We start from the raw sequence: 1,153,433 nt of genomic DNA on the forward strand, positions 1-1,153,433 counted from the left end.
AATTAGGGTTTTATTAAACACCTTGAAAAAGGGCTGGTTTCTTCCATCTGTAAGGGTTATGATGGAAGGTCATATGCTGAGGAACAGTATTGCTAAGTGTTACTCGGAGAGCATCCATCAGAGGACTTTCCTGAAGCAGATGCATCAAGGAGCATGTCTCATCTACCCTAAGCTTGCTTTCCTTCAAACTGTTCCTTGGAAACCCCTTCTCCTTCTGCAGGTGGGCACACTGACATCGGGACAATTTGCATTCTCTTCCCGGGGAGGAAAAGTGTGGGAGGAGGTAGTCTTATCAGTGTCCTACTGGGACTCCAGTGCCCCATGCAACAGCCAGATGCTCTCCTCTAACTGCAAACCCCTCTGGGGACACTTTCTTCTCCTTTATCTTCTTCGAAGGCTTCAACTGTTGTCTTAAAGGCCATATTTCACTATATAAGAATGTTGTGGGGAGGTTTCCCCTTCCCACCCCAAACCCTAAGAACAGCCTTGAATCTGCTAAGGGGAGCATGGCTGAAATTGTTTGTTAGCATCATCTTATCCAGGTGAAATCCTGCACGTGTACTCACACACTGATGTGTCTCAGCTGGACTTTCATGTGAAGTGTCAGAAGATTCTCTTCTCCTGCAGATCTTGGGCCCAGGCAAGAAGAGATTTGGGGTTGACAAGTTGTTTTACTCCATGAAAAAGTACTTTTTCTGCCCTACATAGAGCATTAGGGAAACCAGATGTATCCCCTTGAATATTTATGGTTGCACAGCTTCTGCCATGAATAATTCATCACACATAGTACTGTCTACCCATCAACAAGGCTGCACAGGCAAGGATAAGGAACAGAAAAAGCTCCCTCCTCCCCCTTTCCCTGGAAGCCCCAGTGCCCGAAGCAGACAGATGGCGAGCCACATGCCTTGCTTGGATCACCCTGTGAAAGAAAATAAAACACACTTCGTTGGAATTTTCTACAACAAGTCTTTATTACTTCAATAAATCACGGGGCGCAGTCAGGAAAAAAGCATTGCTTTTCCAGCCAAACTTCTAAGAGGAACGTTTGGCTTCTTTTCTTATTATGGGGCCAGATATCGTTGCTAAATCAGTCTATTTCAAATACATAAGGAAGCTTTCTGCCTCATAGAAGTGAGCTCTGTCTCCAGCTTATATACCTCTTAAAATTACAGACATCTTTGTTTCTGATTGTAATCACTGCAAGAGTGTTAGAAGATATTTTAAAAGTTAAGATAAAATGTCACCTATAACCCTAACACATAAAGATAAGTACCCTTTATGTCTTGCTCTGTAACTTTCTAGGATATACAACCCTACTTATATAAATATGTACTTAAAAACAAACGTATTTTTAAATACATCTTTATTGGAGTATAATTGCTTCACAATGCTGTGTTAGTTTCTGTTGTACAACAAAGTGAATCAGCCATATGCATGCATACATCCCCATATTCCCTCCCTCTTGAGCCTCCCTCCCACCCCTCTAGGTCATCGCAGAGCACCGAGCTGATCTCCCTGTGCTATGCGGCTGCTTCCCACTAGCTATCTATTTCACATTTGGTAGTGTATATATGTCCATGCCACTCTCACTTTGTCCCAGCTTACCCTTCCCCCTCCCCGTGTCCTCAAGTCCATTCTCTACGTCTGCATCTCTATTCCTGTCCTGCCCCTAGGTTCTTCAGAACCTTTTTTTTTTTTTAGATTCCATATATATGTGTTAGCGTACGGTATTTGATTTTCTCTTTCTGGCTTACTTCACTCTGTATGACAGTGTCTAGGTCCATCCACCTCAGTACAAATAACTCAAATTTCTTTTTACGGCTGAGTAATATTCCATTGTATGTATGTGGCACATCTTCTTTATCCATTCATCTGTCGATGGACACTTAGGTTGCTTCCGTGTCCTGGCTATTGTAAATAGTGCTGCAACGAACATTGTGGTACATGACTCTTTTTGAATTATGGTTTTCTCAGGGTATATGCCCAGTAGTGGGATTGCTGGGTCACATGGTAGTTCTGTTTTTAGTTTTGTAAGGAACCTCCATACTGTTTTCCATAGTGGTTGTATCAATTTACATTCCCACCAACAGTGCAGGAGGGTTCCCTTTTCACCACACCCTTTCCAGCATTTATTGTTTCTAGATTTTTTGATGATGGCCATTCTGACTGGCGTGAGGGGAAACCCCATTGTAATCTTGATTTGCATTTCTCTAATAATTAGTCATGTTGAGCATCTTTTCATGTGCCTCTTGGTCATCTGTATGTCTTCCTTGGTGAAATGTCTATTTAGGTCTTCCGCCGATTTTTTAACTGGGTTGTTTGCTTTTTTGATATTGAGCTCCATGAGCTGTTTGTATATTTTGGAGATTAATCCTTTGTCTGTTGTTTCATTTGCAAATATTTTCTCCCATTCCGAGGGTTGTCCTTTTGTCTTGTTTATGGTTTTCTTTGCTGTGCAAAAGGTTTTAAGTTTAATTAAGTCCCATTTGTTTATTTTTGTTTTTATTTCTGTTACTCTCGGAGGTGGGTCAGAAAAGATCTTGCTGTGGTTCATGTCAAAAGGTGTTTTTCCTTTGTTTTCCTTTAAGAGTTTTATAGTGTCTGGTCTTACATTTAGGTCTTTAATCCATTTAGAGTTTTTTTGTGTGTGTGTGTATGGTGTTAGGTAGTGTTCTAATTTCGTTCTTTTACATGTAGCTGTCCAGTTTTCCCAGCACCACTTACTGAAGAGGCTGTCTTTTCTCCTTTGTATGTTCCTGCCTCCTTTGTCGTAAATTAGGTGCCCATATGTATGTGAGTTTATCTCTGGGCATTCTATCCTATACCATTGGTCTATATTTCTGTTTTTGTGCCAGTACCATACTGTCTGGATTACTGTAGCTTTGTGGTATAGTTTGAAGTCAAGGACCCTGATTCCTCCAACTCCATTTTTCTTTCTCAAGATTGCTTTGGCTATTCAGGGTCTTTTGTGTTTCCATACGAATTGTAAATTTTTTTATTCTAATTCTGTGAAGAATGCCATTGGTAGTTTGATAGGGATTGCAATGAGTCTGTAGATTGCTTTGGGTAGTAGAGTCATTTTCACAATATTGATTCTTCCAGTCAAAGAACGTGGTATATCTCTCCATCTGTTTATGTCATCTTTGATTTCTTTCATCAGTGTTTTGTAGTTTTCTGAGTACAAGTCTTTCGCCTCCTTAGGCAGGTTTATTCCTAGATATTTTATTCTTTTTGTTGCAATGGTAAATGGGAGTGTTTCCTTAATTTCTCTTTCTGATTTTTCGTTGTTGCTGTATAGGAATGCCAGAGATTTCTGTGCATTAATTTTGTATCCTGCAACTTTACCAAATTCATTGATTAGTTATAGTAGTTTTCTGGCGGCATCTTTAGGATTTTCTGTGTATAGTATCATGTCATTGGCAACTAGTGACAATGTTACTTCTTCTTTTCCAATTTGTATTCCTTTTATTTCTTTTTCTTCTCTGATTGTGGTGGCTAGGACTTCCAAAACTATGTTGAATAAGAGTGGAGAGAGTGCATATCCTTGTCTTGTTTCTGATCTGAGTGGAAATGCTTTCAGTTTTTCACCATTGAGTATGATGCTTGTTGTGCGTTTATCATATATGGCCTTTATTATGTTGAGGTAGGTTCCCTCTGTGCCCATTTTCCTGGAGAGTTTTTATCATAAATGGGTGTTGAATTTTGTCAAAAGCTTTCTCTGCATCTATTGAGATGATCATATGGTTTTTGTTCCTTAATTTGTTAATGTGTTTTGTCACACTGATTGATTTCCGTATGTTGAAGAATCCTTGCATCCCTGGGATAAATCCCACTTGATCATGGTGTATGATCCTTTTAATGTTCTGTTGGATTCTGTTTGCTAGTGTTTTGTTGAGGATTTTTGCATCTATGTTGATCAGTGATATTGGTCTATAATTTTCTTTCTTTGTGATATCTTTTTCTGGTTTTGGTATCAGGGTGATGGTGGCTTCGTAGAATGAATTTGGGAGTGTTTCTCCCTCTGCAATTTTTTGGAAGAGTTTGAGAAGGATCGCTGTTAGCTCTTCTCTAAATGTTTGACAGAATTCGCCTGTGAAGCCATCTCATCCTGGACTTGTTTGTTGGAAGATTTTAAATTATGGTTTCAATTTCATTACTTGTGATAGGTCTGTTTATATTTTCTAATTCTTCCTGGTTCTGTCTTGGATAATTGTACCTTTCCAAGAATTTGTCCATTTCTTCATGGTTGTCCATTTTATTGGCATATAGTTGTTTGTAGTAGTCTCTTATAATCCTTTATATTTCTGCGGTGTCACTTGTGATTTCTCCTTTTTCATTTCTAATTTTATTGATTTGCATCCTCTCCCTGTTTTTCTTGATAAGTCTGGCTAAGGGTTTATCAATTTTGTTTATCTTCTCAAAGAACCAGCTTTTAGTTTTATTGATCTTTGCTATCGTTTTCTTCATTTCTATTTCATTTATTTCTGCTCTGATCTTTATGATTTCTTTCCTTCTACTGACTTTGGGTTTTCTTTGTTCTTCTTTCTCTAGTTGTTTTAAGTGTAGAGTTAGATTGTGTATTTGAGATTTTTCTCGTTTCTTGAGGTGAGATTGAATTGCTATAAACTTCCCTCTTAGAACTGCTTTTGCTGTGTCCCATAGGTTTTGGGTCATCATTGTCATTTGTTTCTATGTATTTTTTAAATTTCTTCTTTGATTTCTTCAGTGATCTCTTGGTTATTTAGTAGCGCTGTGTTTAGCCTCCATGTATTTGTGTTTTTTACAGTTTTTTTCCTGTAATTGATTTCCAGTCTCAAGCGTTGTGGTCAGAAAAAATGCTTGATATGATTTCAATTTTCTTAAATTTTCCGAGGCTTGATTTGTGACCCAAGATGTGGTCTATCCTGGAGAATGTTTGGTGTGCACTTGAGAAGAAAGTGTATTCTGCCACTTTTGGGTGGAATGTTGTATAAGTATCAATTAAATCTATCTGGTCTATTGTGTCATTTAAAGGTTGTGTTTCCTTATTTATTTTCTGTTTGGATGATCTGTCCATTGGTGTAAGTGGGGTGTTAAAGTCCCCTACTCTTATTGTGTTACTGTCGATTTCCCCTTTTGTGGTTGTTAGCATTTGCCTTATGTATTGAGGTGCTTGTATGTTGGGTACATAAACATTTATAATTGTTATATCTTCTGCTTGGATTGATCCCTTGATCATTATGTAGTGTCCTTCCTTATCTCTTGTAACAGTCTTTATTTTAAAGTCTATTTTGTCTGATACGAGTATTGCTACTCCAGCTTTCTTTTGATTTCCATTTGTATGGAATATCTTTCTCCATCCCCTCACTTTCAGTCTGTATGTGTCCCTAGGTCTGAAGTGGGTCTCTTGTAGACAGCATATATATGGCTCTTGTTTTTGTATCCATTCAGCCAGTCTGTGTCTTTTGGTTGGGGCATTTAATCCATTTACATTCAAGGTTATTATCAACATGTATGTTCCTATTGCCATTTTATTAATTGTTTGGGGTTTGTTTTTGTGGGTCTTTTTTTTCTCTAGTGTTTCCTGCCTAGAGAAGTTCCTTTAGCATTTGTTGTAAAGCTGGTTTGGTGGTGTTGAATTCTCTTAGCTTTTGCTTGTGTGAAAAGTTTTTGACTTCTCCATCGAATCTGAATGAGGTCCTTGCTGGGTAGAGTAATCTTAATTGTAGGTTTTTATCTTTCATCACTTTAAGTATATCCTGCCACTCCTTTCTGGCCTGAAGCGTTTCCACTGAAAAAGTCAGCTGATAACCTTATGGGGATTCCTTTGTAAGTTATTTTTTGTTTTTACCTTGCTGATATTAATATTTTTTTGTTGAATTTAATTTTTGTTAGTTTGATTAGTATGTGTCTTGGTGTGTTTTTCCTAGGGTTTATCCTGCATGGGACTCTCTGTGCTTCCTGGACTTGGGTGACTATTTCCTTTCCCATGTTAGGGAAGTTTTCAACTATAATCTCTTCAAATATTTTCTCAGACCCTTTCTTTTTCTCTTCTTCTTCTGGGACCCCTATAATTCCAATGTTGGTGTGTTTAGTGTTGTCCCAGAGGTCTCTGAGACTGTCCTCAGTTCTTTTCAGTCTTTTTTCTTTATTCTGCTCCTCAGCAGTTATTTCCACCATCTTGTCTTCCAGCTCACTTATTCATTCTTCTGCCTTAGTTATTCTGTTATTGATTCCTTCTGGATATTTTTCATTTCCGTTATTGTGTTGTTCATCTCTGCTTGTGTGTTCTTTAGTTCTTCTAGATCTTTGTTAAACATTTCTTGTATTTTCTCAATACATGGCTCCATTCTATTTCCGAGATTCTGGATCATCTTTACTAGCATTACTCTGAATTCTTTTTCAGGTAGATTGCCTATTTCCTCTTCATTTATTTGGTCTTGTAGGTTTTTACCTTGCTCCTTCATCTGTGACATATTTTTTTGCCATCTCATTTTTTTTTTCATGAGTGGGATTGTGTTCTGGTCTTACTGGATGTTTGGCACTGAGATGAGGAACTCCGTGTGACCTCACTCCGATGAATATTCCCTGGGGTCTGAGGTCCTCTGTTAGTCCAGTGGTTCAGACTCGGAGCTCCCACCACAGGAGCTTTGGCCCAACCCCCGGCTCGTGAACCAAGTTCCCCCAAGCCACGCAGGGTGGCAAAGAAAAAAAAGAGAACGATAACGAAGTAAAAAATAAAATTAGACCAGGAAACTAACAGGTATGTTAGAAAGAATATAAAAATAAAAGTGTAGATGAATCAACATCCACAAGGTACAGTATCACAATAGTAAAAAAGAGGAGGAGAGAAAAGATAAATTAATTAATTAAAAGGGGGGAAAAGGCCTAAGCAAGGGTGAGGTTTGGGTGGTGGGCGGGGCCTATGCTCAGGACCCACAGGGCTGGAAAAGGCCCTGGGGGCTGTGGGGGGCGGGGCTTAGGCTCAAGGAGCAGAAGGGCCCAGGCGTGCCCCCCACCCCTGGCCTCGGAGTGCGGGCACCTCTCCTGGGAGCCCAGCAGGCTTCCTGGGCCCAAGTGGGTGGGGCAAACGCCCACCGCCCCTCTCCGGTCCTGGAGGGCACCTCCCGCCTGCCTCTCCTGAACTCCCCGGCCTCAGGGGCGCCAATCCTGTCTGGCCCCCACTTCTCCCCACCCTCAGTTTTCCACGTCCTACCGGTTCACCTTGGGGTTCTTCCTGTCTCCTTGGGCGTCAGAGTACCCCACCAGCGCCGGCAGGCGCCCTAGTTTTGGGGAGACACTAACTCTGCGTCCTCCCACAGCGCCATCTTGACTCCTCCGAGCTTACGGGTTTTATCACAACAGTTATCTTATTGTCTGGTTTTCTTACAAGCTGCCTCAAAATGTTCCAAGGACCAAGGAGGGAAATAATTTTTTTTTTTTTTTTTGGCTAACTTAACACTTCAAGTACAGCACAGAAGCATAGCTAGGATAGGAAGTGGTGAATGAAATGTTTATTATTTTTTAAAGTAGTCAGTCTTCACCAGGGAGAAATTACTAGTTCAGGCTAGTTCTTCTCTTCCCAAGGTGTTTATATTAGAAACCTACTTTCTTTTGTATCTAGAGAGAGAAAATTCATAAATTTTAGGACGTCATCACCTCAGGAAAGTCTGCATTGGGATTGTGGCCACACGGAGCAGAGAAAAAATGCAGTATTCGTGAGGCAGTAACTAAGCCAGCATGCTTTATGGCTTCTTGTTATCCAGTGATGGGAGAGAGGAAAACCGTCTGAGCACAGTGTCTAGTTTCTTCTATTAAGAGTCTTGCAGAGAAGGCATGCACTTGATGGAAGGGTCCTATTGCTAAACCAGTTTGAAAGCCAGTCACTTGAGCTGTTGATCTCTGCCTAGAGGAGTCACATCAAAATCATCCCTAAAATGAAAGCCAGCTGCCCTGGGATGGGAGCCCACCTCACCGGGTTATCCTTCCACATCTCGCTCGGCCTGGACTTTAAGACAAAGCTGGGGTTGGGCCCTGTGGGTCAGAGAAGACTTCTCCTTCAGTATATTCTTCACTTCTTGCTCCCTCCAAATCACAGACAGGGTAAAATTGTAGGGAGTCTTCTTTTAAATGGCTTTTCTTTTTCTATGTGTGTAAACAGGTAGAGCTCTGGCTCCCATTCCCAGTCTGAGCCTTTCGGGAAGGTTCTCCCTAAGCATCAAGGTTCCATTTATCTTCTAAAGCCAGACTCCAGATTCTCTTGAATAATCCCCCAAGAGTGAAGTCTCAACATTACTTGCTTCTCCTCCCCTGATGGAAAACCTGAGGCCCAGCATCCCAGGAGCGGTCCGTGCAGGGTGGCCCTGATCAGTGGGGAGTGTGATTTGCACAGCCACTGGCAAGGTGGCATATTTTGGGTGATGTGGGTATTGCCCACCACCCACAGTTGCTGGGAAATGCTACAGCCAACTTCTCAAAAGGAACTGCCCTGCTGATTTCTAAATAAGTTCAGTCTGGGTTGTCTGTGCCGTAAGCCACGTGTTAAGCCCCACATCCTACTGCTTGCTGTGGAACTCGGTGCTGACTGAGGGGTCAGAATGGCCATCAGTAACAGGTGAAAATCCTTATAAGTGCTGTGTGATGGAGCAAGGCCTGCTGGGAGAGGGCCTGTGTAATTCTGGCTTCTACTGCCAATGCAGTGACCTTTTCATGGGCTTAATCTCGGGGTCAATCCAAGTTTCCTAATGGCCTACCATGAACTTCCGAAGAATTCATGGGAAAGGAAGGTGGCTGCTAAAGGAAAATGAACCTCTGTTCCAGAATCTGCTGTGAGTCAGGAGCAGGAAAGTGACAGGTAAACATGCTTTTCTTGCTACAAGTAGCAACACTCAAACTTTGACTTAAATATGAAGGGAAATGTATGATCTCTCAACACAAATTTGAGGGGCAGCTGGGCTTCAGGCATGAAAATTACAGTTTCGTTCCTTCCATCTGTGGAGAGAGAATAAATCGGCCCCCTCTTTGTGAAAGGAAAGCCGCTCAGGTTCTTTAGAGTTAATGCTTACTGAGGGCTCGGGTTTGAAGACTAGCTCTGCCTCATTGAGACTTACCCATTAGTAATCATTACACAAGATTCACAAGGCTCCCCACCTCAGCTGAGGGCACGTCATAAAGATGACAGTCTCCTTAAGTCAGTTTAAGCATGCAGGCATTTTTTAATGCAATCCTCATTAAAAATGCCGACAGCATTTTATCCGGAGCCAGACAAGTTGATAGTAAGGTCCAGCTGGAAAATAGTATTTAACAATAATGGGAAAACCGTGACCATGAAAAACAATAAGAACAATACCTTGATACCTACCGGGAATCCTAAGAAACCCTGAAGGCTGTGTGGGCAAAGAGCCTGACACCGGTGCAGGAGGAGAGGAGTGGCCCAGCGGAGGAGAAACTAGCGCCCGGGAAGAGAGAGTGTTAGGCTCCGCGGCTGGAGCCGACGGCTCAGGGCTGCAGGTGTTGAAGCCACTCTGCTGCATGGAGGGCTTCGGCGTGTTCTGCTTCTTGGTTGTGTTGAAACTCACACAGCCTAGGGCCCTCTTCCTGGCTGTTAAACTTTGCAGCCTTGTACGTTCTCTGTAAATCACACGTGTGTTTGCATGCATGCGTGCGTGCGCACACGCACACACACACGAGTCATCTTCACATTCACTGTATTTTCAGTGACCTTAAGAACCCATTGGCCCACTTCTCTCTCATATACACCTGCTGGCCTTATTTAATACCACAACTTAATGGACGGAAGAGCTGGGCTGTTATTTGTGTTCCTCCAGCATGGCTTTGGGCTAACCGACGGCACTTTTCTCCAGCTGCACTTGTGAAACGTCCTGCGCGTGGCAGGAGTTATTTCCCTAGGTCCTTGCTTTCTTTGAACTGACCAGAACATTAGATTGGTCCTAAAATACAGAAAGAAATTTCAGCTCATAAGATAAACGGCGCATTGTCAAAAAGATTCTAAAAGACTATATTTAAACTGGTCCTGTCAAAAGGCTGCCTTGAGAAGGGATCGTATTAATAAATGGCGTGGCTTCTTGCTGACCCTAGACCAGCAGGGTGGTTATAAACGTTGTCTGTTTGTCTTACCTGTCCTGCGGCCCCCGTAGTCCAGCCATAGGAATAACTAAATGTCCTGGGGAAAACCCTACCCACCTCGAGGAGCAGGAAAGAGGGGGAAAGCCAAGTGAGAGACGGCCCCTCCTACTCACCTCTGCCCCCTCATGCTGCAGCCCACCTTCTCCAATCTGGGGCCAGGACCTCCCTCGCATCTTAAGGTGCCTGGTCAAGACAGAGGCACCCTTGGTGGGGGACAGGCAGCCTGCCTGAGGCCAAACAGGAGGCCTTGGTGAGCCAGACCCCCTTCTCCTTCAGCTCACGGTGAAACTCCGACTTGTGGGACTCCGACCTGCCCTCCTTGCAAGTGAGGATACAGCCCCTGCAGGAGTGTGCCCGGGCTGCCTCAGCAAAGCGCCACAGACCTGGCAGTTTAAACAAAAGAACTTCATTCTCTCGCACTTCTGGAGGCTAGAAGTCAAGGTCAAGGTGTGGGCAGGGCCAGTTCCTCCTGAGGCCTCTCTCGGCACAGGGACTCCGTCCTCCCCGTGTCCTCACAGGGTGTCCCTCTGTGAGTGTCTGTGTCCTGATCTCCTCTTATAAGGACACCAGTCTTACAGGATCAGGGCCCACCCATATGACCTCATTTACCTTAATCACCTCTTTAAAGGCCCATCTCCAAGTACAGTTAGATTCTGAGGAACTGGGTGTTAGCACTTCAACATATGAATTCTGGGGGCACGTAACTCAGCCCTGACAACCCCCAAGCTCTGTTTCCAGCAGAGCCGACTGGAGGGACGGTGGAGACGGGAAGATTGAAGTGACCATATTAGGCCACCACTCTCAAGGCCTCCCGTGGATGTTGGGGACTCGGCACTCTTCACTCCTATAAACAGAAGCATCCAGAATACAGCTAGAGGCAACATCTCTGCCCAAAATACACGCAGGAAGTGTGAGCCGCTCTGCAGCCAAAGGGCATGACAAAACAGTGCTTCTGTGCTGCTGGGACAGACCCTGCAGCAGCCAGACACGGGCCACCCGGGAAGGACACAGCCCTCGTTAGGGCTGAAGGGCTCCCAAGACCGTGCAGGCCCAGCCTGCGAGCCGCACATGGCCCTGTCCCCTGTGTCACTCAGAGGCTGGCTGGGACGGAGGGAACTCAATATGAAGAATTGTGCATCAGGTAGCAGAGAGCTGAAGGGGCCAAAGGCTCGTGTCGGTATCACAGAGGCAGTGACTAGGGGATCAGCTCATCCCAGGGCTGTGGGGAAACAGGACGAGCTGAGAGGAGAGCCCAGGCGAGCCACAGCTGAAGCCTGCGAGGAGGGCTGCACGATGGGGGTGCACTATAGAGAGACCCGTGGAAAAGGGTGCTGCCCCCCGGAGCTTGGGGGGCCTCTGCAGAGCTGGGATTAAGACCTCTGAGGGAAGCTGCGGCTGGCCGGTGCTGGCATCTTCGAGGGAGTCCCACGAGGCTAGGAAAAACAGCAGCGTGGAACCAACCGCTGATGGCATCACCCCGTTGCTGCTGGGGTGAAGAAGCGAGCTGTGGCGATGCCGGCAGGGCAAGAAGTCCCCCTTCCCCTCCAGTCTCGCAGCTGCTCTCCGGTCCTCCTCAGGGCAGAGCGTCCTCCTCAGGGCTGGTAAAGCAGGAACGTCGTCCGCAGAGTCTGAGCTCCGGCCGCACAGAGCAGAGCTGCTCCTGCCACCAGCAGCGTGTTTGCAGAGTGAACAACAATTTAGAGAAGCTTATTATGAGGCGTCTATCATTTCGTAGAAGATGGGAAGGGCAACACAGCACACTTCGCCGAAAGTCATGTGGTTTAGGCATTTGTGGTGCAGAAGTTAACCTCAAGTATCCTTGCGTATGAGCACAAGGGGGCCGGGTCACTTTATTGACGTGATCTACAGAGGCTGAAATAAAGGAGAAGTTCGTCTAGGATACCTGTTTGAGGACTTGCTAGAAATCCGCCCACTTCTCTGAGTACTTCATCCAGTAGAAGTGGTTATGACATCATGGCACAAGGAGTAGGGGCTGAGCTTTTCACGTTACCTACTGTTTATGATTCACACTGTTTACCTGATAAGACACTAGCAGTCAAAAGTAAGTGAAAGTGTTTCACAAATACTGGAATCTCACCCTGGACACCCAAGCTCAGTCACCATTTGCACCTTGTAATATTTCCTACCCAGACATAAAGAATTTTCGGTATTGAAATAGAAGCAAAATAACTCAGTAATTGCCACTTCCTCCTTCTTGTGTTTCTTGCTCTGGGTCGCACATTTGGAGTGTGTTTTATACAATGTATGTTTTAAGTAACACCTGGGAGGTGCTAAATATATATTGAACAGCAATGGTAAAGGGACTTACTCATCTTATGGAAATACTAATAACCTCAGTGGGACATTGAAATTGATATTAATAACATATGTCTCCAACGAAGTGTACAGAATCCTGGAGAAGTCAAGGAGTATTAGAAGCCACCAGACAATGTGGCACATCCTCCTAAAGCTTCACTTTAGTAAAAAGTTAGAAGGAAATAAAGCTTTTCTTAAAACAGTAAGCGTAGGTCAGACACTGAAATTATAGAGAAAGATGAAAAATTTCATGTGGACTTTCAGATAGAATAGACTTGAAAAAATTTTACCCTTGATTCTGATGTCGTATCTCCAGGTCCTCATGTCTGAGTTTATTCTTCTCTGCTGTGAGGGACTTAATGAAGTTTTGGAAGTGGGGAAGGAAACTTGAATAAGTGAACAGTTTGTATTTTAAAATATTTGTGGGTTTAGTGCTTCAAGTGATACATACAGAAAGAAGGAAAACTCTAAGGATTTTTCCAAGTAAATTCTTCAAGGAATTGCTCCAATGTGTAGATAAGATATCTGCATTTAGCACTCTCAGTCACTGTCAGACTTCACAGGTGGTGTAACATTTCCTCATCTGATCACATTCTTCGAATAAAAGCCATCTTTGCAGTAAATGCAAGACTAAACTTCAAAGCAAGACCACAGATGGACATAAATTTCTTATTTTTAATATCTTAATTGATATAGCTTAGTATGTACAAAATAATACATGTAATAATATATATGTGTTGTAATAATTCAAAGACTTATAATACATAATTTTTAAATCCACGCATTCAGAGAATCAGGGACATAGCAGACCACAAGCAGTTTTATTGTCCATGGTCTTCTTAAAGTTTTGTGTAATGGCTAGGGTTTTGTAAGATCATATAAACACTGCATCTTCATTTAATTGTCTTGCCTCATGGTTATATAAAAGTGTTAATTTGCAGAGGACTGAGGCCACCTTTCCCCGTTTTCCTGCTTTCTCATTAGTTACCAGTGTTGGCCTCACAGCAGGTATTTACCTGCCAATGAATAATAGCAGCTGTAGCCAAGTACTCAGCGATCTCCCCGCAGTGCACGTGTTTGCTGAACATGCCTTCATAGTCCTTGGGTACGAAACTATATTTACGAATTCAACAACTTCGCGACAGTCGTGTTACTCTAATTTCATGATCTGAGGATAAAAGTCTTTGTTCAGCAACATTTGAATAAATTCCACAGAAATGGAACCCATAGTAAATAAGCAAGTTTGACAGATTCTGCGGAACTAGTAGATATTTCTGTGTTGTGAACAGTTGCTTTAAAATAGAAGGAGGTATTTGATTTGACTTTTAGTTCCTGTTTCAAGTTGATGGCTTGCATTTTAGAATAAACTCGCCAGTTGGAACATTTGTCTCCTCAGTAGGTTTGGTGTATGTGTGTGTGTGGTTGCCATAAATAAAACCATAAAGCCGTATTGCTTGGTCTTGCAGGTGCGGCTGCGTACTTTAGTATGTCTGGAGACAATCCTTTGTGGCCAAATATTGGGACACACACAGTAAGTATTAGGGTATACTTCCTAGGACTGTAGGATGGAATCCTCAAAATGGGGGCTCTTCCCGGAAACTTGCAGTTATGGTTTCCTGTTCCCCAGATGTCCCCATTGTGACTTCTTATTCATTGCTTCCTGTCTGTTCTCAACCTGCCTATATGGATTTATCTCCTCCCTCTCATCGGCCTGGTTGGACTTCCCTGGGACCAGGACAGTAAGCACGCTGGAGAGGGTTTTGTAAAGAAAGGGCACTTTGTGGGCCAAGTCCGTGGCTGTTCGGTGAGGAGTGAGGAATAGCAGATAAATTGGATAAACGGGGTCCCCAGTACTGCCTGTGGAGACTCGCGTTCCTGCCCGGAGTGCAGAAGTGAGGTGCTCAGCTCCGAGGACCACCCTGGGGAACTTGAAGGCTTGTCTCTTCCAGGTGGTGCCGGGTGAGGATGGGGAAATAGATGGAGCTCGGGGAGACTTCCTGCCTGTGCCGGCCTCACAGTCACTGGTGCCTGGAGAAGAAATTCTTGAAGGCGCTGTTGTAGTTCTTGTTGAAGGCCGTGTAGATCAGGGGGTTGAAGAAAGAGTTGGAGTAGCCGAGCCACAGGAAGATGCTCTTCCAGGTGGCGGGGATGTCACAGGAGCACAGGGGGCTGATGAGCTCCGTGGTGAAGAAGGGGATCCAGCAGAGCACAAACACCCCAATGAGGATGCCCACCATTAGGGCGGCTCTCTGCTCCTTCTGTTCTCTCCACGTGGCCCCTTCTGTCTGGAAGGTGACAGTGGCGTGGCGGACGGTGAACACCATCTCGGGCTGCCGAGCGGAGGCCTTCACCTGGAAAAGGTAAGCAGAGGCTTCAGGAAGAGCCGCCTCTTCACGCCTGGGCTGAACCCAGACGCGGGTGGGCGTGAGCCCCGCACATCCACTTCAAGAGAACGTCCTCAGTTGTCCGGTGCAGGGACCGGGCAGCATGTGGGGACCACCCTCGGCTATGAAAACGTGCTGACAGAGCTGGGTGTTTGCTTACATCTTAGAAATGGAGGGAAAATAGGAACGTCTGCAATAATGCAACGACGGTGGAGTCCCTGTTGCCGTCTGTTCAGCAGGGAACAACAGAAGTAAGCAGGCCACGAGGTGTATACAGTTTATGACCACGGAACACGAGTAATCAGGAGCCTGCTAAATCCTTATCAAACCCTGTACACGCAGGACCCAGGATTCCAAAATCTAGAACTTTCTGGGTTTCTGTGAATCCCCTCTAAAAAGTTAGAATTTTCTAGAACTTTTCTTCTGGTATAAGGTTCCTACTGCTGTGCTTCCAGAACATATTCTACTGTTTGGGACAGTTCACTCACCAGGATGTTTATCTCCCTGTTTATTCTGTGTTCCGCCCCCTCCCCCGACTTTGATGGAAAACAGAGGCTCTAAACTCAGAGTCCCTCCACGTAGGTTCTCTCAAGTCCTCTGGAAGGCAGGTTCCCACTGAACTACGTTCTCCAGCTTCACACCCCTTCTCTAAGGGGGTGGAATTCCTGGGAAAGGAAGCTCTTTCCTCCATTCCAGCCCTATTTTTTTAGATCTTTGGGGAACTGGAATAAGGGGTGTCTGATGATGAGCCCCCCTAAATATAAGGAAATTGCAGTGGGCTGATTTGCTAAGTGAGCAAATTAGTTGCTCCAGTCACAATGTGGGACAGTTTCTGGGTCGATCAGTCATTCACTAGTGGTGAGACTACCCTGACATTAAATCCTCTTCTTCCCAACTCCAGCCTTCTGTGACCCCCGTACGCTTGAAAAGGAGAATTACCCAGCTCGCGCCCCAGCAGCTTCCCTATCGTATAGAATAACTGAGCTGAAAATAGGAACACTGTAGTTAAGGGAATGTTAGCTCATGTATGAATTATTAAATTCATGTGATAGCCTTCCTGTCATCTGTTTGAAAAACAGTGAAACCCCAAGCATTATACAATTAAACAGAAGATCGTGAATATTGAAACAAATAGTTCCTTTTTCTGCAACCCTTAAAAGCACATATGAAATAAGAAGTGAAAATTTCTCTCTCCCAGTCTCACCCCTGGATGGAACCATAGTTACCTTTCTTATTTATTAGTGTATATCTGGGAACGCATTTCAGGGAGTTGATTTATAGAAATACAAACACAGTTTTAGTTTCATTTTTCAGCATAAAGAAAATAGGGAAAACTACCAATTTCCTTAATAAAACTCAATCCCCAAATGGCATCAAGGCAGCCATTCCCAAAGATGGCAATGGAAGAATAATTCTGGTCCTGACTCTTAAATCCCTAAGAAATTCTCCTTCCTTTCAGACCTTTTCGCTGCCAAGACTGGCCACTCAGGGTTGTGACGCCATTGTGACCACCTGTTAATTCTCTATAGCACACCTGGTGTAAAAGGGGAACATTTAAACCAGACTCAAAGGCCCTGGGGTAACAGTAGAAATAAATACAGCAACACATAACTAGATATTCTGGCTTTTGAGCTATGACACACTCTAGGGAATCTCTCCACCCCTCCCATCCCCGCTCCCTGTCTGCCTTCCCTGTGGTCAGTGCCTTTTCAGGTTGACTCCAGAAGCCCATGCTTAGTCCTTTAGATACTCAAATTCCAGTTGCAAGACACAATGAGCCCCATGATTGGACTACCAGTGTATGACCAGTCTTCTGTGAAGGGTGAGATACACCCCCAGTGCTACATGTTCTATTAGTAGGAGTTTGCTCTTGCATAATGGAAAAAGCTGCAAGGTTTCCATTCTGAGGAGCCGTCTTCTCTCCTAATGATTGACACTGAGAATGTCTGCCTCTTTTGAGACTCTGCTGGTACCTTCAGATGCAGTCCTGACCTGTATCCAAAGGGGCTGCCGTATCAGAATGTAGCACAGTACCTCATCATTCGTCCGAGAGACACAGGATCACAGGGTTGTTTGTTTTCCAGGTGTAGCGTAGGATATGAATATTTCTATAGCCCAAGTATTGTAAGACAGTTTTATGGAAACCCATCACTTCAAATCTTGGTCCTCATAAGGGAATGTTAGGTGCCGTTAAGTGTGGGCCTGCTTGTGTGGGTATTTGGCAGCTGTGCTATGAAATCCTGGATTCTTCCAGTATACTGTACCGGGTTCTTATGAGCTGTTCCCAAACATAGCATGCATTCATTGTATCTACAAGAATTTTCCACTGTGTGGTAGTTCTAATGTTGCATAAGGGTACTCTTAAAGACTTCCCAGCTACTTTATTCCTAAGCTTGTCTTCAGGATGATTTCTCTCTGTCAGTAGAACCCACAGGCATTCTATCCACCGTCCTTTTCACTGAGTTCTAAGCACAACACTTGGGGAGCACATTCGCGGGGCCCCTTTCCAGCAAAGAATCTAAATTCATTTTTAACAGTTCTTTTAATGTTCCGTGGGGTCTTCTCCCACTTCTTAGAATTCTATTTTGAATTCCAATTAAACTTTTTTTCCTAAATACATTGTTTTTATGGTTTGCTTTGAGTAAGGAATTTTCATAGGTTAGAGAACTCCATGTTTCTCAGAAAAGCACACTCTCTATGACCTTGGTGAGAAATGTTGAGCATTTTATGGGTCCCTCTCTTGTGTGTGTGGCATTCAATACCAGCTCACTCGGTGAGAGTGTCATTGGTCTGAAGTGGCTCTTCCGGGACAGCAGAGGCTCAGCTGCGGGGAGGGGCTTTGCTGTTGGGGAGTTTCAGGCTCCCGATGCTGGCAGGTGGTTGATTTTGTTGCTCACCCTATGGCTCTCTGACTTACAGACTCCTTAGCTCTTTGCTCATCAACGATTGCAATAAGGCACTTAATCAAGTCTGGAGAATAGACTCTATTGATTACTCTGTCAATTACTCATCATGGTCGTTAGTAGATTCACAGAAAGAGAGGTAATGGGGCAAAAAAAGGTGAACATTCAAGCCAAATTGCGCCTTTCCCATCTATCTTTGAAGTGCTATATCATTTAAAGCACAAACCTCACAATTTAAGATTCACATGAAAAAATTTTCTAAGTGAACACTTAGCCTCACATCTCCAAATAAGCGAATTTTGGGGGGAACATGTACCTATGAGTTAGACTTCTCATTCTTCCAAAATGGTTATGTGTTAAATAACTATTTAATGGTTAATCATAAATCTAGCGTGTTCTTTTATTTCCTCAAACTATGCTGCTTCACCTCCCTATTAATATTGCAGATAATCAATAGATTATCATCAGTAGTGGGTATTGAAATTAAGGGGTGAAGACTCTTACCTTGGAAGTGTGGCTTCAGGTGATTTGCAGGTGAGATCAGGTCACTGTCACGATGTAAGATGTACTGATGAGTCAGGATGTTCAAGCTAGAAATGATCTCACCCATTTAAGGAGGGCTCCACGAGGGGCAGAATAAGAACATCCCCACAAACTTAGCAAAAGACCAACTATTCTGTAGCTGTGGCAACAAAGAGCCTTGCTACTTGTTTAAACTCCTTCAGTGGATCAAGGACAATGCAGCTCCGTGAATATACACCTGCAAACCAACCAGTCAGTGTCAGCCCTCACTTCTGAATGTCAGCCAGTTAGGGCAGGACTCACCCCACTAAGTGCATCTCTGAGCTGCAGTCAACCAACAGCAGTCTCACGCAGTAACCCCACTCTGGGGGTGTCAGCTCACTGCTCCCCTGCGTGTCCTCCAGTCCCTGAACTCAACGCTGTCCCCAGTCCCCATAGATGATGGGCATTCTGCTCTGTCAGACGGTGCCTGACAAGTGTAGCTTTCTCTTACTATGTAGTAAGGAGTATTTTTATTTCAGATACTGTGTGGTGGTTGTATCATCCTTGGACATTCTAGAGAGTCCACCGAGATCATTTTGTGGATCCTCCCCAGGATCCTCGGACTGCAGGTGCATTCACTGTACCCCCGACTCCAGTTGCCTTTGGATCTGCAGATGGGCATCATTCTCAGTGAGCTGAGTTCCAGCCAGCTCCACCAGGCTCTTCTCACTCTGTGTGTTTTGTTATACAAGGATTGTAACCAAGTGTCTTCGAATAAGATCATTCAGCTTAGGTCTTTGTATCAAGTCACTAGACCTTTGTTTGAGAGGTGCACCATTTGGTAATTGACTTACATTTTTGTGTAAGGCTATTAGATCTCTTGTCTTGGAGGTATACCATTTAGTGAAAATTTTTATGACATAACCTACAAGTACTATGTTGTTGTTTTCTTTGTTTTTGCTGTTGTTTGTCTAAATATGCAAAGCCTTGTTTTCATAGGTTTGTTTGTTTGTTTTTTGTGCTGGAATACCTTTTTTTTTCTGTTGAATATAAAAAGGATTGTTCTGTAAGGCATTGGCTTGATAAGCCCTAATCCATTCCAAGGCAGATCTGAAGGCTAATGATTTGGGGACTGTTAGACTTATGACCAATTTGTGAAAAAGCAATTGATCAAACTTTGCTTTGGGTTCTTCACAAAACTTAAGTGAGGGCACTTGCTATCTTGTCAATTTATGAAAAAAAATGTCACCTTGTCTAGTTGGTATTCCAGCTCATTGGATTGGTGGTCATATGGCCCCCTCTTGGCCTGTGGTCAAGGATTTGAGACACCATTCACAAGCACAAACTGTTGGCCAACTGTAGTGGCCATTTTCTTGTGTGTCATGGTTTGTCTAAGTCAAAGTCTCAAACTTCTCCTTTGTGAACTTATATTTCCTATTTTAAATTGCACTATAATGCTAATTCTTGCATTTCTCTTGATAAATGTGAAAGAAAACTTTTTTACTTAATGAGGAATTTCTGAAAGTCAAAATCAATAAATTAACATATTTAAGATCAACTCTAGAAAAATTAGAAGACAAACACTAAACAGTTGAGAGTCAGCTTCTTTAGTTCTGCTAAGACCTTAAAACAAAATTCTAACTCTAAGTTAGTCTCAAAGATTTTGTAACTTTCCAAAACCTCCCCACCTTGCACATCTACATCTCCCATATTTCTCCCCAGCTTTACCTGACCTCCTAAATGAACTATCCTTTCTTCAGGGATTTTCTCAGGAAAAACAAAATCACATCGTAAAATTGCCAGACAAGAAGTCAAGTCTATAGAATTTCAGTTAAAACCTTGGTCTAGAGCTAAGATATAGGCTATAATTAAGAATTTTTCTAAACTTCAGGGAGAAGGGCAAAAAATTGCTGTAGAATTTAGACTTCCTCTCCCGTTGCGGAGCACAGGCTCCGGACGCTCAGGCTCAGCGGCCACGGCCCACGGGCCCAGCCACTCCGCGGCATGTGGGATCTTCCCGGACCGGGGCACGAACCCGCGTCCCCTGCATCGGCAGGTGGACTCTCAACCACTGCGCCACCAGGGAAGCCCGAATTTAGACTTTTTTTAAGAGTATTGAACAAAATTCTTATTGTCCTGGACTACGGATCAGCAGTAACTAGTTAATTAAAATCTCCCTCAAGTGAGGAAAAGTATTTAAAACCAGAAGGATAGGAAAGAGAAGAGCTATATAACCCAGCTGTGGAAATTTAAAATATAAAATACGTAAAGCAATTTCAGAAGGCTTTTTTAAAGAGAAGATTAAATAAGGATTCAAAATTATAAACTAAGTTTAGAAAATAGACTTCAGAAAACTTTCAAGCAGTATTCTGATGTAAACCCAACAGCTGAAGTATAATCTTGTCCTGTCTTTCTATAAATGGGCTCAAACCTGAAGTAGGGAATTTAATAAGAAAAAATAAATTTAAATGTGAAATTGCCAATTTAGAAAATATCCAATATGGGGCTAGACATTTCCATATATCCTTAGAAAGTAAATAATACAAGATATGGCTCTCTAGATAAAACATTCAAAAACACCTCTGTTTTCAAAGATTTGGGAGCCTAGACAAGAACACCTGTAAATATTGTCAGCAGAAGAATCCTTGAAAGAATCAATGTCCCCTATTGGCTAAAAATCAAAATGACAACTATCTAAAATCTGTCCAGTGAAGTCACTCCAAGGGAGATATTATCACCCAACAACTTCCTGTCCTTCTAAACTTCTAAGGGGAATTGCCTATAATTACAGATGTACAACAAGTACAGCTTTCTTGTTTATATGGGTGTCACCATAACTACCATTATCCCCACAATTATAAAACAATAGATCCTTCAGCCTAAAATTTTAAAGTCATCTGAAAAGGAAACATGCAAATCAACTTGTAATAAGTTTTAAAAAATTGAAAACAATGATTGGTTGTACAGATGCTGAAATAAGACCATGAGAGACAAGTTTATGGTGTGGCTATTTAAAGGGCTTAAGGGAAAGTAAACCTTAGTTAATACAAGAATTCAAGCAATGAAAGTCTTTAACAATCCTGTGTGCCAACTTGTAACTGATATTTCAGGGTCATTATCAGAATACTTTAGTTTCTGTAACACAACCGCAAATTTAATAAGTAGAACCCGCTTCCAGATAAAATGTACTGCTGTCCTTACACATTATGAGATTATAGCTGGTCTGTACATGAAAATGTGTACACTGTATATCATTCAAGACATTACTGAAGAAATAGCAATGATCCTGGAGTCCTTATGGACAAAAGACACCACAGACAGAAAGATTAATTAGACCAGAATGCATGAGAGTCCAGATTGATTCTTCCTAGGTTATCATGAATGTGCCTTTTTGTACCAATGTGAAAATGCTGGGCCGTACTCCAGGTGGATTAATTCAACTGCATGACACCTGTCTAAGAACTATTGCCTACTGAAGCCCACCCCTTAATTCAGTAATTAAGGCTTTGACTCCTTGCCTCAGAGAAATGACAGGCATCAATTAAACTAGTGTCAGCACATCTTCAGAACTTATACTAAGCCTTTGAATCTTACGTTACCATATGTAGTAAATCCCCATTGCTAACTGAAACCAGCCAACATTTTTCTACTGATTGGTTCACTGTGATTCAGTATCTGTTGTCCAGAGCTTTAAAAGACTTCTGCACAGCGCTGTTCTGACAGACAGATATGTTGATTGCTGTGCAGTCTGAACATCAGGTCTCCACAGATGAAACTTCATCTTCAAGGAGAAGCAACAACAGTGGTGGCGATTTGGACAGTCCTTGATGGTCTCTCTTGAAGCTTTGGCTGAATGAGGACCCAGAGCAGGGGGATGAAAACTAAACTTAGGGCGAGTCTGCGTGTTCTGCAGCCTGGGTCCAGTCTTGAACGTACTCTGTCGGTCAAGGGCAGTTCCTCTCAGGGGACTTGGTCTTGCAAGCCGTGCCAGTCCCTCACTCCTGAAATTCAGGCATCCACGGACGGACTCACTCCAATAAACTCCCACTGGAGTAACGCCCAGCAAACAAAGCTGCTCATACACATGATGGCAACCCACTCAGACCTCGAAAGTGCCCCAGTCCCTTACACTAGCAAGGCATAAATCCAGCTCTGTCTTCACGTCAGCTCTTTAGTAGTGGTTTCGTCAGACTTTGTCAAGGGTGCAAGGCCTGCCTCTCTTGTGTTTCCTGTTTTCATCCTGGTATCTGACAAGGGTTAGGCTTTCAGTATGTATTTGAATAAAACTCTGAAGATGCAGAACAGGGAAGAAGCGTTGTGTTTCCCTAGGTAACATAGCTAGTTGGTGGTAAAACTGTATTTAGAAACGTTGGCACCTGCTACCACCGAGAAGTCAGGAAGCCTGGTTTTTAATTAACCCTTCACAGTAACATGAGGACAGAGGCAGTGCCGCATTTTATGCAGAGCCCTGGATCACTTAGAGGCTTTGCAAAGCCAAGGGACCCATTTTTGAAAGTTATCCGGCAGAGAAGGAACATGAAACAATGCTTTGCTTCTGCTCTCTTCAAAGCTGAGCAGTGAAAACCCCTCTTCCTTCCACACTAAGCCCTCTGAGACAAAGTATAATTGCTTTTCCCTTCTAAAGCTGTTTGGTATTAATTATAAATTGTGTTTACCTGGATAAGCGCCCTGGCAGGAGAGGATCTGTGTAAGGAGGGCCTTGGTGGGCAGCCAGCCTCCTGTTCCTGACCTGGAATCGGGGTGGATGTACACACACGGGCACTCCAGGCAGTTTGGCGGCACTCTTACCCATCAGCACTCCGTGTCCAGTTTAGAAATCTAACAGGTCAGGGTTTCCCAAATTTGGCACTACTAACATTTTGGTCTGAATAGTTCTTTGTTGTTCAGGGTGTCCTGTGTGTTGTACCACGTTTAGCAGCATCCCTGCTCTCTACACGCTAGATGCCATTAGTACCCTGTCCCCAAGTCTTGGTAATCAAAAACATCTCCAGACATTCCAGATGTTCCCTGGGGTAGGGGAGGGTAATTTGGGTGAGACTTTTGTTCTAGATAAAAGGACAGGTGCCCTCTGACCCCTTTTTCCTTCTTGTTTCTAGAATGGTGCCCTCCCCTTTCTCCCATACCTACGCCTCTGGTTCCTCTAAGCTTGACTGACTGGTCATACTTGGAATTAGCTACTGACTCGAAAAATACAATCGTATTGCAATGTTCACAATGCATGTCTCTCTCACTAGACCAGACTCTTCATAGGCAAAGATGATGTCTTTATCACTCCTCGACCCCTTGCAGCAAGCCTGTAGTATGTGCTCAGTGTGCTTAATTGAATTTCCTTGTTGTCCCAGAACCAGTAACAGAAATGGGTGCTGCGTCGTGCTCTGATCCAACGTAAATGTGTGAAGCAGGTCCAAGGGATCACCCTTGGCAATGAGTGCGGTAGGGGGTGGGCAGCCTGCACAGCCGGTGGATTCATGTGAACTCTTATGGTCCCTGAATCTTGAATCGTAGGGTCAGATTACCAAGAGTGAACAAAAAGCAGGAAAGCGTGGATGGAGAGAAGATGAGAAAAGAGCCCTCACGGGTGCTGTAGCAGTTGCCGTACCTTAAATGCCACTTGTAAAGAGCTGGGGAAGTGTCTGCCTTAGCGTTTTAACTTCCTCCTGCAGCTTTACTCATGTCCCGGGAGGCAAGCAAGTGGTCCTCAGCTGCACGGACAGTCTGATCAGGGGTGGGGACAGGCCCAGAAAGCAGCACCACAGGCAGTGGGTGAATATAACAAGGGCAGAGGCTCTGAGACAGGTGTAAACAGTATCTTTAACCTTGCATGAGGACAGGAGGATGCTGGGCACGACAGTAACCCAGGAGATACCACACTTCGCAAAATTAATTGGCAAAGAGAAAACAGACTGGGTTGAAACACTAACCTGCTTTGCCTGATGTATGGCAGTCTTCCTGCCAAGTCAGGTGACCGTCCCTCCCTTCCCACCTCCTCGAACACCCCCCACTGTAAATGCAGGAAGCTGCACTTTTCTCTAGTGCAGCCCCAGAAACCAACTTCCTCAGGCGTTCTAAAGGATGTTATATAGATCCATAGAATTTTCAAGCCTAGTGGGACCCTGTAGAATTATGTAGTCCAGATCCCTCGTTTTATATATAGGGAAAGAACCCATGAGAGATGACCTGCTCTGTGAATCTGAGCACGTCAGAGGAGAGTCTGCGATGCTTTCTTTCTCTCTCCCAGTCTACCTCCTTCCCTTCCCCTCCAGCCCCCGCCAAAATACTAAGAAGTCCCACTTTCTACGGATGTGTGGGGAGATGTGCTGGGGATGAGGCCTGTGCAAATGCAAGCAAAGTTTTTTAAGGATCACGTTAACACCCACCTCCACAGCGTCGGAAACGGGGGAGACGCTGTTGGCCTTCCGGGGGCCCACGCGGAACTTGGCCGCCTTGTAGATCTTCCAGTATACGAAGAGCACCACGCAGAGCGGCAGGTAGAAGGCGCCCACGGTGGAGAACACGGTGTAGGAGGGCTCGCGGCTCACCTGGCACTCCTCGCTGCCCTCAGAGTAGGTCTCCCCCCAGCCGAAGAGCAGCGGGGCCAGGGAGATGACTGCGGAGAGCGCCCAGGTGAGCGTGATCATTACGTTGGAGATGCGCTTGCGGGCACGGAGCGTGTATTCCAGGTGACGGGTGATGGACCAGTAGCGGTCCAGCGCGATAGCCGTCACATTCCAGATGCTGGCCGTGCAGCAGAGCACGTCGCATGCGATCCAAAGCTGGCACAGCCGCCGGCCCAGCTGCCAGCGGCGCCCGGACAGCTCGTGCACCAGGCTCAGCGGCATGACCAGAGCAGCCACCAGCACGTCCGAGATGGCCATGGATGCCACCAGGTTGTGCGGAACGCGATGGAACGTGCGCACGCGGAGAATGGTCGCCAGCACCAGCAGGTTCCAGGCGAGCGTCGCGGCCACCAGGAAGCCCAGCAAGGTGAGGACGAGCACGCCGAAGACGGAGACCAGGGGCAGACTGGCGCGCGGGTCTTCGGCGTCGAAGCTGCGGTTGGTCTCCAGAGGGGCGGGGGTGGGGAGGATAAAGGAGGTGAGGTTCGGCGGCAGATCCATGTCTGGGCCAGGAGACGGGCTCGCCGGTGTGCGGAGAAGGGGCGCTCGGGAGGAGGGGTGGTGACCACTGTGTCGGAAGCCACTCCGGATGTTTGTCACCTCTGGCCAGTGGCAGGGTTTCTGGAGAGTGTCTGTGGAGTTTGCCCCGACCCCCCGCCAGCGAGCCTCCGTGGGAGACGGTGTGTCGGAGAGGAGAGGAGGGCGCTGGGCTGCGAGCCGCGGCGGGTCTGAATCCCTCAGGCGCTGGGAGAGCAGAGGCGAGGGGCTGTGTCTCGCAGCCGGGGCCCGTCTAAGCTGTCACATGACCAGGGCTCTTCGCCTCGGCGGAGACAGCAGTCTGGTCGCCCTGAGTCCGGCATCTCCCAAGTGGAGGAGGAGCTGGGCGCCCCCGGAGCGTGGGGCTGGTGCGTCAGAGCGGCAGTTCTCGCCGCGCGGCCTCCCTTCCCGCCCCTCTCGCCCGCGGCGGCAGCGGGCTGCAACCTCAGCTCCGTGCTGGGGAAGCCAAGCAGGGACCTGCTTTCTAGGTCCTGCCTTCCGCTATTCGCCCGCCCCTTCCCCGCCCCGTCTGGGGCTGCGGCTCCGGCTCCGGAGAGCGAATGCTGGCGCGCCCACCCAGACCTGTCTTACCGAGCCGGGGATCCAGCCTGCGTAAGGCATCAGCTGATAAGGCTGCCGCGCGCCCGGGGTTCGCGGCGCCAGCGCTGGCGCTGTCCCCGGTGCTGTCCCCGCCCCAGCGCGCTAGGCTTGGTGCTGTCCATGGTGCTGTCGCTTCTCCCCGAAATGAGTTCCCCCGGTGGAACAAGTTTACCAAAGAACTTTCCTTGAAACGTTCCTCTAGCCACCGCCTACCCACGTCCTTCTAGGGGCGGTCTGGATACTTTGAGCGGGTTCTTAGCTTTCCACAGGTCTTAACCTTTGCTACGTGTGTTCCCAGTTAAGGGTCTAAGATGATTTCGCTGGCTTTTTTTGCTCTGGATGAGTTCAGTGCATGACTGCGTTCTTACACAACACCTGGTTCTTCCCTTCAAGGGTTGTTTTCTTTCCAGGAGAAGAAGCAAGATAGCAGTTGCTGCTGCCCTAGAGGTGGCTGAGGTATTGGAGCTAGAACGTTTAACCCGTTTCCTCCGAGCCACAGAGAAGGTGCACAGTCTCCAGTGCGTTCTGTCACGTTTGCTTTTTGCAAAGGGAAAAGCTGGATACAAGTTGTTATGAAAGCTCCATCTCACTCGCAAAAGGAGGGGGCACGCTTAACTCCTTCCTCACACACAGTCACATGACCATACACATATCCACAGTAACTGAGAAAATATCGAAAGTTCCTACCCAGAAGTTGTGACTTTCAAATAGACACATGATATAGCAAGATATAATAAATTAAAATCAGGAAAGTGAGATGACAGAAAGGAAAGTAAGACGGCATTAAGCTTTCTTTTTTTAAAAGTACATACAGTGGGTGTCATGGAATCCTGTACATTTACAAGTGGTTGGTCACAAATTTGGTTGGAAGCTTTTTAGCTATTTGAACATGAGAAAAATGTTTTGTTACAAGATTCCATTTCTAACAGAGTAAAACAAGCGTCAGGAAGACTGCACTGAGAAGAGAGAAGCTCCTCCACTGGAACCCAGAGGAGAAGACACTGTTAGGAAATGTTGAAGAGAATGTTATTCATTAAATAAAGATTGTTCGCAGAGCCGCTTCACCAAATATCTTGTAAAAACAGCTGACAGTGGCTGCTTTGCGCACTGCTACTCTGTGTGGCTCTCGTCAGGGGGCCGACGTGCTCATTTAGAGCACATCCCCTTTTTGGAGTCACAGAACTAATTAGAATGAGATGTAAATGATTGATCCCCTTCTTTCGGAAAAAAAAAAAAAAAGGTCTGAACAATTCTGCCTTCCGTTTCCAGGGCCCATGACCAGGAGGAATGGATGAGCTGCATTTCTGGTAGTCAGGCCTTGATGATGATATCTCTCAATACAGAGCTTGGAAGGCATCATGGGCTTGAAATTATATCCCATGCCCCCCCCCCCCCGCAGCACTGCCTGGCACAGCTCTCTGTACTGATAGTGAAGGGAGTAGCTGTCCAATAAGGGACCGAGCCGGGGATAACTGAGGATACTGTGTGCAGATCAGAGCATCATAAACTTAAGAAGTGAATGGAACGTTCTAACAAAGAAGAGATCCAATGGAGTATTTCCAGAAGAACCAAGTTCTGTTGAGAAATTCTGGTTTATCTTCTTATACAGACACAAAGGAAAAATCAGAGCATTTCATCTTTTAAATCCTAAAGCATGGTCACACTTTCAGCTTGAAAAAATGCAAACAGGTGTAAAACTCCCATCTGCCATAAAGCACCTCTGAAATGCCAGTTTTGAGGAAAACATTTTCTTTTTTACCACCTATAGGCTGAACTGTATCCCTTCTCTCTTAAAACTCATGTGTTGAAGTCCTAATCTCTCCAGTACCTCAGAATGTGACTGTATTTGGAAATAAGACCTTTAAAAAGATGATTAAGATAAAATGAGGCTGTTAGAGTAGCTCTAATTGAATCTCACTGGTGTTCTTACAGGAAGAGGAAATTAGACACAAAGAGACACCAAGGATGTGCGCGCACAGAGGAGAGACAACATGAGGGCACAGCAAAAAGGTGGCCATCTAGAGCCAAGGGGGAGGCCTCGGGAAACCGCCCTTGCTGACACCTTGCTTTTGGACTTACAGCCTCCTGAACTGTGAAACTGAAAGTAAATTTCTGTGGCTTAAGCCACTGCATGGTATTTTGATATGGCTGCACCATCCAGCAAAAGATACTTGCAAAAGGGCTTCCCTGGTGGCGCAGTGGTTGAGAGTCCGCCTGCCGATGCAGGGGACACGGGTTCGTGCCCCGGTCCGGGAAGATCCCACATGCCGCGGAGCGGCTGGGCCCGTGAGCCATGGCCGCTGTGCCTGCGCGTCCGGAGCCTGTTGCTCCGCAACGGGAGAGGCCACGGCGGTGAGAGGCCCGCGTACCGCAAAAAAAACACACAAAAAACAAAAACAACAGAAGATACTTGCAAAAGATGCAACCAGATTACTAAATAAGGTGACATGCTGTGGGGTGGTTTTACAGACATATTAACAAATTATAGGGCACCTACTAAAACATGTCTTTATAAAACATACTTTGTGGCCATTCTAGCAATAATTAGATTGCAGGCTCAATTGTCTATTGAAGTTACTTACAGTTTGTGATTAAGCCAAATAAGCATATAGAAAACTGCTTATTTTACGTTTTCTCATTTTCTTGGTGGGGAAGTACGCATCTGTTTCATTCAAGTAGGAGCTGATTCTTAACTAAAAGTTTGAAAGTAAGAAAAAATTGGAAACACAGAACAGAACCTTATTCTACCCCACTTGCAAGGATCTGATGGGTAAGATTATTCCTACCACAATTTTATGAAATCAATAATTCGTTAAAAGGTCATTCTTATTATATAAAATCTATATTATATACCAGGCATTAAATAAGTGTCCCTGTATGATCATACCACAAAAATTTTGTGAGAAATTGTTATCCCTATTTTATAATTGAGAAAACTGAACCTTGGAGATAAAGTAACTTGCCCCCAAATCACATAGTATTTGAACCTGAGTGTGACTACAAGCCTGTGCTCTTTTTTTTTTTTCTCATCACCAACCACTTATATTGTATATTCCATCTCTTTTCATAAGTGTCAAAGGGAAAAAAACAACAATACCACCAAATGCTAGCAACCTCTCATCCTTAACCCTTCAGATAGAGGGAAACGCTATCACTAATAAAAATAGTAAGTGTATTGTTCACATAACCATTACATGGAAATGTCTGTTCTCTCATAACTTGGATGTTTAAGGTTGGATTATGGAAGCTCAAAGTGTTCATTAATATTACAAACACAGGGCTGTGGCAGTAGGCCTGGTGCATAATCACATGGATAAACTCCTTTCACTTATAGGATCAGGAGAACTCACGTTTTCATCTTCACGTAACAATACAGACCTGTGCTTCATTTTATAATCACAGTATGATGACCGTCTCTGAATACAGAAGAATCATAAGGTGTAGAACGTCAGTATTTCCTGGGTCTTGGGCTCATTATACCTCTGAGGGCATACCAGAATGAAACGGCTTGGTGGACCACACATTACAACATTTTAGGAACAGGCTGAAGTAAGACGAATAACTTCAAAAATTCAGTTGAGAAACAAAGCTCTATAAGACCAACATCAGCAAATTAGCTGATGATAAAGCAATATTGCCATTCCACCAAAGAAGCCTCTCTTTAGAACCTTGTACCAGCCACATTCTGGGGTGATCTTTTTTTTTTAGCATCTTTATTGGAGTATAATTGCCTTACAATGGTGTGTTAGTTTCTGCTTTATAACAAAGTGAATCAGTTATACATATACATATGTTCCCATATCTCTTCCCTCTTGCGTCACCCTCCCTCCCACCCTCCCTATCCCACCCCTCTAGGTGGTCACAAAGCACCAAGCGGATATCCCTGTGCTATGCGGCTGCTTCCCACTAGCTATCTATTTTACATTTGGTAGTGTATATATGTCCATGCCACTCTCTCATTTTGTCACAGCTTACCCTTCCCCCTCCCCATATCCTCAAGTCCATTCTCTACTAGGTGTCTTTATTCCTGTCTTACCCGTAGGTTCTTCATAACATTTTTTCCCTTAAATTCCATATATATGTGTTAGCATACGGTATTTGTCTTTCTCTTTCTGACTTACTTCACTCTGTATGAAAGACTCTAGGTCCATCCACCTCATTACAAATAGCTCAATTTCGTTTCTTTTTATGGCTGAGTAATATTCCATTGTATATATGTGCCACATCTTCTTTATCCATTCATCCGATGATGGACACTTAGGTTGTTTCCATCTCCGGGCTATTGTAAACAGAGCTGCAATGAACATTGTGGTACATGACTCTTTTTGAATTATGGTTTTCTCAGGGTATGTGCCCAGTAGTGGGATTGCTGGGTCATAGGGTAGTTCTATTTGTAGTTTTTTAAGGAACCTCCATACTGTTCTCCATAGTGGCTGTACCAATTCACATTCCCACAAGCAGTGCAAGAGTGTTCCCTTTTCTCCACACCCTCTCCAGCATTTATTGTTTCTAGATTTTTTGTTGATGGCCATTCTGACTGGTGTGAGATAATATCTCATTGTAGTTTTGATCTGCATTTCTTTAATGATTAATGATGTTGAGCATTCTTTTATGTGTTTGTTGGCAGTCTGTATATCTTCTTTGGAGAAATGTCTATTTAGGTCTTCTGCCCATTTTTGGACTGGGTTCTTTGTTTTTTTGTTACAGAGCTGCATGAGCTGCTTATAAATTTTGGAGATTAATCCTTTGTCAGTTGCTTCATTTGCAAATATTTTCTCCCATTCTGAGGGTTGTCTTTTCATCTTCTTTATGGTTTCCTTTGCTGTGCAAAAGCTTTTAAGTTTCATTAGGTCCCATTTGTTTATTTTTGTTTTTATTTCCATTTCTCTAGGAGGTGGGTCAAAAAGGATCTTGCTGTGATTTATGTCATAGAGTGTTCTGCCTATGTTTTCCTCTAAGAGTTTGATAGTTTCTGGCCTTACATTTAGGTCTTTAATCCATTTTGAGTTTATTTTTGTGTATGGTGTTAGGGAGTGATCTAATCTCATATTTTTACATGTACCTGTCCAGTTTTCCCAGCACCACTTATTGAAGAGGCTGTCCTTTCTCCACTGTACATTCGTGCCTCCTTTATCAAAGATGAGGTGACCATATGTGTGTGGGTTTATCTCTGTGCTTTCTATCCTGTTCCATTGATCTATCTTTCTGTTTTTGTGCCAGTACCATACTGTCTTGATTACTGTAGCTTTGTAGTATAGTCTGAAGTCAGGGAGCCTGATTCCTCCAGCTCCGTTTTTTGTTCTCAAGATTGCTTTGGCTATTCGGGGTCTTTTGTGTTACCATACAAATTATGAAATTTTTTGTTCTAGTTCTGTGAAAAATGCCAGTGGTAGTTTGATAGGGATTGCATTGAATCTGTAGATTGCTTTGGGTAGTAGAGTCATTTTCACAATGTTGATTCTTCCAATCCAAGAACATGGTATCTCTCTCCATCTATTTGTATCATCTTTAATTTCTTTCATCAGTGTCTTACAATTTTCTGCATACAGGTCTTTTGTCTCCTTAGGTAGGTTTATTCCTAGATATTTTATTCTTTTTGTTGCAATGGTAAATGGGAGTGTTTTCTTGATTTCACTTTCAGATTTTTCATCATTAGTATATAGGAATGCCAGAGATTTCTGTACATTAATTTTGTATCCTGCTACTTTACCAAATTCATTGATTAGCTCTAGTAGTTTTCTGGTAGCATCTTTAGGATTCTCTATGTATAGTATCATGTCATCTGCAAACAGTGACAGCTTTACTTCTTCTTTTCTGATTTGCATTCCTTTTATTTCCTTTTCTTCTCTGATTGCTGTGGCTAAAACTTCCAAAACTATGTTGAATAAGACTGGTGAGAGTGGGCAAACTTGTCTTGTTCCTGATCTTAGTGGAAATGCTTTCAGTTTTTCACCATTGAGGACGTTGTTAGCTGTGGGTTTGTCATATATGGTCTTTATTATGTTGAGGAAAGTTCCCTCTATGCCTACTTTCTGCAGGGTTTTCATCATAAATGGGTGTTGAATTTTGTCAGAAGCTTTCTCTGCATCTGTTAAGATGATCATATGGTTTTTCTCCTTCAATTTGTTAATATGGTGTATCATGTTGATTGATTTGCGTATATTGAAAAATCCTTGCATTCCTGGAATAACCCCACTTGACCATGGTGTACGATCCTTTTAATGTGCTGTTGGATTCTGTTTGCTAGTATTTTGTTGAGGATTTTTGCATCTATGTTCCTCAGTGATATTGGCCTGTAGTTTTATTTCTTTGTGACATCCTTGTCTGGTTTTGGTATCAAGGTGATGTTGGCCTCGTAGAATGAATTTGGGAGTGTTCCTCCCTCTGCTATATTTTGGAAGAGTTTGAGAAGGATAGGTGTTAGCTCTTCTCTAAATGTTTGATAGAATTCGCCTGTGAAGCCATCTGGTCCTGGGCTTTTGTTTGTTGGAAGATTTTTAATCACAGTTTCAATTTCAGTGCTTGTGATTGGTCTGTTCATAGTTTCTATTTCTTCCTGTTTCAGTCTTGGCAGGTTGTGCATTTCTAAGAATTTGTCCATTTCTTCCAGGTTGTCCATTTTATTGGCATAGAGTTGCTTGTAGTAATCTCTCATGATCTTTTGTATTTCTGCAGTGTCACTTGTTACTTCTTTTTCATTCCTAATTCTATTGATTTGAGTCTTCTCCCTTTTTTTCTTGATGAGTCTGGCTAATGGTTTATCAATTTTGTTTATCTTCTCAAAGAACCAGCTTTTAGTTTTATTGATCTTTGCTATCATTTCCTTCATTTCTTTTTCATTTATTTCTGATCTGATCTTTATGATTTCTTTCCTTCTGCTAACTTTGGGGTTTTTTTGTTCTTCTTTCTCTAATTGCTTTAGGTGCAAGGTTAGGTTGTTTATTCGAGATGTCTCCTGTTTCTTAAGGTGGGCTTGTATTGCTATAAACTTCCCACTTGGAGGTGCTTTTGCTGCATTCCATAGGTTTTGGGTCATCATGTCTCCATTGTCATTTGTTTCTAGGTATTTTTAAATTTCCTCTTTGATTTCTTCAGTGGTCAGTTCGTTATTAAGTAGTGTATTGTTTAGCTTCCATGTGTTTGTATTTTTTACAGATCTTTTCCTGTAATTGATATCTAGTTTCATAGTGTTGTGGTCGGAAAAGATACTTGATACAATTTCAATTTTCTTAAATTTACCAAGGCTTGATTTGTGACCCAAGATATGATCTATCCTGGAGGATGTTCCATGAGCACTTGAGAAAAATGTGTATTCTGTTGTTTTCGCATGGAATGTCCTATAAATATCAATTAAGTCCATCTTGTTTAATGTATCATTTAAAGCTTGTGTTTCCTTATTTATTTTCATTTTGGATGATCTGTCCATTGGTGAAAGTGGGGTGTTAAAGTCTCCTACTATGAATGTGTTACTCTCGATTTCCCCTTTTATGGCTGTTAGTATTTGCCTTATGTATTGAGGCGCTCCTATGTTGGGTGCATAAATATTTACAATTGTTATATCTTCTTCTTGGATTGTTCACTTGATCATTATGTAATGTCCTTCATTGTCTCTTCTAATAGTCGTTATTTTAAAGTCTATTTTGTCTGATATGTGAATTGCTACTCCAGCTTTCTTTTAGCTTCCATTTGCATGGAATATCTTTTTCCATCCCCTTACTTTCAGTCTGTATGTGTCTCTAGGTCTGAAGTGGGTCTCTTGTAGACAGCATATATATGGGTCTTGTTTTTGTATCCATTCAGCCAATCTGTGTCTTTTGGTGGGAGCATTTAGTCCGTTTACATTTAAGGTAATTATTGATATGTATATTCCTATTCCCATTTTCTAAATTGTTTTGGGTTCGTTATTGTAGGTCTTTTCCTTCTCTTGTGTTTCTTGCCTAGAGAAGTTCCTTTAGCATTTGTTGTAAAGCTGGTTTGGTGGTGCTGAAATCTCTCAGCTTTTGCTTGTCTGTAAAGGTTTTAATTTCTCCATCAAATCTGAATGAGATCTTTGCTGGGTAGAGTAATCTTGGTTGCAGGTTTTTCTCCTTCATCACTTTAAATATGTCCTGCTAGTCCCTTCTGGCTTGCAGAGTTTCTGCTGAAAGATCAGCTGTTAACCTTATGGGGATTCCCTTGTGTGTTATTTGTTGTTTTCCCCTTGCTGCTTTTAATATGTTTTCTTTGTATTTAATTTTTCACAGTTTGATTAATATGTGTCTTGGCATGTTTCTCCTTGGATTTATCCATTTATCCTGTATGGGACTCTCTGTGCTTCCTGGACTTGATTAACTATTTCCTTTCCCATATTAGGGAAGTCTTCAACTATAATCTCTTCAAATATTTTCTCAGTCCCTTTCTTTTTCTCTTCTTCTTCTGGAACCCCTATAATTCGAATGTTGGTGCGTTTAATGTTGTCCCAGAGCTCTCTGAGACTGTCCTCAGTTCTTTTCCTTCTTTTTTCTTTATTCTGCTCTGCAGTAGTTATTTCCACTATTTTATCTTCCAGGTCACTTATCCGTTCTTCTGCCTCAGTTATTCTGCTATTGATCCCACCTAGAGTATTTTTAATTTCATTTATTGTGTTGTTCATCGTTGTTTGTTTCATCTTTAGTTCTTCTAGGTCCTTGTTAAATGTTTCTTGCATTTTGTCTATTCTATTTCCAAGATTTTGGATCATCTTTACTATCATTATTCTGAATTCTTTTTCAGGTAGACTGCCTATTTCCTCTTCATTTGTTAGGTCTGGTGGGTTTTTATCTTGCTCCTTCATCTGCTATGTGTTTCTCTGTCTTCTCATTTTGCATAACTTACTGTGTTTGGGGTCTCCTTTTTGTAGCCTGCAGATTCGTAGTTTCCATTGTTTTTGGTGTCTGTCCCCAGTGGCTAAGGTTGGTTCAGTGGGTTGTGTAGGCTTCCTGGTGGAGGGGACTAGTGCCTGTGTTCTGGTGGATCAGGCTGGATGTTGTCTCTCTGGTGGGCAGGTCCATGTCTGGTGGTGTGTTTTGGGGTATCTGTGGACTTATTATGATTTTAGGCAGCCTCTCTGCTAATGGGTGGGGTTGTGTTCCTGTCTTGCTAGTTGTTTAGCATAGGGTGTCCAGCACTGTAGCTTGCTGGTCGTTGAGTGAAGCTGGGTGCTGGTGCTGAGATGGAGATCTCTGGGAGATTTTCGCCGTTTGGTATTATGTGGAGCTGGCAGGTTTCTTGTGGACCAGTGTCCAGAAGTTGGCTCTCCCACCTCAGAGGCACAGCACTGACCCCTGGCTGCAGCACCAAGAGCCTTTCATCCACACGGCTCAGAATAAAGGGAGAAAAAGTAGAAAGAAAGAAGGAAGGAAGGAAGGAGGGAAGGAAGCAAAAAAGGAAGATAAAATAAAGTAAGATAAAATAAAATAAAGTTATTAAAATAAAAAAATAATTATTAAGAAAAAAAATTTTTAGAAAGAAAACGGATGGATAGAACCCTAGGACAAATGGTTGTAGCAAAGCTCTACAGACAAAATCTCACACAGAAGCATACACATACACACTCACAAAAAGAGGAAAAGGGGAAAAAATCATAAATCTTGCTCTCAAAGTCCACCTCCTCAATTTGGGATGATTCGTTGTCTATTCAGGTATTCCACAGATGCAGGTACATCAAGTTGATTGTGGAGATTTAATCCGCTGCTTCTGAGGCTGCTGGGAGAGATTTCCCTTTCTCTTGTTTGTTCGCACAGCTCCCGGTGCTCAGCTTTGGATGTGGCCCCGCCTCTGCATGTAGGTCACCGGAGGGCGTCTGTTTTTTGCTCAGACAGGACGGGGTTAAAGGAGCCGCTGATTCGGGGGCTCTGGCTCACTCAGGCTGGGGGGAGGGAGGGGCACTGCGTGCAGGGCGGGCCTGCGGCAGCAGAGGCCGGCGTGACGTTGCACCAACCTGAGGCGCGCCGTGCGTTCTCCTGGGGAAGTTGTCCCTGGATCCCGGGACCCTGGCAGTGGCGGGCTGCACAGGCTCTCTGGAAGGGGTGTGTGGATAGTGACCTGTGCTCGCACACAGGCTTCTTGGTGGCGGCAGCAGCAGCCTTAGCGTCTCATGCCCGTCTCTGGGGTCCGCGCTTTTAGCCACGTCTCGCGCCCGTCTCTGGAGCTCCTTTAAGCAGCGCTCTGAATCCCCTCTCCTCGCGCACCAGGAAACAAAGAGGTAAGAAAAAGTCTCCTGCCTCTTCGGCACGGTCCAGACTTTCCCCCTGACTCCCTCCCGGCCAGCCATGTCGCACTAACCCCCTGCAGGCTGTGTTCACGCCTCCAACCCCAGTCCTCTCCCTGCGCTGCGACCGAAGCCCGAGCCTCAGCTCCCAGCCCCGCCCGCCCCGGAGGGGGAGCAGACAAGCCTCTCGGGCTGGTGAGTGCCGGTCGGCACCGATCCTCTGTGCGGTAATCTCCCCACTTTGCCCTCCGCGCCCTTGTGGCTGCGCTCTCCTCCGCGGCTTCGAAGCTCTCCCCCTCCGCCACCCGCAGTCTCCGCCTGTGAAGGGGCTTCTAGTGTGTGGACACCTTTCCTCCTTCACGGCTCCCTCCCGCTGGTGCCGGTCCCGTCCCTATCCTTTTGTCTCTGTTTTTCCTTTTTTCTTTTGCCCTACTCAGGTACATGGGGAGTTTCTTGCCTTTTGGGAGGTCTGAGGTCTTCTCCCAGCGTTCAGTAGATGTTCTGTAGGAGTTGTTCCACGTGTAGATGTATTTCTGGTGTATCTGTGGGGAGGAAGGTGATCTTCGCGTCTTACTCTTCCGCCATCTTCCCCTCGTCCCAAGCCTGTGCTCTTAATCAGTATGTTTTACTAATCTGATAATCAGGATTTCAAAATAGTTGCAAGCTAAACCCTTGTTTTAGTTGGTTCAGGCTGCTGTAACAAAATACCTTTGGGGCTTAAACAACAGGAATTTATTTGCTCATAGTTCTAGAGTATGGACATTTGAGACCAGCCTGGTGAGATTCTGATGAGAGAGGTTCTGATGAGAGAGAGAGAGAGAGAGAGAGAGAGAGAGAGAGAGAGAGGGAGAGAGAGAGAGAGGTTTTCCTCTGATAAGGCCACAGTCCTACTGGATAAGGGCCCCGCACTTATGACCTCCTTTAATCTTCAAAGTATTCTATCTCCAGATAACAGCCACATTGGGGGTTAAGGCTTCAACATAAGAATTTTGATGTGTAAGGGGGTACAGTTCAGTCCATTTGCAGCCCTAAAAGACCAGTTACTGATAAGGGAATGAGCCAAACAATTTGCAGAACTCAAGGTTATTTTCCCAATTTTCCCAAAGGTGATAGAAGATAAGAATAGCTGGAGAAGCCTTTCCTAATACTGATCTTTTCTATATGCCAAACAATGGCCAGAAAAATCCAGGCTTGCTGTTTTGTCAAGAAGAAAACAGAATTGTATTATGGATGGAATGACTAGTGTGCATTCAAGCTACAACTTAAGACATGGTGGTCCCCACGCTGTCTTAAAAAATTGCTTACCCCTATTTATATATAAAAGGACTGTTTTTTGTCCATTTAACTCATTTCAGAGTAGAAAACAACCATATGTCACAGTATACTGAAAGGTAAAGAAGGGGAGCATACTGTCGCCCGGCGGGGAATCCTGCCTTCATTGAGGATACCTTAAGTTCTATACACACTGTGTGATTAACACGGAACAGTGTGCTAGTCACAGTCTAGATTAAACGCGATAAAGTGGCATTTTTTCCTTTTTTCAAAGGATGAAAATATACAAATAGAAGTTATTTTCAGCTGAAACCCCCGTTGAGTGCCTTGCCCACACCCGTGCACATGTCCTAGTTCGGGACTCTGTGGCTCCAGCAGCTGGAGCAGCACGCAGGGGCCTGGTTAGAGGGAGCGCAGTGTGGCCAGGGGGCAGCATTCAGCGCAGCCCCAGGGTAGTAAATCCCCTGCTGCACTGTCTCAGCTTGAGCACACAGTGTGGGCCACTAAGTCCATGTCTTCCTGAATCTGCAGAACGGTTTTTTGACTGCGTGAACTGGTCAGATGGTCCCAGCCAGCCATAGGTAATTCATTAGGCTGAACAATTTCTCGGTCAGAAAACTTTTCTTGTTATTTTCCTGTCACACTCAGCAAAGAGACTTAAATACATTAGACTCCATAAATATTTGCTGAAAGAGCAAAAAAAGTTTTTTTTAATTATCTCTTGAGTAAACTACTGATTTTGGCTTAAACGTGGGCAGGATATCTGAGCAGAAGCATTGTAATATAGAAATTAAGTTAAACCTTTTTTGTGGGAACCTCAGAACAGTGATGCTTTACATTTTTAAAACAGTTGTTACAAGGAAGGTGAAATGTTAGGAATGAATAGATGCTAACTGTTACTGAAATCCTATAAAATAAGGTTAGGACATGGTTACGGAAATTGCACCTCTTGGGTTATATGATGTTCCTCCCATAATTCTGGCAACAAGTCACAAGAGCAGAGTGGCAGCCAGAAGCCAATTCACAGAGAGCTATGGAGGTAGTAAAAAGAGCACAGTGACCTGAGAGGCTGGATAGATGGGCCATTGGCAAGAGCATCGCTCTTAACTTAAGCACTCAAAACAAATCACATGTGGATGGTTAGGAGGCCTGAAGTATTTAGCCTAATAAAGAAGCCACAACCCCCTGCCCCGTTGTCAGACGTAAGCCACTTCTCAGGCCCAGAACCCGTTGACCGAAGGAGAGGCCATGTGCCTGTGATGAATGATCGTGCAACACAGTACCAGGTGTAGTCACTAGAAATCCCCTCAGTCCTTCCCCCAGAGAACTTATGGCTGTGTTCAGTTTACTGTGCGTGGAGGAGAGGAAACATCCATCCTTAGAGGACTGATAGGCACAAAATCTGAGCTGACACTAATACTCAGGAATCCAGAGTGCCGCTATGGTCTCCCTGTTGGAGCAGTGGCAGCTGGAGGCCAGCTTATAAATGGAGGCTGGTCAGGGTCCAGCTCAGAGTGGATGCATTGGTCCGTTAACCTCCCCCCCCCCCGCCGCCACCTGGGGTTATTTCTCCATCCCAAGTATATAATTGGAATGCACTTAATGGTAGTTGGGAGACCTCCACATTGGTTCCTTGACCGGTGGGGTAAAAGATGTTTTTTTAAGGAAGGCCAAGAGGAAGTCTCCAAAACATCTTCCCCAACCTGGCAGACAAGACAGCAAACAACAAAAACAGCAGCAACACAGGGAGGGGAAATGGCAGAGGTTATCGCCTCCCTGTCTTATCCACGTGCAATTCACTAGTTGGTCCCTACAACACCAGTTGGGTCCTGGCAGATGACAGTGATCTACCACAAGCTCGGTCGTGTATTAGCACAGTTGCGCAGGCTGTGCAGGGCTGGTAGAATTGCATATTTGCTGGAGTCGGTGAGCATAGCCTTCAGTACTTGGTATGCAGCCACTGCTCTGGCTACTGAGCTCTTTCCGTTCCCATCAGACAGGAGAATCAAAGCAGCTCCAGCTCACCTGGAACAGCCAACAGCAGCCATTTATGTTCCTGTTCCGGGGCTGGGTTAACTTGACCTCCCTCTGTCATAACATGATCTGGAGGACCCTGGATCGTCTAGATCAGTGGTTTTCAAAGCGTGGTTCACAAACCCCAAGGAGCCCCTGAAGGCCCTTTCAGTGGGTCTGCAAGCTCCAGACTGTTTTCACAATAATAGATAGATACTGTTTGCTCTTTTCGCGGTGTTGACATTTTCATCGAGGGTGCAGACGTGATGAGGAAACCTGTGGACATCTGAGCACAGATCAGAGCAGCGGGATGAAATTGCAGCAGTGATCACTGGCATTCCTCACTGCCCTGCTCACAGGAAGAAAAGAAAAAACTGCCCGTTTCACTTAAGGATGTCCTGAGGAAGCAGTAAAGTTATTAACTATATTATCCTGACCTTTGAACACACGTCTTTTTAATACTCTGGTAACAAACTGGGGTGTGCACACAGCATTTCCAGTGTGCTCTGAAAGAAGGTGGTTTTCTTGAGGAAAAGCACTTGTGTGATTGTCTAGGTTTGAGCAGTACTTGCAGCTTTTTTTTTGTTTGTTTCTGAAACACCTTTTTTACTTGACAGAACTACCAACAGAGAGTAACAGTCATTATTCAGTCTTGGGTACTTGGCAGATATTTTCTTAAAAAATGAATAAAGTGAGCCTTCACTTCCAGGAAAATGACAGCACTCAGTGCCCGTAATAAAATGTGAGCTTTCAAGTGAAAATGAGAATTTTGGAAAACTCATATCCACCATGGTGAACCACTTCCCAGCGCTTTAAGAGTTTTCTGGTGAGTTTGGTGGTGATATTAACAACAGTGACTTCCTGATATTATATAATGAAAGGTGTCAGTGTCTGGTAGATCTGGATAACTCAGTGAGCCTTTATTATCCAAATGACCGGTTCATGATGCTTACAGAATCACAAGAGGGTGAAATATCCATTTCATAGAGCGAAATAGATCAGTGGATGTTAATCTAACAGAGTACAAAAGGTGCAGGATATGGTTTCAGATTCCACATTGCAATAAACCTTTAATAAGCCACCACTTACCGAGTTTTGATGTACCATCACAGAAAGATATCTATAATTGTCTGAAAAGACTATTAATATAGTCCATTTTTCTGCTATATATTTCTGTGAGCCTGAATTTTCCTTATAAACTTAAACCAGAATAACATACCACAACAGATGGAATGCAGAAACAGATATGTGATTCCAGCTGTCTTGAAAAGATTTGCAAAAATGTTAAACAGTGCCGCTCATAATTTTTTTGTTTTGGAAAATATAGTTCTTTTCCTAAAGACATCATTTATGTAAACATTTAACGGGTTTATTCTTTTATTTTAATGAATTAATACACAAAAATATTTTAAAATCTCCATTTAAATTTATATTCCACCAAATATAAATAGATATTACCCACGTAAACAAAAGCTCTTTGGGGTAATCCATAATTTTGAAGAATGTAAGGGGGGCCTGAGACCAAAATGTTTGAGGACCGCAGTTCTAGGCATTCATGAGAACCTCACGTTGGTCCGCTGTTTTGATGCAGAGTGTTAAAGCCCGAGGTGAATACGTGTCCTACAAAGGGTGGGAATGAGCCATTTGAAGATTCAGGCATCTGCAGGGTGAAGTAAAGATGCTGGGATTCAGTGGTATGGGGCATGCAGGACATTCCTTCTAATGTGAAGGAAAATGGATCACTTCTCGCCACTGAAAGGAAGGTTTTCTTGGGGCCAAGAGCAGGAAAGGGCTCCACCAGAGGTCCTTCTGCTTGGGCCTGGAGACTCGGCAAACCCTGTGGTACTATATGTATCTGTAATGGGAAAAGACTGCACGCAGATTTGATGGTGAGCACTAATAAGGGAGTCACAGGGTCGGGCTGTGTGTCTGCTTCTAAGTGTAGAGAGACAGATGCGGCTGGCATGGCTTGGAAAGAGCTTGGCGACCAGTGAATCAGTCCCTCAAGGGATGAGGGCTTACCTGGCGGGGTACCTCTGACATCCAGATCAACAGAGGTGCAAGCAGAGGTTCAGGGGACGAAGAATAGTAGTGGAGGAGACGTATAAAGAGGAGCCTCCATGAAGCCTGGAGACCGGCTGCAGTGGGGGCAGGGGGCTGGACCTCGGCTGGGAAGAACTTACTGAGAAGAACCCTGGAGCGTAAGAGCGAGCAGCGGTGGACACCACGCTGTTTCTTCAGCTCCCTCCCTCTGCGCCAGGGCTGCCTTCCCCCGGGGGTGGGGTGTCAGCTCCTGATGGCTCATAGCCACATCCCTCACTGGGACTCGCTCTCTGCTGCAGGAAACTGCCCTGCCCAAGCTTGCATCCCATCCCAGCGGGTGGCCCTCAGCCATTTCCCATCCGATGCAGGGAGACAGAGTCCCAGGCCCCTTGCCTCAATTTGGGCCAACTCCAGCAGGCAGCTCCCGCAGGCTTGCCTGAGGCCTCAATTACAAACACACGGTGGTCAGCTCTTTCCTCCCCCAGCCCTGCTTTCCTCCCTTCCTCGTGGGTGTACCTCCTAAGAGTGTTCCCAGCAAACCTACACGAGATCCTCTGCCTCAAAATCTGTTTCCAGGGAACACGATCCAAGAGCAGCACTTCACACAGAGTTCCTTCACGGAAGAGTAGTATTTTGTTAAAAGACGGGTCCCTGACACTGTTAACGCCTATCACAGTACTTGGCAAGTGCAAATGCTTAGATGAACAGAAGCACAGGAGAGGCACTTTTCCGGAGAAGAAAAGTCTTGATACTTTTTTCTTTTTCTGCTGGCTGAAGTTGCTCACTGGCCTAAAGCTAATGAACTAAAGCTAATGACTGTGATGAGACGTTTGAACTATCTTACGCTAGAAGAATAGAACAATTCTTACTGGTTTCAGCCTTGAAGTTTCCTATGATATAAGGGGCTGAGCATGAATGCTCAAATTGTCATTACATTTGTAAAATTAAATTACCACCTTGGGAAGCCTCTAAGAGTGGGATGAGTAACATTTCCTGTAAACAAGCAAGTATGTTTTACTCCTGGAGCAGGTGCAGAAAACACAGATATTCTTAGTTTACCTTCCCCAGCCCCCTGTGTGTTCCTCAAGTATCTGAATAAAAGTGAGAAAACAGTACCACCTGGGGAGAGGGTAGAATAAGCTGCATCCTTTTCCTCCTGCCTGTAGCAGGTGATTAATTGCTTCATTGGTTGACCAGGTGTATTTCAGGAAGCTGCTTTAAAAACAGGCATTTGCCCTGTTTGGCAGTGGGGAAAGCAGCAACAACCTGGCATTCGGTGAGGCCTTGTCTGTTCTCAGTTACTAGAGCCCTCTGGCTTTTTGGACCATTTTTTAAAGTCTTTATTGGATTTGTTACAATATTGCTTCTGTTTTGTGTTTGGCCGTGAGGCAGGTGGGATCTTAGCTCCCTGACCAGGGATTGAACCCCAACCCCTGCATTGGAAGGCAAGGTCTTAACCACTGGACCACCAGGGAAGTCTCTTCTGTTGTGGAAAAGGTTAAACATACTTAAAACTAAAGAGTTTAGTATAACAAACTCCCACATACCATCATTCCACTTCAGCACATCAATTCCCCGCCACTTGTGCCTAGCTCTACCCCCATGTGCTTTCTCCCCTGTACCCGTACACTCACTGAGTTATCTTGAAGCAAACCCCAGCATATTATTACATCCATAAATATGTTAGTATGTATCTCCAAGATAAGAACTGTTTTAAAAAACATAATCACATGCATTATCACACCTAAAAAGATGAACACCAGTCCCTTAATATAAGTTCAGTGAACATCTGTCATCTCATATACATACAGAATAAGAGAGAACAATTTCTCCTGTGATGAGTACTCTTAGGGTTTACTCTCCTAATGACTTTCATATGTTAACCCACAGTGTGTGTTAAAAAGTTAAATGTATCTATCACATTGCGCATCACATCGCTAGTACTTACTTGTCTTGTAACTGGAAGTTTGTACCTTTTGACGGCCTTCATCCAGTTCCCCTCCCCCACCCCACCTTTGATAACCGCAAATCTGATCTCTTTTTCTATGAGTTTGTCATTGAAGTATTATTGATATACAATACTATGTTAGTTCCTGGTGTACAACACAGTGATTCAATATTTCTCTACATTTCAAAGTGACCACCACCATAAGTCGGGTTACCATCTGTCACCATATAAATATATCAAATTATTATTGACTGTATTCCCCACACTGTACACTTCATCCCTGTGACTCATTTACTTTGTAACTGTAAGTTTGTACCTCCTAATCTCCCTCACCTATTTCTCTCATACCCCTACCCACCTCCCCCCGTCTGACTTATTTCACTGAGCATAATATCCTCTAGGTCCATCCATGTTGTCACAAATGGCAAGATTTCATTTTTTTTTATTGCTGAGTAAAATTCCGATGTACGTATCTTGTATATATCACATCTTCTTTATCCATTTGTCTACCAGTGGGTGCTTAGGGTGCTTCCATATCTTGGCTATTGAAAATAATGCTTCAGTGAACATAGGGGTGCGTATATCTTTTTGAATTAGTATTTTCATTTTATTCAGATAAATATCCAGGAGTGGAATTGATGGATCATATGGTGGTTCTGTTGTTAATTTTTTTAGGAGCCCTCATACTGTTCTCCATAGGGGCTGCATCAATTTACATTCCCACCAACAGTGCAGGAGGGTTCCCTTTTCTCCACATCCTCACTAACACTTGTTTTTTGTTGTCTTTTTGATAATACCTGTTCTGACATCTGTGAGGCATTACCTCACTGTGGTTTTGATTTGCCTTTCTCCAGTGATGAGTGACGTTGAGCATCTTCTCATGTGCCTGTTGGCAATCTGTATGTCTTCTTTGAAAAATGTTTATTCAGGTCCTCTGCCCATTTTTTAATTGGGTGGTTTATTTTTTGGTGTTGAGTATTATATATACAAATATATTCTTTGTATATTTCGCATATTAACCTCAATCAGATATATCATTTACAAGTATCTTGTCTGACTCAGTAGGCAGCCTTTTTGTTTTGTTGATAGTTTCCCTCACTGTGCAAAAGCTTTTTAGTTTGATGTAGAACCATTTATTTATTTTTGCCTTTGTTTCCCTTACCTGATGAGACATAACCAAAAAACTTTACTAAGACCAATGTCAAAGAGCATACTGCTTATGGTTTCTTCTAGAAGTTTTATGGTTTCAGGTATTACATTTAAGTCTTTAATCTATTTTGAATTTATTTTGTGCATGGTGTGAGAGAGTAGTCCAGTTTGATTCTTTTGCATGTAGCTGTCCAGTTTTCCCAGCACCATTTATTGAAGAGGCTGTCTTTTCCCCATTGTATATTCTTGCTTCCTTTGTCATAGATTAATTGCCCAGATAAGTGTGGGTTCATTTCTGGGCTCTCTATTCTGTTCCATTGATCTATGTGTCTCTTTTTGTGCCAGTACCATACTGTTTTGATTACTGTAGCTTTGAAATCAGGGAGCATGATACTTCCAGCTTTCTTCTTCTTTCTTAAGATTGTTTTGGCTATTCAGGGTCCTTTTGTTTCCATACAAACTTTAGAATTATTTGTTCTAATTCTGTGAAAAATGCCATTGATCTTTTTGTGTGTGTGTGTGTGGTACGCGGGGCTCTCACTGTTGTGGCCTCTCCCGTTGCGGAACACAGGCTCCGGACACGCAGGCTCAGCGGCCATGGCTCACAGGCCCAGCCGCTCTGCGGCATGTGGGATCTTCCCGGTCCGGGGCACGAACCCGTGTCCCCTGCATCGGCAGGCGGACTCTCAACCACTGCGCCACCAGGGAAGCCCGCCATTGATCTTTTGTTAGGGATTGTACTGAATCTCTAGATTGTCTTGGGTAGTATGATCATTTTAACAATATTAACTCTTCCAATCCACGAGGTAAGTATATCTTTTCTTCCGTGTCATCTTCAATTTCTTTCATCAGTGTCTTACACTTTACTGAGTACAAGTCTTTTATGTCCTTAGTTAGATTTATTCTGAGGTATTTTATTCTGTTAGATGCAGTTGCAAGTGGGGTGTTTCCTTAATTTCTCTTTCTGATAGTTCATTTTTGTGTATAGGAATGCAATAGATTTCTGCATATTGATTTTGTATCCTGAAACTTTACTGAATTCATTGATGAGCTCTAGTAGTGTTTTGATGGCATATTGAGGATTTTCTATGTATCATGTCATCTACAAGTAGTGACAGTTTTACTTCTTCCTTTCCAATTTGAATTCCTTTTATTTATTTTTCTTGTCTGACTGCTGTGGCTAGGGCTGCCAGTACTATGTTGAATAAAAGTGGCAAGAGTGGGCATTCTTGTCTTGTTCCTGATTTTAGAGGAAATGTTTTCATCTTTTCACTGTTGAGATGATGTTAGCTCTGGGCTTGTTTTATATGGCCTTTATTATTTTGAGGTATATTCTGTCTATACCCACTTTGTTGAGAGTTTTTCACAAATGGATGTTGAATTTTGTCAAAAGCTCTCTCTGCATCTATTGACATGACACAGGATCTTTTTCTGGGGGGTACGGGGTGCGTGCCATGTGGCATGCAGAACTTCCCTGACCAGGGATCAAACCCATGCCCACTGCATTGGAAGCACAGAGTATTCTCTGGACCACCAGAGAAGTCTGAGCACAGGATCTTTATTCTTAAATTTGTTAATGCAGTGTATCACACCGATTGATTCGTGGATATTGAACTATCCGTGCATCCCTGGGATAAATCCCACTTGATCACAGTGTATGATCCTTTTAATGTATTGTTGAATTTTGTTTGTTAATATTTTGTGGAGGACTTTTGTATCTATGTTTATCAGTGATATTGGCCTGTAATTCTTTTTTGTAGTGTCTTTGTCTGGTTTTGGTATCAGGGTGATGCTGCCCTTGTAGAATGTGTTCAGATTTGTTCCTTCCTCTGCAAATTTTTGGAATAGTTTGAGAAGGATAAGTGTTAACTCTTCTTTAAATGTCTGGTAGAATTCACCTGTGAAGCTGTCTGATCCAGGACTATTTGTTTGTTGGGAGCTTTTTAAAATTACTGATTCAATTTCATTACTGGAAATTGGTCTATTCATATTTTCTGTTTCTTCCTGATTTACTCTTGGGAGACTGTACACTTCTAGGAATTCATCCTTTTCTTCTATGTTGTCCATTTTATTGCATGTAGTTGTTCATCGTAATATCTTATGATCCTTTGTAATTCTGTGGTGTTGGTTGTAACTTTTCCTTTATCATTTCTGATTTTATTTATTTGGGCCCTCTCTTTTTCTTGAGTCTGACTCAAGGTTTATCAATTTTTTTATCCTTTCAAAGAACCAGCTCTTAGTTTCATTGATCTTTGCTATTGTTTTTTTAGTCTCTATTTCATTTATTTCTGCTCTGATCTTTATTATTTCTTTCCTCTTACTAATTTTAGGTTTTGTTTTTTCTTTTTTTTCTAATTCCTTTAGGTGTAAGGTTAGGTTGCTTGTGTGAGATTTTTCTTGGTTCCTGAGGTAGGCTTGTATTGCTCTAAACTTCCCTCTTGGAACTGCTTTTGCTGCGTCCCATAGATTTTGGATCGTCATGTTTTTATCTTCATTTATCTCCAGGTATTTTTAAAACTTCTTCTTTGGTTTCTTCAGTGATCCATTGGATGTTTAGTAGCATATTATTTAACCTGCATGTATTTGTGGCTTTTTTGGTAAGAATACTTTCTGGATTGTGTTATAAGAGACACATAGTAAATTGTGATAAGATTAATCAGGGTTCAGGTGTTGTCAGCCTGATCAATCCATTATAATGGTCCCCCTCAGCTTTTCACTTATCAGGTTTTTTTAGCCATTAATAATCATCACTTTGCTCTATTATTTCACTTTAGGTTGCAAAATGGTGATATTCTATCATTCCTTCTTCAATTTCTAGCTGGAATCTTTTTGTATAAAAAGATTTTTTCTATCAACTGTTTATTTACCTTGAAGTACAGTTAACATAGCAAGGTAGGATAAGTGCTTTATTCTTTCTCTTTATTTATTTAGTTCTGGCTATTGAACACTTGAAATGTGGCTAGCCCTAATTAAGATGGGCTATAAGTGTAAAATACACACCAAATTTCAGACTTAGTGTGAAAAAAGAATGCATAATATCCCATTAATTATTTTTTATGCTGACTAGAAGTTGAAGTGATAATATTTTGAATATATTGAGTTTAATTAAATTTCACCTGTTTCTCTGTACTTTTTTAAAAAATGTAGCTATAGAAAAATTTTAAATTACATAGTGGCTCACATTTGTGGTTCACATACTATTTAAGTTAAACAGTGCAGTTCCAGAGTATGTCAGGGAATGTCCGACATCTGCACCTCATGGAAGCCAATCAAGGGAACTAGGAGCCATTCCCCATGACTCCAGTGAGCCCTGAGTCCTGTGAGAGGACACCTGCATGAACAAAGTCACCGGCAATCCAATCATATATTTTATCTTTCTTAGTCTGGCACCTGGAATACATTTCCACAAATCCTGTCCCGGTTCCCGCCAATACAAATTACCTAGACCCTGAAATTCTTTTCCCATAAGAATGTCTTTTCCAGGAGCCAAGTTGGAGTTCTGTGTAAGATCTTGTTTTAAAAATAATTTAACACCATTTTCTTTGATAATCTCTTGGGTCTCTCCCTGATTCAAAGTCCTCCAGTCCCATTAACTTGACCTCATTAATACCAAGCATTCCCCAACGATGCTCACTGGCAGGGACCACAGTTCTGGTGCTGATTGTGTGCTAACAACCTCGGACAGCCATCACCAATTTGGGAAGGATTGTTCTGCAAAACCGGAGACCTAACCATAACCATGGGAACAGTTTCCTCAGCAAAAACAAGCATTTGCTGCACACGCCAAATGGGGGTCCAACCAGTGCTTCGTCTTTTGAATTGGTTGGCAAATCTAATAAAACGAGAAAGAAACTAAGTAGAGTTGGTGTCATGGCTACCACAGGCAATGTTTGAAATTTTTGCCCCACCAAGACTTGGCCCACACGCGGGAGAGAGGGTTACTAAACTTCCATCTAGTGGAGTGTTTCTCGACATGTAACTCATGCCCTCATCTGATAAAAGTCTCACGTCTGGGCTTCCCTGGTTGTGCAGTGGTTGAGAGTCCGCCAATGCAGGGGACACAGGTTCGAGCCCTGGTCTGGGAGGATCCCACGTGCCACGGAGCAACTGGGCCTGTGCGCCACAACTACAGAGCCTGCGCTCTAGGGCCCGCGAGCCACAACTACTGAGGCCCGCACGCCTAGATCCTGTGCTCCGCAATGGGAGAAGCCACCGCAGTGAGAGGCCTGCGCACTGCAACGAGGAGTGGCCCCCACTCGCCACAATTAGAGAAAGCCCACGCGCAGCAAAGAAGACCCAACACAGCCAAAAATAAGTTTAAAAAACAATGTCTCACGTCTGTGCCTGTTTCCCATCCTCTTCTGAATATGAGCACCTGCCCCCTTAGTAAACGAGCAATGCGTGAGTTCCCGACTCTTGGACCAAAGAAAGACGTTGCATCTGTATCGAATGTCCTGGTCTTAATTTTGTCTCTTTTAGTCTTAGGCCATCTTCTCACTGTCCCACTAAGACTCCCACCCTCTGATTCAGAGCGAGAACTGCACCACAATCAGAATGCCTCCTTGTTTTCAGCCTCAAAATGTCTGCTTTCCTTCCAGCTCTTCCAGGAGGAAACAAGCTATGAGTACATTCTTTGAGGCCCATGGACCAGTGGCTAATGCTCATCTGAGTAGAAGATGGAGTGAAACCATGAAAATGGGTCAAGTTCTTATACTCCACACATGAGACTTATTAGATCTCTCCAAGGTTAAGCTCAGTCATACCAGGAGGGGATCTATAGGCATAATTAAGTAAGTGCTATATATGTTTTGAATATATTCATATATATGCATAGCATATGTAAATATGCATAAAATATTTAAGAAATCAAATTTTCAAGTATTTGGGCTCAGATCCTCCAAAGCTGACAAAACTCATGTATTTCTCTCTCACATTAGTATTCAAAAATCACTTTTCACAGGGAAAACATTTCAGGTTTCCATAGTTCTTTTAAAGAATTTAATGTACTTCACCCAGGAAAAGAAATCTCTATAAATGAAAGAGGTGGCATAACTATTAGAACATGATGTCTCGAAGCTTTAAATTCCAAACACTTCATGTTTTCCTTACTAGTTTTATACTGCCCTTCATTGTAAAAAGGGGAAAATACTTTGCATAAAAAGTATAGTTTCCAACAAAATTATATTTGATCAGAAATCAGTAAAGAGATGTCTAAAACTAACTTTTAACAACTTTAACCAAAATGTTGTATCGGTGATAACAGTTCTGAAACATCTATTGATGTATTTTCCTCCTCAGTAATCAAGGCTAAGTGTCCAGAGGGCCCAAGTAGACACGAGTGTTCCAAGAGAACTTGCGGGTCATAGTAAGGATTCCACAGAAGATGGCAGAGCCTGGGACTGCAGCAGCAGTGGACAGAACAGGACTCCCAGGGTCACAGCCAGGCTAGTCACAAGGAAAGACAAAGCTTCATCCCAGTGCCGTGAAGCTATGGGGTGGGGAGCGGGTGCAGAATTTTAAAAACATGAGTAAAAATACAACAGACGCTTTATATATGAAAATAGCCAAATGGCCAGTAAACACTAAACAAAGTCCTCAACCTTATTAATAAAGGAAATGAAAATTAAAACGGTAACGCAGCACCACTTCTCACCGACCAGAATGGCCAAAATGCGAAAGACAACACAACCTTCGGCAGGAAGGAAATGGTACAGCCACTTCGGGAAACTGTTTGGCAGCATCTGTTACACATAACACATGCACATTCTACAACCCAGCAATTCCACTGCCAGATTATATGTGTATCCAACGTAAACACATACGTCTAACCACCAGATGGCACGTATGGAAATGCTCGTAGTCGCATGTTTGTAATAATGAGAAACCGAAAGCTGCCTAAATGCCCAGGGATAGTTACATGGATAAACTGTGGTGCGTTCACCATGGATCACTACCCAGCAACGTGGATGAAGAGCCTGTAACGACGTGAAGTGATACGGATGGCTCTCACAGACATAATTCTGAGCAAAAGACAGACACACGGCATGTGGTTCCAATATATAAATTTAATAACAGGAAAATGGCTATAAGGTGTCAGAAATCAGGACAGGTAGCTGTGCTCTGGGGGTGGAGTAGGAGATGCGGGCGGTGTGCTAGTTCTTGCTGGTTACACAGGTGTAACCACCTTGTGAAATGCTTTGAGCTCCATGTGTACGGCTTGTGCACACTGCCGCACATCCACGTGATGCTTAGGTTCTGCTTTAATAGAATCTTCAATAGGAAGAGCAGCTTGCGTCTTGCAGGGTATTACCCCCTCCAGCACTGCTCCCTGCCACAGGATGAGCACTCCTGACTATTATGAAACCACTTACTTAGAAGTATTGAGAGTGTCACGTATCGCACTCCCCTTGGCAATATTAAGTTTTACCCTACTTCAGTAGTTATAATAAAATTTTAAAGTCATGATGCCATGCGCCTACCAGAACCACCTGCTGCTTTATGTGTTATTTGGCGGCCACTGTAAAACCGCTGTAGAGAACCAAGAATGCGGTTGGCCACGAGTAACAGAGCGCCCGTCGAGCAGTGACTCCAAGTTGGATTATCCCGTGGCAGTGGCCTAGGGTCGGAGCCGTGACTTGGTGACATCCTCGGGACGCAGCTCTTTCTGTCCTCGCGCCCTTCCCTCTGCAGGCTGGCTTAACACTCCCAGCTGCACGTAGGCTCTGCACATCCGAGCAACTCGTCGACTCCCAGGAAGAGAGGAAAGGGTGATAACGAGGGCAGCGCTCTCCTCAGCTCGCCTGTGCCCCCCCCCTCAAAATCAGGGGTGCACATCCCCAGAATGCCTCCTGAGGGGTCTTCTATTTATAGCTCATTGGCAAGGACGTTATTACGTGGCCGGAAGAAGCTAGGAAATTTAGTAGTTAGCTTTCTCGTCTGTACAGTAGAGGAAGGAGAGGACACAGAAGGTTGGAAGTGACAGTGAAGTGAGCCAGCTTGCAGTGCTTGCTACTGCATCATGCAGTTTCTCCTGCTTTTTTAAAATTTAATATTATATTATATATCTTTCTTTTACTATACCCAGCACTGATCAACTCTAGAACTCTTAACAGCTTGACCCCTAAGATCCAAAAAGTGGTCTTGGCAAGGTGACCCCTCTTTCAGGGGACAGCACCCGCAGTCCACTCATCAAAGAAGCATTGCCATTGGATTTTCACAGGCAAGGTGTCCGTCCTGCAGAGAAGCCAGACGGCACCTTCCCCAAGAGCTGGAGCTGGAACCACAGATTCATCAGCTTCAGGCGTGTGCTTCTGACCGTAGTCTGTGCTCAGTAGATAGTCATGCATCCTTTGTTTAGGAACCAAGAACCAATGTCATCGTGGAACTGCATCGGCCGCCGCTGCCTTTGTCATTTGTGGTCTTGGCTTCCTAGCCCTCTCTGCACCTCATTAAGCTTTATGTGCGGAAGGAGTACTTAACTAGTCAATAAATTAGACCTGAGCCTGCTGTGGTTCCCACCACTCATCACTGCCAACGACACTTGTTTGTTCGACCCTAACGCTATCTGTCTGGACCAGTTTGTATCCAGTCACGCTAATCTCAAATTAGTGACCACAAGGACAGCTTTGAAGAATAGCTACTGAGCTTTTCATGGTAAAATAAGAGAAAAGTAGGTCTTCCTGTAAAAAGCATTTTTTGAGGCCCATAATGATGTTATAATTAAAATTCTTGTTTTAAATATTTTTCTTCAGCTCATAAAACTTCTCTCTTTGGGTGGCCCTTTCCCTAGGTGTGTAAATGTCCTTTCAAAAATCTATCTGAAGCCCATTTTGATTAACATATTCGTGAAAACCACTTCCTAACAGTTTATCCAGACTCTGAGATCTCGTGGCTTTAATGCAAGTCTGGCCTTGGATGGTGGGAGCTGTCTGCCCACCGTGAAGTGACAGTCTCATTTTAGGACAGCAGTAGGAATCCTCGGGCCACCTACTCAGTTAGGAACTTTGATTGGCTGCTCCTTCGCAGTGCCGTGGAGGTGGCAGAGACTCTCTCCTCTGCCAAGCTTTACATTAGTCCTGTGTTTGGCCTGCCCAGCCCAATCTGAGCAAGAATTATGCTAAGTCACCCCTTCACCCTTGACATCTGACCACCCTGTCACCTGATCAGGTTTCTCGTCCCCGCTTTTGATGTCTGAGTCTTGGCCTGTCTTTACCAGGAATCCTGTTAGGTCAGTTTAGCAGCCCCCTCCCCCCTTCATGTCTCCTCTTAGTAATTTTCCATCCCCTGACCCTTCCCTCTGCTCCTTGGCAAACCCCCAGCTGTCTTTGCTGTATTAGGAGCTGAGCCCCATCTCTCTCCTACATTGCAATAGTCTTGAATAAAGTCTCCCCTGCCGTTTTAACAAGTGTTAGAATAACTTTCTCTTTAACAGAGATTGAATAGGCAGTTTTTAGAGTAACCAAGCACCTCAGTTTGCTCTGGCCTGAGGGGTCTCCCAGGACGCAGGACTTTTAGTTGTAAAACCAGGGCAGTTCCAGGCAAATCTGGACTCTCGGCCACCCTGGAGCTTATGCTCAATGAGTGTAACCTGTACCTGACACCACTTTGCCCGGGCCCCCCAAGCAGCAAGTCATAAGGAGAGGCCCGGCTCCCAGAGAAGACATGCTAAGCTTTGGCCATCTGCATGAACTTAGCCCATGGGTGGCATTGGAAGGCAGGAGAAAACCAAAGGCTGAGACACTGCACGGATCAGGGGCCAGGAAGGCTGGAAGCTGAAAATGAGGGGACACATACGGTGATGGACAACGAAGCCTGGCAGCCTGTGTCTAAGTCTCGGAAAACCCAGAGGCACGAGAGATACCACGCTTGAGACTGGAGAGACCACCTTTCTCCCACAATGTATTCTGAAAAACATTCAGTCATAACATGGAGCACTGATGGAAACATCTTGCTACATTGTCTTTCACACAAACGGGTATATGCATGTATATATCCATATAATCTCACTTTTTCATTCACAGGACACATACACACATGCCAAGAAATATATCTTACCAGTATTGAATTTGCAAGGTATTCCTGATAGAGGACTTGAGTTGAAAATTAGCGTTAACTGGTATGCTAAAAGCAAATTAATACAGGAAAGGTGCTGAACCTCACTTGCAGATAGGGAAATGCTATAGTTTACTTACTTTTTTAAAAAAATTTTATTTACTTATTTGACTGTCTTGGGTCTTCGTTTCTGTGCGAGGGCTTTCTCTAGTTGCGGCGAGCGGGGGCCGCTCTTCATCGCGGTGCGCGGGCCTCTCACTGCCGCGGCCTCTCTTGTTGCGGAGCACAGGCTCCAGACGCGCAGGCTCAGTAGTTGTGGCTCACGGGCCCAGTTGCTCCGCGGCACGTGGGATCTTCCCAGACCAGGGCTCGAACCCGTGTCCCCCGCATTGGCAGGCAGATTCTCAACCGCTGCGCCACCAGGGAAGCCCGGTTTACTTACTTTTTTTTTTTTTTTTTTTTGCGGTACGTGGGCCTCTCACTGCTGTGGCCTCTCCCATCGTGGAGCACAGGCTCCGGACGCACAGGCTCAGCAGCCACAGCTCACGGGCCCAGCCGCTCCGCGGCACATGGGATACTCCCGGACCGGGGCACGAAGCCGTGTCCCCTGCATCGGCAGGCGGACTCTCAACCACTGCGCCACCAGGGAAGCCCCCAGTTTAACTTTTAAAAATCTTTTTCATTTTCCTAATTTGATGGGTGAAAAACAGTATAACATCCGAAGCTGGTGAGGGTGTAGGGAAATGATCTATCTCATACATTGCCAAGAATAATAAACATTTCTGGTGGAAATATAAATTAATTTGGGGAGGAAATAATCTAGCAGGATCGATTAAGGCCAACAATACTTATGTTCTGTGATTTCAGCAGTCCTTCCCAGAGGACTAGAATTTGATCCTACAGAAGTAAAAGCCCCAGTTCTCAACTGTAGTACAGAGCTGTTTATTGCGGCATCGTGATGGCAAAAAACTAGCGATATGTCTATAAGTGAGCGTTCGGGTTGTGGTTCTAGTGATCATGGTAGAACCACAATAAGGAATATATAAAAATTTTTTAAGTGAGGTACACACCCATATTGAGTCACGCCATGACATTAAGAGGGAACCAGCTGTATAGTTACATTTTTTAAATAAAAGGGAACAGAAATCTTCACGATTATGTTTTGCATATCTGTATACGCAAGCAGAGAAAGGTATAGGAGATACACTAGTTTGTTTGCTGTTGCCACAATAATCCACTTCTCCTTCCTAAGAGGAAACTCAATTATTTGGGAATAATTGCCACCCTCCACTGTAGATAATTGTTAGGGAGACAAGGAATTGAGACACCTGTCTAAACTAAAGGTGCTGAAAGACTCAAAGCCTCCCTCTGATGCCCGTGGTCCAACCAGGATAGCACTGAGCCAGGTCTGCTGAGTTAGATGCTCTCTCCAAGGACTGGATCTTGGGAGGAAGGTGGGGGTGTGGGAGCAGTGGTTGTCTGTCATTTATCCCGGTGGGCGGGTCTGCTTGGATGCTGGCGGGACTGTCCTCAGTTACTGTTACGGGGGCTGAGAGCTGGCTTGATTCCGGGCCACCCTTACACTCGCGTCTCCAGGCGTCCCTTTAAGGCCAGACCCTACTGCAGCAGCGCTGGCGTCTCCCCATCTGACAGCCTCTTCTGACTCTCACGCTGCTTCTAACATGAGCTGCTCTTGTGGTTGCTCAGAATCCACACCCTCGTAAAGTGGGAAAGTTTAAAGCCTGAGCCTATTTCAAAGCTTCTCGGAGGACCCAGTAAAGAGGCTGCACATACAGGGGAGACGAGGGATACCTGATAAGTTCCTGAGGACGCTGGCAGACGGGAAAGGCTCCAGGCTGCAGGGACTCAGGACAGTTTCTCTGCGGTAACAGCAGAGGACAGGAAGCTGCATATGTAGGTGAAGGTGTGTGTCACAGACACCGAATCTAGTGCAATCAGAGAGGCAGCGACCAGGAGGTGTATCAGGAATTTATTCCGGCGACCGAACCTTACACCACAGTGGAGCTGATAAAACTGTCGCGGTGAGGCAGTCATTGCTGTGTCTGGGCCGGCCTCTGAGGCCCGCAGGGCTGGCAGTCGGGAAGTGACACGGGAGAGGCAAGGACAGACCAGAACGCGCACGGCTGGGCCCCTCACTGCCCGGGTGGCCTCAGCGAGACGCTGCAGGACTGAGATACACCCCAGGCCCAGGGGGCGGCGGAGCTGAGGGAGGACCCAGCTGCCACCTGTGCCCACCCGGTGAGCAGCAGAGAGCTGCAGCGACAGCGCTTTCACGCTCTGGGGCAAGAAAAGAAAACGGCTGCTCGTGCGGCACTCTGCCTGCCAGACCTTGAGCAAAGCCTCCTGTGGCCTCTGCTAACCCCAAACCATGCAGGGAAGACAGTTCTGGGAGGCGTGGTTCCCACTTAGCTAAAATGGCATAATACACATTCCAACACAGTCCATCCTTTGCCAGCTTGGCAAAGACAGACTCCACCTTTAACCACACTAGACTTCCAATAAGGACTGTAGCAAACCCGCTTCTACCATGTTCGTGTCAGGCAGTTATCCTTCACCGAAGAAAAGCACGCTGACTCTTCCCCCCGCAAAACTGGGTATAAAGACCCTTATTCAACTTTAGATGATGATTCCTCTCCTAATTGATTCTTCACCTTTGATATCCTGTAAACTAGACACTGAGATATGAATTTAACTATACATCTTATGTTAGATAATATGAGGCTGGAAGGGAGGAGGGAAGAAACTCAGCTAATATATACACAAATATGGTCATATCACAATAAGGAAGAGATACGCATAGCTACGACGACCTTTGTTTCTACAGCCGGTCATGTGGTCATAGCTGGGATTGACAGGTGCTTTCTCCTGCTGCCCAGTCCACAGTTCCTTTGCCCTTAGCAAGCACCTTGGCTGGCCATGGGCTGTGTAGCTTTCCATTGGCTTTAATCACAAGGCCTGGGAGTACTGAGAGTCCCCTGCATTCCGAATGGAAATGTGGAGTTGTAGGGCAAGAGGTAAACAGGTCAGCTGTAGGCAGCAGTAGATGGCCCAAGATGATGATCGGACGGAGTGCGAGAAAAGCACGTCTGGGAACTTGATGAAAGTTAATAGAGACCCATCGAGGAACTTGATAAGTGGCAGTACAGATAAGCAACAAATGTCAGCAAACGCTTAAGTATTATGAGCCAAGTTAGTATTGCAGTGTACAAGGTGATAGCCGTTAAGTTCCCCTGATTTAAACCTTCCTTGAGCACGTTTTACTTTACCAACTCCCAACTTCTCCAAGTTTCCCATCTTAGCAATAAAGACATGAAGAGGAAGGATGATACTGAATCAAGCAAGACAGAAAAGAGGGTCGGAGGGAGAGAGCCAAGGACAAAAGTGTGGAGAGAGGGAGGAAAGAAAAATCCTAACACGGGTCAGCACAAGCCCCTGACAAAGTCTCTTCTTTTTTTTTTTTTTTGAAATTTTGGATCTTTATTTAGAATTAGGAAGGCTGGAATTAATAATTTTATATCTGAAAATACCTGATGCACAATAAAGCAACTGCGCCTAGGATGGGTTCCAAGAAAGGACTGCCTAGAATAGCAAACTACTGGCAAACATGGATGGGTTGGGTTTCAAGTGTGCTCTTTCTGATGACTCTATGGAAATAACACTGGTAAAGAAAGGATCACTGAAGCTTCTTTCTCTCATTCTAATGAACATGTTGTAGATAAATGGAGTGAAATACATAAATCATAAAGCCTAAAATAAAATGAAAGTTTCCATTTATGATCATACTATACACATATCCTCCAATACATTGAAATTTTCTGTAGGAAAGGAACGTGGAACTTAACACTGTCTGCATACTTCTCTGCTTTTTTTAAAAATGCTTTTGTGAAAGTTCTCGTAGCTGCCGGACATAGGCAAATAGATTGAGTAAATCCTCCGCCTTAGAGACGTATTAGAATTATCCAGAACTCTATTAAATCATTTAATGCTTGAAACGCCTGCCTGTGCGAAGAGCTGTAAAAAGAGATTGCTTTCGTGTTCAGTGAGGTGCCTCTTTACTTTCCATAGTCTCACCTTCCTTTCTCTGCACAGGCACAGAGCAGATGCTTTCTTCCGTGTGAGTAATGCAGAAGCGGAAGGAGCACCGATATCCTTAACATTCACCCCAGGAGCTTTTCTCATATTATGATAGAAACAGCAGAACGTCGATGACACCCAGTGAAAGCACACTGGTGCTTTCTTTTCTTTGGTTTTCTGTTTGATTCTTCCTATGGCTTCCTCATCCCTGACCACGAATACTCTCATCCTTGTCCTTTTCTTTATAAGGAATAGTGTTTTAAGTGAGGAAAATGACTGGTTTACAACCGAGGAAAGGATTACTTTGAACCCTAGTCAGGAAATAGAGTACTGCATTAGAACTTTGGTGGAGCTGGGTTTTTAATATCTCAAAAAATTAGCTTCAGAATTGGCTGGAAATAGAATGTTAATAAGCAAAGAGTGACACTTTTAATTCGTAGCCCCTAAATTTGTTCTAAGCTTAAAGCTCAAAATTCTTGGTCATGTTAGAAGACCAGAAAAAGTATTTTAACTAATTTAAGGAGCCACATACCTAATTTTGCAACCAGTTTCTTTTGGGGAACAAATATTCATAAAAATGGTTATCTCATGTGGAAATGTCTGCCATTTTTGTAGTGAAAATGATTTTTATTAATATCTTGGGACAGTGTTCCTAAAACCCCTATATTTATCTTGATAGACACTGAATTATTTTAACTTCTTTTAGATTTTTAGTACTATTCCTTTTTTCCATGAACTTCACCACACAGTAGGCATCTGCATTGGATATATTCTGAGTAAATTTCACTGACTTTATTCATTTTCACCTGTGCTGTGCTAATAAGTCTCAAATTAAACAGCTCCATCAAGTCTCAGCAGCTGGCATTGTGCCCCACTGAGTATCACAAACTGTAAAAGGGTTATTTGGGGAGGCTTCATAATTATACTAAGATGAAAATGTTGGCAGCCAGGAGATACATATTTTTCAAGATTTGAGAGAAAATTTAATGAAAGTGCCACAAATATATTACTTTGGATGATAGTTTGCACTTAATATGAGGCCCTTTTCTCTCTGGACTTCAAAGTCTGGACTAATTAATTAGCCCTAATTCCCCTGTTTTCCTGATGGTCAAGCACTCAAGACAGACCTCCCGAGACCACAGAGCACAGCCAAGTAGAAGAAGTGCCGGCTGGGGGTCGGGAGACCTGTGAGTTAGTTCACACCTGTTGGGTGTTGGTCTTTGGGACTGAGTTTGTGACCTTGGATGCCCCAGCCCAGAGGCGGCAAGCCAAGGCCCACAGGCTCAGTGTGGCCGGCCGCCTGCCTTTGTGAATAGAGTTCCACTGGAACCAGCCCCGCTTGCTGGCACACGTGTCCTCTATAGCTGCTTTCGTGCTGCAGTGGCAGGGTTGAGAAGTCAAAACAGAGACTTCATGGGCCGTAATGCCTGAAATGTTTTCTGTCTGGCCTGTTGCAGAAAAAGTTCGCTGACCCCGGACCTAATCTCTCTGGACTTGTCTCCCCGTCTGTAAAATAAAATGCAATAGTCAAGGGCTTCCCTGGTGGCGCAGTGGTTGAGAGTCCGCCTGCCGATGCAGGGGACACGGGTTCGTGCCCCGGTCCGGGAGGATCCCACGTGCCGCGGAGCGGCTGGGCCCGTGAGCCATGGCCGCTGAGCCTGTGCGTCCAGAGCCTGTGCTCCGCAACGGGAGAGGCCACAACAGCGAGAGGCCCGCGTACCGCAAAAAAAAAAAAAAAAAAGTGCAATAGTCAATAGCATAGCAACTTCCATCAGAAGAGGCAAGTTTCAATTTTGCCCAACTGTGACTGTCTGATGGTGCCTTAAAACCAAGGTGAAGAATCCCTAGCAGTGATGTTAATTCATTCAAAATGCACCCATCTACTCTTTAAGTTATTTACCCATCATCCACTTGGCATCAGGCACCACACTATAAACACCTGGGGATATACTTGCTAAGAGCAGTTAAGACCCATTTCAGTTAGTAGAGAAAGGACTGTGTGGGTGTGCGATGGGGATGCTGTGTGAGATGGCCAAGAATTTTAAAATCAAGTCTTTTGGTATTTTAAATGTAAGGGCTGGGAGGAGGGCAAGCTCCCGCATTGGAGGTCCCCTGCCCTGAAAATGGTTTACAGACGCGTCAAGCAGCCATTACACTGAGCTGAGATGAGCTTGCACACCCTGGTCGGCTTAGTCAGCCTTGATCCAGCCAGAGAGCCCCCAGTTATATAACTTCTTCATAATCACAAATAGAAGGGACCAAAGAAATTCTTTCTCAAGGCACCAGAGATGTTTCATGGAGTGGGACGTTTGAGCGTGGACATAGGAAAAAGAGGTATGGTCTGCACAGGCGCGTACGTGGAGGGTTGTTTCAGGTGGAGAGGTCCAGAGTCGACAAAGCCAAGGGCGTGAGAAGTTCCGGATGTGTCTGAGGAAAGGCGAATAGCCCAGGTTGGTGGGAAGAGGCCTGAGTAAAGGGGAGGGGAGCGGGAGAGAAGCCTGGGAGCCCGGGTTCTGGAGCGGGTAGGTGGGCGCATGCTGAAGGTCATGGGCGACTGTGCAGGTCGCAGATGGCGGGCTAGAAGGACTGAACTTCGCTCCGCGAGCAGTGGGAAGCTGCCGGAAGTTTTGGGACAAGAGCAGTAAGGGCTGTCTGGAGAGTACTGTTCTGAGTGTTGTGGAACTAGCAGTACTGCTTTGCCTGCTCTAAACAGGTGCAGGCATTTTCCAAATGGGATCAAATGAAAGACCCGCTTCTACTGCCTCAGTTTCAGCCCCTACATTTTTGGATAGGGATTCCTAATAGATGGACCCTGCTCCGAGAGAAACGTGGGCAGTTAATGTTTCTTCGCACACGGTTTTGCCACGAAGGTCTGCAGCCTACTCCTTTGTAGTGTCTTCTCAGCTCCGCCCCTCGGGGGTCTGTGCCTGGTCTGCCGCCTCACGTTCATTCCAGGCCGGGCCTCTGCTCAGGCTGCTCCCCCACATGAGGGTTGGTCCCCTCCGCCCCCTCCCCTCCCCCTCCCCCTCCCCCTCCCCCAGAGCCCTCTCACAGCACACCTCCTCAGAGAGGCCCTCCGTATTCATCGCCGTCCCCGTGGTATCTCCCTGCTTTGAACTGCACTACCTTATACTACTCATGCTGGCATGTAACATGCTGCTTCTAGACTGGAACTCAGTCATCCCGTGGGCGCATCTTGCTAAGCCTTGCTTCTTAAGCCGGGCCTACTTGCAGTGCACCTAAGTGCTACATCAGTGTCTGTTCAACTGAAGTGAGTTCCTGGTAACCAGACTGCTTCATTTTACTAAATGTGTTCGGTCTGTGCTCACGGTTGTACCAGCGCCCAAGCCTTCCTCATGTAACTCTCGGTGGACCTGGGCTTCTCCCGGGGAGCGGTGGTGTTCTGGACGAGTGGCAGTGAAGAGGCATGGGTACGGGAGCGACTGAGCCCAGCAGCCCCGCCCTGCAGAGGGCTGACTGCTGACACCCACGCTAGAAGGCACTTGACGAGCTGGGGAAAAGAACAACTCGGCCATTTTGTGATACTGCCTCATTTTCTCTACAAAGTAATTATTTGATCTTTTTGGTGTAGCGCTACATTAGAACATAGTTATCCACAATTGTTTATATTTCTACATCTATAAACATGAAAGAACAGGCCTATTTGATTTCCATAACTCATACAGATATTAGACTTATGATTTTACTATGACTTCCCCAAATGTCGTCCGTTTAGCGCATTGACAAATCTGAGGAAAAACAATATTTTAATATGCCATTATACCACATGATAATGTCAGAGAGTCTCCTTTTCATTAGAATTACTTAGCGTTATTCAATGATTCATGATTGTTTTACTGTGTATAATAACTAAAATCATGTGGTACGGCTATTTCTTATCAAATCCTATGTTCTAGGATATTTTAACCTTAAATAAAGGATACATCCACTGAGTTCTAATTTGATAGAAATTATTGAATCCTAACTCATGTTTTTACCTGTACCATGTTTCAGAACATGTGGGGAATAGCCTTTGCATGTATCCGATATCTCACCGAAAATTCCCTTCAATCTGTCCTATTCCTGCCGCTGATCGTAAAGCAATAAGTCTAGAACGTGGCAGTATTCCCTCTTGTCATAGCTTTCCAATTATTGAAAATTAAGTAACTCCCTATAGAGGAGAAATCATTAAATATATAGTAAATAATGAGGTTAATTAATTTAACCCCTTCTAATTAGGAAACTAATTAAATCAGAAAATTAAAACTGACACAAGACATTAAAATAGGGAAACCCTGAACTTAGATCTAACAATCATCTCTTCGTCCTCAACCAGTTCCAAAAGAGGAATGAATACATGTTAGCTACAAAAATATGAATCAGTGGACTATTTTCAACCTATATCAAGTTAAACTTTCCATACCACAAATACTATTTTTAGAGTTTACCTTTTTTCTACTTCTGTTATACGTGAAATCGAATCTTCTTTCAATTTTTTAAAAGAATGAATTAGAGTAAGTAAAAAAAGATGGACTTAGCCCCAAATCTGCTAGTAACTGTCATCATGAACAACTCACTTAACTCTCTAGGCCTCAGTTTTCTTTCTCACCCCAGCATATCCTAGTAAAAAGTGAGAGTGATGGTGTCTTGGAGATGGAAACACATCTGAATAGGAGGAACAGTAGAGAACCAGGTCCTAGCCTAGGATCTTCATGAATTAATTGGCGAACAATCTGAGATGAAACTAAGGATACATTTTCAAAGGAGCCCAACTCTCTGCACAACCTGAAAGTGTCATGCCCATCAACATGATCTTTGGATATAATTTCTAACCTCCAGGAAGAGTCTCAGAATAACAACAGAATTAGATTCAAGTCGTGGTGCTTAGTGCCACTGGCAATGGTGTTTCCAAGCTTAAAAATACCTAAGCAGGTATCCTGCTGGAAGTTTTTGGACTCTCCATCCTTTTGACGTTGTTCTCACGCTCCACGCAATTGACGAGGACATGGGGCCTCGTGGTCCAGGCCCCTTTTTGGGATCCACTCTGGGGAGGTGAGTTAATACGGATTCCTCAAAGCCAGCACCAAAGATCATTGACACAGAAGGAATCTCTGATAGACACTTGATCTACAGGAAAGTGAGTGGCCCCAGTTTGTAGGGAACCTCCCAAGTTTCAAGGCTCTCACTGCAGTACCTGGCGCCTGTGAACACTGCCAGAGATTACATGCAGCCAATGTGGGCTTGGTGGTGGTATAAACCACTGATGGGGAACAATTTCTTCCGCCAAATTTGAATACTTCATTCATTCATTTAACTACTATAAACAAATGTGTTCTGATTCCTTGGCATGTCAGTGCTGCTGGGTGCTTGACATCAAATGGCCAATACAATTCGTAATGACTATTTTTACACACTTCAAAGGCCATAAATGAAGCAATAGTTAATTCGATAGCCAGCCTGCTACAAAGCAGTTAACCTTCAATAGCCAGTAAGCTGCTTTTTTTTTTTCTCCTATTACCAGAGCTACAGGATTATTCTACACCCCAAATTCAACAACCTGCTCTGGTGGAACTCCAGGATCTTCATATACTTGGCATTTATTTTGCATTATTCCCCATTTTCCCCTTGTATCAAATAGCCAATTACTTAATCTCTAAAATGTGCAGCTTTTTATTCAGCAACACCAGCATTCTAACCTCACACCTCTTATGTGGCCTCCTCCCCTCCAAGAATTGCTCCCTTCTCATCTGCCCCATCTACAAAGTTTGCCTCAGCTATCCTGGCACACAGGGACCTCTTGTCTAAATCTTTGCTGCATTTATTATTATTAATAATTCCACTAGTGTTAGGCTTGTGTATCCAAGTATTTGTTAGTTTTATGAGGGCAAACATACCATTTTACTTGAAAGAAAAAAATTTCTCAGTGTCCTACCAGGTTTTCATGTGCATTATATAATTAGGGTCACAAGTGAAGCAGCACATTCAAATTAGGATCATCTGAGAAAGCTGATTTATAAAGGGATTGCTACACAGGTGTAGGCAGGATGTGTGGATGGTGAGGGAACCTAGGTCCAAAGGGATGAGAGGAAGGAAAGCTGACCAGAGCCTGGAAGGAGAGAGTTGTATAGAACAGATGACTTTGCCATCTCTAGGCAACCTGACCAGGAGCCTGGGAAATAAACACTCTAGTCCCACTCTCCTCCCCTCTCGGGTCTCTGCTGGGGTTCCTCATTCAGCAGATTCAACTGGCAACCAGAGTACGAGGGAGCCTATTTTTTTTTTTTTTGCTGTACGCGGGCCTCTCACTGTTGTGGCCTCTCCCGTTGCGGAGCACAGGCTCCGGACGCGCAGGCTCAGCGGCCATGGCTCATGGGCCCAGCCGCTCCGTACTTAAGTACTCCGTAGCTTAAGTACTTAAGCTCCGGAGCTTAAGTACTCCATAGTACTTAAGTACTCCGTAGCTTAAGTACTTAAGCTCCGGAGCTTAAGTACTCCCTTTTGTGGAAAGGTTAAATGTTGTAGTCTATAAACCCAAACTAAAGGTTTACTAAACATTGATAATATCTAACTTCAAGGGGTATGTGATTAGCTGAACGTAATGAGAGCAAGACTGAGATTGTTGTATACAATAGAGATGCATTTTTTAAAAGCCATTTGGAAATACTTATCTAAATAACTGCCTCAAGTTCCCACCAGTAAGTACAATTTGAGTTAAATATTCCCAAGTTTACTTTTCCATTTTTTAATTTCACATTTCTTTTATTTTTTCTAGCTTCGTTATCTAATTTTGCAAAATAAATGAGAAATGTATTACCCTATTTATCAAATTAGTATTAAACAGGCTGTTTATTCTCTGAAGGTTATCAACAAAATGATCATGCTTTGAACTTGGTTGGGAGAACTGTAAATATAGTAATGCTCAGTGTCGTGTTTGGGGTCATACATGTGTCAGTTAAAGAAATACAAAGCTTTTGTTAAATGAACTGATACTTCCTCAGAACATCCATTATCCACGTGAAGTTAGATTTCATCTAAAGATGTTTCTTGTACATTACTGGCAAAGCAGCAGTGTTTGATACACTCTACCCGAATGTTTTCTTTGTAGGCCACTGACCCAGGGCCTTCCTGATGCTGGTGTGATAAGGCCCACATATGTGTACAACACTGACCTTGCATAATTTCATGTTTTACAATCTCTAGACAGGTTGATGAGATTTTAAATAACAGGTTTCTTAGTCCCATAATCTGCCTTCTTGACTATCAGAAGTCACAGTAGGGTAAACTTGCCCTGCTGAAATGTTACAAGTTCTTTTTTAACTTACAAAATAAAATACCCGGTTGAGGTATGTTTCAAGTCTTTTAATATAAAAGTAGATGCTTAAGGCTTCCCTGGTGGTGCAGTGGTTGAGAGTCCGCCTGCCGATGCAGGGGACACGGGTTCGTGCCCCAGTCCGGGAAGATCCCACATGCCGTGGAGTGGCTGGGCCCGTGAGCCATGGCCGCTGAGCCTGCGTGTCCGGAGCCTGTGCTCCGCAACGGGAGAGGCCACAGCAGTGAGAGGCCCACATACAGGAAAAAAAAAAGTACATGCTTAGTTCCTGTTTAACCAAGAAAGAAAAAAGCTATCAATAAATAAGTTCTCTCACACAGGTAAATAAAAGGGCATGCTAATTTTGATTTGCTACTTAGAACTAATTTATCCCTCCTACATTTTCTTAACATGGAAGGTAAAATGTTACAATGGTCAATACCAAATATATGTTTGGGTATTCAAAGGAAAGACAGTACATTCTTATTCATTCAGGCAAGTACTGAATGTTTTTATTATTTATATAAAAAAATTGTTAGCTTTAGAATAGGGCTGTTTCAGACTGTTCAAAAGACAAATGAAAAAAGCAAAAAGCAGGATATTTAAAAGGCTTAATGTATGCTTACTTTCTGCCCGTACAAAATCACTTATTACATACATGCGTGCAATCAAAACCGTATTCGCCGATTAAAAAGAGCCAGTGTCCATTGTATTGCGTCCTGGTCAATGAACCAACCACGTCAACTGTCTCTTTCAGAACTGCTGTTATCGCAGAATAGAAGTAATACAAGGGCCTCAAAAATGAGTTAACGTTATAGGAGGCTGCCTCAATAAATTTTGCAAGGTTTCTCTCTCGACCAATTTCACTAACATTTACTTAAAAATGTCTTTCCGCTTAGCAGTTAAGAAGAAGTAGGCCTGATTCACGTCCCTTTCGATTCTCAGGCTTCTCAGGACTAGGACAAAGCCTCCTCCCCGGGGAAGGCTGGGGTCGGGCCGGCTGCACCACCCCCCTCCCCCCTCCCCCGCGCAGGTGAGCCGGGAGCAGCGCGCGGAGCGCAGGTGCGCGCAGACCCCCGTGCTCCTCGCGCCGCGGCGCCGCCGGATGACGTCAGAGCGCGGGTACACGTGGCGGCCGGCTGGCGTCAGCGGTGCCGGGAGGGAGGAGAGCGGTGCTGGTTCCGACGGCCCGGGTCAAGACAGGAGCGGGTTCGGGCGATGGGGAGAAGCCCACTGGCCGCGTCCGGGAGGCTGGCGCGCCTCGGCTGGTCTGCAGCGCTCCGTCCCCGACTCGGCCCAGCGCCCCCGCCCTTCAGCTGGGACCCGGGACCCGAGCTCCAGGGCCTGGGGCGTCACCTCGGGTCCCGTCTGGCAGCAGCCGGCGACGCTCCGCTCCCCTGCGCCCCAGGCCAGTGGCCCGCTCCCGCCGCCACCGCCGGCAGCCTGCGACCCCGCGGGCCCGCCCCTCGCTGCGCGCATGCGCCGCTCCTGCGGCTGCGCGTGCTGTCGGGAGGGGCCTCCGCGTTCCCTTCTTTCCCGGGACCGGCCCACTCCGGTCCCACCGAGGGGGGTGCGTTTTCCCTCGACCCCCGGGCTTCCTCCTGAGGGGGCGGCGGCGGCCACGGGCCCCCGTCTCTGGAGCGGGCTGCTCGGTGCCAATGTCCGCGGGGCCGCGGGCTGCAGCAGAGGCGCTGGGCGGTGCCGGCCGACCGCCCGTCCCTCGGCTCCCCCTCGGCGGCGGGCGGGATGGTGCGGCCCGCAGGGCTCGCGCGGCTCCCGCGCTTGGGCGGCCCGGCGCGGGCGGGGGCGCCGAGGGCGGGGGAGCGGGCCCGACTTGCAGGACCGGGCCGGGGCCGCGCGGGCCGCGCCGTTCGGGAGCGAGCCCCGCGGGCGGGCCTGGCGGGGCGGGAGCCGCCGCGGAGCCTTCGGGCCGCCGCGACCATGTCGGACCAGGCGCCCAAAGTTCCCGAGGAGATGTTCAGGGAGGTCAAGTACTACGCGGTGGGCGACATCGACCCACAGGTACCGCGTCGCCCCCGCCCCGACCCCCGCGTCCCCGGCCCGTCCTCGCTCCGGCCGCGCGTCAGGGCGCACAACGTCGGGGCCCCGCCGCCAGTTGCCCGCCGGCGTGGCTGCGTGGAGGCTGGGCCGCCTGGCGCCGAGCAGGCCGGTAGCGGCGCCGGAGGGGAGGGAGGGGAGAGGGAGCTGGTCTGTGGGCCCCGCGGTCGGGGAGGGAGGAAACTTGGGAGGGGTGCTGACCCCTGTAACAGGGGGAGGGGACCTGGGGGCCTGAGGGATCCGCGGCAGGAAGGGTTTGTGTCCGGACTGGGGGAGGAGGGCATTGGGAGGTGGGTCTGCCCTGCAGCCCTGCGCCGATTGTCCCCGTCCCCGCGCGGTGGGGGACCGGGGTGCTGTCTCGTGGCCGCCTCGCCCGCTTCCCACTCCGCTCCTTTCTGGGCGGAGTTCGGACCGGGCCGCCCTTCCCGCGGCATCCTCGGCGGTCTGGGCTTCCCTGACGCCCAGACGGTGGGTCCGAGCGTGGCGGGAGCTTCGGCCTGTGGAGCTGGTAGGGACGTGGGTCCCGGACTGCTGAGCGGACGGCTAGTCGCTCTGGTGTGGCAGCCACCCCAGGTCGCAGGTCTGCGGCTCGGTCATCTCGTGTGCGGCGGTGAACCCTCAGTTTACCACCAGCGGATGGTGTTCCTTGATTTCCCTAATGGGGTGAATTACACAGTAATGGAAAAATACCCTGGTAACGCCGTCACACTAAACATTTGACTTTTTTTGTCGTTTGGGCTCATGCCAAAGGATATCGTGGCTTTTCCTAAGTAGAACATGTGTTTGTGTTTGAACGTTAGAATGTTGTTTTTCCATTGTGGGAATTAACCGCAGCTGACTCTTCAGGTGATTCTTAACACTGTTCTTATTCCTAAAGTTTATCTTTACAGTTTTATCACCTGGGTGTCTCATTGGCCCTGAGTGCTAAGCTTGGAGACCTGCGGTCTGGGCCTCCTGAGTGGAGACCGATACTTAACAAGTAAAACTTGGGTGACCTAAAAGGATCTGTGGAAGGCTGATGGGCCTTGGCCTTCCAGAGGCTTTGCCTGTTGGTATCTTAGTAACTAAACTCCCTTGGATCACCACCTAGGTGGGTCCTTTCTCCACTGTAACTAAGGTAAAGAGGCTTTGAATTTAAAGGTAAACAGGTGCTGAGCTCAGAGGGCTGAACTGCCTGTAAGGTGCGGCTTCTCCCTTCCAGGGTTTCCCTTTGTTCACTGTCCACTGTTCTTCCCCTCTCTCATCCCACCCCCTATTTCATTTTAGGACTTTGGCTCTTAAGAGTGACCTGAGCCATGTGTTACTTAAAACCTGGAGCAGGCTGCACTGGAACCATGTTTACTCAACTGTGAATCAAGTTTAAGGGCTTAAAAATGTCCTTGCAAACCACTTCGATCTGAAACAGTATATTTTCTAAAAAGTTTAGAGTCAGGATATTCGATTCTCTGAATCTTATAAATGTGGGTTCAGAGAGTTCACGTGCGTTGGATGAACATCTAGTTCACTTCCACGTGTGGGGTGCACTCGGCTGCTCTGAGCGTGAAGCGTGCTCCTAGCGTCCGGCTCCTGGCCTCCACCCTCCCCGCAGCCTCCACTGCTGGCCGTGGCCTCTCTTCCCTTCCCGCTGCGGCGTCTCATTCACTCCCAAAGCTTTGCCCTGTCTCTGTAGTGGACTGAGGGCTCCACTCAGGCGGGACCCAGGTCTCATCCTCGATGCGCTGGGTGTCTTCCTCGTTCTTAGAGTGGCACCAAAGAAGGCCATGCCCTAAACTGAGACCTTTGTCTTCCCCCCGCACCCGCTCTTAGACGTGGTCCTCGGGAGCAGTGTGCTGTCGTTCCCCAGTTTCTCTTCCACGTGCCCCTTTCGGTCACCAGGTCTTGCTGCTTCTCTCACATCATCTTCTTGTCCCTGATGACCTTTTTCCAGTTAAGTTACCTGCCTCTTTCGCCTGAATTATTGCAGTTGTTTCTTAACAGGTGTCATGGCTCCAGTCCTGCAGTGTAAGTGCATTCTTCTTATGCTGACGGCAGTCTTTCTGTGAAGTCTGATCATGCCTCGTCCCTACTGACCAGCCCTCAGTGTCTCTCCAGGAGACATTCTGTATTTTATTTCAGGATAAAATACAAAGGTTTCTGCACAGCATCTACGAAGCACAGTTGACCGTCTAATCCACGTTCAGCCGTCCAGCGTGTTGAACGCTGCTCTCTCCACACGATGCACGTGTTTTTGCCTTGCTGACGCCTTTAAGTTCATAAGGATTCGGCTCCTATAGCTCTTCTTCCAGAAACGTTTCCGTTTATCAGAAACTACCTGTCCCCAAGCCTTTATGTTTGAGACATGGCGTGTCGCGTGCTAGCCCAGTCTCAGCACTTACGGTGCTGTGCTCACCTTGTCTGTCAGTCCTGTGTTCAAGACGGACCCTGTGTAGTACCTGCGTCACAGGAGCCTCCGTGCTTACCTGTCAGTGAATCAAGATTTGCTGCTTTTTGTTGTCCCCGTATGTTTCATTGCATATGACTTAGTGCAAGGTTATTAATCCTATGTGGAGAACATGGTGTGCGTTTATTAGAATTTTCACTGTAAATAATTTGTATAAATTGAGAATGAAATACAGCATTTTCCATTTTAATCTGTGTGGTTTTTTAAAGGTTATTCAGCTTCTAAAAGCTGGGAAAGCTAAGGAAGTGTCGTACAATGCGCTCGCCTCACACATCATTTCAGAAGACGGGGACAATCCGGAGGTGGGAGAAGCTCGGGAAGTCTTTGATTTGCCTGTAGTCAAGGTTGGTAGTAAATTTAATGAATTCTGTGCGCTTCATCAAGTACCTTGAAAGCAGTACGTTGAAGTTTCAGTGCAGCTCTTCTCACACTCTTTGCTGAGGTGCGGCTCTGGGTGGGAGATGCTCTTGGCATCTGAGGAACCATCCAGCAGAAGGCCCTTTACGTGAAATCAGGCTTCAGCAAGGTTTCTGCACGTTACAGCTTACGCACCTGCTGCGGGTGGCCCCATTTTGTCACCGTCTGGAAGTTGTCTAAGCCAAGGAAACGTGTTGAAGGCAGTGGACGTGCTGTCTTGAAGCAGATGACGTTGGTGAATTCTGCTAAGAAAGTTTATTGATTCCAAGAGGAACTCCTGGAACAGGGCTCCCTTCCATCCCCAGTGGCCAGGGGTCCTGATTTCCAGGCAGACAAGTCTAGGGGAGCCCTGCCCTCTCTGGGCTATGGCTCTGCTCTCCGACAAGGGTCACAGTGACCACTTGTCCCACTGTCCCTCTGGTGGCTCTCTGTTCCACTATCCAGCTTGACCTGCGGGTAGTTTATCCTAGAAAGTAGAGTCTCAGCTGGCGGGTGAATTGTTCAGTGTTGTTGATGTGCGCACTGTGCTGCTCTCTTGTGGCTGCTGGTTGAACTGACAGCTGTTAAATGTGCATTTTTAAAATTTAAGTTTATCATTTCGATCCTTCCGTTTTTTCTCATCATTTATAGTGTATATTTGTTTTAAAATGGTTCTGTTCCACTACCCTTTTTTTTCTCTTTTCCATGCTGTTACATGTGTTATCTTAAAAAAAAATCAACATGGCCGTTACTGTGGCTTAATAATGAGAGAGGGAGGAATTAGGAGAGAGCGCCACTGAGTCCAGCTGGGCAGCGGCGTTGCCGGCTGGCCGCTGCGAGGCCTGAATGCCGCCAGCGTCCAGGGTCTGAAACGCTGCCCTGCAGGCCTAGAAGCCTGATTTTGGAACCTAAGCCTGAAAGCAGATCTGTCTCACAAGAAGGTTCTCAAGAGGGTGCTGTGTAAGTCGGAATGACTGTTAACTTGCGACGGTGAGGATGGTGGTCGTGTTTCTGGCTGGATGCTTGCTTCCGCCTGGCCAGCGGCTCACTCCGCCCGAGCCTTTTTGAAGCCTGACAGCAGGTTCCTGCCGGCTTCACCTGCAGCCGCCTCGTAGGAGGGGTGGACCTGCCACGGACACTAGGCTGTGGACCCCGGCACCGGTTCCCTGGGGCCCTGTTTCGGCCTGTGGTTTGCTTCCACTCTTTCTTGGCTTGAGGGACTGTATCTCATCCCTTCCCCTGTCTGCAAACTTTTTTCCCCTCAGACAGTAGCCTGGAGCCTCTTATCAAAGTGACTTCACATGTTGTGTGGATTTCCTAGTGCACCTTGAAAGGGCAGCCTTGTTAACACGTTTGGGGCGCCCAGTCAGCTTCCGCAGACCACTTACTGCAGTGCTTCTTAAGTCCAGCGACCCCTCAAGCCCCTTTTTGTAGCAAATATTTTGTAATACCCCCTCTATTATCCTGAAATGAAATTCTTATGTACGGTAACATCATATAACTTGAATATATATTTGTATTTATATATAAATTGCCCAAACTGAAATGTAAAAAAAGAGGAAAACAGATAACAGAAAGTCTGCATTTCATTGTGTAAATACCCTGGAGGATGGGGTGTAGAATCACCGTGGACCTGGTCCTCTGTCCTGCAGACGCAGGTGCCGGCTGTGAGGTGACGGTGCAAAACGGTGACCCATCCTTGCTACAGTTCTGGGCTAAACAGCGCTGCCTCCTTCATTTTACACTGAAGTTGTGTTCCCAGGAAGGTCCGTCTGTAATACGGCTGCATACAAGCAGCCATCACCCAGCTCCCGCCGTGGTCACCATTCTCCCAGTCTAGCTGAGGTATCCCCATCCTACTCCCTTTGGCTGTAGTATTTTAAAACGACTCCCAGGCATCCTACTCTTTGATCTCTTTCAGCATTCCGGCCTGCTTTTAATTTTGTGGCAGCACCTATACTGTCCAGCGACTGCAGTGTTGCATTACAGGATGGTAGAATTTTCCAGAACCCATCCAGCAGTTTGCGCTCATTCCAGATAGTGCTGGTAGACCCTCGAGTTCTTGTCTGAACCTAGTAAGTTTCCTACTGGGGGTTGCTGTTAGTAGTGTGGTCTGTGTCCAGCTGAAGGCGGAGGCCTGGTTCTCTAAGTGCATATCCCTTGGCCTTTACCTTAATGTTAAATTTGACAAATACTTTAAAAATTTAGGCTTCCTTTTGCCCAGGGACAGTTTATCTTTCTCATATTTGAATTTTATGGATGTTTAAAACTTGCTTCTTTAGGCACCAAGATTTTTAAAATAATCTTTTTTAATGGAAATATTTTCCTCAGTGGCCTTGGGGCCTCTTAATTATGCTGATTTTCAGCAGTGAATTTATTTTAATATATTATTATCTGCCTTTGGATAATAGCTCCTTATTACTACTGTGCTTTTCTCGTTCTCCGTTTCTGCTTTATTATCATTAGCGTGTCCTCCTTCTTTGCTGCGTTATCTTATCTAGACTTACCCGGGTGAGGGCCGCAGGGAGTCTGTTCTGCTTTACTGCTGCCAGCCCTGCAGTCTGTAACCGGGACGCGCGTACTCGCTGCTCCCCAGCCCCCAGGGGCAGCTTTCCAGGGTGAATGCTGCATGCAGAGTCATAAGAGCTGCCTGTCCGGAGTGTGAGCTCCTCCGGTCGTTGGGCGCTTCCCTTCCACTGGACGCGGGAGGAGCCGTACCCACAGCATCCGAGTCGTATTGCAGTGCGTTGACCTAGGCTCTGAGAATCCTGCTGACATGAGACAAAGGGGTGGCCGGGAAAACTGGTCTCAGGCAAGCCTCCCTCGTGCTCCCACGCCGCCGGGGAACAGCAGAGGGCTCTGGTGTCACTGCTGGGAATAAGGCTCGGCCCACGCGAGGGTGTCCTGAATGCAGGAGGAGTGGTGGCCAGTTCCCTCCCGTCCAGCTGGAGTCTCCCCAGGACTGCAAGAAGCGAACAGCCGCTGGAGACACTGCGCGTGGAGATGTTGCACACTCCCTTCCAGCTTGGTGGCTTCATCCGCCAAATTAGTTACACACTTGGCAGAATTATCAAATCATCATGAAGTGATTAACCCAAGTAGAGCCAGTCTTTATTTTATAAAACGTGTAATACTTCTATGCTTTTTCACAGACGTTACACTTACTTATAAACTTATGCTGAGAAATTGTCGATGTTACCTGAAAAATGAGGAGGGGGTACTTTGATTTCTAAAGTTCTTTCAAGGTGTATACGATGCATGAGAAATGGGTGTGTATTTATGTTTCAGGTGGCTGAAGCTTCTGGAAGTCAGCTGGCTAAATGGGTTATTACTGTATTTTTACATGGTAATCCTGTGAAGCAGAGCCATCAGGATAATGATTAATGTAATTTTCAAAATTAAATGTAGAAATAATGAGGTAATTTTTCAAAAATGTAAATTACCAGAAAGGTAGTAATTAGTCTAAGGTTTTATAATTAATCTGAGTTTTGCAATTCATAAAAAGATTACCAGACAGTTAGAAATCCTTTCTGTGATTTACAAACATTGTATCTACTTGGCTTCACTGAAAAAAACTCACGAATTCATACCTGACTGGATTCAGGACTCCAGAAGGAAACGTAGCGGGGCTGTTTGTACCTCAGATGGGGGTAGGGAGGGCTGTCAGTTCCCCATCCCCCCAGTTGTGAGGACAGTTTCTAGCCGGCCTAGAGGCTTAAGCAGTAGAAAGTGTGTAAACCTAGAATTTAAATTTCCAGGGACTTCCCTGGAGGCGCAGTGGTTAAGAATCCTCCTGCCAATGCAAGGGACACGGGTTTGAGCCATGGTCTGGGAAGATCCCACATGCCGCAGAGCAACTAAACCTGTGCGCCACAACTGCTGAGCCTGTGCTCTAGAGCCCGCGAGCCACAACTACTGAAGCCCACGTGCTGCAACTACTGAAGCCCGCGCTCTGCAACGAGAGAAGCCACCCACCGCAACGAGAAACCCGTGCACCGCAACGAAGAGTAGCCCCCGCTCGCTCGCTGCAACTAGAGAAAGCCCGCGCACAGCAACGAAGACCCCGTGCAGCCAAAAATAAATAAATTTCTATACATAATAATTTTTTAAGATCTGGTAGTGTTTCATTCTATAATTGGGCTTTTCACCTTGGGCACTAATAGCTAACGTTCCACTCTGATGTTTCTGCTACGTGACTACTCGTGACTGTAATCTGGATGCTGTGTAATCGGTTGTAACAGAGCCTTTACTTTTCTAGGAGCTTCACTAGTAACGTGACGACACGTTGAGTATGAACTGGAACTGTGCTTTGACTTGCGTTAATGTTTTCTTTTTCAGCCTTCTTGGGTGATTCTGTCCGTTCAGTGTGGAGCTCTTCTGCCGTATCCTTTGTGGGGAAGTGGGGCGGGATGGGCTGAGGACTGAAGTGGTCTTCGCTTGCTGAGCTGGCTCATTAGTTAGGGGAGGTGGTCTTGTGTTCACTCTATCTCTGCTCTTTCCATCCTGTGTCCAGGTGTGTGTACCTGATCCTTGTCATTACCCCTGGGGGGCCGGGGCGGGGTGGGGCGACCAGCTGTGTGGAAGCAGCTCTGGGCTGGGACCCAAGGCCCAAGCTCTAGTTCTTCTGCGACTCGGCTTTAGGACCTCGGCTGGTCTGGACCTCAGTTCTGTTATCTTTGAAATAGATGGTTTTTGTGGTGTCTAGTTAGATGGACTATTTCTAAAATTCTAAGTCTGTGTGAACCAAATCATGAATTGTTTGAAGAATAAATTGGAGAAGAGAACATCAGGACATTTTTAGTTTTATATCATGCACCATTATTCTTTTTAATTACATTGGTTTATTAATTCAGGACCCATGTTGATCACCTGCTGTGGGCCTGGTTCTGAAAACAGAGGGGTCGACAGGGCCTCATTCCTGCCCCCAAGGAGCTGCCCCGCACTACGTGTTGGTTCATTCAGCGTTTCCTGAGTGTGGCCCTGGAACTACCCAGCCCACACACACACTGACACACACTGCGCTGGAAGCAGGAGTGAGCCCTCTGCAGCCTGCTGTCCTGTGCTCTAGGCCTCAGAGTCCCTGTTTTCACCCTGGAAGTGGTAAGCTTCCCTGCAGGGTCATTCCAGGCATAATCTGATTTTGGAGGTCACTTCTGTTAAGGTACCTGATACTGTGCGGTCATGATGTCCTAGTGTTAGACCCGGGCAGAGGTGATGTTGTTTACCGTGTTGTGCGGCTCTGCCAGGCATCTACTACTGAATCGATGCGGGTGGAGGGAATCTTCGTGTATTAAATATGTATAGGAGACCTCAGATAAACAAAGAAAATACCTCCTTCCAAGCAGTTCTTAGAGGACGTGCACAACTTTTAGCAGCTCCAGCTCCAACATTCTGAGATTTCTCTTCCACAGTCTGAAGGGTTAACGGAAATTGGTTCCTGGTTTGTTTTTGGCCTTGGTTTTTTAGGAGTTTGAGTTGTGTTTGTTTGTTTTCTTTACGAGCACAGGTGAAAGAAGACTGGGAGTGGAAAGGGTGTTTTTGAGGATAAGAGGCTAGTTTTTCCTGGCCTGGATCGTGCACTCGCTACGCAAGGGTTTCCTGAGAAGTTGTCACTTTGTTTGAGCACTTACTGCCTGTTTTCCCAAGGAAGGTTAAAGGAGCAGAAAGAACTCCTGAGACTCGGTTAGGCAGCACACTCTTAGCCTCTGTTCACGTTTCCCCAGGTCTTTGGAAGTAGACAGTCCCTGAACTAAGGTAGGAGGATGGAGACAGAGCCTGGATGATGGGGCTGAAGGCGTGATGTTGGGGTCTGAGGAGCTCAGGGCAGCCAGGCAGGCCCGAATCCCTGTGCGGTTTTCTCAGACCTGGGTAGGAGACTTCCAAACTGCAAGAAAATTTTCAGTCTGATCTTTTTTCTTAATTCACCTATCTCAGGAGGTGTACTTTTCTCCTGTAGGGAAAGAGAAGTAATACTTTAACCCATTTGAATTCTAGACACTCCAGATTCTTAAAAAAGTCATGTTTGCTTTGAATGGACCGTAAAGTACAGGCACCTAGAGGTCATGTCTGCTTATGGAGAGCCCTGTGCCCAGTGTCTGCACTCTGTAAGCTCTCAGAAAACGTGTTGAATGAATTTGAAAGTCAGATCTTTAGAACTGGGGAGAATCTTGGGAGTTATATATACTAACTTTTGTTTTAACAAAGGGAAAACTGAAGCTCAGGGTTGTCTTGCCCAAATTCAGAGAGTTCGTGATGGTAATAAAACTAGAAGTCAAGTTCTTTTATGAAAGACTCTGCTGTGTGACAGAAGTAATCATGTTAAAGTAAACTTAAGACCTTCAATTTGCTTTTAAAATAATCACTATGCCATATGTGGTTGTGTACATGTATAGGCATGTGTGTGTTTATATATGTGTATATAGTTAGATGTTTTTTCCATGAGTATGTTATGCCCATTTTATTGATGATATAAGTGGAGAGATTGGATTTGAAAATGCACTTTACGGAAAACCTCTCAGTTCTTTCTGCGCTGTCAACTTCTCTTTTTTCCAGTCTGCCCTGCACTCTTCTTTGGTCAACTTAAGTCTGTCTCTTTCCTAAATGGATTGAATGGGAAGCAGAGGGTGGGCAGTGTCCAAACGGGCCAATAGGAAATGTCTCTTAGTGAAACAGAGCTTGCACTCATCTCATCTCATTGGAATCTTAATAACTGTAAAACAGAGTCAATGGCTTTTCTCCAGAGTCATGTCAGATTTTCTTTGGAATCACTGCCTGCCTCTCTCAGGTAAGCATAGTACAATTGGTCTTGTGTTATTTCCACATAACAGCTCTGAGTTTTTATATGATTGGATTTATGATGTATTTGTAAACCAGTGTTATTTACTAAACTGCATATTCAGTATGACCTTATGACACACTTCAAATGATTTAAATATTCATACTTAGTCTTAAGATTTAGAGCTTTAATGGGTGAAAGTGGTCTTTCTAAAGGATTACAAAGATTTAAAACTTGAATATGAAAACGTAGTAAAAATGATGAAATTGAAAGATGACAAGGAAAATTCATTCAGAAATAAAGGCAGAGAATTTTATTAATAAATAAGGGGCTCATGCAGATCAATAAAAGAAAAAAATAAGACCTCAGTAAGCAAGGCAGAAAAATGAATTTACAACTTTATAAAGAGGAATTACAAATAAGTATAATAAAACATTTGATACACTTTATAAACAAAGACGTGAACTTCTTAATAGCGCTGAGATAAGATTTTCTGCTTATCAAATTTGTAACAGTATGTTCGGTGGTGGTGGAGCTGCAGACAAGCTTCCCCTCTCCCGGCAGGAGTGCAGTTCAGTGCAGCGGTTTTCTAGAAAAGTTGAGCCAGGTCAGAGCCATAAAATAGTCTTTCTGCTTCCCCTGCAGTTCTCTTACATTTAGAAGTTCATCCCAAATTGATAGAAATGAGGGCAGATTGATGCATAAAGGTGTTCAGCGCAGCTTTATTTATAAGAGGGTAAATTTGGAAACAGATGATCCACGATTTGGAAATGTTTAAGAAACCTGTTCTGTACACTTACATACTAATCTAGCTATGTAGCCAGTTGTGAATTTTGTTTTATGAATATATGTAAAGACATGGGGAATGTCTTAACTGGGGAAGAAGCAGGATATAACATAGTTATGTACAGTATTACATCAACCAAATATAATATATAGGAAATATCTGTAAGAGGGACCAAAATGTTAACGGCAATGAATTCTGGGTAGTGTGAGAAGTGAATGTTTAATATTGTTTTATGGTTTTCTGTCCTCTCAACCCCCTAGGTAAAAAACCCTCAAACAGTAAACAATTATGAAAAATCAAGTTGGTGTTGTTTAAACTCACTTTTTAGGTTACATGGAACAATTAGTAGCCGTTGGGCAGGAAGAAGCACAGTTTAAAGGGCTCCCATTTTCTCTGACCTCAGTAGCCTCATCCCGGTCTGTAGTTCTTAAGGTGATAGTTCTGAGAAGGCGTTTAGTCTTCCATCCCTGTGGAAGCCTTTGAGAAAGGGATGTATCAAGGATGCTAGGTGAGACGAAAGGGAGTTTGATTATGGTCTTGCCTTTTTCGTACACCTTTGTAGTAGAGGATTATGGGACCAGGTGATACTAGCTTAATACTGTTAGACTGTCGGCCAGACTCGGCTCTTCATTCAAACGGTATCACCACGATCCCTTCTCTGTCCAAGCAATAAGTAAAATTAACTTTGTCATTGTGTTTTTATGTCTCGTAAATTCTGAAAGTTCTTTAAAATTATAAAATCCTCTGTTTTTGCTACATTGATTTAATAGAGATCCTTGAAAAGTTGGCTTTTTTTCCCCTTAAGAACCAGAATTTTGTTGGTATTTGTATTTTTCAGCATTTTTCACACCTTTGCTATAAATGTATATTTACATGTTGGTGATCTTTAAAGTTGGCTAAAATGAAAATCTTCTCATGATGGGTACTGTGGTTACACGTAATTTTTATTGTTTATACTCCTCTGTATGTTCCAAATGTATAATAAATATCAGAAAAGTTTTTTAAATGAAAATATTTTATTACTCCTTATGCATAAACACAATGTACTGTGGCTAAAATGTAAATTTTGCATTTAAGTATATTTGTATGGATTGGATTTCTGGGCTCATGATTCAGAGCCCGCTATCCAGAGAGCGAGGAAGAAGCCGGGGCAGGGAGTCCTGTGGGTATTTTCTGGGATCAAGGTCATAGTGACGTGGTACTTAGCGGACCTGACTTGGGAAATATAAAAGAACATCAAGAGCGTGTGAATTTAAAACAGGGTTTAAAGTTAGGGGTTAGACATGTTTAAATGTTAACTGTGAGTTTAGCACTGGAGAACCTGGTAGTCTTGGAGAGAAATAGAACCGAGATTACATTTCACAAAGGCTCTGGCACGTGTAATAGGTTATTATGCGGTACATTTAACATCTGTGGTTTTAGTGTGCGTGGCACACGTGCAGGATGGGCTAAATCAGGGGCACGGGTGTTGGGGTGTGAGTTTAGAGAAGGTGGCGCTGGTGTAGACTGTGGGATCAGGAAAGCCTTGGTGGAGGCGGCAAGATGTGAGGGGCCTGAAACGACGGGCAGAACTGGCGCGGAGCCGGATGGGGGCACAGAGGCTCGTGCGAGGGGACCGGCCTCAGAACAGGCCGTGTGGCTGGGAGGAGAGGAGGAGAACAAGCGCGCAGGCAGGCGGGCAGAGAATACAGGAAACTCGATAAAGTAGCCGCTGTTTCACTCTTCTTGTATATTTAATCTTGGATTGCAAACGCAGACGTTTGCATTAGAACATTTGGAAAACACAGGAAAAAAGCAAGCAAATTAAAATCACTTGCAGTCTTGTAGGTGGAACTGGTCTGGGAGCTCTAAGCAGGACAGAGGGCAGGGTAAGGATGGGAATGTGGACAGGAGGGCCAGTCACAGTCTTTAGACTTGAGATGAGGATTTGGACCCAGGTTAGCACCGTGTAGAAGACGACGGCGTGGATCTAAGGAACGGCTGGGAATCGGAAGGTCTTGGTGACTTGGGGGATGCTGTGCAAAGGGAGGAGCCGGTGCTCACAGGGGGCCTCTGCGTGCAGAGCCTGTGGTGGGTGCTCCACAGGAGGCCACTAGGCAGATGACTTCCTTTTCCAAAGTAGGAACATTGCCGGACGTGGGAAACAGAGAGGACTCTGGCTCCTGGGGGAAGATGAAGTCGGACTGAAGCCCCTCGCTGTCCGAGTGTCGGGCCTGGGAGATGCAGCGTGAGGGGCTGAGAGCTACTGCTTCGTTGCAGAGTGGCTAGAGAGGGGAGCAGGTAGTCAGGAATAGAGCCTTGCGTAACATGTGGGGTTATGGGGAGATCCGGGGAGAAAGGGGACTTGGAAGTAGACAGAGGTGGTGGCCGGAGGGAGGGGTGTTATGCTTAGGGACCGAGAACAAAGTCAGACGTAGTGGTTGGTTTTATTGCGGGGACAGAGCAGGGCCCCAGGGAGCAGTGCGGAGCGACAGTTGGTGCCCCTCCATGCTGCTCGTTGACCCGGGAGCGGGAAGACGGCAGCGCGGTGCTCTGTGGCTGGCACACAGGCTTAGGGGTCTAGGTGGACCTCGGGTTCTGGGCTGAGGAGCTACAGGTGAGGTCAGTGGAGGAGGAGAACGGGGACCCCGTGAAGGAAGCGGGGGGCGTGCGGGCATCTGGGAAGCAGCCCGGCTGCAGGTGTTTCTCCGGGTGGGGAGCGGCTGGGGCTGGAGTGGACCAAGGCGGACGCAGCGAGTGCCCTGGCGGAATTTTATAGCCTTTTAAGCACATTCGTTAGGAATAACAGAGTCGGTATGATCTTTATGGGTCAGTTACTGCACTTATTCTCACAATTCGCCACTCGTGATGGTGAAAAGAAAGCTTTGCTTTATTTGAGTAAAGATCATTCAGCTAAGACTGGGGAAGGCTTTACCTGATACTAGTTCATACGAAGAAGCCCTGGTTCAGAAAAGTGCACTGGGGACACTAGTATTTTGTGGTTGCTAAAAAATGTGAATTCAGCAGTTGTGAGACATACTAACAAACGTATGTTCAGTGTGCAGCGAAAGGACTTCGGTTCACCAAATACGTGAGGATGCTTTGTGACAGGAACAACGCCCAGGGGTGCGGATAAATGAGGATACAGTTCCCCCCCTCGGGTGAGGGCACAGTCCAGAAGGGGAATGTCACATATGCGGAGCTGAAGCGGGTGCAGGGTGTGGGAGCAGTACCAGGAGGGGCGATCACGACAGTTAACCTGCACCTAGTAGACCTCTGGAGCACCTGCGCACGCACACGTGCACACGGCAGGCAGGCAGGGCTCCAGCGCTGTGAAAGGACTGTTTGCTTGGTGGTTCTCAGTGACCTTCTGTCTTTTCCCGTCAGGGTGTTGATACAAGCTGGAGCTCTTTGTTGGAGTCTTCCAGAGCTCTCCAGGGAGAGGTAGGGAAGGGAGCTTGTGCCAGCAGAAGTTGGGAAGCACAGACATCACCTGCCTTCTTCTGAGCCGGTATTGATGCAGGCTGAGGCCTCTGTTGTAATGTGCTGGGTAGGTCGCGGGGACAGGTCACGAGTCTGATGGAGAGCCTGGCCAGGGTCCTCATTTAAATCTGGAGGACTAAAGAGATCAAAGCCTTTCCATTCTGTATCTCAATCCACAGATATTTCTTGACTGCCTACCCATGTGCCTGGTACTGTACTAGGTCCTGTCGAAGGTACCAGAGTGGAGGACGTGATTCTCACCTAAGGCTCCAGTCGGTAGGATGGTAGCTCGCAAGCAAGACGGGACGAGGAGAGCTTGTGGGGCTGCAGCCAGGAGTGTCTGGCGGGGAGACCTGGAGAAGGAGGGCGCCCCCGGGGCACAGAGGGAAGCCCTTCCTCCAGAGGGACGCGGGTGGAGGTGTGGCCTCTGCTCGGGGACAGAGGTGCGCATTCAGAAGGGGCAGCTTGCTGTGGGAGTGCAGGGGCCGTGGGCGCTGAGCCGAGGCTAGGGGCGGGGCACGGAGGCAGGGAGAGCAGCTCAGGTGAGGGGCCGCAGGTCAGAGCGCAGGTGTGGCAGCAGCTGGGAGCAGGACCAGGGCTGAGGCACACACAGATCAGGAAAGCCCGAGACACCGCCTGGAAACTTCCAGATCTCAGCCATAAGGTGTTGAGGAGACATCCAGGCTTTCTTAGCTGAGACCGTAGACTTGTAGTTTAGGAAGATTACTTTTTTAAAAAAAGAAAAGCACTTTCCCCCAGTTATAAAATTAATGCTCTTGAAAATTTGGAAAATACAGAAAAGTATTAAAATTAAAATGTCCCCATAATCCTGTCACCACTAGGTAACTATCATTAACATTTTGCTGTGGAAAGAGCATTCTTAATTATGCCGATACAGATTCATTGAATGAGCTGGTTCGCGCATTCAGTCATTTAACCCAAACGTACGCCGATGAAGAATCTGGTTCTCAGAGGTTTTCCGAGTTGCTCTTAGCTGGAGTTTGGAGGCCCTGTGTCCATTCCAGGCCTCCCTTCTTCCCGATGTGATGGTCTTTCCACAGCAACTTCCTGTGCCCTGTTGAGACCCGGGCCAGGATCCAGGCCAGCAGGGTACAGGACTAGAGTTACTGCAGTCAGTGAAATAAAAATAATACCTAACTGATGGGTGGCCAGTCTTTGTGATAAAGCCATATCTAGATTATGGGTTTTCCTTCATTTTAAATAAAGATTATATAATGATTCATTAGAGTAATCTGTATTACCGTGTAATTAAATCTCACCTCCAAAGGCTGCAGGATGTAAATGTTTTTGTGAAAGTCTCTAAGAAAAATAACATCTTCTGATCCAGTATCCTGAAATGTGACACTGACTTACTAAATTAAAGAGAGAGAAGATAATGATTTTTCAGGTGATTTTATAAAATTAGTGTGCTCTTGTTAGTATTCACAGAGTAGTATGGAATGCAAAATAATTTCTAGGAATATTTGTGAAATGGATGAGAGTAGCTATAGAATGTTAGATTTTTGGCCGGCTGAATAATGGCAGTTAACAAGGAAAAAACATGCTATTTGTCAACACTTTAAAAAAATTAACTTGAGACAAAGTTCAGAAGTCTTAACCATAATTCACAGTTTATAATAAGTTATGTAGAAAAAAGTTGACTTAGAGGATTATCTTAGGATTAACACCTTTATTTTTCTTAAATATTTCTTTTGTCTTTGAGACGCTAAAATTTATTTTTTAGTAATTACGTTTGGTAGTAACCGCCCTTAGAGAAGCAGTCTAGAGCAGTGGGAAAATACAGCTTGGAGCCGGGTCTGGGTTTCCAGTTACTAGCTGTCATTTCTGTGAGTGTGCACCCCACCACCGGGTCACGGGGACTAGGGGTGGACGCGGAGCCCTTGGCACAGTTCCTGGCACATAGGAGGCAGGCAATAAATGGTAGCTGGTCGGTTGTTGTAGTGAAACCTGTTGTACCACGTGAGCCGTTACATCTGGAGTCTCCACTTCATCGCTCAGCAAGCATAAGAATTGTTCCTTTTATGCTTGCCTTATTTTCTGTGTGTTTGATACTTACGTTTTCCCCTGAGCTTACGCACCACTGTATTTTTACCTTTTATTTTATCCATTTCATAGTTAGTATTTGTTATCCATTGATTATTAAGGAGTTCCTTAAATATGATTTTGATACTATTGTATGTAAACATTTAAAAAATGACACAGGTGCAAGATGGAATGGTGTACTAGTTCTTTTTCCTATCATTTTTGTTATAGAACGAAATAATCCTCCATTCAATCCCTGGAGTGTGGATATAAGTATTTTTCAGTTTACTTGGTGACAAGGCAAAAAAAGTGACGATTATAAAACTCACGATAGGAGTAAAAGTTTTTATTATAACAAGCAAATAGCTAGAAGCTCATCTGTTTTCCCCACTAATACCCTTAGGTTAATTTCATTCAGTAAGGGAGAAAGTAGATAAAGCAAAATTGTCATGATGTCACAGTGTATTTTAATCATAAAGTGAGCAAGTAGGTAAGCAGAGGTGGAGCCTCCTGATGCAAGCTTGCTTTCTGGTCCCTGCCAGGTGTCCCCTGAGGACAGAAGCGCCCTGTGGGCTATGCTCACCTTCCATGGCGGGGGCTGCCAGCTGACTCTCGACAAGAAGTGCACGCACCTGGTTGTTCCAGAACCAAAGGGGGTAAGTGTCCCATGTACGTTCTCCTTTTGAATGTCATTTAAGTATTCCCAGTAATCAGATATCTTCTTTGAACTTCGTTTAAATTAACTGGATTCCGTTTTACAAAAACTGATAACATTAATTTATATTATTTATACACAGCTTCATTCCACAAAGGATGTGAGAGGATTATAAATTTTGTTTTGAGCCAGATGTGACTTTTAAAGACAAAGAAATTTGGGTTGATTTCATGTTGAAAATAGGACAGTTTTTTGAATCTCTAAGAGTTTCCTTCCACGTCCACTGGAGCTTCGGTTCGTTTTTGTGAAAGTACGTGTTGGTCCTCTCCGCAATCTTTTTAAGAGGCCTGTACTGAGGATAACTATAAGCATGCATTCGGTGAAGTTCTCAGTGTACTGTCCTTCTTAATAATCTGGAATATTTAAAACTGCGTTTATCTCCTTAAGCACGGGACTCCTCTCTCTAAGCACTGGAGGGCCGTAGGGCTCTGGGGGTCCCAGGTGGGGTCCCAGGTCGCCAGCATCAGCCTCCCGGGACTTGTTAGAACCGCAGTCTGTCCAGCCCGCCCCAGACCTAGTAAATCAGAACCTGCCAGGGAAGGGGGAGCCCGGGGAGCCTGAGGCACGTGAAGTTTGAGAACGACCGTTGTGTGGAAATCAAGCTTTTTTCCTTCCGTGAACAATTACTTATAAATTTGAGAATTAAGTCTATTTATAGTAGGGAAAGCCTTTTGACTAGCTAACGTTTCCACGTGTCAGTCATTAGCTCCTTTTTTTGTTGCCTTCAGTCTGAGTCAGCGCTGTGTATGTTTCGCCCGAGTGCCACTGACTCACAGGAAGGGTGGGAGGCGTGTGGCCGGGCCTGGGCGCGGGGGGTGTGGAAAGCTGACGCCCCCCTGCCAAGAGGGTCCCTTTCTAGGGCGTCTGGAGCAGAGGTGGCCCATAAATGCGTGCCGTTCGTCATGTTCATTTCCCGACAAGAAAATAACCTGTTAGCCCATGAGTTTGCTTGTAACTTAGTAAGCTGCACAGTCCAAGGGGAGACTCTGAAAATTTGAGGTGAGTCTTAAAATCTACTTGAGTAAAAAAAAATTATATTTTACGTAACAATTTAAGAGATAAGTAGTATGCTTTGGTTAAATAGTGTAGGGTTTCTTTTTATATCAGTATTCATTTATGGCTAAAAATAAGTCGTTGGATTTTAGGTAGCTAGTTTAAGGGGAATGGAGTCTTTATAACTTTTGAAACTATGAGTGAATACTTCTGAAGAGTCAAATTATAAATGAGGCAGCGTGTGAATGGAGTGCATTTGTCAAACAGACTAGCTGACTACACACAAAAAATAAATGGCATGTTTAAAACGAATTCTTTTTTTTTTGCATTTTTTGATAAGTTAATGGAGAAAATATATAAATGGCATGATGAAACTATCCTTTGTATTCTTGAATTTTTTAAATGTTTTAAATTGAGAAGAATGAAGGAATTTCATAACAATCAATAGAAAACCAAAGTAGGTTGATCAGTCTTTGGAGGAGGGAGCTGGTTTCTGGGTGTAAATCCTCCCCCCTGCTGAAGGGTGAAGGTGGGGCTGGGGAGAGACCCTGGGATCCTCCAGCCCGGCCCCCTGCCAACAGCAGGAAGTAGATTTAGTGTAGGGCCCCAATTATGTGTTCATCTCCCTTTCCCTCGGGCGTTCCTTTCTTTCCGCCCTCTACCCCGCAAGAGCGCCCTCTGCCTGCCTGTCAGCGCCCCTGCCCAGTGTCCCCAGCTCACTGCTCCCACCAGACCCTGCCAGACCCTGCCGTCCAGCGAGGCCTCCCTGCCCTGTGCCCACGGGACTTCACGCTGGGTTTCTGTTGTATTCCTGTTGTGCATGTTTAACTTCCGTCCAGAACTAAGTCAGAAGCCTCTCTAGGTCAGAGAATTGTTGCGGCCTTTGTGTCTTAGGTAGAATGAGCTCGATAAACACTCGCCCACCTGACTGAGGAGCGTCCCCATGCTCCCAGGACTGCCCGTGGCCCTGAAGGTGCCCCGTCCTCAGTGACACTTTGCACAGAGCAGCAGTCAGTGACAACCAGATTGGACGGCAGGCCACCTAGCGTTCCTGAGAGTCTCTCGTAGGATTCCTAGCTGTGCGTAGCATTACCCGAAGTTGCCTTTGTAAAAGCTAATTTGGCAGACCTGAGGCCGACCTAAGACCATTGACACATGGTTCGTTGTGTCGCGTGTTCTCTGTCTAAAAGGGGTGTGAGCTTCTCCTCTGGGTAAAGTGGCAACAACAGGAGCTGTGTCCCTCTCCTAAAGTTCTTGCTTCGAGTGCGTACTTCTAGGAAATCTGATAAAACTTGCGGTTTTGTTTCCGTGTGTGTTTGTGCTTCGCCCGCAGGAGAAATATGAATGTGCTTTAAAGAGAGCAAGCATTAAAATCGTGACGCCCGACTGGGTCCTGGATTGCATATCTGAGAAGACTAAGAAGGACGAAGCCCTTTACCATCCTCGTCTCGTCGTTTATGAGGAGGAAGAGGAGGAGGAGAACGAGGAACCGGAGTCCCCGGAGGAGGCCAGCGCGGAGGAGAGGTCCAGCCCCGCCAGCTCTCAGGACGGCTCCCCCTCGGGCGGCCAGCAGCTCTCACCCAAGTCGAACGCTGAAAAATCCAAAGGGGAATTGATGTTTGATGATTCTTCAGATTCGTCACCTGAAAAACAAGAGAGAAATTTAAACTGGACGCCCGCGGAGGTCCCGCAATTAGCGGCAGCGAAGCGCAGGCTGCCTCCTGGCCAGGAGCCCGGGTTAATTAACTTGTGTGCCAATGTGCCGCCCGTCCCAGGGAACGTCCTGCCCCCCGAGGTCCGCGGTAATTTAATGGCTTCAGGACAAAGCCTCCAGAGTTCCGAAAGGTCAGAGATGATAGCCGCTTGGAGTCCAGCTGTGCGGACCTTGCGAAATATCACTAATAATGCTGACATTCAGCAGATCAACCGGCCGGCCAACGTAGCACACGTAAGTCACTCTTTAAAAAAACAAAGATTTAAATACTGGATTTTACAGCCTTTTCAAATATTTATTTTATTGTCTTCTGCTTCTTCAGGACAAGTAACTTACAAGCAGTATTTATTTGTCTGAGAGCACGTCCCACGGTCTTTATCTGTGTATACGTACACGTGTACGTATTTCAGTGTCATAAATGCCGTGTACGAGAGGGTGACGGCGGGCACGTAGTTGGAGGCCTGACTGCTGAGTTGGCACCAGGACGCCAGTGGCGGGCGCTGCCCCCGGAAACGGCTTCCACGCTTGCTCGGTTTCATTAGCGGTGGCAGCAAAGAGGAGCCTGCAGGCTGCCAGCTGTTCCTTGTTTGCTTATACCGAACTCCACGGTAGACAAGTAGCGTAACATAAATTAATTCACTCGTTGACGGAGCCTTAATTTTAATTTACAGTTTTGTGATTGGAGCCTGTTGGTACAGGATGGACCTTGAAAGTTGTCGTAAACGTTTTTCACGTGAAGACGGAGAGGAAGTCGTCCGTGTGGTGTGGGCCCGTCTGCGTATCTGGGGCCCCGGAGGCAAGATGGTGAATGAGACAGACGGGCCCCGCCCTCCTTGCAGGTGGAGCAGGCCGACAGTCAGCATAGGTCTTCGGAAGGCAGTAATAAGGGGTCGTGTACTATGAGGGCCGCTGGGGGAGGAGGCCCCTTAAATTAAGCGGAGACTCAACTGCAGGCGGCCCTGGGCAGAACTGAGGGCAGAGTTGTGGGTGAAGGGGCAGCGGCTGTGAAGACCCCGCAGTAGGCGTGACCTTGCTGTGTTCCAAGGCAGCGGTCCCCAACCTTTCTGGCACCAGGGACCGGTTTTTCCGCGGGCGGATGGGGGTGGGGAGGGATGGTGCGGGCAGTGACACAGGCGACGACGGGCAGCGGGCAGCGGCAGGTGAAGCTTCGCCGCCCACCCGCCACTCACCTCCTGCTGTGCGGCCTGGTTTCTGACCGGGGGGTGGGGGGGGTTGGGGACCCCTGTTCTAAGGGAGGAAAGTCATTGAGACTTGAACTTAGGTGAGTGGGTGGAGATTGACATGTAGAGTCTTGTCTTCCATGTAAGGAGCCACTGGGGGGATCTCGTCGGGGTGGGCAAGTAGCTGCTACTTATTACGAGTCGCAGCACCACAATCGAGTCTGATGGCGGGGGAGGTTTTTAAGAGTCTTTATTGCTTAAAGATGCAAGGAAAAGCGCTCTTCCTCCCCTCCCTCGGCTTCAGCAGTGACCAGTTGATCGTGCCTGGTCCTCGAGACGCCGGAGGGGTGGCATCCCGAGAAAGGCGGGCAGGGTGTGTGGGGAGAGACGGGGCTCAGGGGCTTCGGGGACAAGGTTCCGACAGTCGACACGAGATTCTGGGAAGACGTTACCGCAGCCGGTTCGGAGCCAGTGTACGTTGACGACCCCAGCTTGGGCCGTCAGGCAGCATGAGCACAGTGGGGCCTGGCCCAGGCAGGGAGGGGCCGCGGAGGGCAGCCCCGCGGCGACGGGCACCCGGCAGCCCGGAAGGGAAAGCAGTTTGGGGTGCGGTGGCTTTGGTGATAAAGGCGGAGAGTAAGGTCACGCACCAGTCAGACGGGCCGCGTTCCGCTCAACACGTTTAGTTTGGCCCAGATAATTTAAATTTGATTTGCTTGCCCAAATCGTGAGATTCTCTGTGACGATGGGGTTTCCGGGCTGTCTTGAGAAGTGGATGGTGTCGTAGAACGGAGCTGGCATCTGAAGTCTGAACGGTGCCCGTCCTTCATGGCCGAGCAGCAGCTGCGCCCTGTGGACCGGGGCTCCATCTGTGTGCTCACTTCCCACACCCCAGCCTTCCCGAACTCCATTCCGTCGTGCTTTGTGTTAATCCCTCTGGTCGTGGAGGTGAGTTTGAGTCTGAAGGGGGACTGGCAGCAAGAGGCTGAGGGAATGAGGACGAGGTCTCTGAGATGAGGTGGTCAGAGAATGGCAGGGCCAGGCCTCGCCCGATGGTGTCACCAAGGCTCAGGGAGAAGGTGGAGCCCAGGAAAGAGTGGGCGCATCTGTGGGCGCCTGGGCCTGCGTGTCAGCACCCAGCTCCGCAGGGGCCTCGCGGAGAGCGAGGAGGTGGTCAGAAGCCGGAGTACGCGGGGCGGGCGGGACGCGGACGCCAGGCCAGAGGCAGAGCGCGGAGGGGAGATCAGAAAGAAATTGGGGGCGTGGGGAGGCTGGAGGGCCAGCCGGTCTGGAGAGGCGACCTGGGCTGTTCAGGGGGCCTGCCCTGCTGGCAGGCGGAGACCCACGTGGGCGCTGGGAGGATGGAGGAGCCGGTGTGCAAAGCCTCTTCCCCCATCCTCAGCTGAGGAACGAGGAGCGGGAACAGGACGGAAGTGCGGAGCTGTCCGTTCACTGGAGGGTAGAAGGCACTGCTGGTCAGTGACTGGGCGTGTCTACTGGATTCCGCATTTTTCAAATACAGTGGATGTTGACTTAAATCCCAAGTTGCCTCCATTTGGATGTAGAGGTAAACTCATCTCATTGGAAATGGAAATGCTGACTACACGGGGCGGGGGGCGGGGGGGGGGGGGCTGGGCGTATCTCTGCCTTTGCGTCGTCCTGCAGGTCGGACCTCCGCAGAAGACGGACCTGATCTACTCAGCCGCGTGCAGAGGTGGGACCAGTTCTAGCGAGGGAATGGTTTTGATCACTAACGAGAACGCTTGCGAAGAGGTCCGAGGGTTCTTAAGCAGTGTCAGGACACTGGGCCACTTTGCTGCTAGATGGGAAGAAAATGAACCTTTGAAACTTTAGAAATAAAAGATTTGGTTTAAAATTAGATCAGGGGGTTGAGGAAACATAGCAACCATCAAACTCCTGGGTTTTTTTTGTTTTTTTTTTTTTGTTTTTTTTTTGTTTTTTGGCGGTACGCGGGCCTCTCACTGTTGTGGCCTCTCCCGTTGCGGAGCACGGGCTCCGGACGCGCAGGCTCAGCGGCCATGGCTCACGGGCCCAGCCGCTCCGCGTCATGTGGGATCTTCCTGGACCGGGGCACGAACCCGTGACCCCTGCATCGGCAGGCGGACTCTCAACCACTGCGCCACCAGGGAAGCCCCAAACTCCTGTTTAAATTGCAAATTTCTGGTGGTTAGGAGCCATGTGGTGTGTATCATGCTGTTTTATAAAAATGTTGTGGCTCTCAGTATTAAGTAGTTTAAGTAAAGACTGTGGCAACTATGAGGGAAAAATTCAAAGTTGACGTTCACTAAAAATTGTCGTTGGCAGTGTGGCGAATTGTGTGCTCAAGCAGTTAAGAGTCTTTTTCTTTGATTCTTCAGGACTAACATAGGTTCTCGGCCAGAGGCAGATCAGAGGGTTGAACAAGCCATGTGATGAGTGTGCAAGGTGTTCTAAGGGGCACCTCACACCCCCTGGCCTGCCGGGCTGCCTGCTCCCCAGCCAGGCTGGCCAGGTGCATGCACGGCTTCCCAGGCCATTGTCCACCTCTCAGCCTGGCTGGGCTCTTGCCAGTGTGTCTCTGTCTGCTCTGAGTTGCCCTCCTGTTGCGTCCTGGCCTCCCCCAGCCCCTTCAGAACATGGTCAACCACGGAAGGGGCCTCCAGCTGAGTCCTGGCCCCGGGCGTTCCTGCCGGCCCACCTGACGCCACCAGGAGCTCCCCTGGCCTGGGGAGCGGCAGTCAGGTCAGCCCTGTTCGTGATGGCAGACAGGCAGGCTGTATCGGATCTACCTAGGCTTTTACTTCTGGGGGTGAAAGAGTAACATACGTACAAAAGTTTAAATTTTAATGGTACCACAGGCTGTAAAGTGATGGTAACTCCCTCCCACCCCTGACCCCGTGACCCCTATGCCAGACCAGTGTCCTTTGTGTGGGCTCGTGGCCCATCTGCGGTACGCGGGCCTCTCACTGTTGCGGCCTCTCCCGTTGCAGAGCACAGGCTCCGGACGCGCAGGCTCAGCGGCCATGGCTCACGGGCCCAGCCGCTCCGCGGCACGTGGGATCCTCCCGGACCGGGGCACGGACCCGCGTGTCCTGCATTGGCAGGCGGACCCTCAACCACTGCGCCACCAGGGAAGCCCCTGCTGCTTTTTTATGGAAAAGTCAGCGTCCCAAATGCTCTTCTGTATACTTGGGCAGGGTATGTGGTGGGGTTCGTTTCTCCCTCCACTTTACTGGGTATTTTTTAACACTTGCGTAGGGAAGAATTAGTCATCCTGTTGATTACAAACGTGTTGAAAACTTTTTTTCCTGCTCAGAGCTCAACTTGAGGAGTTTTCAAAGTACCCAAAGAGTCTCCTTATAGAGATGTCTTACCTATAGGCTGATTTCAAAGACAGATGTACTCAAACCCTTGAGGTTAACTGATTTCAATTTTAATTATTTCACCACTAAATCCAAAGTCTGTTACTCTTGCAAATTATATAACCTTTATGTTTTGGAGTCTGTTTTAAGTGAAAGAGATATGTCAAAAACATATTTGAGATTTTTGTATAGGTTTGGTTTATGTGAAAGTTGCATTTCTGGAGTTTTATTTAAATGACAAGGATGTTTTTAATAGGGATAAATTGTATCGATTGACTTTTGGTAAAATCTGTTTGTTACTGGCTTCCTTGACTATGAGAAGTTGGCTTCCAATTTTTCTTACTTGAGCATGTTGGGAAAATTCATTGTATGACACGTTTCTTTTGTTACATCCAGCGCTGCGCAGGGTAGTAAAATGACGTGGCGATCTGACGCTCAGCGAGCTGGTGTCTCCTGGTCCCGGTCCGGCCCCTTCCCGCCTTGCAGCTTGTTCAGCTCTCAGGCCGACTCCTGTCCCTGGGAGGGAGGGTGAGCTCAACCCCAGCTGGCTGGCGGCGGGGTTCTCTAGCTTGAGGTGTTCTGTCCCACGTGCGGAGCTCCCGTCACCTCTGAGGAAGGCGAGTGTACCAGCTGTGCTGAGGGCCTCTCGGCTGGGGGAAGGTCGACCACGCAAGCAAAACTAGTGCTGGTGTCTCTTCCGTCCCTCGTTCGTGTGGCAGAGCAGGACGACCGCAGACGCGAGGGGCCGGCGGCTGCTCTCCAGGGTCACCTGTGTCCCGTCCTTCACAGGTCTTTGCGTCCTCCTCTGCCGGACCCCTTGCTCCTATGGGAAGTGGCAGCTGTGGGAAGGGAGGCTTGGGTCAGGCTCTCCGGCTGCCGGTGCCTTCGTGGCCGGGCAGGAGGGGGCCCCGGAGGGACAAGGCCGCGCCCTGGGGCCGGCGAGGTCATTGTGGCCGAACACCCGTCCTTCTGCTCTAGAGCACATCGGCCACTTGAGCTTGTGTGGGTCAACTTTCACTCGTTAGCTTGTTCCGCGTCACTTAGGTTAGTTTCACATTTTGGTGAAAATGTCTCACAATATGAACTTGTTTGCTTCGCGGAGACTGGTGATGCTTGGTGCACAGGAGACAGCGGCAGCTGTGTTTGCACTGTTGCCAGCGAACGTCTGGCTGACGGCGTGTAGGGTGTGCTGTCGCCCTCCTGATGAGCTGCTGACGACCCCCTCGCCTGATTTCTGTTTCCAGATCTTACAGTCCCTCGCAGCTCCAACAAAGACCTTCGAGCCGCAGGTGAACCACAGCCAGCAGAGCCATGCGAACGCAGCGCTGCTCAGCCAGGCGAAAGTGACCCCGGAGTCACATCTGTCACCGCCGGCCCCGCCGTCCGTCCTGCACCTGCCGCCCCAGCAGGCCCTGCAGCTCCAGCAGCAGCCTTACCCGCCGCCGCCGCCGCATCCGTTTCGGCCGCCGCCGCAGGCCCCCCAGCCTCAGTTACCCCCGCAGCAGCAGGCACTGCAGCACCAGCTCGCACACTTGCAGCAGCTCCAGCGCCTGCACCAGCAGCAGATGCAAACGCAGGCGCCCCAGGCCCCGCCGTGCCAGCCGCAGCGCCAGCTGTTCGGACACGACCCAGCAGTAGAGAGTTAGTAATGTGGCTTCTTCCTTCTTTTTCTCCCAAAAGTCCTGTACTTACTTGGAGAGTGTTTGCAGGTAGGGTAAGGATTCATGCCAAAATAACTCTTGGAAAACAGGGAACGGGGGTCTCGTTACCTAACAAAGGATATAGTTAGGAGGACGGAACAGTTAGATTTCTTTTGTACTTTGGGACGCCATACCCTGAAGTGAACAGTGGCGTCCATAGAACATCAGGCTGCCGCAGGGACCAACTCGGGATGCTCAGTGCCCAGGCAGGAACCGTTGGTTTCGTGTTCTCAGCCACTTAACGTAGACAGGTGAGCAACTGTGTTTGCAGCAGTGTGCCAGAGGTCCTCACCGTACTGGTGGATACATGATGGTCAAGCGTGACTCGCTTCACGCATTCATATTGAACTCTGCAAAATGAGCTTGTTTATGTTTTGTGCACACATTCATGCGTTTGGGACTTTAATGTGTATGATTCTATTCTAGTTCCAGAAGAAGGCTTCTTACTGGGATGTGTGTTTGCAGTTGCGGATTATCCAGAGCAGATGTCTGACAAACAGCTGCTGGCCACATGGAAAAGGGTAAGGTTACTGAGATACATATACATATACGTACACACATACATATAATATCTGAAGGTGTTATGGGCATTTTTATTAACACCCCCCGGGACCTTGGGCAGATCCGCTGTTTGGGCTTCAGTTTTCCAAACTGTAAGGGGAAAAGGTTGGACTTTCTCATTCTTAAGATTATTTTCAGTCCTGAAATTCTGAGTGGCACGGATGACTTGTATATAACCAGGGGTGTGGGAAGAAGATGGGGTTTTGGTGCTCTCGGGTCGGGACCCTGGACTTATACGTAGCTGTGTCATCTCTGTTCTCCAAAGGCGAGTGGTTGGAAGGGACCGCAGAGTCCTCTAGCCCAGGTGTGGAACTGAGTCCGTTGATTGATTTATTAGTTTGCACAGTGGCCTTTAAAGAAAAGGAAAAGTAAACACTTTCTCTTGCAGTGCCACAAATCAAAATTGAGCCCAGTTTTCTTTAAAAACATGAGTTTGTGTGCTTCAGATGCGTCTTCAGTGGGCTTCCCTGCAAGCACTGTTGGTGTTTAAGCCCCCGCCATGTGCCAGGCAGTTTCAGACCTAGGGAGCGCTGGTGACTGAACAGGAGCGAGGAAACCGTGAGACGGCTGGAGGAGCAGCCGCACGCTCAGGTGACGGTGAGCAGCACGTTGGGTGCTGGAGAGCCTGGAGAAAGGCGCTAGCCGGGGCGGGTGCTTGTTAAGCAGAGGACCCCGTCTGCGAGGCCGAGGCCGAGTAAGAGTTCAGGGGAGGGAGGGGTCCCGGTGGAGAGAGTGGCATCGGCAGGGCCGCGGGGCCGCGGAAGGGGCGCGGCAGCGGGAGAGCACGCTCCTGGGGCCGGGGTTAGGGTTGGGGTCCGGGAATCACGGAGGGCCGGAGACCAAGGCCAGGCCGTCCCTTCCAAGACCCAACTTACCTGGCGCGTTGTAGGAACCGGAGTTTGCTCCCCATCGTCTTGAGAGCGTGTGGAGCGTGGGCAGGTGCGCGTGTGGCCGTGAGATGTTGGGCACGGAAGGCCAGGGCGGCGGCTGGGCTGGGGCTTGGCTGGGAAGCACTGAGCACCCGAAGGAGGGCAGTCACCAGGGGCAGGGGAGGGGCGCCTGTCTGACAGTTACAGCGGCGGACATCTTTTGTTTAATTAATTATGGAAGTGTAGGGGTAATGATAGTTAGAAACTATCCTGAAAAAAAAGTAGAACAAAATTCAGAGATACGAAGAGGTGTGCTTTCAGTTTTGGGGGTTTTGTTTTTGTTTGTCAGTTAAAGGGTTAGTCCGAGAGGTCCAAAATTAAATCCTAGAAGTTAGGGAACAGAGGAAATGAAGGCAAGAAAGTTGAAAGAAGGTCGCTTATAACTGAAGGGCGTTTCTGCAGATTGAAAGGAGAGAAGAGGGCGCTGTTCGGGCCACCGTGAAGGTGCAGCGTGTGAGGGGTGCCCGGGCTCAGGGCTTGAGGACACGTACCAGTGGGACCTGGGCGGGCGTCTGGCTCTCAGAGGCAGCCCGTGATTCCCAGCCCGGGATGCCATATCCAGTCCGGCAGTCAAATGGGACTGTGGGATGAAGATATTTTCAGACTCCCCCAGTCAGAAACTGTGCCTGCCGTGTGCCGTGCCACCCAAGAGGAGGGTGTGGCCAAGGGTGGGGCTTGACCCAGAGATGGAAAGGGATTCCGAGGGTGAGGGTGCAGGGCAGTCCAGACAGGCGTGAGAGCTGGTGGAGAGGCACCAGCCAGCAGCGGAGCAGGGGGCGGCGTCCGGGAGGGACGGCACGGGGTGGAGGAGACAGGTCGCTGGAGGGGCTGGACCGTGTTAAGCGGAGGTGACACTGCGTTCATCTTCTGTTGCTGTGTGACGACTCCCCCGAGACTCAGTGACTTGAAACAACAGACACTTGCTACCCCGTGGTTCCTGTGTGGGCTGGAAGTCCTGAAGCAGCTCGGCGGGTGGCTAGAGCCCTGGCCCCCAGGAGGCTGCATCTGAGGGCTCTGCTGGGCTGCAGGAACCGCTTAGAATGCCGCCCCCACGGCTCTTGGGGGGCCCCACCACCCCCCGCCCCGGGCCTCTCCAGGGAGCGCATCCGCTCAGCATGGCGCCGACTCCCCCGTGGCTTTGCTGAGGCCGCATGCCATCGCCTGGCGCGCTCTGTTGGTCTGGCCCACGCTCCAGGCCGAGTCCAGCCCTGGCCCCTGGAGGGAGGAGAGTCAGGTGACATGCTTTTGAGCCAGCACGTTGCATTTCTTTGAAGAGTCTGGGAAAGAAATAGTGAAAGGTACGTGGAAAGCTGAGAAAAAGACAGGTGAGAAGGAGGGGAATGAGACATTTGTTAACAACCAGGGAAAGCAAAAGTTAGTAGCAGAAAGGAACTTCGTCCCGGTGTGCCCTGATAGACCAGGTGGTGAGCCGTACTGTATTAAATCCCAAAGGCTGATTGAAATAGGGACTGTGATAGAACCAAATTAGGAATGTGCACGTGTGTGTGTGTGTGTGTGTGTGTGTGTTTTAGTTTCTGGGGGGAAGGTGGCCTCCACAGTAGGAGGCTGGTAGATAACATCTAAAGCTAAAAAAGAAATTGCATAGAATGTGTTAGAATATATTAATAATTACCAGAAGGAGCTAAAGAGCTGGATATGGCAGCCTTAGGGGGGTGGAAAGTGAATGGGGTACTAGCAAACTGCTGGTTTTGTCCTGGGCCTTATTAAACTACGTTTATGCGTCACTTTAATCAACGTAAAAATCAAATTTTAAAAGTAGTAAATGGAGAGGAGTGGGTCAGGATGGCAGAGGAGAGCGACGTGGAGCTCCGCCCCCTTCCACAGGTGCGTCAGAAATACGTGCACATGTGGAAAGGGCTCTCACACAATATCTACTGAACGCTGGCAGAGGACCTCGGACTTCCGAAGGGGTGAGAAAATCTCCACGTCACCAGGTAGGACAAAAGAAAAAAGAAAAAAAGAGAGAGAAAGGAATCAGGATGGGACCTGCGCCCTTGGGACGGAGCTGTGAAAGAGGAAAGGTTCCTGCACCCTGGGAGGCCCCTCCCTGTCAGGGAGATCAGCGGGGACAGAAAGGGAGCTTCCGAACATACAAAGAAGAACTTACACCAATCCTTCTCAGACTCTTCCAAAAGACTGAAGAGGAGGGAACACTCCCGAAGACCTTCTGTGAAGCCACCATCACCCTGATACCAAAGCCAGACAAAGACGCTACCAACAAAGAAAATTACAGGCCAGTATCTTTGATGAACATAGATGGATGCAGGAATGCTCAACAAAGTATTAGCAAACCTAATCCAACAAAACATAGATGATAACACCATGACCAAGTGGGATTCAGCCCACGTTCATGAGGATGGTTCAGCAGACACAGATCAATCAGTGTGATACAGCACATCAACAAAAGAAAAGACAAAAACCACATGATCATCTCAATAGATGCAGAAAAAGCATTTGACGAAATTCAACGCCCATTCATGATAAAATCTCTTACCAGAGTGGGTATAGAGGGACCAAAATATAATAAAAGCTATTTATGACAAACCCACAGCCAATACAATACTCAACAGTGAAAAGCTGAAAGCCTTCCTGCTAAAATCTGGAACAAGACAAAGATGCCCACTTCACCTCTTCTATTCAACATAGTTTTGGAAGTCCTAACCACAGCAGTCAGACAAGAAATAAAAAGGTATCCGAATTGATCGGGAAGAGGTAAAATTGTCATTATATTCATATAACACGGATACATACAGGAAACCCTAAAGACTACACACAAAAATGAATTCAGCAAGGTAGGAGGAGGAGACAACATACAGAAATCGGTTGCATTTCTTTATACTAATAATGAAGTATCAAAATGGGAATGTAAAAAAAAAAATTCCTTTTAAAATCATACTCCCCCAAATAAAATACTTAGGAATAAACCTGGCCAAGGAGGTGAAAGACTTCCAGGCTGAGAACTATAAAACATTAATAAAGGAAATTGAAGATGACTGAAAGAAATGGAAAGCTATCCCATGCTCTTGGATGGGAAGAACTAATATTGTTAAAATGGCCATACTACCCAAAGCAATCTACAGGTTTAATGCCACCCCTATCAAATTACCCATGACATTTTCCACAACTAGAACAAGTAATCCTAAAATTTATATGGAACCATAAAAGACCCAGAATTGCCAAAGCAATCCTGAAGAAAAAGAACAAAGCAGGAGCCATGACCCTCCCAGACTTTGGACAATACTACAAAGCTACAGTAATCAAAACAGTGCGTGGTACTGGCACAAAAACAGACATATGGATCAGTGGATCAATGGGCACAATAGAGTGCCCGGAAATAAACCCACACACCTACAGTCAGTTAATCTTCAACAAAGGAGGCAAGAATATACAATGGAGAAGAGACAGGCTCTTCAGCAAGTGGTGTTGGGAAAGCTGGACAGCTGCATGTCAATCAGTGGAGTTAGAACACACCCTCACACCTACACAAAAATAAACTCAAAATGGCTTAAAGACTTAAACGTGTAAGACATGACACCGTAAAACTCCTAGAAGAGAACACAGGGAAAGCATTCTCTGACTTAAGTCATACCAATGTTTTCTTAGGTCGGTCTCCCAAGGCCGTAGAAATAAAAGCAAAAATAAACAAATGGGACCTGATCAAACTTACAAGCTTTTGCACAGCAAAGGAGACATAAACAAAATGAAAAGGCAACCTACTGACTGGGAGAAAATCTTTGCAAATGATGCAAGTGCCAAGGGCTTAATTTCCAAAATACACAAACAGCCTCACACAACTCAACCACAAAAAACCAACCAGTCGAAAAATGGGTAGAGGACCTAAAATAGACATTTCTCCAAAGTAGACATAGAGATGGCCAATAGGCACACGAAAAGATGCTCAGTATCACGAATTATTAGAGAAATACAAATCAAATCTACCATGAGGTACCACCTCACACAGGTCAGAACGGCCATCATTAAAAATAACAAATACAAATAACAAATGCTGGAGAGGGTGTGGAGTAAAGGGCACCCTCCTACACTGCTGGTGGGAAAGTAAGTTGGTGCAGCCACTATGGAGAACAGCACGGAGGTTCCTCAAAAAGCTAAAACTAGAACTACTGTGTGATCCAGCAGTCCCACTGCTGGGCATAAACCTAGACAAAAGTATAATTCAAAAAGACGCACCCCTGTGTTCATAGCACTATTAACAATAGCCAAGACGTGGGAGCAACCTAAATGTCCGTCGACAGATGAATGGATAAGGAAGACGTGGCACATACCTACAACGGAACATTACTCAGCCATAAGAAGGAATGAAATAATGCCGTTTGCAGCAACATGGGTGGACCTAGAGATGATCATACCGAGTGAAGTAAGCCAGACAGAGAAAGACAGATACCGTATGATATCACTTAGATGTGGAATCTAGAATGCTACACGAACGAATCTATCTACAAAACAGAAGCAGACTCATGAACACAGAGAACAGACTTGTGGTCGCCCAGAAGCAGCGGGTTGCGGGGCGGATGGAGTGGGAGGGAGTGTGGGGTCAGCAGGCGTAAGCGAGAGCGCAGAGAATGGACAGGCGGCAGGGTCCTGCTGTAGCGCACAGGGGGCTGCGTTTAGCATCCTGTGATGAACCGTAACGGGAAGGAATATTTCAAGAAAAGGATGTGTGTGTGCGTGTGTGTGACTGCATCACTGTGCTGTGCACCTGAAACTAACGCCACGTTGTAAGTCAACTAGACTCCAGTTTAAAAAACCTTTTTTTAATAAAAAATTTTAAAGTTGTAAATGAAATGGAATTGTTTCGTGGGGCAGGCCTTTTTAACATATAAAGTTCTCGCTCTTTCGGTATACAGCGTTTTAAGTCTTGACCAGTTCCCCTTAGTGCCACACAACCACGTAACCACTGCCGTCGAGGTACGGGACAGTCCCCTCACCCCAAAAAACTGAATCTGTTTTAAAAAAATAATTTTCTGGTGTTCACAGACTTCATTTTGACCTTTTTTTTGTTTTGTTTTTTTCCCCCTTTTAGAATAAAGTTTCTTAAAAGCAGTGATTCTAGCCCCGGGGGACGATTGGCAGTGTCTGAAACATTTTTCACTGTCGCAGCTGGGGGAGTGTTATTGGCGTCTCGGGGAGAGGTCAGGGGGCTGCCGGCCCCCTGAGATGCTCAGGATCCCCCCCTGCGGCTCAGTCAGCTGGTGTAAAACGTCCGTAGTGCCCAGTTGAGAAACCCTGTTTTAGAAAAAGCATTCCACTTTTCCTTTGGAAATTCAGATAGAATGGTGTTAAAGTTCATTTTTATTGTACAGTGCAGGGTGGAAAAGTCCGTAGATATAGCCGATAGCATCTTTTCTACTTTTGGGGAACTAGACGATGAAAATGTGTAATGGATTCTTTTAGTAGCCGTCTTATCTGAAATTACAATTCCCGCTTCCCCTGAGCGCTGGAGGTTGACTGTGACTCTGGGTCTTGTGCGTGTCTAGATAATCCAGGCGCACGGAGGTGCTGTGGACCCCACGTTCTCGAGCCGCTGCACACACCTGCTCTGTGAGAGTCAAGTGAGCGGGCTGTTCGCACAGGTGAGTGGGGGCTCAGCTGCGATGGAACCGAGTCTGTCCCTTTCTCTGGACAGTGTTAGCGTTCTAAGTGACTCTAGTGATGATCGTGTTTGGAAAGGACTCTTTTCTACCTCTGAAAATAGAAAATTGCTTCTTGCTAATTCTCCTCGATCTTTGGTGGGTTAGATAGATACCTCTGTGGCCACCAGGCCTTTCTGTCTGTGAGGAATGGAGAAGGGGACATCCCAGGTGGTGCTAGGGGAGGGTAGACGGCCTTCCGCTCCAGTCCAGGGCCACACTGAATGAAGAGCGGCCGGAAGCAGGATTTCTTAACTGTTGGGGGATTCGTATGCAGGCCTGACCCGGTCAGCTCTCCAAGCTTCTGTCCTCCTGCAGAGCAGACGCTTCCTCCTCAGTATTACCTGCTCTCATCCCCTGAAAGTTCATTTCTTCTCTTTTCTTAAAAATGTTATCTGTAGACAGACGGGTGTCAGTGTGTGTGACACACGGCCTCTAAGGAACCCCTGTTACAGAGCAGGTAGTGGTGCCTGTGGGGAGGTGCTCTGGGCTTACTTTTAGGTGAGCAGTTGCATTCTTTCGTGACTTGTGTGCGGGGCCCTCTGTGTTCTCATGGGGCGGTTTTAATTTTGATGATCAGAAAATGTCATCTCCTTCCGTGACTGAAGTTATTTCCAGGTTGTCAGACGTGTAGCTCTTCCCCCCGTGGTCGGCTCTCGTTCTTGGGTGGCCGGTAGTGTTTTCGGGGTGTGTTAAAATTAACCTGCGACACCGTTGCAGTTCATGACTTCAGTAAACTGAGTGCCAAGCTCGTGAAATTCCTTTATTTATAGGACTCCCATTAAAGGTGGCCTTGTTAGCTGTCCAGCCTTATAGTCTGTGTTTAGCCTGCAGTGAAAGCCCCCGAGACCAGCCCGTGCTCTTGCGTTTGCAGGCGGTGAAGGAGAGGAAGAGGTGTGTCACGGCGCACTGGCTGAACGCGGTGCTGAAGAAGAAGCGGCTCGTGCCGCCCCATCGGGCCCTGCACTTCCCCGTGGCCTTCCCGCCCGGGGGGAGGCCGTGCTCCCAGCATGTAAGGCTCGCCCCTCCTCCTCTGCCGGGGGTGGGGGGGTCGTCTGCTCCCGTGTCCTCCGTGGGCTGCGAACGGCCCGCTGGCCGGTGCCGAGCGCGATGGGCATCTCACTTCCTTCTGTTCTCCTGTAACAGTCGCGGCTTCTGCACGGAGTCACTGTTTCATTGACTCTCCTAAGTCTCTGACACCGTTTCATAAATTCCTGAGATAAAGCAGGCGACTCACGCCAGAAGTGGCTGCTGTTGGCCAGACGTTATCACTTGTGGGTTCTCCCACTTAGCTGAGCTCAAAACTGGGATCAGTAAGAAGAACTAATATTTACATGCTTAATACAATAGCTTCGTTAAGATTATCTGAACGGTGTCGTAGTAACACAAAAATGGTTTTCCCATACTTGGTAGGTTTCTTTTCCATCCCCTTGCTGGCTGTGTGTGTAACATTTTCACCATTAACAAAGTTCTGGTTTTGACATTCTTAGAGATGATGTCACCAGATGCCTCTTGTGATGCCAAAGAGGGAATGGAAACACGTGTCTATAAAACAAGGAAAATGTAGAAGAAAGTTTTATTAACTGGGTTAAATTGTCGTTATGTTTTGGCCTTACTTGCTCTTTTTCCTTAGATTATTTCTGTGACTGGATTCGTTGACAGCGACAGGGATGACCTGAAGTTAATGGCTTACTTGGCAGGTGCCAAGTACACGGGCTACCTCTGCCGCAGCAACACGGTTCTCGTCTGTAAAGAGTAAGCACGGTTCTGAAGCCGCACCTAGTCTTCAGTTTACACACTGTAGTGCCTGTTTCAGCACTTCTGTGTTTCTTAACATGCCACAGTTTTGTGATGGAAATTAGGGTGTGAACATCAAAGTCTGTTAACAGGATAGCAACGATACTTATCGTAATGCTAGCAGAAGAATTAAATTAGATGAATTAACGAGATGCAGTTTAGCCCGGGTAACAGCAGTAAGGTAAAGGTAGGCCTAGCGATGATCTCGTGACCCATGTGTGCGCTTCCTTACCAGCCAGGGTCGGCTCTACAGAAACATCCCTGCCTTTTCTAGTGTGAGAAAATGTGGACTGGCTTTGTTGAATATAAATATAAATTTGAACACAGAACTCTAACATTTAATAAATGTGTTTTCTCTTCAAAAAAAAAGACCAACTGGTTTAAAGTACGAGAAAGCCAAGGAGTGGAGGATCCCGTGCGTGAACGCCCAGTGGCTGGGAGACATCCTCCTGGGGAACTTGGAGGCCCTGCGGCAGATTCAGTACGGCCGCTACACCACCTTCAGCCTGCAGGACCCCTTCGCCCCGGCTCCGCACTTGGTCTCAAACCTTCTGGGTAAGCGGGGCCGGTTCCACGTGGCCGCCAGCTTGCGTACGAAGCACCGCCTGTCTCGGCTTCGGCCCTCTCATCGTTCTGATTTCATTTCCCGTTTCCTTGCCACACTGTCTTCGTCTGCACTCTGCCCAGGAGTTTTTGTTGCTGTGTGCTTTGGTTTGCTTTTTCTAAATGGACTCTCAGAGGTAGAAGGAACGTGCAGAAGCCTGCTGATCTTGTCTCAAGCCGGCTCTGGTCTGTCCAAGGCGCCCCCGTGAGCCGTAGCCCACCTCCCCTTCAGCTGCGCAAAACTGGTGGAAGGATCACTACCCCGACTGTACACAGTACAGCACTTAACGTTGCTGCATTCACTGAACTGAGCGGTGCTCCAGAAAACGGGCGTTCAGTTCGATCGCTGCGTTGACGTGCTGTCTCTCAAAGGAGCCTGTTAAGTTCCAGTCTGAATGGCTTCAGTCACGAGAAGGCTCGTCTTCATTTTGAGCTGTGGTCTGCTTGCTCCCCTGTGACGCACCTGCTGGTGTGACGTCACCTCGTCCTCAGTGGACACGCACCCTCGGTCGCCGCCCGGCGCGCTGTGGTCCTTGGTGTCAGCCCCCTCTTCGCAGTCGGTTTCTTAGAAGCCGGACCGTGTGGCTCCCAGAACTGGCCGGGGGGACAGCACACGCGGGGTGGGCAACCTCTGCTGTGCCTGCCCATCACTGCAGCCGCTTAGTAACAGTCCTCACATTTTCCTCTTATTAAAGGTTGTCCGCCAAGCCACCCTGTGTCCAGGATTACCCGCTCCTGAAAGGGCTTTTTGTGTTTTTGTTGTTGACGATACACTTCCTTTTTTTTTTTTTAATTGGAGGATAGTTGATTGATTTACAGTGTTGTGTAAGTTTCAGGTGTACAGCGAAGTGAATCAGTTTTACATACATGTGTATCTGTTCTTTTTTTTTTAAGATTCTTTTCCCGTGTAGGTCATTACAGAGGATTGAGTAGAGTTCCCTGTGCTCTACAGTAGGTCCTTGTTGGTTATCTGTTTCATGTATAGTAGTGTGTGTATGTGTCATGAAAAGGCTTTTGTAACACGGCTTATCTATTTACACAGTATATCTGAAAAGTAACCCGTTTCTCTCTTTAGATGCTTGGAGAGTCCCGTTGAAAGTGTCAGCAGAGTTGCTGATGGTATGTCAAGCTCATAACCTTACTTTGGCTGTTAACTGTGTATTATACACATGCAGGAGGGATACATTTGTATCTGTGAATTAAGAATTCTTTTAGTAGTTTGTCACCATAACAAATGAGGGCTGTATCTTCTCGCCTGTCGTAGCTGTTTAGTATACCCTGCATCTTTTTTTTTCTTAATTGATGATATTGTCAGTTGTTATTCATATTTATACACGTTAGGAACATTATCGCTTCAAAGAGCTATACGATTGCTTAAAGAATCGGAGAGCTGAGTAAGTAAGACGACGTGTTTCCATAGGGTCAGGGAGGCAAGAGCTGAGGCGTTAGTGCAGTAGCCCTGGACCCACAGCTCACTCTGCAGGAGCCCGGACCTCACCGTGATGGGACTGTTCCCGCATGTCCCAGGTGGGGTTCCAGCCCGCTGGCTGAGCTCTGATAGGGTACCTTCAGGAGGGACCGTTCTGGACCTGAAGGCCAGCAGTTGGTTGTTAACGAAACAAGTGCGGGGGGTGGGGGGGGGGGGCATCTACACTGTCATCTCAGGTTGAGAGGTCATTGCTTCAAGTAGTGAAACAGAGAGAAAGTGTATTTGTGGACGAAGGTCTGCATAGAGGTGAGGCAAGGGTGAAGGCTGACTCGGGGGTTCCTCCAGGGGCACCGGCCTCCCCCTGCCCTTCGGCTCAGCGTCTCCGCAGGTCAGGGGCTCCAGCTGGTTCCAGGAACGTGGGCGCCCCGCACCTGGGGCCCGGAGCGGCCTTCAGCACCTTGCCCCGCCCTCCAGAGCGCTGTGGCCTGGTCGTCCCGGACCCTCGTGGTGACGTCTCAGTTCAGGAAGAGTCTCTTTCTGGGCGTGTAGTTGCAACGAGTGTGTTTTCCAAATTCCAAACTGGGACACAAGACAAAATATTTGAAGTGAAAAGCTCAAGGTTGAGGATTAAATCCGTAACGTGAACAGAGAGAGGGGTGAAGACGTTTTAAAGAACTGCTGGGTCTGGTGAATAATGAGGGCACCAGCCCAGGGCTTCCCTGGAAGGCTCGCGTGTGTCTGTCTCTCGGCTGGTGAGGCGTGGTGGTGGGTGCGTGTGTCTCGTACGCAGTGGGGTAGGTGGAAAGCTCTCGGAAGCGACTGTATTACTGGGGAGACTGATTAAAGTAAATCATATTTTAACCACAGGGTGTACGACTGCCTCCCAAACTGAAGCAGAATGAAGCAACCAATACCCAGCCCTCTTCCAAAAGAGCCAGGTACGAAGAATCGCCTTTTTTTTTTTTCTTTTCTTTTAATGGTTGATGAGCTTTTACAGGTTTGTTTTAGAAAATGGTGGCAGTTGGGAAAGTTCCCTGAAATGTTCACAGTGAATAGGATTTGGAAGGATTTGCTGATTGCGTCACAGCTTTATCGTGGCACGTCTCATTTCATTGCTGGAGATAAACAGGGAATAGCCAGTGTTTTTTCCTCTCTTATTAAAAAAACAGTTGAATCTTCTCCTTTAACCAGAACCGCCGCCAGAACCCCCGGTGAGCTGCTGTGGTGGAACGGGGGTGGGGGACTGGAACCCGCTCCAGGCGTCCTGGGTGTGGGCCCGGGAGCCTGCGTCCCGACCCCTGACCCGGCGGGTCGGCAGGGGGTGGCTGTGTGCAGACGTGCGCTGGTCTCACCTGGTAAAGAGAAGCCGGCGGCTCCGTTAGAACCCAGAGGCCCTCCAGGCCGTGCTCTGCTCAGCGAGGGGCTTCCTCTCTTCCCTGCCCCTCAGCTCTCCCTCCTGCCATTCCCCACATCCATACAGTCTGGGAATGATTGGATTTTTTAGTGAAAGCCTAATTATGTGATTATATATTTCATTAAAATGCCACAAATAAGTTTTTCTTAATTGGATAGACTGTCTCAAATATAAGCTAAAAATAGGATTTGAGAAAATTTAAGGAAATGAAAAAGACTGAGGTTTAATTTAAAATGTGTGCTTGAGTCAAACAGCTTTGTTCTGTGCCTTCTGGGTTGAGACGGGGCAGGTGGAAGACACAGGACTAGAGCCTGGGGTGGGGGGGCCTCCCGCTCTTCAGGACCAGCAAGGCCAGTGAGGGCGGGGGCGGGGCTGCTGATGAAGTGGAGCGTTGATTGGCTGCTTCCCTTGGAGGTGCCACACGGAGGCCTTTTGGGGGTGCCTGTGTGTGAATGGTGGGAAAGAAAAAAAGAGCAGGTAAGTCATTGTATTTTCCCTTTAAGGAAAGACCACCACACACACTTAAAGCTTGTTAAAGCTATTAAAATCCCTTCTTTGCCAAAGAACATTTTTAAGTAAATAATAGGCGGTCTTTCCTATGTGTATTTTATAGAATTGAAGATATACCACCTCCCACTAAGAAGCTAACACCAGAATTGACCCCTTTTGTGCTTTTCACTGGATTTGAGCCTGTTCAAGTTCAACAGTATATTAAGGTGAAACTTTAATTCTATTTTGCGTAAGGATTTTTAGGAATGTTCCTTTCTGTTTATATTTGCTTGAGGCCGGCAGTCTAATTAAACTAACATTTAATCAGGAATATCGTATTTTAAGTGTTTACAGTGTGTATCTATAAACTGTGTGTCGTCATTACCTCATCATTGACTTCCCGCCTCATTCTTGCTACTGCTTCACACTTAGATACTCGTTTTCTCATTAGGAGAAAAACGATTGAGGTGAGCGTAGACCGAGAACCATTTCTATAATCACGCGAACATGATCAGCAAGCCCACGGACATCATTTTCATAAAGACATTAGCTTAAGAGTAGCTGTGCCTCTTCAGGTTTTCTGATTGAATCCACAGTCTTTCAAGACTTGTTTTCTTGGGTAGGAGGGTAGGCCCAAGGGGCGGTGGTGTATTTGTGTATTTAGATAAATAAGCTTCTTGGAAGTAACACCAGGAGGGATTATGGGATTTTGTTTTTGGGATTTTGTTTTGTTATTTTGGGGACGGGGAGGGCGATGGCTAAGAGTAGGAGTTGACCTGTGTTACATGGATTCAGACGTTTTACTTTTTTTTTTTTTTTTTTTTTTAAGGAAAAGAAACAATTATAAATGCTACTCTACGTTTAGTATAATTTATTTTCTTTACTTTTAAAATTGAGTATAGTTAAAGAGATCATCTTTTATATGTTTATGTCTTCTCAGTCAATTCTTAGGTCATCATTTCTTAAAATAGAGACAGTATTTTAACGTGCCTCAGTAACACTCATTTCAGCTTAGAAAGCCTGGGCAGATTTGCGCCTTATGAAATGAGCTGCGTTGTTTTCAGAATTTTACTTATTTATAGGGATGTCGTATTTAATCCTTAACCCTGATCTGCACAGCATTGATTAGGGAAATGTACATTGTCAATCCTAGTTTTCACTTTCCTCCTACAGTGGCGTGGGTTAGGTTTTACCAGTTGCACCATTTTCCGTGGCCGAGGACTCTGTTCGTAGTCTTAGACGCGTCCCAGGCCGTGTGCAGCTCTGTAGGCCTAGCTCTCACCTCTGGCCTGTGTTCGTGACCCCCAGAAGCTCTACATTCTTGGTGGGGAGGTCGCCGAGTCTGCACAGAAGTGCACCCACCTCATCTCCAGCAAGGTGACGCGCACCGTGAAGTTCCTGACGGCCATCTCCGTGGTGAAGCACATCGTGACTCCGGAGTGGCTGGAGGAGTGTTTCAAGTGTCAGAAGTTCATTGGTGAGTAGCAGCATCTGTACCTCAGTGAACTTATTATTACTTCAAGAAAAAACCCTTTTAATTTGGCATTATCTCCATTTTCATCCCAGCAAACATCTAGTTCATTTGTTAAATAACTCTTTGTTATTTATCCATGTAAATTCATAAACTTATTCCATGTTCCAGTCACTCACTTGATTGATATCTTTGCATTTTACCATGAAATACAGAGGTTTTTGGAAGGTATTGGGGGAAGAATAAGCTCTGCATCCCTGCCATGTTGTTTCCTGATGTGAGTGGAGTGTATTTTGTTTGGAACGCTGGCTGTCGGATGAGATTCCACATGCAGTACAGCGCCCGGCGGGGAGCCCGGCAACGACCGGGCAGGTGGGAGGGTCAGCGTGTCCCTCCCTTGCCCGTCTCCCACTGTCCAGGGCACCGAAAGTGAAATCCTGTTACTGGCAGTGACACTTAGAGATAGGTTTTTTCTTAGATGCGTCAGTACACCCAAGTGTTTTTAGAGCCTTGCTACTCAGCGCAGAGCGAATATGATTCCAAGTGACTTTTCTCTGCGGAATAGATTTGCGGCTTCGTCTCACGTGTGTTTTCCTCTGCGAGGGCACATCACAGCCCGTTGCCCTCAGGGCACTGGACAGCACTGTGCTTATCTTATAGGCCGATCAAACAGCAAAAATCACTGACAGAAGCACAGAAATGTGAAGAAAGTAGCACTAAGTGGACCACGGAAGGACCCTTGTTCTCAGAACAAGCTGAACCAGGGCGAGCGCCGCCGTGTCGGCCCCAGCGGGAAGCGCCGCGTGGGCAGCTCTGCCACGTCCACAGAGAACTGCAAAGCACCACAGACGCTGGTTTTGAGGTTACAAATAAATTGTACCGAGTGGGCATATTCACAAATACGAAATCCACAAATAACTAGGTTCAACTGTATTATGTAGTGTTTAGAAATTTTCAGTTGAGATTTTAGAAATTTTTTTCTTAGAAGATACTAGTGAAATATAAATAACAATGCAGGCAGAAGAAGAAAAACGTAGAAACAATACCATAAACGTAGATAAGCTCTCAACTGTATGAGCTATAAAGTTCAGAATGAGGGAGTCTGTTCTTTAACTGAAATTTGAGCTGCTTAATTTATCAAGCTTACCAGTCTGCGAAAACAAACATTTTTTATCTGTTTATGTTATAACAGTTCGTATTTGATAGGCAGTTTTAGCTGACTTTCATTTCTTTATGGCCTCGTTAATGTTTGCTGTGTTGACTTCTGAGGGTTTATAAGGTGGTTCTGGTCTTATTATAAACATTTAATATTCAACATTGAATAGTCAAACACACTTCATATTTGATCCCTCAAATTTCAGGATTTCTTAACTTTTCTGATTGTCATATAGTTGGAATTGCACAGGATGCAGCCCTTTCACGTTGGCTTCTTAGTCACGTTCATTTATGTTTCCTCTGTGTCTTCTTAGCTCATTTCTTTTTAGCACCAAAGACTATCCCACCGTCTGGACGGACCTGTTTATTTATCCTCTCGCCTACTGAAGGGCATCTTGGTTGCTTCCAAGTTTTGGCAATTACAAGTAAAGCTGTGTTCTGTGTGCAGCTTTTGTGTGGATGTAAGTTTTCAACTCGTTTGGCTAAATACCGAGCAGTGCAATTGCTGAATCATATGAGAGTAGGTTTAGTTTTGTAAGAAACCATCAAACCGTCTCCCAAAGCGCTGGTACCAGTTTGCGTTCCATCAGCCGACTTCCTGTTGCCCCACATCCTCGCCGGCATTTGGTGTTGTCAGTTTTTCTGACCGTTTTAAGAGTTGTGTGGTGGTACCTCATTTTTGTTTTAATTTGCATTTCCCTGATGACATACCATGTTAAGCGTCTTCTCACGTGTTTATTTGCTGTCTGTATATCTTCTGTGGTCGTGCATCTGTTCAGATCTTTTGTCCATTTTCTAACTGGGTTCTCTTATTGTTGAGTTTTGAGAGTTCTTTGTATATTTTGGGTAACAAACAAACAGTCCTCATCAGATGCATCTTTTGCGAATATTTTCTCCCAGTCTGTCTTCTCATTCTCTTGACATTGTCTTTGACAGAGTGGAAGTGTTCGACTTTAATGAAGTCCAGGTTGTCAGTTATTTCTTCCGTGGATCATGCCTTTGGTTTTGTATCTAGTCATTGCTGTACCTAAAGCCATCTTGGTTTTCTCTTGTTACCTTTTTAGGAGTTTAGGAGTTTTAGTTTTGTGTTTGGCTGTGCTGTGTCTTTTGTGTTGTCATATAAACTTTAAAATCATTTATATGATATCCACTAGTCATTTACTTCTTTTTTGTTGTTTTTTTTTTGCGGTACGCGGGCCTCTCACTGTTGTGGCCTCTCCCGTTGCGGAGCACAGGCTCCGGACACGCAGGCTCAGCGGCCATGGCTCACGGGCCCAGCCGCTCCGCGGCATGTGGGATCTTCCCTGACCGGGGCACGAACCTGTGTCCCCTGCATCAGCAGGCGGACTCTCAACCACTGCGCCACCAGGGAAGCCCCTAGTCATTTACTTTTAATACAGACTTGAGACATTTTGTTTTGCCAAAAGTTTACATTTTGAGGTTGTTCCTGAAATTTCTCAAGAAGAATACTAACCCTAGGGTATTAGTTCTGGCAGTATCTGAAATTCTGCATTCTGATTCATTTCTTACTTTTTTCCATCTTTTAACGTTTTATGGATATTTTTAAAACCCATTTATTTGGCTTTTGAATTTAAAAAGTTTTTTTGAAACGATCAGTCACCCAGTTGCCTATATAGTACAGACATAGCTTCTCTTTCCTGATCCATTAGAGAGTCCATTGCCCAAATAATGCTCTGTTAACCCCAACACCTCAATGTGTGTTTCCTACAGCCAGACAGACAAGGATGTTCTCGTAGATGGCACGACACGGCCACAGTCAGGAAATCAACGTCGATCCATGGCTGCTGCCTCATCCCCATTCAGATCCGCCCGTTGTCTCAGCATCACCCCTTAGAGCAGAAGGACCTAGTTCTGAATCACACATTGCGTGTAGTCTCCTTGAGTCTGGGAAGAGCCCGTCTGTTCTTGTCACTTGAAGATGTCTGGTCAGTTAGGTCTGTCACTGTACAGAATGCCCTCCGTCTGGTGTGTGTACTGTCTCCTCCCGAGGGGGGTGGGCAGATGGCGTCTGTGGCGGGACCATCACATGGCTGCGGTCTCCCCCACCTCGCAGCCTGCCAGGGGGCTGCACAGTGCAGGGTTGTCGTCCTGCAGGTGATTTCACGGTGGTCCCTCGACGCAGGTGCAAGCCGGCCAGGCTCCTTGACGAGTCATTTATGGGAAGCACTTTGAAACTTCGCAGATACTGCTGTTCCCTGTCAGACTTCTGATTTATTCCCTTATTTCCCCACACGGGCTCCTTTCTGTCTCCTTGTTACCGTCTTGTTGTCACTGACCCTCACATCGTCCCCACTGTGACCAGGGATTGCCACTCAGGCTGGCTTCCGTGTCCTGTCCACCTCTCCTGTCAGGTTGACCACGTGGTAGCTTTTGGCAAAACAAGAATGTTCTGGGCTCATCTTAATGCTTCTCTGCCCTGGTTCCACACCAGCGTTTTCCCAAGGATCCCCAAGTCCTTTCAGTGTAAACCTGGGAGTGGACGGACGGTGCTCGTGGCCCTGGGGTGTTGCTCCTGAACCCTCTTCCTGTGTCTGTCTGTCCGATGCCAGTCTGCCACCATGCGGTTCGTCCTCATTTCCTCCCTCCCTCTGTCTGTAATCCTTTCTCCAACAACAGTGAGAAGTCCGGCTTCCAGTGTCCTAATGAGCTTGTTATTGTTAACTTACTTGCTAAGCTGCACCGTGTGTGGTCAGTAGCACGTGGACCGCCACTGCCCCTGCAGTGCAGCCCCTCTCTCACTGGGCTCTGACGCCCTCGGGCCTGACAGCTTTAAAACTGGATTGTTCAAGAAGTGGTAGGGATAATTTCAGAATTTTGTATTTAATTTATAAAATTGGTGTCTCAAACTCTATAATCTCTTTCTGGAAGACGCATGTCCTCTGTGCTGCTGTGAAAAGTTTAATTTTCAGGTTGACTGTTTCTACGGATTCTTAGCAAGTTAATGTAACTCTGCTGCTTCTTTTAGAAAACCAAAATGTCAGCATCTCCTCTGGGACAGGATTGTTTTAGCTACTTCGTTATATTTCAGTGTCATCGTCTCTTATCATAAATATTAACTACTTCTTGGCACTCCCTCATAGCTCTCCAGAAGGCATATCAACCTTGATTTTGCCATGGACACTTACATTTCAAATGTAGCACTTCAGGGACTTCCCTGGTGGTCCAGTGGTTAAGACTCCATGCTCCCAATGCAGAGGGCCCAGGTGCGATCCCTACAAAAAAAAAAAAAGATCCTGCATGCTGCAGCTAAGACCTGGCACACCCTAAATAAATAAATATTTAAAACAAAACAAATATATCATCACTTCATGCATGACAGTACATTTTTGTGCATTTTTTAATTCATCATCTTTTTAGAAATTCTTATCGTCTTCCACCTAAACCAGTATAGTGCCTTATCTGCTGATGGCTGATCCATTTTGTATTTCTAGCAGTTGTTAAATTTCAGCGTTTCTTTAGTGACATGATTGCTCTTGCCCAGTGGTCCTTGAGCTCAGAATGGTTTTTACATTTTTAAGGCATTGTTTCAAAAACAGAAGGGCATGTCTCAAAAGTATATGGCCTGTCATCCAACTGACCCTGACCCTAGACTCTCCCTGCTTTGGGCTGTGTTACACAGTTTGGTTATTATGATGAAATGAAGAAGAAATGATTTTCTGAACGAGATGTATTTCATAAGAAGATTAAAATATTTTGTGATCTTTACCTTTTGACAAATTAGATATTTCTTAAAAATTCTTAAATCTTCAAAATTTGGTAAAACCATTCTTTATAAATTGCTGTACATATTCATAGATTTAAAAGGAACGTGTTTATGGTAAATCTCAGCTAATTGAGGCTAATGGCTCTGGAGTCACTGTGGTCCCTACACACACACACACACACACACACACACGACAACAGTTCGCGGCTCTCCCTCCGGGACTGGAGCTCTTCCCCTGGGCCTGTGGGCGCCCTGGGACGGTGAGATTACAGCTGAGGGGTGTGGAGGGGACAGAGCTCTCAGTCCAGTTTTTTCCAAACGCTAAGAAACACTGACCAAGGAGGGACAGTGTCTTCGGCCTGGCTGTTTTCAGGAGAAAAGTAACTGACAAGTATAACAGGTGAGGCTTTTGTTCACAGGTAAATGTGAGCCGTGGATCACACGCACCTGACAGGGGGCAGCCTGGAGCCGGTGGCACGTTGCACCCCGGGCACTGTTGGACAGTGTGCTGTTCTCTCTTCCAGATGAGCAGAGCTACGTTCTCCGAGACGCCGAGGCCGAGGTGCTTTTCTCCTTCAGTCTGGAGGAGTCCCTGAGGAGGGCACGCGTGTCTCCGCTCTTTAAGGTACGCTTGGGAGGGAAGTCAGATAAGGCCCCTGGACGCGACAGCCGCTACAGCTGAGGGCGACAGCAGGGGCCTCCCTGGAGCCGCCCCCCCCACCACCACCACCTACCTTCCCCACCGCATGGGCGGCCTTCCTCGGGCAGGGTGCTTCTGGGGGTCTTCGGCACCTGCAGTCCTGCTGTTTCCCATAGCTAAGAGAATCCACACACAGTTAAACAGATTAGGGAGATGCATTACAGATACCCGGTTCTGTAAAGAGTACGTGTATGAATATGTAGGAGACATTTAAATTGATTTTTTTGCTTTTAACAACTTACATTACTTACTACTATTCTCATTAAATGTATATACTCAGCTAGAGAATGGAGAACATCCTTGGGAACATATTAATTGAATCTGTGCCTAATAATTCTAGACTAGAATATTAAATATTTGTTAGATAAGATAGAACACTCTGGAAAACTGTCTTTGTCAAACAGTGGCTCAGTAAGTTAATAATCATTTTTTTTTACCCTTCAGGAGCCAATTTAGGAATCAGAAATGATTTGCAATACTGAGTTAAGAGTATTCTACCTAAGATAGTCTGATTTTTCTAAATATTTGAGTTTAAAACAAAATAGTATTTTTGGTACACTTAGAAAATTGTAACCAGCAAAACCATTTCCTATTCTGTTTCAGCTTACAGTTTTATAGAAATTGAGAAGAGTGTTCCTATTCTTGCTTTCATCGCAGAGTACTTCATGTCTTTTAGGAATATAAGTTCTAGTTGCCGTTAATATATACATAGGTCATACCTAACATAGGAAAGTGCTGAAGTCACTTCTGAATCGACACACCTGGATTCCCCCAGGCCCACTTCAGACTGGGGACTAGCCAGGGCTAGTACGTGTATCCCCCTGAAATTAGACATTTTGTCAAAAATCTCAGGGTAGAGTGAGAAATTATGTACACTAAAAATTCCATTTAAAAAACATAATACACATATTTTCATTTGATTTTTAGGCGAAATATTTTTACATCACTCCTGGAATCTGCCCAAGTCTTTCAACTATGAAAGCGATTGTGGAATGCGCAGGAGGGAAAGTACTGTCTAAACAGCCGTCTTTCCGGAAACTCATGGAACATACGCAAAATAAGGTGGACAGAAGCAAAATACGCTATTGAATTCATCATTGTTGTGTACAAGAGCCATTGTTCAGTAACTAATAATTTTCTTTTCATTAGAGTTTGTCAGAAATAATTTTAATATCCTGTGAAAATGACCTTCACTTGTGTCGAGAATATTTTGCCAGAGGAATAGGTATGGTTTATTCCTCTTGCTCTGTATTGAGTGTGTAGGTGCACGCACGGCAGTGCATTCATTTAACGGCTTTTGTTTTCGTTCCTTTCAGATGTTCATAATGCAGAGTTTGTTCTAACTGGAGTGCTCACACAAACACTGGACTATGAATCATATCCTTTTGAAAGATGTGTGTGCAGAAACCCTCTCAGCACTAGTATCTGAGCTGTGTGTGTTCCGTATCTCCAGAGTTGGCGACAAAAAAAAATGATAAAAGACCCCTTACGTTTTTGGAGATTTTGTTTCTGTACAATATGTGCTGTTACATCTCTCTGGGTTTTTTTTCCTACCTTTGGGTGATTGGTGGGTGTCATCTCAGGGCCCCTTTTCTTGCATCTGTAGCCTGAAAGGAGCCTGCGTCACTCTGCCCCAGGACGGTTGGAGCCCCGGGTGGATGGTGCAGAGTCACAGGGGTTGGCGAGGGCTCGGGCGCCCGAAGCTCACCACCTCAGCGTGCGGCCTGTATTGGATGCTGTCACTAGTTTGCATTGTGTTTGTTTGGCAGTTGTTTTCCTCAACGAGCTTACATATAAATTTAACTGACGCACCTGCGCTGGTGACTGGAGCCCGGCGCACGGGTCTGGCTGTGTCAGCTGCCGGATGGAGCGGCCCCTGCGCCCTTGAGACGCCCTTGTTTTCCAGCTGCTTTCTTCGGGGACAAGCATTTTAAAGCAGGAAGACAAATACATTAAATATACTGCATCTTATTAAGATGTGCAATTTTATTCTGAGGAAACATAAATTATGTTTTGTATTATATGACTTTAAGAGCCCACGTTAGGTTTTATGATTCATTTGCCGGGTTTTTAAATGTTTTCACAACACTGTTAATGGAACTTTAGCTGCAAATGAAATGGTGTAAATAAAGACCTTGCTATCTCTAAATTATGGATGTTAAAGATTTGAAATGTTTTGTACTCTTATTTTTATTTCTTACACTCTTTTCTTTTATATTGATATCTTGCCCACATTTTAAATAAATGTACTTTTGAACTTAGAATTGAGTGGTCCTTTGTTATTACACATTTTTTTGTACAATTTATATGATTTGCATTAAACTGGATCACATGTTAAGTAATTTCCAGGCAAAATATTTTCTAGTAAATTTTCTCCCGAAGAAATAATTTCTGGAAGGTAGCCATTTCTGTCCAGGTAATAAATAAATTCCTGGGCAGAGGCATATTCAGAATATGTAGCAATTACTACAAACAGGCAGGCGCCAGCCAGCCAGAATCGTTAATACCACAAACACCCATATATATATATATATCCCGCATCTATTCCAGGCATGGTTCTCATACACGTCCTGTTGGGTTGTAGGTACAGAAGCATACTGGAGACTACCACCTTATCAGTAATTACTAACATGAATATATAATATACTACATTTATTAATATATTCAAGAACGATACTGTCACAGAGAGGTTCAGCACTGCCCTCACATCACTGCTCGTCAGGTGTGTTCCTGAAACACTGGGTTTGCCTCCATAGCAATGTCTGAGATGTCTTCCTAGAAGGAGTTGTGATCTACTCCCAAGTCTACTCGCCAATTGCACAGTCTCCACAGTTTAATTCTTAAACACAGTTTAAGTGGAGCACGTGTATTAAGAAAGTTAGTGAACTCCCCATCCCAGGAATTCTCAGCATTCCCGCCAAGGCTCTGACGTTGGTTATACACGTTGAAGGCATCATTACTTCAGGTGCTCTCCCGACTCATGGTGGAACCACATGGAGTTACTCCTACCAATGGGAAGGAGATCGCCCACGACTGCACGATTTTAAAGAGAGGCTCAACACCTTCAGCCTGACCTGTGCCGTCTCAAAAGCCTTGACCCGTGGCAACTTCCCAGTGACCCGGCCGCTGCCGTGTGGGTACACCTTCACTCTCTCTCAACACGAGTGACTGATACGCTGATTGTCCACTGGAAACATTCATCTGTTGAGCTCCTTAAAATACACCCGAACAGCAGTTTTGTTCAGATGTGTACCACATGCTGGCACGCACTTGCATTTTTACAAACTGTATCTCAAACTGTGTGTACATTTTAGCTCATACTTTTGTACTTAAGCAAACTTAGGGATACTTACCTGTAGAACTGACCTTTTCTCACGTACAACAGGTGGAATGAGTGCTGATATGAAATAATTTCGAATCTGTAAAATCCCAGAAGTACAGAAGAGTTTCATAAGTTGGAACAAAATCTTGATCGCAAAGTATTCAGAATATGGCCCTCCTTCTTACACCCTTGAAGAAAAGTGAAGATAATGATGGAATAAGGGCCTTCTGGGTAGAGTATATGCACCTGTTCAGTCTTCAGTGGAGGCGGGGTTTGTTTAACCAACATGCAAGTATGACTGACTTGATTAACCTTTCAATGAGTGTTTTTCTCAAAAGCTGCCAAGAATAATCCTTAAAAACTCCAGGAGCTGTCTGCAGCCAACTGGCTTGCACAGCTGCTAAGCATTGATTTGGTGGCTCAGAGGAAGTTACATGTGAACATTTAAGAATAAAGTAAATCAACTTCTTAGAGAAGCTGATTAGGTTAGAAAATTATTTCTCCTAGGAAAAGAAGTCTTTCACTTAGTCCTGTTGTTTTCGTCTGGCTCAAGGTTTTTTTTAATAGAAATGCAAACCACATACGTAATTTTAAAGTTTCTGGTAGCCACAGTAAAAAAGCTTTTAGATTTAGTTTCTAAAATTTTATTTACTATATCTAAAATATTGTTTCATTTACAAGTAATATTTTAAATTGAGTTTTAATTTTTTTTTATATTTCATACCACTTACAGTTTAAAAATACATATATACCCAAGTTATTCTAAGGGTAAGGTGTTTTCCAGTAACTGAGTCAGTGCCAACTTTTTAAAATTAATTTCTATTGGAGTGTAGTTGATTTACAATGTCGTGTTAGTTTCAGGTGTACAGCAAACTGAATCAGTTATACATATATCCACTCTTTTTTAGATTCTTTTCCCATATAGGTCATTACAGAGTACTGAACAGAGTTCTCTGTGCCGTACAGTAGGTTCTTATTATCTATTTTATATATAGTAGTGTGTGTATGTCAATCCCAATCTCCCAATTTATCCCTCCCCCACCGGTGTTCATTTTAAGTTAAAATTCACAAAACTGAGATGGACAGCACAGCTCCTCACTCGCGCCAGGCACGTTTCCAGTGCTTGGTGACCGGGCGCAGCTGGTCACCTGTGAGGAGTGTGACCCGTCTGTATCCCGTCTCACTTTGCAAATAAGGGTGGAAGAAATGTGAACGCCACTGAAGACAACAACATACACGCTGCATCCAGATAAGCCCAGGATCGTGTCTCTGTGCAGACAAAGCCCAGGACTTTGAACCAAGATGGTGGAATAGAAAGACATGGAGCTCGCCCCCTCCCACAAATACATCAGAAGTACATCTACACGTGGAGCAGCTCTCACAGAGCACCTGCCGAGCCCTGGCAGAGAACCTCAGACACCCAGAAGTGCAAGGAAGATCTCCACGTAACCCCGTAGGATGAAGGGAAGAAAGGGAGCAGGACGGGACCTGCACCCCTGGGAGGGAGCTGCGAAAGAGGAAAGGTTCCCGCACACTTGGAAGACCCTCACTCACGGGGAGATCAGCCGGGACAGAAAGGGGGCTTCAGAGGCTCAGAGGCGAGCGAGGCAGCCGGTGTGCGGCAGGCAGAAGAGAGAGAGACCAGCACAGAGGGTCTGTGCTACCTCCCTGCAGTCCCCAGCCTGAAACACACGCCTGCTGGTACGTGCGGGGTTTGGGGGCTGAAACTCAGGCTTCAGAGGACAGACCAGGGGAGAGGACTGGGGTCGGCTGCACGGACACAGCCTGAAGGGGCTGGAGTGCAGTATGGGCTGCGCGGAAGAAGCCCAACCCGCCATAGAAGCGAAGCGCCGTTGTTAAGGGGCACGTGAAGGGAAAGGTGGGGCCCGCCAGAGCAGCCTCACTCCGCGTGCTCACAGTCGGCTCGCACCGCCGTTGGAACCCCACTGTTAACGTGCGTAAAGGGAGGGCCGGGCCCCCCCCCCAGAGCGGCCTCTTTCTCCGCACTCTCAGCTGACACGGCGCTGCCTTCACCAGCTCTGGGAGCACAAGAGCCAGTGGGCTGTCCACACGCCGCGGCGGGGCTGAAATCAGAGCCCTCTCCCTGTAGCTGTACAGTCCGCAGATTGGTGCCATCGCCGCCAGCTTTGCAAACTCAGTGCTGGGTGGACAACGGGTGCTTCCATGGCTGGGACAGGCCCGGCCTTAGCAGCTGTGGGCTCTGTGTGGGTGCACACATGGGGCGGGGCCGGGGTCTGAGCTGCTTCCGTAGCTCCCACAGCAGGTCTAGGTGTGTAACTGCTGCAGTCCTGGTAACCTGACTTCAGTGGACCTGCACTGGTGGTTTTGTGAACACAGTACCTGAGGGACACCAAGGCCAACTGCCTGCATCCCCACCATGGAGGTGAGGCCAAGAGGAGTGCCAACAACAGTGCATTTTGGGAGCCACGCAATGGGTGACAGGTGACACCAGGCAGTGTGCTCTGCACGTGGGGACTACTCCAGCGGGGCAATACTCAGTGGCTCCTCTCCCAGTGGGACCACTCCAATCCTGCCTACCCCACACTGCAGCTTGAAAACGGATCCAGGGGCTTCTGCTCCAACAGCTGGGGAGTAGACCCTGCCCCCAACAGGGCAGTGACAACCACAGAGCAAAGAGGAGGCCCCACTCAACAACTGGGCAGGCTCTGGTCACCACCACACCAGTTGCACCCCCTTTCAGGGGGATGACGGCCAGGACACACTGAGGAAATTAGGCGGCAGGCATCCGTACTCAAAACAGCCCTAGCACCAAAAATATTAAACCTATGCAAGCTACACAGGGAAACTCCCGCATAAAAATAGCCCTCCAAGACCACAGTAGATAATTGTTTCTCCTAAACTCATAGAGAAGCATAAATAAAATGAAGAAGCAGAGGAATCGCTCCCAGTTAAAAGGTCAAGAGAGTTCCCCTGAAAGAACAATGAAACAGACCTCTTCAGTCTAATAGACACCAAATTCAAAAAGGAGATAATGAAAATACTAAAGGAATTAAGAAGGGCTATTGATAGAGGTGCAGATTACCGTTATCAAGGAACTAGAAACTATAAAGAGGAGCCAAAAAAAAAATTAGAAAACTCATTTGCCAAGATGAAAGCTAAGCTTAAGGCAATAAAAGGCAGATTGAATAATGAATAACGAATAAGTGATCTGGAAGACAGAATAATGGAAATCACCTAATCAGAACAGCAGACAGAAAGCCAAATGAAAAAAAAAAATGAGAGCAATATAAGAGACCTATGGGATAATATAAAGCGTGCCAATCTACACAGAATAGGGATCCCAGAAGGAGAAGAAAGAGAAAAGGGGACCGAAAATGTATTTGAAGAATTTATGGCTGAAAACTTCCCAAACCTAAAGAACAAAACAGATATCCACATACAGGAAGCACAGAGTGTCCCAAACAGACCTACGTCAAGACATAATTAAAGTGGCAAAAGTTAAAGAAAGGTCTCTAAAGGCAGCAAGAGAAAAACAAAGAGTTTATGAGAAGGGAACCCCATAAGTCTATCAGCTGATTTCTCTACAGAAACATTACAGGCCAGAAGGGAGAAGGAAGATATATACAAAGTCCTGAAAGGGAAAAATCTGCAACTTCGGATACTCTACCCAGCAAGATCATCATTCAGAATAGGAGAGAGAAAGAATTTCTCAGACAAGCAAAAAACTAAAAGAACACAGCAATACTAAACCTGTCATAAGGAAATATTGAAAGGTCTTCTCTAAATAGAAGAGAAGCAAGAATCTATAGGAAAGAGAAAATCACAATTGGAAAGTAAATCACTTAAATAAGCCAGTACACAGATTTAAAAAAAATTTTTAAATACGATTTCTGTGAAAGCAATGACAACCACAATGAACAGCAAAAGCACAGGCATGCAGATGTAGAAGAGGACATCAAAATCATAAAATGTGGGGAAGAAGAGCAAGAAAATATACATATATATTTTTCAGAATGTGTTTGAGCCTATATGACTACCAGTCTAAAGCAAATAGATATTGGAAGGGGTTAATAACATACTTGAAAAACAGGGTAGCCACAAATCAAAAACATATAATAGATTCACAAAAACCAAAGAAGAGAACACAAGCATAATATAAAAGAAGATCGAACTCAAAAGGAAAAGAACAAAGAAGAAATACAAAATCAATTCGAAAACAAGGTTTAAAATGGCAATAAATACATATCAATAATTACCTTAAATGTCAATGGACTAAATGCTCCAATCAAAAGACACAGTGGCAGACCGGATTAAAAAAAAAACACATGAGCCTACAACATGCTGCCTACAAGAGACCCACTATAGGGCAAAGGACACAGATTGAAAGCGAGGGGCTGGAAAAAGATGTCTTGTCATGGCATGAAATGACAAGAAAGCAAGGGTAGCCATACTCACATCAGACAAAACAGACTTTAAAACAAAGGCAATAAAGAAAGATAAAGAAGGACACTATATAATGATAAAAAGGATCAATACAAGAAGAGGATATTACACTCATCAACATATATGCACCTAATATGGGAGCACCCAAATACATAAAACAAATACTAACAAAGGGCAAAATTGACAGGAATACAATAATAGCAGGAGAATTTAACACCCCATCACATCAATGGGCAGATCTTCTAGATAGAAAATCAGTAAGGCAACAGAGATCCTAAAGGATACAACAGGACAGTTAGACTAATGATATTTTCAGGACATTAGATTTTAAAAAAAAACAAAGAACAACAACAAAAAAACCCAGAATACACATTCTTTTCAAGTGCACGTGGAACATTCTCTAGGATTGACCACATACTAGGGCACAAAACAAGCCTCAACAGATTAAGAGTATAGAGATTATTTCAGCATCTTTTCTGACCACAGTTGCATGAAACTAGAAATCAACCACAGAAAAACAAGAAAAAAAAAAACCGATTACACGGAGACTAAGTAACATGTTACTGAAAAACCAATGGGTCAATGATGAAATCAAGAAGTAAATCAGGGCGTCCCTGGTGGCACAGTGGTTGAGAATCTGCCTGCTAATGCAGGGGACACGGGTTCAAGCCCTGGTCTGGGAGGATCCCACATGGCGCAGAGCAACTAGGCACGTGAGCCACAACTACTGAGCCTGCGCTCCGCAACAAGAGAGGCCACCATAGTGAGAGGCCCGTGCACCGCGATGAAGAGCGGCCCCCGCTTGCCACAAATAAAGCCCTCACACAGAAACGAAGACGCAGCACAGCAAAAATAAATAAATAAACTCCTACCCCCAACATCTTCTTTAAAACAAACAGAAAACAATGCATATGCCCTTTTAAAAAGAAGGTAAATTAATAAATACCTTGAGACAAATGCCAATGAAAACACAGCCATACAAAATCTATGGGATGCAGCAAAAGCAGTTCTTGGAAGTTCATAGCAATACAGACTCTCTTCAAGAAACAAGAAAAATCTTAGACTTCCCTGGTGGCACAGTGGTTAAGAATCTGCCTGCCAACGCAGGGGACACAGGTTCGAGCCCTGGTCCGGGAAGATCCCACATGCCGCGGAGCAACTAAGCCCGTGCACCACAACTGCTGAGCCTGTGTTCTAGAGCCCACGAGCCACAACTACTGAAGCCCGCGGGCCTAGAGCCCATGCTCCACAACAAGAGAAGCCACCGCAATGAGAAGCCCACACACTGCAATGAAGGGTAGCCCCCTGCTCACAGCAACTAGAGAAAGCCCACATGCAGCAATGAAGAGCCAACGCAGCCAAAATTAACTAAATAAACTTATTTTAAAAATTAAAAAAATTTTAAAAAGAAACAAGAAAAATCTCAAATAAAAAACCTAACCTACCACCTAGAAGAATTAGAAAAAGAAAAGCCAAGCCTAAAGTCAGCAGAAGGAAGGAAACAACAGAGATCAGAGAGGAAGTAGAGATTAAAAAGCAATAGAAAAAAAATCAATAAAACCAAGAGCTGGTTCTTTGAAAGGGTAAACAAAATTGACAAACCTCTGGCCAGGCTCACCAAGAAAAGAGAGAGGACCCAAATACAATAAATAAAAGAGGAGAAATTACAACTGATACCACAGAAAACCATACGAAACCATGAGAGAATACTATGAACAATTATATACCAACAAACTAAATAACTTAGAAGAAATGGACAAGTTTCTAGAAACACACAGTCCACCAAAACTGAATCAAGAAGATAATTTGAACAGATAAGAAGATAATTTGAACAGACCTATCACTGGAAGTGAAATAGAATCTGTAATAATAATAATAATAATAATAACTCTCTACAAAAGTCCAAGACCAGATGGCTTCATGGGCAAATTCTACCCAGCACACAAAGAAAAACTTAAACCAATCATTCTCAAACTCTTCCAAAAGACTGAAGAGGAGGGAACACTCCCAAAGACATTCTATGCAGCCACCATCACCCCAATACCAAAACCAGACAAGGACACTACCAAAAAAGAAAATTACAGGCCAATATGTTTGAATATAGATGCAAAAATTCTCAACAAAACATTAGCAAACCGAATCCAACAACATATAAAAAAAGATCATACCCATGACCAAGCTGGATCCATCCCAGGGTCACAAGGATGGTTCAGCATACGCAAAAATCAATGTCATACACCACAGCAACAAAACACAAAAACCACATGATCATCTCAATAGATGCAGAAAAAGCATTTGATAAAATTCAACATCCATTCATGATAAAAAAAATGCTTACAACAATGGGTATAGAGGGAACATTTCAACATAACAAAAGCTATTTATGACAAACCAACAGCCAACATAATACTCAACGGTGAAAACCTAAAAGCATTCTTGCTAAGATCTGGAACAAGGCAAGGATGCCCGCTCTCACCACTGCTATTCAAAAGAGCATTGGAAGTCCTAGCCACAGCAATCAGACAACAAATAAAAAGGTATCCAGTTGGTAGGTAAGAGGTAAAACTGTCATTATATTCATATAACATGATACATATAGAAAACCCTAAAGACTCCACGCAGAAACTACTGGAACTGATAAATGAGTTCAGCAAGGTAGCAGGATACAAGATTAACATACGGAAGTGGGCTGCATTTTTTTACATTAACAATGAAATATCAGAAAGGGAATGTAAAACACGATCCTGTTTAAAATCACATCAAAAAATACTTAGGAATAAATCTGACCAATGAGGTGAAAGACTTATGGGCTGAGAACTATAAAACATTAATGAAGGAAACTGAAGAGGATTCAAAGAAATGGAAGGATATTCCATGCTCTTGGATTGGAAGAATTAACATTGTCAAAATGGCTGTACTACCCAATCTATAGATTTAATGCAATCCCTATCAAATTACCCATGACATTTTTCACAGAACTAGAATAATCCTAAAATTTACATGGAACCATAAAAGACCCAAAATATTACCAAAGCAATCCTGAGGAAAAAGAACAAAGCAGGAGATGTAACCCTCCCAGACTTCAGACAACACTACAAAGCTACAGTAATCAAAACAGCGCATGGTACTTGGCACAAAAACAGATATATGGACCAATGGAACACAACAGAGATCCCAGAAATAAACCCACACACCTACAGTCAATTAATCTTCGACAAAGGAGGCAAGAATTTACAATAAGGAAAAGAGAGTTGGGAACGTTGGACAGCCGCATGTAAATCAATGAAGTTAGAACACACCCTCACACCATACACAAAAATAAACTCAAAATGGCTTAAAGACTTAAACGTAAGACATGACACCATAAAACTCCTAGAAGAGAACACAGGGAAAACATTCTCTGACATAAAAGGTACCAATGTTTTCTTAGGTCAGCCTCCCAAGGCAGTAGAAATAAAAGCAAAAACAAACAAATGGGACCTAATCAAACATAAGCTTTTGCACAGCAAAGGAAACTGTAAACAAAAAGACAACCTACTGACTGGGAGAAAATATTTGCAAACGATGCAACTGACAAGGGATTAATGTCCAAAATACAGAAACAGCTCATACAACTCAATATCAAAAAAAAAAATGGGAAGATCTAAATAGACATTTCTCTAAAGTAGACACACAAACGGCCAACAGGCACATGAAAAGATGCTCAGCATCGCTAGTTATCAGAAAAATGCAAATCAAAACTACGAGGTACCACCTCACACAGGTCAGAATGGCCATCATCAAAAAGTCTGTAAATAACATGCTGCAGAGGGTGTGGAGTAAAGGGAGCCTCCTACACTGTCGGTGGGAATGTACATTGGTGCAGCCACTATGGAGAACAGTATGGAGGTGCCTCAAAAAACTGAAAATAGAGCCACCATAGGACCCGGCAATCCCATTCCTGGGCATATATGCAGAGAAAACTCTAATTCGAAAAGATACATGCTCCCCAGTGTTCATAGCAGCACTACTTGCAATAGCCAGGGCATGGAAGCCGCCTAAATGTCCATCGACAGATGAATGGATAGAGAAGATGTGGTGTGTATACACAGTGGAATACTACACACCCATAAAAACGAATGAAATAATGCCATGTGCAGCAACACAGATGGAACTAGAGATTATCATACTAAGTGAAGTCAGGCAGGCAGAGAAAGACAAATACCATGTGATATCCCTTATACGTGGAATCTAAAATACAGCACAAATGAGCTTATCTGTGAAACAGAAACAGACTCACAGATATAGGGAACAGACTTGTGGTTGCCAAGGGTCAGGGAGGTGGGGAGGGATGCACTGGGAGGTGGGATTAGCAGATATAAGCTACTATATATAGAATGGATAAACAAGGTCCTACTGTACAGCACAGGGAACTGTATTCCATATCCTGTGATAAACCACGACGGAAAAGAATATGAAAAAGAATGTATTTATGTGTATAACTGAATCACTCTGCTGTACGGCAAAAATTAACACAACACTGTAAATCAACTATTTTCCATAAAATAATTTTTTTTTTAAAAAGTACGTTTCCCCATGTACGTGACAGATCATCTGTGGCGGGACTAGGCACTGAGAAGAAACGTGGAAGAAATAACGAGTATCCTCGCCCTCCAGGGGTTTTACAGTCTCATCAGGAAAAGTTAACATGTCTTAATCCTGAAAATATTTAGTAATTAAGAAAAATACTTGGATTCATAGGAAGATGGCGGAAGAGTAAAAGGCAGAGATCACCTTCCTCCCCACAGATACACCAGAAATACATCTACACGTGGAACAACTCCTACAGAACACCTACTGAACGCTGGCAGAAGACCTCAGACCTCCCAAAAGGCAAGAAACTCCCCATGTACCTGAGTAGGGCAAAGGAAAAAAGGAAAAACAGAGACAAAAGGATAGGGACGGGACCTGCACCAGTGGGAGGGAGCCGTGAAGGAGGAAAGGTGTGCACACACTAGAAGCCCCTTCACAGGCGGAGACTGCGGGTGGCGGAGGGGGGAGAGCTTCGGAGCCGCGGAGGAGAGCGCAGCCACAAGGGCGCGGAGGGCAAAGCGGAGAGATTCCCGCACAGACGATCGGGGCCGACCGGCACTCACCAGCCCGAGAGGCTTGTCTGCTCCCCCGCCGGGGCGGGCGGGGCTGGGAGCTGAGGCTCGGGCTTCGGTCGCAGCGCAGGGAGAGGACGGCGTGAACACAGCCTGCAGGGGGTTAGTGCGCCACGGCTGGCCGGGAGGGAGTCCGGGGAAAAGTCTGGACCTGCCGAAGAGGCAGGAGACTTTTTCTTACCTTTGTTTCCTGGTGCGTGAGGAGAGGGGATTAAGAGCGCTGCTTAAAGGAGCTCCAGAGACGGGCGCGAGACGTGGCTAAAAGCGCGGACCCCAGAGACGGGCATGAGACGCTAAGGCTGCTGCTGCCGCCACCAAGAAGCCTGTGTGCGAGCACAGGTCACTCTCCACACTGCCCTTCCCGGGAGCCTGTGCAGCCCGCCACTGCCAGGGTCCCGGGATCCGGGGACAACTTCCCCGGGAGAACGCACGGCGCGCCTCAGGCTGTTGCAACGTCACGCCGGCCTCTGCCGCCGCAGGCCCGCCCCGCCCGCCGTGCCCCTCCCTCCCCCCGGCCTGAGTGAGCCAGAGCCCCCGAATCAGCGGCTCCTTTAACCCCGTCCTGCCTGAGCGAAGAACAGACGCCCTCCAGCGACCTACACGCAGAGGCAGGGCCACATCCAAAGCTGAGCCCCGGGAGCTGTGCGAACAAAGAGGGAAATCTCTCCCAGCAACCTCAGGAGCAGCGGATTAAAGCTCCACAATCAACTTGATGTACCTGCATCTGTGGAATACCTGAATAGACAACGAACCATCCCAAATTGAGGAGGTGGACTTTGGGAGCAAGGTTTATTATTTTTTCCCCCCTTTCCTCTTTTTGTGAGTGTGTATGTGTATGCTTCTGTGTGAGATTTTGTCTGTATAGCTTTGCTTCCACCATTTTTCCTAAGGTTGTATCCGCCCGTTTTTTTAAAAAAAATTTTCTTATTTTTAATTTAATAACTTTATTATATTTTACTTTATCTTCTTTCTTTCTTCTTTCCTTCCTTCCCTCCTTCCTTCCTTCCTCCCACCCACCGTCCCTCCCTCCCTCCTTTCTTTCTTTCCTTTTCTTCTTTCTTCCTTCCTTCCTTCCCTCCTTTCTTTCTTTCTTTCTTCCTACTTCTACTAATTCTTTCTCTCTACTTTTTCTCCCTTTTATTCTGAGCCATGTGGATGAAAGGCTCTTGGTGCTGCAGACAGGAGTCAGTGCTGTGCCTCTGAGGTGGGAGAGCCAACTTCAGGACACTGGTCCACAAGAGACCTCCCAGCTCCCCATAATATCAAACGGCAAAAATCTCCCAGAGATCTCCATCTCAACACCAGCACCCAGCTTCACTCAATGACCAGCAAGCTACAGTGCTGGACACCCTATGCCAAACAACTAGCAAAACAGGAACACAACCCCACCCATTAGCAGAGAGGCTGCCTAAAATAATAAGTCCACAGACACCCCAAAACACACCACCAGATGTGGACCTGCCCACCAGAGAGACAACGTCCAGCCTCATCCACCAGAACACAGGCACTAGTCCCCTCCACCAGGAAACCTACACAACCCAATGAGGCAACCTTAGCCACTGGGGACAGACATCAAAAACAATGGGAACTACGAACCTGCAGGCTGCAAAAAGGAGACCCCAAACACAGTAAGATAAGCAAAATGAGAAGACAGAGAAACAAACAGCAGATGAAGGAGCAAGATAAAAACCCACCAGACCTAACAAATGAAGAGGAAATAGGCAGTCTACCTGAAAAAGAATTCAGAATGATAGTAAAGATGATCCAAAATCTTGGAAATAGAATAGACAAAATGCAAGAAACATTTAACAAGGACCTAGAAGAACTAAAGAGAAAACAAGCAATGATGAACAACACAATAAATGAAATGAAAAACACTCTAGAAGGGATCAATAGCAGATTAACTGAGGCAGAAGAACGGATAACTGACCTGGAAGATAAAATAGTAGAAATAACTACTGGAGAGCAGAATACAGAAAAAAGAATGAAAAGAACTGAGGACAGTCTCAGAGAGCTCTGGGACAACATTAAACGCAACAACATTCGAATTATAGGGGTTCCAGAAGAAGAAGAGAAAAAGAAAGGGACTGAGAAAATATTTGAAGAGATTATAGTTGAAAACTTCCCTAATATGGGAAAGGAAATATTTAATCAAGTCCAGGAAGCACAGAGAGTCCCATACAGGACAAATCCAAGGAGAAATACACCAAGACACATATTAATCAAACTCTCAAAAATTAAATACAAAGGAAGCATATTAAAAGCAGCAAGGGAAAAACAACAAATAACACACAAGGGAATCCCCATAAGGTTAACAGCTGATCTCTCAGCAGAAACCCTGCAAGCCAGAAGGCAGTGGCAGGACATACTGAAAGTGATGAAGGAGAAAAACCTGCAACCAAGATTACTCTACCCAGCAAGGATCTCATTCAGATTTGATGGAGAAATTAAAACCTTTACAGACAAGCAAAAGCTGAGAGAGTTCAGCACCACCAAACCAGCTTTACAACAAATGCTAAAGGAACTTCTCTAGGCAAGAAACACAAGAGAAGGAAAAGACCTACAATAACAAACCCAAAACAATTTAGAAAATGGGAATAGGAACATTCATATCGATAATTACCTTAAATGTAACTGGATTAAATGCTCCCACCAAAAGACACAGATTGGCTGAATGGATACAAAAACAAGACCCATATATATGCTGTCTACAAGAGACCCACTTCAGACCTAGAGACACGTACAGACTGAAACTAAGGGGATGGAAAAAGATATTCCATGCAAATGGAAATCAAAAGAAAGTTGGAGTAGCAATTCTCATATCAGACAAAATAGACTTTAAAATAAAGACTATTACAAGAGACAAAGAAGGACACTACATAATGATCAAGGGATCAATCCAAGAAGAAGATATAACAATTGTAAATATTTATGCACCCAACATAGGAGCGCCTCAATACATAAGGCAAATACTAACAGCCATAAAAGGGGAAATCGACAGTAACACATTCATAGTAGGGGACTTTAACACCCCACTTTCACCAATGGCCAGATCATCCAAAATGCAAATAAATAAGGAAACACAAGCTTTAAATGATACATTAAACAAGATGGACTTAATTGATATTTATAGGACATTCCATCCCAAAACAACAGAATACACATTTTTCTCAAGTGCTCATGGAACATCCTCCAGGATACATCATATCTTGGGTCACAAATCAAGCCTTGGTAAATTTAACAAAATTGAAATTGTATCAAGTATCTTTTCCGACCACAAAGCCATGAGACTAGATATCGATTACAGGAAAAGATCTGTAAAAAATACAAACACATGGAGGCTAAACAATACACTACTTAATAACGAACTGACCACTGAAGAAATCAAAGAGGAAATTTAAAAATACCTAGAAACAAATGACAATGGAGACACGACGACCCAAAACCTATGGGATGCAGCAAAAGCAGCTCTAAGAGGGAACTTTATAGCAATACAAGCCCACCTTAAGAAACAGGAAACATCTCGAAAAAACAACCTAACCTTGCACCTAAAGCAATTAGAGAAAGAAGAACAAAAAAACCCCAAAGGTAGTAGAAGGAAAGAAATCATAAAAATCAGATCAGAAATAAATGAAAAAGAAATGAAGGAAACGATAGCAAAGATCAATAAAACTAAAAGCAGTTCTTTGAGAAGATAAACAAAATAGATAAACCATTAGCCAGACTCATCAAGAAAAAAAGGGAGAAGACTCAAATCAACAGAATTAGAAATGAAAAAGAAGTAACAACTGACACTGCAGAAATACAAAAGATCATGAGAGATTACTACAAGCAACTCTATGCCAATAAAATGGACAACCTGGAAGAAACGGACAAATTCTTAGAAATGCACAACCTGCCAAGACTGAATCAGGAAGAAATAGAAACTATAAACAGACCAATCACAAGCACTGAAATTGAAACTGTGATTAAAAATCTTCCAACGAACAATAGCCCAGGACCAGATGGCTTCACAGGCGAATTCTATCAAACATTTAGAGAAGAGCTAACACCTATCCTTCTCAAACTCTTCCAAAATATAGCAGAGGGAGGAACACTTCCAAACTCATTCTACGAAGCCACCATCACCTTGATACCAAAACCAGACAAGGATATCACAAAGAAAGAAAACTACAGGCCAGTATCACTGAGGAACATAGATGCAAAAATCCTCAACAAAATACTAGAAACAGAATCCAACAGCACATTAAAAGGATCATACACCATGATCAAGTGGGGTTTATCCCAGGAATGCAAGGATTCTTCAATATATGCAAATCAATCAAGGTGATAAACCATATTAACGAATTGTAGGAGAAAAACCATATGATCATCTCAATAGATGCAGAGAAAGCTTTTGACAAAATTCAACACCCATTTATGATAAAAACCCTGCAGAAAGTAGGCATAGAGGGAACTTTCCTCAACATAATAAAGGCCATGTACGACGAACTCACAGCCAACATCATCCTCAGTGGTGAAAAACTGAAAGCATTTCCACTAAGATCAGGAACAAGACAAGGTTGCCCACTCTCACCACTCTTATTCAATATAGTTTTCGAAGTTTTAGCCACAGCAATCAGAGAAGAAAGGGAAATAAAAGGAATCCAAATCAGAAAAGAAGAAGTAAAACTGTCACTGTTTGCAGATGACATGATACTACACATAGAGAATCCTAAAGATGCTACCAGAAAACTACTAGAGCTAATCAATGAATTTGGTAAAGTAGCAGGATACAAAATTAATGCACAGAAACCTCTGGCATTCCTATACACTAATGATGAAAAATCTGAAAGTGAAATCAAGAAAACACTCTCATTTACCATTGCAACAAAAAGAATAAAATATCTAGGAATAAACCTACCTAAGGAGACAAAAGACCTGTATGCAGAAAATTATAAGACATTGATGAAAGAAATTAAAGATAATACAAATAGATGGAGAGAGATACCATGTTCTTGGATTGGAAGAATCAACACTGTGAAAGTGAGTCTACTACCCAAAGCAATCTACAGATTCAATGCAATCCCTATCAAACTATCACTGGCATTTTTCACAGAAATAGAACAAAAAATTTCACAATTTGTATGGTAACACAAAAGACCCCGAATAGCCAAAGCAATCTTGAGAACGAAAAACGGAGCTGGAGGAATCAGGCTCCCTGACTTCAGACTATACTACAAAGCTACAGTAATCAAGACAGTATGGTACTGGCACAAAAACAGAAAGATAGATCAATGGAACAGGATAGAAAGCCCAGAGATAAACCCACACACATATGGTCACCTTATCTTTGATAAAGGAGGCAGGAATGTACAGTGGAGAAAGGACAGCCTCTTCAATAAGTGGTGCTGGGAAAACTGGACAGGTACATGTAAAAGTATGAGATTAGATCACTCCCTAACACCATACACAAAAATAAACTCAAAATGGATTAAAGACCTAAATGTAAGGCCAGACACTATTAAACTCTTAGAGGAAAACATAGGCAGAACACTCTATGACATAAATCACAGCAAGATCCTTTTTGACCCACCTCTTAGAGAAATGGAAATAAAAACAAAAATAAACAAATGGGACCTAATGAAACTTAAAAGCTTTTGCACAGCAAAGGAAACCATAAACAAGACCAAAAGACAACCCTCAGAATGGGAGAAGATATTTGCAAATGAAGCAACTGTCATAGGATTAATTTCCAAAATTTACAAGCAGCTCATGCAGCTCAATAACAAAAAAACAAACAACCCAATCCAAAAATGGAGAAATAGACATTTCTCCAAAGAAGATATACAGACTGCCAACAAACACATGAAAGAATGCTCAACATCATTAATCATTAGAGAAATGCAAATCAAAACTACAATGAGATATCATCTCACACCAGTCATAATGGCCATCAACAAAAAATCTAGAAACAATAAATGCTGGAGAGGGTGTGGAGAAAAGGGAACACTCTTGCACTGCTGGTGGGAATGTGAATTGGTACAGCCACTATGGAGAACAGTATGGAGGTTCCTTAAAAAACCACAAATAGAACTACCATACGACCCAGCAATCCCACTACTGGGCATATACCCTGAGAAAACCATAATTCAAAAAGAGTCATGTACCACAATGTTCATTGCAGCTCTATTTAAAATAGCCCAGAGATGGAAACAACCTAAGTGCCCATCATTGGATGAATGGATAAAGAAGATGTGGCACATATTTCAATGGAATATTACTCAGCCATAAAAAGAAACGAAATTGAGCTATTTGTAATGAGGTGGATAGACCTAGAGTCTGTCATACAGAGTGAAGTAAGTCAGAAAGAGAAAGACAAATACCGTATGCTATATGGTATATATGGAATTTAAGAAAAAAAATGTCATGAAGAACCTAGGGGTAAGACAGGAATAAAGACACAGACCTACTAGAGAACGGACTTGAGGATATGGGGAGGGGGAAGGGTGAGCTGTGACAAAGCGAGAGAGAGGCATGGACATATATACACTACCAAACGTAAGGTAGATAGCTAGTGGGAAGCAGGCACATAGCACAGGGATATCAGCTCGGTGCTTTGTGACCGCCTGGAGGGGTGGGATAGGGAGGGTGGGAGGGAGGGAGATGCAAGAGGAAAGAGATATGGGAACATATGTATATGTATAACTGATTCACTTTGTTATAAAGCAGAAACTAACACACCATTGTAAAGCAATTATACCCCAATAAAGATGTTAAAAAAAAAAAGAAAAAGAAAAATACTTTAGCAACAGCCATGCAACACTATTTAAATACTGTAGCGCAGAAAAGAACGAGGCTGATGAGATAACTACCCTCAACTCTAAACCATGCTACCCAGTTCCTCAAATTACCTAATTTTGTTGAATTAAAAAGCACTCTACTGTGACAGGGCGAGAGAGAGGCATGGACATATATACACTAACAAACGTAAGGTAGATAGCTAGTGGGAAGCAGCCGCATAGCACAGGGAGATCAGCTCGGTGCTTTGTGACCACCTGGAGGGGTGGGATAGGGAGGGTGGGAGGGAGATGCAAGAGGGAGGAGATATGGGAACATATGTATATGTATAACTGATTCACTTTGTTATAAAGCAGAAACTAACACATCATTGTAAGGCAATTATACCCCAATAAAGATGTTTAAAAAAAAAAGCGCTCAAGCAAAGGTCTACGTCTGTGGGGAGTCTCGCTCTCTCCTGCACACCTCGCACGGATCTCAGCCTGTCCCTGGCGACCTGCTCTCTCCTGCCACTCCTCACTCATCTGCCGTGTTCCAGTCACACTCGGCCACAAGCATGTCACCTTCAACTGTCCCCTCCCCACACCTCCTGTCTGTGCCTCACCTGCTTCGTTCACTTGGCTGCACAGACGTTCACGCTGCTCCATCCCCGTCACCGTCGGCGGATTCCTGTCTCTCCCGGAAATCTGAACAGGCTTCTAGTTGCCTCCGGGCCTCCGGTCTCTTCCATTTCCCAGCGTCCTCCAGACTTTTGAAGGAGCAATTTATCTGAAATAGAATTCTGGTTGTCACATGCCTGCTAGAAAGAGGGAAGGACCCAGACTGTGATGTTTCGTATCTTTCTTAATCTCTTGTGGCATCCTCACCGCACCCCCTCATTCCCAGCGGTCACACGGGTTTCCTTGCTGCTGCTTGTATGAGGGAACTCCCATTCCCACCTGGCAAGCTTCCCTGTTCACTAAGGCCTGTAAAGCTTTTCCTCATGCTCCCAGCCTGTCTCTGTAGCTTCTTCCTCTTCTAGCTTTAGTGCTGTGACCCAGTAAAACAAATGCCTCAGAGACGGCACTTGGTTACTCTTCAATCTATTTCTCCACTGCTGTGACAAAGCACAAGCAACAACAACAAAAAAAATGGATCAGTTGGACCATGTCAAAACTTAAAACCTTAGTGTTTCAAAAGGCACAACGGAGTAAAAAGACAACCCATAGGATGGGGGAAATATTGCAAGCCTGTACCTGATAAGGGGCTGATATCCAGGATATAAAAGGAACTACTACAACTCAACAAAAAGACAACCTGATTTTAAAACGAGCAAAGGACCTAAGTGTCCACTGACAGATGAATGGATAAAGAAGATGTAGCACATATATACAATGGAATATTACTCAGCCATGAAAAGAAATGAAACTGAGTTATCTGTGGTGAGATGGATGGACCTAGAGTCTGTCATACAGAGTGAAGTAAGTCAGAAAGAGAAAAATACCGTATGTTAACACATATATATGGAATCTAAAAAAAAAACAAAAAACAAAAAACAGATCTGAAGAACTAGGGGCGGGACAGGAATAAAGACGCAGAGGTAGAGAATGGACTTGAGGATATGGGGAGGGGGAAGGGTAAGCTGGGACAAAGTGATAGAGTGGCATGGACATATATACACTACCAAATGTAAAATAGATAGCTAGTGGGAAGCAGCCGCATAGCACAGGGAGATCAGCGCGGTGCTTTGTGTCCACCTAGAGGGGCGGGATACAGAGGGTGGGAAGGAGGGGGACACAAGAGGGAGGGGATATGGGGATATATGTATATGTATAGCTGATTCACTTTGTTATAAAGCAGAAACTAACACAACAATGTAAAACAATTATACTCCAATAAAGATGTTAAAAAAATAAGTAAATAAAATGAGCAAAGGACTTGAATAGACATTTCTCCAAAGAAGATGTATAAATGGCCACTAAGCACAAGAAAAGATGCTCAGCATCACTGATCACCAGGGCAAAGCACAACTACAACTACGAGACGCCCCCTCACACCCACCAGGATGGCCACCAACCAAAAACAAACCAACAAAAATCGCAGTAAGTGCTGGTGAGGGTGTGGAGAAATTGGCACCCTTATGCACCGTCGGCAGAAACATAAAATGGTACAGCCGTGGTGGAAAACATTATGGTAGCTCCTCAAATTTTTTAAAAAGAATTACCCTACGATCCAGCAATTCTACTGGGTATGTACCCCAAAGAACTGAAAGCGAGGTCTCCATGAGACATGTATACGTGTTCGTAGCAGCATTACTCACAATAACCAAAAACTGGAAGCAAACCAAGTGTATACCCACTGATGTATAAACAGAATGTGGTCCATACATACACCAGACTATGATTCAGCCTTAAAAAGAAGGAAACTCTGAAAGGAAGGAAAAAATTCAGGAAATTCAATGTGGCTGAACCTTGAGGATGTAATACTAAGTGAAATAAGCCCGTCACAAAAGGGCAAATGCTATAAGATCTCTACTCACATGAGGTGCCTGGAGAGGTCAAATGCACAGAGGCAGGAAGTAGACGGTGGGGGCCAGGGGCTCCGGGAGTGGGGAGGGGAATGAAGGGGAAGCTAGTGTTTAATGGGGACAGAGTTTCAGTTTGGGACGATGGAAAGTTCTGGAGATGGGCGGTGACGATGGCCACACAACGCTGTGAATATACCTAATGCCGCTTAACTGTACACTTAAAAGTAGCTAAAATGGGAAGTTATATGTGTATTTCACAATTTTTAAAAAAGAGAAAAAGGAGACAACGCTAGTTAAGCCAGTGAGCGCTGAAGAGGAGATCGGAAAGATTCTATCGTGGGCACCTTCTTCTGTCCTCGAGACCGTCACTGAACGCTCTTAAACCAAGTTTTCAAAACCACAAATCCACAAAGAATTAAATTATAACCAAATGCATCAGAGTGTGCGCGCGTGCACGTCCACATTCTCCTGTAGCTTCCATCACATCTGAAAAGGGTTTTGACCCAGAAAAGAGCCAGCATTTACTGTGCTAAACCAAAGAACAATGGCTGGAGAAGCAGTTCTGGAGAGACAGAAGGAGGCCCTCTGAATAGCTGCTGGCCCACAAAAGCAACGAGAACCCAGACATCAGTGGCCAAAACTAACTTTCAGACTTTGGAGGCTGGGCTGTCTGCCCACTGAGCTGCGTAGGGCTTTGGTGTTAGGTTGCAAAGCTCTAGGGCTTCTGAGGTTATGCATCTAGATCTTAGAGGCCAAGGTGACACAGAGACCGTCACTGCTGGAAAGGGGGCGCTGCGGGGGTAGGGGAGGAGGCCCTGTGGAGAGGGGCAGCTCACCTCCGTGACTCAGCCCAAGTCACCCGGTTAGGGACGGCAGCCCTGCCTGAAACAGCGCTGCAGGCGCCCAGCACCGGGAGGGCCCGCCTGCCCAGGGTGCAGGCGTGAGAACCCGTCCCATAGACACACACGTCGGGACGGAGGCACGTGGGTCACAAAGCTCCGTCGTGTAACTGTTGGCTGCCTTCGGTGTGTTTGTTCTCTGACGTTTGGAGTGGCACGGGCTCCAAAGCTGGTCCCTGGGCCCCGGAAGGAAGGGGAGGAGGGGCTGGTGCCCTGGGGGGTGGTCCTGACGCGCAGGAAGGAGGGTGGGGATGCTTTCTCCACGCAGTGAGATGCTCTGTGAGAATTCCGTTACACAGCTGCCCGACGAGGCAGCGAGTTGGGAGGTAAGCACAGGATGACGCACGCTCCGTGGGCAACGTGTGATGACCTGGTGGTCCCAAGAAGCCACGGCAGCCAAAGCACCCGGCCCCTCCCGAGGGCAGCGCGGGCAGCCCTGCTCGGGTCCCCACGTGCCCACAACTTCCAACTGGGACCTTCCGCGGGGCCGGTGCCCACCCGAAAGCAGCCTGCGCGGCTCCTGGCCTCCTTTCCATCACTGGGCAGGGGAAACGTGCCTCCATTCGCGTCCTGGGGATGTGCAGAGGCTTCAGGGAAGCAGGTGGGTCTCTGCAGACGGGCTGCACCGCCCTGGCTGTAGGGGGCCTCACGGCTCCGTTCCCGGTGTCGCGTCCCATCAGTGTGACAGGAGCATCACACCGGACGTACTGCACATCTCCCGGGTCCTCGTCCCTCTGACACCGAGCAGAGGACTGTCCCCACGAGCGTACAGCGGCCTCCTGCTTCCCTCTGGGCCTCGGGCCGTGAGCGGAACAGAGAAGGAGATGCATCTGACCTCTGCTGCCTCCCTGACCCCAGGCGGTCAGGCTCAAGGGCACCGCAGAGCCCAGAGCCCGTGTGGAGAAGCCCGGAGAGTTCTGAGAAGGAGGCAGCTGCCTTGCTGTGCGCAATCTGGGGAAATGACGGGATTTTCTAAGGTCGTTACTGAGACCCACGGATCCATCTTAACAAGAACAACAGAACAGGCCCTCCTCGCAGTCACGTCTTGAGCGCGACCTTCCAGAATTCGAGACCTAAACTCCAGCATCACCTGCACCTTACACTAACTCGCCGCCAGTGTGACACGCCGGACAGGTGTGTCAGAGACGGGCGTGGCTTGTATTGGCACGGATTGACGCTGCTAACGTGTTGTTTGAGCACCATTTGCACACTTTCCGAGCGGTAGTCTCTTCTCTCTGATGATTTTATTTCAGCACCTGCCCTGGAGAGGTAATGGTGGACAGAGCACGGGGCACTTCCCCTGAAATTGCTAAAAGAAAAAAAAAAAAAAACCCAATAAACGGCCCCAGCTGTCCTGAACGCCCCCAGCTGTCCTGATTATTTTTAGTCGGGATTTATCACTGGTAAACTTTGTTTTGCGTACGCATGTAAGATACTTGGGTTTTATTTCAATTTACCATTTCCGGATTTTTTCCTAATGCAGAAATTAGGTATGACTGTCGTCATCGCCATCACCTGGTGTCATATGGCAACAGAATGAAGATGATGCCGATCTTGGATTGTGGACAGTGACACTTCTCTTCCTTAGAATAATGTCCTTTTCTATGGAAAGTTATCTAGAGAAGGAATGATAGTGTGCTAATTATGTTGGCACCTAGACACACACACACACACAATTTTCCCCAGAAAAACGCTTGAACGTTTGAAAGCCGCTGCCTGTATATAATACGAAACAAAGTTATTTTCTGAGTGTGGATACAATATATCAGAGTTTAAGAACTGGTGACAAGATAGCACAATTCACAGCTCTTTTTCACAGCTGGTAAAGCTCATTTCAACAGCCCAGGAAAACTAACAACAGTTGCTCCGGGATCAGTGAAGCGCAGGAAACAAAAGCAGCCTCTTTGGAATAATACCTCAACATGAAGCACGGAAGAGGGGGCATAACCGCTAATCCTGAACACAGTCACATCACCAGCTTTCAGCACACACTGACGAACTTACAGATGCTATAGCCAACTGCCCAGTTAACAGCCCCGGTTAGACTCCCCGAGAAGCGCCTGCAAGAACAGTGCTTGTCCCGAAAGAAGAGCCACAGAAACCGCAGGGACCATGCACTTCAAGGGTCAGTGAACAGCTCGGAGCAGGGAGCCCTGGCGGAGGGCACAGCCCCTGTGAGGGGAGGGCTGCAGGGCGCCCCCCGCCCCCGCAACGCCCGGGCAAGGCGTGTCATTCACGGAGAAGCCCCAAATGAGAAAATTCTGCCTGAAGCCAACGTTACCTGATGCTTCCAAAACCACAAACTGGTAGAGGTGGCGCAGAGTCATTGGTCCCGAGCTGCAGTGTCCCTGTGCAGTTGGTACCCAACCAGGCTCCTCTGGGCTGACGCACAGCAAGCCAAACGCCGAGACGCCCGGGTCTGTTGGCCAGGCAGCTAAGCCAGGAGAGAGGAGGGCAAACCTCAGCTCTGGCGTCCCGGAAGGGAAGGGGCTCGGGGTATTTACGCGATAACGAATAAAGAAGCAGGGCCACCTGAGGCGTGGGGAGCGCGGGGAAAGGTGATGATTGGAGAAAGCTGCGGGACTCCTTCTGCGCAGGCGCAGGCGCAGCTGGGCTACAGGCCGCTGCACGGTCTAAAGGGCGCTGGGCGGGCCCTCGCGCAGGCCCGGCTCGGGAATCGGTGGTCCCATCCGGCCGCAACCAGTTCAGCTCCAACTGGACGCAGCTGATTCCAAGCTGCTGGGAAACAACCCGGGCAAACAGCCTATTGCTTAGGCTGCGTGCTGCCTGGTGGACACGCAAGTCTTAACTGACCTTGATTAGGGCAGGTGAAAAGGATTTGACTCGTGACCCACGGACTCGCAGTCAGATGTCTGAGCTGCAGGTGGCCTGTGGCGGCTGTACGGTCATGGGGTGTCTGGGCATCCCCCTCCACCCAAGTCCACGACCTGCCGCTGGTACCCCAGGCGTTCTCCGGGACCCTGGGCGCTCACCAGTCGGCCTGGAAGTGGAGTCCAGGCCCAGGCTGCAGGCAGGGACGCGGCCCCGGGGCGGAGGGCGAATCTGCCGGTTGGGATCTCGAGTTTTCCTTAGTCCCCAGCTGTTTCCTCACCCCAAGGAGCCCTGTGATAGGGACTCGACGATCGATCACCAACGCGGGCAGGGTCCCCGAGCAGGTCCTGGGCGAGCGAGGCCTCTCCTGCCCGCCCCCGGGTCCCCAGCTCCGGAGCACGAGGCGGCGGCCGGGAGGAATGAGCCGGACTGAGCCGAGAGCCGGCGGGCGCTGCCCGGGGCGGGGTGGCCCCCAAGTGCCCGCCGCCGCTCTCAGGCCGGGCTCCCTTCGCGGGCCGCAGCGCTGACCCAGGCCTGCGTCCTCACCCAGCCACCGCCCCCGCGCCCGCCCCTGCAGCTCCCGGCGCGCGACCCCCGCGGGCGGCCGTCCCCCGGAACGCAGGCTCCGCGCGCCCCCTGCCGGCCGGCCGAGCGCGCAGCCCGCAGGCGCCGAGCCCGCCCGCGCGCCGCTCGCCCACGGCCTCTGGACGGGCCCCGGCGTAGCCTCGCTGTGACCCCGGCCCTCGGCTCCCGGGGTCTCGGACGGGGCCCGGCGGAGGCCCGCCCGCCCGCTCGCCCCGGGCTCCGCGCCTCAGGGCCGCCGAGGCCCACCTACCCCTCCAGGTGCGGGGGCTGCGCCGCCCCCGGCGCGGTGGGAGCGGACGGCGCAGGCGCAGACGGGGCTCACCCCGGCCCCCGCCCCCCGCAGCCACCCGGTGACCCCGCGTCCGGTTCACGCGGCCTGCGCTCCCGGGGAGCCTCGGCCCACCCATCACTTTCCCACGGACTAGAGCCCGCCCACCTCCAGCGCCTGGAAACCTGTTTCGCAGAGATTTTTCAGGTGGTAGTTTGGGAAACTTGAAATGCAAATGGCCAGGCATCCTTCCAGCTCTTTGGTTAAAAAAAAAGAATTCTAGTCGTTCTGAATAACACCAGCTTCAGTTTACTGACAACCGCAGGCCAGGAGATTCCACCGACGTTCACATCACCGTTCCCTCTGGGTTAGTCTCTGCCTCACGAAGGAGGAACTTGGGCCCTGAGAGGTTACTTAGGACACTTGCCCCAGGACACACAGCAGGCCCATCTGACTCTGAAGCCTGTGGCCTGCACGTGGTGCCTGGCCTCTCTGTCCTCACGGCCTCTCCTTGTCGGAATCGTTCTCTCCGGGAGGCCAGGGGACGGGATGGCTGGTCCAGGGCCAGCCCAGCTCCTCTGAGAAGCTCCCGGCCCGCCAGCCACAGCAGGTGTCAAACCATTCTTGCTGGTTGGATTTGTACCTCACTTGCTGACCATCGGACCTGCATCTGGCCACTCGGTCCTGGGAGGTGGGGTAGCGTGTGCCAGTGAGCGACGGATCCCCGCCGGCAGAAAGCCCGCCACTCTCCCCAGGGTGTTCTTAGGAAATTTACCCTCCGTGACCGGCAGGATATTTTGGTAAAACCAAGCTGTCTATAGTAAAGGTGGCTTCGTCAGGACGAACTGTGGTCGAACCCAAGTCCGTGTGCCTGACGCACAGTGAGGCTGAGCAAAGTTTGGAGCAGAGAAAGGTTTATTGCAGGGGCCAAGGAAGGAGAACGGGCAGCTCACACTCAAAAAGCCAGAAGTACCCAATGGTTTTCAGGGAAGGGTTTTTCTAGGCCAAACTGGGGAGAGGGCTGCACCTCCCCCTTGCCATTAAGCTGCATTTTGCGATTTTCTAAAATTAAAGGCCTTCAGTGGCATGGGTGAACCCCTGAGAGACACAGCAGCACTTGCCTGGGTTTCGAGAGGGAGCTAGCCACTCAGCCCCACTCTGCACCGGGCTCCTCCGGGCGTGTGCAGCCGGCCCCATGGCCTTTCCCTGACCAGAGAGCCAACAGCAGGCCCGCGGACGGCTGCTGGCGCCTCCCGGCTCTCCCGAGGTGGATGTTGGGAGAATCCGGGCTCTCAGAGATGCCTGAGGAAGGGGGCAGCCCTGCAGGGTCCGGTGGTGCTGCGGCCGCCCCCTTCCCAGGAGCGCAGAGGACACGGTGGGCCCAGCTCCTGTTCCCTCCAGAAGCAGCCTGGCTGCTGGAGCTGCCTCCTGCAGAGGACGGGGTGGGAGGGGCACGGCCTGCTCCCCGAGCCACAGGCTTCTGCACCCCCGGGAGGGCTTCTCTGTCCTGTGGCCGCCCTGCAGCCCCGGTACCTTCTTCCTCCCCCCACGCCCAGATCATTCCCTGATAGGAAACCCTGCTTTAGGGACTGAGCTGCATCACTGCCTCCCATCCCCCGGCCCTAACTTACCGCCAGTGCCTCCGAATGGGACCTAATTTGGAGGTCTTTTCTTCATCACCACAGATGAGCAAGTGAAGTTGAGCTCGTTAGGGTGGGTCCTAATCCAGTGGGAGGGGTGTCCTCATGGAAAGGGGAAAGGTGGACACAGACAGGCAGGCACACGGGGACGATGCCGTTTGAAGGTCGGAGTTCTGCTGCCCCAACCAAGGGACCACCAAACGCTGGAGGAGGCTTTCAGATCCCTCCCTGCAGCCTTCAGGAGCCTGGCCCCGCCGACGCTTCTATACGGACTTCGGCCTCTAGAATCGGGAGAGCACACGTGTCTGTTGTTTAAGCTGCCCGGTTTGCGGCACTGTGTTAACAGCAGCCCCAGGCAACTAGTACCCCTGCCATTCTTTTTTACAAATAATGCAACGAAAGTTCAGAAAGACCGGCAGAGCACCGGGTCCCGCCGCCAGAGCACACGGTGGAGCCATGCTCACCCCGATCCAGAAAGGCAGCCCACCAGGGCTGCTGCCACCTCTGCACCCCGTCCGCCGGGCCCCCTCCTTTGCCCGCCCCGCCCCCCCCGCCCCGCTCTCCTATTCCCACCGGGCTGGGCCCCACTGAGCTGTGGGTTCAGCAGGACTGCTCTGGGGAGAGGGTAAAAGGGGGAGAGAGAGAGGAGAGAGAGAATCTTACTCTTCCAGACAGAGGAGCTCAGCACTGAAACTCTTCGGTAACTGACACTTTATACAAACGGAACTTTCAAGCCGTTGATTAGGTCCTAGTGATTGAATAACTGAAGACACATTTGCTGGGTTTGGCTGAAGTGCCCACAGCTGCGTGCTGTGAGACTGAGGAAGCCTGAAGAGTTTCGCACGAGACAGAGCATTGCTGAGAGGCTGTTACCCCGGAGCAGGGAGGCCCCACCCACCGTTCATGGCCTTTGACTTGCACGGGGCTCCCCGGACAGCCTGCTGCCAGTTAGTGAGCTCAGTAAAGCTCCAGAGAAGCTCCAGCCCCTCAAAGTGCTCTCCCCCTCCCCCAGCACAGCAGAGGGTCCGCCTGCGGGGTGGGATTCCCAAGGCTTGGGAGCAAGTGGTGGTCCCGCCTCCGGGGGCAACTCCCCACACCATGTCCTGCCAGCTCCGCCTGTCCCCTTCTGCCGCTCACAGCCCAGCGCTGGCCCTGTGCGGGGAGGGGAGGACAGGATGCAGAAGAAATCAACGCTTTCCCTGCCTCCAGGGGCTTGTCATCGGGTGGGCAGGGGTCGGGCTCTATTTCAGGAAGATCCCCGGAGCCACTGAAGACACAGGGCCACAACGGAGAATGTGGTTTTGTTCAACGCCCGTAACTCCTCCCTCTGCTGGCATCCTCCGGCCCTAGAAGCCCCGCCCCTTGATTTACCACATTAGCCAATGCTAAGGGTCCCCGGCCAGGAATCTCACCACTTCTAAGTGGCCCGAGAAGGGATTTCACACCTCGCTCCCATTCTGTTCTCAGGGGTGTGAGGCTGGTGGTAGTGGAAGCGTTTCTCCCACAGGAAGCAGCTGTAACTACAGATCATTGCTTCCCGAGCTTCCTTTCAGCTTCCTTTCAGAGATGCAGTTGACAGCCCACCCCCAAGACGATCACCGGAGTCCAGCTCAGTGGGTCATCTTCCTTCAGTGAATGATTGTCCTGACTTTTAGACAATATTCAGGTTTCTGTAAAAGTGGTTTGTTTAAAAGTCCGTTTAAAAGCCAGACATCTGATGTAATCCAAGCCCTACAGCTCTAACGATCTTCATGTCTTCGAAAGCAGAATGTGGAGGTAGTATTGGGGCCATTTCTTCACCAGTCAATGAATTTGCCATATCTTTATATGTTTCTATACCAAATATAGTCATTAAAAAAATATACCCTCTTGGACTTCCCTGGTGGCGCAGTGGTTAAGAATCCATCTGCCAATGCAGGGGACACGGGTTCGAGCCCTGGTCCGGGAAGATCCAACACGCCGTGGAGCAACTAAGCCCGGGTGCCACAACTACTGAGCCTGCGCTCTAGAGCCTGCGAGCCACAACTACTGAAGCCCGCACGCCCAGAGCCCGTGCTCCGCAACAAGAAAAGCCCCTGTTCGCCACAAGTAGAGAAAGCCCGTGTGCAGCATCAAAGACCCAATACTGTCAAGAATCAAATAAATAAATTTATTTAAAAAACATACCCTCTCATCTACAAAGAGTCCTGGCAGTAAAATCCACTTGAACCAACCGGGTTCCATCAGCCTTTGGGTAAAAATGTGGTCTCATGAGTGGAAATAACCCACTGCCTTCTGAGGACGCCCTACTGAGTATGTGTGGGAGTCCAGGCCCCACACCGATGCTTCTGGGGGGTTGGCCAGCGTGACCAGACCTCAGGGTGATGTGGGAGCTGCAGGAAGTGGAGAAGCCCAAGATGAGCAGGCGGGGCCCAGGGCTGGGGTGCAGCCATGCTCTGGGGGCCCAGGCGTGTCCCTCCTTCTCTGCCGCCCCCAGCATGGAGCGCCCACCTGTGACCCGGGAGTCTGTTTGACCTTCAGGGACAAGAGAGTGGGAAGGAGAAGACAGATGGGCCTCTGGAGGATGTCGTGGGAGCTGCCACGCGGCAGCCTTGGGGACTCCTGCTTAGGTTCTATGGGGCGATATCATTCGGTGCGGTGCTTCCCAGACATGTGTGTGTTTGCGTGTGTACACGTGTACGTCGTCATCCTGGGGCTCTGGGGTCTACTTTACAAAGTGCCCGGCGGACTCTGATGTGCATCAGAGTTGAGGGTCTTCGATCTAGAGGGTGTGACCAGTTCAGGCTGTTCTGTTTCCCAATGTTACTCCCAGACTTGCAGTGGCCTCAGATCCCATCTGGGAAACATTAAAGACACAGCTTACGCTGCTTCAGGGGGTGCCGGGCAGGCTGATCCAACGAGAGGTTTCCTACAAGAGAGGCTTGAACTGAACAGGAATTGGAAGCAGCCACGGATTTGTCATTTGCTCGGAATCTAGACCTTGACACCGTTTCCAGCAGGCCTGGTTCTGTGTTGGCCAGGGGCTGTGCTTGGGGCCCAGTGCTGGTGCCCAGAGGACCGTGCTAGACCCAGGAGGGAGGCCTGCGCTTCGCTTATCATGAAAGAAAACAATGAGAGGGGAAAGCAACGTAGGGCTGTAGCTGCCTTGCTGTGTGATTTTGGGCAACTCCCTTGCCTTCTCAGGGCTTCTAATCCCCTATCTGTGTAGTGTGAGTGATGAGGTTCAGATGGTGAATGGCTTTTTGGAGTTTGTGGTTTGCAGAAGGGAGCCCAGGCCTCTCAGGGCCAGCGCCCTGAGACCTGCCGGTCCAGACCTCCTGAGAAGCCCCACCCATGAAGCAGTGTCCCCGAGGCTGGGTCCTCTCCCTCCCACTTGCCCCCAGGGTCCCCACCTGCTCCTCGGCAGCTCTATTTTCTCTCTAGAATGCCTGCGTGAAGATTAGAACCACGTGTTACAGACTGAACGTGTGTCTCCCTCCCACCCCCATTCATATGTTGAAGCTCTAACTCCTGATATGATGGTTCTTGGAGATGGGCTTTTGGGAGGTGATTAGGGTTAGAAAAGGCTGTGAGGATGAGGCCCCCGTGATGGAATTAGTGTCCTTATAAGACAAGGAAAGACCAGAGCTCTCCCCCTTTCTGCTGGGTGAGGACACAGCCAGAGGGTGGCCATCCATGAACCAGGAAGAGGGTTCTCACTGGGAACCTAATTCACTGGCACCTTGAGCTTCAACTTCCAGCCTCCAGACTGTGAGAAATAAATTCCTGTTGTTTAAGCTGCCCAGTCTGCGGTGCTTTGTTATGCAGCCCTAGCTGACTGATGCACACCCAAATCAGAGCAAGCACAGTCTGCTTCCCCAGAGCTGGCTGGAGTGTGGGGGCCGACCACCCTCACGTGTGCTCCACGGAGACTGAAGGCAGACAGGGGAGCGGGACAGCTTCTCGGTGGGAGAGGGGCCTCAGGGGTGCCCTGGGGGCTGGGGCAGGGCTCTTACTGCCTAGGGGATGTGTTAGGTTTTCCCCAGTTGGTCCCAAGTTGGAAGTGCAGGCAGACATTAGGAAGCTGTCAAATGCTGGTCAAGTCCTGGCCGCCCGGGGCTGGTTGCTGCAGGTCGCGGGGCAGAGTTCTACTCGTATACACGGTCTGGATATCCTAAGTGTGTGTACCACGCACCAACAGGCTTCCTGTTCCTTCCTCTTGTGATTGTCCCGAGAGCTCACAGCCACATGCTGACAGAAGGATATATCTCTGAAATATCCTTCCAGCCTCTCTTGTGACACTGAGGTTTTTAACAGGGGCTTCGGGAAGGCAACTAATCCTTCACGAAATCATTTTTCTGGGACTGACAGGTCAGGCAAGAGAGGGAGGGGCAGCGTGTGTTCAGGCCAGGGGTACACACACCGCCCTCCCCTGTGAACGAGGCAGCTGTGTCCCAGGAGATGCTGAGGAAGAGGGATGCCCCCGGGTTAGGGCTGTGCTCCCTGTACTGGGCTCTGGAGTTCCACAGCTTCATGGTCTTATTAAAACATTTTTAAACTAATTAAAAATGGAAACAAGCAACCACAGTCACATGTGTCACACACCTCACCTCACACACACAGGGCAGGTGCAGGCTCCGGGCTCTCCCAGGCCGGCTTCCCACTGCGTGGAACTGGGGCGGTCCCAGTGATCAAGGCCAGTGTCTGCTTTCAGGGCCGGTCCTGGCAGAAGGCGGCGGGAAGGAGGTGGCCTCCTTCCTGGGCGAGTGGGGAGAGGCCGGGGAGAGTTAGGGAATACCTCTATGGCTTCACCCTGAAACTTTTAAGACGAAACTCGAATTCTCTTTTCTGGTTGATTTGGGACTTTGATATATTTGACTGGTCCTATTCTTCCTACCATCAAGCCGCTGCTACCACAGATGCAGGTTTCATGTGCTGCCCTTGAGGACGCATCAATCAGTACTTGAATGCCTTCTTGAACATCTGTACACATTCTAAGGTGAGATGGTGGAGGATAAGCAAGAAAAGAGCTATCCAAGTGGTAAAATAATGTTTTATTCCATGGATGAACAAACACTACCATGCCACATCCTCACTCCCTCCTGCCAGATCCTGTGGCCAGAGCTGGCCTCCCTTTTCAGACTGAGTTGGCTTTGCAGTCGGTCGAGCCCATTGAAATAGCAAAAGCATGGCCATGTAGCGCTCAAGCGGTCCTGCTGGTCGGCACATTCATCCTTTTCCCAAACGGTGATGCATCCCCTGAAAAACAATCCTGTGACAGAGATCTTCCAATCGAACTAAGTACAACTGACATTCAAAGCTCGTGCAGATGAAGCCCAAACCCCCAAACACCAAAAGTGACATGGACGTATCTTCTCTGCTGATAAGAATGTCAGGGAGTCCCCCTTCCCAGGAGGACCGGGAGCTGGAGAAATCCGAACTGACACTCAGGCTGTCAACAAGCTCCAGAGGCGATGACGGTCGTCAATGTATTTCCAACAAGCACTTGTAGAGAGCAGCTCAGCCAGGCTGTGGCATGCAGGCAGAACACGACGAAAACCGGGCGGAGGGCAGGGGACGCGGCGCGACGCCATGACCGCATTCCCGTCTTTATATACAACAAGGTGAAATATACACGGGATGCTGGCTGTGCACCTGCTCAGAGGATGTCTTACAAGGCTAGGGACATCGACGACACTGCTTGCGTGCGGCACGGAGGGACAGAGCCACCCCAGGGTCGGGGTGACACCGGCGCCGGCCTCACTTGCCTCCAGGCTTCCTGTCACCCAGCACACGTGACAGACCTGGAGGTGGAGTCAACACTTTGTTCATGTTTTTTAACCAAACGTCACCTGAAAAGACTTGCCGGCTTATCAGGGAGGAAAAGGATGGGCGTAAGGGCGCAGGGAGATGCACAAGGCGACTCTAAGCCAGACCCTAATGCAGCTTTGGTGGGAGACAGGTTTCCTTTATGACTTTTTTTAGTGAAGAGTATTGGATGTTTTGTTCCCGCTCAGTGTTCTGAAATGTCTCCACAAAGTCTAATGATGACATTGAGGAGAGAGCAGTTACTTCTGATCTGTTTCTTTATCCAAACAAGTGCAAAGCCTACATACATACTGACTGAACGAAACAAAGCAAAAAAAAAAAAAAAAAAAGCACAGCAAAGCAACCCTATGACCAGAGACAGTGTCAGGTAAAAACCATAGAAAAATACGAATTAATTCCATAAGGTTAACCATTAGCGTAGCTACAGTAACACTTCGTACAGCCCCTTAAAATGCAGAATCTCCTAATTACAGAAAGGCGCGAGCCAATCTATGGACAAGTACTGGGAAAACAATTGTGCTCTAGTTGGTCCATGGCGCGGTGACATCAGATGGGGTATGATGCCCTGGAGTGGAAGCGGTACCCGGGCGGAGGCCGGGTCTCAACGCTACCGCTCGTGAGCTCGAATTCCAGGGCCAGCTTCTGCACGGCCATCCGTCCTTCGCTTTGTTCCTCGGGGAGGGGTCGCGGGGAGGTACCCGTCACTCCAGGGTGGCGACGGCTCCAGGCTCCGTGGAAGCCCTTGTGAGCGACGATGCATCTCCACCCGGGGAGGAGCTTGCTTCTGGAGCAAAACTGCCCTCAGGACCAGAAACACACATGCTGGGAAGGTGGCGCTTCCTGCCCCCACCCAGGCCCCTGAGGGAGAGCGAGGCGGGGCTCCCCAGTCGGTGTCCACTGGTCCAGCAGGCGCCGGGCGCGCTCCGGGCCGGCTCGGTCAGTCTTCCTCCTCGTCCTCTCTCGCTGTTACTGTCGGGAGTTTGTCCTGGACCCTGAAGCACTCCACGAAGAAGCCGATGAGGGCTCGGTACAGGTGCTGCCGCAGGGGGGCGCTGCTGAAGTAGTGGCTCTCGTCCGGGTATATCTGCAAGAGAGGCGTGAGGAGTTACCCCCGTGGCCGCCCTCCGCGTGGGCTGGGGCGCCGCTGAGACTCCGAGCACCACGGCCCGGGCTCCGCGCAGCCGGAAGCTCAGCCTGGAGGGCATCTCAGGGCTGCTTCTCGCGGCTTTGCCAGGTGGAGGGTGCCCTCAGCAAATCAGGGACGGAATCAGAAAACACATGGTTTAACAGACTCTGAACGCCTCGCTCGCTCCGCTTGTGTGAATTTGCAACAGGGATCCAGGCTCGGGGACCACCGAGGCAGCGAGCGGCCCAGGCCTCCAGGCATCAGGACTCCCGAAGAAAGGGGAAGAATTCCGTGCTGCCTCTATAACCTTGGTGAGTGTGGGGAAACCTTCGCTCCCACGGGCACCTGCGTTTGACTCACCGTGCGCCGTGCACAGGGGGCTTTCCTGGACCCCGGCCGTCAAATGCAGATGACCTCATCATAAAATCTGGCTCACTGAGCTATGTGAGAATTGAATGATGGAATACCTCTGAAATGCTTAGAACAAGGCCTGGGACTGAGGCAGGGCTGAAAAGACGGCAGCTAATCATTCCATCCCCAAATGTAACGACACCGAGTACACTGCACCACTTCCACACGAAGGGCCCGGTCCCAGCTGGGATTCAAAGCCAAGTCGAATTGGCCCCAAAGCCCATGTTCCTTCCAGGATACCAGGCTGCTTCCTGCATTTTGAACCCTGTCTTCCTCTTATGTCTCCAGATGACGACACTCACCTTTATTTTCGTATTTATGAACGTGGTCATTGAGCTATTACATGTACCTAAAGGGTTACAGAGCAGGAAGTACGTCTCCTCCTACCCGGGCCCTGGTTGCCTGGAGCCGTCACCTGGAGTTGTCACCTTTACAAGCTTATCGAGTATCTCAGACGCTCACCGCGCCTGCACAGAGTCCAGTGGGTCCTGGGGTGGGTGTCGCCCAGCACCTTGCTGACTTCGCTTCGCTTGTATGTGGGGAGTGGTCCACACCGGCAGGCAGAGCTCTGCCATCGGACCTACCGCAGCTGCATCGCGTGCATACGACGTACTTAGCGTTGTACTGTGACCTGAGCATTCTCAGAAGGAACTCCAGTGTCACGTGAACTAAGCCCCTCCCTCCCTCCGCGTTCATCAGCACGCAAGCCGGCCTCCCTCCCTGCGGGAAGCGCTCCCCCGACCGGCCAGCGCACACTGGCCCTGTACGGGACAGCCACGCAGCAAAGCCAGGGCTGGGAGACAGAGGCAGGCAGCGCTGCCTGGGGCCCTGGTTGAAGAAGTCTCCCGTTTATCCTGGACCCGAGAAGACCACCGGGATCATACCTGTCTCACCAAGTGAACCAGAGGGCGGGAAGGAGATGGAAGAAGTTTCCAGAAGCAGCACCGTGCATCGCTGGAAAGCACCTACACTAGAGCCGGTGGGTCAGCACTTGATGCCAGTGAGGTCAAGGCTGTGAGTCGGGTTCTTGGGAAGGACAGTGCTCTTTAACTACTGCGGCACCACAGAAGGTTCTGGAACATCCAGCCAGTATTTAGCAGATGTGTGCTTTCCGGGGGGAGGCTAGTGAAGCCAAGGCTGCGCTCATCGGTGGGACAGCAGCCCCCTCTTCAGTGAGCATGGGGGTGTGGCTGCTGCCCCGCCTTTGCTCATCCCCCGGGCAGGGAGCGGGGGTGGGGGGCGGTGGTGGAGCCTAAAGGGGCTTAAACACAGCCTGAGTGCTGAACCGAGCCGCCATCAATCGGCAGCAAAAGAAAGCACTGCCCATCTATCTGATCTGATGTGTCCCCGAGCATCTCCAATGGCCGTGACGGAGGAGTGTTTGCAGTCATGCGTGGCCGGGCATCACTCAGCTCCTCGTGCGTGGAAAAGCATGTGTGGTGTGAGGCAGGGCAGGCGTGCAGCACGGTACCTGTAAGCTGTAATTAGCCTTTCCCTTAATGAGCTGCGTGATGAGTTCTGCGGTGTGCTGGAAATGGATCTTTTCTGTTTAAAGAAGAAAAGAGGAAAGTGTCAAAACCCGTAACCCCACGCAGGGCGATGCTCTCGCCGAGCGCCGTGGTCAGTGTCGGGGGCTCACCGTCGGCGGTCGCGTGGATGAGGAGAAGCCGCTGCCCTTCCAGCGCGGACACCCGGCGTGCCACCTTGGCCATCTGCATGTGTGCGACAGGGGTCAGCGCCCGCCGTGGGGAGTAGGGCATGAGCCCAGGAACCCTGACCCGGAGGGTGAGGGCCACGCAGTGTCCTGGGCACAGTTCCTGGAAGCCCTGCGAAAGCTCTCGGGGGCCTGGGCTTTCCCAGCCCCAACCCCTTTTAAAGAGGAAGGGGACAGGACAAGATCTAGGAAGCAGGGAGAAAGGGTCTCCTCCCCCTGAAGGTGGCCTGGGGCCTTCATTCAACCGATGCCGCTGGGAGGTGCTGCCCTGGCCAGAGCGTCCTGCTGTCCGTTCCCGGGTTGCAGCTCTGAAGCCGCAGCCTGGCCTACAGCAGCTCTCTGGCCTCCTCGGTGCCAGTGAGGAGATGCATGCGTGATGCCCACACTCAGCCGCCTGAGCGGTCAAGACCAGGAGGCGGTGTCCGAGGGGCTTCCTGCTCCCCCATCAGGGGCTGCTTCTCCCGGGAGCAGAAGCAGCCGTGGGGGCAGCGGGCCAGCGGCCATCCACACCCGAGCCTATGGGCCCTGGGACAGACTCCTCCACCCTAAGCCCTTCCCCACCTTCCGCCTTGTCCCGCCGGTTCCAGAATGGGCAACCAGACCGATCTGGGAGAGATCACGGCACCCGGGTGAATGGGCTTTGACACGGGAGGGAGGGAAGGAGGGAACACAGGCCAGCAGGAGTTAAAAGGGGGCGGAGCCTGGGGGGGAGGGAGGGAGGGAGGGAGCAGTTCGGAGAAGCATCATCGCAGGGTTCCTCGTTTTTGCCAAGTGGTGGCTCTGCCCCAAACCCTAACCCTAACCCAAACACACCTCATACGCTCTGTTGTCAAGTCCGTGGAGGCCCAAGTACCTCTCGGAAAATGCAGATGCTGCACACAAGCAGAGGACAGCGTTAGCCCTTGGCCTCGGGGCCCCTTTGGGCTCCGGGGGCCGCCCTGGGGACGGGGCTGGACTCCCTTCCATCTTCCCGGGGAACATCTGCTTCTGAAGAAGCACCTAAACCTCGTGGGTCTTTGCGGGGTTACTCAGCCGGCGCCACAGTGACATTTAGACCTGCTAGTGGTGGTGGTGGGATTGCAGCACGAGGGAAACCGAACTGATCTGATTCCGAAATAAACAGGATTCACACCCCGCCCCCACTTCATTTCAACGTCCAGAAGGGGGAACAGATATGAAGAGCCAACTTCATCAGGTTCCCTTATTTTCAGAAAGTGTCGGCTGCCTCCGCTCTGCCTGCCCCCTGGCTCAGGTCCAGGGTCTCGTGAGGACCGAGGCTGCCCCGTCAGGAAGTCTGGGAGTCCAGGGCACCGAGCTCCTTCTACAGGTGCAGGGACCCCTTAGTTCAGTCCAGGAGACCACGTGGGCTCTCCGCTGTCCCAGACACAGTGACACATCAAGGCGCGGGGTTGGGCGCATTCGTGTGCACTCAACTCAGGCAGATTTGAAATAGCCTGATTAAAAACCCCGAGAAAGTCTCACTGAATTTGAAAAACAGAGAATATGTTACATGGCTTCCCATGGGACAGTAATTTTAAGTGATTAGAATTTGGAATTAGGGGAGTTCCTGTATGATCTTGAGTCGGAATGTGCATTGGGCACTTGCAAAAATCAGCACATCTGCTGTGAGCCTTTCGGCTGCCAGAGCTGGTGAGCGGCAGACGCGCCGGTGTCCCTGGACGGCTCCGCGCGGTCCACGGGTGCCGAGCTGGGGCGCAGGAGGGTGCGGCCATGGAGTGATGATGGTTCCTCTGCCCCGAAGGGACCTCAGGCCCCCAGCAGGGCTCCGCACACCAGCGACCAGGAGCCCCCGGATTCCCCATCAGCCTGGCTCGGTGCCGGCAGCTGGGGCCGACGGCCCAGACTCCCTGCCGCCCTGACCCGAATGCCAGCTCCCAGAGCCCACAGAGAGGGCCTTGCCGACATTTAAAAACAGGGTGACATCACAAAGCCCTTCACGTTCAGAGAAAAGAGGCTGGCTGACCAGAGGGAGGACCCCCCCCAGCAGTGCCCACAGAGCCATGTCTGTGCAGCTGCAGGCAGGGTCTGCCCGCCACACTGGGAGTCCGGTCACAGAAAGGAGCTGGCAGATGCCGGGTCAGAGGGCGGGGCAGAGCCACCCAGGCCCCTGGGCAGCAGCTCCCCTAGCCCTTCACCTGCCCCCAGACACCCCGCGCCGGACAGAGACCCGGCGCAGGGCCCCCGCCGCACTGCAGGGTCAGAGAGGAGGGGCGAGGGCGGCCCGGAGTCCCCTTCCCTTCTGCTCGCACCATTCCCATCACTGCAAGCACAGGCGCTGGGCGTGTTCTGGCTCCTGGTCTCGTGTGTCGGGAACGCGACTGAGGGGCAGCGGTGGGCTGACCACTTTCCGAGCAAGTGGCGTGAACCCCTCTCCCCCCTCCCCCAGGCCCTGTCTGTGAGGTTCCACCGCGGGCCTCGCCACCCTGCAGGTTATCGGACTGGGCGCTGAGGGAGGGAGGCCTGGGGGCGGGTGCTGGGTGGGACCAGCGCCCCTCCGGTCGGGGCCCCTACCGTAGAGCTTGAAGTCTGTTATCGGGGAGAGCGCAGAGCCACAGGTGAAAACCGGGCCTTGATTCTCGCCCTTCGCTGGGAGGATGTAAGTGCTCAGGTACCCACCGTAATCCTGGGAACGAGCAGAGGGCAGAGAGAAGGGCAGGGGCAAAGTCAATAACTCACCCATGAAAACAGCCACAGACAATGAGGTCAGTGGCTCAAGCAACCACTGTCACCTAGTTCGTTTTTCTAAAAAAAATTAACGTTGAAAAATTATAAGGGAGGTAAAAAGATGAAAGCAAACGCCTTTCCAGCTAAATATAACGTGAGGCAAGTATCCCCCTCCTGGGCCTCGTGTTCGAGTGACACGAGGATGAAGCGTGGCGGTGACTGTGGACTGGAGTGCGGCGTGTACTGTGGGACGGCTGTCCAGCGTTCTGACGCAGCGCCCCCTGCTGCCTCTCCCTTGCCTGCAGGCAGAGCCGACCCGCTTTCTGTGATTCTGAGGGCGGGCCCATGAGGAGCCAATGTCAAAGGGCTCCAGCACTGGTCGCCAGGATGCTCAGCTCAGGGGTCTGCCCGGGACAGACGTCCGCACGTGTCGTGTACGTGGGTCAGTCCTTCATTTCCTGTACTGCCCTTATTTGGGGCTGACATGAAAGACCCCAATTTCAATGTGAGCCTTCCAGAGAGAGCAAAGCATTACACCGTATCTGCCGTGGGTGCTGGCTGGTCCAGATGCACCTGTTTGTTTCCTGCAAGACCCAAAGGGAAGGGGGCACAGATGTGATGTTTTGCTGAGCAAAGGTGGGCAAGGAGAGGAGCGAAGGCCCGGAGAACCAGGCTGTGGCTGAGGGCTGTCAAAGGTGTGGCCGAGTGTGAGTGCGTGTGCTGAGGTGAGAGGGTGGCGTGTGTAGAACCCACATACCTGATGGAGACTGTCATGTCCATGCCATGCCAAACTCCCTGTAGAATTAACTGTTTCTGATCAATATATTTAAGTTTGTTACATTATAATAGTGCTCCTTCAGTAGAACAGGAATACCTTAAAGACAGTAACAGTCTTTTTGGTTTCTGGCAAATAATATTCATGGTCAATGGAATCTCCAAGCCTTACCAGTCATTCTGCAGTTTGTTTTTTAAAATGTGTTGACTGACAACATCAAATGCTGGTGAGGATGTAGAGCAACAGGAACTCTCATTTGTTGCTGGTGGGAATGCAACATGGTACAAACACTATGGAGACAGTTCGGTGGTTTCTTACAAAACTAAACATCCCCTCACCATATGATCCCATGACTGCACTCCTTGGTATTTACTCTAAGAAGCTGAAAACTTATATCCACACAAAAACCTGCACATGGATGACCAGAGCAGCTTTGTTCGTAACTGTCGAAACTTGGAAGCAACCAAGATGCCCTTCAGTAGGTGAGTGGATGAACTGTGGTGCATCCAGGCAGTGGATTATCTGGTGCTAAAAAGAGATGAGCTATGACGCTATGGGAAGATCTGGAGGAACCTTAAATGCTAAGTGAGAGAAGCCATCTGAGAAGGCTCCACGCTATGTGATTCTGACTCTGTGACACTCTGGAAAAGGCACAGCCGTGGAGACGGTAAAAAGAGGAGTGTCTGCTGGGGGAGGGGAGAGAGGGGTGAAGAGGTGGAGCTCAGAGGATCCTCAGGGTGGAGGGACTGCTCTGTGCGGTCCCGTGATGATGGAGACATGCCATCACACGTCTGTCCAAACCCACAGAAGGTACCACCTCAAGAGCGATCCCTGATGTAAACTCTGGGTTCTGGGTGATGATGATGCGTCAGTGCAGGTTTGTCAACCGTAACAAAGGTACCAAATGGTGGGGCTTGATAGTGGGGAGCCCGTGCATGCTGGGGGGGGGCAGGGGGAATTCTCTCACGCGTGCTGTGAACCTGAACCTGCCGAATGCCCGTCAGCTAAAGGAATCGATGGCTTATTGCCTTGGAGGGGATGCAATCACAGAGTCCACAGCCCTGTACCTGAGGCGCCATTCAAAGAGGCGGGGACCCATCAGGCAGAGTGGATAAGGGTGGTGACCAGCAAAGAGCACCACACACATCCTCGGCCTGTCTCAGGGACGGGGGTGTGGGCTGCGTTCTGAAGGACGTGTGGGCCCCCGTCCACACAGCGCACGACGCCCAGGCAGCTGAATCTCCCACTTGTCCAGAAAGCCTCTTCACGGCGCCCTGACTCCTGTGTCTGCGTCCACAGTGACCTTTGAAAGGTCCAGGCGCGGGGGCCATGCTCAGGTGCCCACGCGGAAAGCAGCCAGAGGAGGGAGGCCAAGCTCCCAGGAGCAGAGTGCATGTTTGGGGAAGAGCCGAGACTGGACAGAGGCTGACCTGGGCCCGGGCGCCCTGCCCTGAGCTGTGGTCAGTCTGTGGGGCAGTAACTTTCCCATGGGGACGGGAGGTAAGAGCTGTCGCCCCAAGTTATGCTGTAAGTGATCCAACTGGCTCTGAGCTTCGCAGGCTGGGAGTGGCCTCCACCAGCACAGAATGAGCCCTAGGACTCGGCGTCCAGGCTCTGATCCATCCCCTGGGCCCTCCCTTTGCTGCTGCACCTCCCGTGCGGGTGTGGGATACACAGCACGCATGCTGGGACCTCCACAGGGCGATCCCTTGTCTCAGATGCACACGGCTCCCTCGAAACCCTGGGCTCAGAGGTGATGACGTAACAGGTATCTCTCCGGTTACCTGTTCAAACCTCCACCTGCCGTGGGGTCACTGCGAGGCCCCTCTGCAGGACCTGTTCCCTCAGAGGGAAGACGGGTCTGTGTCTATCTGTGCTCCTGCCTTGAAACCAAGAGCCCACGGGTCCAGGCCACCTAACAACGGGGGAGGGGGCCAAGGCGATAGGAGGTGGTCCTCCAGGGACCCAACTCCAAGCCACGACCCCACCACACCCGGCTACGGCCCTCGGACGTGGGCCACCCCGTGGAAGCTTCTCTGTTTTGACAGTTCAGTGCACGAACCTCCCCACCTCCTCCCTACCACGTAAGTGAACCTGCTAAATTAACGTGGCTACTGCACAGAAAGACATACAGAAATAAAGACTCCTGCCTCCCCTTCTTTCCTGGGGTACCACCCCTAGAGCCATGGCAGGCTTGTCTGAAAAGTAACTAGGAGCCTCACAGAGCACTCCCACAAGGATCTGGCTTCTTTCTATCTTTCCTTCCAGATAGTGTGCAAAGAAACATTGATACATGAGCTGCTCAGATGAGGGCTCCCTGTGCTGGAATCACTGAACATCTTGAGTTATTTGTAGTGAGGTGGACGGACCCAGAGTCTGTCATACAGAGTGAAGTAAGTCAGAAAGAGAAAAACAAATACCGTATGCTCACACATATATATGGAATCTTTAAAAAAAAATGGTTCTGAAGAACCTAGGGGCAGGACAGGAATAAAAACGCAGAGGTAGAGAATGGACTTGAGGACACGGGGAGGGGGAAGGGTCAGCTGGGACGCAGTGAGAGAGTGGCATGGACATATATACACTACAAAATGTGAAATAGATAGCTAATGGGAAGCAGCCACATGGCACAGGGAGATCAGCTCGGTGCTTTGTGACCACCTAGAGGGGTGGGATAGGGAGGGTGGGAGGGAGACGCAAGAGGGAGGGGATATGGGGATATATGTATACGTATGGCTGACTCACTTTGCTGTACAACAGAAACTAACACACCATTGTAAAGCAATTATACTCCAATAAAGATGTTAAAAAAAAAAAAAAAAGGGCTCGCAGGCAGCTGGAGCAGAGATGTTCCCAGTGAATCAGGGTCAGGCCTGGGGGTGGTGCAGGTCAGGGCCTGAGCAGGGGGCGTGCAAACAGGGGCCAGCAACCTCACCTTCCCAAACACGGCCACGCGTGTCTTGTCAATGTACTGCTCCTTCAGCATCATCCTGCAAGGTCAAGGAGACGGGAGTTAGTGCGCGCCACGGCTGAGTCGTGCAACCCTGGGGTCTAGAGCCGTGTTCTCCAACCATTTCAAGGATGAAAACCCCGACTTTAATCAAAGGAAATATTGGAATTCTAATATCACACTGGTCATTGCTTCTACTTTACGCAAAACGCAAAGCGCCCCTGCCATCACCGTGGGGCGACCAGGCGTGTAAAGCTGGCTGAGAACCAGGAACGCGCAGCAGCAGAGGAAGCTCTGGAGACTCGCAGGCCCGCCTGGGTCCCCACCTCGGTCCCCGCCTCCCTCACTTGGACCACGTCGTGACTCCCAGCCACCAGGCTCTGGGAGGGTCCTCCGGGATCAGCAGGAAGAAAAGGCTCTCCGGGTGCGAGTCGGCTTCGAGTCAGGGCACTGGGTCCCCCTTCACCTGCAGAGTCCTCTGTCCCCAACTCCCGGGAGGGGTCCCTGTCTTGGACCTGTTTGGTGGCAGAATCACTCCTGCCACAGCTCTGCCTTGGATGCCACCAGCCCGGCGCCCAGGCTGGCGCTGCCCGGTCCTGCCTTGTCCCTGCCCGCATCTCATTGCTCTCCTCGTGGTCCCTGGTTTCCCCCCCAGAGTGGCTGGAATCTTTCTGGGTTCTGGACCCTCACTCAGCAGCAGGAGTCCTGCCACCTGCTGGCCAGTAACTGGCTTCTTTCTGAGCCTTCCTGCTGCCTCTCTCCATCTGTCACCACCGCGGAGCCTCCTTCCCCCAGCTTCCTGTCACCCCAGTCTGGGTATTGCCCGGTGATTATTTTCTTGCGTCTGCTGTCTGGAGCCACCCCATGCCCTCTGACTGCCCTTCTAAGCCTGGGGGACTGTAAACCTCCGGGTCCTGGGCCCTGAGAGTGCCCTATCCTTCTCCAGCCAACTCTCCAAGGACACCCACGTCCTGGGACCCGGCCTGCCCTTCATGGTTGGAGCAGCGCTTCCATTATGATGTTGGAAGCAAGCGGACCCCGTTGCCGGGGGTGGGAGGGGAGAGAGGGAGGGCCCAGCGCAGAGCAGCAATTGTCCTGACTCCTCATGATGATACAGATTCAGGTGACTTTTGTACTTTTATTACAGTCAGCCCTCCGTATCCACAGGTTCCACACTGACAGATCCAACCAACTGCGTATTGAAAATATTGAAAAAAAAATCCAGAAAATTCCAAAAAGCAAAACTTGAATTTGCCTCACCTTGGTAACTATTTACACAGCATTTACATTGTACTTACAGCTGTCTACATAGCATTTACATGTAGGGGGATTATAAGGGATTGAGAGATGTGTGTATCTTAAGTACACAGGACGATGTGTGATGGTTGTGTACATGTGCTCCACCATTCTACAGAAGGGGCCTAGGGAGCCGAGGACTGTGGTACCCACGTGGGTCCTGGAACCAGTCCCCAAGGATAACGAGGGCCAACTGTGTATTACTGTTTATTGTTTCCCCAGAGTATTTGTGGAAAATTGATGATTCATGCATGTTCATCCTGTGGATGGATGTTTGATTCCATTTCAGAATACTAGTGAGAACAAGAGAACTGGCCCCACTACCTTCCCATCCTCCTCCCTCCACCCCTCGTCCCCATCCATCCCTTGAGCGTGTGTCATCTGTAAGCCTCAGTGCCAAGTCTTAGGGACAAAGGCTAATTCACAGGCCTTACTGTCAGAAGCTTCCACTCTCCGAGTCAGGATATCTTGTGTCCAATTCCTGCTCAGCTACTAAGGGGCTGTGGGACCTTCAGACATGTCACTGAAACTTTCTGGGGAGAAACAGAACAGGCTCCAGACGCTGGGACACCAGGCTCAGTGTGGGGTGAGGTGCAGGATTGCAACAAGCCAGCCAACTCCGAGTCTGCATCCTACACGGGCCTCCCTCGGCCTCTCCCAGACACAGGTACTCGGGAACGTGATGCCCAGGCTGGAGAAGCTGACCTCCCCTGGAGAGGATACACACCATATCAAGGGGTGTGGGTCTCTCCCATGAAGAGCTGGATGCCCTCCACCACCCTCGGTAAAGCCCACCTGCCAACAGCTCACAATCTGCACACAGAACTGGCACCCCGGTTAGTGCCTCTCTTATGAATGAAGAGGCAGCCAGGTGTCACCAGAAATGTAAAGAATCTTCCAGATGAGGGCTTCCCTGGTGGCACAGTGGTTGAGAGTCCGCCTGCCGATGCAGGGGACATGGGTTCGTGCCCCGGTCCGGGAAGATCCCACATGCCGCAGAGTGGCTGGGCCCGTGAGCCGTGGCCGCTAAGCCTGAGCGTCCGGAGCCTGTGCTCCGCAATGGGAGAGGCCACAGCAGTGAGAGGCCCGCGTACCGCAAAAAAAAAAAAAAAAAAAAAAAAGAATCTTCCAGATGAGAGAGTCCAAACCCAAACAACAACAACAAAAAACCTCAGAATAATTCAGGAATCCAGAGGGAACAGAGATAATTCAGTGAACAGAAGAAAATCGTCCTAATATATCTAGACAGACAAAAAATATTGAACCAATTAGACAAGAAGAGTATGCTCTTGGATGAAGAGAGAAGGCTAGGGATTTTGAAGTGTCATGCCTGAAAATAAACACTCAACAGAAAGGCTGGAATATAGGAGAGAAAAGGTATGATGAGAATAAATCGGAAGCACCAAAACAGTACAATAAAAGTTCCAGAAAGAAACAACAGAGCAAAGAGAAATTATCAACACATTATAGTAAAAACTTTCCAAGACTGAAGAACAATTATTCCCCAGATTGAAAAGTCCCACACCAATGGCTGAAATTTCAGGATACCAGGATTAAAGACGTCCTTCTTCTGAAAAGGAGAAAGAAGCAGACCATCTACAAGGATCAGCAAATAGAATGACATCGTTTTTCTCACCAGCAACACGTGGTGGACAATTCCAGGGCCTTCTAGACAGAAATGATTTTGTTTGTAGGTTTTATATCTAGATAAACAATAATTTCAAATGTGGGAATAGAATAAAGACATTTTGAGATGTTTTCTAGATATATGAAGGAAAAAGTAAATAAAAAGGGAGACATATATCTGTTGCTCTTTGGCCCATGACCCAGGGTGTGTGCAAAGGACCCAACACAGGAGAGTGGTGAAAAGGGCCTCAAAAGTAACCCTATAGACACCTGGTCCAAATGGACGAGAAGAAAGGGGACTACAGCTCAAGAAAAGAACGTTGGAACTGAGAGATTACTAGTATGTTTGAGCATCTGGGAAGAATACTCATAGGAGCCCGAGTGGCATGCAGGAACAACTGGAAATATTATGAGCAGGTACCAATACATAGAAAGTTACCCAAGTGAAAGACAAAGCAACACTGCAGGAAAAATGAAGTGATGTAAAGGAAAGTAGGGCACGAAGAGACCACCAGGGTCTGAGGTCAGCACCATTTACGTAGTGAGCCTGCACCTCAGACTGCTCATCTAACCAGGCAGTTGATGTAGCAGCTCTGGGAAGATGACGGTACAGAGCAGCTAAATCCTCACCTGCGACAACAGGAAGTTGTGATGAGGAATCGTGACGTGAGGACAACTGTGCTCAGAAGAGACGAGGTGAACTTGATGAAGGAGATGGTGCGCCTGAGGGTGGCTGTGGCTCCGGGAAGCGGGGCTGGTGGGGGGTTGGGCGAAGGGCAAGGGAATTTGTGTGGGTCATTTAAGCCTTTGTTATGGGTTGAATTCTGCAAAATATGTTGAATTTCTAATCCCTCAAACCTTAGTATGGGACAGTATTTGTCAATAGGGTCCACTGCAGATGTAATTAGTAAGTTAAGATGAGGTCACACTAGAGTGACTCGTGTCCTCGTAAGAGGAGGAGAGACACAGAGACACAGGGAGGACGCGGCCAGTGGAAGACGCAGGATTGGAGGGACGCAGCTACAAGCCAAGGACTGCCAGCGACTACGGGGAGCTGGAGGGGGCGAGGAAGAGCCCCTGCCCTGTGGGTGTTAGAGAGAGCGCGGCGCTGCCCACACCTTGATTTTGCTGTTCCAGCCCTAGGAAACTAACACAACACTTTAATACTTTTGCTTTTTAAAAACATTGTGCAGGTATCATAGGATAGCCTGGCAGACTTCAAGTCACGTCTGCCAGGCTTAGGAGTTGGAGGTGTGTGCAGACGCACGCACGCACACACACACACACACACACACACGGCCTAGGTTGACCATCAAAGCACGGCAGGCATACCCACACACGTGGAACCATTGAATATGCTTCTCCAAGTTTCTGAATTCTCTTCTAAGGACCCAAATCCCTGATACACAGACGTGCGTCTGGGAATACCTGGTGAAATGGTCAACCTGGCCCCATGAGGATTCTGCCCCACGGCCTGAGGTCCAGACCACGACTGCTGGGATGCGGAGACCATGGAGCGTGGAGAGAGCCACGTGAACCTCAAAGGGCACGGGGCCCGGGTCTCAGGCGCCATTCCAATTCATAAAATACATCGGATTTTTATTCTCAGCCCTACTTCCACATTCGCAGGCAGCCTCTGGTCTCCGGCAACCCCTCCATTTAATTACCTGGCGATTCACTTCTTGATCTAAAAACCACAGGTCTTGGTAAGGATCCTCATTTGTAAAGTACTCAGGAGTCTGCCAAGGAAAATAGTTCTTACCAATATCAAATATTTTTATTATCTTTTGCTATATTTCCACTCATCAGCGGGCAGTTCCTGTGTGATGGCTGTTTCCTGGAGAGCAGTGGAGCCCTGAGGCGGACCAGCCTGACCCAGGCGTAGGCGCGTTTTATCACTGGGATGCTCTGAGGCGCAGCAAGGCCCCGGCGTCCTTCTCCATGGAGCAGGCGCTGAGCTCTGCTCCACGGCAGGGTCTGCAGAGGCCCCGAGTGAGGACGGGGGAGGCTCCAGCCTCCAGAAGCGCGTCTGGGGGAGGTGGGCTGACACCCTGGGAGAAGCAGTGCTCGCACCTTCCAACCTTCCACGTGTCCACACCATCTCAAGCTGTCCCCGCCAGTGACCGGCAAGGGGTCCTCCGAGGCCCGCCTCGGCTTGGCAGAGATGCTCGAAGCCCAGCTGCCACGGGAAGCCCGCTCTCTGTGTCCCGTCCTTTCCCGTGTCAGAGCCCCTGCAGTCTGACGGCTCTGCCCCTGCTGCGCTCTGGGCCGCGCATCCCGCACAAACGCACCTTCTGCACGTCTAAGTGTGTGTTGGCACCGCTTCCTGGGGACCCACGCTGACGCAGGTGTCACGCACCACACAGCTGCTCTCAGCACCCTCAGAGTCAGGGAGCCTCACAGCCAGAGACTTGATGGGGCAACTTGGAGGGGCCAGCGGGAGGAATGTGGTCAGCACATTTGTCCTGCCCTCTGCTGGGGACAGCAGAGCGTCGAGAGGGACACAGAACTCACCGCTCCGCTCCACGCCCGTCTCCGTATCTGTCCGCTTACAGATCTTGCTGACGCTGCTGCAGAAATGCTTCCTCCACGGCATGGTGCTGCCCCTGCCCTCCCGGGGCCTCCGACAGCCCCAGCGTACCCTACATCGATCCCCTGGATCTTCCTAACTCTGCCATATGCCTTTGAAGACATGTATGTTATTTCTCTCTCCTTAAACCACCCCATTTGAATGTTTCCTGCCAGGACTCTGACCCATAAAACCTGCTACACCGCTACCAGCATTACTGTTCTGAAAAATAAAGGTGGCTTTGTCACCTCCTTGCTAAACTCCCTGAGGGACCTCTGCTGCTGGGAGGGCAGGCGCCGGCTCCGGAAGATGGTGTGGGAGGGTCTCAGCCCACCCCACGTCTCCAGGCATCCCCTGGCCCCAGCGCAGCCCACACTGGGCTTACTGGGGGCCTCGGACCTCATGCGCCTTTGCGTTACCAGGACCATTGCTCACAGCACTTTGTCGGTGTGGAATGCGCACTCGCGCTCCCTGGTCAATCCCCACTACCCTTTGAGGTGGGGTCTTGGCAGAAAGCCACCTCCTCCTAGAAGCCCCTCCAGGCAGGGCTGTGCTCCTCTGCTCCCAGACCACCGTTCGCGTGGCCCTCGCCTGGGAGGGACATGCTTCCAGCTGTGGTGGGGGAGAGCCCCTGCTCCAGGACTTCCTCCAGGTGATGGACGAAGTTGGGACAACTGCCCGGGGCTGGGGAGCTTTGGGGAGCTAGGGTGGGGAGCTGGTCTCAAGGTCTCTTAAACTGAACAGGCTGGGCTATTTCTTTCTAATGAAAATACAGACCCAGATCCTAAACAAAGCTTCGTAGGGTTTTCCATGGCTTGAGACACTTGGGCATCAGCTTCCGGAGGTCTGCGTGGCTGCTGATGGCTGTAAGGCTTGTGATGGTTCGTCTTCCTGTTCCTGGAAGCCTCAGTGGCTTGAGAGCTGACATTATTTACTGTTGCCCTGGAACAGGTTCTGCCCTGTTTTTGAACAGATGGCCGATCAATCCCTTATTTTTAGAAGCACCGTGAGTGTGAAACAGCCTGTGCCCTCTCGTCCCCTGCTCAGAGTGGGGCGGCCACACCAGCCAGGCTGGCAGGATGTCTGAAGGACGCCGCGTCCTCCCCCAGGGCCTCGGGGGGCCCGCGAGGACTCCGGGCTTCCTGGGAGGAGTCAGAGCAGGGCGGCAGGTGGGGAAGGACAAAAAGAGGGGGGCTCCGAGGGAGGGGGCTCTGCGGTCAGCCTTGTCCCGTGCCTCCCAAGCCTGACCTAGGCCCACGTGCTTCTCCAGAGGGGTCCCTGTGGCCCACGTGCCGCTGCTGCCTCTCCTCCTTTCCCGGCTGTGTTGTTACCACCCTTCCTTCCTCCGCCTGGGGCGGTGGACCGGTCCCCAGCCCACCGGGTCTCAGGGGTGTTGCCCCCCCTGCTCCTGGGTGATGCTTCTGGGTTCAGGGAGACAGAAGGAGAGGTTTGTCGGGTGCCCCTGGGGAGGCTCCTCCCTTCCTTCCTGGAGGTTTCTGGAAGTGGCTCGACCTGCTGGCGGTGCTCTGGCAGCCGTCCTGTGAGCGTGAGAAGAGGTTCAGCACAAGGCCACATGCTTGGCTGAGCGGAGAGACGAGAGAGCCGGGCCTGCAGTGGCACTGTTGGGTCCCTGAGCAACCAAGCTGAGGCCTGACGTCCCCCTGGACTTCCAGCGCCAATACAGTGTCGTGTTTTTAAAGCACGTTTAACATTGGGTGTGTGTTCGCGCGTGTGTCTGTGCTGTTGTTAACTTCCAGGCAAAAGCATCCTGACGGGAGCGACTTCCCAGACGCGGTCCTCAGCCATCTCTCCTACCCCTGTTCTCTGCCTGTAGCACGTGCTGGTCTGATCGTGTCGCCTCTCTTCACCAGCTCACGACTCCCTTGAGGAGAGTGGGCCATTCGTTCACACACTCATGGTTTCACCCACTTAGAAATTATTTACTGAGTACACACCACGTGCCATCAATCTTTTTAAAAACAAGAGAGAAAACGTTCTGAAAAGTCAGTAAAGTGAAATCTTTTAAACCTGCAGAGCACACAGTCACGATGACACACGGGATGCAGCATCCAGCCTTCTCACAGCCCTTCAGTCAGCACTTACTCATCTGGGCGCCATATGCCGCCCTTTCCAGATGTCCAGCGTCCAGCGTCGCGCACCCCGCTTCACAATGAGGATGACAATCGTGCGACGTGCTCTTCTTGTCCCTCCAAGCACCGGAGTCCGTGGGTGTGGCTGCATCTCCCTGGTAAAGTCACGTCTGGCCCTACGGTCCGCTGTGCCGTAAAACTGTGAAAACTCTATTTCTACAGATGTGCCTGCAGGCCAGTTAGTCGGGCACAGGTCCTTGATGTCTCTTATTCCGGGGCAACAATAAAATTCAATCAGTAACTTGGAGCATCAGTCCCCTGCACTAAGCCCCTTTCTGTTCTCGGTGACACTCTATCCGTCCTGCTGCCTTGGAGACAGGGATGTGAAGAAACCAAGGGACAAAACGTGCCCGTCAGCGGGGCTGAGCGGGGGTTCTGACTTGCCGCCTGGAAGCGCAGGGGGTCCTTCCTCAGGAACGCAGTGACCCACTGCATGGCTCCAGCCCCACTCACGTCCTCTCTCTCTCATGGCCCCAGCCCGGCTCTCCCCCCGTGATCAGCAGCCAAGGTCTACAACCACAGCACGCCCACGTCACGGTCTCCGCACCCGGTTTCAATCAGCGAAACGGACAGGCCACCGAGCTATGTGATAACGAGGATACAAGTCTTTGGGAGAAGATTACTAGCAGGAATTCACTGCGGAATGGCCCGAAGACTTCGTAAGTACAAGCAAATCGCAGATGAAATATGTGTTGACAAGAAACACGCGTTTGGAGAGGACCACGGCGCAGCCCAGGTAGGAGCTGCGGCCGCCCCCCTCCCCCTCTCCCCCCGTTCCAGTGGTGCCTCCGGGGGTCCTCACCTCACAGCCTCCATCTGGTCCTTCTCCTCCAAGGAGCCCAGCCTCCGCTTCACCTCGTGCAGCAGCTTGGTCCCTTGGAAGCCGCTGCCACGGCCGTCGCACTTGACCACCACGGCCCCGTGACTACTCACCATCACCGTTTCCCAGCTCACCTCAAACTTCTCAGCCACGCTCTGGCTTCCCGGGGCGCCATCCCTGGAAAGACAGGCCAGGGCTTGGCACGTGGCTTGCAGCAGCGGCTGGTCCAGCCGACATCAGGTCCGATGATGCTTCCCCAGGGGCTGGCAGTGCCCTCCCCGGAGGGCGCCCGAGACCCCGGCCACGACGCCCGGCTCCACAACTCTGCACACCCGGAGGGCGATGGGGAAACTGAGCTCCCAGGACCACCCCGAGCACAAGGTCACTGAGGGGCATGTTCTCGGGGAGAGGAACTTTGGAAAGTCCTTCCACGTCCCCCCTCGGTTGGTCTCCCCACACGGACTGACTCGTCCTGCCCTTCCTGGGCGCAGTTTCCCAGGCTGCCGCCTTGGTCCCCATCATGTGTTGCTCCTTCTGGTGGCTCCTGGTTTGAAGGAATTCCCTCCGTCTGGTTCGCTCCGGAGCAGAGCCTGTGGCTGACCTGGGCGGCCTTCCTGTCCGCATCTCCGGGGGCAGCCTGTCCACCGCCCCCACAGAGTATTGCCCAAGCACTTAGCTGGGTGGGGTGTGGGTTCTCTTGTTCGCGTGGCTTCCCTGTTTCCCGACTGGGGGCACGACCGTGTGAGCTCAAGTCACCCACGGCGCGTGTTCTCAGCCGGGACTCGGCCAGAGCTGCCGACGGGCCTTGCAGCTGGGGACACGGCTGTCGAGCGTTCACTAGTGCTAATGGGGGTGAGGAAGCTCTAAGTGACTTTCCTTCTGGAGGGGACACAGGGTGAGCAGAAGGGACGGCCGACGCCAGGCCCAGGGCCCTCAGAAACGGCGACAGACGCAATGTCCCTTCTGAGGCTGGCCGCCCCTCCAAGGAGTCCACAGCTACTGCACCACTGTCATCCTGGCCTTCTGCCGGGACAGGAGTGCAGGCAAGGGGTGTGTGTATGTGTGTATGGGTGTGTGGTGTGTGTATGTGCTGTGTATACTGGTGTGGTGTGGTGTATGTACTGTGTATACTGGTGTGTGTATGTGGTATGTGGTTTGTGCGTGTATGTGAGCATGTGTGGGTGTGATGTGTATATCTGTGTTGTGTGTGTGTGTTGCGCACGTGTGTATATATGTGAGAGTGTGTGTGCTGTTGTGTGTGTTTGGTACACTCAGGTGGTGTGTGTGTGTGTATGTTGTATGTGGTTTGTGTGTGTATGTGAGCATGTGTGGGTGTGATGTGTATATCTGTGTTTGTGTGTGTTGCGCATGTGTGTATATATGTGAGAGTGTGTGTGCTTGGTACATTCATGTGGTGTGTGTGTATATGTGTGTGACTGTGTGTGTGCGTGTGTGTGGTCGCTGGCCAAGTCCAGGCGGTGAGGACAGCGGGTTAGTGGCAATAAGCGGGGGCAGCACAGTGGGTCGTGGCCCGGGGTCCTCACAGTGCAGCCTTCGTCACTGAGGGCTGGGCCCCAGGCCGGGCACCAGGCAAGATGCACAGGGTTAGTCAGGCTCTGGGGGGGTGATTTCACTGTGGTCCCTAAAGAGTCCCAGTGCAGGCCTCTGCTCTCCCCTGGACCCTTCCACATGAATACGGGGCTGCGTCCCCAGAGGCCCCGAGGCTCAGTGTCTCCTCTGTCCCGTGGCCACTCACGCACCCAAGCGAGCGGCAGCCCTAATCAGGACCCACTACCGTCAGAGGTGCTTAGAAAACTCTGAAGTCGGTCTCGACATCTGACCCAGAAGCTTGCTAATTAGCACAAGGCAGCTCTGAAATCATCCCGAGGACCAACGCCTGGTGTTCAAGGCCGCCTGGTGGCACCGGAGGAGCCGCTGGCCCCAGCGAGACCCTGCCGGGCCCGCCTCCCGGGGTGACCTCGGGTGCATCCGTCCGCCCTGCACGGTGAAGGCGGGCTCCCCATCAGCTTTCCTGCTGTCCCTGGGGCCGCTGACCGGCCACCGAAGCACGACTCCCGGGATGTGAGTCAAGTCCTGCACTCACTGCGGCAAATCCCCCGAAATCGACTGGGGCCCCACTTTCCTTGGATGTCTGGGGTCAGCAGTTGCTGGAAGCAGCCTGCGGAGCTGCTTCCAGTGGTCCGCGTGCGGCGGGCATCAGGCTCCCGCTTACCAGCCCCGTGAGAGTTTCCTCCCGGGATACTCACACCACCAGGAGCAAGGGGTAGTGGGTGGCGTCGGAGAAGGTTGCTGGCTTGAGGATCTGAACGGGCAAGTCTAGGCAGAAACAGAACACAGGGCAGCACGTCAGGGCCAGGAAGGGAGGGGCGGGACGGGCGCTGGCTGGGTGTGCCCGCCCTGGGGTGTGCTCCCGGGGGCCTGGGAGACGGGCACCCTGGAGGGTTAAGGCCGGTCCTCCACAGACAGGGGCACTCTGGCTCACTCTGGACTTGGGGAAAGCACCCAACCTCTTTAAGCTTAGTTTCTCCATCTGAAGCTTAACTGCAATCTTGCCAACAGGAAAGTGTTGAAAAGCAGAAAAGCCTGGACCCCTGTGAGCACTTGCTGACAGCAAAATTCCAGGCAGGGATGGGGTGGGGGACGAACCCCCAGGGCAGGGTGCACCTCTCTGCCGGGCAGCACTGCCCCAACAAGTAGTTAAGTGGGGACAGGCGGAGACTGAGGGCGGGGTGGGGTAAGGCAAGGGGCAGTGGCCCTGAGGGAGAGGCTAGAGCTGTGGAGAGCCTCCGTGCAAAGCCAGGGGCTGCGCGGGCCTCCCCGTTTGCAGGCTGGAACTGGGCAGGTCTGGCTGCCTGCGGAGCCAGCGGGAGGGAGCTGGTGCAGCCGTGGGTCCTGCAGCCAAGGTCCTTTGGATCTGGTCCTTGGCAACCAGGATCCAGTCTGGGAGGGAGGGGGCCGTTTCCCTCACTGCTTTCTCTGTTCTTCCCCAAACAAACCTTCCTGCCCAAGTTATAAATTGTTTATTGACATTAACTACAGCCCAGATGAGCAATTAAGTTGGAATTAGTGGCTTTTTCAGTACAATTACTGTAGATGCACCCCAGGCTGGGGGTTGGCTTAGCAGCCTGCTCTGACCAGGGTCTCATTACTGATTCTGGCTGAATGTTAATGGCTTGCAAATTAGATCAATGGCCCAGGGACCCTGGACTTTATCACTGAAATATCCATAAAACATGGTCTGGGCTGCTTTCTGCCACTGATAAGCCCATGGGCAGGCTTTGGCCACGAGCAGCTGAATACATTCAGAGAGTGTTCCTGGAGTTGGAATGCTTCTCTAAAGAAAGCCTTAGCCTCCGGTAGCATTAAATGAAAAACAAAGCATAACAAAATAAAAACAGCTCTGTAGGGCGACATCATTCGGATTTCCTGGGACCCCAAGGGGCGATGAGCAAATGCCGGCCCTGCACACAGCTGTCCCTGCTCTCCTTGCATCTACGTCCCCGTTTACCCGCAAGTAAAACCTCACCCTGGAAAGAAACCTCATGTGCAAGGGGGGCCGGGAGTTGGCTATTTGTTTCTAAAGACCCTTTTCTGCATCTTTGGAGGAGGGGATGGCAGGCACCCCTTAGTGCTCTGGGGTTTGGGAAACATTGTGTGCAGAGTGGATGGAGGAGGGCACTGGGCTAGAAGCTGAGACAGGATCCTGTGAAGGAATATGATCTGGCCTCCAAGGCTGTGGTAGGAAGTGACAGATGGGAGAAAACTTGCTGATGGGGGACGGGGGCGGGCAGCAAGCTGAGGTTGACCGGTGGAGGCTGACTGGCCTTACAGGGCATGACCCGTGCAGTCACGCAGGCCTGTGCAAGAGCCCTGGCTGGACTGGAAGCTCACAATAAGCCCCACGTTTTCATTTTGCTCGGGCCCTGCACCTTACGGGGCCTGCCTGAGGTCTGCAGATAAAGACCAGGGTAGAGGGGGTGGGGCCAGACCTGTGGAGGTTGCTTGCTCTCTCATCCACCCTCCTATCCTTCCATCCATCCTTCCCTGCATCCCTGCCTCCATCCATCCAACCATCCTTCCCTGCATCCCTCCATCCCTCCATCCACTATCAATCTGAAGTTGTTTTCTTGCCTCTGGTTCTTCCTTATAAAAGGAAAGCACGAAGATAAATGTCCAGTTAATTTGAGGGCTCTCATGAACTTGGATCTGCCCTGAGTGACTGGACTCCAGGTTCTGCATGGCAGTTTGAACCAGTCACTGATGCCTTCCCCACGGGCAGCCCAGACATTCCTTTGACCCATTTCCTGGCAATACGAAGTCTCAGCGATGGGGCTGTCTGTACAAGACACCCTGTATGGTCAGAGTCGCTCTCTTTACAGAAAACAGCTCGGCAGGGAAGAGGCGGGGACTTGAGACGAACAGGTCAGGAGCCGCGTCTCCAGTGCACACGTCCCAGGGCAGCAGAGGTTCTGCTTCCTGCCTGTGGGTAGCTGGTTTCGGGCCTGTCTGACTAGGGGTCGCCGGTTTCTGTCCCAGTGAAACAGCTCCCGGGCTCCTGTGGTGGGTTCCCGGGTCTCCCCGCTCTGCCTTATCGTGTTAGAGCCGCGCCTCCTGCAGGTCTCCTGAGCCCACTTTCAGCCTGGACTTGCATCCTTCCTGCCCCTCATTTCTGTTCTGTGGTTCCCCCAAGCCCTGATGACGGGCATCTGTGGACGGCCCAGTTCCTCTGTCTCCCTCTTTCTGACTGACAGCTCCTCTCCCGCTCAGGACTGGATGTGCTTGAACACAGCCACCTGGGGCTGTGCTCCCTGGACACGCAAAACTGCCCTCGGTTCCAGAGCCGAGTGCATCCTGTGGGACCTGCGTGCGTCTCAGGGACGTTGAGAGAAACCCAGACCCGGAGAGGCGGTGGGGATGGCCCTGGCCTGTGGGCAGTGACGTCCCCGCCGGGCATGACTGCAGGCTCCACTCATGCTTCTCCTAAGTGTATCTCTTCTCCCGCCTCAGGCCCTTCCTTCTTGTTTCCTCCATCAGCCCCTCATCAGAGTGAGTGCACACGGGCCATTGTAAGAGAAAGGCCTCTGCACCCGTGGGCCCGGGGGAGAGGGGTTGAAACACATCCTATTTTCCGACTTTTCTGACTGTCGCAGGTGAATCTCTCTCCCTACCTGTATCTCTAGCGATGTTTAGAAAGGTTCCCATATAGTGTGATTCCGTGTGGCCCAACGATAGGACAAGGATGAAGGTGCTGGAGGGTGAGGGCCCCCGTGTCGGCTGCCACCTGGGACAACCCCGCGGCTGGAATTCCACCAGCCTCCTGACCCACCCACGACCGACCATGCTGACGCTTCTCCCTCCTTCTCCCCTCTTCTCCACCAACCGAAAGCGACTCCAGGAACCCCTTCAAGCCCCACCTTGCTGGGAACCTTCACGGGACCCCAGTCCATTCTCACGCTCTCCCCTGAGCTCCTGGGCCATTCCTTTCTGCTCTGAAGGACGCAGCTTTACGGGATGCACTTTCTGGGTGGGTTTGATTTCGTTCCACAAGCTGAGCCTTGGTTCCTGCCCTTAGGGGCTCACGGTCTGTCAGGTGGCTGGGTCCAATCTAACAAGGGGTGCTGAGTGATACTCCAGGGCCCACCAGCCCTAGTGACAAGCCGCTGTCCCACTGAAGGGGCAGGGCAGACAAGGAGCTTCCAGACATGGGCTGGGGCAGCAGACACAGGCTCGGGCTACCACCTGCTCCCGGCCCAGGCCTGCAGTTCAGGCATCACTAGTCAATCTCCGCACTCTTTTCCATTGATCCCTGGCAACCTTCTAAGTTAGCTCAGGAGACGAAGTCTATTCACCAACCTCAGAGACGAGGGGCAGGTGGTACCTGAATGGATGACTCAAAGATGACTTCAAGGTTTGAGATCTAAGTTATCTGAAACCAGTCAACACAATCGAAGGGTGTCACCCTCAAAAGGAGGAGCGCGTGGAGGGGGACACAGTGCTGGGGGAAGGACGGTGAGATGAGTTTGGAGCATTGTGCACTTGAGGTCCCCAAGGGCAGACGCCCGCTGGGTGGCAAAGCTCCTGGCTGGGCTGATGGGGGACTGTCTGCAGAGGCGAGGAGGCTATGAGAACCCTGCTTCCCTCCAGGAGATCCAAGTCCCATTCCAGCCAGTGCTCTGGGGTCCTCGGGGCCTAGGGGTGCCTGCTGCAGGGCACGTGCTCGTTAAAGCTTATCGAATGGCTGAACGGACAGTTCAAGAGGGAGAAGGACACAAGCCAAGGCAGAGCGCTGGATGGCCGTGGGCTGCACCGACCACCAATCCCTCATGCTGTTTCTCCAGCTTCCAGGACGCCTCTCAGCCCACGAGCAACATTTAGACGTAAGATGATGAAGCACCAAGAACATCAATGGCACAGAAGGGGAGATTCCAGAGGGACACGTTTTCCTGGACGGTATCATGACCGGTTCCGCCCCAACAAGGAGCGGGTTTCCGTCTGGGGTCTTGTCTAAACCATCAGCCTCTCGAGGACAGAAATCACATGCTCCTGTCTTTGTGTCACAGAGCGAGCATGCTGGCTGTGAGCGCAGTCAGCTCGGCGTGAGCTTCCCCTGGCCCCCGGTCCCCCTCGCTGCTGAGGATGCAGTTCTAGCCCGTGCTCCCCCGCAACCCCCCACCCGGCAATCACGGTCAGGCTGTTTCAGAGCAGACGCTGGTTTTCCCGTTTAAAGGAGCAAACGGAGCACTTACTGTAATCGTCGATCTCGATTTTCCTGTATTCCACTTTAGGCATCTGCCGATCGTTTATGGCTTTCTGTACGTGTTCATTTGTTTCTAGGTCAAAAATTTCTGAAAGAGAGAAAAAAATGACACACTCAGATTCAGTAACCGCTTCTTGACGCCGTGAGTCTTCACGCGCCTCCTGTCACTAGCTCCTACGTCAGAGGAGAGGGCCACTGGTTCCACGGCTGGAACCAGAGCTGCACACATTAGATCATGCGCTCAGGTCCCAGCACGAGGGGAGAGTCGAGCTCAGGGCAGGGACTCCAGGCAGACGGCAGGTTCTTCCACTGTGTCCAGCGCCCCTGCCCCACCGCGATCCTCACTCCCCACGGCGTTTCTCCCTCTCCCACACACATGTTGCTTTAGGTGTGCTTGGTCTCAAGACTGCTGGTTTTGGAAGACCGACATTGTGCCTGTCAGGACAAGCGGTTTTACAAATGTAGTGGCCTCAAAAACACTACAGAAAGGAGAGCAGAAGCTGGAGCGTGACCGTTATTACGTTTCCCAGGAAAAGTGGTTGGGCTCAGGTTTCTTGCCTTAGTCATAGGGGGTCTGGCTTTGGGGACCTTGGTCTGGACAGGCACTCGAGCTGTTAGTGAAGCCACATGAGCCGCAGTGCAGGGGGGCTGGCCCATCTCCCTTGGAGTCTGAGAGGCGGCTCTACCCTGACCCGCACCGTAGACACACCAGCTCTGTGACCCTTAGGTTGTAACAGCTCAAAAGGCCTTGGCTGTGACCCTCTACCCCCATCAGCCCTCTTCACTGATCCCCCGCGGACGTGGCCCTTCTGTTACGTGTCAGACTTCCTCCGTGGGTAACAGAACCCACCCCACTTCTTTTCTCCCCTCTCACCTCAGTCCTACCTGGGGACAACTTGTGGTTCATTTGAAAGGAAGTTTTATCTTCAAGGCGCTCAACGTTTGGCTCCACAAGTCACTTTGAAACATTTGTGAACATTTTAAAGAATAAGCTAATCTCACAAGCATCCTCCGTGATAAGTGCCTTTGAGGACAGCGGGCCCTACACGGACGTGGGCGTCCACTCCACACAGGCTGGGCAGGTGAGTCATTGCTCATGACCAGGACCTCCAGCAATGAGTGTCTTTTCTGTGGAGCCATGAGGATGGCCTCTGAGCATGATAAGCAAACTTCTGCGGGGCAGAGGCAGCTCAAAGTTCCCAGGGCTGGTGACAAGCAAATAAACAAAAGAACTTCTACGGGGGCACAGGTAGCTCAAAGTTCCCAGGGCCGGTGACAAGCAAAGAAACAAAACAGAAGAACTTTTGCGGGGGCAGAGGCAGCTCAAAGTTCCCAGGGCTGGTGAAAAGCAAATAAACAAAACAGAAGATGTTTTTCAAGTTTGTTAAGCACGTATTTGGATACTCAGCTTTGGTGAAAAGGTGAGGGAAGAAATGGTGAAACTAACACTCAAACAGGTAGGGTTACAAAAAAATCTGAAGTGGGACCCCCGCCACATAGCATGCAAGAAATGCTGTCCTTTGTGGAAAGCCAGAAGGGACCCTCGACCTTGTGGTCACACATGCAAGTTCGGGAGGGGATGCCCGACGCTGGCATGGTGTGCCTGCCCTACTGCCCGCCCAAACTCCTAACAGAGCAGAGAGGGCACTCATTCCCTGAGTCCAAGTGCCCTCGGCCCTTTAACACAGCATCCCAGGCATACACAGTCTGTTGAGAGGAGTTGGTTTAGGAGATATCAACTATCTATTCCCCATGTTCTATCCACACTTATAGGGCAGGAAGATTAGAAGGGAGCTCCACAAGATAATGAAAAAGAATAGCATTCTTCAAGTTCTTTGCTGCCTCAGGGCCTTTGCACTTGCTGTCCTATGTTGCTGGCTCTTCCCCCTCCATCAAGTCAAACATCACCTCCTCAAAGAGAAGCCCTGACCCTTCACCTCACGTACCCCTCTCCAGGTGCACTTAACACCAACTCTAGGAGATATGGTCATTTGCCTGGTTGACCCTATCCCATCCAAGGCATCAGTGTTCAGTCCCATCCCAGGGACAAAACACACTAGTTTCCAGGAACATTAATACATAGAGCTGTTTGTGGAAATCTGATTCATATTCCGGAAATGATGCATCTTCACAGTAGCCGAGTTTGGGTTTCGACCCAAGTCTTTCTTCCTTTTCCCACATGGAAAGGACTGAGAGGTCCTCCTCGGTGTTTCAGAAAGCCAGAAGGCTCTCAGAGGTTCCTGGCGCTCAGACCTCTTAGCAGTAAGAGCCGAAGCGATTGAGGCCTATTAACCACTGCTTCCCGCACAAAGCAAAAAAACCCCCCAAACTGAAGCACATTTTTATTCAATTGATTGAAAAGTTGACAGTGCTTGAAGGACTAATGGTACACCCAAGTTAGTATTTAGTTAATTCTGGGAATTGAGGAAATGCATCGAGGCAACCCAAACCCAAGCTTGGCGTAGGAGCTGAAGCACAGACCTTACAGGGTTTTCTGGAAGCCTCAGCCCTCTGGACCGCGACCTGGACCTCTCTGCCTGCCTATGAGATAAGCCCCGGTGGAGACAGGTGAGGGACTCGGGGTGTGCGAATGTGGGTCAGACCAGAGAAACGGACACTCGTGAGGATGAGGGAGTCGTCAGGAGCCCAGGAAGAATGTCTTCAGGGTCAGGAGCAAGGCTGGGTCCTTTGCTGTCAGAGAAGCAGCACCGAGCTTCTGCTTCTGGGGGATGGACAAGGCTCCAGCGGGGGCCGACCTGGATGATCAAACTTCACAACGAAGAGACCTGGTGCAGCCTCTCAAGGTCTGTTATAACCTTCTCTCCGCGAGTCTGCATCGGGATTTGATATTTCTGACACCAGATGAGCCTGAAGGAGAAGCTTCGGGCTCAGGCTTGATGTGCTGCTTTGCAGCCTACAAGCTCGGCTTGCGTGGAATTAACGAGAACACAGACTTGCCAGCGAAGCACTGCGTTCCCTGTCCCTGGATCCGGGAGCCGCGGCTTCGTGCGGGAGCCCACGGCGTTCTAGCCGCACACGGCATTCTAACCGCACACGGTCGTCCTAACCGCACACGGCGTCCTAACCGCACACGGTCGTCCTAACCGCACACGGCGTCCTGACCGCACACGGCGTTCTGACCGCACACGGCGTTCTGACCGCACACTGTCATCCTGACCGCACACGGTCGTCCTGACCGCACACGGCGTCCTAACCGCACACGGCGTCCTAACCGCACACGGCGTTCTAACCGCACACGGTCTTCCTAACCGCACACGGCGTCCTGACCGCACACGGCGTCCTGACCGCACACGGTCGTCCTGACCGCACACGGCCTCCACAGGACTAGCTAGTCCCTCTGTACTGAAATGCCACCCTTCACAGAAAGGCGCCAAAGCAACAGACTATTAAATTTAGTTAAGTATTAGATTCCTCGTTTAGTGATTGCCCACACAGCTGGTTTTACCAGCAGAGAGCTGGCTGTCCCACAAGGGAGCTGAGTTAAGCCATTTTATTTGTTCCCATAATTGCATTCAGAGAGGGCAGAAGCACGGCAGAGGAAATAAGAAAAGACCGGCCTCTTCCCGAAGGGTTCTTCTTTTGACACCGGGGCCGTGGGGACCTGCAGTCTGAAGCATGCAAACGGCCACTCCTCAGTCAGACGTGAGCCCGTCTCCTGTCCGGTGGAATCAGCCATTACCAGATCTGGGCGCATGGAGCCTGCAAGAGCCAGGACAGCTGATGACGGCTGCTCCCCGGCTGTGCCCCAGCGGGCAGCCGCCGAGCGGTGGTGACCGCGGCCGCTCTGAGACTCTGCTGGCTCTGGGCCTTGGAGGAATTGCCACCTGGCCGGATTGGGGACACGAATGACCAGAATCAACTGGAAGCCAATGAGCAGCCGAGCCAGAGGAGAGAAGAGCCGCCCGCCCCTCTCTCGTGTTTCTGAGGGGAGCGGGAGAGCGGGGACTGCATGCAGATTGCAGATTACTCGAGTCTGGCTGCCCGCCAGGTTCTTCTGAGCCCTTCCCGGCATGTTTCGGACAGCTTCCTCTTGTGCACCTGTCCCGGCAGCATCAGGGCCCCGTCCTCCCTGCTCAGTGGCTGCAGCATCGCAGACGCAGCCTGCCCACCCCGGGGCTGCACGGCTCAGACTGGACCCCGGCCTGAGACTGGCACGGATGCCCTCCAGACCCCCATCTCACCTGGAGACTGTGTTCTCCAGCTCCCAACGTCCAGTTGTTAAGCCACACAGTTTGGGTGGTAATTGTTCTCTTTGCCGTGTCTCTCTTTCTCTCCAGCCAGATTCTAAGCAACCTGGAAGCAGGGTGATGTAAGTGCATTTGTGGTGTGGGCACCGTGCTGGCAGGCGGGTGGGCTTGGTGAGAGGGGCCGTGCGTGGCTCCCACCCCATCAACTACATCCCAACTCAGGAAAGGGCACAGAGCCGTGGACCTGCCGGCCCTCCAGCGTCCCAGGGACGCCGAGGCAGGTGTCCTGAGGGGCAGAAGGTGCCATGTGCTTTGCTCACTCCGCACTCTGTTAGCCAAACACCAGCTCGCCCCCAAACCTGCCGTGTTTTGGCCTAGAGCGAGCCGTCTGTAAACCCAATCGTCACCTGTCCCTCCAGAAGGGCTGCCAGTGTGTGTGTGTGTGTGTGTGTGTGTGTGTGTGTGTGTGTGTGTGTGTGTGGCTGGGGGGAGCGGCGGACCCGGAGGACTTTCCAGACACAGCTGAGGCCTTGACCGAGACGGGCACACGCTGGCTGGCACCTCCTGGCATCCCCCCATCCTACCTGCTTGCCACGTGCCTGACAGCACAGGTGACATCCCCTGGGTGGGCCCTCGGAGGAAGATGGCAGGGGGGTCTCCCAGGCAGAGAGAACCGAGTGAGAAAGGGGACAGACACCAAACAGCCTGTGTCTGGGACAATCTCAAAGAATAACGCCTATGATTCCAGCCGGCCGTGCGAGTTGGTTTTGCTTCTGTGTAAAAACCCGACCGAAGGGAGTGGGAAGGAGAGGCCCTGTCTAGGAGTTCTGGTGAAGGAGGCACACCGGGCGCCCCGGTAACTTGGGGTCTGTGAGCAGCTGCCACGACACTGCGGGCGCTGCCAGGACACAGACCACGCTGAAACCGCCTGTGGCACTCTGTCCCGTGGGCTGTGCCGGGCAGGGAGGCGTGTGGTGCTCGCAGGCCTCTGCACCTGAATTGTGTCCGCACGCCGAGCTCACACCCCCCTCACACTCACACTGAAGCCAGCAACTATTAATGCAGCGACTGTGCCGGTTTTCCTGCGCCAGCACCTGAGGGGTGTGCTCTGGTCCCGACCATAATTACATTAAGGAAACAGCTTCTAAATAATTCAGAGTCACATCTGTGACGCCGCAGGCTCTGTCTGCAGATAAGATTTTCTAAAGGGAAAGAAGTCCAATATTCCCCGGGTGGCTCTGGGGTCGGGAGCAGAGGAGGAGGAAAGACAAAGACTTCCGAAACAGTAATTTCGAATTTCAGAGCAGGGCTGGGATCCAGGGAACGATCGCTGCCGTCCGACCCTGACCGGACCTTCGGGGCCCGTCTGCCGAGCTGTGTTCCCACGGCTTCTGTTTGCCTGTCACTGTCCCACGTGGGCCATACACAGCTGGACGTCCAGGCTTTCCACACTTTGCCCAAAGGCCACCTCCCCAAGAGCCCGATCACCTGCGGGCCACTGGGCTGCGGGCAGGTGGCCTCACGTCCTGCCTCCGATCCGCACGCCAGTGGGACCTGCCCTCCCGACTTGAGGTAGCTCTGTACTCTGCTTGCCGGGCCCAAACACCATCAGGGACTCAGCGCTGCGTCAGATTCAACCGGGGTTGCCTCTGGAGCAGTGATCAGGGATGCTGCGGTTGTGAGCACATCACTCAGGTGACAGCAAAGCAAAGGCCTTGGGCTCCTGGGGCCCGGGTGTGGGACCTTGTGCTTAGGGTCACATGAACCAAGGTCTGGCCTGGTCGTGGCCATGTGATCTCAGGTAACTTGCTGTGAGGCTCGCGCTCAGTACTGTCCGGGAAGCCTCAGGCAGGCTGGTCCTCGGTATTAAGCGGTTACTTGGTTATGTTAAATAAAAGTGGTAGATGTGGTGCTGACGGGGATTAAGCACTCGGGGTGCAGTTCAAGGGCTCGGTCCTGCCGACCCCAGAATCCTCCCCGAGGCTGCACACCGGGGCTGAGCGGGGTTCATCCCAGAGCAAAGGATCCTTGGCCCGGCTCAGGGCAGGCGCAGGATGGAGCCACTAGGCCTGAGTAGCCCCCGGCCGCGCTGGCCGCAGGCTGAGCTGCTCGGCGCCCCGAGGGGAGGGACGGGCTGTGCCCCAGCGCTTTCCAGCTGGGGCCACTTCAGGTGCGCTCCTCGCCCTTGGTTTTCCTCACGAATAACGGGGGTAGTGAGAGCTCCTGCCTCACGGGCTGTGGTGGGGTGGGACGAGTGGAAACACGCAGAGCGTCCGCAGCAGTGCTGGCCCCAAGCCAGCTCTGTAACCTGCCTGAGGTCGCGGTCGCTGTCACTGCCACTCCTGAGGCCTCCAGCCTTTCTCCAGGTCCTATTTCCAGGAGATGCTCACGACGCAGCCTCGGGCAGCACAGGCACACGGCGTGGCCTCTCGGAGCCCGAGACTCACAGGACAGCTCTTGCAGGCAGGGCCAGCTGGGGGGATGGAGAGCCCACTGCTTGCCTCTGTGATGCTCCTGGAGCGTTTCCACAGCCTTTTCAGCCCCGAAGAGCACAGCCCATGTGAAACGCACCTGAGGCCTGAGGGCTGCTCAGTGAGCCGTGTGGTCCTGCACGTGACGCACGTGGATCCGAGCCCAGCAGAGGAGCCCCAAGGCTCGGACGGGCCCAGGGTCTGAGGGCACCGGCTCGGCCCTCACCCGAGAGGGGCCCACCCAGTTCGACACACAAACCAAAACCTGAGGGCACTGTGCTCTGTGCTGGCGCGGCTGGAGATGAGATGGCAGGGAGGCTCCAGAGCCGACGCCAGACACACCAGAAGTTAAACACACAGAAAAATCCCCGGCTGACTCCCCGCCGCCAAGGCCCGCGGGCTGGACTCTGGGTTTGACATGCTATCGGGACCTGCAGCCTTCAATTCTTATTTTCCAGGCGGCCCCAGGCCTCTCCTGTGGCGTCAGCTTCTGGCACAGCACAGGGAACGGCGCGGGGCGGGGGCCGAGGCAGGGGGTCCTGCCCTAGTCACCATGTGCGAGTCACACGGCCTTCCTGTCCCACCCCTGCGACTGGCACCTGGTGGGCGTATGCCACTCATGGGCGGACAGAGGGAACGGAAGAAACTAAACATTTGAAAAGTCTTTTTAAAAACCTGAGCCCACTCGTGGGTTAACTTTGTGACGTTTTGCTGTTCTCCTTTCCTCCCTCCCTTCCTTCCTCTTTCTCTCTTTTCAAAAATTTCTTCTCACTTTCTCCTCTTATTGAGAGTATTTGCTCCTGAACAGTAAGAATTCCAGAAGAAACAGTCTTAGCTGTCAGTATTCTTGCAGCTTGAACCTGGGCTGTCTTTTCTGGGGAGCAGAGCCTATGCTACCTGTGAGGTCTTCCTCACGGGGTCACGAGAGGGAGGGAGCAAGGGGATGTGGGTAAATGCGCTCTGTCACGCACCACCCGACGGGTACCGTGGGGATGGAGCCCTTGGACGTGGGGTGACAGGTGAGATCCAGGCCTTGGGTCTGGCATCTACTACACACACAGGGGTGGTGATTACGGGTTATTCCCAGACGGGGGCAGCCAGGAGGGATGCTCAGCTGAGCTCCGACAGCCAGGCAGGACCAACGTGCACAACCTTTGCAGAACACAGTCAACAGGGAGTAAGTACAGGACGCACCCCGAGAGCCGTGAGGCGCGGAGCGGACACTGCGTCTCTCGCGGTCTCTGAGCTCCAGTCTTTAAAAGAAAGGCTGGACTCGCCGTCAACACTGTCTTCACTCTGAAGTCTCTGACTCCCAGCACAGAACAGGTTTCCCTTCTACTCTGCCACGAGCCACGGGGTGTGCAGCATCTCACAGCTCCCGGTATCGTCAACAAGTAAACCATCCCTTGTCACGTGTCCTGCCCACCATTCCGACAGAAGACCACTTGTTACCTGAGAATTGTTTTGGGTCATTTGAATGATAAGCAAAAGTTCAATTCTTTTGCTGATTAAAAATATAAAACCTCTCTTTTGCCACACCTGTTTAGGATTGAAATGCATTTCTTAGGAAATAAGACATTAGTTCAAGCCGAGTTCTTAAATTGGGGTCCGCAGACATACTGTCAGAAGTCTTACTTTCTCCCCTTTATATAGGGTCTGCTTATTATTCAAGTCTGGGAAACACTCAATTACCAGACACTTGCTAGGGCATCAAAGCTGTCTGAATGCACCTGCCAGGTGTGCCTGGGGGGGAGTCAGGAGCCTACCTGGCAGGGTCGGGGCAGCAGGCGGTGGGTTGCAGCTGAAGACAGATATGGGATGAAGGAGCAGTGGAGCACAAGTCTGGGGACGCGGCCCCCGAAGAGGACATGTCAGAGGCAAACGCAGACGGAGGGCCAGGCTTGGGTGAAACTGGGGAGTGGGTGGGGGAGACCCTGCTGGGGAGGGAGGCAGCGGTGTGGTCTCCCGCGAGCGGCCGACCCTTCGTCCCTGCGTTTCTGCGTTTGGGGCTGGGGCCATGAAGGGCAACAGGAAACCTATTCTCCAGCATCACCTGCCAACTTTCCACTGAGATGTCTCCGGAAACCAGTTCTGCTTCCCACAGCAGTGTGGGGAAAATGAAGACAATTTACAAAATCACAGAAATAACCTAAATCTCAAATCCCTACCAAATGTGAAAGCCCCTGTGACCCATTTTCTCTGAAGCCTGAGATCAAAGCTGGGCTCTTCTTTCAGGTCTTCCAGGACCTTGTCTCTGGGTTTGAGGAAGACCCAGAACTCAAACCACTGCTCAAACCAGGCACTAATGAATATGTAAGTCTTTATGGTTTCTCCTAGATGTTTGTGTTTATTATTACATTTTCTGTCCTTCATCTTTATGCCTTTTATGTCCTAAGCGATGCTAAACTCTTCCAGTGTAGGGTCAGGTCTTACACCTCTACAACCAGCCCCGCTCCCTGCCGTTTGGTTCCCCTGTCCTTAATGGTTCCATGCTGGGCCCTGGTGCTCACAGCCACAGTCAGAGAACCTTCCTTGGTGGGGTCACCCCCCTTCTATGAGCCTCCCCGGCATTGACCACACCTGTCTGGAAAGGGCCTTCGTGGTCAGACCAAAGTAATCTACACAAGAATGGCCCATACTTACCCACTAGGTCACTCCTTTCAGGGACAGGCCTCCTAGATTCACTCTCCTTTTTACTTCCTGTGATACTGACTGCTAACTCATCAAAGTTTCTCCCCCTTCCCAGGCACACAGCTTCTCTTTTTCTAGGTGGGCCCACGTGCAGGAGTTCTGGCTGGAAAGGACACACACCACCGCTAGGCCTCAACACAAAAATCACAAAACCTTCCCATTTTTTCTCTTCCTGTCTCCAGGGCCAGAAGCAGAGCCTTGAAGATGCTGGGGCCACACTCTAGAAGGAGCCTGCAGCCCTGGGTTCCTACCAGGAGAGCAACCTGCATTTTGTGTGCGCGAAATAGAAACCCTCGTTCTGCTGAGTGTTGGGTGGAATTGCATCCCCACAAAAGATGCTGAAGTCCTCACCCTCAGGACTGGTGAGGGTGACCTCATTTGGAAACAGGGTCTTTGCAGAGAAATCAAACTAAAATTGAAGTCATTAGGATGGGCCCTGATCCAATATGACTGGTGTCCTTTTTTTTTTTTTTTTTTTAAGATGTTGGGGATAGGAGTTTATTAATTAATTAATTTAGTTTTGCTGTGTTGGGTCTTCGTTTCTGTGTGAGGGCTTTCTCTAGTTGTGGCAAGCGGGGCCACTCTTCATCGCGGTGCGCGGGTCTCTCACTATCATGGCCTCTCTTGTTGCGGAGCACAGGCTCCAGACGCGCAGGCTCAGTAGTTGTGGCTCACGGGCCTAATAGCTCCGCGGCATGTGGGATCCTCCCAGACCAGGGCTCGAACCCATGTCCCCTGCATTAGCAGGCAGATTCTCAACCACTGCGCCATCAGGGAAGCCCACTGGTGTCCTTTTATAGAAAGAGCAGATTTGGACACAGACATGCACACAGGGAGAAGATGAAGAGCCTGGGGTGAGGTTTCCATAAGCCAAGGGATGTCAAAGATCGAGAGCAACCTGCAGAAGCTGGGAGAGAGGCCTGGGACAGTGTCTCCCTCACAGCCTCAGAAGGTACCAACCCTGCCGACACCTTGATCTTGGACTCGCAGCCTCCAGAAAGGCGACACAATAAATTTCTGTTGTTCAAGCCCCCAGCGTGTGCTACTGTGTGATGGTGGCCCTAGGAAACTCATACACGAAGCTGCTGAGATTTTGGTGGTGGTTGTTACAGCAGCTCTGATCATTCAGTAGCAAAATCCTGACTTTATTTGAGGTGTGGGGAGCCCAGATAAAAGACATTTCCCAGCATCCTTGGCAGCCTGGTGGACACGTGGCCAAGCTGTGACCTTTAGATGGAAGCAGAGTGTCAGCAGCCCATGCGGGGAGACAGCCTGAGGCGCTCAGTTACAGGAACCACCCTGTGCTTCACCCGCCCTCCCGTCTTCCAGCCCGGCATGCAGACATGATGCCACTGTGCATCACAAAGCAACACGTCTTCCATCCAGTTTCAGCAACTGCTATCTTGAGTTTTCTGTTAAACGTAGCCAAATGTGATCCCAAATGATCTAAGAGATTTTTTTTTTCTTGTGGTACGCGGGCCTCCCACCGCCGCGGCCCCTCCCACTGCAGAGCACAGGCTCCAGACGCACAGGCCCAGCGGCCACGGCTCACGGGCCCAGCCGCTCCGCGGCATGCGGGATCCTCCCGGACCGGGGCACGAACCCGTGTCCCCCGCATCGGCAGGCGGACTCCCAACCACTGTGCCACCAGGGAAGCCCGATCTAAGAGATTTTTATATTTTAAAAGAAGCCTTTGTGCAGGTGTGATGTCCACACCCACAGGAATGAATACACAACAGGAGTATTTCAGGCACCTGCTGGGCGGGGAGAAGTAGGTACTCCAGGGGGTCTTTCTGGAGCCCCTCAAACTGCCATCTCAGAACATACATCAGACACTGAACGAAAACACCCCTATTCTCTTGGGTGGTGGGTACCACAGCAGCAGCCACATTGAGATCATGCCTTTTCCAACTTAATTTTGTGGCTTAAGTCAAAAGTCTGACCAATTCTGAGCTATACCGAGAACTATAAATGCAGAAACAGGGAAAGTCAGAGTGAAACATCTCCTGAGTTTGCATTAGGCTGCAGGAAAACCGAGCTCAAATGTAACCACATGCACAGGCTTATACAACAAAGGTGACAGAAAAGATTCCACACATCAGCACGGGACGTAAATGCTGTCCAGTGTCCCATCAAGCAGCACGTGGCTGAGATGAAGCACGACGGTGTCACCTCCAGGTTCTCTGTTAAATTTCAGAGAAGAATGGGACACCGACTGCAGAGCCAACCTCACCCCGTGTGCAAAGTGCTTTTTATTTCTTATTCCCTGGGCCCTCTCTCTTTGCCTCTGGGAATCAGCCACAAGAGTGACAGCTCAACTGCAAGAGTAAAATGCTGAAAAATACCTGCTATGTCAGGAGCGCCACAATAGAATATGGACGACCTATAACCTCCAGTCTGTCCATGCTGGCTGGGATGATTGGTTAATGCAGCTAACCAACCAAACATGAAAATAACTGGTCGTTTGGCTTCCCGAGTAGAATCAGTAAAATACCTCAGAACTCTCTTTTAGAGGCACTGCACCCCCCATACATTATTTTATAAACAGAAGAAATAAAATGTTGTGTCGATGCTATTCCGTATATCTAAGATACAAATCTGCTTCATTTTTGCTCACACCCGAGCCTTAGGAAAGCGATGGTGACTACCCAGCACCATGGGAACGGCAAGGCGGTGGGGGGAGGGAGGAGGGGCGTTGGGAGCTTTTCACGCTCCTGACCCTCAGGACCCCTAATGGGGTCATCACAACCAGGCCTGAATGTGACTAAAAGCAAACTCCATTCTGAAAAGGTAGGTATAACCCCTTGACTTGGATAGAAAAATAACAGGACTCTCCAAAGAAGTAAAAGTATTTAACTGAATGGCTTTCTTAAGCAGAGTTACATCTACTTTTTAAATTACGGATTCGCAGGAAGTTTCAAAAATAGTGCATTGAGTTCTGTGCTCCCGAACCTTAGCTTCCCCAGTAGTGACCTCTCATATCACTGTGGTGCAGTCACTGGACTATGGCCAGACCCCCGAATCTCACAGCCTGGTAGAATGGTCCCCCACTGTAGACCACACTGGAGAAGTGGCTTGGGGCAGGCACATCTCTTCCCCCAGAAAACCCACCCCTCCTCCTCTGAGGAGAAGCAGCTCCTTCTCAGCCTGGCTCCCTGTGATGCCATGCAAGTGTTTTGAGTGGGCTTTGTATCCATCCTGACATCCATCTTTTGGCTTTTTTTTCTTTCCGTTTACGTGATTTAATTATTTACTTTTGATTATATTATTACTTATCTTTAATTCTGAATTTCTGATAATCATTTGATAGTTCTGCAGAATATTATCATTTTGGATTTTTTTCTAAACGCTATCTCTAAATAAATCTATTTTATCGACGTTTGAACACTTTAACCACTTTTAACCAGTGATTACTATGCTGTTGGAGATCTTTTCAGGACTTTCCCCCTAACCAGCTCTCCTTGGGGCCTGAAACCCTGCCATCGAGACAGGAGCCAGAGTGGCTTCCCGAGGGAATTACAGCAACTGCTACGAGCTTTGACTCCGTGCATGAAGGTAGGATGCTGAGCAGGGTCCTGCAGGGAAGGTGGCACCTGGGTGGTGGCAACCATGGGAAGGAGAGGTGGGACTGTAAAGGCTCAGGATTCTCCGCGGATTAGGGCAGAGGAAGGCCGAGAAAGGTCAAGTTCTCTTTACTTCTCAGCTTTCCCAACGGTCTGCCTGGGACGGCACACATCAGTTCCAATTTTTCGTATAGATATACATGTGCACATGTCACCGCCAACATGTGTGGGGTCCTCGAGACTCTCTGGAAAGTTCCGTCCCTGCAGTGGCAAGGACGTGAGGTGCCCCGTGTGCCATGAAGATGCCCCCAGAGCCACGGAGACAGGTGGCTCCTCGGCCCTGTGGGGAGATTCTCAGAAGGGGGAGGACTCAGGCAGGCCCGGCTCCAGATCCCAGGGCTGGACGCACATATCCGTGCGGCTGGGGCTTTGCCCAGAGTGTTGCAGGCAAGGCCGGCGCGTCCTGCGGTGGCCTCCAGGCCTCGGCACTGGTGGAGCTGCGGGACCTTCTGGCTGGGAGGCCCGCACCTACACTTCCATCCCATCGAATCAGTATTGGCGACCGTGGGCTTCATTCTGAACTGCTAGGACATGAGCCATCTTGGCCTCCAAAAAGAAACTCTGCGCAGATTATCTCATAAAGCTTTTCTGCTTCTTTCCTCCTGAGCCGCAGGAAGAGTTAAGGAAAGACCAAAAGCACTTACTTTTCTTATCTGTCGTGTTGTGCACGGTCACCGTGGGGACCCCAGGACCTGCAGTGGGCAGAGAAACAAAAAGGGGGTCGTGAGTTTTGTGGAGAACAAAAGAGAACCAAGCCTTTGTTACAAGGTGCTCACCAGGGGCCCTGGGGAGCCTAGCTCCGCGGAAGAGTCAGCAGCCATGGACGATGGCAGAGGCCGGGCCCTGGGTGTTACAAGCACATCTTCCTAGCTTTGTGTCTGCGTCAATTACAATGAACCCAATGGAAAGTGTGTGTGTTTTAGATTATTGTAACGACATAAAACATCTATACTCTTATAACCTTATTCTGACTGTCCAGACACAATTCCACGTTGTCTTCATGGAGTTCTGGTCTATCACTGCAGACTCAGTCCTAAGTCACCTTTCAAAGCTGCCTTGCTGGGCCCTCCTGGAGGAAGCCATCACCTCCACTGGTCTCCTGTAATGCTTGGTAAAAACTTACTAGTGTAACGGCATAATTTTGCAAATGTTCATCTGCGTTTCAATTTTCCCTGATGACGTAGCTCACAGCTTCCGGCTCCAAGGCTGTCCTGAATCTGCAGCCCTGGGGTGAGAAGGGGGCCTGGCCAGCTGTGGGTCAAGTCTGTAGGTCGACTTCGTTATTCTCTTTAGCAAAAGGAGGGTCCAGAAAGAGAAAAAGGCTTATGTAAATTATTTTGCAGCTATTCTGAAGGTGTATTAAGAGGCAGGCGTGGGTTTTTCTAACTTCATCTCTGCCCCTTCTCTGCACTCCTGTTCGGCCGGGGCGGGCCTTCCCACGGGATGTGACGGACACCAAGCTTATTCCCACCGGGCCTACTGTTCTCTCTGCCCGAAGTCTCCGTCCCCAGACACCGGCGCAGCTTGTCTTTGTGTTCATTAAGTCTCTGCTCACATGCCTCCTCCCACCACTTACTGGAAGAGACCCCTCCACGACCATCGGCCCAGCTTCCACCTGCCCCTGCTGCCTGTTCTTCACAGGGCGCTGCCCATACCTAACGGCAGGACCCTCTAGTATGCATTTTCAGTATTTGTTCATTGGCCCTTTCAACTGCCCTAGAATGCAAGCTCTAGAATTTATATGAACAAATTCTGGAAGTCTGTCTTTACTGCCATTATTTGCAGCATCTAGAATACCGTTTGGAACATAGTTGGGGCTAGATTACATATTCGTGGAGCGAATGCCAAATGATCACAGAACACACAGGGCGGAGCAGGGGAGGCTGCCCCTTCGGCCCTGGTGCACTTGGGAGGAAGGAGACAGACAGGAAGTGAAGGCTGGCGGAGGGCAGGTGCGCAGAGAAAGATGGACGCGTTCTGGGAGCTGTAGGCCCGGGGCTGCTTTTCCTCTGCCTCAGGCTGGGGTCTCTGGGACGCTATGAACTCCCAGGGGTGGCTGCACCTAAGCTGGGGATTCGTACTGTTTGGGCAGCTTCCGGGGGATCATCATCAGAACGTCCTGCCTGCTTCCAAGGGGCCACGTGACAAGCAGCTGAGTTGAGAGCCAGGGTACCGGCCACGGATCTCACCACAGTGAGGCTCAGAGCCCACCCTGCAGGGGCTGCTGAGTGGACATCCTAGTCCTGCGTCCCGAGAGAATGTGGCAGAAAAGCAGTGCAGTCCGAGGTACCATGGAAGGGCAAGATGGGCTGGTCTGGCCCGGGAGCACCCCCCAGCCTGGCTGAGCTGAGAGACAGACTGCGGTCACAGCAGCTGTGGACCTGAAGCCTGTCCGCTACCTGGGACTGGGCCCAGACACTATCCAGTGCACATCCGAAGTCCGGGAGGTCCGAGGCCTCGTCTCCCCGACCACGTGGCCCTCCCCCATTCACCCATAGATAGGATTGCCCAAACAGAATGCAGCTTAGCCAGTTATATTTGAATTTCAGATAGACAATATATAGTCTTCAGTATAAATACGTCCCATGCAGTATTGGGACTTACTACTAAAAATCCATGTGTTGTTTACCTGAAATTTTGTGTTACTGGGTGTCCTTTTTATTTGCTAAATCTGGCACCCTTGACCCAGGGACGGGGAGGGGCGAGCAGTGATGTGAGACTCTGTGCATTTAACCTAAAGGGACAGCACTCACTGAAGGGGATCTAAGCATTGGCTGTGGGTTTAAATTATTGAGTCAAACTAAGTTTTCTGGCTCAAAGATCCATTTCCCCATGGGGCACTCATGTGGAAGAACAGATCAGTTACTGAGAAATAAAGAACCTGCATCTCTTTTCTCTGCACATTTCAGGGTGAGTAAATTTGCAAACAGAGCACATCCTCCATTCTCATTAATAATGTAAACAATTATTATTTATTTAGTGCCTACTATGTAAAAGGCACTCTGCTAGGTGTGTATATGAATAATTTCTAATCCTCACACCAGCTCTACAAAGCAGGTGCTTCTATCCATATTTTACAGATGAGAAAACACAGGTTTCAAGAGCTTTATGTTTTTTGTCTCAGCCATACAATAAGAAAGTTGCTGAGCCTGGATTAGTCCCTTCTTATTTTTAAATCCATAAACTTGATATATGTTTCTAAAAAAATTCAAAAACTACAAAAAGGAATAAAGTGACAAGTAAAAGACCCTTCTCACCCCACTTTCCAGAAGTAACCTAAATGTCTCTAAAATGTCCTAAAATGTTTCTCTGCATATAAGTGGTCAAATTTACACATAAGCAATTATTTTAAACATACAAATAAAAAATATAAAAACCTTTCATGTAAATATGAAGCTTTATCAGACCTTAAGATTATACCATATTGCCTTACTTTTTAAAAATAAAACATAATACACAGATTTTTGAGGTCACCTGTGTGCCCTGCCCTAATCTCAGTCTGCTCCCTTTCCAGAGGTAACTGTTATCTTGGAGTTAGTATTTATTATTTCTCTGCATATTTAAAAGATATTTTTGCCGCATGGTATGTGTTCACAATAACATATATGGCACACACAGTATAATATAGCATACCTCAGTGTAACATCTTTTATATTGCCTTAATATCCAGTCTGACAATAGCAAGAGAATGAAGCCAAATGCCCAGAGAATGAGTAAACACAGCCACTGTGGAGAACAACTGAGCAACGGCTGTGAAACCTGAAGATCCCTGACACCACCAGACAGTCCCATCCCTGGACCACATCTCAGAGCGAGCCCTGCACACGGACACAAGGAGGCAAGCACGCAGTAGATCGTTCTCAACAGCAGCTATGTCTGAGCCACAAGTGCCGAGCTAGCCATGGGCAGGGGAGGGGATGACTTAAATGCAGTCTGTCTGTTCACCCAGTGGAAGATTGCAGAGCATGTGAAATGAGTAGACAGACACCTATCAACACGGGTAAGTATGAAAAATACCACGTTGCATGAAAACAACAAGTTGCAGAATGGTAAATACTGTAATATACAATGATGTAAATAATTTTCACAATCTGTAAACCTTCGTTTTCAGCAGATGTATGGTATTCCATTCCATGCATATACCGTATTTCTTTGGTCCACTCCCTACTGATGGATATTTAGGTGGCTTCCTTTTGTTTTTTCATTGCCATAAACACGTTGCAGAAGTCCCTCTAACATACATCTTCACACACAGGGAAGACTGTGTTGGTTAAGCTAGTTACTGGCATTGCATTGTTAAAAAGGTTTTATAGCTGGTTTTCACTAAATAAGCTTGTGGTTTCAAACACAAAACCCCCAAGTCTCAGTGCTTTAAAACAATGAAAGTTTATTCCTTGCTAATGTTACATCCTGGTAGATGGTCAGCTGTGGCCGTGCTGGTCCTCCTCCAGGATCTGGGCTGAAAGGATAGCCTTCATCTACAACGTACTGCGCTCATGGCCAAAGGAAATGAGAAGGGAGCTGCAGAAACGCAGCAGCTCCTGAAACACCCTGGGCCATAGCTCATGTCCGCTCTGGTGCCTTTGCCAATGGAGCCGGAAAACCTCTCGGGGGGGGGGGGGGCGGGCGCAGGTCACGCACGAGGGGAGGGTGGTTCCAGAGGGCAGACAGGGGACAAGGGCATTAGTGCCCCAGGCTGAGACCCTGGACTCCAGTGAACACTGTCTCCTCGCCCTCTAAGTGAGGGTGGGTGCAGGTCTATGGTATAACTTAAAAAAATGTGTGGTCTTTTTCACCGCTCTAATGGGCAAGTATTGTATCTTGGTACTGCTTTAAGTTACCTTTTTCAACTTTTGAGTGGAGCTGGACAACTTTCCGTGTGTGACATCTGCATTTCGTGTGTGTGTGACTGCAAACTCCCCTTTCCCGTCCATTTAAATTGCGTTGTTGCTCGTTCTCCTCTTATTTAGGAATGAGATCGTCACCGTGCTGCTGCAGACTTTTCTCCTGTGTTCTTTCTAATTTGTGCCTCAAAAAGTGTCGTGTACCAATGGTAGCAACTGGCATGCTGAATTGTACTTTCAAAAAACATAATCGCTCCTGCGTGCACGCACACACGCGCGCGCGCACATGCACACACACACACACACGCACACGCACACGCACACACACACACAGGAATCCTTGGGCTGGGGATCTGAGTCATCCCAGAGCCTGTTCTGAATCTGGGAATCAGTGCCCTGAACAAAATGTTTGCTGAATGGATTAACAGCGCATGCAGGATGACTTCCCAAGCATATACTTGGCCACCATGTGTCAAGGCAGCAAAGTTAAATTCAGCTAAAGAAGGATCCCCTAAGACCATTCCCATGTCCTGTGTCTCACAGTTCAGGTCATTGTTTCCCTGCCGATACTGAGCACCCACCCCGCTTTTCTCTAACCACCGAGGGTAGCTGTCTCCACTTATAGGATCTGAATTGTGTGTGGTTTTCTTTTTGAGAGCCACATCACAACTGTGCCATATTCCCTGTTATTTTAATACAGAATATTCTTCAGAATAGCCAGAGACAATACAAATAAAAGCTATATTTAAAGGGGACACAAAGTTACAAAGCAGCCCCCATGTATAATTTACATCGGCTGATTGCAACCTAAGCCCACCAGTTATCCAGACCCTCCTCTGGGAGCTGGGTCCCCTGGGTCCACAGCCATCGTGGTCCAGAAGCGGGGTTCTCCCCCTCAAACTGCCATCATACGAGCTCCTCTGGCCCAGGTGGCCTCGACCCACTGCTCTGCGTGAATTTTAAGATCACCCATCGTTGTGAGACTTCTATGATGTTTGGGCTCCTGAAAATTGGCAGATAATTTAGGAAAACACCAAAATCTCAACAAACTTTCTTATAAGAAATGAAGAAAAAGCAGGAGATTCCCAATTCAGAGTAAAATATTTGGGCTTTGTGATACTTTGACCAGACCTGGGTTAGTGTCACCCAGGATTTCTGTAAGAAGAGAAGAAACGTGCTAAACACAGGAACAGCACACACACGATTCCAGGGAGCTTGCAACATTTAACGGGGAGCCCTCCAAACTCATTTTAAACAATTAAGGATACTTTTACTAATGAGACTTTGGAAGGGCTTCACCACCGAAGTTTTAAATTGGTTTTCTTTACTTTTCTTCCTCTTCCTCCAAACGATCTCATGTGCATCTAGCCAACAACTGATTAAACGCGTCGTTTTGAACAGTAGGAAGCTTCTGTCCTTTTGTCACTGCTGCCTGTTAAGTCACTCCCTCCCCATCATCTGGGCACAGACTATCACGGCCCAAATCCGGGAAATCATGTTTTTTGTTTGTTGGATGGTCAGAACCTGACAGCACTCTGCTTAACAGCTATTCTTCTGACAACTCCTATTCATAGTTTCTTCTTACTTTGCATGTATTTCAATTCAACAAATAGGCATTGAGATTCTACCATGTGCAGGGCACAGTGCCAGGTCCAGGGGACAGAGGCAGAAGCAGACAAAGTATTTGCCATCAGGGAGCTCAGAGTCTAGTATAGGAAGACAGCCACGCACAAAAGCAGGCTTTGATGACTGTCACCAGAAGGTGTACCGTTGTGACATCTGCACACTGACTCTGGGACTAAGGATGTGGTCTGGAGCCCTGCTCTGGTTCCAGCCCTGTCACCAGCTGCTTTGTGGTTCCAGCCAAGCGACTTTTCTTCTCTGGGTCCCAAATGTGGAATATAGGGTGACTAAGGTCTATTCTTAGTAAGAGGAACAGAGGTTGCAGCAAAAACGATGACACCACTACTCAGGGTTCCTATTATGTGCCAGACGCGATGCTGGATGCTGGGGAGTCGCTGCCTCACATCACCAGCTCCCAGAGACAGGGGTAGCCTACCCACAGAGATTAGGATGCTGCGATCAGAGCCTCCCCCTGAGACGCAACATGGACCTCCGGCAGGAGAGATGCTCTACCCCTGTGCCCAGAAGGAGGCGCTGTTCTCAGCTGGAAGCGGAAGGCAGGGAGGCGCAGGATGAAAGTGAGGGTGGAGAAGCAGGACAGCGTTTCTCTTCCTTCTCAGCAACCCTTCCAGTGTCTGCATGCTTCCGACTAGTCTTAGGGTACAGGATATGCTTTCAAATAAGAGCATGTAACTCTACGGCACTGTTAACGCCTCTGTCAATTAGGTCCTGTATTAAACACCTGATTCTCTATGTGCTCGCCTATGGACACACTCTTAGGCACACGCTCCTAGATTCGCGTGAGCAGGCACATATGGACACATACATGTAGACATAAAAATATTTATTATGATTCTCTTTGCCCCCTTCTAACTTTCTTTTTTTTCTTTTTTTTTTTGCGGTACGCGGGCCTCTCACTGCTGTGGCCTCTCCCATTGCGGAGCACAGGCTCCGGACGCGCAGGCTCAGCGGCCATGGCTCACAGGCCCAGCCGCTCCACGGCATGTGGGATCTTCCCGGATCAGGGCACGAACCCGTGTTCCCTGCATCGGCAGGCGCACTCTCAACCACTGTGCCACCAGGGAAGCCCCCTAATATTTCTTAAGTCCTTGGTAGGTAAGTGTGTCTCAGCTGGTGTATACCCTTGTTCAAACTGAAATGCAGAACTGCATGAAAACAGTTCTATTTGCTCAGCCTTTGCTTACAAAGACATAACTGCAATAAAAGCAACATTTGGCCTTTTAAAAACTCTGGTTAGCGACAGAGACTATTCTGGCTCAAGTTAAAAATCTGACTTCTGAGTTTATATTGTTCCCGAGAGGGAAAATAACCACACCGAAGCAAGCAAATTTACAACCAACACATAAGGTACTTTTGGTCAGCAAAGACCTTTCTGCTAGATGGGGGAGAAATTCAAACAACAAAAAGAAAAGCTTTGAATGACACAACAGACTTGCAAACAGAAAATATTTAGTTTTGTGTCTCTGGTTTCCAGTCCCATTCAGTTCAGAACATTAACTTACACCTGCTTGAGTGGATGGAGAGATATGACACTTCCAGATGAGAATGGAGTAATGAAAAAGGACACAAACTGGAAAAGAAACAAGTGGTGAGAATAAAAGAAAGTTCATACAGAGAGTGCTTGCCCTCAGTGCTCTCATCTGTATCCTCAGAGGATGTTTATGTGACAGATAATTTCCACCAGAAGCTACACTCATGGTATATAAACAACGGAGACTCGGGCGGTCTGGCCGTCACCACCCGAGTCTCTCTCGAGTGGTGATGGACGGTTTCAAAGACCAGCGGCCAGCAGCGAGAGCGTGAGGAACGCTCTGGCCAGGGCAGACGATGGGCCACGGCCCCGCTGGGCATGGCATCCGGATCTTTTTATCTGCCAGTTCATGAGTTATGTATGCCCGATGCACAGGGTTTTATACGCTGAGGTGATATTATACCAATAAGCAGGGTGCTAGCCGAGCTACTGGAACTACTGCAGGTAATTAAAATATCTGTTCCAAAGACAAGATTTCCTAGTCAACACAGCAGATGGATTTTGTGGCTGTTTGACTTTGAAGCCTCGTGTGGCTGACATCAACCTTGGGGTTTGGGGTTCCCCTGCCAAGCCCCGCAGCACTGAGTCTTTGCTCCAACCCCATTTCACGCGTCCACTTGAAAGCAATCGTATTTCCCATGCAGCAGGGTACGTAGCGTCACTCAGTGGGGTTCACAGAAATCAGGGGGTGGTTTTTACAGGCTCACAACGGTGGTGAAAAATGTCACATTAACCTTTCCAGTCACATGTAACCTCTTCCTCTAGAAATTACATGTCACACTTTGGGCACACGACAGGCATGTTAATAAGAGAAACCATCCCAATCATAAAAAGGGGGTCTCTGTATGCTCCCCAAAGTCAGCTAGTATCTTTGGGTAGTTGATCCATAGAAGTGTTAGGTTTTAGGAACTACCTGGCTTCAAGATATAGCAACACTTTTGTGCCCCGTATGCATCACCCTGGGTGAAGGGTTTAGATGTTCAGCGTAATTCACAGAATACAAAGTATGAAGGAAGGAGCTTAGTTTTGTTAATTTTGTGAGAGTAGGCAAACTACAAGAGAACTGATGAAACATACACTGGCTGTCGCATTCATCCCTGTGCGTGGCTGAGCTGGGATCTGGGCCAGGGAGGGACCAAGGCTCTTCTGAGAACACTTCCCACAGCTCCTGTATGGTCCTGTCTCTCAGAACTGTGATAACACTTCTCGTCATCTGCTGACATTGTGATCCAGTAGTTCTGTGACGAATTTCAACCCACGTCATTAAGTTCTTATTTGAGTTCTAACGATACACTGTTAATGATACACTATGTCTTATCTTTTCAACTATACGTGGAGCTTAGGAACCTATTTTATATAACTCTGTATCCCACGTAGGAAAATGTACAGTGTCTTATTCATAGTAAGTGGCCAATGGATATTTGCTGATTAAACGAAGGACAAAGCATTCAGGGACAGGATGCACACCCTGGGAAACTGTGAGGTTGGTGCAGTCAGTTCAGAGGCTGTGGCCTGTTCTCTTGAATAACCTCAAAGTTGCCAATTACCTGTTTTAGAAGTTAGCTCTGGTTTTTAAAAAGTGCACAAGATCACTTAGAGCTAAATTTTGTAATGAAGGTATTTTAAGTTTGGTGATTACAGCAACCGTCAACATTCCAGCCTATCATAAAGAAAAGAACTGTAGGGCTTCCCTGGTGGCGCAGTGGTTGAGAGTCCGCCTGCCGATGCAGGGGACACGGGTTCGTGCCCCGGTCCGGGAAGATCCCACATGCCGCAGAGCGGCTGGGCCCGTGAGCCATGGCCGCTGAGTCTGCGCGTCCGGAGCCTGTGCTCCGCAACAGGAGAGGCCACAACAGTGAGAGGCCCGCTTACCGCAAAAAAAAAAAAAAAATTGTAGATTTCTTGGGAGCCTGGAACATGGAGATCATGTTACAAGGAGGACCCTAAATTCTCCCAAGCAATGTCCTCTCATTGGAGTAAATGGCTCAGCTTCCTGAGAAGAATGGTACTTATCTGGGTGTACAAATTATGGCGTGCAAAGAAATGAGGCCCCTTTTTATAATCACAGTGAGGATGCGCTACATTTTAGGTCTTCTTTGCTTCTGAACTTGATCAAATCTCGACACAGGCCAGTTGGAAACTAAGGAGGCCCGTTGGTCTGCCTGCTTCCGCCCCCTGCTGGCCACCACTCTGTGTCACTGCCCAGGCTGCCTGCCGTCGTCCCCTGGCCCCTCACAGTCAGCCCACTGAATAAAAGCAGGAGTGACTGGCCAAGCACCAGGTGTGTGCCCTGAGGGCAGAGCCTCAGTTCTCAGTGCAGAATCTCTGAGGCGGGGATGCCACCTGCCTGCGGGGTAATGGGGTGCCTAGGAGCTGACCCCCTAAGGCTCCTGAGAGGTGGGCACTACCTGAGATACAGAGAGTCCTGCTTTTCTTTTTGGACTCAAGGTTGTAGAACAGATCACATCTCTTAAAGGGAAGTAATTCCACACTCCACTCTCTCAAACCACCACATCCATTTCCTCAGTAGGTCCCCTCAGTTGTGCCTGCTAAAGCGTCTCGTGCCCCCTCCCATTGCCATGGTAACGTTCTCAGCGCTGCCCTCCTCACCGCTGCCCAGGGATCCCCACCCAGTTCTGACCTTGGCACTCTTCTGATTAACACCCTTGAGTCGCTTGCCATTGCCCACAGGATAAAGCTGAGACCCCCAGCATGGAATATAAGACCTTCTCAGACCTAATCTCCTATCACCCAACACACGCCTTCCAAACTCGTTTTTCTGAAGAGAAGCTGTGCTTCTTCACACACTTGTGCCTGCTCGTCCCCCTCTGCAATGCCCCGCCCTCCTGGTCTCCTCTAAACCTCTGCATAGCCTTCAAGGCTCAGTTCAAACATCTTTTCTCTGACTATTCCCTCCTTTGTGGCACCAGTGTGATAATAATAATAAAAGTAAAAATAGCAACAACAACAAGTTCATAATTACACCACGATCACCATGTGTCAGGCACTGTTTTAAGTGTTTTCCACATAGTAACTCCTTTAGTCTCTATAGTAACCCTATGAAGTAGGCACTATATCCCCGTTTCACAGATGAGTAAGCCAAGGCACAGAACTGCCTGTGGTGTCGCCAGGATTGACACCAGGCACAGTCCACCCATTTGGCCTCTTGTGTACATATATTTCTTAATTACAAAGCACAGTAACCCTCAGTGTTCATCTTAGCTGCATCATTGGCTAGCTGAGTGGAGGTGAGCAGGTTACTGTAATTAGCTGGTCCTTGTTTTCTCCCTCTTCAAGAGTTGTTCTGAGGACTAAATGATGACACACACAAAATGCCTAGAATATGCCTCGCATATGACGATATAGTCAAGGAGCTGTTAACATCCGTTCGCCCGGTGGTCACATTGCAAGATGACTGGTTAGGGGTTAGGGAATGACAGCCTGGACTCCCAGGCACTGGGAGGATTCTTGGGCAGGAATTCCCTACATGATGAAAAACCTGTTCTTGGTCAATGTGCCACCTGCACCATCACAGCCCTAACACACGTGTTCCCTCGTCCCCAGGGCTCCTGGCTGAGCAGTGTGGGCCACAGTCTTCAGCATGGTCCCACATTTTGTGAGACGTTGAGGATCTGCACGGCCTACCACGTGCGTCAGGCACGAGGAGGCACCTCTGTTCTCCAGATGCAGCCCGGAGCCTCTGACTATCCAGACCTGCTTGTCCTTCAGGGCCAGCGGGAGGTTCTCCAGATGCAGCCCAGAGCCTCTGACTATCCAGACCTGCTTGTCCTTCAGGGCCAGCGGGAGGCTCTCCAGATGCAGCCCAGAGCCTCTGACTATCCAGACCTGCTTGTCCTTCAGGGCCAGCGGGAGGGTCCTTCCCTGGGCTGTCCTGACTTTGCCGTTCCCACCCCACTCCTGAAGGCACTGAGCTGCTGTCCCGCACCTTTTGACTTACTGTCTCTGTCTTACCCCTGCAACTGGCTTATTAAGCATCTGAGGCAGGACAAGGTTGTGAGCACCTTGCAGAGAAATCCTCCAGAAAGCGGCTTCAATAAGCCAAACAGACTTCCCTGTTACCTGTAGGCTCTCGGTACAACTGATTTTTATTTCCTTTGAGCAGACTTTTCTTATGACCTAAACTTTGCCCCACATTTCTGTAATCTGCAGTACGAGGTGACAGGACGGGACTGGAGCTTTTCCTGGGAGCCTCTCAAGGCAGCCGTTTCCAGACGGGGCGTCCCAGTAAGTTTTCTTTTGAAGAAGAGGCTCCATGACTCAAAATGCACTGGAGAACATTGGGATTAGAGGATCTCTCCACTCCCTTCTGCCCTAACATCCTATGAATCTAAAGACATTCCTGACACCCTCTAGCTAGAAGTCAGTCCTCAGTTCTCTGAATCACTTAATAATTGTTTCACTGCTTTCATTATACCGACTGTGGTCTTGTATTATCATCCTCGTGAATATGTATCATCTCAGCCAACTAAACCCCAGGGCCCCGAGGGCAAGGATGGTGTAGCACGGCCCACTGGGCCCCCAGAGTCTCCTGCACATGGAGGACCCTGAGTAAAGGTTTTAAAAAATAAATGAACAAATTCAGAAAGTGTAACAACTCCTGGGAGATCGCAGGGCGCATGTAAATACAAAAGTTTTACTTTCTTTGCGTTGGGATGGAAATGGTGGAAACAGAAGTGAAAAAAAAACCCAACACAGATGTTAGAACTTGAGAAAGCACTGCTCCAGAAGACTTCACCAGTGGGAAGAAAAGGGCAAGAAATGAACAATAATACTCTCACAAGTACAGCAAGTTCTGTGTGTGGGTGTGTGTACCTCTGTGTGCATGTGTCTACATGCGTGTACGCGACCATGTGTGCACGAGTGTGTGCATGTGAATGCGTGTGCATGTGTGTGAGAGTGTGTGCATGTCAGTGTGAGTGTGTGTGCACTCTGTCCACAGATGTGCCCACGCCGGGGCAGGGCTCCTCATTAAAACTCATCTTTAAAAATTTTTCTGTTGTTAAAATAAAATCCCTTCCCCCAAGTTCCTCATTTTTTATCATGTCACTGAGCAATCTGGAATACTTTAAACAAAATGAGTGACACCTAACACCACAATGAAATATTTCATAACACCTATGTGAATGCCCTGCGAAGAGGTAGAAATGTACTTTGAACAGCCACGCGAGTGACACTTTTAACTAATTTCCTCTTGCTGTGGCAGCCATGCTGTTAAAGTGACAGAAGAGATTTCTCTCTTACACACCAGCCTCCTAACTGAGCACTGCTTTTATCTGAAGGCCCAGACACCAGGTGGGCTGGGAAAGGTGAGATGGAGTCTGTGTGCTCGGAGGGGAGCATTTCCCGAAGAGGGAGACGGAAACAAGTCGGCCCAGCGCATGATCTCCCTCAGCCGGGGCTCCTCCCTAAGAGGGGTGCATCTTCGGAGTCAAGCTTCAAGGCCAGACACCCTTCTGAGAGGCCCTGGAGGTGCAGAAACGAAGCTCACGGTGATTAACTAGAAGTGGGGCCCGGAGGGCAGGCCCAGCTGGCTTCGGTGCACCCGGAGTAAAGGGAAGGCTTGGAAGATTCTGGGGGTCTCAAGGCGCCCCTCAAGGGTCACGCCCCCCCCCACCCCCACCACGGCCGGGACGCAAACAGCTTTCAAGTCACTGCCGCCTCCAGGGGTAGCTCTCTCAACACGACAGTGTCAACAGGCATATTGGATGAACGATGAATTTACCATGTTTCATTGATTCTAAGACACCATCAATTGCAAGATGAACCGCTGCTTTCGTAAGATTTTACAGAGATTGTAAGATCCATCCTAACTTCAGAAAAATTCAAAATGGGGGAAGTATACCTTGGAAGCAAGGATACGGTATTTCACGTACTCTCTCCGAGTTCCAGCTGTACCGGCATCACCTGGAGGACCTGGGCCAGCAGCAGCTGGTGGGCTCTACCTCAGAGTTTCCGATTCCCGCGTGTGTGATGGGTCTGAGAATTTGCAGGTGTAATGAATCCGCACCCCACGCTTTGAGAACAACTGCTCTAAGGCAATAATTTAAAGCAAGTTCCTGTTCAGTGATATTGTGATTTATCATAAGAAATATATATTTATCTCTGTCCACAGTTCCTGGCACATAGCTCCTAAAACCCTTGTCATTTCCTGTATTAGGGCAATAAGGCATCTTCTGTAATATCTGGTTTTTGTTCTGGGTTCCTGAAATAGTTTCAGAGCCAAAAAAAATGGGAGATGGGGGGGCTTCCCTCGTGGCACCGTGGTTGAGAGTCTGCCTGCCAATGCAGGGTACACGGGTTCAAGCCCTGGTCTGGGAGGATCCCACATGCCGCGGAGCGACTAGGCCTGTGAGCCACAGTTACTAAGCCTGCGTGTCTGGAGCCTGGGCTCCGCAACAAGAGAGGCCGCGATAGTGAGAGGCCCGCGCACCGCGATGAAGAGTGGCCCCCGCTTGCCACAACTAGAGAAAGCCCTCGCACAGAAACGAAGACCCAACACAGTCATAAATAGATAAATAAAATAAAATAAAAAGGGAAATGGGTCTTTTGATATTCATAACAAGCCCCTTTCAACCACACCTGGATTTATATAACTGAGGTGACTTTTGGGAAACCCCAAAGGATGGAGACTGTTTGCAGGAAAACCAACACGATTAGAGGCTCTGAAGTTTCAGCCCCACTCGCAACCTCTCTGGAGAAAGGGGCTGGAAGCTGAGTCCAATCACCAACAGCCAATGATCTAACCAACCACGCCTGCGTACTGAAGCCGCCACAAAGCCCCGAAAGGATGGGGTTCGGAGAGCTCCCAGGATGGTGAACGGGGGGAGATGCTAGTGGTGGGGGGCACGCCCGGAGAGAGCAGGGCAGCCCCGTGCGCACTCCCACGTACTTTGTCCTGTGCATCACTTCCATCTGGCTGCTCTTCTCTACAATAAACTGGTGATCTAGTAAGTAAACTGTGTGTCTGAGTTCTCTAGCAAAGAACGGCTCTAGCAAATTAATTACACCCAAGGAGGAGGGCCTTGGGAACCTCCAACTTATAGCCATTCAGTCAGAAGCGCAGGTGACAGCCTGAGCTTGCAACTGGCACCTTAGTTATGCCCTTAGCATGTGGGGCCTGATGCTAGCTGCAGATCTGATGTCAGAACTGAATTGACTTTGTAGGACATCCAGCTGATGTCCCAGAACTGCTTGGTGTGGAAAACCCCACACATCTGGGGACCGGAAGTGTCAGAAGTGGAGCGTCCCTGTGAGTACGGTTAAGAGCAGAGCTGCCACCAGGAGGAACGTTTTCCTTTACGGTTGGCCTTCAGTCAGGTGGGATTTTAGGTAGTTGAGGAAGGGTTTGAGGGGATATGTAGTGGGGACTGTGTCAGTTTCCCAAGGCTACCTTAACAAAGTCCCACCACTTCAGAGGCTTAGAAACAACAGACGTGTATTGTCTCAGAGATCTGGGGGCTGGAAGCCTGAGATCAAGGTGTCAGCAGGGCCTGCAGGGGAGCATCCTTCCTTGTCTTTTCCAGCTCCTGTGGTGGCTGTCAACCGTTGAGGCTCCCTGGTCTGCAGACTCATCATTCTGAGCTCTGCCTCTGTTGTCACAAGGCATCTTCTGCCTCATGTGTGTCTCTTTTCCTCTTCTTATAAGGACACCAGTCATATTGGATTAAGAGCCTGCCCTGCTACAGAATGACCTCATCTTAATTAATTACAAATGCAACGATCCTATTTCCAAGTAAAGTCACATTCTGAACGACAGGGGGTTGGGACTTTAACATATCTGTTGGGGGGAAACAACTGAACCCACAACAGGGACCTAGAGGTGGATCCTAGTTTGTCAGGAGAGCCGCCCACGGTACATGCTGACCCTGTCTGTGTAAGTCCTTGGCATCCTCCTTTCCCCAAGGACACTCTCCTATATGTCTTACCTAGGTCAAACTTCAAGACACCCCCGGGCCAACCAAATACAGCACAGAAGCAGGTCACTGTCAAACAACTCTCTCTGGGCGGCTGTGCCTGCACCGGGATCCGGGGCACGTCCCCTCAGAACCTCAGGTTGTAGATCACAGCAGACAAAAAAGCGGGTACTATCCACGTTCCAGGCCCACAAATGATGATCATTTCTGCAACGAATAGATTAAACTTTACTTCTTAGCCCTGAACATCATGATCCCACAGTAGCAGTGTAGACAGGGGTTAGTTAAGTGCACAGACTCAAGTCTTGTCTGAGCTCTTCCACTTACAGACATGCAAGCCTGCTTTATGAAGGTCCAGACCCCAGCCGAGATCTTCAACATCTACTTCGGCTAGTTTTGAAGCCCACCACTGACTGTTTCTTGTACCCAGAAAGTAAATAAAAATTCTTTTTCCACAGATATGTTCAGTAATAAGCTTTGGTCATTTTAGCCTAATTTTTGCTCAGGTTGGAAACTTAATAGCCATTATTAACTGACCACTATGGAAATTTATGTTGCCAGTCCTCATAAGCAAGAGGTGAAATTTCCCCTCACTGCAAGGAATAGGTGAGAATGATGGAAGGCCCCATCTCTGAGGTACAGGGTCAGAGCTAAGGGGACAACAGCAACAACATCACCAACCACCACCATCAACATCAACGGCAAAGCCAATACCACCATCACCATGACCAACACCAGCAACATCAACCACACCACCACCACCACCACCATCACATCTTCACCACCACCATCACATCTTCATCACCATTATCATCGACATTATCGATGACAACAACAGTTGCCGTAAGTGCTTTCTAAATAATAAATAATTTAAACATAATCATTACTGTCTAAATCTGTTCGGGCTGTTGCAACACAGTACCATAGACTGGTGGCTTATAAAGAACAGAAATTTCTTTCTCACAGTTCTGGAGGCTGGAGGTCCAAGTGCCTTCTCCCTGTGTCCTCACAGAGTGGAAGGAATGAAGAGCTCTCAGGGCTCCCTTTTATAAGGGCACTGATTCCAATCATGAGGGCTCCATCCCCCTGACCTAGGTACCTCCCAAAGACTTTACCTCCTAATACCATCACCTTGGGGGTTAAGATTTCAATATATGAATTGGGGGGGGGGAACATAAATATTTGATCTATAGCAATAACCTTACAAGACAGGTACTATTATTATCCCAATTTTATAGATGAGGCAGCCGAAGCACCTCCTCTTGCTTCCTTCTCCTTGATGAAGGACCATCTGCCTTTTTTCTGCTTCCCATTTTTACCGGTTACCAAACACTCCCTTTCTGGGCACCTACGGCGCTTTCAGTGTTTCCCAATTTGCCACATCCTGCCCTTTATTGTTCCCCGTCGGTTGGATGTATTTGTCTCCTCGATGTAAGTTCCAGAGCACAGAGACCTGTAGCTTCGTGCTCTGACAGGTTCCTGCCCACCACGAAGGTGGGGTAGCCTGTCTCTAGCAGAGATGCTTGGCAATGTCAGCTCACTCTCTCTCTCCCCATGCTCCTCTGCCCCCCTGGCCAGCTGCTAATTCTGCAGACTTTGGGTTACTTGAGGGCAGCCTTTCTCTGTCTTCCTCACGTTTGCATACCCAGCATTCAGCCCCGCCTCTGGCACTTAGCAGGCAGCAAAGGACTCTTTGCATTGGACGGATCAGTCCTCTGTGGCCCCACTGGGTGGTCTGACATATTCAGACAAGATGGTATGATTTACACACATCGGAAGAGACACCAGGCACAGGAAATTACCTGTAACTCTGACCCCACCGCAGTTCTAGGAAGAGGCACGGATTCGCAGGGCTGCAGTGCCCTCTTGTGTCTGGGGCTTCTCCATGGCTCAGTACACTTAGGTGTGGGGAGGAGATCTTGGTGGAGAGCAATCAGCGAAGAAGTTAGCTTTTCCCAGTGCACCAGAGGGGGCAGGTGTGGTGTCACAGGCACCTGGACCATGCAGACACTGATGACAGACCAGTTTTGGTCCTGGCTCTGCCCTAACGAGCCGTGGCCCTGGGGCAAGGCGCATGCGGTGCCCGAATATTCTCATCTGTCAAACGGGTGGTGGCTTTGCTGGTGGGAAGGGAGAGGGGGAACTGCTGATGTACGGAGCAGCGTCCAGGCTCTAAATCCATGCATTTTTGTCAGCGGCAGCCTCCAGGAGCCTCTAACTTCCCCCAGGTCGAGGACCCTGCCTCATCCCAACGTGGACCGTTGGCTCTGGCAAGGTCCAGGGCTCAGAGCTGGAGAATTCCTCTGGCTCCCCCACCCCAGCGCACAGCTCTGACCCCAGGACGTGACATTTCTGTCAAGTGCCCTCCTGTAGGCATGAGCCCCGCAGGCAGGAACCCGCCTGTGTTCTTCGTCCCCCTTGTAGCTCCTCCTAACTGAGCCACATGGACAAGTGAGGCGGAGGTTGGAACCCGTCTTAGGGAAGTTCGGGGGAGGTGAGGGTGCAATGACTCTCCTGAGGGGTAAACCAGGCAGGGCTTTGCTTTTCCAGTGAGATGGATTGCATTCTACTTTGCAAAGCCTCCTAAAAAATTATTTCACATGCACTTAATTTGTGATAAAGAACAGACACAATGTGTTCATATGTTTTTGTAAAGAAATGTCCAAATCTCCTGCTAGCAGCTAACTTTACACAGTAAAGTTCCCTGATGCTCTGGAGCTGAGAAGACAGAGGTCAGCTCCCCGAAGGCAGGAGCCCGAGAGGGGACTTGATGTGGGTCCGAACATGCAGTTTAACGAGCTGGGGTGACAAGAGGCTCCCAGCTCTCTATGATCCTTCTTTCCCTGAAAAGAAAAACTGATAAAACTAATAAAATGCACCCGCTCATAGTAAGTGCACAAAGTCTAAACTGATCTTGTGAGAAGTCTCATTTCAAGAGATTTTTTTTTTTTAAAGAAAGAATGTTTTGCAATTTCCTAAGCAATTGCTACAGGCTGAAATGAAAATACAGATCAGAGATGAGCACAGAAACAGAGACGATGTTCAGAAGCAGTTTTCTTAAACAGAATCAACATCCCTTCAGCAGCCTTTTCTTGTTGTTTTGTTCTTTCAAGAAAGATTTTCTTTCTTTTACAATTTCTGCTCAGCTCTGCCTACATTCTCAGTAACTCTAAATCAGGGGCGCGTGGATTTCAGAGGTTTTATTCTATACCATCAAAGCATTTATGTCAACCAGTGACTGAAGAAAGCTTCAAAGTATCCACAGAGACCGCTCTGAGTCTCAGGACCTGGTTCCTGACTGTGATGTGACAGCGTTTGATCCGGAAGCATCAGGAGCGTTCTCTTTAGTGGGTATCACGGATTACTCTCATTTTGTCCTGTCGTGTCCTTTTCTTTCTGGGTGGAGAGTCCTGTGGTCCTTTCTATAAGGTGAGAGTGAGGGTGGGGATGGCAGCTTCTGAGCGGGGCGGCGGGGGACGACACCCGCTCACTCGGGAAGACACGGGAGCACGTGAAAGGCGAGAGGCACCAGTGAGTCAGGGGCAGGAACCACGGAGGGAAAGGTTATCCCGTCATCCTCATACAACACCTGGAGCAAACGCCCAGTCCACCCACCCGAAGGACAGCGAAGCTGCTTACAAACGCAGAGCCTCTCGCCCGAGACATGAACTGGGCACTGGGCCTCCCAGGCTCCCTGGGCTGGGGGTGACGATGCCCATGGCTCTCACGGTGTGCACCTGCCTTCAAAACATTCACGTACGCGTTGTGCAAATACGCGTGAGCAGCGGCCTCACACGGGCACCCATGAAAACAAAGCGTGATGAAGCGTGAGTGTAAAGTCACATAACTGGCTTCTCAAACTGGCACAGAGCATTTTAGAGTTGATGGGAAACGAGAACCAATCTAGATTAGGGATTTTTCTCGCTCTGTCTCTGTCTCTCTTATTTTTGTCTGGGGAACGACATACTCGAGGTAAAACAAGATTATTTTTTAAGTTTTGGAGCATCTCAAAGTTTCTGCTGGGACTGTGAGGTTTGGGCGTTGGCTTAATGAGCGGGCTGAATGAGCACAAAAGTGTTCCACGCGGGCTCTGGACGTCGGCGCACTTGTGGTCACCTGCCCAGACCTAATGGGGGTGAAGCTGCATTTCACTGGCTCAGGGAGATGCTGCTTAAATGTAAACACTACCTAGAAAACAACCCATTTCATAGACAAGGAAGCTGAGGCTCAGCAAGGCTGGAGGCCAGGGCTGTGGAAGCGTCGGGGCTGGAGCTGTCACTCATGCACGCGGTTCTGGCTGTACCGCTGCGACCACAAGAAGAGCCCAGAGGAAAAGAGCGCATCTCCACTTGCACACCTGGCTGTTCTTTCCCTGTAAGTCACGCACCTGCTGAGGCCACCTCATAGCTGGCTCCCTGTCACCCTAACCACGGCTTCCTCATTTCTTAGCAGTGGAACCCTGTTTAAAATAAAACGTAGCGCTGAACTCCCACGTGTACTGTGTTAGTATAAACTCACTTTCTCCATTTAAAATGTATTGTACTTCATAACTTCCCGATATAAAGTCAGTCTATAAAAACCAGACTAAATGAATGGGAGAGTAGAGTTACAGCAGAAGTTTTATTCCAGTCTCAACACCCAATTTATTTTTCTATTTTCATTTGCACAGTAGGAGACATACAAACACTGCCCGCAGTCACGCGACTGCAGATGGATCAGGGTTTCTCATGGTGGCCTGGCCATCTCAGGAGACCTGCCCCCGTTCACATGAGGCTTCCTCACTAGATATACGTGACTACATACCGGAAACCTGCGTGATATCTATCTTGAAATGCTGTTTGCTTAATCATTACAGATTCTGTTTGTTAAGTGAGCTACACGAGAGTGAACGTCAGAGCAAATGTTCATCTACAGGCTGAAACCTAGATCCCTGCGCAGGGCACGGGAGGCTTTGGGTGATGCGGGCCCTCCCTGTCTGCCTCAGCACACCCCACCTTCCATGCTATTTCCCCACCTTACATTACATTTCCACGAACCTATGAGTCTGTTTCATGCTTCTGATTCTTAGTTGGACTCTTCCCTTTGTTCAAAATGCTCTGCTGCTTCTCATGGCAAACCTCTTTCTCTTCAAGAAGCCACCCTGTTGGTGAAGCTTCCCCACCAGACAAACTCTTCTAGGCATGTGCTCACAAAATCGTGGTGACATTATTCACAATTACCTTCCATGGCAATGTTTACACACACCTGCTCCCCTCAGTCTATCTTTTCAAATGAACTTCCCACCACTCTCCTCATGGGTTCAACCTCAGCTCCTCCGTCCCCCGCAGTGGACAGACCGCACTCACTGGCCCTGTTCTGCTCTTCCCTCTTCTTGGAATTAGACTCACTTAGTCTCTGGGAGGGGACCTTAGTGAGGGCGTCATGGGCGAGCTGGTGGGAGAGGAAGCAGGACCGGGTCAGGGGATGAGTGGGCCGTCAGATTCAAGAAGCAGCCAGTGTCTATTTCCAAGACGGAAAAGAGAGAAAGAAAAAGGGTTTCAAGGCATAGCAGGAAGAGGTTTTTTTTAAAGAATTGTCGAGAACATTTAATAACTGCTCAGGAAATATTTAGAGGGCTGGCTGGTGTGAATCAGAGCACCTACAGGAAAGGTAGAGCTGTGACAGCTTAGAAGATCTGGAAGGACGCGTGAGGTGCAGACAGGACCAAGAACAGGGACGTGGATGTGGGAAGGTTCCAAGCAGTTTTAAAACTCAGACCGCAAACGGGACGTGCTCTGGGGTCGGGGTAGGGAGTAGTGGGGGATGCTTCCGGAAGGGTGAGTCCTAGATGCCACCTAAGGAGCGGGGACTGTACCTGAAAGGGCTGGGGAGGGCTCCGGGCAGGACAGAGGAAGCCTCACGCCTGCCAGCTACGCGCTGGCACCTGACGTCTGCCTCTATGAGGATTAGATCATGAGCCGCTGTGGCTGCTGCCCTTCAGCACCCCCCGAAAGGAGCTCGGGGGGGAGAGCAGGAAGGAGGCCCTCTGTGCTCTGGGAAAAACTGGCACAACAGGTCTTCAGATGGTTAGATATTTTCAGGAGAAGATTTTATGAGCCCAATTCTTGCATCTCCTCGTATCTAGAAAAGCACAAAATCCTTCATGGTGACGTCTGCTCCTCATGACGAGCAGCCACCCTCTGCCAAAGTGTGTGCTTGACCGCACGTCCCCCTTCACCAAAATCACACCTATACTGACCTCCCCCTGCCTCCTCAGAGCAGCTTCTCAGGGCTATCTGAGAGCCTGTCTCACGGGCTATAGTCCTCATTTTGGCCCCAATAAAACTTACCTCACAACTCTCACGTTGTGCTCTTTTTCAGTCGACGTGCCCGTTGGAGTGCAGTGCGTAGAATCACTAACCAACCACAGGAAGCTCAGAGTTCCCGTCCGCCAGCGCTGATGCTCTTGGTGAAACGTCAGCCTGGCCCAAGACCGTGTGAGTGACGGGGCTGCTGTCACTGCTGCTGAGCCCGTGTTGCTCTTGGACCAGCTCCCAGTGTGCCCAGAAGCCAGTCCCTTTCCTGCCAGTATCTCCCATCGCTTTTCCTACCATATAGCTTGTGGCAAATACACTGAGTATTTAAGTAACTTACATATAAATGTGAATGATAATTAGATATTTACGGATGTGAGTGTCTGAATCACTGGTGAGAAGACTGATGGCGCCAATGAGGACACGACTCAGAAGATGAGGATGCGGATTTGATGCTCAGGGCCGTGTAACGGTTGAGAGTAGGGCTGGACAACTACAAAACAGTTCTGAGGCGCACAGGCAGCTCAGAGTTGTCTTAGAAAGTGAAGTGTCAATATGCCATGATTTAAAATTTATGACCTTTTAAAACTGAGGTATATGTAACCGTTTCTCTGGAAGATGGGTTGGATGGAGGCATACAGACACCCGTCTGGATCAAAGAGCCCAGGGGAGACATTTTAGATTTTCTCCCTAAACTAGAACTGTGTATAATAACATTCATAAAGCACATATACTGATTATTGCAACATGGACATATTTTATGTGGTCAGCGTTCAACATATCCCACCAGAATGCATGAGAGAAGACAAGGGGTCTTGGGTGGAGGGGGTCATGTAGGCAATGTCTTCTCTTGTCTTCAGAAAACGTTAAACATTTTTACAGAATAAGACTTTGTCATTTGCTAACAGCTATGTGCTTGAGGAAGGGGGCAGCGTTTGCTACCTAGATGCTGGGTGATTATTATACCTCAGTTCCTTGACTTTGCCAGCACACAGTTTATTTAAAACAATTTTTGTATAATGTAAAAAAGATTTTACAGAAGTTTCAAACTTACAGTAGAGTTGCAAGTATACAAAGAACTTGTTTCCCCTGAAGCATCTGAGGATGAGTTGCCGCCCTGATGCCCTGGGGGTTGTGCATTTCCTACAAACAAGGCCTCTCCTACAAACCAACAGCACCATCAAAGTCCGGAAATCAACACTGATGCACGACTATGGCCTAATCCTCAGACCCCTTTTCCGTCTGGCCAGTTGTCCCAGTAACGTCTTTTATAGCAAAGGTGGCAGTTCTGAAGCACAGCGCTGCATTCGGGAGACGGGGGACCACACCTCCCACCCTGTCCCAGGCCAGCACTGCACAGGGACTCACTCTATTCTTTGCTTTCCACACTGGCGACTTTCCTCTCCAACACCCAGAAACTCGCTATTCTTACTGACCTGATCCACCCCCCAAACGTAAACCATCTTCCATCACTCTGCCGCCACCTCCTCCCCCTGCGGGGGTCCCACTCCCCACAGCGGGCTGCCCTTTTGGGTCCACGCCCTCCTTACACTTCTCAGGCTCCGACTTCCCACGAGCAGGGGTTCCCTGCACGGACGCCTCCTCACTCTGCCCAGGTCCTGACACCCCACCCAGGGCTCCCTTGTCACCTGGCTGAGGTGTAGTCACCCATGACTCCTCTGTGCAGAAGCCTGCTTTGTCCTACCCCAGCCAAAGGCTTCAGGACTGAACTGGTCACCAAGGGAAGGGAAGGGGGAGGGGAAGGAAGGGAGGCGGGGGGGGGGGCGCGGAAAACGAAGGAGAGGAGAGGGAAGGAAGGGAAGAGGATGGGAGGGAGGAGAAGGAGGGGAGGGTAAGGGAGGGGAGGGAGGGGGAGGGGAAGGAGAGGAGGGGAAGGGCGGGGGAAGGGGAGGGGAGGGGCAAGGGGAGGGGGGGGGGAGGGGGGGGCAGGGGGAGGGGGAGGGGAGGGGTGGGGGAGGGGAGGTGGAAGGGGAGGAGTGGGGAGGGAGGGGAGGGGGAAGGGGAGGGGAAGGGGAGGGGAGGGGAGGGGGAAGGGGAGGGAGGGGGAAGAGGAGGGGAGGGGGAAGGGGAGGAGTGGGGAGGGAGGGGAGGGGGAAGGGGAGGGGAAGGGGAGGGGAGGGGAGGGGGAAGGGGAGGGAGGGGGAAGAGGAGGGGAGGGGGAAGGGGAGGGTGGGGAGGGGAGGGGGAAGGGGAGGGTGGGGAGGGGAGGGGGAAGGGGAGGGTGGGGAGGGGAGGGGGAAGGGGAGGGGTGGGGAGGGGAGGGGGAAGGGGAGGGGTGGGGAGGGGAAGGGAGGGGCAAGGGGAGGGGTGGGGAGGGGAGGGGGAAGGGGAGGGGTGGGGAAGGGAGGGGGAAGGGGAGGGGTGGGGAAGGGAGGGGGAAGGGGAGGAGAGGGGATGGGAGGGGCAAGGGAAGGGGCGGGAAGGAAGGAGGAGAAACAGAATAGGATGAGAAAAGATAAGGAAGAGCTAGTTTAGCATTTCAACACCCAGTGGATATCTTAATGTGTATACATGTGCATCTGGAAGAGGGTAGATTTCACTGTGGCTTTTACATTCTCTCTCTCCATAATACTGATTAAAAATAGTATATATTACCATTCTAAGTGGAAACAAGTAATAAAAACTTAAAACCCTCGTCAACATAGCTTAACATATATACTAAAAGGTTACGTCTAATGATAGATGTTATTCTGTGTGCATGGATTCTTATATTCATGTCCATTTTGTCTCACTACCTATGGACTGACAGCTACAAAGTATAAAATAGATGGCTTTAAAAAATGTGTTTAGGGTGCTGTATTATTACTCAACAACTGTCTAACACCATCTAATACCTTCTTCTAGGAAAAAAAATTAATGGGAGCAAAAGCAGATATAACATTTAACCAGAGATCTCTGCCCATTTTTCTTTGAATGTGACTATTTCAAGTACACGATTCTACTTTATCTCCATTAAGGGAAAAAAGCTGCCAACTTACTTGGCCTCATGTTTCCTGAAGACAGCACTTTGTAAGCAGTTTTTCTCCTTTTTCTAATTCATTTTTCAAATTTTGGCTTTTTCGTTGTTGTTGGATAACACTGAAGAAGACAGCTACTGCCCCCCATTTGATTTATAAGCCCAATCACATTGATCTTCTCTTATTTTTCACACCGGGGGAGCCCCAAGAAGCATCTGGGAATTGGGAGAGAATGAACACCTCCCCTTGTGAATTTCTCTTAGCCCATAGTAACCAAGCAGTGCCACTTCCGTGATGAGACAATTGGGAAGATAATAAGGAAACTGGTCCAGGGAGTCAGAATTTCAAAGAAAATTTGTCAACCATCCTAATAGTTTCAGGGCATATGTTTTAAATGTATAGTATTGACCAGGAAAATATGTCTAATTTCTAGAAGGGAAGAAGACTGGTATAGGAGACAGACTTTTTCTAAAGCTAAACCAACACTTACTTAATCCTCTTCCCAACAATTACTAGAGATAAGCCATAATGGAAAAGAATATATTAAAAAAAAGAATGTACATATATATATATATATATATATATATAGCTGAGTCACTTTGCTGTACAGCAGAAATTAACACAACATTGTAAGTCAACTATACTCCAATAAAAAAGTAAATAAAAAACCCACAATTACTAGAGACCTTTCCCATCCATAAGAATCTTTGTTTCTCTCGGTAGGCATCAAATACTTATTAAACTCCTGCAATGCATGGAGTGCAGAGGGCATAGGATTGGGACCACCCACAATTCACATGATTCTGTGTAGCTCCCATTCTTTTAACTATTATGAGCTGACATACGTTGAATGTGACATTATGAGTTCTGTGTGCTTATATATGAACACTCCTCACTGCAGTGCCGTGTTGGCTGGTTCATTATTAGCATGTGAATCTCCTGGGGGGGAGCACGAGTGGCTCAGACCACTGTCTTCTTTCACTGTCTCACGTGTTTTGAAGCTGGACAACTCGGGTTCATAACAACAGCAGAGCTCATGAGAGTCAAGTGTGACTTTCATCTTTCTTTTCCACCTTTTCCTTAGTGAGTCTTCAGGTTTGCTTCTTTTGTTCTTTTTCTGTGTCCAATGTACCGAGCACAGAGAACTCTGAACCACCAGCCGCTGTATTAACCAGAAGGATGGCACTGGCAGAGACACGGGCTTGGTCAGATGGTTTGGGGTCTGGTGCCAACTCTGCTCTAAGTAGCTGGTGGTTTGGCTGTGTCACTGAGCTCTGTGCACGGTTTCCTCAATAGTGAATCAGGGCAAGTGAAGTTACCATCACCACCATCCTTTTTGTGATAACATTCTTTCTTCCTCACAAGGACCCATGTGGAAGTCACTGTCAGGAAGCATAGACAATACCAACCATCTTCCTGGAGCATCAAAGAAAGATTAATTTACAGCTAGCAGATAAGTGGTAAATATCCTCACGTCGTAGAAGGTAATTCATGTATGGTATAACGGGAAGACTTTATTAATATGACCACTGCTCTACTCCACCGTGCTGGATAGCTGGGAACTAACTACAAGCAGAGTCAAAATACTCTTAGAGATGAGAATAAAACGTACTGGGGGGCTGCTGGAGAAGATGGCGGAAGAGTAAGACGCAGAGATCACCTTCCTCCCACAGATACATCAGAAGTACATCTACACGTGGAACAACTCCTACAGAACACCTACTGAATGCTGGCAGAAGACCTCGTACCTCCCAAAAGGCAAGAAACTCCCCACATACCTGGATAGGGCAAAAGAAAAAAGAATAAACAGAGACAAAAGAATAGGGACGGGCCCTGCACCAGTGGGAGGGAGCCGTGAAGGAGGAAAGGTGTCCACACACTAGAAACCCGGAAAAGTCTGGACCTGCCGAAGAGGCAAGAGACTTTTTCTTCCCTCTTTGTTTCCTGGTGCGCGAGTAGAGGGGATTAAGAGCGCCGCTTAAAGGAGCTCCAGAGACGGCACGAGCCGCGGCTAACAGCGCGGATCCCAGAGACGGGCATGAGACGCTAAGGCTGCTGCTGCTGCCACCAAGAAGCCTGTGTGCGAGCACAGGTCACTCTCCACACCCCGCTTCCGGGGAGCCTGTGCAGCCCACCATGGCCAGGGTCCCGGGATCCAGGGACAACTTCGCCGGGAGAACGCACGGCGCGCCACAGGCTGGTGCAGCCTCATGGTGGCCTCTGCTGCCGCAGGGCCGCCCCGCGCTCCGTGCCCCTCCCTCCCCCCGGCCTGAGTGAGCCAGAGCCCCCGAATCAGCGGCTCCTTTAACCCCGTCCTCTCTGAGCGAAGAACAGACGCCCTCCGGCGACCTACACGCAGAGGTGGGGCCACATCCAGCTTCCCGGGAGCTGTGCGAACAAACAAGAGAAAGGGAAATCTCTCCCAGCAGCCTCAGGAGCAGCAGATTAAAGCTCCACATGTGTATGTTTCTGTGTGAGATTTTGTCTGTATAGCTTTGCTTTCACCATTTGTCCTAGGGTTCTGACCGTCCGTTTTTTTTTCTTTCTTTCTTTCACTTAAAAAAATTTTTTTTTCTTAATAATTTTTTATTTTAATAAGTTTATTTTATTTTTATTTTATTTTATCCTCATTCCTTCTATTTTTTCTCCCTTTTATTCTGAGCTCTGTGGAGGACAGGCTCTTAGTGCTCCAGCCAGGGGTCAGGGCTGTGCCTCAGAGGTGGGAGAGCCAACTTCAGGACACTGGTCCACAAGAGACCTCTCAGCTCCACGTAATATCAAACGGCAAAAATCTCCCAGAGATCTCCATCTCAACACTAGCACCCAGCTTCACTCAATGACCAGCAAGCTACAGTGCTGGACACCCTATGCCAAACAACTAGCAAAACAGGAACACAATCCCAGCCATTAGCACAGAGGCTGCCTAAAATCATAAGGCCACAGACACCCCAAACCACACCACCAGACGTGGACCTGCCCACCAAAAAGACAAGATCCAGCCTCATCCACCAGAACACAGCCACTAGTCCCCTCCACCAGGAAACCTACACAACCAAATGAGGCAACCTTAGCCACTGGGGACAGACACCAAAAGCAACGGGAACTACGAACCTGCAGCCTACGAAAAGAAGACCCCAAACACAGTAAGATAAGCAAAATGAGAAGACAGAAAAACACAGAGCAGATGAAGGAGCAAGATAAAAACCCACCAGACCTAACAAATGAAGAGGAAATAGGCAGTCTACCTGAAAAAGAATTCAGAATAATGATAGTAAGATGATCCAAAATCTTGGAAATAGAATAGAGAAAATGCAAGAAACATTTAACAAGGACCTAGAAGAACTAAAGAGAAAACAAGCAACGATGAACAACACAATAAATGAAATTAAAAACACTCTAGATGGGATCAATAGCAGAATAACTGAGGCAGAAGAATGGATAAGTGACCTGGAAGATAAAATAGTGGAAATAACTACTGCAGAGCAGAATAAAGAAAAAAGAATGAAAAGAACTGAGGACAGTCTCAGAGAGCTCTGGGACAACATTAAACGCACCAACATTTGAATTACAGGGGTCCTAGAAGAAGAAGAGAAAAAGAAAGGGACTGAGAAAATATTTGAAGAGATTATAGTTCAAAACTTCCCTAATATGGGAAAGGAAATCGTTAATCAAGTCCAGGAAGCACAGAGAGTTCCATACAGGATAAATCCAAGGAGAAACACGTAAAGATACATATTAATCAAGCTATCAAAAATTAAATACAAAGAAAAAATATTAAAAGCAGCAAGGGAAAAACAACAAATAACACACAAAGGAATCCCCATAAGGTTAACAGCTGATCTTTCAGCAGAAACTCTGCAAGCCAGAAGGGAGTGGCAGGACATATTTAAAGTGATGAAGGAGAAAAACCTACAACCAAGATTACTCTACCCAGCAAGGATCTCATTCAGATTTGATGGAGAAATTAAAAACTTTAGGGACAAGCAAAAGCTGGGAGAGTTCAGCACCACCAAACCAGCTTTACAACAAATGCTAAAGGAACTTCTCTAGGCAAGAAACACAAGAGAAGGAAAAGACCTACAATAATAAACCCAAAACAATTAAGAAAATGGGAACAGGAATATACATATCAATAATTACCTTAAATATAAATGGACTAAATGCTCGCACCAAAAGACACAGACTGGCTGAAGGAATATAAAAACAAGACCCATATATATGCTATATATAAGAGACCCACTTCAGACCTAGGGACACATACAGACTGAAAGTGAGGGGACGGAAAAAGATATTCCATTCAAATGGAAATCAGAAGAAAGTTGGAGTAGCAATTCTCATGTCAGAAAAAACAGACTTTAAAATAAAGACTATTACAAGAGACAAAGAAGGACACTACATAATGATCAAGGGATCAATCCAAGAAGAAGATATAACAATTGTAAATATTTATGCATCAAACATAGGAGCAACTCGATACACAAGGCAAATACTAACAGCCATAAAAGGGAAAATCGACAGTAACACAATCATAGTAGGGGACTTTAACACCCCACTTTCACCAATGGACAGATCATCCAAAATGAAAATAAATAAGGAAACACAAGCTTTAAATGATATTTAAACAAGATGGACTTAACTGATATTTATACAACATTCCATCCAAAAACAACAGAATACACACTTTTCTCAAGTGGTCATGGAACATTCTCCAGGATAGATCATATCTTGGGTCACAAATCTAGCCTTGGTAAATTTAAGAAAATTGAAATCGTATCAAGTATCTTTTCTGACCACAACGCTATGAGACTAGATATCAATTACAGGAAAAGATCTGTAAAAAATACAAACACATGGAGGCTAAACAATACACTACTTAATAACGAAGTGATCACTGAAGAAATCAAAGAGGAAATCAAAAACTACCTAGAAACAAATGACAATGGAGACACGACGACCCAAAACTTATGGGATGCAGCAAAAGCACTTCTAAGAGGGAAGTTTATAGCAATACAATCCTACCTTAAGAAACAGGAAACATCTCAAACAACCTAACCTTGCACTAAAGCAATTAGAGAAAGAAGAACAAAAAAACCCCAAAGTTAGCAGAAGGAAAGAAATCATAAAAATCAGATCAGAAATAAATGAAAAAGAAATGAAGAAAACAATAGCAAAGATCAATAAAACTAAAAGCTGGTTCTTTGAGAAGATAAACAAAATAGATAAACCATTAGCCAGACTCCTCAAGAAAAAAAGGGAGAAGACTCAAATCAATAGAATTAGAAATGAAAAAGGAGACGTAACAACTGACACTACAGAAATACAAAAGTTCATGAGAGAGTAATACAAGCAACTCTATGCCAATAAAATGGACAACCTGGAAGAAATGGACAAATTATTAGAAATGCACAATCTGCCAAGACTGAACCAGGAAGAAATAGAAAATATAAACAGACCAATCACAAGCACTGAAATTCAAACTGTAATTAAAAATCTTCAAACAAACAAAAGCCCAGGACCAGATGGCTTCACAGGCGAATTCTATCAAACATTTAGAGAAGAGCTAACACCTATCCTTCTCAAACTCTTCCAAAATATAGCAGAGGGAGGAACACTCCCAAACTCATTCTACGAGGCCACCATCACCCTGATACCAAAACCAGACAAAGATGTCACAAAGAAAGAAAACTACAGGCCAATATCACTGATGAACATAGATGCAAAAATCCTCAAGAAAATACTGGCAAACAGAATCCAACAGCACATTAAAAGGATCATACAGTATGATCAAGAGGGGTTTATCCCAGGAATGCAAGGATTCTTCAATATACGCAAATCAATCAACGTGATACACCACATTAACAAAACGAAGGAGAAAAACCATATGATCATCTCAATAGATGCAGAAAAAGCTTTCAACAAAATTCAACACCCATTTATGATAAAAACCCTCCAGAAAGTAGGCATAGAGGGAACTTTCCTCAACATAATAAAGGCCATATATGACAAAGCCACAGCCAACATCGTCCTCAATGGTGAAAAACTGAAACCATTTCCACTAAGATCAGGAACAAGACAAGGTTGTCCACTCTCATCACTCTTATTCAACATAGTTTTGGATGTTTTAGCCACAGAAATCAGAGAAGAAAAAGAAATAAAAGGAATGCAAATTGGAAAAGAAGAAGTAAAGCTGTCACTGTTTGCAGATGACATGATACTATACATAGAAAATCCCAAAGATGTTACCAGAAACTACTAGAGCTAATCAATGAATTTGGTAAAGTAGCAGGATACAAAATTAATGCACAGAAATCTCTTGCATTCTTATACACTAATGATGAAAAATCTGAAAGTGAAATTAAGAAAACACTCCCATTTACCATTGCAACAAAAAGAATAAAATATCTAGGAATAAACCTACCTAAGGAGACAAAAGACCTGTATGCAGAAAATTATAAGACACTGGTGAAAGAAATTAAAGATGATACAAATAGATGGAGAGATATACCATGTTCTTGGATTGGAAGAATCAACATTGTGAAAATGACTCTACTACCCAAAGCAATCTACAGATTCAATGCAATCCCTATCAAACTACCATTAGCATTTTTCACAGAACTAGAACAAACGATTTCACAATTTGTATGGAAACCCAAAGACCCCAAATAGCCAAAGCAATCTTGAGAACGAAAAACAGAGCTGGAGGAATCAGGCTCCCTGACTTCAGACTACACTACAAAGCTACAGTAATCAAGACAGTATGGTACTGGCACAAAAACAGAAATACAGATCAATGGAACAGGACAGAAAGCCCAGAGATAAACCCATGCACATACGGCCACCTTAACTTTGATAAAGGAGGCAAGAATATACAGTGGAGAAAAGACAGCCTCTTCAATAAGTGGTGCTGGGAAAATTGGACAGGTACATGTAAAAGTATGAAATTAGATCACTCCCTAACACCATACACTAAAATAAACTCAAAATGGATTAAAGACCTAAATGTAAGGCCAGACACTTATCAAACTCTTAGAGGAAAACATAGGCAGAACACTCTATGACATAAATCACAGCAAGATCCTTTTTGACCCACCTCCTAGAGAAATGGAAATAAAAATAAACAAATGGGACCTACTGAAACTTAAAAGCTTTCGCACGCGAAGGAAGCCATAAACAAGACCAAAAGACAACCTCAGAATGGGAGAAAATATTTGCAAATGAAGCAACTGACAAAGGATTAATCTCCAAAATTAACAAGCAGCTCATGCAGCTCAATAACAAAAAAACAAACACCCAATCCAAAAATGGGCAGAAGACCTATATAGACATTTCTCCAAAGAAGAAATACAGATTGCCAACAAACACGCGAAAGAATGCTCAACATCATTAATCGTTAGAGAAATGCAAATCAAAACTACAATGAGACATCTCACACCAGTCAGAATAGCCATCATCAAAAAATCTACAAACGATAAATGCTGGAGAGGGTGTGGAGAAAAGTGAACACTCGTGCACTGTTGGTGGGAATGTAAATTGATACAGCCACTATGGAGAACAGTATGGAGGTTTCTTAAAAAACTACAAATAGAACTACCATATGACCCAGCAATCCCACTACTGGGCATATACCCTGAGAAAACCATAATTCAAAAAGAGTCATGTACCAAAATGCTCATTGCAGCTCTATTTACAATAGCCAGGACATGGAAGCAACCTAAGTGTCCATCAACAGATGAATGGATAAAGAAGATGTGGCACATATATACAGTGGAATATTACTCAGCCATAAAAAGGAATGAAACTGAGTTATCTGGAGTGAGGTGGATGGACCTAGAGACTGTCATACAGTGTGAAGTAAGTCAGAAAGAGAAAAACAAATACCGTATGCTAACACATATATATGGAATCTAAAAAAAAAAAAAAAAGAAAGAAAATCCTCAGAAGAACCTAGGGGCAAGACAGGAATAAAGATGCAGACCTACTAGAGAATGGACTTGAGGATACGGGGAGTGGGAAGGGTAAGCTGGGACAAAGTGCGTGAGTGGCATGGACATATATACACTACCAAACGTAAAACACAGCTAGTGGGAAGCAGCCGCATAGCACAGGGAGATCAGCTAGGTGGTTTGTGACCGCCTAGAGGGGTGGGATAGGGAGGGTGGAAGGGAGGGAGATGCAGGAGGGAAGAGATATGGGAACATGTGTATATGTATAACTGATTCACTTTGTTATAAAGCAGAAACTAACACACCATTGTAGAGCAATTATACTCCAATAAAGATGTTATAAAAGAAAAAAAAAAGCAAAGTTCCATAATCACACACACACACACACACACACACACAAAAAGTATGTGGATTCATGAGTGTCCAGGGATGGATCCTTGAGACTGAAACATTTCCACCTCTGTCACAGCTCCCTCTGCCTACTTAAGCTTTGGTTATTTCAAGATAACCAAGTGGGCAGCTTATAAGCGGGACAACGAAACAAGAAATTACCTTTGACAATCCAGTGCATCGCTACCAGGACATCACAAACTGGTCACCAGTGCGCCAGATGTGGCCTGCAAATGTTTTATTTAGCCAAAAGAAAACTGTTTCAAATTTTAGTTGGTTTCCAACATATAGAAATCAGATGTTTATATAAAAATATGGATTCTGAACTTGGGTTGAAATACCGGAAGATAACAGTTTCTGAAAGGGGACAACTGACTAGGGCCGAGCAGTGTCTGTTCTTGTCTGTGTCCCCCCTCTGCTCCCCATTATAATACACGAAGTGGTGTCCACTCATTCACATCCCTTCCTTCCCCACTAAGCTTTGCGTTTGCCCACGTTCTCTTAAACAGCAAGGTTTGGGAGAAGAAGACATGCCTGGCTACAGAAGCATCTGATTTTCCCTTATTCCTTTTCTTCTCCATTAGCATCAATAAGTTTGGGATCAGTTTTTTTTATGTCTCCTTGTCTAAAATGGAAACTTTTGTTAAGAGCTATCTAGACATTTCCAATCTAATTCTTGTAATTCATTTGTGCTAGGCAATAAGATAATGTTCCCTGGTTTTAACAAAAAGTCACCTACTATTCAAACATGGGTAGAGAACCTGGATGGATGTTTTACTGTTGACCAAAATATGCCAGCAGTGTTTGTTTAAGAAGAGGATTCCTTTAGTCCAGAAGAAATGCTCCCTTACATGCATCTAAAAAACTAAAATTTCACCAGTAACCGCTAAGTGGAAAAACAAAATTGGTATTTTCCAAGTGTCCTTTTTGAAAAGTGACGCAGATGATGAAATCAGGCTCTGCCACAATGAAAGAGCAGCCAAGTCCTACCTAAGGCATTGTGAGCTGCGGCAAAGGCAGCAGAGCACAGCTTACTGTAGACGGCCAGGGCACGAAGCGCCAGGGCTCACTGGCTACCGGAGGGTCTGTGAAAGAGACGCCACACCCCCTTACCTGGCCACCATCATGCTTCCAAAAAAGACAACCCAGTGCATCTAGCCAAATACTACATTCTGACTTCACTGACCCAACAGATTTGGTGATGACTTAGAATGTATGTTAGGGTCTCTCAATGTGTTCTGTTTCTCATTATTCAAATAAGCACCACTGTATGTGGCCAGAGACCCCAGGTGTCTGGAGAAGGTGTCAAATCTGCCTGGATCCTGGGATGGTCCCTAAAATTGCTCTATTGGGTTGGCATCGGAAAAGAACAACCAGAGATTCCTACTAGGGCAAGGATCCTAGGTCATCTAGTCCCCAAAAGCCACAGGGACCCTCCTGAGACATCTCTTACTGGTTAGCTAGTTTCCACCTGGAGAACTCCTGGGACGGAAGCTTCAAAGGTCACCGTGTGTACATACGTCACACCTACAGTTACAACCACATCGTGATGCTCCTAACTCTTCTGGCTTTTTCTTTATATGAAGTTGAAACATTGTTCCCTGAACTTTATCCACAGGCCCCAGGGCTTTCTTCTGAAGCAAAAGAGAAGAAACATGTCAAGTCTGCCAGAGGTCTATATTCAGTTAGAAAATTCATTTAGGCCAATCTCCTAAACATATGATTTAAAATAGCATATTACATTATTTTTTTTGACTTTGACCATCTTTCTTCGTTTACAACATTTCTAAAAAAATTAAATCAGTGTTCATAGTGTTCTGCATCTTGTAAGCATACAAAAGTATGCGTGTGTGATGGCAGGAGATAATGTTTTAAAGAATATTTTGGTTTTCTAGATCACGTGAGGTAGCATCTATGGCACCCTACAAGGGCATGTGAATTAGCTTCTTTTCTAGGAAGTTCTAAGGTATAACTGTGACTTTAAGCTCAGTCTATATTGGCCCCAAAGTGTAGCATTTTGATGTCGATTTTATTCATCCCTTCAAAAACTATTAATACTTATTTGTTGAGGACCCACTGTGTGCAGGCAATGTTCTAGAAACTGGGATCAAAGTGGTGGGTGATACAAAGTTCCTGCCACACAGAGCTGACATCCCTGGGTGAGACGGGCACTGGAAACACATGAACATCAGCAGCAGGTGTGAGATGCGCTGTGGGGAAAACTGACCAGCACCTGGGGGCGGGGGAGGGAGCACTGGGCCCGTCAGTGGGCAGCTGTGCAGGAAGTGCGGGAGGAACGCTTTCACAGCTCTGCTCCCTCGGGCCTTGGGCTGGGTCTCCAGGCCTCCAGAACACACAGGGCGCATGTCAGAGCCCTGGCACATTGCTGGCGCTCGGTGAATGTTCATGTATCAATATTCAGTCTGTTATGAGGCTGCTGTGCAGATGCCAATCAAACAGGCCCTGCCTTGGTGAGCTTGGCGCCTAAAGGTGAGGGGTAGAAGATACAAAAGATAAGAGAGGCAAAAAATGCTCTCAGAGCCCCGAGGAGGGAGAGGGTGTGATTACAGGAAGTTCATGGGTTGGACCTTGGAGGTTGTGTAAGATATTTAACAGGCCTCGAAGGTTTAGGTAGAGAGCTTTATAGGTATTGACATGACAGAAAAACCTAAGCCATTTATTCCAACAGTGGCCCTAAAAGAAGGGCAGCAGTGGTTCTGAAGGTTTGGTTAATTTCATGGATGTTGAAGGTAATTAATGAAAGGCTGTAACTTTTACCTGCATTCCCTAACTTATATTATGCACATTCTGTATTCATCAAAATAGTCTTACTGCCTTCTTTGATTCAACTGAAAAGCACACGCTATACTTCTGAACTTTTAATGCTAATAAGACATCATTTTTATGTTTTGTATTAGTTCCTTTAACATTTCGCTTGGAAACTGGTTGTGCTGCCAAGTGTTTGAAATGCTCTAACCCAGGAACAGTGCTCTACAGGTGGGGTAAGTACGGTGGGGCCAGGCCGAGGACAGCCTTGGATGCTATCTGAAGGAGCCGTTTGATGTTTCCATCTGCCACTCAACTGGTCGATCACTCCCCTTTCACCTACTTTCTGTCCATCTGCCCTGGGTCCTGAGACAAACAGGATTTAAGGCAGGTAGGAAAGATATAAATGCATAGATAAAAATAAGCATAAAAAGAGTGGATGAGAAAAGCAGAACAATGTAAAAATAAAGACAAGAAAAAAGAGACAAAGAGAAATCCAGGAAACAGCTAGAATAACAAACGTGTGCTGCAAAGACCTACCCACATGGGCTATAAATTTCCCTCTAAGCTTTCTGGCAGCCAACACAGTCTTATGGACTTGATGCACAGCCCATAAGATCGACACAGGTACTTATTTTGGAGAGTAACTCTTTAGCAGATGTGTGAAAGAAAAGGCCTTCTGGGAAATCCTTCTGCTGGAGTTTCCAGGTTACTATTTGATGGTGTTCTGCTAATAATTTTGCCCAAACAGGGACACTTCTGAGAGTGAAGGGAGGGGCACTAACAACAGTGACACGGCCTCCACTGGTCTTCAGGAGGCATCATCTCAGGCTCTTGCTGGGGAAACCGGGGCACATGCTTACGCCATCGACTCAGTTCTTTCCAAACTTAAAAAAAATACCTTGGTAAACATTTTGTTAAATCTCCAGCAGTCTGTCTACTTTTTTGCCAGTGGCCTGTTTTTGGATTATCAACGTGGCACCTTCTAGGAACTCTTTGAGGACATTTCCAGTGAGACTTACAGCAGTAAATAGAAGTGATCGTGCGAATGTTTCTCCTGGGGTTTCTGTTTCTGATGTTCAGTCTGAGGCCTCCCTTTCACACTTCTTTTGTGTCTCAGTGATCTCTGGTTGGCTGCTGCCATGTGGCGGGGAGGGTCCTGTTCAGGAGTGCACGCCCTCGCAGTGGTCACAGACGCTACGATGCTGATGCTGGATCCCAGGGGTGGGCAGGGGCCCAGTGATGCCGGGTCCTGATGGTGGGCAGAGGCAGCAGTTAGCTGCCATCCTTAGCGCTTGGGCTCCTTGTCTTTGAGGCCACTCAAGGCACAGCCCCACTTCCTGCTCTGGCCAGTGTCCACTCCGGGAGACCCTCACGGCCAAGCGCCTCTTTAACTGTCCAGGGCAAATATGTTAGCCCACAGCTGTTGGAGCAGGGGCCGGGCGTCCCCTCTCAGCCCCGTAAATGAGGCTATCTTAGCCCATGATGACCTTCAGCTCCCATCCTCTGTCGCCTCCGATCTGATCTGAATTCTGGGAAAACAAACTTTATTTTTAATGTTTTGGTAACCGTGTCTTTCACCAATCATGCCACATATCCTAGTCGTTGGCTTCCATTTTCAATGTGGTCCATTTATATTTACTTTTCAAAAATCCTTCCATGTCCTGTTCCATTGATGGTCTCCTTTTCGGTGGCCCAGGGGAGTCATTTATTTTTTACTGTTATGTTTCTTCTACCATTTTACTTAGAAAAGAGAGAAATGTACGTGCCCAGGAAGACATTCGGCAGAGAAATAATCTTTAGGAAGGAGGGTCTGGTACTCGGGAGGGAAGTGGACTGGTCAGAGGGAGACCCTGAAGGCAGACTGGCGAATAAGGGCTGTTGCCACCTAGAGTTAGGGTGCAAGAGGAGAGCAGTGCATGGGTCTAGGGGCACTGCTGTTGCATCAAATAACATTATCTATTTTTCGTGGACATTTCAAGCAGCACACTACCAGGATATGACCTCCATTTTGCAGAGAAGTTTGCTGGCATCAGGCACCAGCCCAGTTCAGACACTTGCTGGGTGACAGGGAAGTGCTACCTGGGCAAGTGAGAAGTTCTGTTCCTTCGGTTATCAGGGAGCAATAGGGCTCCTACGGAGGGTGTGCTTGGGGGCTGGCAGTGTCTACTGATGGGCGCAGCGTCTTCCAAAGCGCCTGTGTAATGATGCGCGTGAGATCACCTGCCTCGAGAAACCCTCTCCTTGTTCTTGGAACCTGCAACCTCAAAGGAAGTAGCTCCAAACGTTTGAGAGATCGAACAGATGCCGTCACTCTCAGACACACAGCAATGCTCCAAGGAGTTTCAGACCCAGTTCCAAACATTCACCTTCACAGACCACAATTAAAAAGGGCAGCCCAGGTTAATGCCTTGGAAACTTGGATTAAGAGAGGTCTGGAGGATTAGGTAGTTTGCAGAGCCAAACCATTTGTTTTCCCCTTTCACATCCTGTTGTTGAGACTTGCTATCAGCCCACATGTCTGAAGCTAATTAACAGACTTTCCTCAATGATGCAGAGTATTTATTATTAACATTATTTATTTATTATATTCTTTAAAATGATAAATGTTATGTATCGTTAGCATATATTATTATTATTATTTAGCTTTGAGGCTCCTCATTTATAGTTGGATGTGAGTGATTTGAATTAACCTGAACAGAAGCAGCATATATAATTCCTACGTTGGGTCAGGACATAGGGTACACCTGCTTAGCTGTACACGGTAGGAGTGAGTGTGAACCAGAGTTTCCCCAGGTCTCTTTGGAGGGATCTGGGTCTTTCTTTTCCCCCATCCAAAAGATGCACGACAGACAGAGCTGTCCTTCAATCGGAAGTTTTGGGCAGCAGCCTTCCCTCGGGTGTGGTGGTGTCAGGATTGTAGCCACTTCTGTTCCTTCCAGTCATGGGGTCTCCACGACTGTTCCTTCACAAATGCACATTTCTGTTCTCTGAAATGATGTGTTGTCTCTTTCACCTCTCCGACCACAATGCTTTAAGACGGTAGCACCCTGTACGAAAATGTGCTTTACTTCATTCTGTAGGATAAGGTGAGCTCAGGATGGACCTCAACCTCCAAATATGTCCCCACGTCAGAGTTTCCTCATGAGGGGCGTACTCACTTCTTTCAGGGGATGACACCACACGTGACAGGTGCGTGGCACGTGGGCATTCCTCCCCCCTTACTGCTGCACGAAGCACATGTGACGCATCAATTGTTGACGACACTCTTTCTCACCGAACCTTGACCTGGCCTCTGAATCCTTCTCATCCACTGTGCCACGGCCAGCAGCTTCCGGGCAAGGGGAGCTGGGCTGCGAGACTGGCTCTGATTTTCCACCCGGCCTTCTCCGCTGCTCCCTTATGAACAAGACTCCAGGTGCACTCACGTGGCGCAGACGCACAGCCGTGTGCGTTTTCCCACTTAATTATGGTTCCCAAGGGCAGGATGCGGCCGGGGCAGCTGGCAGCACTGGGTGTCTGAAGGAGTAAAGGCAGAGAGGGGACATGGCACGGAAAGAGGAAATGTCAAAGAAAAGGGGAAAATGTGGTTACTTCCTAACACTGCCAAGACCCAGCTGTGGAGGCCCCTTAGGCAGAGCCACCCCTGAAGTCACCAGCCGCTTCACTGCCACGCCTACCCGATGGTTGGTTAATGCTCCGAGACTGCGGCAGCCATGCTCTCTTCTGGAACTTTCTACCCTGCTAGTGTAAGCGCAGACCGAGGGCTCCCAGCTCCACCTTGTGAGGGATGAGGGAGTCTGTTCATTTGGAGGCACTAAGTAAGGGATGTGACTTAATTTCATGGAAGCTAACCCTCTGTAGCCTCAGCCCCAAGCCCTGGATCCTGAGTTAGTAGCCAGTAAATATCTAAGACATTCTTAATTGATCACTAAGGTGATGATGGTGGTGATGACAGCTGTGATCACAACCTTAGTCAACATTTATTAGGCATTTGCTATGTATCAGACACCAGGCTAAGCTCTTTACATGCATTCTCTTGATTAATCCTCCTGATTTGATGAGATAGTAGTTATTCCCGATTTTCCACATGAGGAAACGGAGCATTTAGCAAGCTTAACTGTCACGCCCGAGTCACAGAGCCAGTAAGAGGCAGAGCCTTGAGTCCAGCCCAGGCCTTTGAACTCTGACTTCATTGCCCCCCGTCACCATCTTTTCCATGTTTCTTGATGGCAGCAAACCTGGCAATGGGAGAGGCCCCCGGGAGAACTTAATAGTAAGGGCAGTAATCGGGACACAGTCATTCACTTTATTAGCAGCTTGGGTCCTATTCTGTTTCAATTCGACTTCAGGATGGAGAAGCCTGTCTTGATAAACGAGGCCACTGACGCGGTGACCTTAAGAGCAGCTGCTACATCAGGGTTTCACAGGGGGAGGGGAGGCTCAGTCTGCAGCACGAGTCACCACTGCAGGTTGTTTCCTCACTCAGAATGGGAAGGAAATGTTCTAGTTCTCTCGTTTGTTCCAAGAAAACGATGTTCATTTATTTATTTTTAAAAATATAAAAAATGTTTCGGATGAAGCTGCACACACCTGATTCACACAAGGGGCCCGTTTTCCTGGTGGTGTTTAGATGTTTCCCAGAAACGGGGATGGTGGAGTCCTCCTGACAAACCTATAGGGAAATGGATCGTGTTCCTGGGCTTCAGTTTGAAGAGGAAAGTCCACTTCTCTACACAGAGGCTGTGATCATGAAAACTCACAAGTTCACGTGCTCTGACTCAGTTGTTCAGGGTCGAGTTTACTTGGGGAGGAGAAAAGCCAACCACTTTTCACAGCTCCATGAAATGTGAGGATTTATTTCGCCCGATGACCTGGAAGAAGACTTCCTGGAGGAAATGGACACTGGAGCCGTCTTCCTCCTCTAACATGTCAGAGTTGCCTTGCAAAGACACCGTCTGCACCCCACGACTTTCCATGGGACCCTCTCCTCCCTTCTGGAATGCGGTAAAAGCGTTAAGAATGGTCTCTGGCACACGGCCTACCGTGGCTGCCCTTGGTTCTGCATCCCCGAGAAGAACAGCAATAGTTTTCTGTCCTCTTTTTCTTATTCGAGAAGGTGATATGGGTCTCAGGCGGGGGGAGTCGCTGTGAGTTGAGTTGTGTCCCCCCAAAGATGTGGTGAAGTCCTAACCCCCAGCGCCTGTGGACAAGACCCTACTTGGAAGAAACTGTAACCAATTATTTGTAAATGTGACCAAGTTAAGAGGAGGCTGCTCGGGTTCGGGGGCCCCGTGACTGGTGTCCTTGCGAGGAGAGGGTCTGGAGGCAGGCGCAGGGAGGGGCTGCCGCTAGGATGGGGGAGGCCCCGCAGCCCACAATCCGCTTTCAGACTCTGCCTCCAGGGCTGTGAGAGAATCACTTTCTGTTGCTTCAGGCCACGCAGTCGCGGCAGCCCCAGGAAACTCACACAGAAGGTGAGTGCATTTCTCTTTAGCGATAAGATTGGGCTTTTCCAGGACTGGAGGGTGCGGGTCCCAGGCTTCTGACGCAGGCAACCCCAACAGCTGAGGAGTCAAGCGTCCGTCCCAGGCACCGGTCTCAGGGTGAACCCACAGTCACATCCATGTTGCCCGGGCGAGCTCACCGCTGCCAGTTCAACCCTCCTGGGAGGGGATAAAAATCAACCCTTGCCTGAGAGGAACCTTGGAGGATGTACGGGAGTTCATCAGGCAGTCAGAGACAAAAGCATGCAACTGGGGAACACTGAGTTTAGGGAACTCTAAGGAGGTCTGTTTGTGATAAGAGTAAAAATTGTAAGGTGTCAGAAATGGGAATATGTTATCACAGAATATTCAGTAAAGTTCCCTGTTAGTTATCTATTTTAGGTAAAGTACTGTGTATATGTTCATCCCAATCTCCTAATTTATCACTTCCCCCCACGTTCCCCCTCTGGTAACCGTAAGTTTGATTTCAAGATCTGTGAGTCTGTTTCTGTTTTGTAAAGAATCTGAAAAAGAATGGATTCACTTTGCTGTACACCTGAAACTAACACAACACTGTAAATCAACGGTACTCCAAAAAAAAAAAAATGCATTTCAAAGCTTCAAAAAAAAAAAAAAGGGAATATGAACGTCAAGTATTATACCATAAGAATGTACTTTTCAAATCGTAAGAAGCTGGACAAATATTAGGTATTTCTGTTACCCATCTCCCAGGGTCATTGAGACCAACTAGGCATGTAAACAACGGCTTACTGGTATACCCCAGAATAGATATGATTTCATTATAAAATGTTATGTCATAATACAATCTTTTGGATGCAGCTGGCTTCACTGCCAGACCCCAGAGATCTGGAAAGGAACCTAAGCCTCTATATTAAATAGGTAAGTGAGTTTCCACGAGGTTCTACTGAATATGGTTTACACGTGTCTCTTATGCAAGTATCTGGTGATCACATAAAACTCATGCCGTTTAGATACAAATATTGACACAGATAGATGGGATCTGGCTACGTAATGAGTGAATATGAGCATTAAAAACATTTCCGAGTCTTTACTTACCTATATTTTATTTTAATCTATGTTTAATCTAGCAGTGTGCAAAGGTATAAAAATAATGTATGTATTTTTAAGTGGTCTCATACTTAATAAAAATTACAAACTTGAAAATTATAAAAAAATATAAAAGTGGCAAGCTTTGAGAAACCACAGAAGAAATGTTAATGAAAAATTAGAGAAGAAAGTACATGATGATAAGACTAAATGAAACGCTACAGTGATGAGGAAGGACAAGACATACTACAGCAGAGCAACTGGACATTAAGAGAAAAACAATACACCAGAGGTCTAATTAAACAGAAGTACCGACTGCAAGCAGCTGATGAGCTATAATCCACTACGACGACGTTACAACACTGAGCAGCACAGTGTAAGCTAAGGGGACAGATCCACATCAGGTAAACCTACCAGAAACGATCATAACAGAAGGTCCACGGGAAGGAGGAAGAAGGGCTAAGTTTATACGGGGCTGTCACAATTTCACATCTGCTATGATACCTAGCCCTTATGTCCTAATGTGCTGTGGGCCTGCTCTGACTGGGCCTCTGTTTCAGCTGGTTGGGGTCCACCTTGCCCTAGTTATTAAATCCTTTGACCATAATCTCTGCCCAAGCTGAATATCTGTAGTTCCCTTCATGACGGGCCAAACAATTTTGAGTGCGGGAGCACTCACAGATTTTCCTTTCCCTAACTGACCACAGAGAATCGTCCAGTTGCCCCTACATTTTCCCTCAGCCTAAAAGGGAGGGATTCTTGTTGTTGCTGTTATTCTGGTTGCATCTGAGAGGCCAGGTTAATACCCACGATAAAGTCCTGCAGGAGGAGGAGAAGTGAAACGGTGGTCCAAGGCTTTCAACAGTCTCAGAGCAGCTTTGGGACGTGAGAGAAATAAACAGGAGGGGACATGGAGTTTAATAAACGTTGCTGTGAGCTACACACTGGGGTCTACGTTTATATCTACTGAGAAATGTGGGAAAATAAAATTCTTTTTGGATCGTAAATCGGCCTCTTACATGCATGCATCCACGAAGTGACCGCGATTCGCAGGCTGCAAAGACCCCTCCACACGACCACCTCTGCCGTTTCTCACTTTTCTTCTCACTTGCACTTCTACCCCTCTGGACTGCGTTTCACATTCTGACCCTACCAACACCTTTATCTGAAGCTTTCCTCAAGGTTTCTTCACCAACAAAACAGCCCAAGCAATCCAACCGGGTGTGTAATCACTTCTCCTTTGAAGTGTCATTAAACCCACCCTCGCATCCCCAGTGGCTGTTACCCCCAGTGCCTACGGTGTGAACTGGGTGTCCGCTCAGCTCTCACTGCAGGATCAGGATTTGAATTCAGGGTGCGCTAAGGCACTTACTGCTGTAACTGTGTCCAAGCCGCAGCCGTAAACTGTAAAGTTGGCTGCTTCAGTCACCTCATCCATTCTGCGGTCTTTGTAAATTTACGTCTTTTTAGAAAATCCCTTTTTAAAAATGAGGTTTTCATTAGGTTTTAGGAGAAAGGTTGATTTGGGCATACAAGTTACATCAGCCAGAAAATAGGTTATTAATAGAAAAAATTTTAAGGAGCAGTTTTGTAGGAAAGAGGGCTAGTTTGTGTTTATCTCAAGAGGCAACAGGCTAAATCTTTTTTTTTTTTTTGCGGTACGCGGGCCTCTCCCTGCCGCGGCCCCTCCCGTTGCGGAGCACAGGCTCCGGACGCGCAGGCTCAGCGGCCATGGCTCACGGGCCCAGCCGCTCCGCGGCACGTGGGATCCCCCCGGAACGGGTCACAAACCCATGTCCCCTGCATCGGCAGGCGGACTCCCAACCACTGTGCCACCAGGGAAGCCCTAGGCTAAATCTTTAAATAGGTTTTAAATGATTCAGAAAATCCTGAGGTGGCAACTCCATGATCAATTAAGAGTTAAATTTCTTAATAAAATGGAGCAGGGGATGGAGATCAGATCAGATGGTCTCTGAGGTCTCCTATCCTGCAAATTCCATGAATCTGTTCCGTTACTAGTGGACCCAGGCATTTGTGGGGAGGGACGCTCCATCCTTCTGAAGCTGAGATCACGGTGTTCTCAGGGGCTGAGTCATGTCTGTGACCTGGGATGTGGCCGTACGTGTCCTCTGCTTCTGTTTTCCTTCACAGTGACAACTGAGGACCTATCTCTTCACACAAAATATCCGAGACCACACAATACAAGCAGCTTTATAAAGAGAAAACGTCCTCAGACTGGCTGGGACACAAACAGAGAAAGAAATGTTATCTCCCTCAGGATGGGACGCTTGCAGGATGGGAAATCTGCACATGAACGACTGTTCAGTGATCTCCACGCACACTGTCCAAGTGGCCTCCCAACATGGGCGCCATTTTTACATCCACCGCACGGACATGGGAGCTTCCTTGCCTGAACCCAGGGCCACAGATGTCCTGGGAGAACCTTTCAATTTCAACCCTGGGCTAGAGTCTGTGGAAACTGGACAACAGAAGGCTGCCGTCCTCAGAACGAGGCCATTCCCACTAAACTCTGGAGTGAGAAGACCCTGCAGAGCTTAGCAGGAGCTAAGCGAAGCAGAGAAAGAATTTGTTGATAGATAAGAGGTTGGGTTCTGTGAAAGATGACGATGGAGCAAATACTAGTGAACGTTAGTAAGAACCCAAGAACGAGATCCAAATCGCGACCGCCTCGGCCAGTTACAACACGGACCTTGAGGACCCCAGCTTACTCTCTGCCTCTTATTTAAACCTATTTAAACCTATTTCTGGTACGTGATGTCTGCCCTTGTTTAGAGACCTTCCTTGAGGGAGGTTCTGTCACCTTTCCCACCCAACCATTCCTTCTAGAACGTTCTAAAGTTCTTCTTTAGATTGACTTCAATTTCCCCTTCGGTATCTTATCACGACCTTCTGCACTGTAAAGCCACCTCCTCCTTCCACAGGTAAGACTTCAGATTTCTGACCCTGCAGCTCCTGTCAGGCTGCTGTCTCTTTCCCCTAGCGGGTCTGCTCACCACAGTTCCCAATCTCTGAGCTCTACACACCTCTGCACTTCCCCAACGTGTAATATCATGAAGGTCGTGCCCTGGGGCAACAGGTCTTGCTGGCAAAGGAGGAGTCTGATAAGATGAGCTTCAAGGGGACTGGGGGCTACTGCTGCATTTCAGAACCACCCCGGCCCCCCAACACACAATTCTCTCCCATCACATTATCCTAGGAGAATGTCTGGGACTGAGCTTGGTGAGGAGGGGCTGAGATTTTGGATGACAACGCTGATAAAAAGAGGCTGAGGTCCCGAGCTACTGAGTGGCTATCAAAGGCTATCAAAGGCAGTCTGATAAAGATTCTTCATTCTTCACCCGGACCGTAGGATTCAATCGTTCCCGTAGGATTCAAGCATTCCCGGTGTCGGCCTGTCTCTGCCCGTGGTGTACTCTCACCCCTGGAGATTATCTCAGTAGATCAAGCTCTTCTCTGAGATGTATTTCGCTACAACCATATTTATTATTTCTCACCTTTCCGTGGGCTCCTATCTTTTCAAGACATGAGGACAAGATGCAAAGGTATTTCTTTGTGTCCACGATGGGACTTGGTCTACTATTTTGTATATGCTGATTGGTGTGATTAAGAACTTTCTAAAGTTTGGAATAAATCATCCATGAATTCGGTGGTAGGAAAAGAATTTTTTCCTGTCTGAATCTTCTTTTATATTATCTCAATCCTTACATATGCTGAAGAATTTCTGAAATTGTTTTACCACCTTTACAGATGGCCTATGTCCATCAACGTGTAAGATACACTTTTTTTTAAGGAAAATGCAGGTGAACTTTGGGGTTAACCGGCACAGCATGTAGAAAGCACTCTGGTAAGCTGCAACCCTTTATAAGATGTAAAATACCAGTAACACACCTGGCAGAGGTGATGCAGGAAGGCTGCTCCTGCGAGAGCCGACGTCCCCAGCTAGGCGGCCCTACCTGTCCCGGGATCGCGGAGCTCCTGCCGGGTCCCAGGGGCGCCTTAGAAAGAGGTGTCACTCGGTGGCAGAACTCACCTTCGCACTTGAGCAGGAAGAAGTCGGCGCTGGGGCTGAAAGAGGCGCTGAAGTAGGCGCAGTTGTCCACCAGGTCGCAGGACAGGCACTGCCTGTTGAAGCTGCCCACCGTGTTGGCGCTGCAGGGACAGGGAGCGGGCGGGGCTGTCACCAGGGACGAGACCCTTGGCTCCGGCCCCCGCGCCCAGCACGCTGGCTTCTCTCCCACGCGGTCATCTGGGGGCGCCATCCTCCCACCTGTCTCCTTGCTGGCACGCCTCGAGTGCTGGCTCTGCTGTCACCCTCCCACGGGGCCGTCCTAAGGGCTGCCCACCCCCAACCCGCCAGGAGCGCTCAGCATGGCTGCTTCCTGGGAGTCATGCAGGCCCAGGAGTGTCCTGATGGGAGTGTCGAGTGTGGGGTATTATTTCTAGTGCCTCATCCCTCTGAGCAGGCGACTAGCACTTTAGGAACAGAAGCTACGTGTTCTGGATCTTTCACTCCCCATAGAGCACCTGCCGCCAGGACAGGACAGGGCAGGGCAGGGGCTCCAGAAACAGCAGCGGTGGGGGGCTCCGGCCGCTGCCACAGCCGGTGAGGAGGTGCCAGGGGCGCTTCTCACCCCTTCAGGTGTCACCCAGGACCGCTCTGGTCAAGCACAGTTTCACGTCAAGAAGGCCTAACATGTTTCCAGAAGCTATAAGATACCGAGGCATCTTCCAATAAACCTGGAAGAAGTCCAGGTCTGAGTGTGTGGCGTGGGAAGGCTGCTAATGTGAAAGCGGTCTACAAGAGTGAAGACGCTTCACGGGAGACAGGACAGGTCAGAGGAAGCGCAGGCGGCCGGCCTCCATCGCCTTGGCTAATTTGGTGACGGGACTGGTGGGATTATCCTGGTAGACAAGCAGAGATGAGCCGTCCACAGAGAGGAGCAGACCTGTGACGGCGTGGAGTTTCCTCTGCCTCCGAAAGGCAGTGCCTCTCTCCCTAGTGCAGCCCTTACTGTCAGCACAGGGGCCGGCGGACGGGAGAAGGGCCGTGCACCCGATGGGGCTTCCCCGACTCCCGGCGGTGGGGGAGGGGAGCCTGGCATTGGCTCCGTCCAGGCCACGAGGGCCACAACGCAGTAGCGTCCTCTTAGGTGGCCCTCATGTGTGGGGCAGGAACCAGCTGCCCCCTCCTTCCCGTCTGGAGAGCAAAGCGGTGGAGGTGACAGTGCCTCACGCCCTCCTCCGCTTTACTGGCAGAAAACTCCTCGGGAGAACCCCACTTCAGAAGCACAAGTTCTCCCTGGTGAGAACGGGAACTGGGGTGGGGGGCAGGCCACGAGGTTTATGCTGAAGGCGGACGGACCCTGGAGAACACCTTGTCCTCTGCAGGATGCAGAGGCCAGCCCTGCTCCTCCCCCTTCAAGACTGCGGAACTCAGCCAGCGCCCACGTGGAGGAGGCCAGGGCAGTAGGGCCGACCCCACCCCAGTCCACCCATACATTCCCAAACCCCAGTTCCCTCCTGTGAAACCCCGGCCAAGAGTGATCCTTCCAAGTTCAGCTTCGACTAAGGTGAAAGGAAAGGCTGTCAGACGTCTCCCGAGGGAGAGACTCAGTCTGGTAAAAGCAGAAAACTACGATAATGCCTCCAATGTGGGGGCCTCAGCATCTTCGGTTATTTCTCCCCAGCCTGCGTTACGTGTGCTGGCGCCTCTCTCTGCCGCCCCCCCCCCCGTGTACTGCTGACGGTGTGACTCTGGAATGCGAAGCCTCTGGCGGGAGACCGCTGTGCGCGGGGGTCGGGGGACGCACCTGTACAGCTGGCGTCTCCTCGGCAGGTCCTCCGTGCTGAGGAAGTAGCTGCAAAGACCAGCAGGCGCACGGCAGTTAGCTGGCTGCGGGGCAGGTGTGTTTCTGCACGCCAGGCTCGGCCTCCGCAGACCTCCCCGAGGACGCGCTGCTCAGGGTCCACAGAGAGAACGTTCCCGCCCGGGGCCAGCTCCACGCTGGATGCAAAGGCTGATCCCGTGACTCGGCGGCCCATGCCCGCCCGGGACCCCTGCGTGGGAACCCTGGCTCCCGCGGGGACTCCCCCACTGCCTGAGCTGAACCCTAGCTCTTCCTGCCACTGACCACACAGCCTGGAGGAAGGCACTTGACCTCTTTCAGCCTTGGCCCTACTTCTCTGAGAAGTGGGGAAAGCAGTGAACCTGCACCAGGACAGGAGCGGCTGTCCTGAACGAGGCCAGGCTCACAGCACCCTTGGGTCCCGCCCGGAACCAGCAAAGGCTCAGCCACCCTGCACGGCCACCGTCTCAGCCACAGGCCTGGCTGCAGGCCCGACATCCTCACGGGGACCTCGAGACGTGGGACGTGGGGGTGGTCGGGCGGGAATCTGAGGGCGCACTTTCGTGAGTAACTAGGGCCCCGGGGCGCTGCCCAAGAGGGAGAGTGCTGAGCACCGTGTGAGAGGAGGAGAACACAGAGAGGCGGCCCCGCACGCGCACTCACATCTTACTCCGCGTCTCGTCGTAGGCCAGGATCTTGGTCGCGTCCCAGTCCCCGGAGGTGATGGACTGGATGTTGTCGTTGCTGCTGTTAGGCTGGAACACAGACAGGACATGGGGTGGGGGGGCTGGGCCTAGCCTCGCTTCTCGGCCCGGGGCCCTCGGACACAGGATGACCAACCTCGGGCCGCAGCCCCGCCCCTTCTCTGAGTGCCCGCCTGGAGGGGCAGCGCCCGAGGCTGCCCTGCGATCAACCAGCACCCAGACCAGCAGCAACTCCCACCGTGAGCTCCGTGTCTTAAGCGTCAGTGTTTCACACGCTGCTGACACTGTTCCTTCACCACCTGTAAATCTGATCTGCAGGTCAGTATCACAGGGCGACAAGGAGGGAGGAAAGAGAAATATGGAGGAGTGGATGAGACATGGCAAGGAAACAGAGAAAGAATAAAGAGAGGATGGGAGGGAGGGAAGGTAGGAAAGAAGGAAGGAAGGGAGGGGGGAGGGAGGGAGGGAGGAAAAAACCCCCCTGGGTCTTCGTCATTCTCCACCGTTCTTCACAAGGACGGCTTGAAACTGTTTATTGCGTGTTGTGTGTTTGCACACACTGTCTCTCTCCCTAAGTGCCTCCCAGAGCAGAAGAGTTATGACAACAAATCATAACAGAAGGAGAAAGACGTGACCATCCCAACAGGAACGGGCTGTGAGATGCTGAGGCATGAGCCACAGGCCGGCTGTTCTAAGGGCGGGTGTCCCGGGCATGGGTGCAACGCGAATGCTGTTAAATCAGGCACGGGGCCCGAGGCTCACACTGTGGGGCACGGGGACCCCAGAAATGGCCTCGGGAGAAGGGAGAGCCTGTGCGGGCAGGACCAGGCGGGAGAAGTGGGCTGCCAGGGGTTCCGGAGGGCAGTGGGGGCCGAGGGGCTCCTGGGGAGGGGCCCCCCAGAGCGGGGGGGCCCTGCCCCTGCTGGATGACTAACGGGTCCTCAGCCCATGCTGGTCACAGGGGTGAATCTGAGATGGGCTGAAGGGAACATCCCAGCACTTTAAGTCTTGACTGAAGTGATCCCAAATGAGAAACCAGGAATCTGGGGCCACAGTACACAGGCCTTAGGAATAAGAGCTGAATGTCAGCCCGTCTGCAGACGTTCTGTAAGTCATGCAATAAGTGGCTTAAAAACGAAAACATCCGTATCTAAGTCTCTGAGTCAAAGTGGTCCCTGTCCTGGAGCCACAGCCGAGTTTCCGTTCCTGTTCTATCAAAGCTGCTCCATGTGGGATGTTCTTGGAATTTTGCTTTGGAGATTGCCTTTTGGGTCATGTCATGAATATAAATCTTCTACTTTATATCTTTTTGATATTTTTGATATCTTTTTGATATCTTATCAAATATTTTTGATAACTTTTTTAAAAATAAAATTTTATTCACATGCCCTGATCTCCTTAGACTCTGCTTCAACATGGAAGCCCCACTGACTGAGGCTGAGGGCAGTGCTGATGGGAGGCCCACAGCCCCTCACCTTCCTCCTAAGGGCAGGGTTCCCTGAGTGCAGCTCCGGGGTCCCACCCCGTGGGGAGGGGGCAGGCCCCCGGGTGCCTGCTCTGCAGGAGGTGGCATTCGCCAGGCTGTCTGCCGTTTCCAAACGCACCTATATTCAGCTCCCACATTCCCTGCTCAGTGATGCTCTGCTCTTATCCTGTGGCTGCAGCATAGGGAACGGCAGTGCATCTGGCTGACCGTGGAGGTGGGATGCCCTGGGGCCACGAGGACACTGTGCCCGGCCCCCAGGACCCAGAAGAGGGAGGAAAGGCCAATGCGGGCAGACTGACAAAGCGGTCTACACACACGTGTCCTGTGCTCAGACCCAGCAATGCACCCAGTGTCCTCTGATATCGTCAGAAGTGTCATTCGTATTTTTGAGCATTACAGGAGGCACGAACGCCATCCCTGCCCAGTCAGGACGGCTGGCTCATGAAGGCCCCGTCCGTCCCCACGTGGGGACCCGCCTTCCAGTTTCAGGGCCCGGCTTCCCCCAGGGAGCACTTAGCTCCCCTGCTGAGGAGGGGGGAAGGCCCCCAGGGCACCCCCCAGCAGAGCAGGAAACTAGGGAGCTTACCTGGGAGGAGGACACCATGATGTGGTAGAACTTCCCCTGCCCCCCCTGCGGGATCGCTCGGACAAAGAAGAACTTCCGGCCGTCCTTGGAGAACACTGGCTCTTCATTCTGCGGACGAAAGCCATCGATTAAGTCTACAGACTGTTTTGAAGGGGTTGAACCAGGATAAACTACATTTTGAGATACACTTTCCATGTAATTGCCAATGAGAGATGCAGTTGAAAGGCTAAAGGCTGTGTGGGGCCTTTTCTCTCCTTGGGAATCACGAGTCAAAGCTCCAGTTTCCTAAGAAAATAATGAGAAATTCAGAGGAATTCAGAGGCAACTGCCTAAGCAGAGGCGGACACACAGGCGTCCCCTGGTTCACAGGACACCCAGCTCACCAAGCCAAACAGGAACTCAGCACTAAAGAAGTGCAGGGCTGGGCTCCCCGCTTACCTGTGGCCCCTGCAAAATTCTCCAGGGGCATTTTTTTAAAAACCATTTTTAAAAACTGAAACATAGCTGATTTACAATGTTGTGTTAGCTTCAGGCGTACAGTAAAGTGATTCAGTTATATATAGATACATATTTTTTCAGATTCTCTTCCATTATAGGTTATTACAAGACAGTTCCCTGTGCTATACAGCAGATCCTCGCTGTATATTTATTTTATACATAGTAGTGTGTGTATATTAATCCCAAACCCCTAATTTATCTCCCCCCCAACCCCGCTATCTCCTCTGGTAACCATAAGTTTGTTTTCTATGTCTGTGAGTCTATTTCTGTTTTGTAAATAAGTTCATTTATATCACCAGGGGTGTTTACTATCTATCATAATTCTGAACAATCACAAACCTGATTTTGCCTAAAAATGAATTCTAGTCTTTCCATCCTGTCTTTTGTTCTTTTATTTAATAAAATCCACCTCATACTGAATAGCCCACCAAGGAGACAAGAGAAAAGAAAGAAAGAAACCCGCAGCAAACAAGGACAGATTCTGCACGTTCTACGACGTAGGTGAGAGCACACGCTATTCCCAGGGACTCACTGTGCTTATTACGCGGCTTCTAACGAGAAGGAAGTTCCACACGGGCATTTACTAGATGGCACATGTCTGCTTGGATCTACTGTCACTGTTCCCTGGAAACAAAATCAGCATTCCCAGTTTTCCCTCGGGGGAAGAATTCCAGGCTGCATTCAAAGCCAGCGCCTGTAGCATGTTGCTGCATCTTGGCCTGGCCCTCACCTCCAAAGCTGAGAAGCCACCACTCAGCCCCCAGCCACCCCCTGTGGGTTGGCTGTCGCCTTAATAGGCAAGAGGGATTGGCGTCTCAGCCTCTAGGAAGCTCCAGCTTGAAAGTTTCCATCCGTGAACACCAATTAGTTGTGGCTACGATACACATTTTCTGATTCAAGGAGCTCCACGCTAACGTGAATGAGAACAAATGGTAAATAAACCCCAGCTGGCACGAGGAAAACTCATTTCCCTGCAGGGAATGAATACATGCAAATATGATACGCCCAGAGAAATAAACCAACATGCGATTAAAGTGACATTCCATCTCATGAATATCCGCAGTAAAATGAGACCTCTAATCTGCAAATATTTACTTTTCTATTTAGGGCTGGAAGTACGGTATTTAAAAACAGAGGAAACGGAAAAACCAGCAGTAAATCTGGCTTTTTAAATGTACTTTTATTTGCCAACATCAGGATGGATACCGCAATACTGCTTCCGTTTTCTGGGGAAACGTCTGTACTTTTGGCAGAGAAAAATACTATGAGTAAATGTAATAAATAATTAATTCAGGCCTGAAACATTGCTTTTACACTGAGAAGGACTCAGGCATTGCAACGTCATCTTTACATTGATCCTGGGAACATTCCACAGCCGGCAGGTGAAGGACCAGCCTTTGAACCTCTCTGAGACTTGGTTTCTCATGTAGTAAATGTATATTTAGTGAAAAAGTGCAATGACTTTTGACTACGAGACCTGGATTTTAATCCTGGTTCTGACTTTCCTGGATTTGAGGAGAAGCGTTTCTAGCCCTCTGGGTAACAGGGCATTTAGCGTACCAGGCCCTGCCTGGTTTCTCCACCTCCAATTGAGCAGATCTATGAAGAATGAGTCCTTTTTTTGGTGAAAGACTTTCCGTGAGCTATTTGTAGACTTCCTGCCCATTCTTTCTATGGTTCAGATACATTCATCTGGTCAATCTCCCTGCCTGAATTTTGAAATCACAAAACCAAAATTCTGGTTAAAGAAGAAAGATTGTCAGAAATTGACCTGCGGGAGTGACTCTTCAAACACAAAGATGGGTCCTGGGTTCTACCCCAAATGGCCTCGGGCCTGCAGGGCCCCTAGTGGACCTGCCCCAGGACTGACTTTGAAGGTCACGGCAGCAGTGATGGTGTGTGTGGGGGGGGGAGGGGCTGCCTATTTCTCCAGAGTATTCCCAGAGGAGAGGGAACTTGGGGGGTCTTCACCTTCTTTTTGTGGGCTTGTGGGGGATCTTTGAGGGGTTCACGCTGAGGCCTAGGAAGGAGACGGGAGGAAAAGACGGGGGGCAGGAACAGAGGCTCAGACCATAGCCCCAGGATGTCCTCGCCCACCCCCGTTCCCCTGGCAACGAGCACTCAGAAGACCCCATGATCTTTGCGCCCTGGGTCTCCCCAGGGTCAGCAGAACCGTCCAGACCCCAGTCCTCTCCTCCTCTGATGCGGCCCTGGGCAGCAAGGGTGAGCCCTGCGGCCCCTTTGTGATGACGTGCATGAAGTGGCTGCCAGCAGCTTCCACGGTGGCAGATGGCAGGTTGGCCTTAAATAAATTCCTAACTCGCCCCCCAGGACCTTGCAGGGTGGTGAAGGATGCAGCAACAAGACAGCTTATTTTTGAAAAAGAGGGTCCACAGATTCCTTTGTGAAAAATCTCTTCAAAAGGAAAGTCATGAGAAACTGTTTGAAACTGGGTTTCCTACTGACCACGGTGCTGAAGGAACAGATGGAGACACGGGCTGAGCGGTGCTCGGCAAGGTGGGGCTCCGTGGGGTCCTGTGCCCGCCTTGGGGGTGGCTGGCACCTTGGGCCACTGGCTGGACTATGTATTTTTCAAAGGCTGTTTAAAAAATGTTATCTGTTGCCTAATAAGTGCTTTAAAGTTTACGTATTGAAAGTGTAACAATTATACTTTTACTTTCTGCTGGTTTTTAAGTGCTGACTTGATCTTGTTTGGAACGACCTGGTTTCCCAAATCCAGGCTGCCTGTCCGGTGCTTGGCTGGTTTCTTAGGTGGGTGACGGGATGTGTGTTCTGAAAATACACAACAGTCTTGCCCACGGCGGTGTCTCTGTGTCCTGTCCGCAGAGCTTACGAGGACGACAGCTCGAGGCCCAAAGCACAGGTGACCAGTGGGGACATGGGTCCCGCGAGTGCCGGACAGGAAGGCAGGGGCAGGAGGGGACCCTCTGACCCTGGCTTTCCCACAGCCCTGTGCCCCGTGAGAAGCAAACCGCTGGCTGCTTTGGTAAGTCCATCCTCCCTCCTCCAACTCAGACACAGACCGCACGTGGCTTGAGGCCCAGTCCTGTAGCCGGGCCTCGGGGCCCCATGCACGCCCACTCCCAGCCCTGTGAAGGCCCTTCCACACGCCCTGGGGACACAGTCTAGGACTCCGCCCACATTCCGCACTTGGGGATCCGTTCAGCTCTCTCCCTTTCTACACCAAGACATCTTTGAGAGCTGCTCTAGCGGATTCATTTCTTAAAAAGTCGAGCATGACACAAACAAAAACATGTTAATACCAGTGAGCCCTTCGTGGCATCGAGCACATTCACCATGTCGTGCAACCACCAGCTCGGTCCAGTTCCAAACCACTTCTGTCAGCCCAGTTGAGCCCAGACTCCATCAAGCTGTTACTCCCCACCCCAGATTCCCAGCCCCTGCAGCCACCAAACAGCCTCCTGCTTGTATGACTTTTGTTGACCTGGGCATCTCTCGTAAGTGGAGTCACATGGCGGGTGGACCCCTTTCACTCAGCACTGTGTTCTTGGCAGGACTACTCACAACACCAGAAGGCAGAAACAACCCGAATGTTATCAACGGATGAACGAACTGTCGTATGTCCACACCGTGGAACACTGTTCCACCATAAGGTGGCTGACATGCGCTCTGTGGAAGTGGTAGATTCTTGTTTTTGAAATCCACAAAGCCTAGCATGGCGCCTGGTACAATCCATATGTATTAGTTGAAAAGATGGCTACGTGTATAATGGATTTTTTTCTGACTCTTGCATCTCAATGTCTTTGGCATTTTGTGTGACTATAAGAGGAACGTCGTAATATTACTTCCGATACTTGTGCTTGTATCATTGGTCCAGGTGGTATTCAAGAACTTCTCAGTGGAACTCCTCAACGAATACTTTAAGACACCCAAGCACAATCTGATTCTGGATACTTCTCAGCATGGACTTGGCATCCAAACTTGGACACAGGAAAACCCAAGTGGCCACAGTGAGCACTCTTCTTTTGTGTCAGGCTGGCACAGAGCAGGAAAAGGACATAGTTAAAGGCAATCACGCCCATTGATGAGGGCACCACCCCTGAGATAACTGATGGGCGGCTGGGCCAGATTGCTGATTCCACAGGTAACAGAGGTGCACACAGAGTTTCTAGAATGTTCTTGGAGAGCCACTGGTAACAGTCGCATTGTCCAGCTTCACTTCCTTCCCATAAACGGAATCTGTCCTATCAATAAAGAAGCACACCTGTGCCCTCTCCACCATCATTCTGAGACTCAAACCCGATTAGATTTTTCCCACAGAATTTTCAGACGATTTTCATCCCATTCGGTAGGATAAGAAGGAAGTGAGCTTGCAAACCCTCCACCTGTGCTTTCTAACCTCAGGGCGTGGAATGAGAAAAAAATAATTAAAGAAAGAAAATACCAGAGTCGAGAGTTTCATTTCTTGTGTGGGTTTAATTTTTCTGTCAGGGTGAGCACTGCATGTCTCCTTTGATTCCCTCCAGTTCCTCAAGCCTGTTTCACGTGCATCTCTTATCCAAGGCGGGGACGGAAAATTCAGGGGAGGCTCTAAAGTCAGGTCCCCAGGAAGACTCAAGCTGAACTGCACGGAATCCACCTCAAAGGAGGCATCCACGACCCACGCCGAGAAAAACAGGAACGTCAACCCCGTTCCATTTTCTTTGACTGAAGTAGGTTAAATCTAGGCAACTCCTTTCAACGCACCAAAGGGACATCACCTAACTGAGAACTGAGATCTCACTGAACACTGCGCGTTCTCAAGAGCAGGTATTTTCCAGCCCTCTTGCATGGAGGCCACAGTTCTCCAGCAGTGCTGGGGCCTCAGGGAAGCCAGGTGGGCTGAGTGGCTCTGCTGCCCCCCAGAGCCTCTCTCGCGCGCGCGTGTGTGTGTGTGTGTGTGCGCGCGCGCGCACGCGTGCATGTGCGTGTCTACCTGGGGCTTCCTGTAGGATTTAACGTGAGAAGCCGTGTTGTAAACACTGGGAAAGGACCTGGTGGCTGATGTAGGCGGACAGTGTGGGATTTGCATGCGGAATAGTTACCTGTCTGTGGAGCCAGGCTTCACTTTCATCCTCGTGTTTCTGAAACGAAATAAGAGCATTAGAGAAAGGAGTTTTCGCACATATTGTGTCTGCGACCAGCAGTGTAGAAACAATTGGATTCCCCTCCATGGTAGCTGCACAAACTCAGGAAGGGGGCCAGCCCTGCTCTGCCTTGTCTCATGATGTGGCTCAGAGCTGAGCACGAGTGTTCCCCAAACAGGAAAAATGTCACTCTCCCAGCAACGAGGACAAATCCACGGGGGGTGTGAATCCTTTGGAAGGCGGTGCATTTCTACCATTTGGTGGTCACCCCTGACCAGACACATGCCCGTCAGACGGTCACCGATGACCACACACGCGTCCACTAGATGGTCGCCAATGACCATCTAGTGACATGTGCCCATTTAAAGGCAAATCTCAGGTGCTGCATTATTTTAGGAATTTGCGTGCATGCGTGCATGTATGCGTGTATGTGTGCATGTGCGTGGGTGTCTGTGTGTACATGTGTCAAATTTCCAGTTCACAACAATCCTGGCAGACCAAAACATTAAAAGGACTTAAAAAGCATATGAAAAGTAAATCTCAGAGAACTGTGTGGAAAGACATATAATGGGAGACCAAACACACCAACCAAACCACCAGGAATAGCTATTCAGCCGCATGGGCCGTGGACCTGTGCCTGGGGCAGGTCTGTTCTTTATCTGTGGACTCTAACCACGGGCAGGCTGGAGTTTCACTGCTGACTCTCACAAGACCGGGGGTCCAGATGCCAGAAGACCTGGGTTACGAGCCATTCCCAGCTTCCCAGCTGTGAGTCCACTCTTTCCTTCCTTCCCCTCAAGAAGCCCATCAGAATAACCTGGAATCTGCTCTCAATTGTATTAAAAATCAAGTAAATCACTGGCCCGCTGAGAACACTGCTCTCAGCGACAGCTCACTGCGACTCCCCTCAAGATTGTCATTGGGCCACGGGGTCAGAGCTGCTGTCGGGGGCCCCGAGGTCACAACACAGCTGCTCTGCAAGCCTTTCTCCTCCTCAGTTGGGAAATAAACATTTAGGGCCAAAAAAGAGTTTCTGAGAGAACTGCCTGGGTTTATTAACTGATTTTAATGGATGTTTCTTTACCCAACACAAGGAGCCCTGCCCCCTTGGGGCTCAGGGATTGTGGAGGACGCAGCCCTTGGGCCAGGGGCAGGCCGCCTGAGGGGCTGAGACAGCCGTGGGTCACTCCCTTGCTTCGCAGGGTTGCCAAGCCTCTCTTTAGATTTTCGTTCCTCCTTGTCTCCCCTCCCTTCGCCCCCTGTAACCACCCACTAAGTCAGCCTGAGGCCCTAGGAACACACTGGCCTCACCGGCGACTTTCAGACATGGTGCCGACCGTCCAGGGTACCAGCTGGCTCTGGTCAGTGAGGGACAGAGAGGCTGAAATGGCCAGGCCAGGTTGCAGTTCCAGGTCCTGGGGCCTCAGGCTGGACCCCTCCCCTCTCTAAACGTCAACTGGAAAATGAGAAGCAGCCCCTGTGTGAAGTAGCCATGGGCAAGGATAAAGGGAAGTGAGAGCTCTGTGAGCTGGGGGCTGAGAGGATCACCCCGAGTCTGCAGCAGTCCTCAATTCATCCACAAGGTGACACCCAAACAGAGACCCACATGCAGGCTTCACCTGGACCAGCAGGAGCTGAATGTGCGTGTGGCTCAGAGATGAGCGTGATGCCCAGGGCTGCTCCCCGCCGTCCAGTCAGCCCCTTCCCCATACCTTGGCGCAGACCCCGGTGGTGGCATCGCAGAGGGTGAGGATGGACACGTTCTGCGCCCGGCTCAGCCAGTTCACGGCGACCTTGGTGCTGGTGGCCCACTTGACCATGGTGATGTAGTGCTCCCTGAAAGCACGAGATGCATGGTGAGCGGTGATGCAGGGCCCTCGAGGACCAGAGACACCGGCCCAACCTCGACACTGGGCCAACGTGGGGCGTGTGGGGGATGAGCCCCCCGGGGAGGCCCAGCAGGAACTGGTGCTGGGATAAGCTGGCGGGGGTGTGCTTCTCTCCCAGCTGCCCCCCAAGAGCTGTGCGCCCCTGCACCGGGCCAACACCCAGCCGTCCGACCTGTCCCCTGGGGCTGGCCTGTGCTTCTGCCCCTCGGGTGCTGTAAGTCATGCTGGGCATCGCTGCCCACTGACCTGGCTTTCTCGTCACGGTCCAGCCAGACCCCAACTCCACGTGGCTGGAAGCGGTGAGGACGGCTCTTGAGAGGCCGACAGAGCAAGAGCCAGGAAGGGCTCTGAGAAGAGGGCCCCTTGGGGAGGGTTAACCTGTAACTCCCCCTTCCCCTCCCCATGGGCTGAGCCGCGGAAGCCTCAGTCTTCCTTTCCCTAAGTTCCCAGGGGCATTCTCGAGCTAACTAGGGAAACTGGTTCCCAGCTCTGGGCGCCCGGTGGACTTGATGTGACACCCTAGACGTCACACACTTGCTTTCACCCAAACCTGAACACCCACAGTGTACCCGGCGGTGGCGGGGGTGTGGGGTGGGAGGGTACTGGGGCTCCCAGTCCTTAATTGAATTACCCAGAGCCCTCCAAGAATGGAATTTTTAGGAAAAAATGTACACTTAAGAGTTAGAAGGAAATGATGGGAAAATAACTGCACAAAAATAATATCCTCAGGTGAATTCCGAGACCGTTCTTTCTAGAGGCCCGAGAACACATGCCTCACCACCTGCCCCGACTCTCTGTAGTGAGATCTCGTGTTCAGAATGATGGCTTCATGTCTGACAAGACCCTTTATCACTAAGATGCAGCACGTTCACTGGCTGATACCGGGCCAGCTGGAAGGAGAACCAGCACGTTCAGTAATTATCGTCAACAGAAGAGTCTAGATGACCAGGCGCTTTCAGATAGGCTTCAGCTAACAGGGGATTAAATCGCCGTGGCGCCCATTTCTCGAATCTGCCTGTTAATCACAGTTGTTGTTAATTTAACCAAAGCCAAGAGCACCTGGCACACACGGTGGTGGAGGCCTCTGAGCCGTGGGGTGGGGAGGGTGGGGAGGGCAGGCCCTGGAGCGCGAGACACAGGCTCCATGAATTCGCTGAGCACGTGGTGGAGAGTCGTTCAGCGCAGTCCAGCGCTTACGCTTTTCCACCTCCTCGATTTCTGTGATTTTCTGAACTCCAGCTGTTCCTGTTCTTACCATCTGCTCCGGGGACCCTGGGCCTGCATGTTTACGGGATCCCACCCTGTCCTCTCACGGCTCCGGCTCTGGAAGTAACACAGCCTTGTAGCGGCTTCTGTGGCTCCTGCTTTGCTATTGCCGCTTCACCGCCGGGAGGACTGGAGCCACGTCTCTAACGACGGATGGGACCATCGCCTGCATGTCTGCAGACATGAGACATGTCCGGTCTGTGCCCAGCCCATGCTGCACATGTAACACTTTTAATTTTTAATTAAGTCATAGATGGGCTCTATGCCCTGTCAGACAGACACTGAAGAGGGCCTAGCACTGAAGGGCCTGGTGGATGGACCCAAGTTAACTCCCGTTTTTGGATCCGTTTGACGCAGACGTTCCTGTCCAGGTGTGATATGAGGTTACGGAGACAGGCTGCACTTAAATATATCCCATCTAGATGAAATCAAGGAAGGCAAAGTCAGATCTCCCAGGATGACTGTTTTTTTCTGTGGCCTTCATACTATTGATAATTAGGGGAGTCCCTAATCTTGTTTCCATTTGCCGGAAATATTTCTTCTCATTTTTATGGTGTTCTTTTGCATAATCTTCATTTAGGCCAAATATGAAAGAAGAAATTATTCTGACATGGTTAAAAGGTGAGGCTGACTGCGTTCAGTGCTACCGTGATCGGTATGAGGGCCACAAACAACGAGGCTTTGCGGTGGGAGGGGGATGGGGCTCAACTCCAAATACAAGAAGGAAAGTGTAAACTTCCTGCCAAGGAGCAGGTGGGGGCCAGTGGATGGACAGTTACTAAGAGGAAACATCAGGGATAAAGGGGCTTCTGGCCAAACTTTCTCTTGCTGAAGGCAGGCCAGGTGGCCAGACAACCTCTGGGGGAGGTGGGGCTGAGAAAGGTGATCAGACATTGAGGGTTGGAGGATCCTGGCTGCAAGTGGGTGATGCAAACACACCTGGAAATGTGAATGTCAAGGCCTGTTTGCGGAGAGAATTCAGAGGAGCTGGACTAGAGTTTGGTCCAGAAAGAGACAGTCAGTGATTACAGACTATTCTCAGTGTTTCCATGTCCTAACTCGATATGAGAACCATTGTAAGTGGAAATAAAAAGATGAATGCAAACCTTCTCTTTCTGGTAAGAAACTCCTGAGTGATACCTTTGGAGCGAATCACACAAGAGCATCACTGAGCTGTGAGGCTGGCCTGGGGGTGGGGCTGGGCTGGTGGCATCAACGCAGTCGTGTGGCCAACTAACCACTTTAGTGTTTGTGTTTCAAGCTGCCGCCAGAAAACAGGGAGATGCAGTGGCAAACCCGCTTCATGGGGCTGGAGAGAGTCAGGACCGTCACCCTGCAGAGGCTCGCTACTTTCTAGAGGTTCCCTACTTCCTAGAAACGCAACCACGTGCCCAGTTAAAGTGAGCGCTAGGAGCCTCGCTCTCTCTCTTTTATTACTTTCCTAATTTGTAATATGGGACATGATTTACAGAGGAAAAAAATAATTGTACTGCAAATTAGGGCAGTTAAATGTGGACCCACTTTGCCTAGTTCAGTGGAACCTTGGCCAGGGTGTGGACTGTCACCTGGACGAAGGGGCGGGATGCCGCTTCCTGCAGAGACTGGGAGAGCTTTGCTTCTACAACTAATACTGTATAGAACTTGAATCCTCAGTTCCTTCATCTGTGTAGCAGGAATTTCACAAAATTTGGATGGCACCTTTAGAGACTTTTATGGTGATGAAATATAATGAGAAATATTTTTTTAAAACTCTTGAAACAATAAAAATCATTAAGGACTCTGTAAAGATGACATAATAACCTCTCCGAGAATAAGTGGTGCTTCAGGACCTTTGCTTCCAATCGCATTACCCTTCATCAAACACCTTGGGAACCTCTCACCTGACCTGCCTTCAGAACGTCACAGCCATACAGGTCTCATTACCTGTACAGCAACATCTCGTTTTTAATCAATATTTCCTAATTCTGTGAGTGGCATCAATGACTAGACTTGGTGCCAAACAAGTTTTGGTTATCTTAAGTAATCAAGTCTGCCTGCAAAGATAAAGCATTGCCAAGAATAAGCTGATTTTAAAGGTGCACCCGCAGCTCTTTGGTGATGAGGTGTAGACCCTCACAAAGAAGCGATGCTTTGGATGGAATGACATTCTTCTGCAACGTAAGGCTTCGTAGCCACACCATATGTTAATGGAAAGGAAAATAAAACAGGGACTCCCTTAATGTAGCTTTCCCTAAGCAGAAAGCCTTGACTGGAGTAAGGGAAGGTCTCCTGGTTCCTAACACATTTTCCATCTTCCCTAACTGCAAAGCTGTTAGACTCTGACTCTAAGGCCCGTGGGGAGGGCCCGGGCCAGGCCCGCGTCACGTTACCGCTGACTGTCTGGGGAAGGGTCTGTGGCGGCTCCACACGCCACACGGTCGTGTCGAGTGTAGACTCCACAGACACATACAGGCGCCAAGCACACTCACGTCTGGTTAGCAGATCGGAGTCAGCCTTTACCAACTTTGCGTTAAATGTGCCTATAAATACACAGAAAGGTGAAAAGTCATAACGTCACTAAAAATGAACGTTGAAAGCCTCTGGCTGTAACGCAGTTGGAGGTGGATGAAGTCTGGTTGCCCGAGTTTGCTTCACCGTATGAAGCAGCCAGTGGGCAGCAGGAGGAAATGGTTTTTCTCTTCCCCTTTGTCTGATCCTCAGAAACACTGGGCTGGCACAGCCAGAAATCTGGGGAGCCAGACCTTCACTACCTCGGGGTTAACAACATCATAGTTTGCCATGGACACTAATTGACTTAGAATGTCAAAAAAAAAAAAAGATTCCAAGAAGTCAGAGAAAAATCTCAACTCAGCCCAGCAGAGGCACCCAGATAGATATGGGTCAGACTGCGTCTTCCCGAATCCACCCGAGAAGGATTCAGCCAGCGCCGGAGGCTCAGGGAGAGGAGCCGAACGTAACCTTCACATCTCGTCTGTCGCCAAATATCAGGTGTGGGTGGACCTCTCCTTTCTGAGGTGGGGAACTAGGAAGGTCAGACAAACAATACAGACGAGAAGGGGAAATCATACTAGAGATGCAGAAGAAGGACATGACTGTAAAAATATAGGATGAGATCAAAGAGGTGAGATGAGGGGGCTAACAAAACTAAAATTGAAAATTACAGAAATGTGATCCAGAGGAATCGAGGAAAATTTGGGAAGCTCCCCCAGAAGGCAGAGGAAGGGGTCCCAGAGGAAGACGGAGGATGGCAGATGGTCCTCACATCTGAGAACGTAAGTGCTCCTCACGGAAGAACCAGAGTGATGGGAAGAGAGGCAGTCACCAAAGACACCATGAAAGATGCCTACGCAGCTAAGACGTGAATATGCAGATTAAAGGGTTTTCATACTCCAGGGAAACTAACAAAACACCTGAAAACATTCTGATAGACTCTTAGAGATCTATGAAAAAAGAAATGCCACAACAATCCAGTTATAAGCAAATAAGTTTTGAGAGACGACACAAATTTATGCTGATCTCAGATTTCTCTGCTGTTCTGGGTCTAATGGTATTTAGTACCTCAATGTGTTTTTAACAACCAATATCTTCTTGATTAAAGCATATCTTCTACTTGAATATACCAATTCAAAAATTCAAAAAATTAAAAACAATTCAAAATTAAAAGCTTAACATGTAAGAAGATGATCTCTACAACCAATTCATCCATAGCCAGTCCTAAACTACTATCAATTTGACTATGAATTTGAATGCAAATATGAAAAGTAATTATTAAGTGATAAAAATAAAATAAATATTAGGTGAGTATTTCATAGAATTATAAACATTGGGTAAATCTTTTAAGGAAAATTAAAAACAAAGGTAGCAGACTTCCCTAGTGGCATAGTGGTTAAGAATCCACCTGCAAATGCAGGGGACACGGGTTCGAGCCCTGGTCCAGGAAGATCCGACATGCCGCGGTACAACTAAGCCCGTGTGCCACAGCTACTGAGCCTGCGTGCCACAACTACTGAAGCCCACGCGCCTAGAGCCCGTGCTCTGCAACAAGAGCAGCCACCGCAATGAGAAGCCCGTGCACTGCAGCGAAGAGTAGCCCCCACTCGCCACAACTAGAGAAAGCCCATGCACAGCAACGAAGACCCAACACAGCCAAAAATATAAAATTTAAATAAATTTAAAAAAAAGATTCTTTCTTAAAACAAAAACCAAACAAACAAAAACAAAGGTAGCACCCATCACAAATGATGAAACAAAGAGAACATTTAAGATATGGGAACACAAACATGCTACATGTCTGGAACAGGAAACTAAACATGAGAAACTTTCAAAATCATTATCAGTTTGGGGAGACCTGAATTGATTAGATTTAAGCTTCATGCGGGTAGAGACTGAACCCACTTCATTCCTTTCTGTTTCTTCAGCACCTTGCCTAATGCCTCACATGTGGTAAATGCTTAATATTTTTTAAAGGAATGAATTTAATTCTAACGGAAAGATCAATGAGCTTCTTTTCTGAGAGGGGAGCATCTAATAAAATAATTCTACAGTTCACATATAAGGAGAAATGTTCAAAAATGGCCAAGATGGTTTTAAAAGGAAGATTAATGAGAGGGGATTTATACCAGAAGTTGCTCATGATACAGTATAGACTTCACTGGTGTAACAGTCAGTAGGTCTACAAGTGATGGACAGCCTTACATCACAATGGTTACATGAAAACAGAATAGTTTATGTAAGAATTTAAGTTAGCAGGAGGAAAGAAATCATAAAGATCAGATCAGAAATAAGTGAAAAAGAAATGAAAGAAACGATAGCAAAGATCAACATAACTAAAAGCTGGTTCTTAAGATAAACAAAATTGATAAACCATTAGCCAGACTCCTCAAGAAAAAAAGGGAGAAGACTCAAATCAACAGAATTAGAAATGAAAGAGGAGAAGTAACAACTGACACTGCAGAAATACAAAGGATCATGAGAGATTACTACAAGCAACTCTATGCCAATAAAATGGACAACCTGGAAGAAACGGACAAACTCTTAGAAATGCACAACCTGCCAAGACTGAACCAGAAAGAAATAGAAAATATGAACAGACCAATCACAAGCACTGAAATTGAAACTGTGATTAAAAATCATCCAGCAAACAAAAGCCCAGGACCAGATGGCTTCACAGGCAAATTCTATCAAACATTTAGAGAAGGGCTAACGCCTATCCTTCTCAAACTCTTCCAAAATATAGCAGAGGGAGGAACACTCCCAAACTCATTCTACGAGGCCACCATCACTCTGATACCAGAACCCGACAAAGATGTCACAAAGAAAGAAAACTACAGGCCAATATCACTGATGAACATAGATGCAAAAATCCTCAACAAAATACTAGCAAACAGAATCCAACAGCACATTAAAAGGATCATACACCATGATCAAGAGGGGTTTACCCCAGGAATGCAAGGATTCTTCAATATACGCAAATCAATCAACGTGATACACCATATTAACAAATCAAAGGAGAAAAACCATATGATCATCTCAATAGATGCAGAGAAAGCTTTCGACAAAATTCAACACCCATTTATGATAAAAACCCTCCAGAACGTAGGCACAGATGGAACTTTCTTCAACATAATAAAGGCCATATATGACAAAGCCACAGCCAACATCATCTTCAACGGTGAAAAACTGAAACCATTTCCACTAAGATCAGGAACAAGACAAGGTTGTCCACTCTCACCACTCTTATTCAACATACTTTTGGAAATTTTAGCCAGAGCAATCAAAGAAGAAAAAGAAATAAAAGGAATCCAAATCGTAAAAGAAGAAGTAAAGCTGTCACTGTTTGCAGATGACATGATACTATACATAGAGAATCCTAAAGATGCTATTAGAAAACTACTAGAGCTAATCAATGAATTTGGTAAAGTAGCAGGATACAGAATTAATGGACAGAAATCTCTTGCATTCTTATACACTAATGATGAAAAATCTGGAAGTGAAATTAAGAAAACACTCCCATTTATCACTGTAACAGAATAAAATATCTAGGAATAAACCTACCTTAGGAAACAAAAGACCTGTATGCAGAAAATTTTAAGATACTGATGAAAGAAATTAAAGATGATACAAATAGATGGAGAGATATACCATGTTCTTGGATTGGAAGAATCAACATTGTGAAAATGACTCTACTACCCAAAACAATCTACAGATTCAATGTGATCCCTATCAAACTACCACTGGCATTTTTAACACAACTAGAATAAAAAATTTCACAATTTGTATGGAAACACAAAAGACCCCGAATAGCCAAAGCAATATTGAGGAAAAAAAAAAAACGGAGCTGGAGGAATCAGGCTCCCTGACTTCAGACTATACTACAAAGCTACAGTAATCAAGACAGTATGGTACAGGCACAAAAACAGAGATATAGATCAATGGAACAGGATAGAAAGCCCAGAGATTAAACCCAAGCACATATGGTCACCTTATCTTTGATAAAGGAGGCAAGAATATACAGTGGAGAAAAGACAGCCTCTTCAATAAGTGGTGCTGGGAAAACTGGACAGCTACATGTAAAAGAATGAAATTAGAACACTCCCTAACACCATACACAAAAATAAACTCAAAATGGATTAAAGACCTAAATGTAAGGCCAGACACCATCAAACTCTTAGCGGAAAACATAGGCAGAACACTCTATGACATAAATCACAGCAAGATCCTTTTTGTCCCACCTCCTAGAGAAATGGAAATAAAAACAAAAATAAACAAATGGGACCTAATGAAACTTAAAAGCTTTTGCACAGCAAAGGAAACCATAAACAAGACCAAAAGACAACCCTCAGAATGGAAGAAAATATTTGCAAATGAAGCAACTGACAAAGGATTAATCTCCAAAACATACAAGCAACTCACGCAGCTCAATATCAAAAAAACAAACAACCCACTCCAAAAATGGGCAGAAGACCTAAATAGATATTTCTCCACAGAAGATATACAGATTGCCAACAAACACATGAAAGAATGCTCAACATCATTAATCGTTAGAGAAATGCAAATCAAAACTACAATGAGATATCATCTCACACCAGTTAGAATGGCCATCATCAAAAAATCTACAAACTATAAATGCTGGAGAGGGTGTGGAGAAAAGGGAACACTTGTGCACTGTTGGTGGGAATGTAAATTGATACAGCCACTATGGAGAACAGTATGGAGTTACTTAAAAAACTACAAATAGAACTACCATACGACCCAGCAATCCCACTACTGGGCATATACCCTGAGAAAACCATAATTCAAAAAGAGTCATGTACCACAATGTTCATTGCAGCTCTATTTACAATAGCCAGGAGATGGAAGCAACCTAAGTGTCCATCATCGGATGAATCGATAAAGAAGATGTGGCACATATATACAATGGAATATTACTCAGCCATAAAAAGGAACGAAACTGAGTTATTTGTAGTGAGGTGGATGGACCTAGAGACTGTCATACAGAGTGAAGTAAGTCAGAAAGAGAAAAACAAATACCGTATGCTAACACATATATATGGAATCTAAAAAAAAAAGAAAATCGTCAGAAGAACCTAGGGGCAAGATGGGAATAAAGATGCAGACCTACTAGAGAATGGACTTGAGGATAGGGGGAGGGGGAAGTGTAAGCTGGGACAAAGTGAGAGAATGGCATGGACATATATACACTACCAAACGTAAAATTGATAGGTAGTGGGAAGCAGCTGCATAGCACAGAGAGATCAGCTTGGTGCTTTGTGACCACCTAGTGGGGTGGGATAGGTAGGGTGGGAGGGACGGAGATGCAAGAGGGAAGAGATATGGGGACATATGTATATGTATAACTGATTCACTTTGTTATAAAGCAGAAACTGACACACCATTGTAAAGGAATTATACTCTAATAAAGATGTTTAAAAAAATTTTAAAAATAAATAATAGAATTTAATATTTAGTAAAATTGTCAACCCAAATCATTGGGGAAAGGAAGACTTAATAAATGGTGCTGGGAAGATGACTTACTAAAAAACAAAAAAGCAAATAAAGAACAAGTGTGTGTTTCTAGAAAAAAGTGTCATAGGAAAATTTATCAAAATACCCACACTACTTACCAATGGGTAGTGGAATGGCAAGTGATTATTATTTCCTATAGTGCAGAGATGACCTTTTAAATAAGAAGAAGGTTATTAAGGGTAACTGAAAGTTTCCAATTTCAGTTGGTGGGTTTATCACATTTATTTATGTCTTCTCTCTCCAGAAACATAACTGCAGTGATAATGAAGGAGTAAAACAGGTATATACCCACACTAATAAAGATAACAGGAAAGGTTTCACCACGTTTCTAGAAGACAGGATGCAGACATAAGAGTAACGAGGGACGACCCTGGTTGAAAAGCAGCAGCTCAAGATATCTGCAGAGTTAACCCCAGAGAAATCTGGGGGACCTGGAGGTCGAGGTGCAACACAGTGTGGGATTGGGAAATGTGCTTGGACAGGAGCGTCATCTGAGAGTCTCTGGATGAGACAGATGACGAATGAAAAAGACAGAGAAACCCTACCCACATTTAGATATGTTACTTCATCCTAAAAGCTTGTAGGGAAAAAAAAGTACATGATTCACAGAGGAACGAGTGTCAGATAAACATCAGGTTTGTCATCAGCAACACCAAATGTGAGATGGAATTATACCCCCAATTGAGGGACAATGATTTTCAAACTACAATTCTACACATAAGTAAAATTTTCAACAGATGTAAGCAAAAGAGACATTTTAAAATATTTAAGAACTCAGAAAGTTTACTTCCCATGGTTCTTCATTGGGAAAGTACCTGGAGGATGTACTCCATACAAAGTAGAAGTAAATCAAGAAAGAAGATCACATGAGATCTAAGAAACAGTGGCTCCAACGTGGGACAGGAGTAACAGGGAGTCTCAGGGTGGCACTAGTGCAGATGTTATAAAGAATAACTAGTCCAGACTAGAGTCAGGGCAGTGGAGTGGACTTGGAGAGACAGATTTGGAGAAAAAGCCAATGCAAGAGAAAACCTGATAGAGTGTGGGGAAAAAAAAGTGAGAGTGTGATAAAATCAAATAGTTCATGTAAAACATAAAAACAACTAAAAACTCCAGGAAGAACAAAAAGCTCAACAAAAAAGAGACACAATCAGAGGATGCTACTTAGCTCTACCAAGAGAGTTAATTACTTAAGATAAAGTCAATGCTATTTATTGATTTTAGTGTTTTAGAATCAACCTCTAGATAAATAAGGAATATTTAGTTATCGTTTCAGGGCAGGATGCAAATGCCATCAACTTCAATGATATAAAAATTATAAAAAAGACTGAAGCTTCTAGGTGGGAGAGACAGGGAAGACACCTGTAGGAAAGGGCAGGACTTCTAGATCCATCTTACAAATTGGGGAGCTACAAATTCTTGCCTGTAGTTAACGTGATATGAGAGAAACTTGTAAGAGTATTATTTAAGTTTATAAAGGTAACCCATAGAGGAAATAAAATGCATACACACACACACATACACACTGCCACCTGCAATAAGCATGGATGGATATGGGAGAGCCATCTCCACGGGTCCTGTGTGGCCTGGGTACACCCAGGCAGCAGGCACCCCGTGTTGTCACCCACACTCGGGGAGGCGGGACCTGTCCAGGGAGAAATGATCAGAGCAGAAACGGTGGCACTGGGTATCTGTTGAAAAATCTGCCAAAGCTCACGGCACTGGAGGGGAAACGGTCTCTGCACCCCACATTTAATTACTGGAGTTGGTGGTCCACAGATGGGGTCCCCAGACCAGCACCCCCTGGGAAGTACTGGAAATACAAATTCTCAGGCCTCCCCCCAGACTCACTGAATCTGAAGCTCTGGGTGGCGCTGAGCCACCTGTGGTCTAACGAGGCCCCCAGCTGATCCTAATGGTGTCCCAGTTTGAGAACCTCCAAACTAAGTGACCCAAGTGATGTCTGGTGGGCAGACCACATGAGGACACTCCACGTGCCACGTAATCACAGATCTCTAACCCTACCTCCATCTCTGCCCTCACTAGATGTTCGAATTTGTAGGCAGATAAGGTGCTTTAGAATAAAGGGAAGTTTGGCCGCAGTTAAAGGAGAGGAGAAAATAGGATTTGAAGTAGAATAATCTCAGGTGAGACGGGGCTGCGCTTTGAGAGGCACAAGGATTGATCCAATGTTGAGATGAAGTGAGATACAGAAGCATTTTGATAATCACAGAAAATAGATAATTATATTTTGAGAATTGTAAAAGGTGCATTTAAAGAGAACATGAAACCAAACAACAGGGAGCCAAGATGCCTGGAAGAAATGCTACCAATTTTCTCTTTATTCTAAAGCTCTTTATGTGCCCATAAATACCTTCATTCATTCAAAGAGCATTTATTTAGTCTGGGCTCTGTGTGGACACAGTTCCAGGTGCTGGAAGGCAGAGGCCCAAAGCCTGGTCATAGGGGAACTCACAGTTTGTGGGGAGACAGACACAGAACCCACAAATTTCAGTACAGGGTGAGGACCGCCCTGATAGACGGCAGCAGGGTCATGCCGAGCCTGCGGGCACGTGGGAACAGCGGCTGCTGAAAAGCACAGCTTGCCTGAGGAAATATTACAACCTTCTTACGCATCTCCAGCCAAAGATGCCTTCAAATCAAAATACAGTAAGTCCTCCCGAGCAGTATATGAATTTTTTATTAGTCCATTTGTTTGCCATAAAATATTAATAGAGCACTGCTTCTCTCGCAGGGATTAATGTGCCGTCACTTCTTGGTTTTCCAAATTCTGGCAAAGGTTCTAACAGTTGTGTGGCAATAAAGGGCAAGGGAGCGAAAGGCCTGCTTATCTAGTGAAATAAAAAGCCTGCGATTAACGTTGGCATTTTCCAGTGATGTTTATTCCATGGATTAAGCTGGAGCAGAAAAATACTCTGAGAGGGAAATTAAAAACAAAATGATGTTCTTTAATAGAAGGCATCGTTGAACAAACTGAAGTGACACCAAATACCAAATGCTGCTGGGATCAAGTGTATGGCTCCACACCTGAGATGCGCTCGGAGCAGCCACAGAATTGTACAAAAATATCTGCAGGCAGATTGCACTTTGCACAAGAATGGTGTGACTGTAAAACAAGTCACTATTTGATGTATATTTCCATAATTTCACTTTCAATGCAGGAAGAGGCCATGTGACCTTTCCCTTCTGTCTGAGGTGAGGCTACCATGCAGAGCCAGATATCGGGATGAGGAATGAGAGGGGGTGTCGTCCAAGGGACTGTGGAGGCCTTACTCAGCAGTTTGCATGCTTCGAACATGAAGGGAATCCTCTGAACTGGAGAAGTGTAGATAAATCTCAAGGCACCCCTTCTCCAGCCTGTCATTTCCACACACTCAGCACCCGTCCACCTCTTTGTTCATCCGTCTGTCCCTCCACCCATCCATCCTCCATCCATCCACCCACCCACATACCTGACCTGTCCACTCAGTAGAATATAAATTAAGCACCTGCTGGGCACCAAGACTCCCGGTGCCACTTGGGGAGACGCTGGATGCCATCCCTGTGCCTCTGCGGGCCCCCTGCATCTCTCCCACCCTGTTCTGTGCTGGGGAGGGGCGAGCTCACCTGCACAGGTGGCTTCACGGGGCTCTGGCTGCCCCGTGGACGCACCAGCAGGAGCTCAAAGCATGGGAGAAAGGGAGGGCGGGTACTGATTCCACTGCTTCCTGCACACGGTCCAGCTGCCGCTGTCGGCCTGCTCCACGGGGCTCTGTGTCCCTGAGATCTGGGCGCTCCTACTCCCCTTGCCCCTCCTGACCTGGGACAGGAGCAGAGACCCAGGCACTGCAGTGCCTGCTGGGCTTCCTCCTCCACCCCCTTTCTGCACAGAGCCTTGGTTAGATGCTGTGGGAATCAATCCCTTCGTTTCCTGCTGGGACACTGACAGTACAGAGAGAGAGGCCACAGCCGCCCCCTGACCACAGCTGTCCTTGCCCGGAGTGCTTCACTTGAGGTGGAAGCAACAGCTGAGGTGTCCACGTGCCCAGGTAACATCCTGAGCCCTGATGGACTCCAAGCCAGAAGGGTCCTGAGATGCCAAGGGACCGGGTCCCTCCTTTTGCAGACAAGGAACCTGAGGAGTGGCCTCTGGGCACAGGCAGGTCAGGCAGTCGCCCAGTCCTCCGCAGGGCTGGCCGGCCCCGCTAGGTACTCTCTCCACGACACCACTTTCTCAGCGAGGGTGCCTGCAGCGGGGCTACACTGAGCTCTGCGAGGCCTGCCGCCAAGCCCCACGTGGAGAGACACTCGGCTTCTCTCTGCAACGCGTACCTTGTCCACATCCCTCCCCTCAGAGCCCACCACCTCCACCCTCGCCCTGTGCTGGCTACGGGACGATCACCTCCCCCAGGCCCAATGCCCCATCTCAGACCCGCCCCCCCCCCCCCCCCGCAGTGCCATCCCCGTCACATAGCCAACCGAGGGCTCCTTTGCCTGCTGCACACCCTGCGCCAGACCTGTCAGGCCCCTCTACTCCCTTCAGGTCCCTGAGCTCTGCTCACACCAAGCCTGAGCAAGCGCACCCCCCGAACATGGACTGCACCCCTACAGCTTCTCCTGGGGACCAGCTGACCACAGGGGGACGCTTCCCTGCGCCACCCCACTGGTCATTTCCCCCGCTTGTCCGGCTTCCCCTCCCGAGGTTCAGCCCACCCCTGTGACCCTCCTTCTTCACCCTACGAAAGAAAACCTGCTCCTGTTTGATTGTGAGATGCTCACAGATTTCCAAGATCGGTGCGTTCTCCCTATCACAGTGGGCCCTCTTCTGAGTCCTTCTGCCTAGCAAAGTCCAGATTGTGTTTGGACACAGTCACACTTCAGTATGTTGATGCTCCCAGGTGAAGGGCCGTAAGCCCTGATAGTCAGTGCTTTAGACAGCACGTGGGCTTTTGTCCCTCAAATGACAACCGGGGGGCGGCCGCCTGTGTGTGTGCAGGGATCCCTACGAGTTGCTGTCACAGACGCATGACCCACTGGGAAGGAAGGAACCATGTCGGGCGGCACTCTGAAGATTTCAGGCTAAGACAGAAGAACCAGGAGAAGGGACGGGTCCACTAGAGACCATTTGTAATTCAGCTCAAAAGACCCAGTGACGCAGTTATTCTCTGACTTGTAATCAGACCCTGGGGAGAGGGGAAAAAAGATTTATCCAAAAGCCCGGCAGTAGGGATGGGAAGAACTCAGTCCCCAGGAGACCCCACCCGCCAAGGGTGAAGGAAGCTGTCTTCCGTCCACTCATCAGTCTTCAGGGGCAGGACTGTATCCCGTTCCTCCTCGGAATGTCTAGCTCAGAGCGCTAGTTCTGAGAATGAGGTACAAGTGGACACAGCTGGTGGTGGGAAAGGGTCTGCTCACAGAGATCCTGGGAGCTGGGAGAGCTTGAACGGGCAGAGCAGAAACAAATGGCACTCCAGAGGACAGCAGATTTGGCAACCCGGATTCCAGGCCTGGCCGTGCAGAATCAGCATGACTCTGAGCAAGTCACCTGCCTGCTGGGGGTCCCCTTGCCTCCTCTGTGAATTGTGGAGGAAATGGAAGGGAAACAAGGGCAACTTTCAGAGCCCTTCCAGCCCGAGTCCCAGCAACAGGCAGCCCTTTGGAGGACAGGTGTGAGGGACTGGACTGCTCGGGGGGCAGGTGTGAACCCCACTCGTTCATGCCTCAGTGCAGGCTGACACATTTCAAAACAAGGCGGCAGGTGAATTTGCCAAATCCCACTCTCCTGCAGCTGCCATCCACTCTGTGTGGATTTGCCAACTGCGGTCCATGGGGGAAACCTGTACCTGTCACTACGCCCTCTGAGTTTACTGTCATCTGGCTCACCCAGCCTTGTGACAGGGCCTGAAAATCCTGTCCGGTGTGTTGCTGACGTCTTCAAATGTCAACACAGTTCTGCTGGCTGATAGAGCTTGTTGGCTAATGGAGGGGTCTTACTTACGGGGACGGGAAGGCAGAGGCACGGTTTATTTTTCTGATGTCTCCTGCTCTGTGTAAGTCTGCCAAACACTAATCATTCCTTGCATATCTAGTTACAGTGTCTTCAGAACAATGTGGCTGCCCCTTCAAACACAGACCACAACAATGCAGGACATGTGTTCTTCACCAGAAATTGATTTATCTGGACATCCAAGATCAGATTTCCAGGCTTCTGGAGCACTGGACATTTTGACTGATGAGAACGTGGAAGCCTGTGATCAACAGTAACATTGAGAATTCCCTTTTCAATGCATCAACAGAATAAAGATCCAGCATTTCTCCAGACTGGAGCTTCCATGTTTCTGCCGTCACCACAAAGAGCTTCTTGCCCTCATGGATAATAAAAAGCACACCCTGATCTGATACCGTCAACACAAAAGCTGTCTGGTGGAGCCAATCCCCTTCAACTGCTTCCTAAGATGAACTTATTTGAATATTTCGGTACCCAGGTCATTACTTTAACACATGAGGTAGAAACAGAGTGAGGTCTAGCTCTGTGGGCATTAGAGATCATTTATGCATTTGTAATTCATCCCTCAAACACTTTCAAATAAATTTGGAAATCAAATTCAGTAAAACAAATATCTTCCCACAGACTTTAATATAAAGACAAAAGGCTAGATTAGAAATACGTCAGTAGGATGGCAAATTCAGGGATGGAGGTGGGGGACAGTATCTTTAATTTGTAAATGAGTTTCCACACACTAGGAGCCCCTTCGCGGGTGGAGACTACGGGGGGCGGAGGGGGAAGCTTCGGAGCCACGGAGGAGAGCGCAACCACAGGGGTGCGGGGGACAAAGCGGAGAGATTCCCGCACAGAGGATCGGTGCTGACCGGCACTCACCAGCCCGAGAGGCTTGTCTGCTCCCCCGCCGGGGCGGGCGGGCCTGGGAGCTGAGGCTCGGGCTTCGGTCGGAGCCCAGGGAGAGGACGGCGTGAACACAGCCTGCAGGGGGTTAGTGCGCCACGGCTGGCCAGAAGGGAGTCCGGGGAAAAGTCTGCACCTGCCGAAGAGGCAAGAGACTTTTTCTTCCCTCTTTGTTTCCTGGTGCGCGAGGAGAGGGGATTAAGAACGCTGCTTAAAGGAGCTCCTGAGACGGGCGCGAGCCGTGGCTAACAGCGCGGACCCCAGAGACGGGCATGAGACGCTAAGGCTGCTGCTGCCGCCACCAAGAAGCCTGTGTGCGAGCACAGGTCACTCTCCACACCCCCCTTCCGGAGCCTCTGCAGCCCGCCACCGCCAGGGTCCCGGGATCCAGGGACAACTCACCCGGGAGAACGCACAGCGGGCCTCAGGCTGGTGCAACGTCATGCCGGCCTCTGCCACCGCAGGCCCGCCCCGCACGCCGTGCCCCTCCCTCCCCCCGGCCTGAGTGAGCCAGAGCCCCCGAATCAGCGGCTCCTTTAACCCCGTCCTACCTGAGCGAAGAACAGACGCCCTCAGGCGACCTACACGCAGAGGCGGGGCCAAATCCAAAGCTGAGCCCCTGGAGCTATGAGAACAAAGAAGAGAAAGGGAAATCTCTCCCAGCAACCTCAGGAGCAGCGGATTAAAGCTCCACAATCAACTTGATGTACCTGCATCTGTGAAATACCTTAATAGACAACGAATCATCCCAAATTGAGGAGGTGGATTTTGAGAGCAAGATTTATGATTTTTTCCCCTTTTCCTCTTTTTGTGAGTGTGTATGTGTATGCTTCTGTGTGAGATTTTGTCTGTATAGCTTTGCTTTTACCATTTGTCCCAGGGTTCTGTCTGTCCCTTTTTTTTTTAATTACTTAAAATTTTTTTCTTATTATTTTTTTATTTTAATAACTTTATTTTATTGTCCTCTTTCGTTCTTTTTTTTCCTCCCTTTTATTCTGAGCCGTGTGGAGGACAGGCTCTTGGTGCTCCAGCCAGGTGTCAGGGCTGTGCCTCTGAGGTGGGAGAGCCAACTTCAGGACACTGGTCCACAAGAGACCTCCCAGCTCCACGTAATATCAAACGGCAAAAATCTCCCAGAGATCTTCCATTTCAACGCCAAGACCCAGCTCCACTCGATGACTAGCAATCTACAGTGCTGGACACCCTATGCCAAACAACTAGCAAGACAGTAACACAATCCCAGCCATTAGCACAGAGGCTGCCTAAAATCATAAGGCCACAGACACCCCAAAACACACCACTAGACATGGACCTGCCCACCAGAAAGACAAGATCCAGCCTCATCCACCAGAACACAGGCACTAGTCCCCTCCACCAGGAAGCCTACACAACCCACTGAACCAACTTTAGCCACTGGGGACAGATGCCAAAAACAACGGGAACTACGAACCTGCAGCCTACGAAAAGAAGACCCCAAACACAGTAAGATAAGCAAAATGAGAAGACAGAAAAACACAGAGCAGATGAAGGAGCAAGATAAAAACCCACCAGACCTAACAAATGAAGAGGAAATAGGCAGTCTACCTGAAAAAGAATTCAGAATAATGATAGTAAAGATGATCCAAAATCTTGGAAATAGAATTGAGAAAATGCAAGAAACATTTAACAAGGACCTAGAAGAACTAAAGATGAAATAAGCAACGACGAACAACACAATAAATGAAATAAAAAATACTCTAGGTGGGATCAATAGCAGAATAACTGAGGCAGAAGAACGGATAAGTGACCTGGAAGATAAAATAGTGGAAATAACTACTGCAGAGCAGAATAAAGAAAAAAGAAAGAAAAGAATTGAGGACAGTCTCAGAGGCCTCTGGGACAACAATAAATGCTAAACCAACATTCGAATTATAGGCGTTCCAGAAGAAGAAGAGAAAAAGAAAGGGACTGAGAAAATATTTGAAGAGATTATAGTTCAAAACTTCCCTAATATGGGAAAGGAAATTGTTAATCAAGTCCAGGAAGCACAGAGAGTCCCATACAGGATAAATCCAAGGAGAAACACGCCAAGACACCTATTAATCAAACTATCAAAAATTAAATACAAAGAACAAATATTAAAAGCAGAAAGGGAAAAACAACAAGTAACACACAAGGGAATCCCCATAAGGTTAACAGCTGATCTTTCAGCAGAAACTCTGCAAACCGGAAGGGAGTGGCAGGACATATTTAAAGTGATGAAAGAGAAAAACCTACAAACAGGTTTACTTTACCCAGCAAGGATCTCATTCAGATTTGACAGAGAAATTAAAAACTTTAGGGACAAGCAAAAGCTAAGAGAATTCAGCACCACCAAACCACCTTTACAACAAATGCTAAAGGAACTTCTCTAGGCAGGAAACACAAGAGAGGGAAAAGACCTACAATAACAAACCCAAAACAATTAAAGAAAATGGGAATAGGAAAATACTATTGATAATTACCTTAAATGTAAATGGATTAAGTGCTCCAACCAAAAGACATAGACTGGCTTAATGGATACAAAAACAAGACCCATATGTATGCTGTCTACAAGAGACCCACTTCAGACCTAGGGACAGATACAGACTGAAAGTGAGGGGATGGAAAAAGATATTCCATGCAAATGGAAATCAAAAGAAAGCTGTCTTATATCAGACAAAGTAGACTTTAAAACAAGGACTATTACAAGAGACAAAGAAGGACACAACATAATGATCAAGGGATCAACCCAAGAAGATATATCAATTGCAAATATTTATGCACCCAACATAGGATACATAAGGCAAATACTAACAGCCATAAAAGGAGAAATCGACAGGAACACAATCATAGTAGGGGACTTTAACACCCCACTTTCACCAATGAACAGATCATCCAAAATGAAAATAAATAAGGAAACACAAGCTTTAAATTATACATTAAACAAGATGGACTTAATTGATACTTATAGGACATTCCATCCAAAAACAACAGAATACACATTCTTCTCAAGTGCTCATGGGACATTCTCCAGGATAGATCATATCTTGGGTCACAAATCAAGCCTTGGTAAATTTAAGAAAATTGAAATCATATCAAGTATCTTTTCTGACCACAATGCTATGAGACTAGATATCAATTACAGGAAAAAATCTGTAAGAAATACAAACACATGGAGGCTAACCAATACACTACTTAATAACCAAGAGATCACTGAAGAAATCAAAGAGGAAATCAAAAAATACCTAGAAACAAATGACAATGAAAACACAACTACCCAAAACTTACGGGACGCAGCAAAAGCAGTTCTAAGAGGGAAGTTTATAGCTATACAAGCCTACCTTAAGAAACAAGAAACATCTCAAATAAACAACCTAAACTTACACCTAAAGCGATTAGAGAAAGAAGAAAAAAAACCCCAAAGTTAGCAGAAGGAAAGAAATCATAAAGATCAGATCAAAAATAAATGAAAAAGAAATGAAGGAAACGACAGCAAAGATCAATAAAACTAAAAGCTGGTTCTTTGAGAAGATAAACAGAACTGATAAACCATTAGCCAGACTTATGAAGAAAAAAGGGGAGAAGATTCAAATCAATAGAATTAGAAATGAAAAAGGAGAAGTAACAACTGACACTGCAGAAATACAAAGAATCATGAGAGATTACTACAAGCAACTTTATGCCAATAAAATGGACAACCTGGAAGAAATGGACAAATTATTAGAAATGCGCAACCTTCCGAGACTGAACCAGGAAGAATTAGAAAATATGAAGAGACCAATCACAAGCACTGAAATTGAAACTATGATTAAAAATCTTCCAGCAAACAAAAGCCCAGGACTAGATGGCTTCACAGGAAAATTATATCAAACATTTAGAGAAGGGCTAACCTATCCTTCTCAAACTCTTCCAAAATATAGCAGAGGGAGGAACACTCCCAAACTCATTCTATGAGGCCACCATCACTCTGATACCAAAACCAGACAAAGATGTTACTAAAAAAGAAAACTACAGGCCAATAACACTGATGAACATAGATGCAAAAGTCTTCAACAAAATACTAGCAAACGAAATCTAACAGCACATTAAAAGGATCATACAGTATGATCAAGTGGGGTTTATCCCAGGAATGCAAGGATTCTTCAATATACGCAAATCAATCAACGTGATACACCATATTAACAAATTGAAGGAGAAAAACCATATGATCATCTCAATAGATGCAGAAAAAGCTTTCAACAAAATTCAACACCCATTTATGATAAGAACCCTGCAGAAAGTAGGCATAGAGGGAACTTTCCTCAACATAATAAAGGCCATATATGACAAACCTACAGCCAACCTCCTTCTCAGTGGTGAAAAACTGAAACCATTTCCACTAAGATCAGGAACAAGATATGGTTGCCCACTCTCACAACTATTATTTAACATAGTTTTGGAAGTTTTCGCCACAGCAATCAGAGATGAAAAAAGAAATGAAAGGAATCCAAATCGTAAAAGAAGAAGTAAAGCTGTCACTGTTTCCAGATGACATGATACTATACATAGAGACTCCTAAAGATGCTACCAGAAAACTACTAGAGCTAATCAATGAATTTGGTAAAGTAGCAGTATACAAAAAAATGCACAGAAATCTCCTGCATTCCTATACACCAATGATGAAAAATCTGAAAGTGAAATTAAGAAAACACTCCTGGGCTTCCCTTGTGGCGCAGTGGTTGAGAGTCTGCCTGCCGATGCAGGGGACACAGGTTCGTGCCCTGGTCAGGGAAGATCCCACATGCCGTGGAGCGGCTGGGCCCATGGACCATGGCTGCTGAGCCTGCGGGTCCGGAGCCTGTGCTCTGCAACGGGAGAGGCCACAGCAGTGAGAGGCCTGCGTACCGCAAAAAACCCGAAAACAACAACAACAAAACACTCCCATTTACCACTGCAACAGAAAGAATAAAACATCTAGGAATAAACCTACCTAAGGAAACAAACGGCCTGTATGCAGAAAATCTTAAGACACTGATGAAAGAAATTAAAGATGATACAAATAGATGAAGAGATATACCATGTTCTTGGATTGGAAGAATCAACATTGTGAAAATGACTCTACTACCCAAAGCAATCTACAGATTCAATGCAATCCCTATCAAACTACCACTGGCATTTTTCACTGAACTAGAATAAAAAAATTCACAACTTGTATGGAAACACAAAAGACCCCGAATAGCCAAAGCAATCTTCAGAAAGAGAAATGGAGCTGGAGGAATCAGGCTCCCTGACTTCAGACTATACTACAAAGCTACAGTAACCAGGACAGTATGGTACTGGCACAAAAACAGAAATATAGATCAGTGGAACAGGACAGAAAGCTCAGAGATAAACCCACGCACATATGGCCACCTTAACTTTGATAAAGGAGGCAAGAATATACAGTGGAGAAAAGACAGCCTCTTCAATAAGTGGTGCTGGGAAAATTGGACAGGTACATGTAAAAGTATGAAATTAGATCACTCCCTAACACCATACACTAAAATAAACTCAAAATGGATTAAAGACCTAAATGTAAGGCCAGACACTATCAAACTCTTAGAGGAAAACATAGGCAGAACACTCTATGACATAAATCACAGTAAGATCCTTTTTGACCCACCTCCTAGAGAAATGGAAATAAACACAAAAATAAACAAATGGTACCTAATGAAACTTAAATGCTTTTGCACAGCATAGGAAACCATAAACAAGATGAAAAGACAACCCTCAGAATGGAAGAAAATATTTGCAAATGAAGCAACTGACAAAGGATTAATCTCCAAAACATACAAGGAACTCACGCAGCTCAGTATCAAAAAAATAAACAGCCCAATCCAAAAATGGGCAGAAGACCTAAATAGACATTTCTCCAAAGAAGATATACAGATTGCCAACAAACACATGAAAGGTTGCTCAACATCACTAATCATTAGAGAAATGCGTATCAAAACTACAATGAGATATCATCTCACACAGGTCAGAATGGCCATCATCAAAAAATCTACAGGGCTTCCCTGGTGGCGCAGTGGTTGAGAGTCCGCCTGCTGATGCAGGGGATGTGGGTTCGTGCCCCGGTCCGGGAGGATCCCATGTGCTGCGGAGCGGCTGGGCCCGTGAGCCATGGCTGCTGAGCCTGTGCGTCCGGAGCCTGTGCCCCGCAACAGGATAGGCCACGGCGGTGAGAGCCCCGTGTACTGCCAAAAAAAAAAAAAATCTACAAACAATAAATTCTGGAGAGGGTGTGGAGAAAAGGGAACCCTCTTGCACTGTTGGTGGGAATGTAAATTGATACAGCCACTATGGAGAACAGTATGGAGGTTCCTTAAAAAACTAAAAATAGAACTACCATTCGACCCAGCAATCCTACTACTGGGCATATACCCTGAGAAAACCATAATTCAAAGAGTCATGTACCAAAATGTTCATTGCAGCTCTATTTACAATAGCCAGGACATGCAAGCAACCTAAGTGTCCATCAACAGATGAATGGATAAAGAAGATGTGGCACATATATACAATGGAATATTACTCAACCATAAAAAGGAACGAAACTGAGTTATTTGTAGTGAGATGGATGGACCTAGAGACTGTCATACAGAGTGAAGTAAGTCAGAAAGAGAAAAACAAATACCGTATGCTAACACATATATATGGAATCTAAAAAAAAAGAAAGAAAGTCATCAGAAGAATCTAGGGGCAAGACGGGAATAAAGATGCAGACCTACTAGAGAATGGACTTGAGGATGGGGGAGGGGGAAAGGTAAGCTGGGACAAAGTGAGAGAGTGGCATGGACATATATACACTACCAAACGTAAAACAGATAGCTAGTGGGAAGCAGCCGCATCGCACAGGGAGATCAGCTTGGTGCTTTGTGACCACCTAGTGGGGTGGGATAGGTAGGGTGGGAGGGACAGAGATGCAAGAGGGAAGAGATATGGGGACATATGTATATGTATAACTGACTCACTTTGTTATAAAGCAGAAACTAACACTCCATTGTAAAGCAATTATACTGTAATAAAGATGTTAAAAAAAAATTAAAAAATTGAAAATGAGACAGACCTTCCATCCCAGATGAAAACTACTGCTCCCGAGAAGGGCTTTTCCACATTGGCCACACTTCTGAATCACCTGAGGAGCTTTTAAAAAACCCCAAACCATGGCCACACCCCTGATGGAGGAAACTAGGAAGGAGAGACTTATAGAAATTGTCGTCTATCTTTGTGCCACCTCAAAGTTTCAGCACAAAGTGAAACACAGGAGATGTGAAAACTCTTGAACAATGGTATGAGTGTTGGGTTAGGTGTCCAGAATCTTGGGTTCAAGCCTTGGTTCTATCCCTAATTAAAAAAGCAACGATGGGCAAGTCAGGTGGTGGTGATGGTGGTTGTTGTGGTGATGGAAGTGGTGGTGATGGTGGTGGTGGTGATGGTGATGATGGTGGTGACGGTGATGGTGGTGACTGTGATGGTGGTGGAGGAGGTGATGGTGGTGGAGGAGATGATGGTGATGGTGTTGATGGTGGTGGTGATGGTGGTAGAGGAGGTGATGATGTTGTTGGTGGTGATGGTGGTGGTGGTGGTGGTGGTGGTAGTGATGGTAGTGGTTGTGAGAATGGAGGTGGTGGTTAACTGTTGGTGGGGGTGGGGCTCACATCATTAGGAATGAAGACCCTGTTTTTCTGTGATGTTTCCATTGCTCTGATGACCTGTCTTGTCCCTAATCCTGAATAAAGGCTTGCACTGGATCGAATATACCAGTCTCTCAGGGAGTCCATACTTCCTACAGACTGGGCAGAAAGAAGCTGCATTTCCTCTCGAGGTCAGAAGACGGTGCATCACGGGCGCCTGGAGGCAGCGGCGCCCCCGAGAGGGCAAGCTTCCTGGGAATGTGCACAGTTAGAAGCAGCGAGCTGCACACACACATATTGATGCGCTAGGTCTTTACAGAGTCCCGGGTGAAAAAAGAGGCAACAGATCCACACAGACACAGATGTGCACACACACACACGCAGCAGTACATTTTACAAACACTGACGGGGAAAAGGCTGCCCAAACACAGTTTAAATCGGTGCCTAAGAGGTGGGGGAGCATGAGGGTAGAGAATAAAGTTGAAAAGCACAAATACACGAGAACTCTTGCACTGACCAAGGAAGGTGTGCCCTAAACAGGGCACATCTAGATCTTGGTGCTGGAGAGTAAAGTGAATACACAGAAGTGAAATAAAATAAAAGTGAGGGGTGGTGGGTGAGGGGAGGCCATCGCTAGCCCGGAAGCATCGGGGACACAGCACCTGCTTCCCTTCTCAGGCTCTGTGAACAACCCCCTGACGACCTGATGCTGCCAGGCAGTCGGGACGGGCGCCCCGGGCCGGCGGCTGGACTGCATCTGACGGGGTGTTTGTAGGAGGAGAATAGAAACACACATCAGCGTAGTGCAACACGTCTTCAGCATGATCCTGCTGGGGATCTGCTGCATCTTAATTCAACACCCAGCTCAGCAGCTCCGCAGAGGCCTGAAGAAATCAGCCAAAAAAAACTGCTTTTGTTTTTATCAGTGCAGCTGGGCTTCTCTGTGAAATGGTAAAAACTGCAGGACCCGCGGGGCATAATGCTTTCCACTTAGATTCTTCCACCCACAGGAGAAGCTGTGCTTGCACTTCCTGGAGAGGCTTGGGAGGCATCACCCCCGTTCCCTTGGCCCAGTGCCACTGGGGTCACCATCCTTAGTTCTCTTTGGTGGAACCCTTCTCCCAGGTGGCCTCAGCTCTGCTCTGGCATCGTGAGTGGCGGGGCTGTGTGTGACGCCCTCCCTGGCACTCGCCACCCATGCTCCCGCCACGCTACACACGACCACTGATCACGAGGCGCCGCGGTACCTGAACTCGAACCACAGGTGGAGGGGCCATCACGGGCCTAACCCACCACCTGGCACGTGCCGATGCCAGTAGGAGTTTCCCAGGGCAAGGATTTGGGACCCGGTCTTCATCTTCCCCTGAGAACTCTTGGAGGGGAGCTCAGGCTGGATGACAAGCAAACAACAGAAGACGGGAAGTGAATGGCATAAAGGTGAGACGGCTGACAGAGGAAATGTCCGACTTCTTCCTGTCGATGGTGCTGACCAGCCTGCCGAAGTGACCCCTGGCCTTCCGGAACTCTCTGCATCTTTCCGTGGAGGCTGTGCGGGGAGGGAGGGGTGACCCCGCCTGGCTTGAGTTCAGGGGCCCCCTCAGGCTCTGTGTGGATTCAGACCCATCCCTTAACCTCTGGATCCTCGGCCCCCGCCTCTGTGGAATGGGAGAAGGTGGGACCCAGGTCCGGCTGTGTGAGGCCCCCAGGGGACACAGCCACCAGCCCAGGGGACACAACAGCCACGCTCTTGCTCCCGAGGGCAGGGCAAAGGGAAGGATAAGGGTGGGAGTGAGCCAGCAAATGGAGACGCCCAGTTTGAAAGGAGAAAAGGAGACTGTAAATAGCCCTAGGGTCACACACAGTTTTATAATTCAATCCACAACCACAACTGGGCCTCACACCCGATCCAGGAACCGCCTGGCACCCTCCCGGGTCCTGGAATATCCCTCTAGCCACGTCCCAGTGCGGCCAAATCCTGCCTGGGCCTCCAAGCCCTCCTCCCCCTGACCCTACTCTGGATTTCTCACTCCCTCAGCAAAATTCTGAAAAGAACTGATGCCTATTTTGTGGCATTTACCTTTTTACTGTTACATATTTCTTTGTTTGTCCCTGCCTAGATCTTTGAGGACATTATTTAGGTCTCCTTCCTTTTTCCATCCCTCCACAAAGTAAGTGTCTTATTTTTACCTTTTCTAGATTAGTTCCTTTAGTGTTGAAGGATACCAGAATATGTCACCCCCAAATATCCCTTTTTGACATGAAAATTATTTTGAGCTGAAGGCAATTAGGAAGCAGCAAACCCAAAAAAACTCCCCCTTTTCTGCCTGAAGGCAGGAAATAGTCTCCTCTTTCTGGAGACTGACTCTTACTGGCCCAGAGATGCACCGGGGAACCTGCAAGTACACCTTCCTCCACTAGGTCCTCTGGTTTATTTACCTTCCCACGGCTGCCGCCCTTGGAACCCTAAACCTGCTTTCCTTGTCCTGTTAATTCTCTATTAATTTATTGTTCCTGGTGGAAGGTGCTGTAAAAGCTGTAGTTGTAAATAGATGCTTTGAGCTGTTTTTCGTTGAGATTTTTTCCAGGTGATGTGCACCGCACGCGTGAATGAACTGGTTTTTTTCTCCTCTTGTTATCTGTCTTGCTGTGAGAGTCCCAGCTGAAAACACAGGATGGGTAAAGTGTGGTCTCCCCTACGGCATCCTGTATTTGAGACAGCAGGATGTCAGCAATGGCTAAATATTTTAAAAGTTTTGGTTCTTAGAAAAGTACTAGGATAACCAAAGAAATCCGTATCTTCAAGAATCCTATTGAAATAGGATTTTTGTTTTGTTTTTTTGTTTGTTTTTAACGTGTATATACTGCAGTTTTATTTCAATTGCACAAAGTTCACGTGTAGGAAATTTAAGTGAAACAGTACAGTAAAAATAGCAGAGAACCAAAAACTCTAAAAAAGAAGTACATCTAAAGCATGAGAACTCAACATTCATTAGTGTTTCACCTTCAGTTTTACTGACACTTGATGCTTGCAAATTTTGAAACAAACTTTGAGATCATAATGACTATTCTGAAGAGATTTCAGCACCAGCACTAAGATTTGTACATTCAGTTGGTTTGCAACTGACTTGTTAGCCATTTACATAGTGTACAGCACAGATTTGTCACAGGTCAGATCACCTTCCTGTAATTAGAAAGGATCCCCTAAACTGCACTCAGCTTAAGACATCCAATGTACAAGGGCACGGAAACCATCACAATAATGTGGCTCCAATGAAACAGGATTTTACTGGCTAATTTTTTTTTTTTTTTTTTTTTTGCGGTACGCAGGCCTCTCACTGTTGTGGCCTCTCCCGTTGCGGAGCACAGGCTCCAGACGCGCAGGCTCAGCAGCCATGGCTCACGGGCCCAGCTGCTCGGCGGCATGTGGGATCTTCCCGGACCGGGGCACGAACCCGTGTCCCCTGGATCGGCAGGCGGACTCTCAACCACTGTGCCACCAGGGAAGCCCTTTACTGGCTAATTTTAAACTTAATTTGCCCATTCAGCAAAGGTTTACCAAGCTTGTACTACACACCAGGCCCTGCTCCGGAACTGGAGATCAGGCTTTGCACAAAACAGACAAAATCCCTGCCTCATGGAGTTTTATGTTCTAGGTGATGGGCGGAGAAGGGACACAGGAATAAAGTGTGGGGAACATCCTGCTGGGATTCCTTCTGTGAAGAAAACTAGAGTGGGGCGGGAAGGGTGCTGGCCAGGACCTAGAGCACCTGCGGGCCAGCTGTGTGGAGGAGCTTTGCGGCAGAGCCAGGCCCCAGCCACGCCCCGGATAAGGGGCGAGCCCTGCAGACTTGAGGAGGGTGGGGGGAGGTGGAGTAGAGGCTAGATGGGCATTTGGGGCTTTTAGGCCACTGTAGGAAGTTGGGCTTTTACCCCGGAGAAAACGGGAAAGCGCAGGGAGTTCTGAGTGGAGGGGACAGTGATCTGACACGGTTCAGGAAAGGGCCCTGGGGGGCGGGAGGGGAGACGGGACAGGGGAGCCGCCATCGGATGCTGGCTACACGGGAGAAATACCCTGTGGAAGACACACAGTGAAGTCAGAGGCCTGAGTGCCAGAAGGTCGCTGCCCTGAGCAGAGACGGGAAGGCTGCCCAGAGCAGGTTTCCAGGGGGAACGCGGAATTCTGTTTTCACTGAGTTCACTTTGGGTTGCCATTTAGAGACAGAGAATTTCTCTGAAACCTGCAAAGAGCAAACGGGATCGCTGCGTATCTTCCCGTGCAACGCCGGGCTTGGCTTGCGATGGCCTGGACACCCCTGTTGGGGCAGACGTCTCCATGGATTTTTGTCTGGTGGGTCAGATACCCCCAAGGTTACAGTTTAGGGTCCCGGGGTATCTGTAACCCCAAAACTTATCCTTACATTTCTTCGTCAAACTGTCCACATACACCTAGCTTATCAAATGCCTTTTGGACTGGTTCTAACACCACACTGGTTCCCTTATCAATTAATGAGTTAAATAAAATCTTCAACACACGCTCATTTACTTTGCCTGAGAATCACAACCTGGCCAGTTTAAGGGAGGTGTTGGGCCGGCAGTTAGAAATGGACCTGAAGTTCCAAGGGCAGGGCAGGGCTGAGTTCCAAAGGGGAGTGTTGTCGGCCTACAGGCAGGATTTACAGCCGTGAGATGGGATGACAGCCCTGTGCTGTGTGACTTATCTAATATTCACGGTCGCCCACAAGAGCAAACCTTTTGATGACTAATGTTCATCCCCATTTTGCAGCTGAGGACACAGAATGGAGCAGGCGAAGAGCACAGAACTGGGATCTGGACCCAGACAAGCCGGCGTGCGGCTGAGCACCAGCGGTTCCCAGTCTGGGGCATCTCTGACCGTCACGTGCACCCACTGGGGGAAGGCAAGGACGTGGCTGAGGTCCCCACGATGCAGAGGGCAGCCCCCATAGCAAGGGTCCCCCTGGCCCCGAATATCGGCAGGGCAGGGGCGAGAAAGCCTCAGACTTGGGGGGTCTCCTCTTCCAGGCCCCCCACTCGACGTGCCCCCTCTCAAGCCTGCAATCCTTCACTTGCTTATAACCATTCATTCAAGGCCTGTCCTTCCCCTACATCGTAACCTCCGTGTTTCATTCATGCTAAATTCTCAGTCTAACGGACGCAAATAATAAATGCTCGTTAAACGGCTGCTCACATCGACTGCATGATTTCTGATAGATCTGCGCTCACTTTGAAAAATCCCAAGGCTGTGACAGAGAAGCAGATGAGAAAGTGTGACATTAACATTCTGCGATTTACACTGCATAGGAAAAGCATCACCGCGTTTAGCTTAGGAAACTGGAGAAGCAAAAAACCCGAGGCCCGTGTCTCAACAGCCCTGACGGAGGTGAATTTTTCATTGTCCTTGAAGCTAATCAAGCCTGCGGAAACAGCATCACCAAATGGACTACACGAGATTTTCAATTAACTCAAACAGATGGCTTAAATTTTCCAGGTGACTTTCCATATTAATTCAGAGAGTTTGCTGGACCAGGCCCCAGGAGGCTTGGCACAGATGGAGCTGGAAGAAAACAATGAAATACCTGGGTCTTCGGCAGAGAAGACAAAGCAGTAATTGCAACGCTTCTTCCATCCCAGCAAGAATATCATCAGCTCCCCTAGGAGGGGCCAGTGCACACTAAGGACCCACCCCCCTAGGAGGGGCCAGTGCACACTAAGGACCCTCCCCTAGGAGGGGCCAGTGCACACTAAGGACCCTCCCCTAGGAGGGGCCAGTGCACACTAAGGACCCTCCCCTAGGAGGGGCCAGTGCACACTAAGGACCCACCCCCCCTAGGAGGGGCCAGTGCACACTAAGGACCCCTCCCCTAGGAGGGGCCAGTGCACACTAAGGACCCACCCCTCTAGGAGGGGCCAGTGCACACTAAGGACCCTCCCCTAGGAGGGACCAGTGCACACTAAGGACCCTCCCCTAGGAGGGGCCAGTGCACACTAAGGACCCCTCCCCCTAGGAGGGGCCAGTGCACACTAAGGACCCACCCCTCTAGGAGGGGCCAGTGCACACTAAGGACCCTCCCCTAGGAGGGGCCAGTGCACACTAAGGACCCTCCCCTAGGAGGGGCCAGTGCACACTAAGGACCCACCCCCCTAGGAGGGGCCAGTGCACACTAAGGACCCCTCCCCTAGGAGGGGCCAGTGCACACTAAGGACCCCTCCCCTAGGAGGGGCCAGTGCACACTAAGGACCCTCCCCTAGGAGGGGCCAGTGCACACTAAGGACCCCTCCCCTAGGAGGGGCCAGTGCACACTAAGGACCCACCCCCCTAGGAGGGGCCAGTGCACACTAAGGACCCCTCCCCTAGGAGGGGCCAGCTGCATGAGGAGGAAGGCCGCTCCAGGGCAGGAAGCGAGAGGTAGTGGGCAGCCTTGGGCTTGGTCTGTCCACCTGAGGACCTCACAGCATTTTACACATCACTGGAGACAGAAGAGCTGAAAGAACCTCGGCGGAATCCTGCAGAGTCCCCAGGCAGATGGGTCCTGCCAAGGACAGCGGTGGAAGCCACCACAGGAGGAGTCCACGCCATCACGGACCAGTGGATCCAAGTGCCCGTGTGCCTCGCCCTGCGCTGGGCCTGTGGAGGAGTAAGAGTGGCTGAGGCCACAGCTCCTGCCCTTCCAGAAGCTGCCAGAAGCTACTAATAATGGAGAGTTCCGTAACTGAATAGTGAAGACTCAGGCTGGAGTCACGGCAACATGTGGGCTGGATACTTGCTGACCCTCAGAATGGATCGTTCTCCACTTAACTGGGCCCACGTGTAGCCTTGCAGATCTGTAAACGGGTGGGTCCTGGTGCCATTCCCTTCTCCTTCTGAGTCTCCCGTCAATACTCTCAACAGAGTGAGGTCTAAGGCTGATATAAGTGGACTCTGGAAGTATAGCCAGTCCCCAGACTGCTTGAACTTTGGGACAGAATGAAATTGATGTTCAGACCCCTTCACAAAGATAGGTTTTACTCAGTTCTTTTGATTAGGAAATAAAATCCACCTACAGCCCTTAATAACAGGACAGTTGCCTTTGTCAACATGTTCCACCAACTACACGGTTGTTATACCAACTGGGAGATTTGGTTTATTGGAACAGGATTCACCACTCAGTTCCTGGAGCTGGCAAAAGACAGTAACGCCCTAAAATAATGCTCTGAAAATGGGGCGCCATTCACAAGAGGTCCAATTACATGGGTTTTCTTGGAAAGACTGCATCTGTCCATCCGAGGGATGCCCTCCAAAGTCTGCCACGTGCCAGGCCATGTGCTCCCTCTGCACGTGGGTGGTTGACCAGTCCTACCTGCCCCCCACCGCCCCCGAAGCCCAGCCTCCAGGGCGGAGAATCTGGGCCTGACCTGGGCCTGACATAAGCCAAGAAATAGTAGCGTTGGTTTGACTGGTGTTCCCTTCCCAGAAAAACCAAATCATAAAGCAGTAAGGAAAACTTCAGAAAACGTACCTTTTTCTTGGATGTTTAGATTAGCAGGAAAATAAATCTGAGCCTAAAGAGACCATGTAAATGGACACTGGTTTCATTATTATCGTCTTAACATAATTGAGGAAAGGGTGCAAACCTCATCCGTGGATCGTCAGGCGGCATCATCTCCAGGTCGTGCGTGGGTCCATTTAAGCCAATGACGTGCAGGGAGATACTGGGGTTTTCACATCCAGCCTGGGAAGTAAAAGGGGACAGAGATGTGAGTAAGCCGCCTCCCGCCTGGACTGGCCTGGGCACTAAGTCTGCCAGGAGATTCACAAGAGGCTCAGTGTGGGGAGGACGGTCCTTTAAGAGGAAGCTGCTCATCCCTGCTCCCACCCCCTGGACGAGCACTGGCCTGGCAGGGCAGGAAAGACAAGGCTGCTGGGTCTGACGGCCCAGGCGCCTCTGCCCCCACAGTCGGAGATGCTGGGGTGAGGGAGGGACTCAGGCCCACACAGGGCAGGCATCAGATGGGTCACCAGCTCATGCCTCCGATTTGGAAGTGGGCGTCTGAATTCTGTTGGCCAGAATATGCTGATTTTCTATTAAAACGTGAAACCCCAAATCCTGAGCCATCTGGGCTTTATAATTGCAATTTCAGAGCACCTGTCCCAGAGTTCACTGTAAAATCAGGGGGCCTATACCTTTCTGGATTTCAGGTCATTACATCACTCCTGGATTGGGGGGGGCTCTCATAAAAGGATTCACCAGGGAAACCATTCCATTTCTAGGTGATCTCTGGCTTCCAGCCTCCTGAACCGTGAGAAATAAATGTCTGTTGTTTAAGCCACACAGTCTGTGGTGCTTGTTACGAAGCCTGAGCTGACTGATACACCTGGTGTTTCCTTTCTCTGGCTTGGGACTCTGGGGACATCACTGGCCTCACTTGGACATTGTTGCCTCTCTTGCTGCAAACTGTAGGCTGGCACGTCCCGTATTTCTGGTATACACGGCACATGGCATCAGCTCCCAGAGCCCTCTGATGGCTTGGAAGCCGAGGCCCAGGGCTCACTGGCAGAGGCTGGAGGGGTCCTTCCAAAGCAGCCCCAGGTGGACGTGAGGACCCTGTCACCAGGTGGGTGCAGGCAGAGCTGCGTCCACTCTCTTGGGCACCAGCCTCTCTCCAACTGAGTGGGCGGTAGAGGTTTCGGCATCAGGCCCTCCCTTCACGCCAGGACGCTGTGATTTGCTAACAAAGCGGGCTTTGGCTATCCGTCCCCTGCCCCACTCCTGCAGCCTCGCTGTTCTGCTGGCTTTTTGTGGGAAGCAATTAGAAACAGTATGGGTCAGAACATGACCAAGGACAGAACAGCCCAGGCCCAGGGGACCAGGCGCAGACAGGGGTCCTTCTGACCTCCCAGAATTTAAAAAAGGAACTAGAGGACAGGGTGCCCCCGAGTGGGCAGTGTGAGTTTTTGTCACCACGGACTCACAAGGGAGGTAATGTATTTTGGTTGCAATGAAGCTTAGACAAATGATTAACGGTAGTTGCATTATTTAAAAGAAAGTAAACCTGCCGACAAATTCAACTGAGCAAAAATGGGAATTTAATGCAATGTAATGGGAAATAATTAATCTTGCCACATGTGATTATCACAGCTCCACGCTGGGAGTCGGCTGGGCGGGAGAGCTGATGAATAAGCAGAGCTGTCCTGCTGCTGCTTCCCGCCTACCTTGGGGTAGTGGTAGGACTTCACGGTCGGGTAGGCGGAGCCGGTGTAGGTGGGCAGCTCCATGACCGGCACCCGGGAGTCGTTGATGGTGGCGTAGGCAAGCCGCGTACCATCTGGAGACCACCAGTGGGCGATGTGGGTCTTCAAGATCTCCTCTAAGGGAAACAAACAAAGCAGAGGACTGTGGATGGCATGGATGGAGTATCGGCCAGCGCTGCCCGGGCACCACGGGAGCTGGACAGAAAATCACGTGCCCCCTTGGGGTCATTTACAGCCTCTGAGGAGGCTTTCCTGTGCCCGGGATACATCTTCATCTCAGAGGTGCCTGGTCTGACCACCAAACCCTAGCACAGCAAAGCCAATCAATCAAACCCAATCAATCAAGGCCCAACCGAACAGAGGCTACTGTCTAAAAACCATTTTGGGGGCACAAGTTCGAGTACGATGAACCCGGCAAGTCCTTTCTGATTGACTTATTATTGTTCTGTTGTGGGTTATTATTTTAAGATGATCAGAAAAACAGAATTAGAGGAGATACATTCACTCTGAAGCAGGGCACACCCAGGCAGAAGCAAGTGAGGGAGTAAACTGTGTTGCAGGTTGAATCCCAGAGAATCGACTTGCAGATGCCGAGGGGTCGTGCCGGCACACGGACCCCCTCACGCACAGCCGTGCGGGGGGGGAAGGCGTTCAAAGGCCAGCAGGCCCCTCACTCTGAAGCATGGAGGTGGTTTCACTCCACGTGGCAGAAGCACAGAGCGGCCTTCTCTTCTACGGCACCGAAGGGGAGACAGCAGCCCTCCCAGGCTTCCACCAGGCGCACCCGTCACTCCTGCCTGCCCCAAAGAGCCTCGGCTAATTAGAGTTTTGACTAGGGGTGAGTGCTGTGGGATCTGTTATCTATTCTGGAAAGAACAATTCTACTGTGTCTTTTGAACAAGCCAAGAGAAGACACTTCCCAGGTACAGCTCATCAGAGTGCTAGGGTCAGAGGAGCATCTCGGTGCAAAACAGCTCTAATGTTCGCGGATTCCTCCTTGTACGTGCTATGTATTTTTATAAACCAAACCCCCCTAGGTTTGTTTTTAAAATAAAGATCGGTACAGCTCTATAATCACATACTGTGAGTCCCATTCAACGGTCGTTATTAGGTGTAGACCATAAACTGGCTCTGTGAGCCTGTGAGGACAGAAAGGTAACTGAGGCGCCTGAGAAAACAGAGTGCATCAACCACACAGGGAATGATGTGAATTGGAGCAGAGCCAAGGGGTGATGGTCACTGGAGGGAAGGGTCACAGAGATGAGAGAAGCAAGGCAGCAAGGCCAGGAGCTGGGCCAGCCTGATGGCCTGGCCAGGGGGGCACAGGGATCTGTCGGCAGCAGGACAGAGACGGCCGGGGGGCAGGGCCGCATCAGTCAGGGCCCTGCTGCAGTGGCTACAAAAGCATTCCACAGCCAAGTTCAGGAATGAAAGTGGGGCACTGCAACTCCTTCTCCCAGGAGACCAGCCAACCAGGCAGTCTGTCCCTCCATCACTGGCTCCACTGGCCTGGTTTCTTAGCGGGACAAGCCCCCATGTTGCGTGGGACCCGCAGCAACAATGCTAGGAGTCAGTCCCTTCAGAAAGTGCTGGCCTCCCCCTAAATAAGTCTCCCTGGCCCTCCGCGGGCTTTCCTCCAGGCCTGCCGGCAGCCTGCAGGGACCCTGATCCAGTGTGACCCGGGGCCAGCACCAGACAGTAGAGTCTCATCCATCACGAAGCCCCTGGCATATCTGACTTCCCATCACCCAGACGCATCCCAGGCCGGCAGCACAGCTGATCAGTGAAGGATGGTGAAGGGGCCCCAAGTCCTGGGTTCTGCCCCTGTCTTGCCATCGACCGCGGAGGCCCCGAACAACCCCAGCTGTCAAACAAGGGGCACAGCTGCTGCCTCTAACATGTCCTCCCTGACAGCGTTTTGTGACCTTGCGGCATCTGAGAAACGACTCAGAAGCTTCTGCAGAGTCAATAAAAACCCAAAGGCCTGCTGGGGGCGGGGGGGTTAGGAAGTCAGCCAACTCTCCATTGCTTGTAATTTTCCAGTGTCTTTGGCGGCCAGCAAAGTGACTTTCAGGTGCGGGTGTGGAAAGCAGTGATTCAGAAATGACTTTATCCAGCACCACCTGACTTCTCTGGCCGGTGAGTGTGGGACAGTGAACAACAGACTCCAGCAGATGGTCTGCTGGAACAAACAGGCACCATTGGCCATGCAACTTCTGGGGCATTCTGCTCAGTGGCGTCTGTGCTGCAGGGACATCAGGGCACGAGGGGAATCACTGGGAGTGAGCGGGACACAAGGGTCAGAGGGCCAAGGAGGTGGCGTCCGCCTGAAACCAGCTGCGCGAGCCTGGCCACGGCTCTCACGGCGCATTCATTCACGGCCAGAACATCCCCACAGAAAAGCGGTGGGTGCGACAAAGGCTTCTAGAAGAGGCAGCACCGCACAAGAGCAAGCAGACAACACAGTCCCTGCTGACACACCTCTTCTGAGGCTTCCCTTTGACCCCGAGCGACCTCCTGAAATGGGAGGAACAGCAAATCAGCAGCCTGGGGGGGTCCTGCCACCTTCATCCCCAGACGGGCCCAGGGGTGCAGGAGGGCACTGCTAGCTCCTCATCCACCTGTCATGGGCCCACCTCATTTCTAGAACTTGCCCTCAGACCAAAAGGAAACGCTCCTGCTTTGGTCTGGTCAGTGCAGGGCAGGGGGTCACACAGGCAGGGGTGAGAGAGACAAAATCAGGGGAGAAGGGAGGCCTGATGCTGGGCTGACAAGTACTATTTCTGTCCCTTCTGTCAGCAGATGCCAGAGTATTTCCATTGAGCTCAATGCACTGCTCAGAGAACACAGATGCAGAAAAGGACCACAGGCTTCAGACAATAAATGTGCTGGTCAGAAGGGAATCTGGAAACCACACAGTTCAGGGATGACAAATATCTGGTGTGTGTGTTGGCAATGTTCCTTTCAATTCCATCCCACAGCAAGATGATCACAAATAAAAAAGAAATTCCTCCATGCCAAAGGCCGGGCCATACACAATGGGTGGCTTCCGTTTATTTTCCCCAAATGCCCTGTAACACATTGTTCCTTGGCGTTTCTATTTTCCTGTGAGTTAGCTGCTCATTAAAGAGATAAAGTAAGGATAGGAAACTCTGGGGAAAAGGACCAGGCAAATGAAATCGTGACACTTTTGTGTTAACTGAGAACGTCCCTATTCTCCACATGTTCTCTTCAAGCTTCTAGCTTCATGAGGCAGTTGGCTTAAATGCCATGAATCAAATGTAGTTTATGGATAGAGTTTTGCAGGGAAAAAAAACCTATTTCATCAACTAAATTAACTGCATGAACGCTTGGCTTGGAACAACAGGAGAAACTTGCCTTTCTGAGCAAGTACAAATAGCTCGTGAGAACAGGAGGATACAGCTTTCCTTCCACCTTCCCTGTCCCGTCCAGGGACCTTCTCAGAATCAAGTAAGAAAGATACATTTGGGGACATTCACTTGAAGAGGCAGAAATTTTTATCCATGCAGCTTAAGCTCACGGCAGGATCTGGACCCCTTTCCCTCATTTCTTGGCATCATGTCTCAAAGAAGCCAAGTCCACTACGTGAATTGTCATTCACGCCACACACGTTAAGGGCATATCCATATCCGGAAGGACAAAATCCCCTTCGGGTTCAAGGTGATGAAGGCCAGTCCAGCCAAGAGGAGGAATTCTCAAGTCTTCCAGATGCAGAATAAGAGGGGGCCCTCAAGGTCGGTCCACCACAGTTGCCCGTAATCACTTAGGGGGGTTCTCAGGGAAACGCGGGAACGGTGGGTGCTTTCTGTTACAGACGCTCGGGCCCACTCCAGGCAGCGCCGTCAGTATATACTGGGGTGGGGGAAGGGCACAAGCCCCTTTTAAGCAAAAGCTCTGCGGGTGACTTTCGTGTACTTGCCGGTTAATATGTCACATCTGATCAAACAGGCACTGCATTCTGGAAATGCATGCCTATGGTCTGCTGACAGAAAAATGTCACCTGCCATTTCAGTAAACAAAGGATGCTGCTGCCTTAAAGCCACCAGCCACTGCAGCCCACGGTGCGCCCTGAGGGGAATTCAGGATGGAGAAAAACAGGATACGGGCCCTAGATCGTGATGATGCATATCTAGGAATAATTTCAGTGAGACCAGACTCCTGCATCTTCCCATACATAGAAAAGCCCTACAATCATGAACTTGAGATGTCTGGTTTTTGTGATTAGCAGTACTTTTTTGATATTTGATCACATGATTTTTTTCAGCAAAAACTCCTGTAATATCCCGGTTCCTCCCTTTCCTCTTTGGAACAGTCCCTCAGAGCTATCTGAGAGGCTCTCTCCCAGGCTATAGTCCTCAGTAAGGCCCCTGATTAAGACACAACTTGCATCTTTTAGGTTGTGTGTTTTTTTCAGTTGAAGGTCTTATTAGCATATAGGAAACAGGCTTCCAAATTATTTGGGGGGGAGTATATATACCTACTTGAACAGAAGAAGAGTAGGTTCTGCTTAAAAGTTCGTTGTAGGTTGAACTGTGTCCCCCTCTGGTGCCCATCCATGTGACCTTATTTGGAAATGGGGTATCCTAATCTCTGGTACCCATCCATGTGACCTTATTTGGAAATGGGATCACTGCAGATGTAATTAAGATGTACATTAAGATGAGGTCGTATTGGAGGCGGGCAGGGGCCCCTAATCCAATATGACTGGTGACCTCATGAGGAAAAGTAAAGAGACACAGAGACAGACAGGGGACAATGCCAGGTGACGGCAAAGGCGGAGAGTGGGGTGATGGGTCTAAAAGCCACGGAACAGCAAGCGTGCCACCACAAGATGCTGGAAGCGACACCCTGATTTCAGACTTTCAGCTTCTAGAATTGGAACACATCTCTGCCGTTTAAAGCCATCCAGTTTGTGGTCTTTTGTTATGGTAGCCCCAGGAGTCCGCACAAGGTCATGACTGTATTGGCTGCCATAGAACCAGCTCCTTGCTGGGAGAACGCTGGTAGGAGAGAGTCAGCTGAATTCTGCCCTGAAACTGAGCAGGGTGAATTTCTAAGCCAGACCTGACAAGGATGGGGGGTGCCCACTGGCCTAAGCCCTAACAACAAGCTGGCCTGGACCTGGCCTCCTCCGCCCCCGGCGCACACGCACACACGCACTCACGCACGCACACACACGCATCTGATGCTGAGCGTGCTGGGCTGCATCCTGCAGGTCCTGGCACGGACCGTCCCAGCCTCCAATGGGCGGATCGAGTTGGCTTGTCTCAGCTTCCACCCAACATGCTGGGGACCTGCTGTGACTGGGACCCTTCCTGAACCCGAGTCAGATTCAAGGACACTTTTTGGTTGAACACATATTTAACATGTGCCGGACCCTGCTGCAAGCACTTTGCATGAAACAACTCATCTGCTCCTGACAGCCCTCCCGGCGCTAGATCAGCCGCTCTTCTTGAGATCTAAGCGCCTGCAATTACACGCCAAGGTTCCGCCCGCCCTCCTGGCCCGGACCCGGCGCGTCACTGCCGAGCGCTCCCCGCACAGTCTTCAACCAGGAAAGTCACCAGCAATCACCACGGGGACACAACAGCAGCAGGAGTCTCAGAGCCAGGCTCGGGGTCAGAGCCACAGCCCGAGGCCTCCTCGCTCCTCAGACGGCCGGCTCTCCTGACCGGACCCCTCTCCTGCGCTGTGCCCCCCCGAGGCCCCACCACGCCCCACTGTGTCTGCTCACGCCTGGCAGGGAAACCTCCACCGTCCTTTCCTGAGCCTGATGACCAACGAGTGCATGTGCGCCTGACGGACGTCATGTTTTATTCTACAGCCTTCACCCTCGCCACATACTTCACTTGCCTTTGCTAATCTTGGATACTCACAAGAACCCTGGATTAAGCCCCTTTTTACAGCTGAGAAACTGGAGGTTGAGAGAAATTAACTTGATGGAGTTGAAGACTGACAGCTCAATACATCCTAAACCCTATGCCAGAGCACTGGAGAGATGAAATTCTGTAGTCTGAAATGTAGTAAACAAAATATGACCACCACTCCCACCCCTCACCCAGGTGAGCAGAAACCTCAGGACGGTAGGGGTTGGGGACACAGGTCTCTTTCTTTTGGGGGGAAATTAGAGAAAGCCCTTGGGGAGGTGGCATGTGACCTGTTCCCCAATAACCCATCCTTTCTTTTAGGAAAGGAAGCAATGAATCACAGCTGGGCACATGGTCTTCCAGAATAAAGACCCTTCCCCGCCTCCTGTGTGTAGCGGGGGGAGGTGTGAAGTCAGGTGTGAAGGGGGGAACTCTTGCCCATGGGCTAGGTCAGAAGGTCTGAGTAACTCCAGGTCCTCCTTTAAAGGAAAGGGGGGGGTCCACTACTGCCTTTTCCCTGCCCTGCTGGCTGGAGAGCAGACACAAGGTGAGACTTTGTAGACCAAGCAGGTGGCAAACGCCACAGTATGGACTTAGGGGGTCCAGAGTAGGTCACAAAGTTCCTGAGGTCCTCAACATCAGACAAGTCCACGGAGTTAGAGCTGTAGGTCAATATCACTCGCAAGTAGAAGACAGAGTGCCAGCCATCTAGGGGGTCTGCAAAGGACCCGCGCCCAGGAAAGCACACTCACTCTTCTGTCTTCCGACAGCACTTTAACAAGGAAGAGTTAAAGTGAACTGGACCTGGCCTCCTCCGCCCCCGGCGCACACGCACACACGCACGCACACACGCACTCACGCACGCACACACACGCATCTGATGCTGAGCGTGCTGGGCTGCATCCTGCAGGTCCTGGCACGGACCGTCCCAGCCTCCAATGGGCGGTTCGAGTTGGCTTGTCTCAGCTTCCACAGTTAAAGGAGGCCACTTCCATTCGCAAGCTGAGGCCGGACCTGCAATCCCCCAGGGGGCGACCTCTGCACCAGATGTCGGAAAACGGGGGTCCACAGGGGTGACGGAGGGTCGTGCAGACCTGGAAGGGCGTGGGGAGAGGCAGCGGGGAGAGACAGTGGGTCACGGGAGGCCGGGGACAGAGGCAGTCTTGCGTCTCCCCGACTGATGCAGCCCAGGCTTCCCCAGGCGACAGGCCACACGGGACTGGGTCTGGCTGAAAAGAACCCCAAGGCAGACTAGGGGCCGCAAACATGAGACAGAAGGGAGATGAGAGGCTTCAGAGTCCTTTGGGGAACCTGCTGCCGTGTTCTCTCAGGGCTCTTGCAATGCACGTGCTCCTGCAGGACCGGCTCCTGCAGCCTCATCTTCCTGGGGCAGGCGGGAAGGCCAAGACCCATTTTTATCAGGAGCAGAAGGCTAAATCTGACCACACACACACATTTCTATGAGCTGCGTAGCTCGGGATGGGGGAGGGGTGGAGAGACACTTCTGCGTTCTCTCTGCGTTTCTGAACGGCCAGAGGTCACAGACAGCCCCGCTGCGGCGCCCCCAACACTAAGAATGCTCATCCCCCTGCCCCCAATTCAGCTGTCCGCCATTTCTACACTTTAGTTATTTCCCAATCTGATGCTCCAGCTTACTACTGGGGCGGGCCAGCCACACCATGAATTCCCTGCTGCCTGGATTTTCTGTCGAGAATGCAGTAGTCAGGAAGCAGACTGTGTTATCTTAGAGATACCATGTAAATTCATAGACTGCCTCCAAAAGCAGAAAACAAGATGTCCCTGAATTTATAATTGCTGCAGAAGTGGCTAGACCATCGCTTAAAGCAAGAGGTTCACAGGAGGCCTGTGTGTCTATGGCTTCCAAACCCCCAGTCTCGTATGCTTGACCGATTACCTTTTATTGTTTTTCCCGAGGCCCTGTAGGCTCCTGTGCCACACCTGGTCCGTGAATTTAACTACTGGGTGGACTCATTTGGGGGAGGTCTTAGGGTGCACAGCCACTTGGAGTAGACAAACTTCAGAAGCATCTTCCAAGGCTGAACGCATAGAACCCTCCTGACGTCATTTTTGGGTCATCAATGCTCTTTGTCTCCCTGGGGAGTCGTTTACACCTTAGTATAAATTCCTCTACTGAGCTCGACACCTTGCTTAGCGTGGCAGACAGCAGTTTTCCAAAATCGGCCCTGGCAACATTTCTGGGACTTGACGCTCTCCCATTAATAAGAGGTGAAACCTTGGTCCCTTCCCCTGGACCCGGAGCAGTCCTCTGCAGCCGCTGAACCAACAGGATGCAGAAGTGGCGTGTGTGGCTTCTAAGGCTGGGTCACGAGAGGCTGTGTGCTCCCGCTCCGGGCTCTCTCCGGCTTGGGCTGCTCCCCATCGAGACCGCCCACCACACTGTGGGAAAGCCCAGTCACGTGTCAGGTGTCCCTGCCAGCACAGCTCAGGGCCCAGCTAGCAGCCAGCATCAGCCATGGGACACCTGAGGGAGCGCACCTTCAGGTGGCTCCAGCCCAGCCTCCCAGCTGGTGCAGAGGAGAGAGAAGAGCTGTGCCTGCCAAGCTCTGCCCACCTTACAGGAGCCACTGTTTAAGCCTTTGTATTTAGACCACTGAGGACAACTTCAGCTAAGAAAAGCTTTGAAAAGAAAGATGGCGGAGGGAGGAGGAAACCTGGGCTGGTGTGGTGGGCTCCTGTTCCTGCGTGGTCATCTCTCTTTGGGTTTTCCCTGCTCTCTCCTCTTCACTTTCACCGTGGGCACTTGAGGGAGCTTCCAGCACTTATGCCGCTGCCCTCTATTTACCCGCTCCACGCCCGGGCAGGGGACCACGTGTCAGAGATGTTCATTCATCCAGCTGTCCGCCCACTCATCACTCAGTGGATAACCAAACGTCTAATAAAGCAGACAGAGGACACGCTCTGTGCTGGACACACAGAGAAACTGGCTCTTATGACGTTCTTTCAGTGACTCGGAGAACGAGAACCATGTTTGCTGACTTGTACCCCTCCCCTGAGGAGGCACTTTAGAACGAAGCTCTCAGTCTGAATTCAAGTGTATTTTTGAAGTAGGGGGTCCCAGTGTGGGCCTCGGCCAGGATTCAGACAAATGTGAGGAAGGCAGGAGGTGCTGCTAAGAGCTGGATTTCCCGAGGCTCGGGGACGGGGAGGGAAGAGCCAGCCAGTCTCTGGTCTCTGTGCTGGTCCCGTGGCCTGGCCCTGGGGGCAGAGCCTTGCCTCCTGGGGCCTCCTGCCGCCCCCCGTGCCGGGCAAGATGGCCCCACGCTCCTGAGCCGCGTGCCTCACATGTAAGTAGATTCCTGCCCCCCATCCCCTCCCTTACTCTAAATTCCCATGCTGGTGTGAAGGAGGCATTAAGGTCCTGATCAGGAAGATAATCAAGCGATAATCAAACACAGGCAAACATTAGGAGCCCTGAGCTGGAAGGTGTGCTTTCCGGGGAAAAGAAGCCAAGTCTGGAGAAATTGCAGGAAGGTGAACCTGGCAGGGACACAGGCCGGTGGCTGGAGAAGCTGAAGACACAGGGCCCCTTCTCAGGCCCAATCTTGTGCTCATTATCAGAGTTTTTTTCTGAGGAGGGTCCCCCAGGTCACATGAGCTTTGGGCCCCACAACAGTGAGAAATGTCCTAGTAGAGAGAAAAGTGACTTTTGGAGAAAAATCCACACAAAAATAGCATCGCCTAGGAAAATGGTTTCCACCTGCTATTCCGGAGGCCACTTGCCATCTTGGGGAGACCCGGACCCCAGCTCTGATCCCGCGGCTTTGGGCCTCTCCTCCTTGACTGTGAAATCAGGGGTTTGGCTTACGTTACTTTTTCTCAACCTTTCTGAATACGAGCACACCTCCTTACAGGAAAACACTGCAGATTCCACATTTTAATCCAGTTTGAAATAGTCAATGTGTCTTTTAGAATAATTTGTATTTCGTTCATCACAAGAGCACCTGCACATACTGGACGGACAGTTAACTGTACGGTGGCGTACAGTTTATTTGGTCCCACGGACAACCAGGCACGGGCCCGGATTCGCAGACGCCCCGACCGGGCCCCACGGCCCATTTCCCCATCCTGACTTAGATGTGGACGGAACTTCCTTTGAGCAGGTTCTAGAATGTCTGCCACCACACAGAACACCATCCTGTTTCCTGAGCTCCTGGCAAAGTAACCAGCAGCCACGAGCAGAGGGTGGCCAAGGCTGCGGCAGGCTTTGTCTACTGGAAATCTGTGAGTCTAGACCAGCCCGAAGGCAGGCCGGGGCACGGCGGGCACACTCGGGATGTGGCGGGAGGCGCAGAGCAGACCTGGTGCTCGGTGAGGACACGAGCTCGGCCCCCTACTCCTTGGCCCCGGCCTCTCTGAGCAACTCCTGATCTGCCCGCCGACCTGCCCACAGAGGACCTGGAGGTGGCCTCCAGAGCTCCAAAGCCGCTGGCGTGCTGGTGTCAGTGAGTGGGGTCGCGGACCCTTGTTGAAGGTCAACATTCCCGCCTGTGTGCCCAGGACCTTCCCCCAGTGAACACGCTGAACACCAGCTCCTCGAGCGCTGCGATGCATGCATGCTCTGGGGTATAGAAGAGACTCAGGGAATTGGCTTCTGCCTTAAGGATCTCACACAAAAGGGAAAAACCTTACCAGGGACCAGGAAAAACGAGACCTGCACATAAGCATCTGACTTCCCTCATCCTCAGGGCAGGCGGCCACAGGAAGAAGGGGCTCTTGCTGCAGAATGACTTTGCCTGCATTTAAAAAATCATGCAAGACCCCAAGCAATGAAGGGTTGTCGGCCCAGTGTCAGTTGTGCGCTGTCTTTGGGTGGGGAGGTCAGGTGCAGGAGAGAAGAGGGAGCCTGTGTGAACTGGGCTGGGCTTCTGCAGACACCATGCAGATCCCTGCAGGGCAGCCACTTCCCCAGGGGCTGCAGGGGAGGGGTGGGTGAGGGCGGGGGAGAGGCTGCATGTGATCCTTGGAGGGACCAGAGGTGGATGGGGAGGACGGTGTCGACCATGGTGGCAGACCTCGTTTTCCTCTGTTCTGCTCTAATGTTCAATGAGTAGCACGTGTGCTAAGTCAGGTATCACACAGTGCTGACCACTGGGTGGCGGTCGGACGGGAGGGTGACTCTGCCCATCCCCGAAGGCGTCATGGAGAGGGAACTGGAGGGAGCCACGTGCACAGTGTCCTGCCCTACACACGTCGGCATGCGGTGCTCAGGAGGGTGGACCCTGGAGCTAGACTCTTGAGCTTCACATTCTGGCAGGGCCACTCACAAGCTGTGTGACCTTAGGCAAGTGACTCAGTCTTTTGGTGCCTCAGTTTTCTCATCTGTAAAATGGGGATGATAACAGTATCTAGCTCACTGCGTTGTTGTAAGAGTTATATTAGTTATTATATACAAATACACTAGCAAGTCCTGCACAACATCTGTTATTATCATAGAATGCACATCAGCCTGGGTCTTTGGAGATTGGTAGTCAGGGTCCCAACTGAGGGAGCAGAAGCTCAAATGGAAGATGAGCCTGGACCAAACTGATATGGCCACTGTGGTACGGCCTTGTGTCTGGTGTGCCTGGGCACCTGGTGACAGAACCAGCTTGCCATCAGGGAAACCTCACTATCGATCACCCTCGCTGCTGGTCCTGGTAATTGGAGGAGAGAAAAAGCAAATGGCTCACGCTCCCTGGAGGGCCCTGGCGGGTTATCTCTGCCTCGCTGGGAACAGCAAGCCTCAGGGGATACACTAGGTGCTCAGGGCAAGAAGCGTTGTTGCTTTTTCATTGTTCATTTTGTAAAGCGCCTGAAAAAGTTATATTGCCTGCAACAAAAGAACCCCAAACCAACCCCCACTGAACTCCTCCCTACTTTTCTTTTTTATAATTAATAAAACCTTGGCGAGGATAGTAACGCTAGGAAGACAGGGCTGATCCAGGCAAAGTGAAGAAGAAAGCGGAGGTTACCTCATCTGGCAGCCCTGACACAGACAGCACTTCACTGTGACCCCTCCCCTAACCCCAGGTCTGGGCCAATCATTCTTTCCTTCTTCCCATCAAAACTTACAGGCAAAACGTTCACGCGCGTGTGTCCACGTGCGTGCGTGCGTGTTTCAGTAAGTTTTCATTTACCCCTCCAAACAACCACTCCAGGTAGGTAACATTATTACCTTTATTTTTCCCTTAAGGAACTTAAAGGGATAAAAGTTTAAATATTTGGCTCAAACGACACAGCTAGTATGTGAAAGGAGTATATCTGTGGAAAACACTGAAAGAGACATTTATTTGGTATCTTCCCATCTCCATTCTGCTTTTCCTACCGCTCTCCCACCACAGTCCCTGTGCCCATCTGTGATTTTGGATCCTGTGCGTGCCACTGAACATGAAATGAACATGAACTTGGTCAGCAGATCGCAAATCATCCCCCCACTGCTACTCTCTGCAAGGCCAACTGCCAGGTGGTCAGGTAGCCCTGGAGAGTCTGCCATTTGTGCCCTGGCACTGACCAGAAACGGTTTTAAGTTCAGCTCCTGAAATGTGTTCCATTTAAAAGAGAACGTTCCACCACAGTACTCTTGGATAGTAACTTAATAATCTATAATAGTGATTGGTTGAGGTAAAATGTATTATCAACCCTACAGTGATTTTTAATTTCCTTAGACAGTCATATTTTTCTTCCTGGTATTTTGCCAAAGCTGATCATCCTGTTAATAATATTCACAAGAAAGTTAAAAATGGCTGACATTCTGAAATTGGAATTTTAATTGGATAGTGACTTAACTACCAACTGAGATTTACCTCCGTTTGTATTTATGAAGAAACCATTTCTTAAAAGTGCTGACTCTATTTTGTCCTCTTCTGAAAGTTAGAATTTTTCACCACAAAGCAAAATTATAGCCTTAAAATTATATGTAACATTTCTTTTATACATTGACTTCAGCTTTAAAATTAGAAGACGAGAATATTTCCTTTTAGGATGCACTGCAGAAAAAGCTCATTACATTACATATTTTCAAAGAAAATCCTAACAGAGCAACAGTCACCTTAATCAGCCTGAGATAGTCTGCATAATCATTTCTTAATATCAGTGAAAACGTATTTTAAAAATAATGGATATCAAAAACAATGTGTATCAGGAAATTAGGTCTCAAGTTTTTGTATTTATTTCTAAAAAAGAAAGTTAATTAACTGAATTATAAACAGCACTCGGAACAGTTTCCACACCTATAACTGCAGCAAATTATGAAATAGTCTTGGTTCTATTGTTCAAAGAACGAGAAGCTGCCTTTCGACTTGTACAGATAGGTGCTGACTAGGGAGACACAGCTCAGAAATTCGGCGTGAACGACGGGAGGGGGATCCAGGTCAACCCAGGTACGGTCACACGGTGGTGCCACGCTGCCTTCAGTGTGGACAGGAGGCTGCAAAGCAGGCAAATCTCTGAGCTCAGGGCCAAGCCACTGCCCACAGCCCACGCCGTCCCCACCTGTTCCCGCCCCCTGAATCTCCCGGTCCTGCACCTGGCCTCAGCCTGCAGTCGCTCAGTGTGCCTCAGACTGAAGACGTGAGGTCCCAGTTCCAGGTGGGAAGGTGAGCTGTACCCTGCCCCAAGCCCAGACCACGTACCCGAGCGGAGAGTTCTTCCTCCGAAACCAGCTGTGCCCGTGGAGGGGAGAGGACGGAGAGGTGGTGGCGATGGTCCGGGGGAAGCCCCCACTTCCCCACCCCTCCCCTCCCCCCTCCCCTCCCGCCCCACCCCTTCTTTTGAAGCAGCCGAGGTGGTTGCCACGGACGGCCTGAACGGGAGGGCTCCATGGATTTCACACAGGGACAGTCCTGGGGGGTCAACAGGTGTGTGCTGGTACTACTTGCACACCCAGGCCCTCCCAGGCTGGCCCCCGGCGTGCACCTTCGTGCGCCCGCGTATAATATTAAGCCGAATTACTGAACAGTGACACGAGTCCCATAAACCCCCGCTAAGTCCTGTTTTGTAACTTTGGCAACCCAACAATTTAAGGCTACATTTTAGTCCTACAGTGTTCAGAGGAAGGAAAGGCAAGATTTAGAGTCTGGGCGGGGCTGGAGGAAGGGGAGGGGAGGCCTTGGCGGAGCGGGATCAGGTCGCCCCTGGGAGGCCTCCCCCCTCCTGTGTCCAGAGCTGCTCAAATCCAGTGAGAAAGACACCCCAGGCCGGAGGGCAAACATGGTGCCCACACGGTGCGCGGCACACAGTGAGTGCTCAATAGATGTCTTGAACTAGACTAAAGAGAGGTGATCAGAGCGAAGGGGGCCCATCCCGTGGGGTCACGTCCGTCCATAGGGCTTCCCCTGCCTTTGACGTGGACCCTACAGACTTCCCCAGCTCTCTAGCCCAGCCTGCGCGTCCAGGCCCCGGGACAGCCTGAGATCAGAGCAGCGCCGACAGGGCATCGTCCCTCACAAGCGTCCTGCAAACAGAAAATGCTCCGCAAATGAGAGCGTGAGAACTACCAGTGGTGGTGCCACAGAAATACCCACGACGGCCACATTCATGGGGTTTCCCGGGAGCCAGGACGGGAGCTGGGCCAAGCTACACGTCTTGGTCCACGGCTCACTTTCTGGCAAAACCCCAACCCTGGTTAAATGCTGGTCACCACCAGAGTGACAACTGCACACTGTCCCCCACTCCTAGGTCCTGAGCACCGCTGTCCCCTACTGTGGTGGCCAGTGCTAAAAGGTGGGGTGTGCTTCTGGGAGGGTCGTGGACACCCAGGGTCAGAAAGGTGAAATGGAAATCGTTCTATTTGTTACGAATGTGGCATTTTCCGAGAGCAACAGCACAAGTAGCAACAGCCGTAACTCGACGACAGCCTGACAGTGACCGTGGTGCTGGGCGCTGCACGGGTTACTGCGGATCCACAAGGCTCCACCTCCCACCTCCCAGAGGAGGCGGGTGAGGCTCCTGCCCAGGAATTAATTCGCTGCAGTTCGGACAGCGGGTAAGTGGTGGAGTCAGTCCAGGGCTGCCAGACCCCAAGACCCGTCTCTTCCCACGACACGACTCTCACCGGATGGTCGACTTCACCTCGACAACTGCAGGTTGGCAACCTTCTGAGAGCCTATGATTTTTGGTCCATTTATGGAGTGAAATGCAAATATATACACTGTAAAGCAGACAGCGCTGGAAGGCAAATGGAGATCAAGTGGTTCAGGGCCAATTATAGAGCAGCTCTTCCAGGGGGTGAGGTCAGCTTCTCCCTCCCCGGGGCCGACGGGTCTCTGCTCTGGGTGAGCTTGCGACGGCACCCGGGTACCCTTCCCACTGCCTTCTTCCGGCGCACTCATTCCTAGCTAACCATCTACACTACCAGCTCTAAGTGGAGCAGGAACTGTGAGTTCCCGCGGCCCTGGGAATAATGCAGGGCAGGAGATAAAACTCCAGTTATGAGGAGCTGACCTTTGAGTTAGAGAAGGGCTCCAGTGGGAGTCCCCATCCTCTGAGGGAACTCACTTCTAAGATAAAGGCGGTATATTTTAGTTGTGTTTTGTAGGATCAGCAGTTCTTTAATGAATCTTCTCAAATTTGTACAATAGTTGGCTGAAAATTTCAACTTCATTTTAGAGTGAAATGCAACAGTCACCATGAGTTAATTCTCCCTTTGCCAAGATGCAAAGAGTTATACGAAAGTCTAAAATCAAGTGAACTCTGCTCTGTTTCCTCTAATGCTTTTTGGCCAAGTGCAGTCCAAAGGAAAAGGGCTGCCAGAATCTCTCTGTGAATAAAATAACTGCAGGTAGAAATTTCCAGAAGCCTGAGAAGAGTGTGCTAGTACTTCTGGGGTTGGGGGGATCTCACAAGGGAGGGGCTTTGTTAAGAAGCACCCAACAGGATCAGGCCCAAAGGACACGAAGAGAAGGCAGAATCCACCGGGGCTGTGTCCTCACCGCAAACACGGGTCTCCCCCTTTCTCCCACGGGGAGGCTTTATCTCCTGGTCAAGGGACGGGGCCTCGGGCTTCCTGGGGGCCTCCAAACCCTACAGAGTTGATCGCCTACAGGTGGTTTTTTTCAAGCTGTGCCTCTGGAACTCGGAGGGGAAGTGCCTTGCTGTGAAGACAGGACCCAGCTCAGCACTTTGCCCTGGTCCTCCTCTGACTCTGACTCGCAGAATGTTCTCTGGAGCCTCCCAGCCTCGCTCACATGTGCCTGAGCTCAGCTTCTCCCAGTCTGGCTGCTTCTTCTCTTCTTGATAAATGCTGCAGGAAGGACCACTTTCGCAACCAGACAACACCCTGGGCTCTGGGACCAACAGGCCCCACGTGCCCTGAGCTTCACCGTAATCCAGTGCGACGGGAAGGGCAGGTACGTCACCTGTCCTACTAATGACCCAAAGCTCATCGTGTGCCAGGTACTACGACCACCCTACTGACATCCTAGCAACCGTGGGGCTGCTTCTGTGATTCCATTTCACAGAGGAGAAAGCTGAGGCCCAGGGACATGGGCAGCTTGCTCAAAGGGAGTGCCAGAGTCTTGACTGGACTCTGGCCTTGGGGAGTGTGGAGTGGACACTTCCCCAGGGTTGTTTCCCAGACTCGCAGGACGGTAGAGGGTGGGGCTGGCTCAGTGTCCAGATTCCTGGTCCACTGCTCGTCCAAACACTGCCGGGGCACGGCCAACCAGGGGCCGAGCCTACAGCCCGTTTCCCCTGCCTGCCCCGAGCAGTCCGGCAGCTCGGGCTACGGCTCAGCATTTGGAGGCTCCATCCGTCTGGGTCACATCGGTGTTACAGAGTCATCTTTTAATGAGGCAAGATGCAGAACAGATGCAGACGGTGAGACAGCGTTTGGGATCATTCCTGAAACACCCGGCCCCGTGGGTTCTCACTGTTAATAACTGCTTGCCACTACACCCCCGTTGCTGTACAGACTGGGGAAAACCAAAGCGCCGGAGAAATCGGGGTCCTGGAAAACTGCAAAAGACATAAATAACCTGCCTGATGTATCTGTACTCGGAAATAAATGGCCTCATTCTAAATACAGAAAATCTTATTTATTCCCGCGTGCATCTGCAGCCTTTTTCTGTCACTAAATATTTTATCCGAGGTGCCGAGAGCAGAATTAAATGGGAGTTAAAAAAGAAATCAGCGAACATCAAGCCAGGAGGCAAAAGGAGCTTTTACCTCGCCGTGCTCGCAGCCTACCTGGCTCATCAGCACCGTGTGATTTGCACATTACTCACCGCAAGCATCTCATCGTCATCAGAGCAGTCTGCCAATTCCTGCAAATCAGCACTGGAGTACCAGGCCGACGCACCCCTATATTCCTGGGCTGGCCACCAGGGGGCAGCATCCTCAGGGAGGAGACATGAGTCTGGGTTTGATTTTTATTCCACGGCATGATCACTCAGATGTTCATGATAACCTTGCTGGCTGCTAATTTGCAGCTTCTCCAAACACCGATAGATTGCCTCAATTCTCCTGTCCTCCTTTTCTTATTCTGGGGGGAAAAAGTCCACAAATTCATCTCCAGTGGCTGGCGAGTTTTAAGTAGGAAATTGTCAAGAAGCTGCTCTTGTAGGGTGGGCACCCAAGGCCTCTGATGGCCCTTTGATGACCACCTGCAAATCCGTCTGCCGTGTAAAAGCAACTCGGCCACTCTCCTTGTCATTGTCCCGCGTGAAGGGCAGTGTTTTAGGACTCCAGCGATGCCAAAAGGAGCCAGCCACACTGAGGGCAAAGAAAGTCCTCAAACTTTTGTTAAATCTCTCTTTTTTTGGTAAAATCTCTGTCTCTCTCTGCCTCTTTCTGTCTCTGCCTTTCTGTCTCTCTCTCTCTCTCTCTCTCACACACTCACGCACACACACACACACACACACTCCTTCCTCATCTCCTGCTAAGCATCACCTTTTTCAGTGTCATCTGCTTTGGGAGATCTCAGTGCGGGAAAAATCACTTCCTTTTTCCTGATCCTGTAGCATCTGAGTCAGAGTCAGTAAAGCCCCACTACCCCGAGAAGGCCAACTCCCTGGCAGCCTGAAAGGTTTCCTTTACATAGTTTTCAATTCCCCCTTCAGCTTTTTGTTCCCTTAATGATGATTTTTCCAGAGTCAGTTAAATTTACAACGAAACAAAGGTAATTATATAAAACTCTAGCACACAGAAAGAGACCCACATGGCCCAGCCTGAGTGGAGAGCATCTGGACATCGTGGCAGGTAGCAAGACCCCTGCCTCACCTGGTCTTCTGCAAATCTCAGCCATGACCACTCAGGACGGTTTCTCATTTCCGGCTTTCAACCCGCATGGCCACCAAGGTGCAGTGTGTTATGCTCCCTGAGGAGTCCAAGGAAACCTTCCTTTGGCCCAGGAACATAGGGGGACTTCTGGCATGCTGAGGATCTGGGGAGGACTTGCCAGGCGCTGAAGTCTGTGCCTCAGTCCCTAAGTTCTGGGGGCTCTGACCCCAACTCCCTTTAGGACCCAGAGCCTCCTCAATGCAAGGCAGGTGGAGAGGCCGGAGGCTGGAAGTGCTGTCTGAGTGGAAGCAGCCAGGGTGCCAGGAGAGGAGGGCACTGCCCGCCCACGCCTGCCGTCTGCACCTGGCTCATGGGAGGCGGGGGAAGCGTCACTCGTCAGACTTTTCCCCGTGGTGTAGGCAGGTGGCCACGGATTTTCTAACCATCAGCGTTTCCTAAGCTATTTCATAAATCTCCCCCTTAGGACAAGCTTATGTTGGCTCACATCTCACAGGAACTCAAATCTGCAAGTGTGCAGTGAAAGAAACTGAAAAAGAGACTGGGAACCAGGTACTGATAATATCATGAGAGAAGGAAATTTGGAAAAAATGTTTAAGGAATTAGCTCTTGAGTTAATTGATTTGTGGTTGCTTGGTTTTCTGATTTTCATATTTTTACAATCTTAAATCAGAACAGGTCATTCTGCCAAAGTGTCTAAATGGTGCTGAAGATGTGTACCGTATGACTCGGATGTGATTAAACACCATCTTGGTGCCTGAGGTTCCAGAATCAGTACAGGGCGTGGGCCAGGGCTAGGTCTCACAGTCGCTTCCTCACGGAAGGGATTCTGTTACACGCCGATTCCTCACATCTGTATAGGGACACGGGCACAGGGACTTGTGGGGGAGCCCAGCTGGCGGGAAGCGGGGGGAGAATTAGCCGTTGACGGAAGTCACGTGATGGGGACACGGAGGAGTCAGAGAGTGACTCAGACAGTCTGCGCCAGACACTTAAAAGGACCGAAAATACAAGGCTGCGGGGAGTGGATCCAGAACCTCTGTCCTGACGGCTGGGCAGGGCCTGCTTCCTTCTTTTTAGTTTTTTTAGCGGTACGCGGGCCTCTCACTGTTGTGGCCTCTCCCGTTGCGGGGCACAGGCTCCGGACACGCAGGCTCAGCGGCCATGGCTCACGGGCCCAGCTGCTCCGCGGCACGTGGGATCTTCCCGGACCGGGGCACGAACCCGTGTCCCCCGCATCGGCAGGCGGACTCTCAACCACTGCGCCACCAGGGAAGCCCCCTGCTTCCTTCTTGAAGTGACCCCATAACCTCCTGGAAAACCGGGCACCTTCCCGGGAACATCTATTTAAAACCCCAACACCTTCCATGCTCCTGTCCCCACAGCTGTTTGGTTTTTCTATGAATAAAGCAAGGGTCAGATGTACGTATTCCTGCAAAAAGAACAAGGTGCTGGACGGGTGTTTTCCGGTAAGAGCTGCAACGTCACCTCCTCTTTGGGTACAGCCGGCACCTGGCAGTTGCCTGGCTTGGGTGCCTCCTTTCCATTGAACGGATGAGCCATGGCCTTGGGAGGGAGGTGCCGTGTCCCGGGGAGGGGCTGACGCATCAGCTGGAGCCAGAGGGAGCAGATGCTCTGCTCGCCCTGGGGATGATGGGCCCTGGGCTCTGGGACCTGCTCTGGGGCTCAGAGCCACAAGCTTGTGCGGTGGAGACACGGGGCCTGTGTGTCTGCCCTTGGGGCCAGTGCAGGAGTCACTCTGGGATAACCTGACACCACGACAGTGACCTTCCCAGGACAGCTCTCCCACTGCTGGGAGGCTGAGTACGAAGGTGAGGCTGACCTGAGACCTACGCCCTGCAATCGCCTTCCAGGCACGGCCCCAGTTCATAGAATCAGAGATAAGAGTGCCTCTTCTCCATGACTCCACGTCCAGGTGGCTCTGACATGGAGAAGCTGAACTGTCATCTCACCCCCGCCACCCCGCACCTTCCCAAGGGCAGCCCTGAGCAAACAGAAAAGTTATACTGAAAATGGAAATCTTATAGAAAGAAAGGAAAAAGGGGGTAAAAGGAAGAGAGGCAGGCTGCTTCCCTCAGCGCAGACAGTTTCCCCCGGGGGCAAGGAGAAGGCGGGTCAGGATCCCCTGAGGATCCTACGGTCCTGTCGGGGGAGCGGAGCGGGGCAGGAGACAGAGGCACCCCGTGATGGCACCCCGCCCTGCTGTTCGCCCCTCGCACCCACCAAGGAAAGCCGCAGACAGGTCAGCAGCTCACCACAAAGTCACCTGGCGCCAATACTGACTTCATGCTGTCGTGCTGCACGTCCCCAGCACTGACGTTTAAGTACAAAAACATAGCGGGGCAGGGAGAAGTGTTATGGAGTTCACTGCACTATGTTTGCAGACCAGGGAAAAGGAACTAAGGCCCAAAGAGGTTAGGAAGCAGGTACAGTGGCGAAAGAGCAGAGGCAGGAATCTGGCCTCTGAGCCTCAGATGAAGTTGTTTCGAGCACATACAAGCCTGGAGCCTGATGTGTCTCCCGTCAAGCATTTGCTGTTTGCATTTTGGTGGAACGTATTAACAAACTCTCAATACTAGGGCAAATGGTGTCCCATCCCTACGTGATTTAAGGAGACAGAAAAGACGAAAAGGAATTGGAATTCCCAAGAGCATCAAGATTTCAGCCACCGATACCCAAATTTCATTAAGACTCTACAGCAAAAAGATGAAGATGTGTTTATCTTAATCTCACAATCGATGCCTAATTAAAAAGCTTTAAAAATATAACCACTGAACATCATATATTATTTATCAAAATCTCTCAGGATTAGGTAATTAATTGTGAGAAACATTTCTCAAGACCAGTGGGAATTCTTCCCACACGTTTAGAGAACGTTTTCCTCTCAGACTTCTCTTATTTCTGATTTTTAAATTTCACATTGAATTAAAGCAATCAGTTACTTTTCTGAGATACTAACAAGGCCCACGCTGGAGTATCAAGTGCAGACTCAGCTTCTGACTCTGAGGCCTCGGGGTTTGCAGTTAATCAAACAGTGTCACACAACGACCAGCTCAAGGGGGCCTGCCCCTCCTGGGGCCTCTCCCCTGCAGTTGGGGGCTGTCCACTGGGAACCACAGCCACTAATTTACGGAATCCAAGGAGACGCCAAGAAGAAGGCAGCTGGCCACAAGGCACAGGTGACACTGACCAACCTTCCATGGAAGAGGGAGACCCACAAGCTAGTGAGTCTGAGGACTCGCCCAGCTATTAGCCATTGAGTGGCAAATAAGGTGAGTCTGCAAGGACAGAAAGCTCCAACCCCCAGCTGCTTCCCGAACACTCCCATGCAGGGGCGTGGCATGTCCGTCTGCAGCAGCTCACTAACGTCGCGTGCGCTCTGAGCCGGCAGGTGGCCCTCACCCGGCATCCCCCCTCCAAGGTCCCCACACCTCCCGGCGTCCAGCGCCGTGGCATCAGCCTTGCAACCACACTGGTCCCACGGCACTCCCTGGCCGCCCCCTGAACCTGACCCTCCATGTCCTCGCCGACTCTGAGGGATCCCCCGTACCCCTGCAGTAACTCCTCTTCTGCTCTGGTCCCAGACTTGGGGTCTGCAGTTCACCATCCAGATGTGGAGTCTTCAGTGTTGCCTCTGCCGGGCCTGGGGCTCCTGCTGCTGGCACCACTTCCTGGGCCCTGGCACCGAGTCCTGGATAACGAGGTACGAGCAGGACTGGCCGCCAGCGTCACCTGCAGGCCGAGCGTGTAACTGCTAGCGTGCGTCCCTCCAGAACTGAACCCCCTCCTCCACTAGCGCGCTGGGCTGCCTGCCCGCCCGAGAGGAGGGCGGCCCAGCAGCCTGGGCCCCTGAGGGACCACGGGGAGCGTGCCCCAGCCCCGCCTCCACCCTGACGAGGGGTGCGGTGAGGGGCGTGAGTGACTCACCTCGTTCTGAATCAGGGGGGTGGTGTCTGGTTTGCTTTGTTGGTCTGCTTTTGTGATTCCCAGCCTGACCTAGGCTATCCTCTTCCCCCTTCTCTGACTGGGCTTATTTTAGTCCAGGGAGGACACTGGGTTGCAAAGCACAGGTCACAGGCCCTGCCCTTAGCACTGAACTTGAGGGGAAATTCCAGATCGGAGTTCGAGTATTTGATCTCCCAAAGCTGTTTTCACAGTCAGGGCCCTCACCGCTGGCCCAAGTGTCCGGGTCAGAATACCATTCCTTCCTCAGCTGGTGCAGCGGTCGGGCCCCAGCTTGGGCCACATCACCTTTTCAGTGGAGAACCTTCGGGGTAACACCAGGAGATCGACCAGCCTCACACCTCATCCCCACAACTGGACAGCCCGTTGATCACATAGTTTAAATGGCAACTCTCAGCCTGAATGCTCCCGGCAGGCAATAAGATATAATAGTAACTAAAGTCCAAACTGTATGGTCACCATGGCGATCAGAAGGGTGCTGGGAATATGCAGGGAAAACAAGGAGCCATGACGAGGAAGATGACGAGCCATAAGTCTCTGCAAGCTTCTGCTGGGAGAAATCCAAGGCCACAACCACGGCCCTTAACCCGCTGGAGAGGCTGTGCTTTGAGGTGTCTGAGTCCACCTTCCCGTTAAAAACACCTCTGCCCCTTCGTGGTAGACACTCGTTCCATGCCAGGCACACGGACATCTGAGACTTTGCCACGTCCGACAGTAGCCCTGGCGGCAGGGCAGGCAGGCGGGAGGTTTATCCTTGTGGAACACTTCACAGCCATGTGCTAATACGTGATCACACGTATTGGCAAGTTCACGTGGTTCTACCTGTGCTCTCACGGATATGCTGTCATCCAACCTCACACTAATTCTTTGGGGAAGGTATCTGAGCTCTTACTTTTCACGCAAGGGATGGGAGGGCCAGGCAAGATACGTGACTCACTCAAGGTCACCGGATGGCTGAGTGGCAGCTCAGGGACTCACACGCAGGCCCCCTGGGCTCTCACATCTGCACTCTGAGAAGCGCCTTGCACGGAGCTGGGGGTATTGGAGGCTGTGGAGCGAGCAGGCCGTGCCAAGGGGACGGGGCATCACTTGGGCATCGATCAAGCCTATTTTTAACCTGCAAGAAGTTAATGCAGCTTTTTATACACACAATGGGCATGTGGTTAGGAGGCCAAATTGGAACCACTCACTGGCTGTGTGACCACTGAGAAGTCACTTAACGTTGCTGAGGCCAAGTTTCCGCAGCTGTGGCAGGATAAGAGCAGCGCCTTCTTCCTGCAGAGGAGTCGATAGATTCATTTCTGTTCAATCGTGTCAGGCGTGCCATGGAAGAAACAGTCAAAGTTAAACATTCCTGCAGTAGGTGAGCCACGGCTGGCACTGTAGGAGGTGGTCCGGAGCTGTCAGCTTCAATCTCACTCCCCTCGGCCCCTAGTAAGGGGACTGCCGCCATTCCTAAAGCCTCTCCCGATTCCTTTACCTTTGGGGATAAAAAGTGAAGCTCGTAATTACAATGAGATTAACAGTTCCTGCTTTTCAATAATCAGGTTGTTATTTTTGCTGAAGGAAGTTTGTGGAAGTGGAAGTTCTGATGACAGTGAGAAAAGGGAGGCCAGCTGATTCCCCTGGGAGGGTTTCTAGAATCCTGCATCTGAATTTTGGAGCCGAGGCAGCACCGTGAGGACAGGTAAGCATTGCCATGTGTAGGGACTGTCACGGTTGGGAGATGTGCTGGCGGGGGAGGTTGTGATGGAACTTGAGGGGCGTAGGAGGAAGTGGAGGGCCCAGATATGGTTGGACCGGTCCAGGGGGCGAGGAGACCCTTGGTGGCCATTTAGATGTAGGCTGGCCATCACCTTCTCCCCACGCACCTGACAATCTCACTCCCTGCCTTAGACCACCGTTCTCATGCTGATATGCACAGACATCTAGAAACCCGAGGACGTCTCTCTTGGGGTCAGAGCGAGCACAGAAGGGATGAGCACAGACTGAAGCATCTCGTCCACCTCGATGTCGGAGCTGAGTGGGTCCCCACTGAACAGCATGAGCCTTTGCTGTGTCTTTCTACAAGGTAAAATCCACCTGCTACGCAAGTCAAGGTCATTACTACTTCACGGAGCTGGAGGCAAGGGCTGTGCAGGAAACTCGCTCCTTTCACTTACGTTAAGTACTGAAAGCGCTGAGTTACTGTGCAAAAGGCCCTGCCATCTGGAGCCACTGCCCCACGGCAGCACCTCCCGGGTCTGGAGGCTTTTCCAGAGGCTGACTACATTCAGGCATTTTCATCACCACTTTGACATTCATATCCTTCTTTAGAAGCCATGGATGAACTGGAATATGATTTTTAAGTATTTAATTTCTACAAGCCATCCTGAAGCATACTTTTTACTGAGGTAGAAGATCTCTGGTGCTCATAGGTTAACCAGCTGTCTGGTGTCAGTGACAAGTGAGGGATGTGACTCCAGCTCGGTGACTCTAAATGCAGACAGAAGGTTCCAGGGAGATGTTCATATCTGCACAGACATCCTCTCCAGGTTGAGTAGGAAGCCATGTACTTCTTATATAACACATTATAGACAATAACTCATGAGTGAACAGATTTTAATAGTCTTTGAAACCGCTACTGGAGGAGAATGGACTACACATTAGTGCTCCTGACTGCTGGCGACGCCAGATGAAAAAATGAGGTGCGTACGTGCTATGTGACTAATTTTTGGAGTTACAGATAAAGTAACAGTAGTTTTAACAGCAACAGCTGCCGTTTCCTAGTCCCAGGCACTGTTCGAACAACTGTGCACGTATCAGCTCGTTTAACTTCCATGATGACCTTAGGGGACATTGATGACCTTTACTCTTGTTTTGCAGATAAGAAGACAGACACGAAGAGTTCAACCTCACCCAGGTTCACGTAGCTTCTACGTGGTGAAGCTGTGATTCAAAGGCAGGCATGGTTGCTGCAAAGACCCTGCCTTTACCACAGCTCTGCCACGCTTACACAAGAGGGCTCTGTAAAGCCAATCACAAGCTTCTGGCCATTTCCTGATAGAGATTTCCTGGTCTGACCAAGATTTCCCATCATGTAAATCAGAGAAGTAACCACCACTAAGTCCAAAGAACTACAGATCTGTGCTTTGAATAAGAGCATATAGAACTGACCATGATTCTAAGTCCACTGAACTCCTGGCCATGTAACTTTCTTTAAAGCCATCAGTCCAGCGGGAATGATGCACGATGGGCGTGTCAATTCCCTTCATCTACCACCAGGATGCAGTTTGCTAGCAGCTGAAGTGCCCTAACCAGGTACTTCAGGACATTAGCATTTGAAGAACTCAATCAAGAATGTACACTCTGGTGTGTGGCTCTATAAGCTTCGCAAAATATCATGATCGAAATGTATTTCAGGGAGCTTTAAAAATAGTGCAAGAGGCATTAGAAACACTTTCTTACTGACAAAAATCTGGTGTGCAGTATGTCCTCTACCTACACATAACAGTCCCAGGCGAGGGCTGTTCACTAGAGGCCTGTGGCCACAGTGGATCCCACTGGCTCAGTCCACTGACAACCTGTACAAAGTGGGCAGCGGACACAGTGAGCCTAAGTGTACAAGTCAGCACACACAGCTCACCAAGCACTAAATAAACCACAAGTTTACGTTAAACCCAACAGGCATGTTCCGCGGGAAATACTAGTTAGCAATTTCACTGCAGGGAGTTTAGAAAGACTGCGGGGCTCTGGATGATCGGGGAAGAACTCTTTTCCTTACAGGGGAATAGTTCCCGTGGAAAGCACACACATTCAAAATCACCCCACAAATCTCCATAAGGGCTTCAGTCGTAGTAACATTTCTTCCCATGACAGCCATTCCCCCAGTCAACTCCTTGCCTCCTTGAATAATACAAATTATAAGGCGTGGAGTCACACCCAAAACAAAAGTCAGGAAAGAATTTTAGTTCATCCACCAGGGCCCCCCTGGCCTCTCGTTGAGGTCTCTCAGAGCACCTCTGTGGAGAGAAAACTGTAAGGTCATTAGTGCTGACTCTGAAAGATACTTGAAGAGACAGTGTTAAGGAAAGCAAACAGGCCTCAGCCTCACCCAGGCTTTGCAGCCTCTGGACAAGAGTCTGAACGTGAAGGGTAAGGACCACGTGACCAGGCTCACGTGTCAAATGGGCAGCTCTTAACGACTCCAGCTTAGCAAAGCTCCCGCGACTTCCATCACCCCAGCGAGAACAGGCTTTCTAGAGCATTCTAAGCTTGGGAGCAGGATGCACTGCAAGTGCCTCCACCCACATCAGCCCTGGGAAGGGGGCCCAGCTGCACCCCAGCTCCTCCACACCAGCCCCAAGTGAACCCGGGCAGTCAGCATGGGGCTGGGGGCTCCCGGGCAGGTGGGCAGAGGACAGAGTACCATGGGGACCATGGTCCACAGGGCAGTTGGCCATCAGGAGCACCGGGACTCCGGGAAAGGGGAGGAGGTGTGCTAGGGAGGGAGAGCTGAGGGCCCGGGCAAGGGCACAACAGAAGCGTCCAGTCCTCTCCTGCTTCTCCCTCTGGTCACTGTCAACCAGTCACTGCCTGACTGCCTAGGTCCTGAAGCCAAGCAGAGGAGCTGACGCCGAGCAGCCAGCAGGGGGCCTTATTCAGCATCACTCCCGCTGACTCTCACGTGGCGAGGCTGCCCGGCCGAGCAGCCTCCCTGCATCCAATCACGTTTCCGAGTACCACCAAGCTCTGGACTAGTTCAGGGTAAAATTCATCCCGGGGTTTCATCCACACCAAACCACATGTTAAATAAATGCCCTCCAGGCATTTCTCGGCTCTCCCTGACATCCCAGCCTGATGGCGCCAGGCTGTGCTCTGTGAACACCTTCTCAAGTTCACTGCCCCCACCCTACCTCCATCGGGTCTCAGAGGAGTTGAGGTGACAAGGACTGGTACACCCGTGGGGACAGAGTAGTTCTCAAACGAGCCTGACACACTCCAGCTTTCCACTGGGGTATGAGCCATTTCACAATAATGACCTATCACTGAATATACTGCTATTTATTTAGGGTTACGCATATGACTGCTTTGGCAATAGAGGTGTGGAGGTCTCCTAGTTTAGTGGAAATATGTAATGACTTAAAAGTTTCATTACTGAAAAATTATTGGCCCAAAATTCTGTGCTGTGTACCACTATACCTCGTGTGTATGATGGCAATGATGAAAATGAAAATACTGACTTGGCCAAAAGGTTCATTTGGTTTTTTCCATAAGATGACTCTGGTAGCGCTTAGTTATCTTTAACTTCATTCGAAACAATATTGGTAGATTGTGACAGCTTCATATCAGCGTGTATTTTAAAAAGACTTATCAAAATTGGTGAATTTTTGTGTAGCCATTTTAATATTGAAGATGGAAGAAAAAAAGCAACATTTTCCGTATACTATGCTTTATTATTTCAAGAAAGGTGAAAACGCAACTGAAACACCAAAAAAGATTTGTGCAGCATACAGAAAAGGTGCTGTGACTGATGGAACGTGTCAAAAGTGGTTTGTGAAGTTTCGTGCTGGAGATTTCTCACTGGACGATGCTCCAGGGTCAGGTAGCCCAGCTGAAGTTGACAGTGATCAAATCGAGACATTGAGAAAAATCAACATTATACCACATGGGAGATAGCCGACATACTCAAAATATCCAAATCAAGCGCTGAAAGTCACCTGCACCAGCTTGGTGATGTTCATCACTTTGATGTTCGGCTTTCACGCAAGTTAAGAAAAAAAAAAAAAACTTTCTTGACTGTATTTCCGCATGCAATTCTCTACTTAAATGGAATGAAAATGTTCCGTTTTTAAAACAAATTGTGATGGGTGATGAAAAGTGGATACTGTACGATAATGTGGAACAGAAGAGATCGTGGGGCAAGCGAAATGAACCACCATCAACCACACCAAAGGCCGGTCTTCATCCAAAGAAGGTGATATTGTGTATATGGTGGGATTGGAAGGGAGTCCTCTATTATGAGCTCATTCTGGAAAACGAAAAGATTAATTCCAACAAGTACAGCTCCCAATTAGGCCAACTGAAAGCAGCACTCGACAAAAAGTGTCCAGAATTAGTCAACAGAAAATGCATCATCTTCCATCAGGATAACGCAAGACCGTATGTTTCTTTGATGACCAGGCAAAAACTGTTACAGCTTAGCTGAGAAGTTCTCATTTATCCGCCATATTCACCAGACATTGCACCTTTGGATTTCCATTTATTTCGGTCTTTACAAAATTCTCTTAATGGAAGAAATTTCAATTCCCTGGAAGACACCTGGAACAGTTCTTTGCTCACAAAGATAAAAAGTTTTGGGAAGATGGAATTATGAAGTTGCCTGAAAAATGGCAGAAGGTAGTGGAACAAAAGGATGAATACGCTGTTCAACAAAGTTCTTGGTGGAAATGAGAAATGTGTCTTTACTTTTACTTAAAAACCGAAGGCACTTTTTGGCCAACCCAGTAATATAAACAAGTAGCAGCAACTGGGAAATACAACCATCTCTGTACCACTGGTAACCATGAACCTTTCATAAAAATTTGGACAATCCAGCTCTTTGCCCATAAGCCTACATATTAGGAGCTTTGCAAAATTGCTAGCACTTGCATGAAAGTGCAAATTCTTAACAGAAACTTCCTTTCTGACTTCTCAAAAAACTAGTGACATCTTTAGTTTCTAGATAACCAACTTTCGTAAACCTTAAAACAGTTCGTAGGACACTTTTGTCTTTAATCCCATATTAAAATCAAAGTTCTATGTAACTCCATGACATCTGCCCAGAAGAGTAAAATAAAGACGTGCACTTTGCTTATTAAGATCAGTGTGTGGCCACCAGGAGGCAGGGCAACTGGAAGGTCAGTGAGACACGCAGTCTGAGGTTGGAGGCAGTGCCGCGGGTGCATTTCCGTGTGTGGGGCTTGCGTCAGTTAGTTGGGGAAGTTTCCTACAGAGTGTGTGTAAACTTTTGGTCCAGGGATGGAGATTCCTGGCAGTCCCCAGGTCTCCTTCTTCTCTCCCTCAGTCCTTGATATTCTGAAATGTTCAATATGTTCAAAGTTCCTTTTTGGGGAACACAACAAATCAATATGGCATCTGACTGCCAACAAGCCTACGGGCTGCAGGGTGGTTTAGAACTTATATAGCTTCGTTTCTTCTCAGAACTAACATCTCCAAGCGAGTCAGGCCCCCTGCAAATGCTGTCAGGGTATTTTTCCCCCTAATCTTTTTTCTCTTTTTTTTTTTTTTTTAAGGAGCATGTGGAAGTGAAGCAGTTAAGTCACAGATTAGAAAAAGGAAATCTTCAGAGTTTACCTTCCAATTATTAAAAAAGGAACCGAGATTCCCCAGAGCTCTCATGCTCCCAACTTCAGAGACCGAAGCATCAGCAAATATAACCTTCCAGGGGGCAGCACTAAGGAGATGAAGCTGCCACATCAACTGGGACTGATTTAGAATACGTGGGGCCCTGTTGTCACACCAACACAATTCTGTGTAAATGCCTTGAGGAAATATTTCTTTTCAACGGATCTGCTGAAGCAAAAGCTTACTTCGAATTACAAGGCAATGAGCTTTTTATTTTATTAGGAAGATACTAAAAAAGACATTCTCCATCTCCTGGCGACGGATTTTTGAAGGAGATTATTCCTAGGGCAGGTCTAGGTCCTTCTAGCCAGGGCTCCAGGGGCCTCTCTCTCTAGGGGTCATTGGGTTGTCATTGCCCTGATCGCCCTGGAACTTGGGGCCTGCTGCTCATAAGGCTGTTTGTGCACAGGACAGTGGAAGCTGGACAGTGTCCATTTTGTTCCAGTGACTCCCTTGTATGAGCCCGATGAAACCTCAAGGTCGATTCTCCTGGCCCCAGAAGGCAGCTCAGTACCGGAATCCTGGGTGCTCCGAGCAGCAGCAGCCATGCTGGAGTAAACACGGGACTCCAGGGAGACGCAGCGAGAGGGCCGGCCTAGATGGGTGCCCACGTACCAGCATTCTGCTAGGAAGCCAGCTGCACAAACATCAGGATGGTAGGAGCCTCTGGAAGGGAAGCTTGGGGTGAGGGGAGACGTGACTGGAAAGGGGCTCGGGCGGTGCTTTCTGAGATGATGGAATGTTCTATATCTTTTTTTTTTTGGCCACGCCACATGGCTTTGCGGGGTCTTAGTTCCCCAACCAAGGACTGAACCGGGGTCCTGGCAATGCGAGTGCAGAGTCCTAACCACTGGACCACCAGGGAGGTCCTGGAATGTTCTATATCTTGATGGGGCTGCCCAGTGTATACTGTGTCAAACCCATGAAACTGTGTCTTTATAATTGTGCATTTTACTGTCTACAACTTACATCTCACTTTAAAAAAATGGAAATCAAGTCAACCTTATGCTTCAGTGACTTCAGTGAAATCACAATGGGAAGTAGGACTAAGCATACAGGTCTATCCGCTCTGTCCTTTAGGATACATAAACCCCTGCAATGCAGAACCCAGCTTGAGGAATGCACAGCACTGAGGAAACACGGTATTTTATGGGCTTGGTCATGCCCAGACCCCGCTGGGGGTCCCCTGACCGCCCCCAACCCTTGCCCCAGCCCAGCACAGTGAATTCTTCCTGTGATCATGTGGTCTCAGACCAGTAGGCTGACAAGAACACAAGCTGTTTATCAGCCCAGTGCTGGGCTGTGTCGGCATCCTGCTGACATCTGCATTTCCAGAGAGGGGGTAGTCCTGCACTTGAACAGTGATACTCCATGATACATCTCCCCTAACCTCGTGTAACCTTGGGCAGATGACTTACCCTCACTGAGCCTCCTCTGTGAAATGTCCATAGCAGCACTCATCTCAGAATGCTCTCATGAGGGCGTTATGGACTGGATGTCTGTGGCCCCACAAAATTCAGGTGGAAGCCAAAATCCCCAATGTGATGGTGTCTGGAGGTAGAGCCTTTGGGAGGTGATGATGTTACGAGGGTGGAGCCTCCACGGTGGGGTTAGTGCCCTTCTAGGAGGATGAAGAGACCAGAGCTTCCTCCCCATGACTTTCTCTCCCTCTGGCATGTGAGGACACAGGGAGAAGGTGACCATCTGCAAGCCAGGAAAAGAGCCCTCACCAGACACCAGCTCTGCTGGAGCCCTGATCTTGGACTTCCCAGCCTCCAGAACTACGAGAAATAAAAGTTGCTTAAGCCGCCCAGTCTGTGGTGTTCCTTAGAGCAGCCTGGACTAACGTGGCGGGTAAATGAGGTAATAAAAAGCACTAAAGTGCTTAGCATAGCGCCTGGCAACTAACGGCAATCAATACAGGGCTGTTATTGTTACGACGAAGTTGTCATTAATGCGGAGACGGGTTATAAATGCTTAAGAAGAGAGCTTCTCACTCAGATTTTTAGTCATTTAATAATGCATACCGCTGGAGTCCTCTGGTGCCAGAGGAAAACCAGTAGCAGAAAACGTCCGATGAGGCGGATGCTCACAGGCCAGCAGGCCACCCTGACACGTTTCTTTTGGAAGCTTTACCCTCTGATGTCTTTTCCAGCTCTCCCTTCCCCAGGCAGAACCAGGCACTCAACCTCTCAGAAAGGGAGCAGGAAACCTGCACATCTGGGATCCTGACTGTTCCGGGAGTCACCCCCCAGCACAGCACAGGGTTGTAGGATGCCCTGCCCACCTGGCCACCAGGTGAGTGCTTGACACCGCAGGCCCCCAATGGTTGCCTGCTGCTCCCCGAGGCTCCACAGTCTCTTTGTAATTTAGCAGAACCTCAAGAAACGGAGTTTAATTGACAGAGTCAGAGGAAACACCACCACGGCCAATCCCAGTGACGCAGCAGCAGCAGTGACCACGGGCACCAAGCCTCCCACATCCCGCGTACCTTCGTACAGCCAGTCGCTAAGGCCGTTGTAAATCACACCTTCCTTCCCAGTTGAGACCACACGGATGGCCTGCTTCCCGACGTGTGCACAGTAGTAGATATTGTTTTCAAAGATAAATATCTAATTTGGAAAGAGAAAAAACATAGCGTTAATCAAGGAAGTGCTTACAAATAGGGTATTCTTTAAAAATCTCAAACCAGCAATGTGGTCCGCATTTTCCTTTGCATTTATCTGACAGAACAGACGTAGTCTCGGGACCCTTTGGAACTCACCCACCTCCAAAATCATCTACATTTAAGGTCAACTGGAGACTCAAACTCCACAGAGTTCACCCAATGTTATCATTTACCATGACCAGACAATCTGTCTGATACTCCTGGGTATGTTAACATCAAATGGCTTTGACTATCTTAGCAACTGTATTTTTCCTAGGAATTGTGACTGGTGGGCTGGGAAGCTTGAAATCTGTGATTATTCACTCAACATTTATGAAAAGTTACTTAGTGGGCACCAACTCTGTGCCAATCATGGGAGAGCACAGGGATGAATGAGGTGGGACGTATCATGTGCCTTTACTCACAATCCGGTAAAGAAGATAAACTTTAACAGGAAAATGTTCTGAGGAGCTCTGGGAACACGTAACAGTACTACTAACTTAGGCCAAAGGCAGGCAAGGAGTCCCTGAGAAAGTGACTGGAAAAAAGTTTTCTTATTGTGGTAAAACATACATGACACAAAATTTGCCACCTTGACCACGTTTAAGTGTACAGTTCAGTGGCGTTAAGTGCATTCACAGTGATGTGCAACCATCACCATCATCATCTCCTGGACTCTTTTCATCCTGCAAAATTCAAACTTTGTCCCCATTAAACACTGATTCCTCATCCCCCTCCCCCACCCCGGCCCCCACCCTTTTGCTTTCTGTGTCCAGGAATCTGACAACTCCAGGGACCTCGTGTGACGGGAACCACACAGCATTTGTCCTTCTGTGTCTGGCTTATTTCACTGAGCGTAACGTCCTCAAGGTTCACCCGTGCTGTGGCAGGTGTCAGGATTCTGAGAAACTGGGCTTTAGGCTGAGATCTGAACGGCAAGCAGGATGAAGAAAGGGGGGCTGAGAAATTAGGCTACACGGAGGTAACAGTGTGAGAGAGAACCAGAGGCAGGCGTGGGCCTGGGGAGCTGGACGAGAGCGCCAGGCGTGAGGGGGAGGGGCAGCAGGAGTGGAAGCCCAGGGGGTGGGGGAGAGGCGGGTGCCAGCCCCCAAGGGTCCGTCCGTGGGCTACAGGACCCCAGAGGCAGCAGGAAGCCCTTGGCAGAAGCTCGAGAAGGGGAGCAACATGGCTAGAGGCAAGTCTTCTGTGGGCGAGCCCAGGCCCATGCAGATGAGAAGGCAGGGCAGGAGTCAGCCTGTCAGCTGTGAGGGGGATGGTGGAGACAGACAGAGGTGGACCAGCCAGGGACAGTGGGGGGATGCCCTGGGCGTGGGGAGTGAAGTTGTAGAAGGAGACAAAGTGGTTCCCCAGCCGTTCCCTGGAGCAACTGGGTGGCCCATGTGCAGCCTGGGGTACCCTGGAAGATGCTACAGTTCTGACCTTAGGTCAGCCCCAAATACCCTGGGGCCGGGGGGAGGGTGGGTTAGGTCAGTGGCTCTCAAATTCTGATGTGTATTAGAATGATCTGAGGAGGTCTGACATATCCTACAGTCAGGTCCAAGAGCCCAGCCCAATGGTTAGGATCTAGGGGTGGGACCCTGGCATGAGTATTTTATTTTTTAAAGTATTTATTTATTTGGTTGCGCTGGGTCTTAGTTGCGGCAGGCAGGCTCCTTAGTTGTGGTTTGCGGGCTCCTTAGTTGTGGCATGCATGGGGGATCTAGTTCCCTGACCAGGGATCGAACCCGGGCCCCCTGCATTGGGAGCTCAGAGTCTTTTTTTTTTTTTTTTTTTTTTTTTTGCGGTACGCAGGCCTCTCACTGTTGTGGCCTCTCCCGTTGCAGAGCACAGGCTCCGGACGCGCAGGCTCAGCGGCCATGGCTCACGGGCCCAGCCGCTCCGCGGCATGTGGGATCTTCTCAGACCGGGGCACGAACCCGTGTCCCCTGCATCGGCAGGCGGGCTCTCGACCACTGTGTCACCAGGGAAGCCTGGGAGCTCGGAGTCTTAACCACTGAGCCACCAGGGATGTCCCCTGGCACCAGTATTTTAAAGAAACACCCTGGGCAATTCCAGTGTGCAACCAAATCTATGAAGCAGTGGCCCAGGACAAATCTAATGTCTCCCGAAGCTCTTAAAGTATAAATTAGCCCGTTCTCCAGGCACTGCTCAATTCTGCCCTGTGTTTTCCGTATCTAAATTCTTTGCCTGCTACCCCCACAAGGACCTAAGCACATGATGCAAATATCCAATGTCTGTGGAAACTGAGCTTTGTGGACCAAGAACAGGACTCAATCAGATTTTTTTTAAAAGAAATTCTAAAAAAAATACTGTCAGTGTCATTTAAGAGACCAGTGAGAAAGGGTATTTTGCAAGTGTAGGAAACAGCGTAAATATTGACATTTTAAACTGAAGATGCAGAAAGGGCAGTTCCCATAAATCGTTGTCATGGAAGCCTGGAGCTGAAAGCTCTATCAAGTATTAGCTTCCTGCTCAGGCCTCTTGCCTCTTCAAAGATTCACTTCAACCAGAAATGAGCTGGAAAACTTCTAGACACAAGTACACATCCTCATTTAATTTCAGTAGCTCTTCTTACGAGTTTGCCTAAGGGTAAGATGTATTATGAAATTTCAACTTCTTTTATGCGTCCTAAGCCTACAATAAATTTTTGAATCAAATCGGACCATAGACAATATTCTGAAGAAGTAAAATTTGCTATGATAGATATTAAATCCCTTTTCATCTTGACTTTGTTTTATTTTTTAAAGAAGATGTTGGGGGTAGGAGTTTAGTAATTTATTTATTTATTTTTGCTGTGTTGGGTCTTCGTTTCTGTGCGAGGGCTTTCTCTAGTTGTGGCAAGCGGGGGCCACTCTTCATCGTGGTGCGCGGGCCTCTCACTATCATGGCCTCTCTTGTTGTGGAGCACAGGCTCCAGATGCGCAGGCTCAGTAGTTGTGGCTCATGGGCCTAGTTGCTCCACGGCATGTGGGATCCTCCCAGACCAGGGCTCGAACCTGTGCCCCCCGCATTAGCAGGCAGATTCTCAACCACTGCGCCACCAGGGAAGTCCCTTGGCTTTATTTTTAATGGAAGGAAAACAAAAGGAAACAAGCTCTAAGGAACAGTGCGCTTTGCTTTGAAGATGTTCACATCTACAAATGGGAGTCTGGGTCCTACACACCTCAGCCCACTCCAGGCCCTGCAAAGGCGCCTGCACCATGTGCTCTGGGAGCACAGCGGACCTGCTGCAGGACCTGAGCCAGTGCTGGATTCCTAGTTGCCTCAGTTTCTTTGTCTGTCAGTACAGATCAATGCAGAACTCAGTCTTAGGGTGGCTATGAGGCTGAGTGAACTGACAACTCCAAAGCACTGAGAACACTGCCCAGCACAAAGTAAGGGCTCAGTAACACCTTTTTTTTTTTTTTTTTTTTTTTTTGCGGTACGCGGGCCTCTCACTGTCGTGGCCTCTCCCGCTGCAGAGCACAGGCTCCGGACGTGCAGGCTCAGTGGCCATGGCTCACGGGCCCAGCCACTCTGCGGCATGTGGGATCTTCCCGGACCGGGGCACGAACCTGCGTCCCCTGCATCGGCAGGCGGACTCTCAACCACTGCGCCACCAGGGAAGCCCCAATAACACTTATTCTTGCTGTGGTTACTATCATCATTATAAAGGTTTGTTCTGCCTGGAGAGATTAGGAGAGACTTCATGCGGGAGGTGACACCTGAGCTAGACCAGGAAGAATACCCACATTTTCACAGGGTGCTTACGATAAAGCTCAGCTCAAAGACACACAGAGCTAAAGGGGGAGCTCATTATCTCAGGAACCAGGAATGGGATAAGTACCATAATTGGGCACAACTTAGCTTTTAGTTCTGGACAAACAAGGCCCAAAGGAAAACATATTTAACAGCTCAGTGCTTGACTAAAAGAGAGCAGCACAGCTCCGGTGGAATTATAAATTAGAGAATGCTGGACTTGAAGTAGAAACCTAAATTCTAGTTGAGACAACTAGTTGTCCAGCTCTGAGCAGGTTACTTAACCTCACTGAATCTCATGTCCTTCACTACAAAATACGAGGTTGACTGGACGGTCCCTAAGGTTTCCTCCATACTTAATTAACATTGTTGAACCCAAAGGTCTTATGAGCGTCTGAGATCAGGAAAAGACGTTTAGCAAATTAATTAGTGATGCTATTACTACACTTGTATTCGCAAGGAGAACTATTTATCATGAAGGCAAAATTCAACATTCATAGTGAACCCAACATGCTACTATCAAGGGGGAAAACAGATTCTCTATATTTCAGCTAAAACCCCCAGTTATCATGTCAGCCTAGGTTTCTTTAACTGACACGGTAGAGCGACCGTCCTGATCTCGAGAACACACCCCGGTAGTGGTCACTACTTACTAATTGCTTTTCCCCTGGCTTTCTACTTCCTCTTTTGGGTTACCCCATTTCCTGACCAGGCACAATTTTACTAACACTTCCACAGTAAACGAGGATGAACGATCCCGTCATATATGACATTAAGCTTAATTTATAGTGTGAAACAACAGCCTGGGTGGTCATGGTAGCGCCCATTAGTTCAGCAGTGGTCATAAGGAAGCGATGTATTTGCACAGCAACTGGGATCGTCTCTGTTGTAGGCCATTCTAATCCCACTGGAAACACTGCACAGTTAACTGACATTACTGGAACACTGCACACAGATAAGCCATGTCACCAGAACATGGAAATTCTGTCTCTAAACCTTGCCACCCGGTCAACACATCTTTCGGCAGACTCTGGTGAAGAAGCAAACTGTTGACGGAGAGGTCGGTATGTCTTCGGGAGGCCGGTGCCCATCAGGTTCGTGTGTCCACATGGCTTTAATTTCTGGGTGTGCTTTGTCACCTCTGGTCCCCTGAATGGTTTCATCAACAGGCCACATAACAGAAGGTCAGAATTACCAACTGTGGCTAACAGATTGGGAAACCCTCCTGCCTTCAGAACTTAATGGCCGGTTCCCCCTGCAAAGAAATTGACCTTCAGGTAACTTTCTGTTTCTATTGCCCTGGACACCTGGTAAGGGTGGATATGGGCTCTAATGGTAGGTGATGCCATTTCTGGTACGTTGCAACTGGTCGAGGAGAACCGTAAACTCTGGGAGGAAGCCATCACCGTGACCTCCTCGAGTGCATGATTCCACTCACCGGGCACTTCCCTCCGGGCACCTGGCAGGGATTCCACACCCACCCACAGGGGTCCCGTTTACTGAGCTGTCACCGGCGGGGATACGGGGAGAAGACACTGCTACACAGCTGTCGGGTGGGTGGCTGTGTGGAACGCTGTGGGGGAGGTGCACCCGAGACCATCTGCCAGCCAACGGCTCCTGTCTACACCCTTCTGAGTCCAGCTGGTGCCAAGCGTGGCCTCTGTGGACTTGCGAGTCAGCACATCTGCTTGGTGGACATGAGACCCCCCTCGCCCCCCGCTGTGAGTGTTTTCCAGCAGCCATCAGGCTCCGAGAATGGCCCCTCTTCCCTGGGTTCATGTCAGGAGAAACCGGGTGATGGTGGGACTTCTGAGTCGTTACCAGAGTAAAGTTAGTGTGGAACAATTACAAGAAGGGATATTTACCAACACTAAAAGGAGGGAGCAGTAAAACAGCGCTGGCCATTTTTTTGAAAAGCAAACTAGCTGGTTGGAGATCGCACATCAGTTCGGCTGACTATGAAGGTGGAAAACAGGGTAACAAAAGCCACCAAACCCTGACTCTGCACATTCACCATTATTATAGAAAATACGGGAGAAAGTTAAAATGTCACAACCCTACAAACCACACACATACACAAAATATGACTATTAAAATACACTTTCTTGTATTTTATTCCCTCCTAGATGAGAGAGAGAGAGAGAGAGAGAGAGAGAGAGAGAGGGAGAATGTGTGTGTTGGTCGGTGGGGTATAAAACCTAGTTTTAATAAAACTAAAGTCATATAACATATAAGGGTTTGCACACTGTTTTAGAATCTACATCAGAAATGTTTTTCCATGTCAGTGAGCATTCTCTGAGACATGCCTTTTAGGAGATATACCGTAGTTTATTCAATTATGTCCCTATTGTTTGACATCTATTCTGTTTTTTATTACAATAAAAATGCTCTTGTGTGCATCGTTGTACTTCACTGCACCTCTGACATCTCCCTAGGATAAACCCCTATGAATAGAAATCATGAATCACAGTCATTGTGCAATAAAAAAAAACGGGTGGAGGACAGGAACACGTAGATCAGAGAACCACACAGAGTACTGATCATACAGAAGCATTTATATTCATGAAGAACAGAAAGAAATCTTATTACAACGGGAATATTTTGTTTACCAAACTATCAGACTGAACAACACCCAAAGCTGCTAAGAACGCTGTGTGCTCTCCCAGCGGGGGCGGAGACTGGCTGCGCGCTCACAAGAAGTGGGCAGCAAGCCACAGCGAAGGAGACTTTTCCTGTGTAGATTATGTGAGGAAGACTGCTGGAAACAAAGTATAATTGGCCTTTCCAAACCGCATCTACAGAACCTGATGACGGTGGAAGCTGTAGCCTCTGAACTAAAGGGGAATAACACACGTGTATGTGTGCAGACACATGTGTTTTCCCACGTCAACACGTGAAGGTGCTGAGAATCACTCTCCGATTACTCAACGCTCAGTTTCAGGAACTGACCAATTTGTAGATTAAATAAATTCTTTCCTTTCTCTGTTTTGCTCTCCCATTCCCTGTTTTGGCCATTCTACTGCTCAACTGGGCAAGGAAGAGAACTTCCATTATTCTAGGTTGTAACTGTGCCTGGAAAATGCAATGATGGGGGGATGGCAACGCTGTTGATCAAGGTTGATCAAGGAGGGTTTTCCAGATTCTCAGTGGTCCTTATCCAGTTTTGGAGCATCACACCAACCCCACAAACAGGCGTGTGCGCACCTCCGATCAGCCGGGCAGGGTGCTGAGCAGCTGCTCAGTAAGCTCTCATCTGACCTGTGCAGGTGGCCAAGACTCCCGAGTCTATTGTGTCCGCGTGTCATTTCCCCAGTTAATCCATCGCCTGAAATTCAGCACACTTGGCTCTCATGTTGGTTCCTGCCCAGGCAGAGGTGGGACGTGGCAAAATTCACTTGCTGTTCTGCCGCTGGATTTTGCCACCCATAAATAGAGATAATCACACCTGCCGTGCCAGCCTTGTGGTGCTATTGGGAGGATGAAAGGAGACAATTTTGCTGGAGAAACCTTGAGGGTTATAAAGCACACTTAAAGGAAATGCACTATTAACATAAGCATCGTCGGCCTGCTGGATCCCTGCTACGAGGACACCGTGCTAACAGCAGGGCTCTTCCAGCTTCTCATGTCAATACTGCCCCTCCGCCCTTTCCACCAAAAATCAGTGGAAGACATTACATCACATTTTGGCGCAGCAAACTGATGCAGGATTAGCGCCGAAGAGCGGAGTCAGTGCCAAGCAAGAGCGAGTCCTGTGCGCATCTGAAACCATTCTTCTTGTCAGAAGGTACTCACATTTTTCATCCTTTCAAATGTCAACCAAAATCAAGAAGAAACACCTGAAACATCACCATAAAGACCCTCCCCTCAGTGTAGCCCTTAAATGGTCAAGGAAAAGCTTCCTTTTCAGAGTCACCCACCGAGAAAAAGCTCTCAGGATCCCTCTCACTTGATGAGCCCACATTTTAACTTGGAGAGTTCAGAGATGTTATTTTTTCAAAGCCGAGGAAAAAGTCCCTAAATGAAATTATGCTCCTGAGGAGTCGACGGCCGTATTCAGTGTCCCCTGTGATATGGGAGCTGAGCAATTTCATCTCGACCACAGAGATGTGAGGCTCCTAACGCACCCAGGACCTCGGGGCGGGGTCGCATCAGGGAAGCAGTGAGCGGGTGCCTGGCCTGAGAACGGGTGCAAGCACCTTCCAAGCTCTCTCTTCTCCCTGAGGGCCTCTGAGCTGCGGGGCTGCCCACGGACGGCCTGGTCAGGATAAGAAGTGCTGGGAGGGCCAAGTGCTATAAGGCCAGGTGACAGGGCCCCCATCTGGCCTGGGCTCGGGGTCGCCCCTGAAAATGGCTTCTGAGCTGGGATGACGTGGAGGGTGGGCAGCAGCCGTCGGGGGAAGGAGGGGCACAGGGCATCGCAGGGGAGAAAGGCCTCTCTGTCCGTCTGAGCAAATGGGGCGGCCCATGTGGAATGAAGGGCCGGGGGGCCAGGTCAAGGCAGGCAGTGTCGGGGGTGAGGCTGGAAAAGGGGCCGGGAAGCCGTGCAGGTCCCACAGGCCATGTTAACGACTGCGCTTCCTTCTAAGAGCAGTGGAGCACCTGGGAAGCTTTGATGGCATCGTGGTCGTTGGCTGTTTTAAGAGAGCGAGTGAGAAGATGGTGCTGTGTTTTCCATGACATTCTGTTGCCGTGTAGGGGGCGGGGCAGAGGGCAAGGGGTCCCGGGGGATGGTCCAGAGGGACAGTGGAGGCTTGTGCGGTGTTGGCCCAATGGCGGGACTGCAGCGATAGGTGTGGGTTCCCAGGGCGCGGTGCTGCCTGGACACAGGCCAAGGGAAGGCACGTGTGAAGGAGTCTCCTGGTCTGACACGGGCAGGTGGATGGACGGCAGTGCCCCCGGGAATCCCTGGAGGCAGGGCACGGGGGGAAGCCATGAGCCCACCTAGACACGGGGAACAGGACAATCAAGTGGCATGGCCCCTGGAGAGTCTCAGGCTGGGGGTGGGACGAGCAGCAGTTACTCTTACTATGAAAACAGCTCGTCAACCCTGAATGAACTTGAACCACCATGGATCTGCCTCTGCGCGCCACGGCTGCCTACTTGTCCTTCCCTCTTGTGTCTTTAGCTGGCACCACAACCCCTGCCTGAGAGCCTGCACTGTCCACGGCAGTGCCTGGACAGGGCCGTCCCGTCCCTCAGGCAGCCCAGTTCCCTGCTCCGTGGGGATGGGCACTATCAGTGTCACCAGGAAATGCCATGGAATAGTCCACCGCCTGGGATCAGCGTTAACCACTGAACGAGGTGCCTTTCTTTAGAGTCTGGGGGGAAGGCAACTTCAAAGCCACACAAAGGGTCTCTGGCAGGGGCTTTCAGGCCGCGTGGCAACCCCCAGAGAGCCCCACCTCTCTCCAAGGGGCACTGCCTCCTGGGCTGAGCCGAAAGCAATCCTCAGATGTGCCGTAACCACTAGCACAGCGACAGCTGCTCTGTGGCAACACGCTTATTGTACCAACGAAAGGACGACTGGACTTAGTGGGCTACCCGACTCAGGAGAACATCTGCTTCTGCCCTACGCCTGGACGTTGTGGCTGAGCGCTGCGCGGAAACCACTCTCCGTTTGCCTAGTTTGGAGCCGTCCCTCGCCCGTGTCCTGTGGCTCGGGGCTGCCTGTGAGAGCCACTTTCTGCCCTGGACACCAGCCCAAGATGATGCACCTTGTCCGTTGGAAGAGCCAGGATTTGGGCTGAGGCAGCGTAACCCCGGAGTCCGTGATCTGTGGCCTCTCGTTGTCTGGACACCCTGCCACTGTGTAGAACTGAGGAGCAGGCCCAGAGAGGCTAAGCTTTCTCCCAAGGTCACAGAGCTACTTAGTGACAGAATTAGAAACCAACTGCTTAAGCCACATGCCCGCGACTCCAGCGCCAGCAGCACCGACAGCATTTAGGAACCGCGAGAATCCTGATCGTGAGAATCAGGACCCTCCCCAGACCAAATGAGTTTTAGCGGGCCCTCCGGTGACTCTGATGCACACTGCAATTTGCTGCTTCTTCCAGCTGAGAATCATGATCAATTCTGAGCAACTCTGCTGGTGAGAATGGCTGGACCGCTGGGCCTTCATGGGAGCGGGTCTGAAAACTCTCTAAAAGCATTGAGAGAAATGACAAATGTACTGACTGGCAGAAATCAGTCCGAGGCGCTCTCTCAATCTTTTTATACCACAGTTAAATTCAAGCCTCATTGGTTGCCAAACAGTCTTCTGACTCCAAAGAAGTGAATGAATTTTCCAGTATCTTCCTAAGGGGCTGAAAAAATCCATTTATTTCTTGGTAAGTTTCTAGGCTGTTTTGTATACAGTCCAAATATAAGGCCAGCAATGCTGCCACTGAAACATCATTTGGACCTTCCTGGTTGGACCACCTGGATTGTACCAGGTACTTGAAGTGTGCAGTGTTTGCTCTGAGGGCACACTGAAGCCACTAACACCATCCCAGACATGCCAGCTCAGCCCTCTCAGACACATTCCTTCCAATGTTGCCCAGGTGACTGGTCTTAGGACTTCATTCTCCAAGATCATGTGATAAACACCCGAACTCTCTTCAGCCGCTAGGGGCTCATTATCTGGTCTGTAGATTATTCGCGGTCTTTGAAACTCCCCTTTCTTTTGGCTCTTCACCTCCCAGCTTGTTACTGCTCCCCAGCATCTCCCCAGAGGGTGGAGTGGGGATCAAAGACAGTCCAGCTCGGAAGCCCACCATCCTTGGCATTTACGCTCAGGAGACATTTGCCGTGGTTCTGCTGGGACTGGCTCCAGGCTACACTGTGAAGTCCTTAAAGATGATTTCTGCTACCTGTCACACTCTCGTCAATGATCTTTTCTATTATTTACACACTGAGACAATAAAAGATGAATGGACCCAGAATAAAACCAGAAAATTCACAAGAAAGATACCATGGGTATTAATTTATAGAAAATTATCAACTACTAAATACATATTAATTTAATCAACTACAGGATATAATTAAATACATGCTGATTTAAATAGCAATGCAACTGAATTACATTAGCAAAGAGTTTTGAAAATTCGTAGAAGCAGCAATATTTTTTTTAATGATACAGCCTGATGCTTAATGCAGTAAATATATGACCGATTAATCACACAGGAAACAATCTGTAAATGTATATCAAGTGCCTTAAAAAAGTGTTCAATACTTCAATTAAGAATATCAATTGCGGAGGAGAGGGGGAAGATAGTGGAAGAGTAAGACGCGGAGATCACCTTCCTCCCCACAGACACATCAGAAGTACATCTACACATGGGACAACTCCTACAGAACACCTACTGAACGCTGGCAGAAAACCTCAGACCTCCCAAAAGGCAAGAAACTCCCCACATACCTGAGTAGGGCAAAAGAAAAAAGAATAAACAGAGACAAAAGAAGAGGGATGGGACCTGCACCACTGGGAGGGACCTGTGAAGGAGGAAAGGTTTCCACACACTAGAAGCCCCTTCGCAGATGGAGACTGCGGGTGGCGGAAGGGGGAGCTTCAGCGCCGCAGAGGAGGGCGAAGCCACAGGGCTGCGGAGGGCAAAGCGGAAAGACTCACGCACAGAGGATCGGTGCCGACCGGCACTCACCAGCCCAAAAGGCTTGTCTGCTCACCTGCCGGGATGGGCGGGGGCTGGGAGCTGAGGCTCGGGCTTCGGTCGGATCCCAGGGAGAGGACTGGGGTTGGCGGCGTGATCACAGCCTGCAGGGGGCTAGTGCGCCACGGCTAGCCGGGAGGGAGTCTGGGAAAAGACTGCAGCTGCCGAAGAGACAAGAGACTTTTTCCTGCCTCTTTGTTTCCTGGTGCGCGAGGAGAGGGGATTAAGAACGCTGCTTAAAGGAGCTCCAGAGACGGGCGCGAGACACGGCTACCAGCACGGACGCCAGAAACGGACATGGGACACTAAGGCTGCTGCTGCCGCCACCAAGAAGCCTGTGTGCGAGCACAGGTCACTATCCACACCCCCTTCCGGGGAGCCTGTGCAGCCCGCCACTGCCAGGGTCCCGGGATCCAGGGACAACTTCCCCGGGAGAACGCACGGTGCGCCTCAGGCTGCTGCAACGTCATGCTGGCCTCTGCTGCCGCAGGCTCGCCCCGCGCTCCACGCCCCTCCCTCCCCCCAGCCTGAGTGAGCCAGAGCCCCCGAATCAGCTGCTCCTTTAACCCCGTCCTGTCTGAGCGAAGGACAGACGCCCTCAGGTGACCTACACACAGAGGCGGGGCCAAATCCAAAGCTGAACCCCGGGAGCTGTGCGAACAAAGAAGAGAAAGGGAAATCTCACCCAGCAGCCTCAGGAGCAGCGGATTAAAGCTCCACATGTGTATGCTTCTGTGTCAGATTTTGTCTGTATAGCTTTGCTTTCACCATTTGTCCTAGGGTTCTGTCTGTCCTTTTTTTTTTTTTTAACTTAAAATTTTTTTTTCTTATTATTTTTTCTTATAATTATTTTATTTTATCTTCTTCCTTCCTCCCTCCCTCCCTCCCTCCCTCCCTCCCTCCCTCCCTCCCTCCCTCCCTCTCTCTCTCTTTCTTTCTTTCTTTCTACATTTTCTCCCTCTTATTCTGAGCCGTGTGGAGGACAGGCTCTTGGTGATACAGCCAGGAGTCAGTGCTGTGCCTCTGAGGTGGGAGAGCCAACTTCAGGACAATGGTCCTCAAAAGACCCCCCAGCTCCACGTAATATCAAACGGCAAAAATCTCCCAGAGATCTCCATCTCAACACCAAGATCAAGCTCCACTCAACGACCAGCAATCTACAGTGCTGGACACCCTATGCCAAACAACTAGCAAGACAGGAACACAACCCCACTCATTAGCACAGAGGCTGTCTAAAATCATAATAAGGCCACAGACACCCCAAAACACACCACCAGACGTGGACCTGCCCACCAGAGAGACAACATCCAGCCTCATCCACCAGAACACAGGCACTAGTCCCCTCCACCAGGAAGCCTACACAACCCACTGAACCAACCTTAGCCACTGGGGACAGACATCAAAAACAACGGGAACTACGAACCTGCAGCCTGCAAAAAGGAGACCCCAAACACAGAAAGATAAGCAAAATAAGAAGACAGAAAACACACAGCAGATGAAGGAGCAAGATAAAAACCCACCAGACCTAACAAATGAAGAGGAAATAGGCAGTCTACCTGAAAAAGAATTCAGAATAATGAGAGTAAAGATAATCCAAATCTTAGAAACAGAATAGAGAAAATGCAAGAAACATTTTACAAGGACCTAGAAGAACTAAAGAGGAAAAAGCAAAGATGAACAACACAATAAATGAAATTAAAAATACTCTAGAAGGGATCAACAGCAGAATAACTGAGGCAGAAGAACGGATAAGTGACCTGGAAGATAAAATAGTGGAAATAACTACTGCAGAGCAGAATAAAGAAAAAAGAAAGAAAAGAATTGAGGACAGTCTGAGAGACCTCTGGGACAACAATAAATGCTGAACCAACATTTGAATTATAGGGGTTCCAGAAGAAGAAGAGAAAAAGAAAGGGACTGAGAAAATATTTGAAGAGATTATAGTTGAAAACTTCCCTAATATGGGAAAGGAAATCGTTAATCAAGTCCAGGAAGCACAGAGAGTCCCATACAGGATAAATCCAAGGAGAAACACGCCAAGACACATATTAATCAAACTATCAAAAATTAAATACAAAGAACAAATATTAAAAGCAGCAAGGTAAAAACAACAAGTAGCACACAAGGGAATCCCCATAAGGTTAACAGCTGATCTTTCGGCAGAAACTCTGCAAGCCAGAAGGGAGTGGCAGGACATAGTTAAAGTGATAAAGGAGAAAAACCTACAACCAAGATTACTCTACCCAGCAAGGATCTCATTCAGATTTGATGGAGAAATTAAAACATTTACAGACAAGCAAAAGCTGAGAGAGTTCAGCACCACCAAACCAGCTTTACAACAAATGCTAAAGGAACTTCTCTAGGCAAGAAACATAAGAGAAGGAAAAGACCTACAATAACAAACCCAAAACAATTAAGAAAATGGGAATAGGAACATACATATAGATAATTACCTTAAAAGTAAATGGATTAAATGCCCCCACCAAAAGACACAGACTGGCTGAATGGATACAAAAACAAGACCCATATATATGCTGTCCACAAGAGACCCACTACAGACCTAAGGACACATACAGACTGAAAGTGAGGGGATGGAAAAAGATATTCCAGGCAAATGGAAATCAAAAGAAAGCTGGAGTAGCAATTCTCATATCAGACAAAATAGACTTTAAAATAAAGACTATTACAAGAGACAAGGAAGGATACTACATAATGATCAAGGGATCGATCCAAGAAGAAGATATAACAATTGTAAATATTTATGCATCAAACATAGGAGCACCTCAATACATAAGGCAAATACTAACAGCCATAAAAGGGGAAATCGACAGTAACACATTCATAGTAGGGGACTTCAACACCTCACTTTCACCAATGGACAGATCATCCAAAATGAAAATAAATAAGGAAACAGAAGCTTTAGATGATACATTAAACAAGATGGACTTAATTGATATTTATAGGACATTCAATCCAAAAACAACAGAATACACATTTTTCTCAAGTGCTTGTGGAACATTCTCCAGGATAGATCATATCTTGGGTCACAAATCAAGCCTTGGTAAATTTAAGAAAATTGAAATTGTATCAAGTATCTTTTCCGACCACAACGCTATGAGACTAGGTGTCAATTCAGGAAAAGATCTGTAAAAAATACAAACACATGGAGGCTAAACAATACACTACTTAATAACGAAGTGATCACTGAAGAAATCAAAAAATACCTAGAAACAAATGACAATGGAGACACGACGACCCAAAACCTATGGGATGCAGCAAAAGCACTTCTAAGAGGGAAGATTATAGCAATACAATCCTACCTTAAGAAACAGGAAACATCTCAAATAAACAACCTAACCTTGCACCTAAAGCAATTAGAGAAAGAAGAACAAAAAAACCCCAAAGTTAGCAGAAGGAAAGAAATCATAAAGATCAGATCAGAAATAAATGAAAAAGAAATGAAGGAAACGACAGCAAAGATCAATAAAACTAAAAGCTGGTTCTTTGAGAAGATAAACAAAATCGATAAACCATTAGCCAGACTCATCAAGAAAAAAAGGGAGAAGACTCAAATCAATAGAATTAGAAATGAAAAAGGAGAAGTAACAACTGATACTACAGAAGTACGAAAGATCATGAGAGATTACTACAAGCAACTCTATGCCAATAAAATGGACAACCTGGAAGAAATGGACAAATTATTAGAAATGCACAACCTGCCAAGACTGAACCAGGAAGAAGTAGAAAATATGAACAGACCAATCACAAGTACTGAAATTGAGGCTGTGATTAAAAATCTTCCAACAAACAAAAGCCCAGGACCAGATGGCTTCACAGGCGAATTCTATCAAACATTTAGAGAAGAGCTAACATTCCCAAACTCTTTCAAAATATAGCAGAGGGAGGAAGATTCCCAAACTCATTCTACGAGTCCACAATCACTCTGATACCAAAACCAGACAAAGATGTCACAAAGAAAGAAAACTACAGGCCAATATCACTGATGAACATAGATGCAAAAATACTCAACAAAATACTAGCAAACAGAATCCAACAGCACATTAAAAGGATCATACACCATGATTAAGAGGGGTTTATTCCAGGAATGCAAGGATTCTTCAATATACGGAAATCAATCAACGTGATACACCATATTAACAAACTGAAGGAGAAAAAGCGTATGATCATCTCAATAGATGCAGAGAAACTTTCAACAAAATTCAACACCCATTTATGATAAAAACCCTACAGAAAGTAGGCATAGAGGGAACTTTCCTCAACATATTAAAGGCCATGTATGACGAACTCACAGCCAACATCATCCTCAGTGGTGAAAAACTGAAACCATTTCCACTAAGATCAGGAACAAGATATGGTTGCCCACCCTCACCACTATTATTCAACATAGTTTTGGATGTTTTAGCCACAGCAATCAGAGAAGAAAAAGAAATAAAAGGAATGCAAATTGGAAAAGAAGAAGTAAAGCTGTCACTGTTTGCAGATGACATGAAAGGATACATAGAGAATCCCAAAGATGCTACCAGAAAACTACTAGAGCTAATCAATGAATTTGGTAAAGTAGCAGGATACAAAATTAATGCACAGAAATCTCTGGCATTCCTATACACTAATGATGAAAAATCTGAAAATGAAATTAAGAAAACACTCCCATTTACCACTGCAACAAAAAGAATAAAATATCTAGGAATAAACCTACCTAAGGAGAGAAAAGACCTGTGTGCAGAAAATTATAAGACACTGATGAAAGAAAGATGATAAAAATAGATGGAGAGATATACCATGTTCTTGGATTGGAGAGTCAACATTGTGAAAATGACTCTACTATCCAAAGCAATCCACTGGCATTTTTCACAGAACTAGAACAAAATATTTCACAATTTGTATGGAAACACAAAAGACCCCGAATAGCCAAAGCAACCTTGAGAACAAAAATGGAGCTGGAGGAATCAGGGTCCCTGACTTCAGACCATACTACAAAGCTACAGTAATCAAGACAGTATGGTACTGGCACAAAAACAGAAAGATAGATCAATGGAACAGGATAGAAAGCCCAGAGATAAACCCACACACATATTGCCACCTTATCTTTGATAAAGGAGGCAAGAATATACAGTGGAGAAAAGACAGCCTCTTCAATAAGTGGTGCTGGGAAAACTGGACAGGTACATGTAAAAGTATGAGATTAGATCACTCCCTAACACCATACACAAAAATAAACTCAAAATGGATTAAAGATCTAAATGTAAGGCCAGAGACTATCAAACTCTTAGAGGAAAACATAGGCAGAACACTCCATGACATAAATCACAGCAAGATCCTTTTTGACCCACCTCCTAGAGAAACGGAAATAACAACAAAAATAAACAAATGGGACCTAATGAAACTTAAAAGCTTTTGCACAGCAAAGGAAACCATAAACAAGATGAAAAGCAACCCTCAGAATGGGGGAAAATATTTGCAAATGAAGCAACTGATAAAGGATTAATCTCCAAAATTTACAGGCAGCTCATGGAGCTCAATAACAAAAAAACAAACAACCCAATCCAAAAATGCGCAGAAGACCTAAATAGACATTTCTCCAAAGAAGATATACAGATTGCCAGCAAACACATGAAAGAATGCTCAACATCATTAATCAGTAGAGAAATGCAAATCAAAACTACAATGAGGTACCACCTCACACCCGTCAGAATGGCCATCATCAAAAAATCTAGAAACAATAAATGCTGGAGAGGACGTGGAGAAAAGGAAACACTCTTACACTGCTGGTGGGGATGTAAATTGATTCAGCTACTATGGAGAACAGTATGGAGGTTCCTTAAAAAACTAAAAATAGAACTACCATACGACCCAGCAATCCGACTACTGGGCATATACCCTGAGAAAACCGTAATTCAAAAAGAGTCATGTACCACAATGTTCACTGCAGCTCTATTTACAATAGCCAGGAGATGGAAGCAACCTAAGTGTCCATCATCGGATGAATGGATAAAGAAGATGTGGCACATATATACAATGGAATATTAGCCATAAAAAATGAAATTGAATTATTTGTAGTGAGGTGGATGGACTGAGAGTCTGTCATACACAGTGAAGTAAGTCACAAAGAGAAAAACATATACTGTATGCTAACACATATACATGGAATCTAAGAAAAAAATAAAATAAAAAGGTCATGAAGAACCTAGGGGTAAGACAGGAATAAAGACAGAGACCTACTAGAGAATGGACTTGAGGATATGTGGAGGGGGATGGGTAAGCTGTGACAAAATGAGAGAGTGGCATGGACATATATACACTACCAAACGTAAAATAGATAGCTAGTGGGAAGCAGCCGCATAGCACAGGGAGATCAGCTCGGTGCTTTGTGACCACCTAGAGGGGTGGGATAGGGAGGGTGGGAGGGAGGGAGACACAAGAGGGAAGAGATATAGGGATATATGCGTATGTATAACTGATTCACTTTGTTATAAAGCAGAAACTAACACACCATTGTAAAGCAATTATACTCCAATAAAGACGTTAAAAAAAAAAAGAATATCAATTGGCAAAAAAAAGTGTTCATTTTTTTGACTCAGTAATTCCTCATCATTTTAGGTGCAAAGATATTCCACTACATCCACTGTAGTACTGAATTTTATAAATAGTCTAGATGTCCAACAGGAAAATGACTTAATTTTTGTAAATCCATTCAATAAACTATTATGTAACTTAAAAATTATGTTTAGAACAAGTATTTAATTGTATAAAATGCTAACTGAATCACACTGGGCATAAAGTTGGGACATATAAAACTAATTAATATAACTATAACATAATTAACAATAATTATTATAACTATAGTTATTATTATAACTACAAGTGTTTCTATTCTTGGAAACAAGGTTAAGAGAACACACTAAAATATTAATAGTAATTGTCTATGGATACTGGATCTATTGGTCCTTTTACAAGAAGTTTTTTCTCCTACTTTTTGTATTTTTTACTTTCTATAGTTTGTATTATTTTTACAATGAGAAAATAAATAATAAAAATTAACCAACTACCTAAAATGAGCCTGGCACCATTACTGGGAACTGGGGATAAAATAATGAACACGCCAGCATGTTAACCGCCAAGGGGTGTCATATATGATGGGAAAGGGGCTGGAAACAAGCATTCACCGTACCAGCTGGGTGCACACAGAGGCTGGGGAGCCAGCAGGGCACAGAATCCCAGCCTGCGGTCCTAGGACCTCAGAGAGGCCGTGCTTTCACTTTCGACACCACCCCTGTCCCTCACTGATTCCTACATCGCTGCCTCTGTCTGAAATGAGTCCCTATGTCAATGGATAATTCATATTAAAAGCAATAAACATTCCAGAGACACAGAGAAGACACAGTGAGCATGTCAAGCCCTGGGGCATCGAGGCTTTGCTGTTTCAGGACCAGCCCTAATTGGGCACCTAAGTCACTGATGCCAAAGAGACCTCAGCGTCTTCCCACCGCTGTGGCTGACCTCAGCGTCTGGTCCCATCCTCCGACGCCTGGGACTGCGGCTGGAGGGACCAGACAGGGCAACCCTGAGCCTGTGCCAGGCATTTCTGCCCTTCCATTGCGGTGGAAGCACCAGAGCCAGCCCCTGTGCAGGCTCTGACTCTCAGATGCCCCACACGTCTCTGGAGGCCTCTGGCTGGGGGAAGGCTGAGCAGGGGCTGGGGAGAGCACTGAGCTGCCAGTGGGCACACGAGTGTTTGTGGCAGGAGGTGAGGGGTACGTACATCTCCCGAGGGGGGCAGCCTGGACTCAGGGCCGGCTCCACCACCCGCCAGATGCCCCAGACTAACTTTCTCACCCGTTAGGTGACTTTGCGTGTCTGTGCAGAGCACTTGGGAAGGTCCCTGTTCGCAGTCAACATTCTACATTCACATCCCCTCTAGTTCCTAAATACTGGGATCCGAAGCCCTCAGTGGAGCCATCACGTGAGACCCAGTGATGAGCGCAGGAGTCAGGAACCTTCTGGAAGCCAGCACCATGTCCCCCGCCCCCCCTCCCTCTGGGCAAGGCTCTGCTGTCCTGCTGGAGCCCTCAGGCCTGGCTCGGCCCTTCCCTCTGCAGACCTCCCTCTGGGCTGACACGCAAACGTGACTCTGACCCTCAGGGCAGCCCTGGGATTGACCCCATGTGTGCTGGTCCCAGTCATTCTCCTGTCACCTGCCTGGTGAGAGTCCCCAGGCTGCTCGCCCCACATCACTGGCCACAGCTCTTTCATTAAACAAACACTGGGACGTCCCTGGCGGCCCAGTGGTTAACACTCTGAGCTCTCAATGCAGGGTGCACAGGTTCAATCCCTGGGTGGGGAACTAAGATCCCGCATGCCGCGCGGTGCGGCCAGGAAAAAAAAAAAAAACATGAATGTGGCATCACAGGGATTTTTAGTTACATCCTCCTATAAGCCCATGGGCGGTGCCGCTTTGATCCCCAGCTGGAGGAAGATGACACGCAGGGAGTTTAAGTGATTTGCCCAACGTGACAGGCATGAGCTGAGGTTTGGCCCAGGCTGCCGGCTCCAGGATCTGGCTCTGCGGGCCTCTGGACCAGGCTGCTCCCTCTGACACTCGCATAGTATCCTCTGTAATTGGTATTAAAGAAACGTGTGTAGGCACTCAGTCACCGAGGCCACGCATCTCAGGGTCAATCGCTTAGAGCCAGGCCAAAAACCTCATGGCCAGAGATGCCCCATCCACTCAGAGCACCGCCGCTGACACCCTGCGTTGAGGCCTCTACCGCGCCGTCTTCTCCAAAGCCTGTCTCAGCAGCTCGGGCTGCTACAACAGAACACCACAGACTGGGCCACTTAAACAGCAAACATTTATAGCTCACAGCTCTGGAGGCTGGAAGTCCAAGATCAGGGTGCCAGCAGGGTCAGGTTCTGGTGAGGACCCTCCTCCTGGTTCACACAGGGTGTCCCTCTTGCTGTGTCCTCATGTGGCAGAGAGAGAAATCACCTCTCTCGTGGTTCTTCTATAAGGGCACGAATCCCATTCATGGGGGCTCCACCCTCATGACCTAACAACCCCCAAAGCCCCCCTCCTAATACCACCACACTGGGGATAAGGGTTTCCATATTTGAATCTGGGGGACACAAACATTCAGTCCATAGCAATGCCTTCCTGTCCTGCTCTGCAAAGCCCAAGTCTACTCCGCCTCTTTCGGGAAGCCTTCTATGACTACCTTCATCTGGCTTCCTCTAATTCATGAATGCCAATTGTAGCAACCACTAAGCACAATTCCCTGTCTTAAAAAACAGGGGACTTAAGACTCTTTAGCTTCTAAAATTCTGTAATAACTTTCCTAGATTATGTCATGTGTATATGTCTTGTCCAAATATTAATCTCCTTTATGCCACAGTAATGTCCTTGCTTTTTCCTTTATCTTGTACAAACACTGGCACAGCTCTGGGCAAGCACAGGGCTTATGCTATGAGTCTGAGCCGTGTGAGTTCTTCGCTCCTGGCCTGGGGCCCCACCAGCCCTCTCAGCTATTGGAGGCTGAGCGGCAGGCGCTGCACTGGGCCATGGGCCACACGTGGCCCTCGCGTAATCCCTCAGTGGGCACCAGCATCTCAGACCACAGCTCCACACAGAGAGTGGGGGACAGCGGGTGGGGTCTGGGCCCCCTCCCACCTCTCTCCAACTGTCACTCGCCGGCCACCGATCCAGGGCACATTTTAATGACAAAACAGAAGCTGCCTTTTGAAATACTGTCCAAGGTGGCAAATCTCAGTTTTTCAGGCATATTGGGAGCAGGCGGGGAAAGGTGAATTAATTGACCTAATCCACGAGATGATGTAGTTGGACAGAATCGTGTGTAGGCATGTGCTTGGGGAAAGGGAGGAGGAGATGACTGTGGGCCGAGGGGAGGGGTACCAATGCCCCTTGGGGGTGGCTAGCAGGTGAGCAGGCTCCCTGCTTGTCCGGACTGCCCCAGTGTTAGCACTGAACGCCCCACAAACACCGGGATGGCCTGTCACCCCGGGTTCAGGTGACTCATAACTGGTTGGGCGGGCTCAGCTGATCTCCATTATTTATAGCATGGGTTGAAAATTTCTGGGATGATCAATGAGAAAAGTCATGTATATAAATCCCCAACTCCCGTATCTTCTTATACAGCTACACACATCCACATACGAGCCTTCATGCATGTCTATGTACATCTATTATGATGACACCAGGGATGGTGCTTTAGGGGAGTCCCTCTGTTTTTGCTCAGGCTCAGCCAGAACCTTCCAGGGCCTTCTAGACTCACAAGGAGCCACAGGACTGTGACAGGTCACATGACAGAAGCTTGGCCCGGAGCTGGGGGCAGAGGGGGTGTCTGGAGAGGCTTTAGTTATCTCATGTCACATGTTGGGTTTCGCACCAAAGGACACACTTAGAGACAGATGTGGCATAACTGCTTTGGGAGCACAGCCTAAGAAGCCCCAGGGCTCTGCTGGGTTCAGAAGGGGCTGCGCCCGCCAGGGCCTCCCACCCACGTGGAGGCTGGCTCTGCTGCATGAGGACAGCGCTGAACTCAGCGGGGAGCATAAGATGGAATATTTTAACGTGCAGCCAATCTTCTGCGGTGAGCTTGGTAATTAGCACTTCTGGAGAATCAGTGCACTCCAAAATGTTAGCAAAATGAAAATGTTAATTAATAAAGCAAAATTTCAAACTCCTTAGATTTCAGGAGACACAAGCTGCAAACTATCACTAGGAGTTATGGAAACGGGACTTGAAGGAGATTTAGCAGAACCACCGTCAGGAGGATCCTCCTTCAGGGCAGCATCACATTGCTTTCCTTTATTGGGAACTAGTGCATGACAGTAACCCCAAGGGAACAGCTGTACAGGCAGCCCCTGACTCATGATGGTTCTACTTATGATTTTTCAGTTTTATGACGGTGTGAAGCGATATGCACTCAGCAGACGCTGTACTTGGAATTCTGGAATTTGCTCTTTTCCCAGGCAGTGCTGTGTGGTCTGATCCTCTCTCTCCCGTGATGCAGGGCAGCTGCAGTCAGCCCTGTGGTCGCAGGCAGGGGGTGGGGTGGGGGGTGGAGAACCACCATACCCTGACAACCATTCCAGACCCAGATGGCCATCCTGCTTTTCACCTTCAGTACAGAGTCCAATAAATTACACAAGATAGTCAACACTTTATTATAAAACAGGCTTTGTCCAGAGCCTATGCTCCGCAACGGGAGAAGCCACAACAGTGAGAGGCCCGCGTACCGCAAAAAAACAAATGAACAAACAAACAACAACAAAAAACAGGCTTTGTGTTAGAGGATTTTGCCCACCTACAGGCCACTGGAAGTGCTCTGAGAATGTTTAAGGTGGGCTGGCTAGGCTGTGATGTGTGGTAGGTTAGGGTATTAAATGCATTTTTCAGCTTAGGATATTTTCAATTTACAATGGGGTAATCGGGACATAACGCCATCATTAAGTCAAGGAAGATCTGTACTCCAACCCACATTAAGTTTAGAGGCTATCACCTTATAAAAATTCCTTTTAGAGGAGCCAAATTACCACCCTTTAATCCTAAAAAAGACCTCTTGAAAGGCAGAATGTGACTGTCAGTAGAAAAATAGAGATAACAGTTTTCAAATAAAAGTGGCACAAGGAGAAAAGGGTGGTGAGTAGATGTGCTTTCAACGCCTTGAACCTCTAATTAATGAGGTGAGTGCGTCTCTACTTAGAATCTGCGCAGACACCTAAATCACGTAAGTGATCACTGAAAAAAACCCCAATTCCCAAAGCCCGGGAGAATGACTCCTATACATCTTGGTGCTTCTTGACCCCAGACATTTATTAAATGATTTCCCTCCAAATGCTGGAAAATGTTTTATGCACATGAGGATACAACCTGAAAGACAAAGGTGGTTCCAACGAGGAAGGGAAGTCGTGGTAATCCCCTAATCTGGACCATAACAAGAGCCATTATTTATTGCCTTCTATGCACTTTGTGTGGTTACTACTACGTGACTTGATTATATATTACCCCAGGTTCTCCCAATAATCATGCAAAATAGGCATCTTAATTATCCTCGTTTCATGGATGAGGAAGCTGACTTAAGGTCAAAAAAGCTAATAGGGTCGCCTGGCTCCAAAGTCTATGTTTTTCCATTTTATAATTTTCTCATCATTTGAGCAAAAATTATATCTTTGGCTCAGATTCAAGATGCTATTAGATTTCTCCTTCCACATCAGTGGCCAAGAAAGGGAACTAACATTTACTCCATCAAGGAAGGCTGCACTTTAGTTGTTTAAGTAACCTTCATGGCATCCCTGGCGGCCTTTCTACCCTATTTACAGATGAGAAAACCGAGGCTCTGAGGGGTCATTAAAATCATACACTCCTGTGAGTGGCGGGCTAGGTTTCAGTCCAGCTTGGGCTGCTTCTAAACTCTGCTCTTTTCGCCATAGGAGTGGCTCCCAAAGTCTGCTTAACCGCCAACCACCTCCATGATGTTTTTGGATTTTGATTTCAGCACCACTAGTACTATTATTTATGATATTTTTTCCAACCATTTCCCTTTAGATGTAAACAGGTTTCATTTACAAGGGACATTTTGTCTCCCTAGTGTAAAGGGAACACCAATATGCTTAGCAGTGAAGAGGTGGTAAGCATAAACACCAGCAAAACATTATTTCTAGTTCTGTCCAGGTCTACTTAAAGACCTGGACCTGAGGTGTAGCTCTCTTTGTTACAAAGGGAGATTAGGAGGTATTAGGGGCTATCAAAGACTTTCTCCTGGTCTATGAGCCAAAGTTTGAAGGAGAATTGAAAATGGAATAATTTCCTTACTACCTATTGATACTTCAATCTTCCTAAGCTCTCTCTCCATGCAGCACCTACAATCCTGCCCCAGACCATCCACCAAACGCTCACCACTTTGCTCCATAACGTTAAGGAATTCCACGTAGCTAGTGTGGAGAAAAACAATCTTAGGAAGGTGTTTGAGTTGCATCAAAACACTTTAAAGTTGCTTCTCCCAGGTCGTTTCTGCCCAACTAAGATGGCGTATTATGAAGCAAAACAGTGAAAGATGTTCCTGGCTTTACCAGCCTTGCTTTATCTATTTGGTATAAACAGGATGGTGGAGCCATCAGGGAACACATAGCAGCTGGTGGTCCTTAAGTCTGTGGGTTGCCTGGCAAACAGAAGGTGCTCAAACACCATTGAATGAATGGGGCTTATGGACATTATCATGAGGGAAAAGAGATCAGAGCAAATGAAACCAGGGTTTGTTTGTTTTTTCTGTCCTCAACATTTTCACTTACTGCAGGTCAGGTTAAAATGAGAATAAAGGCAGCTGTAAAGGAGAAATAACCACTGGCCTGTCTGTAAGGTACATGCAGAGGCTGACTGGGAAGGAAATCAGCCCCTTCTGGTGCCTCAGAATCGGGAGGGGCCCATTTGGGGGGAACTAGTCCCAGCCGGCTGGACCATTTCTCCTCTTCCCTTAGGCTGAGACAGCTGCACATATACAGAAAACAGAGAGCACTGTGGGTCCACGGACACAGCTCTTTTTTTTTTTTTTTTTTTTCCAGTACGCGGGCCTCTCACTGTTGTGGCCTCTCCCGTCGCGGAGCACAGGCTCCAGATGCGCAGGCCCAGCGACCACAGCGGCATGCGGGATCCCCCCAGACCGGGGCACGAACCCATGTCCCCTGCATTGGCAGGCAGACTCTCAACCACTGCGCCACCAGGGAAGCCCTCACTTTTTTTTTTAAATAAATGTATTTATTTTTGGCTGAGTTGGGTCTTTGTTGCTGCACGCAGGCTTTCTCTAGTTGCAGCGAGCAGGGGCTACTCTTCGTTGTGGTGCACGGGCTTCTCATCACAGTGGCTTCCCTTGTTGCAGAGCACAGGCTCTAGGCGCGTGGGCTTCAGTAGTTGTGGCATGCGGGCTCAGTAGCTGTGGCTCACGGGTGCTAGAGCGCAGACTCAGTAGTTGCGGTGCACTGGCTTAGTTGCTCTGCGGCATGTGGGATCTTCCCGGACCAGGGCTCGAACCTGTGTCCCCTGAATTAGCAGGCGGATTCTTAACCACTGTGCCACCAGGGAAGCCCCAGCTCACTTTTCTTTCAAGTTCATGATGGAGAAATTACTGAATCAGTATGAAAAGCTGTGGTGTCTACGTGTCTGGTCTTGGAGGAGTCCGCCCAGGGCACAAGGATTTATCTAAAATACTGCTCACTGTTCACGGAGGTTCTACTGTTTCATTTATCATCTGTGCTGTTCCTAATGGAAAGCAGCCTAACGAATCTCACTGATGGCTCCTTCTGGATGGATATCAAGTAAGTGACAATAACCTAGGAGGCTGAGTACACAGATGCTTTTAAAAGATTTTTAAGTTTCATATGTTCATTTTGATGAGAATCTTAATAAAATTAATATGCCATATTCTAGACCTCCCAGATGACTATCAACGATGTCTTAGCATCTTTTTAAAAAATTAATTAATTAAATTTATTTTTGGCTGCGTTGGGTCTTCGTTGCTGCGCGTGGGCTTTCTCTAGTTGCGTCGAGCAGGGGCTACTCTTCATTGTGGTGCACGGACTTCTCGTTGTGGTGGCTTCTCTTGTTGTGGAGCACGGGGTCTAGGCACGCGGGCTTCAGTAGTTGTTGCTCGCAGGCTCTAGAGTGCAGGCTCAGTAGTTGTGGTGCACAGGCTTAGTTGCTCTGCGGCGTGTGGGATCTTCCCGGATGAGGGCTCGAACCCATGTCCCCTGCATCAGCAGGCAGATTCTTAACCACTGCACCACCAGGGAAGTCCTCATCATCTACTTTTAATTCCTGACTTTATGTTTACAAGCACATTAGAGTCAAGTGACACTACTTGAGTTGTTGTGAGAAAAGAATAAAAGTGAATTTGATGTGTAAGTAATACAACTCTGCCAAGCAAAGCAACAATAATATCATGCTCTGTTGTTCCAAAGAAGGTTTCTCAGCAGGTCAAATAAAGAAAAGTCACAGGAAATTGACTCATAACATGGCATAGGGTAACACAGGTGTGAAAAAGAAAAGGCAGGAACAGTCAGTGCTATAATCACCAGCAACATAAACTGGTATTGCTCCTTTTAAATTTGTTGATTTTACAGATTTGTTGAAGTTAATTGGTAAATTTTATATATATATATATATATATATATATGTTATGTAAGTTTATACCGAGCTTTGCGTCTGTACCTAAGTACCATTTTAATAAAATGATTTAAGCTTAACTCAATAATGTATTTACCATACTAGTAGATCAATTTTACTCATGAACGTAGATGCAAAAATTGTAAAGAAAATGTTGGTTTAAAAAACCAAGCAAAATATGTATGTGTATAAGAAAGTTGGATTTATCTAATTGGATTTATCCTACTAACATAAGGTGGTTTTCTGTTGATCTATACAGTACTACACTGACAGATTAAAGGAGAAAAGCCACATGGATCACCTCAGTAGATGCAGAAAACACATTTCAAAACTCAAAATCCATTCAAGATAACGAACACAAACCACAATAGCAACAACAAAAAACTAAAATAAGACAGAGAAATAAACAAAACCTCAGAGCAAACTAGAAATGGAAATGACTTTCCTTAAACTGGTCAAGGGCATCTACCAAATAAGTCTGTGGCAGCTTCACACTAAATGGTGAAAACCTGTAAGCATTTCCTTTATGATCAAAAACAAGACAAGGATCAGAGTCCCACAATTACCATTTTATACCACTTGGCCTTGGACAGCACAGCAAGACAGATAAGGGAAGCAGACAGAGCAGGGTGAAAAAGGAAGAAATAAATTTGTCAGCATTTGGAGAGGATAGGATTGCCTAAATCCTTAATCCAAAGAAATCACAAATAAATTTTTGGAATTAAATGAGTTTAGCAAGGCTGAGGGATATGAAATCAATATAAAAAGTCAACTGCAATTCTATTCACTTGCATATATAAATTAGAAAAATTATATTAAAAAAAAGAAATACATGCAATAGTTCCAAAAATATTCTAATACCTAGGAATATATTTAAGCCAAATATTTGCATGAAATTTATTAGAGAAGATTGACTTTAGCAGTGAAAGACATGTTTTTAAAAAGTAAATAAATTGTCAACTATACCATGTATTGGAAGGTCCAACAGCTGAAGTTTATAAGCCCTCCCATAACTGGTGTGTAGATTTACTGCAGCTCCGACTAATCGCCCAAAAGTGTTTTTAAAAGAACACACACATAAAGCAGAAACTAACACACCACTGTAAAGCAATTATACTCCAATAAAGATGTTAAAAAAAAAAAAAGAACACACACACTACCCAAGATAGCCAAGACACGCCCCAAGAGCAACATGTACATCTAGTACAATAGATGTAACAATACCAACTGCCAACAGGTATGATGTCATACCTATTATAAAGCTATGATAATTAAAAATGTGTGGTTCTGTAACATCAATAGACAAAAGACCAGTGGGACATAGCAGAGAGTCTGAAACCAAACCTACACATACAGGAAAGTGGATAAATGGTAGAGACAGCCCTGAAGATCGGTGAGGAAAGGAAGATTTTTTCAATAACTGGTTCTGGGACAGTGATTATTCCTATGGAAAAATAATTGTAAGTCCGCTTCACACCCAACTCCCAAGTCAATTTTAGGTGGATTAAAGACTTATTTTGAAAGATGAAATTACAAAAATGTTAGAAGACATGTAGGAGGATATGTTCTCAGGGTAGGAAAAATCTCTTCAAAAAGACATAAAAAATGCAAACCATAAGTGAATAAATTTTATCTCATTGAAATTAACATCTTTTCCTATCAAAAAAATATCAAAATCATAGTGAAAAGGCAGGCTGTAAAGTGCAAGAAAATACTGGCAATAATAAAATGGAAAAATAATTAGATTTTGGAATATATAAGGACAAGGACCCACTGTATAGCACAGGGAACTATATTCAATATTCTGTGATAGGGGCTTCCCTGGTGGCGCAGTGGTTGAGAATCTGCCTGCTAATGCAGGGGACACGGGTTCGAGCCCTGGTCTGGGAGGATCCCATATGCCGCGGAGCAACTAGGCCCGTGAGCCACAACTACTGAGCCTGCGCATCTGAAGCCTGTGCTCCGCAACAAGAGAGGCCGCGAGAGTGAGAGGCCCGCGCACCGCGATGAAGAGTGGCCCCCGCTTGCCACAACTAGAGAAAGCCCTCGCACAGAAACGAAGACCCAACCCAGCAAAAATTAATTAATTAAAAAAAATATTTTGTGATAAATCATAATGGAAAAGAATCTGAAAAAGAATACATATATATGTATATATTATACATATATATATATAACTGAATCACTTTGCTGTATACCTGAAACTAACACAATATTGTAAATCAACTCTACTTCAATAAAAAAAGAAACACAACAGATTTCTGCATATAAATTTTGTAAAAAAACACTACATAAAGAAAATATGCATATCAATAAGAAAGGGACACGCGACCCAAAAGAAAAATAGGTAAGGCATTAACAAGCATTTTATAGAAGATGTAATATAAACAATAATTACACCTGTAAAAAAAGTTCGACCTCATTAGTAATCAATTATATGCAAATTAAAACCCACAGAAACTTTGGCACGTGTACCAGGAAAAAAGCAACATGTACTTAACAAAACTAAAAAAAATTTTAAACTAACTAGAAATGAACTGCATATCCATGGGCAGGGGACTGCATAAACTCATTGGGACATATTTGTACAATGGACAACCAAGTCGCATTGAAAAATGTTCAATTACAGCTACATGTATCACAAATATCTACAAACATCACGAACGGTGTTGAGTGCAGAAATCAAGGAACAGGAGTACATACAAGGTATGCCAACAGTTATTTAAAGTTAAAACCATAACTGATATATTGTTAGGGATTCATCAGCATGTGGTAAAACTTTTCAAAAAATAGCAGGAGGGCTTCCCTGGTGGCGCAGTAGTTAAGAGTCCGCCTGCCAATGCAGGGGACATGGGTTCGAGCCCTGGTCCCGGAAGATCCCACGTGCCACGGAGCAGCTAAGCTCATGTGCCACAACTACTGAGCCTGTGCTCTAGAGTCTGTGAGCCACAACTACACGTGCTGCAACTACCGAAGCCCATGCACCCTAGAGCCCGCGCTCCACAACAAGAGAAGCCACCACAATGAGAAGGCCACGCACTGCAACGAAGAGTAGCCCCTGCTCGCCACAACTAGAGAAAGCCCGCGCGCAGCAACGAAGACCCAATGCAGCCAAAAATAAGTAAATAGAATAAATTTATTTAAAAAAATAGCAGGAAAGAGTAAAGAAAATTCAGAGTCTGGTTGTCAGGTGGGGGAGGGGAGTGAGACCATGTTCCATGTTCCATGCTGAGTGGACGGTGTGTGGGTCTTCATTTTATTATTCTTCACACTTCATATATATTCTTTGCCTTTACAAAGTATTTCATTAAGATATAAAAATGCATCTGAAACATAAAATAGTTAAAGGTAGAAAACTAAAAAAAAAAAATGTTTAGGTCACCCCCAGGGAAGGGGACACTCGGAGTTTTATTTGTTTAACCCTCTAAAAAGGCTTTGCACATCACTCAAGTGTGGGTACGTCCCACTGGACTAATGATCCGTCTCTTACAGAAGGAACATTTTATTCCGGTTGGGGTTTAGTGCCTGCTCTGGGGCCCTGACAGCTCATTTATGGAAGCTGCAGAGATTTCAGACGAAATATCACAGTTAGGTCAATGTTTCATTTCCTTTTAGGAGGCGAGTAGGGAGAAAGATAAGTGTGTTAGATTAACTACACCAGCGGCTGTATCAGAAGACAGCCAGTTTCTTGATATTGCAAAAATGTTTCATATGGGTGGCCTTGAATACAAATATCATCATTCCCAGTAATAACACTTTGCATTTTCAGGGCATTTAAGGGATTTTCAAAGACTTTTCACAGACATGAACTCATTTGGTCTCAAGATAAGTCAAAGTCATTCTGGTTTTTCAGCTGAAGACACTGAACCCAGACGTACAGTTTGGTGCAGAGAAAAAAGCAGGACTTGGGTTTCTGTTCTGATACCATCATTAATACGTCATCTTGGGAGAAACAACTTACATTTTCTGAACTTCAATTTTCTCACTGTTAAATGGAGATACGGTGAACAAAAGAGACAATATATGTGAAATGCCTGTCTTGGTAATTGGTGCCTTGGAAGCCCTAAATAGAGGGTTGCTTTATTATTAGCTGTTATGTCCCAACCCAAGCAGCCACGTAGTGACAACTTGCTGTCTGAAATCTAGCACTTTTGCTAGTTATGGCTGTCTTTTTAGTAGACTTCATTGTTTATAGATTTGATTGGAGAAAATAACAAAAAAATTATTAACATTGCATAAAATGTCTATCAATGTGGGCAATGACTCCTCACCCAGAGCTAGAAGAAAAAGAAAACAATAATTTTGTAACATCCTGATCTTAACTTTGAATTGAATTGATTGGCCAGGACCAAGGCAACCTGCAGTGCAGTCAGCATCTGCCTGGATGTGCCCACTGGCCCGACGAGGGACCACTGACATTGGGAAGTGAAGGCTTCACTGGGAATGTTCTAATGACTGGAGATTTTATATGCAACACACTCCTTTGCTATAGGCCTGGTGATTAAAAACAATCTCACAGGTTCTTTGTTTTTCCGTGAAGTTGGCACGGTGTCCACGAGGCTTCAGAGTAATTAAAGAGACCATGCAGTCCCCACCCAGCCTGCCGACATCTGAACCCATGATGCTCAAATCTGGCTGCACATGAGAAGTTCCCGGGAGCTTTGATATTTAGCAGTGCCCAAGCCCTGCCTGGTGCAAACACACCAGAATCCCTGGGCATGGAGCCCAGGCACTGGTCTTTATAAAAGTCAAAGAGTAGCTAAGAACCACTAGTTCAAACAATCACCTACCACAATAACCCTTTGTTTTCATTAAATGTGTACCAGGCCATTGAACGCTTGGCCAATAAAATTGTAGGGTTGTTGGAAGAAAGGATTTACAGACTCTGCCACCTCATTGGAAAATTACAAAAACACTGGCACATTTCCTTATGACACAGGAGACGAAAGGCAGGCCTACCAGCTGCTTGATAGGCTGCTTTGTTATGACACTGATTTACTGTTCAGATACGATTCAACAGGGATGTGGGGAGATGGCGGAGGCCACAGAACAATGAGATGTGCTACAGTGAGGTTCTGTTATGTTTCATCAGCCTAGAATTGATAGTTTACTTTTCCACTGACTGATGAATTTATGCTTTTATTACTCTCTGCCTTTTGATAGGAAGATTTTGGAGTCAGTTAATCTTCTAATTCAATAACAGGAAATTTAAAAGACAGAATTCACTAAGCAAGTCCACCACGAACCTTGTCCTGGGGTGATTAGAATCACAGGAAATAGAGAGCAGTGACTTCAGAGCACATCTTAATGATTCAAATTCCGTTAAACATTCACATTTCTCAGCGAATTTAGAAAATATGAGCTTGTATGGCCATGGAGAAAATTAGTTTAATGAAATAAATACATGCACATGCAATTATAATTTTTTTTAATCTGGAAATTTGCTGGAACTTCCCTGAGGCTGAGCTTGAACGTCACGTCATGGGTAATTATAACTCATTTGGAGGCTGCAAAGGTTAAGATTTAAGGGAGGTATGTTACAAGTTATGGCCTAAGATGGAAGGCCAGTTACAACAGGTGAAAATACAGGAAACATATGACAAATGCACCTCATTTTCTGTCTGGTGCCCTGCGTGTCTCTGTGCTGTTCACCAACCCAGATGCAGTAACCAGAGGATGAGTGAGGACACGCATCAGTGAGGTCTGATTGTCCCCTCTGATAGCAAACAGAATGAAATCACCTGCATCTTGCTGGGACAGGAAGAGGTGCATTTGTACTCTGAAATTCCTGGGGAAAACCAAAGAGTTCCCATTCTTTGGTCAAGACACTCAGTCCAGCCTGTCCTTCTTGACAAGTTTTAATAGTGAAAATTCACATCTTTGTTTTGAGATCTTTCAAAGCATAGCAAACATTTTATAAAAAAAAAAAAAAAAGTCCTACTCAATAATCCAGCATTCTTTCCATGTGTTGATCACAGTCTGAACTGCTGAACTGTTCACGGTCTAAAGCATCAGACAAGTTGCTAAATCTTAAAATTTTTAATTTGCAACATCAAGTGTTTCTATTTCCATGAATTTTGGACCTTGTGTCCATAAATCTGACATTTAAGTTTATTTTCCCTCTGGGATACCACTCATTTACCAGGTATTTGCTGAGAAGTTGGACTCTGCTCAGTGGAGCCTTGGGCTGGGGAAGATCGAAATGTAATGAAAAACATTCTTTGTCCTTGAAGAGCTTACATGTAGTCTGGGAAATAAAGTTATTCACAAGTGAAATAGCTGAATAATAAAACGAGGAAGCTGACTAACTGCCACAATAAGTAGGGCTGACAATATCACAGCAGTTTAGAGAAACAACAAGTCATAGTTATTTTATGGAGACGAAGAGACGGAGCCACTACTTTGATATTTTCCTATCATGAGACACTTCAGGAATCATGAGAGAGAGGTGTTCCCTCCACCCAAATGGGAGAAGTCCGCAAAATATCCTGTAAGTCCATCACAGACACTAAAGAGATTCTTGGCAGCACAGATAGTGTAGATCACCCCCGAGGCTCCTGGAAAGGAGTATCTGAATGTCCAGAACCTTTCTGCACATAATGGGAAATGATGGGTTTGTCCATGGCTGCAAATGGAACTGTGGCCTCCACCCCACGTCCTAATGTCTAAAAAGGTTATTTTAATTTATAACTGCCTTGTTACATTATCTAAGGAATCTATCATTAAATGCACTCTTTCTTAATGTAGAACTCTGGTCCTGCTTTTTAATTCTATTTGATAGATTATCCTGAAATTCTCTAACCTAATATTCTCAAGGCTGATGTGGGCACCCTTCAAAATTAGATTCTTTATAAAAAAATAATACACTGCTCCCATCACGATCGCATTAGGGAAGCCCTGATGAGAAAGAGAACATGGTTTATCTTCACAGACCTACGTGCACAACTAGGTCAGGACCGGTTTTCAACCCTGAGTCCACCTTTTTCTTAATTGCTTTTGGCTTACAAGTCAATTCTGGAAAATCCCTCCTGAGGGTTTGCAGCAGAGCCCGGGGGAAAGGGCACATGCACAGTGCTTTGAACCCAGTGGGACTGAAGGCACCCTCGTCCCAAGGACTAATTTGCAAAAACCACCACGCTTGACCCCCACCCCCCTTGGCTGGAACACACGTCTACTGAGTGGAATTCCTAAACCTTGCCCTTGACAATACACTTTCTTTCCAATTTTTAATGAATATGTAATGTTGCTCATCCAAGAAACTTTTAGAAGTGGGTAAAATGCCCATAGTCTGGCCAGGCCCCAATAGTTATCCTTCCCCATATGCAAATATATACCAAACAGCTTATATTTAGTTCTAATCTTATTTAGTAGATGGTATATTTCCCCTATTCCTACACAGTCTACCTGCTGCTTTTTGATGGTTGTATAATGGCTCATCCTGTCAATGTACCACACTTTACCAAATTGCTCTCCTATAAACACGGGGCTGGATATTCCCAGCCTTTAAAATCATTATTATAGATAATAGCATTATGAATATCTTTGTTTATATAGCTTTTGGCTTCTCTTTAACAGGGGTTTCTGTGCTAAAGTGCAGGAATGTCTTTATGACTCTTGCTACATATTTTCATACTGTTTTGAGAATGAATTTTCTCTTATGCCCCCCATATTCACACAGCATGACAGAAGTTAAAAAGAATCTGCACTGAATCATAATTTACTAATTACACTGCTTTCCTCACTTCCTCTCTAACGCCCCAATGACGAAGTTGCCTTTGTGTTTTGAAACCCCTGTATCTCCAGAGAACCTGCTGGTCAAAGGGAAAAGCCCTGGCAACCACTTCCTAACCGTCCTGGTTCTCTGACTGTGATCATCGGGAAGCTCCGCCCCATCCATCCAGGTTATTTGCTGAAAACTCAGCTTATTTACTTGAGTGCAAGTGAATATTGAAGTGACTGAGTCCCACAGAGCCGTGAAGTGATAACACGTTGCCTTAAATTTGAAGGGTACCCTTGGCAGAGCTAGTAAATCATGGACTGAACCGGCTCCATCCGTTATTTGAGGACATAAAGCGACTTCCATCCCCGGGCATTAATTTCTTGGCTGCTGTCATGGACTTCAGTGCCCATGATGAATGTTTTTACAATGAATAGCAAACTAACCCAAACTGATTAGAGACTTTTATAAGTTATTAATGGGGTGTCACTTCAGTCTGGTTCTCCCCATGTCTATGACATTTCATTAAATAATCTTCTCTTGCTGGAAAGATCAATCTTTTTCCCCTCGTCCGACTTGTCAACGTGGATGAAACGCTCCCTGCCCCCTTTGTTTTCAGAACTGGGCGAGCAGTAATGCCCTTGGGGTCTGTGACCTGGGGGAGGCAGCTCATCCATTTCTGCTCAGTTCGCTGTGGCTGCTGGTAAGGACTGGAGAACAGCGACCAGCTGGAGGTCCCGGGGCTGGGGACTCTGGTTTACAGGAGGGAGAAGGAGACAGGAGGTCCCACAGGCTTGTGGGATTCCCGCCTGCCTCCGCCTCCGCTTTATTGAGATGTAACTGACATGTATCACTGGGTAAATTTAAGGTGTACAGCACATTGATTGATACACTTCTCTACTGCAAAACGATTACCTCCTTCCACTCACTTAATTAGCATTTCATAAGTCAGACAGAAAGACAAATATTGTATGATCTCATTTATATGTGGAATCTAAAAAATCCGAACTCATGGCAACCGAGAGTGGAATGGTGGTCACCAGGGAGCAGAGGGTGGGGTGGGGGGAAGGGCGGGGAGATTATGGTCCAAGGAAACTAGCTTCCAGTTAGAGGATGAGTATGTTCTGGGCATTGACTGCCCAGGCTTCTTATTTTTTTATTTTATCTTATTTTGTAGGACATATTTTATTTATTTATTTTTTAACATCTTTATTGGAGTATAATTGCTTTACAATGGTGTGTTAGTTTCTGCTTTATAACAAAGTGAATCAGCGATACATATACATATAACTATATCTCCATATCTCCTCCCTCTTGCATCTCCCTCCCATCCTCCCTATCCCACCCCTCTAGGTGGTCACAAAGCACCGAGCTGATCTCCCTGTGCTATGCGGCTGCTTCCCACTAGCTATCTATTTAGAGTGAAGTCAGAAAGAGAAAAACAAATACCGTATGCTAACACATATATATGGAATTAAAAAAAAAATGGTTCTGAAGAACCTAGGGGCAGGACAGGAATAAAGACGCAGACGTACAGAATGGACTTGAGGACACGGGGAGGGGGAAGGGTAAGCTGGGACGAAGAGAGAGAGTGGCATGGACTTATATATACATATACTGCCCAGGCTTCCTATAAGGAACGTATTCTCTCTGTTCCTCCAGGGGTAATCCTGCGGTGGCATCAGCGCAGGGGAATTGTCACCTGATAACGGTCTTTTCTAAAGAGACACATGTTTGAAAGCCGACGTGGAGCCAAAGGCTTAGAGGCATAGGAGTTGACAGTGCATCTGGCGAACGGCTTCCCTCCCCGCTACGAGTCGGAGAAGAGTCGCGGAAGAGACAGCCCGTGGCCCCCCACCCAGACCCTCCGTTATAGCTGGCATCGCCCCGCTCTATCAAACGCAGCCCCACTCAACTTCCTACACATACCAGACTCTCATCTGATGAAATTCATATTTTGTTCTCATTCTCTACATTTTGGTTAAGCCATGTAATAACCCTAACAGCAAGAACAACAATAAACGCCATCCCTCAGCGAGCACTTTCTTCACACCAGGTTCCACTCCACGTACTTTAAACAGATTAACTTAATCCATATGATGACCCCTACAAGATATGCACTGTTATCTCCATTTTACAGATGAGGAAACTGAGGTCTTGAGAAGTATTTTAATCCAGACCATGCTTTTAGCACTTGCCAGCAGCAAAATCTGAATATGACCCTCTGGCTCCAATGTTTTTATTATTAATGAAATAATAACTAATGTTTTGGTTTTGAAAACCAAAGCAAATTAAATAAAACTTCCTTCTCCTTTTAAGGCTTAAGATGGGGGCCTTCAGATTCTGAGACGGATGAGGTGGTTGTGATGCTAGCTCAAGGCTTCTAGGTTCAAATCTGGGTTGGTTCCTGGACTCCCGGTGTAGTGGAAGGTGTCCTGGCTACACCTGCCCATCCTTTGAGCTCAGTGTTGCAGGGTGAGCACCACCCACTGGGTCCTTCTACCTGCACTTGGCTGTCACCCTGAGAGCTGAGGTCTTCCCCACGGCTGCCAAGCCCTCTGCAGGCACCCACACCTGAGAGGAGCAAGAGGCAAATGCACTCCAATCCTCGCGTCTATTCTCTCTGCCATTTATTCCATTTGACGAAGTGTTTTCAAGAACAACCTCTTCATTTAGTATCTTATGCTGAATTATTGACATTTCAGTAGCATGAATTTTGACAACGGTAATGAGCTATTTTTAAAAATTCGTTTTCAAATTAAAAAAATAAAATCAGATAATGAATCTAGGTTAAAAATACTAGACAGAATAAACATATACCTGTCATAAGCCTTCATGCATCAAAATGCATAGCAACTGAATATAAAGCAAAAATACACAGAAAAGCAATTAAAATTTAATTAAAACACAAATATATTGGTAACCTTTATTCTGCCTATTTCAGAATTAGACAGCTGTGTTAAATCAAAAATGAGGATCTACAAAAAAAAACTGAATAATACAATTTTATAGTTTTTAAATGGAAAAATACATCGTGTATATATATCCGTAGAATGTTTACAAGAATTAATTATATACTTGGCTAAAGAAACTGTATAGGGTATGCTCTATGATTAAAATAAAGCTAGGGATAAGTAGTTTTTTAAATAGATTGAAATTGTAATTAATAAAATACCTTGGATCAAAAAAGAAATCAGGGGCTTCCTGGTGGCGCAGTGGTGGAGAGTCCGCTTGCCAACGCAGGGGACACGGGTTCGTGCCCCAGCGTGGGAGGATCCCACATGCCACGGAACGGCTAGGCCCGTGATCCATGGCTGCTGAGCCTGTGCATCTGGAGCCTGTGCTCCACAACGGGAGAGGCCACAGCGGTGAGGGCCCGCGTACCACAAAAAACAAACAAACAAACAAAAAAAAAGAAATCAAATCTGAAATTACAAATGGTTTGGAAGGAAGTGAAAATACTTCATCAAAAATTTAAGGATCATAATAAAGGTTGTATTTAGAGGAAAAAAAATAAAAATAAAAATTTGTTTTCTTTAAAGTAGGAACTCGAATGCTATGAAGTGACCCAGTGGGAGTGCAAAAACCTTCCGCCTGGATTTTCCTGAACCCTCCACTGACCCACAGAAGCGTATCGTGATGCCATCTGGGAGGAAGAAGCATGAGTCAGTGCCAGTGAACAGGTGAAGTAAGACCCTCGCTTTCTTTTTTCTTTTTTTTTTTTTTTTTCTGCTGGTGACACGTTAGAAAGAAAAATAACCTCCTTTGATAAAATGATGTTGTTAAGTAGGCGGGAAAAGAGCACCGACACAAAAGGGCTCCTAAGAAGTTGACTTTCAAAGCTTACTTTCCTTAGAGCGGACTCAGGCCTGTAGAGTCACAGCTGTTGCGCCCCAGGCCTAAGAAGTGTAGTCATCACTAAGGTACAGCCCGGCCCAAGGCTCTGCAAAGCCGTCTCCGCCAGGTAGCTCGGAGAGCACAGGTGTAAAGATTTCCATGAAGAAAGGCTGCTGGAACTCGGGGAGGAAAGCCCGATGGACGTGTGGGGCTGGAGAGAATCAACAGGACAGCAGGTGACCTAGTTCACTCCTGGGAGGAGGCCCGGACTTCAGTGTCTTGGCTGAGTAGGGAGAGACCTGGGAGGGCTTTGTTCCAGCGGAATCATTTTATCCAGATTGGAGGGTCCAAGAGGCTTGGGCAGCTACCGATCTCCTGCAGCTCCCGCTGTGGACAGGACACTAAGTCTGGGCGGAGTGGACAGAGACAGGGCGGGGAACATTTCTGAGGGCGACCGCGCAACACGAAGCAATCATGGTTGCCAAGAGCTGTTGACTGTGGTGACAGAGGCACCTTCCATCAGAAGCGGAAGTCGGTGAGGAAAGAACCATGCCTCCCTTCTGCAGCTCCAGGATCTGGCAGAGGGTCCAGGACACGGGGAGTGTTCAGTAAACAGATGAGCGTCCAAACTGTGCATACACAAAAGGACTGGCCTGCCAGGTCCTTCACGTTTAGCTGGCTGACAGCCCACATCCGTCACCCCCGAGAGTTCTGGGGCAAATGCTTAGGGGTCCAGTCCCCACTGCCCTGAGCCCTTGTCAGGAGGGCTGATATCCGAACCGTTCGTGAAAAAAAGCAACTTTGTTAAACAAAGACTCCTTGACTCTCCTGGATAAATTATTCTATCCATGGTTTTGCCTGGAAAAGTATCCTAGGGTCTAACAAGCCATGTCATCGTGAAGTCAAGGTGAATCCCAACTTTGGTAAACATGCTTCACTTTGTTCTCTGGTCTCCAGGGAGACACAGAGCAGTAGCTCACTGTCATCCGTACCACAGCCTCCCACCCTGGGCGATGATGGGTGAGTCAGCTTCCTCTTCTGAGTGGGGATGCAGAGCCCTGAGCACTCCTTAGTTTTCTTCCATTGGGCTGCCACATCCCCAACCCCATCCGCTCCCCAAGGACGGCGCCAGCCCTGTCTGCCACCAGGTTCCCTCACCAACCCCTCTGCTCGCTCTTCACTTTGCAATTCTGAAGACTTCCTGACTGGCTTATTGTTCATTTGTCCCCATCCTGGGAGCAGGCCAAGCAAAGAGAGACCCAGTCTCTTTGTCTCTGATCCACCAAGTGGACCTGCACAGACTCCAGCCTCAAATTCTTAATGTTGTATAACGCTGTGCAGTCGCGATTGCAGAAGTTCCCACGTCACTTGGTTCTAAAAGAAAACATTGCTATGCGACAAATTCACCAAGTTCCCTGTGCTGGTGTGTTAGCCCGCAAGGTGCCCTGAAGAGGCCTGAACTCAAACGCCGTCAGCTGTAAACACAAGGAAGTCCACTGCAGCTGCCCTCAGTGTTTGTGTGTTTTTACTAAATGTCTCTAGCAGAGATGACATGCAAGGAAATGAAAGGATAATTTGATCATATTCTAGGTCAGCAGAGACAAAACCTCACATAAATAGACAAACACGCACGGGGGCAGGGCTTCACGAAAAGATCAAAGAACTCAGAGACGTTCTCAATTTAGGCAGAGACTCGTCTGCAGAGGATACCGGGAGAATGATACAGTATGGAGAGAAATTTTGATATAGTTTATGTTTTAGTGTAAATCACTACGTATACTGACCGCATAAAGAATGGGAGAAAGGAGAAGCAAGGGGGAGGAATCTGTTCAAAGTTTTACATGTATTTTCTCACTTAATCCCATTTAATCTATCCAAATCCATTTTCCTATCTCTAGGCTTTCAGTAGATGATGTTGAATTCTGGAAACAACCTGGTTATCCGTCTTGAACAACCAAGACCACAGACCAGCACCATTTCAGAAGCGACTTTCCGGCAGAATGGAGGCCTCCCCAAGGTCAAGGTTTTCCCTCCCCTCTAACAGTGCAGAGATCAGCGTTCCTGGCAGTGTTCATGATCTACGATGTGATCGAAGGTCTAACAAAATCTACCCTAAAAGGTAAGAGCCACTAATTGGAGGCCACGTCGAAGCATTGGAGATAATGCCTTTAAGCCCCTCCTGGTGCCCAGTGTCATCTTCCTGTGGTTTATGGGGTTCCCGACCCAAATGCATCGCTGAGACCCCTCCTCACGAGGAGGCGGCGATGCTGGGAAAGTTCTCTGGTGAACTTTAACCACAGCTGTGTTCTCTGCTCCCGAAGGAGAATTACTCATTGAAATTAGAGTCGATTTCCTTTTGGGAGCAATATTTACTTCTTAAAATAAAATGGCAATGAGATTCGTTAGTGTTTACAAGGCCTGCTTGTGGGTTTTGAATTTTCTTTGGCAAGAGTGCCCACTGGGAGTACTGGTCAACTGGGTGCTGGTCCCAGGGGTCAGGCCTCCCCAGGTAAGGATGGCCAAGAGGGCATCTGATCCCCTAAAACATTTACTACCTGGCCCCTTATGGGAAAGGTTTGCTGACCCCTGCTCCAAGCTATAGGATATTTTCTCAGTGATGAGCTGTACTGCCTACTAGACTCAGTACAAGAGCAGTATAATAAAAACTGCAAAGTTAAAAAAGTTTAAAAACTCAAAAATTCCATGAGCACATGAGCACTTCTGGTACTAAGCTCAAATATCGGCAATTACTACCTAACCGAACCTTTGCTTCCTTGCACAGAAAGGAAGCCGAACTTCCCTCCCCGTCAGTAACATCCTGAACGTCCACCCAATTACTTTACGTTTAAGTGGCTGAGGACCACAAGGGCGTATCAGCTGACTACTAGCCCGTCCACTCACGCACTCACTTTTGACCTCAAGAGATATCTCCTCAGCGCCAGGTGTTGAGCTAGGCACTCAGAACACACAGACGAAACGTGCTCGAGGCTTAGACCAAAGGCCACCTCACCGCGGAGAGATGTGTGGGCAGGAAACTGTGTGACAGGAGATCGCACGGTGACACGTGGGCTCCGGAGGTGCCACCCGGCCGTGCGGGCAGGGGAGCTTTCTCAGAGAATGTGATGCCTGCTTATGCTGCCGGTTATTCTTTAAGAGATGAATATACTAACTTCTGTAATCACTTAACCCAGCCCCGTCCACTGGGAAGCCTGGCATGAGTGTAAAGTCAGTTTACAGGAGGCAGCGGTGGCTTCAGGCAGGGGAGGGACTGGCCAATGAGTAAGCTGCCCAGAGAATGATCAGCCCAGGGCCCCAGCTGCCCCGCATTCCAGACAGAATCCTAAGGCGTGTGTGTGTGCGTGTGCATGCATGCAATACACACCACCTCCTTTTGCAGCTGTGGGTTGATTTTTCCTTAAATTGCAAGTCCTTTCCAGAAGGCAGGCCTAGGGGGCACGACCTTGTTATAACATCCGGCCTCCCCCACGGGCCCACGTGAGCCTGCAGGTTTAGTGAGAATCACTGCGCAGGCAGGAAGACAACCCGACAGTGCCCGGGTCCTGATGTTCTTTTCCAGATGACGATAAAACGGCTGGACGATGGCCACTCAGTAAGGTGCCCATTCCCCGTGCCCGCCCCCGCCCCGAGTGGTGCCGTGGGCCCCCAAAGGACCAAGGAGAAAGGGGAGAGCCCTCTATGGAGGTGCAGTGTCACGTTTACGGAATGACTTGACGGATGTGGGAAAGATTTGCTTCCCAGAAACGTTTTCCATCGTTGATTTTCAGAGGGCCTTAGCTATCAGATCAGTCACATGAGTCTTAAACACTTAGGTCTTCTCCAGTCTCCTGTGGAATTGCAGTTTTTCCTTGGGTAAGAGTTAGCGCCTTTGAGCAATGATGACTTTTCTCTCCTGGTTCTGACTGCGTTGATGGACTGCTGTCATCCTGCCGAGTCAGCCTGCAGCACCCTCCTGACCTGCTGTCACTGGTTTAGATCCTTACACGTGCCTTTCGAAACCTCTGCTCACGAAGTGTGCAGCACCAGGAACACTGGGGTAACAGCTAAAGCAGCCTCGTGGCCGATACCCTCCTGTTGCTTCAGATCAGTTTGAGGCAATGGAATTAATACGAAACCAAGAAAAAATAATTGTACTATTGGGGAAAGTAGGACTGTTTTAATTCCTAAGACAGTAGGCAGCCTATCCAATAGAATCTTGCCCCAAGGTTTTAAAAAATGATCATTTTCTGCGCTTCTTCTGGGAAAAGCTTTTAAAATGCAGCTTTGTTAATCAGCTTAAAGATGTAGAAGAAAATGGTGACATGATCAGCCACCATGTCACCTGCAGGCGCTTTCTGCAACTTCCTGAACGGAACTGGCAACGATCATCGGGTGTTAGACAAGTGTAACGCTGGAGTTGGGACAAAGCTGCAAGGCCACCTCATCCAGAGTCTTCACTCAGTAGCTGGGCCAGGTGACAGCAGCCTGGCAGCTAGTTTGTGAACACCCCGGGTTAGAACCTTTGTCTTCTAACCGGTTGTTCAGACCCCTTTTCCCTACACCATCCTGGCCATTCAGTTTCTTGAAACATCTTAGCTTTGCCAGTTGAGTGGGAATACATGAAGATGGCCAGGGTAACGCAGAGAGGGCCACACTAGCTGTGGGGGGTTCTGCAGATGCTACTTGCAGGGAGCCCGGCTCTACCATGGCCAGCACATCTACTCTTCTCATAAAACCTGCCAAAGAGAAGAGCCAGAGCTCCAAGAGCAAAGCAGAAGAACCTTTCACGACTCCACGATTCTGATCGTTGCCATCTGCGGCCCTCTGACGAGGTGTATCTCAGATTCACAGGACGTCTATAGTCCATACACACACAGCTCCAGTCAGGGACTGCTTAAAGGATAAAGGGTACCAGAACCAAGGCATATGCTCTCCCAATTTCAAGACGGTTCTCAAGCAAAAGAAATGGCCATTTACATATGCAGATGTTCTGGGGACTTTTTCAAAACTTAAATTCACACAAACACAGATTCTGAGTATAGTGAGATACATTCAGTGTATGAAACGGAAACTTCAACACAGAAAGTTGGTCACTGAAAGTGACGTGCTTACCAGCTGTTGACCCTTGGGGCCCCATCCTGCATACTGAAGTTTTGCGTTGCTGACTTCTGGTGGATCTAAACTTTGAGGATCCCTGAAAGAAAAAAAACAAGCGAAGAAAAATGGTGGGAAACAAGCATTTAAGATGCTGTAATATTATCCTCCAGCTGAAACTTACTCCTTTTTCTTCCACTGAATCAATTTCAGGAGCTTGTGTTATTAAATAAAATGTCTCATTTCAGCCTCCATTAGATTTCTTCAGATAAATAGATAGATATGTAAAATTATATATTTATATATGCATATAAAATTTACATGAACCTGCAATAGGTCCACCACTGCTTAACTTCAATAGTAAATATTCATCAAGAGAGAACATGCAGAGAGCTCTGTAGATCAGCTTTTAAAATATCCATAACAGTCAAAATTAAAAACGGAAACGCATAGCTATGCAGTAATAAGTCCCCACAACTTATATTTCCATCTTTGGCTTTCCTGGCAGATAGGTTTTTTCCCAAGCAGGTCATTCTGACCTTTTAAAACCGGTGGTCTCAGGACAGAGTCCACCCTTTGGTTTGTGTTGATAAGAAGGGAGGGAGGGAGGGACAGAGAGAAGAGAGACACTGAGGTGAGAAGGAGTGAGAGGAAGCATGGGAGAAGGATTTTTTTCTTTCAAACATCACTTACGCTTTTCATTCTTAATTTACTGATATGCAAAACACCATGCTAAAAAAATTCCTGTCTATGTACTTAAATAAAGGTAATAATGAATAAACGTCATAACGAAAAAGAAAACACTTTTATAGATATTACATATTTCAGCATATTTTGTAGCTACCACTGTGCTCACGTGTAGGAAAGACTGACGTCTGTGTTCCTTTCGGATGCTGCCTCTCCCTGTGTCCTACTGGAGAGGCCAGGCTCTGTCAGGGGAGCTCCCTACCACCTGGCTATGGTGCTTCTTGTGCAGAAGACACAGCTATGAATGTGCTCATTCATCTACAGAGAGACTAGGGTTGAGTGGTCTTTGGTGAATTTTAGGAGTTGCTTGAACCAAGACGAAGCAAGAAGGGAAGGGAGGTGAAATGGGTAAGGATGTGCTGATTCAGAGCTTAAATCAGTAGAAAATTCTAAAGTAAATGTTTAACAATACTATCAGGGCAGGGTAGAATACATTTCAGAGTAAAAAGTGTCAGGGAAGACAAGATAGTCTGCAAAGCCCCAGGGTAGTTTTAGATGGCATGGAGATGGGTCTGGAGAAACCAAGGAAGCCTGAAGGTGGGTGATAAGGTACGGAGTAAGGGGTGACCATGACAAGAGGAGTTGGCTGGGAAGGCTGGTCCCCAGGCAGTTAGCAGAGGAAGGGCGTCTAACATTCCAGCTTCCAAATAATTTTAACAAATCCTACCATTTGTATGTTTTTAATATTTCAAAGTATTTTCATAAACATAGGTGATTTCCTCTCTAACCTTGTGGAGGGAAAGGCTTTCTAAGGATGACTCAAAATCCAGAAGTGATAAAATAAAAGAGGGGTAGACTTAACATAAAAATTAAAAATTTTTTGCATGACAAAAAACCCACAAACAATAGAAAATTGGAAGAAAATATTAATAACAAATACCATGGAAAAATGGCTAATATCCCTATTACATAAGTAACTCTAAAATATGGAGGTTATAAAAGACCAAAACAAAAAAATAAGAAAAACACATGAACAGATAATTCACAAATATAGAAAAATGGTCCTCAAATGTATTAAAAAGTACTCAAACACAGGCAAAATTAAATACAAATTGAAACTACACTGATATCATTTCTCACCTATACATCCATACACATACATACAGATAGATCCAAAATCCAGATATGTGAGTCCACAGGTTAGTATACATACATACATGTCCTTGCTCTGTTCATAGAGAAGACCAGATCCAATAACCACCAGGAACAACGAGCCCACCCAGTGGGCTCATATGTTGCTCTCTCAGCACCATCCTCCAATTAAAAAATAAATAAATAAAATAGTGCTCCTAGGAGAAGAAATTTATCCAGGCTAGAACAAGAAAAATGCAGGATGAGTCTGAAACATCTTATGGGCCAGAAAGTAAGGAAATACTCAAAAAAGGTAGAGCTTGTTAACAGAAGGCAGAACCTCACTTACAGGGATCTCTCACGGCCAAAGCTGGAATAATTTGAGCAAAAAAAATAATTAATGATAATACTGGATTAACCCATAGAATAAAACAAATACTCATGAATCCTTACTAATATAAATAAATAATCCAATATATAACTAAGTGGGGGAGGAGAGCCAACTCTTCCTCACAAGAGAATTCCAATCAATCAATCAATTCCAATCAATTCCAAGGGGAGAAGGTCGGAGCATCACCCTTGGTCGGACACCACAGTGATGAACCCTGCAGACAAGATCCACCGAGATATGCTAAAATCAGTGGGTGAAAGTCTGAAGAGAAACAAGATCTGCACAGTCACAGGATACTTTCCAACCACAAATGGGAAGAAGATGGCAACTGTGCAGGGAGAAGCCTGGCAGACAGCAACTCAACCCGGAGATCCGCTCAACACCCCCAGAAGTGAAACACATCAACATCACGAACCTTTAGCAAGATGCACTGAGAGACAACATCCTACATATGGTATCGTCACCGGCAAACCCCGTCAATGATTCCCGGAGAATGAAAACAGAATCTGGGTAATAAGTCTAACCTTTTCTTCCTCTGTACTTAGTCTAGTTCCACTTGCTCACAGGGGGTCGCGTGCAGAGGCCTCGCCCGCTCAGACCCGAGTTTCTGACGCAAAACGGCTGCGCCTGACACCTCGGCTCAGGGTCCTGTGCACGGACGCCGCTCACAACACCGTGACTCAAGATGGCGGCAGCGGGCCGTGTGCTGCGCCCGGCACTTTGCGATCTGGAGCGTGAGCTGCGCGGCTGCCCCGCCCCCGAGAACCCCGCCCCCTCCCCCGGCCAGACCCTATAGAGCAGCCCCGCCCCGGCCTGAGGGTAGAGAGCGCGTGCCCTAGAGCCCAAGCCATTCTTCGCTCAGAGAACAAAGCTTCCCTCTGCCTCTGAACTGAGCTCCGTCCCCTTCTACTGGCTCCAGCGACACCACGCAAGAGACCCCTGTTGGGGACCAACTTGGGTGGCTCGGTAACAGTATTTTTGCCAAAAATGCATCGCCTTACTCCAATCATGAGAAAACTTCAGACAGACCCAAATGGAGGCGCTCATCAAAACAGCTGACCTGTGATCTTCAAAAGTGATCTTTCTTTCCATGAAAGACAAGGAAAGACTGAGGAAACGTCATAGCTTGGAGGGGACTGAGGGGAAATAACATCTACAGGAATGTGGGATCCTGAGACAGAAAAAGGACACTGGTAGAAAAACTGGGCAAATGCAAATAAGGTTTGTAATTGAGTGAATAATATTGTACCAATGTTAATTTTCTGTTCTTGTTGTTATAAAGTACACTGACAGTAGGAGAAGTGAGTTGAGGAATAGAAGAGAATTCTTTGTACTATTTTTGCAACTTTTCTTCACCCAAAATTCTTCAAAATAGAAAGCTAAAAAATTCCAAAGAATTTTAATAGCTTATGTCTCATTGGTCATAAACATTATTATAGGAAATAAAGAAGAGTTAGAGAATTCCCCTCCTAACATACTGTAATCTCGATATTGAATTGAAAAAAAAATTACTTCCATATCTAGACAGTATCAGCACTCAACACACACATTTGCATAAGCAAATAAGTAAGGATGGAGGAGTTATGGGGGTGGCCCTGAGTAAAAGACCTTTTGCAGGTTTGAAGGTCTAATGAATTCACCTGGCCTGAGTTGATTTAGAATTTTCCAAGCAGAGGACAGGGTAAGAGATCAGAAAAGAACAGCCTTACTTAGTATTGAAATTCAGTTTGTTAGATTATGGTTTCTAGCAGGTGTCTAGGATATTCAGGAACAGCAGACTAACTTCTCTTTAATCTAACGAGCGTCAATTTCCATAAATGCTACCTGGAAAGGGTACCTCCAGTGGATCAAGTGTCTCAGAACGTTGGGTGAGCACCCGGCCATGCATACCTTCCAGCTTTATGACCTCTGCTGCCCTGCACACAGGAGACCTTTACACCCTCTCTAGAGACAATGCACATTTCCCTCTGCTCATCACCAATACATCAGACGAGTGTCCCCAGTGTGGAGGCAGCACAGTAACAGGAAGAACCACAGACTGGGGATCAGAAGTCTAGCGGCCGAGTGCCAGCTTCCCGAGGCACAGAGCATGCGCTGGGGCTGATCACACGTGACCACAGATCACATGACTCAATAGTATACTGTATTACATGATAGATACTGAAACCAGGTAGCACAGCGCTTACCTAGTAGATATTTGAAAAATGCCTGTTTGTTTACTCATGGGTAAACTGGTAAATACTCAAGTCAACCATGCACCACTATCTAGGTGTAATTCTAACCAGAGGCACAATCATCTACCATCTATAGGGACAAATTTACTCCACAGGACCCAGCAAGCCAGCGCATGTCCTACGCTTCTGTATTAGGTGGGAACTTGGGTATAGAGAAGTCAGCTCTCAACCATGTCTTCCTCATTTGTTTCTATGAAGTAAGCCTGTGTTTTGGCATCTGCCTGCGACTGGGTCGGATCATTTTGCTTTCATGTTAAAAGCGCCTTTCAGCCTTATCTCTTCCAACTCCCCCTCCAATGACCCACTTGATGGTCATTCATCCTCTGCTCAGATCTCGCACTGCATGGCTCCCCTCTCACAAGCCTAGCGAACACCCAACTTGGCTTTATGTTCAATCTACCTCCTTCATAGACCATTAGAAGCAGCAGAGAAAAGCACGGAGCCAGCTGGAGCCTCCAACGTTCCCGTCATCGTCCTTACAACCAAGTCTTGGGTGGGCATGTTCTTCTCAACAACAACTCCGATCTTTTGCTGCTCTCTTCACATCCCCTTTTATCTACTGCCTCTGAGCAGAGGCCCACCTGTGGGGCAGACAGGAAGGGGACCCCGGTTCTGATCACCTTCCAGGAAGAACCTGTGGCTCGGCTCCCAGCTGCTCACATCAGGAGTCGGCTTCAGCTTTCAAGCCAGGCCATGCTCACCTTGGGCAGCCCCTGGCCCACGATCGATCATGGCCAGGGCACTGGAGCCTGATACTTTCACCAATTTAAGGGTCCTCGATGGGCAGTCTTTGCTCTGAGCTCCCCATTGGGTTGTCCCAGGTGGTCAGACATGCAGGAGTCTGAGGCCCAATCCGGCTTCTTCTCCTTTTCCCAGCCTTGCAGCTGCCATGTTTGCCTTGCGGCCTGAAGCTTTTTCCTCCCAATCCTGCTGCTGCCCTTTGGTCTTTCATAGGCCTCACTCTTAATGTAGGTTCAGCCTTTGCTTCCAGGAAGGCTCAGCTGGCACCCCAGCTCCCTGCTACCAGAGGCAGTGGCGTCCCCTCTGCCCACACATGTAGGTACCCGTCCATCCTCACTCCAGCGTCCGAGGATGAGGCATCCCCTTTCCTGTCTAAGCCAGCTCCTCCTCTGTACCTCCTTTTCCATTCCAGCCTAGAACCATCAAATCCTTTCCTTCCCACTTACCTTCTTGGTAAACCTTTATTATTTATTTTTATTAGTTATTAGTTATTTTTGAAAATTAACACTTATTTTCCAGGGCAGTTGTAGGTTTACAGGAAAACTGAGCAGAAACTACAGAGTTCCCATATGTCTCCTCTCTCCTGGCATCAGTTTCCCGACTTATGAACTTCTTGCACTAGTGTGGTACATTTGTGACAACTGATGCACCAATATCAATACATTATTATTAACTAAATTCTATAGTTTACATTAGGGTTCACTCTCAGCCTCGTGTGCTCTATGGGTCTTGACAAATGTACAATGTCATGTATCCACAGTCACAGGGTCAGAAGAGTCCCACTGCTGTACGAATCCCCTGTGCTCCACCTACTCATCCTTCCCCCTGCCCCCCCACAGCCCCTGGAAATCACTGAATTTTTTTTTTACTGTCTCCGTAGTTTTGCCTTTTCTAGAATGTCATCGAGTTGGAATCATACAGAGCGTAGCCTCTTCAGATTGGCTTCTTTCACTTAGCAATATGCATTTAAGGTTCCCCTGTGTGTTTTTGTAGGTAACTTTTTAAAAAACTTTATTTTATTATAGTTGATATACAATGTCGTGTTAATTTCTGCTGTATAGCAAAGTGATTCAGTTATACATATATTTACATTTTCTTTTTCGTATTCTTTTCTATGATGGTTTATCACAGGATACTGAATATGATTCCCTGTGCTCTACAGTAGGGCCTTGTTGTTTATCCGTCCTACAGATAATAGTTCGCATCTGCTCATCCCAAACTCCCAATCCTCCCTCCCCCACTCCACCCCCGTTGGCAACTACAAGTCTGTTCTCTATGTCTGTGAGTCTGTTTCTTTTCACAGATATGTTCATTTGTGTCATATTTTAGATTCCACATGTAAGTGATATCCTATGGTATCTGTCTTTCTCTGTCTGACTTCACTTAGTATGATAGCCTCTAGGTCCATCCATGTTGCTGCAAATGGCATTACTTCATTCTTTTTTATGGCTGAGTAATATTCCACCTTATATATGTACCACATCTTCTTTATCCATTCCTCTGTTGATGGACATTTAGGTTGCTTCCATGTCTTGGCAATTGTGAATAGCACTGCTATGAACATAGGGGTGCATGTGTCTTTTTAAATTATAATTTTTGTCCAGATATATGCCCAGGCGTGGGATTGCTGGATCCTATGGTAGCTCTATTTTCAGTTTTCTGAGGACCCTCCACACTGTTCTCCACAATGGCTGCACCAGCATACACTCCCACCCAGTATAGGAGCTCTCTTTTCTGTGGAGTCACGTTTATGCAGCCCCAGCCTCCCTAGGACTTGCTCCATCTGCACTTTCTACCTTCATCCTCTCCTCCTTCTTACTCCTTTCCACGGGGGCACCTTCCCATCTATGTACAAAAGACGCGTAATGCAGGAACAAACAAAACACACCTAACCTGACGCGGCATCTCCATCCATTTATGATCCACCCCCTTGCCTTCTTTCCCGGACCTCAGTGGGCAATAGGTCCCATTCGGGGCCATTTTCTGACCTCCGACCCCATCCTCAACCTAGTGGAATGCGGCTTCCGTCTCACTGAGGGGCTGAAGCTGCTCTTGAGATCTCCCATCACCATCGAGTTGCCAAATTCTCCTTCTGTGGCCTCTTCTTCCTCTGCCTACTCCTTCAGAGTGAGTGTCCTGGGTTCCACCAGCCACACCTTCTCCTGCCATTCCACACTCCCCACCCTGGTGATTCCTTCACGGTCAACCTCAGTTCCTACTCTGAGGAGCACCAACACTGCACCCCAGCCTGGGTCTCCCCCCAAACCTCAGTCGACATACAGGGTGTCTGCACATAGACATCCCACTAGTCCTCAGCGCTGACGTGAGTGAAACAAAGCCCCTTCTGCCCCCTCCTCTGGTGCTGACACCACAGTCCCCCCAGTCATGCAAACTAGGAACCTGCTGCAGGCATCTTAGAGGTCAAGTAGCCAAAGCTATATGTTGTGGGTCAAATTCTGTCCCCACGAAAGATATACTGAGTCCTGACACACAGTACCTGTGAATAAGACCTTATTTGCAAACAGGGTCTTGGCAGCTGTCATCACATTAAAATAAGGTCATTCTTGAAAAGGAGGGGAGGCTAACCCAAATCCAGCAGCTGGAGTCTTCATAAGAAGAAGAAAAGACACAGAGGGAGAGGCCACGTGATGATGGAAGCAGAGATCAGAGCGATGCGCCCAAAGCCAGGAGCACCGAGGACTGAGTGCATCCTCCAGAAGCTGGAGGAGGTGAGATGGGGCCCTTACAGGTGTCAGAGGGAGCATGACCTCGTTGACACCCTGATTTCGGACCTCTGGCTTCCAGAACTGGGAGAAAATAAATTTCTGTTGTTTTAAGCCACTGGGTTTGTGGTAATTTGTTACTGCAGCCCCAGGAAACTAACAACCTTTCATTTCTCAGGGAAACTGAAGCCCTGAGTGGTAAATGATACGCTCAAGGACACAGAGCTGATCAACTTTTGTTTGAAGATTAATCTCCTGTTTTGGTCAAAGGGGAAAAAATTCTCCAACTGACTGAGGAACAAAGTAGAAAGACCCTCAGAGAGACCAAGTAAACCCAAGGAAGCTTTATCTGCTGACCTCTGTGCTTTCATGTGGCTCCCTGTGGAGGAAGCTTCTCCATCAGAGGGGCCTGGATGCTGACTTCACACGTGGAGGACCACTCGCAGTGCTCTCTGCCTGGAGCCCAAGACCTGGTTCATTGTCATCAAATGATTTTCCATCATGGACTGGATTATTCTGAAGGGTGTGTGTGTGTGTGTGCGTGTGTGTGTGCGTGTGAGAGAGAGAGAGAGAGAGAGAGAGAATAAGAAAGAAAATGCATGAAGCTGTGTATTTATTTTGGGGATCGTTGGTGCCCTCCCCCCATTTTTCTGTCTTTTTATTTACTTATTTTAAACAATCTATGGTAAGCTCTGTGATGAATCATCTCCAGGGTGAAGATGGATCGGTAAAAAAAAAAAATGATTAAGGAAGAATAAAATTGTCTGGACTTATCACATCTGAAAATAATCATGCAATCAGTTCTCATTTTGCTTATTTGAGCAATAAACGAAATAGGGCATAAATCATGATGAATTTTGAAAAGTAAATTAATGTAGTGAAGTTTACTCATTTATCTTCTGAGGCTAGTTCAGGGGATCGAAGAGCTTCCCCCAAAAAACAGCATTTGGAAAAGAAAAGCAAAAAATTACTTTTTTGGCTCCTAAACTTTCGTGGCGAAAGACATCAAAAAATAGAATTTTCTTTTTTTTTTTGGCCGCACTGTGCAGCATGCGGGATCTTAGTTCCCCAACCAGGGATTGAACCCGTGCCCCCCTGCAGTGGGGCGTGGAGTCTTAACCACTGGGCAACCACGGAAGTCCCCCAAAATATCATTTTCAATATTAAATGATAAGTGTTTTCTGAGTCTTCCTATGTGCTTTGCATGGTGGGTAATATAAAAATATAAGATACACTCCTAGTCCTGGAATAGTGTCTGACACATTGCAGATATCCATATGTATTGACTGAATAATGAATAAATGGATGGATGGATGAACAAATGGGATCTAGTCTAATCACCATTGTTGATGGTCAGTAATACTGTAAGCTGATACAGCACTTAAAGATTTGCATTATCATTTTTTTAATGTATATCTTAAATTACACAGTTAAATTCTTGAGGGCAGGAATCCTTATAGGCAAAAACCCTTCCTGATTGGCCAACATTTGAGTACATAACCTACTATTCATTTTAAGATGTTTCTATGTCTATGGTGTATCAGAAGTTCCTTTCCTCGTGAAAGATCTGGATATAGAACTTTTGAGGCAGAGATGCTCTACCCAAGGAAAGAGTGACTCAGGGGAGGCGTTTTAGGTGACAGACCCGGCCGAGGTCTCAGCTGACAGCCATCGCCACCAGGCACGGGAGGGAGCGAGCCTTCTGAGAAGCCGCCCCAGCTGACACCGCAGCGCAAAGCAGAGACGCGCTGGTCGCCCCAGCCCCGTGCAAACGGCAGACTTGTGAGCCCAGTAAATGTCAGATTTAAACCCCCAAGTTTTGGGGTAGTTTGATATTCAGTCATGGTAACTGGAACTTCCAACATGAGTACATGGAAAATAAGAACAACATATTGCATGGGGGGCAGTTAAGATGGTTGGGACAAAGTGATCTTCATGGTGTCATTTGAAAGGTACAGACCTTGAACTTGCATCTATGAAAGTAAAGCCTCCCTCCCCACTGGCCCAGCTGACCCTTCTAAACGGGCAGAGACAGTTAGGAAAGGTGAGAACTCCCCAAAGGCCAAGTATTTCTCCACACACAGATGAGCCACAGTGCCCTGCGCAGGACAGGGCGTGGGCCGTCAGGAGCCGGTCGCTGGAGGCGTCCCCCAACCGCTCTGGAATGACACCTCTTTCTCGCCCCTGCTCTTCTTCCCCTGTATCCGCTCTCTTCCCCTCTCCTCCCCGTCCCCTTCTCTCTCTGAATGCCTCCTTTTACTCTTTCCTACCTTACCTACCTATGTGTTAGACGTTGGTATCTGAGTTGTCAAATATTTGGGAGAAGTCATTGGAATCATTTGTAAAGAGGACGATGAAACTTACTTCCTGGGTGGTGCTGAAGATAAATTCGTTTTTTTATGTAAGGCACTGTTGGCATTCTGCTCAGCAGGCTAAAGGCTGGTGTGTGGCTGTGAGTACAGGTGAGCTGGTTAGTGCTTCTGCAGCGGGTCCAGAGACCCCTGCATTGTGATTACTGAGGAAGCTGCTGAAAGAGGCAGATTCTTGGTCTCCACCCGTGTGCTGTGCAGAGTGGGTTGTCACCCTTTCCCCGTTTTTGTCCTCAAAAAGTCCATCCTAGGCCCTCAACAGCTGGCCCTGGCCACGGGCACGAAGGCATGCTCTTCTCCTCTTGGTCCTTTCCTGCTGGCTGAGAGTCCTACGTGATCGCTAGGCCAGGAGCAGCCACCAAGAGACGCGATGTGGAAGCCACCAGGCTGGGGCGGCAACATGGCGGCCGGGGTCCCTGGGCACCAGCCGGGCACCCATCTCTGCACTTTCACGTGCGAGAGAACAAGTTCTACTTTGTAAAAGCCTTTGTTATTTTGGGTTTTCTGCCCCCTGCCCCGCCCCACCAAATCTGACCGAATCATACCTAATATACCTCATTCTGGAGAGATCCTAGAAATATGCATTCTTATTAGCTCTCCAGATGTTTTCAAAATAAACCAAAGCTTGAGAACTGGCCCAGCTAAATACCCCTGCATCTCACTGATGGCAGTGAATCACACACTGATGGCGTGGGCTGGCCCTGGCTCTTGGAATGAACACCTGGGAAGGCTGGGTGGCCACAGCACCTCTGTGTAGTCCTGAGGACCTGACCACACACATGTTCTACATGCATGTAGGGGCAGGGCTCCCAGGATCTGTACGCATGGCCCCGATGAACGTTGCTCCTGACCGAGAGCTGGGTCTGTTATCTGAAGACACCGATGAGGCCCATTGCGGAATTATTTTAAACCAATTGAACTGTGTATATTGATTAATAATAATAACAATAAAGCACAACCCAGAGAAGCCAGACAACATTAAATCTCCAACAGGTCAGGTAGGGAATGAAAAGCAACAAATGAGAAAGCAGAATGGTACCGAACACAGAGAGGAAAAATTATCTTTGGAGCAGGAACGATTCAGATTCTACAGCTAATCAGCAAAGCAGGGCCCAGGTGAAGACGAGTTCCAGCTCCTTTGCATCTCTCCTCAGCATCCCCACGCTCGGCTGAAGTAGCAGCCCACACGTCTGAAGGCTGCAGAGAAACTTCTTTCTGTTCTGTAAGATTCCACTGCTGGTTCCAGGACGCCACCTCCTCCTCCGCTGATCACAGACTCGCCCCTCCATCTGGTCTGTCATCCCTTTCAAGTTCAAAGGCTTAACACAGACATTTTATCTAATCTAGGGCTTCTTTTCAGAACCAGGCCTGAAACAATCTTGTTATTCCAAGGTGTGTTTTGCGGGAGGAGGCCCTGGGAGGAGGTTCCAACTCTCAGACACTCGTCCAGCCCCCTGGGGCTTCAGGGCGTCACTCACCCGGTGCCCTCAGGCTGCCCACGTGTAAACCATGAAGGCCGAGCCCAGAGGTGTGCTGAGGGTGACTCCTGTTGCTGAGTTTGCAGAGAGAAGAGCCATTCCTCTGAGAAGGGAATCCAGCAGACTGCCCACAGTCAGGCCCACCTGGGCGGCATCTGACACAGTTAGGACTGGGCAGTGCGGCCTGGATTTTTCCTACTCAAGTGGCCCTGGCTCCGGAGCTATGCTCCATGGTTAGTAGCCAACAGGGCTCCAGGATGAGTTTAACCCATGAAAGGATGTGGTGAGACGTGATGCTGTGTAGACGGGGAGTGAACTGGAAGAAAGCAGAGGAGATTCCCACATGCAGTGGATACAGGGGCTTAAAATTATATTTATTTAAAATTTTTTATTGAAATACAGTTGACTTACAATGTAGTGTTAGTTTCAGGTGTCCAGCAAAGTGGTTCAGATGTATGTACACATATGCATTCCTTCAGAGTCTTTTCCATCACAGGTTATTACAAGATATTGAGTATAGCTCCCTGTGCTGTGCAGTAGGTCTCTGTTGTTTATCTATTTTATAAATAGTAGTACACACTACTATATGTTAATACCAAACTCCTAATTTACCCCTCCCGTTTTTTACCCTTCCCCTTTGGTAACCGTACGTTTGTTTTCTACGTCTGTGAATCTATTTCCCTTTTGTAAATAAGTTCATTTGTATCATTAAAAATTACATTTAGCTAACTCCCAAATGTGCTTCTAAATTTCTCAGCTGGGCCCCTAAATCTTCATGTCTTTTCTCTATCTTCTGTTATCTCAACCTTCTTTTCCACTTTTCATATCTCTTTGTCTGTCTCTGTTGTATTTTCTGGAAAATGTCCTCACCTTTGTCTTTAAACTTTTCTATTGAGTTCCATCTCTATCATACTTTTCATTTCTAAGAGCTTTTTGTTCTCTGAAATTAAAAATAGTATGTATTGTTCTGTTTTGTCTCATGAGAGTAACATATTATCTGAGGATATTAAGAAGAGGCTTTGTCCTAACACTTGCTTCTCCTCTTACGATCCCTATTTTCTCCAAAATACCTGCTTCTGTTTGTTGCTTTGATTTCTATCTTTCAGGCGAGAAGGTTTCTTCAGTCCAATCACGTTCTTTCTCATGGGCCCACATTTAGGAACCTGGGGCTGAGGAGCTGATGGGAAGCTCTGAGGAGAAGGGAAGGTTTGCCTGGGGCATTTGGTTCCTCTGGTTGGCATCCCCTGGACCTGGCTTGGTCAGTTTCTTCTGGAAAGGATCCCTCAGTCCCCACCCCGGTGGGTGAAGCGTAGCTGCCTCGTGTCTGGGACAAGGAAAGAGAAGGAAGTCTCTCCATCCAGTGTGAGCAACTCTTCGTCCCTGTTTCAGACCTTAAACTGTCCCAGTGTTCCTCTATCGGAGGGCCTCTGCTCTATCCTGGCCAAGAAATAAACCTCCGGTGTTCAGGGGGGGAGGCAAGGAAAAACTGGGGTTCTGATGGCTTCTTAATTTTCAAATGGTCCTTGTTTTTCTTCCACAGCCCATCCATCGACTTTCCAAAAGCAGCTGGAGGGGCCCATGCCGAAGCCTTCTCATCAGAGGTGATATTCTAAAGGGCTAAGCCACCAGAGTGGAGACCACAGCCAACCAGGAGAAGCACCATGCGGTCTAAACTGAGCACTGCCTGTGCCTTGTGTGCTGAGGACCACTCTGGGGGCGGGTGGGGAGGGGTTAGGAGAAACCAGGTCAGTGCTTGGTGTGGGACTCAGCTGTCTTATGTTTGCGCTGCATCATTTCCCACTCTCCCTTTGCTTTCCAACTTTCACAATTTTGTTGTTTATGTTTCTTCTCTTTGCTCCTTGTGGGTTATGCGTTAAATTTTATTTTCTGTTTCATCGGTGGGGCTTAAGAACACCTGAAAGTAGAGAAAGTTGCTCTGCCCTCTTGACCTGGAGCTCCTCATTCATTCTTTTGAAGAAGGACGGGGGTGAACAGAAAGGTCAATATGCAGACAAGAGAAGCCCAGAGCAGCAGAAACAGGCAGTGCGCCCACCCTTAGCAGTCATCCCTGCAACCGGGCGCCTGGGGGTGATGCTGGCTCTGCCACTGACTCGCTGTGCCACTGTACCCTCTACGCCTGGGTTTCTATATGTAAAAGGGCCAGTAAGAGCCTTTACATCATAGGTATATTGTAAGCATTCGATGAGGGGTATATGGAAAGCACTAAGAACAATACCTGACCTAGAAACTGCTGTATCAGTGCTAACCGATTTTTTTTTTTTTTTTTGGTTACGATTGTATAAAATTTCTGGGGTTGAGAAATAACTTTTTGAAAACATGGCTCTTTAAAGAGTTCAACCTGTTGTAGAAAAAGGAGAAGCAGCTTGAGAATGATCAGGATGAGTCTCTACCTCAAGCTTCCTAACCACCTCCCCTGCATAGTCCACGGGCCACTTTTGCGGACCTGTAGGAAGCTGGCAGAACTCACAGGTTTCCAGAGCAGGTCCTGCTGGTAAAGCCTCTGCAGATATATTCCTGCATCTCTGGCTGATTCCTTCTGCAGATATATTCCTGCATCTCTGGCTGATTCCATCTGCAGATATATCCCTGCATCTCTGGCTGATTCCTTCTGCAGATATATTCCTGCATCTCTGGCTGATTCCATCTGCAGATATATCCCTGCATCTCTGGCTGATTCCTTCTGCAGATATATTCCTGCATCTCTGGCTGATTCCTTCTGCAGATATATTCCTGCATCTCTGGCTGATTCCTTCTGCAGATATATTCCTGCATCTCTGGCTGATTCCATCTGCAGATACATTCCTGCATCTCTGGCTGATTCCTTCTGCAGATACATTCCTGCATCTCTGGCTGATTCCATCTGCAGATATATTCCTGCATCTCTGGCTGATTCCATCTAGTGAAGAATCCTTGAAGTTGGATGGAAAAGAAGTTTTTTTGCCATTTCTTTATGAAAATATTTCACGTATCACGCAGATTTTAGAGACGACTACATTGGTAGCAATGGCCTCTATTTTCAAAGGAGTCTTTTTTCAGGTCTGGCTTCTCATGACAAATGTATGATTTAAAGTGATTTTCATATATATGTATTAGCATACAGTATTTGTTTTTTTCTTTCTGACTTACTTCACTCTGTAGACACAGGGAGGGGAAAGGGTAAGCTGGGATGAAGTGAGAGAGTGGCATGGACATGTATACACCACCAAATGTAAAATAGATAGTTAGTGGGAAGCAGCCGCGAGGCACAGGGAGATCAGCTCGGTGCTTTGTGACCACCTAGAGGGGTGGGATAGGGAAGGTGGGAGGGAGACGCAAGAGGGAGGGGATATGGGGATATATGTATACTATACGTATAGCTGATTCACTTTGTTATACAGCAGAAACTAACACACCATTGTAAAGCAATTATACTCCAATAAAGATGTTAAAAAAATAAAAAATAAATAAATGACTTTCAGATTGACTTTAATTGGGGGAAAAAGAAAGCAGTGGACTTAAATTAGGAATTTTTCTTTTTAGAAGCATTCTCCCTCTCTCCTCCTCCTCCACACACACACACACACACACACACACACACACACACACACTCACACAGATGATTTTTCTCCATAGACTGGGAAAACATTCTTTATCCAAGACTGAATTCTCTGCTTTGCGGCAAAAAGTATTTCTTCCATTCTAATGCTACTTAGTGTTTGGCATTAATTTGGTAACAAATCAGCAATAGACAATTTGACATAGCTAAAGTCAGGTTTTTTTGGTCCATGTCAAGATAATAAAGACACCTAGGAACTCAAAATGATATGATCACTTTCACAGAAGACCTTTCTCTCCGTGGGTCTAAAAATCATGCCAAAAATAGCACTAGATACCAAAAGGACAAGTGGCCTGGCTTAATGCCCTGTTGTTGATAGGATGGGCATCTTGTTGTCAACAAGAAGTTGAAAGTGGCAGAGGGCATCCCACCTCTGAAAATGAACACTTCCCATGACTGGAGTTGCGTTGTTTAGCATCTATGAAACACAGGGATCTGAAGGTGAAAGTCAAACATAAAGACCAACCACAACACTACCACCATCGACAACAGTGAGACCCGTGCTTAGTGGTTACCACTGCATGGTAAGAACCAATTCTTTTGAAGGATATATTTCTTTATATTTTTAATTGACTTTGATTAGATGACTTTTTACAGCCAAATTTTAGTCAAACTCATCAGGATCTATATATAACCGAGAAAGGTAGTCTATTAATTCTGGGCCAGTTGATCAGGCTCACGCGAGTGAGGCGGTTAAGCTCAGCTGTCAGCAGAAGCTGCCCGGCTAGCCGGACAGGGCGAGGGGGTGAGACCCGGCATTCAGACAGGGACGTCGGCCTCTGCATGGGCAAGGACAGCTCTCCTCTGCAAGGGTGGGCGCACTGCCTGTTTCGGCCGCCCTGGGTTTCTCTTGTCTGAGTATTGATCTTTCTGTTCACCTGCTCTTTCTTCAAAAGGGTTCAACCCAACCCTGCTATTTCAGATTTTTATTCCCTACAAAATAAGCATGCCCGAGTTCCCTCCCTGGATTGAGTTCTCAGCATCGCCACGTGGTCCAGCCACATAATTTCAGATAAATACCTGGGCAATCAGTGCCATCGGATTTCCTTGACTTTCAAAAGACAAGTTTTCCCTCTTTTACTCAGGGTTCCTGGGAAAGTGGGGGGGGTGGGGAACAGGGGATGGTCATTTGAAAGCTCAGGTATGCTCAACACACGGAAGTAGGAATTTTAATGCAAAACCAAAACAATATTCTTAGTTCTTTCCAAAGTCACATAAGACTCTGACAGTCCTTTAGAGCATCTGGAGCAGTTGCCTTTAGCTCCAGGAACAAAGAGACCAAGGGCAGTGCCTGAGGTTACACAGTAGAACCCAGCTCCGTGACCTTCAGCCCAGGTTCAAAAGGTCACCTCCACCGAGGTGCACACTCACCGCTTCCTCACGGGACAGAGACTCCCAGGGATGACTTTCTTTTGGGAAAAGCACCCCTTCACTGCTTCCAAACCCCAGAGCCTCTCCTCTAGGAGGTAACGCTGTCTTGGTAGCCGACACATGGGACAGTGCACAGCAGACTGGAGGGGGCTAGCCTGGAGCTGTGGTCTCTGGCGGGTGGTCCGGGATCACCAGGGACACACAGGGCCCTCGGGGTATCTTCCCGTCTGGCCTCTTAGCATGTTTATACTTAATATGTGACGAAGTATAATTTTCTTTTGATAGGGGTCACTTATTTGCTTCAGATATCCTTTGTCTGTCAAATCAAAACAGCACCGATGTTGACTGTTACTCTCTGACGTCAAACAGAACATAAATTGCAGCTCGAGGCCACGCAGACACACACTGAGTAGAGGCACCCATCAACGTCACCTCTGCTGGTCAAACAATGCTGGTTACTGGGTCATGCCCGGACCTCAGAGCTAGTGAATACCGGCCCTACTGTGTGCTTCAAAGGGCCCTCAACACAAGGAGGAAGAGCTACCTCCATAAAACAAAGGGTGTGGTGCTTAGTTTGCCCAGTGTCTCTCGTCAGACTGAAATGCAGAGCCAAGTGATGTTGTCCCAGAGAGGATGCTACGCTTGGAGCCGCAAGAGCCCCGCTGAAGTCCTGGCCAACAAGCAGCTGTGTGACCTTGAGCAGGTTACTCCAACTTCGAGTCTCAGCTTTCTCATCTCTGAAGTGGGGCTAAGACCTACACCCCATCATTGTTACGAGTACAAAATAAGCTGCCATATGTTAAGGTCTCTGAATCAGATGCATGATAAGTGCTCACGAAATGCCTATATATGCATTCGAAGGTTCATTCATTCATTCATAAATGAAATCAAGAGATTAGGGAGCAGAAAGGTATTTGGGCCTACGCTGGAGCTTACACGGTACGGTTTTTAAAGACACGCATAGAGGGATAAGGAAAGAACTTCATTTGAGGCACCAAGGTGACAAAGACGGAAAGTGGAATGAGGGTGGCTCCTGCCTGGAGTGACGGGTGAGTCTGGGCAGGGCAGTTTGGGTGAAATGGTTTCGAGCTGAGTGGACGGAGCCCGGGAGCTGGATGGTGTTCAGACGCCACAAGGTCAGCAGTAGGAAACTGCAGGGAGAGAAGCAAAGGAAAGATCCCGAGGGCTGCCTGTGGCCTGCAAGTAAGGGAGACAGACCAGGGGCTGGCAAAGGATGGCAGCACCCTCCCTGGGGCCATGTTCACGGGCCTCAGCAGGACGTCTGCCCTTAGCTTCAGTCCTGGTTCAGGAATTCTAGTTCTGACACCACTGATGCTTAAGTGTGAGGCTCACATCAGCCCTGATTTGAATTTTTTTCTCTCCTTACTTTCCACGTTGGGCCGTTTGTGCAGGGCGCCTGGGAGGAAGCTCTGTTTGTTAGCACTGCCCCAAAAGAGCCCGTCCAAGTGCTTGGAATGTCGATAGAAATGTACATCAGAGCCATGATGCAGTGAATCAAAGATGTGCAGAGAGATGGAAAAGCCTTGACCTTCTGTTCGTACTTGAGAACTGGTGTCCACATGTCTGAGTTCATGGACCAGGCTAACTCTCTACAGTGGCGGTCCATGACCTTTTTGGCACCAGGGACCAGTTTCATGGAAGACAATTCTTCCACTGACTTGGGGGGGGGGTGGATGGTTCTGGCATATTACATTTACTGTGCACTTTATTTCCATTATTATTACATTATAATATGTAATGAAATAATTATACAGCTCACCGTAATGCTCACAGGAGGTGGAGCTCAGGTGGTAAAGCGAGCGGTGGGGAGCCGCTGTGCGTACAGATGAAGCTCCGCTCGCTCACCCGCCGCTCCCCTCCTGCTGTGTGACCTGGTTCCTAACAGGCCACGGACTAGTGCCGGTCTGTGGCCCGGGAGTTGGGCACCCCTGCCCTACAGGGTTCTTGGGCCACAGCCCTCCCCCTGCAGTGTGGGAACCTCCGTAGGCCTTGCTGGATGGAGAGAACACAGGGCTATGGGGAGGGTTGTTAGTTTCCGGTCCAGACAGGCAGAAGCCTTACTGTTGTGTGATCCAGGTGCCTCGGCCCCGGCACTGCAGCGACCTGCCCCTGAGTGTCCCACTGGCGGCAGGCGGTGCTGGCTGAGCTGAGTCCTGGGAGCCGAAAGCTTCACCTGGACAAACAGCTGTGTCATCTCCACCGAATGCTGTGCGATTCAGGCCTGGGAATCAGGCCTTCTCAATGAGGAAATGCCACAGCTTATGTTCTTTCGGCCATTGTGAGCAGCTTCAGAAATACTTACTAGTCCGGTACACAGCCTGGACGGGCTGTCCTTTGGAGGACCAGCGCTGTGGCCTGCCTCCTTCCCTGCTGTAGTCAAGACACAACAACAGAGCAGACAGGAGCATCTGACACAGCCTACCATGCCCTTTGCTAGCCTAGACGGGAACCCGAAGGGCAGAGGCGGGTGTCCGCTGTACAGATGCTGGATGCTGGGTGTGGGGCGTCTGCTCCCCTTCAGCCTTGAAGCAGCTGGCAGACCCAGTTCAGCGCCAAGCTGCTGGAACATGCACACTTTTGGACCGGGTCCTTCCGTCAATGAGAGGTGATTCTCAAAAAGAGATCCCTCCTCCTAAGTCGATCTGTCCAGTAAGTAAGTGATGCTTGGGGCCGGAGTCCTCTTAACCACTCCTGAGGTTTGTGCCAGGGCCGCCCATGAACAGCCTCTTCAGGGAGTTTCCACCCTGCTCGCCACCTACTTCCCCAAGGACCTGTCATTTACAGAGCGCTGCAAAGGGAACGATTGTGGGGACCTGGCTGGAAGGCCCCCCTGAGTGCCCACGTCGGGCAGGAGAGGCACAGGCTCTGCCCTGGGCAGGAACCCCAGCACGCACATCAGCCGGCCTCGTGCAGGGACCAGGTGGCGGATGGGGTGGGGAGTTTACAAAGGGGCCTGGACGGCCACCTTGGATAATCAGCCGGCCTCGCGCAGGGACCAGGTGGAGGATGGGGCGGGGAGTTTACAAAGGGGCCTGGACAGCCGCCTTGGAGAGCAATTTGGCAGTTTCTTACCAGATTATACACTTACCGCACGGCCCAGCCATCCTACCTCTAGCTGTTTACCCAAGAAAAATGAAAACGTGCCTATGAGAAATTCTGTATGCGAACATTCACAGCAGTCTCGTTCACAACAGCCCCAAGCTGGAAACCGCTCAAATGTTACACGGCGAGAACATGAGCAAACTAGTCTATCCACTCATTGGGCCACTCCTCAGCAGTAAAGGAACGACCTACCTGCACCGGCAGCGACGTGGGTGAATCCCGAAAGCAGGCACGCTACCGAAGCAGCCACTCACCAGGACTACGTACACATGACTCCATATATAAGACGTTCTGGAAAAGGCAGAACTACAGGGCTGGACGCCAGGGGCACCCACAGTGGGTGGAGGATGGGCATGGTGGAATACTCTGGGGACACGGAAATGTTCCCTATCTTGGTTGTGGAGGTGCTTCTATGATTGCACCCATTAGTCAAAACATAATGAAAACTTCTCATTTAAAAAGTGTGAGTTTTACCATAAGTAAGTTATGCTGCAATGAGGCTGTAGCTATACAGATGTGACCAGCGTATCCTTGTCTCTCTAGAGTCTGGATGACCACCCATCCCGCTGTCCTCAAGAGCTGCTTTTCTGGACAAGGCTGTCCTTGAGGTTTAATCTATGCGAATGTCACTGAAGTAAATAAGGCAGGGGGCTTTGTGTCCAGCCCCTGTATGGACCGCCCGGATCAGAGAGAAGGTGATGTGAAGACAGAACGAAATAGACTAGACAGCAAGCGACACACGTGGCCTTTCCACTCTCCATCCGTGGCTAGTATAGTCCTGGCTTGTGGCGGGGGTGTGTGCCCATCACTGTGCAGCAGGAGTGGATGCACAGCACACGCTGCTGCAAGCACCTGGCAGGCTTGGCCTCCAGGGCAGTCGGCCACGTGCACCAGCCTTTTCTCTTTAGGAAAAGGTCTGTGAACAAGAACAGAGCTGACCTCCGGGATGCAGACAGAGTCTTCTCAGGTGACTGACACTCAGGCCCAGTTGAAAGGGTTCAACATAGTTGCCTCTAATTTTGTGTGACTTAGAACTAGCCCTGTGATTCTTCAAGAGAAGCTGGTGAGCAAATGCACGAATCGGAATAGGCGGCTTCCAGGCTGACCCCACTAGGTGGCGCTCACGTCAAACTCCAGCCCAGACACAGAATGAGCCTGAGTCCACCGTCCCATTCTGGGCATGAACTCAGAAGACAAAAGCGCAAGGCTGTACCTCATCTCCGCGGTGCAGACGGCAGTGCTATTGAGCCTTTAATGCATATCATTAAATAAATCTCCAAGAACGCTGTTAACCTGCGACCTGCCACTATTTCTCTGTCGGGAGGACAACGAAATTAGTGTTTCTGGGGAAATGTTTGTCATTTTTTTCCAGAAATAGAAGGGTTATTTCTCAGCTCCGGATAAAGTCCTGGGGGTCACTTAGTGATGAGAGCAAGTGAAGAAGTGGGGTAGGACCAGCTGACCCCAGATATTCAAACTAGAAACACCTGAGTAACTTAAAAGAACTCTCGTGAGGTCCCACCGTCTGAGACTCTGGTCTAACTGATTTGGGGTGGGTCCCAGGCTTGCATCTTATACTAGACAATATCATTTAATTAACTAACTAACTTCCTCAACTGTCAGCCAACATCTATGGACTCCCTCTTGCGTTGGGAACAATTCAACGATACGAACATACAAGTTTAGGTTCCACAAGGCGCCTGAAAAAATGATGCATCATGCATACCTTCACCTCATTTCCAAACGGGTTTGTTTGCTTGAAAATCTTCAGATGTGGTAGGCCAAGTTTTTGAGGACAGCAAATGATTCAGTGGAAAAGAACCCCTTTGCACGTGGCTAGTGGCTTTTCTGCTGGTAGCTCAGAGCTACGGGTGCAGCCTCTCCTGTGGTTATTCTTGGGCAGCCCTGTCCTCATCCTGGGCAATGGCCACCAGGGCCACAGACACAGGCCAAGCCCCTCCCAGCAAAACCCCTCTTTCTGACACCTGACACCTTAGAATTCAGGAGAGAAATGTGTCAGGCAGTAAATGCATATTGAAAACACTTCTAAACATTCTGTTCAGAAACATTATATACCCACAACAAGGTAACTAGCAATCTAACGCAAGGATACATTACAGTGTGAAATGTGAGGCAGTCTTACTCCAGGGGTGCAGGAAGCTGCAGGGGGATTTTTACGGGAGGGGTTTTGATGTCGGGGCTTGAAGGAGCAGAAGGAGTTGGACACCATGAGCAGGAAGTTTCTGGCGCGCGTGTGGAGGATGAGGTGAAGGTCGGGGAGAGCAAAGGTGGGAGGGCCTTCTGCGGGGGGCAGTGATGGCACACGCCACCGATGCGGTCCTTGAGGCAAGCAGGTCCGGCACCTGGAAGGCATCACGTGTATCTCCACTCCCCTCCACTGCCACCCTGACGCGTCGATCATCCTTCCCCACAGAGCCCAGGCATAGTTCTAGACCACGTTTAAACTCAGAGCTCCAGGAAGCCATTAGAACTGATCAGAGCTGGCACTGAGGATGAAATTTATTTTCTGTCTAAAGGTAGGGAAATTGCGGGGAGGGAGATTAATTAGATTTGGTTGTATAATGGAAGGTCTTGGTTCCACCATGAAAAAAGCCCGCAGTGCATTCTGCACTCCAAAATAGGCACTTAAATGCACCATCTCGTTATCCTGCAGTATTTCATAACCTTTACATGAACCCTATCAGTCAGGCATTTTATTTCCATCATATGCGCGGAGTAATAGTGCCGAGAGAAGCAAAGCAACTTTTCCATGATTACACAGGTAGAAAGGCTGACTGGGAGTCTGTTCCCAGATAGATTTGACTTTAAAGTGCATGTTATTTTGATAGTGCTTGCTAACAGTTTGGATTTCAGGGGAGGAAGGGAGAGATGGAGGGTGGCCTGGAGGGGAAGGGAGCAGGACAGGGGGAAGCAGCTAAGACCAAGTCCTACAGGAGAGCTCGGAGCTGTCCACAGTCCTGAAATTATTGTGAATGCCGGTAACAGCAGGACTCTCCCTGCGGGATGCCATGGTAGACACGTAAAATGCCATTCTAAGAACTCTCTTTCTCCTACATTTTGGCTTCATGTTGGCACTTCCTCAAGGTATACAAGCAATCCTATTCATGCAACTTCCGGCAGCTCTGCAGAGCAAAGTGTGTCTGAGTGGAAGGTCCAGTGCAGGGTCCTGGGGAAGGAGATGTGGAGACACTGACACTGCTGGGATTCTCCTCACTGCCCTCATGAACTCACTACTTTCAATATTCTCATGCAACAGGCTCAACTCACACAGGCACAGGCTGCCACAGATTTAACTAGAGGGACACGGAGTATAAACCCTTGGCATCTGTCTTCATTTTCCAAGTGAACACCAGCCGCCCATAATCTCAATCATGTGGTCTCTACACTGAGCCTTCACTGCTCCCCACCGGGTCTCCTGATTGGCTCCATGTTCTTCTTCATCCCTTTCCTTCTCTCTACACACACGCATAAAACTAATCTACGCCCGCCACCTTCACCACGTCTCTCTTCTGCTCGGTGTTCAGTGTGATCTTATTGGAAAGACCCATCACACCGGGGTGGGGTTTAGGTCTTCCACACGCCAGGCTCACCCTAAACCCACCCAACCCTATCTCTCCCCATGCAGAGCCCCATGAGAACAGCCCTGCTCGGGCCCGGCCTGGCACCCCACTAACTCCAGGAAGATGCTGGCTCATGGAGAAGGTCAAGCCTGTTTAATGATTTACCCGACCTGGAACATCTCTTCTCTGTCTCCATCTATTAGACCAAACCAAACCAAACCAAACAAAACTTACTCAATTATAAGGCTCCGCTCAAGCCAGACTTCCTTTCTGAGATCCTTTATGACATATCTTCTTTTGTGTTCAGTGTCTAAAACACCCATTTGAGGCACTTAATTTTATATTGTTATATAAGTCTGTGTCTCTCCTCTTCAACAAGATTTTAAACTTCTTAAGGATAGCAACTGTGCTTTTGTTGCTCAATACAGCATTTCAATAAATGTTTGTTGACTTATATTGTCTTTTTGGCTTCCACTGGAGGCAAAACAAGAAAGTCTTAAAAATTAATTGCAGTAAGTCAGATTGAGATGAGATAAACAGAACTTATTGAGCATTGAGAACTGTAGATAGTTGAAGCTATAGACATCTCTTTTAAGAGAGAAATTAAAATCACATGCGCAGGACTTCCCTGGTGGCACAGTGGTTAAGAATCCGCCTGCCAACGCAGGGGACATGGGTTCGAGCCCTGATCCAGGAAGATCCCACATGCTGTGGAGCAACTAAGCCTATGCACCACAACTACTGAGCCCACGTACCACAGCTACTGACGCCTGCGCGCCTAGAGCCCGTGCTCTGCAACAAGAAAAGCCACCACAATGAGAAGCCCGTGCGCCGCAACAAAGAGTAGGCCCCACTTACTGCAACTACAGAAAGCCTGCGTGCAGCAACAAAGACCCAACGCAGCCAATAAATTAATTAATTAATTTTTAAAAATCACCTGAGTGTCACAGAACAAGTCATAGCTTTGAAAAATTATTAAAGGGAATTTTATTATTGTAGGGGTTATATCATTCCTCTCCTTGTAACAGAAAGGATTTGAGCTGGCTAGAAAGTAAAGTCTAAAAAAATTTAATTACAAGACTATAAATATATATTGGGGATATATTACAATATGAAGAATAACATTCCCAGGCATTCACTAGAAGCAAAATTCTCTGCTGTGCACTTTGCACGTATCATTCCACTTAATTCTTATAATGTGCCTATGAGGTGAGCACTATTATTAACATCTTAAAAATATGGAAACTAAGATCTGTAGAAGTACAGCAACTATCAAGGTCACACAGCCAAGAGTCAGTTGCAGACTGGGATTCACATTAAGGTCTATGGGACCACAGGGCTTCAGTTCTTAACTCCTGTGTCATGATATCAGGCAAGGTACTGGGGCATTGTGCTATGTTGTCAACCTAGATTTCTACTTTCTAAATAAATGGAATGCTCTTCTGCATCCCAGCCTATAATGTTAGAGAGTAACCCTGGGCAGAAGGAATCTATGTCTCAGTTTATTATTTTCACAGATGCAGAATGTGACTTCATAAGTCAACCAGAGTTCCAAAGGAATACAATTCTGTACAATTTGTTTGGTACAGGTAAATAAGCAAGGTTAGGGCAACAATATCCACAGAGGATGGCCTGACATGTAAACAAAATGCCTCTGAATACTTCTCAGTTTTTGTTCTATTATTGCTCTGCTTGCCAAACTCCAAAATGCCAATGCTGCATAACTACGGGGTATACCAAATTTTTCTTAAAATTGATTTCTGTTATAGAAGGATTGATTTTCTCTAGCCCGTATGATTTTCAGAATGATCTTAAAAGATATAAGAAATTATAATTATATAGAAATATAATTTTTCTAAAAAAAAGCACTCAAGCCAATGGGAAAACTAATCCAAAAAAGAGTCATGTCAAGAAAATGTCAAGAAACAGCCAAGTCTACCAAAAACTGCTATGAAAACACACAATGGACCCTTAACAGAGAACATTTAGCTGGTTATAATCTCTATTATGAAAGATTGCTTTATTTTGTTGACATTCTGATATAAAGACTTAGTGAAACACTTTATGTTAAAAATAATAGCTTTGGGCTTCCCTGGTGGCGCAGTGGTTGAGAGTCCGCCTGCCGATGCAGGGGACATGGGTTCGTGCCCCGGTCCAGGAAGATCCCACATGTCGCGGAGCGGCTGGGCCCGTGAGCCATGGCTGCTGAGCCTGCGTGTCCGGAGCCTGTGCTCCGCAATGGGAGAGGCCACAACAGTGAGATGCCCGCGTACCGCAAAAAACAAACAAACAAACAAAATAGCTTTAATTCTGGCTTAATAAACAAATTTGTGTAAAAGACATGTCCTTTAAGAATACAATTTTTGAAAATTTAGTATGTGAAAGTCAAATGCACCTACCCTTAGGTTCTAGATCTCCTGACTAAATGAAAATTCAGTTGGCTCGGCATTCTCATTATAACCCAAGCCGTTACATGCACCCGGGGTTCTAGTGGGCTCCAGCTGCAGAGGTCACAACTGGAGGAGAAGGAATTTAAACACAGGACACGAAGGCCTCTTTATGGCTCGTGGAAGAGAAAGAAAAGAGGATACCCCCTTCCCAGATTCTTCCATCACTGGCAAAAGGAAGGAAACCAGAGTTTAGAGGGTACTGAAAAATTAATTTGATCCTTCTCTATGATTGGTTGGAAAGTCTGAAGCCAAGGGAAAAAAAAAACAAACTATAAAGGACAAATAATCCCATCCTGCATACTGAATGGCCTCTGGCTGGAAGAGAGGAATTGAGGGGAGAGAGGGATGAAAGGAGAGGTGAGAATTTGAGAAAAAGATACAGATCTGTGACTCCAGAAGTATCAAGAGAAGCTCTCAGATTTTTGGTCCTATGAGTAATGTAAATTTAAATATTTTAATAGAGATAGTTTTATTTTAAAAAGACAATTGTGCTTTCCTTGATACCCCAAACCCAGCTACGGGGCTGTGTTCTCCCCCTGCCAGCTGGTGGCGCTCTGGCACAACTGACTGAGCTCAACAAGCCTCTTTTGGAGGCTGAAGCTGCAAAAGCTCGAAGCCTAAAGTCCCATCCAGTTTGGAAACCCACTGCCTCATTAATACAAATAAGATTTTGACAATATTTGAAATTAATTAATTCATTTATTTTGCATAAACGGTCGAGCAATGCCATTTTTGGAGAAGCTGTCAGTTTATGTGGTGATGAGATGAACCATAGACATCCTCATCCACCAGAGATTGTTTCCCATAAATGTAACAAGTAATCTGCTACATCTTTCAATCTTATAAGAGTCCTTATGTAACTAAGCAGGACCATATGGGGGCTCCCCGGAACAGACCCCTCACCCCCTGCCTTCTGCCTGCCTCTTGTCTGTAGAAAACCTGTAGCATACCTAGGCTTTCTGCAAGTTCCAACAAGTAAATTTAATCAGAGAAGTGAGAAAAGGCAGAAAGAAAGGAAAACAGTCAAACAGACAAAATAATAATAGTTTAGCCATTAAACAAAGTCAAGGACCTTCAGTTCCTCCTCAAGGGCTGTAGATGATATTCTGAGCCGTGTCCTTTGAGCTGCTTTGCAGATACTGAAACCCCCACCAGGTGGAAGAAGTTAACTGCACGCTGCCCACAAGCACATAGACCACAGACCAGTTGGAACCAGAGGACTGATGATGTTGACTCCCAATTACCTCACCACCAACCAATCAGAAGAAGGTCCACGAGCTGATCACACACTCCACAACCCCCCTCTCTCATCCTGTCATTAAAAACCTTTTCCTGAAGCTTTGGGGAGTTTGGGCCTTTTAAACACTAGCTACCTGGACTCCTTGCTTGGCACCTGCAGTAAACGCTGCACTTTCCTTCACCACAACCTGGTGTCAGTAGATTGGCTTTACTGTGTGTGGGTGAGCGGACCCAAGTTTGGTTCGGTAACACTTAGAAAAGCAATAAATTAGGGCTTCCCTGGTGGCGCAGTGGTTGAGAGTCCGCCTGCCGATGCGGGGGATGCGGGTTCGTGCCCCGGTCCGGGAGGATCCCACATGCCGCGGAGCGGCTGGGCCCGTGAGCCATGGCCGCTGGGCCTACGCGTCCGGAGCCTGTGCTCCGCAACGGGAGAGGCCACAACAGTGAAAGGCCCGCGTACCGCCAAAAAAAAAAAAAACAAAAACAAACAATAAATTAGCACCACTAAAAATCTGATATTTACAGCTGTAATTTTACCCAAGGCAGTTGTTTTGATGGCACAGGATTGGGAGCGAGCCAGGCTATGCTGGATTCCAGCTCTCCTGGGCACCAGCTATGAGATGACAGAGTTCTCACTGTGAAAGGCGGAGAAGAATGCTTTTTTGCAGGACTGATGTGCTAGGATGGGCGCACTTAAGACTCCTTCAATACATGATGGCAATTATTATTACTATGATTATTTTAAAAATGCCAAAAGCAGCTCACTCTTCGTTGGCGTCCTCTATGGAGGGATCACCAGCCCCATCGTGAGCACGGAAACCAGGGCTTCAGCACACACCACCTTGCCCTTCGGTTTGTGGCTGGTTTGGCAAACTCTTGTGCCAGGTTCTCAGAACCTATTTCTCTTAAATTCTAACTGATGCAGTAAAATCTTTACACCATGTGTCAAGCACAAAATGCTTTTCAAGTTTTGAGTTTTACAAATTTATATAAGATGAAATGAAATATCCATCATCTACAATAAGTTCTATTGTTCCCAGAAGGGGTAGATAAATCTCAAGGCATAATTATACTCCTGCCTGCCGTGACTTTTGAAGATGCATATCTGCTTGAAAAATAATAGAATAATTCGTCCTTAGTGAAAAACATTTGAGTTTCTATTTGAACTATGCTTTAAAAACAAACACCTATGGATACTTTGTTTTCACTACGGGGGTCATCTTCAGTTTCTCGGGGCTTGATTTTTCTAATAGTCTAACGGAAACGATTAATCACACTTGGCCGCATGTCTACATGTATCTTTCATTTATCAAGTGAAATTATTTTCCCCATGTTGTTTTTCCAAGGATATGCTCATATTCTACCTAAACTTAGTAGAAAACAGACAGCAGCAGTTGTGAAACACAGATGCTGTGATTAATGCTCTCTATGGAACAATACTTTTTAGCAACTCCTGCTGTTTGTTTAAATTTGCTTAGGAAAATTAGGATGCCGCCCTGTAAATAGTCACAGGAATTTACACAACATTGCCAGTAGCACAATCCAATTTCTTTGAACATTTCCTGAGCACTTCGCCTTTTTGAACAAAAAGTGAGAGAAACCGTGGAGGGTATAAGGAGAAGAAAAAGGTGGGAACAAGAACACAGGCTGGGGTGAGGGTGGAGGGGTTGAAGGTGGGTGGGGGAGGGGAGGAAGAAGGAGGAAGGAGGAAGACGAGGGGGGAGAAAGAATAAAAATGGAAGCAGTAAAAGCCATCCCTGCCACACTCTCCTTGCTCTGCAACTGGTTTTCCCCTTGCCCACTCAACAAATGGCTTCACCAAACTTGAATCATGTCTTAACACCTCCGGACTCCAAAGATGAGCTCCTGATAATACACCCCACGTTGTGTGCGGCTGTGTCTACCCAGAACTGAAAACTCAGCAAAATCACGCTTGCACTCATGTCTTTCCTCCCCACTCACACTTTTGGGTCCCAAATGTTGCATTTTTGAGAAACAAGATGAGCTTAGGGGTGCTGCCCTCTCTATTATGTATATAAAACCAGGAACCTTCCTGGGAGTCCTAGGTCGAATCACCATGCCCTAGAGGGGCCACGGCTGATTACAAAGTGGGGCGGGGAAGGGGGAATCTTTCTCTGCAAACCTGGGAACCAGAGCAGGAAGTGGTGGAGCTGTTCTAGGAAGGGGGGCTTCACAAATGGGCAAGAAACTGGACTCAAGTGACCCCCTCGGCCCTGGAGGCATCGCGGAGGTCCCACAGCATGGGAACACTTTGCTGTCAAGAAATAAGGTGCCTCATTTCCTGCCCTAAGAATTAAGCAACTAATCAGCGCTCTGCTTTGCGCTTTGTTTTGCAGATTTCGCGTTAAAAGAAAATGAAAGAACAATCTTACCCATGAGGAATTTTGCTCAGGACATAATATCCAGTATAGGAGTGTTGATATATCTGAAACAGACAAAAAAACACAAGAAACAATAAAACAAGCGTTGAGACAATGGTTGTGATTATGATATTTTTCAAATCACTGTGACTCCTAATAAACAGCCCTGGACCAAAAGTAGTCAGTCCGGAGACCTGGCGGCAAAGTCTTTTATTTACTCAGGAAGTTAATTTGCATACCCTGTTTGTTTTATTTTCACCATTTGCATGTAGTTTACCAGGCAGCCAGAGGCTGGATGTCATCTCCATGGCGACCTGGCTTGTGATTAAATCAGGGGCAGAGACTCCAGCTCAACTAAATGCAGCACAGAACTAAGAGGATACTACTCACTGGAGGCTGCCTGACAGCCAGCTGGACCCCGAAACTCTAAGACCCACGCACTGCCGTAAATTACGGCCGATTCTACTGTGTATCCTCGGTGAGTACTGAAGCCAAGATAGGCTTAACTGGGCAAACTCCTGCCCCCTTGGACAATTTGATGTGCAGGTTTTAGCTTCACGGAGTGGTCAATAAACTAAGAATTCATTGCAAGGGGAGCATGGCTTTCAAAACTAAGGTAACAACAACAAAACAGCATTTCCAAACTCCTGTAACCCCCAAATCTCAGATGTCCCTCTTAAACTCTTGAACCCAGGAGAATACTCCCCAACCCATAAATGCAGTGACTACAATGCGAGGGATACCCCCAAAGAAGGGAGAACGTGGTCTCTATCCTCTCCAGCTTTCTGGATAGAGGCCCTCCCCAGGGTGTGGAATGGGATGGGTTACCCCGCAGGGTTGAAGTGAGAACCGTACACTTCACTTTCTTTCCTCTACCTGTGGAGCTTTGGAGAGCTGGCACCCTGCGTGGGCAGATGTCCAGGGACCAGCATTTTAAGAGCAGCTCTCTGCAGATACCAGGTGAGGGACACGCAGCTGAGTAAGGCAGATCTACTGGAGAGCACGTGTAATGTGCATGCATTTGGAACTGATGATGGAAGTGAGTCTTCAAAGGAAAAATGGGTAGGATTTGCTAATACCTCTGACCCCCCATCTAGTCTGGGCCCCAAGATTAATTTCTAGGAAGTCACAGTGGATCAGTTATTTGGAGAAAATAAACAACAGCACTTAAGTCCCAATGACGATTTGCTTGCAGTGATGTCAAGACTCCTGAACCAGACACATGGGGCCTGGGGTGACCTGCTGGATGGCAGGAGATGGGCATCTGACTGGGGAGTTACTTTAAATACTGGTCTAATTATGAAGAAATAACCTCTAAGGAACACAACCGTGAAGAAGAACTTCACAGAGCTGCCATGGCGATCTGGCGGGGCCAGAGGACCCTAACTGCTGTTTGTGAAGTGCTGCACAGTGATGCTCCCCCCAGGAGAAGAAGGAAAGGCCTGTGGACCAGCCCCTGTGTCCTGAGCAGACTGATGCTCAGAGAGCCCCTCCGAGGTCCTGGAGCTCTGACTAAACGTTGCCTCTGTGCGCAGACGCTGGAGCAGAAGCTGGTGGCTCCGTCCCCCTTCTCCACGGTTACGGCATCGGCTGCTGTGCTGTGTAGTGTTTCCGACCTCTCCTTCCAACATGTGTCTTTTCATACTGTGTGTCTCACTTTATTTTCACAGTAACCCCAGGAAGGCAAAAGATTACCTTTGCTTGTTAAGATAGGAAGCTGAGGTGCAGAAAGGGTAGAGGAGGGTAGAGGAAAGGCAAAGGGGATGGGAGGAGGGGAGGCACAGGGAAGAGGGGCAGAGGAGGGAGGGTGGACCCTAATTCCGTACGCTTGAGTGCCGGGGGACTTAGTGACTCAAACAAATAGAATGTGACAGAAATGATGGTCCTAGGCTTCTGAGAGCGGGTTATAAAAGGTAGCGTGGCCACCTCCTGGCTCCCTTTCAGATCACTTGCTCTGGGGGAGGCTGGCCACCATGGTGTGAGGACACTCGAGCAGCCCTGTGAGGAGGTCTATGTGGTGGGGGGCCGAGGTTCTTCCCCATTCGATCACCAACATCGAGCAAGGAGCTCAGGGAGCTCGGAAGTGGATTCCTCACCAGCAGTCAAGGCTTCAGATGATGCAGCCCTGGCTGATAACCTCACGAGAGAACGTGAGCCAGAGATGCTCAGATAAGATGGTCCTGAATTCCTGACCCACAGTAATCACGAGATAACGCTGGTTATCTTAAGCCACTAAGTTTTGGATAGTTTCTTACACAGCAATAGGTAAATAACATATCTAGTTTAAATCCAAAGAAAAAAGATAGCTAATAAATCAGATGTGAGTATACTGAGTTACTGGGTTCCCTCCATAAAAACTTTCAGCAACTTCTAAAACAAATATACAAATTCCTTATCGAAAGAGTGTCAGTACAGAAGAAGTGAGGGGCTGGTGGGGGGCCATTATAGGCAAAAACACTTGGAGGAAGCCTTTGAAATGACCACAGAGAACAGTCCAAAGCACCAAAGGTGACAGTGGTGGTGATGCTGGTGTTGAGAATGGCTAGCATTTTGAAGCACATACTATGTACTAGGTAGCATGCCAACTCCTTAGCATACGTGAATTCATTCAATCTGTGTGAGGAAGGTATTAGTATTCCATTTTTAGGATAGGAGAATTGAGTCAAACGCAACCAGGATTTGGCCTGAGGTCTGTTTCTCTCTAAGCACATATTGGAAATTGCCTGAACAAGGGGTATAGCTCTTAATTCTCAAGTTACAAATCCAAGTTGATTGTTGTCAACTGAAAAATCCAGAATACCAACAGACATAATAAACACGCAAAGTAAGGACATGTGCTGTCTTTCTTGGTCTTAATCTGGAAACAGTGATTTCAATTCATTCTCTGGTTATGACATTCCCAAACCCCTAGACTTACATCTTTGCATACCTCTTTAAATATACCTGCAAATGACCCTGAAATTCAGCTTTGTGACTATCTTCTGAGTGGAAGCAATGAGAACAAGGAAGACAGAATTAAAATAACCTTATAAGGGCAATGGTAAGAAGAAGATGAGCGAGAACTACCCCTTTACAATTCTATGTCTGTACTGTCAGGCAAAAAGAAAAAAGACAGCATATATGGATGGGAAATGTAATAGAATATCTGGAAAACTAAATCACTAATTAGAAAAATTCAAACAAAATGAAAGAGAGTCAAGAAGTAGAGACTGGATCTGCCAACTATGTACGGGACAGAAGCATTCCAGAGTAAACTGTTAATGCAAATGGAAAGCCTTTAACATGAAAGTGCAATTATGACTCAGTGCTACTCAAAAAAATGGGGAAGTGGGAGGAAGATGCAAGGATTTTCTCATTGCTCCAAGATGAAACAATCAAATACCATTCTCTTCCACAAAATAGTCCCTCAACCTGGAGCCAAAAGAACCCCAGGCACAAAGAAAACAACTTTGAAAGAGGACAAATTTCAAGAGTTTCATTTGCACGATGCCTCACCTCAAAACACATTAACAATAAACTATATCTCACTGAAAGAATTTGTTCCTTGGAGAGATAAAAGTCTTTCTTTTTTTTTTTTGTGGTCTCTATCTCTTGTATTTATGCTTCTTTCTTTAAAACAGACTCTAAATACTTCTGATCATGGAAAAAAGTACAAAGAGTTGGAAGTTGGTAAGACTGCATTGTTATTTTTCTGTGAGTGGACTTTTAGAAGTTCATGAATATAAGTTACTTCGGTTTCTTCCCACAGCAACAAATTGCTCTTGGAAAATAAATGCATGAAAACCTGTTACCCAAAATACCATTCACAAGATGGGAAGACAATTTCAGCATAGTATTTTTTAAAATATATCATGCAACATAGTTGATACTGACATTCAATAATTGGGAAAAAATAACCAGTGAAGGGCTTGTCTTGGGCTAAGGTCATATTTGGTCTGCTTCTAATATTTCTGAAACATCACTCTGCCCACAGCTTTCTTTCTGATCCTCTCCCTTCATCACCCCCTGAGCCACACTTTTGATTTCTCTCTGGTCTTTCCTACCTCAGCCCCATCACGCATACTAACCCAGACTCACTTTACATCTTCTTCCTCTATGAAACCTTCCACTCTTGTAGTTTTAAACTCTGATTATCTGAATATTGGTAATTTCACAGATCTATCTCCTCAACTGTAGACCAGTGTACCAGATTCCCCCCTCGACATCTCCATCTTATGTCTCACAGGCACCCCAAACTCAATATTCTCCAAGTTATCTCTTATATACCCTTAAAACCCAGTTCTCCTTTGATACTTCCTATCCCAGTCGGTGGCTCCCTCAGCCCCTCAGTAATCTGAGCTGAAAACCTAGTCTTTCCTGACTCCATTCTTTGCCTCCTTCCTACTCTGGCTCAATTCAATCTATCTCCAAATTGTGCCAGATTAACTTCTTAAGTCCTTCTCAAATCCATCACCCACTCGTCATCCCTATGGCAAGCACCTTCCTTCAGGCCTCCCTCCATCCTTCCTCTCCAGGACTAACCTCTGAGATCTTGACCCCATCCCCTCCTGATACCTGTTGAACTTTATCAACTCCTCTACCACGAATTACGTGCCTTATATTTTTCATCACTCCCTCTCCTTGTTCCTTCTCCCAAATCTGTAGAGTTCAAATCTCCCACATTAAAAAATCCTTGGTCGTTCTCCCTGCCACCCCTCTGACTCCTTCTTCTTTTAAACTATCATGGCACTTCATAAGGAAAGTCTACACTGCTTCACTTTCTATCACTTTGAACCCACTGCATTATCCTCCCGACGTCCTCAAAGTGCCACCTCCAAGCGGATGTCCCGCTGCCGTACATATGATATCTTCCTAATGTCCAGCGCGCTTGCTCTCTCTGCAGTACGTGATAAAGGTGACAGGAATCCTTCTCCCTTCTTCACTCCATGGCGGGTCACTGCTTTCAATCTCCTCTTGCCTTCCTCCTTCCAGCCTCTTTGCCTTTCCTTTCTGCTATGCAGACCCCGTGAATGGACGCAGGCACCAACCTGCCACTCTTGGGGGTCTCCCTTGTCGGTCTACACCCTTGGTCTGGAAGAGCACATTCATTTCTGCTTTCTGTGAGGCTTCTCACTGAATTCATATTTTTATACTTGGTCCATCTTCTGAGTTCTAGACTCATATCTTCAGCTTGTGTCGGGCCTTTCAGCATAGATGCTTTTACCCAAAACTTTTACACCACATTCAATATTTTGAAAACCCAATAAACTCTTTTCCTCCTAAATAATTCTCTTTGATGTTCTTCCACTTACCTGGTCTCTCAGTAGAAACATACTGGAATTAGCTCCAACCATTTCTATTCCTTCCTTTCCTTACTGTCCATGTACAACTGGTTTCCGAATTTCACTGGACTTTGTAACTTTGGAATGAACCTTAAATTCAGAGCACATTTTCCACCCCCAGTAACACTGCCCTAGTTTGGGATGCCTAAGCGGCCCCAGTGACCTTCCAGCTGCCCCGCCAGTGCTCCTCCCCTCCTGCCCAAGGCCTCGGCAAGTCCCTGCTTCCCGGCCAGTCGGGAGCAGTGTGGTGGGTGTGGTGGTTCGGGACAGGTCTGGAGCAGGACACGCCTACTCCCGTGGAGCCACTACTATTCTTATACAGTTTTAGAGGAAGACACAGGGTCAGTTCTCAGCCTGCTGATCGCCGAGGAGTGAACTCAGGAAAATTACTTAACCTCTGAGCCTGAGTGTTAGAGCTGTGAGTATTTGTTCAGGAAATTTAACCCACGAGAAAGGAATCAAGAATGCTCTTGTTTAAATTTTAAGGAGAATTATACGATCGAGTGACTAGCATTATGCAGAATCCATGAAACTCTTTTTTTCTCTACTCTTTTGGGCTGTAAGAAAACAGGAATTCCACTGAGAATGCAGAGTTGGAGCTGACCTATTTCAGGGGCTGGGAGAGGTAGGAAAACGACTGAGATTTTGCCCTGGTGCCTGGTCAGCACAATCTCTCTATTCTTTAGTGTTCCAATAGCGAGATGGATGGTCCCCTGAGGTTAAGCCCCCAGCACTGACAGAATTCAAGCAGAGGCTGGACAGCCACTGTGAGGAGTGCGGCTAGAATGGGTGTGAAATGGAGCAGGACCCTATGGTCCTTGCCCTTCCGTGTCTACCGCCTTCCTTTCCTCTGTGGAAACACTTTAGCCAAAGAATAAGTTTAATCAGAGAAATGAGAAAATGCAGAAACAACAGAAAAAAGTCAAAAGAGATCAAATCATAATAGTCAGTAAGCAAAGTCAAGGACCTTTAGTTCCTCCTCAAGGGCTATAGGTAATATTCTGAGCCCTGTCCTGTGAGCTGTCTTACAAATACTGAAACCCACCAGGTGGGAGAAGTTAACTACATGATGACCAGACGTAGCCATGACATAAGCTGCCACAATTCTGAGAACTGGCCTCAAGGAAATGAGAACAAACCGACCCTGGAACTGAAGACTATACTTAAAACAATCAAGGTGACGCTGGTCAGACCACCGCAGGACCAATCTCAATATGATGGTCAGAGCTGACTGCACTGCTGCTGCATGTAGCCCCCTCCCTCGGCATATAAAAGCTCTTGCCCCCTGCTTGTCAGTGGCGAGGTGGGGGAGCCGGCCTTTGGACAGAAGTCCGCCCTCTCCCTGACCCCCGCCCCGGCTGCCGGCCTCCAAACTAAAGCAAACTTCCCTCTCCACCAACCTGGCCTCTTTAATGGCTTTTGAGCGGCGAGCAGCCGGACCCCACTTTCAGTTACAGGTGTGACCATCCCGAAGCCAATGCTCCAGGGCACATGCCTATCCCTTTCCTATTTGATCCTATATTCCATTTATAGAGGAAATTAAACATATCAGAAGGTGCAGGTGAGCTCAGAGTAAGATTCTCCCAAGCTAGGATCAAGGACACATGGATGGAATACGTGGTTAAAGAAATAAGATATGGTAACGTGATGTGAATAGAGGCTAAAAGTACTGGCAAATATTAACACAGGGAAAGAAAGTGAGATTTGGAAACCGAACGGTAAAAAAACAGAAGAAAAATTATCTGCATGAGATGCACGCTGATGAGTGAAAAAAATAGAAACCTGAAGGGAAAAAATAAAAACTCTAAAAGAAGTTGGAGAATGTGAGATTTCTGGGCTTTAAAATTGGAGAAAATAAAGTATTTACCCAGAGGGTCTATCTCCTCACAGTTTTAAAAGTTCTATTTCCCAAAGAGAAGGAAACTCCATTAGGTTCTAGCTGGCAATACCCAGCTCTACTGAGAATTAACGCACAGCCAGTCTCCCAGGAGAAAGCGAGCAATCTGTCTCCCAAACCCAAGCCAAGGTTTCATGGACCATGACAGATGCTTCATGAGAGTCACGCACTGTTTGTGTTCCTTTTGTAACATTTTGTAAATGTTCCCTCAAAACCTTTTTGAAAACAGCTTTACGGAGGAATAATTGATATATCAAATACTGCCCATATGTGATGTGTACAAGATGATGAGTTTGGGTTGGACACATGTGACACCTGTGGTGGCATCCTCACCATCAAGGCAACAGATGCACCAACATCTTCCGGAGTTGCCTTGTGTCCCTGACAACCTTTCAGGAAGGTGGTGAAGATCAAACAATTAAGCCTGAAGCCCTGGTGCCCCCTCAGTTAATGTGGGGAGAAGTGAGGTGAGCAAACATACCCTCTGTTTTTTCAAAAATACATCATGAATCGTCACATTCACCTGGTGCATTCCTAAGTCTTGGTCTTGACACATTCTTCTGAACAACCTGCACTCCTGCTTCCATCCATGGTCATGATCCATGATCATGGAGCAGCTGCTGTGCTTCCGAGAAGCTCTCAAAGACCTGTCTGTGGAATGGCTAATGACCCGGTGGGCCTTCAGGATCTGACAAAGGCTCCCCTGACTATTCCATCCAGGTCCCTCTTTGAATAATTGAAACAACCGAGCACATCTACAACATGTGATGAGACAGGAGCTAACCAGCTCGTAGGGTCTTTCTGGGAAGAAACGATGAGTATCTTGTCCAGAAACCCTTTCCCTTAACATTTGGAGAAATGGGCCGAGCTCAGAGTGCTGCTTTTTTTGAGGAGTGAGACCAATGGGTCAAAATACTCTAGAGAAGATGCCCAGGTTGGCTGGAGTCTGGAAAGAAAGCCACCTGAGAGACACCCGGAGCAGGTGGTCTGCCCAGAAGAGAGAAGATGAAGGGCTGGAGGGCTGTCCTTACAGGTTTAAGGAGCTTTGTGAGTAAGTGTGAGCAAGCCTGTTCTCATTTACTACAAGAGGAAGGATAATGTTGACAAGTGCGCATGATAGGGAAATCGATTTCAGCCCAGCGATGCTAACTTCTGGTGATGAAAGCTATCCAACACTAACAAGGCTTCCCGGCCCCATTACTGAAAGTATGGAGGCTGAATTTGCTGGGGCGTCCAGGTGAATGCAGCGAGTGGCGATGTTGAACCTGGTGACCCTAAACTTCTTCCCCATTCAGAGAACCCCTGAAGTCCCAGTGGAGACCTCGCCCCCTGCCCTCCCCGTCTCTGCTCTGGCCGGTGCTTATGTTTAACTGCGTCTCAGTGTAGGTGCTGAAGCCTGGATCTGGGAGCTCAAGCCTTAGCATGTCCCATCTGACAAGCTCCTGACTGTGACAGAGTCCCACATGAGAACCCACACTGCTTCCTTTCCAACATTCTGGAGAAATCTCATCTCCTGGCAGATTCAAGTCTCTGCTTGATTTTTAATCTCCTGTTCCATTCACGTCTTCTATTGGGCTCTACCCCCAATGACCCAGCATCTTGCCCAAATATCTGACCTCCTGCCTGGTCTCTGTGAATTTCAAGTCCTGATGTTGATGCTGATGGGAAGTTTCCTGAAGGCACTGGTCCTTCCAGAGAAGCTGCTCCTTCTGTCAGCACAGGGTCACGATCACCCCTGGGTTCTAATGACTGCATTTGGTACATATTTCCTCACCCTTTGCCAACTTATTTGATATCATTTCGTGAAGTCAAAGTTCTTGCTGTAATAATTTAAAAAGAAAAATTTTCTAGAGGGCCCCAAATAACTAGAAACAAATTGAAACATTTAATAAAAGAAAAAAAAAGATGTTTAGCTCCTATGATGTAACATAAATGTTAGGAAATGACTCCATATAAACAAAATGTCCTTTGTTTTCCCCTCGGTTGCATATGCCGTTCCTTCCTCATGATCTGGACCTCACAGTTCAGGGTAAAAATCTAGCAGGTGTAAAACAGAGCAGACATAGGGTTGCCAGTTTCAAACTACAAAAGTAATTAAAAGCCCTTAGGATTCAGTATTTGTATCTCAACTCCTCTCCTCCTGGAAGCACTAGTCTTCCACCAAACTTTCTAAATTTAAGAGAGTAGAGATGGTGGTTTCCTCTTGAACCTGCAGTCTCTTCAAATGTCTAGTTCTGCTCTGCGTACCACACCCACCCCTAATATGCCCTAATTCATTCTTTTGCCACCAATCCCATTCATCTAACTTCTTAGTAGAGAATGTTTCTTTCATCCTCTGTGCCTTTCACACATAATGCTCTCCAGAACTCGCTATGAGAACATCTGAGGATAAAAACAACATGGTTAAAAATGAGGATGCATCTAAATAAATATCTTAAATTTCAGAGATGAACAGTAAAACTTTCAGCTGTGATTCGGATCGTGTTTCCAAATATCCATTTCAAGAGCATCTCTGACATCCAGAAAGAGCTGAGAAATTTCTTTTTAATCATTTCCTGTGTCTTCACTTGGACATTTCAATTCAAGGAGCGTGTCCATGTGTCTTAAGCTCATCTTCTGGAGACAAATGAAATCAGTCATAGGGCTGCTAGGAAGAAATTCAAAGGAAGTGATCCATGAGGCTCTCCTTCCTGATTTTCAGGGACACACGCCAGCGTGCCCCAACTTCCTCCCGGGCTCTGTCACTCCCTGTCCTCTGCGTGGCCGGCCACTAAGAAACGATGCCCGACTTCCACACTCTTCCTGGCAGCCAACTTCCCTCCCTCGCTGCCCTCTCTGTTCTACTGTTTTGCCAGGCCTTTCTGCTGACTCATTCCTGATTTTGCTTGAGAAAACAACATTTTCTTTTTCCTTGCTCTCTTTTCGGTCTCTTCTCACCGGCACATACTGCCTGTAGGATCAGCCTTGTGGAGAGGCAAGATAAAAATAAATAAAAATTCCTTACATCATAGAGACCTTTAGAATTTACAAACCACTTTTTTCTGTATCCTTTGACTTGACCCTCACCACACCTGGTCCTGTGGCTGGAGTATCAATAGCTCCTCCTCGATTCTCTTTTAAATTAAGAAACAGAGGCTCAGAGGTGCAAACTGATCGGTCCAAGGCCACATACTGTCACAGGAACAGACGCAGGAGGTCAATGTCTTTTCACGTGTGGCTTGACCTTGTTCTCACTATAACACCCTGTCAAGAAAGCTTCTCCCACCCTCAATCACCTCCTCTTTACCAGCCGTAAATGCTACTGATAGACCCATTTTCAAGAGAGCGATATTAAGAAGAAAGTAACCGTGAGAAGATTAACGCCAGAGCCATAATTAGCTCTCCCACTGCACAAGACCAGCTAGCAGCCAATGGAAGTCAAGGCCTCGGGGAACGGCACAGAATCCCAGTGGTCCCGGGGGCCAGAGTGAGACACGGAGAGCAAGGAGGACATGAAGGGGGTGACACGGGGGAAAGTTGCTCACTTTCAGCTACATAGGGCTGGGCTTCTGCACCACCTCCTTTGCACAGCAGTTCACCGGCTTCTCTGTAGCCTCTCCTGAGCCCTGTCCCTTGTGACACTGAAGGCCAAGTGCACTGGACTCACTTCAAAGGACAGAAAAGGAAGACAGTGCGTGAACACCTGGTTCTCTCCTCTGGTAAACAGGCGTTGATGGATGGAGGACCCACCGGCACTTAATTAGCACAATATAAAGACCAACAGCGGCACGTCCCTCCTTGATAAGAAGGTGCACTGGAAACACCTATGTGCTCCTGGGCCCCGGCTACGTCTGCACCAGGCCTCCACCGAAGGCCCGGGTGAGAAGTCCAGGCAGTCCCTCTCCTCCTCTTGCGCTTTTTTTTTTTCTTTACATCTCTGTATTTGTGTGTGTATCATAGGACGCTAAATAGCAGGTAGACTGATTTTTGGCAAGTCAGTCTCCCCCCACCGACGCTCACATCACAATACCAGTCCCCGTTTTTCATCACCTGCTCACTGTCTCCGCGCGGATACTCTGCCCTGCTTATCCACGTCTAAGGCGACTACTTTCTCCTCTCACCGCCTCCTGACTTCCCGTTCACGCGCAGCAGGAGCCCTCCTGTGCTCACATGCAGGAGTGGGCTTTGGACCCGGGTCTGACCTCTCACCAGACTGGTCGTTTGGGTACCTTTCTTTCTTTCAGTTTCTTTCCTCTGGATCCCCCTGGACCCGGTACAGGCCCCTGTCCCTCAGGAACTTTCCAAGATGTTGCCATCTGCCCAACACATCCTGATATAACACTTCCTTCACCTTCACTTGAACTTCAGCCAGTTTCCCCCGCCTCCCTCTCGAGTTCCCTTCTCAGAGACTCTCTGATGTGACATCGAAGCGACCTGGGCGGCGTGTTGGCGAGACCCCTCGTCCCCATCCCACAGGCATTAGCATCAGTCAGCTGGTGCCAGATGAGAAGCAAGGGCTGGGGCTTTGCTGCAAATGGCCACAGAGCCACAGCTCCTCGAAGACAGGACCAGGGCACAGTGGTCCAGGAGAGAGTCTTAGCGCCGCCTGGAACGGAGCATCAGGGGACAAGTCGACAGGTCCCCAGGAGTGTGTTCTCCCAGTCATGCCCGACTGAGGGTTTTCTACAACTGACAGCTGCCCTTCCATATCAGAAACCCAGCATTCTGCATCCAAGGCTGATTCAGCTACACACTGATGGTTCTTAATCCACAGAGTCCCTTAAAACAAATCCTTCGTGGGTACGACAGACAATAAATTAGGATACAAGTGACCTGAGAAGATTCTGGAATCCAACAGGTAGAAATCGCTGAGAGCGACCTGTCGCCCAGCTTCCCAGCAGACACACCGTCTGCGCTGCCACGCTTTGTGTAACACTTCATACTCCCTGCAGTGCGACTTCCTTGTAGCTTGTTCTCTCATTTTCATGAACATTTTTGAAGGTTTTGTTCTCATCCACGTTACTATGTTTTCCATGCACGTTGTACTAGGTTTTGTGGGAGGTCATGCCTGTGCTTACCCGCTTCTCCTCCACCTCTGAGACAGCTCATGTTTCCCTTTCTTGAGTTTCTTGAGAACCCCCCATTCTCAGGCTCTCCTTTGCTTATTCTCAGAGGCCTTTCCTTTCATTTTTCAGCAGTAAGAGATCCTCAACGCCCCTGAGACAGGCAGCTCCTGGGTGACATGGACACTAATGGTAGGAAGAGAAGGGGATTCTGGCAGAGGCTAGCTTTCCTGCTCTGATTCCAGCTTGTTTTCTATCCCCTTGGCTGCCTCCTTCTGGAAGAATCAACACGGGTGAGCAAAGGGCTGGGACTTGTACCACAGCCCTGGGAGTGATTTCAGAGGCTCCAGTGGGTCTGGTTTGACTGGACACCATACACGCACAATGAGGGGTAATCAGGTACCACCAGGGTCCTGCCTATGTGTCCAGAAGAGCGAAATCTGGCATCTGTGATTATCATCATAACCAGCCTGTCCGATGTCTTCTTGATCTGGAATTACCAAATATAATGCCATTGTTACTATATAATGTGCCACCCAAACAGGCACAGAGAAAGTGGAGTGATCAATAATTATGTTGGGAAAACAGGCACAAATTGTTTGTCTGGAACCATCCGTTCCAGACAAACCAAGATATATGGTTTCCCTCGTTATCGTTGCTATGTGAGCGATCCTACCACAGCCAGAATAAGAAATTATTTTCTCAGTTTAACTAGGGGCAGGCACTTGTAAAAAGAAATGCAACAAAGACCTGGTAAATGAGTCTAAAAACAGACGAACTAAGCATGGGGGTGGGGTACTGTGTTGAGCACATCTCCAAGAAGGACTCACAAAGCACGAGGCTGTTGAGGCACCATCTTCGCGCAGGTCAGCTCCTCACACCACGTGGCACCTGCCTCTTTCCCAAGCCTCGAGGCAGATGGCCCACACCAGAGTTGGATGGCAGTGTTTGCTGGCAGGTGTTACGTGTCCAGCTTGAGGGGAGTGGACGGGGCATTGGGGCTGAGAGGGGTCGTGGCTGGCAGATGAACAGTGAACACAGGGCAGGAGGAGAAAACCTGGGGACAAGAGGCTGGAAGGACCATCCTTCTTCAAGTCAGAAGAGGTAACTTAAAGGTTTAGAAAGCGCACACTGAAACAGGTGTAGAAAAAGCCCTGTAATCCATTGGTTACACATACGTAGGGTTATACCAACCTCGGAGGGGCTTAATACATACTATGAACGTTATAGACACATATTATAGGCACATTCTCAGCAGTCTCCCAAATCACGTCATAGTTACTAGGATATAACATCCCAGGTTAGGAGGAAAAGTAGATGGAATCAATTAAAAAAAAAAAAATTCAGGTCCAGAGCTGACTATCCTTGAGACAAAAAGAACTCTTGAAAATGGGGGGGGGGGGGCAGGGGACGAGGGAGTAGCTGGGGTGGTGTTTCAATTTTCATTCATCTATGAATGTCCCTAGAAATCTCAGTCTTAAAAGATTTCAAAATGTAGGACATCCTAAAGAAAATCATAGGTGATCTTAAAATGGCATTTAGTTGATTTAATGTGAGTTGTTTGTCATCGTGGATGGGGAGGAATCCACTGAAATGATACAGGAAAGTACTGTCTGCAGGTGAGGACAAAACTGTGCCATGAGGTCAGGGAACTCAGTCCACAGAAATGGAGAAGGGTGTTCTCTCTGATCGCTGATGGGACAAGAATAACTGCTTGGAGAGAAGATTCCGTGGGCAGCATCAAAAGAAGAAAAACTCATTCAGAGTTAGTGCATCCTTGAAACTATCCTTGTAATTCAGAGGGAAAAACTGCAGCCTGCTTGCGTCATTACCATCATTCTGCACCTCCCCTCCTAATTGGCAATTCTGTGTGTAGTGAAATTTTGTGTTCTGCACAAGAGGGCTCTAAATATATCTTCTGGTTTGACAATTCCAAAGATATTTGAGGAATCACGGGATGTTCTGCCTTTGATACGAGTTTTAAACCAGGGTTAGAAGCAAAGGAGGTGGCATTTTAATGTATGGCATTCAGATGCTGCACGGTTATGATGAGACCGACATCAAAAAGTGATCAGTCGATACTGACTATACATTTGCCATATGCTCAAGGTCCTCTAATGAGCATTTAAGGAAGAATCCTTCCCTATTTGGACTGGGTTGCTGAGTTCTGTATTGCTGTTCCCTGAACTAAAAATACTGAAGCTAACCAGCTTGCACGGCTCTTCAGGACTCGCCAGATGGCAACTCAAGGCTGTTCTCAGAGCTCAGAGCTGTAGCAGAGCTTTTCAAAGTGTGGTCCACAGACCACCTACTTTTGTCAGAATCATCTAGTGTGCTTGCTAAAAATGCAGATTCCGGGGTCCACCCCATATTTGCTGCATCCGAGTCTTTGAATCTGCCTTTTGACAAAACCAACCAAATACTTTAACAAGTGTTCCCGGGCGAGGACACCAACGTTTGAGAACCTCTGTCCAAGGCATTTGGTTTGCAAACCTGGCACCACGTAGTGTTACTGGGGACCTTTTAAAAAGTACTGATGCTCAACCCCAGCACCAGAGAACCTGATTTACAACATTACTGTCAGGTGACACTAATGTGCAAGCAGGTCCATGTGACCCGTTCCTCCAAGTACACCTCTGGATGTTACTGTACATCCACACATCTACACCCAAACACACACCAACAAGTGTCTGAACACGGGGTCAAATGCCCCGGCAATGAGAAGCACTGGGGCGATGATGGACAGCACTGACCAGGGACAGCCTCTCGGGTACATCACTCAGAGCTGTGCAAACACACATTCTCTAGCCTCGGTTTCCTCATCTATGAAATGGGGATGACAACCGTACTTAATCACATGACTGAAGTTAAAACGAAATAGTATATTTGAAGCATTTTTAGGGACAGGGCTGTGCTGGGTTCTCAGGACACCAGGTCAGCATGGAAATCGCCCCCATCGGGGAGTCTGAGGCCAAGCTTCAGCCTTGCCTTTAAGTGACAGCATGGCTCCGGGCACATAATAAACTCTGGGTTTTGGTTTCCACGTCGGCAAACTGTAGAGGTTCTGTAAAAATATTATGAGAACCAGACTAGCCTGATGGCTAAAGCTCCTTTCTGTATTACGATTTTCTACAGGAACCAGCGGTGTAACAACATAAAGGGGAGAACTGTGCATGAGAAGGAAACACTACGAGTCCACAGGAAGGACAGAGAATTCAGGTTCCTGCAAGGAGGCTGGTCTCCCACAGACCTCGGTCCGAATATCTGCATTCAGCCCCTCAGTGAAGACTTTTCTCATCCCTAAGAATCTCTGCGGAGTGCCCTCAGGGAGGGGAAAGGGCACCCCACCCTGCGAAAGCCCATTGGGGCCAAATGAACAGTGCTGGCCTTTGATCTGCAAGAAAAGTGACTGTGTTATTTCCCACGGGACATAGTTCCAGAACAATCCAGCCCAGAAACTTCTAGCAGCTTTCCTACAGCCACATGGGGGAAAGAGCCGGAGAGCGCAGCCAGCACCAAGCCCAGAAACGAAGAGGGAGAAGCCGAGTCCTGCTCACGTCACCTGAGTCCTGCAGCTCCCATGGCCGCCTTTCCCCGTCAGTATGTCCTTCCCTCCCCTTCCTGACTTGAGCCACCTGGGGCCAAGTTTTCTTTCTCATGGAAAGAAACAGCATGACCTGTGCCGATTACCTGAAGAGCCTTTGTCCTCCTCCTTTTCAAGCACCTAAACTTTCTCTCTTTCCCCAAACTGTCCTCCACTAGCCTGGCCTCCAGGGCTCCTCTCAGCCTCCTGACCGAGGACAATTGCTACTTCCTGAGAGCAGCCCGTGGGGTGAGCCTTCCCTTTTTTATACACTAATAAATACTCCAGAAGCCAAAACCCTTCATGTTTATTCCTTTACTTCTCTGCTGATAACACTGGCAGGTGGTGTGGGGTGGTGAAGGCCGCTGCTACCCGCACAGACGGTCAGGGATAAAATAGCACCCGAAGCCTGGTTTCAGTGTTGGTCAGCAGGTTTGACCTCAGAGGACCCACCCTTACTGACCACCTGATACAACACAGCTCCACAGTCAGATCGTATGAGCCTGAAGGCTCCTTGCTGTTCATCGGATGGAGATGGTAGTAGGATGGGAATACCAGACCCCACAGTTCCAGGGTCCTTGGCCACACGGGCAATAACTACGAACAATACATTGTGTGTATCCCCAAGAAAATGCCTGTTTCCCGCATGGGGTGGAGTGAGGTCCATGTGGGAGTAAAGACCTTGCCTCCCACCCCTCTGTCCTCACAGCTGGGTTTGTTCTCTGGTCCAAATACAAAGTGTTGGGTCCTCCTACAAATCCCCAGGCGGGCTCAGTGGGCACTTCACGTCATGGGCTAAGTCAGTGAGTCTCCTTCAAAACCAGACCAAACACGTTCTACCAGAGATACATCAACATGCATGGACACACAACGTGTATTTGATGTTGGTGGTGATGCTGTGACATCAGCAGATACTCGGAGACATTCTGAAGACCATTCCATGACCTCCAACTTGCAGCTGGGTTTTCTTCTTGGCTAAAAGTTATAGATCTTTAACTTGATGAAATAATATTCTTCAGAAGATAAGATTAGGGAATGTATGTGTTGGCTTCCTTCTAACGAGATGGGATCTTTAATCTAGTGTCCACTCCAGAGTGTCTTCTGTTGCTCTGGTTACCTCAGGTGAGCAACTTCTGCTCCTCAGGTAGGTGGAGACTGACTTTTATCTGTTTGAGCTTATTTTCTCCTCCTGTTTGAATTTACTCTGTTTACTTAGTTGACCAAGTTCTAGGTCAAAGAACCATCTCAGGTTTGGAGGGCGTGGCTCTGGTGCCCTCCCTGAGAATCACTCAGGCCCAAGGTCACAAACAAGCAGATATTCTCCATCCCCATCATGCTGTCTCCTCCCCTCGCAAACCCTCAACCCTGTATGTTGGCATTTTCAGACTCCTTCTAAGGATGTTGGACCCCACCCTCTTTCAATTCAAAAATAAAGAGAGACTTTGGGGCTTTCCTAAGCTCACAGTTTCAGACAGTCATGAGCTGTTTATAGCAGACAATATTCAGTTTTGTAAAGGCACTCAGAGCATTAGAGTCACTTGTTAGGAAGAGATTCCTAAGTCTTGCCCTAGACCAGCCCACTGAGAGTCTCTACGGGGTGGAGCGGAGGATCAGCTTCTTTACTAACAACCTGGGAAGTTTTTGATGCTCATAAACATTTAGAGCCACGGGGTGATGGGAGACCAAGTCCAGCTGAGTATCTGGGAAGGTTTGTTCAGAAAGTCTTGGTAAAAACCCGAGGCCTCCAGACAGAGCTAGTCCTGGTGATGGGACAGCTGGTCAACCCGGGAAATGTGCAAGGCTCCCCAGAGCTCAGGGACCAGTGGGCTTGCCACTGGGGTGACTGGGCCCGAGAAAGTCAAATCTAGGGCCTCTGGGTGGGGCTGTACGTAAACCATCCCAGGAAGCTGGCAGCCTACTTCTCCTTAAAAATCTCCTGTCTTAGAACTGGAGGGGAAACACTATGCTTAAGTGAATTAAGCCAGACGCAGGAGGACAGACAGTATATGATTCCTTTACATGAGGTAGTTAGAATAGGCAGGTTCATGGAGACTGAAAGCAGAACAGAAGTTACCAGGCTCTGGAGGAGGGGGAGTGAGGAGTTATTATTTAATGGGAAAGGTAGTGGTAAAGGGTACACAACACTGTGAGTGTGCTTAATGCTGCTGAATTGTACACATACGAATGGTTAAAATGATAAATATTACGTTATATATGCTTACCACTACGACAAAAGACTGTAGAGGAAATGGATTATAATATTTTAAAATCACTGTGTAATCAGTAATAGTCATTTTAGAAAGAAATACAATCCTCGATAAATCATAAATCTAAGAAACAAAGGGGTTTTATTACTTGCAGGAGTAGTTACGTGAGGTATGATTTGTTGGGCTCCGAAGGTTTATGTTTTGTCTCATTTCGGTTTGTTTTTCTCGCCCACTTTTCTCATCTTCCAGGTGAGGAGGCTATTTGGCTCTGGTCTCCTGTCCCAGAAATCTACTAATGGCTGAGCAACAAGTCCTCCTGATGTCTAGCTACCGTGCCCCGCTGCAAACCCTCCTGTATAGTAAACCGAAAGGCCCCGAGGAAATGCATACTTTAAACTCTGCCCAGTGGGAACTTCCCTGGTGGCACAGTGGTTAAGAATACACCTGCCAATGCAGGGGACATGGGTTTGATCCCTGGTCTGGGAAGATCCCACATGCCGCAGAGCAACTAAGCCCGTGCGCCACAACTACTGGGCCTGCGCGCCATAACTACTGAAGCCCACGCACCTAGAGCCTGTGCTCTGCAACAAAGAGAAGCCACTGTAACGAGAAGCCCGCGCACCACAATGAAGAGTAGCCCCCGCTAGCCGCAACTAGAGAAAGCCCACGTGCAGCAATGAAGACCCAACGCAGCCAAAAATAAATTAATTAATTTTTAAAAACTAACAAAAAAACCACATTAAACTCTGCCCAGTGATCTCCTGTCCGCATGGGGCCTCCAGTTGACGGCAGCACTCGAGACAGGCCCCACTGCATGAACCCTGCACCCTCGGGCACTACCTGTGTTTGCCCAGGTGACCTCACAACAGCCCACGAGGGAGTGATTTATTACCTTCACGATACAGATGAGAACCCTGGGTCCCAAGGCGTTTGACTTGCAGAAGTTTGCACATGGAGATGGGGACTGGGAGACAACGGCATTGGACACCCTTCACCCATTCTGTGATTTTTGGTCAAGGGCAAGTCCCCAACAAACGTCTCACAGAAATGACTTACAGTCCATAAGGCCCTCTCCCTCCGTGTTCCCTCTGCTTTGTTAGCTAATAAAAGTGCTCGAGACGGTTAATACTGATACCTCAGGATGCTTCAATTAAATGAACCATTAACATTTTATGTTCGCTCCCAGGAGAATTTAACTTGAAGTTTTACTGATTGCTTTGCTGCTGACATTAATTTAAGTACACACAATAAAGGGACCCCCAAATAGTTCAGAATAACATGTTTTTCAAGGGAAGGTAGGACAACTTTGTCAGAGAAAGAATACAGAGCTATAAAACCCAATAAAACATTCAAAACAAGGCACAGTAATCCGTCTGGAGTGCAAGTGTGTTTCACTCCCACCTGAGTTCTGCCCCATCAGCGCTGGACGGAGGAGAAAGTACACACAGACTCCATCCACCTTCTTCCCCTTTCCCTTCAAATATCATAGGCTGATACCGTTATTAGTTGGTTAAGACTTAGACTCCAACTCTTCCCATAACTAAACCACTCAAAAAACACAACCATTATAAACAAACAGAAGAAAACCAGTTAAAGAAGCTGAATGGCACAAGCCAACCCTATGTCGTTCTGTTTATTTGAGGAAAGAAGGGAGAAGAATGAGTGAAGGGAGCGAAGACCAAGAGTCCACATGGATGCACTGGATCAGCAAGGGAGACCAGCAGACAGGAGAGATGGTAGGAAGAGAGAAAAAAGAGAAGAGGAGGAGAGCAGTGAGGATGCAGAGTGAGGGATAGGCAGGGTGGGATGGAGAAGTGGGGGATGGGCGGGTGGAATGCTGAGTGGGGGATGGGCAGGGGGATGCAGACTGGGGGATGGGCGGGGTGGGATGGAGAGGGAGGCAGAGAGGGTGTCTGCAGCTGGAGAGTGGCTTGGAAGAGTTTACATCAGAAAGAAGAATGTGCAAAGAACAGAAATGGTTTCTGGCCAAGTCCACTCACTGCACCTGGGGCTTGGATTCGGGGGTGACTGGCCCCTTGCTCCTTTCCCTCCGCTAATGGACATCCTGCAGCCTCAGCCTGCGTCTGACAGTCTAAATTAAGGTAGAAAGTTTGGGGGAGGGGCTTCTCAGTATTCACAATTTTAGGAATAACAGGTTTTTATGACCAATTAGAAGCTTAATTTGATAGGAATAACATAAAGCAATGAGTCAGGAATGTAGGGTTCTAGCCAGTTTTACCATGGTTAGCCCTGTGACCTTAAATAAGCATCTGATCATGAGAGCCACCTGCTTCGTCTGTCAAATAAAGTTTACAACTGCAATCCTTCCACCCATATCCAGCTCCCAAGCTCATAAGAGAAGAGATGTGATGTGGGTGTGTGTGAAAAGCAACATCATTCATCTGAGCTAACATGTCTTCTATTATGAAGATTTTACTTACCTAAGCACGGTGCAGGTAGAACCACTCATCGAAACAACACTTACAGGACGCATGAGTCAGAAGTCAGGAAGGAACAGATAGTTTGGGCCCCCACAGCTGTCATTAGCCCTCTGCACAGCTGACTGCCTGAAACCGTCTATAGCGTAATAACACAAATTCATCTCAGGCAAGGGACCAAACAGGCTGCAGCGCCGTATATGAGTTTAACTGGCAGCCAGCTTGGGTTTAAAATACTATGTAGATTCAGAGTTTGAAAGAACTGAAGAAAAGATGATTAGGCATCGTTTTCTTACAAAGGTGAGAGGTTAGGAGTTGGAAACTACAGTCCAATGAGAAAAAGCTCAATGCCCTATAAGCTGCTGGGATTTTAACTAAGAAAGGTCATGTCAGATGGTGAACAAGAGTGAACTCTAGGAAAAAATTTCCAGAGAATGGCAAATGGAAGCACACACACCACACAACATCACACATGTGCAAATGACATAAAGAAACAGAAATTGGAACAGATTACTTGGGTTTCAACATAAAACTTGATGTTAACGCTAATGCAAGGTCTTAATATCAAAGATCAAATGTTGCCTATAGAAGCAATATGCAGAACTTTGAGCAGAACTCAAAGAAGAGATTTTCAGTTAAATAGGAGACGTTTGCTGCAAGAAATGACAAATTCATTGTCAGAAGTTGGTACCTCTGAGACAGGCTGGGATCTGGAACCCTGTGCTGTGATGCTGCAATGCTTGCACCTGGATACACCTCTCCCCGAGCAATAAAATGCAAAGAAACTATATGGGACTAAAAATACATGCATGCATACGCGGTTGGGGCAAATTCTGGACAAAAGATACAAAGAGACCAAAAAACCCGACTGCCACTTCTGAAGAGCTCATAGCAAAAGCAGTGTGTACTGTGCACGCCCCCTGCACTCAAAGCCACCAGAGGGAGGGCAAAACACCTAAGCCACCCCTCTGGCCCGACCCCCAGACACACCCCTACCCTCACCCTGTATAAGAACGAGCTCGCCCCCCCTCAGGGAGAGGCAGGCTGGGGAACCGGCTGTTTGCTCTCCCTCCCCCTGCTGCAGCTGGGCCTGAATTTCCTGTCTGGCCTCTGGTCAGTTTCTGTTGATTAAGGAGGCTGAGAATCCTGCTCCGTATCAGCTCCACGTGGGAGGAGGTTTGACTTTCAGTCCCTTCCCCACTCCTCCTCCAGGAGGCCCTCCTTTCTCTGCACCCCACATAACATCAGGCGTACGATCACCGCAGGGTTGTGATTCATTTCCTTCTCCTCACCTGAACTGCCTTCCCATCTAAATTCTGGGGTTGGAGAAATTCTCCTCTTTGCCAAGACTCAGTTTGTTAGGTGAAGCCCTTTGGAATCACACCAACCTACACTGCTTTCTGCCGCCTCTAAAGCAAGCCGTTCGTATCGGCAGCCCTCTTTTCACACTCAGTTAACAGAAATCTCATCTCCTCAGTTGGAGCATGTGCCAGTCAAAGCTGGGACGGACAGAGCTTGTTTTCTCTTCCTGGGGGCAGAGACTGTCTACTAGTTCACTAGTCAATATCCAGCATCTCACACACCACCCACAGCACGGCCAGTGCTCAGTAGATGTCTATCAAGGAAAGGAGTACATGCATGAACAGATGGTCTTGAGTTCCGTGTGGCTGTATCTGATGGGGAAGACAAAGGTCAAGATAGATGCTTTTGTTTTCCAAAGAGAATATAGAAAGCAGTAATAATTTCTTAGAAGAATGCCAGGGTGAAAAGGAACCAATGGATCTACTGAAAGTAAAGACTGAGGGACTTTCCTGGTGGTCAAGTGGGTAAGACTCCATGCTCCCAATGCAGGGGTCCCGGGTTCGATCCCTGGTCGGGGAACAGATCCTGCATGCTGCAACTAAGGGTCCACATGCCACAACTAAAAGATCCCACATGCCACAACTAAGACCCAGTGCAGCCAAAGTAAGTAAGTAAATAAATAAATAGAAATCACTGTTCATTTTAAAAAAAGAAAAAAAATCATACTAGCAACAATTAAAAAAAAAAAAAGAAAGTAAAGCTTGATCCTAGAGTGGGAATAATAACTTCCAGTACGTTCCATGAAGATCTTATGAGATGGACCATCGAGATCAAGTAGGAACGACTTGGGAAGACAGTAAGACTGGCACAGAGGCATGGACACACATGTCAGTAAGACGAGGAGGTTTGTTCTGTGCTGACTGTGAACAGATCGCTGTGCCGTGTGCTGAAGTGTGTGTGAACATGCGTGGGTACACGTGTGCATGCCTGTGAATGTGCGTAGTGAGTGATGTAGAAACACTAGAAGATGTACCAAAGGCACTTGAGGACACAGGAGAATATATTCTATCAGAATGACAGGAGAGAAAACAAACACACCTATACAAAAAAACGAGAGTCACATCAAACCCAGCGTGGCTACAAAGTAAATCCCTCAGTGAACGGACCTGTCAGCCTGCATCCTAGATGTGATGCCTCCCTTGAGGAAACACTCTGTGCAAAACGTGTAAGAGAGACCAGCTGGCAGGGAAAGTCACGCAGGGGTGGGGTGGTTACATGGACAGTTCAAAGAATCAAGATGGCACTGGGTTCCTGCAATGTGCTAGATTAAGCGGACAGAGAACACACTCCCATTAAATACATAAACATAGATACACATCATAAAACTTTCTGAAAATACATAAAGCTTGAAATAAGGGAAATTTCTAGATGCCAGAAATGAAGACAAAATTTGTGGTGAGAATACAGAATTCCAGTGTAGGCCTGGGCAGCTGACGGGGGTGGGTAGTGTCAGGCATGAATATAGGCTTAGGGTTGGGGTCTGAGGTTTTAATGCCCCCATGGGGACAGGATGCCTTGGGCCTTGATGTGGCCTTGAGCTGAAACTGTGGACCCCTTAATAAATCCAGTGCCCACACATGGATTAACCTTCTTTGAAAATGGGACTAGAAAATTCTATCCACCAGGCCTGAAAAGGTAAATACAGTTTTCTGTCGAGCCAGGGCTCTGGTTGGGATGGGGTGGGGGATTAAGGGTTTTCTTGATAATTTGAAACCAGAAGTCATTGTCTTGAGCATGGATGGGGTCTATATTTGTACCATCTGGTTGTCAGGGAATCTCTTGGGAGAAGTTAACATAAAAACAGTCCAAGAAAATTAAAACTCCTGTAGCACCAGCAAAACTTTATACGGTTACCTTGACAATGAAGGCCACATCGTCATATCACTCTTACTGAAGAAGAACTCCCAATAAAAACTTATAAATCATAAAAAATAAACCACCCTGAAGGGGAGCAGAGTAAATGAAAGAATTTTTACTCTCCACCTAAAAAGTTCTGAAAGAGCCACCAGTATTTCTAGATATTACAAAACATATATCCACTGAAATAAAAAAGCTTAATGGACTCATTATGCAACAGATTAAACATAACTGAAATGTAATTAATGAACTGGAATAGAGATTAAAGCAAAGTGGGCACAATATAGCACGGAGAGATGAGCTAGCAATAAACATTAAAAGGTACATAAGATAAAATAAGAAGGTCCCATACACATAGAAGACATTCTAGGAGGTAAGAAAAGAACACAAGAAAGGTATTTTCTATGAATATGGTTAAGAATTTGTTCAGACATAAAAACATGGTTCCTCAAAGCAAATAAGTACAACCAGTCAGGAGCAGGATAAATAAAAATGAATCCCCCACCCCCACCCCCACAAATCACGGTGAAGAGGCAAGATGTGCATCCCAGCAATCAGGGCAAAAAGACATTTCCTCAGAAGAGCACGTGTTGGTTATACCCAGAATTACTACCAGTAACATAGAGGCTGGAGAAGACGGATTATTGTTTTTAAAGATGGAAGAAAAAAGCAATCTAAATTTTTAGCTGAACAACTATCTATGTGACGGCCAGACAAACAACTGCGGTAGTTTATCAGCCACAGACATTCACCGAGGTGACATGGGAGGAGCCTGAACCAGGAAGCGGTCAATGCCGCTGTCCACGGTGAGCAAAGAAGGGACTAAATATGCAGGTCAAGCAAAAGAGGCTGTGAAAATAATCACTGATGACTATTCTGGCGCCTGGAGGAGGGTTAAACGAGGTGCGTTGAGTACGAGACAGCAATAACATGAAGTGGGTGCAGGAGTGACAGGAGAGAAGCAGCAACAAAGAATGCTGTCAATCCTAAAAAATGCAATACAGGGGGCTTCCCTGGTGGCGCAGTGGTTGGGGGTCCGCCTGCCGATGCAGGGGACGTGGGTTCGTGCCCCGGTGCGGGAGGATCCCACATGCCGTGGAGCGGCTGGGCCCGTGGGCTGTGGCTGCTGGGCCTGCGCGTCCGGAGCCTGTTGCTCTGCAACGGGAGAGGCCACAGCAGTGAGAGGCCCGCGTATCGCAGAAAAAAAAAAAAAAAAAAAAAATGCAATACAGGGAAACGAGGAAAACAAAGAAAAAGCATGGTGTGTAGAAAAAACAAAATATGATTTTAGGAATCGTCAACATTTATCAGTAGTATAGTAACTGAGCTGGTGAACAGTTTTAGAGCCCTATTTCAATAATCAGTCAGAAATCCATCATTGTTATGAAATTTGGTCATGTAGCAGACCTACAAAGTCTCATATGTACTCCTAAAATACATCTCAAGCAGAATACACTCTGTGTTGCAGTAAATTAGGAACCAATTACAAAAAGCTAAGGGTAAAAACAGGCATATGTTTGGAAGCTAAATAATATATGAGTAAAAACTTATAACGTAAAATATGAACTATTTAGAACGGAATGGCAATAAAACAATCCATATCAAGATTTGTGATGCCCCTAAAATGACAGAGGCAAATTCATACCTATTCTCTCATAAAAGAGAGAAGACTGAAATTTAGTGCTAAGATTTCATCTCAAAAAATTTTAAAGTAAATGCAAAGACAGTGCAAAGAAGGAAAGAGTACAGTAAGAGTGGAAATTAATGGGAGGGAAAACAAAGATGAAAAGAGAAAATAAAAACCTCTGAAAATAATACGAATATGCAAAATTATGTCAAAATCAATTAGGATCAAAAAAGAAAAGGGATGAACAATATTAGTACTGAAACACAAGGCATAACTACATTAGAAAAATGTCAGATGAAAAGCTATGAACAACTTTATTATAATAATTTTGAAAACTTAAATGTAATTGATGATTTTCTAAACAAATATTAGAATTGACTCAGGAAAAATATACCTGAATAGAACTGCAACCATTAAAGGAACTGAAATACTAGTTGAAAAGGAATTAGTGAACCATAACAGCATCAAACCCAAATGCAATAAATACCCTCTACTGAAAAATAAAAATAAAAGGGAGAAAGCCTCTCAAAACATAACTAGCAATGAATATTTTTAAAATACTTCATATCCAAATAAGGTACCTCAGGAATGCAATATTGGTTCATTTAACATTGGGAATTTTATTTAGCAATGGAATAAAGAGAAAGAAAAAATATGATCACCTCTTTAAGTATAAAATTATAAATTCTTAAGAAATCCAACACCTGTTTATAATTCAAAAATAAAGCAATTAAAACTAGGGATGGAAGGGAGCTTTACTAATCTTCTAAAGGGCAGCTACCCTTTAGAAATATTCACAGCATCGAAGATAGAAATAGTCACCTCAAATTAAGAAGAGGACTAGAGCGCAGGCTCTCATGATTTCTAGATTAGCTATGGACTAGAAAGTAGTGGCCAATGCAGTAAGGCAAAAAGCAAACAAACAGTGAACAAGAATGCACGTAAGGTAAAGAAGGAACAACCTTGTCACTGTTTACAGAAGTCCATATAGAACGATCCATGAGAATCCAACAAACCAATAAAACTGGTAACATTACTATATATAAGGTTCACATTAAAGAGTCATTAACATTTCAATTCATTGATAACAACAATCACTGTAAAGTGTGATTAAAAAGAAAGAACTAATTCCCATTATTTAAAAATTATATAGAATTAATTATTCTAAAATAAATTTAAGTCATTTATGGTAAATATTATAAAATTGGAAGACTTAAAAGAAGACCTACCTATGTATGCTATATATCATATTCCAGGATGGGATAATTCAACATTATAAGTTGTCAATTCTCTCCAAATTAATATCTCAATTCAATATAATTTCAATAAAAATGCCAAGAGGGATTTTAAGGGAACTTGCAAGCTGATCCCTGATTCATAGGAAGGAGTTCCAAATGGATTCCTGATTTACATGTAAGAGTAATGGGCAAATAATAGCCAAGGCAGTTTCTGAAAAGAAGAATTTGAAGAAGGAACTGGCCACACCAGGTACAAAGATTGATCATAAAGCTATGGCATGTGAAAAGGTTGGTACTGTATAAGGAGAGATAAAAAGAACAGAGGTGAAAGACAAAACAAACCATCAAACACAGCATTGGTAAATGACCATTATTGCAAGGAGATCCAAGAGGGAGGGGATATATGTATACATATAGCTGATTAACTTCATTGTACAGCAGAAACTAACACAACACTGTAAAGCAATTATACTCCAATAAAAAAACAATAAAATAAAGACTACCAGGACATGATGGAACAGTTTAATGAATTATGATCAAAAATGGACTATTCATGTAGGAGGAATACAAAGTTAGATCCTTTCTCCACAATATAAATAAAAATACATTGCAAAAAGATTACAGATGTAAACAAACTGTATAGCTTTTAGAAGAAGGATACATTAGAATTTTTAATTTACAAATAAAATTTTAAATTGAAGAATAACGCAGCCAGAAAAAGTGCACAAATCATGCATACAGTTCAGTGAATTTTTGCAGTGAACCATGCAAATCAAGGACTAGAACTTTACCAGACATGACCAAGTCCCCTGTGCACCTCTCGGTTGTTTACACTCTTACCCTAAGGTAACCACTCCTCTCCTGACATTTATCTCTATAGAGTAGTCTGAGTATGTTTTTTTTTTTTTTAACTTTGTATAAATGGAATCATCATGGTATTACTCTCTTGTGTCTGACTTTTATTCCTTAACATTACTTTTATGAGAAAAGATGAAAAAAGAAAAAATAAAATAAAAGCAGAACAGGGCACCCAGAGCTCTGAAAGAATATGTATGGTTTAACACACGTGTAAGTGCAATTCCAGAAAGAGGGCAGAGAGACAAGGGGACAAAAGAAACATGGGAAGAGGTCAGGGCTGAATGAAAGACAGCTAACTACAGATCCAGGAAGTCACAGAACGCCAAACAGGTTAAATACAAAGACAATTACTTCTATGCACATCATATGCAAAATGCTGAAAATCAAAGATAAAGGTAAAATCTTGAATGCATCCAGAGAACAAAGAAATATACATGTGATGTAACAAAACAAGAAAGGCAACAAAGTTCTCTTCAGAAACTATGCAAGCCAGAAGATGATGAAATGCTGTATTTAAGTACTGAAAGAAAAAAAAATCAATTTAGAATTCTTTATTCAGCAAAAATGTCTTTAAAAAATGAAAGTGAAATAAAGACTTCTTCAGATAAACAAAAGCTGAGTGAACACCAGTATTACAATGTTAAATGAAGTCCTTTAGTCAGAAAGAAATGATGCCAGAGGACATCTGTATCTATTAAAAGAGATCAAGAATTAATAAAAATTGGTGGTAAAACATAAAGCTATTTTTCTTATTTTAATCATTTTTGAGAATAGCTGATCTCCTAAACTAAAAAACATGCATTGTGGGCTGTAGAAATAAAACGTATGACAAAATATCACAAAGGATGGGATAATGGAAATGGAAGAATACTGTTTTAAGGTTTTCACACTTTATGTAAAGTGTGAAATATCATTTGAAAATAAGCTGTAAAAAGTGAAAGATGTTAACTGTAAATCCTACAGCAAGCATGAAAAAGCAAAGGGAAGAGCTTTAGTTTATAATCCAATAGTGGATATAAAGTGAAATAATAAAAAAAGTAAACTTAACTAAAAGAGGGCAGGAAAGACTGAACCAAAAATCAGATGGGATATATTAAAACAAAAATCAAATAATAAGATGGTAGCTTTAAACCAAATCATGTTGATAATTACCTTAAATGTAATGGTCTAAACTAGGGTCTAAACATACTTTCTCTAAAGGGACAAGTTATAAATGCTTTAGGTTTTGCAGGCCATGCAGTGTCTGTTGCAAATACTTTTGTAGTGCAAAAATCTTAGACAATACATAAACAAATGCCCATGGTTGTTTTCCAATAAAACTTTATTTACAAAAACAGGCAATGAAGGCTTGTTTCAACATTCTGCTTAAAAGGCAGAGATTGTCAAATTGAAAACAAACAAACAAACAAAAGCAAAAAAACAAGACCTAACTATATGTTATCTACAAGAAACACACTTTAAATGTAAAGATACAGAAGAGTTAAATGTAAAGGATGGCAAAAGTCACATGATGCAAATACTAATTGAAAGAAAGCTGCATTGGCTATATTAATATATTAATATCAAGCAAAATAGACTGTAGAACAAGGAATATTAACAAAGATAAGGGAATACTACCAGGAGGGATGTTTCATAATGATGAAAGGGTCGGTTCATCAAGAAGACATAAAAATCCTAAATCTTATTACGTATCCTAATAAGAGCGCATCAATACTTATTAAGCCAAACCCGACAGACTTGAAAAGAGAACTAGACAAACCTAAATACAGGTAGAGATTTCAATCCTCCTCACTCTGTAATTGGCTGGAAAGGTAGACTGAACACATCAGAAATTAAATAGAAGCCTTGAACCATGATACCAACTAACTGAACCTAATTGGCATACTTTAAACAGGCCACGAACAGCATCAGATCACATCTTTTCAAACAGCCCAGGTACAGCCACCAAGACAGACCATCTCTGTTGAATCTGAGCGTTCTGGATGTGGGTATCTATCAATAATGCTGTCTGTGCTTTTCTGTACCTTTGAAATATTTCATGATGACACGACAACAAACCAAATGTTCGATTACCTTCAAAACAGTACAAGCTTTGAAAATGAATAGACCCGGGTCTGTGACTTGCTTTCCCAAACGACCAGCCGAGCACCTGAATGTTGCACTGACTTTCTCTTACCTTGCTTCCCTCATCTCGAAAAGGGGATACCTTGTATGGGCTACCATGTAGGTTTCTTTTGAAGATTAAATTAGATCATGTCTATAAAGTTTTAACATGGTGCCCGGCACACATTAAGCACTTCAAAGCACTAATTATTATTACTTTATGAAACTGTCTTTGGGACAGGATAAGAAAATTAACCAAAAGGGAATATGATTCACAAAAGTTCACATTTCCCCCAAAAGAGCTGGCAGATTGGAGTAGGTTGTGAGTGGCAGGACAGCTTTAGTTGAGTCGAGAGCTCATCCATGACACAGTTTTGCAAGGAAAATGGTTCACCCTGTAGAGAAAAGCAGGATGGAAATGATGTCACAGTGAGGGATGGGAGGGAGTGTTTCTGAGACCAGGGTCAATCCTATTACTCTGGATGGATGTGCCCTGATGAAGGAAGTGCTGGGATCTAGTAGAGGTCCCGCTCGAGGGGAGAGAATGGCTGGAAATGAAGGCAACGACTCTCGCCCCACCGCTGCACGAGTGTTCACTTAACCACGGAGCGCCTCCCTCCTCACCCCTCCCTCCCTCCCTGTCTCCTTCCCCTTTTCTTTCTGAAATAGACTTACTTTAGTTTTTACAGCAGTTACAGGTTCACAGCAAAACTGAGTGGAAGGCACAGATATTCCCCATATACCACCTGCCTCCACACACGCATAGCTACCATTTATCAGCACCCCTCCCCATCGCTGGTGCATCTGTTACGATTGACGAACATACACTGACACGTTATAATCACGCAGAGACCATGGTTTACTTTAGGATTCACTCATACATTCTGTGGATTTGGACAGATTTATAATGACTTGTATCCACCATTACAGGATTATAAAGAGCAGTTTCACTGCCCTAAAAATCCTCTGTGCTCTGCCTGTTCATCCCTCCCTCCCCTTTGCCCCTGGCAACCACTGATCTTTTTACTGCCTCCATCGTTTTGCCTTTTTCAGAGTGTCACACAATTGGAATCATACAGCATGCAGACTTTTCAGACTAGCTTCTTTCGCTTAAATTCATTTAAGGTTCCTCCGTGTCTTCTCATGGCTTAATATAGCTCATTTCCTTTTAAGGTTCAATATCATTCCATTGTCTGGATGTACCCACATTCTCTTCATATATAAAGCGAGGATAATATCTTCAACCTTCTCAATTTCATGTGAGTATTTTGTGAAATAAAAGAGGTAAACAATATGGATATGAGAGTACTTCGTAACTTCCAAACAGAATGACAGTCCTTAGAGAGACCTGCCATCTGTGCACACCGTGGGGCCGTCACTGCCCGTTTTTACAGCGCAGAGCTTGCAGACAGCTGAGTTCTCTACAAGGCATCACTGTGCTCTCTCACTGACTTCAGCTGCACCTATTTGCAAGTCTGCATCCAACAGCAAAGACACCAGCAGCAAAATGAACACTGGGCACATTCCCGGTGCTTTTGTCATAACCCGCAGAATAAGGTGCAGCTATGCCCGGCTCTGCCGCTCAGGAGCCCAAGCCACTGCCGGGGGTTCTCCTCTAAAGGAGAATGGGTGCCAGGGCATCTACACCATGGACTCCTCTATTCCAGGGTCCACGGTGATACTAATCATTAGCACCAAGGCGGTGGATTCATGGTGAGGTGCCTGAAAATTATATGTCAAACGGCACTTGATACAATTAAGATGAACAGGGACATGCAGCACCGTAAAAATAAAGACTGTGGAATTCTCTGAGCTTCCCTGTCACTGAAAGATGCACGTGGACTGTGCCAGCCTATTCTTAGTTACAGCATGGAGTCAAGTTCCAGAACATAAAAAAGGAAGCAGTGCATCTGATCTGTTGTCAGGTTCCTTCCCTGAGTGACAAAGAGGGATTTGGCAAGGCTTTACTGGAATTGTGTTCGATTGTTTCCAGGGGATAACGGCAGCCTTTTGTCTGTCAGAGCTGCTATAATCTATTTATAATGCTGTTAATTTCATGCACCAGTGTTTCACTGTTGGAATCAGTGACACCGAAAATGCACTGTCTTTAACTCGGGTGGCCAGTCGGAAACTAACTGGGTGATGATTTGGGTGTCTGTGTCACCGTGTCCAGGATCTGTGCCGTGGCTGAAAAGGGTGTGAATGAATACCATCAGCTGAAAAAATGTTTGCTCTGCATAGTTTACATCTAGAAGTTCAATGTTAGGCTGTTTCGATCAGTACATTTTTTTTTTATCTCATAAAGAGATATTCACCTTATGAAGTGCTGACTAAGCTATGTTTCTTGGTATAAAATTCAGGACTTAAAATTTAAGTGTACTTGTGAAATTGCCTAGTACACAGATAATGTTAGCCTGTAACTTGGTCCTGGTTTGGGTAAACAAACATCTCACGGTTTTAGTAGAATTCTGAACAGAAGACAATGACCAATTCCGTTGTTCTTTCTTCACTATGGGTTATGGGTTGAATTGTGTCCCCCCCCCCAAAAAAATGTGTTGAAGTCCTAACCCCCAGTACCTCAGAATGTGACTTTATTTGGAGACAAGGACTTTACAGAAGTAATCAAGCTAAAATGAGGTAATTAAGGAGGCACCTAAAACAATATGAGCGGCGTCCTTGTGAAAAGGACCGAGACCGGCGACATCGGGAGAACGTCATGTAGAGGAATGCAGAGATGAGGGTGATGCTTCTAGAAGCCAAAGATGCCCAGCCAACCACCAGAACTAGGAAGAGGCCTGGGTCAGACTCCCCTTCACGGGCCTCTGCAGGAACCAACCCTGCCGACCCCCCGACCTCCTTGCACGTCCAGCCTCCAGAGCTGTGAGACAGTTTCTGCTGTTCGGACCACCCAGTCTGTGGCACCTGGTTACAGCAGCCCTAGCAAACGAATGCACCATCCAGGTCGCAGCTCATCACTGGTGAGCCGTGCGGCAGGTGCAGTCACATGCCGATGCATCTCCTCTCTCTCACCTCTCAGGTCACACGAGCTTTCAATGCCTTCAACAGGCCCGGCTGTCCTGCTTCATGGCCTTTACACATACTCTTCCCGCTGCCTTGAAGTAGTAAGAAGCGCTCGGTTGTCTCTTCACTACTTTTAGAATTTAATAGTAGTGAGCAGTTCATTGGGTCATCACCTTCTAGAGACATTAGCCAACTCTTAGCTAAGAACATCACAAATACTTTATTCATAGCTTTTTTCTACCTCACACTTCTAGTTAACCTAAAACAGATGGACCAATAGAAATAATGTCTTGTGCTTTCAAAAATCTGAAGAAATGTATTTTATCTTAAGTAAAGTCGGATGTTATTAGTTTCCTAAAGTTGTTCAGATTGGCCTCACTTGTCTAATTGTGAAGGTTCACTGGTCGGCACTCTTTCTACAAAACTGCAAATTCCTAAGTGTGGATGCCATTTCTCCAATGTTCTCCACTTGGGCCTTTGTCTCCTCAACTCTTCCTTCAAGGGCCACATCAATATGCATTTTCCCTCTAGAAGTTTCTCCCATATTAATCTACACCATGCCAGGCTCTCTCCTGCTTTCCTCAACCCCTTCATAGACAGTGGCTATAAAAACACCATGAACATCCTTCAAGGGGCTTCCCTGGTGGCGCAGTGGTTATGAACCTGCCTGCCAATGCAGGAGACACGGGTTCAAGCCCTGGTTCGAAAAGATCCCATATGCCGCGGAGCAACTAAGCCCGTGTGCCACAACTACTGAGCCTGCGCTCTAGAGCCCGTAGGCCACAACTACTGAAGCCCGAGAGCCTAGAGCCCGTGCTCCGCAACAAGAGAAGCCACCGCAATGAGAAGCCCATGCACTGCAATGAAGAGTAGCCCCCGCTCGCTGCAACTAGAGAAAGCCCACGCACAGCAACAAAGACCCAACACAGCCAAAAATAAATTAAAAAAGAACATCCTTTGAGGTTTTCTCAAGAGTGGTGCTTGCATATCGTTAAAATCGCCAGTTGCAATGCAGCCAGGCGCTGACAGGGCTCCATGCCACCGGCTGGAATGCAAATTCTCTGCATGCAGGATTAAGCTCTTCTCCTTCTCTCCTCAGAGCACCCAGCTTAGCACTCAGTAAGTAGGAGACCCGCAAGGCATTTTTCACTGACAGCATGAAGAAAAAATGGAACAGTTTTACTTCAATGATTTTTGTAATTTGGGTCAAATGCCCTTCTCCTTTTCATGACTAAAATGAATACCAGATCCTGGGAAAAGTAAGTCCTGCTTCGTTCTAAGTGGGAGATAAGGGTTTTTATGTACAAAGAAAAATGCTCCAAAGTGCAAACTCCACTCGGATGTCAGAACATATTAAGGTAAAGAGAAGTGCAGCGCAGCCTCCTTTGCAAATAAAGCCCATTCTCCTCTCTTCTGCCTTACCTTCTCTACTGAAGGAACTGAGAGAATACAAGAGCTTTTTTACTTAGCAAATGAGTGGTATAGTTACCCAGCTCTTCTGCACTATTATGGAAAGTGCCACCTGGTAGAGATTTTTTTTAGCTCACTATAACAGTGGAAAAAATATATCTTTAGCCAGCCCCACAGCTATTATGATTCACTTTTGTAAAAATCATATATAGTTGATAATCCTAGAATGAATGGCCGTTAATAAGTGATCTAATTCACTCTCTTTACAGGTGAATCAGGGTGGGAGGGTTGCAGTAATTTCTCAAGGGCAAACTAGACAGTAGCAGCATGGAGGGGACAACCGGTTTTGGGTCCAGGACTCTGTTCCTATAGCACAGCTGGGTTCAGGAATGCCAGGTAGGAAGCAAAAGAGAAGGACAGGGTGGAGTGTAGGAGAAGGAAAAAAGAGACAGCAGCAGTGAGAGAAAGCAAGCTGGGGAGAGTGAGGGAGCGGGCAGGGGCGAGAGAGCTGGGAACAGAATGAAGTCAGCCAACACCCTGCGCTCACCTTTAGGATGCTGTTATAACATCCGAAATCACACGGCTGTTTTAAAATTCATCAACACCAAGTAAAACTTGAACTCCATACCACAAGGAATCAGTTACACAGCTGGGGGTTAAAACACACAAAGCTCACCAAAGTACAAATGCTACTCCCTTACCAGCGCACCCTGCCCATGACTGGGTCTGGAGCCCAGTCTGGGTAATCCACGGGGGTTTGGGTCTCTATTCATGTTGCCTTCCAGAGCCTGGGGAGGGATCTGATGTCCAGGCAGGGTCTTGATCTGGTCTAGGTCGGACGTAGAATCCCAGTCTGACACCTACCGTTGACAGTTTCCTGTATGTTCAGTACTGTGGTAGGTGCTATGGCGGAGGGCAGAGGGGGTAGCAAAGACGATACTTTCAATTCCTTTCTGATACTTCAAGTTGGGGATCAGATATGCATATTAAGGAAGTCAAACAAAATGCAAGAGGGGGAATATTTACATGTCAATGAATCAGAGGCAGCAGACACTCTAGGGATTCAGTGTCACAAACAGCATCGACCAGAGAAGACCTGTGATGAAAAGAGCAATCATTGCTACCTAAGGGGAAAGTAACTAACTTCTATTCCTTCATTCCTTCATTCAGTATTCACTTAGCTTACACAGTGGGGCAAGATACCAAGGATGCAATAATGAAGAAGATATATTGCCTACCTTCAAGCCTGAGTCTAGCAAGGGATACAGACAGTCATATGCACAAGAGTAATCAGTCATGCAGTCCTAGAAACAGCATTAGCAGGCGGGCATATTACAGAATGGCTGAGCTGTGGTGGAGTGATTTTACAACATGAAAATTTCCATCCGTAATCCCCTGAGCTGTCCTTCCTGAAGCTTGATTTTGCATCCAAAAGGACCACCTAGACCAGGGAACCCAAGGGAGTAATGTGACCCCTGGAGTCATCCTTTGGCTAAAATAAGAATCAGAGTCTGCTGCCTTGGAAAGTTGGGGGGGTCTGTCATCACTCCTATGTTTTCTCCCAGGTACCTGACCAAGGGGCACGTGTTCTTGCTGCCAGCCCCTTGGTTCTCCTGCCTGCATGGAGGCTGCACACATATCATACAATTAGGATGTTATTAGCTACTAAACTGTTGTCAACACAATTCTAGCACAGGATATAGCTGTGAACAATGCAGCCTAACCCACCAGCTCAATCATTGTATGGGAGACTTGGGTCCATGATTAAAGGGCAGAGAGGTTTGCTTTTCCCCTGTTGGAGGCTCCCAGCCCCCCCAGTACCTAGAACGAAGCTGCACACACTGACGTAGCTCGGGTTCTGGTTGACTGATTCCTCAGATGCAGCCAGGAGCATCCCTCCACTCCAGAGCTGGCGTAAAGACTGGGGCCCAGAGGCAAGTCCATTCTTCTGCGCAAGGGGGTCCATTTTTTTTGTTTGTTTGTTTCCATTTAGACACACATCAGTGGCCACCAGGGTCCAAGAAGGGATGTGTGACTTTTTTTAATGATCATACCCTCAGACTCTGAACAAATAGCTTGCTAGAGCTGAAGATCACCCATCCAACCTCTAAAGGAGATCAGTTCGTAATGCTAACAGCACGGTGAATGAGCACAATCTAATTTTTAAAGTATTTTAAGATCTCATATATTTCTTTCCTCAAGGATTCATAGAAAAGAAAGTACACCCTGTGGTCTCAAGAAGGTAGCTTTCACACACCAAGCATTAGTAACAAGGCAACCGCCTCATTATTCAATCAAGATCTGTGCTAATCTACCAAGGAGACCAGAACCAAGCAGGACGGGAGCTGCTCATGTGACGCTGACAGCGCCTGTACCACACTCACGCCTGGAGCAGACACAGCCACAGGCAGACGGATGGGGATCAACCTGCAGTGTCTGTAACACCTGTCAGGCGCCCCGCAGTCATCGCCCTGCTGACAGAGCATCACGCCATTAACGAAGAGGACCGGGAAAGCTAACTGCCTCTGCGGCGCCCTCCCCCGCGGCTCTCTTCCAGTCTCACTTCTCCCCAACCTGCTTTCCGCTGGAGCCTGCAGAACATCCATAAGGATGAGAGAGATGCCTTTCTTCTCTTATTTCAGCGCCCACCCCACCGGTCAGCTTGTCAAGGGGCCAATGACCCGGCATCTCCCAGCCCCTGGAGAGTGCATGGCTTCCCCTCCTCTTTTGCTCATTTCGTGAAGCTGGGTTTAGGGTAGTTTGTGGGGTAAAGATTGGCTGGCGAGGCAGTCTTGTGTGTCACTGGACCTATGTTTCTTTTCGTTTTAACTTTTTGTTTTATATTGGAGTATAGTTGATTAACAGTGTTGTGTTAGTTTCAGGTGTACAGCAAAGTGATTCAGTTATACATATACATATATCTATTCTTCAAATTCTTTTCCCATTTAGGTTATTACAGAGTATTGAGCAGAGTTCCCTGTGCTATACTGTAGGTCCTTGTTGGTTATCCTTTTAAAATATAGCAGTGTGTACATGTCAATCACAGAACTCCCTAACTATCCCTCTCCCCACTCTTCCCCCCGGTAACCATAAGTTTGTTCTCTAAGTCTGTTTCTGCTTCGTAAATAAGTTCATTTGTATCATTTCTTTTTAGATTCCACATAGAAGCAATATCACACGATATTTTCTCTTTCTCTGTCTGACTTACTTCACTCAATATGACAATCTCTAGGTCCATCCATGTTGCTGCAAATGGCATTATTTCATTCTTTTTAATGGCCGAGTAATATTCCATTGTATACATGTACCACATCTTCTTTATCCATTCCTCTGTCGATGGACATTTAGGTTGTTTCCATGTCTTGGCTGTTGTAAGCAGTGCTGCAATGAACATTGGGGTGCATGTATCCCTTTGGACCATGTTTTACTCCAGATACATGCCCAGGAGTGGGATTGCAGGATCATATGGTAGCTCTATTTTTAGTTTTTTAACGAACATGCACACCTATGTTCATAGCAGCACTATTCACAATAGCCAAGACACAGAAACATCCTAAATGTCCATCAACAGATGAATGGATAAAGAAGATGTGATATACATACAATGGAATATTACTCAGCCATAAAAAATGAAATAGTGGCTGTGTTTTTAAACATGGAGAGCTCACATACCATTCAGTGTGCTCCATCTGGAATATGATGCCCTGAGGTCACATATTCCTTGCCCGTCCCTCCAAGGAGCAGCACTGATGCTGCACTGGGGTCTGGGCACTGGCTTCCTTCTGCCCCAGGGGCCTCAGATCACCTGGCCCACTCCCACTCTTCTGTCTCTGCTCCACATGACTTCCTCAGAAGGCCCACCCTGTCCGTCCCCCCTCCGGAGCCCCACTTCTGCCCCTTTTACCTTACTTCATTTTCCTTTAGGGCACTGGTCCCCACCTGACATCTTATAAACATAGCTATTAATGCGGCATCTCTTCCCATAGGATGTAAGACTCGTGGGAACAGGGACTTGATCTGTTTTGTTCACTGCTCTATTCCCAGTGCCTAAAAGAGTGGCTGGTACATATTCTGGGCTTAATCAATGGTACTTGAATAAATGAATGGGCGCTGACCAGGATGAGGAGTAAAGCAAATGCACTAGCGGATTATTTTGCGCTGTGTTATCTTTGGTAACATTGTAAATCTTTTTTTTTTTTTTTTTTTTTTTTTACTGCTGCTTCTTCTATTCTCCTCCTCCTCTCCAAGTCAAAGCAACAGTGTTTTCAAGCAGAATGGAATGAACGTGTTTCTCGGGTCTCTACCCCATCTCTGCTGCATGTCTGCCTTCTGGTGGGGAGCACAGACTGTGCCATCTGCCCTGTGGAGGCTGTTGACTGGGGCTCCCCTGATCCAAAGACGGTGAAATAGTAGCGGATCCTGTTCTCAGGTCTGTGGGTCAGTCTGCAGGTGGGACTTCGGGGCCACACAGCCAGGCCCCTCAGGAGAACGGGGAGCCAACATCAGTCCATCTCTGCCAGAATCCCAGTCTGTCTTGGCACACAGCTGCCACCATCTGCAATCTTGTCAGGACCTTCCCACACCAGCAAACAGCATCAATGTGGAGTCAGGGCACCATGTTTTCAGTGGACTCCTCCAGACCCGCTCTGTGACTCAGAACACCAAGGGCTGCTCTCACCTTCCTTGAACCTAGGATTCCATCCTCAGGCTCACACCTTTTGGAATCTGTTCCCAGCAGGATGGCCTTTCTCCCTAAAGAAGCCCAGCCGGGCTCTGCAGCTGTGATCTCCTCCACTGGATCGGGGCCTGAGGCTGTTTATATTTAGAAATGCTGTTGAAACAGCAAAGCCCATAATCCCGGCAGTTCTGCTCCCAGCATGCAGCAGGGGAGACAGTGTGACCTGCATACTCCTGCTGCTGCGTGCCCTCTGTTCCCTGTCTCCTTCCAGGCTTTTCATTACCTCCACCCTCTTCCCAAAGAAGGGTCCCCGAGAAATGATGACACCAAGTCGTCCTCTGGTCGTTATCATTATCACCGCCATACTTGCCTCTGACATTGGCAACACTGTGATTAGCAGAGTTGTCACCATCGTTCTTGTTAATGCTGTTTTGGTCACCATCCTTACCAGCATCACCACTGTCACAATGTCATCAGCCACCATCATGATGGCTATACCCATGATCCCACTCTAAGTCTTAACCTTCATCCCCAGCAATACCTCCTTTCTGGCAAGTTAAGAACTCATCCTGGGCATAAGTGATGGTGAATTAGCACCAGAGGGAGAATGTGGCCGCCCTTCCAGGCTCTGCTCGTTGCCTCTACTCTCCTTCCCCACTGGTCTTTCTGGTATTGGGATCTTTGCACCTCTGGGCTATCACGTCAATGCCAATAAACGCCAAGATGCTCGGTGGAAGGCACAACTAAGCACATTTTAATTATGCTTCCTCAGCTAAGCTCATTTCCCTCCCTGGCATATCCCAGGGCCCAGCACATTCCATGTGCCCATTTCTTGGGTCACCATGCCCATCACTGTTGTCTAATGAGTGACACTGATATGGTTATCTTCCTCCTTGTGGGGACCGTCATGATGGCCTGGAGCATGACAGGTAGTCAATAAATGCTTATTAACAGAATGGATTTTTTGGTTTGAGTGAAAAATATAGCGTCTGCCTCATTAGTAAATACAGGCGTATTTGCCAAACTTGGCTTTTCCATTTCAAATGAAAGCGTATCATGGAATACGCTCTTTGTTCACCATAAATGTGAATGCTGTGACACTGGTAGGTTCTAAAAAGACACTAGAAAATGATGTTCAAGCTTGCATGGGATGTGAAAACACAGAGAGAAAAAGCTTTGGAAAATGACAAGGATGTAATTTTTTATCCATAAAAATAAAATTGGGACTTCCCTGGTGGCGCAGTGGTTGAGAGTCCGCCTGCCAATGCAGGGGATGCGGGTTCGTGCCCTGGTCCGGGAAGATCCCACGTGCCGCGGAGCGGCTGGGCCCGTGAGCCATGGCTGCTGAGCCTGCGCATCCGGAGCCTGTGCTCCGCAACGGGAGAGGCCACAACAGCGAGAGGCCCGCGTACCACAAAAAAAATAAAAAATAAAATCGAACCTGGAATTCCCAGGCTCACACTTTCGGGAAGCTGCTTACTGCATGACCATTTGTTTCGTGTTGGATTTGTTACATCTCTACCCTTGTGCTTTCTCAGGAGAGCAATGGTTAGAGGGACTCCACTGCCCAATAGGGACCATTTTGCCAAGCGATCGACAATCCCAACTATCACTGCAGGACCGTCTGCATTGCTTTGCATGTCTTATTTTCATAAGCCCATGATACCTGAGAGCTAAAAAGGCTGTGTTTTGCCCAGATGTGGGGGAGAGGGAGCTGAAGGAAATATGACCCTCCCCCGTCCTGTCTCCCTCCCCCCACCCCGCCACCCCCGAACCCATGGCCATGAAACCAGAAACCTCAGTTATATAAGAAGACACGATGACTAATTAGGACAAGATTTACATGCAGAAAGAAACCCCACCTATTTTTTCACTAATTTACTCAATTACTGTGATCATTAATTTGGATATTTAACAAGATGAATCAAGGATGACTAAGCTGTTAGGAGTCTGGACACTTGTTCGGCAAAGACAAAGGATGTAAGACAGCTGCCTTCACATGCCTGAAGGTCATCAAGTGACAATGAAGAAGAAATGGTATTCAGTGTTGCTCTGAAACTGGACTATCTAATGGGAGCACCTGACTATCTGTGGCTAAATGAAGTTAATTATAGTCAAATAAAATCATGAATAGAGCCCTCAGTCACACCAGCCACATTTCACGTGCTCCACGGCCATGTGTGGGCAGTGGCTACCGTCTTGGACAGCGCGGATACAGAGCATTTCCATCAATGGGGAAAGTCCCACTGGCCATTGCTGTGTCAAAGGTGGGGCAAGTTTCAGCAGACAGGAAATTGTACAAAGTAGACTTAAACCAGTCTATAGAAGAACTTGGCAAAAATCACAACTGTCCAGTCTGGGGAGAGGGGGTCTACGAGGAAAGAACTAAGTCATGAGAAAGAAGGAAGTTCCCTTCCAGGGAAGTTATTCTGCTGGAAAGTGACCTGACAACAGCCCTTCAGTCTCAAAATCCTATGATTCTGTGAACCACAGATTCTGTTCAATCAGCGCAAGAAGTTCACATTCATGTTGAGAAAAAGGTAAAGGAAGGGAGAGATGGAAGGCACCTGCTTTACAGGCATCAGTAGATGATCCTAATCCAAGTAGAGGAGATTCTGGGACTAATCAAAATTCTTCAGTGATATTGCAAACAGGAGCCAAAGCTGATACCTCCACCCCAGCCAACCCCCAGCAGTCAATGAACATAAAATAAAAATTAAACAAAAATAACCAATACACTGAGGAACCAGTGCAATCAGGTGACAGCTAAGAGGAGCGATCTGAGTAAACTGATGCATATGGGCAGAGGTTTTCGCCAGATCCAGCTTCTGTTTTCCCTTGATAAATGGCTTTGTGAGAACAGACTAATCCATCACAGTTTAACAAGCCTCTTGCTTCTTAATGGAGAAAACCTTTGTCCACTAAGCTTCCAGGTAACTGAGCGTGTGTCAGGGTCCCCAGGACAATAAATGAGGGGTGATTACCAGCTGTAGACACAAAGAGAAAGTCCATATGATTATTTTAAAGCATTACAATTTGATTTAATTTATAAAACCACTTTTTAGGAATACATACATTACTAATTCCGTGAGGCCCATGGCTATTTCGTTTCAACAGAAATGCTAGCTCTTTTATTTAGCTCAAGGTTATTAAAAATTCCTGAGTCTAAGGTAGACATTTAAGCATAACCTGTTGGGATGAGGTCCTAGAATAAGTCACAAGCTAATAAAAAGGCAAGAAGAGTCTCAGTAATGAGAAACCTAGGGTAAGAATTATTCTCACTGTAATAGTGAGGAAAAAAGTTAATCTGAGGGCAGTTGAGACCTCAGGTGTATATTAAATTCTGAAGGAAGACACACTAAAGTGACATCACCTGCCCCTCGGAGGAATCATGAAGGAACCTAGCTGAACCAGTCTCTGTCCTGTGATTAGGGATGAAAATATTCACAGGAACTCCACTGCCAGCAGCTTTTAGAGAAGAGCCATTTTTTAATTTTATTTTTTTAAAATTTTATGGCAGTATATTTGATTTACTGTGTTGTATTAATTTCTGCTGTACAGCAAAATGATTCAGTTATACGTATGTATATTCTTTTTCATACGCTTTTCCATTATGGTTTATCCCAGGATAGTGAATATATTCCCCTGTGCTCTACAGTAGGACCGCTTTGTTGATCCATCCTATATACAATAGCTCGCATCAGCGAATCCCAAACTCCCAGTCCATCCCTCCCCCACCCCCCTCCCCCTTGGCAACCATAAGTCTGTTCGCTAGGTCTGTGAGCCTGTTTCTGTTTCACAGACATGTTTGTGTCATATTTTAGATTCCACATGTAAGTGATATCACATGGCATTTGTCTTTAGAGAAGAACCAATTTAACCAGTGAAAGATGCCTCCCTCCTTGGTGGGAGCCTTCTGGGGACACCAGTGAGCAGGGTCGGGTGAAGAGAAGCAGCACTTCCGAGCTCGATGAGGGCGCGTCTCTCCTCCAACGGTGTTTAATGATTGAAGCAGAAGCAGAGCTGATAGGGCTCTGGCTCTGGGCTTCCCTGGCCTGAGCTCTGCCTGCAGCTGCTCTGCATTATCATCTGGGGAGCAGATGGGACTGGGGAGAAAATTACTGACCGAAGCCTTGTCCCTAGTGCACACACATCACGCCAGCGAGAGCTGCCCGGGCCGGCAGCTGTGCACCTGCAATCCTGCTTCCTTGGATTCTGCTTCAGGCCTCTGGCCAGTTCCCAGCACGGGGTATTGAAGCAGATGGACCTGTGTATGTGCAAGCGGCCACCTCTGTCAGCTGCTGAGACGGGGCACACAAAGCAGTGAAGTGGGAGAGACAGTGATGGACGGAAAAGATGGCCCGGGGCAGGAAGATGGGTCCCCGCCCGACTTCACCACGCTGACCCCCGCCCGGCACGTGGGGCCAGGCAGCTCCAGGCCTGCAGATGGCACGTTCCTCTTCTGTGAGGTGGGGAGCTGGTGGGACCGCCTTGGAAAGGTCCACATCAGCTCCATGACTCCATGACGCTGTTTTGGCCGAGGGGATGGGACTCTGGGGACACAGACATAAAAACCAGCCCCCTCCCCATGGCTGCGCATCACCTCCCGGCTGGGCTGTAGGCACAGGTATGCTCTTCTGCACGGAGGAGGGCAGTGATTAGAGCCAGGTCCCCGTGGAGGTGCATGGGGGGTGGGGGTCGGGAGGGAGATGTAGCACACTGGCCTCGGCAGGCGGTAACGAGAATCCGGACGGGCAGCAGCAGTGGAAATGGAGGGAGAGGAACAGGGGTCCAAGTCCATGGGGCCAGTCATGCAATCCAGTTCGATTCAGGTATGACGCGGCCACACAATACCCTAGCCAGACAGGACGCTGTAAGCCGATGGCCTGTGACTTACAGGGAGAGGCCATCTGGACGCGGCAGAAGTGACGTCAGGATGGGACGTGGGCTCCCTTACCCTGCAGGGTCAGTTGTGATGCCCCGATGATAAACACAACAAGAATTACCACCCTGGTTGTCAGAGTCAAACCCTCAACCATCACGCTGCCTTTTGTGGTGGAATGCAGGCCACGATTTAGCAAGGACTCATAGGACCGTTCGTTCCCCATCTTTCCCTTTCTTGAGCCTGTAGCACTGGTTCATTCATCCGTCCATTTATTCAACTAATACTTGCTGATCATTCATTGTCTGCCAGGTGCAAAGGGAACCAGGCCACTTTTCATGTCCGGGGGGCCTCGCAGCTCAGGGACAGGGAGACAGGTGTGTTTAACAGTTTACCGAGTTCCATGCAATGCCGGGGCATCTGCGGAAGCGTCCATAAAGAAGTTAAATTTCTGAATGGAAGAGGTCCCAGCTGGACAAGGTCGAGAAGCAGATCCAGAAGCAGGAAAGAGCACGTGCGGCCAATGGGGGTTCATTTACCTGCAAGTAAGAAAATCCCTGCGGGCAGTGGCTCAGACAACCAGGAGTTAACTTCTCTGGCTTAAGGAGTCCAGAGGACAATGGTCGGAGCCATCCAGGGCCTGGGCTCTGCATCTGCTCTGACATCGTCCCATGGGCTTTGGTCCTGGCTTACCCTCAGGCCTGATATCTCAGCTTCCCTGAAGGCGGGGACGGTCGAGAGGGATTCCGTCTCTCCTTCAAGAGAGCCGAGGTTTCTCAGGGGTCCTCCCGCCAACATCTCCCTTGGTCTGTTAGGCCACACGGTGGCTGAGTCCCCGTCACTTCCCTGTCCTCCCACTCAGCGGCCACATGGTTCTCTCTCCAAGATGGCAGCACAAAGGATCAACCCAAACACGTCGGTCTGGCCGCAACCCGCCTTCCTGCCAACGTCAGCTCCACAGACTCGCCCTCACGTGCTGGCTGCTCCAGGTGCACGGTGAGGATAAATCTTACTGCCCATGATCACCAGGCACATCCCACCCTGAGCATGTGCTCGTGGGGTTCTTCCATCTGGAATGCCTCTCCCCTTCTCGTTTCTTCACTTGACCACCAAAGTCGGACCGCTGCTCCAGCCCCCGTGGCCCCATCAGCTCCCCGCAGAACGCCCCGGAGTCACCGCTCAGAGACGTGGTCGTGACTCTCTCTGCTCAGCCTGGTCTTGGCCGCCCGTGGGTTCCTCTTCGCACTCTCATCGGACACTCCGCAGGCAGAGACCCCACACCGTGCAGAGGGTACAGCCACTAAAGCCCTGTTGGATTTTCAACATCGAAGTTAAGGACACGGTCACCACATCTTCTACGGCTCAACTTGGTGTCTGTCACGTGCTTCACCAAAACAGCCAATAAGTTCTTCCAGCAAAAACAGCGCAGGTAATAATATTCCAAAGAAGCCTTAGATTTTTCTCCATATTTGGACATCAAAAGGTACTCTCCTCTTTAAAGGTACTCTGGAAAGGTTACATGCTGTTTGTTGCCACTTATATGACATTCTAGAAAAGGTCAAACCATAGGGACAGAAAACAGGTCGCTAGTTGCCAGGGGCCGGGGTGGAGGAGGGCCTGAAGGCAAAGGGGCAGCATGAGGGGGTTTTCCAGGGGATGGAGCCGTTTAGGATCCTGATTTGCGGTGATGGTTACACAAGTCTACACAGGTTTTGAAACTCATAGAACTGTACACCGCCCCAAAACAGCTATAAACATTAAACAATGAGAAAGAAAAACTTCAACTTTTCGTCATGTTACATATAAACTGAAATCTAGGGAGATACTTCAGGTGGGTCGAGAAGCATCGTAACCAGAGTCCACCAAAGGCAGCAGTTCTGTGTGCATTCTGAGCTGAATAATTACAGAGATCAGCCACAAAGTGTTCTTAAATATTTATGACATTAAAAGCCTCCTCAGTACAAGAGGCTTTAAAAGATATTTCAGCAAAAGACCTCTCGTACACGTGCAGCTTAACAAAAGTGCATTTGTGTCAGGGGATTGGAATCGTGGGAGCTGACATTGTTCGCTGCCACGATGGGCTTCCTGGGCAATGCAGTCCATCCTCCCCTGTGCTCACAGCCCAGGAGGCTTGAGTGGTCACGAGCCACCACGTGGAGGTGGGGCTGGGGTCTTCCATTTGCGAACTGAAGACCAGTGGGGGATCCGTTATGGGACGGCCAGCGTGCAAGGCCACCTTTGAGGATCTTCAAGTAAAGTGCTGTGGACCCTGTGGTCTGCACAGGGGGCACTAGTGCCCTGTTGCACACTCTTTCTACAGGAGGGATTTGCAGGAGCTCTGGGGTGACGGAGGTGGGGGTGGCAGTGTTCCTGGCAGAGAGAACTGCAGGGGTGAAGGCGAAGGCCAGAGGGAGGTCTGGTCACACAGGGGCTGAAACAGGTCTGGACGTCACAGATGGAGACGTGTCAAAGCCAAAAGGACCCCTTCCTGAAAGCGATACCGAGGATGCGGGCAGGAAGATGCGAGGGGAAACCAAGGGATGGAAACTAGGGACTGGGATAATCTGACTGGTGCATTGGAGGTCACCCTGAAGGCAGGCTGGAGAACATGTTAAATCTGTGGGCGCTGGGGAGGGAGGCCTAAGGCAAAGAGGCCCTTTGGGAGGTGAACGTAGTTCTTAGGCAACAAATGAAGGTGGGCTTCCTGGGGCAGCAGCAATGGGGGCAGATGCAAGTGGGCATATTCAAAGGCAAGGGCGCAGTGACGATGCCAGGTGGTGGAGGGGGAGCACACAGGCGCAAGGCCTATGCCCAGGGCCCTGGGACTAGGGGCTGGTGGTGCTTATCCCAACGCACTAACATGCGGGACACAGAAAGCGAGGCCAATTTGGGGTGTAGTTGATGAGTTCACTTTGCACATGAGGGGTCTGAGGTCTCTAGGGGCCCCCAGGGGACAGCAGAATATGCGACCTGGAGACCAGTGAGAGACCTGGACCAGAACGTGATTGGGAGTCACTGTTGTATAGAAAAGCGCGTCTCAAACTCCAACGCACACGCAAGTCTCGTCCAGATCTCCTTAAAGTGCAGGTTCTGATCCATTAAGGTTTTTTTGTTTGTTTGTTTTATTTATTTAATTATTATTATTCTTTTTTACCTTTTGTCCGTACCCTGCAGCATGTGGGATCTTAGTGCCCCGACCAGGGATTGAACCCACGCCCTCTGCATTGTAAGAGCGGAGTCTTAACTACTTTCCCAGGGAGGAGCCCCACTGCCAGATACTAAGTTTCTCAAGTTAGTAGAACTTCCTTATGGGCCCATCTCCAGTAGAGTCACATTGGATTAGGACTCCAACATATGGATTTTGAGGGAGTACAGCTTCCAAAGCTTTCCACCCCCAGTCCCCCAAAATTCATATTCTTCTCACGTGCATTCATCCCATCCAAACAGCCCGGAAAGTCTTAACTCATCCCCACCTCAGCTGTACGTCTCGGTCCAAAGTCTCACGTAAACATCATCTAAATCAGGTGTGGGTGAGACTCCAAGTATGATTCACGCTGAGGCAGAATTCCTCTCCAGCTGTGAACTTGTGAAACCAGACAGGTTATATGTTTTCAAAATACAACAGTAGGACAGACATAGGCTAGACATTCCCATTCCAAATGAGAGAAATCAGAAAGAAGAAAGGGGTCACCGGCTCCACGAACGCCCAGAACCTAGCAAGGCAAGTTCCTTTCTATCTTAAGTTCCGAGAATAATCCTTCTCGGGTCTCTGCTCCTCCTCCTGGGCCTGGTGGGGTGGCAGCGGCACCCTCACGGCTCTCAGCAGGGGGGCACTGCCCCTGAGACCCTAGGCGGGGCATCCTGGCCCCCCAAACTGGAGAGGTGACCCCAGCCCTGAAGATCTCTGAATTGCCTCAGGGTCTCTCATCCCTTTTCTCGAAGGTTGGAGCACGTCTGCAGCCAGATAGCTCTGCGCTCCCTTCCTGTAGCATCTGAGAGGTCTGGCATTCCCTCTCATTCTGCCCCGTTTTTTCTGTGCCCTTAGTCCTAGAGAGCAGTGTTTCTGCTGCTTTAACCCCGTCTCTGTTCCTGCCCGCTGCTGAGTGGCTGATGACATTCGTGGCTCACACCCACGCCAACCTCTTTATCAGTGGCTCTTCAAGACCTATGGAGCACGCGCTTCAGAACAAGCCTTCTCACTTTTCATAATGTGGACAGGTTGAGAACTTTCCAAATCTTTCAGTTCTGGTTGCTTTTTTCTCAACCATTCCCTCTTCAGCTCATCTTGCTCCTTTCATGTTTTACCAAGAGCACCAGGAGGATGCAGGCTGCACTGCCAACATCCTGCTTAGAAACCTCCTCAGCTGAGTTTCCAGTTTCATGGCTCACAAGCTCTATCTTCCGCAGAAGACTGGAACACAGTGCAGCCAAAATCATTTGCCACTTTACAACAGGAGTTGCTTTTCTTCCTGTTTCCAATAGCATCTGAGACCTCATCAGAACGGCCTTTCAGTCCACACTTCTACCAACAGTGCCTTCTCTGCAATCCAGGCTTCTCCTGGCAGGCACCTCGGAACTCCTCTAGCCTCTGTGCATCACTGAGTTCCAAAGCTGTCTCCATACTGTTAGGGATTGGCTACAGCAGCACCCATTTCATGGCACCCAAGTCGGGCTGCTGGGACAAAATACCACAGACTGGGTGCATCAAACAACAGAAGTTCATTTTCTCAGTTTTGGAGGCTCGAAGGTCAGGGTGCCAGCAGATTCGATTTCTGGTCAGGGCCCTCTTCCTAGCTTGTAGGCGGCGTCCGTCTTGCTGTGCCCTCACGGGCCTTTCCTGGGTGTGTGTGTGTGTGCAAACTCTCTGGTGCCTTTTCTTATGAGAGCACCAATTCTATCAAATCAGGGGCCACCCTTGTGACCTCATTTAACCTTAATTACATCCTTATAGGCCCATCTCTAAATACAGTCACATTGGGGTTAGGACTTCGGTATGTGAATATGTCGGGGATACAAACATTCAGTCCAAAACACAACCCTCCTCCAGCCTCCCCTGGCTGGTACTCTTGACAGAACCAGAGATTACTCACCAGTCCTTCCTGCGTTGACTTCCCTGGTCCCAAATCCCCAGAGGCTCCGTTGGTACTTCTCCTGTGCCTGCCCAGTTAAGAGTTCTCTCGTCTAAGCATTTTGTTCCAGGATATACAGGGAGTTTATCTTCCTTTTCCCCAGGGTGTCCCTAGGGTCATGTTGATAACTTGCTCTCCTTACTGTGTCTGCCTCTCTCTTCTCTCGCTGCTGTGCTTAGGGGGATACTTATGATTTGAAGCAGCTCTCATGCTCCTACTTTCCTAACCCTTCCTAGGTTTTCACTCACGATCCTCTTTTCCCTCAGGGGTTCAGAGGGAATGTGCATTTAAATACATGTGGATGGACTGGCCCCAGGACCTGTTTGCTCCCTTCCCGTCTGCTCCCGTCTGGGCTTCCTCTCATGCTGGACCCACATGCTTCATCCCCTTGGGCTGCCTGGTGACCCTCAGCAGCGGCTGTGACTGGTACTTAAGTCACATCAACTTGCAGGGCAAGTTTGCCAACAGCATCCTCCTACCTGGCTTTTTAAGAATCCCCGGAGGCTGTCATAACTATCGGTTAATTCAGGACAGGGGCAATTAAGTAAAAATGACTGTTGTGCCATTATATAGATCAAACTATTGGATGATTTCACTAATTCTTATTTTCTCATCCAAGGAATCATGTAATCAGAGCTAAGTAGCAACTAAATTCTACTCATGAACTTCATCTTTCCTCATTCCAATGTTAAGGAAAGAAAGGGATTTCCTTCTTTTGATGATTAATTATCTTTGGTAGCTTCTTGGAAGCCAAAAAAATTTCAGAACCTCTCAAAGCTGTGGTGCGTAGGTCAGGTAGAAGCTGGATTACGGACTGGTGAGACTAGCTCACTCTCCTTCCGCTTAAAAGGACTAGCTTTCCAGTTTATAACTTCTTAATTATACAACAGATGGCGGTGCTGTTGGAAGAATAACACTGTACACTCCCCCCCTCCTCTCTCAGCTTTAGTGGAAATTATTTACTACCCCTTCACACGCATGTACACACGAGCGCACACACATAACACACAGATCCTGCAAACACCAACACTTCGTCTGTTAAGCTGGCGCCACCATCCAGTGGAGGCAAGTCACCGAAAGGCCCAGGGTAGCACCCAATCTAGGAATGCTTCAAGCAACGCTCCGCTTCTGCTCATTAATTTCTACAGATTCAAAAGCTGTGGTTACTGGCTTGGCTGGAAGTCCCACCAGAGCAGGTGCCTCAGTAAAACCCGCCAAGTCTGGATAGTCGTGTGCGTTATCACACAACAGAGCAACACTGAAGACTTCCTCTCTTGCTTTCAGGCTTTTTGCTACAATAACACTCAGGAGTAAAGAAACCCAGTAAGATGGAAAAAGACTACAGAAAATTAAATCCTATTGTTTAATAAAATTCCAAATTCCCAAGGCACTTGCTGTATCGGGCACAGAGTGTATCACGGGGTTTTTCCAATTACACAGCTTACTTACTGTGGGAAACACGAAGAAAGAAGTGGGAACCCAACAAACTCTTGAAAATGACATTCAAGAAAGCCTACCTGTTACTATAAAAATAATAAGTTTAGCTGCCTAGAGAAAAAGCAAAAGCGTGTCCTAACCTGCTTCTAGAAATGGGTTGTCTCATTTTACCCCTGAACTAAAATGGCGATGTGTGTGCTATTGGTAATACTCTGAATGGAATCTTCATAGCATTCTGTTAAATCATTTTCTTTGACGGCAGTTGGAGCTGAAAATCACAAATGGAATTGGTCCTAACTTACAACAATGATTAATTCCTACAAGTTTTAAGTAACATAAAAATGCTCTAAACACCAAGGAGAGAGAATGAGCCCCGTAAGAGTCTCTGAGCCCTAATTGTTGTTTGGAAGGCCCAGCAGCTCGGGTCTGAGTCTCTGCCTATAATTGTTGTTAACGAGCTCACCCACAATAACGGACTGCTAAACTGGAATGAAGAACAGATCTTTCCCAAGAATTTGAGTCATTCTTTTTCCCCTCACCACATTACAATGATGGCCATTCATAATAAAAGCAATTAAGTGTGCTCTCTTTCCTACCTCCCCCCCTCCGAAAACCCACTCTTCTTATTTCCATTTCTTCGTTTCTTTTATTACTCATTACACAATTCCACTGGTTAATTGGGACTGCTCAGAGACCCTCCTCCAGCTGGCGGTCTTTGGGAATGACCAGTACAACATCATCGCTGCCACCCAGACGCTGCAGCAGCCACCTCCTCAGTACCTTCTCTTCACACATGCTCAGCATCCGCTGCCAGGACCATCCTGTGCTTCTCAAACCCTCCACCATGTCCTCTGAGACACCCGCCCTTTGACTAGTGGTCTCTTCCTGAATGCTGTCCCTTCCGCCCCCGTGCCTTCGCTGACTCCAGGCTCTCGGCGGGTCACAGCGCCCTCTCTTCAATGGAGCATCTCTTTCATCTCACCCCCACCTTTCCATGTACCAAGGGCTGGAAGATGTAGGAGAAATGTCCTTCCCCCGCCCATCCCTAAATCCTCCCTCCTCTCCCAGGTCACACCCCCCAACTTCCAGTACGTGTGTCCTATACCGTTAGCACCGACCCCTCACCTGTATTTCTTTCTTCCATTGACCTTGTCATCACGAGGCACGGCCTGCAGCATCTCACACGCACTTTCTGATAACCACACTTGATCCTTCTGCTGCCTTTGCTCACCCTTCCTCCCCTCCAGGTTTCTGACCTGACCAAAGACCCCCCCCCCCCCGCTTTCCACCTACGGCCCCTCCTGGCTTTACTTCTCTCCATGAGCAGGTGAGTTTCCATGGTCCATCATGATAATCACTCCTTTGAAAACACCCTTAACTCCCAATTTCACTCACCTGATAAATTCCAACCCCAGATGACACCAGGGGACTGAGGATTGGGCAGGTAAGTGCTCCTGGAGAAAAGCACGTACCTGGCGGTCTGCCTTCACGGCATCCTCATCGGTACAAACCCCACAAGCCTGCTAATCCCCCAGCTGTTAAAGGCGAGGCCTTCTTCCAGCGGGCTGAGACGCCAGCTCGTCCTTTTTGGCTCTACAGACCCCCCACTCCTCTGTCATGGCACTTACACATTACTGGGAAAAATAAAAGGATGCATCAAAAGAAACTCAATGATCCTGCCGCCACTTTGCCTGCAGACAAACAAGCTTCTTCCCCCACCGGGAAGTGTCCCTTTCCTGTGGTCAGAAGGCTCCAGAGAGGGTGGGAGGGGGCACAGTGAGTTCAAAGGTCCTGAGGTCAGGAGGGGCGTGGCATGGTGGAACCACAGAGGAGGCGACATGGCTGCGAAGAGCAGGCAGAGGCGTGTGTGGGGTGCAGCCTGGGGCCTCCGTGAATTGGAGCAGGCCACCAGTCTCCGGTGAGAGCCAGGGGGACAGAGACCCACGTGATCCTATGTACGGATGTCTTAAGGTTATCTGGCCACACTGGGGAGACCGGCTGGAGAGGGGCCCGAGGAGAAGCACAGAGGTCAATTAAGGGGCTACTCTTTTTTTTTTTTTTTTTTTTGTGGTACGTGGGCCTCTCACTGTTGTGGCCTCTCCCGCTGTGGAGCACAGGCTCCAGACGCTCAAGCTCAGCGGCCATGGCTCACGGGCCCAGCCGCTCCGTGGCATGTGCGATCCTCCCGGACCGGGGCACGAACCCGTGTCCCCGGCATCGGCAGGCGGACTCTCAACCACTGCACCACCAGGGAAGCCCAAGGGTTACTTCTTTGATTCACATTAAAAGTATCCATTTCTATAGATTTTTTTACATAGCACACACTTTTCAATACTTTAATCATTTTTATAGTTTAAAATATAGCTGAATCCACTCCAAATTTTTTACATTTTCCCTCAGTTGAGAAAACAAACTGATCACAGTTCTACCGCAAAGGCCAAGGGACGGTGCACAGGGAGAAAGGGTTAGTCAAGGTTCTTGTTTACAGCCAGTGTTCTGCATGGTAAAGACTCAGATTTAGCAAAATGTTCTTTCCTTAAATGGTTATCGGTGGCAATGGGATCCCAGGGCACAGTTTCCAGAGGAGCATTGGGAGAAAGGAGAAGGATGGTAGAGAATTCTACGATGGACAGAACATAGGGTCCTAGGTTAGATCAACGTATTCCAAATGAGCAGATAGGAGAATCTCTTCTAAAAGATTCTGAACAAATATAAAACTTTGTTTTCAAGTCTTGAGGAGCAGGAAGCTCATTACCAAACAAGGTAACTCATCCCACTGTTGGGATCCTCTCATCATTAAAAGATTCTCTGGTAAGATGACCCGAAATCTATCTTTTTATGCTTTTCTCACTCAGGTGTTGGTTTTGTCTCCCTGGAGCAACCCAGAACAAATGCATTACCCCATTCCTGAAAGTCCTTCAAATATCTACTGGGATTTTTCTCTTATTCACGGGGGGAGGTTACATTTTTGCTAGCTTCCATGGGTGGTGAAAGGAGCTGGAATACTCTGAGCCATGGACATCACACTTAGAGGTATGTAGGGCTGAGTGTAGGATGTGCAGAGTCCCAAGGCTAAAACTTGGTTTTTAGTAATTAAGTTAACTGACTTCCCTGATCAAACAGATAAAGCTGACCAGTTGTTCCAAAGGATTCAGATGGATAAAAAGAAAACTTTTACATAACGGACATTAAAAAAACTAGTAAATGGAAAATTTAAGATAGAGAATTTAAAAAAGATCTACTTTTGGAGGAATAGCTCTCCAATTGAAATTTTAATTGAGACTGAAATCTCCAAGAAATAATCCAGTTGTCAACAAGTAACTTTTAGAAGAAATTCTAAAATTTCTAGAATTAGAGTTGCATCTCTATGCAAACCCCAGCTTCCTCGTTGGCATGTAACTTAACAAACTGGGCTGTCTCATGCCAGGGGAAGAAGATTCTCTCAAACTCACCAAGGAGCTACTCAGCCCTGAATGATGACGCAGGTACCATCACGTCTCACAGAAGCTTCACCAAACTCTAATTAGAACCGTCTCAAGAGAGCTAGAAAGGCAGTGGAATTCTACATTTTATTTGCCAGAGAATCAAGTTCCACTGATGCACATTTCGAAAGCTGCTAATATCTCTTACAAGCTGAACATGTTTCACTTACACAAATACACTTCACCTTCTTGCTCATTTAAAGAGCCAAAATGAATTCTAAAATATTAGTATGTTAACAAAAAAAGTCTGAGTTTTAGGCTGCCACTAAAGACCAGGGTGAGATTTTATACAAGATTCTGGTGAAATTTTATGGGAGACTCACATAGAAAGTGCTTAAAACAGGGGTTTATATAATGAAAGTGATAGTTCAAGTCTTCTCTAGAATACTGTGATGGCTAGGAGATCAATAACAGCTGATTTTAATTTAGGGAGAACCTGGCATTCACTTTTTGTTCTTAGGATAGAATGTATGGCGTGACTGAGAAAAATGGCAAGGAAAATAATTGCACGAAAGGGTAAAATAAATCTATAAAAAGACAACTTCTTACCATCTCACCAAGAAAATCCTATGAACTAGGCCCTAAAAGTAGGGATTTTTTTTTCTCTGCCACAAAGACTTTCATACCTTTCCTCTCTCCTAGGTGGCAGTGTGGCATAAAAAGAGACTAACCCAGGACTCACCAACTACTACAGGATTCAAAGATCACTAAGAATAGAGATTCAAGGAAAAATACTTAATAAGGTATTAGCCTAAAGAAACATTTTTTTTTATAAATAGAAAAGAGTAGTACTCACTGGTTCCACGTTATATGAAAAAAGAGCGTACTCTCTATCTGGAGATATTTCGTATCTGACAGCTCTTAACGATTCCTAAAAGAAAAAACAAAGAACAAAGAATTTTAAAGTATTACGTATAACATAACTCAAAACCTTGTAGTGAAACTGTGCCTGTAGTGCCATTTTCAAAATTTGCTAATAAAATTAGTACGGAGCCAACTCGCTGAAGTCTATTAAAAATGGCTATAGCCATTTTTTGTTAACCGAATAGTGTTGTTAATTAATGCTATTTTACATTTTATTTGTAGTTTTTTCAAATTTCAACAAAACATATTGTATCTGCTGAAACAAATCAGTAGAAATAAACATAAAAACAAATAACCTTTTCACACAAGACTCCCAATCTCTCTGTATCTTTAAACACACTTTCTTTTGCTCATTCTTATACTTAGCAGCTTATATTAAGCAGATCTGTTCCTAAAATAGAATCACATTCCACACATGATTTGGCAACGTGCCTCTTCACCTTCATGGATTCTGACCCACAAGTCAGTGTATAGAGGGCTATCATTTTTTCTTTCAAATTTCTTCAGGGCACACAGGGAATTTTACATAAATGAAATCATCGAAAATGCTGTGTTTCCCTTCAACTTGCCCGTCTTCTCTGATGCACTCCCACTGCTGTACAGACCCTCATACCCACTAGAAAAAGCCGTATATTGTCAACTTGGCGTGTATCACTCTACAAATGATCATAGGACCACACGCAAGCATTAGATGTATAGCCGCAGCTGAAAATGACGTCACCTTACACAACACTCACCTTAGTTTTCCCACGTAACAATAACTTAAGGTTTAGCCTGAATTAGGCTCTTTAAAGCTTGCATACTATTCTGTGGTGTGGCTATATCTTCATTCACTCAGTCCTTACTAAAGGGTAGCTACAGAGGTTCTTGTTATTCATGGCAGTTACATTCTAGAAAGTCTCCACAAATCCTGTTCCTAGGGGAATGCAGAGTTAGGTTCCTGTGAGCCTCTGGTCACAGTGTTTTTGTCAACCAGTCAGTACATAACCTTGTCTTAGGTGTGTTTCTGTTTGAAGACATCTTACTGAGTATATATTGCTTTCATCAACACAGAACTCATGGCTAACAACACTGTAGCCTGTGCCTGAATGAAGCTCATTAACACGTCTTTTCTCTGTAAGAAAAACAACATCACAGCCTTCTTGAACTTAGGAACACAAGATAGGCCTTCAGCGTTATTCTTGGGAGCCATTTTAAACAGCATAATCACCAATAAAAAGCACAAAAATGTGAAAAAACTTGGCACTACATAGACCACAAAAAGAACACTTGTTTATAGTATGAGGTTTGACACCTGAAGACAATGGACTTCAATATTCTGCCACCATGCACGTGTCCAAGAATGACTGCAGAAGCACCCTGAGTATTAACTTGGGGGTCACAAATAAACTTTAGCACAAGGTGAATCTGCAAATATGGAAGCCGTGAATGATGAGGGTCAACTGTGAGGTGTTTCCAGTCTGCTGTTATTACACACAATGTTGCAATAAGGGTCCTCATCCATATATCTTTACTGGTGTGTGTATGACTTAATTATTTTACAGGGTAGATTTCTAAGGGGAGAATTAATGATGTATAAGTTTTTTAAAACTTTAAATAGATATTGCCAAATTCCTTTTCAAAATTGTTCTTGAAATGAACATTCTCACTACGGACGTAGGAATGCACCCATTCTTCCCTTCCTTGGCAGCAAGAAGTCACTGTATTTTCTTCCATTTTGACCCTCTGATGGGTGTGAAGTGGTGCCTCACTGATAGCTTAGTTTATTTCACTGCTTACATTCGATCCCCACTGGAGATGTTTTAGGCAATGTGGATTTTATCTTCAGAGAACTGTCTATCCATATCTCCTTGAAAGTATTTCCTACGCTGAGTTTTCTCCCATTCTCTCTTAAGCTCGCTCCTATCATGTTTTCACCCCATCTTGACCAAGACCACTCTTCTCAAGGTTACCAGAGGCTCAGTCGCTAAATGTCATGTTAATTCCCCAGCTCTCACTGTACTTGGTGCTACTGACCACTGTCTCCCCCCAAAACCCATCTTCACTTGGCGGCCAGGGTACTCCTGGTTTCTCTCTTACTTCCCTTGCCGCTTGTTTTCATGCCCCTTTGCAGGTTCCCTTGGTTCCTCTGACCTCTGAATCCTGGAATATCCAACACTCATTATTTGGACCTCTTTACTCTTCCATAAGGAATCACCTCCCAGGTGATATCATCCAGCCTGGTAGCTAAAAATCCACGTACCTGCTGAGGATTCCGACAGTCAAGTCTCTGTCCAGATCTCCCAACCTGGTCTGGACTTGACCTCGACCTTCAGACTCGTCTATCTAACTGCCTCCCTGACATCTCTCCACTTGGATATCAAATGGGCACCTCATGTCAATGTGCATAAAACCAAGCCCCTCACATCCTATCCCCTCCCCTCCTGGCAGCTCCTTGCTCATCTCAGATGTAGCAACCCCATTCACTCAGCTGCTCTGGCTAAACTCTTAGCCATCTTTTCTCTTTCTCTCTGTCTTACACACCTGAGATCCAGTTGATCAGAGAGCACTGCTGGTTAACCACCAAAGGACACTCAGAACCCTTCCTTCCCTGCTGCCACCACACCAGTCTAAGGCATGGGCCTTATTTTCTTGAGCTATTGCAGTGACCTTCCAGCTGCATCTCCAGGTTCTGTCTTTGCCCCACTGCAGTCTGTGCTAGCCACAGGGGCCAGGGCCAGCTTTTAAATATGTAAATCATGATACTGCACCTTGCTTGAAGCCCACCCACATGGCCTCCCATCACACTCACAGTATAAGTCAAAGTTCTGGCTGAGCAGTAGCCCTGCCTGGCCAGGGTCCCCATCAGCTCTCTCTCCCATCTCACCAGTGTCCACACCTTCTCAGAGCAAGCCAGGCACTGCTGTCTCAAGGACGCTGTGTTTGCTCTTCTCTCTGCCTGAAACTCTAGATTTTCACTTCTTTCATCTTTTTCCTCATAAGTCACCTTTTGTGTGAGGACTTCCATGTCCTTGAATAGCCATTATATCTACAAACTTGAACAGGCTGGCCTCTAATTTTTTATAACTCTCTTTCCTTATTTCCCTAGAATAATAATTATCTAAAATAAAATATATTTTACATTTATTTATTTCCTGTCTCCTTCATTAGAATGTAAGCTCCTTGAAAGGAGGGTTTTCTCCAAAAACAATGTTTAATTTCTCTTGGCCATGTTCTGTAGTTTACAGCACGCAGATCTTGTCCGTATTTTGTTAAAGTTATCCCTAAGTATTTATTATTATTGATATTTTATACATATATATATAAATAAAATACACATGTATATCTTAATTTCAACATCCAGTTGTTTATTGCTTACAGAAATATAACAGACTTTGGTACCCTGACCTTATGCTCCGCAACCTTGCTAAATTACATTAATTGTGGGTATTTTTTGGTAGATTCCTTAGAAGTTTCTACATAATCACTCTTCTCCCCTGTGGAGAGTTTTCTCCTTCCTTTCCTAACTGGATGCTTTTTGCTTCTTTTTATATCCAATTACTGCCAGTATGATGCCGTGTAGAAGTCATGAGAGTGGACACCTCACCTTTTCCCGATCTTATGAAGAAGGCATTCACTCTTCACTATTCAGTGTGATATTAGTGGTGCATTTTTTTGGTAGACGCCTTTAATCAGGTTGAAGATGTTCTTATCTATTTCCAGTTTCCTCAGAGTTTTTATAATAGATGTTGAATGTTATAATGAATGTTGCATTTTCTCAGTTGCTTTTTCTACATTATTGAGAGATGATTAGGTTGTTTAGCTTTTTTAAATCTGTCAATATGGTAAATTACATTGTTTGATTTTTAAACGTTAAATCAAACTTGCATTCCTGGGATAAACTCTATTTGGCCATGTTGTGTCAGCCCTTTCATATATTGCTAGATGTGATTTGCTAATATTGTGTGGAAGATTTCTGAAGCTGTGTTCATGGGGGAAATTGTGGTTTTCTTTTCTGGCAAATATCTTTGCTTGGTTTTTATTTCAGAGTAGTGCTGCTCTGAGAAATAATTTGGGAAATTATTCCTCCTCTTCTTCTATTTGTTTTATGAGTTTGTGTAGAATCAGTATTATGTTTTCCTTAAATGTCTGCTAGAATTCACCAGTGAAAACATTTGGGCTTTGAATTTTCTATATGTGGAGGTTTTAAACTATTAATTAGATTTTTTATGTCAACATAGGACTATTCAGATTGCCAGCTGCATCTTCAGTGAACTGTGATAATTTGTGTCTTTCAAGCATTTATTTGTTTCATGTGCGTTGTCAAATTTATTGATAGAAAGCTGTTCAAAATATTTTCTATTATCCTTGTAATATCTGTAGTGATGGTCTCGCCTCTGTTCCTGGTATTGGTTGTTTTGTCCTTTGTCTTCGTTCTTCATCAATTTTATTAATCTTTTCCAAAAAACAGCTTTGAGTACTCTTTAGTTTTTCTATTTTTTCTGTTTTCTATATGGTTGATTTCTTCTCTTTATTACCTTTCTTTTGTGTACTTAGGTTTACTTTTTCTTCTTTTTTCCCTAGTTTCTTATGGTGAAAGCTTAGATATAAGCACTTAAAGCTATAAATTTCCCTTTAAGTATACTGCCTCGCTGCATACCGTATATTTTGATATTACGTATTTTTATTTTCATTCATTTCAAACTATTCTCTAATTTCCATTTGATTTCTTCTTTGGCCAATTTTTTATTCAGAAGTATGGTGTTTAATTTCTAATCATCAGGATATTTTCCAGATTTTTTTTTTTGCTATTCGTTTCTAGTTTAATTTTGTATTTGTTAGAGAACATACTTTGTATAATCTCCAAGCTTTGAAATATATTGAGGCTATTTTAATGGCCCAGACTATGGTCTATCGTGGTAAATATCCCATGTGCACTCAGAAAGAATATGTACTCTGCTGTTGAGTGGTGTGATCTACAAATGTCAGATCAGTTGGTTAATTGTGTTTTCAAGACTTTCTGTATCCTTACTAAGCTTTTTTCTACGTGTTCTATCAATTACTAAGAGAGGATTGTTTGAATCACCAACTACAATTGTGAATTTGTCCATTTCTGCTTTTGGTTCAAGCAACTGTTGCTTGAAGTACTGTAGTTCTATTGCTAATTGAATACACCTTCAGGATTCTCATGTCTTCTTAATGAACTGACTCCTTTATCATTATGAAATCTTTCTTTTTATTTCTGGTAGTATCCCTTGCTCTGCAGTCTACTTTGTCTGGTATTAGTTTAGCCATTCAAGCTTTACTTTGGTTAGTGTTTGCATGGTATATCTTTTTACAACCATTTAATTTTAACCTATGTCTTTATATTTAAGGTGGATATCATAGATAGCTTGCTTTTTAAAACTAATTGGGTCTTGCTTTTTAAAACTAATCTTAAAATCCTCTAGGAGTAACAAGGGGAGCTTGTGTACATAATTAACATGGGGATATGAGGAAAATCTGTCCTTTACACTGCAGTTATTTTCCATTCTATACTGGATCAGCTTTCTGCCCCTGTGTGACATGCCTGAGAAAGTTACAACATGTTCCAAAGATTTTAGGTGTGTATGTTGGTGTTTCTTATGTCAATTTTTAGAGTAGGAGAAAAGGTTCAGAAATCTTACATAAGGTTACATAACATTAAGAGGAGCTGGATACATTTCACATTTAAAGAACCCTTTTATAAAAAGATAGATGTATTTTTTTTCAGGACTAGTTGATTCATTTTACCTAAATTTCCATCAAAAGCCTAGCCACACACTGACCATATTTATCATTCCTGGCACTTGTCACTCTATTATGTAGACCCAACTTTTCATCTGGTAAAAGCTTTCTCACTCCAAAGAATGTGCTTTAAACTTCTCAGTGTGCAGGTACATGGCCAATGAATTATCTTAGATTTTATCTCTGAATACTTTATTTTATTTTTGAAAGGTACTTCTGCTGCATATAGAATTCTAGATTAACAGTTTTATTTTTCTCCCAGTACCTTAAAGGTGTCACTCCACTTTCTTCTGGCTTGCATAGCGTCTGGTGAAGAGTCTGTTGTCACACTTATGTTTGTTCTTCTGTACAAATGTCTCTTTGCTTTGGCTGCCATTAAGGTGTTCTATTTTTCACTGGTTTTCAAAACTTGATTATCATAGTGTAACTTGCTTTGGTGTGGTTTACTTTATGTTTATTATGGTCAGGGTTTACTGAGTTTTTATACCACATGTGGTAAAAATTCAAAAGTGTGTTTTGTCTTTTCTCTCTTCTCTTTCTGGGGCATTAATATCAAGTATCTTACTCCACTTTATATTGTTCAACAAGTCATTGTGACTCTGTTCAGGGTTTTTTTAGGTATTTTTTCCTCTCTGTTCTTCATTTTGCATAGTTTGTATTGCTATTAGTTAAAGTTTAATTTACTTTTTCCTTCCGTGGTGTCTAATCAGCTATTAATCTGGAGTTTTAAATTTTTATATTTTATTTTTCATCTCTGGAAATTTTATTTGGGTATTTTACAATCTTCAATTTCTCTTCACTATACTCATGGTTTTCTTTATATTCTTGAGCATTTGGAACATATTTATCTTACCAGTTTTAATGTGTTTTTCTGCTAATCGCATTATCTCTGTTATTTGTGGGTCTGTTTCTATTGACTGATTTTTCTCCTTACTATGGGTCACATTTTTCTGCCTCTTTGTATATATAGTAATTTAAGAAATAACACCAGATATTTTGAATTTTCTCTTGTTGAATCTTGGATTTTTTTTGTGTTCCTTCAAAGAATGTTGGACTTTTTATGACAGGCAGTTAATTACTTGTGGACTAATTTAATTCTTTCAGTTTTGTTTTGAAGATGTTGTAAAGGCTGTTCTACAATAACCATGATTTTGGGGGCTAGGTGAGCCTCATTCTTAAGGGGTTGCTCTTCTGGAGTCTCTGCTTAATATCTCATGGCCAGGAGACACTTAAATGATCTCTGGTGATGTATGAGCTCTGGGAATTTTTCCTCTTAAAGTGTCCTATAGTTTTGCTCTTTACTTGAAACTTTATTTTGTCCTGCCTTGTGCTGTTTCACGTTTTATAAATAAAGATCAACAATTAACCAAAGTCTCAAGGGGAACACTATGCAGATTTCTCAAGTATCCTTTAGTTAGCTTCCTCCTCTTGGGTTGTCTGTTTCATAAATTGCAGCCATCTTTTTTCCACATGAACTCTGATCTCCTTAACTCAGCAAGACTGAAGGACTTCCGTCTTCCTCCTTGTGCTGAAGTCCAGCAAGAACATTCATGCAGAAGATCAGCTGGTTGTTTGGTTCATTTAATTTGTTTTCCTTTTCCCAGTGATCACACGTGTGAGCTGCCTGTTTTCCAATGTATGAAAATTGTATTTTTACCCTATATTTTACCCTGTTCTACAGTTGTGTTAGGAGAGTATAAGAATGATCATCTTATACTCTCATAGCCAGGACCAAATGTCGAGAAGAGAATTTTAGTTTGTTTTGTCATATTGTATTCCCAGTGCCTAACAGTGACTGGCACTTAATAGAATCTCTGTAAATATTTGCTGAATAAATGAATGACTATATCCTCAGTTGTTATAAGAGTGGCAATCATGTTACTGGTACAAAGATAACACCAAGAGAAACCAGCAAAGAGTCCAACTTTCTACACTTGAAAACCATCATAGGTCACATCTCTTGATGGAGGGTCAGCTGCCAGTGATACTACTTGAGACAAGTAGAATTTCATTAGGCTGTTTGAGAAGCTTATCACTGCCATTCTTAGGTAGAGTTTCACTCATTTTTGACAATCTCAGTCCCCATGCCCCCTGGGTGTGAAAATTATAGGCTGTATGTCCACCTTTTCACCAGGTGCAAATAATGGATGCAAAACTCACTTAGCACATTTCCTAAACATTTGCACCAAGACTATGAATCAAAGATACATTTTCCCAAGCAAAGTACACTTTGGTTTCAGGTTTGTCTGAGGGATGTTCCTGCAATGTTTTGTCTATTTTAGATTATTTGTCTTTTTCTGATCAATTTGAAAGAGCTCCTTGTAGACTGTAGATATTAGCCTTTTATTTGTTACCTGGATTGCAAATATTGTCCATTATTTCTCCACCAATTCTGCCTTTTTAAATTTTGAAACTTAAAACTCTTTTATGGTAAGTTAAATATGGCTATCTTTTTTATAGCTTCTGGATTTCCCATTTAAAAAATTTTCTCTCTTTTGTACTAAACCAAATGATAGATTCTTTTCAACATTTATATCTTTAGTACAATTGGAAATTAATTTTGTATGCCTGTGAAATGAGACATTATTTCCTTGTAGATAAAGAGTTAAGTTATGCTCATATTGTTTTCTAATTACGTGATCATCTCCCCCAATGATTTTTATATATCAAATACCCTTTATATTGAAACCCACTTCTGAATTATTTGGTCTTTTACTGCTCTCTAGGCTATTCCTATGCAAAATTTTATGGTTTTAAGCTTATACTTTGGGGTCAGAGAGCCTGTGAGTCACACTCTACTTGGAACATTTACTATGTGAAATTTAGAACATTTCTTAGCTTCTCTGTGCCTCTGTAAAATGGAGATAATACCATGGTTGATGTGAAATTCAATGACATAATTACAATGCCTGGTGCTATCAGCTATTATTAGTAGTATTAGTTATTACTGTGATTGAGTTGAGTATAATGTGTTTATTATGTGTTTTAATAACAGGTAAAGGAGTACATGTTACCATATATTTTGAAACTTTCTGTGGCTACATTCAGGTGTTTATTCTCATATATGTCAATTAAAATATTTTATCAAATGTTCAACACTAATTTTTTTCAAAGTTCTAATTAGGATTATGTTACAGTTTTATATCAATCTTAAGAGAATTAACATTTTAAATACTATATTCTCACCTAAGATTACATTGTATCTTTAATTTTTTTTTTCCAAATCGTCAACAAGATTTTATAGTTTGCTTATTCTTTTATGCTGTTCTTAGATTTATTCTAGGTCTTTTTATAGTTTTTGTTCTTATTGTGAATGGAATATTTTCTCCATTTCTACTTCTAGATACTTATGTTAATGAAGAGAGAAGGCATTGATTTATTTATGTATTTTTGTATTTAGCCATATTAATAAATTTTCTTATTAACTGCAGTTTTTAAAAACTAATCTCTGTTAGGTTTTCTAAGATAGAATTATGTTATCAGAAAGAGGGATATAATTTTTTCTCAGTTCCTATTCCAATCATGTAGTTTGCTTATATACTGCATTTCCCATGATCTCTAAGAACATATTAAATATTAATGATGATGTTGACTATTCCTTCCTGACTGTAATTGAAATGGTTTTATTGTTTGCCATTTAGAAATGTTTTCACTGCTAACTGGTTCGAGATAAATAGTCTTCACCATATTTAAGCAGTTTTTATTCTTATCTTACCTGGACTTTTATTAGGAGTGGTTGAAAAATTTTACCAGATGGCTTTTCAGCATCTTGTGATATAATCATAAGTCTTTTTCTGTTATTTTGCAGTTGTAATTAATTTTGTTGATTGATTTCATGACATCATTGTCATGATTAGACCTTACTTGTTCAGAGCACATTATGATTTTGATACATGACTGAATTCTACTTGCCAATATTTTATATACAATTTTTGCATTTATGCTCACTAGTGAGATTGGTGTATAGTTTACATTTTGCATTATTTAGGGCTGTTTAGTTATCAATAACACAATTTTTTAATAACATTATTCTGACTTTAAAAAATATTGGTCTACATATATGAGGATTCCATATATATATATATATATATATATATATATACACACACATATAAAACTATAGGCCTGTTTCTGGTGAGATGCATATCTAAATGGTTGTGTCTCGTTTTCTTGTACTACATAAATATGTATGTGATTAGGAATGCAGAGAAAGAAAGGTGGCCATTGCTGGGAGAGAGAGAGATAAAATGATAGAATGCTCCAAATTATCAAGTAATAGAAAGTAAATGAAGAGTACAAAGCGTCAATATATCCACAGGCTGTTTTGTGAAAACAATCTCCTCATAAAGGGAAAAAAAAAACCTAATAATTAGTATCACTACTAATTACAAGATTAGTAATGATAAAACAAAAGCCAAACACTGACAAGATTAAATGATTTCTAAGAGGACACTTTGTGCAACTCTAGGGGAACACGTATTAAACAAAATAAATGGACAACTGTAATCTCACCCTCCCTAGTCAATAAGGAAGAGGGGAACTTGTGGACAAGGTAGCACAGCCTGCATCTGGGCTCCTAATTCACCTAAAAATCATTTCATTTGGAATCAGACAGCCCCAGGTGCCACTCCCAGCACTCCCACAGAAAATCGGAACATGCAGTCGCTATAGAACGGGAGAAAGGAGGATGAATGCTCAACCACTGAGAAAAGCCTCCAGACGGTTTCACAAGCTGAATTCTCTCTAACCTTGAAAATGGATCATTCTGTGCACTCAGGGGCATCAGCATTTTTGCATTAGGCTAAGCTGACACACTATTTTGCATCTGTAATCTTTATTTTAGGCAACATGCAGCAGCCTCCAGGAGCAATCTTGTGGTATGTGACGGTGGACCACAGGTATGAACACACGTCTGAAGCTGGGCACCCTTCTCAGCCGTGGGATGCTGGCCTCAGTTCCCTCTGGAGCCCCGTGGGCACAAAGGCTGCAGCTGGATACTTTACGCAATTTAGAAATAATTTTGTTTGTAATTAGACAAAGCTGAGTTCAGTTCTCAGGACTCCCAGCTCCCAGCTACGAGAGAAAGTTTTTTGTTTGTTTGTTTGTTTTTTTGCGGTACGCGGGCCTCTCACCGCTGTGGCCTCTCCCGTTGTGGAGCACAGGCTCCAGATACGCAGGCCCAGCGGCCATGGCTCACGGGCTCAGCCACTCCGCGGCATGTGGGATCCTCCCGGACCGGGGCACGAACCCGTGTCCCCTGCATCAGCAGGCAGACTCTCAGCCACTACGCCACCAGGGAAGCCCGAGAAAAAGTTATTTTAACCTCCATACACTTTAGCTTTCTCATCTACAAAGCAAGAGTAACAAAGTACTGCTGCTCACAGGATTCCTAAGGATTTTAATTAAATAAGATGATATATGTACAGTGCTTAGGATAATTCTGGTTGCATTGTAAGCACTCAAATATCAATTATTAGTTGATTTATCCTGCATAAACCTTGCAGCATCCTCTTCCTCAAAGTGTCCCTGGTTTTCCACTCCACCACGCCTTACTTCTCCTGACTTCGTGTCTCTGAGATTGCCACTCTTCCCGTTAACAAGGGTCAAAACCCCCAGACCACACAGACCACTGCTGCAGTCTCACTCGCCTGCACACAAAATGTCGCCATTTGTTCTCAATTCTACCTCCACACTCAGACTTACACCCACTCCACTCCCCGCTTTCCTGCCTTCATTCAGGGCCGCATTCCTCTTCATCTGGACCTGAAGCAGCCCCTGGGGACTCCTTGCCTAGAATCATTCTCTTCTCCAAATTCCCTTTCATACTGGTCTGGAGTTACTTTCCTAAAGCACACACTTGTCCTCGAAAAACCTATCCACTCCAATTTCCTACAGAGTAAAGACGAGTCCGCTAAGAACAGTACTTGATGACTTGCTCTTTTTCCTGGGCCTTTAAGCCCCAGTCTTCCGAGCCCCTCCCAGTCAGGCTACACCAGGTCAAGACAACTCGCTACATGGTCTACCCAGGAACTTTTGTTACTCCGCCTGTTCACGCTGCCAGGGTGCCATTTCCCACTTGTCTCCAGACTGCATTCGCCTTCCAGGGGCAGCTGGAATGCTCCCTCTTTACACCCTCAACTATTGTCGACACCAATACCCTTCTCTCCTTCCTCACCTTGTTCCCATCCCATACGGGACCTCAACTCAGAATATATTCCATTCATTTAGATCTTCTGACTTCCTTTAGATCTGGGCTGAAAGCTTCCCAGGAGTAAACATTGTGGTTTACAAATCCTGTATCCACCCACCCATCTTGTGCAGCCCAGGGCCTTGCTCAGAGAAGACTCTCCCTTAATGTCAAATGATGAGATGCAGGTGTGACAGCACAGTAGCATCAGGTCACCCCTCACCTAAAGAGAACAGCATGTTTGGGGCCAGAAAGATCAAGCTGCTACTTTATTTCTTTTCAGGTCTTTTAAAGACATAAGTATAAGGTATGCTACTCATGTACTTTAAAAATTAAAAACATGGGGGAGGGAAGGATTGGGAGTTTGGGATTAGCAGATGCAAACTAGTATATATAGGATGGATAAACAACAGGGTCCTACTGTGTAGCACAGGGAACTATATTCAACATCCCGTGATAACCCATGATGGAAAAGAATATGAAAAAGTATATATATATGTGTAACTGAATCCCTTTGCTGTACAGCAGAAACTGACACAACATTGTAAATCAACTATATTTTAATAAATTTTTTTAAAATAGAAAGAAGAAAATAATCATTTGAAAATGATCTGTCCTACTTACAATTTAAAAAATTAAAAGCAATAGCCTATGAAATGAAAATGAGAACTAAAGTAAGTCAAAGATACTTTTGGTTTTTGTTCTATCTTGTCATATGAGAAGCAGACAAAGAAAGGGGAGAAAGAGAGGGGAAAAGAGTAAAAGAAAATAATCAGGAATAAAATGAAAGCGATCATCTGAGACACCAGAGGAAAACAGAAAAACACAGAGGGACACAGAGGATGGGCAGAACCATGTAGACACAGAAACGAATACAGAATACAGAGAGACAGTCTGTACCAAGGCTTTCTACAACATTCTCGCAAAAGGCGTTGACTTTTTAGGCCATCCTTTTGTTCCTGGACTAAGGGGGTTTGAAACCCTGAGGCCAGTCTGGTCAGAGGTCAGTGCTTGTGGTCAACTATGGGGACAGGACAGCTGCTCCCTGCCTCACCCGCCAGATTTGGATCTGTGAGAGAATTAGGTCTCGCTGCTACCAGTTTTTCAAGAGAAGCCAGAAATCTGGATGTTGAGTTTGTAAAAAACTACTCTGTGGGCCAAATAAGACATTTCAATGGGCACCATTGGTGCCAGTGTTTACCCTCTGAATTATGGACAAACACAAGGCTATTCCTCCTTCCTTGCTCTAACCTGGGTGCCAAGTGCAGTCAGCCTGGGGTGGAAATGCTCGCTGCGCACGGCTGGCGCCACCACAGATGCTGTTCTAGCTGTGGGTCTGGCAGCATCAGTTTGGGGGAAGAATATGGTTGAGATTAGAAGCACATCTTCCAGAGGTCCTCTGTTGTTTCTCTCCTGGATTCTGGAATGGCTCTAATCATACTAGTAATTATGTCCCTCCCTGTGAGGAGTCAGAATTCATTAACTTTTAGAGAGTGAGATAAAAATTCAAATTCCACAGGCTAATGATTGTATAAAATCAGAGAGAGAAATTAGAGAAACAAAAAGGCTTTTTATTTAAATGTTAATCTAGTAATTTAAATAAGTAATTAAAACAAGTGGATTAGTAATTAAACAAGTAAAGACATAAAAAGTGAGAAAACCTGACATAAGCATAATGACAGGATGCTCTTTTTTTTATTTACTTGTTTTCTCTTCCAAGTGTTTCCAGGAACCATCTACAGCTCTTACATATTCATCAATGGAAGAAGTCTAATGTCTTTGAAATGTAAGGCTGAATTTTTAAAAATCTGATTAAAATTACTGAGTAAACAGCATTGAAACAGTAATTATGGAAGTCATCACACTGGAAAATAATACACAAAATGTCACCACCTAACATGACAAGCTACTGTCAGAGTTCACTGTTCACTCCCAGCCTTTTCAATGGACACAGCTGATGTTTATGGCTGTTAACTGAAGGGTACTAATATTGTATTCTTCTGTGTCTATTTAGTATAACGTCATAAATACTTTTCATATTACTTTATAGCCTTCATAACTATTATTTTAATGGCTACATCATATTTTATTTATTTTTATTTACTTATTTCTTTAGTTTCAGGTATTTTTCAATGTTTTTAAAAACTTTCTAGATAATTTACTTATGAAAAATTCCCTGGAATGAGTCAAAAGACATAAATATTTTTATTAATTTTGAATATATTGCCAAGTTGCTTTCCCTGGAACAATTTAAATGACTGTATCCATTGTACCACTCCTTGCTACCGCTGGTATTATCGGTAAAGAGGGTGTAAAAAGGATGAACATCACAGGTAACACAGTGGGCTATACTGAATGGGCCTGCTGGGTCAACAGCTCGTGAAGTGGAGGTCAAGCCACTGTTGTCTGTGGACCGTCTTGGCTTCCTCATCAAAGAAAAGAAGGGTTTGAATCACATAATCTGCAAAGACTATTTCAGCTTTAAAAACCTGAATCTCAAGCAAAGGCTAACACTTCATCCTCCAGAGAATTTTTGGTGTATTATGTTTTAGATGAATTGGAGAGATAACAGTAAGTTTCTGTATGAATTACAGCCCCTGAGAAATCAATGTCATTAAGTCCACTGTAAATGCACTTCTGGGGGCGGCGGGGGGGGGGGGGGGGGGGGGGAGAGGGAGAGGGAGGTGGAGAGGGGGAGGAAGGGGAGAGGGAGAGGGAGGTGGAGAGGGGGAGGAAGGGGAGAGGGAGAGGGAGAGAGGGAGGGAGGAAGAGAAAAGGAAGAAATCAGTGGGGTGGGGTAGCAATTTCTTTTTTTTTTTTTTGGCATGCGGGCCTCTCACTGTTGTGGCCTCTCCCGTTGCGGAGCACAGGCTCCGGACGCACAGGCCCAGCGGCCACGGCTCACGGGCCCAGCCGCTCCGCAGCACACGGGATCCTCCCGGACCGGGGCACGAACCCGCGTCCCCTGCATCGGCAGGCGGACTCCCAACCACTGCGCCACCAGGGAAGCCCAGCAATTTCTTAAAATAAGACAGCAGTGAAGTTTGCCACATTGACCCTTCCTTTCACAAACGATTTCTCAACCGTGCAACGCTGTTTGAAAGCATTTTTCCCACAGTAGAACTTCTTTCAAAATTGGAGTCAATCCTCTCAAATCCTGCAGCTGCTTTATCAACTAAGTTCAAGAAATATTCTAAATCCTTTGTTGTCATTTCAATAATCTTCACAGCATCTTCACCAGGAATAGATTCCATCTCAAGAAACCACTTTCTTTGCTCATCAATAAGAAGCAACTCCTTATCTGCTCAAGTTTTATCACGATTGCAGCATTTTAGTCAACGTCTTCAGGTTCTACTTCTGATTCTAATTCTATTGCTGTTTCCACCACATCTGCAGTTACTTCCCCCACCAAAGTCCTAAACCCCTCGAAGTCACCCATGAGGGCTGGAATCAACTTCTTCCAAATTCCTGTTAATGCTGAGATGTTGACCTCTTCCCACGAATCATGAATAGTCTTAATGGCATCTAGAATGGTGAGTCCTTTCCAGAAGGTCTTCAAGTGACTTTGCCCAGATCCATCAGAGGAATCACTATCTCTGGCAGCTACAGCCTTACGAAATGTATTTTCTTAAATAATAAGACTTGAAAGTCAGAATTACTCTTTGATCCATGAGCTGCAGAATGGATGTGTTCACAGGCGTGAAAACAACATAAATCTCATTGCACGTCTCCATCAGAGCTCTTGGGTGACCAGGTGCACTGCCAATGAGCAGCAGTATTTTAAAGGGAATCTTCTTTTCTGAGCAGTAGGTGTCAACAGTGGATTTAAAATATTCAGTAAACCATGTTGTAAACAGATGTGCTGTCATCCAGGCTTTGTTGTTCCATTTATAGAGCACAGGCAGAGAAGACTTAGCATAATTCTTAAGGACCCTAGGATTTTTGGAATGGTAAATGAGCACTGGCTTCAGCTTAAAGTCACCAGTTGCATTAGCCCCTAACAAGAGAGTCAGCCTGTCCTTTGAAGCTTTGAAGCCAGGCATTGTCTTCTCCTCTCCAGCTATAAAAGTCCTAGACGGCATCATCTTCCAACATAAGGCTGTTTCATCTGCATTGAAAATCTGTTGTTTAGTGCAGCCACCTTCATTCATTATCTTAGCTAGACCTGCTGGATGACCTACCGCTTCTACATCAGCACTTGCTGCTTCGTCTTGCACTTTCATATCATGGAGATGGCTTCTTTCTTCAAACCTCATGAAACATCGTCTGCTAGCTTCAAGGTGTTTTTCTGTAGCTTCACCATCTCTCTCAGCCTTTATAGACTTGAAGAGAGTTAGGGCTTTGCTCTGGATTAGGCTTTGACTTCAGGCCATGTTGTGGCTGGTTTGATGTTCTATCCAGAACACTACAAGTTTCTCCATGCCAGCAATAAGGTTTTTTCACTTTCTTATCATTCGCGCGTTCACTGTAGGAGCACTTTTAATTTCCTTCAAGAACATCTCCTTTCCATTCACAACTCGGCTAACTGATTGGAGCAAGAGGCCTAGCTTTCAGCCTGTCAGCTTTCCACATGCCTTCCTCACTCAGCTTCAGCATTTCCAGATTTTGATTTGAAGTGAGAAACATGCGAATCTTCCTTTCACTTGAATACTTAGAGGAACGTGTAGGGTTATTACTTGCCCTAATTTCAATATTGTTGTGTCTCAGGAGACAGAGAGGCCCTGAGGAGAGGGAGAGAGACAGGGGCACGGCCAGCTGGTGGAGCAGTCAGAACACACACAACGTTTTCCATTAAGTTCTCCGTCTTGTATGGATGTGCTCCATGGCGCCCCCACAGCTGCAATAGTAACATTAAAAATCACCGATTACAGTTCCCGTAACAAATGTAATAGTCATGAAGAAGTTTGAAATATTGTGAGTGTTGCCAAAATGTGACACAGAGACACACACTGAACAAGTGCTGCTGGAAAAATGGCGCCAAGAGACTTGTGTGACGTAGGGCTGCCACAAATCTTCACTATGCAAAACCACGTAGCATCTGCAAGGCTCAATAAAATGAGGTCTGCCTGTAGGTAACCCACGTGAAACCGGAGAGAATGCCCCTGCTTCACCCTGGGAGGCGGCCCAGACACACCTCCCGCAGGGAAGGAGCTCGAAGTCAAGGGAGGCCCGTTCCCCCTCCCTGCTGCTGACCGGGTCACCCTGTGCGCCTGAGCCCTGAGCTGCCCGGGTCCTCCAGTCCACCTGATCGTCCTGAGTCACACTGACCTGCACCCACATTCTACGTCTGTCCTCTCACGTCATCCAGACAACGCTCCTGAGGGGCAGGACAGGGTACACGGAGCTTGCACAGCTGCCTGAGGACCTGTCACTGTGGAGCAGAGAGCAGCGCCCGCGGGGAGAAGGGGGGTCAGGGACCACCCCAAACCTCTCACCACACTGGCGCTCAGGGAAGCCGCTCACCTCGGTTTTGTGTCTTTTATATCCATTCATAGAATACACAGTTACAGAGCACCCACTATGCACAGGTCACAGTGCCAAGCACAGTGGAAGAGACAAAATTAATTCAGCTAGAACCTGCCTCCAATGAGCCTGACTACTGAGCGGGCAGCAGATGTCCGAGCTCATTCAGAGACGATGTGCTTGTGATTTCCTTCCCTGCAGAAATCTAACAGAGCACCTCAAAAATCTGTGGAGACGTGGATGGACCTCGAGACTGTCATACAGAGTGAAGTACATCACAAAGAGATAAACAAATGTCATATGCTAACGCGTATGTGTGGAATCTACAAAAATGGTACAGATGAACCTATCTGCAAAGCAGAAACAGAGACAAACAAGTAGAGAACAGACGTATGGACACCAAAGGGGGAGAGGGGGAGGGGATGAATTGGGAGATTGGGATTGACACATACACACTATTGATACTATGTATAAATAGATAACTAGTGAGAGCCTGCTGTAGAGCACAGGGAACTCTACTCCATGCTCTGTGGTGACCTAGATGTGAGGGAAATCCAGAAGGGAGGGGATTATGTGTATACGTATGGCTGGTTCACTTTGCTCTACAGCAGAAACTAGCACAGCACTGTGAAGCAACTATACCCCAATAAATAAAAACTAAAAAACAAAAACACTCTGGGAGGATCCCGCAAAAAAAACAAAAACAAAAAAAACCCCACAGAAGTTGGAAAAGGGACCAGGATATTTTGATAAATCCTTCCTAAAATCAATTATTACGTCACATCAAATATGAGATGCTACCAAATAATAAGGATCTGAGAATATCTCACCATCAAAAAATTAATATAAAAAACAAAGGAATGCAAATAACAGTGTGAACCAGGATGGAATTGCCTTAGAAGGTTAAATGTCTATGTGAACTCACAATTTAAAGTGTTTCTGGTATTCTGAAATATTTCATGATCTGATTTCTACCATTTGGAGGTGTGAGAAGGGATGACTGAATTCCTTTCGGTCAAAGGAAGCTGTTTGGGGGGGCAGGTGAGAACCCTCCAGGTGAGCCCAGCACAGCACAAACTCTCATTTGCATAATTATCAATGATGTACAAAGCCCTTGTGCTGGATTGCCTAGTGTTTGCATTCATTTGCCTCCCCTTCCATTGATCCATCCCGGGAAAGAGCCAGTCACGGAAGCCAAGGAGCCAGGAGGATGCTCAAGGCCAGCAGGCCGGAGGACCCTGGTGTGACCTTGTGTGTGATGGTCCTTCTCAGTGGCTGGGGAAAGAGAATGAGGTCAGAGGTCAGATTGTAGGTTACTATTTTAAACTTCTGCTGACCTGGGCATTCACTGCTTCATGTTCACGTCTCCACTAGTTTCAGGTTGTTTTAAGATCAACCTAAAGGGCTTCCCTGGTGGCGCAGTGGTTGAGAGTCCGCCTGCCGATGCAAGGGACACGGGTTCGTGCCCCAGTCCGGGAAGATCCCACATGCCGCGGAGCGGCTGGGCCCGTGAGCCATGGCCGCTGAGCCTGTGCGTCCGGAGCCTGTGCTCCACAACGGGAGAGAGGACAAAACAGTGAGAGTCCCGCGTACCGCAAAAAAAAAAAAAGATCAACCTAAAGATTACAGGTGGCCTCACAGGTAGCACAGCCCTCTTCCTCAGCTTACTTTTATCATTTAAACAATCTCAAAGCTTCCAGGTTTCAAATAAGGAGAGATCACCTAGGGAACCAGCATCGGAAAGGCAGGCGGGCAGAACCGGGCAAGAGCCACTGCCCTGTGTGCCCGCTCTCTCCAGCCCACTCATCCTCCCGGGAGCAGAGGGTCCGCCAACAGTGATCCCTTCCGAACATCATGCTTCCCCTTCTTAATACTTGCTCATGAAAATACAGAGAGCTGGATCATTCCATCAGCTTTAACTTGCAGATGGAGTAACTGAAGCACGAGTTTAACTGGCTCAAGAGAACTTAAATCCAGAGCTTCTGTGTTCTAAATGATGATGCAGACACTCAATGACTTTTCCTCTCTTTCCTTCGTCTGAGGTCTGTTTACAGGAGCCTTTACATGTAGCTTTGAGCCAAGAATAAACTGGCATGATCACGAACAGTATCAATCAGGCTGTACACATTTGGTTCTCAACAAATGTTTCTGAGGTGAGTGAATAAATGACATTTTAAGAAGGAATTTCATCATACAGGATAAACCTTCCAATTTTCAAGATGAGCTCTTCCTTTTTTCTTTACCTAAGGAGGTTTCTGAAGCCACCTTATTACTTGGCTAAAACAACTTCAGTTAAAATACACGATCTGTCACAAGTTATTGATTGGAGAAAGAGAAGGCTGTTCCTAGTCTTGTATTTCCTTACTAAGTGCAGCTGTACCAACAGTACCCTACTTTCAGCAAACTGACATCCTTATGGGAAATATCGATAACATCCTGGCATTAACATGTACTTACCCTCAGCAATGGTCTGATCATTTTCTCCTTTCGATTAATATGAGAAAACCATTTCTACAATTTCAGTATTTTTGAGTTGAATCAGCTTTTCTTACGGGAGCCATTCTACCAAAGATGATTTTTTAATGCAAAAATGCAGGCACATTCATTCTTTCCAGGTCGGGTCCTACTTTGCAGACTACTACTGAATTCAGTACCTGTTGTTTTGGGAATTACACCATCATACAACCTTGCTAGCCCTCTCTTACACCAGCAAACAGTCTCTGTAAAGGGCAGGATCCAGCCCATACTAAACCTCAATAAAATGTTTATTCTTAAAGAAAAAGGTATCGCTACACCAAAAAGAAAGGAAGAGTATTTAAACAGCAGTGTCATGTTCTTGAGAAGGTAGGGCAGCATTTGTGTGGGACAGGGGATAGGGCAACGCAAAGATGGAATCATCCTCTCATCCCTTGTTGTCCCTGGGACATGGCTCCGGGGACCTGCCTGAACCCTCACCCAGGGACTCCGGAAAGCTCACTCACTAAACTGGGCTCGGGATGCTTATCTGTAAAACCAGGCAGCGAATTTTTTCTATGGTCTCTGATCCCCAGACCACAGGATTCTAGGATTCCTATGTTTCTGATTCTCATCAGAGACTTCTTATGATGGTTCTGATTGAGAATTCGTGGCCTGTTTTAATTCTCGCTTTTAACACAGACTTGGCCTTAGTTTCTTCCCTTGATTTCCTCCATGTACTGGACAAGAAAATGATCAACTCCCTAAAGCTGAAGATTTATTCCTTCTAAAAATAAGCATGAACATATATGAAAAAAACAGTTAATTCTCTTTAAATTGATTTCTGGTACATAACTTCAGTCAATTCTTTAGTAAATATCATTAACTGTTACGTGGACTCCAAATCTTGACGCCATTATCTTTGGGGAAACAGGTTTTCCCAGATGATGAAGCAGTGGCATTCATATCGACTCAGTACTTGTTCTAAAGCATAAACATCACGGAACGTCATTAGAGTGAGTATAGTCAGTGCCTAAATTAATACTCTCTGTGCACTTTAAGATGCATTTTTAAAAAAAATATGAGATCGTGCAAGCAGTCCTGAAGTATTCTCTGAATTACTACAATTGTTCTGTAAATGTGCAAAAGCCTTAGGACTTATCTTTGAATTATATATGATATGCAACACTTGCTTCCAACACCTGCAGAGAAATTTCCCGTATACTCAGAGAAATGGTGATTTCATCTTATTAAATTAGTGTGGTTTCAATTTCACATTATCTGTAGCTGCTCAGTCTGTAGTATTACAAGTTTATTGCTTCTGCTTGGCTATATGAAAAGTTGAAACCTAAAGTCATTTTCTGCTTTATTGACTTGAAGGCGGGAAAACTGAAATTATCCTTGTCATTAAAGAGAGTACTTACAATTTTTTTGCCTTCTATTAACACCGTAGAAGTATTTGTTTCAACATTCTGCAGTATCACACTTCCTTTCTGCTCTCTGTAGATGAATTCTTTATCTACAAGAGAGGAAATAAAACAGAAACATGAAACATCAAGGAACTCACTAGCTTTTGATGGACACAGGTAAATGAACTGACTAGTTCCAACAAAAGTATATCCTGCATTTCATCAAAGGGTCCTTTAAATATGGTGAAATGGGTCCTTTAAATATGCTCCTCTCCATATAACTGCATGTGAAGCTTCTCTCTGAATCATTTCTCATAGTCTGCACACTGACATATAAAGCACAAGCATATACACACATAAAATCTTTAGAACATTCTAGACATTTCTTGGGTAGGACACATAGAGTGGACACAACAGAGCAGATTAAGAAACGGCGGAGATAGTTGGTGCTAAGGGGACTGATTTCCTATATTGGAAACTTTGGGGTGAAATCTGTATACGTCCACATGCATACCATGTCCTGCAAAATTATTTTCATTTGGTCCACAGCTTCCTTTGCTATTCCTGGAGGAATTGGCAGTTTCACTGTCATGAATATCTTTGGCTCTATACATTGTATCCTCAGTGACACTTGTCCTTTGTAACTCAACCGAAATTTCAAATATCCCCTTAGAAAATTAATGGAGCAATCCCCCTGAATAGTATGCATGTAGGGGTATATATGTAGGCATGTAGGGGTGTGTGTGTGTGTGTGTGTGTGTGTGTGTGTGTGTGTGTGTGTGTGGTGTGTACACATACTACAAATGAAAGAGTAAACTTTCTGAAAGGATTGCAAGTGGAGAGACAGGGCACACAATTGGAAGAAGAAATGATAAACTGGGAGATTGGGATTGGCAAGTACACACTGCTACATATACAATAGATAACTAACAAGGACCTACTGTAGAGCACAGGGAACTCTGCTCAACACTCTGTAATGACCTATATGGGAAAAAAACCTAAAAAAGAGTGGATGTATGTGTATGTGTAACTGATTCACTTTGCTGTACATCTTAAACTAACACAACATTGTAAAGCAACTGTACTCCAATAAAAATTTTTTAAAAAGAAAATAATACTATCCTTCTGAGTGAAGGGGATGAAGGGGATGACACTGAGCCAGTCTGAAGGTAAAGAAATTTCACACGATAATCAGTTGATGAATGAAAAACACTGTGCAGACTGGATTAACTCCAATGGTATTATCATTTCTATGCTTTTTAAATTCTACTCCACAGAATTACATTCTTTTCTTTCTTATTCCTTTATTCTACTTGCTTTGCCTTTAATATTCTCTTCCTTTTTCTAGTCTGTTAAGATGGAAGTTTAGATCTTTGGTTTGATTTTCCATCTTTTTAATAAGACTATTAAAGCTAAAAATGTTCCTCTATGCATGGTATTAGCTACATCTCACAAATTTTGATATGCTGAATTCAGTATTATTCAGTTCAAATTATTTCTAATTTTTCCTGAAAAGTCTGCTTGGTCCAATGATTATTTAGAAACATGTTTAATTTTCAAATATGTAAAGTTATTCTGGTCCTCTTATTTTTATAGATTTTTAATTTAAATTCACTGGATCAAAGAATATTCTGTACATGATTTTAGTCTTTTAAAACTCATTAAGACATTTTTGTGGCCCAAAATATGGTCTATCCTGGTAAATGTACCATATTCACATTCAATGAAATTACTGATATGGCTGAGTTTGGTCTATAACTTTTTTCGTGGGGCTTTGTTTTCTACTTTTCTCCTCTACTTCTTGTTTCCCTCTTTCTTCTTTCCTGACTTTCATTTTATTTTGTGAATATTTTTTACAGTTTTAATTTCCCTATTTTTAGCTGTATTTCTTTGCCTTTTTTTAGTGGTTGTCCTAGGGATTATACTATGTTCTCAACTTTTCAGCATCTACAAAGAGTTAATAATGTATCACTTCTCATGAAATACAGAAATCTGTCCAGTTTTCAGGTCCACATCTGTCCCATGCTATGATAACTGTTATGTGTATTACATCGACATACATTATACATTCCACAAGACAATGTTATAATTGTTGTTTATAGCAATAGTATGGTTTATAAAGAAATTAAGAAGAAAAAGAAAAATTTGTTCTTTGCATTTACCCACTATTTACCATTACTGATGCTTTTTGTTCTTTATCGAAAACATGAGTTTCCATCAGATATCATTCATTTTCCTACTTCATAAAGAACTTTCTTTAGGATTTCTGATTAAATGAATCTGCTGGCAACCAATTCTTTTAACTTTGTTTTATCTGAAAGTCTTTTCCTTTAACCTTCATTTTTTTTTTTTTTTTTCCCCAGTACACGGGCCTCTCACTGCTGTGGCCCCTCCCGCTGCGGAGCACAGGCTCCGGACGCGCAGCCCCAGCGGCCATGGCTCACGGGCCCAGCCGCTCCGCGGCATGTGGGATCTTCCCGGACTGGGGCACAAACCTGTGTCCCCCGCATTGGCAGGCGGATTATTAACCACTGCGCCACCAGGGAAGCCCCTCATCCTTCCTCTTGAAGGCTCTCCCACTCTCCCGGTGGCCCTGCCCCGGGTTGGATGGCTGTCACCTTCACCCTGGACTACTCCAGGGCCTCCCAGTGGGACCCTCTGTCCCTTTCTCTATTGGGACAAGGCCACACTTCTTTTTCAAAACTTTTTTTCTGCCTCCTTGGCAGAGACTACTTTGGCCGAACTCCTTAGTCTGACATTCGAAGCCCTTCGTCTTCTGGCCTGTCTTCTCTTCCCATCTTAATTTCCTACCATCCCCCACTAACTAAGCATCCTAACAAGTTCTGTCTTCCAAGCCTCTCTGATGCCTGTGCCGCTGCCTTTGCTGCGGTGCCCTTCTCCCGCCCCCGCCAGGCACAATCTTCCTGGGCTCGGCGTAAAGGTCTCTCCTCCGGGCAGTTTTTCATGCCTCTGCCAGGCAGAATCCATCTCTCTCTGCTGACCCCTGACGTGTCATTCACCTTGTTTTATGCCCATCACAGCACGCTGCTTATTTGCTACTACAGCTCTCTCCCTCTAGAGTCATGATTCTCACGGGAAGAGGCCATACCTGTTTGGTTTCCTAACTCTTAGCATAATAACTGATATGAAAGTTGGTGCTAAAAAATATGTGAAGCATTTAACAAATGCATCCTATCACAAGTCTGAGTCACCAAATATCCAACCTACTTGTGGAACAACAGGCAGAACTCCTTGTAGAAGAGGGAGTGCTCTGGGCCAAAGTGAAAGGAAGGAGAGATGGACATGGTGGTTTTCTCAAATTACACCTTTTGTGTCTCTTTGTGAGATTCTGTTACAGCTACTTTACTCCTGTCACTGCAGGGCAAAAGGATGTTACAAAAGGAGTGCATCTGAATGCTGTGAGGATAGGAAGGTAAAATTGAAAAGCCATGCTCAACAGGGAGGTCCTTAGGAAAAGACTTCCCAAAGAAAATCTGGCACAGGACCACCCACTGGCTAGTTATTCTTCGCATGCCAACTATCCAGTGCTTTGCATTTAAAATACATCATTAATTTAATTGTTCTGTGTACTTTAGCAATTCTTCAAAGCTAAAAAGTTAAAGAAATAGAGTAAGTTGCACTGGTAGCTAGCACAATTATTTAAAAACTAGTAAAGCATCAAGAAAATTTCCCTTCTTTCCTATACAAACCGTATCACTGGGTAACCAAATTATAGCTAAGGGGAAGTTTCATTTTATTTTGTTTCCCCAAATTGTGATATAAAAATATACAGTAATGCAACAAATTATTTTATGTACTCTTCCAAAAATAAGATGAAATTCCAGTCGTCTCCTCTGATATAGCTAATGCCATACATCACATATCAGCTATGCTTATGTTTTGCTTACTTTTGCTTAACAACAATGTATTATTCGCAGCTTTCAAAAGCCTTATCCATGGTGAAAACTTTAAAAATGTATGGCATTTTATGGTACAATAGATTTCTTAAAAACGGAGAAAATTTAGTTCTCATTGTCAAATATAATTTGTATATGCTGGTTGGTTTTGAGGAGCATATTAATCCTTGATTATACAAATATCACAAAGAATCAATGCATAGAAATAGATTTTAATTACTGAAACAAATAGTGCACATAATAAATGGAGATTTGATTTTTCTCATGATTATCTTTTTTCTTTTCTTTTTTTTTTCTTTTTCTTTTTTTGCGGTACGCGGGCCTCTCACTGTTGTGACCTCTCCCGTTGCGGAGCACAGGCTCCGGACGCACAGGCTCAGCGGCCATGGCTCACGGGCTTAGCCGCTCCGGGGCATGTGGGATCTTCCTGCCCCGGTGTCCCCCGCATCGGCAGGCGGACTCTCAACCACCGTGCCACCAGGGAAGCCCCATGATTATCTTCTTTTAATTTTAAACAATGCTGATAGAAACACTGTTCTTTCCATTTATTATTTTTTTCTCAGATATAATTTATTTCTATTTATGTACGTTCTAATAACACACAGCATATATTTCCTAAAAAATACATAAGCATATATTTCCTACAACAGTCAATATCCATATGATGGTCATAAAATATAAATCCCTAACAGCCACGCTGTAGTCTAGAAATACCATTTCCCACCAAAGGAAAGCAGGACTCCTGTAAACAGTTGATTCCAGGTCTGGGACAGGAGCTATCCTAGAGACCAGCAAAGCTATCAAATTCTATTACCATGTCAAAATGATTCAGAAACCAACCTGAAAAGGCTCCCACCAGCCAAGGACCAGCCATTTAGGGCTTTAATAAGAATAACTGGAATGGACTGAAGCTCTTTAACTACGTATAAGTTCATGAATTTAGAATGATACTTCAAAAAGAAACAACTAATTCAATTGATCATTATTAGAGGATACTTATAAATCAACATATTATTTAAAAACTGGTAAAGAAAAAGGAAAGCATCAAGAAAATTTCCCTTCTTTCCTATACAAACTGTATCATTGGGTAACCAAATTACAGATAAGGGGAAGTTTCACCTTACGGAAGTATTCCAGTTATCAAATGGAAAAGGTTGATGGAATTAGCATATCACCATTTTGCAGCTCCTAATGAGTTAAGGTGCCAATCAGCCAGGGCTGCTACACCACAGAAGGAGAGCAATCTGCATGAACTGCCTCCTTAAGGAAGAATATAGCACTACTGATGAAGTGCTAGCACAACCAAAGCCAAAACCCTCAAGCCCAGTCAGGCTACTAGACCAACTAGAACTTGCAGGAAATAGAGGACAGAGGACCATTCACGCCATAAAGATACAAGTAGGAGACTCTGAGAAACTACAGGGAAAATGGCCTGGCTTCTTCAAATAAATAATGACATTTATATGACAATTAGAAATTTAAACACAAGATAATTAATGCTATGAATAGGATTAATAGGATAATTAACGCTATTAAGGAACTATTGTTTTTCGTTTGGGGGTTATTTTTTCTTTTAGTGTGATATGGTGGTTATGCTTTTCTGTTTAACAAGATAACAAGTCCTTATCTTTTAGAGATGTACACAGTGAAACAAAGAGGATAAAACGATATGGTATCTGGGGTCTGCTTCTAAATAGCATGGGTGGAGGAGAAAAAGGTCAGCATATAGACACAATAAGATTGGCCAACAGGAAATAATGGTTGAAGTTGGGTTATGGACAAATAGGAGTTTACTTACTATTCTTTCTACTTTTGTTTAAGTTTAAAATTTTCTATAATAAAAAGTTAAAATTGATTTTAAAGTTCAAGTAGTTAAAAAAGATCATGCAGCTATAATGAGAATAAAGCTATGCTGGCTCATTTTTACATTTTATCCTTTGTTAGGCTTTTGCAGTAATTTGCACGTACTTGGGTTGCAGGCAGGTAGTGGTTGTGTTTTCATCGTATTTCTCCAGTAACCACTAGATCATAAAATAAAAATTCTGAAATCTCTCCCTCCAGGGTCAGGAGCCAGGGGTGAAAATTTGCAGCAACCAATGACAGTCTTCAATCCAGATGTAGATACACTGCCCACAGCTAAGAGTGATTCTTCCTTTGGTTTGCAAATATTAAGCCTTGTATGGAGAGTTATAGGAAGAAACAACTATAATTAGAAAGCTGATGTTATAATTAACACATTTCAGGAAATATAAGCCAAATGAAAATTTTAGGTGGACCATATTTATAATGTAGAACTGTGGTGCTAATATGTAGCCACTAGCCACATGTTCCTACTAATATTAAAAACTAATTAAAATTACATAAAATTTAGAATTTAGTTCCTTCTTTGTACAAGGCACATTTTAAGCACTCAAAGGCACACGTGGCTAGTGGGTAGTGGTGCACTGGATGCAGCAGAGACAGAACATCTCCATCACTGCAGGAAGTCATTCTGAACAGCAATATTTTGAAGTTATAATAAGTGACAGCATTTTATTCCCAAAGAATGCCTTAGTTTACACCATAGTCTATCATCGATCTGGAAAAAAATCACTCTTCTCAAGCCATGGCTATCAAAGAAAAAATCAAAGGATGTCCTTAAAAGGTGGTCAGCAGACCTTCTGATACCTCTTGCCATTTATGTGCCTCCACTCATAGGCAATGAAGGCAACAGCTGTGGGAGAAAAAGATTTTTAAATAAAGTATTTCCAGATTATCTCAAATGTCACAACACCTTAAAAAAGAACATGAAGTCATACGGTAACCAGAGTCCCAGTAATCATCATCAGAATCAACGGATTAAAAATAGGAGTCAAGGGCTTCCCTGGTGGCGCAGTGGTTAAGAATCTGCCTGCCAATGTGGGGGACATGGGTTCGAGCCCTGGTCCGGGAAGATCCCACACGCCACAGAGCAACTAAGCCCGTGAGACACAACTACTGAGCCTGCTCTCTAGAGCCCGTGAGCCACAACTACCAAGCCCACGTGCCACAACTACTGAAGCCTGCACGCCTAGAGCCTGGGCTCCACAACAAGAGAATCCACCGCAATGAGAAGACAGCACACCACAACGAAGAGCAGCCCCCACTCTCTACAGCTAGAGAAAGCCCACGCGCAGCAACGAAGACCCAACGCAGCCAAAAATAAAATAAATAAATTTACAAAAAAAAAAAAAAAAAAGGAGTCAAGTGGAAAGAAAACGCCAAAGGTTTTTTTTCTGTTTTTTTAGGTTGGGTTGAAACTCGTGATTTTTTTTTTTTTTTAAAGTACCCACCATGATAACTATGGCCTTTTATTTGAAATTATAAGAACTACACACAATCCTCCAACACACCAGGGAAACATCAGTACAAATAGAGATGGTGAGAAAATGTAAAATAAATGATGTGCATTTTACTAAGAGTGGATAAGTAACTTATTTTCATGAGAATGTGCTTAGAAAAGGTAGGAGTTTCCAAGGAGAGAAATGGTGGGTGTAAGAAGCAAAACTCAGAGAGAAGAGTCTAACCAGTGGACATTTCATTTATTCCCAAGAACATTTACAACGTGAGGGATACTCTTCTAGACACACCATGCATTAGCCATGTTCCCCGACTTACGGACACTTACAATTAAAATGGTCAGATGGCAATTACTGATGCTGGCTATCGAAAAGCTCCATGTTAATCACAGCATTGTACTATAAGACATGATTCCAAGCAAATAAATAATTCTACTAATGTTATGAGAAAGTAGGATTTTCTGTATAAAATAAATCCACATTTAAAATCATAAATTTCAGTAAAAGTTAAAATCCTGTAGTGTTATATATGGAATCTAAATAAAAGGTACTGATGAACCTAGTGGCAGGGCAGGAATAAAGACGCAGACGTAGAGAACAGCCTTGAGGACACGGGGGGAACGGGAAGATGGGACGAAGTGAGAGACTGGCATGGACATATATACACTCCCAAATGTAAAATGGATGGCTAGTGGGAAGCAGCTGCATAGCACAGGGAGATCAGCTCAGTGCTTTGTGACGACCTAGAGGGGTGGGATAGGGAGGGTGGGAGGGAGGCTCAAGAGGGAGGGGATATGGGGACACGTGTATGCATATGGCTAATTCACTTTGTTGTACAACAGAAACTAACACAGCATTGTGAAGCAATTATACTCCAATAAAGATATATATATATTATATATATAGGCCCTGTAGTGTTAAATTTGTGTCAGAAATATCAATAGGAACACATTTGCTTATTTTTTAAAGTATGTATTTGCTAGTTTTGTCCATAGAAATATTAGATACATGATTTCCTAAACACTCAGATTTTGGTTCCTAAGTACCATTCTCACTAAAAAGAACAAGGAATCTTTGAAGAAACAAGTATTTCTAGATCTGAGGCACAGGAAGTACAGTATGAACCTGGGACACCTTATTGGCCAGAAGGCAAAGAAGAGTTCAGTGAGTGATGGGTCTTGGCGCCCATTCTTGCCCCATTCTGTCTCAGCCTTCACATCTAACTCTGACTGGTCCTTCCTCTTGGCTCTGGGCTCAGACACAGGACTTGAACTGGTCGATGGAATATAAGCAAGCAGACACTTGACTTGCACTTGCACAGTTGACTTGCCCCCTCCTGGCTCTGCCATTGCCATGAGACAAACACAAACATCTCTCACCTCATCTTCTGGCACCAGGAGGAGAAACAAGTGTGGATCACAGCCGGGTTATCATGGTCACCCGAGAAGAGGCTATTCCAGATCAGCCAACAGCCTGCTGGGTGTCCAGCCACACGAGCAAATCACGCAACGGATAAGCAGAGTTCCCTAACCAACCACCAGCTGACAAGCAGATGTGTGAAAAATACACAAGTGTGTGTGTGTGTGTCCCTGAAGGTGTGTGCTTGTTTATTACACAGCACTCTTGTGGCACCAGACAACACACACATGCACAGGAGAACCACCTGGGAGGGCCCTCAGGAGTCAAAGTTGGGAGAATCAGAACGTGAAAAGAACAATGCTGTAACTGATTAAAACACAGCAAATATATAAAACTGTAAGGTCGGATCTTAACAAACGGCACCGCGAAACAGGAAAGCTTCAAGTGAGCTTTATTAGGGAGCGCTCCCGGGCGAGGTTCACTGGTGCGAGAGAAAGGGGCCAGAGCAGTCGCACCCCGGCGAGGGTTGGGCAAGATTTTATAGGGGAAGAAGGGAAAGGAGTGTGGTGAATCTGGGAGGGCGCAGGGTATTCCTTATTTGGTGGTCTTTTCGGGTATCCTGAGGGACCGTTAGTCCCGCCCCTCGAAAGGCGGGAAGGCTGGGCTGGGTTCAAAGTCCCCAGGTCAGTTCCTGGAACTGGGTGGTCCGGAATGTCTCCAGGTCAGTTCCTGGAACTGGGTGGTCCAGAGAATTTCGGTCTGATGCAACCTGTGAATCTGATTGTGTTCCCCTGCCTCGGGCCAGTTGGCCTTACAAAAACAACTCATGAGTCCATAATGGTACCCACATAATGGTTCTCATTTTCCACAGCTGAAGGCAACTATTATAGCAACTCCTTTCTCTGAAAATTGGTAATTAAAAATTCATAATTAAGGATTCATCCTGCTTTTTCAGTAGTATGGGGACACCACACAGCCTGTTTCTGAGGGAGAGCCCCTCCTTTCAGAAAACTGCCCACTCATAAATGAAGGAGGAATGATGAATTTAGAAAATCACCACTTTTAGAAGGAATGATGAATTTAGAAAAGCACCATTTCTAGAAGGAGTGATGAATTTAGAAAATCACCATTTTGCAGCCCCTGTTGAAATACTCATTTCAGGTGAGGCTCATCGATGGATGCTACCCTCACTTAGAGAAAAGTTGATGGGATATTTTCCTGGTGCCAAAATATTACCCCAGAGAAAACGTGCCAGTGTCAATGGGGAAACACACGTTCCTCATGGAGGAGTCTGGTGGCCACCACTTAAGAGTCCCTAACAGTGGGACAACCAGCAGTGGACACACACATGAGAAATCATTCCATGAGGAAAGAACCAGACAAATCCAGGATGTGGGAAATTCCACTACACACTGGCCTAATATGGAGAAATAAACTGTAGAAAAAAGAGGAGCTAAAAAGAAAAAAGAGGAGCTGCTTTCCATTAACAGAAACGTAAGAGACATAATCAAGTATAATTATGACCCTTAATTTGATCCAAATGGTAGAAAAAAGCCACAGAAGATATTTTGAGAAGGAATGAGGAAAACTGAATATGGCCTGGGACTCCTATGATATTAGGAAATTATCCTTATTTTTTTGTTAGATCTGATAATATAGATAAATGGGAGGATATACTTTTGGAGATACATGTGTTAGTATTCAGGGATGAAAGAAAATGATGTTATAATTTAAGTTTAAATATTTTCAGCCAAAAAATTGACAGAGAACACAAACATGATAAAAGTGTTGATATTAACTGATAGTTATGTGGGTGGTCACAGTACTCTCCTGTATACTTTTCTGTAAGTTAAAATTTTTTCATAAAAAAGGAAGCAGACCATATGACCAGCAATTCCACTCCTGGGTATATACCCATCCCCCAAATGAAAACACTAATTAGAAAAAATACACGCACCTCAATGTTCACAGCAGCATTATTTACAATTGCCAAGACAAGGAAGCAACCTAAGTGTCCCTCAACAGATGAACAGATAAAGAAGATGTGGTATATAAGTACAATAGAATATTACTCAGCCAGAAGAAAGAATGAAACTTTGCCATTTGCAGCAACATACTTGGACCTAGAGATTATCATACTAAGTGAAGTACGCCAGACAAAGATAAATATCAAATGATATCACTTATATGTGCAATGTAAAAAATAAACTATTGAATGTAATAAAAAAGAAACAGACTCACAGATACAGAGAACAAGTGGGGGGGGGAGAGGGGCAAGATAGGAGTAGGGGATTAAGAGGCACAAAGTACTATATATAAAATAAATAAGCTACAAGGATATATTGCACAGCACAGGGAACATAGCCAATATTTTACAATAACTATAAATGGAGTATAACCTGTAAAAATTGTGAATCACTATTTTGTATACCTTTAACTTACATAATATTGTACATCCACAATACTGCAATTTAAAAAAATCAAAGATAAAAGGAAGCAGAAAATAAAACAACATAGCCCATGATTTCTAGGAACATACAACAGAGTTGGGTGGACATAGGAGCTCTTTTCTACAGACCATGAACTGAGATGCTTATGGCAGAAAGGCGGGGGTGAGCAGAGGCTCTGAGTAACAGCCCTGGTGTGTGGGTAAAACAAATGCAGGAAACAGAGGTGCAGAAGTGGGAGGCCAGATGTGCACAGTCCTCATGACACTGGTTTTGAAGATGAGGGTGCCTGGGTGAGTTTTGGAGCCCTAAACCTAACCCTAACCCATTTGTCCAGACACTCTGGAGCAGGGCTGCAGTTTAACATATGTGTTTAGGTCTGAAGTAGCCAAAGGGCTCCAAAATTTTTTTTTTAAATTTTATTTGTATTCTGGGTTTTTTTTTTTTTCTGGTTTACATCACAAACATGTCAGAGGGAGGCAATGTTGGCTCAAAAATGTCTTTCAAAAGAGCAAGCTTTTCTAATTACACTCCCTAAATGCTAACAGCGCTCACTGCATCCACAGCAAGCACTTAACCAAGAGAGGACAATGCTGAGATTCTGAGACTCGATCCTGAGACCTGGGGGACTCCCAGCTTCACCCAACCGTGAAGTGAGACGTAGACGCAAGAACCGCTGGCTGGTTAATTTGCTCCCTCTGGCTCAAGGGCTTCATGCAGCCATCTTGATTCAAACTTGCAGCTCTACATCTGTGGCAGGACAGCCTGACATTTTCCTGCAGGATCTTGAGAATAAGAATAAACTGGAAGGACTGCAAGTGATGCTTCCCTTCCCCCTTTCAAGAATGCAACCAGGATACTGTGTTCTTTACATCTGAGGGTAGTAAGAGGCATCTGCTTTGGAAAATCGAAATTCTTGGAAACAAAGAGCTGGGTTGTCTGGGGCTGGGATGGGTAAGCAGATAGATGGAGGGCAATGGGTGATTAATTTCTGTGGGCTTCAAATTATGATAAAATGACGCCACAATACCCACTTTTACAACTTGGGTAATTACATCAACAAGTACCTTCCAACAAATAATGGTCTCAGCTTGGAAATTACTTGGAAAGTATCTACATTTCAAAGATGACATGAGTGGATTCAAATTTCACTGAGTTTTCATCACAGGATCTGAGATTGCCCAATTTTGTCTTTGATTAATGGACTGCCCAAATAGCTTTTAAAATCTTTTAAATTTTCATTCTTCTTATGGGGAACAATTTTTATGTGACTCTACAGAGTCATGTTTATACTTTTAAACAGCTTATTGTATGGAGACCCCACCAAAAAGCAACAAAGCACTTGTTTCTGTATTTAACATTGCCAAACATATGCTTATGTGGCAAAGGAAAAAAGAAACCAATATTTGTAGAACTAGGATTTGTTTTTTGCAATTTATTTTTTTCACCTGATTCTATCACGAAAGAAAATATATAGGTTAGGAGGCTTTCAAATAAAAAGGTTTAGGTGGGTGAAGACAAAAGAAAGATAGGGAAAGAAGTCCTTTGCTCATAACATATTTTTAACAATATTTATGATTAGTTGTAAAAATCTAAGATTCCTTGAAGGGACTTTAAAGTGATTATCGCATAACTGTTCTATTTATAAATCTGACTTAGAACAAATCGATAACAAACATTATTGAAGGTGTCAAAAAGTTTTAAAAAGACTTTGAAATGGGCCAAACAGACCACCGGGTAGCTGGCAGACGCTCACTGTCATTGCCTTTGAGCTTTTCTGTTCTCTGAAGTTGTAGGAGACTGAGAGTAATGCAGAGGAGTCTTGCCAGGGAGATGCAGGTGATTTTTGTCTGGTGGAGATGCAACCGACCCCTAAAGCCAATTTCCCAGCAAATTCATTTCAGCATTGTTGATCGCCTATGTATGTATGTGTTTTTCTACCCTTCTCTTCAGATCTTACTGGTTCTCTCCTTAATTTGTGAGCTAAATAAAATCTTAGATGTTTATTTTATATTAACAAAATCATAAGCTTCATGATTTTTACCTTTAAAATATTCTTCTTCAATAAAAGCTCATTATTTGCAAGATATGGACAGAATTTCACAGATGGGCTATGAAAAGAAAATCACTGAACCACTTGAAATGTAATTTTGGGTACAAACTTGTTTAGAAATGAACCAACTTACAGATTAAATATAACTATTTTTTAGAATACCAAATTGTATCAAAATCAGATATTCTTCAAAAGTCCTGAACTATTAGTGGATTATGAAATTCACTGGTCAGTGAAAGATGTTGCTTATGTCATTCCAATGCCATAGCTTATTAGTAAATCAGTAATTACTTCTCAATAAAGCAACATTATTCATGGTTCTGTGGGCTATCATTTTAATCACAATGCTAAGAGCTGAATCAATGTTAAACTGTCTACATATTTTCGTCAACAGGATTTGATGACAATACCTATTTTCCAGTACAAGTATAGAAGATATATTTTTTGAATAATCTAATTGTCAGCAGGCATTATGTTAAGGCAGAAGACTACTGCAGAAAGTAAACTCAGGTTTTATGTCAATACTGTTAACCATAAATGACCATTATGGAGCAAATTAGCAAATAAAAGTACCTAGAGGTCAAACTGAAATGACCACCTTACTTTATCTAGGCTTTCATGAGAAAAATCACCTACTACGGACAAAGAGTAATGAATGAGCTAAAAGACAGAATAATGAATGAGCTAAAAGACAGAAATTTGGGTGTCTTCCTTCAAAAAAAAAAAAAAAAAAAAACTCTGATGAAAAATGTCAAGAGTAGCAGACAGATTGTTGGGAAAAGCTTGGAATAGGAGTCTGGAAACCTGGCTTCTATTTCAGGCTTTGCCACAGACTAGATATGCCAGAATTATGCTGTGAAACTTGTGAAGCAGTGTCCTTAAAGAGATACAGCATGCTACTCTCCTCTCTGTTTTTCATTCCTCCTAGCAGGAATGCTTTCATGATGGCTGGAGCTAGAGCAGCCATCTTGGACCATTCAGTGATCTTGGAAATGGAATATAAGAGCAAAACAGACAGAGCATAGATCCTACCTCTTGATCTTGATGTGAGAGAGAAGTAAATTTAACAGACAAATAAATTTCTCTCTTGTTTAAACCAGTATTGTTTTCATTTTTCTGTTGCTCAGTGATGAATCTATTCCTAATAAAGAGATCAGATCTAATTTCTGGGTTTGCAGTCAGGATACTGGTTCTAGTCCCACGGTAGTGCTCTCCTGAGTCAGGTTACTTTATATCCTAGTCTTCCATTTTCAATACTAAAATGCCTTATTTTTCAGAAAGAGTAATTGCTGATTAATTGAGATCAACCATATGAAGGCATTTTGAAATTAAGAAAAAAAGAAAAGAGTAATTTGTATAAATATAAGATGCTATCTGCACCTGCAACACTCATTTGAAAAGGAGAAATGGTTATGTCTTCCTACTAAACATTCACCTATTATTTTATTTGTAAAGAAAAGAAATGTTATGAATCACATTCCAGAACTGGGGGTAGAATCTTTTAAAAAAAAAAAAAAAAAGATTGCCTCCGCACAGCTCTCCTCCTTCTGACTTAAAAGCAAACAAAATAATTCAAAATGTAAGGAGCAGCAGGCTGATATCCTACACAGAATGAAGAAAACCATTACACGAAGCCATTTTGTCTATTCTTTGGGGTGGAAAAGCAGGGAAACAAATGATTAGAGGTTCTTTCACTCTCCCAGGGAAAGCAGGCAGGTGCCTTTGAAGGAACCATTCACTCCTTCAGACCTGCTCATTTACAGCTGTCAAGCCTCGAAATGCCTGATTATATGGTGGATGCTGGTGGGCTGTTTCCTTCAGAGCGGATCTGGCATGTGTGACAAATGTGAGCTGTCAATGGCAGACCTCTCCCCAGGCTGAGTGGCCGCCTGGGTCTGTCAGCTCAGGTAGCCGGTGAAGCCTAATTGGACGCTCTAGGGCCTGTCGTGTCAAGCAGGCACAGCCCCCCTGCCCAGGCTCCTCCTCCAGGTGAGGGGCTTTGGAAGATTACCAAATGACATCATTATTACAAATCCACCTCTGTCTTCAACTCTGCTCTGACCAGAGAATCTCTCTCTTCTGGCTCCAAACTGCAGAGACTTTGCTGGGATGGTTGGAGAAAATCAAGCCAATTAGAGAGCTGGCAGAACCAATCCATCTGAAAGCTGGGGATGACTGGGTTATGACTCTGAGGTTGCGAGGGGGAGCACCTGTCACACACTAGTCATTAACATAACATTGTAATTACAGGCAAGGAAGTCCCTGCATTTACTGCAGTGAAGTGAGAACCCATCTCTGATGGTAAACTGTTAACCTGAAGTACTAGAAAATTCCCACTTTTACTAGCAATTAACTGTGCAACCTTAGACAGAATATCTGACTTTTTTGTGCCTCAACATTCCCATCTGAAAAAAATGGGGATATGAATAACACCTACCTTATATGACATTAGAATAATGTCCACGTTCAACTGCTAAGCACTACTAAGTTCTACTAACACTATTAGCAGCAAACAACCGACATCTGGGTAGTCCCATGAACGTTCATAGGAATGCTTTACATGTGGGACCTGACATAATTGTGACCTGAAGGTCAAGGATTGCTACAGCCCTCCTATTTCACATATTCCCAATATAACTGTGTATTTTATCATCTATACCAGGACACTTGAAAGTGCAAGGGGAGCAGTGCTTTAATAATCACATCAGGGCAAGTGACATAACCTGGGTATTTGAACACTGGTTTATCCCAACTTCAACAGAGTTCAGGTGTTCATGAATTAATAAGGCTAACGTTGGCAGAAACAAATTTTCATATTTACCCAAAGTTTTTAAAATTAACAATCCTGACTTAATTTAATGGATATAAGTTTCACTCTGATGTATTTGAAATAAGAGAATAACTAAACTTGAATTGTCAAGATTGTAAATCTGACAATTATATTCCATGGATGCCATCAATAAAGACTCTAGTCTAAGAAGCAACAAATCAACTTGCTCAAAAAAACTGACTGCTCTGTAATTTTACAAACTTAGAATAAGGCTCAGCTAACCTTTAGGTTGTAGTATCATAGCCATCAACAAAATCAGTGAATGGTGTTTCAAGTCTTCTGTGGTGAAAGACATTATTTTTATGAGTGGTGAGTAGCATTCATTTTAAGGGTACACATCTCAGTCAAAGGCAACGTAGCAATCTTTGGACAGTAATGAGTTCTGTCCTCTTAGCTGATGGGAACATTCAGCTCAATTTATAGCTATGGGTAGAGCAGAAAAAAGTCATCACTGCACCTCAGTTATTAGAGCTGCCCTTTCTGAAGAGGGGAAGTACAGGGTAAATGATATTGAAGACTATAACTTGCAGTAGAATATCTGTTTATTTTATTAGGGAATGGATTTTTTTAAGTGCCCAAGTTCTATTGCTTTCCCTTTTTCCTGTGTTTCTTTGCATTTGCTTTTAGCAATGCAGCTGCTGTGATTTACATGTGTACACTATTGTATATTAAACAGGTATGGGGGCTTCCCTGGTGGCATAGTGGTTAAGAACCCACCTGCCAATGCAGGGGACACGGGTTCAAGCCCTGGTCTGGGGAGATCCCACATGCCGCGGAGCAACTAAGCCCATGCACCACAACTACTGAGCCTGTATGCCACAACTACTGAGGTCTGCGTGCCTAGAGCCCATGCTCCGCAACAAGAGAAGCCACTGAAATGAGAAGCCTGAGCACTGTAATGAAGAGTAGCCCCCGCTCACCACAACTACAGAAAGCCCATGTGCAGCAAGGAAGACCCGATGCAGCCAAAAATAAATAAATTAAATAAACAAACAGGTATGGTACAGCAATCAGCTAGGTGCGACTAAAAAAGGCAAAGCTTTCTTCCCCTACTCTCAACACCATGGAATTATAAAGTAAAATTTCCTCCCCTGAACAATATTTTTATACCTTATTTATTCTACAGAATGAAATAATGTCAACTAGATCAACTTTCATGGGAGATGCAAGCAAACACACACACGCCTACCCTAGTGCCAAAGTTATCTGATTTCGTGAACAATGGACTAGCTTTCCAAACCCTGTCCTGGGTTTACTTATTCAATTCGATTCATTCACCAAATACTTCTAAGGTACTCAATGTGCTAGACCCTGCACAAGTGCTAATCCCTTATTGTTTGCTCGCTGTTCCCCTAACCCCTCCCCCCAGCAGCATGGTTGAACTTGTAATTCCAACTTAGAACATCAAATAATTGTTGACTATGGGTGAGCTTCCTTGCATTAGGCATTGCTTACAGGCGATGACCTTGGTCCACACTCAACACTTTCTCCACCACCCACCACCCTTGGTTCACGTTTTTCCTTCCACAATGGCGTCATTCTCCTCTGAAGGGAGAGGCCGCTTTACGTTATGTTTTGATGTGTTTTCTTATAGCCAACGCATAATGGATATTTCAAAAGGAAAACAAAAAAAATTGTGATGAAAAGACTGAAAGCACGTGAGTGAAACTGGAAAATTAGGTGACAACTTGGTGCTCTGGAACAATCAAAGACATATTGTCATAACAAAAAACCCACCTAAGTGCTAAAATGAACTACACCACAGAGATACCTGAGCCCTGTGTCCTTTTCGAAATGCCACCGATTACTGCTGAAATGGGAGAGTAGATTTTGTAAGTTTGACGATCTGATTTCTGCTTAGGCTTCTATTTTATTTCGCATCTACTTAAACCACTGGCAAATAAATATTTCAATTTTATTTTTATTTTTGAATTTCATGCGTGTTATACTTCTTATAACAGTCCTGGTTTTAATCATCACTCCATGTGCTACATCAGAGTATAGGATCTTGTCAAGTGAATAAATAATTGTTCTTCCCCAAATAGATTTGCCTGGTTGCTTCTCCCTCTTACAGGAATCAGCCATAGTATTCACGACATATGCCCTTAATGACTGTAAGTCATATTTTCTTGAATTGGTTTACGTGGTACATCTCTCCTAGGAGACCATCAAAGCCTTCCCTGGCTCTTTACTCTAATTCACTGTTCTCCTTTCGGTACAATTTTCTCAGTGCCTTCTCAGGCTCATAAACACAGTCTTATCTCAAGTCTTTTCGATTCCAAGCATCTTGGATGCTTTCATGTTTCTGTCTGAACCAACCACCACCAGAGCTTTGGGTAGGTGTTGAAGAAGTACCTTTGGAAAAGTCTTATGAAGTAAAATTAAGTAAAACTGGTGTCACAAGAGATTTCAATGGAATATCACCAGCCCTGAGAAAGAGTCACTATTTCTATATAAAAGAGAGAAAGGAAAATGGAAAAGCTGGTAGGTTTAATGTGTATCATGGACCAACTTTGGTAAAATTCCCTGAACACCAATGACAGTGTGGGGAAATTTGCATTGCTGAATTTTAGAGCTGGAAGAAATGTTGGTGCCATCTTCACATTTTCAGCTTATTTATTTAACTAATAAACTCAGACTCAGAAAGAATAAGTGCCTACGCACGGCAAAGGAATAGGACCTGGTCCTCGCGCTACTGCTTCACCTTGTCTCTCTGGGTCCTAGTGTGGTCTGATGGCTGTGGAATTTGACTAAGGACAGGACAGAATTATCCAGCGAGGAAACAGAACACAAATCTTCAATCATACTGTATTCCAGGGGACAGTAGTTAACCTCTTAAAAGTGCCACACAAGATTTCCTAAAAGTAAATTTTATGTCAAATTTTATGTCAAGAGTTTCTAAATCAGATAATCTCTCCAGCCACTTTTGCATAATGTAGGAACAGAGTAACAAACAGAAACAATTCTATTTTAATCGCGGAAAGATAATTGTGTGTGATTTGTTGTTTCGCACATAAAGATATTTTTTCTTTAGGTTTAATTTCCCGGGTGGTGTTGTCAAAACGGCATTAAAATAGCACTGTCTCCTTTGGTCATCCACTATTTTGAGTGATTTCTGGAAACATTAAGAATTCCTGAGACACACATGGCAATACCTTAAAACACTAAACACAGAATTACCACTCTTTCTGGCAATTCCACTTCTGGGCATACAAAAGAAGTGAAAGAAGGGACTCAAACACATCTGTACGCTCATGTTCACAGCAGCACGGCCAATACACTCACAGTAGCCAAAAGGTAGAAGCAATCCAAGTGTCTGTAGACAGATGAGTGGATAAACAAAATTGGAGACACATACACACACACACAATGGAACATTATTCAGCCTTACAAAGGAAGGAAATTCGACATTCGCGACCACATGGATGAAACTTGAGGACATCATGCTAAGTAAAATAAGTCAAATACAAAAGGAAAAATATAGTATGGTTCCACTTATATGTGGTACCTAGAGGGATCAAACTCATAGAGACAGAAAGTACAACAGTGGGCGGCAGGGGCTGAGGGGAAGGAGGAATGGGGAGTTAGGGATTCACGGGGGCAGAGTTTGAGCCTGGGGAGATGAAAACGTCCTAGAGATGGATGGTGGTGATGGCTGCACAATACTGTGAATGTACTGAATGCCTCTCAACTGTACACTTAAAAATGGTTAACATGGTAAATTTTACATTATATGTATTTTCCAACGATTGAAAAAAAAGAATCCCTGGGACAGAAAAATGGGTTTGATGTACAGTATACGCAAAAGAAAGAGGGGTTGAAAAAGTATATAGCTGTATATTTAATCCCCTCTTACTTTCATTCAGTCCCAAGTCTACGGCTCTGGAAATCATGGGTTCTGAAAAAAAATTCAGTATGAAATTAACTTATGCTAACTTCAGGAAGATCAATGGGTCTGGCAAGTATTTATTTGACCCATACACCACCCCTCTACAGCCTGCTACTCTGAATCACTGCTGGATCAGTCACTTGTTCTTGGATGCCCCGAGGCACAGATAGAAAGGAAACTGTCCAGGACCGACCAAGATGGCGGAGTAAGAGAATGTGGAGCTCACCTCCCAGCACGAACGCTTCAAAAATACATCTACAGGGGCTTCCCTGGTGGCGCAGTGGTTGAGAGTCCGCCTGCCGATGCAGGAGACACGGGTTCGTGCCCCGGTCTGGGAAGATCCCACATGCCGCGGAGCGGCTGGGCCCGTGAGCCATGGCCGCTGAGTCTGCGCGTCCGGAGCCTGTGCTCCGCAACGGGAGAGGCCACAACAGTGAGAGGCCCGCATAACGCAAAAAAATAAATAAATAAATAAATAAATACATCTACAGGTGGAACAATTCTCACGGAAAACCACCTGGAAACTGGCAGGAGAACTCTTTACAACCAAGGGTATAAGAAAGATCCACATGTGGGCTTCCCTGGTGGCGCAGTCGTTGAGAGTACGCCTGCCGATGCAGGGGACACGGGTTCGTGCCCCGGTCCGGGAGGATCCCACATGCCGCAGAGCGGCTGGATCCGTGAGCCATGGCCGCTGAGCCTGCGCGTCTGGAGCCTGTGCTCCGCAGCGGGAGAGGCCACGGCAGTGAGAGGCCCGCGTACCGCAAAAGAAAAAAAAGAAAGAAAGAAAGATCCACACGTAATCAGGTAGGAAGGGAAGAGAGGATTTCGGGCTGGGACCTGTGACCCCCGGAGGGGAGTCAGAGGAAAAGAGAACTTATATGGGTGGAGATCTGTCCTGGGGAGTGAGCGGTTCAAGCCACAGATTGGGCACCCCAATCCTGGGATCCTCTGCGGGGGAGACAAGCCCCCTTGGCTGGTTGGAGGGCCACTGGGAGTAAGAGGAGGGCAGTGGGAAGCCTGGATTCTGCTCGTGGAGAGCATGCATGTGCTGACTTGCCCAGGGCTGAAGGGCGCAGAGAGGGCTGCTTTAGGGGCTGCTGGGTTTCCTGCACCCACCCGGCTGTGCACCCAGCCCAAGCCAAGCAAATGCTCCAGCCCGACTCACTCCACCTCACAGCGTGGCGCTCGGCTGGGGGCCACCACCAGGGGGAGACTCCACGATGGGGCGCTGAGTTAACTGGGCATCAATTATTAACAAAGAGCAGAAGTGTGAATTACAAGTTCAGCAGCATGGAAGAGAAGACATAGGAAATCATTCTATTTACAGCAGACGTGGTTTTAGAGGACACTTAAAGGAACTCTGTCATTGGATGGATTTAGGTCAGTCTGAAGAGAAAGAAAAAATGATGAATGATCATTTCTGCATGATCAATTGCAGGGCGGTCAACACATTTAGAGTTGGAAGGACACTTTTAGGATACTTTTCATAAAACACATGACATTTTTGTATTAGCTGTTTAGGTATAGTCACCCCAAAACTGCAGAGCAGATGACAGTTTTTCCTATTCCTACAGGTTATGAATTCATCACCTATTCTATAGTCTCACACAGCCACTAACATATGTCTCCTCGGGTAAAATCTAATGACCGACATCTCAGTCGACATCTGTTTGTTCTCACAAAGTTTATCAGTCAAGAGATGAGTCTGTGTTCAATCAACAGTCGGCAACCCACGAGCATTCAGCACGAGTCATTCATTCTCAGTAAGAATCTGTCATTTTGCCAAAGAAGATGATCTCACTCCCTTCCCGTTACACATGATTTCTGTTTTGTAATAGAGGAGTGGAGATTTTATCTGTAAGACAGGCTGACTGGACACTCAAGGTCCGAGGGTGATCATCTTCTGTAGAAAGAACCATCCTCATCTCCATCATCTTCTCCACAAAGAAGTTCCTCTTCCACAAGTGGGAATAACTCATGGCGACGGAAATGAGAAGAGGGTTAAAATGCTATTTTTTAGCTTATAATTCTCTTTTCTTCACCTGAAGGCAAGGAGCTTTAACATTCAAAGCTTTAAGTGATATGGCATCACGCTTGGCAAGTTTGAAGGAAAAATTACTATTAGAATCATCAATGATTCTATCATGAAAAATAATATAACATCTTTAAAGTACTTTATGTAACATTACACCTAGAAATACATGGGGATACTTTGGTTACCAAGAATAGAGAGAAAAAAAGTCATTTCTATGATAGGATTATCTGTAAGCTAATATAGATTTCACAATGCTGTTATAAAGAATCTGTCTCACAGATTTAAAGCTTTTTCCTCTAAATGGGCAATCAAAGTGAAAACACAATTATGTTTAAAAGTATACACAATGTAGAGAAAAAAATGTGTAATATTTATGAATTGGCTACCATAATTTGAGACCAAAAAAAAAAACAGCTTTCTGTCAATGACCTCAATGACTTTTATCATTAATCACTGGACGAATTTTGTGTAAGTAGATTCCAGTTCTATGAGGAATCGTGGAACTGATTATGTGATGGTTTATGGCAAGCGTTAGTCTGGCATATATCTAGAGGACTGTGTTGCATTAATAATTTAAATGTTTTAACAAATTCTATTAGGATCATTTACAGCATGAGGAAAATTATATTACCAACTAATGTTTGAATAAATCAACTTCATTTGAAAATATAAAAGCTGTTAAAACAACACTACTGTAGGGTCCTAATAGATTCTCTATAAAAAGTTAGGAAAATGGAATATTCATATGGCCTACAATTCAGTTACATCAGGATACAATATACTTTATTTTTATTTATTTATTTATTAATATATTTATTTATTTTGGGCTGCATTGGGTCTTCGTTGCTGCACGCAGGCTTTCTCTAGTTGAGGCAAGCGGGGGCTACTCTTCATTGCGGTGCGTGGGCTTCTTGTTGCGGTGGCTTCTCTTGTGGAGCACAGGCTCTAGGCGCAGGGGCTCAGTAGTTGTGGCGCGTGGGCTCAGCAGCTGTGGTTCGCGGGCTCTAGGTGCACAGGCTCAGTAGTTGTGGCGCATGGGCTTTGTTGCTCTTCGGCGTGTGGGATCTTCCTGGACCAGGGCTTGAACGTGTGTCCCCTGCATTGGCAGGTGGATTCTTAATCACTGCGCCACCAGGGAAGTCCCAGGATACAATACATTTTATTGGATACACCATATGTTTACTAATCTGCTCTAGAATTTTGCTAAATTTTACCTTCTTTTGACAGTTAATACAATAATTTCTGGTTTTCTTCCCAGGCTTTTGGCTCCTCTGTCATGTGCCCACACGTTCTTACAGATTATTTACAATGATTCTGTCATTTCCTTGACAAGCTGGTTGCTGTGGGTTAGGAAGAGCTTTTTGACAACTGGACAAAACATCAGCACTGCAAACCTGAGGCTCCTTTACCTGCTCGGAATCCTCAAACACATGGTACGGCCTTTCTACTCGGCCTCCGGGTCCAGAAAGAGGTGTGCTCAAACTGGCTTTGAACCTGACTATATGTGTGATATTGAATAAGTTAATTAACCTCTCTGAATGGGTGATAATAATATTACCTACGTCACTGGGCCATTACAACAGTTCTTATATACTCTGGAGACAAGTTCTTTACCAAATGTGTGATTTGGAAAATGTTCTCTCATTCTTTGGGTTGCCTTTCACTCTCCTGATGGTGTACTTTGGAGCACAAAAACTTTCCATTTTGATGAAATCCAAGTTATCTATTTGTTTTTCTTTGCTGCTCATATTCTGGTGCCATATTTAGAATCGTCTGCCAAAACCAATGTCATGGAGACTTACTCCTTTGTTTTCTCCTGAGTTTAATAGTTTTACATTCAGGTCTTTGATCCATTTTGATATAATCTTTGTATATGGTGTGAGGTAAGGGTCCAACGTCATTCTTGTGTATATGGCTGTCTTGTCCTAGAACCATTTGTTAAAGAGATACTGCCACTCATTTTCATGCTGCTTTACCATATTTTAAGCATTTTCACAGATGTGATATTTTGCAATTTTACTCTGTAACACAGAAGCTTAATGCAATCACCTACCTCTAAGGTTGATAGGCTTGGAAAGTGTAATTACTGCCTTTTTCCTCCTGAGCCTTCAACCAGCCTACATTTCCCAGAGTCCTTTGAAATGAGGTGGGGCTAGGTGCCTGAATTCTAGCACAAGCTGAGGCAGAAGTGATACACAGAACTTCTAGGTTTGGCCTTGTTCTTCCCAGTCACCCAACTAGACTAAATTTCTCAGCCTCTTTGGCAGTTAGATGGGGGTCATGTGACTGACTCCCAACCAATTAGAAACGTAGGTAGAAGAGATGTACACCTCTTGCAGGCCTAGCCCCTAAAAACCTCCTGTAAGAAACTCTCCATTGTCTTCCTGAGTCTGTCACCAAGTTACAGAGTATCCAGTGGAGGAATCGGAGCTCTCACAAGATACGGCAGCCACTAGAGGAAGGAACCTCAGTCCCTGAAAGATCACACGGAGTAACCCACAGGCCAGCCCAACCTACATTAGCTGCACTGTGAGGAAGAAATAAAACTCTGAAATTTTCAAAGTGCCCAGGCAGAGATGGGGAATTCAGGTACAAGACAACAAGAGGGAGCTGGACTCCTGAGACACAAGTGAGTCACACAGGGGGTGGTCATGGAAAAACATCCCAAGCTGGGGAGCAGGAATCAGAGTTGCTTTTCAAAGATCCAAGTCCTGGGCAGGGAGGGAGCAGACACAGATGGACACTTATCACAGAGAGCAGCAGCTCAGACGGCTTAACTGTCCTTTGCTTACAAAACTAGCAGACTTGTAATCTAAGGCTCCTTCAATTAAGCTGAGTAGGTGTATGTGTAGAGGGGAGACAACAGTTCTGTTCTCCAGGATTTGAAGAACTCTCAAAAATTAGATTGATTCTGAGTCGCCTCAAAAGAAATAATTAGACCCAAGGATCAACAATTCTAGGGATAAATTTTAGATTAATAATATAAGGAACTACCTACCAATCACTGCTGGCTTCCTCAGTAAGAGCAATGAACTACACTGAACGGATAGTTCAGACACAGCTTGGTTGAGCATAGTCCAGGGGCGGCAGAGAGATTGCTTTATTGCCTTTACTGTTGAGGACATGAAATTAAACCTCTTCCAGTCCTGCTTCTGCGTGCCGTCCCCATACATGGTTGACTAATGTCCACAGCGGGGTCTTAGTCCAGAATGCCCAAAGATGCTAAATATACGCTCATAAATTCCTTTAAGATCTCACTTAAGAATCACCTCCTCTACGAAGCCTTTGAAGAGTAACACTTCTCTGTATGTGCCGTCTTCACTTTGAGTTTAAATGTATTTTTCTTCTGAACCTCTTCATGTGATTATACTTTCTAAGTATTCTCCAGATGTACAAAGGTTCATTTTTTTAAAACTTCCCTGTCATTCCATAAGTACCAAGGGCCTTTAATAACTCAACCCAAAGAGCTTTGTATTATGAAGGGCATACAGTTGGTACTTAATACACTGAATAGTCATCCAGAAAAAAGCACCTTAGGAAATTAGATAGTATATTTTGTTCACTTGGAAGCCAATTTCTGCATCTGCTGGAGACTCTGGCAAACTCGACATGGTCCAGGCCTAGAATTTTACACCATTTTATGGTGTAAAATTTCCAGGCTGTCAGAGCAACTTTCTAGGGAAATTGTCTCCATCCCTGTTAACCAATTACTATTAAAAAGGGAAAATGGAGCTTCTCTGGTGGCGCAGTGGTTAAGAACCCACCTGCCAATGCAGGGGACATGGGTTCGAGCCCTGGTCCAGGAAGATCCCACATGCCGCGGAGCAACTAAGCCCGTGTGCCACAACTACTGAGCCTGCACTCTAGAGCCCGTGAGCCACAACTACTGAGCCTGCACACCTAGAGCCTGTGAGCCACAACTACTGAGCCCACGTGCCACAACTACTGAAGCCCGTGCTCCTAGAGCCCATGCTCTGCAACAAGAGAAGCCACCACAATGAGAATACTGCGTACCACAACGAAGAGTAGCCCCCGCTCACTGCAAGTAGAGAAAGCCTGCACGCAGCAACAAAGACCCAATGCAGTCAAATATAAATAAATAAAATTTAAAAATAAATAAAAATAAATAAAAAGGGAAAATGTATGAGTAAAAAGTAATTCTGTCCCTAACTGAAAGTATAGAAAGGAATTTTTGATAATACTTCTCCATGTTAATGCCATGACTACACCAAGCAGTGTCTGGGTCGAGGGTCACTAAGTTCTTTTATCCTAAATATGGATCTTAATTTCAAGAGAAAGAGAAACATTTTTCTCTTTCAGGTACTATGGGTTATCATATTTTATATGCTCTCAGCATTCTATACAGAGAAGAATGAAAGAAAAATTGCTTTTAAATATGTTATTTGGAAGAATTTAGCTAAATACTGAGTGCCACATTAAGAAAACAAGACCGCATGCATTTTATTATTCAAAGGATAGTCCCTCTCAAAGCATTAGCCATTTCAGCACTGCACAGTAAATGTGCCAATGTGATTCTTTTTCAGATAATGGTACTGTTATGAAAAAATATATTCTTAAACACTAAAAATGTCAGAAATACGGGTTTCAATCTGCTCAACCCTCACCCCCACAGAAACACACTGCTCCCAGTAGCACAGAAAATTGTGAATATTTTAAAGTCTTTCCTGAAAACTCTTGAAAGCATTGATGGGGAACAAGCATCCTTTTGAGTATCATCCAATATTATATGTATCGAAGATGACAATCAGGTCACTGTGACTACAAAGAAGAAAAGGATTATAAGCAAAATCCCTTGGAAGGAGGAGCCACTTCCAGAATGGCAGAGTAAGGACCTCTGAAAACCTGCTCCTTTATAAAAGCAATGAGATTGCAAAAATTGTCAAAATGAATTTCCCAAAACTTTGGCAATTAACCAGTGGCTTCCAACAATTCTAGATGCATTTATTCAAGAAAACTGGTTGAATTTTGGTCAGAATACTGAGCTTTGTAGTCTTTTAACTTGCTCTATTCCCATCTTCCTCCCCCCATCTACATGTTAGTCTTGAAAACCAACACCCTCGTGATCAGAGTTGCCATTAAAATCATCAGCTCAGAAGCTACTGGAGGGGGAACAACAGCTTTATAGCTCTCCAAAAGCCCCATTTCTAGAAGATTGTCATTATTTCATCTGTCTGGCTATTTCTTAGAAACCTGCACTCACAGGGTTTGTCTTTACTTGATCTGACTCAGAGCTTGCTCACTGCAAAGGACTTTCCCTTGGGGCATTTGTCAGAAACAATCAGTGACAGTTGTTTAACACAGCAGCTGCCTGAGGTGATGATACCAGCTGGAGTAAATGAGAAGTTGACCAAAAAACCTAAAAGGAAAAGCTAGGGAATGAGCTGTCCATGAGGGCTTTGAAAAACTCAAACATATGGCTGGGAATCTAGAAGGCTATTTTTATGTGCAGGACTAGATGCATACCTAGGAAATATCTAAGAATGCCCTAAGCTCTCACCTCTGGCTGACCTTGAGACTCTGGGAAGGCAAGAAATAAAGACTATGGCAGGGTTGTAAATTGCCTGAGTGTTGACATTGTGTCCTAACACACACACAGAGCTTGTTGGTAAAAACTGGGAGATTTATTGGTTCAAGGTGTTTAAGGAATCTCTAGCCAATCATTATCTGAACACTAAGCGAACCCAGCAGAGACTTTAGTAGCTACACATGAAAAGAATGCAGACTTTACTGAATTAATTCAGGAAGGCCATTAAACATATGAACATCAAAAACAACAACAAATATCAGTAAGACCTGGGAAAAAGGGTAATATGATTTCCAGAGCTGCCACTATATTATTTAAAATGTCCACTACATAACAAAAAATCACAAGACACACAAAGAAACAGGAAAGTATGGCCCATACACAGGGTAAAACAGCAGTCAATAAAAACTATTCCAGAGGAAGACCAGACATTAGACATATTAAAAAAAACCAAACTTTGAATTAGGTATTATAAATATGTTCAAAGAACTGAAGGAAATCATGTCTAAAGAACTATAGAAAAGAATGAAAACTATTTCTCATCAATAGAGAATGTCAATAAGGAGATAGAAATTATCTAAAATGAACCAAATAAAAATTCTGGAATTGAAAAGTATAATACCTGAAATAGAAAATCTCACTAGAACAGTGTAAAATAATATTTAATCTGACAGAAGAAGCAGTGAACTTGATGATAATTGAGATTATCCAGTCAGAGAAACAGAAAGAAAAAAGAATGAAGAAAAACCAACAGAGTTTCAGGGACTTGTGGGACATCATCAAATGTATCAACATATGCATAATGGGAGTCTAAAAGGAGATGTGAAAGAGAAAAGACCAGAAATAGTATTTGAAGAAATAACAGCAAAAATAGAAGAGAAGAAAACCCTTTTCAGCTCATTCTACAAGGCCACTAATTCCTTGAAACAAAAAAACAATGACATCACAAGAAAACTACAGACCAATATCTCTTATACTGATGCAAAACCCTCAACAAATATTAGCAAACCAAATCTAGCAACCTAAAGAGAATTATACACCATGATGAAGTGGAATTTATCCCAAAAATACAAGGCTGGTTCAACACAGGAAACTAACCAATGTAATGCACCATATTAACAGAAAGAAAAACAGAAGCTGCATGATCATTTCAATAGGTACAGAAATAGTATTTGACAAAATCCATCACCCTTACCTGATAAAAAGACTGAACACACTAGGAACAAAAGGGAACTTCCTCAACATCATAAAGGGCATCTATGAAAAACGTACAACTAGCGTCATAAATAATGGTGAAGGACTGGTAACTTTCCCCTTAAGATCAGGAGGAAGACAGGGATGTCCACTCTCATACCTTCTGTTCAACACTGTACTGGAGGTACTAACCAGGGCAATGAGACAAGACAAGAAATAAAAGGAAGCCAGATTGGAAAGGAATTGCTTATTGTAGAAGATACGAATATACTAAAGTCCGCTGATTCATATATTTAAAAAAATATTACTCAAACATATGCTTGTACACCAGTGCTCATAGCAGGATTATTCACAATAGCCAACATGTAGAAACCACCAAAATATCCATCAACTGAGAGTGGATAAACAAAAAGTGATATACACACAATGAAATAATACTCAGCCACAAAAGGAATGAAATTCTGATATGTGCTACAAGATGGATGAACCTTGAAAATATTATGCTAAGGTAAATAAGCCAGGCACACAAGGACAAATATTGTTCAATTCCACTTAGATAAGGCGCCTAAAGGAGTCAGAGAACAGAGAGTGGAAACGAGATGACCAGCGGCAACAGGGGGCTAGTATTTTAATGGGAACAGAGTTTCTGTTTGGGACGATAAAAAATGATGGTTGCACAACATTTTGAATACACTTAATACCATCGAACTATACAGCAAAAAGAGCTAAAATGGTAAACTTATGTATATCTTACCACAATACAAAAGTGTCTTGTAAAGAAAACAACAACAAACTTTTAAAAGGGCAAAAACATTAGGGAGAAATTTTAAAATACGAGTTTTTAAAAATTAAAAAATGAAAATTAGAGGGAAGGCTAATGCCAAAGAAACTGCACATGAACACTATACTCAGATGGGGAAATTTGTTTCTCATTGGGGTACAGCTTAACGGTTCTGAAACTTCTGTACATATATGCTGGGGTTGAACAAACCAGTTAATGGATGGCAGATGGTGGAAGTCAAGTTTTTTACTGTGAATGAGAGAAATTACCGATAACCAACAACTGACAAGTAGAACATTCCATGTAGACACCTCAATATGAACTCATGTTTAGCTTAATATAGACACAGGCAGAGATGAGAGAGGGAGAGACAGAGAGACATGTGGATATACACAGGTTTGTACGCACACATGTATTTCCTCACTCTGTCAACGGTGAGGGCTTAGAAGCAATCATGTCCTTCCTGGTACCAATGATCACAGATCTTGTTTCTAACATGATTACTCAACAGAAGGAACCAGAGCTCCTTGGAGAAATGGTTAATTCTAGGGCTGGGAAGGGAAAATATAAGTCTGGAGCATCCTGTAGTATGAGAAAGTAAGAAAGAAAGAAAAAAAGGAAGAAAGGAAGGAAGGAAAAGAAAGGAAAAGAAAAAACCCACAGTAATGAAATGGCACACGAGTCGACTTGAAAGGGCACCCAATGGACAAAGCCAGACCACTTGAGAAAAAAAAGAAAGCAGTATTGAATTACAACACAAAGTATAAAATGAATATCTATGAGTTGATATTCAGATAAATAAATGGTCCAATAAATAAATAAATGGAATGGCACAGAACAGACAAATCTGTCATGCAGAAGGATTCTAAATAATTGATACAGATATTCTGCTGCCAGCAAGTTGGGACATGACCTTCCACTCCTGTGCACGGTCATCCCCTTCCAAAAGCACAGTGTGAAAAGAGGGACGAAAGAGGGACTTTACAGAGATCCAACAAGCACCGCCTCAATCAGGTGCTCAAGTGTGCCTGGGCATCCGTCGTGTCGACAGCACATACCCTTAATATAACATGGGGAAGACGGCACTTTACTCCCATGGTCTTCCTCTCAAAACCCTGTAACCCCAGTCTAGTGATGAAGAAACCAGAAACACTGCCATTTAAGAACATTCTACAAGACACTTGACAAATATTCCTCAAAATACCTGACTTTGACATTTAGACTTTTCAGATGCTACAATCCAGGACGTAGTGAAAAGAATCCATTCCTGGTCGGCCAGAAAAAATCCTCCAGTTCTAGTTCAGCAAAGACGAAGTGGAACAGTTTTTCTCAGTTCAGTTCACCAAATATTTATGGCCCTTAACTTCCCAAACCACCGAGTCTCTTTCAATACGGTAATTTTGCAGGTCCCAGACATGCATGTCCTGTGCCCCAGGGAATGCATGATTGAGAATTGAAAGCCACAAACTACAAGTTTCAGAAACTCATCTGATATTAATCAAGTTCCATAGCAAAAGAAAAAATTGATATTGTATATTTTCCATTTACTGTTTTGTCTTTTTAACCAAAAGCTGCCTACATTTTTAAAAGATAAACTTGGATATTTTTAGTGAAGAAAGGCTATTTTTAGAGGCAGTATTTAATTTTCATCCTCAGAAATATGGTATTGAGGTACTGGGTTGTAATGATCTGTTAGACAGAGAAAGAAGGATGAAACAAGAGTAATATTTCACATAAAATAAGGTCCCATAAGTTGACCGTTTGACTTATCTATTCCTGGACTTGTATCTCTTCCAAATCATACCTAACTACATTTAAGAAAATAATTATTGGGGCTCTTGGCTTTGGCATAAAGCAGCGCCGTCGCTCAAATGATCATCTGTCACGTGGCTAATATTATAAATGACAGGCAGCTAAATTTATACTCACGGTAACATTATATATTAGTAAGAATTAATAGGTCAGTGATCAAGAAATAATATAACCAGTTAACATGCCAGACAGCATCTGTCTTCATGCTTATTTGCTACACATATGCAATACATACATCTGCAGGGCAATCATAAATCTCTTTAAATGCCAGCCTTACAATCAATCCTCTAGCTAGACTAAAAATAGCGCCCTTACAGTGATTTTCACGTGTGTCCTCAGCCACTGGGGGGCACTGTTTCATAAAATGCTCGAAGCACAGGCTTTCAGAACTGATTAAATACAACAGGGAGAATGAAGACATATTTCTGAATTCATCAATATTGGTAACAGGGATAATTAAGAAAAATCAATAAGTTACTGTTCATGTTATTTATCCGGAGCTGTCATGAACTCTGGGTTTTAATCCCAGTTCACCTGTAAACTCAGCATGTCCCAAAAACCTGCAAGCCTGTTTTCTTATCCCAAAATCAGACATGTGCGGAAGTTTTCATAACCTATTTGGAATGTTTTCACAAAATATGTAACTCTGATCTTAAATGTTGTGGCTCTGAGTCTCACTGGGTTCTTGAAATGCTCCTCTATTGAGAAGTTTTTTTGTTTTTGTTTTTTTTTGGTATGCGGGCCTCTCACTGCTGTGGCCTCTCCCGTTGCGGAGCACAGGCTCTGGACGTGCAGGCTCAGCAGCCATGGCTCACGGGCCCAGCCGCTCCGCGGCATCTTCCCGGACCGGGGCACGAACCCGTGTCCCCTGCATCGGCAGGCAGACTCTCAACCACTGCGCCACCAGGGAAGCCCTATTGAGAAGTTTTTGTTGTTGGATCTGACCAATTTAGCTGAAGTTGAACGGTCATATCCGATTTGAAAACAAGACCCGAGTTCTTTTATCATCATTTGTAACAGCCAAGTCTGTGTGTTCACAAAGTGCTCTCAGACAAGTAGTCTCACCTTGCCTCAAACAATCACCTGAGAAAAGCATTACTACAGGTACATTTAATAGATGAAGAAACTGACGATGGAAAAAGCTGGGGTGGTGAGTATGGACCCAGGAGTTTCCTGACTTCAAAGCAGGTACTCGCTCTATTTCACTGTGATGCTGTTTCCTCATCACCACAGGACCTGAAGGGGCTCAGTGAATATCTGCTGAGTAAATAAACACATATACAGCAAACACACAAAGGGATAAATAAGCCTGTTACTTTGCCTGCTTGGCGAAGGAACGCTACAGTGACAGGTGGTACTGTATTGAGAAAGGTACTCTCAGCTCACTGATGGATTCTCAGTTTTCTGTGTTAGAGGAAAAGCAGAGAAAGCAAGAATAAATGGAATTCTCAGGGGATCTGGAATCACGCAGGGGCGGAATAACCATGGTAACAGCAGCCGACCAGGCAGAAACCTGGAAAGACAAGTTCAGGTTTCCTGTTACGAGCACGGAAGCCTTCAAGTGTGAAGACTCACACTTGAAAAGACTAATGAAAATGTTATGCAAGCCTGTGCCTTAGTTTGCATGTTGTCCTTTTCCCTCTCCTGCAGCAAAGTCACAGTCCTCAACCGTGGTCCTGATCCCATGGTTCCCATGCTCAGGTGGCCTGGAGCGCCCCCAAGTGCTCACAGAATGACACTCCAGGTCCCGAGGGCCTACTTTCTCCTGTCTCTCACTCAAGCTTCAGTCTAAATGCGAAACGTTCCCAGATCTTCTTTACTCCAAATGTCCTCCGAGCCCGTTGGCCGTGCACTGCGGTCAGGCCCGCGCCCACACCAGGGCACACTCAGGGTCCAGCACCCTCCCAGAGAGGGCACACCTTCATGCTGGAAGTCATCATGTAACTTTTTACAAGAGAGCTTGGCCTATTTAAATACATCTGAGTTTATTGCTAGGTTTTTGTTTTTGTTTTTAAGTAACATGAGTTTCAGAATGATTGAGAGTTGTGTGAAGCGTCCCCAAAGGACACCCCTGCAGCCATGTGGCCTGCGGACAGACTGGCATTGGCACTATTCTTTGCTTGGTTTTTTATCTGTTTGTTTTTACTATTCCATACATTTCAAGCTTGGAGAGTCAAAAGATTAAGGATGCTATGGGTGTGTGGTTTTCCATCATTGGAAGAAAAATCCCCAGGGAGCACAGGCTGGGAAGAGAATGGCTCCATCTCCGGGCACTGCCCCCCTCCCCACCCCAATCCAGCTCTCCTCCACCGGGGGTAGAAGCGCTCCTTTTCCTAACCCTTGTTTCATGGGGTGGGAGGAGGAGCATAAAGCGGTGTTCCCGCGAAGCTTGTCACATCTCAGGAAAACCCTGAGTGTAGTGCGGGTGTGCGGCTACAGCTGGGCTGCCCTCGTCTGTGATGCTGGGGAAACGAGGCCGTCATCAGCTACCTGGCAGGTCCCCTGGGGAGGCTCTCAAGTCCGGCTTGCGCTCCTAGGAAAGCTCCTGATCCTTGCCCTTCCACACCATCTACATCCTATTTCAGGGCCCTCAGCTTCCCCTCAGCAAAATCTTCCTAGGATGGTCTTCCTAGGAGCTACAAGATAGAATTCAGTCGCCTGACCTGACATTCAACATCATACAACCGGGTCCCCAAATCAACTCATAAATTTTCTCTCCCTCAATCCTCTTTACAGAAATGGTGCCAGGTCGGATCTCTTCAAAGATAAAATTCATGTAATGAAAGTCACCAGTGCAACCATTTTCAAGTGCACAATTCAGTGTTTCGGGGGCATATTCACACAGTTGTGCCGCCGTCACCACTGTCTACGTCCAGAGCATCTTCATGCAAACTGATGAGAGGGCTGTCTGTGCCTAACCTCTGTACAGCGTGGCTTCTGCTGAACCCCTGCTGTCCCTCTGGAGTCTAGGATTTGGGGATGTGCTGGGCACCTGCCCCCCATGCCTCGTGTGACTAGCCCAGACAGAGCCCGTGAGCACTGAGTCTCTAACGACGCTCCTGGGACATTATATTTCACCCGTGTTGCCACAGTCTGTTTTGGGGGAATTAAATGTGTCCTGCATGACTCCACTGGGTGAGGACTCTTGGAAGCTGGTGCCCAGTGTTCCCTGGACTTGGCCTCATGTGCCTTTCCCCCGATGATTCTGCTTTGCATCCTTTTGCTGTAAGACGTCACAGCTGTGGCTAACTCTGTGCTGAGTCCCGGGAGCCCTCCTAGAGGACCACCAAACCCCAGGGCGGTCTTGGGGTCCCCGGACACGTGCAGGTAAAAAGATACAGTGTATGGGATTTCTTTCAAAATAGTTGTGTGTGGGGGGTGTTTGTAGGGTGAAGTTGAAACAAGGATGGGCTTGTTAATCGTTAAATTTAAGGTGGGGGGATGTGGAGTTGACCACTCTCTAATTGTATATGGGATTGACATTTTTTGTTAAAAAAGTAAAAATAAGTGAAAGGGTCTGGTGTTCTAAAGGATGAAGGACACATTCTAAAACAATTTTCTAGCTAATACAATGAAAATGAATGAGACTTAAGTGATGGCCAGTTACGTTGCTCCACGCCAGCGCCCAGCTGCTGGGTCCACACCACGACGTGGAGTTTGTGACAACTGTGACGTGCACACGAATGGACCCACGACTCTCCTCCTGGTGGTCAGGTTAAACTGGGTGCTAAATATAAACAAGAGCCTGGTTTCTCCGGGAATGGACTGCTGCGGGGCTCACACTGTGGTCCTAGAGGGTGGGGACATGGAGCTCCAGACAGCGTACAGCACGGCAAGGGCCCTTGTGGGTTCGCGCACTTGTTTACCCTTCCCCTCTGACCTCCTGTGGTCCACACTGCCAGATGCCCGCCCAGGGTCCACCCTGCCTCCTCCTCTTTACTATAGGAATCTCAGTTTTGTCTCGGGATTCAATATGTCCAGCTAAAAATACTCCCCTCCTATGGGGGGATAGGGGAGGGATGGAGTGGGAGTTTGGGGTTAGTAGACACAAACTATCGTATGTTGGATGGATAAACAACAAGGTCCTACTGTACAGCACAGGGAACTAGATTCACTGTCCTGTGAAAACCACAGTGGAAAAGAATATATATGTGCATAACTGAGTTACTTTGCTGTACAGCAGAAATTAACACAACACTGTAAATCAACTGTACATCAATAAAATTTTTAAAAAAATACCCCCCTCCTGCACTTCCATGCAAGAAGACAGTGCAGTCACACAGCTAAGTCCAGGGCAGAAGGCTACTGCGTCTTCTGTAAAGTGGTTACTCTCCAACAAACTTAACCGCCTGCTTTTCTTTTTTAAAGCATCTGAAGATAAAAGCCGCATGTTACGGATGGCAGATCAGGGATCTACAATAGTGGTTCTCAAAGGGGGGTGAGCGGGGTGACTTTACATCCCAGGAGACATTAGGCAATGTCTGGAGGCATTTTTGATGAGGTGCTACTGGCATCTTAGTGGATGGAAGCCAGGGATGCTGCTAAATAACCTACAGTACATGGGACAGCCCCACACGAAGAATTACATGGTCCAAATGTCAACAGTACCAAGGCTGAGAAACCCTGCTCTGAAAGAAGCTGGCACTCTCGATGACATTTTTTGGGCAGTGACACCAGCCACAAACCATCTATCTCTGGTGTCCTGCATGTGAGGAAAATTAATTTTTTAGTTGGTTAAGCCAAAATCAGTCTGAGTAATTCACTCTCCTTCCATTTTTTTTGAGTTCTCAACTCCTTCTGAACTTGGAAGTTTTCAGAGGGCTCTCTTCTGATCTCTATCTCACTTAAGTCACATGTCAGGTCTGACGTCTTCTGTAACTACACAGAGAGAGGCTGACACTGTTCTCTGAGACTATTCTCTTCCATGCTTCTGTTTCACACCTTTCCCTGAACATAGAGCTCCTTCCAGACTGCGTCTTCTCTTTCTTGTTACCATGAGAGAGACACAATCCACCCTCTCCCCATCGCCCAGCTGAGGAGGAAGACCCATGTGACCTCGTGGGGTGAGCTGGCTGGGTTTTGGTGTAAAGTAAGATTGGGGTGGGGCGTCCAGTGGTCAGGGGTGGGATATGGAGATAAGTAACAGAAAGGAGAAAAGCACCTATAAGCCTCATTCCAGGAGATATAAGTTGCTGACACTCTGTTTTACTCTCTTTCAGATTTTTCCCTCTTAAGTATATGTAGGAAATATAGATTCTTTTTAAGAAAAATGGGTATATTTTATGCTATTTCCATTTTTTTTCAACTTAATCCCATATTGTGAACATCTTTCTGTGGATGATGATCTTATGTAGACAGTTCTATTCCCATTCCTGTTCTTGAGGACAGATCTCCCCACCTGCCCTTCGTCCCTCAGTCTCAACTCCAGGTTAAAAATTCTCTCAGCAGATACTGTTCAAATTAGAAGACGTGCTGCCTGGACTGGCTATCCTAGTGTTCTTAGTTGTTTAATCTGTAAAAGGAGAGGCCGGGCTACAAGATCATGAAGGTTCTTCTCCGCGCTCCCCGGCTTTGAGCTCTGAGAAATACCATCCTCCGAACTATAAGGTAAGCTCCCTGAGAGAGGGAGCTGGCTTCACCTTCATCCTTGGTGTCCAGAACAGTGCCTGACACATAGTAGGTCCTCCGCACAGTGTTGGTTGAGTGAATAAATGCCCAAATGAACTAGAATGCAACTTCCTTGAAGATGGGGGACACATTTTCTTTCAAAGTAATACAGGCTTTAACAATTAAAAACAAATCCAAAATTCCTTAGCTACCATTATGCAGGGGTGATCTACACTGGACATTTAAAGAATATTGGGTGGTGGGTGGACGCTTCTAGTTTTTGATGTGACACAGAGGCAGACTTCTAGCTTCTTCCCAGCTGGCACTCTGAGCTCCTGTAGGACCACGAGGGAGGCTGGTCCAGCTCAGCAGCACTGCCTGGATGCTGTTGCTGGATCAGATCTACGGGACCCTTTCCCCTTCCCGTTAGAGAGGCCCCTACAAAGCATATAACAGAGTCAAAGCTCCATTCCTGCCATGGACAGAAGGGAGCCCAACTCTGCTTCTGGTCTCTCCACGTGTGCGATTCCTTCTCAGTGCTCAGGGGACATTTCCCAGTAGAAATGCTGGAAATTATGGGATAAATAGATGATACCTGGTAATGGGATATTCTCATCTAGTAAAAACCTTAAATCCCTGGGCTCCCAGATTCCCCTTTTGGGTCAAGTTAATTACATTAAGTGAATTCTCATAGCTTTAATGTTCATAACATCTTCATGCTCCTTTTCAGAAATTAATTCATTCCTTCTAGACAGGAAATTTGCAGGCCCAGACGCTGAGAAAAAGGATTGCGTTTAATGCATTTAAGAGGTCCACTTACATTTGTATTTTTACTGAAATAAATTGTTTGCCAGTGTTTATTTTAGAGAGAAAAAAACTCTTAAAAACGTATCATGGGCACATCGTTAAAAATTAAGGTATATACTATTTGTGAAATCCTCAAATCTTAAGAGATTCTTCCTTAAGAAAATGTAAGACTTTGCCCAGTAAACTGTCTATTACAAATATGTACTCTGGCTTGGGTATTCCCTATTGTTGAATCAAGGTGGAGGAGATGTACTCTACTCCAGCAGGAATTTATTTAATGCTCATTAACAAGGGCCTGCAGAAATCAGCTCCAGTGAGCCCTTGCTAGATGTACTGTTGGCCCAATGCTCAGGGATTTTTTCCTCCTCTTCCCCTCTCTGCATCCAGGTACATACACGGCCGTTTGTGTGTATGACTCACCATCCCTGTTGGCTTCAGAGCTTATTAAAGGAGGCAGACTTTGCTTAAGCCATCCTCCTGTCCCCACTGTGCCCTGCGAAGGACTCTGAATGAAGAAAGTGATTCATAAAAACATATATACGCGTCCTTTTCCTAGCCTACATCTACTCTCCGCCCTTGTGATCCAGGCAGTAAAACAGGGCAGGTGTCACCATCCAGAGGCCACCACGGGTCCCCCTGCTCAGAGGAGCAGCCTGCAGAGAGGCCCTCGTGGTCTGACCCCCACCCACTTACCCGACTCCCACCAGTCCCCCCAGTGTTCCCAGATTAGCTCTCCACAAGCCACGTCTCTTTTCCTGCAATATTAACAAAATTCCCTCCTCTCACCTTATACCACCAAGCATTTTTCCTTGACAAAGTCCTGGTAATGTTGAAATGTCCCTTTGGTCCAAGTGTCACCCCAAGAGACTCTCTGAGCCCTTACGGCAAGAGGTTTGTATATGCTCTCAATGTCCTTTCTATGTACCCTCACTACACTCTCTCTGTGTCTTGGGGAAGCACTCGTGGCTCCTTACATCATTTAACTATTTCTCTCAATTTCCCCCTAATCTTCCTGAGGGCAGGACTAGGTCTTTATTTTTCTTCATACCATTTTTTCCATTTCTGACCAAATGAATCAATGAATGAATGGAGTGAAACTGATTGTTCTAGAGGAGTGATGTTGAAAACCCTGGACTGGGAACCACGAGGCCTGATGTATGAACTGGAGAAATCCTCCAGCCTCCATGGCTTCATGCTTTCCATGGAAGGGAGTTAGGAAGTCTGTCAGATGGTGCTCCTGGCTCTTGTCTCATCCCACATTCTACGGTGTCTTGGAGACGCCCAGCAGCTCCATATCGGGAGGGATCGACGAATGCTGCGTGGTTCTTACTGATCCACGATGTATCCCCTGGCACAGAAAACAACTCCGTGCTTGCATCTCTATACAGAGGCTTAGCAATCACAGTATGACACATGTGAAATGCCAGAAATAGCACTTCTCGACCGGAATTCTTTTAAAAATTAAAAATAATTACACAGTTCAAGAAAGCCAATTTAGTGTAAATGAACTACTCCAGGCATTTTTATTTCTTAAAACTAGCAAGATTTCACATCATCAAATGGCATTTTCATTTATGTAAGACGACTGTCATCATATTATAACTATTTTAATCTCTCTAGGCATTCAAAAGATAAAGAAAGTCAATTTCAGAGCAAAGTCAATCCAAATATTTCAGTCCCGTCTTCTACATCTTTAAACAAAATGATGGGCTAGCAAGCCTCAACTGTTTCACGTCAAGTTGAATAGAATTTCCCCGGAGACCTTGGATGGTGTGTCCGTCCCGGGTGCCCAGTTCCCTGAAGCGTGGAAAGTCCTGCGTCTGTGCTTACAGATGACACAAGTTCCGACTGAGATTTGGATTCATGTCATCATTTTTTCCTCTTGTAAAATGACTCACCCAACTATATTTCATTCACTAAAATCTCACTTGTCCCAAAGGCCTGAGAAGGCCTGAGAAAGGCTTGAAGCTGAGCCTCAGAAAAATCTGATTCTACCTCAGATGTGGCCCCTGCAACAGCCCTGGGGGCCCTTGTCCTCAGGTCGGATGACTTCTCTGAAAGACCCCATACTGAACTGCAGTGATTGCTCCTGTGGACACTAGCCATATAAGAAGCACTATCTTCCAGAGGAATCTCAGGTTAGCCTGCAAACTGGGGTCACTGGGCCTTGGCTAAAAGACAGATACAGGAGCTGCATGGATTTTAACTGGCTGGTGAAAGGCCATTTCCTGACTCTGGGCCACATCTTATGGGATAGTCTCAAATGAGTCTCGCCGCTAAGAGGGTTTTACAGCTGATCTTCTGACAAAGCCTCAGATGCAAAGGAAAGGGGAAAATGAGAACAAGATCGCCATCCTGCTTAGAGGACCAGCTCCCTGTAGCAGGTGTAGGGTCCACATAACAGGTTTTGGAGAGAGACAAACCTGAAGTCATCTGCTCTGCTGTGACACTGGCCATAGGACTCAGATGATTCATTAACGTCTCTAAGCCTCAGCTCCCTCATATGTAAAATGGAGACACCAGCAGCCACAAGGAATTGCTGTGAATATCAAATGAGCTAATGCACACGCAACATCTGGTGCAGTGTCTAGCCAGATGGAGGAGGACAGGACAAGAATGAGGGCAGACGTGGAGGCAAGGAGGAGGGGCCCCTTTGGCTATCTCATGCCACAGAGAATTTTTATTCCTTTGAGATTCCTATAAAATCAGCAAATACTTATCCCAACTTTCCCAGTATTTCCCTTTTGTGGTTGTTGGGCTCTTATATTGCTACCTTTTGTTGGCATGGACCTGCTCCCAATCTTTTCCAGAACAAAACGGGGTGAATTCATTTATTTCACTCTATGCATTCATTTAACTAACACTTCCTGGGCACTGCACGAGGTGCAGGGATACAGCCCTGGAATAATCAAGCAAATAAAAGTAACTGATGCTTTATAAGTTAACGTTTACAACATGCCTTATGTTCTACATACCAGGTACAAACAACGCCTTCTATCTATCTCTTTATGACCCTGAGTCATCTAACTAACCAGAGCTCCAGGCATCTGGCAGACACTTAATAATATTTATAAAGTGAATGGGTGATGCTCCAAGGATGCTGCTTTGTTGTTTTTTCTATTGGAGTATAGTTGCTTTACAATGTTGTGTCAGTTTCTGCTGTACAACAAAGTGAATCAGTTATATGTATACATACATCCCCTCTTTTTCGGAATTCCTTCCCATTTAGGTCACCACAGAGCAGTAAGTAGAGTTCCCTGTGCTATACAGTAGCTTCTCACTAGTTATCTATCTTATACATAGTATCAGTAGTGTATATATGTCAATTCCAATCTCCCAATCCATCCCACCTCCCCTTTCCCCCTTGGTATCCATACGTTTGTTCTTGATGTTTGTGTTTCTATTTGTGCTTTGCACATAGGTTCATCTGTACCATTTTTCTAGATTCCACATATATGTGTTGATAAACAACATTTGTTTATCTCTGTCTGACTTACTTCACTCTGTATGACAGTCTCTAGGTCCATCCACATCTCTGCAAATGGCACAATTTCATTCCTTTTTATGGCTGAGTAATATTCAAGGACGCTGCTTTACCTGTTTACATTGTTGTATGTAGTTTGATCCCCGGAGACTTAGTCTTGTTTGGTGCCATGATGGAATGAATCCTTGAGCTAGTGCAGTTGGAAATAAATCACTTCAAGAGATTAAGTTACTATCCAGAAGAAAAGTCATGAAAAGACACACTAGTAGAAGATTTGCTAAGGCCATAAACAAGCAGAGAAAGGGAGATTGCCATATTTTGCTTGGGAGCCCCAAATCACAATCCCCCTGCTTATGTCTGGGGCATTCCACAGTACCTAGAATAAACATCCAACACTCACAGTCAGCAGTGTTAATTTAAAACTCAAGCTCCCAGGGCTTCCCTGGTGGCGCAGTGGTTAAGAGTCCGCCTGCCGATGCAGGGGACACGGGTTCGTGCCCCGGTCCGGGAGGATCCCACATGCTGCGGAGCGGCTGGGCCCGTGAGCCATGGCCACTAAGCCTGCGCGTCCGGAGCCTGTGCTCCGCAACGGGAGAGGCCACAACAGTGAGAGGCCCGCGTACCGCTAAAAAAAAAAAAAACTCAAGCTCCCGAATAAAAATTAAGAGCATGACCTTGCTCCCTGGTCCTATTCATTTTCCCTGTTCACCAAGGACACGTGTCAGATGGAGGGGGGATGAGGTAAGGTGGAGGAGTCCTTCTTCGTCTAAACCCTGCTGTTGAGTGCTGATCCGAAGGAGGGAGAGGCAAAGACCCTGGGCGAGTCTGGGGCTCTAAAGGCAGAGGAACACGATGGGAGGGGTAAAGGAGAGCACGGGTTTACCTGAGAGCCAAGTGAAATGGAAAGTGCTTTTTAGCCTTTAATACACTGCATCTCCTCTTAGGCCCTTAATGACTTATTCTAGTCCTGTCCATGGGATTCGGGCATCAGGAAGAAAGGCTTTTCTTCGCTTAAAGAAGAACTCAGAGAGGTGCTGATGTGGTCATTGTTTCTCATGTCCGTCATCTGGTAAATTAGCAGCCTCTTATTTGCAATTCGTTTGTTTATTTAACCTGACTTACTTCGGGCTCTTAACGCCAAATTAAGTTTTAAAAACCCAACAATTTGGTTTAAGGATGAACACCAACCTAGGCATTTTATGTTCAGTAAAAACCTATTTTCATGTGAGGAGTCACTGAGAAGAAAGTCGGAAAAGAAAACATCCCCGGAAAGGTTGGTATTACACTATGTTGCCATTTGCCACTCTGATTTCAGCCAGAAAGCTGCCTTGCCACTAGCTGCCCACAGCACAGCCTGAGCCTGCTGGTGTGTATTCACAGGCAGATTGCACGGATCTCATTTCCGAGGCAATATGAACAAGGTATTAAATAGCTACAATGACTTCTAAGATGCATTCCTGATCTCCGGCTATTGCTCTACAATCCCTGTTACCAGAGGTGAGAACAAGACAGCAAATGGGCAGGATCTGTATACATCTGTCCTTTAGAATTCCCGACATGGAACTTATCAACCCCCAAGTAACTAGCCTGGATTTACTGAAAATCTACTAGCAAAATGTCAGATTAGAAACAAAAACACAAAAGTCAGTCCTAAAAATAATTATCCAGCAACATTATTCTTGTGAGGTTTATCTGTTTGTTTCTTAGGCATTTGTCTTTGCAGATCACAACTGTCTTAAAGAAAGTATCTGGTGCCTGGAGGTGTTTGAGTGGAGGCTGAGAAGCTAACAGAGAAAACAAGTCAAACAGCAAAAGGAAGCAAATAACCTGGTGGAGGAAGCAGAGCTCACACTCCACCTGGCTGCCCTGCGGAACCTGGTCGGGGGGGCTGCTGATAACCCGGTCCCCCCATACCCAGCACTTCTGCTGTGACCTCCCAGGATGCCAGGCTCACAGGAGACCAGCAGCAAGGGGGGTGATGCGTGCACTGGACGAGGCCACAGGCCACCTAGTGAGCTGGGTGATCCTGAGAGAGCCCAAGGGGAAAAGAAACTGCCCAGGGGACAGTGTCTTGTGTTTCACAGACACGTCCAGACTCCCACTGTACGTAAGGATTCAACCTCACAATGACTCTATCAATGCTCTTGTATGTAGTAAACAGACTTTCCACTGAACTCTGGGCAAGTTCTCAGAACCCTCAGAAGATATTTTCAGTGTGAGTCAGACAGAACCCTTAAAAAGACTAGTTCTGCTACTCGCGAGCTGTGTGACGCAGGGCAAGTGACTGAACCTCTCTGATCCTAGAGGGTACAGATCCTTATCTGTAACACTAGTGTTATTAGGAAGCATTCTGCTACATTGTCATTTCTGAGGTTTGTTCTATTTCCCCCTTACTTTTGGTGGGGATGAAAGCCCGTCTAAGGGTCTGACCTGGGAGAAATTAACAAAATGAAGTCACTTTTCAGTTCCTTGCTTTGCAAAGCGTAGAAGTCCCAGAACTCTGTCTTTACTTTGGAAAAACTCCTTAATTTGGCTTTTTGGCTGTTACTGAGAAAGGCTGACTGGCAACCGAGGCAGGAGCTCAGAGGGAGGGTTGCTGAGCACAGCTAAGTCATCGGCATAATGATGCTGCATAAACAAGTTGTTTGCTGTTTTCTCTGGAGATGGAGATTGTGAAGGAGCCCAGGATATTCAGAGAAGTAAAGCGTCTGAACACAGAAGAGAAGACTGTGACGTAAGAGACAGTCCCTGCTGGGACTGCAGGGTGTTGGGTCTGAAGCAGCAGATGGGAGGTTGGCCCTTAGGTTGGAAATCCAGACCTTTATAAAAGCCCCAAACCTGCTGAGCATTAAAAAAAAAAATCCAGATGCCATATCTGGACAAAACTCTAATTCAAAAAGATACATGCGCCCCTATGTTCATAGCAGCACTATTCACAATAGCCAAGACATAGAAACAACCTACATGTCCATCGACAGATGAATGGATAAAGATGTGGTATATATACACAATAGAATATTAGCCATAAAAAAGAATGAAAAATGCCATTTGCAGCAACGTGGATGGACCTAGAGATTATCATACGAAGTGAAGTCAGACAGAGAAAGACAAATACCATATGATATCACTTATATGTGGAATCTAAAATATGACACAAATGAACTTATCTAGGAAACAGAAATGGACTCACGGACATAGAGAACAGACTTGTGGTTGCCAAGGGCGGGGGCACAGGGGTGGGATGGATGGGGAGTTTAGGATTAGCAGATGCAAACTATTACATATAGGATGGATAAACAAGAAGATCCTACTGTACAGCACAGGGAACTATATTAAATATCCTGGGATAAACTATAATGGAAAAGAATATAAAAAAGAATGTATATATGTGTATAACTGAGTCACTTTGCTGTGTAACAGAAACTAACATAATATTGTAAATCAGCTATACTTAAAAAAAAAAAATCCAGCTGTCAACATGTCTATTCCTATAAACTCCCCCTATTTCTGCTCCAATAAGATATAAGAAGAGACAAGAAAAAAGGTGAATTCCATATCAACCGCTTGTAAGCCACCAGATATCAGAAGGATCTACCCCGGCACTCAGAGTGCCTCCTCCTGGAAGACCCCCAGCTTTGCAAGGACAGCACAGGACGCTGGCCATTTGGTTTGCCCAGGAGGCCCCCGAAACATCTAAACTGGGAACGGGAGATTCATGCTAACTTTGCAGGCAACTCTGAGTCATGTGCCCAGGCCCTGCCGTGGGCATCTGTGCAGGGAAGTGAGGATGAGTTCGCAGGTTCTGTGATGGAAAGGGCAGCAAAGCAAGGCCACTGGGTTTGGGGAAGACCTCTAAGCAAGCGGCAAAAAGGAGGCACTGAAAATTCTCCGAGGCAGGGATGCCAAGGGGCCTTCAGAAGAGGGAGGGGCAACAGTCACCTCTAAGCTGCTCTACCTTCTGGGGTGTGAAAGTGTTCTCTTCCCTGACCCCCAACACTGCCTAAAAGTCTGCCATTAAGCAGTTTTGTGTCCTTCAGTTTGGGAGAACAGAGGGAGTGAGTGTCCCTGCAGGGGACAAAGTGGAGACGAGAGAGGCTCATTGGCACGGGAGCCACAGCAGAGCACAGGACGGACAGTGAGGTGGGGGTCAGTCTGAGAAGAAGCCAGAAAACATAACAAAGTATTGAAAAGGCCACCAGACAAATGAACTCACCTGCAAAACAGAAGTAGAGGCACAGATGTAGAAAACAAGCTTACGGTCACCAGGGGGTAAGGGAGGGGAGGGACGAATTGGGAGACTGGGATTAACACATACACACTACTATATGTAAAACAGATAACTAATAAGGACCTACTGTACAGCACAGGGAACTCTACTCAATCCTCTGTAATGACCTATATGGGAAAAGAATCTAAACAAGGGTGTGTATATGTATACGTGTAACTGACTCACTTTGCTGTACACCTGAAACTAACACAACATCGTAAATCAACTATACTCCAATAAAAATTTTAAAAATAAAAAAATAATAAAAGAAAAGAAAACGCCACCACTTTCTGTAGGACCTGGGTTCAAACAGTGCCGGTAAAGGACTTAGCACAGTTTCCGGCACATTTTGCATATAATCAATAAATGGCAAGGACAAAAATTATGAGGGGTGAACACGCCTAGTATCAGGAGCTGTCTCTACCACATCCATTAGTTTCCCTACTAAAGCAGGAAAATGGAATTGGATACATCTTTATCATTACACACGTATGTGTGATTTCTTACAATGCCAAGAGTCACCACAAATAAAGAACCTGGTTGTCCTTCAGTCAACCAGAAATTCATTTACCCAGAGTCTTTGTCCATGAATACTCGATCTGCCCGACCCCTGAGTCATTCATTCAGTCAAGTAATATTTACAGAAACTTTATCACATGCCAGACACTCTGCCCTATGAGGGAAATAGGTCACAACAACATGCTTACGGCCTTAAGAAGCTTGCTGTCAAGGGCAAGACAGAGATGTAAACAAACACCTGAACACAAAATTAGATATGTCATGGGCACAGTGTTGATGGGTCATCAGGGATTACACTCATTTATGGAAGAGATCAAGTGATTCATTTTTTATTAAATAAGAAGGTGATCAATGTTTGAAAAGGTGTCAATGATAATTAATTAGCCTCTAGTAGGCTGATGTGGTTAAGGACTTGGTGGGATAATTTAATTGAAACAATAAATGAAAATGTCAGTGTTTGTGTGAGGGTCACTGCATTCAAGGATGCAGAGGCTCTAATTAATAGAACTTCCCGATTTGCTTTTAAAAGAGCATTCCATTCTAGACACAAAGGAATCTCACCCCTGGGCTCAACAGCTGCAGAAAAATTAGGACTTAGGTAACTTCACAGGCTCCCTTAATCTGGATGAAAGTAAAATAAAACAAAACTTGTGAGTCCTGGGCTGTGCACTGCAGGGGTGAAAGTACCCTTGACATTCCACTGTTGGGAGGACAACCTGCCCTGCACTCTGATCTAGTCTTGAAGGTGGATCTCCTGCAGTGACATGTGGTACCTCAGGGCACACCCTGAGTGATGTGGGGCAGGATGCTCAGGAAAAGCCCTGATCAGCCTTGAAGCCCTGGAACAGCCATAGAACATTCTGAAAACTGTCTCTCCACCTCACTGAGGATGAAACACAACATGTCAATCTCACTTGAGATCTCTTTTCTCAAGAAAAAAAGTACATGGGTGCATGTGTGAGTGTGTGTGTGTGTTTTCCTAGATCCAAAAAAAAAAGCCTGTCCCTTTGGAATGCAAACAAACAAAGTTGAAATGGGATTTCACTCTTCGCTCCTGCCAAGGGTCTGCATTCAATTCAACAAAGACAGAGGTTGTATCTGAATTCCCACAGAAGCGGCACTTACCAGCTGTAAAGTGGTGAAAAGATTCAGAACACACCTCTCTTTGCTGGGAGAGTGTTGGCCCAGCTCAGCCTGCAGAGGTGCAACTCCTCAAACCAGGAATTACTACAAGCAGCAGGGCCTGGCCCCTCAGACAGAGGACCAAAAACGGTGAGTGTGATGTTCACATAGTGTCCATGCCCCTCGGAAAGGGAAGAACCAGGCTGGCCCCGCCTCTGCCCCAGACACTCCTTTAGTTGCTGGTGAAGCAGGTCCAGCCTTGCAGAGTGGGCTGTGTTGCCAAGGCTGGGGACCCTAAGACGATGCTCCAGGTGATGCTCTGATGGAAGTTTTACAGAGTTCTACCACAACCTGGCGAAGCGAGCAGCTACTTCTCCTTGGGAAAAGCCAGAGAGAATTTATTTTGGATCAAGCCATAAAAAGTGAATGAGAGTTTCTGAAGCACAGAATTGTTGAATAAAAGCACTCTCTCACACATACACACACACACACACACACACACACACACACACACACACGGAGAACAGACAAAGGCACTAAGTTACTGAACGTAGCTACTATTCTCATTTGTTACACTGCTATTATTGCTTCTACTGCCCCGGGCACTAAATGATACCCTCTTTTGATTGTTTCCTGCCGGTAAGTCCAATAGAAAACCTCGCAGGACAGTTAGCAGATAATCGTTTTAGCTCAGATACTGGAAATACGGGAGATGCACGAGGAAGAAGGCAGAAGGACACAGAGAGGCAGCTGGGGAACCGTCTTGGTCGGCGGATACGGGAGCTGTGGTGGGGGTGGGCTTTACTGCACTAAGACAGTCCGAGGCGTAACTGGCCTCACGCCAGACGACTGGGTTTCTCTCCTCCCGAGGAAAGGGGGAAACCTCGAAAACTACAACAAAAGCGAGAGAAAGTATTCAATAAATTGGTGCTTGACCCAAACATGTACTCTGTACATGTACATTTCATTTGTTTCTCAGGGGCTTTAATAAGACACGGTGATGCTCTTCGATGTGCATTTTATGTAATGACTTCAAATGATTACTATTATTATCTCCTTCCACACACAGAGCCACGTAAGAACATTTTCATTCTTTGAAACCTGTCCTTTCTGGGCATTCCTTTTCAGTGACTGCTGGCCGATTGGTACAGGCGGTGCCGAATAACCCCCAGGGAACTTTTTGACTCTCTTCAATTCTAAGACTTAATGGTTTTCATTGAAAAAATGTGGCCTTCGAAAACAGCAGAAATACCCAAACCATTTTAAACTCGAATTCCACCTCCATCTAACCCCCTGAGCTTTAGGAGAAAAAAAAAAAACCTATCTGGTTTTTCAGAATAACAACAGAGAAGAAGAGAAAGCAAATGTGGAAATCAAGCTGCTTTGAGCCCTGTGCACTATCTCCAATTTTATCTTCTAAAACATACACTTTTCCAGGATCAGCCAGCCACCTGTTATTTTCCTACATTCAAAGGAAGCAATTTTCTCCAATTTTACAGTCTCTCTCACATAGCGTCCGAGAGACAGAGAGGGCTCTTTGCTCACAAGTGCCTGGATTAATGGAAGTAAGCATCAGCAGACAGAGTGGAGAGATTCAGGAGCCAGAGGCCACCGTGGGCTTTCACCACGTTCCACTGAAGCTGAGGAGAGAGCAGGCTGGGAGGCCAGGCCTGGCCTGGAGCTTGCAGACAAGCTAATCCAGCCCCGGGCCTGCCTGCATCCTGAAGACACTGGGCAGGGGAAAGCGGGTCCCGGAAGGGGGCAGGTGGCCTCGCCTTGCCCAGAGCACAGGGCATGGGGCTCATCAACCCGTTGCCAAATTTCAGTCCAGGCTGACTTCCCAGGAGAGAACCTGCAAAAGCAAATACTCTTCTCGAGAACGTGTGTTGCCCAGGAGTCTCCCCAGGTGCTACGGCATCAGACCACCTGTGCAGAGTGACTGATGTCATAGATACAGAGGAGACCATTTTTCTGTTGTTGGCAAGTGTGATGAAGGGAAAGCAAAAAGCCGTTTATATACAAATATCACGCCCTCTTTCTGGAATTCGCCTTCCCCCATTATAGTCTGAAACAGGGTTAGTAAGAGGGTAGTTGCCATATAAACTAGTCTGATTAGGGGAAACAAAACCCAAACATGGGTTAGACTGCACAAGAGACTTGCAGAAAACGTGCTCCTGGCGCAGGTAGGGGTTTGCAGCCGCCGAGGGGCCACTTCTCATTGCCGTGTCCTCCGCCTGCCATCACAAAGTCAGCCGAGCACTAGCTCTCCTGCCTCGCCCTCTCCCAGGTCTTCTCTGAGGCCACCTCCTCAGCCCACTGCCCCTCCCCCAAGTGTAAGCAGCTCCTCAGCGATGCACGCTTTCCACTGGCCAGAGTCACGCCCAGTTCTCAATACTTAAAGAACATTCCACTGGGTGACCTTTCATCGACCTCTGTTCTGAACTCTGTATCTGATCACAGAAGCTGACTCACATCCCTGGAGCGGTGGTCCTGGTTCACCAGGCTACCATCTCCGCGGCATCCTTGCTGCACGTCTTCCCGTCCCCTCCCTTTCTACGTGGCCAGCACATCCTGTTCATTTACCGTTGTTCATGGTGCCTTTTCACATCTGTCACTTTGTTTCCACTCACAGCCAAAACTTTCAGTCTCTGAAGACTGCCAAATTAAGGCACATTTATGTACTGAGAGCCTCTGAAGACATTAAAATGATCAAGGAAATATGTTTATGATATGTGTTATAAACTTTTCCCCATGTAATAAATATAGTTAGCATTGTCCCACATATTATGTTATCTAAAAGGATAAATATGAAAATGTAATGGTGGTGATTTCTAGTTGATGGAATTACAGGGGATTTATTTTCATCCTTTAAAATAGCTTTCATCTCTTTTCTAATTTACTATAGTAAATACGTAATTCAGATATAATAAAAATATTTGATACGACAGTTAAGCCTAAGCTCTCACTGTGCCATTCCACTATTCTAAAATCTTCAGTTCCAACTCAACTCCTGTTTCTCTAAATTCTATCCCTTTCTCACTGGCTACCCTCCTCTCCCAAGAACCTGCCTAACCTGGTCCCACTTTCCCCTCTGGGCTCATCGATGGCTCTTCTCTCTAGCTGGACATTGTTCACAGATAGTCCACGTGGGCTCCTGCCCCAGGGCCTCTGTGGCTGCTGTTCCAGGCGGCCTGGAACGCCCTTCCCCAGAGAGCTTATCTGCACGATTCTCACATTCAGGTCTCTGCTTACATCAACTTCATCAGAAAGGAATTCCAACCATTCTGTGTAAAATAGCATGTCCATAAGTTTCCTTATCTTTAAAAGTGGATTTTTTTTTTTTTTTCTGCAGGCGGGAGAGGGGCACGCCACGTGGCTTGTGGGATCTTAGTTCCCCGACCAGGGATTGAACCCGGACCTTTGGCAGTGAAAGTGTGGAGTCCTAACCACTGGACTGCCAGGGAAGCCTCCAAAACTAGGTTAAGTAGCAAATGAGAAAATGTTCAAGAAGCGCCAGCAGATGGCCACAGACCAGGTGCTTTGCTAGGTGCTGCGAACACATGGTAATTAAACAGAGGCAAATCCTATTCTTGTGGCGTTTACATGGAAGGAAAGACAGGCGTTGAGTAAATAATTATATTTAATGTGTGTAATAAAAGGTGAAGTCCAGGATGCATCAGAGCCTGAATCTAGAAGAGCTAGGCAGCAGAGAAAAGCCGGCGGCGGGAGTGAGAATTAGGGAGAGATCAAAGGAAAATGATAAACTGTAGGGGTGGTGCTGAGGAGGGATGAGAGTAGAATAGAGAAGAGGGGTGTTCTGGGCAGAAAGAACATCCTGTGAGAACCACCCTGAGGGAAAAAGAAGACGGACTTCAGAAGCCATCAAAGAAGTTCAAGTCGGTCCAGAGCAAGAGAAAACTGAGGACACATGAGGGACAAGGCAGGAAAAGTAAGGGGACTGATCTCAGAGAGTCTGAGAAGCAGAGGGTGCCCAGGGCTGGGGCTGCACGCCTCTCCTGAAAGCAGTGGAAAGCCAGGGAAAGTTCTGTGACAGGAGATCGGGGGCAGGGAGATGAGTCCTGGACCCGTGAACTCGAAGTGTCCACAAGACATCCTGGTGGACATGTAAATCAGTCAGTGAGACACACACACACAACACACTCAGAAGAGCGTTTGAGCTGGAGCTGCAGAACTGAAACTCAGTGGCATATAGATAGTAACTAGAGTCATGGGACTGAATGAGTGTACAGAGGCTTGAGGATTTCAGACATCTAAAGGTGGAAACATAAAAACTCCACCCATGTGAGTGACCCCTTCTGCTTGCACCAGAGCCATTACCTGAGGGTCCACTGAGGAGCATGGCTCCTGGTCCTGTCTGCTGCCACGCCTTTCTCCAGTCCTGTATCCTTTAGATGAACCAGCTGACAAATATGCCAATGGCAGTCAGGAGTGTCTGACTGAATCTAAGATGGGCTCTGAGTATTCTGAAGGCGGAGCTGGCAGAAGTTCTTGGTGGATTAGATATGAAGTACAAGGAAAAGAGCAAAGTAAACGATGACTTCAAGTCTTTCAGCCTGTTCTGCCAGAAGAACGAATTTCTCATCAGCCGAATTGGAAGAGGCTGTGCATAGAGCAGGTGGGTTTGGTTTTTTGTTTGGTTTTTTTTTGGGTGGGGAGGTAGGTCAAGAACTCAGATTTGGCGATACTAAAGTTAGGGTTGTAATGTCTATGAGACGCCTGAGAACTTCAGGAGAGAGGTCTGGTCTGGAGAATAAGTTAGGAGTCATTGGTAGGTGAATATTTTAAGCCATGAGACTAGATGAAAGCACAGAGGGAATGAGTGTAGATACCAAAAGGGGAGGATGAAGACTGAGTCCCGGGGCCACCAACATCAAAAGTCGGGGAGAAGAGCGAGAACCAGCACAGGAGTCTGAGAAGGAGCTGCCCATGAGGCAGAGATAAAACCAAGAGAAGGTGATGACCTACAGGTCAAGTGAGAAAGCTGGTGCAGGTAGAGGGAGTAATCAATGGTGTCAAATGCTGCTGCTGATCAGATTAAGATGAGGTCTGAGACGTGACCATGGAATTGAGCAACCTGGAGGTTATTGGTGACCTTGACAAGAGGAGAGTCAGGGAGCGCTGGGGGTGAAAGCCTAACTAGAGTGGGCTTGGCAAGAACTGGAGAAGAGTAATCTGAGATGTCACAGAGAGACAACTGTTTCAGGTTGCAGAGGAGAACAAGAAATTGGGCAGTGCTCGGTGGGGAAGGTGGAGCCACGCTAAGCTTTGTGTGTGTGTTTCGGTGAGGCAAATAAGAGCGTAACTGCCTGATGATGGGAATAATCTGACACAGAGATTTAAAAAATGAACATTTAGAGAAGAAAGGAGACATTTGCTACAATTATTCCTCAAGTAAGTGAAGCAAGTTCACCTCTGATTTCTGTAGATGGAGCACAGACAGGTCCTGTGGTTACAGGCTGGGGGAGGGGCAGAGCACATGGCAGGTGCAGATGGTGGTGGGTAAGGAGATATGATGGTGAGAGTATTCTTAAGCTTTCTTCTGGTCGTTTTAAATGAGAATTAGGATGGGAAGAAGGTTGCAGAAAATTAAGGAGAGAGGGGAAGGTTTGAAATGATCCATCATCTAGGAGTTGCAAAGAGGGAACAAGACAGCCCAGGAAGATTGGTCCATGGACATAAATGGACTTACGTGTCTGGAGTAACCAGAAGACCTCATCACAGCGGCTACCTCATATCACAGAATCCCAGCACAGCACATTAAAGGATCCAAAAGGTTGAGAAGTCCAATGTGGTCACTTATAAAAGACAGAAGAATTTACTCAACTAACCAAATATGTGGCGAGACTACACCCTGGGCAATTTCAGGAAGTGTATGCCTCTTCCTTTGTAGGAGGGAGTTCAGAGTGAGCTCCGAGTGAGTTCAGATGTTGTCAGTTCTACTGCTCTACACACCTCATCTGACTTGACCCAGGGGTTGCAACAAATATGTGAGGGAAGTCTACAAGAGCTTTCGGACGTTAGAGAATTTGAAGACTGTTACACCAATCATTTTCAGAAAAGGTAGATAAAAAAATCGTCTCTAGTATAAAAATGGGTGAGGAGAAATTTAACTCCAACCCAATCCACTTTCTCCTGATAAATAAAACATCTTAGTTCTCGACTATTAACTCCAATATTAAACCCAAGAAACATTTGTTAACTTTAGTGGTTAATGTGCACTAAAAGAGCCAAGTCTCTTTCTCTGTGGGGAATTGCCCCATTTTTCTTGATCACTTGGATATTTTGTTAGTTCAACATAGGCACCATGAGAGTAAGGGATACTAGAATAGAAAATTTAAGGAATGGCAACAATTCTGAAATACAACCTACAGCCTTGCTTAAAACACACAATGTAACCAGTGAGGTTGTCAGGGAAATTGGCTGGAGACAGGGGGCTTCGATTCTATACAATGTAGCCGTTTACAGAAACCAGAGAGACCTAGGTTCAAGTCTGAATTTTGCTACTCATTAACTGTGTGATGTTGATCAAGTCATTTAAACACCCTTGGCTCAGTTTCCTCATCCATAAAATGTGAATAATGGTAGTTGTGAGAATTAAATGATTTAATGTGTGCAAAGCACTTAGTAGAGAGCTTAAGATGTGGGAAACCCTCAGTAGTTGATGGTGATGGTGGTGGTGATGGTGGTGGCGGTGATAGTGACAGTAAGGAAGAAGAAGGGGAGGAGGCACAGACAGAGGAGAAAGGAGGAAGAAGAGGAGAAGAATGAGGTTGCCGTAGTGATGATGGTGGTAGATGGTGGTGGTGGTGGTGTGGGTGACTCCAAGTCTACCACAGGGAAACAGTTCCAGAGGCAAAAAAATGCTTGCATTTTGGGGGTCCATGGGCAATCTGCCTGCTACATTGTAGACACTCAATAATCACTAATTGAATGAATTAATGTTCTGATAATTTCTAAAGCTCATCTCAGCTCCACAACATTTGATAATCCTATGAATGTATAGTAGTCTTTCTGTGGATCTTCACATTTAGACTTGTAATGTAAAAAGTGAATGAATTCTTTGTGGTATTTGTAAAAATCCATTATGAAGGCACAGTTAATCACCACAGTTATTTCATCCACTTTAAGCTATTACATCTTCAGGGAGCAGGAAGCAAGGGACTGATCAGGAAGAGAAATAAGTGAAAGAAAAGTTGGAGGGGGGCAGCTAAAAGGGCAGGGGAAACAGTTATGGTCCCTCACACTCTTGACAGTGCCTGGTCTCTGGGGAGACCTGACCACCTGGCTAATTTGCAATAAAACTTCACACTGTGCTTACATTTACAAAGGAGGAATTCACTTAAGAAAGCTCCTGGATACCAAAGTCACCTGTATTTGAAACACAGGTGGTCTTATGAATAGACTTAACCTGCTGAAACAGAGAGGCTGGGCATTTTCTGCTGGGCACAAGGCCACTTCTCAACTGCTTGTATTAACGCCCAACTTTGTGGCTATAACAAAATCTTGGCTGGCTTCCTCTGGCCAGAAAGCCAGCTCTATGCATCTGCAGCATAGATTAGCTCATGAGATACAAAAACACCTTTCAACAGTAACCAACACGGGTTCCTGCAGAAACTTAGGTGCCCCTGGGCCTCCAGATCTCTGCTTTTACACTTTTTACATTTTTTGCACAGGGAAAGCTGGTTTAGGCCAAGTCTGAGACCATGGGCACCCTAATATAAAGATCTCCCTATATTATTTTAGCACCTCATGGAGTCTTTGCAGGGCCCCCTCTGACCTGCTCTGAACCCTATACCTTTGAGACCAAGTTTATGCACCTTCGTTGAAACCCCTTCTCAGGACGATGAGGGCGTCACATGCTTCCTGCACCTCGCTCCCGGCTGCCTTTGCTCCTCCCCGTTTTGTGCCCAGAATGACTCTGTTCTCCTTAAGAAGAGAGCGATCACCTTTTATCCCCAAGGTCAGTCCCAGCGCACGATCCATGCTTACCTCCTTCCTCCGCAATATGGGTAAATGCAACCAGGAAGCAGAGGCTGAGTCCCCCTCAATACCAAAGGTAAAATTACTTCCTCAGTCAAATAACAAAGACCTTGGCTCAATCTATGCTTTGGATTTCCATGTGCCCCCCACTGGCATTCACAATACACTGCTCTCATTTCTCCCCAATTCCATCTTATAAAATACATTCCCTCTGAGATTCAGCTACTTCTTTAATTTTTAAATAAGTGAATCTAAGGATCAGAAATTAATACCTAAGCCATAGTGGAGGACAAAGGAGAAGCTACTGTCCTAGTGGGAGACTAAAGGCAAAAACTCAATGCTGGTTGATTTTCAAGAGTTTGTGAAGCATAAGAAGCATTTCAGAGGAGTCTGACAGCAAGAAAACGTAATCACACGGTGTCACTCAACAAAACAGTAGTGGAAAGAGCACAAAAGGGGAAGTGAGGAGACAGGCTTCCAGCCACAGCTGTGTCACTAACTAGCTCTGTGACCTCAGAAAATTCACTTAACCTCTCTGGGCCTCATTTACTATAGAAGCCAGGATGTGAACTAGATCTCTAGCATTCCACTACAAAGGTTCTTTGACCTGAGGATTAATTTTCAAGTGCATCCCACTGAGGCTAAGACTAAATGCAAACAATATCCATGGAGATAGCAGCAGAGGTTCTAGGACCAGACTACACGAGAGGGATGCAGCAAAGCCTGCAGAAGATGGGGAGCAGTCATTTACATCTTTCCTCCCAGGACTGCACCCTGAAAATTGTTTCAGACCCAACTACAGGAAATGGACTGTTTTGAACCAAAACATGCCTTATAAACATACTGCCTTTTTCCACCAGTTCTATTTTGCTTTATTGTTTAAAAAAATCAGCCCAAAGAAGATTTCATCCAGATTAAAGTTCAAGAGGAAAATTAATTTATCTGCATCGATGCACGAGGCTCCGCTGTTTCCTTCATTAGACAGCATTCTAGAAGAAACCTTTTAGTTCCTTTTGGCCCTTGTATCTAGTTGGAGTGAAAGCAAGAGGAGTACAAAAGGGAATAAAGAACATGGAGAAAGGAGGAAGGTTCAGCTGTGTCTCTCCCCGTCTTGTTGCTTAGCAACACCTCACATCTCCGTCTGAGAAATTATGATTCAGGGAGGCGACACGGAGGACCCATTTCCCATGAAGAAGCAGCCTGATTTTACCAGATGTGCATTTTCTTAGACTGATAATAAGATGGTGCTCACAGCAAGAGCTCTGAGGATCCACTTCTACAGCCAGAGAGAGAAGGTGAAAGGCAAACTACGACACCCAAACTCTCAAAAAGTGGCAGGGAGTGGGAAAGTGCTTTCTCACATGCACTCAGGACTCAGGACTCACCACTTATCCACTTAGCCTCGGGATCATGAATTTTGAAATCTTCACTGAAGAGATCTTCCACAGTCACCTTCTTCTTTTGAGACAGACTGTTATCTTCCGCTAGAAAAGAACGAGGCAAATGGTCAAAATTTTTGTTTTTTGGTAAAAAAAAAAAAAAAAAAGAGTATAAAACATTCTGATTGCCATACAGAAATAATATATATGGTAAGACATAATTTCTATAAGTAAGTGCTGAACAAAAGAATGTTTTCTGTTTTTAGCTAAGCTATCAAAAACTATGGTAAGGGGGCTTCCCTGGTGGCACAGTGGTTGAGAGTCCGCCTGCCGATGCAGGGGACACGGGTTCGTGCCCCGGTCCGGGAGGATCCCACATGCCGCAGAGCGGCTGGGCCCGTGAGCCATGGCTGCTGGGCCTGCGTGTCCGGAGCCTGTGCTCCGCAACAGGAGAAGCCGCAGCAGTGAGAGGCCCGCGTACCGAAAAAAAAAAAACCTATGGTAAGGGGAATCACGGTTCAGTAAAATGGCATCATTACGCCCCCTCTGCCTGCAAAACATGAATGATCGTATTTCTTAGATATGAAGGTAAATAGTTGTTTCAAAGCTGACTGATGAGCAATAAGGCGGGAATAGTCAAGAAAGGAAAGGATCTCAACTTGTTATGTAAACAGTCAGTCATTAAGCATTTATAACGCCAACTGGAGATAACATGTTGGATGCTGAAAATTCAAAGACAACTAACACATTCCTTAGGTATTTATTCTCCATGTGCCTCACTTGTCCCTGGCTGCCTTTAGGTTGGGGATTAGTTCTTCAGATAGAATCACGCCCCAAATTCCGTCTGCAAACTAATAGATTTTGCCCTCCCTTACCTGGATCACCATGCTTGGGAGTAAGCACCTGGGATAAGACTTGAACATCCATCCCAAGAGGCAGTGTTTAGCTAAGGGGCCCAGCGGGGAGACTTTAGGAACCTGGCAGCTTTTATCCTGTTTCCTGAGGTTGAAGTGTCTGGGGTTTTAGATCTGCCTCAGAAGACCGTTCTCTCCAGTGGCACAAAAATCCATTCATCTACTTTGAAAAGACAAAGGGCTGTCTGGGCATCTGACCTGTGAGACTAAGCAGATTAAACCCACAGAACAGGACACCAAACCACCTTCATTTCCTTTATAATAAGAAGAAACTCCTTATCTTAACCATTTCTGATGTACATCATTTACTAGAACGTTTATTTATGATCCCGCCCTCTTAAATAGAAGATGCCAGCTGTGGTACTCTTCCTGAAGATTCAGGTCCTCCTTTCTCCCGTTTTGTGTTGGGCTGCTGTGTGGGGCATCCTCAGTGCTAATCAAGGTGTGGAGGTCTGTGTGCCTCCTACGTGAGGTGGTTTCAGATCAGTATGCTTTTACATTTGGATGTTTGGTTGTTACGTCTGTTTCTCGCCTCAATTTCTGGCTGTTGAGCCACCTTCACTCCTTGGGCTGTCACAATGCTTGCCCTCAACAGTACCCTTTGCCTCTTTCAACTTTCTGTTTCAAAATCTGTGGCAGGTTGGGAAAACAAAAAGAATTTTTGTTATAGTACATAATGAAATAAGAATATAGAATCTCTGAATGAAATCTCCAAAGCTTCCTCTAGGGTTCTAGCATGTAGATTTTGTTACATCTCCTATGGTTTCTTTCTTTTGGCCTCCCTGGATGTGACAGATTACTGAAATTCTCAGAAACGTTGCACACTGACTGATTTCTTGCATATCAAGTAGGATTAATGTGTGTAAAAGTCTTTCGAAATTTACAGAATGATATGGTTCAAGGTGGCCTTCTTGTTAGACCTGATTATATGTGGAGCTCTCCCAGGGGCTGATCAAAACATGTTAAAACCAAACCAAATTCTTTCCTCTAGGACCTTCCTATCTGCAATTGAAGCAGCCCCGAAAAAAGACACACCGCTTCAAACACAATGCATTTCAGTATGGAAGACAGACAATAAATGAAAATTTTAAAGATTACTAGACAACGGTCTAATAAAAGTTATACGGTGATCTAGTAATTAAGAAGTATACTTGCAACTAGTCAATAAATAAGTGCACAGTGCAGTGATTACAGACAACAATACTATATTATAAACATCAAACTTGCTAAGAGACTAGATCTTAATTATTCCTACCAAAAAAAAGATAATTATGTGACCTTATAGAGGGTGCTAGCTAACCCTACAAAGGCAATCATATTGCAATATATAAATGTATCAAATCAACATGTTGTACACTTAAACTTACACAATGTTATATGTCAAATATATTTCAATTAAAATACAATAAATAAAATTTAAAAAGAACAAAGAATAAAAATTTCAGCAACACTCAAGTATATGGTCAGAAAATAATCATATTAAAACTTAAATTGTATCTAAGTAAACACCATTATTCAGGGATGATTCTAGCTCCACATTTTGGTTATCCACATGTCTAATAAGAAAAGAATGAAAGACTGTCATTTCAACAAACTTTGGGTAAACTATGAAAAGCCAATTTATTCACTTTATAAAAAATTTTCTTTTCACAAATGACTAGGAATTCATCCAAAAATATATATATTTGGGTTTTTTTGGCTGCGCCGCGTGGCACATGGAACGCCCCTGACCAGGGATCGAATCCGTGTCCCCTGCATTGGAAGCGTGGCTTCTTAACCACTGCGCCACCAGGGAAGTCCAAAAATGTGTTTTATTTTTAAAAAACTATTACTTCCTCTGTTTTTAAAACATACTTTAAAATCTTACACAACTTAAATAGGGACAGCTTGTAACGGCGGCATTATGATATACACTATACAAAGTGCTCCGCCCACGCCAGGACACTTGATTGTGTCAATATCAGCTCTGCCTCCTCAAAACCATCACCACTGGCCTCTATGGACCTTGACGGCTTGCTCACGTGGCCAAGTGCTATCTGAGTTACTGACTTACAGCCTGATGAATTCCAAAAACCCTTTGAGGTGATGACAAGCACGAGTGACTGCCATGTTCAGGAGTCATGCTGAGCCCTGAAGAATCACAAATGAAACACCTTATAAGCTGACCTTAAGAATCTCACAGAGCAATGGAACCAAGGCTGAAAGAATGACCACACTGTAGCAGTGACAGGGCTGAGGGCATCAGGACCTGGCGTGCTAATATTTAAGGAGACTGCAGAATAAAAAGTAGGGGGAATTCCAGAAAGAATTCTTTGAGAAAAGAACCCCCTAGCCAAGATAAAAGAGATAAAAGAAGAACATTCAAGCTAGGAGGATTGCAAGGGCATGAAGGCATTGGTGAATGCAGTATTTTCAGGAAATTGTGAGCATGTCGACATTGGCACAGTAGAAAGTGCGAGTTGAAAATGTCTTGAGATGAAGGTAGATTCTCTCATTATATCTGATATTCTGAAATTCCATTAGAAAGTGTTTGCTTGTGGATCTTCTTTAAACATCCTGCTTCCCAGTCAGTAGTATTTTCAGTCTAAGAACTACTTTCTCTGGATCAGGAATATTACCGGTAACTGTCTCAGTCAACATTACCGCTCCATCCTTCCAGACCCCACTGGACCTGCACAGGAGCTTTTAGGTCCAGCCTCCACACTCCTAGCTTTTTCTTTCACGTCTTTGGCATTTTTATGTCTTTGGGAGCATTTGCATGATTTCTTCAGCTCCATCTTCCACTTTATGAATTAGCATGATTTCTTCAGCTCCGTCTTCCACTTTATCTACTTGCATGATTTCTTCAGCTCCATTTTCCACTTTATTTTTTCTCTATTGTGTCTGTTTCATTTCACTACTGAGTTTTAAATTTTTAAATAATTATATTTTAATTTCTAATATTCCTAATTAGCTCTTTCTCAAGATCATCGACTCTTACAGTTGCGAGCTCTTTTATCACATCGATCATTTAAAAAAAAAAAACCCTAAAGTGTCATTTTCTGTTTTCCCTAGCTGATTTATATTTCTTTGGAGTTAAGTTCTTATATGTGTTAAGCTGGTGTGCTGCTTTTAGGGGATGGTTTCTGTGGGTCCTTTGATCTTAGTTGTGAGTTCTCTCCTGCAAGTGTCCTGGTGGTGTGGTCACAAGAATGTCCTGGGCAGTCAGAGGGTCCATCCGGGTAATGGCTCTCACCAGGCCTGTGTGGCCATTTGGGCTGGAGCCCTTTCAGAGATTCAAGAACCTCTGAACATAAATGCCATTTTAAGGCAGGGGCCACTTGTCCAGCCTCTGGCCTCCATAGACACCAGTATCCTATCCCCTACTGTTGGGCCTGACTTCAGCCTCTGTTCCTTTAGGGCAGCAGGGATTTGGCCTTACTTGCTGCTGTAGGTTTTTACCTGGTCCTTCTTCTAAGAATACTTTTCTATTCTAGGTATAGGAAGAACTCCCTTTCTGGTTTTTGACTGCAGCTATGTTTTTACTATATATCTTCTCTCATTTCTAAACGCTTGAAATGAAAAGGAAAAACTTCTATGCTCAACCTGTCACCTTTAAATGAAAATCAATATACACATGGAGATATAAGAAGTGGCCAGTGGCTCTTAGAGTTTGGACTTTATCCTGAAGAAAATTTGGGGATGATTGAAAAGTGAAGTTTCCTTCAGTCCTGTAGTCAGATAACCACACGGCACTTGTAATTAACTTGGCACCTTGGTTAGCTCACTGGCATGCAAAGGTCTGTTATAATCTGTAGTGATGTAGTTGTTCTTTGTGTAGGTCAGTATATAATGCAAGGCTCCTTTCCATTCCTGATGCTTGTTAAATAGTTACGTTGTTAAATAGTACAATTATCGGACAACATTCTGGAACCTCTTCTCCAGAGATTTTTAATATTAGAAACAAATCCTTTGACCCTAAAGCAGGTTAATCTGACGCATAATCCTCCCAGGTGTTTTCAATCACTGCTAGTGGTGGGGGGGGGTTAGCTACTGACAAACCCAATGTGATAACAGAGAAACCTACCCAGATTAGTCAGAAGTCTCTTGTAAACTCTGCTTTTGTTAGAAATTGGAATAACTGACAACTCTAAAATGTTTTGCAGTCTTTGGAGGATTCTGAGAGTTATTACCTCTCGATCCTACAAGAAGGAGGACGAAGGAACACCATTTTATGGAAGGTAACCCTGAGCTCCCGAGAGGCTGAGTGGCTTCTCCAAAGATTCATGGTAAGGCAGTAAAGCTAACATTAACCACATTTGCAGAACTTAAATATTGACATTATTCACAGAATCTGGCTTGTTCACAACCTATTCCAGAACTGGGATGCTAATAAAATCACAAAATGCAGGTAATGTTAATGATGATCCTGATAAAACACTATGTTCTCCAGGTAAAAAAGTTTTCTGTAAATAAAGAAAAGGTTGGAAAAAAACATTTTAAGGCATACATTTCCTTAATTAGAAAAAACTTAGCCACCAAAGCAGATTAACAAGGAACTCACACTATCAATGTAATGACTGGCACATAGCAAGTGGTCACCCTGCTACGAGTAGTTTGGCTGTACTAAGTGCTTTCAAAACTCGAAGGGGACAAGGACAGTGTGGGTGTGTCAGAAGTAGCTCCACAGAAAGACAGACCCCAACCTGAGACTCAGAGTAAAACTACTCTTACATTTAGAATAAGTCACTGGGAAACTTGCATGTTATTTCTATAGAAGTTGATAATATTTGTATGTTTCCATACAAACACCTACAGAAGAACATGTGGAAATCAATTTTTCAGTGTTTGCACTGTTAGTTCACAAGTTCCAATGACAAAGCATTTGCTGAAAAGCAAATCACTGCAGCCTGTTCCACTGACGACTATCCTAACACAGAGAGCTGCGCAGTAAGAGGAAAAAGCTCAGTGAAAACACAGGAAACATTCCCCTTCACTCTGCCCGCATGTGAGCTGAATGAGTGCACTATGTCAGATATGGTTAGAGGCTGGGCCCAATACTTCCAGTTAGATTTCTTTTTTCTTTCTTTCTTTCTTAGATAAAAGAAGTTCAGTCAATAATAATGTCTGCTATAGATACTACTCATATTTCCTTGGTAGGTAGATTCTTATCACAATGAAAGAATAAATTTAGTTACGCTACATTACCAACAGCTTAGGAACAATGACATTTAAACCAGGTAACATGCCTACAAATCATGATACGAATTTGGGAATTTTTCACCTAATCCTGAGTTAACCTGTCCAGATCATTTACCGCGTGAATCCTTAGGTCAGGACTGAGAAGGAAACATCTAATACACAGACAGAAATCCTAGAGACAGTAGGGAGCAGCAGCCACTGAGTCAAGGGAGCACTCTCTCCCTTTACAAATAGTGAGATTTACTCCAAATTACAGCAAAATACAATTCTCTGGAGAAATCTCTCTGGAAAAGTCCACTCCCGAATGTAAGAAACTAAGTATCTATGGTTGGGTTAAGAACTGTATTAAAAAGAGAGTTGCCATATGATCCAGCAATCCCACTCCTGGACATACACCCAGATAAAACTCTAATTTGTAAAAACAGATGCACGTCAATGTTCATTGCTGCACTCCTTACAACAGCCGAGACGTGGAAACAACGTAAATGTCCACCGACAGATGAATGGATAAAGAAGACGTGGTATACATATATACAGTGGAGTACTACCCAGCCATGAAAAGAAATGAAATAATACCATTTGCAGCAACACGGATGGGACTAGAGATTATCATATTGAGTAAAGTAAGTCAGACAGAGAAAGAAAAATACCATATGATATCACTTATATGTGGAATCTAAAAAGAATGATACAAATACTTATTTACAAAACAGAAACAGACTCACAAACATAGAGAACAGACTTGTGGTTGCCAAGGGGGAAGGGAGTGAGGGAGGGATGGATTGGGAGTTTTGGATTAGCAGATGCAAACTATTATATATAGAACGGATAAACAACAAGGTGCTACTGTATAGCACAGGGAACTATCGATATATTCAATATCCTGTGATAAACCATAATGGAAAAGAATATGAAAAAGAATGTATATATATGTAAATTGAGTCACTTTGCTGTACAGCAGAAATTAACACAACACTGTAAGTCAACTAGGCATCAATAAAATTTAAAAAAAAGAATTACATTAAACCACATTGTCAGGAGTGATGGTGGAGGAGCTACAAGAAAACCCACAGTCAAGGCTGCTTTTAGGAGGTACTTCTCTTTGACTCATCCAGACAAAGTTGATCGTGCTTTCCCTTCTGCTCCCAGGAGTCAGCATGGAACTGATTATTTCCTTTCAAGTCTACTTTCCATACTAGCTTGATTGTTCCCCTTTTCTTTTTAAGACAAAAATTGTGTCTTCCTCATCCCTGTAAGGAGCCTGGCACATACACACGTTCAGCTAATTTCTGTTAAATGAGCATTTTTAAAATCTACATCTTTGCTTTCACTTTTTGCTTATTTTTTGTAATAAAGTCTTTTCATTACTGAAATATATTATTTATGGTTATAACCCAAATTTATATCTACAAAGAGTCCCACAGATATTGATCTATCTTAAAGGCTTTTTCTTACAAGTTCACATACCTTCTGAAGCATCTAAGGAAGCTCATAGCATAATACCGAAATTAGTCATATTGTACATTTTACTCAAATGCTAGAAACCAAGTTATCAGCATTATTCAACACACCCTATAAATTAAGAAGTTCTAGATGTCATGCTTCTTAAGCTTCTCAATCAAAAACATCAAAGATATTCATCTCTTCTTTATGCCCTTACCTTATTCTTTTAGATCTAGGAAATAAATTAAAACCTTAAAATATATTTATCTGCCTGTTTCCTTTAGTGAGCTATAACCATTGGACTTCACATAATAAAATGCACAAAGGTTGATATGTTTACCTAATCTTCTCCTTCTTTTGGACATTTTTATTAAGATAAAATTTACACACTATATAATTCACCCATCAGAAGTGTACAACTCAATGGTTTCAGTATGTTCAATAGACTTGTGCAACTACCACTGTGATCTAAGTCTAGAACGTTTTCAGTATTCCCCCTTCTGAAGACTCCATAATCATTAGCAGTCACTCTCCATTCCCACCCCTTTCTTCCCACGCCTAAGCAATGAAAAACTTATTTTCTGTATCTATACATTTGGCTAGTATGGGTAACTCACATAGGATCGTACAATATCTTGATCTTTTGTGATTGGCATATTTCACTTATCATAATATTTTCAAGTTTCATCCATGTAATAGTATGTAATAATATGTATCAGCACTTCACTCCTTTTTATGGATGAATAATACTCCAAAGCTAATGGCGTTGAGCATCTTTTCATGTGCTTATTGGCTATTTCTCTATCTTCTTTGTCTCCCCTTATCCAGATTGTAAAAGATGCAAAAGTTGAGAAATTCACTACTAGGAGAGGAAAAGCAGTAGATGTGGCACAACAAACTTTTGCCAATATGTCTGAAAGATCAAAAGCTCAGGGTATGCAGACACACGAAAAGCTCTTTGAAACCTAAGTGTGTAACTCATAGATCTCCTCAGCCATCTCAGCAGAAGCCAGACATAGAGAAGGGAGTATCTAGGAAAATCCTGTGGAGGAGTCGTCTAATGGAATGGATCCCCATGACATACATAGGAGACCCACAGGTTCTTAAGAATTCTATACCTGCAGTAGCATTGCCAGCTCAGACTGAAAAGGACAGAGAGACTATGAAATAAAAGAAGGGTGTCAGACTTCCAAAATCCTCAGACGGGAAATGTGCTGATAAAATTACTCAGCTACAAACTCATGCTACCTTTCATGAAGAAGAAGAATGATCTCCAGAGGGCAGAGCTGAAGGCCTCAGAGCATTATTCCCAGGCCTTTAAAACTAAAGGAGTTTGCCCAATTGGATTTAGAAATGGTTTGGAACTGGTTACCCCTTTTTTTCCTTCAATTTTCCCCTTTTTTGAACAGAAATGCCTATAACTGTTATCCTATGCCTGTCTCACCACTGTATTCAGAAGAAGGCACTTATTTCTTTCGTTTCACAGATTCACGATAGTGATGAATTTTGCCCCAGGATGGAGCACACCCAGTCTTACCCATAACTCATCTAGATGATTTACATGATGATATTTGGGACTGCTGAGCTGATGAGATTTTGGGCTTTGAACCGATGCTGTAATAGTTTGAGGCTTCTGGGGGCCTTAGGATGGAGTGAATGTACTTTGTATGTGGGATGGATGTAAATCTTTGAGGTCAGACTGTGTAGACAAGGTAATGCCAAGCAAAGTTGTCCTTATGTACTGGTGTTATGGACTGAATTGTTTCCTCTCTCCCCAGTTCATATGTTGAAGCCTTAAATCCCAATGTGACTGTACTTGGAGACAGAACCTTAAAGGTTGCAGTTAAATGAGATCATAAAGGTGGGGCCCTAATCCAACAGGACTGATATCCTTGTAAAAAGAGAGGAATAGAGACAGAGCTCTCTCTTTCTTTCTCTCTCTCTGTGCATTCAGGCAGAGAAAAAGCAATGGAGACACAGTGATAAGATGCCATCTGCCAGGGAGGAAGAGAGGTCTCACTAGGAACCAACCCTGCTGGCCCTTAACCTTGGGCTTAAAGACTCGAGAACTGTGAGAAAATAAATTTCTGTTGTTTGAATGCAGTCTGTGGCTTTGTTATGCCAGCCCAAGCAGAATAATACAACTGGTATTTTCAAAATTTCAATTTGCAAACATTTGTTGTTAGTACACGGAAACACAATTAATATTTGAATATAGACCTGTATTCGGTAACCTTTCTAAACCTACTTACACGTTTTATTAGCATTATCTACATGGGTGTTCATTTTGTCTGCAATAAAGACAGTTTTACTTCATTTCAAGTAGAAACAATCCATTAGAATTGCTAAGAAAACGGGTTCGTTTAAGAAAGGCAAGGTCCAAATAAGGACAAACTAGTTACAGCTATTGATGGATTTTAAGAAACAAGAGTCTATTTGACCTGAAGGCCTCCAGGCAAACTGTTTAGTGATACAGAACTACAATTTCTCTCTCCCTATGGCTTTATCTGCATTGTCAGGTTTTACAAGAGAAATATACGTCTAAGCAAAAAATTGTGAATGTTTTAAATAAATTTTCCTATTTATTTATTTATTTGGAATAACTTCTCGTTTTTATTTTTTATAGGTTCCTTAGGTGATTATCCATAGACTTTGTAGTAAATGGTAAAGCTGTAATCTATTCTTGATACTTAGATAAATTTCTTTTTTTTTTTTCAATATAAAAGCAAAATGCTGGGCTTCCCTGGTGGTGCAGTGGTTGAGAGTCCGCCTGCCGATGCAGGGGACACGGGTTCATGCCCCGGTCCGGGAAGATCCCACGTGCCGGGGAGCGGCTGGGCCCGTGAGCCATGGCCGCTGAGCCTGTGCATCTGGAACCTGTGCTCCGCAACGGGAGAGAGTGAGAGGCCTGCGTGCCACAAAAAAAAAAAAAAAAAAAGCAAAATGCTTTTGCATTTGTTTTAAAGATCTGTGTTTTTTTGTTTGTTTTTGTTTTTTGTTTTAGTTGAAGGATAGTTGATTTACAACGTTGTGTTAGAATTTTCCATTTTAAAATCAACTGATTGTTTCGGGGGAGATTTTATTAAGTGGAAAGTTGTAAATGTCACCTAGAGCTGAGAGAAAGAGCTGTAGCCACCATGTTGGGATACAGGAGAAGACGCGTAGGCACCAGCTTCTCCCTCTTGTCTAGTGAGAAGCCAGGAGGCTCCATTCAAGATCAGCAGAACAAGAAATGTATGTTTAAAGAAAGTCTCACGTGAACTTATGAAAGAGATCTCCAGAGGAACGAAAAATAACCTGATAGGTTCTACAACCCAGAGTGAAGAAAAGGAAGTGGGAGGAAATGTAAGTGAACTAAATGTTCTACTTTGATGGGAAGTAGTCTGTGAATAGTGATATACGAGCATAGCATTAAGGATGACAGGAATGAATGCCAGAAGAACCAAACTCAGAAATGGTCAAAGGTAATGATATCTAGGGACTGGTTGTAGAACGGATAATATGAGAAAAGTATTACTATAATTTAATTTAGATTGTTAGTATCTTTTTCACTGTTTATTCTTTAGTTTATATATATCATTGGGGCAATAAATATGTATAAAGTTGTATTCTGATCATAAGCATATACATTCACACCCAAATTTATTGTCTAGGTGAGTATGTGTCTTCACGATGCACCAATGCCAAGGTCAGCTAACTTAGTCTTCCCCAAGCACAGTGTGCTACGTGAACAAGGTGTGCAGATCCCAACAGAGAAGTGGGCGGGGCAACTCTTTACCTGGTGCCTGCAAGAGCAGGCATGTCCATCTCAAAATATCGGTGTCACAATAGCAAATACCCTACACACATTTAACGGATGATTTAGTTTCGAGAACCATTATCATTTGTCATACAAAATGTCCACTTTTTAATTTGAATTTTATTAGCTTTGTTGATTGATCTGTATTTAACTTGGCTCTTGCTGTTAAGTTTATATGAATTGTAAGTGGAGTCTGTATCTGCTTAGTGCCTGTAAGTAAAATAATAAAAAGAAATAAGTCAACGTGGGAGATAGATACTGTCTATTCCTCTCAAATTTTTAAAAACACAAGTATACACCTTAATGTGAATGAATTTCAGTCCCTTTTCTGGTGGTAGAGATGCTAAAGAATCACAGTTTGAAACTGAGAGGACTCCCCCAGGGAGGAGGGAGGCGCGGGCGTGGGTTCTCACTGGGAGGTGAGGCACGGAACACGGCCATCACCTTGTCCATGGTCCCTAAGGTGTCCAGCACATGTCTCTCTAGTTCTGATCGCTCCACGAGTCCACGTTCGTGCCTGTCTTCAAGATGCGGCCACTGTGAAATTGCTGAAGGCATTTATTTCCCTTTGTACAGTTTCCTGGGGCTGCTGTAACACACTGCCACAAATTTGGTCACTTAAAACGCAAGTTTATTCTCTCATGGTTCTGGAGGCCAGAAGTCTAAACTCAGCTTTAAGGGAGAATACCTTCTTTGCCTCTTTCAGCTTCTGGGGCTCTGGGTGCTCCTTGCCTTGTGGCTGTATCACTCCAATCTCTGCCTCCTGGTCACGTGGCCTCTCCCCTCCCTCTCTGTCACATCTCCCTCTGCCTCCTTCTTACAGAGATGCATGTAATTTCATTTAGGACCCACTGGATAATCCAAGAAAACCCCACACCTCAAGATGCTTAATGGGACCACATCTGTGAGGACCCACCCCTGGGATGACAGGTCCTTTTTTTGCCTACCACATCCCTCAACACCTTTTGTCCCGTTTCCAACTAACCCACCACTTTAGAAGGCATCCTCTGAAAATGCAATAATCACACACTTACTGAACTTTTAAAAATGACATAAAAAAAGAATCTGAACGAGGGAAAAGTGATGGAGAAAAAAGACTGGTTAAATCTGACGTTCTGTAGATTATCATTTAACCTAATTTCTGGTGATTTTAAATACCTCACATAAAAGCACAGAGTTAAGTTAGCAATAATCTGGGATTTGGGGAATATGCAATAGCGATCTGAGAAAGTGCAGATACATGTTGTTTCTACTTCAGTGATAAATGGTTGTTGAACCAGCGTTTAAGGTGAGAGTTCTGTCTCATTCAGGCAGGTGATTTAACTTCAACTTCTTCAGTCCCCTGAGCTGCCTAGTTCATTGTGGACAACTTCTCTCTATTTCTCTGACTTTATTTTATCATCCATTTCTGTGTTCTGACCTAGACCCAGAAACTCAGCTTAGACCTGAATTGCTGCCTTTGGGTCCTGACTGGCCAGAGTCTTCCCTAAAATAGCATCTACTAGATCAGCCAGCCCCTTGTAACACATGGTCCCTAAGGATCCCAAAATTCATTTGAAATCTACCAACAGGCTCTCATCTAAACCAAGCAATAGACTCCAGAGAAAACCAGAGTGCCAGGATAAGATGTACTCCTTTTCACAGTTTATATGCAACTATGCCTTTAAAATAGGATGCATAATGTAGCAACGCTTTGAAAAGTACCCCTTTATGAATAAATATGTAGGCACATTTGCCTTAATTTAGAGTCTTCATGCAAGCATGAATAGTAAGCATCTATCGCCATCCTGTTGATAAATGGCTCTTTAGTGTAAGGTTTCAATAAATAAACAAGATGCACCTAACAATCCTTCTAGAACTAAATGATGAAAAGTCAGAAGAGAGATTGTTAAGATTCTCCTAGGGACACACTTCTCAGGACTTTGGAAGTTTGCAACTAACTATAAGGTTAGTAGCAGTGTAAAGTAATTCTTTCTTTTAGGAGAATCTGTCAGAACTCCCTCTTTTCAAATTCGTTTCAATTTAAAGAATGGTGCAAACTCACTGTTCAAGTTCAAGGGATGTAGACCTCGTTCCTCCACTATTTCATAAGTCAAGGGGTCTTACTGATTGTGGCAGATACTACACTGCCTCCCCAGGAGCCATGGCCCTCTGCCAACTCAGCAGAGGCAGACTCCTGTGAAATACTTGTTCTCTCAACCCTTTCAGCTAAGGGTAGCCATGCAATATAGTTATATGAATAAGCTGCCTCCTGGCTACTTTTGGGGAAAGAAAGAAATACATGAGGCAAGTTCTGATTTTCCCTTCTTTCCTGTGAGGGTGCAAGATGAGATGCGTGGCACCGTTGCAGCTACTTTGCTGACATGAAGATGATGGCAGCAGAGAAAGATGGTCTTTGAGCCACTGAATCATCCTGGGACTGAGTGGGTCTAGACTTCTTGTTTTGGGAAACATGACAAACACCTACAGTTTGAAGTATTTTAGTTAGGTATTTTGTTCCTTATGGACGAAAGTACTCTAATGGATACATCATAACATCTGGGCTTTGGAAAAACACTCAAGCTGATCCCTAAGATGGTTAACAGATAGGCTGACCAGGTCCACGAACTTCCTGAAACGTATTCACGTATTTATGAGCACATATATGCCCTTTTCCCCCTTCCAATGATAAGATCACTCATGGGTTTAACACATGCTAAAAGCAGTTATGACATATAAATTGTTATAGACAGTCGGAGCCATAAGAGCACAATCTCGAATTCAGTGCCTGGCCTTCCAGACTCTCCCAGTCAGCCTTAACTCTTGACACTCGTCCCGTCCCTCAGTGCTGGCAGGCCAGGCATCTCCTGTTCAGCAAGCACACCAGGCTCATTCTGGCTCATGGTGACCCTCCTTCTTTTCCTTCCATTAACACCGGATCTGTCTTTCAAATTCCTCATCCTCCAAAATACCTTCCACAAATGCTTCCTGTTGTCACCGATCTCTCCCATATTCTGGATTGTCATAACAAATATTATCCGCACCACCCGTTTACAGCACTTAGTCTCAATTAGCATTGACACATTAATCAGAAACAACAGTAAGAAGAGTAGCAAAACAAATACCTATTTCAAGACTAGAGAGACACGACTCATCCAATTCATCAGCTGGCAGGTGGGTGTGAAAAGAACCTACAAACGCAACCACAGATGCCCAAGTGCAAATGAACAACACTAGAGACCCATCAAGTAACCTATGTGTCCCATGACAGGACACCTGGTCATGGTCACTGATAATAGATGGACTATGACAAGACTGGATTTGGGGGTGAGTTTAATGTAGGAAGGAGAGCAGAGAGAAAATGCCTAGAAAAAATGGGCAAACCACCTATTTCTACAAGAAACAATCAGAAACAGTAAGGTATTCATTACTTGTTATGATATATACAAAAGTTATTAAATGACTGTTAAGCTACTGTGCAATTTTCATAAGGATTATATGAGACCTCATGAAAAGACAATCCATCACCGATTAAAACACTGGGCATAAATACAACTTAAAGTATAACAATGAATCTCACAAACATTATATTGAACAAAAGAACCAGCTGTAAAATAATAGATATTACATGATTACATTAATAACGTAAGTGCAAGAAGTATAACAGTATGCAAAATTCTTTTATGATGTTAGAAATTAGGTTACCCTTAGGGAGACTAATGATGAGAAAGCATATGGGGCAGCTTTGGGATGCTGGCTACATTCTGGTTTTTTAATCTGGGTGCAGGCTATGAAGTGTGTTCAGTTTGAAATTTCATCAAACAATATAGTATTTTATATATATAGAAATTATACATATTTATATATACAAATATATATATCATATTTTATATATATAATGTTTTTAAATTGTTTGTTCCAGAATTTTTTTCTCTTTTTTAAAAAATTTTTATTCGAGTAGAGTTGATTTACAACGTTGTGTTAGTTTCAGGTGTACAGCAAAGTGAATCAGTTATACATACACATACATCCACTCTTTTTCAGATTCTTTTCCCACATAGGCCATTACAGAGTGTTGAGCAGAGTTCCCTGTGCTGTACAGCAGGTCCTTGTTAGTTATCTATTGTATATATAGTAGTGTGTATATGTCAATCCCAATCTCCCAATTTATGCCTCCCCCCCTTTACCCCCGCTGGTAACCATAAGCTTGTTTTGTGTTTTCTAAAACATTATACATATATATATATGTGTATGTATATATTATATATAAAATATATATGTATATATTATATATTTATGATATTATATATATATATATATAATGTTTTTAAGTTGTTTGTTCCATAATCTTAAACAGATAAACTTAAAACACTGAGTTACCACTTCACAACTATTAGAATGACCAATTACAAAATCTGAATCACTGACAACACCAAATGCTGGCAAGGATGTGGAGTAACAGGAACTCTTATCACTGCTGGTGGGAACTCAAAACGGTGCAGCCACTCTGGAAGACAGTTTGGTGGTTTCTTACAAAACTCAACATACTCATCATATGACCCAGCAATCATTCTCCTTGGTATTTACCAAAGGAATTGAAAATGCATGTCTCACAGAAGCCTTCACACGAATGTTTACAGCAGCTTTATTCATAACTGCCAAAACCTGGAAGCAACCAAGATGTCCTTTAGTGGGTGAACGGAGCAATAAATTGTGGTACATCCAGACAATGGAATATCATTTAGTGTTAAAACGAAATAAACTATTAAACAATGATAGTTCCTCCATGGAGGAACCTTTCATGTATATTGCTAAGTGAAAGAAGCCAATCTGAAAAGGCTACATAATGTATGATTCCAACTATATGACATTCTGGAAAGGACAAAACTATGGAGACAGTAAAAAAAAAAAAATCAGTCGTTTCCAGGCATTATAGTGGAAGGGAGAATGAACAGACAGAGCATGGAGGATTTTTAGGTCAGCGAGACTACTCTGTATGACACATGCCATCATAAATGTAAAGGTGGATATGTGCCATTATACATTTGTCCCAGTCCATAGACTGTACAACACCCAGGATGAACCCTAATGTAAACTATGGACTTTGAGTGATAATGACGTATCAATGTGTGTTCATAAACTGTCACAAATGTACCGTCTGGTGAGGGATGTTGATGGTACGAATGCCATGCATTTCTGGGGGGTGGGGGTGAATGGGAAAACCCTGTACCTTCCTCTCAATTTTGCTGGAACCCAAGACTGCTCTAAAAAATAAAGTCAATTTAAAAAATCCATGGAAGTTTTATTACAGAACTTTCTTTGTTAACTAGCAGTAACAACTCAAGTGGAGGGATTCTCTCAGATGTATCAATAATTTTAATATGTAGCTTGTTCCCACATAAACCCATTTCATGTTATTTTGACTGGTGTAAATTCAGAACACTTGACTAAGTTTCTGACTTGGATGCACTTACACCCGCTTGTAAGAGAATCCGATTTATGAACTGTAACTACCAATTTGCTAGATTTCTCTCCCTCTCAATAAAGCCTATTGAGTCCAAGTGAAAATTAAAAAAAAAAAAAATGAGCTGGGCACTAGCAATGCAGTTATAAACATTAGATATAAATCAAACAGTTATGAAATTTCAATTCCATAACAATAACCTCTCTGTTATGCTCCCACCCAAAAGATTGGGTCTTATATTCTGGTAACCTCTGCTTGGCCTTAACCCAAAGTCTACCTTCAACATGACTTTCAAATATCCAAGGCTTTTCACTTTTATACCACCTGAAAGTGTTCTAGTGTTTTCCGTCACAAACAACTGTCCATCTTCTCTACAATGAAAATCCAGAAAAGTCAAATGTCAGGGATGTTTTAATGCAAATATGATCCTGGTGGATTTTTCAGCTCCCACAACCATAACTGTGGCATTAAAGATTATCAGAGTCCTTTTCATCAGAATGCAAGAGCTGTAGCTGCCCAAAAAAAGGCATATGCTGAGTGTGACCTATTGCAGACACATATTTAACATCTGAAAATAAAAAAGGTAACTTTGAGTCTATTATTCCAAAGAGAAATTTAGAAAAGGGCACAGACTAGCAAGGGAGAAATGAATGACAAAATTGAAAAGGACACATTCTCATCTGGCTAATCCCTTTGGAACTAAGATTGCCTTAAACACTTTTAATTTGATTTTTAAAACATAAATTGTGCATAACTGGTGATAATTAGGCTGCACTATAGAACAAGGGTACTTGTTGCTCAGAAATATTACCACGAGGCCCTTCGAGATCCTGGGGCACCAAAGTGGCATTCCATCACGATCCTTCCCAAGTTGGCAAGGGGACCCACACACACTCAGAAACATTTTCACCAAAAGACTGAATCCAAGGAGTTCGTAATGGATTGAAGGGTTAAGTAGAAAGCAGATACTTTAATCTGAGTTTTAACAAACCAGAATACAAGACTGGAAAGAGGAAGCACTTGAAAAGATAATTTTTTAAAAAGTACATGCTATGAATTTCAAGTCAGTCTATGAAAGGGAAGCAAGGTTGGTAGGGATGCACCCAAACTGCGCACATATGTCCAGGGTGTTATTACTACTAGGACTCTCTACTCTTCAGAACTTAGCTTCCTCCCTTGTACAGTGGAAGCCACTCCTGCCGTGGACTCACGGAGAGATCAGTACTAGAGAGAGATGTGCTGGACACGTCGGGGGCCATGATGAGTTGATGGCCATGCCGTATGTTATGTCCGGGATTCAGTTATTCACAACTCAATAGGTCTTCAACCAGCCCTGCCTGTGACTTCTGCTTCATTTCTGCTTAATGATGCCACCACCGTGAAATTCTTACTGTGTACGTTCTGTCTTGTTCAGCGGATCTAAGCTCCCGTGGAGAACATGTGCATCTTCTTTGCCCACACTTCACCCAGCACTTCGCTCAGTGCCCTCAGCCCCTTGCAGGGATCATTCACGTTTGATCAATGGATAGGCACTATTGGTCGATGTGAGGATGCTCTGCATGTCAGTGAATTCAAGAAGGCTCTGAATGACCTGACATCCTCTTGTGCATGGAAGAATTTTGAAACAAAAGCCACTGCTGCATCCCGGGAGAGGGATGAGCCGGTGATGGGAGGCACTCACCACTGAACCAGCCTGTCTGACTGTCCTAGTCCTAGGACACACAGCCCCTGAGCAGCACAACTGAGAAAGAAGCACTAGCTATGAAAGTCCAACAAAGCCAAAGGGTCAGGCAGGCTCAGCCACATTTTTATTTTAACAGAAGAATAAAAGAAATTCTGCTCAAAGTCTTTTCTGGAACACAGGGATTCACTAGAGCCTCACCTCATTGTTGCCCCTGACAACTGGCCATCATCATTCAAAAAGATAACGGTTTACGATGACTGTGTTCTCTATTTATTGCAGGAGGGATGCTGCTGTGATGGTTCCGGCTGCACAAGGACTGAATGTAAAACACTTTCAGAATTAGCAGCTGCATTTGAGAGAATAGGAGTTCCCCTGTACAGCTGGGAAGACCCAGGGACAGCTCTCTGCCTGGCATTGAGTTGGCCACATGGAAGGGAAGGTCACAGAACTGGCTCTGAGCCTTAAGTTACTCAGTCCAGATGTTTCCCACCCAGCCTTGCTGCTCTGAACCAGCAGCTCTTCTACCTCCCTTTGAAGTGATGGCTGCAGGAGCCCTCGGATTCTGGGTGACATGAATGCTCAGGTACCTTGGTGGGGGTGGGAATGACTGCAAACTACCTAAACCATCATTGCTTCCTAACTTTCAAAGTGAGTGCTGGACAATCACAGTATCAAATCTTCGATAATCATGTTCTCACATAAAGCACACTTATGTTCAAAGAAAAGCAAAGGTAGGAACGCATGCTCCACAAATTCTGAGGGAGACCTGATTTCCTTTCTATTAATTAAAAATATGTAGTTGCTAAAGTCCCCGGCTTGCACAAATTGTTAATTAATATGAAACATCAGCAAAATTATAAAAGAGAAGGGTATTTGTCTTTACCAACCTCCTGCCCCAATCCCTCTCGAATCTACTCATTTAGATTTTGAGAGTTGAATGGATTTTTTTCCTGTTCGGTAAGATGTTCTGTGCTTAATCATGAGTCCAAGTGTTCCAGGAACTCCTGGCTCTTCATAAAACTCACGGAGAGAGCAACTCTCTTTTCATAACCGCCACTGAAACCTCTTCACCATTAGGCAAGTGTTGTTGGCACTTTAGTATATAAATGGCCAAACTCAATCACTTTTTTTTTTTTTAACATCTTTATTGGAGCATAATTGCTTTACATGGTTGTGTTAGTGTCTGCTGTAGAACAAAGTGAATCAACTATACGAATACATATATCCCCATATTCCCTGCCTCTTGCATCTCCTTCCCACCCTCCCTATCGCACCCCTCTAGGTGGACACAAAGCACTGAGCTGATCTCCCTGTGCTATGCAGCTGCTTCCCACTAGCTAGCTATTTTACGTTTGGTAGTGTATATATGTCCATGCCACTCTATCACTTCATCTCAGCTTACCCTTCCCCCTCCCCGTGTCCTCAAGTACATTCTCTATGTCTGTGTCTTTATTCCTGTCCTGCCCCTAAGTTCTTCAGAACCTTTTTTTTTCTTTAGATTCCATATATATGTGTTAGCATACGGTATTTGTCTTTCTCTTTCTAACTTACTTCACTCTGTATGACAGACTCTAGGCCCATCCGCCTCACTACAAATAACTCCATTTCGTTCCTTTTTATGGCTGAGTAATATTCCATTGTATATATGTGCCACCTCTTCTTTATCCACTCCTCTGTCGATGGACACTTAGGTTGCTTCCATATCCTGGCTATTCTAAATAGTGCTGCAATGAACTTTGTCGTATATGACTCTTTTTGAATTATGGTTTTCTCAGGGTATATGCCCACTAGTGAGATTGCTGGGTCGTATGGTACTTCTACTTTTAGTTTTTTAAGGAACCTCCATACTGTTCTCCATAGTGGCTGTATCAATTTACATTCCCACCAACAGTGCAAGAGGGTTCCCTTTTCTCCACACCCTCTCCAGCTTTTACTGTTTGTAGATTTTTTGATGATGGCTATTCTGACCGGTGTGAGGTGACATCTCATTGTAGTTTTGATTTGCATTTCTCAAATTATTAGTGATGTTGAGCATCCTTTCATGTGTTTGTTGGCAATCTGTATATTTTCTTTGGAGAAATGTCTATTTAGGTCTTTTGCCCATTTTTGGATTGGGTTCTTTGCATTTTGATATTGAGCTTCATGAGCTGCTTGTATATTTTGGAGATAAATCCTTTGTCACTTGTTTCACTTGCAAATATTTTCTCCCATTCTGAGGGTTGTCTTTTTGTCTTATGGTTCCCTTTGCTATGCAAAAACTTTTAAGTTTCATTAGGTCCCATTTGTTTATTTTTGTTTTTATTTGCATTTCTCTAGGAGGTGGGCCAAAAAGGATCTTGCTGTGATTTATGTCATAGAGTGTTCTGCCTACGTTTTCCTCTAAGTTTTAGAGTGTCTGGCCTTACATTTAGGTCTTAAATCCATTTTGAGTTTATTTTTGTGCATGGTGTTACAGAGTGTTCTAATTCCATTCTGTTACATGTAGCTGTCCAGTTTTCCCAGCACCACTTATTGAAGAGGCTGTGTTTTCTCCATTGTATACTCTTGCCTCCTTTATCAAAAATTAGGTGACCATATGTGTGTGGGTTTATCTCTGGGCTTTCTATCCTGTTCCATTGATCTATATTTCTGTTCTCATGCCAGTACCATACTGTCTTGATTACTGTAGCTTTGTAGTATAGTCTGAAGTCAGGGAGCCTGATTCCTCCAGCTCCGTTTTTCGTTCTCAAGATTGCTTTGGCTATTCGGGGTCTTTTGTATTTCCACACAAATTGTGAACTTTTTTGTTCTAGTTCTTTGAAAAATGCCATTGGTACTTTGATAGGGATTGCATTGAATCCGTAGATTGCTATGGGTAGTAGAGTCATTTTCACAATGTTGATTCTTCCAATCCAAGAACATGGTATATCTCTCCATCTGTATGTATCATCTTTAATTTCTTCCATCAGTGTCTTATAGTTTTCTGCATACAGGTCTTTTGTCTCCTTAGGTAGGTTTATTCCTAGGTATTTTATTCTTTTTGTTGCAATGGTAAATGGGAGTGTTTCCTTAATTTCTCTTTCAGAGTTTTCATCATTAGTGTATAGGAATGCAAGAGACTTCTGTGCATTAATTTTGTATCCTGTTACTTTACCAAATTCATTGATTAGCTCTAGTACTTTTCTGGTAGCATCTTTAGGATTCTCTATGTAGAGCATCATGTCATCTGTAAACAGTGACAGTTTTACTTCTTCTTTGCCGATCTGGATTCCTTTTATTTCTTTCTCTTCTCTGACTGATGTGGCTAAAACTTCCAAAACGATGTTGAATAATAGTGGTGAGAGTGGGCAACCTTGTCTTGTTCTTGAGCTTAGTGGAAATGGTTTCAGTTTTTCACCATTGAGAAGGATGTTGGCTGTCAGTTTGTCATATATGGCCTTTATTATGTTGAGGTAAGTTCCCTCTATGTCTACTTTCTGGAGAGTTTTTTTTTATCATAAATGGGTATTGAATTTTGTCAAAAGCTTTTTCTGCAGCTATTGAGATGATCATATGGTTTTTCTCCTTCAGTTTGTTAATATGGTGTATCACGTTGATGGATTTGCATATATTGAGGAATCCCTGCATCTCTGGGATAAACCCCACTTGATCATGGTGTATGATCCTTTTAATGTGCTGCTGGATTCTGTTTGGTAGTATTTTGTTGAGGATTTTTGCATCTATGTTCATCAGTGATATTGGCCTGTAGTTTTCTTTTTTTGTAACATCTTTGTCTGGTTTTGGTATCAGGGTGATGGTGGCCTCATAGAATGAGTTTGGGAGTGTTCCTCGCTCTGCTATATTCTGGAAGAGTTTGAGAAGGATAGGTGTTAGCTCTTCTCTAAATGTCTGATAGAATTCGCCTGTGAAGCCATCTGGTCCTGGACTTTTGTTTGTTGAAAGATTTTTAATCACTGTTTCAATTTCAGTGCTTGTGATTGGTCTGTTTATATTTTACATTTCTTCCTGGTTCAGTCTCGGAAGGTTGTGCTTTTCTGAGAATTTGTCCATTTCTTCCAGGTTGTCCATTTTATTGGCATAGAGTTGCTTGTAGTAATCTCTCATGATCCTTTGTATTTCTGCAGTGTCAGGTGTTACTTCTCCTTTTTCATTTCTAATTCTATTGATTTGAGTCTTCTCCCTCTTTTTCTTGATGAGTCTGGCTAATGGTTTATCAATGTTTATCTTCTCAAAGAACCAGCTTTTAGTTATATCGATCTTTGCTATCATTTCCTTCATTTTTTTTTCGTTTATTTCTGATTGATCTTTATGATTTCTTTCCTTCTACTGAGTTTGGGGTTTTCTTTGTTCTTTCTGTAATTGCTTTAGGTGTAAGGTTAGGCTGTTTCTTTGAGATGTTTCTTGTCTCTTGAGGGTAGGATTGTGTTGCTATAAACTTCCCTCTTAGAATTGCTTTTGGTGCATCCCATAGGCTTTGGGCCGTTGTGTTTTCATTGTCATTTGTTTCTAGGTATTTTTTTATTTCCTCTTTGATTTCTTCAGTGATCTCTTGGTTATTTAGTAGCGTTTTATTTAGCCTCCATGTGTTTGTATTTTCTACAGTTTTTTTTCCTGTAATTGATATATAGTCTCATAGCATTGTGGTTGGAAAAGATACTTGATACGATTTCAGTTTTCTTAAGTTTACCAAGACTTGATTTGTGGCCCAAGATATGATCTATCCTGGAGAATGTTCCATGAGCACCTGAGAAGAAAGTGTATTCTGTTGTTTTTGGATGGAATGTCCTATAAATATCAATTAAGTCCACCGTGTTTAATGTCTCATTTAAAGCTTGTGTTTCCTTATTTATATTCATTTTGGATGATCTGTCCATTGGTGAAAGTGGGGTGTTAAAGTCCCCTACTATGATTGTGTTACTGCCGATTTCCCCTTTTATGGCTGTTAGCATTTGCCTTATGTATTGAGGTGGTGCTCCTATGTTGGGTGCATAAATATTTACAATTGCTATATCTTCTTCATGGATTGATCCCTTGATCATTATGTAGTGTCCTTGTCTCTTGTAATAGTCTTTATTTTAAAGTCTATTTTGTCTGATATGAGAATTGCTACTCCAGCTTTCTTTTGATTTCCATTTGCACGGAATATCTTTTTCCATCCCCTCACTTTCAGTCTGTATGTGTCCCTAGGTCTGAAGTGGGTCTCTTATAGCATATATACAGGTCTTGTTTCTGTATCCATTCAGCCAGTCTATATCTTTTGGTTGGAGCACTTAATGCATTTACATTTAAGGTAATTATCGATATGTATGTTTCTATTACCATTTTCTTACTTGTTTTGGCTTTGCTATTGTAGGTCTTTTCCTTCTCTAGTGTTTCCTGCCTAGAGAAGTTCCTTTAGCATTTGTTGTAAAGCTGATTTGGTGGTGCTGAATTCTCTTAGCTTTTGCTTCTCTGTAAAGGTTTTAATTTCTCTGTCAAATCTGAATGAGATCCTTGCTGGGTAGAGTAATCTTGGTTGTAGGTTTTTCCCTTTTATCACTTTAAATATGTCCTGCCACTCCCTTCTGGCTTGCAGAGTTTCTGCTGAAAGATCAGCTGTTAACCTTATAGGGATTCCCTTGTATGTTATTTGTTGCTTTTCCCTTGCTGCTTTTAATATTTTTTCTTTGTATTTAATTTTTGATAGTTTGATTAATATGTGTCTTGGCATGTTTCTCCTTGGATTTATCCTGTATGGGACTCTCTGTGCTTCCTGGACTTGATTGACTATCTCCTTTCCCATATGAGGGAAGTTTTCAACTATAATCTCTTCAAATGTTTTCTCAGTCCCTTTCTTTTTCTCATCTTCTTCTGGGACCCCTATAATTCAAACATTGGTGTGTTTAATGTTGTCCCAGAGGTCTCTGAGACTGTCCTCATTTCTTTTCATTCCTTTTTTCTTTATTCTGCTCTGTGGTAGTTATTTCCACTATTTTATCTTCCAGGTCACTTATCCGTTCTTCTGCCTCAGTTATTCTGCTATTGATTGCTTCTACAGAATTTTTAATTTCATTTATTGTGTTGTTTATCATTGTTTGTTTGCTCTTTAGCTCTTCTACTTCCTTGTTAAATGTTTCTTGTATTTCCTCCATTCTATTTCCAAGATTCTGGATCATCTTTACTATCATTACTCTGAATTCTTTTTCAGGTAGACTGCCTATTTCCTCTTCATTTGTTTGGTCTGGTGGGTTTTTACTTTGCTCCTTCATCTGCTGTGTATTTCTCTGTCTTCTCATTTTGCTTAACTTAGTGTGTCTGGGGTCTCCTTTTCACAGGCTGCAGGTTCGTAGTTCCCGATTTTTTTGGTGTCTGCCCCCAGTGGGTAAGGTTGGTTTAGTGGCTTGTGTAAGCTTCCTGGTGGAGGGGACTGGTGCTGGGGTTCAGGTTTGGGTTTGGCCCTGCCTCTGCACGTAGGTCACCCTCTGGCATCTGTTCTTTGCCCAGACAGGGGGGGGTTAAAGCAGTGAGTGATTCGAGGGCTCTGGCTCACTCAGGCCAGGGGGAGAGAGGGGTACAGAATGCAGGGTGAGCCTGTGGTGGCAGAGGCCAGCGTGACGTTACACCAGCCTGAGGCGCGCCGTGTGTTCTCCCGGGGAAGTTGTCCCTGGATCACGGGACCCTGGCAGTGGTGGGCTGCACAGGCTTCTGGGAGGGGAGGTGTGGCTAGTGACCTGTGCCTGCACACAGGCTTCTTGGCGGCTGCAGCAGCAGCCTTAGCGTTTCATGCCCGTCTCTGGTGTCTGCGCTGATAGCCACAGCGTGCGCCCATCTCTGAAGCTCGTTTAAGCAGTGTTCTGAATCTCCTCTCCTCACGCACCCCAAAACAATGGTCTCTTGCCTCTTAGGCAGATCCAGACTTTTCCTGGACCCACTCCCAGCTAGCTGTGGCACACTAGCCCCCTTCAGGGTGTGCTCACGCAACCAACCCCAGTCCTCTCCCTGGGATCTGAACTCCAAAGCCTGAGCCTCAGCTCCCAGCCCCCACCCGTCCCGGCAGGTAAGCAGACAAGCCTCTCGGGCTGGTGAGTGCTGGTCGGCACCGATCTTCTGTGTGGGAATCTCTCCACCTTGCCCTCTGCACCCCTGTTGCTGTGCTCTCCTCCGGTCTCTGCCAGTGAAGGGGCTTCCTAGTGCGTGGAAACTTTTCCTCCTTCACAGCTCCCTCCCAGAGGGGCATGTCCTGTCCCTATTCTTCTGGCTCTGTTTTACTTTTTTTCTTTTGCCCTACCCAGGTACGTGGGGAGTTGCTTGCCTTTTGGGAAGTCTGAGGTCTGCTGCCAGCATTCAGCAGGTGTTCTGTAGGACTTGTTCCACATGTAGATGTGTTTTTGATGTATTTGTGGGGAGGAAGGTGATCTCCACGTCTTACTCCTCCGCCATCTTCAAGGTCCTCCCTGAATCACTTTTTTAAACAACTTTCCCACCATTGTTTATGCTAACATCTTAATTGAGATAAAATTCACATATCATAAAGTTTACCTTTTTAATGTATACAACTCAGTAGTTTTCAATGTGTTAAAGAACTGTGCCTTCATCACCACTATCGAATTCCAGAATATCTGCATCACCCCCAAAAGAGGTCTCATTATGATGTGTTGAGGTAGGTTCATCAGTTGTATCAGATGTACCACTCAGGTGCGGATGTAGATAATGAGTGGAACCATGCATGTGTGGGGCAGCGCATATGTAGGAAATCTCTGTACCTTCCTCTCAATTTTGCTGTGAATTTAAAACTGCACTAAAACTATAATGTCTTTATAATAGAAGAAATCTCATGCCTATTAACAGACATTTCTTACTCTCCCCACTTCCAGTCCCTGGCAACCACTAATCTACTTTTTATCTCTATGGATTTGTCTACTGTGGAATCATACAATATGTGGCCTTTTTATCTAACTTCACACACGGAGCATAATGTTTTCAAGTTGTATCTATGCTGTAGTATGCATCCATATTTCATTTTTTATAGCTGAATAATATTCCATTGTATGGATATACCACAATTGTTTATCTATTCACCAGGTGAGGGACATTTGGGTTGTTTCTACTTTTTGGCTGTTATGAATGTTTCTATGGATATCTGTATGAACATATATTTTCAATTTCCTTGGGTATATACCTAGGAGTAGAATGACTGGGTCGTATGGTAATTCTGTGGTTCATTTTTTGAGGAACTACCAGAATGTTTTCAACAGAGGCTACACACTTTTACATTCCTACTAGTACTGAATGAAGGTTCCGATTTTTCCACATCCTCATAGATACTTGTTATTTTGCTTAAAAAATATATATATATATATATTTTTTGAATTAGACTTGGAGGGTATTATGCTAAGTGAAATGTCAGACAGAGAAAGGCAAATACTGTATGATATCACTTATGTGTGGAATCCAAAAAGTACAACAAACTAGTGAATACAACAAAAAAGAAGCAGACTCACAGATATAGTGAACAAACTGGTGGTTACCAGTGGGGAGAGAGAGAGGGGAGGGGCAATATAGGGGTGGGGGAGTGGGACGTGCAAACTATTGAGTGTAAGACAGGTTACAAGCGTTTTTAGTATAACACAGGGAACAGAGCCAATATTTTGTAATAACTGTAAATGGAGTGTAACCTTTAAAAATTGTATAAAAAATAAATGCACAAAAAATAATATGTATATATAGGCATCTAACTGTGATTTTGATTTACATTTCCCTGATGACTAATGATGTAGAGCGTTTTTCTTGTGCTTCCTGGCCATTGGTATTTCTTTGGAGAAATGTTCAAATCCTTTACCCATTTTTAAATTAAATTGTTCGTCTCTTGTTTTGAGTTGTAAGAATTCTTTAAATAACCTGGACGTTAGATGTTTATTAAAGATATGATTTGCAAATATGCTTCTCCCATTCTGTGGGTTGTCTTTTCAGTTTCTTCATAGTGTCCTTTGATACACAGAATGTTTTATGCTTGCTGACATCAAATTTATCTATTTTTTCTTGAGTTGCTTGTGCTTTTGGTCTCATATCTAAAAAAACAGCTGTTGAATCCAAGGTCACAAAGATTTACTCCTATGTTTTCTTCTAGGAGTGCTATAGTTTTAGCTCTTATTTTTCGGTTGTTGAGCCACACTGAGTTAATTTCTGTACAAACTGTGAGGTAGGAGTTCAGTTTCATTCTTTGCATGTAGATACCCAGTTGTACCAGTACCATTTGTTGAAAAGACTACTTTTTCCCCATCAAATGGTCTTAGCACCCTTGTCAAAAATGAATGGAAAATAACTGTATGGGTCTATTTTTGAACTCTACATTCTATTACATTGACCTATATATCTATACTTAGGATAGTACCACAATACTTTGATTACTGTAGCTTTAGAGGAAGTTTAATATCAGAGATGTAAGTCCTTCAACTGTTTTTTTTTCCCCAAGATTGTTTTGGCTGGTCTGAGTACCTTGCATTTTCATATGAAGTTTAGAATTGGCTTGTCAATTTCTGCAATAAAACTAATTGGGATTTTGATAGGGATGGGGTTGAATCTGTAGATAAATTTGCGAAGTATTGCCATGTTAACACTATTACATCTTCTAATCCAGGAACATGGGGATAGCTTTCCACTTACTTAGGTCTTCTTTAATTTCTTTCAATTATCTTTGGTGATTTTCAGTGTACAAGTCTTATACTTCTTTTGTTGATTTCTAAGTAACTTATTCCAGGGGTCCCCAACTCCTGGTCCATGGACCACTACCGGTCCATGGCCTGTTAGGAACTGGGCTGCACAGCAGGAGGTGAGCGGCGGGCAAGTGAGTGAAGCTCCATCTGTATTTACAGCCACACCCCACAGCCTGCATTACTGCCTGAACTCCACCTCCTGTTGGATCAGCGGCAGCATTAGGTTCTCATAGGAGCGCGAACCCTACTGTGAATCGCGCATGCGAGGGATCTAGCTTGCTTGCTCCTTATGATCATCTGAGGTGGAGCCAAGGTGGTGATGCTGGCGCTGGGGAGTGGCTGCAAATACAGATTATCATTAGCAGAGAGGTTTGACTGCACAGAGATAATAAATCAATCACTTGCAGACTCGTATCAAAACCCTATCAGTGAGTGGCAAGTGAAAACAAGCTCAGGGCTCCCACAGATTCTGCATTATGGTGAGTTGTATAATTATTTCATTATATATTACAATTTAATAATACTAGAAATAAAGTGCACAATAAATGTAATGTGCTTGAATCATCCTGAAACCATCCCTCCCCACCCCCATACATGGAAAAATTGTCTTCCACGAAACCGGTCCCCAGTGCCAAAAAGGCTGCAGACCGTTGACTTATTCCCTTTGAAACTAATGTAAGTGGAATCATTTCTAAATTTCATTTTTGAATTGTTCATTACAAGTATATAGGAATATAAATAATTTTTGTATAAGGGTCTTGTATCTTCCAATGTTGCTGAACTCAGTTATTAGTTATAATATGTTTTATTTTTTGTGTTTGTGGATTCTTTAAGATTTTCTATACATGAGATCATGCCATCTATGAATAGAGATAGTTTTACTTCTTTTTTACCTGGGTGTCTTTTTTCTCCCTTACCTAATTGTTAGAATCTCCAATACAACGTTAAACAGAAATAGTGAGAGTGTCATCATCAGAGAATCTACAAACAGCAAATGCTGGAGAGGGTGTGGAGAAAAGGAACCCTCCTGCACTGCTGGTGGGAATGTGAATTCATACAGCCACTATGGAGAACAGTATGGAGGTTCCTTAAAAAACTACAAATAGAGCTACCATATGACCCAGCAATCCCACCCTGAGAAAACCATAATTCAAAAAGACACATGCACCCCAATGTTCATTGCAGCTCTATTTACAATAGCCAGGACATGGAAGCAACCTAAATGCCCATCGACAGACAACTGGATAAAGAAGAAGTGGTACATATATACAATGGAATATTACTCAGCCATAAAAAGGAACAAAATTGGGTCATTTGTTGAGATGTGGATGGATCTAGAGACTGTCATACAGAGTGAAGTAAGTCCGAAAGAGAAAAACAAATATCGTATATTAATGTATATATGTGGAACCTAGAAAAATGGTACAGATGAACCGGTTTGCAGGGCAGAAACTGAGACACAGATGTAGAGAACAAACGTACGGACACCAAGGGGGAAAAGTGGCAGGGGGGTGGGGGTGGGATGAATTGGGCGATTGGGATTGACATGTATACACTGATGTGTACAAAATTGATGACTAATAAGAACCTGTTATATAAAAAAAAAAAAAATTCAAAATTTCAAAAAAAATTGTATAAGATGGGAAATATAGCCAACAGTTTATAATAACTATAAATGGGGTATAACCTTTGAAAATTGTGAATCACTATATTGTACACCTGTAACTTATATAGTATTGTACATCAACTATACTTCAATTAAACAATGCAAAAAAAATTAAAAAAAGAAAAGAAATAGTGAGAGTGAATATCCTTGTCTTATTCCTGATCTTAGCAGGAATACTTTCAGTATTTCACTGTTAAGTATAATATTATCTGTGGGCTTTTTATAGATGCTCTTTATAAGGTTGGGAAAGTTTCTTTCTTTGCTCGTTGAATGTTTTATCATGAAAGGATTCTGAACTTGGTCAAATGCTTATTCTGCATCTATTGAGATGACCATGTTTTTTTCTCCCTTTATCCTATTAATATGGGTGTATTACATTGATTTTTCATATGTTAAACCAAATTTTTTTCCTGGGATAAATCCCATTTGATCATGGTGTATAATCCTTTTTATATGTTGCTGGTAATTTGGTTCTATTGGCTAGTATTTTGCTGAGGTTTTTGCATCTATATTCAAAAGAGATACTGGTCTGTAGTTTTCTTGTAATACCTTTCTTGAGTTTTGGTTTCAGGGTACAAACTACTCTTTTTCCATTTAAGTTTTGTGATTATAGTTTAAACATACCTCAAAATTTACCTGCACTTCTTGTACGTATCAAAAATTTTTTTACATTGCATTTTTTCCCCCTTAAAGTCTAATACCCGTGTAGTCTATTTATTGAGGATTAGAACATTTTTTTTTTTTTCCACACAAAGTGACACCTAATACGACAAGGGGAATGGATAGTTACACACTATTTATATATGGTATAATGTTTTCCTATCATGACCCCCACATGTTTATCTTATGGGCAAAGGCTTTCTTCTTGCCCTAATCTCACCACTCTCTTGCTACTAAATTCTTACCACTCCATTAAAGCCCACTTCACATATTACTTTCTCCATGAACTTTATCATAAAGGGTCTCTCTCTCTCTTTCCTCTCAGCTTCTATACAACTTATAAGTTTGAAAGTTTGAAACTTTCAATAATCCATCTCTACATATGTTTTTTTCTGTAGACTTTTGTGGACAATTTTTGTGTATTTTTCTTCCCTGAGAGATTTCCGATTCTGTTTTATACTTCCTTTATTTCATCAGTAGTATCTAATATTTAGTTTATCCTTAGTTCACATTCAATATACGTTGTTTTTATAATTTTCTTAATTCATCCTCGATAACACACCCAGGAATGCCATTAGATATGTAAAATTATTATATTTATAAAGACAACATCTTTAAGCTCATCAAGCATAAGTTAATACTTGTGAATTTTAATATATGCCAAGAATTTCCACCCAGTCAACAATTATCTAAACAAATTCAAAGCATGTAAAATAGATCTTTTTTATTGAAAGTGTATTACATCATTTTAAAGTATGGCACAATGAGAATTAGAACCTGGGAAAAATAAATTATATAATGGGTATTTACTTAGAAAAAATCTCAAAGTAAACTTATGCCCTTTCTCCCTTATAGCAGCTTGCTTTTCCAAGAATAAATGTGAGTACCTGGTGTCAGCAGCACCACTGAGGTGACAATCAGGGAGCAGATGACCAGGATGACAAGCAGTGCGATCGCTATGCCTTTCCAGTTTCTTTGTGGAGGATTACTCCCCACCAGCTCCTAAAGCAACAGCAGGAAAGAGAAACTCTGTGAGTAAAATAAGGAACTAAAATAAGCCAGTGGATACACTTCATTCAAATCAAGAGCTCAGGCGTATTCTCATCCTTGAAGCTATGATCAACTCCTTTCTCTGCCCTCTGCCTCAGTGTCCAAAGGCCCCAGGTTCTCTTCTCTATCCCATGGCAAAGCCTTATCTCAAGAAGAATTGGATATTATGTTTACAGCTTTTGTGTAACTTAATGCTTCTCCACCCAATAAACTAGATTCCACAGCATAGGGTGATGTGGTGTTTCTTATTACAGCCAACCTATTAACCCCCATCGAATCAAACCCAAGTATGATGAATTTTCCAGCCCTAAGATCTCTCTCATCTTTCTCTTCACTGACATCCACATTGTTAAGTCCTATTTCAGGCTACCAAATTCAAACATTTATTTAGCACATACTATGTGCCAATTTTAATCAACGTTTGCCTACTTCTCACCATCCTGGGCCTTTTCTTCCTTCTATAGCTCCTCAAACAAAGCTTTAAGACTTCCCAGGTCTTGCTAGTGCACTGGGTAACCCACCTATCCCTTTTCTAGGTTTTAGTCCCCTCCAGGGACCGCATTATAGCAGGTGTTGGGGGTATGAGGGGGATCTGGAGACATTGCTAAAGAATGCTAAAGGTTGAAAAGATCTAGGAAATTAATCAGGCGTATTGGCTGCTGAGACCAAACTTTCAGTTCCTTTCAAATTAGGATGATTATATAATTTACAGTCCAAACTAGGATCATTTGAGAGACAAAGGGGGTAATATTAATAATCAATAAATATAATAGTTACATACCAGTAATTATTATTATTAATTATACAAGAGCAACTGGGACTCTCCAGGGCAAATTAAGTCATATGGTCACACTGCAAATGAATTACTGCCCCTCCTGCCTATACATAGATCACAAAATATTCTCTCTTATAGCGCCCACTATTGCGACTTGCATTAACTGCGAGTCAAAATGCAATAGGATGGAGATGGCCTCAAAAAGTAGGCAACGTGATATATAAATACACCCTTATCCAAGGCTGAAAGTTCATTAGAATGTATCAGATTTCTGTAAATCAAAATATAGATAATATTCAACCATGGGATAGTAAATAATATTTGACATCTAAATATTTAATATTGGCTATCTAGGTTATAGAATCAAGAAAAATTTGACTCCAAACAATTAATATTGGCCATCTAGGTTATCCAATTAAGAAAAATTCTGAGGACCATTAAAACCTTAGCAGGAAAGTGTTCTACAGTTTTTAGAAATTTCTACCAGTATGCTTATTTGCCATTGAGAACTGAATTTGCCTACTAAAAAGTGGCTTTTCAGCACTTAAAAATAAGACTAAACATGAGTATGAAATTACGACGAAAGGTTATACTGAGTCAACCTCATTTCCTATTGGATAGGGTTTTCTATGGGAGGAAGTCGCTGGCTAGTGACAAGAAGTGATCAGATCTCACTGATTCAGCAGCTTTTCATTTCATTTACAGAGGAAATAAGCCATTCTCACCAAAGCTGTGAATAGCATAAATCTTGCAGTAGTACTATTCCTAAGACCATGATAGTGTACATGACCTCCCACAGAACCGAAGTGGACATTTCTCAAACACTGTTCAGATTAAATCCCAGGGTAACAATCAAAACCGTAACGGTTTCATACTCAAGACTGAATCTTATCAAGATGAAGAATGATGAAATTAGTGGTATTGTCTTCATCAGCTCAAACAATGGATATCTTTCAAATCTTGTTTCTAGTAAGAATAATCTAGGATTCTAAAATTTGTTTTAAATATATCTATTAGATGCGCTGATAGAAGTTTATATGAAAAAAAAAAAAACCCTAAGACTTCTGCTTTGCCTCAACTTCTTGAGCAGCCAGTAGCGTCACTAATTTCCTTGCAGAAGTGTACTTGAATGATGTTACACTGATGTTCCCAGCAGGTCCCTCCCTGGCCCAAGTACGCGCACAATATGGTGTCCAGGTCTAGGCTGGATATTGTCAGAGATAACGATGGACAGAGTGTTTCTACAAAGAGGACCCGAAGACAGAGACATTGCAAAATATGTCATATGAAGTAAGGCTGAAGGAAGGGTTCAGACTCAAAAACCAAATACTTAGTCTCTGTCTATTTGAATTATCACATGCCAGACAGAGGACTTCTTCTGCATAGTCCAGATGCCAGAGTTAGAACCAAAAGGAAATTTCACAGAGACAGAATTATGTATCAAAAAACCTTCAGAATTTCTAACTACTAGTATTGCTTCATGACAGAATGGGCTGCTTCACCAGGACGTGAGCAGGGTGGATGAACAGCTCCCAGGGATCCAGGAGGGCGAGCCCAGGGAGGAAGGTGGATGTAAGAGATCTTAAAAATGTCTAACACAGTGTACATTCTATGGACACACAGGGCAGGGAAAAGAAAGATGAAGAACCATGAGGTGGCTCCAGTAAGTGGGAAAATGAATGAAAGGACAGTTCAGAAAGAGGACAAAGACTCTGCTCCCTGCATGCTCACTGTGCTAAGAACAGAAAACCAATTCAGTGTATATTACTGGATGGACGAATGCACAATAGGATAACCAAACAGGCGTTGATAGCAGAGCCCACTTAAGTGAAGTGATTCTGGATCACTGATGCCATTTTTTAAGTAGAGATGAACCACACTTCTTTCAGGTAACATTCTTACTTTTAAAAAGCAGAGTAGGGCTTCCCCGGTGGCACAGTGGTTGAGAGTCCGCCTGCCGATGCAGGGGACACGGGTTCGTGCCCCGGTCCGGGAGGATCCCACATGCCGCGGAGCGGCTGGGCCCGTGAGCCATGGCCGCTGAGCCTGCGCGTCCGGAGCCTGTGCTCCGCAACGGGAGAGGCCACAGCACTGAGAGGCCCGCATACCGCACACACACACAAAAAAAAGGCAGGGTAATTTTACCCACAGAAATGCAGACAGTCTTTAGCCAAATTTCATTTTCAGAGTGCAGGTAATTTATTTTTTTAACTACACAAACAATATTACTACAATAATAATAGAAAACGGAGGAAAAAAAAAAAAACCATGAACCATCTTGCTAATGGTTCCAAGAAAACAAAAGTTTTCATTTTTCCATCTTCCTCTCCAGTCCTGGTCGATATGCATATTTAATTTTTACACAGGTAAAACCAGAACATACATCTGGTTTTTGAGTTAGAATGCAGGTTAACAGTGAAAATCTAACTTGAACATCTGATTTGGCATCCCAAATTCAGACTTCCTCATCTTAACTTGCAGGAGTTGAATTATGGAAAATTTGAGTAGAACTGTTCTTGCTTCCCATGAAGGGCAAGAGAAGTTAATAAATTATCCCCTGAAATGTTGAGCTTCAGTAGTGCATCTCTCAACAGAATTACATATTTTTGCCTAGAATGATGAGATTGAGGCTGTAATATATTCTCTGTTCTGTTTGGTAATCATGCATATCTTATACAGATGCAATACAATGGAAAAGCATGTTTACAATTAAACACTGGCCTAAGAAGGTGAACAAATCTCCCATCCATCCATCCATCCATCCATCCATCCATTGATATTTTATCCAGGCTTACTCTGGCAAGCACTGTTCTGAGACCCTGTTATGGCACTGTTATCAACCCGACAAGTCCAAAAGCTTTCATTTGTTCCATATTCCTTTCTTGTATTCTAGTGCAGGGATGGGGGACAAACAATAAACAGATAAACACACTAAGAAGAAAAAAACAGGACCGAGGGGGTCTTGTCACCTCTTTGTATATAAAGAGGTCAGATAGATTTCCTAATAAAGAGACATTTGAACAGAAACTGAAAGAAGTACAGCTGGGAAGAAGCACATCAGACTGCTGTGGACTGAACTGTGTTCCCCCTTAAATTCATGCGCTGATGCCTTAAACCTCAATGTGATGGTATATGAAGATGGAACCTTTGGGAGGTAATCACAGTTAGGTGAGGTCATGAGGGTGGGGTCCTCGTGATAGGGTTAGTACCCTTATAAGAAGAGACACCAGAAAGCTTGCCTCCCTTCTCTCCACCTGTATACGTGGAGAAAAGGCTGTGTGAGGACACAGAGAGAAGGTGACCATCTTCAACCCAAGGAGAGAGCCCTCACCAGATACCACAGCTGGCATCCTGATCTTCGACTTCCAGTCTCCAGAACTGTGAAAGATAAATCTCTGTGTTTAAGCTGCCTGGTCTATGGTGTTGTGTTATAGCAGCCCCAGACAGAGTAAGACACAGGCTGACATCTGAGGGCAAACAATCCAGGTAGGGGGAGAGGCAGGAATACAGTCCGTAAGATAGTGTGCGCTTTGGTGTGGAGGACAGCAAAGAGACAGGGGCCAGGGTGGCCATAGTGATGTGAGTGAGATGACCACACTGAGCAAGGAGGGTGGGAGTCTGGATGTCACAGTGCAGGAGAGTAGGGTCTGGATGCCATAGTGCGGGTTGGCTTTTCCTCTGAGTGCAAGGCATATAAGAAAGCAGTGCATGAACCAGACTCCCACAAAAAGATCCCCAGGGGAGCTGCTTCATGGAGAGCAAAGAATATGGAAGCAAGGGTGGGCCCAGCAGGGACCCACTAGGAGGCCAGGGTGATGGAGGTGTGTCCCAGGTGGTAGTGGTACAGGTGGTGAAAAGTGGTTGATCCTGGGCATGTAATAGAAAACGTCAGTGAACCATGCTTTTGGGAGCAGATAATACGCACCTAGGTGTCAGGACACGTTTATGTACCCCTTTTGCATTTAGAGCCCTCTCTGAGGCTACTGTCTTCTGTGCTCAAGTAAAAAGCCCTTTGCACATCACTCCAAAGAAAGTCTCCCCTCCTTCCCTCTACCTCTGAGCCAAGCCTAAGCCCTCCCCACTCTCTGCTCCAGGAACCATTTCCTCCTGTGTCCCAACCCCCCACCCCCAGCTTCGCACATACCATTGACTTCTGTCTCCTGACACTCCTCTCTGGCAAACCCCTTCACATTCTTTAGTTGTCAGCTAAAATATCATCTCTCTCTGACATTTTAGGAAGCTGTGCCTGGTTTCACAGGCAGAGTTTATTATTCTTTTCAATTGGAAGCAACTGCAACACTTTGTAAATGCTTTTCTGTAACGTTATTGCGCTATGAAATGATGTATTGAATGCCTGTGTCATCGGCAGACTGGAAGCTACTTAAGGAAGTGGGCTGGATGTTCATGTTCCCAATGCCTGGTGCAAAGTTTAGGACACCAGAGCGCCCAGGGACTGTGGGCTGAATGGATGAATGAATCCACAGATGCCTTTATGAGAAGGAACGTTGTTGTTTGCCGGCACACCTGTCAGAGACGCAATTGCTGGTTGATGCAGAAAGTAAAGCGTTAATACAACCCCAACTGCATTAACTATGCCATAAATAGCAATCGGTCCTAAAAGACGTAATGCAAACTGACATCTAAGGCTGGCAATCCCCTTGTCCCTAGTGACATAACTGTTGCTCACACTTATTTTTAACTCAGGCAAAAAGAAAACAAACAAGGAAGTAAAACCAAACTAAACGCTTTCCTAGGTCGTTTGGTTGTTTTAAATATAAAATTCATCTTTCCAGAATGTTATTATCTTAGCAATTCATGATTAGAGCTTGATTTTTTCTTTTTTTTTTTTTTTTTGCGGTACGCGGGCCTCTCACTGTTGTGGCCTCTCCCGTTGCGGAGCACAGGCTCCGGACGCGCAGGCTCAGCGGCCATGGCTCACGGGCCCAGCCGCTCCGCGGCACATGGGATCTTCCCAGACTGGGGCACGAACCCATGTACCCTGCATCGGTAGGCGCACTCTCAACCACTGTGCCACCAAGAAAGCCCAAGAGCTTGATATTTTTGTGCCAATTTTACAACTGAAATGGAAGAAATACAGATTAAAACAATGCTTACAGACTCCACCACGTCCCGTGAACTGATTCAAGAATAAGTCCACGGCATGCTGCCTCCCTAAAATCGATGCATCTTATCTCATCCTGAGCTCCATCTGTCTCACAGAATTCCCTGCTGCCTTTATCAGACTTCATGCCTTCTGATGAGGAGCAGAGATCCAAATGAAAACTCAGGGGTGATTATTTCAAAAGTAGAAACTGAGACTACAAAGGTGGAGAAAAGAAAGGAAGGGGTGGGAAACTAGAGGAATCTAGAGCGTGGTTGTCACAGGATAAATGCAAACGTGTCTGAAAGCCCATTATAATTTATGAAAATTATAGATACCTGAATAAACACTGCTTTACTATTTACTGCGCTCACTACCAATGTCCCAGCAACATCTGACATACAATACGGGGAAAAGTCAAAAGCACATTAAATTTCCTGTACTTGATAAAGAAAGTAAACGATACAGAGATCACATTCCTTTCATCCACTCTCTTTGCACCCCAAGCTCTAATGAGGAGAAATCAGCATTTTAACTTTTGTTGGGTACCCAAAGTAGGGTGACGCAGGTTGCAGCTGTGAGACTCCACCACAAAGCAGTGCATTCCTCAAGCAGCAATAACCGACTTGCATGTTTCCATGCATCATAGGCACTTTGTTTAATGCACTGTGGGTATAGCCTCACGTGGCTAAATGGACAAAGGAGCCACGACCAGCAGAAGTGAGACTGGAGGATGATTTCTGCGTGATACTGAGGCCTCTCCTAAAGAAGCCCCCCGTCCTAGGAAGTCAGAGCACGGGAAGCTGCAAGTGCAGGAGCGCTGGGCGTGGCGGAAGGAGAGCAGAGCCCGCAGCGACAGCCGAGGTCCAGGCCTTGCCAGCTGTGATAGGAACAGCTGGCGATTCTGCATTTTATTTCCCGTGGCTGAAGGCAGAGGGGCCAATCAGATGGCCCACTCACCACAGAAGGAGGAAGTGAATTCAATTGTTTTTCTCACAATAATCCATCTTTGAGCCAATCAATCTCCTCTTCTATCAAGCAGCTTTCAGAAGAATATTAAGACTAGAAGACTGTTTCTGGCTCTCAAAATGGAAAGAGACCTTCTCTGGGATATCACTAGATCCAAGCTTAGGTCACTGACAGTTTAAAATATTCCCAGAGAATATATGTGAATCAACAGCTCAACAGAGACTGGATATCCTTCGCAGGGAGAGTTCTCCACTCCTTGAAATTCTTCCCTCCCGAGACTGTTGTTTTGTGTCTTCTAAGTACTTTGGGTGCTTTTGCTGGTTGTGAGCATGAGGAATGGATGAAAGCTGTGGCCACAAAATACTAATTAACGCCGATTCCATGTCGGTGACTCTGTAACTGACTATAGGGCTGGGGTGGGCTGGGCAGCCAATCCTGAAAGATGGAAGCAACCAATGCAGTGTGAGAGGGAGATAGTGCTCATGGTGGAGGGTGGAGCCTTACCCTTCAAAAAGCTTCTGTTGATTTCACTAATTAGAAATTAAATTTGGGGACTTCCCTGGCGGTCCAGTGGTTAGGACTTCGCCTTCCAATGCAGGGGGTGTGGGTTCGATCCCTGGATGGGGAGCTAAGATCCCTCATGCCTCACGGCCAAAAAGCCAAAAAACATAAAACAGAAGCAATATTGTAACAAATTCAATAAAGACTTTAAAAATGGTCCACATCAAAAAAATATCTTAAAAAAGAAAAAGAAATTAAATTTGGTTGACAGGCCCTTCTTTCGACGTCTGGCAGTTAATTACGAATCATCACCGCCTTAGCGACAGAGAGGAGCTGACACGCCCACGCTATCAGACCTATGCTCAGGTGACCCCTCTTCCCCTGGACACTGTCTCTCCATCATCTTCCTCCGGGTTATACGGATGCCCCACTCCTTAGGTTGTCCTGGGCTCTCACCACCTGTTCTCTGTCAGCCTTACAGAGTGATCTGGGATCCACTCTCCTTTTCTCCTATGGATTTGGAAACTTCCGAGGTTGACTTACATAACATGAATTTAACATAACATTACCGCCTGAGGGCACAGCACTTTGAAATCGAATCCACCACTATTACTAAGGCAGCTGTCACCCTCTACCTGCAACTCAACAAAACTGTTGGAGGAGTAATCTCCTGTTCTACCAGTTCCTCTAGAAAAGGAAGAAGAAGACCAAACAGGCAAAATATTGAGTGTAATTATCTATCTCTTAAAACTTCTTCTTCATTATTTACTTGCAAACTCATCACCAGAAATGAAATTATTTTAGGCTCTTCAGTTTAACTGACTGTGTCTGATAGCTTCTTTATGAAATTAATTCAAAATGTTAAGTCATTCTTACCTTCACAGCTCAGGCTAACTTGGACCTATTTTGATAGAATGTTTTAAAGGTATCATGTTGTCCCATAAATCACAAAAGCAAGGGCACTACGACCCGATCACCATCAGAAGAAATTTCACAATATATCATGCCCAAGAGAAACCCCTTTCAGTAAAAATATGGCTATGAAAGTAAGTGGCAGCATTTAAAATCGAGCATTTGAATCTCACATGGCTGTGTATGATAACGATGCCTTCAAAGCATCTTTAGATACCGTCTGTCTTTGCCTTGACTCACTGAAACCCACAGGCAATTGTGAGACAAGTTTCCTATACCAGGGCAGCTTTTTAGCAAGCTCAACACGTCATTTCCCGATGTCACAAATCCCTGCAGGCACTCAATAAATATTAAGTAACTAACAAACAAGACTCAAAGGCAAGAACCACCGGCAATTTAATGACAGAGTCTAAAATAATTTAGCTCATTTTTTCAAAAGGGCTCGCCACCCTGATGCAACCGTCTGTCAAAGTACTAGATGCCTCTTGACAAATGATCCCAACTGCCCTCCTCTCCCATCCATGGGTGCCAGAGCTATGTTTCCACACTGTGAGCGCCCCCCTCACTGCCTCAGCCTCAAGTAACTGGCCCAAAATGGGTCAGAAGTCTGCTCCAGGATTTTAGGGGTGGGGTTAAAATACTGTAATAGGGAAGAGCCCCTGTACTCTCTTACAAGTTAATCACTAAAGAGTGTTGCCTATAAGCTTCAATTATACATAACGGCCCATCTCTGGGAACCCTGCTTCCCAGGCAATAAGTGTTAAGCTAAAATACCTTTGTCTAGCTCACAGGAAACATCCTGACTGGGCCCACCTGTGAACGACTGCAGGGAGGAAGAAATTATCACATCCCCTCCAGAGGCTGATGGGAACCAGTACGTGTTTGATTTTATCCCCTCCCCTTTCAGTATAAAAAGAAGCCTGAATTCTAACTCAGGCAAGATGGTTCTTTGGGGAAGGAGTCCACCATCTTTTCGGTCTGCCGGATTTCCAAATAAAGATGCTATTCCTTTCCCCAACAACTGGGTTCCAGATTTATTGGCCTGTCGTGTGGCAAGCAGTATGAGCTTGGACTCGGTAACACTATTCCAATTTATTCTTGCCTTTGTCACGCAACACTAGGATGGAAGTGGAGGAGGGTGGCAGGAGGTGTCTACTCCCATATGGCATACGGCTTCGGAAGGAAGGAGAGCAGGCTTACAGAATATGAAGAATGAGTTACACCAACACACAAAGAGACAAGAAGCAAAGAGAGAGAAGAGTCCCTATTGGTTTGAATTTCTTGACCTAATTTTTCTCCCAAGACCTAAATAAATTTTTCCCTTAGATTTAACAGCACACTCCTGTTTCTTTATGAAATATTTTATTTCCCATTTTACTTAAACTAGTGTGAGCTGATTTCTGACACTTGAGAACAAAGAATCTGACACGTGTCACTAAGGACGTCCAGCCCAGCAGCCAGGATCCAGTCAGCGCTCCGTTTCCAGGAGGCATCCTGTGCTCCTTACTGAGGTCGCACGCTCCACTGTGCACAGCACCTTATGGCCAAATCCACACTCGAAAATGAGGTGAAATTTTAGCTACATGCTTGGTTTATAATAACAAAATAAAGAATTTTCTAATTGGACACATAGTTTTCTTTGAAAAGACCAGCTTTTCCATAAGTACGTATAGTTACTTTTCCCAGGGAAACGCTGAGTGAAATTTAGCAATTACCTTCACAGATCCCCAAGGATCCACACTTGTCATTACCCATCAGTGTTGTAGTGTAGCCCTCTGTGACAGGAGGGGGCTAATTCAAATTAAAGCAAATGCCAGCCAAGACAGCTGGCACAGCCAAGTGTTCATGAGCATCTTGAGAGGGTGGACTGTTCCTGAGGTATTCACTATTTTTAGGTCCCGATTCCTCAAAGGAAAAGCTCCAGAATTTTTAAATTATAGCTGGCCTAGAGTGGCTCTGTTCAGTAGATCCATATGTAACAGCTATTTTTATAATCAAGAATGGTCTATAAGTTACAGATGTAGAAAACAAACTTATGATTTCCAGGGGGGATGTGGGGGGAGGGATAAATTGGGAGATTGGGATTGACATACACACACTACTACATATAAAATAGATAACTGATAAGGACCTACTGTATAGCACAAGGAACTCTACTCAGTGCTCTGTAATATGGGAACAGAATCTTAAAAAGAGTGGATATATGTATATGTATAACAGATTCACTTCCCTGTACACCTGAAACTAACACAACATTGTAAATCAACGATACTCCAATTAAAAAAAAAAGAATGGTCTATACCAGCATTTTCATATAATTCAGTCTAATAGAAAGACATACAGCGTCAGAGAAATTATGACCTACAGGGATACAAGTGATAAACCATCTTGATGCCATCTGCAACCTAATCCCCTTTGCCGTGTAAACTAACATGTCCACAGGTTTGTGAGTTTGGGAGGTGGAAATCTTTGGGGTGGGGGGGGGAGGTCATTATTTTGCCAACCACAGGGTGTATTCCACATAATGAAATGTTATACCTCAATGGAAATACCAACCTCCTACTACGTGCACAGCCAGAGGAAGACCACAAGTATAACTGTTAAGTGAGTTGGGTTAGACACTAAAGAATATACACCGCATAATTCTATTTACGTAAAGTTCAACACTGAGCAACACTGCGCCCCAAATATAGGGCGCACCCTTGAGTCTATAAAGACAAACAAGAAAGGAATTTCTATAAAATTCAGGATGTTGTATAATTTAGGGGGGAAAGAGGAGTCCCAGCTGGAGAGGGGGAGACAAGATGCAGGAGTTTTAGAGGTGCTGGCAGGACTCTCTCCTGACCTGGATGGAAGTTATAGGGCTGTGTCAGGCCACGCTCATCTGCTCTGCTATTTGCTTGCATGTTATATGGTTTTTGTATGGTAGTATTTCACAGTGCAAAGGTAAACCATGCACAGTGTAGAGCAGCTTTGGGACAGAGCACTGGCCAAGAGCGGTGACATAAGGAGATACTTCCTAGCACTCACACCCAGGAGGAAACAACATCAGGCCAAGGAAATGACACCATGAGACACGTATGATGGCCAGAAAGACAAGGTGCTGAGAGAAAGTCTAATGATGGGGGTTGGGGGTGGTCAGGGTGGGACCAAGGCAGCAGGCAAGGCTCTCTGAGGAGGTGAAATTTAATTTGAGCATTGCAGGATGTGCAAGAACTAGTCAGGTGAGTGGCTGGGAAGGTTTTCCACGTGGAGGGAGCCCAGTGCAGAGGGCATGAGCCTGGTACTCAGTGTACCTCTGGCGTGCGGTGTCCAGGATGAAGCTGGAGGGGGAAGGCACTGATAAAACCTGGCCGGTTTTGTAGACGATGCCATGTATTTTGTGTTGAATCCAAAATGCAACTGGAAGTCAGTGAAGGATTCTGTAAGCCACTCATAATAACTTCTAGAAGAAGGCAGGCATTAATTATTCATTTTATTTATTGACATCAGAAAAAGTACACTGAGAAGGACCAGGATTGGTTACTTCTCCCATTGTGCCTAAAATATGTCAAATATCAGGCCAAGGTGAAATCAAATACCCCCAAAAGGAAAATATTTACATAGCAACTATTAAAATTATTGAGAGAAAATAAACCACACAAACTGAACCGTGGGATCTCCCATTACAGGGCTCCAGTCTACTGTCTAAATGTATTTTCTTTCTAATATTTATTCACCATGAACAGCACTGACATAAATTTCTTTTATGTATCATGGACCATTTACCATAAGTAGAAAGTAGCAACAAATTACAAAATCAACCGTGTGTGTATCTCAGGATGGTAAAACAGCTTTCTAATCATTGTATTTCCATATCCAGAGGACGACAAATGACTTTAAGACTGCAAGAACAAGTTTCAAATAACATTTAGCAACTGACACACGTCCATCAATATCTATCACATCAGCCTGTTGGATGCACACACCCATTTCTGTTCTACTGGCTCATTTACTTAATCTTCGTTATTGGTGGCTCTTATCTTTCATAAAGGGCACAACAAAGATAATAGTTGGCCAGTAATTGCCCAAGGAACCTAAGAGTGGACCGAAGCAGAAAGCACGACTCTGAGTGGTCCCCAGGTCACTGAGATGGCAATGGGGCTGCGGTGAGGAATCCTCACCGGTGAAGTTAGTGGGACACGGGCCACCCTGCACAGCCCTTGGGAGGGAGTCATAGGACCACTCAGGATGGTGTGATTCCTCCTCTTTCTGCCTCTGCTGCTCCCTCAAGGCCCCTCCACCACCTTGCTCATGCAGCTGATGCCCCCTGAATCCAGGATTAATTGATCGATTGATTTTCTTTTTTTTAATTGAAGTATAATTGATTTAAAATGTTGTGTTAGTTTCAGGTGTACAGCAAAGTGACTTCATCATACATACATATATATCTATTCTTTTTCAGATTCTTTTCCCATATAGGTCATTACAGTGTATTGAGTAGAGTTCCCTGTGCTGTACAGCAGGTCCTTGTTTATTTTATATACAGTAGTGTGTATATGTTAATCCAAACCTCCTAATTTATCCCTTCCTGCTTCCCCCTTTGGTAATCATGAATTTGTTCTCTATGTCTGTGAGTGTCTTTTTGTTTTGTAAATAAGTTCATTTGTATTGAATCCAGGATTTCAATGAAATTCCCTGCCCTCTGGCACAGCCATGAGCACAAAAGCAACAACAACAAAGAAGTTTCAGAGTCCAAGAAGCACTGTTCAAACAGGCTGAAGAGGGTTTCCCTGGTGGCGCAGTGGTTGAGAGTCCGCCTGCCGATGCAGGGGTCACGGGTTCGTGCTCCGGTCCGGGAGGATCCCACATGCCGCGGAGTGGCTGGGCCCGTGAGCCATGGCCGCTGAGCCTGCGCGTCCGGAGCCTGTGCTCCACAACGGGAGAGGCCACAGCAGTGAGAGGCCCGCGTACCGCAAAAAATAAAAATAAAAAAAGCAGGGTGAAGAGAAGCAAATACCCAGAGAGGAATTCACTCTGCTCTTCAGACCAAAAGATAAAGCGCCCTGATTAGAAAACTCTAATGATCTCAGCAACACCCAGCACAGAGCAGGGAGCAGCTCAGAACAAAAGGTGGAGAGAAGAAGAAATATGAATAAAAGAATTTCAAATGCACTGAGGGAGAAAAATGGAAGAGAATATCAGACACAGGATGAGTGAGAAGCACCTGGTGACACTAAAGACAGAAGAACCAGCTGGAAGAGGCCAGTCTGGATCCCTGGGCGGGGCAAACAGCAGGCACATCCAAAGGCCTGCAGGTCCTACTGCATCTGGGTGCAAAATCATGCCACGCATCAGCAGCAGACGGGAAAATGCAGTTTGCGGTGTTGGGTTTTTTTAACAGCAGCTATTTACATGGCACATTCTTAAATAATTTCTACCTGAAAATACTAAAACAAAGTCTGCACTTGAAGTGGCAAAATTTTAGATACCTGTAAGTTACACACATCAAGAACAAGCCAGGTAAGTATATATTTTAAACCAAATTCATACTGTTAATTTTTTATTTTAATTTGATCAGTCCAGTTTAAGTCATTACCTTATTATGATCCAATGTCTTTAAATACTGCACTTAAACTTAAGGATATCATTACTGCTGTGACAGGTAAAACTGTTTTTTTTTTTTTTAAATAACCACAATTTTTGATGTATTCAGGAGACCCAGGGCATGGGTTTAACCATGATGTGTAGAACACAAAAGGAAAAACAGAAATATTTGTTTTACTTCAGATATTATGTAACAGATGAAGAGACCCTGTGGGGAGCTTAAAGGGAAGCAAACAGTGACTATCTTGTTGGAAAATTGGATCTACAAGGAAATGTCAAGGTAATTAGTCTACTTATCTGAAGAAAAATGGCCCAGACCAGAACTTAATTACCATCTCCAAATATAGCCATCCAAAGATTTTTGGACAAAAGAAATAATTATCTAGTCCCTAGGAAAGAAACAAATTAACACCACAAGAAAGATTACTTGAAATGCGTATTTCTCAAAATGCTGCTAGAGAATTTCTGAGAACCCCTGGATGTGACGTTAAAATGCACATTCCTACGGCCTCTGAACCCTCCTGAACTGAAGTCTCTGGGGGTTGGAGCAGAGACCAGTCACGTTTTACAGTCTGCACAGGTGATGTTTATAATGACGAAGGTATGAGACCCAGTATCCGCAGGAACTTCTCACCACATACCTGTGCCCACGTAAATCAGTTTAGCAAATTCCCTTAAAATTGGTTTAAGAATGGAATGTTCAGGCTGCCGTCCTGAGACACAGTTCAGAGCTTAATGTTCAGCTCAGGGTCGCCAATCCCACCGGATGCAAAGCCCAGCTCATCTTCTCCAATATGCTTTACCCTCTCATCTTCCAAAGGGAGAGTTCAAGGGCACCTGTGCTGGGGCTTCTCCCTTTGCCCGTTCCCAACTTCACTCTGCCCCCTTCTCCCCCGCTGCTCCGTGTCCTGGAAGGCTGGCCTCTGACACTACAAGCTGCCCCCCTGCACATCTTTGCTGATGGCTTCAGATTGGCCAAGAGATAAAAAAGAATGAAATAATGCCGTTTGCATCAACATAGATGGACCTAGAGATTATCATACTAAGTAAGTCGAAGACAAATACTGCATGATATCACTTATATGCGGAATCTAAAAAAAACTGATAAAGATGAGCTTATTTGCAAAACAGAAGTATACTCACAGACACAGAAGAAAACCTTATGGTTACAAAAGGGGAAAGGGGGAGTGGGATAAATTAGGAGGTTGGGACTGACATATACACAGTACTATATATAAAATAGATAATCAACAAGGGCCTACTGTATAGCACGGGGAGCTCTACTCAATATTTTGTACTAACCTATAAGGGAAAAGAATCTGAAAAAGAATATGTATACTTTATATATATAAAACTGAATCCCTTGGCTGTACACCTGAAACTAACACAACATTTTAAATCAACTATACTTCAAAAAATAAATGAATGAAACAGGTTGGCCCACAGGAGGTCCGCGTAGGAGACATCTGGGAAGGAGGAGAGGGCCAGGGACTCCCTGCTCCGCCCAGGTTGCCTGGTCCCGGCGGCTTCCTCTCAGGATTACATCCCCTGGGGGTCCGCTCTTTGCCCCTTCAGGCTTAGTTTAGGGCAGGTATCAGTTTCAGGGGGCTGCTATTCCCTGGGGCTCACGTCTCTGATTGCTCCCTTAACCCTCCTCATACCGCTGCAAACAGTCCTGAACCATGTGAGCTGGATTAGGTTTCCTGCCGTGATCCTGAATGCCCTAAAGTTGAACCGTACCCGCCATGAGAGGAGGAAGCATTTATTATTTGTTACACTCAACTAGCTCTCAGCCTCAGCCTAGACTGACTGGTCTCCTTTCCATTAAATGTGAAATTCCTCTAGGGAACCTCCTGCCACAGTGCCACATACAGTGTTTTCTAAGATCCTAAATGAATTATTTGCTTTCCAGATTGATCAGAATGCATAAAGTACACAGCCAGGAGGAGGTCTTGCTTGAACAGCAGTTGCCTTGTCCATGCAAGGGGATAAACAGTTCACATCTAACATTCACACAGTTTCTCAAGTCTACACCACTGAGGGTTCACTGCTGCACGTGCTTAGGGACACCCTCAAAAGTTGGAGACACTGCTTTGCTTGAAACTCGTAAGAGGCTTTCTATTTTCCTTACTGGTATTTCTCTCTAGCTGATGGGAAACCTTAACTTTCTTTTCTGACAATGTTAATTGAAGAGGTCTTGAGGAAAGCCAATTTTCTTGCTCAGAATATTAGAATAAGAGGCACAAAAGGTTTCTACCTATTAAACATATCAGTGGCACTGTCCACCTGTGACTGTTACCCAAATCACAAACTCACATTCTCTACAACACTTAACAATTACATGAAAGTAAGGGTTTGTGAGGACAATTTTTCAAATGCAAAATTCCACTCATTGGCATGGAATAGAATAGTTTGGAAACATGCCCACGTGGGAACAAGATTCTGACTGGCATCTTCCGGCACTAGTGCCCACCCCGCCACTGGGCTGGCTTCACTGACTGCAGTCTTAGCACACCTCTCATCAGAGACCACTCGCTGCCTGGGATTTCCCCTCACCTCACCAGAAGCAGTGTGGGTGACCGGTCACATGGTCACCAGAGAACTCACGATGTTTTATGCCCACTCCTGTGTCTTACCTGTTTCAGTAAAACTCAATTTAAAAATGAAGCTCAGGGCTTCCCTGGTGGTGCAGTGGTTGAGAGTCCGCCTGCCGATGCAGGGGACACGGGTTCGTGCCCCGGTCTGGGAAGATCCCACATGCCACTGAGCGGCTGGGCCCGTGAGCCATGGGTGCTGAGCCTGCGCGTCCGGAGCCTGTGTTCCACAACGGGAGAGGCCACAGCAGTGAGAGGCCCGCGTACCGCAAAAAAAAAAAAAAAAAAAGAAGCTCAGAGCTTCCCTGGTGGCGCAGTGGTTGAGAATCTGCCTGCTAAGGCAGGGAACATGGGTTCGAGCCCTGGCCTGGGAGAATCCCACATGCCGCGGAGCAACTAGGCCCGTGAGCCACAACTACTGAGCCTGCGCGTCTGGAGTCTGTGCTCCGCAACAAGAGAGGCCACGATAGTGAGAGGCCCGCGCACCGCGATGAAGAGTGGCCCCCGCTTGCCACAACTAGAGAAAGCCCTTGCACAGAAACAAAGACCCAACACAGCAAAAATTAATTAATTAATTAATACACTCCTACCCCCAACATCTTCTTTAAAAAAAAAAGAAGCTCAGCATACGTAAGCTTTTAGCTAGCACCTACTGGTAAGTAAACGAGTAAATAAATGGATGAATAAATAAATAACAACAACAAAAACTCAAGTGGATTATAAAATTCATTACAGCTGCTCAAAGGCTGTCCTAAACGTGATCGTGGGGTACAAACAACAGCACTTTCTTTCCTGATTGCAGAGGGGAAATAGGTACATATTTCCTACCTGAAGCCCCCAGGTCGGTGTTGAGAAAGGAGTATACTCCTATTAAAGGACTAGCTCATTTTACCATGTTACCCCCATTTTCCCCCAAATGTTGAGAAATCTATCAAACAACGAATTTCAAGTTACTCAGGGCCGTAAACATTTGAGTAATAAACTGTGACTATGGTTATTAAGTGATGGCAACGCTGGCACTCAGCACCAGAACGTACGAATATTGTAAATATTCTTGTAAAACAGCAGTTACCTATAAGCAATTTTCAAGAGAATCATAAAAATAACACACGAGATATCACAAAACCCAGCCAGCTTGGTACATGGGGTTCACTAGAACCTAACTACTTAAAACTAGCCTTATTTAACATAATTGCAGGTTAACCGAACTGAAGATAAAGGACTTTGACTATTATTTCCACTGCTCACTTCTTTGAATGATTTGGACAACAGAAACTACTTTATGGAGATGACCTTCCTATTCTCACCTCCCTCTTCTGTCCAGGGAGGTGGGAGGTGGCGAAGCCAAGGGTCAGGACCAGACGAGATCCAGTTTCCAGCCCTGAGATTGGGCCATGGGGGTGATGGGCCCAGGCTGCACCTGCAGGGCACAGGGCTGAGGGCGTCGGAGTCTGTCCTGGACCACTGGGCAGGCTCTGGGAGAAGTGGAGGGTCCTGCCCTCATGGGACATGTCTCTTCACCTCCCCTGTGGTCGCTGTGGCACATGTCTCGTCCTTCCTACCGAGCGCTCCTGGAATAAGCACCTTGGGGACAGGACCTCATTATGAGCCATCACCGTAGGATCAGGGCTTAGTAGTGGCGAAGTTCGACACACAATGCTTGTTTCCTGAATGGAAAAGACTTAACTCCACTTGGGGAAAGAAGCATTCAAATGACCCTGGGCCTTAGAAATCCAGACACAGTTGGACTTGCCTCCGCCTCTGCTAGCTAAGTGACTGTCTTCAGTCAGTTTGGGCCCCTGTAACAAAAAAGCACAGACTGAGCAGCTTAAGCAACAGAAATGTACTCCTCACAGTTTTAGGCTGGAAGTCCCGTACCAACTAAACACTGGCACTTGCCATCTGCCTCTACAAGGACTAAGTCACAAACCACTGCAGCCGCTGCCCTTCAGCACCCCCCGAAAGGAGCTCAGCGTGGAGAGCAGGAAGGAGGCCCTCTGTGCTCTGGGAAAACCTGGCAGAACAGGCCTTCACATCGTTGGATATTCTCAGGAGAAGATTTTATGAGCCCAATTCTTGCATCGCCTCATATCCAGAAAAGCACTAAAATCATTAACAGAGACATCTGCTCCTCGTGACGAGCAGCCACCTTCTGCCAAAATGCATGTTTGACCGCACGTACCCCCCGCCTTCACTAAACTCACACCTATACTGACCTCCCCCTGCCTCTTCGGAGCAGTTTCTCAGGGCTATCTGAGAGCCTGTCTCCCGGGCTATAGTCCTCATTTTGCCCCAAATAAAACTTAACTCACGACTCTCATGTTGTGCATTTTTTTTCAGTCAACACCCAGAACAGGGTGTCATATGGTCAGGTTCTAGGTCAATGCTCCCTTCCTGTTTAGAGACAGTCATCTTCTCGCCGTGTCCTTGCATGGCGGGAAGAGAGCTGACCAGCACTCTGGCCTCTTCTTACAAGGGCACTAATTCCCCCTGAAGGCCCCACCTCCAAATGCCTTCCCTTGGGGTTAGATTTCGACACCCCAAACATCCCATCCCTGACACGGACCATGCACTGAACTGATGCTCAGTGTAATCAGCGTAAGTTGGGGACCACATACACCTTGTGACACTGAAGTGACAGTGACAGTGATGTGTCCAGGAGGGGGCCTAGCATGGAGCAGGTCCAGTGAACAGCGCCTGTTACCATGTGAAAATAATACTAACACCCCTCTGTGGTATCGTCCTGGAAGCGAAAGTGACCGCTCAAAGGACATTTCTACAGCCCTGGTGCCTCCCGGGTGACCTGCGGCGCCAAGCCAGCCCTGGGCCAGAGAGCTGTCTGCTCCCAAGGCGCACATTGCTCCCGAGACAGGGGCAGCAGCCAGTTTGAGAGTCCAGGGCTGTTGGCAGAGCCTGGCCTGAAGGAGAGGGAAGCAGCTCGGAGCCCTGAGCCTGAGAGCAGCCCCAGAAAAAGAAACTTCCAGCATCTGAACAGCTAGGAAGGTGGATGGACACTTGTGTCTGAGTCTTTGGTGATGGGCAGCGGCTGAAAGTGCCTCCACTTTGGAACTGTCAGAAAGGACGGCCTGTGTTCCAGAAACCAGACAGACAGCACTGTGCCGGTGTTCCTTCTGAGTTGCCAGGGACAGTGATAAGTGCCACGTCGTCTGTCACAACACACAACCCAGCTGAATTGTTTACAGCAGGTCCTGACCCAGGCGCTGCTTTCCCTCATCTGAAAGGCATATATACCTTCTCCAAAGAGCAGGAGCCTTGCCATACTGATGTCACTGCCCCCTGCACTCCAAGGGGCCGGGTGCCCTAGCTGCCCCCTCCAGAGCAATCTAGAGCAATTCCCAGAGAAGGCCTCAATTTGTTCATGTTTGAATTCTGCTGAACAGCTCAAATGGATTTCACAGAACTCATTTCATTTGATCAAAACAAGGGGTAAGACAAATGATCCTTATTTTACAGATTAAGAACCTAAAGCTCAGAAAGGTTAAGTGACTTTCCCAAGGTCACGCAGACGTGAAGTAGCAGAATGGGACCGGAGGCCAGGTCCTCAGGTTCTAAAGCAGACACTTTCTGACTACATCATCTGGGGAAATAGGCTAGATACCCTTGAGAAGAATTTCTAGCTTTAAAATGCAACGCTCCTCTGAATATTCACTCACTGTGTATTAAGTAAAATGTCTCATTTGTTTTAGAAGGGCGATGCTAAAAATGGGACATTCAGAAAAAATAAAAACAGAGGCTGATTTTTCTCTCTCCAATAGTTGCAGCTAATTTCTGACTTTTCAAAGTTTCTTTACAATAATATTGAAGTATTTTATGAAATTCTATGAAGAAATCATACTTCCCATTTTACAGAAAAAATCTCTCAATAGAAGTTATACCAAATTCTTAACTGCCTCTTCCAATCTGCCAAATCATTCGTATCTTATTCAGACTTTGAAACACAGAGCCGTAAGTTTATCTAGGTTTCTTTAAATGAAGTTACTCGCCTGTAGTATTAATATGAACCACAAAATGCTGATAATTTTGATTAAAAGGTACAGCCACTGACTTAGAGCTTCTGTACCATTCACACCTAAGGGTTGCTTTCTAAATAAGTATTCTGGTTTGATCTTGGGCAAGGCAATGAAATCAACGCTTTAGGAGTTAACTTCAAAACAAACGAACAAATATAACAAAACAGAAACAGACTCAGATACAGGAAACAAACTAGAGGTTGCTAGAGGGGAAGGGGGTGGGGGGATGGGCAAATAGGTGAAGGGGAGTAAGAGGGATGTTATAAAATAAAATAAGTCACAGGGATGCAATGTACAGCTCAAGGAGTAGAGTCAACAATATTGTAGTAACTTTGTATACCGAGTAAAGTAGAAAGATACTGAATCACCATTTTGTACATCTGAAACTAATCCTTGAATGAAAAGACTAAGCCGCCCCTGGTTATCCCGTTTATTCAACACTGAATGAAAGCCTGGTGCCTGAAGGCTGCTGGGTCAGGTCCTGCATGGCTCCAGAAGCAACAGACACATGGTTTCCTTCCTGGAACAGCTCACAACTGAAGACACAAGACATGCATATACAGAATCACCCAGAAGAAACAAAAGATAAACTAACACTGATGTCAATGTGAGCGAAAGAAGAAAAATAGACTTTACGTCTATTATGTTATTGATGAAAAGCAATGTCTAAATCCCAAGCTAAAATATTTAGATGTTCAGAACACTTCTGCTAAGGTTAATGTGCAGCATTGGGTTAGCACGCGCAGCCTGCTTCAGCCAAGTTTAGTCTCTTCTGAAGGCTGAGGGTTGTTTTTCAATCACTGGACTTTTGAACACAATATTATTCAACTCCTGAATAATATTTATTTCTAAGAAAGGGGAAAAAACCCATAGAATAAAGAGGATACCTATGACTGTCTCAACTATACACCAAGCTAAGGGATAAAGCTTAAATTTATCTCCCAAAAACTATTGTCAAAAGCATGTGAATTTCACTTAATCTCAAGCTTTTTCAAAACTACTTCATGAATACAAAACAATGCAGAATGCACTTATCCCTAATTTTAGGACATTAATACTGAAGACAATAATGCATGTGTCTATCTCTACACACTCACTCCATTTGGGGAAGGGAGGTAGAGAAAAAACAAGTGAAAATGGGATTATAAAATAACTTGCCTACAACATTAAAATAGTAATGATCCTGGTTGCTATTTTTATGTGCACAGAGACCTTTACCAAAATAATTTCTGATTAAAATAACCCATCTCTTGTTGAACCATGTATAAAAAGCATTACCAGAGGAAGTGGTAATTTTTTTGGTCAGAAAATCTTATATATTACTCTCAAACATATTCAACTCCTAGTGTAGCAAACAAATGATTCTCTTGGAATTTTGTGTTCAATGATCTATTCATATAAACTTTTCTGGAGTTATTTATGGCTCTATTTTTAAAAAAAGTATATTGAATAACCCACTTGGCTGATGCTTTTCCAAAGTCGTCATCTCTCAGTGGTTTTACAGGTCATTCCAACACTTCCTCTTTGTGACCCAGAAGCCAGAGCAGCAAGTCCTCAATTCTGTGACACGCTTCCTTTGTCTGCGGTGAGGTTGTCAGCGACCCTACACTGCAGAAACCTTCCAACCATACGTCCTAACCATGACCTTCCAAAGGGCTGAGATATGTCCCCATCAAGGACCACAGCCAACATGGAATAAGCCTAGTGCAGAGTTTTCTACATATCTGTCTCTACTGCAGAGCTGTGAACGCCTCTGAGGTCATGTTATGTCATCACCATGACTCACCAAATTCCCACAAAAAACTTTTGCATTGAGTAGGCCCTCAACCAAATAAGTAACCAAAGGTTTGTGTGGTAAATGTTCTCTTTTGAATGTAGACCTCAGTAGTACTATAACTGGCTGATTTTCCATCCCCTACTCAATACTACAATAAAAAACACACAATGTTCAATTCTTAAATATACTTTACTGTTCCAAGGTGTTTGGCCAAACCTCTGGCTTGAATACTCTTGTCCTGGTGAATTCAATGTGGGATGAAGAGGGGAAGTGACAGGACAACTCCTGTGACCATTTTGGAACGATGATTCAGAAAATCCAACCCCCAATGTTCTCTACTGGCAAAGGAAATTGAATCTAATTCTAAAATAACACCTAAGTTTGTTTGTAGCAACATGGCATCTTGTGTTTTGGCTTGGTAACATCCAAACTTACTGTCAATCGGTGCCTATAAATACACACAACTGTCTTCAAGCAAACCTTAAATAAAGAGTTGGAAGAGATTCCAGCCACCCTGAGGCCACACTCCTGCATGTGTCAATGGGACAGCAAGCCCACATCGGGACAAAGCTAACGTTTCCCCAACATACGATAGACACGCCCTTGGGTCCAGACCAGAGCAGTGTTCAGAGGTGTGTGACTGAACTTCACAGGGGATGTTCATGGCTGCACCAACTGCCTACACGCAGAAGACACAACACTTGAAATGGTTATTCTTCAACTTTTACAGCTATTTTTATCACTTCAAATCCACTTAGGAGTTTCTAATTTCTGTTCAGTGTTGTCTGCAAGCAGTTTAAAATATGAAAAATAAAAACTGTTTTTAATCTATTTCTGGAAGGCACCCAAGGTGTCTTACCATAATCTGTTAAAACCCATACCTGATCCTTTGGGAAGACCATGCATCGACCCTAGGACAACTCAGTGACTGGTTTCCAGAGGGACCAAGAAAGTTGCTACTGGGTTAGTCTGTTCATCTTCTTAAGGAAATAATAAATTATCTACCTGACACTTCGAGTTGGATTCATCTACATTAATTACACAATGAGGGAATAACTAACTTTAAATGTGCATAAATTTTATGAGCATCTAAGATAATAATAAATCGACAAGAACACAATAACCACATCAAAGCAACTTATTCTTCATGCCCTTCACCTCAGACCAGGATTTCTCAGACTTGGAGGGCTTTGGCAGAGGTTATGGCGATAGTCTAACACAGAACCTTCATTTTACAAATGAGAAGACTGAAGGGAAAAATTTTTGTTTAAGGGTCAGGAGGTTTACCTGAGGCCACAGAGTTGTCAAGTGGCAACTGATAGATCTGGCATCTCTCCTAACTCCTAATCCAGTTCCGTGTTCCCTGATAAGCATTTTACTATCACGTATCATGATTACAGAGCAGAACACAGTGTGCAATGGGCACCTACACAGGCCAATGTGGAACTGCACTGGATGAAACTTACTTCATTGTGATAAACATTTTCACCTTCAGTAGGCAGAATGCTGGCTTCCCAAAGTTGTCTACCTCCTAATTCCCAGAACCTATAAATGTGCTATACTATATCACAAAGGGGAATTAGGGCAGCAGATGGAATTAATGTTCCCAATTCACTGGCCTTAAAATGGGGCATTATCCTGGATTATACCTGTGGGCCCAATGTAATCACAAGAGCCCTTAACTGTGGACGAGGGAAGGAGAAGAGTCAGCGTCAGAGTGATAGACTGTTGTTAGAAAGACTCTGCCTCGGCTGTTGTTGGTTGTGAGGACGGAAAGGGCCACGAGCCAAGGAATGCGGCAGCCTAGCCTCTAGACGCTCAAGAAGGCGAGAAGACAGCTTCTGTCCTGGAGTCACCCGAGGGAGAAACACCCTGCCCACACCTCGATTTGAGCCAACAGAAACCCATGTCAGACTTCCGAGCTTCAGAATGTAAGATCATAAATTTGTATTATTTTAAGTCACTACATTTGTGGTAACTGCTTACGGTAGCAATAGAAAATGAATGCACCATCTATCATGTTTCCTTTGGATGAGTACCTGTTCTAATGGACCACAACTCTGCCCTGGGGACGGGACCTGAGAGTGTTGAGATAAACACCACGCCTCAAGAATGCAGAGGTTTCCAGTGGTACACCTGCATCCCATCTTTCCAGCAGTGTGCAAAGATGAGAGATCGTGGTAGAAAATATCATTACTTTTACAGTCTGGTTGGGAGAGGTCTAAAAATATTTATATATATGTCCACATCGGTGGGAAAAGTGGCGATCGTTTTCTCTCCATAAAAAGTACACTGAAAACAAAAGACCACAAAACAAACTCCATAAAGAGTCTATGGCAGCCGGGTAAGAGATCATTCTCTACATTTCTTTGACTCTGTTACTCCATAAAGAGTCTATGGCAGCCAGGTAAGAGGTCATTCTCTACATTTCTGTCTATGGCAGCCGGGTAAGAGGTCATTCTCTACATTTCTTTGACTCTGTTACTCCATAAACAGTCTATGGCAGCTGGGTAAGAGGTCATTCTCTACATTTCTTTGACTCTGTTACTCCATAAACAGTCTATGGCAGCCGGGTAAGAGGTCATTCTCTACATTTCTTTGACTCTGTTACTCCATAAAGAGTCTATGGCAGCCGGGTAAGAGGTCATTCTCTACATTTCTTTGACTCTGTTACTCCATAAAGAGTCTATGGCAGCTGGGTAAGAGGTCATTCTCTACATTTCTTTGACTCTGTTACTCCATAAAGAGTCTATGGCAGCCGGGCAAGAGGTCATTCTCTACATTTCTGTCTATGGCAGCCAGGTAAGAGGTCATTCTCTACATTTCTTTGACTCTGTTACTCCATAAAGAGTCTATGGCAGCCGGGTAAGAGGTCATTCTCTGCATTTCTGTCTATGGCAGCCGGGTAAGAGGTCATTCTCTACATTTCTTTGACTCTGTTATTTCCTGGATATGACTTTTTTTTTTTTTTTCTATCACTGAAGGTATTTGTGTGAAATTTGGAAACTTTCATCAGCACCTTTGAATAACCTGACTAATGTGCTTCCTGGATTTTTGAAGAGGAAATAAACTCACACTCAACAGTTCTTTCCATTCTTGGCTCGAAACAATATAATCAAAAGCTTCAGCTGTGCTGCAAAATGCAGTTAATTTATAAGAGTGATTACGGGAGGCATCTCACAATTTTCCATTTCATTAATCATCACTGAGATGCCTTTTGCCAATGAAACTGTTCTTTGACAACAGAGTTTTGTCGTATGCGTTTTTCCTATATTCTCTTATTTAGGTATCCAGAGAAAGCTATGTGCTCTACCAATAAAGAATGACAAGAGGTGACAAAGACCTCTCCTCAACCAATCACTAGGCAGGGCCCTCTCCTCCCCTAGGCCTCAACCTCGGTCTCTGAGGGCCTGAGCAAACACCAACAGAGTTTCCGACAGCTCAAGGCCGCATCACTAGGCTGACCCCTGCCCCCCATAAGGTGCCTGCATGAGAAAACTCGAGGCCGCCACTCTGGGGGTAGAAGCCAAAATCCCACCACGCCAGCCTGCAGACGCAGCTGGCCTGCTGGCCCCTGCACTGACCTACCCTCACAATCTGTCACCTCCCCGACTACACGAAGCCTCCACACACGACTCCCCCCATCTCCTTCCCAAGCTTCCAGTCACCTCAGCACAAATCAAAGCTGAGTCCAGTCCACACTGACCCCTTTTCCTGCGGCAGGAATTATTACTGATGAGAACCTGCCCTGACCACTTTATCTAGTGTCTAGTGTTGTTTATCTCTGACACAGGTTAGTAAAGAGGAAACAGATGTAACCGTACCAGTGACAACTACGCAGTCGTAGGAGGTGATCTCTGAATAGGCTGAGAAACAGTAGCAGGTAGTGCCTTCCTATGAGATGCTGGGATTAAAGAAAAGCTAAATCTCTCCTGGTCATTAAAACCAATGCATCTTGACAGTTTGGACAAACCTGTGACGTAGCTGGGTCCTCACTGCAAGCCCGTCAGGGACTCTGCTCTGGACCGGTCCTCGCTGGCTGAATGTTACTGTCTGGCCAATACTCTGGTCTTACGGTTGCTATGCTCCTCTAGTTGCCAATCCCAACTTAGCCGAAGCCCATGCCTCCACCACCCACCCCCACCTGTCCTGGACGTCATCTGCATCCAATCCACCCGTCCACCAAAATCTACTGATTAGCGACTTCCCTGGAGGTCCAGTGGTTAGGACTCAGCACTCTCACTGCCGTGGGCCAGTTTTGATCCTTGGTCCGGGAACTAAGATCCTGCAAGACGTGCAGTGCAGCCAAAAAAAAAACAAAAGACCTAAAACCAAAAACACTAAAACATCCTGATTAAACCTGGCATTGACTAATGAATCTTTGTTTTTTGAAGTTAATCACTGCCTTTATTACTTAACCCTACTAATTTCCTCTTAGAACAAAATAGGTAGTTATTTCTGTGCCTGTACTAAAAGCGTCCCAAAACAAAACATTTTAGTCCACCCACCTTCCCTCCCTCCCTGCAACACACAGTGCGTGCGCGCGCACTGACACGGGCAGCTACTCAGGTGTGCTACGTATTCTCCCTTTGCCCCTTACAATTCACTTTACGCCCTTCTCTACCTGCTCTTTGCCCCAGAGGGCAGACCTCGAGGGCCAGCCTCAACCTAGTTTTCCTTGTGCTCTGGGTTTTGTTGGGTTTGGCCCGTGGGGAAGCTCTACCAGGAGATCAGAAAGTCAGGGAGAGAGGTCAGGTTATCTATGGGCACAGTTCCTGCCCAGTGGCCTTCCTCTATGGCCAACGAACTTGCTGGGTCCAGCAACTGCTCCCTGGGCCATGGGGTGATGGTGTCCTCCCGCTGTTCCAGTCCAAGCATGTTTCCATCTTTCACTGCTTTCTCCTAGTCCTTCCCGTTCCTTTCTAAATTGTCACATCATTTATCTCTTCAAACACTCTTTTTGAATGTGCCATCTATTTCCTGGGGCTGTGACTCATATGATGTTATTTCAATCACTAAACAGACGTTTCCTGACTGTCTACTACACGCTGGGCACTGGGGCCACTGTAATGAACACGATGCACACCAGTACTGTAATTAAATGGCTGGTTTCATTTCCCTGCTAATGATTTGTTTGACTGAACGCACTGGATTGGCCCAAAGCTTTGGGCACCACTTGAATGTGTTAGTTTACAGCCCATACAGTACAAAGTCTTTAGACAACCTGACAAGTAGATAATCCAGTCCAATTCCCTCTTTTCTACAAGGGTAGAAACTGACATTCAAAGATGAGAAATGATGTGTGAAGCCAGGTGACATACAAAGGCCAGAGTGATATCAGCCACATAAGCTGTAAGGTTCTATTCCTGCAGTGAACTAGCCCCGAGGCAGGGTCTGTAATTCTTCCAACCAGGCTGAAAATTAGACCTTGTTATGTCCACTTACAGATGTGGAAACTGAGGGTCACAGCGGGTATAAGTAAGGTGTCTGACATCACATACTAGTAACTGGAAGAATCATTCTTCAAATCCTAGTTCCAGAGGCCATGAACTTTTACACAAACTGCTTCAGAATTCTAAGGCTCTTCTCTCTATACTAGAACAACACTTGCCCATTTTATAGACTGTAGTTGCCCTTCGGCTTCTGGTTCTAACAACTTCCAAGAGAAGAAAAGAAAAGGAAGACAAGCCCAGAGCAGGACCAGGGGTGTGTGTGGGGGGGTGCTCACCAGCAACCCCTCCATCTGAGACCCTACATGCAACTCTGAGAGCAGCAAGAACATCCTCTGCCAGGACTTGGTTTTACCCAAGGCCACCTGGCTATCAAATCACCAAGAGACCTGTGAAAAATGCAAACCCATCAGAACTAAGCTGGGAGCTATATATTTTTTAGAAAGTGAATCAACCATGAATGTAACTCCTGGAGGGATAACTATCTGTGAATAAAGGACATCCACAGTGTCTGAAATATAAACCTCAGCTCTTCATTTAATACCAACGTACAGCCATTCTCACACAAACAGTGAGCAGGCATTTTACAAAGGTTAACCTTCCAATTTATTGATATAGACAAGCCCAACATCCCTTTAAGGCAACAGTGACATGGCACTGCATTTCAATTGTTTTTCTTTCATACTCTCAGGACAAAAGTCTGTGGATGAAGCCATAAGCTTTTCTGAAGATGATTTTTTAATTCTTTAAAACTCATATTCCATTCCAGCAGTCACTGCTACAACTACGTTAAAGATTGATAAACATTAGTTGTTGCCTGCAACTACTGATATAATTTTCATTAACTTGCAACAATATGCCTAAAACACAGCAGACGATCAGACCTCAAGGAGCTGAAATTCACAGCTCTGCCACAGCGGGCTCCTGGTGGGAGGTGTTTGGACTACCTGGCCTCAAACATTAGACCTCACTTTTCTAGTGCTTGCTCGTTAATAAATTGATAGCAGAGCTGTGTGCCTTACTGATTCTCAATCTCATGTTCCTGTGGGAGCTGTCTCTCACAGTTATAAAGGGAATGAAAAATTACAGGAAAATAATCTTTAATATAAAATTCCCCAAGAGGGGTACAAGAGATATAACCAGGTGGTAAAAAGCATGAGAAGTAAAGAGCAGGGAGAGGTATGGTTTATCTATGATGTCACGGTTGTTTCTTAAATGTCATCTACAGCTCCAGGATAAATCTGTGTTTCAGGGACATTTGACACCATCTCTCCCAGCCTTCCCTCTCTGCACCATTTATTAGTTCATTATGTAGTGTCCTTTAATCTTTTCCACTCTCCTTTCACAAAATCTACTCTCAAGAACCCAAGAAACCCATTCATTGAATTGATAAATTATTAAGCACCTCTTATAAACAGGTTCCTGCACTAGCTGATTAAGGAGACAAAAAGATTAATAAAACACAGTCTCTGTCATCCCAAATTTACAATCCAGTAAGAAGAACTAAACGAACAATACTAACAGAAGTAAAAGACCCTCCAAATGCTAGATGCTCTGGTGGGTGAGCTGGGGCTGCCTATCCTGATCTGGATCTCCACTGGTGGTGGAGCTGGGGAAGCCTTCGTGCAGAAGGTGGGGATTTAGGCAGAGCCTTGGAAGGTGAGCAGATTTCTGCAGGCTCTGTCATGGCATCGTGGAGGGGAGGTTGTTACTGGCAAAGGCGTGCCCTGTTCATGACAGGGTGCATGTCCCAGTGTGACTGTGATGTGGCCATAACTGGTAACCAAATGGACCACATGAGCAAGCCTTTTGGTTATGGGAACCACTGAAAGTGTCTAAAGAGGAGAATCAATACTATTCCATCAGTGCATTAGTAACAGCCCCCAGGCAGAGGGTGAAGAGTGAAGGAGAAGAGCAGAGGTGGCTTTTGTGCTGGTTGAAAAGGCTTAGGCAAGAGGTGATGAGGGTGGAGGTGAAGAAGGAAGGAGGAAGTGTAGGGGAACACCTTGTAGCCGTCATCACAGGACCCAGGGATGAGGGATGGGAAGGAGAGGAGATGAACTTAACTGCTAACTCAGAGGGTGCAGAGGTGGGTGGCGGGGCTATGGCCCAGACCAGACAGCAAGGAAGGTGAAACACACCTTTTCCCTCTTTGTTGTAGCTGTTGGGGTTTTTTGTTTGTTTGTTTGTTTGTTTTGGATGGGGGGAGGAGGAGGGGTAGGGACAAACCAGAGGGAAGAATCATCAATTCAGGTCAGAGCACATGATACTTCAGGTGCTTGGGGCACTTCCATGGTTGGAGCCCGTGCGAGTGGTCTGTACTGCACATGTGATTTTCAATTAGCAAAGGGTCGGGTGTTATTTTTCTAGAGGTTTATGCATTCTAATACCTCCATGTATGGTATGGACTAGCAGTACATAGAGCCTTCACCCCAGATCTACTGAAACAAAATCTACATTGTAACAAGATCCCTGGGTGAGTTCTACACAGACAAATTTGGAAAAGCATTATAACCACAAAGACAGAAAAATATTCTAATTAAGGAATTTCAGGTGTCACTGAGCCCATTTGGAAGGTGACTAGTGGGGAGAGGCTCTCTGAGATCATCCTAAAATCAAATAGGCTGGTCACCTGGGCCTTGCTTCATTCGCATCCTTGGTGAGAGGCCATGCATTCTGAAGACACATACTGAAAATGATCATGTAGGTCAGTTACCCATGATCTGAATGCATCATAACTTGACCTGGGTCATCAGGTAAACGGTAGACTTTTAATCTACAGCTAAAAAGGCCTTGGCAAGCAAGCTGATACTATATAAACATGATTTTAAGGAACCTGCTTAACCCACTTGAGAAATGAATTGCTTAAGAGATTTGGCATATTAATTGTTTGCATGTAGAAAGAAAAGGGGGGACCATACACTTCCTGGAACCTCTATTTGGAAATGTTTCCTCATGTCCATGGAGGTTACTGCTTGCATTTGAAAGCAAGAAAACTGCATTTCTATCATCTAGTTTGACCCTTATTTGTTCAAATTAGTAAGACTAACTACACGGACAAGTTAGAATTTAGTAGGAGTATAACCATGGGGATGTTTCTCTCAAAAGAGTTATGAAACTCCAAAACGAGGGCAGAGAGGGTCGGGGAGGGGTATATGTTCCATTTCAAGCCCATCCAATACACTTCGGCCTTGCTTCGTCCAAAATCACCGTGGTGTTTGAATACTGTGGAGGAGCTGTCAAACTCAATCTAAAAGATGAGTATCTCTAATAGGGAAAATGGCTCATCATCTCTAATCCCGAGAACGTGCTTCTCCGGCCCAGCCAAGGAAAGGAATGTTCTAGATGACAGAAGGTTGCCCAATACCACCATTATTGGGTTTATAATTCTAAAAAAGGGTTCAACTACTAGGTTGAAACTTAATACTAAAATCATTCTGAATTTAATTTAATCTCCTTTACTTTTTCAGAAGGGAATCAAGATTAGCACCTTGCGGTCAGGATCTTAATGCCACATCAAGATCTGCATTTGTGCCTCAGATCTCACAACCGAGAGAATTTGCAATATCAGACCAGCTTTCCAGAAAACTTGGCAATGTTGCATACACTTTCCATTCACAACAAATCTGAGCATGCCTGAGGCATGCAAATTAACTTCAGCCAAAGACAAAGATCGATGGAGGTTTTGAATATATTCTACGCAGCAGATTTACCGTCTTAATTCTGAGTAATGAACATTAAGAAATCTACCACATGAAGTGTGTTCTAAGAGTTAGAACCTTGTCCTTGAATGATTTACGTGGGTATAACTTCTACGTGCAAAGACAGCATACACTGCCTGATTGGTAAAGGTAATAATACGTGCTAAGGGGTTTCATTCCATCTAGGACGGGTCAGGAAGGTCCACAGGGGCAGAGGGGTTTTCCTGTGCATGGGAGGAAGAGTGGAGAGGTGGGATGGGACGAGCACTGCTGGTGTGAGAAAAGGCTCTGAGGCAGCCAGCCTCCAAGACAGCCCTTGCAATCCACACTCTTGTTATTCGCTCCGTGGTGGGTTTCCCCTTCCAAATTAAATCTGCACTGGCTACGTGTGACCTATAGAAAATGGTGGAAATGACAGCATTTAGCCTCTGAGGCTGGGTTATAAAAGCCATCACAGCGTCCACCTTGGCCTTTTAGATCGTTTCGTATGGAAGAGGCCACCCTGCCATGAGACTCCCAAGCAGCCCTGTGGAGAGAGGAACTGAGTCTTCCAGACAACAGCCAGTACTAACTTGCCGGCCATGCGAGTGAGCCAGGAGTGGGTCCTCCAGCCCCAGCCCAGCCCAGCCCAGCCCTGGCAAACATCTGCCTGCAACCTCAGAAGAGTCGGGTCAGACCAAGTAGCCAAGCTAATGTCACGTTAGTCTCCCATCTACATTTGTGCCTCAGATCTCACAATCGAGAGAATTTGCAATATCAAACAAGTTTCCCAGAAAACTTAGCAACATTGCATACACTTTCTATTCATAACAAATTTCCTGACCCATAGAAAATACAAGCAATAATAAAGGACTAATGTTGTGTTAAGCCATCAAGTTTAGGGGTGATTTGTTTTGCAGCAATAGATAACTAATCCAGGCTCTGAGGAATGACTGAGTCAGGCCTGGTATATACCTTGTAGGTTATTTGCAGCAGGGTATCTGTAAAGAGGAGCAGAGACAGACGGTGGAAAGAAGTGTTAGGGGAGATGGAGTTCAGCTGAAGGTGCTTTGAATTTCACGATGGGAAATTTTTATTTTATCTTACAGGAAACTGAGAACCATTAAAGGGTTTATAAAGATGATTAAGTAAAGGGAGGCTTTGAGAAGACTGATCCAAACTACGTACCTTACAAAGAAAAGTTTCCTTTTTATTTTTAGTTAAATTATACCACATAACCAGCATGGGAGAGGAAACTCAAAGGTTGAAAAGCATTTCTTTCTGACAGAAAAGCTCTTCATTCTATTTCTTTCAGGTGTATCTGAATTTTGGTAGTCTGAGCAGTAACAGTCCTGAGCAAAGTTCACATTAGCCGAAATTATGAAGCCAATATTAATGGTGGCAAATCAAAAGGCAGAGTTTTAAAGTGGCTCTTTGGCAAAAGTCACGAGATGCTATAACACTAAGCAGTCTGAAGACGTCAGGTACCAGAACCGTTTTCCTCTCAATGGAAATGATGGCTTTTGAAGCACAATGGCTTCAAAAATCCAGGCAATTTACAAATTGTATGCTTCATTTATTCTCATTGGTGTCTTTCAAAAAAATTCTATACGGCACTAATGCTGAAAGAACATGTTCTGCAAAGCATTTTGTGATTGTTAGATCATTACTTTTTATGAGAAAGCAGGCAATTTTTATTTGGGGGAATAAAGATGAGCATGCATTATTGGTGGGGAAAAAACTTTATACTCATTTTGATTTTCACTTAATTTTCAATTATTCTAAATAATTGGTTATTGAATTTTTCAAGCAGTTGCAAGGAAAGCATTTGACTCACATCACCTTATTCATACATCTAAAACCCAATGATAAACAATGAGAAAAACTAAACAGAGAAGGGATTACTACCTGAAACACATATTTATAAAACCCTTTGTGTATTTAATACAAAATAAATATCCAGAAGTAAAATTACTTACATTGTGGCTTCAGGTGAATGGATTCAAATACTATCCCCTATTTTTTTCTGTAGAAAATCAAAATGGTACATGAATAAAAGGGGGTGACGGTGAACAAAAATTTCCCAAACCAATGACTATTAGCTACCTTGCTATCTTTGTATTTCAACCTTGTGATTCACCAGAGATTACCTTACTATCAAAAAGATTCCTGCAATATGCAACAGGTTGCATAGAAACAGATCTGTGATCTCTGAATAACTGAATAATTCTGCAAGTAGGTACAGAAACATCAGATACACTGTTTAGGGAAATGAGTTCCCTGAGGAAAAGCTGGGGTGACTAGGTTTACTTAAGCAAAGTACAAGAGAGTGAAGGGGAATTTAACTATAGCTCAAGTGGCTGGAAGTTGGGGTGGGTAGCTGGCTTTTTTTGGTTTGTTTCTTGGAAATTTTTATTCAACGTGTTGACTCATTACAGTGAAACAATGCTTCGGCTTTGGATAGCCTTTTCTTTTTTTTTATGTCTTTTATGTCTCTTTATATCATCACGATTTCCCTACTCTTTTTTTAACATCTTTATTGGAGTATAATTGCTTTACAATGGTGTGTTAGTTTCTGCTTTATAACAAAGTGAATCAGTTATACATATACATATGTTCCCATATCTCTTTCCTCTTGCATTTCCCCCCCTCCCACCCTCCCTATCCCACCCCTCCAGGTGGTCACAAAGCACCGAGCTGATCTCCCTGTACTATGCGTAGTCATTTTTAATTCATATCAAGGACCAATCTAGAGCAGTGTTTCTCAAACTTTAATATTCATGGAGAATCTTAATACTCATGAGGATTCATTACATTAATATTAATGAGGAATGTTAATATTTGGGAGTTATGGGTGGGGCTGGAGAGTCTGCATTTCTAATAAACTTTCAGGTGATGCCACTGTTTCTCAGACTCCACTTGGAACATTCTAAAATGGCAACCAGAGGACTCAGATTAGGAAGGCGTTTATAATGAGGATCTGTGAGACACTGGACCAAGTTACCTAAGGCTTTAGGGCAGAGAGCACATCAGGAGTGCCGAGCAGGCTACCCCTGTGAGCATGTGGGATGCTTCGTCTGCTCAGACAAGCACCCTTGGCAGGGCAGAAACCAGGGGAGAATCAAGTAAAGCCAACAAGCGGGGAAATAAAGTCATCCTGATTAGGCAGCACTGAGTCAGTGGAGTACAGAAATGCAGAGCTCCAAAAGATTTCTTATGTAAAAAAATGTTGCTTCTCTTTCTCTGGAGCTGCTGGAAATTGGGGGATAAAGCTTTTACTGAGGAAACTGAAAATCCATGATTATGGACTGAATTGTGTCCCCCCCAAATTCATGTTGAAGCCCTAACCCCCAGTGTGACTGTCTTCAAAGACAGGGACTTTAAGGATGTTATCACAGGTCCATCTCTGTGACATTTCTGCTGAACATCAACGAGTGTTCTCTTTACAAAGGTTACCTAGGAGTGGTTTCACTAAAGGTAGAGGACCAGTCAAGGATCTATCCAGTCCTGAAAGTGTCTGATTTGATGGGAATTTTTCACAGGATTGGGGCAGAAGATATTCTCAGGTCAAAACTACTTCAGGTAATTCTTGTGGACACATATTTCTTCATTCCTAAGAGTTAACTATAAAAGTTCACATTTTCTCAGGGAACCAAATGTGCACTTATTTCTTTATAAAAAGATAGAATTGTGACAGTGTGTTTTCCCATATGTTAAACAATGTTTTTAAATGCTTTTTAAGTCTAGCAAATGAATCAGGCTCTGTGGAAAAACACCAAACTTAATTTTTTAAAAGGAAAGAAACAAACTATCTCACACTAAGGGACTTTAATGCTTATTACCAGTAAAAATAAAAAATCCACTGCAGTAATAATGCAGAATCTAATTTGCTCTTAACATCCATTGATTAAAGATCCTTAAGTGAAAAATAATGTCTGGTTATTTAATTCCAACCAGCACTGCCTCTTACCTCTCTCTCCAGAGATCAACATACTAGGAAGACATAGTATATCACAATACTGGTTAACCAAAGATATGTACCATCAAACATATGTGCACAGAACAAGAAGAATTTTAAGATCTTGTATGCTTCAGTGATGGGGGAGGGAAAGCATTTATATCTGATGAAGTACTGAATCTGAAACATTTTAATCCAAGTAGACATTTAAGCCAGCCTGCACCTGTTTATTAGTAGAGTTAGAAGAAAATTCTGTAAACCTCATTACTACTTTCTCCAGAATCCACTAATCTTACCTGTCACGAAATGCACCCATCTTAACTCAACCCTTCAAGCCACAGCTTAAGCACATTTCCTCCTGAATTGTCATCACTAAGACATGGTGTTAGGCAAATCTGAAATCATGTGATCTTTGTTCACGTAACATTTTGGACAGTGCCTCATCATATTTTCTCTTTAAAGAGGCTCTCTTGTCCTCTTCAAGGGATGGATTTGCAAAGATACAGGTACTACTCATTAAACTCTAAGATTCTGAATTTATTTCACCCAAGTTATATAGCTTCTTTCCTTTATTAGCTTCACAAATGTGAACAGAGAATGACTGTAACTGTGCTGAAATGTGATATTCTTACATGCTTTTCTCTCTTCCCCAGCACAAGGAGAGCCTTTCATGATCAGTACCTTGGAGAGTGACATGTGTCCCACATAGAGAAACAGTTTGTCAGGCATGAGTCCGGGCTTTAGATAGTATTGCTCCAGAACCAGAACCAGAACCAGCTGCTGCCACAGGTCAAGAATCAAAACCTGGTACCACCACAGATCTTGGTTTCTAGATGCCACTTTAAAATAAAAGGAAACTGCATTCTTTGGGGGAAATGGCTGCTTCTAGGGCCAGGGTAAGGAAAATACATGATGAGTCTGGCTTATCTCGTGGTACCAGAACAGAAGTGCTCAAATATCAAAAGTATGGGACATGTCAAAGAAACACAGGGACCAACCTGAAAGAGCTCCCAGTGGCCAAGGCTGGGACAATCTGAGCAATGATTTAGCCTATAACAGTACTGAAATAAATAAATGACGCAAGGTCAGGAAAAACAAGGGAAAAGTGAGAAACAGTCACAGATCAGAGAACGCTGGGGAGACATCACAGCCAAATGCAATGTGGTTCAGGACTGGATCCTGAAACAAAAAAGAGGGCATCAGGGGAAAAGCTGGTGAAATCCAAGTAAAGTCTGGAGTTTAATGAATGTAACTCACCAACCTCAGTTTCTCAGTTTTGACTAATGTGCCTGGAAAAGTAAGCTGTTAGCAATGTGGACACTGGGGGAGGAGTACACAAGAACTCTCCGCACCATCTCTGCCAACTTTCTGAAAACCTAAAATTATCCCCAGCCTAAAAAAAAGATTACATTAAGAAAGATCAAACAAACAAACCCAGGGCTGGCTCTAGCTCAGCAGTTCCTTCGAATGAATCATGGTTCAACCACCTTTTCGAGAGTGGTTCAAGACCAGTGAGCACTCTCCAGTCCTTCAAAAAAAGAAACAACAACAACAACAAAAAAAACCAAACCACACAAACCGAATAGTAGCATTTGGCTCAAGGAAATAAGAAACCAACCTGCTTTTCCAGCTTTGATCTAACAAAGACCAAAGCAGGTAATTGGTGAAACTGGCTTTTAGCCCCCTTCACACCGAATACTGTACCTCACATTAAATGTACAGGAAAATCCTTTACTTTTAAAAAGAAATGTGCTTTGTCTCATTTTTATTGAAAGATGGGCAAAGAACATGACTTTCGTGACCCACCTTTTGTTTTTCTACTTAGAAGAGAAACACTGCTAAATATTATTACTATTACTGCTGTCAACACTGGCCCTAAGAACGATGACAGTAACATCAAACAAACACTTCCTGAGTGCTCAGTATGTGCCAGGCTTGTGTGAAGTATTTTAAATATATTAACGCATTGAATCCTCACAACCTATGAGTTAGGTACCACTACTATCCCCAATTCACAGAAGGGAAGCAGAGACAGAGGTTAAATACCTTGTGCCAGGTTGCTGAGATACAGCTGGTAAGGTGCAGAGCCAACAGTACAAGCCAGGCACTCTTACAGAGAACTGTCTCCAACCTAAGAAAGTCACTGGTGCACCTGTGATGACTAACAGGTACTCAGTTCCCATAATGCACACAGTACAGGAAGTACTGGGGACTCTGAAACCCTGGAATTCACACCCTCCTCAGAGGGGTATAACCAGTAATCAACTCCTGTGGGAATGAAGATGTAGGCTCTACATCTTCTTTTATCTCAAAGGAAGCCATAAGTTTTACTTTGTGCATGAAGTTTCCCAACTTTTAAATGCAGGTTCAAAAGGAAAACCAACCATGAAGGCACCAAAGCAAAAACACCTCCCATGAGCCACCCAACTGTGGCCTCTTGTTACAGAAGCAGTGTCAAGGAAATGCAGAGAGCAGAGAGGGACCAAGAATGAATATACTTAATTACATCCTGGAAAAATCATGGTGAGGAAAAGTTATATTTACTTCAAGGGCGTCAAAATAAACACCATAAATGATTACTTGTAGGCGCTTGGCTGGACACTGAAATGATACAAAGACATGTTAGATGTGAGTCTTCCTCTTTGAAACTTTTATCAATCAGATTGAGGCAGTCAAGATGTAACACACATAAAATGATTTTTTAAAAAATGACAAGTGATGGACCAAATAAATGCAGTAGAAAAGAAGAGTTATATGCCATTTGGAAAAGGGAACCCTTGGAGAAATCTCAAAGGATCTTAACTTAAATTGGAAATTTAAATGTGGGTAGGAATTCTAGTTGGAGGAGAAGGTTGGCAGCAGAGGCCTGAGATGGTGCCTGCTACACGGAGTTTGTCATCTGCATGGAGTACAGAAAATTAATGGGATGTATGACATCAGATAAAGACTCAGGATTTGAGTTCGTCTCAAAGAAGAAGGGCTAGGATAAGAATGGCTGATTTGTGCACAGACAGGAAAGGTGATGTTAGCCTGAGCCTTTAGTAGACGGTCATGTGACACTGATGAGGCGTGCACAGATGCATTGTGTTTGCACAATTCCTTCTTTTTCCCAGGAACAGACATGTTCTCATGGCCTGAAGAAGCCATATCAGGTGTTCTATACTCTCGATCCCGACATCCATCTTGCTCTTTCTCTGACTGCCCTGAGCTCAAACAGAAGCATGTTGTGAAAAGGCACTCGGGGATGACAATCCCCTAATTGACCCAGTAGGTCTGGGACAGGACCTGAGAATTCACTTTTCTAACGACATCCCCAGTGATGCTGACGGTGCTGGTCTGCAGCCCACACTTTAGGAACCACTGGCCTAGAGGTCTAAGGCTGATCTGTGACCCTCAGGGGGCTGTCTGGTTGAACAGCTAGTGTTCAATGTCAAGCCAAAGTGTGTGCGTGAGTGTGTGTGTCTGTGGAGCCTGTGTGTGTGTGCATGTCTATGTGTGTGTCTGTATCTATGTGTGTCTGTGTCTATGTGTGTATGTCTATGTGTGTCTATGTGTGTGTCTGTGTGTCTATGTGTCTGTGAAGCCTATGTGTGTGTGCATGTCTATGTGTGTGTCTGTATCTATGTGTCTGTGTCTATGTGTGTGTGTCTGTGTGTCTGTGTGTGTCTATGTGTGTGTGTGTCTATGTGTGTCTGTGTGTGTGTCTATGTGTGTCTGTGTCTATGTGTGTGTGTGTCTACTGTCCACCCTTCCTCGTCCCCACAGGTTCATTGATAGAGCCAGCTCTCAGAGTTGTGAAACTGTGAAATAACTGAAGAAAAGACTGGCCTACAAATCACAACAAACCTGTGAAATGTGGTTAATAAAAGAAAATGTTTATCTGCCTTTAAGACCTTATGGAAATGACACTGTAGACTTATCTTTTCAAAATGTAAATATAATGGTTGACTGGTGAGCTTCTAGTTTCCTTTTCAGAAGTGTGAGAATAGCTAGTCTAACAACATGTGACGTTCAGCCAGAGTCTTCTCCATGGGCTTCCATGTACTGAGCAGACTTCACCGCAGGCCTCTGGTTTCCCTCTACTCAGTATTAATATAAGATTTATTTGCACTTATTTCTTAGAAAACCCAGTAGCTAAGTTAACTTCACATTATGCATCATATTTCAAATGTTTCTTCCTTCTGTGTAGCAGTCTTCACCAAAGGCTTCCTTAACCTACTGAGTTCCTTTGTGTGCAGGAATATGAGCTGATTCACCAAGCACAAATCTTCACATTATCTTCCAGAAGTTCTCCAGCAGGTAAAGGGAAACATTTTCATGTTCATTTTGACAAGTAGGAAAGGTGAACTGAGTCATGCAAAGCCAGCGTGTGGATCCCAGGGTCACTGTGTGTCCCCCATGTCCTGCTGCCCAGAGCCCGTTCAGGCTCCCTGCTCCGCCCACCCTCGTAAGCCCTGCTGCCCACGCCCTCAGTCTGCCCAGCTCTGCTCAGACGTCGCACAATTAAACCAGCCTGCAAAACCCGAGCGGGGACCACTTCTGCCTCACATCACCTAACTCCCACATTGCAATGTGCATTTAATATATTCCTTTCTCAGCTTAGAAAACACTGCTGTTTTTTTAAGAGATGGCAAACAAGGGGGAAAGGTACCTCCTAAAGGAATTCATAATACTTTTATATTAACAAAGAAAATATTTTTATTTTCATCTGTAGCTAGAAGCAAAAGCAAGCAAGAACCTGTCACATACGCTTCACAAAGTGTTATTTAAAACTGAACATCTTTACTGAGCTGGGGCAACACTTATCCAAAAGCAAGCTACAGGGCTTCTACTTAACGTTGTCTGCTTTTTCAATGGAGCTGGGGTAAGAGCTATGAAATTCAACGGGTGCGTGACCTTGGGTGAGCTACTGAATTCTCCGATTCAGTCTCCACATCTATAAACTGCAGAACAATGGCTCCTACGTTATCGGGTTGGTTCTGAAAATTAAATGAGAACATGTATGAACACACACAGATGAATACAGCTGACCCTTGAAGAATGCAGGGGGTGGGGTCGCCAACCTTCCCCTCAGGCAGTTGACAATCCGAATATAACTATGAGTCAGTTCTCCGTGTCCATGAGCTCAACCAAGCTCGGATCACGCAGTGCTGCTAGACATACGTAGTGGAAAAATCCATGTGAGTGGACCTGCGCAGTTCAAATGAGAGTTGTTCAAGGGTCCACTTAAAAATACATGCATACGTGTACATATATAAACAGACATGTGCGTGTACGTATACATACATGCATATATAAACACACACAAACAGAGTGCCTGGCACATAAGTGCAAAATAAATGTCTGCCATTACTATTAAACTTATTTTTAAATACAATTTTTAATGGACCTCCCTTTGAGTTGTTATCTAAAAAATGCTACCATGAACATACTGGTGCATATTTTTGCACATCAGCTCCCTACATGATATTATTTACTTGGGATAAATTTCTAGAAGTGAAATTTCTGGGTCGAGGCACCTGAGCCTGTTTAAGGCACTTTCCTCTCTGGAACACATCCATCCACTTTGCAGCCTCACCAAGGGTTAAGAGAGGGTGCCCATTTTATTGTGTCACTACTAGATTTGGAAATGATCTGTTTTTAAAACATTTACTAATTTTATAAGCAAAATATTTCCTTTCAGTCTTCGTTTGAATTTCCTTGATTATTGAGGAGCTGACACTCTCACTAACCAGCAGTTCATGTTTTCTCTTTTGTCCATTCATCTGTTCGTATCCAAGGCTCTTTATATATTTGGCCTTTGTAATTTTGTTTATTGATTCTTCTTCTTCTGAGCACTCCTGTAGCTCAAAGGCATGATCCTTTTTCCTATTTGTTGTTAACATTTCCCAGAGCCTCTTCTTTCTTTTCTGATTTCCTGTGTGGAACTTTGCAAAGTCTATGTTTTTGCCTTTGTTCAACATGGATGGTCTTTGCTTTATGATTCCTTCCCTTGATTTGAGCACAGGAAGTCCCCACATGGCTTGCATGGCTTCTGACCATTACTGTTATTTATGTGATACGTGCTGTTACTATCACCCGTTATTATCTCTTTGAATTCCTGCCTTCAGTTGCCGCTGCAGGGGAGGAATGGAGCTATGATTGGGAGTGACTTTAGTTCCAGTTTCTGTCTGCATACAATGAGAGGGATCACCCATGAGCTCCAAGTCCAATGAACTACGTTATGGATGAACATTGTTATGACAATAAAGAAAAGGGAAGGTGGTCACTTTTACGATGCTCTTAATGCACGGATAGTACAAGGTGTTTTCAGGTGTGTATATGACTCAACCCTATAAACCCTGATAGTTAGTTATTAGTACCACTGTTTTAGACATAATACAACTCCAGAATCCTGCAACCGTGGGCAATGCCTCAACCCCCTGAGCCAAAGAACCAGAGGTGTTATTTGAACAAGACTTGCGTGTCTTTAAAATTTCTACTCTTTCCACTTACATCACATCTAAATCTCTCCTACTATTCCTGATGGCTCTTTCCTCTCATCCAGCCTGTTCCCTTTCCGATAATGGTATTGGTAAACTATCTTTGAGTCTGACTCTTTAATCCCAGATTTTAGAAGGCAAGTGTGGGTTCAGTAGAAAGGACCTCGTGGAGAGGGTAAGGATCCTGCCTCTGGAGTGTCTCAAGAGCAAAAAGACGCATTAGTCAATAGTGTTGGGTTGCACTGAATGAAGTTAAACAATGAAATCCTGGATATTAGTTTCCAAAATTGTAATTATTTTAAAATGTCTCCTTTTCTTCTTTAAGGCATCCTCTATTTTTTCCTCTCCTTAGAATCATGCCAGTATAATTTGGAGTATTGTTTTCAAAGAGGGTGACGGGTACCACCTTTGAATTAACTTTGCAATACATTTTACATAATAGTCAATGCTTAATAAATACTTTTTAACTAGGACAATAACGGTAAGGTTAGGAAAGGACTGAATTAGCAGCAAGAGAAATTCGTGGTTCTTTCCTACCATAAAATGTCATACAATTAATAACTAAATATTTACCAAATACATAGAAAGCTTTTATTTCAAAACAATTATCTGCAACTGTCTCTCTCTCTGAAGATGTATCTTGCGCAGGTGCGCGTGATCCCTTGCTTGCCCACGTGGCTGATAGTTGGTTTTTTATGCTAAACCAGACCCATGTCATATACAATGCAAAACTTAAATTGGATTAAAGGGCTCATTGGATGGCTCCAAAGAAAGGAGTAATGTAGTTGGACAGGAGTATGATGAGCAGCCTCTAAGATGTCCCCAGTTCCCTCACCTAGTGGAATTCGCACCTGTGATGGTCTCCCCATATTGTACCTGGCTTGTGTGAGCAACAGAATACCAACAAAAGATGGTATACTAATTGCAAGATTAAATTATAAAAGACACCGTGGCTTCTGTTTTACGTAGACACTGTTGGATCACTTGCTCTGGGGGAAGCCAACCTTGTAAGTGAGCCTGGACTCATGACCCTCAGAACCTGGGAGACACGACACGTCTCTCCTTTCAAGTTGCTTGCTAAGCTCTGGGACAATTTGTTAGGCGGCAATGGATAACAAATATTGATACATGGGGTAAAATGTTTTCAGAATCTGACCAGAGACTTCCAGTTTAGGACGGTATTTTAGATCTCAAATCGTCAGGGACAATTAGGGATTAAGTGTCTTGTGAAGACCTCCAGACTCAACTGGCTATTTTTTTATTTTATTTTGTTTTATTTTATTTATTTATTTAATTATTTATTTATTTCATTTTCTTTCCCTTCCTTTGCTTGAGAGGAGCCATGGAGTGTGTGGGAAATAGCAGCTTGATGTGTGCATCTGTAGCACGTGCATATTTCCCTTAGAGGTCGTGACCCTTTCTTCCTAACCCCTTCTTCTCTCACCGCACACTGTGTCCTAGGAACTCAGAAAGAGACACATCTCCTAAATGCTTGGAGGGCTTTTAAGACAATATTCCTAGCGACATGGTATGTGAGAAAGTTCACAGAATTCTTACTGCTCACTTCCTCACAAAATTTAGCAATTAATAAATTTATATTTTATAATCAATATGCATTGGCGCACTGCGTTACTAAATGCAGAGGCTGTTATAAATACTTGCTCAAGGAAGTCATCAACGGGCTACTTTAATCAACCAAATTTACAAAGTTCAGTTGTGACAAAGTCTCACTATACATGCACATGAATTGCCCAATACTAATTTCTAGTCTCATAGTATTAGGGTTTTGTTTTTGTTTTTTTGGTTTGGTGTTTTTTTGTTTTGTGAGTGGTTGTTGTTAGGAATTAGTTGTGCATTTCTTCAGCATTCCAATGTGATCAGCCTCCTTGTCTGTGAATACTAACCAGGAATAGTGATTACCAGGCTGCTTATATAGTAGCCTTGGGATGTTGGCAGGTGATTATCATTAAACATACATTAAGACTCAGAATATTAAAAAAAAAAGAATGTACGTATATGTACAGCTGATTCACTTTGCTGTACAGGAGAAATTAACACGACACTGTAAATCAACTATACTTCAATAAAAAATACTGATAAATTAAGACTCTCAGACTGTGCTAGGAGCTTGTGTTTGGGGCACCTGAGAGTTTTATCCTTTGTCACCTTCCCTAACCCAGGGGGCTTTGTGCGCTCACCTGAGCACATATGTCTCAAGTTGACGGGGAACGCAGAGCTGGCTGGCTGTCACTTCCCTCTCTCAGCTTGCTTCCTGGTCTTTAAATTGAACAAGTGTGCCAGACGACGTCTAAAATCCTTTCCAGCTCCAATAGCCTACGAGTCGATGAAACCTGCTTTCTGCAGATACTTGTAATTAAGGCATCCCCATCCTTCTGTAGAATTTGGTGAAGGGGAGAAATTCTCCTAGTGATGTGATCTTGGAAGACTTACAGACAAACCTGCATGAAGTGAGTTCCTTTAGAGAAACCTCTCTTTTCTACTTTGATTTTGTAAAACAGAGTCCACAAGAGACCAAATGAATATTTATTTGGCCACTCAGATAAATCAATAAACACAAAGTAAAAACCCTCTTTCTTCTACCACTTATCTAGCGCTGGCCTAGCTTCCCTTGCAGCGGGCCTGCTGGGGCCCCCAAGCCGTGCTGCAGCTCCAGCGGGGACATGCTGACCCCCAGCTCTCCCCCAACCCTACACCCTCAAGCATGTGGCCCTGGACACCTGGCTGCTCATCAACTCGGGAGGGCATCTCCTTCCAGCAGAGTTCTATCAATATGTAGGAGCCAAGAGTTAAGAGAGCTCTTTGCCATGAAGAAAGACATGCTCAGGAGGGTACAGAAGGAAATAAATCAAGCTCGATGAAATGGAGGCATCAAAATTGAACCTCAAATCTGGAGCATCACACCTCATTGCAAGTGCATCTCGATCAAACAGAAGCCCAACGCTCCTACCTGTGAAATCTGAGCAGCTTTTCCCCTCTGACTCTCCTTGGTCACCTTGTGGCTGAAAGTCTCACCTGCCCTGGGAGTGGGATGGCCGGACCACCTCCCCTTCCTTTGCTGGCTCTGACCGTCTGTTTTCTGCCCTCTTCTCTTTCAAAGTTCTTTTCCTGCGTGATCTCATTCAGGCCCATAATTTCAGCAATTACAAGAATCTTTGGTTCAGCACACTCCAAATTCATTCCACACACACTCCCGAAGCTGGAATTTACTCTTCATCATTCATTCCACGTGGCTGCCTTGCCTACACTTAGAACACTGCTCAGAGTCATGCCCTCTTTCAAGACACCTCCACTCCACCTCCAGGAAGGGACGTCCACCTGTGCCTCTGATGCTTCTCTTCATCAAACCTCCCTCACTCTGCCTTGGCCGGGGAGAACCAGGGAGAACCAGATGGCATCTTCCCGAACGAGGGCACTGGGCTTTGATTTTTCCAGGGCAAGTACAGCACGATCGGAAGTACTCCCCACACAATCATGCCACTCGCTGGCCTCCTTTACTCCCCATCACTTCCAGATAAGTTTCAGCAACATTCTCAGCCCCCTGCAAGCCCCCTGGATGTCTTTTTCTAGCAAAACTCTACACTACTCCTGTATACACCCTACACTCTCCCCAAGCTGCACCCCTCAGCCTTATCCAAACATGCCCACGCTTCTTTGTGTGTTTGGCCTTGGCATTATCTTTTTTGAAGGCCCTTTCATTTGTATTATATTATATATTATATTATTATACTACATTATATATTACATTGGCCAAAAAGTTTGTTCGGGTTTTTCTGTGAGATGGAAAAACCGGAACGAACTTTTAGGCCAGCCCAGGATTATATTATACTGACAGTATATTTCTATTGGAACACATGCACGTAGTGACTTACTAACTTATGTCTAGCATCCCAGGCCCAGTTAGAACCCAACCTCGTCCACAAGACACCCCAACCCCCCACCTGGACAGAAGCTCTGCCCATCTTTATGCCACTTGAAGTGCTCACCCCAGAGCCTGGCAGAACGGAAGGCTGTCGGCATCTGATGGCTTCCACCTCTCCATCCCGAGCCTCCCAGAGCATCGACCCGCCCCTCAGCACCTATCACACGCTACTGGGCTGTTTGTGTGCAAAGACAGACTTGTTTCATTTTCTGCGACTAGACGAGCACACCTGTTTGCCCAGAGTAAGCCCTCAAGAAAAACGCTCAGAACGATCCCTTAGTATTTTGTCCGCAGCCAAAGTATAAATAAACTGACACCTGGTGCTGAGTTTGGGCAGTTCCGAGTTCTGATATCCGAACAGTTTCATTTCATCTTTCCAACAGTTCTGGGAAGTTAATAGGGAAGACCTGATTATCCTCATTTCACAGAAATGATAATGGAGCCTTGAAAAATTACAGGACTTAATCAGCAGAACTGTAACCAAATGAGGAAAGTGTTAGAGAAATAACTGAGATGTCTGATTCAGGGACCATTTTACCGCACGGCTGCATTTGAACATGAGTGCTATGTTGAAACAAAATCAATGACACAAAGAACGCCACAATGGGCATTAGTGCCTGGGAAGTAACTTTCCTCAGGACAGAGGATTCCCCCTCCCCCTCCTACGAAAAAGAAAGGTGACAACTGCAGAAATAGTATGGCTTCTCTTCAATTTCCAGAATCCAAAGATTCATTATCACTGGTGCCTTGTTCTCACCCACCTAGCACATGTCTGAAACGACTGCCATTTATTTGAGTTGGTTGCAACTTAAATATTCTGTTCACTGTTAATTACTGAAGCAGCTACTATTCATTAACAAAGCCCCACTGCACAGCTAACATCAATGCAGGGTTGTTGAGGGACAAGACCTCTCCAGGATTGGGTTGAAAAATTTTACTCTGAAGAAACAATATCTTGCCTTCTAAAGAGAGCACTTTTAAAATTTGTTTTCCTACGCAATCAAGTGTGCCATGTAAAAATGACCTTCAGTGTACCCAAGTCTTTCTGTGTTTAGGAAGGGAACTTAGGAGACAGAAGTGGTAAATGAACAAGGTCTGCAAGACGTAATTTACCCCCAAGAAAATTATGCCTCTGTGACACCAGAATTTGATACCCCGGTAGATGAGTGACATTCAGATGCACTGATGCACCTAATTTTCTGCCTATTGTGGGCGTGTTTCACTTTGCAAAATGAAAGCAGCATAACCAGAATCAGGAGAGAATGAGAGAAATGCAGGTTGCCCATTCACTTGAGATGGAGAAAAAATTATGATCATAAAGTGGAAAGGACCAAGAAATATGAAGAGAGATTAATATTTTCTTCATAGGATCATTTTGGTGCCTAAATACAAGGGTGATCAGACGGGTCACGAAGGCACTTTGAAGTACAAATCAAAGAAGGAGACACCACGCTAGCATCAACGTACAAATGCATCTCTAAGAGCAGGCTGGCAGTGTGACAGTCTAGCATGCCAATTCTGGAGTCGAATTCACCTGGGACTGGATCCAGGCTCTGTTACTAATTAGCTGAAAGATCTTAGGCAAGCTATTTAAATGATATGCACCTCAGTTTCCTAGGTTTTTAAACTGGGGTTAAAAACTTCATGGAGGTATTGGGAAGACTGAGAAGTTACACATATAAAGTGTCTGGTGCCCTCCTGGCGGATCACAGGTGTGCAACGTAGCATCTCAATACACGGCCGTTATCACCCTCAATTCTCACCCTCACACATTACACACGCCCATGGAGAGGGCACTGGTGGTACTAACAGTGTTGCCATGCCCAGAATTACCATACGTTTTATAGCACTGCAATTGTTGTATGTAAATCTAGAAATGTACATTCAGGGAAAGATTAAGTTGACATGAATACTGCCCACCCCCCAATCTGTTCTATTTCAAAGACTGAACAAAGGCACTGAGACCCAGAAAGATCTGGGGACCTAGCAGGAGAAAGACAGGTGTTTCTTAGAAAAGATGCCTTTGCTGCTCTCCTCCCCGCACAGACGGCACAAAGCGAACGAACATATTGTACACCTGCTGGCCAGACTTTTTCATCTGCATCTCAGGAGTGTTGAAAAGTAAACAAATATATTAGAACTCATCCCAAACCCAGCAACATGAACATTTCCATCAGAATGTGTGCAGCCTCCCCATCAGAAAAGCATTAATCTTGATATTAGCAGCCGGCAGCCATGGCATATGATTTATTATGGGTCATTCACTGATCATTTCTCCCACGGAAATAACATGGCACACAACTTGGGTAATATTTTATTCAATAATGCAGGTGCAGCTTCATGACAAAGACATTACTTTTCAGGGGAAGAAAACATCATTCTCCATCAGTTTGCAGATTCTCCTTTCTAATGAGGAATAAAACCGAAACGTGGTTCTTTTATTCCTTTCTCAGCAGATTGTCCTCTCCATCACCATTTCCAAAAGATGAAGGCTACACCTGCCAGCATGCACATTTCTCATCATTCTGGGGACCACTGTACCACTGTTCAGCTGATGCCCACTGCTAGACAGTCAAGGAAAAAGTCATCAGAAGTGGCTTCATTTTGTTCTAAAATAATTAGATGATTCTAAAAGTAGGTCCCATCTCACCCCTATTTCCTGCACATTTAGTCATTTATTATAATGTCCTGCCTCTCCTGACAAGTGGAAACTGTGTCAGGAACATCTAGGAAATCAAGGTTATTTATGCTCCAGGCTCTTTGGTATACATTATGTCAGTTATTCGTCACTACAATCCGTCAAGGGCTGCATTTTTTTTTTTTTTTTTTTTTTTTTGCAGTATGCGGGCCTCTCACTGTTGTGGCCTCTCCCATTGCGGAGCACAGGCTCCGGACGCGCAGGCTCAGCGGCCATGGCTCACAGGCCCAGCCACTCCGCAGCATGTGGGATCTTCCTGGACCGGGGCACGAACCCGTGTCCCCTGCATTGGCAGGCAAACTCTCAACCACTGCGCCACCAGGGAAGCCCAAGGGCTGCATTTTTATCCCTGCTCCAATATAAGCATCAGACAGCATCCCTTTGTGCCCAGGAAGGTGCGAGATGATCGGTTTTTCTCCCAGAAGTTACAGGGAAAAGAGGAACATTTTCTTTCCTTCCTTCCCTCTGTCTCTTCCTTCCTTGCCCCAAAGCAGAAGAAGCTCCTTGGAGTGTCTGGGGACAAGGGTCTCTTCTATGGTCCTAGCACTGCAGTCACCAGTACAGGCTGGGGGTTAGATGATAAGAGTTTGAATCCCAATTCTGACCTTGCTGGCTTGTCACCTTGAGCATGTTACTGAACATCTCTGAGCCTCAGTTCTTCACCTGGGGATACTTATAACTCCTGTACAGAAGGTGTTCTGAGTATTAAGAATATAATGCATATGGACTGTTTAGCAGGGCGCCATGCATATAGTAAGAACACACAATCATAGCCATTACTACTGTCATTTGTGCTATTATTTCAGTGCCTGGAGAATTAAATCAGGTCAATTTTTAAAAATTCAGCGGAGTGTATTCTCACCTAAAGGTTATGAGAACTTTTTAAAGAGCAATGAATATAAAACCTAGAGTTATTGGGTCCAAAAGGAGAAACAAAAATGCCAGGAGTTTCCTGTGTGCCGTCCAATTCCAGAGCTTTCCCACAGCCTGCTCCCCAGCCCCAGCCCCAAGTCCCATGGACAAAAATGGAAAAGGCTAGATGATAATTATAAGCAACTCTTTATTGACAAAACACTCCCCGAGTAACCTATAAGTGTTTTTATTGTCATAAATAGTACTTGGTCCACAGAGTCAGTTTGCACTAGAACCTTCCAAGGCAAGGGCTATCATACAAACTCTAATTGTTTCCACGATAAGCTTTAAGCCCCAGTGTGGATCATTCAGATTGTAATTTGTTTCCTGGTGGAGGTTCTCCCATTTGGACAGTTAAAACTCTATCTTAAGACTGAAAATGTCCCACCTAAATCCCTCAGCCATTTAGACTTTTGGCCCCTCAAGAGTCTAGACTAGTTCTCCACATTGTGCATTTCTAAATAAGTCCAGTTCACACAGTCTTCTATAGGAGACTATAGAAGAATGCAGACATTTGAGAGAAGAAAAACGTTTACATTTTAAATGTAAATTAAAATCATCAAAATGACTCTAATTTAGGGTTTATGCTTTAGATTTATTTTCTTCTGATGAAGAGTGGAAAGCAACACTTTCACCTCCTGAGTTCTCCTTTAAATAGCTCTTGACCCACAGCTGGCCTGCCCTGAGGACTCAGACTCTGGCCCTGAATTCTCACAAAGCAATGCCTTCGCCATGGAACTTGCGGCCTTGGAACTTCGCAAACTGTCTGCGGTTCCTTCGTCCCTCCATCCTCTAATTCTACACAATTATAACCCTGTACCTCCTGGGGTCTTCTCTAACCCGAATACAGCAACACATCAATTAACCAGAAAGCTCTGGGAATGAGGCTTGTGGTTAATTTAATTTTCTAATTAACTGAGGACTAACAAGAAACACTGTTTAATTTTCCATTGAAAGTTTCCCTATATTGGTCCAGCTTTTACCTTAGTGAAGTCAAACAAACAAAATCCATCTAAGACCTCACTGCCTCCCTGGAGCCCAAGACCACCCCTCACTGAATGGGAGTCTAGCCAGAGAGAATGTGAGGAAGGGCAGCAAATCCACTCTCCATCCGCACAAAATAGCTCACATGGGTTCCTTTACGGTCACTTGCTTCTTAGAAGTGGAGTTAACAAAGGAAAGAAAAGTTAATCAATGGAGGGTTTTGCTCAGTTAAGTTACAGGTATCTACTTCTTAGCTGAATACCTACTGAAAGAGCTCCTTTTTTGATATGGCATCTCAAGTGCTTTAACAAACAACCAGGCTTCCTTCTCCCGTGAATATAATGTTACTGTAACAGGGAAGAACTAATCTGACTCCGTATTAGATGTGTTCCTTTTCCTATGCTTAGTCATGCTGGCTCTGCACCTTTTGTAAAACAATGTTGCCTACAGCCTGAAATATACATGATAGCCTATTCTCAGGGCTCTGACCTTTAAGAGTCCATTCATACAGAGATTAAAAGTTGCAGAACAGAGAATAACATTTGTTTTATTGGAGGTTAACAGAAACATGTGACCTGACCTATGTGGACAAGAACAAAGGATTCTGACACCAAGAAGTTTGCAACAACCAACCACAGCCCTCCCTCACCTTGCCTTTAAAAGTGCTTTGCTGAAACCCTTCAGGGAGTTTGGGGTTTTTGGGGCATGAGTCACCCATCTCCGTGCATGGCCCAAAACTCCAACGTTTCGGTTTGTCTGGCCTCGCTGTGCATGGGGCACAGGAACTCGTGTTCAGTAACAATACCGAGAGGACCACTGTCATGAAGGGGAACACTGCTGGCTCCTCTGGCCACTGTGACCCTGGTCACGCCAAGGTGGCCTCTATGTGTGCTTCACTCAGAGAACCCCTAAATCAAGTCACCAACGTGCCCTCTGCAGCACCTACCCTTCACCCTCACCAATTTTAAGAACTGAGGTCTTTGCTTATAAATATTCCCAGGCTGAGGCATGCAAGGGGGGGGGCAGGTCAGGGGGGTGATGAGTTTTTCTAGGTGGGATACAAGGAAAGTCTGAGGGAAGGGGAAGAATTAGAGGTTTCTTGCCTGACTGACACAGATTAATGGAGGTCGCGCTCCCTGAAAGATGAATTCAGGAGAAATAGGCAGTAAGAGGAGGAAGGTTTGAGATGCACTTAATTTGAGTCTGGGAAGTGTCTGCAGATAATGAGAAATACCCAGTAGGGGACTGGAAGAGTCTGGAACAGGGGCCATCATTCATCAGGCATGAGTCTGGAGGTGATGCTGAGGCCGTGCAGGCTGGAGGGACCAGACAGAGAGGGCACAGGGGGCCGGTGTAGAGATGGCTGATACACAGCAGCTGACCAGCCAGTGGAAAACTGAGGGCTCCACTGCCCGCCCAATGCTCTGTGTGAAATACAGGAATTCTAAGCCCCAGCTCCTGCTCTTGAGAATTTTATGGTAGAGCAGAACGAATACACGTGATATTGCGTACAAAACAACAGCACACATACGAAATCGGGTGCAAATACAGGAGCGTGACGGTGGTAGCAACGTTCACAGAGCATCCCACAGTCAGCACACACCAACAGCTTTACAGCATCTTCTCACTTGATCTGTCCATTGAGGTGGGTGGGCCTCTTGCCCCCATTTTACAGATGACGACACTGAAGTCTGAGGCATAAAGCAACCTGTTGAAGGTCATGCACTTAGAAAGCGCAGAACCAATCTCTGGTTGCATGAAAATCAATGACAGACTGTGTGTTTGACTCCAGGCCCTGCAGGTGAGGAGCTGAGAGGCAGGCAGGCCGGCCAGGGGAGGAGGAGTCACAGGGGGCCGTGTGTACGGCAGTTAGCAGGTCAAAAATAGGAGGCTCTAGGGGGAAAGCAGAGGGGGTGGTCGGCAGCCCAGAGAGGATGCAGGCCAAGGACAGAGGAAGCCGTTCCCTGATTCCCGCTTCTCCCAGCCCCACACCTGCAGGGTATTTGCTCCTGGGACTTCTGAGGCTCCATCCCGCCTTGGACATGATTCTCTCTTATGTTGCCTGGAGTTTTACAATTTATTGAGCACAGGCAGATCTTGTGGCTTCTCTGATCCAATGCCTCCCAGCTTCACTCAAAATAAAACACAAAGCCTTACACTGGTGAGCACGCTCTGGACCCAAGTGATCTCAGGGCCACCCTCCCCTAATTTAGGTAAGAGACCCATACTGATCTCCCATGGATGTCACGCTTTAACCCCCTACTCTATTTTTCTTTATATCTCTACTTGATATTACATATTCACTCATTTATTATCTTCCCAACTTGGATCTAAATAACTGTAGAGTAACTGGTAAATAGTAGATCCTCAATAAATTGTTTGCTGAATTAATAAATAGATGAATAAGGGAATGAAAGCCTCCAACATCATCTGATTAAAAAGTTCTCACTGAAGGCATGCATTTGAACATACATTCGGGGATACAGTAAAAAAAAGACTATTTTAGAGTCATACATTGTAAACATATATATTTTCAATAAAAGCCATTCTTACGAGGCTACTTATAATGTCACTGTCACTGTCTAGAAATTCGGTCAAATTGTATTAATCTGGCTTTTGTGATAATCACCCATCCAGCTTCAAAGCTTAGATATTTAATCCTTTCAGAGAAAATTCATTTGCTACATATGAAAATTACCATGAGAATTTTAATTAAATGGATTTTGTCTAAGAATGAACTTGCCAATTATATTTTGGGAATGTCAGAATACAAGGAAAATCAATATATTATGTCCTATATCTTCAAAATATTATCTAGCTCAAAATTTTGAAAATAAAAATGCCCCCTAATTCTCTTAGTTTTCTAAATATTTAGGTGCTGAAATAAATCACCATACAAATAGTATAAAACACATTATTGTTTGACACTAATTTCAGGACACAAAAGGCTTATTGCCAAGTGCAAAGAGACAGTGAAACGAAAGCTACTTTATGAAATTATTAGAACACTGATCTCTGCAGTGAAAGAGAATTTAAGTAAAACATTTTAGAAATCATAAGCCCATGCTGGGTCGATGAAGTCATCTCAACTTTATTAATTTCTAACCGATTGTTTTCACCCTAAAATGAAACCTCTAAATTTCAAGGTATGATCACCGTGGAAGCAGTAACACATCTATTTAGCCCCCTTTATCTTATCCCTGTATGAGGTCGCTGGGTGAGTAGCCAGCATTGCCCGTGCCTTTAAAAGTCCTCCCTCTGTTCTCCCCCAGTTGCTCTGGAATTGCTGAAATCAGCAAGAATGCCTTCCTAAATAATTTATCGACGTTCCTACGTAAATTAGGTACTTCAGGTGAGGGTGCTGTGAACTCCATAGAGGCTGCGTGCTCGCTATGGGGACGATAATCCGTCAACATGAAGGACAGTTTTCAAAGCAGCTCACAGGCTGGCGGGCCCACCGCCTGGAGAGAAGGCAAGTGCTCGGGACTGACATGGGCTCTCGGGACGTCGCTGGGTCGCTGGCACTAGGGAGCATGTTTGAGCAGCAAACACATCACCAAGAAATAGGACAAAAGCCTTTGACAAACGGAAAACTATATTAAATTATCCAGGTCCTATGATCTTAACTCTACTTAAATGGCACCAGATGTATGTTTTCTTCACCTGGAATCAACTATTATCATTACTAGTCACAAACCTACATTTCCCTCAAGAGCCTACTCAAAACTCCATCCCCACTCACCTGTCGGGGGGACGACTCCCTCCAGGCTCGTGTTAGATGTGGACCAGGTTGCAGAGAAGGCTGCTGGCTGCTGTGAGGGAAGGTGTTTTCTGTCTCTGAGCCAACTCTCTCCCTTGTCAAATAGGGAAGATAGACTCAAACTGTGGTTCCCAAGCCTGGATTGTCATCTGAATCAAAAATAACCCCCCCCGGATCCCACCTCCAGAAGTAATAACTCCCAGCGTCTTGGGGGAGACCTGGACATTTTTAAGGGCTTCCAGGAATCTGGATGATCATCTTAACTCAGAAACTATTGAATCCCACGATTACCATGGTCTTCAACGGCAGAAAAGAGCTCTCCTGAGAAGATAAATACAGCAGGACAAGGTGTAGGGAATAACTGAGCATTACAATTCATCCATTCAGTGAATATTTTTTGTGTGCCGGCCGCCTGCCATGCCCTCTTCTAGGTGCTGAGTATATAACAGTGGATACAAAAGTAAGCAATTCCTGCCCTGATGGAGCTTCCCTACCGGTGTCAGATGGTGCCAAGGGTAATGAAAAATAGTGACAAAGAAAGATAGGAAAAGTGTGGCGCGCTAGGGTACAGGTGGTTAGTGCTGGGCTGCTGACCCATGTAAAAGGGCGTAAAGAGCAGAGCCCGGAACATCCCAACGCCAAGGGCAGTCTCCCGAGCGCTGGGGGCTGTGACAGCTGGGATGGGAGAGGCGGGTACGGACCTGAAGGAGCACATTCTGCCCTCCTGCCATGACAACGAGGGGGCTGCCTCAGCTCTTACTACAAGATAAGCGGTAGGAACCTACGTGCTACAAACAAGCGGAAGCCCTGAGTTCCGGGTGGACCACAAATCCTCCCGAGACGCTGTTTCCATGGGCACTTGGAGCTGGCCAGAGACGGTCACCACGGGCCTGGCCGCGCTCACCTGCTAATCCTCCTTTGAGCCTTGGCTTAGATGCTCACACCTCTAGGAATCCGTCCCAAACCCTCTCAAGATTCGGTTAGAAAGCCTTCCCTGGATGCTCGCAGCGTCCGTCCTCACCTTGTAGCAGTTGTGGAGTCAGAAATCGGTGGCCTCACTCCCTTCCCTCCTGGTCTCGCGGCTCCTTGAGGGCAGAGCTGTGTTCCTGCAGGTGGCCTGGAACCCAGCGTAACAGAGGTGGGGCGGGGGCGCGGCCATTAGCGCTGGACGCTCAGCTCGAGACACTTTACGCGGGAGAGACCCTCAGCTCGAGACACTTTACGCGGGAGAGACCCTCAGCTCGAGACCGTTAACGCGAGACTGACCCTCAGCTCGAGACCGTTAACGCGAGACTGACCCTCAGCTCGAGACAACGCGAGACGGGCCCTCAGCTCGAGACAACGCGAGACGGGCCCTCAGCTCGAGACACTTAACGCGACACGGACCCTCAGCTTGAGACCGTTAACGCGAGTCAGACCCTTAGTTCCAGACAGCGCGAGACAGACGCTTAGCTCGAGACCACTGGCGAGAGACAGACGCTTAGCTCAAGGCTGCTGGCGTGAAACCTGGATCTGGGCAGTTAGAGGTCGCGCTCCGCCGAGGGTCAGCGTTGCAGCGGTCCTTGGGCGGAGAGTGTAGTGAGAGGCATATCGCGCCTTCTCCCCGGGGCCCTCGGGGCCCTCCAGGCCCTCTGGCCTCGGGCCGGTGGGTGGGCTGGGGGCCCAGGGACAGACTGTGTCCTGCAGGGCCCGAGAGCCCTGGCCAAGGCCAGTGCTGGGTCCAGGGCTCGAGGCGGCGGCGAACCTCTCTGCATCCCTAGCTCTGAGACGTGATGGCGGTGGCGGCAGTCTGCATGGGTCTGCATCGCCCGGTCCACCGGACCCGCCCCTACTGTTTGGGCAGCCTGAGAAGATGGATCGTGGACGACTGGCTCCCTCAGTGATGATGGCTGGGCAAGGCCTGGGGACCTGGCCCTGAGGGCGCTGCCAACTGAGAGCTGTCTCTTCAGCAGAGCCGGGGGGCACTGGCGGGAGGATGCAGCCTGGGTGCTGGATGAACGTCCCCTGGCAGGGTGACTGGCCCACGCAGGGACCCCCTCCTCTTAGCCAGGACGTGGACCTCGGAGGGTGAAAGTTGAGCCTTGGGACCTTGCCCTTTCTCGTCAGAACAGAGATAACATTTGTTTTGGTGGAGATTTACAGGAACATGATGAGCTGACTGTGACCTGACCTCAAGAACAAAGGATCTCACACCAAGAAGTCTGCAACAACTAACCACGCCCCTCCCTCACCTTTCCTGTAAAAGGGCTTTGCTGAAAGCTTTGGGGAGAGTTCAGGGTCTTTAAGGCATGAGCCACCCGTCTCCTTGCAGGACCCAGCAATAAACCTTTCTCTGCTCCAAATTCCGACGTTTTGTAGCGACCCACAGATGTTTGCTGAAATGAATGACTGCCTTCTTCTGCCTCTTGGTGAATGATGTACGTCACTTTCAGAAGTTGCCTGGGGTTCAAAGAGCAAGAAAGACCTAATTCTAGAGCTAAGATGATGTGCTCGAAGTTTTTATAGGTTAGTTTTTTCTTCTCACTCTTTCATCCTCTGACCATGTCCTCTCCCATGTCCACATCCTGGCCCCTGTAACATGGCCATTTCTCACCACTCTGGCTTCTACATTCTGAATACTTGCTCACTCCACCCAGAACCCCATTCTTAAGTCTTCCTGTCTTTGGTCATCTGCTCGTTCCTCTGCACTGTAATTACACAGGGAAGGTGCTGCTTCCTTCAGTCCTGTCCCAGCTCCATGGAGGCGCCAATAAGTGTCATATATTTGGAACCACTGCCACTTTGATTCTCCTCTGCTTTCTCTAATTAGATGAGGTTTTTGCATCTCTTCTCCTGAGTTAACCTACTTCTTATGCATTAAACAGAATGATCTGGTGAAAATCTGGAGTCCCCTTTGTTTTATAAAAGTTGCCTACTCCTTGACCTTGGTTGTCAAGGGGGGTTTATGTAACTTCCACACTCATCTATGCAAAGTCTGAAGCCTGAAGCAATGCCAGTACTGCCATAACGTCCAGTGAGATCTGGATCTGGTGGAGCCGATGGGCAAGTATTCCATGGAGGAGACAGACGGAGACAACCGTGAACTTATCCCGGGATGAAGATGCTCCCAGGCAACGTGGGGCATCAGAAACACCAGGGCATCCTGGATTGTTGCAATGAAAGAAATGTCACATATATAAATACAGACTCTCGGAATATCTACTGTAGAGTGTAGAAAGGTGATGTGATCCTGTTTGCCACATCAGGGAAGACAGGGCAGAGAGAGACACCAATAGAATCCACCAAGATTCGGTGCGTCAATCCAGTCCATGTCTTTAAAAATACCTCAGAAGGCCACAGAGACTGAAAAAGGCACTAGTAACACTTTTCATAAATATACCCTGTAATTCTGCTAGAAAGGATTGGCTTTCTGGAAGAATGATATCATGAACACCAGCCCACAATCAGGGGAAATAAAAAATGTGATTCTGCGGTACTTCCTGCTTTCTGTCTAAAAGTATCTGGTGAGCTCATCAAAGCTGTTGCTGTTCAAAGGCTGGGAGAGACCACCCTCCTGCCTGCCTACCCCCCCCCAGGGCCCTGTTTATTGGGTAGTCAAACACCATCCTTTTAGCTTTCTCCATGAATGCTCCCTGACACCAGTTTCTGTGTAAGATTCTGTCACTGTTCCGAAGAATTCCTCTGTACACAGGTGCCATCCACGGGGAGTGAACCTCTACTGATGAATCTCAGCTGGGCAGAGCCGTAATTCTGGGCGTGTCATAGCCTGTGCCCACCAGGATCTCATCTGAACCTCACAACAGCCCAATGACATAATATTTAGCATGTCAACTGACACAGGAGGGAATTTTGTCTCGCAGAGATTAAATGACTTTCTCAGCAATTGGGGGAAGAATCTGATCTGGAATCCTACTCCCATCAGCTTTGCCTCCTTTCCCTGTAGAAACTGATAAACACGGACTGATGGATGAGGTGGATGGGGGGAACAGAGTGATGCCAGACCACTCATCTTGCGTGGAGTAGGCATGGAGCTGTTTGATGGAAGATGTCTCGTTTAAAAAGTAACAATTTTATTTCTTGGGAATAAAACTCAGTTAATACGCTCATCTGATTCTCAGTGGTTTTCCCTAAAAAATGGATAATTTAGCAAGAGAGTGAGCCGACCTGATGTACAGTTGACGCTTGAACAACTTGGGGGCTTAATCCGTGTATGATTTAGAGCCGACCCTCTGTATCTGCAGTTCCTCAAATTTAACCAATCATGGACCATGCCGTCCTGAAGTATTTACCGTTGAAAAATATCCACTTGTAAGTGGACCCGCACAGTTCAAACCTGCTTTGTTCAAGGGTCAACCGTAGTGTGAGAAGGTTTTTCGTCTTGTTCTCAGCGGCCCTGCGAGCTGGTCTTCCAGCCTCCTCCAGGCACTGCCCTCCCCTTGTCCGTATGTTCCCCCCTCCCAAATCCTCTCCAGCATTCAGGTGCCTGCCCAAGTTCAGGCTCCTCTGCAAGTCTTCCCTGAATGCTTCTGGACCCCAGGGACCTCCTTCTCTCAGAGGCACACATTTGCAGTTGGTGCTGTTTCTCGTAAGGATGCCTTAAATTGTCCTCTACTGTTGATGCCTTTATGCCTCGTTTCCTGACATCAATTATAACCTTCCTGAAGGCCAGGGGATGCCACTCTCTCCATCCTTAGAAGGCACAGTCTTTGCCTTTACAAAGCTCTGCATCTGAGTCCTAGCAACACATACCAATGCCCTTGTTCAGCTCTCTGACCTCAACTGTCAAATGAAGACAACCACACAATACATGTAAGGGTTCAACGAGATCCATGTACAAAGTTCCCAGCTGAACGTCTTCGTAAAACAGCTGCTCAATGCTCGTGGATTGAGAGTGACTGTAAGCCTATCACCCGGGGGTGTCGGGTGGTCCTAGGCCCTTGCCAAGGAGGTTTAAGAATCCTTTCACAGCTCTACGAGACAGTGATTATTTTAAATAATTCACTAACATTTTTTAAACTGTTGAGTCATAAGGAGACAAAAAGCTCCACTGTATTTTTTCATATAATTATCAACAGTGCATATAACTTCCATATATTAAAATACTTTGCATGTAGGAATAATCAGCATGCCCTAGAAGGCAATCCACAGGAAACACTTAAGTATCAAATAATGTTTAAAAATAGGCACAAAAATGTGAGTGTTTCTATTAATGGGAGGATCCAAAAGGCAAATGGAGAGTGCGGGGCTACAAAGTGAGGGACAGGAAATTAGGGTATTTTGTGAGTCTGTAAGTATTCCATTCAGAAAGGCATCATATAGGAATTCCAAGTATATGCTCATTTACCTTTCAGCTTCAGGCTGAGAATGGATTAATAGTTTTCTGATTATTCACTCTGGGCTTTGCCAGAAATAGTCACGTGTGTGACTACACCAGGTGTAGTCTGTGAATTATGTTCCATTTTATCACCAAGTTCATTGTGATACACTGAATCTGATCAGCTAATAATTCTCCCTCTGATATGGTTTGGCAGGTTTGAGTTTTTCAAGGTGAATATTGAAATATATGCCACCAACCACAGGTGGAAAAGAAGGGAAATGATGAAAGCATGTAACTACTGAGTTTACTCTCTACTAATGAATAAAGGGAAAAAATGCACAAAGGCACCTTGCACTGAGTTGAGCTCACAGTAAGAGTTTGTTGTTATTATTATTACCACTACTACCATTGCCATTGTTATTCTATTGATTGGAAAATTATACAGGACAAACCCTTGAACTTGGGAAAATGAAAATTCCTACCAAAGCAGGCATATCTGCTAGGCTGCCTCGATAGCTAATTAAAGTTCTGATGACACCTTGACAAGGACACCATCAGTCAGTGATCGTCATTTCAAAAGTAAGAAACTTGAAACACAAGTTGGCCATCCTTTGCCCAAGGACACTCTGCACCACCAGACCCAGACCCAGACTCAGAGCATCCCTGGCCGCAGGCCACGCTCTACGGAGAGAGCCACTGGTGAGCACGCCTGCAGTCCCGGCACACCATAAATATGCACGCGCTGCTGCTGTTTCAGCAAGATGAGTGCATGACAAATAGGCTCCCCAAAGCAGGGAGCCCCTCTCCTGGACAAGAAAACCCAGTTTGCTTGTAATTTCACTGGGATGCAGTCTGTCCTCCAGATTCCCTTCCTGGTGCATCACATAGCCACCCCGTCTCGGATGAAGCACGGGGCCTCTCTGTGTCATCACATTACACTTAGGGAGAAATAAAGCAGAAGTTCAGGCACCAAGGAAAAATTCACCCACAGCTTTGATAGGGCCTCACCCCAAAGAAGGAGAGAAACACGTACCAAGGGCAGCAGGCTAACGGCTATACCGCATTCACTGCAAATACAAATGTAAATATTTACACAGGCCGGCACATACACACACACACACGAGCATACACACACACACACACACACAAACACATGCAAATACATATAAATACACTTATCTAATGAAACACACACACTATACAGAATCGGTTTCACACCCCTGTTCCACTATTTATTAGATTTTTCTATGTTATCCGTGTTACTTAATCCATTTTTCAATCTGTAAATTGTGAACTCAACTTAGGAGGTCTCAACCAGCAACATCTCTTTAAAAAAGAAAGCATATTAATAAACATCAAAGAATAAGCTTGTTTGATAAAACTTTTGTATCATATATTTAAAAAAACATACACACACACTGATACATACACATCTATAGGTCCCCCTGCATGCAGATATATATACACACACAAACCCACATACATGCATGGTTGCTGTACAAAGATTTTTTTTTTATGTGGGTTCATTGTCAAAATTTTGAGATACTGACAACACTACCTGTTAGCTCCCTCCCTTCCTATAAAATACTTATGCCTGCAAAGGAAGTGAAGGCACAGGAGGAAAGGCAGGCAGGGGACAGGATGCTGGATGCCTCTGAGTGGCAGCGGTTCTCGGGTTTGCTCAGTGGCATTTGAGACCCAGAGTATGGAAGCATTGTGCTGTGAAAGTAAGATGCAAAGCCCACTAGAAACGTTCATGTTTGTGTCCAAGCCCACCTTTCCGACGTCGCCTGTGACACACCCACAGCATCAGTGTTCCTCTCCCACACTCGGGCAGACAGGTTTGGGTGAGGCTGGACACAGATGAGTGGGTGGACACTTCTCTGCTGTGGACCCTGCACAGTGTGTGATTTCTGGGCGCCTTCACCCTCTCTGTCCATCTCCACCTCTCAAAGGTGTTGACCACAGTACCTACCCCATCTGCTCACCTGGGGAAGAAGCTAAGATAAAACATGCTTCCCTAGAAAACATAGGGCCAGGTGTGCCCAGAAGTCAGAGGTGCTGGCACCAGGCAGGGACTGACCCGGGGCCTGTGCCCCACACAGGACACAACTCGAGAAGAAGCTTCACAAATATCCCACAACCCCTGCCAAACCCGTCCTCTGACTACTGGAGATTCACAGCTCAGAGGAAAGAAAAATCGCAAACGGATGCTCCCTCTGCGCCCCCAAAGCAATGAAACACATCCATCCCCCAAGAACAGGGGGTTTTAGAGGAGGCAGGTGATCCTACCAGGACCCAGACTGACATTTTCCCACCGGCAGCCTCATCTGCTCTGCACAGACATCACCTCCTGCCACCTGCCCCAACCCTTTTTCTTTTGAAGAATCATGAAGCTAGGGAAAAGGAGAATAAACAGTGCAATGAACACCTGTATAGACTTCACGGAGACGTCACAGTTGTTAACATTTTACTGCATTTATGCTTGTGTACTCTCTCTATAAATACACATACATCTATCTGCAACATACATGTGTAGGTACATACATACACACAGACTTTCCCTGCTCATTTGAAAGTCACTTACAAACACCACCTACGAACAGTTCAGCATGAATTTCTTAACAAGGGCATTCTCCTACACTATCACAGCCGATACCATCATCCCTACGTTATAACACTTAAAATATTTAGCAATAATATAGAGCCCTATTCAGATTCCCTAATTTTTTCAAAATGTCTTTTATATCTATTTCTTTTTATCAAGTAACCAATCACAGTTCATGTTTTGCCCTTGTTGTTTATTCTATTTTATCTCTTTTAACTTAATATATCCTCCCTCTCCCCACCTCAGCACTTTTTAGTTTGTTTATTTTGTTTTTCATGATGACGTTTTTTGTTTTGTTTTGTTGTTATGGATCCAGGCTTGTCATCTTTCAGAAAGTCCCACAATCTGGATTCATCCGATTATTTTCTCATGATTAGATTCACTTGAACATTCTTTTTTTTTTAACATCTTTATTGGAGTATAATTGCTTTACAATGGTGTGTTAGTTTCTGCTGTATAACAAAGTGAATCAGCTATACGTATACATATAATCCCCATATCTCCTCCCTCTTGTGTCTCCCTCTCACCCTCCCTATCCCACCCCTCTAGGTGGCCACAAAGCTCCAAGCTGATCTCCCTGGGCTATGTCGCTGCTTCCCACTAGCTAGCTATTTTACATTTGGTAGTGTATATATGTCCATGCCACTCTCTCACTTCGTCCCAGCTTACCCTTCCCCCTCCCCGTGTCCTCAAGTCCATTCTCTATGTCTGCGTCTTTATTCCTGTCCTGCCCCTAAGTTCTTCAGAACCATTTTTTTTAATCTTCCATATATATGTGTTAGCATATGGTATTTGTTTTTCTCTTTCTGACTTACTTCACTCTGTACGAGAGTCTCTAGGTCCACCCACCTCATTACAAATAACTCAGTTTCGTTTCTTTTTATGGCTAATATTCCACTGTATATATGTGCCACATCTTTATCCATCACCTGAACATTCTTGGCAATATTACATAAGGAATGCTGTGGATTGCTGATTGCATCATACCAAGAAGCACATATTTTGTTCCAACGTTGGCAATACTGAGTTTGACCATTTGGTTAAGTGATATTCATTAGATCTCTCCATTAGAAAGGTAATTTCATTTTCCCATTTTTAATTAGTAAGAATCTATGGAATGATACTTCAAGAGTTTGTGGCTATCTTATTCCCCAACCTGTCACTTAATGATTTTTCCCTGGATCACTTATGGTATTGGGAACTGCAAAACCATAATTTTCTAAATCCATAATGTTTTCTATATTTATTAGAGAACATTCTTCTGAAAAAGAGAGTGTTCATCCTCTTTACACTGCTCACATTTTTTAAGGTAAACGCTTAAAGCAAAATTTTAGATCTAAAAATTCACTGTTGCAACCCAGGGAGCTCTTTGTTCTGGGAGTCTGTGTGACCTTTGACTAGGGCACTGCTTGGAGCCAGGTTGTCACATCAGCATGTTTTTCTCTAGGGCCTTAAATCCATCTCTTACTTTTTGATGGTAGTTTGATAGTATATCTATTTTTACATAACTACTTCCAATTTCTTTACTTCTCCCTCTGAAAAGATACATCAGCTTATTCTACTTTGCCGCTTCCACATGCTGAATAAAGTATCAGTACTTGGAGAAAAATGTCTGGCAATAGGTAGAAAGTGTTGTACAAAATCCTGCAGCTTTGAAAAATGGCTAACATTCACTCAGAAACATTTGAGTGGCCTCACCATTTTGCTGGGTCCTGGGAAGGAAAGAGTAAAGTAGACACAGCTTCTACCCTCAAAAAGACCTTACCATACCCTATTTCTATACACTAATAAGAAGCTTATTTAAAATTATTAAGAGGTACTTCTATTATGTCCAGAAGATACACCCTGAGATCCCAACCTAGAATTAAGATGAAGTTCCCCTTTTACAACAAGCGACGGCGTTGAGCTCTGCACCCAGATTTTCATAGCTGCTCGGCTCACCTGGAAATCCAATGCAGGTGCCCCAGTGGCTCAAGTGGTCAGGTCTACAAGGAATTCATTCAAATGCATGTTCTAGAAGCTAGATTGAATAATGATTGAGTGTCTGGACTGGCTTTTGTCTCAGCTCTGCCACTAACTGTTCAAATGAAACACAGTCACTCAGGGCCTCAGTTCTTCAAATGCAGAATGTGGGTAAGAATACCTGTCCCCTATGGTTGTTATGAGAATTGTGAGTTAACACAATAAAACTGCTTATAACTCTCCTTAGCACATAATACGTATTCAATAGCTATTAGTTGTTATTATGAGGGTTATGATTATTGTTATTTATTTGACTTCTTTGTCACAAAAAAGGTTTGCTATAAGACACAGTAAGACTCCCAATACAACTGAGGCATCCTCCCCGCATCCCCCGCCAGGTGAGGAATATAATATAGAATTACCGACTTTCTCAAAAAGCAAAATGCGGGAAAACTATATACTATTCCAACCGTGCCACACAATAAGAGGAGAAAATCCTCCAGTTAGGGGCCAAATTACAACATACTAATATAGGGGATTAGAGCCTATGGTATGGGCTTGAGTTCTCTGAATTCATGAGGCCCAAGCTGCACGCTCTTAACCAGAGAGATCAGCTTTATGGGCCGGTGGTCAGACAGAACGGCTCCAGCGAGAGCCATGATGTTGGAAGCAGGTGGACCACTGCATGCAGACCTGAAGCTACCTGTTGTAAGTCAGTTAACCCCGAGGGCTCAGTGTATGCAAACAGAGCTGACTGAAGTCTCTTCTACAGGATGCACAAGCATTTTTTACACGCTTCACATATTCATGGGCATTGCTACAGGCAATTTTAGCAGAGCTGCAACATTTTAAGTCTCATGACGTTTAGTGTTTATCCACTGAGAAGGATAACCCGTCTCCCTTTTAGCCACATGATGAATCATCAGAGATGATGTATTTCTAAGTATTAGAAATAGTTGTTAAAACACAGGGGTGCTGAAGCTGTCAGCATTGACTGACGGCGCGATATTTTATAGGCTGGTGCTGCCTCGTATATTGAATCATTTTCCACTAAAAGTATTTTTTAAGTAGGGCCTGAGGACGGAGCAAGCATCAACGGCCTCTAGCCCTTCCAGAGCAGTTAAGCTTGGTCACACGTTGGCACCGGTAATGACCACCATCTGCTCAAGTCCACGACCCAGCAGCCCTTCCCGCACATGGAAATCTCCACGTGTCCGCCAAATTGCCCGATGCTGGCAGAGGCCCGAAAGCACCAGATGAGCAAGAAAGCTGCCCAGCATAAGCCTATGGTTGAGTGCAAATGCACACACTTCAGGAGGCTGGGGAGCTGAGCAGCTCTGGTCTGGGGGCTGGGGGAGGGGGCCAGTCACACCTGGGACCGACCTTCAAGTGGGCAGGCAGGTGAGTGTATCTGTCCAGAAGTGGGAAGGTCTTTGACTCTTCCTCCCTTTAACACAGTGTCCACTTATCAAAAGGCAGGTATTTGTTTAAAAAGTTGGTGGGAATCATAGAGAAAGTGTGGGCCTCGGGACGTGATCTGAATCATTCAAAGAACAAAAGACTTGTCCTAGTCAGCTCAGGCGGCCATAACAAAACACCAGAGGCTGGGGTGCTTAAACATCAGACGTTTACTTCTCATAGCTCTGGAGGCTGGAAGTCTAAGGTCAAGATGCTGGCAGATTCGGTTCCTGGCGAGAACTTTCCTCCTGGCTTGCAGATGGTGCCCAGAGAGAGAACGCTCATCTAAGGACACTAATCCCATCCTGGGGCCCCACCCTCGTGACCTCACCTAACCCTAATTCCCACCCAAAGGTGCATCTCCAAATCACTACATGGGGATTAGGGCTTCAACATATGAATTTTGGGGGGGACACAAACATGCAGTCTGTTAACAAGGCTCATAATAAAATGGGGTAAATGAAGGTCAATGGATAGAAATCCATGGCCCATAAAGCCTTCCTGTGTCTGCCTAACTCCATTTGCTACACTCTGCCCAGTTCTTTAGGGCCCAGCCATGTCGTCTCCTTCCTACCCTGGGGAAGAGCCAAACCTACAGCCACCCAGGGGCTCTCGAGTTTGCTCTCCCCTCTGCTCAGAGCCCGTCCCCCAGGGCTCTTCATAATCAACCCCCTGATTTCATGCCAGCCCTTGCTCAAATGTCACCTCCTCAAAGCAGCATTTCTTGCACATCCGTCTGACTGTTCACTCTCTTATTCCTGATACTCTTATTGTGCTTTAGTTTTCTTTAAAGTAACCCCCCCACCTAAACACAGGTATAGTGTCTGCAAGTTCATTGCCCTCAGGGCCAGGTCCCTATTGATCATTGCTGTGTCTACAGGGCCTTCAGAGTATCTGGCATGTGATAATTACTTAATATATGCTTGTGGAGAGAATTAATTCAAACCATAATGCTGGCCCCCCTCTCACAATGGGAAGTGAAAAGACAAAGGACCAGTTAACCCTGTTCCCTGTTTAGAACAGGGGATGCGAAGTCCTTGCATGGTCTGCATGTATCGATGCATTTGCGTAGCAGTTGTCATAAAAATATAATAAGGAACATGCCCTTTTTTCTTAAAATGACTCCCAAACAGTGGCAATGATGACCCTCACACCACAAGGACAGCCAATACTTTGCAAGCCAAGCTGAGTGTTTTATGAACCTCTGCTCATGTGGGCCACGTGACACTATGAGGTATTTACTAATATTATCCTGGTTTTATAAACGTGAAACTAAAAGAGATCAAACAACTTCTCCAAGGTCACACAGCTAGTGGTCACGGGGCCAGATATCTAACTCGTCTGTCCGACTCCAAAACCTGTGGTTTCTTCACCTGCCCTCATTAGGACAGATTCAGTCATACTTCTGGAAGCTCAAAGGATCTCCTGCATGAAAATAGGCTGGTTTCCAGAATTTCTGTTTACAAGTCAACCAGTTAAAAATAAGCCCTTACAGCTTTACAAAGGAAGGAGATTCTGACACCTGCTACAGCATGGAGGAACCCTGAAGACATTATGAAATAACCAGTCACAAAAGGAGGAACACTGTACGATCCCGCATATATGAGGGACCAGGAGGAATCAAATTCACAGAGACAGAAAGTAGATGGTGGGGGCCAGGGGCTGGGGGAGGGGATGGGCAGGTAGTGTTTAATGGGACAGAGTTTCACTTTTGCAGGGTGAAAGAGCTCTGGCTTTGGACGGCGGGGATGGTTGCACAACAGCATGGCTGTACTTCTTGCCATAGAACTGTACATTTAAACATGATTAGAGTGGTACATTTTATGTTATGTATGTTTTACCACAATGAACTTTTTTTTAAAAAAAATGAGCACATACAGAAATATGGTTTGAAAAATTTACGATCCACCTGCCGATTCCACACGGCTCCCAGTGAAGCACAGGTTGTGTCCCTTGACAGTGAGAAGCAGTTGACGAGGGAGGAGACGGCATCTGTGAAATGCACGTGTTCGATCAGGTGCCCATCATCGCATGACAGACCCCTCGGAACAGCCTAAACATCATGACCTCCTCTTCCTTTTGGAGACACAGGGACCTGTCCTAGTAATTATCCATCAAATAAAAACAATCAAATCGAATTAGTTGTTTTTACGTTTTCTTGAAGGCTGGTCCTACTGAGGGATAGGCAGTGCACAGATACTGAATCTTTTGGTTCTCGCTCTCTGTTTTCTAAGTTTCCTCCCTTCAGGTGCACAACGAATACTATCGTTAATTTTATTAATCGCATGAAAGGTCATTTTTCTGCTCATCCTTGGAAGACAACAAGGTGAAAGTATGAGGAGAAAGAAAAGGACAGAGTGAAGGGATGGTGCAGGAAAAGGATGAAAGGAATTTGCTGAGGGTGAGCAGAAGGTGGTCAGATGTGACCATGGCCAGCGTCAGCCTAAGCGGCCCTGCTGATTTGGTGAGTCTGGTCCTGTCTGGAGCAGCTCAGCCTGGGAGGCAGGGGAGGAGGTCTGTCACCATGTGTGGAACGCCCTGTAAGAAATCCATCTATAAATGTCTCCGCCTCACGTGTGCCTGACCTCCACATCCCACGGTCACCTAGCAACACCTTCACCTAACAGGATCCACACCGTGGACCGCCAGCTGTTCACAGCCCTCTCCTTCCTACTGTAATTACCCCCTTTCTAGGTTTAGCCACCTCCTTTGGCTTCTCTTTGGAAATTAAATTTGGACCACTTCAACTAAGGCATGAATAACAACTCCTTTTTCTTCCCCAGAAGTAATTTTTTAAAAAGCACCTTTGGACCACCACAGCATCTTGGCTCCGTGGCCCAACAGGTAAATCAGCAGTGTCAGCACTGTCTCTGCCACCAGTCAGGGAAATGGGCTGGAAATCGGATGCATGACCACTGCCGCACTCAGGTCAGGCCAGTAATCTCAGTGCCACAACCTGGGGGACGGCTGATGCGGGTGTGGTCCGTGGCGGACAGCGCTGGACAACTGACCTGGAGCTCACCTTCCCTTTCAGGAAGCTGCTCTCAGACTTCCCTGGTGGCGCAGTGGTTAAGAATCCACCTGCCAATGCAGGGGACACGGGTTTGAGCCCTGGTCCGGGAAGATCCCACATGCCGTGGAGCAGCTAAGCCCATGCACCACAACTACTGAGCCCACATGCCACAACTACCAAAGCCCACGCACCTGAAGCCCGTGCTCCGCAACGAGAGAAGCCACCGCAAGGAGAAGCCCGCGCACCGCAACAAAGGGTAGCCCCCGCTCGCTGCAACTAGAGAAAGTCCGTGTGCAGCAACGAAGACCCAACGCAGCCATAAATAAATAAATAAATAATTTTTTAAAAAGGAAGCTGTTCTCTATGATGACCTCACTCCCAGTAAGACATCCTGTGGTCCCTTTTCAAATCACCCAGGAAGACGGCTCTAATCGGCCTGAGTTATGCTTGCACACACGTCTACGGTGGGGGAGTGCCAGTTTTCAAAGTCCAGGTTACTTGCAATGATTTCTGCCTGAAGAACGTGATCCAACAACATAAAAGCAAACAGACGTCTCCACACGGGCTGACCCCGGGCCAGTCTCCAGTAAGAGGTTTTCTCTCCGACTCACCCCAAACCCTCCCTGACAGCTCTCCCTCCCGGGCACGTGGGTTCTCATCTGGGCTGAAGCATCCATCACTCTGGGGTGTGCTCATCTCCCTCCCCTCTACACCCTGCCCCACATAATGTCCAATTAAAGCCTGTCTTCCGGAAGAGCTCGATAAGCGCATCCCCACCGCAACTCAGCCAGGAGGGCCTGGCACCTCCGGCTCCTGGCAGGTCACATGCCTTCTCCGCGAACCACTGCGATTCACAGCAGAGGATGAACCTGCAACCAGCAGGGCCTCAGCTGGTCCGTGCGAGAGGTCTTGATTTGCAGATTTGTTTTGGCTCCTTTGTTTTTCTGTCACCCCTGCAGTCACGTGGTGTAGGTGTCTGCCCAGGTCCACACCTGGCTGTCTCCTCCCTGCCCTCCTTTAGGGACAGGAAACCTGTCCCTAAATCCCACTCAGGCCCCCTTCTCAGGGACCCCCGGAGGGAATGTGTCCACACTCACAGGCCTGCCAATCCCGGATGCCAGGACAGCTTGTCCGCACCTCGGCCGTCACAGGTCAGGACCATCAGATCCTCACCTGTTCCCACCTTCTCTTCAGAAGCCTGAGCCTACTCAGGAGAACCACCGTTCCCCAAACAGGATGAGGCGACCTTTTTTCATTTCAGCATTTCATTTGAAGTTGAAAGAGGATTTCTTTTGTCAGACAGTTGAAACCTCCCCTGAATCGGGAGCAGACCTTTGGCTCCGACAAGCAGAAAATCTGAAAGTGTACAGGGAGAGCTTTGGCCCGCTCAGGTGAGCTCATTCAAGCTGCTTCATTATTCAAGTTTGAAAGACGCTTCGGTCCTTGGTGGGAGAAGAAACTACTTGTGCTGAAGTAATCAGATTTCTGCACTCAATTTCTTGAAGAACAACTTCTAGTGGGATGTGTTTACCAACATTAAGAATAGATTAAGCACCGTCAGAAAAATTCTGCCAGTATTTCATCTGGTTCTGAGGTAAGAGCACTTGAAAGAATTGATGTCTAATATTTCTGCAAAGAAACAGATGAGTTCTGAGTCACATGCAAAAGTTCAAACGCTTTGGCTAAAGTTGCTGCGCCAACATTTTTCAAAAGGGATGGGGGATACAGGAACAGGATATCACACAGATGCAGATGGACAAAGGGTTTGAATTCAGCAAAGGACTGTAATGTCATATGTCACCACTCAAGACTTGACTGCTGGCTCTACTGTGTCACAAAAGCTGACCCAGCCTGAGACCCAGCAGAGAAAGCAATTATCCACCTGGGTTGATCTGACAAGCGTGAGAGCATCCTGCACTCCCCTCCAGCTCCCCACTGTAAGCCCCCACCCGACAAAGAAAACAAAATCCCTCCCAAGAGCCCGCCCGTGTGTCCAAGATTGCTGGCATCTACTTTCAGGCATGCCACATTCAGACTGACTGCAGGTACCTGCTTCATTATGAATACCCTACCTGGGTGGATGGATTGGATGATAGCAGTTGGGCACCTGGCTGTGTACTTGGGCATTTTCCAGAGGAGTTAGGGAGGCTGGGAGACACGGACTGTGAAGTGAGGCCAGAAAAGCCAGGCAGAGTGTAGAGTCTATGAGAAGCAGAGGAGCTCTGGAGGCCCAGGGCTGGGCCGAGAGCAGAGAGGCAGACGGGCAAACAGGAGGACCAGGGAAACATCAGCTCAGGACTTCCAGATGTTGCTGAGGGCTGATTCAAGTAACCGCTGGCACAACATCAATGACAAAATTTAGCTACAAAAATGAAAAGAAAAAAAAAACACTCCGCCAATAGATTAATTTGTAGACTTAAGTGCCTATGGAGCTTATCGATGTTGTATAGCTATGGGTCTTCTGTAAGGGGTTAATGGACCATCTGCACACCTTGGCTGGCCAGGTGTTCCCACTGCAGCCACTTATCAGAAGAGCATCACCTGGACAGCTGTGAAAACATACTTTGCTGAGCCCACACCCAGAGCTTCTGACGCAGTAGATTTGGGACAGGACCCCCGAGAACTGGCTTTTCCGAGTTTCCCAGTGATGCTGATGCTGCTGGTCCGGGGACTGCACTTTGAAAACCACTGGTCCAGCTACTCATCACAGAGTCAGATGCAAGTCAGGCTGCTCCTGTGTCAGTCAGAACATACGAGAGAGTTTACCGACCTGGTGTCTGGTTTGGACAAGGAGGTTACCGGAACTAATACAATGATCCAACAGCTTTCCAAATTCTTTTCATGTACCACAATATAAAATACACTTTACATGGCAGCCTAATTACATACACACACAATTGAAGTAAAGGTTTCAGGGGACAATATTTACCCTTACTCCTGTTACATCCTCTGAGGTTTTCTACTTTTTCCCTCTTCTACTCAATTTCATTAAAAGAAAATGCTGAACATGCTCCTCTTTGACTTTCTTTTAAATGGAATGCTAGCAATAATTGGGGGAAAAAGTCAAGAAAACAAAACTACATCATAAAAATAGACTTGTAGCTTTTAGATTCAATGAGAAATTAATATTTAAGAAGCACATAAGCATGCAACAGCCGTTGGTACTGATTTTTACAAGTTCATGGCTTTTCAAATTGTTAGAAGCAATGAAATTAGAAATGCCAGGAATATGAATACAGAAATAATTTGTCAGAGTCAATTGAGAAAGCCTGACTAGCAGACCTGAAAAACGAAAGGAAGGAATTTTCCAACTTGGTAAATTACGCACTCCCACGTTACACTAACAAGGGACACACTATATTTTTTCTTTCCATCGTGCTGTGGCTCAATGTCATGGCAATGAAGACTGAGTGACAGTGGAGCCTTGGCTGACGCTGGGATCATGCGACATGCTGGGTCCCCTTTCAGGAAGGAGCCCAGGTCCCTGTCCACCTCTGTCACTGTCAGTCACCTTGGCAGTAACCCTGGGAAACCACTGCTGGGCTCCATGATGTGATTCTGCATGTTCTTATCTCTCAGTTACTTCCATGGACCTAGGGAAACCTTTTCCTCTCCAGTGATGTGTTCCCCCCAGGAAAGGAAGAGCTCTCTCTCTCGCAACAGGACAGTGTTGATGACACCCGACCTCCTATTACACAGAAGCATGTCTCAAAGGCAAGATAATAAAACCAGCAAGTTCTCCACTCATGCCCACACTCCTTCTAGTCAATCTGACAATCTCATCAGACAACTCTGTTACTGAAGACAGTTCTTAGACATTTTGAAGGTTTCACAGGGGGTAAATTACACTAAGACTTGGCCAAACTGCGTATCTTGATGATTAGGAAGTAATACCTGCCTTCAGTTTTTTCAATTTTGTTTTTTTTTACCCTTTTAATTATTTTTAGTGGGTTCTGCCCCATCCAATTCCTCAACCTCATACTCATGAAACCTGCCGATTTAAAAAATTCTATATATGAAGATATATGTATATGTATAGCTGATTCACTTTGTTATAAAGCAGAAACTAACACACCATTGTAAACCAATTATACTCCAATAACGATGTTAAAAAAAAAAAAAAACTCTGGGGAGGAACCAAGACGGCGGAATAGAAGGACGTGCTCTCACTCCCTCTTGCGAAAGCACCAGAATCACAACTAGCTGCTGGACACTCATCGACGGGAAGACACTGGAACTCACCAAAAAAATACCCCACATCCAAAGACAAAGGAGAAGCCACAATGAGACGGTAGGAGGGGCGCGATCACAGTAAAATCAAACCCCATAACTGCTGGGTGGATGACTCACAAACGGGAGAACACTTATACCACAGAAGTCCACCCACTGGAGTGAAGGTTCTGAGCCCCACGTCAGGCTTCCCAACCTGGGGGTCCAGCAATGGGAGGAGGAATTCCTAGAGAATCAGACTTTGAAGGCTAGTGGGAATTGATTGCAGGACTTTGACAGGACTGGGGGAAACAAAGACTCCACTCTTGGAGGGCACACACAAAGTAGTGTGCGCATCGGGACCCAGGGGGAAGGAGCAGTGACCCCAGGGGAGAATGAACCAGACCTACCTGTGGAGGTGGTGGTGGGGGGCTGTGGCTCACCGTGGAGATGGGGACTCCGACAGCACAAGTTCTGGGAGGTGCTCCTTGGCGTGAGCCCTCCCAGAGTCTGTCATTAGCCCCACAAAGGAGCCCAGGTAGGCTCCAGTGTTGGGTTGCCTCAGGCCAAACAACCAACAGGGAGGGAACCCAGCCCCACCCATCAACAGTCAAGTGGATTAAAGTTTTACTGAGCTCTGCCCACCAGAGCAACAGTCAGCTCTACCCACCACCAGTCCCTCCCATCGAGCCTCTTAGATAGCCTCATCCACCAGAGGGCAGAGAGCAGAAGCAAAAAGAACTACAATCCTGCAGCCTGTGGAACAAAAACCACATTCACAGAAAGATAGACAAGATGAAAAGGCAGAGGGCTATGTACCAGATGAAGGAACAAGATAAAACCCCAGAAAAACAACTAAATGAAGTGGAGATAGGCAACCTTCCAGAAAAAGAATTCAGAATAACGATAGTGAAGATGACCCAGGACCTCGGAAAAACAATGGAGGCAAAGATCGAGAAGATGCAAGAAATGTTTAACAAAGACCTAGAAGAATTAAAGAACAAACAAACAGAGATGAACAATACAATAACTGAAATGAAAAATACACTAGAAGTAATCATAGCAGAATAACTGAGGCAGAAGAATGTATAAGTAACCTGGAAGACAGAATGGTGGAATTCACTGCTGCAGAACAGAATAAAGAAAAAAGAATGAAAAGAAATGAAGACAGTCTAAGAGACCTCTGGGACAACATTAAATGCAACAACATTCACATTATAGGGGAAGGAGAAAACAGAGAGAAAGGACCAGAGAAAATATTTGAAGAGATTATAGTCGAAAACTTCCCTAACATGGGAAAGGAAATAGCCACCCAAGTCCAGGAAGCACAGCGAGTTCCATACAGGATAAACCCAAGGAGAAACATGCCGAGACACATAGTAATCAAACTGGCAAAAATTAAAGACAAAGAAAAATTATTGAAAGCAGCAAGGGAAAAATGAAAAATAACATACAAGGAAACTCCCATAAGGTTAACAGCTGATTTCTCAGCATAAACTCTACAAGCCAGAAGGGAGTGGCATGATATGCTTAAAGTGATGAAAAGGAAGAACCTACAACCAAGATTACTCTACCTGGCAAGGATCTCATTCAGATTCAATGGAGAAATCAAAAGCTTTACAGACAGCAAAGGCTAAGACAATTCTGCACCACCAAAGCAGCTCTACAACAAATGCTAAGGGAACTTCTCTAAGTGGGAAACACAAGAGAAGAAAAGAATCTACAAAAACAAACCCAAAACAATTAAGGAAATGGTCATAGGAATATACATATCGATAATTGCCTTAAACGTGAATGGATTAAATGCTCCAACCAAAAGACACAGGCTTGCTGAATGGATACAAAAACAAGATCCATATATATGCTGTCTACAAGAGACCCACTTCAGACCTAGGGACACATACAGACTGAAAGTGAGGGAATGGAAAAAGATATTCCATGCAAATGGAAATCAAAAGAAAGCTGGAGTAGCTATACTCATATCAGATAAAATGGACTTTAAAATAAAGAATGTTACAAGAGACAAGGAAGGGCACTACATAATGATCAAGGGATCAATCCAAGAAGAAGATATAACAATTATAAATATATATGCACCCAACATAGGAGCAACTCAATATATAAGGCAACTGCTAACAGCTATAAAAGAGGAAATCGACAGTAACACAATAGTAGTGGGGGACTTTAACACCTCACTTACACCAATGGACAGATCATCCAAAATGAAAATAAATAAGGAAACAGAAGCTTTAAATGACACAATAGACCAGATCGATTTAATTGATATTTATAAGACACTCCACCCAAAAACAGCAGATTACACTTCCTTCTCAAGTGCGCATGGAACATTCTCCAGGATAGATCACATTTTGGGTCAGAAATCAAGCCTCAGTAAATTTAAGAAAATTGAAATCATATCAAGCATCTTTTCTGACCACAACGATATGAGATTAGAAATGAATTACAGGGGAAAAAAACGTAAAACACACAAACACATGGAGGCTAAACAATACGTTACTAAATAACCAAGAGATCACTGAAGAAATCAAAGAGGAAGTCAAAGAATACCTAGAGACAAATGACAATGAAAACATGACGATCACAAACCTATGGGATGCAGCAAAAGCAGTTCTAAGAGTGAAGTTTATAGCTATACAAGCCTACCTCAAGAAACAAGAAAAATCTCAAGCAAACACTCTAACCTTACACCTAAATGAACTAGAGAAAGAAGAACAAACAAAACCCAAAGTTAGTGAAGAAAAGAAATCATAAAGATCAGAGCAGAAATAAATGAAATAGAAACAAAGAAAACAATAGCAAAGATCAATAAAACTAAAATCTGGTTCTTTGAGAAGATAAACAAAATTGATAAACCATTAGCCAGACTCATGAAGAAAAAGAGGGAGAGGACTCAAATCAATAAAATTAGAAATGAAAAAGGAGCAGTTACAACAGACACCGCAGAAATACAAAGCATCCTAAGAGACTACTACAAGCAACTCTATGCCAATAAAATGGACAACCTGGAAGAAATGGACAAATTCTTAGAAACGTATAACCTTCCAAGACTGAACCAGGAAGAAACAGAAAATATGAACAAAGCAATCACAAGTAATGAAATTGAAACTGTGATTAAAAATCTTCCAACAAACAAAAGTCCAGGACCAGATGGCTTCACAGATGAATTCTATCAAACATTTAGAGAAGAGCTAACACCCACCCTTCTCAAACTCTTCCAAAAAATTGCAAAGGAACACTCCCAAACTCATTCTATGAGGCCACCATCACCCTGATACCAAAACCAGACAAAGATACTACAAAAAAAGAAAATTACAGACCACTATCACTGATGAATATAGATGCAAAAATCCTCAACAAAATACTAGCAAACAGAATCCAACAACACATTAAAAGGATCATACACCATGATCAAGTGGGATTTATCCCAGAGATGCAAGGATTCTTCAATATATGCCAAACAATCACTGTGATACACTGGATTAACAAACTGAAGAATAAAAACCATATGATCACCTCAATAGATGCAGAAAAAGCTTTTGACAAAATTCAACACCTATTTATGATAAAAACTCTCCAGAAAGTGGGCATAGAGGGAACCTACCTCAACATAATAAAGGCCATATATGACAAACCCACAGGAAACATCATTCTCAATGGTGAAAAACTGAAAGCATTTCCTCTAAGATCAGGAACGAGACAAGGATGTCTACTCTCACTGCTATTTTTCAACACAGTTTTGGAAGTCCTAGCCACGGCAATCAGAGAAGAAAAGGAAATAAAAGGAATACAAATTGGAAAAGAAGAAGTAAAATTGTCACTGTTTGCAGAAGACATTTGCAAAGAATCCTAAAAATGCCACCAGAAAACTACTAGAGCTAATCAATGAATTTGGGAAAGTTGCAGGATACAAAATTAATGCACAGAAATCTCTTGCATTCCTATACACTAATGATGAAAAATCTGAAAGAGAAATTATGGAAACACTCCCATTTACCACTGCAACAAAAAGAATAAAATATCTAGGAATAAACCTACCTAAGGAGACAAAAGACCTGTATGCAGAAAACTATAAGACACTGAGGAAAGAAATTAAAGACGATACAAACAGATGAAAAGATGATACCAACAGATGGAGAGATATACCATGTTCTTGGATTGGAAGAATCAATATTGTGAAAATGACTACACTACCCAAAGCAATCTACAGAGTCAATGCAATCCCTATCAAATTACCAATGACATTTTTTACGGTACTGGAACAAATCATCTCAAAATTTGTATGGAGACACAAAAGACCCCAAGTAGCCAAAGCAGTCTTGAGGGAAAAAAACGGAGCTGGAGGAATCAGACTCCCTGACTTCAGACTATACTACAAAGCTACAGTAATCAAGACAATATGGTACTGGCACAAAAACAGAAACATAGATCAATGGAACAAGATAGAAAGCTCAGAGATACACCCATGCACCTATGGTCAACTAATCTATGACAAAGGAGGCAAAGATATACAATGGAGAAAAGACAGTATCTTCAATAAGTGGTGCTGGGAAAACTAGACAGCTACATGTAAAAGAATGAAATTAGAACACTCCCCAACACCATACACAAAAATAAACTCAAAATGGATTCGAGACCTAAATGTAAGACCAGACACTATAAAACTCTTAGAGGAAAACATAGGAAGAACACTGTTTGACATAAATCACAGCAAGATCTTTTTTGATCCACCTCCTAGAGAAATGGAAATAAAAACAAAAATAAACAAATGGGACCTAGTGAAACTTCAAAGCTTTTGCACAGCAAAGGAAACCATAAACAAGACGCAAAGACAACCCTCAGAATGGGAGAAAATATTCGCAAATGAATCAATGGACAAAGGATTAATCTCCAAAATATATAAACAGCTCATGCAGCTCAATATTAAAGAAACAAACAACCCAATCCAAAAATGGGCAGAAGACCTAAATAGACGTTTCTCCAAAGAAGACATACAGATGGCCAAGAAGCACATGGAAAGCTGCTCAACATCACTAATTGTTAGAGAAATGCAAATCAAAACTACAGTGAGGTATCACCTCACACCAGTTAGAATGGGCATCATCACAAAATCTACAAACAGCAAATGCTGGAGAGGGTGTGGAGAAGAGGGAACCCTCCTGCACTGTTGGTGGGAATGTAAATTGATACAGCCAATATGGAGAATAGTATGGAGGTTCCTTAAAAAACTAAAAATAGAATTACCTTAAGACCCAGCAATCCCACTACTGGGCATATACCCAGAGAAAACCATAGTTCAAAAAGACACATGCACCCCAATGTTCATTGCAGCACTATTTACAATAGCCAGGTCATGGAAGCAACCTAAATGCCCATTGACAGACAAATGGATAAAGAAGATGTGGTACATATATACAATGGAATATTACTCAGCCATAAAATGGAACGAAATTGAGTCATGTGTTGAGACGTGGATGGATCTAGAGACTGTCATACAGAGTGAAGTAAGTCAGAAAGAGAAAAACAAATATCGTATATTAATGCATGTATGTGGAACCTAGAAAAGTGGTACAGATGAACCGGTTTGCAGGGCAAAAGTTGAGACACAGATGTAGAGAACAAACATATGGACACCAAGGTGGGGAAACCGGGGTGGGGTGGGGATAGTGGTGTGCTGAACTGGGCGATTGGGATTGACATGTATACACTGATGTGTATAAAACTGATGACTAATCGGAACCTGCAGTATAAAAAAACAAAAAGCAAAACAAAACAAAAAAACAACGAATACTAAACTTTCTTTGTTATTTGTATGGAAATATGTTAATATAAATGTTTCAGACATTACATGAAATTTCTAAAAATCTTATATGTTCTGGTATAATGTTATAAGTCATAATTCTAGTTATTACTTTAAAATGTATATCTCAGAAATAACTAAATTTCCTTGTCAACTGCATTATTATGAACTTTCATCAAATCTTTTACCGTGGTCATTTTTAAGTCCTTGTCATTTATAGACAGTTCTGGGTGGACTCTGATGCTTCTGCAAAAATGTTCCTGTAAAAGGGTTTCATCTTCAAGGAATTCATGGAAAAGACTCTGACAAGTACAGGTTTCTGGTAACTGACTATCCTGCTGAACTGAATGAAGAAGCATTTTCAGAACTCTACTGGAAAACTGATGAACTCATAAAAGTGCTAACAAAAGATCAAGATGAAAAAAACAATTAATTATATGGGACTGAGTGAACTGATGAGGGTGATTATAATTTTTGTGACTTTCTGTTTGAATAATAAAAAAAAATCCCATAAGGACTCAGAGGCAAAAAATATACGAATCAATTTTCACTGTAAAGTAAAGGAGCTGTTACAGTGGAGGATTCCTGGGCTGAATGTCAATATTATGACACAGTGTGAGTGGGTTTCGTGTTTGGTAATTGCAGTCATTGGTGCTTTTGTTGTGGCCATCCATTTACAATGCTTGGTGTCAGTTTATTTATCTCTTGTAAAAATAAAATACAGTGTGTGTGTGTGAGTTGTGGGAAAAAAAAATTCTGATGAGGTCCTTCACCCTCATCAGACAAATACAAATGATATCGCTTATATGTGGAGTCTAAAAAAAATAATGGTACAAATGAACTCGTACACAAAAGAGAAACAGACCCACAGACATAGAAAACAAACTTACGGTTACCAGAGTGGGGAAAGGGATAAATTAGGAGTTTGGGATTAACATATACACACTACTATATATAAACTAAACAAAAAGGACCTACTGTATAGCACAGGGAACTATACTCAATATTTTGTAATAACCTATAAGGGAAAAGAATCTGAAAAAAATAGATACATATGCACGTATAACTAAATCACTATGCTGTACACCTGAAACTAACACAACATTGTAAATCAACTGTACTTTAATAAAAAAAATTCTGGTGAGGTCGTTCCCACTAAGACAGTGACTCCCATCTTGGCTGCATAGTAAAATCACCTGGGGAATTTATGAATGACCAGCGCACGAATCCTGCCCCAGATCAACCGAATGCCAATCTCTGACGATGGGAACCGGCACCTGCATTTTTCGAGGCTCTTTCCATGATTTTACCGTGTATGCAAAGTTAACAACCATCGCTCTGTCCACGATGTAATCCCCGCCCCCTGGTGAAAGAGATTCTAACAAAAAAGTGAAGGTGCAGAGTCAACCTCCAGTTGTAGACGTTTTCCCATCAGGAAAGAGAAGGCAGAGGTATATGGCTAGAGCCACAGAGAATCCTTTCCAGCATTCCCCAATCCTGTTCACTTGCACAGCTGGGTCATTAGATGGCCAACAGCTCTGCCCACCTTGCACTTCTCCACTCTCTTCCTCCTTGGTGGTCCCCTCGGTGGGGACACAGTGACGCCGTAGCTGCACCACCATTCTCCTCCTGTCTCAGCAGCATTGCTCAGAGCCAGGCTCCGGTTCAGCGCCTGTCCCGTCACAGCCCCAGGTGCTGGAACACCTTCCGGGGCTGCAGGCTCCCCCGGAAGACCAAGAAAAGGCTCTCACTTCAAGAGGGGCAGTGAGATGAACAGTGGGCCCGGGCCCAGTAATTAGGGGATCTGTGTTGTGAATTCTACGTGAGTCGGAGACTCCGAGTGTAAGTGGGCCACGCTCTGCTCCTGTTTGATTTGCACCTCACAGTTATATACGCTCCCATTCTGTAAGACCCAGTTACACACAAAGGGGATTTATCTCCCCAGAAAATACGACACAGTAGAGGGCTCCCTCGGGGTTCTTTGTTTCTTAGCTTCCATCAAACGCATGTGGATCACACTTTACCCTGTGAGTTTCACATTCTCTGCTAAATCTATGAGTCATGATTCCCTTCTCTTTTTTTTTTTTTTTGCCATGCCATGTGGTATGCGGAATCTTAGTTCCCCGACCAGGGGTCAAACCCCCGCCCCTCCTACAGTGGAAGCACGGAATCCTAACCACTGGACCACCAGGGAAGTCCCACCATCCCGTTCTTTAACATGGGTTCTGGTTCTACAAAGTTTATTTTTGTTTTTTTCCTATTTTCCTTCTGCGGGGCAGCCTGTCTAACTTGGTAAAATCCAATAATGCTCTGGCATTGGCATGCCCTCTAATTCCTTGTCGCTGGGCAGGAGTCCATGGTGTCACTAGTTCCCGGATTAACCCATTTCTTGAAAGGATGGTGAGTCAGGCTGCTTTTTCCCAGGCTGACACTGTGCCGAGTGGACTGTCCGGTCACTTAGTCCAGGCAAAGCAGCGGTTTGGGACTGCAAACCCATTGTAACTCATGGACAGACATCCCTGTTTCCGTCCCTGGGAGTGCAATGCACAAGCGTGGGGCTCCTGAGTGAGGACCCCATACTGGGGTGAAAATGTAATAGACGAAGGCCTGTTCTGGTACCTCACCCATCCTTTCAGAAGCGGGGAATGACCGCTGACCTCCCGCTGCGACCACACTCGGGGGAAGGAGGAAAGGAGGTCCATGGAGGAGGCTTCCAGAATGCACTCTCCCGCCCACACACTGCCTGGCGGGTGTCAAGCAGCTTTATGGAGTACAGACCACGAATTTCAGATCTTGTTTCTCTTGTGCTCATAGATAAATTGGGTAACTAAAGAAAGAATGCGATGATGCTGGGCTGTTAGGTCAGTGTCTAGACTTAAGCTGAATTACTGTTTCTCCACATGGGCATAAATGTGTCCTGTGCCCTAAGTGTGTCTCTGCCTATGTGGCCCCGTCCCTAAGGAGCTGACAGAGAGAAAGACCAAATATGGAGATGGGGACATCATAAATGTGAGTAGGGTGGATTTCAAGTTATGCTCTGGATCACTGTTTTTTTTTATGGTTTAACACAATAAACTTTGCTGAAAGTTTATACTTCTGACTAGACTGATTAGTTTGTACTTACTGGTTACGTTTATACTTAGTCTTTAAGGCAAGAAGGTGACATTGAAGCAAGAACAGGTGCCTGAGGAGCCCCCAGACCACTCATTTCCCAAGCAACGGGGTTAGCTGATACAGCAGTCTCCCTTTTTGCCCCAACTCCCTGCTTGCCGGCTGTTAAAGCAGGGTTTTTTTAAAACAAGTAAATAGCTATTAATTAATAACATTTAAAAATATTAAAACCAAGCAGATAAAATGATTAAAAGAAGGCACAACATAGCCACAATTTAAAATATGTAATGAGCAGACTGAAATAAACATGATAATTTATAGAAAGTCAATGGTAAAACCAGGTTAAACAAAAATAAGAGTTGCATGTTAGCTAAAGAAAATGGTCAAAAGTTAAAGTGAAAGTGTTTATATGAGTGAATTCGGCTAAAATGTCATCTTAAAAATAGACGGTTATTTTAAGAACAAACAAATAAGCTAGCAGTTGTCAATATACAGACCACAGGTTCACGGGCGCATGCTCAAACAGGGATGGTCAATCCAGGGGGCCACAGACAAGGGCTGCTCCCCTTCCCCTCCCTGGAGACTCCCAAGCCTGCCACTTAGAGGACAGGGAACTCTACTCGATACATTGTAATGGCCTATTTGGGAAAAGATTCTAAAAAAAGAAAAGAGTGGATATGTGTATATGTATATAACTGATTCACTTTTGCTGTACACCTGAAACTAACACAACATTGTAAATCAACTGTACCCCAATAAAAATTAAAAAGAAAAACACGTAAAGTAGAAACCTGTGACTCTTCTTGAACACTGAGTATGTTTCCTAACAATTGTCTTTCTTCTTAACCTAAACAATGTGCAAGAGGCTAAAGGGAGCCCAGAGTATGAGCTCACCGTCCCCACTCAGGAGGGTTGGGTGCTGGGGCCGGCTTCTATGGCCTTCGGCCAGGCTTCTCAAACTCGGCCGCATGACAGAACCACCTGGAGAGCTCTGAAGACCCTCGACGCTGAGGGCTCACCCCAGAGCAGTGTGGGGGGAGGAGGACCCAGACCTCAGTCTTCTGAAAGCTCCCTGGGGACCCGGATGTGCAGCCATGTCTGGGCATCCTGGTCCAAGGCTGTGGTCTCTAACACGTGCATGCAAACCATCTGAGGCCTCGGAGACAGGCAGCGCTAACCAGGGGTCAGTCTGCCTTCGGAAGGGGCTCCAATTACTGCTACTGCTGCTGCTGAGCGGGCTGCCCTCTGACAAGCCAGACCTCCACTGTGGTGGCTTTGACCCTGGTGCCTGGGGAGAGGGGCACTGGCTCAGGGTGTCCTGTCCACCCCTTCTGTGAGAAGGAGTCAAAACTCTATCCGTCGGGAGGCAGTAGCACTTTCTTCTCATCTAATACCAAATAATCTCAGGGTTTTCCTGGTGCAGGAAGCACCCCTGCCCCAGGGCTCCTGCGAGGTGCTGCCTGGCTTCTTCCTGAGCTGAGCCTCAGATGCTATTTGGAAGTCTGGCAGCCCACGTCTCCCAAATTGAGATCGGTTTGCTTGGGACCAGCTAATATGTCAGTTCTTCCCACTGAGGCAAGAGAGGACAATGCTGAGTCAGTTTACATGCTTTGCAAAGGTCATCACAGCACTTCCGTGACTCTGCTGTCCAGCCTCTCTGACCATAGTTGTAGGACCCTCTGTGGACCCAATGGCTTCTAGGTTTTCAGGGCTCCCCACCGAATAACATGCTACTGAGGGTGACCCTACACTCCAGAGGTGGGGCAGTGACTGTGGAGGACAGCAAGGCGGGGAACCCTGGAGACGAACTGGGTTCAAAACCCAACACTGCAGGACAGGGCAAGTTACCTAATGCCTGTCACTGAGTTTTCTCATCTGTGATGCAGGATTAACAACAGCATCTACTTCACATGACATGTGTGTGAATTCAGTGAGTGAACACACGTAAGCACACGTCTGGGACCTGCCACATAATGGTCAATTAATCAGCAATAATTTAACAATAGCTAATTGAGCAAATAATTAATATAATATTATTACTTTGAGTTAATTAAGCAGAATGTCTCAAGATGGAGCCCCTATGAAGCATGCGGTCAGCTTGGACTCCAGGTGTTTTGTTTTGTTTTGCTATCAAGTACTCTCACGATCTCTCTGCTCAGGTGTTCTCCAAATTGCTTTCATTTTTTAACCGACATGAAAGATTACATTTATCCCTGGTAGATTTTACCTTGCTGATTTTGATCTCCATCCCATATGCACGTTGTAACACAAACAAGGCAACGTGGTTTCATAATGTCCTTACAAACACAGGCAAGAAGAAACCTAAAAAGCCCTTTCAGCTCACCCTGACCTTCAGGGTGAGCCATTCCAGAAACAGTGAGGAACAAATACAAGTCATGCGGCGTCTCGAAGCACACAGCACGGCAGTGCACTGTGACCCAGCTGGTTAGTATTAAAACGAAATATTAGATCCTCAATGGCAACTTGCATCCCATCAGATAACGCTGGGCTAGAGGCACAGTCAGAGGTTCTCGATCAGCCGCCAGCCCATGTGTCCAGCATCCCATACACACGAATTCTCATCATGCCCAGTAAGGGTTCCACACACAACAGAAGGCGGACCCAGCCCAGGTCATCAGTGATGGATTCCCGGTGGGAGAGGCCAATAATTATACTGCTTCCTGTTATTTTGAAGCTCCATGCCAACTCCCTAGTTATTTATGTCCTATAATTTAATTTTTCTGGAATACAGTCATAAATCACGCAGGCTGGTCACTTAGCAAACAGCTCACTGTATACCTAGCGAACTTTAAACAAGGCAACCATTCTCTACTGTGCTTTCGGCTTCTTTTTATAGAGCTGAACCAAGTGACATGTCACGTAAAGACTTTTGCTGCAAAGCACTGAATCCAGGCGTTTTCAGAGGAATCAACACTTTTGCCTGCGATGTTCTATTCAGGTCCATTTTAGGTTACTTTTCTGGTCTTAAGAGTCTCTGTCTTTGAAAGATCATCTTATACTGGTTTTGGGCAGCTGGTCGCAGAAATAGAGAAACCCTGGGCCTGAAATTGGTGATGTGAAAAGAAGAAACAAAGGGAAGTCACTTAGGATCTTGCATCAAAGTCTGGAGACTTGAGAGACGAACGGGGCGTGGGATTAGGGGTCTGGAGATGGCCTCAGTTCCCTGAGAATCCCATGGTTAGCGGCCCCTGGAAAGCTCCCTATCCAGGGCACCCAGATAAGATTTCAAGAATAAGTAAGTTAACACACTACACCGTTCCAACTGCTAAATGGCACCTTGAAATCAGACTCACGCCAGCTTCAATTCGTAAAGAAATAGGAAAAAAGAGGACCATTACTGGTATAGGAAAATGAGCCAGCAAGTGTCCCACCTTCAAATCTTCCATGTCAAAGCCAGGCGACGTTCAGAAAAAAAAAAAAATTTCCTCTGCGCGGAGGCCTTCTGTATCCAGCCGCTATGTCGTTTCCACCTGCCCATGGAAAACCCTCCTACCCTCTGCACCTCCCTGCAGCTTTCCAGACATTCTAGGTTCAAGGCCAACACTTAGAAGGCTTCCTTGATTAATCAGAACGTTTAGCTACCATGGCGCTTTAGCACCTATTTTTTTGGGTTACATCTGGGTGGACTCATTCATCAAGGTGGGCATGCAGGCTGTGAAGTCAGATTCCCCAGGGTCAGGCCTGGGTTCCACCACCTACTAGTTACTAGTTAATATCTCTAGGTTACCCTTCTGTAAGACAGTTCCTAAAAATAAGTGCTCACTAAATGTTGCCTGCCATTACTATGATCAATAACCAAAGTAGTAGAGTCTATGTAAGAAAAACTTTTTTATTGATTTCAAGAACTAGTCCACGGTTGTAAGAATGTGGGGTGTAAACATGCAGAATGTAAATATGTCCTTGGTAATGAATTCCATGCAGGAAAAGGCACTATTTGTACTATGTTTTATTCATCTGAGTCTATCACGATTCTTTCAGGAAACTTTTAGGAAACCATTTTTAGGAAACTTTCTTTGAATTTCTCCCAGACTACCTCTCAAGAATGCCTGTGTTTGAGGAAAGTTCAGTTTATACCTATATACTTCAAGTATTTATCTATTCATGAATTCATTCATTCCCTCAACAAACACTTTGGAGGCTTACTTTCCAGGCACTGTTCTAGGTGCTTGAAATACCTCAGAGGAAACAGGTGACAGAAAAGGACAAAACTCCCTGCTCTTAGGAGCTTGTGGGTCAGAGAGGGGGACAGACAGTGCACAACACAATCAAATGGAAGTCAGGGAGGGTTCTGAAGATTGAGGGGGGGAGGAGGGGGCGGAGGAAGGCAGGACACAGTAGTGAGTCCTCGCCCCACGTGGCTTCCCCCATCTGCCACCCTCACTAGGCTGAGAGCCCTCAGGGCGCCAACAGTGGCCTTCCTCTGCGTCTCCAGCACTGAGTGCAGTGCCAACGGCCTCAGCAAACAGGACGTGGTAACTGGACGAATGCCAGTTAAGGTTGACACTGTCTATGCCATGTGCTGAGGTGAACCCTCCAAAACCCAGCACCGCTGCAGGGCTCGTCCAGGGAAACACCAACGTTCCCGTCTGCCACCCTCCCTGCCCCCCTGCTGTGTAATCCACGATCAAGTCTCCCAGGGTGGGGAGCACACTTCCTGAGTTCACTGGCTACCAAAGGTCTTTCTCCTCGAAAAAGTTCCTTTTTCTCCTCGAAAAAGTTCCTCCTGGAACTGTAGCATCAGTACTTCAGTAAGTCAAACATACTGTAATAGTAATTGTGGCCTTATGTGGAGGCAAAGAATAGCAAAAGTCAGTGTCATTCTTCACCGAGTCCCAGGTACCCACCCGGCACATCTGGTCCCACTCTGGTGCCACCCCTCTGCCCCCGCCCTCACTCCCGCTCTGTCGGCCTCTTTCACTTGTCTTCGTTGTCTCCTGGCTTTCCTTGCTGTGTGCCTCGTGTAACATGCATGCCCGTTGTTTCACAAACACGTGCACGCATGCGCGTGCGCACACACACACACACACACACACACACACACACACGGTGTTGGTTTACAAATTGAGACGGTGAGAAAAATATGCACATTCAGGGATAAAACTTACTGAAGATTCAGTCGAGTCCTAAGAACTGTGTCAGGTCTTCAGAATTCACGGGACCCCTGCGAGGTCCTGATCCCTGGAGGCATCCAGGGCCCCTTCCCTTTATCACGTGGCCCAGGCTGCCTGGCTCACCTAACCAGCCAGCTTTTACACCTCACACTGCAAAGAGAGTGGAATTGACTTGCAAACATTTACTGTTTGTGGCAAAGGAAGTTAAGGGAAAAGGGGTGACATGGTCCAGACTGATTATCACTAGAAGAAGTCAAGGTCCATCATCTATATCAAGGTGTTTATCTGAGGGACACCACTGACATAAGAGTAACAAGGAGAACGTGTGAAGAAAGCGTCCGTTCTAAAGCTGCTTTGGTAATTCCAATCCCCCCAACCATTCTTTGAAAATGGAACACTTTCAAATCACGTAATGAAAATCCTGATCCGGTAACAGTTCTCCTGCTACAAGTTGCCCAAGCCTGAATTCATTACAGAGAAAAGGAGTTTATTTTCTGCCATTTTCAAGAGAGGATATAAAAAGGCAACATTTATTGACCTCACGTAAGCCTTCAATGCAATTAGCAGCAATTTGGCTAGAATAAAACTGCATGCAATTGACCTCAGTTCATTACTTTGAAGATTATTATTTTTTTTTGAAGATTATTTTACAAATGGAGAGCAAAGTGCTGTGATTTAACAGATGAACTACGATAGCTGATTAAATGAAACTTACTTCAATTCTGACAAACTTGGACTATTTTCTAAAGATAATGCATTAATGAAAGAGGCACTGTGCTTGTTTGGTATAAGATCAAAGAGAATTAATGTGGTTTTTAAATTTTAATTTTAGATGAATTTCTTTTTACTTTAACCTCGTGCTTTACATATTAAGGTCAGATATTCATTGTTCACTGTTCATTTAAAATATATCATATGAGGATGGTACAATGCAATATTAGAATTCTTTCATTTTAACAATGATTTTTCCATTAAATGATAGGTTTGAAAGAAACTTTTGTCCAATAGACTTTTATTTCTTTAATTTTTAAAATACAAGGTAATACTGTCTAGATGGTGAAACCTGGAGCTTCATGAAATTTAGCTGCTAAAATAGTAGCATCAAATTTCAACAAAATTTGCTAATCACCTTACAATTTTTAACTCTTTATGTTTTTTCTCATTTTATTCTTTTTGTTCTTTATTTTATGCACTCTCAATTTTACATTAATTCAACGAAAATTGAAACGGAGTACGACTCTATGGTTCTTCTCCCCTCCCAAGTCCTCCACCTGCCTTTTGTCTGTAGAAAAATTTTAGCCAAAGAATTAAGTTTAATTAGAGAAGTGAGAAAATGCAGAAGCAAAGGAAAAGCAGTCGAACAGGACAAAATAACAATAGTTGAGTCATTTAACAAAGTCAAGGACCTTTGGTTCCTCCTCAAGGGCCGTAGATAATATTCTGAGCCATGTCCTGGGAGCTGTTTTGTAGATACTGAAAGCCCCACCAGGCAGAAGAAGTTAACTACATGCTGACCAGCCTGTAGCCATGACATAAGCTGCCACAATCCCAATAACTGGCCTCAAGGAAATGGGAACAAACTGGCCCTGGAACTGAAGATTAACTGAACTTAAGACGATCAAGATGATCCTGATTAGACCATGACATGACCAACTGCAAGGTGACTGTCAGAGCTGCCTGGGCTGTTTCTGCGTGTAGCCCCCTCCCTCCCTCTGTACACCCTTGAAACTCCCCTATCAAAACTCTCGCTCCCGGGGGTTTCCCTGGTGGCGCAATGGTTGAGAGTCCGCCTGCCGATGCAGGGGACACGGGTTCGCGCCCCGGTCCGGGAAGATTCCACATACCGCGGAGCGGCTGGGTCCGTGAGCCTGCACGTCCGGGGCCTGTGCTCTGCAACGGGAGAGGCCACAACAGGGAGAGGCCCCCGTACCGCAAAAAAAAAAAAAAAGAAAAAAAAAAAAAAAGCTCTCGCTCCCTGATCAACTGGGGGGAGGTGGCCTTTGGACATGAGTCCACACTCCTGCCATTGCCAGCCTCTGAAATAAAGCAAACTTTGCTTTCCACCAACCTTGCCTCTCGAGTATTGGCTTTTGAGCAGCAAGCAGCCAGAGCCCACTTTTGGTAACAAACGACCTTTAGCAAGATGACATGCAGCACAGAAACACTGTAGGAATATGTGCATATCTGATGTAAGAGGGTGTTATGTGTTTTAAAAATTGTAATTTACAAGATGATTGAGATGCCCATGGAACCTAGTTACATTTAACTTCTTAGATTTAGCTAAAATGGTGTGACCATTGAAGAACTGGTTTAATAAGTTATCTTTTTTTGATACTGAGGAGCTCAATATCAAACAAACAAACAATCCAGTTAAAAAATGGGCAGGAGACCTAAATAGACATTTCACCAAGGAAGGCATACAGATGACCAAGAGGCACATGAAAAGATGCTCAACATTACTAATTATTAGAGAAATGCAAATCAAAACTACAATGGGGTATCACCTCATACCGGTCAGAATGGCCATTGTCAAAAAATCTCTGAACAATAAATGCTGGAGAGGGTGTGGAGAAAAGGGAACCCTCTTGCACTACTGGTGGGAATGTAAATTGATAGAGCCACCATGGAGAACAGTATGGAGGTTCCTTAAAAAACTAAAAATAGAACTACCATATGACCCAGCAATCCCACTACTGGGCACATACCCTGAGAAAACCATAATTCAAAAACAGTCACATACCACAATGTTCATTGCAGCTGTATTTACAGTAGCCAGGACATGGAAGCAACCTAAGTGTCCATCGACAGATGAATAGATAAAGAAGATGTGGCACATATAGACAATGGAATATTACTCAGCCATGAAAAGAAACAAAGCTAAGTTATTTGTAGTGAGGTGGATGGACCTAGAGTCTGTCATACAGAGTGAAGTAAGTCAGAAAGAGAAAAACAAATACCGTATGCTAACGCATATATATGGAATCTAACAACGACAACAAAAATGGTACTGATGAACCTAGTTGTAAGGCAGGAATAAAGATGTAGACATAGAGAATGGACTTGAGGACATGGGGTGGGAGAGTGAAGCTGGGGCGAAGTGAGAGTAGCATCGACATATATACACTACTGAATGTAAAATAGTTGGCTAGGGGGAAGCAGCCGCATAGCACAGGGAGATCAGCTCAGTGCTTTGTGATGACCTAGAGGGGTGGGATACGGAGGATAGGAGGGAGGCTCAAGAGGAAGGGGATATGGGGACACATGTATGCATATGGCTAATTCGCTTTGTTGTACAACAGAAACTAACACAGCATTGTGAAGCACTTATACTCCAATAAAGAGCTATTAAAAATAAATAAATAAAATACTTGATAATAACGATAAATGGAGTATAACCTTTAAAAATTATGAATCACTATTGTACACCAGTAACTTATACAATATTGTACATCAACTATGCTTCAATAAAAATAAAGAAAAAAATAAGTTATCACTTTTATAGTAACCAGAAAAGACTAAAGTTCCTTCAAATCATCAGTCAACAAGCAGTGAAACATTTATTTGGTCAATATTCAGGCAAGCACTGTGAGGATAAGAAATAAAAAATCCAAAATGTTTTCTCACCATAAAGAAAATTAAGATTACAAAACTGTAGAAAACAAATCATTGTTTTAAATGAGGACTAAGAAATGCAAAATCAATATAAAATTAGTCTTATTTGTATTCCCATTTTACTAATATAAACAAATAGAAAGTGAGTGTAATAGAAATGAAATAGAAAAAATAGAAAAGAATAAAAGGATTTATATTAGATCAACAAGCCCCAAATACTTAGGAATCAATCTCATAAAAGTGTGCAAGACCTCGACACAGAAAACTTGAAGATGTTATTAAGAGAAATTAAAGGTCTAAATAAACAGAGGGGCATATCACGTTCATGGTTTGGAAATTTTCATATTGTAAGTACGTAAATTCTCATCAATTTCATCTTCTAAAGATTGAAAACAATCTCAACCCAAATTCCCGACTGCTGTGTGTGTGTGTGTGCCCATCTGCACATGGCCATGTGTGTAATTTGACAAGCTGATTCTAAAATTTTTATGAAAATGTAAAGGGCAAAGAATAGTAAAGACAATCTAGTAAAGACAATCTCGATATCTGAAGCACAACCATCAGTTAACCAGACTTATTGAAAGGTACAGTAACTTAAACAATGTGATTTCAGTCTAAGGAAAAACAAACCAAGAGAACAGACAGACTGTCCAGAAATAGATCCACATGTCACCTAATTTTTAGTGAAGGTGTAATAGCTTTACTATGGAGAAAGGATGGTGTTTTTACAAAATGGTGATGAAGTAATTCAATACCCACATGGAAATAATGAACTCTGACCCCTACCTCACACCATATTCAAAAATACATTGTGGAGCAATCATAGACTTAAATGTTGAAGGTAAAATAACAAAGCTTCTAGACGATAACAAAGGAAAACATTTCACGTCCTTGAACAGGGCAAAAATTTCATTAGATGATAACAAAAGGAAGACATGAAACAAAACGCAAAGATGAACAAATCAGGCTTCACTAAAAATTTAAAATACTGCTTTTCAAAAGACACTATTGTGAAAATCACTGTGTGAGAAGGCAAGCTACGAACAGACAGAGGATATCTGTCATAATCCATGTGATGGTCTCATATCCAGAATATATAAATAGCTTTTACAAATCAACAAGTGTGGGGGGGGGAGTCAGGTAACCCAATGCAATAAAAAATAGACCAAAAACCTTGAGTAGGCACTTAAGGAAAGCTATCCAGAATGGACTACAAGCACGTGAAAAGGTGCTCGAGCTCATCAGCCATCAGAGAAATGGAAATTAAAACTAAAATGAGATCCCATCACACACCCACAGATATGTCAGAAACAACTATGACTACAACCTGGCACAGCCTGAGCCATTCCGAGGGTTGGCGAGGAGAGATGGCGGTCTCTGCACTGCTGATGGGAGTATAAATTAGAAGGTCTACTTCGGAAAACTCTGGCAGAATCATACCCATGGTTTGCAATCCTCGGTATGAACGCATGCATTCACGCACTGAAATAACATGCGATGACCACTGTGCAGAAGAGCCAAGTCAGGGAACAACATGCGTGTCCGTGAACAGAAGAAGGAGTGGTGCCGTGTTCATACAATGAAATACTTTACAGAAATGCAAGCAGGACTTCAGCTGTGGCCCAGAGGACCCTCTTGGACATGATTTGGAGCAAATTAAATGTGGTGCAAAAGAATACGTGTTACACAATTCCATTCACATCAAGTTCAAAAGCAAGAAAAACAAAAGGATCGCGAGAGGTGTCAGAATGGTGTTTGGCTGTGGGAGGACCCTGATTTAGGGATATTCCAGGGAGGAGATGGGCAGGGGGTGCTGGGAAGGGGCACCTTGGGATTAGGAGGTGCACCTTGGGATTAGGAGGGAAAGTTCACAAGCCACTGCAGTGGCCCAGGGTGAGCAGTGTCTGGATGGGGGTGAGCACTGTGCCGTGGATTAAACATCACAGGGCTGCGGTATTAAATGGCAAAGTGCACATAAAACACCTACAGTGCCTGTCACGTGACACAGTCAAGCAATGTCAGCTATTATTATTATCATTATTATTACACTGATGAGAACTGTGGAAATGGAAAGGAAATGCCAACTACAGATTGGCACTTGCCATCTGCCTCTACAAGGATTAAATCATGAACTGTTGGAGCTGTTGACCTTCCACACCCCCTGAAAGGAGCTCAGGGTGGAGAGCAGGAAGGAGGCCCTCTGTGCTCTGGGAAAAGCTGGCAGAACAGGCCTTCACATAGTTGGATATTGTCAGGAGAAGATTTTATGAGCCCAATTCTTGCATCGCCTCGTATCCAGAAAAGCACTAAAATCATTAACAGAGACATCAGCTCCTCGTGACGAGCAGCCACCTTCCGCCGAAGTGTGTGTTTGACTGCATGTACCCCCCCCTTCACTAAAATCACATCTATACTGACCTCCCCCTGCCTCTTCGGAGCAGTTTCTCAGAGCTATCTGAGAGGCTGTCTCCCGGGCTATAGTCCTCATTTTGCCCCAAATAAAGCTTAACTCACAAGTCTCACGTTGTGCATTTTTTTTCAGTCGATAAAAAGAACAACCCGGGAAGAGGTTCTGATAGAAGAGCGGACGTTCTGAGTGACTGGATATGGAAGATGGTTGGGGTGTTGGCAGCCAGGACAAGTGGGGGAGGAAACTTCCACAGATATGAACTTGGCAGTTGATTTGCTCCTGCTTTAGTGATTCCCCCGAGCCAGGGCTGGTGCAGAGGACACACGACCATGACTCATCTCTAATCTCCTGTGTCCCCGCAGTGCTGGACACGGGGCTAAGGCTTAATAAATACATGATGAGTGAGATAATCCCCATCCCCTTGGACACTAGCGGGCAGAACAGAACGTGAAAGAAAACTTGACAATAGAATTTATTTTCTTAAAAAGTGTTCTCTTTGGGAAAGCCTTGCAACAGAAGTATATCATGTTTGTTCTGTGAACCCCAGGGATTTGCCTGTTATTTTCATATAAAGCTGGCCGTCCTCCAGCTTAATTTTAACTGCAGGCTTCCTGCCCCTAAATCAGTGTTAGGTCAGAGATGGCCTCCGTTTGCAGATTTATTGTATTTGCAGCAGAGAACCATCGCTTATTTGACGAGAGAGCTCAAATCTAATAGGTTAGATGTCTGGTGTGTTTTCGTCTTTACATCAAAGACCCTGTAATCAGGGCTCATTATAAGGCCTGTCCACTTTGCCAAAAGAAACGCAGAGGGACAAGTTTAAAACTCCCCCATCACTCAGTTGTCACGGAGAATTCCCAGATCATTTTAGAATTCTGGGCTGCATCCTCCTGATGCGGGAGATAAACTCAGCGTGTTCACCCCTCCACATGCCCTACACTTCCCAGAGGGGTGTTATTCTGGCTCTTGATTCACTGGCACACCTACTTGAATGCAGGTGTATCTTTCCTTCTACAGCAATTCAAAAATTTCATTAAAAATCTAGTCCAAACTCTTGTTACAAGAAGAGCAATGCAGGTCAACCAGAAAGAAAAAAGAAACTTTATTAAAAGTTTCACCAAATATACTCTTAGGCTAATCCGCTCCTGTTTTCTTTAAACAGTGCTTCTCAAGGTGTATCCAGACCACCTGGGATCGTGTTAAAATGCAGATCCTGATTCAGTAGGTTGGAGCAGGGGGAGGGGGCTGAGAGCCTGCAGGTCTGAGGTTCCCTGGACTGATGCTCCTGGCCCAGGGACCAGGGCGAAGGGCACACATCGAGCACCTCTGTCGGGGCGTCGTGTTGCTGACACATCTGTGTAGTTTCTACTTCTAAGGAGGAAATCAGTGGAGGCAGAAGGAGGCTGTTCAGTCCTCTGGTTCTTGAAACACAAACAAACAAACAAAAGCACCGCCGGTAGTTAAATGCCTTCATCAGCCCATAAACATGCAGATTTTTAAGGACAAACGAAGGCAGCTCTCAGAAGCTGCTCCGTAAATGTTTATTTCTCCTCCGCTTGAGGTCCGACGGTCAGACTCTGAGGGCAGCTCCGCGGGGCCAGTGGGCAGCGCATCCGCCAGGGGTGAGCGGGGAGCAGGTGGGGTCGGCAGGCACACCATGTGCTGATGTGTCACTGACACTCCCTGCGTCCAGCAGGCGTGGCCCACACCACGTGGGACCGGGGCCCCCCAGGTGAGGCGAGGGGCCACCCAGCATCCTCTGTGCCTGAGACAACGGTGCTCAGCGTTAGCAGAGACGGGGCACCCTGTGGGAAAGCAAACTCCGAATCTGCAGTCTCACCGGCTTCAAATCCCAACACTGCCACTTAACCTCTGTGTGGGGCAAGTGAGCTTAACTTTCCCATCCTTCCTGTGGCTCCATTCACGTGGTCACCCCACAGGCCGGCTGAGCACAGGCCCAGGGCTCACCTGCCCAGACACTGCTCCTGTCCTGGGGCAGGCAGGTTCCTGCAGGTGCAGGAGGGGGCTGGCCCGGGAGGGGGAGGGCTGCTGGTCATCATCATTCTTGTCCCAATCCTCTGATCTCCTGCTATTAGCAGGATCTGCTGGTGAACATACATACCCAGGTGCTGATCTACAGCGGTTTCTCCTGGAGGCCAGGTCTCCCCAGAGGAGAGAGGGTGGCAATGAACCCCACCTCTCCGTGATAGCACTTGCTAATAACTTTAATCCCCCTCCTAAATGCAGGGCCAGCCCCAGAGCAGACTTCCCCAGTGAGGGTCCTGGGAGTGAGAGCAGAGAGGGCCGTGGAGACGCAGATGTGGGAAGGGGGTCCCCCTCCTGCAGGGCCTCAGCTACCTGATCCCACTGCCGACTACCCACTGGCAGCTGCCATCTCCCTCCACAAGGACTAAGCCACAAGCCGCTGTGACCCCTGCCCTTCAGCGCCCCCCGAAAGGAGCTCAGCGTGGAGAGCAGGAAGGAGGCGCTCTGTGCTCTGGGGAGAACCGGCAGAGCAAGCCTTCAGATAGTTAGATATTCTCAGGAGAAGATTTTATGAGCCCAATTCTTGCATCTCCTCGTATCTAGAAAAGCACTAAAATCATTACTAACTCTTCGGAGCAGTTTCTCAGAGCTATCTGAAATGCTGTCTCCCGGGCTATAGCCCTCATTTTGCCCCAAATAAAAGTTAACTCGCAACTCTCACGCTGTGCATCTTTTCCTTCAGTTGACACCACCCTCTGCAGCCAGACACGCACCAGTTCGCGCCTGCTCAGGCCTGGCCCCCTGAACTGAAGAGCGCTGACCCCCACCCTGAATGAGAGGGGAAGCCTGCTCTGTATTCACTGCGGGGAATCACCAGGGTCTCCTCTGGAGCCCTGGTTGCTAGTTTCGTCACAGGGTTCACCCGTTTGCGTCACACTTTACCTTCTACTTGCCCGCCAGGCCTGCCGAGGGCAGAGATGACGGCTCGCCCACCCTGGCATCCTTAGCACAGTATTTTTATTTCTGGCAAGTATTCAGTACCTGCTTGTCAAGTGGAAATGAACGCAGCTCTTGCCAGTTTCCTGACTCCAAGGTCTGTCCCCGTAAAAAGTCCATAAGTAAGTCTTTAAACATTTTCTTTTTTACTCTCCTTCAGGGTAAATGGCCGAAATTCTAATTCTGACCTCTCCTCATGCACATGTTTTTTTCAGCACTTGTGTTGTGAGGGAGGCCCCTTAGCAGAGGCCTCCGAAGCGTTAAAGCCTTGTAAGGTATCATTCCGACGGGCACACGGCTGTAACCCACACAGCTGTAAGTCGCACATGCTGAACATACTATGAGAAGTTTAATATTTCCTAAAATCTGTATCTTTCACAACAATCTCCTGGGGACAATCTACAAACACAATTCCATTTTTACTACGGCACTGACAATTCATGGCTCAGCATACTAAGCCCTTATAAGGCAAGCGTGGCCTTGAATCAAGGGTTTGCGGATTTAACTGAAAACTTCAACATCTCTTTCCTTGACCTCAAAAAAGGAGCAAACATAAAACCCACAAGTCATCCCCTTGCTTGTGGCCTGGGTTTCACGGCATGTTTTCCAGATGCTTCCACTGACTGTTCTTAGCCTCTCTGTTCTCGAATCCTCTGCCGACTTAGAGGACAGGATTAATGAGGTATGTCCTCTTGTACTGGATACCTGATCAAAACAACTAACACCCTTAACACCGTGGAGACAGGCTGGGACCTGGGATCCCTGGCTGCAGCGCCTGCACCTGGACACACGTCTCCTCCAGCAGCAAGATAAAAAGAAACCACAAGGGACCAAAAATAACTGTGTGCATGCGCAGTTGGGCCAAATTATGGACAACAAGATAAAGACCAAAAAACCCAACTGCCATTTCTGAAGAGCCGGGAGCAAAAGCAGGACATTGCGCATGCACTCTGCGCACAGCACCACCCAGGGGGTGGGCAGACCACCTAAGCCACACCTCTGGCGCAACCCCTGGACACACCCCTCCCCTCACCGGATGTAAGGAACCAGCTTGCCCCCCACCTCGGCGAGTGAGCAAGGGATCTCACTCCCCGCTGCTGCAGCAGGAGCCCCGATAAAGCTTTGCCTGAATTTCTTGTCTGGCCTCTTATCAATGTCCACTGATTAAGGAGGCCAAGAAGCCTGGTCGGTAACACCATAACCTATCATTCACTAGACGATGACATTTTCCTAAAATCCTGAAAAACTACGGCAGAGAACAGGTCACCTGTGCTGTCAATGGCACCCTAACTACTAGCTGTATCTGCTAACTTTACCATAATCCCTTTACTCTGGGCAACCATAGGGCCATCCAGTCCAGCGGCAAAATAAACAAGAGAGAGGATTCCAGAGAATGACCGCTGAACTCCTAGAGAAGAGAAAAGGGAGATGACTGGGCCACAGGCAAAGGGGAATGCTTCCAGAAACGGCTATTGCAATCTTGAACAAATCATTAAGAATCTCTCTCCTCTTCAAATCTCCCCTCCACAAGTTTTAGAAATATCGTCAGAAGTAGTTATTCTGGAGAACGTCCAATTATGCCAGACAATTCTGCATCAGAGAAGAGTGAGGATAACGAAATGAAGAGGTCCTGGCACCAAAGTCTTCGTGGAAGGAGGGCTCTGTGCAAGCCTCTTTCATCGTCTACATTCCGTGAGTCTAAAATGATTTTTCATTTGCTTTGGGTTTGTTTCAATGATACTATCCTTTAAGTAATTGGCTATTTCACCACTTATATTCTGCTTTCATCATAGAGGATGTTCGGTGAGGATGAAAAATAATATTAGAAACCTCAGGCCTAGGAAGGAGCGTTTCAGGTTTAATTAAGACTTTCATTTCTTGAGGACTTTGATTAAAACCTGCAGTGCTTTTTAAAAGTAATACTTTAGTCCAGTTATTTATACGCATAGAACTGAACTATTGGGGGGTCTGCCATTTAAATAAGGAAAACCTCTAGTTCGAGAACAGCATCCCATGACTTTCCGATCACTTTAAAAAATTAATACGAACTTCTTTCGCTTTCAGCAGCTCACAAAGGAAGATGATTTCATTACATTGCTTCGGGTGTGTTACATGCGCCTCCTGTTTAAAGAACTTCTGCCAGGAGAACTCAGAGGCAACAGAACATGTGGGTGAGAATTAAGAGATACCTCCTCTGCCTTGGGCTATAATTACTGCACGGTTCTTCAAACCCTAAAAAGGCAACACCCCCAAATACCACGCCTAACAAAGAGCAAGTGATACTGAAGCTCTCAAAGGAACCTCAGAGGCTATCAGAGCCCATTTGCTGCAGGGGCTTAGCTATACCTATAAGTGTCCAGGACCCGGCCAGGATTTATTGGCTGGGGTGATTCACCCACAAGTTGGCTCTCCTCTGGCTGACAACTGAAGGTCGAGCCAGTGGGAAAAAAAAGGAAACAACTTCGTCATAAACACCCTATTCTGCTAACAGGCACTTCTCTATCAGGCTCATAAACTACAAGCCATTGTTAGTAAAATGCCTGTTCTCCTGTGGCTCTCTGTTTGGCAACATTTGAATGGGACAAAATAAAAATGGTAATTTATTTCTAGCAACGTTCCTGTAGAAGAGGAGATGAGCATATTTACATGTATACAGAGGAAACACCAAAACACTAATTAAGTAAATTTCGTTTTCCCTTTAATCAGACTTCCAGGTAATTAGCTGTCAGAGAAGATAAATTGCAGTTTATTCCATTTTTAGACCATGCTTTGGTCAAATAAAGATTATGCTTTAATGGCCAGATTTAGTTGCTAATGTTTCATGCCAATGAAAGGATCTGCAAATATTATCACTGGACTCTTTTAACGTTCTGAAAACCAATTTCTGCCTAAAACACCACTCTTTAAACAAACAGTTTTATCCAGGACTAGGGATTATCTGTTGGATCTTTTTGATTTCATACACAACGATTAAGATTTTTTAAACCCCAGATCGCAAGTTTATTGTCTCTGTGAATATGTCCTCAACCCAAGTCAAGTCTGGAAGGATAACGTTAAATACGTCCTCTGTTCTCCATGACTTGAACAGGAGGTGTAATTCAAATCCATTGGGTTTGGTCGAAGGCAACAATCTGACAGGGAGTAGCGTTACAGGGCTCCTATATGTATAAATGGTGCACATGGTGGTTTAAATGGGCTTTGCGTAACTGCAGGTGCTTCTTGCATTATCTCTGTATCAAGCTCAAGAAGAGCTACAGGGAAGGAGAAATGAGTGGAAAACATTTTACTGGAGGCGAAAGTTCAGAGATTACTAGATTTTCAGTTACTGGAAACCCAGAGTCGATATTGAATATGCCGTTGCTTTAATGTATGCCCAACACACGTGTTGTTTTGCGTTAAAAGAAAAATGACCGCGAGGCACAGTGGTACATTTAAAGCCTTACTAGCGACATTGCCGCAAACCTGAGTGTGAAATCAATGCTCCGAACAGGGTGATTCATGACAAAGCGGCTGAGTTGTAACGTCACTCAGGGCCCCTCAGGACACAGGGGTTTCCCATTAGAAGTGAGTGAGAAGGACACCCACACAGTAGGTTTGACATACTTGAAAAGTCCTTTTTTTGGTCTTCACTCAGTGTGTGAAGACGCAATTTCCTTTGCCCTGTGAATCTGAGTCAATGTCTGGGAAGGAGTGAGGTGTGCTTCCCTTGCAAATAATTTCACCTTTAGGAAATTCAGAGGAGCTGGCAAATAGGATGTGATTGGAATCCCAATTCTCAAGTGCAGTGCACCTTCCATTGTATTGGACAGTGGGGAGGAAGGCTTTTATCTCTCTGAGAAGACGTCCTTGGTGGCAGACAATGGAAAGCGGCTCTGCTCGCTCCTTGATCAGAATATTTCTATCACAAGCAAAAAGTATGTCTACTTTAAGGGCTTAATTTCCAAAAGAGACAAACAGCTCATACAACTCAATATCAGGAAAACAAACTCAACCAAAAAATGGGCAGAAAATCTAAATAATGTCTAATTTTTTCTGCCAATGTCTTCTTTGGAGAACATCACAAATTATGAGAGAAATGCAAATCAAAAATTCAATGAGGTACCACCTCTCACGGGTCAGAATGGCCATCATTAAAAAAGTCTACAAATAATAAATGCTGGAGAGGGTGTGGAGAAAAGGGAACCCTCCTGCACTGTTGGTGGGAATGTAAATTGGTGCAGCCACTATGGAGGTTCCTTAAAAAACTGAAAATAGTGTTACCATACGATCCAGCAATCCCACTCCTGGGCATATATCTGGAGAAAACCATAATTCAAAAAGATACATGCATCCCAGTGTTCATAGCAGCACTATTTATTGATACCATAGCCAGGTCATAGAAGCAACCTAAACGTCCATCAACAGATGAACGGATAAAGAAGATGTGGTACATATATACAATGGAATATTATTCAACCATAAAAAAAGAATGAAATAATGCCATTTGCAGCAACATGGATGGACCTAGAGATTATCACAGTAAGTGAAGTAAGTCAGAGAAAGACAGATATCATATGATATCGCTTATTTGTAGAATCTAAAAAAATGATACTTACATGAACCTATTTACAAAGCAGAAACAGACTCACAGACATAGAAAACAATCTTATGGTTACCAAAGGGGAAAGGGGGGGGAGGGATAAATTAAGAGTTTGGGATTAACAGATACACACTACTATATATAAAAAAACAGATAACCAAGAAGGACCTACTGTATAGCACAGGGAACTATATTCAATATCTTGTAATAACCTATAACAGAAAAGAATCTGAAAAAGATATAAATAACACTGACTCACTTCACTGTACACCAGAAACTAACACAATGTAGTAAATCAAGTATACTGCAACAGAGATTTTTTTTCGAAAGAGATATGTCTATTTTAACTCACAGAAATGGTGACACTGAGAAGGTACTCTGCATACAAAAAAAATGACGTATAGAAAGAGGGGCAGTAGAACTTGTCCAGACCATCCTTTCTCCCTCAGCAGTTAGAAACCATAGGAAAAGGGAGCAGAGGCAGGACACATGACCCCTGACTGACCGACTGATGGGGTTCCGTGGATGCACGCTGCAGGGTCCACACGGGTCGGAAGGGACAGCTGGTGACAAGAAACACCTCCGTGGGGAAGAAGAGAGCACAGCAAAGCCCAAGCAGGTGGGGAAATGGTGACGACTCCCGGGAGATGTGTGGGGAAATGCAGCCGTATCAGCGCAACTCAAGTGACATAATCCAAAACGTACCATTTGCCCAGGGGCTACTTCACAGATTTCTCAGTTATGTTTCTGTAGGTGCCAAGTATTAAACACTTGAACCATAGTCTCCACTTTAGTCCCTACAATAGCCCTTTGGGGTTATTATTCACCTTTTACAAATGAGGACAAGGTGACACAGAGGCACTGATAATCAGCTAGAGGTGAGGAGCTACCGAGTCACGAAGGTGGGTTTGACCTCAGATCGTTCTTATGTGGCTCCGAGCCCTTTATCCATATTCCATGCTGGTCTAGCTGGCAGCAGGACTCATTTCAAAACCTTCCACTCATAGGAGGTTAACCTGAGGCACTTACAAACTACGTGTGTTATTAAGAGAAAGCAGATGAAAGGTGGGTGTTAGAATACTGACGTGGGGACGAGCTTGAGAAGACAATTGTGGGCATGGGGTTTGCCAGGGAAGCCGCCTTAATATGAATGACTGGTCTTAAAGAAGAAGAGAAGACGGGTCCAAGGACAGAGAAGCGGCCCTCCCACCCGCTTCCATCAGTCTTATCTCCTCCCGTGCCGTGTTGCTTTTAGAAAGACGTTAGAAAAGTGAAGCCGAGTGACTTATTTATCAAACCTTTCCCCACGGGGGCAGGAGAGAAGAGCCTCACATGTACAGTGGTGTGACTTCAGACCTGAGGCTGAGTCACAGGGCTGGTTGAGACCTGCATTGTCTCAAGATCAAGACACCATCAGCTGCCAATTTAAGGGCCGAGGATGGAAGATGCCTGTGCTTGGAGACACACAGCCCTTGTTTGGAACGTGGCTCCACTACTTCCCAGCTACGGTCCCTTGGGGAATGTGCATCCTCCGACTGACACTACCAAGTGCATGGTGTTCTAGTGATCTAACGAAGCGATGACACACGGCCTTGCACTCAGGCAATACTGAAGCAGTAGCTCTCTTCCTCCTTTCAGGGCATTCAAACCTGTATCATTTTAACAACTGACATTCCCTTTGCTCGATGCAAATATACCTTAAGCCACTTTCAGGGATGCCCCACAATCCAGCTGGGTCTCCGTTAGCAGCAAGGTGAGTTCTGAACACTCCAAGTAAAACCCCTCCGATATGTCCATTCGATGCCCTCCGCCCCATTCCTGTCTATCCTATTAGAAGCACATCGATCATTTCAACGCCCAGCTTACCCTAAGGCTCCGACAGGGATTAGTTTGCCATTGCCGCACCAGTAACATCACTAGAGTCTACTGCCCTCAGCGTTTAAGAAGTGGGTGTTAATTCTGCTGTCAGCTGGGTCTCCCATGTGGAAGGAAGAAGTGGTCTAATTCATTTATGTCTCCCTTAAATCAAAATGGCCACCACGTGGCTTCCGACTGAGCGGTACAGAGGCCGCCAGGTGTTCACATCCGTTTCCGGATAAGCAACATCGACTGTTGTGTCCACTCCCGGGGGACTGGTTTGCCTCCAAGAAAACAGTGCTTAGTGTGATGTATCTCTGAGCTGCTCCCAAAGCCCCTCCTGCGAGGGGCTTACACCAAGGACCAGGGCCCACTTCGTCCCCACCTCAGTACAGACACGGGGAAGCTTCAGGAAGCCACTCTGATGTTGCTCTTGCATCCTGGTTACTCTGCAAAGGGCAGAGCCTGGAGAACAGGTAGGCCAGACAGAGCCCACGGGCTCCATGCCCTCCTTCCTGGTCCCCCGAATGCGCGGAGCCTCAGCTCTGCCCTCCATCCAGTCACATCCCGGCCCCCGGCTCTAACCTTGGTGCACATCCCCCGCTTCGGCATCACAGGCCTCGTGTGGTCATGGACTCAGCTGCCACCCACTCCACACCTTCTCTTTATACCGTCCACACGCTTCAGATCACCTGGGGTTGCCAACCCGACCTGCCCATCCGACTCTGCAGGCCAATCCTCGGGCCCTGGTGCTTGATCGACAGCCTCGCCATTCTCCACCTGAAGAATCCCACCCCCACCCATCCCAGCTGTGATGTCTCTTCTTCATCAGTTTTAACGATTAGCCAACAATTAACGATATGTGTCTAGAGGATAACAGGAAAATGATTCCAACCCCAAAGGACCCAAGCACTGTCTCCAGTTCATACCCCTAATGTAGGGCAGCAGCCCCCACTGTCCATGCAACACCCCTGCTACCGTGGACTCTAGTAAGTGCCGTGCCCTGCACTGAAATGTTTTCTATAACCAGTTCTAAAGTTACTGCCCTTTTAATTAAAAAATTGTTCTCATATATCTATAACATAGGAGAAGGCAACTGAGGAATAGCTAGTCACTTTGGCAAAACCTAAGATGCCCGGAATATGGACACGCATGCAATTACATGTCATCAAGGGGAAAAAGTTAAACGTACACGCCTCAAGACCAAACACAAGGGACAAGAAATGGAATATGAAACAGGACGTTTTGCTACTTCAAAGGGATAATGCTGCTTCCAGGAAAGAATAAAGGTCTCCCGTCTGTCCTTTTTTATTTGGCAGGAGGTAAGAAGGCAAGAAGTGAATCCTGACCCTGGGGCGAGTGGTTTCTTTCTATTCTGCGGGCCTCTGGCTTTTTTCATCAGATCTTTGACAGAGAGAATGTTAGAAAGGCACCTACAATCGTGGGTTTCATTTCTAAAAACTGAAGGAATGGAAACCCAAAATGATCCATTTCCCCAAGGCCTATCTAATCACTCCCTCTTTCTGGACCACAGCCACCTGCAAGGTGAGAGGACGGAGCCGGGGAACATCCTCTCAACTCACGTGGGCGTCCTGCCTCAAAAGGAAAGCTGTATAGACTGGCCGCTACCTGTAACACCTTCACTGTTTAATCCCATCATTTAAAAACTCTATTTGACGTATTTTATAAACATGTTTTTGTGTGTTTTCTAAATGCCAAAAGGGAGATGGAGTCACTTGTTACTCTTAGATTGAATGATATTTAAGCGTGATATATTACTCGTAACAAAATCGCTTAAAACTCTGGTGTCTACACTAACAGCCGTAAATTCATTCATTAGAGAATGCCATCTACATGTTTATGCAACAAGAAATTGAAAGAAGTCCAAATGTTAGAAGGAAAGGAGGCCCCAAGGAAAGTGTTCTTTGAAAAATTATACACATACCCTCAGCCAGCAAGAGCAGAGCCACATCTCCACAGTGGAGACGGGCTTTGCAGTCAGATTTCAGGCCCACGTCCGCCACCTCAAACAAGAACATAAACTGCTTAAGCAACACGTTTCTCAATGGTGAAGTGGGTATACTAATAATGACACAGACGAATCTTGTATTAATTGAGATAATACAGGTACAATACTTTGTGAGCTAACTGGCACCTACTCTGTGATAAATACATGTCAGCTCTTGCTGCTTTGACCAATACGTCTCCATTCAATACCTAGAAAAGTAAAGGAAATATTTTTTAAAAACACAGGTTTAAACAAAGAGATCATGTGACCTGCGATCTGGGTCTCCAATTTTTAAAAACACAAGAAAATATACTGAATTAAAGTCAGAGGGATAAATTATTCACCACAGCCCGTGAACCAGGAAACCTGGATGAAGGTCAAGAGAACTGAGGACATTTCTGCAAGCTGGCTCTGTGACAGCACGTCAAAAGCTGGGAAAAGGAGAGAACGGAAGAGACCAAACAGGCATTTGTGGGCTGAGCTGGCAGAGAAGCGTTTTGGGGATTCTTGATCTATTTCATTGTTAAACTGCTCACTCATTACAGTCGTTCACGGAATATAAATCGCATTAGTGATTACAGACTATCCGTTGTTGTCCTGTCAAGGCATTAAGACTTTCTTGGAACTCTGTGTCTAAAACCGATTAATGAAATATTCACATTTACGGCAACGTGGATGGACCTACAGATGATCGTACTAAGTGAAGAAAGTCAGACAAAGACAGATATCACATGATACCACTTATACGCGGAATCTAAAAAACTGTGCCAATGAACTTACTTACAAAACGGAAACAGACTCACACACATAGAAAACAAACGTATGGTTACCAAAGGGAAAAGAGGGGGAGGAATAAATTAGGAGATTGGGGCGAACAGACACAAGCTACTATGTATAAAATAGATAAACAACAAGGACCTACTGTATAGCACAGGGAACTATATTCAATATCCTATAATAATCTATAGTGGAAAAGAACCTGAAAAAGATATGTATATAAAAATCTATTAAAATAATGTATATATATATATATATATATATATATATATATATATATAACTGAATTGCTGTGCTACACACCTAAAACTAACACCTGGTAAATCAATTATACTTCAATATAAAAATAAATTTTAAAAATAAATAAAATCTATAGTGCCTCCTCTTGTAAGTGTCAGACCTAGCATTTGATCTTCGTGTATCAATCCTGATCAACTAAGATGGCTCTAAATTAACTCGATGTTGTGCTTATAATGGTCAACCAATTGCTGACCACCTAACAGTAGGGCAGATGTAACGGGTGCATTCCAAGGAATTTAAAACATTCCTTCTTTGTACAAAAGACTGGCTAGTTCTATTGTACCTTACCAGATGCACATCTCCTAATCTACCACAGTGAAGAATACACACAGAGAATGGTGTGTCAAAGCAACCATTCATTGGACGGGGACTGAATTTTAGACGATCTATTCATATTAATTGCTCGACAAATTATTGCTGAATTCAAAGGGACTGTTATGTAGAACATGCCCAAGGACTGCAAGAAGCTTCTTGGGAACTTGTAGGAAGTGAGGTTTTTCTATCCTGTGGGCTCTTTATGAAAAACCACTTAGGAAACCTCAGTTCCACCAAGAGAGCTGCAAAGCCCCCTCCCCACTGGACAGGCAGCCGGCCATCAGCTCTTCCCCACTCCACATCCCCAATAATAACCAAACTACTGCATTAAAAATAAACCAGCCTGAACCCCCGCTATACTGCCCTGTGACCCCGTCATCTGTGTTGCTCTGCCCTCCTTCCTTTTCCTGTAAATTCCAAATGAGTAGCATTTTCAGTGCATAACACGTGCCACTAACACCTCTCAAAGAAGAAAAAGCAGCAGAATGTTGGATGACATCACATTTTCGTACACAGCCTATGCACGCGTATTACGTTGGCAGTGACCACCAAGGACCGACCCCGCAGCCCAACAAGCAAGCACTTTATTTAAAAGGAAACAAATCACCTGGCCTGTTCACATCCAGTCTGGGGCAAGTTTAGAAATGTGGAGTTTAAATAACAACTTCGGAGGTTTAATAACCTCGAGGAGACATGCTGGTACCGGCCCTTCGCTGCAACAGTTCGGCCAGGCTCGGGAAGAAAGAGAAACGGATGGATGCTGAAACAGAGGGCAGGGCTATGCCACTGCAGCAAAAGAGGACCCCGACGTTTGCTTTCAGATCAGGTTCAGAAGAAGAAAGAAAACAAGGCAAGCAGGAGAGAGGGCGATGCACAGCCTTAGTGAGTGTGAAAGAGGACATTGTGTCGTGCACAGTGGTTTCAGGGGATTCAATGGGGGTCTGTTCCTTAAAGGGCGCAGACATTTGGAGAGATGGGATGCTGATGCAGGAGTACCACAGCCCCACTTTCTGATGCTAAAGGAAGAAGTAACGCGATGAATCCAAGCACACTCACTCAAAAAGGTGTCCTTAAACAGACATCAGCGCTGACCCTGAGTTAAACACCCTGACTCTCATAGTTAATCGGTTCTTCTTACTCTTTTTCTTTTTTTGCTTTTGGCTTGAACCTTTCAGATACTGTAAGGGTCGGCCATTTTCAGTTCACTGTGTATGTTCAGACGTTAAATTTCTCAGAATCAGGGCTTTTCTGAGTTCATTTCTTTTTTTCTTGATGCTTTACAAAACTCTGTTATCCCACAGATATTTGTCTTCATAAGAAGCCTCTCAGAACACAGCATCCTTCACACGTTCAAAAAAGGCCTTTCGGGGACTTCCCTGGTGGTCCACTGGCTAAGACTCCGCACTCCCAATGCAGGGGGCCCGGGTTCGATCCCTGGTCAGGGAACTAGATTCCACACGCTGCAACTAAAGAGTCTGCATACTGCAACTAAAAGATCCCGCATGCCACAACTAAGACCCGGTGCAGCCAAATAAATAAATAAATAAAATATTTTAAAAAAAGGAAAGAGAAAAAGGCCTTTCGGGTAAATATCAGAGGGGCTCCGGGGCATCCAGACACTCAGAAGCAGGCTTCTCAGGCCAGATGGAGAGTCCGGCTTGGGACGATGGTTCCATCAGAATAAAACTATGCTTCTAGAGCCCTTTGAAGAAAAATGCAAGCGGCTTCTAACTTTGTCATCCACCTTCCTCTGTGACATCCTGGCAAACAATCTCATCTTCTGAAGGAAACGATCTGAAACCAGGGTAAAAATAAGCAAAATGCCACATGGAAAATATCTGCCAGAAGGCAAGACAAATACGTGCTTGGTTAGAAATGTCAAGAGGGAGCCGCCCAGACTCGCCCACCACGGCCAGCCCGACACCGGGGTCCAGCACACAGAGGTCGGTGTTCGGTGTGGCACCATCTCAGGGGCACCAGACCAGAGTCCCCAAACAGCAAATCCTTCCAGGCCTCCTAAAGAGCCTCCCTACAGTTGGTGCTTCGCGGTCCCCCTGTCTCCTTCCTCCCTGGGCATATCACCTTTGTCGCCTCTGACACGCAAGTGACTTTCTCCATCTTTTACCTCTGGGGGGTGGCTTTACTGGATCGCTTCGTGAGCACAGGGCTTGATGAGACCTGCCTGGGTGGGAGGTACAGACAGGGCACCCCTGAGCCCCATCAAGGCTCAGGAATGCTGGGTTCCTTCGGACCCCAACCTATTTCATCATTAGCCACTGAGCCTGGCAGGGGTGTGTCTGCTGTATGGACAGCACCCTGCCAATGAGTCTAGATTTTAGAATATGTTTTCTGAAAGCTCAGATCCTGGGCATATGCCATTATCATTCAAGAATTGACCCTTTTTTTTTCTCTTTTTACAATAGTGAAAACTACTCCATGGTTTGACATTAAAACTTCTGGGTTTATTTTAACTTTACATTTGCAAAGAGAAAAAGGAATTCTTTGGGAGAGGATGGAGGAACTGACATTCAGATATGGGAACATGATCTGTATGAACTAGGATCCTATTTACAGGAGACGGTAGAACGAGGGACTCAGCCACCCAGTTTGACGTCACTTGCAGCCCACTTTTCCTCCTCTGCCCCGCAAGAGTTCACGTAGGGTCAACTTTGAAATGAGGAGAACTGATGAACTATATATCAGGAGTGATTTAACTTCTCATACCTGGGATATTTCGAAAAGAGATCTGAGGCACTCTGACACTTAAACGCTTCTTCTTTCCTACCCCAGCTCCTCCGGCCCCCAATCCGCAGTTAACACCGTCAGGCACTCACTGGGAGCTCCCAGCCTTCCGATGCCCCTTCCGGCTGGTGGCTTCCCCTGCAGAGGAAGCTACAAAGCGCCCATCGGCTCAAGTGGGCAGAGCGTGTCTGGCCCTCCGTGGGGTGGTCCTGCCCTCATGCATCCACGCTACCTGTGGCTTTCTGCATCTTTAGTCACGGTCCTCCCCACATCCTTCCCATCTATCAGCATCCTGCAAGGGCTCTCAGATGTCACGCTCCGCTGACTCATCTGGCCCACGAGGCTGATCTTGGTATGTCAGTGAGAGATGCTGATCTGGAGCGTGGGAAGAGGAGGTGGCAATCTCACCCTCATCAGGAAGACGGCACAGTTCCATGATCTGGGCTATGCTACAGGCATCCAAGTACAAAGCAGGGACTGAGACCACGAGCCTCTCCAGCTGAGGATCCTGCGGTTAGCTTGAGTCACGTACACATTGGAATTAACTACACCCTCTATCTTGAATTGTACTCCAAAGCGTGGGGTGGGTGCTACGTTCAACAGCCCTTGGAGGTCCCTGTCGCCCACACAAGCCTGTGTTCAGTGGGCAGCACGACTCCAACGCTGAGCTTGCGAAGCCTGGACTGTCAGCGTCCTCTCTGCCAGGAGCAGAGTGTCCTCAGCCGCCTCCTGCTTCCTGGGAGGCCCTGGAACTTGTCACTTTCCCACTCTCCCCACGCTTGTCACCAAAGCAACAAAGACAAGAGCCCTTCAGGCAGAACTGAAAAGGCATCCAGTCCCAGCTGTGCCATTTTGTCATCTTAGACCAGACACTGCACATCCTCCAGATGCAATTCCTACTCCTATCAGGGCTGGGATACAGGTCATTCTGAGTTCCTATACTACTGCAGAATTTTTTAACGTTAGTTCTATTTTATTTGAACACACAGGTATGGGTTCTCCATCTAAGCCAGTTGAGAAAAGAAAATCCCACATTCTGTTTTATTACATTCTGCAGAGCACCTAACTAAAAGCCGTCAACGTTGTAAACTGCATACATTTTATTAACATATTGATTGGTACCTTTCCACAAATAACTGTAGAATTGCAAATTAGACTATAAAACAGGAGCCCGCCTTCAGGAAAGCTGCATCTAGAATAGCGTACAACCTTTCAAACGCAGTGTGGCAAAAGCACTGGGACTGTTGCAATTCTGTACGCTGTGCTTGGATTATGGTACCTAATTCCAATTTAGCAGCCTCCTGGATTGATTTTGTATTCTCAATCTACTACAGTCATTGTCTATTAAAGATGTGGAACATTTCCCACCACGGGTATGGCTTGGGTTCCGAGTGTCACGGTTTACAGCCTGTATCTGCACATTGTTTGTAGGTTAACAACGTGTGCTGTGTCCTACAAATCACCCTGATGGTCATTTATACAACCCATAAGTGGCAAAGTATTGAGAGCTCTTAGGTGAAATGATAGCTACTCACAATTCAGGTGTGTGGCACTGGGAGATTTTTTTTCTAAGAAATACTCCCATTTGATATGCGGAGCCAACAGTGAGGAGAGGCACCTGTCTTGCACCAGCGTCCAAGGGAAAAGCCGTAACAGAAGAGTGATAGCTCAAACCTATTGCTTCTTACCCATGCGAGGAAACGTGGCCACGCGACACCGCCAGTGCATGGAGTCATCACTCATCTTCAGCCACTTCCCTTCGGGCAGTTCTCACTCTCCCCTTACACATCACAGATGCTTACCCATTTTCTATGTTTCAGTCTTGAAAAAAAAATGAAATAATCATTCAGCCTCAAGAACAGGATTTCCTGACCAGAAACCTGAACTAACAAATACAAGTTTAAAGAAACACTTTGGGGCAGAAATAAGCTTGGAGCTGAATGCAAGGACCACGTATAACTATACTTGTGATTCTGCAGGGTTCCCACGGGCATTTATTGAGTAGCTACTACACTCCAGACACCTTGGCTTTTTCCCTTAGCCAGTGAGCATCCGAGCTGGGATTCAAATTCTGGTCAGAATCTAACGTCTACAAACGTTCCATTATACACTGTGATGAGAGCTGTATATTTCAGGTGACAGACATGAGGCTTCGGTCTGAAATCTAGGGGCCTGAATTAGTATCCACGCCTCCCCCCCACAAAAGCTGCAGAAGGGGTAACTTCATAAACAACGAGGTCCTACTGTATAGCACAGAGAACTATATTCAGTATCCTATGATAAACCCTATGGAAAAGGATATTTTAAAAAAGAACGTCTATCTGTGTATAACTGAATCGCTTTGCTGTACAGCAGAAATCAACACGTTGTAAATCAACTATACTTCCATCAAAAAAGTCATTTAAAAAAGCTGAAAATCATTGTTTAAAAAAAAAAAAAGAGGTAACTTCACCCTCCACCAGACCTCAACACCAGCTCCTAAATCTCGCCTCCCCCGAGGTCAAAGGGGCAGAGAACGACCTGTGGCTTCTGTCTCCGTGCTCCCCTCTCCCCCACCCCATCACAGGCACAAGGTTCTCAGGTTTACAGGAAAATAAAACGTTCTTTACTGAGTTACTTATTCCTCCTTCAATGCACGCTGATGGACTTCCTTCTGTGAACCGCTACTGTGAGAGGTTCTACGAAATGTAGACGGGCAGGCTCCCGTACCCCATGTCACTTATGGTCCAGCAGGAAAAACATGGAGCAGACAAGTGAGGAGAACAGACAGGGATGTGTGTGTGGATGCAGGAAGCCCAGGAACCTTGAGAACCAGAGCAGTTTAAAGCTTCTGCCCACCCGGAGCCCCGGGAGGTTGTAGGAATAACGTCTTCTGGCTGGTTCCTAGGCATCTTGTTCAGACACACGTTGAGCAAATGTTTGTGATCCTTTCTGACGGATGGTTTCTTCTCCCTAGACACCGACCAGCAGCTCATTCTTTTTTATTTCAAGATGTCAACCTCCTTCCTTAGATCTTCAGTCTTTAAACTAAGGAAACTGTCTGCTTGGGCTGTGGTTTGCAAAGTGACATTGGAGTTATTCTCTTCCTCCTTGAAACTCCAAGGATCAATTCCACCTTCGTTTGGTAGCAGTTATAAGGTGTAGCTTGTTCCTCCATCCCAGGCTCCAGGGAGAATCCGGGAAGGACATCGGAGGAACATCTAACACAACCTCTGCCCTCCTGTCTGTGCTCGTTGCTCCAAGTTTCCACTGAATTGTGACAAGGCCAACCTGGGTCTGAGGATGCTGTAGGGCACTGTGTATGTTGCCAAGTGTAAACTGAGGCTTTGCAAATCTGTAAGATCCTGTCTGCAAACGTTCTGTCCAAGTTTATGAACCCAGAAAGAGTGGCAGTCTGCATAAAAAAGAAGCATGTAGTCAAAGCCTCTGCCACCTGGAGAAAGATCCCTTAGTTGTCCCATCCCCTCATTTCAAAAATAAAAGAAGTCACTGTAAAGTATTTGGAAAGGATGGAAAAGCACAAAGGAAAAAATCAGATAAACACCATTTAATACCTGGAGACGAACCCCGATAAAAATGGATATATCTCTCCAGTCTTGTTTTCTAGGTGCTGTGTGTATGTGTTATGCTAATTTAGTTCCCTAAATATTAGGTGAGGCCACCCTCCCTCTTCAGATTTAAAGTCAAGCTGGAGTTTGCCACCTGGGCCAATGACACTGCCATCTCCTCAGTTTTTCGTGATCCCTTCTGGCTCCAAGCTCCATGTCACCACAAGCCCATGGACCATGGATGGTCACTTCCCTAACATAAGGTAGAATGTTGCCTTTTCTTTGGCTCCCCACAAAATTACTCAACAAGGCTCATGGGGAGATAACACGTTTCACTGAAGGCTTGGGCCTTAGAGAGGTTTATCCTGAAGACACAAACTTAAAATTTCACATCAGTCAGCCCCTTGCTTAAAAGGTTTTGGTTCTCGGCTCACCAGGAATTTCCCCTGGATTATCTGTCCTGCTTCTCATCATTGTTGTTTCTCATAAACTCAATAACTAGGCACACGTCTTCGCTCCTCTCATCTTCGGGCTCGTCCTTCTGGATGTTCAAAGAAACTCAACTCACTTCACCTTATTGTCGAGAGAAATCTAGCTCCCAGACCTCGTCGGCTCCTGGCCCACAAGGCATTTCCATTCTTCGGAGCTTGCCTTTAACCAGCTCAGGCCCCCTCCCGGTAAGTGGGAGGCAACAATAGAAGAACCGGGAACGTAAGAATCATGCCACTGAACTCCCTTCTCCGCTTCCCCCCGCAAACCTAACCCCCAGCCGATGTAGGAACAATTAATTTTTTTTTTTTTTCTTTCTGCAGTACGCGGGCCTCTCACTGTTGTGGCCTCTCCCGTTGCGGAGCACAGGCTCCGGACGCGCAGGCTCAGCGGCCATGGCTCACGGGGCCCAGCCGCTCCGCGGCATGTGGGATCTTCCCGGACCGGGGCACGAACCCGTGTCCCCTGCGTCGGCAGGCGGACTCCCAACCAATGCGCCACCAGGGAAGCTCCGAATACAGTTATTTTGATAATGCCCTGAATTATCTGTACATGGTTTGAAAAGATTTCTCCATTTTCCATTCAGCCTTAATGCAGCCTTAATTCAGCCATTCTGCCCTCTAAGGGTGTGTCTACAGTCAGGGGCCCCCTGGAACATGTCAGGGGTCCCCTCATCCTTCTCACATCTGTGACGAGGGCACCCACTCTCACCTCTACCAGGTCCTGTTTCTCTCACTCACCAACAATGCCCCCACCTCACTGACCACCTGCCCAAAGAGAAGTCTGGCATTTGCCCTCAGCTCCTGGGATATGATCTCCAAGCCCTTGGAATGTCCTGCCTGATAAGAACGTCTTTGTTTACCTGGTGATCTTGGGCTGCCAGACAGTATATGTTAACACCATTCAGGATGGGCCTTTGGGTCATGCGGTACCAGCCTGACCTCTGGAGGAGCTGGAGACCAAGGTCAGCATGTGGATGGTCAACCATGTCTACAAGACCACGTCCCAACAAAAACTCTGACACCAAGGCTCGGGTGAGGTTCCCTGCTTGGCAACACTAGGTGTGTATTGTTGCTTGGAGCAGTTGGCATTGTCCACAACCCCACGGGGAGAGGTCAGCTGGCGGCCCCACACCTAGAACCTTCCTGGACTCGGCACGTGAGTCTCTTTCTTTGGCTGATTTTAATCTACATCTTCTCCCTGTAATAAACCACAACCACGAGTATAAGGCTTTCTCAGTCCTCTGAGTCCTTCTAATGAATTATGGAACCTAAGGGGACCCTGGAACTTGCAGCTGACGGCAGAAGGGAGAGTGGTCTTGGGAACTTCCAAATGTTGCAGTCTGGCATCAGGTGTGTTTGTTCCTGCACCACAAAGACAGGAACTGGTGAGAGTTCCTATTATGGGCTCTGACATCACACTTCCTTTCAACTTTGCGTCCCACTACTTCCCTCCCAAAGTATCCGTTCTAGAGGGCGTGGCATGAGGGAAGCATCCCTGGAAGAAGAATCAGGATACCAAGGCGTGGGAAAAGCTAGTACACAGAAGAGAATTTGTGATAAAGTTTTTCCTTCTCTCCACCCCCCTTTTTAAAATAAGTAACAAGGTATAAACCTACACTAATTCAGTCAGTGCATGTGTAAAATCCTCTCTGAAGATGAAGTAGTGATCTTATGCCCGTGACCAGAATAAAAGAATGACAAGCTGAAATTCCTCCCCTCACTAAAGTTAGTTCATACTTATTTCATTACGTTATAAAAATGATTTGGGACTATATTATGGAAACAGTCTGTTACAAACCTTATTTCTAACTACAAACGATGATATAAAGGAATCTGAATTCAGTTACTTCCTCTTGCGTTCTCTAACAGTTTGCCCCCAAGAGTAAACATTTTTAAAAGGTTTGATAGAAATCATTACAGAATATAAACTAACCCTAATGACTGACCTTACTAATTAAAATTATATAAAATCATGGGCTTCCCTGGTGGCGCAGTGGTTGAGAGTCCGCCTGCTGAGGCAGGGGACACGGGTTTGTGCCCCGGTCCGGGAAGATCCCACATGCCGCGGAGCGGCTGGGCCCATGAGCCATGGCCGCTGAGCCTGCGCGTCCGGAGCCTGTGCTCCGCAACGGGAGAGGCCACAACAGTGAGAGGCCCGCGGACCGCAAAAGAAAAAAAATTTTTTAATTAAAAAAATAAAATTATATAAAATCAGATGTTGAATAAACGGCCAAATATCAAACTGAATGTTGTTTTGGATCCTACATTCTTGACCTTAATGAGGAAGTTTTGTTTTTCTAATTTTAACAATGATTTAAGGCACTCTTCATATCCCAGGTGCACTTATAATAAAGAAAAACTATGTTTCACCAAGATTCTCTACTGCAAGCAACATGTGAGCTACAGAGATTAACCAACCTTCCTACGTTTTGGGGGCATCCAATATCCTAAGGGTCGTCAGAGAGAAACCAATGCTTTAAAGCCTCTAACTGCAGCCTGGGAGCTCAGCTTTGCAACTGTAGACAGCAGTAATCTATATTACTAGCTGCTCATCATTCAAGCACTAGAGTTACACAAGAGTAACTGTCGCTACATTGCTGTACTGGCAAGGCCAGTCTAGAGGTTTTACAATCAGGAACATTTTCCAGGAAGTGGTAGAAAATAAATGTGTTTGTCTTTCACACTAAAGACGTCCTAGAAATCAAACATCAAAGTCTCAATTTAAAAAAATTAACGTGAGAAATATGCATATTTCCTCACAGAATCAAACGTGTCACGTCCGTCCAAATGGGGTTAATATAGTATAAGACAGATTTTTCTCAAAGACACTAGAAAATAAGGAAAAACAAATATGCTGAAGCAGAAGTATTAAAACAGACAAAAAGGAACATGTGCGATCATCCTATGGGGGCACAGAGCTCTCTAACGAGACAGGGTTTGGCCACCACGGCATCCCTCATAGGCTTTCTGACGTCAGGCATCCCCCCGTGCAGGAGCAAGACAGCTGTTCCTGGGACACGCAGCCAGCCTCCAGTCGCTCCTGCAATCCTCCAGTGCCCAAGGCCCAGACAAGCGTCTAACTTCCAAGGCCAGAGTTTTCTACTGTTTCCAATTACGGTGCTGCCAGCACGCTGTCAGGGACACTGGGAGGGCAGCTTGGGTGAGAACGGCCCAAACGCACACTCTCAAAACTGTATTTGCGATGAACAAATTATTCCCAGAACTTGACAACGGAAGACTTCATTCTGCTTCTCTTTGGAAGAACCCCCGAATCCCAAAATGTTTGCACGCTCTCGAAACCTGGATCCGTGGATAAATAATTCCACTTATTTACTTCTCAGAGTCCACTGGTCCTAGAGCTTCAAACGCTAAGAGCCTCCTATCTAAATCCAGACAATTTCTTCACAGCAGACACACATATGAAGACCCAAAACGTATCCATGGGCCAGCAGCAACCTCATCACAGGGGACTTTGTTAGAAACACAGACTCTCAGGACTTGTGCCAAACCCACTGAATCAGAATCTGCATTTTGACAACATCTCCAGGTGATTTGCGTGCACATGAAAGTCTGAAGATCACCAGATGAAGACATGATGGAAAAATAGAGCCACCATAGGGTCCAGCCGTCCCACTCCTGGGCATATAGCTGGAGAAAACTAGAATTCAAAAGGATACATGCACCCCAATGTTCACAGCAGCACTATTCACAATAGCCAAGACATGGAAGCAACCTAAATGTCCATCGACAGAGGAATGGATAAAGATGTAGTACATGTATACAATGGAATATTACTCAGCCATAAAAAGAATGAAATGCCATTTGCAGCAACATGGATGGACCTAGAGATGATCGTACTAAGTGAAGTAAGCCAGACAGAGAAAGACAGATACCATATGATGTCACTTATATGTGGAATCTGAAAAAATGATACAAAGGAACTTATTTCCAAAACAGAAACAGACTCACAGACATAGAAAACAAACTTATGGTTACCAGAGGGGAAAAGTGTGGGGGAGAGATAAATAAGAAGTTTGGGATGAACATATATACACGACTATATATAAAATAGATAATCAAACAAGGGCCTACAGTATAGCACAGGGAAATCTACTCAATATTCTGTAATAACCTATATGAGAAAAGAATCTAATAAAGGATAGATATAGGTATATGTATGACTGAATCACTTTGCTGTACACCTGAGACTAACAGCATTGTAAATCAACTATATTCCAACATAAAATAAAAATTAAAATAATTTTAAAATGACTGAAAAAAATTTGAAAAGACATAATGGAGAATAGATTTTTGATCCCTTCATGGGTTACTTTCCGTGATCCTTGGCCACAGACCCCATCATACAAATAGGTGAAAATAGGAAAGATATAGTATGTTCAGCCCATTCCCCAGATAAACATATAGGCCAGTGTAGGTATTTAGATATGCAAGCCATCCTAAAGAATCCTGGACTTTACTAGGTACATGTATAGGAACCCTACTGGGGGAAACTCAAAGAGTGTGTTTTTATGGACCCTGAGAACGTGGCTCTATTTTCAGTGGGCTGTTAGTTTCACATCAGAGCTCCATATTTAACTACAGCTGCTGAGTTAAGGCTCATATCGCGTGTGATACTCTGTCCACCTTTCGAGATGACAGGTACAAAACTCTCCGGGTGTGCTGCCGATGGGGAGGGCGCGCAGGAATGGCAAATCGATGGGTATTCTCCCCCACGGGTATCTTTCAAAGCTGGGTCCTCCTCACCTGCCAGCAACACCCACCTGCTCCATTTGTCATAAAATCCGCTTCCCTGCAGATCAGAGCAACCATCGCTGATGAAGAGAGAATTCAAGGGCCTCAGATCAAAAGCCTGAGAGGTTCATTTACAAAAGTGAGTTCGTTCTTCTCATCGACGCTCTTTTGGTCGACCAGTTATCCGTCTGTCTATTAGTACAGCTCAAGTGAGATCCCTCAGGGCTTGGGAGAGGCCTTTTGTACCTTGCCAGCAGGTAGGTCATGGAAAAAAGTAAATCTTTTGTTCTTCTCAGAAGAAGCCACACAGACAGCCCCTGTGTACTGAGTACTGTCAGTTGAGGTAAGGATAGATGAGCGATCCCCCGAATCACACCTCTGCCTGCCAGTTCCAAATACCATTCATGCAGTCTTTACACAGGCTCCAGAGAGAGCGTTTATCTTTGGGATCGAATACCTGAAGGGGAGGAAATAATGTAGCTACCAAACATGCATTCCAAGCACGAAAACGTTATGTTAGCTGGAAGAGACCAATCAGCACCCACAGTTGGGGCAATCTGTTCAACTCTGAGGCATCTCTGGGAATCCTTAGTTAAACACCACGCAGCACCAAAGATGCCACCAAGGACGTTCTCATAGTCTTGAGGGAAGGCCGTCACAGGATCTTGTGCAGGCAGCGGCTGCCCAGGGCCAATCATAGTGAAGCTAATACTTGCTAGAGGTGGGAAGGAGTCACCCAACCGCTCCATCCCTGCCTCTGGCTTTGAGTTGTAACCCCTCATTTCCACAAGAGGAGTCTGAAGTCCAAAGAGCAGATTGATTTGTCTGAGGTCACACTGTGACACTGCCTGTCACGGTAAAACAGGGGCTGAAACGTGCAGAATACTCTAGGGTGAGTTCCTTCCAGAACCATCTGCTAGTTCACCTCCCCAAAGAAGGAGGGGATATTTATATATATATATATATAGAGAGAGAGAGAGAGAGAGAGAGAGAGAAAGACAGACAGAAAGAGAAGGAATTTCCAACAATGGGAAAATGAGTACAATTCAATGGTAATGTGAGAGGAGAGAAGAGTCCAGAATTACAAGATTCACTCTGGGTCCCGCTGCTCTGGAACCACTGTGAGTTTGTACACGTTGCCCCCAGTTGTTGAAAATTCCTTCCTCTTTCCATTCATCTCTGATGTCTGCCGTAGACTCGCCTTATCCATCAGGAGTCAAGTATCAGTTCTTTGCTGAAATTTCCCACCCTAAGGAAGAGTCCTGCTCTTTTTTCTGTGCTCCCACAGGACCTCATTCGAACTTGTAACAGAACACTGATCCCCTCTCTGGTGATGACTGTTCACTCACCTCTCCCCTCCCCCACCCCTAGAGGCTGCAAGTGCCTTGCAGTCAGGGTGGTGAGGCATCTTTTCTCCCCGCCCAATACCGGCACCTAGAACTGTGCTGGGCAGTATGATAGCCACTAGCCACATGTGGCTATTTCAATTTTATATAATTAGAACTAACTAAAACTAAAACTTCCATTTCTCAGTCACACTAACCACATTTTAAGAACTCAGAAGTAACACACACCAGTGGCGACCATGTGGGACAAGGCAGCTACAGAACAGTTCTATCTCAGTTCCAATGAACCATGCTGTTCTAGAAAATACTGTCTGGTGCACAGGAAAGATGAGTTGGAATCAGGAAGAAAACAAAAGTGTCCAGCAAAGCTTTAATGGGGACCATCTAAGTAAATCCAGAAACAAACCATCAGCGTCCTCCTATCTATACTTGCCTAAGAGATATCCAAGTTCAAAACCGGTGGTTCCAACTTCTCACTTAGAATTGTTACAAGAAAAAAAAATTGTAGTAAGTCTTAGGAAGATGCAAGTTCATACTCACAGGCCTTTCCACATTTGGAAATATTTATTTTCAGCGTTTCTAAACAACACTGGCTGTGCTACCACAGGAAGTTAGAAAAACTTCTTGATGAGAATCAGGAAAAATAACCTAATGATAAATAATGTTTATCCATGTCTGTGAAACTCCTTCTCAAGGTTTTGGGTCTGGCCTTGCAGATACTGCGTCTCTGTCACCGGGTGACCGCGGGGCCCCCTTCTGCTCTCTAGAAAAACGGGGCTGATGGCAGGGAGCGGGAGGGCGCATTGTAAACGTGGTTCCTGTCACTAACCAGCATGTACACTCAGGAGTTAGGTAAACCCTTTCCTTCTATGGGCTTGACTGTTTCTCATTTCACAATGAAGTAATGATCACCGAGGCTCCTTTCTACTTTAATACTTTATGATTTCTTGATACTAAACAGAAATCAATAGGACTCCCAAGGCTTGCATGGCTATTTTAGACTCCACAGGCGGATCGGCAGAGAAGTTTCAGGGCCACATCCATATCAAATTGATGGTTTCCTGTCCCTGTTCTCCCTTCATTCTACATCACCAATTAAATCCATCTTCAGAAAAGCGCTTCAGTGAATGTCCGCTAATTAAGAATCTCTGCCATGCCCTGCACTGCCAGGCGAGTTTACTTCCGCTTTGGGATGTAACATCATGATGGTTCCAGGTCCCAGCGCTCCACGTGCCTTTTACTCTTTGGTTCCTGCCTCTTGTCCCCTCATCTGGCCTCGTCAAGTCTTGTGGACTCCTTCTCCAAGAGCTCACATCCACCCAAAGCAACACCTGATCCGCACACCTCTTTCTGACCTTGAGCATATATAATACTCTGAGTGAGGCAAAGGGACATGGTGATTGGAGGAAATGACCTTTCCCTTTTCTTTCAGTCTCTGATGATTGGCACTCTATCGTTCTGAGACTGCCACCTTCCTGAGCTCGTGGACCTCATGAAGATTGTTCCAGCAAATATGAATAATAACCACCTCCTTCAGAGGGGTCCCAGGAAACAAACTCCAACAGCACTCCTGTTTTAAAAGCATTAGTGGTGGGCATTACTCATAGAAATACACATTCCCGGGCTTCCCTGGTGGCGCAGTGGTTGAGAGTCCGCCTGCCGATGCAGGGGACACGGGTTCGTGGCCCGGTCCGGGAAGATCCCACATGCCGCGGAGCGGCAGGGCCCGTGAGCCATGGCTGCTGAGCCTGCGCGTCCGGAGCCTGTGCTCCGCAACGGGAGAGGCCACAACGGTGAGAGGCCCGCATACCCCCCCCCCAAAAAAAAGAAATACACATCCCCAGTGAAGGCAGAACAGAAATGTCATAGCCTGGGCAAATGATCACAAGGCTTGTAATATCTGTGTTTCTTCTTTGCTGTCCTGGAGAACCAAATCACATAACCAGTGTAAATGGTGACAGTGAAGGGACACACTCGTAACAGAGGAAAGAAATGCATACATTTCATACCCTATTATTTCTTTACCTTTTTCCATTTCCCCCACGATATTGGGGTGGAAATTAGTACAGGCAATGAAGTGCTTGAGTTCTGAATTCCAGTCCCAACTTAGAAAGAAAATTTCACAACTCCCTGAGCAAAGTCTTTTTTTTTTTTTAAACCTTCACTTTTCCTCTAAGAAACATGGTCACTACTACTCCTCAAATAAAAATACAAATTGACATAAATATCAGATGGTGGTGTAGTAAAAGGGGGGCATCAAAATCAATTTCACCAAAATCTTCATCTCCAATCTGCTGCTATTTTCAAATACTAATTCCTCATCAATACATATGTTGACCATGTAACTTATTGCCCAAACAAGGACACCACTGAGAATAAAAGGGAATGATATTAAAACTCAAGCCAGGACATTGGCATAAACCAGGACTGTCCTAAGCAAACTGGAATATATGGTCACCCTACCTATAAAGCACTTTTTTAAAACCCATAAACTGCTTTTTATTCTCATAATGCTAATAACTACTGATTCTTCTATTTTCTCCTGATACTCAACATCCCATGTTTCTGCTTTTAATTCCCCACATTGTCTAGAGCTTAATTTTTTTCCCCAGAAGCATTCATCTTCACAGACTCCAACAATGATACACAGTAACCAAGCCTCAAGCAAAATATTAAGACTGAACCAAAGACCCAGATCCATGTATTTCTTATCTCTCTAAAAATACGTGAACTTCTTTTTTTAATTTAATTAATTTATTTTTTATACAGCAGGTTTTTATTAGTTATCTATTTTAAACATATCAGTGTATACATGTCAATCCCGATCCCCCAATTCATCACACACACACCTCCTCCACGGCTTTCCCCCCTTGGTGTCCATACGTTTGTTCTCTACATCTGTGTCTCTATTTCTGCCTTGCAAACCGGTTCACCTGTGCCATTTTTCTAGATTCCACATATTTGCGTTAATATATGATATCTGTTTTTCTCTTTCTGACTTACTTCACTCTATATAACAGTCTCTAGATCCATCCACGTCTCTACAAATGACCCAATTTCACTCCTTTTTTATGGCTGAGTAATATTCCATTGTATATTTGTACCACATCTTCTTTATCCATTCGTCTGTCGATGGGCATTTAGGTTGCTTCCGTGACCTGGCTATTGTAAATAGTGCTGCAATGAACATTGGGGTGCGTGTGTCTTTTTGAACTGTGGTTTTCTCTGGGTATGTGCCCAGGAGTGGGCTTCCTGAGAACAGGAACTCTGGCACACGTGCTTTCCTGTATCCTTAGCTATACCAACCCTCTGAGGACTCACTGGATACTGTTTGCAGACCAAGGAGTCCAATCACCTCCCTTTCTTCATTCCTTCCTCATGGGAAATCAGATTATTTTATATGTCATCTACCTCAGGAAAAGATATGAATCAGTGCTGAACAGATAGCTCTCTAGAGAAAATCATGACAGGAAAACGAAGTGGTATCCTTTCTATGCAGCAACTACACAAATTATACGATGAAGATTATAGCAGCCTGAAGATGCTGTAGAGTATTTCTATACTTACAGGCTAAAATTAACAATAGAATATAATGCCACTATTATGCATTCTTGATAAACATGTAACACTGAGCAACCATGAGACTCTCTAGATCTGGACAAATTCTACTAGGACAGCAAGAGATGCCACTGGTATCCACCAGTATCAGATAGAGTTTTCAGACCTTTGAAATTATGTTTCTAGGGTCATAGGTTCAAATTTAATCATAATTATATCTGCATCCTTGTTTCATCAAAATGTAGGTTTTGAGCGCTGACTTTTATCCTCCAGGGATGACTTAGGACTATGAAAGAGTAGTCTCCCATGAATTAGGACCCACCAAAAGATATGACCACACCGTGTTTCTGAATAGGGACCAGAGCCACACAAGGGTTACATCACCATGAATAGAACCCCACAGCTCGAATGCCACAGAACATGGCTGATCCAGAGATGATAGTTTGATGAGCTGAACTGGACGCAATTCAGTTTCTTTCATTCCCTACAGCCGTTTCATGATAGATCTTTGGAGAGTTAATTGATCACTTTTGCCAAATCTCAAGGATATGAGATACAAGGTTTTATTTTTCCCTTGAAACATGGAGATAAGGTCATCCACGTCTGAGAGAGACTTCACCAAGGAAGCATAGATTTAGCAGCCTTTATGTATGAAAAACAACTTGAAATCCATTTTTTTCAATAAAAGTGTCAGGCTTAAGGTTCAACTAAATTGATGCATGCCAGTAATCTGGCAGGTCCTGACAATAAAACCTCCAAACAGGTAAGATATTCAGGTAACAGAGAGGCACAATTTATATTTGTTATTTGAATCCATTAAAAATGTGCCTCTGGCCTAAACATTTAGAGATGTGTGTATGACAGAAAATATAAGTGTCTTTCCTCTGATTATTAATAAAATGTATTGAATTCCGACAGTCTCGCTGCAGTTCTGAATAAGTCATGAAAGCAGTATCCAGATCTTTAGTTTATAATGAAAATAAAGCAAAGGGACCAAATGACTCTCTTTCTGAATCATTAGAATAAATACCTAATTAAGAAATATTGCTCTATTTCTTTGGGAATGGAATTCCCATCATGGAAGAGAGACTCCAGCTATAGTCATATCAATTTTAAAAGTGATTCTTAGGGCAATGTGCAGAGATCAACTGTAACGGAGAATAATGAGGACCCAGTCTGCATCTGAAATAAAACTGAAAAGTCAGTCCTAGAAGCAAGGATGGGCCATGGGAGCTCAAGATTACGCAGGCCAGGCATGGATATTTTTTCTTGTTGTTGGAAAGAGGTTCCCTGGAAAGCGCTATTTGCTAGATAGGCCCTGAGTCCCTCCTAAGTGACGGGACGTGGGATGAGGAACCCAGTCTGAGCGCTGCGGCACACACACCAGCCACGTGGTCTTGGGCACGTTCTCACTGAGCTTCTGTTTCCTTGTGTGGCAAATGGAGACGGTAGAGCCCATCCCAAGAGCTGGGAGGACCAACCAAACAGCTGCCTGTGAGAGGCTCAGCAGCCCGCCAGGTTCCCTGCAATGTCACTTAGTGGCACGGTTTGGTTTCTAGATCTGTTACAAGTCAGAACGTTCATGAAACGCACAACGCATGAAACGCCTGGGTGAACAAGGTGCCCGCTGGACCAGAACATACTCACAAAGCTGATGTGGAGGACGGGGGCCTGGGGCAATGACCGCGATGCTGGGATGACTCAGATGGCGCTGGACCAGAACATACTCACAAAGCTGATGTGGAGGATGGGGGCCTGGGGCAATGACCGCGATGCTGGGATGACTCAGATGGGGAGAAGGGAGACAAATGGGTTCTACTCGGTAGAAGCTGGAAGGGAAGGTCACACACTGGGATATCTGTGGTCAGAGGAAAAGACAAAGTCGAAGCTTAGTTCTGATAGGGACCAATGAAAAGTAAAGGAAAAAGGCAAACGGAAATACAGCTGGTACTAAGCTGTGCCTGCACTGAATGGGCGAAAAAGAGAGAACAATTCATAAGCAAAGATAATTTTTAAAAATTGAAGTATAGTTGATTTACAGTATTATATTAGTTTGAAGTGTACAACGGTCATTCAAAATTTTTAGATTATACTCCATTTAATTATAAAATATTGACTATATTCCCTATTCTGTTCAATACATCTTCATAGCTTATTTATTTTATATGTAGTAGTTTGTACCTCTTCATCCCCTCCCCCTATCTTGCCCCTCCCCCCTTCCCTCTCTCCCCACTGATAACTACTAGTTTATTCTCTACTTCTGTGAGTCTGTTTCTGTTGTGTTATATTCGTTCAATTGTTTTATTCTTTTAGATTCTACATATAAGTGATAACATATGGTATTTGTTTTTGTCTGTCTGATTTATTTCACTAAGCATAATACCCTCCAGGTCTATACACATTCTTGTAAATGGCTAAATTTCATTCTTTTTTATGGCTGAGTAGTATTCCATGAAAATAGAGTATTTTATCACACCATATACAAACATTAACTCAAAATGGATTAAAGACCTAAATGTAAGACCAGAAACCATAAAACTCCTGGAAAAAAACATAGGCAGAACACTCTTCGATGTAAATCGTAGCAATACTTTTTGGATCTGTCTCCTAAGGCAAAGGAAACAAAAGCAGAAATAAACAAATGGAACCTAATTAAACTTAAAAGCTTTTGCACAGCAAAGTAAACCATAAACAAAATGGAAAGACAACCTACTGAATGGGAGAAAATGTTTGCGATCGATATGACTGATATAGGGGTTAATACTCAAAATATACAAACAGCTCATACAAGTCAATATCAAAAAACAAACGACCCTATTAAAAAATGGACAGAAAACCTAAATAGACATTTTTCCAAAGAAGACATACAGGTGGTCAACAGCATGAAAAGATGCTCAACGTTGGTAATCACCGGAGAAATGCACATCAAAACCACAATGAGATACCACTTCACACCTGTCACTATCATCAAAAAGACTACAAACAACAAATGTTGGTCAGGGTGTGGAGAAAAGGGAGTCCTTGTGCACTGTCGGTGGGAATGTAAATGGATGCAGCCACTTGGGAAAGCTGTAGGCAGGTTCCTCAAAAAACTAAAAATAGAACCACTGTATGATCCAGCAATTCCACTCTTAGGTATACATCTGAAGAAAACGAAAACACTAATTTGAAAAGACACATGCACCCCAACGTTCATAGCAGCGCTATTCACAGTTGCGAAGATACGGAAGCAACCTAAGTGTCTGTCAACAGATGAATGGATAAAGAAGAGGTAGTATATGCATATTATATATATACACACACACAATAGCAAACAAGTTTTTATAAAGTATTTGGAACATAGTTAAACCAAGAGGGACTGGGACGTTTAGGATAGGACTAGATAGCTTCCCAAACAACTGCCTGCACAAGTGGAAGGTAATTGTGGCTGGGAAATTAAGCAGGAGTTGTTACAGGAAGCCTAACGTAATCCCTAGGATATCTACAAATAAGAAAGAATATGTCCCATTTCTTTCAGGGAACCCCACCCTCTTAACCCTCCGTTCAAGACTCTGTCCTGATTGAAGAAATCACACACTGTACTTAGTTTTTTCTCCTGCCCTCACTCTCCTCTTTACTGTAAATGAGGACGTATATATAAATGATGTGCGCTTGTTTTACTAGAGTTTCTGTAAACTTTTCACCTGTAATTATCTCACTCGTACCTCTCAGCAGCCTTCACTGATAGCAAACCCATCAAACTTTTGATCTAATGATCTCAAGTTGGTTTTATCTGTTTCAAACCTTAACTAGCTCAGACCCAGATATTACTCACTCAGTTATCAGCTAAAAAGGAAACTTGAGAACTGTTATGGAAATTCTACCCAAACTAAAGACAGCATGCCTCATGCCCTCCTCCCAATGGCCTACGGTTCACAGAAAAAGAAGAAAGGAGCTAACACTGAAATCTGTAAAAACGGCAGAGGCTCAAATGCTCGGAGACAAGTGTACTATCACTCTTGGAGTTTTCCCGTCAAGAAAGATGATTCCATCCACTTATATGAGAGATGGCAAATGGGTCAATAAAACTTCACGGTTGGGGGACCAGAAGCAGCAAGTACCACAGAGAAGTTAGTTGATGATAAAAATGGACGCGTACCTTTTGAGTAGAGCTTGACAAAACCCTCCGTCACCAAGACCAGAGCTTGCCCCAAACGTGGGCCAAATGGCAACTGGCACCCGTACACGCGCAACCATCCAACAAACGCTCTTTCCAGGGAGCCCTCACTTCCTACAGCAGTTTGGGCAGAAGAGCCTCCTTCCTTTCTCTCCTTTTCAAACAAACTATAGAGTTTTTGCTTCAGGCTAACTGTGCCGATTTAAAGAACTCTACATAAATTCCAAGAGAGTCTTTAACATTAGAACCATCTTGGAAAAGGGAGTCTCGGAAAGGAAGCAACATCCTTCGAGTTTACTGCCGTGCTTACAATAACCCTCCATGGATAGACTACTTTATCAACTTTTTCAAGATGTGTATGGAATGGCATTTTATTTGGCTTTGGATTTTCTTCATTATCCCATTTATTTTTCCCAGAACAGGGCCAAGGGGCCCGTTCTTCTCTGCGAGCAGGCTGGCTTCCACAATGAGCTATAAACCACAAGGTATGATCACAGTAATACCATCTCGGTTTATACGGTATGAACTTTTATACACATCACCTGATTTTACTTTTGCATGGCTACTGAAACCAGGTTGACAACTTCACAGTTGTCAGTTATGTGACACAGTACAGGCATTTGAAGTAAGCTTATTTAGCTAATGTGAGCGTGCTTTATGTTTCAAACGTCTTGAAGAAAAAGGTTGTAATGTTTCCTGCCTATGAAAACCCCTCTCAGCATTTGATCATTTTTTCTTCATAGTAGACATCGAATAAATGCTGCTATCTTCCTGAGCACATGTGGAATTAGGAAGTTTGTTAGAGTCTAGGATCTGTTCTATCCTATACTGCTATGGTTTCCTGAATCTACCCTAATTCCCCTGCCACAGAAACCTGAAGGTGGAGGTTAGGGTTCCTGGTGTTTGCAACCTTCCACGTAGCCTAACGCAGCTGAAAAATGAATTACTAAGCATGATGCTCTTCATGACACAGAATATCGCAGGTACAACCTTTTAGAACAAATGAAAATTGTCTTCCTTCTGTTGTTGACCTTTTTGCTGTGACAGTTTACTGTTAAAGTGTCAGAGCACGATGCGAGTGTGTGTAAGGAATGCAGATTTGGTCAGACCGTGTGGCTTCTGCCTGAAGAAGAAGAGCTGTGGGGAAAACCAGCTGCTGTGCTCTCCACAACTCCAATGCTTCTCCCTCCATAAACACACGCAACGCCCGGTGTCATAATATACAGGAGCATTTGAAGTCTACTTCCTAACAGTTATGTAACCCCATTCAGTATGTGGAATCCTAGTACCTCTGTCCCAAGACAAGGTGACAGATCAGTAGACAGACATGTGACTTTGGCCAGACCAGGCAGAGACCTACCATGAACTTTTCCAGGCTGGGGATGGAGGGGACGGGAGTGCTCTCTTAGGGACGGAGCTAGGAGGTGTGGTGGTGGAAACTGCTGGCAGCCAGCCTCTCTGCATGAGGGAGAAGAGGCTTGATTTCTCAGTCCTCTGCAATTCCGTATCTTCAATCCTGGTGTCTTTACAATTAATACCCCTTTTGCTTAAAACAAACAAAAGTCCACAGGCCCCTATCTGCAGGGGAGGGAAGAACAATGATTGAAACTCCTGTACATGGCCATCTCCCACTTATAATCTTCCACAATCCCCGGTGAGCAGCGATAATGAAGTAACTGGGGAAGAAAACAAAACAAAACAGAACGCTTTACTGCTTCAAAGCCCTCTCCCAACCCCCTTCTCAGCTAGCTGAGGCTGCTGCCTTATCCTAGAGCCAGGATTCATCTTAAGGAGCGTAGAAAGGGACATAAGGAAAACAGGTTTTGTAAAATTGTAACACATTTTCTTTGGTGAAAACTAATCCAGGCTACAAGTGTACATTCTATCAATGCAGAGAACAATGTCTAGCACATAATCAAAACTTGCTATATTTAATATATGCTTGTATTTCCTCTGGATCCGTTGTGTCCAGCAGTGTGCTTGACACCTAGTAGATGCCCAGTAAATACACCTATTGAATGAATCCTACCTTTTTCTCAGTTAGTTCTCAGTAAATATTTATATAGGAAGAAGATTACCTTTTCTGAAACTTTAGAAAATTACTACATTTGCCAATGTAAGTTCAAACAGAAACACAACAGTCTAATTTTCCTCTTCATGATAGAGACCTTAGATACAGTTTCTATTACCTGGGGATGAATCCTTCATTTTACTGTAGAATTGAAGATATTAGAGGATATGGGATAATTTCTATGAAACCAAATACAGTATAGAGCTGCTATCCGAAAGCTAAACACTAGACACACATGGAAATTTGGCACTTAAAGGTGGCTAGTCTGACTTGAGATGTGCTGTGGGCGCAAACTACACACCCAACTTCAAAGACTTAGTATGTGGACATAAAAGAATGAAAAGGTTTTGCTAATATTATTTTATATTGGTTTCATGTTGGAAAAAACTTGGGGTTAAATAAAACATGATAAAGTTAATTCCATCTATTCCTTTTTAAGTCTTTAATGTGACTACCAAAAGTTTTTTAATTGTATATGTGGCTTGTGCTACATGTTTATCAGCACTGGCGCTCAAATGTTATACAAATATACAACAGCACTATTACTCTATTCTAGATATTAAAAGTATACAGAGAGAAATCAGGAGTTTTATCTTTGTCTTTGGAAATAAAAATTTCACCTGATCTAGAGCAAAAACAATTTGAGGGCAAAAGAGTGATCGCTTTATTTTAATCCTTACATCAAAACAGTCTTTGGAATTTTACCTGAAATAGATAATCATCAGGTACAATTTCTGTTTCAAAAAATCATTGAGACTGTTGAGGAAATTCACGATGACAAGTGCTCTGGAGAGACTGCATTTGGACGATCCTTGGGAGTTTCTACTATATTATTTCCTCGGACGTGACAGCCTCCTTCCCTATAGCTGCAAGACTTGGGAACCAAGTAAACAGCAGATGAGGGCATCAAACTGATGTCCATCCAAGCCAGAGGGTCACGGGAGGACAGATGGATGGCAGGACAGACGTGCATGCATATGCTCCCATCTCCCACATCAGTGGCTGTAACTGCCAACAGAGAGGTAAGAAAGAACGTATCTCTGGAATGATCAACTGCACTCAAGCCATTTCTTTTTTCTCTAACATATATGCCCCTGCATATGGCTGGGAACAAGTGGTACTGGATTGTTACTTAATCAGCCCGAGAAGAAATAAAATAATACCTCCTGATGAACAAAGGGACAGAAACACATCTCTCCATCCTCACCTTGCAGGTATAACTTATCTGCCAGTGAGTTCTAGTTTTGCTGCAATGGGCCTCAACTGGGGCCACTTCAACCTGCTCAACAAAAATCAGTCAAGGGATTTATCTTTCCAATAAGTTTTATCAGTGTACAAATCATGTTCAAGGGCCTTCAGGGAGGCAATCCCTCGCTTTCTGGTCCAGTGGTCAGGAGATCGGGGTGGGCGGGGGTGCTGGCAGAGATGTAAGGAGTACAGGACAGAGCGTGGCTGATACGCATGTAATTGGTTTGGGGCTTAAGAATCCCCCCAAATCTCTCTCATTATCTTTAAATTCATTACACCTCTTTACGGGATAATATTAGAAAATAACTGACATTCCCAAACATGGAAAGGGAGGATGAATATTGAGTCCTACATCATTTAAAATCTCTCACACTTTTCTAAATAAAACTATGTAATACACAGTCTCTGTGAATATTTTCAAATCAAACAAACATGTGATTTGAGGCTAGAATTGAGGATTCTCCAACAAAGGCACATTCATAGAATTTTGCTCTGTGTACTCCTAAAATTCAAGACATTGAATCAGCTCAGAAGCTTCTACAGAATTAAAAGGTATTATAAGGTTTTTTTCACGTAATTAAGATGAGTGAAAAATGCACATAAATTTAGTATTTCCTTTCCTTGGTATTCATTTGATGAGAACATTTTCTTCAAGCTTCACAAACGGCACAAGCCAGCCTTTGGTGCACAGTGATCTTTATTTTCTTTAGTATTTTTCTTGAATTCAATTACTGTCTGTTACTTTAAGTATGATTTCCTCATTCACGCAATGACAACACAATTACATAAATCTAAAATTTTCAACAGGGATGTTAGAGCATAGAAGTAAACTAATAAGAAATTCTAATCTTATACCCATTCGTTACAAGGACCCATAATTCTTCAGAAACCAAGTCCAGTACTCTTAAAACCTGGCTACACTGTAAGATTTTAATAACTTTAAAATACAGAGTCGATTTTGCAGGCAAAGTTGCGTACATTAGCTGCTAACATCTCCATGTTCATAGCAGCATCACTACGGAACCAAACTGGATAAACAACTAAGTTGCAAATACATTTCTGACAACGAAAAAACCACAACTAAGTTTCAAGTACCCTAACATAACTATTCAAGCCACACCCACACACCTAAGTGAATTTAATAGAGCCAAAAACGGCAGATTAACTGCTTCAAGGGCAACGTACTATCTATGCAATTTCAAGCAGGAGAGCCGTTAAGGAAACGTAGGCTACTTCATTCAATGCAACAAACACATTTATGTGAAGTAAACCTTTGCGTCCGTTTGGTTACTTCTTCCTACAGCCAGACTGTTTGGGCCATGGAGACAGTAAAAACCTGGACCCAGGTCACATTACGCCATCATGTTTCTACTCCTTTACGTGGTGTGATAACGTAACCACCACACTGACAGTATTTGCAGCTATTATCTGTCTAGCATTTGCTCAGCATAGAAACTGAGGTCACCCAAAGAGTCCAATGCCACCGAGCTGGTGACAGAACTGGAATTTAAACTCAAACCCAAAGCTGGTACCCCTTCTCCTAAACCATCCCTGCCTCGCCACCTTGGCTCTATAAACCACAGCCTCACTGTTTCATTTCTTTCTTCTTAAGAAAGCATTGCATCCTGTTACTCATGCCGGAAATCACTCTTGCACCTCTACTGCTTCATGAAAAAGTTAAACAAAGCTGGCAATCACACCTTGCAGAGGGCAAATAGGGCGAACGTTCCAGACCTTCTCTTCTTGTTCATCTCGATCCACTTCCTTTCTTTCTTTTTCCCTGAAAGCACTTTTCCCAGCTGGTTTCAGAGGACCAGCTCAAATGTCCAAGTCAACTCTCTCTGCATCTGGGCGAAGATGGTTCAGTTTGAATCTTATCATCCTTTCATTTCAGCAAATCGCTTCCATGGAGGAGAAAGACTTGGTGCTTCAACAACAGCAAAGGGCTTTGGGGATGCACACTGTCCATTTTTTCTCCAGTCGCCTTTTCTCACCAGTTGGTTTTCTTATTTTGCTACCCAGTTGGTAAATGAGAGAACATTTAAAGGGGCTTTGGGGATGCACACTGTCCATTTTTCCACCAGTCGCCTTTTCTCACCAGTTGGTTTTTTTGTCTATCTACCCAGTTGGTAAATGAGAGAACATTTACTTACGTTACAGATATGAGTCACGCAAGACTGAATGTCCATGCCTGGTCTGTAACTGTGGCAAAGAGTTGATGCTTCTGTGGTGGAGAAGCGGCTTCAGGCAGGTCTGGTGGAGGTGGGATTTGGGAAAAGGAAACGTGGCAGTGACACTTCAAACATTAGGAACAGCAAGGTGAGCTGGTCATTCAGGGGGCTGGATTTTATTTTGCCCTAGGGCTCCAAAATTTTAATCTATTTGTTGAATGAATCAAAACCACAGACCTCTGAACTCTGTGAGCCATTCACTGCAGGGGCTTTAGAGAGGGCGATACCCTTCACTCCTTCACTGATGTCTTTTGCACACATGTTCATAGGATGGGCATGGTGCGTGGTGTTGGAGATACGTAAGGAACAGGGCATGTTTTGTGTCTGTCAGAGGCTCACAGCTGTGTGTCAGGGAAGGTATAATAGGTTTCACATTAGAGTCTTGAGACCTTCAAGCAGAAGGGCCCTTCATCAAACTTGCCCCTATTGGAGGCCGACGGGCATCGTGTTTGTCCTGGTGATGAGAAGACGGCCAGCAAGTCACCCGTGACCTGCAGAGCACGGGCTGACCCTCAGCTAAAGCTGCCGTCCAGGGATCCATAGATCCCACAGTTTTGCCTTTTAGAGTAACCCAGAAAATAAAAAGATCAAATCATATCCCTTCTTCTAACAGTTCTTCCATTTAACAGTTCCTCAAATATGAATTAAAGACATACTTTAGGTCTTCAGCTATACAATTGCCTTTCTTTAAACTTTTTTCACCCACATGGCTCACAGGTCCTTCATCGACCACTTTCAGGGTGTCATAGCCACTTCTTCCTGACTCCTCGGCCTAGCCCCACTCCCTCCTATGTGCAGTGAGGGTCTCCACGGTGCCCAGCACTGCACCCAGATGTGACAGCCACCTAGTCAATATGTGCACAAGGTTTGGGCAGTGAGCACATTTCTATCCATATATCTTAAGAGGATGCTAGGAGGAAATACAGCTCCGAGAGGTTACGTAAATCACCAAAATCACACAGCTGACACATTCAGGACACAAACCACATTAAGGGAACAGAGATACTCAACTTGGAGTCTACAGACAGACATGAGGGCTTCTGCAAGCCTCAGGTAATCAAGAGATTATAGTACTTTTTCTGGTGAGCAGATCTATGGCTTTCATCAGACCCTCAAAGGGGATCTGAAATCCAAGGGTCGTGATCAACGCACTGTTGGTTCAGTTCAAGCTTGTGAACTGATAAAATTTCCAGATGTTTCAACATCAGAACTCCTGCTGTGCCGAGTACCTGGTGTGTCCAGGTGCTTTGCTGGGAATTCTCTTTCTTTGACTTTCGTCTCCCCACACCTGTTGTATAACTACTACCTTCAAAGCTATTCAAGTGTAAGGTGAGACTGAAAATTACCTACTGCCTACTTTCAAAGCAAGCAGAATTTATTAATTGTTGCTTACTTTTAAAAGTTGGGGAGGAAAACATTTGTTATATGCTCATTTTTTCCCTAGTTTCAAAAGCAACTCATTAAATAACTAATTAAAAATGAAAAGTTGCCATGAAAAACCTAATGCCTCCAGGGACAGTGCAATAAAAAGAAGAAACAACTCTGTCTCTCACAGGACATGAAGACAAAGAATGGCAGTAAACCCCCTGCTGCCCTAAGTACATACCTTTTCTCAACTGATCTGCAGACAAGGTTTTTTTAATGCATCTACAATACTAAATTCTTTTATTTCCTTTGCAGTTTCCAGCCAATATCAGTTTTTGTGTTAACTTTTATTATATATATATTTTTTACCATGTCTCACCCGGAATTGCTTGATTTGGAGCAAAAAATAAGGATTTGTGTTCTGAATCTGCAACTTGTTGGCTGTGTGATTTCGGTAATTTACTTAACCTCTCTGAGCCTTATTTCCCCCTGTGTAAAATCCTACTGCTGAATTAGGTATCTGGTTTGTAAGCTGTACTCCAGGTTGCTCCGGAGCTCTGATGACACGTCCCAGGGTCACTAGGGCAGTGCTTTCACCTCTTTTACATGTTGGATTTGGCTTATTTTCTTTGGGGAATAGGTTTCTGTTACTAAAACAAAAGTCCAAAAATCACTGGGCAAGATGGTCTATAAAATGCCTGAAAAGTCAAAATTCTATGATTTCACAGAACAACCCCTCTTGGAATAGACACACAAGCCCTCACCAAATGCTGAAAATCAGGGCTTCCCTGGTGGCGCAGTGGCCCAGAAACTTGCAGCGCCCTTTCCAGTCTATCAAGACACGCCTAGATGACATGACCCCCCCGCCACCAACCAAGTATAATTTTATGTCCAAGTCACCCTTCCAGTTTCATATATTCCCCCCAAATCCGGTTTTTTAAGCAGGGTTCTATCGTGTTAAGTTCAGGTTTCTTCCCTTTGTTCCGGAACCCGACTAACCCTTCACTGCTTCCCGTCCTTTCCAGACCACTGTGGCTTTAAAACCACCTCACGTAAGCGTGTCCTGTCTCCCCAAACCACCTCCATGCCCCACAGAACATTCCACCTCCCCAGGCGGACTGCTCAGCCGACCCTCAGGCTCTGATGGCACAGCCAAGAATCCCTCTGCTCTCCTGACCTCCAGCTGTTGCATCCAGGTGCCCTTTCCTCCTACTCTGCCTGTCCTCCGACTGTAGAGGCTGTCATACTAAGTGAAGTCAGGAAGAGAAAGACAAATACCCTATGATATCACTTATACATGGAATCTCAAATATGATGCAAATGAACTTACCTAAGAAGCAGACTCACAGACGTAGAGAACAGACTTGTGGCTGCCAAGAGGGAGGGGGGTGGGAGAGGGACAGAGTGGGAGATTGGGGTTATCAGATATAAGCTACTATATACAGAACGGATAAACAACAAGGTCCTACTGTAGAGCACAGGGAACTATATTCAGTATCCTATGATAAACCATAATGGAAAAGAATATTAAAAAAGAATGTATACATATGTATAACTGAACCACTTTGCCGTACGGCAGAAATTAACACAACATTGTAAATCAACTACACTTCAGTTTAAAAAAATAAAAAAATACAAATCTTCCTCTGATCCAATCGTTGTCTAATAAGTGGATGGGGTATTAGGCAGCTATTAAAATTAAAAAAGATGTTTACTTGCCTCTCCCATCCAGGGATCCAATTTAAGAGACATAGTCAGTGTCATAATTTTAGAATTCCCTGCATGAACACTGTCACAACCTCAAATACTCTAACAAGAAAAATACAAATCTCCTCTTTAAAATAGAGAAGTAAAATTCTTTCATTAATTTTAACACACACATCACCACCATTCAAGGACATCTCTGTTGCATATTTCTAAGAGAAAAAAAATGGGGATACACTTCAGATTCTTTGGGTTGATGACCAGCTTGCACTGGGTAAACTTACTTAAAGGGTGGACTCTATCCTTCCAAGGACATGGATGCCCATTATCTTCAAGAGGAATCACGTGAGCGTGTCAGAAGACAGATTTTGACCTCTGAAAATGTTTTGAAAGAGCTCCCCCGCCCGACCCTGACCACGCTGGTGCCTTTGGGTCCCTCATGTCCACCTCCACATGGGCGCACACACACATTTTTGAAAAGCATGTGTTCCAAACTAACGACTTAACAGCTTGAGAAGATGCTCAGCGTCTCGTGCAGTTTCCGAGGGGGAAAACAGTTTTTCCTGAGATCTAGCAGGAGAAGATAAATCTCTCTAAAAATTGATCAGATACTAGTAAGGGAATAATACATACACTGTCATAGAAAATTCTATTATCAAGACTTTATTCTATCACTGATGTGTTTTGTAAAGTTGCTGGTGGAGGGCTGCATTCCAGATTCTAGCCACCACCGGTAAAAACAGACAGGCACCACTATGGATGCGGGCCAATGGCACTGACTCAATGTCTGTGCTTACGGTCATTCTTCCCAAGAAGCGATTGCTGCAAATTTCAATTCTATTACCATAAAATCCTCCTGGAATTGGGAGCTGAACACAGCAGCAGTATCTGCTATCTGGTCCTTGTCTGATGACGCAGGACCTACTCCAATATAAATGCAAAATTCACAGCACTGATAAGATGCACACAACCGGTCCTCACCGTGACCTGTCCTTAATTTTCCATGAATGGTTGTGACTAAACACCATATTTTTTCTTGCGTCAACTCTGCCATAACTTTGTGCCAGAAATTTCAACCATTAATAATTCAATTCAGTTTCACCACCAACAGCTATTATTAAATTTTTTTAATTTTTATTTTATTTGGAGTGTAGTTGATTCACAGTGTTGTGTTAGTTTCGGGTGTACAGCAAAGTGATGCAGTTATACATATACACGTATCTATTCTTTTTCAAATGCTTTTCCCATTTAGGTTATTACAGAATAAAGAGCAGAGTTCCCTGTGCTATACAGTAGGTCTCTGTTGGTTATCTATTTTAAATATACACACTGCTATTGTTAAAATTACCAACTTTATACGTTTTTCGGTGATTGCATTTGTCTCAGGCATTTAGCGAGGCCAGGTGGAATACAGCACATGTGCAGGTTTGATAAAAAGAATCGACCATATTGGTACTCTATAGGTACCAGAGGCGATTAAAGAGCCTATCGGGGGCACGACAGTAAAGAGGTCTGAAAAGTAAATGGCAGATGGGGGAGGAGGACAGAGAAGAAACTTCGTGGACTTAATCACTTTCCCTGGGCTATTTTTAAAAATCTTTTCCACCCCCTCACCCCCTCCTCTCTTTCATTTATTTCCCCACTTTGAGAAACACAGGGTACCAGGTCAGGAAGGACCTGGGAATGTCAGTCTCATGAAGAATTACAATAAACGGGAGTTAGGCTGAAATTCCACCCAGTCCCACGGTTATCTCCTCCCATGCTTTTAAGGCCACAAGGTTTCCAAACCCAAATTCGAAATAAAAACATTTTAGTACATTCGGGGTTTCCAAACGATGCCTGAAACAAGAATATACACCTTCCACTTGTCTGATATTTTAATTTTATTATTATTATTATTTTTTGCGGTACACGGGCCTCTCACTGTTGTGGCCTCTCCCGTTGCGGAGCACAGGCTCCGGACGCGCAGGCTCAGCGGCCATGGCTCACGGGCCCAGCCGCTCCGCGGCATGTGGGATCCTCCCGGACCGGGGCACGGACCCACGTCCCCTGCATCGGCAGGCAGACTCTCAACCACTGCGCCACCAGGGAAGCCCTGTCTGATATTTTTAAAGCAAGGACTTCAAACCACCCTTGATCTTTAAAAGCTTCTAGAGATTTGCTTTTTCCCCAATTATATTCTTGTCCTCAATTTTCAGGACTCGATCATCAGACTCATTCTGTCTTCTCTTTCTCAGTGAGAGAGGGTGAAAGATGTCTACTGCAAAACCCAAACCGAATCAGTTAATGCCGAACACAGGCATGGCTCATTTGCCTAAAAGATAATGAAGCCACAATTCCCAACGAGCCGGAAACGTGGTGACTGTTCTTTCCTGTAAGAGGTTAGCGTCTTGGCATTTTTCACAGGCATGCCAGAGCTGAAGCTGTTTTGCTGAAGGTCAATGGAAAGCATTCTCCAACCCTCTAAGTCCCCCAGGTTTTCTCTGTGGAGCACTGTAAGGTCCTGGCGAAGCTTTCCGTGGCAACTCCAGGACGGAAGATGAAGGGCAGGACCAAGTTCAGTGGAATGTCAGTACAACACAATGAAATGTGCTCCATGCAGAGAGGAAGCATTTTTTCAGAAAGAAAAGTCAGCTGCTTTCCATTTGTTTTGAATCTGAGCTGTGGATACAGCCCATCTGGGGTTGCTGGGGCTTTCGTTTAGTCCCTTAAGTGACCAGAACACTCCTAGAGCTCATCCATGAATCTGGTAAGGTTGCAGGCTACAAAATTAACGCACAGAGATCTGTTGCATTTCTGTACGCTGACAATGAAAGATCAGAAAAAGAAATTAAGGGAACGCTCCCATTTACCATCGCATCAAAGAGAATAAAATACCTTAGGAATAAACCTACCTAAGGAGGCAAAAGACCTGTACCCCAAAAACTATAAGACGCTGATGAAAGAAATTGAAGATGACACAAACAGATGGAGAGATGTATCACGTTCTCGGATTGGAAGAATCAATACTGTTAAGATAACTATACAACCCATGGCAATCTACAGATTCAGTGCAATCCCTATCAAGTTACCAATGGCATTTTTCACAGAACTAGAACAAAAAAAAAAACCTTATATTTGTATGCAAACACAAAAGACCCCGAATAGCCAAAGCAATCTTGAGAAAGAAAAACGGAGCTGGTGGAATCAGGCTCCCTGACTTCAGACTACACTACAAACCTACAGTAATCCAAACAGTATGGTACTGGCACAAAAACAGAAATATAGATCAATGGAACAGGATAGAAAGCCCAGAAATTAACCTACGCACCTGTGGTCGATTAATCTACGACAAAGGAGGCCAGATTATACACTGGAGAAAAGACAGTCTCTTCAATAAGTGGTGCTGGAAAAACTGGACAGCTACATGTAAAAGAATGAAATTAGAACATTCTCTAACACTATTTACAAAAATAAACTCAAAGTGGATTAAAGACCTAAATGTAAGACCAGATATTATAAAACTCAGAGAGAAACATAGGCAAGAACACTCTTTGACATAAATTGCAGCAATATCTTTCTGAGCTTCTTTTAATATAGCATGTGACTTGCATCCTAGAATACTGGGAACTACCTGTAGACACCAGAGCACACAGATTATGGCTTCAGGCTAGTGTCTGCCTCATTGCTATATTCTTCTCTCTGGTGATGAGACTAAACATCCCTCCTCTGAGGAAAGCACCACACCAGCCCGCCTTTCCTCTCCTCAGAGACGTCACACTGCTTTTGCCCTGGTCCCTCAGCTCCAGGAGCCACCCTGGCAAACCCAGGCACTAAGCTTTCGTTCTGAACCTGCTCTTGCTAGGATACCCAGGGCTTCTGAGTTCTCCCCCCAAATCCTTCACACGTCAACCCATTCTGCAGCCAAAGTGCTTCTCTCTTTCTCCCTGCTCTGGAAGTCCACAAGTCCTAGAGGTATTTTGAGACAATCTTAAGAACCTGGCACCCCTATTCTTTGCCCAGTTCCTTCAAGTTCCCTTTTCATCCAGAGAGTCTTAGATAAGTCAGTTCATGGGCAGAACAGAATTTGATTTACACTAGTACAATGACTACAGCCACTGCCACTTTTTGAGTCATAAAAGGACCACCTCTCTATACGTCATGTTTGCACTTCCTCATACTGAATCTTGTTTCTCTGGTTCTTCTTCTTCTTCCTCTTCCTCACCCTCCCCTTCCCCCTTTCCTCCTCCTCTTCCCCTCTTCCCCTTTTCCTTCTTTTGGTAAGATTCCCTTACCATAGTTACATAAAAAATTTAACTCTCATGACTGTCAAAGCCGGATCCTCTGTTTCCGTATCTAATTTTACTACTGAAAGAAGCAACAGGATCTCGTGCAAAGAGTACTGGACAAGGAATGTCAGAAGTCATCACCTATGTACCCTTGGGAAGGCCTACCCTCTTTCAGAAGTCTCAGCTCCATGCATTTTAATGTTCACTTTAGAGCTGTTTGTAAAATTCTCTTCGCGTCAGAAAACTCTTCTGTAATGGCATTATCATTATGAAGTTAATTATAAGATTAATAACTATTAGATAAATACTTTAACATATCAGTCAACACTAGGTCCTGAGGCCCGTCATTTAATAGAAGAGACACATTGGGGCTATATATTAGGACTTGTGCAGATCAGAGAAAACTGAGAACAAAAAATAATCGTTACATCTAATAGGACTATCAGACCCACTGGTTTTCAGATTGAGGGAAGTTACAGAGGTGACTGAACTTAACATACAGCAAATGATACAAGTTAGCCCACAGAACACAGAATATTTCAATATGAAAAGAGACTTTCTTGAAGACCTTTAAAGAAAAGGCATGTTCTCATTTATCTGTGAGACTCCTGAGCGAAAGAGGGCAGAACAGATCACGTGATACACTTTCCCAGCTCTGTGATTTTGTGATGCATGAGGCCTGCCTCTGTGTGTGTGTGTGTGTGTGTGTGTGTGTGTGTGTGTGTGTGTGTGTGTGTATACATATGCACATACATACAGATATAGAATCTGCCACTCATCCCTGCTCAATATTTGAGAAACAATGTGTCATGGCTGACTGGAAACATGGAGAATGAAGCCTTCTTTCTCCTCTGCCTCTTAACAGCATCGCTGATGACCACTTTTCAATTTTAAGTCCTTTGAAATGAGTACAGTATAGTTTAAAATACATTTGTGCTTTTACTTATTTTTAAGGGGAAAAAATCCCTTAATTTGGTTCTCTAAGGAAGGATCTAGTTTGTTTGCAAGAACACACTAAATTTAAACCGAATTGGCCTCAGCTTTTTCTACTTCACCTCCGAGGCTGACCTCTGGGCACATGATGCAGCGGGGTGCCGGCCAGGGCGGATTCTGTTTTCACCGACAAGCCTCTGTAAACATCTGATTGGCTTCAGAGCCAAAGGACGGATTTAATTCCTTCAGCTTAAAAAATATATTGTTTCCAAACATCTCTGGGCTTTCATACTTCATTTAAAAATAATTTTTAGCATCTCCAAAGAGAAGGAAAAACAGTCTTCTAGAAGTCTATTCTCCACTTTATTCCAACATGTTCATACAGTACCCTTAAAAAAAACAACTCTTTCCACATATTCATCTATTCTCAGTACATTTTTAGAAAACAAGTTGGAAAAACTCGGCAATCTCTAATTAACAGGTAAAATCAATTGGTTTTATGTCATTTCCTAGACTTTTTTCATTAATCTGCAGTAATCCTCGGCACACAAAAGTTATTTCCAGCTGCCACCCACGTGCCTTGGCTCCCAACTACCAAGGCAGATAAGAAACTGCACCGTGCCTGTGTTAGCCTGCTAAGAACTAAGTGGTCGTCTACTGCAACACCCCCAAAATTTTTAAGACTGTTGGAAATACGTATCATGCTACATTAAATCCAAGTCCTCGGTAATGCTAAGGGTTTCAACCAAGAAATGAGGCTTGGTGATTTGAAGGCAGCCACGAAGTTGGTTAGTACAAGCAAATGATCCCCAACCTAACAACCAAACCAAACCACAAACCAGCATCTATCTCTTTCTCCTACAAAAACTTGGAGCATATTCCTCCCAGCCTGGGTAAGGGGCCATCCCCTTCATTAATAACAAGGAAAAAACTGATACGAAGAATTAAAAGATTCATTAAGAGCTTTGTAGTCTGAGCACATAAATAGTTTAAATACCTTTTGAAAACTGACAATGGAAGAAGATAGTCTTCATGAACTAAATATTCCATTTCCCTCTTTGTGTTTAGAGCAGTTACAATTTTAGCCAATGTCCCCAAAAGGTATATTTATGTTCGATGTGAGACCTCTGCCCTCCAGCTCAGTTTGCTTCTCCTCCTCTAGCCCTGCTGTCGACCTTCTCTCTATTGGACTGTGGGCTGCTCTGTGCATTCGTCAGGGTCAAGATGATGTCACTCTGAGAAGAGAGGAAAGGGCCCTCCCAAGTGCCTGGGAGGGGACTGCTTCTTCTGGACGCCCTACCTGCTACCCGAATCCACAGCCACCTCTGGTTTTCAGGTTATGCCAGCCAAAGTCTTCCATGATTCCAGCACGTTCAAGTATAAGGGATTAACCATGATCAAAAAGTATAAAATCAAACAAGAGCTTATACCTCCTCCAAAACCCACACCCTAGTTAACTATTTCCCGTATTCTGGCATGTGAGGGTATCAGGCAAGATGAGAGCAAAACTGAACAGAAGCCATGGACCTTCTTCTACATAACATAGCCTGGGCTTCTGAGTGCCCGCCCTGGGGTTTAGACCTGTGAACAGCAAAGTCGTCTCTCCATAATTATTGTCCCATGGTCCGAGATGCTACCTAAGCCCTTGCTGGAGCCTGTCAGCCCAGGGCATGTTTATTTTATAGCTAGTGAGGAGGAGATCTGTAATAAAAGGAAGCCCAGTCGGTCACAGGATGTTAATTCAGGGTGGACCTATTTCTTTATTGAACAAATATCCTGGAAGAGAAGGGCCTGGCTTGCCTCTTGCGAACCTCTGCGTTCATGCTACACCGAGCGTTAACCCTCATACAAGCTCGCCCACTGCATACAAGAACTCCTAGATTTCCATATTTACAAAATCTCCTTCCCGGAAGAAATCAAACTGCACTTAAGTTCTTTAGATGATGAGGACGATGATGCAACTAAGAAGATGGTCTCATTTTTAATGGAAAAATGGGATTTGAGGAAATGACCACAGGTATGCAGCTTGCAGTAAATACAGATCCGAAGTTGTCTTCACAAGGTCTCTGAATAGTTGATGACGGGCTGGTCGCAGTGTCCCCAAAGAGGCTCTTTGCCTTCCTGAACTTTAGACGGATCCCCTTTCTTTGCCCCAATCCTAGCAAGTGAAAGCTAACACCCCGAAAATAAACAGGGAAAATCAGCTCACGCTGTTGGTTTACCAAGCCTGAGCGAGCTGCTTTGATAATCTACTGGTGTCTCCCAGGATCTATTTTAACGATCTGCCAGAGGGGAACTAAGCAGTGATTAAAAGATAAGAACCTTCAAGATCTTCTGAGAGGGGAATTACAATGTAACAGATCGCTGGTTCCCCTTTACTTCCTGAGCCTCTGCAGTTGCTGGGCCCCTTCAGGGCAGGGTGAGCCGTGGTGGTCCGCTGCTAGATGGGGACACCAATGCAGTTCTGAACACCTGTGTCAGCCCTTTAAGACCTGCTACTTCTCAGCTGGGGCCCCTCTTGATCCTAACTGTGCCTCCGCTGGTTCTTCTGGCTGGGAGAGTCTGAATTCTCTAAATGCCAGGATGAACAGCAGAGATGTTAGTACCTTCAGAGATACTGAGAAAAAAGCAGGAAAAAGAGATACAGGTATCCAGAAAAAGTCCTTTAAACAGAGCTCATATGTCTTCTTTTGACTTGTGTTAGAACCAAAGCAAAGTCCTGCTGGAGAGTCAGAATCAGCTGAATTATCTGGGGGGAGGGGGGTTGGCACTAGCCACTTCCTCCATCACCCCCTCCCCACCCCCAGATTACAAAGTATTATGGTTGGAAACCTTCACAACTGACATGCTAAATTTGGCAACTCTGAGAGTGGTCTTTGTCCTCAGGTCCCTACACATCAAGTTTACCTCTCCAGATGTCCCCTGGGCGCATGCATTATTGATGGACCAGGGATCGCTCAAAAACAGAAGCGGGGGAGAGGAGAGAGGCAGACCCCAGCGCACACGCTCGGCACTTTATCTCAGGGGCCAGCTCCGTGGCTCAGGGGGCTACAGTGGTGCAAATACAAAATCATTCAAGAGGCACAATCCCCCCCGACTCCCTCACACGCACACGCACACCGAGACGCGGGCACACTCCGGAAAGCAGCATTACCTGCTCCTGCTGTTGCATGGATTTCCCCGAAGCATTTGGCTCCTTGGCTGTAGTCATGATTTCCTGTTCAGGGTGCACACAGGCACAGGGGCAGGTGCGATCTGCCCGGGAGTTTGGGGCCACCGGAGTCCACTGGGTGGGAGGATCGGGATTTAGTCCATGCTTCCCAAGTCACAGGGCTACTGGGGCAGGGTGGGGGAGGACCAGTGAGCAGAGCAGCCTAGTTTTCTTTTTAAATGCAAAGAGCAGAGAGCGGCTCCGAAAGGGGAGATGCTGCGGCTTAGCGGGGCTTCTCCTGTTAGCAACAGCCTCTGCAATCGCCACAGAAACAACGACAACTGCTTAGCAACCGGTAAGTGGCGGCGCGGTGCAGGAAGGGGACCCGAGTGATGCGCGCCGCTCCCACCCGCCTCCCGTGGCGCACGGCGCATGCTCGGGCCGTGGCCGCGGGGAGGGGAGGGGGCTGGGCAGGGGGCCCCGGCGGGAAGGGGGTGCCGGCGGGGGGAGGGGACCCCGGCGCGGCGCGGCCACTGGTCCGGGAGCTTGTCGCCAACCTGCCCAGGTGGCCGGAGTTGCCAGCGCTGCCGGCAGGTCCCACCGCGGCGGGGCCACGAAGGGGCCACACGCGAGATGCCTTGTTTTTCCCTCTGCCAAGCGCAGGGCCTTGGGGGAGGAAGGTGGCCTGTGGGCACCAGAGAATGGCTTCTTTTCTGTTTGCCCGGTGTGTGTGTGTGTGTGTGTGTGTGTTTTTTCTCCTGGATCGCTAGCTATGGAAATCTTGGCCTTTATTTTCCTTAAAATTCAGAAAACTTATTATGTTCCATCTTTTAACTCAAAGAATCCTCTGTTTCTCTGTGAAAATCAACCAGGACCTCAAGGGTGTCTGTTGCTTAAAAGAAGCAAAGGAAGAAAGAAGCCCATGGGGTGACCTTACAGGAACGCAAGGGCTCCCCGCGCCGAGTCCTGAGCTCAAGGAGGAAGCCGGGTCAGAGACAGCCGTCCTGCTCTCCCGGCCTGATGTCCTTGAGCTTGGCGCTGACCCTGGGCGGACCGAGCCGCTGGTGGAGGACAAACGCGCTAGGGGACTCTGGGCTTGATGAGCTAATAGCTTGCAGGTGGGGATACCTGGGCCTTCCAGAAACTGCAGCCAGCTCATGCCCGGGGGTCTTCTGCTGCCCCTGTGTGTGACGTGTCCTCTGTTAGTACTTGTCTCTCCCCTCCCTGCCTTAAGCCTCTGCCTCCACCAAAGGGCTTCTGGCCACAGACACTCACCGGCCCGGGGGAGCGTAGCCCTCACCCCACCCAGCCCTGACAAGCGCTCTCAGCAAGGAAGTCCTTCCCGAGACGCTGGTCTGTCTTGCCTTCGCCCCTGCGAAGCCAGTGCAGTTCCCTGTAGAGAGAAGGCGAGGTAGGTCTGTATCCAGTGGAAAGGTGTTTCATAGAAGACTTCCCTTTGTCCTGCCCCTTCCCTAGCCCCCTGGCCCCAGTCATTGGACAAGAACAGACACACACCGGCAAGATCCATGGCGCTGTGTCCTTCCCTAGAGTTGACAGTTGAGTCCAGATAGCGCAGAGATGCCTGCCCCTTCCACGACGGCCTGGGCACAGATACCGAAAGGTCAGGATGGGCAGCTGGAGCTTGCCTGGTTTGGCCGAGCGTACGAAAAGGAAAACCCCGTGTAAGAGCCTTGTCCCACAGTCAGGCTTTGCTTTGTGTTGTGTTTGCCTTTGACTTAGACGACCCTGCGGGACGGGGAGTTTCCGGGATGGGAACAGCAGTGGCGTGGATCCCTGTGTTTGTGGCTTGATCCCAGGGTGTCTGGAACATAGGTTATCACCAGTGTGGGCTGGAGGGAGTGTGCCAGGCCACACAAGCCCTCAGGGGAGTCGTTGCCCAATTACGGGTTTCTAAGGAGGGAAAGCTGGGGTCACTGCGGTGTGAGGTCCCCAAGCGAACCTGACATCGAGGCCCCAGCAGCAAAGACTCAGAAAGGAGACCTGGGCAGTGAGGTGAGCAGCCACCCTCCCCTCGCACACCTGGACCACAGCAGCCCCCGGGGGGACCTCGGTGATGGGTGAGACCAGCAGCCCTTGCCGCAAAATGGTTCATTGCTGAGCATCTCAGAACTGGTCTGTCCTCCAGAGTTTCCTCTTAAATCAAAACCCCTGGGGTGGGTCAAATCTTAAACCACCATCTGTTGACATCTCCAAAAGCATCCACCGCTAACTTGTGGGGGCCATGAACGCCACCCAGGACCGATATCCAAGGACAGGGACACCAACGGGGGGCAGGGAGAAGCAAAAGGAGCCAGGACCTGCCTCCTCTTCACGGTTTCCAGAGCCCTGGGTCTAACCCAGGGTGCTCAGCTGTGTCTGGTGGGGACTGACATGAAACCCTTCGGGCACTTCTATTTTATTTCTCAATAACGACCTTAAATGTTATTTTACATCTAAAGTGAATATGGATGTAATGCAAAGTTCACGCACATTTGTAAGATTATACCTGATACTTCAATGAAGTCTCCTGCTGGCATCAGATCACTTGGGCACTTGCCCTACCAGCCCCTCCCCCACCCACCCCCACCCCTCCTTCAGCTACTCTCTCTTCAAGAGCCACTGGGTGGTGCAGCTTGCAAATGGCTGGTGGATGGACAGGCCAGGTGGTGCCACTCGGAACCTCTCCATGGGCTTTTCTGGCACCAGGTGTCCAGAGGCCAACTTTTCTGCCTACTTTGACCGCTTTTCAAAGATAAAGGGCAGGACTTCCTAATAAGCCACAGACAACACAGATGAACTTGAAGGACCTTCTGCTGAGTGACGTGTGCCAGTAACAGAAGGACAAATACTGCATGATTCCACTTATACAGAGGAATCTAAAATCGTCAGACTTATAGAAGCAGAGAGTAGAATGGTTCTGCCAGGGGCTGGGGGGCGAGGGAAGCAGGGCGTGGCTATTCAACGTGGATAAACGTTCCATTCTGCCAGATGACATAGTTCTAGAGCTGCTGTAAACATCACAACTCTAGTGAACAATGCCGCATTGTACACTTAAAAGTCTGTTACCTGAAATGAGCCACAGGAAAACAAATACCGTATCATTTCAGTCAAGTGTGGAGGATAGCGGACAATCAAAAATAAATCAACAAACCAAAAACAAAAACATAGATGCCGAGAACGGAGTAGCGGTTACCAGAGGGGAAGTGGGAGGGGCAAAACGGATGGGAGCTAAATTTCTGGTGGTGAGCATACTGCAGGGGACACAGAAGTCAAGTCGAAATACGTCGTACACATGAAACGTATCGTGTTATACACCCGCGTTACCTCAATAAAAAACAAATCTATCGGGATTAACAGATACACACTACTATATATAAAATAGATAACCGACAAGGACCTACTGTATAACACAGGAGGGATTATAGATCCCTGTATAACACAGGGATCTATACTCAATCTTTTGTAATAACCTATAAGGGAAAAGAATCTGAAAAATATATATATATGTATGTATAATTGAATCACTGCTGTACACTTGAAACTAACACATTGTAAATCAACTGTACTCCCACTAAAACAACAACAACGACACAAATAAATCTAAAGAACAATCTGTTAAGAGGCTAGATCCCTAAGAGGGAGAAAGGGCTGCCTTTTTTCCATGTTCTAAAATTAATCAGTATCCCCCTAGAAGAAAAACACCCCGCCCAAGTTTATCCTTTCAGCTGAAGTGTGTCCTGCACCCTTCTCTCCGAGCCTCAGTGAACATTCAGTTGATAGCATCCATCCTTAGCAAAGGGAGAAAGTCAACGCTTAGCTACTTCATAATAATGACAGTAACAGTGGCTGCCTGGTGCTGCCCTGTGCTACGCACCCAAGCCCAGCATCTCTGTGAGGCAGGCCCTGCGATTCCCCCATTTTACAAAAGAAAAGTGACACTTAGAGAATTTATGAAACCCATGGTTACCCAACAAGTAAGTGGCCAACCTAAACCTGGGCGTGCAGGCCAGGGGCCACCATACCACACTGCCCTGAAATGCATGCAAAGTAGAATATTGAAAATACTGAGCTAGTCTGTGCCAGGAAGGATGCTGAGCATTTGATACCTATAATCTTAATTGATCCTTCAAAATCTCTTAGATACCCATGGCATTAGTTCGCTAGGGCCGCCACAACAAAGTACCACTAGAAGTCCAAGGTCAAAGTGTTGGCCTCTCTCTCTGGTCTGCAGATGGTGGTCCCTCTGTGTGTGTGTCTGTCCTGATGTTCTCTTCTCTTCACAAGGACACCAGTCCTATGGGATTAGGGGCCACCCAGTGGTCTCATTTTACCTTAATCACCTTTTAAAAGATCCTGTCTCCAAATACAGTCACGTTCTGAGGTCCTGGGGGTTACGACTTCAAGTTATAAAGGTGGGGGGGGGGACACAATTCATCCCCTAACACCTATTGTTACCCCATTTCACTGATGAGGAAACTGAGGCTTGAAACAATTAAGCAGCTCTTCCAGAGTCACACAGTCAGTAGTAAATGGCAGAGTTACTCAAAACAAGAGTAAGGCTCCCAAACATCCCAGCATCTTCAAAGCGGCAGGCAGCTAAAGTGGTCTCACTAAGGCCTCACTGTGGGCGAGCCCCTCGTGTGGCTCTAGGGAGGATCTGGAGAGCAGTATGGACCTAGCCCTTCCCAGGTGAGTGTTCCCTGTACCAAGGGGGCAGGGAGAAGCCGCACAAGTGGGGCGTCTTCATTCTGCAGCTGAGCACCTTCCCGGAGCACCGAGCAGGGGCTACCCTGACACCTGCTTCTCAGCCCCGCCAGCTCTTCACTGCACTTGCTGGACACAGGCAGCTGAGCCTGGCAGAGCGTGGCAGCCTGCCTGCCAAGGAGGCTGCCACCAAATGCTCACCGTGCCATGTATCCACCTCCCATTCGAACTGGCCCCATTGCCCGGTGCTACGAGAAACATCTCAGAGCCTGCAGTCAGTCTCCCTGCGTGGACCCAAAGCACAGCAGTCCTGAGCAGGTGCACCTGGATGGAAGCTTGTTCATGTGAGCGCGATTCAGCCTTCAGCCTTCTCTCCCACCCAGGTGTGTCCAAGATGGGCGGCTGGCACAGGCTCAGCTAGTTAGGTTTGTTTGTGGATGTGCAAGCCTGGGTCCCGCTGCAGCTCCAGGCCATTTCTCACTCCTCTGATTTCTGTTCACCTTGCCCAGAGTAACCAATCAGCTAAAACAGCTTTGCTTCACGACTCGCTCCATCAGCAGGTCTTTATCAAGCACCTACTATGTGCAGATAGCAAAACTGCCAAGAGACAGACACGCTGGCTGCCTCGTTGCTGTAAGGTAGGGATGAAAATGTCCTTAGAGTAGGATCCCTGAAGATTTAAAAAATTTTTTTAGCATTAACCATCTGAAGAGAAGCCACTTCTAACTTATAGTTCCCTGAAAATAAAAGCGAATATGGGCAGAAAGGTAAGGTTCCCTGGAGAGTTCAACCAGGACCTGAAGAAGCAAGTTTAGAAAAACAGCTTATATAGATACATACTGAAAATCACCAAGGGGGAGGAAAAGTGGATAAGTTTCCTGAAGACTGGGTTTCTCTAGAGAAACAGAACCAACAGGATGTGTGCATGCGTGTGTGTGTGCATGCGTGCGTGCGTGTGCGTGTGTGTGCGTGTGTGTGTGTGTGTGTAGCGAGAGAGAGATTGAGTATTTTAAGGAATTTAAGGAATTGGCTCATTTGATTGCAGGGGCTTGCAAATATGAAAGCTGCAGGGTAGGGCCACGTAGGCTAGAAGGCTGGAAACCCAGGAAAAAGGCCGTCTGGAGGCAGAATTCCCTCTTCCTCCAAGGAGGTTGGTCTTTTTTCTCTTAAAGCCTTCAACTGATTGGACAAAGCCCACCCATATTGTGGAGGGTACTCTGTTTCACTCAGGAGTCTACTGGTTTAAATGTTAATCACATTAAAAAACCCCAATCCTCCACAGCAACATCTAGTTTGACCAAAAGCTGGGTACCATGGCCTAGCCACACTGACACAAACTCAACTACGACAGGCTATGAGTGGAAGTGACTGGTAAAGCATCTGACAGGGTGAATATTCTTAATTTACTATTCTTCTCCTCCCCCTTTTTCCCATCTATCTTCCTGGGATGCTTGCTGCAATCTTTATTTATTTATTTATTTTCGGTACGCAGGCCTCTCACTGTTGTGGCCTCTCCCCTTGCGGAGCACAGGCTCCGGACGTGCAGGCTCAGCGTCCATGGCTCACGGGCCCAGCCGCTCCGCGGCACGTGGGATCCTCCCGGACCGGGGCGTGAACCCGTGTCCCCTGCATCGGCAGGCGGACTCTCAACCACTGCTCCACCAGGGAAGCCTTCCCATCACACTTTTTATGTCCCACACTTGTGTGAAGTCTTGTTCCATCACAGCTCCACCGTCCACTTCCCTTCCTGGTTTCCTAGCCCCATTGTGGGTTTCTCCAGGGCAAGGGCAAGGTAAAAGGAAGAGCTGCATATCAGTTAAAGGAATGAGCTTTAACGTCAGAATCATTTATTTGCAAACCCCAGGTCTGCTCACTTGCTGTCTGTGTACAAGCCACTGAGTCCAGGTTTCAGCTGTTTAATGCACACAACAGTGGGTGGCTTATAGAGTATGGTCAGAACTAAATTAGGTCAACTCTGTAAACCAGTGGACACAGAGGAGGGGCTAAATCAGCAGCTCTTCTCATTGCTGGACTCAGGTCACCTTAAGGACATGTCTTCTTCTTTGTATCCTCAGTGCTTAGCACACAGGAAACAACAGAAAAGTGGGTGTGTTAGGGAGAGAACTTTGGGAAAACTTGAGTGTCACCTCCACTGAAATTCAGAGGACAAGAGTGTTTCTTCACATGAGCACCAGGAGAGGTCAGAACCAGATCATTCATTTTAGGCAGCTCGTTATCAGCAAAGACATTCAGACAGAATCACAACACAGAGTTCCTGTTTGAGCCTCATGGGGTAGTATGGCCACGGTTCACAGATCACTAAGAGACGGAAACGTGGATGTAGACCGCCCTGGGAGGATGGAACCGCATGCACAGGAGGAAATGTCAGGTGGAATGGCTGTCAAAGTGACGAGGTTGGAAGAAGAGGCTTCCCGAGAACTTGGCGCTCCATCCTGCCCTACCCGTTTCAGCATCCAGCCAGCGCACTTGTCCTCCCCACACACCCCCGACGAGAGCCACATGTCATTGAAACGAAGGGCTCCCCGGCTTAAAACACAGGATCCACCGAGTCCCTCACTACAGATGACCACCTTTCAAGAAGAAAGAATGAAAAGGGAAGAACAATGGCCACTGAAGAGAAAACAAAGTCTTACCTTTTAGAAATCAACGATGAAATACACGAGGAAGATATATTTCCCCGATTCATCAGACAAGCTTAAAAGGTTCTATGTGACTTATTACGTCTTTTTTAAAAGTCTCTTTTGCTGAAAATTAGAACTAAGCAGAAGTCCTTAAGAATTAGAGCCCAGCCTATCGAATAAGAATAAGATTATCTGCCATTGAGTATCGACTGGGAGGCAGACTCTCCGCCAGCCCCCAGGAAACAGAAAAGATAACTACTTGTTGGGCAACACAGAAACAACTTCATGAAGACAACCGCCCTCCTAAGAAAATGAAAAACAAGATTTATATTGTGAAATTTATTCTGTCACTTATTGTGTCAACCAGCAATGAAAGAGAGGAAGTACAATAAAATAGAAAATATAAGCGGATATGGCTCTTAGTAAGGGTATTATTTTGCGAAACTTTTGTGAAATGGGGTCACCTGTGAAGTATTAGAAAGCCACTGTTCTAAGATCTATAGGAGATCTGTGCCTGTCCATGGGCCCATGATTCCCTTTTATTCCAAGTCTTTCTCTCCCTTTCTGAGAATGCTCTGACCCTGTAGCTTCTCCAGGAAGCCTTCAGAAACTGACACCAGAGTCAGATCCTTAAGCAGCCTCAGGCTCCAACACAAGTAATTTCCCCTTTTCAACATGTCCATTTACAAAACATGCCACTATCCCAAAAGGGTCTGCATGCGATGGAGAAAAAGCACGCCCGAATCAATGAGTTATGTCTCTTACAAAGATGCTCAGATGAATACTGAATAGAAAGATCGCCCTTGTGATGAACATATTACACCAGGAAATTAGCTGAGTTTGAGCCACATCTCATACAGGATGCAAGATTGAAACCTACATGATTGATGATTTCTCAAAGCCCCATCCCCAGTAGGATGACAGGTAGCAAAGAGTACAGTGGATGTGGTCAAATTCACAGGGACCAGAAAGGCTCCAATTTTAAAGGATTTTCCTCATTGAGACTTCAAAATCACAATTATGTTTTTATCCTTTGTGGTTGCTATCATTCATAAACTTATTGATAACAGATACAGCTGACAGAGACGTTAAGACACCCCATATCTCTACATTAACCAAGTATTGAGATCCTGTCAGTGGATCAAGTTAAGAGACCTACCCCACCAGAAGCACTAACTTGAAGAAACTCGGGAAAATCATTTCTAGATTCAGGGCTACCTTCTTCCCTGACTCTTTTCAGCAGCTTTCAGAAACCCGCCTCATCCTTCAGATGAAGCATGGTCTTCTGATGGGTACAGATTTTTGCTATACCTCTAAAAAGGAATGGAGTCAAATATTACTCACTGATACTGGAGTATTAAGGAAGGAATATGTTTTCCTTCTCTTGAGGGTTTATTATGTTCTAATAGAAAATACCTATATGTCCATCATTAGGTTCATTCTGGATGGAAATCTCCCTCTGAGTATCCCTCTTAGGACGAGACAAGAATACCACGTCATGTAGGACGAGACAAGAATACCATGTCGTGGGTGATAGGACCAGGGTCTGTGACCTGACCCAAGGACAGCCAATCTATAGCCATATAACACATGTGAAGAGTCAGGCCAATCTGATTCTCCTTTTCAGGAACTTGAATTCATGCAAACTCAGAAGCCTTCTTTTCAAGCCCAAGTTGGTTCCAATTTATCATTTGGTGGTAGTGATGAGCAAGTGAAAGGTCCCCGTACAGACTGATGCCTAAGGATGCCCAAGGCTAGTCCTACCCCAATGGCCCTCTTGTCCTGGGGGTCAGATGGAATTCACACAGGTTTTCTAGGGAAGGAGTGACTGACTGCAAACTAGTTCAGGTTCCCAAAGCCCAACATTAGTTTTCACCTTGCTGAGAGTTTTGATTCCATTCAAAACAAGAAATTATTATTGGATAACCCTGATTGGTCACTTTTTTTGTCTCTCTCATTTAATTCCCAGACATTTATTGAGCATCTACTATATACCAGGGCTTACTGGGACCCTGGGGAAACACAGATACAGAAAAAGCACAACCACGGCTTTGAAGGACACTCAGTCTAGTGGGAAGGCAGACAAACAAACTGTCTCACGAGATGAATGTGAAGGCAAGTGTGTACAGAGGTGGAGCAATGGACCTGTGGTCCTCAAAGGTTTTGGTAGGATGTCCCACTGGAATGACAGGGGGCCAGGTGGACTAGTGGAGAAGCGACAGAGCAGTGGGACCCATGTGCAAATAAAGGGTGGCAATGCACGAGAAGGTCCTTTGAGGGGCTGTAGGGAATCTAGGGTGCTGGGGTGCAGTGTGGGTGAGGCAGCATGGACTGGGCAAGGCTGGATTATGATGACCCTCTTCATCAAAGGGACAAGCTCCACCCTGCAGACAACTGGAAAAAAATGTAGGCAATAAAATGTCATGAGCACATTTGCCATTTAGAAATGTCTCTTTTCAGCATGTGGAAAATGCACTAGGACAGAGATAGCAGTTTAGGAAGTTTTTGGAGCTGTCCAAGCAAGAAAAAAGAAGTGCCTGGAGTAAAACGGTGGGGGTGGATAAAAAAGAAAAGTTAAAATTGCACATCAGGGTCAACGTGAAAGAACACGTTGGCCAATTAAGAGTTGATCTATTTTCTTTGGACACATTTAGCAGCAGCAACACAAATAATTCTCTGGAAGGCCCAAAGCAAGGTGCTGCCAACATCAGAAACATCTGTCACTTATTTTCACCTTTTGTTTGTACCACGTGGAACTTACGAATAAGCAATTCTGTACTGATGGTGATAAATTGTAATGATCACACCTCACTTATTTTTCCTCCCCACCTGGTCATTCTACCAAGGGTTATATTTTCTCCAACCATTGTATTTCAACCCGAGGATTCCTTGGTTCCTTATTTTGATTAACCTGGTCAGTATGGCTCAAGGAACAAAAGCAACTCGGGATTCAGGACACTTAGACCCAGTGCCTGCCAGGGGATGGACGTTGTGTCCCCCAAAATTCACGTGTTCAAACCTAAGTCCAATGTGCTAGCATCTGGAGGTGGCCCTTTTATAAGAGACCTTGGGGGCCCCTTCCACCACCTGAGAACACACTGAGAAACTGCCGCCTATGAACCGGGAAGCTGGCCCCCACCAGACACGGACTATGCCACAGCCTTGATCTTGGACTTCCGGCTTCCAGAACTGTGAGGAAAACATTTCTGTTGTTTATTTGCTACCCAGTCCATGGTATTTTCGTTATAGCAGCCCGAATGGACTAAGTACCCTGCACACTGCACAAAGGTAGGGTCCCAATTCACACTGTGCTCTATGGACTCTGGACCGGGGTTGCTGGGCAAAAGTAAATACCTACAAACTCAATGTCAATGATGCTCTCTGGAGTCACATGAGAACATGGTGCTCCCTGGCGTCCATGCAGGGCCTGCCACCTGCACAGGCTGTGTGAGTCTGGGCAGGTCACTGCCACCTTCCGGTTTTGTTCACTCCAGCCTGGGCCCTGTAGAGGCAGCGGCCTGCCAGCCCTGCTTACTGCTATCCTTGTGCCACCACACCTAGTACTTAGCATACAGTAGGTGGTCCCTAAATGTCGGTGGCTCTTGAGGCAATGAGAGGATTGAACCAGCTCAAGGGGGCGCAGTGCCTCTGTCACTGTGAATTAGGTACCGTCAGTGCCCTGCAAGCCACTGGTCCAAAGATGGAACTCATTGGGCTTCCCTGGTGGCACAGTGGTTGGGAGTCTGCCTGCCAATGAAGGGGACACGGATTCGATCCCTGGTCCTGGAAGATCCCACATGCTGCGGAGCGGCTGAGCCCGTGCGCCTCAACTGCAGAGCCTGCGCTCTACAGCCCGTGCTGTGCAGCAAGAGTAGCCACCGCGGTGAGAAGCCCGCGCACTGCAATGAGGAGTGGCCCCCGCTCGCCGCAACTAGAGAAAGCCCGCGCACAGCAACGAAGACCCAATGCAGCCAAAAATAAATAAGTAAAACAAAGATGGAACTCAGAGGGGAAGGACTCTTTGTCATTGGCCTGGTGACCGTTAGCCTGCATTTGCAACGCATCCCACACGGAGAGCTTCATCCTACATCCAGGAGTTGGGAGCCAGCGTCTGGATGATTTATTAAGTCTATGAAATATTCTTTTGCCTCGGTTGATGACAGCGTTTTATTTTTCACCCAGATATTCTATTGTAAGCCGTCCCTCCATCACTTCTCTGTCACCAGGCTCTGCTTTCTCTCGTGGTGTATTTTTCTCCGTCTTTCATCAGCTTCTGCCCTGAAACGCCTTTTTCCGCCATTCTACAAGCTCCCTTCTTCAAATAGGTCTGCACTCCTGACACATTTTATTCATCGAATTTTACAAGTACAAAGAGAGAGAGAGAGACAAGGGTCTGTCGGTCTCAGAGTGGCAGAGCCTGGGACACTACACTAATTTTAAAAACCAATCTTTCCTGATTGGCCCATGATTTTCATGTTCTGCGTATAACTTTTCCTGTCATTTCACTCTATGTGGAGCCAGATTTAAGTATCCATTAGAATGCCAACTCCAAAAGGGCAAAAATTTGAAAGCTGCTTTATTCACTAACACAGGCGCTTCAAACAGTAGGTGCTCGATAAATAACTGTTGAAACATTCATTGTTACAGAGGCTTTTTTTCCCTGCCACTTGCAGGGAGCAAAACGTGGAGGGATTCATCATCTAGATGAAATTGCTTTAGACAAATCATGGCTCCCATGGAGAGAACTTATGATATGCCTTTATCTACGACGTCATCATCATTCAAACCGGCCTTAAAAAGTGGGCAAGCCATAAATCGTCTCCCCGCTCAAGAAAAACGGTTGTTGGAGGCGGCAGGTGCACAGGGAGGTGGCAGAGTCCCGGTCTAAGGTCCCTCAGCGAGTCCGCAGCAGAGCGCGGGGCGCCCCAGTGCCTCCACTCTGAGTCCTCTGGGCGTGGCTTCGGTCCCTACAACGGAAACGGGTGGCTGGTGCATCTGGGGGGAGGGGTGATGCAGAGTCACTGCTTCACGCTGCCAGGTAGGCATGGCGGCACCCCGACCCCCAGCCCAGCTCACCGGTCCTGCCTTCACAGGTCTTGTCCTCCGCTTGTGCGCCACCGCTGTTCACACCCCTTCCTCACCTCTGGGCAGGAGGTTCACACAGGACAGCTCACTTGCTGGGTTGCCTCGAGCGAGAACAACGGATGAAAATCACACCCCTTGATAAGTCTCGGAGAAGCAAAGTCCCGAGGTCAGAGGAAAACTTTCCTGGCTCCAGAGATCACGAGCTCAGGACTGGCGGGGCTGGGGGTTGGGGGGGACAGTGTGTGGCCAGGAGGAGGACCAGATCTCCTCGGGTGCACAGTGGCCAGGGCATCCAGGGGAGACCCGTCACGCTCCACTGGGTGGCAGGGGCTTTGCCCCGTTTTTACCAGACTCATTTTCTGTAGAAGAAAATCTCTGCTATGGTGGTGGCCCAATCCTCTATAAACATCCAGACATCTTCAGGATGGATCCTGCCTGCCACCTTTAATAGCCTCAGTCATTCGGGGACACAACGAGCAGGAACGTCTCTGGACAGCCTTCCTTACAAAAGGCAGGGCTCGACGCCCCCCCCCCCCCCCCCCGCCCCACCGGCTCACAGCTGATCTCGCTTCTCCTGCTCTGCCAGACGCTGCTGTTTAATTAAGGAAGGTGGCAAGTGGCAAGAGCCCCTTCTGCTGGCCCTTCGGGGAGTCTGGTTCCAGAAGCGTGGCTGGGCCACCGGTCTGAGTCAGGCAGGCAGATGGACCCGCTGGGAAGCAGACGATACGCCTGGTCCCTCTGCTACTCCCGGCTCCCGTTTACCCCTCAGCTCCCTGTTTATTCTTTTCTCTTCTCTTGGGGACAGAATTCTTGGAAAATAGATGACAATGGCAGAGAATAGGTCGCCACGAGATTTGTCCAGATGTGTTACAACATGGCGTTCACCTAAACCAGTGACATAAACTATTAACTTGGGAGGCTTTTTGCACTAAGTAGGATTTGTCCAAACCTAAGACAACCAACCCAGCCATCAGGAATGAACAATGAGACTGTGGCCTTGGGGAGGCCAGGGAGCATCAGGAGAGGAGAGCTGCTTCCTTGACACCATAGCTGGACGGTCCCCAAGGCCACAGTGAAGCTCCACCAGGAAGACCCAGACAGCCTGGGGAGAGGGACAGCGCCATGTGTGGGCTGAGCTCGAAGGCCACTTGGCCACTGACTCCGAACATTGGGGAGCCTTGCTTTAAAATTCAGGTCCTGTCAATAATTCCCTCGCCTGGAGGAGAATGTGCTTTTCAGAGTCACTTGACAGATGAAGGCCATCTCCTCGCAAGGCCATCAGATGACCCTGCTGCCTACCTAAGGGAACTCTAGTGCATTGTCTGGTCTACCTTCCATAATGGTCTGAAGCACCCATGACCTTTATGGTCCCAAGGACCCCAAGGCTCAGTCTCTGTCCTGAACATGCATCCCGGGGGTTAAGCATCACAACCATTTTACTCATGGCCTCTTCGAAGTGCAGAGAGGACGAAATTGCCCCAGGCTGTTGATGAAGCTGGAGGCTGACTGGAGACCTGGATCTGGGGATCACTTCCTCTTTTCCCCATCACTAGACAAAACTGTCTCCCATCTCAGTGCCTCCTCCTGCCATTTCTGTAAAAGGGCTCATGTCAGTTCCATGGTTTTGGAAAATTGAATCTATTCTCTTCCAGCCTACGGCACACAAACTATGAAATATTTAGCACGCTGATCAAGAGCAGATATATTTAAAAAACAATATGGAGGAATTAGCTCTATTTTCTTTGAGGTGTATTTCAGTATGACAGGGAAAAACAGATGGCAAATGGTTCTTGAGAATGTAAGGATAAACGAGTTTACCAAAGACCCCACATCCTTCTTATCGCCAGTTGATTGGTCAGAGTGAAAAACACGCCAGAGCTTTCTTGCAAAAAGTTAAACTGTTATCTCTTTAGAGACTTTGCCTTTTTCTATATTCTACACACATAAGTGCTCTGCGTATGTTTCATACACGCACGGAAAGAATAATCAGTCTTAAAGTGAAACTAAGATCACCTCTGTATTGTGATATCAATGCTTTTTCTCATGAAAAATATAAGAACCTACCATGCTTCTCAAAAATTATAATATTCATTGTGTTGCCATCTCTTCACTTTCTAAAAACATTTCCTCACAAAACGTTACTATAGCTGTGTTTTTAAACACACACACTCACTCCCCGCCCCACACACACGGCACACGGGCATACCTCGGAGATGCTACGGGTTTATTAGCTCCAGAACACCACAACAAAGGGAATATTGCAATAAAGCAAGTTACATGAAATTCTTGGTTTCCCAGTGCATATGAAAGTTATGTTTACAGTCTACTGTAGTCTATTAAGTGTGCAATAGCATTATGTCTAAATAAACAAGATACATACCTTAATTTTAAAATACTTTATTGCTAATTTTCTGGTGCTGTCTTTAGGATGTTCTATGTATAGTATCGTGTCATCTGCCAACAGTGACAGTTTTACTTCTTCCTTTACCATTTGGATTACTTTTATTTCTTTTCCTTGTCTGATTGCTGTGGCTAGAACTTCCAATAGTACATTGAATAAAAGTGGCAGGAGTGGGCATCCTTGTCTTGTTCCTGATCTTAGAGGAAAAGCTTTCAGCTTTTCACCATCGAGTATGATGTTAGCTGTAGGTTTGTCATATGTGGCCTTTATTATGTTGAGGTAGGTTCCCTCTATGTCCACTTTCTGGAGAGTTTTTATCATAAATGGGTGTTGAATTTTGTCAAAAGCTTTTTCTGCATCTATTGAGATGATCATATGGTTTCTAGTCTCCAATTTGTTGATGTGCTGTATCACACTGATGGATCTGTGGATACTGAGAAATCCTTGCATCCCTGCGATAAATCCCCCTTGTTCATGGTGTACTATCCTTTTAATGTATTGTTGAATTCAGTTTGCTAATTTTTTTGAGGATTTTTGCATCTATATTCATCAGTGATACTGACTTGTAATTTTCTTTTTCTGTGGTGTCTTTGTCTGGTTTCGGTATCAGGGTGACGCTGGCCTCATAGAATGAGTTTAGAAGTGTTCCTTCCTCTGCAATTTCTTGAAATAGTTTGAGAAGGACAAGTGTTAACGAGGCTCTAAATGTTTGATAGAATTCACCTGTGAAGCCATCGGGTCCTGGACTTTTGTTTGTTGGGAGTTTTAAAATCACTGTTTCAATTTCAGTACTGGTTATTGGTCTGTTCATATTATCTCTTTCTTTCTGTTTCAGTCTTGGGAGATTGTACCTTTCTAAGAATCTGTCCATTTCTTATAGGTTGTCTATTTTATTGGCATATAGTTTTTCATAGTAGTCTCTTAGGATCTTTTGTATATATGCGATGCCGGCTGTAACCTCTTTTCCATTTCTGATTTTATTGATTTGGCTAAACACCATCTGAGCCTTCAGTGAGTTGAAATCTTTTTGCTGGTGGCGGGTTTCAAATATTTTGAGATTTACCAAAACGTGACACAGAAACACTAAGTGAGCAAACGCTTCTGGAAAAACGGTGCCAATAGACTTGCTTGATGCAGGGTTGCTACAAGCCTTCAATTTGTAAAAAAAAATGCAATAGCTGGGAAGCACGGTAAACTGGAGCATAGTAAAATGAGGTCTGCCTGAGTGTGTGTGTGTGTATAGATATAGATATTTACATATAAAATTTGCCAGTTTAACCAGTTTTAAGTCTGTAATTCAGTGGCAGTAAGTACGTTCGCCACGTTGTGTAACCATCAGTACTATCTGTATTCACAAGGTTTTCATCACTGCGAAGTGAAAATCCCTAACCACTAAGCAATAAGTCCCTTTTCCTCTCCCCAAACCCCGTGGTAACCTCTAACTACTTTCTCTCTCAATGAATTTGCCTATTCTACATATGTCAGATAAGCAGAATCATAGAATATCTGTCCTTTCTGCCTGGCCTATTTCCCTTAGTATAATTTTTCAAACGTATCCATGTTGTGGGATATATCAGAACTTCACTCTTTTTTGTTTGAGTGACATTCCTTTGTAGGTATAGACTGCATTTTATTTATCCATTCAACTACTGATGGACGCTTGAGTTGTTTCCGCCTTTTGGCCATCGTGAGTAACGCTGCAATGAAAATTGCACGCTCCTTATCTGCGTACTGCATACCCAAGTCCCTGTTTTTAATACTTTGGGGTACTTTAGCTGTTTTTAATTTCAGAAGGACAATTAACTGGTTGAAATTTGCACGACTTATCCACTTTTTAAAAAAAATAAATGTATTTATTGATTTTTGGCTGCATTGGGTCTTCGTTGCTGCGCGCGGGCTTTCTCTAGCTGCGGCGAGCGGGGGCTACTCTTCGCTGTGGTGCGCGGGCTTCTCATTGTGGTGGCTTCTCTTGTTGCGGAGCACGGGCTCTAGGCGCGCGGGCTTCAGTAGTTGTGGCTCGCGGGCTCTAGAGCGCAGGCTCAGTAGTTGCGGCGCACGGGCTTAGTTGCTCCGCGGCATGTGGGATCTTCCCGGACCAGGGTTCAAACCCGTGTGCCCTGCATTGGCAGGCGGATTCTTAACCACTGTGCCACCAGGGAAGCCCTATCCACTTCTTATGTCTTGCAAATCATCTCATAGTCTTGGCAGAACCCAGTAAAAATTACCCCATTGGTCTATAAATCAGCTAAGACCCACCTACAACAGGCACCTCTCAGCCCCACAGACCACAGGCTGACCAGGAAGGTTCCAGGACTCACTCCCCCATTCTCCAGTGACCATGATCAGGTGTCTTCTTGTGACTCAGTCGCATTTGTCAAACAGGGCAAATAATACTTTGTGTATCTAATGTGATTGTCATGAGGATCAAATGAGGCAATGTTTGGAAAACCTTTGAAATGCAAAAAGCTCTATGTAGCACAATATGCTATTTTTGAATTCGAAAACAGCTGTTTTCATGCATCTGCAAAGAGGACTGAAATGATTTGGGTCCAGAAGCACCTGTTCCCTTGTCCTCATGGTGTCAGAATCACGAGCCAGTGACAAGCATCCCCAGGATAGTAAAGTATCCAGTTTACCCCGTGTAGACGGTGGGCATCTGATGTCAGCTCATCACGCCCTCATATACCTGGGGTTGCATGGAGCTCACTCTGAGTCCTTCCTGCTTGGTCGTCTGAGCTTCTATCTGGAAAGATACCAGGATCTTCAAGGATGCTCAGGGTCTGTCTATACAGGCCCACTTCCCAGGCATCCTCTTTGTTCTTGGAATTCCCATAGTACCATGTGCTACATGAGCTTCATAACAAAGACTGTTTATGTTTTCTGTTATTATTATTCCTGTTTGCCTGGAATGGAGAGTGAGTTCCTTGAGTAAAGGAGCCATGCCTAGCCTACTGTTGTATATACCCCACACATGTTGCTTTGCCTTCGTAAGTCCTCATTAAGTTCCTGTTGGTGATGATGGTGGTCTCGTTGATGACGACAGCGCCGATGGCTAACCCTTAGTGACAAATACCAAGTTCCCAGCATTCTAACAATTCCTGTGTATTAACACAGTTATCCTTAAAAGAACCCTGTGAAGTAGATCGTTTCTATCTTCCTCTTACAGATGGTAAACCTAGGCAGAGAAAGTTGAAACTGACTACTCCAGATCACACAACTGTGTCAAGTCCAGGATTCAAAGAAGGCATCTCGCAGATTTCATGCTTGGAGCATCTACGCTAGTCTTCTCTCAGATGAGTGGTCTAGGGCAATGCGAGAGGGATTCTAGGGTTCAGAAGCTGAGCAGATCATATCAGTGGGGCCAGTGGGGTAGGTGGAAATGAACCCAGTCCCAATTCAGAAAGGGCTACGGTGAACATCACCGCCTGCTCCCTGATGAGGGAGGGACGGGAGACAGGATGTGGGTACCCTGACCCTTCAGGTACGCACAGGTATTGCCCCTGAGACCAGAGTGAGACATCAGATGTGTTCCGACTCTGGCCTGAGCAGGACGCCCTGGGAAGTTCTGGCATTCGGGGGCGGGGGACAGGGAGGGTTCCAGAGTCACCACCTCTCATTTGACCTCCTGTTATATATGGACCAATTATGATTGCTTCCAATCCCCTTAGAAACCATTGAATATTTCTCTGCCCAAACACACAATAGACTTTTTGTTTTGTTTTGTTTTGTTTTCTCATGGACAGTCTTCATTTCGATGCCTAGCTACTATAAACAAGCCATTATGTGTGAATTCTTCCCAATAAACATACACCTTGATAACAACTCCGAGGAAACCGCCCCTAAGAGAAGGCCATGGCACAGCCTTCTGTCATGGGCTTCTCACTCCAGTCCCAGTTTCGAGTCTAAAGCCAGGGCTATGCCCAAGGTCAGGGGCACACTTGTCTCAGCCTGCAGCTTCCTCCTGAGGGATGTGGGGAACAAAGGGAAAGAAAGGCCCAGGAGGAGGAGACAGTGTAAAAATTGTCCACGAGGGATGCAAACCAAGACCCGAGGGGGGGCTGCCTCTGCCTTGTTTCCCATGTGCTGTTGGAAGAAGGCGTTTGTGTGGACCGCTGGGTGTACTGTGTCTGGGAGGATAACCCTCAGAACAGCTTCAGTGAAAGAGCAGTTATTGGATCGGACGCCTGAGCAAAGATTACCTGGCAAAGTACCAGCATCAAAGGCAAGCCAGGGATCTGCACCTTCCTCATGGGGGCCACAGGCAGAGTGGGAGATGGAAGGACAAGGAAGCCACCTACTTGCTGAGAATATGCCCGGCTCTGTCCCAGCCCCCGCCAAAACTCCTACTACATGGAATTCTCAAGAAGACTCGCTTAGGGGAAGCTGACTCTTCCTTTGACAGTGAAGAAACTGAGACATGAGGTTAAGTCACTGAGATAAAGTCACAGAGACCCACGTCTCAAACCAGTTCGTGACTCCAAACCCCGCACCAGTCTATCTTTGCTGAGCTCGACACTGAGGATTATGGGAAGCTCTTTTTAAGCAGGAAGAAGGTGGTTCGCATTTTTCTCAGGTAGCAGGATGCAGGCCACTGCATCAGAGAGAGTTCAAATTCCTCAATATGCAGTACGACTCTAAAAAAGGGGCCACTGATATGAACGTGTTCTGGTGCTAAATTCCATCTGTGCAGCCAACTGCAAAGCATTGCACGCTTATTCCAGAGATATTATATCCAGACACAAGATGCATTTGAAATACCACTTAGCGTGATATCCTAAGGTCTCCTGGGTACACAATGGTGGTAAATCTTTGGACTTTGTGACACCTTTGATTTTTTTTAAACATTAGTCAAGCTACGTAGATTTATAATTGAACAATGCTTGTGTTAAATCGTACAATACTATTCGGATCTATCACGCAGTTGTGATACTGAACATAGAGATCCAAGTGTGACTCACACGATTCGGAACACAATTCCCAGGGGAGCCCCAGCAGAGGGAACGTCTGCCACATGCCAAGTCTGGAACCAGATGCAGCATCTTTAGATTCTGGTGCCTAAAACTGTATAAATCCTGGCATTTAAACTGTATTCTTGTTACATAATAGTATCTCCCGCTTACTACCTGTGTGCCTTTAGTCAAGTTCCTTAACTGCCTCCGTTTCCTTACACGTAAAAATGAAGTGGTGACTGTCCTAACCTCACAGGCTGAATGACACGTTAAGACGTATAAAATGGTTAAAACAGGGCTGGTTTCAGAGTGTGCTACCAGCTCAGGCCGGCTCCTATGTCGCGTTATTGGAACAACGAGGTGTGAGGAAATAGAAAAGTGTCGATACTGTGATCTTTCTAGGAAGGATTTTTTTTTTTAACATCTTTATTGGAGTATAATTGCTTTACAATGGTGTGTTAGTTTCTGCTTTATAACAAAGTGAATCAGTTATATATATACATATGTGCCCATATGTCTTCCCTCTTGCGTCTCCTAAAAAAAAAAAAAAATCCTAGGAAGGATTTTTAACCTGCAAATATGTTGTGATTGGAGTGGTAATGAACTCACTCATTACCATTATTAATTAAATCCCAACGTAAATTGAATTAGTAACTAATTAATGAATAGGCATAACCACGGCCATTGTGCACTGAACAGCTACAGGAGACCACGCCCAGTGTTGGGCACATCGTGCTGTGTCCCGGCAGCAGCCCTGCCCTGATGACACTGTCGCCTGAATAAAGGAACCAACGTGACACGTCTCAGGTCATGGGCAGAGTACATGGGGGACAGCTCCCACCCAGGGCCTGCTGTCCCCAAAGCCAGAGCTTCCTGCATTCACGCCATAGGCGGGCCTGTATTTCAGCCTCGGAAGTGGGGCCGGTTTTAAGAGATGCTTCCCCAAAAAGGTTTGCTCCTTGAGTCCTTAGCTCAAGTTTGTGAAACTCAAGGGAATAAATTTACGATGTACATTTTCATTTAGTCTAACCCTCAAGAGCTCTGTGATGGAACCTTTTAAAAAATCCACTAATACTAAAATAACAGTAAGAGGGATCATCGCGTTGCTTCCAGCAATGACAGGCCAGCTACACGTCCACGATCCCAGAGCGGTTCCTCCCACTGTTGGACCGTTTGCATGCAGTGGTGGAGGATAAACAATTACTTTACTTTTCTCTCTACTAAATGTAACTTTTCTTTCAACATCCTGCTGAGCTATTCTCCACATCTGCTAAGAGTTATAAAATGTTCTCAGCTTCGAATAGGACATAAGCATAAACAATGGTCCAGTGTGCTTATTATCTCAACAGGAAGAAACAGGATCTTTTCTAGGGTTTTAGAATCGTTTTTTTTTCCCTGAAGGATCATATCCTGTGCAGTTAGTGCATGAGGGTTCTTTATTGAAAGCTAAATCCATCTGAGGACAGTCTAAGAGTCAAACCTAATCCAAGGAGTTGCCAACATGCTCATCAATAAGCAAGACCCTTAAACAGGCACCGTGTACCACCCCCAACGCGATTAAATGTCACGTTTCATTCAGCTCCTTCCCAGGGCTCAGTAGCTTTTTCTAGGAGTTTACCTGGACTCAGAAATCAGACATGAGACTCTGCAATCTAAACACAATGATCATCAAGTACCACAGTAAGAAGGCTCCAGTTAACATGACACGGGCTTTTAAATCCACACTCACGCATGGTGCATTACCCTAGATACTGCGGTGTTCACACGTCTGTCTCAGTAAGTGATGCCCTTCGAAGCTGCCACCTCAGAAAGCCACATTCTCATCCGCATGGTCCTGCCACTGATGGCAACCTAGGGATATCCTGACGAGGGTCGGTTTTGGGACCACAGCTGAAAATCAGTCACAAAATTTCGTAATCATTCTTTAACCCTACAGAAAACATCTAGATTGATCAACCATGGTATTCTCCACATGGGCCTCCAAATGATTAGATCTTTGCCCCCGCACCCAGACACAGATCACACACACGCAACACACATACCACACATGCACCACAAGCACACACTCATACACACCACATATACACACTGCACGCACATACACACACAGGCACACACATGTCTTTCCTTAAACGACCGTGATTTAGTATCATCCAACATTTTCAAAAAATGTGGTGAAGATGTTCAAACACTTCCAGACGTATTTGGAATGAGAGCACCCTTCACAGGACAAGGCTCTGACTTCATAGGGGCCCCTCCGAAGGTGAAAGCACGTATTTGGATGGATAAGTTCTATCACGACTGCTCCAAACTCACATCACCTCACAGTCCAAGGTTTTTCCTTGTCCCTACTTTTCACCTGAGGAAACAGATGTAAGTGCTATATTCCTGATGGATAGGACTGTATATGACCGTATATTTATAGCAGTAAAATGCAGGTTCTAATAGTAGTTTGGGTCCCACTGTTCCTGCCTGAGTTTTCCCCAAGCTGCTTATGAAAATAAGGCAGTAAGTGAATTCTTCGCGGAGGTCGCCTGATCCAACAGCAAATGAAAGCTATTCAGAATTTTTTGGAGTTTAAAAACTGTTTCTCCAAGTATTCTGAGTTAATTGTTTTAACTTAGCAAGTTGGTAAGTGGCCAAGATATTCCTGTGCTTGTTATGCGCGGGGTCGGGACCCCTCTGCTCCTCCACGTCTGGAGAACAGACTGTCTGCATCTCCCTCACTTAGTGAAACAAAGTCCTCACCTAACTCGGCTACAGGAAGGGTCTGGCGCTTTCCCTGAGTCGTCCGAGCCATACCCATCACCTGCACAGGGGGATGGTCAGCCCCCTTCCTCACGGTTATCCAGCAAACATGACAGGAGACTCTAGCTGGTCTGGGCAGCTGTGTCCCCCAGCACGTCACCTGCCAACAAGGTTGTTCCACGTTGTATGGGAAAAGCAAACGCATCAACAGACTATGACAATTCAGAACAGCTAGACAAGGATAGAGATGAATGCTTTGCTCTTTGCCACCTTTAAAATTTTACTTTTTAAACCAGAGGAACAAATAGATCTTCCTAAGCTAATCACTCCTTCGGTTTGTCCAGGAACGGGTATTACCTAGTCTGATTTTTTTGCAGCTCAGAAGCATTCTGAGGATTTGCAAGATGGACAAATGCTCTAATGCAAAGAGTTGGTCCTTGTCATTCACAGACTTCTTATTGGCCAAGTCACCTGTTCGCTGACATTTATTTGTAACCCCCCAAATCAACCCTCGTGGCACTTTTGTGGTCATTCGCGGACATGCATAGTGGAAACAAATTTGTTGCCTGATGTGCACGTTCCCAGCTGAGGTCCACAAGACATCCCTCTGCCACCTTGTTTCAGCTCATACTGTAAACAAGGGTCCTGCCCATGGTCTACTTAGTGCCACATTTCCCACATCTTTGTGCTATCTGGCGATGATTTTATGGTTTAAAATGGCCCCTAAACATCACACTGAAGGGCTACCTAGTGCTGCTAAGTACAAGAACGCTGCGATGCACCTAAGTAGAAAAATGCGTGTGTTACGTGAGCTTCATTCAGGCATGGATTACAGTGTGTTGGCCATGGGTTCAATGTGAATGAATAAACAATAGATATTCAATAAGGTGGCCTTTAAACAGAAACACTGTTTCATCTACTGAAACATTTCATTCTTGAAAGGCTTAAGGGTCATGAACATCAGGTAGACCCAAATTGGAATGAGCTGGGTGACCCTAGGAAAAATCAGTTAGAAATTCTGAGTCAGTTGCCTCATTTCTAAAATGGGAATAATAACTGCCCATGGGTTTTGGTCTGTATCTCTAAGATAACATCCATTAAGTTTGGGAAAAAGCATGACCAACAACACGTTATCAATAGGAAGTGTTCGTATTATACCTCCATGCTGACCCCCATTCCAGGTTAAACACTGACTACCTAGACACCAGCAAAGGCCGACAAATCTCAAATATCAGAGCTACAGGAGCAGAGTCTGTATTCCTAAGAGTTTTCAAACTGTGCTCTGAATTCAGAGCTATTAGCTGCGGAGAGGGCAGATGGGGGCAGTGAGATAGGGAGGAAGAAGGGCCGTGATCATAGACCGAGTCCTTCACAAGAAGCAGGGGAACAGCCTCATTGGCTTGATCATTCTTAACAATTTTAACATTTACTATGAAGGAGCAATTAATTTACAGTGTAACAAGTCCCAAAACCAATGGCTCAGGGCAGAAAGGTCCAAATCAATAGGTCTCCCAGCAAACAAATCGGGCGATTTACCCGTGGGAGGACCACAGAAGAACGTGACCTCTGAGATCTCCACGTCTGGAGACACAGCTGGTAGCCTTGGTCGTGAGCACGCACCTGGGGCAGGTGTGCCCAGAGACAATCAGGGGAACCGAAGGCCTGCGGGGAGAGTGGTCAGAGTCTATCTCCATCTTTGACCACAGCCCTCGGATGATCACGTTTGCCAGAAATGTGGCTCAGTGGCCTGGGATGATGCTAAAGCATGGTAACAGTGATGGAGATAAAGCACTGTGTATTACAAAAAAAAAAGGTCAGTCTTAACTTAAAAAAATTTATTCCCAACATTTTGTAATAAAATACAAGAAAAGCAGTGACTTCAGAACTCACTAGGGTTAAAATTATAGCCATGATTTCCCTGAGCCAGATTTGGAATCTGATGTACATGTAGGCACTGAGATGCTTTTACGATGAAGGTAAGTGAAAAATCAAGACAGTCTTACAGATTTTGGTAACTAGTGTCTGAGGACAGGAAAAAAAAAATCTTAGTTTGCACGTCCGCATTTAATTCATTGAAGAATTAGATCTTTTTCTTATGTGTACGGAAGAATCCCAGTTCAGTAAATACTAAAATTTAGGGCCTAACGCTTCTGGGTGCCCAGAGGTCAAAGCTGGCCCTCGACCGCAGGTTGGAGCTGTCGGTAGGCGCGCAGATGGTCAACGGCCGAGTGGATGGATCTACTCTCATAGAGCAGCTGGCACAAGACCAGCTCCAGGTGGAAATGGCTCCTGCATCCCTGCGGTTGGAAACTGGCTGCCCTGCTTGTGTGTGATAAATTTACTGGTGTTGCCCACACTGGAGAAGAGGGTTCTGTTTGAGGAACCACAGAATCCCATGGACATGCCTATCGGAACTTAGGAACCTGGCAAGAAGGTTTCCATTTCACAATGAGGAGCTTTGGATGAAGGAAAGGGACGGGGCCATGACTGCAGGATTCTGCAGTTGAAAAGGTGCTGGGAGATGACAAAGCAGCCTGTACGTTTCCTGCTGAGGACCCTGAGTTCTCAGGGCTTCTGGGCATCAGCGAGGGAGCTAGCGCCTCAGCCACCGTGGCCTCCACCACCACGCGGCACCACTCACCCTTAACGAGACCTTCTTGTTGTCTGTCTTCCTCGCTTCCTGAAAGGAGCAGTGGAGGCAGGGACAGACATTTATAGAGAAGCACCTAGGATTCTTCCAAGGAGAGTGCAGTTTTTCTCCTAATTGTTAGTGCTGCTATAACTACGTTTTTCTACTTGTGCCGAACTGAGTATACCGTCCAGGCTACATCTCGAGAGAAATCATGCTTAAAGAACAAGCCATCTTACTCCCCCAATCTCCTCTACATAAAAAAGCCTAAAGATTATACTTCGCTTCAAATTGTTGTTTAAAACATGCTGCTTATTAATAAAAGTGGATGGAATCAGATAATCCACAAAAGGTGAACACCATGATTTGTTCTCTTTTCTCTTTGTAATCTTCCATAATGAGGTGCATTGTTCCACAGATCATCAGTCTTATCCACCGATAAGCCTGTATTTCGCTTCAGTATAAAAAGCGCACTGCCCCCCCCACCCCGGTACGGGTAACGGCCACCTGACAAACGTAAAGCTAACGGTCATCGTAGCAGGGAGAGAAGCCCTTGCCTTGCTGCACAGCCTGGATGGCTCACTGGCACAGCTGGCTGTGACACAAGCCGCGTCTCGTCATGAGCTTCTGTTGTCTTTGGGGGCGGGGGCTGGCTCCTCTAGCCCAGATCCTCCACCTAAAGCTCTTCCCCGCACATCTGGGGGCCCCCCACCGCACCCCGTTCTCTGTTCTGCTTCCTTCACTGTAATGTTGGGCATCACAGCTCACGGCAGAGAGGCTGCGCTGAACAGGGAGGACCCTCCAGGACGGGGAGTTTCAAGGTGACTAGACAGAACGATACAGATCAAAAGATCCTTGGGACAAAGGAAGCGGGAGAGATAAACAGCAGCAAGTATTTGTTGTGTCCACAGATCAGTGGAACTCCTGTGTATTCTAGACAAATGAGGTTAAATATAATTCACAATAGCCAAGACACGGAAGCAACCTAAGTGTCCACTGATGGATGGATAAAGAAGATGTGGTGTATATATATAAACAATGGAGTATTACCCAGCCATAAAAAGAACGAAATAATGCCATTTGCAGCAACACGAACGGACCTAGAGATTATCATACTGAGTGAAGGAAGTCAGACAGAGAAAGACAAATACCATATGATATCACTTATATGTGGAATCTAAAAAAATGATACAAATGAACTTATTTCCGAAACAGAAACAGACTCACAGACTTAGAAAACAAATTTGTGGTTACCAGAGGTGAAAGGTGGTGGGGATGAGGGGTAAGTTATGAGTTTGGGATTGACATATACACAGTACTCTATTTAAAATAGATAACCAACAAGGACCTACTGTACAGCACAGGGAACTCTACTCAGTATTCTGTAATAACCTATATGGGAAAAGAACCTGAAAAAGAATAGATACATGTATATGTATAACGAAATCACTTTGCTGTACACCTGAAACTAATATATTGTAAATCAAATATACTCCAATATAAAAAATAAATAAATGAAAAAAAAGAAAAAAAAATCACCCCCCCCCCACCACCACCAAAAAAAAAAGAAGTCCTTTGTGAGGAAAATGGTAAAAGAGCCTTGGTGGGAACAAAATGAAAAGGGTCCGTTTGCTTGATGGCACGTGAGTCTGTGCTTCTGCTTTGGAGAGCTAGGTCTTACAAAGCAGACGTTCTGGGGGCTCCATGAACAGAAACCTCTGCAGACCTGATGGCGGGTGGGTTTCAGGGCTGGGTGTCGGGCCAGTAGAGGCCTGTGATGGGAGTAGCTTGGCTGCAGCATCAGGACACCAGAGGGACACCCGCCAGCTCCTTGTTCTGTTACCCACGTAGGTCCAGGGGCGGTCACTGTCAAGGTCACCTCTCATCCCTCTGCGGCTCTGTCTCCAGCTCTTTCCTGAGCACTTTAAACACCTATGTATGTTTCCCCTCATTAACACTCCTCATGCCCCGATCCCCCGCACTGCTCACCGACAATGGGGATTTTGAAATGAACATCAGTGAAATTCTAGAGATCCCCAAATTTCTAAACTCCAATTCCAAATAAGAAAAGGGACATCTGGCTGCGTGCTTAGCAATGAATCTTTAGGTGAAATTGAAGGAGCCAGCGCACTACTGGTCAGACCACCTCCGTGGAGTTTTTACCCAGGCAGTGTTCAAAATGCTTCCCTTTGGATTCATGTCCCTTTCGATTATACTAATAAAGGATATGAAACTAAATCCCCAGCTGTCCCCAGAGGGCCATAAGAAGTAACAGAGGTGCGTTCTCTGTGGTCTGAGTGAAGCATGTTTCTCACTTTGATGAACGTTCCATTGAATTAAAAGTAAATATTAGGAGAGCCCTGTCAAGAATGGATGGAACATGCAGGCCTATTTCAGCAGAAGATGCGGAACACTTACGTGGACCTTTCGCTCAGTTCAAGGCCCTGTGCTAGCAGCTGGGGATTTGCAGGTGAATAAATCAGGCTGTTTCTTCTCCAGAAGCTACTCGTCTGTCCAGGGAGAGAGATATACAGAGTCCATCAAGATGCTGGATGTAGAGGGATTTTTCAAGAACATTTTACTTCAAACCAGGCAACTCACTACGGTGATCCTTCGATTTCACCTAAGGGTTTTGATTACAGACTTTATCCAAAGCATCACATTAATTAGTCAATCTTTCCGGAAGGCAAGTCTATGCAGTGATCCCGGACACAGAAGTATCTCCAGGCTGCACTGAATCATACCGTCTGCCTTTGTTAGATTCCTTTCGTTCAGGGGATGCTGACTGTACTTTCAGATCCAACCTTTGAGACATTTTTGTGTCATTTTAAGGGAGTGGCAGCCTGATGTCTCTAGTGCTGGCCCTGTGGCTTTTTCTGGGACCCTCTTATAAATGCCAAGGAAGGAGGTTCTCCGTCTCAGTGGTGGTCATGGCACTTGCTGGCCCCGCTGAGCAGTTGCATTCCCTTTAAAGAGGAAAGCCTGTCTGATTGGTCTCCAGCACCCACGGTAAGTGGAGGGAGTTGGGTTGTTGAAATGATAAGAGTCTCCCGTCCCTCAAGGCCTTGTCTTGAGGCCTCCTGGTCACTGCTGGCCTCTTCGTGTCCTGCTTCCCGCTCTCCTAGCTTGCTCTGTATCCTGACTAAAGGGAATCCCATTCCACCCCCTGCCCATTCCAATTTCAACACGTTTCCTGCTTGTTGCAACCAGTGGTACCACTTCATCTTTGCCCCCTCCCAGTCTGCTACCCCAGGAAGAGGCAGCCCTGGCCCCTATCTCGCTGGATTGATAGATAAACAGGGTGTCGTTGAATCCTTAAACTCAGTAGACACAAAATACACGGACAATAAGCCACTTACATAGACTGGAGCTGAAATCTTTGAGCTGTGTGTCTTCCCTCTGATCAGAGGAGCTGCACCTTCTGAGCTAGGAGAACAGAAACAGACATCCGGGGACCATGGAAACTTCCCAGGGAAGTGCTTAAGAGGTTGACCATGAACCCAGTCCTTAATCACAGCTCATTATTACCGCAGTATATCTTGTCCACTTCATAACCCCCCTATCTTTTGGAAATGGAGGTTTTCAATAAAAGGAGAGATGGTCCACAGGGGTTGGGGCAGTGTTCAGGATGAAGAAGGAAACCCATGCGCTGGAGCATTGAAGGGCCCCATTCTTGCGAGTTTTGTGTGTTGGGATAGGATGAGCTCCGGAGCCACGGTGGAATTCCTCAACAGCTACACAAAGAGTGGGGACACCAGCACCCTTGTTTACACGGAGGCAAAACCATCCCCACCCCTGCATCGGCATGCCTTCACTCGACTTCCCCTTTTGATGTCTTAGTGCAAACTTTGCCACAGCAAGGCTGGTCTCAGCTTCTTCCTCTCCCAGGGAAAAAAGCTCATGTGCCTTTGACCCAGAACTTACTGGACGTTTCCATCTGACATGAGCAGCTCTGGGAGCTGGGCGATTGGACCAGCCATTCCCCTCCAGGTACTTGAAAGGCCTGGATGGATGGTTCTCAGGCCCCCCCAGCTTCTAGATTCCATGATTCTGAGTTCTTACTTGATAGCCTACATGTATTGTATTTCACTTTTCTTTAGGAAAGTGATTTTTTCCTTCTATCCATTCAAAATGGGTTCTCCTGTATTATCAGTTCATAAACAGTAATGATCAGATTTTCTAAGTTGATGGAAAACATTATTCCTGTATAGAAACTTGGCCCGGTCAGATTGACAACAACAGCACAGCCTGCAAAATTGGGTGACGACACTTCGTCTTTAACTGAACAACAACAGGATTAAATACACTTAATAGTTACATAGCATGGTGAATATGGAAAACTAACAATGTAAGAGCAAAACATGTTCCTCTTTCAACATGAATTTAATCTTCCCTCTTTAATTTGAAGGGAAAATGAGACTTAGATAATCATGAAAAGAAGCATGAAATGAAAAGCCTTTGTGGTTAGCCTGTGGTTGAAAACATACCCAAATAATGGCTGTGAGGACAGTCATTCTTTCTATTTACTAACAGGAAACATATTTCCTTTGTATTATTTCTCATTATTTAGGGTTTGACACTGGAGGAAGGAAGTCATTTTTATAGCATCAATTTTTTTTTCTCATATGCCTAGGAACTGTGAAAGAACAGATATATCTTACTGCTTTTCTTACTCATCACATTTCCTTAACTGCAATGCAGATTTCCAATATTATCTCTGGGATTTGGGGAGTGCATTCAAATACTAAAACATCATTACTTCTGGGAACTTCTAAGTTTGTTAAAAAGTTGAGCAATAGTACAACAGAGACTTGGCTAGGTTGTATAGATCTGTATAGATCTTAGGGTAAATTTGTCCAAATTCATACTTTTAAAGAAAAGAAAGTCAAAGCCCAGAGAAATTGAGGAAGCCCTGACCTCACCACAGGAAAGTTAATAGCAAGTCCCTAACTGTAAATTAATCAGCAAACGTGCATCGAGCATTCTTAGAGCTAGAATCCACTGCATCCATGCAAACTTGTTCTCTTGGGTTCTATGTGGCTAAACCTACTCTGATGGTACCATCTGTTTCTATAAAGTAGTGTGACAAGGAGAAGGGCAGGGCATGGGAACTAAGACTGACTGAGCACCTGTGAAAATGTGTACAGGCCCCTGAGCCCCGGTCCTTTGAAGTCAAAGGCTTTTGCTTTAGTCTCCCAGGCCTCCCTTGAGTCTTAAAAGGCTGGCTCAAGAGTTAATAATTAGGAATGTGAAGATGTACAACAGAAACAAAGAATAGCTGTAGGGCTGGGAAACTGGTAACAATTTAGACTAAAACCCAGCCACATAGCAGAGTCACTGAACTCCCAGTTCCCTGAAAGATGTAGATAAAGGCCTGGCACACATTCCTAGGTTGTTTTTACAGGAAGCAGAACCAGATGAAAACTGTGACTGCAAGGATATAGACCCTAGGCTGGTTGAAACCAGAAGGCTGATGGTGCTTGAAACTTCACCTTGATGCCAACCAATCCGATAATTGTGCACAAGCTGATCACGCACCCTGCGGCCCCTCCCTCACACTGCATTCTAAACCCCTTCCCTGAAAGCCATTGGGGAGTTCCAGTCTTTTGAGCTTGAGCTGCCCATTCTCCTTGCTTGGTGCCTTCAATAAATGCTGTACTTTCCTTCACCACAGCCTGGTGTCAGTAGATTGGCTTTACTGCATGTGGACGAGTGGACCCAAGTTTGGTTTGGTAACACCCATTATGCCCCTGGCATTGTACTGGGCTCTTTGCAAGCATTGCTTTATTCGATTATCCCAAGAACTCTAAAAGGTGACCATTGGAATGAGTTCAACACAGGGAAAAAAATCACAAGCTTTAGGATCAGACTGCTTGGATTGAAACACTAGCCTCTCTGCTTACCAACTGTGTGGTTTTAGCCCTAATTCTCTAATCTTCACTTTCCCCATTTGTAGAATGAGGATCACAGTGTTACCTTAGTGAGGTGTTTTTGTGAATTAACTCATTAACTCACACAAAGTATCTTTTAGAGCAAAAGGAATATTGTAGGAGATTTAAAAATGTTAATTAACATCCCCAAATTATAGATTTTTAAAAAAGACTCATGGAATAGAAGATTTGCTGAGAATCCTGTAGATAGAAGAGGCTGGGTCAGCTATCACCCCAGGTCTGATTGCCTCGAAGGCTCCACTTTTCATCTGCTAATCTGCCGTGTCTAGTGCTATGACCCAGTCTTGTGTCAAAATAATCAACAAACAAGGTGATTTCCAAAGTTCTAATGTAGCTAATTAATGTCACCCGGTCCAGCACTGTGGGTTTAAATAAGATTATTGAGATAATAATTGGCACCAATAGAAAGTTTCTTAATAAAATATAGATGCATTTTGTGGAACATACACTGTTCAGAGCATAGTGTGTCATCACAGAGAAAATCATTGAGATAAAGGGAGAAGCCACTTTCCCCAAACCCTCTTCTGACAGTTCCCTGAGTCTGAACCACACAATTCAGACCTTGATGCTGGGCTGTCTACTTTACCACCTTCGTGTAGATGCTTATCTCCCTAACAATGTCAAGGCAACACCGAGGGTAAAGACAATCACTTCTATTCCTCATAGAACACAGCAGGGTCTGGGCATTTTTAAGAACCAAAAAAACTTTCAGGCTGGAAAAGGACTATAGAGTTAATCATCTAATCCAGTGGTTTTCAAAAATTTTCTAATCAGGACCTCTTTACACTTTGAGAAGTTACTGAGAACATCAAAGAGCTTTTGGTTACGTGTTTTGTCTATGTGTTTATATTCTGGTTACACATATAAAAGTTAAATAAGAAATTTAATATATATTTATTGATTTACTTAAAATAAAACCTATTATGTGTCAAAATAATTAAAATATTTTATGAAAAATAGGTATATCTTCCAAGACAAAAAATAAATTAGTAGAATGGCATTGTTTTAAAGTTTTTCAAATCTCAATAATATCTGCCTTTATAAAAGAAAACTGGATTCTGACACCTGCTTTTGCCTTCAATTTGTTACAATGTATTATTTTGGTTTAAATATATGAAGGAAATCTGCTTCATGCATTTATGTAGTTGGAAAAGGGAGGCACTATTTTAATTGCCTTTTTAAATAATTGCAGACACTCTTCTTTGATACTACATCAAAACTTGACAAGGTTATTTGGAATGTGGACTCTAAAACTAAATCAATGAAGTTTTTCGTATGCATGAAAGAATGAAAGGGTAAAAGGTAAATAAAATCTTGGTATTATTATGAAAATAGTTTTGACCTTCCAGACTTCCTATTAAAGGTCAGAGGTGCCCCCAGGGTCCTCAGAAACATTTTGAGAGCTTCTGGTTGAATCTAATTATTCAACAAATGTGAAATTAGGCTCAGACATGCTGAATGACTTCTGCAGACTCTCAGGGTGAGTTGTTTTAAACATAAAGTGTAGTAAGTACTGTTGCTTAACCAACGATCTTGCAGTCAAAGACATCTTTGACCTGGTGTCCAGAAAGGACTAATAATCTTCCATGTTCCTTCTTTCAGAGCCTGAGCCTTGGTGAACAAGACCTTGACTCTTCCAAGCTCCTCCAAAGGACAGACTGATTTCAAGGACGTCTCCATACTGAAGGCATGCCCATAACTGTCTCTTTTGTTCTTTTATGCCTTAATTCCTGCAACCAGCCTGCACTGAATAGCACCACTGAGGAGCTCCAAGTCAGGTCTGCTTTAGTGAATCACCCACAGATGCCCAAGGAGAAAAAAGAGAATCATCTCTCCTGAAATTTCATCCCAGCCAGCTCCCCACAGGCATGGGGTGGGCGGGGGCACAAGTCTGTAACTTCTCTTCATGGTTTGGCAGTTACAGAGACATACCTCACATGTGCACACCCAAGTTACCTCTAGACCATGCCACTGTGTATGTTGCACTTTCAGGGAACGGTCTTTGGTTTTGCCCTTTATCTTTTCTTATCTCTTGCTAAATATAGGATCAAAATAAGGCCAAGCAATCAAAGTAACGATGAGAAGCCAGAGTGAAAAAGTTTGAGGTTTGAAAGACTATTCACTTGTACATATTTTTTAAAAGAAACACAAAAAAACCCTAAGAAATATACTATAATAGAATCAAATATTTTTCTTTTCCTTATCTTCCTTTTCTGATCCAAGAAATTCCCCTGGACAAAGCAGTAATTTAGGTTGATTTCCCGTAAGTGGGCTACATTATCACCTAAGGTTTTGTTGGTACTTGCTAATGCCATCTATGGTACAGTAATAATGAATATTTTGATCCAACAAATTTACTCAAAGTTACAACACAATTGTCTACATCTCTGTTTCTTGGTCTTATATTATGTGAGGGAATATGAGATGGTGCATTTCTGTAAAGTGAATTTAAGTAACTTCTCCTTCTTATTAGAAAGCATACCAAGGACTTGAGTGGCACAAGCCACAGCAGGGACATGTCCTAAGAGGGCCTTCTATGTGCCCAATGATATGAAGAGGCAGCACTATATTTCATTTCAGAGAAACTTTGTTCAGTTAAAGATCATCACCACCACCAGCATCACCATCATAATCGTGTCATGACCATCATATCATCACAATTAACATCACATCATCATATTATTATTATTTTCATCATTATCACCACTCGTAATCTTCACCATCACCATCACCATCTTCATCGTGATCACCAGCGTCACAGAAACCAAGTTGTGCCCTCTTTACTCTATGCCAGGCAGCACGCTAAGCTTTTGATAATACAATTTGCATCTTCACAATAACCTTACTAGACAAATTTTGTTATTTTTCAAATGGAAATAGGCTTAGGGAGATAGATAACTTGTCCAAAGTAACAGCTAATTAGAGGTTGAACAAGGATTAAACTCAGATCTTTGTGACTCTGAAGCTGAGTCTTAACCACCACGTGACACAAAAGAACTCTGTGTTCTGACTTAAAGGGTGCTTCTCTGTCCTACCACAAAATAAGATTTCAGAGTTTGAAAACTATGTTATGGATTTTACGCACAGCATGTTTTGGCTTCTTCATTAGTAAATGCATTCTACATAATGAAACTTAGGCGTATCAGTACTCAGTGCAAATACACGTACCGGCAGACCTCACTCTACTGTGTTTGCTTTCTTGCACTTCACAGATCTTGCATTTTTTTTTACAAATTAAAGGACTGTGGCAACCCTGCATCGAGCAAGTGTACTGGTGTCATTTTTCCAACAGCATCTCCTCACTTTATGTCTTTGTGTCACATTTTGGTAATTCTTGCATTACTTCAAACTATTTCATTATTGTTATATTGGTTATGGTGATCTGTGATCAGTGATCTTTGATGTTACTACTACAATACACCAAAGGCTCAGATGATGGCTAGCAGTTTTTAGCACTGAAGTCTTTTAAATTAAGGTATGGATATTGTTTTATTAGACATAATGCTATTGCGCTCTTATCAGACTACGGTATACCATAAACATAACTTTTATAGGCACTGAGAAACCAAGAAATTCGTGTGACTAGTTTTTTTGTGATACTCTCTTTATTGGGGTCTGGAACGGGACCTGCAACATCTCTGAGATGTGCCTGTAAATAAAAGGCACATCTCACACTCCTTGAAGAGGCCGTTTTTCAGCATGACATAACCTGAATGAGCCTTAATTGTGACAAAGAGCAGGGCTTCTTGGGAGCTCTAGTTGGTCATGCAAGTTACTTTCTTTATTTTTATAGCACACAGTCCCCACAGACCTCCAAAAACGGAACATCACAGGACTGCTTGGAAAGCCACAAGTACTTGGTCTGAGGCTAGTACAGGGGAGGCATTGTAGGAGGAGGTGCAGAAATAGACGTGTAGAATTAATGACACACCCACGTACAGTGGAAACCTATTAGTCCAAATATCACGTGACCGCACATCTCGATGTCTATTTCCGTCCATCCCATCTTCCAAAGCTGCAAGCTTGCGGGAGGCTGATCTAGCTTCTATCATTGAGGTGACAAGTACTCAGATTGTTTCCCCCAAACGGGTATGGAATTCAAAATTGGTCATGTATAAAAAGAAATGAATCTGTTCTGACCAGCTTCCTAACCTGACCTTTGCAGGTGAAGACTTTATCCTGGTAAGAGGAAAACGTGCCGATTGACTCATGTGCTGACTTTCTTCATTCCCTTGAGGGGACCCACTCTGTGTCACATCACAGTGTCTACGGCATCCTCTCCCTTTTGTTCTTCCAATAATTCTTATTCTTCCAATGACCTTTCTCCTGTAACAGACAATAACTGCAAGAAAGGCAGAGAGGGCTTCCCTGGTGGTGCAGTGGTTGAGAGTCCGCCTGCCGATGCAGGGGACACGGGTTCGTGCCCCGGTCCGGGAAGATCCCACATGCCGCGGAGCGGCTGGGCCCGTGAGCCATGGCCACTGAGCCTGTGCGTCCGGAGCCTGTGCTCCGCAACGGGAGAGGCCACAGCAGTGAGAAGCCCGTGTACCGCAAAAAAAAAAAAAAAAAAAAAAGAAAGGCAGAGAGATTGGTTTCTTATCCTAGACTGTCTATTGGTTGTCAACATCAGGACAATTTTCTTTCTTTTTTTTCCCTATGTTTTAATGGTAGCTCTTTAATAGTCTTTATTTTTAATTTAATTTTATTTCTTTAAACTTTTAATTTTATATTGGAGTATAGTTGATTTACAATGTTGTGTTAGTTTCAGGTGTACAGCAAAGTGATTCAGTTATACACATACATGTATCTATTTGTTTTCAAATTCTTTTCCCATTTTGGTTGTTACATAATATTGAGCAGAGGACTGTTTTCTTTAAACAGGTTCCTGTGTTTGCCTGACTCCTTCCCACACTGGAAAGAGAGCTTGTAGAACTGAGGTACTGTGAAGTCAACAAGGCCATAGTTCCTGGCTATATACCTCCTAACTGGTTGAGCAGATTCTTGGACCAGACTATTCATGGGGGAATTTTTCCCACGGTTGATACCTAACAAGACAGAAGCTTTCATAAACCACAATTTCTCTTCTGCTACATTGATGTTAGCCTGTGTCAATGGGTGAAAAATACAGTTAAACCACAAGGATATGCTGAGCAGTAGGGCTCCAAGAAAATAACTGAAGATATTAGTACCAAATCAGAAAACCTGCATCGCTGCCTAGGAATATGACTTTTGACTCCCAATAAAATGACTGGCTCTGATTAGGTCTCATGTCAGCTTAACCTACAGTTTTGGTTTTTTTCCCCTTGAGTTTCACTTGTTACCTTTTTAATATATTTAAAAGAGGGCCCTGGATTTCCCTCTTCTTGTCCCCAAACTATCCATATTAGTTTGCTCAGGCTGCCATGACAACATACCACAGACTGGGTGAAGCAAAAGAAATTTGTTTGTTTTCTCACAGCTCTGAAGCCTAGAAGCCCAAGACCACGGTGCTGGCGGCTCTGGTTTCTCCTGAGGCCCCGCTCCCGGGCGTGCAGGTGGCTACCTTCTTGTTGCGTTTTCACATGGTCTTTTCTCTCAAAGTGTGCATTCCTGGGGTTTCATTGGGTGTCTAAATTTCTTCTTCTTTTTTTAAAAAATTTCTTCCTCTTATAAGAACATCATTGACATTGGATTATGGCTCACTTTAATGGCCTTATTTTGCCTAATCACCTCTTTTTTTTTTTTGCGGTACGCGGGCCTCTCACTGTTGTGGCCTCTCCCGTTGCGGAGCACAGGCTCTGGACGCGCAGGCCTCAGCGGCCATGGCTCACAGGCCCAGCCGCTCCGCGGCATGTGGGATCTTCCCGGACCGGGGCACGAACCCGCGTCCCCTGCGTCGGTAGGCGGACTCTCAACCACTGCGCCCCCAGGGAAGCCCCTAATCACCTCTTTAAAGGCTCTATATCTCCAAATACAGTCACATCCTGAAGTACTGCGGTTCGGCTTCAATTTTGAGGGGACACAACTGAGCCTGTAACACTATTTCTCTAACAGTCACCCGCATCAAAGGAAACCAGACTACATCTACTTAGTGGCTGGGGGGAAGAGGGAGCTTAAGTGATCCTTGACTTACACTTTCTTTCATATTTCTCATCCAATCTCTGTGAAGGCTTTAATTTCAAAACATCCCCTGAATCTAACTCTCTCTTTTCGTTCCTTCCTCCACTCCCTCCTTTAACCTCACTTAATATCTACTACCCTGGTCCAAGTCACCATCACCTTGCCCCTACCTGGTTGTTGCGATTCCAGTTTTACCCCCTAAAATCCATTCTCCATGTACAAACACAGTGATCTTTTAAAAAATGTGAATCAGATCATGACAAACTCCTGCTTAAAAGGATCCAGTGGCTTCTCATGAAACTTAGAATAAAACCCTAACTCCTTACCATGAACTCCAGTCCCTTCCGGGGTGTGGCCCCTGCTAGTCCAACATCCTCTCACGCTGTTTCCCTCTCCCCATACCCAGCCCCACTCCACTGTCTGCCTCCGATGTCTAAGGATCTTTACTTTCGATGTTTCCTCTGCCTGGACCAACGTTTCTGCACCTGATCCCCACTCCACATGGGCCACATACTATTCAAATGTCCAAACCTTAGAGAAGAGGTTTCTGGCCGCCTGCTCTCAAATAGCCACCTTCCCAAACAAACCATCATTCCCAATCCCCTTGTCCCGCTTCACTGACTCGCAAGCCCTTAATTCTCTTTGACGTTACGCTGTTCGTTTCCTTGCTTTGTTGTTGTTGGTCTCCTCTTCCAGGACGTAAGCTCCTTAGGGCAGATATTTTGCCTTCCATGTTTACAGCCGTGTCCTCAGCTGTGAACACTTAGCAGGAACTCAACAAAGACTGCTGAAATGACCGAGATGGGCTAAAGAAGACAGAATGATGGCATGAACTCTGCAAACATTCCTCCCTCCGTCCATGCAGCAGACTCCGCGCACGCCCACACTCTCAAACCTGCCTCCTTTATCGTGATGCTCCTCAAGGACACCATGGCCACTCTAGCTTTGCCCCAATCTTCCGATTTGACCTCATTTCCCATTCGTCCCCAAGCAGATCTCTCTTCCGAAAACTCCTGACTCATCCTTCCCTGGCTGAGACACCTGTGCATTCAGCTTGGCACTTCGTAATTCAGCCTTTCTTCTTTATCCACATTTTATTCTGAACAGGTTCATAAACTCCTCAGAGGGAGGACCTACATGCGATCAGTTCTGTTAAAATGCTTGTTTCGAAAACGTGACTTTGTTCCAATGCCATTGATGTATTAGGGAACGATCTGAGCATAGCACTGATTTCATGTTTGCTTATGTGTGAATTCGTTGGTGAGAACCGCTAGATGAATGTAGAAAACTGTGTGCAGCTGCATCGAGGCTGAAGGAGCACACGGAACACACACACACAGCCCCAAACAGCACTGCTACCCCAGTCCGCCACCTGTCGTGAACCACACCCACCCACGACCTGTGTCACGGTCTTCCGTCTGATTTCAGGTAATGCTCTGTCCATCTCCATGGTAACTCACAAGCTACCACCCTCCCAGTGTCCACTTCCCCAGACAAGCTCCTGGTCTTCCTCAAGGTCAAATACCATATAGACTATAGTTTGCATGTCCTTCTTAACCATTTAACATGTGTAAAACCGTTCTACCATTTTTAGTAGGTTCCTGTCTTTCTGTGTCACGGGCAGAGTATTCGAGTGTTTTGTCCACAACCCCATTTTCCCCATAAACCCTGTAGCTTTTATTGTGTGATTTTGCATAATGTGCTGATTTTTAGTGATGCACATTATTTGTTACAGCAAAACACCTGCACATTTCTTAACTATGTGCCCCCATTCTACGTACTTTGAAGGGATGGGCATCATCAAACACTCTTTCTTGAATATATGACAAAAATGAACTTATCTATGAAACAGAAACAGACTCACAGACATAGAGAACAATCTTGTGGTTGCCAAGGTGGCAGGTGGTGGGGGGACAGGGAGGGAAGGACCGGGAGTTTGGGATTAGCAGATGCAAACTGTTATGTATAGGATGGATAGACAACAAGGGCCTACTGTATAGCACAGGGAACTATATTCAATATCCTGTAATAAACCATAATGGAGGCACTTCCCTGGTGGTCCAGTGGTTAAACACTCCACGCTCCCAATGCAGGGTGCCTGGGTTCAATCCCTGGTCAGGGAACTAGATCCCACACGCCACAACTAAAAGATCCCGCGTGCCACAACTAAGACCTGGCGCAGCCAAATAAATAAATAAAATAAATAACTATTTTAAAATAAAAACATAATGGAAAAGAATATGAAAAAGAATATATATATATGTATGTATGTATAACCAAATCACTTTGCTGTAAAACGGAAACTAACACAACATTGTAAATCAACTGTACTTCAATAAAGTAAATTAAGAAAAAGAAAAATTGAAAAAAATCGGACTCGAATGGGATTCTATTCATTCGCATCGTACAAATACCATATATTTGTAGCGTTTGCTATTTCTTATAAAGATGATACAAAAAACCTTGAAATAATAGGTAAGATGCACATATTCCTATAACCAAGTGCAGCTCCCTGACCTGCGCTCTTCCTGCCGGACCTCAGTTACTATCCAAGTTCTACGATGAATCAGCTTTTGCAGGGATTTTTGGTGGGTCACATGAATCTTGCTTAGTCTCTGTTTTCTCATTTCTCAAATGGGGATGATAAAAACAGAAACTGCATTGTTAGGAAAATCAAACAAGATATATATTAAAGCAATTTAACATCTAATGTATTATTTCATTGCATTTCCCTATAACGCGATCTGAATTTACTTCGAAGCTGGAGGAATCATCTGGATAGATGCCAAAAGTGGGGCAGTTCTTGACCACACTTTATCCCTGCTCTTAACCTCTTTCCAACCCGTTCTTGTTCTAAGTTCCATTTCTGCCCAATAATATGTGTAATTCCCAGCGATGCTTTGGCTTCTCAGCCTTTAAAAAGGGTGCATTAGGAAATGACAACCAGACATGCTGTCAAGTGGTTTGCCCTTTAATATTTGCTCTCGAGAAAAAGCTAAGATTCGAGAAAACAATTGGACTGGGTTGATGTCAAGGGTCTCTTCTAACCAAGGGCAGCCAGACAAGGTTGCTGGCTTTGCCATTTATTCCATTAAACTACACGAACCATTGGCCCATGCCCGGCTTCCTTACTCAGGGGGTGGAAATTATCACCTCACACCTGATTTGACTTCTTCCCCACTTGTGCTCGCTGTTGAATTTGAGTGTCCCAAGTGGGAGATGTGCCTTCTGAGGACAGAGTGAGTTCAAGCCAGAACAGGCAGGTAACCCCAGGCGAATGAAACAATGCTGCTAGGGGAGGGTGGTGGCCGGTGGGGAGGACCTGACCAGGCGCCAATAGAGAAGATTCATAAGAAAGGGTGAGAATATCCTCAGGTGTCTTCTGTTAAAGAAATGCCTGGCATTTTCTAAATACACTTGCCTTCCATAAAGTGAGGCTGAAAAGGAAACATGGTGGCAATTCCAGCCTGGTACCCTTCCAAAGATCCCACCAGAACCTCACAAAATGTTGCTACACTAAGGGATTGATTGGGGGTGAGCAGGTGTCAATCAAGGGCAACCCAGTGAGAACCCAGATTCTAACTTTCTCTTCTTTCGACAATGATGACTCTAGATTCTAACTTTCTCTTCTTTCAACAATGATGACTCTAAGAGGGGTCCTACCATGATGTGATAGCCTCACACTTTCTTTCTGTTATTTGGTTATGGACTGAGCTGATAGAAAAGTAAATGCTGATAGAAAAGTAAAGGCAAAGCCGTTGGGGACCAAACCCCAAATCTGTACTGACTTGCTTTGTAATCTGGAGAATATAGACACACAGGTGAGTCTGGTTCAAGAGGGTTTCAGGATCTTGGGAGGAAATGTGTCTTCAAATATCACGCTTCATTTCTCTGCACCAGTCCTGAAGACTGACCATAAAATCCAGCACCTGTTCGTCCCAAGACTGTGATGCAACACATAAAGCAGAGGAGCAAAGGACGCCGAGCTTGTGCCGAGCGGCCAGCTCAGTGCCCTTATGGAGCGGATCCATGTTCTGCATACGATAGCGAAACCTTTCTGCTAATCAAGATAAATTATTACCACTACTGGACTTTTTAAAGAAAAAGTCCAATCATTTATTCCATAAATCGGGTCTCATAATTCATCAGGAAGTGATTTCTCTTCTCTTAGTCAGACTTTAATTATACTGCGTTAGAGTTCACCACAGAATACATCTTTCCTTTATCAATTTGTAGATCTCAGACACAGTTAGTGTTGCTTGAGCCTTATGAAAATAACACCGTGCTTTTCACAATATGTTTTCATATATTTATCTCATGGGCTCCTTAGGGAAACTGGTAAAGAGAGCAGATAATACCACTCTGATTTTGCGCATTGGTATTTGCGATTTTGCAGGTGGTGAAACAAACATGGAGAAGTTAAGAGGAATAAAATAATACCACAAGCTTTCATCAGGTATAGAAACCAGTTGTTCTAACTCACATGACAATCGTTTCTTCTGTATTATTTTAAGTGTTTATCACATTGTCTCTTAAGTGTGAAAGCATCATGAAACCAAAGAATTTGCAAGCACTGTGCTGTAAGACTCCTGGAAACGTCTAGTTTCTGTTCTGGAAACTATGAAGGCACTGAACAAGCACGCTGTAGTCAGGGACGGCAGGTAGAAGATGAAAAGAAAGAAAAAGATGAAGGGGGAATGTTCTCCCCAGAGGACACGAGAAAGTGGGCGATGAGGCTCCTTTGGCGCTCCAAGCCCTGCCTGACTCGAGGTGTACGCCTGTGCCCAGCACCCAGACACCTGCTCTGTCCTCTGTCTCCTGACCCACGGGGCTGGGGAGTGGCTAAAAGTTTGTCTATAGCGAAAGCATAACAGATCCGATTAAGGGTCAGAAGGATTCGTGTAGACCAGAGACCAGCAATTCTAAACAATGAGAGGACTCAAATGCCCTCCCTGCCTGGGCAGAGGTCTCCCTCGCCTCTGTGCCCAGCCCTGCTTCACCACTAAATGGAAGGAATTTTATCAAAGCTTAATCTGATCTCAAACATTCTTACTGTATTTCCACCACACACACACACGCACACACGCACGCACTCACTACTGTGAAATACAAGGGCCTTGATTTTCAATTTATCTGGGGTAGATAAATCTGCTCACCCTGTTATAAATATAGATATAGATCCAATAAAACCTATTAGCTGGGGGCTCCCTGGTGGCGCAGTGGTTAAGAATCCACCTGCCAAGGCAGGGGACACGGGTTCGAGCCCTGGTCCAGGAAGATCCCACATGCCGTGGAGCAACTAAGCCCGTGCACCATGACTACTGAGCCTGCGCTCTAGAGCCCGCAAGCCACAACTACTGAGCCCACATGCCACAACTACTGAAGCCCACGCGCCTAGAGCCCATGCTCTGCAACAAGAGAAGCCACCGCAATGAGAGGCCCCTGCACCGCAACGAAGAGTAGCCCCTGCTCTCCGCAACTAGAGAAAGCCCGCACGCGGCAACGAAGACCCAACGCAGCCAAAAATAAATAAGTAAATTTATTTAAAAAACCCACAACCTATTAGCTGACATTTGCATTTTTATCCGAGAATAAGTCCTGCTGAAATCCCACTATAGAGATGGGTCAGTGCCAGGCTGTCCACTGCAAGCACTGACTATACATATTTTAGTTCAGAAGCTCTCTTATTATTTGGATGACACTATCTCCGCCTCGTGTTCCTAGGAAACCTGCAGAGCTCTCAGCCGACAGGTGATCAGATCCATAACCCCCTCATGACGTGCTCTTTCCTTTCCCGCCCTTTCTTCCATCCCTCCCAGGGCATCAGCTTCCAAACCATCTGTAGATATCCCTATGAAATACATAGCTCTTGTGAAACATCCATCTGTTAATTGGGGCAGAAACCTATACCTTTCTCTGGGTCTTTCTCATTTGCTGCCAGAAGGCTTTCTGCAGCTCAACTTTGTGTTAAGGGAAGAGAAACTAACAATTAGCAGCCTTCCTGCAGTAAGTCAGACTCTCACGAATATTTTCACATCGACTCTGAAAAACACCTCGTGTAATTAATCTGCAAATGGAGAAACTGAGGCTCAGGCAGGTAACGTACACTCATGAATCCACCCAGTTCATGAGCCTCGTCTTTCTGAGTCTCAGCATCCCCCACGTGGCCTCTGAACACTCCTGGGTCGAGATCCTCAGTGTCCCAGCTTTAGACTTCCAGAACCGACGTGCTGACGGCTGGGCTTGCTGGTGATAATCGCCCTCAGCCGCTCTCTCCCTGCTTTTTCCTTCCTTTATCTTTTCTCCCTTCCTGTGTCTTGACAAAGACCTGTTTCAGGCAAGAGACTAATTTTTCTTTTTGCCAGGTAGAAGCCACCAGGGAAGGCTGCATTTAGAGGCAGACGAGACATTTTTTTCCATTAAATAAAGCTGTCTGAATTCATCTTTAGGAAAGGCGTTTCTCTCTAACTAGGTAGAAGCACCCGTTTTTCTGTAGCTCTCACACAGGATTAGAAAGAGGGAAGAAATCCACTTGTCTCCTCCTTGAATTCACAGGCAGAGAATAAAGCCAAGAGAGATATTTTCAAAGGCTTGTGGGATAAACTCTCCGGGCAACCCCATTACCTGCCTAGAGCTGAGCAAGTGAGCACACGCATACGCCCTCCTCAATGCAGACCACGGTCCAGATGCCACCACAGTAGCCCGGTCTGGGATTCTTTAGAGGCAGCTGCATGAGACATGAGACCCAGGGCTCCTGCCCCAGAATACAGTAAGCCCCCAGAGGATACCAGATAAAATTCTAGAGGGTCCCCAAACCTTCCGAAACCATCTAGAAAATTGTGTGTGCGCGTGTACTCATAAAGTATCCGTGGACAGTGCCTTGGCATCCATGCAGCTGCAACCCAGGAAAGGGTCTGAGGCAGAGACCAATGCTTGGATCAGGCAGAAGCTTCTCCTCCACTGCTAAGACAAATACAAAACAAAATCTTTGAAACACAGACATATAATCTTCTACAAGCTGAAGGAGACATTCAGGAAAGAATCAGGATTCTCTGATATACACATTTTCTCAAATATCTCAGAGGGAAAGTAGGAAGAGCAGATGTTGGCAGAAGTAATTATTTGTGCAGTTTGTCTGTTGTCAGGTAATCTTTTCAAAAGCAATTTGATGATCTCCCTGGCTAATAGTTGCTCTGGGTTAATTAATAGGTTCATTGATATTTTTCATTCTCTGTCAGACAGAAGCTTCTGTCCTACAGAAAGCTGGATTTGGTTTCCTAAAATGAACTGTATGCTTGTCTTTGAAGCACAAAACCAGAAAATGGCCTCTTTTAAAGTGTTTGAAGAGAGAAAGCCTCATTTCTCATTAGCTATCGATCTTTACTCACACGCTGTTCTGGGTGAACACCAACATTGTATGTAAGAATCTGAGATAGTAACAACAGCTAATGATCAATTTGAGCTTCACCATGGGACTTTCAACACCCTCGGGCACCTTATGAATCTTAGGGTGACCCTACACATGGCTATGCTCTAGGATCTGAGTAACCCAGTTTTATCATTAATGTGCTTAAATAACGGAGGCACATATCAAGACATGCCTCCTTGGGAATTCCTTGGCCATCCACTGGTTAGGATTCTGCGCTTCCACTGCAGGGGGCATGGGTTCGATCCCTGGTTGAGGAACTAAAAAAAAAAAAAAAAGTCATGCCCCCTTTTTTCCACTGAGATGAAATTTAGATACAACAAAATGCACAGATCTTAAGTATACATTTCATTGAGTTTTGACAAATGTATATACTTATTTGGGTATACACAGTCAAATGTATATAGGCAAATCAAGATGTAGGGCATTTTCAGCATCCCCCAAATTTCCTCTGTTTCCCCTTCCAAGTCAATTCCACCCTGACTTTCCAACAGGCAACCACTGTTTTGATTCCTTTCACTGTTCTTGAACTTCTTATATACCAACTTATGAGCATGTACCTTTTCGTCTGGCTTCATCCATGCCAGACATGAGGTTCATGTCTGAGATTCACCCTCAGTGCAGTATGCGCTGAACACTGCTTACCAATAGTAGTTCATTGGATGAATATAGCGCAATTTATTTTCCCATTATCTTCTTGAAGGATATTTGGGCTCTTTCCAGTTTTGGGGATACTATGAATAAGACTGTTATAAACACTCCTGTACAAGTCTTTTCAAGGACTTGGGTTTTCACTGCTGTTGGGTATATACCTAGGAGTGCAATAGATTTCAGCTGGGAGCTATGTACTTGGCTTTAGAAAAAACTTTCAGACTGTTCTCCAAAGTAGTCATACCTACTGTACACTTCCACCGACAATGTATGGGGGTTTGTGTCATTTCACGTTCCTGCTAACATTTGTCACTGTCAGTCTTTTTGATTATAGAAATTCCAGTGGGTTGAGAAATGGTATTGCAACATGGTTTCAACTGCCGTTTCTTAATGACTGATGACATGGAGAACAATTCCATGTGCTTATTAACCATTTGTATATCTTCTTTTATAAAGTGCCTATTCAAATCTCTCGTCCATTTTTAACGACTGATTTGTAGGCATTTTTACATATTGTGGCTTCAAGTCCTTTGTCAGATGTATGAAATGGAAGATAATTTTCCCAATCTGTTACTGGACTGTTCCTTTTTCTTTAATAGATCTTTACTGGAGTCTAATTGCTTCACAATGCTGTGTTAGTTTCTGTTGTACACCAAAGCGAATCAGCCATATGCATACACGTGTCCCCATATCCCCTCCCTCTTGAGCCTCCCTCCCACCCTCCCTATTCCACCCCTCTAGGTGGTCACAAAGCACCGAGCCGATCTCCCTGTGCTATGCGGCTGCTTCCCACCAGCCAACTATTTTACATTCGGTAGTGTATATGTGGCCATGCCACTCTCTCTTCGCTCCAGCTTCCCCCTCCAAAACCAAGTCCTCAAGTGGACTATTCATTTTCTTAACAATGTATTTTGCTGAGCAGAAAATTTTTTAACATCTTCATTGGAGTATAATTGCTTTACAATGGTGCATTAGTTTCTGCTTTATAACAAAGTGAGTCAGTTATACATATACATATGTCCCGATATCTCTTCCCTCTTGCGTCTCCCTCCCTCCCACCCTCCCTATCCCACCCCTCTAGGTGGTCACAAAGCACCGAGCTGATCTCCCTGTGCTACGCGACTGTTTCCCACTAGCTATCTATTTTACATTTGGTAGTGTTTATATGTCCATATATACACTACCACTCTCTCACTTTGTCCCAGCTCACCCTTCCCCCTCCCCGTGTCCTCAAGTCCATTCTCTAGTAGGTCTGCATCATTATTCCCGTCTTGCCCCTATGTTCTTCATGACTGGTTTTTTTTTTAGATTCCATATATATGTGTGAGCATACAGTATTTGTTTTTCTCTTTCTGATTTACTTCACTCTGCATGACAGTCTCTAGGCCCATCCACCTCACTACAAATAACTCAGTTTCGTTCCTTTTCATGGCTGAGTAATATTCCATTGTCTATATGTGCCACATCTTCTTTATCCATTCATCTGTCGATGGACACTTAGGTTGCTTCCATGTCCGGGCTATTGTAAATAGAGCTGCAGTGAACATTGTGGTACATGACTCTTTTTGAATTATGGTTTTCTCAGGGTATATGTCCAGTAGTGGGATTGCTGGGTCGTAGGGTAGTTCTACTTTTAGTTTTTTAAGGAACCTCCATACTGTTCTCCATAGTGGCTGTATCAATTTACATTCCCACCAACAGTGTATGAGGGTTCCCTTTTCTCCACACCCTCTCCAGCATTTATTATTTGTAGATTTTTTGATGATGGCCATTCTGACAGGTGTGAGACGATATCTCATGGGAGTTTTGATTTGCATTTCTCTAATGATTAATGATGTTGAGCATTCTTTCATGTGTTTGTTGGCAGTCTGTATATCTTCTTTGGAGAAATGTCTATTTAGGTCTTCTGCCCATTTATGGATTGGGTTGTTTGTTTTTTTGATATTGAGTTGCATGAGATGTTGTATATTTTGGAGACTACTCCCTTGTCAGTTGCTTCATTTGCAAATATTTTCTCCCATTCTGAGGGTTGTCTTTTCATCTTGTTTATGGTTTCCTTTGCTGTGCAAAAGCTTCTAAGTTTCATTAGGTCCCATTTGTTTATTTTTGTTTTTATTTCCATTTCTCTAGGAGGTGGGTCAAAAAGGATCTTGCTGTGATTTATGTCATAGAGTGTTCTGCCTATGTTCTCCTCTAAGAGTTTGCTAGTGTCTGACCTTACATTTAGGTCTTTAATCCATTATGAGTTTATTTTTGTGTATAGTGTTAGGGAGTGATCTAATTTCATTCTTTTACACGTAGCTGTCCAGTTTTCCCAGTACCCCTTATTGAAGAGAGAAATTTTTACTTTGATGAAATCCAATTGACTGATTGATTTCTACGTTTGTTTGTTTGGTTTTTCTTTGACTCCTACCTATGAAGTCTTTACCAACTCCAAAGTTAGGGTGTTTCCCGTGATTCTATATGCATCATAATTCTGGCTTTTATGGCTGGCACATGATTCACCTAAAACTGATTATTGTTTATGATGAGAGGTGCAGGTTAAAGTTCATCCTTCCCCATAATTTTATCCAGGCCTTTCCACCTTATCAAAAATTAATTGGTTGTATATGTGTGTGTCTAATTCAGGATTCTCCACAGATTAAGTTCCATTGATTATTTGTCTTTCCTTATGCTAATACCACACTCTATTGCTGTAACTTTATACTAATCTTGAAAACAGGTAATAGGAATTCTTAAAATACGTACTTTTTTTTCAAATTTTTTTAGCTAGTCTAGGTTCCTAGAATTCATATGCTTGTCAATTTCTACTGTCTGTTTCAAATTTTCATTGAGCTTTTATTAAACCCATAAATCAATCTGGGTTAACTGACATTTTAACATTATTGATTCTCCTCATTTATGTAAGTTGTCATATTACTTGTCAGTTTTCTACTTTATTATTTTTTCTGTATTTTTCCATCTTCCTACTTACTTGAGGTTCATTTGCATTTTTTCTGATTTCTTGAGATTTATATTATTGATTTTTATCCTCCTTTTTTCTAATATAAACCTCTAAAGCTATAAATTTCCCACCAAGCACTACTTTAGCTATGTACCAAAAGCTTTGATATGTATGTTTTAATTGTCATTTAGCTTAAAATATTTATTAACTTACGCCTGTACTTTCTTTGACCCATGGGTTAAGAGAGTATTGTTTATTTTCTAACCATTTTGTACTTTTTCTAAATATCTTATTGGTTTTGATTTCTAATTTAATTGTCTTGTGGTTAACGAATATACTCTGTAAGATTTAATCTTTTGATTTTTTTTTTTAGACATATAATGGCTCCACACAATGTGAGCTCTACGTGTACTTCAAAAGGATGTATATTCTGTGGTTGTTGGGCTATGTTCTATAAATATCAAGAGGGAATATAGATAGATCAAGATAATTAATAATATACTTTAAATCTATATATTTATTGATATTATGCCTAAGTATTATATCAATTACTGAAAGAGGGATGTTAAAATCTTCAACAATTTGTGGATTTATTCACTGATCCCTTTAGTTCTGTCAGTTTTTTACTTCCTGTATTTAAAAGCTTTGTTACTAGAAACATACAGTTTATTATTTTTATGCCTTTCTGATAAGTTAACAATATTTTTATCATCAAATATCTGTCTTTGTCTTCAATAAGATTCCTTGTCTTGAAGTCTACCTTGTCTGATATTACTAGACAGAGCCACTTTTTTATGTTTACAGTTTTCATGGTATATCTCTTACCATTCTTTCCTGTTCAACCTATTTGTGTCCTTCTGTTTAAGGTGAATCCCTTGTAGATAGTATATAGTTAGGTCTTGAGTTTTTAAAACTCCAATAGGAAAATATCCACCTTTTAATCAGGGTGTTCAATCCATTTGCATTTAATGTAATTATTGATAAGTTTAGTTTTAAGTTTACCATATAGATATATTTCTCTGTGTCCCGTTTACTATTTGTTTCTCTATTCCTTCTTTTCTACTTTCTTTAGAGTTGATCAAATGTTTTTAGTATTCCATTTTTAATGCCCTTACTGGCTTTTTAGGTATACCTCTTTGTATTATTTTTTTGTTTGTTCCTTTAGGGATTACAATGTGCATCCTTATTTTCCCAGTCTATACAAAGTCAGTATTATACCAATTCACATAAAAGAAAATTTTAACAATCTACCTCCATTTAATTCCATACCCTTTATGCTATAATGGTCATACATTTCATAGTCAGTTATCTTTCAAGGAAATCAAGAGATAAAATACATAAAGTATTTTATATTTACTCACGTATTTACTATTTCTGGTGTTCTTCATTTCATCCTGCAAGTACAATTTTCCGGTCTCATTTTCCTTGAACCTGAAAATTTCCTGTAATATATCATGTAGTGTAGGTATGCTGGCTCTTAATTCTCTCAGTTTTCACTTATCTGAAAACCTCTCTATTTTATGCTCATTGTAGAAGATATTTTTGCTTCATATAGAATTCAAGGTTAAGAAGATTTGTTTGTTTCTTTATTTGTTTTTTTTCCTTTCAACATTCTAAAATGTTACTTTGTCCTCTTCTGGAAAGAAATCAACTGTTAATTGGATCATTATTTCCCTATACATAATGTGCTTTTCCCTCTAGATGCTTTGAAGATTTCTATATTAGATGTTCAGCAATTTGGTCATCATAGATATAGGAGTGATTCTCCTAGTTTTTATCCCACTTGGGATTTCTTGAACCTCTTAAATCATTCTTTTCATTTTTTTCACCAAATATTAGCAAGTTTAAGTCATTATTTTAAAAACTCTCTTATGTCTTTTTGAGGCTCAAAGTACGTGTATTTTCGACCACTTGGATGTTGCCCTCATGGTCACTGAGACGCATTTCATTACATTTTCCCATGTCTGTATCTGTTCTTCAAGTCGGATAATGCTGTTGAACTGAGTTCAAATTGACTAGCTTTTCTTCTGTTGTCCTCAGCGTGTTATTGAGTCCGCCCACTGAATTTTTATCACACGTATTATATTTTCAGTTCTATAAATGTTTTTATACTTTTTTTTTTTTTTTTTTTTTTGCAGTACGCGGGCCTCTCACTGCTGTGGCCTCTCGCATTGCGGAGCACAGGCTCCGGACGCGCAGGCTCAGCGGCCATGGCTCACGGGCCCAGCCGCTCCGCGGCATGTGGGATCTTCCCGGACCGGGGCACGAACCCGTGTCCCCTGCATTGGCAGGCGGACTCTCAACCACTGCGCCACCAGGGAAGCCCTGTTTTTATACTTTTAATCTCTCTGTTGCAGCTGTCCTTTTGTTCACTCATTAGGACCATGTTTTCCTCTAATTTTTCGAATATATTTATAATACCTTTTTTAAAGTCCTTGTCTGAAAAAATCCAACATCAGGGTCATCTCAGAATTTGTTTTTATTGACGGCTATTTTCCTTGATCATGGGTCACCCATTAGTATTTCTTTACAACCCTAGTAACTGTTTTAAAGTTTTTACACTGGATACTACAGATGAACTATCTCAGGAATTCTAAATAGTGTCTTCTTAAAGTATAAGTGTGTTGAGTTTTTTTCTGGCAGCAGGAAAATTACCAATGGATTATTTTGTTCATATCCGGTTTAATATTTTCTTTGTTAGACATGAACCTAGTTCATGATAAGACCCTTATGGTAAGGTGTGACTTTTACTTTTTTTTTTTTTTAACATCTTTATTGGGGTATAATTGCTTTACAATGGTGTGTTAGTTTCTGCTTTATAACAAAGTGAATCAGTTATACATATACATATGTTCCCATATCTCCTCCCTCTTGCGTCTCCCTCCCTCCCACCCTCCCTATCCCGCCCCTCCAGGCGGGTCACCGAGCTGATCTCCCTGTGCTATGCGGCTGCTTCCCACTAGCTATCTACCTTACGTTTGGTAGTGTATATATGTCCATGCCACTCTCTCGCCCTGTCACAGCTCACCCTTCCCCCTCCCCATATCCTCAAGTCTGTTCTCCAGTAGGTCTGCGTCTTTATTCCTGTCTTACCCCTAGGTTCTTCATGACATTTTTTTTTCTTAAATTCCATATATATGTGTTAGCATACGGTGACTTTTACTTTTAAGGCATAGACTTTCTGAGGTTTCAGCTGAAGCCTGGGACGCTCAGTGAGGGCTCCTCATTCTGGCTGGGCTGGAGGTCCAACGTCGCCAGCAGTGCATGATCTCTTATACCTTCACGCACATCCCCTGCAGCAGGTAATCACTGCCAGGTCCTACGCACAGCCATCCCAGCTTTCAACCAAGAGACTGTGGTCAGTCCTCACCGAGACTTCTGGCAACCCCTCTGCCTAGCTTCCTCTTCTCTTGTACCCTGCTCCACAAATCCCAGCCGCTTCTCAGGCGAGAATTCCAGTCTCCTCCTCAGGTCAGTGAGGCCATAGCTCTGTTGGAGGTTCACCTTCCTGCCCCTCTGCTGGAAGGTGCTCCAGGCAGGGCACTAGGGCAGCCATGAGTCTCACCCCCTGTGCTTCCTTTCTCTCAAGGGTTGTGGCTCTGCACTGCTTGCGTTCAATTCCTTAGAACGATCGCCTTACACATTTTACCATTTTGATAGCTGACGCCAGGAAGGACTGTGTGGTGCCAGTTACTCTGTCATAGCTAGAAGTAAAGTTCACTGGTTGCTTTTAATGCAATAGCCCAAGTGAACACGCAAAGGCACACATGCTTCTCAAAGCTAGTGTCATCAGAGCTTAAAAACTACAAAGTCAGTAGTCAACTTGGTCTCTGCTTCATACTATTAGTTATTTATGGAGCACTGCGGATGTGCGTAGAACTTCACAAAGCCTGAGTGAGCTCAAGATGCCTGCTGCAGGGTGCTTACATGTCCATGTCATACTAGTCAGAAAGAGCAGGTGAAAGGGCTAGGTACTGTTTGAAAGGTTTCAGTCTGGGGAGGTGCAGAAATGACAGACCCCTTTGTTGATTCAGAGAACTTCTCAAAGACAGAAATGGTAGCAGATTCTAAGGGATGAAACACAAACACTGAAAAGTCAAGACTGAGTTCTGGGCCTCTGAATAGCTGTTTTCTTTGTTCAAGCGATCGCCTTCCCCTTTTCAAGGTAAAAAAAAACCCTAAGGAATCAAGCATAAAGAATTTAATGAATATCTATCAGAAACTCAGTTCTCTGTGAATTCTGGAAGATAAATAGCATGGAATGTGTGTGGGAGGAGCCAGGGGAGGGTCCACTGCCATGTTACAGAGAAATGGGACAGACGGCTCCTTTCTTAGGTTTTCAGATAGACTTCAGTCAATGGATTTTTTTTGTTGTTGTTAACTTTTGGCTGCGTTGGGTCTTCGTTGCTGTGCACGGGCTTTTCTCTAGTTGTGATGAGCGGGGGCTACTCTTCGTTGTGGTGTGCGGGCGGTGGCTTCTCTTGTTGTGGAGCAAGGGCTCTAGGCGCGCAGGCTTCAGTAGCTGTGGCATGCAGGCTCAGTAGTTGAGGCTCGCGGGCTCTAGAGCACAGGGTCAGTAGTTGTGGCGCACGGGCTTAGTTGCTCTGAGGCATGTGGGATCTTCCCTGACCAGGGCTCGAACCCGTGTGCCCTGCATTGGCAGGCGGATTCTTAACCACTGCACCACCAGGGAAACCCCGGATTTTGTTTTTTAAACTTAAAACCTAACATTAGAGGCAGGTTAAACATAATGTTTCCTTTGGGGGAAAATTAAGTAGACTATAGGATAATCAAGTGCCAATAGTGTGATACTGAGTCAGAAGCATTAGAATAGAATCTTGAGGATGAATGAAGTAATGGATATAAGGATGATTGAGGAAGGGTTTTTGGAGTAGATGGGAGTGCGGGAGATTTTAAAATATCAATGCTTTGGATAAAATAGGGAAAGGCAGGAAAGCACCCCTATTAATTACATTTAAAGGAAACATCGTTGTGAATATGTTTGTTTTCTCCAATGGACAACCTGTATATATACAAGCTCACTGAATTACCTGCTACTTTGTAACACGTTTTCTTTGTACCACACCAATGGTGCAAAACACTTTGTGCTTAAATCATAAAAAAGGAAATTTTAACCCATATCTTTAAGAGTGAAACACCCCAGTGTTCTACCAGTAAATAAATGACCTGAGAGTGAGCTGGTCTGTTGTTCTGAGGTTCTGTTCACTAAAGCCACAGTCTTTTACCCAAAGGGGTATTCGTCCAAGCCCAGGACAATGTGGAAATACCAAATGTATGACATCACTTCTAGGTGGAAACATTGCCTTTTTCAAATTAATTGCATCGTTGAAACTCACTGTCCATCATGCATAAAATCCACTGACACCAATTAAACAACTGTCACTGCTGATTTGCTAATAAGAAAATACTGGAATAAGCATTATACAAATTAGCAGTGCTTGATGAAACAGAGTTAGTCCCTAAAGAAATCAGGTGGAAAATTGAACATGAGTATCAGGTCAGATGCAGCTATAGCTTGAATCTTGGAACAAAGAGGAAATATTCATACGAAAGTATATCAACCGATAAACACTGGGGAACACAGGATCTGAATACCTCTAACTTACGGTATGATGTTTTATGATTTTACAGGAGACAGAAGTTTCTAATATTCTAGGGAGTATTTCATTCTATGCCATCTTGCCTTGGGGGAGGCGTAAGACGCAAGTTGGATGCTTATTGGTCATTTTCTATTCCTGTTCTCAATATAGAAAGGAAGCTCATCAAAAGACAACTGCCTGTGGATTGTATTCAGATGAGATCAGCACGCACAGTTAACAGGCCTGTCCAGTTAAAGGAAGTGTAGGTTACCTCATCCTCGCTGCTTGACGCACGGAATAAATGCCTTCTAAAAAGTGGCATTCAGCGATTACAGTGAGAATCTACATAGGGGAGATCTTAAAATATTACTAGAATTACATCACTGGACATAAACTCTGCTAAATATAGAGATGAAAATATCACAGTTGACGCCTTTTCTTTTAAAATCTATGAGATGAATGAACACTAAATGGAGTCCTGGAATATTTTTCACCGTAGCAAAATGCATATATAAAGAGGAAACGGAGAGCTTGACACTATAAAAGTAGGTATGGGGGGTGGTTTTGTTGTTTCTCTTGAAAATACAGAGCCTCAGTTCCACTTGGGAAATCAGATACCAGCTGTATTCTCTAGGGGAAGAGGCTTGGTCTTTGCGATCAGAGCTCACACTCAATCCTGTGGGACGATGAGTTTGAGGATTCTTCTCACAAATAGGTAGAGTAATGGGTTCCGGTGATCCCTCCCCACACCTCTCCCCCCAACCCCCCAAAAAAAAACCCTCAATTGAAACATTCGCCCAAAGCTTGTTAGCAAAGACCAGGCTAGACTTCCTGCACAGATGCCCTTCACCAGCGCAATCGTCCAGAGAAACGCACAGCTTATCTTCTCTTTTAAATGTAACCAGAGGAGCTATCAATAATGACAATAAAGGTAATAATTTTGTGTGGCTCAGATCAAAGAGATGCATGAATTGGAGGGAGGTAATCTGCTGTTAACTACAACATGGCATTGGAGAAATCCTTTAATATCTCTGGGCCTCAGGTTTTTAACTTCAAAGATGGGCATAATAATATTTGCCCTGTGCACGTCAAAGGAGTTTTGTAAAACTCAAGGGAGAGAGAGAAAAAACGCAAACGTGTGAAATGAAATACTGAAGATATTAAAAGCATAATAATAGAAGTTACACCTACACATACAGGTGTAACTATAAATAGAGCACAGGGGCTCACAGTAGGGGTTCTGCAGCCACTGTGCTGGGGTTCAAACCCCAGCTCTGCCTCTCAGTAGCCACGGGTCAGTGGGCACCTTGCTTCACGTTGGTTTGTTCTTCTAAGTTATAAGCATGGTACTTCCTTTTGAGACTGTCGTAAGGCTTAAATCAGATACCCTAACCTGGCTCAAAAGTAGGGCTTAATAAATGTCAACCAGCCTTGCTACGGTCAACTCATATTTTCCTCTGTTTAATTCAAAAACAGAAAATTTTTACACCGCCTTTGAATCGTTAAGCTTTCAGGGTAAATCATACCCTCTGATACATGTCAATAGTATTTCAGAACTCAGGATTCAGACCTCAGGAAAAGTACACATCTTCATATTGGATAAGAGGGGCTTCCCTGGTGGCGCAGTGGTCGAGAGTCCGCCTGCCAATGCAGGGGACACGGGTTCGTGCCCCGGTCCGGGAAGACCCCACATGCCGCAAAGCGGCTGGGCCCGTGAGCCATGGCCGCTGAGCCTGCGCGTCCGGAGCCTGTGCTCCGCAACGGGAGAGGCCACAACAGTGAGAGGCTCGCGTACCGCAAAAAAACAAACAAAACAAAACCATATTGGATAAGAAATGATGTTCTTGGGCTCGGCCATCAAACACAACCTGAAGGTGATAACAGAGCAAATGAAAATGTTATTTATAATCCCAAATATGAAACTGTTCCCCAAAGTGACAAGATCAATTCTGCAACTCAGAGCTTTCCCCTCCCTGACAGATGGTGCTATTAAAAATAGCAACTCACACATCTCTCTGGTGAAGAAAAGCCTGCCTTACTTAGACAGCGAAGTGACCGCATGAAGTCTTCTTTCCCACTTAGAGGGGAAAGGCCACCAGGAGGGTCCCTGGGATTCTCAGACAGGAGCTTCTAAAGGGTGGTGGCCACTCAGCATTTCCCGCCCTCTAGAGGACCCCTCAGACAAGTCCCTTCTCTCTGTTTTAACAGCTGCGTCTCTGACCAGGCCCCCTGCCCTTCACTGAGCCCATGAACTCCTAGGGCCGTCCTGAACCTGGACATGACATTTGCTACAAAGCACTATCCCGGTGCCTACTGAGGTCCTCAGCCCAGACCCAGTGCTTTATTTCTCTCGAGATTCCCTCCCGGGAGCTCAGAGCCCTGAGGCGTCTGCTGGGCCAGGACCACACTGACCCCTGTTGTACAGTGAGAGGCTTGTCCAGAGCCACTCAGCTGCAAGGAGAAGAGAGAACAGAGCAAAGAATGAAGATGGGGGTTTCAGAAGAACTGATTCCCTGGTGACCATGGAACAGAAAAGGCTGAGCCCAGGTACAGCAGTAAACTGGGTTCCAGGTGAGGTCAGGTGACCGGGCACCTGGCCGCAGATCTGCCGTCGGTAACACGGCCACTTCCCAAGCCCAGGGATGGACGGCCCGCAGCATAATACAAATCTGACACTGAGGAAACAGACACAAAGGGTAGAGGGCACATCTCCGCTCCCCACATGTGGGATTTCATTTCAAGGGCTTTTTCTATCAAGAGTTGAACTGGCCACTAAAAGCTGTCAACGGTGTTACCTTAAGGTGGTTTGGTTAATTTCCCCCTTCACTCTACTTTCTGATGAACATGTTTGTGTTACTCCGGGTAAACTAGGGTACGGAGGAAGCAGTCGAGATGCCCTGGAGGGCTCCCAGGCGTGGACTCTGAAATCCGACTGCGTGAAGGGCAGGTGACAACAGCTCCCTCCAAACCAGACCCCTCCTGACCCCTGGCTGCCATCTGAAATCCCGCCACGAGCACCAGCTGTAGCTTTGTGCCCAGGAGCACGGTCCTGTCACCTCTCCCTCCCAGTTGTGATATTTTTAAGTCTTCACCAGTCATTGAACCTCACTGGGAACGAATCTGGGGGTCTACAGGCACAGGTTGGAAGGAGAGGAAAGTGGAGGAGACCAGCCAGGTGTCAGGAGCACTGAGGGATGCAGAGGAGACCCCATACTGGGATGGGGGGGCGGTGAGGAGGTTTCCAGGGAAGAGTGTGGTCCTGTGCCGGCCTCCAGCTTGCTGGCCTGAGGTCTTTCCATCTTCTCTGCCATAAGGCCTTTGTATAAGTACAAGAACGTGACAACAGAAGAGACAGCAAAGCATCAGTGATGCCAATCACACCAGTAACGTCCAGCAGTGCAGACGTCGGGGAGACGCACACGGCCACGCGTCTCTTTCCTTCTGGGGAGCTGCTGAGGCCCTCCTTAATCCACATGAAGATAGCTAACCATGAACCACCTCCCCATTCAGAGTAAAGGCTTCTAAGAAAAAAAGGCTGTAGCTCCCCCCAGATTCCTCTGATCTTTTAAAAGCAGAAAGTGAATCTTTCATTGAAAACTAAAAAATTATTCTAGGAATTGAAACTACTTTGAGATCGTTGGTACAGATCTCAATTTCTGCTGCATGAAATTATAAGGGAAATTGTTTGCTTTAGCTGTATAGCTAGTTGGAGTCATAAGAAGTTGAAGTATATCAGGGGTCCTGGGGGGACCCCCTGCCCCAGGGCAGGTCGGCTGGCTCGTGAGGACCTCAGACTCCTTGTCTGTAAAACAAAGAGATGGATTAGCTATTCTCCAAAGTGTTGTGTGTTTCCAAATGTCTGGTTTCTCTAGGCTTAAATGTGTCATTTTGTTTGACTGTAGTGGGCTTCTGGAATGATCCTTTCAATAAATTGTTTATAATTTCATCCTCTAGGAAATGAAGGAGGAAAGGTGATGCTTCCTTTAACTGCCTCCTGGGAAGGCTACGTCTCCAGAGAACCATCTCTTTTCATGGGTGAAGGCGTGGGTAGAATTGGATGGTTTGTCCATTTAAGTGATAACATTTCAGCCCCTCAAGAGCACGCCCAGAGGTGGGGTCAGGACCCAGAAGAGAGGCTCAGGGTGAAATATCCTGAGAGACAGCCTGGCTACTGGACCCAGAAGGAAACACTGATCCTGGCTGTTCTGGGGGGTAAGTGCTCAGAAAGTTAAAAATACAGAAAGGTGTTACAGGTCAACAGCTGTCAGGGGCATTTTCTGTGAAGCACCTGGCTCAGAGCTGGATATTTTTTTTCACATGATGGTGGAGTTTCACCATCCCTGAGGTCTGACTCTCCTCTACATCCCAGACAGCAAATACTGTGGGATGAGGTTGCCAAGAAAGCCCCATCGAACGAGTGGCTGGAGAACCCAGGCGACCTCCTTCTGGTACAGCCTTCGGTGGGGGTGGTTCGTTTCCAAATCCTCACCGTTTTCCTCCTATTCCCTCTGGAAGCTCCTTCCTGTTGAAAGGCTACATCTCTGCATTGTCCAGTCTTGGTTCACTGTTGCACCACTTGGCAGGGCACCTGGCACCCCTGCCACCTGAACTAGGCTTTGATGGAGACTAACTAGTAAAAGTGCTAAAAGAATTTATCCCCTTTTCTTGCCTTTATCCTCCCAGACCAACCTCACACTCCCTTATAAATTCAGTTCAATTTTTCTGGGAGGCTTTTCAGAGTAATCCCAAGCCACCACCTTTCTCATGCCATAGATTTATGAATATCGTAGTACTGGTTCTCTACACATGTTCTGCTTTGCATTGCGTTTTTAGTTTTTCTCAGGTACTGTATTAGTTTTTTAGAGCTGCTGTAACAAAGTACCACAAACGGGGTGCTCTGAACAACAGAAAATTATTTTCTTAGTTCTAGAGACCAGAAGTCCCAAATCAAGGTATCAGCCAGGTTGGTTCCTTCTGAGGCTGAGAGGGAGAATTGGTCCCAGGCCTCCCTCCCAGCTTCTGGTGCATTTCTGGCCATCTTGGGCATATCCTTGGCTTGTCAACACATCACCCTGATCTCTGCCTCCATCTTCACACAACGATGCTCTCCCTACATGTGTGGGTGCTCGAATTGCTTCCCCTTTTTATATGGTTGGGAACTAAAATATTGCCTGCCATCTCAGTAAGCAAAGGATGTTGCAGTTATCAAGCCATCACATTATAGCTACCAGGACGGTGAGCCCTGAGGGAACTCAGGATGGAGACAAACAGGCTGCCCACTGCCAAGCCCACCAAGCCCTCAGCTGCTGCAGCGCACCCCCCCCTGCCCCCGCAAACAATATACCCTGAGGACACTCAGGATGAGAAAACACAGGATACTGGCCCCAGAGAGCTGAGGTGCATGTCAAAGGAATGACTTCAGCCAGCCCAGACTCTTGCATCTTCCCATACACAGAAAAGTGATGAATTCCTTAACTTGAGATATCTGGTTTTCTTTTATTAACAGTAATCTTTTGATGTTCCGACTACCTGGTCTTTTTTGCAAAAACTCCTCTATGTTCTGACTTCTCCCTTGCCCCTTCAGAACAGTTTTCTCAGAGTTATCTGAGATGCTGTGTCCCAGATTTGATGCTGTGTCCCGGATTTGCAGTCCTCAGAAACTCTGCCAAATAAAACATAACTCTCAACTTTTTAGGTTGTGCATTGTTTTCAGTCGACAAGGTCTATAAGTCACATGGGATTAGGGGCCCAATCTACTCCAGTGTGACTACATCTTAACTAATTACATCTGCAATGACCCACTTTCCAAATAAGACCACACTCTGAGGTGCTGGAGGTTAGGACTTCAAGCTATGAATTTTTGGTGGACACTATTCAACCCTGACAATCATGCTAAACATTTCATTAGCATAGAAGCTCCTTAGCCACAGGTGCTGTGTTATCTAAATATTTTGTATCACTGCAGTGATGAATAAATTATCATTGAATCAACAAACAAATTAATGCTTGCAGAAGCCTCCTCTCCCCAACTACCTATAATTCACAACTACATCCCGTTCGCCAGCAAAAGGGTTTCCCTCTCTAGTCCAGCTTTTCTCAAGAAAATAATTCTTGAATTCAAACTCTCAGAGATTACTCCAGTTCACAACAGGTAGGACCTACTCCCTACACAAATTGCCTCCCTGTATTCAACAGTTTCATTCTTGGGCTTCTACGTGAAACCCTTAAAACCATGTTTCTTTCTTCGGAACACATAAACCAGCAATTACTTATTTTTGACACCCGCAGGAAACTTAGTGATCTGTAACGTAAATAATGGGATGAGTCTGAGAGCATCCTTCCGGATTTTAGCACTTCGTGGGTTCCTGCTTCTCAAACGCTTATGCCATCTGTTTCCATCTGCGTTCCTCCTGCGTTGTACATAATTCATCTCAGCTGATTTCTGGCTTCTACCTGCCTGTCCTACGCTTGGTAGCATCGAGATACAAATACAGATAAGGTTGGAGAAACAGATACAAATACCCTGATCTGAGCTGGGCAGGGACACCCTGTGAAGACTGTTATGTGACTGGACAAAAGGATTTTTACTAAATGTCAAAGAATCAAAGCAGGAATCATTATTGAGTCCCCTTTAACACTGGTCCAACCTGGACGTGACGTTCTAGTTCTGATGGTGTCCGTCTTCTTCCCAGGGATTGGGAACCTGACCTTAAACCCCTGCTCCATGTCTGGAGTTTGCTCTCAGTGGATAATCACTCCACACCAGGACACGACCTACCTGAACGCCCAGGTGTGTCAGCCTTAGATTCTGTTTCTGGGCTCTGACATTTGCTACCAGTTACCCTTGATGGCTGGTCCTCTGCCTGCACCTGACTGGATATCAGCTGACCCACTGAAGAGCACGCTTCTTAGAGAGTTTATTTCAGTACCCGACCCTCCCGGTGCCCACCCCATCATCCTGCCCTACCTGTCAGGTCCCTTCCAGCTCCTAATTTTTTTCCACTTGTCCTGAGGTAAGTGTTTGCCCCTGTGATGCTGCATCGTGAAAGACCACACTGTTTAGGTAATTCTTATCACGTAGCAAACCTGTAGCTTCATCTACCTCTGTAAGAAAAATGGAAATTATGATGCTGGGCACTGCCATGTTCCTTCCTGGTGGGAGGTGTGGGAGGGTGGTTATCTTCAAGGATGTCTGCTGACCTCAAAGTCCATGAATATGCTCCAATATTCAAAACTCATAAATAAGCTATTGACAACCTTTCGGGGGTAGATATATGAGCAGCCCTCAGTGAGGGTGATTTCTGGTACCTTTTAGGATGTGATGAGTCACGGATACATTATCTCGCATCAGTGATTGGAAAATGATCTAGAAGAAAGGGGACCAGGTGGTTTTGTAAAGGTAAAGAAGAGAGAAGCAGAGAGACACAGAAGGGACACGGGGTAGGAGTGAGATGGGGAAGGACCAGGCAGTCACCCTGGAAGGGGGGAGCAGAGGCTCGTCATATAGGGGCAGGAGTCAAGGAGGCCACCAGATTCAGAAGGGCCACCGGCACCTTCATCTTGGAAAGTCATTTATCACACGTCAGCATCTGTCCTTGCCCTGCCCCACCCTCTGCTGAAAGGATGTGCTGACTCACTGAGTCCATCCATTTCCTTGTCCCTCCCCGAGCTGATCTCAGACAGCCCACCTCCTTCCTAAAGTTGGTTCCTGCTTTCTGAGAGAGGCAGAAGTCACCTCTTTTAAGGTCATGAGTGGCTCGTGTAGACTTTTTTGGTTCACTGCGTGGCCTGGACTTCTAGCAGCATAAGTTCAAAAGCTACAGAAGCCAAGGTGAAGTAACCAATATTTGAAACATTCATGAAAATTGTCATAAAATCTTATTGTCTATAAATGTAAGACAAAACAAGAACTTTCCATCAGGTCACTTATTAACAACAGCAGAAGAAAAGTTTGGTTCCACTTGGGATGCTGGTAGGCTGGCAAGACAGCCCAGCATGCTGCTGAGGTAGCCGGAGATGACCGAGCAAATCCGAATAATCCAGAAAGATCGGGAAGCACTGAACAATGTAGACCAACTATGGAGAAAACCCCAAATGAAAACCTCTGTCCCAGGAGGGCTAGTAGATGTAACTTGGCAGTGTGAGGAGAAAGGAATTTGCCTTTACATGCAAACCCCTAAATGTATCGTACTTTTTGTTAAATGAACTGAATAATAAACTCTGTCCTGCCTTTCGTGCTCTTCAGAGCACCATGAACACACCGTTTGGAAACTGCCCATGATAATACAACGCTACAGTAACAATGACCTAAGTGAAGAATTTGATGGTGTGTCTTCACAAGCACAATCTTGTTTCGAGATTGTCCACCAGCCTGTGATACCACCAGGGTCGAGCCCTACTCGCTCCTGTCCCTTGTGAACCTAGGACAATATCTTGAGGGTCTTACTTAAAATTAAGGGAAATAGATCCTCTTCCAATTTCCATTTCTCTCTCTTTTCTTCAGCCTGCTGGACTGTCTATCTTCTGACACTATTTAAACTAAGGAGGCATCTCTGCCATTTAACTATCAAAACAAAATAATGACTTATTTGAGACAAAAGTTGTGTCTTCTGCTTTTATCCCTAACTCAAATGAAGGACACAGCATCTTTTCACATGTCTTTGTAGTGGAAATTAAATAAATAAGCACTTCAAAGTGGTTTGATGAGTCAAGGACCCCTGTGAAATGCAGAAAAAGAATTGAGTCAATCTGCAGAAAGAGAAAAACAAGTACCGTATGCTAACACATATATATGGAATCTAAAAGAAAAAAAAAGTTTCTGATGAACCTAAGGGCAGGACAAGAATAAAAACACAAACGTAGAGCATGGACTTGAGGACACCGGGAGGGGGAAGGGTAAGCTGGGGTGAAGTGAGAGAGTGGCATGGACTTATATACACTACCAAATGTAAAATAGCTAGTGGGAAGCAGCCGCGTAGCACAGGGAGATCAGCTCGGTGCTTTGTGACCACCTAGAGGGGTGGGATAAGGAGGGTGGGAGGGAGATGCAAGAGGGAGGAGATATGGGGATATATGTATACATACAGCTGATTCACTTCGTTATAGAGCAGAAACTAACACAACACTGTAAAGCAATTATACTCCAATAAAGATGTTAAAAAAAAATTGACTGTCTGACTGATTGTACACTGCCTCTTCAGTGCTGGGTTTAAACGATCAATCTTTTCAACTATCAATTTGGCATCTTTCATAGGAATAAAAGTCACTCTAACTTGTTTTTAAAATAAGACTGTCAGATTCAGTCTGAAGGATTCACTGGGAATTACTGGACTACACAAAACAATTTGAGAATTATTGATCTGAAGATCCCATTTGATTATTAATTCTATTAAGCTTGGGTTCTTGAGTTTATAATGACATCATCTTTTAAATTTGCTGTTACTAGTGGGATAGGGAAAAAGAATCCCTAATGATATTTCGGAATGGGAGATTGTTCATTCTTATTGATTTCTCATCCACTTATTTTCCTCCTGAAATTTCTAAGCAGGTTAAATAAATTGTAGCTACAGTGAGGGAGACAGAGCAGGAAACATGGGCTTAAAGACAGATGTCGAAAAATACTCAGCACGTCCTAGGTGCGCCCGACGGGCCATTCAAATAAATGCTGACGACAATAATGACAGTGCCTGGCACTGACCTCAATGCAGGGGAGCATGATGGGATGAAGGATGCCTCTTAGGTACATCTGGGAGGGCACTTTAAACTGTTTTTTATTGTGGTAAAGTCAGATAACATAAGATCTATCCTTAACAAAATTTCAAGTGTTCAGAACAGTATTGTTAGCTATAAGCACAGTGGCGTAGGACGGTTTTCTAAAACTTATTGACCTTGCGTAAGTGAAACGTTATACCCGTTGAACAGCAACTCCTCATTTTCCCTGCCCCTAGCCCCCTGGCAACCACCATTCTATTTTCGGATTCAACCAGTTTGACTATTTTAGATTCCTCATATGAATGGACAAGCATATAAAGTGTCCTGTGATTGGCTTATTTCACTTAGCTTATATAATGTCCTCCAGGTTCATCCATATTTGTAGCATGCACCAGAATTCCTCTCACTTTTAAGGCTGAATAATATTCCATTGTATGTATGGACCACATTTTCTTTATCAGTTCATCCATCGAGGGACACTCAGATGGCTTCCATCTCCTGGTCACTGTGAAAAATGCTGCTATGAGCATGAGTGTGTAAGTATCTCTCTGAGATGCTGTTTTCAATTCTTTTGGATAAATGCTCAGAGAAACAGGATGGTTTCATCATATGGTAGTTCTATTCTTCTTTTTTTTTTTTGCGGTACGCGGGCCTCTCACTGTTGTGGCCTCTCCCGTTGAGGAGCACAGGCTCCGGACGCGCAGGCTCCGCGGCATGATGGGATCCTCCCGGACCAGGGCACGAACCCGCGTCCCCCGCATCGGCAGGCGGACTCTCAACCACTGCGCCACCAGGGAAGCCCTATTCTTCATTTTTAAAGGAAGCTCCATGTTGCTTTCCATAGCAGTGGCACCATTTTACGTTCTCACCAACAGTGCCCAAGTGTTTGCTTTTTCATCTGTTCTCTTATCGGTGCCCTGAAATCAGTTGAAGGGCATTGTTACCTCATCCTTCGGGTGCAAAAGTGAGATCCAGGGAGATTAAGTGACCTTCTAAAAGTCAGGGGCAGACTGTGGACAGCTGACAACTAAACCGAAGTCTTATCATCCTTTGCCCCTAGAGATCACACACCATCATGAATAAACAAAGGAATCCAACTGTCATTCCTCTCTACAAATTGGCACACGTGACTTGATAAATGCTAAAACAACATTAATTATGGATTTGTGTGAGCAGAGACTCCCGAGGATGCCTACGTGGGGTCAACCCCGCGACAAATTGGAAATAGGAACCTGTATTTCCTGTCATATAGTCTGGAACTCAGCCAAGCTCCTATGCTTCATAGGGTGACGTACAGTGAGAGATGCTTAAATTTTTAACACCTGTGAAGACACTGGAAAGCCCTACCAGCCAGATCTCTGTGTCTCTGCCGTTAAGTTATTGGCAAGAATGAGCACAGGGTCCCCTCCCTTGCTGATATCTTTCTCCGCCTATGAACTGAGATGTGCCTTCCTTTGCTCTGCTCTGCTGTGATCGTCTGCAACCCTGATGCTCAATCCTTGAATCATCAGTTTACATTCATCAACTCATGCTCAACACAAGACAGAATTTCCCCAGTTTCAATACTTCGAATGACTTCTAATTTCACCTGCAAGACACCTGTGGCTCTTAGAATTTCTTGAAGAGTATCTTGCAACATATAATACGATCTGGTGCAAGGTTCTCTGTCTTCCCTCTGGCCTCTCTCCAGTGCCTGATGCCACACAGCCCACGGCTCCCACTGTTCTTCCTCCCCAATTTCTCTTCCTTCCCCCTCTGGGGCCATTTCCTGAGTCTCAGGGGCCTCCCTGTGCAACTGGGAAATGCACTACATAGAAGACATGGCTCCCGTTGCGTCTGTCACTCAACAGCTGTTGCTTAATCATTTCGTTTGCTAATTCATGAGACGTGGGTAATAACAACTGCCTTCCGGATCTAAGGACTGATGGGACAAAAATCGTGAGGTTGCTTTAAAACATTACTTGCTAATCGAAGTTAAAGTATTACTGGCGCCACTGAGAGAGGGTGGGTGAGGTCTTCTGGGAAATGAGGGATTCCAATGGCCTGGGGAAAGAAACGTGCCTTTGAAGCCAGACAAGCCTGTGTTTAAATCCTGCCTCAAGTAACATCAGAGGAGTTAATAAATATCTTTGTTCCTTAAATATCAGTTTATTTATTCATAGATTGGGTAAAATGAAACCTTCCATACACAGATGTTACAGGGGCTGTGATTACTAATGAGATTGCGCGCGCACACACACACACACACACACACACACACACACACACAGCCTGTCACATTGTAACTCATGGTAACTCTCGAACCAATAAGATTTTCCTTTCCCTCCCCAATTTTTCTTATAGTAAAGGGAAAAAAATCAATCAACATTCTTTTATTTTATTGCTGGGTAGAGCAGTGACATTAAAGTAGTGGAATTAAAAAATCTGGAAAGTTAAAGAAAATTTAGATAACATACAATCTAAGTACTCCATCATGAAAGAAGGTGAGGTCAAGAGAGGTAATGGGATTTGCTCAGAATCATGCACCTGTCATACATGCGTATATATAATATGAACATTATCTGTATATAATATATGCTATATATATTCTCTGGGAGGAAACTCTTATTTTCTTAATTTTTTGCAGACTATTTTTGGAAAGCTGAACATATGAATGCATTTTTTGAAAAACCAGAAAGAAGATGAAAGGTTGGTGTCATTTCTTGTTCATGATACACTTATTCTGAAATCAAAATCTTTGTAAAAACGCTAACAATTCGGCTTCCCCAGTGGCGCAGTGGTTGAGAGTCCGCCTGCCGATGCAGAGGACGCGGGTTCGTGCCCCGGTCCGGGAAGATCCCACATGCCGCGGAGCGTCTGGGCCCGTGAGCCATGGCCGCTGAGCCTGCGCGTCCGGAGCCTGTGCTCCGCAACGGGAGAGGCCACAGCAGTGAGAGGCCCGCGTACAGAAAAAAAAAAAAAAAATGCTAACAATTAAGGAACTGACCAGACATTGCAAAAGGCCTCTTATGTCATCAAATTGTGTTGCTGATGTTAATTTCCTCTGGCTATTACTAGGAATCTTTTGCGTAGTCGATTAATTTTGGTAAATTCTGAAATCGAACCCTGTACACTGGGGACAGCTGTGATTTCCATTTTGAAAAAGAAGACTATTGAAGTTGTCGGAGTGAAACAAGGAATCTGGAAATGTTCATTTTCAGGTTATTCATTATGTTGTTCAACATACAAGGCAAATTAAAAAAGTTAGGTCTTAATGTCCTGTTTTATGGAAGATGAAGCTTTGCAGTCGATGGGAGTAGCCCAGGGACCAATTCAGAAACGTTTAAAGTGTACCGTTTCATCAGACTTTGGTTGAATTGTTACCTTGGGGCACAGAACTTAGCAGTCATCCTAGATGCCTCCCTTTTTCTAACTCCCAACACCCTGTCACGTGAATGTTACATCACAGTACCTCTGAGCACTGCCTGTTTCTCTCCACCTTAACCATCACCATCGAAAGCCAAGCTGTCTGCGTCCCTGGTCAGGGTACTGAAGTGACCGCTGAGCTGTTCTATCACCTCCATGCTGACTCCCCTCCCAACTGTTCTCCACTCCCAAGAGAAAGGGATTTTTTCCTGTATGCAGGTGTGGTATCATCCCCACCCTAGTCTAACCCCCCAGGCCCTTGTCACGGGTTCCCACTGGTCGTAGGATGATGTCAAGCTCTGTAACGTGGCCCGTGGAACCCGAGCGGGCTGCACACATCGCCCGGCCCGTCCTGTCCGTCTTCTCTCTTCCCTGGCAACACTCAGTCTCATCCCACCCGCACGGGGCTTTGCTGCTTCCTTCTGCCTTGAATATTCCTCCCACCCTCTGCACTTACCCTACTCACCCTTCAGGTCTCAGCCTTAGCTTAGATCCTCAGGGAAGTCAGGTTAGATTTGTGATCACAGGGCCTTACCAGCATCTCACCACTCTTGGGACACTGGTCTCGGTTACAATTTTACATTTGTTTATGCAGTCACGTTTGGTTCCTACCTGTCTCTCTGACTCTACGTCATTAATCCTAGCTCTGCCCACCATTGAACACCTGGTGCTTAGCACAGGTGGAGGCTCAAGAAATATCTGTGAGATGTACGAATGGATGAATGGATGGGTAGCACGTACATCTGTTTATCATCTACAATCAGTGCACGATGCCCTGGTGAACTGTGCTTCTGCTGGCGGAGAAGGTCTGCGTACGCTCTGCTTGTCCTTGGTCATCTCCTCTCCTTGACCAAGAGGAGCATCTCTTTAATGCTCAGCTTGAGGCTGGGGCTGTGTCATGGGAGGAAGAGCAGACTCTGAGTACGCAAATACATCCAAAGCCTGCGGAAACGGAAACCACGACTCTTCTCATCACCACTCAACTGTAGCTCCCCAATTTTCACCTTGGGTTCCACAACCTCAGTGGACCGCTTCCAACTTTCCCAAGGATTATCATTCGATGAATAATTACACAGTATACTATTCATGGAAGTAGTGTAAAGTCCTAGCTCATGGACAACAACAAACAAAACCCTTTTCAAAACCTGCAAGGTTAGGGCATCGTAGCTCTCGCCAACCAAGCCGTCAAAGTTTCCCAGTTGAGCACCTGTGCCTTTAACCCCAGCCTGGAGCTGATCAACAAAGACCCAGAGGTAAGTGAGGCAGGTGATGACAAGGCAGATAAAAAAAAAAAGGAGGAAATGGTCTTCCTGATCTGGAAAAATTCATTGAAAGATTCCCCTCTACGGCAGGGTACACTGTTCTATTTTATTTCAGCTCTTTCAGTCCTTTTATCCCCAACTCAGCTGTGAACAGCAGGCTAACCACAGGGCAGCGGGATGGATGTTGGCCTGTGGAGTTGGAGAAAGCACGGAGAAGGTGGAATTTGAGTTGTGCTCTGGAAATGTGCACAATTTGGTTTGTGGGAAGAAGTGGAGGGTCTACAGTGACAGATCAGGAGCGGGGGCTTAGAGACGAAAATGCGTAGACAGCAAACGCCCGTCTGAGAAGAGACTGAGCCGTGTAGGTGCTGGGGTGGGGGTGGGAGATTCATGGAGAAGAGAATGAGGCGGTCACGTGACACGTGGCAGAGTCTCTCCCCGCAAAGATTTTCTGTCCCTGTGGCCGTCGAATTAAGCATAGTAAAGATGCTTCCTTTTTTCCTAACTAATTTAGGGAAAATTAAATTCTCAGTTTACCATGAATTCATATGCCTTTTTTTAAAAATAATGCCAAAGAGTTATATTGAAACTGGGGACACTATAATATGACCATTATCTCTGAAAAGGGCTTGGCCAGCTTCCAACATTGTTCATCCACCTCTATGTTTAATTCAGCAGAGGTTAATAGCAATTCTCAGATGCCTTTGCATGGCGGGCTTCCCTGGAATGAACAGAAGATCTGGAAATCTCAGAGTGTAATGAAATCATTACCATAACCATTTAAATAAAATTTTCAATAGTTAAGCCACCTTTCTATGATTTATTGTTGAAAAAAAGCTAAGACACTGAGTCAGAGGCTTGAAAAGGTCAGGGAATAGGCTGTTTAATAAAAGTGATAAAAGAAGAAAGAGGATGGATGGGGAAGGAAGCCCAGGTGATGGTGTTTGGGGAACCACTGTCCGAAACGGCCCTCCATGGCCAGGCACCACAGTAACCACTTACATGAGTTACCTTAATCAGGAGGTCCTGGTAAGGAATGCGGAACTAACAAGCTACCACTAACCAGAAGAATTCAGGAAACGTCGAAAGGAGAGAGGAGACGCCAGTCCATATGTCCTACCAACCTCCCAGAATCCTCCTCACCGGAATCCATCTTGGCTGAGTGATGCGCGTGCCACCAGGAAGGACCCTGAGTCACAGTGATTGGCCAGAGACACCCCGGAAACTAACCCCATCGCCGTAAAACCCGAGACTGCAAGCCACGTGGCAGAGCAGTCCCCCCTGGGCTCCCTTACCCTTCTGCTCTCCACCCGGGCGCCCCTTCCCAATAAAGTCTCTTATTTGGTCTGCACAATTCATTTCTGAGCGTTAAACAAGAGCCCACTCTCAGGCCCTGGAAGGGGTCTGCCTGCCTGCAACAATAGCAGGGACCCCTGTGTCCATGCTGGGCAACTGGCCAACGCTCTTCACAAACCAGTTTCAACTGAGACGTGCACGCACTGTCCGCATATAAGCTAAGACCCTACTGACATGGAGATCATGAATTCAAGAGCAACCACGCGTAAGGACCAAGCACCCACCACACCCCAACAAAGAGCGCCTGGGATCTCAAGGAGCTAAGACAAGACTCATTCACAGAAGCCTTCGCCCTAGACACTGTAGGAAGGGACTTGGGCGTTTCTTCCGGACTTACCAGCTCTTACTGTATAAAACAAGCCCGGCAAACTGGTGCTTGGAACGTATCCCCTAGAAGACCCAGATACAAGGCCAGGTGAGCTTTTTTTTTTTTTTTTTTTTTTGCGGTACGCGGGCCTCTCACCGCTGTGGCCTCTCCCGTCGCGGAGCACAGGCTCCGGACGCACAGGCCCAGCGGCCATGGCTCACGGGCCCAGCCACTCAGCGGCATGCGGGATCCTCCCGGACCGGGGCACGAACCCGCGTCCCCTGCATCGGCAGGCGGACTCCCAAACACTGCACCACCAGGGAAGCCCCCAGGTGAGCTTTGACGCAGGTACCTGATGGTCTACAGCGAGACCCATGTCGTTATAACAATTCCCAGCAGAAGCGAAGAAGGAAACAGAACTGTGATGAGTGCCCTTTGCTCAAGCAAATCATAATAAATAATAGTTTCGAAAGATTCCGATAAAACAGTTGAAAGGTTAAACAAAAAAACTCTTCAATGAGTAAGCATCAGTTACCTGGAAAGTTCTCCCGTCTTGAGAACGCCAGGTAAAGGAGCTGTTCAAGCACGTGTGCGTGTGTGGGCAAGTTTACGTGTTCTCCACAGTCTCAGTGAAATCAGCGGGTACCGAAGTTTCAAGGAGTGGAGCACCAGGATTAGGTTTGTTTGCTGGGCAGAGAAGCAGTTGCTGGTGAAAATTTTTCTGAAATATCTAAATCCCTTTCCTTAGTAGTAAGCAGGTTTGGTGAACTGAATTTTAATCTTTGTTGGGAGATTAAGAGCACCGCCAAGTCTGGGGGCATCATTCTGAACTAGTGGCTTCACTGTCCTGGCCTGGGGATGGAGGTCAAGGAGATGGAAGGCACTGGCTTCACAGCACAACGAAGCTCAGAATTTAAGTAGATCTTTTATTTCCCTGCCATTCAACTGTCTTCTAACACTTCCTGAGTGAAAAATTTTAGGACGTGAAATTTCAGAATAATAAAGATTTAGTGTACCAAGAATTCTGCAAGAGACACAGTCCCCAAATATAGACCCATCTGGGAAATCTATAAATGTACATCTCTTCTGTATGTGTAAAGAGATGCAAATTTCTGATGCCCTAGAGTCAAAGAATTCATTCATTCAATTCTAACACCTTTTCTGGGGACAATCCTTTAGTTTGGGCTCATCTGATGGGAATTCGAGATGGCTATGTATATTTAAAGTACATACGTTTGCCTTTCTAGCCCTGCTGTTTAACAGAAAAGTGATTTATAATGCTGGATTGGCAGAGACAGATTCTGTGGTGGTGCAGTGGACTGCTTCCAGATGAGCTGAAAGATGGTTTCTGAGCATGAATTATATGTCCGCATGTAAACAGGAAGACAAGGAAAATGATGAATCACCTCCTACCATCTCTTAGTGCAAAACTGCAGACTATATAATTTAAAATTTACTGCCCGCAATACCCATATGATGCAATCATACACAAAGAACCTACCAAACACATTAGGAAACAAAAGCTGTATTAAGGTTTCCTGCAACCCAAAGACAGCCCATGAATAATCCACATTTCCATGTATTTAGGCCACCTAAAGGTGAATACCTATGCGATGGCCTGAACCCTGAAGGAAGCTGATGACTTAGCCGAACAATTTGATTTAATATTAATATGATATTTCAGCTACCTTGGGAGATAAGGCTGCCCTGTCACATCTCTTTGACGGTAAACAGTAAGTGTGGGCAGTGTAGCTGACATTAGTTGTTAGCAGGCTCTTTGACTTGGGCGGATGGGTGGGGAGGACACCCGGTGTGTGAATTAGGAAACTAGGAACCTCGCAATAATGATGCTTTCTGCATCTATTCTGCCGCCTGTGATAAAAGCAAGTGGCTGGCTTGCCCAGGATCCCAACTGACCCTCCAGCCAAAGGCAGTATACATGCAAAATCCATCTCAGCACGCGGCCCGGGGTAATCTGTTTTCTGTTGATAAAATGGGAAAACCGACGTTGGATGGACTTTACATGTGAAGTGCTTCACCATTCCTTGCTTTATTCTGCTGCTTTTTTTTAATATTAATTACATTCCAGGTGCTCAGAGAAATAAGCTTTAATACCCAGGCAGCTACAGCAGAGTGAGCACGTGTAATGAATCACAGGGATTCCTTCCCCTCCGGCCTCTCCTGATTCCCTCTGAGCCCATGTGTCTTCCATTCATCAGCCCGGACTCTGAGACTGATCACCTGGTAGGCGGTTTGTGGATGACCTGTGCCCCCCACCCCCCATCCTTTCTTCCTCCTCTGTGGTCACATTGGTGCTTCCTAGCTTTGCTCTCCTGACCTGGCAGAAGAAAATGGAAACGATAAAGGACGTCACTGGCCCCACTGTCCATGTAAGACAGGGATGAGGTGGGAACTCAGGCCCCTTGAAAGTCTGGGCATCCATCACCTCCGTGTTTCCTTTATAGACCTCTCCTAGCTCACACTAGCCTCAATAAATACACATTGGCTATAGATACACTCATTTTTAAAGAGCAATATACCTGTTTACAGGCTTTTATTTTCTTTTAGAAAATGTAACTTTCTAAATGTAATTTCCTAAAAAAATTGAGGATAATTCTAGTCAAAATGGAATCTTATTGGCCCATGTATATGATAACATTTCAGAGACGTTACTTTCAGTTGGCAATAGCTCTTAATACTTTAATTTGAGTTTCTATTCCACCCCATTCTACCCTTTTTGTGTGGATGGGGGTCAAATAATTTGCAATTCCACGGAAAGCAACGTTTGGAAGCTCCCAGGACCAGTCTCACTTAAACGTGCTGACACGGCTTTAGAGCCCCGTGTTTGTTGGATGAAATAACCTGGTTATCAAGGAAGGGCTGATGTGAACAGGTGCAAACCTCAAGCCGTTGGTTAGTCCTGGGGACCATCACACCTTCCTTTATCTGTTTATGCTTATGCTTTTGCCAAAAGGAATCTACCAGGAGTATTCACCAAATGATAATTTGAGAGGTTTTTTTGCTTTTTGTTTTAATTCAATTTCCTTGAGGTGAGGCTGGTGTTTCAGTCTTCACAAGGCAAGTGTTTTTACTCCCATTTTGTGGGAAGGGTAACTTCTTAAACACGGAACACAGATCCAGATTAGCATAGGTCTCATATATTCTCAAGTGCTTCCTTAAGCCTTTTTCTTGTTTCTCTTTCTGAGAGGGTTTTCGCTTCCATGGTTAAATCACAAAGTCAGATTGAATTTAGCTGAAGTGTGAAGCCCTAACGCGTGTGAAATCTGTAATTCAGCAAAAACAACAGTGTGACAAAAACTTGAACTCCGCTAAAACGCTGTCACAGTCACGTTACCCAGGGACACGACCGCGTGCGCGGAGGGCGGTTTGTGAGAGCAAGGACACACCTTCTCCCGGGAGTCGGCGCCCGCGTGGGGACCGGGTGCTGCTTTACTGGGTGCCAGGAGACGAGAATGACTTCTAGCTGTCCTGTAATTTGACAAGAACCCCCCTTTTTAAAAAAGGGTCATCGTAACCCCTTCCTCTGGATGGAGATGGATTTGTAAGACTCTCTGGGCCTCTGCCACAGATTCCCCCACCCCTCCCCCAAACCAAGGGCTTCTGCAGCCCCTTCCCTGGTTCCTGGACCAGGTGTGGCCTTTGTCCCTGGAGACCGGCCCTTCTGAATACCTCGGACCTTCCAAAACACTATCTTAGGATCTTTACGTGGCAACAAACTTGACTCCGCGTTCTCAAATAAGACTCATTGTCAGTTACTTCTCCAGAAAAAAGATTTTGTGTTACTAGACAGCAAGATGGGTGGTTTCCAAAAGGTGCAGTTAGAGAGGGTCCAGTGGCCTCTGTGGAGGGTGAATCCCAAGAGGCTCCCCCTTTCCCTTAGGTTCCAGAGGTTTCCTATGTTTATGCCCCCCTCCTCCTGTAGTTAGCTGCATCCCTGGTGGCCCCCGTGAGGTCAGGGGGGGCAAGCAACGTTGTGTTCTGCCGTCCAGATGCTCAGAGACAAACTGGCTGCCAAGTGGGCAAGTCCCTACAGGCCCTTGGCACTGTTAGCATTTCTGGCAGGAGGAGAAGAAAAGAGGGCCCGGGAAATGCATCTGTCTACAGGGCCCAGGACTGGTTCCTTTGTTGTCCCTTATAAGAGCAGCAGGTTGTTTTATTGTCAGGTTGAACAATGCAGTCTCATAGTCAGAAAAATCCCCACGAGTGCCCTCCCTCTTCACATCACTCAGCTAGAGACTTAATCAAGGAACCCAGTAAACCAGAGGTGGCTGCGGTGTACGGGCCAGTGTTTCCTTTCAAAGTGCAAGTGAATCATCTGGGATCTCGTTAAACATAGATTCCAAGTCAGCCTGCCTGGGGTTGGAGCTGGGATGCTGCGTTTCTGAAAGGCTCTCAGGTGATGCCGAGACGCCGGTCCACAGACAACGTTTGTGAGAAGCAAGGCTACTGGCAAAAGAAGGAGGGGCTACTTCCCTCCTGCCCTGACCAACCGACTGGGAGAGACAAGACCTTGACAGTGAAGAGCAGACCTCAACTGGCTTCGGAGAAAGGAGATCTGGTTCCGACTCTTCTTGTTTTGTGTTTGTTCGTTTTATTTTAATCGAAGTGTAGTTGCTTCACAATGTCCTGTTACTTCCAGCTGTGCAGCACAGTGATCCAATTATATATGTACATATGTACTCTTTTTCAGATTCTTTTCCCTTATAGGTTATTACAAAATACTGAATATAGTTCCCTGTGCTATACACTAGGTCCTTGTTGTTTATCTATTTTATATACAACAGTTTGTATCTGTTAATCCCGTTCTCCTACTTTATCCCTCCCCCCTCCCTTTCCCTTTAGTAACCATAAATTTGTTTTCTATGTCTGTGGGTCTATTTCTGTTTCATATGATATCTGTCTTTCTCTGTCCGGCTTACTTCACTTAGTATGATAAACTCTAGGTCCACCCACGTTGCTAATTCAAAAAGATACACGCACCCCAATGTTCATAGCAGCCCTATTCACAATGGCCGAGACATGGAAGCAACCTAAGTGTCCACTGACAGAGGAATGGATAAAGAGGATGTGATGCACATATACAACGGAATATTACTCGGCCATACTCTGTTCAACATCCAGGAGCATTCACACACCAAACTGTCTCATTTCTACAGGTGTCCTTAAAATTACCCAAGTCTCTTCACCCCCCTCCAAATGTAAAGGCCACTGATGGGGCTAACGCTTATTAAACTGCCCTCTACACCAGGAAAGAGTTCATCTGAGCCTCAAAACAACACTACGAGATACATATTCCATCCCGACCTCACAGATAAGGAAACAGAGGCTCTGAGTTTAAGTAATTTGCTAACAAAGTCACAGGTGGACATGGCATCTGAACCTGGGTGTGTCTGACTCAAAAGGCTGCACTCTTTCCTCTACCCATCACAGTGGTTATTTGTCCATTCCATGATCCATGTTTTTTCCATTCACCTATCTACTGAGTACCCGTCAGGCCTGGCCGAGGCTGGTTTACTAATCTACAGAAAAGTCCTTGGGGGTTGTGAGAATTCTCAAGCATAGGAAGTCTTTTTCTGGAGGCCCTACAGCAAGAGCACATTTCTCAAATCTCCATTTCAAATGGTCTGATGTGAAACAGATGCTGGCTTAAGGCTTTGGCGGATAAGTTGGGGGGGGCTGGAATTTTCAGAAAGACTTTGGTCTCAAAACCCCTGTCCTTTAGAACCTAAACACATATTGGAAATGTGTTAAGCGTGCCGACAGCTTCCAGGACTGTGTCACCATTTCAAATAAGCGGTGACTCTGTTCCTCATTAGTGACGGGGCCTGCTCGGAGTGTTTGAAGCCACCTGTCCTCGGGCGCTTCAGTTGGCTACCAACTGCCCCTTAGAGCCACAACTTAGTTGCAGGGAAAGGAGGAAGTCGGCGACCCTCAAAGACCACACGCTCCGGGAATAGAGCGGCTTCTGCCTGGAAATGCAGCCCATTCCCTGGCAAGTTGAGGTCTTCTGTCTGTCTCGCAGGTTTTCCAAAGGGCCTCCACCTGGGCTTGTGCTCACATTGCCAGGTGTCATCGAGGACCGATGACATCAGTTTCCTCAGAGGGTCTGGAGGGGCCACGGCAGCCACGTGACGACCAGACAGACTCATCAGACAAGACAGGAGGGCGTGGAGAGCAGCCAGGGGGAGGTTCCCATTCCTGACTCCTGACAGTGCCCCACGGAACACACGACTGATGGAGATGAACAGCGGTCGGTCTGAGCCAGGCAGCCGCCTCCTCTGAGTCTTGGCGACTGTCCCTGTGTTGGGAGGCTGGTGGCGGTGTCCTATTCCTCTCTGCTCTCTAGCCTGGCAGTGTCCTGAGGGAGAGACGTGAGGGTCTCACAAGTGGGAAATGGGGACGGCCTCCGGCACGTCGCGTTGAGTGTATGTAAACCAGTGGCCAGATGGCAGGGTCTCAGATGTCCCTTGAGCCCTGCATGAAGGGCATCTTGCCCGCACGTTTCCAAGGGCCCTGGAGAAGTCAGGTTATTGGGGTCTTTCGTATCCCCATTGCACGTGCCTCCATCTCTTCCCGCAAAAATCCCTCACTGAACACTAGAGCTGCGGTGACAGCAAATGAAAAGGTTGGGCAGAAAGGACAGCCATGGCTTGGAAACACATGCCTGGGCTCCAGGGCAGAGAAACAGTAGTTTGCAGCCATCATTACCTGAAACACCTACAGGAATTTTGTGGTTCCACTCAGCCTGTCCTCTCCCTGGACACAGCCCCATCTTCAGGCCTCTCTTACCCCTTGCCCTCTGCAAAGCTCTTCCCCCATAGCCACAGTCAAGGAAACTTAAAGTAACTAGTTCCTGTGAGCTGTTTTTTGCTGTGTCTTCCAGCACCGGGGTCACGTAATAAAAATAACTAACTTTACTGCATGCTTATAACATGTCATGCATTATTTAAGATCTTTACGGGCATTAATTCACACCATCCTCCCAATGCCATTATCAGATAGATACTCCCGCTATCACTGTTTTACATTTTCCTCTAAGTCACTGGGTTATTAAGAAGTAAATCCACTAATTTCCAAAATATGCAAACAGCTCATACAACTCAATAACAAAAAAACAACCCAATCAGAAAATGGGCATAAGACCTAAATAGACATTTCTCCAAAGAAGACATCCAGATGGCCAACAGGCACACGAAAAGATGCTCAACATCACTAATTATTAGAGAAAAGCAAATCAAACTACAGTGAGGTACCACCTCACACTGGTCAGAATGGCCATCATCAAAAATCTACAAACAATAAGTGCTGGAGAGGGCGCGGAGAAAAGGGAACCCTCCTACACTGTTGGTGGGAATGTAAATTGGTGCAGCCACTATGGAGAACAGTACGGAGGTTCCTTAAAAAAACTAAAAATAGAGCTACCATATGATCCAGCAATCCCACTCCTGGGCATATATCCAGAGAAAACTATAATTCAAAAAGATACATGCACCCCTATGTTCATAGCAGCAGTATTTGCAATAGCCAAGACACGGAAACAACCTAAATGTTCATCAACAGATGACCGGATAGTGAAGATGTGGTACATATATACAATGGAACGCTACTGAGCCTTAAAAAAGAATGAAATATTGCCACCTGCAGCAACACGGATGGACCTAGAGATTATCATAGTAAGTGAAGTATGTCAGACAAAGACAAATACCGTATGATATCACTTATATGTGGAATCTAAAAATGACAAAAGTGAACCTATCTATGAAACAGAAGCCGACTCACGGACATAGAGAACAGACTTGTGGTTGCCAAGGGGGAGGAGGGCAAGGTGAGGGAGGGATTGGGAGTTTGGGATTAGCAGAGGCAAACTATTATATATAGAATGGATAAACAGCAAGGTCCTACTATATAGCACAGGGAGCTATATTCAATATCCTGTAATAAACCATAATGGAAAAGAACTAAAAAAAAGAGAACTCAGCTCTGCAGCGTCACCCGGGGCTCAGGCTCTTCGCCAGCACAGTGACAGGTTGCAGGCATTCAGGCACCATGGCAGGCCTCTGACAGAGGTAGATTTGCTCGGGGAAGTCCCCTGCAGCACCTCAGAACATGATGTCCACTGCAGTTACCTGGAGGCCCCGTCCCGGATGACAGGACATCCTTCCATTTGGACACGCGAGGCTTGAGGGAGGGCAGGCTTTTGAGCAACCACGCTGGGCCAATGAGGCATTTGTTAGTACTGAGGCTTCTCAAGTCTATCTCCCCGTTACGATGACCTTTCTTACACCAACTGGGAGAATGGAAGGTTACGGGAACAGAGAGTTAGTGAAAGGCCGCTACTGATCTATTCAACTCCTCTTCACCATCATTTGGTTCAAAATGTGGAATCATGTTTCTTGCTGTGAGGTTTTCTCAACCCAACCAGAGACAGTAAAGTCTGAAGCTGCGGGTATCCCCCGGGAAGAATTCTACAGCCTCCCTGAAAAGTCCTGTTGCATTAGAGATGTGTGCGCTGAGGTCTAGATGCACATCTTTTAATGTTTTCAATCGATGGCCAAAGGTCAATGCCATCGGACTGCCTAGCCCCTCCCTTTGACAAGAAAGAAATGAGAAGCGCGATCTTAACGCTTCCATCCCGGAACCAAGGGCACCATTAGCCTCACAATGACGCCTGATGCCTGCGGTGGAGTACTGCACCGGCTTTCGGGGCCGGCAAGAGGCAAAAAGCCCTTTCCGAACTCACTGTGAGAAGCGATGGTCACACCTCATGGTGCCTTTCACTGGGCTTCTCTATACTTTCTATCTATGAGGATAGAAGACTAAGTACAGTTTGTATCACTGCATCCTTTTCAATGAGATCTGAAGGAGGGTCTTCTGGTTTGAACTTCAATGTGCTCACAGTATCTGGGAATCACTAGGGGATTTGGATGTCCCACCAGAGGTAGCGCTACTCACTCATTCTGTAAAGTGGTGGATGGTGATGAGAGACAGAGAGGAAAGCCACAGAAAGACATACCCACGGAGGTTAAATTCTGCACATCAGAAGGGCCTTGACAGAACCCTGGACAGCCTTTCGTAAATGTGGGCACCTAAAGGAATGATAAAGAGAGCGAAAGTTCTAGAAGGCAGACTCTGGCTGGAGTCCACTACTGCGACAACGTCTGCAGGAAACGGAGCACGCCTGTGGAATCTAACAGTTCTGTCTGGGAACCAGATTTATCCAAGACCACTTCCCATTGTCTGAAGCTCACTACCCCTATCTCACCGGAACACAGGCAGGGCACTGCATTTACTTTCCATCTGAGGGGATGTGACAGCCTTAATTTCCTGCTAGGAATTCTCTTAATATTTTTGGGAAATCACCGTCATAAAATGCTCTTCCTCAGTGCAAATCAGTTTCATGAGGCCTTGCTAGATTTCCATTTCCTTCAACTTAAATGGTAGATACCCAACATAAGCAAGATCGTGTCTCTGTGTATTACTCTGAAATTTAACAATTCTCTAGATTTGAATAAATTATTTAGGCAAGGAGAGAATCTTTAAAATCTGCGTATTTGACAGGTTCTAAACGCTGATTTAGGAAGCAGACAGGAGGAGGAAGAGATTACATTCTGGTGAGGCGCTTCTCCAGACTGAGGCTGCCCCATTTTTTTTCACTTCAGTTCAAGGACCTAATTTTTTAATGGCCAAAAATGAAAACTTATTTCCCTGACTGTGCTATCTGGACTGTCCCCTCAAACTGTAATCATTTTATAATAGGTTTCCAATGCACGACTGCCAATTAAACTGTGCATTTAACCTTTGCACAAAGCACTCCATTTTCTTTTGTGAGGGAAGCAAGCTTTTAAGTCAGCCGATCAATTCTGCAAATTATGTAAGTACATAGTGCTTGCTTAATATTTATTACGTTGGGCAGAGTGGAATATGACCACAGTAGTGATAGATAGCCCATCTCGCGCTCCAGACAGGATGAATCAGCCGGAGCTATGTGGATACGGCAGGGTGAGGGACACCTTTGGTTACCTGGGGCTCTTGAAATACGGAGGAGAAATAAATATGCAGTGAGATCTCAGCGGCTATGAGAAGCAGAGTTCAGCTCTATATCTGTCCGAGGAAATGCTCCACTTTGTCTAGCCAACTCTTACCTCATGGTAAGATGGTTGGCTCCATTTCTGGACCCCTGAAATGCCATGAGGAGTTCCAGTAGTACACGTTTTTGATGTGCTGAGGCCACAAGTACTCGGGGCCTCTTTTCTCTCCAAGTAACCACCAGAAATGGAGGCTTGATTAGATATACTGAGAGTAACCACTTATGGAGGTGGGCGATTTATTTTTCTTCCCATTTTTAAATAATGAGGAATTATTCACCAATGCCTGTTTTGTGTGTCATACCACGGGAATAAAAAATCAAAATGATCTGTAATTAGAAGAATTCAATTGCATGTAAAAATCAGAATACAAAGGCTCTTCAAAATAGATGCTACTTTAAAAAAGTATTTTGTCTTCAAAATTCCTACTCAGAAGACGGTTCTCTGGCTTCTGTTTCTTCATTTATAAACTGAGAGTCTGAACTCAAAGGCCTATTCTGAGTCTTAACTCTGCACATGGCTCTAGGTTTGTTTAAAAGTAAACTTGTTTTGTTCTATGAAATAAAATTCATTTTATGTCCAGATAAGAAAAATTTAAACAAAAAATCTTCTCTGCTCTTTGGCCTCCTCTCTCCCCACTGTGCACTGTGTGTCTGCATCATGCATGGACCAAACCTCCCCCATCAGCAGAAATACCTGCTCAGCAAAAAAGAGCCACACTCTCCCAGCATCAACAAGAGAACTCCTTAAAAGATAACTTCTAAGGGGTCACATGACCCACCAGGATGGTGCTTAGAGGTGGATTATGTAAACTGTCAATAACACGTCATTTGACGTACAGCCCTCTGTCTCCAAAAGCTTCTATAACTGTGCCTTGACTTACAACAGGTGGAACAGTCCTCAGAGCTTTCTGGGATGCTCTTCCCGGGTTATAACCCTCAAATCTGGCTCGAATAAAACTCTCTTTCTTCGACTGATCGATTAATTTTTCGTCAACAGTAGACGGAAATCATCTTACCCCACGGTCATTTGTACTGCAAAGTACAAATCACTGTGATCCAGATTTCGGGGGCTCTACTCTTTGGAGATGCCTTTTTGTCCTGATGTGTCTGGATTTAACTGTGAACAGGCCGTGGAGAAGGGAGCATGGAAACTGATTTAGCAGCACCGACATAATTACAACGTTTGTATATATTTGGTGTTAATGTTATATATTGTTTTCTCAAAATCATGCAAATTGATAAATATACTACAGAAAATCTAAAAGTAAAATGATGTACCTCCTTCCAAACGTTGCAACTCTTTTACCACGTAGAAACAAATGACATTATGCTTGCAAATTCAAAATGTCAGGAAATGCATATGATTCGATTTTCCCAGTTAGAATGATTCACGGGAGTTCCTTGTATTAAACCCTGGATTTTGAAGTATCAGACAGTCATTGGCAACTGTTACATATGTGCCATGTGGGTGTGTTAATGCTGCTTTGCCAACAACGTAGTTCAGATTTTCATCTTGATATTTCCCCCATAAAATTCTTCCATTCTGAATATATAAAGCTCCCATTTTTGAGTCTTTAATTACATGCCATTTTAAGGAGCTGACGCTGAGAAGAAGATCAACTTTGGGCCCCTTTTCCCTTTTTCACTCTGTGGCTCCCCTAAGTTTTTGCTTGAATATGTTCAAGAATGTTCTATCTAAACCCCTGTAGATAACAGGAGTATCTGTCTATTGAGAGAAGACTGGGGACTCCACCTCTGAAGTGACATCATATACATTAAAAAGAGTAACCTACCCAAGTGAAATTCACATAATGTTAAATTAACCGTTTTGAAGTAAACGGTTCAGTGGCATCTAGTACGGTCAGCATCTTGTACAACCACCACCTCTATTTCGAAAATATTTCCGTCACTCTAAAATAAAACCCTTATCACATACATTTTCCTAGGACATTTCGATGGTTTCGGATACATGGATGAGAAAAGAATGAATTGAAACAACGGTTAGTTCAATAAAATCTCCCTCTTATTGTTTGGATGCATCGGTGGGGCTGTGCAGCGGGCGACGAGCACAGCTAAGAACGAGGTCAACTGACTGAGTCATATTAGTTTAAACACATTTGGAAAGTTTCAAATATATATTAAAAGGTAACTTTGTTATACGTTAACCCCAAACTCCTAAATTACGCCCCCCTTCCTCCTTGGTAAGAAGTTTATTTTCTATGTCTGTGGGTCTGTTTCTGTTTTGTATATAAGTTCATCTAACCTTAACATATACACACTACTATATATAAAACAGATAACCAACAAGGACCTACTCTATAGCACAGGGAACTGTGCTCAATATGTAATAACCTATAAGGGAGAAGTTATACATATTATACATGTATATAACTGGTTCACTTTGCTGTACACCTGAAACTAGCGCAACAATGTTAATCAACTGTACTCTAATTAAAAATTAATTAACTAATTATTTAATTTTATAAGGGTAACTTTTTAAGCTGTTAAGACCCCAAAATTAGCAAAGTATCTGGGACAGGAATACATTCAAGGATATGTACTTAAGGCTTCTCCCTCTCTCACTTTCTCTTGCAGAGCTCACCTCTGTGCTGTTTCGTACTACCAGACAAGGGGCAGGGGTGGCTACCAGGCTGGGGGCTCCAGAGGAAGGCTGTGGATTTCTTTCAGAGCACGGAGGTGCCCAGAGGACGGAGCAGAGAGAGATGGGGGTGGTGAGAGGTCCTGGCTGGCCCTGGTGTGAAATGGTCAAGGAGCGGAGGTGTGCGAGCCTTGTAGGGTGGAATGTTCTTGCAGAGGAAAGAAAAGAGCAAGACGAGGTGGAACGGCCTGCTGGGCGAGGGGGGGGGGGGGCTAAGATTTTAGCCAGAGAAAAGGCAAGGAAGATGTTTTATTTCGTCTTGTGAAATGTCATGGCCTTTGCTGCTTAAGGACTTTCCCTCCAAACAAAATGTTTACAGATCAAACTCGACAAAGCTTTAGAGGAGATGCATTTCTTTTGACTGCAGTCATCAAGCAAGAGGAGAGGAGACCCATGATGGCCTGGAGGACGCCAGTACGAGGTCTACGAGCTGGGCAACAGAGGCCACGGCCTCGCTGGTGACCAGGAAGGTGGGGTGGCCAAGAACCCCTGTGGGGAAGCAGTAACAGGGCATCTTTACACCTCTCCTTACAATTCCAGTTATGGCAAAAGTAAAGAGGTTTGTACTCAGCTGTAAATAATCTCTCCATGACAGACGACCTCTCTGAGCCTCCATCACTCAGGGACGGATGTCCTACAGCTCCGGTGTCGTTGGATCTTGACTCTAGGATTTCAGACTTGGGATTCTTTCAAGATGAAACCACATGAGTGTATATAAATAATCTCCAGAGAAATATGCTGAGTGGAAAAAGCCACCCAAAGGTTACATACTGTGTGATTCCATTTATATAACGTTCTGGAAATGAAAAAATTACCTAGCTGGAGAACAGATGAGTGGATGCCAGGGTTAAGGAGGGTGGAGGCGGGAGGGGGAAGGGTGGGAGTGGCTATAAAAGGGCACCACGAGTGGCCCTTGTGGGGACAGAATGCCCTGTATTCTGTCTGCACCAGCACCCATATCCTGGTTGTGATGTCCTCTGGTCCTGCGGGATGGCACCACGGGGGGAACCTGGCTGCACAGTACTCGAGATCTTTCTGCGTTATCTCCTATACGTGCATGCGAATCTACGATTACCTCAAAATAAAAAGCTTAATTAAATAAAAGGATGAAACCATTGAGTATTGAGGGTGTTCTTCATAAAGGAAGGTGAACACTTGGAGAAGAAAAATCAGTGAGGGTTGACGAAGGACAGCGTGTTGTCTCAAGGTGGCACTGCAAGTGTGCTTATTAAAATATAAGTATTAGAGCAGGCACACGACCTGAGCCATAATCTAATGGCTGTGACAGAGAAAGTGGAGTTCAGCACAGGAGAGAGTTACCCGAATTCAGTTTGTGATTAAACAATGTTTATATGTGTGTGTGTGTGTGTGTGTGTGTGTGTGTGTGTGTATTCATTATATACATTCATTCCTTATATGTGTGTGTGTATATATACATATAAAGAATTCCATGGAATGAATATATACATATCAAACATGCACACACACACCTATGCACACCTACACACACACACACGCACACATATGTGTGCACAAGGTCACTAAGCCAATTAGTAACAGAAGTAAAACCACAGGTGTAAAGTCCGGGTTATTGCTCCTTCCAGACCAAGCTCTCCAAGACAATCAGTCAGGCCAGAGAAAACAAATGCCCTTCTCCCCACTTAACCTTGATAATGACCTGCCATACAGGTGTCCTTAGCCACGTGATTTCTGCTTGTCCAGGGCGATCAGAGCTTGCACGTGTGAACAGCATCCTTTCAAAAAAGACTCATCGGGGCTTCCCTGGTGGCACAGTGGTTGGGAGTCCGCCTGCCGATGCAGGGGATGCGGGTTCGTGCCCCGGTCCAAGAGGATCCCATGTGCCACGGGGCGGCTGGGCCCGTGGGCCATGGCCGCTGGGCCTGTGTGTCCAGAGCCCGTGCTCCGCGGCGGGAGAGGCCACAGCGGTGAGAGGCTCATGTACCGCAAAAAAAAAAAACCCAAAAGACTCATCAGGGTCTGTCATCTGTTCCTATGGGGAAGGGGAAGGCTAATGGTGATAATTAACTCCCCTTCATTTAAAGCACCCGGAAGTCATTGAAGAATCAGTCCTCTTCGTGTCACTCTGGGCAGGGCCCAAGTCTCCCCACACTGTCCCAGGCTGGACAGAGAAGCGAGGATCTCGAGTGAGAAACAGGACAAAAGCCCCCAGGACTCCCTCCCATGCATGTCCCATCAAGGAGCCGCCTGCCCTGCTGAAGCAGTTTATTTCCTGGGTGACGCACGTTTGGCCCAGTTAAAGCAGTTTCCAAGGACTGGGCAACGTAACGGCAATGACGCCCAAGCCTCTCCATGCTGTTCCCGGAGGCCCAGGTGGCAGGGCCCTGCAGGGTGATCAGACAGGTAAATGCACACAGGAGGGACCACAGCTCAACCGTTAGAGAAGAGCGAGAGTCATTAAGTGAAATGAACATCGTTCCAGGGCTCATTAGCGGGGACACAGCCTCCATAAAGGACCACGTCACTTGGACATACTGACAGCCCCTCTGACACAAGCTAACTTACACTCAGAGCAACCATTTACTCAGCACTTCTCTTTAATTGGCCCTTCCCGTATCGTGTCACTTTCATAAGAGCACACTCAGGTGGCTACGGTGACCTCTATTTTCTTGCAAGGCAGGAAGACCACGCTGCGCATGGAGGGGCTGCAGGGTCACAGGTGTGGAACAGCAGCTTGAGCAGAGGCTGGTCCACCTGGCTGTGGGCAGGTGCTGCCTCCATGACACAGGCGTAACAGATCATGAGACAGGGGCCCTATCTTCAACTGTCTCATGTTTTCTTAGCTCTTTCCCCCTGGTCTCCTCTGTGCTCCAGTACTCACAGTGCACAGATGTACTTGGATTTGTCTTTGTTTACGACTCACCCAGCTGCCTCTGTCCTTGTTATGCCTCGTCCCTACTGTGGGTTTTGCAAACCCCCGGGGTGGAGGTGGGGGGATGTTTTTGTGACGGCCACGCAGAGCTCAGACCACGTGCACCGGCGCACTTCTGACCAGGGGTCAGGAAGTCAAAGAAGGACATCTGATGGCCAGGCCACACCATGCCACTTGAAAACAGCCTCAGCTTTGGGCAGTGGTCCTGCCCCTGGTGTGTAGACGACAGCGTTCCTTCAGGGATGGGGCTTGGGGCCTACTTTATCCCAATAATTATTGCCACATTCCACTGTCTACTTGTATTCGTACAACGTCAATATCAAAACAGCAGCCAAAACATACACTCTGAACGTTAACTGCAAATTTTCTGTTCTAGGCACGAGCTAACTTTATCTCATTCCCATAGTTGACGCTCTCGGTAACTATTGTGAATATATTATTACTATTATTATTCCTACTTTCAAGAGGAAGGAAAACTATCCTAAGTAATTTAGTCAAGTTTGTCAGCTAGTAAGTGATAAAATCAGAACCTAAAGCCAGGCTTTTTGAACTTTAAGGTCCTTATTTCCAATCTTTATGCTCTACTGTTAAAGTCAAAACCCTGCCCTGTGTCCAGAGCAAGGAAGAAAGAAATTGGGGTTTGTGTGTCTGTGTGTCTGTATTACTTGATGTTTGTGAACAGTTCACAAGCCTGCTATAGGTTCTAAGCTAAGTTCAGGGATCCAGAGATAAAATGAGAACTGTTACCTGCCTTTCAGGAAACTCACTGCACAGAAGGGGGAAATGTTAAAAACAAAACCCGAAAACCAAAACCTTCTGTGGGAGGGGGCGGTCTGTGATGGAGGAAGATTCCAGGGAACAGAGGGAGGTGGCATGGGGGCAACATGAGAGAGTCCACATGACCATGCAACCACCGGTGTCCAACTCAGAGGGTGAGGGCTTCCCGGAGGGAGCAGCAGGAAAGGTGTCAGGAATGGGGAAATGAGAGCGAGGAGGTTTGGGGTGAGGCTCAAGTGTAGGGTGGTAGGAAATGGGGGAGGGGAGCTATTACTGACCATAATAAGATTAAAACACACACACACGGAAATAGGCAAACGTGTTCTCAGTAATTATCACTGTTCCAGTAAGGGTCGGGTGCAGTTGTTTCCTTCTACATCCCCACATCATCACTTTAACTAAAAGGTTTTTTCTAACTTTATTGAGATATAATTGACATACAACACTGTGTAAGTTCAAGGTGTATGTGACGGTTTGATATACATATATATGGAGAGATGATTTCCACAATGGTTAGTTAACACAGTGACACCTCGCATAGTTACTGGGGGGGGGGTGCTGAGACCATTTAAGACCTACTCTCTCAGCAGCTCTCATATCAATACTTTGGTGCTCTCTATTTCAATCAATCCATTCATGACTATGCTGTCCTTGGCTGAATGCAAAGTCTCTAAGGACGGGAACACCTGTCATTCCCAGGACACCTCAGAGGTCCGGAACACATCAGTCACCCCAGGAACATGTGAGGAATACATGCACATTTTATATAGTGCTTTAGAATGCCCAAACTCTGTCAAACCATTAACTTATTTAAATCTTCCAAACTCAATCCAAGAGAGCTAGTCCTAACTTCCATTTCAGATAATAGTAACTATAGTGAGGGAATAAAGCACCCATTTTTTGAAAACCTGATATTTACCAAGTGTTTGATACGGATTGACTTATAATTTCGACAGCAACTCTGTGATGTAAGTATTATTACAAGTATTTAAAGAAACAAATAGACCCAGGAAGTGTAAGGAATTAGATTAAGATCTCAAAGTTAAGTGATGGCCTAGGACATGAGTTCAGATTTTTCTCATTTTAAAAGCCCTTTTCAGTTGTGTGTCCTCTCACTTACAGAGTTAAAATTTTTCCCTTTCAATAGAACTGTGGCACATGGATTTACTAATTACTATTCCTGGAGTCACCAAGAGCAGTAGACCCATCGATAGCCACGTCTCACACAGAGTCAGAGAGGACAGAAATGATTTATAATTGTTGCATGGAGCCAGCCTCAAAGTTCCGTACTGTGACCTGCTGTCCCAGTGCCTTCCTATTTAGAGAAGTGTCCCAGAAAAGCACTGGAAGGGTTTTCAGAATCTAAACGTAGATGAGGCCCTAATGGCAATGAACGTTCTCGGTAGACATGAGCCTAGACCGGCATTCAACAGACTTTGAGCGCCTGGAAAAAAATCCATTTTTGAAATGGAAATCCTCTCCCCACCACCTGCAACTATGACTCAAGTTCCTCTTTTTACTGCTGTTTATGAAACTGAGCACATCAGAAGATCCAGCTAGAGCTGCAGGGCCGTATCCAGGGCACCCTCCACTAATCTCAAAGGGATATCCTCTGTTGGGGGGAAGGGAAGGTCACAAAACTTTAAGCCAATTCTAAACAGATCCTGCCAATGTCTTGTATCAGGACTGTCCAAAGGAGGTTAGGAAGTTTTCTACCTTGGACCGCATTTGTTCAATTAACACAGAGCTTCACAGCCCGTGCCAAAGGGGGACTAATGTTCCAAGTGATAAACATTTTGCAACCTGGTGTTTTCCAGGTACTAAAATAATAATGGCACTGTTTTGTTTTTATTTTAATCGCTCACCATTCTTCTAAAGAAAACTCAGGAGGAAAAAAAAAAAGGATACTTGCAACCTAATTCAGGAGACAGTGAGCTTCTCCTAAGAGTTTTTACAGGAGACAGAAACCACTAGGTTCTACCTGTTTTAAAATTTTCTGAGATGAAAATGCTCCAGAATGGCCTCAGTAGTTTTGGGCCCTGACTTTTAGAATTTGCATGATCAAAGCCTCCCAAACCTTTTCCGCAGTGTCTCAGGTGATTTTTAAAGACCCAGGTGTCTTCCAAGCTCTGCCCCAGTAGTTCTCATCCCTGGCCACACATGAGAACCAGTTGGGGACCTTTAATAACCCCACAGCCCGGGCCGTGCCCTAAAGTGATTAAATCAGAACCCTGGCATGTGATCTAGAAGGGAATTCCTATTTGGAAAAGCAGCCCTGGGGGATTCCACTGTGCAGCCCCACTAGAGGAGGCCGCCTAGCGGTCTGAGGTGTGCCAGGTGCTACACAAGAGGCTCCTCACAATAAGGATGAATACAGCTGTTTGTTTCTCAAATACAGCTGCCGAGGGTAGAGATGGCCCATGATTCATTTCTCTATCACTAACACAGTGCTAGGCTCGTAAGCAAATTCTTCATAGATAACGGATAAAGGAATAAACAAATGAGTGAAATGTGTAATTCTAACTCAGCTACCTATCAGCTTTGTCCAAAATCAATGTTTCATCAAAAAAAAAAAAAAAAATGAGTCCTGACTAATTAACGAAGGATAGTATGTTGAGAAGTTAACAAATAACCAAGAAGCCTTCTCTAAATGCAGCTGAACACTTGAAACAACTAAAGAGTCAAAATTTGGGGGTAGGGAATGGAAGGGGGGAGGGGGATGAGGTCATGACTCAGGAGGCAACAAGCAACTTCAGATGAACCCCAGCTGGTGTCTCCAGGCACGCCTCCCTACATGGGGGCAAAGCCTATAAAACCTCCCTGCAGGGCTTCCCTGGTGGCGCAGTGGTTGAGAGTCCGCCTGCTGACGCAGGGGACACGGGTTCGTGCCCCAGTCCGGGAAGATCCCACGTGCCGCGGAGCGGCTGGGCCCGTGAGCCATGGCCGCTGAGCCTGCGCGTCCGGAGCCCATGCTCCACAGCAGGAGAGTCCACAACAGTGAGAGGCCCGCGTACCGCAAAAAAACAAACAAACAAAAAAAAACAACAAAAAAAACTTCCCTGCAAACCAATAGCCCAGGTGAGTAGGTTGTGACAGGATCTGGGAGGCCCATGATGACGACCAACAGAAAGTGCGGTTGAGCTCACCAGGGCCTCTGTCAGGGAGACCCAGGGAAGGCAGCTGGGGAGTCAGAGGGTGGGAGTGTAGAATAAACACCACGTGTCACCAACTCACTCCATCCTCCTCACACCCTCATCTAATGCCAAGACTCATTCTGGAGCTCAGAGGCTGAAGGTCACGTCACACAACAAAGGAAAGGACAGAGGCCTTCGGAATCTTCTGACATCCAGATGCACTGTGATGGCTAATTTTATGTCAACTTGACTGGACCAGGGGGTGCCCAGACATTTGGTCAAACGTTATTCTGCGTGTGTCTGTGAGGGCATTTCTGGATGAGATTAACATTGGAATCCGTACGCTGAGCAAAGCAGATTGCCCTTCCTGATCTGGGTGGGCCTCATCCAAGCAGTTGAAGGCCTGAAGAGAACAAAAAGGCTGACTGTCCCACAGGTCAGAGGGAACGCCTCCCACCTGACTGCTTTCGGTTGGGACATCGGTCTTTTCTGACCTTTGGATGAGAAGTGTCCCCATCAGTGTTCTTGGCTCTCAGGCCTTGGGACTCAGACTGGAGCTACCCCATGAGCCCTCCTGGGTCCCCAGCCTGCCAACTCACCTGCCGGTTTTGGGACTTGTCAGTCTCCATAAACATGTGAGCGAATTCCTTATAATAACTACATACATATGTCCTATACATGTCCTATTGGTTCTGTTCCTCAGGAGAACCCTAACACATGTATGCATCTGACACCTACATAACTAAAGGTGATGTCCTTAAGATCTGTAACCTTTTCGGTGTAGACTTATCTTTGTTATATAATCAACGTCGTATAATGCTTAGGCTGGCGGAGTAATTTTAAAATAGAAGAAGTGAAAATTACACTAAGCACCGATTTGTCCACTCTCCCCGCCCCCCCCGCAGGAGTCAGAGAGAACAGGCAAAAGATGACATTAAGTCACAAACAACCCTGTCTATACGTGAGGAAAAGGAAAGAGCTCAGGAAGAACAGCAGTGCGATACGCAGACACAAAGCACAGCCCACATTACATGGGGGCTCTGTGCACCCGATGTTCATTCATTTCCAACATCTACAGCTGTCTGGTCCACATTACAAGCCCGCAGTGGCAGGTGCTCATTCCAGATGTAAATCCCCAGACGGCTTTGCTCCCTGCCCAGGGTGCCAGTGATGTCATCAGAGAGAGTGACTCATCTCTCTTCTGCTCCTGGGGAGGGAGGCCACAGGCTGGGTGTGCTGTTCCTGTCGGAATGAAATTCTAGGTCTGGGAGGAGGAGAGATTAGTTTCTCTGCCCTTTTCCGTCCTGGTGGTGTGGCCTTCTAGGTGGACGTCACTAGGCTCAGTTAGGTCACGATATGAATTGCAAAGCAGTGACATGGTAAATGAACTGCTTGGTGACATAATCTATATTAATTGAACATTATTGATTCTCATCCAGAACAAATGGGCCCCGTGGCATGGACGCAGTGGTATGTCAGAAGGGCTTCATTACTGGACCGCATTGTCCATAGATAAAGCTGCTGAACTGGGTCAGTGGGTACCACCTCCCCTGTCCTCTTGACGTGATATCACAGAGCCAAGAGTGGAGAAGAAGAGGCAGATTTCAGGGAATCCTTCATTTTTTTCCACCTAGGCTACCTCCTGCTCGGAAGAGCACAGACCAGGACTGTCCTCTGATGAGGAAGGCTTCCTCCCGAACGTCAGTGAGGAAGAAGGCTTCTGTCTAGTTGTTTCCACTGCACCATCTATGGTTTTCAAGGCTGAGCTGGGCTGGGCTGGGGGCTTGGGTGGGGAGAGGTACCCCACAAAGGTGTCTGAAAGCTTCTTGTCCAAAAGGAAGCTATGGTCTGGTTATTCCCTGGGGATTCTGTCATTTCTTCCAATGAATCCTCACTCTCTATAGTCATAGCTTTACCTGTGTTGCACTTGACGACCCTCAATAAACTCTTTCCTCAGACCCACGGTCTCCACCATCATAATATCAAGGAAGAGGTGTTGCCATGCGCCGCGTTAGACTCTGCCGGGGTTACGGAAATATACATAAATCTACTTGTACCGCCAAGCTTGATAACAACACAAAGCGGGTTCCGGTTAGACGCTGAACTGCAGCATAGGCTGTAAGTTGAGAAGGGGAGACCTCATGGAGGACAAGGCTCAAACGGGGCCCCCAAATATAGAAACCTGGAGGTGAGAGAGGAAAAGGGAGATTTTACTTGAATCCCAGGGAATTTCCAGGCTAAAATCACGGAGGTGGGAATCTCCGGGATTATTTGGGGAGCAAGCTGAATTTCAATGAAGTGTTGTAGTCCACGAGTAGATTAAGTAGGGATGGGAGAGGGGACCCACTATGAGAGGACTTCCAAAGCTTGCCGGGAGGTGGGCGTGTGTCCTGACAGAGCCCGGCCTCCTGCAGCTTCCTGACGGGGCGGACGCGTGGTGAAAGCAATGTTTTCAGACTCAATCTGAGTCCGAGGCCTTGGGGCAGACTTGGCACTTGGCCATAAAGCCCAGGTGTTCCTTGAAAGCAAGGCAGGGTGAAATACTCCACAGCTGAAAGGTAATTATCTTCTTAAAAACCAACATTCAACAGAGAAATAAAGGCACTCCAAGAAATTCAGATGAGTCTGAATAACACAAAAATGTGCCAACTTCATTTACTCATTCATTACATGAACAAGAAGGAGGAACACAGGGATATGCTTAGGGGTGATGGTCTGTTCATTACACGTCCGGATTGCGGGGTTGCTTTCTGGATGTACACACATGCCAACGCTTATCAAATTACACACTTTAAATGTGTGCGGTTTGACTGTATGTCCTTTAGGTCAATACGGCTGTTCAAAAAGATCATCAGGGGCCTCCCTGGTGGCGCAGTGTTTGAGAGTCTGCCTGCCGATGCAGGGGACACGGGTTCGTGCCCCGGTCCGGGAAGATCCCACACGCCGCGGAGGGGCTGGGCCAGTGAGCCATGGCCGCTGAGCCTGCGCGTCCGGAGCCTGTGCTCCGCAGCGGGAGGGGCCCCAGCAGTGAGAGGCCCGCGTACCGCAAAAAAAAAAAAAAGAAAAAAAAGAAAAAAAATCATCAGAATTATATGCATATGCTCCATGCCTTTCCATCTTGATTTTTATGATAATTCCCTTTTATTTCACCCTCTGATTCTACTGACATCTTGATTTCCCTCTCTCTTTATCTTGTACCTACAAACACACATAAGCTGCATTTATCATAAGAAAATTATACATTGATTCTTCAGACAACACTAGCAGAGACGGCACCCGGAAATGGGATGGCTTTCTACGTTTCATATGAAAAATGTTTAAGAAAAAATGGATCTCATCAAGGTGAAAGATATATTGTGGCTACAGACAGCTTTTCCCTGCAGTTAAGCAGCTTCTCTGATGCGTATCCCTTTCTCCTAGACTTCACCAGAGCTGACTCAACCTGGGCACAGCCTTTTTCCAGTGAAGTTGCTGTGTCACAAATTGACGGCAACCAGACTTCAGAGGCTAGAAGGCTTATGCTTGTCTTTTGCCCTTGAGGCCGGTCCCTACCTCTGTGGTGCATCCAGACAGAGCAGGGAGAGCTAGGATGCTGGGATTTTCATAACCCTCCTCGCAGGGAGAAATAAATAATTTTGCTTTCCTCCTTGTTTCATATCTCTGCTTGGACTTGAGACTGTTACTACAGTGAAGTATCTCTTTCCCCCTTCTTTCACAGGTCCTGGTTAACCCTGCCCACTACAGATTGGCACCTGCCATCTGCCTTTATAAGGATTGTCACTAGCTTTTGCAGCTGTTGACCTTCCACACCCCCTGAAAGGAGCTCAGAGTGGAGAGCAGGAAGGAGGCGTCCTGTGCTCCGGGAAAAACTGGCAGAAAAGGTCTTCAGATAGTTAGATATTTTCAGGAGAAGATTTTATGAGCCCAATTCTTGCATCTCCTCGTATCTAGAAAAGCAAATTCTTGCATCTCCTCGTATCTTCTGCCAAAGTGTGTGTCTGACCGCACGTCCCCCCTTCACCAAAATCACATCTATACTGACCTCCCCCTGCCTCTTCGGAGCAGTTTCTCAGAGCTATCTAAAATGCTCTCTCCCGGGCTACAGTCCTCATTTTGCCCCAAGTAAAACAACTCCCAACTCTCACATTGTGTGCTTACTTTTCAGTGGACAACCCCAGTCGTGGAGGCTTTGTCCCCGTGGGGATGGCCTCCCACTGTAAAGGGAGAGACATCAAGTAGGCGAGAGCACCAGTAAAAAGAATAAAGGGTTTTAAGATCTCCCATACTCATGTCTCAGCCCAGCAGTTCAAAGGGGTTGGCCATCTTGCTGACATGTAACTTGCATCCTCTGTTTCAGCCGTTCCATTCCCAGACTTAGGCCTTCCTGTCCCTCCATTCAACCCGGTTCCTCACATCCCCTCAGCCAGATTTCTCCGTTTATTAAAATGCTACCCACCATTCAAGGTTTCAGTCAGAACTTAGTGCCTCTATTTAAATGTTACCCAAATACGGCTCCAGCAAATTTCCAACTCTTCCTTCTCCGTGAAAAATACGCATGATATCAAACGGCAATTATATAAAACATGCTATCAATTAGGAGTCTACTTATCGCACACACGAATGCTAAGTTTTCCCGTTTCTAAGATTTCTAGCACGTGTCTGCACACACAGTTAATGCTCAATAACAGACCTGAAGGGAGCCTCAAAGTATAAGGTCCTTTTGATTTACAGCAAACTCATCCCAACATTTTCAATCTGGTATTGAAATTTACACGTAAACAGCCACGACAGCTCCTGCAATCCATCCGCAGAGTCGGTTAGCTGTTCCACAAAAGATAAAAATGCCTAAGAACCTCTAGTTTGCTCCCCTAAATATATGTAAATATAGGAAGAATTATCTCCAAGTGTTATTCACTGAACCCTCTGAACAGAGAATGCCTTCACTTCTAGGTTTCCTATTTGAAATAATTCCTGGCCTCAGCTCAACGACTCTCTACTTCCTCACCCTCCCTGACATGGATGTGTCCCTAGCTGGTCCTAAGTCCATTCAGTCACCCCTGGACCCCAATTCCCACCCTGGACACCTAACTCACTAGCTGGAAGGGAACAGTCTTCTTTGCATATGTTTCTGTAAACGTTTCATTTTTCATTCATATGTTTCATCAAACGTTTTGATGCCTTGGATCACGCAGTTTTCTCTGCTTGGACTCCGTCTGGTCCATATGGGAATTCTTTCTTCACTTACTTTTAAGTATCTGATTGAAATATCTCCTCTGTGGGGTCTTCCCCCAAGCTCCCTGCCTTCCAGATGACATGAATGGCCCTGTTTGGGTATTTCAAGAGCAATTTATCCCTGTCTGTCTCTGGCACTTCACACACCATGCTCTGCATTCTTAGGCTAAATGCCTGAATTCGTCCTGCAGAGCCTACACAATGCCGGGTGCCTAGAAACAGTCAAGGAGTTGAAATGTCTATTTGATTCATTAATTGGTAACTAGGTATTAGCTAGCTTTTGCAGGAATCAAATTTGGGCGTTTTAGAGGTAGGAGAAGTTCGTTGTTTGTAGGTGAGGTCACCAAATAAGAATTATTAAGAGTTTTAGTAAAGGAATAGATGATGCTATCAACCAGTTCAACAGAAAGAAAAAAAAAAAAAAAAGGAAATTCAATGTTAAAAAGGAATTCAAGGATTACTGCCTACTCAGCTGAAGACTTTGTTTTTAAAATCTTTGCAAAGACAAGGCCTCACGATCTAAAAGTCTGCTTCTTTCAATCTGTCTTTACCTCAGCATTCCTGCAGCTTAAGACAGAAGATACTCAAGCATCAAGAGACAGAAATCCACCAACATTTGGCCCCTAAAAGGCTTAGGTTAAATGGCTGGGTTTTTTTTTCTGCCTTCCTTTCCTAACTAATACATGTAGAGTTGAAAAACTCTCCTTCCTAGTCCAAAATGCTACCTTAAATTCAAAGGTAATACCAGACAATGCATGGATAATGTCTGTAGGTAAAGGCTAATAGCCAAACTACCTAATAATGTTAATAATTCCAAAGAGAACCGGGCAAGAACCAAAACAACGGAGGAAAGGAATCTTTTCTGATGTTTTCGGATCATATGGTAACGTTAACATCAGCAGTGAGGCTGAAGTTCATGCAAACTGATTAAAAATAGACTTGATGAATTCCTAAGTGATTCATATTCAATCATAAATTTTAATGTGGACATAAATTGGATGTAAGTTACCTCCATCTATCCATCCATCCATCCTTCCATTCAAGGATACTCACTTAGCACATACACCCTCGGTCTACAAGCTGTAGTTAAAGATTAAACATGGGTTTGTGCCCACAGAAGGAGAAAAGAGAAACCAGCACTTGTTAGTGAGGGACAGGCCCCATGCTTGCTTATGACATTTGTAATCTCATTCATTTCTCACAAAATCTTATGGAATACATAATCTGATCACTATTTTACTGATAAGGCTGAGGGAAGGTGATTAAAGAACCACTCAATTTACCCTAAGTCCATCTGCCTCCAAAAGTGGGTTCCTCTACCTACTCATTGTCAAGGATAATTATCAGTCTTTATTCATTAAGATGCTGGTAACCATGTTTACATCGTAACCCTTTAAAATCTTACAGGTATGCTTGTATCTCACATGATCGTCTTTCCAATCAGTGACTTGGCTCAGACATGTGCAGAAAATAGCATCAACAATCAAAGCACAGAATCTCCATCCAGCAAAGTACTGCCTAATAATAAAATATCAACAGACTTCCCAGTCCCTCAGTTTGTTCACTGGGTTTCTCTGTAACCATATCAGTTGCTTTTTGGTTATGAGCTATCAAACACATTATCAGACAAGTCACATCTCACACATCAATTTTTCCCCTTGTAAATATTCAGCATACTTCCTTTTAAAATGCCTGAAAATAGAAATTTTCTAGGTTCCTACAGGAGCACAAGGCAGTGTAGGCTTCTTCTTCGTTCTTTTTTTTTTTTTAATATTTATTTATCTATTTGGTTGCACCAGGTCTCAGTTGTGGCAGGCGAGCTCCTTAGTTGTGGCATGTAGGATCTAGTTCCCTGACTAGGGATCGAACCCGGGCCCCCTGCATTGGGAGTGCGGAGTCTTATCCACTGCGCCACCAGGGAAGTTCCCAGTGTAGGCTTCTTAGGGATTTCATTGGTTAGGAATAATTCTTTGAAAGACCATGCCATGAAAAACCTATCTGATGCTCTTTTTTCTTCAAGAAGTAACAGCTCTTGCCAGCACACAAGGTGAATTCATGTGATTTTTTTTAGACCTTTGGAAAAAATTGGCCCTATTTATCCTGCTTCCGTTCTTTCAGCCCATCAGAAAGGTCCATCCACCCGTTTAATCGATAGCAAACCCAAAGAATCTGCTCTGGTTCACTAGGGGTAGGGAGAAAAATCTTTAAAGAAAACCAACACTGCAGCTGAGTTCCTGAACATATTTGCAGAAGAAATGACACAGTATGAACCAAATGTATACTGAAGCCCTTTTTATACTGGCAATGAATACAAAGACAGAAAGAATTGTCTGATTATTTCAAGATTAATTTCTGATTTTCAAAAATACATTCCAGCCCAGGAACCCATCACCTTTTGCGAAGGAAGAGCCATTATATATTTCTTTGAAGTCTTGACATTACAGGATGAATTGATGGTGTTGCTATCAGCTCTATCTGCCTCCCTTGGGAATTCCAGCCACCTTCACCTGCAAGAGTAGGCAGAGGTGTGATGCTCTAACTACCTGAGACCTCCCAAGGGCAACGCCAGTGTTTCCAGGCAGCACCGTTCCATCAGAGACCTCCTGCTCCTGCCAATGTCAGTAACACACTCGGTAGGTTAGTGAAAGCCCACTTTGCATTGATTTTGCAAGTTCTGGAAAGAGGAGGCCTTTCTCCTCCCCTCCATTCTTCGTCCCTCAATATCAATCAGATACGCATTTTAGCTTCGGGATCATAAAATATTTACTAACTTCCAGCTTTTAATGTTCATGAATAAAGAGTCAAATTAATAATTTTTGAGTGTTGGTTAAAAAGAAAAGAAGAACTTTCTCTAAAGGGACAGGATTCAAGGCCAAATAAAGAGCCGTGACTGGGTCTACCTGACATCCAGATGCCTGGCTGCGAAACCAGCCATTTCATTGGTTATATGAATCCTAGAGACTTTGAGAAATAGAATGGTTCAAATGTATTCTATTTTGTTTTTCCTCCAGGAGCTGAAAGCGGTTGATCTGGTTTGTGTAGAAAGATGCACACTAAAATAAAAGGCAGAATGCAAAGAGAAATTCAAATACAAGGACAGCTTCATTGGTCTCAACACAGAGATGCATGGGAGAAGGGAGAAAGGAGAACTGGCTGATGGAAACCTATGTCATGGTATCATTTACTCCACTACCTTGGGAGGCTAGGATGTAGTATGAATATTTTCCTTCTTCAAAGGTACCACTGCAACCCTAGGACCTCTCCCACATCATGGAGCAAACATCCTGCTGGGATGAGTGCACTCAACCTCCCTCCACAGTGAGCCATATCCTGGACATCACTAACTGAGCACCTACTATGTGCCAGTACTTTCACAGATGCTGTATAGGTACCATCCAATTTAATCTTCACCCCCAAACACTAAGAGTATGGCACTAGTTAATTACCAGCGTCGTCTTACATAGGAGGAAATTTGGGTTCAGACAGCTTGACACCTACCTCACATCATACAGATAGGCTGTGGAAGAATCCAAATTCAAATTCTGATTTGTCTGCAATGCTGATGACTTTTCTACTAAACTACACTGGGAGGTTGGTGGACTGGTTAGTCCCTGGAGGAGAAGGAATCGCTATCCTCTTTGACTCCCTCTTTGGATTACCAGCTTTAAAATAGTCTTTCTGACTTCCTAACAACCTGAAGAAAATGCTTCAGGTAGAATCACAGGACATTAGGAAAAGACCTAAGAAAATCTAGTCTACCCCCATCCCATCACAGATAAGACACAAAAGTGCACAGAGAGGCAACGGCTTCCCTACTAAACCCAACCCCTAGAGGCAAAGCTACAATTAGATCCCGAGTATTCAGACTATTTTCTCTCTGAGACCTGAAGTAAGCTTGACTGACAGTTAGATACTGAGGCCAACCGTAAACAGAGAGCCTCAATATCATGACACGGGAGCTGCCTCAAACCTTCCAGGGAAAGAATCAAACATTGACAAGTGTTTTAAATTGGTGTTCATGCTTGTGTCATGACTTAGGAAATACCTGTATTTTCTTCTTCTTCTTTTTTTTGGCCGCGTGGCTTGTGGGGTCTTAGTTCCCTGACCAGGGATCGAACCCACGGCCCTCGGCAGTGAAAGCGCAGAGTACTAACCACTGGACCGCCAGGGAAGCCCCTGTATTTTCTTCTTTTATTAAAATGCATAAATGTAGGTTTGCATATTTAAATGCATAAATGTTTGTTGAACATCAGAATAAACTCTTTGTGCTTTCAGAGTATCTGTGGGTATAGATCTGGAAGTGTGTGTGATTAGACATCTGTGTATCCCAGAGAAATGTGGACAGAACCATAGAATGTTTACCTCCCAAACTCAACTACCTTTAATGGGCAAATGATAGGGGCAGAGCAGTCTTCCTTCTAGTTCTGAATGCATTAGCAAAGTTTCTGAGACTGGAAAATTGCACAGCCAACCAACATCAGGTTTAGATACCCCCAAACCACACATCCACTATTTCTTTTTCACTCACCTCCACTGGATTGTAAATTAATTAAACCAAGGACTGTGTCTTCTTAATCTCCGTATACCTAACACCTGCTTAGAGTTCTGTGACAACAAAGACAAGCTTATCTTTGGGGAAAATTATTATTGTCGCTGGCTTTATTCTTTTGCAACTAGAGTGCACTGCTCTTAGGACCAAAAATATCCCATTAGGGAATTAAAAATTCAGATGGCCATTAGATGCTTTGTCCACACCAAGGATATTCAAAGTCTTTAGCCTGAAAAGCCACTTGGGCTGGTGGGGGGGGGGGGGTTGAAGTCCTTGGTAAATTTCACTCCACCACTGTCAACTCATTGTCTCTTAAAATGACCTGAATATTAAGAAGAACCACCACAACCACAATATAAACTGTGTCGTGCTTTCACCTTGAGAAATAACCATTAGAATATTTTTTTAAATATATATATATTTTTTTATTTTTTAAATTTATTTATTTTTGGCTGTGTTGGGTCTTCGTCGCTGTGCGTGGGCTTTCTCTAGCTTTGGCGAGCAGGGGCTACTCTTCATTGTGGTGTGTGGGCTTCTCACTGCGTTGGCTTCTCTTGTTGTGGAGCACGGGCTCTAGGCACGCGGGCTCAGTAGCTGTGGCACGTGGGCTCTAGAGCGCAGGCTCAGTAGTTGTGGTGCACGGTGCTCCGCGGCATGTGGGATCTTCCCGGACCAGGGCTCGAACCCGTGTGCCCTGCATTGGCAGGCGGATTCTTAACCACTGCGCCACCAGGGAAGCCCCACCATTAGAATCTTAGTATATAGAATGTGAGAGCTTGGAAGGGACCTTCAGATGATAAAATTGCTCTTGATTCTGGCTGCCCATTAGAATGACCTGCGGAACTTGAAAAGATATACTGACATCATGGGCCCCACCTACTGCGACTCTGAGTTAATTGGAGTTGGGTAGAGACTGGGCATAGACGGTTTAAAAAAAAAAAGCTTTTGGGGAGATTATATTATACTACCCATATGGAGAATCACACTGATTTGATCTACACTCTTCTCCCAGTTTTATAGGTGAGAAAACCAACACATAGGGAGGTAAAGGAACCCTTTGGGCAAAACCATGGGAAAGACGGGCTTGCGCCAGGATGTCTTGCATCCTACTTACTGCTCTGTGAAATCGCACTTCCTCTCTTGAGTGTGGCTATGCTTCAATGTTCAAGTTTGGGTTGTTTTCTGTCACTGTCATCAACAATAGAAACTCCACAGAGGAAAAAAACAAACAACCTCTCTTGCTTCCTCTGGTCAACTTGGACGAGCTTTCCTGGTTCGCAGATGTCTGCCATCAAACATCGGTTGAATCAAACGCCTTCACTCGGCATCCGATAACTGGATTTACAGATTTTCTGGGTGAAACCAAATTGTCGTTTGGCTACTGCATGCCTGCAGTCTACATAGCAGAGCCATTTAAAGCAGTGATTCCAAAACCTTTCTGTTTCCGACTATTGCAGGTGGACCAGTCCTGGGTTTGTTTAAACAACCCCCTTCTTATTTCCACTTGCTACCAATAACAAAATACAAATATATAGAAGCTACATAAATCACGGGAAGACTGCCATTGACACTGACTGCAGACCACCACAGACATGCTTCCTTCAAAGTCGCCCGGATCGTGTGGAGGAGCTTCCACTGGAGCAGGGGATGGCACTGGTTGCAGGGGGGAGGGTACTCCATCCAGCCCACGACTTGACAGTGAGCTGACTCAGGAAGTGAGACAGGCTGGCAGAGTGGAAGAAGCCAAACCATTGGCTTTGCTGTCTGCCTGTGATGCTGCAAAAGGCCACTCACCGTTCCGGGTCTTCTCAATCCTTTCTTTGAAACTGTTTTCAAATCTATCTCTGATTTTTAAAAATTGTATTAACAACAGTAGTCTGGAGTTCTCAGCATAAAATCACCATGAAAAGGGGGATAAATAATTCAGAATTGAGACTACACAGTAATTACATCACCCGTTTAAATTCCCAGCCCTAAATAATGAAGGAGGTCCTCAGATTATTTAGAATCTGCTTCCTTATCTGGACTGTGCTGTTGGCTAGTGAAATCCTGGGTGTCTTTTTATATCGATCTGAGGCCTCCTTCCGGCGAAGAGGGTCAATGTAGCTGCTGTTAGTTTGAGAGTCGGTGCGCATCACAGAGGATGCCAAGGGGCCCTGGGGTCTCCGTTCCAGACATAGCTTACTGAGGGGTTCATCTGAAGCTCTGGGGCCTCACATGTATGTTTTTAGATCACTGGAGGTGCTAATAGCTAAAAATGAAGCTTAGTCCGTGAAAGAGAAAATGACACTCAACCCTCAGCCTTTCTCAGACACAGTCTAGACAGATCTTTGGTGAACTGGGAGCGCACAGTGATCTGTTTTCCATGTGCTCGGATTAAATCTCCGAGCTGGGAGGAAGCACTCTCTCTACAGATGGGAAATGAAGGGCCTTAAGCCCTTTTGTCCAAGATCAAGAGACTAATCCCAGAAAACGGTTGGTTGTCGGACCTTCAGCCCAGGGCTGTGCAAGCAGCATATGGCGTTTCTGTAGTTTCATTTAAATATTTTCAATATGCTCTTCTTTACTCAGATGAAATACACACACACACACACATACGTGTATAATATATATATATAGTACCTATGCTTCCATTTGGGAAGGAATTGTTTTAGTTCTACTCAGTTGAATGTAGATCCTTGCTTAAGAAGTAATTTCACAATTACCGGCAAACTCAAATTATCTGATGATTCCAAGTACAGAAAAAGAGATATTGTGACTCACTAAGTAATTGACTAAGCACATCTATAACCCCAGGCCCCTCTCAAATGACTCAGAGCGTCACACAGAACGAAGAGCCGTTCACCTACGGTCAGAGGCGCATTCGACACACGAGCTACCTGTTATTTATTCATCTAATAGAGTGATTTCTATTAGGGCACTAATACGAGCACACACCAAAAAAACCATGGAATCAAATAACGTTAGGGAAACATGGAAACTTACCCACAATTTTATTCCAGCTCTGCCTTTTATATTAAGAGGTCATTGAAAATCACCTTCAGGGTCATTTGTTCCTTCCTAGGTCCTAAACGCACAAGGGTTTTGACTGATGGACGTGAGAATTCTTGTTGCTCTGAATCCAGATTCCGACAACCGAAAAAGAAAAGCAATGATTTCCATAGGTGTTTCATCCTCTGGTGAGGAGAGGCAAAAGTTGGAATTCCAGGAGCCATCTGCTATCAGGCTGGTTCCGCGCTGATCTCATTACAGAGGAGTATGGTAAAAACAGTCTACAATGCGCATCACACGTTTGAATGGTTTGTGATTACAATTGCCTTTTACTTTCTAATGCTTGAATTGTGCAATACAAAGCTCGAACATGTCTTAGCTTTTCTCTTTCTAGTCACCCAAGGCTTCTGATAGACTATAGTTGCAGAGGAAACACATACAGACCTTACTTTCAGGATTTTTTCTATTAACCATCACATTCCACACTATTCCCAGAGGCTAGGATCAGAATATGCCGCTTGATACACGGGTGGCAGTAAATACACTCAACCATCACACAGAGGCTCAGATGCTAAACGGCCTTCGCTAGAGAACTTTTGCTGGGAGTAAATACCCAACGCTGAACTAGCTGCTGATGGCATCTGCCTCAGATTAGTTAAAACTACATTCAGAACCTTGGGCAAGACATCAAATATGCACAGTGGAATCTCCCCGCGTGAGTTTTGGAAGATAACGCATCTCCCAGCACATCTCCAAAAGCAGCTTAGCTTTTTCCCTTTCTTTCCAGAAATTAAATTTTTTTTTTTCCCCAGTAAGTTGATTCGTGTCTTTTTACTCACCCTCCAAAACTGTTTTAACCTGCTCACTCTGGGCAGTCTGGAAGCATTCATCGCTGCCGGTCGCAGGTCGTAAGTGTACCCTTTGCAGCCGCCAGGAAGTCGGTGGGACTCCCACGGCTGACGTGAAACAGAGAGAGGAGGGCTGATGCCCAGGGATTCTTGCAACCAGAGACGCTCCCTGGCTTTTAAAGCTGCTTTCCAACAACCACAGAGTCCTCTGCTCAGCACAAAGCAACCAATAGACGCACACGCCATTCTCAGCCTCTAAGGCTCAGAGGGGAGCGGAGAGGCCCCGCGATAAGCCGACGGGGGCAGAGGGAAGACTTGGGTGTCAGCAAATGTCCCCAGAGCAGCCTCCCTGGCGAAAAACTGGAGATGCTCTCCCCATGGCCCTGTTTTCCTCTTCCTACTTCACCTGGGCTCAATCAAAGATCAGATTCTGCTCTGGAAAAGACAGACACTAATTTGTCTCAGCTCAAAATGATGAGCCTGCCTAAGGCTGAGGGTCCCCATGGTGCCCGGCTGGTCCTTCCTTCTTGTTTTGGGTTCTGACCAGGGGCAGGTGTGTGTCTGGAATATGGGGGGACAGGGCTTTCTAGCCATAATTCCTGATAAAGTGTAAATGCTCAGTGCTAGGTTGGCTGCATCTATTCAGAGAAACAGAGATTTGGTCCTTATCCACTTAATGGTATGCGGAGAGAGCAGGCATTTCAGAGCAGTACTAAACAGTGTTCTGGATACCGAGGGATACATCTACAGATGCCCCCGTCCCCAAACACCTCAGTGCCCCCATTAGAGAGAAGCCCTAGGCAGATGGTCAGACTCAGAGCTCGTCACGCTCGCTTCTGCTACGGTCCTGTAATAGATTCATTCAAGACATGTTCTGTGAGTAACAACTCTATACTGAGCACTTAGGGTAGGTTCTGGAGTTAAAAGGGTGGAGCCACAGAACAGCCAGCTCTGTGCTCGCACCAGAATTGTGCTGGTAGTCAGGGGAATACACTGGATCAGAGGGCACTGAGAGACACAGGGGAAAACCTCTTCGTAATCACAGAATACCAGGGGTGCCTCATTTCTGGAAGTTGGCTGAAGGCTTGTCTTTCCAGCGAACATCATAGGATTATCCACTGCATGGGGGTAGTGCTGGTTGCCAACTATTTCAGGCTCACCACCTCTGGGCACATATTATAGGATCATTCCTGGTCCCTTGTGATTGGCAGGAACCATGTGACGTAAGCTCTGGAAAGAAGCAACGTGCCATTTCGGCATCGGTACCTGGCATTGCCAGTGCAAAACGCTCTCACTCGGCATGGCGACGGGGGTGAGGAAGTGTAGACCAGAGATGGACATGTGGCTTTGCTTCTCTGAGCCTCAGAGTTCTTGGACATGTTTGTTACTGAAGCATAACCTAGCCTAGCCCGGCTGTTACAACTTGTAAAGTTATCTCCTAAGTTTGTCTTCTCCTGAAGCAATCAGCAATTACCCCAAAACAAAATTTTCAAGGTTTCGGTGTGTGATGGTACTTTACAGTTTTTGAAGTGAGAAGAGCAGCTTGTTCCTCTTCCTGAACACAGGCAGGATCACACCTCAACAGCTAGACTGATAGTCACGAGGCTGAGCCCAGAGATCATTAGAAGATACACATTCATGAATGCTCCACACTTCAAGACAAGAATGAAATAATGCTATTTGCAGCAACATGGATGGACCTAGAGATTATCATACTAAGTGACGTAAGAAAGGGAAAGACAAATACCATACGATATCACCTACATGTGGAATCTAAAAAAATGATACAAATGAACCTATTTACAAAACAGAAACAGACTCACAGACATAGAAAATAAACTTACGGTTACCAAAGGGGAAGGAGGGGAGGGATAAATTAGGAATTTGGGATATATGTATAAACATACATTATACATATATATAACTGAATCACTTTGCTGTACACTTGAAACTAACACAACATTGTAAATCAACTATACTTCAATAAAAATTAAAAAATAGAATGGCAAAAGGCATGATTTAAGTCCATGTACAGATGTAAGGGATCCAAACGAGGGCTTATAACCTAAATTATAGCACCTCAATACTAAGTATATTCATAAAAGAAGCTATACATTGTCTGCTGTTGGTGTAAAGGAAAAGTCTAGGTTTGGTGAGTTTGGTTTCTCCTCCACCATTGAATGGAGAGGACAGAGGGCTCAGAATCTTTAACTTTCAACTGCCACTGATGGGCCATCGCTATTTAGGTCATTCATATTCTAGATGGTCATGCCTCACTCAAAACCAACACTGGGAAATTTCTGGCACCAGAGCAGGTGAGTGCAAAGAGTTACTGCAGGGGTGGGGTGGAGTGGGGAGACTTCTAGTGCCTCTCAAATTATGCCAAGTCACCAGCATGGTCTGGACAGCAGCATCCCCTTCCTATCTGAAAGACAGTAGTATGTTATTTTATTTGGAAGGACAACCAAGATAAAGAAATGGTCATAATCTTATCAGCTTAAAGGTTTACTGGAATGCGGAACCTCTCACAAGCTATTTTCAAGGGTTGTATGCCTATATTGGGGAATTGAAATGCGTAGGATCTGTATGTAGTCTATAGATAATGTCAATATGGAAACGGAGCAAGTTAATACTCTCAGGGCTCTTCAGCGTTCCACTTACGAGAAGCCGTAAGTTAAGCAACACAGATAGCTACAGGAATCGGTATTGCTGACAAAATGATTCCAAGGCAAGGGATGTGACCTGATGGGGCTTCTCGTGCTTCCCCTTCAAAGACTCTTTTAAGTAAGACCTGCGGGCTAAGGACCAAGAAAAGCTGATGAATATTTCATTTCTGGCTGATAAAAATAATGTGAACTTGAGTTTATGTGATTTGGAGAGGTAGGCATGATGGATTTGTAACCCTGGAAACAGATCATGGAGAACCTTAGCATCAGGAAAACTTTTAACCACTGAAAAATCTGGGTAAGAAAATGTAGGTTTCATTCTTCATTATGCAAACCTTGAAAAGATGAGATTCTGTCATGCTTATTATATTTTTTTCAAGTCATTTGTAGTTTTTTCAAGTCATTTGTAGTCACTGCTAAGAAAAGGATATTCATGAACCTCAGTATTTGGGGTAAAAGGGAAGTTGTTGAAGACTTTAAAAAAATGACATTAACTCAAAAAAATTTTTTTTTATTTTGGCTGTGCCAGGTCTAAGTTGTGGCATGCATGTGGGATCTAGTTCCCTGACCAGGGATCGAACCCAGGTCCCCTGCATTGGGAGTGCACAGGCTTACCCATGGGACCACGAGGGAAGTCCCTCAAATATTTTGTTAATAAGCCGTATTTTAAAGTGTACCCTGCACTCTTCCTTACATTTCTATAGAAAAAGATTTTTTTTCAGCATTTTAAATCAGAATCCTCTTGTGAGATTCCAGATCTTAATGACATTGTAAGCAAACCAAGAACTGCAGGGTCATTTTTAGCTTAAGTTTTCTCAAACATAACATGAATGGCTTACTGATTTTTAAATAAATGAGTCTGTCTTCACTTAAATTTTTGCCTTATTAAAAGGGTCTAAAGTGAATATCCTCCAAGTGTTCACAAAGTAGTGTGCAATACCAACCAGCTGAGAGACAACATAGAAAAGTAACAACTATGAATGTAGTTTTATACTTTCAAAGGATGAAAGTGACATAAAATCAGGCCAGCTCCCCACAGCAAGTCAGTGATTCCTGGCTTGAATAAGATCCAATAAGCCTTACAACAAAACTAGGGCTTTGATTTGGGAAAGGAAGTGACAGCCATGACTGATGCTGGTTTGGGGGTGGAGGAGTTGGGCGTCATGTTTAACCTCCGCGCTTTACAGTTTCCCCTGAGTTATAGATAATTACAGATAACTTATTATCTGATTTTCAGGACAGTCATGAAGTAATCACTTGTATTTAAAAGGGCTGAATTTTGGGTAGTCAAGAATCTACCTCCAGATTACCAACACCCAGGACTACTGCTTCTAATGTAAATATAACCATTTCAAGACACACATTTTTGAATCTGATTCCAGTGGCCACTTAAATACCCTTTACTCAAAGGTTACATAAACACACTGCATTACCCTCTTGGACCCTCCTTTTGTCCTCTCCTTGTTCTGTATGGAAGCCGCAAATTCAGGTGTGCAAGAATATCACATTTCCTTATTTTCTTTATCGCATCTGATGTTCTGTCCGACGGAACGACAGGCAGCTCAGTCTCGGTCACCACTGGGGCATCCCCCCGGGATTGGTCCTGGTCTGTGGGTTTATGCAGTGCCAAAGCCCAGGGAGGGGCCTTCTGGCCATTTGCCATCGGTTACAGGATGTTATTTCGTTTTGCATCATTCCTTTAAGTGTGGGAACCCTGCTGCTTTGGGGCTGCCTTGGGGTACAGAACAGCTCGGAGAGGCTGGGGGCCAACAGCCTAGGACCCAGCTTCCAAAAGGGCACCATCGAGCCTTCCCCTTGGGGTCTTGCCTCTTCCCTCGGGTTTCATCTTGAAGCAGCACACAGACCGTGCTCCAGGAGGTCACGCCAACTTCTCTTTTCTTCTTGGTGACGTCTTCTCTTACTGCTTCCAAGGCTCCCCAACCTCCCCTTCCCAGACTGGGACCCTGGACATAAACTGAAAACGGCTGTCACAGAATACGACAGAGATCTTTCCGAATTTCAGAATTCTGTATAAATGTTCACTGTACATTTAAGATAAAGCCATAGCTGGTGACTTCCTTCACGTCTACAGAGACCTGCGTGTGAAGTTCCGCTTTCAGCAGAGCGCTTTTTCACTACTCGTGTCCCCCTTATGGGGCACTGAAACAGAGCCTTCACCTAGAGTTAGTATTTTCCAGAGCATTCCCTTTTGCAAGTATCTATGACTTATTAAAACTATGATATGCCTGCTTGGGTTGGGAAGAGAAAGCCCATTTATTGTACATTTCTCCCTTCCTGTGGTTTTTGGCTTTGTGGCAGAGACTAAAGAGATGAACCAAAGAGAAAAATAATAATGATGGTCAGCATGAAAGCATTTTAAAAGGGGCATGGGGATCCTTGAGGCCCCGGGTATCTCAGAGTCTGCTCAACACGACTTCTCTGCTTCCTGATCAAATGGTGAAGGCTAACCTCTCTGTAGTAATTGCAGGATGTTGTCTCTACAAAGGTTTTAACTCCAAATTGGCAATGACCTTTTGTTCTTCAAAGCTCATCGAACAGAAATGTGCAAATTCCACCTTCTGTAGGGATGAAATCTCACTAAGACTTAAGATTTACTCTAAGGATTGGACCCTCAGTGGTCTGTGAAGGGCCACGGCTGGTCAGAGGAGTGGGATGCTTGGATGCAGGCAGCGTGGTTTCCTGGAAAGAGCCCTGGACCAGGAGTCAGGGCTTCAGTGTTCCTGCCTCAGCTCTGACAATTACCATCACGGTGTGCTCACCCTACCTCTCCAAGCCTCATTTTTCTCTATTGCTAAGTGTCAAAGATAATATTTTCTGTGTGTCTGTGGGTGTAAGTACTCCACCTAGTACTCGAGTACCACTGTCATTACCACCATGGCTGGGAATGCAGGCAAAGCTAAGGGGAGGGCTCTTCACTTCAAAATCAATCTCAATTATTCATACCAGAGATGATTCTTTTAAAAAGTATAAACAAACAAATGTCCCCTTTTCTGGGGAAAATCATTAGCAAATTGTATTCCAATGACTCCAAACCATGCCCACTCAAGCACAGGGTTCTTGGTAAGGGGCCCCAGCCATATCTGCAAACACTCTTCAGCTCGAATCCCCCTCTGCCTTTCCCTCATGTTGCTTCATCCTTTCTATTACTTTATCAATATTTCCATTTTTAAAAACTATATAGGCATTTGCTTTTATCACTGTCTTTCTCTGAAACCTAAATATTTAAGGTAGCATATCACTTTAACTTGCATCGTTTAAACTTCCTGTCTCACCATCTCTCACTGTTGAAGCTAATTTTTGAAGAGGCTTCTTTCCTTACTTGGCATGATTGCTCTGCATCAATCAACAGCTTATCCTATAAGGAAGACATCCACTCTTACACATCTACAGCCAGCTTCCTATATTTAATATGTATATATCTCTGGGAAATGCTCGAAGGAACTTTATTCTTCACTGAACACAGAAAATGTTTCCCATCGACATGTTAAAAGGTCCCCAAATAGAAGGAAATATGTCACTGAGAGCCTCTACCATGGCTGGTAAAGTCCCTTCCATGCCCTGTCCGCATTGTTCTTTACAAAATAGCCCTGAAACACAGGAGTCCCCAACCCCCAGGCCGGTACCAGTCCGTGGCCTGTTAGGAACTGGGTGACACAGCAGGAGGTGAGCGGCAGTTCAGCGAGCGAAGCTTCATCTGTATTTACAGCCGCTCCCCATCACTTGTATTACCGCCTGAGCTCCACCTCCTGTTGGATCAGCGGCGGCATTAGATTCTCATAGGAGCGCGAACCCTACTGTGAACTGTGCATGCGAGGGATCTAGGTTGCATGCTCCTCATGAGAATCTAATGCCTGATGATCTGAGGTGGAGCTGAGGCAGTGATGTAAGTGCTGGGGAGCGGCTGCAAATACAGATTATCGATAGCAGAGGGGTTTGACTGCACAGAGACCATAATAAATAAATTGCTTGCTGACTTATATCAAAACCCTATCAGTGAGTGGCAAGTGACAATTAAGCTGCATCTTATGGAGCAGACTGGACATAGCAACACACTTCCGGTGTCACTGTCTCCCATCACCCCCAGATGGGACCATCCAGTTGCAGGAAAACAAGCTGAGGGCTCCCACTGATTCTGCATTATGGTGAGTTGTATAATTATTTCATTATATATTACAATGCAATAATAATAGAAATAAAGGACACAATAAATGCAATGCGCTTGAATCATCCCCCGCCCCGCCGCCCTGGTCCGTGGAAAAATTGCCTTCCACGAAACTGGTCCCTGGTGCCAAAAACGCTGGGGGCCACTGTTGTACCAGGCAGGCCAGGTAAGCAGACAGTAAGTATCTGTAGAGGAGCCTCAGTTAATTGGAGACTACCAGACAAAGGTTTGGAATTCACAGGATCAGATTAGAGCCGTGTTTCTCAAATATCTGTGATCTTTGTGATCCTTTTACATGGTGACCTGTATGCACACATGTGAAAATGCAGGCATGCACACACACAGACACAGAAACAAAACTTTCACCAAACATACTTATCCTTATTGCTTTGCAAGGCATTCTGATATTTTTTTTTCCATTCACTTCTATTTTTTTTTAAAGATTGTCTCTTATACTGATTTCATGATCCACTGGGTCTCAACCAGCCGTTTAGATCACTGAGCACAGCACTGGTTTTCAAATGTTGGTGGAAGAAGAGTTGCCTGAGTACTCCTCACAACGGCGCATTCCCTACCCATATCTGGGGAGATTCTGAGTCAATAAATGTGAATTGATCCACAGAATTCTGCACTTTTAACTTATTTCCCAGGAAATGCAGTTGGTTTCCAAATAGTCCTTTGGTACCAGCACTGAATCAGAATGTACACTTTCACTCAATTCGCTTGGTGAGGGCATATTTCTAAGAAAGAACTGTGTCACATATTTCTGTAGTGTCAATTAATTTCATCCTATTCCATGGAAACCGAATACATATTTACCTCAGCTAGGGATCCTGTCCATGGACATGGTTGGTCAGGAAGAGGCTGAGGCAAAAAGTTGCAATGAGATCAACACAAGTCTCTCCTTTACAAGAGAAAACAGCCACAACCATAAGCCAATGACCTGCCAGTGAAAGGTGCGCGTATTAGTCTTCTGTTGCTGCTGTAACGAGTTACCACAAACTTAGTGGCTTAAAGTGAGACTCATTTACCATCCTGTCGTTCTGTAAGGCAGACGCCCAGCACTGTGTGGCTGGATTCCCTGTTTAGGGCCTGACAAGGTGGAAATCAAAATATTGGCAGGACCCGGTTTCCTTTGGAGGCTCTGGGGAAGGACGTTCTTCCAAGCTCATTCCGTTGGCGGGATCCCCTTTTGCTGTTAAGGGCTCATGTGCTTACATGGTGCCCACCCAGATAATACAAGATAACCTCCCTGTCTTAAGGTCCACTGGTTAGTAAACTTAATTCCATCTGCAAACTCCCTTTGCCATGTACTGTAATACAGCCATGGGTGTGACACCAGGGGACAGAGCTCATGGGAGCCAAAATTCTGCCTACCTCAGTGGGCCAGGAACGTCACTTTTTGTGTGGAAGGCAGTATTAAATATTAAGAATAATTCAAGAATAAGAAATTTTAACTGGGAAATAACTCCATATGATGTGATATTTAAAATAAAGAGAAATTAAATTAGTGAGGTTTTGCCCTATTGAACATCAGTTCATCCAGAAGTCTTTCCACAGGCAAATAAATGACTCAAACATAGTGTTTGGTTATAGTTTCAGAGGTTGGGAGCCAGCAAGAGTCCTCTGAAACCTTCTTGAATACTTTATTTCCATAGTTGATTTTGCTGAAAGGCAGCTTGGAGACGTAGTTATGTGGGCAAAAGCACTCCTTAGCCATGAATGTCAACTTCCTTTGTTCCCCAGCTACCACTGGGGAACACTGCTGTGTATCCCCCTTGGCTTTGTCATGGCTCAACACTGGTTTTGCTTGAAAATCAAGCTCTTAGTATGTCCAACTGGCCAAATCACCATCAATTACAACCTCATTGAATTAAACATGAAGCAGTGGGTTGAAGAAGGGATTCTAAAAGAAATGAGAGGAGATGGGAGGAGAGAGAAGAACAAAATACACAAGAGAAATCGGCGGGGGAGGGGGGGAAGGAGTTACAGTGAGATAACAAAGAGGGTAGGAGAGGGGAGGGGAGGGCAGGGGATGAGAGGGAGGGAAGGAGTGAGGGGGAGGGGATGGGGGAAAGGATGGGAAGGGGAAGACAGATCTTGAGAAGCTGGAAATTAACAACTTGTAATCATTATAGAGATCAAAATCTCCACTGAAATTTATATATAAAAATAAGTTATTTAAATTTGGGGATATTGACTTATCTACAAAGAGCCAGGTTTACGGTAGTGAAGAAATGGTGATCAAAGAAAATTCTAAGCAAAACAAAACATTTCCAGGGAGGTCTGTGAACGTGGGCAGGCTAACTCTTAGATGCTAACATGTCTTGGTCTTACTATCCTAATTAGTGATGAGACTGTTTCTCAACATGTCTAAATACCAAAGGTGAATTTCTAACATAGGTCTCTGCATTATGAACACGTGTCACGCACTGGAGATCTGTTTCAAAACAATGTGAATATACTCAACACTACCGAATGGTAGGTACACGTACCATGGTTAAGATGGTTAATTTTATGTTGTGTGTTTTTTACCACAGTTTTTAAAGTGTGCTGTTCACTATAAATGGATCAACTCATCTAATTCTCCCCAACCGTGTAAGATTGGTACTCTTACTATTTCCTTTTTCCAGTGGGAAAACTAAAACTTCAGGGAAGTAAGAGACTTTTCCAAAAAGATCTGGCATTCAAAACAAAGTAGTGTGATCCAAGTCCCTTGGTCATAACCATTTTACTCTTCTCTCATGCCAAAAAAAAAAACCAAAAAATTAAATACAAAAGGAAAATAAATATGTATTTTAAAAATAATCTGTGACTAGAAGGATGATAAAGAGGCATGTGTAGGAAACAGCATTTTAGGCTACGAACCCATGTCTCTAGGAAAACAAAAAGTAGAAGGTCTTCATGTAAGAGGACGCATACCTGGTGTTTTAAAAATTAGATTTACACAAGATACACAGAACAACTTTTTACAGCTAATGTTGGTGGGTGGGAGAGCCCTGCCACCCTGAAGCAGCCTTAGTAGACCTGGGTGGGTATTCCTCAGTGAGCCCAAAGGGAGGGTGAGCCTGCATTCACTAAAATGTGAATTCTGTTTCTGTCTCCTTCAATGATGCAGACATAAAAACCGAAGAATGAAAACAAAGAACAAAATTCCTGTCTGCCTATTTCATTTAGAATTTTTCACTCATTCTTCTAAATCTCCATTCCTTAAAACTAATTCTGATGTCTTTCATTTCATCCGTGCTGGCACAGTCAGAAACAATTTTTGTTATACAACTACTGCAATGTCACTGTTATTGGGACAAATTAACCAGGACTTCAATTGGGCCAAAAAACAAACTCTATTTGCCAAAATTCCTCTGAAAGAAATTAAAGTACTTAGGATTTGAGATTCAATTTTACATGACCCACCAGGAAATCTATTTACTCCAAACAATTTTTTTTTTTTTTTTTTTTTTGCAGTTCGCGGGCCTCTCACTATTGTGGCCTCTCCCACTGCGGAGCACAGGCTCCGGATGCGCAGGCTCAGCGGCCATAGCTCACGGGCATAGCAGCTCCGCGGCATGTGGGATCTTCCCGGACCGGGGCACGAACTCGTGTCCTCTGCATCGGCAGGCGGACTCTCAACCACTGCGCCACCAGGGAAGCCCTCCAAACAATTTTTAAATGCAAAACTAGCCTGTTCTTTGCTACAGTTCCTTTCCCATTAAGGAATTTTAACAAACAAAATAGATTCTTGGTGAGGACACACTTGTAAATAATGTTTTCTGTTAAAGCCTTCAACCACAATGGTCTCAAAACTCCGGCAGCGCCAATCACAGTTGCCTCTACTAATTTCCTAAGCTGTGGTCCAAGACTTAGAAATGCGCTTTATTCAAGGCAAGGAGTGAGAGTTACGGTTAAATAGTCTGGCGTTCCGATCTATTAAGCTGACAACAACATGCAAAGATAGGGCTTCCCTGGTGGCGCAGTGGTTGAGAGTCCGCCTGCCGATGCAGAGGACACGAGTTCGTGCCCCGGTCCGGGAAGATCCCACGTGCCGCGGAGCTGCTATGCCCGTGAGCTATGGCCGCTGAGCCTGCACGTCCGGAGCCTGTGCTCCGCAACGGGAGAGGCCACAGCGGTGAGAGGCTCGCGTACCGCAAAAAAAAAAAAAAAAAAAAGTGAAGATAAAAACAGTACAATATTCTCTTCCTGGAATGTTCTTTATCTAGTTCTTGACATAGTAAGCTGCTCAAATAACACTTGCTTACTTAATTTCTCTCTCATGAGGTCATTTGCAATATCACCATTAAAAAAATTTTTTTTTTAAACAGGGCTCTTACCACTCCTTGATACTTTCTTATTTATGTATTTTTTAATTTACTCTTTCCTTGCATTATTCCCCAAATACTGCACAGTCCCTGGTACATGTTTGGTGCTCATCAAACATCTGTAGAATAAATGAATGAAGGAAAGGAGGGAGGGAAGGAAGGAAGGAGGGAGGGAAAGAAGGAAGGAGCATGGTGTCTGTATAAAATATTGGAAGGCAGCTCATTTAGAGGGAGGCATATCCTTTTTAACGGGAGACAGAAACCAAAGGAGACTTGACCTTGGGCTCTCTTTGGGTAATATAACCTTTCTGAACCCCACTGTGTGCATTTATCAAATGAGAATAATAGTGCTAGCCCTGTTCCACTCATATTAGTGAGAAAAAATAGAAAATAATTCATCAGTGTAACAGAAAAATTACCATCCTAGAGGCTCTGCATTTTAAGTAATCAGGGACAATGTTTGTTTCAATTATATATACATATATATAATTCAATATATAATGTATTCAATTATATATATATATATATATATATATATATAGTCAGGGCAGGAGGGGAAGAATAGGGAATGATGGGGGTTGTTCTGGATGTCACAGGTTTTGGTGGGGACTCTTGGACTCTTTTTATTTTTTTAATTAATTATTTTTGGCTGCACTGGGTCTTTGTTGCTGGGCACGGGCTTTCTTTAGTTGTGGCGAGCAGGGGCTTCTCTTCATTGCCGTGCATGGGGTTCTCATTGCAGTGGCTTCTCTTGTTGCGGAGCATGGGCTCTAGGCGGGTGGGCTTCAGTAGTTGTAGCACATGGGCTCAGTAGTTGTGGCTCGCAGGCTCTAGAGCACAGGCTCAGTAGTTGTGGCACACAGGTTTAGTTGCTCTGCGGCATGTGGGATCTTCCCGGACCAGGGCTTGAACCCATGTGCCCTGCACTGGCAGGTGGATTCTTAACCACTGTGCCACCAGGGAAGTCCCGAATCTTGGACTCTTCTGGGGGATTATAAAGGTAAACAGTGAGGCTGGAGAATGTTCCAGCACCCTCTTCACTGGGATGTGGACGGTTACACAGTTCTCAGCTAAGGCCAGCCTTTGCTGTGCTTGCATCTTATGTGCCTCTTAGGCCTAGGGTTGGAGTTGGAAGATGGTAATGGGCTTCAAGCAGAGGCCAGATTTATTGAAACTGATATTATATATGAGTAGTTGAACCTTAAACTCAGTTAGCCCCTTACCTGTCAAGCAGGGTCTTATAAAGGATGCAGCACTAAGATACGCAGAGAACAAAAGCCAGTTCTCTCAGGGCTTTTTCTAGACTATGACTATAAACACCTTACTCTATCATCTCAGCTCAGGAAGTGAAAGGCCACGGCCGTATGGTCATCCAGTGTGCATTTATTAAATAACTGCTGTGTGCCAGGCACTAGGATGGAGGTGCAGCAGTGCACAAGGATACACCACACTTCTGCCCTTAGAGCTCCCAAGGGTACGACATCATGCGAACTACTCCCGGCTTTGCTGGGATGTACGTTTGGCAATGCAACTGTCCTATTCCATATTGGATACTGGAAGCCATAAAAGACCATCTAGTCCAAGAGAATGAGGAGTCCCAAGAATCCAGACAACTAGCCCAAGGTCAAAGAATCCAAGTCATAAGAACAAAAGCTCAATTAGAAATTCACCTACAAACTCAGGGCACATAGCTCTTGCTTTAAGCCAGTAAATGAATTGACTTGGTTTTCTGTGCACACACCAGCTAGGAACAGAAAGAGAAGGAGGCCGTGGAGGTACCAAGAGAGCTGTACGGTGATCACAAAGGTGTTACCACCTCTTCTAGGCATAAATCAACAATTGATGGAATATTACAGTTCAGTCATATTGGTAAATTAATTCTCCAAGGTAGAAAGTGACTTTGGGCAATGTAAATACAGCCTTTAGAAAAAAAAAAAAGTTGCTAACCTAGTGACAGAGGATGAACCAATCCACAGAGTCCAGTCTAGAAGGACATATTTTAGTAGGTCCTATACCGTGACTTGCTTATTTGTGCATTTAGGCTCTTCCTACTTCCCTTCTCTTGACCATGGTCACTTTCTTTGTATCAGTCATTGTGGAAAGGGTGAGGTTTTAGGCAAAGGTCAGCTGTGGGCATCCGGGTCTTGTCGAAGACCTGGGCAGATACCTAGGATAATAAATTCTAATAACTACGGAATCGCTATATAGGTCCTGAGGAGAATGGTCATGTCTGATCCCTCTGATGAATAAAAGCCTGGTCAAGCTAATGGACACAACCTCCATACACAGAACAAAATGGACCTATAGAAGGGCTGGTTTCCAGAAGCCAGGGACAGTCTAAAACATCATGTCCAAGCTGTGGGCAGAGAAGGAAGTTAGGATTAACAGTTAAGGGGTTAAAGGGTAATAGACAAAACTTAGGAATTTCAGGAGATGGAACCTGTAAAGTTCCCTTCGGGCAATGGCTCACAAAAGGTAGATACTTTCAGGATGGCCTACAGCCATGCCCATGGTCTGGACAGAGCTGGATCAGCTGGGACAAAGATGGTTGTGATCAGGGTGTCATGATGAAGGCTGTTGAGTGTGGCTCCATTGAGCATATCAGTGCGATCTATGAAAGGGAGGGCTGCAGGGATTATGGGCCTAGGGCCCTCTGAGGAGGAAGAGATCGTGCTACAATGTGCCCCATTTTGACCTTGATAAAAATCCTGGCTCTGGGGGCTTCCCTGGTGGCGCAGTGGTTGAGAGTCCGCCTGCCGATGCAGGGGACACGGGTTCGTGCCCCGGTCCGGGAGGATCCCACGTGCCGCGGAGCGGCTGGGCCCGTGAGCCATGGCCGCTGAGCCTGCGCGCCCGGAGCCTGTGCTCCGCAACGGGAGAGGCCACAGCAGTGAGAGGCCCGTGTACCGCAAAAAAAAAAAAAAAAAAAAATCCTGGCTCTAACTTTTACTTATTAGCTGTCAGAGGGACCTTGGACAAGATACTTAGCTCCTCTTAATAACAGTGATGATAATGACATGATGTGATGATGACGTGATGACTGTATTAGCCGACATTAATGAAGACCTACTTGGTACTAGGCATGACTAATGTACTAATTCATTTAGCTCACCGAATAATCCTGTGAGGTAGATGCTGCCATCATCATTTTAAAGTAAAGGGAATTGAGACACACAGAGAGAAAAATATAATCTTTCTACAGCTACATAGCTAATAGGTATTGACACTGGGACTCGAACTCAGCTGTCCTGAATCAGGCTGAGCACCCATCCAGTTCTGTCTGACATAGAAGCGGAGACCGGAGTGACTGCATGATTCACACCGGCTCTCTCTGTGCTCACGTGTCCTATGTCTTCCCTCTTCTGACGATGGACTGCACCCCATCACACCCCCGCCATAGGGTGCTTCAGTTACTCAGGACTCATCTGAGTGCCTCATTTACCTACTACAGGACTGTTTCAAGGGGCGGGCGTAGGATCCATGCCAGGCCAATAGGATGCCTGCCTGAGATTCTCCAAATTGGGGCTGGAGAAGAGAAGCCTCCTTTCCCCTTTACACAGAGACCTGAGGTAAAGACTCCAGGATAGCAGGTGTCCACCTCCTCTCATTCCCTAAGAGGAGAAGCCAGCCAGTGAAGCGGGGGTATGGGGGTGAGTGAGGGGGTCTTAGCTGCACATGAGCCTCTGTCCAGCCATCCCCATCCAGATTCACCATTTGCTACAGAAATACACCTCTGCTCACGTATCTAAACTTTAACTTTCTCATCTAAAGATGGGGACAATAACACCAGTGCCGTTGGGAAGTGGTGAGATTTTAATAGCTAATGCTTGGGGAGTGCTTGTTCCAGTTCCTGGTTCCTGGTGAGTTCCCTATCACTAGTATCTTTATTTTTAGAGAAACACATTTCACATTCCTCTACAAGTCACTATAAACCCCTAACATCTGACCAGCCCTGATGTCAACAGAACACACATCACGTTAGACTCAATGATTAAGAGACTCTTGACTCTAAAGACCTGCAATAAAGGCCCGTGTCAAGCATCTCTGTTGGAAGGTGGAGCCTCAGCCTTGGCCTGGAGACCTGCCATTTGCTGGTAACACATTGGCCTTGGTTCCAGTCACTGCCTCTGCCTGTGTTGTCAAGGACGGATCACAGTGCATACGGCCCTGCCTCAGAGTCAAGGAGGCAAAGTGTGGCCCAGAGCTACATACGGTGTATTTCCTTCACCACCCACATTTTCCATGGAGGGCAGACCAGCAGGTTCCACTGGGGTGATCAATGTGTTTACGTGTCTGTCTGTCTCTGTGTCCCTGGGTCAGAATGGTTGGCCTGGATAAAACACGTCATTTATTTTATGGATCCTGTGTCTCTACCTAGAGCAGGAATAATAAGGTCTTCTGGGCTGTTCCTGTCTCGCCTCTGTCTGGGCTGCCACAGTCTCAGAGTCTTGGGACCGGGAGCTGATTTTCTGTTGACTCCACAAGCTCTAGAGAGAGCGAAAGTTTTAATTGCAGTGTTTCTGTTCCTTCCTTGGAAGCTGATTTCCCTGGTGTTATCTCCAGCATCTATCTGTCTCCAGTGTCTGCCTCTGCCTCAACTGAATCTAACAGAAAGAAACAGATTTGCTCACTGATAAAGGCTCCAGATAGATTGGACGGGGGCCCAGAAAGCAGCAGCGTCAGAAGGAGAAGCGCCTGACAGGTGTGGGACAGGCCAGCCTGTCCTGGGTCAAAACAGCAGCCACGGCTCCAAGCAGACTCTGTGCCTACGGCTCTGGGAGTCCGACAGGCTTTGGAAAGTCAAGGCTGCCAGACACAGGCAAGCGTCTATCTCTGCTGGTTACAGGCTCTCTGACTTCAAAGCCACACATTTAATCTCACTGGAAGCTCAGTTTACTCCCCTGAAAACCAGGGATAATAACAACTGTCTTACAGGCATTTTGCAGAGATTAAAGGATATCACTTGTGCTGAGCAGTTGGCAAACAGGAGCGCTGTTCAGCAAAATGACAAAGTCATCGAATTAGCTGAAAAATCTGAATTCTTGCTAAATCAATACAGAGCTGACGTTGTAGGGCCTGGAGCTCAAATGCCCCTTGAAAACAGCCACCAAATGCCCCAAGGGTCCCAGCCCCAGAAAGGATCCATGTTTACTGGGAAATAGCAGATTTCAACCCAGTAAGAAAGCTCTCCTGGGAAGCACCAGGTTCCAGGAGCTCGGGCGACCCTTCTGGACAACAGTTAGTTTTGGAAGCTGTAAAATGCTTATGCAAAGGAGTTTAGCTCATCAAATCTCAAGATCTGGCTGAACATATGAAAGCCCTTCCAAGTGATCATTTGCCTTGGGCAAAATGCATGACCTCAGCAAGTAAGCTCCTGTTAAGAAGTGGAGACATCAGCTGAAAACATTCTGAACGTGGCTTTGCTAAGAACTCACCTGCATTCATGCAGGAGTTGGCACTAATTTGGGAAGCTCCCTAGAAAATGCCCCTTGCTAAGCATTTGTTTTTCTGTGTGGCTTAGCCCTGAAATCTGCGGTGCTTTCTTTTCTGGTACTTAACGTTTTTCATTTACCTGCCCACTCTCCCCTCGGTGCCTTATACACCATCCCTGTTCCCTTCAGACGATCCTATGGTTTCTAGCTGTGAATCACATGGGAAGGCAGGGCTGACACCAAGAGAAACTGGGGGCAAAGGGTGGTCTCCCAGTTGGTGGTTTTCCTGAAGACCGCATCCATAGTTCGGACAGACACAGGGGTACGTGGGAAGAGATCACCCCGCACAAATCTGCTCGTGAGCACACATATGCTTGCAATTTGATTTTAATCTCTTTCATGAAAAATACCTCCCTCTTTGCTTCTATGTCCCAAACGTCCAGAACAGGGTTGGGTTTTGAATAGATACTTAATAGATCCTTGCTGGCTAGTGGAGGAATAGGCAAGGCTGCCTTCCAAGACAAACAGGGGAGTAACTCACTGTCAATTAGTAAAGAAAGAAGGATTTATTTTATCTTATGCAAATTGGGGACTTGAAAGTAGAAATCAGTTCCCATATATTTGCATGTGCACGCAGGGGCTGCCCAGCTGAGCCGGTGGGAGTGAATCTTGAGCAAAATCATAGCATCTCCCATGAACTATACTTCTTCCAGGACCCCAGTGTTCTTCCAGGCCAATGTGTCAGAGTCTATGGTACAATAACCTGGCCATGCTCCTGGTACCTGGAATCTGAGAGGTAATCTCAGATTTCACTGGCTCTTGGCAGGGGAAGAAGTGATGGTGAGAAAAAGTCAGGACATGTCTCCTTTTCTGGAGACTGGAAACCATTTTACTATCTTTACAGTGGCCAGAGTTATATGGCTGCCTGTGGAGTACCTTCCACCTTTCTCTTTCTCCAAATATAATGATACATATATTACTTCACGCTTACATTTTTGCTTTTAAAGTCATCCATTGTCAGTCTTACTCAAAGTTACAGCAACAAACATTGAAGAAAAGAGGAGAGGCACACAGGATGGATAAGAGTTAACAAACAGAAAGAACTAGACAGGCCAAGGGGCCAGGAAGCGGGTATTAAAGAAGAGTTGGCAGCAGAAAAAGGAATAAAGAGAGAAATCAGAAAGGCAAGGCTCTCGGTGATCTGGAAAACTCTTGCCCATTGTTCAAATCCGCACTGAAAGTATAACCCTTCTCTAGGGAAGCTGGTAGATGATCCTTCCTTCAGGGACACATAGCTCTTTGCTGTGATGTCTATGACAGCAAAGTAAACAAGAAAAACTACAAGACATTTATTCATTCCCCCGTCAGACTGCGGGTGCATTGAAGAGGTCGGGTGTCTCTGGGATCCAATACAGTGCCTGGCAAACAGGCAGTGGTCCATGTACATTGACTTGTTGAGTAAATGAATGAATGAAATAGACATGAAAGAGGAAGATATAGAGAAGAAATAGGATGATGCACCGGGTCTGAATTGGAGAGAAGAATCATTTAAGTGCAAGCTCATAGCCAACCTTTCACACTAAGACTTCTTAACAGCTGGGTCTTCAGACCCCCCCTTTCCTACCTACAATCCACTACAGAACTCAATGTGTATCCTGTCCTTTGACACTTTCCTTGTATAGCCTCATATCTCTAACTGGTATATGCTCTTCCCTGACCAACAAGATTGTATGCAATGGGAGGGCAGGTACTTACTGCCAAAACACTTGCTCTTTTTCATGTAAAGCCTCACCTTTGACCTCTAGCTGGGGCGAGCATTGCCAAGGCTTGTGTAAAGTGGTAGATGCTTCACCTTCAGGTTCACGAGCCTAAACAATTCCCACCCTCAAGAAAAGAGGCTCCCAACCAACTCTGGCAACCTGTGGAGCTCCTTAAAGACCCACATCCCTACGATCCGTCACTGAGATTTTGGACTCGGTAGATCAGGAAAGGTGTCCTAGATCTGCACTCTAAAAAGTTCTTCTGACGAGGATTGGCGCTACAGTCCATCCCTTGGTATACCAGAACTCCCGGCCACTTGCGCATGTTTAATTGTTTCTCTTTTCCCCCCAGGACGCCTGAATGTTCCCTCTCAGCTCCTGAGGCCCCACTCCACTCTCTTGGTTCCCAACCTTACTAATCCTCGTCCGACGTGATCCAGGACGACCCCTCCAAGGGGACCTCACACACAGCCCTCCCTCCCCAGCACACTGCAACTCCCAGGGGAGGTCTGAGTTGCGATTCAGTGATTCAGATCCTGCTTTGAATTTCCCTCAGCACCTAGCAGGGGGCTTTGCACAGAGCTGCTGTTTAGCAGTGATCTGTTGACGGACGAATCCAAAACTTATATTGCCAAAATCTCCAACTGGAGGAGTTGAATAAGGCTGTAGACTTTAAACTGTAATTAAAAATGGGAAGAAGGGACCAAATCCCAGTTGGGAAACAAAGCTTCTTTTAAATGTTGCAGGATACATTGCTCTGGGGATGCCAAGGACAGAGGAAATTGTAAGACACACACAAAAAACTGAACAACAACAACAAAAAAACTAGAGGAGAGGCATCAGTTAGAGAAAAAACAAATATCTTGAAATTGCTTATTTTAATTGAGTGTTTGATGCCTGGACGAGGTGGCTCCAATATTTTCAAACACAATTTACGTTTAGAATTTTAAAAGTTCTCTCTCTGAGTAACAAAATACCCAATTTCATTTAAAAATATCGAAATGGCTAATTAAAGTATCACTGGAACCCAAGAAAGTGCCTGGAAAATAGTGCTCATTGTTTACTGACTGAGGAGATGAATGAATGAGTTGGACAAGAAGAAAGAAAGTAAAGAGGAAATAGAATGTTTCACAGAATCTTTAACAGAGAGAACAGTCCTTCGAGTGCAAGCTCAGTGCTGACCTCTCACACCAAGACCTCTGGACCTCCAGACTCTGCCCATTATAAAATTTAATGGTCATGTCCCCAAAAAGACTTGTACACGATTATTCATGGCAGCCTTATTCATAATAGACAAAATACAGAAACCACCCAAACACGCACCAAATGATGAATGGATAAATAAAATGTGGTGTTATAGGGCTTCCCTGGTGGCGCAGTGGTTGAGAGTCTGCCTGCCGATGCAGGGGACACGGGTTCGTGCCCCGGTCCGGGAGGATCCCGCATGCCGCGGAGCGGCTGGGCCCGTGAGCCATGGCCGCTGAGCCTGCGCGTCCGGAGCCTGTGCTCCGCAACGGGAGAGGCCACAGCGGTGAGAGGCCCGCGTACCGTAAAAATAAATAAATAAATAAATAAAATGTGGTGTTATGTCCGTACAATAGGATATATTTCATCCATAAATAGGAATGAAGTTCTGATGTGTGGTACAACATGCACGAATCTTTACGAAACATTATCCTAAGTGAAAGAAGCTGTATACACCAGAGCACATGTTACATAATTCCATTTATATGACATGACCAGAATAGGCAAATAGAGACCAAAAAATAATAATAATAATTAGAGGTTGCCAGAGCTGGGCTAGGGATGGATGAGAAGTGACTGCTAATGGATACAGGGTGTCTTTTTGGGGTGATGAAAATGCTCTAAAATTAGATTAACATGATTGTTGCACAATTTTGTGAATATACTAAAAACCATTGAACTGTACTCTTTAAAGGGGTGGATTTTATGTTCTGTAAATTATGCCTCAGTGAAGCTGTGAAACAAATGTCGCGGTCCATGCAAAGTACCGCATTAAGTCAAACACAATGGTGATGTTTTAAACAGGATTGTGGAGATAACTGCACAGTCATGTGTGGGTTTTCTGTCAGTTTTAGAAAAATCATGGATGTGAGATGGAATGCTGATTGTATTAATTCCTGGAGGAAAAGAGAGAAAGAGAGAGAGCGAGAGGGGGGGAGAGAGAGAGAGAAACCCTTAAAGGCCTTATATTAGAAGACAGTCAGAAAAACCTAGGTACCTACAACCTATACTGGGAAGGGAACTCCATGGATGGTCCAGGACCCATCAGTCTGAATAGTGACAGAGGCCACACCACAGGTGCCAGTAAGAGGTTGGCCTTAGACAGTCAGAGATGATGCTTTGTGGTGGTAGCCAAGTCAGGCAAGTGGATGGGGAAAGTGATGAGGAACCTTGGGGCTATTCCCACTTGGAAGTCCAGATGGAAGGGTCAGCTCCAAGCCCCAGGCTGCAGTCCAGGGAAGACACCTGTCTCTGAGGACAGCTGGCAGGAAAGTGAACCCTGGTGCAGGAGGGAGAAACCAGAGCTGGCAGAAGCAGGATGGGGGCCAGAGTACTGTCTTCCTCACTGCACTTCTGTGGCCCAGCCGTATCCCACATGCACGTCCTGCAGCTCCATGGAGCCATTTGAAATCCACAGATCCTTTCCAGTGGCCAATAACCCTTTCTGCCCACAGCTCTCATAGGACAAATAACATCCAAACCCACCTACGAACCAATCCCACTGGAAAAAGAATTCACTGAAATCAGAAAGCATCACCGTCCTAGCACATCTGTAGATCTCATTATTACATCTGCCTTACTAATTGGGACATTTAAGATTTACATTCGAACTACAATGCATACAAATCTTATGCATTAGTTTTGGGAAAACTAGAGATGAAAAGTATTTTGGGAACAGATCTGGATCTCTAATACGTTGTTGTGGATTATTTGGTTCAGTCAAAGAAAGAAAGGGTGATTTCAAATGGAAACGAAACAAAGATAAAAGCAAAAATAACTGCAACAAAAAGCCATGACCAAGTCGAAACACTGGCAGTACAGGAAGACCAGCTGCTGGGCTTGACTTTGCTGGCAGGTGGGGAGCCGAAGCTCGGCGGCCTCACCAGGCACTCGATGACAGGCAGACCCAGCGGACCAGAGATGAGTCCTCCGCCAGATGCAGCAGTGCGCTAATTTTAGCCTGTATATTCAAGAGTTCGATTGCCTTTAATAACTCACTTAGTAACACTTACATGTAAATAAAAGCAAATCTCTATGGAATTGTGGGTCATTCACTCCATAAGGACCAAAAAGTGGGACTTATCTTCAGATGAGTTTGTCAACCCATCTACAGGACACTCCGCCTACAAAGCAGACGGCGAGGACACTATTTGGTTAATCACAGATCTTGACCAAACCGTCACGTTACACCAGGGAGGCTTAACCCCAACATAGGTCTCGTACCTCCTTTGCACTTGATCACATTCGCTCTGAGCTTTTTGATTCACCCCCAGTATATTTTTGGAAGAGATAGAGAACAACAACAACAAAAAATGTATTTATAATTAAATGAATCCTTCTTTAAAATATATTTTAAACCAGAGTATGTTTGCTAATACTCGGGATAAATGTTCAGAGATAAAATCATATACTTTTAATTTTCTGGTTATTTTGTCCCTTGAGTAGATTCCCTCAACTGAGATTTAAATGCATCTGTTCAGTTCTTTCTTCTCATGAAGCAACCTATAGTCTCTAATTCTCCACTCTTTGGCTTTTCAGTGGTGACCAAGAGAACAGACAACTTTCGCATCACATGAGCTCTCTGGGAAGTTTTGTATCAACTCTGGCTCTGGCCTTTAGCCTAGAAAGTCAAGTAAAATGCCCCCCTCCTAAAGAAGCCTGAAGCCTAAAGGTTAGGGATCTATTTCTACCTCTCCCCATAGCAACACGTGTGACTGTGAGCGAGCCTCTGGACCTGCACCTCCTCATTGGCCCCCTGGGAGGGCGGGGGGCGCAGAGAGCTCTTTCCAAACCCACAGAGCTGGGCCGTGCGTGTGTGTGTGTGTGTGTGTGTGTGTGTGCGCGCGCGCGTGCGCACGCTTGGGTCAGATACAACTGCTCTACAAGCATATTGTATTCTTATCAGCAGCAAAGATCTTAACCTAAACGTTAACAACCAACACTAAAACGACAGGATAAACCCGACAAAGACGTGGCGGCGTTATCTACTGCTTTTGTTTATCTCCTCTGAATTTTTAGGGTGTGTCTTTTATAATTTAAAAAAAAAAATCCTTCCAGGGGAAAAGTAAAGAATGTGGGGATTTCAGTTAGCAGTAGGGCTAGGTGTCATCTGCATCCTCCAGGGCTCACAGTCACACATGTCACTGTCACCACAGACCCGCTAACAGGGGATTCCAAATGGCATCTCATTCCCACTCAGGAAAGAAGGCTCTGCATTTGCTAGGCAGTGTTTTTTAAGAAGAGCTATCAAATATGCCCCGTTTTTTGGTAAATAAGAACATGCTTTTTGGTGTTCATAGGAAACCACCTTGTGGGCAGTTATATCATCTTATCTGTTCTTAGAAAGAGAGGTAAAGGAAATGGAGCCACGGAGCCCTGCCGGCTGACTCAAGGCTTCCTGAGCCCAACACTGGCTCTGAGCAAACACCACCATCAGAACCACGGTTGCTCCCAGGGGAAGCCCTGCTGTTAAGTAGACCAGTGATGGGACCTCCCTCTGTGCTGGGACATGAGCACATCCCTTTCTTTTCTCAGGCTCCCATCTCCCAAGAACTTACCCTCTGTGATTTATCCTTGGACCTTAACTGATAGAACTGGGGAAAGGGTGGGAGCAGAGACCCTGTAAATCTCAACTTGGTCTCCTCCTCCAGGTACTTACAGATTACAAGCCACCCAGGACAGCCTGGGAAGGGAAGTGGAGTGCCCTGGGTTGCAGAGTCTAAGTTCATACGCAAAGCATCTTCTAGAAAAACCAAGGTCACATACTAGATAAAGAGCAAAGAACACCAAGTCCTGGACAGAAAGGAAACCTAGTGTTAAAGGATCACCCAAGGCTGCTCTGAGCTCAAAAGGCTGAGCAAAAGAAATAGAAAGGAACAGTGGGTCCATTGAAAGATATGGTGCAGCGTTGGGCTGTGGCATTTCTAGGTGGCTTTTGACTGCTCCCTGGCAGAATGGCCGCCATTGGTTTTAAAACTATGAGTATTTTAATTTGGGGAATTGTAGGCACTTAATTGTTTACGATTATTTTCAAAAGAGTTGGAACTTCCTGAGGTCAGATGACTTACAAGGTTTTGGCCTTCCTCCACTCCAGCCTACCGGGGTTAAGTAGAATGTTAGCAAGTCCTCTACTGAATTGCATTAGGATAGTAACTTCATTGCCAAGATGATAAAGAGAGGTGGGTTTAGGATTAATTAACTCTCTGCCTTTAAGCTATTTTCCAAATCATCTCTCTCCACCCTCTGGAAATGAGTCTAACTCATTCAGCTTAGAAATGCCTATGTCTCGATCTACACCAAAGTTCGGTGTGCGCTGGATCTGGGGGATGACCTCCATAAATGTTCCCACATTCTCCATCACAATCCATCAGGGACAGCCAGCCAAGTGACGGATGGAGTGCCTAAGAGACAGGTCCCATCTTGGCCGTTTCTACTCCTGATAACCCAAGGCAACCTCTGATCTGATCTTTCTATGACAGTGTACACAGCATAGACCAGAGAGGAACCCCTTACTCCTTTAAAGATAGTTTGTCAGAGAAAAATCAATGACTTTTCAACTCAGAGTTTACAAAGCCTAAGATGGGGAAAAGCTTGTAGAAATAGGTTGCCTTTTTTAGCATAACAAAATAAGGCACTAAATAACACGTAACGGCCTAAAAGAAGTTAATGTATGCCCTTGAGGACTGTGGCATCCTTTATAGGTGATCATTTGACTCTTGACTCAGGATGGAGTAAAGCGCACTGAACACAAGTGAGAAGACTAGGTTCAAGACCTGTTTTTACTACGTAGACCTCTGGATTGGGGACCCACTTAACCTCTCCACAAGCGTATATATATATGTGTATATACACTTGTGTATCAGATGGTAATCTGATACAACCAACTAATGGCATGTTTGTGGGGATAGGTACAAGCAATCTGTATACGGTGCTCAGTATTTGTAGCATCTTTACACCAGGTAGAGTTGTTTAAGTGGTAGTGATGTGCACAATCTCTCTCTGACTTCTTTGTGACCAAGTTCATGTTTGCCAAGTAGACTGAATAAGGTAAAGAGTAGAGATTTTATTTTCGTTGGAGGAAAGGGTACATCTTAGTATCTCATAAATATTGCCTTTTGATTTAAGTCATCTTATTCATTTGATCTGAAAAAGCAGAAAGGATCAAAGACTGCCACAGAAACCTTCTGGATTTTGTTTCTGACACAGGAAAAAGGCAAAGAAACACCCAGGTTGATGGTGAGGATGATGGCCCAGCTAGAAGCTATGTACCCAGCTTACAGAGCGCTGATTCACTTGGAATTAGAGATGGGAGGCTCCAGAGAGCTCATCTCCAGGAGGAAAACTGAGCTATTTAAATACTGTTAATCCTGGGAGGAAAAGCTATATAAAAAGGACACGTAGTAATATTAAGCCTCTTGTTCAGCAACAATGCAATCATCACATAATGGTTTAACCAAAAGGGTGAAATGACTAAATGGGAATATTGTAGAAGGTGAAACTGGGTGAAAGTAATACAGAAGAGTTAATCTTCATCTACTATAATAGGAAAGTAATAGATAATGTCTAAATAAATAAATACAAATATTTTAGTACATTTGTGAGAAATATTAAAGTAGGTGTCAGAAAAAATAGCAAAAATAATTAAAAATGTTAGCCTTTGGGGATCAAGACTTGGGGTGAGGAGGAGGGGACAGAGAACTATTCTTTTAGTCAGTATGAGCCTTGATGTACTACATAGTTGTACAAAATCTGCGTGTAAATTACTTTGAAAAAGATAAAAACGAAACATGGTTTTAAAAGCAAAAGAGACACAAAGCAGAAAAACAATTAGACAATCAATTCCCATTCACAGAGAGATTCTCTTCTTGTTCGTTTTCAGTCTCTCATAGGCTTTGTAGAAACAGAAACTGGGTGGGGAAATGGAACTCTGTGTAGGGTTACTGGCTCTAAATTCATCCAAGCTTTCTCACACGAGTTGGGTAGAGAGAATGCACGGCAGCTTAAATCACTGAGTTAGCATGATCTGAATCCTTCTTGACTTCCGGCTCAGAAAATTCAGATGAGGGTATTTCATACATATGCAAAAATACATACGCCCTGAAGTTTCGCAACTCTGTGTGTATTAAGTAAAAATGGTCAGAATAACCACAATGTGGATACCTAAAATAGGTCTTCCACCCAACAAATAGAAAGAACCACACATATCAAGACTTAATTATCCCAACGAAGGTATACCTCTTAAATTAAATTTCTCTCCAAATATTACAAATATAACTTGTTCTTTGCCAGCAGTGAAACAACACAGAGGTGTATAAAGATCAGCATCAATACACAGCTCCCCCACCTACCATTCTTTTAAGAAGTGTGTTCCCCTTAAGAACAAGTTTAGTAGATCACTTCGGTCTCTTTTGGCTAAATTTGATACAGATGGACCCCTTTGATATTCAAGGGTCATCTGTATATGTAAAGCCCGATTAAGTTCAAGGTCTAAATTTGATCAAGAAACCAAACTATGCATTGTTCTGTCAACTTACTAAAAAGTATTGGTCAGGAAGGAGATTTTAGTAAACAAGAGAGAAACTGTATGTGAGTTTCCTGTGAAATGTATGTGTACATACACTTGTGAAATTTACTTTCAGTAAGGATTATGTAGCCCACTGCCTCAATTTCTCTAACCATGGGCCACCAAAGAGGGCTAGCTTTATCCAATAAAGATCAATGCTCCTCTCGCTAGTATAAATGCCTAGTAGTAATGATTTCTCAAGACCACTGAGAACAGTCTAAAAGAGATTAATGTCTTTGGGAGATGGTTCATCAATGTTTCCCTGGTCAAAGTCACCACTGTGGTGTTCTGGGCTTGGCCAAGTATTATTTACAGAAGGGACTTGGGCCCTGCCTGGCCATGGGGCCTCAGGGTGACCCTGCAGGTAAAAGTCCCTGAGTTCCTTGGGACATCTGGTTGACCCATGCCCAGGGCAAGTGGGTAGAAGGTTAAAGAACACCCAAAATGGAAAGAGGAAATGGAGTCCAGGATGAGCTTGGGGGACTGAGGGCTGGAGAGGCCCAGACACTGAAGATGTAAAACTGTGGAGGAAGGTCCAGCAGAGCATGGGGCCACTTGGGGTTGAAAGGTGACAATGTCCTTGGTTTGCTAAGACAAACATTGGAAAATACTCAATGAACACATTACTTTGCCAACATGTGAGTGAACATTTAAGGCCACGGCCTTCTGTTCCTTGGGAACAGAGTTAATAATCTGAGGTTCATTGGACACGCAGGTTATCAACTAGCCAGCAATGTTGGAGCAGTGACATGGGGGATTATACATGATTTGAAATGTATGGGTTCCTATCATACAAACTGAAGCATGTAGTCCTGGCAGTGAGTATGATGTTTTCAGAAGAGACTGCTCCCCTAGCACACGGCTATTGGACCATTCCAGCAACTTCCCAGGAACACTCTAACCATTAGGGCTTACAGTTTACATCTTTGCATACAGAGCTCCCAGGATGGAATGCAACACTGAAGGTAACAGTTTAGAGCTCTAGGCATTATCTCTGCATCCTGGACCCTCATTAACTGACTCAGCCTGTGGCCTGCTGGGTCTACAGAGAGGGATGCTCATTTAACCCTTAATTCCTAACTGGTGCTAAAGGACCCCATTCACACAGGAGAGAAAAGGCAGGGTAAAGCAACCTCTCAATCCTGACCCTGCCAGTGGCTGTCACATATGCTTCAGGATAAGGGTCTAAAGTCATGGGACAGGCATTGGACCCCAACTAGGGTGGGAAACCCCAGGGAGCTTAGGAGAGAAGCTGTGAGGAGGAAATGGGAGGACTCCCAAGACATTCCTGCCCCTGGCGCTTCTCAAGAGGAGCCTCCTAGTCAGGGTGGCATTAAGGACCTAGGAACTTGGACCAAACCCTGACTATGGAGAGTTAATTATGCAGGAAGATGGAACAATCGTGAATGTGGCATGAGCACGGCTGCACTGGCCTGGTCAACCCAGCCCTGCTGTGGCGCACCGGGGCTCAGCTGTTAGCAGTTCAGAGGAAGCATCGGGGCAGCTTAACTGTCTCCATAATGTCACCGGCCCACCTGCCCTGGCCCTGCAAAGGGACTGAGCCAGGTGTGTTATCATTATGTGTGAGCTTTACGACTGTCAGAGGAGATCCTGAGCTTGTGAGATGAAATGGATCCAGACTTTGAGGCGGGGGGAGGGTATGCACATGTGCACCTTAAGGTTTCTTTTAAAAGAAATCTAACACATTCTATCGCTATTTCTTAGAAGACACTAGAAAGTCGGCAAATCACATCTCCGTGAACCTCAGTCAATCGGCTATAAATAAGGGCTTGGACTAGAAGAATTCTTGGGTTCCATCTGTAGTTTTGTTCTCTGAATTTAAGTGATATCCTGGTCACACCATGCACAGGCTTTAGGGATTAAAGTGAGTAAATTTGGGGGACTGTCTTTGTCTATTTCTTGGGTCGCCTCAGTCATGTTTTACTGAAAGCACCAGTCTGTTTTGAGGAGCATCAGACATGGGAAGATGGGAAAGACTAGGTGGGTTTCATCAAGGTCTCCAGCAGGTTAATCGTCACTGAAACCATCCAGAGATCTCATGAGTCCAAATAGCCCATAAACACACACAACTGGTTAGCACCCAGCAATCAAAATGCTTACTTGGATACATTCTATCAAGACTTTATGGTCAGAGAAATTGCTCTGACTATATATCAGTTCAAAAAGACTTCAGTGAAATGGCCCAGCCAAGTATGGACAGAATGGATGAAAAGCCACCCTAAAACCTTTCTTTTTGGTTATAGTTATGACCCTTCTCCATGGATACCGCCAATCAAGATGGTAAGTGCAGTAGCTGAGTTCAAACTTGTCCTCATGCCTGACATCTACCAAGAGCTGATTCCTCCATCACTTCCTTGCTAATAGGAACTGGGGGGGAAATTATATGATGGGCTAGGGCTGACCAATGAATAGTCAACTGCCAATGAAATTATGGCTGAAACTCTAAATGACTCAGCCAAAGAAACAATTGGTGTCATCGAGTTCAAGAGGATATGCCACCCTCATCTGAGCCCTTACTTTTTAAAAAAAAAATGTTTATTAATTTATTTGGTTGCGCTGGGTCTTAGTTGTAGCAGGCAGGCTCCTTTGTTGCGGCATGCGAACTGTTAGTTGTGGCATGCGTGTGAGATCTAGTTCCCTGACCAGGGATCGAACCTGGGCCCCCTGCATAGGGAGTACGGAGTCTTAACCACTGCGCCACCAGGGAAGTCCCTGAGCCTTTATTTCTGAGCTCCTCTGCAGGCTACACTCTGGAACAGGAGTTAGCAAACTGCAGCCTGTGGGCCTGTTGTTTGCATTTATACATAAAGTTTTATTGGTACACCACCACACACACAAATTTGTGTATGTGTTGTCAGTGGCGGCTTTTACAATACAACAGGAAACAGGAGAGTTGAAAATCTGATGAGACCGAATGGCTCACAGAGGCTAAGTCCCCTGACCCCTGCTCTGGGGAGGGCCACTGAGCTGAGGCCACCTCGAAAGGTCACACATATTTATCGATGGATGTGAGATGCCTGATGTGACAAGGGGCTTTCATCTACAAGTAGTAACTTTCCTCTTGTTCAAGCAAGATGGAGTTGAGATCATCTACTTTCTTTCTACAATTCCACAGAGCAGAAGTTCGTTTGACCCCAAAGGAAGAGACTAGTTGGAAGACCAAGATCTGGACCAGAACAGGTGCAGCTGCCTTCACTGGCAGGCAGGCCACTTCCTCGTGTTTTTTGCTCTTTATGCAGGCTCAGAAAATTATCTGAGCTCATCCAGCCATGAAACCTTCAGTGGAACCACAGGGGGAGGGAAGGCGTACTTGTAATTATGTCTATAACAGGAAGCTTCTCTGTTTACGATCAAATGGCGGCTTTGGGTGGACGTGTGGGCAGGAAGGAACTAACATGCAAGCTGGGGGACCAAGTTAACAGGAGACATTGGGGGCATGGGTAAAGAGCTTGGGCCTCATGCATGCAGCACTCCTTTTGAGCCTAGCTCTTGAAAGTACCAGCACTGACTTATATTGATGAGAAAAAAACAGGGAACACTCTGGGTGCTGTCGAGATCTGCTGCCCCTCCCCCTTCAGGACTGAGGCCCCAGGTGCCCCCAAAGCTGGGAGAGTTGGCAGCTGGTGGCTCTTAGGTGGAACCAGCAGGGCGCTGCAGACAGCCCGTCCCAGCTCGCAGGAGCCGACTGACTGTATCTCATCCTAAGTCCACACTCAGCGGATGCCAGAGTGGGGGAAGGTGATAAAGACCTGGGCTTCTTGCCTCAAGGGCAGACAATTCTGAAGAGTCACCCCCGCTCCAAGCTCCCCGTGGATCAGCTGAGACTGCCACAGACCCCGCACTGCACTGCAGCTCTTCCCTCTGCCCTTCCTACTCCCATAGGGGTTGGTCCCAAGGGCTCCCTAATAAAATCCCTGCACAAGAATCACCATCCAGGGTTTTCACTGTCCCAGAGATTCTCAACCTAAGACAGACACCGAAAAGCACTGAGATTTTTGAGAAAAAACAATAAGAAACAATAAAGTACCTATGGAGAGCATGGAATCATCAAACAAGGGGTCTGAAGGACAGTTAGCAAAAAATGTGAGGGCGAAACACCACTAAAAAGTGAGATGGGGCTTCCCTGGTGGCGCAGTGGTTGAGAGTCCGCCTGCCGATGCAGGGGACGCGGGTTCGTGCCCCGGTCCGGGAAGATCCCACATGCCGCAGAGCAGCTGGGCCCGTGAGCCATGGCCACTGAGCCTGTGCGTCTGGAGCCTGTGCTCCGCAACGGGAGAGGCCACAACAGTGAGAGGCCCGCGTACCGCAAAAATAAATAAATTAATTAATTAAAAGTGAGATGACCAGAGGAAATATTTCCAGTGGGTCACGGACCAGAAGGATGTACTCTGGAGACAGAAACCCTGGTCTGAAGTCCAGGGAAATGTGTCTGAACAGGGAAGACGGACTCAGGGGGCGAGGTTCTTCTTCCCGAGAACTGAACTGGGGAAGTGAGATGGGAGGTGAGAAGTAGGCAGAAATATTCAAGGGTCATCTGAACCGTGAACAGCAGCCATGTGCATCCCAGTGCAGTGCGGAGAGTCGGGAGCAGTCGGGGATTCTCCTGCTCACTCTGGCCGACGGCACGGACGTTAGCAGAATCACCTGAAAACCCGGACAGGTCCGGGGAGAGGATGGGACACCCTCATCCAAGTTGCAGAGTCAAGCTCAGTACATGAGTCAGCTGTTGGAGACATGGGTTTGGGTGATAGTCTAGGCCAGAGATAAGATAGTGGTGGAGAAGCAGTCACCCAGGGAGCATCGTCTGGCAGAAGAGAGGCAGCCTTGCCTTCTCTCTGTTCTTGGCCTTCAAGGGAAGGGCAAGGAGGAAAAGCCTCCAATGAGGCCTGAGGAAGGTGACGTGCAGGGAAAGCACGTAGGCAGAGCCTCCCAACGAGTCACTGGGGTCCTGAACGTGCCATCAAATTCTGTTATTTGCATGAATACATACTTAGATATGAAAGTGAGGAGCTTGGGGAACCCTTCTGGGCCAGCCTTCCAGGAGGATGACAGAGTGAGCCTCAGGTGCTGGGATGGTGAGGGCCCAGGCACAGAGGGGGCTCATGGAAGCTGCCCGAGATGAAATTCTTAGCTGGTTCCTGGCATCACAGACGATCTCCTTCTTCGAGGACTTTGGACTTTGTGGGGTACAGGAGCCAGCCGGGAGGAAAGCAGGATGCAGTGATGATTAGAGGGAAAAGATCATAGCCCTGGAAAAGGCTGGATGTTCTGACCACGCTGTGTGCCTGCAGGGTTCAAAAGGATGCACTGCACCTGTGTGTAACCCCGGGATAAACATCAGTAACAACATCGACGAGGCTCCAAGTCTTCAGGTGTCCTGTTAGACTAAACGCCTCTCTCTTTCCAGTGCCCAGACTACAGGATGCTGTAAGTTGGGAGCACTGCCACGCTTTTGAGATTTAATCATCATGACCTTCTGCAAATGTGCTGGGCTTCCTCCTTTCCCGGTGCTGACTCTGCTCTCAGGGCAAACCCTTCCCCAGTTGCTTTCTTTTTCAGACACCCTCCCAGAAAAAGCCCTGTCTCCACCTTCCCTTGGTGTGTTGGCCCCAGAGATTGGCAGATTGGTGGACGAGTCCCAGGGCTGTTATCAGGTATCCTCAGCGACTTCCATGTTTCTCTCCGTCAGCCGAGGTGAGTGGTACCTAAGAGCCCAGTACAAAAGTGGGTCTTGTCAGAGGAGAAAGGCAGCTCTCAACAATTCTATTTAATCTTTGTTGACAAACTACATATTTTCAAAAGAAAGGCTCCAAATTGAAGATGAGATGTCCTAATGTCTAGGTGGCACGTTTGTGCTTAGGACAGCAAAACAAAAGCATGAAGATGGGTTTGTGTCCTAATAAGGAATCAGATTTCCATGAGCAGAACTTCTCTGGAGATTTTGCTGTAGGTTCAAGAGATACAAGAAAAAGACCCATCCATTTTTTTAAACATGTTTATTGGTTTTTCTTCGGTAATAATAACAATACAAATCAAATTTCCCCCCACCTACTCCTGTCAGGAGAGCAGGGGTATCCGTCTGCCTAGAAGTTTGGGGGCCTGAACTGCCGACCCCTCCCCATTTTACCCATTTCCTCTCATCACTGGCTTAATGGAAGCCTTCACTGTGTTCTCTCTTCCCTTGATCCTAGAACTCCCTCATACACTTGGGATTACTAGCTTAGCAGTTAAAAAAATAAAGAGTTTTCCATTTTTCTACAATCTTTTCTGTTTCTGCCTTCCAAATGCCTGAAGCATCAGCCAGGCTTAGATAAGCCTTTTTTTAAATTGTTTCTTATTGGGGTATAGCTGCTTTACAATGTTGGGTTAGCTTCTGTTGCAGCACGACGTTTATCAGATATATGTATACATACATGCCCTCCTTCTTGGACCTCCCTCCCACCTGCCCGCCCACCTCACCCAACTAGGTCACCACAGAGCACCGAGCTGATCTCCCTGTGCTATACAGCAGGTTCCCACTAGCCATCTATTTTACACATGGTAGTGTATACATGTCAATCCCAATCTCCCAGTTCATCCCACCACCCCCCGCTCACCCCGTGTCCACATGTCCGTTCTCTACGTCTGCGTCTCCATTCCTGCCCTGCAAATGGGTTCATCTGTACCATGTATAACCCGGTTCTGCATGGGGCTGAAATGCTCTCCGTGGGGCCTCCAAGAAGAGTAGTTGAAGATCTGCCATCATGCTTGTAAACCGGTCAGCCCTGCCCGACGTTACAGTTCCGAGATCTCATCAGTCACTCCGAACACGTTCTCCTGGTGCTGGAGGACCAACTCCAGATGCTTCACCAGGCGGAGCTTTGGAGGCAAGACTCTCAATGCAATTCCCCATCCAGCAGCCAGAAGGGAGGGTAGGCTCGAAAGGACGGGCAGAGCATCAAGCTGCCGGGTGGGCTTCTGCTGTGGGTCCTCCAGCAGCCCTCGAGAGCTGGGCTGGGCACCCTGCACGGGGCCAGGAGGGATGCAGGCTATGCTGGGACCTGCAGGGTTCTAGACAGAACTGAGAGCAGAATTCATGTCGCCTTATCATAAAAGGCACAGGAAATGTTCTGCTGATACAGGGCTGCTGCCGTGGCTGGTTTACAGGCTGCAGGCAATGGCCCTGGGAGGGACTGGAGGCCAGTGGGACACAGGGAGGGCCACCAGGCCATTGACCTGCCACTGGACAGCACTGTGGCATTTCTGCCGGCTGGACTTCTAGAGAAGATGCACCATTTCTTCTGTCGCTTGCTTTCCAAACTCACTTTGCAATGCCTTTTGCTTTCTAGCTAAATCCCCCCATCTTGTGGCTGGTTTCTGTTTCCTCACAGGAATATGATATCCACATGAACGTGCACAGAGGCTGGGTTAACTGCAAGCCCAGGGCATCACGGTCAGAACCGTGACTGACTTCCCGATTCTGTCCCAGCCACGACATTGCTCCACGCTCCGCTGGAGCCCATAGCACATTCTGTGAACGCTGCCCCCGTCAGTAGGGGACTCTGTGGGCAGAGCTTCAGAAAGTCCTGAGGACCACAGGCACACGCTCTAAATGAGGAGCGGAAGGGTGAGGTATTTTGGAAACGTTTTAAATGCATGCCCTAAAAATAGCATGTCTCCTTTAACAGCATTTGAAATTTCAAAATAAATTAAATATCATTGCTTCAAAAAATTAAAGCTCTTAGAGTAATGAGCAAGCATTTACCATCATCAGTGATTGATATAGTGAAGCCCGAACGGCACCTGCTGCAGCACCCGGCACGCGTGAGCTCTGTTTTAACTCACTGAATTCTCATCACGTCTGTGGTTGCTAATATTATGACTGCATTTTCAAGATGAGGCAAGACTGACTTAGGACACATCACGTGTCCTGTAAGGAGCAGAACCTGGCCCCAAATCCTGTGCTCACAGCCAGGTAACTATTCCCTCGCATACCTCTCCCCCTAACCCCTCTTCCCTAAGGATAGTCAGCAGACATCAACGAGTTGGAAGGCAGTCCCTCAGTCCAGTCTTAGTTCATAGGTCACTGCTGGTGGCCAGAGATGGGACGGCCCCGACAGGCAGGGTGTTATGGACTGAATGTTTGTGTCCCTCCAAAATACACATGTTGAAGCCCTAACCCGCAAAGGGATACTATGTGGAGACAGGCCTTTGGGAAATAATTAGGTTTAGATGAGATCATGAGGGTGGGGCCCCCAGGATGGGATTAGTGTCCTTATAAGAAGAGGAAGAGACCAGTGTCCCCCGGCTCTGTCATGTGAGGAGACGGGGAGAAGGTGGCTGTCTGCAAAACAGGAAGAGAGTCCTCACCAGACACCAGATCTTTCATAATTCCCAGCCTCCAGAATTGTGAGAAATAAACCTTTGTTGTTGAAGCCACCCAGTCCATGGTACTTTGTTTTAGCAGCGCCCAAAGGGCAAAGACTCAGGAGGAAGTCAGGCAGGGGACCTCCCACTGCTCGCCAGAGCTCATCGTTGTTGAAGCCACCCAGTCCATGGTACTTTGTTTTAGCAGCGCCCAAAGGGCAAAGACTCGGGAGGAAGTCAGGCAGGGGACCTCCCACTGTTCGCCAGAGTTCATCTATGTTCATGTGAAGGAGACTTCTGCTCAGCCCTGTGAAATGCTGCAGGACTTGGGCTGTCAGGACACCTCTAGGAACTTTTCTGGCTCTTAGGAAACTTGGGGAGCTAGTCTCAAACGTGATACATATGGGAGGGGGTACGATGCGGGGAAAGCTTAATAACTATGAGACTTGGGTTTATTTAGGAAAGAGGAACCTGAGGTACAGATAACACTGTATCTGTCTTTGTTTTTTTTAAAAAAAAATTGTAAGAGAATTTCATGTTTGTTGTGAAAAAAAATCAAACACAGAAAATAAGTAAAAAGTCAAAGCTCCCACACCCAACCTGCAGTTAACTGTTTGATAGATTTCCCTTCAAACTTTTGCTTTATTCCTATGCTTACGTGCATCTTCATTCTCAGAAAGAGAAAGGAAAGAGTGAGAAGGAGGGAAAGAGACAGATAGACAATACTCCCAGAGTCTCTTCATGCATTTCATGGCTGTGTTAGGTAGTCACCATTTCAACCAGTCTTTCTCCAATACAAGCCAATCTGGTCGGTCTACCCAGCATTTTTTTTTTTTTTTTTTTTGCTGTACGCGGGCCTCTCACTGTTGTGGCCTCTCCCGCTGCGGAGCACAGGCTCCGGATGCGCAGGCTCAGCGGCCATGGCTCACGGGCCCAGCCGCTCCGCAGCATGTGGGATCCTCCCGGACCGGGGCATGAACCCGTGTCCCCTGCATCGGTAGGCGGACTCTCAACCACTGCACCACCAGGGAAGCCCATACCCAGCATATTTATAGGAACAATGGGGGCCGGATACAGAGGTGATATGAAATTCTTAGATATGGGTATTCAGTTATGGCTGTGGGTTTCCACACTGAGCACTTGCTGTACAAAAGACATCCCCCACCACATGCTGCAGGTTGGGGGAGTGGACAAGTAAGGTGTGAACTTCTCTGGGGGCATGGAGCCTCTTCCAGGCTCACTGGTGGTTGGCAGGATTCATATCCTGTAGTTGTAGGACGGAGGTCACCCAGGATAGCTCTCAGCTCTCAGAGGCACCCACATTTCCCTGCCATGTGGCTTTGCTTGTGGCCCCCACGGGCAGCTCATGACAAGGAAGTGTGCTTTCTCCCAGGCCATCCGGAGCATCTTAACTCCTCTTCTGCAAAAGCAGTCAGAGAAAACTGCCTTTAAAGGGCTCATGTGATTACATCACCCTACCCAGATTATCTCCCTATTCGAAGGTCAACTGACTGGGGACCTTAATTACATCAGCAAAATCCCTTCACAGCAGCACGTAGATTTGTGCTTCACTGAATAACTGGGAGTGGGTGTGGGTACAACAGGAAGCAGAAATTATAGTTGCCGGGGGGGTTGTCTTAGAATTCCACTTACCACAGTTGGTAACTGCATCACTGCCTGGGACTCAACTTTGCCTTCCTTCTAAAATATTTCAATTCTGAATATTAAAAGACTCTCTACCCATATTTCATTGACTCTCACTGCAAATGAAATCATCATGGCTTTAGGAGGCGCAATGTCAAATCCACCGCTGTTTTTCAGCTTAAATATCCTGGTGAAAAAGTGAATTCACAGAGATTCCAAATATTTAAGGTCAGTAATCATAATGGAAAAGATTGGTGAATTTGGCTACATAAAAATGAAAGATTTCTGTATGTCATAAAATACAAATAAAATTAAAAGACATATAATAAGCTAAAGATGGGGGTGGGATGTGATTGCAACATCTATGAAAAAAAAGAGATGCACCACAGTAAATAAACAAACACACAAACAAATAAGTAACTAGCAGAGCAATAAGAAAAAATCACATCAAATTTCAGGAATAATGACATGAAGAGGCAAAAGAAACAAAAAACAATGGTCAATAAACATGAAAAAATTTAACCTTACTTATTAATCAACAAAATGCAAATTAAGTCACCAGTTATCCGACTGGCAACAATTAAAAAGAATGATAACACCTTGTGCTGAGGAGTGTCTGAGTAGAAAGGCTCTTTTATATACAGCTGGTGAGTAAATCAACAGAACTTTTCCAAAAGAAAACTTTCTAGCACATATCAAATGTATTAAAAACAAAACTCTGACCTAGCAATTCTATTTCTGAAAATCTTTTCCTAAGGAAACTAGTTAACAAATGTGCAGAAGTGTGTACTAGAAGGCTAGTTGCACTGCAGTTAATAGCTGGAGACTGCCTGGTGCTGAAATCTACCAAGGTTTAGCCCAAGAAAAGAATGTCAAGCAGCCATTAAAAATGACAAATGTGTGGTTAGTGACACGAAAACATGTTCCTAATTAGTTTCTATGCAAAAAGACAGGTGACAGAACAAAGTGACACCACTTTTGTAAAGTAAACATATTTATATGCATAAATAGATGCGGTATAGATAGACGGAGATCTAAACAGAACCATAGATGCCTGGAAAATTACAGAAGGAATATTTGCCAAACTCTTTACAGTGATATCTTTGAGTGATTAGATTATGGGTCACTTTTGTATTTCTTTTTCTGCTTGTTTTTAATTTACTTGATATGACAAACCCACAGCTAACATCATACTCAACGGTGAAAAGCTGAAAGCATTTCCTCTAAGATCAGGAACAAGACAAGGATGCCCACTCTTGCCACTTTTATTCAACATAGTTTTGGAAGTCCCAGCCACGGCAGTCAGAGAAGAAAAAAGAAATAAAAGGAAACCAAATTGGAAAAGAAATAGTGAAACTGTCACTGTTTGCAGATAACATAATGCTATACATGGAAGACACTACCAGAAAACTACTAGAGCTCATCACTGAATTCAATAAAGTTGCAGGATCCAAAGCTAGTACACAGAAATCTGCTGCATTTCTATAACACTAAAAACAAAACATCAGAAAGAGAAATTAAGAAAACAATCCCATTTACCATCACATCAAAAAGAATAAAATACTTAGGAATAAACCTACCTAAGGAGGCAAAAGACCTGTACTCAGAAAACTATAAGAAGCTGATGAAAGAAACTGAAGATGACACAAACAGACGGAAAGATAAATCGTATTCATGGATTGGAAGAATCAATGTTGTTAAAATGACCATACCACCCAAGGCAATCTACAGATTCAATGCAATCCCTGTCAAATTACCAGTGGCATTTTCACAGAACTAGAACAAAAATTTTTTAATTTGCGTTTTCAATTTTCTTCCTTAAACATCTATTGCTTATTCAAAAATAAAACGTTAAACTGCTTTGAAACTTATTTGAGAGCTAAACTTATATTCCCCAGTTACATCACTCAAAGACTTTGAAATCCACTAACAGCATTGCAATTTCTGATTGGATCAACGTGTTACATCACTTCGAAGACTTAATACCAAGTAGTCTCGATTTAGAGCTTTCAAGAACTGTGATCAGTGGGGGAAGATCTGCCTGGCACCCCACAACACATTCTGTATTGGCTGCCTGTTTACTTCTGGGTTAGCAAACTCTGCTTCTCCTGGCTTCCTTCCTGAGTACAACAAGAGCTCTACACACAGGAAGCAGTCGTGAGACTGCCCTGTAGGCATCACAGCCTACGGACATTGCACCGCAGATGACCGCAAAATCCTAGACTACTTTCCACAGCTTTCTTACACCCGTGGGTGTCTTAATACTGCCATTTAGCATAGGACACTAGAAAAGAATACATTTGGGAGGGTCATTTGACCTTGGAACAATCTGCTCTTTGAGCCTTATGTGCTAGCTTATGGAAGGCTGTTTAGGTGTCGACTTTGGAACTGTGTTCATTGCTGGCAAATGAACATTTGCTGTGATGCTGTTCGCCTGAGAGCAGGTCAGTTTGGGCGTCATCTATGTTCTTTTCCCCCCACATAAGTGTTTGCGTGATTTTTATTTTCACATTTTGCTTTTTTTTTTTTTTTTGGTAAAAATGAGTAGAAAAATGCAAAAATGATAGTAGTGATTCCAATGATATGAGGCACAGATCATATTAACTTAATTTCCATAGTTTGTTGAATTGTATGAACAGAATTTTTTACAATGAAATTCCAACCAAATTCAGTCAACTGTATAAAGAACAAAACTAAATAATGTGTAACTACTACAAATATATTAATGTTTTATCTTAAAGATGAGAGGTAATGAGGGATTTTTTAATACCTTCTAGCTTTCAGAACTACCCCTAATCTCATAACATAGAATGTTATTATTTAACATTTTCACATCCCACGTTTGTACATATTTGGGGGAACATTATAAACAATAAACATGGGACTGTCTTTATATCTGTGTTCACCGTCATCTGCCCACTGATTTATGCGTTCAGTTTATAACCCCAAATCTAAAACCAAGTTAAGTTATCTAATGCCAACCAAACAGCAGTTTCTTATCCATCATTCAGCACATTGTGTTAATCTCACTTAAACTCAAATATTCTACTAATATGCTTATAAATAACAACCTTTATCACTATTTAAACCGCTTAACTGAGTACGTGTAGGATGAATGAAGGATGAGGTCATTATCAATTTATCTTGTGGTAATCTTTGTACCTTTCTCGGGAATACGGTATCTTTCAATTCTAAGACACAAATAAGAAGAGCACTCTGAATAGGTCATGCTTAATTAATTGTGTGTACTCCAGCTGATGTCTCTTTCTGGGTATCAGGTTTAGGTCTTTTTGATTTGCTCTGCTGCAATTAAGCAGTTGGCATTACCTGCAAGGCAGTACCTGATATCCAAATCCATTTTCAACATGAGCCCATTGATAAGTTAAATCCATGGTTACTAATTTCTCCAATCCTTTGCTCATCTCTAGTCAACTCTTTTCTCAGGATTGCCGCGAATGTGGGTCATTCCATCTATTGTTTATTCCGGGACCACTGAGAAATATTTTCTTGAGGGTTTCTTTTCATGACATAAAGGACAAGCCACCTACTTCACATGAGTTTGGACAGAAACTCTAATTTGGTGCCAGTGTAATTGCTTCTCAATCAGCAGGGGCTGTGGACGTGATTCTGGCAATCAGGTTTATAAAGGTTCCCTCTAATAGAAGCAGAAGCAACGGAACGTTGCAAACACATCCAGGACTCAAAGGGATTTAGGAACATGTACCAAGTTTATTCGTTCATTTATTTTCTTATTCATTCATTCGCTCATTCGTTCACTCATTCAAATAATATCCATTGAGCAGCTTCTGTGTGCCAAAGCACAGTGCAAGGTCATAAAATTCTGATGTTTGCAGAAACTCAGGTAAGCAAGGCAGAACCCTCAACGTCTCCAGGTGTAAAACGAGGGAACTCACTGCAGAGGCTCAAGAGAAAGAAGCATCATGAAGAACATTTGATGCTTTTACCTTCTTCCGTAGAGAAAGAAAATCAACTATTAATTATGACTTGCTAAAATTGAACATCACTGTCTCAGTACGCAGGTGCCGTAACCAACAACGGCCCACGTGTCCGCACTCTCCAAAATTTGAGGGTGTGTCTCTGGATGACCCCAGAGCCCTTTAATGCTGGGACACGAACTCGGCAGGAAAGTGGACTCCACTTTCACCCAAGACTACCATCAAAGTCAAAAGCCAAATGGCCTTCAGCTTAACCTGGGATTCACAGAAAACCCATAGAATTCGACATCCATGGGACTTTAGAGATATCTTAGTGGGCTCCATGTCTAATTTGATAGATAGAAACCTGAGAACCGGAAGGTCACAAAGCTTCAGGCATCTTATTTACATATTAGCTGATTTATTTATACTCTGCCTACTTCCAAAAAGGCTTTGAGGCAGTTCTCCAATCGCTGTGGTTAATCACTGTGTTATTATTAGAAGTGAACCTTCCTTTTTAAATTATGTTTCTAAAACTCCATGGATTTAGATAGTGCTAGGTAAATAATTCAGGCTATTGTGTATATGCTGGCATTTTGAAAGAGATGCTAACAAGCTGAATCCTCCTGGTATTTCAAAGGATTCCTAAAATCAGCTCCTTGGGTTTGTACAGGGAGAGTGGCATGAGCTATAATATAGTGAAGAGTTACCCACGTTTACGTGATTATCTTATGAAATCTACAGAGCAAATGTGGTGTGAATAAGATTAATTACTCTGGGATATTTGGCCTCTCTATAATATGTGGGTTGATGTGTGCTAACAGAATGATGGCGGCTTAATCAGATGTGGCCCTTTTCTTAAAAATGCACATAAATAAAGAGATCACTGATTGGGGTAAGCAAGGCATAAATGTGGGCTTTGAATTTGGAGTCGGCGCGCCTCGGGTGCACACTGAAGACCAAAGAAGAGTGGCGTAGGGGGCAGGGTAAGAAGTATACAGTGCAAGGTGGGGCAGCCCGTTGCTGGACCACTCCCATCAGATCTAAGTCATGTGCTGGAGGAATCTGATGGGCATCTTCCCGTGGGCTACTCCTTGACACTTTCACTTAGCAGGGCTCTTTGCCACTGCTCACTCCCAGAGCTCAGAAAACTGGAACCAGAGGCAGGAACGGGAAACCAGGGCAGCTATTTTAGGTAAACTTGGTCTGCCTGCAGAGACAGGACTATGACTCGAAGGTCACGTAGATACGAGAGCGATGGAGCATCCTGATTGGTCTCTTTTGTGCTGAAGGGCAACGCCATCGTTTCTCTCTCTTTCCAGCCAACTGGCTGCGGGAGCTGTCCGGAGCCTCGTGTACTGCTGGAAGCAGGAAGGGGATGCAAAGGAGACTTCCGTGTGGTTGTGGCCCAGCATAAACTATAGATGGAATGATGGGTATCAAGTGGGAGAGAGCGGGCCAATGCACCCTGAGGGTACATGGGACTTAGGGGGCGTAGTGCCCCCTCCCACCCTGTCCCACTGCCTGAGAATCTCATCTGAGTCTGGCCAGGCCCGCTTCCTCTGTTCTTAAGAGAAAGGAGGGGCCCTTTCTGTTATATGTAGATAGATGGGGGTCACAGGACTTCAGGCTGCCCCTGCTGTGACAGGAAGTGTTTCGGGTCCAGGTGTTTCTCAGGTAACTGACGTGTTCCCTTGTCTGGCCTGAGCTGCTATGGTATTTATTTGCTAAGTGATGTTGTCCATTCACATCAGTCCCTTGACTGGCCTAGCTGCCCTTTGTGTTGAATTGGCTTCACATCAATGGTTACCGTGTTCAATTAATATTTAAAAAACAATCGATTTAGAAAAATAATCACTCAGACTCATTGTTGGGCAGCAGAGTTGCCCTCCTCCCAACCAAACGCAGGGTGGCATTTTTCTTTCTATTTCACCTGTGCAGTCCCAGGTCTAGGCTGTGACAATATTGGTTTCATGGTTGATCCAGTATGCTGGTGCCCACAGAGGATCAGTACAAATCCTCATGATGAAAGAACTCACGTGACAATCAAAGTCCACGGTCAACAAGTTCAAGGGTTCCGCCTGGCATCTCACTTGTGGATCTCTACCTTCCAGGTGAGCCGTGCTGACACAGAATGATCTTCTCTATCCATGTCTATTACAGGGAGTTACCTGCCTGATCCAGGCTCTCCTCAAGCTTTTGAGCATCTCGAGGTTTTCCAATAATATCTTCATTCCAAAAAGCATCTTCACCGCCATAATCTAGCATTTCCAATTTGCTATTTTCATCCACTTGAAGGAAGTATAAATAGTACTGGCTCCTTCTGGAGAAGTGTGTTTACTGGCACCCTACACACGAAACATCTTGACTGTGTCTCATAAAGAGCCGTGATTGGTGTGTAGGCAAGCTTTCAATGAACTTCTGAGAGAGTAGGCCAAGCAGTAAAGTCCACATATGTTCTGTTCATAAAAACACCTCGTTTGCAAAGGAGAGGTATGGATTCCAAGGAAACAGACAGGGAGCAGAAGCCAGGCTAGTGATTTATGAAAACTGGTCTATTTCTTTTCTTCCAGAGACCCTGGGCTTGGATAGACTAGCCCCAGATCCCAGGAATTATGTCAGCTAAGGCTTTGGGTGCAACACCAGGGCAACAGTGCATTATAAATTGAGGGAAGGAGGCAAAAAAGGCCCAATACTTTTGGAGGAAGAAGCGGCATTGATCACGCCCTGCAGACCACAATCACTTTCAATTTAAATCACTGAAGATGTTCCGAGCGGTGTGTGTTGGCTCAGTGCCCCGCGAGAGGGGAAGTGAAGGTCATGGCAACAGCCGGGGGGGGGGGGGGGGGGGGGTGGCCACGATCATCCCCTGAGCACCCTCTTCAACAGCAAAGGTATGTGTTAATCCAAGGGGCTTGGGCCCTTTCCAATACGATAATTACATTCCACCCACGCACTGCCCCTGTGGCTGCCCCTCCCCCAGCACTGTTTGCCTGTGTCCAGCACCACGGGCCCTTGGCAAAGAATCTGACACCAGCCGACTGGCTCTTTCCTGCTCTGTGATGTATGTATTTCTCCCTGTAACCCCATCCTTCAGAGATTTCAATTCGGTGTAGAAATGTCATATTTCACCACTGGAATGGGGTGTGGGGAGGAGTCACTGACAGACTCACACATCACTATGATCCCTCCATGTTCCAAGGGATCATATGCTTCTACGATTCTGCTTGTGTATGATCGCTCTAGAGCAGGGGACTCGGAGGGTCTGAATGCTTTGGAAAGAAGAAGGCCTGCATAGGCTGTGAGAGAGATGGGTTACGATGGGAAGAGGGTTGATTTCCAGCATGGACTTCACTCCTCGAAGGACTATTCAGGGGGATGGGATGAGGTAGCCTCCAACTGGACAGGCCAGAGGCAGGTGCAGCTGAGTTCAGAGAGTCGGCATAAAAGAAGGCTTAAGAAGCGGTCCTCGAGGGGGTGGAAACAAAGAAGTTGTCTGGTCATTTCTCTACCCTAATAAACAATTTAGAGGACTGTTATCAGGAAGGTGGAAGGCGACACTTGGGTTCCTAAGCATGTCTCCCAAGGGTTCTCTTCTCAGGTTCCTGCAGTGTCCTGAGTGGATTTACACTGAGATAAGACAGAGCAGTTCTACACCTCTGTCTACAGGTAAACTGTATTTTCACAGAGCACAGTTCTGCAATGAGACTGTGCTATAATTTTTAGGGGCTGGCTTTTGGTGGACCATGCTCACCAGTGGGAATAATATTATGTTTTCTGTCATTTTTGCAAATTTTCTACTATTAGGCGTCTATTAGTAGATGAATGTTTTCTCAGAGTTCTGCCTAAACTGACATCGTCTTTTCAACAGGTTCCAAAGTTTTGGTAATAACATTTTACGGTACTTTACCTTCCTTAAGAAAACTGTCTTGGAGGAAGTATGAGTCAAGATTTCCAAAAGCCATCCTCCAGGTCTGAAGTGTCTGAGTAATGAGGGAGAAGCAAGGTGTTGAAGAGTTTGTGAGAGCATTTTAGGAGTTAGGAGATTCACAAGTGATGTGTGTCTGAAAATGTACTGACAAAAGGTTACAAAGTACGGCTACCCATCTAAATGAAACCTACTCTCCACCTTTCCAAAAATCCGGAATAAAGATTCTGTAACATGCTTAGAAGTGTGTCAGATTACAGAAAAATCAATGGGCCCTATGTGGTAACACAAATTTCCCTGGTATAAGAGGCATACTAAAAATACCCCAAGCCTATAATTTATTTATTTTTAATTTTTAATTTTTTTTTTTTTGCGGTACGTGGGCCTCTCACTGCTGTGGCCTCTCCCGTTGCGGAACACAGGCTCCAGACGCGCAGGCTCAGCAGCCATGGCTCACGGGCCCAGCCGCTCCGCGGCGTGTGGGATCCTCCCGGACCGGGGCACGAACCCGTGTCCCCTGCATCGGCAGGCGGACTCTCAACCACTGCGCCACCAGGGAAGCCCCTCAAGCCTATAATTTAAATTTAATTATGACTCCTAAGGAGAGAAATCTCAGCTGTAATATATCCATTCAGTTAAGAAACACTTGGTGAAGGTCAGGGATGGCTGACCCTGGAGATTCTGTGAAGAACAACGTCGACTTAGTTCTGCGACTTGCCATTTAGCCGGGGAAGACATCAACTGTCATTAAATAATGATCCTTCTCTATAAATGCCACCAAGAAAAAAAACACAGGTCTCAACAAAAGCACACCACAGGGAGAGCAACAGTGTTTAAGGAGCGATCTGGAGGACGAGCTGGTACTGGGAGAAAAAGACAGGTAAGAGTCTGAGAGAGCAACGGGTCCCAAGGGTCTGGGGTAGAAAGGGATCCTGTGTGTCTGGAGTGAGTACGTGTGTATACAGAAAGCACAAAGGAGTACAAACACACCCACAGGAAGCGTGCACACACAGGAATGAAATGTCACTCGCTCCCAGGGAGGGGAAGCTGGCGATCCTGCAGGGACCAGATCACAGGAGATTCCTTGAGGAAGAGAAACAGTACTGACTGACACACCACTTGGGTTCTATATGGAACTCACCCCGTGAAGTGTGGGCGTGGAGGAGCCCAGATGTGCCTGGGATCGAATGGAAGCAGGGCCACGAGGACAGGAGCTGTGGGAACAAGCAGATCTGGGAACCTGGCCATTTTCTCACAGCATCTCCTTCCTTCTCCCCAGACCACACGCTCAGGGTCTCCCCTCTCTACCACCTCTCTCTGAAAGTATCAGTGGACGAATCTAATAACATGACTATCAAGAGGACAAGGGAATGGGCAAGAGATCACAGTTCCAGAGACTTCTATCCCAAAATTCCGATTCCTCCCTGGATTTCTCTGCTAGAAACACTAGTCTTAGGGGCTTCCCTGGTGGCGCAGTGGCTGGGAGTCCACCTGCCGATGCAGGGGACACGGGTTCGTGCTCAGGTCCGGGAAGATCCCACATGCCGCGGAGCAGCTGGGCCCGACTAGTCTTAGCCTCAAGTGGGGAGGAGAGTCCACTGGATAGGCAGCCAAGGAAGAATTAGCCTTGTTTTTTTGCATCCTTGAGGTTCCCCCTGGGTGATACCTAGAAACTACACATCTCACGGATTCAGAACCAAACTGTCTACTGAGGGAGGAAATGTTTCCAAATACAGAGATTGTACTGAGTTGCCACGCTGCTCAGTGTGACACTGAAAAAGGCTTTTTGGACCTTCAGGCATGAGTTTCCACCACTGGAAGCTGCCTGGAAGCTCTTCAGCGTGGGGTGTGTCTCGTCCCAGCGGCAGGCTGCCGAGCAGGGTGTGGATCTGATCGGCGGAGGCCATGGGAGGTGCATGGAGCCTGTGGGGAGGCTGGCATGGTCCCGTGGGCACCATTGAGTTGGTTCTCTGCCTCCTGGGGATAAGGCCAAGGCAGTGCCAGGAGGATGAGTCATTGAGCTCACAGAAGCAAGAGGTCAAGTGCACCCCATAGATTCAAAAGCCACTACTGAAAATAACTTCTGTCCCAGATACGGTGGAGAACATGACGCCCCAGATTCGGAACAGCCCTGCCCTTGTCATTTTCCCTCTTGAAGACCCACATTTTTCTCACTTCATCTATTCGTTGATGGACCCCAAGTTGTAACAAAACTATGAAGTGAGGAAGTTGAAGGAGGATGACTATTCTGTGTTTTCCCAGCCACATTACGTTTCATACTTGACCGATGTCATCGTGTGTCTGCTTGTAAAGAACCTCTCTCTGGCTTGGGAGCCCCCCGAGGACGAGCATCCTATCTGCCCCCTCCTTGGAGTGCCTTTATATCCTGACACAGGACACTTCTCCTGACAGAAAGCTCTTCGGTTCTACTCAAAAACACTTTTGTAGCCACGAAGTCCATTGGCCAATCTCTGGGAAGACACACGTGATTGGGCAGGATGGCCCTGGAAAAGGAGCAGGAAGTGACTAAACCTCAGAGCTTTGGCTGACTAGCTGTGTGGACTCGGGGACTGTACTTCACCTCTGAGAATCCATTTCTTTATCTGTGAGGTGTGCTATTTTAAAGGTGAAATAAGATACCATTTTTAAGACACCTAATATATTCCTGGCCTTTTCTTTGTAATTAGGATAACTATGGCGATGATTAATGATTATATTCTCTGTCTCTCTCTCTCTCTCTCTCTCTCTCTGTCCAGGGTTCACAAACCAGGGAAAGACAGAAGATGCCTGAGTCCAGAGCCCAGTACTGTACACAGCAGAGTACAGGGCACAGAGGAGGGGATCGTTTCACAGAGTAGAAAAGCATTCCAGGGGAGTCAACATGAGCTGGGACTGGAATGATGAGCAATGCTTCTGCTAGCAGAGAGGTGCGGGAAAATCATCCTGGGAAAAGAGAATAAACGTGGAACGAAGCTCAAAGACATGCGAATGCATGGTACATCAGGGAGTGATGAGCCGTGTCGCGTGGTTGACGTGTGGCGTGCCCAGGTAGCACCATGGGGTGTGATGCCACATGATGGCAGGCTCTTTGTCCTGGGCCCAGGAGTGCAGACTGTATCATGAAGGCGATGGAAATCCACTGAAGACGTGAAACCTCCTTTTTTGCTGCCAAGTATGAAATGCACTTGCAGAAAGAGTAGGAAGACGCCTCTTACAAGATTCGTGGGATGGAGGGAGGGCCTGAGGCAGGGGCATGGCCACAGGAAATGGGGAGAAAGAAGGGGATGAAAGGGGCCCTGTCGAGGTGGGGATGGTGGCGAGGGCTCCGGAGGGAACGGAAAGGGAGGGAGGGGCGAGAAGCACAGCTACAGTTTGTAGTCTGAGCGGTGGAGAGGACGGTGACCCTCTGTATCTTCTCGGTGGGCTAAGCCCAGCTGAGGACTGGCTCTCAGGCAGTAACTGTAGTCCCATTTCCTTTTAAGACATCAAACACCTGACGACAGAAGAGGAATACTCAGATCAAGGATGAGCCAGCAGTAGGACCAGCAAATCAATCAGCCACCCAACCGGTTTCTCTGATAATGAGGGTTGGTGGAGACTTGAGTTTAGTGATTTGCTTTTCTTTTTTTTTTGTTTTTACGTTTTAAACTAGTAATGTGAGTTTGGTGTTTTATTTGAGAATATTCAGTTCTGCTAGAGAAAATGAGAAATCAAATGGGAGAAGTGAAACTTGTAAGATGTGCTAAGTAGCTTATGAGACATTAGGCATAAATAAAATATGGAGACGTGCTGAACACAGAAAGGGATGGAAATGCTGAATAAACACTAAAATTGTCACTAAGCGTTAAATACACATGAGGCATGAAAACTGTCACTATACATTACATATACATGATGTATCTGAGTCACTCAATATTTATGAAGTCTTGAAGTGGTCACACATCGGTTACACCCATTCTAGCTCTGCAGATACTCTGCCAGATAAAATCCATAGCTGCTCACAGGCTCACTGGTGAGCGTACAATTGCGACCAAGTGATTTCCTTTTCAATACGTATTGTGACCAGCTAGAACGCCAAGATCTGGGATTCAACGTGTAGAAACTGAAAATACTTCTCCCGCCAAGCTTAAATTTAGGAAGAAGGGAACAAGGCCTGACCCTAATTTGCAAAACACTTCGGCTTGCCGTGTTATCCTTCAAGGATATTACATTTTACCTAGTGGAAGAAAAAAAAAAGGTGTGTGTGTAGGTAAAAATGCAAGATCCAACTAATTTTTGTATTTTCAGGCTAATATTTAACTTTTCAGAGGGGTACGCAATTTATGAATTGAACTCATTTCTATTATAATTAGACTTTATATAAATGTTCATGAGACAGTTTCTTCTTTCTCCTGGAGTATCTCTCCATTAGCCGTATCTCAGCCAGGATCCAAAGAGCACCTTTTCAAAACATGTTTTTATCCTTAAGTTACCTTCATTTACATAATGAACAAAGCTTCACATTTGCTCCCCACAGACATTAGTTCTTCTAGATGTAATTAGTGCGAGAAAAGTCCCTTACCATTCCAGTTATTGATTTAATCAAACATGCTGCTAATCCAATATTCTCCAAATAGGATTTTGATAATTTTCCTGATGCACCTTATAATTACAGAACAGAAGACAGAAAGCAGCGGAAGATGACCTATTTCCACATGGGCCTTGCTAATCGCACAGAGCTCTGCTGGATCTGGCCGTGAGGACCTTGACACGAAACCCTCATTTTCGACTTCTCTATATGCAACCACAGCTGCAGAGTATCATGAGGGAAAAAGCCTTTCAGATCATCTATTCCATTTTCCCAACATCAGCCACAACGGATACTCCTCGAGAAAAAGGCGTCGTGGTGGTTAAGTCTGGGCTCTGCCGCCCGCTACCCTCACTTCTGGAAGCTTTCACATCAGCTTAAAAGAGGTTCTTGGGGGGCTTCCCTGGTGGCGCAGTGGTTGAGAGTCCGCCTGCCGATGCAGGGGACGCGGGTTCGTGCCCCGGTCCGGGAAGATCCCACGTGCCGCGGAGTGGCTGGGCCCGTGAGCCATGGCCGCTGAGCCTGCGCGTCCGGAGCCTGTGCTCCGCAACGGGAGAGGCCCCAACAGTGAGAGGCCCGCGTACCGCAAAAAAAAAAAGGTTCTAAGTCTTACCATAAATAAGGAAATGTCATTGCAGAGAATCTAGAACACTTATTTGATCACCTTTTCCCCTCATAACACCTGTGACCATCCTGCTGAACTGATGGTAAATAGAGATCTCATCCATCCCCATGCCCACACTTAAAGATAAGACCCGGGAATTGAGCTGTCTGTCCCAGTTCCCTCAGTTAAGACACCGGCTTCTGATTCTGAATCTGCTACCTGCTGACTCCTACCTCACTGCTCTGTTTACTAAAACATGCTGCCTCTTTCATGCTCACCTTGATGCTCGCTACACTTGACAAAAAGAATCATTCCTCTACTGGCAAAGTGTTCCAGAAAAACCTGAAAACATCCGTCCCACGCATCTTCCATGGGTCTTTGCCACATCTCAGATAGCTGATTCTTGCTGTATCTCATTCGTATTGTGAATTCATATTATATTTACACTTACATTTATACAGGCACACCTCAGAGATATTGTGGGTTTGGTTCCAGACCACCACAACAAAGGGAATATTGCAGTAAAGTGAGTCACATAAAATTTTTGGTTCCCTCGGGCATATGAAAATTATGTTTACTATACTATAGTCTATTAAGTGTGCGACAGCATTGTGTCTAAGAAACAATGCACATATCTTAATTAAAAAATACTTTATTGCTAAAAAATCCTAGCCACCCTCTGAGTCTTCAGTGAGTCCTAATAGTAACATCAAAGGTCACTGATTACAGATCCCCATTACAAATACAATAATAATGGAAAAGTTTGAAATACTGGAAGAATTACCAAAACGCGACAGAGACATGAAGTGAGCAAATGCAGTTGGAAAAATGGCGCTGACAGACTTGCTCGATGCACAGTGGCCACAAACATTCAATTTGTAAAACAAAAAAGTAAAAAACCACAATATCTTTGAAGTGCAATCAAGCAAAGTGCAATAAAACATGGTCTGCCTATATTTACGATGGAAGTTAAAACGACGTCCTCTTTGAACATGACTGTGATTTCAAGTTAAGGTAGCAGAAGGAGGGAGAGCAGGAGGGTTGAGGTTTGGCCACCTGTCACTTTGGGTTTAGCAGCTTTTTCTTCCAAGAAGGATTCTAGACCCCAGGTCCAGCATCAAAGAAAACAAACAAACAAAAATCACCAGAACTCTAGTCCGGAATTTGGACATGAACCATCCCGGGTTATAAGGGAGCCACCATCTAGAACCACTAAGTAGTAGAGTAGCTCTCAAGCCGAGGTGCACACCGGGCTCTGGCCACAGATGTCTTCTTGTATAAGCCACCTTCCTATCTAGCATCTTAGTTACTCCAAGTCCGATGAAGAGAATGCAGGAGATGTCAGCTAAGATCCCTTCCAGCTTCCACCATCTCTCTCTCTTTCATGCCCAGGTTTAGGTGACCAGCACTCTCCAAGCTTGAGTATCTAAAGACAGTAAGTTGGGAGAAAGAAATCTCCAAGTCTGGGGGGGATAGGGGTGACGGGATGAATTTTTAAAGATCCACGATGAAGATAAGATGTCCTCAACAAGGTAGAGAAGAAACAGAACTCAACTGCCACTGCTCTCTTTCTGGCCCAGAGAGGAATACGCCGCATGTTGGGTTACTTAGCTAAAGCCAGGCACTCTAGAAGGTGATCATCTACCCGATCACTGAACAGTGCATGAACCATTCTGCGGCTACACTTCCCAGGCTTGACAAGACCAAGCAGTAAAAATCTGACTTAGGTCCCTGCTAAGGTTGCCTTTGGCAAAACGCCTGGAGGCATGGCTGCTATCAGGCTTACCAGCTCACTTTTAATTGTAAAGGTCCAACAGCCATAGTCTACAGGACAGATCACTGAGGACACAGCTCCAGAGCCTCTTCCAGGAGGAGAAGTTCATGCACGTAAATAAATGTCAGGGATGCATGCAGTCATGCATGGAATATCAAGGTCAGCTGGCCAGGGGTGGTGAAGGCCAACCACACTGTGAAGGTGGCCCAATGGCCCTGGTTTCACACTGCGGGGGCCCCTCTCTGGATCAGTTCTCTGGCTCCTGATCTACCATCTCGACCCACCCCCCCCTTCTCTCCCCTCTCTCATGCCTTCATGCACACTTTTGAGCCCTTTGTGTTCATAGGAACAAAGACTTGAGCTTCTTCCTATGAAGTAGAACTGAACTGGTATCCTTCCGAAGGACAGGTGTAGCTCAGTCCGCTGCTTGGAAGGCACAGAGGTCAGAGCTGGAGCCCCTTGTAGGGTCAGGGTCCAACCAAGAACAGCCTCAGAAAGGGAATACCTATCTATGTTCTTGGACAAATAGAGATCCCGATCGGGCCCATGGTAGACGACCACGCCAAGGGAAGGAACAACGTCTTCCCACCCTCAGAAACAGCTGTTTCTTGTGACGTTGCAGCATCCTCACTTTTGTCTACCACCCCTCTCCCCCCAGCACAATAGTGGGGCAGAAGGAGGCAGCAAACTGCAGGCCCTGGAAACAGAGCTTGGCTGCATGGGGTCACCTGCGTGCCCTCCCCACACACAGCAGGCAGCTCAGCGAGTGACATGCTGGGGACCTCCTTCATCGGGAGTCAAGCCCTTTTTTATGATTCCATTTCCTCATCAAAGATGGTAGTTCTTTTTCTTATCTGTACCTGAAATAAACATAATGTATTTCTGGCATAAGAAAAAAATTGTTATATTCGATGTCCCCTTTCTCTTTTTTTTTTGTTTTTTTTGCAGTACTTGGGCCTCTCACTGTTGTGGCCCCTCCCATTGCGGAGCACGGGCTCCGGACACGCAGGCTCAGCGGCCACGGCTCACGGGCCCAGCTGCTCCGCGGCATGTGGGATCCTCCCGGACCGGGGCATGAACCCGCGTCCCCTGCATCGGCAGGCGAACTCTCAACCACTGCGCCACCAGGGAAGCCCTCGATGTCCCCTTTCTCTTGGCAAGTGCTTTCCTAAAACGTCCACAGCAATCATTGTTTTCTTAAAATGTCCACAGCGATCACTGGAATTAGCTTCTGTTTTTGGTTTTGAGATATTAATTTAATTGCTTTAAAACAACATAACTCAGTGCCTACCAAATGCCCAAACCGTATCAATTATCATTGACCTGATGGTAAAAATTAACATTATGTTTAACTTTTCAGCAATACAGAAAGCATCAAAAAAAAAAAAAGGAGTGAAATTCCTAAGGAAAATAAGAAGAGGGGACACAACTGACTAAAGTTAATTAGTTTAAATCTAACCCCAGGATCCCAGTCTCAGAATCCCGCAAGGAGCTACAGGAAGGGTAGAGAGAGTAGAAGACTTCGGGAAATATCACTTAAGGCAGCTTGGGGCTTAGACGTAAAGAAAATCAGTATGACTAGAGAGGAAAAATGGGGGTTTTAAAAAATTCAAATGATAAAGTCTTCAAGGATAGCAAAATTAGCGTGTTCAGAAGACAAAGTGGAGTTGGCCTCATAAACTAGAGCATACAAATTCTCTTTTCTATATATCCTCAATTTTTCAGCCAGCTTTGAAATATCCTAGTTCTGCACCGAATACATTGTAACCACATTTCCAGGCATAAATTCACACAGAGACTGGAGTGTGTAGCAACAAGAGGGAAAAAACAGCAAAACCTTTTAAAATTTGTGCATAAAATTGCAATGCAAGTTCCTAAAAACTACACTTGTGATAATCTTGGGAACCAAATCCAGAGAACATGTTTAGCTGATCTACCAAGAGGGGATCTCCTGCTCTCTTCTCTTTCCTGTCAGGGAAGGGTATACCCAAAATGTTCCTAGCCAATGAGAACCCTCTATAAGGTGACAATTTATCCTGGCTTACCCCAAGGCCGACCGAGGTGATGTCTGTTGTCTTGACACGAATGCTAAGAACTCCCCTTTCCCCTTCCTGAGGTTCCCCATTTGGACGATAAATGATATGGTCACCTTAGTTATAGGTCAATTTCCCCTCATATCAATTCAGCTTAACTTGATTTCACTGTTGGATATTTAGTCAGTCAAAATGTAAATTTTTTTACATACGTTTTGTAAACTGACAGTTTCTAGATTTGTTACCTCTCCTGAAGCCAAAAGAACTTAAAAAAAGTTGCAAATTTCTAGGTGATAGACTTAATGCCTCCCCTTCAAGTTCAATGACCCCAGACAGAAAGTGTGCCTGAATTCCTGGAGCAACAGCATAACTGATAGGACCCTAGCAATCAACTCCTGCAAACCGGTGCACATTTACATCTAAGTGGAAATGAAATATGCAGGAAGCCAATTTATGATTCTGCTCAGGAGTCTAGAGGATGACTTTTTGGTGGCCTGTTAATTCTAGGCTTTTTCCAACAGAACAAAGATCATCTCTGTTTTAATCTCTGTACTGTGAGCTCATTATGGTCTCTAGCCCCAGGCATCACTCCTGAACCCAGGGAGCAGCCACACCTGACACGTACAAGCAAAACAAAGTAACACTGCAAACCCATTTTTGTCCACTGGTAAAATAACCAAAGCACGTGCCCTACTGATGGTGGGTCAGAATTAGCACTTGGCTGTAAAGGCCATGCATGCTACATGAGTAGATTGGCTATTTCACGTTTATCGTTTCCCCTAGACCTGCCAGTGTGTTTCGTGCCTTCCCTCCAACGTGCGTGGCCCTTTCCCGGTCACCCTAGGATTCCTGCACATCATTTTCATTATGTTTTACAGTCATGCTTCTCTATAACGTGACTATAGCTTATTTAATAGAAGTAAATCCAAGTTATAATTCCAAACGTACACTGTGGCTTTGCAGTAGAATTTTCAGAAATCCGGGCAGTATATAAAGAGAGGCAAGTCAAACTCGGAAAGGACTTCTGGGAATTCGAGTTCATGTGCTCACTTGGCCCTTGTAAAGCCTCTGCCTCACTCCTGGCTCAGAGTCACCTCTGCATTAGTGTTTCTCCTCCTTACGTACCGTCACCCTTTAGCGAACTCTAATCTCGCTGTGACTTCCGCTCTTCCTGGTGAAGTGTCCGTAAGTTTTTCCTCTCAGGGTCTCCAAAGACCTCCGTGCTGCGTAACCAGTGGATCTCCAACCTCACCTGACATACCCCCTCGGTCTCCTCCGTTGGAATTTTTTTTTTTTTTTTTTGCGGTACGTGTGCGTCTCACTGTTGTGGCCTCTCCCGTTGCGGAGCACAGGCTCCGGACGCGCAGGCTCAGCGGCCATGGCTCACGGGCCCAGCCGCTCCGCGGCATGTGGGATCCTCCCGGACCGGGGCACGAACCTGCGTCCCCTGCGTTGGCAGGCGGACTCTCAACCACTGCGCCACCAGGGAAGCCCTGGAATTCTTGAGGGTCCTCTCTTTTTATCTGCCTTTCCTTCCTAGCTGTGAGCAGCCACTACCTGCCCCTGCACGTTATCTATTGCTAAGTACTCCCACATTTTCTTCCTGCCTGATCTTTTCCCCCCCAGTGCCCCAGCCAGAGGGCTGACGTTGCCGCCTGGACATCTCACAGGTGTCCCAGCTCCGCAGGCACTGAGCCCTCACCCCAAGGAGCCTGTCCTTGGCTTACTCTTCTCAGAGAAAACGGTGTCAGTATTCAACTGATCGCTCCAAGAGCAAACAACACAGACACCATCGTAATTCTTTCCCCACCACCCTGCCTGCAAACCAGATCCATCAGTAAATTCTGTATTTACTTTTGCTTTGCTTTGAGTGTGTTTTGGAAACATCAACTCCTTCCTACCTGCCCCGCCAGCACCCTTGGCATTCAGAATAAAATGCTAACTCCTCGCCCGGGTCTGGATCTGGTCGCCCCTTTCAATGCTGGTGCGTCGCTGTCCCCTGTCACTCCTCCTGCCACGGCCACGCTGGCCTTCTCACGTGTCCCATAACCAGCCTTGCACCTGCCCATCTCAGGCTCCTTGGAGATGACTCTTTCTTGACGACGCAGCCTCCCTCCCATCTCTGTCTTCTCCCGCCTCTGGTCCCCAGCTCTTCACAGGGTCAGCAGTGCCTTCTCATCCCTTAAACCTGAGCAGAAGCATCACCCTAAGAGGGGTGTTCCCCACTGACCCCATGAAAGAACATTTCTCCCAGCTCATCGCTCCACAACCATATCTCCTCCTAATGATATAAAACCCTGAAGACAGTGGGAGAGACAAGTAAATAACAAGCAAACAAGCAAATGAGTGAAAGGGTGCGCCCCTGAGTCCCTGGCGCCAAGCTTGGTGACCAGCACACAGAGGGAACCCAGCAACGTCTGCTGGGGGAAGGCACACTTGGTCATGGGCCATTCTTCAGTTTAACCCTGATGCGTCGCGCACTGCCCTGTCTGCGGGCCATAAGGAAAGAAGAGCCTTGGGTCTGGGACAAGGCAGCTCTGAGAAAGGAAGAAAGAAATCAATCACGCAGCCTGCTTTTGTAAAATGTCAGTTATTCTCGCTGGGAAAAAATGAGCTGCATCCCTAACACTCTTAAGAGCAAATGTCTCTGTGTAAATGTTGATCAAATGTGTAAGGAAGAGTTTTAAGACTGAGCTTCAGTTGAAATTAGGCTAAATCAGGCAAATTCACAGGACTGCCTCAAACAAAGCCCCGGAGTTCACTCTGAAGGAAGAAGCCGCTCTGGCTGGGAGGGGTTTGGGGTGGGCGGGGCAGAAGCTCCACGAGCAGATAGATATTCGCTGATGTAACTGCTTGACGTGGGTCAGACACAGAAGGCTTTCTTAGGGGAGGGCAGACAGCAGTTCAGTCCATTCGAGTTCATGTTCTTTGTTAACAACTGGTTTCCCCCTGAGACTCCTTTTCCTGTTGTAAACAACCCCAGCGTGTCTGTCAGCTCAACTCCTGGCACTTGGACGTGGTGCTGATTGTTTGGAAAAAGAGCCAAAGGGTCTGTCCCTGAGTGCGGCTGGCTGCTTGCTTCAGACCCACTGGATGGCTGCTGGGGGCGTGGGGAGCAGTGGAGGGGGAGAAAGCAAGCAGGGTCTGATGGTCAGAGGGGGGAGGGCCTGATGGTCAGAGGGGGGAGGGCCTGATGGTCGGGGGGGAAGGCCTGATGATCGGGGGGAGGGCCTGATGATCGGGGGGAGGGCCTGATGGTCAGAGGGGGGAGGGTCTGATGGTCAGAGGGGGGAGGACCTGATAGAGGGGGGAGGGCCTGATGGTCAGAGGGGGGAGGGTATGATGGTCAGAGGGGGGAGGACCTGATGGTCAGGGGGAGGGTCTGGTGATCAGGGGGGAGGGTCTGATGGTCAGAGGGGGGAGGGTATGATGGTCAGAGGGGGGAAGACCTGATGGTCGGGGGGGAGGGTCTGGTGATCAGGGGGGAGGGCCTGATGGTCAGAGGGGGGAGGGTCTGATGGTCAGGGGGGAGGGTCTGATGGTTAGAGGGGGGAGGACCTGATGGTCGGGGGGGGGTCTGATGGTCAGAGGGGGGAGAGCCTGATGGTCGGGGCGGGGACGGCCTGATGGTCAGGGCCGAAAGTTCATAAGCAAGACTCACAACCTAAAAGAATAGCTTTTAACAGCGGTAAAAATACAACTCTAAGCGTGCTAAAGGTACATTATATACCAGGCACTAGAACAGTACTTTAAGATGTTGTTGGTAATGATTACAGCAAATCGCTGAAGCAGGTGCCATTATCACTGCCAACGCACACGAGGGCATGAAAGCTCGCAGAGTCTAAGAAGCATGCCCAACGTCACTGAGCTAGAAAGTGATAGACAATTTAACCCCACATCTTTCTAATAACCTATATTTATTTTATATAATACACAGGGAGGCATATATGTTAAAAGATGCTATTTCAAGATCACATCTTATGTGTGTTGCCATCTCTTGATTTATTTTCCTTGGTTTTACATGGTTTCCGTTGCAGTTTACACTTTAATAGGTTCTGGATCTTAAGTTCATCGAACGCTTTGTTTCCACGTCATGGTCTCATCCTCCACGCCCTACAACCTGTGGTCAGTAAACAAACACACAAGTGTGAGCTGCTCTCTGCAACTCAGGGATGGTGTGGTAAAGGGTCAGTGATGGGAATAATCATTTCTAATCATTATGTTTTACTTTGGGCTCCCAGAAGGTAATTACCTTTGAGCCAACCTACACAGACACCCTGAGAGAAGTCCAGTGTCTCCTGCAGCTGTGTTCTTCCTTAGCTTTATGTGCAAATTTCTTAATTGTATTAAATGGAAAATAAGATAAAATGGTATTTCAGTTGAACAGAATAGTCACATGTGGTTGTCTTCAGTAATTACTAGAATTGTGAGAAATACAGTCAGTTGAATGGTCTCTGGGTTGATAGGTCACTTTAAATAGCGGACAGCCAAAATAATATATGCTTATATTTGAATTTGGCATCTACATGGCTTTAGAAATAGAAAAAGAAGAACTGAATTTTGTGTGTGTGTTACGTTGAGCTGACACAGCACTTGGCATATTCTGGCCTATGTTAGAAACTGTGGTTTGTTATGAATTATTACAAAATTTCTACAGAGCTCTCCACCCAACAGCAGCAGAATGCACATTCCCCTCAAGCACACATGGAACATTATCCAGGACAGACCGTATGTTAGGCCACAAAACAAGTCTTAAAATACATTTTAAAAGATTGGAAGCATACAAAGTATCTTTCCTGATCACAATAGAATGAATCTAGAAATCAATAACAGATGGAAAGTCATGAACCCCACACAAATATGTGGAAATTAAACAGCACACACATAAACAACCAGTAGATTAAAAGAAGAAACCACAAGGGAAATTAAAAATACTTTGAGCTCAGTGAAAATGAAAACACAACATACCAAAACTTACGGGATGCAGTGAAAGCAGTGCTTAGAGGGAAAATCATAGCTGTGAACTATATTGAGAAAAAACATCTCAATCAGTAACCTAATATTCCACCTTAAGAAGCTCGTGAAAAAAAGAGCACAATAACCCAAAGCAAGCAGAAGGAAGGAAAGAAGAACAGAGCAAAATAAATAAAATAGAGAATAGGAAAATATTAAATTAACGAAGTCAAGCGTGGATTCTTTGAAAACCAATGAAGTTGATAAACATTTAGCTAGACTGACCATTATGAATTTTAATTCCAGGATGACTTCCTACAACTTCCCATCAAGCTAGTGTTTCTTATGCATACTGATTCTAATCAACCACATATTATAGTCTTTTAGAAACTTATTTGATAAGGATACACTTCTGTAATTCTTATAAAGCACAGGGCTTTCTATAGATGACAAATTTCCAGCATTACAACCAACTCTTCACTTTTTAGTTCAAGGCACTAAGTTTTAGGAAAATCTCTTTAAAAATGAACATGTACAATGTAGAAAGGAGGTTGAAGAAAGGAGACATCTTAACACGGTAGGATGCAGTGAGAGAATGGAACAAATCAAAAGTTGTGTAAGTCAGAGTTCAAGTTTGGGAGTGAAACTCTGAGTATTATAGAGTAATATCTGTTATAGGAATCAGGCCTTCCACATTTGTGGGGGCAGACGGGGAAGTAAAGGCCTGTAGAAGGGAGCTTGAAAGCATCTGGTGGGGACCCTGGGGTCTGGCAGTTGGGAAAGAGAGCTGGATGTTGGGCAGCGAAGGGCAGACAAACTGGAGCCTTCTCGTAGCTCCACGTCTGTGTCTCATCATCTCTAACTGCTACTTCGTTTTACCTCCCAAATCTCTCACAACTTCACTTTTGGCCAACTCTAACTCAGAACCACATACACGTGGAAGAAGATCTGGGAAATTCCCAACATCACAGGTTGATGTTATGACAACCCATCACAGGTAAATTACTTAATATTTCTGCATTTCCATCTCCTCACCTGTTAAAAGGCTACGAATGATATTATCTATCTCACAGCTTTGCTGTGTCACATGAGATAATATAAAACTGTAAGTGTTCACAGTTGGTTTTTATTTTAGAGGCGCTAAATCAGAACCTGTGTGTGTATATGTTGATGGATGTGTTATAAGACCAGATAAGGAACTGGAGCAGACCCAACTCCACTTTGAGGGCACCACGAAGGCTTTCCTGCCTGATGTGGGATTTGTCTGGGAAACATGCATTGAACAAACCTTGGAAGAGTTCTGCCTTCTTTGCTAGCTGACGAAAGCCCCTTCTGCCCTGCTTCCCCGAACTCCCATCATTGACCCACACGTTTGGTTTGCATGAATATCACTGGAGGGGACCAAGTCTTGGCTGGCTGGCCACTACTCATCCTGATGACCACTGGCATAGGTCTCTCCCTTCACCCAGGGCAGGCATTCATGGTGTTCCTACTGTACACGACAGCACGTGTCCACGCGTCTATTAAATTGTCAAGAGTCACCCGACGCCCTCCACGAAAGGTTCATGACCTCCACAGGCCTATTGCCCCTCCCTATTACCTGTGGACCACTAACCTTCAGGAAAGTATTCATGTATTATAAAAATACCAGTGATCCTCTGGAAACAAGACACCCAGACTTCACAGCATCTCTGAAGACTTTCCATCCTCTGCCAAAAATCAATGCATTGTCATCTTCCTGCTGTCTCAGATGTAGAGTTGAAGACATTTCATGGAGATGCCATTTCAGGTGTGAAGAAGGAAGAGATTTATAGTTGCCTGATAAACTACTTGTATTTCCTCGTTGCTTATTCTGAACCTGCCAAATCTCTAAGAAGAGCTGTATGTCAGTAACACAGGTGACACTAGACACACTCGCCTTATAATCATTCACAGGTTTTGTTTTTTTCTTCCTGCCTCTCAGCTTCCATATGACATTCTTGACGTTTAGACACAAGCATCTCCTCTTTGGTCCCATTATCTGTGCCAAGCTCAGTCTCATCGAGATTACTATTTTTCTCCGTATGCACGATCCCAGCAGGCTTAGCCCCTAAAGCAGACTGGCAGAGATATGGATGTCACCTCCGTGTCTCAGTCCCAGAACTCGGCACTGGGCTCTATCAGGATGGAAAAACCTGTCTATCAGGGGAGCTACGGGGCCATGCCATATTCCTCACTCGGAAACACTGTACGGGGCTCTGCTACTTGTCTGCTCACCTGTACCTTCTACATCCTATCCAGTCTTCTCCCATCCGCCCCACTGGGCAGATCAGATTTAGCATATGCTCAGTTAATTTAAGCTCATTAAACAGCAGTCTCTAGTATGAATCCCTCGAAAGCGCAAGGCGTTTGACATTCGTTTTGCAAGTCATTATGTCGCACAGTAGTGAACCGGCAGGCTCCAAGTCACACTGAACAAAGAAGAAAATAAAGGTTTGCGAGAGAAGCTAAAGGGAAGGACAAAAGGAATCTGAGTCTCAACTAGAATTGAGGTAAGAGTGGTTTTTGTCCTACTTTAGTCCAAAACCTAGATTCCCTTCCCCTAAAAGACAGATAAAAACACCAATGTGCTGAGTGTGTCAACAAAATATATGAGAAGAAAAAGACAAGGGCTATAGTACTTAGTCCTTAAAAAGGATGGATTAAAGATAGGCAAAAAGATAATTCCTTGAAGGTAATATATATGCCTCGAAGACAAAAAGCAGGGTGTCTTGTACACAGATCCTGCCAATAAATTATTTTGAGTGACCACTTGGTGACTCTCATGTGAAACTGTAATCTTTATAAATTTATCTTTTATGCAATTACAGACTGTCTTAATAGATCTAGTAAACGAAATCCTTGGGAAATGAGTGGAATAAATTAAGTTTCTGACAGTCTGAGCAAGCAATCCCTTTAATGTATATTTTAGGTTAAGCATGCATTAATTCCCATGGATTCACCTTGCTGCTACAGAAAGCGAAAACCTGTGAAGAGAGGTTTTTTGATGTCTCAGGATCTTAGGGAACCTTGAGGTCTTCATTCTGAGGAAGCCACTTCACCAACTTAAACTGAGCTGAAGAAGAAGGATTTCATTTGCCCTGGGCTCAGTCAGAGCTTGGGATTTGCTTATTTTTTTTCTTTTTTCAATTCCTACTACCTTATTTTCATAGAACTGTTCTCCAAGTTCACCTTCTCAGAAAGGAGAGAGGTCTTGAACAATTTTGATATCTGGATAAACAAAAGCTTGAGAGATGGATCAGAAATGATGCGAGAAGAAACCACTGCTTTATAAAGGTGGGCTCGTCCAACAGTTCAAGAGAGGTTGAGATGAAGGACTGTTTGAATCTCAAACAAACACGGAGAAGATAATTCTCAGACATCTGCTGAAGCACAAATACCTCAGGTTTTGTTTTACTGAGAAAAGTACAAGTGGAACCGGTTGCTTCTCAGTTGACTTTCGGAAGAATTAGCAAATCTAATCATAAATGAATTGCTTCAGGTCAAATTTACCGAGAGGCCCCTGTGGAGCAGCAGAGGCCAGAACATGGATGCTTCGTGTCCCTTCAACAAGGGAACAGGGACGCTGATTTTTAAAGGCCAATCAGAAATAAGTTGTTTGAATCAAGTATTTTATGCATTCTTTTGCAAAACAAAGTTGAATATATAGGTTTTATTCAAGAGAGTAAATACCCACCCATCCATCCATCCGTCTGTCCATCTATCCATCCATGCGTCTATTTATTCAACCATTATTTATTAAACTCTTATTTGGATGAGAATTTTTTAAAAATTTAATTATAGTTGATTTTTTACCGACAGTGTAGGAGGGTTCCCTCTCCTAGAGGAGAGAATTTAAATGAAGCAAAAGACAGTCCCATTTATTTATTTATCCATCCATTCATTAATTCATTCATTCAAATTTTCGGCTGTGTTGGGTCTTCGTTGCTGCACGCGAGCCTTCTCTAGTTGTGGCAAGCGGGGGCTACTCTTCATTGTGCAGCACGGGCTCTAGGCGCGCAGGCTTCAGTAGTTGTGGCACGTGGGCTCCAGCAGTTGTGGCTCGCGGGCTCTAGAGTGCAGGCTCAGTAGTTGTGGCGCACGGGCTTAGTTGCTCCGCGGCATGTGGGATCTTCCCGGACCAGGGCTCAAATCCGTGTCCCCTGCATTGGCAGGTGGATTCTCAACCACTGCGCCACCCAGGAAGCCCCAGTCCCCAATTTTAAAAGTTTATAATCTATTTGAGTAACTTATGTGTGTAAGTCTTAGCTAGCATACCCAGCACATGCCCATATAAGAGTGGGCGTGTGAAGGAATTATGACCACGGAATGTTTTGTAAAAGGTAAGAATCTGACCATTTGTCACACAAACACACATTCAGCTTTATATTTGACTTTATAACTAAGTTGTTCGTAACTGGAGCGAGATCCTTTCCTTCTGCTTAGAATTTGAACTCTCACGTAAGGTTACCTTTGCCTGGAGGACCGAATCCTGGTGTCCACCTCAGCCCTCACCACTCCAGCACGCCAGTGAGCCTGTGGAGGCGGCCAGCAGTGCAGGACCAGGACTGAGGAATAATTCCTACCCTCTCCACCAAGCACACCTGCCTCAGCCCTCATATTTCCAGGCAAACTCGTCTCAGAAACAGACCCACGGCTTCAGGTTGGCATTCAGCACAAACCTAAACACCCAGTGTCACAGAACCTTCACATACCTCAGGGCAGACCCTCTGGCAGCAGAAAAGACTGCGGACGCCTCCTGGACACAGGTGGAAACATCTAGAAAACTGAAACTCTAGGAGAGGGTTCACTGAGATGCAAGACTAATTGTATCATTAATACTGAAAGTACGGTCCCTGACTCGACTCTATTTCCGCTGCGGGGCACCTGGGATTTTGACAGGGAGGTTGGGAGTTTGGCAATGAAATTAATGTGTCTTGGCTCTCTGGGTGCCCAGGGAGAGAGCGTGAGACCATGCAGTTAAGGCCCTCCTTCTGAGGAAGATAAAACTCATGGGGAGTTTTTTTTGTTTTTGTTTTTTTTGCGGTACGCAGGCCTCTCACTGTTGTGGCCTCTCCCGTTGTGGAGCACAGGCTCCGGACGCGTAGGCTCAGCGGCCATGGCTCACGGGCCCAGCCGCTCCGCGGCATGTGGGATCCTCCCGGACCGGGGCACGAACCCGCGTCCCCTGCATCGGGAGGTGGACTCTCAACCACTGCGCCACCACAGACGCCCCATGGGGAGTTTTTGAAGCTCACTGGGAAATAACCTCTGTGCTGTGGTCTTCCACGGTCTCCTCCTTCCTCTACCTCAACAATTGAACAGAAGTTTTATTATTATGTGTCGAGCTCTCGATCTCATTTGATCTTTATGATACCCCTGTGGCGTAGGCACTGTTATCCCCATTTTGCAGGTAACCAAACTGAGATTCAGAAAGTTTATGTAACTCGCTCAAGGGAACTCAGCTGGTGCACAACTGGGTCAGGATCATCTGAAAGGGATGGTCCTGCTGCAGATAACTGAGAGTTTGCCGTGAATCTGGAAATGGTCTGGCATTTGTTGAGACCTGGTAGTGCGTCCAGGGCTATGCTAAACGAGACCCCGGCAGGAGCACCTCGTTACTGGCCAGAGAGAGAAATGATCCGAGTGCCTCTTCCAGGAGTGCAACTCTTGCACAATATTCTCACAAAGTATTTTGTGAAGATCAGAAAGTTTATAGGAACTTTCCCCAACACTTACTGAAGGATTCCTTTTATCTATTGCCGATGCATTCCTTGCTAAAAAGCATCACAGATTTCTTCATTCTTCCTTTGTTGACAACGTCATATTTGATTTAAATTTATCAGCTGGTTGGTCTCTCTTTGACAGCAAGTTCCACGGTGCCTGATGGGAATTATGATGTAAATGTTGGTGACGGTTTCATTGTGACACTTGAGAGATACTGTCCACATTGTGTACGTCCCAGGAGCATTTCAGTTCAAGGATGTTGGACATTTCTAATTACTCCATCTTTGAGCATCCTTCCCAGCCTCTGTGATGCATTATGGCCAACATGCAAGGAGAATTTTTTGGAGTAGAGGAGGGTAAATTGGAAAACATGGGTTCTTTCACCCAATCCCTGCCTATTTGGGCCTCAATGAAATTTCAGCGAAACTTTTTTTAAAATTTAGAAATATATGTGTTTCCCCATTTTTCTGTTAAGGAAAAGGATCCTGTCTTATGCCTAAACATATTTTAATGATGTAAGAAACTTCCCCTTAATTATACAACCTGCCTGCCATCAACACAGTATCCGTGTGGCGTTAGTCATATGCTCCCATCTTGACACTCCTTGGAGGTTTTCTTTAGTTATATTTAGGTGAGATTTTACGGTCCAGTGTGAGGACAAAGAAAAACAGATCAGAAGAGACATCTAATTTCACCAACTAAATCGTGCTTGCAAACAAAGAAAAAACATACCTGCTTGTTGTTATTTTTACTGTCCCCTCTGGCACTACCCAGACAAGAAAATAACTGAAATAAGTACTTTTCATCAGCCACTGGCATAAATCACGATTCACTCTGACAGATGCCTCAGGAGTATAAACACCTGTGATAATAATAATCTTGGCTAATGTTTCTTGAGTGCGTATTGTGTGCCGGGCACGATTAGAAGAGCCTGGAGTAGGTTTTCTTGTTTGAGGCTCACAGAATGGTTACAAGTCAGACACAATTCTCAACCTGCGTTACAGGTGAGGGCACCGAGTCAGAGCAGGGGGAAGCAGTTGGGCCAGTGAGCTCTCCTACCAATTCAGCTCAATTCCGCTGGCCTGCTCTCCGCTCCCTGGAGCCCTGCAGGTCTGATGGGAGAGCCCTGCTCAAAAAATGTGCTCAGCTCCGCCGGTGATGGAGCTGACGATCACTGCACATCACAACCAACACAAGTGTCTGCCCCTCCAACCGAGCCTCATACATTGTCCAACCCCTTCTCCTGGACCCATCCAAATTCTGTTTTCATACTTGGAACCCCCATTCTGAACGGGATGGATCTCCTGGACCAAACAGCAGCTCCCTCAAATGGCCACCCTGCTCCACCCCTCCTCACTCTTCTCTTGCTCTCCTTTATCCTAAAACTGCTCTCCCCAAGCCCTCCAGCCCACAGTGATCTCGCACTTTCTCTGGTTGCTTCTCCCTCTATCCAGACTCAGATGCCCCAGACCCTGAAAGGTTTCGTTTTGGTTTTATTTTTTACATCTTTATTGGAGTATAATTGCTTTACAATTGTGTGTTAGTTTCTGCTTTATAGCAAAGTGAATCAGTTATACATATACATACGTTCCCATATCTCTTCCCTCTTGCGTCTCCCTCCCACCCTCCTTATCCCACCCCTCCAGGCGGTCACAAAGCACCGAGCTGATCTTTTCTAACTTTGAATAGAATAGCAATTTCCAGATCCTGGGGCCATGTCTATCTGCTCCACCACCTCCAGACTATGGAGATCTCCCTACCCTTTCCTCCTGGGGGGATGAGATTAACAGTGGAACCTTCCAAGAATCACTTACACACAAGTCAAGGCCGGCTATTCCTGTGGAAACCCCGCTCAACACCGCCAAAGCCCCACCACTCTTTGGCCCACCCCGTGTATTATGGACGCGCACCCGCTCTCCTCTCAGGTTGTGCACGTTTATGAGACGGGCCTGACGTCCCATCGTGGTTTTCTCTCCCCTTTTCTGTCCTTGTCTACCTGTCCCTGTTACTGCACATCCACATGGTAGCAAACACCAGATTCAAGGGACAGCAGAGCTTCCTTCCTGACTGCCCAATCGGCGGAGAGATTCCCCCGTGGAGTTTTCTGTTTCAGGTAACTCAACCCCTCGGTAAAATACGAGGTAGGCACCTCGTCTCCGTGCTGCCCGCAGCTGCACTAGATGAGCACCCAAGAGCACAGACACTTGAGTTGGATTGAACTGAAGAAACTCACTGAATTGAATATTTCTGCATCTGAAACCTCAAGGGGAGCGCAACAGGGTGTAAATCTGGTCCCCCCTCCCCACCCACGTGGAGCCTGAAAACCACACTTGATAAACGCACAGCTTTAGAAAGCCAGCAAAACAGAGCTTCCATCCCTCCTACTTTGACTTCTTTGATCACCTACACTTCTCTTTAGAGCCATGTGAAACCTTCTGGTCAATTTTTGGCGAAGCGTTAAATGCTGTGTTTTACCTTTTTTGAAGCCCACTTCTCCCCATCACAGTTTCAGGTCACCCTCTCACCCTCCCTTGGCGTGGACCCTCCAGGTATCTGAGGCTACTGGTCTTGCAGACCATCCCCCATCCCCATGAGGATCCTGAGCTCTGAAGGGTCCCCTCTCCTTGTTCTGCCATCAAAACATGGCCATCAGGGCCTCAATCCTCCGGCGGTTCAGCGTCCTGATGGCTGACAATGGGTGGTTAATCAAATCAATTAATTCCGACCATCTCTACCCTCTAAGAAGAATAACTTCCTACCAGAGATAAAATGTGCATACCACCGATAAAGCTTTGCAGGCAACTTAAAAAAAAATATGTTGGTTAAAAAAACATTTAGAAAAGTAGACAGCACAGTCGGGCATAATTAATTTTCCTATTCCCGTCATCCAGATTGTGACAACTGTTCCTCATTTTGCACATTACCCTTTACCCACTTTAAAAAATTATTTCAAGTGAAAACAACATTAAGACATCTTCCCTGTAAACAGTTTAGCACGCATCTTAAAAAAATCTGTGTGGGGAAACTCTTAAGAATGGAGACCCTGGGCTTCCCTGGTGGCGCAGTTGTTGAGAGTCCGCCTGCCGATGCAGGGGACACGGGTTCGTGCCCCGGTCCGGGAAGATCCCACATGCCGCGGAGCGGCTGGGCCCGTGAGCCATGGCCGCTGAGCCTACGCGTCCGGAGCCTGTGCTCCACAACGGGAGAGGCCACACCAGTGAGAGGCCCGCGTACCGCGCAAAAAAAAAAGAATGGAGACCCTAAGCCCTGTATATTTTGCCATATAACTAATTTAAAACATTTCACACCTCTAAAAACTGAGTATAATTTCTGAATGCCATCTAACTCTCACCCAAGAACTTCCCTAATTATTCAAGAATGGCTTTGTGGAGCTGGTTTGTATGAATAAGGATTTAACCAAGGCTCACATGTTGCCCTTGGTGGCTATGTGTGTTTTAATTGAGAAAGTGCCCACCCTAGTGGCTCCCAGCCCCCCAGCACATCATGGGGCTGTTGAAGAGAACAGGCCAGTTGTCTACCTGTGGATTCTTCTGGTTGTCTCCTCCTGGTGTCCGTGTCGATACCCTGTATCCATATCTCCTAAGAACTGAAAGTGAGACCTAAAAGCTTGAATTACGTTCAGCTTAAACTCTGTCCCTTCTTGGCACATGTGATGCTGGCCCCTTCATGCCACGTCACAGAATCTGGTTGTCCTGCTGTTGGGAATGTGAAGATTGATAACTGGGTCAAGGTGGTGATGGTCAGCTCTCTCCGGTAGAAGCTCACCCTTCTGCCCCTGCAACCAGCAAGTGATCCCTAGGGTGATGCTGTAGCACCATGTAAATACCCTGATCTACTCTTTTTATATCCATACATGACATTCGTCTAAATCAATTGTTTTAGTAAAGGCTCCTACATTGTACATGCAAGGAAACAAGGGCTCAGAGGCAACTGCTGGGCCATTTGGAGAACTGGTGACCGAGAGTCGGATGGGCAGTGGGCAGGCTGGCCTGCAGTTGGGGGAGGAGGGAGCACGTGCCCATCTCTGGCTCAATCCCAGGCCCACGGAAGTCCTGTGGTGTCTGTCCTGAGTGTCCTGAAAGAGTGAAGGCACCCCACCACCCCCGGGGTCTCATGAATCTTCCCAAAAGCAAGCTGGCCTGCGGATCGCAGAAGAAGGGCTGAGGTACACGGTGCCCCTTATGAGTTTGGGAGAGTACATTTCTTTATTTTCCTTTGCCTTTCATTTCCCGGCCCTCATGAATTATTTACTTGTTATTAAGTTCAACTGAATGAGATTTCAAAGGCAATGAAAACCGCTGAAGTTCAAATGAAATCAAATTATCACTATGAGCACCAGTGGGTGTTGGAGGGCATGGAAACTCTGCCTGATTTTGTGAAGGGCCTTCAAGTGGGTTTTCTGAGCCTGGGTCTAGGATGTCACCAGGCGTGGAAGGTCCCCGGTCAGCGTCGGGATCACAGATCCCCGGAGCCGGAGCATCTCCGTACCAGAGCCTGGCACTACGTCTGGCTTCCTGTCCCCAGGCCTGAATGCCACCAAGAAAGCACCAGCCCCTGCTTCGTCACACATGCTGCCAAGGTGCGTGCCCCCAATCTCCACATCCATTCTTACAGTAGAGCCAACTCCAGGGCTCCCCTGTTCCCATGTTGAGTCTGTGCTCACAGACTCTCCTCTCCAGGCCCCTGACGCAGCCCCTGCGTCCACCCCCTCCCCTGCACCCGTTCCCCCCCATCCACACCAGCCTCATGTCCATCCCATCAGTGGTCCAGAGGTCCAGGTCCCCTGCAGGTAAAGCATTCACCTCTCCCTGGGTGACAGGCTGGTTCCGTCTTACCCTTTGGTCTCGGTTCATGGGGCATCTTCTCAGAGAAGGGACCTCCCAACCGCCCTCCCCCTCCAATCAAAGGGCTCTCCCACCCAAAGTCACTCTTCACGCACCTGCTGAAAGTCACCATCACTTGATCGTTACTTTTTTCTCATTCATCTACCACCTCCTACAGCGACGGGAACACAAACTGAACGAATGGCTAGGGAATCACCAGCACCCAGCCCGCTACAGGGAACACAGCAGGGTGCCTCCAAAAGTATACGTCGTATAAGAAGGTCAAAGAAAAGGACTCTGCAGAGTAGGAAGAGCTCCGTGTCGGGGGCCCCCGACACCGCACAGGGCTTGGTCCTCACGGCCGACGCTAAGAGGTGGCTATAGGGCAAAAGCACACATGACGCTGGGGTTTTGGTCTTCCCTTTGTGACAATGACCACAATGGTTAATATATGTTTAATGGTGTTTGTTTGACCTTTAGGCAGAATACAAATCACATCTGTCCTGTCCACCCCTGAAAAGCCACTGTCCACCAGCGTGTTCAATAAATGCACACCGAGGAGGTGATGCCTCTCGAACCCTAAAAAGCAGCTGGAGATACAGAGCAGACCCGTCTCTCTGTTCCTATTCTGAGGGGAGTGAGCCCCTACCAGGGAAGACAGACCGGCATAAAAACATGACTTGTACAACAGAAACAGCTTAAAGGGTGATATGCTCTGGGAGCAAAGGAGGAACTGACTGATTGAGGCTGGGTTGCTCACGATGTTTTCTGAACGAAATTATCTCCGAGTGAGTCCCAAGGACGGGCAAACACAGAGTGAGACGTTCCCATCTCTCTTCTTCGTGGGGCAGCACAAATGGAAGGTGCAGAGGCACAGACCCGCGGGAGCTCCGTTTGTTCGGGGGTGTATGGGGTCGATAGGTTATAGCTGGATCTCAAGGTGCCTGTGAGGGAGGGGCGAAGGTAACATCGGAAAGGGAGTCGGCCACGTGCCGAAGAACAAAGGGCCTGTGGTGAGCAATGAGGACTCATCCTGGAGATTCAGCCTCTGGAAACTATGAGTGCAGAGGACCTCAACCTAGGACCTGATCTTTGCTGGGTTGTCCTGAGCAAGGGCTGAGTGTCGCTCGTAGCCACGCCTCTGTCGCACCGAATCAGAGCTGAGGCTCAGCCACCGACGGACTGGCCAGGACCGGGATGCCCAGAGGTAGAGGCTCCTTTGATTAGCTCTTTGATTAGATCCCCTCTCGCTTTGGATTTTCTGGCCAACCGTCTCCGTGTGAATGATCAAACAAGGAGGGGCCAGTGACCCATCACCTGGGCCTCACCCCCCGACTCGCCTTCTTTTATACAAGCACTTCTGACTCCTTAGATCATTCATCAGGGAAGAAGGGTGGACCAGAATTTGATCTTCTTTTGGGTGTTTATCCCCATTCTTGATTATGCTTGGAACGCGTTATTCATAGGTTAAGAGCTACAACATACAGAAGCAGATAAATGTCCAGCAGGGACCCGGAGGCATCTGTGAAAGTGGAAAGATCCCTGAGGAAAGTCCCAAATGCATCCCCTATCAAAGCCGCCAAATAAATTCATGGTAGCAGCCTGTTTCAGAGGTCACAGGAGCTTTGAAATATGAATATCGTGCCTTCAGAGTCATCACAACACACTCACTGGTGTCACTAAAGCAGGTTCCACCCTGGGCACCTCACCTGACTTTGACAGAATGTAGAAGGAAGAGCTCATTATTCCTCCCTAGCCACACATCATGCATGTCCAATTTTCCTAGCCACTGACAAATGATCTCCATAAAATATGACTAAATTGTCCAGGAAGCAACATTTCTCAGGGTCTAGCCGACAAATATCAAGAAAACACAACCCCTTCCTTGCCCTTCCAGCCAGGTGTCTTTTCGAACGGTCATCCATCAGCTGGAGTGATGGATCTCCAGGCGGAGGGGCAGACCCAGCATGAGGAAACTGTGATTCTAGGAAGGCAAGGCAATATGGAATCCGTAAGGCCACATGGTCGTGTAGGGGCCAACGGAGGGACAAACAGGACGGTCAATGCACTGGGCAAGCAGCATACTGAAACTCAGACAGGAAGGAGGCGGGGTGGTGGGAGTTCTGCAAACCCCAGGATGAGAGGCAAGACGTTTAAATCCCCGGCATTACAAATGCTTTCCCCCATATGGTCAATTAGGTCCTCATGCAGGTGTTTACGGAGTGAATGAGTGAATGAATGAATGGGTAAGCAGCAGGGTGAGAACCAAAGTGCTCAAATTCTTTACACACAGCTCCCAAGCAATGTCCCGATCATGAACTCTAATGACATCTTCTGACCGCACATTTCTGGCCTTTGTTATACAGCAACGTTGCTGATCACTGTCTTATCTGCTTTGCCCTCGTCCTTTTGCTCTTACATCCTCCCATCTAAGCATCTCGTTTTGTCTAATTCTTCTCCTTCCACTGTTTGGAGTTATACCTGTGTGTGCTGAAAGAAAAGGAAAGAAGGAAGGAGCAGAGAACGGGGTGGGAGGGAAGAGAGAAGAAGAGAAAGAATGAAGTTACTAATACGTACTGAGCTCTGGCTGGGTAGGAACACAAAAAGGCAGTTTTGTTCTTTTTGATTTTTCTGGACCACATAGAAAACTATGCAGACTTTTTTTTTTTTTTTTTGCAGGACGCGGGCCTCTCACTGTTGTGGCCTCTCCCTGTTGTGGCCTCTCCCGTTGCGGAGCACAGGCTCCGGACGTGCAGGCTCAGCGGCCATGGCTCACGGGCCCAGCTGCTCCGCGGCATGTGGGATCCTCCCGGACCGGGGCACGAACCCGCGTCCCCTGCATCGGCAGGCGGACTCTCCACCACTGCGCCACCAGGGAAGCCCCTACGCACACAATTCTTAATACAGAGTTATGTGTTGTGGTAGAAATAAGCACAGGATGTTACTGGGCTCACAGGATGAACAATTAATCTGAATTCGAAGTGCCAGAGGAAGAAAAGGACACCCAAACTAAGACCTGAAGGGTGGGCAGGATGTGCCTTGTGATGGGGGAAGGGTAGGTGGAGATTCAGCTAAGCAGCCAGGGGGTACAAAGACCCAGCGACAAGAGATGGCTGAAGGTGTGCAAGGCAGAAGAGGTAAACACGCAACCGCCCATTACACAACCAGACGTGCTCTCACAAGGATGACTACAGTGCTGCAGAACCACACAAGGGTAAGACCAGTGATGGGTCCTGATGGAGGGCCAAGCACAAGGCGGAAAGGTAACAGGAGCCATGGTGGGCTTTGCGGAGGTTGGAGAAGCTGTGTGCTGAAGACCCAGCAGGCTTTTTGTCAACCAGTGAGCAGAGACAGGAGGGAAAGTCCGTGTCAGAGAAAGCAGATAATCATCAACAGGGAAACAAAGGCTCGTCTTGCCTGCTCTGCCTTGGAATCCCACCGACTGGGTCTCGAGTCACTTGCTGGGTGTGCCGAGTGATGAGGCTGTGAAGGGACACTGGGGCCAGATAGAGAATGACCACTAGACTGCTCCAGGGAACGCAGAGGTGACTCTGTCACCAAACAGCAACTGCTAAAAGTCTAATTTAGTTGAAACGTTCCCCTGAAATCTAGAATCATCCGCTGACATGAACACTCAACAGTATCTCAAAAATGTACAGCCCCAAACCCACCCCCAAACCTGGTCCTGCCAGTGTCCTCACCTCAGAAAATGGCACTTCCATACTTCCAGGGCCACAGCCAAAAACATGACTTCTACATTCCCTCGGACCCCTCCCCCCACCCCATGGAGTCTGTCAGCAAATCTTGGCAAGTTTAGTTACAAAATTTATCCTTGATACGGCCACTGCCAAAACCCTGGGAAAGTCACCACCAAATCTTGCCTAGATTCCTAACCATCACCCTTCTCCCAGGGTAGCAGAGGGATCTTAGTAAATACTTGTCAGATTAGATCCCGCTTCCCTCCCACTCTGCAGCGGCTGCCGATTCACTCTGGTTAAAGCCAAATTCCTTAAATGATGGCCAAAAAGACATGACCTGATCAGGATCCTGCTCGTGCCCCTGACCTTCATCCAGTCATGATGGCCTCCTTGATGTTCTTGTAATAGAACAGACCCTGCTGGCCTCAGGACCTTTGCACATGCTCTGCTCTATTCTTGGAATTGTCTCCCCTCAGGGAGCCCATGGTTTGCTCTCTTGCTTTATTCCGCTCATCGGGCAAATGTCAGCTTCTCGGTGCGACTTCCTTGGCCAAACTTTTTATAATTTTGAGCCATTCCTCTCAATCCCCCTATATTCTTTCCTTATTTTTTTCCTTAGAATGCATCACCAGATAATATACAATAATTTTTACTGAATTACTTTTTTGTTTGTTTGTTTGTTTTTTGGTTTCTACCTATTAGACTATAAGCCCAATGAAGGCAAGGATTTTGGTTGTTCGCTGCTGTACCCAAGCGATTAATGTAGCGTCTGGCACATACTTAGGACTCATTATTTACTGATGAATAAACGGCTTATTTTATTGCTAACATAAGTTGATATTGCTCTAATTTGTAGACAGGCAGACTGTTTTCCATTCTCCTCTGAGTCAAAGAAGCCCCTCCCTTACAGGCAGCAAACTTCTACTTTATTTCACCGGATATACATTTTACTCTGTGCAAAATATGTGCTTCTGTTTTGCCGTTCTCCCTAAACATCGTAACTCTTCCATCTATATCAGTATATTAGAACAAGTGCTGAGGTAAGTGTCTGCAAAGCAAAGCTAAAAGCTGTTTACAGTTTCTCTCTATACGTCCAGCCTTGCATGACTTACTTTCCGAGTACAGAATGAGTTTAGAGGCTTGTTTTGTTTATACACATGTTGAGAAGTGGACAAGTTTACTGGTGCAAGTGGCATTACCAATTCCCTGTGAGGAAAAGCTAAGGAACTTATATACATCACTGCCCAATGAAGCAGCCTAGCGGTGGTTCCCGTAACAGGGCCGACCTTCTCCTTCTCCTTCTTGAGCTGGATGGTGAGATGCAGGTGAACTACAGACATCTGCTGTCCTTCTACCCTCAGCATCGCGAAGACGGAGGAGACCCATGCTGTGGTAAACTGAGCTGCTCTTCCCGGAGCCGAATGCCCTAAGCGAGAGGTAGGCGGCGCCCCCTAGAGGTTTATCTCCAGAACATGGTACATTAGCAAGGCCACGTCTGTTACTGCTCAGAACCCCACCAGACACCAGCACCTCGAACGACTTACCTAAACTTCAGTCCTGCTTAATTGAACCTCCTGAAACTTTGTGGTGATTTTAAAAGTATGACCACCAATTCTCTGAGATCTCTCCTTTCAAGGGGTGGCGACGTGTGCGTGGCCTGGAGCTTGTGACTTGCTTCTAATGAATAAAGACAAGTGACCGAGAACAACTTTGGGGACTAGGTCATCAAAAAGCACTGCACTTCTGTCTTGGTCAGTCTCTCCCCTCGTTCCCCTCCCCTCTCTCCGATCTCTTATTCTGGAAGAAACCAGATGCCACGTCATGAGGAAGGGCCCACGTGATCCCCAACGGAGGTCCCCTGATGACAGCCACGTGGATGGGCTTAAAACGGGGATCCCCCCACCCAGGATCCCCCCGCCCAGCCCAGTCGGGCCTTCAGAACATGCTGCCCATCCAGCATCTGGGCTGTTCACTCCTCCCAGCTAAACTTTCAAATTCCTGGTCTCCAGACACTGTGAAAGAATAAATGCTTGTTTTTTTTTAAGTAACTAAGTACTGGGGTAATTTGTCACAGATCCGTGACTATCTAACTCAATCTGCTAAGTACAATCATCTAGTTCACAGAGGAACTTGATTGGTGCATTAAATACAGTTTTATATTTCAAAGTTTAGCGAGCACGTCCTGGGTCAGAGGCATCCAGCTAAGGCACCCCGGAGCTATGGAGTTGACCTGCATGTGGTCCTGCGCCCAAAGTGCTCACAACAGAGCAGGAGAGTGGAGATGTGCCTCCTGCACAGGGCTTTCTGGATAAATGACTGCAGTTATCACTGCTGTTCTGTTGCTGCTGTCAGACACCACCCCTTCTCTCCTGGGAGACCAAAGTGAGCCCACCTCTGCAGGTGTCTTTAGGGTGGGAGCTCGTGAGAGGCCTGCTAGGAGGCTGAGCGGCTGTCTGCAAGTGGGGAATGACTGGCTGGTTCCGGGTGTACCTAGGCTTCAGGGAAGTACACCTGGAGCCAACAGAGGGCCATGAAGGGAAGGGTCACATCACGTGGAAAATGGACAAGGCTCCTTAGAGGCCAGAGGGGAAAGGCTTGGCGGTCCCTGGAGCGAGCCACGGATGTGGCAGAATCATCATCTCTGGACCCACCCCATCACTTCCACCCAAGGAGGGCGGTGCACTGTGAAACCCTCACAAACCATCACATCCTCCCAGAGATGACCTACTTCCCAAGCCAGTCTTGCCATAGAACCATAACTACTAATACCTGCTTGTTTATCTTTTCAATTAAGCATGTTGGGGTTCTTGGGGGGGGTGTTATAAATGTAACTGATACTTATCGCAAAGTATCTGTAAGAACACAGAATAAAGCAGAATTACCATTTAATCATAATCTCACCCTCAGGGACAGCCAGTATGAGAGAGTCACTGTGTTATTTTTTTCCAGTATTTTTACGATATTTGGACTCTATATCTAGCTTCAGATTCTGTTTCCCCACTGTTTTCACGGACCGTTGTAATATAGAGATTTTCTTCTGTAATGAACAATGCTTCCAAAATGTGATTTTAAGGATGACACAATATTTTATTATACGGACAGAGCACAAATACCAAGGGTTACCGTATTTTCCTCTGAAATCCACCGAGCGCAAATGATTGCCCCGTAGTAATTCACCCACATTAACGATTTCATTTTGCCAACTTGCTTAACTGATACAGATATTCTTATATAAACACCCAATGTTGGTGTTCAATTCTCATCATTTTCTAGAAGTAGTGGGTCAATAATCAGAGAACCTGATCAAGTCATTCAAGTCTCTGGGAATTTTTCTTTTCTGTCAAAGGGGGTATGAAATGATTTATAACTTTTCACTCAAATACATACAACTGAATTGATCTCACGGTGCATAAATTTCCGTGCGCACAAAATGGCACAGTGAGGCTTTGACCCAAATCCCTTTCACTTTCCACCACACCCCTGCCTTCTCATTCTAATTAATATACGTGTCACTAAAGGTCTCTGGAGAAGCTTTAACTATCACCTCTGACTTCAGAATAACCTCCGCCGTAACCAGGGCAACCTCGAGCAGCATCCCGAGGCAGCTGGGTGTTCCACCTGTCTGCACTCACCCTAACCCTAACCTGGGAAGCAGGGGACTGGTCCAGGGGATGTACTGCTGGGGTGAATCACTCACTGACTCTCCCAGCCTCCCTGGTAAATCTGCTTCCACGTGCTGTTCTCTAACCATCTCTCTCCACTGTTGCTGAATACAACCTGCCACTACAGCAGACCTTTCGGACGGAGCCAGACACACCAGAGAAAAACAGAGCATCATCAGAGGGGTTCGGGGACAGGCGAGGGCTGCCTTCCAGGAAAAGACGTTGTGAGGAACCCTTATTTCCCCTCAAGGTAGTGTCTCTTACTTTGGCTCCTATCAAGTTGGGGGTTTCTTGGAGGACAGGTGACCACACAGGCGCTGAGGGTTCCCCTTCTACTGTTTTTCTATTATTTAATGAGAATTGACTATGAATTTGAAAAAATATATATATTATTTAAGAACAAAGAGGCTGTTCTTTGCTCTGATTCTCCAAGTGGAGAATCTCTCCAAGTGGAGAGATTCAAAAGTAAAAGGTTGGTGAGCCCCCCTCACTCAGGATACGTTTCATTCTTGTGCCATCACTCCTGGCAAGCTGTTATGGAAAAGCCTTCTTACCAGATGATACATCCTGAATTTCTGCCATAGGCTCAGGTAACGAAGGCATATCCCACACCCATGAGAAAGTGTGGACCTTAGGTCCCAAAGCCCCATTCCTGACTCTGGTCTTGGGTGTGTGATTTAAGCAGTGGGGGCCTTGGTTTCCTCACCCACAGATTTGCATCATGGGAGTTATCTTTAGACTCGTAGAGATGAATGAACGTCTAAATCACTTAATGCCACGCCTGACACATGAAAGGCCAGTTCTCTCCCCTCCACGGGGAGAGATGACAGACACGGGCCAGTCCTGGGCCAGCTCACTCTCATTGGAGTTGTGTTTCCATCACAACGGATTCAGAATGGAGCTGCCCTTGAAGTTCTGGCGGGTTTCGACAGGTCAAGAGAGGTGAGGGAGTCCTCTCTGAGGGAGGAAGGATGCCCTATTGAACAGAGGTCCCTGTGGGTGAGGCTGTGAGTACATCACCCTCATGGGTCCTGCCACCAACTCACCCTCAACCAGCAGGTCCCCTGCAGGAAGGCCACAGGCTGGGTCACACGGCACCTCCCTGCCTGGTGGCGCGGCTGGTGTGGGTGTCAGAGGTCAGCCACACGGGGATACTGCTGACCCCAGAAGATGACCTTGACAAAGACCCACCCACAAGCAGCTTGTCTGCTTCCCCCAGGGGACGGTACGGCACCAGGATTTCACACCCCCTCCAGCTCTACCAAGTCCTCTCAGCCACACCCCCTTCTCCACACCCCCGAGATCATTATAAAAATAATTCACAACACAGAGCCCAAATCCTTATTTCTGGATAACATGAGCAGAAACACACAGTTTTCCTGAGAACCGAACTGAGCCCCACTGATCGTGCAACACGACAGCAAGTCAGGGGAAATCGCACGTGAGCAGAAAACCTTTCGGGGGCCGACATCTCCTCCAGAAGAAGTCACCTGCCTGCATGGCAACCGTCTGGCTGAGCTGCATTTTGATGGCAACGTCCCCCTCGGCCCTCCCCAGCTTAAATCAAGGTTTATGGATTTGTATTCTAAAACATTCCAGGAAAATGCACACTAACAGGCCAGAGAATGATCCTGCATCTATGGTGATGCAAATGGCCCATTCCTCAAGGAGGACTCCTCTAAAGGGATTATATTTAGGTATATAAATACAAACATTTATATTATATACAGATTTATATATATAAATTATAGATAGATAGATAGATATTATATATATAATTATTCTGTCTTTTCAACATTCTCGTCCCCAGAATCTCATTTTCCAGACCTAGAAACTGCTTGGGATAAACTCATTCTTTCATGCCAAGAGGAATTAAAGGAAATGACCTTGGCCAAAGCATGAAGAGCACTTTAATATGAAACACAATGAGATGGGAAAAATTGAGCTAGGAGTTAGGAGGGTCTCATGCTACCCAGCTGTGTGAATTTAGGCCAATGACATAAAAAATCTGAGCTACAAACTTCCTCACCTCTAAAATAAGGGAGATTAAACTTTAGTGTGTACCTCAGTTTCGCCATCCGTTAAACGGGGACAGTTATATCTAATTCACAAGATTGTCATTAATTGTCATTAACAAGAGTAATCCACGCAGAGCTCCTAGAACAATCCTGGAAACGGTGTAAAAAAAAAATCCGGAAACAGAAACGTCAATTAAATAGAGCGGGGAGACCAGCAGGGGGAGCCCTCAGGCCCTGCGACAACAGCAGAGGCCAGTCAGGAAGAAGAAAGCCCCCTGTTCTTTCCTGGCCAGGACTCCGCCCATAAAAAGCCACGGACTCTGTTTGCTGCCTCCTCCCCACTTCCTCTTCCCCTGTGTAAGAGCGTCCTCCTTCCTGTGCCCTGCTGGGATCTGCGTGTGACTTGCCATGGTTACAGACCCTGGATTGCAGTTCTCTGCTGATCCCACACAAACCCATGTTTGCTGAGAAAATACCTGGCAGTCTGTTTATTTCAGGTCAGTATCAAGCTGTAAGTGATCACAGAAATGATGATGATAGCAACTATGCTACGGCTGTTGTGAAATACACTGAAAGCGGCATCACCTGGGTATTAAGAGACGGCTCAGTCTGTGGCAAAATCGCAAGGGCGAACACCCCCTCCCCTCTTCCACGCACTTCCACTGTCCTTTGCTATGACACCCCTTCGCCTGGGAGTTACCCAAGGCAGGATCAGAAGGGGGAAACAAGCCTCTGCTGAACTTATTCACACTGTCCTGGGAATCCAAGAGGCCCAAAGAGAGAGAGAACAGGGGACCCTAACATGGGATCTGACGCACTTGAAACAGGACGTGCTTTCCCGCGTTAGCATCTGTGTGGTGTCCTCAAATCTCAACAAAAGGATAACTGCCCTCTTTACCGATCCTGAGTGCCGGGCCTGAAAATACTACCTATGTTCGGAAGAGACAGAGAGAGAAGAGTGGTTCCCCTGCAATCAAGACAGAGCAAGCCACCGCTGTCTACAAAGTGGCCAGCCAGCCTGTTAAGTTTTTGGTTTCAGCAGAAACTGAGTGATTATAAGATGAGAAGAGATGGGCAGGAGGTGCGCCTGGAAAGGGAGACCGTGCGGAATAAGTTCCCCCACAGAGGACCTGTGGCGTCTCTCTGGCCAAAATTCTAATTATGAGGAACCATCAGACAAATCACATTGATGGGCATGGTACAAAAGAACTCAAAACTGTAAAGGTCACGAAAGATAAGAAAGACAGATGGAGGAAACGTTCCAGTTGAAAGGAGATTAAAGAAACAACAACTAGATACACCAGTGAACCTGGACTGGATCCTGGAACAGAGGGAACCATGGATGCCAGGAGCAGCACCACCATGGAACAACTGAAATTAACATACTGATGGTGGATCAGACGATACTGTATTGACCGTAAGTGTCCTGATTTGGGGAATTGCACTGTGCCTCCGCGGCCCTCCTTACGAAATTTACAACTAAACACTCTGGTCTCAGTTAAGTCCCCCAGCAAAGAAGCACATGGAACCTTACACACATAAACCTTATCGGAAGCACTGTGATGCCCCCAAGTTGGACAGGCCTGGGACCCACCCGGCACGGTGGTTCTCAGCTTCTGTGTCACAGCATTTGATAGCTGTGCAGTGCCCTGTAACAAATCTCCTTCTAATAATGATTAAAGTAATCATTAAAGTAATGATTCTGTAAATAGTTTATTTTTAAAATACATCAGAAAGGATGAAGGGTTATCCCTATAATGGCATCACCATCACCCTCATTTCCCTGCATTTCAATTCGGTTTCTTGAGCGGGGTGGAGTTTTAGGGAGCGCATGGGACTTGCCCTGGGAATGAAGTGGCTGTGAGGATGTGTCCGTCCAGTGCAGCCAGGACCAGCTGATTAAGAGGCAGGACAGAAGACAGGTGGACTGAGCACCTACTGTGCGTGAGGCCCTGCCCTTGATGCTCTGTATTTGTTGTCTCACTGAATACCCCAAGTGGCATTTTAAGACAATTACCATTACTGTCTCCATTTTATTTAGGTGAATCTTGAGGGGCTTAGTGAGTCCAGCATGTAGCTGGAAAGCGACAGTACTGGGATTTGGGCCAAACTTACCTGATTCTAAAATTCCTGTTCTTTTGCAAGACACGGCACTACCTCTGTCGGGGCAGGAATACCACTCCTCCCCCCCCAACGCCAGTATCTCCAGTAACTTCATACCAGTCTATTTGAACCCCTTGAATGAAAGAACAATCAGTTCCTGGGGACATCACTCACATTCTGCTTTCTCAACAGTTCTGATTAAAATGTTGTACTTAACGCTGCGCTAAAACCTACTCTTTTTACATTCCTTCTGTTAGTCTGAGGTAAGGTCTCTTGAGCCCCTGTTGAGAAATCCAATCCGTGTGAACCTGACTGGCTACCAGCGCCCAGGTAAACATTGTTTCTGGGTGTACCTGTGAGAGTGTTTCCAGACAAGACGCGCATCTGCATCAGTGGCCTTGGTAGACTAGATGGCCCTCCCCGCGGCAGGTGGCCACCATCCCATCTGCTGAGGGCTGAACAGAGCAAAAGTCACAGGAAGGAGGAGCTCGTCCTCTTCTTCTGCCTCACTGTTGAGATGGGACGTCTCATCTCATCCTTTCCTGCCCTCAGACTGGGACTCACACCATCAGCTCCCCTGGTTCTCAGGCGTTTGGACTCAGACTGAATTACACCCCCGGCTGTCATGAGGCCTCCAGTTTGCAGACAGGAGATCGTGGTGATTCACCAGAGCTCACAAGACTCACCCTTCTCTTCCCTTCTTTGTAAAGCTAATCACACGAGAGCCAGTACAGAATTAAAGCCAAGGCAAAATACACCTGTAACCCTTCCACACACTCTGTCCACCAAGCCATGTTTTCCTCCCCCATCACTCATGCTTCAAAGTCCTCCCGTGCCCGGAATGTCTCCCCAAGTTGTCCAAACGTGCTTACCCTTGGTCTCTCTGAGATTCTGATTCACTATGAGATTCCCATATTTATATTCACTGCATCTCAATCTGTCTCATATCACCTGGATTCCAGGTTCTTGGGGACAAGAAATCACAGAGACTCTATGTATCTATTTCCAAATAACTCGCACAATGCAATGTTCTCTTAAAGCTTTAATCAAAGATCTGTATTTTGCTTTGCTTAGCAACAAACGCTAAGCAGAATATGAAAGCTAGAATAGAAAGCCATGCACAAATAGAGACACAGATGTAGGGAACAAACGCATGGACACAAAGCGGGGAAAGTGGCCGGGGGTGGTGGTGGTGGGATGAATTGGGAGATTGGGATTGACATGTATACACTGATGTGTATAAAATGGATGACGAAGAAGAACCTGCTGTATAAAAAATGAATAAAATAAAATAAAATTCAAAAAAAAAAAGAATAGAAAGCCATGGCTTTTTTTTTTTTTAACTTTCTGATTTTTAACTATGCCATACATTGAGGTCAGTTTCTCAATTCCTCTCTGCTTTAACTTATGTAACGAAACAATGTAATTAAATCTAATTAAACAACACAGTTCTGGAGAAGAGGAAGTACATCACAGAACATGTCCTAGTCATTCAGCAAATTCTGAAAGCTTACTTAGGAGGTAGCATTTGATAAAAATGATAGAAATTAAAAGGAGACGTAAAACGCTCACGATTTCGTTGGCAAGACACAGTGAAGATTAATCACTACATAAGAGATGCCACGAAGGTCATTTGGGTCAAGTTGACAAGAAGAACAGAAGAGGTGGACCCTGTGAAATATCTGGGAAGGCTTCAGAGTGGGGAAGGGGCAATGCTTGGGGATGGGAAGGAATGTTAGAATTTGGATAAAATGAAATATGAAAGAACATTACAGACAGAGAAATATTATCAACCCAGTGTGAACTGAGTCAGTGACTCCTAAATGCCTGTCCATGGATCGCTTGTCCTTAAGACGCTGTCTCAACTGGTGGTAAAATTTTAAAAAGAGAGAGAGAGATAATGTGTGTTTTGTAAATATAAGGTTTTTTTCCATTTAAAACCACGGTATTTATTTGGAGAATATGTTCTTCCTGCATGCTTTTTTATGTTAAAATGCCCTTTATTTTACAAAATTATGGTGATAAAAGACAGCAGTTTGGGTTTCTTTTCCAGTCAGCTCATCAGGAACCGGTTGGCAATGCCAGGTGAGGTCTGCGCTCCCATAGAGTCTGGAAAGCACTCCGGGGGCCCCGTGGCTGGGGGCTGGGGGCGGAGGGCATTCGTGGAGCTGGGTCTTTGGACGAGGAAGCTGGAAAGGCAGGGTGGGAGGAAGCTGGGGGCCAGGCTCTGAAGAGCTGGACCGAGCTTTCCCCTTCACTCCAGGATTACAGAAATGCTTTGGAGAAGGGAGCCACATGATGACAACGGAGTTTGGGAGAAACCCACGGTCCCCTTGGAAGACATCACTTTCACATAAATCTCATTGATGACCCTCGTAAGTCAAACAAATAGGTTTAGACAAAACAAATGTGTTTGTCTGTTCCGTGTTATCTTTCCCATTTTCCTCCTGTGAGATGGAACAAGCCTCCCTCTCCACCCTCATCAAAGGGTCCAACCCAAGCCCCCCGCTCCCTTTGGCACTTCCTCTGGTGCTTCAAAGAGCCCTGCACTTGGTTACAAGGTTAAAGGTTCAACTCCACCATATTTTCTGTGATAAGATGCAGTTCCGCCAACTTCACATGGGAGAGAATCAGGTGATGTACCTTTTACAAGGTACAGAAAATCACACTATGAACTCTAAAGCACCGTGTTAATTACGGCACTTCTCTTCCTCGGAACACAGCCCGTTCTCAGTTCTGGCTCCTGGGGTCCAGGTAAACTGCCCAGTGTGTGAGGCTGCATATCTCCCATCCCCACCCCATCCCTCCAAACCTCTGATTGAAGAACCTCAGGCCAGTCTGAATGGAGGAAGCTAACCGGCCCGGGAAAACGGAAAGGCTGGAGGGGCTGCCTGACACCTGGACTGTCACCAATGGGAAGATGCCTGCGTGACTGGAGAGAAAAGATTAGGTGTATTGCTTATTCTCCTTCACTGAAAACTTCCCAAGCCAAATCCTTGAGATGTTATACAGATATCCATCTACGCCTGGATCTTAGAAAGCCTGAAGACAAACAGCGCTCAGAATTTTGAGCTGTGGCTTTGAGTATTAGAAAAAGAGGGAGAGAGAGGAAGGGGGGCTGATGGAGACCTGGGTGATGGAAACCAAAGACTGAGAGTTGGGGAAGGAGGCTGGGAACGTTATCTCCTCCAGAAGGTCCGTGTTTATAGGTCTCTCTCTCCATTTCCCGGCACCTAAAGAGAGATGAGCAGAGGGTGTTTATTCAGAGCCTACCTACCTGAGCGACTGGGCTGTTTCTCCTCCAAGGAGGGCCTCCTGGGCCCCCCTGATCAGAGTAGGTAGTAAGAATCACTGGGGAGAGGCACGAAACTAACCAACCGTTCGCTGTTCAAACTAGCCGGTCACAAATACACACGTGGCAAAATCCTCAACAGACGGGAGCTTTTCATCTCAGGGCTCTTCCTCCCCGGGTTTGTGGAGGTTAGTCCTCATGAAGCAGCAGTTCTGATGGCAGCAAGACCAGGCCTGAGCAAAGTGGATTAGATCAACGTTTGATCGTGAGCTGAGCTGGGGAGGGAGTGCCAGCCTTGGGTGGCCTGCCTGGGTTGGGCACATCCTGCCCGTCTCTCCACTTACAGGAGCAGAGCACGTGCTATTCTTTCCCTTCCCCAGCTTCCTGCCTGCCCCTCCTCTCTGGAATCACCGGGATGTGAACGCCCACTGGATGACTCTAAAAGTTATTCTCTCCATCCTATGAACTCGGTATGCAACACCGGATCAACTTCCCAAACGCCCCGGGATTCACTTTTCTCCTCTATCCATTTGGAAGTACTGAGAATATCAAAACTAGCCCTACAACAAAACTGCAGTGAAGATGAACGTAGAAGAGATAAAAAGGACTCTTTGCAGAGTTCTACAATCCAAGCAGGTGCTAAGTGTACACCGACTAAGGTTCGTTCACTCCTTCATCCTTTCAGTGCTAAGCCAGGGTCAGAGGCTCTTTGGGGGGCTGGGTTCCCACTCTGACAGCACCCTCCCCGTGAGACAGTCACTCAGGTACCTTCTGTGCCGCTCCGTCTGCACCTGCAGAGGAAGGTCTGTGCTGTGTGGACAGGCTCCGAGGGGCAGACGTCGCCTGGACCCACTGTACGTCCGGGACCGCCTCTAATGTGTTTCGTGGAAAGGCCACACCTCGAGCTGATTTCTAATATGAGGTGATGGGGAGCCCTGTCCAGGAAAGGTGACCCCAGGAAGGCTTCAGGAACAATCTTGAAGGTAAACATCCATTTTGCGGTACGTGTACCAAATTACTGCAGGATACAGGACATGTAGCCATATTTGCTCACATCCGGAGCTGTCACTTTCTACAACAAACTACAGCCACAGAAAGATGCATTCCCTCTCAAACTAGCAGGCCCTGAAAGGCTCTTTCTGAAGGTTTTGGAGTGTCGCTCAATAGCACATCTAGCAGACCTGTTTGCTTCTCTCCAGGTAGTAAGAAGTTAGTATTTGCTCCTGCCATAGCTTGATTTTCACTCTTGCCTCACCGAATCTCCCACCACTCAGCACGCCAGAGCGCATCTTTTCTAGAATGTTCGATGGCCAGCCTATCCCATGCCACATGACTGCTCCACCCTCCAGCTTCTGATGGCGCACGTAGTGGGGATAGTGTGATTGAGGCGGGTGGGGAAGGGAGGCAGAGAGAAGGGTGACCATATGCTCCCACTTTGCTAGTCACAGTCTAGCTTATGTCTGGCTGGTATAATGATTCATAGCACATCTGCCCTCATAAGTGTCCCAATCAGGACACTAAGTTCTGCGGTTTTCCCCGGCACCGGGCTGAGGGGTGCTGCAGGGGCTCAAACCTTTCCGGGTTCGTGTGCACTGTTGCCCTATGTAGGAAAAGAGAGGCGCAATTTAACTGGCTGCCAAGCTCCGTGTGTCCCCAGCACGGGGTCCTCACCAGATGAGGGTCCTCCTGCTTCCAGCCCCAGCAGATGGTGCCCTTGGACCACATGCACAGCCCACCTCGCTCCCCGGCTTCCACGGGACGTCATGTGACGTGATGTGAGCCAAGGGTCGGGCAGCAGGAACCCAACAGTGAAGGCAGGTGTCCACGTCCCAGCCCCTCCCTGCGGGGTTGCCCTCACTGCCTGCAGCCCTTCTCCCTCTGGCTTCACTTGTTCCGCCTACCTGGGGTGGCAAGGGACCCAGCGTCCTGCACCATCCCTTGTGGCTCCCCTGCACCCTACGCCCACTTCGTGCCTTTGAGAAACTCTCCTGAATCGCCCTGCTGTGGGTGCCCCGTCTGTCACCCCCGGGACCCTGACGGATGAGCCACATCACAGACTATTCCCCGCGCCTGGCACTTTCTCCAGGTCTTATGCTGGCGGCACACTTGTCAGCTCCCAGGAACCAAGCTACCTTGAGCGATGCTGGATGTGACTGTGGTCTGGGGGGAGGGGAGTGGAGGGCGCAGGGGTGACGGGAGCGCTGGATCGTCAGGGCAACAGGAGCCACGTCACGGGGACAGGCGCTCCTGACCCACCATCAGAGAAGCCGCTGCTGTCACGGATCCCCGTGCCAGCCTTGGACCCTGAAGCCACCAACACACTCCCATCTTAGCCTCCAGTCTCTGCCCACATTTTCCCAACCCCACTCTCCACCCCGCCACGCGCGTCTCCTTCTCCACCCTCCGTGGGCCACGCTTCTGCCTCTCACTGGGTACTACCCTGTCCCCGTCCTGCAATCACCCATGCCTACCTTCTCCAGAACCCTGTCAATGGAGAATTCAGCCTCCACCAGCCTCCTCGTTTTGAGCCTTCTTTTCTAAGCCGTGTTCATTCTCCCTTTAATCGCTCGCACTCTGCATGTGCTGACTACTTGAATTTTCTGCAAGGGCTCCCAAGAGCTGTCGATATGTAGTCAACTGGACAGTAACCTCTTGAGACCAAGGCCACGTGATGTATCTTCTTTAAAAGCAACTGCTGACTAGATGAAGGTACTTAATGAATAGCTGTTTGTTGGCCTTTAAGGACAGCTACCCTCAAAACAGCTTCCGGGGCAATTTTGCGGGGCGCGCAATTTCGTGGGAGGTGTGGACAGAGGGCCGGCACTTTGACATGGAAAGAAACTGTCTTTGTTTCCTTTGGGTTTCCAGTTAGTGTTTTGAATTTTAAAAAGGCAAGAAAACCCTTTTTTCCCCCAATAATCATTTGAAAAGGAAAAATAGAGTTTGTTTTATAAATCATTTTGGATGAATTTCTCTCTCCAAAATTAAAGTTGAAAACCAGGTGGCTTCCTTTGATTCCAATCTTTTCCATGTTCTTCCGTGTGTCGTGTGAAAGCACGGTTACTGTGGCAACCACTCATTATTTTTCAGGAGTTGGCTAGATATTTTAACAACAACCAAAAAAAAAAAAAAAAATCTCCAAATCTTCCTAGCCTCCAGATAGTCTTAATTTATATCCTATACTAGTTTCTAATTTTTACAATTCCTTAATTAAGCACTTTGCAGCAGCTTTAACAAGCCTAACCAACCTACAACTTTGTCCCTAAATGAGCTTTGGGGAATAATTCAGTCGCTTGACTTTTCCCAATATTGGTCAGAATCTAAGAGAATTTTAAACCTTTCTTACATTTTGGAGTCTTTCTCTGTCTTCAAGGTGGAAGATGTATGTAGGTTTAATGAAGCCTAAAGAGTGTGGAGTGTGTGTGTGTGTGTGTGTGTGTGTGTGTGTGTGTGTTTCCGCAGGTACCCTTCAGTTGGAGAGAACTGCAACATAAATTAAGGAAGAAAGAATTTCTTCTTTAATCATTCTACCTACATACTCTTTTTCAGAGCATTTATCATATTCTCAGCACGGTGCGAGAACGTCTAAAGGATCCAAGAGAGGCAGGTGATGCCATTCCTACCTTCAGCATAATTCATATCTGGATGGAAAAAGTATATCAAAATATTCCTTCACGATACAGAGAGAGGAGATAGACAGTAAGGCCAGGAACTATTCAGATGTACATTTCAGAAATAGCAATAACTAAGGGAGGAAGTGGTTGCTGTCAGCGTCTGCAAAGGAGTAACAGGAGAGTGAGATCCACGCTCTCTGCAGGGGTCTCAAGGGAGAAGGTCCGTGTTCTCAACAAATGTTTCCTGAGCCCCAGTTATCTGCTGGGCAGGTGCATTTAAAGGAGATACATCACATGACCTTTGCTCTCATGTGGTTACTGCCCAGTTGATGAAATAAAAACAACTCTTGGAGAAAAACTAAATACTCAGCAAATGAAAAGCTTTTTTTTTTTTTTTTTTTTTTGCGGTACGCGGGCCTCTCACTGTTGGGGCCTCTCCCGTTGTGGAGCACAGGCTCCGGACGCGCAGGCTCAGCGGCCACGGCTCACGGGCCCAGCCGCTCCGCGGCATGTGGGATCCTCCCGGACCGGGGCACGAACCCGCGTCCCCTGCATCGGCAGGCGGACTCTCAACCACTGCGCCACCAGGGAAGCCTGAAAAGGCATTTTTGAAATGAGGAGCATTTTCAGTCAGCACAAGGAGGGCAGGACTCAGCTGGCATTTCGAGTAGAGGCCGGGGGGGAGGTCTCCATCCCAGCACCATGAGAGGCCATGTGGCTCATGGGGTCAACTCACAGAGGGATAAATCAGTGGTACTTTACTTCAGTGCATGATACTGTAAGATTTGATAAGAAAATAGAGGGCCCAAGGACTAAACAAGCTAGTTATGAAGACAGAAGCTGGTTTCCTGGCCCTATACATCCTGCCTGGTTAGTACATCGTGGCAGATCCAGCTACAAAGGGAGTAGCTTCAGCTCAGTCGCCCAGTTACCACACTGTGAAACCACCTAAAGGGACTTTACATCACCTTGGTTACACGCGAGCAGCCTTAGACCCAAACATCACTCAACTGAAATGTAGAGGTCTCGATAATTTTGTTAGGAAGGTTGTTTAAAAATATTTCACAGTGTTTCCTCCTATATGTTTGAAAATTATAGCACAGGGATACATCTGCATTGTAAACATTACATATTGAAGTTATTTCTTGGAGAGGGCGAGTTGTCTCTTGTTTTTCAGTCTTTCTCTGATAGGGTCCTTTGGGTTGATCACACAACTGCTCTGTTGATTTGTTTCTTCATCCAATCCATGATGTGTTCCCCACTGGGTAGCAAAGGATGCCGTCTCCAAGGCCTTATTAAGTGCCACAGACAGAATGTACACCCTGACAGGTGGTGAGATCCCAGGGAGATGGCCTCTCCACCCGTCCATGCCATAACCACAGAAGACACTGGTTGGACACTACGCTTAAGAATAAGACTTGATCATCGTTGAGATTCTCAGACCCCACTTTCTCCACCCTGATAACATGTAACTGTCTCGCGAAGCAGCCCTTACTTCAACAGACTACATCCCTCTTTTTCTTTTCGCATACAAATAAAATAAGTCTATCATTGCTTATCCTGACACTTTTCTTATTCTAGGGTTCATCTGTATTATCTGCTCTTTCCTTTTCCCAATTTGTTATGAGTTCCGATCTTCTTTCTTTTCAACCCAGATTTATTCTTTATATGCAGGATTAAGCTGTGACTCCCTCACCATAGCCGTTAATGCTGGAGCAGGACGCCACTGGCATCGAGGGCCTGAACACTTACATGCCGAAGCACATATTACTTTACTATAAATTATTTTATTTTATATCACCTATATTGAATTTTGGGGGAAAATGGTGTAGTTTTATTATCTAGGCACTAATTTAAGTTAGGAAAGGGGCATTAAAATCATTTCCCATAGCAAGGGGAGCATGGGCTCAGATAGAGCTCTCCAACACATGCATCTCCAGGTTTGCATTTCTTTTCAAGAAAATAGACCTATTTGCTCAGGGCCACCCTCTAATTATAGGACGAGGGGGAAATAGCCCCGGTTCCTAGCTCTCGACCCTCCCCTCCCTCCTTGGCTGGTTTCTTTTGAGCATCAGGCCCTTGGAGGAGCCACTGTATGAGGCCCTGATACACACAGCAAGCTTGTCCCCGGTAACCTGAAGGGGAAAATGATGCACTGGCAGGCTGCCAGAACTGAGAAGCTCTGGTCAGTGTCTCAAGTGCCAAGGCTGCTTCAGGAGGGCCCCTGCTGGTCAAGGCCATCCCCTTCACATTGCACACGGCCCTCTGCACACACACCACCCTGGACGAGGGACATTTCCCTTGAAATCAACAGTACTTGACATGAAGATTACTATATTTCTTTAAAAACTCACCTTCACTCTTTTAAAATTATGAAATAGAAAATTATATTTCATATGTGGAATACAACATACGTGTGGCTTAACATGCTATCACTTGGTTGTAGTTCAAATAATATTTTAAAAATAAAACTCTGTGAAACAGTTGAAGCTCAGTACCATCCACAACGCTCCTCCCTTTTCCCTCCCCAATAACCTGTAGCCTGGAGCTGGTGTGCATCTTTTTATCCTGTGTTTTTACACTTTACCTTCATAGGTCGGCAACAATAAACAACAACTGTTCTGTATGAGTTACGTTTGCCCTAGGTGATAGCATACTGTATCTGTAATCTTTCTTTATCATAAGGTAAAGCGTTGTTTCTGAGATTCAGCTGTGGTGCATCAAAATACCTAGTTCATTTATTTGATTACGGTATAGTATTCCATTTTGTGAATAAGCTACTACGACTTACACTTTCCCTATTTACAAACACTAAATTGTTTTGTCTTCTGTTATTACTAATGAATATTTCTATGCATTAATTCTTGCTTGTGCATCTCAGTTTATTCTAGGGACTATATCTGGAGGAAGAATTGCTGGGTATAGCATATAAACAACTTCAACTCTTATTATATAGAATCCTAATTAGAGAGAATTCTAAATTACTTTCAAGAGTAGCTGTACCAACTTCTTCTATGACCAACAATGTGTGTGAATTCATTTTTCTCCATATTATCACATTTTATCAAACTTTTAGATGATATATATATCATCTACATATATATATATATATCTCCCCCCGGTCTACTTATATGCATTTTTATCAAAGTATAAGCACATTTACGCAATTTTTTGTTTACTCATATAATCTTTTTTTTTCCCCAAGGACTTGCTACCTTGATTTAGAATCAGCTGAAGTTCTATGAGAAAAAAAATATATCAATTGAAATTTTTATTGAGAAAATTCAACTTGATCAAATTGGTATGGAACTGGATGGCATATTTTAAAAATAATAACATATTTTTAATAAATTAAATAATAACACATTTTCCCATCCATGAACACCAGTTTCTCCTTAGCATCCTTGTCTAACACCAGGAGCGTAGATCTGACGGATGGTGGGAAATTTGAAGCCAAGAACTAAAGGTCTTATTCCTCATACTGGCTTTCCCATGATAGGGCTTTGACCGAAGTCCACTCATTTATTCATCACAAGGGGTACTGGGGACCAAATTTGTGCAAAAAATAAGCATGAAATAGCCTTTATCCTTGAGATTCTCAAGGGCTGGTGGGCATGGCTGATACTTAAGAAAATAATTGTCCACACAGACAACAAATGCTCTCATGAAACAACTCAGAGATTGTGGGACAGGGGAGGCAGAGAGCCTGAGAATACTTTCTAGGGGGCGCAGATCTAGGGCAGAAGGATGTGGGCCAGTAGGAGCTCAGCAAAGGAAGGACACTCAGGGCAGAGGGGCGGGAGACCATGGCAGGTACCAGAACAGGGACGGGAGCCAGGCGGTGCCGAGTGCCCAGGCTGGGGAGAACATGCTGGCCACACTTAACGCTTCCACGTCTCAGCTCTTCCTTGTATGGAACTGAGGGTCTTGGCAGAGAGTAGGAAGCTGACGGGCGGCCACACTGACGTCTCCAGGTCAGCAGATACGACCCAGGGATGGTCATAAACTGGGGACCGGAGGTTAGTCAGGAAGGGAGACAGACACTCCCTGTGTCCTCCTGGTCATCAGGGCTGTCACCGGCAGGGCCTGTGTGAGTGAGGGGGCCCAGGGTTCTCCCCTCCAAGCCTAAGGTCCCCTGAGAACAGCACTGAGCACGGCGCAGACCAGAGTCAGGGCTAGTCTGGCTTCTGACCGATGTGTTTGTCCATCAGCACGGATCAGGGACCAGGCGAGCAAATCCACGCCCTTGAGCCCACGAGCCTGGCGCTGGGGCAGGTCCCCAGGTAAGTAAGTGCAGGTGACAGCTATTCTTCCTTACCTCGGACTCAGTGCAGCCTAGCAACCCTCGGTGGACAGTGAGATGATCCAGTATGCTTGCCAGCAAGAGGCTACTGATAACCAGTAACACTGGGATAGGCAGCTACCTGCCCCTTGCCAACACTGGCCGTTGTATTTCAAGAACATCTTGGAATAATGAAACAACCCTGCGATGTAACCTGGAAGCAGGGCAGATCTGCGCGTCACAAATGCACAGCCAGGGAATGCTCTCACAACTTAGCAGAGTCACATCCTGCCTGTTATGCATGATTATTCTGTCGGGTGTGCAGCGAAGCTGGGAGGTTTCTCAAAGTACCTCGCTCAGCTCAGCTGAGCGCCCCCCCACCCTCCCTCCTGATGCTGTGAGCATGGTCGGGGGCAGGGGCAGGCCTCTGGACAGGGGCTTTTGTTTATCACAAAATAAACAAACGACAGTAAGAGACATTTGATTCTCCAAAGAAGAGCCCCTCTCATGAACATCCCGAAATAATGTACAGAATTTAAAGGGAATTAACAGAAATGCAACCTGATTCAAGCCCTTCCATCTTGCTCGTTTCCCCTGACATAACAATTTCTCTCTCTTGGCCTAGGGAACAATTTTTTTGATACATGGCTGCTTTTCCTCCTCAAGCCTCAGCCCCGAAAACAGAATCTGATCAGTAAACTCTGCCCTCTGCTGTCCACACTTAAAAAGTACATAACCCCATTTTTCCCCAGCATGTATACCGGGCGCATGGTAAGCTACCAAGGGGATTATATGTGTTTCCTTAAAACTGCTGATTTTTTTGTTTTCAAGGGATTGAGGTTTTTAGGCTAATTTCACTGGCTGGATTTTTCCCTGCAATGTCAAGAGAAGTTGAAGAAAGAAGAACCACGCCGCTCCCGCCCACCCCTTTCCCCCAGAATCTGTTTATCATTAACAAGAACCGTTTTGCATTCTCACATGGAGACACTCTAGAACACAGTTTATGTCGAGGCTTAGCATAAAATGGGACACAAACAGGACCAGAGCCACCAATGTAATGAAATATTTTCAGTGGAAACGACATGGTATCTCTGATTTGCCTTACGATATTAGTAGTGGTGAAATGGATGAAGCAAGATTGACTGAGAGATGCTTGCTACAAAGCTGGATAATGGATGTGATGAGTTTATTATATAATTCCCTCTACTTTTACATATGTTTGTACATTTCCATAAGTTTATTGCCCCCATCTTACTTTGATGAAGACTCAGCAACTGGAGCTGAAGGCTGAAGATGTGACATTCTGATGTAGGAACCAGGGAAGTGGGAGAAACATGGGTTTTAAAATCAGAAAGTTCTGGGTTCTCACCGTGCTTCTGACTCTGGCTAACTGGGAGGCCTTGAGCAGGTCACTTAATCTAAGATTCAGTTTCCATATTTGAAAAATGAGAGTAATAAACCCTACCACATGGGGTTATTATGAGGACAGAGTAAGAGAATGTATTAAACTACAGATCATTCACGAATTTTCAGAGATTGGTCCATGGATAATTCACTTCACTAGAAGGGCTTTGAGTGAACATTACAAATACAGTTTGCCATACCCTCAACTAACCAAACTGTCTGAAGAATGCTCCATGCTACCAATTTTAATTTTCTGTTAAACGGAGGGCCATTCTTGTTTAAAATGGATTCTAATGAAGAAAACTGACCTGGTTATTTTCTTTAAGAGTTTTGTATGACCGCAATAATTAAATATGTCATTCAGGAAACTAAATGCAAATGTAAAAGTTGAAGGAAAACCTGAGGGCATGTGTATCAGATCTAAGACATCCACCTACTAGCGCGTCATCTGATCATGTAAAACACCCAGAAGTTTTCTGGTCCGTCTCCCAAGGCAGTAGAAATAAAAGCAAAAATAACCAAATGGGGCCTAATCAAACTTACAAACTTTTGCATAGCAAAGGAAACCATAAACAAAACGAAAAGACAGCCTACTGAAGGCAAATGATGTGACCGACAAAGGGCTTCATTTCCGAAACACACAAACAGCTCATACAACTCAACCACAAAAAACAAACAACCCAATCGAAAAATGGGCAGAGGAACTATGATACAGACATTTCCCCAAAGAGGACGTACAGATGGCCAAGAGGCACATGAAAAGATGCTCAACATCACTAATTATTAGAGACACGCAAATCAAAACTACCATGAGGTATCACCTCATGCCCATCAGAATGGCCATCATTAAAAAGTCTATAGGGCTTCCCTGGTGGCGCAGTGGTTGAGAGTCCGCCTGCAGATGCAGGGGACACGGGTTCGTGCCCTGGTCCGGGAAGATCCCACATGCCGCGGAGCGGCTGGGCCCGTGAGCCATGGCCGCTGAGCCTGCGCGTCCGGAGCCTGTGCTCCGCAACGGGAGAGGCCACAACAGTGAGAGGCCCGCGTACCGCAAAAAAAAAAAAAGTCTACAAATAACAAACGCTGGGGAGGGTGTGGAGAAAAGTGGACCCTCCTCCACTGTGGCTGGGAATGTAAATTGGTGTAGCTGCTATGGAAAACAGTATGGAGGCTCCTCAGAAAACTAAAACTAGAGTTGTCATGTGGTCCAGCAATCCCACTCCTGGGCATACATCCAGACAAAACTATAATTCAAAAAGATACATGCAGCCCTATGTTCATAGCAACACTGTTCAGAATAGCCAGGACATGGAAACAACCTAAATGTCCATCGACAGAGAGATGGTTAAAGAAGACGTGGTACACATATACAGTGGAATATTACTCAGCCATAAAAAATGCCATTTGCAGCAACATGGATGCAACTAGAGATTATCATACTAAGTCAGAAAGAGAAAGACAAATACCATAGGATATCACTTATATGTGGAATCTCAAATATGACACAAATGAACTTATCTACCAAACAGAAACAGACTCACAGACACAGAGGACAGACCTGTGGTTGCCAAGTGGGAGGGAGGTGGTGGAGGGATGGACTGGAAGTTTGGGGTTATCAGATGTAAACTATTTTATATAGAATGGATAAACAACAAGGTTCTACTGTACAGCACAGGGAACTATATTCAGTAGCTTGTGATAAACCATTATGGAAAACAATATAAAAAAGAATGTATATATATGTATAACTGAATCACTTTGCTGTACAGCAGAAATTAACACTGTAAATCAACTAAACTTCAACAAATAATAATAATATTTTTAAAAAGAGAAATCTCATAAATTATTGATATATCACAACTTCCCTCTGAGCAATGCATGTATTAACTGGTCTCATTTTATAAAGGACAGAAATGAACCGAGGCTTAAAGATTTTCTTCCGTATAATACATTTGTGGTAGAGCTGGGATTTGAGCCCGGGATTGGACCTGTCTGACCAGCTCTCTTCCTCTCTCACCTGTGCAGAGTGAGAAGCCCGATGCATGATGGGCAGGTGATCACCTGTTCCCCAGGCAGGGGATGCTGGGGGCATTTTTTTTTCTTCATTTTTGCTGCTTCACCTAAAATTCTGATATCAGCTTAGCTGAAGTATGATCGGAATCTACAGATGCACCGCATTTGAGAAAACCAGATATTTTTTAAGTCCTCCAAATTATTGGGCATTTGGCAAAGCTACGTTTCTATTTTTTTTTTCAGGCCTCTTTAAGGAGGAATAAAGTAGATGCTGACTTAATTCATCTGACTATTAAACATAGGACCATTTGTATATTATTAAATAAAATATCATTAAAAGGAAAGAAAATAACCAATAGTCCGTGACCATTCAGCCGTTAACCAGGTTTAAATGTTTTAAAAACAAAATACTATTCTGAGTTCCAAGTGAGTATCTCAAATGTAAATAATGGGCCAAATACTTTCACAAATATCATCTGAATATTCCCCAGCCGTGCTCTTCCCCTCAGACCCTGGGGCTTAGATATTGGGCCGGCCAACAAATGTGTTCGGGCTTTTAGCTACCATCGTATGCAAAACCCGCACGAACGTTTTGGCCAGCCCAATATCAACCCTTTGAAAGTGTCATAACAGAGGAAAACCCAAGCAAGTTAGTCATCTTCTTTGAGTCCTCTATTTTTATAGTTTTATTTCTATTTCAAGATATGTCAAAAATAAACTATGTGTGTTTTCAATGCAGAATACGGAAATAATCCAGAATTTGATTTTAAGCAACCCTCTCTTCACTATTTTTCAATCGAATTCTTTTTTTCTTTCTTTTTTTTTTTTTTTTGCGGTATGCGGGCCTCTCACTGCCGTGGCCTCTCCCGTTGCGGAGCACAGGCTCCGGACGTGCAGGCCCAGCGGCCATGGCTCACGGGCCCAGCCGCTCTGCGGCATGTGGGATCTTCCCGGCCCGGGGCACGAACCCGCGTCCCCTGCATCGGCAGGCGGACTCCCAGCCACTGCGCCACCAGGGAAGCCCCTTTCAATCTAATTCTTGACTCCGGCACATGGACCACAGCCCAGTGCCTTACTTACAAAGACGGGCTCTGAGATGCTTAGGGTGTGCGTATTTGCCATGGCTGATTTTTGTTCTCTCTCTTAAAAGAGGGGTGGTGGTGCACGCACATACACACAGTACACACTTGTGTAAGCGCAGGGAAGACCAAAATTCCTTGTTATTTGACAATTCTCGTCGGTTAATTTCCAATCAAGAGACTGCACAGCAGCGAATTGAGTCCCTGGTGACCTAATTTACTAAATTTCCAACTGTCAACAGTCTGGCCTCGTGCCACTTGGACCAAGGAGGTCCTCTGTACCACACAGCTGAATGTGTCCTCAATCCCTTTCTTTATTTAATGGCATCTTCCTGGCGTCTGCAGGCTCTCACCAGAAGCTGCTGTCTGGGCATGAGGAAATAATGCCCAGTTTTGCAAGAAACTTCCAGTTTATTGCAAGAAAACCAGAGACTGCCCCTGTCGCTCCAGCTTTGGTTCACCCCACTCCTCAGGGTTTTATCAATCCCCCTCATTTTCCGGTTAGTGAGGTACTAACTACTAACCGAGCCCTCTTCCTTGTTCGAGCCGTGGCCACCTCCCCAGCCCCTGTGCTCCTAAAACCAGTCTGGCTGTGGACACCAATGACGCCCGCATGCCGAATCCACTGGGCATTTATTTCCTGCTTTCAAGGGACTTGCCCGGTGTGGAGCTGCCTCCTTATCTAAGAAGGTCTCTTTCCCTTGGGTTCCGTGACGCTGGTCTCTCCTTCTTTTCCTCTTCAGCTGCTCCTGCTGTATCGGATGCCTCTGAACACCTTCCAACATCTTGACTTGGTCACCTGCCGCCTTTTCCACCCATTTCTTCTGGGCAAGGTCTTCAAGCCCCACAGCTTGAAACATCCCCAACAGAGTAATCACTTCAAAATGCGAACTTCTCCCTCTCAGGTCTTTCACCACATCAGGCTCTTTATACCCCAAACTGATTACTCTTGTCTCTTCCACTGGTTCTGCCCCCACAGTCCCTCTTTCAGCACAGATGTCACACCCTGAAGCCCTCCTACCGTCTCCCTTTTCCTGACTGTGTCAGTCCACTGTGGCTGCTATAACAAAATACCGCAGACTGGGCAGCTTAAACAGCAGACCTTCACTTTCTCCAGTTCTGAAGGCTGGAGGTCCAAGATCAGGGTGCTGATCGTCGCGTTCTGGCAAGAACCCTCTTCCCAGCTGGCAGACAGCCTGCTCCGTGCCATGTCCTCACGTGGCAGAGAGGGCAGGAACACAAGCCATCTGGTGTCTCTTCCTACAAGGACGCTAATCACATCATCAGGGCTCCACCCTCATGGCCTCATCTAACCCTAACTACCTCCCCATGGCCCATCTCCAAATACCATCACATTGGCAGGCAGGGCTTCAACGTATGAATTTGGGGGGAGAAATCACACATTCAGTCCATAACACTGACCAACCTCACCTTTCAAACCTAATCTATCACCACTCAGCCTCTTAAGAATCTCTTTCACTTGCCCCCCTTCTTTCCAAGGTTGCTTCTGCTATTTGGAAAATACTGAAATGGAAACGGAAAAACAGAAACCCACGCAACGTCACAAGCAGAGCTAACCTGCCCTTGTAGTGTGTGTGACGCCTTCCACTTGCCGTTCAACTTAGCGCTTTTGCAGGAGGCGACCATAGCCGTCTTGGCAAGAGCTCCGGGCCGACTGTCCCCGAACTTCCCTCTCCCTCAACCAAACATCCCCCGGTCCATTCTCCAGCATGAACTCGGGATGACTTTTAAAAAAAAAAAACTCAAGAGGACTTTGCCACGTGCGTACTTCAAATCTTCCCATGGCTTCCCATCACCTTGTAAAGGGCCATCTAAGGTCTGAACTCCATGCAGGAGCCCCATGACCCTTACCCATCTCTCTGCTCACTTCCCATCACTTTGTCCCACAGACACTATTCTTCAGGCTCACCTAAGTACTGGGATGCTCTGAGCTCACTTCATGTCACTGGGCCTTTGAAGGGGCTGTTACCTCAGCCTGGAATATCTTTCTCCTCCTTCCCATGGTTACCTCCTATTAATCTGTCCAGAATCATCACAAGCACTCATGTCTCCCAGGAAACTCTCCCTGACACCCTGGAGAGGGAATTAAGTGTCTCTCCTCTCGCTCCCATAGGGCCTTTGCATATTCTATCAGATAATAATAAGGTCACGTGTTCAACTTGAGGGCAATGACTGTTTTATTGATGGAGTGCCACATACTGAACTCCTTGGACTGGAAAAGAGATTAATATAGGGGTTTTCAAACAAATGAATAAATCAACACATCTTCCTATTACCTGACTACAAATTTCTCACCCTGATCCCACAGGCCTGTGCTATCCAAGATGGTAGCCACTATCCACCTGTGCCTATTTAAATAGGTTAAGATGACATAACATTTAAACTTCAGTGGCACAAGCCACATTCCAAGTGTTCCACAGCCACAGCGGGCTACTGGCTACAGGACTGGACAGCACAGATGTCAAAAATTTCCAGCATCACACAAAGTTCTAGCTGATGGTGCTGCTTGGGACGCTTCCTAGGATGTGCCCGAGCCACTTCCTTGTGTGTCTGTCTCTCCCACCAGAATGAGATGCTCAAGCACTCCTGTATTCCATGGCACCAGCCGTGCACTGGGCTGCAGCTGGTGTTCATAAAAGTTTGTTACACGAATAAATGATCTCTCCTCCACAATCCCTGCTATGTATTATCTGGTCAGGGAAATTTCCTCACCACCGGCTCTTTTCCTATTCTTGGATAGGCGAGGATGCTCATTTGCCAAACTCTACCTGGAGGGTGGACCTGCTCAAGGACCCCCTTCTCTTGAGCTCTCCCACCTCTTTCCACCTGAATGCGGGTAGGTTTTAGACCAGCATCTCCTGGTCAGCGGGCTTCACGGCTGCAAGAACAAACGTGCCGACCTGGCCCTAGAGCAGACCGGCAGAGGGCTCTGCTCTGAAGGACCAGTCCATGTGAATCCATTGTGGTGTGATTACAAGGAAATTGGAACCTAGTTAGGGCGGACATTTGCTTCAGTAATTACAGAAATATTAAGATGAGGCTTAGAAAAGGATGAGGGCTTCCAACATCGAAAATGTGCATATTCTGGGTATGCTTACAGCCCCTGGGACACAGGAGGGCTGCACAAGAGGATAAAAGACAACCCCCGCTCTGCAGCCCTCACGCAGGCTTCAGGGGAAGAGATCCTCACCCCCGGGCTCTTACCACCCCCTGAGCAGAACCTGGCCTGACTCAGGCCTCTGTCCCATCTGATGTCCACGGGGCAGCAAGGCTGGGGCCTCTGAGGAGTTACGGGGGTCGAGTGAGGACAGACAGGCTTATTTTGTTGACCCCCCCTAACCTGGTCCTAATTTGCACCCTTTCTCATCACGCCTCGGGTGCTAACACGCTTACAAATATTAGTCTGCAGAGGGCGATGGGGCCAGCAGTGTAACCATTTAATTCCTGGCACACAGTGGGGTCTGCCCTGTGCTTCCCAAGGTAGTGAGAGGCACGGGACGTTCAGGCGGGGCTGCATTTTACTGCTGGTTCTGAGTCTTTCAGGCCCTTCCTGTTTTTTTTCTCACTCAAGGAATATCACGGGAACGGGGCTCTGGGAACTCGTATTTTTTTTCATTCTGTACCGTGACCAGAGATGTGAGGCATCCCCCCATCTCCCGATGCCCTCACGGCCTCTCTCCCCTTCTTTATTCAAATTCATTTCTGCCTAACTTGGGTTTGTTGTTAAATAGCAGTGGTGGCTGCCCTCAGCTGCCGCTCACACAAGGATCCGAGGTTCAAGGCAAAATGGTAAGAAAAGAGAGAGTGACGATCTTAGCAGGGCTGTGGGAACCTGGGCACAGGAGCCATCACACATTCAGGAGGAAAGACAGGCCAATGACATCATCTTTTGGGAGCCGACAGCATTAGAACAGGACCTGAGAGGATGGGTGATTTTGAGAGGAAGACATTATAATGACACGGCATTCAAGGTGCTGCTAAGTCCTGAGAACTGCGTGTTGCGATGGAGCCCTACTGCTGGCCAGTCCCCCTGTCTACAGGGTAGACTCATGACACAAGCGTCACAACAAGACCGATTCCCAGTTCCTGGGACACGGGACCAAAGCTGGCTCCATCAGAAACCTGCAAAGAGATGGTACACGTAGTCATCAGGAAAGAGCAAAAGTTTACCAGTCCCTGGACCAGACCGATGACCTGGAAGTCAGTTTTATCTAGATCTCTCCTAGTTTTATTAATGATTTCCTGTTTCAGAAAATAGAGAGGTGCTGACATTTTAGAAATAATCCAAAGCAAGATGTCTCTTCCACCAGTTCACACGTTCTGCCTATACTAACACGTATTTGATACGTGCTCTGTTTCAAGCACTAGGTATTCCCAAATGAAAAGACACGCCCTTGGCTTTAAAGAGCTCTGACCTAGTGGCAGTGTTCAGTGTGTGTAGGAATCATCCATCGCAGTGAGGATACTTCTTGCTTTGTGCTTGCTTTATGGAGTGGTACCCTAGGGGCAGAGGGGAGAGAACTTCTGATTCTCCCATCTCCACCTCCACACCCAGCAGACAATGTGACACTTGTCCTGTCTTGAAGGATGTCTAGACTTTGTCCAGAAATGGAAAGGGGCAGAGGGGCAGTGGATGTACCAAGGCATGGAGGCAAGACAGAGCCTCCGTGAGATCCTGGATGTTGGTGGAAAGGTCAAGGGTCAGGCAGTTGAGATGCAGGGCTCAGGGAAGGAGGCGTCAGGTGAAGGAGTGGCTGCACGGGAAAGACACCAAGCTGCGAGCCAGGGCACACAGATGAAACTCGAGTCCCAACCAGGGCAGAAATGGGTCATCTTGGAAAGGAGACTTGTGGCAGTGATACATCCCTTGAGGTGACACTGAGTCACTTGACAGACGGCACGGGAAGGGCAGCAGAGGCCAGGCTGCTTTTAATAGCTTGTGACATTTGCATGTCTTTCTTTCCCAGCTAATCCCGCCCCTTTTGTCATTCATCCCAGGCAGGGGTTTTACCCGCTGCCCTGGAAGGAACTGGAAACGCCAAGGGAGAGGTGGCCACTGCTTTTGGAAAGGACACATCTTAAAAATAGACTCATTTCTTTTCAACTGGGCACAGCATGTGAGGAGGCATCTGGGAAGGAAATAATGAATAATGGAGAAATGTCAGCGGCGGGGCGCCCACGGACCAGGCTGCTGGAGAGCTTCCTGCCTCTTCTTCATGTTCAGCCTCGGGAATTCATCGTTTCCCATCCTGGACTGCTTGTTGGCAAACTAATGAATATATGGCCTGACAAGCAGGACAGACAACACAAATTCTTAGTCATGACCACAGAACCAGCGCAGGGCTGGACCTCGGAGGGGCCTGGAGCATGTGGCTCGGCCCCTGGAGCATTAGGCTCGGCCCCTGACCTACAGACGTTCAAATTCCGGTGGAAAAGAAAGAAAAACTGGCCATTTCCTCTGTGGTGTGATAAGCGCTCCCCCAGCTGCGTGCAGAGGGCATTCCGGGAGCCTGTCGCAGTGACATTAAACCCAGACTGGGCATTAGGGGTAGGAAGAGGGGCCATAAAATGAGGTTCCCTTCCCTAAAGATTCTACCAAAAGAGCAGAGTCTGAGCTGTAACCCAGTGAGCCAGGGAAGAGGACAAAGTGTCACTCAACAAAGAAACCTCTACCCACATACTTGCAGCAGTAGAAACTTTGCAGGGACACTGCGATTAGCCACAGAGGGACAGCAGTGACATATGGCCAGGCCCATGGAGAGAGGCCTGGGTGGTGCCGGTGGGAGCAGGTAAAAGCATCTCCCTGCAGCCCTAAGAACCCCTCCTCACCGTGGTTCTCACCGGAGCTCCCGGCGCTTCAACTCCAACCCTAACCCAACACGGCATCAGGGCTAGAAGCAGGGGCGGCATCTGGCATCACCAGCCACTCGTCCGCACGTAGGTTTGGAACCAGGTAGGTTAGGAATGGCTTCCTAGGAACCGCCACTGCTCACATGACTGCCCAGTACGCACCTGTCTCCTCCGGTTCCAGGGAGCCCATGCCCCACTCTCGAGGGGCAGGAGGAGAAATAATGAGGCCAACAGCTTGGCCCCCAAGGACGCCAATCCTGATTCTAGGCAGTGATAAGGTGGCTGGATATCTTCAAAGCACCAGGTTCTAGACACCTTCCTGTTCTCACAGCACAGAATACACAGCAGTTTTCTATTCACAGTCTGGCAACTCTCTACGTTTATTTTCTAATTTCCACTACTCGTGTTTGCAATCTATTTGGGGTAGGAAGAAAGAAATAAGGAATATAAATAAAGCCAAGCATCCCCCGCCAACAGTGATCCTGCCAGAGGCTGGCTTGCTGGTTCTCGGAACAGGATGACAGAAACAGGTGTGTATGTCCCGGGGTTTCACTGTCACAAAATTAGCTGGGCCAAGGTTTCCAGACCAACAGGGCGTGCAGCATCCTAGAACAGGACCAATTAGAAGTCTCTGTGGAGTGAGTGAGTCATCTGGAGAAAAGAATGGTTTCCACACCTCTGGGTTTGGACCATCCTGGTGCCATTCTCTGGAGTCTAGTGGCACCAGCTAACCGGTGATTATCCCTTTAATGTTTAATTTATCCAGCCGTGATACGTCCCTGTTTGACCACATATCTCCCAAAGCACAATGCACGATATTCAGTATCTCATTATTTGGGCTTTCCTAACTATTTACATCAGAATCAGTTTCCTCCCCCAACTGCTTTCCCCAAAGGAAAAGTCACCAAGAACAGTAAGCACCCATAAATTGGCAATAACGATTGAATAATGGATCCACTACACAGAGAAGATGAGTCAAATTTAGTGACAAACACACTGTTCCTTAAAATTCCGATAAGCCGGGCAGTAACCCTCCCAATAGTTTAAAATAACCAAAAAGCTACTTGCTTTGGGAAAATCATGAGTAAGTCAGTGTTAAGAGTTGAATTGGGGCTTCCCTGGTGGCGCAGTGGTTGAGAGTCCGCCTGCCGATGCGGGGGACGCGGGTTCGTGCCCCGGTCCGGGAAGATCCCACATGCCACGGAGCGGCTGGGCCCGTGAGCCATGGCCGCTGAGCCTGCGCGTCAGTGTGTGTAGGAATCATCCATCGCAGTGAGGATACTTCTTGCTTTGTGCTTGCTTTATGGAGTGGTACCCTAGGGGCAGAGGGGAGAGAACTTCTGATTCTCCCATCCCCACCTCCACACCCAGCAGACAATGTGACACTTGTCTGTGCTCCGCAACGGGAGACGCTATAACAGTGAGAGGCCCGCGTATCACAAAAAAAAAAAGAGTTGAACCGGGCTCCCCAAAGAAGATATGCTGTCCTAACCCCCAGTATCTCAAGACTGTGACCCTATATAAAAATAGCGTTGTTGGAGATGTAATTAGTTAAGATAGAGTCGTGCTGGGGTCCTTAGAAGAAGAAGGGTAGGGACACACAGAGAGAAGAAAGTCATGACAATGAGGCAGAGATAAAAGTGGGCCACCAGAAGCTGCAAGAGACCAGGGAGGATCCTCCCCCATAGGTTTTGGAGGAGGGTGGCCCTGCCGACACCATGATTTTGAGCTTCTGGCCTCCGGAATTCAATACGTCTCTGTTGGTCTAAGCCACCGCGTTTGAGGTGTTTTGTTACAGCAGCCCTGGGAAACGAACAGGATCCGAGATAAACTGACTTCTTAACCTGGATGTGATGCAAAGTAACCAGAAGAGTCTGCAGGACATTTCCTCCTCCTGCCCCCAAAATACTGCCATTTCGCAAACTGACATAAAGAGGGAGAAGTCCTGCCGTAAATACATCTACTTAACATGCTCATGTTCACTGTGAAGCTCTTATTTAAAGCAAATAAGGTGACCTTTAGTAATTCAATGTTTTACTGATGGCCTACAGACACATGAAAAGATGCTCAACATCACTAATTATTAGAGAAACGCAAATCAAAACTACAATGAGGTACCACGTCACACCCATCAGAATGGCCATCATTAAAAAGTCTACAAACAATAAATACTGGAGAGGGTGTGGAGAAAAGGGAACCCTCCTATATTGCTGGTAGGAATGTAAATTGGTACAGCCACCATGGAGAACAGTATGGAGGTTGGTTAAAAATCTAAAAATAGAGCTACCATATGATCCTGCAATCCCACTCCTGGGCATATACCCAGAGAAAATTCTTATTTTAAAAGACACATGCACCCCAACGTTCATAGCAGCACTAGTTACAATAGCCAAGACATGGAAGCAAACTAAATGTCCATCAACAGATGAATGGATAAAGAAGATGTGAGATATATATATATATATATATATATATATATATGCAGTGGAATATTACTCAGCCATGAAAAAGAATGAAAAATGCCATTTGCAGCAACATGGACGGACCCAGAGATTATCACACTAAGTGAAGGAAGTCAAAGACAAATATCATATGGTATCACTTACATGTGGAATCTAAAAACATGATACAAATGAACTTATTTACAAAACAGAAACAGACTCACAGACATAGAAAACAAATGTATGGTTAACCAAAGGGGAAAGGGGGGAGGGATAAATTGCGTCTCCCTCCCACCCTCCCTATCCCACCCTTCTGGGTGGTCACAAAGCACTGAGCTGATCTCCCTGTGCTATGCGGCTGCTTCCCACTAGCTATCTATTTTACGTTTGGTAGTGTATATATGTCCATGCCTCTCTCTCACTTCGTCCCAGCTTACCCTTTCCCCTTCCTGTGTCCTCAAGTCCATTCTCTACATCTGCGTCCTTATTCCTACCCTGCCACTAGGTTCTTCATAGCCCTTTTTTCTTTTAGACTCCATATATGTGTTAGCGTACGGTATTCGTTTTTCTCTTTCTGACTTACTTCACTCTGTATGACAGACTCTAGGTCCACCCACCTCACTACAAATAACTCAATTTCATTTCTTTTTAAGGCTGAGTAATATTCCACTGTATATATGTGCCACATCTTCCTTATCCATTCATCTGTTAATGGGCATTTAGGTTGCTTCCATGTCCTGGCTAGTGTAATAGAGCTGCAATGAACATTGTGGTACATGGCTGTTTCTGAATTATGGTTTTCTCAGGGTATATGCCCAGTAGTGGGATCGCTAGGTCGTATGGTAGTTCTATTTTTAGTTTTTTAAGGAACCTCCGTATTGTTCTCCATAGTGGCTGTATCAATTTACATTCCCACCAACAGTGCAAGAGGGTTTCCTTTTCTCCACACCCTCACCAGTCAGAATGGCCATCATCAAAAAATCAACTGTATTCCAATTAAAAAAAGAATTCAATGTTTCCCAAATTTTTTGACCAAGAACTCTTTTCCGCACAAGGAGACAGTTAAAAAGGACAGCTTGGAAGGTGCCCCTGCACAGTCTCCCCCGAGCTCTGTTAACAAGGACCCAAGCTCATTGCAAAGGAACTGCAAAGCTAACAGTGAAATGTATACACACTCACTGATGTGAAAAGAATTGGATTAAATTAGATTCTTCATAAATGTATTTTTGAGCAAAATTTTATATTTTACTAAAGTCAACAGATTTTATCTGAACTCAGTATGAGACCAGGCCAGCCCTGGAGCCACAAAGACCAGGAAAAGTGCCGGGAGCTACTGATTATCCCCGACAGTCAGATGTGCTCTGACTTTTCGACACTGAACTAGAATCATGTCATTAAACATTGCTCTTCCCCAAAGCAAGGCTTTCAGAGCTATTGGGAGCTTTTCTAAAAGTGGACACAGATTTTCCCTTCTCATTCTGGCCTGGCTTCACTAAAATTTGCATCTCGCCTCTCAGTTGAGCCGGGCTAATTAGAGATTTTCCTTCCGTATTTCCCTAGACATGTTTCTGCTCTCGTAGTATTTTGATGTGTGCCCCCTTGGGAAGGCCCTTCTTTGTAAACATGAGCACTTGGGAGGCACTGAGCGTTGAGAAACACTGACCCAGAGAGCCAGTCAGGTGCCCAGAGATGTTACCAGGTCCTCCTGACTTTCTACGTTACACCTGCTGCATATCAACCCCAGTAGGTTGGGTGGTCATGGAACCATTGATGCCCACAGCCAACCTCAAGATGTTTTAGGCAACACAGTTGACCATCAGGTATTTCAGGTACACGATACCTTTCCAAGGTTTTCACTGAGCCACTGAGTCAGTTTTGGAGTATCTTGACCTTGAAGGTTTTTGAGTTTGTAGAAAACTCTCCAAGGTCTCCTTGAATACAATGCTGGCTGTGATTCATTTTGGGAAAGCCTTCCATTCATATTCTCTCTCCCCCACCCCTTCCAGTCTCCAGTGGTGTCGCATTCTCTGGCACATCTCCTGGTGAGCTTTGTGAGACCAGCAAGCTCATGGGGACTGCTGCCTACGTCCAAGAGAGATTCAGCACCTTGACGTTGAGTCTCTCTCTTCACACCATGGGTTGAGTTCTGGGAAATCAGGCAGGTATTGTGTGCTCTGGACCACAGCGGCGACCAACCAGAGTCTGGGTGCTTGAGTACAGCCTTCCTCACCTCTGAGAACGTTTCAGGTGAAAGTCTTGACAAGCCCTGGTTTAAAGGGTAGCACATCTATTGCCTTGGGTTAGCCACTGTGCTGGACATTCCTCTGTCTCTGTGCTTGGTGTGTGTGTGTGTATGCATGCATGCATGCATGTGTGTGTGTGTGTGTGTGTGAGAGAGAGAGACAGAGACACAGAGAGTTAGAGAGACAGAGACAGAGAGAGACACGAGAAACCTGAAATTGACTAGATAAGCTCAACGTGAGTAGAAGAAATATAATGGCTTCCTTGGTTTGTTCTTGACCAAGAAACATCACCACCGGACCACCGAATCTCTAAATACCCCTCCAGCTGCTGAGGGTAATGACAGTCTCCCTGCTGGGGGTGACGAGGACACTTCTCCAACCACATAAAGCAGCAGAAGCCACTTCAAAGGCACATACGCCTTCTGTTCTGACAATTCGATGATACACCCAGGTCCCCATCCACCTGCTTCTGAAGCCCGAGTGAAGAGACTTCCGGAAGATTTTAAATGAAACGAAAATGTGCCGACATATTTGCTAATAGAGAGAGACGTAATTAAGAGGCAGAAAAAAAAAAAAAGAGGCAGGGATTACGCTAAGGTGAAATTTTATAAGAGTCATAAAGAGAAGTGGGTTCAACACTTCCGTTTGCAGTTAGAACATTTTTTTATTTTAATTACTGTAGTCAAATCCATATCTGGCCAATTTTCCACCACTTTCCTAGACAGCTCCTCCGATTCCATACTTTTTTTTCATTCTGTTTTATACGGCCATGTTTGCTAGCCTGTCCTTTTATAATAAATCCTCAAGTTGAATCCCCTGTGTTTATGCTTCCCCTTCCCTAGCAGCCAGTCCCTCAGTAATGTTTTCTGTGTCTTTCAGTTGGACCTATTCTGACCACTGCTGGGGGAAATCTATTTATTGAGCGTAATATTTCAAGTTCTCAATCACAGGACGGTCTTCAAGAGAAGTCATGTTTTTCAACCACCGTTTTCTAGTTTAGTTTTGAGGCATCAGGCTCCAGAGGGTCGCCGTGAACATCTGTGTCGAGATGACACCATCCCAGGAATTAATCCAGGGTCAGACTGTACTTCCTCGTTTGTTCTCCTCTCAGGAGGGGAGCCTGACCTAGGACCTATGGCTCCAGCCTCCACGTTTCCTGCACGGAAGTCGGGGCAGGGGTATGAGGGGCACAAACCCACCCCAAGGGGGATCCTGATTAGCTCTGATTAACTCTGGCATCATTGGCTCCTCCTAAAACCATGGAGCCCATTGGTCCAGCTCTCTCATAACCAAACCACTATCAAATAACCCACATATTGGGATTACGGTTAAGTTATAAATACAAGGGATTACAATTAAATAATCAGAGCCTATGTGATCACTGGGGGTTTATCACATTCCCTTCCTTTCCACATTTCCAGCCCCAAGATGCTCCACTGAAGGGCATACCAGAGTCCTCCACCCTTCCTTCTCAGAACAATTAGATCTTGTAATAAGGACTTCATGATAAAACTGCATTGATTTATAGCGTGCTGGGCCCTGTCCTAAGTGTTTTACATGTATGAACTAGAATGTCAAAATAAATCAATGAGAACAATACCGTAGCATAATATTTTCCCCTGAACTTTATAAATGAGGAAATTGAAGTCCAAGGAGAGTTAAGTAACTTTTTAAGGCTAAACTACAAGTAAATGGTCAGTAGGGTCAGCGTTCAAGCTCAGGTGGTCCAGACCCAGCACATCACCCACGGCAGTGCCCTGCCTACACCACGGGCCATCAAGCGACAGCCCAGCCCTGTGCGCTCCCATAACGATGTTGGGTGGACACGTGATTGATTCTATGTGCCGCGCTTTCATAGACCACAGCAAGATGAGGTCATGAGGAAATCCTGCCAACATCTGTGAGACACTTGGATAACAGGGCTGTCACTCAAGAGCTCAGTAACACCCACATCCCCTTTTTCATGCGAAACTGTACGTACACGTAAAGTATTTTAAAAGCACAACTGCTCTAAGGAGGGGATCAAGTTCTGGTGGCTCCATCCCACCCCCTTGGTGACTCCAATCAGGAACCCATGGCTCGGGTAAGCAGAGCTTGAAAACCACAACAAATCCAAACTAAAGCCTGGGGTCTGGCTTCCATGAGCCAGTTAAGGGGGACACCCTCTGGCTGACAAGGCACCAAAATGATGCTCTACCACGTAGACCTTTGACCTCCCTGGCTGAATCTTATTCACCCCAAGTTGCCAGAACCTCCCGTCTGCGGGCCGGGCTGGGCTCTGCTGTCTTCTCTGAGGTTCCCCTCTCTGGACCCCTGCCCACATACCCAGTGGCCTCATCTCGGGCCATCCGTGTGCCCTGGACCACTGGCATCTGGCGGTGCTCTGACAGTGACTGCCTGATGTGGTCGGCCCGGGATCATCCCTAGTCCCTGCCATCATACACCTGCCGCTCAGAGACAGAGGGAGGGTGGCGGCCCCGCAGGGTGGAGCCCCTGCCTGGGCTGCTCTGCGGGCGGGTCTGCAGGGGTCCAGGGCTCCCTGGGTCCTCTCAGGTACAGAGAGCCAGGGGGTGTGTAGGAGAGATGCCTTTTCATATGTGGTGTACACCCCTCGGGCTCCCTGGACTTGAACCAGGGTGCTGCGCTTTGAAACGGTGTGACATTAACTCGCGTTCCTATTCTTCACGAAATGATAGCAGAAAATATGCTTCTGTGAGTTTTTTGGCCTTAAGCGTACAGAGGCACTACTTAAATCCAGTGGTCAGAGAGCCGACTGTCCAAGGCTACGCATCTCCTTATTATCTGCTGCGTTATCTTTATCTAATTTCCTGCACTCTGGCACCATTTGACAAGTCAGGAGCTACACATGCTATTAGCACGTCCTTAGATGAAGGATGGAGCGCCCCTGCCGGTCCCCGATTACCGTTCAAAGTGTTGCCTGTGACACAGACGGTATTCCAAAAGGAGGGTCTGATGGGATTTCTCCAGCGTTGTGAAAAGTGCAGCCCAGTCTGATGTGGGTATAAGAGCCCTCACAACATATATTCGCATTCCAACCCTGTCTGGCCACAGAAGAAACAAAACTGCACATTTTTATTTCGCACAATTTATTTAAGGAGTCTTGAATCAGTCTTACTGCAGCCTCGAGACAGCCTCTGGAGGGCAATGTTGCCAGACCAGATTGCAGACGGGCAGAAAAAGAAGGTAAATCAGGGTCAAACCTAAAGATCTCAGCTGCCTGTTCCAGCTCCATCCTAAACGCCAGGTGCCTCTGACTGTATTATCACAAAAATGTATGCTGTAGGTAGCTAAAGCGCCTCTGGTAGTTTCAACTCGATTATCGGATCCAGGAATATTTTTTTTCTGTCAGAATCTGTGCATTTTGGTCTGGGAACTTTAGTTTTCCTCTAGTTATATACAGTTCAAAAACATTCTGATTTGACTTTCTACCTGCCAGATAAAGAGACGATCACAGTATCACAGAAAAAGAAGCTGTGATCGTTTTCTTTCACTTAAATTGAGAATTAGGTAATGCAAATTTCTAATCAAAAACAACTTATTGCATTGCTGTATTTATAAGAATCTCTTCTTCTCAAAGATTTGCATTTTCCCTAATGGGACTACTTCCTTTGATAACCACAAAAAAGAAAAGAGAGAAAAAAGTCAGCAGAAACAGTTATATATAGAAAATTTAACTCATATTTTTTTACTGAATGATTCTTTAAATTCTATACTGCTTTACAATTTTCAAAACTTTCATGCACATGATTTCATATAATCCCATAAAACCCCCTTTTTAAAATCCCCTCCCCCTCACTGGTAACAACCAGTTTGTTCTCTATATCTGTGTCTGCTTTTCTTGTTTTGTTCACTAGTTTGTTGTGTTTTTTAGATTTCACATATAAGCGATATCATGCACTATTTGTCTCTGACTTATTTTTAACTCGCACTTATTTTTAAACTCAGACAAAATATTACAAATGCTAACTATTACCCATCTTAAGCAGGTCCTACAAAAGTAACTCCTACTGTTTCCTTAATAACTATTTTGTCTTCTCAACTGTTGCTCAGAATCAAACAATAAATGAAATCCTGAAAAGAAGAGAATTCATTTGCAGCCACTTGTAAGTGGCCACGCAGGAGGTCCAGAGTTCTAATTTCAGAACTCTTTCAATTAAAAAAAAAAAAAAGGGCTGGAGAAGTGTGATTATTCAAATAGACGCGAGCAGAGAGTTTTTTCAGGTGAGATGCCAATCCTTCACCCATTCCTTCAACAAAGACTTATTGAGCACTTTGGCTGTACCAGACGCTGTACCAGGCAACTGGATACAGCAGCAAACAAATCAGCCAGAGATCCTGACATCAGTCAGCTGATGCTCTACAATGGGGGGAGACAAAAATAAAACAGGCGTAGTAAGAAAATTATATATCAGCAGGTGATAAATGCCATATGGTAAAAGAAAAGAAAAGCAGAGCAGGGTGGGGAACATCGGGGTTGATGGGCGGGGGAACTGCAACTTTAAATAGGGTGGGCAGCGTGGACCACAGAAAAAGTGATGCTGGAGCAGAGACGCGAAGGGCAGGAAGGAAGGACGTTCGGCAGAGGGAAGAGCCAGTGCAGTGCCTTGCGGTCGTGGCAGGGACCTTGGCATTTGCTGAAGGAGTGAGGAGCCTGTGCCCAGCTCCCAGCCTAGGAGCAGCTCTGACCCGGGGCAGGGACACCCAGAAGGGCAACTGTCTGTAGTGAGGTGAGAAGACAAGGACGTGCCCTGGCCTCGCGGCAGGACGAATCGGACGGGGGCAAGAGGAAGCACAGCTTGGACGATGGTGGGAAACCTCTTCCCGGGTGTCTGTCAAAGGAGGAAAATGATTCTCAGGTGTCTGTAAGAGGGAGTGACAGACACCAGGGGCCAAAAGCGACCCCTCGAGCACTCCCCTGCTTCAGAGACACTGCGATGAACCCCAGGAGCACCCAAAGGCCAAAGAACCAGACTGTGCTCTTCCTATGGTTGTGATGAAATAAAAGACCCACTGGAGCAGAAGCAGCAGGATTAAAGGTCATGGAAGGCAAGCGCAGGAACATCAGGATTCTGTCCAGTGCACTCCCTGTGCCCGTGGAAACAAAAGCCTCCGCTTGATAGGATCTCCCCAGAGCTTGCAGGACAGCAACGAGGAAGCATGTCAGTGATTGCATGTCCAGTGAGGATAGTGCCAGACAAGGAAACCAGACCTCCCTGCTTATCACAGTCAGCTCCTGTTGCTATAGAAACAGTGCCCCGTCTTCGACAGCATCCCCCTCTCCCTTTAACAGGTAACCAGTCATTTAGGGGCTGAATTTTCTGTCCATTCAGAGGAACTAAAAATCTGGGAAAAAAGAAAGAGAAACTAATGACACCTTTCTACGTATAAAATGGAGATGAACTGATCACAGGCAGGACAGGAATTGGAGAAAGAGTATCATGCTAGAGCTGGGTGTTTCTGATAACATTTCCTATCATGTAGATGAAAACATGCCCTCTTCAGTTCTACGTTGTAAATATAGGCTCCGTGTAAAATGGATTCCAGAATGCTTGTAAAATGAAGAGCAGAGCATACACCAAAGACAGAGCCTCAGGATGTCGAGGCTGCCCTGTGTGAACCTCTGATCCCCTACTTTTCCAACTTGAAAGGTCTCCAGTCAAAACCCCCAAAAGCTCATTTCTAAGGCTGACCCTTAGCAACATCCTGACGGCTGCTTTCATCATTGTTATCTAGGAACCTGTCTGTCCACTCCTACTGCCCAGTCCCTCCCTCCCCCCCCCACACCCACCACGAACGCACACACTGTCTTTAGGAAATGGGTCCCTTCTTATCCTTTCCCGTCACGCAACGAACATGCTCCCAAAGACAGGAAATGAGGGAACTGATACGACTCAGGCACTCCAACATCTGTTGCCCTCCCAGGGGAATTTCCATTTCAGTCTTTTTTCTTTTTTTTTTTTTTTTTTTTGCGGTACGCGGGCCTCTCACCGCTGTGGCCTCTCCCGTTGCGGAGCACAGGCTCCGGACGTGCAGGCTCAGCGGCCATGGCCCACGGGCCCAGGGATCCTCCCGGACCGGGGCACGAACCCGTGTCCCCTGCATCGGCAGGCAGACTCCCAACCACTGCGCCACCAGGGAAGCCCCATTTCAGTCTTTTTGAGAACTAAAAAGTTTTAAGAGAGATGCAGGAAGGTAGAACGAAACTTCCTGTAGAAGTTTAGAAAGTGCTGGTTTTGCCCAGAGATGACGATGCAGTCATGGTCCAGAAATGATGAATGGTGACTTGTCCACATGAACACGGATTGCCCTGTGCCCCTCAGCTCAGGCTAGGTGATACTGTCCTAACATAATCTCAGTGGTTTACAAACATAAGTTTATATCTTTCCCACTGAACGGCCACTACCTGGAATATTGCTCGTTTCTACGGCAAAAGGAAAGAGAGAGCACAGCAACTCACGTGCCGGCTCGTAAAGCGTCCACTTAGGAGAGCTAGCCTCACTTCCAGCCCATTCCAGCAGCCGAAGTCAACCACGTGGCCACACGCAACTCTAAGGGGGAGAGGAGGACAATCCCACAGGTGCCTGTGAGACCCATAAACACATGCAGAGTAGCATCAACGACCCTCCCCCCGCCAGGAACACTTAGCTTGAAGTCCAGTTCGAAAACTCTGAGCCCAACTTGACTCCCCTGCTCCGTCCCTCCACCTGCACCCACTGGTGACCCCTCCGCATCCTTCCACCTAACGAACCACTTTCCTCATGTAAGTTTCAGCTGAGCCTCTGTTCCTCCCGAAGGGCTGTTCTCGCCAGCAGTGCGCGCTGGGATGAGGCTGTGAACAGACGGGTTCACTGTGGATTCAGCGATTCGCCTGCAGCACACTTCCCTCAAACCCGGCATGGGGAACACACATTTGCAAATCGGAAAAGATGAAATGAACGTGATGGAGAAGACCTAAAAGTTCACCTGGGAAACTAGCTAGGTGTTCTGTAACGTAGCCAAGAGGTCCAGAAAATGGCATCCATCCTCTTCGTGAATGTTCCCGAGACCACGTGGCAAGGTGAGCGGGGACGAAAGTCTAACCTTTGAGGCAGCCTGAGGAATAAGAAGGGGCACGGGACCACATGTCTCCATCGACTTCAGATACCCGGAGGCAGCAGTCTTTCCTCAGAAGCTGTGGAGATGCTGGGGAAGGATGCACAGAAGCAACAAGGGGCCCCGAACAAGCAATGCATCTCCAGGGCTTAGAGCCGTTCACATGGGGGTCGGCTACCTTGTGTGGTTGCAAATACCTCGCAATTCTAAAAGCAGATGAGATAACTTCGCCTCTCAGGACTTTTAAAGAGGTTTCTCATTTTTGTTTTTAATTTGTAAATTACTGGATGGCATGTTGCATGAAGCATAGGAAGGGTTTGAGTACAGTTTAGAAAATTGAATGTTTTGGGGAAAATGATTAGGAAGCCTGGAAGCCCGTGATTGTCTCCTGCATTCCTCTACCTCTAGTTTCTGCTTTACCCTCCCCCCGCTTCCCTTGTACAACTTGTTTTATTCCGAGTTCTTCAATGCTCCCTTACTCCATTCCTGTTCCCCTTCTGGCTGATGTCACCTTAAAATACATGAGGTGCACCATATATAAAATATAATGGATATATACAACCCTATAAATATATCACAGATAATATAACGAAGAGCCCATTGCTGTATGAAAGTGGTTGTATTAATTCCAGTAGTTCTGTCTTTAAAATAGACCTTCCCAAATAGTAAACAACAGGAGATAGAAAGGATTAATTGGTCTTCTCAGTTCCAAATTGGGGAAGATGATAATATCACCTGTTCCATTTTTTTTTTTAAACAGAAGCATATTAAAAGTGACCCCAAATCATCTAAGGTAAAAGCTGATATCAAATGAAATCTGAACACTAGAGAAAGTTAAAAATTGATTTTGACAATGACTGTGATGCCCTGGAAAATCCTTAAGTTCCTTTTGAATTAAAAACCGTGTGTGTGTGTATGTAATTTTTTTTTTTCATTTCCATTGGGCATGGTGCTAGGATGCTTTTAATGCATTCTAAATGCCTTCAACGTGTTTATCTACGCTCTGAAGGGATGAGTGAAAGTAAAATTGTTTGTCTTTTTTGAGGGAACGACTGTTCCAGGACGGAGTCTCCCTCTTTCCTGCGTCCCTATAAGAGTCCAGTCCCTGCCAGGTGCTCATCTACAGCGTTCAGCCCCCAATGCCTGCTGCTCCCAACTGAGATGTTCCCTAATCTGGGAGGCACGGTGTTCACCACCTGGAATTCTACCATCTGGACCTTGTGGGCTTTACTGGCTTCTAGTCTTCCTGAAAAATTACCTATATACGTTCCTCCATCATGGGACAAAAGTGAACATGTCCTGCGCTTCAGGTGGATCTGGATGTTATTAGAAAACACAGAAAGAAATACATGGAGGGAAAAGAGTAAAACTATTGGGGAAACCCATTCAGGGCAAAAATCGTATACTACTGTGGCGAAACTGTTTTTTCCTTTGGCAATTAGCATATCCATTTAGAACCAAAGTAAGTTAGACCGTTAGATTTCATAATGTTCATACTTTTGAAATTCAGTGATATAATTAATTCCTCCACTCGATTACAGTAGCACAGAGGATACTGAGAAGAACACGGGAGAGAAGGGAAGGCTGAGTTTCTCTGAGGTCCAGAGAACACAAGTGATTTGTGGAATATTATTCACGTAATTACTTGTAGTCTTCTCATTTGTAAAATGAGATGTTATCAAATTTTTAAATGTTCTATTTCAGATAATTTCACGATACTAGATCCTTCTAAAGATAAATGTTCCAAAAGTCATTAACCAGAAAGGTTGAGTGTGTGTTTTGTTTTTTTTTAATGTACATAAAATCAAACCAGTGTGCTTAAAGTGGAAGAAAATCAAAATATGGCACATGGGCACTCGATGCCCTTAACGCTAAATTTATTAGAATTTATTTTTTTTTTTACTTCTTTATTGGAGTATAATTGCTTTACAATGGTGTGTTAGTTTCTGCTTTATAACAAAGTGAATCAGTTATACATATACACATGTTCCCATATCTCTTCCCTCTTGCGTCTCCCTCCCTCCCACCCTCCCTATCCCGCCCCTCCAGGCGGTCACAAAGCACCGAGCGAGCGGATATCCCTGTGCTATGCGGCTGCTTCCCACCAGCTATCTATTTTATGTTTGGTAGTGTATATATGTCCATGCCTCTCTCTCGCTTTGTCACAGCTCACCCTTCCCCCTCCCCATATCCTCAAGTCCATTCTCTAGTAGGTCTGTGTCTTTATTCCTGTCTTACCCCTAGAATTTAATTTTAAAAGGGTTACTGTACATATTATTTTTATAGGCAATGCTCTACGAAAGGGATCAATATTGTATGTTGCAGAGAAGCATTCCATATGCACTTGACAAATGCACTGTTATCATCAGAGTAATTGAAAGGAACAGGGTTATATACAATAAGATTGTACATCTTACTCAGCAACTCCTGCCAGTTACTTGCAAACATTAAACTCATTAATCATTCTGACTCTATTAAAGGAGGGAAAGCTTGGGGTATGAAATAAAAAGCTCTATTTGATGGAGTAAAAATGTCCAAAGCCAACATCTAGAGAAAGTCCTGTCTACAGAGTGATACTAGGATATTAATCCCATGTGGGAAAATGAGTGGATCCCATTGTCAAAAATATAAATTGATATTATGTTATTCTAATACTCCAGACCTCCTTAAATCTACAGTTAACGTATATAAGTAAATTATTTAAAAGTGTGCACTGGCAGGAGTAAAAAAAAGCATGCCATATAAAATAGGCTGCCGTGCCCACTTCAACATATCTTATTGCTACACAGAACTCAAATCCACTGAGAAGGCAGAATGCTCATTTTTCGCAAATTCGGCTTTAAGCAAACATGTAGGTTTTTGGCTGACCCTACAGAACAGAGGCTTGTTAACAGACTGAAATTTATTTGCTCTAATTCACAGTGGACAATTGACTCATCCAAAAACACTTAGGCTTACCCTGATTAATTTTTCAAACCAACAGATTAGCTCTCTGTTATGGTTCTCCCCAAGCCAAGGTAACTATGGAGGTGAAATGAGATACACGTAGTGGTGCTTTAAAAAATACAAGGTGCAATGCGGAGGCACGGTATCTTTGATGCTATCCTTGGTTTCACTCATCAGTCAACCAGCACTTAATCCTTTTTTATGTCACCATTCTTACTTCCTTGTAACACAGACAACTTCCCAATGATGACTACATGCTCTGTGCTGAGACAGTAAGCAAAATTTTGTATAATTTTGTTATCTATACTTTACCAAGACATTCACAGAGAGACTGTCTTAGACAGTAAACGCTTCTCACGTGTTTAACATTGTTCTGGAGTGCAGAAGATAAACTTTTCATGAGGACAACTGTTGTGTCCAGCAGGGCATTATGATATGGTGTTATAGGGCATTAAACCCATAAGGATACCTCAAAGCTTATCTAGTGAAATACTTAATGTTATAAGAAAGAAATCAAGATAGTGGGAAAATGTAACTGTACAAGCTTATGTATATTGTATGCCACGCTCGGAGGTGGAAGGGGTGGCGGTACTAGAAGTAGAAATAAGGAGATTAGGCAGTACATTATTCAGAATAGGGAGTCGTAAGGAGAGGGGAATGACAAGTTTAGGGATATATTCTACGCGGATATCTTGGCAACACCACAGAAGCGGTCTAGCGCCCAGCTGCTTGACATGTGGAACAAAAGCTGGGAAGAGAAATCAAGATGGTGACTGCCAAGGTCCTTCCAATTCTCCAGTTCTCCAATTCTGTAAAACAGGAAAGCAAATGATCTCCACAAGAGATGCTAGGACATGTATACCAGAGGAATAAAGCTACTTTAGCCATCTGCTAATACAGAAGCTGTGAAACATACTCAGCTCCCTTTACCTTCATTCTAATTTATCCCATCACTAATTAAAAGAAAGCATGGAAGGGAAAGAATAGAATAGTGGAGACCAAAACCTTGGAGCGTAGGTTCCCCCAACCCCCTGCATGAAAGGGAGGAGGAAAGAATGATTTAAAAAGAAAGCATGGAAGGGGAAGAATAGAATAGTGGAGACCAAAACCTTGGAGCGTAGGTTCCCCCAACCCCCTGCATGAAAGGGAGGAGGAAAGAATGATTTAAAAAGAAAGCATGGAAGGGGAAGAATAGAATAGTGGAGACCAAAACCTAGGAGCGTAGGTTCCCCCAACCCCCTGCATGAAAGGGAGGAGGAAAGAATGATTTACCAAAGAATTCAAAGGCCAAGGTCAGAGAGAGACAGGACATGAATTCATGTGGCATCATGAAAGGCATATGAGGCAAAAGTTTGAAGCGCAGGGTGATGGTCAACAGGAGGAAAAGCGATAACGACAAAGACTGAAGAGGAGCCAGGCCACTGTCTCAAGTAATTAAGGGGACGCTGAGGACATCTGTGTGCAGTTTCTGCAGTGAAGACAATAAGAATGTGAGTCTGTTGTCAAGCTAACTAAGGAAAAGAGGATCCTCGGAACAAGTTAGTGGATTCAGTCTTAGGCCACTTGACTGAGAAGATGAAGCCTCCGAACAGCCCTATGACACCCCACAGCTGTTCTGTAGGTGAGTTACACTAAGCACTGTCAAATTAGTCATGAAAGCAATGGGATCAAGCAGGTGGATGAAAGTTTTAGCCTTTTTCTCAATATGTTAGGAAGATAATATGAACCTAAATATATATATATATATATATATGGGTTTTTTTTAGGTTTTTGTTTTTTTTTTTGCGGTACGCGGGCCTCTCACTGTTGTGGCCTCTCCCGTTGCGGAGCACATGCTCCGGATGCGCAGGCTCAGCGGCCATGGCTCACGGGCCCAGCCACTCCGCGGCATGTGGGATCTTCCGGGACCGGGGCACGAACCCGCGTCCCCTGCATCGGCAGGCGGACTCTCAACCACTGTGCCACCAGGGAAGCCCCTAAATATTTTTAAAAGCATTTGAAATTGGAGCAGAAGAAAGTAAGAGGGGATATAAACATTTCAGTGGAGCCAAGCTGCTTAAAAAACTTAAAGTTGATAGACTCCAAGGAGAAATTAACCAGATATTGGCATCATACCGGTGAAAAATCAAGGTGGAGAGGAAGAAGAAGGGCTAGTTGCTGCAGACATACAGGAAGATGAAATACAACAGGAGCAGTGACAGCATAAGCTGATACACAGCATAAGCAGTGATTTTTGCTCAACCCTGTTTCGGCCAAATTGCTGTTTGAAAATCCTGTTGTCATCACATTTGTATTCTTAGGAAATCATGTGCCACTAAAAATGAAGAACACAGGAACATGGTGATGTGGCCCCAACAAGACCGCTGCCCTGACAGTTACCCATATCCTAAAGTCCTTTAAGAAATCAAAAGGAAATGCTCAAGCAGGGGCAAGACAGAGTTCAGTATTCTAAAAATAATTGAAGTTAATTTCTATCGGAAGTTACTAAATTCCATTAAAAGCCACTTCCAGCAACATTCCCTTTAAGAGTCAACTTATTTTTAAACCTACAAGAATGAATTTTAAACCAAAATAGCTATTGATTCCTCAGAGGGGTTTCCCAAGTCATTGACTTTCCCGCTGCGGACGCGCAGGCTCAGCGGCCATGGCTCACGGGCCCAGCTGCTCTGCGGCACATGGGACCTTCCCGGACCGGGGCACGAACCCGTGTCCCCTGCATCGGCAGGCGGACCCCCCAACCACTGCACCACCAGGGAAGCCCTAGTCATTGACTTTATACTTAAATAAATCTAAGATTGATGAGGAAACTCTAATAGAAAAAGCACTCTGGCTTCCCTTCTTTTTCAAAGTAAAACTTCACATTTTAAAACTGACCCACCCCAAGCACGCTTTTATGTAGTGCTACACAGCAGAGAGGTCCCCTACATGTGTAGTTGGTGCAGAGAGGTAATGCATTCCCAGTCACCCGCCACGCAACTTCGGCATTTGACTTCTCTCTTCTAGACCTGACAACTACCTTCAATTTTATTTTGTGAAGAATTGCCCGTTCTCAGTCATATTCAGGCATGTGTGTGTACACACATATAGAGGTCAAGAACTACATCTTATTTCCCCGTTTCTGGATGGAAGGATGAGGCACAAAGTTCATTGGATTTTAAAGGTACGGTGTTTACCAGCATCTCAGTGACCAAGGTGGGAAAGCTGCTTCTGTTCCATGGAACAGACAAGCCACAGAAGAGCAATGACACACCAGCCTTAGTGCTGGGACTCCAAACAGAAGTGCTGAAGATTTCCTGTGCGCTAACGCAAAGGACCCTTCAGAACCTCGGACAGCTCCCACCTGTGCCCAGCGGACGCCCAAACTGCTAAAGTACATGTTTACGTGGCCGCCCCAAGATACACAGAATGATACGTAATGTGCGTCTCATCAGTTGTATATTTTCATGTTTAAATTTGAGCAGCAGGATGGTTACTCAAGATTGTCTAATCTTGACAAGGGCTGGTATCAGAAAAGCAGTTCTTATATCTACTTGCTTTAGCTAGCGCTCTTGTCTTCAGCAAACAGCAGCCACTGTGCCTGGAGGAAAAGTAATCTGTTTAATGTGCACTTCTATCATTTAGCACATGTTTAGACATAGTTTTTTCAATTCCGAATATTTTGTCTGAGAAAAGCACATAAAAGTTTTCAAGCAATTGATGCTACATTTACCCGTGTGTCATTGCTTGATCGTACATTTTAAACATGATATATATATATCTCATAAGGATACGACATACACATACACTATACTTATACCTACACCTACACACACACACCCTTTTTTGTATTTTCCAGGACTGATGTCAGGAGTTAATGAATTTAAATTACATGTACTGTTCAGAGCCATTTCAGCAGAAATCATTTGCAGATGTTAAATTCATAATTTGCTCGTCGGTTCAACCCTTTGGCTTAGCTGAGAAACAGTTCTAGACATATGTCAAATTGAAAAGGAGGAATATATGCTCAAAGCTAAGATGAGGAGAGAAAAAAAAAAAAAAAAAACATGGGTGGAGATGATCTAAAACAAAATGCAGAAACTCTCCCCTTTCCTTTCCCCTAGCGACACCTAGAGCCTATTAGGAAGCAATTGCTCATGGTTTTCACTTCAAGCATAACACAATCCAACAGTTTTAAGTCAGATTTGAGGCCAAAAGTGCATCATTTCTGTCTGCACTGCAGCTCAGTGGTCTTCCCCAAGATTCTCAGGAGTTTAATCCTCCAGAATTTTTCAACTGCCCCGATGAAACTGCTCCTCAAAGATTCTGCCTCCTTGAACCTGAGAATTCATGCATTTCCCTCAGGACCTGACCCACTGAAGTGAGGGACATCTCTCCGATAGCTCTCTTTTAACCAGGGGAGTCTAGAAATAACCCAACACAAGAAAATCTCATGCAAGATCCGATACAGGGTGTGTGTGCACGCGCGCACACACACGCGCACACACACACACACAAATGAACCACATCTCCCACAAACTTTTGTCATGTCTATTACACTCTCCACATCCTCCACTGATAAAACAAAACAAAAACAACCAGTTCATTGGATTTTAAAGGATTTTAAAGTGATCCCAGGCAGGACATGTTGAATGACCACAGCCTCCTGCTGAGGGCAGGGACATGAACTGCCGGGAGTATGTCGGGGTAGGCCGTCTGAGAGGCTTGTGTGAGGACCTGTGCCCAGGTGCCCCCAGGTGGGAAACTCTCAGAGCTACACACAGTGAGCTCTAGGACCCAACACAGCCAGCCAGGGGCTGTACCAGCCAAGCCAGCCCTGCCTGCCTGCCTGAGAGCTTGTCTGGGATTTTTCTCTTCTTTTTCTGGGAAGAGAAGGTCTCAGAAACATCACTCTCCTCTCTCCGTGGCCTTCCCTGGCCCTCTGAAGAGATGGACAGTATCAACAGAGGCGGTTGAACCCATCCATCTCTGCAGCCGGCTGGTGTCCTGCCTGAGTCATCAGTTACTAAGGTGATATGCAAATCCAACCTTTGAAACCCAGGCTGCCAGCCCCACGAAGAGTAAAAAACGTGCTGCCCGAGAAGTTTTCAGCTCACACAGCCTAAGGTGGTTGCTAGTCCAAGGCTAGGTGTGGGCACAGGCAGGGCCTGACTCCCACCAGCAAAAATTGGGCTGGGCCCTGGGACAAGGGCTTGGGCCTCGGATGCTAGCGCTTTTATTTTATTTTTCGGAAAAGCACACCACCACCACCAGCACTGGGGGGGAGGGCGAGGTGTTGGAGAAGTGAGTGAAGGGACAGCGCCCCGAGGTGAGGATTCCAGTGAGAGGTGGGAGGGGGGAGAAAAAGAGCCTGGGACAGTCTCCTCCTCGAGTCTTAAAGCAGACAAAAGAAAAAAGAAATAAAGGAAAGAAAAGAGAAACCAACTTGTAAGCACAGACAGATCGAATTCCCTCCTTGGCATCCATAGCACCAAGCAGTTAACACCAAGCATCCACACATCCGTGAACCCCCAGCCAATTCCACGCCCCAGCAGCGCAGCTCCACCAGCGCTGCTCTCTCAGCGCCACCAACTCCTGGCCGCCGCCGCCGCTGCAGACAAGGACCCGCTCCAGGACGGCAGTGACCGAGATCCGCGCGAGGAGTGTATTTGCGGGCGCTCCCGGGAGGGGTGGGGGAGGGGTGGGGAAGGAGGGCGCCCCAAGACCATCGCAGACGCGGCGCGGGCGCGTCTCCCCCGGGCTGCCCGGAGCCCCGCGCGCCCACCCACCCACCCACCCACCCAGATGCTCTTACGTCCTCGTCGTCACAGTCGCTCTGCGCCTGGTACTGGAACCGGGGCCGGCCGCCCGCGCCGCCGCCGCCGCCGCCGCCGCCGCCGCCGCGCTCCGGGGGCGCCGCCGCGGGCGCCTGGGCTCCGAGCGGCTTGGGCCCCGCGCCGTCCTCCTCGGGCCCCTGGCCGCCCAGGAGGCGGCTCGCCTCCGGGGGCGCCGGGAAGGACCGCGAGGTGTTGATCTTGCCCGTGAACCTCTGGTACAGCGAAGCCATCGGTCTCCGCGCGCTCTCGCCGGCTGTCTTTGGGGCGTTTTGATAATGGCTTTTCCCCTTTCGGGTTCCCGCTCCCCACTCCCGCCGGGGGAAAAGGGGAAGAAGAACAGGAGGAGGAGGAAGAAAGGACGGCGGCCGCGCGGCCGCTCCTCCCGCGCGCCACTCTCAAGTCGCCGCCGGGCGACTGCCTGGCTCAGCCTCCTCCGCCCCCTCCCCCGGCGGCTCGGCGAAGCCGGGGTCTGGGGGTGTGTTCTCTCTCGCTCGTCTTTTCTGCTTTTCAACTCCTTGCCATGGCCACGTACGGCCTGCTCAAAGCCATCGACATTAAGAAGACAAACAACAAAAAACCATAAAGGGAGGGAAGATGCCTAGGCCCCGGCATTTGGCACCCCGCCTAGAGACCGGCGAGCATCCAGAGCGCATCTCCGCGCCCCGCCCCCGGCCCCCCGCGCGGCTCCTCCTCCCCTGCTCTCCCCACGTGGCCCCTTCACACACCCCCGCCCCCGGGAACTGCGCCCGGGTGGCCAGGGCTGGCAGCGAGGAGGCGGCGGGGCCACGCAGGTCTTGGGTGCGGGCTGGGCGCAGAGGCGCGGTGGGGGCTCTGGGGCTCCGGGCCACCGGGAGGGCACACCCGGCGATACGCGGGGAGGGAGGGTGCGAGAAGAGGCCCGCGATGGGGAGGGCGTCGGGGGCACCGAGGGAGGGGGCTGTCCCCGAGACGCCTGTCCTCGGCTCGGCGCGGGGCTGCGCTCCGCGTCCACGCGCTCGCACCGCGCGCAGCTGCAGCCCGGTCGCCCTCCGAGGCGCTCCCCCTCGTGTTTCCTTCCCAGCTTTTCTTGCCTCACGTGAAACAGCCACGGCCGAGACCCCCGGCGGACCTGGGAGTGTGCACGGGCGTGATGGAGAGCAAACTACGGGACTGCAAGGGAGGGGGCTCGGGGGTCACTGTCTCTGACGAGCCCCCTTCCCTCCCAAACCAAGCTCTTCTCCAAAAACAGATTCCTTTCCCTTCACCCGGTCTCAAAAAGAAGGCAAGGAAAAGGTCACGGAAGGCCAGCGAGGGCCGGCCTGGTGGATATGCCTTCAGAGCAACTCAAACGGTCCTCCCCGTACACCCCACGCATTTGTCTATATCGCGAACTCCATTTTCATTTTCAAGAAATGCATCACCGCCAGCGGAGACTAAAGCATTTGTGAGGCCGGCCACTTCTCCAAAGCTTGCTCCGCGCCGCCCCCACCCCCTCCCCTGAGAGGAACTGGGAGCGGAGATACGACACCAAAGGGGCGCACGGGTCACTCCTCTTGCTGCAGTCAAACGTGCTCCAGCGCCCCTGTGTGGAAAGACACCAGCTGAGCCTCGGCGCCGGGCTCCGACTTCAGACCGCAGGCGGCCTGTCTGGTTTCTCCCCTCCCTTTCCCGGGGTGGATTCCTCCCTCCTGGCCTCCGGGGACTCTCTGTCCGGCTGGAACCCGCGCCCCCGTCTTTCTCGAGGAATCGGGGCGCTCTTCCTTCTAGTCTCCTTGTCCCCCCCCCAACCCCGTTCTCCTTGCGCTGCCCTTGCCCTCTTGTTTGCAGCGCTTCCGGCTGCGATGGACCTGTCCCATCCTGAGCCGACGACGAGGAGCCCAGACTCCGGAGGGAGGGGCCGGGTGGAGGGCTCGCACCTGCCCCGGCACTTCGCTGCCCCTTCCACTCGAGGTCGACGTGGGCATCTTCGCCTTTACCTTCCAGCGGTGCTTCTGCTGCGCCACGGTTTCCGTGACCATCGCAGAAAAACGGGCGAGGCCTCGGCCACTCAGAGGGCCCTGGCGCAGGCTGCCGGCCTTTGCTGGATCTGAGTCCAAGGCCATCTCCTGGCACCACTGTCCAAGCCCAGAAATCCCAGAAAAAGAGACCCAGCTGTTCCTGGTCCTAAAAATATTGCCTCTTCCCGCTGTGTCCTTAACTTGGGGGGAGAAACTGAATGCAGGTGAATACGTCTCCTGGGAGAGGACCCCTTCCAATCCTTTCTACACTCTTCCCAAGCTCTCAACCTAGCAGGTAGTCTTGTTTTAATTAAAATTTATACCACACCACCCTCTGTTTAATCCACTGTGGTTTCCTTCCGCTAAGAAGAAAAACACATCTTAGCCGTAGTTCGAAAACGTTTCCTTTACAGAAACTATAAAAACACGTAAAATCAGTATCTCGATAGCTGGGAGGCTCCCCGCACCACCAAAAGGCCTGTTACATAGGCAGATGTGCCAGCCACAGATCTGGGGGTGCCAGATCATCGCTGCGCCGCTTGACTTCGAAGACAGAGGCAACAATTACAAGGACCATAAAGCTAAACTTTAAAAGTCATCACATTTAGATAAATAGGAAACCTTGCTCTCATCCCCCCTCCCCTGCCCAGCTGTGCTTTAGATCCTTGAAGCTGCCTTTCCAAACCGACTTAAAAGGAAAGCCCCCGCTGCCCACTCTGGCATCTAGAGCTGACATTTCACTAAATATAGATACTTTTAGGGTCTTACTTATGTACTATACATACACACATATATATGAAACGTGCATGTATATATTTACACAAATTCTAAGAAGAAGCATGATAAAACTATTTCTCGTACCAATATAGTTTATACAAAATAGAGTATATGGAAATAGTTTAGATATCATACACAATACTTTATAGATGTGTGTATATAAAGGAGAATAGATTGAAGAAGGGAGATAAGAAAGGCACACATATCCCTCACTTTTGAAATATTCTCAAGCGAGCCTGTAGGTCTTCAAATTACAATCTGGTCAAAGTTAAAAACCCTAACTAAAGGATTCAGACAAGATGCTAAGCAGTTTTTATTTAAAATTATTTGTAAAGTGAAAAATAGCTATAAAATTCAAACAATTGGGGGAAGAGCTGAGGTACAGATCTGTGTTAACAGAAGCATATCTGAAAATTAGACGGGACAAATGGAGGACAGGGGGCTGTCAGGGTGCACAGAGCCCCTCAGAGGCCAGTGTGAAGGGAAGGAGACACAACACTAATAAAACAACCATCTGCACGTGCAAAGCTTCTCCGGTGCCGTCTAGATCCAGGGCCCATCAACTGACTTAAAAAGCATCAGGCTACTTTGCTCCACCTGCACACTGAACACAACTCATTCTAAAGAATACTCTAGACTTTTGAGTGTGAGTCTGTGCGCCCATGTTTGCAAGCGTGTATGCGCTCACACAACCAGATTTGCCTTAAACTTTGATACACACATTGCGGTGTCTCTTTGGATAGACTGTCAGGACTCCGAAGTCCCTAACGCAAAGAGGAAACTAGCTAATATTTTAGGATGAATGAAGCCACTCAATTGCAGAGAATCGCAAGCGGTGGCACTGTATGGGTGCATAATTAATTCACTTACTGCCTTCAATAACCTTTTCAGAACCCCATCCTCTAAATGAGGAAAAAGACCCTGAAGAGTACCAGAACTTCCCAAGGGGCATGTAAATAGAGGTGCAGCACTGCAGAAGGCAACCTGCCAATCCTAACCCTAGCCCTTCACTCAACCTTTAATACTTGAACATGTTGACTGCGCTCTATTGAAGCAGATCTCCATTCCTGCTCATTGGTTAAGTATGGGGAACTATTTTCGAAAATATTTTGTGGGTTATTTCATATTAAGATTTTAATTCCTCCATATGGCTTAAAACCCTGTTCACCGACCCATTTTTCCATCTAGTTTCATATTATTTATTCCCTGTTTATTAAAGAAAAGTGGGAGCGTGTGTTTATTTTCCCTGAAACCAGTTTACAAAACGAATATGATTAGGCAGATGCTACAAAATAGAGTGGATAGTCATTTTTTTTAATGACAATAAAGGGAACTTTTTGGTCTATGTGCAAGCTCAGCATTGTAAAAATACCCAAAGTAGATTGAGCCCAGCAGCCTAAGCATGATTTTTATTACCCAAGAGGTTTTCTTATTTCTAGGAGAGAATTATGCCCTATAGTTTACTTCCCCTTTCTCTTGGAGGAGAAGGAGGAGGGAAGAACCCTGTTTAAGATATTTATTCTTTTCCAAACACTGATATTTGGAGAAATGCAATGGCCAATTTAGCATACTCGGACAGAAAGGCTTCCCTAAAACACTGGGCATCAGTGTTTTTTAAATATTAACACATTGCATTCATACAAATGGGGAGAACTAAAGCAAGCATTTAGGTAGCTTGAGAAAATACAGTACTAACTACATAAATACAGAGCAAAAACTGTCTCTTGCTCTCTTTAAAATAATTATTTCTTTGCAAGATGACTACCAATACGGGTCTGCGTGGTAAGACTTCGTTACAAACAGGAAACGTCCAGCACAAGAAAAAGGAATTGCCACTCCTGGCTTTAACACAAAGTTAAAGTATGAATTAACTTGGAGCTTTTCAAATTGATACTTACAGATTCATGTGTTTGAAAGAGAAACATTTATTTTAACCCAACCAAAAGGCTTATGCTAAAATTAATACAGTTAAAGGTTAATTTCCAGCAGCACACTTCCCTGCATTTTAGTACTGACGTCACGCATTTGCCTGGTTTTTACACACAGTTTGAAACACACGTACAGCTACCTGCCCCAGCAGTGGCTGCTCACACGGACGTGGTCATCAACACACGTGGTAAAGCTGATCTGGTCACCAGGTATATAAAACAACCACGGATTCAACTGAGCACACATTTTCTTCTTAGCCCACTGGGGCTGCGGGAACTCACCCTCCCTTCCTTTAGGGATCCCCTCCGCCCGTGGACACTGGACCGTGACCCACTTCCTCGTTCCTCCCATTTCTCACCCTCCTTTCTTCCCTTCCTTTTTCTGCTCCTCCGTGGCGTCTTGCTCTGGACCAGTATCAGGAGACAGTATATTTTGCTTTTCTCTAAAAATTCCTTGCTGCTCCCTGAATATTTAGAAGACCTCACCTTCCACTGCCAATGATGCCTCAGAAATTATCTAAATAATCACTTTCTAGAGGAGGCACCAACCTCTGTCTGTTCCCATTGTCTGGTGATTCAATTATAGCTTGCACCATGCTTTCCAAGGCTCCTAAGATTTTTAGAGCATGAGATACAGAAGAGAGTCTGTTGTTTCTGTCTGTCCCTGGTGATCACTGGAGAGCAACCATGTCATCGGCTGAAATGTCTTCATTCCTACATCACACGTTATTAGATTAAAAGGGAAGTGACTCCTGCTCTGAAATGCCCCCAGAGCTTCTTGCCTTTCACATCAGGCACTTCCCTGGGTCCCGTGAATTAAGTTGAATCTGCTTCCCTTTAATGTGAAAGTGACATTAACGAGCCTCTGCAATTCAGCGTCTCCCTTTCTTTAACCAACAGAGGTGATGGCTGTGTTTTGGAAGAAGAGAAAGCTTTTATCTGCTCTCTCTTGTGACCAATGGCGGGCATTTCAAAGGACCAGTTCTGGTTTGGCCATAACACTAATTGTAAAACAGGCCTGGAAGTACAGGGCTTAGACCCTCACTTGTTTTAGGTTTTGCTTTTTTTTTTCTTCCATCATATCCTGAGAATCCAAAGGGGTTCTTGGGTTTTCACTGGAAAGGATCAATGCAATAGAAAAGAAGAGATAGCAGCAGGGTCATTCAAATGCAGGATCTTATTCAGATAGTAGAAAACAGAGCTAGTGCTGATTCATTCATCCTGCCATGTAAATTCTACTCAACTACAGGCCAATGGAAATCGTTACAGAAAGTGAAAAATCTGGCTCCACTAGAAACCACTCCAGTCATAAGGAACAGAAGGGGATATGATGTATTCCTAGAATGTACGGCAGGACTGGAATTTGGGCAAGGCTGGGTGTGCGGCTGATTTAGTCCATCAGCCAGAAACAGCATAAGAAGGTGAGCTAAGCCCCGGGAACTGGCGCCCACGTCCAGGCACCACATGTTCCAGTGCATCCTTGCATCTGCCTTCCACACACAAAGAGGCAGGAGAGAAGAGGACCTCCTCTACACAGCAAATAGCGACAATGAGATGCCTTAGAGAGTCAGGGCCAGAAGCCATCCCTGAGGCAGGTCAGGGAGGGGGAAGGGCCACCTGCTTCCTGGACATCTGTTCGGTCAAATTTGCAAAAAGTCTCTTAAAAAACCCTGTCGCTCTCCATCTTACCCCGTGTCAAACCCTGCCGGAATTAAGACCATTCCTTTGAGTTCAGACACTGTCTGGAATAGCATCAATAAAAAATATTTAGGAAACAGTAGAGATCTGAGTGAAAAGAAAAACAAACAAGGCTCGGCTATGGCACAAACACCAGAAGACACACCACCCTTTCAAGTGTGTAATGGGGCAGTTCCAGCAACAGCGTCCTCTTCCAAAGGCACAAGGGCAGAGCTGGATGCATGACTACATCTCCAAGCCATGAGTTTCTGTGTCCTGATGATTCATCTTTAAGGTAAGCCACTATTCCCATATTCAGAACTGTGATGGGCTGGAATGTTCAGAAGATATCCGCTCACCCCGGATGCCTCTTTAGCTCCACTTCTAGCAGGACTGTATGGCTTGCTTTGGCCAATGGAATGTGAATGGACCTGATGCAGACAAAGGCCATCAAGGTACTTGCATGACCTGGCCGACCTCTTGCCCTCACTCAAGTGACCCACCCTACAAGAACATGGCCTGGGTAGCTGCAACCACTTCAGCTTGGCCTCCAGAACAAACATGCTTGGAGAGACTTGAACCCAACCCATGGTTTGGAGTTAAGCTCAGGAATCAGGGAACACGAAGCAAAGCCACCCAGCTGAGCCCAGGGCAGACCAGATATATCACAGTGACCAACAGAAATGTGAATCTTGATCTTATGGAAGCCACGGCCTTTGGGATGACCTGTCATATACAGCATGCTTGCATCATGGTATATGTCATGTTCTAACTCACTAAAACTAAAATCAAATCTATGCATGAAAAATGGTATAGCTAATGTCAATGTTTGTTGTAAGCATTTTACTTACTTATTCAGTAAATATTTGAATGCCCACCACGTACCAGTCATTGTTCTGTTTTATGTGCTAGGGATGAGATGAATAACTAAAATGAACATAGTTCTGGCTTTCATACAGATTATAGTCAGCCCTCCTCTCAGTGGATCAGGGCTGATGCTCTAAATTACTTGGCCGTATTGATAAGCCCTTCCTTTTCTGAAAAGGTGTAGTTTTCTCAATTTATTGCTCATTTTGGTACATTTACAGCCCACGTAGTTTTATTAGAAAAAGACTGTCAGAAACCTAGATCACAAACGTGTTCATAATAACGCCCTAGTTATCTATTGTAGGAGCACAAAGCAGCAGTTTCAACCCAAAAGCACAGTGGCTCTCAAAGAATTGTCCCTGGACCAGGAGTGTAAGAATCATCTGGAAATTTGTTAGAATGAAAATTCTGGGCTCCATCACAAATCTACTGAACCAGAAACTCAGGGAAGGGCCCAGCCATCTGTATTTTAATAAGCCCACCAAGTAATTCTGATGAACACTCAAGTTTGAGAAACAAACACTGCACTAGAATAATCACTAGAGCATTTTTCTAAAAGGCAACCAAGGTGAACTGAAAGATACTCAAAATGTTTGCTGACTCTCAGGAAATGGCTCACCCATTTAAAGTATTGAACAGAGATTCCCCAGGGGGTAAGAATTTTTCCAGGATGTACAAAGGCCAGTCTTCCTCACTAAAAAGGGGGTTATCTTAGCAATTTATTCCAAGTCAAAAATAGAATAGAAAGCAGGTGATCTTTTCAGGACATTTTCAGAATGCTGTTCCACCCGTGAATTGAGATGTTTAAGGCTCATCTCAGGAAGAAGGCAGTGGCGAAAAGGGAATTGACAAAGCAGACACCAACGATGCGGTCAAAGCTAAGATACCATTCCTGTTGGGGCTGATCTCAGAGAGACTTTGATTTGGTACCTTAGCAGACAGCCTCTCCCATGTTGCCTGAATATATGCAATTTGGCAGACAAACTCTGCAGAATTTCAAGAAAGAAAGGACCTTGCTTTCAAAAATGGATTTCATTAAAAATGCTCAGTGCCTCTGGCTTAGCCTCATTGCTTTTTTAATGCAATAAAAAAAAATCTTGATGTGAATTAAAAATCAATGAAGTTAATAAACATGTTGAAGTTGAAAACCAACTTTTACGAACTTAATTTTCCTGAATCTACTCCTTTAAGACACATTAAAATGTTCAATATAAAACCCATTTTATTTTATTTTTCACCGTCACTTAAGATTTCTTCCAAATTCCCACGGAAAATACAAATTTTAAAATAGACTGATGCGACTTTATGTGGTTCCATAGTTTTTCTTGAATTTTAACACATTCTCTGACCCACATGCACACAGTTAATATTTATGGCTAACTACCAATGTACATACACAATAGATCCTATGAAGCATGGGACCTAACCCAGAGGAAGAAAATAAACTTCAAGCCTGATGCTCTGTATCTTCACATTGCCTTGAGCAAATGCAAGCGATATCAATGCAAAATCTGGTTCTTGCGTATATGGGTATGTCAGATGTGAGATGCAGAGGACTCTCATTAACGAAAACAGATTATATTAGGGCAATAAAACTGAAATGAAGCCACTCATTCGCTTCACGTGGGTAACTCAGTTCACTCTGCACTGTAACTCTATCAAATCCGCTGCTGTCCCCATCTCGGAACAATTTCCTTCTCGTAAAGGGGACAAATAACCTTTTCTATACTACTAATTGCATTTCAGATCATTTTCATTTGGAACTCAAAAAAAGTAATTCTCCTAACAATCGCTTCTATTTCTTGACAGGTAAACAAAAATTGCCCGTTGGCTAAATAAATCCATGAGTCATATAAGCCTGCAATTTGAACAGATTTTTCCTCACTTACAGCAAAACCAACACTGACTCTCTGCTCCAATAGGATGCGGTGGGTCTCATTCGTTCCTCCGATTGAGCTTAAGTCCCTGACGGGTCCCATCACCTCATCCTTCGAGTTGCAGCCATAATCCCCACCGTTACTTTCTTTATAAGCCAACAATAAACGTTGTTTATTGTTGACACAGAACCTTCTCAGTCTTCACGAGAAAGGATGGATACATTGATGCTTTCAAGGGACTCTGAAGAACTTCTTAGCCATCCTATGGTAAAAGAAGCAGCAGTATAAGGCTATGTGTACATCTCTGTTTCAGCATCCCCGTATTCCTCTCTCTCTGAGACCTCTAATATCCCACACAACCTCAGTTCAACTCTGAATGAGATGTAAATGGTTGGTTGTAATCTAAATGAATTTTGAGTTTCCAAATTGAGCTATTCAAATTCATAAGAGAAATATCTTTCTTGAGTACTTAACGCAAAGAAAAATAATTTACAATAATTAAATCCAAATCTACTGTGCAATAGAATAGAAGACTCATGAGCTTGCTAAGGTACAGCGCAGTGCTTCAGTTAAGTTACCGACTTACATCAGACCCTCAGGTGGGATACTTGCGCCACGATGGGCACTCTCACGGAAAACCTCGGAATAGGTACTAGTCTAACCTTATACCCACTGATTACATCTGCGTTTTGTTTTGTTTTGTTTTGTTTTTGCGGTATGCGGGCTTCTCACTGCTGCGGCGTCTCCCGCTGCGGAGCACAGGCTCCGGACGCACAGGCTCAGCGGCCATGGCTCACGGGCCCAGCTGCTCCGCGGCACGTGGGATCTTCCCGGACCGGGGCACGAACCTGCGTCCCCTGCATCGGCAGGCGGACTCTCCACCACTGCGCTACCAGGGAAGCCCTACATCTGCGTTTTACTCTTTTCCAATGATATAATGTAAACGTCAGGACCTGAACTTAGCAGATAGCTACCGATGCCCTGACAAAGCAGGCAGTCTGCTTGGATTTATCCACATGATGAAAAACAGCCCCTTGATATGATGGCGCCTCAGAGAGCAGACCGACTCGGTGTTTAAGCCACCAGTCCTTGCTCTCCACTTCTGATTTAAGTGGGACGATGGTGATTTCCTGCACCAATTGGCACAGCTCCAGGGAGAGGTTTAAAGCAAGTGATCCACAGACTCTTCCATCTCCCTTTGATGTCAATTATCTTTGAGGAAAAAAAAATCATCATCCCTAAGATTAACGCAATTCTGGTTTTTTAGCTCCTGGAACCATATCTTATCATTTTCGTGTGTGATACTGGTCAGATTAAAGAGTTCCACAAAGACGTATCCTATTGTTCATTTACTTAAAAAAAAACCCAGACTTGTATTACACTTTATACTGGGAAAAAGCTGGATTTTATTCATTAAATTAGTGCTTTGGAGAAAGCCAAAGCTTTTTTGTTTGTTTTCCAGCAGAAATTACAGGAAAAATTTCTGTAAGCATCTTCTTACACACACGCCCTTCACTCTCAGTGGTGAGAACTGCCAGTGTGATTGACTTTTGGTTCCCCAAAAGTTACACCCCTATTCCTTCTCACTTTCTGCCCATCAGTATAGAATTTCTGTCCTCACATGATATCTACTTGGCTAAAGAAATGGATAAAATTTTATGGGCGGCATTGGAAAGATTTTTTTCCTCTCAGATAGAAGACAGAGGTATGAAGAGGGACCTCTTCCCTGTCCCCCAGCACTGCCCCTCCAGTTTTCTGTCTCTGAACACATCTGTGTGAGGATCGGAAGGTATGGAGCTACTGCAGCCTCTTTGTGACTATGAGAAGAAGGTCAAATGCTTTTGCACTGATACAAACCCAGAGCCCCAACGGCATGGAGCCACTAAACAAAACTCAGAACAGCCTCCCAATTAGAAACCCCTGTTTTAGCCCCTTTCAGTCAGGAATAGTTACGTAGCCCAAAGTGTCCCCAACAGATACAATCAGATCCCTGGCTCTTCCACAACGGCTCTTTGCATGAGGAGAATTCACTAAGCGTCAGTTTTCTCATCTACAGCATGAAGATGATAAGAGAGGCTATTCCCATCAGCTTTACCTACAACACAGGGCTCCTGAGAGATTCCAATACATTATTATTATAGGGGAAACCCAAAACTTCTTATATATACCTAACCTTTGGGAGAATGGGGGTTTGCCCATAGTTCATACTCTACAAAACACATCATTCAGCTTTTTCATCTGATTTTTCCTTATTATTGTCTATGATCCTGCATTTAGACATCTTGTTGATTTTGACACATTCTTCCAGCTAGAGTATTTGGAGGACAACGTACTTCAACTCTCGAAAGCCTCATGTACGTGAAGTGAAGAAACATGTTCCGTGAGATATTCTCTATCCAGGGTTCTTAAAGCCACAGAGAAGACTAGTGTGGGTCCAAAACAGGGAGGGGAGAAGGGAGGAGAGTCATTGCTTTACCAAATTAAATAATAATAACAGAACTCTTAGGCTGATCAGCACTCTATACTTAAAATATTGTCCAATATGCAATGTCATTACCTCAAAGATGCTCCTAAGAAGCAAACCTTGACTTGGCGTCAGAAGAGCCAGTTTGGAACCCACTCAACCAGGGCAGGTTGTGCCACCTGCAGGCTGGGCATGTGTCCAGAGCACTAGGAATCAGAGTAGGAATCAAAAATACAAGTAAAGGTATTCCAGCTCCAACAGACATATAGAACTTTGCACTCAGACGATCTGGGAAGGAACTTATTTCAGCACACATACATGTTTTTCATACTTTACAGAATGAAGGTCTGGAATTTCCTTTTGGGATTGCACGTGGGAGGGGCAATGCCTGTGCATCTTTAATCCAGCCTGCAGAGGTGGTGATCCCTAAAAGTTGGTTGAATATAAATTTTGCTCCATGTTTATCAGCCTCCTGTTTATCAAAGGCAAGGACCATTAATATTTCAGATGATTTTCCTTTTTTTTAAATTTTATTTTACAGAACTCAGAGTTGAGGGAAGAAAGCATGAAAAACAGGCTTATAAAGTATGTTGCCTTTATCTTGCAGCCTGTTTTTTGATTGTTTGGACCTTGCGTGTTGTTTGTTCTTTGCCTCAATCCGGGGGAAGGAAAGAACACGAGGAAAATAGACAGAGACATTTCTCTCGGTCTCCTGGGTCTCTTTCACTCTTATTTCTTCTCATAGCTTCTCTCCACAGTCCTTCCACACCAACAGTGCCCCTGAGATAGCAGCCCTGTCATTCCAAAACAACTCGGCACATCCTGTTCTCCTACAGCTTTTCATTTCGATGACCCTTTGATGCATTCAATCAACTGCAAAAACAAAAGCAACACAACAAACAACAGAAAAGACAAAGCAAAACAAAACCAAGAGTCTTGTGAATGTGCTGGTTCTGAGCACACAGAGAGCAGCTCAGAGCCTGACGTTGCCGCTTGAGGGCGCTACGGGAGTTCAGAAAGGCAAGCTGTGCTCGGCCCTGGATGACTAAGGGCGGCCCTTCATTCTGATCACACCATCTCTGCGTTCAACTGAGCGCAGGAAATGAGGCAGCCTCTTAGAAGACTTTTGTTTCCTATGAAAAGGAAGTCTGCTGTTATACGTTTCCATGCCTTAAGTCTTTTAAATGCTTTCAGAAAACTAAAATCGAGTCAGAAATGAACCATAGCTCTTGTCTTTTCATTTGTTGAAGATTCAGATATTCTGCAGGGGGAGGGAGAGTGGGCATATTAACGTGCTACATTCCCATTCATCATGGAGGACAGCTATGTCAGAAAGATGGTTTGTGTACCAAGAATTTCATGGTTCAGAAGGGGTCCTGGATCACCTTTGGTCTTTTTTATCCACTGTGCCCTCGGTGTATGCGATACCAAACTGGCATGGCCGACGTGCCAGAGCAGCAAGGGAGCTACTGAGAGCGGGTGATGGACTGGATTATACACAATCATTATTTGGCCTAGACTGGCTTATTCCACCTATCACTTCCTTCTTCTCCCCTCCTCCTCTCCCCTTCCTTAAAAAAGATAAAAAGAAAGCCAGAGAGAAGAAGCTCTGCTACGATAGCTGACACCCTTTCCAAAACGATATGAAATAAATGCAGGACCTCGGAGAGCAGCCTTACAACGGTCATGGCTGCACAAGTCTTCGCGGAGAGTATGAATTTTATGATCTTTGAAAAGTTATTCATTAATTTGGAAAACACAGCGTTACAATTTATTTATTTTCAGTCAGATTTTAAAACATGCATGTTTTAATACAAACTTGCAATGGATTTTGGAAGCTAGGACATCAATAGGTCCACTGACACCTGCAAATGAACTTTGAATTTCTTTTGTAAACATTCAACCCACAAGGGTTTTGTTGATTATTAATAATAATAATAATAGATTCAATTGAGGGGGAGATTTATAATCATATATTTTACATACATCATCTTATTTAATAATTTTAGAAGTCCTGTGGTGTTGGTATCACAGTCCAAGTGCGACATTATACAGGAACATCTCCACTAGATTTCTGTCCACTTACTTCCGTCACTTTGATGAGTCATGCACTAAAGCACATCTCAGGAAGATGTGAAATTGAATTTCCAGATGGCACAATCACAGCCTTACTTCAAAGCCCAGCTCAAAAGGCACTCCAGGGCTTCCCTGGCGGCGCAGTGGTTGAGGGTCCGCCTCCTGATGCAGGGGACACGGGTTTGTGCCCCGGTCCGGGAGGATCCCACATGCCGCGGAGCGGCTGGGCCCGTGAGCCATGGCCGCTGAGCCTGCGCGTCCGGAGCCTGTGCTCCGCAGCGGGAGAGGCCACAACAATGAGAGGCCGCACACCACAAAAAAAAAAAAAAAAAAAAAAAAGGCACTCCATCCAAGAGGTCTTCCATGATTTTTTAGAAGTTACTAATCGTCTTGCTGAACCCTCATAACGTCTGTAAGTACCTGCCTTATAAAACACACCACTCTCTATCTTGTGCTATTCATTCATTTATTCACCCAACACACATTACGGAGCATTAATATGGCTGACCATGTCTTATCTCCCCCATCAGAAATTCCTTAAGAAGAAGATATGGGTCGATTAAGGTTCATGCGAGGAACTCTGTGGTATACAGAGAAGGTGCTCAAATTAGAGGGAAGTTCACTTAAGCCCCACTTTTCTGCAGAGTCTGCACAGAGGTGGTCTTCTGGAAGATACTGTGTTGGAGTCTGTTGGGAGATGCTCTGATTGGTGACTGCTGAGACACTCCAGTGATATGAGGATGCTATATTTCACAACAGCGTCTTTCAGAAACTATCTATGGACCATAACCCACAGGTAGGCCATGCTCATTATGAAATTAGTGTATGATTTTAAAGAAGAATTTGAAAAACCTTCCACATTGTGTGTGCTTTCCTCTTGCAGACATGTTGGGCTCCTGCCCCAGAGTACAAGCTCCTTGAGAGGAGAAACTGCTTCCATTTCCCTCACTGTTCATACCAGTGTCTATCACGGTGCCCGGAACATTGGACACGAGCAATGAATATTTGTCAAACGAATGAATGAGGCTAAAACAACAACTGTAAAATCATGGTAGACAGGGACCTGCCTGGTGGTCCAGGGGTTAAGAATCTGCCTTCTAATGCAGGGGATGCGGGTTCGATCCCTGGTCGGGGAGCTCAGATCCCACATGCCGTGGGGCAACTAAGCCTGCGCACCAAAATTACTGAGCCTGCACGCTCTGGAGCCCACAAGCCTCAACGAAGAGCCCACACGTTGCAATGAAAGATGCCGTGTGCCACAACTAAGACCCGATGCCGCCAAATAAATAAATTTTTTTTTTTTTTTTTTTGGTGGTACGCGGGCCTCTCACTGTTGTGGCCTCTCCCGTTGCAGAGCACAGGCTCCGGACGCGCAGGCTCAGCGGCCATGGCTCACGGGCCTAGCCGCTCCACAGCACGTGGGATCTTCCCGGACCGGGGCACGAACCCATGTACCCTGCATCGGCAGGCAGACCCTCAACCACTGCGCCACCAGGGAAGCCCTAAATACATATTTTTTTAAAAAATCATGGTAGAATAAAAACCATATGATCATCTCAATAGATGCAGAAAAAGCTTTTGACAAAATTCAACACCCATTTATGATAAAAACTCTCCAGAAAGTGGGCATAGAGGGAACCTACCTCAACATAATAAAGGCCACATATGACAAACCCACAGCAAACATCATTCTCAACAGTGAATAACTGAAAGCACTTCCTCTAAGATCAGGAACAAGACAAGGATGTCCACTGTCACTGCTATTATTCAACATAGTTTTGGAAGTCCCAGCCTCGGCAATCAGAGAAGAAAAAGAAATAAAAGGAATACAATTTGGAAAAGAAGAAGTAAAACAGTCACTGTTTGCAGATGACATGATACTACATAGAGAATCCTAAAGATGCCACCAGAAAACTACTAGAGCTAATCAATGAATTTGGTAAAGTTGCAGGATACAAAATTAATGCACAGAAGTCTCTTGCATTCATATACACTAATGATGAAAAATCTGAAAGAGAAATTAAGGAAAAACTCCCATTTACCTTTGCAACAAAAAGAATAAAGTACCTAGGAATAAACCTACCTAGGGAGACAAAAGATTGGTATGCAGAAAACTGTAAGACACTGATGAAAGAAATTAAAGATGATATCAACAGATGGAGAGATATACCATGTTCCTGGATTTTGGAAGAATCAATATTGTGAAAATGACTATATGACCCAAAGCAATCTACAGATTCAATGCAATCCCTATCAAAATACCAATGGCATTTTTTACAGAACTAGAACAAAAAATCTTAAAATTTGTATGGAGACACAAAAGACCCCGAATAGCCAAAGTAGTCTTGAGGGAAAAAAAAAGAGCTGGAGGAATCAGACTCCCTGACTTCAGACTATACTACAAAGCTACAGTATTCAAGACAATATGGTACTGGCACAAAAACAGAAACATAGATCAATGGAACAAGATAGAAAGCCCAGAGGTAAATCCACGCACCTATTGTCAACTAATCTATGACAAAGGAGGCAAGGATATACAATGGAGAAAAGATAGTCTCTTCAATAAGTGCTGCTGGGAAAACTGGACAGCTACATGTAAAAGAATGAAATTAGAACACTCCCTAACACCATACACAAAAATAAACTCAAAATGGATTCGAGACCTAAATGTAAGACCGGACACTATAAAACTCTTAGAGGAAAACATAGGAAGAACACTCTTTGACATAAATCACAGCAAGATCTTTTTTGATCCACCTACAAGAGTAATGGAAATAAAAACAAAAATAAACAAATGGGACCTAATGAAACTTAAAAGCTTTTGCACAGCGAAGGAAACCATAAACAAGACGAGAAGACAAGCCTCAAAATGGAAGAAAATATTTGCAAATGAATCAATGGACAAAGGATTAATCTCCAAAATATATAAACAATTCATGCAGCTCGATATTAAAAAAACAAACACCCCAATCCAAAAATGCGCCAAAGACCTAAATAGACATTTCTCCAAAGAAGACATACAGATGGCCAAGAAGCACATGAAAAGCTGCTCAACATCACTAATTATTAGAGAAATGCAAATCAAAACTGTAATGAGGTATCACCTCACACCAGTTAGAATGGGCTTCATCAGAAAATCTACAAACAACAAATGCTGGAGAGGGTGTGGAGAAAAGGGAACCCTCTTGCACTGTTTGTGGGAATGTAAACTGATACAGCCACTATGGAGAACAGTATGGAGGTTCCTTAAAAAAGTAAAAATAGAATTACCATATGATCCAGCAATCCCACTACTGGGCATACACCCTGAGAAAACCACAATTCAAAAAGACACATGTACCCCAATGTTCACTGCAGCACTATTTACAATAGCCAGGTCATGGAAGCAACCTAAATGCCCATCGACAGACGAATGGATAAAGAAGACGTGGTACATATATACAATGGAATATTACTCAGCCATAAAAAGGAACGAAATTGGGTCATTTCTTGAGACGTGGATGGATCTAGAGACTGTTATACAGAGTGAAGTAAGTCAGAAAGAGAAAAACAAATATCGTATATTAACACATATATATGGAACCTAGAAAAATGGTACAGATGAACTGGTTTGCAGGGCAGAAATTGAGACACAGATGTAGAGAACAAACGTATGGACATGAAGGGTGGAAAGAGGCGGGGAGCGGGGGTGGTGGTGGGATGAATTGGGCGATTGGGATTGACATGTATACACTGATGTGTATAAAATTGATAACTAATAAGAACATGCTGTATAAAAAAAAGTGATCAAATGTATTCTATTGGAAAGAAGCAAAAATAGACCATATTTACTGTCTAAATTACATAATAATTTAATGATATTTAGCATCTATTGCAGATGTATTTATTATTGCAGGTTGTATTTGCTTTATCAATGTCTTTGCTTTGGTAATCAAAATAAAATAAAATAAAATCTGAAAAAAGAATCATGGTAGACACGTCTGGGTTGCCTATCATATCGAAGATCCATTGAAGCAAGTTTATATACTCTGTCCCTGAATTTATCAAGATGTATTCCGAGGGTGGCTTCTAACATCTTAGATTCCCAAGGGAAAGAGAGAGAGATAAATAGTTTGATTTAATCAAGCAAAACATCTGAGTACATGTGTTATCAAGAAAGGTTTTGACACAATTCACTAAGGAAATGCACTCAGGGCACCAGGGCTGGGCAGCCACTTTGCCTCCTAGTACCCTTCATGTATGAACAAGTCTTCCATCCAGAGGAGGCTGAACAGGGTGAAGAGAGAAAGGGCTTTCATTTGAGATTTTTATTTTGTTTTCGTGGCATGGCAATTTATCTCTAAGAGGCTAATAAAAATGTATTCTAGAGAAAGTAATATTGCGCAATGCCACTTATAACAGATATTAAATCCCCCCAGTCTGGCTTATCTATCCAAAATGGAATTAATACCATTGATAAGAAGCCAATGTACTATTTCTACATTATGAAATTAATTGCTTTCTTATATATACTAGTGGTGTCAAATGCTTAAATTAGTTATTCACGTACCTATTCATCTATGATGTCATCTTTAAGGACTAAGTGTTATTGTTAATTATAGCAACAGGGATTCTTAAAAAGAAAAACCTCTATAAATATTTGCTTGAAGGGTTACCTGTGAACCTTGAAAAAATACATGCGGTTCCAGGCCAGAGCCTTTGGATAAGCCTGCTGTGTGGTCCTGGGAGACTTTGGCTATTGGTTTCAAACAGTGATTCTGTCTCAGCGAACACTTGAGAATACTATCGGGGAAAATGAATTTGCAGAATGTAAACAGACTGAAATTTTTCCTCCAAGGTACCTGCCAGGGTCAAAGCTGGTCACAGTCAACTACCTCTCTCCTCTCCGGTGCCGGGAAAGGCTGTCTTTCTACGAAGTCCAAAGCTGCTCAAACACAGCTTACTCCTGATACTGCAATAACATGATTCTTCACTGAGCCCAGGGATTTCCAAATGCCTGCATTAAGGTGCACAGATCTAAACCAACCCTGACCTGGAAAGACTAAGAAAGACAAAACAAAATAACATTACAGTTTTGAGTATTATTCTCAAATCAATTGTTTCTTGCCTTCCTCTTGCCTTGGGATATCATTTCTACTGAGATTCCGGATGACCAGGCACGCACACCAAAAACATGCCTGTTGGGTTCTAGATCCCAAGGAATATCACCTCCTCATTGGAACGTACATCACGGATGAGTGATGCAAACGTGAGTACAAAGTTGGCACACGCCTGTCATCATGCCATCTCACTACACATAATTGGTCTCCCACAGACACTGAAGTATAGCAAGTGACAAACAGTAATTCCATTTCCTGGTGGAAAAGTATCTCCTTGCTTGAATGAGTAGAATACCTGCAACGTGGGGAAGTCTGTTCTGCTTCTAGCCCTGCTTCCTGAGGAGGGGTAAAAATGATGCCCAGGGATGATGCGCACGTGCACCATCCGAGCTGGCACGCTTTCCACATCTCACCCGAGCATGAGTAATGGAAGCCGCCACCGGATAACTCCACAAATGGCAGATTAGAAACCCTAACTCAGGGCCTCCGACTTGCTGTAGACAATACATTTGAAACTCAGTTCCTTCAGGTTTTTCATTGGAGAAAGTAGAGATTCAACAGCTATTTCAGAGGATTATTAAAAGGATTAAGTAAACTTCTTATATGATGTTAATTTTAACACACACACACACACACATCCATGCACTTTCCATCAGTCTCCCTGGTGCTATACCATGACTGTCCTTTCACTGGGTGGTTCAGCCAATGGGTTCATATTTATAAGACAGTCTACTCATTTCTTAAAGACTTTATGTTTGCCAAGTTCTCCAACATCAAGGAGAGTTGCTCTCCTATTTTCATCAATGTAGCTAATAAATACATTGTACTGAAGATGTAAAAAAAAGGGCAAGTGGTACCAAAATGGTCTACGGGAATCATCTTTGTGGATATCTGTGGATGAGACAAGACTAAAAAACATTCAGTCTGTGCCTGTGCTATAATTTTGAGCTTGTTGATGCTTTTACGTCTTCCATATAGCCTTTCTAGGTGTGTTGGCGTTGACAAATGCCTCTCTCGATAAAAGTGTAACGCTAAAATATACAGATGGAATTTGTACACCAGCAGCTGGATGTCTCAATCCCCTGGTTTTACTACCAGCACCACAAGTAATTCCTGCAAGGAAAATAAAATATTTTCTGTACTTTGATGCGGGGTAGAAAGGAAATTAAATTAGTAGTGTATGCGAGACATCCCTTCAGGCCTGTGTTACTGCTTCATGATCTGTAATGAATGAAATGATTCACATAATTTAACACTGAAAGCCCAAGTGATTATTGTATTTTTGTATCATTGCTATATCTGAAAGGTGATGAACTCTAGAGTGTACCTTATTCACTTATTTATTTTCAAGTCTTAAAGTAAACCCATTATTTGACCACACCATGATTCTTTTCTAATGTAGCCTTTTCACTCTCTCATTAAGGTGGCGTAGAAGAGTATTGCGTCCACTGAAGCCTAACAATGAGCTAGTGAGTGATTTCTCCACAGAGGAAGGGTATAGACTGTACCCCCAAAATGTAGACCCCAGGAAATACCCTTAAGGTTGAATATCTTAGAGCACAAAGAGTTTGCTGGTCCAGGGGTCCTGGGATTGGGTGAGACCGATGCTCTAGCAGGAAACCAAGATCTAGAAACAGGTCAAGTTGAAGCTGTGGACTCTGGCCATTTTGTATATGTTTTAGCTTCAGAAAAGTTCAGTTCTCTCCATTTGGATTGGACGGGTGTGGGACTTTGAATTCAACCACTGTTTAGGACTGACCAAATAAACTGATGGATTCATCTTCTCAATTTTCTACTGGTTGAGTCTTTACGAGACAAAAACAGCCTTCAAGTACGTCGACGATAGAAGGGAAAGGAAAAAAAAAACAAAAGTGAAGTTGAAGTGATCCGCCAGTGCCAAGATTAGTGAAGGGAGATGCAGACAAGGCCCAGGCACTTGCAGGGATAACTTATTCGTCCTTGGCTGGTTTCACACCTTTAGAGCATTTGGTGATGGCATTATGTGTACTGATGATGGCTGTAAGGATGGATTAGTAATCTGTACTAATAAAAAGGGAAGGGAAGTGTTGGATTGCTGAGCAACGCACGTCAAGCTCCAAAAAACATTGTGTCTTAAGTCAAAGGCAGCGCAAAAGAGGAACCACTCATCTCAATAGCCACACACACACACACACACACACACACACACAGAAGGAAGGAAGGAAGGACGGAGAAAAAAAGGGGGGAAGGAAGACCCATACATTTGCTTCTGGGGACCTTGGCCTTGGTGAATGGCATCGCGGCACCAGCAGTGGTATGCAGGGGTGGCATAAAGGCACAGTGGGGTCTGGAGCAGTAAATGTGGTATATGCTTCTCTTCCTCACCTGTATGACCTTAGACAAGTCTCATGTCTTTCCCTGAATCTCAGTTGCCTCATCTATAAATTCACAGGGTTGGAACAAGGGCATTCTTAAGGTTCTTTCATGCTGTAAACTTTATAAAATATACTATCAGAAACAGAAACACCTTTCTTGCTTTGCAAGGATCTGAGCAGGTACATCTCTGTTGTTAGATAAAATAACAGATTGTATAGTTTCTGGGAAGGAACAAATTTAGCTTGACAAGAGTTGTACAGAAAAAAGTGGTGGATTTAGTTGGCCGTACACTTACTGAGTCACATTTTGGTAGAGCTGTAAACAGTATTGCTACAATTGTAGAGTTCACATCATTCGTTGTAATCATCTCAGTGACCTTTCTGCCAATATCACCATGGCAGAAACAGTCCACTAGCGGTCTTTATGAACATGTGCTGTTTTCAGACAGAGAAAGACAGATATCATACGATATCACTTACATGTGGAATCTAAAAAAATGACACAAATGAACTTATTTACAAAACAAATACTCACAGACATAGAAAACAAACTTATAGTTACCAAAGGGGATAGTGGGGGGTAGGGATAAGCTAGTTTAGGATTAACAGATACACACTACAGTATATAAAATAGGTAAACAGTAAGGACCTAGTGTATAGCACAGGGAACTATACTCGATATCTCGTAATAACCTATAATGAAAAAGAATATATGTGTGACCAAATCACTTTACTGTACACTTGAAACTAACACAACATTGTAAATTAACTATACTTCAATTAAAAAAGAAAAACCTGTGCTGTTTGATGCATATAAATGAACGCTAATTAATTACATTCAAATTGCAAAGAGGTCTAGAAATAATATCACACTAAAGTAAATTGAAAAAGCAGCCGTTTGTAATAAACATTGCTTGCTCTTGTTTGCACAGGAATGGGCACCAAGTAAAAAGAGGCATTGTGAACCAGTATGTAGGATATATGTTAGGATCCTGTTGGTTTCCAAAAAGAACTATGATCTTGAATGGGATCTTTTTTTTCCTAGAAAATTAATCAACAAAGAACTATGGGCAACTGCTGGTTTAGCTGTGGAATCACTCAAGGTGACAAATACAACTACACCAAAGGCACATGGAGATGAAGGAGCTGTAGGTACAAGGTCACCTCTTCATGGGAGAGATTTAGAGCCTCGCAGGAAACCCTCTGCCCCTGTGGTCAATATAAAGAACCATCACTCCTCAACCAGCTGTGAGGCCATCACAGTCAGGAGTCCTTTTTCACACTGAACTTAAATAGGAATGAGGATGCTGGAGGGGCTTTGGAGATGACTCAGCTTGACGTTCTTTGTTCGGAGACAAGGAAACAGCCTCAGAATGCAAGAGACTTCTCTGCAGAGTCAAATCCCATTGCAGAGGGACAAAAAAGAAAAGAAAAGAAAAGAAAAAAGAGAGAGAAAGAGAAAAGAGAGACAGAGAGAGGAAACAAACGTTTTCTTTTTTCTTCACTGCAGATCTGTAGATATTCTAGGGACAAAGCAGAAGGAAGACAACTATGCTGTATGTATTTATTTTGAAAGTTATTTGAATGAGTCCATAGCATATAATACAGTAGTTAAAATCAAACTGCTTAGAGTCCTAGGGCCAGAGTCCCTAGATTCAGGTTCTATCTCCCTCACTTACAGGGTCTCGGGCGAGTGATTTAATAACTTCGGGAGATAATCCAGGGAAATGACTTCCCACACAGGAACCCTCTCCAGTTAGCTGTGATTAGCAATATTACTGGTTACCCTAGGACAGCGTCAGAGATACTGCCCTGCACAAGGCAAAGAAGAGTTAATTGTTCCACACAACAAAGTAACCATTTGGGAAGAGGGTGTAGATACATTTTGAAGACAAAAAGGTTGGAGGCTCTAAAATTATGTGAACAGAGAAGATAAGGAACACGTCTCTTTACCACAGAGATTCTAGTTCTTTTTGTCTCTTCAGACATAAATGAGACAAAAAAGTGACCCCTACAACAATCTGGCAAAGCCTATGCTTCTTTTCTCAGAATCTTATGTTTAAATTCATAAAACAAAATACATCAAATTATAAAGAAAACCCATTATTTGGAGATATAGGGTTTTGGGGGGGGGGTTTGTTTTGTTTTGGTTCTTTTTTTTTTTTTTTTTTTTGGCCATGCCTTGAGGCTTGCGGGATCTTCGTTCCCCGACCAGGAATCGAACCCAGGCCCACAGCAGTGAAAGCGTGGAGTCCTAACCACTGGACTGCCAGGGAAGTCCGGAGATACAGTTTTAAAAATACAAAACATACAATGTATTTATACTTGTTTATTAATGATTCACAATGTAATACCTTTAAAACGTAGGCAGTTAAAAGTAAACTTTTGTTTGTAATGATGTATTAGTGCAATGGCGGTTTTGGCTGAGATAAATTAATAACATTTAACTGCGGATGTCTCTGACAAGGAAACATCCCCATCAGGCTGGATATACAATTCTGACTTTTTTGTTTTGATGATCATAGCAATGGAACTCCTGTTTTGCAAAGAGACATGATTAGAAATAGGATAAAAGTTTTTATAACTTGCTTCATAAGGAAAACTTATTCTGGACTCCAGAAACACTAGGCTCTCCAAAGGCTTTTGAGTTAAACGCCACCATGAAGGCAGCTGTTGGAAGTTTTGTGGCTGAAAGGTCTCTGGGCCTAGAAATTCTGAGCCTGATCAGTGCTGCTGTCTGGGGGTCTGCCCACACTCCCAGAGTCCAGGAAGCAGGGGTGAGGCAGGAGAGAGATGGCCCTTGGCTGAGCAGTTCCAACCAGTCTCCTGCTGACACTTCGAGATGACCGGCCAGAGACAACTTGGAAAGCTGCCCCCATATGATCAACCTAAGGTGCCCCTATTGTGCACGACTCATGCCAAGCTCACCCGTGTGCTCTTCCACACGTACCTTGCTTCTAATAAACACTATCTCTATTTCATAACCTTGGTCTCTTTGCTGAATTCTTTCTTCAAAGAAGACAAAGACCACGGTCCTTCTTCTAGCCGTTCCACCACCGGAATCACGGGCAGGGCTGAAGTGACTATCATTTCAATTAATGGTGAGAGTAAACTATATATTTTGAGATACCTTCAACTGTCGTTTTGATATGAAAATACCCGTGATTTCTATTGATCACAGGTACTGACAAAACTACTGTAGTTTTTCTGTCAACAGACATATTGAAAGGAAGCTCTGTTTTAGTCAGACACTGGTAAAAATAATCATGACCTTTTCTTTCATCCAAGTTCAGGGACCCCTGGACCAATGCTAAGAAATCTTGTTTTAGAGTCTGAGTTGAGAAGGAGAGGTCTAGGTCTAAGATTTAAGAGAAAGATTCCCGAGCCCGAGGAAGGACCTTTAGGAACAGAGAAGCCTGGTTCTCATTAGGATTTTCCTTCAAAAATCTCGAAAATTTCAGTTGGTGAAACCTAACACACACATTGTCCTTGAGCTGGTGGTGCCTTGGGGGGTGAAAAGGAAGGGACTGTGTTCAGTCTGGGGGCAGAAAGGACGGGAGGGAGAGGCGATGGCCAGCAAGAGCGCTGCCGAGGCTGGGAGGTGATGGCTTCCAGTGGACACAGCCTCAGACCCCTAGGGAGGCGCAGGAGGGGGCTTGAGCTACGTTGCTTGTGTATAAACAGCTCGGGGATGCTGAGGTCCTCTGAAATGTCTCAGAGCTGGGACATGGTTAGCAGACGGGGCTGGGGGTGCATGGTCACCGGGGATTTCTGGAAGGGAGTTTCCAGGGAGAGGTGCAGAGGGGAAATCCCGATGTCAAAGCAGAGAATTCCGCAGCCATCCAGGCAAAGCAGCTCCTGGGAAGACAGGACCAGACCCAGTGGGGACTCTGAGAATGGAGCCTGGACACCATGAAGAAGCGAGGCCAGGGTCTACAAGGCAGTGAGTGTGGAGGCTGAGATTCCCCATCCGCCCCATGTGCGTCCAGAGCCTCTGAGCAATGGAAACATCTTTTGAAATGTTGGCACCGCCCCAGGTCTTGCTGGGGTGTATCCCCGAAGTGTGTACACCTGCACCATCCTGAGAGGGACCCCCCAGCATCAGCATCATAGCCAGGACAGGCTCGGGTCCCCTGATGCACTGGACGTTCCCACCGCCCCACAGAAGGCTCAGCGTCACGTCTTGTCTGTCAGGTCTCTGTGTGTATGAAGGAAACAAAGGGAGCGATTTCTGACATTCTGGTTGATTTGGTGGGGAAGGTGTCAGTGACATTTCAGAAGAACTGGCTGAGGGGCTGAGAAAGAGCCACGAGGCCAAAAGTGCTATTTTTGGATATAGGCCATTGCTAATCCTGACGAACCGTCCCGAGGAGGCAATGGGCATGGCGTCACATAAAAATGGCCATGCCTCTCACTTAAGTTTGACTTAAAAAATGTGGCAGAAAATCGGTATCTGGAATGTTTTAGAGATAAACTCCTAGGTTAGCACGGCCACAGCGGTGCACCCTGAAAACTCTCCCCAGAGCCAGACGCTCCCCCCAACACATACCAGGCTTCGGGGCCGGGTGGGGCTGGGGGATAGAGATGGTGCGCCTGTGGGTGTGTGTGCGTGTGTACGCATGCATGTGGAGGTATGCGCGTATGCATGTGTATGTACGTGTGTGCATGGGTGGTATGCGTGTGTGTATGTGTGTGCATGCAGGTGGGGGATGGGAGGGTGGGACAGAAGCTGTGCTCAGAGGCTGAGAATGAGAAAAAATGCCTCCACAAGGCCAGTGCAGGGGTGTTTCCTGGGGATGCTGGATTCCAGCCTTCATTCTCCTTGGTGGTTGAGTCGGTGGATGGATGAGAGAGTCTACAAAGAGAGAGGAGAGGGTGCAGGACGGAGGGAACAGAAAGAAAGAGGGGCTCAGGGGGTGCAGAGACGCAGAGCAGCTGAGCCTGCCTCCCTCGTCTCCTTCCTCAGGAGAGGGTCCAGAGGCAGGAAAAAGAGTTACTGCAGCTTTCGTGGGAGACGAGGCTTGTCCTGAGGAGCCTCTACAGAACATTCACCTGATGGTGAGTTCTACTGAGGTGAGCACAGGGGGAAAATATACATGGATGTGCATATGTACATATACGTTGGGGGGTAACATATATATGTTCTAACCCCAGGAAATGAGGGGTTTGACGTGCCCGTCACAAAGCAGAACCACTGGAGTTACTTTGGAGAAAGAATATCACTTGCAGAAGAGCTGGAAGCTCTGGGAGGGCCAGGAGGAGAGACGCCCCATCCCCCCAGGAGGAGGATGGCTCATGGGATGGAGTGTGACCTCGCGGAGACACCAAAATCAGTGTGTGCAGAGTTTCAGTGAATCCAAAGGATGGAGTGTGAGGTTGGGATTAGCAGATGCAAACTATTATCTATAGGATGGATAGACAACAAGGTCCTACTGTAGAGCGCAGGGAACTATATTCAATATCCTGGGATAAACCCTAGTGGAAAAGAATATGAAAAAGAATGTACATATACGTGTAACTGAATCACTTTGCTGTACAGCAAAAATTAACACAACATTGCAAATCAACTATACTTCAATTTAAAAAAAGAATTTCAGTGAATGAGGTTTGGGGGAGAACTGTGGTGAAATTAATTTCTTCCAGAGAGAATGAGATGACCTTGACATACTGGGAGCTTCTCAACGCAACAAATTACAAACAAACAAGTGCCCCGGCTGACCCAGGGGCCCAGGATGCGAGGGCACGTGGGCACAGCACGGGGAGCCCCAGGTGCGGGGAAGGAGGCGCAATGCTGTCTGTGATCGCATAGCCCCGGCCCACTCTGCAAAATCAAAGGCTCCACGTGGCCGAGAGTGGGAACCGCGAGGCAGAGGCCCCCCTTGGCCCGGGGTCCAGGGTGGATGTGGGGAGAAAGGCTCCGGCTGCATCTTCAGTTCAAGAGATGCAGATACATTTCCTAAAGCCAGAGGGGAAAAGGAGGCTGAGGATGAGAGCTCTGGCAGAGGAGAGGGATGAAGAGGAATTCAGCATCCTGATGAAAGAAGGAAAAGGCCATCTCCCCAGGGCTGCGGGGAACCAGTGGGGAGGAAAAATAGGAGGAGCCCTGAGTGCAGAGTCTGGGTTCGCCGGAGACCACAGGGGAGGGAGGCCGGGGTGCAGAGCACAGCGATCTGAGAAACTGCACAGACAGACTAGAGGAAAGGGCCAGACAGACAGGGACTAGAAAAGGTGGGAGCCCTCCACGGGTTAAATCATGCTGCGGGAAAGTGGAGCACAGGTGAATCAGAAATACAGGTTTACGTGGCACAGGGCACAGGGGGCTGAGAAGTGTGGTCCATGGAGTCTGGTGAAAACAGAGACCCAATGGAACCTCTGACCAGGAGGCAGAGTGGGACAGGAAAGAGGAACCTGAGAGTCTTGACACTGATGAGAGGAAAATATTGTCAACGTGGATGGGATTTGTGTTTAATAAATGAAATACAGGAGTTATGTGTCCTCAAATTGAAAGGTACATGGTCGGGAACATGAAAGATCATAAGTATAAAATCCTTTGTCCCCTGAAGAAATGATGAAGGGACAAGATCACTTAAAAGGATACAGCTTTCCGAAACAGACTCACAGACATAGAAAATAGACTTATGGTTACCAAAGGGGAAAAGGGGATGAGGGATAAATTAGGAGTTTGGGATTAACAGAAACACACCACTGTACATAAAACAGATAAACAACGTGGACCTACTGTATAGCATGGGGACTATATTCAATATCTTGTAATAACCTATAATGGAAAAGAATCGGAAAAAGAACATATATATATGCAGAACTGAATCACTTTGCTGAACACTTCAAACACTGGAAATCAACTATACTTTAATTTTTAAAAAGTATATAGCTTTCCAAAAGGAAGGGTATGCTGGGAAAGAAATTTAATGAAGGGTGAAGAATGGATAAAAAGGGATCCATGGGACCAAATATTGAGATTTAGGCCTGTCAGAGTGCAGGATGGAGAGACACTCGTTCAGATCCAAAAGTAAACTTAGAGGAGGGAAGCGGGTAATTGACAAGAGTTATGGCCAAGAAAGAACAGAGCATGTGGACACTCACAGCGAGGCTTTGACTTTTCTGATGGTGCTATCGCAAGAGTCAAAATAATTGATCAAAGCCCAGGGCACGTAGCATGGCATGGAGAAGAGGAGAAACTTCCCATTGGCATGGAAGATTCTGGAAGGTCCAGTGAGAAGCAGAAACGCCAGAGCTGTTTGAGAGCAGGAGAGACTCTCCCATGGAGAACTGAGGTCCAGCAACGTCCATCTCAGGTCTCCCTCCGCCACAGCCCATGGTCTCCCACACTGACATTATGGAATCTTGTGGCTACTCTGGTCAATGCAGAAGCGGCGGTGGGTGGGTGGGGGACCCAGTTTTGACCACCCGCTGTCCCCTCGTCTTCCTCCTCTCAGGCCTGTCTCAGCCGGGATCTTTCACCAAAAACCCAGGGCTCTTGGAATGAGGAAGATGAGGTCAAGCAGCAGTTCTCCAACTACGTATTGTGTGAAAGTGACTGCGATGACTAGGAAAACCTGGGAGAATCAAGTAGGTTAATGATGCAAGAAAACGTTTAGATAAAGTACTAGTGTCATAAAAATTCAGACACTATTATTCGTTAATAAGAGTTCTCAAATATTCTTTTCTACCTCCTGATGGGAAAAGAGCTGGCTGTATGGGGAGGATTATTTGCTAAGATACTCTATTACATTTATATATATATATATATATATATTTTTTTTTTTTTTTTTTTTTTTTTTTTTTGCGGTACGCGGGCCTCTGACTGTTGTGACCTCTCCCGTTGCGGAACACAGGCTCCGGACGCGCAGGCTCAGCGGCCATGGCTCACGGGCCCCGCCGCCCCGCGGCACGTGGGATCCTCCCGGACGGGGGCACAAACCCGCGCCCCCTGCATCGGCAGGCAGACTCTCAACCACTGCGCCCAGGGAAGCCCTACATTTATATTTTTTAAAAGTAATCATGCTATGTTTAATTTCCTTTGGAACTTCCTTTGGAACTAGATTTCAAAGCTTTTACTACTAATCTCTCTGTGTTATTTTCCCCGACACAACAGGGAAACACAAGAATAAGCCCGAGTAAGAATCGGAGAATGAAGCTTCCATTGATAAACTTTCTTTTTGTGCCTTGGATTCTAATTTTCTCCTGATTTTAATTCACGTGGACTCCGAAGAGACAGATCGTTGGTTTGCAATATACCATAATTAAATATAATTTTAAAAATTACATATCACTGAGGTCATTACTTGATGAACAGAATAGGCCCAAATGAAAGCTCTCAGAAAAGCCAGAATTACTTTTGGAGATAAAGTTCACGATAAGCCCTGGTGTTTATCTGCACCAGGTTCATGCCCTCCATGGAGACTGAGAAAGGAGTAAAATATTCCCAAGCTATCGCTCTCACCCAAAGAAACCCACCCAATGGCACCTAAACAAGTAGTGTCCGGGAACCACTGCTGTCCACAAATGGAGAAAAGGTAATGCCTTCCCACCTCCTTACCACTGAAGGAATCATTTACTGTGGCCCCTCCATGGGAGCCCAAAAGCCCACGGTCTAGCCATGGTCCAGGCTCAGACTTGGTTCAGTCCTATGCCTGCATCCGGGTCAGGGGTCCCCAGACCACCCCAAGGCTCGATGATTCACTAGGAATCAGAGGACTCAGAAAAACTGCTATACTCAGTTATGAGTTATTACAGCAAAAGGACACAGACTAAAATCAGGAAAAGGAAAAGGTACATGAGGCTAAATCCGGCGGGAACGAGGTGTAAGCTCCCTGGTGTTCTTTGCCAGGGGAATCTCGTGGACATACTTAATTCCCCAGAAACCATGTTACTAACCAAGGAAGCTCCCCCAAGGCTTAGTGCCCAGGGCTTTTATTAGGGGTTGGTCACGCAGCACCCACATAACTGACCTCGGCCACTCAGACTACCTCAGAGAAAAATCAGGCTTAACCCTAAATCACATTTAGGACAAACTATCTGGTCAAACCGGTACTAAGTGGCCCAAGGCCTCAGGCCTATGACAACACTCATGGGGCAGGGGCAGAATGTTCCGAGGGCTGGGAGCTAACGTTCCAGGAGCAGCTAAGGGCCAGCCCTGAAGACAGGGCTTTCCAGGGAATGTAGAGCGTTTGAACACCCCAGGCCTACAAAGTCAATCCTTTCCAGCTCAGCATCCCTCTTCTTTTCCATGGTCAAAAAAGGGGGTTCCGAGCTTATCAAACTTTTGTCACTACAGTCTATTAGGAGAGAGATTTTACATAGCGACACAGTAAATATATACTAAATCCATATATAATACACCAAATTCCACAATTTAATAGTCCATTCTACTAGCTACGATGCACGGGGTATTGTTTTTTATTGCTTAAAAAAGCTGATCAGGATCCACTAAATTCATTTCACGGCCTTCAAAGGTGTCACAACTTACATCTGAAAAAAATGGGTAGGCAAGAGAATTGAAACCTTTAAAGTGACAAGGAGCCCGAAGCCTTTACTGTAAGAAAAGGGAGCCTCGTTCATACCCGCGCAGGGTTTGGGATCATTTATTGCAACAGTTGATGGGGAGATTGTTGCATGGAGAAAATGCCATTGCAGGATGAAAGATTTGCCTAAAGGGTGTAAACACGGTCCACACTGCTCCAGTTTTAGTGAAAGGCAACCTTTTCCCGAGAAGCTTCCACACTCTGCTTCCCAACCTCCTACCTCCTGAGGATCTTTCTCAGCTCTCTTCTCCCACTCCACCAAGGTGATCACTCGTCGTGGCCTTTTCTTGTCTTCTGAGCTAAATGTATTCCTCACCTGAAGACTTCCACTTCTCATTTCCCTTCTCAGGGAGAAAACAATCAGATGACCTGATTAGTACAAAGTGCTGAATCCTCGAAGCGAATTGTTGCTGCTCTTGGGTATTAACGATGAAAGGAGGTGTCCCAGGAGTAACCTCGTTTTAATGTCTGCTCCCCTCTGCTCCAGATCACAACCTTTGGAGTCCAGCAGCCTGTGGGCAATGGTTTTAGACAACATGGGACACGCAAGCCCACGCGGCTTAGTCCACAAAGAGCCCTTGGGTGATGATTTGACCCTGGAGAACTCCAGTTCATGCCCACGGAACTAAAAGTTTGAGAACCTCAGTCTATTTTTTTTCTAGGTTCCCCATGTTTGGAAAGAAGTGTTCCAACGAGCACTGGCATATAAGAAAAAAAAAATGAAACGGATCGTCTAATAAATCTGTTCTGTCTCCAACAAGCCTGGTCTGTAAGTACACACAGCCATTTATTCAATTACCGTCAATCTTTCTGGATTATGATTTGTGGATGACAAGAAAAATAATACACACAAAAGTGGTTTTGATGCTTACAATGCTCACATATAAATAGATCAACTAATCGAATTCTCTGAATTGGGCACCTAACAACAGACACGACGTGTGGCTCGAGAGCTGGACAATTGGCCAGGTTTTAGTCTTGTCATTCAAATGAAAAATACCATATTTGCTCCCATAATTCCTTCTCCTTCACACTTTTTTTTGAAAGAAATATTTTACAGCTGAGACGGCAATTATGCAGCCTGGTAGTATAACTTCCTCTCTTGGCAGACTGAGTGAATCTGAGCACCAGAGTCCCAGAATGATCAGAACATCAAAGGTCACAGGTAAGCGTTGAAAAGCAGTAGGAACTCAACCTAGAATTGCTGTAGGTGACATGTGTTGACAGCCACCACTTCTAATAATCGTTTGGATGTATTTTTAAGACGGACAGACCAATCTTTTATAATCTTTTTCTCCATTTTGGAGTCATTTAACAAAACCACCTAAATTATTTTTGGAGAAGTGTAGTCTTTGTAATACCACAAGCTGTTGCTTAAGAAATACAGAGGCAGTGCTTCAAATGTCCCAATTCCATTTCACCAAATGGCAAAGTCCTCTAAGCTTTTGGGACGCAGATGGCTGTGAAAAAACAGGCCCCTTAAGATTTGGGGAATGCAGACTTAAGAAACGTGTATGTGTGTGTGCACAACCATCTCCAGAGCCCGCTCTAGGACCCCTCCCTCTGTTAAGTCACACAACTCCATGAGAACTCTGGATAAAGGTTCCAAAGATGCCCAGGGGTGGTGTGTGTGTTTGCCATCTCAGAGGTAGGATTGGTACAACCCACACCAGGGATCCTAGGATCTCTCAAGGGCCACTCAAGGGGTCCTAAGTGTTCACTGAAACACAGAGGCTAGTACCTGGTGTGGTGGGACCAGAGGTGATCCTAGTTGATGCTCAGGACAGCCATCAGTGCCTCTACTTTAGGAGGCTCCCACCCTGAGGGAGCAGGGGAATCGGTCCCGCACTGACTCTTGGGCGAGGAGTTGAGAAGGAGACAGTCCATACCACAAACAGCATGGAAACCACATAGCACTTGGGTCCTCCCTGCCCTCTGAGGTCTGATTACGACAAGCTCCAACCTCCCCGTCTTTCCCGGAGGAAGCCCACAATCCTCACCAAGATTTCTTTGAACACCCAGGGAGGGTAAATGCACCTCTGCTGGCCATCTCCCCTTCCTACTCCTGTCTCTTTGCCCATCCACTCACTGCGATGCAAACGTGTGTCGGATCAGGTGTGAGATTCGGCATCTTCCTCAACCCTATGCTCCACACACACACAAAAGACAATACTCTTACAAGGCAATGGCTGTCTCCAAAAGGTGGCTTAAAATTGGAGGAGGGAGGGGTCATGGCAGGAAGTGACATACATCCTTCAATCACGTATCGGGCGATGCTGCAGGGTCTTTTCCCCACCTCATCACTAGGATTTTTTTCTGTAGCTTCTACTTTCACCCTGTGCTCACCATCTGTCTTTCCAGCTCTTTTCTCACACCTTCACTTCTCTCTTGTTCTCATCTCTCTTTCCTTCTCAAAGGCAAATGCAAATGGTCCCCACTTTCCACTCAGCATGGCGTAACCAGCTCTGTGTTGCCTGGGTTCTCAGCGTCTTAGTTTCCATGTTAAAGCAACTTTTCAAATTATGTTTTTGAAAGAAAGGTCATTCTCTTGCTAAGAAAAGGTCTGGTGGCAACTGTAATTATAATTTATGATGTTTGTTTCCATACAAAGACCATAAGTGGAATTAGCAGCATCATGAAGGCTCCTTCTACAACCACGCTTCAAGTTCGTGCTCACCCTACTCACTTGGTAAGAATATTAGCAGGAACTTCAGTTGCTCCAACTTTCCTCCCACTGACAGGTCCCTTGCCTGAAATCTGACCTGGACTTAATGACGTACTAGATTGACAGAACACGGCCAATGCCATCCTGGGACTTCCGAGGCTAAACCAGCAGGAGCCTTGCAGCTTCAGCCTGAGACTCCAGGAAGACGGCATCAGGGAGCCCTCAGCCACCAGGGGTGCAGACCTGAGGCTGCTGTGCTCCGGAAATCGTACGAGCCCACCTTCCAGCCACCCCTGCCCAGGCACCAGATCTCTGAGAGAAGATACTTAGGCTCCTACAGACCAGCACTACCAAGGGGCCTGAGGTACATGGAGCCTAAGAGTTGCCCAGCCAAGCCCTGTCTGAAATACTCACCCCCAAAATTATATATTTTTAAAAAGTTGGTTGAAACCACTATGTATGAGACATAGAAGACAAACTTATGGTTACCAAAGGGGAAAGGGGGATGAGGGATAAATAAGGAGTTTGGTATTAACATATACACACTACTATATATAAAATAGATAAACAACAAGGACCTACTGTATCGCACAGTGAACTCTACTCAATATTCTGTAATAACCTAAATGGGAAAAGAATTTGAAAAAGAATAGATATATGTGTAAGTGGAGCACTTTGCTGTACACCTGAAACTAACAAAACATTGTAAATCAATTACATTTCAATTTAAAAAAAATTTAAAATCCACTATGTATGGAGATAGTGTGTTATGGAGCCACAAATGAATGGAATAGAGAAGTCTGCGGTCCATGACCTGGTCGGAGGAGGAGAAGGAAGCTGAATACGGGTAGCATTTTACAGATGCACGTGCAAAGTCGAATTTCCCCTGTTAAAGAATGAGGCATGGAACTTCCCTCGTGGTACAGTGGCTAAGACTTGCCTTCCAGTTCAGGGGGGTGTGGGTTCGATGCCTGGCTGGGGAGCTAAGATCCTACATGCCTCAGAGCCAAAAACACAAAATATAAAACAGAAGCAATATTGTAACAAATTCAATATAGACTTTAAAAATGGCCCACATCAAAAAAAAAATCTTTAAAAAAAATGAGGCAGCACGACCTCAACGTTTCCCATTTTTACGTGAAGGTTTGAAGGCTGCAGAGGAATCTGGAAGCAGTCTCTGGGCCTCTCTCGATTGGAGGTGCTGCTGAGAAACAGGGTGCACAAAGGCTTCTTCTCAGGCCACACTGCCGGGGAGGGGCTGGGCTCTGGGGTCAGGTGGCACCCACAAATGCCTTCGGAGTCCCAGCTCTGACCCCTCTGGGAGGACGGGTGGTGACCCAGTCAGAGGAGACGGCGGGGAGCTCACTGGTGCCTAAGTGACTCCTCCAACCCGAAGATCACACACTCCCTCTGTGACTCCCGCCCCTGAGCCACATTAAATGGAGACAATGGCAACAGCTCAACGATCTATCTCACAGGGCTGTTGGGAGGCTCGTGGGTGATCCACAAAAAATAACAGTAGGAAAGATTCACAAAACGTGGACTCTTCCCCGTGCGAGAAGGTGCAGTACAGTTGAGTGTCATCTCTGTTGGTGATGGGGTAGGGCTGGGAGTGGTACCCCCACGTGTTAGCTCTTACGCAAATCCCCGTGGTCCTCTGTTGGGGAAATGATGCCATTTTCCGGCAGCTGTCTCTCTTCCTCTTTGCCTGGAGCCTTCCTATGTGGCCTAGCCATCTTTCGTGTGCAGCATGTGCTCCTCGCTGAGAGGGCTCAGTGTTCTTTCCATTCTGCACTCCCAACCGTGGGGGCATGTGTCACGTGCCTGCTTAGTTGGTTAGCCGTGGAGTCTTTTTTTTTTTCCAGCATTACCTCTGCACTTCTCCCTTCCTGAAAGCCTCGTCTTCCATCTCCTGCCCCTTCCCCCAGACATTTCTAGATCTTCCTATGCTCTATTCACTTTTGCACTTGCCCTCTGTGCAATGTGATGGTTCTCAGAGCCATGTGTGGGCTGGAAGTTACCTCTACAGTGAGAAGTTGAGCTCACTGAGGTCAGAGAATATTTAAACTCTCCTGCAGTATTCAGAGGCTTGACCACCATGGAGAAAAGTGGGCACTAAATGAATACGTGCTGATATACCTCAGACAATAAATGAAAGCCATGGAAGCAGTGGAAAAATGGAAGGGAAGGCTCTGGATCAGAACTGAGAAGACCTGGGCCAACTCAGACTCCACTACCTGACAATTTCAGGCTGATCACTTCATGTTCTCAAACACCACGATCAAAGTGGGAGGTGTAGACTTTGTGATCTACAAGGGTCCCAGGTCACTGGTGAGCTTCCCTATCTATTATTTTTTGTTTTATTTTGTTTTTCCTTTTTTTTAAAATTGTATTGAAGTCTAGTTGATTCACAATGTTGTGTTAGTTTCTGCTGTACATCACAGTGACTCAGTTATACATGTATAGACCTTCTTTTTTATATTCTTTTCCATTACGTTTTAATCATAGGATATTGAATATAGTTCCCTGTGCTATAAGTAGGACCTTGTTGTTTATCCATTCTCCATATAATAGTTTGCATGTGCTAACCCCAAACTCTCAATCCTTCCCTCCCTTCTCCTCGGCAACCACAAGTCTGTTCCCTATGTCTGTGAGTCTGTTTGTTTTGTAGGTATGTTTATTCTCTCCTTTCTTTCTACCTCTTTCTCCCCTTACTTCTCTCCTTCTGTCTCCTTCCTTGTGCCTCTGTGCTGTGCCACATTCAGCAGTAGAAGTTCTCACACTAATTGTCTATGGAGAAGCTCTACTATGTTTTGATCTGAAGGAAGAAATTAAAAACCTGTGGACAGAATTCACAATATAAACAAACCCTGCATCTTGACGAGACAGGAGAGCTGGTGTATGAGTGTGTACAGTTCGTGTGAGTGTGTGTGTGCGTGTAAAATGTCATGGAGCTTCATGTGGAACCTGAGGGTGTCAGGTCAGCTGCCTGCCCAGGGTGTGGTAAGAGACGCAAAGATGGACAATCCATGCGTTCTATGGACACACAGGCATGGGATTTCCCACGATCACCCAGACACCATAATGAAAGTGGTCCCTGCAGGAACCAAAACAAATAAAGGCTCCCTGGACTCTTCTGTGAGTTCCCTGAATTGAATATAGCATTACCCATTAAGACTGAAATGGTAACAGGAGAAAACCATAAGCTCAGAAGAACTAATTTTTGGTTATTATTTGTAAGCTATTAGTAAATCAATTCAAACACCATCCTCAGAATGTAGAGACAGCTACACTATACAAGTATTTCTTCCTGATACAATTCTTTATTGACCATGTTCCCTGAAGAGGGAATTTGAAAAGCAATGCAACTGCTTTGCACGCTCCTTGTCTTGTAATTAACATCTCTGGAGGAAGAATGATTGGCTACCAAAGCTAGTTATACCTTGTGTGTTAAAAATGTAGACTGGTGTTGAAAATTAACTTAAAAAAAAAAAAAGAGGGGCTTCCCTGCTGGCGCAGTGGTTGGGAGTCCGCCTGCCGATGCAGGGGATACGGGTTCGTGCCCCGGTCCGGGAGGATCCCACGTGCTGCGGAGCGGCTGGGCCCGTGAGCCGTGGCCGCTGAGCCTGCGCGTCCGGGGCCTGTGCTCCGCAACGCGAGAGGCCACAACAGTGAGAGGCCCGCGTACCGTAAAAAAAAAAAGAAAGAAAATGGCAGAGGCAGATAAATATTTGATAGAGGTGGGAGGGAATGAAGAAAGTCTGGCTTTAGACAGGATATTGGTTTTCCTCTGATAAACATCACATTATTCACAAAATTAAATTTAAAAAGTGATAAGAAACTCTTAATAAGATGGGGCAGGCGAGGTGTGTAGCCAGAATGCAGTAGAGCTGTTAACAAATGGCGACCGCCATTTTTCTTTGCAAATTATTAATACTGAATATTCGCATTCTACATGACAAACATGATGGAGGTTTGCATTATTCATCTGTGTTAGAAATTTTTGAAATTGTTTTCTCTATTGATGGCATTTGTTTTGCATTTTGCTGTATTCTCCCCCCCCCACACACACTTGCTTTAATGGCTGGATGTGAAGCCCTGAAGATATGGGGGACAGTGATACCTGAGAAGTTGCAAAACAGTGGCGGAGATGCAATTATGAACCCTTTCTTATCACCAAAGCCACCATCCTAATGCAGAACAAACAGGCAGAGTTGGAAGGGGGTGTGCTCTGTGCCTGTCCTGCAGGAGAGGAGCCACAGGTGACATGCATTCTTCTCATGCAAATGTGCTCCGCCTGCTTTTTTTTTTTTTTTTTTTTTTGCGGTACGCGGGCCTCTCACTGGTGTGGCCTCTCCCGTTGCGGAGCACAGGCTCCGGACGCGCAGGCTCAGCGGCCACGGCTCACGGGATCTTCCCGGACCGGGGCACGAACCCGTGTCCCCTGCATCGGCAGGCGGACTCTCAACCACTGCGCCACCAAGGAAGCCCTCAGCCTGCTTTTAATAACTGTAGCTTCACCTTGATTTCCTCTGAGCATAAACAGCAACAAATACCTCTTGTAACATCACAGTCACCCTGTGCCCTTCGTCTGGGAACTGCCTGGAAGGTCCTCCTTGAGGGCCGGTTATGTAATGTCATGGCCTCCACTCTCCTGAAAAGCCCAAATGAGCCTGGTTGTGAGCTCAAAAAGCTGGGGAACTGTTCTTTCTTCCCCAAGCACAGGGATGGTTGCCTCTTCCTAGACCCCACAAAGAGCTGGCTTCTGCCCATTCAGGAAGAAAATAAAGCTGGAACTTTGAGAGTCGTCACAGAGCGAAGGAAAGGCTGCCCAATGGGCAAACAATGGCCTGGAACTTTCGATTATTATTCCCTTTCAGTGCCCTTCTCCCATTTCTTACCCCAGCAGCCAGTGACCCTCCCTTATGGAATTTTATTTTTTTAAATAACGTATAGTTGATTTACAATGCTATGTTAATTTCTGCTGTACAGCAAAGTGATTCAGTTATACACATATTTATATATATACACACACATTCTTTTTTTTAACATGTTTATTGGACTATAATTGCTTTACAACGGTGTATTAGTTTCTGCTGTATAACAAAGTGAACAGCTATACGTATACATATATCCCCATATCCCCTCCCTCTTGCGTCTCCCTCCCACCCTCTCTATCCCACCCCTCTAAGTGGACACAAAGCACCGAGCTGATCTCCCTGTGCTATGCGGCTGCTTCCCACTAGCTATCTATTTTACATTTGGTAACGTATATATGTCCATGCCACTCTCTCACTTCGTCTCAGCTTACCCTTCCCTCTCCCACGTCTTCATGTCCGTTCTCTATGTCTGCGTCTTTATTCCTGTCTTACCCCTAGGTTCTTCAGAACCTTTTTTTTTTAGATTCCATATATACGTGTTAGCATATGGTATTTGTTTTTCTCTTTCTGACTTACTTCACTCTGTATGACAGACTCTAGTCCATCCACCTCACCATTTAAAGCTTGTGTTTCCTTATTTATTTTCATTTTGGATGATCTGTCCATTGGTGAAAGTGGGGAGTTGAAGTCCCCTACTATGAATGTGTTACCGTCGATTTCCCCTTTTATGGCTGTTAGCATTTGCCTTATGTATTGAGGTGCTCCTATGTTGGGTGCATAAATATTTACAATTGTTATATCTTCTTCTTGGATCGATCCCTTGATCATTATGTAGTGTCCTTCTTTGGCTCTTCTAATGGTCTTTATTTTAAAGTCTATTTTTCCTGATATGAGAATTGCTACTTCAGCTTTCTTTTGGTTTCCATTTTATGGAATATCTTTTTCCAGCCCCTCACTTTCAGTCTGTATGTGTCCCTAGGTCTGAAGTGGGTCTCTTGTAGACAGCATATATACGGGTCTTGTTTTTGTGTCCATTCAGCCAGTCTATGTCTTCTGGTTGGAGTATTTAATCCATTTACATTTAAGGTAATTATCGATATGTATGTTCCTATTCCCATTTTCTTAATTGCTTTGGGTTTGTTATTGTAGGTCTTTTCCTTTTCTTGTGTTTCCTGCCTAGAGAAGTTCCTTTAGCATTTGTTGTAAAGCTGGTTTGGTGGTGCTGAATCCTCTTAGCTTTTGCTTGTCTGTAAAGGTTTTAATTTCTCCATCAAATCTGAATGAGATCCTTGCTGGGTAGAGTAATCTTGGTTGTAGGTTTTTCCCTTTCATCACTTTAAATACGTCCTGCCACTCCCTTCTGGCTTGCAGAGTTTCTGCTGAAAGATCAGCTGTTAACCTTATGGGGATTCCCTTGTATGTTATTTGTTGTTTTCCTCTGGCTGCTTTTAATTTTTCTTTGTATTTAATTTTTGATAGTTTGATTAATATGTGTCTTGGCATGTTTGTCCTTGGATTTATCCTGTGTGGGACTCTCTGTGCTTCCTGGACTTGACTATTTCCTTTCCCATATTAGGGAAGTTTTTGACTATAATCTCTTCAAATATTTTCTCAGTCCCTTTCTTTTTCTCTTCTTCTTCTGGGTCCTATAATTCGACTGTTGGTGTGTTTAATGTTGTCCCAGAGGTCTCTGAGACTGTCCTCAACTCTTTTCATTCTTTTTTTTTTTATTCTGCTCTGTGGTAGTAATTTCCACTATTTTATCTTCCAGGTCACTTATCCGTTTTTCTGCCTCAGTTATTCTGCTATTGATTGCTTCTAGGGAATTTATAATTTCATTTATCATGCTGTTCATCACTGTTTGTTTGCTCTTTAGTTCTTCTAGGTCCTTGTTAAATGTTTCTTGTATTTTCTCCGTTCTATTTCCAAGATTTTGGATCATCTTTACTAATATCATTATTCTGAATTCTTTTTCAGGTAGACTGCCTATTTCCTCTTCATTTGTTTGGTCTGGTGGGTTTTTATCTTGCTCCTTCATCTGCTGTGTGTTTGTCTGTCTTCTCATTTTGCTTAACTTACTGTGTTTGGGGTCTCCTTTTCGCAGGCTGCAGGTTCGTAGTTCCTGTTGTTTTTGGTGTCTGCCCCCAGTGGCTAAGGTTGGTTCAGTGAGTGCTGTAGGCTTCCTGTTGGAGGGGACTGGTTCCCTGTTCTGGTGGATGAGGCTGGATCTTGTCTTTCTGGTGGGCAGGTCCACATCTGGTGGTGTGTTTTAGGGTGTCTGTGAACTTATTATGATTTTAGGCAGCCTCTCTGCTAACGGGTGGGGTTGTGTTCCTGTCTTGCTAGTTGTTTGGCAGAGGGTGTCCAGCACTGTAGCTTGCTGGTCGTTGAGTGGAGCTGGGTCTTAGCGTTGAGATAGAGATCTCTGGGAGAGTTTTCGCCATTTGATATCATGTGGGGCTGGGAGGTCTCTGGTTGACCAATGTCCTGAACTCGGCTCTCGCACCTCAGAGGCTCAGGTCTGACACCTGGCTGGAGCACCAAGACCCTGTCAGCCACATGGCTCAGAAGAAAAGGGAGGGAAAAAAAAAAAGGAAAAAAAAATTAAATTAAAAAGTTAATAAAATAAAAAAATAAAAAATTATTAAAAATAAAAAAGAAAGAAAGAAGAGAGCAACCAAACCAAAAAATCAATCCACCAATGGTAACATGCACTAAAAAAGTAAAAACAAACAAACCAAAGAATGGACAGACATAACCCTAGGACAAATGGTAAAAGCAAAACCATATAAACAAAATCACACAAAGAAGCACACAAATACACACTCACGAAAAGAGAAAAAGGAAAAAATATATATATAAAAAAAGGAAGAGAGCAACCAAGTCAATAAACAAATCTATCAATAATAATAAGCTCTAAAAAGGAAACTAAGATAAACATAAAACCAGAAACAGATTAGGTGCAGAAAGCAAACCCCACGTGTACAGTTGCTCCCAAAGTCCACAGCCTCAGTTTTGGGATGGTTCGTTGTCTATTCAGGTATGCCACAGATGCAGGCACATCAAGTTGACTGTGGAGATTTAATCCGCTGCTCCTGAGGCTGCTGGGAGAAATTTCCCTTTGTCTTCTTTGTTCGCACAGCTCCCAGGGGGGTTCAGCTTTGGATTTGGCCCCACCTCTGCGTGTAGGTCGCCTGAGGGCGTCTGTTCTTCGCTCAGACAGGACGGGGTTAAAGAAGCCGCTGATTCGGGGGCTCTGGCTCACTCAGGCGGGGCGGGGGGGGGAGGGGCACGGAGTTGGGGGCGGGGCTGCGGCGGTAGAGGCCGCCATGACGTTGCGCCGGCGTGACGTTGCAGCAGCCTGAGGCGCGCCGTGCGTTCTCCAGGGGGAGTTGTCCCCGGATCCCGGGATCCCGGCAGTGTCGGGGTGCACAGGCTCCCCGGAAGGGGGTTGTGGATAGTGACCTGTGCTTGCACACTGGCTTCTTGGTGGCGGCAGCAGCAGTCTTAGCATTTCATGTCCGTCGCTGTTGTCCGCGCTGATAGCCGTGGCTCGCGCCTGTCTCTGGAGCTCGTTTAGGCAGTGCTCTGAATCCCCTGTCCTCACGCACCCCAAAACAATGGTCTCTTGTCTCTTAGCCAGGTGCAGACTTTTCCCCGGACTCCCTCCCAGCTAGCTGTGGTGCACTAACCCCCTTCAGGCTGTGTTCATGCAACCAACCCCAGTCCTCTTCCTGGGATCTGACCTCCGACACTCCCAGGCCCCACCAGCCCTGGCGGGGGAGCAGACAAGATCTCAGGCTGGTGAGTCAGCACCGATCTTCCGTGCGGGAACCTCTCCGCTTTGCCCTCTGCACCCCTGTTGCTGCGCTCTCCTCCGTGGCTCCGAAGCTCCCCGCTACCCCCGCTCACCCCCGTCTCCACCAGTGAAGGCGCTTCCCAGTGTGTGGAAACTTTTCCTCCTTCACAGTTCTCTCCCAGAGGGGCAGGTCCCATCCTTATCGTTTTGTCTCTGTTTTTCCTTTTTTCTTTTGCCCTACCCAGGTACATGGGGAGTTTCTTGCCTTTTGGGAGGTCCAAGGTCTTCTGCCAGCGTTCAGTAGGTGTTCTGCAGGAGTTGTTCCACATGTAGATGTATTTTTGATGTATTTGTGGGGAGGAAGGTGATCTCCATGTCTTATTCCTTCGTAATCCTGAAGATCCCCCTCTACATTCCTTTTTCAGATTCTTTTCCATATGGTTTATCACAGGGTATTGAATATAGTTCCCTGTGCTCTACAGTAGCACCTTGTTGTTTATCCGTTCTCTATATAATAGTTTACATCCACTAATCCCAAACTCCCAATCCATCCCTCCCCCAACCCTCTCTCCCTTGGCAATCACAAGTCTGTTCTCTATGTCTGTGAGTCTGTTTCTGTTTCATAGATAGGTTCATTTGTATCATATTTTAGATTCCACATATAAGTGATATCATATGGTATCTGTCTTTCTCTGTCTGACTTACTTCACTCAGTATGATAATCTCTAGGTCCACCCATGTTGCTGCAAACGGCATTATTTCATTCTTTTTATGGCTGAGTAGTATTCCATTGTATATATGTACCACATCTTCTTTATCCATTTGTCTGTTGATGGACATTCACTTTTTTTTTTTGCGGTACACGGGCCTCTCACTGCTGTGGCCTCTCCCGCTGCAGAGCACAGGCTCCAGACGCACAGGCTCAGCGGCCATGGCTCATGAGCCTAGCAGCTCTGCGGCATGTGGCATCCTCCCGGACCGGGACACGAACCCGTGTCCCCTGCATCGGCAGGCAGACTCTCAACCACTACGCCACCAGGGAAGCCCGACATTCACTTTTAATCACTGAGCATCTAGCTTGAGCTGGGCACTGTGTTGGGCTCTGTGGTACTGCAATGGATGGACGACATGGGTATTCATGATCAATGCCAAAAGGAAGTGATCTCTAGCAGGATGGGGCAGCCAGATAGGGAATATCTCAGTGGTGGCACCTTGATGGGTACAGGAGTGGTGCCCGCTCTGGCCACCACCTACAACACCGGCTGCCCAGCTGCCCCTGTGGGTGTAAGAATGCCAGTGCCTTGAAGATCAGGTGTGTCTGACCACAGTCTATTCACATGAATTCTTCCTTGTTCTACACACAGTCAAAGAAAACTTTCCAAGTGGCTATTTCAGTGTAACATAAACAAAAATCTAACGTTTATGTGGTGCTTTATGATTCTCTTTGTATCTGTCAAGGTCTTATGTCAGCTGATCTCCTCACTAACCCTATGAAGGAGACCCGGAAGGTATCAGAGTACCTAGCAGAGAATCAAATGGGAGCTCAGGGTCACCCCAGGGAATGTCAACGTTTTGGCTAGGTTTCAAGACTCCCGGCTCTGAATTCAGACGTCTTATTACTATGCACACCAGTTACGTGACATCGGTGAGAAAAACAAACCCACTTTTAAAACTGAATGTTTCAATTTTTATAATTTATACGTATTGATTTCATAAATATTTATTGAGCACATTAGAAACAAAACAAAGAAAAAACTTTAATAGGGAAACTGTTATAGAATAATCTATAATTATTTTCCTGTTTAATGTCTAACAGTGATACATGCGTGGGAGAAAATAAAATAGAATTTGGAAACAGTGTGACTGAGGGGTGGGGGAAGATTTTAGGTAGAGTGGATGGTAAAAGCCTCTCTGAGGAGATGATGTTCAGGTTGACTTGAACGATGAAGAGGACACAGCCACACAACTATCTGTGACAGAGGAAACGGCAGAGATAAGGGCTCTAATGCAGAAAGAACTTGGCATATTTGAGGAAGAGAAAGTGGACCAATATGTCCAGAGCATGGGGAGTGCAGAGAAGAGGGATCTCACGAGGCCAGGGAAACAGGATGTGTGCACCTTGGATCTTGGTAAGGAGCTTCAGGTTATGATGTGCAGGAGGGTGATCTGATCTGATGATCCTTTTTGCAGGATCACTCTGGCTTCCTTATGGAGAATGGCTTATAGGAGGGAAGAAAGTGAGCAGGGGGATCTTTTGGGAGGGACTTCAGTGATCCAGGCAAGAGATGATGGTGGCTAGGACTCATATGGTGGCAATGGGGGTGGAGTATAATGAATTGATTGGAGATATATTTTGAATTTAGGATTGATAGGAGATGCCGAATGGGTGAGAACGGCCATGAGAAAAAAGAGGAATGAATTATAGCTCGAAGGTTTTTGATCTGAGCAACTGGGTGATTATTGGTACCCCTTACTGAGATGGGAAACTATGGTAAAGGAACAATTTTGGTAAGCTGCGGGGATGAGGGGTCATATTTTGACTGAGTGAGATAGGTCAGACAGGCATTTTGCAAACTGAGTTTGGAGATCAAATGTGAGGTCAAGGCTAGAGACGGAAAATTGGAAATCATGACCATATACATAGTACCTAAGGTCATGGACTTGGATGAGCTCATCCAGAAGTTAGATATATCAGAAAAGAGAAGACAGACCAGACTTGGGCTCTAATGTATTTCAACATTAAGAGGTCAAGCTGAGGAGATGGAACCAATCAAGGAAACCAAAAAGGAGCAGCCACTGCCGTAAAAGTGAATATCCCAAGAGAGTGTTTCAAGATGGAGGTCAGCTATGTCAGACATTGCTGAAACGGAAAATAAAACACAGTAAAGATGTTGAGGGCAGAGGAGACTGTGGGTCTCCAGAAACCCTGGAACGTGCTGGGTTTGAGAAGATTAACCAATACTCGGGGGCTTCTTTCTTTCTCATTCCATTGAGGCAAGTTGTCAACGGGGAAACAGTTTCTCCAAAATTTCATTTAGTAGAGTTCAAATGTCTGAATGAAAAGTTGGCCCATTCCAAAAACATATTCTGAGCCCCTTAATGGAAGAGTTTAATAAATATCCATTGTTATCATGCACGTGTCCTTAGATGATGAACTTGGTGGTTGACCTTTGATGGGATCATTAGGGAGCACTGCATCCTAGTACTTTCGGGACCAGGATCGTTGCTTCATTATCCTTTGGAGACACATGAGAAATTTGAAGGGAGGTTTCATTTTCAGTTTATTGAGAGATGTACAGTAAGAGGAAGTGAGGAACTGGAAAATGGCAGCAGAATCACTAGTTTTATGATAAGAACAATGAGGGAGTGAACTAATGACCAAGCCAGCTTCAATCATTAACACCTTACTGGAATTAGATTATTAGTTCTAGAACCTGAGGGTGAGATGCACAGGCCAGAGTGAGCCTGAGAAAAATGATGGTGAGGGATCGGAGAGTTGAAGGCAACTTGATGGCAAGGGAGAGCTCAGAAAAGGACAGAGTGGATGGCCGTACATCTCTCTTCCCTCGTTGTTTGACTCAGATCAGATTATGACTTCCAGTGTTTAAAACCAAAGGATAGTGGAGTTATTTCAAAGGGACTTGGGAAAGAGCTTATATCCTGTCCTTTTTATAGTCCTAGTGAATTTTCTAAATGAATAGACGTATGGGGAAGCAGAGCAAATGACATGCCAATCAAGACAGGAAACTGAAATAAGAATATAGACTAGTGGTTCAGAAACGAGCAGATAAAGACAATAGGCTGCACTCTGAATTATTTCCCTATGTGATCCTAGTACACACACAGGCTGACCTCTAAACTTTTGCACCTATAAAATGAGAATTTTACAACATTTTTCTGAACACGACCATCTCATTTAGTAGAATGGTGTGAAGTTAACTCAAAATAGCTATCGCGGGGCTTCCCTGGTGGCGCGGTGGTTGAGAGTCCGCCTGCCGATGCAGGGGATGCGGGTTCGTGCCCCGGTCCGGGAAGATCCCACATGCCGCAGAGCGGCTGGGCCTGTGAGCCATGGCCGCTAAGCCTGCGCGTCCGGAGCCTGTGCTCCGCAACAGGAGAGGCCACAACAGTGAGAGGCCCGTGTACCGCAAAAAAAAACACCAAAAAACAAAATAGCTATCGCTTGTTTAACTATATTTGGTTTTACCTAATTTTTAACTTCTAAAAAAACATAAAGACCTAAAATTGTTTAAATGCACCTGAGATTTCTCTAAGGAATACACAGGGCACTAAAAGTTTTGTTAATCTTATTATTTCTCTTGAACTTCTCCCCATAAGAGAATTTAAACATTGCAAACCACTTAAATATATCTAAAACAGGATGATCAAAAATAAGGTGGACGAGGGCTTCCCTGGTGGTGCAGTGGTTGAGAGTCCGCCTGCCGATGCAGGGGACGTGGGTTCGTGCCCCGGTCCGGGAAGATCCCACATGCCGCGGAGCGGCTGGGCCCGTGAGCCATGGCCGCTGAGCCTGCGCGTCCGGAGCCTGTGCTCGGCAACGGGAGAGGCCACAACAGTGAGAGGCCCGCATACCGCCAAAAAAAAAAAAAAAAAAAAAAAATAAGGTGGACGAGACCTATGGTTCAGGTCATGATGGAGTAATGAGTTATCAGACTTACCCCCCCACTATAAGCAATTAATAACACTGGACAGAACACATAAAACAAATTCAGGTACTGGATTACAGGTAGTGCAGGGCCCGCACAAAGCAAGCTCCTTGTCCACACCGGCTGTCCGCTTAGGGTGACGTTCAGCCTACAGCACAGAGGGGTGGAGACCACGGGGGGCAGTGGCCTCACTGGGGGGAGGAAATAGGAATCACAGCCTGAATCTGCCGAAGCAGCTGACACACGGGGGCGTCACCAGTCTCTGATGTAGACCTGCTCTGACCAGCCGGGAAACCAACTGCCTGAACAAAACTCAAACTCTTTAAAGAAACTTTAAAAATTCAGACTCTCAACAACACAGAATCCACAATGTGTGCTACATTAAACTAAAAGTTATTAGACAATCAGAGGACCAGGAAACTAACCCATAACCCGGGGGAAACAATTCCACAGGAATAGACTGAGGGACGACGGATGGAATAACAGCACAAGAACTCTGCGACAGTTGTTATAAACTGTTCAATAATTTTTAAAAAAAAGATATACATAATACTCGCACCTTTTTAATTGGGCTATTTCCCTTTTTATTATGGATTATAGTCTTTATGTGTTCTCTTGTCACGTACAGGATGTGCCAGAATTTCCTCCCATTCTGTGAACTGTTTTTCCACTTCCTTGATGGTGTTCATTGATGCACAAAACAGTTAATTTTGATAAAATCCAATTCACCTATTTTTTCTTTGTTAGTGCTTTTGGTTTCACATCTCAGAAACAATTGCTTAATCCAAGGTCACATTTAATATTTTTAGAGGTGATATTTTTTTCTTTTCAGATATTATATATTATATTTTCTTTTCAGTTTTAGAATTTCTATGTGGCTCAATTTTAGATGATGCCTATGCTTGTTTCCTAAGAGTTTTTAAGTTTTACCTCTTACATTTAGTCTTCGATCATTAATTTCTTTGGAAGGAAGTTTTCTGCCTAAAAAAGAAGACAACAAAAAGGCACTCTCATAGGATGAGAAGAAAACAAAGAAATTGACTCTCTGGTTAGACCAGCCCAGGTGCTAAAGCTAGCTCTGACACTCTTCTCTCTGTGACCCCAGGAAGGTTCCTTAACATTTCTGAGCCTGAGTTTTACCAACTATAAAATGGAGATGATAACATCTGTGTTGTCTGTAGCTGTTTTTGCCACTATTATAATCCTTTCCATCATGTTGTACAGTTTCATCGGAAGAACATTAAGGTGGGAATCACTGTTCATGGGTTGTAAGACCAGGTTTCCAACTTACTAGTTCTGGGACATAGGAGCGTTTGCCTCTCTGAACCTCAGTTTCCTCATCTGTGAAATGGAGGATGAGTAAGATCTTCACTCAGGTCCTTCCTGATGTGACTCCACGCTGCTGTCACTAACCTTTCTGTTACTAATCTAAAGAATGCGTTTGGCAAATGGTTAGATTCACGCTTAGGGAATTACATGTCGTTTAAAAACCTGCTTTTTGGTTTGATGGACTTGGCTACCAGCACCAACCTCTGCTTCCAGATATTTGCCTTAAGTGAGAGAGAATACGTTGGATAGAAATAATAATATATAAAATCACTTTCTCTTCCCTTGGACACTATTTTCATAGAGAAAAGACAAATACAATTTGTATCATTTCTGAGTTTTTGAAGTTCACGAACTGGGATTTATTTTGCAGGTCTCACAGCCCACTTAAAAACGATTCACTTCTTGCCTCTCTGTTGAGATCCGCTTAGACTTCAGCTGCCTACCGTGCCATGGAACGATCCAAAGACACAGCTCAGAGCGTGAGCCCAAAACACTGTAAATCACGCAGTGGGGGCTCCTGATGGAAACACCAGGCACACAGAGGCGAGTTCTTATTAGCATCGGGATATAAGACTCCATGCGTTCATTTTTCATTGCCGGAAAGAAGGGCAGTCATGGGCCCACCATGACTCTGCCTCCCAAGTGGAAATTCTGTGATGCAGTTTGCAAGCCCTGGGGACCTGCACTGGATCAACGGAGGTATCTGTCAGGTCCTTCTTCTCTGGGGGGCTGAAGAGGCTGCCTGTGGCCCGAGGGAAGACGATCACATCCACCAGCAAGGCGACGTGAGGGGACACAGAGGTGCTACAGGAAGGGTCCTCCTCTGTGCACAGTGGGGAATGGTCTCCACGCCGTTCTGTCCACGTGACTCCACTCTGCTGTCACTGACGTGCCACTTCCAGCTCTGACTCTTTCTGACCTGGATGGGAGCCAGATGCACCAGCATAAACAAATGTACAAAATCAAATACAATTCTTCAAGGGTCGTGTGCCAGGAACCAAATGGACTTGAGCACGAGTCTGGTGTGGAGGCTTGTTCTGAGCACAACTTCGATCCAATCACGCAGTCGGCTTTTATAAAATTTCCAAACTCTGGGCCACTTCAACGACTTCAAGCTCCATCTCTGGAAGCCGAGCACCCTTCATTCATCACTGAGGAAAATAAAAGCCCATTTTAAAAAATGAATTGAAGACAGAATCCATTCCGCGGTTCCATCCGTAGTTGCTACCTGGATCAATAACATAGAAAAATAGACACTGAGAACAAAACCTAATCCTGCCTTTCATTTTCTGGTTTGAAATAAAACAGGATATTGACATGCAAGTAGAGAGGCTCGTTAATTCATGAGAAATCGTTCGAGGCAGTAGAGATCATGGTGAATAAATGATTCTGGTTGAATTGATGAGTTTGGCTGTGACCACCGTTATCCCAGGATCACTGAGTAGTAGCCTGTACTGTGGATTCTGCCTGATGTGAGTTTTCTGGCCTCCGCTGCTACACTATGCTGGGGCCTCTGAGCTTCCGTTGTAACTGTCTATAAATCACCTTCCTGGCCACTCAGATGAAAGCAGAATGCGTGTGTTTGCTGAGATGGATTTGCTGCCTTCTGTTTCTGAAAGGTGTATGAAGCAACCCCAGACCCTGGAGGAGGAGTTAAGCTGATCTGTATTCTTTATTAGGAGGCTTTAGGCTGAAGGCGAGAGTCCGGCGCTGCTCAGCCAAGGTGGGCTGCCCTCCTCAGAGGCCGGCGGTCCCAGGGCAGGAAGAGTCAAATGCTAAACAACTTTAGAAGAATAAGATCCTCTTCCTCTACCATGAGTCCCTCCTAGCCGGGCAGGGCAGCAGTGGAGATGCATCTAGTCCCAGGTATGTCTGTCTACCTCGTTACTTTGCGAGCTCAGGCACATGAGATGGCAATTTCCTCATGTAAGACACATAAGTTGGAATGCAAGGGCTCAGTGACAAAGTTCTAGTTTTCTCCAAGTGCCTGAGACCATGGTTTAAGGGTCTTCGTGCTCGGGCTTTGCATTTTAGCTACTTCCTTAAATCTTTTCATGGTCGAGGGGGTCAATTCTGGGGTGCAAAGTGGCAGCCACCTCTGGGGTGAGGCGGGATCTCTACTTCATGCTGAGGGGGCTCAGGGCCCAGCAAAGCAGGAAAGACCCGCAGTGCCTTTGCCCATCTGAAGGAATGAATGAGCTGGCATGGAACTACCGATGGTGAACTTGGGCTGGGAGGAGAGAGGAGACCATTATGATGGATGCAGAGTGGCCAGACCCCTGTTGCTCACCTCAGCAGGGCACCAGCTGGGTGGGGCTCTGGGTCCCTCCCACGGAGCCAGGGCTAAGGGTCAGGGATGACTCACATGGGGCCTGGAAAACCGCTGAATCCTCCTAGAGCCTGTGTAGCTGCTGGCTATACCCTATTTGTCTTCCAAAGAGGATAAGCTGACAGTTGGAAGCCCCGGGCTGGCGGGTCAGGCCGGAGCTGCTGAGATGCCCTCAGACCATATGCCATTGACAGGTGGCGGCTCCCTGAGCACGCTGGGGGCTCTCGGCTCCCAGAGGAACTATAGCTTCAGCTGGACTTGAACAAATATGACCACTGGGGACAGGCAAACAAAGGGAGGAGAAATGCAACCTAGTAAGACCACCTTTTCTCAGGCCATCGGCTTCCAAGAAAGTTCTTGCTTGGAAAAACACCTGGTGTCTATCGAACGGAAATCAACATTGGAGGGTACTTTCTCTGGGAGAAGGTTGACACGCAGAAGTCCTCTGTGTGCTATAAATAATATTCCTAATTACTGCACGTCCCGTTGCTGCTAATCTGGGAAAGATGGAATCTTCTGTGAGGTTTTTAGAGAGAAGCCCCTCAGGAGAGGTATGAACAGATTTCAGGAAGTAGAAAAATTCCATATTTCCATTTGGTAACAGGAAAATGTTCCAGAAGCTTTTACTTAAGTTTTTTTTCTTTTTTTTTTTTTCCCCTCCAGTCAGTGAAGACTTGCTTCAGCCTGTTTCCACAGACCATGTGGTAACACAGCTCAGAACGCATGATGGGAAATAGCGCTACGACGGGAGCCGGGAGTCGCTTTGTTCTAGTCCCACGAGCTACGGGCAGCGGGTGTGGTCCGGCCAAACCAGCCTGGACTTAGAGGTGGGAGATCAATGTGAATCGTCTGGCTCCCCACTCCCTCAGGGGGTGTTCACTGAGGTTTCCTGCATCTCAGACTTTTCATCCTTAAAACGTGGGGAGATAGATAACTACCTCTTTGGATTGCTGTGATGACGAAAGACAATGTCAGTGGTAACACAGGCTTAACCTAAAGAAGATTCTCACTACTTAGATTTCACTGTCTTAGGGTCATCAAGTAGTGGTAGAAGCTATGCCATATGTTCACCAAACTGGGTTATTTCTCCCGGACACACAGAAACACTACATTTTCCAGAATCCCTTGTGTCCAGGTGGGCCGCACACCTCAGTTCTGGCCAATGGAATGTGGGCCCAGGACATGGCCATCACTGCTAAGCTGGCCATAAACACGGCCAGGCTCTATCTTCTGCCCACACAGCTGGGGGTGAAGGACCCGGAGACTGGGAGACCACAGAGGAGGGGAAACAGCCTGGACAGAAAGATGGAAAGGCCCTGAGACCCTCCTCAGATGGGGGGTCCAGGGAGCCACCTGCGGGCAGTTAACCTGCTGTAAGAAATATACGTTCCCCGGTTAAGCCACTGAGACTCAGGAAGTGTTGGCTAAGGAACAGAGCTGTAATTACCCTGAGCAATGCGTGAACTAATTACGTGACCTCAGACACATCTTACCCTCCAGGTGCTGGTTTCCTCACCTATAAAATGGGTATAACGACATCTCTCCAATTCTCTCTCTCAGGGTAAAAACAAGAGCATCAATCAGAGGCTATTATCCCTGGCTGCTCATCTGAGGATTTCTTTTTTAATTGAGGTAGACTTGATGTACAATATTATGTATGTTCCAGGTGTACAACACAGTAATTCACAATTTTAAAGGTTATATTCCATTTATAATTATTATAAAATATTGGCTATATTCCCTATGGTGTACAATATATCCTTGTAGCTTACTTATTTTATATATAGTAGTTTTTACCTGTTAACCCCCTATCCCTTTCTTGGCCCTCCCCACTTCCTTCTCCCCACTGGTAACAACTAGTTTGTTCTTTATATCTGTGAGTCTATTTCTTTTTTGTTAGTCACTAGTTTGTTGTATTTTTTTAGATTCCACATATAAGTGACATAATACAGTATTTGTCTTTCTCTGTCTGATTCATTTCACTAAGCCTAATGCCCTCTAAGTCCATCTATGTTGTTGCAAATGGCAGAATATCATTCTTTTTTTATGGGTGAGTAGTATTCCATTGTGTGTGTGTGTGTGTGTGTGTGTGTGTGTGTGTGTGTATACACCACATCTTCTTTATCCACTTATATGTTGATGGACACTTAGGTTGCTTCCATATCTTGGCAACTGTACAACATTGGGGTGCACGTATCTTTTTGAATTAGTGTTTTCTTTTGTTTTTCAGATATATACCCAAGAGTGAAATTGCTGGGTCATATGATAGCTCTATTTTTAGTTTTTTCAGAAATCACCATACTGTTTTCCACAGTGGCTGCACCAATTTACACTCCCACCAACAGTGTAAGAGGGTTCCAGTTTCTCCGCAGCCTTTGCCAACATTTGTTATTTGTGTCCTTTTTGATGATAGTCATTCTGACAGGTGTGAGGTGATATCTCATTGTGTTTTTTTGTTGTTGTTTGGTTTTTGTTTTTTTTTGCGGTACGCGAGCCTCTCACTGTTGTGGCCTCTCCCGTTGCGGAGCACAGGCTCCGGACGCGCAGGCTCAGCGGCCATGGCTCACGGGCCCAGCCGCTCCGCGGCATGTGGGATCTTCCCGGACCGGGGCATGAACCCACGTCCCCTGCATCGGCAGGCAGACTCTCAACCACTGCGCCACCAGGGAAGCCCTCATTGTGGCTTTAATTTGCATTTCTCTCATAATTAACGATGTTGAGCATCTTTTCATGTGCCTGTTGGCCACCTGTATATCTTCTTTGGAAAAATGTCTATTCAGGTCTTCTGTCCATTTTTTAATCAGTGTTTGTTTTTTTTTTGATGTTGAGTTGCATGAGCTGTTTATATATTTAGATATTAACTCTTATAGGTCACATTATTGCAAATATTTTTCCCCATTCGGTAGGCTGTCTTTTCATTTTGTTGATGGTTTCCTTTGCTGTGGAAAAGCTTTTATGTTTAATTAGGTCCCATTTGTTTATTTTTGCTTTTATTTTCTTTGCTTTATGAGACACATCCCCAAAAAATGTTCGTGCAATTTATGTCAAAGAACGTTCTGCCTATGTTCTCTTCTAGGAGTTTTATGGTTTCAGGTCTTACATTTAGGTCTTTAATCCATTTTGAGTTTATTTTTGTATATGGTGTTTGGAAGCGTTCTAATTTCATTCTTTTGCATGTAGCTGTCCAGTTTACCCAGCACCACTTACTGAAGAGACTGTCTTTTCTCCATTGTATATTCTTGCCTCCTTTGTCGTAGATTAATTGAGCAAAACTGTGTGGGTTTATTTCTGCTCTCTCTATTTGGTTCCATTGAGCTATATGTCTGTTTTTGTGCCAGTACCATGCTGTTTTGAATACTATAGCTTTGTAGCTGAGGAATTTTTTAAAACGTAGACACCTGAGTTTTCCTGGAAGGCCCTTAGAACCCGTCTCCTGGTTGGGACCTCAGTGTGTACAATTTAAATGCTCCTTGTGTGTCTTGGAAGCAAGCAAGTATTGAAAACCACCATCATACAAACGAAATCACTCTAAAAAATGAAACGAATGGATGGCAACTTCTTATACTCAGATGTGAGTGTGGGATTGTTTTACGAGAAGACCAAACATACATCAGTCTGAGCGGAAAGTGAAAAGCTTGGGTGAGTGGGTTCATGTCACGTGGTCTTCCCTCTGAGTCACCACACAACTCCAGGGGGCGCCACTCATGTTCCCTCCCTGGGAGTTCACACAGAATGGTGCTGTCCAGGCTGTGCTCTGTGACTCATGGGATGACGGAGCTCTGTCCGGAGTCACTTCCTAAGCTTCCAGTAGTTTAGGAAGAGCTGAACATCTCAGGGGAGCATCTGAAGTGAGAGTGAAAACCCAGGTCCCTTTTCGGGGGGGAGGGGGAGGATGGAACAGTCAACCACCTAAAAAAGCCACACTGCTCTACACTTTGGTTTCCCTGCACCAAATATCCAGCCATGCCGACCAGGGTAACTGAAGATCCCTACTGGGGGTGACCGTTAATAATCACAACAAACAATTACTGAGGGCTTCTCATGTGCCCAATACCCTGTTAAGAGCTCTTCATGGACTAACTCATTTAATTTTCACTGTAGCCCTACGACGTATGATGTACAGGGCACAACTATGTCCTCCGTTTTCCAGTGAGGGACTGAAGCACAGAGAGGTTAATGAACTTGGGCAATGTCCCACCAGCTGTTAGTGGTGGAACAGGGACATTAGCTCAGGTCACATGGCTGCAGAGCCTGCCCCAGAGACGGGATTTTGTAATCCTTGGCTTTGCTGGTAGGAGAGACCATAACTGGTGGAGCTCTTTTTGTGACTTCAAAGGTAGCTGAATTTAGCACTTGAGCACAACTGTGGATATTCAGCAAGAAACCGGAAAGAACCACAGGTAATAGAACCCGGAATAAAACCTACTTCAAATAGCCTCAAGCCATTTCATTCCATTTCTTGCTACAACAAAGGCCATCCTGAGGTCTCCAGATAAGCTGGATTCTGACTCTGACTTGAAAGAATAAAAACCTTGAACTTCAACATCCTGGGGTCTACCCAGCGTCGAGGGAAAACACCTGAGGTGTAAACCCACTGTTGGTTAAGGTTGGTCCTCAACGACGCGTGTGTTACTACAGAACCAAGGAAGGTGCACATATGTTCCTGCGAGCTGTGTTCCCCATCACTGGGCCTCAAGCGGCCGGACCCCTTGGCACTAACCCCTTGGCACCAGGGACAGGTCCCTGAGGTCTGGCTTCCTCCAGCCCTGCAGCTACTCACGTCCACCCAGGGCCAGCCCCGCCCGGGCCCCTGAGCCTCCAGGCCTGCCCGCTGCGTAGAGATATGGTGGGTGGGGTGAGCACCGTGTCCATCTAGCACTGGATGACTGCTCCGAGTAAAGGGCCATTGCCGGTCACATTTCCACAGCTGCAGAGAGAGCTTGGCGCCTCTTGGAAAATGCACCGCAATGCTGTTCAACGTGAAGGTCAAGTTGGAGTGGAAGGAACACTTCACCACTTGTGTCCTTTCGTGCTGCCCTCTAGGGAAGAGGCAGGCCACACCTCACCCCAAAACCATCCCTTCTGCAGGTCTGGCCTCCTGGGCAACAGCTGCCCCATCTGGGCTCCCCCCATCCCACCCTGCTGTGGCTCCCTGAGCTTTCTCTCCTGTGTTCCATTCTTCCAGGCTCTTTCTAGCATATCCCAGCCCTCAAACCGAATTCTTTTTTTTTTTTTTTTTTTTTTTGCGGTACGCGGGCCTCTCACCGCTGTGGCCTCTCCCGTTGCGGAGCACAGGCTCCGGACGCGCAGGCTCAGCGGCCATGGCTCACGGGCCCAGCCACTCCGCGGCATGTGGGATCTTCCCAGACCGGGGCACGAACCCGTGTCCCCTGCATCGGCAGGCGGACTCTCAACCACTGCGCCACCAGGGAAGCCCTCAAACCGAATTCTTGATGAGCTATTAATTAATGTTAATGACTTCATACACTTCCTTCCCAAGCAATGAGTTTTCATTCAAAAAAGATCCGAAGTTGGATCCCCAGCTCTGACCACAGGACCAGCCACCGAATCTTTTGCCTTTTATCTGCTGTGCCCCGGTTAGAACAAGTACAACCAACTAGGGTGAGGCCTCCCTGTGCAAACCCCGGCAGGGTGCTGGGGCCCCTGGACAGAGCTGGCCTCCTTCTCTGGTGGCCCAGGCAGCCGTTCCAGCTGATTCCATAGGGGAGAGCAGAATTCTACCTGAGTCTCATCGAATTAAGTATCTTCTAGGGGTAAGAATTGTGATTAAAGACCTCCAAGAAGCGATGAAAAACAGGCCTCTTCATGTAATCTCAACTTCTTTCAACTGTTTGCCAACATATACACTTGGAGAATAAGAGTTTGTATCATGCCTGATAATGCTTTTTGTAGGTCAGGAAATAAAGTTACTTTTTTCAGGTCTGATTATACCTCCATTTTTGAAAGCAATGACAACAGAAAAAGGCAGAAGGAAATTATATCTTTTGACATAACAGACCATAATGACCTTCTTTAAAACTGATCATTGTAATAGAAGACAAATGTGCAGAGAGCCTATATTAAGAGAAGTGCACCATATGCAGGCATTAGTTCCATAAGTGTATCCAGTAAGAAGGAGAATTATAACATTTTGAAAAAGTAAAAGATTGTACAAAATTCTCCATATAAACTGCAGTCACTAAGCCCTGGGACGTGGGTGGCGAAATTCCAGGTCATCTTATAGACATGCTCCTGCTCTGAGGGCAATCTCTGTGGCTTCAAACTGTGCACGCAGACATTCTTTTAAAATCGGTTCAAAGGTTGGAGGGCTATCGTCTATCACTGTTTTCTATGCATCAAAAATATAGCCATCACCAAAGCCACAGGAAACTTGTGCTTACAAATTTTTATCTTCTGTATTTGAGCCCAAATCCTGGAAATTCGGCATCAATGTCTCCAAGAACGCTTCACCTTGGAAATACACCTGCACTAACACCAAGAGAAGGCCTGCAGCGTTCCTCCACCAAAATGCACATCCCACTTAATGTGGAGACGACACAGTTGGTACACAGTTCCTGACATGATCATGCAGTAAATGTCAGTCCTTCCCCCGCCCCCTTCGGCTCCAGGAACCCAGACGCAGCAGATGCATCTCATCTAGGAGCGACCCGGTAAATGCGGTTGATTCATTAGCGGACGACAGAAAAGAAATCCAAGAATCAAACATCTACACCGATTCAGGAATCTAAAACTCAGCAAGTCTACAAAAAGCAAGACTGAAAGCGAGGGTCAAAGTCGGTCATGACAATCCACCTGTGTCCCTCCTACGGCCTCCCTCGTGGCCACCTGGGCATCTTCAGGGTCTGGAAAGGTCACTCATGCCTCAGTGGGATCTCAAGTGGGAAACTCACTCACAGCCTCAATTCTTCACCCCTAGTTTACCCACAGTCCAGGTACATTGCAGGTCCTTCTGCCAAAGGGATGGAACATGCTTCTCTATCCCTTGGCTAGGAACTTGTTCAGAGCAAGAGAATGAGGGGGACGTGACGGTGCACCTGTCTGGGTCTGCACCTTAGGAGAACTTGCCTGGGTCCACGCGCTTTCCTGCATGTCTGCCGTGGCCACACAAACACCATGCCTCTCAGTCCAGGAGGAAGAGAAAAAGACTCACTTGGAGCAGGGCTGCCTCAGCTAGACCGGGTCAAGAGATAACAGCACAGCATCAGCAGGAGGCAGCCCGCCCAGGAGCTGACAGCCAACGAACCACAGCAAGATCACGCCAAGCCTGACGCATGAATTTTTTTTCTCTTGTTATCTCATTTTATTTACCTTTTAGAACTCTTCCAGATATTAGAGCAAAGAAATCAATATCAATTTTCACCTGTCACGTTCCACACTTCAATTATTAATGAATGTCAAAATTTTTTTTACATCTTTATTGGAGTATAATTGCTTTACAACGGTGTGTTAGTTTCTGCTTTATAACAAAGTGAATCAGTTATACATATACATATGTTCCCATACCTCTTCCCTCTTGCATCTCCCTCCCTCCCACCCTCCCTATCCCACCCCTCTAGGTGGTCACAAAGCACCGAGCTGATCTCCCTGTGCTATATGGCTGCTTCCCACTAGCTATCTACCTTACGTTTGGTAGTGTATATATGTCCATGCCTCTCTCTCGCTTTGTCACAGCTTACCCTTCCCCCTCCCCATATCCTCAAGTCCGTTCTCTAGTAGGTCTGTGTCTTTATTCCTGTCTTACCCCTAGGTTCTTCATGACGTTTTTGTTCTTAAATTCCATATATATGTGTTAGCATACGGTATTTGTCTTTTTCTTTCTGACTGACTTCACTCTGTATGACAGACTCTAGGTCCATCCACCTCATTACAAATAGCTCAATTTCGTTTCTTTTTATGGCTGAGTAATATTCCATTGTGTACATGTGCCACATCTTCTTTATCCATTCATCCGATGATGGACACTGAGCAACTCAATGACCAGTGTGTTAAGCCCACTGAGTTTGGGGTGCTAACGTAGCAATATCTCACTCATACATCTAGCAAAGGCACCCCCCCACCAAAACCACAGGATTCTGTGTCAGGAAAGTGTCAGACAAGTTCTGCTTTTACAGAATGACTACTGATTGTAAGCAAGGCCAAACTAATGGGAGACTGACTTTGCTCTTAAAGCTTTCTTCATCGTTCAAAACTTACAGCCCCGAAGTATCCACACAGGTTTAATTTTTTTCTTTCCATCTTGTTATCTGGGACACACGCATTAGTAAAGATTTGTAAGCACCAAGTTGTGCATTTTGGATGCTCTCCCACAGCCATTAGACTGAGGGCTTCTGCGGTTCATCCACACCCAGGAAGACACTTGCTCTTGGGGTAGAACTGAGCAAAGCAGTACATGTAAAAGCAGCAGCAACATGAACTCTCCCCGGATATAGTTAGGACCTAACCTTCTGGAGGCCTCAAAAACGAACCAAAGCCCTTTTCTTCTTTCTTGAAAACCTGTCTGAAAAGTCATACTTCATTCTTTTTTACCTCTTTTCCTTTTTTTCCTTCCCCTCCAAATGTCCTGTTTTACCCTGAACTCAAGGCTCTGAAATGCCATGATGGAAGCTACGCTGACCTTTGGCAGAACAGAAGGACACAGTGACAGACTCAGGCAGAACCAGGACGTGAGCAGGGGCAGAGTTCCTAGCCCTGGTCCTTCTCCCTTTGGACGTTTGCTACTGGATCCCTCAGGCAAACCCACCGCCTGGTTCTTTACTTTGGGCCCAGGCCCACCTTCTGCTACCTGCTGGTGCCCTCAAACTCTGAGGCAGAGATGAGGACTTGAGACACAGTTGGTACCCCTCCTCCTTCACACACTCAGGACAGACTCTTCTCTACCTCCAATGGATAAATCCTCAGAATCCTTCTCAACACTGTTCCCACCAAGTGCAGTTTTCAGTACATGAGCCAACCCTATTCGTCCAGATCTATCCATACCCTATCTCCTGTTTGAGCTCATGAAACATTTAGAGGGTATCCAATAGTTTCAAGATACCTATTATATCCTACGTAATGTGCAAGAAACTAGACATACAATAATAAATGAGACATAGCCAAGACCTCCAGGAAGTCTTGTGTTTTAGAAAGCTTTTAGCCTTGAGGCATAGGGCTGAGCCATGCAGACCTTTCTGGCACTGCTGCAGGTCTATAAAAGAAATATTTGGGGGCAAGTTTTGCTTTCAGTGATCCATAAATTCTGTTACAATGGCAGCTACTTACTACGCTTCGGAGTAAGCTGGTGAGAGTATGAAAAAGCAGACAAGACTTATTCTTCCCAGAATATATAAACAGCCATGACATGGGAAGTCTGAACACCTGTATTGCTAAATATGACTATTCACCCAGGCTCCACGAGATCCATTTACCTTGCTTCTGCTTTGAAGGACAGATAAACGTTATAGCTAAACTGCATTTTTGAACTTCAAGTGTTTTTTTTTTAACTTCTAAATATAGTAAAAAAAAAAAAAGTGTGTATAACTGTAACTTTGAAAACATACACCTCGGAAACAAAATACAATACAAACGTGTAGATATTAAGTACCAAAGAGTAGCACAGACAACAAAACCTGTGGGGTTTCAGAGAAACCTGAGGGCTCCAGTGGTGACACCTGCAAAGCTTGGCTGGTACGGAGCAGTCCAAGCTGCTCTCTGGGAAGTGGGACATCCACTGGGGAAGTAAAAGAAAATCATATGACATGGAAGCAACCTAAATGTGCCTGGACGGATGAATGGATAAAGAAGATGTGGTACATATATACAACGGAATATTGCTCAGCCATAGAAAAGAATGAGATAATGCCATTTGCAGCAACATGGTTGGACCTAGAGATTATCATACTAAGTGAAGTAAGCCAGACAGAGAAAGACAAATACCACGTGATATCACTTATATGTGGAATAAATAGACCCACAGACATAGAAAAGAAACTTACGGTCACCAAAGGAGAAAGTGGGGGAGGAATAAATTAGGAATTTGGGATTAACATATACACACTATAGATATAAAATAGATAACAGAAAGGACCTACTGTATAGCACAGGGAACTATACTCAGTATTTTCTATTAACCTATAAGGGGAAAAATCTGAAAAAAGAATATATATATGTATTCTGTATATATAAAGCAGTCACTTTGCTGTACATCTGAAACTAACACAACACTGTAATCAACTATACTTCAATTTTTTAAAAAAGGAAATCATACGGATTCCCTTCCCTCATTTCATCTTAAAATTTTAAATACAGGATTTTGCTTATTAATGGGCTCTAATAACATTTCGAGTGGAGACCAATCTGTAGGAACTTGTAACTGTATCTTCATCACCAGAAAGAAGAGAATGAAGCAGTGTCAGAAGTGGTGAAGGCGAAGGCCTTGGAGGTCATCTAGCTCAACGACTGCCAAACACTCTTTATCCTCTGCCTTCCGTGGAGCCCTTGGGTACAGACAGATGCTCAGGGGCTGGCGAAGCAGAGGGGGATGGACCTTCAGATCTCTGTCGACACCTCTATCTGTACCTCCAGAGCTGGCTCCCTGGGGTCGTTCTATATACTGCACTTCCCGAAAGGCTTTGTCTGAAGGAAGAGCTTAATAGTGAACATCACTGAGTCGCATCCCCTCCACAGAATTTCAACAAGGTGTAGTTAGGACTATAATTGATGGATTTCTGATTAATGAAGACCTTGAGACCCAAGCCGTGTTGGGAAACATCTCCAAGCAGGGTCATGAGTTTTCTCACCATCTTGACAGCCTGGGGCCTCTAAGATGAAGAGGGCGTGGTTTCAGAGCTCCCAGGATGATAAATTTGCAGGATACCTGATGCTAGGCTGTGTCTCAGGGCTGGGCTGATCTTTGAGGGATGTGGGAGGCAAAAGGAAGGCAGAGCGGGAAGGGGGAGGGCAGATTTCTCAGGCATCCTGGGAAGACAATGGTCACCAACAAAGGTGGCCTTCAGGAAAGCTGCCCCCTCCCTGCAATCTGCCTGTGCTATCCTTTCTCCACATCTCTTTACCCCCAGGACTGGGCCTGAGGTCACAGACAGCATGAGTAGAGTATGGCTGTTGGGATCAGTGCCCGGGCTCCTGGCTAGACAGCTGGCCTACCAGCTGTGTGACTTGTGACAAGTCACTCAGTTTCCCTCCTGTGAAAGGGACATGGCAGTAGTGTCTGGTCACAGAGTGGTCTGCACTGAATCAATTACGACACGCAGAAGATTTTAAGTACCCAGGATATGTTAACTCAGTATTTTTCTTTTATCCCAAACCCTTCTTTTGAAAGATGAAAATACTGAAGCCAAAACAGCTTCCCAAGGTCAGGAAACTCAGCTCTTCTGATGGAAAGACCAGAACCTGGTCATCGAGCCTTCCTGGTGCAAAGCCAGAGGCCAGGTCCCAGGCCATGGGTGCGTAGGAAGGGCGTCCTTTCCCTGCTTGAGAGCACAGAGGCCCTGGGTAGGGTTGTCAGCCAGAACATCTCTGCATGAGCAATGCCAATCAGTCACTGAGTCCTCCTCCTATCAGCAGACAAGGAACCAAAGCCTTTCGAGATGCCCATGGTTCACCATCAGCACAAAGCTAATGAGGAATCAGAACTGATTGCTGGTACCTGAGCCAAGTTTTATGGCCTTTGGGGAAATCGTATTCCAGCATCTTGAAGTGAAAATGTCAAAATATTTTGTGCCAGTGAAACAATGCCCTTTAGTAATTTTCCCCACTGGCTCTGACAATCCTAAAATATATTTGTGTTCAAAGGAAACATTATCACACCCAGAACCTATTCACACACCCATCCATTTAAGGCATAAACGCTAAATGCGACACACTGTAGACATTACACTGCAAAGCTACTGAGGCTTTACTTTCCCAACTATTTGAATATAAACATTCCACCTCTGAGGAGTTCCTTTAAGAATATCATTTAATCTTGTTTCTCCAGCCAAACTGAAATTACAGAATGATATGAAGTAGGATAGAAATTGACTATAAAAATGGCCCCTTTAAGGAGCTGATTGCCCTTGACTGCGACTCTATTTCCATCACAGGGAGCACACAGGAAATGTTCACTGAAAGAATCAACAGGTTTAAACAGTAATTGCTACATGGAGTCAGAGAAGCAGGAAGTCAGGGAGCGCCCATGAGTTCAAGCCAGGCTTTGTGGATTTGGTGGGAAAAGGCAGAGTGAATGAATGAGATACTAGAAACAAGTATCCTGGCGGAGTTAGCAGTGTCCTATCTGTCAGTTTTCTGTACCAACTGCACTTGGCGCAGGTGGTGGCAGGGAGTTAATTACAACTAAAAGCTGTGCACTCGGTGAGCTGCAGCCCGAGGTAAGTAGTCCCATTACTCCCATTATGATCCTAAAGCATTGATACTGTTGGAGAAGGTTACTGCACAAGCACAAACGATGCAGCTGAGAAAACCTGACTCACAGTGCCTGGTTCTCCTTCAAGGGGAAGGCTGGGCTGCTCCTGTTGCATTTGGAAGGCATTATGGGTTCCCACCATAGCTTAGCCAGGGCTTCATGGAAATTGAATCAATCATCGACCAAGTTTAGTGACCTGGGAGTCTCATGAGACTTCCTTGGCTCCCTCTCCAGCAGCTTCCTACAGTTTCTAAATGAATGAACAAAAGAGAGCTTTCATCAATGCAGAGGCATAATGGACTGTCTATGGATGGGATTCCATGTGTTCAAAAAATATTTACTAAGCACTTGATAAAGGCTGGGGTACAATGGAAAGCTACATCTTCTTGGAGCAAACAGTCCCAGAAAAAGGATGGGCAGTTCTACTAACACCAAATGTTATGAAAGGTTTAACAGGAAAACGTGAGTCACTGGGGACATTTAACTAATAGGGAAATGAGCTTGAGAGTATCTTTAAAACTATAAGTACTATTAAGAAGAGGAACACAATCACTTCCTATCTCACTGCAAGTGAGTGAGTTTATTACTTGGTTTTCTATAATGTTCTCTGTCAGACCCACAACCACAATCCCTCTGACATTCTCCTGGGATATTAAGATCTAGAATAAGGTTGTAGAAGCAGACATCCCCAAATTTCTGAGTCTCCTGTACCAGGGCGTTAATTGCATTGAGGGATTTGGGGTATTTCCCCTGACATATGCTTTCAACAGCGTAAGGATAGGATATGAATCAGCACATTATCCAGCTGTATAAAAAGATGACTGTGGTCCCTGAGAAATCAGAGCAGATATCTCCTATATCACTGCACCCTTACAGTATGAAATCAGATATAGAATATCTGATCAAACGTTCGGGAACTTATCTTTCAGCTAGTTTCTTACACGCTTTGTTAAATGTTTGGGCAGATTCTCTGCATAGTCAACGTTTGACATTTTTTCTCTCTTTTTTCTCCTCCTAGCTAGAGATATGTCTTTGTGAAGCTGAACTTGGACATGTAACCTCTTCTTGGTCTCACTTTGCTTAAGTGTAAAGTAAAGGACGCTAGACTAGATGATGCTGACATTCCTTCCAACTCTCATATCCTATGACCCGAAGGCAGGGGAGAACTCTGCCAGAACATGACAAGGGATGCTGCTATCTTCCCTGGGGTACCCTCACGGCTCTGGCCCTTTCCCCACTCAGTTCTCTCTCACGTTCCTTTATCAGAAGGGTCTTCCATGACCTGTCTTTCTGAAATAGACTTTCCCCATCGCTCCCTATCCCGTCTTTATTTTTCTCCTTAGCACTTGTCACTACTTGACAAGTGCTTCTTTCATTCTGTCTTCTCACATTAAAATGCAAGTGATATGAACGCAGAACGTTGCCTCATTGGTACCCGGGTACATCCCCAGCCTCTGAACAGCACTACACGTGTGAGCGCTTGGTGAGCACTTGCTGAATGCTTGATAAATGCATTTACCTGAGCTGACTGTCACCTGCCTTAATTTTGGTAGCACCTAAAGTAAGGGAAATGCTGTATTCAAATGAGCACGATCAGCTTGTTTGAATACAAAACAGGCATGTGTGAGAGCGTGTGTGTGCGTTCATACTGAGAGAGCATAAGACGGCCTCTATTTTAGGTGAGCAAGCAGGGAGCGTGGAAACAAGCCTTCAGTGGTGGCCCGGTGAATGCCTGGCTTAGAGCGATAATGTACGCAATTAACATGCGTTGAACAAAACTGACTTATAAATGGCATGTTATTCACTCACTCACCAGATAAACAGAGATAATGGGAAATGGATATTGAAATATAGAACATAGTAGCAAGGTTCCCAGCTTGGTCTCAGCCCTGAGGAGTTCGGGTCAGCATATCTGGAGTGGACACCTGGGCAGGAGAGCCAGACAGGGAGCAGCAATCCCAAATCCAGCTCAGTGGGGACAGGGGCAAAGTGAAGGTGACTCCCCAGAATGGGAGTTTCCATACACCCTGCAGCTGCTCCATCCCATGGTAAGATTTTCTCTGGTTCAACCTCAGGAAACCAAACCATGATTTCCATCATAAGAGCTGCTGGATCTCACTGTCATGTGGGTTGCAATGTAATATACAAGACATGTACGACTTGGGCATCCTGAAGGAGTCATCAGTGCAGTTGAAAGGACAGCCTGGTATGATTATAGGCACCAGAGAGAGAGGTGTGTAAATATCTTTAATTCAAAGGGAATAGTGTCTTCCCCAAAATTACCCTGTCATTTATTTCTGTGACTCTGTCATGGTTGAAGGCACTTTTGCTCTGTAGGTAATTCCATAAGGGATTCAAAATTTACGAAACGTGCAGACACGATCAGTTTCCTTACTTTTAGGACAGCTAGTTTTTTGGAATCCAAACCTCTTTTCAACCATCCTGAGTATCTGTTTTATTTATTATTCTTGGCATCGAATTATTTTTCATTGTTTGCAGGTTGTTTGCAAAAATTATCCATTGGGGAGATTAAAAAAACTTTAAAACCTAAAAGTTATTCAAAAGGCTTAGAAGGAAATTAACCCAAGATGACTACCATGGGAACGAGTCTGCAGGGAAAACACACATTCTAGCGTGTATTTCTCTGTTCGGTATTTTGCCCCACAAACAATTTATGATACATTGTAGTTATAAAACATTTATACACGAGATGATGGGCTTATGTCCTTGAATCATGAGTGGCTGATGCCAAACGCGGGGGAACTGAGGAGGGCTATGTCTGTCTGGACTGGGATGGACAGAGGTTTTCCCGAGAAATAGCCTGTGAGATTAAGCCTTGAAGGATAAGTAAGAAAGTTCATGTTTTCTCTACCTCTACATCTTTTTAAGACAGAAGGAATTGTTTAGCTAATGGAAATATTTTAAAATAATAATTTTTTAAAATATCCAACCACAGAACACTATTTGTTTTTATCTTACATAATTTCTCTCTTCAAACCATACCGAATGAAATGAAAATCAGACATTTGCTACTTTTCCATCTGGCCTTAGTTTCTCCTATCTTCATGCTATGGAGTCACAGCCAGAGCACCTCTTGAACGTTGGTGCAATGGCCTCCAATGCCTAACTGGGCCTGCTCTATGTACTACCAAAGACAACAAAACCAAGGGCATACTGGGTGACAGGAAACGAACTAGCTACTGGCTTTACAACAGCACGTGACACAACCACAGCCCTTGAGGAATATCACCTACTTAGACACACATGCCTGGAGACCTTTGTCAAAGGTCCCTCTTACTGTTAAGTAAATGACATAGCTAATGAACGCCACAGAGGTTTGGAAAGACAGTGATCAACGTGGCCTGTGTCCCTCAAAGAAGGCTTCTTGGAGGAAATAATGCTTCATCGGGATCTTGAAGGTAAAGAGGACTACACCTTTCATCTGGTGATTTTAATTCCCTCTTAGAATTACCTTTCCTGATCACATTGAATTGCCAATATATGCTGACGGCACATTTTAAGGACGGCTGTATGAAATTTCTTTTTGAGAGACGTGATCAAGCACGTCATCCACTAAATCCCTGTACCACATTGCATCTGCCCTCATTCCTTCTGATAAAAGGCTAGAGAGACTTCACCCTTGGGTCTCACTAGCAGGTGATGCCTGGCAGGTGGCTGGTTTGCTTCCGCCAGGTGAGCTCTGCGGAAGCCCCATCCCTGCTCTCCCATCCTTGCCGGGGCTGCTGGTAAGTTGAGGGCTCCATCCATGCCTTACATCCCGCAACTGCCCTGAAACAGATGGCTGTCTTCTGATCCCTATGTTCTCTTCAGGAGCATTCCTGCCACTATTTCCTTACAAATTTAAAGGACGCTGTATTTTCGAAGCTTCTGAAAATCTCATACGGAAAAGGCAGATTCAAAGTAAACCAGAGAGATCTCATGCTGGATCACATTTCACCTGAGGGATGACAGATACCTGCTTAGGGCAAATGAAAAGCCTCTAAGCATCTTCTAAAATCAATTAACTGGAACTTCTCTGTAGGCACACTTTGTAAGCAGGACGATTTTATGTTGTCACGGGCACTACAAGAAGTAAAACTTAATTCATACCTGAAGTCAGTAAGAGTTTTGACTTGTATTTCAATTAGGAAAAAAAAATTACTTCCTAACATGAAATTAGAATTTTAGAAGAGAGCTTTTAATACAAAGAAATGAAACACCAGCAAAATGAGATTATGGGCAATTTCTAACAGATGTTTGGGGATCACTAAAGACGCGACCAAATCACTCAAGCTCTGCGTTTCCAAGTCTAAATCTATGGTCACTCTTGATCAGATGGATGGTCCTCTCTAGATTCCAATAAACAGGGTGCAAAAGTTATCTAAGATATGCCTAAAATAGCTAACGATAAATTTACTATTGGATCCAAAAATGATTTAAAAATTAGCCCCAAGGTAACTTCCACCCAGGGCACTCACACACCCCACTTCCCTTGAATATCACAGCTGAAGTCTTCCTGAAAATTGATGGGGATGGCTCCATGGGTAGACAGAGAAGTTGATATTATGTGGCGTGACTTGAGAGAAGGACCACCTTCCTAAAAATGGCACTCACACTTTTTATTCCCTCGTTATAACTTTGTTCCTTTAGTCTCTTTAGAGAAGAGGAAGCATGATGTAGTGAAACACAGTGAACTAGGGGTTAGTGACACGGTCTGAATTAGAATTCATATCACTTGACTAAGAGAGGTCATTTACCTTCACCTGTAGAAGGAAAGAGTTGAAACATCTTCCAGGTCTAACACTGTAGAGCATAAATCGATAATGTTGGATCACTGACAAAACAGCTGTGATAGAAGTTTCTTCAGTTATCCCTTGAAAAAAATCAGTATGGAGGTTCCTCAAAAAACTAAAAATAGAGTTGTCATATGATCCAGCAATCCCACTCCTGGGCATATATCTGGATAAAACTATAATTCAAAAAGACACACGCACCCCAAAGTTCATAGCAGCACTATTCACAATAGCCAAGACATGGAAACAACCTAAATGGCCATTGATAGATGAGTGGATAAAGAAGATGTGTTACATATATACAGTGGAATACGAGCCATAAAAAAGAATGAAATAATGCCATCTGCAGCAGCATGGATGGACCCAGAGACTGTCATCCTGAGTGAAGTCAGAGAAAGCCAAATACCATACGATAGCACTTATACGTAGAATCTGAAATATGACACAAATGAACTTATTTACAAAACAGAAACAGACTCACAGACATAGACAACAGACTTGTGGTTGCCAAGGGGAGGGGGGCAAGGGGAGGGAAGGATTGGGAGTTTGGCATTAGCAGATGCAAACTATTATATAGAGAATGGATAAACAACAAGGTCCTACTGTAGAGCACAGGGAACTGTATTCAAGATCCTGGGATAAGCCATCATGAAAAGAATATGAAAAAGAATGTGTGTATATATATATATATATATATAACTGAATCACTTTGCTGTACAGCAGAAATTAATAAAACATTGTACATCAACAATACTTCAATAAAATACATTTTTAAAAAGAATCTCCTAAAAGAAACTGGGCATCACACTCAGCCAACAGCGCTAACAGTTGCAGTTAAGCCCCTTAGCAAAGACTGGCTGGAACCAAGGCCTAGAGGTGCTTGCCTTCGTCCAGGTAGGGGATGTGCTGGGTGACTGAGAAAGCGGGGGTACTGACTGCAATCTGGTTTTCGATTTGGTTTAAAACCTGACCCAAAAGGATCTTGGGGAAATACAAAATGATCAGCCCTACACAAGGAAGGGTAGAAGAATGCAATGGATGAATGAGATTATTGGGGTGATCTGACTCAGAGGCCACACACACAATTTTCTTCCATCCTCAGTTGTCCCATCGCCTGTACACTCTTGAGGATGAAGTGAGGCGTACGGGGTGGGTGTTGGGTGGGTGGAAAAGAGGAGCATGCCCTCGTGTACACACACACTCTGCAAAGTTAACAACTTCGAGTTTAAACGGTAACCAGGTGTGGTTTGCTGTGATTTGCTGCTAAGGCTGATACATCGCAGAAGTATATTAGTCAGGAACAGAACCTTAAGAATCTAGGATGCAGAATTTCCTAAGGCACCGTGGGCTCTGGGCAGATCAATCCCACACAGTATTTCTGATTCAGGTGAAATAAAGTTTCAATAAATATCTGTGTCAGCCTTGAAGAAGTCAAAGAAAGACAGCCTAAAGGTGTGTCTGGAAGATGACAGGTGCAATCCTGGTGCTGGATCCATTGTTTCAGCAAACATTCGTTCGTCTGTTCATTGAATCAACACCTTTGAACCCCCTGCCATATATACATGCATGAAATGAAAGAGAGAGAAAGAAGACAGGGAAGGAGATGGACAGAGGGTGTGATGCTGGAGCTCTAGGGCTGGGAGGTTAAAAAAACCTTCTGGAACTCGAGTGGGTGGAGTCAGTGTGTCCTGCACAGACTGCTGTCTGATAGGCAGTGAATGACTCAGTGGGGCTGTGTCCTCAAAACAGGTTCCATGGGCACTGAATGAGCACTTACAGGCTTGGGTGAAATAATGATGTAAAGTCAGGTGCAGCTAGAGCTCAGAGGCTCTAAGTAAATGTACATTAGTTTAACCCAGGAAAGAAGACTCTAAATATCATGGCTGTGGAAAACCAAATCTCCTTTTTTTTTAAAAAAAAAATTAACATTCGTTTTAACTGCAAATGAACTAATTTTTATTATTAGAATAGGTACTAAAAACTTACAGAGGAAATTTTGTAGCTTTCCTTGAATGTTTACTTTGCTCCAAAAATGTAAACTATTGAATTCAGGAAAACACAAGTAGGAACTGGAAGTTTTCCTTTTTAAGAGATAAAAAGACACCAAAAAGATCACTCTAACATAAACACAGGTATTTTAAAATAGTTGATTCCCAAACGGAAAAGGCAGATAAGGGTCATCACAATGCTCTCCTCTAAAAGCAGTGAGTTTAATCTTTTCCCCCAAAATCCACATGTGCTCTTTTCTTCCCTACCCCTCTCCCCCCACTGCTTGTCTGCTCTGGGTGCCTGCGGGTTGGCAGCAGGCTTCTCTTCTAGACGTTGCGGTTTGCAAGCACCCATATCCTTCCTCAGCCTTCCAGAGAATCCTTTTACCTGTCACTATAATGACTGTTGCACATTCTTTGTGGGCTTTGCATCCTGACATTTTGTACCCAAAACCATTCTCGACACTTACAACCCAGAGGGGACATAAAATTTGAATCTGCTTTCAGCAAACAACGGGAAAATCCTAAAATGGGACCCAGATACTATCTTTCCAAAGCTCAGTAAACCTGGAAGTCTTTCCTTCCTCCTGTTTGCTTCAGTGAGCTTTAAAATTATGTGTTAAAGAAGAACTGGTAATTATGTGAGGTGATGGAGGTCTTCATCAACCCTACTGTGGCAATCATTTGGCAATATATAATTGCGTATCTAACCATCACATTACACTCCTTAAACTTACACCATGTTACATGTCAATTATATCTCAATAAAGCTGGAAAAAAGAAATAAAAAGGATTTCCCCTCAAAAATAAATAAATAAAATAAAGTTATGTGTTAAATGTGGACAGGTTGCCCACTCTTCTCTGAGGCTCTGACTCTGTAATTCTAGGGCAAAACTTAGAGACAGTCACTGGATCCTGTCCCTGACCTGTGCCAACAACGCCATCGTTCAAAGCAATGGGAATTGTCCTGTCTTTGACCTTGAGCCTGGACTACTCCCGGAGAGGATACTCAGAGGCAGGTGAGGAATGCAGCCTATTCTTGAAAGTCACCCCACGTTTCCCAAGCGGTAAGAACTGGTACTAAATGCAAACAAACAACATCATGCCAGTCTGAGCCCTCTCCCCCCTGCACAGTCCCACACCAAACGCCTCCCGTTTCACCAGCTGCATGTTGGAAGTGACTGCAAGTCTCTGGGCAAAGGGAGAAGGAGAAGAAATGTCCTTTTCAGAGTTTAAATTGTTCTCCTCTTAGCTCTGGTGACTTCTCTGGGAAGGATCCCTCAGGGGTACAGGGGTCAGCCACGCAGCCAGGGGCAAGACTCTTGGGCTGGTGCAGCTGGCCGGGTACTGGGCGGGGCTGTCAGGGAGGGAGTGGGCAGTGGGCGGGGTCATTTATGGACAGGGCCATCCGTGGGCGGGGCTGTAGGGGCGGGCACTGGGAGGGGCCCCAGCCGGCCGGCCCCTCCTCCTGAGCCCCGGGCAAGGTGAAGACCAGGCTGACCAGGGCCTGCTCCTGGAAGGAGCCCCTCCATCCCACTGCCTCAAATGCCCCACTGGCCCTGCACGCGCGTGCACACACACCCACGCTCACATGAGCTTTCACACCTACACACTCTCACACAGGTACGCACATTGACACTTACACACTCACACACTTATAAGCACACACACTCACACAGCGCTGGGCACCAGAGCACCCCGTCATGCCACCGCTCAACGCCCCTTCGCGCCCCACCTCGTCCGCTGTGAGCCTCTGGCTGTCGATCTTTGTGACAGCGAAGGGAGGGTTTGCCTCAGGAAACACACACCAATTCCCCCACCAGGGTAAAACGCCGATTTCGCTTTTCTGTGCCAAGAAATCCCTGTTTAATGAATTGAGTGACTCATCTCCCATCACTCCCCACCCCACAGCTTTCCATATACGTCACGCTCTCTGCACCTTTCGCTGTCTCCTCACTTTCAAGCCTTGGGGAAGCAATGCAGTCTCCATGGTAATTTGGAGTTCACAGAAACTGCGTTTCCGGCATTCATTTATTCCTCCGACTTATCGCTGGAATCTCCATAATTCCTCATTCCTCTGATTTCCCATCCGCCTGAAGAAGCACTCCCACTCCTTGGCACCTGCCCATCCCTGCGAGCAAGTGACCAGGCCTGAGCTCCCAGCTCCCATCTCCTCTTCCTGCTGGGCCACCCTGGGCTCCCCCAGCGAGGGCATCCCCTGTGCCCTCCTCAGCGGTCTGGGTGACATTCAAGTTTGGAGACAGGGTGGGTGACGTCAGAATTTAGGAGACAACCAAAAGTGTCAGCCCCAACTCTCCTTCCAAATGAATAAAGGTAAAAATTGCCCACCTTTTCCCCTTCACACACACAGACACAGCGCTTACCGGTGCACCGGGAAAGCCAGAGGACACAGTGGTATCCACTTTGTGATGGGCTGCGATCAGGAGGGACATGGTGGCCACATCCCTGTCTGCTCACCTTGCTGGCAACCAGACCCCAGGAGCGGCTCCGACGCACCCACTCCGGCACCATCAACCCTCCTGGCCGGCAAGCGAAGCAAAGGCCGCCAGCTTCTTGTCACCCTCGGCTTGATGCCTCACCCTTCCATGCCCTCCCTCCTCCATCAAGGGAAAAAACACCCACCTAAGATGAAATTCACCGAGAAAAATCCCACCCTCGCTCTCAGGCATTCTCTGGGGACAAGGAGAGGAGTTGCTGAGAGGCTCTGCATGTGCTTTGGCATTGGTTTCCAGGGTTCAGGTCCCCATGCCCCAATTCATTCCATCTGGCATCCTGTCTCCCCCTGCCTCTACTTCCCTCCAAGCTCATCCCTGGGACCAAGTCCATACTGGCTGGTGACAGAGTGCCGCCCCCCCCCCCACCGCCCCGTGGATGCTGCTGCCTGGGTCCTCATAAATTACAGCAGCTTCCCAGACGGAGGCCCCTTGGCTCCGAAGGAGGATACCGTTTTATTTAGGCTGCACTTACACACCTGCAAATTGAACTCTGTATTTAAATCAGACAACAAATCAATGGTACCAAGAGGAGACAGATGAAGAAAGTCCTGCCTGTCGTCCCCATGCGCAGGGCTTCAGGACTGACTGCCAGCCCTGCGATGACAACTCACCCCTGGAAGGAAGGTCAGTGCTCACATCATGCACCACTCCACCCAGCAACTGCTCCTGGACCAATTTCACTGTTCTGGGGTCAGGAGAGGAAGCTATCAAGTCCAACAGAGATGGAATGTGACTGACATTTAGTTTAGTTTTCTAAGGGCAAAAAAAAAAAAAAAAAAAAAAGATGGTCGGGCATCATTCCTTCTCGTGTCTGTTAATTCTATGTGTTAATTACCAAGAAGTCACTTCTCTGCAGACTGGATTGGCAATCTTTCCTCACCTCTTCCCCCAGGAGGGGGGATAAGCTTCCAAGAGGAGTTTTGTTCTCAGACTACATGAAACATACCTACTTCGGGATGATTTTTTAAATCTGCTCAGTTCACAGAGGGGGACCAATAGCTGGCAACTCATCGTAATGAAAAGGCATCGAACCCACAGTAACTATACCAGGAGTCTCCTTCGGTTGAGCAGTGCATGAATGGAAAGCTTTTTCAAACAATGTTTATTACAATCTGCCGCTTGCCTTTGAGAGTTTTCCCTTCTAATCATGAAAGAATCAGCAGGAGAGATCCATGAAAACTCAAAGGTATGAAATCTTACATCTTGGTGCATCACAACTTTCACCAAACGATAAACGACATCTAAACAAATAAAAAATATATGCTCACTTCCTAACTAACTTTGCCTGCCTAAATATTAAACAAACCAAACCGAACCAAACAAAACTTACTCGGGGCCAATGTGACTGGACTACAAACTTATTTTATAAGCACGTCTTTGTTTTTCTTGATTTTGTCTAAAGCTTCATTCAAATGAAATGATTCGACTTAAGCTTTCTGAGCACCCACTTTATGAGCCCAGCCCTGTGTCAGGCAGCATAGAGAGAAACGTGTCACATGAATGCCACTTGCCCCCAAAGTTACATACGGCCTGGCCAGTTTGCCTCAGAAGAAGTCAATGGCATTTCTTGCTGAAATTTAAATCACCTACGATAGTTTTAGCATAAATGCCTGCAAAGTCAAGAACGTGCAGGATTTTAAGGGAAAAGCTCACCAGCGATTCTGGCTGAAAGCTGAATTCAGTGTGCCACTCCTGATTATACTCCATCCCAGTGTGATTTCTGTGCTTCTCTGCTCCTGGCTCTGGCTGTGACCATCTAATGAGTCCTTCCGTGTGTGGACTGAGACACGGGGATGAGTCCTTTCATGTGTGGACTGAGACACGGGGGTTAGCTTCTTTCTATTTGCCTAATCTTTTCTTAAGGGTACTTTTTCAGATCTGTAAGATCTAAGCAAATGTCTGGCTGGATCACACCTTAATTAAACATGTCAAGTCCAGTTTGGGGCCAGTAGGAGTCAGATGAACAGATGTTGGAGGAAGTTCAGAGGAAGCCATAAAAAATTAGCACGATTACTTATTTCTCTACTTAGACAAAGAGACCAAAGGCACTGAGGAAGACATGATTGCATGGAATCAGTTCAAAGGCAATTCTTTTGCATGAAGACGTCTTTAAAGAGTGACAAACCGATATGCAGTTTTCACTTCCAAAGGGGAATGAGAAAGAGAAGAACCGGATTTAGATTTTCAGCCGAAGGGCTGCTGGTCAGACACCAGAAAGTGGAACCAGTGGAACTGGGGACTCTTCTCCCACTTTCTCTCTTTGGAGAGTTTCTAAACAATGTATTTATTGAGTGTTTGTTTTGAAAGAGAAGTTAGTATTTACCTTAATGATTAATCAGGTACCTAGAAGTAAGACACGGCTATAGTTTAGATGGCTTTAAGGTTAAGGTCTTTCGTTTTTCTCTTCCTCAAAGATTTTTCCTGAAAGGACAATTATGGACTCGAAATAAAGGATTTTCATACTCAGATACTTGCAATAATGTACATTGTTCTAGAATCCCAATTTCACCAACATCAGAGCAACATGAAAAGTTCATTTTTCCATCCACCCCAATTCCCAAATTGTCAAATGCCATGTCTAAGAAACTACTTATTCCCTGACATGTTGTATTGTCTCTTTTCTCTCTGTTATTCTGCTCAATTATTCCATCTCTACCGGAATATGGAATGTCCAGTTTCCCCACTGGATTTAGTGAATCAAAATCATCTCTTGAGTGCAAAAGTAAATTTAAAAAACAGTATGACACAACCCCAGCCCTCCCTTCCTGTCCTCAGCCCATCTTCAGCCCCAGGATAAAGGGACCCATCATGTCCTCCTGGCCTGTAAGAGTGGGGTCTGGACGCTTGTGAGAAGGACACTAATGTCCCCACAAGCATCGGTCACACAATGTAGATGCGTCTCCTGAATCTCTCTCCTCCCCATAATATGGGAAGTGGCAGGAAGTGGGCGTTCAGTAAAGGTCCATAGAATGAACATGAACGAGAGATCATTTCAAATTGATCAAAATCTTCCCATCGCTCTGAATGTGCACAGATCAAGTGTTCATTCCTCACAGCCACCAGGACTGATGCCAGAGAGGAGCCTCAGAGATGAACCACTCAAACTTTTTTTTTTAATTCAACTATAGTTGATTTACAATGTTGTGTTAGTTTCAGGTGTACAGCAAAGTGATTCAAATATATATATATATGGCTTCCCTGGTGATGCAGTGGTTGAGAGTCCGCCTGCCGATGCAGCGGACACGGGTTCGTGCCCCGGGCCGGGAAGATCCCACATGCCACGAAGCGGCTGGGCCCGTGAGCCATGACCGCTGAGCCTGCGCGTCCGGAGCCTGTGCTCCGCAACGGGAGAGGCCGCAACAGTGAGAGGCCCGTGTACTGCAAACAAAAACAAAAACAAAAACAAACAAACAAACAAAATATATATATACACACACACACACACACACACACATATATTCTTTTTCATAGTCTTCTCCATTGTAGGTTATTACAAGATATTGAATATAGCTCCCTGTGCTACACAGTAGGTCCTTGTTGGTTATCTATTTTATATACAGTAGTGTGTATCTGTTAATCCCAACCTCCTAGTTAATCCCTCCCACCGCTTTCCCCTTTGGTAACCAGAAGTTTGTTTTCTATGTCTGTGAATCTGTTTCTGTTTCGTAAATAAGTTCATTTGTATCAGTTACCACTCAAACTTCCTCAATGCCCATCACAACTTTGCTCTTCAGGGTAGAGTGTCACAGAAGCCAAAAATAAAATTAGAACTCATAGCTACATCTAAAAAGCTTACATTAAGAGAGCTTGAACTTTTTTTAAAAAGTCCTCATGGGGAGATTCCTGGAAGAACAAGATATAAACAGTGAATGCATCGGTGCTCTGTACTTTCGTCCATCGGTCCCTTTCCTAAATCAGGATGCAGATGCAAACGTCAATGGAATGAGAGTCGGTTTTCCCATACTGTTCATTTTGCTGCAGTAGAAAGACGAGGAAGATGATCCCCTACAGCTGCGCCTGTTCGCAGGCAGCCTCTGCACAAGGGGTTCAGAATGCTACTCGGGGCTCCAGGCTGGCAAGGGCAGCAATGACATATGCTGGGGACACCTCCCTCTCCAACCCCCCACCTGCCTTGATTTTTGGTTTGACTTCTGCTCATATTACCTAGATATGTTGTTCTAGAAAGAGTGTTTCCTAAGATCTCCTTGGAAAATGTAGAAGGAAGCACCCTGTTAGAAAGATTTCTTGAATTCTTAAATTACTATACACTTTCTTGAATTCTTAAGTTACTCTATAGATCAGATAATAACAACAGACATAAGAAAATAATGGCTCTGACCCAAGAATTAGGAGACCCAGTTTTTAACCCTGATATAGCCGCAAATTTGCTGTGCAAAATGATATTCAGAGAGATCTAATGTCTTGGCCAAAACTGTATCCGTAAACTGTGTGTGAGCGTAAAAGACGGGTAAGAAATGTTGCTGGAAAAGCAGAGATGAACAAGTGACAGCACTTACCTCAAGGAGCTGATAACCTAGGGATGGATGCACACAGGAGCTATGACAGTACAGGTGATACAACAGGACAGTCCGGCCCGTGGCTGAGATGCTGGCTTTCAACCCTATAACAAGTTTGCACATTCTCAGCCCAGGACCACATTTCCCAGTGCCCCTTGCACGAAGGTTTGTTTTGAAAGAGAAGTTAGTATTTACCTTAATGATTCATCAGGTACCTAGAAGTGAGACACGGCTATAGTTAAGATGGCTTTTGTTAACGTCTCTTGTTTTTCTCTTCCTCAAAGATTTTTCCTCACAGGACAATTATGGACTCGAAATAAAGGACTGTCATACTCAGATACTTGCAGTAATGTACACTGTTCCAGAGTCCCAACCACAACCTGGGGCTCAGCTTGTGATGAGAGCATCATGGTGCCATCTGAGCGTGTGGTGCTACCACCTACGCTTAGCTCACGAGGAGGACAGGGGGCAGAGGGGAAAAAGAAAGGAAACTGGAAGATTTCTGAATTTAAGGCGCAAGACTGGGTAGGAGTGCGGTGGAAGTGAAAGGCTGGGAAAGGCTCGGGTCGGGGGTCCCGGCTCACAGGCTGATGGCCCTTCCATCTCTGTGTGATGCTATGAGCACACCCTGCCTCACCCGACGCTGCACTTCTAAGTCCAGCAGTAAAGCCCCCATGGCTGCCTTTGTGCTGTGTCCCCCTCCTGCCCTTATGTATCATGTTCTGAGTCTCCATCATCATTTATTTCCAGGCAGCTAAGCTTTTGAAAATGTTGACAATGTTTTTGCATTTTCCATGAACATCGTTTCTCCTCACTGGGTTAAATATCAGATCTCTTACTTTCGCTACACAATTATTTCTAAGATATATTTTGATTGAATTCGAAGTTCTCGCTGTTTTTAACGAATTGCATTTTCCATTATCAGTGTTTCAAAGTGCGAGTGCACTTTTACCAAAGTATCTGCATGATTACTTCTGCATCCCTGAAGGGATAATAAGACTTAGATGCCACAGGAAACCTAGCTTTAAACCACGGTTTGCTGTTGGCAAAGTGGAATGAACTGGCCTTTGATGTTACTGTTGGTAAGATCAGGTTTCCTCATTACTGTGTTTAAGAAAAATGTCTCCCAAAGGATGCAAACAGCTGGCTCAGATACCTTCATATTTCGCACGTGAGAACCTGTAGGCCCTAAATGTCGTTCCTCTCCTGCACTCTCTTCCTTAACCTCAGGATCTGGGCTTCTCTTTCCTTCGGAAGACTGACACTGGGTCCAAGGACCTACTGTATAGCACAGGGAACTATGCTCAGGATTTTGTAATAACCTATAAGGGAAGGGAATCTGAAGAAGAAAAATATATATTTATACGTATATGTATAACTGAATCACTTTGCTGTACACCTGAAACTAACACGATACTGTAAATCAACTGTACTTCAATTAAAAAAAACAGATTGACTCCGGTCTTGACTTGTTCACGTTTGGGGCTCACCTGCCGCCAGGGCTCCCACTCCAAGTCCAAGCACCTTCCAACATCTTGCACATTGTAGGCCGAAATAATAAATAACAAAACCAAGAATAACAGTCATGGAAATTTACTGAAAAGTTTCTGTGTGCTGGGTACTCATAGCTTGTCAAGTATTAACTCACTTAATTCTCATAACATCTCAGTGAAGTAGATTGTATTATTTCCCCACTTTATAGATGAAAAGACTGAGGCTAAGAAAGGCTGTGTTCATTGCCCCAGATCACACAGCTGGTGAGTGGTAGAGCCATTATTTGACGTCAGGCATTTTGACTTCTAAGCCTCCACTATTCATTTCTTTTTTTTTTTTTTTTGCAGTACGCGGGCCTCTCGCTGTTGTGGCCTCTCCCGTTGCGGAGCACAGGCTCCGGACGCGCAGGCTCAGCGGCCATGGCTCACGGGCCCAGCCGCTCCGTGGCACGTGGGATCTTCCCGGACCGGGGCACGAACCCGTGTCCCCTGCATCGGCAGGCGGACGCTCAACCACTGCGCCACCAGGGAAGCCCTCCACTATTCATTTCTATGCTTATACTGCTTTCATCATTCTTACAGGATATGCAGTAGAGATTTAAAGAATACTATTATCTTGACTTCTACGGCTTGTTTTCACCATTTTCATGTTGAGACAAAGTTATAAGAAAACTCTTATTTTAACCAAGGCCTTAAGAGGAAGTTTTAGGTATGACTTGCTTTGTCAAGTAAAGAAATAGAACTGTAGTCACAGAATTGTTTAGAAAACGTACCATATTTCCTCTTTCAGTTCAAGCTGCCTTAATTCCCTGCAGGCCCATAACAAGAAGACATTCCTCTGAAACTTGCAAGGTCTCTGGGTAAAATGAACCCGATTTTCCTGAAAGATAACCTTTTAGTAAAATTTCTCTACTAGAGACTTTTAAAAGTCTCTAGAGGCTAAAGTTCCCAGGCACTTTGTGGGGCTTTTTTGGTCCTATTTCCAATGATCTAGCCTCAAAACGTGTGCGTAAGGGTGGTCTCATGGATGACCCCTTTCATAAGTGAATTCTCCTCTAAATCTAAGAATCCTTGTGTTCCCACAGTGGCTCTTTCTTCTGCTACATTTTCTTCACTTGGATGTGTGCCCAGATTCTCCAGTTCTAACATGTTTCCTGTTTTGGACCATAGACCTGGGTTGGTGCCTGGGGGTGACCCCATGCTTCCTCTGGGTCTGGCACATAGGAGGTATTAAGCGTCTGTTCAAATGTCTTAGCCCAAATGTGAGTCTGCACGTGGACACGGTCCAGGGGCCAGTACATTAAAAAGGATCAGCTTCACCTCCAACAATAAAGAGATTCTGCAGTGGTAGCTTAGTGGAGTCCTGCCAGGGGCTGGGCACTGGGCACCTGCACTCAGCTTGTTCCCTCTGCTGAACCCCAAGTAAACAGCCCACGCTTTGCTTCAGACGGCTGTCTCTCGGACCTCAGGGTCCTTGACTTCAAGGGTCAACCAAATGCCCCCAAAATGAGACTAGATGTAAAGCAAAGGACATAATATTCAGGCACTTTGCAGCCGACCCTCAGGGCAGAGAACTGGAATAAGTGAGCCTTGGGGACAAGAGGAAAGAGTTACAAGAAAGGAGGAGTATCTTCTTGCTTCAGTGTATCTGAACACTCTCGGGTGTGTGTGCATGTGTGTGTGTGTGTGCGTGTGTGTGTTTGTGTGTGAGTGTGTCCTCAGGTCCCCTCTGCTTCTTCCACATTTCACACACTCCCATATATTTCTGATTCTGAACCAGGAAATGTGTTGTAGACTCTGAAAGCTGAGGGGCTCTTAGAAACCATCTCAGCTTTCTCCTTTATTTGGGATGATGTGGGGATCACCAAGGAGGAAACGGTGAGTTAAAATATCTCCTTCTCTAGGAACTGAATCTTTAAGAACACTAAGCCCTACGGTCCTGCTTTCACCTGAGCAAACTAGGGAGCGTGCACCACAGTGCAACGTGAACACACCTGCCATCAGCTACGGCCTTGAACTAACCCCGTTATGAGAAAGCCTATTGTGAAAGGTGCCATGACTTACCTGCAACACCTGCAAAGCTGTGGCCTTTCACTATGGTCCAATCGAGGCCTGGCATTTGGCCCGGGACAGAAAAAGCCCAGGGATTGCTCGAAGGTGGGCAGACTTATGGTCTGAAGGCTGATCAAGCTCCAGGGTGCCCGATCCTTTCCAGACTACCGGACCAGCACAGGCAAGGCCACCTTCTGAGGACTTTGTCAGTGACACGCCCACCTGATGGTCGTGTGCAGGACTAACGGGGCTGGATGAGCCCCAGTGGGAATGAAACTGTCAAAGTCACCGAAACGAAGATATGCCAGCTTTGCCTGAGAAGCCTCGTCTCTAGAAACAAATGTAGACCAAGGCCAGCCTCAAAGCTCATGAGTAATAAATGAACACGGCCCCAAACTCAAGCTACTCTTTTTCATGTAGACAATAAATGCTCCGCGGCCGAAACTCTACCATGAACCACCAGGAAGAATTCTCAGAGAAGGTGAACAACCACGGCCATTCCATCTGGAACAGTAAGAGAAGAGATTGGACCACCCTACCACTATACACGTGCACACACATGCACATACATACACAGACACCTACACGCAACCACAGCATATCCACCGTCCCTGAGACCTGTGTCTGGGTGACCCGTCAGAAGCCAAGGGCCCATCTCTCCCCTTCCCCTGGAGCCATCATGATGACAAGTGCCAGACTTCCCACCAGACTTCCAGCTCTATTGCCTGGTCCAGGACTAGGGATGGATTCACAGGATTTATTTCATCTTTCAGTTGACTTAAGTGCTCTGTAATATAATGGGAAGCAGAAAATGCATGGGAGCTGCACAGAAGTTTCTTCCCAATTGTGTTCATGGGACTTCCACAGAGTTCATTTTAGATTATGCCTACTTGGCTAAATTTTACTGAATGTTTAGAAAGGATTGCTTGATGCAGGTCAGAGCACTGGCGTAATCCTTGTAAGATTTTCATGAGCTGTAAGTATTTCCAGCCACACCACAAAATCCCACAGCAGAACTTGATTCTGCACGTGAAGGAGAAAAGCCAAGGGGATTCGGTCCTATAGAAAGATTGAGGGAATAAAATGCAAATAACTGTAAAGTAGAAACCCCTACCCATGTTATTGTCCACGGTTTTTCTTTACAGCATCATCATTAAAAAAAAATCTGAAACTTGTACAAGGCCTAATTTCTGGAGGCACCATTACATCTATCCCACTTTTGCTATAATTCACAGTACTTTATTATTTTTTTTATTTTTTAATTTATTTTTTTTGCGGTACGCGGGCCTCTCACTGTTGTGGCCTCTCCCGTTGCGGAGCACAGGCTCCGGACGGGCAGGCTCGGCGGCCATGTCCCACGGGCCCAGACGCTCCGCGGCACGTGGGATCTTCCCGGACCGGGGCACGAACCCGCGTCCCCCGCATCGGCAGGCGGACTCTCAACCACTGCGCCACCGGGGAAGCCCCGCAGTACTTTATTAAAGAACATACAACATACTGAATAGATTTGTAGTTTCCCCCCTTTTATCAATTCCTAAATGCTTTCACTTGGTGTATTTTATTTAAGCTTCACTAAGTCTTGAAAGATAACAGAAGTAGACCATTTTCCACAGGGGAATACTACAACAGTACAGAGGATAAGAGACGTTAAATATCCCCATCAAATCCATACACGAGGCGAGTTGCAATTTACAAAGTAGCAAGCGCGTGCCTTAATATTCCAGCGTAAGATCACAGGGCACTGCTCTACCATCCTCACCATATCCAGCACATATTCAGAGAAACTTTCCAACTACTATTGTACCACAGAGGGAGGTCAATGCCTCCTGCCCCTCAACTCCGCAGAATAATTCCAGCAATCTGAAGGCATGAGGAGTCATGTACTCCCACATCGTGCCGCCTACATTACAGACAGACCTCAGACCTCAGAGAAATTGCAGGTTGGGTTCCAAACCACAGCAATAAGGTAAATATTGCAATAAATTGAGTCTCACAAATTTTTGGTTTCCTGGTGCATAAAAAAGTTATGTTTCCACTATACTGTAGTCAATTAGGTGTACAGCGGCCTTATGTCTAAAAAATGTGCATACCTTCATTAACAATACTTTATTGCAAAAACAATGCTGGCCATCATCTGACCCTTCGGCGAGTCATAACTTTTAGCAATGGTAACATCAAAGATCACTGATCACTTTCCACTTATACGAGGTACCTAGAAGAGTCACATCATAGAGTCAGAAAGTACATTGGTCTATGTCAGGGGCCGGGGAGGTGGGCGGGTGGGGAGGGGGAGTGGGGAGTTAGTGTTTCACGGGGACAGAGTTTCAGTTTAGGAAGGTGAGAAATTCGGGAGGTGGATGATGGTGCGAGTCACACAACAACCTGACTGTACCTAGTGCCGCTGAACGGTGCTGTTACACAGGGTTACAATAATGTGTTTAACATGATGTGACTTTACCACAATAAAAAAAATTAAGAGAGAAGATAACTGATCACAGATCACCATAACAAATGTAATAAAAATGAAAAAGTTTGAAATATTGTGAGAATTACCAAAAGGTGGCACAGAGACGCAAGGTGAGCAAATGCTATTGGAAAAATGGTGCTGATAGAATCGCTCCAGGAAGGGTTGCCACAAACGTTTGATTTGTGTCTGCAAAGCGCAATAAAACGACGTGTGCCTGCCCTTCAGTTCATACAGACTTGCACCTGGGAAGCCTATGCACAGCCGTCTTGGTTATCTCCTACAAAGAAAGGTCAGAATCACCTTAATGGGGTCAGCACAGTGGTTCTCACACTAGTTGTACCTTAGATTCACTGGAGTAGCCTTTATAAAATACTGACACCCAGGCCCCACATGCAGGTCTGGGGTAGGACAGGCCATCTGTATCTTTCTAGATCCTCCCTAGGCCAATCTAATACATTATGAAGAACAACGAATGCCAGAGTAGTTTTCTCGTGTTGGACACATGTCTTGTCATTGCTGATCTTTACTTCTCTTAGAGAAAATCTATTTCTGGAAGTTTCTGTCTCATTCAAGCTTCCTACTTGAAATCACAGACCCAAGATCAAAGTCAGACTTTAAGGATGTCATGAGCAAACTTACAGACTTCTGCTTCTGGCCATATGGAAAAACAGGGACCGGATTTACTCTCCTTCCTACAACTATAAAATTGCAAAAACACAAGAAGTAATGTGTTTTGTAGACTTTAGACAATAGGCAGTAGAAGAGAGTAATCCCTGAAAGATGTGAAACAAACAGATGAACTAACAAACGCTCCAGATCACAGCCTGGAGAAAGTTCCCAGGCCTTAACATAAGAAGGCAGACTGACATGACACCTGGCAGTCTCATGAGTTGAAGAAACAGAGTCTAGAGCTCAAGGAGGCCAATGGAGCTGGAATTTTTGGAGCAGAGGATGGTAAAGGAAAGAGCTTCACAGTCAGACCTGCAGCTGTGTCCCCTGGAGCCTTTCACTGAGTATTTATCTGCATACAGGTGTGACTGTGAACTGAACAAAAAAATCCCGTATCAAAATATGTGCAGTGCAGGTAAACGAGTGCCAAGAGGGAGGTTATGGCAACTTCCATAATCTGGGAACTTCCATAGCCTGATAAAAAGCACCTAAGAAAAAGCCACAGGTAACATTATACTTAACAGTTAAAGGCTGAACACTTCCCCCAACTAAGATCAAGAACCAAGCAAGGATTTCATGTCTCACACTTTTATTCACCATTGCACTGGCAGTCCCAGCCAATGTAATAAGGCAGGAAAAAGAAATGAAAGCTATACAAATTGGAAAGTAGTGAGTCAAACTGGCTTTGTTTGTACATGATATGATCATCTATGTAGAAAATCCTAAAGAAAAAAAAAATCTATGGAAAAGCTACTAAAATTAATGAGTCAGTTTACCAAGGTTGTTTGACAAAAGGTCAATGTACAAAAATAAATTATATTTCTATACAATAACAGTGAACTATTGGAGTTGAAATTGAATTTTAAAACTTAAAAAACATTTAAAATATTATTAAAAATATAAATGAAGGAATGAACTTTAAAAATGTGTAATACTTTTAAACTGAAAGGTATAAAACGCAGTAGAGAGGAATTTTAAAAGGCTTAAATTTGTGGAGAGATGAACATGCATATATATTAATAGACTCAACATTACTGACATGTCAATTCTCCCAAAATTGATCAACAGAGTCAATGCAATCCCAATCAATACCCAGATGGATTTTCTATACAAACTGACAAGCTCATTTTAAAATTTATATTGAAATGCAAAAAACCTAGAATAGCCAAAACAATGTTAAAGAGGAAGAAAATCCTACGACTTAAACTAACTGATTTTAAGACTTTCTACTAAAGCTACCGTAATCAAGATTGTGCAATAATGGTGTAAAGGAAGTCAAATAGACCAAGAGAAGAGAAGAAAGAGTCCAGAAATAGACCCATATACATATAGCTAATTGATTTTCAACAAAGGTGCAAGTAAAGGCAACTCAATGGGGAAATGATCTTCATTTCAATATACTGCGTTAAAACAATGCAGTATACACACACACACACAAGATCCTACAACGTTATTTCACACCACTTACAAAGTTTAACATGAAATGGATTACAGAACTAAATGTAAGAAAACAATAAGATATCCAGGAACGGACATAGGAAAACAATTTACTGCCCTTGGATGAGACAAGTTTCTCAAATAGGACATGAAAAGCAAAATCATAAAAGAAAAAATTTGATTAATTAGACTTCATCAAAATTAAAAGACTTTACTCTTCAAAAGACACTACTAAGGCTGTTAAGAAAATTAAACCAAGCCACATGCTGGAAGAAACGATTTACAAAATATTTATTTAACAATACATATTTAGAAATTCAATAATATGAAGGCAAACAGCCTAATAATAAATTAGCAAAGGCTCTGCACCGCCCCTTTGCCAAAGAAGTTACAGATGGCAAACAAATTCACAAAACCATTACCCACCATATGCCAGTTTCTTACAAAGTTAAACATGTACTTATTGGATGACCAGCAGTTCTACTCCTAGATATTTTCCCAAAAGAAACGAAAACTTATGTTCACAAAATTACCTATACATGAACGTTTATATCTTTATTCAAAATAGCTCCAAGCAGGAAGGAACCCAAATGCCCTTCAACTGTTGAGAGGATAAACAAAGAGAGCTATGTCCACACAAAAGAATTCTACATAATAACAAAAAGGAAGTAACTACAGAGAGATTCTACAATACTGCTGAATCTCAGAAGCTTTTTACTAAGAGAAAAAGCTTAGACACAAAGGGACACATACTCCATGATTCCATTCACGTGAGATTCTAGAAAAGACCTACCTGTTGTGATTGAAAGCAAACCTGTGATTTCCAAGGGCCGGGGTGGGGAAAGGAATTGACTGTAGAGGAGGGGAAGGGAACTGCTTTTGGTGATAAAGTATTTTATATCATGATTATGATGCTGCTTACATGACTCGATACATTTTTCAAAACTCATCACATCACATTCGAAAACTGGGAAGCTTTAACAAATGCAGATTTTGCCTCAATAAAGACAGCCCAAACAAGTGGATGAAAGAAAACGAAAAAGAAAAGAGTGTGAACTTACTGCGCAATGAAGGGAAAATATTTCACCATCATCTCTACAGTGCCCCAGTTAGGGTGTTTTTCTATCGAAGTTGGGGAGGATAATGTAATTTAATGAGTTGATCTCTGGAATACTATGCGTCAGTTAGAATCAAAGTTCAAGAAGCGACACTAATAAGAGCTCAAAAGCAAAGAAATGAAGGAAGAATAATAACCCGAATGAGCACTATGGCACAGTATCACTTACTGAACTTTGTACCCCATCACCCTGACGTAGCAAAGCTGGTGGAAAGAAGCTACTGCTCCATCAAAGCAATGAGGACAGCAGCAAAAACAGCCCAGACCTGCCTCTTTAGAACTCTGGAAATTAACCAAAGGCACGCAACACCCAAGGAGTGTTGATTCAAGGAGAACGGCTGAACCTCAGCAAGGACAGAGGGTTTCGAGTCATTCTGACTTGTCCTATTTCCATACCCCGCTCCGGGTGGGCAGGTTAAACACAGTTACCAGATCACACAGGGACCCCACTCCTGGGTGAACATCCCAGAGAAAGGAAACCTGTGTCCGCACAAAGCCTGTACACAGGTGCTCAGGGCAGCATTATTCCTAATAGCCACAAAGTGGAAAGAGGCCAAATGTCCACAGTTGATGCATGGATGCATGGCATTTCCATACCCTGGGATATTATTATCAATCAGTCATAAAAAGGAATGAAGCTCCAACACACAGTGCAGCACAGAGGAACCCAGAGAACGCTATTCCAGATGAAAGAAGCCAGTCACAAAGACCACACACTGCATGATTCCATTTATAGGAAACGTCCAGAACGAGCAAATGTTAGGTGGCCAGGGGCAGGCACAGCAGGGAACGGTGAATGAATACTAACATATAGAAGGTTTCTTCCTTGAGATGATAAAATATTCTAAACTTAGATCAGGGTGTAGGTTGCACAACTCTGAATACACTAAAAACCAGTTTAACTTCGTACACTTTAAAAATAACAATTTTGTGGCTTGTGAATTACACATCAATAAAAAAATTCATCATTAAAAAAATCATCCCAAGATGGAAGAGATATGGGAACATACGTATATGTATAACTGATTCACTTTGTTATAAAGCAGAAACTAGCACACCGTTGTAAAGCAATTATACTCCAATAAAGATGTTTAAAAAAAAAATCATCCCCAGGACTTCCCTGGTGGTCCAGGGGTTAAGAATCCACCTTCCAGTGCAGGGAACGCAGGTTCAATCACTGGTCAGGGAACTAAGATCCCACATGCTGCAGGGCAACTAAGCGCATGAGCTGCAACTACTGAGCCCACGAGCTCTGGATCCCCCACGCCACAACTACAGAGCCCACACGCCCCGGAGCCCGCGAGCTGCAACCAGAGACAGAAAACCCGCATGCCACAAGTAGAGAGAAGCCCTCGCACCACAATGAAAGATCCCGCATGCCTCAACGAAGATCCTGTGTGCCACAACTAAGACCCGACGCAGGCAAAAAAAAAAGGAGCCTCATAAGTTCAACGGTGTATATTTTTTACAATAACCTATTTAAAGAAAAGGACATACAGCAAAAACATTAGAATGAATGCTTTGGGGAAGGTCAAAAGGAGAATGGGACATGGGGAAAGGGGAACCTTGCCCCACACTTTAATTCTTATGCAGAATTAAGTCAGGATTTTGCACAAGGTGTTTAAAAATTAAAAAGAGAATAAGAAGACTTCCTCTCCAGTGAGCTGCCCTCCCTCGAGGCACCCACAGCCCCCGCTGGAGGACAGGACAAGCCTTGTGCTTGGCTGCTGGTGTAGGGAGTGAACAAATGTCCGTAGGTGCTGGGGCAGCCCTTTAGGTCAACAGAGCTGTGGAATACGGGGCAGAGCGCACAACCAGGCCAACTCCTTTATCTGGGATCTCACAAGATTCCTAGAGATCCTTGATCAACGTGGCATTAACAAGACTCTCTGAAGCCCAGGAGTTTGGTTTCAAGGTGTTGAGCTAGTACCAGCAGAGAACCCCAACCAGAAGCTCAACAACTCAGCTGTTTCTGCCACACCTTCTATTTCTGTAACTGAATTAATTATTCCTTCTCTGATTCCTGGTTCCTAAGTTTTAATAGCCCTTGACTTGTGCCCATGTAGAGTTTGTTAGAGAATTAAAACCCTCTCTCATACACACACAATAACAATTCCATAAAACACCACAAAGAAGCATCACAGACAGCCAACAGGCTTGCGGTGGGAAATGCGGGAGGGACTCAGGCCTCTGGGTCAAGCGGCTGGTGTTCCAGCTGAAGGAGCGCACTGTGTTCAGCCAGTCTGAGGAATGCTCCCAGTGGTACAGCTGAAGAGACGTGCAGTGAAGCCAATCCCCCTGCATCCCCCTGCCCCATCGCTGCAACGACGTCCAGGTGGTCTCCAGGGGCTCTGCTATAACCCCTACTGCTGGCCTGTTGAGCAGGCGCCTTGCTTCAGTGGCTCCTAGTAACAGCTGGGGTTCAAGGTGCTGGGGAATCTCCTTAAGGGGAACAGAGCTAAATTACATAACAAGTTGTGCTTCTCAGGAAGGATAAGTGCATCAGGTCTGGAACGCTAAACCCTAAGCCACCAGTGTCCTCCAAGCACAGGAGGGCAGGGTTATGCGTGTAGATGAATATTCCCCCTTGCCTTTGAGAACTGGATCTCCCGGAAGTCTCCTTCTGACCCAGAGATCACTGACTTTGGGATAAATGAGGTTTTCTTCATTTTGTCTAGTACCTCTTCTAAGAGTAGTTATATTTTACCGAAGTCCCACATCCCTTAAAAAGTCAACTATGAAAAATCGGCTTAATTACTCTCCTTCACTGGAACAGGAGGGTGGGAAGATGCAGAGGCCGACGTGGGTGGACGGAGAGATGAAGGGTGAACGGCAATGGGACAGAGGGAAGAGGGGAGGACAGAAGCAGTGGGGACCGAGGTCCCTCTTGTCCTGTGGAGGGCGCGTGGGAGCCTCCAGGGGGATGACTGTTTTCTGTAAAAAATTTTGGAGGAAAACTGACTGCATCATAAACACCAGACCATACACACACACACACACACACACACACACACACACACACACACACACAAATCAATTGTGAATACAGTTGAATATGGTTTATGTCAGAACCCTGGATATATGTGTAGTTTTCAATCTTATCACCTCACAACACAAAAGATTTTCTCCACAAGAAGCTTTTGATCACCACCAGGGAGATGCTTTTATAAGTCTTTGATTCCACTCTCATTCATCTGTCACACATCCACTGTCACAAAGGCAAGGGGTTCCTTCCCAAAGCCTCTCTCACAGCTCCCTCTTCTTTAAAGCCTGATCCAACCCCAAGGGTCTGAAAATTTATCAATTGGCCTGGTATGATTTTCCTCCATGGAGAATGGAACCCTCAGCAAGTTTATATCATCAAAAAAATAAGTAAGTTAATTAACACCAGCTCAACAGGAAAGCAGGTAATCCTTTGTACCAAAACAAGCACGTTTCCAAATGAACAGCGCCGCTGTAGGTTCTACTATCGCCCAGAGTAATACGAACATTCTATCAAGGGTGCATTGGCTTAGTTTTTCACAGACTGATGAATCGAGGCTATTTCATTTTTGTCCACAGAGGACAAGACTCTGGAGCCAGGGCTTCACTCTTAGCGCCTGTGTCTTGTGCACTAAAGCAGGCCCACAACAGTTAACGAGGGGAAACTACAGAAATACCCAAATATTTAAGCGCTGAAAGGTGTAGACACAGAGACACCGCAACACCGCCAAGATTCCAAACTGGCGCTAGTTGTAATGTGCGAGCTAATGGGAGCACTGTTGAGTATATGCCTCAGCTGATTTTACAAAAGAAATATTATGAGATGCCCTGGATAGGCCAAAGGCTAACTCCTTCCCCCAAAAACAAACACAGAGAAAAGAAGAATGAGGAGGGTATGAGGGCAAAGCCAGCTTTCACACAGCCTGCTCCGGCCAGACACCTCTCAGAAACGACACCTGTGAACAAGGAAGGAGCCACCAATGTTGGAGATGCAAGTCCACCTGGTCCACTGTTCTTGGACCTCAGGTGACAACTAAGGTCCCCAAAGTCTACTGGGAGCGGGTGCACACTCAGGTATGGGGGCCCAGGCCCTGGAGCCTGACAGGAAACACAGGCACCTGGTGAGCATAGGTCATGGAGCCTCGTGTGCCCGGTGGGTATTTGTGCTGCTGGGTGACCTCAGACCATGTTACCACTAGAAAATGTCCTATTTTCAGAAATGCCAATAATGGAGGAGTATAGCAGACATTTTCCAGAAAAACTCGTAACATTTTAACACCTCCAGACCACATGAATTTTTGTTAGTAAATCTGGAAATCAGAACACATTCACAAATAGTAAATTCTCCTCAGTAGACTGAGTTGCAAGGGCTCAGGGAGAGGCCTGGTCCCTTCTGGGGTTTAAATGAGTATCTAGGAAGGAGCAGGGGGGCCCCATCTCTCTGAAAGCGGCCTCTGAAGCAGGAGGCTTTCTCCAGCTCAGACCCTGAAACCCAGGAGGGAAGCCGGGCTGCCGCCCCATCTTTCACTCTGGTGCTTCCTTGCTCTTGCCACAAACTTAGTGTGTTCTTTTCTCCCCCACCCTTCTCACCTTCTCTCTTACCCTCACATCCCTTTTGCTCTCATTCCCCATTTTACAATATGGCATACTCGTTACAACAGCTACAGCTCTCGTGAGGATATTTTCTTAGCCTAGGAGCCTTCAATAAGTATGATAAAAATATATATATATATATATATATATATATATATATATATAGTGCAAACCCTTTAAAGGAAACAAATGAAGGAGCAGTTCATTCACTCTGGGTAGGAGGGCCTAAAGTCTCCAAAATAAAGAGCACCTTGAAACTGGGTCTTGAAGGATGAGTAGGAGTTTGTTAAGTATAGAAATGAAGGAAGAGCCCCCCAAGAGGAAAGCACATGCACAAAGGCATGGACATGAGAAATTTCATGTGAAATTCAAGAAATTGCTCGTTGTGTTCTGTTGCTTAAAGGTTGAGTACTTATGGGTTGAGATGGTGGTGTTTCAGGATGATTCTTAGGCTTCTAGATTGTCCTTTTTGGGTGTATGAGGGCAGCATTAACCAAGACAGGAAGTACAGGAAGGCGGGAAAGTTTCCAGGTGCACATGATGTGTTTCCCTTCTACATGTTGAGCATGAGATGGCCATGGAGCTACCAGTTCTAAATGTTCGTTAGGAGTTTCTCAAGTAGAAATCAAGTTCACGTGAGGGGCTGGTACAGAACATACGGCGTGACGGCTGTGGGATATGAGGCCAAAGGAGCAGATGAAGCCACAGTGACTACATGACATTAGATAATTAACAAGACTGAGGCCAGGAAGGCCAGGAAGCCAGTGTTTAAAGGTCAGGAACACACAGAAGCAAAAAGGAGAGAACTGAAATAGTTTGCAGAAAAGGCGAGAGCTCGTCTTATCACAGGAACAAAGGCAGAACCAAACTTCAAAGAGGAACAAGGTCACTGGTATCAAATTCTGTAGAAATATACCAAACAGGGTAAGGATTTAAAGTAAACCATTGGAGTACAAAAATAAAATAAAATAAAAAATACAAACCTATTGCACAGAGCTCCCCTTCAAAACTATCGTGTGGAAGGTGTTTATCCTCAGGGCACTCACTGCCCCTTTCAGATTTTGCCTTTCAAAATCAGTCATCCGCTGTGGATCTTTTAAATAAAGGTTTGTGAAAACCCATCTGAGCTGCCTTTAAACTGCCTCCAGAATGCCAGGACAGCAGCTTTCCCGGAGACACAGCGCTACATGTATTCTCTCCTCCCCAGCTACACACGTCTCTCCTGTACAACTGGCGCTTCTACAGGAAACTCATCAGCCACCTGGAGGTCTGACGCAGGGTGGTGGCCCTGTCCTCTGGGCAGGTAGTGGACAGACTCCAACAACAGCGAGCATCATTCCTTTGGAAAAGGAACACACCTTAATCCTCGAGCCATGCTGGAGGAGCCACAGCCTCGCAGAGCTACAGGTAAAACCAGCCCTGGTTGGCAACTGGTGAGGAAAAGGGAAAATCATCACCTTCCGACCTCTCCTGAGAGGATAAGCAGATGAGATGAGGTTTAAACACAGCTTTCGGATCCCTGATGCAGATGTAGCCGGGTAAGTTGAGTTGGTACCTGAGGACAAGGGGCTTGGATAAACACCAGGGATCCTTGCTCTCGGCAGCCGTGGGACACCTGCTTCTTTCACCTTCCTGCAGAATCTTTTTATTCTGAGACTCCTTAAAAAGAGCTCTGAGCAATTTTCAAAGACCCACCATCATTAAAGGGGTGTTAGAAATCATCACATCTATGCAAACTCAAAGCACAGCAGGATTTTCCAGCCACCTGCCCACCTGGGAGGGTGAAGAGCAGAAGACTCCCAACACCTGAACTTCCAGGACGCTTGAGAACCCTTTGGAAAGCATCCATGAAAGGCTGGACTTTCCCCTGAAGGGGTGCCAGTGGAAAACGTGTGCATGTCTGCAGGCAATGATGCACCCTCAGATCACCTAACGACCTGGTACATAGGTAGATATCCACTTGGGACCCCTAGCTGGTAGCTCAGAGTCTGCAGAGAGGACGTATTCCTTCCCTAGAGATGAAAACTCAATCTGCTCAGAGTGAGCTGGGCTGCTGTGTTCTGCTTAAAGTACCAACAAATGATTCATAGGTTCAGTGAGGAAAAGATTGCATTTTTTTTCCCTGTGACAAAATAAAGTTCAGTATTTGCTCACCCTGTTCAATTTCCACTTTCCCTTACATCAACCATCACCGATCTTTTACAATAATGTAAAGAGCAAATGCCCGTGGCGTTTGCCCATAACAATCTTTCCTGACCCAGATGGTGTGTGACTACAAAGAAAGTGGCCGATTTGTTTTGACAAACTAAATTGATTCCAATGATAAGATTATGTCTACACCAGAAGCCAGCCCAGCTGCTAGAGCTCGATCACAAACTTCATTGGCCAGACTTGTCTCCAAATGGCTTTTGACTGTCTACAAAAAAAACCCCAACAAACATCTATCCTCAAGGGATCAACGGCTGCCCCCAATTTCTGAAGAGATTCAAAAGAAATTGTCACAGAATTCCAAAGAAGAGAGACAAATTTGTTCACACGTTGACCAAAATATGCCGTATGCCAAGGGAGCAGCATTCATGTTGATCATCATTTACAGTAAACTTGACAGAAAAAAGTCAGTTTCATTACTATGTCTCTGTGGACTATATAGAGGAGTATATATATGGACTCAAAAAAATACTGGAAAAAAAATCACAAATGCTAATGTGTCTTTCCAGATTCTACCTTAACACACTAGGTGCTTTACATTTTTATTCTATCAGAAAACGTGAGTAATGTTATTACTCAGCTGTAAAAAAACAGAATGAAATAATGCCATTGGCAGCAACATGGATGGACCTAGAGATTGTCATACGGAGTGGAGTAAGTCAGACAGAGGAAGACAAATACCACATGACATCACTTAGATGTGGAATCTAAAATAAAAAGGAGAGACAAACAAACTTAGTTACAAAACACAAATAGATCAGGCTTCCCTGGTGGCGCAGTGGTTGAGCGTCCGCCTGCCAATGCGGGGGACACGGGTTTGTGCCCCGGTCCAGGAAGATCCCACATGCCGTGGAGCGGCTGGGCCCGTGAGCCATGGCCGCTGAGCCTGCATGTCTGGAGCCTGTGCTCCGCAACGGGAGAGGCCACAACAGTGAGAAGCCCGTGTACGGCAAAAAACAAAAACAAAAAAAAAAAACAAAACAAAAAACACAAATAGATCCACAGACACAGAAAACAAACTTACGGCTACCAAAGGGGAAAGGTAGGGGAGAGACAGATTAGGGGTTTGGGATCAACACGTACGCACTCCTATATATAAAACAGATAAATAACAAGGACCTACTGTGTAGCACAGGGAACTATACTCAATATTTTTTAATAACCTATAATGGAAAAGAATCTGAAAAAAAAAATATATATATATGAATCACTGTGCTGTACACCCAAAACTACCACAACATTGTAAATCAACTAGACTTCATTTAAATAAAAGGTGAAGGAAAATATGCATTTTCATACACTGTTGGGGGGACTATAAGTTGGTGCCACCACTTGGGAATATGCTTGTCATTTTCAATTTCAGTTTAAAATATAGGTAACTTATATCCCAGCCATTGCATTTCTCAGTATCTCTGCAGGAGGAACACCAACATGAAAGCAGAAGGGGAATATAGCAAGGTGATGATTGTAGCCTCCCTGCTCAAAGCAAAAATGTGAAAGCCACCTGCATGCCTGTCAATAGGGGAACAGCTTCTTTAGTTGCAGTATATAGTCGCTGTACAATATTATATGTTACAGAGGTACAGTATGGTGACTCACAACTGTGAAAGGTTACACTCCATTTATAGTTATTATAAAGTATTGGCTATATTCCCTGTGCTGTACGATACATCCCTGTAGCTTGTTATACACGTAGGAGTTTGCACCTCTTAATAGGGGAACAGTTTTAGAGGCTACAGGATCTCTGTACCATAGATCACTCTGCAGGGGTTTGCATGGATGAGATGCATATGTTCAAATCTAAGTCAACAAATGGGTGTTAGCAAGTCCTGTTGTTGGGTGATGCATTAAGGTGAGAAAAAAAAACCTCAGCATAATGTTATTTATGCTAAAAAATCTACAAAGTTATATCTATATATCTAAGTACCCTAATGTGTATATATACATATATGAACATGTATGTATATGTGTATTTATGTACATATAGGTATACATTTTATACTTTATATATAAATACTTATTTAAATATATTGATATTACTTAATATTAATATGTATTTCAATATTCTATTAATATTATATATAGTATATAAAGATTAGACATTTACATAGCAAAGTAATGACAGCAATTCCTTCTAGGAATTCCCAGGGGAAAGGCTGTGGAGCTGATGAAAGAGGACGTGAGCCTTGTGTTCAATTTGTTAATATCTTATCAGGATAATGCATTAGTATATTTCCTGCATACTTAAACTAAAACTACAGTACCTATGACAAGCTCACAATAAGATTATACAAACAACTCCTTTTGTTTCACACATCTGATGCCCACTCCTAGGAAAAGGTATTGAGAGAAACCAAAGCAGAATAGAGTCCAAAGATAAAAGAGGAATTCTATTTTAAAATTTGAAATATTAATTTGTCATTTTCAATTTAAAGTATATGTAACTTACATGTGTCTACTGTCCATGAATCCACCCTTACACACACACACACACACACACACACAGTCCAGCAAGTGGTCTTAGGGACACAAGCCACCTCAAAGGGGGTCCAGTCTATTCCTGTGAGATTTGGGTCCCTCAACAAGCTTCTCACCAAGCACTCCTGTAACTCAACCAACACCAAGGATGCCAGGGAGTTGACTGAGCACACACAGTACTGTGAGGCCATAAACATTTCCTAACAAGAAAGATATGGGAATGGTAAAGGAAAAAAAAAAAAGAAGAAAGTAAAGGAATAAACATCCCACTGCATAGTAATTATACCAAGAAGTATGATTTGTACTGGAAGTTGGCATAAATCTCATTGCAATCAACTCTCCCGACTCCAAAACAGAGTCGAAAATGAACTCTATTTAATTCTTTCAGAGTGGGAATTAATTAGGAGAAAAAGTTAACAATTTGGCTTTCCACTTGAAGTGTCTGTAGGGAATGTGTTTTTTTGTCTCAACAAATTCTACCCTTTTCCTCAGGAGGCTGCAGTAAAAAAAAAAAAAAAAAAAAAAAAAAGGCAACAAGTTGAGTCCCCCTGAAAACATAACAACCGAGGAGATCCTACACCCCACACCAGCTGAGCGAGTGGGGTCCCCCCCCACTCATGGGCCCCAGGACACCTGGGTTCATGGAGGCCCGTTAACAGCACGCATGCTCTGTGCCAGGAACAAAGTGCTGTGGATCTGAGGATCCAAACAAAAGTCATGGCTTCTTGTTATTGTCATTCTCTTACCCTTAGTGTCCAGCAGCATCAAAACAGCCCCTCCCAGAATGGAGAGGAGGGCAAGTTCTTGGCTTGCCTTTGAAGCGTGCCATCGTTAATTTCTGCCACCAAATGCCTTTCATTAGAGGATCTCTGAAGTCATCAGCAGGTGAGCACGTGTATTCCCTGGACAGCTCTCTCTGCCAGGCAGGTAAATATTATCACAGGCAGAGGGAGTGGGTGTGTGCCTACAGAGCAGATTGCCTTCCAGGTACTTGGGAAGCAGTTTTTTGTTTGTTTTTGTTTTCAATTTGTCCATGTTCACAGGTGCCGAGCGGAGGCCCTGGAGAACAGAGTGTCTCCCTCTACACAGCCCAGGAAGGGAGCCAGATGTGAGGGGCGAGATGCCCCGGGCTTTCAGGGGGCAGCACCCAGAGAGCTGATTTCAGCTATAGTATCTGCCCCTGCTGTCCAGCACCCCCAGAGATAGGGCTGCATGAGGGAAGGACAGAGAGCCTCATGTATGTCCACGTGGGAGGGAGAACGGTGACTTGCCAAGGGTGCAAGCCCCCTCCCACCATCCTGTGGTTTACAAAGAAGTAAGGCTCACCCAGCCAGGAAGAGCTGAGGCTGAAGGACCCCTACAGAGAAGAGGCTGGTGCTACAGGGAATATATGGATGGATGAGGGAGCAAAGGAAAATATATGAAATCCAGAGTGGCAGCTCCCTCCCCAAATCCATCCTGCAGCTATAACTGAACTGTAGTTGAGTGCACTCCCAGCTTCCCTCACAGCTGGGTGCGGCCATGGACTGAGTTCTCACAGGTGAAACATAAGCAGAGGTGACGCCGGGTCTTGATGGAGGCTCCTCCGTATTCTCTCCCCTTTCCCATGAGCTGGAGCATTGATGTGCCCTGTGATCCAGCTTTGGCCATACCCAAGGTGAAGGTGGAGCAAGAAATGGAAAGGAACCAGAGTTCCCAAGTGATTGCATGGATCGGAAGTGCCCAGAGAAATAAATCTTTTATGTTTCAATAAAAAAATAAAATAAAGTAAAGTAAAATAAAATAAAGTAAAATAAAATAAGATGAAATCAGACTCAAAAGAAACAGATGTACCCAGCGCTATGCCAAACCCTGGGGCCCTGGCCAAAACTGCAGGTCTTGGGCAAGGTGAATCTCCCCTTCTTTTTCTGCTCGCCCACCTCATCTCCATTTCCCAGCCTGCCTTGCAGCTGGGCCTGGTCACATGGCTGAGTCCTGCGCAGCAGAAGGGGATACATGCGGGCACCGTGACTACCTCCACATGGAGTCCTCCCTGCTCTTCACCCGGCCAGGGGCTGGAATAAAGCAGTCCCTTAGAGAATATCAGAAGAGGTACAGTGGAGATGGCGGAGCCCACTTAGAGGTACCTGCTCCCATCCCACTAGCTTATTACACTGGCATCAAGTAGACGTTTACTGTGTCTGATTCTTTATTTATCACGCGGTCTATTTGCTACAGCAGTTCACCTGCCCTAAGCTCCGTGAATCCCAGAGTTATTCACCAAAGAGCATGTGAACTTGTTGAGGAAGGAGATGAACACACACTTCTTCACGTGAAAGAGGAATGAGAAACAGAAAGGTGGTTCTGAATTTTTTATGTCCAAACATCCGAAAACACAGAGTGGAAAGTAGGACGAACGACCCACTGGATTAAAGCTGAATTAGGGATTTTCACAACATGGGATAAACCACAGCATTTCCCCCACTCAGGCCTCATTCTCTTCCCCTGTAAACTGGGGGTTTGCACCCTGTGAACGAGGAAGTCCATCCAGCTCTACTCTCCAAGATGTCTGTGTTCAGGTGGGAAGTGGGTTGACGTGAATTGTTTCAGAAGCTCTGAGAGGCAGGGTCTGGCTCTGGAGGGTCTTCAGAATGGCTGGAGATGCTCGTCCATCCACACAACAGGCGCCCCGACTCTAGACTGATCCAGTGGATAGTCGGTGGGACTTGTAGTGACCTGGGAGGACCCATCAGTGCAACAGGCATGGTAAGTCCTTCAAATCCTCCTACACTTGTCTCTCAAATCCTCCTACAATTGTCTCTCAAATTCTACGCTTATTGTCTGATACCTCAGAACGCTGAGGACCATGCCATTGGCTGGATTATTTCGCTGGGCCTCCATCTGTTGCTTGAACTACTGTCCCTCTGACTGAACCTCACTGGTGATGTTACCGAACTCAGGTCCGGCTGCTCATTGCTCGAAAGCCAATACTCGAGAGGCGAGTGTTGGTAGAAAGGAAAGGTGGTTTTATTCAGGAGGCCAGCAATCTGGGGAGAGGGTGCACTGATGTCCAAAAGCCAACTCCCCCCTATCCATCAGGGAGCAAGGGCTTTTAAAGGAGAGTTTCAGGGGTGTATAGGCAGAGACAGGGGGCTACATGCAAAATCAGCACAGGCGGCTCTGACAGGCATCTTGCAATTGGTCCTGGGTCGTCTCATCAGTGACATCTTGATTTTTCTAAGTACACTTAATCTTCAGTTCCAGGGTCAGTTTTTTTCCATTTCTTTGAAGCCAGTTCTTGGGACTGTGGCAGCTTATGTCATGGCTATAGGCTGGTCACCGTGTAGTTAACTTCTTCTGCCTGATGGGGCTTTCAGTATCTACAAAACAGCTCAAAAGATATGGCTCAGAATATTATCTATAGCCCTCAGGAGGAACTAAAGGTCCTTGACTTTGTTTAATGACTCAACTATTATTATTTGGTCTTGTTTGACTCTTTCCTTTGCTTCTGCATTTTCTAATTTCTCTGATTAAATTTATTCTTTGGCTAAAGTTTACTACAGACAAAAGGCAGACAGAGGGCATTGCGGGTGTTGTGTGTGTGTGTGTGTGTGTGTGTGTGTGTGTGTGTGTGTGCGCGCAGGCCAGGAAGGCTCCACAGGGTCCTGCTCTGTTTTAGTGATGGGAAGTCATCTCCTTGGAAGGTCATCCATTCCATTTAGGAACAATGTAAGGAAGAACGTACAAAGAGACTTATCCAAAGTCTGCCTTCTTATGACTTCTCTATTAGCCAGAATTTAGAACTAAGATCATATCTGGGTTTTGTTTGCTTTATTTTTTTTTTTAATACTGGGAAAATCCTCAAAGCTTTCACACTAACGGCAGTTTTTAAGGTGTTGGTTAGAACAGACTCCAGGTAATGAGCACAGCAGGCAGGCATACTGCTGCAGGATGGGGCTGCTTCTAGAAGCAGGGACAGATAAGCACGCGTGCAAGATCACTGACAAGTGTTGCAGTGGCCGGTAACCCCTGCGTGCTGAGGCTGGGCTTGGCTGAGGTGTGGAGGAAAGCTGGCTACCACGATTGGGCTGCCTTTCTAAAATCTGCCCAGTGACACGCCGAAAGGGTGCAATTCTCGAAAAAGACAGAGGGCTATGGCTCCCCCCATAGCAGCTTACATTTGGTCCATCCTTTGAAAATTGCTAAAGAAAATGCCCAGCCGAGCAGCCTGTATTCCTGAGTCAGACAGGCTGGCCCAGCTGGTCCCCGTGGGGAAGCCATTGGAGACTGTGGCCGCCCTCTCTCTGCCATGGCCTTGCTGCCATGTCAGATCCATCGTGGGGTCTTCTACGCCCTGTGAGCTGACATGGCAGCAAGGCCATGGCAGAGAGAGGGCGGCCACAGTCTCCAATGGCCTTGCTGCCATGTCAGATCCATCGTGGGGTCTTCTATGCCCTGTGAGCTGACAGCTGTTTTCATGCTCACCTGGCTCTCAACCCTGAGTGCTGTTTTCTCAGACTTTCTAGGACAAACACCTCCAGGTCTTTGCAGCCTTCCTCAAAGAGCACCGCTGCCCATCCTCTCCATCCTTCCTCTCCATCCATCCTCTCCATCCTTCCTCTCCATCCTTCCTCGCCATCCTTCCTCTCCATCCATCCTCTCCATCCTTCCTCTCCATCCTTCCCTAAGTCCTTCTCTGGGGCAGCCCAACAACCACCCCCGGCCCCGAACTGTGGTTCTGCACTAAGCAACCAGCAGCTGGAGTCTGAGCACTGGACAAGATCAGGGAGCCCCTGCCCAGGTGTATCTGCCACCTTCTTAGGACCACAATCCAAGGAGTCCTGGCAGGATGGAAAGAAGGGCGGAATCTGTCATTCACACAATCACCACTTCCTCCTTCTTTACCTTATCCTCAGATTCAATAACTGTATCTGAGAGAGCTTATTGGTTAAGAACGTAGGCTCTGAAATCATAACTCTTCTCTTCCATTTACTATTTGTGTGACCTTTCCCAAGTTACTTAGCATCGCCTGTGCCTCATTTTCTCAGCTCTAAAATAATAACAACATAATAAAAGGACCCACCCTAACAATTATTAGGAGATTATATAACCCAATGCATGTAAAGTACTAAATAGGCCACAGTAAGCATTCACATGTATCCGTGGTGATGAGACGATGAAGAGGACTTCTTCCTCCAAGAAGGTTGTGCTTCTCCATCAAAGCCATTTATGCAGCTGTTCAGTAGGACAGGATGAAGAACAGAGTCTGTAGAAACGCACTGGGGCTTTCTGTCCAGGCTGATGTGAATCCACACCCCACTGTCTTATTTTCCAGCACGTTTTTCTCCATCTTATTCATCATGACGCCATGGAGGAATGATGTCACACTTAGGTATCCTGCAGGCTGAAGAAGGCTTCCAGGCCAAATAAAGTTTAATTTTTTTAAAGTTAATTGCCAACGCTGTAAAATTTTTTATTTTTTTAAATTTATTTATTTATTTATTTATTTATTTATTGCGGTACGCGGGCCTCTCACTGTTGTGGCCTCTCCCGTTGCGGAGCACAGGCTCCAGACGCGCAGGCTCAGCAGCCATGGCTCACGGGCTTAGCCGCTCCGGGGCATGTGGGATCTTCCTGCCCCGGTGTCCCCCGCATCGGCAGGCGGACTCTCAACCACTGCGCCACCAGGGAAGCCCTAAATTTTATATAATAACCCATGTTTACAGCTTATCTTAAAAAACTAGGAGCTCTGGTCATTGGGGGGTCCCCATTCCCACACTGTGACAATTGGCTAGAACGTCCTAGGTAAGGCTGGGTCTCCAGGTCAACTCGGCCCCAGCTGCACCCCTACCACCCATCACTTCTGCCTCCTTGGGCTCAATTTTCTCACCTGCCTGACCACAGTGGGTATCGAGTTTTCAGCCTTTGTTTGAAATCATTTCCATGATGCATGAACCAGATCAACCCTCTTGAACAATTATGACTATCTGAACTACGAGCAGAATCTTACAGGCCTCAAATTTGAAATATGAAAATTAGCAGATGGACGGGGAGACACACACACTCAATTATTCGAAACTTAAATTTTATGAGCCTTTGCAATTTGATCTTCAAGGAAATTCTTTAGGATTGAACATATTTGGTCATAGTTTGCTATGCAATTTAGGTATCTCTTGACAAAAGAAACACACGTCATTGTAGTAGTGATGGTTGTATTTTACAGACACACATCACTAATCTTGTGTGGCCACTTGGCTAGACTAAGGTGCCAAGTCGTTCAGTCCAACACTAGTCTAGATGTTTCTGTGAAGGGATTTTGTAGATGTGATTAACACCTACGATCAGTTGACTTTAAGTAGATTATTCTCCAGAATGTGGGTGGTCCTCACCCAATCAGCTGAAGGCCTTAAGAGCAAAAACTCATGTTTCCAGGGGAAGAAGAAATTCTGCCTCAAGACTGGAATGTGGAAATCATTCCTGAGTTTCCAGCCCGCCGACTTGACGTACAGATTTCGGACCTGCCAGTCCCACGATTGTGTGACCCAACTCCTTAAAATAAATCTCTTTTCAGGAAAGAATTTCCTTTCCTGAAAACCGAATTGCAAGACAAACAAAAATTAAATTCCTAATCTCTTTATGTATGTGTACACGCGCGCACACACACACACACACACACACACACGCACGCACACGTATCCTTTCAGTGGAGTTTCTCTGGAGAACCCTGACTGATTGAACAGCATAAAAAATTCTCAAATCCCAGAGTTTGGTCCAGGTGACCAGGCAACCACTCCTTTTCCAGTTCCATCATTTCACAGAGGAGGAAACTGGGACACTGAAAAGCCACACGGTTGCCCAAAAGATGCAGTAAGTGAGCAGAGGTGGTCGGTGACAATCTCCCGAACCACAAGAACCCCTGAATGAGCTTCAGTGAAAACACACAGTATTTTGAGGGTAAATACAGAAGAGATCAGACATTTTTTACTTAGGTAAAAAAAAAAAATGCCAGGAGGTCCACATCACTACTCTCGTTCTATCTCTAACCAGCTGTGTGACCTTAGGAAATTACCCCAAACCCCTCGTCTTCAGTCTCCTTATCTGTAAAGGGGCAGTGATAACACAAACCCTTATTTAATGCTTGTGGTTTTGAGGATGAAATAAAATATAGATTTAAGGGCACTCGACATTTAAAGGAAGATAAAAAATGTTTTGAGAAGTGGGTGAGACTACCAAATAAAAACGGATAATGATAGTATTCATATTTATTTTCAGTGCTCCTTCAAGGACTCTCTTCTCAACTATCCCATTTCACTGCTGCAGGCTGGAGATAAATACGGGCTTTTTTCTCTCCCCACCTCGCCCGCTACATTATAAGATTATAGAAGAGAACATGAAAATTCTTCTAGGGAAAGATCCGCAAAAATAATCTTCTCCTGTATTAAGACACACTTGGCTATGCAAAGATTTAGAGCTTTCTATGGTGAGCCTTTCTAAACTGTATCTGACCGACTTCTGTACTTGACAAGACCTTGAAAGACGGTGTGGTCTACTCGTTTAAGCATTTGCCATAAATTGTTATAACTGAACGCTTGGTTTCCTCTCAAGTTCTCCTGGTGAAGGATGTGATTTATCTTGCCCTAGAGATTTAGCTGAGACTTATAAACTATTAATAAAATAAGTCTGCAGTATATTAAAGAAATAAAGATGCCCGTCAAGAGGTCCTTTCTTCACCAGGAGGAAGAGGGATGCCCATCCTAAGACGTACACATAAACCTTGGTTCCCCACCTCTCAGTCCTTCTGGGGGTGAGCACATCTGTAATAAACTCAGAGCATAGTCTGTATCTGGCAAAACCAAACCGCCCTTCTTGACTGAATCCTCTCAAGGAAAAAAATTAAGTAAACACTTTGATTTCCATGTACTTGAGAGGATTAAAATCTGGATTTGAATCTCAACAAGTGTCACCCAATGATATACCAACTGTCCATATTACGTGGCAACAGTTGCCCGAATTTAATCGTCTGTGAAGTGGGGATGACAGTATCTATTTTACAGTATGGTTACCAGTTACTCAGGAATAGTAGCTACAAAGAAACAACACAAATGGTAGAAAATTTAGTGTCACATTAATTGAGCACTTACTATGTTAAACATTAAAAACGCTATTCTCAATGCAAAGAACAATAGGCAGTAGGTCTTGCATTTAGGAGGTATAGATTCCAAAACAATGCACAAAGACAAGTGTCTCGAAAGTACAGAACTGTCCAACTGGGCAGTGAGGTAAATGTAGTAAGGTTTTCTTGATTGCGTTGTTTCCGAGGGGAAAACACACAAGTGAATGTTTCTTATGTTTGGTGATAGAAGTGGTAGGGGGATGTCACCCCAAAATAAGGTAAAACAAAATAAGTCTCTCACCAACCCGGCTGTAAATGCCTCCGTGGTCAGGCTGGTCAATTACTTGTACATTGTTTAATTACAGCACATCCTGAGTGATGATGGCCAGGGAAGGAAGGGATTTGGACAAAGCAAGGCAATTCCCTGCAGCCTGGGTCTGTCAGTCAAAATACGGAGGGGTGGGCGGCACATTAGGAAACCTTAGGAGATGAGCCACATTCTGTGGACAAAACAACCTGGTAAAGAAAACAGCTGCTCCCCTGGGATTCACCGCTCTTCCTCACCATGTTCTCTATCTCCACCCCGCCCACCCGATTCCTCTCAAAGCTCTTCAATCCATTAGCATCTCACCTTCAAATAGGAATATGTTCAGATCCTTCTTGATGAAAAAGAAGAAAACAACAACTCCCTTTCTTCGCCTGGCTTTATGACTAGTACATTGGAGCTGCAATTAGTAGCTAGATGGATAGGTGGAGTGTTCTACAATCATGATCTCAGCTTTTGTTCTTTTTCTTTTTCTTTTTTTTTTTTTTTGCCTCCTATTCACCCTGCAACCCAAGGTCCTCCATCCTTCTGTCCTCACTGGTCCTCGGACCAGCTCTGGATGTACGATGGGCCACTTCTTTGGTCCTTCTTTGACCTTTGGCATTTTGAATGTTCCCATCTCCCCTTTTTCCCCCCACTGCTGCTTCCTGTTTATCTGCTCACCCCCTAACGCTGGCTGTGTCCTAGGTCCCATCGCACAGGGGCATGTTCCTTCCCATGCTTCATCAGAAGTCACATGTGTGCCTGCAGCCCAGCCCAGACCATCTTTCAAAAAGTTGGAGAGCTTCAGCTTACTATAGGAGGAATTTTCTACCTTCCGCACAAGGATGTCTGTTTCCCCCCTAGAGTTACATAGAAGGAACTGAATTCTTCTTCCAGCTGATTAGAGGGAAATAACGTTTATATAAGGTACCTACATAGTTTGGGGTGTTAAAGCCCAGGGCTTAACTTACAAAAAGCGAATTCTCTACCTTTTAGGTGAGTGGGGGAAATCAACTGCTCATTTTTTAGAAGAAACACAAACCAGTGTCATGACTCCCCTTGGCAGATTCCACCCTTCCCTGCTTTCTATCTGCAAACGTCCCCAGTAAGATGCAGGCTCTCACGTGAGGGATGAAAAACTAGCCCAGGGGTCTCAGAAGCATCTCTCTGAAGCGCACCATGTGAGCCCTTGACTGAGTTCTAAGAGCAGCATTCCCAAGCTGAGAAGGGTGATCTGAGTTGCAGTTAAATGCGGTTGGTCCCCTTGGGTCTGTTACAGCAGACGGTTTGGGAAATGGGGCATGGAGTCTGTGCCTTGGGGCATTATTAGCACAGCCCCTGCCTCAGAGTAAAGGGTCCCGTGCTATTATACAGTAGCTCCCCTTACCCGAGATGTCAGTTACCCATGTCAACCTTAGCCTGAAAATATTAAATGGAAAATATCAGAAATAAACATCATAACTGCTAAACATGTGCTGTTCTGAGTAACGTGATGAAATCTCTCCATCTTCCAAGACGTGAATCATCCCTTTGCCCAGCGTGTTCCACCCCTTAATCACTTAGTAGCCGTCTGGGTTACCAGATCAACTAGGGGGTATCACAGGGCTTGGGTTCAAGTGACCCTCATTTGACTTAATAACGCCCCCAAAGCGCAAGAGGAGTGATGCTGGCGATCTGACTGTGCCATGGAGAAGTGCTTCCTTTAAGTGAAAAGGGGAACGTTCTTGAAGGAAATAAAAACTGTATGCTGAGGTTGCTAAGATCTATAGTAAAAACAAAGACCTGCAGTAAAAAGGAAGCTTCTGTCTGTGAAGTTGTGAAGAAGGAAAAAGAAATTTGTGCTACTTTTGCAAAACTTACTGCAAAACTTGCAGACACAGTGCTTCGTTAAAATGGAAAAGGCATTAAATTTATACAATATTTTGAGAGAGGAAAAAAAGACCACATATACTTATTATAGTATATTGTTATAACTGTTCTATTTTATTATTAGTTATTATTGTTAATTTCTTATGTGCCTAATTTGTAAATTAAACTTTATCATAGGTACTATTTGAGGTTTCAGGCATCCACTGGGGGTCTTGGAATGTATTCCCATCAGACAAGGCGGACCAATTGTATTGAATCTCTGAGGCTGCACTTAACAGCTGCATTTTCAAATTCCGCCCACCCCTCCCACCGCCGGGCACTCCTTGTGCAGGCAAGCTGGGCACAGACCGTGCCAGTGCCTGGGGAAGGAGCATCAGAGTGGCATCCCTGAGCTTGGGATGAACGTACACACACTACGACATATAAAATAGATGACCAACAAGGACCTACTGCATAGCACCGGGAATTCTACTCAATATTCCACAATAACCTAAATGGGAAAAGAATCTGAAAAAGAATGAATATATGTATAACTGAATCACTTTGCTGTACACCTGAAACTAACACGACATTGTAAATCAACTCCAATAAAATTAACAAAACAAAAACAGAACTGCATCAGGTCATCCATGAGTTTCAGCTAATGCTTTTGGAACACAATCACATATTATTCTGTTGTACGTGTTTGCGTTTTGAATATCTCTTTAAAAACATGACAGGCACTTGCCCGGCGGTCCAGTGGTGAAGACTCTGCCTTCCAATGCAGGGGGTCATGGGTTCGAACCCTCGGTCGGGGGGAGCTAAAATCCTACATGCCGCGCGGTTCAGCCAAAAATTTTTTTTAGAAATGACGAAATTAACTGTGAGCTTTTAAAGAGTAGAGACCACACGTGCTTTCTCTTTCATATTCTTGCCTGATGTAATGACATGCCCTGAATGTGAATCAAAATGAACTTCTTCAGTTTTCTTTAATGGCACCTCTTCATTTAACCCTGTTTAATATATCCTACTGGGCAGTCTTGATTATTGCTGGAGTGAGGAGCCCCTACTCCTGCTAGGTGACAATAGTTACCATTCTCGGTGGCAGGGGGCGGGGCGGGGAGGGTTCTGCATTAAGACCACAGTCAACGGGACCTTCTTTCAATTCGCATTACGCTTTATACATTCTTTAATACGTTTGTATATTTTAGCCTTTAAAAGGATCCAGTAAGGCAGACAAAGTAGAAGATCTCTCTAGGCCACAATTTATCCACCTCCCTATTAATCGTCATATTTCAAAGTGGTTTTTCAAAGCCATGAAGCGAGTTATCAATCAGGCCAAGCCTGGCCCCAAAAGTAATTCCTGACTTACAGAGAACAACTGTTGTAGGTTTGCTGGTTGTCTTGTAACGTGTCCAAAATTCACGGCAAAAATGTTCACGCATCGTCATGTCCAGTCCGCTCTGAGTGCCAAACTTTAGTCTACTTTCACACACTCTCACACGCACACTCACACACACACGCACTCACGCACACATATACAAACACACACACACACTCACTGTCTCTCCTGCCCTCTCTCGAACATGCACCAACATAGCAATGCTTCAGTTTCCAAATAAAACAAGAGGAGAACACGTGGCTGCCCTAAATCCTCTTCGTCTGTAATCCCCAGACCACAGAAGTGCTACTGCTGGCAACAGAAAACACTGGCGTCACAGTACTCGGATTGGTCCGTTCTCTTCTTTAACAGCAGCTTCTCTGAAAAAGCTCATGGTGAGTTTTATGGGTTAAATCGTGTCTCCCTAATTCAGATGTTGCAGTCTTAACACACAGTATCTCAGAATGTGACCTTATGTGGGGACAGGTTCCTTACAGAGGTGACTGGGTTGTCAATATAACTGGTGTCCTTATACAAAAGGAGGTTTGGACACAGGGGCAGGCATAGTGGGAGGAGCCATGTGAACATGAAGTGGGCCGTCCACAAGCCAAGGAGAGATGCCTGGAACAGACCCTGCCCTCACAGCCCTGGAATCAATCTTGCCTTTACCTTCATTCCAGATTTCTGGCCTCTGAAACTGCGAGGCATCACGTATCTGTTGTTAAGCCACCTGGTTTGTGGTACATTGTTAGGGTGGCCCCTAATGGGAGCAAATCAATACAGTACGTGATCTTGCATTGAATGTCGTAACCTACAAATGGCATGTTTCCACCTCTAAGTGTGTCAATGATTTTTCCAGGATTCCTTTGGCCAAAAGGAAGCTAAAGAAAGATTACTTTTTTATGTTACCTTATCCAACGTACACTTTTTTTTAATTGAAGTATAGTTGATTTACAACGTTGTGTTATTTTCAGGTGTACAGAAAAGTGACTCAGATATACACGTATATGTGTATATATGCATATGCATGTGTGTGTGTGTATATAGGTAATTAGACTAGATTCTAAAGCACCTTCTGGGAAAGAGAATCACTGCACACCATACAAATTATCCTGATAGTCTGAGGAGTATCACACCTTCAACAGGACCATAACAAGTTTAGGGGGTACTTGCCAGCCTGGCCTTGCTATTCATTCGTCATCTGTTTGGAAATTGGCATTTTCCTGAGGAAAAATACAGCTCCTCCAGGATCCCCTCCAAACTGCCCAAACTGCTCCCTTCTCTGCCTAAAGTTCCCCACCCCTCCTTGGTGTTGCAAAATCTTACCACCCTGACTTGCTACCCCCTTCCAGAAAGTCTCCCCCAACTGGCATCCCTTATCAATTATTTCCACGCATCCCACTCCTGTGATATGTCACCATGTGGTGTGTATACGCTGGCCACAGCTGCAAGCTGTGTCACCCATGTCTGTGCCCTCTCACGTGAGGCCACAGGCTCTTTGGAAGCGAAATACTGGTCTTAGACTTGGAAATATTTCTCGTGAGCCCTCAGGGGTTGACCACACACATCCACGTGTGCTCCACTGAGGAATCTGGCGAGCTGATTGAAAATAAATACTTTTATACTTCAATAAAAATGAGGATTTGAGAAAAATTCAATGCTCAGTCAACAGGGCATGCAGCTTGGGGGCACGCAGGACAACATATCCTCACAGAATGAGACTCTGCCAGCTTTCCCCTGCAACACTGGGGGTGTTTCCTTCACCCTTACTGATGCTAAAACTGCTTTCAGAAACCACCTTTGGTTTGGCAGTTCCATCAGCGGCAATGAGACCTTCAAACGCATCCTCAGAGGAGAGTTACAACAAATAAGGAAAAAGCAGGAAGGCTGTCCGGTTGGCGCCTCCCAAGCTTTCTGTTCTCCACCCCAGCCCCGCGCCCCTGATTCTCAGGTGAGGTGGTCTCGAGACCCCTTCCTCCGTCATTCTGTTTTTCTAACTCCCTAATTTCAAAAGGCATATGTCTTAGTTCGAGCTGCTATAACAAAGTGCCACAGACTGGGTGGCTTAAACATCATGCATTTATTTCTCACGGTTCTGGAGGCTGGAAGTCCAAGGTCAGGGTGACGGTGTGGCCGGGGTTCTGAAAAAGCTGTCTTCTCACTGTCCTCATGGCAGAACAGGCAAGGGAGCTGTCTGGGGTCTCTTTACAAGGGCACTAATTCCCTTCACGAGGGCCCCACCCTCAGGACCTAGGCACCTCCCAAAGGCCCCACCTCCTAACACCATCACAGTGGGGGTGAGGACCTCAACATACGAATGTTGGGACCACAGACATTCCGTCCGTAGCACCACCCACTTGCTCTCAGGACTCACCCATCCTCACTCCATCTGCTTCTACTGTAGCGAGCCATCACTGTCTCCTGACCCTGACACCTCCATGCCTTCTCATGGGCCTTCCAGCTCTGAATCCCACTCATGCACCTTCCAGCTCTGGATTCCTCTGACACACCTATATCTATTGATGGAATGTTCTGTGTCAGGTAAAGCTAGGTATGGAGAGAGACAGGAAACTCAGATGTCAGTCCTCTCACAGAAACTGCAAAGAGAGAAGGGAAGAGATGGACCCACAATACACAAGCGAACAGAGAAACAAGGCTTTTGTGACTTTGTGGTAAGCTAAAAGGAGCACAAAGCAGAGAGGCACTATGTAGTCACCGGCTGGGATGAGCCATCGTGAAGGGGAGGCCAGGATGCCCCTTTAGAGACTGTGGTGGTCGGGGGAACTGCTGAGGCTGACACCTGCAAGAAAGAACCAGTCACAGGCAGAGCCAGTGCAAGGGCCCTGGGGCAGGAAACACCTTGATTTGTTCCTAGAACTAAAAGGTGGTTCTTGGTCTGAGGACTTACAGGGTGTCATCTTTCAAAAACAAGAAAATGCCAGTCACTCCCGTGCACGTATGGTCTTCAAGACCCTCTCTTCCTGGGGCCTCCACCTCGTCCTCCTTGCCCGTGCACTGTTGCTCATCTCTGTCTGTGTCACAGCAAGACCAGCCTTCCCTCAGCTCCTCCAAGACACCCACAGACCTTCTTATGACAGCAGCAGCCCCGTGTGCTCTTCCCTCTATGCCTGGAATGTCCCCTCTCCCTCCCTTCTGCTTGTCCCTCAGGACTCAGTGTCCCACGAACTGGGCAGGGGCCCGTCACCTTGCTTATCCCTCTACTGATAGATCCAAACACATGTCTGTGCTCAGAGTATGTGTTCAAACAAGTGGCTGGAAAAGGTCTTATTCCAGTGATGAATGAACACACGCGCGCGCACACACGTTCACAGGCAGACGGTAGGAGTACGTGCTCGCTGCGAGGTGAATGGCCAGACAGATCAGAGCCTGGGCATTCTAGAATCAGTGCAATAACCAGGGCTTCTTATGCAATCTTATTTCAGTTGATAATCCGGGGATTATTTTACATGCCAGGAGCAGCATAGCATCCTCCTTGATTTCCCTTGGACCATTTTCCACTTACACAGCAGATGCTCATTTGCCTAAGTGTGAGCCGCTATCTGGGGAGGGAGGGGGACTCGGCCTCGGCTGGCACAGCCTCTGCTCCAGGCTGGTGCTGGGGCACATCATTCTCCCCATCCTCTTTCTCCAAACATGCAGCATCGCATCCGTCTGACTAGGGGTAAAAAGGGTTTTAATATTAAATATAAATTCTCTACTACATGTTTAATAAACATTGTTGGCTTCTGGGAAAGCAAAGTTGCTTTTTATAAACACAGAAGCTGGCAGACACATTTTTCTGACAATAATCTATGAAAAACTCGCTGGGCTCCTTGTTCATTCACACCACGGCAGGAGCTGAATGGAGTGGGTGTGTGGCTTCCTGGGGGTGTTTGCAACTGAGATTGACACTTAGGAAGGGAAAGAAAACAGAGCAAGTCATTAGAAAGTAAATGAAGATCTGAAACCAGAGTGCACCAAAGGGACCAAGGGAAACCTGGAGGAAGCTCCGAGTTCCTGCCCCGCCTCCCCAGGGCTGAGGTAAGGAGGGGACTGGTGGGATGTGGTCTGGCTGGGCTGACAGCCCTTCGAGGCCCCAGACACGGGTCTAACTGAATCCACCTAATGTCTGAAAGTTCCATGATTCGTCATTCTTTTGAACAGATCGTACTTACAAAATCAGCAGATGTGTAGGTATAGAATTTGAGAGACAAAGGACAGTCTCTTTACCTCAAAATCTCTCCCTGGCTGACAGGTAGAATGCCACAAGTTGGCCATTCGAAATTCATTCCTTTGGATCTTTCGATTTCGGTATTTGGGAGTTCACTAGTTAATAAAATAATTACCCTTGGGCCCTTTTTAGTAAAACTTTATTAGGGATATTTAGCGAGGAGCAAGGCTCTTACAAAATCAGAACAGTCTGAAAGGGAACAGGGTGGCAAACAGGAGAACGTGGGGGTCAAGTAACCCCACCGCCACGCGCAGGCTAGATCACACGCAGCGTCGGCCAGGCCTGCCTGAGCAGAGTCCTCGCCAGCGGTTTAGGAAGGTCAGCTCTGAGCGAAGTGGCCCTTCCACACTTAGCACAGGGCCTGTCCATCCTATTCTGTGCTGACTGGACACGGTGTCTAAATGAGCAGGTGGGAGGGGGAGGCGGGGTGGTACCCAGAGCTGGGCCTCCGAGGTACACAGATGCCCGAGGATCCCTCGTCGAGAGGCCTCCGAGACCAGTAGGCTGTGCATCTGGGGACATTAGAGCAGGGCCACCTCCTGACGCTCAGAGCACCTCCCGACACTGATGCTGAGGGCCCAGCCTCCTCCCTGCACTCTGGACTCCCCAGCATCACCCCTCCCCCCTTGGGCCCCTGGGGCCCTTTATGGTCCCTGCTAAATCACCCAGCTCTCAGTAAACAATCAACACCAGCCAGAGCCTCTGGGGTCACGAGCCCGAGCCCACACCCACGGGCTCCCCAGGGAACAGGCATCTTCTGTGTCATCACCTGGTGTCATGAAAAAGAGGGTTTCGGGCATCAACCAACAGGTGCAGTGCACAGGTGACGAGAGAATTCCTCTAAGTCCCAGAGCGAGAAGATGCAGCATCCAGCCTGGAGGGACTGAAGTTCAAGGAAGCCAGGACATGGGGCAAAGGCCCAGCTACTGGAAGACAGTGAATACAGAGGCGTGCAGGGGTGGACCAGTGGGCTGCCATCCAGCCCTCTTTTTCATGGAAATGTGCACCTTGGAGGCACCAAGTTGGATGGAGACTGGGGAAGGGCCAGCCCCTCGGGCGCCGTTTGACCCTGGAACTGCTAACAGAGTCCCTCTGTCCGATGCCTTTCCACTAGGACTTCAAGTTCCCACTGAGGCATTCTTGAGAGCTTCTTGGCTTTCCACACTACCCTTCTTTCCCAGCTAAATGTGAAATACTTGGTTTCAAGGCCTTGTGGAAATGGAACTTTCCTCAGAAAAGGCAGGGCGTGGTGGCGGGTATAGAGAGAAAAAGAGAAAGAGAAAGAGAGAGATTCTTATTTAGCTTATTCCGGAAACTCCTCTGATAGCTTCAGTGACAAAAACTGATCCTTTTTCAACAGGACTGTATTTCTCATCCGGCCCTGTGTACCTTCTTTAGCTCTACAGCCAATGACACTTGCGAGCCTTACTCTTCGAATCCGTATTTCTGGGAAAGACCCTGAGCCACCAGCATGGACGGCATATGCTTAGAGATGCACTCAGGCCACTGCAGATGAAGGTGAGAAATTCACACAACCCCTGCTTCCTTCTTTCTTTTATGCAAAAAGTCACCCAAGTGGTGGAGCTACCTGGGGCTCTGTCCAGCCGTGTCCAGCCCAGGGCTCATTCCACGGCTGTGACCTCGGCAATGGCGAGAGATACTCAACCACCAACCTCAGAGGGGCCTGGAATCTCTGCTCCGTTACGGACCCCACCATCCCTCACCCCCGCCCAGACGTGAAAGTCAAGCAGCGGATGGGCTGATGCACTTGCTTTAGAGAAAACAGCACTGCTGACTTGGCTTGCTCATCTGGTACCACAGGTTGCAGGTAATTCAGCACCTGGCCTGACCTTGTACCAACAGCAGCTGGCCCTTAATGACAACGTGCTCTAACCCTTCAAGGGCTTATTTCTGTGTCACCACTGGCGTGTGTCACAGGCTTAATACGTACTAGCACATTTCATCTTCATGAGAAACCCGCACACAGGGCACACTTCTAAGACCGCACAAGACCTTCCTGGACGGCATCAGTGCAGAAGAGTTCATCCATCCACGGTAACTTCCTGGTCTACACGGGAAAGATCTTGAGGCAATCTGGTCACTCGTGAGAAACAGACCCTACCCCACAATGCCTTCTGGATGTCTCTCCCACGTCCAGAATTTCTCTAGGGGGGAATTCAGGAGCCGTGATATGGTTGAAAGCAAGAGGCCAGATGACTCGTCTGGAACCAACATATGCTTAGAAAATAAGTGGCTACTAACACTCCATTGTAAAGCAATTATACTCCAATAACGATGTTAAAAAAAATAAGATACAAAGATGCATTGTACAGCACAGGAAATATAGCCAATTTTTTATAATAACTTTAAATGAAGCATAATCTATAAGATTATCAAATCACTATGTTGCATACCTGAAACTCATATGTTATAAATCAACTGTACTTCAATTAAAAGGAATGCCACTCTACAAAAAAGAAGAAAAGAAGTGGCTTTTTTTTTTTTTAAGGAATTCCTTTATTTTTATTGTTTATTTATTTATTTATTTTTGCTGTGTTGGGTCTTCGTTTCTGTGCGAGGGCTTTCTCTAGTTGCGGCAAGCGGGGGCCACTCTTCATTGCGGTGCGCGGGCCTCTCACTATCGCGGCCTCTCTTGTTGCGGAGCACAGGCTCTAGACGCACAGGCTCAGTAGTTGTGGCTCACGGGCCCAGTTGCTCCGCGGCATGTGGGATCTTCCCAGACCAGGGCTCGAACCCGTGTCCCCCGCATTGGCAGGCAGGTTCTCAACCACTGCGCCACCAGGGAAGCCCAGAAGTGGCTTTTAAAAAGATTTTACACGGATCGGGGCTGTGGAAATGATTGCTCCCAGTGGCAGCTGGAGCAGTGACTAACCCCTCCCAGGTAGGCTGTCTCCTCTAGAGGGTGAGCGTTGGGGACCGTTGTGGCATTTACATATGTTTCATCCCTAGTCACCAGAGCCATCTGGGGAGGTGTGAGAGGAAGTGGGTCCAGTAGAGTAGACAGTACAGTCGGAGTGCGTGGATCGTGGCCCCCATCCCTCTTTTAACTAACAGGTAATCAAATATGGAGTAAACCATTTCACCTCTCTGGGACCTTGGCGTCCCCAACTATAAAGTAGCATCATCTAGTACAATCCCATAAAGGGTATTTCAGGGCAAAAGACTCATAGTGAATTGGCTGCAGAGCAATGGTTTGCTAGGCCTGGACACTTGAGCTACTGTCCATGTAGTTTGTATCAATCCTACTGAAGCCACAACTAAGGGGTCTGATAAGGGAATTCCATGTCCTCAATCCTCTGCCAATACTCAGGCTGACTCTCCAGGTTGGGAGGACAGGTCAGTGTCAGCTTTTCACTGGTGAAACTGACTGGATTTTCCCTGTTTTCTTCTGCATGGTTTCCGCTTTCTATGTGCAGACTAGCTAAACCTCCCCTCTATAAGCAGAGTCAAAAGAGGTCGGACGAGGGCTTCCCTCGTCCTCGTGGTGCACCTCGTGGTGCAGTGGTTGAGAGTCCGCCTGCCGATGCAGGGGACACGGGTTCGTGCCCCGGTCCAGGAAGATCCCACATGCCGCAGAGCGGCTGGGCCCGTGAGCCATGGCCGCTGAGCCTGCGTGTCCGGAGCCTGTGCTCCGCAACGGGAGAGGCCACAACAGTGAGAGGCCAGCATACCGCAAAAAAAAAAAAAAAAAAAAAAAAAGAGGTAGCACGAAGCCAGGGGGCCGTTATTCACAGTACGATTTTATTTGTGGGGAGGAACCATGCCATCTCTCAGCCTGGCCACACCACCAGCTGGGTCAAAATAGTCCTCAGCTTTCTCTACTTTCTGCTGCTTTGACGATGCTCCTGGTTATATGACGGTCGGTAATGTTCTGTTCCTTTGTAAGAGAAAGTTTTATGCTATATACCATCCACGCGCCCTCCGAGATCCACCGGTTTACCTAGTCCTCTGGGTGGCTGTCTCTTGGTACCCCTTCCCAGGAGGAAGTGCCAGCAACTTACCTTGCAGACGTAGTGTGGTAAGTGGTGTAATAGAAGTCTGTGCACTTACTAGCTTTTATATATGTCTTTCTTACTGGGGTGTGGCGCTCCCTGAGAATAAGAATTAATTTTGTCTTATTCATCTTCTTATCCCCCTGAACCTAGCGCAAGCTTTCTGACATGCACAGAAATGCCAAGCAAGTGAAGGAAGCCATTCAGAGAAACCAGACCTTGGAAAGGATCCCTAACTGTAGCCTGAGTTAAGCCCCTTCATCGTGGTCCTCCCAGCACCCCACACTCACCTTGGAGTCCCTAACACAAGTATCATTTAAGACTAATTTCGATGATAGTTTGTTGAATGTCTGTCTTCCTTGCTAGACTGTGAACCTGTACACTCTACAAGCCCCCTGGGGCCATGTTTCTTTTGCTCGTGGCTCCGTCACTGCGCAGGCACTTAAGAAATATTTGTTGAATAAATAAGAGAATCATTCTTGGCAGTCAGAAGAGATTGACACACTTCTGTAATGTAACGCTTGTACTTTACAAACTCTGTGTAGTACCTAGAACACTTTAAGCGTTGAGTCCATATTAACCAATAATAATGAGTCTATTTATAAAGTGTAAGTAATAACACCATTTCTAATTTAATGGATGGTGATCTTAATGTACCCTTTTCTAGGCACTGAAAAATAAAAACATTATCAAAAATGACGTCATTCTACCTCTTATTGAATATTTTTATTCTGAGTATAGAGAATTACAGTGATAGCCCAGAAAAAAAAAAAAAAAAAAGAATTTTACTTAGGAAAAGGGGAGGGGAAAACCTTTGTATTATAAGAGCACACCAACGAATTAAAAGTACTTTTTTGGTGGCGCTGATGTATGTTGAAAAAGCGCCTTTGTGTCTACAGCCTAAGAATTTTTAATTAAAGGATTTGGTTGGGCAAACGGAGTGTGTCAAAGTGCCATGACAGAGGTGAGGCTCGATTAAGTATTCAATGCGCTCTGCAAGGCGACAAATCCGATGACCTCGCAGAGCACCCAGCGCTTAGGAACAGTCATTCTGAGGTTCGTGGATTCTTCCACTGTTCTTTGTTTTCCTTCTTCAAGGCGACAAATCCGATGACCTCGCAGAGCACCCAGCGCTTAGGAACAGTCATTCTGAGGTTCGTGGATTCTTCCACCGTTCTTTGTTTTCCTTCTTCAAGGGATAGGACTTGAAGAATAGAAAATGAAAAAGTGAAGATGCAGGAAAGAAGAGGGGAGATGCGGGGAAGGTCGTGCCCCGCGGGGACAGCGCTGGTCCTTATAAAGCAAAGCACACGCCCGCCTGTGATGACTGTATCACTAATTCTGACGCGTGCTGTTTTTTCTCAGCTCATCTGTTAGACTTTTTCTAGCGTCCAGTTCCCCAGAAGCAGAGACTCTATGTGTTTTTCAGAATCCAATGTCATTTCCCTCGCTTTGCTCTCTTAAGACTTACAGGCTTGGTTCTCGACCCCAGAAACTCTCATTTTTCCTGAAAGCATCTGAATGGCTGCTCTAAATGTCCAAGTGATAAATCTGACTGCTTCCCTCATACACCTTTTTAGCAACCCAATGACAGAGTTCGGTACAACATGGGAAGTCCCTAATCCAGATCCGGAGACCTCATCTGCTCATCTGAGGCAAATGCACGAAGGGAATGAAGATAAAGGAGAAGGTGACAAAGGATGATCTGTGAGATGCCAGACACAAGCGTATGCCCTGTTCCTCGGGGTCCACACATGCCTCCAGCCTGGGAGGTCAGAGCTGGGGAAAGTCCCTCACATTCTTCAGAGAGAGAAGGGACCCTGGTTGGAATGCACAAACTCCCATCCTCACACGAGAACCAGGGCAGCCCCTGCGGTCCCCGGCGCGCTCTTCTGAACCCGCGCCACCCTTTCCTAAGGGGAATGCGACTTCGCTTGTGGAATCTCATCAGTCTTCACCAAAGCGTGTGCATTCTCACCGGCTGTCATGTCTCCAAGGGGCAGCTCAAGCCCCTTTCCCACCCCTACCACCCAGCTTCTCCTGCAGCACGGTGAATGGAGCTGAAATGGACATCAGGGTGGCTCTGACGGAAGAAGAAAACACAAAAGAGCAAACTGCAGGACGAGGTGCCCTGAGAGAACTGGGCCGCACGACTCCTTGGTCTCAGTGACCATCAGTTTCGTGTAGGTTTTATATAATAAACTTCATCCTTTAGGCAGCCATGGGCAAGCACCATCTTGTACCCGCATCTCCTCACTGTGGGGTACCCAGGGGCATGGCGCTCACGGGACTCTCTACACCCCTCTGTCTGTCCTAAGAGCAGCTCTAGAATTTCAGACTAGATGCTTTTCTAAAGGCAGGGGCTTCTCACCCAGGCACCAAGGCCCCAGACAGCTGCTGTCACATCCCCAGGGCACCCCCTCCACGTGACTCTTGTCGACCGCTCACCACACAGTGCCTGGGAGCCAACCTCCCATCAACCCCGTTCTCAGGGCTCCTGGGGGCCCCAACCTTGAGCTTCTCTCCCTGAGGAATCATACTGCCGTCTGGTTGGTCTTGGTCAGGCTCGGGCGGCCGCAGCAAAGCACCACAGGCCAGGAGGCTTACACGACAGAATGTAACGTCTCACGGGTCTAGGGGCTGTCCTGGAGGTGCCATGTGTCACCTCCTCACCCACGACAGTGGCAGAAACTCAGTCCCAGGGCTACGTCTGGCTGCAGGAGATGGGGGATGCCATCTAGCTGTGCGCCAGGCAGACCTGGTGACAAGCTTGTGGTCCCCATGCCGGTGTCTGACCTGGGCTCTCCATCCTGAGCCAGCATGGGGACCCCAGCTCACACTTCCCACCAACTTCAATTCGAAACACAAACCACCTGACCTCACTTAAAACTCTTCCTGTTGTAGACACGTGGACGGACCGAGAGACTGTCATACAGACTGAAGTCAGTCAGAAAAAGAAAAATACCGTATATTAACGCGTACATGTGGAATCTAGACAGACGGTACAGATGATCTTACTTGCAAAGCAGAAATAGAGACAGAGACATAGAGAACAAACATGTGGATACCAAGGGGGAAGGGTGGGGGTGGGATGAATTGGGAGATTGGGACTGACATATATACACTACTATGTATAAAATACATAACTAATGAGAACCTGGTGGATAGCACAGGGAACTCTACTCAGTAGGAAATCCAAAAGAGGGGATACATGCGTATGTATGGCTGATTCACTTTGCTGTACCCCAGAAACAATGTAAAGCAACTATACTCCAATTAAAAAAAAAAACAAAACTCTTCCTACGTCGGGAGGTAATTCCTTCTGCCTTGCTACCTTGTTTATAACGGTGTATTATCTTGATATTTGGGCCGTGTCTCCACGGACTAGTTTATAAGCCTCTAAGAAAACTTGCACCCTCTCGCACGTCACTGTGATACCTACATATTTTCTGGGAAAAGTTAGAGCTCAGAAGCCAGTATGGACAGAACAGCTTCCCTTTCCCCTCAAGAGAACTGTCCCAGCCCAGACTCAACTAAGGGCGTGAGAGTTCTGGGAAAGAAGAGCAAATTAAATAACATTTCATCCCACTGGTTAGAGGCTCATCACATGTGCTGGTGACTGAGTGCAGTGCAGTACTAGGTCCTCGGAGAACGCGGGGGCCAGCTTTCCCGGTGAGGAGGCCTCGCAATCCGGCTGCAGGCCTCGCTCCAGACAGTGGGGCCTGGCGGGTGCAGGAGGGAGCCGGTGGGCTGGGTCACCCACAGGCTCCATAGAGGCGGCCCTTGAGTGGAAGTGTGAGGTCAGGGGAACGGGCCAGCAGCGTGGCGAGCACCACAGACCAGAGCCAGAGGCAGGGCATGGGCCCAGGCCTGGCCGGGTCTGACCACGTGAGCCTCGTTTTCCCCATCTGTACGGTGGGGCTCCTGTCGTGTTTCCCAGGGTAGCACAGAGAGAACGTACACCAAGCACGTGGCCATGGGGCCGACAGGGGCCTGAGTGAGGGCGGAGAGGGCGGGGTCTAGCGGGGCGGGGGCTGCTCTGCGCTGAGAGTGGGGCGTGGGCCTTGATGGCCAGATGTTTAAGCTGACATGAGAGGCCGTGGTCCCTTCTAAGCTGAGGATCGTGTGATAACAGCGATGATTCACGGCGGCCTGGCAACGGGGCCGCCCTCTGGGGACATGTGCCCTGTCCCGCCCCCAGTCTCTGACTCACTCCTTGTCCTACCAAGCAAAGCCCGTGTCCTCGTGTGCCCACATCCAGGGACACAGGACTCCAGGCCCATCTCCCCCACTGGCCCTCTGCAGCCTCCTTCCATCACCTGCCCTGTTACGTGTCCACAGAGCCCGGCAGGTGATGAGCTGAGTGGGCTACGGCTGTTCCTGCTGTCGGTCCTTCCCTTGTTTCCACACCACCCGGCAGGACGGGCTCAGCATTGGTCAGGCCATCCACCCACCGTCCCCGGTGCTCCTCTGATGGCCCAGCCACCTCCTCTTGGCCTCCTGCACTGCAGCCAGGACAGCGGAGCTTCCGAGGTCTGTTTTCATCTCATCCAGGTTCACGGGTGCTGCCACCACACAACCGCCACCTGATCTGCTGACCAGTGTCTATCCTGCTTCCCTGCTTCCCTAAAGCTCCTGGGATGGGCTGGCTTCCTTATTAACAGAGGGGTTTGCAGCAAACCTGGGTCTCGTGTGTGTGTGTGTGTGTGTGTGTGTGTGTGTGTGTGCAAAAGAGAGAGAGAAAATGAGAATGCGGGACTACAAAAATATCCCAACGGAAGGTAAAGAACTGGCTGGTGCAGGAAAAGGCTTGTCTGCATCGTCCACGGATCATATTCTCATTTCCTCTGTGCCCGATTAATGTGCCACCGAGTGGCTGGTCCTACGCCAGCTCGTCAGCCAAGTATCTGCAGAAATTAACTCACGTACGATGGGAGAAGTGTCCCTGGCGTTGATAAAGACACAGCGAATATTCTGGCATTGCTTTTCCTTCTCGCTCTGAGAAAGGTAATTATATTCTCAACCCAGGCAAGGGTTTATCTGAATAGGCAAGAGCTGGGCGTGCCAGCTTTGGCAGCTTCCACAGGACGCCCCTCGGCTCCAGGCAGAAGCAGGGCAGGAGCTGAGCACATCACAAGGCAAACTGAGCAGCACCTGTCACGGAGTCGAAGGTCGTTATAGCCAAATGTGGTTTTGCAGATCATCGGGGGCGGGGGGGGGGGAAGGTTTTTTCGTTTCCAGTTGAGGCAACTGGGGGTTCTAACGGGTAGATGACCACCAGGGGACAAAGACAGCGATGGTGACCTTGGATGGAAACCAGGCTTCTGGGGTCCTGCCCAGTGTCCCTCAAAACACGACAATCTTATGCTTGGGTAGATTTACAGGGCAGATCACCTCTCCCCACAGTTTGGAGCAAGTCAAACAAGTGATACTTCTAGACTCTGCGGCCAGAGTCTGGCCCGTTTGTTCCGGCCCCACAGGAGACCACGCAGCCTGGTGTCCTTCAGCGGCTGCCATTTCTCAGTGATCTCCGTCTCCGTCAGAAGACATGTCCCCTCTGTGGATGTTGGTGATCTACACTTTACATAAACAAAGTGATAACTCAAAGGCAAGTAGCCAAAAAGAAAATGGCAAGTTTACCTTGCCTTCTAGAGCTCTCACCTTTGTCACTTGTAAATGATCAGCAGAGCTCCTTCTGCAGTTCTGCTCCGAAAGCAAATGAGAAGGAACAGTTTTCCTGCCCGTTTTGGGAGATCAGCTACTCTGGGATGCCATACATTAACCAGCACACGAAAGCTGCTTCAGGCAGAAGACCAGCTGACGGGGGATGCAAACTGATACGCAAAAGGCTGAAAAACCACTGGATACACAGCCCTTTGGTTTCACACATCCTTCTGGACACTTTTAGGAGTGATGTTGAAATACAACGCTGAGGTCACCAGCCGTAATACAAGTTCAAGACAAACATATTAAAATTCAACTGGCGCCCCAGGAAAAATCATTTGTAAACAGAGCTCGTGTACTCGGGGTATGACAGAAATGACGGCTAGGAGAAAATGGTTGTTACTGGCAGCCTCAGAGGACCTCCGCCGAAGCTGACAGAATAATGAATTTAAATAGTTCTTTTTCCCCCATGAAATACTTGAACTAGTTTGTTCAGCAAAGAACGATATTTTTCTTCTGAGGACATTTACCCGAAGAAAGAAAAGTTACATTGATCGCCGTGAGCCTGAAATGAGGGCAAAACTTGTCTCATTTCCCATCATAGGAAGACTGTGGAAGCTTCCAGAAGGGCTAGGGTTGTGAGCCTTCGCTTGCCATGTGCTTTGGAATGGGAGACTTTTTCTCCTTAAAACGGCACATCTTTCAAGGACCTCCACTCTAATCTTAAGTGATGAATTTAACTTTCTTTTAGAAAGTGGTTAACAGCATCTTGTAGTTCACTGGGATTCTTATCCCTGGGATTTTAAACACAGTTTCTGGCAATCAGTTGGTGTTCCAAATTCAATAGGGAAGCTCCAGGTACACGTGTGTGGCCTACAATCTCCTGAGGCTGCTTTTTAAGGCCAAACAAGATACACAAGTAAGTGTGACTTCCTGTAGAAGAGTCACCTCAGGATGGAGCGCAGCTAATCCTTGAAATGCTGCCTCTGTTCACAATATTTTGGAATTCCTTTTTGAGAACTGCTTTCAAAACCGTTTCAGAAAATTAGGCACATTATTCTAAAACAAGCTGTGCATGTGAAGCAGGGTTGCCACTGCTAGCTTATTTGAAGTCAAGTTCAGTAAATATTTCCTCAAGTCAAGCTCACCCCAATGGCCACCACTGAATGACCGTCTTTTTTTTTTTTTTTTAATTCAAGAGAATGTGTCCTTCTGTAAAATGGTGCAGCCACTATGGCAAACAGTATGGAGGTTCCTCAAAAAAACTAAAGATAGAGTCACCATATGATCTAGCGATTCCACTCCCGGGTATATATCCAGACAAAACTATAATTCAAATAGATACGTGCACCCCTATGTTCACAGCAGCACGGTTCACAATAGCCAAGACGGGGAAGCAACCTAAATGTCCATCAAGAGATGAATGGATAAAGAAGATGTGATACATATACGCAATGGAATACTACTCAGCCGTAAAAAAGAATGAAATAATGCCATTTGCAGCAACATAGACGGACCTAGAGGCTATCATACTAAGTGAAGTAAGCCAGACAGAGAAAGACAAATACCATAGGATGTCACTTACACGTGGAATCTCAAATATGACACAAATGAACCTATCTACGAAACAGAAACAGACTCACAGACATCGAGAACAGACTTGTGGTTGCCAAGGGGGGTGGGGGCGGGGAGGGATGGATGGGAAGTTTGGGATTAGCAGACGCAAACTATTATATATAGGATGGATAAACAACAAGGTCCTACTGTAGAGCACAGGGAACTTTATTCAATACCCTGTGATAAACTATAATGGAAAAGAGTATGACGAATACACACACACACACACACATATATATAACTGAATCATTTGCTGTACAGCAGAAATTAACACAACACTGTAGATCAACTAGACTTCAATAAAATAAATTAAAGAGAATGTATCCCTAGAATATCCCCAGGCTCTAAAGGCAATTCCACACGCTGAAGTTTGCCTCCCTGAGCTGTCTATGGAATGGCTTTTGAGTTGATTACACTGGAGGATCTAGTGAGAGGCAGCAGATGGTCCAGGATGTTTCCTGCTTTTGCAAAGTCTACTGGGACCACATCCCACTGAGGCCACTGGGAGGCAGTGGTTGCCGAGCCTGGAAGTCTTGCTACCTTCCCTGAAGATGATGAACCACAAGTGGCTACTCTGACTCCATGTTGTATAAGCTAGATGTGATTGATGCTGTCACTTCCTGTTGTCTCACTATAGGGAGGGGTGGGGTGGGAGATGGGAAGGGTAACTGGCTTTCAGGAACAAGGCAAATAAAGGAATGGGACTCTGTCTCCCATACTGAGAGTCTTGACTTCAAGGCTGACAGACAGTCCTAAATGGTTGCTCCACATGGGGCCAACAAGAATTGTAAAGGTTTCATCCCATTAATGGTCAGCTAACACTCACAGTTGACTGGTAGTTATCCAAAACCAGTTTCTCCGAACTTTTCAAACAGCTGAAGCTCTGCAGCCTAAATCACTCATCAATGACTTATGAGGGAAGATGTACGGCTAGGAACTCTCCTCTTAATATTCCCAGAGAGCCACCCTCATCGTGTTGTGCTCATTAAAAATGTTCAATGGCCCCCACTGTGAGAGAATAAAACACAGTCTCTTTGACTTCAAATTATGGAAAATGAACAGATAATTCACTTCAGAGTAAGTAATGGAAATGACTAACTACGTTTATGGAAATTCGTTCTATCTGACAATCAAATAAATTACAATTTAAATAGTAAGTAATTCAGCAAAAAAAGTATCTTTTAAGTTGGTCATGATTAAAAAATTTGTAACAGAGAGATCAGATGAGAATGCAGTGGTGCAAATGTTCCCACCTGCTGCTAATGGGGAAAAACACATTGATTCCTTTCTCCAAAGCCATTTGCAAACGTCACCAATAACCTTACAGGTCTTCCTATTTTCTCCAAGGCTTTTCTCTACTTTATCCATATTTACTTCTTTCATCAGCTCATCCATCTTAAGACTATAAATATCACCTGTTTGCTGATGGCTCCTCAGAGGGATATATGTGTTTGCTATTGTGTGGTTTGGTTTGCTCATTTATTTTTTGTTTTTTTTATGTTCCTCATATGAATGAAGTCATATGCTATCTGTCTTTCTCTGACTTATTTTACTTAGCATGATACCTTCAAGGGCAAATGTTGTTCCAAATGGCAAGATTTTGTTCTTTTTTATGGCTGAGTAGTATTCCAGTGTGTGTGTGTGTGTGTGTGTGTGTGTGTGTGGTGTGTGTGTGTGTGTGTGTGTGTGTGTGTATCACATCTTCTTTACCCGTTCATCCATTGATAGGCACATGGTTGTTTCTGTACTTTGGCTACTGTAAATAATTCCAGCCCCAATTTTGATGTCAGCCGTGGCCCCTCTTTGTATCTCATCCCTCATATCTAATCTGACCCCAAATCCTACTTTCCGTACCTGAGGACTACCTACCTCATCTGAGCCACCAGCAATCACTTCTTGGCTGAATTACTGGAACAGCCTCCATGCTCACACCCCTGCAGCCTCTTCCCAACACAGCAGGCAGTGTGATCCTGCACAACCCATCAGACCACTTCACTTTTCTGCCCAAAGCCCTCCCCCATCACTTCCCTCTCACTAGAGGAAAAGCCAGTCTTCACAAAGGTGCCAGGCCCTCGATAACTGGCCCTTCGGCGTGTCTCTGACCCCTCCCACTGGACGTGTCTCGAATTCCCTCTTCTCTCCCTGCTGACCACCAACCCAGCAGACACCTTTCTGCTTCGGGTTCCTGCTCAAGCTGCCCCCCCCCCCCCGCCTGGACTCAACCACTAGGCTGGGCTGTCTCTCAACCATGCCCTTCTAATCTGGTTCTGTATATAGAAACAGAAAAATCCTGGGAATAGTTTAATATGGTATTAATGTAAATCTTCCCTGGGTGCTGCTGTGACTTTTACTCTCTCGGTTTTCTATATTTTCTAACTCATCCACGATAAAAATATGTAAGAACAAATCATTTTTAAGATAACGTGACGTACTTCTTGTTCATGTACTCGGTAACATAGTTCCCATATCTCTTGGGGACCCAAGAGTCCCAGCAGATGTTACAATGAACATAGTTCAAGTAGAATTCATGATCTCATTCACGAGATGCAAAATTCCACACTATATATGTATGTGTAACAGAGATGAAGTAAAGGTGGCCACCAAGATGTTAAAGGTGATATATATCAGCACGACAGAATTTCAGGTAAATTCTTCCTTTGGAATCTCTTACCATGAGCACAGGTATGTATTCTTTTTTTGCAATAAGAACTTTAAGTAAAACACACGATGTTTTCCTGTAAAATAAAAACATATACCAAGGAAATATTTTTGTAACAAAACCTTTTGTTTTTTTTCTTAACTTTTATTTTATAGTGGAGTATAGTTGATTTACAATGTTGTGTTAGGTTCAGGTGTACAGCAAACTGATTCAGTTATACATATACATATATCTATTCATTTTCAAACTCTTTTCCCATTTAGGGTATTACAGAATATTGAGTAGAGTTCCCTGTGCTATACAGTAGGTCCTTGTTGCTTATCTGTTTTAAATATAGTAGTGTATATACGTTGATCCCAAACTCCCAATTTATCCCTCCCCCTCACGTTTCCCCTTTGGTAACCATAAGTTTGAAAACCTTTTTTTTAATCTGCATTTTTCCAGTGGACCTGGGAACAGCTATCTGTTTATCTGGTGGAATGTCATATAAGGAGAAATTCTAAACAGCAAATCATTTCTCCGATCCCTGTCCACATAAACAACCAGTTCCTGTAACCAAGACATATTCTCAGGTTCTCTGCAAAATAGGTAAGGAAAAAACAGAGGAGGAAAAATGTGTAGCTAACTTCTTATACATTTGCCCACAGATCGAGTAACAATGACATATCAACTTCCATCAAACCTCCCCACTTCAGACATCTGAACCACCTAAATAAAACACACCCATCTTCCAAAAACACCGTCCACAAATACGATGGAGAAAACTCCAGCCCTTCGGTGGTAAAGGCAAGTAGGCCTGGCATTTTCCTGCCCCTGCTGAACTCCTAGCATCCCTTCCCCTTTTAATACACCAATGTTCTAACATAGAGAGTGGGTATCAGGTGTGTTTCTCTCTCTCTCTCTTTCTTTCCTATTAGGATATAAATGGGATTTCAAGTAATTTGTAATAGAGTCTCACAATTTACCTGATTCCTGCTCTCATGTGATTTACTTGTACATATGAGCACAAAAGGCTCACAGATAGAAACACGAACGTGACCAGCGAGAGGCAACAGATTACATAGGATCAAACAGCTATGAATCAGGACTGTGATGTCAGAAACCTTACAAGCATGGCTGGTGCTTCCTAGGGGCTTGATAACTTTTTTGTTGAGTCAGTGAATTCCTGAGTTCAACTGGAGAGGCTACAAGGAGGTAGACTCGGTAGTGAACAGCTGTTACGTGTGCGAGGAGTTTACCCCTGAGAAATCCCAGTGATGTCAGGTGGCTGCTGTGGTCTGCAGAGGACTGTTTAAGAAATCCATCACCATTACCCTCATTATCCTGTCCCCCCCAGGGACACCTAAGATGTAACCTGACACTGACACCATGTAACAAACGTGAATATTCAGTTACCCATAATGAGGAGATGTTTTAGAGTTTGTAGGGACAGAGGTGTAGGAAGATTAAGGAACCTGCCTTAGGTCACACACCTTCCACCAAGCTGGACTGCCACCTTAATCGGAACCTAGTACTTCATTTAGCAGGGGCTTGACCAGCGCTCACAGGGAATCAGAGCTCTCCCTGAGCTCCAACTAATGGCCCCTCTCCCCAGCCCCAGCACCATCCCACAGGGTCCACCATCCACCCTTGGCCCAGTCAGCGGGCTCTGTCATCACCCTGGATGGCCCACAGCCCTGGGAGTACAGTGTCGATGATCAGACCAGGTGGAGCTAAGCGGGTGACAAGGATGGCAGTGTCCTCGAGTCCAGAAGCGTTCTTGACCTCCCCACCACAAGCTTGCAGAAACCTCCCACCAAACCCTGGTGCCCAGGATCCTGACTTCTCAAAGGATCCTGGGTGGTCCCCTCACCTACAGAGAGCACTGGGTACCCACTGTGCCTCTGGCTTTGCACGCAGCCTGGCTTGTGGGTGCCCACGGTGCCCAGGAATACCTGCCCCAGAGCCCTGGGCCCTCTGGATCTGGCCCTCGATGCCTCAGGCCAACAACCAGCCAGAAGGTCCATCACTCACCAGCCTCAAGGGCCCAGCAGTCACGGCTACAGTGATTCTCCCACCTCTAGAAGCACAGATCCAGAACCCAGGCCCCATGCCCAGCGCTGAGATCGCTAAAGAGGAAGGAAAGCCCTGGAAAGGGCCCAGAGAGCTGAAGAGTTTAAATAAGATCTCCAAGGAGGAAAAGTTGGCTATAGGCAGAGAGAGAGAGATGGCTTAATAACAGCTTTATTCTGCATCAATGAATATATGTATACGTGTGTGTATATAGCTATATATTCACTGATGTGGATTAAATGAACGTGCATATATATACACACAGACATATATACACGTATTATATGTTATATATACATATATTACAGTAATGTTATATTTATTAATAATTCAACATATATATTCATTTAAACCTCCCCAAAAACCTAAATGGTGATACTGTTAGTATTCCGTGTTACACATGAGAAAACTGAGGCACAGGGAAATGAAATAACTAGCCCCAGGTTATCCAGCCAGTAAATAACCGCAGATAACTATGTTTGGCGATATTGAAGTTTGGCGATTTTTAAACCACGGCATGATCAATTTAGTATTCGTGTTCAGCTACTACCCTCCTGGATCCCATCCCTCCCACTCTGGAGATCTTACAGAGACCCCCCCAACGACCGGATGAGGGATATAAGAGTGACACTCCTCACTGACCCCTCAGCTCCCCCCATGGGGGTGAGGGAGTCTTCTGCCCATGAACATGTCTTCTCTAGGCTTGCGAACTTCCAGAGAAAGTGTCAACCCTCAGCCTACTGCGGTCGTCTTCAAGTTATACCTCAGGTGCTCAGCATGCAGGATCAAACACACCCGTAATGAAAGTGGCTTTTGCCATTTTAAAGGTGTAGGACGCTGTGTTCACCTGGCCCTTTGTCTTTGGAGGCAAGTCTTTCTAACAGGCAGTGATTTTCACCATAAAGAGATTCCGGGCTTCTAAGCATTGGTCCCCTAAGTCCTCCAAGCTTGGTCATCTCAAATCCCTTTATGTCCCTTTGCCACTTGGGCTGCCCTGACTCCCCTGCCTGGTTGGCAGCATTTGGCTTCATCCTTCATTCCTTCCTTGATCGCTGGAGATTCAAAGAGAATTTGTAGCACCTGCTTTTACAAATACGTGGCTTTGGCCATCTTGAGGGCAGCCTGCTAGTCCCAAACCATTTGAAGCCCTGGATTTCAGGGACGGTGGATTTCCGTGCCTCATTTGTGGGCTGCCAGCTGTGGACTACCCGCTCCTGGCTGTATCCAAAGACGGGACGCCCGGCACCAGAAGCGTCTGGTCTTGCGAAGCCCCCCACGAACCTGCAAGCTCTTTTCTTCTCTGATACGAGGTGATATTTCTGCTCTGACAAATGTCCTTATGTCACATTTCATCAAAACTCAGAGATCACTGGTCGAATATGCAACCTCATTTTTTTGGACCACTTATAAAGGAAATGTACTCCCGATTAAAATATGACATACACACCGTGGTATTAAAGATCCAAAAAACCATGTAAATCATGTGCATCTCAGACTTGAAGAAATGTGTGACATCAGTGACAGGTGGCCGGGACAGTTGCTTTAATTTTCAACAAAGAAAAGCAAACCCACCAGGGTCTGCAGTGTGGGGGAGGGTTGGGAGTGCTTCCACATCATCACAATCGTTAATGACTCCTACCTCTGGGTTCCCGCAGGAGACCAGGATCTTAATGGACCCAGATTAATGGTTCACGGGGCTGCAGTGTCGGAAGTCACCGCCTGCCAGCTTTCTGCTTCCTGGTGTAAACAGAGCTGATGGCAGGTCCCGCCACCACTGTGCTTTTTCATGTTTGCTCTCCGGGGACACAGCTGGGTGTGTAAGCGTGGCCACAGCCTCCCCCTCACACCCGGCTGTCCTTCTCCCCGGCAGGTATGTTAGAGCCCCTGGAATCAAGACTGAGATGTGTGAGCTGGGAAGGAACAGAAGGAGGCAGGAGGCTGTCCCGAGCCTGGTGACCTATGTGATGTGCCCAGATCCAGCACCCGATTGCAGAGGTTCTTGTGAGCCTGCTTGGCTATTAATAAAGTAGTATATCTGAATTCCCACTCTGCTATTGTTCGCCGTGCATTTAGCTCACCTGAGATGAAAGCAATGGGTTTGTTGAAGCCTGAACAACATGTTCCCTCTTTGTAACAAAGTCCAGAAAGGGCCAAGGCCACACGCTGCTTGCCTGGGGCAGACGCCTCCCAGCTCGTATTCCATCTAATGGTATCGGGCTTGCCCTGGATTTATTTTTCTGCCTTCATTTCTTTTACTCAAATAGGTGTGTGTGTTAGGTAATCTATGCATTTTAATTCTGTGGGATTGGGGGTGTTTTTTAAGCTGATTTTAATCCTTTTTTGGAACAAAGGGACACTATACATTTTTACATAAACAGAAATCTAGAATCCCAGAATGGTAGCACTTAAGGCATCTGGTATCAATCAGGATCGGCTGGGTTATGCTGCAGTAACAATCACCGCCAGGTCCCAGAGGCTCTGTTGTTTACAACACCTCTGCTGTTTACAAGAACAAGACTTGCTTCTGGCTTTTGCTAAATGTCCATCGCGGGTCAGCAGTGGCTCCGCTCAGGGTCATCTCCACGCTGGGACCCAGGCTGACAGCACAGCCTCCACCCAGAGCACATGCTGATCTCCTAACAGGAAAAGAGAGACACAGGGAACACCAGCAGGCTCTGAACGCTTCCATTTGGACATGAAGCTGTCACTTTCTCCTACATTTTGGTGGTTAATACAAGCCGTATGGCCCAGTCTATAGTGCAAGGAGTTGAATAATTGTGAAAGACAACTGATCCCTTTGCTGTACACCTGAAGCACCGTAAATCAACTATACTTCAATTAAAAATAGAAGAGCTTGATGAACAACAAACAAAATAAGACCAACACTCTGTATTTTCTAAATAAATAAGCAAATACAATCTACCACAGGTCCTTCAAGATCCTATGGGTAAGTACCATTATTTAAGCCTCCGAAACCTCAGTTTTTCAATCTGTGAAGGGAGTTTTTTAGTACATTTCATTTAGCAGTGAAATTGGTGACACCATTTGTAATAATATTAATAATGGCCAAGAAAGACTGACCACCTAAATATGGACTGAGGTGAGGACTCACCTCAGTGAATCGGGATCTGGGAGCGTCCTCCACTTCAGAGAACAGAGATCCCTCCCTTGCCCCTACCCCCCATCTCTCCCCATAACAAGCATCTTTTCCAACCACAACGCTATGAGATTAGAAATCAACTACAAGGAAAAAACTGCCCAAACACAAACATGTGGAGGCTAAACAATGTACTTCTAAACAACCAATGGGTCACTGAAGAAATCAAAGAGGAAATTTAAAAACTACCTAGAAACAAATGAAAACAAAAACAGGATGATTCAAAACCTACGGGACGCAGCAAAAGCAATTCTAAGAGCGAAGTTTATGACGATACAACCTTACCTCAGGAAACAAGAAAAATCTCAAATAAACAACCTAACCTTACACCTAAAGCTACTAGAGAAAGAACAAACAAAACCCAAAGTTAGTAGAAGGAAAGAAATTATAAAAGATCAGAGCAGAAATAAATGAAATAGACTAAAAGAAAAAAAAAAGGTCAATGAAACTAAAAGCTGCTTCTTTGAAAAGATAAACAAAATTGATAAACCTTTAGCCAGACTCATCAAGAAAAAAAAAGGAGAAGGCTCAACTCAGTAAAATTAGAAATGAAAAAGGAGAAGTTAACAACCAACACCAAAGAAATACAAAGGATCATAAGAGACTACTATGAACAACTATCGATATATGCCAAGAAAATGGACAACCTAGAGGAAATGGACAAACCCCTTCCTTCTTTCTCTCCCTTCCTCAGTTCTTCCCTCCTTTCCTTCTTTTAAATCAGTTCTACGAGTAACTGAAGCATGAGAGGATTATCCCCAAATGGCACCAGAACATTCTTGAGCTTTCGGAAGAGCAAGCGGGTTGCCTCCTGTTACTCTTGGCCAATAGTGTGAAGACCTGACACATGAAAGAACTTTGTTCCAAAGGCAGTTCAACAACAACAACAGAAACTAGTAACCCAGTGCCATGTCTACAGTGACTCATCCTTCTAAACTTCTTTCATTGAAGCTAATTATCAGCGGTCATAGAATGGCTTGTGGGCTGTACCTCGTGGGAAGCAGGGTTCTGCCAACAGCAGCAAAATTTGCAGATTTCCTATTCTTCATGTGGCCTCACTTGACCTCCCGTGGGATACATTTGAGTCATTTTTATCACAGAGCATTTTGTAGGGAGTTCCGTCTCAGGCATAGTAAACATCTATTAATAAGATCACGTGATCTGGGCTTCCCTGGTGGCGCAGTGGTTAAGAATCCATCTGCCAATGCAGGGGACACGGATTCAAGCCCTGGTCCGGGAAGATCGCACATGCCGCGGCTCAACTAAGCCTGTGTGCCACAACTACTGAGCCTGCGCTCTAGAGCCTGCGAGCCACAGCTACTGAGCCCTCGTGCCACAACTACTGAGCCCATGTGCTGCAACTACTGAAGCCCACGCACCTAGAGCCCGTGCTCCGCAACAAGAGAAGGCACCGCAATGAGAAGCCCGGGCACAGCAATGAGGAGCAGCCCCCACTCACCGCAACTAGAGAAAGCCAACGCACAGCAACGAAGACCCAATGCAGCCAAAAATAAATAAATTTATTAAAAGATCACATGACCTCCAGATATTGTTACGATTAGGGAGCATCTCCTCTGCCAGGCAGAGGTGTGACTTTCTGCACAGATGTATCCAAGGCTCAGAAAGTCTTTCCATTTTCTGGCCAACTTTACAGCATTCTGTACCAAGAAGCAACCCACAAATAAAGACAATCACAGCATCGACAACCCCTATTTAATTTTTCTGATCTAAAATGCATGAAACAACAGTTTCAAATTTCAGGCATGCTGCTATATATCTCACTACCTATCCTATGAGTTCTAGTGCCCTGGAGAACCCTGACTCAGACAGCAGGTATAAAAGTTCCCCTTCGTAAATAAAAGGAGTTGGATTGATGGCTTTTACAATCCATCCACCTGAGTTTATATTTCCTTGATTAAAGTGTATTTCGCTGTTCTAACCCTCTGAGAATTATCATTTACAATCAATCTGCTAGATCAGGAAACCTGCTATTAAGCACATTCTTTTCATCAAAGTAGACAACTATACAACTTAGGAAGAGGTAAGAGTTTACTATGGAATCAAATGGGTAGAAAATAATAGGTAAGAATTCAGGTGAATGAGGCCAAGAGTGAGTCTGGGGTCTCTACTGGAGCCAGCTTGCTATATGGGTGTTCTTTCGTCTCTTCATCCCAGCCGGGCATCCTGCACACGAACACCAGGGGTTTCCCCGGGGACCATATGAGAAGCTGCTGAGGAAATGCATAACCCAGTCCTCCACCGATGGAGCAGGGACATAAGAGCAGATCGCCTGGCACGCGGATGACACAGCGCCTTCTCCGCCTGCCAGGCCCAGGGCTTTCTCACTGATTACAAACAGTTCCTGGGTAGGACCAAGGAAAGCCACCTGTGGTCTAGAACTTACTTCCAATCCATGAATTCTGCAGCTGGCCCACAACAGGGGCAGCATGAGACTTTCCCAAGTAACACACACTAGCTTGGATTTCACCTCTCAAAACTTCTTGGAGAAGATAATGATCTGTTGTTGGTGTGTTTGGCTATACAGAGATGACACCACTCAATAATGTTTGGAAAAAATCACCTCTTCCTCAAAAAACTAAAAATAGAGCTGCCATATGATCCAGAAATCCCATTCTTGGGCATATATCCAGACAAAACTCTAATTCAAAAAGACACATGCACCCCTACGTTCATAGCAGCTCTATTTACAATAGCCGAGACAAGGAGATAACCTAAATGTCCACTGACAGATGAATGGATAAGGAAGATGTGGTATAGATATACAATGGAATATTACTCAGCCATAAAAAGGAACGAAATAATGCCATTTGCAGCAACATGGATGCAACTAAAGATTATCATACTAAGTGAAGTAAGTCAGAAAGAGAAAAGACACCATATGATATCCCTTATATGTGGAATCTACAATATGGCATAAATGAACCTATCTATGAAACAGAAACAGACTCACAGACATAGAGAACAGACTTGTGGTTGCTAAGGGGGTGGGGGGAGGGAGGGGACGGACTGGGAATTTGGGGTTGGTAGATGCAAACTATTACATTTATAATGGATAAATAACAAGGTCCTACTGTATAGCACAGGGAAATATGTCCAATCTCCTGGGATAAACCATAATGGAAAAGAATGTGAAAAAGAATGTATATATATGTATATAACTAAGTCACTCTGCTATACAGCAGAAATTAACACAACATTGTAAATCAACTATACTTCAATTAAAATAAAAAATCACCTCTTCCTTTTGCCTTCCTAGAAAATGGCCATAGTGATTAACTAATATGATCAATCATTTTAAGGCACCAAAAGATATTCAGCTGAAAGGAATCTTTACTGATAAATTATTTTCACCATTTTATAATAAGGAACAATGAAGAAATCTTCAAACAAGCAATTTAAAATTATATTTCCCACTATTTTAAGTGTCAGTCTCCACAGCAATCAAAGTACCCTAAGATCATGTTGTAGAGACAAATAAGACATGATAATTTACGACTGTTGTTTCCAGAAAATGGTATCTGCCACAATCCCATAGGGAATAAACACAATGTAGTATTTAATGCAACAGGCCTGTTTGCAAGGCCCAAGCGGGCCAGAGGCAGTGTATTCTCACTGGTTTAAAACTAACAACCAATATTATCAGATGTACATCCTGCAGCCTTTCATAACTCTTCCAGGATGACAGAAAAACATCACGAATGATCAAATAAGATGTTTATAGGGAAATATGCCATTTTCTGAATTGCGTGACTAAAGGTGTTAAAATTGAGGCGATCAAGTCATTCTGGAAAGGTCTTTGAAATTTTTCTTTTATCTTGCCATCACCAGAAAGATAAACATAATTTATATGTTTGCAGAGACAAGCCTGGTGCAAATGGAAATGATGGAAATATGAAAGATAAAAACAAAAATACTGTTTTTAAATAGGGGGCTTAGCCTACCCTTAGCGCACTGGAAGGGAATACTCCTATATAATCCACAGAAGGTTTCTGAGTCTACAATAAAGTTTCATAAACTTTTTTTTGAATGGAGGTACTTAATTCTTATCTCCCCAGAGCCTTTAAATACCTGGAGGGAGCCCAGGTGTCCGGGAGGGAGGGACGTGGCAGCCACTTCCTGACAGCACCCACCCTCCCTGAGACCATAAACTCTCACTGCCTGGTCCAGACAGGTGGTAAAAGTACTGCCCCAATGACCTTGTAAGACATACAGGGGTTTAAAATTTCCCCAGGGTTGTGTGTGTGTGTGTGTGTGTGTGTGTGTCTTACTATATGTACAATCACAGGCTGATTCGATTTAAACACTGGTCAACTATAGGAAAGAGGGCATCTTTTTGGGTTTTTTATAAAGTCTTTATTGAATTGTTACAATATTGCTTCTGTTTTATGTTTTGGTTTTTTGACCCCGAGGCATGTGGGATCTTAGCTCCCCAAACAGGAATCGAACCCACACCCCGTTCGTTGGAAGGTGAAGCCTTAACCACTGGACTGCCAGAGAAGTCCCGGGAAAGAGGGAATCTTTTAACCAAGCAGGACTTTCCTTCCAGAATAGATTCCCCTGATCCAACTCTGATGGGCCGGAGCCCTAAACCCCGTGAACCGAGGTACCGGAATGGCAGTCTGGGGAAACCTGTCTGGATCACCAAATCCTGGGCCTTAGAAGGCTTGCTACTTAGAGTGCGGCTCAAAGATGCAGCAAGGGCATCACTCTGGGGTTTGTTAGAAGTGCAGATGCCCAGGCCCACCCCAGACTAAATGAACAGAATCATTTTAGCAGGATTTTCAGGTGATCCCGACGCACATTTCAGTTTGAAAAGTCATGCGATGGTACCTGCTAGCCCAACCGTGACGGCAAGAGTCAGTGATGCCACAGCTGTGGATTACTTTCAAGACAAAATCATGTCACAACACATTACGGGAGTCAGCGAAAGATACATAAGTAAGAGATATTCACCAGAAATTTTTCTTTACCACACATACATACACACTCGCCCACGTGCACGCTCACATGGTAATAAAATTTATAAAATAGAAGGTAAATATGTTCATTCCTTTTCATAGCTTTGAAAGTAAGAGCCAGAGTGAGCCAAAGGCTGCCTCTAACTCTGAGGAATATTTGAAAATACAGAAGAAGAGGTAAAAGGGAAGAAAATGTGGCAGACTGCTCAGGCCCCCCGCACTTGTTCTAAGAAGACGTTTCTTTGGAACCATGAATAGAGGAGCCATTTATCTTAGAGTGACAGCTCCTAGGCCCAGGTAAGGGGCTTACTCTTGTTTACTAATTTCACTTTCTCAAATTCTGATGTATTAATCCTTTCAAGACACGCCTGAAGATATTACTGTCTTGTACTTTTAAATATTATCATTTCCTGTCTTTTTACCGAAAATACAGAAAGCGGCACAGGGACCCTGCAAACCAGGAAGCACAGGACTAAGGCAGGTCCAGGCGGCCAAAGCCCTTGCCCACACCCAGCGGCTCTGTCCCCAGCACCAGCGGCCAGTGCTACCTTCCATCTGCCTTCATCCCACACCTACGTTTCATCCTCATGAACTGACCCTCCTCAAAACGCGCCAAAGGCATCTCAAGGTGCACCTCTGCCTTCAGCGCTGACACTCATTCTCTCAGTTTCCACCTACCTAACTTCGGGATTAGAAAGAAGCAAACTTCTTAAAAAAGAAGATCTTGTTAAAACTATTGGCCAATCGAAGAGGGGATGCCACGTAATCAAAGAGCTGCCAGGAGAGGCCAGCTGCACTGACTTCTACAGGTGAGACAAGTGGAAGAGACACCTGGTGTCAGGAATGGGGGCGGGGCGCCATCCCGGGCACTCTGTTCTTGGACATAACTAAGGATGCCAGAAAATGGTCCAAAATCTTGACTTTCTCTAATCTCTTATACAATGGAATCACTTCGGACATGCTGACTGTATGCTTGGCAGGTTCCTATTACATTCGGGAGGGGTGGGTTTCTGTGCTCTATGGAACTGAAATTCTGGGCTCCCCACTTAAGCTTTGAGCCTGATTTTTGTGTTTTCCCCTCAACACACTGACCAGCAAGTTTATAAGAACAAATGCCTCCCCTCCAAGAGAGCACATAGATAAAACAGAAGCAGTTCTATTACTGGACAGTTTAATCTCTTTACTAATTAAAACTAAAAGGGTATATTAGCAATTTTAGCTAGACGATATCAACGACAATCTGACATTTTCACTTATAAATAAAAGAAAGCGTTAAGACCCAATTATTGATGAGCCCGGGAGGGAGAAGGGAGAAATGCCACGCATAGACAAAATAATCTAATAATAACCCAACATCTGTACAGTGCTTTCTAATTGATGGTGCACTGGCGGAAAGTTTTCTCTAAGGTCACACCTGCTTGACCCTATGAGATAAGGACAAAGGTGGTTTCTGAACCTTGACATCTTCATCTGTGCAGCACAGGAATAAGTGACTTTTCCGAGATCCACTTTCAAAACAAACCTGTGAAATGAGACGAGGCTTCCTTCAGAGTGAGGACAATGTTACAAATTCGATTTGGTGATCATAGTATCAGTCTGTACGTGTACTAAATTCACTAAATTGTACACTTAAAAATACGCTATGCAAATACAATACAACTCAATACAGCTGCTCCAAAAACTTTTCCTGTGGACAGAAGGCACTCCTGAAACTTGAAAGTGTTCCCTCCTGTTGAAACAATTCTAATACACACACTGCTGGCAGGTAAGGGAAAGGGAAGTGGGGATTCCTGGACTCAGGAACTGGCTTAACTAAATAAGCCAGTTTTCAGTGAATATCAAAGGCGAGTTTTCTCTCTGGCTATTCAGAAAATAAGAGACGTGACTAGATTCTTGGCATTCACAAGAAACGCCACATTTCTACTATATAACTCTCAAATGTGAACACTTAGGTACAGAACTGGCTGAACTCTCTTCCCTGCATTACTCAGATAGAGCCCTACGGAGAATATTCATTGCGTTCTGCAGTTTGGAACACTAACTTCCAGGCGTGCAATATTAAAGGGCTCCCCTGCAAAGCTTTAAAATGTTTCCAAGGTCTAAAACAGTAAAATGAAACAATGGCCCCCAAGATCAGGGGATAGTCTTTCACTGTACAAAAAGAATGCTGAGGGAAGATAATAGGTTTCCTCAGATATTGAATATATACCCAGTGAACAAGGGTAAGACATACATGGTGCTGGTGCAAACTATAGCTCTCGGACCAATAAGCAGAAGTTACAGGGTGGTAGAAATCAAGGTTAAAGGGAGTATTTTTACAGTTGAGGGGAAGCAATGCCAAATAACCTCTCTCTAGCATGCATCCCAATTCTGAGACTATGATACTGAAAGGTAGCTTATAGAAACAAGAAGAAACAATGCATCTCTGTTTGAAGAGGTACTTTGATACATTCTAGATCAAATCAAAGAATTGATACAATAAGAGCTGGAAAGAACCACAGTGTTTTCACTGAGACCCATTCTTGGAAGATGAGAAAACCCAAACACAGTCCCATAGAAAACTTTTATAAACATGGTTACTACTGGAAAAGAGGCCTCCCTCCCTGGTTCCAGCTAACATAATAGCAGCGTTTTCAGCAGGCACCCTGACGTTCCAAAGCTCGATTGAAGATGTTTACGCTCATCTGTTTTCAGGTTATTCCATGTTTTTCTTAACGCAGAAGAGCTGCAAAGGGTCTGATTAGAGTCTTAATGAGGAGGCCTTAGGGACTACCTGGAGAGTGGAACTCTCCACAGTTCAACAGTTCAACTGTTCCTTCCTGTAAAATGTCTATATATTATATATAAATGTATTTTTATATATACATGTATAAATATATTATATATACATATATAATATATGCATATAAAATATATATATTGTATGCACATATATAATATATATACATATAAAAATATATATATACATATATATAATTTTAAGAGTTTGATTTTCTACCCCTTAAGAAAAATGAAAGTAAAACCCCTTGGAGAACACTGAGCTTGAGAAATTTCAATATGAGGCAGATTGCCTTATTTTAATCCTCACTTTTTTTTTCCTTTTTCAAGTTCACGCTATTATTTTCAACAACCCACTTCTCTACCTCCATTGCTTTCTTCTTACAAATAGCTCTGTAGGAAATGCTGCAATTTTTAGTATCTCTAAATCCTTCTAAGCACCAAATTCAAAGAGCTATTTTGGCCACAGAAATGAAACAGGAAAGGGAGCCTGAGTGCAGACTGGGCGGACGCGGCTGTTTGCAGAGGCTCCCAGGCTACAGGGCAGCTGCAGGTGCAACCCCTTCCTGAGGTCTCTGCTCCCCAGGTTCTCATTGATCCCCCGTCCAAGTGACCCCATGCCACTTTCTACCTGCATCCGATGCAATGACCCCCATTCATTTCACTTGGGTGTGTATATATTATGACTTTGCAATGAGTTCAGCATACACCCGCCACAATTTCCAACTGCATCAAGCTCTCTCAAACTCACCTGGCAACAAAATCTTACCTGAGCTCATTTGGTGGCACAATCTACCAGAACTGATATGAAGCAATTGATCATTTTATTTACCCCATTTAGTGCCGATATTATTTTTTTTCCATAGAAACCATCCTGGTTTTGTTTACAGGCTGGTACCCCAGACACCACTCAGGGTGTGACCTAATATACAGTAAAAGCCCTGAGTTAGTTTCTTAAACTCTGAAAAGTTCTGAATTCCTAATTGAACCCAGGATTCTCAGATAAGTGGTTCTGGACTTGTCCCAGGATAAGCTGTAAAGCATCCAGCGGGAATTATTGCCTTAATAAGTGCTTAATGGAATGTTCACAGCACTGAGTGCCTGACCCAAAGTGGGGGACAAGACAGGAAAGCTGCTTTAAAATAGTTGACAAAACGTAACAGCATTGAAACTGAGCTGGTGACAGTAATGTAAAAGGACGTGGATTTCTCTCTTTCTGAATCCCGTGTGAGCAGAAGGAACTTCTTTTGACCTCGATTTATGAATCCACATGTTACAATGTTGCCACTGAAAGCAGGGGCTGACACGTATCATTTTGTTCATGCCATGACAATCCCCACAGGACTTTTCCATAACCTACTGCGCTGCTCTCCCTTGCTTCAGTTCACATTCATTACCGGTTTGTATACTTGTGCCCTGAATTACTTTAAATGGAAAACTTTAAAAAGATAGAGACACTCAAAAGCTGTTTTAAAAGACCATATTCTGAGCAATCCCAGCCCCACATTAATCCCTCCCGCCCAGATTCAGTAAAGCACCTGCTACGTGCCGGACACCGGGGAAGCAGAAAGTGAACGAGGCAAGGTCCCCCTGGGGAGCTTACATTCTGGTGGTGGAGACAGATTATCGTCAATCCAACCAGTGCATAAATTATACGATTTCAAGAAAAGTACCAGATACTAGTTAGCAAAGGACTATGGAGGTGTCACGATATTGGGGCAGGGGGTAGAGAGTGAAGAATGAGTTTAGTGTGAAGGTCTAGAGGAAGAACATTCCAGAAAGGGGGAGCCAACATCTAGGGCCAGAGATCCCCAAGGGGAGAGAAAGCAGGTGAAGGGAACCGAGGCTGAATAAGGATGATGTGTTGCAGGGACCCCAGCGAGGCCAGCGGGTTAGAGCAGACGCGAGGAGGGGCACGGAACAAGTGAGGCTGCAGGGATTTGCGGCAAACAGGCAGCGTCAGGGTAAGGACATAGGTTTTATCCCAGTCTAGTGAGAAGCTATTAAGTGAAGTAATCTGACCTGTGTCTCAAAAGATCACTCTAGAGGCTATAAAGAGAATGATCTGTGTCTGACCCAAAGTGGAGGCCGGGAGGCCAAGGAAGAGGCTATTTCTGGTCCAGGTAAGAGAGGCTGGTGGCACTGCCTGAGGTGAAGGTCCTACAAGAGGAGAGAAGAGGTCAGATTCAAGAGGCATCTGAAGCCTGAGCTGTCTGTTGATGGAGCAACCGGCTGTGCTGTGTGAAGGAAAGTGAGGAGACAAGGATTATCCAAGTGTTTGAGCTTGAACCTCATCACGAATGGTGGGTCCATCATTCCACCAAGGTCAGCAGGGAGCCTAAGGAGAAAGAAGGTTTGGAAGTGTCACTGAACTCAGGTCCAGCTGCTCATCACTCGAAAGCCAATACTTGAGAGGCGAGCGTTGGTGGAAAGGAAAGGTTGCTTTATTCGGGAGGCTGGCAACCTGTGGAAGGTGGACTGATGTGTAAAAGCCAACTCCCCCGCAGTCGATCAGGGAGCAAAAGAGCTCTGATAGGGGAGTTCTGATACAGAGGGAGGGAGGGGGATACAGGCAGAACAGCCCAGGCAGCTCTGACAGGCATCTTGCAGTTGGCCACATGGTGGTCCGATCAGCATCATCTTGATCGTGTTAAGTTCGGTTAATCTTCAGTTCTAGGGTTGGTTTGTTCCCATTTCTTTGAGGCCAGTTCTAGGGATTGCGGCAGCTTATGTCATGGCTACAGGCTGGTCATCGTGCAGTTAACTTCTTCCGCCCGGTAGGGGTTTCAGTATCTACAAAGCAGCTCAAAGGACATGGCTCAGAATGTTATCTACGGCCCTTGAGGAGGAACTGAAGGTCCTTGACTTTGTTTAATGACTCAACTATTATTATTTGGTCATGTTTGACTGTTTTCCTTTGCTTCTGCATTTTCTCACTTCTCTGGTTAAATTTATTCTTTGGGTAAGGTTTTTCTACAGACAAAAGGTAGGCAGAGGACATGGGGGGGAGTTCTAGCCTGGGAAGGCCCCATAGGGTCTTGCTGCATTTTAGAAGGAGTGAATCAGGAGTTCTGTTTTGGCTACGCCCATTTCGATAAGCCCATGAGATATGTAAGAAGAACTCTGGTACAGAATCTGGAGCTCAGAGGCTGAGATATAAACTTGGGAACCATCAGAACATAAAGCCATGGGGACTGGATGAGATCACCTGGAAATGGGCAGAAGAACGATGCCTGAGCTCGGGGGGGCGGGGGGGGCTGTAGCCGGGACAGGATATGAACATGATCGGCCCTGAGATGGAGAGATTGGTGACCCAGAAGCAAACAAAAGAAGAAGGTCCAAAAGAAGGGGGCCGTCCCCTGTGGGGGGTGTTGACAGTGTCAGCTGACCTTTGGACCTGGCTGCAAGGAGGTCACGTGTGATGTGGCAAGACTTTCCTGCAGTGGCAAGGACCAAAGCCTGACCAGAGAAGACTTTAAGACGGAATGAGAGGAGTGGAAATAGCGACATTTGGTTATTATTCATTCCTGCAAGGGAAGGACTGGTCACTGGAAGGGTTCACAGCTTCAAGCTGTTTTGAGGGGTTTTAGATTTGGTTTTTTTTTTAAGACAGAAAAGGATAAGAGCACATTTGTCCCTCTGATGGGAACAGTCCAGCAGAGAGGATGGATGGGCAGTGGTTTTCCCCTACGACAAGGACCCCTGCTTGTCATGGAGGCTGCAGCAGCACCAGCTAGGCCCAATCTCCTGCAGGAGTCCTTAGAGGTCACTTAACACCCCTCCTCTTCCCCAGACTCAGAACCTCACCAGGCCCATTCAAGACCCGTGTTTATCTCAGATCTCTAGGTAAACCACATGGGAACAAAAGAAAGCAATATCCCTACCAAATACCAGTCCCAAATGAATTAAAACAACAAAAACAATGCATTGCTTAATGCTTTTCACCCAACACACATATAATCCTTTTAGAATAAATTCAATATGTGACCACTTATATTTTCATTCACAAAAAAATATTTGGACAATGTAACCATTCATTTTATGACAGTATTCATAAGGAATCTTCTACTGAAATCCTTGAAGATGGGCAGTTTTTTAGTTCATCTGAAATGTGTTCAATTGAGTTAAAGAATACATACAGTGTTCTTAGAAAAAATGCTGTATAAAACATCTCTGCGTAGAGAATGGACTTGAGGACACGGGGAGGGGGAAGGGTAAGCTGGGACGAAGTGAGAGAGTGGCATGGACATATACACACTACCAAATGTAAGGTAGATAGCTAGTGGGAAGCAGCCACATAGCACAGGGAGATCAGCTCGGTGCTTGTGACCACCTAGAGGGGTGGGATGGGAGGGGTGGGAGCGAGACACAAGAGGGAGGGGATAGGCGGATATATGTATACGTATAGCTGATTCACTTTGTTATACAGCAGAAACTAACACACCATTGTAAAGCAATTATACTCCAATAAAGATGTTAAAATAAAAAGAAAATGCCTCTGTAATAAGCTCTGTTCCTTTACCGTGTAACCATAGTTACACAAAAATCGTGTCTGCTTACCACTCCCTTTACATTTCAAATGGATCTTTATTGATACTCCGCTATTTGCATTTTTTTTCTATCCATATCTAAAATAAGTAGTATTAAAAGAACCAGAATCTGTCACTCTTTCCAGGGTTTTGCTCCTATCTAGATGCATTTAATGATTTCACACAATATAGTTGTGGTCTGAATTTTCCATTTAAAAGCCATAACTATACCTTCAGCTTTTTATTAAGTCTATTGTTTCATCCTTTATAAAATAAACAAATGTTTCTCAGCACCTCACAATGTGTGTTACCAGAAATACAGACTGTTAGACTAGAAACTTCCAAAATTCTTTATAATTCTAACTCCCAATGGACACACTGAGTCACTTCTACGACGTCTTGTGCAACCGATTATCCCCTAACTTTATAAACAGCGAACTGTTCTGAATTTTGCTATCTAACATGTCAACTCGTATATTTTTTTAAATTTTTAGATTGATGTGTCCATTTTTGTTGTCTTCCTTCTATTAAGCTAAACACTGCCGGCGTCTGATTTCAATCCTAGGATCTGGAACTCTCAAAAATCACACCAAATAAACCTGAACGTATTTCCATGAAAGCCCTCCAGATATTTACGAACACCTGTCACACCCTCCATCCCAGTGCATGAGTGGGCATTCTGCAGAGAAACAGGAGCCACAGGATGTATACATAGATAAAAAAAAGAGACATTTTTTAATTGGCTCACTCATTTATGGAGACTGGCAAGTCTAAAATCCACAGGGTGCGTCAGAAGGCAGGAGACCCAGGAGCAAGCCGATGTTGTGGCTCGAGTCTGAAGACCGTCTGCTGCAGGATCCCTCTTGCTTGGGGGAGGTGAGTCTTTTGTTCTCTCTAGGCCTTCGACTGATTGGGTGAGGCCCACCTGCACTACGGAGGGCAATCTGCTTTACGCAAAGCCCACTGACTTAAATATTAATCTCATTCAAATCCACCCCCACAGAAACATCCAGAATGATGTTTGACCAAATATCTGGGCCCTGTGGCCTAGTCAAGCTGACACATAAAATTAACCACCACACCCAGGTTAAACACCATTCACCTCCAATTTCCTTTGCTAGCACAATTTCTCACCTTTCATGATGGTGATGCCTCTTCTTCTGGATGGGTACCACCTTGCCTGGCCCTCTTTATTTAAGTCCCCAGAACTGAAAATCCAGCTGTGATCTAACACAAAAGGCATCAGAACGCTTAGCTCTTAAGTATTAGCTTTTGTAGCAGCTAATGAGATTTGATATTATTTTAATAGAAGCCTGCAGTATTTTTCTTCCACTTTGATACATATTTGTTCATAAAAGTTGAGGTTGAGTGTCCTTCAGTGCTCTGAAAATATATTCCACTTATAAACAAAACTACATGTATAACCCTTCTATTCATCATCTTAGTTTTTTTTTTTCTCAACTTTGTGAATTGTAAGTTTCACTCTCCAAGCTTCACTGTAGCTCTGCTTTCTATTGATTCACTATTAGTGGCTCTAAGTTCTTTGGTATTTGCTTCCAGCATCAAATCGCAATTCAATCTCCACTTTTCAAAACTGATCTGCTCACCTGTTGCTCCTCTCAGGTGCCCCGCATACTTCCTTGTTTCCTGACATCTTATAAGCATGTATTTACACCTAAAGTGAGTCCGTATGCCTTTCTTCAATTAAGTATCTTAGATTTCTCTCACAACTCTCAAAAACTATAAATACCCAAGCTTCAGTTTAAATTTCATTGAAATTTTTCGTTTTAAGCTCCTTGCTGTAATAGCAGATTGCCACTATATACTGATTTCATCTCTTTGAAGAAATATTCGTAATTATGACATTTTTATTTGGCCTTGGATCGACAATTTGGGAGAATCATCTTTCTCATCAGTGTGTCATACCTTTCACATAGATACTAGTTTCAAACCTCCTTTCTTATTTGTAAAATCAGCCCAAACTGGACTGCATTGCCTATGTTGAAATACTAAGAATCTCGGTCTACTTTTTTTGCAGAATGCATCAGACTTGTAGTTACATAATTACTTTTGTAACCAGTTACATATTACTTTTGCCACTAGGACGGAAGCCCCAAAAGGGGAAGGTAGGATTATATTTTGTTCACTGAGGGGTCCTCTTGAGAGCCTGCGTGATGTCTGCATAGGAGACGCTCCACAGATGGTGAGCAAACGCCCCGGACTCGCCAACCATTCAGGAAATAATAAGGGAAAGTGAGAGCCAGAATGCGCACTGTCACCCCACGGTCCCACTGCTGCACCCACCAGCCTTTTAATGAGATCATTAGCATTGGAGGAGTTCAGTTTTATCCCCTCCACTGGCCCTTCTCTAACTGAGGAGGGTGCCAGGAACGGGCAAATTAACCCAAGGCTAAGGAATTGAAAGCTGCAGGAGATCCGGGGCCCAAGAACCCCACACTTTACTTCTCTGCTTAGCGAAATATTTGCCCACCTGCTTCTTTACACAGAGAACCCTATGCCTGTCCTGGAGCCAGAGACTGACAACTTCTGAAAACAGCAAAAAGCCCTGCTAACCAAAGTTCTCCCCCACTTCAGTAGCAGACAGGGCACCTCAGGTGAACTCCTGTGATACATAAAGAATAGAAAGTACTGGGCGTAGTTAATGGCAACACAAACCCTTAATTCTGGAGCCCAAATTGAACAAATGAATAATCAAAAGATGATGTGATGGAAGGGTAAGAAGATAAAATGAAAAGTTAAAGTATTATTATAGCCAACAAACTGAATTATTGGACCAGCTTCCAAATGCCCTTCACGTGGCCTCAGTAAATAGGGCGTTAATTTTTTTTTTTTTTTTTTTTTTTTTGCGGTACGCAGGCCCCTCACTGTTGTGGCCTCTCCTGTTGCAGAGCACAGGCTCCGGAAGCGCAGGCTCAGCGGCCATGGCTCACGGGCCCAGCCGCTCCGCGGCATGTGGGATCCTCCCGGACCGGGGCACAAACCCGCGTCCCCTGCAACGGCAGGCGGACTCTCAACCACTGCGCCACCACGGAAGCCTACCTTTTTTACATATTGAAAAGTTTCCTCTTTGCCTGGGCAATCTAAAGCTTGATCCCTTCTCCTAAGACCAGAGCGAGCCCCACAGGTCTGAGTTATACGATCCTGGACTTCTCCCTTCCGTCTAAGTGACCAGGGGCAATTTTCCGATTGAGCGTCTTTGAGCCTCATTTGATAAATGTAGATAATATTACCTCCATACAGGGCCGTTATGGGAGTTTGGTGAGATGCAGCATGCAAAGCGCCTACTTCATTGCCTACCACGTGCCAAGCACGTGGTAGGCAATGCTTTGCCCTCCCACCCAGGGCAGGACCCTAATGCTTCCTTCCAGCCCACGGGAGGCAAGCCCTGCTGCAGTTGTTTGGCTGAGTGTTTCCTGCTCGTAAATTCTGGGAAGAAGGAACGGTCCCATCAAGCACTGGGGTCTCTGGCCTGAGTCACCTGAGCCTCAGTTGTGCCTAAAATCCTGTTGAAATCTCAAGCCCTCAGCCTCTGTCCAGTCACTGCTGGTGAGTGTCTGTGGCTTTGCTGGGTGTTGTACAGCTTACTTATTTGAACGTTTTGTCTTTAAAGACAAATACAGATTAAAAATAAGAGGCTTCCGGTGGGGATGAACTGGGAATTGGGGATTAACAGATACACACTAGTACACATAAAATAAACAACAAGGACCCACTGTACAGCACAGGGAACTGTATTCAGGGTCTTGTAATTGTAAGGCCAACTGGCCCGAGGCAGGGGAACACAATCAGATTCACAGGTTGCATCAGACCGAAATTCTCTGGACCACCCAGCTCCAGGAACTGACCTGGAGACGTTCCGGACCACCCAGTTCCAGGAACTGACCTGGGGACTTTGAACCCAGCCCAGCCTTCCCGCCTTTCGAGGGGCGGGACTAACGGTCCCCCAGGATACCGGAAAAGACCACCAAATAAGGAATACCCTGCGCCCTCCCAGATTCACCACACTCCTTTCCCTTCTTCCCCTATAAAATCTTGCCCAATCCTCGCCGGGGTGCGACTTCTCTGGCCCCTTTCTCTCGGACCAGTGAACCTCGCCCGGGAGCGCTCCCTAATAAAGCTCACTTGAAGCTTTCCTGTTTCGTGGTGCCGTTTGTTAAGATCCGACCTTATGGTAATAACCTATAATGGAGAAGAATCTGAAAACGAATAGACATATGTAGAAACGAATCATTTTGCTGCACACCTGAAACACTGTAAATCAACTATACTTCAACTGTAAAAAAGGGAAAAAAATAAGCAGCTTATTCTCCCGGTTGAAAATAAGGGAAAAAATTCCCTCCTCTCCTTTTTCTTACAGCATTTACCTTAGAAAGCTTGTCTTTGTAAGCGCTGTTTCATCTCTTTCAAATGTATCTTTTTCTAGACCAGAGACGTCTTTTGTCAGCTTTCTGACCCACGAATGCCTTTCCCAGGACTCTGGGAGCTGCCATCCCTATAAACTGCCAACATCCAGGGAGAGAGACCCCCACCTCCCAGGTCCTGTGGGGACAGGAGCCTAACATTAATTGGTGGACACCTTGCTCCAACATGCAAACGTCTGCCTCCCCTCTGGATGAAGCCAATAAATTGACACAGATGGTCACCAGATGACCAAGTGACCACTGGAATGAACTATGTCCACAAATGGTGCCGTCAAGGCCTCTTACTTGAGGACTAGTTACTGTTTATCATGAAAACACGTATGGAAGGAGCCACACCTGCTTGGCCATATATAAGGGGTGAGATTTCCTTCCTTCGAAGCATTTTCTTGGTGGATCACCTGTGATGGGCATTCTGATTTAATGCCAACTCAAAGAATAAAAGTGTTTTCTTTCCCTCCTACCTACGTGGAGAGGATTCCTGGGTAGGGAGACTTTGTTTTTAATTACATGTGGGAACTTGCAGGAGGTACCCAAACGGTGCCCTCGCTACAACTACACTGTAGTGCAAGCTCCACACGCCTCTCCTCATTTATGTTTAATATTCAGGAGTTCAAGGAAGGAAGGAGGGAGGACACAGGGCTTGAAGCAGTGAGAAAAGCTTCTAGAGTAGGATGCATGTGTGCCAAGACCCCATGGCAACCTGCGTCAACCTAAGGAAAGCGACTACAAAGAGTGTGACTCTCTATTCTCCAAACACGTGGCAGGAAGAATTCCCTGGGTCAATAGAGGAAAGACAGGAGTCTGAAGGCATAACCCAAATGAACAGTATCATTGCTGTAGTCACTCGGGTGGTCCTGGCAGAAACTTGACATTATTCTCAAGAGGATGGTTCTTCATTATCATCACTTGACCTGCTTTTGTATTAGCCCTTCTTCACCTTCCTCTGCTTTGTTATACGAAGACAGTTCCTCTTTCTAACTATCGCAGTGACCATCCCTCCCAGATTCCTTAGCCACTCCACGATCTGGGAGAAAAGGGTCCACAGAGACCTACCTCTGCATTGAGCTACACGGACTTTTCAGCTCTTTGTACTCCCTTAAATTCACACTGAATCCATTTTTCAAGGAACTAATCTCCATGAAAAATTCCACTGCTCCCGTATTTGCTGGGTGGCCCTGAAACATCCATGAAAAATTCCACTGCTCCTGTATTTGCCGTTATTTGCTGGGTGGTCCTGAAACATTTCTAAGCCTCTGACTGTTTGGGATCACACAGAAGCTTTGGGAATGCATTTGCTGTCACTAGCATTGTTCGTGTAACAGGGAATTTTCAAATTTGCATCAGATCATTTCAACATTATCTCCTTTATATGTACTGACGAAGGAAAAAAGCCTCTGTGGTAGGCTTTAGAATAAAGTCTTATCTGCAGTCATTAACATTTCCTAGATGTCTGAAGAATCATTTACAATAATCATAGCCAAAAATAAAATTTAGTGAAAAGTGGGAAAACACCCAATGCTTCCTTAATGGCAAAACTCAAAAAATGAAAGTCATCTTTTGATCCTAATTCTACCCCTGTCAGCACCCCCTAACGAATCGATTTTAAAATGAAATGGTTACTCTAAGAAAATAATGTTATTCTGGGTTCATAACTCACAGACCTGCTTGCTACCATAAAGCATGCTACTGATAAGGCTGAAAAGAAAAAGAAAAATAAGACATGACACCTTCAGAATTTAGGGGTATAAAGGCAAATACAAATTAAAAATAAGGGGCTTAATTCTCCCTGTTGCAAATAAGGGAAGAGACACTGCCCTACCTCCCATTTCTTTCAGAACTTCTTCCTCAGTTCTTTTCCAATCTTGTTTATAAATCTTTTTAATAGTTAAATAAGCCTCTCAAGAGGGAGGTTTCTGTCTTTGCAGTACTGTTTAACGTTTATTCAATGATAAAACTGGCTTCTTTCTCTTCTGACTATGTGGCGAGAGATGCTGGGTTGGGAGGAGATTTTGTTTTTAATTATATTTCCCACCAGGGGTTTGGACAGATAACAGGCCGTGCTACCCAGCAGTAGAGGGTAGAGGAAGGCTTTTCCAAGGCCCGCCAGCCGAAAGCTATTCTGAGCGTGGTCTTCGACCAAGAGCCCGTGGGCAACCTCTTATCACTGGTTCTCTAAGAGATAAATACAGAAATGGAGAGCCTGCCATTTAGAAAGGTTTACAGCAATTTGACGGGGTAATTTTAGATCTTTGGATCTAATAATACAAACTCAGGGTGTGTACTTTATATATCATTTAAAAAAAATTATTTCATTGTGATTGCATTTTATAAAAGTACTGATCTATGATGGCATGGAAATTTAAAAAACGAAAGCAAAATAAATGGCCCTTCACCCCAGAAAGTTGGAGAACTGGTAAATTCAGAACTGAATTTTAGCATATGCACCAGAATCACCAGACCTAGACTCCAGGTGCTTGTGAGACTGACTTATGTTTAAGTATTTATTTAAGAAAATTCCTGTCTCCCATTTGGACTTAAGCAATATTCTCTTTTGCATAGCCGAATATTTGCAGTTATGTCCTACACTGGGATTTCTGCTGCGAAACAATAAAAGCACGATACAGAAAAAATAAAGTACGGATGCTGGACCCACCCTCCCAGTTTCCATTTGGGTAGGTCTGGGTGAGCACAAGAATTTGCATTTCCAAAGTTCCCATGTGAAGCTGGTCCAGGCACCACACTTCGAGTAACCACTCTCCACAACGACCTTCAAAGCAGTGTGCGCGAGCAGAAAACAGAGCACTGGGCTTCCCTGGTGGCGCAGTGGTTGAGAATCTGCCTGCTAATGCGGGGGACGCGGGTTCGAGCCCTGGTCTGGGAAGATCCCACGTGCCGCGGAGCAACTAGGCCCGTGAGCCACAACTACTGAGCCTGCGCGTCTGGAGCCTGTGCTCCCCAACAAGAGAGGCCGCGATAGTGAGAGGCCCGCGCACTGCGATGAAGAGTGGCCCCCGCTTGCCACAACTAGAGAAAGCCCTCGCACAGAAACGAAGACCCAACACACACAAAAATAAAAATAAATAAATTAAAAGAAGGCTCAACGTTTAAAAAAAAAAAAAAAAAACAGAAGCACTGAGTTCAGCACCCAGTTCCACAGGGTTAAGTCCTAACCCCCAGCAGGGCTGACTGACAGTGCGCCGGAGAGGAATTCAGGATGAAAACCCAACGAGGCACCACGTGCTGTGGATGAGCAGGTCCTTCAACAGCGAAATGCACATCTCAGGAAGAATTGCAACGACCCCGGATTCCTGCGTCTTCCCGTACTGTATACAAAAGCACTAAAATCCTCACCTTGAGGATCTCTGTCCTTTGTGACGAGCAGCAACCTCTTACCAAGATGGATGCTTGATGGCATGTACTTCCTACCAAAAAGTCATATATAAACTTCCTTCTTCCCCTCCTCTTCAGAGCAGTTTCCTCAGAGCTACTGAGACTCTGTCTCCCGGCCACAGTCCTCAGCAAGTCTCTGAATAAAACTTAACCTCCCAGCTCTTATGGCTTTTTGTTTTTCCTCAAGTCGACAGTAGTGATGACTGATTCATCCTGAGAAACCAAACTGGGAGTCTACAGCAGGTTAATTCCTGCATGCTTTTCAGATTATAATGGATGGTCTTAAAGTATCACAGTGCGAAGGGTGCAAAGTTCAGCTTCCCAAGTACTTGTATGCAAGTGAGCACACATGTGCCTGCCTGTGCGCACACACTCACACCCCTCAAGCAAAACCAGTGTGCGCAGTCGATTCCGACACCCTCCATTTTAACGGCCGCTCCAGCACTTTGAGAGTAACACAGGAGCAGAGCAGTAGTCGAGGGATCAAATTAGGCTAAACTTGCGTTTTGCAAAGCAGCTACTTGCAAGGTTCCTGGAGAACTTAAGTGAGAGTCAAAACCCAAAGCGGTGTGGCCTGGAAAAAAAAATGCACAATCTAAACGTTGAGAATTATGTCTTATTTGGCAGACTTTCTGAGGACTTCAAGTCCAGGAGGCAGCCTGTCAGCTCTGAGAGACTGCTCCAAAGAGGTAGGCAAGGAGCCAGGGTACTTAGAGGTTTTTGCAACAAAGACCAGGGAGTTGGAACATCAAAACCATTAATTAAAGAAAACCAGACATCTCAAGTTAATGAATTTAGCGCTTTTCTAAGTATGGGAAGATGCATGAGTCTGAGTTCAGGGAAATCATGCCTTGGAGAAGCACCTCAGCTCTCTGGGGCCAGTATCCTGTGCTTTCCCATCCTGAGTCCCCCCAGGGTGCACATGGGTAGGGGTGGGGCCTGCAGTGGCTCAGGGCTGGGCAGTGGGCAGCCAGTTTGTCTCCATCCTGAGTTCCCTCAGGGCTCACCACCGGGAACGGCTGACGGCTTGATGGCCTGATGGCCTGATGGCCGAAGCATCCGTTGTTTGCTGGTATGGCAGCAACATTTTTCATTTACAGCGGATCAGTTTTTCAAGGGAGTCTACAAAAACAATGGACTTGCCACCTAGACCAGTTCAGTCTCCTCTTCCTTCCAGAAACCAGTAACTGTTTGGACATTCCCTCTTCAGTAGGCTTATTAACCCAAGCTTATATTTTCAGAGAAAAACATAATTCAGCAGAAAACAAAAACAAGGAAATCAACAAACAAAAGGGGGATAAGAGAGAAGCCCCATCTCATTGCTGGTCAGCCAACACCCGACTGTCCTTAGCGTCAAGGGATTCTTTCCTTTAGGCTGAGATCACGGTGGGCTGCTAAGGTCGGGGGAACAGTCCTGTCCCAGGAGCAGGGCTCAACGTCCTCAAGCTGGGCATGCAACTGCCATGGGAAAAACAGAGACGGCACATCACCGTCTCGAGGGAGGATATAAACTTGGTTCAGGGGAATCAGACAGAGCAGCGGCGGCGGCAGCAGAAGAGGACATTTCTTCCCATTCACCTCTGCACTTCTGTGCGGCTGTAAATTCCGAGCATTAATGGAAGCCCAGTGCCTTGTTTCTACCTCCCTTCTTCTCTAGTAATGATCAGCAGCAAGATTCCATAAAGCCCACTATTCAGGATGCAAAACCCACTTCACCTGAGCGAGGCTACCTGAGTAAAATGTACATACACAGCAGCAAAGCCCATGATCTGGTCACACCTTCAGGGGTGAGTTGCACTTAGATGGCATATAAGTCAGGCAAGACCTTGGATTCTAGTAGAAATAAGGGTGGTTTTCATCACTTGTGTTTTTGAAATGAGCAGGACCCTGTAGGGCTCCTGGGCACAAAAGTCTTTCTGTGTCCCCTGTTTCTTGATGACAGGAAATAGGCTTCCTTCAGCCTCCGTGACCGTCCCTGAGTTGCAAAGGGCAGGTTCAAACAGTTGCTAATCAGGGAAGGGAGGGGATGCAGAGACAAGGGAGGAGTAGTCAAGAAACAATAGTGCAGCCTTGGGGCAGGGTCCTGGTTCCCCTCAAGGGACACACAGAACAATATCTTTGAGCTGTTTTGCAGATTCTGAAGCTCCCACCGGGCAGGAGAACTTAATTGTCTGCTGCCCACAAGCACACAGACCCCAGACCGGTTGGAACCAGAAGGTTGATGACGCTGACTCCCGATGACCTCACCACCAACCAATCAGAAGAATGTCCGCAAGCTGACCGCCCTCTTTGAACCATTCCTATAAAACTCCTCACGACCCCCTCCAGGGCGGGACACGCAGTTTGGAGGGCATTAGTCCGCTGTGGCCCCCTTTGCCTGGCAAAGCAATAAAGCTGTTCTTTTCTACTTCACCCAAAACTCTTGTCTCCGAGATTTAATTCAGTGTCAGGGTACAGAGGCCGGATATGGCTTCATTTTCTCTCGGCCGCTGTTTGCCCGTCGACACTGCTCTTTTTAGAAGGCCTCTGATGTCCACAACTGAGGACAGTTCCTCCCCAGGGTCAGTGGTTCCCCAAGGGCTCTGTTAGTTTTTCCAGCCTGTCTCAACTCTCCTGATAGATCTGTTCTATTTGCTGGTGCCCCTGGCTTCTTAGCCTGCAGCTGTTGCCTTGGCGTTTCCTTTCTCTCATGGTTCCCGACCTGCCCTGTGTCTGGAGACCATCCCTGTCTCTGGCCACACTGCTGGCTTCTGTCATTCCCTGGCGGCTCCCACAGGGCAGCCCTGATACTTACCTTTGCACAAGGGACTTACTATGCCTCACAGATGAAGGGATACTCAACATCAATGGCCCCTTGACTTCTAAGGGCTATGGTTGGTTTTCTTCTACAAGAAAAAGGGGGTCTATGTCCGCCATATGTGGACCATCCATTCACCCAGTAGATGCAAAAGACATTTTACAATCTGTCTCTACGCCTTGTGAAATGCAACACAGGTACAGAAAAATGCATCCAATATCAATGTACAGACCTAGAAGGAATTATTACAAAGCAGCCTGTGTAAACCATGGTCAAGCATGAGAATCCTCCCCACACTTTTAAAGTCCCCCGAATGCCTCCCTGCCATAACCTCCTCTCCCACCAACCAGAGGTAACGGTTCTTTGATTTGTACAGTCAGGATTACCAATTTTTCTAAAACTATCCCATCCATCAGGGATTCCACGTCAGCATCCCCTAACAGGACATCTTAGCTTTACCTGTTTCGAACTTTATATAAACAAAGCCATACAGTATGTATTCTTTCAGGCCCGGCTTCTTTTGCTCAGTGGCATGTTTGGGAAAGTCCCTGTGTTTTCGAGCTTGTGTCCCCGTTTTTGCCTCTGTCTGGTACCCTGCTGTATCAATACACTGATGGAGTCTTGCATCCTACTGCTGATAGCAATTTGACCGGCTTCCAGTTTGAGGCTAGTACAAACATTCCTGCCATCAGCATTCTTGTACCTGTCCCTGAGTGCACACCTGCAAGGATTTCTTGCAGGTACATGCCTGGGAGTGAGACAGGGAGTCACGGGGCATATAGATCATCCACGTGCAGCTAATGTGAAATCGTTCGCGAAGTTTCAGATGTGCCCCCCCCCCCAGTGTTCCACATCTTTGCCAAAATTAAGTGTTATAAATCTTTAATAAATATTTGACTTTTCATTGGGTGTTTTGTCACTGCGATTTTAATTTGCCTTCCCCTGGTTATGCTTTTCCCTCCCTTACTAGAAGGTCCTAGGGCAGATGACCCCTGGTCAGGGTCTAATATGTTTCTCAAGGGAACAGAAAGGTGAATTCTAAGTTGTTGGAGTTTCTTGTTTCCAGGTGATACTGAACTGCTTCTTATACAGCAAACAGCAAGCAAGAGATCTGAGGAGGTATCACCTTCTATCAGATAGACTGAAATAACTGTTGCTTTGCAAAAGCCTCATCATTGTTGTAAAGTTTTGCAGGGATTGCTTCTCTCTTTTCTGTAAGCAAACCCAAACCAGGTGCGAATGTCACAACTTTCTGTCCAGAAGTCTTAGCCTTCTCCTCTCTGGAGATTTTCACAAAAGTTGCTGCTCCATTTTGAAAAGACCACCTTTGCTGTGCACACCTGAATTTAATCATAGCTTTGTAACCTAGTTTTAAACAGGTGAAAAATCACCAACAACAATAAAATAGGGAGAGACTTGGGGAAGCTAAGAAATGGAAAAAGATAGCAATGGATGGATGGAAATAAGGAATCTCTAATGGTTAAATTCATAGTCACTCCGATCAAATGTAAATAAATGGAAGGACATGTTTTTCCTGGAAAAGAGACCACAAAGGAGACACATGGCAGCCATCAGCTGAAGGTCAGATTGTAGCTTAAAGCAGGGATTAGACTAACTTTCCATAGTTCAAAGGCTTCGAGCTGGGACTATGGGAAATTCCCTGAAGGTAGGTTTCATGTGAACAGACTGTTCTAGCAAGTAGAACTTGTCAACAAGGGCCGGAGCTCTGAGTCCCTGAGTGAGTTCCAGAAAAGGCTAGAAATCCTACAGGGACAGAGCATTAGAAGAGATCTTGTTCTAGATGGTTTCTATATGCCTTCCAACATTCAGGCTCTATATTTCCTTCCAGTTGTGGTGGGAAAGAAGATAATTTTTGAAGGAACATGTGATGGGCAAAAAAGACCCTGGCCCGGGAGTGGGGAGCAGCTGAATAATCTCTCCCAATCTCAGCAATTTCAACCATACAAAAGAAATGATATTTGGCCTGTCCACACAATGGGTTGCTCTAATACCATAAAAGAGTGTGTGCAACGTTGCTTTACAATCTCTAAAGGTGCTATGCAAACTCTAAGTTATCATACAGAGTGAAGTAAGTCAGAAAGAGGAAAACAAATACCGTATGCTAACACATATATATGGAATCTAAAAAAATATATATGGTTCTGAAGAACCTATGGGCAGGACAGGAATAAAGACGCAGACGTAGAGAATGGACTTGAGGACACGGGGAGGGGGAAAGGTAAGCTGGGACGAAGCGAGAGAGTGGCATGGACATATATACACAACCAAACGTAAAACAGATAGCTAGTGGGAAGCAGCTGCATAGCACAGGGAGATCAGCTCGGTGCTTTGTGACCACCTAGAGGGGTGGGATAGGGAGGGTGGGAGGGAGGGAGATGCAAGGGGGAGGAGACATGGGGATATAAGTGTATGTATAACTGATTCACTTTGTTATAAAGCAGAAACTAACACAACACTGTAAAGCAATTATATTCCGATAAATATGTTAAAAAAAAAGAGTGGGGATCTTAAAAAATATACACACAATTTACCAAATCATAGGGAGAAGACCAAAAAAAATCCTGTTATGGAAAGTGTATCAGGATTTGATTTGGTCAGATACACAGAAATTTCTGGGAAACTCATATTCAACCAGAAAATCCTTGGTCTTCTGTTATAAATAATTATAGTTTTTATAAAAACGTGTTAATTCTTTTTTTTCCTGAGCATAGAGATTCTAGTCCACAATTGAATCCTTTTGTAAGGAGGAGAGAATTTTGGCTTGAAGAGCATTAACTCTCATTTTCCAAAAATGTAGAATTAGAAGGTATAGAAAAATGACCTAATGTATATAGAGTCAAGAACAGACCCTAGAAGTTGCATTTCAGCCTCAAGTGCTAGAATCATAGGAGACTTAGTCTAGCTGGCTCAAGTTCAGTTGGGTTCCCATTAGTAGAGGTTTTACTCCATGTTGTTTATATGCCACCAAAATCACAAAAGGAGAAAAGACAACCCACAGAATGGGAGACAATATTTGCAAACGATGCAACTGACCAGGACTTCATTTCCAAAATATACAAACAGCTCATGCAACTCAACAACAACAACAAAGAAAACCCAAACAACCCAAAATCAGAAAAAGAGAATTATTTGAGGTAAAACTGTATGTTGCCTAATAGGGGATGCGAAAAAAAGAGGAAAATCTTATTTTTCAAACACCATTATCATGAAGAAAAGCAATTGGCCCTAGTTTCTCCCCACGCTTGAGACCCAATCACAGCTGGTACATCGACAACCAGGTCTTGTGGCTGGCCTCTGGCCAGCAATTCCTTTTTATTGTCACCGACGAGTAACACCAGCCTGGAAACCGGAACACCCTTGGCACCGTGGTTATTACAGCGTGGTTACTTTCCCTTCATAGCTAAGAAAGTCAAGCTACCAAGGCGACTGTGCCCACAGAGCTCCCACCCAACCAGTCTGCACTCAGCTCGACAGCGGTGCAAGCACTGACCTCTGGGCAGCGGGTGCATCACACGCGTGTGGGAACACTTTCCCCATCCTCCCAGGAGCGACAGGGATAAAGGGGAATTCTGACCGGTTCGGTCCAGCTCCGATCTCTCAGCTCAGTGTGCGCATGTGTCCTATGAGGTCTGGGACATGCTCTTTCTTGAGTTCTAAGCTGTGGGTCCTGTTAATCCAATAGAACCGGCTCCAAGAAACCAAAGGTCACAAAAGTCTCCTCCTCATTGAACTTATTTTAAAGGAATGAAAGGAAAAGACAACAATGACCTGGGATTAATTTATTTACCTCCCGAAATAAAAAGGGTACTGGGGTGGTAGTTATTGAACTGTGATGTTGTGATTTATAACAAATACACAGTTTGGTCTGCAGCCACAGTTCACGGCTCCCAAAGCCTTGGGATGTCCAGAGCTGTAAGAGCCACAGGGCGTCTTCTGTCATAATATTTGGTCTTTTGTCCTGAAATCACTTCAGAGCCTTAAAGTGAGATGAGTATCTTGTTATTCATAACACGCCCCTTTAAATGACATCTGAGTTCCTGTTAACGAGGTGACCTTAGGGAATCCCCTAAGGATGGGGCTGGTTTCCAGAAGAACCAACCATGATTAGAGGGTTGGAACTCTCATTCCCACCCACTGATCTCCGGGGAGAAGAAAGAAGCTAGAGATTGAATCAGCGGTTGGCGGCTGACGATTTAATCAAGACTGCCTATGTAATGGAGCCTCCATAAAAACCCCAAAGGATGGGGTGTGTGGAGGGCTTCCGGGTTGGTGAACCGGGACACACCAGGGCTGGCGGCACCCCAAACTCCCCAGGGGCAGAAGCTCCTGTATCTGTGACCCTTCCAGACCTGGCCCTGTGCAGCTCTTCATACGGCTCATTTATATTTTAATATCCTTTGTCATAAACCATAAGTAAACCCAATAAGTAAACTGGTTTCCTGAGTTCTGTGAGCCATGCTAGCAAATTAATGGAACCCAATGAGGGGTCCTGGGAACCTCCGATCTCTAGCCGATCTTTCAGAAGCAGCTAGACTCGAGTTGTCGTCTGAAGTGGAAGCAGTCTTGTGACTGAGTCCTTTACCTGTGGGATCAGACGCTCTCTGCAGATAGATGGGGTTGGGGCTGAGCTGAATTATAGGACACCCAGCTGGTGCGAGACAACTGCCTAGTGGTGCTAGAAAAAAACCACACGTGGCGACCACTAAAGTTGAGCACGAGCTTCAATTTCATTGTAGTTTTTTTTTTTTTTGCGGTACGCGGGCCTCCCACTGTTGTGGCCTCTCCCGTTGCAGAGCACAGGCTCCGGACGCGCAGGCTCAGCGGCCATGGCTCACGGGCCCAGCCGCTCCACGGCATGTGGGATCTTCCCGGACCGGGGACGAACCTGCGTCCCCTGCATCGGCAGGCGGACTCTCAACCACTGCGCCACCAGGGAAGCCCTCATTGTAGTTTTAAGTGGAAAATACACTGAGTGTGGAATTCTCTCTCCTCTTATCGGACACATTAGAGCTTGAAGAAGTTCTTAAAAGAAAGAAAAGCACAACTAGAACCATGGACTTGCTCATAAAAGCCGTCATCCTGAGCTCAGAAATGAACACCTGTCCATTCACGCATCCACCTGGGGCTCCCCATGCCCAGCACCTGCCCACGGGTGAACGAAGATGCTAATGTTTTGGAAACACACCACACCTCTTAGGAATAATTCAGGGAGTTCAAAATCCAAATTAGCGACCAGGACAGATCAGAGGAGGGAGGGAAATCATCGAGGCACAGGAAAAGGCCAACTTAGGGTATTTACATGCCCCAACAGGAAGACCCAGCGATCCATCCAGTGAAGACTTGCACAGGACTCTGGAAAAGCAGGACTGCCCTATCTATGCTCTACAGTTCTACTCAAGACATTTTATAAGAGATCCTGAGCTAACCATCCATTTCTGGGTTAGGACTTCTTCCTGGAAATCTTAGCACCTTAAATCCTGTAAGAGGTGTGTGAAATGATACCTGCTTCAGGCTTTTTTTTTCTGCACAGGTGGGATTAATCAGCATTTCAAGAGGAGTCCGGTGATGGGGTTGATGATTTTATGAACGGACATGAACAACTAGGAAGTAGAGAAGTCTCTAAGTAGATGTCACACCCCTGGGATGCACAGGGATAACTCTAGAAAACCATGACCTCCAAAGTAATTTTGGAACCCATTTCAAGAAGGCAAATCCCGTCCAATATACACGCCCAAAAGCTCACCTTTAGAACTATCACCATGGCTTTTATGTCACCAGGGTGCCCATCGCTGTAAGGAAGCGGGGTCATGTTTCCAATTACCTTCAGATAGAGGAAAAACACTGCATTTCTAAAGGATGTGCCCCTAAAAGTCATTTCACAAGTGTGTGTCCCCGTTCCCAAGGAAGGTCAACAGTGGGGGGGGGGGGGTCTGTGTCCCACTCAAGTTCCTATAACTAACTCATCTATAAACCTCAAAGCCTTTCCTCTGCTCACCGGGCTTATTATAAGCAGGGCATCAACACGAGAAGGTCATCCTGTTTAGTAGAACTGAATCAGTAAAGTACCCAGAGGGCCTGAAAGCCAACTCTCACTGTGGGTGGTTCCTCTCTGGGGTTTCTATCCAACACAGGAAGGGGAAGTAAGATTGCAGAAGATCCCAGGCTCATGGTATCACAGATATATCCAGTCAGTGATCAGAGCCCTACCATCAGTGGCCACAGGAAAAACATCAGCTTTCCCTACATGAGAAACTCATCCCCAGGCTGCAACTTTCATCTAAAAGCAACACCCATCAACCACGAAGATTCTCAGGCATCCCTGTGGCCTGCAGACCTCTGACCCACAGCTTCCATTTTCTGAACCTCCTCTGACACAACTCTGGTCACCAAGGGCCTGGCCATCCTCCTTCACCCACCATCTGCTTGCAGAGCCACCAAAACACACCAAGGAAGCGGGACGCTGTCGCCTAGGGCATAGGGCAGTCCCCCTGGGACTCTGATTTTTTAAATAACCTTTACTCAGTCTCCAGGAAGCAACCCCATATCTGGGAAACGCTCAGATGGACAGAGTGAGGGAACTGAGCATGAAGTAATATCCTCTGGATAATCAAATTTTCCACTGACCCTAGAACCTACTGCAAGAGGATAAGCCTCTCTCAAATAGCCCATTTAATTCAAACAACAGTTTAATAAGTAGGATATCAACACAGTCATAAAGGAAGATTGGGTTGAAACGAATGCAAGTCATCCGCCATATGAATTTTCAAATGTAGATTTTATGAAAATACAGTGATTTGAAAAAACAATTTCTGTTCTGAGAGACTGGAAAAATCGTGGTCACTTTCTAGGTGTATTGAATCGCAGATGGAACGTGGCTTAGTTCTCACAATATCAGAAATAAAGTTTATGAAAAAGACTCTTCTCAGGAATGAAAATAGAAGTTGTGAATGATTCCACCCGTGTTATTTCTTTCACTCATTTATTACACCAGAATGAGAGAGTTTACCAGGGAGTCTGCCTTCTCTGAATCAGCTGCCAGGAGTAATAAACTTCTAAAGCAACATGTGAGGAATAAAACGTTCACTGAGATTTTAGGAAAATAGATTTTTCAATTAAGGATTACAGCAGGGGGAAGACAAGCCACGCGCTATTGTCACAGTTCTCGGGAACAAGAGACCACAGGTCCGGACCACATGGTCACACACGGGAACGTGAGTGGAGACTGGAATAAAAAGCAATTTCCATTCCTGGCTGTAAGGGGACGTGGCACCTCTCCCATCACTCTGGCAGGACCAAGCGTCTCCCTTTTACACATCAAACCTCAGATGTGGGTCCAGAGAGCTCTAAGGGCCCTGCATGGAGATGGAGTCTGTGTCCATGTCTCTGTGTGTCTGTTGATGCACCAACACTGCATATACGGCACGTTCCACCCCTTTTCACAGCAGTCAGATATGCAGCCACTCAACCGTCAGTAATGGGAGTAAGTCATCCTCGCTCTCGTGGGGAATGTAAAGTATCACCTGAATTCCAGTCAGGTGGCAAGTGCAAAGAATTTGCCAGTCATCGAGTCCAACAGAGGCTGTGATTAGCTAGAGTCTTCCAAAACAACTGATGAAAAATTAGGGCTCAGTAAGTCTCCCAACAACGATTTAAGTGCGGCATGATCACTCAGGTAAAGCTGTGTGTATTTAGCCGGAATGTGACATTTCAGAAAAAGTACAAACCCAACTGCAGAGTAATAATTATCAATTTAAGAACTGATGCAACGTTGAAAAGTTGAGTGAGTCTGTGTCTCATTTTTCTCTTAGGCCAACAAACAGATGAGTCTAAAAACCTAACTGGTGGCTGTAGACTTATCTAGACTCAGTTCAACCTGATTCACCGTTTGAGTGAAAATGAGATCAATGCTCTTCTCACTCTTTATTTTCTGCAATGAACGCAGAGAGCGGGCAGTGGGAGGGAAGATCTTAAAAGTTTTTAATGAAGATGTCATACACAGATGTTGCAATGTCACAGCGTACCATCTAACTTACGAGAAGAAACACTTACTGGACAATAGATTTAGGTGAAGAATCAATCAAGCATCATTATTATTAACAGGAGAACAAATCTGAATCCTCTCTCTCCCCTCAGTCCTAAATGTGTAAGTTTTACTAGCACATTATGGCACCATATATGAGAGGAATTACGGGTGTGGGTGGGAATTTAATTGGAAAACATTACTCCATATGCGTTTCTGCCCTGTTTATACATGAAATTACGCGGAACAACCCGACGGCTAAAAAGGGAGTGGGAAAATTAGGGACACAGATGTATTTTCACAGACAATTGGGTAAGCCACTCGGAGAACCCAGACTGATGAAGGAAGGCTCTGGAATGACTGGCCTGTCGTCTGCGTGGGGAGGGGGGTCGGGGGCGTTCTACAAAATAGTCCCTTTAATACGGTTACCGCGCTCCTCAGGCCAGAAGCCAAGCTCCAAGCGGATGGCACTCCTTCCTCCGGCAGGCAACAGGTGTCTTGCCGTGGGTGTGGTTAAGTCGGCTGAGTACTGGTTCAATTCGAATACATTTTCCACTTTCCGTCTCTTTTTGTTGAAAGCAAGACCTCGAAATGGCTCACCGGCTGAGTTCTCCCAAACACACCTCTGCTCCCCGCCCCCCATCGCCTGCACCCAACCCACCTCGTAACCAGCTGCAGACCCTGGACCTGAAGGAGTCCCTGCATTTCCAGCTGTACCTTCAGAGCCGCACGCCAACCCCTACCTCCCCGCCCCTGCTTCACAACAAAGTACCGGCGGGCAAGTAGCGTGAAAACAGGGGCCCTCCTCCGAAGCATCCCACAGCAACCCGGAAAGGGTTAAAGCGTCAGCCAAATAAACACGCTCAGGCACACACACAGTTTCCAGAGAACAAGATGGCAACCTCCTCGTCCTCGACCCCCTCAGCCCCCGGCACGGGCTCGGGATGAGGACGGCAGGAGCGCCAAAGCGGCGCGGTGCCCGGGAGCGGAAGGGGGTCGGCGGGGGACGCGGGACGCCGGGGTCCTCGAGTTAGCAAAGTTGTCAAGGCGCAATGCCCCCTGGCCCGCCGCCCTGAGCCTCCCACCGATCCGAGGTCCCCGGCGGCGCACGGACCTCCTCGGGGAGCGATGTGCCATTATTACGCTCGCTGGCAGAGTCGGCCTTTCGGCGGAGTCGTTGTTGTCATACCCGGGAGCAGGGCCCCGCCCGGCCGGCCGGCGGTCGCGCGGGCAGCCGCCGGAACAGAGCGACAGGCGTCCGCCCCGAGTGAGCCACAGGCTTTGCGGACACTACCAGGTCCTGGGCTCGGGAACTCGCGGCCCCGAGGCCGGCGCGGGCATCCCGGCCCCGCGGTCCTCCCCTGGCCTCGGCGACCTCGCTCTCCACGTGTCTCCCGGGGGCCTGCCGCGCACTGGGACGGACGCGCAGCCGGCGAGGGCCGGTCCGCCTCCCCTTGCCCACCTCGCGCACCCCGCCCGTGGCCCAAGACACCGAGCCACCTGCCCAAAACACAGGGACCCAGAGCTGCAAAGTTGTAATTTGCAAGCGAACGCCTGATCCTTCGCAGCCGGGCGGCCGCCGCTGCGGGTAGGGGGGATTCAGGTGGGAAATGGTGGCGGCACCGCCGCGCTCCGCACGGGGGTCGCGGTTCTTCCCGGGGGTGCGGGACTCGCCCCCCGTCCCCGATCCCCCCTGCAGGTCCTCCCGGCCCCCGCGCGCCTCACCAGCACTCACCATCACGTTCCCTTGCATTTTAGCCGTCTTAATCATCGCCTTTTCCTTCATTTTGCCCCAACTCTGAACCCGACTTCTGGCCCAGAGAAGAGTAACTTAATCCATTGTCTCGGTGATGATTAAAGTAGAGACTGGACCGGCCGAGGACTGGGTGGAGTTGGCTTTCGCAGGAAAAAAAAAAAAAATTCTTCCAGCGCTTCGGCTTCCCCCTCCGCCACCCTGCCCCTCTCCTCTCCCCGGCGGATCACAATAGCAATCAACTCTTTTCGGCCGCCGCGGAGATAGAAAAATACACAGCCGGAGAGCAGGGTGAGAGCCTGTTTCAACAAACACTGGGCGCCGGGAGCGGGGGCGCGGGGAAGAGGCTGAGAGCCGCGGGGCCAGCTAGACAGCCTGCGTGTCCGGCCAGCCGCGCTCCGCCAGCGACAGCTGGGAGACGCGCGGGGCGCACGCGGGGGCACTGGGCGGCGCGGCCGGCTGGGGGGATGCTCTGCGGGCAGCGCCGGGTGCCGCCGGCGCCGCACTGGTCCCTAAGGGCGGGGACCCCGGCGAGGCGGCGGCGACGACAGGGCGCGCGTGCCCTTGTGTGTGTGTGTGTGTGTGTGTGTGTGTGCGTGCGCGCGCGCGTACACACACCGGCTGTTCAGCCCGAACCCGGCTGGACCAGGAAGCCTCGGGCTGCATCAAGGTTAGGCGCGCCGAAAGGTCTGTGTAGAGCCGGGAGCCCCTCCAAACACCCTCTCCTGGGGTACACGCCCCCTCCCCGCGGGCCGGGTGTGCGCAGAGCACGCACGCTTGGTTTTTACGAACAGGCACCGCCGCGATGTCCGCGGGTAGAGCCGCCGCCTCCCGCCCAGCGTGAACGCTGGATCTGCTGCGACTATCTCCTGTATGCGCCCCCGGGAGGGGAGGGAGAGGCCGGGCAGAGTCGGGCGCCGCCTAGCACCGTCAGCTGCAAGGGTGGAGAAGCCGAGCAGGGTGAAGCGGAGGGCTCATAAATAATGTTGTTTAGGGTTACCATGGGACACACGTTGCGTCTCCATGGTTGCACTCTGGGTCTGCATCCGAATCTGCCGCCGCGGCTGGTCCACGGCATGGGGTTCCTTGCTGGGTAGCAGCACTCCCGGCATCGGCTGGCCCGGCCGCTCTGCGCCCGCACACCTGTCTTCCCAGGCTCCACCTTCCCCCCAGGCCTCTGCCCCAGCTGCGGCCCCTAAAGCGTCTTTGTTTCTTCGGACCTGATCCCACGCTCTTCCCACAGCCCAGCCCCGCACCAAGGGGTCTGCCTGGCCCCGGAGCCCAAACCCCGGCTCTGAGCCCCCACCCAACCTCCACCCCAAGCGGCGGGTTGCCCAGTGATCGCGCCCAGTGTTCCCTGATCACCACCCCCGGGGCGCTCGTGGACGGTTGACTCTTTCACACCCGCGGGTTAGCTCCCTGGACCACACAGGGACGCGCGCTCCCGAGAGCGCGCACGCAGAAGGTGGCCAAATTCAAATGCTGACCAACCCAAGCCGCCGGGAAGAGTGCACAGAGGATGCTGCGCACGCCGCGGCTTTCCTCCACCGAGGACCAGACCACCGCCAAAACCGGACTGGAGCTGTTTCAACCGACATCAGCGCATCAGGCTTGAACTCACTGTCGTGTGTGTGTTTGTACGTCCTCGCCTGGGGGGCAGTGGCGGGAAGGAGAGGCTAGGAGCGGTTTGAGAAGCCTTTCCATTTTTTTACATTCACAAAAAATCGCATGTAAGAATGAATAAGAGGCCAGTTTCCAAGCCACACTCAAGCAGAAAATTCTGAGCGATTGCAACAGTAATTATATGTAAATTATCCAAAATGCCTTCATATATTAAACATTATATATATAAGCATTATATATATATATATATACACACATATATGGTAGGTATATATAAGCACACGCAAGCAGCAGGTGAAAAATACTTGTAACTAATGATTTGGCTTAAGAAGTAAGTGGAAGAAATAGGTGAAACAAAGCTAATGGAAAAGCAGCTTTTAAAGGAACGTGGATTAGGATTTGCCTGGAAAGTGGCAGGCACAACACTATTCTTTTTTTTTTGCAGTAAGCGGGCCTCTCACTGCTGTGGCCTCTCCCGTTGCGGAGCACAGGCTCCGGACGCGCAGGCTCAGCGGCCATGGCTCACGGGCCCAGCCGCTCCGCGGCATGTGGGATCTTCCCGGACTGGGGCATGAACCCGCGTCCCCTGCATCGGCAGGCGAACCCTCAACCACTGCGCCACCACGGAAGCCCTACACTATTCATTTTTTTAGGTTTAAGAAGCACCTTCCTATGTTAGGATTCTTAATGACAGCCTTTCTCTAGAAATGAACATGGGCACAGATCATCCTTGTACTGTTGACTTTTACACTAAACCCAGCTTCATGTGGAACAAAAATATTGCCAATCTAATTCTGCTTTTAAGCAGCATTAAAATGGTTCTTTCTCTTCTTTGTTTGAAGTGGCATTAATTCCTTTAGAATCTTCTTCCCTCTCTTTCTCACCAAAACTTCTCCCTCACAACCTGGCTTTTCCCATCCCATCACACATTGGAGTAGGGAGGGAAAACTGAGAAAACACAGCAAAAGTATATTTTACCGAGGTATAATTGATGTATCAATTATGTTAGTTTCAGGTGTACAACATAATGAACTGATATGTGTAAACACTGTGACATGCTCATCACAAGAGGTCTTGTTAGAATCCGTCACCATACCTAATTTAAGTAAAATTTTTTTCTTGTGATGAGAACTTTTAAGATCTACTCTCTTAGTAACTTTCAAATATGCGATACAGTATTATTAACTATAGTTACACTGCTATACATTACATTCCCATGACTTATTTATTTCATAACTGGAAGTTTGTACTTTTTGACGGCGTTCACTCATTTCTCCCTACACCCCTACCCTTGCAATCAATCAATTTTCTGTATTTATAAGCTTGGTTTTTGTTTTGCTTTTTAGATTCCACATATAAGTGAGAGCATACAGTATTTGTTTTTCTATGTCTGACTTATTTCAGTTAGCATAATGCCCTCAAGGTACATCTACATTGTCACAAATAGCAAGATTTCATTTTTTTATGGCTGAATAATATTCTACTGTGTGTATATCTACCCATCAGTGGGCACTTATGTTGCTTCCATATCTTAGCTATTGTAAATGATGCTGCAATGAACATGAGGGGCATGTCTTTTGAAGTTAGTGTTTTCATTTTCTTTGGACAAATACCCAGAAGTGACATTGCTGGATCATATAGTAGTTCCACTGTTATTTTTTTTGAGGAACCTCCAAACTGTTTTCCATAGTGGCTGCACCAATTTACATTCTCACCAACAATGCACAAGGATTCCCTTTTCTCCACACCCTCATCAACATTTGTTATTTCTTGCCTTTTTGATAAGAGCCATTCTAAGAGGTGTGAGGTGATGTCTCATTGTGGTTTTGATCTGTAATTCCCTGATGATTAGTGATCCTGAGCATCTTTTCATGTACCTGTTGGCCATCTGAATGCATTCCTTGGCAAAATATCTATTCAGATCCTCCACCACGTTTTAATCAGATTATTTGTTTATTTGATATTAAGCTGTATGCGTTCTTTATGTGTTTTGGAAATTAGTCCTTTATCACATGTATGATTTGCAAATATTTTCTCCCATTTGGTAGCCTGTCTTTTCATTTTGTTGGTTGTTCTCTTTGCTGTGAAGAAAATTTTTAGTTTGATGTAGTCCCACTTGTTTACTTTTACTTCTGTTGCCTTTGCCTTTGGTGTCAAATCCAAAAAAACTACTGCAAGACAAATGTCATTTATATTTTCTTCTATTGTTTCAGGTCTTACATTCATGTCCTTAATCCACTGTGAGTTAATTTTTGTGTATGGTGTAAAATAGTGGTCCAGTTTCATTCTTTTGCATGCAATCGTCCAGTCTTCCCAACAAAACTTATCGAAGAGACCGGTCTCTTTATTCTGTTTCACTGATCTATGTCTGTTTTTATGCCAGTACCGATACTGTTTTGTTGACCAGAGCTTTGTAATAAAATCAGGGGTTATGATGCCTCCAGCTTTGTTCTTCTAAGATTGCTTTGGCTATTTGGGGCCTTTTTTGATCCCATACAAATTTTAGGATTGCTCTATTTCTGTGAAAAATGCCATTGGAATATTGATAGGGATTGCACTGAATCTGTAAATTGCCTTGGGTAGTATGGACATTTTAACAATATTAATTCTTGTAAACCATGCGCATGGAATATCTTTCCATTGATTTATTCTTCATCAATTTCTTTCATTAATGTCTTACAGTTTTCAGTATCAGTGTACAAGGCTTTCACCTCCTTGGTTAAATTTATTCCAAGGTACAGGACAAGATTGTTTTAACCTGCCATTTTTATAGCTTCCTTGAAATTATCTCTAGAAATACAAAGCAGAATAATATGGTTTAAACTTTAAGTTAATAAATGAATAATTCTGATAGTAGTCTGAATGTTTTTCCCAACACTCACCCGAGAGCTATCAGCCAAAACTATTTGTCTGGCTCACCTGTGCTACCTTACTCCTGCCTGTGGCCTCTGGAAGAAATGCCTGGGCTTCCCTGGTGGCGCAGTGGTTGAGAGTCCGCCTGCCGATGCAGGGGACGTGGGTTCGTGCCCTGGTCCGGGAAGATCCCACATGCCGCGGAGCGGCTGGGCCCGTGAGCCATGGCCGCTGAGCCTGCACGTCCGGAGCCTGTGCTCCACAACGGGAGAGGCCGCAACAGTGAGAGGCCCGTGTACCGCAAAAAAAAAAAAAAAAAAAAAAGAAAGAAAGAAAGAAATGCCTGTAGAAAAAATAGGGCTAAAGCAGGCATAAAGAGGGAATAGAATAGCAAAGCAACTCTGAATATTAACTAATGACTATTCAGTCTTTGCAACTCATCTGCTTTTAGTCATTGACCTAGGGAATGCTGGAGAGACAAACAATGAGGATAAATAAAGAGGAATCCAGGAGGAAGAAAGAAGCCAAGAGTATAGGGGGGAAATGCCTAAAAAAGGAGGAGGCTCAACTGCCATATTATTTTGGGATATTAAATTTTACAAGAAAATTAAATTAGGAAATATTTGAAGATAGCACAGACATCAGAACCCCTCTCCTCACCCCCATCCTCAGAATGTCTTTTTTTTTCCTGTGCTGCATTTATGAACATGGGATGCAAATGTGGTCCTATATTTATCAACTAAGTGTTGACTCATCTCCAGTTTTTGCAGTTGAATTTCCAGTTTTCTTTCTAATCTACAAGAAGGCATGCTCATCTCATGGTTTTCACTGTAGTATTTCTGTGAGGTTCGAGCAGGTGGGATCTGCCATGCTTTGCGGCACCTACACACCATCTACCTTTGCTCAGTGTGGGCTCGTGGACGTTATTTAACTCTGACAGGCTCTCTCCAAACCTGCTATAACAGAGTTGTTGTTTTGTCCATCCTTCTGCTCCATCCTTAATTTATGTATTGTTGGCATTAGCAACTGCTTTGATTAAAGCAGCTTTGATTTAAGTTGAGACTTTTGGCACAATGTTCAGTTTCACATTTGACATCAGGTGATATTTACAACAGAAGAACAGATTCACCTCGTCGTTTTGTCAATGTTCATTTCTTGTGACTTACTACTAAAAGTTTAACTTTGCCGAGGTGAATTCTGCTGTAAGGAAACTCAACATGTGAAATTCCCAACTCATAAAAGTGAAAGTCAAGGTAGCTTTATTAGGGTTTTCCAGAGAAACAGAATATACATGTATGTGGTGTGTGTGTGTATATATATATATATATATATATATGTATATATAGTATAAATTTACTATAAGCGATTGGCTCACATGAATCTGAAAGCTCTCAAGTCCCCAAATCTACAGTAGGTAAGCTGGAGACCCAGGAGAACCAGGGGCATTAGTTCCAGTCCAAAGTCAACAGACTCAAGACCCAAGAAAAGTTAATGTTTCAGTTTGAGTCTGAAGGCAGGAGAAAAACACTGATGTCTCAGCTCAAAACAGTCGGGTAGGAGCTCCCCCTTACTCAGCCTTTCTGTTCTATTCATGTCTTCAACTGATTGGATGAGGCCCACCCACGTCAAAGAGGGCAATCTGCTTTACCCAGTCTACTGATTCAAATGTTAAACTCATCCAAAAAAAAAAAAAAAAACAAACAAAAAAAAAACACACCCTCACAGAACCATCCAGAATAATGTTTGAGCAAAGATCTGGATACCCTGTGGCCCAGTCAAGTTGACACATAAAACTAACCATCACAGTGCACAGGAAAAGAGAGTGATTTTCTCATCACAAACTATTCTTTACCCACAGATTAATCCATCACTCAAGTTCTTTAAAATGTGAGCTTTCTTATTGCACTGAAGACATCATTCATCCTATATAATATGATTTAACCATGAATTTCCAGGAAGATATCTTCTGAAAAAAATGAGATCTGTCAATATTTATATTAAAAATTTCACAGGGGGCTTCCCTGGTGGCGCAGTGGTTGAGAGTCCACCTGCCGATGCAGGGGACACGGGTTCGTGCCCCGGTCCGGGAAGATTCCACATGCCGCGGAGCGTCTGGGCCCGTGAGCCATGGCCACTGAGCCTGCATGTCTGGAGCCTGTGCTCCGCAAGGGGAGAGGCCACAACAGTGAGAGATGTCAGAGAAATCCCAAGTGTACACGTAAACGCCCTTCCAAATTTAATTAGAAGACTTTTATCTTTGACAGCATTTTCCCTTGCCAGTGTAGACCAAGAGTCGAGGAAATTGTGTAAGTTAATCTCTGTCCCTGGCCTTGCTCAATTGAACGGGGTTATTTTCCTTGAGCCACTGACATCATGAACTTCTCAGGAACGAGATGATTCTGAACCAGATCCTCTACATTAGATGGGCCCTAGTGGTTTCTATTTTAGGAAATAGACTCCTATGGACCAAAACATCTGTGGGTTGGGGTTTCTCTTCTCTCCTAGCACCTGTCTCTGAACACTAATGAGTGTGTTCTACTACATACCCATTTCACAGGTGGAGGAAGGAAGGGTAAAGAGCCTGGGTTTCATATTCCTATTCATGCCACTAGTCAACGTTCCAGGCTACAACCACAGCTATTTCACCTGCTCAGCTAACACTGCCTCCGTACCCCAGTGAAGACCTCTTGACCAGTACAGTGTTTTGTTGGTATTAAATACCTTCTTAATGAAGTGTAGGAACTGTTAACTGTTGATAGCTCTTTTATACATTAGGAACATCTATATAGAGAAGCTCTGTAAATAAGCAAAGTATTAGAAAATAAAAGCAGTTAAATGCATGCAAATCCTATTATCTTTGGGCAATGTAAAATTCCTTTATATAACATCTGTTTAAGAGAACCAGGAGAGCAGAGTATATATTTTAGGGTTCCTATGGAATATTTTGTAGAAAAAAAAATAGCCCAACACTTAACGGTCTAAAAGTAATGGCCATAGAACGTTTCTGTAGGTAAAAAGAGGGACTTGAATTTGCTCCTAAGATTATGCATTCAGTTTAGCCACTGAGCTGGGAACACACAGATCTCTTGACTTTTACCAGGGTTCTTTTCTCTGAGCCCAAGATTATAAATGCCCAGAAAGGAACGAAAACCTGAACGACTGTCAGGAAACTGTCATCTGTCTCAGCAATCAAGGAGAATCAAACCTGAATGTTTTGGAGTTGCAGGCCCATTGCAAATCTATGGCTGAAGCGCACATACAACACGTTATTTCTTCCCTGCTAAAAATGCCACAAGCAGACTTTTTAAAAATACCTTTTAAAATATGAGTTTGACTCTTGTTTTTCTACAAAAGTAATATTAACTCAAAGTCACAACAAGTTGTCATTTCACACCCACTAAAATTGCTATAATAAAAAGGTCAGATAATAACAACTATTGGTAGGGATGTAGAGAAACTGGAACCCTCATACATTGCTCGTAGGAGTGTAAAATGGTGGAGCCGCCATGGAAAACAGTCTGGCAGTCCCTCAAAAGGCCTGATGTTAAGTTACCACTTGACCCAGCGATTCCAATCCTGGGTATATAGTCAAGAGAAGTGAAAACATATGCCCACCAAAAACTTGGATACAAATGTTCATAGCAGCAATATTTATAATAGGCAAAAGGGGGAAATAACCCAAGTGTCCATCACTGATGAACAGATAAACAAAATAGGATGTATTCTTACAATGGAATATCATTCAGCCATAGAAGGAATGAGGTACTGATTCATGTCACAACATAGAGGGATCTTATAAACATCTTATGCTAAGCGCAAGAAGCCAGTCACAAAAGAGTACATGTTGTATGACTCCATTTACATGAAATGTCTACAGAGACAGACGGTAACGGTTGCCTGGGACTGGATATGAGTTGGCGGGAGAGGAGACAAGCTTATGATGGGCATCCAGGGGCGGGGAATGACTGCAAGTGGGTATAAGGATTCTTTTTCATCTAGAATTAGATTAAGCTGATGGTTGCACAACTCTGTAAACATACTAAAAATTGAGTTGTACGATGTGAATGGGTGAAATTTTTTGTATGAAAATTGTATCTCTATAAAACTTTTTAAAAATGCTGTGAGGGGAAAAAAGGAAAACTCCAGAAGGATTCTGCACTTAGAAGGTTTCTAAATTTTACCTGAAAGAAACTGAAATTGGAAATAAAAGATAATGCATCACAGGTATAGTTAATTAATAAAGAAAACCTGAAACGCTCATCATATCAAGAGATTGGCTAACAGATGTGTATGTTTTAAATAGAAACAAAACACTTAAGATTAAATCTTATTTGCTATTTAATACTATTTAAGATAAACCCGTCTTCTTTATACCTTTTTCTATAGAAATTGTCTGCTCATAATATTTGCCTATTTTTCTGTTGTTTTATTTATGTTTCCTCATTTATGTTCTATTTATGATTCTTTTTTGCATTAGGAAAACTGACCTTTGATGATATACATTTTAAGTAATATGTTACCCATTTGTTGCTCAGCTCTAAACCTCTTTAAATGTATAATTTTTATACTTCAAATATTTTGAATGCATTAAGACTGTTGAGATATTTGGTGAAACTTAAAATATAAAAACCAGAATTGATGCCACCAAATCTAGCTTGTTTTCCCTTTGCAACTGTAATTTCACTTAGGGGGAAGAAAACCTGTCTATCAGGAGAGAACATTTTAGGCATTCTTTAGGTACGACTTCTAAAAACAAAACAAAACAAAACCCCAGAGTTTAAGTTAAGAATTATCTGGGGCTGCTTTGCAGGGTCAGCCCACTCTGGGTGAAAGGGGCAGTTGCCACGGTAGTAGGTGTTGTCAAGCAGAAATGCACTTAGTTCGAAATGTAGATTTGAGATGTTGGAGTGGGACCCATATCAGGTCTGACTTTGATGCTGATGGACCAAGGTCTGGGAGCAAAAGATCATGCCCTTTGCTTTCTCAGAGCTCTGGGGCCCCGGCAGGAGTTCTTTAAGGTATAGATGCTCCCTCCCTTTCTTTCTCTTTCTCTCATATTTTAAAATCTTGCCGCATCATTTCCAGCTGCATCTATTATAACTCCATCCTGATATTTTATCATTTTTCTGCCTCTTCTCAACTTCCTCTTTCCCTTTATTTCTCAAATCCAGGTTGGGTGCATTTGTTTCTTAAGCCTGAAGTCCAGTTTGGTGCCAGGCTTTGCAGGGATGGAGATGAATAAAGTCAAACATGGAAGCATATGAGCATTTTTCTGGGGGGCAGCGCTGCATGGCATGCGAGATCTTAGTTCCCTGACCAGGGAGCGAACCCGGGGCCCGGCAGTGAAAGTGCTAAGTCCTAACCCCTGGACCGCCAGGGAATTCCCCAGATAAGCATTTCTTTCCCCACCTTTTTTACTTGTCTATTTCCACCAATTGCTCGTTGCTTTCGTCTATGTGATTTTCCTGAGAGATCTATCTTCTCTGAGACCATAACAAAATTTTGGGAAGATGAGTAAACTAACAGCTATGATTAAGCCATCATCAGATCATTTTTCCTGGTTGTACCACTGTGCGCCTTTGACATAGCAAGAAATAGATACTCTGTCTCTGCCCCCAGTTCCTGACACAGGTTTCCTAAAACCCTTCTAATTTCCTGAGTGATAGGTGTACTAGGAGCATCTTTTGTTCCAATATTTGTTCTCTGACCCAGGTTCCTGACACAGAGCTCCTAAATCCCTGAGGATTTCCTAGGTGATAGGAGCGTCTTTTGTTCTAACCTGGGGACTCTGGGTGGGTCATCAGGAAAACCAAATCAGATTAGAACTGTCTGCCCCACCGTCTGGGGAGGGAAGAGGGGATGGGGATTGAATTAATAGTCAATCATGCCTGCAGAATGGAGACACCATAAAAGTCTCTAACGAACGGGGTTCAGAGAGCTTCTGGTTTGATGAACACCTGGAGATCCAGGGAGGGTGGAGGGCCTGGGGAGGGCCTGGCAGCTCTGAGCCCCTTCCCCAGACCTCACCCTATCTATGCACCTCTTCATATGGCTGCCCATCTGTATCCTCCATCACATCCTTCATAAGAAACAAGTAAATGTAAGCAATGTGTTTCTCTGAGTTCGGTGAGGTGTTATACCAAATTAACTGAACCCGAGAAGGGGTTCATGGACCCCTAATCTGTAGTCAAGTTGGACAGAAGGTGCGTAATCTGGGGACCCGCTACTTGCAATTGGCATCTGAATTGGGGACAGTCTTGCGGGATTGAGTCTTTCACCTGTGGGGTCTGTGCTAACACCAGGTAGATAGTGTCAGAACTGAAGTGGATTGTAGGACACGCAGTTGGTGTCTGGAGGCTTGGAGGACTGATTGGTGTGGGAAAACCCCACATGCATTTGGTGTCAGAACTGTTCTGGCTGTAGTGAAAGAGAAAGTTTCCTTTTAGGGCATTTTCCCTAAAGAACTGCTACCACCAAATTGTCCTTTGGGTTATGTTACAATATCTGTCTACATTGAAGAATTCACTAAAAAGCAGTTTTCATTCATTCATTCATTAAAAACCAGTCCAGTGATGTCATCAAGAGCATTTCCCTTCCATTGCCACAATGTCCCTTTCAATGAGTAAGCTTCTCTTTGTCTTGATGCTAGAACGAGATTCACTCTACCTGACCAGGTGGTGTGTTTTGTGGATAATGTACATGGTGCATCCCGTTGTCTTTCTCTCAATTGTGCCGGGTGCACAGCTCATGATAGAACGTTTCAAGACATGTAATTTATCTTCAAACCCAAGTCCTGGCTTCTTAGTTTTCCAACTCTTATCTACCCTTTACCCAAACTTCCTTCCTTATCTTATTTGACAGAGCAATTTTTTTGGAATGATTTGTATCTTTTGGATAAGTCAGATGCATTAGAGAATAATGGTAGGTATGGATACTCAATTACCATTTATTTATATTAAGTAATTGGCCAGATATGTCCTACTTAGAAAGTGTGGCTATGCAGAAAGTTTTAATTTTAAGACTATAAAATTTAACTACAATTTTTAATATTTTTACAGCAAGGGCTCTATTTTTATACATATAAATTATAAATCCATAGTTTATGATAACTATTATTGTTAATAATATTAATACCACTGTCTTAAATTTACATAAACTCTTTTCTCCTAATATAGAAAATTAATTAACCTAAAAGTCTCTAATTGTCCACATATGATTTAAAAGGAAGCATGATCAGTGATAACTGACTAGGAACATTTAACAAGTGGTGAAATAGTTGGAGAGACCATCATTTCCACGTCTGATATGGGGAAGGATAATAAAAATGCAATTTTGTAACACCTGCTACTTTACTAAGCGTCTCAGGCATGCTTTTAAAAATTACCGTATTCTATGTAATTGTAACAGGGATACGCAGGCAGGGAGCATTCATTTATGTTTCCCCTGCTCTGCTGGCATGTTAGGGGTGCCTGTGAGTATCTCTGTGCCAAAGGTTACAATGTCAGCTGTTTTTGGTGATGAGAAAAGAAGGGAGTGAGGCAGAATAGTCTCTAAATAGCTCGGAAGCCATGGAAACAATGATAAGGGCGTGGTTTCAAGGGCAACAAGAGTGCCCAGGGCAGGACATAGAAGTCGTCATACTGAGAAATGGAGGAAGGTGTAATAAAGGGACATTTTTATTTTTTTTCTAAAAGTGCTGCATTTTATTATTAATTTTTTTGGCTGCCCTGAGCGGCTTGTGGGGTCTTAGTTCCCCGACCAGATATCGAACCCATGCCCCCCTGCAGTGGAAGCATGGAGTCCTAACCACTGGAAGCCCCTAAAGGGACATTTTTTAAGGCGTAGGCAAGATTTAGGAAAAACCAACCAAGGGTAGCGCAGCATGTGGGGCTAGTAACTGGGGAACCATTCCCCATCCCAAGCTTGGAGGGGCTGGAGGAGGGGGCAGGGATAGGACCCCAGGAAGGGCAGCTGCCGCAGAGGCTGCCTGACGGAGGCTGGCAGCTCAGGGGCTTGGTGGGGAGGGAGTGCCCTGACTCACTCCCCTCCGCCCTGCCCCTCCCCTCAGTGCTTCCCTTTGGCAGACCTCTCAGAAGCCACAAAGCAAGGATGCGGTCCCTGGGGCACTGGGAGGGTGGAGAAGAGTGAGGGGCGCCGGGAGGGTCGGAGGGGCTTTGCACAGCTTTCTCCTCCAACACGGGGGAGCCTGCCCCAGGTACCACACTATTTGAAATTTAATTCTTCACAAGTCACTCCTTTAGACTGAAAGAGTGGTCCACTTTTAAAAATCTAAATATACTAGAATAGATGGTGCAATCTATTTTTAGTTTATTCTATTGAAGTATAGTTGATTTACAATGTTGTGTTAATTTCTGCCGGACAGCAAAGTGACTCAGTTATACATATATATATATATTCTTTTTCATATTCTTTTCCATTATGGTTTATCCCAGGATATGAATATAGTTCCCTGTGCTCTACAGTACGACCTTGTTGTTTATCCATTCTCTATATAATAGTCTGCATCTGCTAATCCCAAACTCCCAATCCTTCCCTCCCCTACCCCCCACCTGGCAACAAGTCTGTTCTCTACGTCTGTGAGCCTGTTTCTGCTTTGGAGATGGTGCAGTCTTTGGTTGTCCAGGAATAGTAATAATAATTTATATAATGAGAATAAGAATAGTAAGAGCCATCTTTACTTAGTGATAACTGGGTCACAGACACGCCCTGGGTGCGTCATGCACTACCTGACTTAGCCCCAGCACATCCCTACTCAGTAGGGACCATTCCGTCTCTTGGTACAGATGGTAACAGGTTGTCTGTCACATCACTTGTTCATGGTGGAGCCAGACCTCAAATCTCACACGTCTGTGTTAGAGTTGCTGTCCTGCCCAGCTCAGAACACTGATTTCAGTTCTCACATCTCACCCACCTATTCCTGCACAGCGTGGGCTGGACGGCCATCTCTCATAGAGCCTGGGGTTCCTCCCCACTTGTCATTGACTTTGATCATTGGCGCTACTATGGCCCCTTGGAAGGGAGCCTCCTGTCTCCTTGTCTGAGTCCAGACTCGAGTCAGGGTTGCAATATGTATCTTGATGTGAATTGCATGAGTACTCAGGTCCAGTCCGTCTTAGTCTGTGCAGCTGCTATAACAAAATACCACAGACTGGGTGGCTTAGACACCATCGAAATCCACTTCTCACAGTTCTGGATGGTGGGAAGCCCAAGGTTAAGGCGCTGGCAGATTCCGTGCCTCGTGGGGCCCTCTGCTGGGTTGCAGAGCTCACTGTGTCCTCACAAGCTCTCTGTGACTCTCCTAAAGGCACCAAACCCATTCATGAGGGCTCCACCCCCATGACCTCATCTAATCCGAATCACCTTCCAGAGGCCCCACCTCCTAATACCATCACAATGCGAGGTTTCAACATGTGAATTTTGAGAGGACTCAGACATTCAGGCTGTAACACTGTCCCCACCAGTCCTTGGACTGGACCCCGCTTCCCCTTCTCCAGTTGTGCCTGCCCCTGCATCTCTTCCACCTCTGTGCGTCTGGTGCCTCTCTCCCACTCCAGCCATGGACCCCTTATCAAGAGGTTCTAACACTCTCGTGACACCAAGAGATTCTGTGCATCATCCAGCAACTTTTTATTTTCTGATCAATTCTATGCATTTATTCTCATTTTGTGGGCTACATTCCCAGTGTAAAGATCCAGCGAACTAGGGACATGCTGAAGACATATGCTTAATCCACGGAATGAATTTATATAGCTATGAATTTCTGAATGGCAAAGCAGTCCAGGGGGTTATAAACATCACTTTCGTGCATCATCACACAGCCCAATAAGCTGTCACAACACAGCCTGGTGCTGCCTTAATTGTCACAGATAATGATGATTATCTACAGCTTCCATTAACTCCACCACATCAAGCTGTGTTCTTTCCCACTCACATTCAGCAAGTCCTACGTATGGAAAAGGAAATCAAAATCTCATCTTCAACACATGAAAGAATGCTCAACATCATCAATCATTAGAGAAATGCAAATCAAAACTACAATGAGATATCATCTCACACCAGTCAGAATGGCCATCATCAAAAAATCTAGAAACAATAAATGCTGGAGAGGGTGTGGAGAAAAGGGAACACTCTTGCACTGCTGGTGGGAATGTGAATTGGTTCAGCCACTATGGAGAACAGTATGGAGGTTCCTTAAAAAACTACAAATAGAATTACCATATGACCCAGCAATCCCACTACTGGGCATATACTCTGAGAAAACCATAATTCAAAAAGAGTCATGTACCAAAATGTTCATTGCAGCTCTATTTACAATAGCCAGGACATGGAAACAACCTGAGTGCCCATCATCGGATGAATGGATAAAGAAGATGTGGCACTTATATACAATGGAATATTACTCAGCCATAAAAAGAAATGAAATTGAGCTATTTGTAATGAGGTGGATAAACCTAGAGTCTGTCATGCAGAGTGAAGTAAGTCAGAAAGAGAAAGACAAATACCGTATGCTAATACATATATATGGAATTTAAGAAAAAAAAAAGTCATGAAGAACCTAGGGGTAAGACAGGAATAAAGACACAGACCTACTAGAGAATGGACTTGAGGATATGGGGAGGGGGAAGGGTGAGCTGTGACAAAGCGAGAGAGAGGCATGGACATATATACACTACCAAACGTAAGGTAGATAGCTAGTGGGAAGCAGCCACATAGCACAGGGAGATCGGCTCGGTGCTTTGTGACCGCCTGGAGGGGTGGGATAGGGAGGGTGGGAGGGAGGGAGACGCAAGAGGGAAGAGATATGGGAACATATGTATATGTATAACTGATTCACTTTGTTACAAAGCAGAAGCTAACACACCATTGTAAAGCAATTATACCCCAATAAAGATGTTTAAAAAAAAAAGATCTCATCTTCATTAAACATTTCTGTTTAAAGCTGAAGGAAACAAACCAAGGTCTCCAAAGCAGCTTGCGGAGTGGTCTTGTGAAGGAGCGGTGGATTTAATTCCTCACACAGCAAACTGCAAATGTGCTCGTAGACAAGGTTTGCAAAAGAAGCAAACGGTTCTTGGAAATACTGACCTGTGAACTATTCAACTACTTGAAGCCCTTTGTGTGACGGGGGAAGTGGAGGTGGGAGGTGGCATCATAGACGGATACAGGGAGGGAGGGGGATGAGAACCAGCATCCGGTCCTGGTCTGGTCCAGACGTTCCCTGGAGAAAACAGTCCTGACTCTCATAGCAGCATCTCTGCCTTCCCTGGACACCGAGAACTGTCCCCCCGAGAACTGTCCCCCCATCACTGCACTGCAGCAGGACCAATCCCTGGGGCGACTGTCCCAAACTTGGGAACAAGAACCTTATTCCTGGTGGCTACATTCATGTGCACCATGTCTTTCTCCCAAATATTGTGACCACACACCTACAGGTCATTGGGTCACTGATTCCACTGAGTCTCTCTTTCAACTGATCGCATAGAAAATTATCTGGTCATTTTCAAGCAAGAAGGGGAAGGGGAAGAAGAAGAAGAAACAACAAAAAGTGAAAAACCCATGACTCAATCCAGGCTGAGGGAGTATCTCTTACACTATCCTGAGGAGACCTTTGTTAGCGACTAATTAAAAAGATAGACCCACGCATCAGTATGCAAATGGTGCTTGAAAACAATCCCATCCCCACAACTTTAGGGCCAGAGAGAACCTTGGAGTCAACAAAGAACTCAGTTTATAACAGTTTTATACAATTGATTCACTTCGTTTGTACAAAGGACAAGCTACCTTGACCACATCTAAATTATCACAGGTTTCAAATATGTGGTATTTTGTCCTCAGTGAGGTTTGAGAATTCTGCAGATACGATCTGAATTACACTAGGCAAACCAAACATGCCCAAAATCTGCACAGCCATAACTCGATCAGATAGTATTCTGGATGTGTGCTTATATGCTAAGCATCGTGACTAGTCTAGATAGAACATCAATTCTGCATTCTCTTTAACTGATGTCTTAATACTGCATCAACAGTGGATGCAGGCATCAAATGAAAAGAACAGCATCCCAAATGACTTAGCATTCAAAGTATAACCCCAGCCTCTGGTGGAAGAATCATGGCTTTGTTCCAAAGTCACGGCCAGAAAGCCGTGAGCAGGGGCTGGGCAGAGAGGACATTTTTCAAGCGGTAGAAATAGCTCCTTTCTGATAGAATTTTAGATTTTGTGTCGAGCTTAGCACTTTAAATGTTGACTACAGCGACTAGTGCCAGCAATTTTACACACACACACACACACACACACACAGGATTTCTGTGTTCTAAGGACACACACACATACTAATAAGCATAAATTGGAATTACGTCCAATATTTTCTAAATAACCACTAAGGATTTTGCCTAACCTGTTAGAAAAGGGATACGATAAAAGACTTTAGATGAGAGCTTTAGTCTAGTTTGTGACCTAAAATGTGGTCTTGTAAGGAAACAAATTATCTCCATTTTTTAAATCTTCTCCGTAACAGAAAAGGAATGAATTTGGAGCATGTATTATAATTTTCATCAATATTTTCTATCCTTGCAAAGTAAACAGAGAGAGTCAGTGAATTAGGTGACAGGAGGTCTAACATTGTCTCGATGTTTCGAATACAATTGTGTTTTGGCATTTTCAAATGCCACAGATACAAGTTTTGATATAGAAAGAAGCTCTAACTCCACACATCAGCCTGGCTTTTTCTGGGGCTAATTATCTTGCTCACATCTGGTATATGTAGCAGATGGATCCTCTGGTGGAGTTAATAGCCCTCCCCCAGAGTCAGGCACAGAGGCCTTGGTTATCTTGAAAAATGTGAGTTCGATGATTACATAAAAGACATTATTAGTCATTAACACTTGAAGCTAAATTAATTATTCTAATAAGTTAGCAAAAGAGAGGGCCCTTGAGAATGGGACTGGGGGCAGATGTGCTTACATAAGGGTCTCAGAGGTAAGTGACAAACGCGCGGTCCACTGCTCCTAGGGTAGGCTCAGATATGAATCCATAGTGAATAACACCTCTGAAATCGTAATTATGCTTAGGGCTAGCTCTTCTCTTGATCGTAACCAAACCTCATATTTGCACTAATTTTTTTAATGCATAACATTAGGAATTAAATAACTTTGGTTTGTTTGGTAAAGAATATATAATCTGATCAACTCTAGACACCGCTGGGAAAGTATGGGTGTGAGTAGGAATGTTAAAATATAAATAACCCAAACCATTAAAAAAAAAAAAAAGTAACAAAGAAAATAATCTCAATGTAGAAAGGGCCTGGGAAATGTGGTGGATGGACTTTAAGGCGGTCGCCCTGCCTCTTGCGTCCTGATGTCCATGGGCTTGTGTAATCCCTTCTCCTTGAGTGGGGAGGACCTGGGATGTTCTTCTAACAGGAGAATATGGCAGAGGCGATGGGGTGTTTGTGATTGCACGATGTGAGCTTGTACATCAGTCCTCCAGGCAGATCTGCCCCCTGCTGCCTTTGAAGAAGCCACGTGCCCTGGTGTGGGCCGTCCTATGGGTTTGCGGAGGCCCACGTGGCAAGGATGGTGACGTCCTGCTGACAACCAGCAAGAAACGGAGCCCCTCCCTTCAACAGCCCACCAGGAACTGAACACCGCCAGTGACCACACTGAGCTCGGAAGCGGGTCCTTCTCCCGTGAAGCATCGGATGAGGCCACGGCCCCTACGGCCACCTGATTGCAGGCTCGAGAGACGTGAGCAGGGGAGCCAGGAAGCTGTGTTCAGACTCCTGGCCTATAGCCACTGAGACAATAAATGTGTGTGTTTAAGCCACTAAGTTTGGTGATGCTTTCACACCTAATAATACAAGGTAATAATACAAGAAAGGGAAAAATAAAAGGCTGGAAAGTATTAAAAGAAGAAAGCACAAAGTAAGACAGAAGGAATGTGTCCAAAGATATTCATACTCCCAGTAATGGCTAATGGAGCCACATTTATCTATTAAATAACAGGGGTGCTGCTGTAAACAGAATACACATTAATTTTGCTTTTTCACTCATTATAAGACACTTAAAAATAAAAGGGATAAAAATGAAGGTCTGTAAAGAAAATACCAAGCAAATGCTGACAAAGAGAAGAAACGTGCTTGTATGAGACAAAGCAGAAGACAAAGGTGATATCAGTGGAACACACGAGGAGGGGTGTTTCTTATCGGTGATGAGAATAATGCTCCAAGAGCATCAAAAAGAAGTCTGAAGCCTTTATGTACTGAAGACCCAGCTTCGAAATACATGAAGCAAAAGCTGACAGGAAAACTTCCATCCCCAGCAGAATTGCCAGGGACCATTGGAAGAAACTTGGTTTTTACGGCATTCCAAAAGAAATGACAGATAAAATGTTTAACTCGTCTTGCTTTTTAAAAAATGTGTGGTTTAATAGGAGTGAAAGTGGGAGGAAATTTTGGGTTTTTATGGACCATCAGGAAAGGAGGCAAGTTCTGGTCCCAAGAAGCCCAGGAGGTGGGGTTGGCAGCTGGACTCAGTGGGATGACAGCAGTGGTGATTGAAAAAATCACACCTCTGCAGGGGAGCCTGAGGGAAAATCACCTGGCTCGGCCTCATTACTCGTGGAATGTTCAAAAACAAGAAAAAAAAAAATATTCCTGACCACTTCCAGATTCACATTAGCTGTATGGCCCCAAACACATCAAGCCAAACATTAGTTTAAGGCAATCCAATTTCGGATGTCCTCCATATTTTGGTTGAAGAAAATACAACAAACTTCTTCTCTGCAGGAATGTACTTTAAAGTCCATGCTTGAGGAAGCAAGAATGTACTTTAAAGTCCATGCTTGAAGAATTCCTATAAAGTTTCAAAAGGAAGAAAAACTTACAATAACAAGCAGCTCAACTAAACGTCACAAGACAAGCCGTCATAAATTAAAATCAAGAGACAACCTTCCCCCTATACAACAGGCCTCAAGTTATAGAAGACATCACATACAATGAATAGGCTTGACGTGGTGAAGACATCATCGAAAGCATGACAAGAGAGCAGAGACTATCAACACTGACTGGCCAAGTTAGAAAAATATTCAGAGAATGGTTAGAAATTAAAATACAAAAAAAACAAAGAATCTTACAGGATGGGTATTACAACATAGAAAACACAGCTCGAGAGAGCTCGTGAACTAAAATAGTGATTTGGATAATTCCGATTCTAGTAATGGTTAAGTAGTGTATATCAGACTAACCTCGTCAACTCTGGGAAAGAATTTTAAAGTAACACAATTTGATGCTTCTAGAGAGTTCCTAAAAGTAGGGATAAGCTGAACCCTTGAAAGGAGAGAACTTCACTGAGTTAGAACCATCTTTCCCCGAATGATACTCTCCAGTTCATGGATGCGGCTCAGTTGGAAAGAAGGCAGAAAGCCCCAGGCTTACTGGCTGTAGGTGCCGGAGCAGAGAGTTTGCGGCAGCCAGAGTGGCTGTAAGTTGAGGTGAGAAATCTCAGAAATGAAGGAACCACAGTGGGAGGGGGGCAAAGTCTGCCTATAAAATCCCACTAATGTTAACTGACTTGTGAAGTATAGGTGCATGCAGAAGACACCAAGTAGCCCGCAGAAAGCAACAGGTGAAAGACTAGACATGCCAAGGAAGAGCGAACTATTACACACATTCAGGAGAACGGTGCCCGTAGAAACAGACCTTGAGATCATCAAAATCTTGGGGTTAGCAGACAAGAAACCAAACGCAGCTATTAAAACATGGCCAAGGGCTTAAAGGGAAAATGACTCCAAAGACTGAAGAGATGGGTAATCCCAGCAGAGACGGGTGCAGTATAAAAAATAAAACAAGTGGAAATCCAAAAACTGAACAATATCTGAAATTTTTTAAAAGTCCCTGGATGTTCTTAACACCAGATTGGTGACTGCTGGAGAAACAGTCTATAGACTTGAGGATAAATCAACAGTTATTGTACAATCTGAAAAACAGAGAGGGAAAAAATATATTAAAAAAAGAGAACAGAGCCCTGTCGAACTCTGAGACAGTATCATGTGGTAAAACGCATGTACTGGGCTCTGGAACTTCCCTGGTGGTCCAGTGGTTAAGCTCCACGCTTCCACTGCAGAGGGCGCAGAATTGATGCCTGGTTGGGGAAGTTTCGCATGCTGTGTGGTGCGTCCCAATAAATCAATATAATATAATATAACATAAGATAATATAATCTCCGGAAGGAGACGAGAGATGGATGAGGCACATGAACTTCCACTGAAGTTGGACACTTGCTGGACCACAAAATAGGTCTAAATACATTTCTCAGAAAAGACACGTAAAGAAGTTCTCACACACACACACACACACACACACACAAGGATAAATTGGACTTCATCAATACTAACAGCTTTGCTCATCAAAGCACACCATTAAGGGAATGAAAGGCAGACTGGGAGAATACATTTGCATATATCTGACAAAGGACTTGGATCCAGATTTTATAAAGAATCCCTACAAGCAGCAAAATAAACCACCCAATAATAAAATGGTAAAAGGACTTGAACAAAAAGAGAGGAATTAATTTGAGAAGCCAATGAGCACAGGATAAAAAGAAGCAAACTCATGCCTGTCTCCTCTTTCTTCCCCTCCTGCAATTCACTTCGCCACCGGGGACTGCACTTGTCAGCATGAGGACTTTTCTGAATCATACTGGGGAACAGTGATTTTAAAATCTCAAGTTTTTAATCATGATTTAAATATTCTGTATAACGTTCAGTGTGTCACTTTTTAAAGTTTGGATGTATAGCGGGATAAATAGGAAATACAAGAATTGGTTATCTGGGGGGCTTTTCTACTTTCAGTATTTAAAAATGCAAGGGACTTCCCTGGTGGTCCAGTGGGAAAGAATCCACCTTCCAATGCAGGGGATGCGAGTTCGACCCCTGGTCAGGGAACTAAGATCCCACATGCCGCGGAGCAACTAAGCCCGTGTGCCGCAACTACTGAGCTCACGTGCCTCAACTAGAGCCCGCGTGCTGCAAACTACAGACCCCACGTGCCCTGGAGCCTGAGAGACACAACTAGAGAAGAGAAAACCCGAATGCCACAACTAGAGAGAAGCCCATGCACCACAATGAAGAGTCCATGCGCTGCAACGAAAGATCCCACATGCCTCAACGAAGATCCCGTGTGCCGCAACTAAGACCCGACACAGCCAAAAATAAATTAAATAAATAAATAAACAAATAAATAAATCTTTTTTAAAATGTAAGGGTATGAATGTGAAATTATGTAAATTTCATTCAAATGCTTCTGAATCAAATCACTGTAGAACAAAAGATTTGTTGCTGTGTAATTATTGTCTTGCATGCACTTGAGAGAAGTAAATATGCCCATACTTATGTTTTAAGAAAAAAAACATTGTACATTATCAGGGAAAACAATTAAAAACCCATTAGAACAGCTAAAATAGAAGTGACCAAGTGTTGATGGGTCTGTGAAGCACCTGAAACGCTCCTACATCACTGGGCAGGCAGGTGAAACTAAGGACAGTGAATCTGGAAAGCCTTTGGTGGCATGTCATAAAGCTAAACATGCACCTGTCCAGTAAGCAAGATTCCACTCGTATGTATTGATTCAAGAGAAAAAAAAAAGCAAATAAGTCGATAATAATAATTTAAATAATCAAAATACAGATCTTCCTCGACTTACGATGGTGTTGCTTCTCCATAATCCCACTGTAAGTTGAAAATATCCTAAGTCAAACATGCATTTAATACACCTAAACTACTGCACATGGCAGCTTAGCCAGCCCACCTTAAATGTGCTCAGAGCACTCACATTAGCCTAGAATTGGGCAAAATCCTCTAACACGAAGCCTATTTTATAATAAAGGGTTGAATATCTCGTGTCATTTACTGGACTCTGTACTGAAGGTGAAAGGCAGAATGGCCGTCTGGGTCTGGAATGGTTGTCGGGGTATCATGGTTTCCCCCGTGATCGCGGGGCTGACTGCAGCTGCCCTGCATCACGAGAGAGGATCGGACCACACAGCACTGCCTGGGAAAGAGCAAATTTCACAATTCCGAGTACGGCTGCTACCGAATGCATAATATCACTTTCACACCATCATAAAGTCAAAAAAATCTTCAGCTGAACCATCATAAGTCAGGGACCGTCTGTAATAAAAACAATTGGAAAGAATTAAACCAATCAAGGTGTCATTAAAGCCTGGGCCATAATAGGAGTCCAGTTGGGGCAAAGGGAGGGTGGGCATGATTAGAGGTAGATTTGCCTAAAGTCCTTGTTTGTTGAGATGTGAAGAAGGAAATAGATTAATTTTTGACGAATTACATTCAATGGGCCTGTTAAAATGTCTGTGGTAATGACCAAAGGGCAGAAAGACAGTATTTCACTTTCATACTAGTGAGGCAAGAAAACGAATTGGTTTCTTTAATTCAAAAGAAAGCAAGGCAAGAGAAGAGAAGCTTAGCCAAGTATGACAAATAAATAGAAAGCAGAAGAGTAGAATTCCAATGTACGAGTAATTATAATGATGGTGAAATCCAAAATTAACAAAGACTTAGAGCAAACACAAAACTCTGTTTAGGAGAGGCATATCTAAAATACAAGTACACATCTATCTAAAATAGGTAACCAACCAGGACCTACTGTACAGCACAGGGGACTCTGCTCAGTACTCTGTAATGACCTATAAGGGAAAAGAACCTAAAAAAGAGTGGATATATGTATATGTATAACTGAATCACGTTGCTGTACACCTGAAACTAATACAACATTGTAAATCAACTATACTTCAATAAAAATTAAATTTAAGAAAGAAAAAACAGAAAAAAATAAAAGTACACAAAAGATTGAAGGTATAGAATAAGAAATTACGTGATACACTGGTCGAAAGAAATCTGTAGTAGTATGTTAATATCTAACAAAGTAAGTATTACGGTAAAAGGAATCCACTTGTTTACACCGAATAACGTGTGTGTTCATCAAAAGAGAAATGGAAAAACCACTGTAATTATTAAAGTAGAGATTTCAGCTGAACAAAGAGATTGGGCTATAAGATCTCCTCATAGAAAATCTCCAATTTAGCCTATTTTAAGAAAAAACAAGTTGTACAATAAAAAGTATTTTTGCTCACTTCTACCATACTCCTGAACTTATATTTTAATTTAGAGTTTGGTTGTCCATATAACTTTGTAGTAAGTCATCTCAATTAATTGGTACACATGCCAATTCAAAACAACGTATTTTATAAGTATACTGATTACCAACTAGAAATTATAGAAAGTCTATCACAACTGTCTTTAAATACATGAAGGGCTATCACATAGAGCAGTGTTGGCAGATTCTACACCACAGACCCAATCGCACCCACCACTTGTTTTTGTATGACCCGTGAGCTAAGACTGTTGTTTACATCTTTTACTTGTTGGGAAAAAATCAGAAGAACAATATTTTCTTCTTTGCGGAAAGTAACATTTTTGTGAAAATTATACACAACTCAAATCGCAGCTCCCATAAATGAAGGCTGGAGGGAATCTTCTTTGGTACAACAGCAGAGTTAAGTACTTGCAACAGAGACCCTGTGGCCTGAAATATTTACCGAAAAAGTTTGTTGACCCCGGTACAGAGGATAAGAATTGTGTTGGGGGAGAAAGTCAATTTTTATCCCATAAAAGGAACTTTCTATCAAAGTCCTGGAAATACTCCGACTAATGATATCTGTGAAGAATTTTTAGAGGAGGTGTGACTATTACAAGAATACCCTATGTGTCCTAAAATTTATCCCAATATCTGGGTCTATTTCTCAACTATGTCTCTGAGTCAGAGCCATGAATAAATAATAATTTACAGTATGATTAAAGTGGATTTCCAATCAGAGAAAAAAGCATGACTTCAATAGGTTTTGTGACAACTGGCCCATAATTCTGGAAAGTAATGAAGGTAAATCTTCCTCGCTCACTACTGTAAAGTAAAATCCACATGGCTTGAGGATTTAAATATAAAAGATGAAGTCGTAAAAGGACTACAAGAAAATTAAGGTAAAAATTTATGTCATTCTGCAATACGGGGGCAGATCTCAATATGAATAAACAGGCAGAAACCATGAAGGAAAGGAAGGAATGCAAAATACCATAAGGAAATATCTCAGAAAAAGAGAGAAAAGCTAAAAGGCCAATGATAAGAATACTAACCGCAAGAGTATTGAATTATGGGAGCTGATGTATAAATCACTGATCAAATATCTTACTCAAAATGATTAGCAAAGAATGAGAACAGTAAATTAGAGAGAGGAAATATGACTAGATGACATACAATGCAGAAAATAATGCAGATTCAATCAATAATGAGATATTTCTCAACGCAATACTAAATTGTTTTGATATGCGTCAAGTTTGGTAGCATCTCTGTCTACTGCTCCTTGGACTATAAACTTGTGTAACCTTTCTGGAGGGCAAGTTTGCAGTGTTTTGCTCAAAAGACTTAAATATGTGCAGTTGATATTCCCTTACAGGAACCACCAGTTTCTACAGAAAGCTCTTGTTTTCATCTCTTTACATTTCACAGTAACTCCCTCCATCTCAGCATCACTTGTCCTTCATTTCCATTCGGACATCCACGAGAAGCCAAGAAGGACATGGATACATATTAAATTGGTAAATCATGGGAGGATCTACAGTTAAAAATATACAGTGACAGTCACTTTGTATCTGGAAGCTTCTTCATCAAGGTAAATATTTTACATAGAAAGAAAAAAACACTCTGTCCAGTGACTGCCAGCCTCCCCTTCTTGAAGTGCGTTAAATCAGCTCATCAGCTATTGCTGCTCATCTCAGTCACGTCCCAATTCCCCTCAGCCTATTTTCTCAGATATCCTTTATTCACAGTAAATGCTTAGAACATTCCTTTTTTCAGCTGACTCTAGTTACTTTGATTTATGCATTTGTGTGGAATATATAGGCAAAATGTGAAAAGATTTTCAAATATGGGCAAAACCAATTTGATTGGAGTAGTTCTTGCAGACTCATTGAACTCACACCGTTATATTGTTTAACAAGACACAAATCTTCCCGGTAATACAGAGAACCTCTTTAATTTGTATTTAGAAAATTTAATTCAATGCCTCATTCGGCACGAGAAAAATGAGTTGGAGCAGCCTGAACTTGCCATTTGAAATTGGGAAGAAAAAGCGCGGAGTGGGCAAGTCAAGGAGACGAGAGGGTTTCGGTCTTGAAGACAAGAACCTCAGTTACTCACATCACTTACCGTACGTGAACTGAGGCTTTCATTGTGCAACTTGCTGGAGGTTGCTCATGGAATTAAGTGATAAAATATGTGATATTCTGACTTGCAAAGTAACAATGCATCTTTGTGTATAAGCAACAGAATAAACAATGTTTCAAGACTGGGAATTCATTTCTCCAAAATACTTTGCACCATGCTGAAGTAGTCTCCATCATTCTATAATATTTATGAAGACAGAGTTCGGTGTTGTCAGTGATCCAATGATGAGTTCAGCTGGTACTTTAATATTTCACCATATTGCAGGGGATCTGCTGTCTTCTTTGCGGCTCAAATGGCAGCCCACGGAGGAGGTGCTGGGTTTGGCGTTCTGCTCTCTTTCTAGCCACCATTTGCTTCTCTTACAGAAGGAAGAGTTTTTTTCTCTGATAGCGCGTTGGGTACCATTTCCCTGACGGATCAGGGCTCTGTACAATGCACTGTTTCTCTGACGTGCCCTCGCCTCTGGTGTCACAGGCTCAGCTCAATAAGAAAAGCTCTCTTGAGCTTCTTATTCCAAGAAGTGAGGATGCAGGGGCAGGAGCTGTTGCTGTGGGAAGCAAATACCACCCCCATCTCAGGGCCCCTTGATGACACTTACGGGATCCTAGGCAGAAATATCTGCTGTCTTTTTCCATGAATTGTTTGGCTATGAAGATTCAATTCCTTCAGCAATCCCTTCTGTCTGGGTTGTGAGATGGTTTTCCCCCAGGCCCTTCTCAATGTCCTCTTCCCCCAGGACTCTTTTTGTACCCCATCTCAGAGAGCCTTTGACTTCATTTCCAAGTGACTTTCTTATACTAAGAGACAGGGGCTAAAACTTTGATTTAATGAGAAAGCATTAACTATCTATTATATGTAAGGCCCCATCTAAATACCTAAACATTAGGAGCAGAAATCTTTTTCAATTTTATCCTGCCCTTAGGAAATCTCCTACAGAATACCAAAATTAATGCAAGTAATACAACCAAATTACAGGGTAAAATGCATGAAATGCTTTAAGAAAAAGCACGAGACTTTTTACTGAAGGATTCAACATATTTTAATTCAATACTCTCATTTCTAGGATTTAACATTAGAAACGTAAAATTATATGACGATCCTTTATATGCATCCGCTCTTTCCTGGACTGAGAATTTCTGGGCAGTGTGTCCTTTTTTGCTAATATTTTTATGCAGTTAGTAACAGGACAGTAACTGAAATTTCCACACTCCCACGCATTTGCAACAAGTTAGGTGAAGCAAGCTGGAATGAGATATTATACTAGATGTTAAAGGTGGTCATCACAACTGGCATCCTATTTGAATTCTGCCCTTGTACAAAGTCAAAGTAACAAATTTATACATTCAGGAAAACTATTTATTCCTCATACAGACTCCGGGACAGGATGGTTATATAAGCTGTCATTGTCGCACAACGACCAAAGCCCAGGTCTCTGCTGTTCTGAATAATTGTCTTCACTTTGTCAATGTAGAATCTTTCCGTATATTTTTGATATGGACCCATGGTTCTCAAAGTATAGACCAGCAGCAACACCCTCATTTGGAAATCAGAAAAGCAGATTTTGAAGCGCCAGCATCAGATCTAGACTTGAATCAGAAACTCTGGGGCGGTCCCAGGAATCCGTTTTTTTTAATGAGTCTCCCAAGTGATCCCGGCACTACACTTTGAATCCATCATCCCATAATGAGTAGGTATCTGGATGCAATCAACTTTAAAGAGTCTATTTATGTCCACCGTAGAAACGTGTCTCTACCCCAGAGGTAAGTGGAGGAGAGAACTCTGTCTATGTAGCTGTGACCCTAGAAAGGAGAAGCAGCTGGTCCCAGTGGGAAGTGTCCCTCTGTTGTGATCTTCTGCTCAGGTGTCTTGCCTTGGCAGGTACATCTTCAGGCTCCATAACTCAACTGAACACCCTACTTGCTCATCATTCTACGGCAAAACCTCTGGCCAAGGAATTATGCTCTCAAGGCCTCAGCAAAGAGATAATATACACACCTAAGAACCTCAGAGAGATGACTAATAATATACTGCCTTTGTGTTTATGTTTTATCTCACCTGCCAGATTAAATCTGATTGTCAAATTACTCTTTGTTTTCTTCTAGTCAGTGGTACCAGTATAAGACTTATAGCTTTTTCTCTTAGTTCTTCTTCTCCAAAGTGAGAAAAAAACAGAAGAGTATAGAGCACGACGTTTGTCATGGTTAACAAGGCATCACTGTGGAACAGTGTGGGTCCAGCGGCAGCACCTGGGGACTTTTAGAAATGCAAATTCTTGGGCTCTAGCCCAGATCCTTGGAATGAGAAACTCTGGGGGAGAGGCCAAACAGTCTGGTTTAACAATCCCTGCGGGTGTTTCCAGTAGTAGGTATGAGAACCACCGGCTTTGAGCACTGAATGTTATTCAAAAGCTACAATGCTCCTAATGTCTCAGTTTTAAAGGGGGGAATGTCATGAATAAGCTCAAATAATCAGAGCGATACTACTGCATTATTTTAGCTTAAGCGAAAGCAAATGTCATCGTGCAGCTAGCTATCAGCTTCGGGCAAAAAGTGAACTCCAGGTCTCAACCCAGCCATTGTCGATTTTCTTGTTCAAGTTTGAGGAATAGTTTCCCACTTCTTATACCAAGAAATCGAGCTGAGATAAGGTGATCCTTGATGTGAGCTCTTTTGCCCTGAATTTGGTTTCTGTCATTTCAATCAATGCATCCTCTCCGCAACGCCCAGGCCTTCTTCGTTGCTCAGCGTCCCGTCCTCCCCTTGGTCTCTGTATCTCTTTATTTTATCTCTATCTTGTTTCAGTAACAGTGACAGAATAACCCAATTCTCATTCTTTCTACCTGACTCAAGCAGGGCAGAGTTAACCTCCGGGTTTGTAATTGCTTGCTAATTGTCATCAACATCTGTGGTCCAGAGAGTCATCGAAACACAGAGGAGAGTAAAGCACAGATCACAGAGAACAATCACTCTGCCCCTGCGACTCAGGAGTTCTGCCCCTGCGACTCAGGCGCAGCAGTCAATCTGCTGCTGGGACTCTGGCGGCCAGAAGAACCCCTATGCCCAGTGACAGGTCTGGTCCCGGTTCTACCTGAACACACTCATTTATCTCTAGGATGACAGTGTGAGGGTTGCAGCTCAATGTGTAGACATTTTTTTCTACTGCTTGGGGAATTTCATACTGGCTTTCTTTATTTCACTCCTCCAAGATGACTCTTGCTTTCGTTTCCCAAGTAGCTCCCTTCCCAAAGCTAGCTTCCTTATTACTCACCTGGGATGCAGGTAGTGGAATCGTATACATATAACTACAAAGAGCTATAAAAGTGCAAGATATTCGGAAAGGTTCTCATTGGCTCTCTCTATATTCAATGAGACGGTAGAAAACTGGTTCTGTATTGGTGCTGAAATTTATGTATTCTGGGAAGAAAGAGGGTTTTAAATTGTGAATGAAAAATGTTGCCTGCCTTATCAACAAACAAAGGATGCTGCGCCATCAAGCCATCAGCTGCTAATGTTGCCCCTACGGGGAGCCCTGAGGGAACTCAAGATGCAGACAAACTGGCTGCCCACTGCCACGCCCTCAGCCACTGCAGCCACCACAGCGGTGCACCCTGGGGGGACTCGGGATGGGAAAAACAGGATACTGGCCCATATCAAAGGCATGATTTCAATGAGCCCAGACTCTTGCATCTTCCCATACATAGAAAAGCACTAAATTCCTTAACTTGGGATGTCTGATCTTCTGTAATTAACGTCAATCTTTTGACGTTCTGACTACGGGGTCTTTGTTGCAAAAAACCCTACAGACTCTGGCTCCTCTGATCTCTTTGGAGCGATCTCTCAGAGCTATCCCGGGCTTCAGGTCCTCAGAAAGTCTGCTGAATAAAACCTAACTCTCAACCTTTAGGTCGTGCATTTTTTTTTCAGTCAACAAAATTAACAAGTTTCCTGCAGAGGTAGCAGGGCACAAATGTGAACTTCAGTATTAGACAAGCTGGAGTCCAAACCTTGCCTCTACTATTTTCTAGCTGAGTGAATTTGGTTATAGTATTTAAGTTGTCTGAGCCTCCATTTTTACAAAGTAAAGCTTGGGACAATAACGTCTGCTTTGCAGGTTTGTGGCATTAATAAATTCGTTACTCTTTGTAACATAAATGGCACATAGCTGACAGTTGACTGATAGGCATTACTGTGAATACCTGGATTAAAAACAAAAATCTTTTTTTTTTTTGGAGATGTAAAATTGGCAACATTCTATTGTAAAGGACAACTTCTATATTTGGGGAAAGACAATAGCTCAAAAATTCTCATTTTCCTTGAGCTTAAGTCCTGTTTAATCTCCCAATGTTTAGAAATGATGATGCTCTAAAAAGAAACCCTATCACTTGTCTTCTGACCTCACTGATAATCAGCAGAAACTTGGTGATCTGGGATTATAATGACAATGGTCACATCCATCCCGCCACTCTGCCTGGCTGTATAGGGAAGTCCAGGGCCATGAACAAAACAGGAACTGCTGGACCTCTAGGTGGACCAGAGGCAGCCCCTGTCTCAGCAGCACCAAACAGAGAGTAAAATCCATGCATGTTCAGTTTCACAACCTAGCTGAACCTTGAGGGTGATTTTAACTAGAATTCAGAGTGAATCTAAGATCCATTCACCGGGAAGAGCTCTGGAATTCACAACCTGGTTACAAAACACCATGATATATTAAACTTACTGAAAATACCTAAATCTAAACATGCATCACGCCTCGTCGAGACTGATATGCTACATTCTGGCAGGGCTGAGTCCTGGCAGGCACCAAAGTGTTATGAAAAGGACTGAGAGAAAAACTCTATAAACTGAATCCATTATTTTTCTGTAAACGGAAAGATGGCATTGCCCTATTTTTGCGGAACACCTTGGTCTAGGGAATAGGAACCAGTTACTGCTATTAAAGAAAACCAGAAAAAATGAAGTTATATAATGTCCTTTATGGAGGCATATGGAACTTCTAAATCCGCTTCGCTCTGGCTGCTTTAAAATCAGAGCAAATTGCTATTTTAGATACTAAAGTCTAAATAGCAGGGTGATGCAGAGGTCTGGGATGTGCTGTTCTTTTTCTCCCCTCAGGTGCTTACTTTTCTAGCTTTGATAGATAACGTGAAACTTTGGCCAAAGGCAATAAAAGGTGAAAAAGACTTGAGCCGAGAAGATCTGTGAGAAGATTTGATTTGTTGATTGGCATGAAAAACTTCCTGTTTCCCAGATTCCGAAGTCTGTGCACTACTGAGTCTGCAGATATAAATATTCATGTTACAACACAATACAGGCATCAGCTGGTGGCTGCTGGAGATCGGATAAGGCAAGAAGACTAAACCATGTTTAGCTAGAAGGAGAGGACAAATCAGGAGTACACTTTCCTGGGCTTAAAGTCAGCTGTCAGCCCCTTCCCGTCCAGCTGAGCCATATTTTGCACCTCTCCCTGCACCCCACTCCCGAGTCTCCCAGCCTGCAACCGTCACGGGCATTGGTCCAGCAGCAGGCACTGTGATAACACCACCTCCTAGACTGCTGTCCCAGGGATGCTCAGAGCCAATGAACTGGGAGTACAGTTTCTTCCAAAGGCTACTGACCAGCATCTTGTCCCTAATACTACCTGCACCCTCAACTCCCAGGTCTGCACTCATGGGCACTTGATGAATGATGTTTTAGATTCTGGCACGATTTTATTCCTGGGGTTGTACTGAGTCCCTAACACCAAGGCAAAACAACTAGGATTCCTAACTGCCTGTTAGTTGATTACCCCTATTTTGCAAAATGAGTCAGAGAACAGAAATCACTGCTGTGATTACTTTGTAGACCCACCTGGTCATCTGCTGTCCAAAGCTGTCTTCCATGGGAACTTGGAAGATCAACCTTGAAAGCATTTGGTTCATATACTTGGATCTATGTTGAGAACAGACACTACAGTAGATTAACCAATTTGGTAAAAGGAGGCTTGACTTTTAAATGTATGAAACAAAAAATATAGTGATCCTTTCTTTCTTCCCTAAGCTCATCAAACTGCCTGTGGTGTAATTCTGAATTCCAGTAGAGGGCAAGCTTAGTCTTTTAGTTTTCTAGGTATTTGCACTACACCAGAAAGACAGCCTTTAGATCGAAAACAATGTTTCCTATAACTGTTCACCCTCCTTAAAAACCACATCAGCATTAATCATACCCCTCACTAAATTACTTGTCAGGCATTTTGTTACAAATTGTATTACAAAGGAAGGAAACTGACAAGGAACAATACACTAGACAGAAATAAATTCCCTTTTCTTCCATTAATTCACCTCTGGATTCATTAACATCACACCTATTTACAGTCTGTTTTCTGCATACATAATAAAAAGGGGGCATCTTCAAGTCACATTAGCCACGAGGAGGAAGTTCTTGCTGTACCAGTTTCCCTGCATCCTAATGTTATTCGGGCATGGTACTACATTGGGTGGCTGAGATATTCCGTAGAGCACTTGCTAACGGTATTGTAAAATGAATATACAAACGTCCTCCCTTTACTTACCTAAGTAATCAAAACTGAAATTTAGCATTAAAATATAGCTACAACAACAAGGTCCTACTGTATAGCACAGGGAACTGTATTCAAGATCCTATGATAAACCATAATGGAAAAGAATACGAAAAAGAATGTATGTATACGTATAACTGAATCACTTTACTGTACTGCAGAAATTAACACAACATTGCAAATCAACTATACTTCACTAAAATAAATTTAAAAATATACAGTATATCTATAGCTACTTAATTTAACTGGATTGATGTCTATTTGTTTGCCACATCATTCCTCTGCATGAAAAGACACACTCTTCTTGCCTCAAGCTGTCTACTTATTCAACAATTATTCAATAGACAAAGGTAAGAAAGTATGATTACAATTCCAAAGTTCCAGTAAATACTGCTTGCTAACAGGTCAGTCTAAAAATTGCCCTGAGTGTTACTGAATTTCAGTTTACTCAACTGAAAAATGGAGATAAAAATGCCTGTTCCAGCCATCTCATAATACTGTCTCAAGAATCAGACAAGATAATATTTGCAAAATGCTATGTGAACCGAAAGGTGATGGGCAACCACAGTAATTCCTTATGAGAGACACGCTGCTGGGCTCTTTTTTTTTTAATATATAATTTAATCTTTAGAATCACCAAGGAGAGTGGATATATCCTCATTTTACATATAAAGACACTGTGACTCTGGAAGTATTTTCTCAGGAAAGTGAACCCCAGAAGGATTAAGTATATTACTGAAGATGTGCAGCATTGTTGATACTATTGTCATAAAGAAAGAAAGAAATTAACTGACCCTCACTTTCTTTGGTATCCTTTTAATATTTCTGAGGAGATGGGATATACTCACATTATTAAACAACAAACCAAGAGTTTAAAATACAAGATGAAAGTCCACTAGATATCTTAAGACAAGATGTGAATTCTTGGTGTCAGAAGAGGTCCACTATGACCTAAGGATGCAAAAATAAGAAAGGAACATGTCCCGTGGTCCAGCTGGAGCAAAACGCATGAGCAAGACAGGAGGAGGGAACACTGCAGGCTGTTCTAAAGTGAGTGGGACCTTCAGGGCATAGGGCTTCAGTCTTATTAGAACTGAGCGCCGTGTGTATAAGACAGATAGAACCTAAGTATGTGGCATAGAGAGATTCCAAAGCCAGACTGGTGAAGTTGACCCCCTCTCCGCCCATCAGAAACATTCCACTTCAAGTCTTGAGCGTGAGTAAATTGGGCTACGCTTGAACCAAAGAAATACTAATTTTTAGATGGTGTATGACGTGGGGAGAGTCAGCGGATGAGGGTCTGGAGGCAGGGCTCCGAGGAGGAGATGGTTTCCATCACCACTGTGGTGAACTCCGGCAAATCCCTTTTGCAATCTGAATGCACTTCCCCTACAGCATTTGTGAGAGATGAATACTTTAGGAGATCATGACAGCGATTTTTAATATCACCTTGAGAGATGCCAGGCCTCAAGCAAATCTCTGTCCAAGGGTTGAAGACAAGTTCTAAGCTTTTCTTGCAAGGCAAGGGAAACTGAAGCCCTCCTTGGCTGTGCCACATTGATAAGGACATCTCTACCTTCACCCCACATCTGCCATGAGCCTGCAAGGGCAGAAGGAGAAGAGCTTTGGGATTGTAACAGTTCTATGGTGAACGACCACCTTTGTCCCAATATAATGTGTCTCTTGGAAGATAGAAGAAGAAAAAGTATTCCAAAAGACTGTCAATTGAAATAAAGTCATTTATGCTTAGAAGTGTATATTATCTTCTGAATAACAATGCTATGCTTACAGAAACAAAATCAATCATTACTAAATATAAAACACTGCAACATCTGTCCTACATATTTCTATGACATCTCATCGGTCAAATTTAATATTTCGCTCTCAGTCGTTCATTCATGACTTATTTCTGTACCCCTGGACCCTGCTCAAAGTTATGTTTCTGTGTTCAGATGACTTTTCGTTTAATTTAATTCATTCCACAAAAATTTTCTTTTCCTCTAATGGGGTCTGCAAAAATGTAGAAAGAATGTTCAATCTAAATCAGTGATATTTATGGACACTAAGTGGATCCGATAAATGCAGAACAGCTTCCTTTAAAAAAGCTAATCAATCCTTTATTTCATGGAAGTAAAACAGTCCACATTTAATAAAATAACATATTTTCTCCTTTGCAGAAGCTCTTTAGCCAAAACATGTGAAATGTATTCTAAACTATTGTGTTTTCCTCATGCAAGACTCTTTCTTAAGTGATAAGGACGTTACATCTGGAATGAGATAAAATGCTACCTATGATGGGCTCACTTAATACAATACAGTCCAGATCCCCCAAACCACGGTCCCCAATACACACACAGAACAACCGAATGGAGGCCAACTTGGCAATCAACGTGGAGAGAAAAGATGTTCTTGCCAACCCTCTGTCCTACACTTCCGTCCTCATTCTTCTAACTTTCGTTGGAAGATTTGCCAGGGCAGATAGTCTCCCAAAGGCTGACTTTCCAGTCGATCTTGGAAATTCAAGAAAACTTGCAAAATTCTCAAGAACATGAATCAAAGTCCAGCGTCGGCTCATGCCAATCACGGTTTCATTTTTTGAAAAATGTTGTGCGCGCAGATTCGCTTTATGAGAGAGAAAAGCAATCTAACACGAGCTTGTTTTTAGCAGGTTTTGCTGTGCTAAGAAGTGAAAATCCAATGACTGAAGCTTTGAAATCTTTCCAAGCCCATCTCAGAGAAGAGTTTGATATTTCTAAGTCATTTACTTCACTGAGGGCTCTTGGCTAACAGCTAAAACTGGAAAAGTTCCTCAATCCACTGCCATTGATGGTGAGTCAAATTCCTATCACTGAAAAGGATTTATACAGTTTAACAGATGACTCAAGCTGTAACCAGGAGACCAGTGCATTATCCTTGGGCCCGAATCTGTTTTCCCTTGTTCTATTTCAGTTTCCCATAAACACATAATGAAATGGAGCACAGGTTCTAAAATACAGTTCTGGGCCCAAATTCCCTTCTCAGATGAAGCACCTGCTTCCCCTCCTTTGGAGCACACAGGGTTGCTGCATAGCATTTGGTTACACCGGACAAGAAACATGTGCTCCTGGAAGCTGTAAGAAGGGGTTTCCACTGTCCATATTTAAGTCTGCACGGAAAGGATGCCCTGAGCAATTAGTGAATATGTTTGACTTGCCCAATTCCTTCTCCACACCGTGCTGAGTCCATGAGAATGAGGCGTGCTGACATGGGGGGTGGTGGCCCTCAGAGCCCGTTCACAGCACTGCTAAGTGCCCTCCCATCCAGCAGTGACCTTGGTTTCCCCACAGTTGTATCCTCAATGCCCAGAACGCTGCCTGTCACACAGTAGACAGTCAATACACGTTCTGTGGAATGAACAGGGACAGAAATCTGGCGACATGAATCATCAAAGGAAAAAAGGAGAAACTCAGGAAGAGAGGACAAACAAGGAAGAGGAGAAGCAATTGTATAGACCAAAGTATCAGAATATGGCCTTGAGTTTTTATAATGCTTTGCTTGAGGTTCTCGGGCCTCCCAAGTGGCAAAATATTGCTTATATAGTTGCACACAGTCCTGCATTTTTGCCTAGCTGATGGCGTACTCATGGAGATAACATTAAAGATAAATGGACAACCGTAATGTATCTACGTAACTGCACCGCACACTGGGGATGATTGGAAAGAAATCCAAAAAACTGTAAATTCTGGAATAAACATATTTAAGTGTTCTACAGACCTTGAGTTAGAATTACCCCCAAATGTAGATTTCTATGGTTTGAATTCCATTTGGTTTTCATATTATTTCCAACCAAGTCTTTTCAATATGATCTGTTTACAAAATCATTTCTTCCTTTATAGCCTGTAGGTAATACAGTTATGAAAGTGATAAGTTCACATGGTAAAATCTGCAAACATGCAGAAAGGCAGAAATGAAAAGCAAAGTCCCATCCTCTCCCCAGCTGTCAGCCCCAAGATCCAAAGTTCCTGTGTATTCTTCCAGAAATTTCCCACGCATACACAAACATGGATTCGTGTATATTTCCATTTTTTGCCCATGAATATATTCTCCCACTGGATATATAGTAGTTCCTTTCCTAATTGGAAATTTTTATCCTAGTCACACTCAGTGATATAAAAGCAATAATAATAATAATATGCTATCTCTGGTTTCCTTTATTTTCTATTTATTTAAATATTTATATATGGCACATGCTTTTTAAAAGCTTTTTTGTTTGAAAATAAGAGTCAAAGGAAATCATAATGGTAGTCCTGAGAGGTCCCATATAGCCTCCACTCAGTTTCTCCCAATAGCTATACCTCTTAAATAATTGTAGCACCATACCCAAACCTGGAATTCCACATCTGAACAGTGGGTATGTACAGATCTATGTCATTCTCTCCCATGAGCAGATTCCTATAACCACCACTGCGATCAAGATACAGACAAGCCCATCTCCCTCCTGCTGCACCTTTAGAGTCAGACCCTCTCTGCCCACCATCCCTATTATGTTCTAAGACTCTCGATCTTATTTAATGTTATGTTTTGTGGGCAGAGGAAGTGGGGGCTCTGCCTGGTGGGAATGAGAGTCCAGGTTCTGCACTTAATGTCCAGTGATGCCAGATGCCAGGACAGAAGTGGGACCCCAGGCTCCCCAACACACGCCCACTAAAACACCCAGGTTGGCGGGGTAGGGGGCACCTCTCCACTGCTCCTCATGTGGTCTGACCCTCTGGGGTGCTGTCCTTCTCTCCGGGCACCAGCGAGAGTTCTGACTCTCCAGTGGCAGTGAGAGGACCTCTTGCCACACCAGCTGGAGGTGGAAGTGCAGCTCTCCACGTGGTCTCCATGGGCACCACGGCAGGGGATCCCCTTCCTGCCAGGGTAGAGGGAAGGGCCTGGCTCCCCAGGAGGCTTCTCTGACAACACCATAGCGGGTTTGAGGTGCCCCATTACACCCTGGCATGGCTCTCCTTCACTTATTCCTCTGGCCTTCACTTGGGGAGCTGGGAGTGGGATGCAGTTTTTTGCATGCTGTTAGCTGGAGTCGGGTGGTCCTCGTCTGAAAGTGTTCTGCCTGGCTAGGCTGCCTCTTTCCTGGTCCTGCTGGAGAGCGCGGGCTTTTCGTGGGACATTCTTGGTTTGGACTCACTGGTGGCTCCAGGTCTCCCACTTCTCCATACCTCGTCTGGGAGACGTGAGGGAAAAAGAAACCCAAGGAACTCACACTGGCTGGTTCCTCGGGTCTTGAGGTCTCTGGCTGGTCTGCCTTCTCTCCTCCTTTCAGAGTCTCCTTACGTTTGTTTTACATAAATAGCCAGGGTTCTAGCTGTACTCCGTGGAGGAATACAGAAAAGCGTGTCTACTCCATCTTTCCAGAAGTGGAAGTCAAAATTATAAAATACAACTTTAAATTCTTTTCGTTGCGTGAGTGTATGTTTCTTTCTGGTATTTTGGACATTTTCATAGACTGTTGAATGTTCTACTGAAAACTGTTAACATTACAAATTGACATAACTTAAACATCTGGTATTTTTTTCTAAAAGATGAGAAAGTTGCCCCACACAGATCCTGTCACCTCGTCTTGGAAATTTTTTCATAGTATTTTATCTGTTAGTTATAACTTTTTCATTTACACCTCCTGATGTTTTTCTGTTCAAAGTTGGTCTTCAACATTTGGTGGTCATAAATTTCCCAGTAAACGTCATAAAAGTTGGTGATTTCAATTCTGTTTTCAGTATTCTACTTACTTTTCCAAATACCTCTAATTTTATACACTTGAACAACTGATGAGTTACACTCTTATTTTAGCATATATATGTGTTAAAGTTCATAGTTTGCGTTAGTATATGTATGCGTATATTATTCGTATGTACTTATATATGCTAAATGTAATATTTTAAACAAAGATCAACAGAGCTTATAAATTGCATGTCTATAATTAACATACTGGGTTTCTTAATCTATGTTTCTCTCCCATTTGATATGGCATATGGAAGCCAAGCTGATGTTTCTATATGCAGAAGAGATACACTGGAGCTTCTAGGTGAATTTTTAATGAAGGTCATAATACTCAGACCCTTCCCAGAAAAATGTAGAAAACAAATTAATTCTAGTGGGTAAAGTATGTAAGCAGAAACCTTTTATATCCAATCGTTGATAGCAATGCAGGTTTTCAGAATCTGTATGCAAGAAGCAAGAAATTGCAAATCTTTTTAAAAGTCTGAAACCAAACTGAGCCAATAAAAGAAGCCCACAGAGAGAGACCATGCTTCAATGGGCATAGTTTCAACTGGAATTAGGGGGTCAGGTGGAAAAGAGAGCCTCCTTTTCCATTCCTAGAAAAACCCAGAGCACTTCAGGCAACTAAATTCCATCCCAGATGCATGTCCACTTTGGTTGGGCCAGGAGCATAGCAGGCCAAGTTGTCATTTTTGCGAAAGTGCTAAGTGGGCTTTGAGGAAAAGGGTTGTTATGTGATACATGCAGGAAAGGAGGCTGACTCCAAAGGGAATGGATTCCAGTGTGATTGCTAAGAATTACTGAATTCAGCAGTAATACATGAGGCCCTCTCGGAATATTTCATTTTCAAAAGCCTTTGAAAAAGCACTTGGGTGAGGCTTTCCTAAAGACTAGAAAAAAATATGATGTCGAACGTATATTTTAACTCAGTGCTGCTAAGAGTATGGTAAGCGCCTCAGAAAGCCTGATGTTATCCAAGTTATATATGAGGTAATTTTTAAAAAAAGTTAAGGGGGGGGAAGTATGTAATCCATAAAGGATTTATATTTTATTACTAGGAAATATTTCTGGCAGGGATCTTACAAACACAATTTTTGTTAGATCAGCGAAGTGCATACAAACAAGTAAGTATTTTCTGTCCACCAGTGGGCTGTTCAATCATCCTCATTATACCGAGTATTTATATACTGATTTTATTTCTGGAGTACTTTCTAGATATTAGCTGAATAATAGCTGTGCCAGCTCTGGGGTGGGTAGGCAATGTACCACCCACTTTGGTATAAAAATGGAGAACTGAAGTGTGTTCTGGGATTGGGGGAAGGTGCTGCCTTGGTCCATTCGGGCTGGTGGAACCCAATACCATAGCCTGGGTGGCTTACCCACAACAGAAATCTATTTCTCAGTTCTGGAGGCTGGGATTCCATGGTCGGGGTGCCCACACAGTCAGGTGCTGGGGAGGGTTGCAGACTCTTGACTTTTCACTGTGGCAGGAAAAGGGTGAGCGAGCTCTCAGGGGTCCCTTTTTAAAACAAATTTATTTTATTGAAGTATCATTGGTTTACCATGTTGTGCTAATTTCTGCTGTACAGCAAAGTGACTCAGTTATACTTACATATACATTCTTTTTCATATGCTTTTCCATTATGATTTATCACAGAATACTGAATATAGTTCCCTGTGCTGTATGGTAGGACCTTGTTATTTATCCATCCTGTATACAACAGTTTGCATCTGCTAATCCCAAACTCCCCATCCATCCCTCCCCCATGCCTCCTCCCTCAGGGGTCCCTTTTGCAAGGGCAAAACTCCCACCATGAGGGCTGCACCTTCGTGACCTAATTATGTCCCAAAGCCTCCACCTCCTAATACCATCACATTGGGGGTTAGGATTTCAACATACGAATGTGGAGGGAGGGACACAGACAATCAGTCCTCCGCAGGGGTGAAAAGAAACATTTTTTTTCATTTTGCCCTACGAACAGTTCACCTAGCCAAATAACTGAGCGGAAGAAAGGGGGTTTGGGAACAAATGATACAGAATATTATAAGTGCACTAACTGGGTCATAAACCAACCTCATGATGAAGTGGTAGAAAGGCATAGGGAGAGTGAATCGGGATTATTCAGTTAGAAGGGCAAGAGAGGGCAGAAGTGCTTCCCTGTAGAGGCTAGCTGTGTAGACCCTCCAGCTACATAAATACGGCCAATGGATAAAAGCCACAGGAAGCAGATTTTAGATGAATCACAGCAAGGCTTTTCTCATTTTGCAGGCACCTCATCCCTGAAGGCGGAAAAAAATACACATTTCCTACGATAGGGCTCTGCGGACTTTACTCTGCTTTACATCCGATGGCAGCACAAGTAGGTTACGAGTGTGGTTATGAGAAAATGTTCAGGTTGTAGGTACTGAAAATGTAAACATCATCTGGCAAATGAGAAACTGAGGCACTGATAAAGTGACTTACCTGGGATCATATGTTTAATTAGCAATATATTTGGGATAAAAACCTAGGACCTTGATTCCTAGCTCTAATGGTTATTCCATCATTAGACAAAGCCAGTTACAGTTCCAAGCACCGTATGTACAACTTCAATTGTAAGTTACTGTGTTTTCTTTCGTAGCTCTTTTTTTTTTTTTGAGAATAAAATCAATTTCAATTTTTGAGACAGAAAAGTATAGACCATAATATAATTCACCATAAGTATAGAAAATAATAAAGACAAAATGAGACAAAAGACAAGAAAAGAAGTCATCATAAATAAGTTACCAAAATAATAACTGTTTCCTTCTAGGTTTTTCTACGCATATTACTTATGTGAAAGAGATCATATTTGTTAAAAATTTTGTATCCTGCATTTTCCCCCTGAATGGTACGAGGACTGGTTAATGTAATAATCAAAGTTATGGAAAATTATTGTTTCTTATTCCTTGTCTATAGTTACTTATTATTCACGTGGATCTCTGCCCTTGGCTTTAATTTCTTAGCCTATCTGTTACCACTATTATTATGATTAATTGAATAATTACAAAAGATATCCATAGGCGTAAGGATAAAAATTCAAAAGAGCACTGAAAGGTAACAATAAAAATGTAAATTATCCCTCCAAAAGCAGCATTGGCTCCATCCTAAGTCCACGTCCTCAAAGGAGGCCACCTTGGGTGGTACCACTTCTAGTTGTCCTGTCAGCCACCTCCACAACCTGGGGAAGAAGCTTAGGCATCTACCTCATTTTTTAAAATTTACTTTATTGAAGTATAGTTGATTTACAATGTTGTGTTAATGTCTGCTGTACAGCAAAGTGATTCAGTTATACATATATATACATTCTTTTTCATATTCTTTTCCATGATGGCTTATCATAGGATCTTGAATACAGTTCCCTGTGCTCTACAGTTGGACCTTGTTGTTTATCCATTCTATATGTACCAGTTTGCATCTGCTAATCCCAAATTCCCAGTCCATCCCTCCCCTGCGCCCCACCCTTGGCAACCACAAGTCTGTTCTCTATGTCTGTGAGTCTGTTTCTGTTTTGTAAATAAGTTCATTGGTGTCATATTTTAGATTCCACATATAAGTGATATCATATGGTGTTTGTCTTTCTCTGTCTGACTCACTTTACTTACTATGATAATCTCTAGGTCCATCCGTGTTGCTGCAAATGGCATTATTTCATTCTTTTTTATGGCTGAGTAGTATTCCACTGCGTGTGTGCATGTGCGTGTGTGTGTGTGTGTGTGTGTGTGCGTGTGTATCACATCTTGCTTATCCATTCATCCATCAATGGACATTTAGGTTGTTTCCATGTCTTGCCTATTGCAAACAGTGCATGTATCTATGCACTAGGGGTGCATGCATCTTTGATGGGGTGCATGAACATTGTGGTGCATGAATCTTTCCGAATTAGAGTCCTCTCTGCATATATGCCCAGGAGTGGGATTGATGGATCATATGGTAGCTCTATTTTTGGTTTTCTGTGGATCCTCCATACTGTTTTCCACAGTGGCTGCACTAATTTATATTTCCACCAACAGTGTAGAAGAGCTCCCTTTTCACCACAGTTTCTCCAGCATTTATTACTTGTAGACTTTTTGATGGTGGCCATTCTGACTGGTGTGTGGTGATACCTCACTGTAGTTTTGATGTGCATTTCTCTAATACTTAGGGATGATGAGCATCTTTTCATGTGTCTGTTGACCTTGCCTTTCAACTGTTCTCTTCTCTTCTTCTTACCAACTTTTCTTCTTATATTTTAGATTTTTAAAATCACCATTATCATTTTAATAATAAATTTGAATCACTCTTTCTTTTTCCATTTTGGAGGAAACTTGTTTATTTTCCACCATACCAATTTTCCTTTTCCAGCAAATCACACAGCTCATTGCATTCCTTAGCCTGCCTTTCTGTGTGACTAAGTTCTAGCTATTGGAATGTGGCAGAAGTATATGCCATTCTCAGGCCTGGCCCATAAGACATCCTGGACTCATTCTGGGAACCTTCTGGTTCTTTCCCATTCTGAGGTTAGAATTAAAATAGTCTTAAAATATTAGGAAATGATGGATCCACAAGTAGGAAGGACGTGGGTCCTTGACTCACCATCTTGAAGGCCACCTGCTTTCACTTAGTGACTGAAATAGAAACTACGATTTTGTTAAAAGGTCAGGATACCAGGGTTTATTTGCTATAGCAGCTGGAATCGTTTTCAGTAATATACCCATCAATTTTAGATAGCATCTCCTGACTACCGTTTGTAGGATGAAGAATGTTTGCACCTATATTACCTCTTGTATCTTCCAGTATGAAACCTACTATTCATTCCACTTATCATGTCAAGGTTTGTACTATTTACATGCTGTTCTCAAATTACAAATAAACCTTTTCTGATATACTTGGGAAATTCAAAATCAATTAAAAACATTTAAACTATTAGGATTCTGGAAATATTATTCCCTGCAGTATCAAGTAGTGTGATTAAAGCTACAGAGAAGACAGAAGTGTAAATTACTAAGCTTGCGCCCCTGGAAGAAAAATGATCCTAGCTTTAAGATCAAATGGATTGTCTTTTTATGTAAATGATGTGAGGGAGTGTGGAGAGAAACATAAATAACAACAAAAATAACAAGGAGAAACAAACAAAAACTGAACAAATATTCCTGAAAAAACTGTGAATTTTTTCCAACTTGGTTATCATCCTCGTTTAACCACAACTGCTCGATATTTCAGTCAGGTCCCAAGAAGTCCATTTCAAGAAGGAACATGAGTACTAGTTATTAACAGAAATTTCTCTGTGGACACCTTCTGGATGATAAAGAAAATGACCTTGGAAAGTATTGCGAAATACAATAGTGTTGCACTGTTTTAAGAACTGTTGCGTCGACCACGCTACTCACGGCACAGAGGATGATGTACGGAAAAGAGCAACACGAACGCCTCTTTATTGAAAAGTTACTCTGAATATGACATAAACAATTTACTTAATTTTCCTTTTTTATTATGCTTCCAGTTGGTCTAAGATTTTAATTTTTAAATAATTCTAAATGGGCCTTTTCAATAAATATAAAATTAAAGTGCTAAGAGAGATTAAAGCATTTGGGTGAAATATAATTGGCGATCTTTTTTTCTTTCTTAGGGCGTGTAAAGTATGGTCTATCTTACAATCAGTAGTCTTAGAAATGGAATAAAAGGCAGCATGATTGATGAAGTTAACTCACCTTTTAATCCTGTTAAATAGAAGAAATAGGTCTTTTCACAACCCGCAAGATCATACATGTCATTGCTTAATTTTAATATTCATTGAAAGCTGTAATGTACTTTCTAGGCTGCCCCCCCCCGTCATTCAATTATCCCTGATGATTCTTTACTGTATTCCTGGTTTACTTTCTTTCTTTTAAAATATCTTGCTTTCTCATAGCCAAGACATGGAAACAACCTAAATGTCCAACGACAGAGGACTGGATAAAGAAGATGTGATAACACATATACAATGGAATACTACTCAGCCATAAAAGAGAATGAAATAATGCCATTTGCAGCAACATGGATGCACCTAGAGATTATCATACTAAGTGACATAAGTCAGAAAGACAAATATCATATATATCACTTATATGTGGAATCAAAAATATGGCACAAATGAATCTATCTACAAAACAGACTCACAAATATAGAGAACACTTACTGCCAAGGTGGAGAGGGGGTGGGGGAGGGATGGATTGGGAGTTTGGGATCAGCAGATGCAAACTATTACATACAGAATGGATAAACAACAGGGTCCTACTGTATAGCCCAGGGAACTATATTCAATATCCTGGGATAAACCATAATGGATAAGAATATAAATAAGAATGTATATATGTGTATAACTGAGTCACCCTGCTGTCCAGCAGAAATTAACACAACACTGTAAATCAACTAGACTTTGATAAAATAAATAAACTTTTAACAATCTTGCTTTCTCTTCTTGGGCTCCTGTTTTGTTTTGCTGGATTATGACCTTGACTGTCTTTGCCTGAAATGGGTCATGTGAGATAAAGGCTTCCAAGTTTGCAAGGCTGAAAATGTCCTTATTTCACTTTCACACTAATGGGAACTTTGGTTAGATGTTAAATTCTGGAACCCATGAATTCCGGATGTTCCCTTCCAACCCTGGAGACATTTATCCATTGTCTTCTGGTTGAAACCTTTTAATAAGCAAAATACCAAAGAATTTTCATTTCTTTGTAGGTACCCTGCTTTGTTTCATGGAATATTCCTCTCTCTCCCTCCCCCTCCACTCCACTCCCTCCCACCTCTGGCTTTTAAGATCCTGTCCATATATTCTTCTGTAATTTCATATTAAATATGAATATTCTGGGTAATATGGATCTTATTTTATTTGTCCTATTACATGGCCCATTTCAATTTGAAAACAGGTGTCTTCTTCAGCTCTGAGAAATACTCTAATTTCTTTATTTTTTTATCCTCTGTTTTCTTTTCCTTTTTTGAAGTATGAACTATTTCAGATAAGCAGAAAAGATCCCATGACCCTTGCACCCATCGCCCAGGTTAAGAAACAAAACATGACAAACATAGCTGAGTATCCGTCCTGCCTACCTCAAATTGCAGGTTTTCCTCCTTCCTCATCCCAAGCTCACTGCCATTCTAAACTTGGTGCTTTGGGGCCACACATTTTTAAAAGTGCTTAAGCTACCTTAATCTACATATGGCTAGATAAGTGCACATCATTGTTTTGCATTTTATACTTCATGATGGTACCACACAGCACATACCCTGCAGCGTGGTTTGTCAGCCAGTACTGTGTGTGTGAGGTTTATCCCCTTTGATTGATGCAGATTCCCTTCCTCACTGGACGGTGCTCCGCTGAATTTCACTGTACGTTCTGTATCTATTCCTCCACTAATGCATTTACAAATTGTTCCCCAATTTTTATTTTTTAAATTTATTTTTTTTTTTTGCGTTACGCGGGCCTCTCACTGCTGTGGCCTCTCCCGTTGCGGAGCACAGGCTCCGGACACGCAGGCTCAGCGGCCATGGCTCACGGGCCCAGCCGCTCGGCAACACGTGGGATATTCCCGGACCGGGGCACGAACCCACGTCCCCTGCATCGGCAGGCGGACTCTCAACCACTGCGCCACCAGGGAAGCCCCCCAATTTTTACTTGTACTAACAATGCTGCATAAACATTCTCGCATCTCTCCATTTTAGTGTTTAACTAGCTCTTGGAACTAGTTCCTGCAGGGCTTACTCCTCAGGCTGGAATTGCTCCCTCATTAACTTTGCCAGGGTTGGCCCTTTTCACCAGTCCCTCTCTCCAACATATCACGTGTCGGAAGTTGCCGGTTTGCCATCGTGATGGGTGAGAAATGATGGTTCACTGTAGATTTAACTTGCCTTTTCCTGACTATGCATAAAATTTGAGATCATTCAGATAAATGTACTGGCCATTTGGGTTTTCTCTCCTTGAGTTTCTGGATTATATCATTTGTCCATTTTTATATTTAGTTGTTTTTCTTTCATTAACTGGTCTGTAGAAGCATTTTAGATATTCTGAATGGGAAAACCTTGGTTATGTGGGTTTCTCTGAGTGTGTGGTGGTTCCCCAGCCCCACACTTAAACATGATATCGTCTGATGCACTAATGATTTAAATGAAATATAGTGACTTCTAGTTTTTGTGATGTATGTAGTTTGTAACGTGTGTGTCTTGTGTGTGAAACCCTTTCCACCCCGATGGGATCATTAAGATATGTCTATTGTACTTTCAAAAAGTTTTAGTCTGTTTTTCATATTCACATCTTTAATTCGCCAGGACTTCATTCATGTGGGTGTGCTGAGGAAGAGGTGCTGGGTTTTTTTTTAAATTGAAGTATAGTCCTTTTACAATGTTGTGTTGATTTCTGCTGTGCAGCAAAATGATTGTTATACATACCTATACATTCTTTTTGTCACATTCTTTTCCATCATGGTTTATTACAGGATTTGAATATAGTTCCCTGAGCTCTACAGTAGGACCTTGTTTATCCTTTCCATATATAATAGTTGGCATCTGCTAATCCCAAACTCCCAATCCATCCCTCCCCCACCCCCTCCCCCTTGGCAACCACATGTCTGTTCTCTACGTCCGTGAAGCTGGTAAGCCGCTGGTCTCGCATCATTTAGCATCACTTGTTGAATGTTCCTTCTCTCCCACGGTCTGCAACGCCACCGTCTCAGACTGAGGAAGCATCCTCAGCTCTACAGGTGGGAGACAGGAGAGGGGCCTTGATAAGAATGGCCTGGTGTCCCTTCCACAAATCAGGCACTTCATTCATCTGCTGTTCCTCTCTGCAGCTGCTCCATCGCCGGCATGTTAGGGACCAGAGCACAACCCTAATGAATGGGTACCCACGGGCTGAACACTGCTCTTAACAGGTTCTCCGACCACGACTTCCTTTACTAAGATGTATTTGTTAATGCGCTCTCATCTTCTTTCTGTCTTATGGGAATTTCTCAAAATCTTAATTGGCTGCTTCCCTCTGGGCTTTTCAGTCTCTTATAACCACAGTCCCTTTCGTATGTCTTTACTCTCATGTCAAGCTCTGAGGGAAGAGAGGGGATTTAATTATACAAGTTTTGTGCACCATTGTGAAACAGAGCCTTAAATATTATGTGACTGAATGGTAATTTGGTGCTGTCAACAGTATTCCTTCTAGGAGAAATAGTTATTTCCAATTTTTCGGTGTTATAAACAACACAGCAATAATTATTAATGAATTCAAACTTTCTTCCACTTTTCAGAACATCTGACTATGTATTCTGCGCAATTTTTCTAAAGAATGTACTCAACCTCTTACTATATTAGATACTTTACATATGAAATTCGTGGCATTTTACCAGACTTTTGTTTTCCTTTTACTCCTGCTACAGGCTTTAAATGTATAATATTTGTACATATAGCTCGTTTGTCAGATAAATAGAATCTAAGAATATTTTTTCTCCCTGATCGTTTTATTGCTTTTATTCTGAGAATGTTGTTATTTATTGAGAAAATAGGTGATTACCCCTATTTTTCTTAGTTTTATGGTGTAAAGTTATCCTCTTTTCTGTTTTTATATTTAGCTACTTAAATCTATCTGGAATTAAGTTTGGGGTATGATATGTGGTGAAAATATTGATTTATATAATAAATGACATTGAGGAAATTGGCTAGTTTCTTGAAAAAAAATCAACCATTCCTTATTCCACTAATTGGTGATATTCTCTTAATGCATATTAACTTCTTCCCATAAATATCCTTTAATAAAATCTGTAGAATAACAAGTAATAATTTAGAATGCCACTTTGTGAAGATGAACCCCAGTTACACGTGAAATACAGATAATTTGCACAGAGACGGCAGATTTGCAAGTTTAAACAAGAGTTCTGACGACATCTTTGGCCTGCTTCGCCTCGGGAAAGCTCTACAAGTGACCTCACATTTACCTTGTTCCGACTGAAGATGAACTTATGGGGACTTTATGAAGCCTCTTCTGCTGACGCGTCACTAGGACACCTTGAGATTTTTATGTCAGAAAGGCTAACCTTGGGAGCGATAGCAGTGACGATTTAAACCACATATTCACGAGGCATGTTCATTTAGGAGTCTGTATTTTTTAACCTTCGATGACTCACCTTCATTAACATTTCACGATGCACGTGAAGATTTTTTTCCTACTTTTTAAAAAATCCTGGTCTTTGTTGCAGTGCATTGCGTACTTCCATGTACACAGAGCCTTCTTGAAATTCACGGCAGGCTGATAACACAGGGTGATTTGTTGGTGCGGAAGGGGATGCTGAAAACCGTCCTCATTCATGAAATTCAAGAATTCATGTAAAGAACCTTTGGCTGGAACTGGGACGAGGATCCAGCAAAAACACAGCAGTTACACAAGCATGGAAAAGGCCTTTACACATCTCCACAGAAAACGCAATATACAGAACAGGTGCGTGCCCTGAGAGACAAGCTCTCATATCTGCATCTGTGAAATGAGTGGTCCAGACCCAGAACCTCAAAGGTTCCTCTGACTTCACACACTCAGGCTTCTGTGGACTCTGCTCCCATCTTCACTCTGAGGCAGCCTTCCCCAAAGGATGAATATGCCACTTCCTACCGCCAGGGGGTTCCTGAGGACCTAATAACAAGGAAACACGCTTGGAAAATCACAGGGTCAGCTGCCCGTGCCCCGCCCCCTTCTCTCAGCTCCTCCCCCCTCCTTCTCACACTGCTTCCTCTTAGGCACCTGACGCCGGGGGCGGGGGCGGGGGGGGAGCCTGGGCTTTCTGGCCCAGGGAAGAACGCCTCTCCCCACATAATCCGTTTAACATGCTGTAACCCAGATATGTTTGTATTTTAAACAGGGCATGTGAGAGGGCAAAGCTCAACCTAGTAAGATGTCATCGTCCAGAGCGAAATATCACACATATTGAGAAGAAAATGATTGAGCATCTTTTTTTTTTTTTTTTTTTTACGGTACATGGGCCTCTCACTGTTGTGGCCTCTCCCGTTGCGGAGCACAGGCTCCGGACGCGCAGGCTCAGCGGCCATGGCTCACGGGCCCAGCCGCTCCGCGGCATGTGGGATCTTCCCGTACCGGGGCACGAACCCGCGTCCCCTGGATCGGCAGATGGACGCTCAACCACTGCGCCACCAGGGAAGCCCTGAGCATCTTTTAACTCAAGCCTCCTGGGTGGCCACTGGGTCCGGTCAGGTACCGGCAATTTGCTTCTTTCTCATGCTCACTGTTCACTGTTCTAGACATTTCACTGCCCAGCACCCTGGCTCATCAGTAGGAGCTATCTGTACTTGGGGACCTTTTCATTCTGGGTTATTGTATCCCTGCTTGACGGTAGAGAGCGTGTCCTGAGTAACAGTCTAGGCCAGGTTAAATAAGGCTCCCTTCGGAGCGGTGTGTTATTAAAACCAGGTTCCAATTGAACAGTTCATCAAAAGAAGAGCATCTTGGATATCTGTGATACTGTGGTTTATAGGAAAAATACATTTGGTCTTCGTCCAGTTTCTGGCTTCCAGCTCCCCAGTGCCTTGGAATTTCCTGAGCAATAAGAGTGATGGAATTATATTTGAAACGCTTCTGGGAAGGAGACTTTTGGATCCCACTCCAGGGTGAGGGCTGGTGGCCCGAGAACCAACCACACGATGGAAGGGTTGGAACTTTCCGTCCCACCTCCTGACCTGGGGCGGGGGAGGGGCCCGGGGTTGAATCAGTCGCCAATGGCCGATGATTCAATCAATCACGCCTTTGTGATGAAGCCTGCATAACCACCCAGAAGGGCACGGTTCAAGGGGCTTCGGGGTGGTGAACACGTGGGGATTCGCAGAGGGTGGTGCTGGATGAGAGCAGGGAAGTTCTGCACTCTTTCCCCACCCACGTCTTGTGCTCTGTATCCTTCATCTGGCTGTTGATTTGTATCCTTTAATATCCTTATAAAGTAAATCAGCGACCTAGTGAGTAAAAGGGTTTTCCCAAGTTCTGAGAGCCATTCTAGCAAATTCACCAAACCCAAGGAGGTGGGAACAGTCGGTCAGAAGTACAGGTGACAACCTGGACTTGGCAACTGGCTTCTGAAGTGGAGGGTGGTCTTGTGGGACTGAGCCCTTCACCTCTGGAGTCCGGTCCTATCTCCGGGGAAACAGTGTTAGAACTGAGTTGAATTCTCAGACACACTGCTGGCTTCCGAGAATTACCTGTTGGTGTAGGGAAGCCTCCACACACACATTGGAATTGGGATTGAGAACCTTATTTAATATCATGGCACATTTACACCGCGTGGTTCGCCTTGGATCATCAGGTCAATTGCCCACCATTCTACCATTATCACATAATTATTGTTTAAACTTTCAATGGAACTTGACTTAGGACTTTAGTATCTAAATCAGAAATATCAAGAACCTGCCACAGGATAGATGTCCCAGTGCTTATTAAGAAGGAGAGGCAGAGTGATAAACCATGATGGCAAAGAATAGGAAAAAGAATGTATATATATATATGTGTAACTGAATCACTTTGCTGTACAGCAGAAATTCACACAACATTGTAAATCAACTATATTTCAGTAAAATAAATTTTTTTAAAAAGGAGAGGCAGGGGCTTCCCTGGTGACGCAGTGCTTGAGAGTTCGCCTGCCGATGCAGGGGACGCGGGTTCGTGCCTCGGTCTGGGAAGATCCCACATGCCACGAAGCAGCTGGGCCCGTGAGTCACGGCCGCTGAGCCTGCGCGTCTGGAGCCTGTGCTCTGCAACGGGAGAGGCCACAACAGTGAGAGGCCCGCGTACCGCAAAAAAAAAAAAGAAAAGGAGAGGCAGACATTTGGATTATTTTGGAGAGGAAATAGGGAGAAGAAAAGAGATACTGAGAAAAAGCCAGATAATTCCATTTAAATTTCTACAGTTTCTGAGATAAGCACTAGTTAGACAAATGGCTTTGTCCTCCTCCGACTGTGCAGTTAGTAACTAAATATATTTTCAACGCTCTCTTCCCTATTACCTCACATTTCAATGGCATCATTTTGGCCATTTTTCTCGACTGTGTATTAGAATCACTATTAGGGCTGAAATAAAAATAAGTATACTAAAATGCATTTATTCCATCTAGAATTTTTTTTGGGGGGGGCTGTCCTGCCGGCTTGGGGGATCTTAGTTCCCTGACCAGGGATCGAACCCGGGCCCTTGGCAGTGAAAGCGCAGAGTCCTAGCCACCGGACCACCAGATAATTCCCCCATCTAGAACAGTATGTGGTTTATTAAAAACTGCATGGCCCACGGAGGGGTTGGTTAAGCCTATGTCCTACAGTCTTACCATCTCTGAGTTCTCTTCCAACTCTGAAATCCTGAGTCATCTGTCAACACCAGAAATGAGCTGCTGTCAACAATGATGATTTTTCAGTTGGTCACTGAAATCAAAGTGTAATTCAGACAGGGCTTTGCAGCTGTGAGATGACAAGCATGGGACTCGTCTAGCTGATGTCACGAAGAAATGCTTTTATGGCACCAAGTCAGTGAACTTTGTCTAAAACTTCAGCATGAGGTGGCCACAGAGGGGACCCAGGGCCCCCTCGGGACACCAAAGCATTTTCCTCCTGGGTCGGACTGGGATTCCTTCTATCAGCAGCTCCTTTAAGGCCCTGGTGATTTCTACTGGGATGCAAACGTGTTCCCTTGCTGAGAAGAGCCTGAATAATTATAATCGCTAATCCATGAGCAATGCCTTCATTTGAAGGGCTGTATTTGAAAGCTTTTACATCAAGGAACTCATTTGATCTCTACAACAACCCTGAGGAGAAGGCAGAGAGGAATGATGGTACACCTGCAGGAGATGAGAAAGTGTGGCTCAGAGAGGTCACCTGACTTGGCAAAGAGCATCCTCAGGAGGAAGGAGATCCAAGACCTTGTCCCAGGCTCTCTTCGTTGTATGTTAGTTTATCACACCGTCTTAGGGACTACAATTCCCTGAGCGGGAACAGCTCACCACCATCCCCACGTCAAGTGAGGGGCTGGACGATCCTTCCAACTTGAGCATATTCTCAGCGGGAATTAAGAAAAAAGGAGCATGGGCTTCCCTGGTGGCACAGTGGTTGACAGTCCGCCTGCCGATGCAGGGGACGCCGGTTCGTGCCCCGGTCCGGGAAGATCCCACATGCCGCGGAGCGGCTGGGCCCGTGAGCCATGGCCGCTGAGCCTGCGCGTCCGGAGCCTGTGCTCCGCAACGGGAGAGGCCACAGCAGTGAGAGGCCCGCGTACCGCAAAAAGGAAAAAAAAAAAAAAGAGGAGCAAACCGGGGAGGGGGGTCACTGAGAGTCACAAGACTGTGGACTGATGCAGGGGGACAAGCATCAGGTCACATTCATGGACCCATTTGTTCATCATCATTTTCTGCACCTGTGCCCCATGCTAGGCGTCTTGCAAGGTCATAGTGACACACAGACATGATGGACGGCTAAGTGATGGCTAAAACGTGGTGGAGTCGGGGACCAAGCCTTTGAGCCCCCAGAAAGCAAAGAGTTAATATCAAGGGGAAGAAGAAGGACACAGATACTGTTTACAATGACATTTGCTTCCTCCCTGTGGTTGCCTGTTGGAACTCCTCTCCCTAAGGTGGGGATCGTATTTCTCTCGTTTCAGGCCACCTTTACTGCTGTCCAGGGTTAACAGATTTTTCTCTCACACTTCATCCTGCCTCCACAGCTTCCAGGCAGAAGCTGCCTTCAAGCCAAAGCATCGACCCGAGCCTAGGAAGGAATCGATGTGGGTATTTGGAAATGAGAAACGGCCACAGGAGCAGAGGTATTCAGCTTTGGCACACAGCAGTGTGCGTGTGAATTTCCCTCCTGCCACTGAGCTGGAGGCATCCAGATTAGAACACATGCTCAGCCTCAGAGCATTTAAGGAATAATTCATCACCTGCATTCCACCGAAACAGCGAAAACCTCAAATAAGTAATGTTTCCTCGGTTATAAACTTTCAGGAAAAAGTGGCAAATCTCTGGAAAGCAAGCTGGTGTTAGGACTTGGATGCTCTGTTTTTGTACTATGCCTGCATCAGTACACATTCCTAAAATGGACATCAAATCTCCTAAACCTTTAAACTCTACCTCTATTGTCTTTTAAGGTAAGAAGTATTGGCACATTCTAATTTCTAAAAGAATTTTCAGTTTTCTAAATGTTACGTGTGACTTGTCAATTCCTGCTTACCGAGACAGTAGGAAAATGATTCCACAATTTTAGAAAGATTTCTAGCAAAAAAGATGAAAATAAAAAGGCTGTGTAAGGGTCATCCATTAAATCACATTTAATATTCATAAGTCTAATTTCTAGCACATTTTGGTAAATCAAATTTCCATCATCGTATTTATTTACATTCAAAGAAAACTTTCTCCCATCTCTATTTATTCTTTCTCCTGCTTCTCCCATCTTCACCCTGAAACTAGGTCAGTTCCTGCCCACATACCACCACTAGAACAAAGAGAAATGGTCATTCTTAAAGGGCCATAAGAGTAAACCCACAGCAGTATAAAAAAAGACCAGAAGTAGAAAGCATATTTTATAAGGAAAAGAAGATTTAAAAGTAAAAAAAAGTTCATAGCTACAGAGAACAGATTGGTGGTGGCTACCAGAGGTGGGGAGAAGAGGGTGGCAAAAGGAGTAAACAGGGTGAAAGGGTACAAACTTCCAGTTATAAGATACATAAGCCCTGGGGATGTGATGTGCAGCAGGGCGACTCTAGTTAACAATATTTTACTGTATATTTGAAAGTTGCTGAGAGAGTAGATCTTAAAAGTTCTCATCCCAAGGAAAAAACTGTAACTATGTTTGGTGATGGACGTTAATTAAACTTATTGTGGTGACCATTTTGCAACATACACAAACACTGAATCACTATGATGTACACCCAAAAGTAACATAATATTCTATGTCTACTTCTCAATTAAAAAATATGTAATAGTACAAGAGACTCTAAAACTAACAAATAAAACTAAAACCTAAAAGTAAAGTTGTTAGATTGTAAACAAGAAAATAAGTAAAATATATACTATATTTTATTAAGTTTAAAATGTCATCGATTGTAAGATAGACCATTACTTTACATACCATTGAGAAAGAAGCACCATTTTGAGACGTAAAATGGAAACACTAATTTTCACTTGACTTTATTAAAATAATACTTTAGATTTTTCTACATTATTGTTTATCATATATCATTCTTGTCAAAAATTAAGAATGAAATAACCTAAATAGGCATTTCTCCAAAGAAGACATCCAGATGGCCAACAGGCACATGAAAAGATGCTCAACATCGCTACTTATTAGAGAAATGCAACTCAAAACTACAATGAGGTACCACCTCACACTGGTCAGAATAGCCATCATCAAAAAGTTTACAAATAATAAATGCTAGAGAGGGTGTGGAGAAAAGGGAACCCTCCTACACTGTTGGTGGGGATGTAAATTGGTGTAACCACCTCAGAGAATAGTACAGAAGTGCCTTAAAAAACTAAAAACAGATTTACTATATGATCCAGCAATCCCACTCCTGGGCATATATCCCGTAAAGATGAAAACTCTAATTCGAAAAGATTTGTGCACCCCTATGTTCACAGCAGCACTATTCACAATAGCCAAGACATGGAAGCAACCTAAATGTCCACCAAGAGATGAATGGATAAAGAAGGTGTGGTACATATATACAGTGGAATACTACTCAGCCATAAAAAGACTGAAATAATGTCATTTGCAGCAACATGGATGGACTTAGAGATTATACTAAGTGAAGTAAGTCAGGCAGAGGAAGACAAATACCGTATGATGTCACTTACATGTGGAATCTAAAAAAAAAATGATACAAATGAACTTATTTATAAAACAGAAGCAGACTCACAGACATAGGAAACAAACTTATGTTTCCCAAAGGGGAAAGGGGGGGGAGGGATAAATTAGGAGTTTGGGATGAACAGAAACACACTACTGTATATAAGATAGATAAACAACAAGGACCTACTCTAGAGCACAGGGAACTATATCCAGCATCTTGTAATTACCTATAATGGACAAGAATCTGAAAAAGAATAGATATATAACTGAATCACTTTGCTGTACACCTGAAACTAACAAAACATTGTAAGTCAACTAGACTCCAATAAAAAAATGAGTGAAATACATTGGTTAAGACATTCCTAAAATGTCTTCACATTCAGGACTGACTCTTCTGAATCACTCTTCAATGCAAGTCAAATCAGTATCATTTTTCCCTGCACAATACCATGCTCTGTGCCATTAAGAGTGTTTCACTGTTGTTAACGGGGTTTTCTTGACAGCCTCTGACACCTGCGCTCTACGTTTTGATGTAAGTGGGTAAGTAATGGCAACAGCCTCACCACCTTTCCCTGAGGCCACAGATGGTGACGATGCATCCCAGTCTTAGAGATATCAAAATTTGGAACATAATCTCTGCATTAGAAGTGATGAATTATGGCATTATGAAAAAGAAAACAGGGACTTTCCTGTGCCACAGGGTGGCACAGAGGTTAAGAAACCGCCCGCCAATGCAGGGGACATGGGTTCGAGCCCTGGTCCAGGAAGATCCCACATGCCGTGGAGCAACTAAGCCCGTGTGCCACAACTACTGAGCCTGAACGCCACAACTACTGAAGCTCATGTGCCTAGAGCCCATGCTCCTCAACAAGAGAAGCCACCGCAGTGAGAAGCCTGTGCACTGCAATGAAGAGTAGTCCCCACCCGCTGCAACTAGAGAAAGCCCGCACCGAGCAACGAAGACCCAACGCCGCCAAAAATATAAATAAGTAAATAAATTAATTAAAAAAAGAAACCAAGTAGAGCTAGATAAGAACAATCAGGAATGAGAGGGAGCAGAGGACAGAGTGGACTGGCAAGGTCTCCTTGGGAAGTTTACATTTGAGCAAAGACTTGAACTTGCTGGGGAGTAAGGCACTCAGGTGTCTGGATGGTGGGTACAAGTGGACAAACATCCCAGGCTGAGGCATGCTGGGTGCTAGAGGAACATCCCAGGGTCTCTGGAATGAACAGGCCAGTGGGGAGAGGTGAGAGATGAAGATGAGAGATGAAGGCCGAGGTGGCTAGGAGGGCACGGGGGCTGCTGTTGGGACTGGGTTACTCTGAGTGAGACCCTGTCCTTTGTCCTGGCAGGATTCTGAGCAGAGCAATGAGAGGACCCAGCTTCTATCTTTCCAGGACCACTGTGCCTGCCCTGCTGGGCATGACCTCCCTGCATGAGGGAGGTACTGCAGTGATCCGGACAAGAGATGGTGGCTCAAACAACGGCAATTGTGGTGACAGAAGTGGGCAGAATCTGGATGTATTTTGAATGGAGAGCCAGTGGGGTCTCCTGACCCAGTGAAATACTTCTTTCCAATTATTTAGAATAAACATGGGGGAGGGGGGCTTCTTATTCAATGATTACTACAGTTTTCAAACTTTAAAAGCTAATTTTATCTTCAGCAGTAAGAATTCAAATTTCCTTTCCCGATGCATTTTCTGAGCAGGCAGGGAATTGCAGGTAGCACCATCGGAGAGAGAAAATTTTACTGTATTTTAAAGCACCAGTAATTGCACAAAGGAATGTAATAACTTGTGCTGAAAGAGGAATAATCAGATGTCATGCTTCAGGCCAGTGTAGGAGCTGATTTCAGAGATCAGCTAGAAGTCAATATTTTTGTTTGTCTTTTCTTTCTTAGTGTCTGTCAAATTTCTAGAGCACAGATAGAATTCTATGTGGAAACAGTACTGTATCAGGGCCTCAATACCATGTTGGCATCTCAGCAATGAACCCCCTAAATAAAGCCCAAGATGACTCATTCCATGAAGAATTCCCCACCGGCAGGCACAGGGGGCCTTGAACTTGGGCCTGGAGTTTCCATGATTCATTTCACCTCATTGAACCCTCGCTGGGGCCTCTGTGCTGGGGGTTCCCCCCTGGTTCCAGGTGAGGTGCTGGTGGGTTAGGTATATGCAGACCTGCCCCATTCCAATCCTGGACCCTGGTGGGCAACTAGGAGGCCCACCTAGTTGCCTCCTGCAGACCAAAGCTTCCCCAGCTCAGTGAATTCAGCGTCTCAGTGTCACTGCCATGAAACTATCTGACCTTAGGCAGCTCACTTCAATTTTCCATGCATTTCTCCTCCTGCTTTAGGGATGAGGGAATAAATCAATACCTGCCCTTCCTCCCTAGCAGAATTCTTTTTTTTTTTTTTTGAAAATAAAGTGACATGCTAGATGTATGAAAGTAAGAAAAAAAAAGATTGGAAAAAAAATGTCAGATAACCTTCACAGCCACCCTGAGGACAGAAGCTGACTCAAGGGTTCTCTGAATTTAACACACAGTTTTTTATGTACCTGCCTTTAAAAAAAATGTATACAACACATTTTCAATCTTCTTTTGTTCACCTGCTCTACATTCTTTGAACATTTCTCTCATTGTTTCATGTATATCGTATGCCCCCAAGATTATAAAGCTCGAAATACTTCACAACAGAAATAGTAAACACTAGGCATTTAACACTGGTTGACCTGCGGTTTACTGAAGTTCTCAAGAATGTTTATGAAGAAACACCCACCTAATATCATTCATACTTCATTTTCCTTGTAATGGGAGAACACCGATTTAGATTATAAATCTCAAATTTGGAAGAAGTAGTAATAAACTGAACACAGTGTGAGAGAATCCCGTACAGCCCAAAACTAATGGACCATTTCTCAATGTGACAAGAATAAAAGACATTTTCCAAAAGTTTTGGTAAATGAATATATATTACAGGTTCCATGGCCATTATGACTCTTCACTTTGAGACGAGCACAAGGATAAAAAATATGAAAATCTGTTTCAAAACATTAAGCTAATATAAGATCTCAAATAAAATGAGATCAAACACCAATATTGCAAAGTACATCAAATAAAGTTTAGAAATACATAGATAATCACAAATACTTCTGAGCTTTTATTATGGTCTTATCTCTATGAATATGTACACACAGAGGAAAAAGTCTTTATAGGTATCCTTAAGAAGGCAGTGATTTCCAATGTCTTTGCAGAATATTTTCCATTTATCTTGCTAATTCTAGCGTTCTCTAGAGGAAACTGTCACCCATTGATGGAGGTGTTGATGCTACCATGTAGGTCTGATGCCTCAAGGAGAATGAAAACAGACCTGGAGAAGGTGATTATTTACAAGTTTGTCACATATATGTGACACATATGCTACATACATATCACAATGTACAATATTTTAATCTCCTTTTGTTCACGCAATATACGTTCAAGATTTTTTCACACATCTGTATATATAACACACACATATATATTGCATATGTACACTCAGTGTATATATGTACTCGCTATATGCATCTGTACACACGATGCTGCCCAAAGATGGTTATCACTTCAATGATCTTTGTTAAACTGGCACCAATTAAAACTTCATTTCTTTAGTTATTATTTGATGAAATTCCTGTTGTATTTGCTCTGTTTTTCATACTTTGTCTTCCGTTCCCATGGATTGAAAAAAATTATACCCTCAAAGCTTTCAGTGTTCTTTGAGACGTTTTTCTTTACTCTCAAGCCTAAGATGTATTTCCCACCCACTATTTCCATTAATTTTGTACGGCTTTTTTTCTTACTATGTCTGGAATTTAATATTATGTGTGTATGCTACACAGCTTTTAAATTGATTTTCTTCCAGAAAGCTAACTGTTCCAGAATCACTTGCTGAATAATGCTGGCTTTCTCTGCTTAAAGCAAATGAAGCATTCCTAAATATAACAATAGCTAAATTAGATAAATGTAAGTGTGTACATTTTTATAATTTTTTATTCGAATAATTCTAGTTTTTCAAATTTATTTCCATTTTAAAAAGGAGCTTTAACATAGTGTTCTTGGTTTGACTTTAGTAATAAATCATTTTTTGTGTTAGTACTGATAAGGCTGACAAAAAGCGACCTAAAAGTGAGCCTTCTAGAACCTTTCCTACATATGTCTATTTCCCACATAATTCTAATTTGATTTATATTCTTTCTGGTCAGGATAAAGTAGATCCTATGGCATTGTGTCCATTAGTGTGTGTGTGTTTCCATGATTCCTTCTTATTATATCTAAGGAGACATTGGCTATGCCTGGGATCACTCCCCCCAGTGACTGTCTACTAGAATTAGCTGATACTTGGCTGTGTTGCCATCCAAAACAAATAACAGAGACTTTCCTGTGCACTCTTAGTTGGATTAAAATGCTTAAGTTCCAAAATAATGAGATGCCACCTTCATCTGTCATTCCCAAGGGTGTAGGGAGAAGGTTGTGGGATGTGTCCCTTCACTTTTTTTTTCTTTTTCTTTTTTTAATTTATTTTTGGCTGCGTTGGGTCTCCATTGGTGCAGGCGGGACCTCTCTAGCTGTGGCGAGTGGGGGCTACTCTTCGTTGCGGTGCGCAGGCTTCTCACTGCGGTGGCTTCTCCCATCATGGAGAACGGGCTCCAGGCACGTGGGTTTCAGTAGTTATGGCTTGCGGGCTCTAGACCGCAGGCTCAGTAGTTGTGGTGCAGGGGCTTAGTTGCTCCACAGCATGTGGGATTTTCCCGGACCAGGGCTCAAACCCATGTCCCCTGCATTTGCAGGTGGATTCTTAACCACTGGGCCACCAGGGTAGTCCTGTCCCTTCACTTTTTTGTCCAGATTTCCTGGGAAGAAGAGCACGCCATTTTGGACTGACTTGAGTCTCTGACTAAAATGCAGGCCCTCCAAATAGCCAAAGCAATCTTGAGACAAAAAAACAGAGCTGGAGGAATCAGGGTCCCAGACTTCAGACTATACTACAAAGCTACAGTAATCAAGACAGTATGGTACTGGCATGAAAACAGAAATATAGATCAATGGAACAGGATAGAAAGCCCAGAGATAAACCCACACACATATGGTCACCTAATTTTTGATAAAGGAGGCAAGAGTATACAATGGAGAAAACACAGCCTCTTCAATAAGTGGTGCTGGGAAAACTGGACAGCTACATGTAACAGAATGGAATTAGAACACTTCCTAACACCATACACAAAAATAAACTCAAAATGGATTAAAGACCTAAATGTAAGGCCAGACACTATAAAACTCGTAGAGGAGAACATAGGCAGAACACTCTGACATAAATCACAGCAAGATCCTTTTTGACCCACCTCCTAGAGAAATGGAAATAAAAAAATAAATAAACAAATGGGACCTAGTGAAACCTAAAAGCTTTTGCACAGCAAAGGAAACCATAAACAAGACGAAAAGACAACCCTCAGAACAGGAGAAAATATTTGCAAATGAAGCAACTGACAAAGGATAAATCTCCAAAATTTACAAGCAGCTCATGCAGCTCAATATCCAAAAAGCAAACACCCCAATCCAAAAATGGGCAGAAGACCTAAATAGACATTTCTCCGAAGAAGATATACAGACTGCCAGCAAACACATGAAAGAATGCTCAACATCACTAATCATTAGAGAAATGCAAATCAAAACTACTATGAGGTACCACCTCCTACCAGTCAGAATGGCCATCATCAAAAAAATCTACAAACAATAAATGCTGGAGAGGGTGTGGAGAAAAGGGAACCCTCTTGCATTGTTGGTGGGGATGTAAATTGATACAGCCACTATGGAGAACAGTATGCAGGTTCCTTAAAAAACTAAAAATAGAACTACCATATGACCCAGCAATCCCACTACTGGACATATACCCTGAGAAAACCATAATTCAAAAACTGTCATGTACCACAATGTTCACTGCAGCTCTATTTACAATAGCCAGGACATGGAAGCAACCTAAGCGTCCATCAACAGATGAATGGATAAAGATGTGGCATATATACACAATAGAATATTACTCAGCCATAAAAAGAAACGAAATTGAGTTATTTGTAGTGAGGTGGATGGACCTACAGTCTGTCATACAGAGTGAAGTAAGTTAGAAAGAGAAAAACAAATACCATATGCTAACACATATATATGGAATCTAAAAAAACAAACAAACAAAAATGGTTCTGAAGAACCTAGGGGCAGGACAGGAATAAAGATGCAGACATAGAGAATGGACTTGAGGACACGGGGAGGGGGAAGGGTAAGCTGGGACGAAGTGAGAGAGTGGCATGGACATATATACACTACCAAATGTAAAACAGATAGCTAGTGGGAAACAGCTGCATAGCACAGGGAGATCAGCTTGGAGCTTTGTGACCACCTAGAGTGGTGGGATAGGGAGGGTGGGAGGGAGGGAGATGCAAGAAGGAGGAGATATTGGGATATATGTATAACTGATTCACTTTGTTATAAAGCAGAAACTAACACACCATTGTAAAGCAATTATACTTCAGTACAGATGTTAAAAAAGATAAGGTAGTTACTGATAGGTAAAAAAATAATAATAAAATAAAATGCAGGTCCTAGTTTATAGTGAAGGATGTCTTAGGTTAAAATTTTGTCTTGTTTTGTTCAGTCTACTAAGGTTCATTACTTAATTAACTGAAGGGTCCAACCTGGGTCACAATGTCCTCCCCCATTGAAATATGCTCGAGGAACATGCAGTAGAACAATCGTGCAGCCAGTACTATGTGTGGACTGGGGACAGAGTTCCAGGTTGCCTACTTCCTACTCGTTTTCCACTCTTTGCTCCCAGGGCTAGTGACTGTGGTGGTTCTCCATGGGGGCGATACCACCCCTAATTGGAGTGTTTTGAAAACCTCTGAGAGTATTTTTAATTAGGGATGCTACTGGCTTTTAATAAATTGGTAAAAATTATGCTGTTGTTCAACACACAGGTCAATTCTACAAAACAAAATTGTCCCACCTCCTTTGTGAATTTCAAATGCCCCAGTAGATGGAATCTACTGTGGATGGTATATTTTTGACACTTTAGTACCCCTGTGAACTGACTGTTCATATGTTCAAAATTCATAGGTTAAAACCTAATCCCCAGTGTGATGGTGTTAGGAGGTGGGGCCTTTGGGGGTGATTAGGTCTTGAGGGCGGGGCCCTCATGAATGAGATTAGTGCCTTTATAAAAGAGACCCAGAGAGCTCCCTCTTCCCTTCTGCCACGTGAGGCCACAGTTACAAGACAGACTCCTGTGAGCCAGGAAGGGGCCCTCACCAGACACCAGATCTGCCGGTGCCTTGATCTTGGACTTCCCAGCTTGCAGACTGTGAGACATAAATTTTTTTTGTTTAAAAATCACCCACCCTATGGTATTTTTGTTATAGCAGCCTAAATAGACTGAGATGAGTGCATAGTTATCATGGAAATGCTTTACAAGAAGTTACATAAACGTACAAACATTTGAGAGACTATTATTGTGGAGAGGGATGATTCAATGGATTAAAGATATTGTCCTGAGTAATGGAATAATTTATTCACTCCATACCTCTACTTAATGCACTGTAAAATTTTCAATGTCATAGTTAGTAGAAAAGTGATAGCAGATGCTATACAAAAGCATGTGGACCCAGTTGCCATGATGTAAGAGAGGAGATTTGAGACTCCTTCTGGGAGACTTAAAATCAAATACAATTACATTGATGAGGTCACATGAAAGGCAGGGATCTCACTGAATTTCAGTAATAAAGGTGATTTTTAAAAATATTTCATATTATTGCCAACTTACACATCTTAAAACTTATATAGCATAATGATATAAACTTGTGAAAATTAGCTACTGTAACATTTATTTGTTTTGGGATTAGCTATTATTTTTCCTATCCTCCTCAGATAATACCCTCAGAAGTTTACACAAATTCCCTACAGGCGCCTGTGTTATAATTTTTTCCAGTTGACCTGCAAAAAGCATTGTATATTATCTTCAAGATCTTTTTGAGTTGTGGAGAACTGATTCACACCTGGACTTTTAGAAGAATTTCCTAACAGTAAATATATTTTCAGTGACAGTTATCACTGTCCCATCCCATGTCACAACAAAGGCAATTATGTTGACATTACACTTGTAAATAAATCTCAGCTCTTCTGTGAAAACACTCTCTCATTATTTCCATTTCAACAGTTTATAATTTTCCAAGCTGTGTTATCTCCACCTCAATTAAGGTTATTTTCTTCTTTGTCTCATCAATACAAATAATGCTTACTAGTTATTGTTTACTGTAGCATTACTTTTTACACTGGCACCCACCTGTACCTGTGCATTTTGTTTTCATGTACTTCTTGTAAAGAATAGCTTCTGATTATCTCATTTCTCTTAAATCCACTGTTATTCACCACAGGTAGATACAAATATTTGACTACTCCATTATGTATGTGGTTATGGTTGCACAAAATCATTCTCCTTGAGGATACATATTAATATCCTTTTATTTGTCTGTCATATTGGAGATAGATGATTATATTGATTTTTGAAAATTATGTACGTAGGTAGCTTTATTATCTAGGAAATCTATTTTAGGATAGTAAAGGGGACAGTACAAAACATGTTCCTTGTTTGATTGAATCTAAGACACCATTGATTGTAAGACACATTATTTTATGCTAAGACAATTACCACAGACATAGAGAACAGACTGGTGGTTGCCAAGGCGGGGGGTGGGGAAGGAAAGGATTGGGAGTTTGGGATTAGTAGATGCGAACTATTATATATAGGATAGATGAACAACAGGGTCCTACTATATAGCACAGGGAACTATATTCAATATTGTGTGATAAACCATAATGGAAAAGAATATGAAAAAGAATATACATATATATATAAACTGAATCACTCTGCTGTACAGAATTGACACAACATTGTAAATCAACTACACTTCAATAAAATTTTTTTAAAAACACATTGACAAAAACACAGTGCAACTAGAGTATGACACAATGTCTTACCATTACTTGTAATTTTAGACAGAGTGGCATCTTCTGGAGCATCACATCTCTAATGACGCAGTATTTCTTAAAAGGTTTCTCCACTACTGTTAGCTAGATTTTCTTCTAAGCACCAATAACAACACTGGTACTTTCTTACCCGAGGTGTCAACTGAAGATTTTCAGGTAACAACAGTAAGGAATTTGATGGGAATTAAACCCAACACAAGTAGCTACAATAATCCACAGAGCTCAAAGTTGTGACAGCATGAACTCCCCTGACCAGGTGCACCATGTACAGGCAATGATGACTGTGTCCCAGGGCCCAGCACTGATTGTGAGAGGCCATCATTGCAAAGCACGTGTGATTGCAGAGACGTTGTGAAACAACAGAATAGGGTATAAAGTGGGCAATGAAACTGGTAAATTTCAGAATCACTGAGCTAATGGGATTCTTCTCACCTGGCTCTCTTTCCAGTGAAACTTTTGCACTTATTAATGATTTGGTCCAGAAAGTCTACAGACCCGCTGATGGATGAAAAGTCTATACTGTCCTCAATTTGAACCAGTCATTCAATTGGTAGCTACAGAATATAGTTCACTAAATGTTACCAATAGGCCAGGGGATCCATGCTTTAAAAGAAAAAAAGTCCCCAAACCACACGCACAAGCTTTAATGGAGGAATACAGCTTTGGGGTTTTGAGATTTAATGTCTATAAAATAGATACTATGAAATTATTCTCTGAGTCTTAAAGAATTTAGATTTTCTTCTTCCTGCCATAAAAGAAAATCGGATGAAGGTATACATAGGTTGGCTAGGCAGCCTGAGGAAGGCCAGTATTGAGCCACTAACATGTCAATAACATTTTTCTTCCTCTCCTGCTCTAGCTCCTAGGGTGTACACTCCAGGTTCCCAGAAGGAACACCCTTGCAATTCAGATCACCATTACAGGGAATTAGACAAAACAGATCAGCACACATGAAAACAAAAAGTGCAAATCACTCCCACCTTCAATGTCTAAATATTGATATTCAGTAACCACAGTAAACAGACTTCTTCCGATGAAATTTTGACATATTATTGTATAGTTTTTTAAAACAAAGATGAAACACGTTTCTCAGTTGACTGTGTTGCCTGTATAAAGACACCATCTCTAGAGAATGGCTGTTTAGGTTTGGATATTGCTTGGTTTTTTTGTTTTTTTGTTATTTTCAGTTACAATGAACCTCTCTTTACAAACATTTTTGTAAATTTATCTAATTATTTTTTCAAAACACATTTCTAAAAGAAAAAACTTCTCCCCCAGAGTTTTTTGCATATAGTTCCAAATCCATTTCTGGAGTGTTTGTATACGTTTGTACTTCCCTAAGCAGCGGTGAGACTTTGTTCCTTTGCTGAAAAGAAAAGAACACTGGATTTAAAAGATGGATCTTCCCAAGCTTACAGACCAAAATAGTAGCCTCATTTTAATTTATATATATTTTAATTACTAGGGATATGGAGATCTCTCGATGCTTTTGTTATCTGAAATGTTATTTTGTGAATCAGTTAACATTATTTACATATTTTTACCGTGTTCACATTTGCATTGATATATAATTGTTCATGTACTTAGATTAATGCTTTTAACCAGCATTGTTAGTCATATACCATGAATACTACTAAAGAAAGAGTTAATATAAAAAGACTGAAGTATGAATTTTGCAAAAGAGAAGTAAACATGATAAATGTCTGGCAAGAGCACTCAAGCGAACCAACGGAAAACCTATGAGTCGCGGTCCAGTAGATGGCGGATTACAAAATAAATGTACAGAAGTCAGTGTGGCCTTAGCAAATATATTCAGTTAGAATATGAAATGGATACGTGTTTACATGACAAACAATAATAAATATTTAGGTACTTAAATATTTAATCCTCCATATTTGTTTTTTATTCCTACATGAAGAAAACAATCAAGTTCTACTAAAGATCGGAAAACACTTTTAAAAATGAAGAGATACAGCACCTATTTCTCAATGAGAAAACTCAAACTTAGAAATGCATTAGAATTATAGATCTAGGGCTTCTCTGGTGGCGCAGTGGTTGAGAGTCCGCCTGCCGATGCAGGGGATGTGGGTTCGTGCCCCGGTCCGGGAGTATCCCACGTGTCGCGGAGCGGCTGGGCCCGTGAGCCATGGCCGCTGAGCCTGCGCGTCCGGAGCCTGTGCTCCGCAACGGGAGAGGCCACAACAGTGAGAGGCCCGCGTACCGCAAAAAAAAAAAAAAAAAAAAGAATTATAGATCGATTTGCAGGGCATGCCCACCATACATTAAAAATAAAACTTTTTCAAAATTTAAAAAAAAATGTATCATAGTAAATTTGGAAAAACTGAAAACATGGGAAGACACCTGGTAAATGATTGAAAAGATTAATAAATAGAAAAGAGGGGAAATAAGGGGGATGAAATTGTCCCTACAAAATACTAAAATTGTGTATATTTAATTCAACCAACAAATATATATTCAAACCCCATAAGCCAGACCCTGTTCTAGGCAATTGAGACGCGTCAAGAACAGAGCCCTGCCCTCAGGAAGCTTTCAGTCTAGCAGTTGGCCAAACAGCGTGCTAACCGTGTTAGAACAGACAGACAAAGGGACCTGAGGAGAAGATACAGACAGACGCGAGCACAGAGAGATTTGGGTTTGTGATAAGCCATGATAACCAGCTCCTTGCTCCTTACCAAGCCTCCCTCCTGCCCTCCTGGGGATCTAAGTTTATTCCAATTCCCAGCTGCTCATTTTCCACAGATTGTTTTGTTGGTTGGTTTGTTTTCCAAACAAAAAACAAGAGCAACAATGGTAACAAGAGGTGACCAGAGAGCCCTGAAGTCTGCTCTTGACTACTGTGGATTTATTATTTAGATTTCTGGATTCCCTGTGAATTAGAGGTAGTTAGAACTTCATTCTCATCCCCCTATGCTGGGTGATTGAGAATTAGCTATATGCCGAAAAGATTTTATCATTCAATAATTAGAGATGCTTATTCAGTCTTCAATTTTGGTCTGATATTTTAGGGGTTAACTTTAAATTATTTTACTCAAATCTAGTAAATATAAATGAAATTTATATCAACTTCCCACCATTCTCTACCTGCCTGTTCCCTGTGAAATTCAGCATTTCAGGGAAAAAAACACAGACTTTGTTGGGGTGGCCTATTAACAATGGACCACTAGATCTTTTCAGACTCCTAAAGCATATCGTTAGAACTCCAATGTGCCATCATTTATAGTCAGTGATTTTTATGAGCTTCTCTGCAATTTAACTCTGTGGGTGTTTAAGATTTAAAATGGAAGTCATAAGGCGTATATTCACCTGAAATTAAGTCACTCTTATCACAATATATCACCCCAAACTAATTTCCTTCAAGAACAAGAAGAACTCAAATACTGAGGATTATCAAATATCTCCCTTGCAAACAATTTGGTTCTTCTCAATGACATAAAAGATGACAGGATGAATGCTAGCTAAATATTAATGAACAAGGTAGAATCAATTCTGGGAATTCAAAAGTAATATTCTTTATCATTTTTCCTATCATGTAATTCCAAATTCAGAACCTCCATCTTCTACAATTAAATTCATGCTAAATACAGAAGTGCATATTTTTGTTTCCAGATTGATGAATTAGGATTTGCAACACAGGCTAGATGACATGATGGCGATGTTCTGTGCAAAATGCTGGTTACACATTTATGAGATTTGTTGACACACTTTAATTACACATGCCACACTAGATGTGCAGAGAAAACTAGGAAAACCTACTTAATTTACTCACTGAGCACTAATTGTAACTTCTCACATGCTTTTATATTTCAAGAGGAATGACTAACATTTATAGAATAACTACTGTGTTCCAGGCACTGTACTATGTGTTTACACACACATTATGGACTCTTTTCCGTAAAAAGGTATGACCATGTGATTTGTCCATGTTGCTGCATGTCACTATGGCTCATTCTTTTACATTTTTCATAGTATTCCAGTGTATGAAAAATACCACCATGTATCTATCCAGTCTACTCTGATGTCCATCAAAGTTGTTCCCAGTCCAGGGCTCTGACAACAACGTTGCTATGAATATTCGTGTACATGTCTTTTGGTGCATATGTGTGTGTTTAGGAACGAAATTACTGGGTGGTAGGGTCTGGTCATGGTCGGCTTTGGTATACAGTGGTACTTTCTCAAAATAGCTGTACTAATTTATAATCCTATCATCAGAGTATTCTGTTCCTATTGCCATTTTAACTTTCTAACAGTGTTTGGGAGTAAAAGCTGATAAACATACAATGTCAACTTCCACAGCTTTACAGCTTCCACATCTTTACAGCTTCTATATCTTTACAACTTCCATATCTTTATATACAATATAGATTTTATGACTTGCCCAAAATTATAGTTGGATGTGGTTAAAAAGAAAAGCTTATTATCACACTAAGTGAAGTAAGTCACACAGAGAAAGACAAAAAGACAAATATCATATGATATCGCTTATATGTGGCATCTGAAAAAACGACACAAATGAACTTACTTACAAAACAGAAACAGACTCACCGAATTAGGAAACAAACTTATGGTTACCAAAGGGGAAAGTGGGAGGGATGAATTAGGAATTGGGGATTAACAAATACACACTACTATATATAAAACAGATAACCAACAAGGACCTACTGTATAGCACAGGGAACTATACTTAATGTTTTGTAAGAACCTGTTAAGGGAAAAGAATCTGAGAAAGAATATATACATATATATATAATATTATATATATATATATCTGAATCACAATGCTGTATACCTGAAACGAAACAATATTGTAAATCAACTCTATCTCAATAAAAATTAATTTTTTAAAAAAAGAAAATCAAGTACAGAGAATTCTAAAAGAGAAAATAATAATACACAAGACGACACCTCTAGTTTGGACACGGTCACTAGCAGACGATGGAGTAACGCTTTTAAAGTTGAAAGTAAAAATAACTTTCAACCTAGACTACTTACGCCATCCAAATTATTAATCATGAGTGAATGCAAAATTAAAGATGCTCCTACCTTAAAGGACTCAAAATTCACGTCCCACACACTCTTCCTCAGGTTTTGAGTTTTAGTAAAAAGATTCCCCAAATGAAAAAGATGTAACTTATGGTAAACAGGGGACCAACCAAACAGAGCAGTGAGAAGAAGCCTCAGAATAGCAGCTGCGCACCAGGCCTCGGAGCCCAGCCTGAAGCCGGGGATGGAGGCCTTGGGGGGCAGGGGGATGTTTTTAACCCTGAAGGAGACCAAAAAAGAAAAGCTTACCAGTCAGAAACACCTGACTGTACGCCTGCCCTGTGCCTCGCTCTGTGCTCTGTGAACACGTCTGGAATATACCCCGCACGCTAAGTTCTACGTGCTCCATAAAAGGTTCTGTGGGTTTCCCAGCTTCATCCTCACCGAGGTTCAGGTGAGCAGGTAAAGACAGGCAAGGGCTTCATGAACCTGCAGGTGTCACTGAAACCGAGCAGGACCCTGTGGGGCTCCTGGGCACAAAAGCCTTTCTGTGTCCCCCGTTTCTTGATTACAGGAAACAGGCTTCATTCAGCCTCCGTGACCTTCCCTGAGTTCCAAAGGGCAGGTTGTTGCTAATCAGGGAAGGGAGGGGATGCAGAGACAAGGGCAGAGCAGTCAAGAAACAGTACGACAGGAGGACTTCCCTGGTGGCGCAGTGGTTAAGAATCCGCCTGCCAATGCAGGGGACATGGGTTTGAGCCCTGGTCCAGGAAGATCCCACGTGCCGCGGAGCAACTAAGCCCGTGCGCCACAACTACAGAGCCTGTGCTCTAGAGCCTGCGAGCCACAACTACTGAGCCCGCGTGCCTAGAGCCTGTGCTCCACAACAAGAGAAACCACCGCAGTGAGAAGCCCGCACACCACAACCAAGAGTAGCCCCTGCTCACCGCAATGAAGACCCAACGCAGCCAAAAATATGTATATAAGTAAATTAAAAAAAAAAAAAGAAACAATAGTACAGCCTTGGGGCAGGGTCCAGTTTTCCCCTCAAGGGACACACAGAACAATATCTTTGAGCTGTTTTGCAGATTCTGAAGCTCCCACCCGGCAGGAGAACTTAATTGTCTGCCCACAAGCACACAGACCCCAGACCGGTTGGAACCAGAAGGTTGATGACGCTGACTCCCGATGACCTCACCACCAACCAATCAGAAGAATGTCCACAAGCTGACCGCCCTCTTTGAACCATTCCTATAAAACTCCTCACGACCCCCTCCAGGGCGGGACACGCAGTTTGGAGGGCATTAGTCCGCTGTGGCCCCCTTTGCCTGGCAAAGCAATAAAGCTGTTCTTTTCTACTTCACCCAAAACTCTGTCACCGAATTTCGGTACCAGGGCTCAGAGGCCAAATTTCGGCTACATCACCTGCAGGCAAGGTGCACATTTCAGCGAGTTCCGCAGAGCAGGGCAGCAGTGGGGCTGTCTAGAAGGCGCCCACGTGGTGTTGAAGTTGCCAGGCTCAGTTCTGTCCTCCGGGTGTTAGTTGTTTCTTTTGCGTCTCGGGACCTTGACGGACTGCGGGGTCTGTAGACTGAGGTTAGTCACACACTGGGTAAAGAAACGCACACGGCCAGGCATGACTCTGGCTCCACACACACCAAGGGCACAGGTCAAGAGCTCCACCTTTACACAGGCTGGCGGTGTGCTGGAAAGACAAGAACCTTCCCTTCCTGAGCCTTCCTGGTTTCCCAGCCCATCCTCAGTTCTTGGAAACTCTCTCTGGCACACCCGCGCTTGAAGACTCAGCCCGGGGTGACTGTACCATTCAGAACTCATTTTATTGCAAATAATAGTAGTAAACACAACTTCAAAGGGGGTACACACTAATGTGAGTTTGAGCTCTCACCACTAGATGCTTAATCCCACCTGAGCAGTGAATTTCTTCGTGGTCTGTTGAAGGCTGGAGCGCTATCTTAGATTCCCGGGGAAAGCCCTGCCATTCGACATGGTTGGGCCATGCCTACCATGACCTGGGCAATGTCACAGACTCGCTGGTTAGGCCTGAGTTCCTGGAGCTGGTCGCTTTGTATTATTCTTATTGGTTTAGATGAATCATGTCCACCCAATAGATGGCGATGGGACTAAACCCTCCCAAACAGCATGGTGCCTGTGAAGAAGATTATGGGGGAGAAAACTGGTGTCTACCACAGTGATCCTGACTGTCCCTTCTAGACTGAATAGTCAATGTTAAATGCGACATGCACATGAGTAGGTTCATGTGTGTATTTCTCTGGGTCGCGGGCCTATGGCTTTCTTCAGTTTCTTATAATAGTTTGTGACCTTAAGATAGGATTACTGCTTTAGCACCTGGTTACGTATCTTGATATATGAGAAAACCATTAACGACATCTTATAAATTAGGCTAAAATTCAAATACCCTTGAGATGACTGAGGCAGCTAAACTTATTCTCAACGAGTGTCATCTCCGTCTCCGTAGAGGCAGATTCTGGGGCAGATCACGGGGGAGGGGACTTCCCTGTGCCGTCAAATCACCTCCCACCTCCAGGACGTGGCGAGCAGGGCTGCCCTGTTTCCTGAGAGATGCCCAGGGAAGCACAAGGGCTCTCAATGGGCACATGAGTCTGCAGAGCCTGGTTTCCCTTAAGTGGACCGACTTGATGGAGGGGATAGAGCTGGGAGCCATGTGCACAGGGACTGCGCCTGGTCCCCGAGGGGCCGCACGCCCATCCCTCCCCACCTGTCAGCCCGCTGGCAGGCCCCGTGAGCAGGACACCTTCCCTGGCTGATCACTTCCGGCCCACATCTGCCTCTGCTCTGCCTGAATGGCCTTCCCTGCAGCCCTGGGGGATTTTGATCCAGGATTAATGAAGGATTCAAGCAAGTTGCTAGGCTATTTCTCATCTTGGACCAAAACCTCAGGACTCTAAAGTGATGGGTGGCTGCCCAGGGCCTGCGGAAGACTTCAGTCTGTACAGGCGAATTGAGACATGGACCCAGAAGTAGTCATAATGCTTCATGATCCTGACTAGCACAGATAATTCATTAATCTGCACTAAAAACTCTCTCTTCTAGAACAATTCAGGGAGGATGCCTAAGTACATAAAATGGTCCGGACCTCATCAGTGTCTCTCTCACAAACGTCTCAAGAAAGGATTGTAATAAATATGACAGGGAAATTTATCATGGCCACCATTGCTCATTTTTTTCTCTTTTATTCCTTCTCTAGCGTTAGGAACTATATTTCTTTCCTTTCCTCTGAATCCAAGATTATGAGGAGACATCAGGTTATGATCCATCCCATGGGGAAACATCTTTGTTTCAACGCACCTCTTTGCATCAAAATCCAAATGGAAACCTAGAGGATCAGCTGGTAGAATTAATCAACCTAAAATTCCTATTCTGTCCACGACCACACATCCCTCTCGATTTACCACCGATTTGGATTCTCACTTCATCCTTCTTATCAGCAGGCTTGGGAGAGAACTGGTCCTCGTTTTTCTACGCCCATATTCTCAGGGTTATTCACTCTTACTTGCCCCAAGGCTGCCACCCTCTTGTCATTTTCGTGTCTGTTCAAGCTTTGCCCAAGCATATTCCTCAGAACCCAAGGTCTAAGGGATGTTAGTGGGTCTAACAACATCCCTTATATTGTTAGATAATAATACTTGTCTAATGAATAAATACCTATTATGTGCTGTGGATTGTATTTGTATAACTGGCCCCAAGTAGACCTCATTCCTGATTTCATGAAGTTGATTATCAAAGGGCTATTTGAAAATAAAGAAGTACTCATAGCTAAAGAATTTTGGAAATATTGAATTTGTTTTTAAAAAAGGGTTCTGTAGTGAGGCCTTTCTAAAACTCATTACTGTGCTCACATATACTGTTAATTTCAAGAAGACTGACCGCCCCACAAACTTATGGAATCTTGGTATCGTTTCTTTGTCTGGGGGTGAGTCCACAGGTGTGCTCTGTAGGGGTGCAGTTCCAGCAATGCCATTTTCTTGGTTTGCAAGACACAGTATTCTTTGGATTCACTGCTTCTCTTCTCTAAACCCTCATGCTCAGTTTCCATAAATGCTCCTTTCTCTGTTTGCACTTTTTTAACGATAACCAGTTTCACACTTTTCTTCATACACTCTTCTCTGTAATCCTTAAGCTCCTGTTTAAAAACTCTTCATTTTTAAAGTTTTAGCCTAACAAAAAAGTTGCAAATATAGGAGTGAATTCCTGCGTACCCTAATGTTAACATCCGTACAGCAATAGTACAAGCAGTAAAATCAGGAAATTAATATTGCTCCAATACTCTGAACTAAAGAACGTGTTGGATTTCCCCGGCTTTTTCATGAAGGTCCTTTTTCTGTTGCAGGAACCAGTCTCGGATCTGAAGTGGCATGAGTTACCACCCATGAGATAAATTTCTCCTTGTTCCAGAGAGTGTGAACCTTCCCCCTCCCCTCTTAAAGCTGCCCCCAGGGGCCTTCATGGCTCCCACCCACCTGCACTTAACCTCCACCAAATCACCAACTGTTCAGGCTGAATTCTTCCTCCTGGGGTCTGAAGCATCAGAATCAAGTAAGTAAGTGTTCACATCCTTTTTTTTTTTAATTTTTATTGGCGTATAGTTGATTTACAATGTTGTGTCAGTTTCTGCTGTACAACGAAGTGATTCAGTTATACACATACATATATCCACTCTTTTTTAGATTCTATTCCCATATAGGTCATTACAGAGTATTGAATAGAGTTCCCTGTGCTATACAGCAGGTTCTTATATAGAGATATATCTATATTTATATATAGATAGATATACAGATATAAATAGGAAAATAAGGTATGGAAAGTAAGAGATACAGCTGTCCTTATTTGTGGGTAGTGTGATCAAATATACAGAATCAACCAAAACTTATCATTAGAACTAATGAGAGAGTTGTGAGATTAATGGCTACAAGATCAATTTGTGAAAATAAATGACCTTCCAGCAAATAAATCAGAGCCATAGTTTCTGCAACAGCAGGATACTGCTATTGCATGATAATGTTCCCCTGATGTAGAAGAACTTTACCTAGTGAACAGCCAATTCGACTAATGCCTAAAGAGCTAAATGATGATTTTGATTAATTTACTTCCTTTCCACCATTTACTCTCCAGTATGGTGTTGGCGTAAAGCAGTAAGATTCAGAGCCTAGGTCTGAAGTCCAGATCTGCATCTTAGTGGACATGGGACCACAGGCAAGTTACTTAACATCTCTGAGTCCTTGCAAGAGCACCTCGGAGGACCACTGTGAGGGTTAAGTGAAAGAAATCCACTCCTGGCACACAGTTTTCTATCTTCTAATCCACAGAGAAACCGTCGTCCTTTTCTTGCCTAATCACTGCCTAATCACGAGGAATACTTCCTCCTTTTCCAAACTGCTGCACTTGACCAAAAGAAATTAAAAATTCCTGGTCCACCATAAAGCACTTTCTTTATTTCTAACTGTATTTTCACAGCTGTTGGGATATTGCTTTATTGACCCTGGATTAACTTTGCAGTCTATTTCCCATAATACCACACCCAGATCCAAGTAATTGTTTTTCTCCTGCGACCCTAATACCATTACCAATTTTCTAACTTTGAATCTTCCACTTCAGATACTGAAATCCGTTTAGATGATAAAAGGAGCTCATGTTGCCTCGGTTTTTACTCACCGGCACACTCGTTACCACCCAGGGGCTACCTTCACACCCCTCCAAGAAACATCAGTTCCGGGTATCCATTTTACGCGAAACACAACAAAAATGGATGTATATGGCGCCATCAAAGCAACAGTGCTGCAAAGGGATCTTCGATGGGGAGTAATGTAAATTTAAAAATGTGTAGTCTCTGATAGATTTGTCCGGAATAAGACTTCAAAGTCTCCCATAGTATCGAATCCATATATGTAGAGCTTTTCTCACTTTTTTGAAAGTTGGGTAAAAGGCATAAATTTTACACTTGAATCTTCCATCTTCAAAGTTGCCTTCCGTGCAGCAATTTACTCAATCTATAGCCCTTAAAATAAAAGCTATAATTTAACAAGTAGATTAAAAAAATAAATGGGTATTTTTCTGCTCTCCTGGATAAATGGAAACATTTGCCTCACTCCACTATGTGGATGTACCAAGTAGGAATTTCTAGACTTAAGCTTACTTATAACTCCTGCTCACCCCCTCCTCCTTCCTCTTTTCCAGCTAGTAAATGTCATAGTGACATTTCCTTGTTTGTAATAACACATAATTTAAAGATTTTGACTGGGTCATTTTGCCTTTTTCATCAATCTTTTTCTTGACTCTCCTTAATTTAACACCTCTACAACCCAGGAGAGAGTACGTGACGTGACAGCTCAGAGCTCCACCAAGGATTCTGCAAATTATTATGTGGATTCTGATGTGTCTAGAATTAAAATAGGTACTTTAAGAATATAGGGACTATTTAGAGAGATTAAGGGGTTTTGATAATGTCCTGGTGAACCATAACTTAAAGAGAACAGGAAGTTTTATTGATGCAGAATCACTAAAATGTGTGAGACAGGAAATATAGGTTTTCTTTGCCTATATTTCTTGGCCTGTTTCTTCAAAAAACTTCATTGTTTTATAATGAGAAAGTTTATAACTCTCTTGCTCTACTGATCCGACTGGATTTTGGAAGGGTTGCCTCTCTTAACCCTAGTCAAACTCAGAGACGAGAAACTCAGCACACATGGATATTATGGAATTTATTATTTTCACTTAGGAAATCAACATCATTAATCAATAAAGCTTTGCTAAAAACACTTTAAAAAACCTGATGGAGGGCTTCCCTGGTGCCGCAGTGGTTAAGAATCCGCCTGCCAGTGCAGGGGACACGGGTTCGACCCCTGCCGGGAAGATCCCACATGCCGCGGAGCAGCTAAGCCCATGCGCCACAACTACTGAGCCTGCGCTCTAGAGCCCGTGAGCCACAACTACTGAGCCCACGTGCCACAACTACTGAGACTGTGCTCTAGAGCCCACAAGCCACAACTCCTGAAGCCTGGGCACCTAGAGCCCGTGCTCTGCAACAAGAGAAGCCACCGCAATGAGCAGCCCGCGCACCGCAAGGAAGAGTAGCCCCCGCTCGCCACAACTAGAGAAAGCCCGCGTGCAGCAACGAAGACCCAGTGCAGCCAAAATAAATAAATTAAAAAAAAAATACCCTTTAAAAAAAAAATTTGGTGGATCCCTCACTATTTGGATCCACTCTCCTATCACCAAAGTCCTTCTGCATTGTCATCATCATTCACAAATATTTACTGGCCATGAACTAAGCGCAAGGTTCTAGCTCCTGTTCCAGGAATAAAAATATATGGAAAAATACAGAGTTGGCTCCCAAGTTTTTTTTAATAATATAGCTGAGTAGACAAGCACAAAATACATTTAGAAATATAATATTAGTATTTTCTAGGCCCCTGGAGACCACCTAACACAATAAACACTTTAATAAAAGTGGCTAAACATGGAGATGCTGATTCCTTGGTAACAGCCACAAAGCCAGTTGAGAGCCTAGCTGACCATGGGAAGCCCACTCTCTTCTTTCCTATTTCAATGCTCCTCTCCAAATGAAAGGCACCACAATTTCTAATCACAGATCAAAGAAATGAGGGACCATTACGTGCAAACCACGACGAAGACCCTTTTCCCAAAATGAAAGACTTCCAGTGATTTGTCACAATTACATACCAAACGCGTCACTTAATACGTGATGTATTACTCAGGGAGGCAATGGAGCCTGGCTACTCAAAGTGTGCTCTGAGGGGAGAAACTACCAGAGCAGGACAAGAAGAAGATGCTATCTGAAGTGGACAGCTGACCCAAGATGCTGGACCAGGCCTGTATACGAAAAAAAA

At 45.5% G+C, this 1,153,433-nt stretch overlaps 3 protein-coding genes and 1 pseudogene across 3 annotated transcripts; 1 reads left to right on the top strand and 3 right to left on the bottom strand.

Moving 5' to 3' along the window:
- Positions 1 to 14,412: 14,412 nt before the first annotated feature.
- On the bottom strand, positions 14,413 to 25,371 carry HTR5A (5-hydroxytryptamine receptor 5A). Its single transcript, XM_022576691.3, has 2 exons — positions 24,631 to 25,371; positions 14,413 to 14,792 (listed from the first exon to the last, which is right to left on the bottom strand). The coding sequence occupies exons 1-2, from the start codon at positions 25,369 to 25,371 to the stop codon at positions 14,460 to 14,462; spliced, it is 1,074 nt and encodes a 357-aa protein (XP_022432399.1). The 3' UTR covers positions 14,413 to 14,459.
- Positions 25,372 to 66,920: 41,549 nt separating this feature from the next.
- PAXIP1 (PAX interacting protein 1) lies at positions 66,921 to 114,995 on the top strand. The gene is made up of 22 exons (XM_089917960.1): positions 66,921 to 67,137; positions 69,823 to 69,957; positions 74,348 to 74,391; positions 76,730 to 76,793; positions 83,619 to 83,732; positions 86,118 to 86,732; positions 92,286 to 92,682; positions 93,168 to 93,262; positions 99,748 to 99,843; positions 100,775 to 100,912; positions 101,534 to 101,655; positions 102,068 to 102,252; positions 103,376 to 103,419; positions 104,597 to 104,667; positions 105,757 to 105,859; positions 106,941 to 107,109; positions 112,507 to 112,607; positions 113,610 to 113,744; positions 113,832 to 113,907; positions 113,999 to 114,105; positions 114,289 to 114,408; positions 114,513 to 114,995. The coding sequence occupies exons 1-22, from the start codon at positions 67,057 to 67,059 to the stop codon at positions 114,636 to 114,638; spliced, it is 3,138 nt and encodes a 1,045-aa protein (XP_089774086.1). The 5' UTR covers positions 66,921 to 67,056; the 3' UTR covers positions 114,639 to 114,995.
- A 32,228-nt stretch (positions 114,996 to 147,223) lies between these two features.
- On the bottom strand, positions 147,224 to 914,198 carry DPP6 (dipeptidyl peptidase like 6). Its single transcript, XM_022576791.2, has 26 exons — positions 913,734 to 914,198; positions 545,222 to 545,336; positions 513,880 to 513,978; positions 457,521 to 457,615; positions 436,180 to 436,254; positions 381,824 to 381,876; positions 352,315 to 352,396; positions 308,898 to 309,018; positions 276,855 to 277,009; positions 275,276 to 275,373; positions 243,623 to 243,746; positions 241,869 to 241,907; positions 236,305 to 236,412; positions 234,192 to 234,283; positions 233,493 to 233,540; positions 231,713 to 231,831; positions 185,429 to 185,476; positions 171,781 to 171,879; positions 167,281 to 167,350; positions 164,996 to 165,190; positions 156,538 to 156,592; positions 152,675 to 152,786; positions 150,956 to 151,014; positions 150,068 to 150,140; positions 149,900 to 149,973; positions 147,224 to 147,975 (listed from the first exon to the last, which is right to left on the bottom strand). The coding sequence occupies exons 1-26, from the start codon at positions 913,983 to 913,985 to the stop codon at positions 147,829 to 147,831; spliced, it is 2,607 nt and encodes an 868-aa protein (XP_022432499.2). The 5' UTR covers positions 913,986 to 914,198; the 3' UTR covers positions 147,224 to 147,828.
- A 161,310-nt stretch (positions 914,199 to 1,075,508) lies between these two features.
- LOC149748332 (uncharacterized) lies at positions 1,075,509 to 1,076,638 on the bottom strand (annotated as a pseudogene).
- Positions 1,076,639 to 1,153,433: the final 76,795 nt, after the last annotated feature.

Source organism: Delphinapterus leucas, chromosome 9 (assembly GCF_059928025.1).
Source record: "Delphinapterus leucas isolate spDelLeu-1000000601 "Yukka" chromosome 9, BTC_Dleu_Yukka2, whole genome shotgun sequence".
In the NCBI taxonomy this organism is placed as follows: Eukaryota; Metazoa; Chordata; class Mammalia; order Artiodactyla; family Monodontidae; genus Delphinapterus; species Delphinapterus leucas.

Bases quoted from the DNA above. Each gene is read 5' to 3' on its own strand.
- HTR5A (XM_022576691.3), bottom strand. From the start codon at position 25,371: ATGGATCTGCCGCCGAACCTCACCTCCTTTATCCTCCCCACCCCCGCC. The intron at 14,793-24,630 runs GTGGGTGTTAAC...TACCTTTTCCAG, and splicing joins CCGTTTCCGACGCTGTGGAG to GTGAAGGCCTCCGCTCGGCA.
- PAXIP1 (XM_089917960.1), top strand. From the start codon at position 67,057: ATGTCGGACCAGGCGCCCAAAGTTCCCGAGGAGATGTTCAGGGAGGTC. The intron at 99,844-100,774 runs GTGAGTGGGGGC...TTGCGTTTGCAG, and splicing joins TGAGCGGGCTGTTCGCACAG to GCGGTGAAGGAGAGGAAGAG. The intron at 105,860-106,940 runs GTGAAACTTTAA...CGTGACCCCCAG, and splicing joins AAGTTCAACAGTATATTAAG to AAGCTCTACATTCTTGGTGG.
- DPP6 (XM_022576791.2), bottom strand. From the start codon at position 913,985: ATGGCTTCGCTGTACCAGAGGTTCACGGGCAAGATCAACACCTCGCGG. The intron at 381,877-436,179 runs GTGAGTACTACT...TGTCTGTTTCAG, and splicing joins TTTCATATAACGTGGAACCA to ATATATCAACACTCCTATAC. The intron at 147,976-149,899 runs GTACCGTGCTGC...CCTCTCTTGCAG, and splicing joins AGGCTAATTACAGCTTACAG to ATATACCCGGACGAGAGCCA.